At 46.2% G+C, this 1,113,627-nt stretch overlaps 3 protein-coding genes across 7 annotated transcripts; 1 reads left to right on the top strand and 2 right to left on the bottom strand.

The window, feature by feature from the left end:
- Positions 1–140,143: 140,143 nt before the first annotated feature.
- Positions 140,144–472,598, bottom strand: KIF24 (kinesin family member 24). 2 transcript variants are annotated; one of them, XM_069626841.1, is made up of 13 exons: positions 471,358–472,598; positions 408,674–409,303; positions 399,611–399,800; positions 389,078–389,175; positions 375,537–375,752; positions 375,067–375,154; positions 356,578–356,699; positions 344,647–344,752; positions 325,611–325,682; positions 290,065–290,174; positions 229,790–232,285; positions 183,663–183,756; positions 140,144–146,288 (listed from the first exon to the last, which is right to left on the bottom strand). In XM_069626841.1, exons 2-13 carry the CDS (start codon positions 409,282–409,284, stop codon positions 146,148–146,150), a joined length of 4,344 nt encoding a protein of 1,447 aa, XP_069482942.1. In that variant the 5' UTR covers positions 409,285–409,303; positions 471,358–472,598; the 3' UTR covers positions 140,144–146,147. The 2 variants fall into 2 exon arrangements, with proteins under 2 accessions (XP_069482942.1, XP_069482941.1); XM_069626840.1 differs by lacking the exon at positions 471,358–472,598 and adding an exon at positions 412,435–412,561.
- NUDT2 (nudix hydrolase 2) lies at positions 413,033–634,043 on the top strand. 3 transcript variants are annotated; one of them, XM_069626842.1, is made up of 4 exons: positions 413,033–413,242; positions 507,233–507,351; positions 515,272–515,408; positions 633,365–634,043. In XM_069626842.1, the coding sequence occupies exons 3-4, from the start codon at positions 515,279–515,281 to the stop codon at positions 633,697–633,699; spliced, it is 465 nt and encodes a 154-aa protein (XP_069482943.1). In that variant the 5' UTR covers positions 413,033–413,242; positions 507,233–507,351; positions 515,272–515,278; the 3' UTR covers positions 633,700–634,043. The 3 variants fall into 3 exon arrangements, with proteins under 3 accessions (XP_069482943.1, XP_069482944.1, XP_069482945.1); XM_069626843.1 differs by having other exon boundaries at positions 413,036–413,242; positions 507,233–507,320; XM_069626844.1 differs by lacking the exon at positions 507,233–507,351 and having other exon boundaries at positions 413,046–413,242.
- A 92,433-nt stretch (positions 634,044–726,476) lies between these two features.
- LOC138511292 (uncharacterized) lies at positions 726,477–976,719 on the bottom strand. 2 transcript variants are annotated; one of them, XM_069626839.1, is made up of 5 exons: positions 976,518–976,719; positions 772,875–773,339; positions 744,900–745,037; positions 739,197–739,287; positions 726,477–736,639 (listed from the first exon to the last, which is right to left on the bottom strand). In XM_069626839.1, the coding sequence occupies exons 2-5, from the start codon at positions 773,317–773,319 to the stop codon at positions 736,420–736,422; spliced, it is 894 nt and encodes a 297-aa protein (XP_069482940.1). In that variant the 5' UTR covers positions 773,320–773,339; positions 976,518–976,719; the 3' UTR covers positions 726,477–736,419. The 2 variants fall into 2 exon arrangements, with proteins under 2 accessions (XP_069482940.1, XP_069482939.1); XM_069626838.1 differs by lacking the exon at positions 976,518–976,719 and adding an exon at positions 975,884–976,480.
- Between the last annotated feature and the right edge of the window lie 136,908 nt (positions 976,720–1,113,627).

The raw sequence follows: 1,113,627 nt of genomic DNA, 5'->3' as shown, positions 1-1,113,627 counted from the left end.
TTCTTTTGAGATGACATAAATACAATGACTACATATTGGTGGCAGGGGATTTCAATAGTGATTGCATGGGTGATAATGGGAGAAAGGACACCAAGCACTACAACCGACGCTTACCACAGGAAACAATTAGCCAGAGGTTCTAAGTTGTTACACATTTTTAAAGGATGGAATTTGTTTCGAATAAATGGCAATGCCTTGCATGATAAAGATGAAGGGTTATACCTGGTACTGAGGGAATTATCAATCATGTATTGATTATGCTTTTACTTTAGAATAATTTCTTTTAAGTTTCATGTATTTTTTTTTATATAAAACCTTAAAGCAGTGATCATAAGATGATTTACTCAATTTTTAGTGATTTGCTCACTTTGAAAAAATAAAAAAGCTTGCATCGAGAATTATATTTTCAAATGGAGACAATTGCCGCATCTGGTATCACAGAAACGTTGCGCTTTTTAACAAATGTATTTTAAGTTCATTTGAATTTTCCCTGTTGGAATGGGAACCAACAATCTTTTCGCTGCAACCTTGTCCTACCTTTTTATTTGATGTATTGGACACAAACGGCCTGAAATCATGTCTTCTTCAAGAGATCATAAATTTGACCACCTAATTCAAGAGCTTAAAAGAGAGATGAATGCCACTTTAATGTAAAGCACCAAACTAACCATTCCTAGTGAAGAAAAATCAATACAATTGAGGAAAATTATGCAAACCTACAAAAATAAGTTAAACACTCAGCTATTACAAAAGGATTGCGAAAGAATGTTGACATGTAACCTTCAGAAATCGGACAAGCTATTGAAAAATGGTAAATACTGTGGGACCACTTCAATGTGATACCCAACAAAATCCAATATGGGAAGGCGCCTGTGTGGATTACTATACTACTTTGTATGATGCTCCGCCCACACATGTGAGCATGCGTTTGGATTCTGGTCAGTGATCACTGACTTTTGATTTAGGTGATCTACTCAACTGTATAAAGAACAGCTGAAATTCCTGTGCCCCTATCACAAAAGGTCAGTGTAATATAATTTTTAAACAAAGCCCAATGGTCTGGGTCAATATTGTAAATATTCTTTACAACAATATTTGAATGAATCTTCATGTGGTTCAGATGTTTAAGAAAGACAAATTGTACTCAATGAACTATACACCTATAACAATTTTAGATGCTGATGCAAAGATTTTCTTGACTCTCATTTTAAAGGAATTAGATTAATGGGCCCACCGCACAAGGTCTTATAAAACTTTACAAACGGGTTTCAGAAAAGGTATAAGGACAAACCTAAATGGACATATATATATAGACAGTATACAGAAATTAGCCTGGGCAAAAATCTCATCTGTGTATATGGTGAGTAACAATTGATCAATGGCTTGTAAGTAACTAGAAACCTATTATGGACAAAATTAAAATGATGGGGTCTTCCCTCCGACTGAACATCTTGGATTATCTCAAAGATTCTACTTTAGAAATGTGTTTAAATTTACAGGGACACTTTGCAAAGGAAATTAAAATATATAGAGGCTTAAGCCTCTATATGTATAGCCTCTGGCCTTTTTTAATGTATACCTTGCTGACTTGGGTGAAATTTTAGATTTATTTCCCCATGGGTGGATAATCAGAAAATAGCCTGGATTACATGCGCAGACAATATCATTTTCTTTGACTATATGAAAATAGGCCTCCAACGTCTGCTTAACGGATTCCAGGAGTACACCCTTATGAATGATTCAGTCATTAATAATAAATGCAAAGTTATGCACCTGATGAGAGGAAGGCTGAATCTGAAGGATAAATGGTGGCTGGGGTTGTATAAGTTAGAAATGGGCATCAATCTAAAATATTTAAATCCAATTGTTGCAGTGTGGCCCAATAAAGGTTTCCTATTAATGACATTTACAGTCTTTATTGAAACACTTTAAATGAAAATATAAGAAATTCTCACTCTTCCCGGCAATGAAAATGTTCGAAAGTAAAGTTATCCCTGCCATCTTATATGGACTTGAATGCCCCATGTGCTTGTTGATTTGGATTTTTCTTTTCTTGAGGACCTGATTTGGCAGAAAGTACTTGACTTGCCAAAGGGACCCCCATGTCTATTAATCGCTTCGAGCTATAGATCACTTTGATGAATATGAGATTAATGCTAAAACTCCTCCTTTTATGTAATTGAGCTAATGGTGCCACCTACAAAATCGCCATTTCAGATGTTTACAGAGAATTTGAATGGAGCGAAAGAACTGTTATGTAGATAAATATGCAAAATTACTTTTAGGAAAGGGTCTATCATTTCAGGAAATCATTACCAATCTGGAAGCCCATAAAAAACCAGTATGACAGGCTGATTGGTTGCACGCATATAAAGAGACGTCATTTTAGAGTTATGAAAGAAATACGCATCCCTACATGGCTGCGCGGTAAACGTAGGCCCGATGGAGAAACATGAACAAGCCCAAAAACGCTGATGAGAGATGAGCCTGTGCTACTAATTCCTACAGAGACTTCCTCTTGCTCCCTGACTGTTGCCATTATTTCTTATGACAATGAGTAATGTGCCCGGCAAGACCGTGACACAGCACCAGCCTCCTCGCAGTGCCCATTCATCACAGCCAAACTATCAGCAGACCTCTAACCCCCACCCAGCCTACCCAGAGGCCATGGCCCACACCACTGACCTGGTCCAAAAAACCATGCATTTCATGATAGCGAGTGACCCCAACCCTGGCCATAAAACCAAATGGCCATAAAAGATCTGAGCATGTGCAGCCATTTCACCTCTCCTCATATATACAGGCTTTGTAACGCGAGGTACAGGGAGGGATTGTGTTATGTTGTGACCTTCTGGGTCTGGTAAGGGAAGGAGATGTGTTATGTAGTGACTGTATATGTTGTGCTGTCATGCTGAGAGTCTGTGATGTCACATGGAGTGTTGCTGTGTGAATGATGGAATGTTCATCTGAGGATTCCATACTGAGGCAGGCAGTTAGAGCGCCCCTGCTCGGGTGATGGGGCCAGTGCTGATAAAGTCCATACTCTCATGTATTTATCCTTATGTAACTGTCTTATGTTCCTGTAATAAACCTAAATAGTAATTCAAGTAAGCCTGGGAGTCACTTCGTAACAGATACATTATAGATCAGAACAAGGGTGGAGGCCTTGGGTGCGATATCAACAAAGTACAGAATGTGTGGGTCAATGTGTCTGTATTTCTTCCTCCCTTCCCCCTGGCACCAGTCCCTGAGCCTCCCAGGTGCATGCCGCAATGCTGTAGTAGTTGTTTTAGTGCATCATAGCAGTCGTGAAACTAACTTATGAGGAACCTGACCTTCACTCCCCTGAGAGATGAGCCCTGCTGACCCACATGGGGACAGACAGACAGCGTAAAAGAGTACCAATCGTAGCCTGGCATCCCTTATGGAGCAGGCCCATGTATAGGGCCTCACCAACCAGCGACGCTAGTTTTTACTGTATCGCGATGACGATGTACTGTCTTTTAAGCTTCTGCTTTTACTAAGTTTGACCAGAACATTATTGATCAGTAGAGTTCTTTGCTGCTACCTTTGTATTCTGTACAATTAAAACCTTGTTATCCTTGCAAGCAATCTCTTGGCCTTTTTCCCTAGAGGGTTGTATTCTTTCTGGCGTGAGCGTAAACAGGGACTTGCCTTCATTTGGTGACCCTGCAGACATGATCCCAGCACCCCCGTACTTCCAGAGGTATCTAGGCGGCCTCGCTGGAAGGATTGCGCCAACATACAGCGACCAGCCCCAATAACGCATACCCCCAAGTGGCCCTGCAGGAGCCATCTTTGCAGAATCCTGCCTGCTCTTTGGAGCGGGGTGCGGCCTGGGGTTGGGACCCCGTAAACATGTGCAGAGTATAGCCTGCAAGGGATAACAAAGTAGGGTTAGATGTGTAGAACTGTCAGTAATTGGGGCTTGAGAGCAGCCAGGAAGCGTGTAGGGGCAAAAGGGACTTCAGTTTCCATCATGCTTTGGGAAAAACTGTAGTCAACCACGCTTCGCGTGAAGTAACCGCTAAAGGCTGATTGCAGTTCCTATTTCAACTGCCGGCCGCAGTGTGGCTTATTGAGAGTATGCAGCACGGGCGGTCACAGCGGCGTTCAGGAGGAAATTTGGAGATCTGAGGAATGCCGAAGGAATGCTTCACTACATTCACTCGGGGCTGCGGCGGTGAGTTTACCTGGAGGATTCACCACGCTGCTACGTTTTTTCTGGGTCTTTTCCCATGGGAAGCCTGGCCCTCAGTTAAGTGCTGGGAAATCTGATATGGGCATGTTTTCCTTGTACAGTGCTTTCGCTTATCGCAGGCTAATAAGCATTGGGGAATCAGTGGGCATTAAGTAACTTGTTGGATTTAAATGCCATTACACACAAAGTGGTTCAGGATGAAACTTGCCTTCCCAGTTTCCTAAAACTCCAATTTCAGTGTGACCCCATTTGTTTTGGGAGCCTAACGACCAGCATTAAGATGCTCTATTCCACGTTTGTGATTCATGATTTCTTACGCTCGCCCATCGGGCCATTTGTGTGTCTCATTCACGAAGGGAGTCATTCCTGTGTATGTTCCATTCCTGCTTGCCTAGTGATTAAGTGTGGCAATGTCCCAATGTGTTACATGTTACTTGTATTATCTCAGTGTGGCAATATGTTTCATGTTACTATGTGAATCTACGTACACGCTTCAATTTACATGTTTGCTTCATGTGTCAAGGTTTGCTAAAGCATCAGGTTGTGTAAGGAGGTACAGGGCAGGAATTGGTTGTGGAAATGTACTCAAGAATGGTGCATGCAGGAACTACTGCAGTCCCAGGTATTGCAGTGCACAGTTGTTGCACTAAGATGGTGTTATAGTGCATATCTATGTATTTGTATCTTCCCTTGCAACCCCCTTACCCTGTTTCCCGGTTTCCCGGTTTCCCTAATATCCTATCCCACAACCTCTCCCTAATCCCTCCTTCCCCCATTGGCTGCCACGTGGTCCCCTGTAATTCTAATATCAGGAGACCGTGCCAACCACGGGTGGAGGGGTCGATCTATTCGGCTTCTGTGGTTCGGGGGAGGTTGTCGTACCCTTACTTCCACCTTGTATAATTCTTGACAGGAACACTGTGAACATGTGGTGACTGAAATTGACTGAAATTGAGACTGTGGCATATCTGTGGAGTGTGGTGATATTTGGGTTTTTTATAAATGTTTTAAGGATATTAAGGGAAAGGAAAATCTCCCAGAGTGATGGGGGAAGGTGGCTCCACATACACTGTTTAAACAATGAGGAAAAACACACATGAATATAGGAGCTTCGTACAATTAGAGCACTTGGGAATAGTAGTGGTTGTTGTTTTAGCTTGTTATTTTATTTTGTTTTGTTAGTGTATTTTATGGTGTAAGGAGACCCAGCAGGCGCATTTGCGTGTTGAGTGTGGGCGTGTGGGAAGATTGTGAGGTGTGGTTATATTTACAGAGCTCTAAATGGGAATAGAGGTGTGCGGGAATTGAACCAACTATTTTGTTTTGGTTTTTATTTATGATGTGAAGTTGCATTGTTTACAAAACTGAACTGTATATTCCTTGAACGAGTTATTGTATAACAACTGAGGCGCAGCAGCATAGGCGTGGCCCCACTGCCAGACACACGGGAGACGCGACTATGGGAGTAGAAACTTCCCTAGAACACATATGCAGGGCCTTGCCCCTTTATTGTGAAATGATTAAGCAGTATCACAGCCAGTGGGTGACTGAGACTAGGGGAGGAGGAAGGCCCCACTCCTGGCCAGATCAGGGCTCTTTTGACAGAAGCATGTTGGAACATACGTCTACCTTTTTGACAGCAAAATATAAGGGGAGATCGTTGCAGAATAGAAGGGAAGTATAGAAAATGTTTGAGGATACAGAGTGCGATACACGATAGTAGTAAAGAGACAGGCGCAGGAGAAAATGGGAATAACGTGAAGGGGCAAAAAGGAATGTATCCGCTAGCAACTCGCCCAGCGGAAAGGTATGCTAATCAAAAATATGTATCAGCAGGCGCGATGGCAGCAGCACCAGCCACAGCCCTACCTCCCCTGTTTATTTTAAAATGTTTTTATTGGCATTTATGATATACATATAATTGCAATTTAAGTTGCCACTCTTTGCTGCGGAGGATCATATCGTAAGTACAACAATAAGCAAATATACAAAACCATAACAACAACAAACTGTCTTCACTTCAAAACATGTGCAGCATCCCTGCCTCGCTTGAACCACACCAGGGGCACAGTGGGTGAGTCCGAGCACTGAAGCTAGCTATCCTGCTTGGTGTCATGTACATTCGGTACAAGATGTTCAACTGTACTAATCTGAACCTGGCATTCCTAGATACTTCCCTAGTATTCTTTCCCATTCTCGCTCAGTTATGTCTACTCCCAGGTCTGCCTCCCACCTTTGTTTCAGTGTTTCGCTTTTAGGGTTTGGCCTTTCCAGCAGTTGTCCGTATATTCTAGACACCGGCCTCCAGCCCGCCCCTAGATTGTGCATCAGAGTCAGCAGGGTGTCTGCGGTCGGTTCCTCTGCCCAGTTTCCCCATTTCAACCTTGCCACTCTCCTGATCCTCTTATACCATAAGAACTGCCCACTAGGGACACCCTCCTCTCTCCTTAGCGATTCAAAATCTTTGAAAGCACCTTCCTCATATATGTCTCCGCAGGTGTAAATGCCGTATCTTTCCCAGCTCTGCACGCTTCCCAGATCTTGTCTGGCCTTGCGGGTATCAGCCGCAATCGGGGTATCTGGCGAGTAACAGTGTTTGTGGCCTATTATCTGTGCTGTTCCCCCTCGAGGCCTTGCGGGTGGTGCAGCAATAACCACACGAACTGGAGCGTTATCAGTGTGTCCTCCAACTTTATTAACATCACACGTGAAACTAACTCTTTGGCCGCCCTCCCGCGTCACTTCCCGTTCCTCCTCCTCTCGGTCCCTCCCGCCCCTGTTGTCCTGGGAACGTCAACATGACAGTATCCCTCGAGCTCTGCGCCATACCCGCCTGCCCAGCTCTACCACCATTGATACTTTACAGAGGCACCCGAGCAGGACCCATAGTATCTCTTTTAAGTGTACTGCTGTCACTAGTTGTTTTTATCAACCTAATTTCCGTGGTGGACTCATCTGCAAGCCACTTAGCCAAGATGCTGAGTTGTGCCGCGAGATAGTATCTCTCCATGTCGGGAAGTTGTACCCCTCCCTCCTTATACGGGAGGGTCAATATGACCAGGGACACTTTGTGTCTATTAGGCCCCCACAGAAACTCCCTCAGTATTACCTCCACGAGGCGGAAGAACGACGCATTGATGTAATAATGTATGTTTTGGAAGTAATATAGAAACCTAGGCAGTACGATCATTTTGACAATAGCAACCCTGCCCAACACTGATAGTGGCAACTTAGACCAGAACTTCATGGATTTCTTCAATCCCTTCACCGCCACCCCAGTGTTTTTCTCATGCGTCCGCTCAGGTGTATGCCAAACATTCACTTCCAAGTATTTAAACGATTCCCGCTGCCAGTGGATCCCTACCTTCAGGAGTTCCCCTTCCTCCCTATTCGCTAGCCCAGCCACTGGGTATATGCACAATTTCTCCTTACTAAAGCTGATCCCTGACTCTTTCGCAAAGATTTCTAGTACGTCCAGAATTACTGGGACATTAAGGCGTGGGTCCCGCACATACAGCAATACATCATCTGCATACAAGGATACCACATGGTACGTGCCTCCGACCTTGATTCCTGCATCAACAAATTGCTTTCTGAGGTATATGGTGATCGGCTCGAGCCCCAGCACGTAGAGCATCGGGGGCAGCCCTGCCTAGTACCCCTATGTACTTCCCATACTGCTGATACTGTCCTTCCATTCTTCACCCTAGCTACTGGCGCTTCATAAAGTAGTTTATCCCACTCTATGAAGCGATCCCCAAACCCGAATTCCCTCAGGACAGCAACTAGCCACTCCCGGTAGATCGAGTCGAATGCTTTTATGGCGCCCAGAGAAACTATCGCACATTGGTCTCATGAGTCTGCTGTGTGCGCCACAATATGCTGCAGTTGCCTCAGGTTTACAGTCGTACTTCTGCCTGGGATATACCGGTTTTGGTCTTCATGCACTATGGATCCAATGACCTTCGAAAGCCGTTTAGCCAGTACAGTAGTCAGTATCTTGACGGCATAAATTAGCATCGCCAACGGTCTGCATGAGCCACATTCATCTGCAGGTTTTCCCAATTTAGTTATAGGGATAATTAGGGTCTCCCTCATGCTTCCAGATAGCACTCCCTTTTCGCATGCTTCCTTAAACACCTCACGCAGGATCGGGGTCAGCTCAGAGCTGTATGCCTTATAGAACTCTGGGGGAAGCCCATCGCCACCCGGGGTCTTGCCAGTTATCAGGGATTTGGTTGCTTCGCCTAGGTCTTCAATCGACAGGTCCTCCTCAAGTGCATCACGGTGCACGTCAGCTAGTTTAGGGAGGCCTATTTCTTCAAGTTTATGTAGGATTTCACCTTGGGATATTAGAGTGTCGTGTTTATACAGTTGAGAATAGCATGTTTTGAAGGCATCATTAATTGAGTTCTGCAACCTGTGAGCTGGCCCATGTCGTCCCTGATTACAGTGATCATGTGCCTCGGGTTCTCCTTCTTACACAGCCAAGCCAATAGTCTGCTTGCGCTCTAGTAGTTTTCGCTATGTGATAAAATTTTGCTAACCTGCTCCACGCATACCGGATGCTCCCCCTGGCTGACTCTAGCTCCTGCTCCTACTCCACAGTGTTCCCGGCCACAGCCTCCTTGCGTCTTATCTTCTCCTCCCACAGTTCTAGGTCGCTTCAAAGCGTCCTTCTGATTTCCACGCCGCTAGCAATGGCCTCCCCCCTTACCACCACCTTTAGTGCCTCCCACACTGTGCCCCAGTCTTTGACACTCCCCACATTATGCCCTACACATTCCACTAGCCTGCTCCGGAGTCACTCTCTGAAGGCAGCGTCTGTCAGAGCGTCTGCCTGCATGCATGCGCCATTGTGGTATGGATGGTCTGGGGCCAAGCATCTTCCATTCCATGACCAGCGGCGAGTGGTACGATCGATCTGCCCAGCTAGTACGCCGATTCTACCTGTGAGAGGTGGGCTTTGTCTATTAGCAGGTAATCTAGTCTAGTGTATAGCCCATGGGGTGATGAAAAGTAGGAAAACTCTTGGTCCTCTGGGCGCAGTTCCCGCCATGCATCTGCTAAATCCAGGCTCTCTATCGCACCATTTAGTGCCATTGCGGCCGCCCTCTGCGCCGGTGGTAGAGAGCTATCCAGATCTAGATCCCTGGCACAGTTAAAGTCACCCCCCCAAATGAAAAAGCTATCTCGGTAGGGGGCTAATTTGGCACACATTTTGTTCAAGTGCGCTGGGGTCCCATGATTAGGTTGATAGGAGTTGACAATGCATATTTCTAATTGCTCAATACTTCCCATGAGTATTGGGAACCTACCGTCCGCTTTCACCTTGGACAGGCGGAAGGGCACAGCATTGTTTATCCAGGTGTACACACCCCTTGCATATTTGGAGTATGTCGCCCTATATCCTTGCCCCCCCCCAATGTTCCTGCACCTTATGCACATCCTCCGCCGTGAGGTGGGTCTTCTGCAGCAATGCTATTGAGATCGGTTTCCTCTTCAAGAAGGATTTAATTCTATTCCTGCGCATATAGATGCCCATCCCTCTGACATTCCAAGTTCATACCTTTATTTCAGCTGCCATTTTGTGCGTGTAAATCCCCCTTATCAGCCCACTCTGGTTTACAACCACCAAGTTTCTTATCACAGCACCCACCTGCCCTCTCCCTCTGCCCCATCTCTCGCTAGTAGTGCACCTCACCGTTTTACCTGTTTCTGTGAAGAACACTTAACTTTTCAAACAACAGTAAAACAAAGTTAACCAACTGCGCCCAGCAGTTGCTCCTTCAAAGCAACGTTCAGGCACCCCGTGCCTTCCTGGCCCATCCGGGTCGTCGTGCACAGGTTATGTGGTGCCAGCAACAGGCCGACAGCAGTCCTTTCGCAGGGTGTGTCCGTTAGCTAAGGCTCAGCATAACCTCCATCCTATTCAAGTTCTGTGTCTTGGCAGTGGAGTGTTCTGTGGGTTCAAGGTTAAACACCTCCCTTCTCTCCGTCGATTCATTGCAGCTGCCAGTTCCTTTGTTACTGTATGCAAGGGTGTCAATCATGCTACAGTTTCTCCTCCCTTGTCCAGGCTGTTATGTCCCAACCACATGGTGGCCGCCACCGGGGTCTCTAGGAATATCGCTCGGCCTTTCAACAGTACCTTGAACCTCGATGGGTACATCAACATATATTTAAGGTTTAACCTTGATCGGGACAAAATAATTCCTCCCCCTTTGCACAGCCGGTGTGTAGTCCGGGTAAATGGCAAGCTTAGTGTTGCCCCTCTTTATCTCCCCCTCCTTCTCTCGAGTATCTTACTATAGTTTCTCTGCCTTGGAAATTCAGGATCTTAGCTATCATCGGGCAGGGATGGGATCCCAGCGGAGGTCTTTTCTGTAGTGTTATGTGGGCCTTTCCACCACAAACCCCTGTGAGTCAGCCAGCCCCAATCTCCTGCTGCTGCAGTGTTTCCACAAAATTTGTGGGGTTAGTTCCTTCCATGCCCTCTGGAATCCCCAGCAAATGAACATTATTGCTTCTAGCATGCCCCTCGGCATCTTCTGCCCTTGTCTCCAGGACAGTGTTTCTCCGTTCTAGCTCCTGAACCCTGGTCTGTAGGTCTTTCAGTGCATCAGCCATTTTCCTCTGCCCCGTCTCATTGGCCGCCACTCGCTCCGTCAGATTGCGCATGTCCTGCCTCATTAGCTGCATGTCCTCTTTGACCTCTCCTATTTTGGTATCTATGAATGAGCGCAATGCTGCTATTGCGTCCAACACCTGTTTATCTTTGCGGCCCTCCTTTGGGACTTCCTGCACCACTTTAGACTCATTGCTGGCTTGGGGCTGATCCCTTGCCTTAGCTGTAGCAAGAGTCCATGATGGAGGTCTTATTTTTCTCCTTTGCTGGGTACATTTCTCCTGGTCTCCCTGTGGGAACAACCAGTCGCAGCCTATATGTTGTCAGCCAGGCGCAGCCCTGCAGCGCGTGTTTCTGCTGTGTCCAGTGTCTTCCACCATCGATCAACGTGCCCCAGTACCACCCAGCGGCGCGCGATCGTGGCCTTGGGCAAGTGCTTTGCGCTCCTGGCTGTATTCCTCGGGTTCTCAGGTTTATGGGTTACTGTGTTGTTAATGCTCAGCCTGATACTGAGTGCCGCCCCAGTAGTTCACCATTGACTTTGGGGCTCTACAATGGCCGTAACACACTCTGCACCACCTCTCAGTTGGTTCCTGAAGTCTGTTTGAGCAACGCAGGTCCGCTTCTGCCCGTGAGTAGTATTGTCATGAAGCCTGGAAGGCAGACCCTCTTTGTTTCGACCTCCACTGTCACCAGCTGGTCAGGCTATATTGCAGTCTGGTGTCGACGGGCCCCTCAAGTCACAGAGCAGGTGTAGCATGTGGCGCATGCCTGTCTCCTTGCGTACATTAGGCGCCCCAGTGTTCACAATCCAATCCTACTATGTTGAACGCCAGCATATGGAACTGCAATCTTTTTAATTGGAGAGCTTCGCTGGGAGCAGGTGCCCTGTTATTGGTTATATGTATGCCTCTCGCTCTAGCCACTTGCTTCTGCAGGCAGTAGGGGCATGAACTGTAATGTCCACAACTTAGTACAGGGCAAGTTCTCACATGTCCTCACGCCCCATTCAGGCAATTGCGACGCTCCTTTCCTCTGACAGGCACAATTATTTGGCTCCAAGCCTGTGTCGCTGCCCCGCTCGCTCTGGTTGCTCGTCCTTCAACACACCATACAAGCAGCGTGTATTTTCTGTCTGTGTGTGAGGACTTCTATGGAGGGCGCGCTGCCTTTCGCCGCGTTCCAAGGCCCCCAGTGAACTGGGCCCCGCAGCCGAGTGCAAACGTGCCCACTGCAGCCACCACACTCGCCTTCTTCCACCGACAACCCGCGTGCAGTCACCAGTCCAGCAGCGGGTGAGCCCAGCGGCCCCTCGCTCTTATTATTCCGTGCTGCGAGTATCAGGCGCATCCTCAGCACCATTCCCACCAGTACCCAAAGGTTTGTATCTTCCCTCTGCCTCCGCCCTCTTCCCGCACCTCGTCGTCAGATGTTTCCACGTTGCAGCACTGTCAATCCGCTACCTTCTGCATGCCCGCATCAAACAACTTCAGCGTTTCGCGCTCTTGACAGTCTGGCCTCTCAGGGCTTGCCTGATGGTATCTGGGGCCACTGCTCACTGTCGGGGGGCCAGCCTGCAATGCGCCAAGACGATCACCCTCGCCGCACTCTCTGATACCGCTGCAGGCAGCCAGGCCGGTCCCAGTGAGGCTTGCGGGTAGGGTTGGCGTGTGCTTCTCCTGTTCTGCGGCGTCTGCTGCAATGTTTTGCTTCGAGGCCAGCCCCTCCCCCGCAGTGCCACCAAGCCACGGCTTAGCCCCCATCTTGCCTTTCCAGGGGGAGACTTTCAGCAGGCTCTAGTTCTGGGATACGAGCTCCGATTTTCTCTGTTGTTTCGTCCGCTGGGTGCAGGATCGCTTCCCATGCTAGTTTGTGACCCTTTTTAAGCCACAAAGTTTCCGCTGACAGTAAAATTCAGGATCTTGCAAGGATCAGGACAGGAACTCTGCCTAGGCACTCCTACATCCCATGAGCTCAGGCCCCGCCCCCAGCCCTCCCTCCCCTCTGTATGTCTCACCTCTCGAGGTTATTGGCCAGACCGGGCTGAGCGCAAGAGACCTAGAAATAGCACTGGCATCAACACAGACAGAGTTAGCCAGGCTAAGAGCAGCATGTGATGTAGCAAAGGCAGATACACCGGTGCCACCTATGGAGGCACCGGTGCAACCAGTGGGAGATGAGCGGAGGTCGGAAGACTTCTTATTTAGAATAGACAATGCACCCATTGAACCGTTCACGTAGCGCGTGACAGAGAGATAGGCAGCTTGGACTATGAGAATGTAGGGTCAATGAGAGGTGATGAGGAAGCCTAGAGTGAATTCGATGAGACCGAGGACGATGGGGAAGGGGACGCAGAGCAAGCGCCCCAGCGCACACCGAGGTTAGAAAGTTTGTGGGACAGAAGATTGAGGGAGAGATTTGGCAGGATAGCATTAGCAAGGAAAAAGGGAAGTGTGACTAAAGGCGGAAAAAGCAAGATGAAAATGCAAATGCCACTGATACACATGGGAGCAGGGAGGCCTCACTATGTGCCCTGGGAGCAGATGGACAATAATAACTTCCTTAAGGCACTCCCACCACTCACGGTGCGGGTGGGGAAATGGATATATGCTTTTGAAAAGAACACAGCAGGGAAACCCTTAGCAATAGGGAATATTAAAAGCTTGTTAGTGGGCGCAGTTGGAGACCAAGCTGAAAATGTTTGGGTGCATGGGTGAAAGCGGGGTACCCAGGAGTAACACTGAGCAATGATGCCCATGATTGAGCCTCATTCAACAAGGTTAGGGCCAGGCTGTGGGGTGCGTTGCAGCGAGCATTCACAGACACTCCAGATTTACAATCTTTCATGCAGTGTACTATGGGGGATGATGAAGACGCAGCTCAGTTTATTCTCAGAGTCCAAGAGATGTGGAAAGCAGAAACGGGCAACGCCTGGGACCAATCAACCCCCTTTTTCTATTTTATAGTGAAACAGGGGCTACCCAAAGAAGTGCATAAGACACTCGACAAGTTAGCAGGAATAGAGGCGAAAGTATGGCCTGAAATTCAAAGCATTATAGTGCACCACTGTAGAAGAATAAAAGGGCACGAGAAAGAAACGATTCAGAGACGACCGTTTGAAGAAGCGAAACTGGTCCAAAATAAGTAAGTCAAAGTAGCTGTGGTGCCGACAAGGCCAGCACCTGCACAGGCAGAAGAGGAAGGGTACGCCCCTAACGCAGCAAATGCAAGGATAGCGGCAATGTGGGCTGAAGGAGGACAAGGACAGTGGGAGGCAACCCGCCATTATCAGCGTCCCAGTAGCAAGGAGGACAGCAACGAGGGCGAGGTGGATTTTGAAGGTCGAAGGGGGAGGTTTGTGGTTCTGCGGCCAAGAGGAGGGAGAACAGGGCAGTGCTGGACATGCGGGAGGTGGGGGCACTTCTCCAGAGAATGTCAGAGTAGACTGGGTGTAGGATATCCTTTACTTCTCAGTACAAAACTCGGACCAAGTGCCTCCAGTGGTGGGTTCGCCCCTTGCCCTTATGCAATGTCGACTGGTTAACATTGGTGTAGATTGGACCACCGAACAGGACACAGGGCATCCATTTTTGTACCCCCTTTCGACTCCATCTTGGTGACTAGGCCTCACTGCGATAGTACAAAACACTTCTCTTTCCTTTCTCGCAACGGCCAGATGCGCAGGGCACATGGCCCCCACCATCTTTCCCACTCTGACTGGAAAACTCTGCTGCTCCATTCTCACGCTGAAGCCGGAGGTACTTGCAACAAATAATAAATGTAACACATCACTCTTCCTCTGAGATCACTGTCCTGCATGTGAACCAGCATGAACTAAGCACATATCTTGTTCATCTCCACAAACGTGTCCTTGCCCCTGCACCCTCACCAGTGGAAACTTACTGCCATTGTGACCCTGTGCCCCTGCAAGGTATTCCTTTTATGTGCCAGACCGCTGACCACGCCATGATGCCCACCCAGCAGATCCCCAACTAACATTAGACCCCTGCTGCAGTATATCGTTGTCTACCACTAACAAATGTCAACATACCAGAGATTCTTATGAACACAGACCCTGACTTCAACCAGTGTTATTATGGGGCTCAATACCCTTAACCTAAGGTCTTTATAATCCGATGTTATTGATAGTATAGACACATGTGTGAAGTTTATAGAGACATGATGAGTTGTTCAAAGACTTCGAACGAGTATTATTTAGTGCATGCATTTTGAGAATATATTATGTTAGCTTAGCTAGTGGCCACCCTGCTTCACAGCGACCTGACCTTCACCAATTCGGAGCACAGACGCCTGACGTCCATCCTCCCGCCAACCAAGCAGCCAACCCGGAGGAAGAGATGCCGCCCACACCATGGGCACCATACGGACTGTCCAATCTGGGACCAACGTAGTACCCTATGTTAGTTGCGTCATTTGTCCTATAAAATGTATTGTAACCTTAATTCTGGTCAGAGCGCTCTCCGAGGCAACAAAGATCTTTGAATGCCATGTACTTATATAAACCTTGCCTTGAACTCTCGCAGCCTGCTTTCTTTGCCTCATTCCCCGTCTGGGGTGTGTCAGTTTTAATCTTTTGCATGAGAAAGACGGGGAGGGCACAAACAGATACAACTACAATCAGCAGAATTATGGCCCTCCACCCGAAGGGGGAATCCCCAGGGGCCACCTCCCAAAATGACTTCAATACCCTATGTGATCCACCAGGCTTACACACAGCTACCCCTGCAAATTCCCGGTCCCTTCCCACCACTACACCTGGAGCAGGCAGTTCAGCGTTATCAACCCCGCCCTAACATGCAACAAGCGGAGAACAGCAACACCTTCAGCAGCGTACTTGGCACAGTGGCCCCGTTTCAAGGCGCTACAGTAGTAGGCGGAAACCATTTTGCCTTCCCGGGAACAGATACAGATCCCAACTAGGACAGCCCACAGAGGGCACTTGCGTGTCCAGTCCTGTCAATGATGCTGAATCCAGAAGAGGAAGCCGGGGCAGTGTTACCCCAGGTAAAGCAATAACCTTTGTTCAGGGAGGCAGAAGAGGGGATCAGGGAAACGATACAGGCCTCACTACACCAAGGGATCATAGTACCCTCCACCTTACCATGTAACACGGCCATATACCCCATTAAAAAGGCATCAGGGGCAGTTGGAAGATGATCCAGGCACCCCGCCCCCTTAATTGCATAGTGCAGAAAGAATTTCGATTTGAAGAACGCCTTCTTTTCGATACCCCTGCACCCAGACTCATAGTACCTCACAGCATTTACCCTTGGTCGTAAAGCGTTAGGAACACACTCGTTTGCACCAAGGGTACTGCGAAAGCCCCAGCATATTGCACAAAGACCTAGGTAACATCCAGGTGCCCAGACAATAATTCAACGCGTAGATGATTTATTGGTATGCAGTGACAGTGAACAGAACTGCCGCAGAGACTCCATTGCACTGTTGCAACTGTTAGCACATAAAGAGTACAAGGTAGAGGAGGCTAAGCTCCAGTATTGCCAGCAGGAGGCACTCTACCTGGGACAACTCATTTCTGCTGACGGGAAAAGAATAATCCCTGACAGGGCTGCAACAGTGCACGCCACCCACAATCCAATTACAGTGAAAGACATGCAAAAATTATTGGGGTTGTGTAGCTACTGCAGGGCGTGGATTCTTGATTATGCAGCATACACAAGGCCACTCTTGCAGGGCATCAAGGAAGTACAAAAAGAGAACAGTGAAATAGAATGGCTGCAACCATGATTCAGAGTTTCAATGATCTAAAGGAAGTAATATCAACAGCTCCCGTCCTTGCCACACCAGATTACACGCAGGAGTTTTACATATTCTCACACTCAAATGACACACGTATGACAGCAGTACTGACACAAGAAAGCACAAAGGGCCACAAGCCACTGGCCTATACTACAGTGGCACACTAGACTGCAGGAAAAGTTCGCCTTCGAACAAACTCTCGCTGCTGCGGCCCTTGCAATCGAAAAAAGTTCCACAATTGTGATGGGGTGCTCAGTGACTTTTTATGTGGAACACTCAGTGTTTGCTATCATAGACCATTCAAAGTCCACCCTCACCACCCAGCGGGCATCAGCATACAAGATTATTTTCTCAAGCCTGCATACCCATGTAGTAACATGTAAAAAAGTGAATCTGGCCACGTTCCTCACGGAACCGTGCACTGACGAAGACATGCAACAGCATGACTGTGCAACTTATAAGGGCAAGGAAGACAATTTCCCCAAAGCCGGAGACAGCCCTGGTACTTTTTATTGACTGGTCAGCACCATTGACCAGAACACGGGGCAGAGACATGTTGGGGCAACAGTGGTACGCCTACAGGCGGATGACTGAGACAATAGTGATGAAAAGGTTGCACATGCATTACTCAGCCCAAGCAGTGGAACTCGTAGCACTTACTGAGGCCCTTCGCGTGTCCAAGGGATGTTGTGCCACCATTTATTCGGACTCTGCATACATCTCCACGATGGTGCATGCAGGTCTTTCATGCTTTTCTTCAGGGCCTTCGTTACTGCTCTGTGGAGCAAGAACTGGCCTGTGGGCAGGCCCGTAGACTCGCTGAGGTCAGTAAACGTCATGAGCTCTTGTTCATGGATGAGGTCTCCAAGTACTGCCACACCATAGGGTTCCCACTGAGTGCGTCTTTCCGTGTGTCCTCATGAAGGTTTCACCATGACAGCCGCAATGGGGATCTGCGGGGAATATGGGTCTGTCAACCCCATTGCTCTGCAGGCCCGCTTCCAGAGCTGAGTTCCAAGCTTGATCAGGTAAGGATGATGTTGTAGAGCCCCCTTCTCGACCCAAAGTAGGTCTCAGAGTAGCAGTCGCGGCAGGGCCATTTGGAGAAGTCGGGTGTCGGTGGTGGTTTCATCCGCCATCCAGTGCGTTACGTGCCTCAGTTGACTGGCCAGGTAATACAGTTCGAAATTGGGGACTTTCAATCCCCCCTTCTCATAGGGTCTTTGGAGAATGTCCAGCACCACCCTGTGCCTACCTCCCTGACACAGGAATCCCCTACAGAGCTTGTTCAGGTCTCTGAAAAAAGCGGGGGGGATGTTAAAGGGGACGTTGGAAAAGCAGTGGGAGTGCTACCATTTTGAGGAGTCCCGCCCGCCCAGCCACAGAGAGAGGGAGCTTCCCCCAAAAGTCCATGGATTTTGCAAGTGCGTCCCTCGCCCTAACCGTGTTAAGAATGTGTTCGGTACTCGGGTTACAGTGTATGGTAACACCCAAGTATCTAAAGGATGTTACTTGCCACTGGAGGTCTAGTGGGGGCAGGGATCCGTACTCTTCGTTATACAATGCAGCGAGGGGGTAGAGACAAGACTTATCCTTATTTATCTGTATGCCTGTGTGTGTATGGAAGCAATCTAATGTCTCCAGAATGTAGGGCAGACGGAGCTCGGGATTATGCAGGTAGAGTAGCATGTCATCTGCATACATGGAGATGAGATGTGACACTCCGTCTAGCTCAATGCCTCCATCACCGTATTTCTGACGAAGGTATGCAGCCACCGGCTCTGCAGCAATAATGTAAAGCATAGGGGATAAGGGGCATCCCTGCCGTGTACCTCTATAGAGGGGCCATTTGTCAGAATAAGTCTTGTTGGTGCGCACCCTGGCGGTGGGGTTAGTGTAGATCAATTGGGTCCATTTAAGGAAGGCGGGTCCAATCCCCATCCTGACCATAGTGGCGTATAACCATTCCCATCTAACCGAGTCGAAGGCCTTGGTGGCGTCAAGTGACGCCACTGCGTATTTATGGGATTTCCGCTCGGTACTGTATATGATGTGGTGTAACCTGCGTAAATTTTCGGTAATAGAACGCCCAGGTACGTAGCCAGTTTGGTCCTGATGAATTAGAAGGGGAATCACTCTGCGTAATCTATTGGCGAGCAGTGCCGACAGTATTTTGCTGTCAACATTTAACATAGAAAGTGGTCTATATGACCCGCAATCTGTCCCATCTTTACCAGGCTTCAGTACGGGAATTATTATTGCTTCACTCATGGAGTTCGGGAGAGAGCCTCGCTCGAAAGCCTCGTTATATACTTGTGCAAGCAGAGGGGCAAGGGTCTCCTCGTATGTCTTATAAAATTCCCCGGGAAGGCCGTCCATGCCCGGCGCCTTCCCGGAGGGTAATGATCTAATTATTGCCTTCACTTCATGTGGGGTAATCGGGTCGTCTAGGGCTTCAGCCAGTTGTGAATCTAGCCTGGGTAACTTAATGCAATCTAGGGCATCTTCGATCCCGGTGTCAGATGAGGGCGGGGTCTGGGAGTAAAGGTCACGGTAGAACTCAGCAAAGACCCTATTAATCTCTGCCTGAGTGTGCACGGTGGTGCCATCGGGTTTGCGTATGTGGCAAATGGGGGTGCTAGGGGTTTCCCTCTTGTACAGCCAAGCTAAGAGTTTGCCAGGTTTGTCTCCCAGGGTGTGTGTCCTTTCTATATGTTTGGCATAACTTAATTTCCCCAGTGACCCCCAGTGGGACAGACAGGCTTGTCGCAGTGGGATTATTTCCTGTAGACACTCAGGAGTCACGTCTGCCCTGTTCTCCAGCTTCCCCAGCTTCTTTCTGCATCTACCAGGGAGTTCACAATGGACCTCTGGGCCCCTCCCACTACCTTATATGCCTCCCATGCGGTGCTAATACAATCTACACTGCCTAGGTTGTTTTGCCAGTATTCGTCTGTGCTGTCTTGTATGTGATCCCGGAAGGCTGCATCCAGCAGGGCCTCGGGCCCGCAGTCTCCACGTGGGAACCGGGGGTCTGGGCGGGTACACCTCCCATGTGACTAGCAAGGGGGAGTGGTCTGACAATACCCTAGGTAAATACTGTGCTTCACAAAAAGTGGCTTGCTGCTCCTGACTGACCAGCATGTAGTCCAACCTGGTGTGGACTTTATGCGGTGGGGAGAAGAAGGAGTATTCTCGTCGCACCGGGCCTAGTTCCCTCCATAGATCACAGAGTGATAGCTGGGTCATCAGTTTAGACAATATCTTGGCTGGGGGGGATGGGCGGGAGCGTTTGGTATCAGACCTGTCTTTGAGTGGGTCTAAGGTGCAGTTGTGGTCACCGCCCCAAATCACGACGCAGTTTACATAAGGGCCTAGTCTGGAATATAGGGAGTGGAAGAAAGACGTGGCGTCGTGATTGGGTGCATAAGTGCTAACCAGGCACAGGTCTCTCCCCTCCACAGTACCCTGCACAAGTGCCATCCTGCCCTCGTCATCCGTCTTGGTGCTCACTACCCTGAAGGGGACGGTCGGGTCGATCCATATCAGAACCCCTCTTGTGTATGAGGAATAGGAGGATCCGATCAGGGTCCCTCGCCATGTTTTGGCCAGCGCCTTCAGTTTCTCCTCCGTTAGGTGTGTCTCTTGGAGCATAGCAATTCCGACCTTGCAGCGTCGCAGATATGTGTGAATCCGGCGTTGTTTCACATAGCTGTTCATGCCTCTGACGTTCCACGTCATTATTTTTATTGTTTCAGCTATAAGCGTGATGGTGCCCATTGTTCCCCCTCTGTCTCGATCGGGGTCTTGTTAGTGGTGCGTCTGTAATGAGGTCATCCTGAGGTCTCGGTATTTCTTGTTCAAAATTCCCAACATGGGTGCAACTTCCCTGTATTTCCCTCCCCCCTAATAAACATCCCCAACGTAGAACTGGTCTAACGGGGTGACCCCCGTCATGACTGTCCCGTTTCCGCTCCTTAGGACCAAGCATGGTCTTCAGGTGCCCTACGGGCGGGTAAACGTACCCCGAAGAAAGAAAAAAACTCCTGGGGGTTGAGGGAGCTGTTGCTTCGGTGTTCCGCGTAGTAGGATCATATCAGTTGCTCATAGGGCTCGATTTATTGTTACTATGCACATGGGGTAAGAACCGTTCTCTTGCAGTCTTGGAAGGTGGTTCAATGCGGCTTACGTCTTTTGTCTTCAATGTCCGGTAATTGCTGCTCGTCCATCCAGTCCCGAGCCTGTGCCGGGGTGTCGAACAGGTGGACTCTATTTTTATGTATCACCTTTAACCTAGAGGGGTATAAAAGCATGTATTTCAATCCAGCAGCTTTCAATCTGGCCTTTGTGTGTATGAACTGAGCTCTGTTCATCTGTACCTGAAAGGTATAATCAGGGTAGATCGCAATCTTGGCTGAGTTCCTCAGGATCTGGCCCCCTGAACGTGAGAATGCTAGAATGATCTTGCGGTCTCTGTAGTTTAATACTTTCGCTATCATAGGCCTAGGTGGGCCGCCTGGTGGAGGTTTCTTGGCGAGTGACCTATGGGCCCTTTCGATGGAGAAACCCTGCGATAGTTTCTCTGCTCCAATCTCCTGCAGCAGGAGGTTTTCTATGTAGTTGGTGGGGTCTGGGCCTTCGATGCCCTCCGGTAAGCCAAGCAGCCGGATATTGTTCCGGCGAGCCCTCCCTTCGGCCTCCTCCGCCCTGTCCTCCAGGTTCTTGATCCTCTGCTGAAGGCCATCCACGTCGTGCAGGAGCTGGGTTTTCCCTTCGGTGTTTTCACGTACTTGGGTCTCAAGTGCATCGGTTCTACCAGCCAGGGAGCGGACGTCCTGGCGTAGGAGGCCCAGATCTATGGCCACAGCATCGATTTTGTTCACCATTGTTGCTTGGAATAACGTGATGGCTTCCAGGAGTTGGGTGTTGCTGGGTTCAGTCGCCGCTACGGTGGGGCCTGTTTCCTTACCAGCCGTTGTCATGTCTGGACACTCGGGGTTGGGGAGTTCATTGGCTGTATAGGCGTCCAGGGTGGTCTGTCGCTGCTTGGACCTAGCTCCCCTCCCCGTTGATTTATCCAGGCCAGACATTCCTGCGGTTCTGTGAACTTCAGGCACCGGGGCGGATTCCGCGACGAGAGCTCCTAGTCGTGGCCCCGGATGTGGTTTGCGGCTTCAATATGTGGAGGCTTATGGTGTAGAAGGCGCTGAGCGCCTCTGCGCTCCCTGGGCCGTGGTCCACTCCAGCACCAGGCTCCCGGATGGGGCGGTGTGTGGTCTTGCACCGCGGGGAGACGGTCGCCAGCTCCTCAAGTCTCCCCAGGGCGCTTTCAGTCTGCCTCAATGCCAGCGCAGGCTGTGATACAAGGGGAAGTGTATCACGCGGGGAGAGGTGCAGGGTTTGGCCTGGTTTTGGGCAGCACTCCGCTGCGTGTGGGGGGGCCCCTTCTCTAAAGTCCGGTGTTGAGAATATCTTAGAAGGGGCAGGGGGGGGTCGCACAGTCCCGGATCCCTGCACTGTCTGCTTCGGGCGTCCACACAGCGCAGCGGGGGCTCGATTGCAAGGCCCCGCTTGGTGCTGCTTTATGGCGCGAGGGGAGGCCCAGTGGGCGGCCCGCACGGGGGGGCCTCCGTTCCGCTCACCTCAGATAGATGGAGTCTCTGCCCCTGCCGATCTCCTCTCCGCAAGCAGCGATTGCAGTCTCGCTTGAGTCTCCAGGCAGGGAGGGGGGCCAGGGCCCCAGACAGGGGGGGGAGCCCTCCTCTCGGCCAGACCCCCACTCGGGACGCAGCGGCTCCCGGTCTCCGGCCGGCTTTTGTGCGCCTCCGCCTCCCCCCCGGGTCGCCGGGTGCCGGGGCCGCGCAGGCCGTGCCCGCGGCGTGGACCGGGCAGGGCAGGCGGCGTGGACCAGGCAGGGCAGGCGGCGTAGATGGATCCTCCGGCGGGATGAGTCCAGGAGCGGGGCGGGGCAGCTGGGGTCCGCACCTAGACCGGTCCCCCTCGCTCTTCTCTCACCTTGGCAGGCGGTTCCGGTCTGGTCTCTGGTCTCCGCCGATCTCTGCTGCGGGGCTGGTGGGCGCTTCCAATTGTTCCGGTCGCCTGCGCACCCCAGCTGTCCAGGCAGCGCCTCCGATGCACCGGCTTCTCTCAGAGCTGGTCTCGAAGCCCGGCGGGATCCCTCCAGACCGCTTTCCGCTATTCCTCCCTTCCGAAACGAAGGTCCGCCGCCTCCGTGGATCGCTGGACTAGCGCAGGGCTCCCCGGGCTCAGCAAGAGGAGGCCGCCATCTTGGCCTCCAGTTACGTGATTTTCGCGGGAAGCATTTTAAGTCTTTAGGGCTTCTACCCTCATGTAGCGGGAGCTCTTGCAAAGTTCCAACTGGTGGTAACCTTTGTTTAGGTCCAACTTGGAGAATTCTGTCGCTCCATTTAATAGATGCACCATGTCTGTTATTCGAGGAGCATGATGTCGTTCTCTCAGGATGGCTTTGTTTGGTCTCCTCATGTCTACATATATCCGGATGTCAGGGGAGTCTCTTTTGGGCACCGGTACTATGGGGAGACCCATGGTGTGGGGCCTTCTGCTGGCTCAATGATGTCTGCCTCGAGCAATTTGGTCAGTTCATTCTCTACTTGCTTTTGAATGTTGATGGGGATACCCCTGTAGTGTTGTGCTACTGGTGGGACGCTGGCATTGATGTGGAGTTCGATCTGTCTGTCCTTCAGTTTTCCAAGGCCTTTGAATAATGATGGGAAAACTTGGTCAATGTTTGCTGTTGGGTCTAAATATTTATGCACCATGAGGCGGTACAGTATGTGAATGAGTCCCATCTCTATGGCTGCCTGATAGCTTAGTATGCACCCGCTCTCGGTGGCAGCCTCTAGTACGTGCATGGGGATGTTTTTTTTGTGTTCATTGTATCGGCATTATGCCATGAAGAATCCCTTGCATGCCAGGGGTGTTTTTGAGCCATATGGATAGATGAGGGCTCTTGCTGGCTGTAGGCGAGGAGCGTTTGGTATGCTTTCGTAAACTTCCTCACTGATTACGTTCACGGTTGCCCCCGTGTCTATCAAAAACTCGGCAGCAGTTTGATTGATTTGTATTCTTAATATTGGGCTGTGTTCCTTTGCCGTGTTGTTTCCAAGGGCGTATAGATATCCATTTTTCCGCGGTGTTTCTTGGTATTTCTCCGGTCTGCGGGCTCTCTCTTCTGATGACGCACTTGACACGCTGTCCGATTGTGACTGTTCTATGAGGCACCGTACATATCTCCGTGGTCTTCTCCTTGTCTTGGATGGGGTGGTTTTGCTCTCCCTCCAGCCCTTTTTCTCTTGTCTTCTTTCCGGTTGTTCGTCGTAGTGTATGTGACGCCCTTGTTCGTGGGGTTGGTGCGCCACTCGGTGGTGCTGCGTGGGCGGGTTTTGCTCCAGTTCTGTTGTGGGTTTCCCGCTTCTTCCTGCCCCTCTCATCTTGCTGCGAAATATCAAACACACAGCCTTGTAGTGGTTGTCACCACCACATGCGTAGCATGTCCGGCCCATGGCGGGGCACGTTGCTTCATAGGGGTACTCGTGTCTACACCGGTAGCAGAAAGGATCACTGTTGGTTCTCGCTGTTCCTTCTAACTTGTTGAGACTTTCGTGCTTACCGTGCGTGATTTTTATTTCATCCAGGCCCTCTACTTGCGCCGCGAGGGCAGCATCTGATCGTGCCAGCCGCAAGATTTCCTCTAAGTTTCTCGGCTGTTGTAGTAGTCGTTTGCGAAAGTCAGCGCTTTCACACTCCACTATGATTTGCGACCTGACGGCCTCCTCGTTGGAGTAATTGTTGAAATCACAGTGCTTCATTTTTTATCTTAATCTCATGACAAATGCGTCTGTGTTTTCTCCTCTGTTCTGCTTGGTGGTGTGGAATACATGCCGTTCATAGTCCACATTTGTGTGGGGCGTGAAGTATTCCGTGAGCGTTGTCTTTAATTTGGCGTAGGTGTCTATGGTGCTTTCTGGTATTTCATCGGGGATGTCTCGCACGTTAGATCCTACGGCATGGTTTAGGAGGTTTAGTTTTTGTTCATACTCTAGTAGTCCGGCCGCTTTTAGGCATACTTCGAAATCCCTCAGCCACCTTTTCCATCTTGATCCGAGGGTGCCGGTGTCAGTGAGGTCAAAGTTTGCTGGCAGTTGGGCTAGGAGGCTGTCTCTCATCTTTCTGTGCTCTGGTCTGGCTGGAGTCACTGGGATTGTCAGTGACTCGCCTTCCGATCCACTCATGGACTGATCTTATCTGCTCCTCCTGTCGCTTTGTCCTTGGAGTTGTACTAGCTGTGTGGCTCGAGCAGCCTACTGTCCTGTGTGCAGCTGTTCTTGGACGCCAGGGGGAGGGGGGGGCGCTGTGCCATGTGTTGACGGGCTTGTGGGGCCTTGCTTTGGTGGCGCGGCCTGAGGCCTTGTGGCGTGGGAGTCCGAATTTCCTTTGCGCGCGTTGGGGTTTGTGATCTTACCCTTATTATCCTTGTTGGAGTAACGCGGGAGGTCCGTGTCTCTGCCGCTCCTCTTGGAGTTGTTTTTCAGCCATTGCCGTTGGCGGGAGGTCAGTGCTCCTCAACCGCCCGGAGATGTGAGCAGGGAGCCGCTGCTCCACCTGCAGGTGATTGGATGCGCCTACCGACGTCGTTGCCGTTGGCGGGGAAAGGTTTTCCCTTCCCCCTTGCCCAGATGGATGATACGCGGGGGCTGCTGCAGCTGCTCCACCCGCGTAAAATGTGCGCGTTGGAGCCTTAACGGAGCTTGCGCAGGGGCTCGTTTCGACGTGGGGGAGCCTTCTCGCTTCGACCCGCTGTCTCCGGGAGTCCTCGACCGGAAGATGTCCTGCGGCTCTAGTGGTGTCTCACTGCTCACCACGAGCGCTTTGGACCTGAGGTGGCGGGCACAGTGGAAGACAGTGGAAGACACGTGTCCGCTTCGTCGCCAATGTGGTATCTCGTAAGTGGACTGCCTCACGCTGCCAGTCAGTCTCCCTCATGCACACAAGGATACACCGACACAGGAGCTGGGGTGCAACACCTCTTTACTTAGTGCCCATCAGCTTCGAACTGCCTTTCTGGCGGTAGCCCCGCCCCTTAGCACACGTGGGACGCAGCCCACTGATTAATGGCAACAAACCGAGGACTCATCCTCTGAACAAATAAACAATGGCGACACCACACCGACGTTCTGAGATCTGCCAACGGCACCCATTTTTTCAATGAACTCTTTAAAGAGATCAAAGCACTATTGGGCATCAAAAACAGCATGTGTTCTATTTATCACCCCCAAGCGAATGGTGGTGTGGAACAGATCAATTGCTTCCTCAAAAACAGGCTCTCTAAATTGTGTAACACCCTGAAAAAGAACTGGGTATACTGCCTACCCCTGGCCCTGTTCAAATTACGCACTCGGCCCAGCAAGGACCACTCCCTCTACCCCCATGAAATAGTTACTGGGAGATGCATGCAGACGCCCATCTCCCCTGTGAGGAGGGCATCAGATGCCTATAGAGCTGCAACAATTATAGGGGAAGAGTTCAAGCAATATTTGACGCACCTAACACGTGCGATCAAGTGAGTGTCACGACAGATGGCACCACCACACCCAGAGGATGCACAGAACATCATAGTTCCAATGACAAACCCAGCACCCACCCAACTATTGTTGCCGGGGGAGCTGGTATATGTCAGACGTTGTGCAAGAAAATTGAACAACCATAGGCTCCATGGGCCCTACGAGGTTGTGTTTTCCACCCGTCTCGCAGTAAAAGTGACAGGGCTCCGATATTGGATACACCTCTCAGACATTCGCAGGGTCCCACCCAATTACATACCAACCACTCAAAGTTAATGCAACAAGTCTACCTCATCTGACGTAGCTCAATTCTGACAATATTACTGCATGTACAAGAGGTATACAAACATGCATTGCTGCTAAAGGCATGAGTTATGTAAATTAAAACTTTATCTCCCTCTCTCCCTCTTTCTCTCTCCCCCCCCTTCCCCAGTCATCCTTATTTTCTTTCACCTCCTCCCCGTATCCACCGGTCCCTTTGCTTTTACCCATTCTTGTTCCCACTACAGGTGTTGCAAAGATGAAGACTTCAACATCAATTTGTTAATTGCCTAGTGATAGAAATGTGATTTTCAGTACTAGAATATATTCTTATCAGTGCGGCCTGCACTTTACAGCCATTTTGTTTACTTTTGTCATGTTTTTATTAGGAATATGTTGGAGGACATCTTTTATCTGGGCAAACGATCGAAAAGAGGTGGGAGAGGGAACTAGAACTTAAACAAAAGCGTACCTGTTAATTTAACTGAATTGACCCTAAGCCAGAACCTGAATGAAAGTCTGAATGGAAGCACATTCTTTGGTTTAACTGAACGAGAAAACACTATTACACACATATATACATAATACAACCCTAACAAATGACAGCAAAACCTGCATGAATGTGTGTACGAGCAAAATGTTTGAAGTAGTACTTCCAAATGTTAAAAACCTTTTGTGTAGTACGAATAACAGTGTAAATATCATGAACATTAGAAGTAGATTGATAAGAAGACACATATCACGTCATAACAGAATAAAAAGATAAGCATGTTAACTCAAATATGACGTATACCATGGCCGAGGCCTGAATGCGGTTGAAGATATCTGTCATCATGAGCATTCTAACAGTTGGTACTCCGACATGAGTGCAGTAGGAAGGCGAACAACTAATAGTTATGTGTGCTTCTTAATACCGCACACGCATCTGAGGCACACAAGGTTCTAGTCCCAAAAAAGTACCAATTATAGAGGCACAATGCCTAATTTATTTTGCGCTATGTAGGCTCAGAGGCACTTTCCAGGCACGCAACGTCCAGCTACAACTTATCGACTCCGATGCCCAGAAATGTAAACCAGTCTGACCAACACAAACTGTCTAAAACAACCCTACCTGGTGATCAAAGGAACAAAATATGCTAACAAGTGGCAAGAAAAGACCCTCACTTGTAAAGCTGAAGGACTTCCAGAAATAAATGTGACCCTCGTGGAACAAACATGTGCACATATATGGACAGAGCATGTCATGAAATTGACATGGATTGCAGCCATGGAGAAGCCAGTGAAACTGCACCAGGAAAAGACTTATAAACTGTGCTTTTTCAATGAAGAAACTGTCTTTGTCAGCCCACTCGAATGGTGCAACAGAACAGTGTTGATTCCAGACCTAAAGAAGGACGCCGCAGTGCTGATGGACTACTACTGGCTGTGTGGCCAACAGGCGTACTTGCACCTCCCACTCTCCAGGATGGAGGGCTATTGTTCGCTAGCTATGCTACACTAAGCCCTGTTAGTCCTAGAGGAACACCTGAAAAAGGGGACACTGCCCGATGAAGCACCCACAGTGCCCCAGCGATTTCAGCACAGCACAAGTTGCTACCACCAGACTTTGGCATCCTCCCCGAGAAAGAACCGTATGGCCAGCTGCGAAGGAGAGCATCAAATTACCTATCAAAAGACTCATCCGAACTGCTTGCACAAATACCTGACTAATACAAATTGTTTACCTCAGTAAAGAAATTATTTTGCATCCTTATTTCTACCCAAGCATGAGCCAATGCCAAATGGCTCCAGATCGTGCGTTGGGAACTGATCCAGTTGGCTAATGCTACCGAGCAAGGGTTCAACGCTATAAGGGTCGAGCTGCACGCCCTTAGGCTGATGACGAAGCAAAACCGTTATGTCCTCGGCATGCTGACAGCAATGGAAGGCAGTGTTTGAAAAAGATAGAGAGTTCATGTTACACATTCGTACCTTCTGAAGATCAGGGGTGTTGCTAGGTCTGGAAAAGACCCGGGGCTACGCTAATGGCGGGACTGTTGGGACTTGGGGCTAGCTTCTATCTGTGGCTACACCAAAAGACACGGGGCTAGAGTCCCCTTACGCCCCCTGCTAGCAACCCCTCTGCTGAAGATGCTGAAAATGGGACATTGTCACACGTTATCGCTGCAGTGCCAAGATGAAAAAGGAAGCTGGTCTCCAGGAGGAAGATTGGTTTTCCCTTGCATTCAGTTGGACCCCATCCTGGCTCGGAACTTTGGTGAAAATGCTTGTGCTGTTGGGTATATTTTCTGAAGGAGATGCACCTAATCTTGTTGCATTTTGTTACTGTGGTATATTTGATTGTGGTAATGCATTGGTGGCTTCCCTATTTATAGTGGTAACGCTCCCCTCAGAATATACCCTAACACCTGTCCTCCTTCCCTGGGTCTTTCAAAATAATAGCTACTGGACTTATTACACTTATATGTGACAGTATCCCTATTTTCTCAGCAACTTATCTACGATGCTGAGCTATGCTCTAGCAGCCAAATCACAAAACATCTTTCATTATGAACAATTCATTGAATACACATACATCACAACCAAAAGTTCACTTCAGATTTTACCACCTGTGGTAAAAAGAATTACCACCTGCAGTAAAAATGGGGCTAGTCCCTGTAGACACTCAATCTCTGTGCCAGTGAGCGCATTCATGCACAGAAAACTCGACTCAATCTGTTTTAGGTTTATTATCGTTTTATATGCAATGATATTTAGAGCTATTCAAATGAAACCTTTCATGCAATATAAGACTTGTATACAAAAAAACATGGAAAATTATGTTACATTTCACAGCTCGCCCTCATCAAGAGGTTCTCTCGGTTTTACCTTACCAATGTCCTTGTAGAAGAACAAAATTGGCAGCAGATGCAGCTTGAGAGAAAGAAAGAAAAAGAAATACAACAGCAAAGCAAACCCTTTTTTATGACCTTTTCAAGCTGTGTTCATTTCACATTAATGAGCATTATGCACGAAAGCAACCTGCTGGCCCTGACTAGCTATTAAAAATGCATACATGCATCCAAACCTCACTTATGACTCATATTCACCTTAGAAGTTGGTGAGGTTCCTGTGGTTCCTAGTGCAAATTCAGTCAAATGGAACATTTCCCTGAAATGTATTAATTTTAACACACTCTCACTGCAATGATGTGTGCATTTCCATCTGATGCACCCGCTGTCCATTTATGATGGTTGTATTTTCCACATAAGCCCTTTAACACCACCCATACAAGAACCCCTGCACTTCATTGCCCAGAGTGTCCCTACAGTGCCCATCATTGTGTTCTTTTTGGTCTTCTTCTGCACATGCCAGTTGGGTCTCCGGTGTTGTGCCAAAGCAATGCCTAATAGCGCAATGATGATGGTTTCAAATTGTGCCCCAAAGGTACCTCATAGCACAGGAGATAGAAGTGCAGACTGACCACCCCATTTACCACATGGTCCCTATCCACTCTGGAGACAAAGTAGACCGACTGTACCACATGACCATTGTCCCTCCCACGACCCTGAACATTATAAGGAAGTATGGGTAGATCTGGCAGGGGATGGGGGCTTCATTTACATGACATGTACACGTGAAGAGTAGGCGCGAGCAGGAGAAAGCTTACGACATGTGTAGAGCATGGATGCCAATAAAGGGAACGCCCCCTATGAAGCTGCCTTAAGAAAGGAAAACGAGAGAAAAAATGGGGGAGAGTGTGTTACTGTAGAAGTAACGAAGGGGGGAATGTTGGGATGGAAATGGGATGGAAATGAGTATCCCACCCTCGTAGGCGCTTTAGAGAGAGGTGAATCCCATGAATAGCGCAATGTGATAGGGAGGAAAGGCCTGTGTAAAAGAAACTCAGCCTGGATACAATATCACTGGCATTCTAGATGCATAGATGTAGTGCATCAATATAAAGAGACACCATTTTTATAGTTATAGTTATGGAAGACAAAGGCAGCCCTACATGGCTGCACGGTAAACGTAGGCCCAACGGAGAAACATGAACAAGCCCAAAAACACTGTGAAGAGATGAGCTTGCACTGCTAATTCACACAGAAACGTCCTCTTGCTCCCTGACTGTTGCCATTATTTAGTATCACAATGAGGAATGCACCCTGCAAGGCTGTGAGACAGCACCAGGCTCCTCGCAGTGCCCATTCATCACAGCCAAACTATCAGAAGACCTCTAACCCCTACCCAGAGGCCATGGCCCACACCACTGACCTGGTCCAAACATCCCTGGATTCCACAAAAGTGAGTGACCCCAACCCCAGCCATAAAACCAAATGGCCATAAAAGATCTGAGCATGTATGGCCGTTTCACCTCTCCTCATAAATACATCCATTGTAACGCAAGGAACAGGGAGGGATACATTATAGATCAGAATGAGGGTGGATGCCTTGGGTGCGAGGGGTGCGATATCAACAAAGCACAGAATGTGTGGGTCAGCGTAACTGTATTTATTCCTTCCTTCCCACTGGCACCAGTCCCTGAGCCTCCCAGGTGCATGCCACAATGATGTAGTAATAGTCTTAGTGTATCATAGCAGTCGTAAAACTGTAACTTACGAGGAACCTGACCTTCACTCCTCTGAGAGATGAGCCCAGCTGACCCACGTGGGAACAGACAGTGGAAAAGAGAACCAATTGTATCCTGGCATCCCTTATGGAGCAGGCCCATGTTATAGGGCCTCACCAACCAGCAATGCTAGTTTTTTTTTCCAAAACTCTTTTTATTGGCATTTATAGAAAACAGATGCTTCAGTATTCTCAATGACATATTACCATTGTATCTCATTTATAATCAAACAAATGAACTTAGCCTCCTCTGAGGCAAACCGGGGTGGGGGGAATTCGAGGGGGGAACATCAGGAGGGGGGTTTCTGCAGTCTCAGATTGTTATTACAGGGGTTGTGTTCAAGGGTGACGGAGGGTTGGGGAGCAAATGTTATCGGCTGGGAGCAGGGGGGGACTAGTCCCTCTTCAGCAGCCAAGGGACGTGGTTATTTTGCCACACCAGGGAATTTCTCCACGTAATCTAGGAATGGGGACCAGATGTTGTAGAACTTATTTCTGTTTCCGAAGCGGAGAGCCGTGATTTTCTCCGCGGCTGCAATGTCCCAACATTTTACCCACCACAGGGATTGCCGGACCCTCCGGGAGTTTCCACAGCCTGGCGATGGAGATTTTGGCTGCAGTGAGTATGTGCGTGCAGATGCCTGTCAGGTTGCCTGACATCGGAAATTGACCCTCCCCGGTGTCACCTATTAGGATGATTCCCGGATCCCACGGTATCGTCAGGCCTGTCATGAGACAGATCTGTTCCAGGACTTCCCTCCAGAACCTCTCGGCCTTCGGGCAGGTCCAGAGCAGGTGGAACAGCGTGCTGGTGTCTCTGCAGCCACTCCAGCATTGTGGCGGAATGGTGGTGTCACATTTGTGCAGGGTGTCTGGTGTGATGTACCACCTGTAGCAAACCTTGATGGCCCCCTCTTTATTCGTGACACATTTCAAGGTTTTATGGGTTCTCGTCCAGATGCGACTCCAACTAGCCATGTCTAGTTCTTTGACAATGTCTCGCTCGCACCTTTCCATGTAGGGTTCCTTCGAGTCCGGGATTACCCTGTCTAGTAGCTTGTATAGGGATGAGATCTTTCCTTTGGGCGGGTTGGTTGTTAATGTTTGTTCCAGTGCCGTGAGTTCTCTGTGTCCCTGTGTTCTAATTGGGTCATGGCGAAAGCCAGTATATCGGAATCTCTCGACTTCCGGGACCTGGAATTTCCTTTTGCAGTCCTCGAAGGTTAGCATGGCATCCCTGTCGAAAAAGTCTGCGACCCGCCTCAAGCCTCCTGCCTTCCATCTGGCAAAGGCACCCTCTCCCACACCAGGAGTGAAGTCCGGGTTATCCCAGATCGGGGAGAGAGGGCCTGCTGGGCCCCTACATTTACACTTCCTAGCTGCCTCCCTCCAGCTGCTAACTGTATTCTTGGTTGACGTGAGCAGGCCGGTGTTCGGCGGGTATCTAGGCCCTGTGATGTGTGGCAGGGAATCCAGTGGATAGCGGCTCCAATCCTCCTCCAACTTGAGCCAACGGGGTTTGTTGGTCGGCGCTTGCCACGTGAATGCTGCTGAGAGCTGGGCGGCCAGGCAGTATCTCTCAACCTCCGGTGCCCCCAAGCTGCCAGATCCGGGGCTCCTTAGCATAATTTTCCTGGCTATTCGTGGCTTTTTGCCCTCCCATATAAATCTCAACATACTGGCTTGGAGTTTCTGCTTGGCCTTTTTGGGGATCGATACTGGGAGAGCTTGGCAGTGATAGAGCAGTCTGGGGATCAAGTTCATTTTTAGAGCTGTGATCCTCCCCATCCATGATATCTCTTGTTTTTGCCAGTGGGAGATGTCCGCTTGCAGGCCCTTGAATAGGGATGGGAAGTTCAGCTTTTACGTGTGTTCAACCAACTTGGGAAGTCGAACGCCCAGGTAGCTCAGATGTGCTTTGGCCCACGGGATTGGGAGGCCGGCTGGTAATGAATCTGACTTTGTTTTGGACATGTTACTACCCAAAGCCACCGACTTCTTGTGGTTAATTGTGAACCCGGAAGCAGCTTTGAAGCTCTCCAACTCCTCCTCTAGTGCCGCGAGCGATGAGCTTGGGTGGGTCAGTGTCAGCAACACATCGTCCACGTACAGGGCTGCTTTATACATCTCCTGCTTTTGTTTTAGACCCTGGATGGTGGGGCTTTGGTAGATCCTGCCAGCGAACAGCTCCATGGACAACGCGGATATGATGGGCGACAAGGGGCATCCCTGGCGGGTTCCTCTGGTGATCGCTATTTTGGGGGACCGCGCCCCATTGATTCTGAGGGTTGTGATGGGCTGTTGATAATTTGCCATTAGCCATTTCTAGAACTTTGGTCCCGCCCCATAGTGTTGGAGTGTTTCTCTCATAAAGCCCCAGTCCAGCCTATCAAAGGCCTTATGTGCGTCAAGCGACGCCACCGCCAGTTCCTCTCCAGTTCTATTGGCTGTTTCGATGATGTTAATGGTCCGTCTAATATTGTCCTGGGTGTTGCGGCCCGGGATGAAACCCGTCTGGTCCGGGTGTATGAGGTCTGGGAGGAGAGTAGCGAGTCTACGTGCCAGGAGCTTCGAGAAAATCTTAGAGTCTACATTTAGTCGGGCGATGGGGCGGTACGATAAGCAGAGTTCCAGATTTGTCCTGGGTTTTGGGATCAGGACAGGGACAGATTCTTCCATGGAGGGGGTGACCGAGCCCATTTCCAAGAAGGTTTTAAACAGAGAGGCCAGTTGCGGGGCTAGGATCTTGCTGTATTTCTTATAGAATGGTGCAGGGAATCCATCTGGGCCTGGAGCTGTATTTTTCATAGATTTGATCACCTCAGCCACCTCCTCTGAGGAGATGGGATCCTCCAGGGCGTCCATCTGTGGGTGGCGGGGCAACTTCGGGACTGTTTGCAGGAACTCAGCAATTAGATCCACCCCTGTGGGTTTCCCGGACATCACCTCCCTATGGTGTTCGGTCATAATGGCTAACTTTTCAGAGTCCAGACAGCGGGGTATCCCCTCTCGGTCCCGAAGGACTGTGATGGTATTCCTGGTGTGCAATTTCTTCAGCTTATGCACAAGCAGATGGTTGGTTTTATTGCTATTCAGGTAGTAATATTGCTTTGTGAATGTTAGGGCTCAGGCCGTCCGATCTGCCAGGTGCATTTCGAGGACTACTTTTGCTTTGCGGAGCTCACTCCATGATTTGGTTGTCTGTCTCTTCTTGTGGGTTGCTTCTTTCTCTGCCACTGTCCTTTCTAGTTCCTCTAGTCTCAGCTAATGTCTGCGATTGTGTACTGCCGCGCAGTTCATGGCCACCCTGTTGATGACCGGCTTCATGGCATCCCATACCATTGCCTCTGTGGAACCTTTACCTGCATTTTCTGTGAAATAGTTTGCCAGGGCCTCCGAAAGCTCCTGGCTGTCTGCTATGTCCGTCAGGAGGTAGTCTTGCAGCTTCCAGGCCCTTTGTGGCAGATCCAGTAAACCTCTGTTTGTAGTTGTGCCATCACTGGGGCATCATCTGAGATGATCCTGAGTCCTATATGGATGTCTGTGATGCAGGGGAACAGGACGCTCGAGGACAGGAGGTGGTCTATCCTCGAAAGACCCCTGTGGGCGTGTGAGAAAAATGTGTAGTCCCTTGCTTTGTCGTTTGCCAGTCTCCATGCATCGACCATCCACGTCTCCCTCAGGAATTCCGGCAGTCCAAGTGCTTTTGAAAAGTCTGATCTGTTGGGCGGCAGGGATTTATCAATATTGGGGTCCGGGGTAAGGTTAAAGTCCCCCCAATTAATAATTTCCCCTCGACAAAGGTGGTTATCACTGGGAGCACCCTGTGTAAGAAACGCTCCTGGGCCTCGTTCGAGCAGTAGATTGCCGCGATGGTGATCGGAAGTTCGACCAAGAGACCCTTGATCAGCAGGAATCTGCCTTCGGGGTCCCGTTTGACCGTGACCTTGGAGAGCGCCACCGCTTGGCTAAGCAGGATTGCTACCCCTCTCTTTTTCTTGCCACAGGATGCAAAGTATCGCTTGAGGAATCTGTGGTACCTGATTCGCTGCTCGTCTGCAGCCAGGAGATGAGTTTCTTGAAGACATAATATGTCCGCCTGAAGTTGGGCTAGGCGATGTTCCACAGACTTCCTTTATCTAGGGGAGTTCAGGCCCTGGAACTTCCATGTGATCATGGTTAGGTTTGTAGTAGGTGGCCCCATTTCTGAGGATGCGGTTGCTGATCCTTATTGCTGCCTCCCTTCCTTCTCGGCCACTTCGTGTGGGTAGTTTTCATTGTGTCTGCCCTCCGTGTTACTGGTATTAGTCCGCTATCACCCCTCCCCCCCAAAAAGCAACACAACTTGGTTCTCTGGACCAGCCTTCAACCAAGGGGGGCTCCAGCTGGCCCAATGCTACCTTCTAAGATGTGGGCCAACTGGCCTTGGCTGCTAGCAGGTGAGAACTGAATGTGTGTGACGTTTGTTGGTTTACTTGCATAAGTTTCGCTCTGTGATGCGGTCTGCCGGTGACGTCCGGACCAGTAGGTGACGCTTTTCGGCCTCAGGGCTCTGTGGGGCGCCTTAGCCATCTTTGCTGTGCTGTTTGCTTTTTTTGTGGCGGGCCTCTGATCCTTGGAGAGCGCCACCGCTTGGCTAAGCAGGATTGCTACCCCTCTCTTTTTCTTGCCACAGGATGCAAAGTATCGCTTGAGGAATCTGTGGTACCTGATTCGCTGCTCGTCTGCAGCCAGGAGATGAGTTTCTTGAAGACATAATATGTCCGCCTGAAGTTGGGCTAGGCGATGTTCCACAGACTTCCTTTATCTAGGGGAGTTCAGGCCCTGGAACTTCCATGTGATCATGGTTAGGTTTGTAGTAGGTGGCCCCATTTCTGAGGATGCGGTTGCTGATCCTTATTGCTGCCTCCCTTCCTTCTCGGCCACTTCGTGTGGGTAGTTTTCATTGTGTCTGCCCTCCATGTTACTGGTATTAGTCCGCTATCACCCCTCCCCCCCAAAAAGCAACACAACTTGGTTCTCTGGACCAGCCTTCAACCAAGGGGGTCTCCAGCTGGCCCAATGCTACCTTCTAAGATGTGGGCCAACTGGCCTTTGCTGCTAGCAGGTGAGAACTGAATGTGTGTGACGTTTGTTGGTTTACTTGCATAAGTTTCGCTCTGTGATGCGGTCTGCCGGTGACGTCCGGACCAGTAGGTGACGCTTTTCGGCCTCAGGGCTCTGTGGGGCGCCTTAGCCATCTTTGCTGTGCTGTTTGCTTTTTTTGTGGCGGGCCTCTGATCCTTCGGCACCGCCTCTCGACAGGTGACCAGGCCTGGTGGGGGTTCTTTCGTTCCTCCTGTTCGGAGGGGGCATCTTTGTTGTTGTTTCCCTCCCCACCATCTGGGAACAATAACTTTTCTGCCTCATGAGTATTGCGTATGTGGCGGGTGCTCCCGTTCCAGGCGATGATTAGTGCAGCGGGGAACCCCTAGTGGTATGAGACTCTCCCTTAGCCATTCTGTGACTGGATTCAGCGCCTTCCTCTTTGCTAACGTCACCACCGCAAGGTCCTAATACAGGGAAATAGAGGCATCTCTGAACAGGATTCAGGGGGAGTTTCTAGCATCCAGCATGATTTCCTCCTTTACCTTGTAGTAATGCAGTCTTGCGAGGACGTCCGGTGGGACAGAGGGGTTGGGTCTGGCTCTGGTTCTGTGAACCCTATCGATCACCAGGGGATTGTCGTCCGGCAGAGTTAGGATGAAATGAAAGAGGTCTCGCACGTAGCTCTCCAGGTCGGCGTCCGGGACTGATGTGGGTATGCCCCTCAAATGTATGTTATTGCGGCGGGAGCGGTTCTCTGCGTCCTCTTGCTTCAGATCGAGGGCCTCACATCTGGCCTACAGCACCGCCAGTCTGTCTGACCCCTTCTCGATTTCGCATTTGTGTTCAGATAGGGTGTTCTCTGCTTCTGCCGTCCTAGTTTCCAGTTCCCCCACTCTTGTGTCCAGCGCAGTGATTATGCCTTTCACTTCCTCTGTGCCTCTCTGAAACTCCTTAGTTAATGCCGAGAGCAGATCCTGGAGGTCCGACTTTGTGACTGCTGCAGACTGGTCCCCCTGGGGTTGTGGCCCATGAGTGTTTTCAGCGCCTGTCTCCCCCGTCTCCAGGCGTTTGCCTTTCCTGGATCTGTCTGTGGACGGAGTGGATAAGAGGGTTGCAATGTCGGTTTGCTTGCTGAACTTTTTAGCCATGGTGGTTTGGGTTGGGTGCCTGCCGGGGGCTAGACGCACTGTTGGCCTTGGAATGCAGTTCAAAGAAGAGGGGGGAGTACGTCTCTGCCGGCTCCCACTGGAAGGCAGCTTGCTCAGCTGTTGCAGGTGGGGTGCAATGGACCCAGAAGCCCAGGGGACGCTCTCTGACCAGTGTTAACTGGGTGTGCTTTCACCCCTGATGTGGGGGGGGAGGTTGTGCGACCCCCGTCTGGTGCTTAATGTGGTGGGGCTGCCTATGGTTGATCCGCCTGCTAGGCGCCCGTGCTCGCCTCCGGACTGTGCACCTTGGCTCCCTCGGGACTCCGCCACACCAGTGCTGGGTCGAGCCCCTGAACCACTCCGCCTCCGACTTCCGTATCCAGGTGCTAGCTGTGTGTGCCCCCAGAGGGTAGGCCTTGGGGGCTTACAACCCTGGATGGCCTTTGCAGCTATCTATGTCTGAGCTGCTGCTTGTTCTGCTGGCTCAGGTGGAGGGAGGCGTGAGCTACGCACGGCGGTCTCAATTCGGGCTCAGGAATCTGCCTCTGCTCCCACCGGGCTCCAACCCCTCGGATGGAGGCGGGCCGCACAATTGACTTGTGCCCACACTCCGCTTCGTCTCCTGCCTGGACTTTGTTTGGCTACTACCCCCGGCTGACTTTTGCGGGACCCGGAATGCCGCCTCTGTTCTCCTCAGCTGGAGGGGGGGCGCCGGGCCGACGGGGACGCAGCACCCACCTCCGGACTGGGCTCCTCTGTGGCTGTGTCGCGGCTTGATCCTCCGCTGGGGGTGAGGGATCAGGCTCCATGGCCAGGTGGGCCACGGCAATGAGTTATGCCCCCGCTCCGCCCCCACACCGTTCCGCTTTCAGGCCTGGGCTATGTGGGGTTACTGCCCCGGGCCAACTCCTGCAGGATCCGGCAGCCTCTCCTCTCCACTCCGGGGTCCTGTGGTGCGGCCTCTGTGCCGTGATGCTCCCGCTTAGCCTCCGGGCTCAGGCATGGGCCCCATGGGGTTCTGTCCACAGCGGGCCTCTAGACGGCCTCTGCTGACGTCTCTGCCGCTTGCGTTGTTGGGTCAGGCGGGGAAGGTGGGACCAGAGCGCTGCTGTCCCACCACGACTCCCAGGCTCCACGGGTACCGACCTCCCCAGCAGCGGGGGGCCGCGGGATCCCACTCCGATGGGCTGCTCCGCTGCCACTGTCACCTCCGGCTGCTGATTCCGCACTTGCCTGGTGACCCTCTGCCTCGCCCGGATTCCGTCAGCCCGGGTGCCCCACTCATGTCCCAGGCGGCTGCGCTTGGCTCCGCGACCTTTCCGGGGAGCTGCTGGGGGGCCCAGGCGGGGTCGGCGATGATATGCTCAGGCGAGCGCTTATGGTCCGTTGGTGCTACGCGGGCCGCGGACCCCTGAGTTAATGTTGCATCAGGGGTCCGCCATCTTGTTCTCCGCGGCCTCCCCCGCTGCTTCCCCTCTCTAGTCCCACAAAGTGCTTGAGACGGCCGTCTCCCAGCTCCAGAGACGACCAGGGGCCGCCGTAGGGGTTCAGCTTCACGATTCTTAGCAAACCAGTCTCTAATACTCAGTCTCCCCGGTGCATTATTGAAAGGCGCGTGGCATCAGCCGGGAGCTCTTACAGAGCCGTACCGACTGCCAGGACTCCAAGCTACGCCCCCCAGCAATGCTAGTTGTTACTGTATATCGATGACGATGTACTGCCTTTAAGCTTCTGCTTGTAATAAGTTTGACCAGAACGTTCTCGAGCAGCAGAGTTCTTTGCTGATACCTTTGTATCTTGCCCTTTTTCCCTAGAGAGTTGTATTCTTTCTGGCGTGAGCTTAAACAGGGACTTGCCTTCAGTGATGCCACCTTACTGAAAGAAATGTCCGTATATCTATTTGAGGAAAGTATTAATGAAATGTAGGTTTACTTTATTAAAAACCAGAGCAGAATATTTGTAGATGGGAATGTTTAGATCCAACGCAAGCTACTTTTCACTTTTGTTTGATCTCTTGTGCAAATCTAAAACATCTTGTATTAAAGTGTGTAATCTTTTGTGCGGCGACATTAACATATGGAACCTATGGGGGACAGCGCTGCAAGCCCCACATTTTTTTAAAGGTAGCGGGGGACAATCCCGCAACCCCGCTCCTATTTACCCCATATATTGACCCTACAAATAATGTTGCCTATGCCGTTTCCCGGTGACTATATGTATGGCGACATTATTTGTGGGGAAAATATTACCTGATACCGCAGCATCTACGTGTATGTTTATTTTGAGAATTTGTAGGAAGTACAGAGTATGTTTTTAGTGATTCATTATGGAAGAGTATTAATCAGGGTACCTGCCTACCACTGACTTATGCATTGCTAAAATGTCTATATTGAATAAGTGCTATCTAATATAGGATAGTTGGAATCAAGAATTCTAAACTTAGGTAAAAGGGTAAGAATATTAAGAATCTAAGGAGTTTTGAAGCCCAGCGTAATGCACTTTAAATACATGGGGATGCTTAATTAACTGGATTGGCATTTTAACATTTTGTCTGTATATAAGATGTAAGTATTTGTATTTTGTTTTCTCTATTTTTTATATGTTTCTATGTATGCTTTTTGCTTGTTTTGATCAACTGTGTGAATTATGTAAGATTTTTATTTGAAACTAGGAGCACAATAAAACAATTTAATTTATTTTTAAAAGAATCCCATAGGCCTAACACTAGACAATGCTACTTTAACAAATGGAAAAGATTTGTAGTGTAGTGCAAAAGTCAAATGTCAACCCAATGGGCTGCTCACCATCTCATGTAGTTCACTATTTACTACACCTGTTACATTCAGGTATAGTTTTTAATCCATTAAAAGTTAATTTAGCTGTACTATCTGCATATACAACATTGCAAAACAAAGTTCAATGGTGGAGAGTCCCAGTCTTAACGCCTTAATGGATGGAGTAAAACGTCTTTACCACCCAGTTCCTAACCCAATGCCAGGTTGGGATATAAATATTGTCTTAAGCAAACTCATTGGCCAACCTTTTGACCAAATGCATAAGCAAGCCTCAAAGATCTCTCTCACAATGTAATTTTCCTTATAACCATTATGTGTATCCGGAGGGTAAGTGAACATCAAGCATTGTCTGTGTCAGAACCTTTTGTCACAATCGAAAAAACACGTTGATCTTAAGAACGCATCCACGCTTCTCACCAAATTACATTTCTAAGTTCCATGTCAATCAATCCATTGAATTGCCAGCTTTCTATCAAAATCCACAAAACTCTGGGGATACATACACTAGATGTTTGAAGGCCAGTCATGTACTACCTCAACAAAACTAAACCACTCCGAAAAAACAGACCAGTTATTTGTGTCTCTAGCAGCTGGAAGAGAGGAGGGGGATCCTGTCTCAAAGGCTACCATAGCTATATGGATTGTAAAATGTATAGAGCAGTGTTATACTTTGTCAAATCAAACTCTGCCATTTACGCCTAAGGCACACTCCACACATGGTGTTACACTAGCATTCATTGCAAGCATGTCACGGGAGGCATACACCCATCCAAGACTGAATTAGTCCTCATTTGTCCGCCCGCTGAACAACAACTTGGCCAACAATGGCTCAATGAAATGTGCCTAGAAGGATTTGATGCACAACTCTCAGACTCAGCAAAATCCTTAGGCTTGACAGCAATCTGTCCTTCCAGGAACATATAGCCAAGAAGTCCCAAATAGCCTGGCTTAGAATATCTACTCTTCATCCCACCGCAGGACTTCCGGATTGTAGTGCAGGCCCTTGTGGCCTCGCACAACGATGGGAGAAATGGTCTCCTGACAGGGCTCGCAGCTGATCACTTGGCTCCCTTAAAGGCAGTCCACCACACTGCAGCACATCTTATTATGGTAGCTTGGAAATTTGATCAAATTACCCCCATCCTATGTGAACTACATTGGCTTAAACTCCAAGCCAGGATACTGTTCAAGACTGCATGTATCATCTACAAATCAGTCACAAGTAGCACACCAGCGTACCTGGTGGCACACGCTCCTCGTGCAGCAAATCAACCAACTGGCTTGAATCACAACTAGTCCGCAAAGAGAGGACCCACAAACAATCCTTCTCTTGTCATGAACCCACCCTATGGAACTCAATCCCGGTGCGGTTCGGAATTCCTCCACAATTCTCCAATTTCACAAATGTCTCAAAACATGTCTCTTTCAACAACACCTGACCAAAGACTAATTCCAATGGATGCACATACCGACGCAAAGACCTCACAGTACTGCGCTACTGTTAAAAGATGCCAGCTCAAATGCCGGCTACCCACACTCTGTACAGCTCTCTGCTGCTCCCGAGCTAGGTCTGTGCTTTAAACAATAAAATAGGCTGTCTGTAGAGCAGCTACATGCAGTTCAGTGCACACTTTCACACAGCATTACTGTGTTGACACACAAGCCACAAATGACTCAAAGGTGCGACCAGCAGTATTAAAACATGATGTTGGCAATGTTCCTTCTATTAGCCCACCGCCTTTATCAGGTACTGCTCACTAGTCAATATAAAGAATGTGATTCCAAGCAGATCCACATGCCTCAGAAGACAAACATTATATACCTATTACATACCTGTAATTGTCTTTCTGGTGCTTGTCTCTGCTTAGATTCACATGTGCCCACCCATCCTCCACTCATTGGGAGTAGAAGGTATCATAGAAAACAGTTTTTAGGTGAGAGTTTCAAAACAATTCTTCACATTCATATTCCACCATACACTTCCTGCAACCTCAGGTCAGAAAAATAACAATCTGAGGACCTTGACACATGAAGGATCATGGGTACTGTGAGGGGTCAGAATTGAGAGGTGGACACAAAGTTGTGATGCTTTAAACATCAGACATTTTATTAACTGAAAGGGTTGGATAAAGGCCTTTTGGTCCCTATTCTAAAGAGGGTTTCCCTGCATTGGAAACTAAAGAGAAAGATCTGTCTTGTCGTTAAAATTATGAAAACACAGTCCTTGGGCCTCATCACGAGTTGGTCGGTGTCCCGACTGGGATACTACCCAACTGCATTTGCGTTACCGCCCAACCGTCTGGAGGTAACTGTAAATCCCCATTCAATTGTTCGGCGCAATTACTGCCGGCATTTTCCCAGCACATTTACCCCCAGTTTAGAGCTGGGGGTAAATGCTGCCAGACTCATGTTTGGGCGGACCCCTAAATGCAGTGGTAATAGCATTACCACCGCATTTAAGGGCTAATGCCCAACTCGTGATGAGGCCGATTGTGTCCACTTATATCTGACCCTCACACTTAGACAATCATAGGTGCAAGGTAAATGTTCTGAATTTTACTTAATAAAAAGTGCATAGAAAACCAAGTATGAAAATTCAATAAGTAATCCTTGAATCTAGGAGGGGTTCCCTTCCCTTGGATTGTTGCAGGTAGGATAGCCACAATGACTTTCATAAAGTCTAGGTTTTTAAGAGTAGCTGAAATATGTCTTTCACAAAGTACTCCTTTTAAGAATGGCAACAAGTGTCGCTTTCCAAACAATAATTCCTCAGAAATAATAGAAATGTCTTTTCCCACAACACCGTTTAAAAGGTAGCAAAATAAGTCTCTTCAGCTTTCAATGATGGAAACATAGCTATCTTTCACAACTACTTCACAAATGACAGGATGGCAATATGTTCTTCACACTACTGTACAAGGATGGTTTTCTGGTATACTCCACTGCCGGGAATTTTTCAGTTGACTCTATAGATATCCTGGTATACTCTCCTGCCAGCTATCTTTCACTGTGTCCTTCTTTCATAGGCTTTATGGGTTACCTGGTATACTTCCCTGCCAGGAATCCCCCAGCCCCCTCTGGATCTTGAAAATACCCTGATGTACTCTCCTGCCAGGTATCTTTCTCCAAAAAGGGTTTGCTGCCTGATGTGTTTTGTTCACCAGGTCTTTCTACAATGTTCACTATCTTTCTAAGCATACCACAGTTGCACTCCTACACTGTTTATACCTTTTTACTTCAAGTACTACTTGTTGCAACTGCCCCCATATTGACATCTCATATATGGAGATGTGTTCAAGTTTCTTCTGTCAACCTCTTCACTAGTATCTCTTGACTTGTGGAAATGCTTGTCCCAATTTCCCTCAAATTGACATTTCATAAAAGGAGAGTTGTACAACCTTTGCCTTTCAGCTTCTTCATTAATATGTTTTGCTTGTGGCAATGCTTGTTCCAATTTCCCCCAAATTGACGTTTCATATAAGGGGACTTGAACAATCTTTGTCATTCGAGTCTATCTGGTTGGTATTCAAAAGGACAATGCAATTGTTTGCATGCTTGCTGACATGTACCGGGACCCCCGATTTATCTCGGCCAACTCACCAGTGCAACGTGCAACGTGCAGCTACAGCAAAGCTCCGTCTCGGGGAAGGCTTCCCTGGTCATGTAGACCCTCGTCCGCTTCCTGCATCGGCTTTACTATGCCTCGCCGATGGAACTGAGGAAGTCTCACAAAACGGCGTCCTCTGCAGCCTTGCTGTGGCTGTCTGCCTTCCAGCAGTCCTCCTGCTGTACTTTCACCGGTCTCCCATTTCACTGGTGAAAAGCGCCCTGGTCTCTCAGCGCGGCTCGCTTCCGTGTCTCTCCTTCTGCTGCGGGTCACCAGTCCCGCTCCACTCTGCAGCTCTCCTCTCTCCTATTGAAGATGTGATTCATGTATAAATGTCACACGCAGCTGATTGCTAGCATAACAACTAGTCTGCACATTAGGCTTAATGTTCCTTTTATTCCACATCAACTCCTTCCTCGTCTCAGTACATGAGGCTTTATGGAAGTTGGAGTCCATAAATGTTCCAAACCTTTTAATGTTATATTGTTTTACATTTGTGTTTAAATCAGAAACATTAGAGAAAAAAGATGTTATGTTGAATTTAGGCACATATGAAGTGTGAATGGCATTCTGTTTAGGATGTCTGACAAGGAGTTGAATGACAACATGTCATCAGACACTCTGGAATTGTACGGTCTTCCTCACAGTACAGGGGAAAATACTGCATCTCTCCTAATGGAGTCACCACATCTCCCATTTATTTATATTATTGGTAATTTGTAAAGCGCATATACACAACAATCAGTGTTTCAAAGCGCTTCAAGACAGGGGAGGGAACATGGGTCGGTACAATAGAACATTCTTACAAGGCCTTGAATCATTCAGAATCACTAAGTGCTGTACGCATAAGGGGTGGGAAAGTCCGAAGAAGGTAGAGAGACAGAACAATAAGAAAACAGAAAAAACTGTCGTACTAGGCCTGACGGAGTTTCCGTGAGTGCAAGTGCTGTGATATAAAATAAAGGAGAGGGGGGAGAAGGTAGGGGAAGGATGGCCAGGACAGTGAGATAGCGAAGGGCAGCGAAAGGCGATGAAGCACACAAATGTAGTACAGTGTGAGGGTGCCGAGATAGAAAACACACCACAAATCGAATTTCACAGAGAGCACACAAATGTGGTACAAATTGGAGGGTGCCTAGATTGTAGATTAAAACACATTTGGATTGTAATTTCACACAGTACTCACAAATGCAGTACACAGTGGAGGGTGCCAAGGTATAAAGCACACCAGGATACTAATTTCACAGAGAGCACAAACACGTACCTAGGTTCGCAATGTGGGGGCAACGCAATCTAGGTAGATAAAGAGCCACCAAAGCTTCAGTGCAGAAAGTAAAGACATCCTTTGTAAGGATAGTGGAAAACGTGATTCCAGCTCATGTGATGCTCTGTCCTAATACTGCTGTCAGGATCAGGTAGCAGCTGCCTTCCCCTAGCCACATGAGTGATGACTCCATAGGGTTCATCACAGTACACATCACAGTAGGGATAGTATTGCAGAAATGCCCCGTCAGCCTCCTTTCTCAAAATCGAAAATAAATCATGTAATACTCTGCACCAAACACTAGATTTCAGCCTATGAAAAGCATGCACATCTAAGCAGATACAAGCATCAGAAAGACGATTACAGGTATGTAATGTTGGTCATATACACCCTCCCGAAGTCTGAGTTGTAATGTACCAACGTATTGAAGTTAAATTGTTATACCACTTAGTAAGTTTAACTGATTGAAATGTGAATAACACCATATTATTATTTTTTTAAACACGGGCACTTACCATGTAAATGGTTGATATATTGAAATAAGCACCTGTCCACATATATGGCAGTATTCATAAAGACATGATTTAAAGAAGTTTTGCCATGTTTGTTTGAATTATTCAAATAGATTTTTTTAACCAAAGTGCATAGCATGTAATGAACGCTATTTAGACAGGACAAATGCGTAAGCTGCACTATGTTAGAAATCAAATGAAGAATGAAATCGCTTGAAGAGTGTGAGTGAGTGGCAGGATCTAAGGTCAGGTGGAACGGTATTCCAGACTTGTGGAGCTGCATGCGAAAAGGATTTTTGGGCCACATAGGCAAGTCTGGGTCTGGGTACCTCCAACATACTGCTGTTATTAGATCTCAATGTTCTACGAACAGGCAGTGGATAGATGTAGGTGGACAGGGAGCCAATGCAGAGCTCTCCTAGCTGTAGACATATGGTCTGTTCTGTGGAGGCCCTCAACAATGCATACAGTGTTATTTTGCATGACCTGTAGACAGCTTGAGAACCTCTGTAGGTTCTAGATTACCCAGGTAACCCAATAACCTGTTGTTCGTACTTTGGGACCTGAGTAGCAACTAGGTTAACAAAATATGGCAACTTGCCATAACATGTTTATCAATGCTGTTAACTGCCCCATAACTAATTTGTTTATTACAGTTGTCTTTTATATTCTCTAGGTGCATTTCGTATGACAGATCTTCATACTGTTATAAGGCAAACACTATGATAACTTATGATATTTGGATAATGATCAATAATACAGGAATTGGTACAATATATATATAATACTTCTAACTTAAGAATTAGGAGGACTACAAAAACCTGTTTACACCATATTAGCCGTTAGGTCTATTGTCCCTTTGCTCCATGTGCAGCCATGGCTCAGAATTACTGCATCATCTAATACTTTGTCCATTCTTAATGGACCTAGAAATTTGCTCTCACCTGTAAGTACTCCAACAGAGCATCGAACCCAGACCTGGTCTCCACTCTTGTAAACCTGGAATTACATATCTTATTATGTAAACCGTTTGTAGCATCATTTTGTATCCTTACTCTTTCATTTTCATCCCATTCTATAAACCTCATCCTCCCTATCCATTGGGGAGGGGTTAGGGGGGAAACATGAGTGGCAGCCTTCCTTCTCCTTAGTACTTCGAATGGGATCAAACCTGTTGTTGCATGGGATGTCAGTATACAACATCAATGTCTGTGCCCTAATAGCGTCATTATCTTAAAGTTGAATCTAGAAAGTGTACCTAATAGCATCACTGTGTTAAAGTTGAACTTAGAAGTGTGCCCTATTAGCGTCACTGTGTTAAATCTGAACTTAGAAAGCGCACCCTTGCAGCATCTCTGTGTTAGCGTTGAACCTAGACGGTATTCCCAACATCATTGAGTGTACCCCATTAGCGTCACTGTGTTAAAGTTCAACCTAGAAGCATCCCCTATTAGAGTCACTGTATTAGAGTTGAATTAAGATAGTATCTCCAACAACATTGAATGTACCCTAATAGCGTCACCGTGTTAAAAGTTAAATTTAGTAGGTAGATTGTGCCTAATTGCATACACTTCACTGATTACCACAATATCACACTAGTACGCTTACTCTCTCCTATACACCACCATTCAACTAGAACACAGCAGTACTATGACACATTCGGTAAAGCTGTTCTCATACTAACATGACCCATGAAACGACCCATCATCCTAATAAAACACAGCTAGCTAGCACACACCGGCTACCTTAGGCGTCTCCTCAGGCCTAACGCAGCAATAACTCAGTCTGGTTGTCAACCCTCCAGACTGAACACATTCAACTGATCTCCTCAGCACCACACCTACCGTTAAGAAGCAGCTATCATGCAACAACCACACCGGCTGCACACATACCTGGTGCGCCCACGCACTTTACGACTCTCTCTCTCTCAACTGACTTTAACTGCAGTTCCCGAGGGCGTTCAACCTACCAGCGCCTTGAGATCATACCAATGGTACATAAGGCACTATACAAATGCAAAATAACATAACATAACATAAATGCCAAAGCCAGCTTTTTGAGGGGATTGGGTCCTCCGACGTATTCCATATCTATGACAGTAATCACCACAGCTGTGCTGCTTCGGAAAATCTTTCTGCGTCCTGCGTCAATGACGTTGAGACGCCGTCCTCGAGGACCTCCTCCGACGGCCGACGTCACCAGATGTTGTAAGTAGCACACACGACGCCCATAGCCTCAGTTCTGTTTTTTCCGCAAACGTGTTCGCTTCGGGATCTCGGTACGCCTCGACTCTTTGGAGTTTCTGTTCTTTCGGTTCTTCGAACCTGTTTGTTTTATGAATTATTCTACGGATGTCTTCCTCTTCTTCTACCCCGCGTCTGGGCTTCAAGAAGTGTGGGGAATGCGGGTCCAAGATGTCGGTGACGGATTTGCACAACGCCTGCCTCTGGTGCTTCGGGGAGGCCGACGACACGGATGATTGTGTCGACTGCCAGTCGCTTACGTCCAAGGCCTTGCGGGAATGTAAGAAGAAGCTGTCGGTCGGTAAGGTGTCCAAGCCCCGGAAGGTGAGGTCCACTGGGCTTTCGACGGACGATTCGAGGGGCGACTCTCCGCATCGTAATCGTAAGTCTAGGGGGTCCCGGTCCCGGGGTGGGTCCCGCCACTCCTCTGCCTCTTCGAGGCACTCCCGGAAGTGCCGTCATCGGTCGCCTTCCCCATCCTCGTCCGAGGACTCTGCCCGTTGGCGGGTTTCTTACCCTACCAAGCGTTCCTCTCCGGAGGAATGGGCGTCCTTCGGGAAGAAAATGTTGGCGATTCTTGAGTCGCAGGGCTCCAGTCTGTCCGCGCCTCCGAGAGGGGTCGGCCGTGACCGCACTAGAGACACCGCTCGTACGCCTTTGGGCTCGGGTGGTCGGCACGATTCACGGGAGAGGTCCGCTCGGACAAGGGGAATCGTTCTAGTCACGCCCGTTCCAGGTCCCGGAGAAGACATTGACGCCTGTGGTGCCGAGGTCGTCGACGGACTCTCTCGAGGCCCCGCCTCCAAGGAAGTCGTCGACTTTGTCGACGCTTAGGCTGTCGAGAGACATGCTCGGGGCTCCGACCTTTACTCAATGCCCACTTTACAGCCTATGGATTAGATTTCAGAGGTGGAAGAGGGTTCTGAAGAGGGGTTGGTTCCTCGTACGGTACCAGATGAGATTATTTCTGGTCATAGCCAGTTTGAGGACCTGCGTCAATCATTGCATGACGCCAGTGGTTTGGACACCTCTCCGGAGGTGGAGTTCTGTAGGCCTGAGCCTGGCACCCATGCCGAGTCATCGTATCGGCGCCTTATGTCGAGGGTCACAGACTACTTGGGGTGGTCGGTGCCCCCGGTTGAGTTTGTTCAGGATGACCATACGGATATCAAATATGTTCAGCCGCTAAGGAGATACAGTTCCACAGAGTGTGTGTGAAACGAGACAAGGCACATACAGAATTAGCAGCCTGAAGCGCCATACCCCCTGCAGAAAACGTGACGGCGGACGCTGTGAGCAGGCAGAGCACGATCTCTCACGAGTGGGAGCTGGCTCAGGAGATTCTCCTGGAGGTCTTCGCCCTTTGGGGGACCCCTCAAGTGGATCTCTTCGCCTCCAGTGTCAACCGGAAGTGCGAAAGGTTCTGCTCGCAGGAATTTCCTCCAAGAGGAGCCTTAGGAGACACGTTCGTGGTGGAGTGGTCCTTTCCACTGCTGTACGAGTTTCCTCCAGTCCCCGTCTTCCCACAAGTGCTGCGGAGGTTACGGAGGTTCGGTTCCCGGATGATCCACATTGCTCCGGCAGGGGCCCGGAGGACGTGGTACCCGGACCTTCTAGACTTGTCCATCTGCCCTCCACGTCATCTTCCCTACCGAGACGATCTGCTCTCATGGGAGTGGGGTCAGGTTCTCCATCCAGAGGTCAGATCCCTCAACCTTCACGCTTGCCTTCTGAAAGGTTGAGGTATAAGGATTGGGACCTCCCGGAAGACGTGATGGAGGTGTTGCTTTCGGCCAGAAGGCCAGCAACTAAATCCCTGTACTGTTGCCGGTGGAGAAAGTTCTGCGACTGGTGCAGGGTTAAGAATGTGGATCCTTTTTCATGTGACATCCCTATGGTTCTGTCTTTTTTGATTTCTTTGGCCCACAGGGGCCTGCAAGTGGGTACCATCAAAGGTTACCTGGCGGCGCTGTCTATATTTAAGTGCTCGTCTGAAGAGTGTTCTTATTTTAAAATCCCTTTAATTTCTCAGTTTTTGAAAGGGCTCACTCATGTTTTCCCTCTGTCACCTTTCCAGGTGCCAGGTTGGGATCTGAACCTTGTTCTCAAGTTTCTAATGGGTGCTCCATTTGAGCCTTTGCATTCATGTCCTTTGAGACTGTTAACCCTTAAAACTGTATTTTTAGTTGCGGTCACTTCCGCTTGCAGAGTGAGTGAGTTGCAGGCACTTTCAGTTAAGCCACCCTTCACTGTGTTTCATAAGGACAGGGTTGTCTTTAGAGTTTGTCCTTCTTTTCTTCCGAAGGTAGTCTCAGAATTCCATTTAAGCCAGAAAGTTATTCTTCCGGCATTTTATCCTCCTCCGCATCCTTGTAAGGAAGAGGAGAGGCTCCATAGGCTGGATCCTAGGAGAGCTTAAGCTTCTACATTTCACGCATGTCCCGGGTCAGAATGGACGATCAACTCTTTATTGGTTACGCCGGAAGGCGTTTGGGTCAAGCTGTCACAAAGCAGACTTTGTCTCGATGGATAATCTTGGCAATTGCTGAGTGTTACCGCTTGGCGGGTAAGGACCCTCCGGTTGGCTTACGGGCCCATTCCACTAGGGGTATGGCTGCCTCTACTACCCTGCAGAGGGGTGTTCCTATTCACCTGGGCTTCAGTACATACTTTTGTATGTCACTACTCCCTCGATTCTATCCGTGGGCAGGATCTGGCCTTTGGCAAGGCGGTCCTTTACTCTGCAATTTGATTGGGCATTCTAAATTTGTATATTCAAAATTCTTTTCCCACCTCCTTATGTTGGTACTGCTTTGGGAGTCTGTCATAGATATGGAATACGTCGGAGGACCCAATCCCCTCGAAGAACAAGTTACTCTCTTACCTGGTAACGTTCTTTCGATGGGATGGTCCGACGACGTATTCCATATCGCTCCCTCCCTGCCTTCCCCGCTACAGAATTTCTTATGCGATTGCAGCTTACGTTTCCACAAGGCTTTCTGTGGTCATACTGGCAGACGATTGGTACCACACGTTCTGAGGCTACGGGCTTCGTGCGTCCTACTTATAACATCTGGTGACGTCGGCCGTCGGAGGAGGTCCTCGAGGACCGTGTATCGATGCCATCGACGCAGGACGCAGAAAGATTTTCCGAAGCAGCACAGCTGTGGTGATTACTGTCATAGATATGGAATACTACCCAACTGTATCAACCGTCCGGAGGTAACTGTAAATCCCCATTCAATTGTTCGGCGCAATTACTGCTGGCATTTTCCTGGCACATTTACCCCCAGTTTAGAGCTGGGTGTGCGCCCATTTTGGACATTCATTTCCAAAACCCCAATGGAAGTCTACGTTTCTGTGAGCTCAGTCAGCAGACATGGGTTCTACCACGCCTGCAATATGTTTATTTGGAAGCAGAGGTGCTGGGAACGAGCGCACGGGCGGCAAACTGGGTTTTTCGACTATTAACTGGATTTTTCCGCTCTGTGCTCCCCATGCTTGCTGTTTGTCCTTCAGCCGGGGACGGTGTAAAGGATTTCAATGGGGTTAACACACTTTGGTCTTAGCCTAGTATGCAGCGCACAACTGGAATGCTTTTTCTTATTTCTATGAATTCAATTTGAGATGGTACACAACATGTCTCACACCCCCTTTTTCAAATGCCCCAGGTCACAATGGACCATGAACCAGGCCGGTTGGTGAAAATGCAATATTTATTTATTTTAAAATTCAAAGGCAATCATACACATTTTAATATTGGGCAGCAATCACCAATAGGGTGATACTTACAATGAAAACTGAAGCAACACACTTGGTTAACCTTCTATTAGAACATATACAAAGCACAAATGAATAGGAGCACCTTTTCTCTTTGGGTAGATAGCACCTGAGTTAAGATTTCCCCTTGCAATGCCCTCCCAAACCCCTATTAATCGAATTTGGAATGGACAGAAAGAAGCTGCAGGGAGTCAGGGATATTGTCCAGCAAACAGAATCAAAATCCGACCTTCCCTCATAAAATAAGAGTCAGATTTTAAATCCCTTTGAAATGACATGAAATGACACTCGGAAATTGACAAATAAATAATTAATGGGCAGTTAAATCTATGAGGCAAATATGATTTCTCACAATAGCAGGAGTATCTAAACACTGGCAATCACAAGGCAAGGTGTCGACCAAAGGCATACAATTCAAAAACAAGTTAAAAGTAAGAACACAATGCAGCCGAATCACATGTGGGAAAGTTGCATTTTTTTTCTCAATTTCCGTTTTAAATTACACAAACGGTTGTTATGAAAAACAGGTGAAATACTCAGATTTGGAGTGCGGTTTTTGGGCTGGGGGATAGATGCACTTCACAGGGACAGTATAAAAGTGAAAGGATGGTTGTAGCTGGAGATTTGCAAAATAAAAGGAGGTTCGTTTTTGGTAAAATTAAGCCGTGAAAGAAAGAAAACCGGCTGAGAAAAAGAACAGATTTGACTTAAACTAGATTATTAGGACTATATTGTTAAAGAAAGACATGGAAGGATCCCGGGTTAATTTGCAACTTCACCCTTTCACCCCGCGTTCAGATCTATATGGGAATTAATTTAAATTATTCCAAATATCGCTAAGGAGTTACAAGATGGGGTGAATGAAAGAATGGCGTTAATACTAGGAAATCACAGACAAGATGCACAAAGAATTCTCACAGTTGGACAAATTACCAAGGCATAGATAGGGTTGCTTATTAAAGAGTGGGAAAAAGACAAAGGGTCAATGTGGGATAGGCTATGTGTTTCTATGGGATGGGGAGAATACTCACAGTCCACGCTTGAATTTGGGATTTTGGAACAGTCAACCGGGTTATGGTCACTGTGCAGCTCGGGTCCCCAGGTAGCGAACAGCTGGGTAATTCGGGTCACTGGATAGCAGTACAGCTGGATGACAGAGGTATATTGGGGATGCAGCTAGCGGAAAAGAAGCTGGTCTGGTTACAGGATGCTCCCAACAAAAGGTACCACAGTTTCTCCCCTTGGTTAGTGTTTTTTTTTTTTAGATCAAGGGTTTGCTGAAGTAGGGTCAGCTATGCTTTGGCCTGACTGGAGTAGGGTCAGCTATGCTTTGGCCTTGTAGTGGAATCTGGAATCTGGCAAGATGAATGTAGATCAGGAACGCAGGCGCTGGAAATTCAGGAGAGAGTCAGTCAGCTACCCTTTATATAAAGCATGGTGACATCATAGAATGATATGGTAGGGCAGGCTTAGCTGAGCACGCCTCTTAACAATTGGACTGGCCAGGGATGATTGTTACCGCCTTCCTGACAGCTGATTGGGCTTCTAAAGACACGATACCAGCTTTATGATGAGGATTTACAAGGCATAGGATCATCCCACAGTTACTTTAGCCAAAATCATTCTTCACATAAATCGCACATTTACACAATTTTGGCATCTTTACAAATTACCTAAGAAGATTACATATTTCACGATTGGCAGCCCAACTCTACAGTTTATCAGACTTTGTTTCGCCCTTCTACCACTTTTTTACACTTTTTAGTGAGAAATATATCACTTAAAATTCTATAACTTTAGACATGGGTACGGATTCTTATTAGGCATGTCAGTATTGAACTTCACAAGGGCACCATGTACACTATCCTCAGAATATCCCATTATCTGCCATTTCTGTTCCCAATATGACTGTGAAAGCCACAACGTCTTAAATTAAAATCCACAAAATTACATTCAAACTGTTAACTTTTTACATTCTGTGAAGTCCTGTTGCAGAGATAAGTCTTAAAAGTTTATTAATCAAATAGTCTTTTGAGGCAAATGTTCTGCATTGTTCACCATATACGGGCATAGCTTACAAAGCTGCTCTTGAGTTGGCTTGAAACTCCCAGCCGAAGTTGCAGGGTAGTGTGATTTCTTTTTTCACATCTTCGTGTCACAGAATCTCTATTGTAAGAGGCCTCAGCCCAGACAAAAGTCTGCCGAGCCCAGGCTGTTTAGTGTTTTTGGGTCCATTCAACGTTTTCCAAGGTGGCGATTAGCAGGCATGCGTTCTAGAAGGTTATGGTGGCTCCTTTTGGGGGAAGGCCTTTGTTTAGCCAGCAGAAACCTGTTCTGGAGCTACCAAAGCAGCCAGCTAATGTATTTAATTCTTGATTTAATTTTATTTTGTTCTGAATCAGAAGAAAGCCTGTTGAATAAAACTTCTCATATAGGTTTCCCAGCACAAACCCGCTTTCACATTGCTAGGCAGGGATATGTTTTTATTCAACATTGTACTTTTAAAACGGCATTTTCTTTTGATATGCAAAAGCCCATTTTGACACGTGGGGAATGCTGATAGGATTTCCCTTTTAAAATCAGTTTTTCCATCTGACTTCCCAATATTATTTTACAGCCATAGGCAGTTCCTTTTATACAGCAATCTGCTTGAAATACAGAGGCACTGAAATTGACGTAGGCCCATAGAGCTGGGGTTTCTTTGAGGCATTGATCTTTTTGACATTTTGTGACACAAATGTCAAGTGTTTTCTGCAGCTGAAAGAGAAGTTTCCTTTGCCTTTTTTTTAGATTTTGGATGGTACAGCCTGTCATGCAGGGATCATGCTTTCTTCTGCTGAAGAACAATGTGGATATGGATGGGCAGGGCAGGGCCTTATGGATAAAAGCAATGTGATGTAGAATAGATAAAAATAGCGTCAGAGCAGCATCCTTTTCAGTGTAAAATATTCCCTTTTCAATGGGAACTTTTTGCAAGCAGCAGAGCAGCACTGCTTTGATTCACTTCTTTTGGTTTCACCCAAGAACACACTGGCACCTTTCTCAGTGTGCCCCCTGTTCCAACTCGCCCAATAGATGTTTGGCAAGATGGTGCAGCCATCCTTTTGTCGCTGCAAAACGCAGTTTTGATGCAATGGTGTCCAAGGAGCCAGCACATCCATTTTGCTGTTGACTGCAGAAGCGCAGCTAGGTTATGGATGGAGATTCTGCTGATTTAGTCAAAGTATCCCACAAATTCCCCCAGACTCTTCTGAAACTTTTTTCGAGGGAGAGTAGGGCAAAGTGGGGTTCATGAGGTAGGAGTCCTTCTTCCATCAGGGAGCAGTACACCACTATCCTCCCGCTGTCTCTCGGAGCGTGGAATGACACCCACAGCTTTCCCTGCGGTCTTCCTTTGTGGTGTTGAGCGACACCCCCAGCTTTTTCTTCCATCTCTCCTTTCCAGGTCCCTGGGGAGGTCTTCCTTGGTCTATGAAGGGCGCAACCAGTATGAATCTATTGAAATAGATAAGAACCGGTTAATACATTTTCCCACTGACTGCCCTCCAGGAAGGTTGACAGTAGTGGGATACACAAGCATTGTAATAATGACATTATTCAGACAACAAGACAAATGCTCACTCACAAAACACAGATAACAATGGATTTGGCTAGAATTTTGGGGAATCCCTTTCATCCTGACAATGAAGAAAAATACTCTGTTAAATAATTATACCTATAAACCTATCAGTTCCCTTCTGGTTCTTCTTTTTCTTGTTCTTATTCTCCAGATGTCTCCTCTATTTGGTTTTCTCCGGGCTCCTCAATTTGCTGCAAAGTGTGCCTAGGGTGACAACTCTTTACCTGATTAATATGGACCCATTTCTGTTCTGTCAGTTCTCCTTTCGGGATGCAGATTCCATAGGCGACAGGTGAAATTTTTATCTACAATTTCAAAAGGACTGCGCCAGCTTGGTAAAAATGTCTGCTCTTTGGTCTGGTTCCTTTGGAAATTGTACAAGTAGACCCTGTCTCCTACTTGGTATTCCTTTTTGGTTGTTTTTAAGTCATATTGAGTCTTCATCCCCTGTGTAGATCTTTCCAGATTCCGCTGAGTGTACGCAAAAGCATGTTGAAGGTGTCTTCTTAGATTCTCAACACACTCATGAGTTGTGGATGCGTTTATCAGTGTCTGCTTTTATGTTCTATAGAGCAGATGCTGAGGTAGCACCATCCTTCGTCCAGTCATTAGCTCAAATGGAGACATCTTGGTTGCAGAAGAAGGTGTAGTTCTGATGGCCATCAGGACAAGCGGTAATCGGATGTCCCAACTTGGCCCAGAATCTGCCACAAACATTTTTAGAATGCTCACAATTGTTTTATTGTATCTCTTAACTCTCTCACTAGAGGACAGTTGGTATGCAATGTGAAGTTTCCTTTTTACCCCAAGTATCTCTCACATCTTTGTAATCACTTCGCTGGTGAAGTGACTTCCTCGGTCTGACTCAATCCTTTGGGGTAGGCCAAAACGCGAGAAGATGTGGTTGATCATCAGGGCAGCTGCTATTTCGGCCTTGCAATTTAGGGCCGAGAGACATTCCACCCATTTGGTAAACAAGCATGTTACGGTTAACATGTACTTATTCCCGGGTGAGGAGCGAATCATGGGCACAATGAAATCTACTTGTAAATCTGACCAAGGCGGTGTCATCCCCCTCTTCTGGAGGGGAGCTCGGTGTGTGAGTGAAGTTTGCTGTAATTGTGCACACACAAGACACCCCTTCAAGTACTGGTCGAGGTCCTGCCCCATGTGTGGCCAGTATGCAACCTCCCGCAAGATTTCTAAAGTAGTGTGAATCCCCCGATGACCGGTTGTGGCCGCATCATGGCCGTGACTAAGCATCAGGCTTCGGAATGAGGTAGGTACCACCCACTGGTCACAGCCAGCAATGGATCTCCTTACCAACAAACCGTCTTGGATTCGGAACATTTTTGGACACTTCATCAACACTCTGAGGTCCTCTTTCCCGATGTAATCGGTATCCGTCAGGGGAAAGTTCTCAGGGTCCTCAATATGTTGATAACATTTTCCAATAATCGGATCCCCTTTTTGTGCCGTGATTAAATCAGCATCTGGGGTCTCCTTACCACCACTGGGCAGTTGAGAGTTCATTGTGAGCAGTTGTTTTGGACCTATTGATAGCAGCGACCTGGATTTCCCCCACTAGGGACTCGATCTCAAGGAGATCCCCCTATATGGCTCTGGTTTTGGCCAACTGATCAGCTCGGTAGTTTCCAGTTTTGTCTGGCCCCTCTATTCTGGAATGATTCTTGATCTTTTTCCAATAGATAGTCATCCCAGATAGAGGTGACCAGATCATCAATATTTTGGATTAGCTTGCCATGTTTAAGCGGTTTGTTATTCGCACATAGCATGCCTCTGGTTTTCCAATTATCCAGGTGCTCCACAAACCTGTTCCGGACATAATCTGAATCAGAGATTATGACTAGTTCGTGGAGTTGGTGTTGGACAGCAGTGAGGATGGCTTGATGAACTGCCATCAACTCCGCCACCTGACTACTGCGGCAACCGATTTTGTACCCAGCTGAGGGTTGCAGGGTATCATTCACCCAGGCATTCCAAACACCGGCCACCAGTTCCTTTGCCCCGTTGTTATCAACATGGTCTTCTTCATAGACTTTGTGCAGGGAATTCAGGTACGCCTTCATTTTGTCCTGGGTTTTAAGACTTTCGTCCTCGAGACAGTTTTCTCTGGCACAATCATGCAAGTCAGCCAGACCTTGCGCAAGGGGACTCTTCTTGTTTTGGGCATATCTGACTTCCACAGGAAAGCTTTGCATTGACAGAATCAGAGGAAGTAATTCTGGAATTACTCACATTTCCGGCCCGGATTGTCACTTTGGAGGTATTGCAAAGGCTGGTGTGGAGTCTCCACTATGATGTGTTCCCCCTGGATGAACGGGTGGTAATTCTTCAATGCCCCACACCGTAGCCATGAGTGCCTTCTCACATGACTGCCTTCTCACAATCGTTGAATTTTTCCTTCACAGTGGATAAAGTCTTGCTTGCATAGGAGATTACTTTATTGACCTTGTCATGCTTTTGATATAATACTGCTGTCAAGCATGTATTCGAGAACCCTGTCTCCAAGAAGAACTCCTTGTTTTTGACAGAGTAAGCTAGACAAGGCACTTGTGAGAGACTTCTTTTGAGTTGTTTTACTGCCTCGGCTTGTTCTAGACCCCACTCCCACTTGACCCCCCCTTTCAACAGATGCATTAGGGTCTTGTGACATCTGCGTAACCCTCAATGAACTTCCTACTGTAATTAGTCAGTCCAAGGAGGCTTCTTCGCTCACGCACAGTTATGGGGTCTTTCAGTTTTAGGAGTGCTTCCACTTTCTTTTCCTGGGGACAGAGACTCTCAGGAATTATCTCATGCCCCAGGAAGTTGACACGGGTCCTGCACCACTGTGCCTTTTGGAAGGACAGTTTTGCTCCGGCAAACCTCAACTGGGTCAGAACATAACGGATTTCCGCTATATGTTCCTCCACAGTTAAGCTTTTTATCAGGACATCATCCACATAGGCCAGGTTACCCCTTTCACCCAAGTCGGGAATGGCCTTATGTAGGAAGATGTTGAATTTGTTGCCGGAGTTTATGTTTCCAAAGGGAGTCCGGACCCACGTGTGCTGCTGCCCCCCGAAGGTAAAGGCCAGCTTGTATTGGTCCTCCCTACTGACGGGCACGGTCCAGTACCCATTGGTCAGGTCAATGGCAGTGTATACCATTGACCCTTGGATCTGGGTCAGTCCTTGGTCAATGTATGGGAGAGGCCATCGGGACATGTGGACCCATTTATTTAGCTCCCTAAGGTCAGCACAGAGTCTCCACTGGCCGTTTGGTTTTAAAATCCCCAGCACCGGATTATTAAAGGTGCTGTGGACTGGACGAATTATCCCATTGGACTCAAGGTTTTCGATTAATTCCGTCAGGGACTTCATGGATGCGAGAGGCAAGCGATATTGCTTCACAAACACTGGAGTAATTCCAGGGTCTGTGGGAATTGTTATAGTATGGATCTCGGTGCGTCCACAGTCATACAAGTCCGCAGCAACGAGATCTTGAAATTCTAAGAAGTCCTGTTTCAACTTTTGCTTTTGCTCCGGAGTCTCACAGGCATCAGCTAGGTTGACTCGCTCTTCAACCATTTGCCTGAAGCCTGGAAAGACTTCCGGTTTTGTTATCTCAGCGGCCTCCTCCAGTTGGGAGTAGAGGTCCCTGGTTAGAGTATTGACCTGGACGGAGGGTTTCAGGTAGGAGAGGCAGTTATTGTGGACCTGGAATATCACCTCATCCTGCCTGATGTCACAGGTCACCTCTTCCTCACCGTAAGGGCAGGAAGAGTGCACCAGGAAATTACCCCCTTGCCGGGTGAAGATCCTGTCTGGTGGTAAGTCATTGTCACTGTCATTGTCAAAACAGTCATTGGGGACTGGTCCTATCAGTTCATTTACTAGATCCATGGAAAAATGTCGGGCATCAACCGCCATTCCAAAGATGGTGCCTGCACCCAGAGTGATACTCCTGAGGTCGCTGTTATCCACCACTATTGGAATGGTGTTGCGTTCTACATTGACTAATGGTGTTGGGTTTAACCCCAACCCCTGCTGTTGAAGATGGTCATTGCGGTGTACATATGCGTCAGGATTTTGCAGTTTCTGTCCTTTGTTTTTAATTCACGTGGGAATTGTCGGGTCCATCCTGGGATGGTGACCTCCTCTCCAATTTGAACTTCAACTGCATACGGCAGCAATTTGGCTGACCGAAATGCTTTTTCAGAATCTTCAAAAACCATCAACGACCACATCGACTCCCTTGCTCCTGCCCTGGCCGATTTCTGCAACCACTCCTTCGCCACTGGAGTCTTCCCTTCCCCTGTGAAGCACTCCCGTGTGCACCCTCTTCTTAAGAAATCCTCTGCTGACCCCTCCTGCCCGGCCAACTATCGTCCAATCTCTATCACTCCCTTCCTGGGCAAACTCCTAGAAAGGCTGGCCATCTACCAGCTTAATCTACACACTGAAACTGCTGGTTGTCTTCATGACCATCAGTCTGGCTTCAGAGCTGCCAGAAGCACGGAAACTGCTCTCCTGAACATCGTTGAAGACCTGCTCTCCAACCTTGATTCTAACACCCTATGTGTCCTCATCTTGCTTGATCTCTCCTCTGACTTTGACACGGTCAACCTCGCCATCCTGCTCAAATGTCTCAGTGATAACTTGGGTATCACAGGTCAGGACCTGGCTTGGCAGACCTCTTTCCTCTCTGACCGACCCTCCCAGGTCCAACTGGGGTCCGTCCTCTCTGCTACCTTTTTCTCTACCTGTGGTGTTCCCAGGGGTCTAACCTCTCTCCCTGGCTCTTCAACCTCTACCTGGCACTTCTTGCCCACTGCATTGCCACTCTCTGCCCCAATTTTCAGTGCTATGCGGATGACACTCAGCTCATTTTCAGGCTACCTTCAGCCTCCTCTTCTCCTTCCCTCATCACTGACTGTCGGCTATCCAGGAGTGGTGTGTTGCCAATGACTTCTGCCTTAATGCCAGTAATACTGAGATTCTCCTCATCGGCACACCCACTCCCTTCTTTCCTGTCACACTCTGGCCAGCCTCCCTTGGCCCTTCTCCTGCTCCCACCTGTGAGGCTAAAAACCTCGGGGTCATCTTCGACTCCACACTCTCCTTCTCTACTCACATTTCTGACGTCTCTAAGAAGTCACACTACCAACTCCACCTCCTCAGAGGTATTCTTTCTTTCCTCTCCTCTCCCCAGAAGCTCACTGTCTCCAGAGCTCTGGTTCTCTCTAGGCTGGACTATTGCAACATCCTCTTTCTAAATCTGCCTGCCTCTACTCTCCACCCTCTGCAACCCATCCAAAACAGGACTGCAAGACTTGTCCTTAGCCCCAAGCCCAGGGATCGTATCTCCCCAGGACTGAAATCTCTGCACTGGCTCCCAGTGGATGCGAGGATTAAGTTCAAAACCCTTTGCATTGCCCACAAGGCCTTCTGGGGCCTCAATATCTTCAACTCTCTCTTCCTAAATAGCTTCTTTCTCGAGCTCTTCGCTCATCCTCCTCCAACTCCCTCAGGGTCAGTCGCTGCTCCAAGCAACGAGTTGGTGGTAGATCTATTTCTTTGGCTGGGGCCTCCCTCTGGACCAGCCTCCCTGAAACTTGAGGAGAACCATTTCCGGAAGCACCTCAAAACCTTTCTCTTTGCTTCTGCTTTTTCTCCTCCTCTACCCTGCTGATCTCCTGGTTGAAACAGCAACTGCACTGGTTACCTGGCCACCCTCTGATCTCGGGCCCAGGTCCCTCCCACACCTGTCGCACATGCCCGCACTGCCTGCCCGGCAACCCACGCACTCAGAGACTGTTCTGTATCCCTACAGTTCCACTACCAGGACTTGACACCCGGCGTCTGCACTTCCTTGCACTTGCCACCTGCTGGCCATTATTTTTTTTACTTTTGTTATTATTCTATTCCCATGTATTGCACTGTTCCCACCCATCTGCCCCGCACTTTTCCCCTTTCCCCATCCCATGCACTTGCGCAATCTGAATGACACCTGGCCTAGTAGGATCGTTGTCTGTCCTCCCTTTGTCCTCCCCCCTTGCCTCATCGGGCCTTGATACACTTGTGTATAGGCGCGTTATAAAAGCCATATCATATCAAAGTCCATGGGATTGCCCCCTAGTCGGGACCAGGCTTTGTAATTTATCAGGTCCAAATTAATGGCAAAACGATTGAGAATGTCACAGCCTAAACAGAATGCAGCAGGGACATCTCGCACGACCCAATAATTATGTTCTATGCTTTTGTGACCTATAGAAATTTTGAGCACACACCTGCTAGGCAGGAGATGTTTGGAATTGGGAGTTTCCAGGCCCATTTCCCACTTATCGATCAATTTAAAGGTGGGAATGGCTGGATCTTTTGGGAGCTTTCGGAAAATGGCTTCGCTGATGAAGCTCTTTCAGTTCTTCACGCACATTCGGGCGAGAAAAGACTCCTTCCCCTCGTTTAACTGAATGGGGATGAACAACTTTTCTCTAATTTTCTGAATATCAGCTAAACTTTCAGCTGGTTTCTCATCACTTCTGGCTATAGAATGGGATTTTGTTTGTTTGTTTGTTTGTTTTATTATTTGTATTGCACGCCAGACCCAAAGGTATCAGGCCGCAATTAGCATCAAGAAGAATGTTCAGCTGTGGTTACATTGCTGTTTAGGTACAGACAATTTATGCAATAGGTTACAAGTAAAGGCAGTTTATACAAAGTGGGTCTCAAGGGCAAGCAGTTTACACAATTACGCTAGCATTACAATTTACAGATTGTGAATCAGTATAAAATTTCAAAGTATGTCCTTCCAGTGTGGAATGCCACTTACAACTGGAAGGAAGGTTGATTTTCAGTAATGGAGAGGAGTTCCCATCACCAGTTTGTTGTCCTACAGCAATTACTGTTACTTCAGGTATTTGATTGTTCTGGAAATTAAACACAATATGATCAGGTTTTTGTTCAACCATGTGGCATGTGCTATTTAAACTAACATGGTTGACACTCTGTTTTAATTTTATTGGCCTGTTAGTCTGAGTCCGGAGGAACTTGTACACACAGTCTATTAGGAGAGACACCCTGCGCAGGATGTCATTCCCTAGTAGACAGGGTGTTCTCTCTGAAGTCACAACTATGACCAGGTGTTTCACTTTATGCCGCCCTATTTTTATTTCCAAGTCTGCAGTACCCTCGACAGGAATTTCATTACCATCGAAGTTCTAGAGTTGTCCTGGAAGAGGGGTGAGAGGGATCTGGTATCTCGCCCCGCTTCCTGAATTAAGCTGCTCAAAGGCCCTTTTTGACAGAACAGTGGCTTGGGATCCAATGCCCACCAGTGCTGAAAATGTACATTGCCCTTGCACTTGGACCGGGGCATTAAATCTATCCTCCTTCTCCTCAAGCGGACAAAGGTAATATGCATTTTGGGCAAGCTGGGTGGTCAATTTCGTTATTTTAGGCTCTGACACCGTGGAGTTTTGGACAATTTTCTGTGCCAGAGTCTGGGGATCGGTAATGACAATTTGGCATCCTGAAATAGTGGAGATTTTGGAATCCCCTGTTTCCTTTAGCTCTGTGCCGACCCCGCTCACTACAACTTTTTACTGGCTCCCAGTAAAACATTGCATCACCTTCAAAACAATGTGCATAACGCACAGGGCAATCAGCAGAATTCCTACAAAAGAAAATAACAATCTACAAACCAACAAGACCCCTCCGATCAAGCAACGAAATCCGCCTGGAACTCAAACCATACCTCAAGAAAAAACTTGGAGGCACCTCCTTCTACCACTTAGCCGCAAAAACCTGGAACAATATCCCAAAAGAAATAAGAAAAACCGAAGATCACCTAAAATTCAGGAAATCACTAAAAACCTGGCTCTTCAACACCACAGAATAAAAACTGAAAACCAAAACGGAAAAAGAATGACTAAACTGGAAAGGACACGGACAACCCTGAACCGACAAGGAAGCTCCCGTGGCACCTGGACGGTGACACCAGATAGACTGGAACAAAGGCGACACGCACGCACACTGAGTCTACTACCCCAGCCAACCCCACCAACACTTTCGTCCGCTCCTTAGTTACCGCCAGGTACCACAGTGTTGTGGAATTGTCGAGATATAGGCAATCACCACACTAACTGAGATGTTGACATTGGCAGGTGCACTGACCACAGGAATATGAAGGGAGGACAGGGTGGGTGCTATGAAAGAGCGGGATAGAGGTGGGGGCCAGTGGAGCAAGGAACCTGTAAGTCAGACGGACCCAGAACAGGACAGAGGTGCATCAGGGGAGGCTACACAAACCAAGCACCTCAATTCAGGACATAGATGCAAACTAACCAACCCCACTAACAATTTCCCCTTCTGCATACACCTTTCAAACTCCAAACCAAACGCAACCAAAACCTACAGCACACCAAACCACACAAACTTCACTACATTGCAGCAACCAAACAAAAACACACATATACTTGCACAACAATACACGATGATTACCGGCCACAAACACGCCAGGCCCAGCCAAAGGACCCACCGGGCTGAGGCCGCCAACAGCACATCACTACTCTCTTGCACTTTTCCTGCTTCCTCCCACTAATTCAACCTCCCCTCCTTTTTCAGAGCCACCAGAGCACCAGGGTACCACTCCAATGGTGATAGTGCGCGGTACAAATGTCCTTTAACATTAACCAATTTGTGGGGGGGGGGTCCCTCCACTACTAATTTCTACTCAGGATGACAATTCTGGGGTTCAGGGATGGGTGACCCTGAATCATTCCCCACACCCACCCAGTCTTCATTTAGATCTTTTGGGACCCATTTTTCTTTGGGAGGAGTTCCTCCGATTTGCATGGGTTCTACCGTGTTTTCCAATGTACGTGAAACATTATCCTTTGACTGGACATACAAGGCTCGAGTGTCTAACCTTATCCGGTCCGCTTTTGGTCTTGTAATCTGTGATCTAATTGCACCACAAGGTTGATGAATTCTCCACAGTCTTTAGGTGGGTTAACGACTTGAGCAAGGACATCCTTTAGTTCCCCTCGTAGATCCCGATGAAATAGTGTGGTCCCTTTTTCATCAGGCCACCCAGCTTCAACGACTAGTCTGTTAAATGTTGCTATATATGTAAGCAAGTCTTGACTTCCTTGACGGAGTGACACAAGTTTATTGTCTAATGCTTGGCCTTGGGTATGACGAGCAAAGACTTTTTCCATTTCCATCTGGAAACCCCCAAAGTCATGTAACAACGGGTTATCCTGACTTACCAATGGTACCGACCAATCCGCAGCACTGCCACTCAGATATGACAAGACAAAAGCAACCCGCGCTTGGTCGTTAGGAAAAGCCCCAGGTCTGCAAAGGAAATGAAGACGACACTGGTTCATGAACATTGCGTACTTCTTGGGGTCCCCTGTAAATCGTTCAGGTGGAGCTAAAGGAACTGCCCCAGGAAGGCTTATTTGTACTGGATTGGTGGAAGAAGTTTGTACAGGTGCTGGTGGAATGTTACCAGGCAATGGGGTCTGTCCTGCCCATGATTGGAGCAATTGTCCACTTATTTCGTCGGTACGATCCTTAGTAACAATCAAATCCCTCCTAAGAGCATAGGTTTCTTGCATGGCTGAATGTACTTCAGCGCGTAATTGTCCCAACAACTGAACTAACTGGTCAGTCTCTGAAGTCTCCATGATGCCCTGGTGGATAATATTATTGAGGCTTTGCGTTCTGTTACGCTCACCTGGTATCCACGGGGACACCACCCAGCCCTGGTTGGATGATTTGCACTCTCAAACCCTCTCCCGGTCCCTTGGTAAGGCCTCTGGTTAAAGATGGGTCTGCAATATAGGAGAGCTGGATTCAATACCAGATTGTCTTTATTTTTTCCCACCTCCCTTGGCCTCAACTCCTTCCTCCCCCTTGGGCCCTCTCCTCACCTTAATATTGTAAAAGGTGGACTCTGCGTCCTGTTCCTCGTGGCAGGGGCGCGTAGATGTGGAGGGCGAGTAGCGACCAAGTTACTTCACTGGTGCAAGCCCCCCCTGTGGGAATCCAGGCCTGCTGCGACTCCGTAGGTTTGCTACTTTGCAGTCTTTATATTCAGTTCTTATGTTCCTCTTAGTTCGAATAATAATGTCTTGCTTCTTTCCTTTTAGGTATGGAAAGGTATTTTGGTGTTGACATGCAGTTTGAAGATGAGCATGAGCCGGTAGGCGAAAGCGCGGTGTGCGCAATGCTGTCTGGTGAGTAATGCACAATGCGCGGCGCTGTTTCGCCTTTTATATTGCTAACGTGTGTCTTTTCTCACCTTGCAGGTTGCGATGTTCCTCGCCGAGCGCCGTAATGTTCCAGCAATGATACTGACCAGTAGATGACTACCCAGGTAAGAATTGTGTTGCTTTTTTCATTCGGGAGGAAACGTGAGTAAGCACTTACTAATGCTGTCTTTCTTTCTCCTCTTTCCAGGTTATGGTATTCCAGGTGAGTGGAACTGAAGTCGGCGATGGATTGAATACAGGATACTGTTCCAGGTAAGTTTCGTAGTGTTCTTTCCCTCTCTACAGGTCCTTGGTTTCAGGTAAGCTGGCATCAAAGAACTGGACACGGTGAGCGTTACGCTGCCCACAGCAGAATAACGCAAAGCATGTTCTGCTGTTTGGGTGTAGTTTAAATAGTCTCAGGTAAAGTAGTCCAGGTAAAATAGTCCCAGGCCTGCCACACCCAAAGTAGTCCAGGTAAAGTAGTCCCAGGCCTGCCACACCCAAAAGACTAGACCGCATAGCTCAGTTCCTTGTAACTGAGCTATGTGTGTGCCTCCATGTTGGCTGAACCCCCTCAAATTAAATAGTCCCAAGTAAATAGTCCCATTCTAATGTTGGTTTTCATGATGGTTATGAGCCTGGCGCCAAAGGCCAGGACTGACTCCAAGAGAGTCTTGGATCAGGTATTAAGGCCTTTGACCTGGCCCTAACTGGAAGGCTGACTTTCCAGTGAGGGCCAGGAGCAAGGGTCATGACACCTCTATGGCCTGCTCTAACTCAAGTTCCATTTGTCTCCTATGTCTCCTATGTCTCCTATGTCCCATTAATTTGTCATATTCTTCTTTTAGGCCAGTCAGTCCCTGAACGTCTGACTCCCTTCAATGCAGATTGGTTTTTAAATTACACATTGCCTGGTGGAGGGCTTCTTTTTGGGGCAAGATGGGTGGAGGCTTGGCAGGCCTGGCATAGGCACACAAAGAACCCATAACAAATCCCTCCTTTCATTCCTTCCTAGTGTTTGTAGTAACTTCCTGGTTACCACTTCCTGTTGCCAAACAGTAAGTACATGATACCTCATGAGCTCTCTAGTGTTTGGGTGTGGCTGGCTATATAAGTCACACCCAAGATTCTTCCAGTGCTTCGTGTTGCTTACTGTGGGCTGTATCAGAAACACACTTGCCGTGCTCTGGATCAGCCAGCATCTGCTTACCTGCTCCGGATCATCCTGTTTCTGCTTACCTGCTCCGGATCATCCTGCTTCTGCTTACCTGCTCCGGATCATCCTGCTTCTGCTTACCTGCTCCGGATCATCCTGCTTCTGCTTACCTACTCCGGATCATCCTACTTCTGCTTACCCGCTCCGGATCATTCAGCTTCAGCTTACCTGGTTTTCACTCCACGCCGCAGCTATCTCCAGTCAAGAGGGGACTTCTACATCGGCACCTGTAAGAACAAAGAAGAACAGCGTTAACATGCACACATCAGTAACGCTGCGCATACTCACCGAATCATCCCGCAACACTGGAATCCAGGTTAGTTGCACGAGCGCACAGACCCCTGAAAGAAAGAAGAGACATTATTCATTGTGCTCGCTCCAATAACGCGGACACTTATTTCACTGCGCTCTCTCTCTACGCGGTGCATACTTACCAAAAGCCTCCGTGCAAATTTACCTAACCACCAAGTCTCCAGTAGCGCTGAACCCGGACTCGAGGCGCTAATACCACATAATTTCTCCTGCAAGGGAAAGGGAGAGTCATTACCAGGTGTGCTCGAATTGAAGGCACTGCGCAAACCTACCAGCAGCTAGCTTCTACACGCAGCACTACTCACCCACAAAAATACCGGCAAACAAAGACAATACGGACAATTTCAGACACTCAACATTCTCCGCGCAACGTTCACTTGTGGGAAGGACTTTCTAGCCAGTGAAGAAACTGGCGCCTTGAACTCTCGGCCTCGCTGTGAAGGCATAAAACAGCGTTTGGCACCTGAACTCAGCCTACAGACATTGGCACCAATCACATGAGTGAATCACGCCCCTGCGAATGCAGGATGGAGTGCACACCCTACTAAAGATCAAGGTAAGCCCATAGGGGGACATCACAGCACACAGTAAAGAGAAGGGAAGGGCCCAGGGGAATCGGGTGAATTCAGGTCTGAGTCAGGTCTGAGTGTACATCTTGTATTTGACAGGTATTCCTCCGGGTGAAACAGGCGAAGTGAAGACTCAGGGTCAAGGGAGGCTCGTCCATCGCTCCTGCAGAGACACAGGTGAGTGTGACAGTTATGGCGCCTAATTTCTGGCGCTCTTCATCAAATTCTGATTGAGAGTGGAGGTCTCTCATAATTAATTTATTATTTTCCTCTTCCATTTTTTTTTATCTAATTCTGTAAAGTGCCCATTTGCTCTGTGCTGGCATTATTGTATCTCACTTATGGTTCTAATTTCAGATGACCCTCTTCCAAGGAGTCGACCTTTTCTTGGCACTCCATTCTTAAAGCATTTAATTGGGCCTCTTGGTCTACATTATTCTGCTGTTGGAGAGCCATGTCCTCTTTTAACTGTTTGATATAGTTCTCAAATCGGGTCTCAGAATCTTGGCTCTTATGCAATTTTTGTTCCGCTAATTTTTGTTCAGTCTGGATTTTAGTTAAGAGTTCAGATTGATTTTGCGCAGGAGCTGTATTTTCCTCATGCTTTTCCCGCATCACTCCCATATGCAGATACAGGTAGGCCATGATTCTGGCAATTTTAATCTGCTCCTCTTTAATTTTCTGAGTCATGTATAATTCGCTCAAAGCTTGATATAATAGGCCACCATCTTGCCATGTATCCATGTTCAAGGCGGTGACTGGTTGCACCATTTCTTCTAGCCAGACTTTTTCATTTTGTTCTGGCCATTCCCCTCTGACAAATAACTTGTGCAGAGGGTGCTCCCTAGCCATATTCATCTCTACTGTCGTCATTTTGGAAGTGTTCTTTCTTTATTAATTTATTTATGTATGGGTAATCTGTATTCTATAACTTTTTGTCTATTTTGGGGTTAATTTAGCTTTAATTTTATACACAGGCCTGCTACTTAGAATATTTGTTTTGTGGAGACGCTTGTACAGTGTAAACCAGTGTTCCAACCACACAAAGTATCACTACCTCGCAGGTTAGTCTGCTGTGTTAAACGGCCATGGATGGCAACCAACACCCAAATCCCGACTACGAGCTCCCAAGTTTGTTAAGCATTTCAATCGGGCGAAACACCTTGGTCTTAGCCTAGTATGTAGCGCACAACTGGAATGCTTTTTCTTATTTCTACAAATTCAATTTGAAATGGTACACAACCTGTCTCACACCCCCTTTTTCAAATACCCCGGGTCACAATGGACCATGAACCAGGCCGGTTGGAGAAAATGCAATATTTATTTATTTTAAAATTCAAAGGAAATCATAATAATTTTAATATTGGGCAGCAATCACCAATGGGGTGATAATTACAATAGAAACTGAAGCAATACACTTGGTTAACCTTCTATTAGAACATATACAAAGCACAAATGAATAGGAGCACTTTTTCTCTTTAGGTAGATAGCACCTGAGTTAAGATTTCCCCTTGTAATGCCCTCCCAAACCCCTATGAATCGAATTTGGAATGGACAGAAAGAAGCAGCAGGGAGTCAGTAATTTTAAAGCCCTTTGCAAAGGCATGAAATGACACTCGGAAATTGACAAATAAATAATTAATGTGCGCTTAAATCTATGAGGCAAATATGATTTCTCACAATAGCAGGAGTATCTAAACACTGGCAATCACAAGGCAAGGTGTCGACCAAAGGCATACAATTCAAAAACAAGTTAAAAGTAAGAACACAATGCAGCCGAATCACATGTGGGAAAGTTGCATTTATTTCTCAATTGCAGTTTTGAATGACACAAACGGTTGTAATGAAAAACGGGTGAAATACTCAGATTTGGAGTGCGGTTCTTGGGTTGGGGGATAGATGCTCATCACAGGGACAATATAAAAGTGAAAGGATGGTTGTAACTGGAGATTTGGATGAGATTTACAAAATAAAAGGAGGTTTGTTTTTGGTAAAATGAAGCCATAAAAGAGAGACAATCGGCTGAGAAAAAGAACAGATTTTACTTAAACAAGATTATTAGGACTATATTGTTAAAGAAAGACACGGTAGGATCCTGGGTTCATTTGCAACTTAACCCTTTCATCCTGCATTCAGGTCTGTATGGGAATTAATTTCAATTATTCCAAATATCGCTAAGGAGTTACAAGATGGGGTGAATGAAAGAATGGCGCTAACACTAGGAAATCACAGACAAGATGCACAAATAATTCTGACAGTTGGACAAATTACCAAGGCATAGATAGGGTTGCTTAAAAAGTGGAACAACGAAAAAGGGTCAATATGGGATAGGCTTTGTGTTTCTATGGGATGGAGAGAACACTCGCAGTCCACGCTTGAATTTGGGATTTTGGAACAGTCAACCGGGTTCTGGTCACTGTGAAGCTCGTGTCACCAGGTAGCGAACAGCTCGGCAATTCGGGTCACTGGATAGCAGTACATCTGGATGGCAGAGGTACAGCGGGCATGCAGCTAGCAGGCAAGATGCTGGTCTGGTTACAATATGCTCCCCACAAAGGGTACCACAGTTTTTCCCCTTGGTTAGTGCGGTGTTAAGATCAAGGCCTTGCTGAAGTAGGGTCAGCTATGCTTTGGCCTGGCTGGAGTAGGGTCAGCTATGCTTTGGCCTTGTTGTGGAATCTGGAATCTGGCAAGATGAATGTAGAAGATCAGGAACGCAGGCGCTGGAAATTCAGGAGAGAGTCTCTCTAGAGTTCTGTCAGCCGCTCTTTATATAAAGCATGGTGATATAATAGAATGATATGGTAGGGCAGGCTTAGCTGCGCACGCCTCTTAACAACTGGATTGGCCAAGGGTGATTGTTACTGCCTTCCTGACAGCTGATTGGGCTTCTAAAGATATGACATCAGCTTTATGATGCAGGTTTACAAGGCATAGGATCATCCCACAGTTACTTTAGCCAAAATAATTCTTCACATGAATCACACATTTACACAATTTTGGCATCTTTACAAATTACCTAAGCAGATTACATATTTCACGCTGAGCAGGGCAGTCCAACGCTACAGTTAATCAGACTTTCTTTTGCCCTTCTACCGCCTTTTTCACACTTTTTAGTGAGACATATATTACTTAAAATTCTATAACTTTAGACATGGGTACATATTATCATTAGGCATGTCAGCATTGAATTTCACAAGGGCTGCATGTACACTGTCCTCAGACTATCCCATTCTCTGCCATTTCTTTTCCCAATATGACAGTGAAAACTACAACGTCTTAAATTAAAATCCACAAAATGACATTCAAACTGTTAACTTTTTACATTTCTGCAAAGTCCTGTTGCAGAGATAAAAGTCTTAAAAGTTTATTAATCAAATAGTCTTTTGAGGCAAATGTTCAGCATTGTTCACCATATACAGGCATAGTTTACAAGGCTGCTCTTGAGTTGGCTTTGTAACTCCCAGCCGAAGTTGCGGGTTGGTGTGATTTCCTTTTTCATCTGTTCATGTCCCAGAATCTCTATTGTAAGAGGCCTCAGCCCAGACAAATGTCTGCCAAGCCCAGGCTGTTTAGTGCTTTTGGGTCCATTCAAAGTTTTCCAAGATGGCGATTAGCAGACATGTGTCCTAGAAGTTTATGGTGGCTCCTTTTGGGGTAAGGCCTCAGTTTAGCCAGCAGAAACCTGTTCTGGATCTCCGAATGCAGCCAGCTAATGTATTTAATTCTTGATTTTATTTTATTTTGGTCTGAATCAGATGAAAGCCTGTTGAATAAAACCTCTCATATATTTTTCCCAGCACAAATCCAATTCACATTGCTAAGCAAGGATAAGTTTTTATTCAACATTGTACTTTTAAAACAGGCATTTTTCTTTTGGTTTGCAAAAGCCAATTTTCACACGTGGGGAACGCTGCTAGGATTTCCCTTTTAAATTCAGTTCTTCTATCTGACTTCCCAATATTATTTTACAGCCATAGTCAGTTCCTTTTATACAGCAATTTGCTTGAAACACAGGGGCACTGAAATTGATGTAGGCCCAGAGAGCTGTGGTTCTTTGAAGCATTGATCTTTTTGACATTTTATGACTCAAATGTCAAGTGTTTTCTGCAGCTGAAAGTGAAGGTTCCGTTGCCTTTTTTTTATTTTGCCTGGCACAGACTGTCATGCAGGGATCTTGCGTTCTTCTGCCGAAGCACAATGTGGATATGGATGGGCATGGCAGGGCCTTATGGATAAAAGCAATGTGATGTGGAATAGATGAAAATGGTGCCAGAGCAGCATCCTTTTCAGTGTAAAATATTCAATTTTCAATGGGAACTTTTTACAAGCAGCATAGCAGCGCTGCTTTGATTAGCTACTTTTGGGTGCACCCAAGAACGCACTGCCACCTTTCCCGGTGTGCCCCCTGTTCCAACTCCCCCAATAGGTGTTTGGCAAGAGGGTGCAGCCATCCTTTTGTCGCTGCAAAACACAGTTTTGATGCAATGGTGCTCCAAGGAGCCAGCACAGCCATTTTGCTGTTGACTGCAGAAGCGCAGCTAGGTTATGGATGGGGATTCTGCTGAGTGGGTTAAAGTATCCCACAACGGTTTACAACCTGAGGTGGGCAGGGATTTGTTCCCCATAAGAGAGGAGGTATCTAGTTGGTAGACAAAATTTGGAAACCCGGGTGATGAAGTCTCGCTGAGAGGAAGGACGCTCCACTCCATACCCTGTTAGCCCATGTGATCTCTCTGCCCTCCTGCCTTGGGACTGGGTAGTGTCGTATTGGCCGAGATAAAGTTTTCTCCTTCGACTAACGGTTATGTAACTTGTCTATTTTCACTCATGTATATGTCTATTTTGTAACCAGATCTATTCATTTTCAGGGTCATTTTTATGTTTTTGATCTTATCTGAATAAAGGGCATGTAAAGAGCCGATTATATTCTAATTATTGTTTTAAGTGTGTGTGATTGCCTCACTGAGTCCAAGAACCTTTGGTCAGTGTAAGAAGGTAAGTGGTCCTGAGTCCATTACACGTGATGGAAAAGCAAAACACCATGCTTCTCCAGAAATTCTTCATTAATCTAAAGGTTATTTGGACCCCATTGTCTGTTAGGATTTTTAGTGGGATGACTTCTCTGTGGAAAATGTGCATGAATTGCACCACTTCCCTGGAGTCTGCCTCAAGGACAGACTTTACTTGTACAAAGCTACTAAGACTACTTTTTCTGACCACCTTTGGATGCTAATGGGCCCAAACCATCTAGTACTATGTATTCCCATGTAAAATGCGGCATTTCTATAGGTTTAATGGGATGAATGTGTGTTCTAAGCACTTTGTCAGATGAAGAACACATGGTACACCCTTTAATCATTACTTCCACCTCAGTCAAATCCTGGCCATCAGTATGAAGTATGCCTTTAGTTTTGAAGATACCCAGGTGACTAGTGTGAGCTAACTCTAGTAATTATTTTCTTACTCCAAAGGGGGGAATAATTCGAACAGCTCTCACCATATGGGAACCTTCTATTGGGAACCTTCTATCCCCAATTCATCTCTTACTTTGTGGAATGATCCTAAACTCATGCCAGGAACCTATTCTGGCCAATTTTTTAATATTATTTCTCTGACTTTGCTCAGTTCATGATCTTCTCTCAGAGCGGTAACCCACTCCTCTTGTGAGATGGATTCTCTGCATACGCAGAATACATTCTTGAAGTGGTTCTACCATGTCTTCATCACATGTGTCCACTGAATTCCTGGGGAGATTCAGCTATGGCATTATCCCTTCCTACAACATGCCTGATATCAAAATCATGACCTTGCCTAGATGTCAACCAATTAATTATGCGCCAGGAAATACCATCGACATTTTTTGATGTAAAAACAGCTACTAAAGGTTTGTGATCAGAAATAATGGAAAATGTCCTGCCATATTACTGATAATGTTTCTTTTTCAATGACTGAATAGCTACATTCAGCATCCATCAAGGACCTTGAAGCAAAAGCAATAACCTTGCCACCATATTTGTCAGATTGCATCTAATCCTGTCCCACTAGTATCTGTCATCATGAACGTATCTTTAAACGTATCAAAAGGTGAAACTCTTGGGGCGTTGGAAATTGCAAGCTTGGTGTTACATAATTCTGTGTCACACTCAGTGGTCCAGTCAAAGGTTTGTGCCTTTTTTTGCATACATTCCTAATGTGTATGTATTTATTTGAAAAGTTCCTCACACGTTTTGAGTAGCATTCAACCACCCCTAAAAATGGAACTACCTCATGTCTATCCTTGGTGTTGAAATCTATAATATGGCTGTAACTAAACCTTCCCTGACAGATATCTCTTCACTCGATAGGCGATGTCGCAGACAATCAATTTGGGAAGTTCAAAAATTGTGCTTTAACATTTGTAGAGTTAATCCTGCCTTGCTAAGTCTGTCCAACACTCTGTTCGATTTTACATCATGATCCCATCCTTGTCACCATTAAAAAGTGAAGGAGGTCCAGAGACTCTATGAGACTCTTGTATATATTCTCATAAAAGACGGCCCTCCTGTCCAAGATGAATCTGCTTGTCTGATCAGATTGTGGCCTTATGTACATACTGCTTGAGAACCCTTGGCGGTTCTAGGCTACACAGGTAGACCAATAACATGTTGTTCTTACTTTGGCATCTGCGTGGCAGGTAAACGAATACAAGTTTAAATCTGGTAATTTACCATAACATGTTTATCAATGCTGTTAACTGTACCATAACATGTTTGTTTATTACAGTTGTCTTTTATATATTCTCTAAAGATGCATTTCTTATAACAGATTTTCATACCCTTATAAGGCGAACACTATGATAACTTACGATATATGAATAATGATCAATAATACAGGAATGAGTACAATATATCTAATACTTCTAACTTAAGGATATAATAGACAGCCTTGCATCCAATTCAAGAATGAAGCTCAATAATGCGATCATGCACCGCCCTCATAGTTTGCCCAATGTACATAAGGGCCTACAATACAATATACTAACTTGGAAGTTTACAGTTTGTCATAGTTCTTATCATCCAATCTTTTTTGCCCATTTTAAAAGTCAAGACCTATTTTTGTGAATGCACATACAGAGCATCCCCCACAGGGGTAATGGCCTACAAATGAGCCAAGATCCCAAAGGGTCTCCATTTTTGTGGTTTTCATAGTTACTGAATGAACTAATTGATCCTTGATATGTCTAGATCTTTTAAGCTCAAATCTAGGGGTGGTCTCATCAGGAAATTTAAGTTGCACCAACAGCCAATATTTTTTCACTATTTGTTTAATGTCTGGTGTATTGGGACAAAAGGTGGCTCCTCAGCAGGCTCCCTCCTATGGAACAGCCTCCCGTTTCCTCTTAGTCTTCAGCCGATCTCCTCAAATTCCAGAACTCCTCAAGACTTTCCTTTTCACCTCCTCCTTCCCTCCCTCCTCGGTTAAATCACACAGTTTGCTGAGATGGGTGACCTGGGCCCTTATGTGTCCTCCCGGGTCCTGACCTCCCACACCCATTCACCTGCAGCCTGCACCCCTCCCAGCACTTTGCCTTGGCACCCACTGGCCTATGTGACCACAGGCCTGCACTTATTTATTGGCTGCTGACCACTCCACCTAGGCACTTACAGCTGCTCACTCCCTAGCACTTCCCTTTTCATACACCTAGCATCTACACCCCCCACTCCCTCATCCCTTCTCTCGCTCTCTGCACTTGCTTAATGCTCACACGGGTTAGTAGGACTACCTCTATCTTTCATTGTTGTATTTGTTCTTCATTCCCAAGTCCCTGCCCTGTTGCCATGTGGCTGCTTTGAAAAACAATTTTCTTGTTGTATAAGCACCTTACAAATGCACAATAAATAAATATCTTGTTGAATGGGATTATTTTGTCAATTTGTTAGAAGGACATCTCTAGGTATAAATCTAGCTTTTTTTCTGGAATGATTGATCAATTTCTTTGGCTATACTTGGTGTCTCATTCACTCAAAACGTCTGCCTAGTAGTAAAAACATCAAAGGAAATACAGTGTCTACATAATCTGAGGTATTGGCCGTAGGAAGGATTGTCCCTTAGATGTCGTGGATAACAACTCCAGTAATGTAGGAGAGTAATTCTGTCTGTGTGTTTGGCATCTTTCACCTTTATAAGTAGATCAAAAATGCAATGTGTGAGGTGCTATCTTCATAACTGAATTTGATGTTAACCGAATCACTAAAACTCAATAGATCCACCTTATTACCATACCAAATCATTATCACATCATCAATCTGCTTTTCCATATTTTGTTATTCTCTCTGTCGAGATTGTTCTGGGATCTGGGAAAAGATGTATTATTATTCAAAGTCTGCCATGAATAGCACTGCTAAGGCAGGGGCACAAGCTGCTGCCGTTGCGGTGCCACTCACTTGTAGATAGTACTTATTGTTGAATTGAAAATAGTTTTGCTCGAGAGCGAGTGTCATGAGTTCAACAATCGATTAATTAGGTTTGATATGTACCTTTTAGTAATAGTATTAAAAATAACTTCCCTAATGCATTAGAGTGCCTCACTTTAAGGAATGCTGGTGTAAAGGTATTGGATGCTCATGGTCACTAAGTACTCCGTTATTATCAAATGGCATATCCTCCAATATATTTATTAAAGAAGTGGTATCCTTAAGATATGCCCTTGTATTTTGGCTGCATGGTTTGATGGAGTATTCCACTAGTTTGCTAAGCGGCTTTAATACTGAGCTGCACCCCGACATAAACGGTCTCCCAAGTGAATCTATGGGGTTCTTGTGGAACTTAAGGTAGTGCATAGAAATTAGGGATTTTGCACATTGACAAATTCAAATTAATTTCCTGATATTTACTGTCTACTAAGAGAAAAGGAAGTGATATAAAAAGTCTGCACCTGCACTTCTTTAGTAGGGTCTTATTTTCCGGACCTTATAATTCTGTTCCACATTAAGTAAGTCAGAGATCATTCGTTCACGTTTGATAGTTGACATGACAAAGTGGCCCCTCCCTTATCGACAGGTGTGACGACTCGGATTCCCAAACCGATCACGGCCAAGGGATCTGGAGAAGGGATCTCAGCCGAGGGTCGCAGAGAACAGCGGAAAGATCCCACAGTTGGTGGCCGTGCCTTGAGGAAAGCAGCCACAGCTGAGGACTGGGGACATGGGAGGCAGGAAGCCACCATGGCTGAGGGCCAGGGGAAGGATGGCCAAGAATCGCCCAGTCTGTCTGTGCCTGGGACGCCAGAGGAGACGCGGCTGCAGCATGGCGGGGAAACCGGAGCAGTGTCCCCAAACCCTACTGCATGTCGGGGAGTCGGAGCCACAAACACATCCCCATAAAGATGAGGGTTTTACCATATGAGGGTACGAAGGATGCACAGCTATGGCTGGTGCATCCTGACCTGGCTTGGTTGGAGACGACTCGGAAACCAGCCGACCACAGTGCTTACAGGGAAAACTGACACTTAAAGCTGAAACAGGGAAACACGATCCAAAAGGGGGGACAGACGCAGTACCTTACCTGTATTGAGTTGCAGCAAATCCATACAGGGGGTCTGGAAAAGGGGACGACACATAGAGACAACCCTTTTCAACTCTCTCGGGTGTGGGTCCTGCCCAGACAGTCAACCAATCAGAAGGGAAGTCAAGATAAGGGTAACCCTGTTCAATGGGAAGGCCAAGAAGGGCATCAGAAGCTAGTAAACAAAAGGGGGTCTGGGTTTCCCATACATATTCAAACGCACACTTCTAAGTCTGGTGCCAATTAATACAAACAGTGGAGAGGCATTCCTCAGCTTAGCCTCAACAAACAAGTAACGTGGAACCCTATAGGTGCCCTGGGCATATAAATTGAAAAACCATGGCCAATTGTGTTGGTATAACAAGCATTAACAAAAGGATACATTAAAACCTTTGTACCCGGCTACTGTTTGACTTGATAGCCGTTATTTATTCAAAAGATTGAGTGTTTTTGTTAAATTCTATACAGAAATCAAACACAACAAAATGAATAAAATCATGAAAAGCATGTCAAATTAAATGCATGAGTCACAAGTGTAGAATATATTCATGAACAAAAAATTAAAGATGACACAACAGTACAGAAACAAATAATCTTAAGCAGCAGTTGTGTCCTAAAAGCATGATCATCACAAGAAAACGTCTTTGTTACCCAATATCATTCAAAATTCAAGATGAAAGAAATTAACAGGTAAATTAACAACCCACGGATGTACAGCGACACTGTAAGAACAACCTGGGATGTAAGGACAGACCAAGCAACAAACCCGACAAGAGCTGAACATCGAGGAAAGCAACTTAAAAATTCCAGAAATCAAGACAAAATCCAAGTTCACACCAAATCTACAAGGCGATAATGCTACGGACATCTTTACCCAAGCAGTAACCGTGACCTACAAACACTAGACGACCGGATGAAAGCAAGACACGGCACAATCTCTGACAATATTAGGAACCAAGATAGGTGTGCCCTGATAGCCCTACAGGACAACAATGCAATCATTATAAAAGAGGCTGACAAAGGCGGCAACGTTGTCATTATGGACAGAGCCGTCCATCTATGTGACCATGGAGATGACGCATCTTACAACAACAGGTTGCTATGAGACTCTTCAGAACAACACAACCCAGGAAATAGCACGAGAGGCCAATACATTACTGATCAAATGGCAGCATTGTGGGTTACTGACCGATGATGAATACAAATACCTACAACCTAAACACCCCAGGATGCCGACGATATATTCAATGCCAAAAGTCCACAAAGAATTCAACAAGATCCTTGAAGACCGTCCGATCCTAAGCGGGATAGGGTGGATATCAGAAACTTTTAGCAAATACATCAACAATATTCTGGCTCCAGAAGTTCCAAAAATACCAACATTCCTACGTGACACCATGCACACGCTACTACTTCTACAAGACGTAACATGGCAAACCAACTTCATTCTGGTGACATTGGATGTCAAGGCACTTTATATGGCCATTGACCACAGACTCGCACTTAAGGCGATTGACTTTGCTTTCTGTAAGGCATCAGCATCTTTCTGCTCGCACCTTGAACTAACCAAGGAACTTCTCAAGTTCTTCCTGACAAACACAGTCTTCTTGTTCAATCAACAATACTACAGACAAACTAAAGGGATTGCCATGGGGGCAATCTATGCACCATCCATGGCCAACCTGTTCATGCATCAATTCAAACAGGTACATGCATTTTCAAACCAGGATTTCAACAAACATCTATGTAGCGGAACAATTTAAGCACATGACATTCTGATGATTTGGTCTGGACCAATGTAACAATTGGGACTCTTTCAGAACTACCTGAATAACAACAACTTTGGACAACAATTAACTGGAACATCAAGTGAAACCTCAGTAGATTTCTTGGACATCACAATCAGCCCTGTGGGAACCAAACTGATCACCACGACCTACAGGAAGCCGACGGAAGTCAACTCTGTTCTCCATGCTACTAGTTGTCATAGAAAATCAGTCATCAATAACATTCCCAGGGGGGAATTCATTCGAGCAAAACAAAATTGCAGCACGAAGCACATTTAAAAAAGGAATGTTCCACACTCGTCAGAAGATTCTCAGCAAGAGGTTACCCTCAGCAGGCTGTTGACACAGCCATCGACTTGGTACGAAGTAGAAAACGCTCAACACTATTGACACCTAAAGAAACCACCAGAGAGACCCGCAAGGAAAATAAGAAGAAATGTGATACATCACCAAGTACTGCAGCGACAGCCAACATGTACAAAAAATCCTTAACAAGCTTTGGCACATCCTGGAGATAGACAATGATATCAGGAGTTGGTTGCCTGACAAACGCGCCATGACCTACACCAAGGCCAGAACTCTAAGAACCATCCTAAGCCCATCCTACATGGCACCAGCTCCTAGAGTAAATGAGAACTGGCTCACAAGCACCAAACCTTTAGGCTTTTACAAATGTGGTACATGCTTGATGTGCAAATATGCCAAAAACACTAAAACAGTCACCTTCAATGACACTGACAAGTATGAAATAGAGCAATACATCAACTGCAAATCCAAGTTTGCTATATATGTCATTATCTGTGTATGTGAACGCAAGTACATTGGAAGCACTGCGCACCGCGAAGGACCGCAAAGGGCTGTTTGCTGTGCAGCGCCGTGTTGTGCTGTGTTGAACTCTGAGCATCGGATTTTGCTCTCCCACTCCCAGCGCCTGGTGTATCCGCGCTGCTCGTCGCCGGGAGGAAGTCTATCTGTGGAACACTCATTCTGCCTGACTCGCATGAATCAGGTGATCTGTGGGCCGTTTTCTCCGCCCCTTTGTCCCTGGCCTGCTGTACTTAATCACCGCCCTCCAGCGCAACCGCGCTGCGCACCGCGAAGGACCGCAAAGAGCTGTTTGCTGTTCGCGGCGCGTGGCGTTGGGCGAGCTGAGAGTTTCACTGAGCAATTTTGGGTTTTGTGAGGTATTGTGATCTACCTGTATCTGAGCCTCAGTGAGAGTGCATAGCATTGTTTTTTTTCTTGCCCTTCAACCTGGTTAGCGTGCTCGTCTTGTTAAGGTGACAGAGTGCAGCTATTCAGAAAAATGGAGGGTTCATTTACTACTTTAAGGAACGGTAAATGTTTGATGGATACGGGTAAGATTCCAGCCAAGATGAAGCTGTCTTTGGCTCCCCTAAATACAGAAAGCTCACATATTACTTCCCCTGAAAGCCCTTTGCAGGTTGTCGCTCCAAATGCCTCACTGGAAGGTGGTGAGCATTGTGTAAAAGGCACTCATATGATTGAGCCGTTACTTGAGCAAAATATTTATACGCCCTTTTCGTTGAAAACAGCCAATGATGAAGATCACATTGCAGAAGTATTTTTAGGAGAAATGTGTAAATCTCCTCTTGTGATTTCTGATACCTCCATGTTGGCTCCCGGCGTAATGGAGGCACTAGAAAGACGTATTAGTCTTTCGCTGGGCCCTTCTACTCCAGCTGCAGCCTCACGTGGCCTACATGAACAGGTTCATTTTCATTCTAGCCTGCTGCCTACTATAGATGTCTCTCAGTCAAACAATCCAGCATACTTGGTTGAAAAGGATACAAGCATTTCATTACCCAATGCACCTTTATTCCACAACCAGGCACACTGCGAAAAACAATCGAATCATGAATCCCCATCTAAACCGCCTCCTTCTGGGTTTCCCTCTGAGTCTGTTTTTCCTCAAACTTCAAGTTCTCCTTTTGCGAATGACAGGAACTCCCCCAACTTATTAGCACAGGAAATTCATTCATTTCCAGTGTTTACTCGCATCCTTAATCTCTTAGACAAAGGACATGAATTTACTCATGCAGTTCTGAAAGATATGAAGGACTCAATTAGTGCCAATTCTTTACAGTTGGCTAGGATTGAGGGATACATTATGGCACAAGAGGCCTGCCACAAATTTCACGCATCTTGCCCTGAACGAATGGTCGATATTGCAAGGAGGAGTATGCTGATGACCTCTTTCACGCATGCCTCAATTTCCCAAAGCACGCAAACGATTGAGGCACCACTACTTCTTCATGGTTTGCCCACTTCATTTGCAAAAGCAGTGGGTAAAGAATCTGCAGAGGCTTCATCAATCTCTTCATCCCATTCTACAGAGTGGGCTGAAGTAGCCAAACTGCAGCACGATAGAATCCTACAAATTGAGAAAACCATGTACAACTCAAAACTTTTCAATGTGGAAATGTGCGAATTTGGAACGATTCCTCCGACCACTACTGTGGCTGAATCTACTCCTGATAGTCCGTCCGCTCTTACAGCGTTAATGGACCAGTCTGTCTCTCACGAGAAAATTTGTGATTCGGAGGGGCCTAATCATATGTATCATGCCTCACGCAAAATGAAAAAAGCTTATCAGAGAGCGGTAAAACGCAAAAATAAGACGAAAAAAAACGCGAATTGCTCAGGCAATAATAGCATTGCAGTATCCTCCTTGCAAAACTTGGCAACCAATGGTGTTACAACTGATGCGGTTGTGAAGTTGGCGGACATAGAAGATGCAGAAGTGCTTTTTGACTCTAGTCAATTAAATGAGGAGAGTCGGATTGCACTTCAATGGCAGGCCCCCAAAAACACACGGAAAGGTAAAAAGAAGGGCTTTCTCACTTCTGATCTTCACCCAAGATCGGAAGGATCTGTTGAAACTCGGAGTGATTCCCCTAGCCTTTCTGGTGTTGTGGGCAACTTACCACAGGCAGCTAATAATCAAGCAAATTTGAATAGGTTTTTTCTTCCGATTGAGAATAAAAAAACAGTCTGCCATGTGGCTTCAAGCACCTCTGAGAATGACATAATTGCTTCAGAGGCGTCAAATGTGGCCTCAGTTCCGATAATGATTTATCAACCTTCTGATGACACATCAGTGCTTAAATTCCATGAGCGTCAAACGCAGAGCTTGATACCGAGCCATGAAAAACATGCTGTCTCGGTTGGTTCGGCTAAACCCTTACTCACTATGTCTAAAGTGGAACATGAAATATCTGTTGACCAGGCCGTGCGCAGCCCAGTATCTACATGTGCTGGAGCAGCGTTGGGGACTTCGTCTCTGGTAGAAAAGCAGGATGGGTTGAAGCAAGTTCTTCAACCCGTTAACATGAGGTTGCCTTTACCGTCAATAACATCCACCAATATAGATCCTATGTCTCTGAATGAGATTTCTGAGGAAAACCAGACCTTAATTGGATGGTCTAGCAATCCTCAGATTAATGGTAAGGTACCCATTAACCGTACTTTTCTGTTGAACACTCTGTATAAAATTCCCTCATTACGCAACTTAGTCTCTCAAGATGTAGAATGGATTAGGTTGCCTTTGATTAACAACAATCGAATGTTGTGCAAAGTAGTATCGCCCATCATCGCTAAACTCATTTGGGAACACAAAACTGATTTGATATCTTTGGGACTGGAATTGCAAGCCTTTCCATATTTGGAAAAGGCCATGCAATTCTTAGAATTCAGGCCTTTGGTGGTTAAACAAGACAACAGTAAAAAGGAAATGCCATCAGAGCAATCGGAAAATTCAAAGATCTTGGCACAATTGGCTTCTTTGACCTTGGCCCTCAATGGTTTAGTGGGGATTCTGCCCACTCCCAATGCCTCATCACTTTTAGGGTCTTCTCTGCCTACTGCTGAAACAAATTCGTAATGCATAAACCCCATTATTCATCCGTGGAATTGTTGTGGTTTTAATAACCTTTTAACACGGTTCCATGATAAGGCCATTAAGATCTTGCCTGCTATTTTATTGCTTCAAGAAACTATGTGTGTTCACGACCTTCAACTAGACGGATTTACGGCCGTCAATCAGTCAGCTATTCAACCGCCAGTCGGTCGCCCGGTAGGTGGTTTGTCCATTCTATTAAATAATGATCTCAACTTTGTAATAAATCACAGAGTCTCTACCCAACTGTTTCTATTGGTAGATGTGACCATTAATATGGACATACCACGTAGAGTAATGTTGATTTCCCTTTATTGGAACCCGATTTCCATAATGCTTGATGATGCTATAACCATGTTAAACGATGCTCTAATGGACATTTGTCATATCGCCCCAACAGCTGAGATATTAATTGGTGGCGATTTTAATTCTTATTTATACACATATCCTAACGATTCCTGTCTGCTTGAATTGGCACACCATGTTCAAACTTCTTGTGCGAATGGCTTAAGATGGGCCAAATTTTTCTCTTGCTGGGACCTATGTATAATTAAAGCTGCTTGCCTAAAAGCTTCATTTACATGGCACAGGGGGAATGCTTTCTCCACCATCGATTACATAGTCAGCTCAACTCACCTTTCGGGCCTACTATCTTCGATTAAGTCCCATTTTCCGCCTTATGGAGATCATGCCATTTTAGAATGCTCATTAGCGGTAAACATTGAACCATTTGATAGGGTACATTCGCTAGGCTTAGTTCAGTATGATAGACGCTACATCTCCATCAGTTGGAACATGTCCACATGTCGTCGACTGACTTTTTTAGTTAATCGCGACTGGTGGCCTGATAACTCATCAGACGATATCGCCTCTCAGGCTATCTCGCAGTGGAATAGTCAGATGATACAACATCACCTGAGAGCGTTGGCTGACTCTGCCGAGAATAATCTGAATACTGCACGACCTTGCAGAATCTTAGAAAGAACCATTGCGAAATTAAAAAAGGAGAAAAACTCTGCATTGCGTGCAATAAGGAATGAGTATCGTAGGACAAATTGTTACAACTTGTCTAAAGCTAAAAAAATGGTTTTGAGACACTTCAAAAACAAGTTAAAATCGGCCCGAATTGCATTTCATTTGACGGGGAATCAGAATATGGTGCGTCTAATTTGCAAGCACAATATTCGGGACATCTGGAAACTTCTTAGAGCATCCAAGTACTCTGTTCCCTCCTCCATGGAGTCGGCTATAGATGGCAACTCATGGTATACATTTTTTGAACAAAATTATCATCTACCGGACAGATTCAATCAAGTAAATATTCTTGATTTAGTAAAATTTATTCCAATGACTTGTCCATGGGACGTCCAAGATGTCGTGTTAGCAATCTCAAAGCTTAAATCCTCAAAGTGTGCAGGCCCGGATGGGCTTCCGCCATGCGTTATAAAAGACGATCCCATTTTCTGGGCTAACGTGTTTTTGAAGATGTTCCAATCCATTTATAAAAGTAAAACTCTGCCAATATCTTGGGTTAAATCCATTATTATTCCTCTCCACAAAAAAGGTCCCATGGATAATCCACTCAATTTTAGACCAACAGCACTGATTGATGTCGCTGCTAAGATCTTTGCGCTTTTGCTACTCAATGAAGTGGAGCAACACATTAAAACAAACAACAGTATTAATAAAGTCCAAACAGGATTTAGGAAAAAAATGGGAACTCAATTGAATGCAAGTATTCTAGCACATTTAATTGCTGAAGCTCACACCTCTACTAATGGACCAATTTTTATTGCTTCATTGGATCTATCATCTGCCTTTGATTGTGTTATTCGAAGCAGGCTATGGACCAAAATGTTGGATCTTAAGTTTCCTCCGGGTTTGGTGGCGCTAATAGCGCTTCTACATCATAACACCACAATCAGAGTTGGTATTACTAGTAAAGGCCACCTAACACATTCTATTCCGACTGCTATTGGTGTTAAACAGGGCTGCAATCTTGCAGCAGTTCTGTTCAACTTATATCTTTCGGATATTGAAGGGATCTGGGATCCCCGTCATTCCTTTACAGTCAAGTTAGGTAAGCTTCGTCTGTCTTGGCTGGCATATGCAGACGATGTGTTACTTTTTGACAGTACTCATTCTGGACTTCAGAACAAATTAGAAACATTTGAGTTATATTGTAAACGAAACAACCTTACCATAAACTCATTGAAATCGAGCATTCTCATACTATCTTCTAAAAAAAAGCTACGAAAGTTTCGATGGAATTTGAATTCAAACTATATTAACATTGTTGCTCAGACAACCTACTTAGGGTACAACCTGGCAAACAATTCTTCTGCAGTGTTCTGGCAACAGACAATTGCGGAAAAAGTTCTCCCTCTACAAAATCAAATGAGATTAATTTTACGCAAATATTGCAAATTTTCCCTAGTACCCTTATTTGAATTTTACTTAAAAAAGGTAGAGGCCATCATTTTATATGGTTTGGACCTGAATTTAATAGATCTTTCCTCTTTTTTGAATAAAGTACAAGCTGGGTTGTGGAAAGCAACCTTACGCCTTCCTGCGTCCCTTCCCAACGCAATTGTACGACATGAGCTAGGTTTGAATTCTTTGGCTTCTCGATATAATTGGCGTTTGTTGAAAACTTTTCATAACATGAGTTTTCCAGAAGAAAACTCTTTATATGAAGATTTTTTCATTATGCTGAGGGAATCCAAGCCTAGGTCCATTGCATGTTTCAAGCAGCGAATACAGCTTATTCTAAACAACATCAACATAGCAGCAGACGACTTACAAAGGAGGTTTTGCACAGCTCATAAGCGTTTTTTTTTTGAATGATTGGGCCGAAACGTGCACCAATTAACACAGTATTCTTCTTTTACTGAATATGCAAATTATAGACACGCTCAAACACCTCGCCTGCAATATCTATTACTATCACCGAGTGAAGAAACTCGTATAATATATATGCGCTTTCGTTTAGATCTGCTGCACACCAAGATGAGAATGAAACATTGGGCAAACAAAGAGACCACTGTTGTGGATACTAGATGCAGATTTTGTAAAATGCCTGAAATCAATGAGACCTTAAAACATCTTTTTTTGTTTTGTCCAACTTTTGAAATGGAACGTTTAAAAATCATTTCCTCTTTTAGTCCCACCAATACTCCAAGCAGTAGAGAGTTAATTTGGACCAGATGTATGTGGGGGTCATGTAACTCGATAATTCTTGCGACTGTCCGTTTAGTGAAAATTATAGATGCAGCTCTTGAATCGCATGTAGTTGAGACTTAACTTTGCCAAGTAATGAGATTTATTTTATAGTATGTATATTGTATATTGTGTATACGAACGATTTTGCTAAAGCAATTAGAGTTTTATAAACGTAACTATTTTTCCTTCGTACATATTTCAATTACGCCTTTTCTGTATTTATACCTATGTGCTCATATGTTTGTTTACGAGGTGTATTGATCTTTGATGTAAATTTTGTAAAGGTGCGTATGCATCAAAAACAAAATTTTTAAATAAAAAAAAACAAAAAAAACAAAAAAATTGGAAGCACCAAGAGGGAGCTCAGAACCAGGATCTGGGAGCACTACATTCGCAAGAGTCCAAGTATCCACTTGCAACACACTGGCAAGAGTGACACCAGTTGGATCAAAAGGAGAACATCTCGTTTGTGGGACTTGAAACTGTACCAGCAGATGCAAGAGGTGGAGACAGAGAACTTCACCTACGACAGAAGGAAGCAAAACTCATCTGCAAATACAGATGTGTTACACTAGGATTTAACACTGATAATCAATTGAATGTTTTCCTGTGAACTCTGATTAATCTGTGTCTCTTATTTCTGCATTCCCAATTCTTGGTCTGTCCGAGCTCACTGGCCTTCCACTGACAGACCTACTATCTCACCTGGACAACCCCTGAGCTACTATCCGCAAACCCCCCACCCCCCTTTCGCTACCACCAACCTTAGGAATACCACTTGCAATTCACCACTCAGGCTTGCCCATAAGGGACATCAGCAACTCATTGTGGTCTACAATGCAGTTCCACTTGCCCCCCCTCTTTCTTGCCTATATAATGACCAGCTCCCTTCTACCATGTGAGGTCTACCCCCACAAGCACACCATTTGCCCTTTCCAGCATTGTGTGGCATCGGACAGTACCATGTGCTTGTCTTGCCACTGTAACCACTAGCTCTCTTGAACATGTGGGGCTTAATCCCCAATGACACACTAATTTCCCTTTCTACCGATGTGCACGCACAGGCAGTACCATGTGCTTGCCTTGCCATTGCAATCACCAGCTTTCTCCAACCAGATGGGACCTTCCCCCACAGGCACACTATTGCCCTCTCCACCTTTGTGTTGGTACCCCTACATGTTCTGCCACTATCCTGGCTCCTCACACACTTCCTCAGATTGGCTAACCAGCATGCAGCCCGCACCCCATCGGGAGGTCTACACAGTTGTTTCAACCTTACCCAGGATCACCACTCTTCTTCTGGTAAGCACAGCAGCATCCTCAACTTTCCTAACTACCCTAAGAGGGTTCTCTTGCTAAATCCTTTCCCCCTTTCTTTCCCCTTCCCTCCCGTTCTCTCTCCTTGGTACACTGTTATAAACGCAAACTGATTACAATGCCTAAATATGTGCATGCCAATGTTTATGTAACTTTGTTCTGGCACACAACCACGCTGACACACGACAACCACCAGCACTATTCACACAACACCGCCTGAATATGACATGTGACTTTGCCAAAATGACAAAAATGTGATCTCTCCTTGCCATGTCCTGTTTTAATGTATAATTTATTGTGATTGCTAACCACTGCACCGTCACATCGTCAACACATGTATCACCCAACACTTCCCCCAGCACAGCCTTGAGAAAGACTACGGCTGAAAATGCGCATCAGCTTTTGTTTTTACTTCACTTGGCATATGTTGCCCGACATTGACACATGTGCATTACTCTATTATAATTGTTACTGAAGCAAAAAGCAGGAATCCCGTGTCTCTAATTCTGATAGCTCAGAATCATTCTAGAAATCGAACAACTATGACCAGCCAGCGCCTGAATTAAACTAGGTTTGTCATCTCACTCAACAATCAACCCTTCGGGAACTTGGGAGTTTTGGTTCCACAACAAACCTTTTGCCAGGCTGCAGGCCAAACCACAAGCAACCATTGGCAATCCCTAATTGCGCATGGGGTCCGTCTTTCTCCCTTCAACTCCACTTCTCTAAACCTTTGTTTTAAACTGCTTTGTACGATAACATCAAAGAAGAAGTAAAGGTTCACATGCTTGTGCTTCAATCAATAGAAACCCAACTAGTTAATGTAACAAATTGGGTTAATTCTCAAAACATGGGTGGCTATTTGACTGATTGTCTTGGAACTAATTGAATGGTCTCGCAAAACAAAATACTTAAAGTGGATAAAGGCACCTCATGTGTTGCGCCTTTAATTGATAAACCGCATCCTGACCTGAGGCAGCATATATCACCTGCCCTATCGAGACAGACCCAAGAGTGAAACAAGTCAAATCCAGTTAGCGAGTAAATGGCGCCAAATTAGTACGGAAACCTAAAAAAACGTGTCCCCTGCGTCATTGAGATCCTTACATCTTCCTCCACTACTTTCATTATCAAAAACAAACAATGAGCAGCAAAGAAAAATGTTGCAAGTACTGAACTATCAGAAAAGTGGATACAAAAAAAGAGTGAGAGTAAAAAAAGAAAAAAAAAGAAATTCCTGAGTCAAGAGGAACACACACGGAAAGTGATCGCCCCTCAATTATCCTCTTCTTGAGTATCGATGGAATGGAATGATACGAATTCAATGGATGAGCTGTATTACAGCAAGAACAAGAAATAATATCAGACCACGATATGACCCTCAATGGCTGACTCACTCCAAATGACAGATTTGTTATCAGATGCAAACAATAGACTAAAAAACAATGTGTCTTTGTAGACCGAGGAGATATATTCAACTCTAACCCTACTACTTTAAAGCAGAAAGTGTCACAGGAACATTCAAAAGGTAATAGAAAAAATCCCTCTCTGTGTGGAAGACCTTGTACTTAACTGTAAAATTGGATTGGAAGCGATATTCAAGCCTGTGGAGTCAACATGAACAGAAAACAGATTCAAAATTCAACAGAATTATTTTATTAGCTCAAATGTCAGGCCTAACTTGCCCTATACTAAGGTGGGATTTCCCTACCTAAATAAACTAAGGAAAGTCTGTGTGAGAAATTTCAACTTAAAAGCCTATCTGTGTCCAAAACCTATACTTGCACTCACAACTAAAGCCAAACAATATTTAGGGATTCCAGCAATAAAATAAATAGTGTTCGAAATAAAGTTCTGAGCAGCTTCTTCCAGCTCTTGGCTTAATGTTCAGCACCCTTGCCCAAGTTCAAGAAATGTCCACAAATTCTCGGGGTTCTCGTCCCCAAATTCAGGGTAGCTCCACAAAACATCGGGGTTTACTTCTCCAAGTTCAAGACAGTCAACTTGAACTTCTTCTCAATCATTCAATGTTCAAAACAGCTTCAGTTCAACTTTACACTCCTCCTGGATTCTGAATGATTCAATCAGATTGCTTTCTGTTACTTTGCTTCAGCAACTTCCTTGTCCTTCACAATTTGGGTTCCCAGGTCTTGGCGCAGTTGTTAGACCACATAGTCCACCCATTACAGGTCGCGCACCCAGGAACCCTAGGCCTTCTAGCCCACACAGGTTCTTATGTATCTGTACCTTTGTGAAGGTTCACACTCACTTGGCTTCTCCTTGTCAGCCTATTGGCTTCGCCACTATGTGTTACATATCCTTTGCCAGTCTTTGGCCTTTCCACATTGTATTTATGCATATATTAACTTCACAGTGGTTTTATTCCTTGACCATGCTGCTTTCAGGCTCTCTTGCCATCTTTCATACTTGCTTTCCTCTGTATTTGAAACAGCTCGTTGCATTCAAAAAGACAATTTAACATACACTTGTCATCAGATTATAGCTTTGCCAAAAGCTTTCATTGAGTTTGGTATTTAATATTTGTAATCTGTTTGCTTGCATATTATATTGTCTTTAATTTACCCGCAAACCCGTGGCTTCAGGTTTGTTTCATTGTGTGCATGCTTTTCCATTCACGCAAACATTTCGGATTCCCCACAGCTCCAAGAGGACCCTGGTTCGAGTGATATTCCCCACTTCACTCACCGGTCCCTGGCATCTCCTCTGGGCAGCTGTGCTTTTGCTCCACCTGGACATGTTCCTTCAACCGCGAGCCCCGCTTGCACTTCAGGCTCATTAGGTATCCCGTCGGCAGCCCAGCTTTCTCTCTGTGCACTCTGTCGGCCGCTTAACAGCTTCTTTCATCTGTGCCTGCTGCTCCTGCTGCGCACCTTTGACCATTGAGGCCCCCACACTTGTGGGCCACCTGGCCCTGGGCTCCACAGATGTGTGGGGTCGTTTGCTGGCGTCCTGGCTTCCCTGCAGAACCCACCTCGGCTGTATCCTCGCATACAGGATTCCCTTCTGGTATGATTGCTGCTGGTCTCCTCCCTTCTAATACACCTGTAAACACTTGTCAGGTTGCAGGTGTGAGTTCTAAATTGCAATTGCATGGTTGCAATTAGTGTAGCCTTTGGGACATGCCTGACCTTTATAACACTATACAGGCCTCTTCCTCATCCCAGTATGATAGACCACAAAATTAGGCTTACTACAGAGAAATGGAAATAGCCAGTCACAAGGTCAAATAACAGTGTTTTTTACAGTCAGACTGGGGTCTCAGCACCCCACGATGCATACAGACGCTGCGGCGGGAGAGCCCTGAATAGCCAGAGCATCAAAAATATTTATTTATATATATATGTCCAGCCCCCTCATGTGATAGATTCCATAGGGTTCATGACCTTTCCATGTAGATGATATTACTGAGACAATGTTTGTGCATTCTTCCCTGTCCTCCTATTGACAATGTACTGCCTGGGAGCGGGGCAAAGCAGTGATTGGGGGCATATTGCGTTCCCTGATACAAGGTAACATTTGCTGTATAGTTTATCTATGTTGCTCTTGAAGCCTAAGGTCAGTCTGCTCTAAGGCTTGGTAAACAGGATTTTCTCCAGAGGAGCATGTTGCAGCTGCACATTATTATATTTAATGGTACAATGGAGAAACATGGTCGAGACAGGCGGGCACTTAACTTATAGATTAGCTACGTTTCTGCAAGGACTTCAAGGTTCTACAGTGAAAGACAAACAACATGCTCAGCAGAATGTGCATTCCTGTCTCGTAAATAACAGAAAGTTCATGCTGCAGTCTTCTACCGCAGTGAGAAAGGTAAAATGAGCATGGAACTGAACATTGCATCCAAGATGGTGAATAAAACAAAATGGCAACGTGGCCACCATTATTGTGGCAGTAGGTTTGTAGCATGATGCGAGTGTGCTTAGGCCAATATGCATACCTATAGGACACTAAACTAAATATATTTTCCCAAACCCTCCTTTTGGCCTAAGCCAAGAGCATCATCCAAATATGGCATCCTCAGACGACCAGGATGCAGAATCGTCATCAGAACACCCTGAATCATCACTATCATAAACACTGATGGCCATAAACTCTTTTATAGCAATGTTCTGCATGATCAGTGCGTTGGTGACATGTACAGGCAAGTGTGGCTTTGGTTTTAATTTGACCATTGTTTGTGCACAACAATCTCCTATCATGGAACCCAGGACAGGTAAACATTGAATACAGCAGCAACCAAATAGAACTATACTAAGCACTATAGCTAAGACAGAAAATATCTTCCAACCCCAAGTTCATAGTAGGTTCCCAAACCATGTGCTAAGATCCCAATCCCCTTGGGGAATGTACACTTCTGAACCCAATATGGGTAGTCTCTTTATTGCTTGGAAAATGGTGGGAGCAGAGCTGGGTACATAAACGCAACACGTGGACCCAACCATTTTGCATACACCACCACGCTCAGCCAGAATGACGTCTAACACCATCCTGTTCTGAAGGGCCACTAATCTAATGGCCTTTTGTTCCAGTGTCATATTGAACAGGATATCAGTAGTTTCATTGATAGTTTTATGCAAAATACTAGCTAGCTTTCTAATGTCTTGAGAGTTGATTATCTGTCCCCAAAACGGAATCCTGGATTTAGCAATAGGGGGTGTCACCTATTTCCCTCCTGGGGTGAGTTTTCAATATATCAGTGGTAGAAGTGATATATACCCCAGGTAAAAGTATTTCCAAATAACATGTACCCTGTCAATATTTAGGTAACCAAGGATAAGCTTCACTTCCACAGACGAAAAAGATTGAACCGACGAAAAAGATTGAACCTCCTATATACAGAGGCCTATCCTCTTTTACTAAATCAGCTGTGTACATGCACTTATCAAACGAGCGCATAGGTTGGGAACCTTCTTTTCGCAAACAGAATGGGACAGGGTCATGCTTGATGGTGGAGCAACATCGTTATTCCCTACTGGTCTGGAATATTTGTCAGAATGTTTGGCAGTGGCAGTATTGAGGGTGCTTTTGTTTGCAAACACTGAACAACCTAACATTTGTACCATCAAAATTACCAGTGTCACTGTCGTTCCATCATCCAAATAACAGTGCCCTGAATGCGACATAACATGCAGTAGACAGAGGGAAAGGGTGAATATACCAACCTATCCCCCTTCTCACCATGTTGTGGCAGATGTGAGCAAACCCAGCAATTTGTTTCATTGAGAATAGCTTGTGTTGCATTCATTATCATCAGGAGGGTGTTGTTACGATAACCCCCTCTATGACTAAGGTCACGTGGACGAAGAGTGTGTGTGTACACATGTAAGGGAGACATTGTAGATGCACTGACAAATGGCAACAGAGTATCGAGTGGATGTGCACTTTCCAAATACCATAGCACAGGTATCAACCATAATGCAGGTTATTGCTGTATTATCCATTTTGTCCTCGGGGACCATGGCCCTTGATATACAAGCCCATCAATCTGAAAATGTACCATGTCCTCATTTAAGCGAGCAGCCCCAAATGCGGGCATAGTCCTTCAGCGTCTGTTAAGAAGCCTCACTGATAGGCTTTATAAGTTTGTCCATTGTTGACACCTGACCATGTGGGCAATTTTGCTTGTTACCTTCTTTGCCACTCCCTGCCCCTGTCTCCGCCACAGGCCCCAGAACACAAAAACTATACCATCTAGTGATGGGGGCAATAGGTCACTTGACTCACTTATGTCCCTTTGGGACCTATAAACACAGAGGCCCTGGCTGGACTCAGTCCTGGTGCCTTTGGATCATATAGAGAGATGTGAGCAGGAACACTTTATTTCAGTGCAGGAGTGCTTTTATTTTACAAGAACTTTCCAGGAGCTGAAAGCCTTTATTCCAGAGAACATCCTCATTTGCCGACTCATCGGGTGTGGCTCACTAGGCCTGGTCTCTGGTCTTCATGTGCTGACTCATCGGGTGTGGCAGGCAGGCTGAACCTGGTGGTTGTGGCTTCAGAAGCTCAGCTATATAAGCTGCGCCATCCTTAAGGCCGGTGCTTCGCATTACTGTGCACTCACGTGCTACATGACGCTCACCGCCGCTTGGACCAGCTTACTTACCTTTGAAACCAGGCGTTCTCCTGCATACTCACCTCGAGGAAACCGGTGCGTCATCGCTTAATCTGCAGACTCATCTCCTGACATCCAGTGATCTTGATCCCGACGCCGCAGCACCTCACTCCGCAATCACGAACTCGGACCCTGTGAAGAAGAAGACAAGGATAGAAGATTTGTCCTAGGGCTGCACCACATTTGAACCCCGCGTGCGTCCTAGTTAACAATTTACCGGCTACTGTACCGCTGCAGCTTCGTTCCTCATTCCCTCCAGCTTACGCCTCAAGCTCTGCAGCTTCTGCTGGGTCGGCAACATCACCTGCAAGGGAAGAAAGCAAAAGAGCAAACATCAAAAGTGGAACGGACAGCAATACAAGACAACAAACTTTACAATACAACAAAAACAGGCGAGGAAAGACAAAGGCAAACAGGAACACTTACCTGAAGTATAGTGGCTTAGTCGCAGCAGGACTGGACTACCACGTGCAAGGGACCAGAGAAGGATCTCGGTCCAGATCATACAAGTGCCCTTGCCAGAAGCAGCAGGACGGAGTGCTCGCCAAAACAAATCAACAGGTGAGCTTTCCAGGGACAGCGCATCCCACGGGTATCACAGTTTGGGAGAAGGGGGTCTGGAAGGGGATCAGGCGCACAAGCTGGCATACCCGCGTCCCCTATTCTCCATGCAGGAGTAGTCCTGAGCAGCACCACCTATTACCACCAGTCACCACATAAGCACAGAGGGTAAAGTCGGACCTGAGCGACCTCACCCCCGGGAGGGTTGCAACCATGCCCCAACGCCTCTGCAGAAACCAGGTGAGCGTAACAGCCCCTTAGCTTGTCCAGAGGGGACTAACGAGGGGATGGCACAACGTTGGTTCCCTCGTTGGTGCAGTAGTCTTACCACACTTTCCTATTCTATTACAAAACATAATGTCAATCCCTGAACTAAATCCGTTTTCGTGGACGAAGGCGAAGGTTGTACCTTAAAGCTTCAGGTACAGAATGCTTGGTGAAGAAAGGATTGTTGATCTCCGAAGGAACAATGTCAGGCAATGCAGAGGGAGAAGAAAGGACAGTTTCCGCAGGCCCCACGGACCCAGGAAGTGGTTTCGTATCACTCTTGGTGTCCATCAGAACAGGCACATTATGAGCGATCTCCTTTTTGTCATTCTCATCGAGAGGCAAAGGCAGTGGCACTCGATTCATGTGCGTTGTGTGTATCCAATGTTTCTTGCCGGTCACACGTACTGCTGTCTGCGAGGACAATATCACTTCGTAAGGCCCCTTCCAGCGTGGTGCAAGGCACCTTTTTCTCTCAAAATTCTTCAACAGCATAAATTCCCCAGGCCGAATTCAACGGGCAGGGCCCGCATAACGGGCTGCTCAAACCTGTTGGTGAATCAAGTGCAAGTTTTGAGTCAACTGGTCACAATAGTCAGACAGTAATGGGTACTCTATCTCAGCCAACATTTTTGGTCTCTGTGCATTCCATACATTCGCAGGCCTTCCCATAACAATTTTGTATGGGGAAAGTCCTGTTTTTGACTGTGCGGATGTCCGCATTGAAAGTAAGGCTATCAGGCCATTTCAAATTTCTGTGTGCACACACCTTCGCTAATTTATTCTTCAAAATACCGTTGTGGCATTCCACCAAACTGACACTCTGAGGATGTCTCGCTGAGTGAAAACGTTTATCGATCTGTAATCCCGCACAGATTTGCAGAATGACATCAGCGATAAAGTGCGGTCCATTGTCGGACCAAATGACTCTCGGCAGGCCAAACCTAGGAAAATATTCCTTTAACATGGCTTTGGCCATTGACAGAGCAGTGTTATCTTTCAGGGTTAAAGCCTCAACCCATTTGCTAAAGGCACAAATCACAACTAACATGTATCTGTAGTTTTGGCAGCGTTCCATCTCGATAAAATCAAAATGAATCACTTCAAATGGATTGGAGGGAGGTCCAAAACTAGCTTCGGTTTTGGCGTGCCCTTCCCAATGTTGTGTTGTGAACATATCATACAGTTCTGAACCAAATGTTCAGCAATTTTCGGGATATTGTCATTGTACCACACGTGGTCTAAATGCTGGCATATCTTTTTCGTGCATATGTGTGCTGGTCCATGAGCCATAGTAACTACAGCAGTGACATGTGACATAAGCATTAGGCAGCATCCATCTTTGCTTCTCATTGTCTACTCAACAACCCTCAACGTCCAATCCCGCCAGATTATGACTCCATTGTTTAATCTCCTCTGCTGTTGCTTCAGCCTGAATTTCTTTCAGACTATTGCCCCCCTCTTCCATCGAATTAGTGTCAGTAACCCATTGTGCAGAGTCCAACACATACTGTCATGATCCCTAACCCTCATAGGCAAGTTACTGGAGCCAGGCTATGACTCCCCAATATGGCCTTAAAGGCATTGCCATCTCTTCAAGCCAGGCTCATGCTCAATGAGAGGATAACATGGGACCTGGACTGTAACGCTCACCTGGTATCCACGGGGACGTCACTCAGCCTGTTCTGACCTCTTACGACCTTGAACCCTTCCCTGGAGTCTACTCGACTGGAGACTGGGCCTGAAACACAGGATTGGTAGAGTTTAACTCCGTATTGTCTCTGTGTGCTTGAACCCCTTCTTCCCCGAGGTCCAACCCTTCCCTTTGATCCACAGCTCACCTTGTTTTCTTGGAAAGTGTGCTCTCCGTCCTGCTTTCAGCGCAGAGGTGCATTGATTGATGCAGGCTCGTTGCTGCCTAGTTACTTCACTGGCAAGAGTCCGACAGGTAAGTATAATGAGTCTTTTGAACAGTTCTCTAACTTCGTTCCTTTCCTTCCTTAGATGATGGCCGGCGTCCGGGGATGGCGACGTGCTGCTGAGATGAGTAGCACTGAAGGTGAGTGAGAGTGCAATGCGACCCTTTCGTATTTGTATTGTACGGAGTTCTTTTTCTATGTCTTTTAGGTGCCGCAACGTTTTCAGCGTGGATGCCGGTTATGAAGAAGAAATGCGGTGAGTAAGCGCGGTATGCGGCGCCTCTAGATGTTTCCACGCTAACCTGGAGTCTTTTCCCTCTTGCAGATGGATGAGGCGTTCCAGAGACAGAGTTCCCCCAGAGCGGCTGGGATTCAGGTAAGCGTTTGAAGCTCGTGCAGTCTTTAAAAATAAGCGAAGATTTGCTGAATATTTACTAATGCCTTTTTTCTGTTCTTTTCCCTTTTCCTCAGGAAGCGGCGTGCCGGGATGGGAATGACACCGCCGAAGATGCCCGCAGAACAGGAGTGATGAATGATGGGCAGAAGCGCGGCAAGGTAAGGCTGTTCCTAACAGTGTTCTTGTTCTTGCAGGAGCTGAGCGCAGAAGAAAGATGCAGGCCTACTGGAGACCGATCTGAGCACGGTGAATGTCACGCTGCAGGTGCAGAAAACACAAAGCATGTTTCCCAACCTGGGCATGGCTTAAATAGTCACTGGGTATCCCAGGTGTCTCTGGGCTGAACCACACCCAAAAGACTAGACTGCACATGCAGTTCTGGGAACCAAAATATGTCGGGGCATCCATCTTGTCCCCATCAATGCACTACAAGTCCAATCTCCAATGTTATCCTATGGGAGTGAGTGAGTCTGGTGCCACAAGCGCTAAGTCTGACTCCAAGTGGGTCTTTGGAGGGATGTAGAGGCCTTTGAGGGCCATGTAGGTGATTGTGGCCTGGCTCCAGCATGACATCTTGGAGGGCTGGGGACATGAGGGGCAGGAATCATGACAGGACTTATTAAATTAACTTTTGTGCAACATGGAGGCGCCCACATAGCTCGGTTCCAAGAACTGTGCTATGCGGTCTAGTATTTTGGGTGTGGTCAGGCCTTGGAATACCTGTGGCTATATAAGCCACACCCAGGCAGAGGAACACGCTTCGCGTTACTCTGCGGTTAGCAGTGTGACGCTCACCGTGTCCAGCTCGGTCTCCTGAGTTCCTTGCCTGCCTTCCTGGAGCCGCGTACCTGAAAGAACAAGAACATCTTTAATACTACACTTACCTGTGAGTAGTGTCCTGTTCTCAATCCATCGCTCACCCGGTCCAGTGAACACCTGCATCTCGGCGCCACATCCATCTCCGGAACACCGCAACCTGGACGGAAGAGAACGAAAACAGCATTAGTATGCGTTTACATATTTCAATACAAAAACAGCAAGAACCATCAGACGCTTACCTGAATTCGAGTCGCTCTTGGTCAGCATCCATTCCGGAACCTCACAACGACCTACAAAAGAGAGGGAACACAGGTGAGTGCATGAAAGGACAAGAAAGCGCTGCGTACTGGGCATCCACTCACCGCCTAGTGCTCCTTCAGTCAGCATCCATTCTGGGACGCTACATCGGCCTATAAGAAAGAAGGGAGACACAGGTCAGTGCAGGAAAAGATGAATAGCGCTGCGTATTGTGCATTCAATCGCCGCCTCGTGCTCAACTCCAATCAGCACGACAACACCAACAACCTCTTCCCACACCTAGAGGAAGAAGCATAGACATTATTAAGGGACAAGAGAAAGAAAGGCTGACAGATTATCAAGACTGTAAAAAACACAGTAAACTTACCTTAACAAACTGGAGTCACAGCAGGTCTAGACTTGAACAGGGCCCACACCAGTGAAGCAACTAGGTTGTGACGCACCCACACCAGTTACGCGCCCCTGCACTGAGAAGCAGGACTGAGAGCGCATCATACAAAAGAGCAAGGTGAGGAGAAGGTGTAAAGGGAAGGTTTGGTTCTCAAGGGAGGCGGGGGCCAAGCAACAAGAGACAGTTAGGTTTCAAATCCGATATTCCTGTATTGCAGGCCCAATCCTCGGCTGAACAAACCCAAGGGAGGGATTTGAGAGTGCGAGTGATCCAACCAGGGCTGAGTGGCATCCCCGTGGATATGAGGTGAGCGTTACAGAACGCAAAGCCTTCATATCACTATCCTCCTGGATGTCATGGAAACATCAGAAATCGACCAGTTAGCTCAGATGCTAGGGCAGTTATGTGCCAAAGTACATTCAGCCAGGCAAGAGACCAACGCCCTGAGGTGGGAAATTGATAGCTGCTAAAGAACGCACCGACAAATTGAGCAACTCCTCCAATCACAGGCGGTACAGGTACCACTGCCTGGTAGCATTTCATCATTGCTAACACCATCAGCCAATCCTGTACAGATAACCCTTCCTGGGGCAGTCCCTTTGGCCCCACCTGAACGATTCACGTGAGATCCCAAGAAGTATGCAACATTTATGAACCAGTGTCGTCTTCATTTCCTTTGTAGACCTGGGACCTTCCCTAACGACCAGTCACGGGTTGCTTTCGTTCTATCTTATTTGAGTGGCAGTGCTGCGGACTGGTCTGTACCATTTGTCAGTCAGGATGATCCTCTGCTACATGACTTCAGGGGTTTCCAGCAAGAGATGGAGAAACTCTTTGCTCGTCGTACCCATGGACAGGCATTAGACAATGAACTTTTGTCCCTCCGTCAAGGAAACCAAGACTTATTGACATATATAGCAACCTTCAACAGGCTCGTGGTTGAAGCAGGGTGGCCTGAAGAGAAACGAACCACGTTATTCCATCGGGGCCTACGGCGAGAGCTAAAAGACATTCTTGCTCAAGTGGTTGATCCACCAAAAGACTGTGCAGAGTTTATTAATCTTGTTGGTCAGCTAGATCATAGGTTGCAAGACCGAAGAGCAGATCGGATCAGACTGGACACCCGCGCTATGTATGTTCGATCAAAGGACAATGTACCACTTTCAACAGAAAGCATGGTGGAACCAATGCAGATCGGAGGGGCAAGGGCCCCTTTAACTAAGGCTGAAAGAGACGAGAGAAGGCAACAGCAGCTATGTCTATACTGCGGAAAATTAGGCCATTTCTTTAAAGAATGTCCAATGAAACCACCGCGGAGAACCGTTGGGGCCACAGAGAAAGAAGATAATAACAAGGAGTCAGAAAATGACCAAGCCCGGCAAGGGTAGGGGTCCATTTGTCGAGCGAAGAAAGTGAACTACAGACCTCCCACCTTGTATTGCCAGTGATCTTGATCAACCACCAACAAGCGTCTTGGATGCATGCCGTAGAAGCATACATAGACAGTGGAGCAGTTGGAAACTATATGGACCAAGATCTCGCAGCAAAGATGGAGCTTCCCTTATGCCCAAAGTCGACCACTGAAAAGGTCACCCCCGTTGATGGTACGGAAATAGCTTCAGGTCCAGTATTCCAATGTACAGCAGTCTTAACCCTTCTGTGCCAAGATGGACACCGGGAATCTATTGCTTTCGACCTCATCAAGGCGCCTCAGTTTGGGTAATTCTAGGGATGCCATGGTTGGCACAATCCTCGAATAGATTGCCGTGCAAAGAAGTTGACCTTTTCCGAAGATTGTGCTCCTACTTGCTACCACAGAGAAAAGCAGCAAACAGATACAAGTACATCGGCTCATGGAACAGCGGCAATAATTCTGGGTGTAACCGGTACCCTACCAAGTGAATACCTGGACTTTCAAGATGTATTTCATAAAGAACAAGCTGGCACCTTACCCCCGCACAGGCCATATGACTGTCAGATTGACCTTGTACCCGTGGCACAAATCCCTTGTGGTCGAATTTATGCACTCACTGAACTACAAAACCAGCATTTGAAGTCTTACTTAGATCAATACCTGGCGAACGGCTTTATCTGCCTGTCTAAGTCACCAGCAGCCTCTCCTCTATTCTTCGTACCAAAGAAGGAAGGAGATTTGAGGACTTTCATCGACTACCAAGCATTAAACCAGATCACCGTAAAGAATCACTACCCACTGCCTCTTCCGGAACTGTTAGATCAAGCCAAAGACGCCCAAATTTATACTAAACTGGACCTTAGAGGAGCGTACCATCTTGTTCGAGTAAAAAAAGGGGACGAATGGAAAACCGCCTTTCGTACCAAATATGGCCTATACAAATACCAGGTAATGCCCTTTGGGCTTTGCAATGCTCCCGCTGCATTCCAGTACTTCATGAACGATATCTTAAGGGAATTCATCGACATTTGTGCCCTAGAATACATTGACGATAACCTAGTGTATTCAGCTCCAAAACAGGACCACGTCAAGCATGTTCGCTCTGTTCTTGCAAAACTTCGCCAGAATCACCTATTTGCCAAACTCGAAAAATGCTCATTTCATGTCACCGAAGTTGAGTTCCTGGGTTTCGCTCTCACCCCAAAAGGAATCTGAATGGATTTGCACAAGGTAGATGCCATTATTAATTGGCCGTCGCCAACTTCGTTCAAAGGAATCCAGAGCATGCTGGGTTTTGCAAACTGTTACCGCCGATTCATCCCAGGTTTTTCTCAGATAGTGCATCTGATCACATCATTATTAAGAAAAAAACAATAAGAAATTCCAATGGACAGAAGAAGCAGAGAAGGCTTTCCAAGAACTCAAGGAGAGGTTCACTTCCGCCCCGATTATACGACATCCTCGTCCAGATCTCCCTTACGTGGTGGAAATGGATGCCTCAAGCATGGCAATGAGAGCTGTTCTCTCGCAGAGGGACCCCGAAACTGGTCAATTGCACCCTCTAGCCTTCTGGTCACGTACGCTCTCACCACCTGAACTCAATTACGCTATCACGGACAAAGAACTCCTAGCCATCAAATCAGCCTTTAAGGCCTGGCGACATTATCTCCTAGGTTCCAGACATACAATCACCGTAATAACTGACCATCGAAACCTACAAAACTTGAAAACAGCAAAGGCTCAATCTTCACGTCAACTACGCTGGGCCCTCTTCTTCGCAGAATACGATTACGTTGTCACATTTTGACCAGGAGTCAGAAACGGAAAGGCTGATGCCCTTTCCCGTATGGCTATTGATGAGAAGGTATACTTGACCCCAGATCCAGTGGCCATTATTCCAAGTGACAAACTCCTGGGTCTCACAGAAACAATTACTCAGAGTGAACTTCAGGAGAAGATTCAACACTTGATGAGTCCTGAGCTATTACAAGAATGGAGTATACAAGGAGAATACCACACAATTAAAAACCAACTACCATATTTCAGGAACCGTCTATACCTGCCAAGTAAAGAATTACAAGAACAAGTCATCTCTGGCTATCACGACTCTTTAATTGAGGGTCATCCTGGAATTGCTAAAACGCTAGCCAAAGTAAAACGAAACTACTGGTGGCCCACTTGGCGCAAGGACATTATTCAATGTATCCTAACCTGCGTGGTGTGCATGAAATAAATCACCAAAACAAAAACCAGCTGGACTCCTTCAACCATTGGCAATTCCACCGGCACCCTGGAATACATTGTCTCTCGACTTCATCACGGATTTACCTCCCACTCAAGGATTCAACACCATTCTAGTGGTTGTGGACTTATTTTCAAAAATTGCACATTTCGTTCCTTTCAAAGGCCTCCCGAATGCATCTAGCCTGGCAAAGGTATTTCTAGAACATATTGTACAGCTACATGGGTTTCCTTCGGTGCTAATCTCAGACCGAGGTACTCAATTTGTGTCTAACTTGTGGAGGAAGTGCTGTTCTATGGCCCAAATCGATAAACGATTATCCACTAGTCACCATCCCCAAACGGATGGCCAAACTGAAAGAACGAACCAGACACTCGAGCAACACCTACGCTGTATGCTACATCAAGTGGAAGGAAATTGAAAGGACTTGTTATGGATAGCAGAATATGCCTATAATAATTTTTTACACACCAGTACTGGGCAGACTCCTTTCTATACCATATATGGTAGACATCCACGCACTTCCGAATTAGATGTTCCGAATACCCTGGAAATGCCAGCAATTAAAACCTTGCACACAATAATTTCTCAAACCTTCAAAAGGGCAGTCAAACATTTACTCCAAGCTAAGAACCGACAAAAGAATTTCTCTGACCAGCATCGTAGAAAGGCTCCCGATTACCAAGTTGGGGACAAAGTCTGGTTAGCATCTAAACATGTGCCCATAAAAGGAACCCGGACCTTTCGCCCATGATACGTAGGACCTTTTACCATCAAATCTGTTATAAATCCAGTAGCTGTTAAGCTAGCCTTACCATCCAATATGCAGATTCATCCTGTGTTTCACGTATCTCTTCTGAAACCTGACCAACCTGGAGCTCGTGTTACAACACCACCAAAACCAGTAGTGATCAACGGAGAACCGGAATTTGAGATTAAAGACTTCTTGGATTCAAAGTACACTAGATCTAAGCTGTACTACTTAGTAGATTGGAAAGGGTATGGCCCGCACGACAGAACGTGGGAACCTTGTGAATATATCCATGCGTCACGCTTGATAAAACAGTTCCATCAGAATCATCTAACCAAACCAGGGCCGGGCAGAAGAACTACTGTGAGAGGGGCCTTGGGGGGTTGGGAGGGAGTGCTGTCACAATCCCTAACCCTCATAGGCAAGTTACTGGAGCCAGGCTACGACTCCCCAATATGGCCTTCAAGGCCTTGCCATATCTTCAAAGACTCTCCTGGAGTCAGTCCTGGCGCCTTTGGCGCCAGGCTCATGCTCAATGAGAGGATAACATGGGACCTGGACTTATTAAATGAACTTTTGTGCAACATGGAGGTGCCCACATAGCTCAGTTCCAAGAACTGTGCTATGCGGTCTAGAGTTTTGGGTGTGGTCAGGCCTTGGAATACCTGGGGCTATATAAGCCACACACAGGCAGAGGAATACGCTTCGCGTTACTCTGCGGTTAGCAGTGTGACGCTCACCGTGTCCAGCTCGGTCTCCTGAGTTCCTTGCCTGCCTTCCTGGAGCCGCGTACCTGAAAGTACAAGAACATCTTTAATACTACACTTACCTGTGAGTAGTATCCTTTTCGCAATCCATCGCTCACCCGGTCCAGTGAACACCTGCATCTCGGCGCCGCATCCATCTCCGGAACACCGCAACCTGGACAGAAGAGAACGGAAACAGCATTAGTAAGCGTTTACATATTTCAAACCAAAAACAGCAAGAACCATCATACGATTACCTGAATTCGAGTCGCTCTTGGTCAGCATCCATTCCGGAACCTCACAACGACCTACGAAAGAGAGGGAATACAGGTTAGCGCATGAAAAGACAAGAAAGCGCTGCGTACTGCGCATCCACTCACTGCCTCGCGCTCCTTCAGTCAGCATTCATTCTGGGACGTTACAGCGGCCTATAAGAAAGAAGGGAGACACAGGTCAGCGCACGAAAAGACGAATAGCGCTACGTATTGTGCATTCACTCGCCGCCTCGTGCTCAACTCCAATCAGCACGACAACACCAACAACCTCTTCCCACGCCTAGAGGAAGAAGCATAGACATTATTAAGGGACAAGAGAAAGAAAGGAAGACAGATTATCAAGACTGTAAAAAACACAGCAAACTTACCTTAATGAACTGGAGTCACAGCAGGTCTGGACTCGAACAGGGCCCGCACCAGTGAAGCAACTAGGTTGTGACGCGCCTACACTAGTTACGTGCCCCTGCACCGAGAAGCAGGACGGAGAGCGCATCATACAAAAGAGCAAGGTGAGGAGAAGGTGTAAGGGGAAGGTTTGGTTCTCAAGGGAGGCGGGGGGCCAAGCAACAAGAGACAGTTTCAAATCCGATATTCCTGTACTGCAGGCCCAATCCTCGGCCGAACAAATCCAAGGGAGGGGTTCGAGAGTGCGAGTGATCCAACCAGGGCTGGGTGGCGTCCCCATGGATATCAGGTGAGCATTACACATACATTCCTGAGTGTGGATCGGTAGAAGTCTGTTTGGCAATTTTATTGGCAAAAGCGTTTACTTTTCCTACATCGTCCGTCACTTTCTGGTGTGCGGCGCATTTCATTATAGCTAACCGTGTAGGAAGCGCTATTGCTGATAACAATTGTACTATCAGAGTACCATGCTGAATTTTGGTACCACGTGATGTCAAAAACCCTCTTTCAGCCAATAATCGCCCAAAATTGTGAACCACTCCAAACGCATACTGACTGTCAGTATAGATGTTTACGCTAAGCCCTTCAGAAAGTTTGCATGCTCTGGTCAATGCAACAATCTCTGCAGCCTGGGTGGAATTATGTTAGGGTTGCTTCCTCCAGGTGTGTTTGAGGTGTGTTTGTTTGTTGTAGGAAAGGTGGTGTTTGGTTTGGCTCTTGTACTTGCATGTGTGCTGAGCCAGGATTGATGTCATCATCAGAATGTAGGCTGTGAGTGTGGAGTGTGAGGTCAGAATGTTTAGAGTTGAATGGGTTCTAACCCAGGCAGAGATTATGTGAGCCTGGGTGGTGGGAGCCAGTGGGCTCCTGTCCCTTTCCTCTTTATCTCCTAATAACTATAATGACATCTGATCCTAGTAACAGAAGAACCTTAATAAAGTAACCTGGCCTGTGTATCCTGAGTGGCCTGTGTATCCTGAGTGTCCCTTGGAGTGAACCCTATGACCAAGAGCCGGTCATAACAAATTATGTGGTATCTTTCTGCTCTCAACGATAGTGTCTAATGTGGTTATTGCAGAGACCGCAGTGGAAGTACCATCATCTAGCTTAAAACAGGAACCATCACAAAATAGTTCCCCATCAAGAGACTTCAAAGGTGTATCACTGCCTTTTGTTTCTTGTTCTGTAACATAGGCAATCATGGGACATTTCATTAGCGCGGTCTTCCTCTGTTGGAGATGGCAGAAGTTCAGCCGGATTTAAAGTACAGCATCTCTTAATTTGGATGTGCGGTGCAAATAGAATTAACTTGTATCTCCATTTCCCCACCGGAGCAGGTGAGTGTGGAAGCTCCCCAGCGACCCCATTTTGGTGCTAAATTGTGTATTTATTATTATTCTTTTTAAAACGTTTCCCTGGCCCTGTGTGCCGTAGCACTGCTGCAAGCACTTCCTGGCATCCAAACTCCCTCCCTCCTCCCAGCCCGCCCTTCCTCTCCCATTGGCTAAAATAGTTTGTGTTGTTTCAGGTCTAGTGACCCTTAGGCTGCCCCTGACTCCATTTCCCCACCAGAGCAGGTGAGTGTGGAAGCTCACCAGCGACCCCATTTTGGTGCTAAATTGCGTTTTAAAAAAAAAAAAATGTTTCCCTGGCCCTGTGGGCTGTAGCACTGCTGCGAGCACTTCCTGGCATCCGAGCTCCCTCCCTCCTCCCAGCCCACCCACCCCTGCTCTGATTGGCCCAGACGAGAGGATCCCCTTTCATTGCTAGTCCTCACAGGGCAGCCCTCTGCCTGGAAGCCCATCGGCTAAGGACCTGAGGCAAAGGACGGCTACTACAGAGATGGCTCCGTATCAGCAGGAGAAGCAAGAAGCCAACTACAAGTAAGTGTGGCAAGGGAGGGGACAGAAGCAATTACTTCACGCCTTACCGCCCTACCAACAAACCCTAGAAGCTAAACTGCTGTAATAATTGGCACACTGTGATAGCATTGCATTTAGAAAACCCGCCTATCAGTATTGCTGTGATATTGTTTCTTTGAAAAAGTATGCAGAATACCATACCTATGTTATAGTTGTGCATAGAAAAAGGAACTCACCGTGGAACTTAGACTTGTGCCTAATATCCTCTCTGTGTAAAGTTGAATCTAGCAGCGTGCTCAACAGCATAACTTGCCTGCATTTATAAATGTGCCCAATAGTGTGCCCTGGTTGATTTTAGAATTTTGCCTAACATCCCCTCTGTTTAAAGTTCAATTTAGAAGTGTCCCTAAGTGTGTGTCCTAGTTGAATTATTTAGAAGTGTGCCTAATAACGCGCCCTGGTGAACTCTCTGTGTAAAGTTGAATTTAGAATTGTGCCTAATAGCGTGCCTTGCTTGCATTTAGAAGTGTGCTCAACAACGTACCTAGCTTGCATTTCGAAGTGTGCTCAACAGCATACCTAGCTTGCATTTAGAAGTGTGCCCAACAGCGTACCTAGCTTGCATTTAGAAGTGTGCCCAATAGCATGCCCTGGAGGAATTTAGAATTGTGCCTTATATCCCCCCTGTGTAAAGCCTAATTTAGAAGTGTGCCTAATAGCGTGCCCTGGTTAAATCTAGAAGTGTGCCTAAATATTCCCTCTGTGCAAAATCGAAGCAAAAAGGGCACCTAATACCATTGCTGTGTAAAGTTGAATTTAGAAGTGTGCCTAATAGCGTGCCCTGGTTGAATTTAGAAGTGTGCCTAAATATTCTCTCCGTGTAAAATCGAAGTTAAAAGGGTACCTAATACCATCGCTGTGTAAAGTCGAATTTAGAAGTGTGCCTAATAGCATGCCCTGGTGAATTTAGAATTGTGCCTAATATCCTCTCTGTGGAAAGTTGAAGTTAGAAGTATGCCTAATAGCGTGCCCTAGTTGAACTGACAAAGTGTCCCTAATATCCTACTGTGCAAAGTTTAATTTAGAAGCGTACCTAATAACATGCCCTGGTTCAACTGACTAGTATTCCCTAATAGCCTCTCTGTACAAAGTTGAATTTATAAGTGTGCCTAAGAGCATGCCCTGGTTGAATTTAGAAGGGCGCCCAATAGTCCACCTTGGTTGAATTTAGAACAGTGCCTAATTTCCGCTCTGTGTAAACCTGAATTTAAAAGTGTACCTAATAGCCTCTCTGTGCATAACCTGAAGTTTGAAGTGTGCCTAAATATCCCCTCTGTGACAAATTAAATTTAGAAGTGTGCCTAAATATCCCCTCTGTCCAAAGTTGAATTTAGAAGTGTCCCTAATATCCTCTCTGTGCAAAGCTAAATTTAGAAGTAGACCTAATAGCGCACCTTGCCCGAATTTAGAAGTGTGCCTAATAACGTGCCCTAGTTGAAATCAGAAGTGTCACTAAAACCCTCTCAGTGCAAATTGAACTTGGAAATGTACCTACTATCCTCTCTGTGTACATAATATCCCTCTCTGTGCAAAGTGTGCCCATTAGCGTTAAGCTATTAGTTGAATATAGAAGCATCCCTAACAGCCTATCTGTACAAAACTCAAATTTAGAAGTGGACCCAATAGCGCCCCTTGCTTGAATCTAGAAGTGTGCCTAATAGCATGACCGATTGAATTTAGAACTACATTAGAAAGTCCTCCTAAATTGCACTTAAAAGTCCACCTAAAAGCTTACCTGCGGCGTTGCTACATTCACTTTCTCCCTAATAGCCTACTTATATTCCAGCTTGCTAGAAAATAGTCTACCCAACAGCGTAACTGTGCTGTAGTTGCAACTAAATAGGCCGCCTAAGAGCATATCCTAAGGTGTAGCTACACTTCAAAACGGCCTAATATCTGCAGCCTAGTTACAATTAGTACACTAAAACCTAAAATAAGTGAATAATATCTCCCTACTTAGTCGAACCTAGAAACCAGTCTAATCTCTCCCAGTGATATAGCCGAACTTATAAAGTCCAACATAAAGTGTAAGTTGTGTCTGAAACTACACCTAATAGCACGTACCAACCATGAGTGCACCCAATCCACCAGGGTCGGCTGGAAACGACCACCGTGGACCGCCTCCACTCTCCGGTCAGCCTTGCCTCCCGCCCCCCCCTTCCTTGTAATATGCAAAAGGTACCAGGAAGTAAGTGGATGGTATGGCCGAAATACGTGGATGGAGTGCATAAAACAACTTAGAAATACACTGAACGGATCGGAGTACATGGAACAGATTCGAATGCATGGAATGGATTGGAGTGCGTTTAGCGGATTGCAGTGCGTGGAACGGATTGCAGTGCGTGGAACGGATTGGAGTGCGTGGAACGGATTGGAGTGCGTGGAACGGATTGGAGTGCGTGTAGCGGACTAGGGCGCGTGGAGCGGACAGGAGTGCATGGAGCGGACTGGAGTGCATAGAATTGCGCGACTTACATGGAATGGTTTGGAATGCATGGAGCCTTTGAAAGCGCATGTAACCCATCATATCACATCACCATTCTTACTCTCTTCTTTACACCATCATTCAACTAGAACACAGAGATACTATGACACCATTCGGTATAGCTGTTCTCATACTAACATCTGCCTCATACTCCCCATCACTCTAACTAAACACTGCTGGTTACACACCCCCCAGCCAGGCGTTCTCCTCAGACCTAACGCAGCCACAATCGGTCTGGATAAAACCTGCCAGAACGAACACATACTCTTGATCTCTCAACCACCACACCTACCGCTAAGAAGCAGCTATTACACGAATGCCACACCAGCTGCACACATATCCGGTGTTCACACGCACCTTTGACTCTCTCTACTCTCTCTACCGACTTGAACTTCGGTTCCCAATGGCGTTCAACCTACCAGCGCCTTCAGACCATACCAATGGTACATAAGGCGCTATATAAATGCAAAGTAACATAACATAACATTGTATCTCGTTAATCGAGCAGAAGTGAGATGCTGAGTCTGTGTTCTGTTCAGTAGAACATCAACAGAGTGAGGTACCATCACGGTTAAAGAGTGACCTAAAACCATACCCTCACTTTGTTTGACTGACTCAGCAGCTGCAGCTCTCAAACATTTCGGCAAAGTGAATGCAACAGGGTCTTACGTGGAGGAAAAATAGCCACATGGTCTGCTCTTTCCCCCATGTTCCTGTGTTACTACAGCCAAGCGCAACCCTCTCGCTCATGCACGTACAAAACAAAATTCTTTTCATAATCTGGTGTGCCCAATACTGGCACTGAGCACAACGCAGCTTTGAGCAGCTCAGAAGCATTCTGGCAATCTATATCCCAAGGCAGAGGCAAAGTAACATCCTTCTTGTCAATGCCAACATAGGTTTGATCAAAAGTGAAAAATGTGGGATCCACTGCCTGCAATAAGAAGCCATGCCACTAAAAGCTCTGACTTCCTTCTGTGACTTTGGAACAGACATATCACAGATGCTTTGTATACGATCAGGTGTCAGACACCATCCCTCCTTTGGCAGGAGCTAGCTTAAATAGGCGACCTCCTGTCGACAATACTGAAATTTCTTCAATGAGGCTTTGTGTCCATGTGCAGCTAAATGAATAAGCAGTAAAAAAGTACCCTCCTTGCAAGCGTCCTCAGAATCTGCAGCAATAAGCAGGTCATCAATGTACTGCAGCAATGTATCAAGCTGTTCTTTCAATGCCCTACTATATATGCTCGGACTTTCAATATGACCCAGAGGAACACATGTGAATATGAAGGAGCGCCCTCCTAAAGTGAACGCAAACAAGTACCTACTATGTGTGTGTACAGGAAAACTAAAGAAAGCATTCTTTAAATCAATAACACTAAAATGTGTGGCTGTAGTCGGAATCATTGTCAAAATGGTCGTAACATCAGGAACAATTGGAAACTTGTTAATTGCGTGCAAATCAATTATAAAATGGTAGGGTAAGAAGTTATCCCCTTTCTAATATACAGGTACAATCGGGCTATTACACACACTCCCAGAAATCTCTTCAATCACACCTCAGTGTATAAAGTCTGAAACAATACTCTTCAAAGCACGCTCACCCTCTACTGATATTTTGTACTGTGAAATACGTGGCAACGTAATATCTGTTTTCAAGATTGTTCATACTGGCTCAAGGTTAAGGATCCCAAAATCATTATCATTCACTACCCATAAATGTGTGGGAACCTTACTGAACTCACTCGGCAAAGGCATAGACAAAAATTGCGAAGAGGAATTTTGTTGGGGAGGAATCATCAAATACACTCCATCTGGAGAACAATACATTACAGCATTCAATTTCTTCAACAAATGTAATCCCCACAAGTTTTCGGACACTGTGCCCTCCAATAGCTTTCCTGTCTACAATACGCACACTGGTTCATATGCGGAGGACACATTGTGCTCCCATTTGTGGTGCAAACTGACCTCTTGGTTGAGTATCCACCCCTCGATCCCTGTGCTATTTGCTGCAAAAGTACTATAGTTTTCAAATAACCTTTTTTCTTTTCCTTCTCCGTGTTTACCCTGTTCTCATAATACTGGGCCATGTGCAGCACTTCAGATTGTGATTTTGCTTGCCATGCACTTTCAGACGTCATGATCTGAGTTTGAATGTCGGGCAACAATCCTAGTACAAATTTGTCAACAAATAATCTCTTTCCCGGTTCCGTACTCAAATCTTACCCACTAAAATCCAAAAGCACTTGTTCAAACCTGTGCAACAATTCAGTCGCACCCTCGGTCTTTCCTTGCATGCATGCTGGCGATTTGTCCCATATAATTCTCTTCTTGGGCACTAAAGATTTTAGTTTGGTCACTATAGTATTCGGCAATATCAATATAGCCTGATGCGGTTTCTCGCCTGCTTTCCTAGCCCCATCAGCTAATGTCAAGGCATCCCAAGTATCGGCCATTCCTGTCACGACCCTCACCCAACACCCCCTCCTCGCACACCCATTGGCCAGGTGGAGTCAGGAATCGGGCCTCTAGAGCCTGGCATCCTCTTCAAAAGCCCTCATGGGGCCAGTCCTGGCACCTATGGCACCAGGCTCATACACCATGAAAAACAATGTGCTTAGGAACTACTTTATTGTATTGTCAGTCAACATGGAGGCATCCACATAGCTTGGTTCCTAAGAACCAAGCTATACAGTCTAGTGTTTTGGGTGTGGTAGCCTAGGGACTACTTTACCTGGACTATTTTGCTGGGGCTATTTAAACCACACCCAAGCAAGACAACAAGCTTCGCGTTACTTTGCAGCTTGCAACATGACGCTCACCGTGTCCAGCTATTCCCTCGAACCTTGGAGAAGCAGAACCTGCAAGGAGACCAAAGGAACATCATTAGCAGCAGCATCTTACCTGCAGTCTTCATCTTTAAACACTCGCAGCTACTGAGAACAGCTTCCTCGAATCTGCACGCCTCCCGGACAGAACGACCTGAAAGGGGAAGATAGAGGCAACATTAAAGAAAGCAGTAGAGACATTTACAAATTACGAACTGCTCAAAAGGCTTACCTGGCTGGTCGCCTCTCGGCTGGCACCACTACGGAGATTCCACTCGCGCTGAAGAACATTGCGACCTACAAGGAAGGAAAACACAGGTTAGCAAAGGCAAGACTTTCCAGCGCTGCGCATAGCGCTTACTTACCGCATCATAGCGCTCTTAATGCGCCATCATTTACCAGCGGGGCTCAACCAAGCCAGTTCACCGCGCTGAATCTCCACATACCTAAGGGAGAAAAAAGAGACATTTTAAACAAAGATAGGCATGCAGGATAGCAACAAAACTAAAAAACAGCAATAAGACCTACCTGAACAATATCAAACGGGCCTGCGTGAGTGAAGAAACTGGACCGCACTCGCCCATCAAAGACAACGCGCCCCTGCAAAGAAGGCAGGATGGAGAGCACGCCTAATTCTACCACAAAGTGAGGAGAGGGCGCCAGAGGGACTGAAATCATACCGGGGTGGAGGGAGGATACTTACCCCAGTCGGTCAGTCGTGAACACAGTCCTCCTGTATTTTCAGGCAGAACCTTCCCCGCAGACCACAACAGGGCAAAGCTGAGAAGCATACTAGCGAGTAACCCGGCTGGGTGGCGTTCCTGTGGATACCAGGTGAGCATAACAATCCCTGCTTGATCATCTACAGTCCTATTCTGTTTCCATAAATCTGCAGGTAGGATCATGGGAAACAGTAAGTCAATATCCCCTAAGGTGAAAACTGACGAATTCAAAACTGATTCTTTCTCTTTGTATAACCCTGTAGGATTCTTCCTAATGTGTGGATTAGACTGCTTAATCGTATTAACTTCCTGTCTCGAAAATGGAACGTGAACAAACTGTGAAATATAATGCGCAGGAATAGTGGAAGCAGGTGTCTGTCCTACAGCTGGAATCTCTACTTTCGGGACTAGTGTCGGAGGAACCTCTCTCATAGGCAATTGTACAGTAGGGAGTTCTGAACGCTTGTTAAGCAATAGGGCCAAATCAAGTCACAAAGAGGTTAACATGGTGTCAGGTGAAAATGCTCTTTTGTAAATCACCATCATATCTGCAGGACAACACAAGTTTCTTTTCATGCATTCATCTTGTAAATACTCAACCATCACTTGTAACACCTTCCGTTGCATAGCCGGTGTATAATGACTAAATGTATCATGCACTTCAATAGGGGAAATGGAAGCATCTGAAATCCACCCAAGCAAGCCCCTTGTGCAAATGCGCATTTCTTCACTAACAGGTTTCAATGGGGGCAAACATTGTTTTGGTGCATACAATGTGTGTTGCTTATCCCTATTCAATTCATCTTTGTGTAAGCAATCAAGTTCTCTCTTATATGCAAACAATTGCGCGAAATGTTTCACGTATCTTTGTTTCAGTATCTCGTGAACGAAAATTCAAATCCCGCAATTCCTGTGGAAAGCTCAACCGGTCAAATCACTCCATACTTCAGCAAGATACACTCCCATTTATTGTAGTAACACCTTTTGTTCAGGAATACCCCCATGTTCAGACATTGCACTCACTGCAGCAGTTTTATCCCCCCACCCCCCTCCATATAAGTCTCAGCCCATTCACGCAGTTCCTGCTTCCTCTCTGCAGATATTGTACTACGTGTCACTATTCTTGAGTCAGTGTCAAGCACATCATGTACTGGAAGGGGAGTGGAAGTGGAGGCAGCCGGCAAAGAAAGTAAAAATAAATCATGCGGGCTCGGCAGTGGAGGAAATGTCGGTGCAGTTGGAACAACCGGTGTTGCAGCAGCTGATACAATTGGACTAGGTGCTGATGCGGGGGGAGGTACATAAGGAGGTGGTGCAGTTGAATTGCCTCCTGAATCAGATCTCTGCTCATTCAGTAACTTATTTAACAACTCATCTGATACATGCAAATCTTGTGACGGATACAGTTATTTTGCACATCTAACTGAAAGGCCCTATCCCTGCTCCTAATGGCCTCGCTCCGTTTCTGGTGATCATGTACTAAAGCCTTCTCGGCATTTGTCATATGTATACGTGCATGCTTCTCTCTACTTTTGAGTCGTTTATTTGCTTCCTTCTTCCAATCTCTAATAGCATCAAATGCAGCTGGTCTAGCTTTCCTATGCAACAGTACAGATTCCAATTATTCTATTCTCGCTAACGCAAAACTTCCCAGTACTGGCCACTGAAGGTCTGGTGCATGTCTGGCTTGTCGATGCCAAATATCATTAAATGCAATTGCGCCTAGGCCATGAGATACATACATGTCATACACCGCCGACCCCTCGGGTGGTGTGGGTTGACTATGTTTCATATTCTTAGATTGTCTTCCTCGGCAACAAAACATTGCAAAAGAGGATGACAACTTACCAGGCATACTAAAATCTCAGTCTTGCCTGGCCAAAATATTTACGCGTAAATACTAATACAAATCGAATTACCAGGCCGTTTCCTTCCTGAAACAAACTCATCTGATTTCCAACCAAGTCCAATGGACAATTGTTGTGGCTGGAAATTACTCCAAAAAGGCAGAACAAGCCTCGATTCCGGAACCCTCACTGTGATGTATTGTAGACGCTGCGATCGGCCGGAGATCAGGCGCAGCAGTCTGCGAGGAAACACATCTCTTGTGCAGGGCCCCTTTTTACTAACTGATCTCGATCTGACAGCCTCGTCTTCGTCCAACACGAACGGAACATCACTGTGAGGGTCCCTATTTGGCCGCCATTTGAAAGACCACAAAATGAGGCTTACTACAAAGAAATCAAAATAGCGAGTCACAAGGTCAAAAAACAGTGTTTATTACAGTCAGACTGGGTCTCAGCGCCGCACGATGCATGTGTACAGACACCGTGGTGGGAGAGAGCCCCGAATAGCCAGAGCATCAAACATATATACATTCAGGAATCACATACGATACACTTGTCTAGCCCCCTCATGTGATAGAGTCCATAGGGTTCATGACCTTTCCACGTAGATTATATTACTGAGACAATGTTTGTGCATTCTTCCCTGTCCTCCCATTGACAATTTACTATCTGGGAGCGGGGCAAAGCAGTGCGTGGGGGCATATTGTGTTCCCTGGTATAAGGTAACACTTGCTGTATAGTTTATCTATGTTGCTCTTGAAGCCTAAGGTCAGGCTGTTCTAAGGCTTGCAAAACAGGATTTTCTCCAGAGGAGCACATTGCAGCTGCACATTATTACAATTAATGGTTCATTGGAGAAACATGGTTGAGACAGGCAGGCACCTAATGTATAGATTAGCTACGTTTCTGCAAGGACTTCAAGGTTCTACATTGTAAGACAAAGAACATGCACAGCTGAATGTGCATTCCTGTCTCGTAAACAACAGAAAGTTCATGCTGCAGTCTTCTACCGCGTTCAGAGTGAGAAAGGGAAAATGAGCAAGGAACTGAACATTGCATCCAAGATGGCAAATAAAAGGAAATGGCAACGTGGCCACCATTATAGTGGCAGTAGGTTTGTAGCATGATGCGAGTGTGCTTAGGCCAATATGCATACCTATAGGACACTAAACTAAATATATTTTCACAAAATGAGGGGAGATGATTTACAATAGCCCATAAAGGCTGGGGGAGGGGAAGTTTGTTTCTCAGAGGGAAAGGGGGATACCATGTCTCGCCCTCTGATCTCCTCATCTTCACCTCCTTCCTAGGATGTCTAAACTGAGGATGTTTTCCGGTATTATCCCGGGAAGAGGGAAAAGGGTAACAACATCCCATAAATGTGGCTGGAACTGAGGATACATCGTGGAATGGGAATGGGGGATACCGCTTCTAACCCAAGGACATCCTCTCCCCCCTCCGCGAGGACCCTCCACCCAAGTGATCCTCACTTGCATCTCCACCCCTAGGGTCAGGATCCAAAAGCAATGGCCTTTCCCTGGCCACCTGAGAAGAGGACCCAAGGGGAGTAGAAGTGAGGACACCCTCGGGTTTCTCACAAGCCATATTCTGATCTGGTACAGATATATCTGTATCCCCTATATACCCATATCCCCCCTGCCCCTAAACCCACGCACCCTATGACTCTATCTCTCTCTCTACTGACCAGAACTACGGTTCCCGAGGGTGTTCAACCTAACGCTTTGAGGTCATACCAATGACATATATGGCACTATATAAATGCCAAATAACATAACAAAATAAATCGCTCTAATGGTCTTTCACTTTTTCAGGAGGTTTTTCAACTACATTTAATCACCTCAAAAGATATTGAATTTATAGATGGCTCTACATTGGATGTGATCTGTTTGCATGTACAATCCAAATTAATAGCTGAATTGGGTTATGAGCATCTCAACCCAGGACTTTGTAAGTGCGAAATGTCCAGTCTTGACCATTTACTGCAATAATCCTAAAGGTAAAACTTTGTGGAATAAGAGAGGATTTGCAGATTACTTGTTAGAATGGTTTTAAAAGTCATACAATCAAATTTGTTAACAACCCTACTCGATCATTTAACATAAATGGCCTACAAATGTTGTTATGGAACTCTAGAGGATTCACCAATCTTTTTAGCAATGACCCCCCAACTGCCTGAATTATCCGACTTTATTATAATCTTATTACAAGAATGATGGCTTGATAATTCACCCATCCTGGGCAGATACAAAGCTATCTTAGAACCTACTAAGGCCTTGTAGTTGCGATAAATCACAGCCTGGGAGACAATGTAATAAGTTATAACACTGCTTTATCAGCATTTTAACAGTAGAAATAACAGCTTCAAGATTTTGGAATATGGAAAATATTTTATTACTGAATATATATTTGAATCCAGCACAATTTAAAGTGAAAAAGTGCATCAAAGAGATTGGTGACTTCTTAGTCTGTCACCTGGGTAATCATGAAACAGTTCAGTAGATAGTGGCTGGGAATTTTAATTCAGTCATTCCTGAATTAGACAATGGATTACCTACTTATCCCTACAATTGTAAATGGAATCCCCAGAAATTGGGTCTTTGTGCTATGTATGGGATATGAATAAATTAAATAGGAACAGTCGAGGGAACATCCCAGAAAAATATACCTAGGCAAGGGCAAAAACAATATCAACAATAAAGATTAGATCTATCTCCTCCATTCTTTGTTTAGTTTATGTAAGGAATTTAAAGTGTTAGATACGCCACCAAGCAATCGTAATATGTTACGAGCAACCTTTTTGTTGCAGTATACAAGGAAAATTCCAAGCGGGAGGGCCCTACTAACGTGGGAGTTAACTCAGCTAAAAATAAAATCAGCTGGAAACGCAAATTCAGAACTTTAACATCGAACTTGCTCGCTTTTGTAACTATTTAACCGTGGAGGAGCATGAGGTCCATTTCTCACCTGATAATTTTTCAATTTCTTCTATTGACCGTACTACTTTACCAAGGAACAAATATACACAAAGTAAATATTCAAACAGACTAGCACATGTGACTACGATCATATACAAGAAAAGAAACGACTTCTAAGACAAGAAATTAGGATGATTAAGTATACATGTAGAAATTGAGTAGAAAGGACATGATCCTTACAGGAAACAAAGCAGTCATTTAAAAATTGGCTGAGGTAATATAAATACATGCACCTACAGAGAACCCATGAAGAAATGCTCTACATATTAATCAGACATAATACATTTAACTTCTGATACCAGAGTTACTGTGATGTGCTCATAAGAATGTATGCAGAAATTCTGCTTGTAACCATGTTCACATGAACGCTCTTGTAACAAAAATTCCTTGGCTTCTTTATTTCATGGTTGAGAACATAAAGATCATTGTAAAATCGCTGAAATCCTCGACAGCCAGTGGCCCAGATGGTCTGGCCAAAGACACTCTCACATCTGCAAGTGATCTCTGGGCAAGGATATTGCACAATTTGATCAAGCAAGTTCTGGAAAAACCTTGCTTGCTGGAATCTTGGCACCTAGCTCATATAGTACAAATCCACAAGAAGGGCGATTGGTAAAATCCTAAGAACTACAGACCTCTCACCCTCTAAAATGTTTGCAATAAGAACTTTGCTAAATACGGTGCTTCAGGAAGTAGAGAATTGGGCTGCCAAACATAATAAGGTGCATCTTAATTGGACACGTTTTCGCAAAAGGATGGGAGCAACTTTAAATGGCTTTATGCTAACAATCCTGCGTAGACAAGCTGTCTTTTGGCACCCCGGAATACCTATCCTGTCTAGACCTTGCTGCCGCATTTGACAGCATTAATAGAGCATTCCCATGGTCCAAATTGGTGCAATGGCAGATGCCACAGGGACTATTAAATATATGAATTGCTTTACATACAAACACAAGAATCCAGGTTAGGTTAGAGCAAAAAGGTTAACTAACATCAGCAATCAAAACCGAGTCAGGCCTTAAACAGCATTGTGCTCTTGCACCCTGTCTATTTAATTTATTTATATCAGGCTCTGATGAATTCTTGGGTAAAAGCACAGTTTTTTCTTGGCGATTAGGTGAACTAAAGCCCCCCTTGTTGGCCATCGCGGACAATTTAATGATACTTGACACTACTCCAGTAGGCCTCCAAAGAACAATGAAGACCTTTCAGAATTATGTTCTGTTTAATCTGCAGATTAATAATGACGAATCAAAAATAATTGTATTTAACAGATCACACATACATTTACTTGGTTTAGTAATTATTATTGATTGTAAAATGGATCAGGTGAACCAGCTGATATTGCGATTTGTATTGCACAACAACGTAACTGACAAAGCTGATTTTTTAAGACTGAAAACGAAGGTGATAATGTACGCAGCTAAAACGTAAAAGGTCAAATTCCAAGTTTTGTCAGCGACTCAGCAGCAGACCCTATACCAGTTCCCCTGGGTGTCCCCCAAGGCTCCTGCTTATCGCCCACACTCTACAACACCTGCACCAAGCCTTTATTTGACATCCTTGATTCCCTGGACATCATTTACACCAATTTTGCTGATGACACCCAAATCCTTGTCCCCACTGCCTCAAGAATCTAGATGTAGCGTACTCCTCCTTTCCCATTGACAGCACAGCAATTCAGTCCTTAAACATGTCAAAACACTGGGCGTGCACCTGGATGTGGAGCTGTCTAGAGCTGTCTATGACTAAGCACATCAACGCTCTGGCCTCATCCATAGCCTACACCGCTAAACTAATTTACTTGAGTAGGCAATTTCTTTCTCTGAGCAACTGCCTGACGCTGGCAAGAGCCATCATCATCAGCAAACTCGATTATTGTAATGCTCTCCTCTCAGGAACTTCAGCATCTAACTTGGCTAATCTCCAACCAAAGCCTTGGGTGCTGCACTGGGCCTGCAATGATCCAACCACATCTCTGCTGCCCGGCGTGAAGTCCACTGGCTGCCCATCATAGCCTACAAAGACTTCAAAATCCAAACTATTGCCCACTGTTGCATCTATAAAGAAGCCCCTATCTATCTGAACACCAGCCTTACCCTGAGACAGCAAGTGCATTCTTTACACTCCTCAAATAACATCTCCCTTGTTAACCCACGCTTCAGAAATTCCAGGGCAGGTGGTGCGAGTTTCTGTGTTACAGCCCCCTCCCTCTGGAATTCCTTACCTCAACTACCCGAAATTAATGCTCCTTCGCCACCTTCAAGAGACTTGTGAAAACCAGGCTTTTCAACAAATATGAATAATGTTACCTATTACCTGGCCTTCACTTGAGGTATCTTTTGCTTCCTCTGTACAAACGTTGTGATACCCTCGGGTTTGGGCGTTACATAAATGTTATAAATAAAATTGTACGTTTTCTATGTAGCATGCCCTCAAGTATAAAATGAATATCATCCCACCTATCATGTATGGCTTAGAAATGGCTGTTGGGAGCTTAAAAAAAAATTATAAAAATGAGAAGGTTTGCTCTGGCGAAGAGTGTTGGCATTGCCTTCCCATTTCTATGATTGGGTACAAGAAACGGATTTTGCCATGATAGGTTATTGAAAAATTTAAGAAATGTCAATTTATTTATAATATCCTTGATCTGGTCAAATCCTCCCTCTATGTACACCTTGCGTATGAAGCCACCAAAGGCTCATCCTTGGGCAAGAGGCTCCAGTTTCCCGATCTTGGCCACGACACACTGCAACGCCCTACCTCCCCACCTCAGAAGCATTGATTCACTCCTAGCTTTCCGGAAAGCAATGAAAACCCGGCTGTTTGTATAATGCCTGCCTCTCTGAGGGGAGAACTCACTGTATGATTACGATACCTTATCTGTAACCACCTATGTCTAACTGTACTGTGCTGCTCACTGTAACCCAGAGCAATGAGTAACAAAGACACTCTTCTGTAACAGTGCCTCGATGCCCAGGGGCTGCTAGCGCACTTTACAAATACAAAAAATAAAATAGAGTCCTTCATGAATTTGTGGTGGAACGTAGAAGGATTCTTCAAGATATTGGCGCTCATGACAACCTGCTGCTGGAGAATCAGTTGAAGGTAAAGAGTAGATTGTGGGATCTTGAATTATGAACATGTGATGATCCCTTTGGTCAAGGGTAACAGGATGAATTGTATATGATTATACTTGTATAGTGTATAAAGTTTACTGGACATGTTATTACACTTGTGATAATGTACTGCATAAATTATAATATTTTGTACACATTTTTCTATGATTAATGTGTAAGGTTTAATTTGAACTTTTGCACAATACAAACATTTTTTTTTAAAACAATCTCCTACATCACCAAATCCTCAGCACTCTGCTTCACTTCCATACTCTTCTTTGGATTTTCAGTCCTCCTCACCTTCTGGCCTTACCCAAATAACTTTAATCATTGCTGGTGTTTGTGGGTCTTTTTATGCCCATAACTGCCTCACTCTTTTGGTCTCTCCCCATCCCTTTGATCTGTGTGCTCATCTGCTTCATCAGGCCAATCTGGGCCTTATCTTGTCTAAGTGGTTGTTAAAACCCCATGTTCGCCCTGTCCTCCTTACGCACTATTTTGAATCAGTGTCTTTTCTCATCACAGTGCTCAGCTGGCATGCTGCCTCTGTTAAGCTGAGGTACATTTGGCTTGATTAGTGGTGTCTCCCTCCAAATTGTAGCTGGCGGCTTTCATCTGTGCTGTGCTGTGCCATGCCAGCACGGAGGTCTTTCAGTATGGAGTGACAGTAGTACCAAATTCATTAAGCAAGACACAAAATCCTATTCCCTGCCTCTGCGACAGGTCTGACCATGGCTTCCTTCCTAATAGGGCACTGGTTCTATGCGCTTATAACGACAACTTCTTCAGTGACACCTAAATAATGAAAACATTTCGATTCATTTTTCTCTTTTTTAATTTGGGGAGGGCATTACCCCTCAAACTACTGTTTCTACCACTTTACTACCCCCCAAAACTACCCCCACCCTTTTTATTCCCTTAACCCAACCCCATATATACTTTTACTAAATAATTAGATTTTCCTTCTCATTATTTAGGTGTCACTGAAAAGGTCTGTCGTTATTTTGTTTTCGTTATTAACACTGTATACCAGGGCACTTCCCGCATGATGTGAGGGAGGGAGGTCCTTGTACTCCCTTGATTGGGTCCATTCCTGGACCCTGTGGCAGTACAGTGCTTTTTTAATTAAAAGGTGTAGAGAACAAAATGATCCTTGCAATAACATAGTGTCAGGGTGATACATTAGTATGGTACTAAATTCTCAATCGTAGCCAATCTGGAAGTTATTACATATTTGGTGATATTTAAAGTAATCAGGATGATTGTATCTGGTTCCTTTTAAACAAAGGAGACCATTTCATTGTCTGTGTTAAGGCCGAGAACTGTGGAATTAAGTTTACATATTATTCTTGCTTCCGCTTGTCTAAACTTTTTCTCCTTATTGCCACCTCTATTTCCCAAGGAGACTTTCTGGAGACCAATAAACTTGATGTTCGCCTTGTTGTCCATTTGGTGTCGCTCTTGCCAATGGGTGGCTAATGGTAACCTTGGGTCTTGGCTGCCAATTTTGGCCAAGTGTTCTCTAATCCGAAACCTTAGTTCCCTGAACAGACTATCACAGACTGTATTTGAACAAGGGATTAAATTTGACTTACTACAATATACAGATCGTTTTTATAAACAAGTAAATGATCGGTGGATTTTGAGATGATTTGAATCTAAACAATTAGCACTCTCTAACAAGCACCTAAATGACCTAGTTCTTTAAATGGACTAGGTCGAGTAATACATGAAGCATATAACTTCTTCCATTTAGTAATGGCCGCCACTTTCGCTACTATAACAATGGCCTCAAAAATAGAGAACGGACTACTCTTGGAGTACGTCGTCATGGCGACTCACTCTTAGTTTAACAACGAAGGGGACGCCTTCAGATGCCCCCTTCGGACACTTGGCGCGCGATTATACGCGATTCATGCAGTTTCAGGTGAGAGACCGTCTCAGAAGTGTGGCGGTTTTTCTCTTTCTCCCTTTACGATTTCAATATAATGAAAGACCGCGAGCACCGTGTGTGCTGCATCTTTAAATAACACGCTGGCTCAAGTCTGGCGGAATACTATAGATTTAATCTATATAACTGAAATAATATTGTGATCACACGACTAATAAACACAGGATTTTTAAAAAAGCCACTTGCAACATCTACTAATCCTTACGGAAACCTAATAATGTATACTAACTGGGAACTAGGAAACTGGATTAAGATGCGCATTACCTTGGGTGAAATTTTGCCTATTACATTAGACTAACAATGAGCGGCATCTGCAGAATGCTTCAGTTAATTGTAATTTATGTCATTTCTTCAAAGGGATCTAACCCGTTAATGGAAGCGGATATTCTCTGCAAAAGCTAAAATAATAGAGGAAGTTCAAAGAATAAGAGGTAATACAACTATTACTCACCATACACTGTAAGAAGGTATTATGAGACAATGGACAAAGCATTAACTAACTGAGCCTTTTATGCCTTTCTCTTGACCCTTCCTGTCCCTCCCAATCCCCCACCTATTTTTATCTGTCATCTTATTTTTGCATTATTGTTTTGCTTTTTGATTTATCATCCATATGAATTGGATATGTGACTTGTTTCTTTGTTCTATATTCATTCTTTTGCTAATGTACAATATGTGATCTAACAATGTCTTTTTGTTATTTTCGGCACTTAATTACTGTATATTCACTATAATCAGCCCTGATTTGAGAAAGGTCTATTAAGGGACCGAAACACGTGTCATCACAAAGAGCACCTCAACACATTAAATATTATTTTCTTAAACCTGGGCACAGTCTCATTCTCGGTCTTTTTTCCTTTTCTTGAAGACTTTTTGAGTGTTTTTTTTCTTGGCTTTACCACTAACCGTCTGCAACGCGACCTTACAGAAAAACCTTGGAAAGCAAACATTTGTCTATTTTATATAATTTGAAGTGAAACTAAAATGTCGCCATGTTAGACCTGACCGACCTAGCCAAGAATTCTTAAACTTCCTTGTAATAACATAGTTAACTCTGATCCCAGAATTGATATATTTGATGGGTAAATTCCTGTTTGATGTTAACAGCTGTTGAAAAATGTTCCTGGTTTACGGTTCCTAGAGTCTCCTTGCTGTTGGGCTGAATTCCAAGATGCCAAAATCATAGTCTGGCTGTTATTTTACAGCTGTTATCTCTATATACTGGAGACTCAGTCTCAATTGAATGTGAGCGTGCAACGTGCGCATATGTACAAGTGTGACTATAACAATGCAATCTCCGAGGGCTGAATAGCCTGAGCTTTATTTCAATATAAAATGATGCTGGAAAACTGGACTCTGAAAGTTAGATCTACTAATCAAAACACATTTTCTTACTGTTTTGTGCTGAAAAGTATATTGCAAACACGGGACTTTGCTGAGCCTGCCTGGCACCTATGAGCAGCTGCCTTAAAGTTTGAAACATGGCTGTTACAAATTGACATGTGCCTTCCCGCCAAACTTCCTGGTGGAGCCTTAAATTCCAGCAGCAAGGGTCTGACTTTAACCATAGGCAACCCTGATCCAAAATGCTATATTTGTGTGCTCCCGGAGCTTGGTGGCAGTTTAACTCTAAATATACGCCATACCTAGTTTTGGCATGGTGACCTCTGGGAATATACAATTAAACTGGCCTAAACCTATTGGTAAAAAAAGGAAGGGGCTTCTTCATAACCAAGGGGGATTCCAGGCTAGTTTCAAGAGAAAGGCGTGCAAGCCTGGTACATATACATAACGGTACATTAACACATTCCTGAATTATGACATGGGTCTCTAGGGTATGCAAGACTAGTAACCACTACTCTATACTAGATACCATGTGGTTAAGGTAACAATGTTCACAGAGTATTCAACCTGACAATGTTAGACTTTAACAATATATTGAAAATATCAAGCGTTTATTTATCCAGAAACTCCCACTTTCGAGATTAGTCAATTGGCTCTTGGATATCAAGGTTTTACTGCTTTTCCCTAGCTAGATATGCAAAAGTAGCTTGGGAACCACTTTCATTCTCATGCGAGTACTTTCTCTGCTGTTTTATTATTGTTCGGTATTCAAACCCAGCGTGTGGATTACTTTCATTCACATGCGGGTGCTGCTTTTCACCCCTTCTTCTACTACACAAACATCTCTCACTCGCACGCCTGCTTCCAGCCTGCGAGTGTAGACGGAGTGCTCTGGGATCACTCACCGTTCATATGTGTGCCTCTGTTCCACTCGTGTTCCACAGGACTTCTGCTGCTCCAGCTCTTCACGATGCAGCAAACCACTTCGGTAAGCCTGCCTTCGTCCATGCTGCTTCCACTTGGAGCGTCTCTTGCTCCGGAGGCTCCCTGGTGCATGCCAGCCACCAGAGATGGCCTTGAGGCTCACAGGTGCACGCCAGCCACCCAAAACAGCCTCCTGCATGCTTCCCGCTGCGCGACCTCTGCACTTCAGTTTCTGGGGAAATGGACCCTCCCAGGACCGGCAGCTGGAATCTGCCCTGCAATGGTCCCGGCGTCCTCTTTCCTCCAGCTTCTGGCTAATCTGCCAACTCGAACAATGTGCTCTTCTGCTTATGACTTTATGCTCTCCACCAGCCGAGTCAACTCCCTCTCTATGGCCTCCACCTGAGGGGGACTTTTAAGCCTCCCAGTCTCCCTACCCTAAGGTGTGTGGTATCTACACTAATGAACTGACCACTCCTGCAACATTGTGCTTCTTCAGACCTTTTCCTTGTCCTAGTATCTAGGGAATTCTGGGACTTGAAGTCCTTACAGGAATAATTAAAGTTTCTTACATCTGTAATACTGCAATAAGCCATTGGAAGAGTGGGGCTTTGGGGAAGCTAAACATGGGTTTCTCCCATTACTCCTGACCTGCTTCCACCCCCATGTGATTCTCTTGCAGAACACCACCCCCAGGTTCGGGATCATGAAGCGTCTGCCTTTCCCTGACCACATGAGAAGGGTCCCAGGACATGTTTTCTGGGGAAATCATTGCTGATTCATCACACTACTCTAGTGGAATGGGAGACCTTCTGGCAGAAGATGCCTAACATTTTCGCCAAGGTGCCCGCGGCTTCGGCCCTGATGTTGGTGGTCTCAAGGCCAACGGCTTTGACCAAGCCGATGGATCCCACTGTGCTTGAACAAGCCAACAAGGACTCTATAAGTAAACGCGGCAAGATCACATGTTCAGTCTTTGAACATTGGTCCACTGACCACAGCTCCCTCTCAATCAGTGGCAACGACGATGAATCCTAGGGGAATTAGATGTGTTGCCCAGAATAGTATACATGTCCTATTTGGAGGACATTAATGATGAGATTGGAGACCCTGTCCCGTTCTGACTGAATCCCCTCCATCCAACAGAGGCCAGGGAATTACCAGAGGAGTTTTACGGGGAACAAGAGGACCTTGTGGGTCTTGTGACCGACTTACAAGAGGAAAGTGGCCTAGACACCTCTCTGGAGTTTGATATGCTCTTAGATGCCAGCATGGGCAATCCACAGGCCACTTTTCAGTACCTGTTATCAAACACCTTAGGGCTGTCTGCCCCTTCGTGCCCGAAGATTCAGTATGAGCTTACTGACATTCTGGATTAGGGTCTTAAGAAGGAGACACTATTTCCTTTCAATCAAGCAGTGAAGGGGACAGTGGTAAAACTCTGGCCATACCGGCCTAAGTCCTTACAGGAGCCCCAACCCCCACCCCATGTTCCCTTTCACCTGTGGTTCACCAGAAGTTTAGTGTTCCAGGCCGCTGCGGCGAACCGTAAGGCCACTTCTTTTCCATACTTTCTCACTGACATGGAGCGCAAGAGACTAGACGCATGGGGGTCTCCAGTGTGTAAGCATCTCTGTTTAAGTTCTCCTTTAGACTCTAGTCAGCCATTGCAAAGGTATCAGAACACATCCCTGAAGGAGATGTGTGGCGAATTCATTACTCTTATCAGGGAGGCTTCCTGACAACAGCAGACGGCAAGCCCTGCAGGGAGTGATTTTACCCCCTTGCTGCTTATCCCAACAGAGGAAGTTCCCTTGAGCAAGCAAGTGCAGCAGCATCCCTACAGGGGTACAGGCTGATGTACACCCAGAGGAGGTGCCTACACCACCACTGTGCCCTATGCAGCCTCTGGCATGAATTCCCCCTTCCGCCATCATCGCCCAGTGGAAGGCGGAATATTCCTGTTTGGCAAGGAATCCAATCCTTAAATCCGGAACCTCTCCTGCTGGAGAGGGATCAGTCAGCTTCTGGTAAAGGGGCCATAGACCTGGTTCCCTGCTCGGAATGAGGCAGGGGTTGGTATTCATCATATTTTCTGATGCGGAAAAAGAATGGAGGTCTGAGACCCATCCTGGATCTGCATCCGCAGCTCCTGAACTTGTACTTACACAAGGACAGGTTGATGGTCAATCTAGCCCAGATCTTTCAGGTCCTGGACCTAAACAGCTGGCTGGTGCATCTCCAGGATGCATACCTCCATGTAGGCATCCACAGGAAGTACCTAAGATTCAAAGTGGGGAACGGTTGCTACAATTTCTAGGTCCTACCGTTCTGACTTTTGTCGGCACCCAGAGTTTTTATCAAATTGCAAGCAGTGGTGGCAGCTCACCTCAAAAATGAAGGCATTCATGTTTTCCCTGTCCCGCTCCTCAGTCCTAGCATCGCCACACCTGTACCGGACGTGCAGGCTGTAGCACAGCTTTGGCTTTTTCCTGAATGTCAGGAACTCTTGTGTTTCGTCCAACGAACCCCCTGAAACGGTGTTGTTTAATCAAACTTGGCCACAAGTGACTCTGGTCACAGATGCGTGCCTGAAAGGCCGGGGTGCTCCCCTCCAAAAACTTAGGGTAAACAGTGTCAGGGTCAGAAATGTGAGGCGGACCACGTTCGGAAGTTTACTCAACAAATGCCATTTTAATTTATATTATAAGGTCGGATGAACGCTTCACTATCCCTACCCTGACGAGGAATTCCCTGCCTAAAATAAACTAAAGGAAACTCTCTAACAAAGGATATCTGTCCCTCACACTTATACATATAACAAAAAAATAAGGAAATGTATGGCAGTTCAAAACAATAATGATGGAGTTCACAATGTAACCACAGTCTCTCTTCATAGCCTAGGCGGACACCCCTTCTCCAGGTTTAAACGTGCTTCTATTTCACAGTTCAAGAAAAGAACACAAGGAAATCCTGATTTGTAACAAAGTTCCAATACAGTTCGATGCAACTTCTACTTGTCAACAGAAAGTTACAACACACAGGTTATAAGACTCTTCTTCTTTGAACAGGTTTTCAGTTCCTCAATAGCAACAATGTTTGTCTTGGTCAGGATGATTTGCCACTCTGATAGCTCAAAGAAATACAGCTTCTCTACAACAGCCCAGCACGACCCTTCACCGACTACCAATAACAACAACATAAATATCTCTGTCAGGAAAACCTTGTTGCACTCCTTCAACTTCCAGGTGGCCTGCTTCCATGCCAGGCCTGCTTCCATGCCAGGCCTGCTTCCATGCCAGGCCTGCTTCCATGCCAGACCCACAATCTCCAAGGATTTGCCATCCAGGTATACTCCACTGTCCGAACAGCAATTCAATATAACAAGTGCTTGTGTGGTCAATGTCAACTGACAAAGAGGTTACACAAACTCAAATGTATACTTGTCACTAGTGCGCAATGGTTTATTGCACCAATGTATGCCTATAAATGCCAATAAACAAATTTAAAAATAAAATACAATTAATACTCATCCTTCTGGATATCTTTTCCCTGGAGGACAGCATTTTTGCCACTCTTGTTTCCCCACTACACAAGCAACCAAAGACTGACATGGCTAGGGTCTCTTCCTGCCTCTTCCCGTGTTCTGGGAATGTGTCTTTATCCCAGCTTGCACTATAGGTTTTATACAATACGGACAGCAAGCTTCAGAGCTCATAGACATTGCATTAGCTCCCTTCTGCTGTTGGCAATATTGGCTATATTGTGTTTGCCTTGGTTTCAGTGTCTCTTGGCTTGAATAATGCTTATTGACATTAACTCTTAACAAAGTTGCTCCCTCGGGTTGCTGGGTTTTCCTCAGACTCACACTTTTAAGGTTACTGTCATTTGGCTTTGATATGATAGGTTTTTGCTGCTTTTCCTTAGTTCAATATTCAAAATTAACTTGGGAATCACTTTGACTCACTCGAGTTATGTTATGTTATGTTATTTTGCACTTATATAGCGCCTTATATACCATTGGTATGGTCTGAAGGCGCTGGTAGGTTGAACGCCCTTGGGAACCGAAGTCCTGGTCAGTAGAGAGAGTCCAAAGGTGCGTGTGTGCACCAGGTATGTGTGCAGCTGGTGCGGAATTCCTGTGGCAGCTGCTTCCTAGCGGTAGGTGTGGTGGCTGATAGATCAGGAGTATGTGTTCGATCTGGCCGGAATTATCCAGACCGAGAGTGGCAGCGTTAGGCCTGAGGAGAACGCTTGGCTGGGGGTGTGAGACCAGCAATGTTTACTTAGAGTGATGGGGAGTGAGCGGCAGATGTTGATATGAGAACAGTTATACCGAATGGTGTCATAGTATCTCTGTGTTCTAGTTGAATGGTGGTGTAAGGAGAGTGTAAGCGTGGGGTGTGATAAGAGGTATGCATCCACACTCAGCCTCTCTCCACACTCAGCGCCTCTCCACACTCAGCCTCTCTCCACACTCAGTCTCTCTCCACACTCAGCCGCTCTGCTCGTTCTTCCCCTCTGTACTCTCTTCCGCTCTGCAGGCTCCTCCGTTCTCCACTCTCATACTCTCTTCCGTTCTCTTCACTCATCATTTCCCCACACCCCTCTGCTCTCCATACTCAGCTGCTCTCCACATTCAACCATTCTCTATACTCGTCCGCCCTCCCCACTCATTCGCTCTCCGTACTCGTCGGTTCTCTACACTCATCCGCCCTTCATACTCATCGGCTCTCCATATTCATCCGCCAACCGCATTAATCCTCTACACTCGTCCACACTTATCAGCTCTCAACACTCATCCGTTGTCCAGACTCATCTGTTCTTCGCACTCATCCGTTCTTCGTACTCATCCGTTCTCTACACTCATCTGCCCTCTACACTCATCCGTTCTCCACACTCATCTGTCCCCTACACTCATCCGCCCTCTATACTCATCGGTCCTCCACACTCATCCGCCAACTGCCTTAATCCTCTACATTCATCCACATTCGTCCGCTATACAGCCACTTCCGCTATACAGCCTCTTCCTCTCTCCACACTCTTCCCCTCTCCACGCTCTTCCGCACTCCACGCTCTTCCGCACTCCATGCTCTTCCGCTCTCCACACTCATCGGCCAACCGCATCAGTCCTCTACATTCGTCCACACTCATCCGCTCTCCACACTCATCCGCTCTCTGCACTCACCCCCCCTCCACACTCATCCGCCCTCCACACTCATCCGCCCTCCACACTCATTGGCCAACTGCAATAATCCTCTATACTTGTCCACATTCATCCGCTCTACACAGTCTTCCACTCTATACACTCATCTGCTCCATACACTCATCCGTTTTCCAGACTCATCCGCTCTCCATACTCATTTGCTCTCCATACTCATAGGCCATACACACTCATCGGCCCTACACACTCATGGGTCCTACACACTCATCCGCCAACTGCATTAATCCTCTACATTCGTTCCTACTCATCTGCTCTACACACTTATCCGCTCTACGCACTCATCCGCTCTACGCACTCATCCGCTCTCAGCGCTCATCATTACATTGCTCGTTTAGTACTCTTTGTCTTTATAGTTTACATTCGAGATTGTTTAGCTGTAAATTTCTTGCATCAGGTCGATTGCTGGGTCGGTGTTATTGTGATGAAGCTAGTTTGGAACCGTTTAGTCTTAGGGGAAGAGCCAGGTTTTCAGGGAAAGAGCCAGGTATTCAGTAGTTTGCAGAAGGCCGTTAAGTCTTCATTTAGGCGGATGTGGGATGGGAGCGAGTTCCACAGGGTTGGGGCCAGGGCTGAGAATGATGATCCGCCTAACCTGTTTGAGTTTGTCTTAGGAATTACTAGGAGGCCGGCTGAGCTTGATCTTAGGGTGCGAGTGGGGTGGTAAGGTATTAGCTTGTCTTGAAGATATTGAGGTCCAGTTTTATGCAGTGCTCGATGGGAGAGGCATAAGGTTTTGAAAGCCACCCTACGGGGTACTGGAAGCCAGTGCAGTGTCTTAAGGGCTGGGGATACGTGGTCTCTTGGACCAAGCGCAAGTAGCATTTTGGCTGCCGCGTTTTGTGCTCTTTGGAGTTTATTTAGTTGATAGGTATGAATTCCGAGGTATGGGGGGTTTCCATAGTCGAGTCTTGATATGACGATTGATTGGACTGCAGAGACTCTGTTGGGAAATGAGAGGTATGGAAGGATGCGCCTAAGGTTTTTGAGGTGGTAGTGGCAGGATTTTGAGACATTGTTGACTTGGCGCAAGAGTGTTAGGTCGGAGTCCAGGGTGCATCCAAGATTTTTCACTGTGTTGGCGGGTGGCCAGGGTAGTGGGTGCGGAAGAAGGTCGGAGTTGCCGCAGACCATGATTTCTGTTTTGGAGGGGTTTAAAAGGAGGTGGCTTTGGGTCATCCAGAGTTCTATTTTAAGGAGGCAGGATGCCAGGTCAGGTCGGGAGTTGGGTTTCGAGTTCAGGAGTTTTAGAATTAGTTGAGTGTCGTCGGCGTAGTTGTAACACAGGATATTGTGAGAACGAATTATTGGTGGGAGGGTGATCAGGTAGAGGTTGAACAGGAGGGCGGATAGACATGCCCCTTGGGGGACTCCCGTGTCGACTGGTCGGGCTTGTGAGGTAAAGCTGGAGAGTGTCGTTATTTGGTGCCTATCTTTGAGGAATGAAGCAATCCATTTAAGGGTGGTTCCATGAATTCCTAGGGAGTGGAGGCGGTCTAGGAGGATTGAGTGATTGATCGTGTCAAAGGCGGCCGATAGGTCGAGGAGGATTAGTGCGGCGCATCCCGCTGAGTCTGCTGTCATTTTAAGGTCATCCCAGATAGAGGTTAGGGTGGTTTCAGTTCCGTGACGTGATCTGAAGCCTGATTGGGCGGGGTCTAGAAGGTTGTTGGTTTCGACAAAGGCATTTAGTTGGGAGTAGGCGGTTCGGTCAATGAGTTTCGCAAGGAACCTGGTGTTTGAGATTGGGCGGTAGTTTTTGGGCTCGAGAGGGTCGAGCGAAGGTTTTTTAATTAGAGGTTTGACGTGCACTATTTTGAATGTGTTGGGAAAGATACCGGAGGAGAGGGAGGAATTTATGATAGATCTTGCGTGTTCGCCTGCGCAGGTGGAAGCAAAGATGTCTTTAAGGGTTGAATCACTTTGACTCACTCGAGTGCTGCTTCTGCTGGTTTGCAATAGTTCAGTATTCAAAAGTAAATTGTGAATCACTTTCATTCACACGTTAGTGCCGCTTCTGCTGCTTTGAAATAGTTCGCTATTCAAAACTTACTTTTGCTTCTACGAGAGTGTTGCACACTCGCTGAATGCCTGCTTTCAACACGCTAGCGAGGACAGAGCTCTCTGGGGGTCAATGACAGATTTTGAACTCACCGGGTAAGCAGTGCACCTCTGTTCCCCTTGCTGCTTACAGGACTTCTGATGCTGTGGCTCCTCGCGACCTGGCAAACTGCTTTGTTTAGTCCATCTTCACCCACGCCACATTCAATTGGAGCTCCTCTTGCTCCTGAGGATCTCTGGTGCACGCCAGCCACCGGAGACGGACGGACTCAAGTCCCTCAGGTGCACACCAGCCACCTGAGGCAGCCTCCTGCATGATTTCTGCTGCACAGCCTCTGCAGAACAGGTCCCAACGGGGAAACCTTCCTTCTGCATCCTTCCCGCTGCGTGACCTCTGCACTTCAGATTTCTGGGGATACAGACTCTCTCAGGACCAGCAGCTGAAATCTGTCATGCAGTGGTCCCGGCGTCCTCTCTCTCCTCCAGCTTATGCATGGGCTCGCCGGCATGGGCCACGCTGCTTCTTCTGCATCACGCTTCCTCTACTCTTCACCAGCAACACCAACTCTTCTGTTGCCTGCACCTGAGGGGGCCTTTTAAGCCTCTCTGGCTCCCTCAGGTGTGGGTCATCTGCATTAATGAACTCAACACTCCACTACAACATTGTACCTCTTCAATCCTCTTATTCGTCCCAGTACTAAAGGGATTTATGGGACTTGCAATCCGTAATGGAAAAATTAGGTTTTAAAAAACAAAATGTTAAGTTTGTTTTATTAATTAGTTTTCATGTATAAACAAAGAAAAGTTATCCCAATCCATAATTCCGGTTATATTTTCCCCATGGCCAATCCGTACTGTCCCTCTCCACACTGTCGTTTCGGCCAAAGCCCATTTCTTCATATCCCGCCACCATTCATCCACATCTGGGCCTCTGGAGGACTTCCAAGCAATAGCGATTCTGCGTTTGGCCAGTATATATGACAGATCCTTCAATTTAGTGATACGTCTTTTCTCTTTAGGCCTTGGGAAACGGCCCAATAGCCCTGCTGCTGGGGGCTCCACATTCAACTCTAACCCCCTCTTCTTCCTACTCGCTACCTCTCACCAGTATTGCTCCACTATTGGACACACCTCCGTCCCCTTACATCTGGGACATACCTGCGCTGCAACGCCTGGAACCTTGAAATTCGCTAGGGCATCATATATGCTCTATGTGTAATCAGCAGCTGTATCAGTTGCAATCTAGCGTTCTGCAACACCTTTTATGATATACCAGTACTCCATTCCATTGTGCGTCAGTGAAATAGTGGGAGTCCTATTTATTAACAGGAATTCATATATCCTAGATATAGCGTGCCAACCCTCCGATATATCATGCAGGATATCTACCATGGCATGCTGTTGCATCAGTTCACTATATGCCGGCCACCTCTGCATTATTTCTCCCCCAATAGTGTTATACAGCAAATATTGGCCTTTGTGCAAGCCTGTGTGGTCGGCCAGTTTTTCAAAGGGTATAAATGAGGCATCCTGCAGTAAGTACCCTTTCGTGGCCAGAACACTCGTATCATCTGCCTCACCTGCAGCAAGGCAGCCACTACAGTGACCAAGAGAATCTATACTGAGAACGGGTCTCTGAGCCCTAGCCCTGCTAATGTTCTATTCCACACCCTTACCCCCAAGGTCACTAAGTGTGTTCAGTGTTCTCTCTGGGGCTTCTTATTCCACACCAATTCCTTCAAGTAATATCGGGACGACACCGGTTGCAGCATCAATGTATCTGAAGACAGATCATTTGCGAGCCAGTCCTCCACGAATTGCAGCTGTCCAGCCTTTTAGTTATAGTTAACATTTTGAACAAGGACTGTGGTATATAATATGGGACATTCACAAATAAGTGCAATAGTCGAGGTAGCACTACCATTTTCAGTAATGCTGCCCTCCCCATCAAGGAGAGAGAAATCTTGGTCCAGAATTTCATGGAGCCTTGAATGCCCTCCAGGGCCTTTTGTATGTTGAGTACATGCTCTTTAACCGAATTGTGATTATATATTGACCACCAAATATTTCAACATAGACTCTTTCCACTGTAGTGCTAAAACGGGAGGCGCCCCATGAGCCACTCCCCGCAGTCCCGCTAACGGAAACTGCGCAGATTTATCTGTGCTGATCGTAATACCCGATACTCATGCAAACCAATCTAGCGCCTCCAGCAACAGCTCTAGATTGTCTTTCGGGTTCTGTATATGCAACAACATGTCATCTGCATACAGCAATATTAGGTGCTTAGCTCCGTCTATTTCTATACCTGCCCCTATGTATTCTCTTCTAAGGTATTGCGCAATTGGTTCCATAGCTAAGATATAAGGTAGGGGGACAGTGGGCAGCTCTGTCCAGTACCTTTACCCAATTCCCATGCATTAGAGATACATCCGCCAGTTTTAACTCTTGCCATCGGTCTAGTGTACACTAGCTGGACCAACTTAATGTATTCTTGCCCAAATCCAAATGTGGGCAGTGTTGCATACAACCAGTCCCACCTCACTGAGTCAAACGCTTTCACTGCATCCAGCGTGGCTATGGCACAGAGTCTCCCAGTCAGCTGTACTATCTATCACATGGTGCAGCTGCTTCAAATTCCAAGACATACAGAGTCCTGGCACATAACCCGTCTGGTCCGTCTGCACCAGCGTGTGTATTACCTTCTTCATCCTACCCGCTAGTATAGCTGTCAGAATCTTGCTATCTTGATTAAGCATTGATAGGGGCCTGTAAGAGCCACAATCCGTCACAGGCCTGTGGGGTGTGAGGAGGGGTATAATGACAGGTCCCTTAGGGTCGGGGGGAGGAACCCCGCCTCATAAGAGTCAATACCAGTGTGAAGTAGATGCAGGACCAACTCTTGGGCATATTTCTTATAGAATTCGCCCAGTGTTTTCCCTGTCGGCAAGGACCTGATCATCCCTAGTATTTCCTCTGTGATAGATCCCTGCAAACTGTTCCTGGCCTCCTGATCTAGTTTAGGAAGGACTATCCCATCCAGCACCTCTTCTAAGTGCTCTGGCGATAACAAGGGATCCTTTTTGTACAGACCTCGGTAGAACTCTTGAAAAGCCTCATTGACTCCCATTTGGATATTACAGAGGTCTCAGTCTGTTAAGTGGATCGAGTGAATTGGGCCACGCTGCTCTTTCTTTTTATATAGCAAGGTCAATAATCGGCCAGTTTTATCTCCTTCTTTATACTGCCTTTCGATATATTTAGAGTAATTATGTTTGCCCAGTCTCTCCCAACATTCCATGCATTTCTGCCTTAATATCTGTACCTCCGCTACATCCCCCATTTGTCCTGTGGGGGATTATTCCAGTTCTCTTAGTTGGTCTCCCACCGAGATCAGCTCTCTGTTAATGCTAGCTTGAATGTTCCCAGAGCCTGCAATGATGGCTCACCAAACTACGACCTTCAGTGCTACCCAAAATATCCCTGCACTGGCCACACTTCCTTCATTGTGTATGACATAGTCTGTGATGCTTCTCCTAACGCAATCTCGAAAAGTGGGTTCGTGCAGAGATTCTCCTACCAAAAGAACCCAAGATCCGGCCCCAGAGAACCCAATTGACCGCTTTTTCCAGATCTAGAACAACCCTTTCTTTTCCCTTAACATTAGCTGTTATATTCTGCTATCTTTGTACCTTATTGACAGAGTGTATGTAATAAATAAATAGTTTGATCTTGTATCGCCATTCAGTTTACTAATATCTTTGCGTCTGCGTTTATCAAAGATATCTAGAAAACACACACTAAGGTCACAATCTTAGTTATGGAATAAGACAATCCTAGCCTAATGAATTGTCGGTGGTACTACTACACCTGTCTCCAGGATTTCTTTGAAAAGAAGCTTCATTTTTTAATCTAACTCTTATGTAAAGAGGCGCTTTCTTTGTATGGTGAGTTGCATGTTTCCGCAGAAGGGATACACCTCATAGAGTAAGTACTGTGATGAGGAAGACTTGGATTGATAAGGATTACCAATAAGTATATCGCAATTGTTACTCATGTAACCTGACTGAAGTGGCATCTGGTGCTACGGTTGGACATTTATGGTGCGCTGCTCTGTAGCAAGTCTCTGAGCTGAGTAACTACATTGCTGCACTAAGTGGCAGGCCAAACCTGAAATATCGGTGGAAGTGCTGGTTGCTCTGGGTGATGAGATGAAAAGGAAGACTGTATTGACGGATAAGCCTGGACAAAGATTTTCTTCTTGTGGCTGCATATAAAAAAGACACCCCAAAACCTGCCCTCTACTTACATTATAATGCATGTCTCTACAAAGCCAGTTCAAGCCTCTCATGAAGCAGACAGAGACCCTTTATGGATCTCACAGTCCCCGAAGGAAGTCCAGCTCCTGGTATTCCCGGAGAACAAAACCCGATACTTGGAAAGACAGGATGGGTCCTTGACCCTCAAGACAGAAACCATAGATGGGGCTTTGATCAGAAACAAAAGACAAGCTGACCTTTGAGAGCCCAACAACTCCTTATAAACAGATCTTAGACCTAGAATCATGACCCTTTACATGCAAAGCCACAAGATGGATATCTGACCTTGGGACGCTTGGAATACATCCAGAGGGATGGTGCCTCAGATGAAGAAAGTCACTGACTACTCGGAAAGGGGCAAAAAACGATGATTTAGAAAATCAAGGAACATCTCCATGGGGAACTGGTGTGAGAAATTCACTAGAGCTGCCACTGTTCTATGCGCTACAATCAATTTCCCAACATAGATCTAGTTGCGTTACTACTAAAATAGCTCTAAAAAAGTCTCATATCAAAGTCAATGAGCATGTGCTTCTTCCTACATATTTAACTTTATTTTTACTTTAAGAGATTTATTACGTGCTTCCATGGACCCTGGGGCTTGAGGGTGCGACAAGACATGTACAACATAAAAACAAGTAGGCCCTGGGGAATGCTATATTCAGCTGGCGAAAAATGCTGCCTATGTGAACAGATGAGTTTTCAGTTTATTTTTAATGCATTCCAGGCATCTCCGCTCTGGAGGCTGATAAGTCCATACTTTTGGGGCAATCGTTGAGAAGGCTGTGTTGGACACTCTTAACAGTACGGCATTTGGGAGTGGTGAGAAGATTCTGATTATTAGATCTTAATAATATGTCATAGGAGCTTGTGACCAGTAGTAGTTGTAGATATCCTGGCATCTTACCCGATCTACACCTCTGAACAATGTTTAGGATTCGAAAACGGATCCTCGCTTCAATCGGTAACCAGTGTAGAGAGGGTGTGGCTGATCTGAAATGGTCCCTGCGTTTGAGGCCTGTCACTAATCTGACAGCTACATTCTGACGAACCTGGAGTTTATTCTGGCTAGTTCTATTAATACCTATGAGTAAACTGGAGCAGTAACCAATTTTGACCCTGATGATTGCTCTAGCAATCGCTTCTGCATTCTCTTGGGTGATCAAGGGTCTTAAATGAGTGAGCACGTTTATATAATATGCGCAAGGGGTGTGTAGTGACTAGGCCTCAGTAAAATAAAGTGCTTATCCTTTCCTAATGTGCAGAATGTATTCAAGTTAGGCTGCAGCCCATAAAGTTCCAGGCAAAGAGGAATAATCCTGTTTTTCCAACCCTTTCCAAAAACAAAAAAAATCAGTTAAACTGTGAATAATCAGTGCCATAACTCAATGACCGGCTATCAATAACATGGATTATGAGATGTAGTGCATTAGAGGCACTTCCCCATCCTTTATTATGAGGGGGCTGAGACACAGGGGACTGCAATAGTTTGACTGCTATATGATTTTCCACCCAGAGGGTTGATGGAGTGGGATTCCCTAGGTTTGTCACACTGTCGAAGACACAGAGCCATTATGTTCCCTTTAGGAAACTATGGAATCTCTAACATTACAATGGCATTACAACTCCCGGCAACATGTGTCTCCGAGAAGAGGAGGGCCATTAGGTTATTGCAGTGCACACTGTCCGGTGGAAACCACACTCATTTGCCAAGAGAGCACAGGTGAACTGTGAGCATACATGTAGGGAATTCCAAGATGGCGCTGATGGCACAGTGCATATTTAAAGATGCAGAGCCAGTAATTTGAGAGCAATGACGCCAACTTTCCTCCTACCCAATATGACATGGTTAATATTAATCTTATTAGGTTCCCATTAAGTGGCCAGTGGAGAATGGGCCAATCAAGGAACCGGATACGGACCGCCCAAGGGAAAGACCAATCCCAGGTTGGCTTACAGAATCACCAACCCACGTGGATGTATAAGAATGGCTGGAGGCAGCCAGAGAAGTGTGCAAGCCTGGAGGAAGCAGACATGCTACTTACCACCCCCTGAAGGTGCAAGACTGCTACATGGTACAATGTCTGCTGAGGACTATGCAGCAGAATCTCTGTATGATACAAAGCAGAGAACAAGATCCAAGTATCAGCGATGAGATGGAGGTTGAACCCCTAGCAAGGTTCTACCCTGGAAATCTAGAAAAAACATGAAAAGCCTGCATGGAAGAACAGGAAGACATGAATGCTGGGCCCTTCCCCCAATAAGGGCGCCTTTGGAGACCTCTGGCAGGTTGGTAAGAATATCAACTGACAGGTCGTCTGACAAAGGGGGAATTCTTGTTGCCTAGAGAGGATGGAAATGTATTGGTGTACTGGAGACAAAAGTACCACCATTTCAAACGCAAAGGCAGAGCAAGTAGCGAGTACTCTGGCCTTGGATAAAACAGTGTGTAGAGAAGCCAAGAGACTGTGGAGAGGTTTAGGGAAGCCAAGAGACCCTGGAGAGCTCAAGAGAAGCCAATAGATCCTGGCGAGGTCTAGAGACAAAAACGGACCATGGGGAGGCCTAAGAAGCTATGAGATGGTGAAAGAGGCCTGTGAAAGAAAGAGAACATAGAGAGATCCAATGAAGCCCAAAGATGGTGAAGTGGCCGGAACCATGCTCAGATAAACTATTTCAACATGTGTGTGCAGACAGGGGCTGTACATGTTTGGAATAGGTTTGTGGAACTTTTATCTTGGTCATTCTCCTTGTAACTAGGGAGTCCCAGATGGGCCGCCTGGTTAAGACACAAGGCGCTGGGTAGAAGCCACAGAACCGCACTTTGTGTTGGCTCATCCTTAACAAGGTTTTGCCAAATGTATCCCTTATTATTGTAAGAATCTCCCTGTAGGTGGTTTTTCAATCCTGATACCAATCGTGATTTACTAAGTACCCTGATCTCACTAAAAGACGTCCTTGGTTCCCAAGACATGGCATCCACCACAGACAGCGTTTAAAGTCGGAGGAATCATGCAGGAAGAAGAGAGACATACAGCATATTATTGTTTTCTTCCACTCAGAGTTTTCTAAAATATTTGATTTACTTTTAATGTGTGGAATAGTTTATTCAAAAACACAGTTTTATTGCTGGGTCTTTAGAGTACACGTTTCAATAATTTAAATTGACATATAAATAGGTTAATTTAACATTTACAAAAAAAACAGTTCACAATAGAAATTAAGGCTCTTTAGCTTTATAAACAAAGAGGCACGATTCATCATAGATTTGTTTGCACAGCCTGGCACACAAATCAATCAACAGTAAAAATGATTCACTCATTTCCTTTTTTAATAATGTGTATGATGCCAAAAGTCAGCAAACATAATTGCTGTCATTCATTTATGTTGAGACACACACACACACCTGCACCAAATGAAATATTAAATATAAACACTGGGTGTATACAAATCAAATAATATAAAAATAACAAAGACAAAAGACTCAAAGAAAGCTAAAATGTTCATTTGGTATTCATAAATAATGGAGGGCAAATTAATAGGGGCAAACTAAAAACCTATTGAATTGTCAAGGGTAACAGACTGTTTTTCGGTAACAGGGCACGTCCGGAGAATGAATTGTTAGGGGAATGCATATCTCCCCGACATACGTCAGCCACAGGCACTCTGCGCAGATGAGACTACTTCAACAATATAGCGGAAACTATTCATTAGAGAAAAGGGATCAGGCGGCTAAAATTGACCTGTGCTAGCCTGTGTTACAATGGTAAAAATAATATGTGCATTTAGCCTTTTTCAGCCCAAAAAGTGCAGTTGAATTCATCCCAAGTTAGAATGCACGTATTGGGCTTCCTGCGCTCACCGGCCCCTTACACCAACAGATATCATCGCCCTTTCAAGGACTCTCTCAACCACCTTCTGATTTACTAGAAGACCACTTACACCAAGCTACACAGAGATTGCTCTCGCCTTCTACAACCAGGGTGGGAGGAGGGTGCCATGACACACATTTCGGATCCTTCCTCAATGTTCCGGTTCCCCAAGGGAAGTTGAACAGCAACTGCCATAGCAGTATTAAAAAAATGAGATGCTTGGGTTATAGCATACTGTATGGAGTCACAATAAAACCTTTTGGCGATGCGGCTGCCAACCTTGCCACACACTTTAATGTCAGAGTCCACACATTCACGAATCATGTGTGCTCACAGAAGCCTAGTGTGCGCATCAACATTACATATTTAACAGGGGGTATTCTGGCGAAAAGCTGTGGTGGCAGATTTTCCGCTTGAGAAATGCATCTGAAGACCAATAGCTGTAGGTTAATTTGTCACATCATAACGTTTTGAGCAGTTAAATTTACCTTCACAAACATTAGTTGTTTGTGGTGGTGCTTTTTACTTTTTCCAAAGAGGCAGGAGACTCATCTGGCATCCAGCCCGTTGATCTCCCTTCTCATAATGGTTAGTGGGAAGGCAGAGGAAAAACAAAGAGTGACACAGACTGATTCAAATGAACATCTGAAGCTACTTTTAATAAGAAATGTGATACTGTGGAAATAAACAAAATGTTATGGAGCAGAATGGCCTCACTTTGTTGACTTAACAGATAACAAAATATTTTATTTTCAGTATGAGTTATTTCACGCACAAACTTAAAAAATTGGTAAATGCTACCATCACTGTTTTATAATTTTTTGATAGCACAAAATGAAGCGAACGATAGTTCCACAATGTTTTTTATACATCAATATATCACATAGCTGGCCTCGGACTTTATTGCCTCTTTGCCAAGCCTCTCACACAATTTCCTTTATTATTCAAAGAATATCTGAGCCACTGGGAGTTCTAATTCCAGGGCATAGGAAAAGACACTATTCATCAATATGATAATCCAGTACATTCTATCTCTGGACAACCTAATTATATGGTCCCTTTACGGAGCGTTAATCCTGGATGCCAACCCGTTCTATAAATGTTGAACCCAAACAAAATAGAATTCCAGCTCCGACATTCATATAATCACAAACGAAAAATCACTGCAACTGCCTAATCTTAACCAAGTCTCTGGGGTTCTTGCCGAAGCTGGTTTATTCCTCCAAATTCCAAAGATTCACCATTGATGAGAAAATGAACCTGCAAGGGCACACAGTCAATATCGTCAAAATGCCATCTTCAAAATACATTACTCAGAAAGATAAAGCCGTCCGACCCAACAGAATTCTTTGGTAACATTGTGATTGCCCTCGAATTCTCTCCCCAAGGCCGTTGGAAAAGCCCTCCATTCAGGCTTACTCTAATCGATACAGGTTCATCTAAAAGGCATTTTACATACAGTGGTCGGTCTGATAAAATGGCTTTAAAACATAAATCAGCAAAAATCTATTTAATTTACATTGGTGTGTGAGGACCACCTTTAAGATTATCTTTATAATTTACAATGCCCTTCACCTTGAACTGCTCTCTTATATACTACAAAGGGGCAACGCCCGGTTGTTACTAGATATTCTGTGTTCTCTAAATCCAAGACCGGAAAGGATTCAAAGCGATTTTTTAACTCTTGAGCTTGTTGATTTTTAAGAACCTCTCTACAATTACTCTAACCTCTGCCAACACTGCTGTTTTTTTAATGTAGCTCTGATTTTTACTCTGACATGTCACTGTACTGCTTTGTTGTTCATTGTGCCAATATTGTACAAATATTATAAGAAAAGTAAAAAGGTATAAATAAAAGAATTCATAATAAAAGTCAATTCAAATTAAAAGACTTCTTTGCACAAAAGCTGAATTTCGGCAAATTGTTGCAGTAGGCTTTTCTAGTTAAAACAAGGTGCTTGCTTTACTGACTGAATTTATTAATTCAAAGAAATGCAGCACTTGGGATGCTTTTAGTTACTGCTTCGGAGATGCTGATCTAAAGTGAAAAGCCCCATTATTGGGACACGAGGTAGAGTTGATTGAAGATTTTAGAGATATTTGTAGTAGAGAAGAGAGCCAGAAACAGCAAGACTAGATTGAGTTCATGAGGGTTTCTGCCATGGTGGAATCCATGTTTTTCATCACTTTCTTAGTTAACTGGATTAAATAGATACTGGAGACGGTCTGAAACAAAGTCTTGAAGAAGCCATCTCCACTCTGAAGAATAATTGGTGACAACTGGATCAAAACAAAAGTATTGCTGGATAATCTCACATATTTAGCATATTGTCTAAAAGTGTGATAAGTCCCCATTCTTTGAATTACCATATGCATCTATCCTCTCTATCAATGTATACATTTCCTTCTTATGCATTGGAACCTCATATTCTCTATAAACATCTGGGTCAGATGAGTACTAGAATAAGACGCCAATAAAATGTAGTACATTATGTTTTTCTTGAACATTGCTAGTGGTAGTCTGTTTGCATATTCTGTACCTGTGTCCAAGAGGTAAACCCTTAAAGTCTGGACAAATCTTCCAAAATGTATGGCACTACGATCAAGAATTGCCAACTTGACAGCAGTAAAACGATAGGCCGTTCAACGAGGCACGAAGCCTGCTCCTGGCAAGAGGAGATGCATTGGCCAAAGAACAGAAAGACAAATAAAATGTCTGACAACGGACATGTTCACCGTAGTGCAATTTATGTTGGGAAATATTATTCAAGTGTTGACTCTCTATGGTCAGAGGATGGACAGCGACTGAGGGACCATCCAGATAACGCTTACTGATTATGACCCGTCCCGGTGGAAAAAAAACAATGCAACCGTAGCCATCAAATGTCACAGGCTAGGAATCTTTAATGACAGACCGCAAAGTACCTTAGTCAAACTGCATTTGCTTCGGCCAGAGTCTGATGGCGAAATACATACCGAGAGTGTGGCAGATCGAAATGCAGACTTCCAACAAAAAGTAATACCCAGAGACAACATTTGCTGCACTAAACTAGTTGTGAGGGTTACAATATATATTTCTTACCGGTTTCTAGTTCAGGAGATTAATTTAGGAAAATCTTTAAAGTAAAAAGAAAAGAAATGCAAATGCTGAAACTGAGACCAACTTGCATCTCTTCCGTTTTCATTTTCAAGTCTGATAAATTGAGGGGCCTCTGTGAAAGAAGAAAGAGAAAACTGCTGTTCGAGCTTGGGCCTTTCTTAGCCTCTCCTTAGAGTTAAAGGTCAATTGATGTGACATACTAATACTCAAATAGGCATAGCGCAGTGAAAAGTTAACTTGGGCTACAGCTTTATCAACCTACAAAAACTTCCACTCCATTATTTTACCCATGCTCATTCTCTGAACCATTTGCCTCAGACAGACCACTAAATACTTAAGTATCTAAACTATGTTTTCACTGGCCCTGGACTCCTGTCCAGTGACTGTTTTCACGGTCTGTCTTAACATTCTGTAGAATTAAGACCCAACCTCAGACAGATCTCAGTATTTAGAAGGAGTATGTTGCTTACCTGTAACTCCTGTTCTCCAGCATTGGTATCTTTCATGGATTCACATGCTTTGAATATTCCCTGTCGTCACGATGGGGAGTATTCAAAGCATGTGAATCCATGAAAGATACCAATGCTGGAGAAAACTAGAGACATTAACCATATAATTTAGCCAGCCTCCACAATGCAGATCCTCCAGACTATTCCAGCTCTCCTCAAACTAACCTATTCATCGAAGATTAATGAAACTAGTTAACTGCTACATGTAGGAGCCTTTGTCAAGTGTAGAGCTTTCCCAAGACTATTAGTCAGGGTTTCTTCAAAACAGAGGATTGCATACCTCCATTACTGCACATCAAAGCAGAGATTTGATCCTTCGAAACGTAGGTGACACTTTCACAATGAACCCCACATGGGCTTTGGGTCTCAAGATCCATCAGCACAGTTGGTTTACAAAATATAGTTCCAGTGCTAGCAGAATAATGACAGAGTGCTTACCTAAATCATCTACATCAGAAATAATGTGCAATATTTGGATCAGCTTCTGATTTGCTACCGCTGACTCAGGGATCTGCGCTCTGCCTATAGTCTACATCCAATCCATCAATATCATCATCGACTGTGGAACAAAATTCCAGACACAGGCACACTCATCTAGAAACCACTCTGTCAAGGATTGGCCTGGATGTATGAAAGGCAATTCGCTGTCTGAAAAGGTCTGAATCAAAAATACTCCACACAGGCCTTTAGCAAACACCCCAGCACTCCCTTTCCCTGTCAACTGTACTGCAAAACTGGCAAAAGCCATCCCCAAATGCTAGGCAATTAAGGGAGGTGTTCATTCTGCAGATGAACAGTGTGACAAAACATGTCTGGTTTTGTTCAGGAGTTTCTTCCATTTCTGCTCAAGGACACACAAACCTTCTGTCGACAGTAAACTCCAGTCTATTGCAATTAGCTTTATGTCCACCTCTCCAACAAAGACATATAACCGGCTCAGCCTCATAACGAAGCATGTACTGTCGTACGACTAAGTGAAGAATCCCATTTACAAACTAAAGTACATTCTTTTGGTGAGCATTGAAATCGCACATACAGTTAATGGCCTGCTAAACAGGGCCAATTTCCTTCAAGCATCAAACGTACTGTTTCACATGAGGCTTTCCCTGCCCAACTCACCTGCTACAACCCACGAGAGCACCCTCATTTATTAGTTACTAACCCCAAACACATGGATGGGCAGCTGGGCCTTCTCGCCTACCAACTGTGTTATATTAGGGGATTATATGCATCATGTCATGTTCCATCTAGTTGAACTACATGTCCACACACAAACAGTCCCACCATTTGCCAGAAGTGAATTAGAGGACATTGTAAACACAATCCGTCTTTCAATTTCCCAGAGATGAGTGCATAATCTGGTTAGTGTCCCAAAGAGTCTGTACACCATTGTGATTACATCTATACCAATTCTGGTTTTCTGCGCCACTCTGCTTCCCACTTGTAATACACACACTGCTTCATTGATATAACTGTTCTTATATACAGCTCATCATACCCCCTCAATTTTCTTGGAGTGGTGTAGCTGGAACGGAATGAATGGTGAACCTTTGCATACTTATGTTGCGGCAGTCTAACTCTCAGAACTTCATGCTATTGGTGGTTTAACAGGAGGAAGCAGAAGAACGAGCAACACGTGAGAGAGAAAGAGAGAGAAAGAGAGAGAGAAAGAGAAAGAGAAAGAGAAAGAGAAAGAGAAAGAGAAAGAGAGAGAGCTTGGCAACATAGGATAGCTTTGCGTATGGGTGCAATCCCCTTGCATTGTGCTGAGAAAAATCCCCACTTTCAGGACTAAGCTTACTTGCTTTATCTGTTCATGCCCACAGGCGCAGGGCTTGAGGTAGGGAACACACACGCTCCAGGATTTTCAACTGCTCCTCCTGATGGGTTGGGCTCGTTTTACTGTCAACTGGCCTTCTGAAAACTCCCTTATCCTTTACATATTAGAGGTTACTCATTTCCATGTTCTGGACTACAACACCAATGATCCTTCAGCGGCAACTATGCTGGATAGGGCTTTTGGGAGTTGAAGTCCATAACATCTGATGGGCTACAAAATGAGTGACCTTGCATCTTCTGCACACCTTCTTCAAAGCCCATCCAGAGCATGCACAGATTTCCTGCTACAACATTTTTCTTTCGTTACTTCTAGTAACAGTTCAGTTACTCTGGAATATCACCACAATACTACTGGATTTAATAAGCATGGGTAATCCATACTCCCCCATGCCAGTTTGAGACTTGTGACTACCGTTCCGTTTAATGCAAACAAGGCCACTGTACTGCCACCGGGTATCGGCCCGGCACACAACATCCTATAGTGGACTACTTGATGTCGGCTGATCGATGTCAACTGCTTATAAAGTATCTGGAAAGTATCTGGAAACATAGCCAACATGCGTGCCCTATAAAGTTGGCCCCATTTATAAATGTTCCTGTATCTTGAATTCTAAGCCGTGGAGAACTAAAAAACAGTATTCGTGGGCATCTCAAACCGTTTTGAAATACATTTTTGTTGACAAGATGAGCTTTTAATTGTAATTTGCTAATCAAAACAGGCATCTGAACATTTGCGCATTCCTCAGATTAGAACCTGTGGCACCAGAAACTGGGGAGATGCATTCCCAGTTGCATTTTTGCAATGGTAAACAAAGAGGCATAAGGCACTTTTGGTGACTGCACTCGCCTACAATGCCACATTTGGATACAAAGTGCTGAAAGGGCCCCCACATGAGAAATGCCGCTTGTATTGCTGGTACAGTATCCTTTGGAAGATTAGTGCAACATCTCAGCAAAAAGAAGCAGCTGGTTCAAAGGACAACCAGTAGTTGTATACTGCAGACAATGAGGTAGGGCGGTGGGGGCAGCGGGAACCATTTCTTTTAACCGTTGCCTACAAAGACGTTAACTTAATTTGGTGATGCATTCTGAACCGTCATGGGTGGCATTGTAGATAATGTCCAGTAGGTCTATCTTGCTGATGAAAACATTAATGTAAGTGCTTTTCTTAAAAAACAAGATGGAGAGCTAAGATGCTGGAGTCCTTTCCTCTACAACGCTGGGATCAGGATAGGCCATATACAGTTGAAGTTGGGCGCGCATGCTTTGCACACATCTTGATTTCAAAAGCAGGATCTCATCCAGCTTGGCTGCATACTCCTTAAAATCCTAGAATAGAAATAAAGCGAGATTAGATAGAAATAAAAGGAGGATAATGGAACGGAGAAGATGATTCAGAGTTAGAAACTGTACATGTGGCGTAAATCAATGGACAATAATTAGATCAACATTAGATTCAGTGCACCCATGATTCTGCATAACTTTATCATCAGAGACATGCGTATTTCAAGTAACACATTGGGTGTGATTCATAGGCTCTCTAACTACACACTTCTTTTTTTGTATTCACATTTTTATTAAAGCATTTACAACAAAACAAGACAAACAGGCCAGGTGAACAGAGCACAGATCAAAGTCAGTTCTAGAAACCTCCCCAGATTCCCTCATACAGATTAAATTTTTACTGCTTACATAAAATGACTCTTTCAAGCAATGACATGTTGCGATGGTCTTCAACCCAAATCGACCATGAAGGGAAAGTGACACTCTTCCAATCCCTCAGTATGATTTTCTTAGCAGAGAGGACAGCTCTAAAAACCCAACTTTTTTGCAGATGTCATATTTTCTGCTGCACCCTTTTTGTTTCCACTGACGGTCTTGTAGAGGAGGGAACTTCTCTCAAGTCTGCTTCATTTAACTTTTGGAATTGAACATTCTCTGAACTTTTTCCATGAATTCCAAGGCTTTTCTTGTCATCCCTATGCTTTCCTTTGGGCATCGTTACGTTTTGACGAGGAGCACAGCCATATCCCCTGACCCGCCCAGGATATAACAGAACGAGGACCAAGAGATCCCTGAGCAGATGACACTATCTGCAGTAGACCGCCAGAAAACAAAGACTTCTCTGGAAAAAATATCTAATCAGACATCAAAAACCGGGTTCTCTTACTTTGCCAGCTGACTTTTATTCAAAGTACTTTCCGATGTTGTAATTACTTTGAAAAAAAAAAAACAACGTTCCACCCAAATCCCCTTTTCTCTATTGTTTGAATCCCCACCCAAACCCTCTCCTAACCAATTTGTATCCCCCCTCCCCACATATTTTTTTATTACTTTTTTTCAAAGTAATTCCGACATCAGAATGTACTTTGAAAAAAAGTCAGCTGAAAAATAAAGGCGATACCCAAAAACTGTATAGGGTGTGCAAGTATTACAATCTGCACAAGAGATTAAGGGCCTCTAATTCTGCTGAATTACTGCCAAAATCGGTTGCAGTCATTTCGTCCTATGGGTTTACCACAGGATTACAACTGGGGGTAAGGTGCTGTTAGTCCCTATTTATGGGGTTCATAGGACTCCATGGGAATTTTTGCTGAATTCCCACAAGTGGTTATTCGCCGTGGGAATTCCACCGATTCTTGGCGTTAACGTGGAGGATTTATCTCCAGCATGATGCTGGAGGCAAATCCTTCACTACAACTCCAAACTCTATTTGGCGGAGTGGTACAAATAGCGGTAATTCTGTTACTGCCAAAAAAGGGGCAGTAAAGGAATTACCACCACTTTTTTTTACAGCTTTACCAAACTCAGACCTAGGCAGCACCATCAAAAATCAAATAACATGCCATCCCAGGTTACAGAAACTGGTTGCACTAATGTGCGTGGTGTTTGGAATTGACATTTTTCATTGTTGGAGTGCATTTTACATTATAATTTTTTTTTTCTTGTTTTTAGGATAACTTATGTAATACATAATAATTCTTAGTTACACTTGTGTTCTGTATATTAAGTTGCCAGTTAGTACACAGAGAAATGAGAAGTGCTTAATTTAAATGTAATTAGGTTCTTACATCTTGCTTTATGTTACAGTACAGCCTCTAAGCTCAGACCGGGTTTTGAACCTGTACCACTCAGCATTGTCTTGCTTCAAATTGATATTGATATTTTATTTCTATCGCGCTCGTACACAAAGAGAAGCGTGTTGCCCCCGGGCTATTATCTCAGCCCTTACACATGTTTCACCACTCTGGGCTTTTTTCAAGGAAGACAATTCATCTAACAATTGTAAAATATGGAGCACTCACCATTTCCAAATAGTAACCTGTGTTCACGGCCATTGTGCCATCTTTGTAAGGTTCCATGCCATTTAATCGCGGGATTTTTTTTGTGGTTTTTTTTTACCGCACATTTTTATATGAAAAAACCCATCTTATTTTTTTTAAATAATTGGGGGGGCGGTGTTCCCCCAAGCCCTTACATTTTTTATCTATTCCCAAACACCCACATCCCAAATATATAATTTTCTAACCCCCCAAAAAAATTCAATGGGTTTTTTTCGTTACAAAACTCGCGGTAAAAACCCCAGCGAAGAAACGTCCGGCGATGAAATGACGTTGTACCCTTTGTAATAGAATCTGCTTGAAAGTATGCGCTATACTTGGTGAGTAGCGTAATTAATGGTTTTTATAGCTGACATGCTTAGTCTCCATATATCTCCTAGCGATTCATTAAGGTTGCAGCATGTAGGTTCGTCCATCACTTTGCGTTCCTTTGAAATACCACGGTAAAACCTGTAGGCACATATAATCTTTTTCTCTGTATACTAAGGATTCGTTGCTTACCTCCAGCATTGGCATTTCCATAGATTCACATACTGGCATTATTCCCAATCGTCAGACTGGGATCCCCCTGCATCTACCTTGCTATAAAAAAAAAAACTGCAATGAAATTGCTTTATAAACCATAGAGAGGCTCCAGTTTATAGCCTATCCATCTCATTATGGTTGCTTTTTTACCTCAACCAATGAGGTTGGCAGGGCTTAAGCTCTGTCCAGGACAGCCATCTTCAGATTTAAACCTCTAGTCGAGTGACTGACAGCATTTTAGGAGCAGCCTCATAGGGAAGGCGGGTGGGCACATGTGAATCTATGAAAGATACCAATGCTGGAGAACTACAGTTACAGAGAAGGAACTAATACTTCTCCAGCATTCGATCTTTCATAGATTCACGTTGCACCTACCTTATGAGAAGAGATGTTAAAGTACTGCCTGGTCAACCACCGATTCTGCCTTTGTGTCCTCAACCAGACTGTAGTGCTTGGTGAAAATATGGAGCAAAGTCCATCTGGCTGCTTTGTTCTTCGGGAATACGTCTGCATGGAAAGAAGCCATGGTGACTTTGCCTCTGGTGGAATGAGCCGTCACTGGGCCTGTGAGTGTGAGGTCCCTTATCTTGTGGCAATGTGCGATGCAGCTGGAGACCCAGGGAGTTAGTCCTTGATTGGAAATGGCCTAGCCTTTGTGTTGGACCGCGAAGTCGAGGAATAAGCGAGAAGAGACAAGGAAAAAACATGCGCGCTGAACATAGAACTTTAGCATGCAGTTTACGTGTAGAACGTGTAGGGAGCGCTCAGCTAGCGTGGAGTGGCTACCGAAAAACATCGGCACCACAATGCACTCCGTAAGCGTAATTTCTGCAACCACTGTGGGGAGGAATTTTGGATGAGGTTTGAGTATAACCTTGTCCTTGTGAAAGACTAAATAGAGGATTGATGCAGAGCCTGATGCTCGCCCATACGCCTGGCAGAGGTTATGGCAACTAGGAAGGCTACTTTCCAGGTGAGGAACTTTATGTTCCACCTCCTTAGTATAACTGGTTCGTTAGCTGAGTCTGTTAGGGCTGCAAGTACTCTGTTGAGCTAGAAACGTGGTGTGTGTTGAGATACTGGCGGGAAAGTTATCATAACAACTTTAAGGAAGCCGTGACTGAATGGTCAGAGAAAGAGTCTGAGGAGCCCTTGTGCAGGAAGTAATGGCCGAGAGGTGAGCTTTCAGGGACGCCCGAGAGCTCTTTGCTTTTGCGGGATCTAGCAAGGAGAGTAAGAGTTGGTCCACTGACACCTTGACAGGATTGAAGGTGTGTTTACCGCACCCCATGGTAATACAGCTAAATTTTTGTGGCGCAGGTTCGGCTTGTGGATAGGGCCCTAGCCGCATGAAGGATCGTCCAGCATTTATCTGGCAAAATTAGGTGAGCGTGTCTGTGCTATCCAGGAGCCAAGTCTTAAGCAATAGAGAGGCTGGATCGCTATGGCTTATCTGTATGTTTTGTTGTGTCAATGTATGATGTACCCTGAGGCGGATGGGTATCTCAACCGACATGCTTACTAGGTTCAGGTATCAGATTTGCCTGGCCCATGAGGGGGCGATGAGAATAATTCTGCAATGTTGTTCCTGGATTCCCTGGACCATTCTGGACACCAATGGAATTGGTGGGAAAGTGTAAAGGAACTTGTTGCCCCGCGGAACAGAGACTATTTTACCCAGTGATCCTGGCTCTGAATATCCTGTTGCGAAGAGGCAGCATTTGTGGTTCACCTTGGTAGTAAGGTATGTGTTGGAGAGTGGGAGGTGAGCAGGAAGTGGCAAAGATAAGTGGGCACCACAGACACTAAGAAAAATTGAGTCGAAAAATGAAGATAAATTGACGCTCAAATAGATGCTTACAGGAGCTGGCTGCAATAAGTCTGGAGACACCCTGACTCTTGAACCAAAAAACCAAAAAGGACTAGATAAAAAAAATCTAGTCCAACAGCCGCTCTCTGTACAAACCCCAAATGGGTGATATAGTTTAAACATGGATTCCAACAATGGAGATGTAAATTCTTTTCTTCTTATGTATGAGTTCAATAGAAAAACACTGAATTCAAAGTAGAAGTGACGGTAATATGTTTATCAAAAACATGGATTCAAATAAAGGAGGAAAATCACTAATAATGTCTTAGTGAGGATTCAGCTGTCACATCTCATATTTTAAATAGACTTCTTTTACCAATGCATTTCGGAGCTTATAGCTCCTTCATCAGGGTGAGTCTAATCTAATTACATAGAATACAAATATATAACGCAACACGTGAGAAACACACTTTTGTTTCCGATAGCTTTATTGATCTGTCTGTACTCTGTACGCTGCCGTTACTGACAGCAGACCACACATCTGCTTTTTGACTGTGGATTCTCGTCTCTACGAGGCCAAACACGTCTCGTGAGTCCTTTTACATTATTATCCCTTCGTTTACCTGGTCATATTATCCATGCTACTTTCAGTTATTTATTCTTTATTTTTTTCATTTTTTCATTACATATTCCATCCTGAACCCACATCGTGTCTTTGGTATGTGATTTTCAATTTTTACCTTGTCTTTTCATATATTGTGTTATTTCTCACGTGTTGCGTTATATATTTGTATTCTATGTAATTAGATTAGACTCACCCTGATGAAGGAGCTATAAGCTCCGAAATGCATTGGTAAAAGAAGTCTATTTAAAATATGAGATGTGACAGCTGAATCCTCACTAAGACATTATTAGTGATTTTCCTCCTTTATTTGAATCCATGTTTTTGATAAACATATTACCGTCACTTCTACTTTGAATTCAGTGTTTTTCTATTGAACTCATACATAAGAAGAAAAGAATTTACATCTCCATTGTTGGAATCCATGTTTAAACTATATCACCCATTTGGGGTTTGTACAGAGAGCGGCTGTTGGACTAGATTTTTTTATCTAGTCCTTTTTGGTTTTTTAGGTGAGCAGGAAGTACCATGGCAAATGTTGGAATCCTAAGAGGCATCAGTCTCCATGGCCACACTGGTACATATTTCCCAGAATATCCGGATCCTGACTGGCTGTAAGAATTTTGACATGGGTGCTACTACGTGTTATGTTTAAACCAAAGTACTTATTTGACCCTATGGTTACTTTCTGTGTACTTTTATAACAGTGTGTATTTGTCGGTATTCCAGTGTAATTTATTGTATTCTCTGTTGGTGATTATTGGGAATAACTACACTGCCAACCTACCTCCTCCCTTGAGTGAAGCCAGCTACTCTATCAAAGCTACCACCGTATAGAGGTGCGAGTCAAGGGCGGTGCTTCGTTTGGATCTTACGCTGTTTTGCTGCTGTGGCTCTGGTCTGGACTATAGACCATTGGAGTGGAGTGGAGTGGAGTGCGAGCTACAGCGTTTCCTTGCATTTGCATTTGAGCAATTTTGAAAACACATGAGCTTGCGCTTGCAGGACAGAAAAGGAGCCTTTCTCCTTTAAGGCTTCCCGAGCAACAAGCCACGCCCCCTGGAACCAGGAAGTAAAACGCAGAGCCCTGAGCCCTCGCGGCGTGAAGCCCGGTGCGAGTCAAGGGCGGTGCTTCGTTTGGATCTTACGCTGGATCTTACGCTGTTTTGCTGCTGTTTGGCTCTGGAGGGCCTGGAAGGCAGCTGTAAGTGATGTTGCGAAGCCCGGCAGAAAGGTCCGATTCTGCCCAGTCCGCCTCAGAAACAGAAACAGTTGAGCGTCTGTGAATTCTGAGGCTGACCAATGAGCGCTAGGGGTGCGGATCAGATGGAGCCATCCCCAGGTGAAGAGACCTCAGGCATGGGAGTACACACGCGAAATCGGCTGCGGAAACAATTTTCTAAAAAGGAGCAAGGTAAGACAAATACACCCCACCTTATGCCAAATATGCTGCACCAAAAAGCAGAGCTGCGCGCTTTTGATCACCCAGTGGAAACATCTTCAAAGACTCTGAATGATGGTTTACTTAGCATGGTACAAACTGTATTTCCAGTCAGTCCAATATTGCCATGTTCTATTACATTACCACCTTCAACAGCAGCCGCGACAGCTGAGGCTGTAGTTGCAGCAGAGGCAGGAGTGGGTGGAATGGGAGTGGAAGTGGGGGCAGGAGTTGACATCCCGCCTGTAGCGGCATACCCTGAGGTAAAAAACAAAACTCACTATACCTATACAGGCACTAACTCCGAAACGACTCACCAGCAAAGTGCAAACCTTAATGTGCCGCCTGTAATGCTCCCGGCAGACGAGATTGAAGGTCCAATATCTGTAGAACGTCAAAGAGAGCACTTTGAACATAACAAGATCGAATTCTCAACGCGACCGCCAGCTCTCCCTATAATTGCACAAATCGATTTAGCAGAACATCCTCCAACAGTATACCTAGACGCCTCCGAGACCTTCTCATTCGATATCACTGATGCAGATCTATTGGCAATGCGATCTCCATCAGTTGGAAGCCTAAAATCTCCCGAAAAACAAATCAGCTCTATGCAATCTGATGACACATCAAACAACACAGAGGCGCTGCATGGTCACCCTAGCATACGAGTGTTTCAAAAAACAGAAAAACTACTTGACCTGAGGCCTCCTCTCCAAAAAGACGCTTCTCAAATGCATATAACCACGCATGTAATAACATGCACTGCGGACAAAGTAGCTAGACGCACATCTAATGACGCAGATAACAATACCGCTCCCGCTGCCTGGGCAAGGATTGAAAACAAATTGCCCAAGTTAAAATCACAGATGACTCCAAATGTGAATACATCTATGTCCTTCGACATTGCTGCGCGGGAAGCGCGGCTAACTGCCCGTCTCAAATCAGATTATAATCTAATGTGTGAACGCCTAAACGAAAGCTCTTCATCCAATAATACAAATGAACAAACACCTGGTTATATGGCAAGCACTCTGCGTAAAGAAGCTAAACACACTTCTAAAAAAAAAACACTTTCTTCACCATATCTTGGTTCCGTAGTAAGCCAGTTGAATCTGGATGTACCGGATGCCTATCAACAAAACAATCGACAGAAAAAAAAACACGATGAACACAATGTAAATCAGTCAGGAAATAACTTGACTGAAAACGGGACATTGGATCAAAATGAAACTAAAGGTCCCGAAAATAATATGAATAACAAAGGAAACATTTCCATCGCAGCCGGAATTCAGATCCATAACAATGTCCTAGCGGCCACTTCAATAGCACTAATGCCATTCATGAAATTATACGAGTCAATAAAAGAATCCATACAGGACCAAAACGCCATTTTAACTATGTTAAATAACAAACTGTTGACCTTAGAAAAAGGAAATGAACATCTAAGCATTCGTCTGGATCTTGAGGCTGCGTCGACCCATCAATGGCACTCTCGTCTAAATGAAATCACACGACGGGAGGCACACGAAAAATCAGATCTTGCTGAAGCCTTAGTAGAGTGCACCAAGTGGCTTAGACATAATGTCACAGTACAACCACTCATCAACCTAATGAGAGAGCCTACAGTAGGCAATCTGTGTCATGCTGATCATGAGAAGAAGTCTAAACAACAAGGGAGTCATGATCACCCACGCAAGCAACAAATCGATCTGGAGGAAAAACTCACAGATACTGTGACTAGCGCTGATAAAATGACAAATAAGAACGAGGAAAGCAACCAAATCGAGAAAGCAATGCCCCCTAATGCTGAATCTGGCATCAAAGCAAACAATATAACGGGCTCCGCTACTACGATTGATATCCAAAGAAGATCCACCACACGAAAAGAAATTGTAGAAGTGACAGTTGGAGCAAAGCAGAAAGAAATGCCCCCTATATCACTGATCACACCGGTGAACCAAGCAGCACCAATAGAGAAGAAAATCTCGTTTGACATATTCTCAGGCACGGCAAAAACCATACAAACGGCAAAACTAGTAGAGAAATTGAAAACATCTCAATCCACTACCCAGAAAACTCAAAAGAGAGGTCCAGCCACAAAACGCCCACGAACGAACGAGGCAAAAAAATTTATAAGAAACTTAAACACACCGCCGCGACCATTGATACAAAAAACCAATGTCGTGCCAAAAAAAAATGATGACGCGCATGAAACTGCCAAGCAGGGTACTGCCTACCGCACAAATCACAAAGAACCTCCCATCAAACGCAGAAGAGACGACATCAGTCCGTCGGTTGATCGATCCACAGATGAAGAAATTGAACTTTGTGATCTATCAACTTACTCTGTCGACGATGAACAAGAAACCGGTGATGTTTCTAAGGTACATGACCCGTCAGAAAGAGAACAGATCACTTTAATACCATCCAGCAGAGGAGAAAGAGATGCACATTCAGATCGCTATCCTTAGGGCCCAGTTGGGCGAAGGCAAAAAGAAGTTGAAAAACGGCGAGAAACTTGCGGAATAAATAAAACAGAAACAAACAGACGATACCAAATCTCACCCGCAAAATCATTACTGAAACTAAATCCGAAACATACAAAGGCCCAATCCAAAAATCTAAATCAATCTGGCACACAACGCAGAAGTGACAAACTGATCCATCATACAGGTTGTCTGGACAAACTGGAGCTCGAAAATATTCTAGAGGAAAAAAACGAAATAAACCTCAACAGAACAAATGTGATGAAGCTGTTGCATAGTATACCTGCCTTGAGGAATATCCGATCTGACGATATCAATATCGTTGAATATAAAAAAGAATCCAGATCAGATTGGGTAATCCTGCATATGCAATCCAAAACAGTGGCGCGTCCAATTCTTGACGCAAAAGAAGATCTACTGTTCTACGGATTTAATCTAACTACAGTAATCGATTCTCCAGTTTCAAACAAATCGATACAGGGACACGGCCAATACAAAAAGCCACTTACTACAAAAAGAGAGGACCCAAGAAACCAACTTAAACAACATTTATCTCAGGCCTCCGAAACAAATAGACGAAAAAATAACGCATAGGATCACGGAGGGTCCAGACAAGTGACCCAACTACTAACAACTTGGAACACCAGAGGATTCACTCATCTATTTCGTGAAGGAAGAGAGCAAGACATCAGAAGCCTGTTTATTTGTTTTCAGGAAACATGGCTCAGAAAGATACCCTCCTGTGACGGATACACAACATACTTAAATGAAGCAGGTAAAAACAAACTGGGAAGGCCTTTTTCCGGCCTTCTTGCCATGATAAAAAATTCATCAGGATGGAAAGTAATCGACATCCAGAATCCAAATTTATTTGTTCAAGCAATTACGCTTGAAGCATCGCCACATATCATACACGGACTAAAAGGAAAACAACATCTGCTGTTGGTAAACACATACTGGAATCCCGCAATGATTTCAGATGATGACTACTTGAGGTCAATAACTACTCAAATAGATAACTGCTATGTAGCATTTGTCGCACCATTTATATTAATCTGCGGAGATCTAAACTTCTCATGGTTTAAAACACCTAATCAATCTAATATAGACACTACACAAGTGATCCCATCTGAAAGGTCGGATCGAAGCACGAAATGGACACATGAAATATCAGCTCGTAATTGTGTGTTGCTAAATGGGAGTACTAAAGGAGATATTCCTGCTGCAGCAACATGGCAACGTGGTGGTCTATCTAAAACCTTAGACTACATATGGGTATCTGATAACCTGCATGCCTTGATTTCTGACTTACAAGTAAAGCAAATGCCCAATAGTGATCATAATCCACTTATTCTAACATGGTTTACGAGCTCAATAACAACGCCAAAATGTTATCCAACGCAATTGGACATCAACTCCTCCCTAAACCGTCTAAGAATAACTAACAAACAAATCGACAAAATAACTTTAGCTTTTATGGAGGCATGCTCCACAAACTTACATACAGAATATACTCCTTTCCTGGACCCGCACCGAAAAACAAACAAGAAAACGGTGAGAGACCACACTCATCCATTTAGTCCAGCTTTAAGTGAAGCAGAGAAGCTCCTTACCAGTGACTTAAAAAAACTAAAATCTATCGGAGGGACAAACCTACTACAACATTTAGCCACCAGGCGTCAAAAATACCGGAATTGGCTGAAATCCTTAAAAGCCACTCGAAGACAGGAACAAGCAGAACTAATGCTGCGTCTCTTAATTCAAAATGACAGCTCCAATATATGGAAAATAATAAATAATGGTTGCCTGACCCAACCCAATTATCTAGCAAACGGCGTGAATGCATCCTCCTGGACAACTCATTACGATACAGTTTTTAACAACACTGGTGATGATAAAACCTCAAATTTAAAAACAGATCAATATATCTGGGATATAAGAGAATCACTCGAGAACATCTCACACGCAATTCAGAAGCTAAAATCATCACGTGCCGCTGGCCCCGATGGAGTATCCAATATCATGCTCAAAACAAACAAAACAAGCTGGACAAAGTTCATCAAGGTGCTATTCGACCAGATTGCCCGAACATCTAAAATTCCTTGCTCATGGACGAAAGCAATAATCGTTCCAGTGTTTAAAAGAGGAAACAAAGACGATCCTGCAAACTATCGCCCCATAGCTCTGCTTGATACTATGGGGAAGATATTTGCCACTTTCCTCCAAGAAAAAATTGAAAGGTGGGCAAAACTGAATAAGATCTATGATGAGAGACAAACTGGATTCACCAAAGGAGTCGGAGTAGAACTTAATTTAGTACTATTAAATCTGGCCAAACTAAATGCAATAAAACAAAAAAAAAGGTTGTACTTAGCGTTTATAGATCTAAAACAGGCCTTTGATTGCATAAACCGGAACCTGTTGTGGCACAAACTAAAAAAATGGGGATGTCCCAACGAACTACTAGCCCCACTAGTGGCACTACATACAAAAACCAGTATCCGCGTGCGTCTAAATGCAGAAGGCGAACTAACCGATGAAATAACAACTACACAGGGTGTGAAGCAAGGATGCCCACTAGCAGCCACACTGTTCAAACTTTTCATCTCAGATCTACCTGAAGCGTTTGCTCAAACGAGGTGCTTTCCTCCAAAAATCAACGGCACACATGTAACACACATAATCTATGCAGACGACATAGTGTTGCTTGATTGCACCGAAATAGGTCTACAACGATCACTAACAGCTTTGCAAACTTACCTAACAGAAAACCATCTAAGGATAAACGCAAACAAAACGCAAGTGATGGTTGTTGGATCAGAAAATAACCTAAAAAAAACGAGGTTTAACTGGCACATCGAAAAAGAAATATTAGCAAGAACAGAAGCCATCCGATACCTGGGTGTCTCATTCAATAGATCAATCAGAGAGTGGAGCTGGACAAACGACATCACCCAGCGTATGAAAATGTTCGCTCTACAAGGTCGCAAACTACATTTAAACTACGGGAAATTTTCACTCCAACCCGTAATGACCTTTTACTTACAGAAAGTGATCCCAGCAATATGTTTTGGAAGTGAAACAGGGTGGAATATCAGAGCAAGCCTATGGGCACAAGTTGAAGGTTGTTTTTGGCGCAAAGTTCTTCAATTACCACAATGTGTCTCAATGGTGGCTGTGAGACACGAACTTGGCCTCGACTCCTTGCACTCTACCCTACAATGGAAATCCATACTACTGCTGAGAAAAATCAGAATGGTGCCGGTAGAAACTGCTTACACAATCTTGGCTAACAAAAAAATTGACGCATCTGCATCTATGCTAAAAAGCTGGGAAGAAAATCTATTAAGCATCCTGGAAGAAGCAAACATAAAAATGCCTTTGGTACTACGGATGCCAAAACAGGCAAAAACAAAATTCATGCAATACAAGTGGATAAGAAATGCGGAAAGGCGTGCAGCACTATCCTCTGGACTAGATTTTGGACCGAGTGAACAGGAAAGAGGTAACCTATCGCAATATCTGTCCAAGTTTCCCTCGCAATACCATCGGAATCAATTTCTAAGGCTTCGTCTCAACTTGTCCAACACCAAGCTATATAAAAGAAGAATAAAAGACCCCATGACGTTCGACACAAACTGTCGCTTCTGTAAGCAGGAACCTGAATCTATCAAACATCTCATAATTGAGTGCACACAAATTTCTGAACAGCGTACCCTCCATCTCGAACGCTTTGCCCCTAAAAACGGCAATATGGAAGAATGGTGGTCGTATCTGATAACGGGAAGAAATGCACAACTAACCTGTAACGTGATTAACTTTATGGACATGATACTGATATAAACTATTGCAAATCATTAGCTCACCAAAAAAACAGGGTTTAACCTTAGATGATCCATCATGCCCACGCTTGCCTAATTCAAGGGAAAACAGAATAATGGCATGACGTGGGCTGGGGATTGCAAATGAATTGAATGTGACAAAAAAGTTTTTTTTTTTTTTTACAAAACTAAAGTCAATAAAAAAAAAATAATAAATAATAGAGTTTGGTCTTCCTTTTGGTAGGAAACTGCCTTGCTTTTAGGTTTGATGCTTTTAAAAATCTCAGCATAGGTCTATGAAAAAACAAATCCCTCTAACAATCAATCTTTTAGTGTATCTGTGGAGGATGACGTAGGTCCATGAAGGAATCCTTTAGAAATGTCTTTTCATGCTTTTTCGAAGGGGCTCCAGAAGAGTTATCCCATCAGTCTTGGCTTTGGGCATATGCCGGGAAGCCTCTGAAGTCATCCATTAGGTTAGATATTTTTACATTCCCCAACAGAGGGCAGTAGACTACTAGCAGTAATGATTATCCCTCCCATAAATTCCACATTTACAAATCAATTCTCTTTAGGTGTAGTATGTCCTGGACAAAATTTTCAGGATCTACTATGTGGCACTGCACAGCTCAAAAGCCAATTCAGTCATGGCTCCTTGGCAGCGTCAGTTCCACCTTTTGACTCCTAGTCACACAGAAGAGGGGTTGTTGGTAGACTGGTAACAAAGTAAAACCAATTGTCTTGTGAGCATACATTCTTGAGAAAAGCTGGTGGGTAAACAGGAATCGGTTGAGGAACTATCCTATCCATCAGGAAGAACATTAATGAGGGCGAGTAACTTGTCTATCTAATGTACACTTTCCTCCCACATCTCTGAAAGACTCCCAAAGCCATTCTGAATAAAAAAAACTGGAAGTGGGAAAAAGGCGAGGAACCACATCTACACCCAAAACTCCTGACGCAATTACCTGGCCTCGCCTGAATTATCTCCAGCAAGAGGTGGTCGTTCTTGATGAATGTGTGAGGGACGTCCGAGTTTCTGCCTGACATATGTCCTCCAGGAGCACTCACTTGTAAAGGGCAGAAGTCACTGCCTGACCTCTTGTCAAATGGGTCCAAGGCATTGAGGATCCTTCTTTTGAGCCATTTGGTAGCAGGTCTTAATGCAGAGGGCAATCCACAGAGAGATCTATTTAGAGATTACCTTCCCATTTTTGGGCCTTGAAAGTCCTGAATTCATGTTTTACTGAACGGTGTCTCCAAAGCTTGTCTAGGATCCAATCTGTAAAATCCCTCCTCTGCTTTGGAAAGGTGATAAGGAAGAAAAGGTCTGGGACAAGAATCTCCCATGTTTGGTAAAGGAGGTCTTTACAAGCAACATTATTTTCTCTTTAGAAAATAGAAGAAAGGGAGGGGTGGAAGACAGGACCTGCAAGTCCGAGAGCCTACAAGCAGGTGTAAGAGTGACCATAAAAAAATATTTTAATTAAAATAGATGCAAAGGGCACACATTCAAGGGTTCAAATTGAGCATGCATCAAGAGCTTCAGGACTAAATTAAGGCCCCACTATGGAACAATAACTTGCTTTGGCAGGAAATAAATTGTGAGCGCCTTTTCAGAATTGTAGAACCATAGGAACTGAAAAGTATGGCCCCTATTTGTGTGTATTTTTGAAGATTGACTGCGCTCACCTCTTGCCTTACACTTTACCTTTAAAATCTGCAAATTGAAAGCATGTTTGGATCACAGAGAACAGAATGGTTTGTACCTTTTGATCTTATTATCAGGGTGCTTGGGTGCTAGAGCATGAAGACATTTAAAAGCCAAGCACACGATCATAAAGGATATCTTCTCTGGCTCACTGGCAGCCAGCGTGGAGTGTGTTGCAAAAAGAAGCAGAATTAATTTTGAGCAAACTGAATCGAATGGATTTCCGAGTTTTGAATTCCTTGTAGACCCTACTGTCAATAAAATGGAATGCTGGTATACAGAGAATTGTCATAGTTGAGTTTGCACTGGATTAGTGAAACAACCACAGGAGCATGAGGACTTGGCTACTTCAGCTACCACGGAGACACGTCCAAATCAGCGCTCCACTAAATCCCCAGATTTTCTTTTATACAAAATGTCACAGCCAGTTCATAAAGATAAGGAGGAGTGGACTGCCATGATAAATTATTAAGACCGTATTTAGTGCCCAAAAGCAAGAGTTCAGTTTTATTAGGTTTAAGCTAGAGTCCTTTAAAGAACATCCAGCAATTACTATTATCCATACAACAAACAATGATGTTGAAATCAGCCTTCGGTCTCGTTACACAAATCTGGGTCATTTAAATATGAATGATTGGCTAACCATATTTAAGAAAGATGGCTAACAGAGGGTGAATCTAAATGTTAAACAATAACGGGGAAAGGAAACATTGAGACCTCACTTCCCTAATGAAATAAGGAATTTGTTCCAGAACAATACTAATGGGCCATATAAACAGAGTAATACCCCTATAACAGCATAATCTTGTGAATCTGTGATAGCGACAACCATTTATGGACTTGGTAGATCGGTGCTTAACAGAAATCCTACCAAGAACCCCCTCCAACAGATCCTAGTCCGGATACCAAAACTTCTCAATATCCAGACATGTAGGTCCAGCATTCAATCATGGGGTGAGAACGTCTCCCCAGGGGGTCTTTCAAAAAAGGCATAGCAGCATATAGAGCTAGACTGGGTACGAGGACGTCCGCCTCAGTCCAGAGCAATCAAGAGCATGGTTGTTCCGCTCTGGTTCAACTATAATAGTGCCAGAGGAATCAGTGGGAATGGAGGAACATCAACATCAGGTCTAGTTGGGCCTGGATGGGAGTATCCACACCTCCTCCCTAACCACAGAAGCCGAATGGAGTACGACCCTCACACCTTGGTTGGCACAGTTTCCTGAACCTTAATTAACAGGTCAGCACAAGGCAAGGAAGCCAATATGTGGGGCGTCAAGGCAGGTGCCCTATCTGTACCCGGGGCTAATGAATAGACAGTGTTCTTAAATTATGGATCACATGTGCGAGCACAATGTTTTTAATTATTTCACCCTGCATTTACTGGGATTTTAGTTAACATAAGGGTTATTTTTATATTACTCTCGGCCACTAGGGACATGGTTGATCGTTTCTTATTAAAGTTTTAGCTTATAATTATTCTGCACCTTGCTTTCAAAGGCTGGTTGTTCTATAATTAATCTTAGAAAAATATGTCTTGTGCCATGTCAATTATTATCTTGTGTTCTCTCCGAGCCCTTCAGACCCTTCCTAATTCCTCAGTAACCTTGGCTGGGTCTGTGCAGCTACTGTCTGTGCCCTGCACAGGTCTTTATTTCATTAAAAGCAGCAGTTTGGGTTTTCATGAAGCCTAAAGGTCTTTCGTTCTTTTGAATGCGGGCTGCTGCTTCCGTTTTGAAAAAGATGGCTGCTCATTGCTATCGCGTTTCTGGGTTAGTTAGCTTATTGTGTGCGGTTTATGTTGTATTTCAGCATATACATTGCTTATGTTATGTTCTTCATGTCTTTATGGTTGCAAGCGATATTCTTTATGTACAAATGCATATTTTACCCATTGTCTGTGTTTCGTCATGGTGACTGTACATTTGCTTTGTGTCTATTGAATGCATGCATGCATGCATGTTATCTCATTGTGAGCTTGTTCGTTCTTGCCATCTTTAGTTACATTGGGTCAATTTCCTCTTGTACCTGCCTCGGATAAGGCCGGTATGGTCGCCTTAGTGAGCAACGTTTCCTACCTATGCAATATTGTGCTGGGAGAGGAGCAGTAGCTATGAATGACATATTAATTTGCCTGTCAACAACATTGTACCTATTCTAACGGAAGAACCAGATGAATGGGCGTGTGAAGAAGCTAGCAACAACGGTCCACTGATGCTGAAGGCCATCTTGTCAACAAAATCCACCCGGAATTCCTCACCATTGACAGAATACTTGAGATTGGCCTGGAAGAAGCTATTGATTTCGTTAGGTGGTGACCCGTACCACCTGTTAGACTGCTCCATCTGGTTTAACCCGGCCATTAAGGATGGGAACAAGATGCAGTTCTGGGCAGAGTGTTTTTTATGGGGTGCGGGGGTCAGGTGGATTGGGGATCTCATGGTCAATGAGAGGTGGCTTACATTTAAGCAACTGGAGCAAGGAAAGGATATACCTAACTGTACATATAGAGACTACCATGCCCTTAAAAGAACAATCTCCATAATGGGAGAGGCAGAGAGAAATAACTTGGATGAAATGGTTCCAAAAACCAACAACGAAGGTCACCAGGTCTCTAAATTATACAAACGTATTTTGTCCAATAAACAAAATAACTCAATATTGTTGGATGCATATCACAGAGGTTAGTCGAGAAAATGTCTGAGACACATTGGGCGAATATTTGCAAGAACACTGCTCTGTCCTTATTGAGTTTGTGCGAAAGATTGAGGCAGATAAAAATTCTGCATAGGGTTTATTGGACCCCTGAATGCTTATATAAACGTGGCCTTGCAGATTCAGATTCAAGCTGGGGATGTACACAGAGGACTGGGACTCTGGAACACATGCTCTGGGAGTGTAACAGGGTGAGGCACTTTTGGGGTGAGTTGATTAGAATCTTCAACAAAGTCCTGAGGTTGTCATTGGATTATGATTTTGAAACACTGATATTGGGTAAAGATACCCTTTTAGATGACCCGTCTTGTTCACAAAAGAAGTCGTTATTCAGAGCGGCCTTGATGGCTAAGAATCGGAATTTATGGAACTGTAAATCTGCCATCCGCCCAGATGTGTGGTTGGATGAGATGCACAGGTTTTCGCTCATGGAAAGGGTCATTTACAGAAGTCAGAGGAAAGTTAATCTGTTCAGGGAATATGGGGGAGATTTTTGGAAATGTTTTAATTTGATACAGATTGTCGGAATTGAAACAATGTTATGCCTCCTATCGCAACAATTGTATGTGTATTGGCCTACGCCAAGTTGTCTAAACATCATATGCGAACAAACTCCACGGCAAGGTATTGACCTTAGAGAAAGTAATGTAAGTCGCCATCTTGGATTAAGCCGCCATTTTAGGTTCTCTTGTTATATGGAAGTCACCCTGAACATCAAAATGGAGGCCGAATGACATTCTGAGTAAGATTCTGGACGTTGTGACCTCTGTACACACAAATAATTAATATGCCTGCAGGCCACTTGTTGGGGTCGTGAACTAAGACCTTGTCCTGCTGTTGATCTATGTGTAAATGTACACCTATATCAGCGAAAATAATCAAAATGCATATATTGTAGGATTGACCTGGCAAGGAACCCATAGGCCCGACTCCTAGAATGGTTAACTCGCGAGACGGTTGGCCAAGGGCTGGATAAAGAGTATAAAAGATCCAAGTATTCCAATGTACGGTCTCTCACTAACGCATTGAATTCTCGTTGAAGTTCGTTGTGTTACTCTGAGAGCCGAATAGCTATCCGTTTGTCAATTGACTTTGGTAACTGTTGTAGCTTTTAATTAAAGCACTTGTATGTACTTTGTAACCTGTGTCGGTGTGTTTCTTTCTGGGCTTCCCAGCCTCATATTATTTTAATGTTTTCACAGTTGGCGCCCGAATAGGGACCCTCAAGATTGATGCCGGATCATTGAAGGTTGAAGCAGACTATCGAACCGGGATCGGACGGTGTGATACTGCGGGCCCGACCGAACGAGACGCGATACCTCGGCAGCGCTGCACGATCTGATCCTTGGATGATAGTCGTGTGGTCTGACACGGCATCTTGACGAGGGTCCATTTTTGAGGCGGGCAGATTTGTCGAAACCACCAAACACAAGGTAAAATTTGTTAGGTAAGTTCTTTGGTAAACAGTACGGTCCTCCTTAGGTTTGGTCAGGTGCAGTCGTGACCCGGCTCTTAATTTAACCCTGACAATTTGAATTTGGCGTATTGTATCTGCAGACACAATTACTGACCAGGTAACACCAATTGTTTGTGAAATGCCTGGGAAATTGTCTAGCTGCTTTAGGGCTCTGTTCCGCAGCGATCGACAATCTTTGGAATTTAGCCGGCCGACACCACAGGAGGGGTCGCCGGCATGTACTATGTACTGTAAGTATGGCATTGGAAGTATAGTATTTAATGATATTTGGCACAGACAAACCAGACATGCCTCCGAATTTCAGTGGCCAATCAATGGTAGTTTCGAGATCCCCCGTATTGAATACCTAGAATCGGTCTTGCTAAAAAAGAAGGCCAGACCTGCAGCATTTGATGTTTTGCAGAATTGGAAAAAAGAAGCGTTGCAGCAGCTTAAAAGTAGGGATAAACATGCACGCCGTCATAAAACAAATGCCGAAAAGGCGTCGCTATATGATAAGGAAAAACATTCGGAGTCAGTTAAAAATATGGAAAGGGCTTTCTCACTCGGTATCCAGAAAATGTATCCCTCTAAAGATTTCCATGTTTCTGAAGAATTTATTGAAAAAATTGTTAAACGAACGCAGGCCTGGTGCCTCTGCGCCACCTCCGTATGATCCTCTCCCGGGTGCTCTGCCCATTCCTCTGTTGTTCCTGCTGTTATTCCTGTTCCCCCTGTACAACCTGTTGTTCCTATTCCTCTAGTTGTTGTTCCTCCACCTATCCCGCCACCCCTTCCTCTTGCGCCGATAGTTGCACCCTCATTGAATTTGCCCATATCTCCGCTCCCGAGTGTTTCTGTATTGACTGAAGTTGATCGGGGTGCGGGGTCAAAGATTGTCACTCGAAATACTGTTTCTGCAGACAAGAAACAGGAATTATTTGCATGGGCTAAGCACTGTATGGAGAAAGGTGATCAAGTCAACGTTTTTTCCACATTATCAAATATGGACAATTTTCCCCGAGAAAAATGTTTTTATCGAAGGTTTGGGGACTCATTTATGTGTAATGTGGGGTAGATTACATAATTCGGATCCCCCACAAAGGGTGAGGGATCTAAATACTTTAGCACTTTCGAGGGATACAGAGGAGAAAGTACATGGTCATGTTGAGAGATTGTTTGAGTATAGGAGGGACTTTGAGAAATTGCGGGATGAGGATGATGAAGACGACAGTATGTATGTGCAGAAACGGTTCCTTCCGTGTCGTAGATCGGCACCTGTGGAAGTACGAATTTGTACCAAAGATGCGATTCGATGGATCTCGGATTCATCGATACCGCCAGATGAAGTATATGACACGTATAGTCAGTATACAGTAGAAATGCAGAGGAAGGTGATTCAGGTAATGGTACAGTACCTGCCGGAAGAATGTTTAAGGAAGACGTTTAGTTGTCCTATAGAGTTATTGGGAATTTGTAAAAGGGCTTTTTCCCCCCGACACTTCTTTGACTGCCTTAGCGCTCGACCTGGCTCTGTTGCTTGGTAAGCGGTCGGAGTTACCTATATCTCAGTTGCCTATATCTCAGTTGCCTATGAGAGAGGTTCCTCCGACATTTGTCCCAAAGGTTGAGATTCCCGCTAACACTGGGACTGGTGCACCCGCTGTGGATATCCCTGCACATTATGTATCACAATTTGTTCACGTCCCGTTTTCACGACAGGAAGTGAACACTATTAAACAATCAATTCCCGATATCAGGAAAAACCCGACAGGGTTTTACAAAGAGATAGAGTCCGTTTTGCAGTCCTCTGTGTTCGCCTTAAGTGATATTGACTTGCTATTCCCTGTACTCCTGCCCGTAGATTTATGGAAGCAGGTTCGGACAATAGACTATGTGCCAGGGTTGGGAGATACGTGGGCTAACATGACTAGGTTTGATGGGGAAAGACCAGCTGGTGAGAAACCACCTCAGGTAATACTTACTTTGCCTGATAGAATTGTCGCAAAATTGAAAACCATAATTCCTGAGAAAATAATTATTTGGGACAAGCTTACGGCCTGTGTTCAAGGAAAAACTGAAGGTGCCACCGAATTCTTTAATAGATTCGAACAGGTATTCTCTGACTTCAGTGGACAGGACTTGGGCACAGAGTCTGGGAAAAGGTTGTTTGTGGACAAATTTGTACGTGGATTGTTGCCCGACATCCAGTCACAGATTATGTCCTCTGAGAGCGCTTGGCAGGCGAAATCCCAATCTGAAGTTTTGCACATGGCTCGGTATTATGAGAACCGTGTTAATAATGAAAAAGAGAAAATAGAGAAGAGGAAAGGAGATTTGAAGACTAAAGTATTGTTACAACAAATTGTTAGAAATCCCAGAGGAGGTACTTCACAGATCAGAGGTCAGTATGTCCCAAAAGGAAACGCTCCTTTGGGTCCTGTGAATGCAAATCAATGTGCCTATTGCCGCCAGGAAGGTCATTGGCGAGCACAGTGCCCCGTCCTTCGACAAAGGTCAAACAATGCGTTTGGGAGTATGGGTAGACGACCTAGAGGTCGCCCCGGAGTGGGGGGCCCTGATAGAGGTCAGTTCTTGCAAGATCCTCAGCAACCTTTTTCACGGGAAAATCAGACTTCGAGTGTGGACACGACAAACATATTTGATCACCCTTCTGCTGTCTACCTTTCTGAAGAGCTTCCTTCCGATGACATTTTATTTCGTTAGGACTGCCCGAAGCAGGGTTTGGAACCTTCACCTATTCCCGTTAATCAGAAAGGTCCCTACGTTGAATTGTTAGTGGGGAATAGGAATCATCAGTTTTTGATAGACACTGGAGCACAGAAGTGCTCCATTGATCATTCCCGGGTTCCAAACATTCCACTGTCAGGGCAAACAAATGTTTCTGTGGGTTTTCTGGTATACCAATTGCTTGCCCGGTTTCTTCGCCGGTGTCCGTTTCTTTGGGTCCCTTCACGGACCATTGTCCCTTCTTCCTGACTTCGAACTGTGGAGAGAATTTGCTGGGGTTAAATTTGTTGAAGAAACTGAATGCAGTAATTCATTGTTCCTCTGATGGAGTACGACTGACGGTTTCACCACAGCAACTTCCCAATTCTCAGTTTTTGACTCGATCATTGCCTTCTGAGTTTAGTGTTGTTCCAGAATGTTTATGGGCGGTTGACGACAATGATGTCGGGGTGCTACAGATTGAGCCCGTTAAAATAGTTTTGAAGCATGGAGTTAAACTACCACGCATTCCGCAATATAAAATATCAGTTGAGGGCGAGCGTGCTTTGAAGTGCATTGTCTCCGATTTTGTGCATCGAGGGGTGATTGAAGAGATTGCAGGTAGTTTATGTAACAGCCCGATTTTGCCTGTATACAAGAAAGGCGACAATGCAATCCCATACCGTTTCATAATTGATCTTCGTGCTATTAACAAAGTTGTCGCCCCACAATTTCCAATTGTGCCTGATGTAACAACGATACTAACAATGATCCCTGCTACAGCAACGCACTTTAGTGTTGTGGATCTAAAGAATGCTTTCTTTAGTATTCCTATACACAAGGAGAGTAGATATTTGTTCGCGTTCACCTTGGGGGGACGTTCATTCACATTTCCTCGTGCACCTCAAGGGTATACTGAAAGTCCAAGCATTTATAGTAGAGCTTTGAAAGAGCAGCTCGATTCCCTTGAATTGCCACCTACTTTTACACTGCTCCAGTATGTCGATGACTTGCTTTTGGCCGCAGATTCTGAAAGTACTTGTAGAGAAGGCACTGTACTGTTGCTTGTTCATCTAACTAAAAATGGTCATAAAGCTTCGCTCAAAAAATTTCAATATTGTTGTCAGGAGGTCGCCTATTTAGGCTACCTCCTGTCAAAGGAGGGGAGAAGATTGACACCTGAAAGAATAAAACACATTTCTGGCATGTCTGTTCCAAATACACAGAAAGAAGTCAGAGCCTTAATAGGTATGGCTTCTTACTGTAGGTTGTGGATCCCGAACTTTTCACTAGTGATAAAACCGATGATGGCTTTGACGAAGAAGGGCATTTATTTGCCGCTGCCATGGAAATCGGAACATCAACGATCATTTGAGCTTCTCAAAACCGCGTTACGCTCTGTACCGGTTCTGGGTACTCCAAATTATGACAAGGCCTTTGTGTTGTTTGTGCATGAATGTGATGGATGTGCTTTGGCTGTGTTAACACAGGAACACAGAGGGACGAATAGGCCGTGCGGCTACTACTCCTCCGCCCTTGATCCTGTGGCATGCGCTTTGCCAAGATGTTTGCGAGCTGTCGCTGCTGCTGCCGCGTCTGTAAAACAGAGTGAGGGAATGGTCCTAGGCCATGATTTAATTTTGATGGTACCTCACTCTGTAGATGTCCTATTGAATAAGACTCAAACGCAACACCTCAACTCTGCCCGGCTGACAAGGTATGAATTAATTCTGTTTGCCCCTCACATTCAAATTAAGAGGTGTTGTGTTCTTAATCCGGCTGAACTTCTACCTTTCCCGCAAAATACTGTTTGCGGCGACGAAGAATTACATGACTGCCTGTATACCACTGAACAGGAAACGAAGGGCAGGATAGATCTTATAGATACTCCTTTGGGCAATGTAGAAGGGGAGCTGTTTTGTGATGGCTCCTGCTTCAAACTCCCAGATGGTACATCTACAGCTGCCTATGCAGTTACTATGTTGAGTACGGTTGTTGAAACTAAGAGAATTCCGCATAACTCCACGCAGGCCGCAGAGATTATAGCGTTGACCCGAGCTTGTGAACTCTCCGAAGGGCATACAGTAAACATATATACTGATAGCCATTACGCCTTAGGGGTGGCTCACAACTTTGGGAGGCTCTGGTCGGAAAGAGGGTTCCTAACCTCACATGGGACCAAGATTCAGCATGGTCCCCTGATAGTGCAATTGCTCTCGGCACTCTCACTCCCTAGGCAGTTAGCGATCATGAAATGTGCAGCACATCGTAAGGTCATAGATGATGTGGGAAAAGGGAACGCTTTTGCTGAACAGATAGCCAGGCAAACGGCCACAGACCTTAGCGCAGACATGTATGCTCTAAGGGAAACAAAAGATGCCTATGTAATAGATGAGGGTATCGGGTCTGTGCGAGATATCCAAACTGATGCCACAATAGAAGAATCTAAAAAGTGGGCCGAAGGGATGGGGAAACTGGATGACGATGGGTGTTGGGTAGATACATCTGAAGGAAAATGGTTGCTCCCTGATTCATATGTGCTGGCAATGGTTACGATGGCACACGGTCCTACGCATGTGTGTGCTCAACAGATCACGAAAATGCTAGAACAAGTCTGGGTGAATGATAACATTTTGAAGGTTGCACAGCGACATGTTCAGAATTGTATGATTTGTTTACAGCACAATGTGGGGAAGGGGACAGTAACTCCAAGGGGTAGCTTTGGGCCCCCTTCTGTTCCCTTCGAGGTCATCCACTTTGATTTTATTGAGATGGAACGGTGTAACAATCTAAAATATGTTCTTCTGATTATTTGTGCTTTTAGTAAATGGGTCGAGGCTTTCCCCGTTAAGGATGCTACTGCCATGACCACTGCAAAGACTATGGTAAAAGAATTCTTTCCACGGTTTGGGCTTCCAAGGGTAATTTGGTCGGACAATGGTCCCCATTTTGTTGCAGCAGTAATTTTGCAGATATGCACAGCGTTACACATTGAAAAGCGATTTCACTCGGCTAGACATCCTCAAAGTGCTGGGTTGGTAGAGAGACATAACGGTATCCTAAAGAATAAGCTTGCAAAAACATGTGCCGGCACCAAATTGAAATGGCCAGATGCCTTACCTATTGTTTTGTTAGCCATGCGTATCACACCTCAAACTAAGACTGGGCTCTCTCCATTTGAGGTAGTGATGGGGAGACCTGCTAACATTTGGGGTCTTCCGAAGCCTAAAGCATTGAGGGAGGTAGAAAATGTATTGCTTGTAGACTACTGTAAACAGTTGACTAAAAATCTGTATCTCATTTATCATCAGGTCCAATCAGCTTTACCTGTACGGTTTACGGGCCCAGGACACAATATTCAGCCTGGAAGTTGGGTCCTAGTGAAGGCCTACGAAAGGTCTTCCTGTCTCGCGCCTCGCTGGCAGGGACCCTATCAGGTACTGTTGGTCACCCAAACAGCAGTGCGGGTGGCTGGAAAGAAGCATTGGATCCATGCGACGCATGTCAAGAAACTTCCTCACCCGACGCCACACGTTACAGAAGAAGCAGAACCCCTCGCTGATGCTACAATCTCTGATCCTGGAGTAGCAAACAGCGCTGTGAGTGCGTCAGAGAATTTCTCTGAGCCCGTGGAGCTTGGGCAACAGTCCATTTCGTCTCCGCACTCTTTGAAAAAGTCACTTCCGGAAAACACTGTTTCAAGTTCTGCGACTTACGTCGCCTCCGATACGTTGCTTCCCTCAGGAAGTGACGTTACCTTATTTCCGGATCAAACAGCATTGGGTACCACCAGGTACGACCTTCGACGAAGAAAATAGAACTACGGCACGGGTTTTACCTGTGCATCTGGAAAGAAAAAGTTTTTGAGAGTCTTTTCTCTTGCAAAAGGAAGTTTTTGTTGAAAAAAGGGATTCTGCTGGCTAGGGTTGGGGAAGGACTAAGTAGTCGCGCAACCGTAGTGTCGCCAGCAACGAACATTGGGGTCGTCGATTGAGAAGCTATGATGCCTACCACCTCCACTACTGCAGTTCGCATTGGACTTATAAATAAGGGGGTGACCAACTCGGACAACGAACAATGTGCCTGGGCCCCGAAAACGTATTGCTGTGTTGTTATAATAATAATTGGAATTTGTATAGTTACTGCTGTGGGACTTTGGTACTCCGAAGAAATGTACCCTCTAAAAACTCTACTGCCAATTGAGATTGTACCTACTGCTTTGACTCCCTCTGTACACCTTCACACTCTGTCACCTAGAGACTCCCAGCATAGACGAAAGTACCATAATAACACTTTAATGATAATAATGAATTCAACGCATGCCATTTTTAATAAGAGTAATTGCTGGATTTGTACCCATTTACCGCAACATGGGAACAAGGGGCTAGGATGGTATATTCACCCTTTACCTTTAACGACTGCTTGCTATGCCTCTCTTAGAGCACTATTCTTTGGCCGTTGGAATGATAGCATCTCAGGGAACTTTGATGGAACTAATTTAAATGATTTTGAGAAACGTGAATTGACTCCCCTGGGATGCTCGCTTTTTGCAAATAGAAGTAAACCTAATGTTGCTTCTATTAGGCCATCTGATAAACTATCTCTTCCTTGTCAAACTCTAATTTCCTTTAAAATGGCTCCGATAGGTAATAAGGACGCCGTGCCTCCTTCCTACTCTATTAATCATAGCCCCGATTCAGTCCCCTTCTGTGTACAAAGAAATGGCACTCGGTCAATGGGAGATTTTGAAGGTTGTGTGAACATTGTAAATTTGACCGGAGAGAACAGGCCTCTGTATGTAGGGGGGCCTGTCTATTTTGTTTGTGGTAGTTCAGCATTTCCCTGGTTGCCCAAGGATTGGCAGGGAACCTGTTATTTAGGAATCCAGTTACCTGGGGTATTCATAGCTAGTACTTTGGAGGTTTCCAAGGCTCGCCCACGGCGGGACGAGAACGGAGATACCCCTGGGCAAGTATTGGGAGATATAGCAAAATCAGTTGTGCCATTTTGGGGACAGATAGCAAATTCTGAAAATATTAGGGGACTAGCAAGGGTACTGGAGAGAACCATCAACCGGACCACGGATATACTCTACAATATGACACTAGAACAAAAAGCAATAAGATTGGTAGCACTGCAAAATCGGATGGCATTAGATGTCATTCTGGCAGAACATGGTAGAGTATGCAAGTTAGTGGGGTCCGCTTGTTGTGTTTTCGTACCAGATTCCTCACCGACAATTTTCAAAGCAATACAGAACTTGCACATCCTTAGTTCTGAAGTGCATGTTCCTGTGGGAGATTGGAATATTAGCGCCTGGTTCTGGGATTCTTTACGATCCTGGGGTTGGAAGGTGCTTACTGTTATCCTGGTTATTTTGGGAATCCTGCTATTCCTTTGTTGCTGTTTCCAATGTCTACCTAGTGTATGTGCAATGCTAGGGGGATGTTGTGCTCAAGCAGTGAGCACGGTAGGGTACAAAATGTATGCCCCAGATACAGCATCTAAAGAGTTTGTGTTACAAGAAGTTCTGATGAACGACCTAATGGCTATAGACATTACAGATAATGATTCAGGATGTATGGACGACAATGCATGGAGTTATTTACAAAGATATTAGAAATGATATTAGCACTTGGCATAGGCCAAAAGGAGGGTTTGTCGGAATTGAAACAATGCTATACCTCCTATCGCAACAATTGTATGTGTATTGGCCTACGCCAAGTTGTCTAAACATCATATGCGAACAAACTCCACGGCAAGGTCTTGACCTTAGAGAAAGTAATGTAAGTCGCCATCTTGGATTAAGCCGCCATTTTAGGTTCTCTTGTTATATGGAAGTCACCCTGAACATCAAAATGGAGGCCGAATGACATTCTGAGTAAGATTTTGGCCGTTGTGACCTCTGTACACACGAATAATTAATATGCCTGCAGGCCACTTGTTGGGGTCGCGAACTGAGACCTTGTCCTACTGTTGATCTATGTGCAAATGTACAACTATATCAGCGAAACTAATCAAAATGCATATATTATAGGATTGACCTGGCAAGGAACACATAGGCCCGACTCCTAGAATGGGTAACCCGCGAGAGGGTTGGCCAAGGGCTGGATAAAGAGTATAAAAGACCCAAGTATTCCAATGTACGGTCTCTCTCACTAACGCATTGAACTCTCGTTGAAGTTCGTTGTGTTACTCTGAGAGCCGAATAGCTATCCGTTTGTCAATTGACTTTGGTAACTGTTGTAGCTTTTAATTAAAGCACTTGTTTGTACTTTGTAACCTGTGTCGGTGTGTTTCTTTCTGGGCTTCCCGGCCTCATATTATTTTTATGTTTTCACAAGATCTTGTATTGCATGTTGTGGGAGTGGTTGAGATGAAGGGCTGGGGGTGGTAAGAGGGGGCGTTTGAGGAATTTGTTCTTGCTTTGTACAGTATTGTGATTTCTTGTTTGTGTAGAAAAATTGTTATAATGTGAAAAACAATTACAAAAACAAAATCCAGGCTGACCCTCATATAGCTTTAAGCCAGCTCCATGAGGAAATCAGCAAACCCATAGCACATGGCCCAGTGAGAGGGCAGTAAAACTCAATGTAAGCGGAGCAGGCCATCACCTGGAAACACATGCAAGAGTAGTAGCAATCATTGGTTAAAAAGCAGCACGTACAGCAGCCTTTGTCAGTGCTGGGAAAAACCTAGTGGGAAGCACATCCTGGGAGACCCTAAGTGATGAGACTTGGCAGTGGAAGTGAAGACTTGGCCAGTGGGGAGCAGGAGAACCTGGAAATCCTTGAAATTAGAAGGTCCAGCAGACAGTGCAATGGCAAACTGCTGCAGGAAGCACTGGTGTGAGAGGTAAGACTATAGCAGCATGGGAGAGTACAGAGTGATTGAGTTTAGTAGAGAGACAATTATTAGAGAACATGTATACCAGCTTGCAGAGGGAGTCAAAGGGTAACATCTGAGAAGCAGGGGAAGTAAGGTCCTGCCAGATATAGATGGTAGTGACAAGAGATAAGAGGAAGGCAGAATGAAGTTGACAAAGTGATGGGGAGGAAAGAGATTTGAGAGCTGTCTAGGGAAACAGACTAGCCTTGGGAGAGTAGTAGTGGAAAGGTTTGGTATAGTTATACGATGCCGGGGTGTCAGGAAGGAGAGACTAGGAATAAGAAAGGTAAGAAAGGTAGGCCTAGGCTGCAGCATAGGAGTAAGAAGTGGGCTGCTAGGAGCAGAGCCCCGCTTCTCCATCAAACGCACCAGTACCAGCAAGATCCCTCAGTGAGCAGAGCCCTGAGCAAAGACAAGGGAGAAGACATAGGATGAAAAGGTCTGGCAGACCACCAAAACATCTGTCTGTCCGAGAGCCATGGACATACAGCAGATGACTAATTGAGTGACAAGGAGCTAGCTGCAGTACCACTACACCCTCCTTACAGGTACAAGAGGTAGATAGGAGATATAGAGTCTTGTCCAATATACCTTTGTTTGGACCCCGTAGGAGGATAGTTGGAGTTTTTGGATTTTGATGAACTTTAGGATCACTGAACATTGCAGAGAAGAAACGTTTTGGCACAAGAGGGGATGCCCTATTCTTTTAGATACCTTGGTTAGAAAACCACATGGCCCAAATCCTCACTTTAAGGACAGACTTTCGAAGCATTATTCAACACTATTTTGAATCAACCGTACCACCCTGACACTTAGTATTTAATTTGCCAAGTATCCTGGCAATATGTTTCTTGCCCAATGTAAATGAACATGTATGCTTCTATTTCTGGTAGCACAAGTGGCGAGGTGGCAAAGTGGACTCACCACACCAAGATACACATTTCCTTGTTCGTCACAATAGGCTTACCTCTATGAGGGGGTGTTTGTGGGGCTCTTTGCAGGCAGAACGATGGGAGTACTCAAAGGGATCTCCCATATATCTAGAGGGGTCGCATTATATAGGGCAGCAGTCCACTCTCCAATGTTTGGACTACAACTGCCATCAGCTGTAGACAGCATAGGTGAAGGAAAAGTATAACGAGAGTCATAGACCAAAACATCTAGAGAGCCACAAGTTGCAGAGCGATGATATGGGGGTGGCTTGCCCCCACAGTCCCCAAGTCTTGTTTTAAGACCCCTCAGAGGTGGCTCCATCAGAAGCTATTTCTCGTGTGAAACTCCTGTGAGATGACTCAGCACGTCAGCCTGAATGTTCAGGCTGCCATCAGGCAAGCGACTTATAACACCCTGTTGTCGATCGTGCAGTACCACCAGAGCATGGCTTCCGTGCACAGTTTGAGCAATCTCATACAACCCATCTTGTTGGTGTAGTGACTAGCAGAGGTGTTGTCCATGAGGAACTAAACCGTTGGACCACTGATTGGTATTCACAATGACAGACTAAAGGCCTGAGTTCCAGTAAGTTGTTTGAAAGGATCTACGTGATCCAACCGTGGCTGATTTTCTTTTTTTTTTTTTTAAACTTTATTTTTAGGTATTTAAATCACGATACAACTTCAAACCCACATTAGGGTGGACTTAAACTTTGCGCCTTGACCCGGGACCCTCCCACTGCCCCTCCCCCCGCCCCCTCACAGCTCCGTCCCCCTGAAACAGCGTCCTCTTTAATTGAGATAGTGCCCCCTCCAGCAATCGCTTCGAGGATGTGGAAATAACCTGGACCAGACCTCACCGGGGTTTGTCCTCCGAGTCTGAAGATGCAGATGTGTGCTCTGCCGCTTCGCCCATCAAGAACAGTGTCAATGGCCCCCAGATGTCTGGAGGTCGGGCGTGCAGAGGGAGTAATTTAATGAAGTCCGTTTCCACATCTTGGTAATATAGCAAGTCTTTGCGCCAGGCGAGGACTGACGGGGGGGGCCACGGCCCCATGCCATGGCAACCCTCCTACGGGCCAGAGTCAACATTACCCCTGCCAGTTTCCTTATTGGACCAGCGAGCAGCCTAGTCATGCCCAACAGAGCCGCTGTATGGCTTGGTTATATTGGTTCTCCCACAACAGCCGCTGTCGTCTTCAGAACTTGATTCCAGAAAGGCGTAAGCTCGGGGCACTCCCAAGCTAGATGAGTAAAGTTTGCTGAGATTGACCCACATCTGATGCATTTCGCTTCCGTGTCTAGGTGATGCTTGTTGGTTTTCGTTGGTGTGTGATATGTTTGAAGTTGAAGTGTATAAGTTTTAGGCGTGAGTTAAGCGCCACTTTTTGAGTTTGTTTCAGGCTATAGAACCAGTCTTCATCAGAAATCTTAACCTGTAGTGACTTCTCCCATCTAGCCTTTGCACCTGAGATGTCGAGGGATGTGCAGGGAATGGGGGCCTTATAGATCTGTGACCCCAGCCTGCCCTCGCCCTGCGCTTGGATGACGTAATGTAGTAATTGCCACGTTGGTGGCTGACGTGGGAAGTCGGGCAGTAGAGCCTGCATGGTGTAGCGAGTTCTGAAGTAGAGGAATACATCCGTGTTTCCCCCTTTACTTTTTGCTTGCTCTGGTGTTAGAAAACCCTCTTCTGTGAAGAGATCCCCCAGTGTTTGTATGTTCAGTGTGTCGACCCACTTGTGAAACACCGTCTCCGAGGTCAGTGGGACTCCGGGAATAAACTTGACAGGTAGGAGTGGGGAGTACCGTGTCTGCACCCCAAGTTTCTGGGCCAGCGTCTTCCAAACTTTGTACGTTATGAGCATCACATTCATCGTGGTGCTGGGAACTGGCATTTGACTAAGGACGACTGCAGTTAGGAAGTTAGGTGTTGCAAGGGCTCGCTCAACTTGTACATGAGGTCGGATCGCCGGAGAGGCGTACCAATGGCTGAGGAACTGTGCTTGAGCCGCCCAATAGTATCTTTCCAGGTCCGGCAGAGCCAGTCCCCCCTTGGTGACCGGGAGTGTTAGAGTGGTGTATGCCACTCTCGCTGGCTTACCTGCCCAGAGTAGTTCGAGGACCAAGCTTTTCAATTTTTTCCAGAAGGATTGTTGCAGCAACATTGGGATATTGTTGAATAGGTATAATAGTTTGGGTAAAATCACCATCTTCACCAGGGAGATCCTACCCCAGAGGGTTAGTGGAAGAGACTTCCAGCGAGAGATCTTGTCCTGAAATGATTTGACCACCACTTCATAGTTATCCCGGAACACTTCCTGACGTTTTAGAGATAGCTGTATCCCGAGGTACCTAACTCCGGAGCACTTCCATGTGAGATTGAAGTCGTCTGGGAACTGTTTTGTGGCTGATGTTAGAGGGAATACAATGGATTTTGAGTGGTTGATTTTCAATCCTGACGCTGCTCCGAACTTGATGATTTCCCTCATGACTGGATTGAGATTGTCTTCCGGGTTTCGGATGAATAGTGCTACGTCATCGGCGTAGAGAGAGATGATGAGCTTGTGAGGGCCTATAATGAGTCCCCTCAGCTGTCTCTGTTCCCGCAGATTGGAGGCTAGAGGTTCCATCACCAGGGCAAATATCAAGGCCGATAGTGGGCAGCCTTGTCTCGTGCCTCGTTGCAGAACTATTGGGGCCGACTTGGCTGTACCTACAATAATGTTGGCACGAGGCTTGGTATACAGGAGAGAGACCAGGTTAATAAATCGGGCTCCTAGGCCCATTCTAGTGAGCACCGTGAACAGAAATGGCCACTCGACCGAGTCAAATGCCTTTTCGGCGTCGAGAAGCACCGCCACAGCCTGCAGTGAGGGGTCCAGTGCGGCCATGACACCGAACATTCTCCTAAGTCCAAACGTCGTGTTGCGGCCTGGAATGAAACCGGCTTGGTCTGCCAGAACAAGGGCAGGCATCAATGGCATTAACCTCCTAGCCAGCACCTTGGCAAGTATTTTATTGTCTAGATTGAGGAGAGATATTGGTCGGTATGATGAGCAATCTTCTGGAGGTTTGCCAGGTTTGTGTAGTAGAATAACATTTGCTTCACAGGTGGTAGGGGGCAGGTGCCCTCTTTCCAGCGCTTCCGCATATACTGCCTCTAGGAGGGGGGCCAGGGTGCCCGCGAAGGACTTGTAGAATTCTCCCGTCAGACCGTCGGGGCCCGGCGCTTTGGAGCTGGGGAGGGACTTTATGGCTTCTAAAATCTCTTCTTGCGTGATCATTTCGTTTAGAGGTTCTCGGAGAGAATGTTCGACCCAGTAGAGTTCCGTGTCTTCTAGGTACTACAGTGGAACAGTCGACGACTTGTTAAGTTTAGCACTGTATAGTTCTTGGTAGACGATCCTGAACTCCTCCGCTATCCTTTCATCGGTATAGACTGTCTCTCCCAGAGTGGTCCGAATCGATTCAATGTGTGCAAGTCTGTTGTCGGCTCTGATTAAATTTGCTAGAAGGGCCCCGGGTTTTTGGCCTTCTCCGTACTGACGAGCTTGGCTATTGCGATTCAGGAATTTGACCTCACGGTCTGCTGCGAGATTGAATTTCCTCAATTCTCCCTTCAGGGCTGCTGATATTTTGGGATCCGCCCCGTTAGTGACTTGACGCTTAAGGCTCTTTAGTTTCCCTTCGCTGCTTGTGAGCTCGCGCTTGATGAGCTTGTGGATGCCATTTTCCTTGGCGTGGCAGACTCCTCTAATAAAGCATTTTAGTGACTCCCAAATTGTGCTTGCGGATGGGAATGAACCAGCGTTGGCATCAAGAAACACATTGATCTCGTCCCTTAGTTCGGAGGCAAACACTTCATCCCTTAACGAGCCGTTCTTGAAGCGCCATCGCTGTAGCGGTGGCGTCGGAGTGGATGGCTTTAAGTTGAGGAAAATAGGGGAATGATCGGAGAGAGTTCTCGGATGTATGCAGCATCGATCACCTGTCAGAGGACCGCTTGCAGAGACGAAGAGATAGTCGATACGTGAGCTCGAGTTGTGTACAGGTGAATGAAATGTGAATTCTCGTGAATCACCATTGGAGACCCTCCAAATGTCTATCAGGCTGAAGGCATTACAGATTTCTTTTATTTGGAGTCCAGCTTTGGTAGGAGGTAGTGGAGAAGCTTTTGATCTGTCCTTTAGTGGATCAAGTACAGTGTTCATGTCTCCCCCCCAGATTATGGTTGCAGGATCCTGTTTGGAAAGCTGGGTGAGTACCCATCCAAAATTGTCAGGGCCGTCTGTGTTCGGAGCGTAGGAGTTGACAAAGGTCACCTTCTGTCCGGTTACGATACCGCTCACTATGATAGCTCTCCCCTCCGCGTCTTTCGCCATGCGTATCAGGCGGAAGCTCATCCTTCTGTGTATAAATATAGTGACTCCTCTAGAGTAGGTTGAGTAAGAGGAGTAGTATCTGTGACAGCCCCAGCTCTTGGCCCACTGGTGCTCCTTCCCTGGTAGAAGGTGGGTCTCTTGAATCATAGCCACGTCAATTTCGTGCCGCCTGAGGTATTGGAGTATTTTCCTGGTTTTGGCTGGGATATTGCCGCCTCTAATGTTCCATGTTAATACGTTGAATGGTTCGGATAAGGCATTCTAATTGACCGCTTTTCGTTTACTGCAGCTGGTCGTGGAGAGGCACCGAGAAGAGACTTGTTGGCTTTGTTGCTGATAGCTTTGTAACTTGCTTGATTAGACGACATTGGCATCTGCCTAGGAGATGGAGAGTGAGGGGTGGGTGGGAACTGGTGGCGCTGAACTTTCCTGATGAACTTTGAGGACACCGTCCGTGGTCAAACCCCCACAAGCCCGTGGTGTTTCTCTCTTTCAGGTGGGCAACCCCCAACTGGCCCAAAGAGAGATCCCACATAAACCCTTTAAAACAAACAGCGTAACAATTGGAAACCATGTCGCTGTATAAACTGTACCCCCGAGGGACTCAGTTTAGAGACCTACTGGTAGCCGAGTGCACCCTGGGGAGTAAACTGGTGCTGTGCTAGGGGCACCTGGGGCCCTCCATGCTTCCCTGCCCCGCGTTGAAATCACTATGTATTGAACCTGTTTCTGTCGTATCTTCTTGCGAGTTGTCACTTCGCCCCTGGTCACTCCGGATTATGGCGGATTCCTGTTGTTTCTGTCTCTTTGGGGGCTGGGACGGTTGGGATTCAGGTCTGGGCAGCCCATCTGGTCCAGAAACATGCGTGCATCCTCGGGTGATTGGAAAAAGTGGACCCTCTCCCCGTGCTGTACTCTGAGCCGTGCTGGGAAGAGCATCGAGTATGGTAATTGATTGGCACGGAGCCTTTGTTTGATGGCGGTAAATGATTTCCTCTGGGTTTGTACCGTGGGAGAGAAGTCTGGATAGACGTGAATTTTGTCCCCATCATGAAGCAGCTCTCCTTTCTCTCTTGCCAGGCGGAGGATAGTGTCTCGGTCTTTGTAGTTGAGCAGCCTGGCAATGATTGGTCTAGGCGGTGCGCCGGGGGCAGGACGGGTCGACGGAATCCTGTGAGCCCTCTCTACTATGAACATTGGGGACAATGATTCTCTACTGAAGAGTGATGTGCAGAGCGACTCCACAAACTCCTCCATTCTACCTTGCGGCTGCTGTTCCCTCACCCCGACGATTCTTATGTTATTCCTTCTTGAACGACCTTCGAGGTCCTCGCATTTAGCTATTGTTGCCTTCATTTGGGCTTTGAGTTGCGAAACTTTGGTTGAGAGGGATGATGTGCCATCATCTAGATTTGACACTCTTTGCTCGACCTCGTTTAGACGTTCCACGTGTGTGTCGATGCGGTGTTGAAGGAGGTCTACCTTGGAGGCAAGGCCGTCCATTTTGTTGTTTAGATTTCCGATGCCCGCCTTCATGTCTAAAAGGAGTTCTTTTATTTCAAATGCATTACCCTCTGGCTCCGTCGGGGGCGAACCACTGGGGGCGGGAGTTTGGTCTTCCCGCTGAACGTTGCCTTTAGGAGTCTCACCGCCTTCAAAAGTTAATTTCCTCTGAGACTTGTCGTTTTTCCCCATTTCAAATGTGGAGCCGGTGCACTTTGTGCGAGACCCGCTGTATTTTGTAATGCCTGGGGTGGGTAGGAATTATCCGGCTGCTCGGTTCTGGATGGATTATAGTTCAAAAGCAAAATGGAACTCCGCTTTTTGGGCTGCGTTCTGTGCGCCCTAGGGGGCTGATATGGTTTGATTTGGACGAGGGGTTGGCGATTTGCTGTGGTAGCCGGGCTAGCCACCAACGGACTCCCCCTGGGATGGTGCTGACACTGCGGTGGGGAGGCAGTGGGCGATGTACTTTGTCAGGCTTGTTGCTGTAGCCTCAGTAGGTGAATGAAATGGGATGCAGGGGGGAGCGAGGAGGGCCCTCTTGGTTCGGGTCATCCAGTGGTGTACACCCGTGACTTTCTCCTCCACCGTCCCGAACCGGGCCTCCGGTTCCTCTCAGGGCCGAAGCTTCAGCGTGCTGGCGGAAACCCCACATGCCCCCCAGCCCCCAATCGCGGCCTCCCGCAGCCGGGACCCGCGGCCGAAGTGGCAAGTGGGCAGGGGGGAAGGCGGGGGGTGAGTCGGGCCGGCTCGGGGCCAACTTCAGCGCAGCGCGCGATCCCCCCCCCGTACCTGGAGTCTCCGCTGATCTTCCGGCCTCTCTCCTCCGGACTCCGGTGGAACGTCGGGGGGCCCCGCAGGGTGGCGGGCGGGCGTCAATGCAGGCCGCGCACCAGGAAGGCGGATGTTGGACCCGCACCGCCGAGCCCCTGTAGCTCGCCCTCGTCCAGGGGGCGCAGCGCTCCGGATCCGGCCCTCCCGCAGGGCACGGTCCAAGCTGAGTGGGGTAGGTCCCTCGTCGGCGCGGCGCAGGCAAATGCGGTCCGCCGGCTGGATGTGGGCTGCGGCGCCGCGTCCTTTGCTCCGGCGGGCTAGCTGTGTAGGGCTCAGACCCAAGGCCTCAGGGGTCCCAATCAGGCATGGAGTGGCCGATTTTCGACAGGAAAACACTGGCAGGCAGCTGGGCAGATCAGGAAGTCAGGAGACGAGGGATTGGGGCTGTGCAGTGCAGGAAACAGCAGGATTATTAAGGATTGATGCGGGGCACTTGTCGGAGCTCAGGCCAAGGCGGCCATCTTGGATGGCCCTCTAGCACCCTCTAACCGTGGCTGATTTTTCCAGCTGCCGTAATGGTCGCATGTGAAATGTACGAACCACAAAAGGTTCGTACATTTCCCATGTGAACACACGTCCATAACCCCTACATACCCACACCCCCACCCACGACACACCCCCCACATACCCACACCCCACTTACCTGTCATTGCGTTGCGCTGTGTCCCTGCAGCGCCAGTTCCCTTTCACTTCCGTGATCGAGAACTGGCGCTGCAGGGTCCTTCTTTTTGGGGAGCTGCAGGGGTTTCCCCCGCAACCCCTACTCAGTATACCGAGCGGGGTGTTGTGGGGCCACCCCCGCAGCCCCTGTTTTTTTTTGCGGGGGTGTCCTCACACGGGGGCTATACCACACAGTATAGTGAGCAGGGTGGTGTGGGGGACACCCCCGTAGCCCCTGCAGTCTTTTTTTAAATATACCTTTTGTTTCCAGATGTGCTGCGTGGGTGTCCCCACACGGGGCTATACCACACAGTATAGTGAGCAGGGTGTTGCGGGGGACACCCCCGCAGCCCCTGCAGTCTTTTTTTAAATATACTTACCTACAATGTTACCCCCAAAGGTTCAGATTCAAACTTTTGGTGTTTGACCCTTTGGTGGTAGCATTTTTCGGTATTTTTGTACAGACAGACCTTTTGTTTTCGGTCCGATCGTACAATACCGCTTGAAAGGGCTTTTCCTGGCCTTCCCACAACCTGCTCACTGAAAGATCCCACAGATGACTTCGCTATCCCGATCAGAATCCTTAGTTAGCAATCGCTGGTGAAATGGGCCTCTTCGAAGGAGGTTGGTGTTGGTTGTGAATGCCCACCAAAGCAGGTCTTTGTAAATCCTTGCAGACTCAAGGAATGTTCTTCTTGTTTCCCATTGTTAGGGAGAAAATTCCTACTATTGGATCCCATATTCTGAGAGTATGGTGACGGGGAAAGGATGTATAAAAACATAAACTTTGCATTGGGATCAAAAGCGCAAGGCAATTCATTACATTAAAGGAAAAACACTTACTAATTCTGAAATCTGTTTTAGCAGGCATTCTTCCTTAATGCTCAAGGTTGTCATTTCTTCCAGCTGTTCGCGATGAGCTTGTACAACAAGCTGCCTAAATAACAATCAAGCGAGATTTTGAATTAATTTCTCTACACATGGTGGTGGTACACAAACGTCACTACACAAAAATATCTTTGCAAAAAATGAAGTTTATAACAAAAAGGTAATTTGGCTGCCTGAAAGAAGTGAAAAGAAATTAAAACCTTTCTCAGTTTCTGAATATGTCTGCCAATTTTTCTCTTACGCTTTTGAGAAAATAAAAGTTAGCATTTGAGGAAAATGTGTAATATTTCCAGAATTGCAAGTGCCCAGTTGGGCGGGTGAGGACAACCAAGAAGTAATAAGTTGGTTCCTGCTGATGTTTCCAAGAATTCCCACATCACACCACCTGAAGCAAGGGTGCATGTTGGCTCTTGGTTTATTTCAGTTCTTTCTTTTTCTTTTTTAACTTCTTTTTAATTGGCAGAGTTATCAGAGTACAGTGGTTAAGTGGTCAAACATTTTCAACAAAGAGTCATAAATACAGTGCATTATAAAAATGACTTATCTTGAGGTATTTGAGGCACATGCATGGCATTGGTCCTTGGGGTGAGATAGTTAGTAGGGTCACTTTTGCAATTTTTATAAGGTCAGCTAGGTAGTTTCGGAACTCAGCCCAGGCATTGATGGCACGGGCAGTAGGAGGTAAAGTTCTTCACAGCTCTGGGCCCAGGTTAGTGATATCAACCAGTTGTTGGGACAGGGTGGGGCAACTTGCTTCCACTTCAACAGAATACATCTATTGGCAGTTATACAACCTGTATTTACAAATGAGCGAAGACTTTTATTCAGGAGGTTATCCCACATGCCAAATAGGGCTCCCACTGGGGAGCATTCAAGGGAGACATCCACTACTTCAGAGAGTCTCCTTAATACAGTGTCCCAGAATGTTCCCAGTTGGGCACAGGACCAGAACATATGCATATGGTTGGCAGGGCGGGGGGCGTGGCCAAGCAGCCATGGAGTAGGCTGCGATTCCTTGGAGCTCCGTGATCCGACTTATTGATTCAAAGCAAAACGCATGTGTTGACGGCTGATTCCAGCGACAAAAGATACTGTATCTGGGTGAATACCTCAGGCAGCAGATGAGCGTATCGGCGAGAGAAAGTGGACACAGCAGATGGAATTAGGCCACTTTGAGTCCTGATCCGAGAGCGGCGCAATGGATACTAAGATGGCGGCTTGCCAACACAAAGGGACCCCCCCGGCGGCACTTGAAATCGGGTGCCAGGCGGGCAGTGAACGAACTGCAGGCGTGCAGCGCGGATGGAACAGTGAGTGGCCGACTACCGGAGAGAAGCCCACGAATAGCCCGAGAGGATGTACACAGCAGTGGGCCACTGGGCCATGGGATGGGCGGCACGTCCTTGGTGCTCCCACTAGACCAGGACGATGTATACACGAAACGTACAAGAAGGACAGCGTTCAATAAGGTGGAAGCGTCAAGCACGTAGGGATTACATCCCGAAGCCGCACCGAGGAGTGGATGAGCAAATACGGACTCAATAAGTGGCGCCGAGAGCTGTACGCCCGAAACAAGATGGCGACCGATCCTGAACAAAGGATTACACTGGTGGACCGTGAAGCGGCCTCGTAAGGGGTGGGACGCAGCGAATGGGTATATGCATCTTGTAGGTACCATCGGCCTTTGCAAGGTTGCATCATGTCGGTGAAAAGTCTGAGAACCAAGACCAAACAACCCACAATGGAGGTCTTCGCGAAAGCGCAGAGGGCCCCCACAACATCGGAGCGGAGCGCGTCCACGACTACTGCCGAAGAAGCCCCAGAAGGAGAGAAGCACCAAATCCTGGAGGCTATATCAGAGCTGAGCACCAAGTGGGGCGCAGCAATGGCGGTCTTACGGAGAGCCCTGGAGGGCAAAATCGATGCGGTTGGAACTGAACTTGCCCCGTTACGGCAAGATGTCAGGGGACTGGCAGAGAGAACAAGTGGGCTGGAGAGTGCAGTAAAGACCAATACTGATGTCAGCACAACTAATGCAAAGGAAGTTCATGTGCTCAAACAGCAGGTTGCTAACCTCGAAAATCGGGTGGAAGAAGCGGAGGGAAGAGCGAGGAGAAATAACATACGGGTGGTCGGCCTGCCGGAGGGGGAGGAGGGTCAAGACCCTACAAACTACGTTGAAAACATGATCCTACAAGAAATAAGAGCAGATAAGCTTTCGCAGGGATTCACGGTGGAGCCAGCACACCGGGCCTTGATGAGGAAACCGTGACCTGGGGCTCCGCCGCAACCTATCGTAGCGAGGATCTTGAACTATAGAGATAGGGAGAAGATCCTGGAATATTTTCGTAAAGGTGGGACAATACAGAGAGCATCCGCCAACATAACAGCATACCCAGATTATCCGTTGCTGGTGCAGAGATTGAGATACAGCTACGTGGCAGTCAAGAGAAGGCTGCGAGCAGCAGACATCAAGTACATGCTCCTGTACCCGGCAAAGCTGAAGGTACTACATAAGAGCAGAGCGCTCTTTTTTAACACTCCCGAGGAGGTGGTAACGTGGTTGAATCTGCAGGGCTGCCCGGAACAAGAAGTGTTCCGTGACCGGCAGGAACAGGACGGCTGAAAAACTGGTGCCACGGACATTGGGGGTACCGGAATATACCGGGAAGAGAGACTGGTCGAACACTGGATAGCATTCAGGCCTGGTGCCCGTCATGGACTGGAATATAGTAGGTAAATTGCAATTGGAAGCTGCATAGGGTTAACACAATGCGTAATACATTTGTTAATAGGAGCAATAGGATGGAGGCAACCCACACCCGAAATACTAATAGTTAAGTGGCCATTAGGGTGACTTTACTCTACTGAGCCCTGAGCATAAGTTTGTGCTGGGCGGGGCTAGATGTGGGGGTACCTGAGATACAGGGATGGAGCTAGGCAACAGTTGGAGGGGGCGTTGTTGGGAAGGGGTTGGGTGGGGGAGGGAAGGGAGGTTGGAAGTTTGGGGTGTACATAGTTTTGGGGGGTTTAAGTTTGAACATGAGCCTACATGGAAGAGTTGGAGGGTTGTATCTGCATAGCGTGACCGGGAGGGTTCGGTTGGAAATGAGGGAGGAAGATATCAAAGCGCTATGGGAGATCTCAGGATAGTGACGTGGAATGTCAGGGGACTTAACAGTTATATGAAGAGGAATAAGGTCATGCTGTATTTGAGAAGGCAAAAGATAGATGTTGCATTGTTACAGGAGACGCATTTGACGCGGGAGAAGCTGGAGCTAGTTGGGAAAAAATGGAAAGGGATTGTGGTGGGTTTGTCGTACTCTGCTTACGCTAGGGGAGTGCTTGTCTGGGTGGCACCTCATGTCCCGTTTCAGCTACTGCAGGAAATGGCGGAAACTGACGGGAGGATGGTTATATTGAGAGGGCTGTTGGAGAATAAAGAGGTATGCATCGTGAATATGTATGCCCCTAACCATAACACGGCGGCATACTTCAGGACTCTGTGCACCAGTCTTAGTATGTGTGTCGGAAGCGTGGTTATTTGGGGCGTGGATTTCAATTGTGTAATGAACCCCAAGGTGGATAGATCTGACAGCAGGATTGATAGGCCCACCCCAGCGGCCAAAGCATTGCAGGTGGTACTAGATGATTTCGGCTTGGTAGATGTATGGAGAGCAAAACATCCCAATGATAGGCAATATTCGCATTATTCTGCCCCGCAGCAGCTACACACGAGATTGGACTATGTCTTTGCCACGCCGGATGTGGTTGCAGAGAGCACTCAAATAGAACACAAGGCGAGGGTCCTCTCGGATCACTCGCCCCTGATTCTTGGGTGGCAATACTGCCCCCCGATGGCGCGGATCCCGACGTGGCGCCTCCGGGCGGAGGCACACAAAGATCCGGTCTTTCGTGGGGACATAAGAGATGAGATCATTAACTATTTTGAAACAAATACTGGTAGTGTTGACTCGGCGGGTACACTATGGGAAGCTTTTAAGGTGGTGATGCGGGGGGGCAGCCATAGCTAAATCAAAGGGCCTGCAAGGTGGGGTTCTGGCTGACCTACAAAGAGTTGAATATGAACTAGAAAGAACATTAGGAAGTGACAGTGTGGACACTGAGCTAGTACTTAAACTACAACAGCAATGCGCGGAACATTGGGAAAGGCTCTGTAACCTCAATTACAAAAAGTATGTAGAAAGACAGCACGCAGGAGGAGATACAACGGGTGGGCTTTTAGCATGGCTGTACAAGAGTGAGACCCCTAGACCCCCGATTAGGACAATAACTAGAGAAGATGGCGATGTAGTAGACACTCAAGAAGGAGTCAACAAGGAATTTGCGGATTATTATAGGGTGTTATACAGGGAAAAGGAGGGAAGTAGTCAAGAGGAGATAACCAAAACACTAGAAGATATAGGATTACCTAAGATAAGTGATGAAGAGGGAGAAGAGCTTGATGCACCAATTACCCTGGAGGAGTTGAAGGAGGTTGTGAAGCAGTTGCCCACCAGTAAGACCCCAGGAGCAGAAGGGTTCCCTAGCGAATTTTACAAAGTATATAGAGAAGAAGTACTACCCCCAATGCTAGACATGCTTAATGAAGCGTTTGAGATGGGAAAGTTGCCGGAGTCACTCAGAGAAGCGATCACAATACCGCTTCCTAAACCCAACAAACCGGGGTATAGTTGTAGCTCCTAAAGGCCTTTATCGATGCTGAACCAGGACAGCAAGATATTGACGGCTGTCCTGGCAAATAGATTGCGGAAAGTAATTAGTAAATTAATCCACCCAGATCAAACAGGCTATGTTCTGAACAGGAATATAACCCATAATCATAGGAGACTCCACCGTGTGATCGATTGGGCGGATAGAAATGAAGGCGAAATGGCGATTGTATCCCTAGACGCAGTAAAAGCTTTTGACTCCGTTAAGTGGCCATGGCTGCTGGCGGCCCTGGGAGGTTACGGGGGGCCAGGGTATATCAGATGGGTGAAAATGCTATACAGTGAGCCGTTAGCCAGAGTTCGAACGGGATCAGTGATATCCGAGAGATGGCAGCTTAGTAGAGGTACCAGGCAGGGGTGCCCCTGGTCCCCGATGCTTTACATTCTAGCCCTAGAGCCCCTAGCGATATACCTCAGGCAACAGTACGATATGATAGGTATTGAGGTTGGGGGGGAGCGGCATCTAATATCCTTATATGCGGATGATTTATTACTGTACCTGAAATACCCGGAAGAGAATCTTCAATATATCCTTGAAGTGATGGAGAAATACGCGGGGTTGTCCTGCATTGCGGTAAACCCTCAAAAATCCAGTATATTCCCCCTAGGTAGCTATAAGGGTTCTTTCCGTTACCTTGGCATAGATGTGTATCACACCGCAGAAGAGGAACATAAGCACAACACAGTGGTAGCTGTTGAGAAAATCCAGAAATGCATGAAGTTTTGGGAGAAGTTGCCCCTAGCCATGATGGGACGGGGGGCAATGCTTAAGATGGTGGTCCTACCTAGGCTTTTACATTATTTTAATAATATCCCACATATGATACCCAAGAAGTTCTTCACTGAATTGAATAGTATATGCAGGGACTTCCTATGGCATGGTACCAGGAATAGAGTAGCGCTATGGAAGTTGCAGAACTTCTACGAAAAGGGAGGTTTCAGGATGCCCAACTTTGAGGTCTACTGTATAGCAAGTCAATTACAATATGTGGCCAATTGGCTCTCCGACAAAGTGACCCCTGAACATAGGTTGTTTGGGCGGGTTTGCACCCCATTTTACTTAAGGGAAATGATATGGTTGCCTGAGACAGATATGAAGGAGCGCCCTAAAATGATGATGGTGGGGTGGAAAATGTGGCGTTGAACGTGTCGGATGATGGAGGACCCATTCCCGTGCTCCCCGCAAGTACCGCTGGTCGCATTAGTGGGAGGGGACGAGCAGCTGAGGGCGATTATCACAACCTACTGGGAATCGGTGGGGCTGGTAACGTTAGGGGACATCTGGCAAGAGGGGACCATTAGAGATTTCGAAGAACTTGGGGAGGAGGTGGGATTACACACTGGCCAATATGTTACATACCGTAGGATGGTTCAGAAAATCGGAAAACGTGGCCTGAAACAGTGTTGGTGGAGGAACCAGATGCTACTGCGGGGGTAATATATGACATTTTGGAAGGCGGGCATGAGATTTCTAGATTGTATGAGATGGTGATGACCAAGGTGGGGAAGGAATTGACACATCTGAGACTTGATTGGGAGGAGGAGGTGGGGGCCCCAATGGGAGATGGGATGTGGGAACGCGCCCTGGGATATCACAAAAAAGTGTCAAGAAACGCTAAACTTAAACAAATACAGCTGTACATAACGTATAGAGCATACATGACCCCTCTGAGGATATCTAAGTTTCGGAACGCTGGGCGACAGGCGTGCCCTAAGTGCGACATGGAAAACGCTAACATGACACACATGTTTTGGTCATGCCCAGTAATCGAAAGTTTCTGGGGCGAAGTGGCACAAAAATTTGCGACAAAAGGGGTCACGCTTGTCATAGATACGGCCTGGGCCTGCTTGCTGGGAGGGTTCCCCAGACCACGGAAACTTAAGCATGTTGAGAAACTGAGAAACTTGGCATATGTGCTAGCAAAACGGAGGATCGCCATGGGATGGAAGAAATACCACAAGCCACGGGTGGAGGTATGGTGGAAGGAGTTACAGAAATGGGCGGAGGCTGAAACGGTAGTATGGCAGGAGGCGAGCAGCACGAGTGGGGAGGAAGAAGTGGGCACCTTGATGGCATGGAAATTATTGGTAGCGGAACTGTTCGGATCTATATCGGACCCGACAGAATCCCAAGATAGTGAGACCCGGCCACATGTAGCAGATGCTGAACGCGAAGTACAAATAGGCTCATGATGGAGGGTGGGACTTGGGGAGTAGTGGCAAAATGGAAACACAAATGGTGTCTAATGGAATTGTTGTAAATTACACTGCGTGTTGGATTTGTTTGTATTTTTGTTTGGATTGAATAAAATTAATAAAATATATTTTTTTAAAAATGGTTGGCAGGGCTAAGTCGGCACCTAGGACAGGAATGCCCCACATCATGGGAAATCTTGCTGAGTTTTTCGGGGGTGTAATATAGTTTAAAAATGTATATTGTATGCATCTGAAATTCAAGGAGACCCGTTTAGTGTGTGCACACATGCGTTTCCACTGGGTGTCAGACAGCTCAATCCCCAAGTCATCAGACTAGCAATGGCGTATTGGCAGGGACGAAGTGGAAAGGTTATTCACAAGCATTTTATAGAGCGTTGATGCGGTGGCTACCAAGAGAATTGGCAATAAATGTCAGCTCGCCGGTCTCGGGGGGGTTCTGAGGGATAAGATGACCACTGCAATCGTATGGCTACCCATAGCCTGTAATATTGCATAATTTCAATTCCAAAGCCAGTATATTCTCGATGACATGTCAGTGGGGGTGATGAATTTGCCATCCACAAATAGGTAATCCGCAGCTCTATAGCCGAGACGTTCCCATTGAGCCGCCAATGTGGCGTCCCTGGTTAGTCCCAGACCAGAGAACCTCTACAGTGGCAGCCATTTATAGTATTTATTTATTTTAATTACATTTTTTAGCATTTTTAAAGCGCTCACACAGCCCGCGGGCATCGAGGCCCTGTTACAGGAACAGTTTTTTAGTTTTTTTTAGTTGCGCAATTGTTTTTTTTTGTCGTAGTTGCGTATTTATAACGCGCTTAGGTACCAAGAGGTTTCTAAGCGTGGACCTGGAGATCGAACCTGTGTTGCTTCATGTTGTTTTGCTTCCAAAGCGAGCATGTTGCCGCTGAGCTATCCTCCCGGGAAAGTAGGGGCGTGTTGCGATATTGTCTGAGAAGATAAGTCGCCAGGCTAGCACCGGGGAGGACAGCGGGTCGAATGGTCATTTGTGCTTATACTTGCCATCTAACTAGCCTCCGGAGGTCCGATCCTCCCGGAGCCAGATGCTCAAACTTGACATGAGATGGTTGTAATTTTTCCCCATACCACTAGGAAGCATATTGGGCCTGTGCAGCCAGCCAGTATAGCTCGAGGTCAGGAGCCATAAAGCCACCCCTATCGTACGGGGGTCACGCCAAACCACTTTTTCCAGGCCGCTCCAGCATGCCACAAGTATTGAGCACAGAGTCTGTGAAGCTTTGAGAAGAAAGACCTGCCAGGCCAGATCGGGACATTAGCAAAAATGTACAATAGTTTGGGTACCAGCATCATCTTGACGAGGGATAATTTTCCCCAACATCGTGAGAGGTAGAGCCTCTCCCCATCTGGCCAGCCTGTTCGTCATATAGACCTCCATGGCCCCATAGTTGTCCTTCAATAGGGAGGATCTCTCACCGGAGACCCACACTCCTAGGTATTCAATCCCATTGGGGGACCAGTGGAGGGGGTACCCTCCAGACGGTTGTTTAGTACTCCCAGTTAGTGAGAACATCTCTGATTTGGAGCGGTTTATTGGGAACCCGGAGAAATGACTTAGCTGGATAATGTCCTGAAGGATGGTTTCCAGATTCGTTTGAGGATCCCTTACATATAATAGGACGTCATCCGCATAAAGTGAGACTATTTCGGGAGGTCCACTGAGGCGGATTCCCCAGTGTCCAATGGCGGCGCGGATCATATCTGCCATTGGTTCAATGACCATGGCGAAAAGGATCAGGGAGAGTGGGCATCCCTGGCGAGTGCCCCTGCCAAGCTCAAAGGGTTCAGATTTAGAGGAATTAACCAAGACTCTAGCAGTGGGACCCAGTGTATAGCAATTAAATATAGCATAGCATTTCTGGGCTAACCACCCATAGGTACTCCCACAAGACCATGTCAAACAATTTCTGGTCGTCGAGTGCCACGGCCACCGCTTCAGCTGCCTGGTCTATTATGCCATTGCGTCAAATGGGTGTCTAATGTTCAAAGAAGTTGACCAGCCTGGGACAAAGCCCCCCCCCTGGTCAATATGGACCAAGTGAGGCATCAGTGGGAGAAGCCTATTTGCGAGAGCTTTTGCATAGATTTTGGTGTCAACCTTCATGAGGGAGAGAGGTCTGTAGGAACCACATTCGGTATTCGGTTTGCCAGGCTTGAGCAGGATAGTTATGGTGGCCTCGCAAAGGGAAGGGGACAGGGTGGAGTTATGAAGCGCATCCACCCATACCTCGAGGAGCCGAGGGACAAGAGGGGCGCATGGTCTTGATAAAATTCGGACGCGAGTCCATCAAGACCTGGGGCCTTACTCTTGGGCAGTGTGGAAACCACTGTGAGAATCTCTTCCATAGACAGAGGGGTCTCCAGGCCCTCCCTGGCTTGAGCGTTCTATCGCGACAGGGGCAATCCCTCGAGCCGGGAGTTTATAATTTGTGCACTGTGTTGTTGGTCAGATGTGTAAAAAGATTAATAGAAATCAGAGAATACTTTGAGGATCTGCTGGTCCGACCAGTGGGGTTTGCCTAGTCTAGCTAGTGTCCTACCCGGCCTTTCCCCTTCCCCGTAATTCAGGGCAGCTTGCAGGCAGGAGAAGTATCGCCCCTCTCGGAGAAGGAGCACTTCGAATCGCTCTAGTTCAGATCGTATTTGTTCCAGCACCTACGGACTAGGGTGGGCAGAGTATTCCAGCTCCAGGGATTTGAGTTTGGTTACTGAGCGCTATAGGTCGTTTCTGATGTCCTTTAAGACCCCGGCTCCTCTAAAGATTGACATTTCACGGATATAAACCTTAAAGGGCTCTCATATTACCACTGCAGAGGTTGCACCAGCCGCATTGCACGCAAAGTATGTCTCAATGTCTGCTTGAATCCCTCCCTTGAATACGATGTCTCGGAGTGCCTCCGATTTGAACTGCCAACCAATGCCCAAACCCAGGTGGTCTGTGTTCAGAGTAAGTACTACTGGGGAGTGTTCAGAGAGAGTGTGAGGAAGTATCATGCTGTCCCCAACCTTACCCATCAACGAGTTGGATATCCGAAATGTGTCAATACACGAGTAACGGTCATGCACAGATGAGTAAAATGTGTATTGTCGCTCTTTTGGGTATAAAAGGCACCAAGCATCACTCAATTCCAGGCATTTCATATGGGCCAGAAGCTGCCGAGCTGCGCAGGACCTATCCCTGGGGGCCCCACCGGACCTGTCCATAGTTTGATCGAGGATTACATTCATGTCCCTCCCACCCCCAAATGATCGGGACACCAAGAAAACAAGCGAGGATTGATGCTACATCAAAGAATTTAGGTGAATCTATGTTGGGGCCGTAGGTGTTAACCAGCAGGAGTTTGATACCATCAATAGAGCAATGGAGGATGACATAGCACCCTCCGGGATCTACATAATTCTTTTTTAGGATACATTTCACCGATTTGTGAACTAGCGTCATGACCGCCCCCTAAATTGGGTTGAGTATGACATAAAATTTGTTTGCCCCCCACGCTGGTGCAATGGCCCTGGACGCCCTCTCTTTTACATGTGTCTCCTGCAGCAATAGTATATTGACTCTGTGCCTATTAACATTAGCCATGATCTTACGTGATTTCGTAAAAGTCCCCAGCCCTCTTACATTCCAGCTCATCACCTTAAGACCTATTACGGATAGCAGACATATACTGGGTGCACCTCTGACCTAGTATACATTCCATCGCTGTAGGGGTAGACCTTCCCAACCTTGTACTCTGTTACCAATTAGTTTTGAAAATTATCCCCCATAATCACTCCAAGAGCGCAACAGGCGCTGAAGCATTCTGAGAGACCCGTTATCAATGCAGATCACAACCCCCCACCCACCCACCCTCACTGCCCACCCTCAACCTGCAGTGCAAACCCCACCTCCATCTCTGCCCTCTACCCAAAGCCTGCCTCAACAGGGACGTAAATTCCAAACATAACTCAACATAGTTCAAGCAGCTGCTGTGGGGGTAACTGCTGGCACGACATGCACCACAACACAGTTCCAGGATCACACGATTGATTTTACCAGTGGTGGTGAAAGGTTAACTTAAAGGTGCTATATACTCATCATGAAAACGGAGGCAACTGCGAGAGGATCTTGGTGAGGTCACTCAGCCTGGCAATTGGTCATTCTCAATCGCTCCCTCATGGTCCGGGATTGATATTTGGGTCTCTATGAACTTCACAGCCTCCTGTGGTACCGTGAAAAAACATTTTGCCACAAAACTGAAACTTCAGGCATGCTGGAAAAAGCATTGCTTATTGTATGTCTCAGGCCTGTACCAATTTCTTCACACCCACAAATTGGTGTCTCTGCTTTGGGACTCAAAGTGAAAAATCTGGAAAGATGCAAATTGTGTGAGAGTCCAACCAGAGTTCCTTTTTTTTCCCTGGCGAGTCTCAGTAGCTGGTCTCGAAAGCTGAGGATTTTCGCAATTATGTGGCGAGGGAAGTCTCCTTGTTTAGGCTTGGGGGCGAGAGCTCAGTGGGCATGTTCCACTGCAAAGAAGGGGGAGAGGACAAGTGTGTCTAGCAGATCCCTGAGGAGGTTTTCCACGGCTTGTTCCATACCACCTGACACAGCGTCCTATGGGACCCCCACAATGCAAATGTTCTTCCTCCTGGAACGTGATTCGAGATTATCGCACTTGTTTCTTACTATTTTCATCTCCTTTGCCAGGGTTCGTTACTGTGTTTTGAAGCCCCTGCACAGCATCCTCTGCCACCCCGATCCTCGTCTCCGCTTCGGTAATACGCCTGGATTCCTTGGCTAGCTGTGATCGCACACATGCCACATTAGCTGTAATGTCCTCCAGCTTTTCATGGACAGCTGCACATCCTTTAGCCATGGCTTCCATCAAGTGCGTGAGGTCCGGGGATGGTGCCATGGCAGGCTGGATTTGGTCTGGGGGTGGGCTAGTAGAGGGTCCAGGAACTAAACGTGGGGTGACTTTCACAAATTTGTCCATGGCTCCTGTTTTTTTCCCCCACTGCTGGTTCCCCTAGTCATGGCGGACGTGTAGGGGATGGTCCACCCAAAAGAGAGCACTAAAGTTACAAAGCAGGGGATCAAATTGTCAACACGTGCCGACCCAGTTCCATACAGCACCCCGTAACCTATCGGTAGCTGCAGCAGGCCACTCAGAGGCGGCAGATAGCTAGGGCAAATTGTATTGTGGCATGGGTGAGCAGTGGGCCAGGGGTGGCATGCGAGGGCAGAGGTCACAGTCACCAGGGCGATGTTACAGGATTTGTTGCAGATTTTCCAGAATTGGATTGGAGCCAGTCTTGGCAAGTTTCACTGCATCCCCGCCCCCAGTAATCCAGCATCCGGAGGGCCAAATGCTGCCAGGCTAGGAAGAGGCCGGCGTAGAGGTCATGGCCGGGGGGTTGGAGAGCACTATGTTGCACAATTCATACAGCAGCCACCTGTTGGGATGGAGCTTATGCCGGGGTGGAAGGGAGTTTGGGGTCAGCCTGGTCAGTCCAGTGGGCACTCCGGGCGGATGTTGGAGTGGGCTCTGATATGCAGGGTGGTCGTGCCCTCCTAATATTCTGGGATAAGGGGCAGGAGGGGTGCCGCCGTGGGGGCACTCACTGCCAGTATGGCCCAGGATCATTATTGTGGGCGTCCGCTGCAGCCTGGATCCAGTTCTTAGCGGCATGGTTGCAGCATGGGGGTATACCCGCTGCTGGTGACACTGTTGCGCAGCCTGGGTATGTCCCTCCACCTGCCGCAGAAGGGACACTGATTCAGAGCAAGCACGTGGTGTGGGGCAGCCAGGGATATGTGGAGTACGTGCTTTCCAGCTTGAGGGCATGCTGTTGTAACCACCAGGGGTGGGCAGGGTGTAGTGTTCAAACCTACAGGCGTAGAACGCACACCAGGGTGCGCGTGGTGCCACCGGTACAGGCAGGGGAGTCCAGGAGCCTCCCCCTCTCCCGCCGCCTCTATAGCATGAACTCTCTGGCAGCACCACAAGACGCTGCAATGTGGAGAAGAAGTATTTTTCAGCTGCGTCAGGTGAACGTGTCGTCCCGCAGCACTCCCGGTCGCAGAGCTGCGATGGGTCCTCTAAGGCCGCCGCTGCAGGGTTCCATGACGGCGTAGTGCATCTCATCCAGTCCTTTTTCGGACGATATTGGGGATGTTTGTTCCCTGCCCCTGTGGGTCCTAGCAGACTAGTTTGTTAGATGTAATGTGCTGTGTTATCGCCACTTCGCAAGGGTTCTGTTGTGGTGTTGGCGGAGCTCTTTCTTTAGGCAGCCGTCACCTTGTCTACAATTCTCTTCTTACAGGTATGTTTTGTTGACCTCTCTGCAAATAAGGAGAACACTTGAAATCATTTTCATCCCAAGTACAACCTTGAGCCAGAAGATCATGATTAATGCAAATGATGTTTCAGTGATTCCAGCAATATCTCTGGGCCTCCGACGACTATTACATGCCTTGACAATACATGCTACAGGAAGTAAATGTAATACTAACATCAAAATTACATAGTTCCACATTTTTGGAAGACCAACAATATCACAACTGACAAAAGAATAAAGGTGTGGGCTAGCTATTGAGAATCAACAGGTATGCATAACCTTTGATGGGTAACGCTGGTTCACCTGTAACCCTCCAAACCACCTACACCGATCTGTTTGTTTCTCTCTCCTCTGCAACCAGCAATTTATGTACATGTACTTGTCGGTACCAGGACCAGGTTCTCCTGTAACCTCATAAACCTCGGACTGGCTCTACAATTAAGTAAGCATCCTTGTAACAGAGCCGCGATGCCCAAGGGCTGCTTTGTGAGCTTTATAAATAAATAATAATGGCCTTTCCCAACTAATATCAAAAACCCTGTTGGCTGCTGACAGGCTTTGGAGGGTCAATCGTCCTTATGTAGGATTTGTTACTGCTAACATTTTTGAAAGCAAACCTAGATATTGGTCATATTCATACCAATGCAGAAGGGCTATGGAAGGGGTTGGATAGTTTTGGAGGGACAAAGGGGGAGGAGGCAAGAGAGGCTCCCTGTTGCCTGCCCAGGTTAAAAAAATTGTTTTTAAAATGGCGCCACCCAGGAATTGTGTATCCTCTATCATTTTATTAGTACAGCAACGTGTGTGTTGGCAGGCTCACTGTAGAGACCAAAGTTTCAAGGAGCCTGAAAATCATACACATATTTACACTCCTGGGCAGGTGTGATCTTGTATTCAGGAAATAAGTTCAATATGATTCTGGTTCTCTTCGTCCTTGCTCTCCCTCCGTTACAGCTAGTTGGGAATGGTGACACTGCAGGTAACATCCGAAAAAAGAATGATTTTCTGTGAATTTTAAAATTGGTACCCAGTGTGAGAATCCCTCCATGTGCCATCAACTGTCACTGCCTACATTCTACATATATTTTAGAACTGTAACCTTTGATAATAAATCATCATGAAAATGATTGTAATAAAATTGCTAATATCCGTAAAATAAAGCCAGCAGTGGCAAGCTCTCTGTCTAACGACCTTGTGGCACTCTCGTCTCGGGAAAACAAATTGCTGTGACGAACCTGGAGACGTTGGCTCAAGGGCAATCTTTAGAGACTGCCAGAGCTGGGCCCTGGCTAGCTCTGGTCCACTTAAAGCCCTGCTTCAATTGCTGTGTCCCGACCGTCTCTGTGAAGAAAGAGAAGCCTGAAAGAGGGTGGCAGCCTGCATGGGCTGAGCTCAGGGCTGTAAAAGAGGTGGTGGAGTCGTGAGGGTGGCTGAGGGTGAGGAACGCTGCAGGAGCATCTGCCACTAACACCAGTGTCCTGCTGAGACAAGCTAAAGACACCAGTGTGGCCAGGGGAAGACATACCACGTGGGCCCCTCACAGATATATGATGGCTATCGAAGGGCTGGAGGTGTGACGATGCTACCAATACACATACAGAACCAACTATTGCTGGTCTGATTAGATATGGGGATAACACAGTTTCCCATTTTACCAGATTAGAATACATTGGTTTAACAATTAGAAACATCCTAATAGTAAGTTATGAGACAGCTACGTCAATGAGCTTTTCAATATATGCTCATTTTCCCAGACAAATTTAAGATCTAATGGGACAGGAAGTCCTAGTTTTTTACAACCACGATGGAATGGGACGGACGTTAGGAGTTATCTTGGAGATGGTGGGAAAGTGAGCATGAAGAGAGAACAAATAGAACACCAGGGCCTATGCTCCTACAGAAGCTCCACCCCTTGCAGTATTAACACTAAGAAAATAGTCTGAGATTGTGTTAGCAATATTTATTTTCATTGTAGGCTTTGCAAGTGTTTAACATAAATTCTCTTTTGAAACAGTTAACTACGAACATGTTTTAAATGGCCTTAGCCTGAAAAAAACACTGAATGTCCTTTCTAGGTAACAGCTGTTGGGCCTGTGTTGAGAGCACTAACAAAGTGTAAAATTAGCCAGGATCAGCTACAGAAGGAAATGAGAGACTCGGGCTGCAGTTCCATTTTAGCACCAAAGCAATGGCTGTTGCAATGCAATCCATGTTGTAAATTGTACATATGCACCCTTTACGAATGGAAGGGGGCAGAGACAGAGGGCTCAGACGTTGTATTTACACCACCCGAGTAAAGCTGCAGCTGTCAAAATAAACCAGTCTCTTTCTGAGCTTTTAAAAATCAACACTCTGTGCTAGTGCTTCATGGTGTGTCGAGATTATTCAAAGGAATATTTTTTATTTAACAATTTGGCACTACCTGATGATCCCTCACTGCAGAAAGATCCAGTCGGACTAAGCTGCCACGGTCAGATATCAGGCAAAGGCGGGAGTGGAGTGCACAGCTGTTATCAGGACAAGCCATTTTCCTAGCAACCACACTTTCTCTCACCAGCCGACCTGTGTGATACAATGATCTCTGCAACTGAGTCTGTGCGAAAAGAGGATTTACATTCCTGGTGAAGCACTGGAACAGAAGACTGCAGAAAAAGGGGTGTGACAGTTCCACAATAATATTTTATATGATAAGAATTAAATGTATTTCCTATAGCGAACATACTGTTAAATGAACTATAGAGAAATACACTTGGATATGTAGTGATGTGTTCCCTGAGAAAGCATACTGTTAATGAACCATAGGGAAGCACACTTGGATATGTAATATGCTCCCTGTGAAAGCATACTGTTAATGAACCATAGGGAAGTACACTTGGATATGTAGTGATGTGTTCCCTGTGAAAGCATATGGTCAATGAGCCATAGGGAAACAAACTTGGATATGTAATGTAGTATTTTTTAGGAAGCATACTGGTAATGAATTATAAGAGAAATACACTTGGTGTATAAAAAGTTAGAAACCATGAAATGAGCTTGTAGATTGCATTGATTGTGGACACACTACATTTAAGTGAGACAATATCAACGCAACTTTGTGATCACAAAGTAAGTACACAAAGTAAGCAGACAAAGCAAGTAGGACAAAATGGGATTAAAATGTTGTAAGAGGCAACAGGAGTTAGAAAAATATTTGTCTACCCCACTGGAAGGAACGCCAGGCTGGAAATTAATGATGAAAAAAGGCTTGGGCGCAGTGATGTTTCTGAAACAATCGCATGAATACACTGCCGACAACCCTGATCTACAATTCCCACTACATGGATCATTTGACCTGGAAAAAATAGGATATTTAAGGGAAGTCCTAGCCGCTAAGGATGATCAGGTCATTAGAACCCTGCATTGGGAATTATACAAGCAACGTGAAGGTTTTTCAAAACCACGAGAGAAACACAGACTAAGAAACGTAAGCCACAAACTGAAAAAGAGAAAGCCTGCGTATATGATCAGAAAGAGATGAAAAAAGATTGGGATGAGGGAGACTGTGAAGATACAATGAGGATAAAAGGGTGTGTATGTAGCCAAGGCTTACTTCTCAGCCCCGGTACCGGTACCCAAACCAAAAGTGACTTTAGAGGATGAGACAGATCCATTGTTAGAATGTTTATTGGTTAAGAGACCTCCGCAAGTACCTAGTGACAAGGTGGTTTCTTCGCCACCTCGCGCTCGCAGGATTACAGCCCATGACATGGAAACTGCGGAAACGGTAGAAGTGGCATGGATTAAAAATGGGGTAGAAGGAGTGGAGCAAGCTAAAGTATATGTGCTCCAGGGACGAGATACGCTTACATTTGAAATAGTACAGAGGCTGTGCAAACAAATGTGGGAATTTCATAAAAAGATAAACGCTATGGATGAACTATATCCCCTGCCAGAGGATTATGAGGATATAGACCGAGCAGTCAAGGAGTATAAACTTGATGCAAAGTTCTGTCCTGCAATAGTGTCAACATTTTTATTGTGGATCATAAATACCCAATCAAAGCCTATGGTTCTCTTGCCATACTGCTGACAAGTGTATGGGAGGATTGGTCCAAGAGATCCCCCTCCCCTGCATCCTCCCCCCCCTGTGAAGTCCATGGCTCGTCAGGAGTTCCCCCTGCCACCATGGCCCAGGTGGTGGGTGGGCCACTGGCTGAAGACATTGACAAACATGCTTTATTTAGCTAGGCCCTGGAAACCATTTTGTGAAATAAAGATGGTTTGAGCCCTGTGCACCACAGCGCGGCGCCCACCCTTGCAGAGTTTCACTTATCCCTGTGGCCGCAGCTCTCTGGCAGATCCGCTGAGAGCACGTTCGCACGAATGGACGGACATGAGCTAGTGTTAGATACCAACACTGTAACATTTCACCTTCCGCAGTGTATCGCTGTTCCCAGTATGACCCAGCCAGCAGGGCCGGGGTGGAAAAGAACTGTAAAATGGTCCCCTGACAAAAGCAGAGTCCCCAAATACTAATGAGCAAACCACTTGTGATGAAACTTTTCTCTCCATGACCTTTCTGACTAAAAACCTGTAACCTCCATGAAGATGGCAGAATGTGTGCTTATACGACATTCGGGATGAAGTACCCACATCCCCGTAGCTATGCGCAAATAGTAAAAGTGTCCTGGGGGTTTTCATGTTGTGTGTTTCGCCGAGAAGACTGCACCCCAAGGTCCCATGCCATAACTGAACTAATGCTGCTAGAGTGCAAAGGAAGACAAATACAACCCTATTGGGAGCTCATGTAAGTGGTGCACGAAAATGCACCATATGTACGTCCAAGCTCACTATGTGTCACTGTCGTCAGTCCTATTAGCGGGTTGTTCCTGCGTGCTCCACCAACCTTACTACTACCTCGCTTACCGCACATGTATAGAAATGTAACAAAATGTTGTGCTTGTTAAATACTTAGCATATAGGTAACGCGTTTGAAATGGCCATGAGAAAGGCACTAACAATGTCAAAACATAAGCTTTGAAAAGACTCAATGAGTATTGTATATTATGTGAATGTTTATGTCTCTTCCACTTAAATCTGCAACACACAAGGAAAATACCTTTGTGAGCATATGCAAGGCCATTCCCCCTTCCTCCCATTGAAGCCTGCCAGACGAAAAAGCAGAGGCCTGTGCTGCTCTGCTCCACCTTCCCCAATTCGGCTGGAGCCGCTTCAAACATTCACATTCCCCCGCAGCACCCAAGGCCACGGCCTGCCACCTGAATCATTTACAACCCAGCAGTAAACCCCGGCCTTAAAACACAGATCCAAAGGCGCCCTTTCGTAGGCTCCACGACCCACCGCTTAACCTTAGGTTAATGGCCCCTGTAAAATTAGGACACCCAATATTATAGCAACACTACAGGAACACATTCATAATGACTTCTAACGAGACATGATAACTCGGACAGCCCGTCCCATGCCCTGAGACCCAACCTCGCGACCTATGATACCCGGTCAACAGGACGATGGTAACCATGTATTGATGTATCACCAAAAGACCCTACTTTAGGTGCATTCCTCCTGTGTTGCATTAACTTGTAGAATAACCTATTGGAAGATTTATCGGAGAAGATAATATTGCAATGTTGAATGACTGCGGTGTGCGTGGCCTTAGGGCAAAAAATCAGGAAAGACGTTCATCACTGACACTGGTCACGGCTGGCACAACGACACCGTCCGGATGAGCCCAGCTGACCTGCCCGGCCCAGCCCAGCCCAGCCCACGAGGGTAACCAGTGACGTCCACCGACCGCGGCAAACCACATCGCAGCAGCACCTATAGTTAGTCGTCGCCACCCAATCCCCACAAACTTGTGCCCCCTATAGCATGTAGGTTCTTATGACGCTTTTTGTAAATATATACGCCTGTCTTTGCTATTGTCAGACAGAGGGCTCTCGGAGTTTGCAGAGTCCTTTGCATGCCCTATTCTGATTGATAAACTCCCATTTAAACTCACCCGCACTTTGTCTTAGCCTTATTCCCATCTTGGGAGAGTCCATTATTGTCTCTCATTGTGGGGAGGATCGTGCTATATGGGGGTTGCTCACCTTCACAAGCAAGAGAGTTTTGATGTTCTAAAATCTGCATTGTGTAACTCGCCTGCGTTGGGCACCCCCGATTATACTAAAACCTTTGCGTTGTTTGTGCATGAAAAGCAAGTGTGTGTGTTATCTGTACTAACTCAACAACAAGGTGGTAAAAACAGACTGTGCATATTTTTCTTCCATATTGGACCGAGTGGCAAAAGCACTGCCAAACTATTTAAAGGGGTGTGGCAGCTGCAGCCATTTCTATGAAACAAGGCAATACCATAATAGTGGGACACCAAGTTACATTGTCTGTGCCACATGCAATTGATATTTTATTGAATAGAACTAAAACAGAGCACATGACAAATGCCAGGTTGACTAGATATGAGCTGACCTTATTGGCTCCAAATATTTGTCATACAACGATGTAACACTCTAAATCCTGCCACATTGCTATCACCCCATCGAATCAATCAAAAGTAATGCATGATTGTATATTAATAAAGATGAGGAAACAAAGGGACGGGTAGACTTGATTGATAATCCAATTGATAAACCTGATGGCACATTGTTTGTAGATGGGTCGTGTTTTAAATGACCAAATGGTACTACCACGGCAGCATATGCTATTACAACATTGAAAACCATTGTTGAGGGTTGTAGAATATCTCAGAATTCTGCCCAGGCAGCTGAAATGATTGCCCTTACCAGAGCTTGCGAGTTAAGCTCCGGTCTTGTAGTTATTATGTTTACTGACTGTCAGTATGCATTTGGAGTGGCTCACAACTTTGGACGCTTATGGGCTGAGAGAGGATTTTTTACTTCAAATGGGACAAAGATACAGCATAGTTCCTTAATTTCAAATTTATTGTATCCATTGACCCTGCCAAAGAAATTGGCCGCCATTAAATGGAACGCCCATAAGGCCATTGTAAATGATATATGGAGAGGTAATGCTCTTGCTGACCAAATTGCAAAGGCAACTGCACAGTCCCCTGCATCGCCTGCGTATATTACACACATGATGCAGACAGAGAATATTGGATTTGATAATAGCCTTGAGACAGTGTGAAACTGTTAGGCAAGACTGTGTGCAGTACCCTATGGGAGACTGCACCAGCCTTGTCCTCTTGGCAATAGTTAACCCAAACTTTGGTAGAGGGACTGAGCAGCCAAGATTATCTCAAGAGGGGTCAATGTGAGCTGGAGAGTTATCACACAGAGAATCACAGTGACAAGTATCCAAATAAACACTTATTTGCAAGGTTTCTTGATTAAACAATTATTTATTAATTTAACAGTCAGTTGAAAAAGCCTTCTTTAGAAGGGAGCAAATATATGTAACAAAAATATATTTCAAAATTCACACTCAGTTTCTTTAAATCAGTAGATACCCATTTGGGATGGCACGCAGACCCTTCCTAGACTGAGGTGGCTTAAATAACTAGGACACTGTGGACATTGATAGATCACTGGCACATTTAGAGCAATACTGAGATTAGTGTCAAAAGGAAAAGATGAGGGAATAAAACAATGGTTAACAAATATTCTTCAGCAGGTAAGCACTTTTTGAACCCTCCAATGCAAAGCAAATGAACCGTTTCCCAGCTTCACAAGTTATCTAATGTGTGACTTTTGTTGTGGGATAGTTAAAGCACAAAGTCAGAGGTAGGAAGAGTCTTTCAGGGAGCCAGGACAGCCAATGTTAGTTGAGCGAAAGTCTAGATGAGCTGAAGTACTTCTTGCATGTAGGTAAAAAGTCTTGCACAATGTTTTAGAAATCTTTGTAGAAAATGAAATCACTGTAAGGTCACAAGCTGGGAGGCTTGTGAGGGGCAAAGCTGCAAGCAACTCTGCAAAATCAATCAAGACAAGTCTGAACTGAGAGCTAGCAAGGCTACACAACAAGGTAAGAAACCCCTTAGTTTTAGTTTTGAAGCCCTGCAAATGGACTTCATTGAATTATCTCCATGTCAAGGAAAGAAATATGCATTAGTCGTAGTATATATGTTCAGCAAATGGGTAGAAGCATTCCCATTAAAAGAAAATAATGCTGTGAGCACTGCAAAGGTGTTAGTTAAGGAATATTTACCCCAATATGGGGTGCCACACAAAGTTTGGAGCGATAACAGTGTTCATTTTGTTAATACAACTATGGATTTGGTATGTAAAGCATTAGGCATCAGGCAGACATTTCATACCATATGCCATCCACAAGCAGCTGGATTGATGGAGACAATAAATTCTACTTTAAAAAATAAAATGGCAAAATTCTGCGGCAGTAGCACCCTAGGATTGATAGATTCACTTCTGTTAGCATTGTTCTCAATGAGAAACATTGCACATGGATTAACTCCTTACGAAGTAGTCATGGGCCGGCCAGCTAATGTGTCGGGTGTGCCAAATCCAAAGCATCAAGTACTGTACCTTACCCTTTGTTGATAGATTACTGTAAGGAGCTGACTAAAACATTACCTGTTCTTTGCAAACAGGTCACTGACAAATTGTCAACACCACTGGAGGGGCCATGACACAGTATTCAACCAGGTGACTGGATTTTCGTGAAGAACTTCCAGCAGACATCTGGGTTGCTGCTGCGGACCACTCAGACTGCTGTGAAGCGCAGTGGCCATAAACACTGGACCCACACCCAGTCACATGAAGCGTGCATCTTGCTCACTATTATCTGCCATTGTGGATAGTACATTGCCTGGTACGGAGACCCAAAATCCCCTCTCAGTGGTGAGACTATTGACCTTTGCAAAAACAGTGTGCCTGGGGGACATTAGTGGACCAACAGAAGAATGAAGATACAACTTGAGACCCAGGAAGCTGTCAGAGGAACTACAAACTGTGAAAAAGAATTTTGTTCCTGACTAACAGCAGCCAGGTGGCGAGTCCACCATCTTTTGGCCTATCTAAAGGGTGAGATAGAGAAGAAAAAAAAAGACACGCCATAAAATTGCAGTGTTATTGCAGCCTGTTCCTTTTCCTTACCTATTATGCGGTGGAAGGAATACAATATGCCACGTCAAGAGAATACCGTTATATCACTCCATAACAGTTCATTCAATGAGGAAAGAAAGAATAGCAGTATACGACCAAGACTTTTATTTATGTTATGTTGATTTTTATTATACTATGTGTTATTGGGGGTGGTTATTGGTAGAATATATTGTGTATCCAGCTGTCTCCATTATCACTATTGTTGTGCCTACTTTATCCACTGTGCAAAAATATCACAGGGAGAAATGTATGAAGAAAAATACTTGTGTTTCAATGTTACATAACACACATGAAATCATCAACAGAAGCAATGGTTATATATCCGTCTAAATTACCTACCCTATGCTGGTGAAGGCCTACCATTGCAGCAGCTACAACTACCATACTCCACCTCATGATATGTGCTGCATATAGCTGTGGCTAGGAGAGGATCCCCTTCTGCTAGCATATATGCAAAAATAGGTGGCGGCAAGCATAACTTGCCAGAAATCCCGTATCAGTATCTTAATGAGAATCTTCTTAAAAAGGAGGGTTGTGAGGATGTCACTGTGCTTAATAGAGTTTTCACATTAATTGACCTATTTCCAAGGGAATGGCAGAAATGGTTTTTCTTATGAATGCAGTGTGTGCATCTCCAGGGATGGTACAAGGAATATGGGGGTTTAACTTTAATTGCCAGCTAAAGTGTTCCAAGACCCTCTCTATATAGGGGAATCAGTGTATTTTATTTGCGCTACTAATGCGTATTCTTGAGTACCTTCTAACTGGGCAGGGCAATGTCATATGGGGTTTGTGCTGCCTGCTATGACAGTCAAAAGATAGCCATTGATTTTCTCTCCCACAGCAAAAGCGTTATGTAGTACAGGATGATACTGGACCACAGGTAATGGGAGATATCCTTAAAACAATTGTTCCATGGTATGGCCCTTCTGTTAATTCCAGAGAGGTACGCAGATTGTCACGACTTCTAGAAGCCACTATAAATGAAACATCAAAAGCCCTTATTAATATCACTATTGCTGTTAACATTCGTGAGGATCTGGCCTCCAACTTTGACTAACATTCCCTCTGTCCTCATCCTACTCGACCTCTCCTCTGCCTTCGACACGGTTAACCATATCACCCTGCTCAACCGTCTCTGTGATAACCTGGGTATCACCGATCAGGCTCTGGCTGACCTCTTTCCTCTCTGATCGACCCTCCAAGGTCCAACTTTGGTCCTTCCCATCATCCATCTCCCTCTCTACCTGTGGTGTTCCCCAGGGGTCGTACCTCTCTCCCTGGCTTTTCAACCAATACTTGGCAACTCTTGCCCACTGCATTGCCAGTTTCTGCTCAAATTTCCAGTGCTGCCCTGATGACAACTAATTTTCAGGCTGCCCTTGGCCACCTCCTCTCCTTCTCTTATCTTCGATTGCCTAACTGCCATTCAGGATTGGTGTGCAGCCATTGATTTTTGTCTAAATGCCAACAATACTGAGATCCTCCACATCGGTATACCTTCACCATCCTTTCCCCTCCTCCTACCCCTACCTGCGAGGCTAAGAACCTCAGAGCCATCTTTGATTCCACACTTTCCTTCTCTGCCCACATCTCCGACATCTCTAAAAAGACAAACTTCTTACTGCACCTCCTCAGAGGTACTCTGCCTTTCCTCTCCTTCCCCCAGAAGCTCATCGTCTCCCAAGCTCTGGTGCTCTCTAGGTTGGACTATTGTAACAGCCTGTTTCTAAGTCTACCTACCTCTACTCTTCTCCCTTTAAAACTAACCCAGAACAGGACTGCGAGACTTGTCCTTGGCCTCAAGCCCTGGGATCATATCTCTCCAGCTCTGAAATGCCTTCATTGGCTCCCAGTAGATGCTAGGATTAAATTAAAAACCCTCTGCATTGTCCTCCAAAAGGCTTTCTGGGACCTGGGTCCAAAATAACTTCAACTATCCCTCTGTAAATACCTCCTCACTTGAGCTCTTCACTCCTCTACCACTAACTCTCCCAGGGTCAGTTGTTTTTCAAAGAAACAAGCTGGTGGTAGATCTCTGTATTCGGCTGGGGCCTCCCTCTGGAACAGCCTCCCTGCCACTTTGAAACTTGAGGAGAACCACCTCTGGTTTCGGAAGCACCTCAAGACCTCCTAACCCCTGCTGATCTGTTTCTCTCCCCGCACTGTGCACCTGGCCACCGTCTGTCCTCTGGGCTCAGGTACCTGCTCACCCTGCGACCCTCCTGCACTGCCTCTGGGCCACCCCTTGCAGTGGGGTCCGTATCTGTACCCATACAGTCCCCAAACCCCTTTCTTTTTCTTTCTGCACTTAGACATATCCCGTCTGTCGCCTTAAACCCAAGACACTTGCCGCCTTAAACCCAGCACTTACCACTTGTTTGGCTGTACTACCACCGTTTATTGCCTTTATTATTTATTTATTTAATTTATTTATGTATTCATTATTATTTATCTGTTTTTCTCCTCTGCTGTTCACTTTCCACTTCTCCCCCCTTGCATGCACTTCTCGCCTTTCCCTTGCACTTGCACGTTCTCAATGTCACTGGGCCTAGTAAGATCGTTGTTTTGTTTTCCCCTCCCTTGCCTCGTCATGCTCTGAAACACTTGTGTACAAGCACGATATAAATAAAATATCTTATCTTATCATATTGAGAGAAAAGCTGTACGCCTTGTAGCATTACAGAACAGGGTAGCACTCGGTATGATTTTGGGAGAGAAAGGAGGCATTTGTCAGCTTTCTGAAGAAAAATGCAGTTAATTTTTACCTGACACCTCCCCCCTCAGTGTGGCATGCCATTAATAATCTCCAAAGCATTGCAGGTCAGGCACATTTCCCCACTGGTACACTAGACATCGGTGGATCAGTATGGTCCTTAATAACTACATTTGGGTTGAAACTATTTTCTGTTATTAGCTATGTTTCTTTTTATATGTTTCTCTATTGTGTGCCTGCCTGTACCATGCATTAGCCTCATGTCCCAGATCACAATTAACTTCAAGACCCACCTCAAATACTTATATGCAGGAGAATGTGTTTAGAGAGATGCTAGCTATAGATATGGAAGATTAGGTTAATTGATGAAATGGCTACAGTTGGAGAATTATGTAAAAAGAATTTAAAAAAAGGATTGTTAGCAATATGTATTTTCATTGTAGGCTTTGCAAGTGTTTAACATAATTCTCGTCTGAAACAGTTAACTGAGAACATGTTTTAAAAAGCCTTAGGCTGAAAAAAACACAGAAGGCCCTTGCTAGGTCACAGCTGTTGGGCCTGCGTTGAGAGCAAGTACAAAGTATTAAATTAATAAATTGGCCTGGATCAGCTGTAGAAGGAATTGTGAGACTCATGCTGCAGTTCAATTTTAGCACCAAGCAATGGCTGTTGTAACGTAATCTATGTTGTACTTATATATATATATATATATATCCCCTTTATGAATGGAAGGGGCAGAGACGGAGAGAGAGGGCTCAGACAGAGTCTTTACACCACTTGAGTAAAGCTGCAGCTGTCAAAATAAACCATTCTCTCTCTGAGCATTTTAAAAATCAACACTCTGTCCTAGTGCATCATGGTGTCTTGAGATTATTCAAAGGAAGAATAGAAGAACAAGTTACTTACCAACTGTAACGTTCTTTCGACTGGATGTTCCTCCCACGTATTCCTCATCTTATGATATTCGTATCTGCCAGCTTCGCTGCTTTGGAAAAAGAAATTCTTGGCAGAGGGCACTGTGCACGAGGTCGTGGCGTCGATATCCCTCGACGGGCTCCGTACTGTGTCGACGTCACCATCTGTAAAAGTGCCCGTGCCACACCTGTTGGCTTCAGTTCTGTTTTTTCAAGGAAATATGCAAGGAACACCCAGCCGTGCCTTATGACTGAAAGACCCTTTGTGTGAGAGAAGTGTAACTAACGTAAACTGCACTGCAGGGTAGGATGGGAGGGGCAAAGAGGAATACATGGGAGGAACATCCAGCCGAAATAACGTTACAATCGGTAAGTAACTTGTTCTTCGAATGGTTTGTGTCCTCCCATGTATTCCTCATCTTATGATAGACTCCCATAGCAGTGGTAATTTTGGAGGTGGGAGTACTAATTATTTGTGTCATGGACGGAATGGAGTACAGCTTTGGCAAATAAACCTTCACTGGAAGAAGAAGCATCTAAGCAATAATGCTTGATCAAGGTATGCATTGATGCCCATGTCGCAGCTGAACAAATATCTGCTGCAGGGTCTCCCCTCTTCAGAGCCGCAGAAGTAGCCATCCCCCTAGTGGAATGGGCTCGAAGCCCATCCGTTGAGTCCTTTCCCGCTAATCTGTAGCACTCAATTATAGCCAAAAAGATCCAGCGGGATATGGTCTGTTTTGTCACCGCTAATCCCAATTTATGGCCAGTATAACCCACAAAAAGTTGGTCATCCTGACGCAAATTTGACACTCTTGAAATGTAAAAACTGAGAGCCCTTTTAGGGTCCAGTCTATGCAATCTCTCCTCTTCTTTGCCCAAATGTGGAGGAGGGTAAAACGTTGGTAATATGATCTTTTGTGACAAGTGAAAGTCAGAAACTACTTTTGGTAAGAAAGAGGGTTTAACCTTAAGAACTACCTTGTCCTTCTAAAAAGTAGTATACAGAGGTTTGCATGAGAGAGCCTGTAACTCACTAACCCCGCGGGCTGATGTTAAGTCCACAAGAAGGACAGTGTTAATATTAGAAGTCTCAAAGGACAGGAGTGCAGAGGCTCAAAAGGTATACAAGTTAGAAACTTAAGTATCAGATTTAAATCCCAAGTTGGGACATAAAAAGGGACTGAAGAGTACACGTTAGTAAGCCCTTTCAAGAATGTAATACTTAATGGAATTTTGAAGTAGGAAACCTTCCGAGGAGCGCTTGAAAATGGACAGCGCAGACAGAATTCTTTAATTGTCCCGATCTGGAGCCCCACATTGGCTAGATGCAATAGGACAGAAAGCACCATTGGGGTGCCACATTCTTATCCCTGCACCAGATACTGAATTTATTCCAACAACATTGGTACAGGGATTTAGTTGCTGGCCTTCTGGCCGAAAGCAAAATCTCCATTACATCATCCTGAAGATCCAAATCCTTGTATCTCAACCTCTCAGAAACCATGCGTGAAAGTTGAGTGTTTTGACCTCTGGATGGAGAACTCGACCTTCCTCTTTCGAGAGAAGATCCTCTATTTGCGGAAGACATATTGGAGGGCAGATGGACATGTCTAGAAGGTCTGGGTACCACGTCCTCCTGGCCCAATCCAGGGCAATTAGAATCACGGTTTTCCCAAACTTTCTCAACCTCCTGATTACATGAGGAATCACAGGGACTGGAGGAAACGCGTACAGAAGTGGAAACTTCCAGTCCACCACAAATGTGTCTCCTAGAGCTCCTCTAGGAGGAAATTCCCTTGAGCAGTACTGTTCGCACTTCCGGTTGACCATGGTCGCAAACAGATCCACTTGAGAGGTTCCCCAAATGGTGAAGATCTCCAGAAGGACTTCCTGAGCTAGCTCCCACTCGTGGGAGAGTGCTCTGCCTGCTCAGAGCGTCTGCCGCAGTGTTCTGCTCTCCAGCTAGGTGAACTGCCGATACACAGATTATTTCTTTTATTGCCCAGAACCAGAGCTGCATTGCCTCTCTGCACAGTGGTAGTGATCCTATGCCTCCTCTCTTGTTGAGGTAGTACATGGCCACCATGTTGTCCGTCATTATCAGGACATTCTTTCCCTGTACAAAGGGCAGGAAGGCCTTCCGCGCTAATCTGATTGCCCTCAGCTCCAATAGCTGGATGTGTAGTTTGGACTCCAATGGAGACCAACGACCGCTGATTGTCAGATCGTTGGTGTGGGCTCCCCACCCTGTGAGTGAGGCATCCGTCACTACTGTTATCTCCGGCCATCGTTGCCAAAAAGGTTCTCCCTGGAGGATGTTGTTGCAAGCCTACTATAGTAGATCCTGAGTAACTGCGCTTGGAACTTGCAGAAGATCCGACATATTCCCCGTGAATTGGGACCACTGAGTTCTGAGGGCCCATTGAAGAGATCTCATCCTCAGTCAAGCCTGTGGCACCAGAAAAATGCAGGATGACATGAGGCCGAGCAACCTCAGAAAATCGAAGGCTGGCTGACGCTGGGCATTCTGGAACTTTGTTACCATCTGCAGAATGTGGAGATCTTTCACCTCGGGAAGCAAGGCTTTGCCCGAGGAAGTATGCAAGACTGCTCCGATAAACTGGAGCTTTTGGGATGGTATCATGTAGGACTTCTTGAAATTGAGGGAGAAGCCCAGTTTGTGAAGGAAGCGACAGGTGATCGACAGATGTTCCTGAGCTTGTTCGGGAGAACACGCTCTGATCAACCAATCGTCAGGTAAGGGTAGACGTGAATCCCCCATCTTCTGAAACTCGCTGCCACAACCGGCATCAGTTTGGTGAAAACCACCAGGGCGCAGGTCAGCCCGAATGGCAGAACTCAAAATTGATAGTGAGAACCGCCAACCACGACCCTCAGGTACTTTCTGTGCTTGGGATGGATTGGCACATGAAAGTAAGCATCCTGAAGGTCCAATGATACCAACCAGTCTTGGAGTTGAAGAGCCTGAAGGATCCGAGAAAGGGTTACCATCTTGAACTTGTCCTTCCTGAGGCACTTGTTCAAGTTTCTTAAGTCCAAAATGGGTCTCAATCCTCCGTCCTTCTTTGGGATGAGAAAGTAGGGGGGAATACCAACCCTTGTTCCTCTCCGCTACAGGTACATGTTCTATTGCACCTTTCTCTAGCAGGGTTAACATTTCCTGCACAAGGAGCGGATCTGGAATTTTGACAGAGTTGGTTCTCGGTGGATGGTCCTGAGGCCTTTTTAGGAAGGGAAGGCAGTAACCTTGAGCTACTGTCTCCAGTTCCCAAGCATCTGAAGTAATGCCCAGCTATTCTTCCATATGCTGCGAGATTCTGCCTCCCACCAGAGTTTTGTGTGATGATAAGTCAGAGTGACTTGGAGGCGGCCGCAGGAGCAGCTGAGGGCAAAGATGCCGTTCCTGAGGCTGGTTTTGCACTTTTTCCTCATCCACCACGAGCGACATTTCTTTTACCTCTTTGTATGGCCTGTCCTCTCCCTATACCAAAAGAGTAGTACCGAAAAGAAGGACCTCTCCAGGAAGATGAGCCCGAATAAGGTTTCTGAGGCTGTCACATAGAGGTGCCAAGAGATTTAGCCGCCGCTTTTGAGGTCTGCAGTTTTTCTAAGCTTTCATCAGCTTTACTGCCAAACAGCCTCAAGCCATCAAAAGGCATGTTAAGTAGTCTGGCCTGCACGTTTGGTGCAAACCCCGACTTCCCCAACCACGCAAATCTGTGCTTGCAGCCATGGATCTGCTGATACCATCAGCAGTATCCAGTCCAGACTGGAGACATTCCCCCATTGCCTCCTTTCCATCTTTGACAATATTCAGGAAGCCTTCTCTTTCCTCGCCTTCCGAAATATGATCAGCCGCCGTCGAAATACAGTCTCATAGGGTATGGGTGAACCTGGCCAGGGTACAGGTGACATTTGTAGACTTGAGAGCCATGCTACCCGAGGTAAAGACCTTACGGGCCCAAGCATCCACCTTCTTATCTTCTCTATCCAGGGGGATGGATGGATAGGTTGTTTGTCTGGACGAAGCTGCTGCCTGAATAACCAGACTTTCTGGAGTGGGATGCCTCCTTAAGTAATCGGGGTCAGAACTCGCAGTTCTGTACTCCTTCGGAAAATTACTGTTGACTGCAGAAGCAGTATCAGGAACCTCCCAGTTTTTTCCACTGTCCTCTGAAGTGCCCTATGGAAGGGGAGAACTGGGTCCATCTGGGGGCCCTGGTCAAGTAGATCAGTCATATCATCCTGATCAAATGTTAAAGGTATTTGTACCGCGCACCATCACCAACAGAGTTGATCCCCAGGCGCTCTGGTGGATCTGCAAATGAGAATGTAGGATGGGTTAGTAGGTGAAGCGGGAGTAGGATAGTGAGAGGAGTGGTGTTCTGTTGGCGGCTTCAATTTGGTGTACACCGGGTACTGAGCTTCGGTGCGAGTGTTGGATCAATGTCAGAATTGGTAGGCTGTGGGTGTTGTTTATGTGTTGTGAAGTGAGTGCGGGTTGTTGTGCAAGAGATGGTTGTGTGAGATTTTTGAGTGAGATCAGTCTGCAGAAATGCAGAGTTTTTTTGTTAGTCGGTTGTATGAAGTTTAACAGAAGTTCGGAAATCTTTCCGAGTGTGGCACTCGCCAATCCTCCCAATCTTATCAGGGTGGGCAAAAGGGTTATGCCTGGCAGGGTTGGGTTTGTGTCGGGCGCTCTCTGTGCTGTTCTAACGCGCTCTGTAAGATTTCTGATTGCTCCCTGCCATTCCATTCTAACCAGCTCTGTTGGTGTTCTATTGCTGATGGATTGATTAATGTGGGTTGGGTGTCTATTCTCCTCCTTGGGTGCTAGGGCTGGTGTAGCGGACTCCTCTCAAACTTTCTATCTAATACGTCTACCGGTTTGGATATGGTACATCTGGGGGGAGTGGATGAGTCATTTAGGGCTTTCGTCTGCGTCTGAGTATGTTATCAGTCTCTGGAGACCTCCTTTTGTGGCTATTTCCCATGATATCTTGTGGTCTTTCGTGTGGTTGGTTCTTTGGGTTCAGTGTTTGTCCATTTTGAGAGTGGCTGAGGTTGGTGTTATTTTCGTCGTTTTAATCGGTGGGCATTCTAGTGCGTCGCTGTTGTGGTTACGCTATGAAGAGCCATGATTTGAGGAGTTTCCTGAATGCTAGGTGGTTTGTTGTGTTCCGAATATTCTTAGGTAGGTCATTCCAGGTTTTCGGTGCCTGGTGAGAGAAAGAGGATCCTCCGAGTTTTCATCTGTTATAGGGTTTTGGTTCCAGGCGGATGTCGGTGCTTGATCTCAGTGTTCTTGTCGGTTGATGTAGGCGTAGTTTATCGCTTAGGAATTCTGCGCCTTGTTTGTGTATTGCTCTGTGCGTGATGCACATGAACTTTATTCGCTGATTTAATGCTAGCCAGTGTAATATTTTTAAAGCGGGTGTGATGTGTTCCATCTGGGTAGCTTGAGGAGGAGTCTGGCTGCTGCATTTTGTATGCTTTGTAGTTTTTTTAGTAGTCGTTCGGGCATGCCCAGGTATAGGCTATTGGCATAGTCTACTTTTGGACATGATCAGAGCGATGATGGTAAATGTTTTGTTGCCAAATGACGGGAACGGTAGGATCCTTTTTGAAGCTTGCATGAGGAAGAAACATTTCTTGAGTAGAGAGTTTACTTGTGGCTCTAGAGTGAGGTTGTTATCCATCAGGACCCCTAGGTTTTTTTACAGTTGATGATGGTTCTGGTGTGGTGCCGAGCTCTCTTGGCCAGGGGCTGGAGCTGATGTCTCCTCCCTTTTTTGAAACAATCATTATCTCTGTTTTGCCTGGGTTGATTTTGAGGTGGTTGAGGTTCATCCAGTTGAATATCTCAAGAAGGCAATTCTCTAGTGTGTTTTCTACTCGGGTGTCTTGTATGTTGAAGATTATTTGAGTATCGTCGGCGTAGTTGTAGCATGTGAGGCCGTGTTTTTTGATGAGTTTGATTAATAGGTACATGTAGATGTTGAACAGAAGTGGGGAGAAGGATGATCCTTGTGGTACTCCGCACGTGGAGTCTCTAGGTTTGGATTTAAAAGGTTTCAACCATACGGTTTCGGTTCTGTTTGCTAGGAAGGATTTGATCCATAGTAGGGCGGTGTCTGTAATCCCAAGTCCTTCTAATCTCTTTATGAGGATGTTGTGGTCGACAGTTTCGAAAGCTGCGGACAGATCAAGGAGAATCAGGGCGGTACTATAGTCCGAGTCTGCGTTCATTTTTAGGTCGTCCCATATTGAGAGGAGAGCCGATTCTGTTCCTCCCATTGGTCTGAAACCAACTTGTGCCTGGTCTAGTAGGCAGTGCTCTTCTATGAATTCTTGGGTTATTTTGTAGACGTACGTTTCTAGGAGTTTGGCTATGTAGGGTATGTTGGAGATGGGTCTGTAATTGGATAAATCCTGTACATTTCCTGTTGTGTCTTTGAATAGCGGCTTGATGTACGCCGATTTGAAGGCCTGTGGTACTTTACCTGTTGAGATTGAGGGATTGAGGAGATTCCTGTGGTATTCCATGGGGGTTCCTTGTTTGAGAATTGTTTTGTATATGTCCGGGGGGCAAGAGTCTTCAGGAGAGCCCAATTTCTTGCTTTGGTTTACCAGTTTGACGAAAGCCTCAACTGATATTTCTGGGAAGCTTCATAGTTTGTTTGGGTGTTCCTCGTCGGTGCCGCTGGGGTTTGAGCTGTGATCGCTTGGTCTGTTTTGCATGGTGTTTCGGATGGAGGTTATTTTGTTTTTGAAGTTTTCTCATAGGTCGTCGCAATGTTTCATCGATAGTGTGTTGTTGCAGCCCGGTGTTTATTTTATTTCGTTTATGATTTTGAAGAGTTCTTTTTTGGGCGTTTGGTGCTCTGAAGATTCGGTTGTCGTAATGTTTCCTCTTTGCTTTTTGCATTTCCTTTTTATATGAGCGGATCTGTTGCAGGAATTTCAATTTGTTTGCAATGGTGCTGTTGGTCCTCCATTCAGATTCTAGTTTTCATTTTTTTCTTTTCATGGCATTGAGTAGTGGGGTGAACCATTTTGCTGTTCTTTTGCGTGATGGGGTGAAGGGCTTTTCTTTGGCGATGTCATCTAGGGTTGTTGCGATCCAGGTGTGGAGTAGGGCAACTTTTTTGTCTAGGTCTGCTTCTTCCATGGTTGATGCTTGTGGTTTGCTGAGTTCTAGGAGCTCGGTTAGGTTGGAGTTTTTTATGGTCCTCCAATTTCTTTTCATCATGATCGGTGGTTTTTCTTGTTGCTTTTTTGTTGGAGCAGCCATTGTGATTATGAATGGAAGGATGAGGTGGTCGCTTCAGAGTATTTGAATTGGGGGTGCCGTGGTGATGAGATCCTTGTTGGCGAAGATTGCGTCAAGTGTGTACCCTGCTGAGTGTGTTGCTCCTTTGACTAGTTGTTGTAGATTCATGGATGCTAGTTGGGCGGTTAAGGATTTTTGCGTGGTTGTAGTTTTTTCGTCGAACCAGATGTTGAAGTCTCCGAGGATGATCAGATGATTGTACTTGATGGCTAGGATGGTGATTGCTTCCGGGAATGCGTCTATGAAAGTTGGATCGTAGGTTGGTGGTCTGTATATCAGTATGAATTTCAGGTTAGTTTTGGGGTTTACTGATAGCCATAGTATTAAGGATTCGCATTTATCGATGTTTAGTGGATCTTCCAATTTGATGGCCAGGTCCTTGTGGATGATCCCTAGCCCCCCCCCCCTCTTTTGGATTTCCTGTTTGCTTGGATGCATTTGAAGTCTTCAGGCAGGCAGTTGTTGGGGTGATCTTGTAGTTGTCGTCTAGCCATGTTTCGGTTACAAATAGGATGTCTATGCCTCCTTCTGATAGGAGGTCGTATATTTCTGTTGAATGTTTGGACATTGACCTTGCGTTTATTAAGTTACAGTGGATTCTCTGTGTGTGATTTTGTTTGGTGGTCATTTGTTTTTCAAGTTTGTGGTTGTCTGGTCGTGGTGTTTCCGCATTGGTGTTGGTAGGATGAAGAACGGCGACGGCTGCTTCTTCATTGAAGCGGTCCAATAGGTTGATAACAGGGCTGATCAGTCGTGGTGTTTCTGCTGTGATGCTCCTCGGATGACGATCAGCGGTGGCTTCTTCAAATGAGTCTGATTGTTGGGTCGGAGGTAGCATTGTTGGTTGTCGGGGCTTCGCCGTATTGTGTGGGATGTTGTGGAAATCGATGGTGCTCCTCTGTTCTTGTGATGTAAGGGGTTATAGGGTTGGAGCCCTCCCAGTCTCTTGTTGAGTCCTCCCATCTTTTTTCCGGGTGTTTCAGGAAATTCTTTGCATGTCTCGAGGTTTCCGTGTTGAGGTGTCGATGTTCCACGGTTGTCGCGAGGTAAGGTGTGAGGTATAAGGATTTTTCTCTTACAGATATTGTTCCGGTTATGGTTGCGTTAGGCGTGTTTCCTTCCAATGTGGCTGCTTCTTCTGGGTTCTGTCGGTGTTGTGTGTTCGCGTCTCTTGTTGCACGATCTTGTTTTCTTTCTCTGCGTCCTTTTCTGTGTCGGGCCATTTTCCAGTTTAAGGTGTAGGCGTAGAAGGGTAGTTGGTCCTCTATGCTGTGTTGGGCAGGCACAGCGATCTTGGTTTTTCCTTCTCTGGATATGCTGGGGTGCTCTCTGACTCCGTCGCTTCTGTCGGTGGGTGTGTTTCCTAAGGGTGCACTGTCGGGGAGGGTTAGGGTGTTAAACGGTCTGGTGGAATGGGACTTGATTAAGCTAGGTAGTGATGGGTTTCCAGGATTCATTGAGTCCAGAACTAAGCACAGTTAGATTAGGGGCCCTGTATAATGGGAGAAAGGCTTACGCTTAGGAAGGCGACAGAGTTCTGGACCTAACACAGCTAGATTTGAGGGTCAGCCGAAACAGCGGAGCACGATACTGAGCACAGATAGACTCGAGGGTCCTGCACCGTAGGGAGGAGGCCCACGCCTAGGAGAGCAACAGGGTATCAGACTGAACGACTGTATTTGGGGTCAGCCATGTAGGTTCAGGGGGGGCATGTACTGGTTGAGGAGTGAGTTTGAAGGCGCAGCTAGGACTTAATAAATATCTTACCATGCAATCTGGACACAAAAGCCCAACTAGATTTGAGAGACCTGTATAGTGGGAGAGAGGCCTATCAATGCAATCTAAACATCATACAATGCAATTTGGAGACAGAACCCCTGCTAAATTTGAGAGACCTGTATAGTGGGAGAGAGGCCTAACCATGCAATCTAAACATCATACAATGCAATTTGGAGTGAGGATCTACCCAACCCTGAATCTGCATATTCTGCAGGGTCAGGTTTTGCAAACTCTAGCTCTGGTGACGTATCAATGCCACTAGCAGAGGGAAGGGCGTCACACAGGTCTCTCATTTTCGATTCTGGATCGATTAATTCTTCTGGAACCTCTCTGGTACCATATTGCACTCCAAAAGGAGAAATGTCCTTTTCTGAGGCACTTTCTTCAAATATAGAAGACCTAGGGCCTCATTACGAGGTGGGTGGTAAGGGATTACCAGTGCCGGTAATCCCTTACCGCCCTATTACAAGTTCCCTTTGCGGGTCCTTCCTTAACGCCTGGTTTTTTTCAGGCGTTAAGGATGGGACCCGCAAAGGGACTCTAGAGCTAATAACGGTACCGCAATTTGCGGTACCGTTATTACCGTCTTCCCCATTCCCATTGAGCCCTATGGGGGCTCAATGGAAATGGCCCTGGTGAATGGGGAATTACCGGTCCCGCCAACTCTGGAATTGACCGGTAATTGCTCCATTCACCAGGACAGAGTCGGAACGAGTTTGGAGGCAGCCATGGAGCTAATAGCACCATGGCTACCTCCAACCTCGTAATGAGGCCCATAGACTTAAAAAAATCTGACTTCGGTAAAGGAGTAAATCTCCTTTCCTGTGCTTGAGTTTCGGTCAAAGGAATCTTCGCTGGTATCAAAGGAATCTTCAAAGGCACCGATGAAGTCTTCGACAAAAGGTGTCGAAAACACCTGTGGCTTCGATGTCAAAGTCGTTGGCACCGATGGCGTCGACGAAGTAGTCGAGGGCTTCGACGATTTATGTTTTTTGGTTAGTGTTGGGGGAATCACTCGATTCTCGATGAGTCTTCAATAATTTGACATCGACTCGAGATTTTTGATGTTCACCTTTACTACTGGATCTTTCCACAGGAGTTCCTAACTTCCCTGTGTCGTCCAACTGAGCGACCGGGGTCTGGCGAGGCCGCATTCTCAAAGACCTTCATCATCTTCCTTCTAAATTCATCCCAATTTCTTGGGGAATCCGACTTAGTCGGACATCTTACCAATTCGGTAGACGTATCAGAGGAAGAGGAGGGAGATCTATGGCTCCTTTTAACCTTCTTTGATGAAGAAGATGAAGAACGTCTCGATCTACTGCGTGATCGAGACCTCTTAGAATGTTTACGGCGATCCGATTCCTTTGAATCGCTCAACTTTTTATATTTTTTTGACAAGGCCTTTGAAGGGGCCTTGGAAGCTTCCCACCCCACCGCCAGTTTACTTTTGCTCTCACGAAGGGCCTTCTCCGTCATCGACTGACAGGAGCCACAGTCCCTGGTTCGATGGTCTGAACCTAGACACCAAAGACAAACGCAGTGAGCGTCTGTAATCGACATTTTCGATCCGCAGTCGATACATTTTTTGAACCTCGTCTTGGGAGTAGAAGGGGTGGAAGAAGACAGACATTTTCTTGAAGAACATTTCAAAGCATGCGTTTACAAGAGCGAAGCAATCGGAAAAACTGAACTGAAGCCAACGGGCGCGGCACAAGCTACTTATACTAATGGTGACGTCGACACGGTACAGAGCCCATCGAGGGACATTGATGACAACCTCGTGCACAGCGCCCTCTGACGAGAATTTTTTTTCCGAAGCAGCAAAGCTGGTGGATACGAATATCATAAGATGAGAAATACGTGGAAGGACACAATCCATTCGAAGTATTATTTTTCATTTAACAATTGATAGTGGCAGGTTGCAGAAACTCTGAAATCAGCTGAGCTGCACACTATGATTTGCCAGAATATAGTGCAGTACTGGCAGAATGGAGAGGTGGAAGATGTTGTGGACTGATGTGAGAGAAAGTGAGCGGAAAGGTTCTCCTAGAATACTCTGACAAGAACACTCAGATTAGACCCATTTTAAAGTTGGGGAGTGAAGGGACTGGCCTTGGTTTAATATTGGGAGACGTATGGGGGATTTTAATTACTGTGGAATGAAAACAAAAAGCTAGGGACGCATTTATTGTGCCAATAACTTAAATTCCATGGGCAAAATGCAGCGAGACAATTGGGAATGACTGGGTAAGGGTACCATCTTCCTGCCAAGAAGTAGGAACATCTGGGGCTGAGGCAGGGAAAAGGGAACATTTACAAGTTGAAATAGAGCTACACATAGGTGGTGCCTAGTTGGAAAATAAGGTACCAATGGCAGAAGTTTAAATTCCAAAAAGAGTTAAATCCGTTCCTAAATTATGCAGGGGGTGAGATTCGTATTATGGAGGGTTGTTGGACCGAGAAATCTTTTTGGCTGAGGATATTTTTCTCTGGGCTTCTAAGTTCTTAGAAATGTAGGGTGGGGTGTCTTGGTGCAACAGCTGTGCTGATAACACGGAAGGGTCAGGTATGCTTAAATTACAGTATGCACAGCGAATCCAGTGGTTATCCTGGTTATGGGCAATAAGAAAGAGGGGAGAACACTCTGGTGAACAAATAAGATTGGATGATGGCAGATGATGGGATTACTTGAGAAGGCGCAAACCATAAATTGCACTCCTTCATATAATAGGGATGATTGTGCATTCTTGGAGCGATACCGATATGATTAGGTCTATCATGTAGGATTTATTAGAGGTTCAATGGGTGTGGACAGAATGCTGTAGAGGTCAGAAATACAGAGTCCCAGTTAGACTCAGGAGGGAGGCTCAAAGGTTTCAGGGACCCTCAAGAAGCGAAATCCTGACTACTGTAAATGTATATGCTCCACTGACACTCACAGATGCCTTTTTTAGAGATTGTATAATACAAAGGGAGGTAGTAAATGCTCCGCCCAGGCTAATTGTGATAGCAAGAAACTTTAATGAGTTCATGGACCGCGCAATAGACACATACGGTGCTGACACCACGGCAGGAAAGGGATTGACACGGCTGGCAACATTAGCAGACACCTTGGGTGACGTCAGGCATGGGAAAAATCCAGACACGCAAAGGTTTCCTTTCTTCTTCCTGGCACATTCCTCGTTCTTGAGGCTAGACTGTGTTCTTGTCTAGGTCTGACATGGGAGGGTTCACAAACGTACAATTCCTGTCAAGGAGACTGCCCAATCATTCACCACCTTCATTCTCCATCTTTAGTGGCATCCCTAGGCCACAATGCTTTCTACCTCACAGCTCCCGAGACTGATACAAGGGAATACTTTGCTATTACGACTCCTACAGTAATCAGTAAACGAATGCTGTGGGAGGAATACAAAATGTTGCTGAGATGCAATGCAATGACATTTGTGTACAAATGTGAAAACCTAGAAAGGCGGATATGGAAGAAATGGAACGGGAAGGTTAAGGTTGTAAAAGGTTGATTTAGAAATTGCTGAGAGCGAAGAGAATCAAGGATGAGCTCTGCATAAAAATCATGTAGAGCATGACATTTTGGCAACAGAATATAGAATCTACTAGCTGGGGGACAAAGCAGGCAAATGACTAGCTTTGCTTGCAAGGCAGGTAGAAGAAAATAGAAATGTTATGATTTGGGATAGTGGGAGGTAGGGGGCGGGCACAGGGACGTCATTTTACCAAAATTCCAGGGGTAGCGGAAATGACATCACACAACCCTTGACCTCTGATGACATCACAGGAAGTGATTTCATTTGACCCCACCCCAAAGTGACATCACCGGCACTCGGTTCCAGCAGCAGTAAAGAAGTACAGCCAGTTGGAGAAGGTCTTCGAGCAAAGTTCGTCTTGGGGTTAGTTGGTCCCACCAACCCAAAGGAAGAAGTCGTTCTTTCTGGAGCTTCTCTAGTTGATTTGGAAAAGCAGTTTCAGAAGAGCAGCAGGGCTTCGCCGAATAGTTCAACGGTTCAGGAGGATGCAGCAAGCTTCTCTTCACGATTCCTTCGTCGGATGTTTCGTCCAGTGGTCGACTCTGTCTTCAGTCCAAGAAACCTCACCTTTTATACAGGTTTCTCCCATTCATGCACAGGTTAGCTGTCACTCACACAGCAATGTGGCTGTCCTCCAAGGACAGCCAGCCAATCAGCCTGCGTGCATTCAGGTAACTAAGGAGACTAAGGACAGGGAGTTTCGGGCACCTCCCTCGCTTCCTGCCCTGCCAGACCCTCTAGAGCCAGAGGCGGGTTTCAGTACTGAAGCCTGCCAAAGGCAAAATGAACAAAAGGGTTAAACCTGGTTTGGCGCGCAGAGTAAAACCCATGAAAGACCTCACTAACAAGAGATGGCGAAAGAAGATGACTGGAGCCCTTTTGACACAATGGCCACTCATGGGTGCTATACTGAAGCTGAGGATTCAGCCTGCGGTAAAAACGCACAATGGTAGGAACATTCTAACCACTGCCACCAGCCATTAAAAGTTGTGAGGGTAACATGATTAAGTAGGAAAAGGGGTTACTAAGTAACCCCCAGCACTCCACATAAGATGCTGTGTGCTGGACCTACATAGGAAAAAGGTAAGTAAAGTCAATTTCACTTCACTACTCTTTGGAACAGTAGTTCACCCAAGAGAAGGTATTTAAACCTTAAGAGAAATCTAAAGGATTTCTCTGCGACACTGCACTGAAGGTGTTGTGTGCCACCATACAAAAATAGATGCCTATGGAGTTTGTCAGACTCCAAAAACAAAGGAAATTCAGAATCCAAATCAGATCAAAATACATGAGGGAGTGAGAGAAAGAGCTGGGGGTCTCTAAGGTTGAAGGGAATTAGCACTGAAATGAGAATTCTCCCCAACATTTGTCTACTGACATTTCCAACTATTTTCCCAACCAAGTTCTACAGTTGTGCTCCTTGCTTCCTCCTCCTCCTGTTTCCCCCTCTCATTCTATCCTTCCTTTATTTTCCCACTTTCAGATATTATACTTTTTCTCTCCTCTTTCTGATTCTGACACCACTGTTCTTCTTAATCAATCATGCACACCCTGCCAAGTCTCCTGATGGCCCTCTATTCTAAAACCTAACGTATTTCCTTTTCTCATCCCTTACTTCAACACATTTCTTTTACGCATCCCCATCTTCTGCAGGGTTTCCTTCTTTTTCCTTGCATTGCCGATTCCTATCTAAACTTCTTAATGAGACGTTAATTCCAAAGTCTCTGATTGACTTACCCCACATTCTCTTCTACCCCTTAATCAGTCTAGGTTTTGCCCCTTGCACTCTACTGAGACTGCACTACTGTAGGTCACTAATTCCTTAATTTCCCGCTGCCACATTAAACGTCCTCCATTCTAATTCTTCTCAACCTTTCTGCCGCTTTCGATACTGTTGATCAGGTAACCCTTCTTTCTACACTTTCTTCCACAGATCTCTCTAGAAACTTCCGACTCTGGTTTTCTTATTAATTTTCTGATTGTACCTCTTCTGCCTCCTGGGATGGTATCTCGCTCAAGCCTCTATGCTCTCCCTTTTTCTCTCTATATATGCCTTCTATCTGCTATTATTTGTAAATTCTCTCTCTCTCCTTTTGTCTTCTTGAAATCCAACAGTGGATGCACTCTCTCTATCCGAACCATTCTAAAACTGAGGTTTTTTTTCTTTCACCTACTTCCATCCCCCTCTCTCCTCCCTTTCCCTCTATCTCCTTTCCTAATATTTGTTTCCTTTCTCTGGTACTGCTCAGAATCTTGGCATCCTCTGACTCTTCTTTATCTTTTATTTCTCATATTTCTTCCATTTCTCATGTACCTCTCAGAATCTTGGCATCCTCTGACTCTTCTTTATCTTTTATTTCTCATATTTCTTCCATTTCTCATGTACCTCTCAGAATCTTGGCATCCTCTGACTCTTCTTTATCTTTTATTTCTCATATTTCTTCCATTTCTCATGTACCTCTCAGAATCTTGGCATCCTCTGACTCTTCTTTATCTTTTATTTCTCATATTTCTTCCATTTCTCATACCTATCGGTTTCAACTTTTTAACATCCACATCATTTTGATCCCTTACTTTCACTCTCTGCTACTTAAATTCTAATCTCAGCCTTTGCTTTCTCTCGATTTGTCTATTACTCATCAATTCATTGGTCTCCTGTCAACTTGCCCTCTTTTGTTTTATCATTTTGCAATGCGTGTTGCTCCGTGTCTTTCCTCCCACTTGTCCCTTTCTTCCTCCCTTCTTTCCTTATCTTGGATTTCTTTTGTATTCTGTCTCACCTTCCAATTTCTTTGCTTGCGTTTGTGTCTTCATGGCCTTGCTGCCCCTAGTCTAGCAGTCTAGCTGTTCTTATTTCCTTTTACTCTCCCCATCGCCGATCTTAATCCCTCTTCTTGCTTTCTGTGCCCAAACTGCCCTCTACTCACTCGTGTTTCAATTTCTTTTCTCTCCAAAACACTAGAAGACGCTCCTTCTCTCTATCTGTTCTTATACTTCTTTATCTTTGTTGCATTCACGTTTTAAGTCCGATCTTCATTAGTGTCTATCCATGTACCATGAACTGCAATCTCATTTTTATTGTAACGTTATTTTGGGATCTATGTGATTATTGCGACAGCCGAAAATGCTGACTTTTTTTAACCCCTTACACCACATATATATATGCGGGGGGAGACCCCCCGCAGCCACCCCCATATTAATATTAGTAATTTTTGTGGAAAGCGTGGCCCTTTTGTTTGTGGGTGCGCACCACTAAAGCAACAGGAACTACTTTTGATTTTAGAGTGATCGAGATGGCTGCAGCCGTGTAGTTAAACTGGTGACTTTCCACTATCACCTGTATGAAAGTAAAGCTTAAAAACGATGCTAACCTCACAGACTGCGCTCAAACATACATATACCTCATCTATGTGGCATTAGTTTAATAGAGTTTGAAGTTTAGAAATAAGTAAATATGAGAGACACCTGGTAAGTGTTTAGAGAGTAAGATTCCTGTATTCCAATTCAACATAAAGGCACAAGTATTGTTTGCATACAAAGACAAGGCTGAAGAACCACGTTTTAGTAATCAATAAATCATACATAAGATAAACTTGGTCTCACTTAACATATGTGCTAGATATGCATTCAAAAAGAAAGACATTTTTTTTCGCCTCGCCAACACGTGTTTCAACCTATCTAGGTCGTCACCATACATACAAGTTGCCGTGATTAAAGGTATGAGCTAATCTCGGGGAAAAGCGATAATATTATGTTACCTTCGGTGTAGTTAGGCATAACCAAAGGTAACATAATATTATCGCTTTTCCCTGAGATTAGCTCATGATAAACATGGCCCCCTACACCTTTACCTTTAATCACGGCAACTTGTATGTATGGTGTTTTGACCGATACAAACCAAAATGTTCTCTATTAATATGAGCATAGTCAATATTCAAACTTTGGAAAATTGCCAAATGTCGGTGCCTTGTCATATATAAGCCTCACAGGTGAATATCAAAAGTTATTCCTATTGTAAAATATATAGTTAATTTTGAAAATGCTAATTTATATGATTGAATTTACCTATCCAGTCACTAATACTGACTTTTTCCTTTCTCTCTTTGTGTTTCCCCATTACATGGTCTCTTCGTGTGCTTTCCCCGCTCCTCCCCACCTGTTTTTGTCCCCTCCCCAGACTCTCTCTGACAACAAAGATTGTCGATTGAATAGGTCAATTGTATCAACCAGTATCAACCATCATTAACTTTACGCCCTGATGACGACCTAGATCGGTTGAAATACGTGTTGGCGAGACGAAAACAAATTTCTTTCTTTTTGAATGCATATCTAGCACATATGTTAAGTGAGACCAAGTGTATCTTATGTATGATTTATGACGAGGCGAAAAACCAATTTTTTCTTTTTGAATACATATCCAGCACATATGTCAAGTGAGACCAAGTTCACCCTATGTATGTTTTATTGATTACTAAAACGTGGTTCTTGAGCCTTGTCTTTGTATGCAAACAATACTTGTGCCTTTATGTTGAATTGGAATACAGGAATCTTACTCTCTAAACACTTACCAGGTGTCTCTCATATTTACTCATTTCTAAACTTCAAACTCTATTAAACTAATGCCACATAGATGAGGTATATGTATGTTTGAGCGCAGTCTGTGAGGTTAGCATCGTTTTTAAGATTTACCCATATTAATATTATATTCTATACCCCCCCACATATATATGTGGTGTAAAGGGGGGGGGGTTATGGGTAAAAAAAAAAGTCAGCATTTTCAGCCCACGCAAATGTCATGTCGACATTTTGGTACGATTCCTTATTTTGTACAGCCCATAGGCATAAGTGCTTAATAAATAAAATACAAATGTTCCCAGCAGTCTTCAAGTAAGGCTCAAGATTTGACCTATGTAAGGCACAGGGTATGCCCATTTTAGCTCATTCACTCGGGTACCAGTCAATATCGCTGGTGCTAACAATTGCCAGACAAAGGTATTCCCATACTGGATGTAGAATGAGAAGTCTGGAAGAAGTCAACGCAACGTAGACCAATTTAAACCACATCCAAAGGTGCACTGAGGGCTCAGAAGGCGCATTGAGGGCTTAGAATGACATTTTGGCTGTGTCACTTTGTTCACAGAGAGAAAGGAATGCCCAAAAATCAAAATGGCCAGAACCAGGCCTTAAAAAATCCATTAGTGCCCCCAATGCCTACCATAGCGTGCATTGGATTACTAATGCAGTAAAATCTACTACAACTCTGGTGTAGCCAAACTAAATTTCTGCGGCCACCAGCCTACTCCACAACACACGTTCACATTGAAATAATCACACTGGGACCAAATTGGGGGCTTATATTGGTCAGACATGTTTGGGCCCAATATATAAGGAGAGGTTAACTGCAGCACTGGAGAAATGCTGATCGGTAACTCAGGCATTTGAGGGATATTCAGAAGGGAATCCACCACCCACATTTGTAATTACAATCGTGGAGTTTTCAATGTACTGCTGACTCAGAATAGCCAAAAAAGATAACCTGCCCAGTTACAGGGTCTGGTACGAAGGTTAAAGCAGACACCACTGAAGGAATATCGATTGGACTCCAATGCCTCTATGTGGTGTCTTCTCTAGGAAGAAGGATTCTGGTAGCAGAGAGTCAGGTCTGGTTGGTGTTGGGCTTTCTAGTCTTGCCTATGTCTGGGCCCTAAGCAGATCTGTCAGACGGAAAGAAAGATTAGTTTTTTTTTTCTAGGACATCCGAGCCACAAGGTTTATGGAAAGAATGGGTGGTGCCCTAGTCCCAATGCTTGACGTTCAGTATCACTGGGCTTGTTTGGGGTATTTGAACAGCGCATGATCAATACCAAGGCAGACTAGACCTGTATGGAGCTAAGCCAAGGTCCTAAAGGCCCCTCTTTTGTACCATAACAACCGTGTATGGGAGGAACACTAAGTCCGGCACAAAAAGGCTTGGGTGTAGTCCAACCATGCACACTGTTATGCCTGGAAGGTATCTATCAACAGATACCTCAAGCCAACCACACAGAGCAAGTACACAAACCTCCTTACCGGAATCCAACGCCTGACAGTTGAAGATGGAAACCACTATTGTCCCCGATACGGATGCCCTTCCTTTACACAGCATAAGCTAGAGTAAACTGCTCAGGGACCGTGGTGCAACTCCTGTACAGAAAGCACAAAGTGGCACCAGATGTAGGTTGTCCAAGTATGTGATACAGTGTCTAGGAGGTCAGTAGCCAAGAAGGGACACATGCAATGGCTGCACACCTTGAGGCCATTAACATGCTGTATGCAAACCCTAGCAGTGAAAGAGTGATTAAAAAACAATAGGCCTCATTACGAGTCCGGCAGTAGCCGTGCCGGAAAAACCGGCAGGCTGCCGCCGGACCCGGTAATTCTGGAGGCGGAATTCTGTAAAGCCCCATTCCCATGGAGTCCCATATGACTCCATGAGGATGGGGACCATGGAAACACTGGTTCCGTCTATGACAGAGCCAGTGTTTCCATGTCCGCTGCATGCGGGTGGTGTTACTTCTGCCAGGTCAGACCTGGTGGAAGTGACACCTCCCGTCTGCAGGACTCGGAATCAGCCGGTCCTGAAACAACGGTGGCGGTGGATTTACCGCCACCATTGTTTCCGGACCGGCTGACTTGTAATGAGGCTCAATGTATTGAAATCATTATTTTTACAATCAGAGTTTTCCCTAAATGAACAAAAGAGTGTGAGGGCAAATCCCCAAATCCCCAAATACATATAAAAACCAAGGTCTTCCACGTTAAACATAAAAAAGAGACCATAAGAATAGAAATAAACACACCCAAAATATGCAGCTCCAGAGAAGAAGCTTACCGTGAGGTGGAAAAAACATGGCAGTTGGGGACTGTGGTACCAGGGCATATAATGGAGGGCTTGCGTACCAGAGTTTCCAATTTACAAATTCATTTGCCGCATTGGGTGGCATCCTCAGAGAGGGTTTACACCCTAGCCTGCTGGAGGAGAAGGCTTCCCAACAAGGTGGGAAGGATGCTGCAGGAGCAGGCTTGTCAACAAGTTGGAAAGGAGGGAGCGCTAAATGGACAAAAGCATAACTGCCTTACACCAAATGGACAAAAAAGGCATAGAATCAAAAAACACATTTCAGTGCCTCTTCATAAAAATTAGATAACCGAATAACCTTTTTTCGGATTTGACAGATTTCCAACAAGACCTCAAAGGGAGTTACCATTGAGAAGATATGACATATAGCCATTTGATGCATAGAAACCCAATCTATTCTGTGCCTCGAATGAATGAGTGGGACAACTTACACATGCAAAAAACATATACTGAAAAATAATGTGTATGAAAGATGCTTACTGTGCTTTTCCAAGTGGTTTATCATCACGGTTTGATAGTTCAGATAAACTTGTCTGGCTGCTTGTGGATGTCAATATTTTCTCAGGAAGCTGCATAGTGGAATAATTAATGTTATTATATAGACATCCAGAATCTTGTTCTGTTTCTACCAGATTGTCCCGCACAAATTTTGCCGAAATTATTTTATTTTTGAGTGTTCCAGTTTCCTCAGTTAGCATAGACAGTTTGACAGTGTCCTCTAAATTTCCTAACTCCTTCTCACAGGAATGTAATTCACCCTTCAAAATCACATTTTCTGTAGAGTTATTCCTATTTTCACAATTCAAGTTCCCTGTAACGTGAGGAATGGAAGGTAACGGGGAGCAAAGTGCACTGGAATTATGAACTCTGTCGTCTTGGCTACCAATCAGAGATAATATCTCCTCTGTATCTTTGGTTGTTTTTTTATCATTTGTGTCAAAGATAGGCAATTTCACTGGGGATCCTCGTGTTAGAATGCTTTCTTCGGTGTCTGCATCATATTGCCTACTGTTAGGATATTCCCTAGATTCAGGATTTGTAATGAGAAAACCATCATCGATATCTTCACAAGATAGAAAAGATCTCGATTTTGGTGCTTCTAAGTATTCATCATGAAAAGAGCCTTGTTGAGTCGAGGATGACAAAGAACCTTCAAGACTGCCTACAGATTTAGAATTGTCTAAGGTTTGCCTCATCTTCTCATTCTCATTTTCAAGATCAGCCTGAAGTTTTGCAATCTTGTCAAATTTGAGCATTTGCTTAATGAATTCGGGCATTCTGTCGGATGATAACAATGTTTTATTTCTTTTGGGATGCAGTTCAGGCCCCAAAGCATTCCCTGGGTCGTAGGACCCCAAATCTTCATCCATTAGGATGTTTGTTTCTTGCTTTTGATTCAAAGTCAGATCCTCCCAAGAGGTATTCTGTTCGCTTTCCAGAAGAGAAACGCTTAAAGGGTCCATCAAGCCAGAAATAGATCCAGTTGACCTATTTACCATTCCGCGAGGGCTATCTTCGTCACTTTCTGTCTCCTTTTGCCTATATCCTTCTGTTAAAGACTGTTGCATTTCTGCAGTTTCTTCCACAAGTGCATGAGGACCATCTGTTCTGGCTTTAGTTTCAGTAACTCTGTAGTCCAACACACTGGAGATTGAGGAGTTGTGTGTTTCTTCCAATGACAGGTTCCCATTCAATTGATCCTGGAATGTATTATTGATATTGTATTTGTAATCAGTTGGTATATTTTTCTGATTTTTCCATTTGCAAACTGAATCTTTTTGGTAGGAATAGGGTTTTTCGGCAGTGGCATTGTTCTGTGAGAAAGAAAGCGATTCTTCCTCAGCACAGTTATCGCAATGATTCCTTGTGCTATCATGATTAATGTTGTCTTTAATATTTAAAAATGGTGGTTCTCTACGGAAACACCATCTGTCAGTTTGCCTTTGTGCCTGCATTGGTCCTTTATACTGGGATGCCAACACCTCTCCATCCACAAATTTCTGATCTGTCGCAGTTTGAAGCTCTAAATGGTGTAGAAAGAATGAGAGGTGATTTCGATCAATTTTACCTCTTTTTTTCTTCTTATGTTGACTAGAGGCATATGAAAAAGAATCTTCACTAAAGTCACTATCATCTAGGTCATCGTGCTGGGACCCTGTCTCAGACAGCACACACCTTGGCTTTTGGGGGTCACTATCATGGTGAATTCGAATCTCTTCTGGTCTGTAGGTAGCTAGGAACTTTTCCAGGGGCTGATATTTTAATTTCTGTTGTAAAATGGGCGGCTGTTGAAATTTCTCATGGTAAAAACGCAGATGTTGGTCCCTTTCCTTTTGCAATTGTAGGCCATTTGTTTCCAATTCTGAATTATTCTTAATCAGACGGTTTGCATTATTTGAGGTGCTGTCATCAGACAAACAGTTATGCGTGTTCTCAAAAGGCAACCTATTTCTGGGAACAATTTGCTTTAGGACAGGCCTCACTGCTTGCACTTTCTGGGATCTTGTAGAGTTGTCATGCTGGATAACGCTGTCCTGTTGTACATGTTCCTTATCTTCAAATGCTTTGACACCAACAGGAATTCCTTTCACTTTGTCAGAATGCCATGCCAAATCTTCAGTCCTCTTCTTTGAGAGTTTTCCAGCTTTTAAAAACCCTTTAATTGGTGTGGTGCGATGGAGCCAGGGCTGGCTGGGGTTCCCCTTGAGAGGGTTACCTTTGTTGGCAGGCTTCGGGGTAGAAGATAGCGGGACATTCGCAGGATGGAACAATGACGGGTATGCTCTCAGCTTCGGAGGAACAGAGGAAGGATTTGGAGAGTTCTGAAGCCCCAGTTTTACTTTCTTTGAAGAGTTCTTTTCTCCTTGATGTACAGAAGATGGGCGTTGACCTCTTTTTGGAGAGGAGTTTCCGACAGTCCGACCTCGGCTTGGAACTGTAGTGCAACACTTAATTCCTTTTTTCAATTCTTTTACCCTGCAAAACAGGTGTTACTTGTTACAAACATGTATAATTAACCACAAAACAAACCTGTTCAATATTTTACCTTATCATTTACTCCTGTGGGAGAATAAGTATTTTTTTTATAGATATTTCTATACCTCAGACCCCCTAAAACAATCATTCATTAGTAGATATCCATGAACGTCTATAATCTGTCCATCGGTGCATCATCATTAACCTGCCAATCATTCTTACTAGTTCATAAGAAACTGGACAGAAAATGATTTTAGATTTATATAGTTAAAATTCAGTTCAAAGCACTTGTGAAAGGCACTGGTATGACATTAACCAAAAAGAAAACCTCTTGCTGCTTTAAACGTCATTGGAAACCTCTGGCTTTGCAGTGCAGTGAATAGTCTGGTGTTCGGTATTGTGAGGGGTCAGAAATGTGAGGCGGACAACTTTTGGATGATTTCTCAAAATATGCCATTTTATTAAATCACATGTTTCATCAAATGCCTCACTATTCCTACACTGAAAAGGATTTCCCTGCCTAACAAATCTAAAGGAACACAATCTAACATATGACATTTGCCCTCACACTTAGACACAAAACATATAAAGAAATATATAGCAATTCAAAATAGCATCAACAATGAGATTCTCTGTCTTTCTTGATAACCTGGGTGAACTCCCCTTCCTCAGGTTTCAAGTTCAATGTTAAATAAGAAAAGAAAGAACCAAGGAAATCTGGGTTTGTAACACAGGCTTAAATCAGTTCTTGGCGCCTTCAATATCAAAAGTAAAGTTATGTTAATGTTACACTCACCTGGTATCCACAGGGACGCCACCCAGCCGGGTTACTCGCTGGTATGCTTCTCGGCTTTGCCCTGATGTTGTCTGCGGGGAAGGTTCTGCCTGAAAATACAGGAGGACTGTGTTCAAGACTGACCGACTGGGGTAAGTTTCCTCCCTCGACACCCGTATGATTTCAGTCCCTCTGACGCCCTCTTCTCACCTTGTGGTAGAATTAGGCGTGCTCTCCGTCCTGCCTTCTTTGCAGGGGCACGTTGTCTTTCATGGGCGAGTGCGGTCTAGTTACTTCACTGACGCCAGCCCGTTTGATATTGTTCAGGTAGGTCTTATTGCTGTTCTTTAGTTTTGTTGCTATCCTGCATGCCTTTCTTTATTTAAAATGTCTCTTTTTTCTCCCTTAGGTATGTGTAGCTTCAGCGCGGCGAACTGGCTTGGCTGAGCCCCGCTGGTAACTGATGAAGCATTAAGAGCGCTATGATGCGGTAAGTAAGGGCTATGCACAGCGCTGCAAAGTCTTGCCTTTGCTAACCTGTGTTTTCCTTCCTTGTAGGTCGCGGTGTTCTTCAGCGCGAGTGGAATGTCCGGAGTGGTGCCAGCAGAGGCGCGACCAGCCAGGTAAGCCTTTTGAGCCGATCGTAATTTGTAAATGTCTCTACTGCTTTCTTTAATGTTGCCTCTATCTTCCTCTTTCAGGTCGTTCTGTCCGGGAGGCTTGCAGATTCGAGGAAGCTGTCCTCAGTAGCTGCGAGTGTTTAAAGATGAAGACTGCAGGTAAGATGCTGCTGCTAATGATGTTCCTTTTGTCTCCTTGCAGGTTCTGCTTCTCCGAGGTTCGAGGGAATAGCTGGAAACAGTGAGCGTCACGTTGCAAGCTGCAAAGTAACGCGAAGCGTGTTGTCTTGCTCGGGTGTGGTTTAAATAGCCCCAACAAAATAGTCCAGGTAAAGTAGTCCCTAGGCTACCACACCCAAAACACTAGACCGCAAAGCTTGGTTCTTCAGAACCAAGCTATGTGGATGCCTCCATGTTGGCTGATAATACAATAAAGTAGTTCCCAAGCACATTGTTTTTCATGGTGTATGAGCCTGGCGCCATAGGCGCCAGGACTGGCCCCATGAGGGCTTTTGAAGAGGATGCCAGGCTCTAGAGGCCCGGGTCCTGACTCCACCTGGCCAATGGGTTTGCCAGAGGGGGTTTTGGGCGAGGGTCGTGACAGTTAACCAAAGTTCAAACAGAAAAGATTCTCTTGTGGCTGGAATAAAGACTTTCCACTTCATCCAATAGCATCAATGTTATTTCCGCCAAGATATTTTGCCACAACTTCGAGTTGTCCACGAAGAAATACCACAGTTCTTTGTTAGGTTAACATAAGCACAACTTCTGATATTGTTAATAAACCACAGTTCTTGATCAACACTTTGAAAGTCTTCCTGTATAATATTAGAAGTCACAATTGGTATCTATGTCAGGATGACTTCACAGCACTGCTGCTTTCATCTTCGCAACTCTCAGCTTCAAGCAACTTCCGCAGGATTTTACCATGATGGTCTACTCCTGTTCCTCATAGTATTCCACCTTCAATTGTGCTAATGAAGTATCAAATCTAGGGGGCGTGGCTAAGCTGCCATGTGAAGGGACGTGGCTCCGCAGTCACTCCTGATGATCCTGTTAACATGCGTGAATAGAAGCAAGAAAGACCTACATTTTGGAGCATAGGCGTGGGAAACCCTGAAGCACACCGTGTGTCAAAGTCACGCTGATTCCTGTAGAAACCAGGAAGATCGCAGCCCGAGAATATCCCGAGGCGAACATAACTAGGAAAAGAAGATGGCCCCCGTCCGTCGGCCACAGAGGACAAAGGACTTCGGATTAGCCGCGATGGATGCCTGGCAATAAAAGGAAGAAACAGAGGTCGGCGGCGACCGGGACACTGAGTCAAACATACGCGCTGACTGGAGCCCAACGTTGAAATGACTTGCGCCGGGCTCCGGCTCTTAATACAGGCGTGCAGTGTCCACCCAGGTGCGACCGACGCGGGGAGCAGAAACGTTTATTAGCTGCCGGGGGCCTGGTAGAACACCAGCGCTCGGTCGCCAAGCACCGGAAAGGATTACACGCGACCCGACTGCAGTGCAGCAGATCCGCGCTCCAGGAACATTATTATTAAAAAAAAAAAATTAAAAAAAGGGGGGATACAAGTATCCGGGCCTCTCCTCTCGTGAGGCAGTACGGGTGGCTGCCAGATGGGAATTCCAGTGCTACAAATTAGCAGAGCGCACAGGACGCAAGCGGGGTGCCTAGACTGGGAGGCAGCAGATGTGGCAATGCGAGCAGAGCTTTCGGGGAGATACATTGTTACCCTGAAAGATCGGCGGCGAACGAACAGCGCTACACGAGTGCCAGCAAGGTCAGCAAGACACATTCTCCGTTTACAGTGGAGTGCGGAGGACACCATTTAAAAAAGCTGCCCTGTTGCTGTATCAGGCAGATTAGGTGTTCCATACAACAAAGGGCTGCACTAGGGCTTGGAGGGCAGTGGAAGCCTGCTCTTCTTTTTTTTTTTTTTCTTTTGCTGAGAGACATGTGCCTAGTAAATCAACCTGATATTGTTGCCCATAGGAGTACATAAGACCTATACAACGCAGCAGGACCCATACTGGCACGCTGCTTTGCAAACACAAGAATTGGTGATTAATGGTACTGTAGTACCTGGAGTTAACAACAAGTCACCCTATCCCGGACAGTTGCTGGAGGAAGGCCCAACAGGAAGAAAGGCGGCAGTCACTGTGGTGAATACGTAACACCAAGCATCACATTAGACCACAACAGTCGGAGAGGGTACGTGGGAGGACACGACCCACTCGGCATATGACACAGCGCACTCCATCGCAGAACGCAGCCCTCTAAGAATGATGCTCCCGGACCCAAATTGATTTGGTGGCGTCACAGGAATACTGGGGTACAGCACCAGTACGACACGTAGGGACTGAAATTGGAAACGCAGGTAGGGTTGCATGATGTCAGCGAAAGGACCCAGAGCCAAGAGCAAGCAACCCACAATAGAAGCCTTTGCCAAGACACAACGGACCCCTACTGCTGCAATACAGAGCGCAGCGGCTGCTTCTGCGGACAGTACCCCTGAAGGAGAAAACCACCTGGTCCTAGCAGCTATAACAGAGCTGAGGACCTCATGGGGAACGGCAATGGCGGACCTACGGACGGCCTTGGAGCACAAAATAGATGCAGTGGGCATTGAACTCACCTTACTGCGACAGGATGTCAGAGCCCGGGCTGAGAGAACAAGTGGTCTAGAGAGTGCGGTCAAAACCAACACAGACACCAGCACAAATAATACAAAGGAGATCCACATACTCAAACAACAGCTGGCCAATCTCGAGAACCGAGCAGAGGAAACAGAAGGAAGGGCGAGACGAAACAACATCCGTGTGGTCGGCCTGCCGGATGGAGAAGAAGGTCAGGACCCCACAGACTATGTGGAGAATATGATCCTGCAAGAGATAGGGGCAGACAAGCTCTCACAAGGATTTACCGTCGAACGAGCACATCGGGCCAAGATGAGGAAACCACGGCCTGGTGCCCCCCCTCGAGTGATAATTGCAAAGATCCTGAACTATAAAGACAGAGAGAAGATCCTGGAGTACTTTCGTAAAGGTGGAACGATAGAAAGGGCATCTACCAACATCACAGCGTATTCTGATTATACCATGTTGGTGCAGAGACAGCAATATAGCTATGTGGAGGTCAAGAGGAGACTGTGCACGGCTGGGATCAAGTATATGCTTCTGTACCCTGTGAAGCTGAAGGTCTTGCATAAGAGTAGAGCGTTCTTCTTCAACACCCTGGAGGAAGCGGCGACATAGTTGGATTTGCAGGGCTGCCCGGAACGAGATGATGATCAAGAACAGGAGGGACGTGACAAGTGAGACAGAGGTATCACCTATGCTGAGGGGATAAATCGGGGAAGGGAGTCCTAGTGATAGATTGTGGAACATTGAAGTGTATTATTGCATTACTGGACTCACCTACCCTGTTGGACTGGAATATAGAGAACACAATGTACAAGTAAAATGTGTGGCGGTAGGCGGAGTGGATTTAAAGTATTCAGGAGCAGCAGGTCAGAGGCAACCTACCCCAGGAATCACAGCCACTAGGGCGACTTTACCCTGCTGAGCCGCGAGTACGGGCTAGTGCCAGAAAGGGCTAGATGCAGGGGGTGCCGGAGATCCAGGGATGGAGCTGGGCAACAGTTGGGGAGGGTGTTTTTGGGACAGGGGAGGTGGGTTGTTGGGTGCGTTTTTGGTTAGTGGGAAGTTTAAATTGGGAAACAAGCCTATATAGATGAGGAATACAATTGGAGTTGGACGGCATGGATGGGAGGGATGGAGGGGTAGGACTCTGCCAAATCATGGGGGATCTCAAAATAATTACCTGGAATGTCAGGGGGCTCAATAGCTATTTAAAGAGGAATAAGGTCATACCATACCTCCGTAGAAAGAAGATGGACATAGCCTTGTTGCAAGAGACGCACCTGACGCGGGACAAGATGGAGGTGATCGGGAAGAAATGGAAGTGGACTATGGTGGGCTCAGCATAGTCGGCTTACGCCAGGGGAGTGATTATCGGAGTCGCGCCGCATATTCCGTTTCAGCTTTTACAGACGATAGTTGAGACGGATGGGAGGCTGGTCATAATGAGGCGATTGGTGGAAAATAGGGAGATAAGTATTGTGAACACGTATGCCCCGAACCAAAACGCAGCAGCATATTTTAGAACCCTGTGTAACAACCTCAGCACATTTGTGGGGAGCGCGGTGATTTGGAGAGGAGATTTTAACTGTATACTAAATCCTAAGGTAGATAGATCAGACGCGAAATTGGACAGACCTGCCCCAGCCGCTAAAGCGTTGCAGACATTGCTGAATGACTTTGGGCTCTAAGATGTGTGGAGGTCGCGGCACCCTCAGGAGAGGCAATACTCGCATTACTCTGCCCCGCAGCAATTGTACACAAGATTGGACTATGTTTTTGTCACACAATATATAGTGACGGAGGTCACGCAGGCAGAATACAAAGAGAGGGTCCTCTCGGACCACTCGCCTTTGATCCTCGGATGGCAGTATCGACCCCCGAGGGCGAGGAGTTTGACATGGCGCCTCAGAGCAGAGGCGCTGAAAGACCCAGTTTTCAGAGAAGATATGAGGGAAGAGATTATTAACTACTTTGAGTTTAATACTGGCAGTGTAGACTCGGCGGGCAAGTTGTGGGAAGCCTTTAAAGTTGTGATGAGAGGGGTAGCCATAGCAAAGTCTAAAGGACTGCAAGGAGGGATCCTAGCTGACCTACAGGAAGCAGAGAGAGAATGGGAAAGGGTATCGAAAGGTGAAAACGTTACTAAGGAAAATACTGAATTGATACACGGGCTACAGCAGAAATGTGTTGGATACTGGGAAAGGCTGTGTAACCTAAACTATAAAAAATATATAGAAAGACAGCATGCGGGAGGGGATAAACCAGGAAGGATTTTGGCATGGCTATACAAGAATGAAACCCCCAGACCCATGATTAGAACAATAACAAGGGAAGATGGAAATGTAGTCGACACCCAGGAGGGAGTTAACCAAGAATTTGCGGACTATTATAGGTTATTATATGAGGATGATGGGGGGGAGCAATCACACGGAGATAGTAGAAACACTGGAGGACATAGGATTGCCGCAGATTAGTGCAGAGGAAAGAGAGGAGCTAGATGCACCGTTACTTTGGAAGAATTGGAAGAAGTGGTGAGGCAGATGATCTGGGCTGACTGCCAGAGTCACTTAGAGAAGCGGTTATAATACCGCTGCCCAAACCTATCAAGCCCGGGCATAGATTTAGTTCATACAGACCCCTATCAATGTTGAATCAAGATGGCAAAATACTGACGGCTTTTCTGGCAAATAGGCTGAGGAGGGTTATTGGCAAATTAATACATCCAGATCAGATGGGCTATGTCCCGAATAGGAACATATCCAATAATCTTAGGCGACTCCATCGAGTTATTGAGCATGGGAACGGGGATGAAAGTGAAATGGCAATTGGATCATTGGACGCAATAAAGGCCTTTGATTCGGTCAAGTGGCCATGGCTGCTGGCGGCCTTGGCTGGCTATGGCATGGGGCCTAGGTATCTGCAGTGGGCGAAAATGCTATATAGTGAACCGCTGGCGAGAGTCAAAACAGGAGCAGTAATATCTGAGAGATGCCAACTCCGTCGGGGCACCAGACAAGGATGTCCATGGTCCCCCATGCTTTATATATTGGCCTTGGAACCCTTAGCGATATACTTGAGGCAACAATATGACACGATAGGCATTGCTGTGGGAGAGGAACGACATTTAGTTTCACTATATGCGGATGACATGTTGTATTTACGATACCCGGAGGAAAACCTCCAATATATTTTGGAAGTGATGGGAAGATACGCAGGGCTGTCTGGCATAGCGGCGAACCCTTAGAAATCTAGTATGTTCCCATTGGGTGGCTATAAGGGGATCCCACTGATACAGTTACCGGTGTTACAGATACCATGGGAGGTTAGCACATTTCGCTACTTAGGGATATATATATACCACACGGTAGAAGAGGAGCATAAGGGCAACACAGAGGTAGCCATTAAGAAAATCGAAAACTGCATGAGGTTTTGGGTGAAACTGCCTTTAGCAATGATGGGACGTGGGGCGATGTTGAAGATGGTGGTCCTGCCTAGGCTCCTGCACTACTTTGGGAATATACCGTACTTGATACCTAAAAAGTTCTTCATTAGATTGGATAGTATGTGTAGAGACTTCCTTTGGCATGTCGCACGAAATAGAGTGGCCCTCTGGAAGCTGCAGAATTTCTATGAGAAGGGGGGTATAAAACTGCCTAATTACGAAGTCTACTATGTGGCAAGCCAGCTGCAATATTTGGCCAAATGGCTCTCAGAGGAGACAACCCCCGAGTCCAGGCAGTTTCGACAAGATTGTGCCCCATTTTACTTAAAAGAGGTTATGTGGCTGCCCAAGGCAGAAATGGAAGGGCGTCCTAGGATGATGGTACACGGATGTAAGATGTGGCATAGGCCATGTCAAATGATGCAGAATCCAACCCTGTGTTCCCCGCAGGTGCCATTAGTGGCACTGGCGGCGGAAGAAAAGCAACTCAGGATGATAATCAGAAACCACTGGGAACCTGTTGGGATAGCAACGGTGGGGGATATTTGGCAAAAGGGGGCTATAATAGATTTTGAGGTGTTGGGGGAGGAAACTGGGTTACACACAGGCCAGTATATTACGTACCACAGAATAGTACAGAGAATTAAGAAGACATGGCCTGAAGTGGTACTGGAGGGAGAACCGGATGTTACCATAGACACGATATATGATATAGCTGAGGGGGGACATGAGATATCCAGAATATACGAGATGATGATGTCTAAGGTGGGGAAGTAAGTAGTACAATTGAGACAAGACTGGGAGGCAGAAGTGGGGGTCCCGATGGATGATGGGATGTGGGAACGAGCTCAAGGGTATCATAAGAAGGTGTCGAGAAATGCAAGATTGAAACAGATTCAACTGTATATCACGCATAGGGTGTATATGACACCCCAGCAAATAGCCAGGTTTAAAAACATAGGACGGCAAGCATGCCCCAAATGCGATGAAGAGAATGCTGGCATGGTGCACATGTTTTGCTCATGTCCGGTTATCGAGTGCTTTTGGAGCGAGGTGGCACACAAGCTGGCAGAAAGAGGCATTAAGATTGTGGTTGATACAGTGTGGGCCTGCTTGTTGGGGGGTTTCCCTGGATCACCAAAACTTAAACATGTGAGTAAACTAAAAGACCTGGCATACGCGCTTGCTAAGAGAATTGCTGTGGGATGGAAGACATGCCACAGACCACGGCTAGAGGTAGGGTGGAAAGATTTGCAGAAATGGGCTGAGGCAGAAACCATGGTATGGCAAGAATTGAGCAGTACAGAGGGGGGAGGAAGAGACAGACTCTGATGGCCTGGAAATTGTTAATAGCAGAGTTATTTGGATCAATGCAAGACCCAAAGGGAACCCATAGAAGGAGATACCCTAACACAAGATGCAGGAGCAGAAAGAATAGAAGTAGGCTCGTACGGGGGGTGGGACAAGGGTAGCAGTGGACATGATAAAGCGATGTATAATTGAAATGTCAAGTATGTACTGCAAGTTTGGTTTGTATTGTTTGTGTGAATAAAATAATAAAAAACGTTTTAAAAAAAATGTATCAAATCTACTGACAACCAAATACACCACCACAGCTTCAGTACTTTGTAACTGTGCTATGGTTTTAAATATGACAAGATTCACTTTATGGTATTTCCAAACCTTCAAGTAAGCAAGGCACTCTTCCTCTGCATACTCCCTTTCCAGAGGGGAAGCCTCTTTGCCACTCTTGTCGATCTGCAACCATGAAAACCCAAGATTGCCTTTAGGACACACTTCTCTCTTCTTCCTATTGGCTTTGACAATATAGGTTGTATCTACTTCAAAGAAAAATTACAAACAGCAAGTTTCCCTTCTCCACCCTGCTTTTATTCCTCTGTATTCTGTTAGCCAGAATAATTACCCAGAAGCTTTGTTGTCACTCTGTTGGCTTCGAGTAATGCTTGCACACACTTGTCTTAGGTAATGCCGATATTCTATTTGGCTCACTGAAACTTCTAGACCATTTGTTGGCTCTGGGAAAGGCTGGTTTAAATCTTAATTGGGGAAACACATTGTTTGTTCTTGGCTCGGGCAATGCTTGATCTTTACCACTTGTAACGTTAATGTTCACACTTTCAACTTCAATTGTCAATTTTGTTTCTCTGCGTAATATTGATTCATTGGTCACTCTTCCTCCTGGAATTGTAATTGGGTACACACAACCATTCCTTTTATGTGTTTTCATAAAAATAAGTTCAGCAAATAAAGTTTCAGTGCGTTTCGTCCTTACGCGAGTGAAAGAAGAAAGAGCTGCTTAGACGAGAGTGCTACATTTCAAATATTCCACTGTTAAACAATCAACTCTCTGTTTAACATCACTTTGGTCATACGCAAGTGATTGTATTTCTGGATACTGTTGCCGGAAGTGCTCGCGCAAGGAATCAGAACGCTCAGTTATACTCACTGGCTTCTGTAATCCTTCCTGTGCATACTGCAAGAAGTCTCTGACTTCTGGCTTCACTTTGGACGCACAACCTTCCTCGCTGAAGGCGTCTCCGGTCCGGCCATGTAATTAAGGAGCCCCTCTCGCTCATGAGAACTACGGCTTCATAGCAAATTCTCGCCACAGTCTTTGACACGCTTCCTGCTCTGCAATCTCTGCAATTAGGTTCACATTAGGAAAGGCAGTTTACCGTCACGCTTTCCGCTGTGCAATCTCAGCATATCAAAGTTTGGTGGAACAGGACCCTCACAGGAGAAGCAGGTGAAAATCGGTTCTCCTACTTCTGCCTGGATTGCCAATACTGTGCCTTCTTCCTTCTGCTGCATGCACTCCAGCCACAGTTCCAGCTCCTAATGGCCTGCACATGAGGGGGCCTTTTAAGCCTCTCAGCTTCCCTCAGGTGTAGGTTATTAGGCTTAATTGCCCAACTACTGATGCTGCATTGCTCTTTAGCCTTCTTCCTTGTCCCAGTACTTATGGAATTATGGGACTTGTAGGTCCCAAACCCAAAATTAGGGCTTTTTGGTAACTTCTTATTTTTAAGGATGTATTGATGTATTTATTTCCCTTAAAGACATTTAAGGATGAATCATCGGAACTCACTGGAAAAGAGGGAGTCTATTTAAGATAACATTCATAGATTCCTTTTCACTGCACATTTGAGAGTACAGGGGATTTTTATGGATTTTCCTTTCTTGGGGTTTTTACAGATCTTAGGTCAACTGTGTTCCATTCCACATGTTTGCTAAGTGGTTCCGATATATCATAGCGACAACAGGCATTTACATGCTTTGGTAACTTGGAAAAGTTCTCCCTTCTTAAGGATAAATACTGTGTCTCATCCCACAGGTTCACCTCACCACCCTGGGCCTCGTTTCCTCCCAGGTGATCCTCCCGCAGTACACCAACCCCAAGGTCTGGATCAGGAAGCGCCTGCCTTTCCCTGGCCACTTGGGAGAAGACTTTAGGCATTGTTTTAGTATGGCTTTCATGCCCTGCATGGAGGGCGGACATGGTCCTTAACAGCCCACCAGCCCTTGCTAAGGCAGGACGAGTGAAGTGACGGCCTCAGCTCGGGCTGTGTCCATGTCCGCCCTCAAGGCAGGGCATGAAAACCATTCGCACCCCGGGATTCGTCCGGGGTGTGAATGGTTTTGACAATTTGTTATTGGGAGGTCCGCTTGCGCAGCCGATCTCACCATGAAAAATGAAAAAAAAAGAAGAAAAAAAGATGGCCGCCCCCATATGGAAACGGGACTACATTTAATTCCGATGTATATGGGGGCAGCCAGATGGGAGAAGCTCCGGAATGCAATTTTCCAGTCCCTCAGGTAAGTGGAGGGGTTGGGGAGGGGAATCAGGACATTTTGGGGCAGGAAAGCAACAGGGAGAGGCTCCCTATTGCCTCCCCACTTGAAAAAATAGAAGAAAAAAAAGCACCACCCGGGGAAGGGCCTCAGGTGGCTGGGACAGGGGGCTGGGATTGTGTATTCTCGCCCGCAGTTCAAGTCACCTGAATAGTGGACATTGAACTCTAGGAATCTATTCAGGTGTAACACAATGCAATGTTACACCACCTAATAAGATTCATAGGCACTCTGAAACATCTACTGTCAGGAGATTGTATGTTCTCTGTAGGACCAGAGCTCGACACTGTACTTGCATGTGTGTGGTTAAAAAGATGAAGAAATTGCACTACCGCTATACTCGTTAGTCTTACCTTTAACATGCATATGCAGAGTTATAGAATGATCCAACCTCTCGCCAGTGATAATTAATGCTTTCCACTGCGTCGTACACTGCCTCTTGGCTTACAGCTATGAATCTTGCATCTTCACTGTTTGATCTTTCTCCTTTTCTGAGGAACACCCTAATATCCATTCCTTACTCTATTCAGGGATGTGTTATAATTACCTATCCATTTCTAACGGCCAATACACAAATATTTTTTTGTGTGACTTCTACTAGTTGCTGGGCTATCTGGCACCCAGTTTCCTAAAACATGAAATATTGCCTTCATGTTGAATCAGGCACTCTTGGTGCTGCCACCTTCACAACATGTTGCGAACCCTGGTCCTGCAACAGGACAGGCTCGGAAATGTCTCTGTTGGCATGATTAAAAGATTGAAGCTATACAATTCAGTAACACTCCCCTTGTCTGGGTGAATCTTTACACCCCAAAGGTTTCTCCTACAACCCCTCCATACTCCCCACAGCCAAACCCAAGGTTACATTTTTATATGCCAAGCACTAATATTACAATATGTTCATATGCACAAGGGGATAACAGGGTGGGAGTTTTGAAGTAGATAGAGTGCTATGGACTAAGAGTACCAGAATCACTGTGAACTAACCACTGTCTATACTTCGCAACTTTGTGAGTGTATGTAATGTGAGTAATGATAAATCTTCCTGACCTGTGCCAACCCCAGAACTTTTTGATTTTACTGGAGGATTATTTTTCCTTATACCTCTGTGAGTGGGAACCTTTTCCCACACTCACAGAATCCTTTACTCTTTTTATGGGTGTCATTTTTAAGCCTCTCCATAGTGTTTTTTAAAGGTTATCCTCTTTGACAACTTTTTGGCAATACGTGCCTATTGTTGGGCTCCCTTATTAACTTTCTCTGGCTAACCTTGTGTGAACTACAGTTCCCATGGGTAGAAAGGATTTTTGGATCCCCTTTTAGATTTAATTTGGTGAAACCAGCACACCCACACCTTATGTGGAGTGCTGAGGAGATACAATGTACCCCCTTTCACACTAAAACTTACAAGGATTTCTGTGGCAGTGATACCTTTTATTAATTTAGTTCACCTTCACTGCGGGCTGTGTACACAGCCCCTGTAAAAGGCACCCATGAGTGCTCATTTTACCAAAATGGCCCGTCTTGCTTATTCACCATTTTAGTGTTCCTTGTCCTTTCTTGTTGATTCCCCTGACACCCAGGGTGGGAAATTCCTTTGTGTGATTTTTATCTTTGGCAGGAGTCCTGTGGACTCCCCACCCAGGCTCCAGAGTGTCAGTGAAGGCAGGAAACGAGGGAGGAGTCCAAAACTCTGGAGCCCTTTGTCTTTCAACCTGAGTGCTAGATTGCGAGATTCCAGCTAAAACGGGAAGGCTGGTTGTCCTGAAAGGATTGCCAATACCACCCTCCCTCCCCCCTCCCCAAGTTTGAATGTTGCAAGGATGTTTGATTGGCTGTATTTCTGCATAAGAGTCCGAACCTGGAGTCGACCACTGGAACCAAAACCGAAGAGGAAGATGATGACTTTGCAGCTGAAACGATTTCCAGCGACGGGAGAGCTTGCGGCTTCCAATCGGTCCGGGGACTCTGTAAAACGACGATCCCCAACCCAGAGCCTGGTGGGACCAAATAGACTCAAGAAGACCTGCATTTTGAGCCATCCCACGCCATGCTGCGACCTTGCAGGGCTGCATTACCCCAATACGCTGGGACCTTGAGCCATTGTGCGGTGCACAGTCTTCCGACTTCCGAATCTTGCTGAAACTTCGTGGGCATTCTGCTGGATCTCCAGAGGCATGATTCGGTCTTCTTCTGTGCCCCTGAAAAGGTGCCAAATCCACAGAGCCGCTTCCAGCCACGAGGGACACCTTGTCTAGAGCATTCCTTGTTGATCCCTGCTGCAAAATCCCTTCCAAGTTTAAGGCTTCGTTGCACTGTAGAAAGTACAGGTCAGGGTCCAAAATAAAAGCAAAAAGTTTGGGGCTCCATAAAAATTGAAGGAAAAGTGCAGTAAAGAGAAATTGTTCCTAACAGTGACATACAGCAAAAGGCTTTAAGCAAATAGGTTATGAAGAATCTTCCTTCTAAAAGCCATCCAGCTAGTAATACTTGTAAAAGGATTGGGGAACAACTCATGATGCTGACCCACAGATCTCTGCGACAGATGCCTGCCTCTGAAAAACTCCAAATGCTTCCTTGTATCCAGTGGAATGCACACTAAGGCCCTCGAAAACCAGAACACCATGAAAGTGTAGACTTTAGAAATGTAAGACGCAATCCACCTGTCAATAGCTTCCTTGGCTGCCTTTTGTTCAGATGAAAGACTACTATTGAGCAACAGATTGGTAAACCCGCTGAAAGGTCTTGCCTTTTCTAAATAAACCTTTAAAGGCCACGCCAGACCCCAAGTAATGAGGATATTTGTCTACTGGAGAGTTATGTGGCGTAGGCTGGAAAATAGGCAAAGAGATCTGATTCAAATGTAAATCAGATCAAATCTAATGCATGAAAAAAGGAATGGTCCTCGCACCCCCATATCTGCAGTGACGATTGTACAGATTTCCTGCAGGATAGTGACAGCAACACGCTCACTCTTCCGATAGATATGTACACAACTAAAATGTAAATGTTCCAGGAGAGGAGGTCAAGGTGGAAGGAAGTCATAGGCTTAAACGGCTGTCACTAGTGACCCCAAAAGTCAACTCAACTTTGACTTGATCCACTCTGGCCACGACAAACGCTTCAATGTTCTGTTGTGGAGGCACATTAGTGGCTTCCTGCAACTGTGCCCTCCTGCTGAGGAGAGAGTAAACTGAAAAGGAGCTACAGGTGTTACAATAGTGCAACTTAAGTGATGGTTTCAGTCAAAATAGCCAAAGACTACTAGGGCCTGTGGAAGAAAAGCTCTGGTGGAAACCTGTACAGCACCTGAAACCTGTTGCACATGTGAAGTGTTAAGATTATGTTTTTTGGTGCAAGACGGTGCATCTACAGCGCTCTCTCTGGCTGGTCAGGTGCTGAGAATGGGACGGATGGTTGGTGGGGGGAGTGCAGGGAGGTGCCCCAAAGAGAGTGACTAGGACGTGCACTTGCTGGTACTTGTAGGAAAGCTATAATTAAATGCTGCTTTTCATCATGTTCTGAAGAATTTTAAACTGGATTAAACGTAATCCAGCATTCAGGGAAACTCTCTTGGTGAGAGAGCAGTACCTGTCCCAGGTCTTTTCGTCTATAGCGATCTGGCAATCCTTTTCCCATTTGTCTTTGTTCAAATTAGCCGTGGGTGAGTGCCGCTTGTATTATAGCATACAGACTGGATACCCTCAAACGGTCTCCGGTCGTTATCATCTGCACGCAAGGGTGTGTATCGGGGAAAGACGCCCAGTGCTTCTGGAAGGCCGATCTCATACGATAATATTGCAGCACCCTAAGTGGGCCCCTGCCAAACGCCCCAGTTATCGGCTGATGGGTCGCAAACTTCCCTTCGATAAACATATCTCCCAGTCTCATCTCATCATTGGGATCCCAGGCTTCACGCAAGCTGACGTCGTGTGTCGGTGGGACACCAGGGTAATTCCAGAGGGAAACCTCTGGATTGTACGGGTTCAACACTCCCAGTTTTTTAAATATTGCTCTCCAGGCACCAATCGTACAGCTTACCGGGTTGAAGTCGCATGTATCCCTATAGTGTGCGTCAAAAATTACAGACTGTATGTTCGTGGGGGAAGTGGTGAGCTCTTCTACCTCCACATGCGGGGGGCCCTTGTCTTTGGAATACCAATATTTAGAAAATTGGGCTTGGGAAACATTGTAATACAGTTCAAAGTCAGGTGCCGCTAGGCCACCAGAGGAGTATGGTTCAGTTATCTTTCCCCATCCTATTCTTGGAGCCTGCCCATGCCATAGAAAGGTTGTCGCCATTGACCTAAGTTTATTAAAGAAGAGTCTTCCCGGCCAAATTGGGATGTTCACAAATAGGTACAATAATTTGGGTAGAACTATCATTTTAAGGACTGCTATCCTACCATGTAGTGATATCGGAAGGCGGTCCCATAACAGCAATTTAGTCTTCAAGGCCTGTAGCGTGGCATCATGATTGTCAGTGTATAACCTGTTTTTCCCGTGTGAAACAAGTATCCCCAAATATCTGATGGACTCCTTAGACCACTTCAGACCGCCCAGGGAGCTGGGGCAGCCAGTTGCCAGTGTAAGAGGGAAAACCTCCGACTTATCTCTGTTTATGGAGTAACCAGAGTGTGCGGTAAATTCTTGAATCTCCGCCATTATAGGTGCTGTTTTCCGGTTCACGGATATATAAGAGCGTGTCGTCCGTGTATAGGGATATTAGCTGGGTAGCCCCTTTCAGGTTGATGCCCCTGTTGGAATGTCGAAGCCTGACTGCTATTGCCATTGATTCTATTGTCAAGGCAAACAGTATGGGCGAGAATGGGCAGCCCTGCCTATTGCCCCTCCCAATAGAAACATATCCGAGATTGACTGAATGGTCAGTACCCGGTCCCCGGGTTCCGTATAAAGCAATTTCACGTAACTAATGAAGTTCGGGCCTACCCCAAATGCCGCCAGTACTGCTAGCAAGTAGGCCCAAGACACAGTCGAATTTGGGTTATTATGCCAAAGAGCCTACGAAGGTTAAGTGCCGTAGATCTAGCGGGGATAAACCCATTCTGGTTAGGGTGAACAAGTGTAGGGACTGCCGGTAAAAGCCTATTGGCCAGTACTTTGGCAAATATCTTGGCATCTGTATTAATAAGAGATAGCGGCCTGTAGGACGACATATCCTGGGGCGGGCGGCACGTTTTAGGGATGGGGCAATATGTTACACTGGAGGGATTCCTCCCAGACCCGCAATAACAATGGAACGAGCTCTGCACTGAACTCCTTGTAGAACTCTGCTCCCAGGCCATCTAACCCTGGTGCTTTATTGGATGTCAAGTCCTTAATCGCCTCAGCAATCTCATCTGTAGTGAGAGGTTGGTCCAGTGCAAGGCGGGTCTCCTCATGCAGTTTCGGCATCGTCAGCCCATCCCAGTATGTCCTGATCTCCGTAGCTGATTTAGTGTCTCTATTACTATACAATCGTCCATAAAACCCAGCAAACTCAACATTTATCTCATTCTCATTCAGTAAAACCTTGCCGCTAGGCGTTTGTATGCTAGTAATTCGATTAGGGTGTCTGTTCTGTTTCAGTAGATTGGATAGTGTCTTTCCTCCCTTGTTGCCCTCGCCATACCTACGGGCTCGGATCGGGGCCGCCATGCACTGTATTTCCCTAGAAGCTAGGTTGCCAAATTCTTGGAGATGTTGCTGTATGTCAGCTAATATGGCCTTATTATGGGTTGCGTGCATAAGCGTCCTCCAGCATTTTCAGTTCGCCTTCAGTTTGGGTCAGTTCAGCCCTGACTCCCTTCAGAAGACCAACAGATTTAGACAATAACGTGCCTCTGACCCAGACCTTGAAGGATTCCCATACCGTGGAACATCTATCAATTGAGTATGTTAATTTCAAGGAACTCTGCGATTTCAGTGTGTAACCCCTCCACCACCCCGTGATCCTCAGCAACCCCTCGGGCATCCTCCACCTTCTAGGGGGTCTAGGGCAGTTGTGAAATGTGACCTCAAGTGTTATCGGGGAGTGGTCAGACAGTGTGCGGGACAGTATTTCACATGATTTCGTTATAGCAGTCATAGCGGGGAAGACAAACCAATAATCAATTCTGGACTCGGAATCATGAACCGAAGAATAGTGCGTGTAGCCCCTCACATTCGGGTGCAGCACTCGCCAGGCATCTTCGAGGGAGAGCTGAGAAAGGACACTTCGCACAGCGAGAACAGCCCTACTCGGTGCACTAATAACCGTGCTGGATCTATCAAGTCTAGGGTCCATAGCAATATTGAAGTCCCCGCCCCAAACAATAGTAGGGATATCGATAGCAGCAATCAATTGGTATACATCTGTATAAAAGGCAGGGTCATCAATGTTCGGCCCATATGTATTGACCAGTAGTATCCGCTGTCCTGCAATCGAGCCCCAAACAAGAACATACCTACCATGGGGGTCTAGTTTATGGCCATCAAGCCGGAGTCCCAGATTCGGGTGTATGAGCGTAGCGACACCCCTGGACTGGGATGAGTAGTTAGTACAGAACCTGGATTTGCCCCAACAAGGCATTATGCACTCATTACCGGTATCAACAGTATGTGTTTCCTGTAGCATAACAATTTGTGCACCGTGTCTGACAATGTAATTTCCCACCTTCTTGGCCTTCAAACGATTATTCAGTCCCCTTACATTCCATGACAAAAGTTTAACCCTCAGTGCGTGGTCCGAGCTTTACACAAAAATGTTCGGATAGTATCGCCAACCTCTTGGATGTATTCATCAAACATTATGGATTGTGTCAGTACCTCCCAGACCACTTGTTTAAACAGTAACTTACAACCACTTCCCCCGAGAACTTCCTCAGAACAGAGAACCATGCAGTGGGGGATCCTTCCCACTTCAAACCATGGGGTATTAAATAGGCAATCCCCCATTTCCAACCCCCTATCCCGCCCACCACCCTCACTGTCTCCCCCAACTCGACAGTGTCTGTCCCTAAACTTGTGGAATACTCCCGGGGTAGCCATGTTGCCTCACATGACCGCCATCCCCTGTTTCAAGCATCACTAATCACAGAAAATGGTCGACTGTAGTATCAGTTTATCAGGGCGCCTGAAGTAAGGCCGACAACCGCTGAATACCAAATTAGTAAAGTATGTTCACCTTAGTCCGCCGGCCGGGGTCTCGTGTTCGGGGCAGGTCGTTCCCCTCTTGGAGGGAGGGGTATAGAGGACTCTATATATGATAGGGCTTCAGATGGATTCTCAAAAAAGTGCGCCCTTCCTGCATGCTGAATTCTCATTTTGGCCGGGAACATCAAGGCATATGTGATCTGCTGTTCTCTGAGGAGCTTCTTGACCGGTTCATAAGAGCGTCTGCTTGCCTGGACAGAGGCGGAGAAGTCCGGATATATGTGTATACGGTTGCCTTCATATTGCAGTGTGCCGGCCTCCCTGGCTAGACGAAGGATTGTATCTCTGTCTCTGTAATTCAGGAGACGAGCAATTATTGTTCGTGGCGGTGCTCCTGGTTTGGGCGCCAGTGCTAGAGTGCGGTGCGCTCTCTCCACAAGGAAGTGCTCGGATAGTGCCTCGGGTCCAAATAAGGATTTGAAAAGTTCTTCCACATGCTTCTCCATTTGGCCCTTTCCGAAGGATTCCGCCACACCAACCACACGGACATTGTTTCTTCTGGACCTGGATTCGAGGTCCTCACACTTATTTTGCAGTTTGCTCATCGTGTCTTTGATGTAGGATATATCTCAGCTGTGGTGCCCAATAGTATCTTCGTTCACGCTTATCCTGCTTTCAGCCTCAGTGACACGTGCACTTTCCTTATCTATTCTGGCCCTCAAGGAGCCGATGGTGGCAACTATTTCATCCAGCTTGGTATTTACCGCCAGGAATCCGTTCTGAACTTGCGCAGCCAGTCTATCATCCCTGCTCAACACATCTTGTTCGCCCTGTTCCCCTTCGTCCGGATGCGTGTTCACCGTCACAGCGTGGCTAGCCATATTGGTAAACATGTCCATAGGGCCTTTCTTCTTGCCACCAGGGGTTTTGGAGGCTCCGTTTGGCTTGTTAGGCTCCCCCATGGTTATATCGAATCTTGTGCGTATAGTGGATTTGTCACAGGATCTCCGTAAGGTCGAGGCCCCAACTCCCAGGCGCGGGCACAAGGAGATCTCAACTAAGCGCGGCAAGCCGCCGCCGCAGGACTGGGAGACCAGGATGGACTGTATCCTCACACGTATATAATGTACAGTGCACCCAGCACCACGACCAGTATAATGGCACCCCGAGGTCCACCACAGCTGTCGGGGTGAAAACAGAGAGGCCGAGTAGCAATAGCAGGCTGGTGGTGAGTAGTCGCCCCAGCCAACACGGATCTTCACTTAGCAAATCACAGGGTACATCTCAGTCAATCTGACAAAGCGACTGTAGGTCCAGGGAGGCAGGTAGAGATCAGGAGGCCTCAAGTGATACCCTGGAGCCCAGTACCGGATTTCGCCTCACCACACAAACGATTTCAGAAACACTCCCAGGTGCCCAGCCCAGTTGACAGTGGATGTCTGTAGGGTGTCCAGAAAACAACAACACAGCAGCCGTGTACCGACCGCAGCACACTAAATCAGCAGTCAGGAGCGTGATCACATCGGTCCATGTGCGTGGTACAGCCGACCAGAGCCGTCCAGCTAGGCGGAAGGATTATCAGGGGAGTCAAGGCCCCCGCCTCAATGGCGTAGCAGGGGTATAATGTCTGCCAGGGCCATCCAACACTACGAAGGAGCGGCCTTCGCGATACAGCCGGAGCACCGTGTCTCCTCCTCCCCCTCCCGGCAGCAGCTTACTTGGTCTGCCGGGTCCGGCGCTGTCAAGATCCTGCACCGGCGGGAGCTGCGAACCTCTAGGGCGAGGGGAAGAGGACAGCCAAGCAGCGATGGGTCGAGGCCGGGAATCGGGGCCGGCTGGACCATCCAGTGCAGCGATGGGCCCCCTCCGACGTCCCCTATGAAGGATAGCAGGGTCGGGCGTGAGCCAAAAGTGATAGCTCCGCCGCGGCCTACAGCGCTCGGCAAGCACGTCTGTCAGGTAAATTCCCCTGGTGCTGCGCGTCGGCCCGGCAGCGCCGCCCGTGTCGGTGAGATTTCGCGCGGGCAGATCTCAGCAATCCAGCACTACGGAGGGCTCAAACTTTCACCATCCGTAGATGAGCCCAACTGCAACCGGCACAACGGATTACAGCCCTCCAGCCGGCCTATGAGCGGATCTACAAGCACAGGATGTAAAGGTGATGCAGGAGCTTCGGGCTTAAGCGGCCATTTTCTCTGTGCGCAACAGCGCCCCCGTAAAAGAACATGCTTGACTAATTTAGAAGAAAGGTCGTCAATGCAGAACTCTGACTCTTTCCCTTCCAAGAAGTTCAAGAATAACATTTCACATTCTACTTCAAAGAATTCAAGTCTATTTGTGGGCAAACCCTCTGTAGCAAAGTGTCCTGAACTACTTTCAGGTTCAGTTCCCAATTATTAGGGGAGTGATAAAGCCAACTCAGCCTGTCTGCCTCTGTATTGACCCCACCCTGGAAATGCAGAGTGAGAGAACAATCTTATTTGCTATGGCTCACTGCCACAGTTAGATGGCAGCCACATATGTAAAGATGCAATGGATATTCACTCACACGTCGTATAACACAGTTTCAAGGATAGAAACTTCCTTTAATTCAAGCACATTAATGTGCTTATTTTCCTGTGCAAACCTCAAGTCATGCAAATGAAGCACGCTGCAAGAGGCCTCCACTCAGGTTCCGAGGCATCCCTCGTCAGTAACAGTTGAGAATGGAGACTTCAGGAAGGCCCCCCAGGAAGACAATGATCCCTCCCAAATTCGCAGATGCAGAATAACGGCTACAATCTTGATGCTGGTCCCACTGACTGGACAGCTGAAACTACACTTCTAGCATCCAGAGCCTAGCGAAGGGCGACATGTGGATGCACGCAGCTATGGGCACGGAGCACATAGAAATCAGTTGGCCTGAATTATGCTTTTGTCTTGAAAATAACTGCTAACTTGTTGAATGGCTAGAATCCACTGGGAGGAGGAGGACGAGATAGCTTTCCAACAGGACAAGATTTGATGATTTCTGTTTTATTGAACTGCCAAGAGTGCTTCATACCTGGTGAACATTCTCCAGTAAGAGAGTACTGGAGAGAGGCTCTATTTAACCAGTCATCTTGTTGGGAATACGAAGGAATGCTGATGAAGTGGCCCTTGGTGATAGAGTCACAACTCGTAACCTAGAGTCAAGGTAAGTTTCAATAGGAATGCCTTGCAGGTTTCCACCAAGACCCCCATTTCTGCAAGAAAAGCACTAAAGGACTACATTATCCACTTAGGACTCTAGGGGGTTGGTTTTCAGGTCTATGTACCAGTGGCAGAAGCGCGACCATTTACTCAAACTGTGACCGAGTAGAATTATTCCATGGCCTTGTAATGACGTAGGTTATCTTCAGAGAGACCCAAATGACTGAAGACTAAAACCTCAGGGACTAGGCCAAGAAGGTAAGGGATTGAGGGGCAGGGTGCTGCTGCCCCCTCCCCCTTGCTAAGACAGAAGATAGGCACAGTAGCTTGAAAGCAGGAACCCTCTTGAAAGTTGAAAAAGTATTAATCTGTATTGTGCCCAAACCCGCTCCGATGAACTGCAACCAGAATGTTTGGAACACATATAACTTTTTCATATTTATGGAGAAACCCAGACTGTGAAACTGCCTCATGGCCTATTGAATTGCAGATAGCACCACCTCTTGACTGGATGACTTTGCCAACCAATAGTCAAGATAGGGGAACACTTTGACATTTGCCAGATCGAAGTGGGCTGCTTGACGGTCACAGTCTAAGAGACTATGTTAGGCTGAATGGTCGAACAGTGAACTGTCAGTGTTGCCCGCAGCGACAAATGGCAATTATTTTCTGTGAGCTGGGAAGTTTGGGCATGGGAAATGATTCCCATGTTGGTCTAAAGATAGCATTAAGTCAGCCAGAAACAGTGTGGCTTTAATCTTAGTAAATGTCACCATCTTGAACATTTCTTTTTATTTTTTATTTTTGTGTGGTACCTGGCTGTGTGTCCATAGAGGTGTGGAAGCATGGGGGCAGGGGGGTGTTTGTGGATTAATGTGGCGTGGTGTGGGGGTGAAATGGAATGATTGTGCAGTGTCGAGGTGTAGGGCTGTCAAGGTGTAGGGCAGTTGAGGAGTAAATTCATGGCAGTGTGGAGTGGTATTTTGTATGGTTTATAGTCATAATGTCGACAACAAAAATGTCGACAGTCAAAATTTCGAAAAAAAAATGTCGAAAAAAAAAATGTCCACTTTTTTTTTTCAATGCATTTTTTTTTTAAATGGGGGGGTTCCCCCCCCAACCCCCCTTTCTTTAATTTTTTTTTATTTTTTCCCTTTTTTTTTAACTCCCGAACCCCTAAAATAAATATATAATTAAAAAAAACGAAAGTCGACATTTTTTTTTTCGACATTTTTTTGTCGACATTTTTGTCTGTCGACATTTTATTTTCGAAATTATGACCACCCACCATTTTGTATTTTATAGAATTTGTATAGAACTTTTGCCAATGTGCTGAAGAAGATTTTAACAACAGTACACAATCTGGAAATGTACAAGATTGAAAAAGCATGGATTAAAATGATTAAGAATGCAACTGAGATTTGAGAGGAGAGCGAAACACAAAGATGGAGAGGACCTAAGAGGCAGAGAATGTCAATGTTTAGGTGCGAGAAACAAGAATGAGATTGAGATTGGGCATATGTGGCCTTAGGGAGGACAAGAAGAAACTGGAGTTGGGCGCAAAGATAGCAGGAGGGTATAATAAAGTGATACAAGAGAAGAGAAGAGAGATGAGCTAGAGCAAGACCATGAATACATTTGAAGCCAATACAAAGGAAGTAAAAAAGAAGGCAAGAGTAAAGAAGAAGACAATAAAGAGAATAAAAAAAGAAGAAGTTATGGAAGTATGAGGTGGAAAGGCCAATGAGGAATGGTACGAGGAGAGCAAGTTGATAAGCCAGAAATACAACTAGAGATGGGAGCAGTAGTTAAAACAGGAAAAACAAAAGAAGCGAGAAGTAGCTTGGTAGCAGAAAAAGTAATGAGCTTGCCACATTTTATAGAGGTGAAAATGACAGGAACAAGCAGTGTTAGAGATATTGGAGAGAGAAAGAGTATGATTAAAGTATGTGCCAAGTTACGAGCAAAGAGAAGAGAAGACACAGTAAAAGAGACAGCAAGAAGGGGGAAAGGACAGAGTTTGGATGAGACTGCAATGCACAGTGTCTTGGTTTTGGAAGCGTCAAGATGGAGAAAGACAGGTTTAGTGAGAAGCATGAAGAGAGTCAGAAGGAAGAAAAATAAGAGATAAAAAAAATATCAGGGTGCCATCAGTATAGAAATTATTTAAAAAGTGTGAGAAACCAGAAGGTGTCTCACATGCTAGTCCCCTGGGGTCTCTCTCTCAGGCGGCCAGGGCACAGCCATCACCTATGGATCCAGACCCTGGGGATTGGCCAGTGGGGAGGATCACCTGGGTGAGGGGTCCTCGGGAAGTGGCAGCAGGACACCCGATGGCGAAACGCAGTATCCCCTCCCTGTAACACCTTTATCCCATCCTACCTGATAGGATATTTAGGAACTCAACCCTCCTGGCCCCCTTTCACTTCACCAACACTCTGCCCGCTCTGGGAGAAAACAGACTCTCACCCGAGTATTGTACCCGACATGTCCAATTACTATGGTCAGGCAATTACTGGTAATCACTCACACCTGACTTCCATTAAACTTCCCCACACGGATAAAAGGCGGAGCATGGGAGCACACTCTGAGCGAGGCAAAGCACACGAAGGAACAGTACTTTTCTGCCGACAGCTGAACGAGGGAAGAAAGACGGCAAACTAAGAATAGTACGCAAGGAGGGAGAAACCCTTGACCTTTTCTGCGAGAAACCGCGACCTTCCAGAATCCTTCAAATTAGAAAGCATAAGGGCCGGAAACCAAACTGAAGAATCCTGTATTGTGTGTCGGAGATAACCGACAATGTGTCGGACCCTCCTGTACGGCTGACTGAGCTGGGGAGGATCACTAGCTGCCGTGGTACCATCCTTGACTCCAAGATCGAAGCAGCACCTGAGAGATCAACTCAGCCGGTGAGTTGGGGAGACTGATATAAGACCGGTCTGTGTTGAAGTCATGGTTGCAAGCAGCAACATTGTATAAAGAGCGCAAGAACGATATTGAAACGCGTGCGATTATAAAGATGCGAGGAAAGCTTAATTGCTGATGGATGTTTGAACATTTACGAGGGAATGATACAATACCAGTAACAGAGTGGTCTGGCGCCGCGTGGGTGCTCAATTGAAGGTATCCAGCCAAGAAGTGGCAGAAACGAAAGTAAGAACATTGTATGAAGTGAATCGAAGTGGTCCTGCGACGGTTCATGCAAACCCATCGCACATTCGAAAGTTTTTGATTTTTGATATCAAGAGGATCCGAGCCCGAACGAGGGAGATCCATGTCTGAGACCAAACAAGGGAGACCAAGTGTGAATATTGTGCTAAAGGGATCCGAGCCCGAATGAGGAAGACAAGTTGGGACATTGTGCTAAATAAAGGGTCTAAGTCTGAAGAAGGGAGACCCATAATAAATACTTGAAGCGAGAACTTGTGCATGTGATAAAACCTGATAAAAAAGAACCTTTGGTGCTTGTTTCTTACGACAGACCTTCTACAGTAGGACACTGTTATTGGAAAAGGAGGCTTTGGAAAAAGGTCCCGATACCTATGCTTTGAACTGTATCCTCGTGGTAAAGAAGCTAGAATGTGTGCGAAGCTTGAATGTGCCGCCTTGCCATGTGCTGAAAACGTGGGGAAGGGAAGCCTACTGCTCAACTATCCTGACATATTTCTTGAGCACTTTTCTTTTTGCATACACTATTGTCCCACATTGTCCGTATTGTAGTTAGAAGTAAGGATTGGCAATAGGTTTATTACTATGTGCCCTTTTATTTTGACAGATTCGACTAGGACTGCATTATTATTTGAAAGTTGTAGCTTGCTCCCATACTTAGATTTAGGTTTAGATAGGCGCCCCATGAACACCTTGAAGTTCAATAAACACCCTTGAACTGTAATCGCGTGTGCCTGTCTACACTGTTTGATACCATGCCTTCCTTACAAAAGGCAAAAGGACAAAATGATGTAGGATAGGGGTATGATGTAACAGGAGAAGAAAAGAGGGCCAGGATCAGTATCTTGGAGGTACACCAAATTTCAGAGGAAAGGTTGATGATAGTTTAACAGCCTACGAAATAGCTCAAGCCAGTTCAGTTAGATAAGCTCAAAACCACTGTAAGATTGTACAAGAAATCCACAAAGAAGAAATAGTGAGGGGAAAAACCAGCAGAAACATCAAGGAGGATACAAATTGAAGATTGACAAGCAGACAGCAAGGAATCAGTGACACATAAGAGCAGTTTCTGTAGAATCAAAATGAGAAAACACCATGGTGTGGGGTTGTGTGGGTGTAAAGGTGTGGTGGGAGTAGTGTAGAGTAGTACTAGTGTGGAATGGAGTGGTGGTGGTGTGGAGAGAGGTTGTTTGTGGAGTTCCCACGGACTAATACCCCTAGCTGGCGCTTTTATTACTACCACTCTGACCCCATAGAATAATATCCCTATCTGCTGTCAGGAGAATAGAGAAACATAAAACTAAAACTTTTCCGACAGCATATTTCTGCATCACAACACTCACCAATGTTGTATTTTTACATGTGTTTTGGTTCCCTTTCTAATGGAATTTGAGCTTGCTTGATCAAAAAAAGCCAGAATTCCTTTGAAAAGTGACCCATAATACATGTGAATACATAACTACGTTGTGAGAGTCATGATCACAACCAGGTATGATTTATTTACGTTTCTTGGGACAGACGCGTGAGCCCTACTCTCGAGGAGGAGGAGTGGCACAGTTATGGCCAGAGAATTAAGGTGAGGGGGTGCAGTCAAGACACAGGGACTTTGAAGAGACAAAGGGCCTCATCACGAGTTGGGCAGTATCCCGGCGGTATTACCGCCTGTGCTAATATTGTTACCGCCACCCGGTCCAGTGCTATTAGCGCCATATCAAGGGTTGGGCGGTAATGGGTATTCCCCCATTTCCCCTTGGGTGCATTGGACCCAATGGGGCATTTTCGGCCCAATTAGCTCACGCCAATAGCATGCGCTAATTGCGCCCATAAATGGGAATTTTTCAGGCGCATTTACCCCCAGATGTGAGCTGGGGGTAAATGCTGCCAGACTCATGTTTGGGCCGAGCCTTAAATGTGGCGGTAATAGCGTTACCGCCGCATTTAAGGGCTACCGCCCAACTCGTGATGAGGCCCAAAGTCACAAAGAGTGAGGCTTAGCTGGGAACAGAGCAGCTGGAGGCACGTGCAGGTCTGAGCAGGAACAAAGGACAATCACAACTCTAAAACAGAATGAAAGCACTCGATTTTCAAAGGCAATTTAGGATTGGCCCAATTGAAGCAAAACCCCTGCACATTGGTTGAAATGGAGCAAAACACCTTAAATTAACAAAGAATGCTTTTTCCATGTCATGCCACCGGTTTGCTGTGCCAATCAGATTGCTGGTTTACAGCAGTCACTCTCCTCCTCTGCCCCACCCAACCTCTTTCCTGTGGCCCCAAAATGGCCCCCACCCCCCTTAAAATGTGCCTCAACTTACTTGGTAGGATTAGAAAATATTGCAACTAACACCTGGAAAAGATGTCTGGTAAACCCTGTGCTGCCACTGCTGCAGTGGCCCATCTATTTTCAGTAATGGAAACATTTTGTCTACAATCTAGAGGACCTACTGGTCCTTGATTATAGCACCAAAAACTGGTGGGGGCAGGCTGGTGAACTTTGTTGAGGTTTAGACGACTGAGGACATTAAGTGCTTTACCTGGGGAAGATGCTGCTGGCTGGCAACAGTCTCTTCTGACCTCGTACAGGTCTCCTGAAGGACTGTCCCTTCACAGGTGCACCAGGGCCAAAGCGGTGTATTTAAGTTGTGGCAGGCATGGGCCTGTACTACTACGTCATAACTGACGGCTTTGGAGTAGCCAACAAACCTGACAATGTGGCCGCTGTCTTGGTTCTTTGATGCTCTTCAGGGTGTGGTGAATTTATCCCCACTAAATTTGTTAGTAATACACAAGAGTGATAGCTGGAAGGTTTTGAATGACTCCTAATCTCTGGCATTGATTTTCAACCAGCCTCCCATTACAGAATGGGAAAGACCATATACAAAATCAGGCATAGTCCCACCCGAAAAGGGGCACTCCAACCTGTACTGCTAGGTCACAACCCTTCTGCATGAGACCACAAGCAACCCCAGACATGTTATAGCCTCATTGGTCATGGTCAGTGAGGTATAGCTTTGGTTTCTAGGCATTGCAAGCTGAGGACATTACTGGTCATACCTGATATGATATTTGAAATGATGTGGCATGTATAACGCGCCTGTAGGCATGTGTTTCTAGGCGGCACAAGACAAGGAGGGGGAAACAAATGGAGGACAAAATATTGATCTTACTAGGCCTTGTGTTATTAGATTACGCAAGTGCGGGCAAGAGGGAAGCGGAGAAGTGGCAGGGGGAGGAGAAAGGGGAAGTGCAGTTAACTCACCAGTGAAGCCAGCGGGTGGTTCATAAGTGCAGATAAATTAGACTGTAGGGTTGCAGATACAGACCCTTAAGTGCAGGGGAGCCCGGAGGCAGTGTGAGGGCAACTGGACATGGCTGAAGCCTGGGCCTGAGTTCAGAGGGTGACCAGGTGACCAGTGCGCGGAGCAGTCAGGTGAATCAGCAGGGGAGAGGAAGAGAGAAAGCAGAAGCCAAAAGGAAGGTCTTGAGTTGCTTCTGGAACCGGAGGTGGTTCTGCTGGGATTTGAGAGAGGCTGGGAGGCTGTTCCAGAGGGAGGGCCCAGCCGAGGAGATAGATCTGCCCCCAACTCTCTGCTTGGAGACGTGTCTGACCCTCAGAGAGTTGGATGTGGATGAGCAGAGAGCTCGAGAAGGAAGATGTTTTGGAAGAGAAAGTTGGAGGTAGAGCGTTCCCAGGCCCCAGAAAGCCTTGTGGGTGATGCAGAGGTTCTTGAAGTTGATCATTGCAGCCACAGGAGCCATTGAAGAGATTTCAGAGCTGAAGATATACGGTCCCTGGAAGCCAAGGACAAGTCTTGCAATCCTGTTCTGGATATCTGGATAAGTTGTAACGGTCAAAGAGTAGAGGCAGGAAGATTTAGAAAGAGGCTGTTGCAATAGTCCAGCCTAGAGAGGATCAGAACTCTGGAGACAGTGAGCTTCTGGTGGAAAGTGAGAAAAGGAAGAATACCTCTGAAGAGGTGCAGCTGATAGTTTGACTTCTTAGATTGTCAGAGATGTGAGGAGAGAAGGAGAGGGTGGAGTCAAAGATGACACCAAGGTTCTTAGACTCACATGAAGGAGCAGGAAGAGGGCCCAGAGTGGCCAGCCAGAGAGAGAGAGAGAGAGAGAGAGACATTCCCTTTTTAAATTCAGTTTGCCCCGCAGGCCTCTCTCAGGCATACATAGTTGCCACCATAAAGGGGCACGATGTGGTCATCTTGCACACTCTATATAACAGTTTAGATGCCTTTATTTTAAGTAGGCCATACACAAGAAGTCTATATTAGCATGGCATCACAGTACACGAAAAGGGAGCCAGTTGTGAGAGCTGTTGTAGTAATGAGTTGTTGGTGAGCATCAGACCTCCCAACTCAGAGGAAGCATCGTTTTTGTATTTTACGCCTTGGTCGAAGACTTCCCAGTAGAAACTGTAACCCTCCTTCATAATTCTTTTCATTAAGATGGTGAGACACTCAAGGGTAAAATACTAAAAATATAGTTCACACCCATCTCGACAATCTGAGAGCCCATGCATAGAGGGTAGGAAATTGGCAGATACAGCTCTAACATCCCTAGAGGAGGTGGGAGGCAATTTGCCAGTCTTTGCCGTTTTTCTAGCAGCGTTCAAATGTGTGTCTTCTTTTGATGACATTATCCTTGCAAACAACATCACAGTCCTGTCCTCTGCTATTGTGAGCCCTTCATTGTGCATTACTAATGTGGCCCAATACGTTCTGGCTGAAGCTGGGTGCGACCTAATTTTTGCTCATCAGTTAAACAATTGGTAATGGTCATTCCACTGCCGGCCCATATTGACTGGAGTTCAGCCACGACCCAGCAACTCTCCAAGTGGTTGAGGATGTCCTAGAAACTGATTTTGCACTATGGCCCTCCAGGTGACTAACAAAAGACTAATGAGATGGGACTCTATACGTTGGGCAAACCAAATAAGGATAATATTGCGTCTAGAACCCACTGATTGGAACTGTTCAACTTTTTCACTTTTCATTGTGGCAAGACAAGGAGTGGTGTGCGAACACTGAAGTCCGTACAGGTTATAGTAACACGCGTAGTCCCTCCCCTATGGCAACAGAAGCACTTATTTCTGCCTCTGCCCCACAAACAAACTACAAAACAAAATGATTGGTTTCCCTTGTTATACCATTTTGTGGCTTTTGGAGGGGAGATGCTTCTCTAGTTGGTTTTATGGGCTGGCTTGCCCAGAGATGAGTGGAACCGGAACTGGCAAACTACTTTCTTGCTTCTTTCAAAATTAAAGTTGATTATAGTTTACCATATATAAGATACATATCATGCAGTTATCGGCATAAAACGGTATCACTACATATTATCCCCACCCAAAAAAAAAAAATCGCCGTATATATGGTTGTCTGGAACGGCCATAGGTGATATTTTTGGGGGGGGGGGATAATTTTGGGGGTTTTTGGGAGCAGGAGTTGCGGGGGTGTAACCCGGTTCTTTAAAAACAATGCAGGGGTGTCCTCCGCAGGTTCCATGCCTTAATATCGCCGCAGAAATATGGCGATATTTTTGTATGGCAGTATTTTTGCAGGGATATTAACACATGGCACCCATAAAACACTTACAAATAAACATCAAACATTTAATTTACCTCAAAACCTGCTCCACTATTTAACCACCCCCACTCATAGCGCCCTCTCCTGTCCCTCCCTTTTCCACACAGTACTATTAGAACAGGCACATTCACAACAGCTGCCACTTTGATTATCTTGCTAATAGCTTCTTCATGCATAGGGCTACTTCCGAATTATTGTGAAAGAAGGGGAGCCATTCTCCCTCTATGTGTGTCTTTGTCTCATCGAGGTGGTGTTTAAGATATTGCATATTGTAAATATCCTGCACTCTCTGAAGACATTCCTCCTTCATAGGGGCCCCGTTTCTCTTCCATAATTGTGCAACCCAGCACCTAGACGCTATATAGAGAAACTGACATAGGATTGAAACCTTGCTCCTCATTTACCAAAACAGACCCCCGTCCGCCAGTTGTATCATTAATGGTGAGAATTACCACCCTAGCCCATCCAGATCCCTTATCCACGAGAGGACATATTGCCAAAACCTTTGCATGTGTGCACAACTCCACCAAATGTGGAAATTACCCTACCCCCCACACTTGTCCACATTTCCAGCATTGTGAATTCACAGCTGTGTACATTTGAGCTAATCTGGCAGGCGGTTAAGTTATCGATGTAACAACCTAAAAGCCTGCATTCTGTACTGTAGGGGCACGGTTGAATGGGACATTTGCTGGCAGATTTATGCCCATAACACATCAGATATATGTAGGTTAAGCTCTTTAGCCCATTGAGCTCTAGCCGGTATTCCACCCATTAGCTCCATTAGTAATAGTTCCCTATGAAGCTTCACTTTGAGGCCTCTGGTATGTGTATTTAGGATCAATTTTCTTTCAAATGACGTCAACCCTCTATGGAAATTGTCACCCCAGCGTGGATCCAAGAGAGCCCCTTTCAGCTGCAGATATCGAAATATTGGAATTGGGCCAATCTGTAGGCATTCCCCCAGCTGCTTGGAGGCAATAAACCTGCCGCCTATCCATAGCTATCCCGCCCTGCTCAGACCTGCCTCGTGCCAAGACCGGAATTGGAGTGGGTTAGCAATAAGAGTCCTCAAGGAGGGGCCGAGATGCAGCTTAGAGGGGGAAGGCCATGACGTGAGCAAACAAGTGGCATTTCCCTCCCTCCAAATCAACCAGAGTACTGAAAGGATCAGGTGTTAAACAACTATCCTGGGGATTTCTCTTTGTGGCGCACAGAGCTATTCACCCAATGTTGCTGGTGCTAGTATCTAATTCTCCATGTTCACCCACTGTTTTGTTGTATTAGGGTTAATATGATCCACCATTACTCTTAGCTGCATAGCCTTATAGTATAAAGTTAGGTGTGGGAATCCCACCCTACCCACACGCCCCCGCCCATTGAACCACATCTAGAAAGCACCACAATAGAATAGTACTGTTATCAATAGACCCTGCTTTCTAGGATAGGACTGCGATAATCAGCTTGTGCCCTCTAGGATAGTACTGTGATCATTAGCTTGAGCCTTCTAGGATAGTACTGTGATTATTAGCTTGTGCCTTCTGGGATAGTAATGTGATTACAAGACTGCACCCCACCCTTAGAGTTTAGCACTTATTGACCCAAATCACATCTAGAAAGCACCACAATAGAATAGTACTGTAATTATTGGCTTGCCTTCTGGGATTACTGTGGCTTTTAGCTTGTGCCTTCATGGACAGTACTTTGACTATTAGACTGTGCCGCATCCTTAGAGTCTACCACATACTGACTTGAATTACATCTAGAAAGCACCGCAAAAGAATAGTAATGTGATTATAAATACTGTAATTATTAGCTTTGCATCAAGGATAGTACTGTTATTATCAGCTTCGGCCTTCTAGAATAGTACTGTGATTATTAGACTATGACGCACCCTTAGAGATTACCACATACTGACTAGTATCCCATCTAGAAAGCACCACAATAGAACAGTATTGCGATTACAAACTTGTGCCTTTCTAGGATAGTACCAGGATTATTAGCTGGTGCCTCTCTGGGATAGTACTGTCATTAACAGCATCCGCAAGACCCATACGGATTTGTGGATATTAGCTTAAATCACATCAAGGAAACACTACAATAAGAACAGTACTGAGTTTACTAACCTGCGCCTCTAGAGGATAACACAGTGATTATCACCCTGTCCCACACTGGGATAGTACCGTGACTATTAGCCTGAACCACACTGGTATAGCTCTGCATATTGGCCTACACCACACCATTAGAGAATTGTCAGGAAGGCCTTTAAACCACTTCCAGAGGGTGCCACATTGGGACAGCGCTGTAAGCATTAGCCCTACCGCGCTGTGTTGATACTGTGATCTTTGTCACCGACATTCTGAGATGGTGCTGTGAACAGTACCCTGCTTCACACCACAGAGATTTGGTTGTTGCTGTAGGTCTCTTCCAGGGAGAGCCACATTAGGGACAGCCACAGGATTACCCTAGCAGATCTCCCCAAACAGACAGCCCAACCTTGAGACAGCGACTGAACTACCCTAGCAATATCACCTGACTAGACCACCCCAACAGACAGAGTCCAAGCTTGTATCCGACAATCTCCCACACCCAGTCCAACGCCACAATACAGCCGGTCGAAAGCACAAAGACCAATTGTGCAACAACGAACCGAAGAAAAAACAACCAAACAAACGCTCAAAATTCAAAATGCCACAGAAACTAATTGGATCAAAGGAAAGACAAAGAGCAGAAAGAACAAACCCAACTGAACACCACCGAAGACTCAACGGCAGAAAACACTCCCACAGACAAGAACGAGAACAGAATCAGTGCCGAGAGAAGAGAGAAATCCCTATACCTAACTCCATACCTCGCTAACTCCATACCTCGCAAATAACCACTCACCGGAACGAACCAACCCAGCGTACAAATCAAGAACGACCAACAACCAAACACAACCATGCAGAAGAAGAACGGACAAAGCTAGAGATAACAAGAATATAATCAACGCCCTAACCCCTTACATCACCAAAACAAGAGGACCCTCTGCTCGACAGCCACAACATTTAGAAGAGCCTGATGAAAACAAAAACCCAAGACTGAACCTAGAAGAGCTCCTCCACGACAGACACAACTGTACCAACACCTCAACTAGAGATCGACTTGGAAGGAAACCTTAACACCACTCAGAAGACAACACTGATAATAAAGCACAAACCAAACTATACCTTTAAAATCCACTGCAACCTAATAAATGCAAGATCCATGTCAAAACACAACAGAGATCTTCGACCTTCTCTGCGACAACGGCATCAACATCCTATTCATCACAGAAACATGGCTGGATGACAACTACAAAATTACACTCCAAAGCTGCCTCCCCACCAACTTCAAATGCCTTCAGTTAAACAGGAAAAATTTAAAAAAGGAGGAGGCCTCGCAATAGCATTCAAAGAACACCTGAAATTAAAAAACAGACAAACTTCTTAACATCATGAACTGCAAATCCATGGTCATACACCTATCAGCGAATCCAAAAACAAACATTAAATTCATACTGGTTTACAGACCACCGACATACGATGCAACCTTCGTAGAAAACTTCATAGAAGCCATCCCCAACATAGCCATCGAACACGAACATATAATAATCCTGGGGGACTTCAACATTTGGTTTGAAGAAAAACACGCCAACTCTCAAAACTCACTAATTGGGCAGCTAACAACCATAAAACTACAACAGTTGGTCAAAGGATCAACGCACTTGGCAGAGCACACCCTTGACGCAATCTTCACCAAGAAAAAACTGATCACCACGTCACCATCAATACAAATACTTTGGAGCGACGACCTCATCATTCCATTCGTGATCACACTACCAACTCAAGTCAGCATCCAGCCCCTCAAGAACCCAAACACCACAAAAAGAAACTGGAAAACCGTCAAAGCAAGCAATTTAATAGAACAACTGGAGACAACCAAACATTCAACAGCAGAACTGGAGAAGGCAGACCTAGACGGGAAAGTGGAGGTACTCCACAATGGATTGCTGATACAATCGAAAACATCGCCCGGAAAACCATTTACCCCTCAAGAAAAAGAGCAATGGCAAAATGGTTCACCCGACTACTAAGCAACATGAAAAAGGGCAAGAAGCTGGAATTGGAATGGTGGAAAGAATACGACATAGATGAGAAAACCCAGTTCCAAAAACAAATCCAATCATATAAGAAGGAAATTCAAAAGGAAAAGAGAAGGCATGATGACAGAATCACCAATCCCACCAAAACACAAAAAGAAATGTTCAACATCATAAAACATAAAAGAAATGAGAAACCCACCAAGTTGCGACAACACTCTAATATCCTCACAGAAACTATGCAACGACTTGCCAGACCATTTCAAAAACAAAATCAACGACATCCGACAAAATCATAGAAAACAGACCAACCAACCCTAACACTCAATCAACCGGACAGGGCGAGGAGCCACAGCACAAACCCCAAAACTTCCTGATAATATCAGTAAAGACATTCATCAAGCTGGTAAAATACAGCAAGAAATCAGGTTCACCCATGGATCCCTGCCCCCTTGACATCTACAAATCAATCCTCGCACAAGGAATGCCATCAGAATATTACAGAAACCTCTTAAATCTGTCGCTCACAACAGGGACTGTACCCGATCCTTCAAATCAGCATATATTAAGCCACTTTTAAAAAACACAAGTGGTGGCGTGGAAGACCTCTCCAACTACAGACCGATTTCAAACATTCCCTACCCAGCAAAACTCCTAGAAACATACATATACAACATGTAGAAAAACACCACCTGCTAGACCAAGCACAAGTCAGCTTCAGACCCGCAAGAGAAACAGAATCGGCACAACTATCCATCTGGCACGACCTAAAAACAAACACAGACTCCAACACAACTTCAGCTCCGATTCTGCTTGACCTCTTCGCAGCCTTCGACACAGTAAGCCATGACACCCTAATGAAAAGATTGGAAGATATAGGTATAATGGACATGGCACTACTCTGGATGAAATCATTCTTAGCAGACAGAATAGAAACCATATGGATAAAACCCTTCAAATCTACTCCACGATTTAACGACGGTGGAGTACCACAAGGATCCTCACTATCACCACTATACTTCAACATCTGCCAGACTCCAGTAATCAGGATCTTCAAAAAATACAACATTACCTGCTAGTACTACGCAGATGACACTGAAATCATCTACAAAAATCGAAGATACTCCAGCCAATCACTCAACCCTGATAGAATGTCTAAAAGAAATCTTCGACTGGATGAACGCCAACAACTTGAAAATTAACCCAGGAAAGACAAAAATCATGTTTATATCGAAAAACCAAGAGAACACCTACATTCCCTGGCCGGCGGAAATGTGACCGCGCCCCTACCATCTAAGGTAGTAAAACACCTGGGAGTCCTAATGGACAACGCCCTAACCTTAGAACCACAAGTAAATGCAATAATTAAGAAATGCTTCTTCCTCCATCGCACAACAAAAATAACCATGCCTTTCCTCTCCTTCACACACAAAACACTGACAATCGTCGCCCTCATGTCAGGAATCGGCTACGCAAACAGCCTCTACCTCAGGATGCCGGAATACCTCCTGAATACATTACAACACATCCAAAATGCAGCAGCCAGGCTCCACCTCAAACTACGCAGAAGAGACCACATCACTCCAGCAATAAAAATACTACATTGGCTCCCAATTAAACTTTGTATCACACAGGGCAATCAGCGGACAGGGAGCAGAATTCCTACAAAAGAAAATAACAATCTACAAGCCAACCAGACTCCTCAGATCAAGCAATGAAATCCGCCTGGAACCAAAACCATACGTCAAGAAAAAACTAGGGGGCTCTCTCTCCCATCTAGCCGCAAAAACCTGGAACAACCTCCTGAAAGAAATAAGAAACACCAACGACCACCTAAAATCTTTAAAAGTCCTAAAAACCTGACTCTTCAACACCTCAGAACCAAATTGAAACAACTAAAATAATCAAACAGAAAACACAAAGAACAGATTGACAGAATATATGATGGCGCAGACAACACCCAGGACCGACTAAGGGAAACTCCTACAAGAACAAGAGAGATGACGCTAGGTGGAATAGAACACTAGTGACAACCCATGAGGACAGACATTAGCATACATGCCCAACAGTACCAACAACCTTACCCACTCAGGAAAGACGTAGGGTACAGGTGTAGCTCGCTAGTAAATCAATCCCAACAACTAGGTTACAGCAAAGACAAACAGGGATAAAAGGACTGACCAATTACAAAGATGGAAACACGAAAGTGGCTAACTTAGCATAATGACTTAGAGATGAGACAGCCATCACGCTCAAACTTAAAATCACTGAAAGGAAACAACCCTCTCTAAATCATGAAGGAGACACAATAGAAATATGCATCTCTCCTAACAAGGATACTCAGCAACCCCAAAATAAAAATTAAAGCTACTAAAAAACCTCACCACTCGTAACACACCTCTCACACTCTAACCAAACACAACCACACCTCTTAAAACCGCAGCAACCCACACGCACTTCACCACACCACACAAACCCCCAAACAACAGCACACGACGACTGTCATGATCTCTGCTTCCAAAAGGTCAGAGTTTTCCCAACTCCCTTGGAAGCAGATCCATAACCCAGGTTCCGAGTGCCAACCAGTCCCAATTGGGACCTTTTGGACCCAGTCCTGGCGCCAGTGGCACCAGGCTCATAAATATGCCCAGTCCCAGCGCTGGAAGCGCCGGGCTCATAATGCTTGGGTGGACTTACCTGCAGCAGACCATGCTGCTTACTTGCCTGCCAGTTGAGCCTCTGATCCTCTTCTGTTTGGAACTACTTTTCCTGTTGGGTGGGGTAGGAGCCACTCCCTAGATTCAGAACACTGGAACTCTTCTGGAAAGCAGGAACTCTTTTCTTACCTAGGCGTGGCTGTGGAAGGAGACACCTAAGCACTACAGGAGGCTATTTAAACCACACCCGATGGATGAATCTTGCTTTGCGTTATTCTGCATCCTCTGCAGCAGAACGCTGATCGTGTCTTCTGCATCTGATCCTGGGCCTAAGGAAAAAGGCTTACCATCCTGAATCCAGTCTTCAGCAACACCTATAAAGACAAGAAAGAACAGGTTAGCATTACGGTCTTCAGTGACAGCTCTTCACTTACCTGGTCCATCGGCTGTCACCAACGCCTCGCGCTGCATTCCGGCATCTGAAAGACAAAAGCTTACCAACTCTTCGCACGCTCCGGAGGCCTTCACACTGCATCCCGCATCTGAAAGACAAAACAAGGTGCGTTTAAAGACATTGGGGAACTTTAATACTCACGTGCCATTACTCCTTTCCACATCTAACCCAGTGGGTATTCCGGCACCCTGCAGCCGCTCCGAACTTGTACCTGCAAAATAAAAAGACAGTTAGAGCGCATCGTGAAGCAGGCAACAAGCGCTTACTTACGTGCTTCCAGGCGCTTCTATTCATCACACGGGCTCCATCTTCAACTCACTTCAGCCCGTCATCCGCCATCGCCGGAACCCTGCAAAACAAGAAACATCATTACTAAAGACTTTAAAGACATTAGAATTACTCGAAACTTACCGTTCGTGCAGTAAACGACGGACAGAAGTCCTCTGAAGTCAAGAGGCCTGCTCCCCTTATCCAGTGAAGAAACTGGTTACAGCACCCTGCCCCGAGGCAGATGGAGAGCACGGCGTTCACTTACCTAAGGTGAGAGCGTTAACCTTTGGGGATCTACAGGAGAAGAGAAAGGGAAGAAGAGAGAGACATTCAATAACCCATTTCCTTAATCCCATATTTTCTATCTGCAGACATCTTACCCTTCAAGTCAGACATACAGTGCACAGAGGTCCAGCCCAAAGAACCAGCCGTGTGTTACACATCACCTTTGCAGATACGGTATACGCCCAGTCAAGACCGGCGCCTCTACGGGAATCAGGTGAGCGTTACAACGGACTCAGAACCTAATAACACACCAATATGCTTGGCGAACGGTGTTAACCGAAATGAAGCTGCCAACAGTACTTCACAGCTCCCTTGCTCTTCTCCAAACTTTGTCCTACTAACACACATAACCTACCACCCCTTTTTTTGTTTCAGATCCACCCGAGCGCCAGGGGACCACTCCAGTGGTGATAGTGTGCGGTACAAATATCCTTTAACATTAACATGTGGCAGAAACAAGATCTTATAGGATACTCTGGAACCACAATAGAGCTCCTTTGACCTCCGCCAAAAACGAGGCGGTGGCCACCATGGGCAGCATCTGGAGTAGGAACAGAAACGTGGGAAGTGTCGTCATTTTTATACAAGGAGAGATGGAGCACTCCCGCCTGCATAAATCGCGTTGTATCGTCATCCATAGAGGGAGATAGTTATTGCACAGAGATCCCAATTCTTGGGGGACCCATATTCCAGATATCTAAATCCCTCTTCCCGGACCTGAATCACAAGCTCTGATATATCCCCGGTCTTCATCTGTCAGCCGCCCCAATGGAAAGGCTACTTATTTGTCCAAATGTATTTTGAACCCAGACAGTTTACTATAAGTGGTGAGACCATGAAGCAACTGTAGGATAGATACCCTAGCGTCATCCAGAAAAGAGGGTCAACTTGTAATCTACGGTCCTGACCTTAACCCTCTGAATCTGTCGATTCTCCCTTATGCCTACCGCCCATGGTTCCATAACTAATGCATACAAGCGAGAGGATAGAGGACAGCCCTGTCCCCTATCCTCCTCTGCTTTCTCGCTCTTCCTCCCCTGCTGGCCTACCTGTATGCTGTACCAACTGTATGCATGGCTACCCTCAGAGTCTCACTGGGTACCAGGCTCTTTGTTGATCAGTCACCCTTGCACTGGCTCCGGGCCTACCACGCACTTGGGAGCTGTAACTGTAATCCTACAGTTCCTTGTTCTCCTTGCACTACCCAAAGCCGCGCTGCCATGGCTGCACTTACACAGAGCATTGCTGCCTGGATTCCCCTCCCCTTTCCCTTGTGCTTCCGCCTCCCTTTCCCCTTGCACTTCTCGTTCTTGCACTTGCACGATCTTAATGACACAAGGCCTAGTAAGATTATTTGTCTTGTCCCCCCCTCGGTCTTCCCTCCCTTGTATTGTCGTGCCTAGAAATACTTGTGTACAGGTACGTTATAAATTACTTATATCTGTCTAGTCCCCCCTCAAGGGGAACGCCCTGGATACCTCTACATTCACTACCACTTTAGCGATGGGGGCTGGTTATAGGACACCGACTCAACCCATCCATATCGTTCTCGTACCCATTTTTGTAAGAACCACCTTCAGAAGAGTCCAGTCAACACGGTCAAATGCATTTTCGGCATCTAAAGATAATATTAAGGCTCCCTTCCGTGCTACTATAGGGGATGCAAGTACATTAAGGGTCTTCCGCCTTCCTGCCTATTTTGCACAAAGCCAGCCTGGTCCGCGTGAACCAGCCTTGGGAGGGAGAGCTCAAACCTAGATGCCAAGGTCCTTGCAAATACCTTGGTATTTACATTGAGCAATGATATCAGTATGTAAGCCGAACAGAGCGTAGGATCTTTTCCCAGCTTGGGTATCACAGTAATCAGCGCAGAGAGGAAGGACTGAGGAAGCTCATCAGCACTTTTAATCGCATTGAACACTTTAGCTTGAGGGCGTGCCAGTATACCTTTGAATTGCTTATAGAAGCCAGAGGTGAAACCGTCTTCCCCTGGTACTCTCCCCGGTTTTATGTATCCTATGGCCTTCACCACTTCCTCAGGAGTGATTTCAGCCTCCAGCCCAGCCCTTTCCATGATGTTCAGGACAGGCAACTTAAGCTTTCCCAGATAGTCCCCAATTGCAGCTTCATTCATCTCACTATATACGTTTTTATAGAAGTCGGAAAAGCATTCAAGAATCCCCTCCTCTTGGCTTTTACCCTCCCGCTACCATCTCTAATCTGCTCCACTTTCCTTTCCATCCTCTTTTCTCATACCCCGTTTGCCTGAAGTGTACCAACCCGGCACCCCATTTACCCCCTTTCATAACACTGTATATCTTTCGTATATGTAATTTTCTTCAGCGGCTCCCCCAACAGGAGCGAATGTAGTTCCTGCCTTTTATAGAGATCATTACTGTCTTGGTATCTATCCTCCCCTTTGTTTGATAGCTTTGATCTTAGCACCCTCAGTTCCTCTCTCAATCTCCCCTCTATCAGACCCCTCTCGCTTTTCTTCCTTGATCCTTCTGCAATAAGAAGTCCCCTCATCGTAGCTTTAGCAGCTTTCCACACATGCCTCATTGAGACCTGACCCATATAGTTCACTTCAAAATAGTTCTGAAGTTCCTTTTCCAGGAAAGCCTTAAAGACAGGATCTCGAAGAAGGACATCATTACATCACCATCGACATTGTCCGGTCCGTCTCCAGCTGCCAGATGGCCGTAACACTGTTGTGATTAGACCATGCAACCGTTTCTACCGTAGGAGACCTAATATATTGGTGTTGTTCCCGAGGAACCAGCAAGAGAGCTATCCTTGTGTAAGTATAATGTGAAGGGGAGACAAAACGTGAACCCTCCCTCTTGGCTATACCTGGAAGTCCATATATCGGACCAGAAATTATCTTGTAAGAGATATGTAAACTCAGTTATCTTTACTTGGCTCCTTTTGTGCCTCCCCACTAGAAGTTGTCCAATACACTTTGGGGTCAGCAATCATGTTGAAATCTCCCCCTAAAACGGTAAGGCCCTCGCTCCATTGTTCCAGCATCGTGAATGCTGATTTCAGAATCCATATCTGGCCTGTATTAGGGTCATAGATGGTGGCCAAAGTTACCAATGTGCCCTGAACACGTCAAGTGCCCTCCAAATCTGAACGTCCTTAAACTGGACCGTCCTAGCTAAAACCATACCCCCTCCCTCCTTTTTCTGTTCCTTATGTGATCCCCGAAATAGTTGTCCTATGCCTTTGCTCTTCATCCTTGCCTCTTCCCCCTGCTTAAAATGCATTTCCTGTGTAAAGAGAATAGCAAGGCGAAGTTTGCAATACATATTACTCCGCACGGATATTTTAATTGGCCAGAATTTAGCCCTTTACATTAAGATTAGCCACTGTGATATCATCCATATCTTCCTGTTAGGGAGAGTTATCGTTTGTATGCTTCATCCCCTCTCCTAGTAAAACCCACAGCATTTATTGCTGGACTTCTGGAACTTTTTCTTTAATCTTGAATGAGTGGAGCCTTTTTCCACTCATTCATTCTTATGGGCTCTGTGTTTTGGAACTCTGTTGTTTGTGTTTTTCTGTCCAACGACGTCTACTTTCCTCCATATCTCTTAAGGCATCTGCATTTTACTATTGAAGCCCACAGCTCTTTATGGGCAGTGTTGCTGAGGACCCTTTGGGCCCTCCATTGAGATTCTTTTCTATATTTTGTATTTGTATTCATTTTTATTTATATAGCGCTTTAATACAAAGCGCTTAACAAGAGGAATAAGCATAATACAATAAGCAATACATGACAAATGAATCTGAACCGGAGAACAGAACAATTTACATTATTGATAGGAAAGGTGCTGAAGGAGAGGGGCTAAGTGGGGAGGGGGTAGGAGGAGTAGGAAGAGGTAGAGTCAGTAGCGAGAGAGGAAATAAGGATGCTAGGGGGGTGAGTGGAAGAGATGAGATTTTAGAGAAGTGCAGAATGAGGGGTAGGAGGTAATAGAGCGGACAGGAAGGGGTAGGCGGTTCCAATGGAAAGGAGCGAGAAGTTGGAAGGAGCGGAAGCGGAAGGGGCACAGGGTGGAGGAGGAAGAGAGAGAAGAAAGAGATCCGCAGAACAGAGTGAACGAGAAGGAGTATAAAAAGTGAGAAGAGAGGATAGGTAGGGAAGGGTAAGGGCATAGAGGGATTTGAAGACTAGACAGAGGAAATTACATTTAAGCTGTGAGTGAAAAGAGAATCATGAGGTAAGAGAAGGCAGAGGGAGCAGATGGCATGTGGTAGATGGATTTGAGGGGATTGAGGGGGAAGAGAGTAGAAGAGGGGAGTCCAAAAGAAAAGAGTGGAGCAGTAGAAGAGTCTGGAGAAGATAAGTGAGGTGACTACGAGTTTAGTAGCGTGAAAGGTTAGGAAGGGGCGAACTTTACGAATGTTATGGAAGTGGAAATGGCAAGATCTGGTAGTGAGAGAAATGTGGCGGGAGAGGGAGAGGTCAATGTGGAGACCTAGATTGCGGGCGTGGGGAGAGAAGGGGAGTTGGGATGGGGAAGAGAATAAAAGGAGGAGGGGAGGGAACAGGAAGAGTATTGGCTGGGAAGAACAGGATTTCGGTTTTGTCAGCATTAAGAGTAAGGAAGTGAGAGGGTAATCCAAGATTTAGTAGCAGAGAGGCAAGAAGAAAGCTTGTGGTGGATGTCAGGAGAGAAGGAGGAGAAAGATAGGAAGAGCTGGGTATCGTCAGCACAGAAATGGTGTGAGACACCAAAGGAGGAGATAATGGGAGCCAAAAAGGAAGTGTAGAGAGAGAAGAGAAAGGGGCCAAGGACAGAACCTTCGGGAACACCATGGCTGAGAGGAAAGGTATGGGAGGTGCGGCCACCCCAGGAGACTGAGAAGGAGCGGTTAGAAAGATAGGAGGAGAACCAATTAAGTACCGAGTCTTTAAGGCCAAATGAAGAGAGAGAGCTAAGGAGTAGATGGTGGTCGACAGTATCAAAGGCAGCAGAGAGATCAAGGAGGATAAGGATAGAGGAATGCTTAGAGTAGTGGTCAGAAAGGAGAGAGTTGAGGACAGAGATGAGAGCAGTTTCCGTGGAGTGCAGAGGGCGGAAGCCAGATTGGGTGGAGGGGAGGAGAGAATGGTTGGAGATGAAGGTGGAAAGTGGAGAATAGACAATGCCCTCAAGAAGTTTAGATAGGAACGGTAGAAGAGAGATGGGGCGAAAGTTGGAGGCAAAATGGGGATTAGCTGAAGGTTTTTTGAGAATGGGTATGATGGTAGCATACTTGAAAGGAGTGGGGAAGGAGGATGTGGATAAACATGTTGAAAAAGGAGGCAAGATATCCTCCTAGATATATATATATCCTAGATCTATCCTAGAGGAACTACAGTTAGTATCTCTCCTAAAACTTTGTAGTCTGAGGCATTGGGCCACACCACCTTCTGTGGAGTGCCAGGGTGATACTTAGTATCCCCCTTCCCTCTGCTCCTGTGACTTTTATGTAACAGACACTCTCCAAGATATGGCTGGTGTCAGTGGACGTGCTCTATCAACTATTGTGTACATTTTCTACTGCATGCTATGTCCATAACCGCTGTAGTGCACAATAGGGTCACCCAAGTACTAACTTGTTTGTTTGTTTGTTTATTACATTTATAAAGCGCACCAGACCCAGGAGTAGCAGGGCGCAGAAGGTTATGTGAGGCTTACATATGTTACAGATATACAGGCAAAACAAAATATGAACTGTTGTCATTACATCTCAAATAATACAATATACAAGACTTAAATTACACTTAGAGGCAGAGTACTTTACAGCTAGGTAGTTGGAGGTATACACAATTTACAAACTTGCATTAAATCTTACTAACGTGCCCTAAAATCAGGGCGAATTAGTTCTCAGTCAGGTTGAGGTGGATAATGAGGTTCTTTCTGAAGAACGCGTAAGGGAGGTCGGCTCTCAGCTGGTGTGGCGGGGAGTTCCAGAGTTTGGCGGCCTTCACGGGGAAACTAGTGCCGCCAATCTTAGAAAGTTTGAATCTAGGTACTAGCAGACAATTTGTATTGAGGATTCTGGTTGGTCTACTGGACGTTCTTCTGGAGATTCTGTCAATGAGGTAGCTCGGTGCCACGTTATGAAGCGCTTTATGTGTCAGAGGCGATTTTTAGTTGTATTTTCTTATGTGTAGGTAACCATTTGTGATGACGGCTGAAGGCAGAGATATGCACTCTTTTGTGGATGCCTAGTGCAGCTCTAATGGCGTTGTTTTCTAATATTTGGAGTTTTTGTATGATGGTTTTATTAGCACTACTGTAGAGGGCGTTGCAGTAATCTAGTCTTGATAGAATTAATACTCTATCCAGTATGAGGCAACTGTCGTTGGAAAGGAAGGGCCTGCCTTCTCTGATCAGTTTGCAGGTATATGCTGTGGTAGAGGCCAGAGAGTTTAGTTGTTTGATGAAGGTCATCGTAGCATCCAGAAGGAGTTTTTACCTCCTTGGAGACAATGGTATTGTTACCGTCAATGATGAAAGAGGCATATTCATGTCCTAGTTTGGAGATGTTGGAAGGGGAGCCAAGGATTATCAGCTCTGTCTTGTCATCATTCAGGCACAGGCCGCGAGTGGCCATCCATGCCTGAATGATGAGATAAATTCTATTCACCAGTGCCAAGTCCTTACCATGATCCCCAGAAAGCGGGAGGAGGATCTGGGTGTCATCTGCGTAGTTAGTGTAGGTGACACCCAGACGGTCCAGATCATCGAACAATGGCTTGGTGAATATGTTGTAGAGAGTGGGGGATATACAGGAGCCCTGAGGGACTCCGCACCTGATTGGTGTAGGGTCTGCAGCTGCAGAGGGAGAGAACACTCTGCTAGTTCTGTCGCTCAAGAAGGATTCTATCCATTTAACAGCACCGCTAGAAAAGTGAGCTGCTGTATCAAGATGCCTACAAAGGACCCTATGATCAACCAGGTCGAATGCAGCTGAGAGATCGAGTAGCAATAATAATGCTGTTTTCCCTTGGTCTCTCAGCTCATCGATTTGTGTCTTCAAGTCTATCAGTGCAGTTTCTGTTCCATGTAGTGGTCGGAATCCTGATTGACGGACTCCTAGGAGGTTGTACTGTTCGAAGTGTTTTTGAATCTGTAGATAAGCAATTTTTTCCAAGATTTTAAGAAGAAAGGGTACTGTTGTGATGGGGCGGTAGTTGGTGGCGATAAGTGGGTCTAAGGTTTGCTTCTTGAGCAGCGGCAGTACCCAAGATTGTTTCAAGTTGGCTGGGACAGTGGCGGAAGCAAAGGAGACATTGATCAGTTTGGAGATGAAAGGGGAGAGGTCTCTCGCCGCCTCTTTTATGATGTGCGCTGGGCAGATGTCACCTTTGCAGTTAGAAGGTTTGAGAGAGAGGATAGTTTTTTCCACCTCACGGATGGTAGTTTTAGAGAAGCAGAAGGTGGTATTGGGATAGGAGGTATTTACATTAGGTAGGGGGTGGTGGTTAGTTGGTTGAGATAAGTTCAGGGAGTCTTTTTTATTTTAGTTTGGAGGGTGTTAATTTTATTGGTTAGAGCTAATTGTATCTCTGAACACCAGTTCTTATCTTTAAGGCAGATGTCAGGGGGAGAGATAGGGGACTCTAGCTTTTTTAGGATAGAGAATAATTCTTTCATACTGGAATTGGAATTAGCTATCTGTTCATTGTATGAATTTCTTTTAGCCTGGCAGATTTCTTTTTTATAATGTGATGCAGTGGATGCTAGTTTTCGTGGGAAGGGCATAGGCGCCATTCCGTTTCACAATTTCTTTTTAATACTCGCAGGTCTTTTAGCTGAGGAGTAAACCACTTGTTGAGATGTAGTTTGGGTTTAATCGCTCTCAGTTTGAGAGGGGCGACTTTGTCCAAGGTGGAGAGCATAATCTTGTATTCATGCACCAACGTACTCGGGTCCAGATTATCTGCCAGGGTGTTAAGGGTGGGTAGAATATTAGGGATCACACTATCCACGGTTATATTCTTTTTTAAGCCTAGTTAGACAGGGTGGCGCTTCTTGGGGAACCATAAGTCTTTGTCTGGCGGTGGAGAGGGTCATGGACACGAGGAAATGGTCTGTCCAAGATGAGGGAGAGATAGAGGTGACGGTAGCTGTGCAATTGTGGTCGGCTACCCAGTCCAAGGTTCTACCCTTAATGTGGGTGGGAGCGTTCTCCTTTTGGGTTAATCCTAATGCATTGAGGGAGTTTACTATTAGCATGGCATGGTTGTCAGAGGGGTCATTCAAACCTAGGTTAAAGTCTCCAAGCAATACTACTTGGGAGGTAGGTTTGAGATTGCTAGCAATTAGATTATGCAAATCCTCTTCAAAGGTACCGATGGGACCCGGGGGTCTGTAAACTAAATGCAGGGTGAGGGATTGAGAGTTCTTTAGTGGTAGCTTGACAGAGAGATTCACATGATTGCTGATCATGTGGGGCTACTAGTCTCATCGATAAACTCTCTCTAGCTATGATGGCTATTCCACCGCCTCGGGAGCCATCTCTATCTTGTCTGAGAATGGTGTAACCTTCTGGGATGGCTAGCGTGAGTGCGGGTCCTGCGGCTTTGTGCAACCATGTTTCGGTTATGGCTAGGAAGAATAGGCTGTCTTTGGTAATTAGGTCAGCTACGTCAATGGCATGGGCCACCACAGACCTGGCGTTGAAGAGAGCTCCTTTTAAGGCTTGGTTATCTACTTTGGTTGTAATTGTGTGTAGAGTAGGGCTATTAGGCGCTGATGCTTTGGAGATGAGAGGAAGAGCGAGTGTCAGCTGTGCTACATGTGGGGGGAATAGTAGGCCAAATGGCGCTGGTAGTTGTTGGAGTGTGATGACGATAGGTTTTCTTGTTGTAAGGTGGTAGCGATCTGGTAAGCGGCTCATAGATTTTAGGGCGTCTGCTGCGCAGTTTAAGATTTCTGATGTGTGTAGTACAAGGGATCATGGTATATTCTCTTGAGAGCTGGTAGATATGATGGGCAGTATTACCTGGCTTGGATGTCATGTTGGTAGAGGGCATAATTTTGTCTCAGCTGGAAGGTAGCGATGGTGTAAGCTACTAGATTGATGAACAGTTGAAGGATGGATGGATAGGGTGGTCTGGCATATTAGAGGTGCACCGTAGGCCAGTTCACCTTTAACTAAAATGGGCCTGGGCACAGTATACATATGTGGCAACGTGGGTATCACTATTCTGGAAGGATGCATAAGGAGTTATACAGTGAAGGTTAAGCAGATACCCCACGTGGTGATGTAGTAATTAGCATTGGGAGCCAGTTGAAGGGCGCTAGTACTAGATGGAACACAGGTCATCTAGATTCGAATTTCACAATGGGAGCCAGAACGACACTGCTATAAAATGCAAAACACAGTGGAAGCCAGAAAGGCACTAGTATAAAATGCAAAACACAGTGGGAGCCAGAAAGGCACTAGTATAAAATGCAAAACACAGTGGGAGCCAGAAAGGCACTAGTGCGAAGAAGCAGGCACAGGTTACCTAGGTTTATATTAGCAGTGAAGAGGGAACATGGTGTGAATATGCAACAGAGTGCATAGTGCACAGTCAGGATGCACTTAGAGTCAGGCTATACAGTTGGGCAAATGATAGTCTCATGGAACACAAACAGGGGGTCTGTCCCTGGGCTCTGGTCAGCTCAGGACAGTCTCTGGACAGTTATTAGCCTTACCCTCAGGGCCTTTCCATGAAGGGCCGACTCACGCCTGCCGGCTTCTGATAGGCTCCTGAAGTTGGTGCAGGGCCAATCACCAACAGGCATCACTGTGGTGGAGGGGCAGAAGATGATGAGCAGTGAGATGAACACAGGCGGCCATCTTGGAAGAAGGAAACACCTCGTGTGTTGTAATGGTGGTCGGGTGCAGCTAATTACTGCAAGGCAGCACAGCTCGTATGCATCACGAGTGCCTTGAAGTTAAAAAGCTTGCATTCTTTTGAATAATTCCTCAGCTACTGCGCTAAGAATAGCCATGTTCACAAATGCTGTATTTAAATACAACCAGCAGCCAGCAGGTGTCGTGGCCAACTGCTCCTGCAGTGCTGCTCCTACTGCTGCTGCTCCGAGTAATTCCTCGGCTACTGCGCTAAGAATAGCCAGGTTCACAAATGCTGTATTTAAATACAACCAGCAGCCAGCAGGTGTCGTGGCCAACTGCTCCTGCAGTGCTGCTCCTACTGCTGCTGCTCCGAGATGGTTATGAGTGGCTTGGTGGCTCCATTCTTTTTTCGCCATTACTAGCGTGGTTGTTCTTGGTCAGCCCTTCTTCTACCGTCCTGGGTTGGGGAGGCATGTGTGAGGGTGTCCCCTCCTAGGCTCCAGTGTGTCTAGGTAGGCAGGAAGTGTGGGGGAGGAGTTTTTCACTCCCCTGCCCTTTGTCTGCCGGAGTGCCTGAATGGAACCAGCTCCCATTGGGGGTCTGGCTGTCCTGAGTGGACAGCCACCTGCCCCTTCCTGTAAATTGCTGAGATAGATTGCAGAGGAGTGTGTGAGGAGTGTGTGCTGAAACTGTATAAAAAGGTGAGGATCCCGAGGTGAAAGGCAAGTCGACCACTGGAAACTGAAGTAACCGAAGAAGAAGACGACCAGAGACGCTTGCAGACCCTTTGCAACACCATGAAGCGACCACTGCTGTCCTGACCCCGTTTTCTGTGCGACAGAGGAACTCCGAAAAGGACGACTCTTTCCCTTCGACTGTTGGGAACAACCAGTCCCAAGACTAACTTTAATCTGAGCCATCGCCCGAGGTGCTGTGCCTCTCCAGAGCTGCCGAACCCCAATACAGGAGACATCCGACCCAATTGAAGTGCATCATCGTGGATAGGCTGAATACGTCCAAGTCTTTGCTGAGCTCCAGGTGAACCTCCAGAGACACAATCCGACCTGTCCAAGTCCCCTCAACAGAGTGCAGAACTTCTGGAACCGAAGAAGATTGTCTGGGTGAATCGCGTCCTTTGTTGGTGCTGCAGAAAAGGCGCCAAAACTGCAAAGTAAGCAGAGGAGTTGTTGAAAGCCGTGCCAGAGGTCCTCCCCCAAGACTGCTGCTGAGAGATCCCGTCCATTGTCCTGCCTTTTCGTCATCAGACCAATGAATCCGGTGGTCGGGTCCAGCACTTCCACATCGAGGAGAATTCAGCCACAATCTTTTCTTCTAATCTAAGATACTGTGGGTAAAAAGGTATTGCTTACCTTGATCTGAAAAGTCGCTCCAGTGCGTTGGAGTGCACGCAGAGGTGTCCAGGCAACCCCCTCTTACCTCTGACTCAAGCCGCTGCTTGTGTCCCTTTAGCGACTCCTTTAACAGGTTCTCCAATTTTGTTTGTGTCCTCTTGCATCTTAGAGAGTAGAAAATATTCACAGGAGTTTTCCTTGTTCTGCTGCTGGTCAAGACTTTGAGCCCTCTCTAAACTGCCTTTAGCTAGGGTTGCGTTTTGGACTTAAAAAGACTTGCTGTGCAAAGAAACTGCCTCTATAATCTCAAGCCCTGCCAGTATAACACTAACCAACTATTTTCCTTCCAAAAAGTCACCATCTAATATGTGTATGCAGCATAAATGTCTTTACTGTATTTCTGCAACGATTCTGGAGTGTGCATTATTACCGATAATACGATAGAACTGCCATTACTGTCAAAAGCTGTAACACATGTAACCTCTAGCAACTACAAACTAAGCAGCAGCCTTTGAAAAGTATACTAAAGTAATCTATGTGTTTTGGTTCTATGTGCTAAGTATTTAAAAGGGATTCTTGTGTAAACATAATAAATATATTTTAATATACATTTATGGATTGTTTCTTTGATGTGCATTATTGACTAGGTTAATTGAACTTAACTACAGCTTGCATCTTCCTCTTTTGATAAGCCTGAATGCTCTGCCACTCTACCAAGGTTCCATGAGTAGTACATACTGATACTAACAGTTGGGGATCTACAAACCATTGGGATAGTTTTGTAAAGTCCTACCTCCCAGAGGACTTTGGGAAAACTCCCCCAACACTACACTTTTAGGATATCAATGAAAGCTTGTGTGTGAATGACCAACATACCCAACAATTAAACCCAACCAACTTGTTTGTGAAATAACCCCCCATCCGATTCCCCTTCCACCTCCCGCCACCCCAACCGCCCCTTGCAAATCACATTGTAACCACAACACAGGGCATAAAACCAAATATAACTAAAATGCCCAGGTAACCCCAGGCCACTAGGATCACAATCTCCCCGCTCCCCCAGCACAATCGCCATCTATTTAGTTTAGTTTGTTTATTTGTATAGCGCAGCCGTACCCTGGGGTAACTGGGCGCTTTAAACCTTAAAGAGCAACATAGGTTACAGAAAGATGCACAGACGAAAGACACAGTACAATAAATAGCATGAGGGACCACGTTACAGAATGGTCCGTGATGAAAAGGGCAAGGAAAGTTATAAACGGACCAGGTTACAGGTTGGTCCGCAGCCGTAATGGCCCACATTTAACAGGATAAAAGATTTAGCTAAGTGCAGTTGACAGTCTATTGCTGAGATATGAACAGTTCCTTCACCTTGGCTCTGACCGACCAGAACGAGGCTCCAATTGCCATAGGCAGCGCGTTTCAGCATTTCGCTGCTAGCACAGGGAAACTTGTTCCCCCTGCTGTTTTCAGATTGAACTTCGGGATGTTAAATTGGTGCAAGTATGGGGACATAGTGGGTCTGGTAGAGTTTTGTGTAGTAAATTAGTCTGATAGGTAACGTGGGGTTGTCAGATAGAGGCATTTGTGTGTGATGACGAGTGCTCATAATTTAATTCTCTCACGGATAGGGAGCCAGTGTGACTCCTTTCTGATGGTGGAGATGTGAGCCTTGCGGGGGAGATTAAGGGCACATCTGAGGGAGTTGTTTTGAAGTATCTGTAGTCTGTTCAAGTTGCTGTTAGTGGATCCAAGGAAGAGTGTGTTGCAGTAGTCCAGTTTGGACAATATCAGGGCTCTGGCCAGTGTGAGGCAACTGTTGGTGGATAAGAACGGTTTACCGGCGTTAATGAGTTTTTGTTTGTGTAGGCCGTGGATGAGATGGTTGTGTTCATTTGTTTTTTGAGTGAGAGTGTGGAGTCAAGATACACACCCAACGTTTTGACTTCATTTGAGACTTTTATGATGTTACCATCAATGGTGAAGGATTGGTATTTAGGGTCGAGTTTGTTGAGACAGGCCTGGGAGCCGACAATATGCAGTCTTGTCATCGTTTAAGCAGAGGCCATGGGTGGCCATCCATGCTTGGATTTCAAGGTAGATCTCATTTAGTTTTGCAACATCGTCCTCATAGCTCCCAGTGAGCGCGAAGAGGACCTGGGTGTCATGAGCATAGTTTGTATATGTGACACCCAGGTCATCAAGGCGGTCGAAGAGGAGCTTGGTCAAGATGTTGTAAAGCGTTGGGGAGATACAAGAACCTCGGGGGACTCCACATTGGATTGGGACACGGTCCGCAGCGGCGCCGTCTGATGGGGCGAAGACCCTGGTTGTTCTGTCAGAAAGGAAAGACTGAATCCAACTGCTGCCATTCTGGGAGAATGCAGCAGCCAAGGAGAGGTGTTTGGTATGTATTTGGTGGTCAACTAGGTTCAGACAGATCCAACAAGAGCAAGATGTCCACATTACCCTTGTCTTTGGCTTCATCCATTTGGATTTTTAGGTCCAGGAGGACCGGTTCAGTCCCATGCCTGGGTCTAAAGCCAGATTGTTGCAGGCCTAGAAGGTTGTTGTCCTCCAAATGTCGTATTTGGAGGTACGCTACTCTGTCTAGTATTTTCTGCAGTAAGGGGACAGTCGTGATGGGTCTATAGTTGGTCGGTGTATTAGGGTCTAGGATGGGTTTTTTAAGAAGAGGTAGGACCCATGCCTCTGAGGTTGTTAGGGACAGAGGAGTTCTTCAATGAGGAGTTGATCAAAGTGGTGATGAAGGGAGCTAGGTCTTTAGCCCCATCGTTGATAACTGAGGCAGAACATTGGTCGCCTAGACAATTAGACCGTTTTATGCTAGCAATTATGTTGATTACTTCATCCTATGTGACTGGAGAGAAGTGGAAGAGGGAGCAGTCGGGATGGGGGGAGCTATGTATATCATTAGAGTAGTCTTTGGTTGCGAGGTTAGCTTTTTGAGATCCTATCTTGGCTTGCAAGAGAGCTATTTTATTAGAGAGAGAAAGTTGGATATTGTTGCACCAAACTTTGTTCTTGACGCAGTCATCAGTGGGGGGGCACAGGCGATTCCAATTCTCTTATGATAGAGAATAGCTCTTTCGTGCCAGATTTGGCGTTGTGTATTCTTGTATTGAAAATGTCTTTTTTGGCATTCGTGATAGCAGCTTTGTAAGTGGCTGCAGATTTTTTCTTTAGTAGAAATAGAGGGGGCTTTTCTCCAGCTGGTTTCAGCTGATCTTTTAAGATTAGGAAGTGCTTTTAATTCTGCCGAGAACCATTTGTTCACATGGGCAGTTGGTTTGACCTTTCTTTATTTAAGTGGTGCTATTTGGTTCAGAGCTTGTTCCAATGTGTTGTTGAAGAGTTCAACTAGGGACGTGGGATTGGAATTACTGGTAGGGAGATCCGCAATGGTGATTTGGATGTAGTAGGGGTCTGAGATTCTCAATGGCAATGTTGCGTTTGTTCCTGGCTACGGTTTGCAGTGCAGCAGAAGTGGGTTCACTTTTTTGAGTAACTGTGCGTAAGTGCTAAGATGGTTGTCTGACCAGGCGCATGGTGTGATCTCAGTCAAGGAGATGTCACAGTTGACGTCGGCCAGCCAATCCAGGGTTCTACCTTTGGCATCTGTAGGTTTGTTAATTCGTTGCGTCAGACCAAGTTGGGTGATAGTGTCATTAATCAGGGAAGCGTTTGCATCATTAGGGTTCTGAAGGCCCAGGTTGAAGTCGCCCATTAGTATAATTTGGGAGCCTGGTTTTGTATTGGATGTCAGTAAATGGGTGATGTCCGCCTCAAAGGAGGTAACTGCGCCTGGGGGTCTGTATATGAGGTGAAAAAGTATAGTTTGGGAGTTAGATAGTGGGAGTTTAAAGGATAAGAGTTCTGTGGATGATATGTCTAAATTGGTGACTTCTCTAATGTTTAGGTTGGATTTTGCAATGACGGCTACCCCACCCTCTATCCCGGATGTTCTGTCTGCTCGGATGATAGAGTAGTTCTCTGGGATGGCAATTGCGAGTGAGGGCCTATACTGCTACAGTTAATACTGCCAACTCCTCCATCCGTTTTCCTCGTTATGGGCTAGATAGTTCTTTCCCCTCCGGTTCTTCGGTTGTGAGGAGGATGTCTTGCTTAACTTTCTAGAGCCGCAGACTTTCTTGCGTCCTCCGGACTGGGCAACTGCACTCTTGAATCTTTCTCTGAGCTGGTGTTGACCATCACTGTCTCCCCCCTCTTTCTGTATCTCTTGAAGTAATTGCTCAGACTCATCCCCTCGTTTCAAATCAAATTGTTCACTGTTATACTCAAAGGAGAGGGCAAAGGGGAACCTCCAATGATATCTTACTCCTTCCGACTAAAGCCATGCTGTCAGGGCCCAGCATCTTTGCCTTTGGTCTAGTGTATAGGAGGATAATGATAATAAATATTGAAATATCTTGACCGAGGCTCCATCCCACATCCACTTCCCTGGCATTTCTGAATCCTTACTCCTTGTTGCAATGGTAGTGGCACTTCGCCACTACTGACCTTGGTCCAGATCCAGAGCCAGCCCCTCAGGGAACCCCGTAAGAGAGGATCTCACTTCAATTTTCCGGACCAAGCAGCTTCTTCAACAAATTATCAGAGTCAGTTCCAGGTCTTTCTGCGACTCACCATCCTTCTGCGATAGCCCCCTGTCAGGATCCCATGGCACACTTACACATGTTCAAAGAGACACTATACTAGAAAATCCTCATTTAAGAGATTACACCATCTCACACTTATGTAGAAGTATGGTAGCATGAGGTATGGATGTTGATTCTGAATTTTACATCAGATTAGTTAAATAAATTTCCTTAATATTAATCTAATCAGGAAGTGTCTAATTTCCCAAGCCAAGATGGTGGGTCTGTTCCACAGCAGTGATTGGATGAGAAGTGCTGTGAGGTGATTTGGAACTTTCACCAGGATTCTAAACTGCCTTTCATTCCAGTTTCCTTAGAGGAAGGTTGCAGTTATTTTAGTTCTTAAGAAATTTAAACTTAGTGAATTATAGAAAATAATATTTTAAAGAAAAAACCTACTGAGAAGATAAAGAAACTTCAAGAAGAGTTCATTCAGTGTTCAAAGAACAATTTCGTTACAGATGAAGCAAGCTAAGTCATTCTGAGAAATCGTTATCAAGTTATTATTATCTACTATTTGTGCCAAGAAGTATTTTTGAAAAGAACTTTGAAAAAACTGATTTTATAAGGCTATGAACTTTCATGCACTCATTTCTCTCACGTTGTTTACCGGCTGGTAAAATTAACGTTCGTTTTTGCTGAAATATATCGGTTACTTAGTATTTTATCTTTATTAGACTTTGAGTTTAGAATATATATATAAATATTCAGCGTTTTCTAAAAGTTTAACACAACTAACCTTTTTAGATCCAGATTAAGTTAGCGGGCGCGCAAATTCGTTATAATACTTTAGAGTAAAGGACCTGTTGGCGTGTATCGTGCGTCCTTCAGTGTATTCCTTCTTCCTGGTTGTGTCGTATTCGCGTCTCAATTGGTATGAATTTACTAGGGAAGTATATTAGAGTTGGAGTGTTGAGTTTTCCGTGGTGTAGGGTAAACTTAGTAGTGCGCGGTCTTTGTTTTGAGAGCGCGGTTCCTCCGAATTCAAGCGCGGTCCATCTATTGCACGGCTCGTCTCGTGTGCGTGGTTCTTCGGAGAATGCGGTTCATCTGAAAGTAAGAACGCTGTTCATCTTAAAGTAAGCGCGCGGTTCTTCTATTGCGCGGTTCATCTCCTGTGTGCGTGGATTTCTGAGAGCGTCGTTCGTCAGCGCGCGGTTCTTCTTAAAGAGAGTGCTGATCATCTGTTGAGCGCAGTTCTTTCGTGTGCACAGTTTTTTTATTTAGTGCACACATTTTCTACGATTAATCATAAAGAGTCATTCAAGAATTCAAGAACTCATTTTTGAAGTATTTTTTGGGACACTTTTGGGTGTGTGTTAGTAATAGAATTCCAAAAGGCAACTTCAAGTTTCAGTAAGAAAGAGACTGAATAATAATATTTTTAGCCTATCAGCTATCACGCATAGGCTGCAGGTATTTACTTTTCTTTAATTGAAAACATATAAAGATTTAGAAGGTAAATATTGTATAAAGATATAATTATATATATTATTTGTGTTTAGATTTTCACAGACAAGACACTGATGAAAACAATTCCAATAATCCAGTTCCAGATGGAAAACCAGTAGTCGAGAGGTCAACATAGAAACCAGTGAAAATCTGCTTTTGTTTTGTTATCCATTCCCCTCTCCCCTTGGGTTTGCCAATTTGGTAATTATATCTTTTGAGAGATTGTTGAGTTGGCACACTTGGGGGGGTCTGGTGGGCCAGCATCACTCCTGCAGGAAGTTTTCAAGATTGGACCTTGACACCCCCACATGTTTCTTCACTCGCTATTTTCTATATCATCCAATTTCCTTCTTGTATCTCTTTCGATATTTTCCAACTCCTTGACTCGTGTTGCCTCCAGCGTGGATTCCAGGATATCTGCCGACAATTGGTTATTTTCCAGGGCTTCAACCCTGTCCTCACCTTCAATACGCAGCCTCTTATGGCTCACAGCAAGGTCTGCACCTCTACTCTAAAGGCCTTCAGTTCCACAAAGATCGTTTGAACATCATGTTGCAAATTTCCCAGCCCTCCTTCTACTGGTAATGATTGGCCCTCCATCCCCTTCTCAAACTGGACACTGCAGGTGAGCGGGTTATACACAACATTTGAGAGATCTTTAATATTGCCCACAACAGCTTCAACTTCTGTCCACCACTCGGGCTCTCAACTGGAGTGGCCTCCTGCTCCTGACCTCGACTTCCTTCTAGGCGATAGAGTTGACTCGCCCCACTGACGCCCACATCAAGCATGTCCGTGGGCCTATCGTCTTCCTGTTGAACTCCCCATATCAGGCGTCGAGCGGACACGCACACCATCCAAATGCCAGCCACTGTGTCTTTCACCTACACAGTTAGATCTCAGCACAGGGCTCCCACCAGGCTACAGCACCTCCTCTGCTCACACCATAGGCCTGCATTTTCCTTTGTGCGGCTGTGCCCTGGTGTCAGGTTCCTTCAAAAGTGGTGTACCTCCAAATCAGAGCACCATCCCAAAATCTACCTCTGGTGTCACCCTTTCCAGCGGTGGAAGACTTCACATCCACGTCCACTGTGGCCACAGCGCCACCTGAGACCCAGCGGCTGCACAGTCCACAGACGGAACCCCGCGTCGGGAAGCTGCTCACTCGTGGGCCCTCGCCCTTTTCCCGCTGCATCAGCATCAGAATTTACAGAAGAGGGATCGCAGTGCACCTGCTGTGGTCTGGGAACTTCACAGGAGCAAGTGGCAATGTCACCTCTCCACAACTGTCTTAGTCTGGGAGAACTCCCAGAGTAACCCCCTCCAGTCTTCTCCACCGGAGCCTCCGTTTCCGCACCAGTGGGAGCCTCGCTCCTCGTTCACTCACTACCGACACAGGGGCTGGCTCTCAGTTCGACTGGACGCTCAACTCCTTTTGCTCTTCATGGACCTCAGCTCTCATATAAGAGCACCAGCGGCGCACTTACATATATGACCACTGGTTGTCCCCATCAAGGCCTACATGAGAAGACCAGGTCGTAAGGAGGCCTTGCCAATTGAAAGGATCCTGTCTTCTAAGAATATTCTTTGAGGACCAGCGTCATATATAACGGTACCGGAGGTATTACTCCCACATTCCAAGCATTATAACCATTTTGGCGAACCTGTGAGTTGCAGTCTGGCTTATTTTTGCGGGCTGGAACGGGGAGCTTGTCCTCTACGCCGCTATCAGCGTCCACACCCCCTAGTTGTCTCCCTTTTTTGCTTCTTATGCTCCTCAAAACCTCCATCCTTTCTGCTTACTCAAATCTGAGCCATGCAATGAAAGCTGTGTGAAGATACGGAGGTGGGGATACCAATTTTAGTTCAACATGGTCCACATACGCTCACCAACTAGGTCAAGATGATGTCTGATCACTTGCATATGGGTGTATATGTCCGGTCTAATAAACAATTCAAAAATATATGCTATAGTGTGACCCTACCAACTTGCTATATAAATAGTTGATAGTATTTAATATGTGAACATAAAATTTCAATGCAACCAAAAATATAAAGTTAGCAAACCGGAAAAAACAAAAATGTAAACAAAAGAATATGAATGAATGATCAATTACAGTAACCCTCTAGAATATGGCTTCGTGAAAAACAGAATCTCGTCATCCTGTATGTTTCTTAAGAGCACGGACAGTGTAATAATGACGCACTATTATGCACTCACCTGTCTGCATATCGTAAGGTGTTGAGTGTATGCTCAGTAGCTAGATGACTGGGGGATATATTAGCAATCATACATGTCTTGGAGTTGCCAATGAATGAATCCTTTAACACCTTTGGGAAATAAAAAAGGAAAATAACATTTACTCAGCAAGAGGAGACAATCTAGAAGTCAAAGAATGACAAGAACAAATGATCAGTAAACACGATTTTGCACCTTTTCCAAGTTCAAATGAATAATGATATACAATTAGTAGTATTCATGGATTTTAAAAAATTGCCTTTTAATAAGACAAATTAAATTAATTTGCATATATAAATATATGTATTATTAGCTCCAGAGATGGGGTTACATGGGGTTTCCCAGCCAATCAGGAAGCTTGGAAGGCGGGCTACAACTCATGGTATTGGCCGTGTTTTGAGCCTCCATATTAGCGGGAGGCCACCATCTTCCCTCCTGGGCAGGTAATCCCTCGCTGCCCCATGCAGTGGCACGTCCAGACTCTCGACTGGTGTTGCCCAAGTGGGGCACTGACTTATGAAGGGGTGGCATGAAGTACACACACATACATCTCTGAATAGCATTCATTTACTATTTGTGTCCACTATTCATATCTACTTTAATTACTAACATTAGGGTCTTACATTCCTGTGTTTAAAGTTTAATGATCCTAGTTCAGGATAATGGGGTTTTATTTATTTATTTTTTATTTATTTCATTTGGTTACACGCTCAAACCCTCGGGTATCACGGAGTAGGTTACAAGAATACTTGATACTTGATTGTTCCATGATGACTTGGTACTTGGTTAGTGCATGATGGCATATTTGTAGACATACAGTTACGGCAGTACGGCAGTATGGCTGTTAGTACGTTATACAGGTCATGTACATAGTGTAACAATGTCAAGGAATGTTGCTTCTAATGCGTTGCGCAAGTCATTTACATGGGTTACAGTGTCAAGCAGTCTAAGTAGTGATTACAGAGGATATAATTAGACTCGATTTTGACCTAAATGAAACCTCAGATCAGGGAGAGATTGCTTGTAGTACTGTACTTCCAAAGACGAGCAGAAGGTAGAGTGTTCTCTGTGAGAGCTATAAGACTATTCAACAATATTCAACTTGATCTTTCTTTTTTTTTCCAATTTCAATTTAATTGATGTTCTTTTACATCACATTAGCAATGAATACGCATTTAAACCACATTTGAGCGGTTAATGAACAATATAATTGGTGTGCTTATAAGTTTGGAAGAGGTATTCCAGGAGATGGTTCAACAGGAGAAGATTCAACTTAAGCAGAGGGTAGCTAAATAGTTGAGTGTCCCCCCATTCACAGTACTAATCGATGGTGGGACATGCTCAGATTACAAAATACAAGGTTTGATGGGAGTTGTTAGGACAGTGTTTCTAAAGTCCAACTAAGGGCTTCATATAACTATATGCGAGGCAGTACAAAACTTCACTTTTAGTTTAAGGCTGTACCACCTGAAGAATTTCGGTAGCGTAGACAGAGCAGCCAGGCTTATTTTAGGAGGTAGAGAGGGCTGTAGATAAGTACAAAGAAACTGAAGCATAGTTTGGCCCAAAGAAACATTGAAACACTATGTATTGTAAAAATAATGATTTATTATAAACACATTTAGGCAAAGATAAATCTTGGAAAGGTAACTACCGTTACATATTATTATATAAAAACAATCATAAAAACCAATTCAATACTTCTGGTATACAAACCATTCACACCCGGGAAAGTCAGATTGGTTAATCACAATTTGTCTTTCCCGGGCACGATTGTACATTCATTGCTCGTAGTGGGAAAAGAAATATCAATAGAAATAGCCGCCATTAAAATAGAAAGAGGACAAGGTCCCGTTTCAGATGACAACAGCATTTTGCAAACTGTTTTTTCAAGGCCGAGGGGAGATGTGCTTGTGCTGAGCACATCTCCCATCAGAATGGGAAAGAAATAAAGAAATTAAAACTATCCGCACTCTGGTAAATCCCACGGTGCAAATAGCTAACACGCCCCGGCTGGGGGGAGTGGGGGCAGACATGGCGTTTAACAGCCCGAGCTTTGGTAGGCCTGAGCGAAGAGAGGGCCTCAGCTAAGGCTGCGGCCCATTAAACGCCATGTCTGCACCTCAGCCGGGGCGTGAAAGTGACAAAGTATAACCTTATTTAGAATAGCATTCAGCAAGTCAAGGTGAGGCAAACCTAATGTATCACATTCAGAATGGTAATATGCTATTCTTGGGGAGTAAAACCATGTTAGGTATACTTTCAGAGTACAATAAGTAATTAAAGTGCAACAGACTATTGGTCATAATCTATAGTGTTATTCACTTTAAGGGTCACTTAATTAGACCAACACTTTTACAAGTATATCTTGCAACATATGTAACTTTCTTCTGTTAAGAATGAACACAGTTAAACTACCACTATTATTTTTAAGAACACAGTTCAGCGCTACTAAAGTAACTTGTATACTTTCTAGTGGGGCAGTCAGCTTCTCATGGATAAGTATGAATACAGCAAACTATTTTAGAAGTGCACTAAAGCAATTCAGGGAAAGCATAACCCAATTACAATTATACGAATGGCAGCAACTATTCAAGGCAAATTCAACCTATTGGTTTATACCTCCAACACTATGCAACAGTTAGATATACCAAAAACACTTTTCAGAAGTGTACGATACCATTCTAAGATAAAAAAAGAACTCTAGCAGACTTTTAAGAAAGGTAATCAGCAGTTTAAGTTAAGTAAGGACCTATATACTTTTTAGAGGGGCAGTATGCAACTCTTGGATAAGAATGCTCAGACTGTTTTAGAAAAGGCACTAAGCAGATCAGGGAAAGAGGAACACAATAATACACTTTTAGAAGAGCACATCGATGTTCAAGGTGAGTAAACCCTATTGGTAAGCTTTTACACTCAGTTTACAAATGATAATTACTTTTAAGAAGAGTGAAACACTATTTCAAAGTATCTTATATACTGTTTAAAGGAGCAACAAGCAACCTTGGTAAGTAATAACTTAGGGACACCTTTGTGACCTAGTCTGTTCAGGAATCAAAGTTACACAGTAACACATTTACAAGTAAGTACTTTTCACACTTGTTATATTTCCAAGATAGAAGCCTTATCTTTTAAAGTCCTTCGCTAGTCTATAGCATGAGTTATCTCAGAGGCAGAAGAAAGCAGGACAGGATAGGGTTCAGGTACTGGAAAGTCAGATTCCAGATGATATCTCGTCAAACAAATAAGTACTAGCTTCAGAGTTAGTTGGAAGTGTTCAGGGACTTCACAGAAGTCTAAGGAACTCATGGTGGCAACAGTAAAGACAGACACAAGTGATCACAGTTCAAGGGTGTTTATTAAACTGTATAATGGGTGAGAAAAACACAAACTAAATCTAAGATGGGAGCAAGCTACGACCATCAAACAATAATAAAGCAGTTCTTGTGGTGTCTTGTCAAAATAAAAAGGGCATATACAAAAAAAAAAAACCTATTGCCAATCCTTACAACTAAGTTACAAAGTAGTGTGGGATAATGTTCAAGAAAAGAAAGAAGTATTCACCAAATGATAAGTCAGGATGGTATGGCTGGGTCTCCCTTCCCCATGTTTTTAGCACGGGACAAGGCAGGACCTTTGAGCATAGCACACTCCTAGTTCTCGTCAACACAAGCTTACAGTTAAGTGTCCAAAATATCATGGCCTTCTGTGGCCAAGTCTATTTTAACAAAGTCTCTTGCCTCAGTGCCATAAACAACAAAAAGTTATTTCAATAACTCTTCACGGGGCAATTACTCTTCGCCTTAGGATCCCCCTCTGCCAGGCTCCGATCCTTCTTGCCACGTGGGTCTCCTTCAGGTCGGTTTCACTGCGGCCTTCTTTTCACAATATCACCATTTGTAAGATTCGAGAGCCTTAATGTCTTTTTAAACAATCATTCACTGTGGACATTCCTCGATCGGGTTCATTCTTGTCGGTACAATGTTCACGGGTGTATTCCTATTCACCTTGATTCGCAGGTATCCCTCTGCCGTGTTCACGTTTGCCAAATACACAGATCCCTTTGTTTTATCAATATGCGGGATTCACTCTCCTTAGCTCTCCCCTTGGCATGCCTCCATCGGGTACACACTTGCCTTAGTTCACAGTCTGCTGAAGAAAAGGGTCCAGCAGGCTTCTGTTCCTGTTGTAGTCCTGCAGTTCATGTTGTTCCTGAGCCTCAGTCGTGTGTACAAGAGGAAGGACGTCAGGGGACTCCTGCACTATGGTTTGAAAGTCGGCAGCAGCAATGGACTTACTCTAGATCAGCGGCACTTCGCGGTTTCAGCTACCGGCAAATAGCACCACTGCGGTTCTTGGACAACTTGTTCCTTCTGGGTCCAGTACTCTGTTGAGGGGCCTGAGGTTTGGGTCGTCCTGCTTTGAGGAAGTCCGGAGGATCTTCCTGGAGTTCCGGTCCGGCTTAAAAACGATGCACTGGATTCTGGTGTTCCTGTCAACTGGCACTCGGTTCCAGTAGCAGCAAAGAAGTACAGTCAGCAGGGAGAGGGGTTCCAGTCAAGTTAGTCTTAGGGTCAGTTGGTCCCACCAACCCAAGGGAAGAAGTCATCAGTTCCGGGCTTCTTTAGTCGATTGCAAAATTGGAGTTTCACCACTGCAGCAGGGTTTCACCGGGCAAACCAACGGTTAAGGAGTTGCAGCAAGCTTCTCTTCCAGTTTCTTCTTCAGTTCCTTCGTCCAGTGCCTTTTATGCAAGTTTCTCCAATTCATTTGCAGCCTAGCTGTCACTCACACAGCAGGGTGGTTGTCCTCCAAGGACAGCCAGCCAGCCAATCACCTTTGGGTGCATTCCTGTAACCAAGGAGACTAAGCAAAGGGAGTTTCGGGAACCTCCCTTGCTTCCTGCCCTGCCAGACACGCTGGAGCCAGAGGCGAGCTTCATTTGTGAATCCCGCCAAAGACAAAACGTACAAAGGGGCCAGACCTGGTTTGGCATGCAGAGTAAAACTCAAGAAGGACCTCCCAAGCAAGAAATGGCAAACAAAGAAGACCGGGCCGTTTTGATAAAATGGGCACCCATGGGTGCAATACTGCAGCTGAGGATTCAGCCTGTGGTAAAAATGCACAAAAAATAAACCACTGCCACCAGCCATTAATTGTAGTGAGGGTAACAACATTTCTTTACATGAGAAAGTAGACACAAGGTCCATGGAGGATGGGGTGTGCTGGGTCTACAAAGTGAAAAAGGTAAGTAAAGTCAATTTCACTTTACTACTCTTGGAAACAGTAGTTCATCCAAGAGAGGGTATTTAAACCTTAAGAGAAATCCAAGGGACTTCTCTGCGATACTGCACTGAAGGTGCTGGGTATCACAATACAAAAAGATGATGCCTGTGGAGTTTGTCAGACTCCAAAACCAAAAGAAAGTGTTCAAATCAAAAGAAAAATACATGAGAGAGTGAGAAAAAGGTCTCACTGACTCAGGGATAAAAATGAAAAGTCCTCAAGTCCAGCAAAAGAGCTGCGGGTCTCTAAGGTAGAAGGAAATTAACACAGAAATATTCACAATCTTATCAGAAAGCAGGGTTCCTTTCCCCTAGCTTTCTTTTGGCATTCCTCTGTCAGGTTCACACTTGCCATAATTCACAAAACAGTCCCTTCAGACAACTTAGGTTCCCTTCTTATCCAAGTTCAGGTCTAAACCCAGAGTCAGGCTTTCCTTAAAGAGTCAGCCAGGCTACACACAGTTCTGTTAACACACTTTACTTTGCTTTCCTTCTTGTCAATGTGTCAGAGACTTTTGATTGTACAAGGGCTTTGACTCGACCCTTGTATGAGCACTCTGACTCCTCACGCCGGCCTCTCCTAGGGCCTTGTGGTACTTGTAGTGTCAACAATGGGGGCTAGCCAGGGTCCTTCCAATAGGCGCCCATGTGGCGCCTGACCACTCTACAGTTGGTCCTTCAGCAGACTTTCTTTCAAGCTTAAACACACACAAGTTCTTTGTTCACAGGTTCATACAAAGTTGCTGTTCGCAACCTTGGGCTCAACACAGTCCGGTTTGCTATCAGCTCTCTCAGACACACCGGCTGCGCTGGCCCCGTTGGCTTGTCTTGCCTCTGGAGTCAAGGATGGTATCACGGTGGCAAGCGTACCTCCCGGCCTGGGTTATCAATGCGGGAGGCCCCAAGTGCACTATTGACATCTGCTACATCACAAGCCAGCTAAAAAAAAAAGATCTTATCTTTTCACAGATGCTTCGCGGGTCTGGTTTGAAAAGGGCAAGGGCACTTCCCTCATAGTCGTCCACTCAGGTCTCGCCGCCTTTCTACTCCATTTGAACTACTGGTCCGGAATAGCCGCTTCCTCGTGCGTTTGGCCTTGCTCTCAGTGTGCTTTCGTGCTCTGCCAGGGAAAGGGCTGTCAGGTGTGCGTAGTTTTTGTCAATTGCCTGACTCTGCCTGACCCTTGTGTTGGGACATGTCAGGTAAATCTTGAATATACTACGGGGTAGGATGGGGGAAGAGATGTTATAGGGAATGGGGTACCGTGTCTCACCAGTCAGCGTCCCACTTCCACTACCTGGGACCCCCCCATCCAGGTGATCCTCCCGCACTGGTCCACCCCCAGGAACTGCATCCAATAGCGCCGGCCGTGTCCTGGCCACCTGGATGACAGATCCCCGGGGAGTAGTAAGTGAGACACCTTCAGGTTTCTCACAGAAGGCTCCCTAAAGGCGTTCCATCGTTGGGCCTCGGCGAACTCTCAAACACAGGAATCACCCACACAGGATCGACACAAGACTTAAGGTAAGTATTACCCAAAGCCAGTACCTCAGCTAAGAACAAGAGCATCTGGATGGTTGTCTTCACAATGCAGCGGCACAGGACGCGGTCCCTGGAATCTCGGTCTGTTGACAAAAGACATGGGATGGGAACTTGCAGCAGCAGTCGACAGAAGCGGCTCCCAACAAAGGATTCTTCAAGGCTTCTTGCAGCTCTCTGGATCTGGCACCCTCTTACAGGAACCAGATGAATAAGAAATATTGCTGGTTGAATTCTCCTCACTCTCTCTGTGCTGCACTCTGGTGAAGGGACTTCAGAGATTCGAATCGTGTCCCTGGAGGTCCAGCAATAGTCCAAGGTTTGGCATGAATCGGAATTCGGAAGAACGTGCACCGTACACTGGCTCAAGGTCACCTGGTATTGGTGGTTTGCAGCCCAGCAAAGTCGCAGCACATCAAAGGATGGTTCTAAATGCAGATCTTCTTGAGACTAGTGGGTGTCACCAACCTCTTGGTAGGAGACGTTTTTGGAACCCCCGAATCAGTTGGACGGAAGGGTTAAAATAGGCTCCAGTTACACAGCAGGCTCTCTGGTCACTGGAATTTGTTACAGCCTTCTTTTCACCATCCTCCAAGCTGGAAGACAAAGGGCTGCAGAGTTGTGGACTCCACTCTCACTTCCTGCGTTCACAGACACTCTGGAGCCTTGGCGGGAAACACAAAGGGTTTCTGCCTAAAATAAAACATCAACCAGAATCTCCCCTGCCTATGACAGCAGAAGAACACCTAAGAAACAACAATCAAACTTAAAAAGGGTGATATAAAGAAGGATTAGCCAAAGTCCCTCAAGAGAAGATTACGAGCAAACGATTAGAGTGGTTAAGCAGATCTTAGTTTAATTGGAACCAACTACTCAAGGAAGCATATTTTGTATATTTCTTCTCCTATGTGTGCAGAAAGGCGAGTTGGCTGGAGTGGAAATTATTTCTGTGCCTGTTGATATTTGTGTACATAGAAGAAATCTCAAGAGGACTGAGAAAGTGATCAGGAAAGCTCACAAATAAATGACTTTTTTGCCCAATTAAGGTACAACCACACACAAACATCTGCCAAGCTGCGCTTCCTTTTTATCATTCCTGGGGATCCATGCCAAGGCCTTTGTAGCACTATGCACGTAGGAAATGCAGTGTAAAAAATCCTGCCTCAGCACAGCTGGTAATGATGAAAACTAAGCCTGAACTGCTGCTTGCTCCCTGGCCGCTTAGCAACACTCTCCGGCCCACCCTCTGTTCCGTGGGACATCCCAACTGTATGGAGGAAAGGGGACGGGACGTAAGAGTACCATTAGGCTGTAGCGGCATTGATTCTCAGGAGGGCAGTGTGAGAAACTTGAGGATATTCTAACTCCTACTCCCCTGGGATCCTCTACGCAGATGGCAAGGGAAAGGCCATGGCTTTTGGACCCTGACCCTGGGGATCGACAAACGACAGAGGATCACCTGGGTGGAAGGTCCTTGGAGATTGAGAGTGGGATGCCTTCAGGCGAGACACGGTATCCCCCTTATCCTAATTTCAACCAATCTAATCCTCCACCAACCTTAATGGGTTATTGTAGATCAATTCCACTTCTTTCCCCTCTTGGGACACCTGACAGTACTGAGATGAGGAGTAGATCAGAGTGGCAGTCCAAGCAGTCACGCTGTGTGCAGAGGTCTGTTTCCTCACTCTATCATTTGGAGGTGGAGCCTGTTAGGCAGAATCCTGTGCAGTTCCCTTGGGGAACACTGCAAAAAGATTAAGACTACAGAAGTAAGTAGTAAACCCTATTGGTAGCAGTCTGTACCAGCCAGATTTACCTGTTAGCTGTGGCTGAGCAGTCAGACTTCTCTCAAGAAGACTAGGGCAGTATATAGAGTATACACAATAGGGCTAAAAACACAGTAGAGCAAACAAACACTGACCAGAGCTTTGTATAAAAAGTATATAATTATTTATTTAAACCACACTTTAGACAATATACTAGCACTCTAAATAAAAAGCAAGTTAAAACACAGTCAGGTAAAGTATACACACCTCCCTTGATAACTGTTAGACAAGTCGGAGTTAAAACACCACGATTTGTCAAAACAGATGTGAGCGCGTAACCTCGATGGCACTCCAATAGTTAAGTTAAAGGGAGAGAAAAAGGCAGAGCATAGAAATAAAACAGGTCCCAACACTTTTAGGAGTACTCAGCAAGGGAATAAAGGGAGTATACACTGTAGAGCCAAAGTTCATTGGCCAGGCCCACTTTAAAAGGAGCAAAGCGAAATGGGCCCAGGATCACACGGTTTAAAATGCACTAAAAGTCTTTGCAGAATGTTCAAAAGAGGTTGGGGCAAGTCAAGAAGGTAAAGTTAGAAGGTCTGGGGCCAACCCAGTTGGAAAGCCAAGGATTTAAGGGTCACCTTGGGCAAACCGAAGAAAGGGAGGCCAGGCAGGACACAGTACCTTAAAGAGAGAGGAAGCTCCAGCGGTGGCAGTTGTTCCTGGCAGTGGTTGCAGTTCGTTGTTTCAACCAGGGGAAGAGAGGATCTCGTCGAGGAGGAAACGTGGAGTCGATGCACTGCATAGGGATGAAACCAGCCGCGGAGTTCGTCGGTAAAAGGTGCGTTCCTTTTATTCGCGGTTCATGAGGTGAAGCTTGGCTATCTGGCCGCCGGGGTGCTTGGCATGGGCGATTCGACTAAGAGACGTCTTTGGAAGGTGAAAGGGGCGAACTGGTTGGTCCCACCAGCTCAGAGGAAGAAGACTCATCCAGCAGAAGATCTTCTCTTGTCGTTGGGAAAGTGGTGAGTTTGTTGCAGCAGGGCTCCACCGGTGGTGTCGTCGTTGCAGATGGCTCAGCTTCTTCCCTCTTCGGATTCTTAGGTCCTGTGGCGATTTCTGAAGTTCCATTCCCAAAGGCCCTGCTTTTATGTAGAAAAACCCCCATTCAACAGCCTAGCTGTCACTCAAACATGCTAAGTGGTGAGCCGGGCGGCTCACCACTGGGCCAATCAGAATAGAGTGCGACTTGAGTTGCTAAGGCAACGCAGTCCAGGGTGCCAATTGCCCTACCCACACATCCTGTGGAACCCAGACAGAGTGGCACTAGTCGGAGGGCTTCTGTGGAGAAGCCCGCCAAAAAGTGAAACAAAGGGCCCGACCTTTGTTGGAGTTACAGAGACGGACACGAACGCAATTTTTGAAAAGAGTTCTCGCAACAAGACCCAACCGTTGATTTAATATTAAATAAATAAACCGGCGCTATCTTTAACATTGCACCAAAAAGTGGTGCGTTTAAAATCAATGGGAAAATCCCATAGGAAATATTCCGGTGGAATATTTTGCGTGGTAACCACTGCCACCAGCCAGAAACTCGACAAGGAGTGACTGGACAGTGCCCCCTTGGAAACAGACCCAGGGGCAATCGAATTAACCCCTTCCAGTACTTCCACAGTATGATTTTTTGTACTGGTTCTGTTCACAATTTTTGTCTAGTAAAGTCAATGGTGACTTTACATGCCCTGGGAGACAGTAGTCAGTCCCAGGTTATGGAGTCTATGTTTGGGGGTCACTATGACACCCCTGTGTTACTGCACTGAGGTGAAAAATCAGATGGTACCCTATGGAGTAAAAGACCCCATAGCCCATAAGCACACAAAAAGTCAGACATACCTCAAATCATGCCTAAGAGTGGGAGGAAAAGAGTCTCACTCTTAGCAGGAGAAAAAAAACAAACCCCAAAAATCCAGCAAAGCTGCTGGGGGACTCACTAGGTTTGGGAAATTAGCCTTATAAGAGAATTCTCCCTAACAGAGCCTAAACCATAACAACCCTGAAACACTGCGGAGTGGCAGTCTGGGCGAGCTGAGCGGTAAACCGGAAGAGCTACCACTGCGGGACATTAAACATCGCTCTGTATGGCAGCTGGCTCTGGTAAGACTACAGCGTTAAACTGTCGTATTCCATTTTGAAACATTTGCCCACCACAAACTTGCAAAAAGTATACGGAATAGCAGGTGTGCAATTGTCATGAAACAGGGTCGTAGGAGAATGCACAGCAAACCCCTGTTGCCTCAAATTCCGACAGGGGGAGGGAAGGAGAAGGAGTCGGTTGACAACATTGCGGTCAGGGAAAACCCTGACCCGACTGGCCCTGGGAGTCCTCACCAAAGCAAAAATCTATGACAGGAGGTAAGATTAGAGCTACTACATCACACAAATCAAAAGCGATATGGAATATCAGCGACCCAAGGCCCCTAAGCTGAACATGACTAACAAAGAGGACAACAATATGATGAAGACGCCGCGCTCCGCTGAAATTACAGGCTATTTTCAGCCTATAAGCAACAAACAAACATCAATTCAACCCATAAACACGGCGGAACAGGAAGACAATCTCACTGACACCTCCACATCGATAGATAATAACAACTTGCTCCAGAAATTACGCATGAACCTAAAAGCAAGGGTACCTGATATGCACCAACAGGAAGAGTTAATGCAAGGGAGTACTGCGAGGACAAATCTCTACTCAACTGCTGCCTTGGATTGATTAGTCTCATCCTCATCTGAAGATTCCTTCTCAAGTGAATTTTCAAACCCCACTAGAAATACAAACCTGATCAACACAGAGGAATAACAGGTGAGCATTACAAATTGGTCAGCATTGACAGCTACCATTGAGGTCATGTATGCTACATGCAATCTCTTCTTGCAAGAACAAAGAGATATGAAGTTCATTCTGACACAAGTTGTGGATATCATCCTGGCTAACATCCAGGGAATGGAACCCCCTCAAACCACTCAAAGAACTGCAAAGCCAAGATATAGCTTTGAGCGACTATGGTACACCTCCTTCCTTTTCGTCTGACTCCCTGCAAGAAAACTCTTTTATGGAACCGGAAGTAAGTGTGATAAAAGATTAGAATCCTTCATACAGGCAGAGAACTACACCCCCCGAAGAAGGAGATTCTGGAAAAAAAACATACATAAGAGGACTACAAAGGGTGCGAAGAATAGCAAAAAGACCATGATGAGCTCAAACACCCTAGCGCTGGCTGCCTCAAGAAATCAAGATCTACAGTGTGTTGAAGCAGGGGATTGCTATATTCTAACACAAGCGAAGATGAAAAAAGGAGCACTGCTCACTAGTAAAATAAAAATAAAAACACACATTAGATAACTGGTGTAAACCTGTCGCGCCAGAATAATGACATGTACATACGAGTAATGATGGGGCTAAGCAACTAGCCGGGGACATGACAATGACCCCCAACGCCTACAAAAGGGACACACCAAACTAGGCGACAATCTGACAATATGGCCAACAAAAACCTGATCGGGAGCCCACAGCCATAAGTAAAAACCCTACTGGATTAACTTACATCCGAGACCCAACGGGAACAGGAGGAGAGCGAAACCTGGTACTCAAGAATAGAGGTTAAGGGTCAAAAGACGATCTTACAGCCTCAAGAAAATGCTTGGCTCCCGCGAGAGGCATGGCTCCTTACAGTAGTTGCCACTTCAAACAGTAGCCCATTTCTATGCCGCTCAAAGCTACTGCAAATGATGCACCCGATTCCGGACTTGAGAATTGTTACATCGAGTGACATCAAAAAAGTGGAACTTCCAAGAATGGAAAGCAGCTCTAATTGGGCAATTCTAACTTTTGTATCACCAATTATTGTTCCGACTATGTCCTATTACTCGGAATCCTTTGCACAAATGGGATTCCACATGCAAGTGAACACAGAGATCCACAATCTCACTGGAACCTTGCAGAACCCACAATACCAAAGACAAGGATGTTGGGACAAAAATATAAATGAGAGCCAGGGAAGGCTGGCACAGAGCATCTATAATTGACCGAAGGAAACCAACGGGGATGGGCTGAGATTCCTATCTTGGGATACCAGGGGCTTTAATCCCTTCATGGCGAAGACTGAGGGCCAAAAAAACGGTATGCGCTGCTGACATCTTTGTGTTACAAGAAACATGGGCGCGTCATGGCCTCTTGATAAGTGGCTTCTCTCTCGCCTCACTCAACTGGCAAGAAAATGGAGCAAAGGTTGCCCGTATGGCAGCTTAAGCATAGGAGCAAGAGTGCAGCATGAGATTACACCTTATATGAGCTCCAGCCACTCAGGATACCTCATGGCAGAGGTGATCAGCAGATTTCCCACACCCAACAGCAAGACATTGATCATCACATTATACGATCCACCAGAGAATTGTGCCACCTCAGAATTGTTTAAGAAAGTCGAAAAGATACTGAAATGGTGTGGGCAGAATGGAGGTGGGGAGCTACCATAATAGCAGGTGACTTCAACGCCCATTGTGTTCCACTGGAAGAAATGGAACTCTGTGTGGGAGGCGATGGCATGGCGCAATGAGTTCTTGCTCTGAGAGACAGACTGTCCTAATGTAAAAAGAAAAGAAAAGAAAATGGTGATGGCACTTAGCACCTTTGAAGTGTATTTGATACAGCCTTGTAACTTATCTGACATCTGGAATTGCACCACATGGAGAGCTTGAGGCCAATCCTCATGCCTAGATACAATCTTCATGTCCACTAACCTTGTGAAGCGTAGCTCGAGCTGCAAGATTAAAATCAACGTTCCAAGCGATCACGCTACACTCTCAGCCATGATAGAATATACGAGGGTGGTGAGTAAGAAGCCCTTGACGGCCCTGGCCACGGTTAATCTTCAGGGAAACAGAATCCAGTGGACAGCCATAAACATGGCGTTGGCAAACAAAATTCTGATTGAGGTAATAGAGTGGGACCTTCCACAAAATAGAGATTTACAGCTGCCGCCTACTGTGGTGCAGAAAATTGTTGATACTGTCAAAACAGATAAAAGAACACACTATATGGCCGATACTAATGGCAAGGACTATGATGCGATCGTGCAAATGGAATTCCGCAGAGAGTGCAGACTGATACATCGAGAGAAAACTTGCAGGAGGAAATAAAATCTAAGTTTTGAAAAAAGTGGGAGTGAAATATAAAGTGATAATCAGGCAAAATATTAAAGAGAATTATCAAATAGACCAGGATACGGCGGAACAAAAGAACAGTACAAAGATAGAAAGAGGTTCAGGGTGCCTGGACTTTGATGTAGACAATATGCTACAGATAATATCGAGATCGGAAGCCTATAGAGTATGAGGCCCGACAATCTCACCCAACATTGTAATAAAAAAAGAGCCCCGGATGTGGGCCCAATTTCTCTTCAATGTTTTCAACAACATAGAGAAAATTGGGGTGATTCCTGAAACCTGGAAATCTTCCATTCTCTTCCCAGTATTCCAGAAGGGTGCCCTAGAAGACACGAAGAGCTATAGGTTGCTGGCAATGCTAGATGCCAGCAGTAACATATTCTCCAACCTCTTGTTAAGATAACTCAACAGATGGATCACAAGCAAGGCAATCCTGAATATGAGAACCAAACAGGTTTTTGACGAGGCTGCAGTACAATACATTGCATATGGGTGGTCAAATTAATTGTAGCAGAGATCATGAAAACCCCTGGGGCCCGAATGTATGTAGCATTCATGGATTACTCCGGGGCCTTTAACTGTCATTAGAAACGGACTTTGGGCAAAACTGGAGGCATGGGGGATAGACCCTTTCTGATTACACTTTATTAAAGAATTATATATGGACCAAATGTATTGATGAGGGTTATGTGACACAACCGACTGACACAAATCTAGGCCTAAAACAAGGCTGTGTACTAGCCCTACTCTTTACAACTCGTATGCAAGCGATTTATGTGAACACTTTAAGAAATGTTTGCACTTTCCACCTAAACTAGCGAGCATACCTGTACCCTACTTGTGTTATGCAGATGATACAATCCTCATGGGCCAAACCCCAATAGGTCTCAAGAGAGCTCTGAATGGTCTGGAAAAATATGCAATTACCAATGGGTTAAAGATCAACCAAAGTAATTCTAAAATTATGATTCTGGGAGGGAAACAAAAATCTAATAAAAATAACTGGTCCCTGGGTTGAATCAAGCTAGAAGTGGTCGAATCTTACATTTACTTAGGTAGCCCAATACTCATGACACCAAACATGCACACATATAGGGAGTCAGTACAGACGATCGTGGGCAGATGGCAACTCATGAAAAGTGATGTCTTAAAAAAGTGTGGAAGCATTGCGTGAAGCTTATGTGAAAAGTGTAATTCCGGCAACAATGTATGCTTAAGAAACCCTCCACTTACAGCACATGCATTGGCTGGATCAATTGGAGGTAAAAATCCTAACTTCAATATTGGGAGTTCCACAGGCAGTGCCGGACGAGGTTGTGCGCTTAGAATTCAGTCCAACGTCTCTATTAATGTGTTGAAAAATCGCCAGAACCATATTATATATTACTTCAACATATACAATGGGAGAGGCCTTATGGTAAGAAATATCTTGGTTTAACACTCTACTTGGCTGGCAAATAGAACTGACAAACACACATAACTAAGTAATACTGCATTTGACCATCAACACAGCCTGAATATTGAGTTACCTACTGAGGGTGAAATAGAGCAATTTAAATTTGAAGTTCAGAGCAAAATCTATGTTTCACGACAAGGTGGAAAACGTAGACCAACTAAACACAAAAATACTCAGAATATATAAAAACAGGGATTCCCTCTAAATGAACCCCACTCCTACTTGGTCAAATGGACAGTATGAAATTATGTAGATTCATTACAAACATGTGCTTAAATATACTGCCCGACTACGAATACACAGGAGCATGGGGGGGGGGGTGGGACATCCCGCAGGAAAAGCGTAGGTGCAGGCTATGCAGTAAGCAGATATAGATGGCACGTCATGTCCTTTCGGGATGTGAAACGCTGGACATGGAATACGGCATCGTTCCCCGGGACAATTGTATCCAATTCCAAAGAAGGTCAGAAAGTGTTAGGGAGAATTCTGAGAAATGTGCTAATTCCCTCTACTTTAGAGACCCCCAGCAATTTTGCTGGATTTTGAGGACTTGATTTTTTTTATTTACCTGGGGATAGTGAGGTGATTTTGATCTTTGTGTTTCTTTTGGTTGTGGAGTCTAAAACTCCATAGGCATCATCTTTTACATTGTGTCACACAGCACCTTCAGTGCTGTGGCACAGGGAAGTCTTTCAGATTTCCCAAAGGTTTAAATACATTCTCTTGGATAAACTACTGTTTCCAAGAGCAGTAAAGTGAAATTGACTACTTACATTTGTAACTTTCTAGAGCCAGCACTATCTTACAATAGGGTGCTGGAGGGGTTACCTAGTATTCCCTTTGTCTAGCTTCTCATGTAACATTTTTATGTTACCCTTTTCTTACTGAATGGCTGGCGGCAGTGGTTTTAGTTTAACTACCGTGGTGAGCATTTACCGCGGGCTGCGTTCGCAGCTGCAGTAAAACACCCAATGGTGCCATTTTTATCAAAATGGCCCGGTTTCTTTTTTCACCATTTCTTTGTGGAAAGGTCCTTCTTGAGATTTACTCCGCGCGCCAAACCAGGTTTGGTCATATTGTTCGCTTTGCCTTTGGCGGGATTCACAAGTAAAGCCCGCCTCTGGCTCGAGGGTGTCTGGGGTAGGCAGGAAGTGAGGGAGGTGCACTCTGTAGTGACTGGGCGGCTGACTTTCCGGCAAGGACAGCCACCCTGCTGGGTGACTGCCAGCTAGGCTGGAATGAATGGGAGAGAACTGAATAAAAGGCGAGGCTTTTGGCTTGGAAGGAAGAGTCGACCAATGGACGAAGGAACCGAAGAAGAACTTGAAGAGGACGCCTGCTGCAACTCCTGAACCGTTGGTTTGCCCGGTGAAGCCCTGCTGCTGTGCTGAAACTCCAAATTCGTATCGACAGAGAAGCCCCGGCAAGGGCAACTTCTCCCCTCGAGTTGGTGGGAACAATCAACTCCAAAGTAAGCCACCTGGACATCCTTCTCGGAGCTGGATGAATTTCCACAGAGATGCTGCTGGAAAGCGAATAGCCAGGGAAAGGAACACCAGATTGTGTGTGTTGCTTTTAAGTTGGCCAAGATCCTCCGGACTCCCAGGAAGCAGGACTGACCAAGCAGGATCCCCCTAAACAGAATGCAGGACCCCAGATACAAGTAAAGTCCATCTTCACAGCCAGAAACCCTTGTGTTGCTATTTGCGGTAGTCACGAGGAGCTGAAACACTGAAGTACCACTTGTTGGAAAGATTGCCAGTTGCGAGTGGTGACTGTCCCATTGCAGAGCAGGAATCCCCAGATGTCCTCCCTCTTGTCGCACGACTGAGGCCCAGGAACAGTGAGATCTGCAGAGCTGCACAGGAACAGAAGTCACCTGCTGCACTTTTTCTTCAATACAAAAAGGTACTGTAAAGTCCAAGAGAACTTACTGCTCATTGCAGAGTTGCTTGCATCGTCTACTACTCGCAGGTCTAATCAACTTGTGGCCCTACATTTGATTCTTCTTTTCTTCAAAGACTTCTAAAACATTGTGCAAAGACTTTTCTACTTACCTACCAGAAGTGATTCATCCGATATAAGACTTTTGCCCATTGACTCTGGCTTAGCCTGTTGTACTGAATGACTCTTCTTAGGGGATCCAAAATTATTTGTATGCTTAAGAATATTTGTGGCCTCTTGTTCTAATAACCGTTCCCTTTTACCAACTTCTAACAGTATTCTAAATGCAAACAGTAAGAAATTAATGTCCCCAGCACCCTAGCTATTGAAGTCACCTGAGGGTGTAGGTTGTGTCTGTGGGCCATCCCAAAAGGGTCTTTACGGATTTAGAAACTAAGAGTGTACAGTATTGAAGTGTATTTGTGTGTTACTTTTTTATATTGCTCCCTTCTAAAGAAGGCTTACTCTAACTGACTGATAAATTAATAAATTGTGCATTCAAGACACCTTGTGTGTAAGAGTGTATTTGAATTTTTGTCACTGTGAATCTCTGTAACTCCCCTAAAGCTTACATTGACCCCTCTTGAGATAAGCCTGGCCGCTCAACACACTACTAAAACTGTAAAACTATGTAGTACAAGCTTATACCAAAGGTTGGGTTTCCTATACCTGTAGTCAGAGTTCTTTGTCGTGTTCCTAGAGGGTACTGCATAAAAACATTGCCTAACAAGAACCTAAGGTTCCAGTGACAGACATGCTCTGGACTTTAAAACTTAATTACTTTGAGACCCTATCAAATTGAAGAAAACAAAATTATTTATGAAGCATTCCCAATGTAAATTGTCTAAGATACTCTCTTGATGAGCCCCCTCAATCAAAGAAGGTGAAACACTTGTAGAGAGTACACAATGAAGGTTTTGAAAGCAAATAAAGAATTAACATGTGAAATTTACAAACAGAATATTTGGACCTTTTTTGGCTCTCACCACGAAAAGATATATTTGATGATGAGTTTGGCGCAAGCAGGACTATACTAGCTCTCAGAAACTACGGGAAAAGTTATGATCACTTTGTGGCAGAAGTACTTGGCTATAATACAGACCAATTTTGCTCAGGGATATGGCCAACTTGCTGGCAATAACCGTGGCTGCATATCACGTTTTGAAGCAATATCGGGAGAAACTACCAATAGGAAGTGGAAACCACATATATTCCTAATAAGATGGGGCCTTTTAAAACAAATAGCCCAATAAGTCTAAGAGGAGGCTAAAAACTATCCCACACCCCTCTTTTCCACCCCTCCTCGTTTGTTATGAGTTGACCTGATGCATTTATACTCTGTACTAGGTTTTATCATTGAAGTTTATCATTGAAGTTTACAATGTTTATATTGCTTTTATGAATTTATTTTTCTATCCTTTGATTTTATACATGGAATTATCGAATGCTTTTTCTTTTTTTGTTAAATTTGTTTTATCAGTGTGCAAAAGACACAATGAGTCTGTCATAAGCACTTAATAAAAAATAAAAAAAAGAGACGAGGAAGAAGCAACAGAGTAATGAACACCAGTCACTTTGACCACTTAGGTACTTACACGAAGAAGATGCAGGAAAGGAATGAAGATCAGGCATGGCTTCTTAATCAGAGTCAGTCAAAATTAAATGATGGAATACACCTGCAGCCCATTGAAGGACCACAGGTGTACAAAAGGCTAAGCCATGAGACAGAGAGAGACACCTGGGGAACTTGGGCAGAGATTGTTGGAGAACCCAGGAAATCCAGAGGCAGCTGTGGTGGGATTCCAGATATATCCAAACCAAGGGAAGCCTCCTATATGTGGAGTCAAGTCTCCTGTGTGAAGTGGGCGCAAAAGGAGCTGCAAGCTGCAAGGTGCGAACATCAAGGACGCTGTGCCCGGCCTCGCAGAGGCATTGAAGCCCGCTACACCAACAGAACACCTGTCTCCACATGAGCGGGGCTCACAGAAAGCAAAAAGGACCGCCAGGGGTAGACGCTTAAAACCGGTGAGTGTGGGGGAAACTACCCAGAGACGTGGGTTCTCTGGGCAGGCTATGAAGGTTGAAAACAGCCGAGCTGCTAATACTGAATACCGAATTGAATGAAAACAGCAAAGCTATTAATATTGAATACCAAACTGAATGAGAACAGCAAAACTGCTAAATTGAATGCCAAACTGAATGACAATAGAAAATCTGCTAATCTTGAATAACGAACTGAATGAAATAGCAAACCTGCTAATGTTTCATCATGTACTGAAAGGAAGTAGGAAACTAAACCAAATGAACTCTGACTGCAGAGTTGAAGTCAAGTCTGAGAAATTGAACTGCTTGAATCAGCCTTTGAGAAATCACTGGTTTATTGAATATTGAACTGCTCAGAGAGAACTCAAGATTCCTTGTTGCGTGACCTGTAGTGGGTGGATCGTGTGATCCCACAACTGTGCCAAGACTAGAGAACCCCTACCTGCCAACAGTGAAACCTGCTATTGTGCCAAAAGGAAAACTACTATTGGGGCATATACGGCTTTGGCAAGGGAACCCTGAGCTGTGAAGAATTGTTAGAACTTAGCTCAAAGACAAAGCTTCAAGATACTTTCTCTTGTGAAATATTTTGATATTGAACTTGGGGAACGGCATTCTGACATTTAAAAAGGTGTAGAACTATATTACCTTGAAACTAACTAAGAGAAATTGACATTGACATTGTGGTGAACTTGTTGATGTTTAAGAAAGATGAAGATGAGCATGAGCTGGAAATAGCTCAGCACATTACTTTTGGAACACTTTTTAAGTTATGGTTGACATCCCTACACATTGTTTTGGTGTTAGCTGTGAGGGCAAACATAGGTTTTGGACACAGACAGATCTTTAAGTTGAACCTACTGGCAAACTATTCTTAGTTTCTTTAGGTAGGGACATCCCACCTTAGTATAAGGCAAGGTACGCCTTACACCATCTTGACATTTGAGTTAATAAAAGGTATTTTTATTACATTGAAGGTACACATATCAGAGCATATGACCTAATTTGGAACACCTAACAGGAGTTCGAGGGAAGTCAAAACCAATAGTTACTTTCAGTAATACCAGGGTAGTAGACCCTATCAGTTGTACCGTGCCGCTCAGCAGTAAATCACATAGTAATATCAACTGGACAATATACTTTTTTGATCTAGTGAAACACAGATTCTAGGAACAGTATAAACCTATAACTCTAATTCAGCATAACACAGTTATTCTAAGGGAGTTAGACCTTGGGTGTAATATTCAATTACAGTTGCTTTTCAGTTGACAGACTAAGGGAAGCAATAACTAACGTATTTTAGGATAACACAGTTATACTCAGGTAAGTAAAACCAGGTATAAACCTAAGACTGTTTTTGTGTCAGTCTACAACAGACCAGGGAAAACCCAGTGTTACACTTTATGAATGACTCAAGTTATTCTAGGTAGGTAAAACTTAATGCAGACTTATTCTGGACAGGTCAGCAGCAGGTCAGGGGAAGCAAGACCCAGTTGGGGACACTCATACATTTATCCTAACAGGAATAGTGAAGTGAAACCAACAGCATTACATTTGGGAAGAGGCACGACCAAATCTCAGGTGAGTAATATAACCTTACATTTACTTTCTGTTACAATGGCGAGACAGTTTCTAAGGAAAGTAAGATGTTACATATACTTTTCACATTGGCAAAACATTTCTAAGGTAGGTAAAACAACTTTTTATCTACATTTCAGAATGGCAGAACATTAAAGTAATAACTTTTGTAACTGTTCACCCTCAGAGTTACAGTTACCAACCAACTTCTTTTGCAAGTAAGTCACTGTTAACCCCTTATTCTCTTTACTAGGCAAAAGGCCCAATCCTTATAAGTATTTCCCCTATTCTTGGAGCATGGGTGTTCTCGGTGGCAGAGTGAGGGGGGGGGGGCGGAACAAAAGGTTCTAGAGTCCAACAGGCAGGTCAGGATAAGTTCTTAAGTAGCAAATTACAGAGTTCCTAAGGAAGACTGTTAGAACAAGTAAGTACTGGGGGTCCAGGGGCTTCACAGAAGACACCCTAGCAGGATTCCAGCATGGGCCTGGGTGCACTGGACAAGCGGACACCCAATCACAGAAAACACCCCAAAACTACACAGGAATCATAAGAGACTTAAGGTAAGAAAATACCCAAGCCAGCACAGAACAAGATTTTGCAGCAGGAGGACTTCAGGATCTGCAGCCAAAAACCTGGTAGTTGAATTCCTTCATTCAGAAGACAGGACACTGGAAGGACTTTTGCAGCAAGGATCACGGGGAAGGCTCTAGGCAAGGTTTTCCTTGTGGCTGGATGCGGCTCTGTGGATTTGGCACCTTTTTCAGGAGCACAGAAAAAGACAGAATATCGCTGGTCGGATTCTCGTCGCTTGCAAGGCCCAGCACTCTGGTGAGAGGACTTCTCGGACTGGAATAGTGCCTCTAGAGATCCAGCAGGATGCCCACAAAGTTTCAGCGAGATTCGAGATTCAAAATTCGGAAGGCCGTGCACCGCACAATGGCCCTATGTCCCAGGGTATTGGGATATTGAAGCCCTGCAAGGTCGCAGCACAGCGTGGGATGGCTCAAAATGCAGGTCGTCTTCAGTGTAGGCTCGGGGTCGTCATGGCTACAGCAGGCTGCGGTTACACAGCAGGCTCTCCAGTTGCTGGAAATCATTTCAGCCGCAAATTCTTCATCTTCCTCTTCGGGTTTGGTTCCAGTGGTCGACTACCTCTTCAGCTTCCAGGTTCGGTCTTTTATGCAAAAATCCAGCCAATCAAACAGCCTTGCAACATTCAAACTTGGGGAGGTGGCAATCTTTTCAGGACAGCCAGCCTTCCAGTTTGAACTGGAATCTCGCACTCAGGCTGGAAGACAAAGGGCTGCAGAGTTTTGGACTCCTCCCTCGCTTCCTGCCTTCACAGACAATCTGGAGCCTGGCCGTGGAGTACAAAGGACTGTTTCCCACCCTGGAGGTCAGTGGAAGGAAGAAGAGGACAAGGAAGACTAAAATGGCGAAAAAACAAGACAGGGGCCCTTTAGGTAAAATCAGCACCCATGGGTGCCTTTACCAGGGCTGTGCAAACAGCCTGCGGTAAAAGTGCACCGAATTGATACAAGGTATCACTGCCACCAGCCATTAAAGATAAGTTTGTCCTTGTAACATAAATGTTACATTTAAAATGAGAAAGGGGATACTCAGCATCTCCCCAGCACTCCACATAAGGTGGGCGGTACTGGTCTCACATAATACAATATAAAAAGGGATGCAAAGATCCTTTCTACCCTTGGGAACTGTAGTTCTCACAAGGTTAGACAGAGAAAGTTAAAAGGGGAGCCCCTACGGCAACCCAGCAACAATAGGCACTTATTGCCAAAAAGTTGTCCAAAAATGACACCCATAAAAAGAGTAAAAGATTCGGCGAGTGTGGAAAAAGGTTCCCACTCATAGTGGTATAAGGAAAAATAATACAGCAGTAAAATTAAAATGTTCTGGGCTTGACACAGGTCAGGAAGATTCATCATTACTACGAAAATCTTACCCAACACTCCCATAGGGCATCAATGAGCTCAAATTCAGGAACGTTGAATAGCCTAACAGTAAGGGATCACGATGTCAGTGTATATGTATTTTGTTTATTGAATAGAGTTGTTATGGTTGACACAAGGCACTTAATGATCAGGAAGAGCTCTTCTGAAGTAATGTAATCAGGGATTCCAATGATGGCATGTGCACCTCAAGTAATGTAGGGAGCTCTAATTTCTTTGGGGAATATTATTTTGTTTGTCTTTGCCACGTTGTTGGGATTTATTTTAAAATAATTTTTATTGGTTTTCAACAATCAACATAAAACAACAACTTGCAGTGCATGTCATAACTTCCAACATTTTACGTTTATCATTCAATGCCTACTGCCTGTCCCTTGCCCTCCCCCCAACACGAGCCTACTCCCCTTCACGATCCACATCTGCTTCTTCTAGAGGGATTTCTTTTTCTGTATCCTCGGCAGAGTACCAATCTGTTGAGCTGTCTTGGGTGGGCCCATACAGTGTAGCCACTAAGTGTTTCCAGGCCATCAAAGTTACTGCTTCGTCCTCCCCTCCCTTATCTCCCGCTTCCTGCCATACTTCTGTTTCCGCTTCTGTCCATTTCTGAAGGTCTCTCCACCAGACTTCTACTCTTGGGCTGTTACATGCCTTCCATCCCATGGCAATTCTACGCTTGGTAGTAGTATATATGCCAAATTCTTTAACTTGCTTACGTGTTTCAGTTGGCGTGGTCTAGGGAACCCTCCTATCATACATGCCCATACCGATTCAACATTTAGCTTAATCCCCCTACTCGTCTAGCCAGTTAGCTATTTCCGCCCAGAACTTCCCTATTCTTTGGGGAGTCATATATGCCCTGTGGGTTACATGTAATTGTATTTGCTGTAACCTCACATTCCTTGACACTTTCTTGTGGTACCCCTCAGCCCGTTCCCACATTCCATCGTTCATGGGTGCCCCGACTTCCTCTTCCCAGTCATGTCTCAATTGTGCCACTTCCTTCCCCAACCTGGACAACAATAGCTCATATAGTCTGGAAATCTCATGCCCCCCTTCTGCCATGTCATATATCGTTTCTATTGCCTTGTCTGGTTGTTCTTCTAGCATTATTTCAGACCATGTCTCTCTGATCCGCCGCACCATTCTGTTATATGTGATATATTGCCCTACATGTTGTCCTGTGTCCTCCACCAGCCTCCCGAATTCTATTATCTCCCCCTCCTGCCATATGTCTCCCATTGTTGTGACCACCACCGGTTCCCAGTGCTTTTGAATCGTCTTCAATAATTGCCCATCTTCTGCTGTCAGAGCCACCAACAGCACCTGCGGAGAACACGGGGTTGGGTTCTCCATAGCCTGACAAGCTTTACGCCATAATTTCCATCCCAGTATCATCATCTCTGGGCACCCTTTCAGCTGCGATTTGGGTAGCCATATTACTTCTTTCAGGAAGAATGGAGCACACTCCAGTTTCAACAATCTCGATTCTGAGGTTGTGTCTTCTGATAACCATTTGGCCACGTATTGTAGTTGGCTCGGTAATAGATCTCATAGTTGGGCAGTTTTATGCCCCCTTTGTCATGCGAGTTCTGCAACTTCCAAAGGTTTTCCTCAGGATATCTCATGTCATCTGCATATAGCAAAACCAAGTGCGATTCCTCCTCAATGTTGATCCCCCATCACTCCATACTGCTGCCTCATGTATATCGCTAGAGGTTCTAGTGCCTAGATATACAACATCGGAGACCACGGACATCCTTGTCTAGTGCCCCTACTTAGTTGCCATCTCTCCGAAATGATGGCTCCCGTCTTAACTCTAGCTAGAGTTGCACTATACAGTAACTTAACCCATTTGACGTATCCAGGTCGCATTCCATAGGCATAGACCGAGTCGAAGGCTTTTATTGCATCAAGCGATACGATTGCAATCTCGCTCAAGTCTCCTTTCGTGTGCTCTATGACACGATGAAGGCGTCTAAGGTTATCGGATATGCTCCTGCGCTGGACATATCCGGTTTGATCAGGGTGCATCTCTCTGGTTATACCTCCCTGCAGTCCTTTGTATTTGGCTATAGCTATTCCTCTCACCACCACTTTGAATGCCTCCCATAGTGTACCTGCCGACTCAACACTCCCAGTATTGTTTTCAAAGTAACTTATAATTTTTTCTCTGAGGTCCTCCATGAATAATCACATCTTTTACTGCTTCCGCTCTAAGCCGCCACATTGGAACCCTGGCCCTTGGGGGTCGGTATTGCCATATTACAACCAAAGGCGAGTGGTCCGATAGGACCCTCGCCTTATATTCTGTCTGTATTATTTCCGCCGTGACCTTCTGTGTAGTGAACATGCAATCTAACCTCGTGTATAAATTCTGTGGGGCAGAGTAATGTGAGTACTGTCTATCTTGCGGGTGGTGCACTCTCCATGTGTCCTCTAACCGGAAATGTGTCAGCAAAGTCTGCAGGGCTCTAGCCGCAGGGGCGGGTCTGTCTAATCTTTTATCTGACCGGTCTACCCTAGGGTCTAATGTACAGTTGAAGTCGCCATCCCATATCACCGCCTCCCCCAGGTACAGGCTCACTTTATCGTATAGGGTCTTAAAATATGTCACAGTGTCCTGATTCGGGGCATACGTATTTATTATGGATCTCTCTTTATTTTCCACCAGCCCCCGTATTGCCACCATCCTACCTTCCGCTTCAATTGTGGACTGTAGCAATTGGAATGGGACATGCGGTGCCAACCACGTGATCACCCCTCTGGCATAGGCTGAATAGGTTGCGCCCATGACAGACCCCTTCCACTTCTTCGGGATCACCTCTAGCTTTTCTTTTTTGAGGCGAGTCTCTTGTATTAAGGCAATATCTATTTTCTGTCTTTTTAAGTACAGCATGACCTTGTTCCTTTTAAAATAGCTATTGAGCCCTCTGACATTCCAAGAAATTACGTTAAGGTCCCCCATCTACCAGCCTCATCCAATTTTCCCATTGTGTCTCTCCCCCGGCTGCTTGAAGCACCAGCGCTCGTGTATGTAAGCTTGTTCCCCAACTTAAACTATCCACAACCTTCAACCCTCAACTCCCACAACTTTTGTACCTCCCCGCCCACCCTTCCCAGCCCCAACTCAACCCCCAGCTTCTCACATTCCCACCCCCTCCCAACTGTTGCCCAGCTCCATCCCTGGATATCAGGCACCCCTGCCTCTTGCCCTTTCCTGGCTGTTGCCAGTACTGAGGACCCAGCAGGGAGATATCGCCCTATTGGCGCACCTACTACTACAACTATTGGGGATAGGTCACATATATCCTGTGTCTCCTATGCTGAACTATTGATCGCCGCGCTCTTGCATCTCAGGTCTAATTTACCCGCTACTATCGTGCTCTTGCATCTCAGGTCTAATTTACCCGCTACTATATTCCAGTCCAACAAGTCCACCTGGCGAGTGTGTATGTTAATCAGTTCCATATTTCCCCCCCTCATGTCCCTGTCACCCTCTTCACATTTCGCTGCTGTAATATTGCTTGCCCCCACCAACAACATGCATGACGTCTGGTCACTTATCCTGTCCAACTCGCTCCTGGTCATCTACCGACTCTGGACAGCCCTGTGTATCCAACCATCATGCCGCCTCCTCTGGGGTTTCAAAAAAGTGTGCTTTGCCTTTGTGCAGGACCTTTAATTTCACTGGGTACAAAAGCGTATATTTGAGTCTGCCTTTTCGTAGTCTTCTTTTCACTGCCACGTAGCTGTAGCGCTGTCTCTGTACTAGCATAGTGTAATCCGGTTAAGCGGCGATTGTTGCCGATGCCCGAGTTATTGTTCTGCCTTTCCGAAAGAATTCTAGGGTGTTCTCCCCGTCTCTGTAGTTCAATATCTTTGCTATAATTGCGCATGGAGGGGCCCCAGGTTGAAGCCTCCTTGTCAGGGCTCTATGCGCTCGTTCAATCGCAAACCCTTGGGAGAGTTTGCTGGCCCCCACTTCCTGAATTATCATATTCTCCACATAGTCCGTGGGATCCGATCCTTCTCCTTCCGGCAGGCCCACCACATGTATGTTATTGAGTCTTGCGCGCCCTTCCACTTCCTCAGCTCGGTTTTCCAGGTTAGCAACTTGTTGCTTTAGTATATGGACCTCTTTGGCATTGGTAGCGCTGACGTCCGTGTTCGTTTTAACAACGCTCTCCAGGCCACTTGTTCTCTCTACCAGCGCCCTCACATCTTGTCTTAGTAAGTTGACATCTATCTCCACTGCATCTATTTTGAGTTCAAGTGCCGCCTTCAGCTCTGCCATCGATGTCCCCCATGAGGATTTTAGTTCCGTAATGGCTGCGAGGATCCGATGGTCGTCTCTTGGCAAGGTCGTCGCTTCCTGTGCAGTGGACGCGGCATGTGCTGTCGAGGTTGGGGATTGCTGCGGTTTGGTAAATATGTCCATAGTTGGCCGTTTGCCTTTGCTTCCTTTGAGAGCCATTGCACTAGGCATCACTGGCGCACTTTTCTTCTGCTCTCTGTTGCGTCCAGACTACAGTTTGTTGGTTCCTGTGTCAATCCGCAGTTTTGTCTTCCGAGATGTGGGGCTCTTGATGAAGATACCTTCCTTTTAACTATTACTGCTTGGTGTGTGGGTCCGTTCCGCATATGGACCGTGTTTCATTTCCACTGTCCATTCAGAAGTATGTGGCCTCCCTTCCCCAGTGGGGGCCCCGGCACTTCAGTAGTCCAGTGCTCAGCCTCCGGTTCCATGCCCTTGAGGAGACCTACTTGTGTGGTTTGTATGTGCGATCTTCCCCCGGGAAGCTGCCCATGCTGGCAGTTCACCGTGTGCCCATTCGGTCCATCCAGGCTGTGGTCCTAGCCTTGCTATGTTGGGCAGGCCAGTCACAAGTCCAGTTACCCTTATTGCACTTCGTGGGGCCACCATCGCCAAGCCAACATCCAGCACACTTTGGGCTTCCCAGTGCTACTGGTTCATTTCGCCCTTGACATCTTCCATACTTCTCTTAAGCCCTACTATTTGTCTTCACTATCCGGTATTTGTCTTTTGATAAGTCTGGGCTTACCCCTTGGCCATCTCTGTTAGGGGCTGAGTTTAGCTGTTTGCTCCCCCCTTGCTGTTAGACACGCTCACCTTAGCTTCTGTTCCAGGGGGGCACTGCAGCATGCGCCTCACCACTGGTATACTAGCAGGCACACAAGCCCTTTTATCCAGTAAGGATACCTGACCTCTGCAGTCCTCATGAGCCAACATTGGTCACTGGGGGGCTTGCTACACGCAAACCTCAGCTGGGTGTAATTCAGACTTCTCCAGCAGCACTGGTCTTCAACGTGTGCACCCCTATGTGGGCAGCTGGCGCTGTCAATGCCTTTACATACAATTGCAGGGTGTGATCAGGAGTCTATCTGTCTTTTCCACTGTACACCGTCAGATTGCCGCAGTTATCTTTTATCTGTCTACCCATGTTCTACAGAGCGTACCTGCATGTTGTGAGCTCTGCTTCGTTGGCAATCATGGGCGCTCGCAGCTTACAGCTGACTGTCTCTTCAGCATAGCTGGAGGGTGTACACAATGCGTTTGTTGCGCTGCAGTGTTAATCACTGTATCAAGTCGCACGAGAAGGACGGCATTGGATTCTTGTATTTTGTCTGTGTAGTGTTCATATCCATTGCCGCATAGTGCAACAGTAGCCGGCTCATATGCAATCGTCACCGGAGCTCATGCGACCCTGCAACAATGTTCGGTCTAAATCGCAACGGCTGCTGACGCGTTCTTCATACTCCGCGTAGGTTGCATCAGGGGCCAGCACCACACATATGTTTTGGTACACAGTGTCCCAATGTGAGCCGTGCTGATGTCGAGCTCTGATCGGGGGATTCAGCATGTATCACTGGTTCTGCGCACCCGGCCTCTGCTAGACACCGTCTCTGATGCTCCGGCTGCAGTGCTCCATGAAGTCACGTCACAGTTCTTCCGAGTCTGTTGTTTCCTTTGATTGACGGGCGGCGGCCATCTTCCTCCCCGTATTGGATGTGCCTCGGGATCTTCTCTGACTTTTATCTTTGTGATTCCTGCAGTGGGCAACGTGATAATGCGTCCTGGCTTGCCTCAAAGTGTCCCACACACGACCCTTGAATTGTAAGTCTTTTATATCATTATTCTCGCGGTAGTATCAGGATGTAGGAAGGATCATCAGGAGCCACAGTGAATACGCGTCCTCTCACATGGCTACTTAGCCACGCCCCCCTGGGATTTTTGTTGTTGATTTCTGTTATATTCAGAAAAGAGGGATAATCTAGCTTCCTCCCGGCCCAAATAAGGTACAGGGGACTTTTTGTCTAGAACCCTTTTTCTCGATTCCAGAGTAGTTATGATTCCTTGGGTTCCTTTTCAAACGTGAAATGGGACTTAAGCCATTTGTACCCAGGACTGTGGAAATAATACCTGAAATAAAAAGAACCAAAATGTTGGCCACAATCACCTGGAAGACAGGCTGTACCAGTTTGTGGATGCGCTGCTGTACTTGGTAATGAAAATTGCCTCACTCAGGCTTTTACCTCGGGTTGGTGGGCTGTTCCTTGCCAGTATGACCGACGTAAAAGATGACTATCACCCAAATGTTTTTTTATGTACAGTGATTATTGCAACAGTGCAAGTCTACATGTGTTTGTGTGCCAACACGGGCACTCCTCTGGAGTCAACAGCATAAATAAACTTTTTCGATATACAAGGCCATGCATGTCTCTGTTCTCAAGATAGTGCCATGCCAACAGTATCCCCAATGGTGTCATCCTTAAGCGAAGCATTACAACTGCAGGAATAATTGTATGAACTTCAGAACTGTGCTGCAGCGACAATCCCCCTACTTAGAAGTGTAGTCTTGTGCGAGACAGGTATGGTATCAAGAGCGATACAGATTCACAGGTAACAGTTTCAAAACCTTTATTTAATAAAGTTCCCGGGTTGGTATAATAACTAACTGGCCCTATCTCTAAAGAGATTGTTGCTTCTAGTGAGGTTTCTAAAGGCTGTCGATGTCTGAAAGTCCAAAACCAAAATCCGTCTAAACCTATGCTTGCCCTCACTATTTGACAAAATGTGATAGGAAGTCTTCTTAAAGGAAAATAGTGGTTCAAAAGAAGGCAATGTAAACCACAGCTGGTTTCAGGTAGTCTTACCAATAGGTGCAGTTCTGCCAGTTCAAAATATTCAACGCCAAAAAAAAGAAAAAAATAAAAAAAATAAAAGAAAAAGAAAAAAAAAAAAAAGATAGCCATTGGAACCGTCCACATTGGGCTCTGGCACCAAGTCAATAAGGTTCAAAATGTCTCTCGGTCTCTTGGAGTTCCCTTCGTCAAGCTTCAATCCTTTCAGTTCCAAACAAAATGACAGTTCTTCTCAGAGCTCTCAGGGTTTCCTTTGCCAAGATTAGGCCTTTCTTCACGAAGTTCAACAATGTCCCTTGTGGGCCTCTCAGCGTTCTCTTCCCAAAGCTTAGGCCCCTCTGCTGGTCTCGCACAAAAGTTCACCTTGTCAAGATGCACCATTTTAACACACTTCTTTCCACGCGCTAGTGTCAGACATTCGATAATGCCGGGCTCTGGCTCCTCCCCTGCATGAGCACTGACTTCTGACCCCTTTCTTTGCACTCCGTCTCTTCCTTTTGGCACATTTCCTCCTTGTGCCCTTTCCAGTCTGACAATTTCACTTTCTCCTTTCTTTCCTTCTATGGTGCACACCTGGACCTTCCTCTCTTCTTCACCATGCCTCTTGCACACTCTTATCGTGCCCCGGGACCTCTCTGTCCTTTGCTCATGCACTCTTGCACCTTCCTTTCCTTGTATCGTGCCTCTTGAACGTTCTCTTTTTAACTTGCGGGTCGTCTGTACCCTCCTTTCTAGCTTTCGGGCCGCTCTCACCCTTTCTATACTTTCCTTCACTTTATCTTTAACTTTTTCGATCTGTCGGGTCGCTTGCACCTTTCTCTCCTGTTTTGGGTCGGTGGCATCCAATTTACTGTCTTTCGCTTCACGCCCCTCATGCACACTGCTTTTCCTTGCTTTCTCTTTCTTTCCGCTTACCACTTTACTTTCTGCTTTCTCCTTCGGGCCACTGCTCCAGCCATCCTCACGCTGCTATGTTCCTCTCATTCCCATAGAGACTAGGCAGCGCAGCGCTGGCGAGCAGCTCCCCGGGATACGGGTTGGGAGGTCAGGGTCTCACCATCTGCCCTTCAGACGCCCCCGGAAACTGACACCCGACTCAGCTGACCGAGCAATGGCCTGGACACGGCCAATAAGCAGCATCTTGCCTTCCTCTGGCTTCACACGGACACGGCTCCTCCATCACACTGCAACACCTTTGGTACACCAGGCCAGCGTCTCGGTATCCCATTCTCCTCGTGTTGCTGCCTTCCCGTTCCAACCAGGAATCCCAGCTCACTCACACTTCTTGGCAGAATCACATCTTTTATACCTGAAGTAATTGTCAAGTGGAGTCCGGTGTAGATGGTTTGGGTTGATTGCCTGATCATGCCTGACTATCAGTGGGACAGTCTACTGGTGTACTATAGTAGTAGGCTTCTCCTTGCCTTCCTATGTTAACCTTAGGGGAAATCTTTATTGTTCTCGGTTGGTTCTTCCTCGTCCCAGTACATGTTGGAAATGAGGAGTGGGAGATGGGGCATGATTGAAAATACCTCATGAAGGCTGAGGGATAGTGGGTTGGTGTATAATTGGGAAAGGGGGGGGGAATACCATATCTCACCCTTGGGTGTTCTCCTCCCAAACCCCTGAGACCCTCCACTCAGGTGATCCTCCCTCGCTTGTCCACCCCAAGGGTCTGAATTCAAAAGCATAGGCCCTTCCCAGGCCACCTGAATGGAAGATCCCGGGGGAGTAGGTGGGAGAACACCCTCAGGTTTCTCATAGACCCATCCCCTATGCGGTTTGGACTAAATTGCGTCACAGGGGAACATCGAAAGGAAATCTACGTTTCCTTGTCTGACCCTTTCGATGTTCCACTGACAAGCAATAGGGTTGCAAGTCCAAGAACCACTGCATAACCCTTGGGTTAGACACTTTCCTTTGACTGATTAGGGGGAGTGGTTGGTGAACAATCTAAACGTTCGGCCCAGTAAGTAATATTTGAGATGTAGAACGGCCCACTTGATCGCTAAAGCTTCTAATTTTTCAACTAATTATTTTCCAACTAAAATACAGAATAGGATGTTCTAGGCAGTTATGGTTCTGAGATAATACTGCAGTACTGCAGATAATACTAAACCAGTCAAAGAAGCGTCAGTCTGTAATATGAAGTCTTTAGAAAAGTCTGCTACCTTAAGAACATTAAGAACAGGGCTTTGACATAGTGTTCGTTTGAGGGCCTGATAACATACTTCCTCCTCTTCATCCCATTTAAGTTTCTGGGGTTGTGCGTTTCGTAGTTTGTCAGTCAGTCTGCCAGTTTTACTTGAAAAGTTAGGTATGAATCTCTGATAAGACTCAATCAACCCTAGGAAAGACCTTAAATCCTTTTTAGTTTTGGCCGTAGGGGATTCTCAGGCAGCTCTAACCTTTTCCTCTTGAGGTTGAACGCTGCCATTTCCAACAAAAAATCCTAGGAATTTAATGGCAGGTCGGCCCAACTTGCATTTTCTTGGGTAGGCTGTTAATCCTGCTTTTCTTAAGACTCTTACTACAGTGTATAGATGGTATAAATGGTCTTCACAGGTTGGACTGTGGAATCTCCAGCCTTATTCCCAATAAGGCTGGAGAATCTTATCCCTCAATCTTTGGAAAGTTGCTTGGGCACCATGTAATCCGAAGGGTAAGACTTTCAACTGATATAGACCTATCGGGGTAGCAAAGGCAGTCTTTTCTTTATCTGGTCCGTGTAGTGGGACTTGCCAATAACCCTTGGTTAAGTCCATCTAAGGTCCCAGCTAATTCCTCCTGCATGAGTGGACGATGGCCCCACAGACTCCCCGCAGGCTTGCCCACTCTACAATCCCTTTTAAACAAATTGCAGTATAGGCAACCCCGGGGTGGGGGGGGGGGAGGGGAAGTGGATAAAACAAACCAGGTATCTACTGCCCACCAACTGAACCAGCTGCTAGAAAGTAGAATACCTGTTGAGCCTTTGCTGGTAGCTGAAAGTCTCTCAGTAACTGTAGTAATTCAGAACTCTGGATCCAGTTTTTTTCTGACTGGTATCTAATTCCTCACTTAACTTTTAAATGGTCTACTATACAATTGTCTCCAATAGTGCCAAATACGTCCTGGTTACTGTCAAAACAGATTCTTCCTTTTCAAGCTCTCTCTTCCTTACTCGAGTCTTGAAAATAGCTAAACCCAGATAACACTGCAAACTGTTTTCAGGCCGCGCCGTTGCAGGCTGTAATCGCTGTAGCTTGTGGTCCAGACAATCTGTCAGCAGACTTCCATCCGACGCGCTGCCAGTGAAACGCTTCTCCTTTTTACGAAACAAATAATAATACGCACTTCATGTATATTCACACCCGAGGGTCCCTTCCTCCAAGGCCTTCTCCGGTGCTCACGCAGACTACGGACTAATTAAACGCACACTGGTCTGCGCGCACAGGAAAGAAGTTAGTACTTGCGTGAACTAGTTAGTAAGTTAAAAGAAATAACTCAACATTGAAAAAGTACAAAGACTGTAAAACTCGTGTTGTGCTCAGAAAACTTGCTGCTGATTTCTACACAGTTACGAGCTGAGAAAAATAAATTACAACTGCACAGTTCTTGGGCTTTTTTTCCTTTTTCTTTTGTTCAAGAATTAAAATCCTCCAACTCAAATGACTAATTCCTAACTTAATGAAGTTCTAGACTTTAATACTCAGACTTAAGAACTCTTGTCTTCCTAGTTACCCAGATTTTACTTAAGTATACACTCTCTTGAATTATCGGTTTGGTTTGAAAAAATAAATCACTTAGCTCTTTCAGGTTCTCTTGTAAAAGTTGAAAACTCTGGCTCACACTAAGTAGTTCAAAATCTGTAAATACGGTGGAGCTCAAAAAGCTGGGACCTTCTCTGGCTGGTGTCTGAATGAAAGGCAGTTTAGAACCTTGCCAAAGATGCCAAACTACCTCACCGCCCCGGTCAACCAATAGATTCAATGGATCACTACCACTATCTTGAGCTGGGATGACTCCTGACTGTGACAAAGGAAGGTTAAGGAAAGAAAAAATGAAACCCAACCTAGTCCCAAACATATTAAACAGCACTCTTCCTGTGTTTCATATATTGTGGCAATAGAGAAACTCACAGCACTGATCTGACGGATAATCACACATTCAGGGTTGTATGGGAGACGTTTCTACAATATATGGCAAATCGGAGGTGGATGGGGTAAGGGAGTGCAATGCTCTCTACCACCCCTCATGTCACCTGGGATTGCAACTGTTCCAGAGAGAAATTGGACAGCTCGTCCATTGTTTGTTTCTATTACATTTTCTCTAACTGTTTTTATTTAATGATTGTAAAGCAAAATTATGTTGAGAAACATTTAAATACATGCAGTGCCATAAGAGTACCAATCTTTCCTGTGCCCTTCACACTGTTACCCAAGTTACACAAATCCATAAATATTACAAGACAAAACCGATGAAATCACATTGCATTTCCTGCATTAGCCCCCCTTCAATGCCAGCTTCACAATCAAGCATGTTCAGGGCTTGTAGTTTAACTGGACAGGTGAGGGAAGTTTGGGTAGGCCTGCCTGTGTGACATCTAGCAGGCTTGAAGGCAGACCCTTTGCCAAAGAAACCTATTAGCTGAAAGCATGTTTGTGCTCGAGTTGCCTTCTCCTCCCAAGACCTTCAAGGAATGTAAAAATGGGACACAATATTGTGGGTTTAAGGCAATTACTGTTTCTTTACTTCTGTCATACCACAAAGGTAGAGCAGATGAAGGAAGTGGTAACTGACAACAGAAGCAAAAGAGGCACTATTGTCTTACTATGCCATCCCCTCCACCTGCTAAGAGAACAGAGGCCAAGCTTAGATCAAGAAAGCACAGCCAGACACAAGTAAAATGGCAATGCAATAAAGAAACTATTTGCCTCAGTGTGTCTTCAAGGGATTACTACGATGGCCTCAAGGTGTTAGAACCAAACTGTCTAGCCAGTAAATACCGGAGGATGCCATGGTTTAATGCTCTTTAGAATTAGTAGTGATGAGAAGTTTGATGCAGACAAGAAGGTTCAACCTCCTTTAGTCCACTTTTGCAAGCAAACAGGTTGCTTACTAAATTCCTACCTATTGTACCTTTTTTCAGCCGATTGTTGGGTTTCCTGTTCAAAGGAGAATATGCGGGACACAAGTAATGTCGGGCTATGGTGTGAAGAACACAAAGGAGGAAACAGACTCTTGCTAAAATATGTAGTTAAGGAACGTGAACAGTTTAACAAGATTACTAGGGTGGAGGTGGGGACTAGCAGTTAGGATTCCACAGAGGAACCAGAAAATTCACGTTCTAATGCTCGATTACTCTCTAGGCCAAATTGTGTGATCTAGTGAAAACCATTTTATCTCCCTGTGCCAGTCTCCCATCATCTGCCAAATCTTGGAGTGCTTAGAAACAAACAAACAATCAGCACCAAACTATGCACAAACAAAGTGGACATTCATATTTCCATTCAGTTATTTTTGGCGGATAATGCAATTGTGTAGAAGGATTATTTCATTTAATATATTCAATATTTACCTGAGTTAATTTGCTTTGTCTGAAAGGCGTATGTGTATGTTCTTGATCAAGGGCACGAATGCATTCTTTCAGCTGAAAATGTACAGAAAGATCTTGTTTGTCAAACATGCAATGGAAACTTACAGTGAAATTCCAAGAATATGCAATAACCAAGCATTGACAAAGCAAATAGTTGTGTCTTTTGTGTAGGCATTGCATAAGGGTGTGTTCAGTACCAGCCAAGAAGGAGGTGTATGCAGAGAGCAAATTAAGCTTACAATAAGTGATTCTGAACAAATGACTTGAAAAATTTGTTAACAGTGTCCTTTTTCAGTAGCCTAGAAAGAAATAATTTGCGGTCTACCATGTGCCATAACTGGCATTTCTGTATGTTGAGTGTGTTAATGGATGAACAGCAGTTTTAAAACAGCTCATCTTAGACAGCATTATTCACCAACTACCTGTTCCTACTCGTAAGTGTACAAGTCTGCGAGTACATTATTTCCTCAGGATCTAATCAAGCAACTGTCACTTCCTCATCAAGTATGAATGCAGATGCTGAGGCTTCTGAAAATGAAGAGACAGGTGTAAAGACTGGAGGGTGGTATCTGTTCTTCTGCCTGCTATATGGTAGACTAAAGGCACAGAACACCCGAGTAAGACTCTCAAATTGGTATCAGTGGACGAGCAGCCAAGCTTAAGCTTTCAGGAGGTGATGCAGGCACGTTCGTAAGTACAGCGTTTACCCAAAGCCCCCACAAAGGAATGTCCACACACTTTTGTTAGTTGATAACACAGCTTATTTATATAAAATAGGGGTTGCTCTACCACTATCATCTGCATACATATAAATAATAACACTTTGTACTTGGAATACTTATTCAAAGAATGGTTAATATATACACTCAATGTGGTACCACATAACAATTAAATTCAGTAAAAGATGGATTAACTGCAGACAGTTTTAAAGGGGCATGTGCATTCTTAAGTGAGGTGCATCAGCATAGAATAGGGAAGAAGGCAGGTTAGTTGTGAACAGTGGCAGAATGTTTTCTTTAGACTAGACAATTAAATCTGAGTGAGGATACCCACCCCCACCTGGGCAACCTGTAATGGAAAAGTTAGAGGGAAACTTATGTTGTCTTTTACAGCCCAGTCCAATAACGTTCAATAATCTTCTCCTTTCTTTTGAAACGGTTCTACCACCCCTAAGTACCTGGGAGGCCACAGGACAACAGGATCCAAGATGAATCTGGGACCCCTGAACGACTGCTGAGGATAGAAAATGCTCTTTCGCATCAGAGTACCTTTGGTGCCTTGGCAGGCGAAGTGACAGAGTTTCTCGGTTTCCCTCGACGATTCCCTCCGGGGATGGACCTCCTTTGGAAGAAGGAGCCAATGGGATGCTGAGTCCATGAGAAAAATTGTAAACCAAAGTCTTTCTAAAGTGCAGCAGTTTTTACTCTTCGCAGTGCTCTCCTTTGGTCGACGATTTCTCCGACTGTAGAAGTCCTGTGAAGATGAAATTTGCGGTGGGCTCCTTAAAGGCTTGGCAGATGAGAGTATGACCTCTGGCAGCAACTGGAGTGAGCTGTTAAGCAAGATTGTATGTAGTAACCCTGTGGGAGACTACACCAGCCTTGTCCTCTTGGTATAGGTCTGTACCACACAAGTTGGTAGAGTGACTGAGAAGCCAGACTTATCTCAAGAGGGGTAATTGTGAGCTGTATAGATGCAACATAGAGATCCACAATTACAAGTATTCAAATAACACTTCTTACGCAAGTAAGTTTTTCTAGTAAAATAATTATTTATTTAAAGGTCAACAATAAAATATACTTCATAAATACTTTCTCAGATATAAGATAAGCAAGTAGATAGACCTTTCCCAGCAATACAAGTTAAACCTATGCACCACGTATGAGGAAGGGTCAGTTAAAACAAATGTTAATGGGTCAGATAAGTCTGCAGGGAGCCAGGACAGCCAAATTCAATTGAACAATGTCTAGGGAGCCAAGGCATTTATTCAGATGGCACAAAACTCTTGCACAATGTTAAATAGAGAGTTTGTAGAAAAGAATCACTGTTGGGCCACAAGATGTAAGGCTTGTGAAGGAGAAGTTGCAAGCAACTCTGCAGAAAAAGCAACTACTGCAAGTCTCCAGTGAGACAGACAAGCTACAGACCAAAAAGGTAAGTACCCCTTTAGTCAAGACAGTACCTTAGGTTGGAAGAAGAGGATCCAGCTGGCTTCTGTTTAAGTTGCAGTCCTGCAGGTCCTTGGTTCCTGGGCCTCAGTCGGGAGGACATGAGGAAGGATGTCTGGAGGACTCCTGCACTTCAGTTTGAAGGTCGGTGGCGCAAAGGGCTCCTTCCAAATCAGCTGCTGGTCAATAGCACCACCGCGGTTTTTGGACACCTTGTGAGCTTCACTTGCATCTGGGGTCCAGCACTCTGTTGTGGGGGAATCAGGCTTGGGTCATCCTGCTTCGAGAGGGTCCTTAGGATCTTCCTGGAGCTCGGGTCCAGCTTAAAGACGATACATTCGATTCTGGTGTTTCTTTCCCCTGGCACTCGGTTCCAGCAGTAGCAAGGAGGTATAGCCAGCAGGGAGAGGGTTCCAGTCAAGTTCGTCTTGGGGTCAGTTAGTCCCAACAACCCAAGGGAAGAAGTCGTCAGTTCTGGGCTTCTCTAGTCGATACAAAATTTGGAGCTTCAGCACTGCAGCAGGGCTTCAACGGGCAAACCAACGGTCCAGGAGGGCGCAGCAAGCTTCTCTTCCAGTTTCTTTCTTCGGTTCCTTCATCCAGTGGTCAACTCTGCCTTCTGTTCAAGAGACCTCGCCTTTTATGCAGGTTTCTCCCATTCAGGCACAGCCTAGATGTCACTCACACAGCAGGACACTCCTCCACGGCCAGCCAGCCAGCCATCACCTTTGGGTGCATTCCTGTAACCAAGAAGACTAAGGACAGGGAGTTTCGGGCACGTCCCTTGCTTCCTTCCCTGCCAGACACACTGGAGCCAGAGGCGTATTTCAGCACTTAAGCCCGCCAAAGGCAAAACGAACAAAGGGCCTAAACCTGGTTTGGTGCGCAGAGTAAAACACAAGAAAGACCTCAACAACAAGAAATGGCAAAAATGAAGACCCGGGCCATTTTGACAAAATGTTCACCCATGGGTGCTATACTGCAGCTGAGGATTCAGCCTGCGGTAAAAACGCACAATGGTAGGAACACTTAACCACTGCCACCAGCCACTAAATGTAGTGAGGGCAACATAAAAAAATGTTACATGAGTTAGTAGGAAAAGGGGCTACTAAGTAACCCTGCAGTACTTCCACATAAGATGGTTTGTACTGGACCTACATAGGAAAAACAGGTAAGTAAAGTCAATTTCATTTTACTGCTCTTGGGAACAGTAGTTTACCCAAGAGAAGGTATTTAAACCTTAAGAGAAATCAAAAGGACTTCTCTGTGACACTGCACTGAAGGTGCTGTGTGTCACAATACAAAAAGCAGATGCCTATGGATTTTGGCAAACGTTACCCGATGTGGCTTGTTCATTGCTAAGAAATGGAAGAGGTGGTAGGAGTTGTAAAGAAACGTATTATATATTTTAATGTTGTTATAAAGCTTGAAATGTAATGAAATTGACACATTTTTGGATGACTTATTTTAGCAAATATTTGTACACCTGTTTTATTAAACTGTTATTTTATGGAGTTCTGTATGATATAGATTTGTATTGCTGACAATTTCCTTTTGCTGAAATAAAGTATTTATTCAATTTGGATAAGGATACGCCTGCCTCCATTCTCTGGTCTCCAGCCCCTACTGCAAAACCCCAGTTTCAGACTAAGCCCTGACTTTTTATATGGATGCATTTACTCCTACTTGCTGGGCTCTGTGGAGAATCCAGGTCTGTCATCCAGGTGGCCAGGACATGGCAATCGCTTTTGGATCCAGTTCCTGGGGGTGGACCAGTGCGGGAGGATCACCTGGGTGAGGGGTTTTAGGGGAGTGGGACACCTTATGGCGAGACGTGGTATCCCCCTCCCTGTAACACTTTCACAAAGACAGCCAGCTCTGGGAGAAAACAGACTTACACCCAAGCATTGTACCCGACATGTCCCACTACTATGGTCAGGCAAGGTCAGGCAATTAACGGTAATCACTCTCACCGACTTCCATTAAACTTCCCCACACAATAAAAGGCGGAGCACGAGAACACACTGTGAGTGAGGCAAAGCACACTAAGGAGCAGTACTTTCCCGACTGCAGCTGAACAAAGGAAGGAAGGCGGCAAATCAAGAAGGGTACACAAGGAGGGAGATATCCTTGACCTTTTCGGCAAGAAACCAGTGCTTTCCAGTACCCTTCAGATTAGAAAGCGTAAGGCCAGGAAACTAGGCTGAAGAATCCTGTATTGGATGTCGTAGAGACCCAGGGTCCTCCTGCATGGCTGATCGAGTTGGGGAGGAACAGCAGCCGCTGTGGTACCGTCCTTGGCTCCTAGATCAAAGAAGCGCCAGAGAGATCAACACATTCGGTGAGTTGGGGAGACTTATACAAGGCCGATACACGACCGGTCTGTGTTGAAGTCAAGGTTGCAAGCAGCAACATTGTATAAAGAGCACAAGAATGAAGATTGAAATGCGTGTAATGAAAGACGCGAGGAAAGCTTAATTGCTGATAAATGTTTGAACGTCTATGGAGAAAAGATACAATACCAGTGACAGAGTGGTCCGACACCACAAAGGTGCTCAATCGAAGGTATCTGTAAGGTATGCAGCCAAGAAGTGGCAGAAACGAAACTAAAAGATTGGTGAGAACATTCTGTGAAGTGAATCGAAGTGGTGCTGTGACAGGTTAAGCAAAACCCATTGCACATTTGAAAGTCTTCGATCTTTGATATCAAGAGGAAAACATAGAAAGTGAGATTACATGGTCCGAGCCCGATCGAGGGTGATCCATGGTTCGAGCCCGAATGAGGGAGACCAAATGTGAATATTGTGATAAAAAGGGGTCTGAACCTGAAGGAGGGAGACCCATGATGAACACTGGAAGCGAGAACTGTGAAATCCTGATGAGAGAGGAACTTTGGTGCTTGTTTGTTACAACAGGCCCTCTGCAGTAAGAGACTGCTATTAGGAAAGAGGTTTTGGTAGAAGGCACCGATACCTATGCTTTGAACTGTATCCTTGTGGCAGAGAAGCCAGAGTGTGTGCAAAGCTCGAACATGCTGAAAACATGTGCAGGTGAAGCCAACTGCTCAACTATCCTGACATTATTTCTTGAACACTTTTATTTTTGTATACCCTATTGTCCCACACCATTTTTTATTTTAAAGTAAGGATTGGCAATAGGTTTATTCGTATAGGACCTTTTATTTTGACAGAGACTCGACTAGGACTGCGCTATTATTATTATTTTATGGTCGTAGTTTGCTCCCATCCTTAGATTTAGGTTTAGATAGGCGTTCAACCAACCAATTGAAGTTCAATAAACACCCTTCAACTGTAATCACCTGTGTCCGTCTTCACTGTTGGATACCATGCCTTCCTTACAGCTCCCTGTGAGGGTCTGCACCTATGCAATAGAATCGATGAGGAGCTGGACAGGTTGTCCTTAATTGGCTCACCCAAGTGAATTTTACAGTTTAATGGTGAGACCAAGACTTTATCTGGGTTGTCTGCATTCTGGAATGGCCCCTCTGCACGGGATAAACACAACCACTTGTGAGATGTACCGCTTACCCGACTGATCAGCATGTGGGTGGATATATTGGTAAATCATTTAAAAGTATATCTGATCATTTTGTGGGTGGAAGGAATTTTTCTGAGCCCTCAGACTGAAACGGCGTTTAACTCACAAGAGGAAATGCTGCTGGTATACATTAGATTGGAAACATTGTATCTCTTGTGTGAATGGTGAATGCAAGTCTAGGGAAAGGTTTCTCTGGAGCCTTGAAGTGGGGTCCCAACAACAGTGACTATTTGAGGGGTCCATTTGTGGTAAAGTTGAATGCTGGCTGGGCTATGTAAATGCGCTTGCTCTTGAAAGGCTGTTTAGGCTTTTAAAAAGGGATAGTAGTTATAGAGTCCATAGCTTCAGTGGAAGCTAAAGCACAGTGCTTGGGCAGAGCCCAATTTCCATTATCCCATATGGTCTCTGCTTCTCAGGTGTAGGGGACGGGCCCCTTAAAACCCGACTTAAACAGGGACAACATCTGCTAGCTTATCAAAACACACAGTTCGCTTGATCTCCCGAAGGCAGGGCCCCAAGTGATCCAACGGACTTCGTCACAAGGGGTACAGCAGATGTTCAATTTGAATGACAGTAGATGAATCTCACAACCTCATTTATCTTTCACTGCAGTTTAGGAAAAAGTGACAGAATGTGATTAATTTGTCATCGAGACTGCGTGACGGTGGCTCTTCAGCATTTGAAAATTGAAGTGAGAGAGGAGGGCACCACTTATGAATTAAGTCTTTTTAGTAGTTGCATTAGATGATGAAAAAATATGTTGAAGTATATTGATGGAAGCTCAGGCGTTGTAATAGGTTGTTCCGATCCGTTGGTTTCCGAAATATGGTGGTTTGATAGCCCAGTTCATAATGGCTCTCCTCGAGTTCATTAGTGATAACTCTTACTTCCGATATAAAGATGATTACTACCTCCAAGTAGCTTGGACAGCCATGGGAGCCACCATGGCTCCCTCCTATGCCAATTCTTTCATGCACAAATTTGAATCTGAAAATATACTACAGATTGAACACTGGCATTCCAGGGGAGACAATCAGACTCAAGAATTTCGCTACATGCGATTCCTACAATGTAATTTATGCCATTAAATGTCCTTGTGGACTGTACCATGTGGGTCAGACACTAAGAGTAGACAAAACTAGATGGAATGAACACAGATCATGCATAAGGAACCACAATCCGAACTCAGCGGTATCAAGACATTGGGATGAGAGGAAACATAACTTAGCCCAGATCCGTTTTGTAATTTTAGAAGTGGTTTCTAAAAGCGATACGCATGAGAATTTCCAAAGGAAGATGGACCAGAGAGAAACCTTCTGGATTGACCGCCTTGGCTCCCTCACTCCAAAGGGACTCAATGAAGAAATAAACTACATGTGCTTTCTGTAGAACCATTCGGAGTAATTGAACTAACAGTCTTAGCAATATTGTTGATATTCTTTCATGCAAATGTGGACTCTCTGTTCCTTGCTTCTAGGGATCCCTGGCATATGCCTGTTGTGTATTCACCTTAAACGCGTTGCAATTTTTGAACTTTCTGATTCAGCCTAGTTGCATTCGATACTATGGAGGCGCACATTGTATATATTACTTCACTTCCACAGATTTTGATCCACTTGTTGGCCCATTTTAGATCTATGTGAAACGAATTAGCTTTATGTAATATTAGTAATGTCTATCTGCTTTTCCAGCTAATATTCGCATTTACTTAACATGCTTGTAATGTGGCAGACTTAGTTCTAGTCGTTGTACCTAGTGTACACAACGTGACAGTAACATGTCTCCCTTTCAGAATATAGCGCACAAACCCCAGGTACCCTCAGTTGTTCTAACAGGGCCCATTATATTTATAACGCTATCATTGTCACTGCAATGATACTAGATAGCACCATTTGAATTACCCCGATGCGTGTATCCCTTGGAAAATGCATTCAGAATAATTCGCGTACGCGTTTCTTTCTGAACACGCATTAGTTCCTAACAGTCCATGCAGGCATGAGACACGAAGGCTTCGTCCAAACGCCAGTTACCATGGAGACATCCCCGCCCCAGGGCTTACACCCGGGGTTGGGGCGCGAGGCGTACGTGCTCCTGCCGGACCGCGACGCCTCGCACCGTCTCCATGGAAACGTTTAAAACGAAAGTAATCGCGAGCGCGTTTGATGCAGCTCTCTCGGCACACATGTCTTGGAAGCTGCTCGGTAAGCACTGCTATCTACAGCGTTAAATAAGCTTTATCCTCAGATGTCCGCGAGGGCGACTTAGAGTTACATCTATTCTTTTCTTGTAGATTTACCCGTTGTGCGACTGTACAACTTCACGATCCTAACGTTTCTTGGCATGACTAAGGTATGACTTGTCTTTAAGGCTGAAATATAAACAGAACAGGCACAATCATAACAGTAAACTAATTAGTATGCGTTTTTGTTTTATTCTCCCCATTATCTATATACGCGGATGTGGTACACAAACCGGTATGTGCTTTTGTAAACATTTTTCCTATTTGATTGCTATGTGTGTATTGTGATACATTCTGATAATGATGTTACTAAAAAAGTCATGTGATATCAGTTTTGCTATAATACCGCCCTGATGAAGGTTTTAACCGAAATGCATTGGCACCAGAGTATTATGGGAAATCTCAGATGAACACTCATTGTGTGATTTACAAAGATATACTGTAACAGCAGATACTTCAGGAATGTGCATTAAACATTTCCTGCTATGAAACTTACTACTTTCTGAAAAAAAAATTTGATTAACATTTTTTGATATACTCTACAGTGAATCCAAGATAAGCAACCTAATTGGGGCTAACTGTGATGCGCCTTTGAGATTTTGTCTTCACCATTTGAAGACAATTCTCCAAATGTACTACTGCAGCACTGGTACAGTCCAGAGCAGGAACCTTACCTTCATGTATTCTGGAATGGCAAAAGTGTGTTCAATCCTCATAAGAACCATAATTTCTGGAGATTGGCCATTAGTCAAGCATACAAAGTAGAGGTTTTATGGCATTTGTGGCAGGATGCTGATATTATACCGATGACATGTTACTGAATTACATTTCCAGGTCACAGGTTCCTGAAAATGCAACTGATTAACATTAATGAATTGATAATAAAAAATATGTGCAACAGAAGGCAAGAGGTGTGAGGGAGCATTGGAGGGGAATAAAAGTCGGTACATGAAACCCTGCAAAACTAATACTTCAATGATATCTGTCCAACCCCATCCATGTATACAATACAAGAAAAAGGCAAACCCCTTGTTGTTGAGTGATGCTAGTGCAGCAGTTCAGATAATCCTAAATTGTAGTAGGCTGTTCTCATTGGATTTGCGCATCATGTGGGTGCTTGAGCCATGCCACTTGTCAACTCAAATCATGCTTCTTTGTAAAGAAACACATGTGTTAATCTGTGCCATGAAAGAAAACAAAGCTATCCAACAAACTATGGTAATGCAAAAGGAATTCTAAGCCACACCAAATACTTTTTCAATATGATAATGAAAAGCTGTAGTTTACCCGGGGACTAACATAGTCAAAGCATTCAATTTATTCAAGTCAGAAATTGTCAAACAAGACAAAAAGGAGCACATTTCCTCAGTCCTCAGTGTGCACAATAGTATTCCTTTCTCATCCCCAGCCACCCTTCCCCTCTCCTCCCCTCATCCCCATAGACTCTGCCCTTGCACTTGCTAAATATAGCCTACATGAGTACACTCATGGACAAAGTTAAAACAACAATTGAACAAAATGCTGTCCATGCATAGTAACAGCGTGGGAATCCCAGTGCAATGAAAGGACTACGTTCAGGAGAGGGGCACACGATGTTAATGGAAAATACACTTGAATAGCTTAATGGTGTGCAGACTTCTGCCCATATTCTCCAGAGTACCCACAACAAAATGGAGAGGGGAGTGTGTGGTTGTTTCACCAAGCGAAAAAACCCACCTATGTATATTGACTGATTCAAAGCCATTTTCAGAATATGTTTAATAGTCCCCTAAAGTCAAAATGTAATCCAGTCTCTCCAGAAATTCCAGGGAGTCTCATGGCCCTGGTCTTGCAGTAGGACTTTTGACTTTGTTTATGGGTTGCAGGTATTAGAGTTCCTGAACCCTCACAGCTAGAGTATGTTGTTCCCATCCTCCTTGGCAGACATGTCATGGTTTAGGAGAGGACCTGATTAATTCTCTTAGATGGAATTGCTGATGCTCGTCAGCTCGTGCTCTTGTGGTCGAGGTCTCAAAGAAGAACTCGGGAGGTCCCTGCAATAACACCCTATTCTTCATGACACCCATGTTTGGGCCCCATCCACAATACATTGCACCGTCTCATACCTCCTCTCATAGATTTCTGCTGACCACCGGAACCACCATAGGCTTTTCTTCTAAGTCACTAATCCCATCCCCAGAGATCTCACGCTCTAGCTTTGTTCCCCAAAGAGCCAGCTGGTATCGGCCTTGAGCTTTCCTCCAACCTCCTCTCTGAAGCTGGGTCGGCTATCCCCATACCTCCCAAAGCCTCTCCTTCACCTCGGGTGACACCCCTTTTCCTCTGGGTTATGTTCCGATTTCCACAAGCCCAATTATATCTGTCCGTTTCTCTCAAACTCTCCTTCTGATGCTTTGCCTCTTATTTCCAGCAACTTTTCTCCCCCTGCTTGTAATTCTTTTTCCCTCCAATCTCCTCTACTTGGTTACAACTCTCCTTCTCTGTGATGAGACCCGTTAGTGCCTCCCCTACTCTTCAATGCCCTCTGCTCGATTTCCTCCTCTTCCCACTATGGCAGGGCCAATAGACTGGACCTTTCAAGAGGGATAGAACCCCTCTCGGCATGGGGTGCAACCAGAGCCACTTGCACGCACATTCACCACCGCAAACCACTCACTTTTTGGAGGCATCTCTTCGGAGACTCTGGTGGGCTGACTCGTCGTGGATGATCCACCAGGAATGCTGGTACATGTGGTTTTCTGCAAATACAAGAGAGCCTGTGCAGCATTTTCATACATAGGTATGGGGTGATCAAGAGTGGCATTATTTGCAATCCAAGATAAGGGACAGGGACTGGGGTCCACTTAACTGCCACCTTCCCCCAAGGGACCGATTGGTCCGGGGAACCAGTGGAGAAAGATCAACAGAAGGAGGGGAAGGATAAAGTCAGGGAGAGGAAACGGGAAGGTGTGGGTCGCACATGGGAGATTAGAGGAGGAAGAGGCAGCGGACTAATAGACCAGGAGGACGGACAGCGTGGAGATACATTTTAGAAAAGGTGAGGTAGTGATTAGTGGGAGAAAGTGGTTGTGAATGTGCATGCAAGTAGTGCGAGTGACAGTGGTAGTGGGAAGGTAGGGAGTGAAAGGAGAATGATTAGTTGGGGAGGGCAGGGTGGTTGTAGCTGAGGGCAGGGTGGTTGTGGAGTCGAGAGGAGGAGAGTGAGTAGTAGTAGAGTGGAGATGGGATAGTAGAGTGGAGGGGGAGAGAAGAAGTTGAGCAGAGAGTGGAGAGTATTATTAGTAAGAGGAGGGAGAGAGGAAAAAGGAGACGGTAAGATCGAAGGGAGGTAGTAAAATGTCAAGAGAGAACAATGGAGGAACATAAGAGGAAGACTCTGGAGGCTTTAATGGGGGCACTTGGGCACTGAGGGTTATGCTTGCGTGTGATCTGTTCACAAGTCGGGGGTCATGTGGCTTGCAAGGGGGCTGGCCTGAGACAAAAAAAACGCTGGTGCCATATTTGTTCTTACCAGGGCTCTGGACATGCCTGGAGTTTCTCTCCCTTCGTCTGTGTCACAATATCAATGCATGTCCGAGTCCCTTCTCTAGGTTTTTTTAGGATTCTGTCGCTGACAAACCTCTCAGTATGATCTTACTGAAGCGCCAAAGCACAGCTCTGATAAGTGGTAATCTACTGGCAGGGCTTGCAAGTGGCTTTCTATTGCAAATAATGGCCATGGACCCAGGGATAAAGTGTAGTACACATACCTTTCTCCATTAGAGTTTTTCAAAATCTTTGGACATGCAATAGCAACATTAGTCTAGGAAATGGGCAAAGATTGATACACTATAATACATAACACAGCTACATGGGTTTCCCACAAGTCAGGAAAACCCCAAGATATAGCCTCTACGATTATAATTTGTGATTTAATTTCACAAGGCTAAACCTGAAAAGACCACAAAGAGAATAAATAATGCATACATGTAGTTTTGCTGATACCATATCATGAATGTGAGCCACCATGCCCTGCAGCATAGCTGAATGCAAACTGCAAAGGAAGGACAGGAAACCACCTTGACTAGGCCCTGCTATCCCTAAGCACACAGTCACCTTGACAGGCAGAATCATCACCGTAGAATGTGTGAGCCACCACAGATTAGCTGTCCTCTAGGACCTCATAACCATGGTGCAAAATTAACCATCTCAAGTTGGAGTATAGTGGCTCCCACCAAGTACACAATAAAATGTGGCAGTTGCAACTCATCCCAGAAATGGCTAGATTGATAATTGCAGAAGGGACGGCTGGTTGAAAGTCTCGAACAATTGCTTTCAGTTCAAAATCACTCTCTAGGGCAAACACCCAGTCCAGCTAAACAGAGCCCAATCCCAATTGGCTGTGCTCACAAATACAAAGATAGTATTGTCAAAACTGCATTCAGAGGTTACTTTTAATCACGTCACGTTTATTGGAGTCACAGCAAGGATCTTTGTTGCAGTCAAAACACTACCAGTAACTGTACCACTCCAAAGATACACTAGAGTAGGCAAATACTGCAATCTAAAACAGATGTGTTCTCTCTACAGGAACCCAGATGGCTCTTGCTGATACCAGAACATACAGATAGGCTGGGAAGGGATGGCAGTCTTACATAGGACATTGGTGGATTTACTGTGCTGCAGCCCTCAGGTAACAGGCTAGAGCTCAAACTATTCCCGCACATGGAGCTAGGTATCGTTAGCGAGTCAGGTATCATTTGTGAATCCCTCCATAGATCGTTTTATGTACGTGGAAAACTGATCTGGATGGCCTCTGGCAGGTTTCATCCCTGCTGCCCCTTCTCACCACTGCAGGCTGGGGCTGCTGTAGGTCCAGTCATCATGGGTGTAGCAATCTGCCATTGCTGCCTCCCCTCAGACCAAGTAGGTCCAAAGTGAGGAATCCTCAATATAGCACCAAAGGTGTTGCATGGTTGAGAAGAGGAGGATAGCATCCTGTGGCATCTGTCAATTTCAAAGCCTCCCGCAAGAGTGCGTCTTGGTGCGCATGCAGTTCGTACACCTCTCCTGCATGTGAAGAGAAGCCTTTACAGTGGAACAAGTGCTCCCTCTGCATACCGCATAGCAGATGGGTGTGAACAACCTGCTCACCACCTTCTTTGGTTTATCATGCAAGTGAACAACATACTAGCAGGAGAAAGCATGGTTTGCGGCACAAATGCTGTTCAGTGTATAAAGGTCCTTCCTGATTGGGGCAAATTTAGCAAAGGAACTCCCTATTGATTTATGTGGTATTCCAACAAATGCATGCCACAAATGGTTCTAGTTGAAATGTGAATGAAACTATCCTGCTTCTTGACACCATTTCCTTTCACTCCCTCACCATTATATTTTTTCAGCCATGTCACCACATGCGCCAAACCTAAAATATTGTGTTTTCAAATTCCAAGTTTATTATTTGGAAATATTTAACGCACAGATTACTTACGACTAGTCTACATCCCATGTGTCCTTTAACAAGGCCTTCCGTTTCTCAAGATAGCTCTCCATCAACAGCTCCATCCAGTCGACATTGACCGAGTACGACACTGGTTCTCATGCGGGGGTACCAACAATACTATGTACAGGCACAATGTTGAAGATAGGGCAGCAGTTCAGTATTACACAAATGTATCTGTGGAGGGGAAACGAAGGGGAAACTTGGGGTCAGAAACCTGCTATTTCTGTCTAATAGCCATCAATGTTACATGTCCTTGCAAGTTTGGAGGCAAATGGTTCGGATTACGATCTCGGTGATGCAGCAAGGGTTCCAGTGAGCATTAAGATTTGCAAAACCCTGGTCTGCTGAAGAGCCACTTGAGTATATGTGGATTCCGAGCTAAGGTGAACTGCTTATGCTGAGTAGCAGTGTAGTTTTTCCAAAAGCAGATGTCTCAGTTCAATTGCAGGAAAAGTACAATCAATGTCCCATGTTTGAATTTTAGGGAAGACTAAGGCTTTTTGGAGCATAACAGTTAATTCACAGTTCTTGGTTACGTCAGTACAAACAGTTCTGAACCAGTTTCCAGTATCCGTGTCTGGGGCCATACAGGGAGTAGCAGCAACGCTTTCTCTGGGAGCATCGGGTCGCTGCGGCTGGCGACGAGAATTTACTTGCTGTGACAAGGGGAAGGACAGCCAGTACTTCTGGTCAGTTTTCAAGCCCAGTGTCCACAGAGATTCCATGTCAAGTCACCCTCGGAAATATGTATCCAAAGTTGGGATACAACATCTCCAGTTTAATAGGGAATTTGGAAACAGAGGGAAAACTCGGCTTCCATTTTGAAGGGTGCATCCAACTCCATTGTTTGCATTTAGATGTACAATTCCAGCAGGAAATCCAGACACTGACAACATTCAAGATTTGAGTGCAATTTACTGGGCATCAGCAGGAATGTAGGTCGGGAAGGGCAACTGATAAGACACCCCTCTGAACTGATAGACTCTGGATGGTGCGCTCTAACTGGATGATCTTTACCCTGACCAATGAACACGGGTAGATATGCATGGGGCTTATAGTCCTGAAACTGAAGAGTATGGAGTGAAAAACGGGTAGGTGGCAAGTGGTTATTTAAAAAATAAAATGGTTCCTTCAGAAACATGGGATACTGCCATTGTTGCGCAACAGGATGAAAACCAATAAAGTTAGTTTGAAACAAATGCCTTGAAAATTGCTGTTACTTTCCTCAGATTGGTGGGATAAAAGAATCTTAGTAACTATTAAAACTGGAGAGTTTGGACCCTTTTGATGAGGGATAAATTAAAAAGTGCATCTTCAAGCCCTTAACTGGTGTGCTGTTATGCATTTCTATGCTGGAAGGGTGATCACTGCTCAACAAACCACTGCAAAGTGACAGACCGAAGGAACTCCCACTATCTTGCTTCTTCCTTAATGTCATCCTAACTGTACTCTTAAATCCTGTCCCCTTTTTTCAATACTCTTGGAACATCCCACTGAGTGGGGATGGGACCCGAGCCGTTTGCAAAGCAGCAGAGCTTAGAACTTTCTGGCAAGCATCAGAACCGGCATGCTCCTGCGCATCTCCTACACTGTGCATCCCGCCTAACCAACAAACCCTTTCTGTCTTACTGCACCCACATTTTTATCCAATCCACGGCGCCTCATGCCAATGGGTTCAAGCTCTGTGAGGGATGTCCAAGGAGATTTTCCTCTGCCGACCCACAAAGTTCCTGCCTGACTTGTTTGGGACTGTCATACGAGTGGCCCATTTCCAACAGATGTGGGTCTTTAGCGGGACACTCTTCTTCAAAGATTCACGCTGGGTGTAGACATTCAGTATGCCTCAGCCATAGGACGTTGAGGAGTTTGGCACGTCAAAGGCAAAAGAGAAGTTACAGCAGAGAAAAACCTTCTGACCTCCTGGACTTTATCGGTAGTGAGCCAATACAGACTTCCCCCTCCCTTCCTCTCCTTCTTTCCTACCCCAACAATTTTCATTGAACCTCTCAGAGGGCTTTCAGAAACTGCTGTAGTTGGAAGCCACAGAGCAGATTCTATCGGAGAGTGCATCCCCCGGCTACATCTTGAATTTCTTCGCCCTTAACAAGAAGGACAAAGTGGGCAGGGGACTATACTTGATCTGCCCAGCTTCAACAAATACCTTCCAACTGAGAGATTGAAGATGGTTACTGCGGAGCAGATTCTGCCTGCTCTGATGGATGAAATTGGTTGCATGTGCTAGATCTGCAGGATATTCGCATTCATATACCAAATCTGGAAGCCCCACAGAAAGTCTCTCCAGAACACTCACTATCAGTACAAAGTCCTTGGCTTAGTACCAACCCCTTTTTCCCCAGGTGCCGGGGATACCGATACTCAACCTCTTTGCCACACAACAGAACAGAACAAGAAATAAATCCTTCATGCCACCTGGGCGTGTTTTTGCTGGCAGAAGCATTCTTCATTCCTTTGGATTGACAGACTCTTTATGCATTTCCTCCTGTCCCATTAGTGAGCAATTGACTCCTTATCTAATAGCGCTGAACTAGCTAAAGAGTTTTTGGTACCCAGACCTGGAGGCACTCACTCAGGAGCAGACCCATCTGGATTCTTGCCATTGAGACTGGAGCTTCTGCATCATCAGGTGTGGGTGGGGATCAGGGGGTGGAGGGGAATGAGTGGAGGGTTTTTTATTTACACCCCAACTCACAATCTCTTTTTTTTTTGGTAGCATGGCTCACGAAAACCTAGTTTTTGGTCACCTGAGGCTCTCTGAAAAGAACATGGAGATGATTAGAGCTGTAAGAAAAGCTTTCACCGGGTCGCAATATCTTAGTAAATGATTAGTAAAAAACCTATCAAAAGCAGCGTTAGATGATGTGCCCCCTGTTTTCTCATGTGGCAGAGAATAGAGTGTCAGCAGATCTGTAGGTCCTACCGGGCACCAATCAGGGCCTACTTGACTACCAGGTGGGGAACGGTCTGAACGGTCTCCCTGGCAAATCCCATTGTGAAAAGACATTTCATGGTTTACTAAGATTCGATCCACCCACGTGAAAGCCTCATAATCCTTGGGACCTAAATATGATTTGAACATTCCTCGTGCAGAAGCACTTTGAAACCATGGTTTCAACGGACATTCTCTAGGTAACCTTGAAGGCAGCCCTTTTGGTCGCCATCACTGCTGTAAACAGTATCAGTGAGCTACCGGGGCTGAGCGCCAAGGCATTATACATTATTTTCCATAGAGACAAGGTGGTTCTTAGAAACCATCCAACTTCCTAAGGTGGTTTCCAGTTTCCATGTCTATGCGGAAATCCCACTGCCAATTGTCTTCACAGCACCCAGCACAGAAATGGAAACAGAAAGGACATTGCACACCCTGGATTATATCTGGAAAGGATGAGAGAATGCAGAAAGGGAGCTCAAATGCTTGTGACATTGGGGGGAGCAACACCAGGCTCGGAAAGATCAAAAGTCATACTAGCAAGAAGGCTGGTCTCTACAATTGTGGAGGTCTACAAAGTAAAAAAGAAAACCTTGGCACATAAGCTTCATGCTCCCCTGTTGCAGACAAAGTCGGCCTGAGGTACCTTCCAGAGTCGTGTTCCTTATTTGGAAATTATCAAGGCAGCCACTTGGCCGGCTCCTGACTTGTTCTACAGGCACTATCCATTCGATCAAAGTTGAAGAAATGATGCAGTTTTTAGGGAAGCAATTCTTAAAAACAACCTCTTGGTAAAGTAAAAATCCAACCACCCTCTATTCAGGGATGCTTTGGAATCTCCCAAGAGTATACAGCAAAGGGGACGGGGCATAAGAGTATGAAAAGGTAACTCTAGTGGCAACTGTACTCTTAGTCGCCATTTTTTCTTCAATACACCCACCTGCCTTCCTGGCTAATAAGTGTCCAAAGACATGGTAAAGGGAATGATGTTCAGGCCTATCATGCAGAGGATGTATCACGCGGTGCTTGTAAGAAAATTCTAATAGGCTGCTTTGTAACAGGCTCCAGTCCATCCTCGTTCTAAGGGAAGTAACATGTAAAACAGAACTATGTTCTGTTAGAAATGCAAAGTCCTTTTTAGAAGGTACATTATTTTATTCACACTATATTTGCCATATCATATCATATCATACTTTCTCATAGGCTCATGAGCCTTGGCAGTTATTCTTATGTCAGCTAGGCCAGTGTCTAGTTTCCTCATAATTTCAAACTTACGTCTTGGCCACCATGCTAGCATCTCTAAGAACCTGGCAACGATTAGCGAGAACAGTGTGTCTGCCTCCCGCAGGTAACATCATGACTGCTACCTTCATGGAAGTTGGCTTATGGGTAATATTTCCAAACTATTCTTTGGAGCATGCACTGCATGCATGCAGATTGTAAGAACTTCACAAACATTATGTCGAGCTCTGAAAGCTTACACGTATTGATTGTGAAACAGATGTGGAGCATGCAATACCTCCCCCAGTTCTCTTCATTCTCCAAGGGTAATGTTTGCACCAGCTTTCCTGAAAAGCTCTGGGTCATGGGGAGTCGGCATGGTCCTTTCACTCTTACTCTTCGGTATAAATTAGAACACACCAGCCCTACTAGTCCTCAGGATGACTTGTGCAGCTTCTACCCCATCAGCAGTATCTCTTTCTGTTTCCAGGTATGCATATTTTTCCCTAACAAGCAGCATCTCTCTGGCATCAGTCTCAGTACATTGCTGTGCTAACTTTGGTAATTGAACAGCCCAGAAATATAGTACCAGGTAGGCCAGAGTCAGTTACTTCCCACCTCAAGTGTAAGCATCTTAATGGCTAACCGATTTCTACCCCTACCCCAGACTAATCTGCACATCATTTTATGTAGTAATTTAAAACAGCCTTGATTCGATCAGTAAGGGCACATGTGGATAAAATAGGTACCTCAGTAAAGACTAGAGTGTGCTCAGACAGTTCTCCCAGAATGCAATACAGCAACAGTAGTTAACTCAATCTTCATTTGATGCTTAAAAAACAAAGCTTTTCCCAAAAGGTAGGGTAGAAGTGATCATTGGATTATAGATGAGCATTTTTTCCTTCTCCATCATGGCATCTTCTAAATAATAAACAACCTTTAGACTATATTACAAAGGAGTTTATTAAGGAAAGCATTCTACAGTCACATATTTGCATTTTACATCGCCATAGTTTGCCTCACCACACTAGGGCATCAGCTTGGCGAGATAGTGCGGGCAGTGGCAAATATTCATGCTTTGCTACACATATATGTATGAGGATTCTTGAGTAGTGTCAAGTAAAGGTGCAGCGGTAGTGTTCACTCTCAATCACTGAGATGCAGATTTCCTCTGCAGAAACAGATTCTCCTTCTCTCAGCATAAGCAGGTCCAGAATACAATGCATCTTTAAAAAGCAGCCACTCCCACCTTGTAAACTTGTAATACCATAAGGTCATGACAAACTGCAGTCAAAGCATGCACTTCATTTACCCAAAACTCCATGTAAAGACTGTTTGACCGCTGAAGACGAATAGGTAAAAGAGCAAGTAAAATAAAACTAGAATAAACTACATTCACTTACAGCAAGAAGACTCTGGTTAATTTCTGCTCCTTCAAACTTGGTCTGTTTGTTGGACTCTCGGGCATCGGCTGCTCTCTCGCTACCAGCCAAGTCAATGAAAGACATCCTAGCAAAACAAAAGTTGGATATGAACAACATTTCTACATTTTAAAGTTCAAAAGAAGTCTGAAAAGCTCTCAGCTATTATATTAGGCAAGACATTTGAATGCCTCAGTGTCATTGGATTTTTGATTAATCGTGTTTTGTATTGTTTGTACTGTAGACAAATGAATTCTGTTCAGAAGATAGATGATAGGACTGTGTTAAGATTTGGCAACATAAGGATGTGGTCTAATCAAGTTGCATGTGCTACAAATAACAAGAAAGAGATCAGCTATCATCAGTATTGAATGAAAGAATTCTAAAAACAAAATGGATGGTAAGGAACCTAGGATTCACTTCAGTACATTTATAAAACCATAAAAGAGGATGAAACGAGCAAACGTGTGGACTTTGATGCAGTACCACCACAGGATGGGCTTAAGCTTACCTTGCTCTGAATGCAACAGAAAATACCCTTTAAAATCAATCTATATAAAAATCAATCTGCATACCTACAAAATGTTACTGGTGTCTTTATGGCATATCAGTTTCTTTCTATGCAAAATATTGCATACTTATCTGCAAATTCCAGCCTCGGCAGGGATTCATTTTACACTGAACTGTTGGCTTTGTCCAAGATAAACACAGTGGCTCAATAACAGTGTGGTTGCGAATACACTGCATCTCCTATGGCTATGCCCACTCTTCAGTGGGTGGGAGGTGGGGGGGGAGGGGGAAAGCGAGGTTCACTACCAAACTAGGATGTATAGACTTCTTGGGGCAAAAGGAGAGGCAGAATAGGGCGTTTATCGCCATCCTATTGTTAAGATAAAATCAATCTGCAGGGCCTTTCCAAAAATGTTTATTCCCTGGACGAATCTGGCTGAAATCTTCCAGGAAAAATGTCTGCCACACTCCCATCCACCCTTACACTGGATAATTTGGGGCAAATTCATCAAATGGTTCAAAAGTTATTATGTAAAGAAAAAGCAGTTTTCCACCTAGTGCCATATTTTTCCATAGAGAAATTACAGCAAAAACTGCTCGGCAGATTGGCACCAAATAAGAAACATGTTAGAGCCATTCGGTCCAGCAGTTTTTGCTGTGCTTGCTCTATGGGAAAATATGGCATTTGATGAATTTACCCCACATTTTCTGGACGTCTATACATCGGCCATGGTGCACTGCAGCACTGAGGCTTTTCAGAAATGTAAAGAGCCTCCTTTTATTTTTTTTGTCATATGTGAGCGATTCCTGTGGTGATTCTGCAGGAAGCCGAAAAAGAAATGAGCTCAAAATGATATTTGGAGGAGGGAAAGGGTTGGTTTCACAAAAGGATAGGTGTGGAGAAGGGGAAAGAGTTTGGTGCCCACTTCAGGGAGGGCTGAGTGCCCATTTTAAAACAGATTATTCTTGGGTTATGTTAGGCAAGAATTGATGTAGTAATCCTGTGGGACACTACATAAAACACTTGTGCTCTTGGTATTAGGTAACCCACCCTTTGGTATAGGCCTGTACTGCACAATTTGGTAGTGTGACTGAGCAGCCAGGCCTATCTCAAGTGGGGTAAATGTGAGCTGTACAGCTGTAGAAATGAAATTTGCAAATACAAGTAACCAAGTAACACTTACGCTCTAGGTTTTAGTTATAGTTATAGATTTAACATCAGTTTCTAAATAAGCATTTGTTAAAAAGGGCAATATATGTAACAATCAAATATACTTTTCCAGAATCAACAGAAAGCTAGTAGATACTCTTTAGAGAGGTTTTTTACACACTTCCTACACCCTGGGGTGACTTCTAACAAGGACAGTAATGGCATTTAGATGTCACTAGTACACTTTGTAGATTCTGAGGTTTGTAGAAAGGAAAGGTTAAGGGAAGGAAAAAGGTTAGCAGTTTCTCAGGGCATGCAAGAAGAGCGGTCCAGCGGGCTTCTGTCTGGTTGCAGCGATGTAGATTCTGGGTTCCGGAGCCTCAGTCGTGGGGACAAGATGGAGGACGTCTGGAGGACTCCTGCGGCCGCAATTTGGAGGTCAGCGCCAGCTACAGGCCATTTTCGGATCAGCGGCACTTCACGGTTTCAGCGCGCTGTAAACAGCACCACTGAGGATCTTGGGTACTGGTTTGGCTTCTTTCACTCCTTGAGTCCTGCACTCTGGTGAGGGGACTCGAGCTCTGGTCGTCCTGCTTCTGGAGGGTCCTTAGGAGAGTCCTGGAGCTTCTGGCCGGATTGCAGACATTGCACTTGACTCTGGATTTCTCGACCTCTGGCACTCGGTTCCTGCAGCAGCAAAGAAGAACAGCCAGTCGGGGAAGATGGTCCAGTGGAGTTTGTCTCGGGGATAGTTGGTCCCACTAACCCAAGGGAAGAAGTCGTCCATTCTGTAGCTTCTCTTGTCGATCAGAAAAAGGAGTTTCAGCACAGCAGCAGGGCTTTGCCAGGCAATTCATAGGTCCAGGAGAATGCAGCAAGCTTTGTTAGCGGTTTCTTCATTGGGTGTTCTTCCCAGTAGCTGGCTCTGCCTCTAATCCCAACACCCTCTCCTTTTAAGCAGGTTTCTCCCATTCACGCACAGCCTGGGCTGTCACTCAAAGAGCAGGGTGGCTGTCCTGAAAGGACATGTGGGTGCATTCAGGCATTCCTAGAGACAAAGAACATGGGAGTTTCAGGCACCTCCCTCACTTCCTACCCTTCCAGACACACTGGAGCCAGAGGCGGGTTTCAGTACTGAAGCCCGCCAAAGGCAAAACAAGCAAAGGGCTGAAACCTGGCTTGGCGCGCAGAGTAAAACCCAAGAAAGACCTCACAAACAGAAAATGGCAAAAAAAAGAAGACCGGGGCCATTTTGATAAAATGGTCACACATGTGTGTTATACTGCAGCTGAGGATTTAGCCCGCGGTAGAAAAGCACAATGGTAGGAAAATTAAACCACTGCCACCAGCCATTTAAAGTAGTGAGGTTAACATAAAAAATGTTAAATGAGTAGGTAGGATACGGGCTACTAAGTAGCCCCCCAGCACTCCACATAAAATGGTGTGTGCTGGACCCACAAAGAGAAAAGGTAAGTAAAGTCAATTTCACTTTACTATTCTTGGGAACAGTAGTTCACACAAGAAAAGGTATTTAAACCTTATGAGAAATCTGCCTCCGTTACACTGCACTGAAGGTACAAAAAGTAGATGCCTATGGCGTTTGTCAGACTCCTAAAACAAAAGGAAACACATAATCCAAATCAGGTCAAAAACACATGAGAGTGGGGAAAAAGGGCTCACTCACTCCAGGGTTAAAATTAAAAAGTCCTAAAGTCCAGCAAAAGAACTGGGGGTCTCTAAGGTTGAAGGGAATTAGCACGGAAATGAGAATTCCTCCTAACCGGTTACTGTGGAAATCCTGCGGTACCCCAGTGGGAACATCGAAAGATGCCGTCAGAAAAAATAAATTGGGAGAGGGTCAGGAGGGATATACACATTGACGGGGGGGGCGTCTGGCTGTTGGGGAACCTAAAAAGAGGAGGGGTGCACATGGAGAGTGGAATGAGGAAGACCTGTATTTTCAAGTATGTGCGTCTTACCATGGTAACTGGAAAATGCTGCATTACTGAGGGAACGATTATCGTGGTAATACAAGGTGCTGTCATAGCGATCATGGGTATGCTACTATTGGAAATAGCCAGGGAAAAATTCTTGAGAAAATGAAAGAAGGGGGGGAGGAAATTGAGCATGGTAATTCAACCTAATTATGACCATGTCCACTGTGATCTAAATATTTACTAGTCAGGGGCATATGCCCCACAGCCATAGTCTAGTCTTTTAGCCTAATTATGGCAATGTAGACAGCGGCCATGGCCTGCGGGATCTGGTTGGAATGTGACGACTGGCATCAGGTTATTTACTTGTGACGGGAGCCGGGGCCATGGCCAGTGGGCCTTGGACTTTTAGACAAACTGTTGCAGAAGGGACAGTGGCCATGGCCAAAGGGGCAATGAAGAAGATGTAGGATAACAAACCCCTTGAAATTCAGCGGTTGAGGGAAGTGGCAACAATCTTAACTCGTCGTCACACCCACTGCTCAGCCCATGACCTACATGAGATCACAACAGGGATCAACAATGAGTTAGAAAAAAATGACATCATTGGTTAAATTTGTTTAGGGTACTCATTTGGGCCTGGCACCTAAGAGCTACAAAGCATTGAACAACGGGAAACAACTTTGTGTAAACCATGACTGCTTCTCTAGAGGACATGTGTAGAAGCAGCTTTATACCACAAGTCTTCATCCAACTTGCTACAAAAAGCATTCACAAAGAAGGATTATTTTGAGATGTGCAAACTTGTTAGGAAAGATTGGCTTTTTGCTGCTTTCTCCAATAGGCTTCAATGGGACACAGCATCTTTATGCTATTGTCTGCATCTTGACCTGACTTCTGGAGTAAAGTAAAGCCCTCAGCCTTACTTACATTTGCTCACTTTTCATGGGGAGACTGTCAGTACTGGGAGACCCGTCTCCCTTAGTGGATTCTTGTTATTTCTAAACTGTAGGCATTACCTTACTGTCAAGTGCGGTAGGGATACTTTGTGTCCTGTTATTTTTCTTTTGCATCTTTAATGTTGCAGGCACAAAGTGTCTCATTACAAGTTTGGCAGTGCAGTAAAAAGGTGGCAGCAATTTCTATACTGTGATGCTGGAAATGCATCAGAGGGACAGAGCCTCTGAATCCTTGTCCCTTATTGCTTTTTATCGTGTGTTCTGTCATGTTTTCTGCCCAGGAGTCCATGTGGGACTCCTGGCAGTGCAGCTCTCTCTTTTGGTTTGGTGAACAGACCCATGGGATACCCTTATAGCACCCCTGGGTAGGGGTACAACCCTGTGCCCCTAGTGTATGTTTTTGGGCACCTGTGGGTGGCCCACAGAGCAGGGTATGGGCTGGTGGCAGCTCCATGCTGAATTTGACAGGTGCTCTGGGTGTCCTCCATTTTGGGATACCCAGGCCCTGCCATTGGAATCAGTTGATTCCTGATAGGAAACAAGATGGCCCCTGTGGCCTCTTGCTTTCTATTGCCTGTTATCTTGTTTTTCCCAAAGTCCTGGGAAGCCCTGACTCTGTCCCTTCCCCCTGACTGGCTGTTGGGTGGAAGTTCCATATATGGTGTTGTTGTGAAGGCCCAGCTAGACTGACTGGAGCCTTCCCAGTGACTGTATGTTGTGGGTACCTCCTGTGGGTGGGACCTGGGTGAATGGAGTGTGTGACCAATATACATTCCTTGTTGTGGTTGTCTGGTTTCTGGCATGAGAGACAAAGACTGAGACAACCCTGCCCGAAACTGGCCTGAATGCAGTGTGTAGTGTTGAATGGCTGGGTACTTGTCCCAATCCACATTCCTTGTTGTGAGTGTCTGAAAGGGAGGAGTGTGGCCTGAATGCACTGTGTGCCTGATTGGCTGACTGACTGCATGAATGCCCCTCTGTATGATTGGCTGCTGAGTGTAGGCCAGCAGTGTGGATGAGAGACAGAATAGTATATCTGGGGACCTCTCACCACTGTTCAGGAGGTTCAGGAACGTTCAGGAACGTTCAGAAGCATCCTGGAGCTGAGTCTCCACTCTAAGAGTAACTGGAACTGCTGATCCTCGACGTCCAGCTGGAAGAAGAAGACTTGCTGTGGCATTTGCTTCGACCGATCCGAAGGCTGTCGAAATCGTCGAAGACTGACCCGAGAGAGGACCTGGTAAGGCGCCCTCTTCCCGTGCTCCGAGGGACCATCGAGCACCGCTCCATCTTCGCCGAAGTGCCCTGGAAGACAGACCCTCGAAAGGCTGCCGACCCGAGACGGGACCGCCGAGGAGATCGAAGTGAAGCACCCGGACATCGACGAAGTCCATTGCCGTCGACCAGGGTTCGCAGGTTTGTGAAACCGCTGGAGGCCCGTCGAAGTTGTGTTGCCCAGCCGTGGGAACCACTTGACGCTGTGCCGCCGACGACCGGAGCCGTCCGCTCCTTTGCCTAAGAACATTCAATCGAAGGACTCTCTCGACCGCATAGTCGACCGCTTATCCTGCCGGAGAAAGTCGAGGACGACCAACGCGCCGAGGAGAAACCTGCCGGTGGGTTTCCCGCCACCCAACGACCTCAAAGACTCGGACGACCCGACGCCCTCGCTGGGCTTCCGTCTCTACAATCTTTGGGGTCCAGAACTATTGTCATCGAGGTGCCCCGCACACCTCCGCCTTGCAGGACGCCGACGAGCACCGCTCGGACGAAGCTGCCGCCTCTTCGACATCGTTCTACCTCGTTTGTCGACGGACGTTCGACGCCCCGTGCCTCCCGCTTGAAAGGGAAGGCATTCAAGAAGGGCCGTCGATTCCCCGTCGCCGAACCCCGAGTTCTTCGACGTTTCTCGACGCCTCTCGACGATCCGTGACTCCCGCTTGAAAGGGGGTCGCTCAAGAAGGATCCGTCGACGCCTCCTCGAAGAACTCGACTCCACCAGGTACATTGGGGGGGTAAAAACATTGTAGGAGAGAATAAGACTATTGAACAACATATGGACTGGGCTTGTGTTAGATCTCTTTCTTTTACAGGTTGCCCAGGTGGGGGGATCTCCACACAGAACTGTGTCTAGTGTTAGGGGCCAGTATTTTGCCTATTGTTCAACCACCTTATTTTCTCTCTCCTCTCTATTGCTGGTTTCACTTATTGATCTGTGTGACATTTTTGTGGATGCACTTTAATGAGGTCTAATATTAGTGGTACCACTCTAGAATTGTAGATATTTACCACTATTGATTTTCCTGAGCACAAGGTGCGTTATTGTGATAAGTGTACATAACCTTTGAATTAATTATATAAAGACTGTGTTTTCAGTAATACAGTGTGTGGACATTCCTTTGTGGGGGCTTGAGGAATACACTGTACTTAAGAACCAGCCTGCATCACCTCCTGAGAAGCTAGGCCTTGATTGCTCGTCCATTGCTACCATAATAGAGAATCTTGGCTGGGGTCTTCTGTGCCTCTCCTCTACCATATAGAGAGCAGAAGTACAGACACCCCCTACCGGTCTTTACATATACCAACACTTTATTTCCAGGTGTGGAATAACTGCTGCAATTACAGCACCACCAAACCACAAATGTTGCCTTGAAGTGGAGGATTTAAATCTATCTTGATGCCGGAGGAAAATCCTACACTTTAACGCCAATAAATGTTGTAATTTTCACAGCAGAATTACTGCTCACAATAATTCCATCAAAACACTGCCCTTTCACCACTTGTAATCCTGTGGTAAACCCAGGGGGCCAAGTGTTGGTATGACTAAACAATTTTGGCGGGGGGGGGGGGGGGGGGAAGAGAGAGAAAGAGAGATCAGTGTCCACATCCAGTCCAAAGTGTGCCTGTTGCTAGAAAGATGTGTTGGCCAGAGACAGTCCATGATTGCACAACACCTGCCAGTTTAAATGGTATAGATCCTTACCAGTGGTTGGCAAGGGGGCGACTCCAGTCCAAATCCTGGATAAAAAGAGGACTCCTGATGGCATTTGACAGATCATCGTAGGAGCTAGGACCCTTATAGAGAAGTGCAGCCCACTGACATCCATGGACGGCCAGTGCAGCCAACCAGCATCACCTCAAGACAAGCTCCAGGGAAGCCATGTTCCTCTATACAGATCTCCAAAAGGCCTCAGTCGATACTTCGAACCCTGGATTGGTGGGAACAACCTGTCCCAACCCCTTGAGGATCTGGGCCTGATGAGACTTCAGAAGTGCGCGTGACCACATAGTGGATACACCATCTCTCTACTGGCCTACCTCGCTGCACCAGTTGCCGTTCTAAGTTCAGCCTTGGAACTCTGCAGATCTTGAACTTGTGCGACAAAGTACATTCCCGTGCAGTTGTTCCCTGCCTGACAGAAGAGGAACCGGGTAGGGCATGTTCTTTGTTCTTGCCTCAAGGATCGCCAGACGCCGCATGATCGTAATGACCATGGCTGCAACCCACCTTCTTTGTATCCTGGAGGTCCCCTCTGTGGAGGTCTTCAACCTATCATTCCGAGGGCATCTAGCTGTCTAGTCTTCATTACTATCTTGTCAGACCCCAAAAAGGCTGACGAGCTGGACCAAAACCAGATGCCCAAAGTGACGTCGGCACCCACAGCCGCTGGACCGCCCTTGATTGGACCAAGCCTTGAAGATAGTGGGCCCAGCAGATTCAGAAACCCATAAAGTGGTTGCAGGAGAAATCGGCGTAAGGGGTGTGAATTCGCATACCAATTCCTGCCCCCACAGACATAGGGTTATATGGGTGCAAAGTTCTAACCCTAACTAAGAGTGTTGATGGTCTGGTTAAGGAGCCTGCTCTGGGCTTCCCCTAGAGTGGTTGGATGGAGAGAGAAACCAGCAAGATCTTTACTTAGCTTGTTTTTCTGTTTCTCGAATTTACGTGCCACAGTTAGCTTTGCTAACTCTTGTTCCCGAATCCTATAGTAAACCCTCCTACTCTCTCCAAAGTGAAAAAGGTGGAACTGATGACTTTTGGGCACTAGGCCCCATCTCCGAGGAGTGCATGAATGATTATGAAGTAGGGACCTGGAACTAGGTTCTAATGTGGGTGTTCTAACAGTTTTTTTATAATGTATTTATCCATCACAGATAACGTAACGTATTTGCCTTTAACACTGATTACAATGGTCTAACTGTTTGTGATGTGTTGGCGGTCTGTTAGCAGAGCCCCCAAACAGTGAATGTATATCTGCGTGACAATACTTACCTGAGGTTTTAATTGCACAGAGTGTATTCAAAGACCTAATAAAGAATTGTATATTTTTGTACAGCTTTTGTCAAATTTGAATTATTGGAGTGGTCTGTGTATGCCTCATTGTATCTCTAGACCACCCTCAAACCCTCCCGAGTCTAAGACTTACTGAGCCACTTTCCTACCTTGATTCAGTTTGGCTAAACATCACTGTCTTCTCGCACTTCACTATACTAGGGTGGCCTCTCAGAATTCTGGATAAATAGATTATGAGAAGCCACCTTGAAAAATCGGTTTTAACACTCATCCTCCTCCTTTCCCAACTGCTTGTATTTTGGCCACGCCCATGTGCTTTTGATGCTACTATCAAATGCTGCTCCATGTACTCGTTTATCGACCCATCACATTAAGATCAACCACCAGAAAGATTCAGCTGCCCCTAGCTGATCCATGCCCCTTATTTTTTGCTTCACCTTCCACTATCTGCTTCCAAGCTGTAAATGGTCCCGACTATGCCTATGGCTGCTATTGGCTCCCTTAATTCATACAACGGCGACTGCCTTTTGATTATTGATTCTTGGAAGGCTTTTGCTAAGGTTCACCATGGCTTTCTCCCCTATGTGGTTTTAATGTATTGTTCTGAGCAACTGGGCATTAATACAGTGATAAGGCCCGAGGAGGTCCATTATGTATTGGTGAATTGTGTTTTAGCCCTTAGGGTTTGTAAATACATTTTTCCTCAGGATAAAATTGCATTTCCATTTTTAAGCCCATGCCCTGCCATAAGTGTTAGGTGCTTGCCACCAGTTCTAGAGACTTTCATATGTACGAGGGTTGAGATGTGTCTTTACGACACTGCATATAGTAGTGCAGGCTACTATGTACTTACTGTAAGGGGTTAGAAATGAAAGGTGGACACAAGTTGTCATGTTTTTTGTTAAAGACATGTATTAAATAAAAAATGGGTTGGGAAAACGCCATCTTCCCTACCTAGAAACCAAAAACTAAGTATCTGTCTGTGTCAGGATCCATTAACTGAAAAGCTGTCCTCGTCTCCATAACGTCCTATCCTGACCCTCACACTACAAAACAAAAGGGTGCAAGGAAATGGCTTTAACTGGATACTGGTGAAAGTGTTCAAATCAAAATTGTACGAATTACTTAAACAAACATGTTCTCCAAGGCAAAGCCCCTTGGCTCCAGAGGGTACTCCACCAGCCCCTTCGCCTGGATTTTTAGATAGGTTGGCAAAATAATGTCTCAGTTCCTCTGTGTCTTCACTAGACTCACAAAGTCTATACAATTTAGTATGTTTTGTATCTTTCTTTCTGTAGTATTTCTTGCTGATTGCCTGGTATACTCCACTGCCAGGTATCTTTATTTAACTTCAGCTGCCTGGTGCACTTAAGTGCCAGGACTTCTTATGTGTTTCAGAGTTCTTTGGTTATACCGGTCTATGGTAACCTTTGCTCAGCTCAGATGTCTTCCCCACATTGGCATCTCATTCATCTGCACTTGATTGGGGTTTGCCTTTATACTTTTCCTTGTCTGCATTCAAATATTCATCTTATCAGATAACGTTTCCTCCCCACACTAGCACTTGATGCATCTGTATTTAATTGGGGTTTTCCTTTGTACCTTGTCTTGTCTGCATTCAAACATTCTTCTCTTCTTATTGGGTGTTAAATTTGTACTTTGCCTAGCCTGCATTCAAACACATTTTGGATATTTTCTGCATCAGCAATCTTGTGCCATTCAAACACTTGTTGGCACACTTGTCGGAATGCTCCAGGGTCCACAGCTGCTTTCGGCAACCCTTTCATCTCTGTGGTGTGGGTCCTTCACCCGCTTTCCAGTTTGAACTGTGCGGACGTTCTTCCAGCATCCTGTGCGGATCTGCACTCACACGCCAGCTTTCCTCTTTCCCCCGGACAGGAGAAAGTGGTTTCCTTGAGCACCCGTACATCCAGGAGCTCCTGCGAGGCTGCCAGCGTTCAGACTTTCCACTGTCTTGCGTTCTTGAGCCTCAGCATGGGATTTAACATTCTCTCCTGCACTGCTTGCTCCCATAGTGCCATCTTTAAATGTCCTGCGTACTGAAGGATTGAAAAAACAACTAGTTTGAATTTAGTACTTCGAGCAACTTTTTCCCTCATCCTCCTCCTCCTCGTCGTCGTCTCAATACCTGAGTGGTTATATGATATGATATATGGCATTTATACCGTGCCTGTGTTTCTAGGCTCGACAAGACAAGGAGGGGGGAAACAAAGGGAGGACAAAATAACGATCTTACTAGGCCTTGTGTCATTCAGATTGTGCAAAGGAAGGGGAGAAGTGCCAGGCGGAAGAGCAAGGGGGGGGGGTGGGGAGTACAGTTAACCCACAGGTTCAGCCAGCGGGTGGCTCATAAGTGTAGAGAGAAGGCACTGTAGAGTAGCAGATACAGAGCCTTAAGCGCCGGGGAGCCCGGAGGCAGCAAGAGGGGCAAATGGACATGCAGAAGGCTGGCCCCGAGTTCAGAGGGTGACCAGGTGAGCAGTGCCCAGAGCAGTCAGATGCATCAGCAGGGATAAGGAAGAGAAAAGGCGGAAGCGAAAAGGAACGGGAGGTGTTTCTGTACAAGTTTGATAGAGGCTGGGAGGTTGTTACAGCCGAGGAGATAGACCTTCCCCCAACTCTCTGCTTGGAGAAGCGGCTGACCCTCAGAGTTGGGAGTACCAAATTGATTTTCCTATATATATATATATATATATATATATATCTATCTTCTCAATCCCCCACTGTTGTACATTAACGACCGAAGACATAAGAGCATTATGAGAAGCCGATCCTAGCCCCATGTCATGAGAACCTTGAAACTGTGGTTATGAGAAACCAAAAACTGCATTACTTTGTCTTTCAGATAGATCATATTAAGGGGCCAGATGTGGAAAAAATAACATTTCTAAAAACTTGCCCTCAAGCATATCTCAATGTGACTGGCATTATCAAGTCCAGAAATTAATTGATCTAGACATTTCTGCAATCAGTTCCTGGAGTCAAATGTCAAATTTTATGTTCAGGTTGAAGGCTGCTACAAGTTGGATCTTTGCTACTTACCGTCCAAACATTCTGCATGCAGAGTCTTTCACCTGAATCTGAATAATGGCATGAGAACGAGACGAATCAGAATTAACTCCTGTAGCCCCAGTGCTCCGCTCCCGGCTGCCCTTCAGGATTACCTATGAGGAAGCACACAAAAAGCAACAATGTACTGTAAAATGTGGTTAATGACTGTTAGGACAGTTTTTCTAAAGTCCAACTAAGGGCTTCATGGAACCATATCTGAGGCATTACAAAACCTCATTCTTAGTATAAGGCTGTACCACCTGAGAACCTTTGGTAGCGTAGACAGCACAGCCAGGCTTACCTTAGGAGGGAGAGGGGGCTCTAGCTTGGTACTGTGAGGAATCTGAGGGCATCCTCACTTCTTTCCCCAATATATCCTCCTCCCAGGTGGCCAGGGAAAGGCCGTCGCTCCCGCCCTAGGGGAGGATATGCGAGGGAGGATCACCAGGGTGGAGGAGACTTGGGGAGTTGAGATGAGGCACCCTTGGGTGAGACATAGTATCCCCCACCCCCCCCCCCATTTACCTTTTCCAGTTAACCAAAAATCCCCCAGGCCTTTGTAGGTTACCGTCAGTCCCTAGCCTATCTTTCCCATCCATCATTTCTCAGTAGATATCCATCAGGTACTGGGACGAGGAAGAGACACCACAGAACCATGCATCCTCTTTATAAATGACTCTCGCATACATGGACATCACTTTGGTATTGAGACGAGGAAGAGCCATCAAACACGGAAAAAATACTGTTGGTTTGACACTGAGCGTCTAGTCTTTCTGACATCGTAATTGATGCTGTGAACTTTAAATCTAGGATGCAATGGCAAGCGAGAGACTTCCGTTTCCCTGTGCAAACACGATGGGACACGTGAAGAGACCTGGAGAGGCTGAAGAAATGGATGAGCGGAACTGGAGTGAAGCCAGGTCGAGAGTCGTGAGCAAGCCGGGAGAAGTGGAACCAGCGTTGTGGGAAGCTACGCAGACACCGGGAGCGGAGAGAAACTTGCTGGGCATTCGCAGCTGCAGGATCTCGAAGACAGTGCTTACTGGTGCCCAAGGCAAGGCAGCAGGGTGAAGCGAGGTCCTATGAGGAGGTGCCCGAGGCTGTGGAAAGGTGGCGCAAGGCAGAGAGAGCCAAAGGAGGTTCTCCAGTGCCATACAAAAGCCAACTGACACCAAATTGGAAACCGGCGAGTCTGTCCAGAAGGCAGGGGGACCCTGGGGTGAGTCAAATGAAGAGCACAAGCTGGGAAAGTGCATAATAAGTAAAGGTCCGAAACCAGAGGACCAATAACTGCTATTAAAAGCAGAGTTATCAATGAACGGAATGAATTGTTATAATGAACATTTTCAAGAAGGGAAAAGGCAAAGGGGCACTGCCAATACTCATGAACATTTTTCAAAGAAGCAAGTTAGTATTGAAAGGAATGAATGGTTGTAAGGAACATTTTCAAAAAGGCAAACAAGCACTGCCAAGAATCAAGAAATATTGAACACATTCTCCTAGCAGGAGAGTATACTGGAAAGCTTAACTGCTTGGGTGAAGGAGCAATAACAGACAGATTCCCAGCAGGAAAGGGTACTGGGATGCTTATAGTGATCTTTGTAAGCAAAAGGCTACAAGTGAATGGTGATAAAGCTAGATATAACAAAGTATCAAAAATATATAAATGAACATTAAAGTCAAGCCTTATTGAAAAGCTGAAACTGTGGCAAAAAGCATATAAAGCCAATCTAACTAACGTGTATCGGTTGTGTGACCTGTAATGGGTGGACCGTGTGGTCTGACAACTGCGCCTAGACCGAGTGCATCCACCTAAGGAGAAGCCACTTTTGTGATTGAATCAAATCAAAGAAGATATATTTGAACTGAAATTAAGGAATTTAAATCTATAACTTTGTGAAAGATGACTAAACCAGAAGAGCTGGTGAACATCCCCATGAGTTGTGTTGTTTGGAACATTGAGAGATCTGGAAGAGCGTTTTATTTGAGAACCTGAGAGATTTGAAAGCATGGGGAAGGGAACTCCTATCTGATAACGCAAACTACTTGAACTTTGGGGGAAGGGAAAACCCTTTTCCATCCAAGAGCTGGAAGAAGCTCTGAACTTCTTTTATTTATTTCAAATTTATTTATAAATTTATTTATAAATGAAATTTATTTCATTTGATGTTGACATCTCTACACAGTGTATATAGTTAGATGTGTGGGCAAGTATAGGTTTTGAAACAGACGGACATTTGTTTTGGACTTCCTGACACATCCTATCATTAGTTTCATTTAGGTAGGGAAATCCCACCTTAGCATAGGGAATGTTAGGCACGTTTCCAATCCCAGGGTTTGGTTAATAAAAGGTTTGTACCACCCCCCCCCAACTCTACTCAGTTGCCTGTGTCTACTTCATGATGCCTTCAGAGTACACAGAAATTGTAGCATAAGTATGGTCCAAAGAAACACTGAAACACTTTGTATTGTAAAAATAAATGGTTTGTTTAAACACGTAGGCCAAGATAAATCTACGCTAAGTGCTATAACAAATTATATAAACACAATTAGAAAAACATAAGCAACACTTTTTCGGGTAACTGCTTAAAAAGTAGTGCCTCACGCCCACAATTGTTAAAGAGAAAGGACAGTCCCACTGTTTAACTAGTAGTTGCTTGCACCAACAATTAGCATAGCAACATTTAGTTATAAAGTCACTATATTTTAGAAGAGCCCTAGAGCAGTTTAGGAAAAACAACCCAGTATTACAGCTTTAGAAGAGAAGCAGCTATTAAAGGTCAGTATAACCTGTTGGTACATAGCTTTTTTTTGTTTTTTTAAACTTTGTTTTTATTGACATCATAACATCATACATATAAGGCAGGGTGCAAAGGCACTCTCTGCCTACATTACATCAAACAAACTCCAATGTCAGTATATTTTTGGTTTTTACTCCCACCCCCCACCCCAACATTTAAACATACCAGGTTTTGAGACATTGCAGGTTATAGAAGCTGCGGAGATATCATTCAGTTACCATTTTGCTATACATCGTACAGTTTGACATAGTGGGGTCTAACTGACTTCCAATGGGTTAGAAGATGAGCTGAGACTCTGGAGTGGTGATGGGGGGCATAAAATGGAAACGTCATTGACAGTACTTTACAGACGCATAGATATGCAGTCATCGTGGAGAAGGACTGCAGTCCACTCCTGCACAAAGTCAGACATGGTGTCGTTCGTTATTACAGTGAGCTTTTCATAGGTGAAAATCGATCTAAGTTTGCCGAGACATTCCTCTTTAGATGGGGTTAGAGCACTTTTCCACTTTTGGGCGAGTGCCAACCTCCCCGCTCTCAACATGGTCCCAATGACCCTTGGAAATGCGCTCCGTTCTGTTTCCGGCATAGGAGTACCCAGTAGGATTTCCAATGGAAGTTGGGACGGACAATACCCCTATATATCCTTGATCCAACCGAGTAGTTCTGACCAGAACATCTGAACAACCGGACATCCCCACCACATGTGATACCAAGTGCCTCGTTGCTGACATGCCCTAGGGCAAAAAGGGGATACCTCTTTAAACATTCTGGACAGGGTGGCCGGGGGGCAATGCCATGAGTGGAGCATTTTAAAGCTGTGTTCCATAGCATGGATTTAAAGATTGCCCTCCATGTGTGGTCGTCCAACGTCATGCCCAACCTTTCTTCCCAGATTCGCTTGAAGGGTTGCCTACCCTCTAGGTTTGCCGTTAACGTGTTATAAATCATAGCTAGAGAGCCTTTCCGGGATGTACTTTTGGCCAGGACACTTTCAAAGGGAGTGAGGGGGCGTTTAAAGTTATCGGCCCACCGGGGATGGGTGAGGATTCCCTTCAAGCGTAAGTATGCAAAGATCGGGGGGGGGCTGTCTCCCAGTGCCTCGGTCAGCTGGTCGTATTCTATGAAGCCCTCCTCGCGAGAGAGTTGAGCAACCCTCTCCAGGCCCATATCTGACCATAATTGGGTATCCCGAAAGCCCCTATCACCTAAGTTGATGGGAGGGCCCCAAAGTGATGTTAAAGGGGACGGCCAGGAGGACAACTGTATGTTGTCTTTGTTCGGTTTCCAGACAGCCCAAAGGGCAGCTAATGTGGGATGCGTTTTGGAGGTGGGCAGGAAGAGCTTTGGGGGAAGCCCACAATAAATCCCTGACTTTTTTCGGGTGTGTATGGACGTCTTCGATATATGTCCAATATGTCCTCAAGTCATCTCTCATGTGCTCCATCATAACCCGGAGCTCGGCCGCTTTGTAGTATAGCCTGAAGTCCGGAAGACCGAACCCGCCATCAGACTTTGGAAGAGTCAGGGTAGAATATTTGACTCTTGCCCTTTTACCGTTCCAGATGAACTGGAGGACTCGGGACTGCAATGCCTCAAAAAAGGCTTCAGGGATCACCACGGGAAGGGCTGCAAAGAGGTAAAGAAGGCAGGGCAAGATGTTCATTTTTACTGTAACCATACGCCCCAACCAAGAAAGGGTAAGGGGAGCCCAACGTTTAAGGTCACTACTAATCTTAGCCAATATCCCCGGAAAGTTACACTGATAAAGTTGAGACAGAACTCTGGGAACGGTGGTGCCCAGATATCTAGTGGATACCCGCTCTATTCTTACTCCCAGTATTTCGGAGTTACTCTCAATATCAATGTCCCCGGGACCCATGGGCATAATGCTAGATTTGGACGCGTTTATCTTAAGCCCTGAGAAGGTGCCAAAATAACTTATGAGCCCGAATAATCGGGGCAAGGAGTCTTGGAGGTTGTTCAGGTAACCCAGGATATCATCCGCGAACAGGGAGAGTTTAAATTCACAGTCGCCACACCTTATCCCTGTGATTTCTTGGTCAACTAATCGCTATAGCCTGAGGTTCCATTGCCAAGGCATATAGAAGAGGCGATAGGGGGCATCCTTGCCGGGTGCCCCTAGAAAGGGCCAGAGGTTCCGAGGTACCGCCATTGACCAGAACTTTCGCTGAGGGGCTATTATACAGCGCTGAAACCCACCTACAGAAATAATCCCCCAGACCCATTTTTCGAAGGACTTTACCCATATAAGGCCATTCGACACGGTCGAAGGCCTTTTCTGAATCTAACGAGAGAAGGTAGCCCTCCACCCCCTGCGGTGAAGCCTCGTGCATGAGATCCAGAGTCTTTCGTATGTTATCTGACCCCTGACGTCCCAGGACAAAGCCCACCTGATCTCCATGCACCAGGGTAGGGAGGAGTTTCGCCAGTCTGTTTGCTAAAAGTTTGGCCAGGATCTTAACGTCAGTGCTTAGGAGGGATATAGGGCGATATGATTGGCACTGCGAAGGGTCTTTCCCCTCTTTGGAGAGCACTATGATCAGAGCGGACATCATCGTGGGAGGGAGGGAGCCTTGTTCCAATGCTGCGTTAAACATCTTGGCCATAAACGGGGCCAGCGTGGACCGATAGGCGGCGCTGTACCGCTCTTCAAGGAGGATATGGTGTCTATTATTTCTTGTGGGGTAATGGGAAGTTCTAATAACTCTGCCTTATCGAGAAGGAGACCCGGGACTGGGAGGGAATCCAGGAAGTTATCAATCTCGGCACCGCCCCCCCCCCATATTCCGAGCAATACAGGTGCTCATAGTAACGTCTGAACTGTTCAGTTATCTTGCCATCTCTCACTGTAGATTCCCCTTCCGGGGTGCAAATGGAATTCACCCTTCTACTGTTTCTGAGCTCGCAAAGTTTCCAAGCCAATATTTTATCCGCTTTCTCCCCCTTTTCCATATATTTCTGTTTCAGGAAGGAAAGCTTTCTTTCAGCTTGTCCCACCAGAAGGTCAGCTAACTTAGAGCGCAGCCTTTGTAATTCCTCCCACTGGCCCGGGAACATCTGTGTTTTCAATTTCCCACCTGGTTGAATGGTGTCGATCTTCTCCCGCAATAACTTCTCCTCGTGTCCCCTCTCCCTCTTTTCTCTCGCTCCTATTCCAATAAGGGTGCCCCTTATGGTTCCCTTGAATGCCTCCCAAACCCCCATAACGCCGACCTCCCCATTGTCATTGAAAGAAAAGTAATCTTCTATGGCCACTAAGAGGGATTGACGTACTTCTTTGTCATGCAAAAGGAGGTCATTGCACCTCCACTGGGATCCGGGCGAAGGAGCAGTGGGAATACCCATTCTTATCTTGACCATGTCATGGTCCGTCCAGGGGACGATCTCCACCCCCGAATCTGTGACCTCTCCTCGAAGGGTCAACCAAAATATAATCAATACGGGAGAATGCGGCATGTGGCTTAGAATAAAAGGTGAAGTCGGGTTCCCGGCCCTGTTTAATTGCATGCGTGTCACTGAAGCCTAAATTCCCGTTAACTTCCTGGAAAGCGTCTGCCAGTTTTTTATGGAGTCGCAAGTCGGGACAGGGATTGGCAGACCTCCTATCTCTCTCGGGGCATAGAACCATGTTAAAATCCCCACCCACCAGTAAAAGTGCCCTCGGAAAATGCCATAATTTTCTCTCTCATCCCCTCCCAGAAGGTCTCCTGGGCTTCGTTCGGAGCATATATGCAAACCAGGGTAAACAGGCGGCCATGCACTTCCCCCCCTTAACCATAATGTATCGTCCTTCCGGATCAGGTTTCTGCGCTATGGGCGTGAAATGGGTCCTGGGAGAAACCAAAAGAGCAAATCCACGTTTTTTCCCCCTAGAAGGACGATACAAACACCTGATCGATGGTTTTCGCCCTGAGCTTCGGTTCCTTACCCCGAACCCAGTGGGTTTCTTGTACAAATAGGAAATGAAGCCGGAGCCTCGTACATTCTTTCACCACCAATGACCTTTTTGTAGGAGAGTTTAGCCCTCGTACATTTAACGACCCCACTGTCAAAAATTGGAGTGGATCATCCATTAGAGCATAGGCAAAAGCACATGGTCCCCTCGATGAGGTACTTAATGTCATCGCTCCCGCAGTGCTTCCGCACCTTACTGCTGTCCTGAGAAGATTCCAGGGTTGCAAAGTAGACCAGAGAACTTGGCGTGTCCCAACTGAAACCCCCATAAACTAACCCCAACATTTCACCCCCCCCTCTCCCTGAACGCCTGGTTGATTAGCAGCTTCATCCTGTCGCTAAGCCAGGACACCAGTGTCCCTCCCCTCCGGGCTCATTATCTCGTCAAAAACAACAACACGAGCCCCCCCACACCCTTGACCCCAAAAAAAAAAAACGTGAATTCAATTACATTGCACCCCCACTCCCAAGATCAAATACAAGCTTAAATCGGAGAGCACCCGGGGGCTCTTCAAGCGTTAAGTGGTTCCGGGGATGTTGGAGCCACTCTTCTAAACATCCTGTGGCCCCGGACCTTACACCTTTCCTTTGGAGCCCTGGTCTCCTTGGGGCTTGTCGGGGTTCGCTCACGGCCTTGCTCGATGAACTCCATATTCGGATCTTCCAGGAGTTCCCCCGACACCCATTGAATATCATCCTCCGTGACCAAAGCATATTTGTAGCCCTCAAGTTCCAAGGAAAGTGAGAATGGGTACCCCCACCTATACCGGACCCCCTTGGTCTGAAGCATTTTCGTCAGCGGGGAGCAGAGACGACATCTTGCCAGGGTAAAGGCCGAAAGGTCCTGGTATACCGAGATCTGGGCCCCCTCCCAATCCACCGGGCCCTTCTTGCAAGCAAGTTCAAGAATCTTGCTTTTCTCTGCAAAATAATGGAATCGTACGAGGATAGACCTGGGGCCTCTGTTGATTGCACCTGCTCTATGGGCTCTATCGGTGGTTGGTTCATTAGTATTGGTCCCTTCAAAGAGTGATCCCACCACCGCGTTGACAGCTTTTATAATGTCCAGCTGTGTTTCCCCGTTCCGGGAAGCCCAAAAAACGCAGGTTACAGCGGCGTTCCCCGTTTTCTAAGTCGTCAAGTTTCAGGGAGCATTTTTCTTCTCTCCTCTCGAGCTCCGCCAAGCGCATGTCAAATTGAGTCTCCAAGATGTCATTCGAGGCCGTGTTGTTTTCTAACGCTTGTACCCTGTCGTCTCTTTTGTTGACTTTTTAAATCAAGGGTGCCTGGTCGTACCGCAATATCCGCTCTGAATCCTCTGATCTCCTCAAGGAGGGCAGCCATGCCTTTAGTGACCGTGCTGGTTTCCGTTGATTCCTGATGCACCGGGGCCGCCATTTCAGGGAGTGTCGAGAAGCCAGGGGCCGGGCGCCGAAACCTCTGCAAAGAGGTCATGGGCACCTCCGGGCCATCACTACTTTACGAGGCCCCCCACTGAGAATCCAAGCGCAGTAGGCACCATTGCCGGACCGCAAATCAGCTCTGAGAAGTGGGCTATGGGGAGGTCGAGTGGGGTGGAAAGTCTCTTTGGACAGCCAGCGTTGGAGCCCTTCCCCTATCACATCCCGCCTGCTTGGAGTTTATCGTGTACAGGCTTCACGTTTCCCAAGCCCTGTTCACCTCAGCCCTGTGGGAGTCAGATGTTTCCCAATTCCGAGCCAGGACTTACCCCCGGGCCTGCAATCCGGACCACTTCTTCACTCCCCGACTACCCCCGTGCAGGAAGAGTCTCCCGGTCTCCCAAGTAGCGGGGGCCGGGTACTAGCTCTGTCGTGGCTCACAGGGGGACTGCGCCCGGCTTACAGCTTCGTGGTAGTACTCACTGTTCAGGGGGGGGGGGGGGGGGGGGCTCTTCTCCGGTCGACGGTCCCCAGCTGCTGTGGTGCCGAGCAGTGTTGTGGAGCAGCAGTCCAGGGGCGAGCCTTCTAGACTCTCGATGGGGGTTAGAGCACTGGGGCACTCCTTCCGCAGACCGTCTCCTGTGCAGGCTTTCGGTCCAGGGAGGACCTGTGATGGGAGGGGTGGGAGGGTTAATGCAGGGGGGGTGCCTGCGTGTTCGGATCACCACCGGCGGGTGGGGGGGGGGCTCGGGTGTGGTGGCCGTTGCTCTCAGATGCCCCATAGGTGGAGTGGGGGCCAAAAGTCTCCTCCTGGGGCAGTCCGGTTCTGCCACACGTTGTCCCTCGCAGGCTCCTCACGGCAACATCAACTCCCCCGCCCGCTTATTTTCGTGGGGATGGTCACGAGCCGGCAGGCTCCAAGTGCGGCTTCGTTGCAGCCCGGGGTGCAATGCGTCCCCGCCCGGGCTCAATAGTGTGCGGAGGCAGCTGCGGTCAAAATCGCAGGGGGAGGTTCTCCCCCGCCGTCCGGCGAAAATCCAGGCCTCGCACGAGCCGCGGCTCCCAGTGAGTCTGTATGGAGCCGCGGCACTGGGGAGGCGGGGCTCTCCCTCCCTCCTAACTTCAACGGCTCCTAGCTCGGCGACGGCTCCACATCGGAGGGCCGGGTTTGGGGTGTGCAGGTGCCCCGCGTTGTCAGGACACCCCAGTGGGGGTCTGGGAATCACTCCTGGGTCGTCTGGGGGGGGGGGGGGGGGGGGGGGGGCTCAGGTCCCATATACGGCGCCCTTTGGAGGAGACGTGTGGAGATGCGTGAGCTCATCTCCGCGCCCTTTGGTGGTCGGTACATAACGTTTACACTATTACTAATCCAGGAATAGATAGTTGGATCAATAATACTTTTCAGAAGGGTATTATACAATTCTAAGTTAAATAAGAACTCTAGCAGATTTTTAAGAAAGGCAATCAGCAAGCAGCTCAAGGTAAGTAAGGACCTATATACTTTTCAGCAACTCCAAGACAAGTATTAACTCCAAGACTGTTTTAGAAATGCACAAAGCAGATCAGGGAAAGCAAAACCCAATAGCACAAAACGTTTGGAGTCCTGCGAAGACTCATCTGCACAATGTATAATTTGGACGCCTAGTAACCCATTTCATGAAGGACCTAAAACTCTGAAACTTGCAATGTGCATGAGGAGCTGTGCTTAGTGATTGCCTGTATGCCCGAGCGATGACTTGTTATTAACTTGTATGTATATGTTTACGTTTATAAAATAAATAAAATATGTTATTAAAAAAAAAAGAATGACAATCAGTTATTCAAGGTAGGTAAATCCTATTGGTAAGCTTTTTACACACATTCAGTTAAGAATAATAAAACATTACCAACACAATTACTTTTAAGAAAAGTGGATCACCATTCAAACTAATGAAAGTAACTTATATTTTTTAAAGGAGCAATCAGCAACTTAAAAGTAATAGCTTTTGTAACACTGTGTAACTTATTCTCTTCAAGAGATACAGTTACAACACCAACTCGTTTAGAAGTAAGTACTTTTACACTTATTATGCTTTTCAAGACAGAAGCCTTATCTTTTGTAGTCCTTCCATATTCTAAGCATGAGTGATCTGAGGGGTAGAAAAGGGACCCTAGCAGTCTAGGAGCCAGCTGTAGGCAGTTCAGGATAGGGTTCAGTTGCAGGATAGTCAAAGGATATATTCTTTAACAAGTATTAGCTTCAGAGTTAGCGTAAGTGTTCAAGGACTTCCAGAATGCTCCCTATACGTGTCCCAGCTTTAGGCCTGGGCGAATGGTATGGGCAAGATCCCAAACACCTTAATCACCAACTACACCTCACAGGATTCACACAAGGCTTTAGGTAAGTATTACACAAGCCAACACAGTATATTAGGAGAAAAGAATAGCTTCTGGGTGGATGCCTTCCGGATGCAGCTGCACATGACCCGGTCCCTGGATTCTTGGTCTGGAGACGAAAGAAACGGACACTGTATGGGAACTTGCAGCAGCAGTCGCCAGAGGAGGCTTCCAGCAATGGATTCTTCTCGGATTCTCACAGCTCTGTGGATTTGGCACCTTTTTACAGGAGCCAGATAAACGAATATCACCAGTCGGATTCTCTTCAGGGGACTTCAGGGATTCGAAACGTGTCTCTGGAGGTCCAGCAGGAGTCCACCAAAGTTTCAGACAGATTCAGACTTCAGAAGACCATGCACTGCATGGTCAGGCTTGAGGCCCACGTTATTGGCGGTGTACAGCCCTGGAAGGTCAAAGCAAGTCAAGGGATGGCTCGTTTTGCAGGTCTTCTTGAAAATAGTGGATCTCACCAGCTTCTGGGTAGTAGTCGCCGCATTTGGGACCTCCAGGTCGATTGGAAGGAAGAGTTGCATCAGGCTCCAGTTACACAGCAGGCTCTCCAGTCGCTGGAATTCACTACAGACATTTTTTCTTCATCTTCCTTTTCGGATTCAGCTCCATTGGTAAACTGGTCAGCAGCTTCCAGAATCAGAGTCTTTCTCAGAAACTACAGAACAACTCCTGCAAACTCTGCCTGCAGTTTACAGAAAGGATCGGTCTGGCTGTCTAATTAGGACAGTCAGCCCCCCAGTGGGAACTGGTACCTTTTAGGCAAGGTGAAAGACAAAAGGGCTGTGGAGGGGTAGACTCCTCTCTTACTTCCAGCCTTCTCAGACACTCTGGAGCCTCTGCAGGGAATACAAAGGATTCCCCCGAAGATAAAACTTCAACCAGGGTCTTTCCCACCTAGGATGGCAGAAGAAGACCCAACTAACAACAAGCAAACAAGAAATGGTGAAAAAAGAAAGAGCCCACCAGTCTAGCAGAATGTTGGCCCTCTTGTGCATTACCATGGCTGATTTGACAGCCTGCGAGTAATAGTGACTAAAGGTCATAAAAGTAGTTTCACGGTCACCAGCTATTCAAGTAAACTTGAAAAAACGTTAGCAACTATGTAAGAAAGGAGATACATTGTATCCCCTCCAGCACTCCACATAACGTGAGGTGTGCAGGCTCACTAAAATAAATGTAAAGGAGATGAAAATCCCACTTTACTTCTTGGGAACAGTAGTTCACCCAAGAAATAATAAGAGAATTAAAAAGGAAGCCACTGCATTTAAAATGCTGTGTGCTGACATAGTTCTTTACAGTCAGTCCAATGTTATAGGAAACTATAACTCCAATCACACACTATGGAGAGACATAAAAAGGTCACCCATAAAACGAGTAAAAGACTAGGTGAAAGGGGAAAAATAATCATGAAGTCCAGCAAGAAGTCCTGGGGTTGACACAGGTCAGGAAGATGTATAAGTGAGATGAGAATCTTACCCAACAATGGCAACAGGAATCTGGATATTCATCCATGTTCTGAAGTCATAAAAAGTAACATGATAATAACCTATATTAGCTTTTAATGTTCAACTCAATCACACCATTCCTTTACTTATTCTGCTAGGAACACAGCAGTTGCTTAAAGAGGGTATGTATGCCATTGTGGTGTTCTTGCATAACACTGCTAAAATAACTATTCAGAGATCATTTCATGCCTTTTGCAAACATCCTTTCTTGGAAAATGGTTCCAGAGCGTACCCCTTATATTTTCCAAGGTTACAGTAGGGTAGGCATTATTCACTAGAATGCAGACGACACATTTATATCCAAGCTTGATGTCAATTCAGAATCTACAGCACCAGTTGATCTGCTTGGAGGCCATCAAGTCTTGAATGTCTCAGCACAAATGTAAACAGAATCACACTAAGACAGAATTCATGCTAATCTCTGGATGAACGTTCCTGTAGATGTCTGGTTCAAACATGTCTCCACACGGCTTTCCATGGTTAGGCCCAGTCAAGACCCTGAAGGCATGGTTACTGGGGTTCCGTCGGGGATCTAGTTTGACCTTGCAAAAGCCTAATCAAGACTGTTCCCAAGTCAGTACAACTATTTTTTGCTTTGAGAAGTTCATCATTTTATTCTTGAATCAGACTTCTGCATGATTGACCAGTCTTTGGCGACATTCTTGTTGTGATTTTGGAAATGCTGTGCTGACTGGCTGTCTCAGGGTCTCATTGCTTCCTTTGACAGCAGTTCTCCATTCTGTAGCTTGACTTATGAGTTCAGACAGAAAATACAACCAGTTAACCAACTCCTGTTCTTAAGGTTGTGCATTGGTTAACTCTTGATTTTGTCATTTAAACTTGTGCTGCTTGTTCACAATGCCATTCAAACCCATATGCCAGGTTATCTCTCCCAAAGGTTAGTTGTAAACGTCCACTATCATGAGATCTATTTTTTTTAAATATTATTTATATTTTAAGGTATTACATAACCAGGGAAACAATATGAATCAAACTACAGACACAATGTAAGCAGCATGCTATGCAAGTAGTTAACATCAATAAGTTACCAAAAGTTAAACAGGATATTACAAGCATGGTTAAGTACCAACAGTAGTGACTCAGAACATTAAACTGCACCACAAACTCACCCGTTAAGTCAGAATTCCAATTTTCGGCATTTAAAGGGCACTTTTTGGGGCCTCTAAACTTTTCACCCCCTCCCTTACCCTGTCTTTTCTGCTTCCTTGGTCTCGTTTTGGCGGCCAGGTTGCCTTCTCCTGAAGTTCCACTGCCATTACAACCCTTTTAACATTATATAAATAACATAAATTAGAAGACATTGGGTCACCCTTATGGCATTCGGAGCCAATGGTGCCTCCCGGGTTCCCTAGGTTTTAGTGTGTAGGTTGGTGGCAGTTATACTTTAGTCGTGGCTTCACCAGGGGGCCAAGCCATTTTACAGCATTGGAAGCCCAATGTCTTTTGTTTAAATCCTACCTCGGGCATTTAGAATTTATTCTACCCCTGTTGCACTCTTGCTTTCCTGTTCCTGCAACTTGGAAGTGGCAGGTCTGCTGACTTGCTGAAAGAGTTTTCCCACAATATTTGCCATTTTTAAAGCCCTTTCTTGGCAATACTTGCTAAGTGCAGTGGTTCTGGCATATCCAGGTTAGGGTTTTTTGCCACTCATGTCCAGTCCAGACTTATTGCAAAGTCCTGGTGACTCGTTGCATCTACTGGGACGAGGCATTCACTCTGGAACCATTTTCTGGGAACTTTACTGCCATAATGTGCCTTAACTACTAAAGAGAGAAATGAGGCAGAGGTTGTCGAAAAAAGAACTGTGGATGGGAAGAAGAGGACAAGAGAGTTCGGGATATAGAAAGGAAATCTACGAAGCAGGAGGTTGGAGGGGACCTTAATGGAAGTAGAGGGAATGCGAAGAATGACTTCTGTGGTGGAACCGCTAGGAGGCCAAAGAAAAAAGATTAAATAAGAGGCAGACAAGAATGAGGAAACAGGTGGCAAGAGCAGGAAAAGACTGAGTCGAAAGGCAATACCAGAAGCCACTAGTGTATGCAGCCTGAGCCTAGACATACAATGGAGGTGAAGTCTGGAGGCAGTGTAAAGCTTGTATGAGAAAGCTGCCAAACTAGGCCTGCACCACCGAAAGGGGAGGGAAAGCTAGTACAAGGGCCTACCACCTGTTAAAGTCTGTCGGAACCCATCAAGACTGCCAAGCCTCCAGGGGTGATGGTCCCATTTGCTTCAAAAGTCCAAAGCGATATCCAGATGAGAACACCAAAGCCAAGAAATATTCTATAAGGCACCAAGGAAGTGCATGGCACTCACAACTGCAGAGAATGAGTGCATTTTTTGTGTGAAAAGGCCAGACTTGTTTAGAGTAGTGCAGCAAGGATAGAGAGCCAGGGATCTGATGAAAAGTAGTCACGTTCCATTTACTTCAAAAAGGTCAGCCAATGGGCCCAGTCAAGTGCAATGCTCGGATTCTGCATTTCTATCCAATAAAGAACCTAAATTCGAGTATTCTGTTGATCTGGTAGCTGTGACAACACAATATTGAAACATACAAGGGACAGGATTGTCATTATGAATGGTTTACATATAGTACAGGATAATCCTGGTATACATGGATGTGCAAGAAAAGAAGTGCTTCTGGGTGGGAAGGAAATTCCAGCTGACAACTCGGGTATAACTTTGAATGTGAGGTGGTGTCCTTTATGAGCTGTTTTGAAGCCCAATTATGTGGTGAGGGATTTCAAGTTGTGGTTAGGGAGTTCCAGTGACAGTGTTTGTGTAGGGTAAATCATTGGAAACAGGTAGCACAAGGTGGGTTAGGTGAGGTACCTCCAAGTGAAATTAAAACGCCATCCCAGCAGCTCTTAACATTCCTAAAAGAGAGCACATAACAGAGGCCAGAAAGAACATCCATTTGTTGCCAGTCATGGACAGAATTCTCTTTAAAACTAGGTCTATCATCCACAAATACATATCCAACTATGTCCCACCTTACCTTGCACAAATATTCCGCCAATCACAGTCCACCAGACCCATCAGAAGGGCTTACACAGGGCCGGGAGGATAGCTCAGTGGCAACGCGCTCGCCGTGGAAGCAAGACGATGCTAAGCCACACAGGTTCGAACCCCGGATCCGCGAATAGAAACCTCTGGGTATGAAGTGTGTTACGAATAACCAATTACAATTACACCCACAGACCGATCCCACACAAATATAAAAGGGTAAAAAGTGGGGTTGCAAGCTTCCCATCAGTGGCAGCCAACCAATGGAACTCTCTCCCGCCACACCTAAGGGAAGAACCCCCTTACTGGACCTTCAATAAGGCTCTTAAAACATGATATGATAGTTTATTTATATAGCGCCTATACACAATGTGTTTCAAAGCGCTTCAAGGCAAGGGAGAACAAGGGAAAATACAACCACTTTCTTACAGGCCATGAACAGTAAGGACGTGAAATTAACTATCGTACTCGGCCTGATGACATTTCAGATAGTGCAAGAGCTAAGACATAGATAAGGAAGGGAGTGGGAGAGTGGGAAGGAAATGGAAATGGACATGCGACTACCACACTAGGCCTGATGACATTTCTGGTACAGCTGGAGAAAAACAAAAGGTGAGGGTGAGGGGTGCAGAAAGGGAGGGGAGGAACAACACAAGCGACTATCATACTAGGCCTGACGACATTTCAGATAGTGCTGGAGGGTGGTGGGGAGGAAAAAAACAGTAATGGGAGGGTGGAGGAAACAGATGAGGTTGCTATCATATTAGGTCCAGGGACAATTCTGATAGAGTAAGTGCATAGAAGAAAGTAAGGGGAGGAGATAGGAAAAGGGAGAAGGGAAAGGAGGAGAGAAAAGAGAGTAAGCAGTCAAAAAGAGTGGAGAGCGAATACAATTGCAGAAGTCAGTAGTAACACAATGTTGCAAGCCAGGATACAAGATGAAGATGGGAACAGCATGATTCAGGGCCACCACGAGTACAAGATGCAAAGGAAGTCCAGCATGAGAGTTGAGAAAGAGTGACGCACCGTGAATGAAGTCCATAAAAGTCATATCCAGCATTGGCCACAAGACAGTGATGGTGAAGGAAGGCACCAGGTGGGCGGGGCTTGCTAAGTGGTGAAAAAGAGCAGCAGGCAGGAAGGTACCAAGTGGACGGGGCTTAGGCCAGGTGACCTAGATCCACTTGCACCTGCTCCCCATCTATGTGCCAAAACACCTGGACTTTTACATGGCTCCCTCCCTAGCCATATGCACCTGACTTAATCTATATTTGAGTGTAACTGGTTGTAACAGTGCTGTGATGCCCTCGGGTGTTGTGCGCTTAATAAATGCAAAATCAATAAAAATAAAAAGAGAGGTTGAGGAAGGATTTAGATTGCAGCGATACTGGGGGAAGTGTGACAAGAATGAGAGTTATCTAGGTGGGGCGAAATGGATAGGAGATGGATGTGGACGTCCGCCCCACAAAGCGGCAGAACGCACTTGATGAAGATCACGGGAGGTTAACAGGATGCATGAAATGCAAGGTAGAGGAGGATGACGATAAAGGAAAGCTGGGAGTGGTGTGCAGTAGTAAGAGTTTGGATGTAGGAGACCACATTTTCCATGGAGTGTTGCCTGCAAAATCCAGGCTGGAAGGAGATTGCCGACACAGTGCTTCGCCAGTAAGTGGTGATAGGTCTGGAACCCCTCGCTCAAGTTTTGTAGGGTAGTGGGGATTGTTTTTGTCAGCAATATGCTCAATCTCTATAGGGTTATGATGGTGGCCACTTTATAGCTGTTTGGGATGGTCACGGAGAACAGAGAGGTTGAAGAGATGGGAATTGTAGGTGCAGTTAAGGGGGACCAGTTACTAGATGGTCTGGAGTGTGATCACCTGGGACAGTGTTTACAGGAAGGAGTATATATGGAGGTTCAGTTGGTTGGAGGCTGACAAGTAGCCCAGGGAGGAGAAGGTGAAAGGGAGTCAGTCAGAACTAGTCTATTCGGAGGATTAATCCATCCATAAAATGTACACATACATTAACATGCAGCACCATAAATAATATAATTATAAAACATATAGTGGCATACAATTCATTAAAACTACTAAAATATTACATAAATTGACATTAATATAAAAGCAACATATAACATCCTTATATCTAATCTCAGTTATTAACAAGCATTAAAACTTTATTGTACCCTCTTCTAATCAGAGTTGCTTTTGCAAACAAATTCTGTAAAACCAAGGTTATTACCTTTCCATTCGTCAACACAGGGTACAATAATGCTGGCCTACACTGCCTAAACTTCATCATTCTTAATATCTGTACTAAGCTCTCCCGCCTATTCATGCTGTGCTTTGAGCAATTAATTTTTTTTAAAAGTAGCAATAATTTGATTACCCAGTGGGAAAATGGGCAATAGCATGTGGACATGACCTTGCCCTTCCAGACCCGCATAACCGTTTCCAGCTGCAAATGATTGAATCTAGCTCTTGTAATAATAAAATGTTGGTCATGTGTTACAAACCAGGACATATACAGCTGACTACAAGGGAACATATTCACAGTGGTATGCGTCTGGTTCATTTTTTTTAGCCATTTCAGCATCTTCTCTTGTTGATCTGGGTCCACTCAAAAGGTATCTCTTAACTGTCTGTTTGTGCCTGCTGGAATAGTTTCTGGGCGAGAGAACCAGGTCTCACAAATAGCATTACATAGAGGGTATTTTAAATAAAAAAATGTATAAACTTTCCTCAGCCAGGCGTAGTAGGTAAAGTCATCCACTGAAAGAGCAGAAGAATATAGCCTGGAGGGTCCTGGATAGAGTGTGGCGTTGGATCAGAAAGAGAATAGAAGGTTAATGTAGTGGCTTGTCTTTTCAGAATGAAGAGCACAAGAAAGCATAAGGAGAGATGCCCCATAAGTTAGAAGGAATATTGGGGAGCAGGTTTTTAGCTGTGACGTAGATGAAGCCGCATTTTTGTTCTCAAATGCTGGATGGCAGGGGATGCTTGCAAATTTCTTTTGCTGTGTATTGTGCTTTCTGGAGGAAGCAGGTTATCAGATGGTCAACTTACTCAATTAAAAGAATACATTTAGGAGAAGATTTTGCGCTGCCTATAGTTGGTAGTGGAAGGAGGTGTTGTTCGATCTTGGTATGAAGGTTGCTGGTGATACCTGCGTATGGTGCAAGGGATGGCTGATGTATCAGATATCGATTGTTAAGGAATGCACTCTATTGTGGCAGTCAGTTTAGATTTTGGCAATGCAAGGTGGTCCATAATAAAACAAAAGCAAAATGAAATAAGAAATTAGAACAAACATCCCAATCCTATACAAATGCAGGTTATGCTCCAACTAAGACATGAGGGCAGTTGTACTGAATTATCCATTTACCTCTAGTAGTAGGTCCACAGTGTGCACTTGAATCTCACGTAATCCCACAATTTGCACAACATGATTTCCATCTTCTCTTGCAAAGAGCCTGAAGTGAACATACATACAAGCATGACCAATCAAGTAGCAAAATAAAGTCCATTGTATGAATATTGGGCAAAAATATTCAGCAATAATCAATGCCTTGAGAAATCCTACATCTAAAAATAAATTATAATCCAAATGCATTAAGAAACCTGAATACATCTAATCACTTTTGATGTAATTGCTCTAGAGCCAATGTCGGTGTCCCTAATGTTATGCATGTATTAACATACATGATTTTGAACCTAACATACTGGACAACCAATCCTCAAGGCCCCAAGTCACATCTATTTTGTCCAACCAGATGCATTCAACATTCACTTCTAAAACAATGGAATCATACTTGGATGAAACCCAATACATTTAATAATTTGAGGCCCGATTACCTTTTCCTTCCATTTAAAAGATCATAGAGTTGACCACAGTAGATCTCATAGAAGCTGATCCAGACAAGTAGGTGTCTCTTTGGCTGGAAGGACTCCAGTTGTCGGAAGATATCTTTTGCAGCCAGTGCATACAGCCCAGGGTTTTGGGGTGTGCCAATCATGGTGTAGGTCTTGCCAGCCCCAGTCTGTCCATAGGCAAAGCAGGAAGCATGACCACTGTATGGAAAAGCATTGTTTACTTGTTATACATGTTTTACAAGACATTAACTATTGTTTAAATACAAAGTCACATTTCAGATATTTAAGGAAGCTTAACAGTCTCTGGTTTTAATCCATTTAGTTATGTTGCATTCCAATGATTTATTTAAAGGATTTCTCGAGCACACAATAAGCCCAAAGGGCATTCTGCACTTTGGAACATTCATAATGGAGTAAAGCAGAGGCCTTCTGTATGTATCAGAGATACTGAGGGGTGTAGGAGGTAAAGAACAGGGTTGCCAGTTCAAAAGACAGGCATAATGCAAAATATGTTTGAGATTTGCTTGTGGACTGGTAGGAACGATCCCTGCAGCAACTCGGACTAGAAACAGAGGGAAAAAACAATTAAACATCATATTAACATGTCTTCTGAGAACAATTCCAAACCTAAAATTGCTAAATAAATGACATTAACACAATAGGCCTCATCACGAGTTGGGCGCTAATCCCGGCGGTATTACCTCTGGGGCTATTAGCCCTATCGCCAAACCCCCTGGCGCTATTGGCGCCAAATCACAGGTTTGGCGGAACAGTAAGTCCCCATTCCTCATTGGGCCCATTCAGGAATTTTCCATTCCTCATTGGGCCCATTCAGGAATTTCCCATTCCTCATTGGGCCCATTCAGGAATTTCCCATTCCCCATTGGTTTCAATGGGGAATGTTCAGCGCTATTACCGCTGGCAGTAATAGCACCGTAAATCCGCAAAGTCGTGGCATATTTGCCCCCAGCTCAGAGCTGGGGGTAAATCCGCCGAGCCTGTTATTTGGCAGACCCTTAAATGTGGTGGTAATAGCATTACTGCTGCATTTAAGAGTTACCGCCAAACTCGTGATGAGGCCCAATGTATGAATCACATGTGAATGGTTACTGGTATCAAACAATTTGGCCCTTAGAAATCAGGCAGGTGCCCAACAAGCATTAATCTGTTGGATAAATAAGGTCATTGAACCAAACACTTACATATAATAAAGGAACGAATGCTTAAAATCAGCAAGATAGGATGCATATTTCCATGCTTCCATCTTTTTTTCACACTAAAGAAAGGTGAAACCTGGGATGCTAATGAAATCTACCAAGAGGAAATTATACCATCACATCCTAGGAAACGGATTACTGGACTATGAATAAGGGCCTTGGCAGTGAGAGGTTGATCTCATAAATGGTCAAAGATGGGGCCCCAGACAAAATGTGTAAGTGGGTGTACATTATCCCCTATTTTTTAAGTTATGAGCAAAATGATATTTATCGAGTACACTGGCAATTCCCATTTGTAATGGAGTATTTTTTAAAGGCAAATAGATACATTTTTGTAATCCATACTTCCTTGCACCTAGTCATTAAGGGATATTAAAACATTACTTTTTATCATCAGGCAGTTATAATATTAGTGTTCCTTCCTGTGGCACTGCTATTCTGGTACCAACGATCCGAAACACTCTGTGGAACTGTCTGGTGGACAAAGGGGTCAGGCTCCTTGGTCTATGGGTTCCTAATTTGGTTGGCAGTATTTCTGCTCCAGATTGTCTTTTGTTTTGAGTATTTGCCTTTTTAGAAAGAAAAAAAAAAAAGAAAAAAAAAAAAGCAGCTGGTATGTCGCTTATATATTGGTTTGGTCCCAGAAAGTTAACAGGAATAAATCTGACATCTGAAGAAAAAAAAATATCATTGTTGTAAGTCTACTAGATATACATTTTACAGGTTATAACTCCCATTGCTGCTGGCCAAGGATTTATATATTAAGCCATATTCTATGGTGGTATTTCATCCATTGTTATTTGAACCAAAATAAATACTGTAAAAAGTGTTTGGATTTTGTAAACCCAATAGTAATAATAATATTTCAGTGATTGCTTCTGCAGCTAGTGTAAAATGATTCTAGCTTTAAAATTACATGTCCACTAGAGATTAGTCACGCCTTGAATAATAGAATCTCTGACAACAGATCATTTTTTACTGCGCACTCATGAGAAGAAGATTTTAATGTGGATTGGTTGCCTTGGAGCCTTGATAAGGGAGACACACAAAGCTGTCTCTTGGGAGATATGGTAGGAAAATATAGCATGCTTATTCTGCTGAGGGGAGAGCCTCCGTGGAGCACTGCAGACACTCTTAGCTACTCAGAGGTACACAAGTTTCTACACAGCGTGGGAAGGAACTGAAAACCAGAACATGAAGCAGATTTTCAAAGTCCCAGGTGCTAAGTTAAGTTTCTATTCCTCACGATTAACGCTAATGAAAAATTTAGCAAATATCGTCGAACAATGTTGACCCATCCCATACTTCTTACATGAAGAAAAATGTGACAACAGTGTCATATGTTTTACTGCTTGGCAAAGCCCTCTTCAAGTTAAACAATCAGAGTGCATTTTTAATAATTAGACTCTCAAGGGATAGACTCACAATAATGTACACCAAAGGTACTGTGAGGGATCACAAATGTGAGGCAGACAACTCTGAAGGTTTTTCAAAAGATGCCATTTTATTAACTCAAAGGTTAGATAAACGTATCACTATCCCTGCCCTGATGAGGATTTCACTGCTTAAATTAAACTAAAGGAAACACTAGCACAAGGTTTCTGTCCCCCACACGTGTATATACACCAACTCAATAAGGTATTATATGGCAGTTCATAAGCAACTAATACAAGTTACATTGACATCACAATTGTAGCTTCACCTTTTAATGTGGATAATTTCCCTTCCCCAGATTTAAGTAGGATTTTGTTTAGCAGTTCCAAAAGGATAAGGAAATTCTGTCTCACAACAAAACGTTCCACGTTGATAATCCAAAGTTCCAATTTAAATTCAACCAACAGTTCATATACATTCAAAACCAGTGTTCCTCCTTTCACTTCTAAACAAGATCTTGAAACACTGATCTTCCTCGGCAAAGCAAAATGTGTACTTCATTAGTTTCAACACCAATGTCTTTGTCGGGATATTTCTGCACCACTTTATAAAAACCACTTGTTTGCCAATCAATACATCTGCCACAGTTCATACAACACTTGCTTCAGTGATTAACTTGTCAGTTTGCTTCTGTATTATTCCACAAAAACACTTAAGTGTTTATTTATCTGCTTCTTTAGGAATCTTAACCACACCACAATATTTCAGTGGACTTTCACCTGGTCTACTCACCTGACAGACTAACTACTACTACAAAGTTCTCTGTTCTGGTGTACTCTCCTACCAGAACATAATATATTGTTACAAAGTCTTCTGACCTGGTGTACTCTCCTGCCAGGCTAGATCAACTAGAAACTACAAGTACTTCTGTGGTAACGGTCAACATCACTTCCAATGATGTACCAATGTCTCTTACTTCACAACATCAAGTATAAGAATGTCTTCAAGAGAAACAAGAACCACACTGGTGCTGTTTATTACACATATATGATTGCCAAATGCAATGCAATACAGATTATGCTCCACACCTCCTGAATATCTTCCATCAGAAGAGCAGCCTTCGTGCCACATGTTTCCACACTCTGTCATTAAGCAAATGCTGATTCTTTCTCACTTTCACACTTCCTTGGCTTAGGCAATATAGGTTTAAGTCACCTCCTTTTAGGACTTCTTTTACATATGGGCAATAGTCTTTACAAACATTGAAATGCTCAATTGCCTTCTTCTGGCTTGGTCAATACTGATTATTCACAGACTGCTCAAATATTATTCTCTCTTGGCTTTGGCAATTGTAGTTTTTATTTTCTTATTGCCCTTTGTTTTGTTTTTTTTATATAACCTACTCTGCTAGAATCACACCCTTGTGGTTTGATTATGAAGACCTTGCTCTGCTCCCTTTTAAACCAGCCTGGACAGAATAATTAACCAGCTTCACATTGGTTCAGTATTTTAAAAGCCTCTTCTTTCGAGTTACTTTGTTTATCGCACTTCGGGAATACAAATCACTGGAATTGGCCAGCAGGCAGTTCCAGAGCACTCTGAGGTCACATTGTAACAGTGAACTCACTGTGTCTGGCGTGCGCCTACATCTGCTTCGCTGCCTCCGGGACTTCTGCTTCAGTTTCCCAGCGTGTTTTGGTAACTTCTTCGCTGCTTCCTACAGCCCGTGCATGTCCATTTCAGATCCCTCCCGGCTGTCATGCGAAACAGGTTCCGCTGGTCTTTGTGGCATAGGTGGAGGCAGGCTGGCTGTATATGGAAGGAACCTCCCAAGATGGCGCCTGCTAACTACTGCAGCGTTGCAATCTCTCAGGATACACATTGTTTGTTGTCTACTCCCACTCCCAAAGGAACTGCTCAAGAGGTGCACTGGACCGAAGCATTACGCGTTGCTACTTTTCATAACGAACGCTCATAAGTGCGATCCTTTCTGTCCTTTCCACAGCCACTACGTGTTTATTCTGTGTCCTCCATTCATGCTTTCCCCTTCTCACGGGTCACACACACACCCCCATGGCAGCATTCTCCATCTTTTCGATTCACTGCAGCGTTCCGCGTTATTCCGGTAGGAACGCTTCCTTTCATTACCATAGTAACCGCTTCGCTCCTCGATCGGGAGCTTGCATAATTCATTGTTTTCATTCCGCCGACACACGGCGGGCTGCTGGAAAGAACTTGAGTTCAAAGCCCACTTTCACTTCACTTCTCTGGACAACGTGGAACAGATTCAGACAACAAGAGAGTTCACCGGTCTCACAGAAGCCCTTTTGTATATCGATTATCACAGATAGCAACACCTATAGATTCTGGCATGGACCAGATGCAGCAGTTGATGGCAACCTCTGCAGAGGTACAGTCCCTTAAACAGGAAAACGCTGTCCTTCGTCTCAAAGTTCCGAGATTCCCCCGGGTCCTCTTCCAGGCAGTAGATATGATGGCAACCCCCATAAACTAAAGGATTTTATAGACGAACTATCCAGTTCATGTTTACAACCGTCTTCTTTACCACTGGCCTTGATAGGATTGGTTAGATGACTACACATTTAACTGGTCCGGCATTGGCATGGGCTACACCGTTAGGGAACACAAATAACACCCTTCTTGACTCATACCAGGCCTTCGTTAACAGCTTGAGAGCCACGTTTGGCAGACAAGAAATTACTGTTGCATCGCAAGAACGACTCCTCCACTTTAAACAATGGTCCCAGGATTTACTCATGTACATAACTTGCTTTAAATGAATGGCCACCGACATTTCATGGCCGGATGACGCCTTGGTGATGTTATTCTGCAGGGGACTTACCGGAGAATTGAAGGATGAGGTCTCGCGGGTACCCAGGCCAACCAATCGTGCTGAGATGATACCATTAGTAATGCAGTTGGATTACCGCATACACGAACGACAAAACGAAAGACGACGACACAGGTATCCCCGTGTCCCTCCGGAGCCGTATCCTTCACCCAACAGACCCCCATCCACCGGTAGGCCGGTTCAGTCAGAAGAACCTAGGTAGTTGGGCACCGCCCAGGGGCCATTATCTCCAGAAGAAAAGGGCCCGTGGGAGGTCCCTGGGTTTGTGCATGTACTGTGGGGATAGCAGTAATCTATTTCGTGATTGTCCTGTGGTGCCACCCAGACTGTCGGGAAATGCCAGTATCCGACCGTGAGGGGGAACCACGGTCCGGAGTAGTATAGTCGGTTCCCTGATCACTAAGCTAGCCATTCATCCTTTTGTTGTTCACACCGAACCCATCTTTGTGGTTATTCTGGTATAATTTGCAAGGACCAATTCCAAAATCACACGAGTACCCGCCTTAATTGATAGCAGGGCTGGTTGCTGTTTTATGGACGACAGATGGGTTCGCTCCACATGGCATCCCTCGTTCCTCCAAAAGCATTGCAGTTCTAGTAGAGAGTGTAGATGGAAGTCCATTAACTTCAGGTCCCATCAAGGAACAAACTCACGTTCCAAGGATGACGATGGCGTCTCCTCAGGAGGAAATCATTCTAGACCTAACAAAGACAGCACATTACCCTGTGATACTAGGTCTTCCCTGGTTGAGGATTCATAATCCTTACATCAATTGATCAGCAGGATCTTTTTTTTGGGTTCCAAATATTGTTTGGGGCGTTGTTCGCCGGGTGAGGCCGCTGGCTTCCATTTCCCCTCCTCCGCACCAGATGGTTCTTCCTCCACTATCATTTTTAATCATATTCATGATATACCTGAATGGTAAATGGTTACACTCCAACGACCCTCAGGACTAACCACAAATTACTTCAGTCACTGAACACCACCTGACCCTAACCTATGTTTGTATGTATATTCTCCCTCTAGATCTGTTCAATTATTTACATGTAAATGCTTTTCACGTACCTTTGCGTCTTACTTTATAACTAAGCTTAAAGTATCCATGTATTCTGTTCTCTGTTGCGCTCAGCTACCTTCGGGTTCGGTGCGCCATACAAATTAGTAAACAAACAAACCTGAACCGTATCGTCCTGTTACCGGCGCAATAAAAATTAATAGAAACATTTTATTTAAAAAACACCCGATTGCCTCATTCTGCACCTGTGTAGTTTATTTATGTTCGTACCTTGTGTCCATGTATCTGCACCCCGAGACTTGCAAGTTACTGGCGCAATAGAAATGATTAGAAATAGAAATATAGAAATATCAATGGTCTTCTCCACCTCAGAATACTTGGAGTTAACCCCTTTCCGCAGAGATGACTGCGCTACAGATCTTGTCCCGGATCAAGCCCTACCTTTCGGTAGAATGTACATCTTGTTTGCCAGGGAGAAGGATGTGCTCCGAGAATAGTTGCAAACCAACCTTCGCAATGTCTTAATCGCTGAATCTACATCACCAACTGGGTCATCATTGTTTTTTATCCCCAAGAAAAACACCACAGAATTGCGGCATTGCATAGATTTCCACAGACTCAACAAGATTACCATCCCTGACAGGTAATCCATGCCCCCGATTCCTGTTCTGCTTGAAGTAGTCAAGGACTCCACAATCTACACAAAATTGGACCTGCGCTGGGCATACCATCTCATCAGGAAAAGGCCAGGGGATGAGTGGAAGACTACTTTTCGCACCCCGTTTGGAAACAACGAGTACCATGTGATACCCTTTCACCTATCCAATGCCCCGGCAGTGTTCCAACGATTTATGGATCACATATTTGCAGACATTCTCCTCCAGTACGTCATTGTGTATCTAGATGACATACTGTTTTTTTTCCTCCTCTCAGAAAGGTCATACCCGGCATGTGCTGGAGGTTCTGAATCGTCTGCAGGATAGTCATCTTTTCTGCAAGCTAGATAAGTGGGAGTTTAAACAGCAGAAGTAACATATTTGGTTTATATCCTTTCTGCAGAGGGTATTTCTATGGACCCTGCTAAGGTGACCGCAGTATTAAACTGGCCTCCTCCCAAGTCAGTCAAGGACATCCAACCTTTTCTTGGATTTGCAAACTTCTACAGGCGATTCATCCCGCAATTCACAAGCATCATTCGACCACTGCTAAACAAAGGGATCCCATTTCTTTGGAATGAGGAACACCAAACCTCATTCGAAACCCTTAAGACTGCCTTCTCTTCCGCGCCTATCCTTCTCACTCCAGATCAGGAGAAGCGATTAATTTTTGAGTCTGACTGACGCCTCACAACACACTCTGGGAGCCGTTCTCCTACAGAAAAACGATCATGGAATCAAATGCCCGATTGCATTCTTGTCCAAGACACTGTCTCCAGCTGAATTGAATTACATGGTGTTAGAAAAAGAACTGTTCGTGATCAAAAGGGCATTCGAAGAATGGAGGCACTTACTATTGGGCACAAGATTTCCAAATGTGGTTCGTTCCGACCACCATAACCTGAAGGCTCTTCAGTAAATGCAGACACGCAACAGCCGTCAAGCTAGATGGGCCCATTTTTTCTCCCCATTCAATTTTGAATTCACCTTTATTCCCAGCAAGACGACCTTACAGGCAGATGCCCTATCCAGAAAGGAACCAGTTCCTTTCTGTCGGTTTAATTCTGAACCTATATTCCCCAAGGCAGTGTTAATAAACATCATTAGAGACTTCTTACAGAAAAATGTGTTAGAAACCACTGTGTTTGAGACTCGGTATCGGCAGAAATGATCGAATACAAAAATAACTAATGAGAAATGACTGAATTTATTTGGTCGAATGTGTTAGGCATTTTTTTACATTTTAAATAATATATAGATGTGGGGTGGGGTAAGGGTCATAGCTCCGGTCATTTCTCAGTAGGGATTTTTTTTCCCGGTCATTTCACAGTAATCCGAATGAGCTCTTAGTTCCCCAGAGTTACTTCCTGCTAACTGGTTGGTGCCCAACATCCAAGAGATACTTTTAGCTGAAGATCCTCAAATCTATACCTCTATTCCAGATATCGGAGAGTTGGAGTACAGTTTCAGTTTGAGAAATGTAAGTACAGCGTCATCACAATATGCAGAGGATTTAAGTAGTTCAACCACGAAATAATTTCATGAAATAGGCTTGAAGGTAACCTAGATAAAGGGAGTTGAACTTGAGATGTATAGGTAGTAGTGCTTAATGCCTCATGAATCAGCTATGGCGTGGTGATAATGAGAGGTTTAGGTCAGTGCAGTTTTCAATAGAATGTAAAATAAGAGCCCAACTTAAGGAACACATGTATTGTTTCACTATCTGAAACAATGCTTTTGATCGAATTGGGAGTAACCATTGCTCAATCTGGCTCCTGGTCCCAGTCCTGGAGGAGTGTCTGCTAGTACCAGGTTTTTTTGCTTTTTATCATAGTTATGGTGCATGTATGTTGTAGGAGTAAATGGTTTTAATGCTTAAACAACGGCTACTTTATTTTGTGACATGATGTTTGAGGAAACTCCTGGTCCAGCCATATGGCAGTCTCCATAATCTTCATTTCTTAAGGACTACAAGAAAAACTGGACAGACGATTCGGAACAATTGCTCATGGTCTGGTTATGTACATCTCTTTTAAGTAAGGAAAAAGTCAGGGTTTGTTGCGATGGCCGATGTTCTGTGTGGGAAAGATGGACTTGTTTCCCGATGGGAAAGTCACATCTGTGAAAGGGAATGATTGTCAGTGCTTTATGGTAGGTCACATCGAGCAGTAGGCACGAAGGCTTTGTTGGTCTATAGGTTACGTTATAAAATACTAATAGAAAGAGACTACTAGAAATTGTGCTGAATCAAGCAGGGGTCAGGTTTCCAAACATGTTGATGAAAGTAAATGTCATTTCAAAGTGCCTTTTAGAATTATTTGTAGGGATGAAATAAGAATTTCAAATTCTTTATGTGATTTTATGGAGAAATTACAAGAAACTGTTCGACATGAAGAATAGTAGCATTTGAGATTGGATTAGTGTAGTTAGTAGATTTTACCCCAGAAATTAAATATTTTCTCAATGCCCTTTGGTTTTTCTGTGGCTTTGTTTGTTCTTGTGATGGTACAAATCTTGAGTCTACATAGCCAAGCTTTGTTGCTATTACGACATGCCATATGTAACAGATCCCCTACCCAGAGTACCTTTCACCCTCGCAAATGTCCGAATAGGTGCAGTTGGGGAGGTCTGTAGGAGAAAAGATATGAAAGACTCAATTTGTTTCCATTTCAGTCACCTTCCTTCTTATTGTTAGTTATGTCCAGTGGTCAAAGTGTACGAAAAGAAGTAGTGGAACTATGTTCCGTGCTGGCCTGCACCCATTCTCCCACAAACCCCATCACCACGACCCCTCCAACACACAATACAACCCCAAACACATGCAACTGCTGTTTAAGGGAACCCTCAGTGTAGTGCACTAAAAGTGCAAGTTTCAACTTCTTCCAACACTCTTCTTTTAAAACGGTTTCCTTTTAAAAGAAAAGTATAGGAACAGTAAAACTTCATTTTAAAAAAGTAGGCGGAGCACCACTCCCAACCGCCCCCGCTCACTTCGACCACTGGTTATTCCATAAGACCAGCCCAGACCCTGAAAGGACTCCTCAGATTTAGTCATGCCACAGGAGAACCATTCCCCTCAACTCTAACATCCAACAGGGACACACTCCATTGATTTAAATGGATCCACAACCAGTATCCTGGGGTCAAGAGGTGAGATAAGCCAAGCAACAGTCCTGTTGGAAAAGAAACACATCCTAGCCCTTCTTTCTTATACTATTAGTATCTCCCCTCACACAGACAGGAAAACACAGTGGAGAAACACCCTAATCAAACCCTAAAATAGTCCTTCAAACGTACTGAAAGTCCCAATCTGACATTCTGAGCAGGCAAAGCAGCAAACTAGGGAAGAGGCAAAAAAGGTAGAAAGAAAAAGGCTCCTCACCAAACAAATGCTGAAAACACATGGAAAACATTCATGATGCCAGCCAGCCAGCCATTTTAAATCCCTGCTCTGTGTGATGGGGCGGCCCACCACAAAGAACCATGCTGACTCTGCTAGTTATCCCAAGGGCATTTATTAAAATTACAGGTAATCATATTGGCTTCGGGTTTGAAAGTTCTTCGAGGGCCTACCATAGTTTTATGGGGGAATCGGTGCTAGAGCCGTCCCTCTTTATCTCCACTTCCCCAGACATGTCCCTGCCTCCCTAACCCACGTATCCTTAACGGAGGATGTTAGTATGCTACCGCCCCCACCTGTCTGATCTACCTTGGTCTATGGGTGGTATCCCTAAGGCGCTGCCTGACTCTCTTCCAAGGGACTTTCTAACCTTTCTTAGTAGTGTAGGAAGTAAGGGATGGTGCCTTATTTCACCTGGTGTCCCTCCTCCATCTCTCACGGCCCTCCTCTACTCTAGGACCCAAGATGTGCTTCTACCAGCATGCTACAAGTCCCTCCAATCTCACTCTGCCTTTCCACCTCCACCCTTTGATCTGACTTCACCTCCTACATCTCAACTCCTTCACTTCTTACTATCGCTACTTCCTGTTACCTCTGTTGTTCCATTCCCCTTTTCTACCACTCTACCTCCTTATCTCTCGCTATCCTCCCGTTGTAATCTTAGTTCCGCGCTATGCTAATAGGTACTCCCATCCTCTCACCCACTATCACCCTTACTATTCTGCCTCTCCTACTATTTCCACTCCAGACTTAACCCTAAGACCACTATACTGCTTCTTCTATTCACTAATGCTCTCTACTACCTAATCCACTTCCAATATTATCCTTTACCCACACTATAACGACTACTTCTTACTCTCACTCGCAATTCCACTAAACACACAACCACACGCTCCAGTCCCCAGTACTACTACCTCTGTCCATCTACAACTACCACTCTGCTGCTCCTACTCTACACCTCTACTCCTCACTCTCCACTCTCACACAAACACTCCACAGACCTCCTTTCTTATAGTAGTCTCTGCACTCCTTTCGCTCTCTCGTATGTCCTCAACCACCTCCTGTCCTCACCCAACTATCCCACACTTGCAAACACGCAAACAAAAACATGCAACAAAATAAATACAAAAAAAAAAAAAACAAAAAAAAACCACACACACACACTTTACAGAAGACTTACATGTTGCCAAGGGTGTGACAGGGGAACGTCATTGGTGGGCTCAAGAGAGCTTGTATGCTCTGCCCCTTTCCACCATCAACCCTGATGGGGTCCTGGTACGTTGCATGGAAGGCCACCATGAGGCCTTTTAATATAATAATTACATCCATGGTGGTGTATTGGGTAAAGGCCTTTTTTTAATAACAAAGCAATCCCTGGTGGCATAGTGGGGGACGGGAGAGACCTTCCTGGCTTTTATTTAAATTACCTGGTGGAATAGTGGAGGCTCCCTGTTTGCGCATGCTCCGGCAAAGCTGAGCTGGTGTGTAGTTGACAAAGCACTCCTTAGTGCTGCGTCCATCATTGATGCATCTTGTGGCCAGTGTTGCTGCATTCGTGGCACCCTTTGGAAGGCTATATACCACTGCTGCGCGATCTCCAGCCAGAGATGCTCACAGCAACGCCATGGGGTTATCCTGCTTATGGAGGGTTCTTCTGCGGGCCGCCGCCCACGCTTACAGGTAAGTAGGGTTTGGGAGGGGGCCTGCCCTCATCTAGGCACCATGCAGAGGGTGATGGAGTTGGGCCCCGTCCATTCCTCCCTGCCAGGGCCTGAAAGCAGGCCCTGGCACATCTGCTAGTTCTGAACTATACACAAATTACAGCCAGTAAGAATGTGGCTATTGGATATCTGAATGGGTTTATAGCGATATTTTCGAATTCAATAATTTTGAATGCATTAATTTTGAATCAATGTCGAAAACAAAATGACAAATTTATTTATTTATTTTTTTAGTGGGGGGGTTCCCCCCAACCCCCCGTTTTTTTTTTATTAACCCTTTTTTTACTAGCCAAACCCCCCAAAAAACATAAAATAAAAAAAAATATTCAACATTTTGTTTCAACATTTTTTTCGAAATTAATGCATTTGAAATTATTCATTCGACATTTTAACTGAACACCATCTGAATGGCCTAGCCCAGCTGAAAGCAGACACCTGGTTTGGTCAAAATAAAAGACATTCTTTTTCCCCCTGACCCAGAATGGTCAAACAAGAGCATAGACAGTCATTAGGCGAGTTTGAGCCAGAGAAACCCAGCTGGGGAGTCAGTACCAGCTGAGTGGGTCATTTGAGGAGCGAGTTTAGCTCAAGAGCCAGATCCTGATGAGGAGCCAGCGGTATCCAAGGGACGCAAGGTAGCCAAAAGGGACAAATGCTGCTGTGGAGACAGATGATATGAATACCCCTACCAGTTTACTATTTATGCCATCCTGACACTGCTGAGAGACCAATCCCATAAATGGGTTCCCTTTTATGTTGTATACAAACTAGTATGCCCCATATGCATTTACACCACCTTTTCATTTCTGGACTGGGGCCACAAAGGGTGCCATGCACTATATCCAGAAGACTGTTCAACAGAGGAGTGCACCATGGGGAGGTCAGTATCCCCATTAGACTAGGAACCCTGACAACTTACAGTTTTACCGTTAGTGACACCATTTGCTTAGGTTGTGCTGAAGGAAGTACATCCATTTTGCTTTTAAACCAACATGTAGACTTGACAGGCATTTGTCCCAACTTCATCCTGATAAAGTGAAAAGTGTTTTTGAAACAAACTTCTGCGTCACGTTTTTCTTTGGCCGCATGCGCTAAGGGGGTGGGGGAGGATTTGTATTTTTCTAGGTAGTTTATTTTGAATGAAAATATTAGTAAAGACAGTACAGAAACAGCATCAAAATCCAAACATGTACAATAATATAATCAAACACTATAGAGATCGCATGATCACAGCAAAACGTTGAAAAGGTAGAGAATAAAATATTACCCATTGAAAAGATGCTGAATAAGCGGGTAAGCGGTTCTCATGTACACATCATGATTACTCAACGCCTCGCTGAAGACTTCATCAAAACAAAACACATGCTGAAAAAGAAAATGATTTCCAACTGAAAACAAATCTGTTTTACTTTGTAAATATTTTAGATGCATGTAGACTTCAGGGTGTAAGGAAATAATGGATGTAAAGGAACAGTTAATTTTAGCTGTGCATCTTTCATCATCCATCAGTCAAAATAATGAGTTCAAACGAAAGAGCATTCAATTTAAGGGTCAAAAATATTGAGATTTATCAGCTGTTGAAGAAGGCAAATGGGAGGGTTTAACCGTTTACATGCATTTCTTCTTCATTTTAGCTGGCGCTTTCTGCCTCAATACTATTTATTCTGTCCAAAACAATTTGATCCTCTCCCACCCCCTGGACCGCCTTAATCCATGTTAATCAACTCCCAGTACATTAGCCGCTTCATGCTGGATGAAAAGATAGCATAGAGGGGATCCAACCCTTCTTCCTCTCCGCATGGATTTCTTTTCACCACTGATGTGTTGTGGCTGGCTGGTTAAGGAGTATGACAGGAAGGCAGTGAATGGGGGAGTGAGGGGGGTGACTCCTCCCTTAAATAGAACAATACAGTTCTGAGCAGGCGGGAAGAAGTATGATGAGTCAGTGTAAGGGGCAAACAGAAATAATTAACATTTTGGTTCTTCTAAATTTCTTTTTGACATCTTCCCTATCCAACCTGCCAAGCCTCTCTTTAGTGACTTCACTTTTTGGTGATTATAAATTGAGCTATAGGACGTCGATATTTGGGATTAAGGTAATTGATTGTGGAAAGCGATATAAGGACCACACAATCTTCAACTGTATCTTACTAAATACGCCCCCTCTAGACCACTACGCTCTTCTGGAGCTCTAACTCTATGTCGAAAGCGTTTTGCTAAACAAAGGGCAGGCGTTTGTTCGCTTTCCTCAGCTGGCTCCCTCCTATGGAACAGCCTCCCCCTCCCTCTGTGCCTTGAGCAGGATCTTCTTAAATTCTGAAAGCTCCTTTAGACTCTCCTCCTTCCCTTCTTCTCTCCCCTGCTAATACCACAGTTGCTGTGATTGGTGTCCTGGGCCCTTGCGCATCCTCGGGGCCCTGACCTCCAGCACCCAATCGGCCAAGCTCCTGTCTATCTGCACTTGCACTTACACCCACCGCCCTGGTGGCTCACACTTGCACCTCTCCTGGCTCCAGGCCTGTGTAGCACTCACGATTCCTAGTACTTTATCTGTGGCTCACCCATGAGCTCAGACTCCACAGCACTGGCTCCCAGCCTTCTTCCTTGCTGCACTCGGACGTTCTGAAAACTCAAAAGGCATAGTAGGTTCATCCTGTTTTTCCCCTTCCCCCCACAGCGCATATATGTGTTTTGAATATATTTTAAGGTATTTCTCACTCCTGCGCCCTCCCTTGCCATGTGGGCACTTTGAAACAGTATGTTCCTATTGTACAAGTGCCCAACTAGCAGACAATAAAACAATTCTAATAAAAAATAGAGGTGACGATTTCATGGACTATAGATGGTGCACGATCTAAACTGTCTGATTTGTCTTAGTATCATCTGGTATATCTAGTAATAGTTAGCGGGGCAGACTACCAAGGTGACATGTTGAGTCATTGAGAGGGAAGAGTCAAAATAGACCCTACACTGTGTACTGAGGTCTGAGTTTTAATGCTGACTTTTGTAAGTGCAATTGATTCAAAAATATTGGATGCGAGTGCTGCAGAAGACTGCAAAGTGTTGATTATGTATTCTGTTTTAGAAGCATTCAGACTTTCAATACTTTGGTAAGCATTTCCTATTAATTCTAAGATATTATTAAGTCTGTCTGCATGAAGATCAGCTGCGAGTAAACTGTGTAATTTTGAAAGTTGCTATTTTTGAGAGATCAGTCATGGAGAGGTTTTAGATAGAAATTGAACAACGGGCAGAAAAATGCCCCCCCCCCCCCCCACAGTCGATAACAACCCCTTCCGATTCAAACTCCAATTTCACCCTAGCAATTCTACCTTTTAGGAATGAATGGTTCCATTTGGAGGCCTTTTCAGAGGTTTTTAGAAATTTGCTTCAACGTGGACATAAGCATGGCATGGTATTGTCCAAGGTATCAAAAACAGCCGATAGGTACAGTGCTGAAAGAAGGACCGCTGAGCCCTGGTCCATGATCTTAAGTAATTAATCCCTCACTTCGATCAATGCTGTCTCTGTACTTCTGCCAGGAAAAAAAAATATAAATAATTGCCTAGCCATTGTTCTTGCTCCAGGTGCTCCTGAAGTTAAATAGTAGCTACCTTATCAAGGATTTTCAAGGGGAATTGGCTATTACAAATGGGGTGATAGTTTCCGGTATCTTAAGGGTTAAATTAGGCTTTATTTAGAAGGGGAGTACTCTAGGTCTTCCTAAGACAAGCATGGATATTTCCTTCAGCAAACGAGCCATTAACAAATTCCATAATTGTGGGCACTGGGTCAGCTATGCAATGTTTGAAGTTTATGGATGGACATGGGTCCCAAAGACAAGAGGTGGGGTTCATGGAGTTTACTATTTTAGTTATTTGCTTGACAGTTGTTGGGGAGAAGTTAAAATCAGGATTTTCTGTACAGAAATCTATGGTAGTATTATTAGAGTCTACATTTCTATTGGCTACTTTTCTTGCGATCTTGCTTCTGATCAGTGTTATGGTGGAAAGTTTTGGAGAGTGAGATACACCATTCAGATGATGCAGGAACAATGGTCTTGATGGATTTGCAGAACTAGGTTATAGTAACATTTGAAAAAGCTTTTTTGGGTCTGACTCTGCTGCTTCAATCTGGTTTGCAAAGAAAATATGCTTTGTTTCAAACATGGCATGCTTGTTTTGAGTGTGCAGCTTTTTCAGTGCACGTTGTGTACACACAGAGAGCTTTATCTCTTAACTTTCGAGCTATCTAATGATGGTTTTGGTTTCCCTTAATTGATTAGAATACCATCTGCTGTGCTTAGAGCTTCATTTAAGATTTCTGCTAAGTCAATTGGTCAAGGACATTGTCTTTGGAAGGTATGGAAGGAGAGCTTAACAGTCACTATGGTCTCAAAAGAGGACCATGGGTCAAGTCCTCCTCACAATTCCTTTAAATCTTGTCTGTGGTGCTCGGCTGCATTGAGCCAGAATTCTAGGTTTTTTTGCTTCGGTGAAGCAAAAGTCAAGACATTCAAGTCGATGCAGTTGGCTTCAAGTTGGTTAGAAGGCGGGTCTCCTGTTGTGTTGACTGTAGTGTTCAAAACGGTTGGGATGACGGCTGCCATCGTCTCAGGGGTTAGGGGGTCAAGTTGGCAGCCAGATGATGGCTCCGATAGGTCGAGTCTACATTCGGGACGGGTAAGTCAATGGCTTCCAGCAGTCGAATTAGCTTTCAAGTCAGTTGCTCCCATGAGGTTGAGCCTGTGATTGTGTTGCGACTAAGGTACTTAGCCTGTGTAGCCTGAGCGAATGAGCTGAAAGGCATAAAAAATGCCCTGTGAAATTGGTATGTGCTCGGGATTCCTGATGAGACGGTTAGGGACTTGGAGATGGGAGCTAACACTGAATCGATGTATGTAGCCTGCTCTTTTATCTATCTATCCAACCTGTAACAAAGTACATATTCCTTTTGTACTTACCGTGTCCAGCCTGGTTCTTGCCTCTTACCTCCTCTCCAATGGTCAAAAATACAACAGATTGGGTAGAGACAAGTCAGTCTGGTTCAATGGGTTGAGCTGGCGTCTGGATGGCTAGAAGTGCAGCAAGTGGTTTGATATTGAGTAGAGTGCCAAAGGCAGCAATGAGGGTTCTGTGGAGACTCAAAGAGCGTCAAGCACGGTCGATCCGGCTCAAAGATGCATGGTCAAACAAGCTCAAAGATGTATTGACCCAATGAAACAAGATTCAGCTGCTTCTGCACTTCTGGGTTTCTGGGAGACCCAATAGAGTTTCTGGGAACAGGTGAGTCCTTCAGTTCTGCGCTTCACTACAGGAGGTTGACTGGTGCCTCCAGGGGGTCCTTGACCTCCAGTGCAGGATCCTGGTTCCAGTGCCACAGCCAGCAGAGGCCTGTGTCCAAAGTAGATCACCCTCAAGGTTCCCTGGGGAGGATTAGGGAGCAGTGCTTGCTGCTACCTTGGGTGCCTTATGCCTTCATCTCTCTGGCAGATGACTTTGTGATCTACTGTATCTTCAACATACGTCCAGTGAATCAATGGGAGTGACAAATGTGACAAATGTAATAAAAGGCCTTCTAAAGTCAAAATGTCACAGGGGATTGGTAACAAGCAAGCCTGTTGTAAGGGGTCCAATTCAGGCTGTTGTAACAAGTGCCCTTTGTCTTCTGACATTATACCCATAGTGTCTTGCCCTGCCCTGCAGGAATTGGGGGTCAGGGAGGGTGGACAAGAGGTTGAGGGCCTTAGCAGACACCACAATGGTGGTGCCCATCTCTCGGCCTCTCCCTCTAATGTGGCGAATCTAAAGTCAACTGGCATAGAAAAGGGGCAGTGTCTGAACCTTGGTGGGCGTATGGCTGATTGAAGCACAAATTCCCAGGAGATCTCTGGGGAGAGTTCCTGTACCCAGTAGGAAGGGGTTGCCTTCCCTGCAGGAGGATCGAAGACAGTTTCCGGACCATTGTCCCACAAGGCAGCTGTGGAGCCCCGTCATAGCTGAAGCCTTGCGTGATCGTAGCAGCCACCATGGCTCAATCAGGCATGGCTTATTTTTTTGCAGGTTAACGTGCCACGTTGCTATGAATTAGGTGTTCAAACACCATGTAACTATACTTTGCAGTTATACTGGGGACAGATTCTTGCATCAGTATCTTATCGTGTTCAGTACACCAAGCTATGAGACAAACTAAATGGGACACAAACACCTTTCTAGCTAAATTTAATAGGGTTATCATATAGTAGTTGGCAAGATTACCTTGTTGACCTTTCAACCTACCGAGTATCTGTTTTACCAGAACTACGGTTCTATGTACATGTTGTAAAGCAGATGACCAAAGAACGATATTGTGTTTGTTGTAAGGTAAACGTTGGAATTAATCAGGCCTCTGGGCCGGAGATAGGCTTGTGGGCATATGGTTTCACTGTAGTATTTCCTATAAATATGTGATCACAGCTCTTTTGTTCCTGCGCTTAGCCAATTTACAGATATTTGTTTATAATACACATTTCCAGAAAGATCTGCTGCCTTTTCTAGTGTGTACACTACATACACTAGTTTCAACCAGTTTTTAAAAATTCCTTAAATCTTTTTCCATTTAATTGAAGATCTACTGCGATGCTTACATCTTTCTAATTCTTTGCACTGTGTGTACAATGATTATTTGTATGACATTCATGTAATTCTGCTTAATATGTTCCTTTCACTCTATACCATGCAAATTTAAACTGATTAGGCATCATGCTTCTTTCCCATGTGTTCTTTGGGCTGCCTGGATCACATTCCTGGTCACAGAAGAACATGATTTGAATTTGTTTAATTACACCATCCACTTGAGAACCGCGAAGGAGCGAAATATAGTTTCCAATGCATTGTTGCGACATGTGAGATGTCGCATCTGACCAGATGATGTTACATCCACTTGAAATTTGTGAAGAGGTGGAATTGGTAGAAGTATGTGTACTGCAAGGGTGCATACGTATGAGTCTGACAAAGTGGTGGCATATTTGTTGGCAAAGACTCATTTCCATAAATGTAAAAGAAAAGGAAAAAACAATCTTGCCCCATTTATAAGAGAGTTTGCCCTGCCTCAACAGAAAATACTACGGAATCTGTCAGGATGTCCAGTAAAGTAAAATGTCCACCGTCCTGTGTCCAAACCCATTTCCTTCCATCACACTCTAAATCAGCGGTATTCAAACTGTGGGGCGCACCCCATGCAGGGGCCCACGGGTGGATCCCTGGGGGGGACACGAGAGCCCAGCATGAAATGAAAACATTTTTTAACAAAAAAAAAAAAAAAAAAATATATATATATATATATATATATATATATATATATATATTTATTTATTTTTTAAGATTGGAGGAAATGGGCAGGGGCGGCTCACATGGTTGGGCTGAAGCATGAAACTGAGGCACCAATGAAAAAGTAGCCCGCAGTTGTGAATGGATATTCATTCCTTTAGTCACAGACTATTTCGATATTACCCAAGGGGGTGCTTTGTCTTAAAATGTAAGTAAATTGTGATATTTAAAGAATATTTATTCAGTAACAATGGTCAAAATTACTAACTGCATAGTGAAGAAACTCATGAAACTGGCCCACATTGGTCAAAAAGGTGGCTCATTTTGACTGGCCCACACTAGTATTTTGCATTTTTGGTCCATGCATTGCCCTTTGATCTATAGGCCGGTCCGAGCTTGGCGGCTCATCCATAACGGAAAGGGGGCGCCCACCCAGTGTCCCCCTCACCCATTATGGAGGCGCTAAGGAGCCAGCCCAGTGAAACAGTGAGCACTCCCATAGCTGCTTTTTCCAGCCGAGAGAGAGCTCCTGGGCTGGCTGAACTGTCAAAGGGAAACACAATTTCCCTTTGACAGTTCAGTATTGCATAGCTCATTAGAAATGCTGGCTGGGGCACTGCATGTCTGTATGTACGAGGGGGAGCTCCTCCGCCTCCTCGCACATGCGGACAGAGCAGCCTGGAGCAGGGCGTTTCAGCACCCACACGCAGGCCAATGCAGAAGGTACGTTTATGTTAATTTTCTTTTATTTTAACATATGTATGGATGTGCGTTAGTTTGCTTTGGTCTGTTGAACTGATTTTGGCAAGTGGTGGATAGAGGGGGGGGGGGGGGGGAAAGGAGGGTTGTACAACAAAGGCATTTTAAAAATGCCTAAATGCCTTTGTTGCACAATCCCCCCTACCCACCTGCCAAAATCAGTTCTCTTTCTGAGGCGCTGTGGAGCCTAGGGGACTGGGATTGTATTTTTTTTTACTGCTGGATTTCTATCATAGAAGTCCAATCATAAATATTGTGGTGGTGGTGGATGGTGGGAACCATGGGATAGTGGTGGGAGCAGGGTGGGGAGAGCTCAGGCTGTGTGATGGGGTGGGCAGAGCCCTGGGACTGGGTAGGAGTGGTATGAGGGAGCCCAGCGACTGTGATGGGAGCAGGTGACGGCGCACAATACATACTGTCTATTTGGCATTTTTGGTGGGGCCCGGCCTGCCCAAATATCGCTCGGGGGGAGGGAGGGCAGGCCAAAAGGTTTGAAGACCACTGCTCTAAACCAAGGAAAGTGTGGGTGTCTGCTTGATCCAGAAAGAGGCTTGTCTCGCTCTGGATCTGGCGTTCAAATGTTCAATTGTTGATGATAAAACCTAGTTCTTTAACTTAAAAGTTATTAGTCTTAAATGTTCTTCCAAACACATTTTCACCATAACACAGTTCTCAAATATCAGGGAGGGGGCACAGGGTTCCTTCCTCTACTCTTTCACCAGTCCACCAACGTAGTGTCAAGTCTGGTTCACTATCCTGCCAGACTGGACTATAGATTTTAGAATTCCAGAATAGGTTTCTCCTTTTGTCCATAGGTCCTCGAGCCCTTGTTTTAGCTTCTTGTTCTTTTCTCTGTCTTAAGTGGGTCCCAGACCCCTCCGAGTTGTCTCTGGATCTCCCTGACTTCTTCTGCAACTGGTTTCTCTTTTATGGGTTTTCCAGACCCCCTTTTCTCACCTTGGGATCTCCATGACTTATTCTGGGCTTATACTTATGTGGGTTCTTGATCCCTGTATGTTGCTCCCGCTGGCTTTGCCGACTTCATATGGGTCCCAGACCCTGGTGTCCTGCTTTCGCGGGTCCACTGCCCCTGCTTCACTCAATGCCCAATTAACAGACCTGGTGTTCTCTCCTGCCAGGTATGGTTCCACATAGGAGATTTAAGTTCTCTTCTGTTTTTATAGTTCGTTCGCTATCCTCTTCAGTCTCTCAGGCTACTGGTTAGTCTCTCTTTAATCTATTTGGCCTCCTCTGTGTCCCACCAGCCTGCCCAACCCTTTCCCTACCTTTGGGAAATGCTGTTGTGGTCTCCGGTCTGTCGTGGGAGTGGAGCAGGGCTTCAGTACAGTTTCTGGGTTCGGTGTGCTGCTCTTGGCGACTCTGCAGCAACATGCTCTCGCTCTCGTGCCCTCAGCTGTGCATGTTCTTCTTGCTTTAGCTTCGCCAGTCAGGTTTCTTCACTGGGTAGGTCTCTGCTTCATTGTCCCACTGGAGATGCTCGTCCCCTCTTGGAAGAGTAATGTTTGCTGGGTCTTTTGACACCGAACCAGCATCTGGTTCCTCGCTCCTCCAGGGCTGGCTTAATGAGATACGTAGTCCTTCCTTAGTTTTTATCCCCAGGGCTGCCTCTAGTAAACTGTACCATGTACAAAGGTTCAGTGGTGGGCTTTGGTCTCCTTGCTTGATCTTCTTCATGTCAGTTACTGTATGCAGTTGACGCAAGTAAGCCTCACTCTTCCTCGTCCCAGTATGATCTGAATGAAGTCCTCTACTCTACAGAGGTGTGGGGAACTACAGGGGACTGAGGGGAATGAGAGGTAAGAGGGTACATAAATGGAGGGGGTGAATAACATGCTCTCCCAAGGCTATGGTCACTGGTCCCATGGAGGGTTTCCCTCCCCATGAGAACCACCCGCTGAGTACCACTCACAGGTGGACTATCGGGTAGCGGCCTAACCTCTCTGGCCTCATGGGAAGGGGCTCCACCCATGGGAGCAGTGACAACACCCTGGGATTCGTCACATTACACAATTCATTTTCACTAGGAATTGTGGAAAACTTAGCACGATTATCACTTCCACAGAAATGAGTGGCGGTAACGGTAAATTAATTGAGCGGTACATCGGAGGATTTACTACGGGTTTGAGGAGGTCCAATGCTAGACAATTAAAAAGGTATTGGTACTTCTAGAGTGTCCCTAAAATAAAAGTCAGTTTGATAGCATCGTGGGTTAATAAACCTGCTATAAGAATCTATGTATAAACTACACTTGGCTGATTCGAATTGCTTTGGGACTGGCTCAAACTGTCAACTGCCCGAGGTTGATAAAGTGATAAAATGAACATCTGTTAGTTAAAACCTTTACAAAGCTGCAGGACAGGCGAAGCATTGGGAGGACAAAATAGTTACACCAAAAATGTTGGTTAGTTGATAGATCATTCGTGGACGGTAAAGAGTCACCCTAAATGACAATGGGTACTCATTTCTAACGAGTAACCACATGGGTCTGATAATCCATGGAAAGTCTATAGCAAAATTTACCAAAAATCTGTATTAGGAGCTATTCTTATCAAAATGTTGCTACCTTAAAAGGGTAAATTAAAATACTCACTCGATACTATTGTAACCACAGTACCCTGTCACTTTGCCAACAGGTCACCATATCTTTTAAACATCAATACTGTGCCTTTGCATCTTTCAATGTCCCCAATGCATCTTGATTCGAGGAGTATATTCATGGGCGCTGCATTTGGAACAGTAGGACACTACAACAAATGTGTCCCCTGTGTGATAATGTTTCAATTTAGTGTACAGTTCTACTTGAGTCTAATCTCTTTGAGCTGCGGCATAAATTGTACAGTGAATTCATAACTGCACTAAATTATCAGGAAACTATGCGGGGAGCATCAAACTATGGCATTTAATGATATATTATAGTAAACAAATCTCTGCATTATAGAGCAGTCTTTTCTGTTACAAATGAGTGTTTTTTTGCAAGAGTGCAATTATTTCCATGAATCTTTGCACCCTTACTGGAATCAACTCTCTCAGGTCAGCCCTCTGGAATCCATCTTGTGTGTAAATACAACATGATTGGCAGGAAAACAGCAGTATATAACCAAAACAGGGCTTCATGGGTATGCATGTGTGACATGGCTGATCTCTGGAGCATTCATAGTAGGTGATGACTTGAGAAATTAAAAACACAAATAAGGTTGCAGACCAAACAGATAGTTTGCCATTCTGGCAGACATTATGCAGTGGAAGTGTTGGGAATTGTTTTCAAGGGCAAATCAACAACATCACGTTTTGATGAGCCAATAAGTCTGCTTTGCACTTGTAGAGGGTAAGACTTTTTTTGTACAGTGGGGTGCTTGCAAGAAAATAATACCCCTTCTATTTACAAAATCAGTTCTATTGGCTTTACATGTGTTCATTTTGAATTAAATACACATACATTAGAAAGTCCACAAAATAGCCATATATATTTTGGGTCACGAGATTGACGAATCCCTCAATGGCACTGGACACATCACTTTTTAGAAAAATTAAGAAGCAGGATCATACATAAAAACAAGCCCATTTTTTACACTCATCGGATGGCCAATAACTAACTTAAGATGAATGAATGGCAATGTAATTAGTCTACCTGTTTCTTTACATTAGCACCTTACATCAGCAATGCCTCACAGAAGATGCCATGACAGAAAACAATCACAAAGAATGCGAGGTACCTGCAGTATATACTGTTTGAGATCCACAGCCTCCTTCTTCTCATGAATCAATACAGTTTCCTTATCTTCCACCGTGACCACATTCATTTCTCCGCGTCGCTCTTCTCTTAATCCAAGAGGACGCTTCCGAACACAAACTCTTATTTTATCGCTTCCTGCCCAAGGACCCTCATTCTCTGTGTTATTAGCCCTAGGAAGCATTAAATGAACAAAACAAACAAATGTTAGATTGACCTAGACATATGATGGTCTTCTCTTGTAAACCATGTCGTGGATTGTGGTCCACCTCAACCAACGGACACAACGGCACAAAGACATTCAATTTTGAGGTAATGAAACAACACTCTCTAATTATAATCATTACCAGCTCTTTTTATTTAGTTTGGCGTATTTCTATAATGTGCATCAGGCCCTAGAGTCAGGGGAGAGCATGAACTAGGAAAAGGAGGGCACTGGTTATGTATGCACAATAGGATGTTACATATAATAAATATAGGAGGACATGTAGTCATGGGAAATAACGATGTGTTGTGTGTGAAATAGCATAATATGGTGGTGGGGGAAATTCTGGCTGAACAGGACACTGTATGACTGCTTTCTACCTGGACTCTCAGGAAGGCTCCACATTGTTGCTTACCGAGATGGCCTGGCCACCCAAGAGGCTCATGTAGGGATGCTTGGGTAGAGCAAGATTCCCAGCAACATGGGGGTCGCTCAGAGATTGAGTAGGAGCCAACCATTTCAGAAGATATTTTAGTCCACCCGCACTCCTCCCAAATTCACTAGTGAAAGCAAGGCCACACACCGAACAGAGGCAGTAGCAGAGCCAGGGGAAGAAGAATGACAGCAGAGACAGACGAAATCTCAGAGGAACCGGTTCTGCAGTCAGAAGATCCGGGTAACCCAGGGAGTTAAAGGCTGACACAGCACAGCACAGAGCAAAGGCGGAAACACATTTGTCGGCCATCTTGGATAGGCATTCTCCACATTACATTGGCTGGAAAACAGTGAAAGGAGAGCAAAAATAATTATTTTAAGCCCTGTTCTAAATTATAAACTGGAGGATCAGGATGGCACAACAGTTCCAGATTTGTCTGATGAAGAGGGCCTAACAGAAGGAAGATGTTCCTTGGATTAATTGATGTTATTTAATGCCGACCTACTCTTGAAAACAGAGAAAGTAGAAGTAGGAATCTGGCCACTGGAATCCAGGTAGGAGGAACAGATCTAGAATAGTGGTGAAACACAGAACGCAATCCTTACAAGAGACATAATAATATCCATCATCTACCATTAGGTGGACAGCCTGAAGGGTATGGAATAATCTAAAAGGGCGTTTTGTGCAAAGCATTTTGACCATTGATGCCAAGCCTGGGAATCTGGAAAATGGGAAGAGGGATCCCTACTGGGACTTCTTGGTGTGACACAGGATATTCCAGCAGAGCGTGTGAGGATGGACGAAGCTCTGCCAGAGTTAAAGAGGTGTGCTAGGGGAAATGACAGACCAATGACATACTATTCATACATACAAGGGGACAGTATTGAGAGACTGAGTGCATGGACTGTTCTTATGTCCTTTGGAGCAGTGATAATCACTGCTTCTCACAGATTTAAATTAAATAGGTTTTGATAGCAGGCTGCTGTCTTCAGTTCCCTGACATATGTTGAGACACTGACCAGAAAGAGCGCTGCTAAGAGGGACCTTAACGAGTGATGTATCCTAGCCATGAATAGCTTTAGACTCCGCTTTAAGATGGACAACTCTGTGGAAGAAGTTCTCCTAACTCCCAAAAATATGTCCAGAACCACCACAACAGCACAGTTTTTCGCTTGTCTTCTTTGCTGTGCTCTTAAGCACCCTGTTCCAAGTGCACACTGCTCTGCAGTCATCAGCCCCTACAGGACACAACATCACCCAGTGCAAGCAAGCTATGTGCACAATGATGACAGCATACTGCTCACCTGTGTACCCTGGCAAATAAGGGGTCCAGTATTATGGACTGGGCAGCACAGTGGCTGTTCTTATCCCCTTTGGAGCAGTGAGAATCAATGATCACATTCCTATTCAATTAAATAGGTTTTGATGGCAAGCTGTCATCTGTTGACATAAGCTGAGACTCAGCAACCTTGGCAAAAACAATGCTCGGTCACAAGCACTGCACCAGAAAACATTGTATTTTGTGCATTTCCCTCAGATTTCTACTGCCACTCAACAACTCCCAGAAATATGCAGGGGCAAAAGGGGAATCAGGCCAGCAGTGGGACCAGAATAACAGTCCAACACATGGATCCACAACCAATGTTCCTGTAAAATCCATTACCACCACCAATTCCCTAGAAAGGAAGGAAAGCAAAATTAATGACATACCAGGAAGCCACTACCATGGCAGATAAACCCACCACCAAAAGCAAACATACATTCTCCTACTTGGCTTCAGTTAGGAAGGCAAAAAACACTGATGCCACCTCCCAACATAGCCTGTACTGCAAGCAGACCAGCAGACACTTTCCAGAGCACCAAGGCTCAACTAGACAAGTATTATCTAGCTGGAGTCAATGGAGTCAATGCAGCAATGGAGAGAATCCCGACAATACTAGGTAGCAAAAACAGGATGAACGACTGAGGGGAATGCAGCCAAGCTGCGAACAATAGACACTACATGTAACTGACAACTTCCTGGCAGAAGTAGCAAGAGAGCAAATCCTGGTCCATACAAACAATAATCCGATAAATGACAGAGTATGGGAGACTGTGTGAAACGGTCCATAGCTTAAACCACTGCCATTGTGAGGGAGAAGAGAAGGACGGAAGAAGGCATAGAATTTGTGTGTGCCTTAGCAAAACTCCAGGCAATATCGAACGACAATAGCACCACTTCAATTAGGACACAAATGGACAAGAAGACTCCTCTGCAAGGAATTGCTTCACATGATGAAAAAAAGTGCTCGGCCTCTAAAAAGAACCACGATTTTGCTCAAGTTTGACAGCAAAACAGAAGAGGTTTTGTTGAGGAAACATTAGATCTATTGGACATGAAAAAAGAACATTTTAAATTTTCTGTCAGCATGTTGACCATCTGGGCCATCCAATGACTGCAGAGGGAACCAAAACAAAATGTATTCTTAATGCTGCTGTCAGGGATGCCAGACCACCACCAAAAATGAAATCTTATGCGAAATTGGCTCCAAAATTGTAAAACAAGAAGCAACAGAAATGGTGGCCCTATGGGGTAACCCATTCAAAAACTACTAGTGTAAGACACAATCATTGACTGTCAGTTTGCACAAAAACCATTTGAAGAGGTCAAAGAAGACATAATTCAAGCACCAGAAATGAAAACACTTGCTACCCACATGAGAACTATTATAACTGTTAAGACCGCTTTTCTAAAGTCCACCCAGGGTGCTTTATAGAACTATACCTTAGGCAATACAGTAAATGCCAACTCTTAGGACAGACCTGCACTGCATAATATAATAGCATGGACCAAGTAGTCAGGCTTAACTTAGGAGGCAGAGAAGGCTGTAATTAGGTACATAGAACCTGTAACATATATATGGTCTAAAGAAATACTGATACACTAATGTATTGTAAAAATAATGTGAATAAAGTGATCATCCTGTCCAGCAGACAGCTCAGTATGGAGTAACGTGCCCTATGACAAGAAGCTTCGAGTTACGCTACAGGTCATCTTTTGAATATAATTATTTGTTATTAAATTAACATTATAGGCAAAATCGAATGTCTGGAATTATTTTGAAGAACTCACTAAAAGAAATGGTCAAACCTTGAATACCACAAGGATTTTCATTCCAGCTCAATCTCTTCCAAACATTAAGGTTAGTGCCTACCATTGTCATTGCATCCATTTGACTCCCCTCCAAACTTTGTTTTTAACTCGCTATTTTTGAGGCTCTCCCTTGAATAGTTTTTTATGTCTCGCTTTACAGTGGGCTTGAACAAAAATAACATACGAAAGATTGTTAATTTTAACACTATGAAATCAGCTCTTTTGTCCTGAAGACGGCCACAACAGCAAAGAAAGACACTAGAGATAGTATCCCATCAAATGCAGGATGCTTAAACATATGTCAACCATCTAACAGGCTATAGATATTTTAGCCTTCATGACAGAGTTTTGTGAATATTCTATCTCTGCTACCACCCTTTATGCGATAATTATATGCACTGAAATTGTCAACTGCTGACCTTTCTCAAATTTTGTACGAAACCTTGAACAACACATTTACGTACTAACCCCACTTGTTTCTTCTAATTGAGTCTTTCTGTGATTGAGTAACTCCAAGATGTGTTTTTAGATTGTGTTTCTAATAATTTTTTTATAAATTGTGAATTTTTTAATGATACTTTTTGATTGGGTGGAGTCATTCGAAATGATTATTTTTCTCCTAAACTTTTACTTAGGGAGTATGTAAGCCTTGGATGGTGTACTAATCGAAAAGACATAGAAAAAGAATCCACAAGTCCAGCAAAAAGTGTGAGGGGCTCGCATGTCAAGGTGACTTGCCATATAAATTCAAATCTAACCTAACAAGAACTATTGACACAAGCAACAAAGGCAGAAATACGTATACTTAATGACAAAGCAGAGGATGTACTAGTATTATCTTCCCAAGCACTAAAGGAAAGGAAGAGAAATTACTCTTATCAAAAAGGAAGCACTGGCATTCCTCTGGACCATACGTCACTTCAAACAGTTCCTGTGTGCAGTGCTTACCAACCATGGCCCTATGTTTGAGTTTTAGCAGCTGTGGGAGAAAATAAAGTCTCTGCCATGTCTCACATCAATGCGAATCTACCCAATCATGTTTACGAACACAACATCAAGCTGGGAAGCACAACACCAGCTGTCTCTAGCATCTCCTTCAAATTAATGAAGAAACAGAACCGGGGGGGAAGAAGATGGCATAATACCATAATAGTACACGGCCAATGATACCATCACTGAGAAAGAATAGGTGGATTTTAATCAAACGTAATACTAAGAAAATTCAATACCACGTTAGAGAAGGCTGGTCTCTCGTAAAGCAAATTGGTGAAGACCCCAAGCCATACAACAAAGTAGCTGACAATCTCAGCATGGACTGTGATATATCACTCAGGAACCAATGGATTGTGCCTCATTTGAGTCTTGGCAAGAAGAATCACCCAGGAAGATTTTGGAGGTTGATCATGGATTTGGAAATGGACTGGTTTTTTAGGCTCTGATCCATTTGTAACGAGAATGATAAAATATGTTGCACCTCTGCAGTACCAAGGTCACCAATTAAGATTCCCATAGGGTCCATGGCCAAGAGGATTGTTGGATTTGACAGGGACCTTCAACAGACAACCGCAAGATAAGAAATATGCCATTGTCTTGATAGATTATTTCTCTAGCTGTCCAGCAGTTGACTTTTAAGAGAACATTAGGACATCCACTGTCCTCAGGTTTCTTAAAACACAAGTTTCAAAGAAAATGGAGATTGAAAGTCATTGTGGCAGAAAACAAGAGTTCCACTATTCTTCCATGAAATGAAGATTTTTTTTTTTTTTTTTAATGACACTGGCATCAAGCAGCTCATGGTGGCACTAAATTATCCAAAGGCCAATAGCCTTGCTGAAAGATTTAATATGACATTGAAAGATGAAGTACAAACAGATCTGCTAAATTGATTTCAGGTCGAGAAAGTAGTGGATAAGAGCCTTGAACTGTAGAAAATCACTGCCTATCCAATCATGAAAGTTGCCCCTTTTAAGATTATGCGTGGGAGGCTGCCTACTAGATAAGGCCATGGTGGATACTCAGGGAGGCCGGTATGAATCGGAGACCACATATAGATGTAACCGACATCCGCAGGAGAGTATTTAGGAAACAGGAGACTAGAAAAAGTTCACTACCAAGAGAGCGGCCAGGATCCCCAATTTCCAAGTTGGACAATTTTTCATTTTAAAGTACAAAGTCACATAGAGACAGGGCTACCCAAATTCAGCTGACTGGTTAAAATAAAACAAATCCTGGGTAGTGAGTTCCGCACTGCAGATGTCAAAATCTGGAATGGAAGAGTTGAAAAGTGCCCATCAGGCACAACATCTTCCGTCTATATGGAGGGCAGGGTGGCCCAGAGGAGCATAAAGGCTATTGGCCGCAGAGTAGAATCATCAGCAAATGGACCGGAACCAAATCCACTGTTCAGAGCAATGGGTAGTGCCTTTTACAAGAGACACAGGACATTCATTATACATTCTTTAGTTGGGCTTGGAGGACAATATAGGGCGAGTGATAGTGCAGATGTTAATCCAGAAGCATTTCTAAGAAGGGGTATATTGGGTTGAAGCGCCTCAGTTGCTAGTAAAGTTAAGGAAAGGGGGCGTCAATCGTCAATCCCGTAATCCCATCAGACAAAGAGAATAGTTTTCATAAGAGTCAATCGTTAATGTCATATCATTTTTGTGAAAGGGGGCGAGAAGATGTGGCAGTTGCTTCATGACTCCGTTGTTCTTGCCACTTCTCCTCTCTTCCTTTCTCCACCCTAGGGCCCTCCATCCTGGTTTCTCCCATTCCATGTCTGGCCCAACTAGAGGCTTCTGCTGGAATAAAGACTGTATCCTGCCTGATTCCTCTCCACTGGTCCCTGTAAACAGAATATATTTACCCTGGTGGAGAGAACCGAAGAGATATTGAGGAGGTGGCTACTATAGGTGATTTTAAAATAGGATGAACACTTTGGGGGTTATTGGCTATTCTCCCATATGACGTGTTATTTTAAAGTGAGGTTATGGGCAGCTTTGTAATAAAGGCTTACAATATGTGGTCTTTAAGAGGTGTACTGTAATGACACATTACAAATGCGTCAACTGGCTGTTTTTGAGACAGCAATGTGTTCCTTTCCAACAGACATGTTACGTCTTTTATTGCCACATAAAAAGATTTAATAACATAATTTAAAAAAACAATAGCTTGAGATGACTGGTTCAACAAGATGGTTCTACGTTATTTTGCCGCAGGATTTTTCGTTGCGGGACTTTTTGGGGGGGGGGGTTACCCCCCAAAGTCCTCTTTTTTTTATTATTCCCTTTCACCCACAAATATTTAATTTTTAACCCCCCCCCCGAAAATTAAAAAATAGATTTTTTTTTGATAAAAAAACAGCGATGAAAGGTCTTGCGACGAAAAATCCTGCTGCAAAAGAACGGTATACCCAACAAGATCACTTGGTAACAAGCGTATAATGCTTTGAAAACGTCTTGCATATGGAACAAAATCCAGCTATCAAAATCAACTATCAGACTTTAAACTGGAAGCCATGGTAGACGGCCAGAATATGGGAGATAAAAGATATTCTTAGTAGAGAAGCCCTACAAGTCTTTCGATTCCTAAAACTCAAATACAAGCTACACACCTTAGAACGACTCAACTCTATATGCTGACTTCAATCATCCCCGCTGCTCTCCTCACCAACATCTCCATCACGTAACCATTAATCGACTGCTCGCAGCGACATCTACTACACATCCCACCAGTCATGTGGAGGACTACTGGGATGCAGTCCAGTGGTGCTCCTATTGAGGAGTGAGACCTGCTCCGAGACAGTTAGGAGGAGGGTAGACCGGAACTAGGGTACTTGCATTAAACTAGGATTCATTATCTATATCAGTCACTTGGAGAATGTGGGAAAGCAAACTTTTTCTGATGGGCGACTGCCCAAAAGCAAGGGGAACAACGGGTTCAATACCTTTTGAAAGTGCTAAAAGATAAAACCCTTCTGGGCTTCAAAAACGTTATGAATGCCATATCATATCATATAACGGATATTACTTTAGGAGTAAATGATGCAAGTTTTCCCCATTTACTGTTTCTTGGGATTACTCTCTACCAACATGAATCGAGCCACTGCACAGCCAAAATTCATCTTCAGGGCAGCAATTATACAAGGAAGCACATCCCACTAGACCAAGTAGCAGAGAAAGGTTAACTACAAAAGAAAAAGTCGCTTGTTCCAGGAGACGCCTGTTAAATGAATAGGACTTAATGCGGAGTCCATTCACGGAGTTATTATTAGGATACTAGAGGGCGGAACTACCTTCTGGAAGCAGTTGTGTGTTTTACAAATCATAGGGGAGACAGACAGGGTGAGGGAAACAGCTACAAAGGAGTGGAGAGATCACAACAGGGAAGGGCAGGGAATTTGCCAGCAAGGGGTCTACAAATAACCAGGAGATGAAGCAGGGGGTGGGGGGAGCAGGTCACCCAGTCTCAGGTATAGTGGGGAGTGGAGGGTGTGTGGACCTACGTGTTAGGGAGGCGTTATAAACCCAAAATACAATGTGTCAGTGGACATCTTAGTGTCCCCCCAATACACAACCTTTGCATAAACGTTGTCCTTTTCTGTGCTGACCACTAGACAGGGCACTGTGGTGTAGGCTATAACTGCTTTCCTTTCCCCTCATTATTTAAGGATATCAAATCTACCCACCTGTCAGGTTGATCCTGTTCTGCGCATTAGGCACACATGACATATGTGGTAATCCTTCACATGCCTTTTTTCTGGAAAAACGTTTAATACCATTTTGAAAAAGAATACTGAGCTACAGCCACCGTAATTAAAAAGACAGAATAAACTGCTACTCGTTCCTTTTTTCAGCCTATACCACAAATCTATGGGACCGTACCCATTGAGATTTGTCTGACCCGGCCCATCCCTCACTGAATAGCTAGATCTTAATATTATCGTATTTCCAATGCAGTTATGGCCTACAGATGATTATTATTTAACTCATTGCTTTCACTGATGCATGATATGATGTACTGTGTGTAATTGTACAACAATCTTATGCTTCACCCCGTATAATGCTTTATGACTATTACACAAAGACTTGGTGCCATGGTATATAATAAGTGTATACTACGATGTAGCTAGGATCCTGTGCCTTTTCAGTTTAGCTTAAAGTCAAACACTATATTGGCATTGAGAAAACTAGATTCCTCCCATTTGCACAAATGGCATGCCGAGACATTGCATTTGATAATATGTCTCAATTGTAGTGCACATTGCATTTACCTGATGCAAGAATGAGGAACTCCATAGTTGTACCCAGAACTATGAGGAACTCTTTGAATGATGGGGGCATCATGCTCTCCAACGTGGGTAGTAACATCGGCCAATGTTTCTTTGGAACCTACTACCTTTTGTGGGCACGCACTGGCTCCATTTTCCCTTTGTGCTTTGGCGCCATTTTTGGAATCCTCTGGCAAAATGTACCCTGCCATTTCCAACAGCCCAGCATTGCGTTTATTAGCATATGTGTCATGGCCTCTTCTTGCTGTCTGACCACAGTCCCCAAGTCCCCCGTTTGTCATGAAAGAGTCAAACTTCAGCTGCCTACAAGGGCCGGACCGGGCCGATTGCGGCTGCAGGTAGACACAGCCAGGTTCATAAAGTGGGCTGGTCACATCATTCTCCTCTTCGTCTTCGTCCTGCACGCTTTGAACAATTTTGATGAGCTGGAAGAGCCGCTTCCGGTCGTCCATGTTATGGACCCCCAGCTTGGGGTAGTCTTTCATAGTTATATCAGCCAGCTGCTCGGTCGTCTGGAGGCCAACAGCAACAAAGCAAGGGTAGTACTTCTCCAGCTCTGCCTCATAAAGGCACTCATACAGGCAGGACGCCATCTTTGCATAACTCGTCAAACTGTGAAGTACACAAACAACAACATTACAAACTTCCATCAGTATGAGAAGACATAATACAAAAGAAAAAATAAACAAGCACTACTGCACACCTAAGTTGATAGATATTGTACGTGGTTAAAGCAAGTAGTTAGGTGCAGAGGAGAAGGGTATAACTCCGACACTGGGTTATGGTGATCACAAGAACAAGAAAAAACGGTTATGTTATTACAATTTATAAAGCGCACGGTCGCCCAAAGGCATCATGGCGCTTGAAAGGAAGCTGCTCGGTCGGGGAAAAACCAATGGAGAGATCAGAAATTAAAACAGGTACGTTTTCAAAGCTCTTCTAAAACCAAGGTGGTCCGCAGTGGCTTTAAGTAGCGGGGGGAGGCTGTTCCACAGTTTGGGAGCAGCAATGGAGAACGCTCTGCCGCCAAGCCTTTACCGATTAGCTCTAGGAACAGGCAAAGGGTTAGAGGTCACGGAGCGGAGGTCCCGATCCGGTATGTATCTAATAAATTTAGACTGTATAAATTCGGCACCCTGGGCGTGAATGGCCCGGTGGATGATGCACAAAGACTTGAAATGAATTTGCTGCTTCACCGGCAACCAGTGAAGTTGGCGTAACACTGGCGTGATATGAGCCCCATAGGGAGAGCCAGTGGCTAACCTGGCTGCAAGGTTCTGCATACGCTGAAGGCGATGGATAAGACCAATCGGTTGTGCCAGGTACAGCGAATTACAATAGTCCAGCCGTGAGAGCACTAACGCAGCCACCGCGGGAGGGCGAAAGGCTTCGGGGATCATAGGCATGACCCTCTTAAGGACCCAGATCTGATGATGAGTGGACTGACAAACTGCCGTGACCTGGTTAGCCATAGACAGAGAAGCGGAGAGGATAACCCCTAAGTTCTTTACTTTACTAACTGGGCCAGGTAAGGGGCCAAGGGAGAGAGGCCAAAAAGCAGGGGTCCACAGTAGGGGGTTGGGAGGGAATCCTACCAGCAGTACCTCCATCTTGTCCCCATTTAACTTTAACCAATTCTGATCCATCCATATCCCGACTGCCTTAAGACAGTCATGGAGGCAGGCTGAAACCTCAGATCGATCCTGATCCAAACGGATCAGGATTTGTGTGTCATCCGCGTATGCGTAACAATTAAGCCCATACGAACGGGTGAGACAGATCAGGGCCCAGATATATATGTTGAACAAAACCGTGATAGAGAGGATCCCTGAGGGACCCCACAGGTGAGGGGACAGGGAGTAGATAGAAAAGGTGGCATAGAGGGTCTGTGTGCGATCAGAAAGAAAAAAGAGGTAAACCAGGCAAGAACAGAGCCAGAGATCCCGATCTGTGCGAGGCGGGAGAGGAGGATGGAAAAAGGGTGTCTGCAATCTGTGGAACACTCCCGTCCCTTGCACACTCGTGGTATTTTCAACAGACAAATAATTATTTAATTTGTCAATAATAGTTTTTGTAAATGATCTGATTTCCCTATAACTATTTCAGCGAGCCCCGTGCTAGTCTTACACCTTCGTGATAATGCCAATTATTACTGTCTCTTAGAGGATCATTTTGGTAATATCATTTCCACAATGTTCAAATTTTCAAAAATGTATACAGTTTATTAGTTCATGTTTCTGCATGCTCACATCAACATATTTTTCAATAGTGTAATTGTACATTATTCCACATCTAATACAACAATATTCCACGCACATTGTGTTATACAGAAATCAATGTCTGCATGTTATGGCGTTTAGTACAAATATAAAAGCTCAACGCTTTTCGGATTCTTTATTGTTTTTTTTTTACACAGATCCCTTTGAAGATTATGAGAATATTACAATCTTCTGAACATTGTCTAAATATTCACTTCCACTCCTGAAGAAGGGAACTTGAGGCCCGAAACGCGTTGAGCTTTAATATTTGTTTTAAAAGCCATAACATGCAGACACTGATTTCTGTATAACACCATGTGCGTGGAATATTGTTGTATTAGATGTGGAATAATGTACAATGACACTAATGAAAAATATGTTGATGTGAGCATGCAGAAACATGAACTAATAATTGGCATTATCACGAACGTGTAAGACTAGCACGGGGCTCGCTCAAATAGTTATAGGGAAATCAGATCATTTACAAAAACTATTATTGACAAATTAAATAATTATTCTTTGTCTGATGACAATCTCACGAGTGTGTAGGGGACGGGAGTGTTCCACAGACCGTGGACACCCTTTTTTCTTGTTTTTTTTCAAGACATAATACATAAACATAAAAGTCCTAGATACATAGAATTGTTTCCACTGGGACAGAGAAGGATTCTGAAAAATCAACCCAATATAACCTGCAAACTAACCTCAGATTAAAGACCCATATTCGTCCATAAATCACCAAATCACTACCCCATTGAGCACACGAAACTACCTGATGAGGCCAGAGCATGCCCATCAGCGTGAGGTCTAAGGCTGCCTCTCTCGTCGCCAGTTGTCATGCAGTTATCTCCACGTGTCATAAAAGGTTTTTAAACTGACAGTTGACATTACAACAAATGAACCAGTGAACTTGTTATGCGATCTTTGAGACATAAAATGACCCATGCGCCCAATCTAACCCCATCATTGAATTCAAAACATAAAACTACTATCAGCGCCTGACTGTATAGCGCCTAGCCCGTTATACAGGTCGTTCTCCTACCCACAGTTCTGTCCATTCACTAGGTAAACACAATCAGACCAAGGCATCCGCTTGGCCCCTAGGCTGGCACCAAGCCCACAGCGCCGTTGCACTGAACCCGTAGTTAGCCAGCCCGTCCACCCACAGTCCTACTCATTCAAGCTCACAGGACAGACACGGTAGATACTGTAAAGCCTGCAAACATCACCAGTCCTACATGCATCACAGAGCTCCACACCAAGTACACAGCCCTGCACGAGGTCTTTCCTGTACACAATCCAAAGTCGAGCACCAGCCTTGCACTTAGCTAGCTATGTGCAAGGCTGGTGCTGAGCTAGTATACAACATACCAGGCACTCCTAAACTAGAGTAACAGTTTTGCACCCAGCTCTCGGGCCAGTGCAATGCCACACACGTTGCTCCCCCTGCTCGTCACTCCCGTGGGGCGCCCTCGCTGCGCTCACCTGAGTCGCCCCCGACACTGTCCCTCTTCCTTAGATCTGCGTCTTCCTTCCTGTTACTCGTAGCTCCCAGAGGGAAGCTATATTTCAGTTAGTGCTCTTGAGATTCCCGCTCGGTCACCTGAATCAGTTTACAGGCAGTAACTAGGCGACAGGGCCACAGGCGGCGCGCAGGGGGAGCCGGGAGTTGTAGTTGAAAGCCAGCTTGATATTGTGCCTGCCATCTTTGAATAGGGTTCGAGTCAAAATGGATTTCGGTGAAAACCACTTTTTATATCAATAATTGCTGAAATATTCGTAGAATTGTAATTAAAAATGTTATTTTAGAATCCAAATCCAACTCCAGAAATAAATTATATTTGAGACAGACATAAAACAATATATGTATTATATTTTATTTTAAGTGCATGGATGGTACTACTCTCAGGAGTTTGGAGTAACGTTGCTTCTGTGTCCGTGTAAAGCGTGTATACGATGTGGTGCTGACGTTACGCTAGCGCGATGGCTCACAACTTTGGCGCCTTTCATGACAAGCTCCCTTTGGTCTCTGGTCCTATTTCGATGTTACTTTTAAGTACCCGCTCACGCTACGCGGAGCTATAAACCGTCACAACGAATCCGCAGAGAAGTGAGGTTGCGCATGCGCTCGTGAGCTAGCGAGAAGCTGAAGCGCCCATAGGGTTGGGGTTCAGCGTGACAAGTTTCCCGGAAGTCTGAATCCTAGCAACCCGGTGTCCTCCTTACTGTGAGACAGTTGCCGATTTATCTGAACAGCGCAGTCGGCGTGTGGTGTAAGGAGACAACTGTCGAGGTGTGTTTTCTTGCCCAACAAGCAAGTGTGTGTGTGTGTGTGTATATATATATATAACAACTTTGAAATTCACTGAAAACACTTTTGTTAAGGGCCAGTTTTCATAGCTCTCAACCATGTGTCTCGCAAAGGCGGGTGAAATCCCCCGATTTTGTTTCTGGCGGGTGAGACGCCCATTGGAATGAATGGGCGTGCATGAGGCTTGGCGGGTGAGTCAGCCCTTTCCAAGGCGGGTGACACCCGCCAAAAGCGGGTGAGTTGAGAGCTATGCCAGTTTTATAATTGGGTTTAAGGCAACAACAGCATTGAAATTCGGTGGATGTTGGAAATGTCGATCATCTTAACTCTGCCCCCCCTCGCACCTCACCCCACCCTGCCCCTGTTGCAAAGCTAATGTGCTCATACATAACAAATGAGGTTCACAATGATGCACAAAAGCATACTAGCCCACATTCTGTGACCAAAAAGATGTAGGATTTTTCATGTTTCAAAAATAATACTTAGCATAACAATGACATCACAGGAAATTACACAACATACATTGTTGGTGCCACTGGAGCACTCTAAGCTGCACAACCCATCAAACAGCACAACATGAAAAGATGCTCAAATGTTTAAAATGTATAATTGTGAATGGTAAGTTACTACCAAATTCAATGACCTAACTTAACAGAAGGTAATCTCACAGAGCTGGTAGGCAACGTTTGCCACTGCTCTCTAGCAGCAGCCCGGGCAATACATATTTATTCCTGCAGTGCAGGTTGAACACTGAACAACATGGAGACTGATACCCTCCTCAGCCTGATGGGCAGATGCTGTGTGATGGTGGTACGCTCTGCCACTTGCCTTCACTGGTGGTTCACCTAATGTCTGTCCCGGCAAGATTGCAGGACAGAGTCATGTAGCTGTCAGGTCACTGGATTGATCTGCACCCATCACTCAAATGTATCACCCCCCCCCCCCGCACAGACAGATTAATTGAGTCACATAAATTACCTGCCACTGTAAAAAGCAGTAGGATCTGTCACCCAAATCTGTAGGCGGTAGGACTGCTTAAAAAGCAGTAGCCCACTGCCTAAATCAGTAGGGTTGGCAAGTATGCAAAAGTAGAGGCTAGCCAGAATAGTTCAGTGGGTTGAGTGCTTGCTGTTGGATACTGTGTGATTTGCAGGTTCGAATCCTGGCAAAGTATATTTTGCCTTTCATCCTTCCAAGGTCGATAAAACATGTGTTGGTATGTAAAAGTGCTTGCCTGTAAGTGCTATATAAAATAACACATCATTAGATCCTGGGGGTCATTAACTAGGAGGGGGAGAATGCTGAGTTACGATGATCATCACTTCCCACATCCACTGAATTTCAAGAGTTTTGTTGCATTGCATCTGATCACCTTAACGCTGTCCTTTCTAACTATAGTTTTTATATATGCTCCAGTAACAGGTTTGCTTCAATGTTTGGACAGTTTCCATGAACATAGTTGAATTTACGAGACTTCCCTGGGGCCGGTATCTATTTGGTTGTCATGAAGCGCTCAAAATCTCTGACCTTATCTTTTCTCCTCGCCTATTTCATACAACCTGCTCATCTCTCAAACACTCCATCTATCACGCTTTCACTTGGACCCTGGAATGCACAATCCATCTGTCAATCTGCAACAAGCCTTCCCACTTCACTGACAGTTTCTGCACTTGGGACCCTCAAGTTTAATTTCTCAGAATCGCAGAAACCTTGATCTCCCCTCATAGTTCTGTAGCACTGCCGGCTGAGTTGACCTTCTCCCACATTCCCTGAACTGTTGGCAAGAGTGGCAGATTGTGGTTTCTTATCAATAAGGCTTTGCCACTTCCTTTCAACCCAAGAGGATCTCCCCTGTGACACATTCCTCACCTTGTGAATATGCCACTATTCAACTCTTCCCTCCTACTCCTCTCACTGTTCTTGCTCTATCAACCTATGGATCTCCTTAACTCATTCTTCCCTGACTTGAACCTTTTCCTTGAGTCACTTCCCAGTGGCATCTCCATTGTCATGTTGGGGGGGGCTTTAACCTTCCCAAGCCACACTCCTTGATCTTAACTCTGACCACTCCCTCCTAACTACCCACTATGATTGGAACTCACTTGAACTTGTCTTACTACTTTGCTCTATTACTGTGAATTCCTATTCCACTCTTTTTCCTCTGATCATTCCTGGATTCACTTTAATGTCTTGGCCTCTCTACTGTTTTTCATTTATTGTTTGCTTGTTCCCCTCTTTGAACAGCAAAATAAAATTCATGCAATACTCTCTTGTCCCTTACCTGATGATATGAGGAGCTCGCTAGTCATGCCTCTTCTATTGACCATACTTTAACTAAGCACATATGACTCCCTTTGGTCAACACTATCCTGCACGCACATTTACATCTGTCTGCCCCTGTCCTCGGACATGAATCATCTCGAAGGACCAACCCCTTAAAACAATGTGTGCCATAACATGGGACATTGGTGCACAACCCGGAACTCTACCCTGCTCCAAGCATGCACAAAGTGTCTTGTTGCTCTCTTCTCTGCATTGGACTCTGACCAATCCTCCTACTTCACAAACCTAATCGTCTCCCTTCCGTCACCCCGCAAACTTTGATCAACACTCCAAGCCCTTTTGACCGTAGGCCCTGTTTTTGCCTTTATTGTCTGTCTGCAACAAACCAACAACCTAGAATTGCCTTTAAGACACATTTCTCTCTTCTCCCTATTGGCTTTGGAAATGTAGGTTGCATCCCCTTCAAGAACAATTAATAGTAGCAACCTTGCCTTTATCCCTCTGCCTGCTGTTAGCCAGAGTAATTACCCAGAAGCTTTATTGCCACTTTCTTCTTCAGGTAATGCTTGCATACCCTGGTCTTAGGCAATGCTGATATTCTGCTTGGTTCACAGTAAGGTTTAGACCATTATTTGGCACTGAGAAAGGCTGGTTTCAGTCTCAATTGGGGGGGGAATACTTTCCAATGCAATGCCTGCTTTCACCCGCTTGGAATAACCATGTTTAAACACTTGACTTCTCTTGTTAGAAATAGTTCAGAGGTCACTCTTCTGCTTGGAACCTTTAATTAGTAACACATGACCACTTCTTTGTGTTCTGCAAGGTTTTAAGTTCAACAACGCAAGAGAAAGGAAGAATGCTTGGTCCCACGCGACTGCTACAATTCAAGTGTTCATTGTCAAATACTAACCATAAACTTTGTATCACTTCTACTCATACAGAAGTGATTATTTGGCTGGATGCTGTTGCCGGCAGTGTTTGCGGTAGGAAACGGAACGCCTTGTTTAACACACCGGTTTCTGTGTTCCTTTCTCCACGTGCTGTACCATTTCTACGACTTATGGTTTCACTTGGGACCCACATCCTTCATCGCTGAAGGCGTCTCTGGTCCGCCCGCTCAATTACAGAGCCCCTCTCGCTCCTGCGACTCGCAGCTTCAGAACCTCTCGCCACGGTCTCCAACACGCTTCCTGCTGCACAATCGCTGCATTTAGGCTCACATGGGGTGGGGAAAGCAGCCTTCCAGCATGCCTTTCGCTGCACAGCCTCTGGATATCAGAGTATGGGGAAACAGGACTCTCTCAGGCCAACCTGGTGAAATCTGCTGCATCATAGTCCTGGCATCCCTTTTGGTTCTCTCACTTCTGCCTGGACTGCCAACACTGTGCCTTTGTCCTACTGCTACTGGTGCATACAGTCCAGCCACAGTACCAGCTCCTTCTAATTGCCTGAACCTGAGGGGGCCTTTTAGGCCTCTCAGCTCTCATCAGGGGTGGGCTATCAGGCTTAATTGCGTGACTACTATTTCAACATGTATCTTCAGCCCTCTTCTTGTCCCAGTAGGATTATGTGACTTGTAGTCTCCAACAACAAATCCAGTTCTCTTTGGTAACTTTCTGCTTTGAAGGGTAGATGTATTTCCCTTAAAGTTATTTAGGGATAAACCATCGGAATTCGTTGTTAGAGAGGATGACAGTTTATTTAAGGCAACATTTCAAAATTCCCCACTTTGGTATTCAGAAGGATTATTATCCTTAAGTGCCTCGAATGGTCTTTCTATTCTTAAGGGCTGTTCATGTTTTTATGTCTTTTGTGCCCATAACCACAGATCTTATGTGGTTCAGATACATCATAATGACAATAGGCCATTGCCTGTTTTGGCAACTTTAAAGGTTTCTCCCATTTTTAAAAAAAAATTTTGTACAATTTTTATTTTTTTATTTTTACTTGTTTATTTTTGAAACGGTAGCACATGCAGAGATATTGTATAGACGAAGCATACATTGTATATGACAGCACAAAATATTTCTTCAGGACTACACAAATAGCCCCTTGATTTTCCCTGGGTCCCCCAGACCCGCTTTCCCTCCACCGTCCGCTCCGCAAGCCTCCTCTTTGGTCCCCTCAGTCCGGCGCCTGCAGAATTAGTTCAAGGATATCCCGTAAGGTCTGTAGGGCTGCTTGAGGTTTGCAGGTTTGGGCCAGGACTTTCTGGTTGTCTACAAGTCGAGCCCAAATATCTGCGAACCGCTGCATGAGACCGGCCCTGGCTTTGGTAACTTTTTCCACCACCAAGATGTCTCAGAGCTTGTTCCACTGCAGGTTCAGCGTCGGGCCCTCAGGCGTTTTCCATGTGCGGGCTGTGGTAATCCTTGCTGCTAATAGCAATTGGGTGAGGAGTTTGGTGGTTTTCCCGGACCTAGGATAGGATCCCGGGACTTGTAAGAGTACTTCCGGGCTATTGGGAATCATCACCTGGGTGATGTCCTTTATGGTGGTTATGCATCTGGTCCAGAAGGCTTGGACAGTGGGGCAGGTCCATCACACATGTATGTATGACCCAGACTGTCTGCAATTTCTCCACCATAGGGGGCTAATCGAGTGATTAAACCGATCGAGACGGGATGGGGAGTAGTACCAACAGAGAAGGAGTGTATATATGCAGATTCTCGATTAGTGGTGCAGAAAGAAGATGCGTGGGCCCTGGTCCATATATCCACCCAGGTTTGGTCTTCTAAAGAGTGCCAAGTTCTGCTTCCCACTGTGTCATATGTGCGGGCCTAGGGGAAAGGAGATCATCCTGCAGTAATTTGTAAAGACTAGAGGTCCTACCCCTCTCTGGCATTCCCTGCAGGGTCAATTCAAGGGGGGTGGGGGAGCTTGGGCTTCCCGACGGATTAGTGGCTGCGTATACCAGTGCAGAAGTTATGCAAAAGAAAATCTGTCTGCTTCGGTTAAGAGAAAGGTTTGTTTTCTATCAAAAGTATGCGGTTGGCCATTTTCAAAGAGCTGCCCCAGGGATTCCAACCCGCCTGCCATCCAATTTCTAAAATTGAGGGGGTTAAGCCCTGGAGAAAATGCCGGGTTATAGAAGACTGGGGAGTTTGGGCGTAGGCCACGTGTAATTCCCTTAGATTTTAGGACCCAGTCCCAGATATTGAGGGTGGACTTGGTGGAGGGCAAGGTCTTAGTCCATGCCCTCCGCAACAGGGGGGAGACGTGTGGAAGAAAGTGGAGGTGTAAAGTTTCTCCCCTTTAAAAGGAAAAATACTGCATCTCACCCTATGGGATCTCTCCACCACCCTGGGCCATGTCTCCTCCCAGGTGATCCTCCTGCATTACACCATCCCCAAGGTCAGGATCAGGAAGCACATGCCTTTCTATGGCCATCTGGGAGGCGACTTTAGGCAGGGGTTTAGTGAGAGAGCCGTAGGATTCATCACATGACCCAAATGTCCTGGTGAACTTTGGTACATTTTCTAATTTCATCAATCTATGGACTATATCTCAATTTCGAACTGATCTAAATATTATGGAATATGCACCAATGGCAAAGTCTTAACAATTTAAAATGATTTAGAAAGAGAAGTTGATATATTATCAAACTCCCATTTTTTAATTGGTTTAGTTAATTACAAAGTACCCAGAAAGTAAAAAAAGCATTTCACACACAAGCTTTTTTCAGTTCCAAAGGTGATACCTAGTATCTTTTTATATAACATCTCGCTAGTTCTAAAACAACCATAGAACATCCCTTTTGTAGATATTTAAAAAAATATGGGTTGAATAACTTTGATCTTTATCTTGGCGAGGTGGCAGGGACGGCCAGCGGGCCTCAGCCGGACGTGTTGAAGGGTACCACTTAGCGGCAACCGGATGAGCACTAGGACATAGTTGGAGGTACAGTCGAGATTAAGCAAAGTACTAACCATTCCACCCTACTCCTGCTCCTCCAACATAATTCACAACTATGTGCTAACCAATATACACATCCACACACCAAGCATTAAGTAACATTTGCATTAAAAAAATGTCAGACATTGGACCTACCCTCAGACAGAAACATACCAGTGCACACAATCCATATAGCACCAGCCAAACCACACACAAATGCACTGAAACAGACCAAAGCACAACTTTCTCATGCATAATTATGATTGTTCTTTTATACAACAAACAACCACGACACTGGACTGAAGTAGCTTTCTAAGTCGCTGTTTGGCTGAGGAGGACTCCTGGGAACGCTACGTATTCTTCAAAGGACTTCAACCAATTAGCCTGGTACAGCTGATATCCGTGGGACTAATATATATATTTTTTTTACTAGTGGATTGCCTTAGTTTTGCTATCAATGGCATAATCCCCTTTCTTTTCACATTTAGGAGCTAGCATCTGTGGCCTCACCCCTTTTTACCCAGAAGCCTTACTTAAGGAATAGACGTGTGCTTTTGCGCAGGTGCTTTTGTCGCTTTATAAGTCGCTGTTCTCTGCTCGGAGCGCAGGGGTGTTGGCAGCGTTTTAATAGATATGTCGTCATTTATTCTTGATACTGCAGTAAGTTGTAGCACGCTGTAATTTTACACCTTGGGGTTTGGCCTGTATTAGTGACGTTAACTAATGCTCTGCTCTATAATGCTGGCAAGTAAGCAGACGAATAGGTGAGTGACTGCACACTGTATTCCGTGTTTGATTCTAGTGTTTCCACTTCAAATGAAAGTTTGTGAACAATGAACAGTGTCTCTTAAGCTCGCACATGAGTATTCAATGGCCACAAACACATCAGTTCTGACTTCTTGTCTGCCTATCAGAGAAGGTGACTATGACTGTGTTGCCTCTTGTAATTAATGAAATGATGAACGGTAACACATGCCGAAACACAACATTATCAGTAGAAAGTAGTAACTTTGCTCATCTGAGACCCAGATACTGATAATTTGCATAGAACAATAGGAGACCTTCAAGTCCGCATAAGCTCTTGCGTGGTAGACGTATATGCCTACCTAAGGTCATCACATTTTCCAAGACTCAGGGCTTATCATGTAAACAATTGACGGAGTAGTTTCCTAAAATGTTACCTTCGACTGACCATAATAAGGGTATGGCTGCAAGGGAATTAGTGACTGACCTAGAACTAGGATGTGTCCGTTTGAAATTCCTGGATGATGTGAACCAGGGCATTCTTCTAGAGCTCTGATAAGTAACTTGGATGGAATGTCGGGTGAAATTGCTGGTGATAATACCGCTGGATGTCCTGTTGCAGTTATGGGTTCACGCCCATCGATAGGAAAAGGGTCCCAATCACGACAGTAGGTGTTGTAGATAGTGTTAAAATACCTACCCTAGTAGAATGTAAATCTCGTAGTGTTCACGCAATGGTACATAACTGTGCGGTGAGTCTCACTCGGCTACCAATGGTTAACATTGATCTTCCCAGTAATGAACTAGATGAACCTGATGTAGAGTACCTTGGTAACATTATGTAGATTTCATCCTCTGAAGTCTCTTCCACCCCGAAAAACACAGTGAAAATGTCCCGAGGTTCATGGGGGGGGCTATCCGCCAATGATCTGTTTTCTGCGGCTGTTGAATTTAAATACAAACGAGATAATGATTTGTGGGCAGATAAGGTTGTATCAGGACAAGTTAATAACTGTGACAACAATGATGAAATGAAGACCAAGGCGGTCCTTGATCCCAGTGAGCCTATAAACGTAAGTGTAAATGACAATAGCATGGCCTCTAGTGACATGTCAAATGCCTTTGAGAACTTACTGACCGCATTAATAGCTAAGTGAGAACCCCTTGAAAAGAAGTTAGGTATTCAATCATTGCTCATACATAAAAGTTCAACTGTGTTCGTAAATTTGTTTGCAAATGAGGTCCGTCACCCATTAAACTTGTCCCTCCAGCTACTATTGATACTTATGCAGTTGCAAAGAAATCTCTTAACTGCAATGAAGTTGAAGCGAATAAAGTAAGGAAAGGTAGGAGCTCTCCTGGAGTGAAGCACACGCCTGTACCCGTCAGGCATGCATTTATGTATAGCAATAAGATCATGTTGTGAAAATGTACAAAGAACGCAAAGGAAAGTGGAGAATATGCTAGCAATAGTCGAGGAGGACAATCATTTAAAATTCGCACAGCCTGTAGCGGAAGTCAAGCTCGCCTTTAAACAGCACACTAGATTTAGCACTGAGGACATTGTGGAGTAGCAGGTAGCTGTTCCAATGTCTTCTGATATATGCAATCTTGCTTCATGTAATGTGCCCAGTGTACGCTCTGGGTGTTCGGCGCAGTCTGACGGCCATCCCAAGACACAAAGTACACTGATTTATGGAATATTAACAATAATAACCCTACACATGTAGCTGAAGTAAATTGGTGTCCTGGTTAAAGCGTTGCAATTGCCTCAGGTTTGCCATGAAGCTAATCGGCCATCGTTAAATAGAGCTCCAGTCTTGTGTATTCTACATGCAATAATTCCTCTTAGGGCAATTACATTGAGAGACATCAAGATAGTAGATCAGGCTGAATTGGTGGTTGAGTATATTACGAATGTTTGGTTTCACTCTGATTCAACATAGAACTATATAATGAGATATGAAGTAGACCTACTTGGATTAGGATACACCTGTAAGGTAGTGTCTATACCAATCTCAAAATTGCGCCCAAAGAAGGTGATGCATAGTCTCCCACAGAACATGAATACAACGGTTGGACAAATGGAAGCAGTATAACGGGCGTTCACGACCACTGGTTTACAGAGTGGAAGTGTAAGGGCAAAAAGTGTCTGGGAATGTGATTCCCTCTGCAAATGTGTGTAGAGATTCGATGGCTGACATCCAAGAAGTGACCAATAACAGGTACTGGCAGTGGCTACCAGTGGCTTTCAAACACCATATTATGTCTGGGCATCAATGATGATGATTTGATGTACACTTGGAACACCAGGGGGCATGCTCATTTTTTCGATGAGGAAGGACTTGTATCTATGTTGAACACTTTTCTAATCATTGCACTTTTAATGGATGGTGTGGACTCTATGCATAAAAACTAACTTGAGTGCAGAAAGCACCTTGACGATTCTTCTGTTATATAAACCACCGCTTATAACGCATGATTTTGTTAAAAACCTCTCGAGGTTCTTACTTACCACTGTAAAAGCTAACACTAAGTACTTGATTTTAGGAGACTTCAATCTATGGTATAACCATATGGGAGATAAAATTGCTTTTGAAATGGAAAAAACTCTGCATGAACTAGGCTTCATACAACATATCCAAGAGCCTACACATCATCTGGGCCACATCTTAGATTTGGTAGTTAGTCACAAAACCAGCATTGATAACATACTGGTTTCACCATGTCCCTGGTCTGATCACTTCTTTGTGAAGTTCAATGTGCCTATTGATTTCCCTATTAAACCTAAAATCCAGATTCCTGCTAAAACACCATATTGAAACTTAAAAGACATCAAAAAGATTAAAGTGGAATCAATTCTTAATACCATAGTCGATCCTATAATGGACACTTCGGAAAACCTAGAAAAAAGGAATGTGTTGCTAATACCTTGGCACCCATAAAAATGAAAAGGCCTAAAGTTGATAATAAACATAATTTATGGTTTACACCAGAGCTTCAGTCTTTGAAATCAATATCCACGAAATCGTATTACCTGTGGAAAAAGCATAATACCCCATTTCTTCTCAATCAATATAAAGCCAATATTAGTATCTATAAAAAGGCTATTCTTAAGGCCAAATCTAGCTTTTTTAATGACCGCATTCAAAATGCTCAGCATGACTCGAAGGAGCTCTTCCGTATCCTGAAAGAACAGGAAAGAACCAACCACTCTACGCCAGTTAGAACTATTGCGGACGATGCTACCTGGTGCAATGCTATGCAACAAGCCATGCATAAAAAAACTACGCATAATTAAGGAAGACATATTGGAGAAAAGTATTAATTTAAATTGCTCCGTGGCCACATCTACTGATTGGCCTTACCAAAGATCACCAGATATTCCAGTTTTTAATTTAGCACCCATAACGGACAGAGACTTAGAAGCTATTATCACCCAATTAAAAGCCACAAAAAATAACGACATTCATACTACCATGATAATTAAGTCCTATGCCCCTTCCTTAATTTCATCAATTCGTAAATACCTCTATTTCTACCGGTATTGTTCCCCAGAAACTTAAGCAATCGTGGGTCATGCCAATCGTGAAGAAACCAGGGCTTTCAGTTGATATGCCAAATAATTATCGACCAATAACAACCACAGCATTCCTACTCAAGATTCTTGATCGGGTGGCCTACATTCAAATTGCAGAACATCTAAAGGCACATCCCATCTTAAATGACCATCAGTCTGGATTTCGTGTTGGGTATGGCACTGAGACTGCTTTACTTGAACTCAAATCTAAACTGATGGTTCGTATGGACAATAAGGAGGCATCCCTGGTGGACCATGATATCATGGCCACCAGGTTGTGCGAAGTAGCTAATGTTTCACCTTTGGCCTGCAAATGGGTATCATCTTTTCTTAATAACCGAGACAGTAGAGTCTTCTGTGGTAATGCAGAATCAGAACCTATCGTAACAACTTGTGGCGTACCACAGGGTGCTTTTACATCTCCCTGCTTCTACAATATATTCACAGCCCCTTTGTTTGCAATACTCGACTTTGAGAATATAATTTTTACTAATTACGCGGATGACATGCAATGTGTCATCCCGCTTACTGGCTGTCACAAGGAAGATGAATTAGCCATTAACAGAGTTTTTACTCTCATTGAGGCCTGGATGGTCCATAATAAACTAGCACTGAACAAGTCAAAAACGGAGCTACTCGTTATAGGCTCACCACACACCATTAATAGAATGGGATCAGTGTATGAGAACTTCCAACTGGGTGGAGAATCTATTAAACCCTAAAAAAAAAAAATGAAAACCCTTGGAGTAGCTTTTGACCAATATATGACTATGAAACCACATGTCAGCAGTCTGGTATCCTCATGTGCATATTACATCAAATTGTTAGCACATCTAAGGCACTGATCTCACAGGAGAATGCTGAAACTATTGCAAGAGCAATAGTAGGCTCTCAAATAGACTATTGCTCTAGCCTACTCATGGGTATCAATAAATCTGATTGTAATAGGATGCAGGTATGCCAAAATGGGGCCATCAGAGTTGTTATGAATCTTAAATTCAGAGATCATGTCACACTGGCAAGACGCGAGTTACACTGGTTGCCAGTGACTTCCAGATTTCTATTCCGAACTCTGACTGTTATATATAAGTGCAGATCAGGAAATATGCCTGGGTACCTACAACAGCTGCTATCCACAAAAAACAATGTGCGAATACTAAGGTAAAATCAGCACTTTTTGTTCTGATCCAACATGCCACACTGTTAGAGCAGCTAACTCAGCCTTTATTTTTAACGGACCTAGGGTCTGGAATGCACTTCCTCTAAACATAGGATCTGTTGATTCTCTCATTGTTTAAGAAGAGCTTAAAGACATACTTGTTCAACTAATTGATCCTTAGACAGCTATAATCTTTCTTCTCCATAGTGGCTCTGCATCTTCGGACTCTTCTATTTGTTACTCGTTGTTGTTGTCTTGTAGTGCCCTCGGGTTCATGGCCGCGCTATATGAATGTTTTAAAGTAAAGGAAACCTGGCTCCCCAATTCTGTCCTATTTGATGGTCGTAGTAAAGTACAGCAAGTGGCAACACAATGGGGGGGGGGGGAAAGGGAGACCAAAAGGTGGCTTATTAATTACTGCTAGATCCCCATGGATTGTATCTATTTAAAAAAAAAAAATCTACCCCTAATGTTTTAGCTGTAAAGTTGATGTATCAAAAGACAGCTATAATACTGTTAAATATTTATGACCTTCCCAATATGTCTCTTACAAAAGGAAATGTTAAAGTAGTCCGCGATATTTCTCTGCCTTTATAATTATATATATCCAGTATGGATTGTAGGGGACTTCAATGTGAAAATTGGGGTTTCTACTGGCGGTTTGCAGCCCAATATGCACATATCCTTGCCTAGAAAAGCCCTGAGACTCACAAACAAGGACATTTTGTGGTTTAACGTTTTGGACTCTCATAGTTTCTCCAGATTAAATGGTAGCCCTCCGAGTGACGTAGAAATGGGGTACACAAGAGTCAATGGGAGATCTGCCTCCACACTCTATTTGTGTTTGAGAACGTCAAAGGCCTTGGTTATATACAAGATATGGGTATTGTGTGTAGAGACAAGAGCAATCACTTTCCCCTTTGTACCTTTTTGACTCCTCCTATGGTTAGTAGTAATTCCAACATCTATGACCATAATGGGCACATTTATATTAATGAGGGTCAAAATCACACCCTTTGGCATATGAAAAATCTTGAATCTGAGAATGGGTTGGTTAAGAGATTAGTACCCATGTTTATAGCAGAAGGGATGTCTGCTGATCATACTACTAGTAATTCGCTAGTGCCACGATTTACAGACATGATAGCCGCCATCAGCAAACAAGTACAAGATACCCGGGTCTATAAATCTACTCTTGAACGAACGAACAAACAATGGCATGGATAGCAGATCATGTTAAGCGATTGAATGCCGACATACCGAAACCACAAAAAAGGGCTTGGCACAGGTGAGGGGGCGGGGGGTTGTTATTGTCCTGGAACCATTGGCAGTTAAGGGGTTAAAAACGAATAACATATTAGCTTAAAGAAATGGATAATTGGGTAATGTAAGTGCTTACACTGTAAAGCAACACATAGTACATATACATGGGTAGACTGGATACATGCTATACATTACACAGTATATTTGGCAATGGCTTTTTTAAAACCAAAGATCGAATTGGTGGAGACATATCAAGTGAACCTGCTTTACCGGGGGGGATTGGAAGAAAAAGAAGCTGAATAGTGAAACATTTGTGGAAAAACAGTTCTCATAACTGCACATGAAAAGCTGCAAGAATTTGATAACAGAAAAAGTAAACTTTATTATTGCAAAATGTTCACAATCATTTGTCACACTATTTCCTGTAGGGGCTCAACAGATCTCGTGACTTCACACCTTCAGCAGGGGTACGCTGATACAGAGTGCCAGTGGTTTGTGGCGCAATTGTTGATCTATAAATGATTTGCGTTGCATAATGGTGCTGTAGCGTGAACAAGTACGGGTAAACTATAGACAACTAAAGATCTCCAAGAACACTGCCAAGTTAAAAATGTCACTCGAACTATGGATTTATAGGACAGTGAGTTAAAATAACACGAAAAGCAACTCACACTGCCTAAAATTTAAAATTGATTAGAGTGGAAGGAACTTGGAAACACTTGACACTTTTCTGAAGCGCTCCTGGCCCTTTTTGAATCAGTTATTCTCTGCACTTTAATCAGGCCTTTCCAATATTTACGATTTGCCTTGGTGAAGTAATATGGTTCTGCGTTGATTTTATGACATATTTTGCACTCTGCACTTTTATATGGATGCATACAGGATTTGTATTTACAAGGCAGTTTTGTCAGTATTTAACATCAAGCATTCGCCAAGCGGAGTGTCCGAGCAGGAATGTACAGACAGAATTTGGCCTGTAGATATTCTGCCCCAGTTCCATAAAAGGCATGATGAACTAGACATTAGGCCTTGACATGAATGTGCTTGCCCGTTGGTAGCCAATGAAGATGGTGCACAACTGGAGTAATGTGAGCACAACCAGGTGTGGAAGTGGCTACTCTGGCTGCAGAGTTCTGCAGGACCTGAAGGTGCCATAAGAGGTAAACAGAAATAGGGTGTTGCAGTGGTCAATGAAGGACATAACGAGTGAGGACACCACAGGGGCACGTAACTGACAAAGAAGTAAACGAAGAACCTTTCTAAGGGTTTTAAGTTGAAGATGGCCCCTATGACGTATTGGACTTATCTGAGATTCCGCAGACAGAAAAGCTAATATATTTACCCATAAAGATGGCCAAAAAGAGGGGGTCCGAAAGGCAGTAGAGGAAGGAGGGCCCACCACCAACACCTCATTTTGGTGTTGGTGGTGGGCCCTCCCTCACCCAATTCAACTTGAGGCAGCTATTACACATCCATGCACCCACAGCTTCGAGGCAGGCCCTAAATCTGGTCGCTGTCTTGACGAGAGAGATCTAAACGGACCAGAATCTGTGTCATCTGTTAAGAATAACATAGGAAGCTGTGAGAGCAGATAAGCTTGGCAAGAGGTTGCTTGTACATGTTAAACAAAACCTGGAAGATGGAGGAAACCAGAGGGACACCACATGTCAAAGCAGCGGGCACAGAGTGAAAGGTGGTGGGCGGGGGGGAGGATATTGACTGTTCGCTCAGAGAGAAACAAAGACAACCAAGAAAGAACAGCAACATAAAGGCAGGCCCGGGCGAGCAAGATGGTATGGTCAATGGTATCAAAGGTGGCAGATAAGTCAAGTAACAATAAAAAGCACAGACGCCGCCTGAGTCCTGCAGCCGAACCACATGGTCAATATTGGAGACCAGCACCCCTTCTGTGCCACGTCCAAGAAGAAAACCGGATTTGGAAGTGTGGAAGAAGAAAGATTACTCAAAGGGAAGTCTAAGGCTTCAAAAAGCAAGAATGGAAGAAGCAAAATGGGACAAAAATTAGACAGAGGGTCTAAAGTCGTGGCCTGAACCTGCCGGTGCCGGTACGGCTGAGGGGGAGGAGGGGGAAGCAGCACCGCCTGTCCCACCTGCCGCGGCAAGACAGCACAGCGCCCTGTCTAGCTTCCCCACTTGGGAGTCCACTGAGACCATCAGGGTTTTAAAACAAAACCAAACAAAAATCCAGGCGCTCAGCCCGGGAAGCCTGCCAGCGACCCGATCCCACTCATCCTTCCCTGACCCCCTCCGCCGCTCAACTTTTGGGAGACAGACAGAGGCGGGCCATAGACAGCACAGGTAGGGGGGTTGGGGTGGGACCGCTAGAGTCTTCAAACCCCAAGCCGGAACCACGACGCCCGCCCGTTGAGTAAGCCTGGCGTGCGAACGGCCGGGCTTCCCTCGGCTCCCGGCGGCACCCACTCGGGACTTCCCTGCTGACCAGGGTGGTCCTGCCCGCTGGCAGGTCAGGGTGGAGGAGTGTGCCCCCGCCTGGGGTGGCGGCTCAGGGGCCGGTGAGGAGAGGATGGGGGCTGCTTGGGGCTCCCTCTCTCCGGTGGGGGGGCGTCCCCGTCCATCTGGTGGGTCGCGGACCCCTAATCCCTTGCCCCCCCCACCCCCTCCGGTGGAAGGGAATCCCGGTGCCTGGTCCCCCACGTACACTGGTCGCAGACCACTCTGCTGGCTGGACCGTTGCACGAGGTGCGCCCCGGGCTGTGGATGTGTGCGTCTGGCATGCAACCGAGGTCGGGCGCGCGGCTCTCCCTCTGGCTGCTCTGGCATTAATGATCCTTCCACAGGTTCACCTACGGCAACCTTGTTACGACTTTTACTCCCTCTAGTCAAGTTTGATTGTCTTCTCGGCGCTCCGCCAGAGCGATTGCCGACCCCCAGCGGGGCCGATCTGAGGACCTCACTAAACCATCCAGTCGGTAGTAGTGACGGGCAGTGTGTACAAAGGGCAGGGACTTAATCAACATGAGCTTATGACCTGCACTTACTTGGAATTCCTCATTCACAGGAATAATTGCAATCCCCAACACAAACTGGGTTCAGCGGGTAACCCGCACCTGTCGGCAAAGGGTAGACGCACGCTGATCCATTCAGTGTAGCGCACGTGCAGCCCTGGACATCTAATGGCATCACAGACCTGTTATTGCACGATCTCCCTCTAAGAAGATGACCGCTGGGGGGTCGCGTAACTAGTTAGCATGGAGGAGTCTTGTTCGTTATCAGAATTAACCAGACAAATCTCTCCACCAACTAAGAACGGCCATGCACCACCACCCACAGACACCACAGAATCGAGAAAGAGCTAATCGTGTCAATCCTTTCCATGGCTGGGTGAGGTTTCCGTGTTGAGTAAAATTAAGCCGCATGCTCCACTCCTGGGGGGTGCTCTTCTGTCTGCTTTACAACCATAACCCGAACTACCCCATTAGCAGGGCAGACCTCCGAAATGCATTGTGGCCGTCACAGGGACGTGCGATCGGCCCAAGGTTATCTAGAGTCACCAAAGCGGCCAGACAAGCCCGGATTGGTCTTGGTCTGATAAATGCACGCATCCGGGGAGGTCCGTGTACGTTGGCATGTATTTGCTCTAGAATGATTACCAAAATTATCCAAGTAACAGATGGAGCAATCAAATTAACCTTAACTGATTTAATGAGCCATTCGCAGTTTCACTGTACCGCCGTGTATACTTACACGTGCATGGCTTAATCTTTGAGACGAGAATATGCTACTGGCAGGATCAACCAGGTCGCCGCACCTGCTGGAGGGTGACCAACTGGGGGGGAGCCACGTGCCCTCCTCCAGAGCCGACCTTCACACCATCTGGGGCCATCTGCGGGACCAGAGCGTGCGTGTCAGGTGGACAGGTTGGTCAAGCGGGTGCCTATGGCCCGGCCTGCTCCACTATTTATTTTCCATTTTTAAAGCGCTCACAGCCTGTGGGAATCGAGGCACTGTTACAGGAATTGTTTGTTTTCTTAGTTGTGTAATATTTTTTGTTTTATTTTTTATTTTTTGGTCTTCGTTGCGTATTTATAACGCGCTTAAACACCCAGAGGTTTCTAAGTGCGGACCCGGGGATCGAACCTGTGTTGCTTCGTGTCCTCTTGCTTCCAAGACGCGCACGTTGCTGCTGAGCTATCCTCCCGGGACTATGCCACGGGGTGGATGGGTGAGGCCAGGCCCAGGCACAACTTAAAGCGGTAGCTGGTTCGCCCGCACGCCGCCACCAGTGTGGCGACAGAGAGGGTCAGCACCCCACAGAATGTGTTCTGAACTACTGAAGAAACTTGCTCAGTGGAGGAGGGGCCACATTGTGGCTTGCAGGGGGCCCGCACAGGCGCTAGCGCCACCCGACCTCTGCCCACTCTGATCTGACCACTGGGCGGCTGCTCGGCCTTCACTCTGCTCAGAGGGGAGAGCTGCCCGCACGAGGGGGGGGGGGCCCTCCCTGAGAGGGGTGGGGTGGGAGGGTATTCATTGACACTGTCCCAAGGCGGGTGGAAACGAATTGCTTGAAACAGCCGAGGCAGTCCAACCCTAGGCTGACCAAGTGCACCAAATCGATTCCATTGAGTACTCGGAAGAGCACCCCCAGCAGGCCAGACTCTGCTGGGGCAGGGCCCCACTGGGAAGTGCAGTGGTTTCACCACGGAGCTCGGGTCGGGCAGCGAGAACCAAGAGGAGCACAGACGGGTCCCTCTCACCTTGTCTATAGTAATCCGGAGGAAGGTGACTGCGCTTTCTTGTAATGTGTGTACCCAGAGTGACAGAGGGGGACCTCTCGGCAAAAGCATCTGGGCTCCTTATAGACCCAACTGAAGAAAAAATGTCAAATTGATGCCCATCGGGACTTCCAGAGCAGCCCAGCCATCTGGTCCTTGCAGTCATTCCTATGGCCAACGACCAGATGGCCAGGCTCGGAGAGCAGCCATCTGGTAGGGCAATACATTCCAATGCCCACCCCCCCCCCTGACAAAGGAGCGGCAGGTGCCAAAGGCATGGGCCAGCACTAATGGTCATCCTCAAGCTCTGGCCAGGCAACCTTAGAGCGTCCCCCCGCCCCCCCACCCGCCACATAAGAGTTTTATCGTCCGTCTTGGAGCTTATCCCTCCGGGGAGGGACAGTCGACCCACACGTGAGACAGGCGCCCAAGGCCAGGGTGTAGGGGGGAGGCAACAATTCCCTCCCCCCGGCCTCCCAGCTGGCCTGGAGCTTTAGCAGGCCCCCTTTAGAGCTTATCCCTCCAGGGAGGGTCCAGGGCTCCCCGCGAGCGCCGCCGGGCTTGGGGACTCTCGACCCACATTCACGAGGCTGGTGCCCAATGTCACACTCGCCTGTGTCTCTACGGGAGCAAATAAGTCTTCTGGACCCTTTCCTAGGAGTAGAGGAGTGGTATTACTGGTATCTGAGCGAGTAGTGAGCTGCTCAGTTTGCCTGGATATGGCCCAAATCACCCTTTTTTCCCCCCCCCCTCCCGTGTGTGTACTGTGATAGATGTGTAGGGGTATGGTTCACCTTTAGAGTAGATTGGGAGAGCTCTACATCCTGAACTAGGCAGGGGCACTGTATCTCTGAGACTCTTGGAACTTCGTTAGGTTCGGGTGCTTGCTGATGCTCTAGTTCCTGATTGCAGGTAAGTTCTAGTTCCAGTTACTTCACTGGTTCGGGTTATATTGCAGGTAATGGTTCTAGGTAAGTTCTGGATCCAGTTGCGTCACTAGTTCGAGTTATTTTTGCAGGTAAGTTCTGGTTCCAGTTACTGCACTGATTCGGGTATTCTGCGTCTTAGAGCGACCTTGCTATGTGGCGAGTTCTGCGAGCGGTAGAAAAGATGGTTGCTAGTTCTAATCATGTTCTTTCTTTCTTCACAGGTGATTTGCGGTGGTTCTCGGAGTGGTCCGACAGGAAGCGCGTGTAAAAAATCTGAGCGTTACCTTTTAAGGTTTTCCAAGATTCGGGTAAGTGATGATGCTGACTGCGCACACAAGACGGTGGACTGATGCGAAGGCGCTGACAGGTACTGCTTTTCTTATGCTGTCTTTCTCTTCCAGATGCTGAGATCCAGGGCGTGAGCGCGGGCGAAGCTGAGGTAGGAACAAGTCGAGGATCATGGTAAGCGTGTTGCTCGAAGCCACAGTTGCAACACGAAGCACAGGTCTGCCTTTGGGCATGGCTTATATAGCCGACCAGGCCCAGAGGCTGGAACTTGCCCTGGTATTCACAGGATTCACAGGAAGTCTCTCTGGGGCCATCTTCAGTGTGCTGGAAGTGTGCCTGGGCCAATCGGAGTCCCTAAAGGGGGCCCGGCTAACTGTGCAATGCATCTAAGTGCAAGAGTGTGGTAAATGGATGTTGGATGCTTGCAAGGTGTGTTTGGTATGCCAGGCTCTAACCCATCTTGCTCCTGCCTGTTCCCCAGCATATATGACAGTCTTCCCCCTCAAGGCCCCTCCTAACGGAGTGACCGCCACCCCCGGGTTCGGTGGGATTGTCACTGTGGAATTTTCTGAGTAAACGAGGGGCGTGAATGTTCTCCCTGGGTTCCCATGACCTATCCTGGGGTCCGTACCCCTTCCAATCTATCGAATAGTACAGGGTCTTTTTGACAATCTTAGAGTCCAGGATACATTTTACCTCGTATTTAGGTTCTTCTCCTTCTACCACCATTGGTGTCTGATGGGGGAACTTGCATTTCGGTGCCAGGATGTACAGGTTTTAATAGTGAGACGTGAAATACTGGGTGTATTCGCATATTAGATGGCCGGGTTAGTTTCATGGCTCCGGGATTGATTACTTTTGCAATGGTAAATGGGCCAATGTATTTTGGCTGAAATTTTCCGAGCCCTTTCAAGGCTATATATTTAGTTGCCAACCACAGAGAATCCCCTGCTTGGTAATCTGGAGCCTTCCTCCGTTGTTGGTCTGCATATCTCTTCTGGATAGCCCTGGCTGCCAGTCGATGTCTGGTTGCTTCTTGTGCTCCTTGTGTTATTCGCTTATGTAGCCTTTTTACCGTGGGCATTTCAATGGTTTCAGGTGGGTCGTACACTGAGGTTCGTGGATTTCGGCCATACAAGGGAGTTTGTTGTGTTGAAGGATGGATTGAGTTGTTATAGGCGTATTCAGCCATCCATACAAGTTCCGTCCAAGCTTGATCGGTCTGATGTAAGAGGCAGCGAAGGTACTGTTCGAGGGTTTGGTTAGTGCGTTCAGTCTGACCATCGGTTTGGGGATGGTGACTGGTTGACAATCGGAATTCGGTCCCTTCCAGAGCACAGCATTTGTTCCAGAAGGAAGACACAAACTGACTTTCCCTGTCCGAAATGATCACGAGGTGAATCCGTGTGCTCTTACGATTTGCTCAAGAAAAACCTGTGCTAGGGTTGATGCAAAAGGGATTCCTTTCAATGCTAGGGAATGGGCTATCTTGGAGAAAAGATCGATGACTACTAATATGGTGTTATATCCAGAGCTCGAAGGTAGATCTGTAATAAAGTCCATGGACATGGTATGTCAAGGTGCCGGTGGTATTGCCATGGGTTGTAACAAATCAGCTGGCTTCTGTCTGGAGGTTTTGTATTGTGCGCAGACCTCGCAAGAGTTTATGAACTTAGTCACGTCTTTCCGCCACGTCGGCAACCAGTAATGTTTCCCGACCTTCTCAAGGGTCTTGGTAATACCTGGATGGGCTTCCAGAGGCGAGTTCTGGTAGTTGGTTATAATTTTCTCTTGAAGAGTACAAGTGGGGAGAAAAAGACGACCTTGGTAGTAAGGTAGGCCATTGCATATAGTGAACTGTTCTCCTCGTTTGTCCCAGGTCTTCTTTTCGTCTTCTGGGAAGGTATTTCTAAAGGTTTGGTGAAGGATTTCTAGCAAAGTGGGAGATCCCCCGCTCCCTCTCTCCTCCACACAGACCCAGAATTGTATGACCGGGAATATCATCCACCGGATCGGGGGTGATGTAGGCGTCTTCGCTAAAACTAACCTCTCACGACGGTCTAAACCCACCTCATGTTCCCTATTAGTGGGTGAACAATCCAACGCTTGGTGAATTCTGCTCCACGATGACGGGAAGAGCCGACATCGAAACGATCAAAAAGGACGTCGCTATGAACACTTGGCCACCACAAGCCAGTTATCCCTGTGGTAACTTTTTTTATATTTCTTGCTTGAAATCCAAAGTCTGCAGGATTGTGAGGCCCTGCTTTCACTGTCTGTATTTATACTGAACATTGAGATCAAGTGAGCTTTTGCCCTTCTGCTCCGTGGGAGGTTTTTGTTCTCCCTGAGCTTGCCTTAGGACACCTGCGTTATCGTTTGACAGGTGTATTATCCCCGTCAAACTCCCCACCTGCCACTGTCCTCAGAGTGGGTCATGCCCAGTGGGAGCCGGGCACTTGGAGCCAGAAGCGAGAGCCCCATGGGGCTGCCCCCCGACTGGGAAAGTGAAAAAATGTATACCGCGCTTAATACCCAGAGGTTTCTAAGCGTGGACCAGGGGATCGAACCTGTGTTGCTCCGTGTCATCTTGCTTCCAAGGCAAGCACGTTGCCGCTGAACTGTGGTATTTCACCAGCGACCAGAGGGCCTCCCACTTACCCTACACCTTTCATGTCTCTTCACAGTGCCAATCTCAACTGGGTACTCTGTACCCATTTCAGGGTGCCCTGCCCTTCACAAAGAAAAACTCTCCCCGGCATCTCTGGGATCATTTGCGTTATTGCGAGGGGCCCCGTCTCTGCCACTCCGCCTTCGGGGATCTGATCCCGACTCCCTATCGATCGGCTGAGGGCAACTGAGGCCACCGTGTGTCCCATTCCGAATGGCGCTCGCCCATCTCTTAGGACCGACTGACCCATGTTCAACTGCTGTTCACATGGAACCCCTCTCCACTTCGGCCTTCAAAGTTCTCGTTTGAATATTTTCTACTACCACCAAGTTCTGCACCTTCAGCGGCTCCACCGGGGCCCTCGCCCCGGGCTTCTGTGCGAACTACAGCGGCCCTCATACTCGTCACGGCTTAGCCCCTGCAGCTCTCAGTGCCGTCCGGGTATGGACACAACGCGCCAGTGCCATCCATTTTCAGGGCTAGTTGATTTGGCAGGTGAGTTGTAACACACTCCTTAGCGGATTCCGACTTCGATGGCCACCGCCCTGCTGTCTATATCAACCAACACCTTTTCTGTGGTCTGATGAGTGTCGGCATCAGGTGCCTTAACCCGGCGTTCGGTTCATCCCACAGCGCCAGTTCTGTTTACCAGTTGCCCACTGGGCACTTGCATTCAATGCATGGCTCCACGCCAGTGAGCCGGGTTTCTTACCCATATAAAGTTTGAGAATAGGTTGAGATCATTTTGGCCGCACAACCTCTAATCATTTGCTTTACTAAATAAAACTGGGGTTTTCATTGGTGTCCCTCAGGTTGTGCTGTCTATGGCCAGGGAAGTCCCGAGTGGGTGCCGCCGGGAGCCAAGGGAAGCCCGGCCGTTCGCACGCCAGGCTTACTCAACGGGCGGGCGTCGAGGTTCCGGCTTGGGGTTTGACGACTCTAGCGGTCCCACCCCCCCCCTCCCCCTGCCTGTGCTGTCTATGGCCCGCCCCTGTCTGTCCCCCAAAAGGTGAGTGGCGGAGGGGGTCAGGGAAGGATGAGTGGGATCGGGCCGCAGGCAGGCTTCCCGGGCTCAGCGCCTGGATTTTTTTTTTTGTTTTAAAACACTGATGGTCTCAGTGGACTCCCAAGTGGGGAAGCTAGACGGGGCGCTGTGCTGTCTCGCCGCGGCAGGTGGGGACAGGCAGCGCTGCCTCCCCCACCCCCCCCTCGGCCTTACCAGCACCGGCAGGTTCGGGCTGACGTCTTTAGACCCTCTGTCTAATTTTAGTCCCATTTTGCTTCTTCCATTTCTTGCTTTTTGAAGCCTTAGTCTTCCCTTTGAGTAATCTTTCTTCTTCCACACTTCCAAATCCGGCTTTCGTCGTTGGATGTGGCACAGAAGGGGTGCTGGTCTCCAACATTGACCATGTGGTTCGGCTGCACGACTCAGGCGGCGTCTGTGCTTTTTTTATTGTTACTTGACTTATCTGCCGCCTTTGATACCATTGACCATACCATCTTGCTCGCCCGGGCCTGCCTTTATGTTGCTGTTCTTTCTTGGTGGTCTTTGTTTCTCTCAAACAGTCAATCTTCCCCCTCCGCCCGCCCCCTTTCACTCTGTGCCCGCTGCTTTGACACGTGGTGTCCCTCTGGTTTCCTCCATCTTCCAGGTTTTGTTTAACATGTACAAGCAACCTCTTGCCAAGCTTATCTGCTCTCACAGCTTCCTATGTTAATTCTTAACAGATGACACAGATTCTGGTCCTTTTAGATCTCTCTCGTCAAGACAGCGACCAGATTTAGGGCCTGCCTCGAAGCTGTGGGTGCATGGATGTGTAATAGCTTGCTCAAGTTGAATTGGGTGAGGGAGGGCCCACCATTTTGGTGTTGGTGGTGGGCCCTCCTTCCTCTACTGCTCTTTTTGGCCATCTTTATGGGTAAATATATTAGCTTTTCTGTCTGCGGAATCTCAGATAAGTCCAATATGTCATAGGGGCCATCTTCAACTTAAAACCCTTAGTAAGGTTCTTTGTTTACTTCTTTCTCAGTTACGTGCCCCTGTGGTGTCCTCACTTGTTATGTCCTTCATTGACCACTGCAGCACCCTATTTCTGTCTACCTCTTATGAAACCTTCAGGTCCTGCAGAACTCTGCAGCCAGAGTAGCCACTTCCACACTTAGTTGTGCTCACATTACTCCAGTTGTGCACCATCTTCATTGGCTACCCACGGGCAAGCGCATTCATGTCAAGGCCTAATGTCTAGTTCATCATGCCTTTTATGGAACTGGGGCAGAATATCTACAGGCCAAATTCTGTCTGTACATTCCTGCTCGGACACTCCGCTTGGCGAATGCCTGATGTTAAATACTGACAAAACTGCCTTGTAAATACAAATCCATTATGCATCCATATAAAAGTGCGCCAACTATCTTGAGGGAGCCAGCTACCAGATGGTTTGATTAGTCTTTCGCCCTTATACCCAGGTTGGATGACCGATTTACACATCAGGACTGCTACAGACCTCTACCAGGCTGAGTTCACCATATTTTGGGTCCTATCACACACAGTCACGCTCTCACACAGTCACGCTCTATCTCCCCGTCGGCGGGCGAGACGAGTCGGTGGTACGCCCTCCGCGACAGGATCCCGGCGCGCGCCAGCCCTCGCCTTCATTGCACCACAGGGTTTCATTCGGCCCTCCGACTCACGCAAGTGTTAGACTCCTTGGTCCGTGTTTCAAGACAGGTCGGGTGGTTAACCGACATCACCTCAGACCCCTGGCACCCTTTGTGGACCTCCCCGCCCAGCGGCACAACGTGGTTGGGGTGCACTGAGGGCAGTCCACCACAGTTGCATCGGGAGCACTGTCTCCTGTCGCCGCCCCAGCAACCCCCAAGAGGGGTCAGGACGGTTGCCAGAGAAGGGCACGCAGCAGCCAATCTCCCGTGGACACAGTGTTACAGCCCCCTGACATCTGTTTTAGTATCTGCCGGAGCAGAGTGCCACCTGCCCCCTGAGGCCTTCCCAGACAGTCACGGTGCACCGCCACAAAGCAAATGCGCACCGCGGGGGCCGCAATTTCACAAGGGCATCCACCGTTCCAGGCGACCGACCTGCCTGCCTGCCGTGTTGAATCCTGTGGGCGGACTGCACGGACCCCACCAGTTTACCTCTCAATGCCCTCTTGAACTCTCTTCAAAATTCTTTTCAACTTTCCCTTACAGTACTTGTTGGCCATCGGCCTTGTGCCCGTATTTAGCCTTGGATTGAGTTTACCACATGTTTTGAGCTCCATTGCCAAGCAACCTGACTCCAAGAAGACCTGATTCTGGTGTGCAACAGGCTGCTACCAGCCTCACCGTCTGCGGGGTGAGACTCTATCAGAAGGGCTTGAGCCCCCTGAGTGATGCCAGGGAGTTGGGCTTCTGTACGCCACATTTCCCACACCTGCTGCTGAATGCCGCCGCTGGAGTAGTCCCCTCTTCACTGGCTGTTACTGAGGGAATCCTGGTTAGTTTCTTTTCCTCCACTTAAATAATTAAGTAATATGCTTAAATTCAGCACGTCTCCATGTCTGGTCGGGGGAGCACAAAGCTCCGTATGGGGGGTGTCGCCCCAGCCCTGTGCCTCTCGTGCAGCCAAGTGTGCACTGTCTTGATCTCCAGCCGTAGCCCAAATGGTCGCGAGGCCTGCGCTCCATGATCCTGAGCCGGCAGGTGTGGGACACCACAGACGGCTACACACAGCACGGCCAGGTGCCCTGGGGTAGGGTGAAAGTGTGGCAGGCTTTTTTTTTTTTTAAGGCACACTGCTGCCGCCACCACTACCACATGCGGGCGTCGTTCCACCTGCCTCCCCTGAAACCAGCATGAGGCGGGGAAACTAGGGAGGCTGGCACACGCCGGCAAGGAGCATGCGCGCCAGGTCCAAGGATCCAGCGACTGTGCTGATCGGGGTCTAACCTTAGGGGACGGAGGAAACAGGGTCCCCTGCGACAGCCCCAGCCACACCCCTGGGAGGGAACCCCGGGGTGTTTTCATGTACAAACGACCCTCAGACAGGCGTATCCCCGGGGCCGCATGGTGTATGCCAACTGTTGATCAATGTGTCCTGCAATTAACACTAATTCCCGCAGTTAGCTGCGTTCTTCATCGACGCAAGAGCCGAGTGAACCACCGGCAAGATAATATATATATTTTTTTTTGTTCCAGACGTCGGCCTGGCCCTGCCGGTGGAGGCAGCGCCGCCTGTGGCGAACAGCCCAGCGTCCTGTCTAGCTCAATGGAGACAATTGTGGTTTAAAAAAAAATTAAATCCAGGCACTCAGCCTGGGAAGCCTGACTGCCGCCTGCAGTAGCATGGAGGCAGGCAGCTCTGCCATGGCCCACCCATCCCCTTCTGCTTCCCTTTTGGCGGCGAGGGGTGCTGGGGGATAAACGGCGAGGTGGGCCAGGGGACTGCTAGGTTCTTCAAACCCTGTCCCGTTCGCACAGGGCTGAGCTTCAGGTACCTGGGCAAGAGGGAAGGTCCCCCTCTGCACCAGCGGGCCTGGCCATCGTTCGCCCACAGATGTGGGCAGCTGGAACCTCGACGCCTGCCCGTCCAGTAAGCCTGCTGCGCCATGGATCAGGGCTCACGCCTGTTGTGCTGGGACCCTGTCTGCATGGGGAGGTGCCCCTCGAGAGCAGTTAGGTTTCCCTTGGATCCCGGCTGGCCGCACTTGTGGCTTCCCTGCTGACTGGGGTGCGCCCACCCGCTGGCAGGTCAGAGAGGAGTGGGCGCCCCCGGCCAGTGCAGCGGATGGCTCTGTTGGGAGAGAGGGGGGGGGCACGCAGGGCTCCCTTTCCAGTGTTGGTGGGGACATCCCCGGCAGGTTAAACCAACCCTGCCAGGCGTCCCGTCCATCTGCTGGGTCGCGGACTAGGACCAACATCCCCCCCACCCACCCACAGTGGAAGGGAATCCCTGTTGACTGGTTGGCCATGCGCTCCGGACTGCTCTGCGAGAGGTACCCCGGGCTGTGGGTGTGTGCATCTGGTATGCAACAGAGTTCGGGCCTGCAGCTCTCCCTCCGTTATTAATGCTCCTTCATGCCCCCACTCACAAGCAGATACCCCAGCCCTACATGTCCCAATTCACACTGAAATGCCCCATTTCTCCTTCCAAGCACACGTTCCAGATGCCACCTCCCTCCTGACCCACATACCACAATCTTTCCATACGAGCCCACACAGACACCAACATCCGTCCCTACATACCTATACCAAGATGCTCCACCACTCAGTCACACCCATATGCTTCACCGCTACCGCCAGACTCACCAAGATGGTGCCATCCGCCCTCTATACCCACACCCTATTACCCCATCCCTTCGACACACACATGCTCCCACCCCTCCCATAAACCAACATCCTTCTCTCCAGACATACATACCCCATCCCTCCATTCACACCTAGATGCCCCCCTTCCTTCCCAGAGTGCTCCAGCCCTGACCCACATGCTCCATCTTATCCCCGTCCCTCCATTCCAGATCAACGATGCCCCCTCCGATCCTCCAAACCAACACCTTGATGACCCATGCCAACCTCCAGAACAGATGACCCATACCTGTTCCAAACCGACACTAATGTACCCTTGTCCATTGCAGTCCCCCCCATCCAGATGCCACCATCGGTCCCTCCACACAGCAAGATGACCCATTCTGCCCTCCAGACCCACATCTAGACGATTCATCCCTCCAGACCGGCACCAATGTGCCCCATTAGCACCCTCCAGATGCACACAGGTGTTCCCACCCCCCCCCCCCCGACCAACAGATGCCCCATACCTGTTCAGACTGAGACCAATGTGCCCCAACCATTGCAGACCACACCAAGATGCCACCATCCCTCCATGCACAGCAAGATGGCCCTCCACAACCCACACTGATGTCCCCATCCAACCCAAAGCAGGATGCCCCATCCCTCCCTGCATACCCACACCAATGTGCTCCGCCCCTCCCCAGACCCACACCAATGTGACTCCATCCACTCCCTCCAGAGCCACACCATGTCCCCATCCCACCCACACCAGGATGCCCCAATCCACCCTCCAGACCAACAGATGCCCCATACCTGTTCCAGACCGACACCAATGTGCCCCATACATTTCAGACCCCACCATCCACACAGCAAGATACCCCATCCCGCTATCCAGACCCACACCTAGATGAACCATACCTCCCACACACAGACCAATGTGCCCCATCCCTCCCAACCCACACCAATGTGCCTGCATCCACTCCCTCCAGAGCCACACCAAGATGTCCCCATCCCACCCTCCCAGATCCACACATCCCACCCTCCAGAACAGATGCCCCATACCAGTTTCAGAGTGACACCAATATGCCCCCATCCATTGCAGACCCCACCAAGATTCCCCATCCTTCCCTCCATCCACACAGCAAGATGCCTCATCCGTCCCTCCAGACCCACACAAATGTGCCCCATCTCTCCCCAGTCCCACACCAATGTGCCCAACCCTCCCCAGACCCATGTGCCAGTCCCTCCCTGCAGACCCACACCAATGTGCCCCATCAAACTGAGACCTATGTCCACTCCCTCCAGAGCCACACCAAGAAGTTCTGATCCCACCCTCCATATGCACACAGATGTTCCCACCCACACCAGGATGCCCTATCCCACCCTACAGAACAGATGCCCCTACCTGTTCCAGACGACACCATTGTTCCCCGTCCATTGCAGACCACACCAAGATGTCACCATCCCTCCAGACCCACACCAATGTGCCCCCATCCCCACACCAATGTGTCCCATTCCCTCCTTCCAGACTCACACCAATATGCCACCATCCCTCTCCAAACCAATGTCCGCGTCCCTCCCATCAAACCCACACCAAAGTGCCCCGACCCCACTTCAAACCCACACCAATGTGCCCCTATCCATTGCAGACCCACCAAGATGCCACCATCCCTCCATCCACACAGCAAGATGCCCCATCCTTCCCCCCACACCAAGATGTCTCATCCCACCCTTCCAACCCACACCTAGATGACCCATGCCACCCTCCAGACCCCCTGTGTCCCTATCCCAGACCCACACCACTGTCAGTATCCCTCCGACCCACAATGTGCCCCATCCTGTCAGACCCACACCAGCGTGCCCCTATCCAACCAATCAGACCCCACCAAGATGCCCTATCCCTCTAGACCAATACCATAATGCCCCATCCTCCCGTCACATAGCAAGATGCCCCTTTCAACAGATGCCCATGTGCCGCTCCCGAATCACACGCAGATAGCCCCAGCCGACCCCTCCCATGTAAGACCCCCCCTATAAAACCACCCATCCTAAACACACATTCATGAAACATTAAATTACTCTATTAGTCCCCTTTGATCAGTTAAACACCACCATCCACTGTCTGTTTCTTTTCTTAGCCCTCCATACCTTTCATGTTGAATAGCTGAACATGATTTTTAAAGTAAATGTAACTGCGGGGGACGCTGTTGGGCAGCCCAAAGATGGCTGCTTAGTTCCCGAGCTCCGTGCGGTCCTGACTAAAATCAGTCACCATCTGCGGTATATCGCGCTGCCATTGCTTGAAGCTGTGTGGGCTTACAGCTGGTGCCTTTCCTGCACACATACTGATGTGGTTTTTATATTTTTTTTTGTTTTACAAAACTGAGCCCTGGAGACCCCTTTATCTCGTATGAAGCTGCGGCCCGGTGGTGCTCATGGTGCTCTGGCCTGCGCCCTGCGGCTGTGGGGGCTGTTATAACCACCAGTGGAGCGTCTGAGGTCTGGAACCCCTGGGCCCCCTGATCATGGCCTTCTGGGGCAGCTGCGCCCGTTCTGGTGAAGGTGGCGGCAGGCGACTGTTGTGCTGTGCTTCTGCCCTGGGGCGGGGCCCCAGGCTGGCCTTGGCAGCCTGGGCGGGTGGGGCGCTCTGGTGGTGCGCCTGTCCCTGCTCCGAGGCGGGGGCCGCTCCCGGGGCGAGGATTGCCTCAACATGGCGCTGCCGGGCTGGTCTGGCCCAGGATCATGCTTGGGCTGCGAGGCGGGAGCATGGAAGACGTCTCTGGAGCTGCACGTCGCAGGACCATATTGAAGTGCTCGTGGGACATGTGAGGAGCTGGGGGGCCTGGCTTTAGCACCACCGGTTTACGCATCCAGCCCCCTGCTGGCCTCATACTTGCTTCTATAGTGATCCACACCATATGGCCCAAGATGCTCCTAAAAGGGGCCGGACATAGCGCTGTGTTACAACTGGGCTACATGTGCCCCCTCCTGCCCATCTGGTGTTTCAGCCCCCTGCCCATCTAAGTAAATCTGGGATTGGATGTGCCCCCTTCGCCTATACGGAGACAGTGGTCCTTCTGCCCTGGTGCAGTTTTGTGGCCCTCTGGTCTTAGTGTTCTCAGGACTGGGTACCCCTGCCCAGCACGGTCTACATCAGTTCACATGGTGCTTTCTTCTACGGGGCTGGGGTGACCCATTGCATTACACTTCCATTCAGTTCACTCTGGGTACTGGTGGCTGCTGCTTTCGCCCTCATGGCCCCTGTGGACTTTGTTGGTGCCTCCTGGTACCCCTGTTCTCCCTCCTGCTGCCGCTGCTTGTATGAACTGACACTACCATTCTGAACTGCACCTGTAGCATCTATATCGTCATGGGCGCCGTGCTGTGTGGCCATCACGGCACTCAGGGTTGCGCCAGACATGCCTAGCCGTTCTCGAGGTTCTGGCAAGGGGGGTTCGATGGATAAGTTTGCTAGGGCTGTGCTAAGGACTGGGCCGGGATGCTCTCCATCCATCCATCCAGCCAGGCAGAACCTGAAGCAGTACCCCGCTCTGGCACAATTGCCCCAGACCTCACCGTGATAATGGAATCTATGGCCAAAAATGTCGCCTCCTTCCATGAGAAATTGGACGATATCAACGCCAATGTCGCCTCACTTAAATCACGGGTTGACGGGTTGACCAAGCTGGTACTAGAATTACTGAGGCCGAAAATGGAATCGGCGCAAATGAAGATGAGATATACACACTAGGGGTGTCACGGTATTAGTTTTATGACGGTACAATAACCTTCTTGCCAAACGACGGTATATCATGGTTATCGCGGTATAGCAGGTGGAGTTAACTAATCTTAACAAATATTTTCTAAAAGGTCAAACATTGTCAGATTAATCATCACAAACAAAACCAGGCATCCAGGGCCAGAATTGGGCTTTTCAACATACTTTCCACTGAAATGCCACCCCTTGCTTCCACCAAACACAAACACACGTGTGGAGAGGAGGAGAGGGGAGGGGAGGTGAGCCCTGCTGCGACTGGCAAAGGAAACTGAATAGCTTTTCTTAAGTGGTCATTTAGGCTTTTAGCTCCCCCACTGGCCACTGGTTAAGATGAACATGTTGCCATCTTCATAACCTGCATGCCACAGATCAATGGAGTCTGATGGTAGTATACGCTTGTGCGCATACACACATGCACACACACTCTCTCTTTACGTTACAGCCTTTAGTTTACTTGCGGGCCAAAAGGTGTTCAGTAATCACGGACATGTTACCCTTTGGTATGGCAGCAGGGAATACCAGGGAGTACATTTCGCAGTGTGATTTATTATATATAAAATCAATGATAGAACCAGGGAAATCCCCCATTGTCATATGTTTAGAAAACATCCATTATAAATATATAAACCCCAAAGCCGCCAACCCAAAGTAAACCCTTTTCCTTCTTGGCACTGTATTTATTCTTCCTTTTGCTAACATAGTGATTTTGTGTCAGGCACGTGTGGTTTATGGAATGGCATTAAAAACTGCTCCAACTGAAACTACGTGGCAGACGGCACATCCAACAGTGCAAGACCAAGACTGTGCAGCACTTGCTTACTGCAGCCTTTCCAAATCAGATTGAAAAGCACACTTAACGGTATGAACGGTATATCGGTATAAACAATGTGACGGTTATTATTGTTCAATTAAGTGGTTCACGGTATCTTTAACGGTATACCGTAATACCGTTACATCCCTAATACACACTTCACGTTGCAATTGCTGCCCTGTCACGGGACATGAGGAGCGTCAAGGCAAACTGCGACGACTTGGAGTCCCGCTCCCGTAGGAATAACCTGCGCATCATTGGGGTTCCGGAAAATGCTCTCAAGGGGTGCATGGAGGGCGCGGTTGAGGCCCTGCTGAGGGAGCTGCTGGGCAACCCCACCTTGTCACCATAGTTCACGGTTGAGCGAGCCCACTGGGGGGGGGGGGAGAGAGAAATTGCGCCTAGACGCTCACACCATTAGAATCTTCCTGGACTTCTCTGTTGGGGTTTCAGCAGGAGAGACGGCAGTTCCTCAGCGTCAAAAAAACTGCTCAGAGAGCGCAATGTCCCTTACGGAATGCTCTTCCCGGCACGGCTCAAGATCACCTATAGAGGCAAGCTGTACTTCTTTACTGTCCCGGACGAGGCTGTGAAGTTTGTGGAGTCGCAGATTCCACTCCATAATCCAGGAGGGGGCAACTCAGACGATAACTGAACTCAAACTGGTCCCACTCCTTGGTGCTCACGTCTGTTTGAACATGTTTAATTTTGCTTGGTTAATTTGATGATGGCAATAGTGCTTTATTAATTTAATCCTGCATGGCTCTCTGGTGCACGCAGCTTGGTGCTTAGTCAGCACCCATCCCAATGGCACTTCTACCCTTCAGCCCACCCTGATGTTGACTATGTGTGCCACCCATTTCTCCGGCCATACCCTTGGTTGTCAAGCTGACTGGTATCGGGTGCCATGCAGTTGAGATATGTACAGCTGACGCCTGTATTGTCCACGGTGCTTGTCGTCCTTTGCCCGCTTTGGGTGGGTGGTGAGGGAGGGGGGAGGTCTGGGTTGGGCGTGGGGGGTTTGGAAATGGAGGAGGCAGACCGGCTTACAGCACTACATCGGAAAACCATCCCAGAGATGGCCCTAACCGCACACATGGGACACGACGACAAAGCTGGGATGTGCCCTAGACTTTTGAAATGCCTACTACCATAATGTCATGGAATGTTCGGGGCCTGAGCAATCATACCAAGGCCTGTAAAATCATGGCCTATGTTCAAAGACATGGTTGTAAGATACTAATTTTACAAGAAACACACTCGGAGGGCCCTCTGGCTATGAAAATGGCGACTTCCTGGGGACCTACCAGGTATTACACATCATACTCTACTCGGGCCAGGGGGGGGGGGGAGAGGTACTCACAATGATCCATAAATCCATCAAATTTGTACTCCATAAGAGTTATATCGACCCTGACGGTAGATGTTAGATTACATTGCACAATCGCAAACAGAGAGCACCTCCTGGTCAACACATATGGTCCTGACGTAGATACCCCTGATTTCGTGGCAGGGTGGTGGAAATACTTCTGGGCTACGTGAGAATCCAAATCATCTTGGGGGGGGGGGGGTAGGGGAGAGGGATGTGAATTTCATCTTAGACACAAATCTGGACAGAACCGTAACCACCTCCAGGCCCCTATCCAGTGCGGCACGTAGGTTACAGACACATTGTTTAACACTTAACATCTGCGATCCCTGGAGACTGTTACATCCACAGTCGTGTGAATACACCCATTATTCCTCTGTACACGATAGCTCTTCCAGAATCGACATGTTTTTTGGTATCAAGGGAGGTGATGGGGAGGATTAGGGAAGCGTGCATACCCATTCTGACCATGCCCCAATCACCCTAAAAGTGGAATTGGGAATACCAGCTCCAACATTCTGCACATGGAGATTCAAATCTACCGCGCTTCGGGACATCGTATTCAAGGCCGATATCCTGGCAGACATCGAGTCCTTTAACACAACACCCTTCGGCCCACCACTGTTGGGGTCCGCTGGGATGCCTTCAAGGCCTACATCAGAGGCCTGCCCATATCTAGGGAGGCCGGGGTGCTGAAAACCATAAGAGCAGATCTCAACCGCTCTGAATCCAGGCTACGTGAGCTGGAGCAGGAATGTGCAACATCATTCAGCCCTGCCATACTCGCCCAGATTAGCGAGGAACTCCTATTCAACACACACGCCACTAGAGAGGCCCAGTACTTTAGTCACCCATTGTGGCGCGGAGGTACGGGGAGAGAGGGGGGGGGTGGGTAGACCTGACAGAACACTGGCCACCCTGGCGAGGGGGGGGGTGTGGGGGCAGACCCAGATCACCTGTATCGGAGATGAACAAGGCACTATACAGTAGTCGGATCAGCAGATACTCGACCTCTTTACCGAGTTCTACAGGAATATCTACTCCCAACCCCCCTAACCGCCACCCCCTCCCCCCCCCCGACCCCGAACACAGTGAACACCACATGAGGGATCTCCTTGATCAAATTCCCACAACATGTATTTCTTCGGCGACCAGGGACCAGATGGATGCCCCGTTCCGCCTAGACGAGATAGTTACTGCCATATCGGATCTCCCCAAGTGCAAGGCTCCTGGTCCCGATGGGCTCACTGCTGAATTTTATCGGGAACCCATCGCCGTATTGGCTCCTAAGCTACTGGAAGTATGGGAGGATTCGCTTTGCGTATCTGACCTCCCTCACTCCCTGCGTGAAGCCGTAATAACAGTGTTGCTTTAAACCCGGCAAGCCTAGCGAAGAGTGTGGTTCCTACAGACCCCTCTCTCTTATGAATGTGGACACCAAGATCTTCGCAAAAGTAATAGCTAACCGCTTCCTCCCTGTTATGACATACATGGTTCACGAGGATCAAGCGGGCTTGTGCCAGTGAGATCCAACTCTCACAACATCAGGCGGCTTCTTAACGTCATGTCACAGATAGACCAGGGCTCGGACACGGTCAGACTGGACGCTCAAAAAGTGTTTGACATGGTATCTTGGTCATATATGTGGGTGGTGCTGGAGACGATGGGCGTCGGGCCTAATATGATTAAATACATTAAATTGTTGTACACCTCCCCGGCGGCCAGGGTCCATTCCATGACTGTCTGCTTGATCCCGCTCTCCAGGGGGACCCGTCGGGGCTGCCCATTTTCCCCTATCCTTTTCGCCCTAGTAATTGATCCCATGGCAGACTACATCAGAATGCGTCACTCGCACAGGGGGATTCTACTAAAAGAAGCTCTGGAGATTATATTCCTCTATGCAGACGATGTATTATTATATGTCAGGGATCCCTCTGTCCACCTGGACCCAATATTGTGTGTTATCACTTGCATCGGCACCTACTTGGGATTTACAATTAATTATACCAAATCTGAGATCTTTTCACTCACTAGCTCTACCCAACAACCAACCACTGAATATCCACTCCGTTGGTTGCCCGCTGGGATCAGATACCTGGGCGTACACGTATCTCTCACTAAAGAAGCTCTCCTGGCCGACAATTACACGGTGGTGGCAAAGCTTGATGAGACCAAATTGGCGCGCTGGCGCTCTCTCCCACTGTCACTCGCGGGAAACTTTCTCTCATCAAGATGGTACTTTTGTACACATTCTGTAACATACCCATCTGGCCTGGGGGGGTGTCATACTTTGTGAAATTACACAAAATTTATGCGCAGTTCTTGTGGCAGTCTGGCGCTGTATGCAAGAAATTGACAGCTATGGCCCTATGAGAGAGGTGGATTTACTGCCCCCAACTTGACACTATATTGGTTGGCAGCACAGACCCAGTATGCCTCCCATTGGTATCCTGGCACCCACTCCCGCTCACATGTCAAGCTGGAAACTCTTGTGGCAGGTGGGGTTAATGTAATGTCACTTATATTGCACTGATAGTATACACCAGATTCACCCACAGACCCAGTCGGCACTACCGTGCGGGCATGGGGCCACCTGTTTGAGCTGACAGCAGATCCGTTCTCCTATTACAAGTGGATCCCCGTATGGGGATTTCCTGGGCTGGAGCCTACACATGATGCTGCCCTCGCAACACTGGAGTGCTCTAGGGTACCGGGCACTGACGGGCTTCTATCCCGGTGGGCAGTTTATCACACCACAGACATGGAGGCCGGGCCACTCCGGGTCGGCACTGGAGTTGCTGCAATACTACAGGTTCCGCGTGGCCTTCCATGCCGCATGGCTTGACTTCCCGGATGAGCCCCCCCCCAATTCACCAGGGGTTTCATACATGTTATAATTCGGGAGGTGCCTGCAGCGTCGTTGCCTCATTATACAAGTTACTACTGGCAAGCGCCCCAGCTCAGCCCTCCAGGGTCCGGGATGAATGGGAGGGGGAATTGGGCTTGGAGATCCCTAACCACTTATGGGCGAAAATGTGCTCACATACCAGCAGAGTATCTCTCAATTTCTGCTATTGTGCTATGTAATTTCAACTATTGAATAGACTGTACTGTATTGCACTTCCCCCTGCTCTCCCTCCCCCCCGCCTCAGGATTAACCAGTTCACTAATACTGGCTCACATTCCTGTCCTCGTTGTAATATGCAGAGAGCGGGTCACCTACATATGTTTTGGACATGCCATAAACTGGGGGAATTCTGGGAGAGAATACTAGCGACATTGTCGGACGGAGATCTTGAGTCCCAAAAGCCCCCTCCCCCCCCCCCCACCCCGCCCTCCGTGTGCTGTTTGGGGTGTGGAAAGTCAAGTATACTAGATGCATGGTCCAATTTCTAAATGTAAGATGTATTGTGGCGAGGAATTGCATACTCAAAATTGGAAGAACTCCTCTCCCCCCCTCCCCCCCCCCCCCCCCCCCCCCCCCATTCCAGAAATGGATGAACCTGCTTACCTGGTCACGGAATTGTGAGGAGTATCTCGGTATGCTTCCTACCCACTCACGACCAGAGAGAATTTGGACTGCATTTAACAGTTACCTCAACACCCAGGTGGAGGACACGTCGGAGAGTGGCGAATCTGTGGTGCCGTAAATGTGAAATGGCACATTATGCTTTTCTTTTCCTTTCTCTTCCTAAGGGTCCCTTATCTGTTTAATGATAATTCTGAAGTCATGCTACTATTCTATGTGCATTCCGAATGTATATGTCTGCTCTGATGTTTGTGCTTGCCATATGCCTCTGCCAACAAAAATAAAGTTCTAAAAAAATGTCATTTACCACTCGCCTGTCTAAATCTGGTGCCTTGCAGGAATGTTCACGGCATCCCGAAGGAAATTCTCACCCCAACCCTGCAAGCCAAAGGCACGCAGAGTCCGGTTGCACTTGCACCGGCAGCCAGAGCCTTCCCTCTCCCCGCTCAATCACTGCATGCTCGGGAACTGCTCTGGAAAATCGCACAGAAAATCACACGGATGACGTCAGAAGTCACGTGAAGAAGAGTAGGCGGGCTGGTGCTATGGTCCGTTTCTCGGATGGGCACTAGTCTCTACTGTCTGGTGAGTTCCTCCTTCTGTGTGCGCTTGATCTCGGGGTATCGAGTCCTCACAGTGGCTTTTTGGAGCTCGCCCCGAGATGCAAGCTAATGATCACTTGGAATCGAAACTACACCCATCTGCTCACCACAAGATTATAGATGTTTTTTTTCCTGTGAAATCTAAAGGCCCGATTAGTCCTGGGGTGGTTTCATGTTGACGTATCGGGGGCAGGAGGGCAGGAGGGCAGGGTGACTTCAGTTGATATTAAAGGAGAATAAAGTAACCACGTGTATTCCAGCTCTCTGTGTCTGGCCTTTTATTACGGAGTGTGCCTGCGTGCTTGAGGGGACCCACCGGAGGCCACAACACTGGCGAAGAGGCAGGTGGTGTGGAAGCCGACTTCACGGAGAGGAGCGGAGCCGTGCGTGGCTGCCTGGAGACACTGCGCATGGCATTGCTTGTCAGGAGGTGCAACACAGGGGCTGTGTGTCTCAGTGGACGAGGCCTATACGCCCAGCCGGAAAAGGAGGAGGAACGACCCGGGCCGTGGCAATGAGTCAAACTGCGTGCACAGCACAAAACGCAGTGTTCTGAGCCCCGGGCTGCGGTGGTAATAAGAGGAATGCTCATTTGTTAAAGCGGAGCAGGGCCCAAGGCTTGACGGACACGCCCCACGTGGTGGGAGGGCCCTACAGCTGTTTAAGTTCATCGATGGTGCTTGTGCCTGGGGAGGCGGCCATCATACACTCTTCCACAGAGGGCCCCACAGTAAATTACCTTATTGATGGTGCTCGTGGCTGAGGAGGCGGCCATCGCATCCAAGACACAGTACTAGTGGCTATCTAGGTGATCTAAGAGGGTCACAGAGGAGCTGTATCCAGGGAGCAGGGTCTCCTAAGAGCCAAAATGTCCGCCCAAGATGGCAATCGAGTGGCGCAAGCCCAAATCCAAGGACCTCCGGCACAAGGGCCACAAGCACAAGAACAGGCTCCTTACAGACTACTGGACACCCTGGCAGCCCAGATGCCAGGTGCCTTTGATGTAACCGTCACCAGCAACATGGGTCCCAGGTGGGCCCGGTGGATAAGGGACTTTGACCTATACATGGGTGCCACTGGGCCCATAGCGGATGAGACAGAAATGTCTCCTCAAACTAGCGGTGGGACCGTCCACTTGCGACATCGACGAGATGCCCCCTGACACCCTCAAATCCATTCAGGACCTGAAGGACGCTTCGGCAGCATATTTCACCCCGCACATCAACGTGGACTATGAGCGGCACCTTTTTCACAGAACCAAGCAAACCAAAGGTGAGACGATGAATGCATATGTGATGAGGCCGCACACTGAAATGAAACACTGTGCTAATTATTCCAACACTGAGGAGTTGAGATCGCAAATCATTTGCGGGGTGTAAGTCCCAAACATTCCGCAGGAAGTTGCTGCAAAACTCCTGCAAATACTGACACTGGCTCAGGCTGAAAGAGCCGTCGACTCGCAGGTGGAGAGCTTCAACACCCCCATGTCAACAAACAGTACAGAGACTCCAGGTGGAGAGGAGAGGGGAGGAACCATTCTGTTACAAGTGCAGTTTTGAATACCCCCATGAGGGCACATGCCCAGCTGTGGGCCAATGGTGCGCCTTATGTGGGGAAGAGGGTCCCTTTTAATCGGTCTGCAGGCTATCCTGGGAGAAGGGAAAGGAAAGGTTCAGAGAACAAACACCAAGAGTCAAGGTGAGGGCACCGTCGCCAGTGCCCGGCCCTGCATCCCAAAAGGCCCAAAGTCCTACCAATCCAGAACAGAGAGAAAGGGACTCGGGAGAGGACAGAGACAGGAGAGAAGAGAACGCAGAAGGTATGTCACGCGCTTGAGGCCAGAAGGCAGATCCAGACTCCACATAAGATACCTGATGGAGCAATCTCCATCGGATTCAGATCCCAGCTCATCGGGAAGTGATCAAAGAACGAAAGCGGACATCTACGCACTGGGCAACTCCACTGCCACGGAGCACAGCCCCACCCTAATCATCAAGCTGAACGAACAACCAACTGAATTCCTCATCGACACGGAGGCCACAGTGAATGTGGTTAGCGAAAGAGTCTTCAAAGAACTGCCTCAAAGACCAAAACTAAGCCCAGCAACTGTAAACATTTATGCCTATGGAGCCAAGGCACCCCTCAAATGCCTCGGACAGTATGACGGTCTCTGCCGCTACAAAGGTCAAGAAAAGCAGATACCCATACAGGTCCTCGCCACTGAAACCGAAAGCGGCTGTGTCCTCAGCTTCAAGACAGCGGCCGACATGGGGCTGCTACATGGGCTATATAACATCATGGTCCACAAGTACATCGACCCCGTCGAGATGATCAACAATTTGTATCCCCATCAACATCCAAACAAAGGTGGTATAAAATCCACAAATTGCTGTGACGGGACATAATTGAGCCAGCCACAGGCCCCACCACCTGGGTATCGCCAATACTGTCTGCCCCAAAGAAAGTATCCAAATCCATCTGGCTCTGCATTGACATCAGGCGACATAATCGGGCAATACACCGAGAGAGACACATGGCGCCGCCCATAACTGACATGATCCATTTACTGAACGGAGCCAAGGTGTTCTCGAAATTGGACCTACAAAAGGGATACCATCAACTCGTGCTGATCCCCGAGAGTAGAAACATCACCACTTTCGTCACCCACCTGGGGCTTTTTCGCTAGAAGAGGCTAAGCGACTCATCAGCGGCGGAGATTTTCCAGGCAGAGGTACATAATGTCATTAAGCACATCCCGAACTGCCTTAATTATAGCAATGACATCCTGGTCTTTGGCACCGATGTCAACAAGCATGATGAAGCTATGTTAAAGGTTTGCAAAGCATTGGAAGCTGCCAACCTCGCGCTGTATCAGGATAAATGCGAGTTCCGTAAAAGCACATTGCGGTTCTTCTGACACATTTTCTCAGAGACTGGCATGACGCCGGTCCCTGAAAAGGTGGCAGCACTGAATGAAACGGCCCCTCCCTCAAACGTGTCAGAGGTGCGCTCATTTCTAGGCCTCACCAGCTACTGCACACGCTACATCAAGGACTTCGCCACAGTGAGTGAGCCTTTGCTGACCAAGCAAGATACCAAGTTCGACTGGACTGACAAATGTCAGAAGGCCTTTGGAATCCTCTGTGAGAAGGTAGCCAAAGCGGAAAACATGTCCTACTACGATCCCAGTCGCAAGACAGAGCTGACGGTTGATGCAAGCCCAGCGGGCCTCCGAGCCATTCTCGCTCAGGTGGACTCGACAGATCTGTCCCAGACCCACATCGTTGCGTATGCCAGCAGGAGCCTCTCCACCACAGAGCAATCATACTTGCAGGCAGGAAAGGAAGGATTGGCCATGGTGTGGGCGTGTGAACATTTTCACCTCTTTCTATATGGCAAACGGTTTCGGGTGATTGATGGTCAGTAATCGCTTCTGTTCCTATATGGCAACCTGCAAGCAAAGATGCCGCCCCGCATCACGAGATGGTGGCTCCGACTGCAAGATTATTCCTTAGAGATCCCCCCCCTGTGGGGGGTGCATGCCTGAACCTTCGGTGGCGGATAGATACCTCCGATATCTAATTCATCAAGCAGCACTACAGGGTATAGACACGGTGCAGATAGCCTGGGAGGTTGAAAATGACACAGCTTGCCAAATTATCTGTGAAAGACTCATCTTGGGCCTATGGAGGAGAGTATATATAAGGGCACCTAGCTATGCCCTGAAATACCCAGGTGGGCGTAGTTGAATAAACCAAACAAAATTTCAGGGTGAGAGGTCACACCAATCCAGTAGTCTAACAAATATGAAAGTCAATAACCGCACGTGTTTCGACTTAATATATTTAATTTGCATATAAATGACAAAATATGGGGATAGAGTACCCAGGAGTATTGGGAAGACAATACAGGTAAGTATAACCCAGTGAAATGAACTGGGTTTAAATGGATAACGAACAAATTCTGCTGATATTGGATAACATTTTAGGTTATGCAGGTACAATGTGAACAAAAAACGAATTCAATGAACATATAACAAACAACAAAGCAGTGCATGGATTGTGCACTGAACATGTGGTGTAATCGTCGACACTTAAGGTGTTTCGGCCCAGAAGTGAGCTGTAGAATGCAGCTTTGTGTGCAGGCCGTCATCGGGACGTATGATGGAGTGAATCGGAGTCTTGCTCACTAAGCTCAAAAAAGATGCTTGACAAGAAGAACAAAACGCTATAACCTTACCGAAGACGCTGTCCAGACAAGTGGTCGACTGTAAATTGGTCGAAAACCAAATGGTCGAATTTTTTTTTTTTTAAATGTATATATGTATTTTTTTGGTTTTCGTTTAGGGGGAAAAAAAGGGGGTTGGAAGGGGGACCCCCCCAACAAAAAAAGGGATGAAAATAAAAAATTCGACCATTTGGCTTTCGACCAAATTGGTTCGAACATTTGTCCAGTCGACCAAATTTTTTTCGACTAAATGTCTGGCAACCACCGAAGACTTATCCAATACTGAGGTAAGTAATAACATCCATCTTGGTGTGGATGACAATCTGGCATATGACTAGCCAGTGTGGAAACGGGTAAAATACCTGAAACGACATGAAGGGTTCTATGAGGAACCTAGTTTCAATGAATAGTTTGAAAATGGTGTACAAATTTCTTCCTCAAACCTTTTGTAGGCGAAATGACATCCTACATCAAGGATTCCACCGACGTCATACAGATTCTACAAGAACTTGAATTACCTCGACACTGTGTTTTGGCTGGATGGATGTCGAAGCCTTATATACATCTATACCACAAGCGGAAGGCCTAGAAGCTCTTTAAAATCAGCCTTAATAAAAGGACAAATGTAACCACCACACCCACGGATTTCATTTTAGAATGTGTTTGGCTCGCCATGTCGGAGAATTTACCAACTATACCAACAAATAAAGGGCGTGAGCATGGGGGCCACATTTGCCCCAGACGTCGCTAATTTGTACATGGCCCAATATGAAACGGATCACATGCATGATAACCCCCATGAGTCACACATCCTTCTTTGGCGACGGTACATCGACGACGTCCTACTTGTATGGACTGGCACTGAAGTAGACCTCAGACATTTTCAACAATGGTTCAATGTATGTAATGACCATATTTGGTTTACGATTGGTTGGAGCCACCAGGCTGTGGATTTTCTAGATCTGCATTTATACAGATCAGGAAACAGCCTGAAAACCGAACTCCTCAGGACACCTACTGATCTGAACAGCTTACTACAGTTACCATCCCCAGGGTTTGAAATGCAACTTACCATACGGCATGTTTCTTAGGATTAGACTACATTGTTCAGACAGACAAATACGAACTTCATGCCAACGACCTGCAATGCCCGCTAAAGGACAGGTGTTATCCCAAGAAATCGTTCAAACAGGCACGCAAAAGAGCGCTGAACACAAACCCGGTCACATGCCTTACACCTAAAGAAAATAATGAGATGAATAGACTGGTATGTGTGACTATGTACAGCCCTTTGATCAACCTCACCAAACAAACGAATACTGGCATCTGACTAAAAACAAAGGCACTTTGGAAAGAACACCTATTTTTGCCTTTAAGAAGAATAAGAACTTAAGAGATACCGTGGTCCACACATATATTAAAGAGATCAAGAAAGCCAATACACTATGGGCCCTTCCGAACGTTGTGGGACATTACCGATGTGGCAGCTGTGCGGCGTGTCGTTTTACCACTCCAACGTAAACTTTTGACCACAATGATATCGCCGCATCCTCCAGACCCATACCAACTGCAATAGCAAGTTTGTAATTTACGGCATAAAATGTTCTTGCCATCTGCTATATGTAGGCAAGACCATCAGACCAGTCAAGCAGTGGATCTCAGAACACAGGTCCTGCATTAAGAATAAAATACCGGACAAGCCTATGGTTGAACACTTCAGCCGATTAGGACACACCAACGATGACATCTACTGGACCATCATACAACAACTGATTCCACAGAAAAGAGGAGGAGACATGGACAAGGCACTCGCAAGAGTAGAACAACAACTGCTCCACAAACTCGACACCGTGTGTTGAATGTAAACATTTCTACAGTCAATGAGCAGAACAGATGCACCAACATGCAATGCCTTTTTAAGGACTGTCTCGTCTTAATATGAGGGGATTTTGTACCACACTCCCATTTCTCCACCCATTTTTAACTCCTAGCCCTTCATGCTTCAACCACTTGAATCGGCATTTAGGGGGCACCCCTGGTTTGTTTCACACACACCGGGCTCTGTCCTCAATATGTGCGAGTCAAGATGTATGTTGCATGACACATTGTATTAATTTTTATCGCATCCATTCCAAATGTATGTTTTAGCGGGTCTATCTTTGGCCATTTTAGCAACTGCAATCATCTATTCAATTATAGAATACATGCTGTTAGGAAGAGTTACCCTTGTCACATGATACACGTGTGTTTTCACCTGGTGCTATTTCCATACCATTTGTATGCCTTGGTCTGCCATCATGATCCTGCCATATTCGAATTTTTGAAATACGGGCTATCAAATACAGTTTGGTACGAAGTTTTTGAGAGTCGATATACATTGTATCCCACACACAATGTGTTACTCACCCTTTATCAAATCCATGCCAAATGTATGTTTCAGCAAGTCTATTGTTGCTATTACAGCATCTGCATTCATATATTTCAATCTCGTAACACATGCTGTCAAAAATGTTGTCTTTGTTTCATGACACACATGAGGTTCCGCTTGGGCTACACCTATGCCAAATGTATGTCTTGGTTTGTCATCTTGACCCTGCCGTATCCTAAAGCTTTGAAATACGTGCTGTCTTTTGGTCACTACAAATGTTTTTAAAATCAATCAGATTTCACATTGAAACTATAGCTCTTGTCACCTGAGTTTACAATCCTTCAGTTACAAGCTTGTCTTTAAATAGTTTTGACTGGTGTTAATATTCTGCAAGAAGTATCTTTGATCCATAAATAATTTGGGCACACGACGCCCATAAAATATTTGTAATCACTATGACTCATTACATTCATGAGACACCCCATGAGATCAGGTTCTACCTCCTGGTTTAGGCGGGTTTTACCGCCAGCCCAGCTAGCATTCCACAAGATTAGCTCTCTGTATGAACTCGTGAGCACGTACACAGGACACACTTTTTTTTTTTACTGTGGTGCTCGGGTAACTCCTCACGTTTTTTTTCCAACTTTTTTCAATGTGGCAGCTTTCCATTCATTCTTTGAATGATGACGCGCCACCAGGGGAGAGCCTGACACCGTCCAATCAGGGCAACAGGCGGCTATTTTTACACGCGGTTGCCATGGAAATGGCTTTAGTCCTCGCATACGGAGACGTCGAAGCCATGCAGCTCCAGACAAGAACTCAATTATGTTCACAATAGCATTTCCTTTCGTTCTGCGGCCCTCTGCCTTTCAGCACGCGATCCAGTCCTGCTGCTACCAGCATGTTCTGGACATTTTTTTTTAACAAAGTACTGTTATAAATGGCGCGGATTCTTTAGCTTTCGCTTTTTAAATGACAGCAGCCTAACTAGGACATTCCATTTCACACACAGATTTCGCCATTCATGGACTGTCTGTACAAGCTGCAGCCACAAAGTGGGTGACTCTACCCTCATCATACTTTGATGACGGTCTTTACCGCTTGAGGTAAGACTCTACCTGTTTACCACCATTTTCAAACTAGTCATTGAAACTACCCTTCATGTCGGTTCAGGTATTTACCTGTTTGCACACTGGCTAGTCATGTGCCAGCTTGTCATCCACACCAAGATGGATGTCTTTACTTACCCCAGTACTGGATAAGTCTTCGGTAAGGTTTATGCTCCACATTCAAACATAGTGTTTTTTTTTTCTTATAGTCCAGCATCTTTTTTTGAGCTTAGTGAATTATTGAATCTTTTTTCTTCGCGGTCACTCCTTTACTTACCACACTCAATTTGTCACTTATAGATAGAGACCCCGGGACTCAGTTTCACTCCATCATACGTTCTGATGAAGGCCGGCACACAAAGCTGCATTCTACAGCTCACTTCTGGGCCGAAAAACCTTAGTGTCGACGATTACACCACATGTTCAGTGCACAATCTATGCACTGCTTTGTTTGTTATATGTTCATTGAATTTGGTTTTTTGTTCACATTGTACCTGCATGACCTAATATGTTGTCCAATATCAGCAGAATTTATTTCTTATCCATTTAAACCCAGTTCACTTCACTGGGTTATACTTACCTGTATTGTCTTCCCAATACTCCTGGGTACTCTATCCCCATATTTTGTCATTTGTATGCGAATTAAATATATTAAGTCTAAACACGTGCGGTTATTGACTCTTATTTGTTACACTACTGGAATGGTGTTACCTCTCACCCTGAAATTTTGTTTTGTTTATTCGCCTATGGAGGAGGGCCAGAGCTGCGGGTGGAACCATGCAACTGGAGGTAGAACATCTAGTACAGGTGACGGAGTAGTTTGAGCTGTTGGTTGATCACATACTATTGAAGGACCGCAAGTTGGTAATTCCCACTTCACTGCGGAAACAGGTCATTGAACTTGCCCATGAAAACCATCGGGGCATGGTATCTACGAAGCGCATGCTCCACCAGAAGGTCTGGTTTCCGCATCTCGACAGCATGGTGGAGGAAGCACTCCAATCATGCCACACCTGCAGTCTCATCACTTCCAACCGGCACCCCGAACCGTTGAACATGTCAGAACTTCCCGAAGTGATATGGGAATCCGTATCGGCCGACTTCAATGGTCTTTTTTGTTGGGGGGCGGGTTGGGGCTGGGGGCGGGGGAGTATGTAATAGCAGTCATGGACGAGTACTCCAGATAACCCCGTAGCCCAGCTAATATCATCATCATCAGCCCAGCATGTAATAAATACCTGTACTGGATCGCATCTTCACCACATACGGGATTCCGTAGGTAGTAAAGACGGATAATGGACCCCCATCCAGTGGACACCACTTCGCACAATTTGCAGACTATATGGGGTTCCATCATTGGAAGGACACCCCTCTATGGCCTCAAGCAAATGGCATGATTGAAAGATTCATGGCCAACTTGAAGAGAGCGTTACAAATTGCCAAACTCACCAGACAGCCCTATGAGCAAGTGTTGCACCAGTTACTGCGGGACTACCGGAGTTCTCCGCACAGCACCACCGGCAAGACCCCAGCAGAAATTGTTTTTGGCAGAGATATCCAGAGAAAGATACCGCAAGTTCAAGGCACTAGCCCTCGACCCGAGGTTGATGGGAAAGGGAGAGCACGTGATGAAGCAGCGAAAGATCACATGAAAATGTACACCGATAGGCGTAGAGGAGCCCAGATCGTGGTTGCCAACGTCGTGGCAGTGAAACAGCCCCAGACCCATAAGCACACATCTCGTCACTGCTCAAGGAACGGGAGATCCCATCACTCGCAACTCATCCCACTTCAAGGGAATCCCTTCACCAGGGTCATGGCGACTAAGTGGAAGGGTAACTCTTGCAATTCACTACGTTTCAGATGATCCCTATCAAGGGGACGAACGGTTGGCTCATACCAGGAAGACCCGGTGGATTATGAAGCCAGCGGCCGTCCACCTCAATCGAGATGTTTGCGGCCACAGCGTGCTCGCAACAAGCCTCGCCCCCTGATTGAAGAAATGGCCTGTCTGGACATTCGCCAGTTGTGAGGGTCTAGCAACTGTTTAAAATGGGGCACGATGTCATGTTGACGTATTCCAGGAAGGAGGGGGGTGGGCGGCTCGGAGGGAGGGAGGAAGTGACGTGGGAGGGCGGAGGGAGTTAATTTGATGTTAAAGGAGAATAAATTAACGACGTGTATTCCAGCTCTCCGTGTCCGTCCTATTATTAGAGTGTGCCTGCGTGCTTGAGGGGACCCACTGGAGGCCACAACAGGTGGGCATCCTTTTCGGATGAGCGCTCTACACTTAACCCTGACGGGACTAAGACACACTTGGTTTGAAATGCAGTGCTATCGTCTTGTATGAAAGGGGGCTTGGCAGGGCCTCTCTACTACCTATTAGCATCTCGTTGTGGCTTCTCCATTTGTCATGCCCGAGCCTGAGCAGTGGGTTTAACCACAACAAAGGTCTCTGTTTTGCTCGAGGTAGAGGGTCAGGAGTGCAGATGCCTGGAGAGATCATCTCAGCCCTGCAGCAAACGGCAATCTGTTTCCCAGGTGACCGAGATGGCTAACCTGGTACCAGTAGTTGGTGAGGCCAGGCTGGGGCGGGGTGACACTAGAGACTAACCTATCTGCACTTCTGCTTTTTTACAGGGTGTGGCCAAATGAGATCGATTTATTTACTTTTTTTTTTTTTTTTTTTAGCAGCCTCATTCAATCCTGCTCTCCCTCTCTTCGTTTTGCTTATTTAACTTTCAAATATTCGAACATGGACTGGGTTGCTAGCAAACGTGAGAATAAAGGGGAACATGTCACTGCAAGGTAAAATGCTGATCCCAATAAAATGGCTTACCTTCTCTATTATTGGAGCGTGTTAAATGCAAAATGTATATTTAACCACAACTGTTAGTTGGCTGAAGATGCATTGCATCGAAGCCCATTTCATAATTAGTCTGGGTGGAGTAGGGGGTTGAGGGGTATCCGGTGGGAAACCTCACAGGCAGTGCTAGAAAAGGGGATTTAAAAAACTGATTCCAACTGAGGGGGGAGGGGGGATCGTGGTGCGGGGATTTATGGGAGAGGGGTTGTTTCTCCCCTATGGCATACAAGTGACAGGCTTAGAAAGCGTATAAAAACGCAGAACTAAAATAACATCGCATTTTGAAGCGTTGACTTGAAACGTGTAAAAATCACACAATAAACCAACCTGACAACAACTTGCCTTGATTTATTTTTCCATCCGGAATGAAGGCCAGCAATTACATCATCTTGCCCATCCTCCTCTCGTGCAGCATTGAAACACTAGCATTTTCTCGCTTCTCCAACATTCCAGCACCACCCATGCCTCTTTTTACCCCACCACCACACCCCATGCTAATACACAAAGACTTGGAGCTCCATCTGTTTTTTGACCCCCCCCGTTCCCTCCTGCAGTGTGTGAGTAATTAAGTGGAATGCAAGAAGTTGCCACGAGTTAACCAAAAGGCAAATACGTTTGTGGCGGGTAGTATAAGAATGGTCCCTCTATGTGGTTGGAGCAACACTATACTCTAGTAAACGAAAAGTGAGTTATTTTTTAATATTTCGCTTCATGTTCACTTCCTGTGATATCACTTGCCATAGTGTACGTCAGAGTCCGCACGCTATTTTCTTGTTTTGGCACTTCAGCCCTGTATGAGATTAAATGATTTGACAAGGATCACAGACGTTGGTAAACTGGCCAGCCTGGCATATTTGCCCAGTCTGCACTCATTCTAGTTTGTAAAAACGTGTGTGTTTGGCAAAATATAGCAATGTCCCACTCCCATTTAGCCCAAGACTTCCAATTAATCATATTTTATTCTCCCTGCAGACTCGTCCATGTAAGTTCCTCTGGGCTTTAGCAAATACTCGACTCTTCTCTTTTATAATGTAATAATTTGTCCCTCTTATAGCGTTTTGTGTCATATTATTCTTGCTTCTAACCGCTGTAATAAACTTCGGTAATGTGGTACTTGATTTATTAACAAAGTGCAGGTTGCTCTTATGTCGAAGAACAGCGCTTGACGCGTGAGTATATGCACCTGGATCAATAGTATATTGGAATATTTTTCGAAACGACTCAAATAAGTGTTACGTTTCGATAAAACGATATGTAAAAGGTGAATATTTCATATTAGAGCGCACCAAAGTCCAGCTGGTTATCCATTAAATGCGTCACACAAAACATCGTTTAAAGAGACTCCTTTACTCTCATCGTTGATTGGTTGACACACCAAGTGTTTGCTTTTGTGGAGCTTCACATCAGATGTCCAGCAATCCTGCCTCAAGCAATGGAATAACTAGATGGTCTTGTTACATACTGTATTTTGTGGCGGATCTTTCAGCTTTGAAAGTACATTTACGAATTCCAGAGGCCACTTTTTAGCTCCAAGCTAAATCTCAAATCGATTTTGCAGTCTTATATGTAAAATGGGAATTTAGTGCTGCAATCAAACTCTTTTGCTTAAGATATTTCCAGACATGCCAGGTCTCCCGACCAGGTGGGAGGGAGATGTTGCTCCAGAAAGCGGGAGGAAGGAATTTCCCCCACAAGATTACATTGGGGTTTTAATTATTTTGGGCGGGAGCGAGTGCTGAACTTTGTCTCCCCCTGCTGGAGACTCCCGTGAGTTGCGGGAGACTTGCCATGTATGTCCTGGCCGCATTGCCATGGTGACGTCGCCCGGCAGGTTGGTGCAGAGCGACTTACGACTCCGACAAGGATGAGGTGTGGTTGGTTGAGTGCTGTTGTGTTGCAAAATCGGTGAATGCACAGGTTGTGTAGAGAGGAAAAGGTAGCGGAGGGACCCCACTGGACAGCGAGGATGAATTGGAAAGAAGGGAGAAAAGGCAAGGAGGGCGGGGGGGGGGGGACAAGGTAGTGGAGGAAAAAAAGCAGCGCGGCGAATAAAAACATAGGCACTCTCCCAGCTGGGGACAATATTCCGGACAACTACTGGCTAATAGTGCCTGTATTCCTTGTTCCTGATTGGCTGAGCTGCCATCAAAGTTGTACTTGTACAAAGTGATAAATAGTCCTCCCTCTTTTGCTTCTTCGGTACATTGTGTGTGTGCAAATCTGTCTATTTGCATGCTTGTATGTGCGTGTGCTTGGCAGTTAATATCTGGGCCCTGCATACAAGTTCCAAATATGCCTGTAAATAATTGCAGACCCAGAGACCTAGTAATAGACAGATAAGGTAAAATAACGTTGTTCACCTCGCACTGCAGAAGACGTTTTACTGTATCGAATTACTCATTCGCTAATTGCTTTGTATGTAGGGCCGTTTTTTCTGCATTCATGCCTACACACATTAGAAGCAGTAAACCGTACAGACGACCTAACGGCTTTTCTGATGCTCGTTTTATAGAACTGCAAGAAGTCAAATGCAGCCAACAGCTGTAGGGAAAAGAGCTGGTATCGACTTACACTGACCTAGGGTTACAGCTGATGCGCCCTCTTTGCAGCCTGGGGATTCCTCCACGGGGGTGGAACTGTGCATTTAAGAAACCGTGTCTAGTTTAACTTTAAAACCACCCCTGGAGTGCATGCATTACTTGTTCTTTCTATATGTGCAATGTTTTAGTTCTATTCCACTGTGGAGGGGTAGCGGGACTGTGCTGCAACAGGTACCGAAAGGGCTTGCGTTTCACTTTGATGTTGCATAGAGATCGTACACTCGATGCCCCAGATAGGATATTGAGGCATAGAGTATTTTACTCCCTACTTTTTTACTTTGGTGGTGTAAGGATTTTACTAGGGACCAAAAAAGTTCCCATGCCGTGCATTGTAATTAGAAAAAATAAGTTTATTATGCTTCTAACGCACTTCAGGCCACATGACTGGAAGGGGACACTCTTTGGGCATTTCCAGTCTGAACGCATCAATAGAGCTGTGCAGGTAGCATCCAGAGGCAAACTCTTACTTATTGTCAGGAATTCAGGCGGTATCTCTCGTTCTAGTTCGAATTCTCCCCGAGTTTGGGATTCCTGTGCTTCAAGATCAATCACACGTGCACGTTTACGGTTTCTTGCTAAACACCACACGGCAGGACGTTCGCTATACTACGGTATTAGCAAGAAAGAAGCCGATGCCTTTCCATATGCGTGGAAGTTACCTTGGAAACTTGTATCTCACGTCACACGCACGTTCTAGTCATGTGACTTGCAGCCTTTTTAGCTCATCCTTGCTCATTGCTTCTGATTTTGCTGAAGTGCGTTACGTCTCGATATTTTGCCTTAGTGAACTTCCTGGTTTTCTTGATTTTAGCCTGTACTCTGGACTTCCTTCTGCTTAATCCTTGTCTGTTACGCGTTGCTTGGATTAATTTCTGCCTTCGCCTATATGAACTTTGTAGCAAAGAAGGCTCCACAGCTCTCAAGATAAGTTGTACTCTTTAATGTCCAGGTCCGTTTCCTTCTTCACATAACAGGATTGTAGGGGAAACACTAAGACCAGCAGAAGGGAGAAACACTGGGACAGCACTTCCAGCGCCGGCACATAAACTCCCATCACACTGTTCGCCTCTGCTGGGCTTCCATTACCAGGACAGCACGAAGAACTCCTCGGAACGGGGTGCAAAATCCTCTGCTGGCAGACCCCACCAGGACCATCCACCACCCCTGACCGCATTGCTGAAAAGGAAACATCCATGGCATCAGCCACATCACCGTACTTCCGCATCACGTGACCGCCATTCGTAGCCTCCGGAAACGAACTACGAAAGTTAGCATTGACCTCAATGCTGACGTGGGCAGAACACTTCCCACAGGAACATCAACGGCCTTGGCAGTAATTGGCCATCTTAGTGAGAGCCAGAGACGACGTCCTCATTCTTCCTGCAGCCTTCGACCTGGCAACAACGCTACCGAACGTTGCTGAGACCTCCTCCGTGGACTTCCCATAATGGTTCACGCCCGGATTCTTGGACACTGAACTCTGTCCATGGAAGGGACCAGGCACCCACAACTGCCGCCCGCCGGACAGACGCCCGGACCCGCTCCTCCTCTCCATGCCCAGAACGAGCCCAATGCTGACTGCTGACCACTCGCCTCTACTCAGCCGCTGGGAAAACTTCGGGAACCCGCTCCAAACTCCTAAGCGTTGCCACACGGCAACGAACGGGACCTCTACCGCAAGCAAGTCTCCCCATGAAGTGATGCAGGTATATGGAAGGGACTCACTCGCCACATGGCATAACCGCTGCTCACGGACCATGCGCCGAAAGCGGGCCGGATGTCCACACGGGAACTACAAGCATGGCAAACCTGCAGCAGGGCTCCAAGGTCCCAACGAAGAGAAAAAAAAAACAGCTCAGGGTTAAGCCACGGACCCCCGGACGACACTGAACATCTGTGAAGCTGGTAGTCGCTCCTCTGCCAATCCTAAGCGGCGCTCCCTGCACAGGGCCTGCAGAGGACTGGACCAACCTCCGAAGCTGAATCTGCTCGGGGTGCAGGGCTTCCTTCGGGGGCAGTGTACTCCGGTGGCACAGGGCTGCACCCCCCCCCCCCCAGCAGCAACGGTCTCCTCCTACAATCCCATCCTCGTCGCCAGTGTAGCAAAGAAGGCTCCACAGCTCTCAAGGTAAGTTGTACTCTTTAATGTCCAGGTCCGGTTCCTTCTTCACATAACAGGATTGTAGGGGAAACACTAAGACAAGCAGAAGGGAGAAACACTGGGACAGCCCCACACCCCATAAGCACCTTAACTCCACTGACTAGTCCCAACCGTCAATAGTAGAACACCTGAACCCACACATTCCACACGATGACACCATCATCATTCCACTAGCTCATAAGCCTACATTATAACAAACTTTATTCCTGTGCTTCGATATTGTTTCTTCCCGTGTCTGCCTTACCTACCCGTTGCTGAAGTTTCCTTTCCCCTTTGGAACGTCTTCGTTCACCCTGGTCAGCTTCAAGTCCTCCGGTTGCTGACGTGGAACGCCTTACGGATTGCTTTTGTGTACTCCTTGGATTGTTTTCTACCCGACCTGTTGCCGACCCGGACTGGCTCATGGACTGGTTTCTTCCAACTTGGATCCTTACCTTCCAGCGCATCGGAGTCTTGCAGTCGTCCCATGATTACCCGCTACGTAGTAAGTCCGGAAGCCTTTCTCCTCGCAATAGCCCGGTATGGACTAGAGACTTCCTATGTACCTGGAGGGGGCTTTGTGAGGAGCGTCCTCGTTTGGACGGGTGTGTCCCTGGACTTCAAGGCCAATTAGGCGTACGCGTTCCGTCGGGTATAGTCCTGTCGTCTCCCTTGTGCTTCCTGAACTTACACGTAGCCTTCCACTGCACATATGCACTTGGGAAACCCTCATACCAACCCACAGTAAGGTTACTCTGACTGCAATTCCTTATCTTTAGTCTGCCTTACGCTTTCAGTAATCTTGAATCTATACCTTCTTGTTTGTCACTAGATGCTTCAGAATTCTCCTGGCACCTGTTGAAACACATTCCATTACTCACAGCAGCATAAAGTTCTTCATTAACCCAATTCAAGTGGGATTGGATTTTGTATTTACCTGCATATTGTTTACTGAGAAAGGATTGTTATTAATTATGAATTCCTTTCCGGTTCTATGAGGTCTGCTGCACGTGTTTGGGTCCATTCTTCCAAGTAATGGATCCCTTGGTATTGGTTATTCGTACCATACACAGGGTTATATTCTTGGGTAGAAATCATCAGCTACACTACGTGGGCAATATTCCAGGCTACCTCTGACACTTATCTTCTACTTTATTTTTTGAGTTTGAATTATTTGGGGAGTTAAACGGACAGATACATGATTTATCTGCAGGGCTGAGTAAAGAAATGTACCATGGTGCTGATTGCTGAATAGAAATTGGGAGAGCGGGAAGGTGTAGTGTTTAAGAAGTCTGCTTGAAAACTACAAGCCTGTGCTCTAATCTTTGCTTCTCCACTTGCACAGCAAACTGTGAATCCCTTCTAGTTAAACTCTCCCTGCCACTCACTCGCACAGCTTCTTACTTATCTACAGGCCTCTGGGATATGAGCGACATTTCGCCAACAGCCTATGTGACTCACTAGCAGGGGAGTTGCTAGGTCTGGAAAAGACCCGGGGCTAAACTGATGTCGGAACTGTTGGGACTGGGGGCTAGCTAATCTTTTGGCTGTAGCTCCTGAGATTCTATCCGGGGCTACAACCAAAAGATCAGGGGCTATAGCCCCCCTTAGCAACGCCCCTGCTCACTAGCGACTACATTAGTTAACCATCCACCACTCGCCCTATTGGGGGAATTCAATATCTGGTTTGACATGAGCACCAACTCCATCCGTGGTTGACAGTTTAGAGGCACTCAACCTTTCACGGAATACCACTGAACTCGCCCACACTGCAGGCCACACCCTTGATGCCATTTTCAGCACCTCCAATCTTGTTTCGGCGCCCACACCACAACCCCTCATCTGGTCAGACCACTCTGCCCTACCTTTCTATCTGTGTCCTCAGCAAACTCGCCCAAGGCCCCTCACCCACCCCCTCCTGTTCCCCTTTCTCAGTTCATGTGCTGGAACACGGTCAAGATATTACCTGACCTGGCTGAAGCCATGCTGCACACCCTGCCCTCATTTCCAGCCACAGATATACCCATACCCATTGAGCGTTTTGACTCCTGGCTAAATGACTCCCTCCTTCCTCTCACCCCTTCCAACTCCACTTTGTCCCAAACAGGACCATCCCCAAGTGGTTTGCTCTCACCTGAAGGCGCTCAAAACCCATCAACACACCCTCGAGTGCAAATGGCAAACCTCCATAACCCGTCAAACCATATTGGTGTATGCCCACCATCACTGTAACTACAAATCGGAGATCCGAAAGGCCACTATTGCAATGGCTCCTGAATTGCTGCAGCAACAGAAAAGAGCACCACAGGATCCTCATGGAATTGCTGAACCCTTCTTGTACCTCTGCCCCAACCACCTCCTTGCAAACACTCTGGAACTCCCTTTCTGAACACTTCCATAAAAGTCAAACTGTCCAACTTCCTTGCCCTCCCAATACCCGCTATGCAAGATTCTATCATCCGGGCCTCCGTGACCCCTTATTTCTGCTCTTTCAACCTTTTCTTGAGTGAGGAGTTCGTCACACTCCTATCCGACAGCAGACCCTGGGGCTCACTGCATGACACCTGTCCCGCCTCTCTCCTCAACTCCACCTGTGCAGGAAAGCTGGAGAGGTCCATACTTATTACTCCCTTATGCCAGGCAACTTCACGGATCCCTTCAAGATCGTGCATGTCAAACACATTCTAAAAAAGGCAAGCCTCAACCCTCTCCAACCAAGCATCTAAAGGCCAATCTCCAACACCCGATTCTTGGCAAAACTCATCGACCGCACTGCATTTTCTCAGCTCAACTGTTTGGTAGAATCCAACAACTTCTTTGACCGTGCAATCGGGCTTCCGCCCGCGCAACGGATCTGAAACCACACTGATCTCTGTCTGGGATCACTTCAAAGTCTCGGCAGACTCAGACGGATGCACAGCACTTGTTCTTCTTGACCTCTCTGCGGTGTTTGACACCATTAACCACACGATCGTCCTTGACAGACTACACTCGCTAGGAATCCAACACTCTGCACTCAGTTGGATCACCTCTTTCCTCACTAACAGATAGCAAACCACTTTTCTTCCCCCTTTCCGCTCTACCCCAGGCCCAGTGAGCACCGGAGTTCCACAAGTCGCCTGCCTCTCATTTCTTCTCTTCAATCTGTACATGAGCCCTCTGCTAGGGATCATCTGCTCTAACAACCTTTACGTGCTATAACTACGCCAACACTCAAATAACTCTAAAAATTCCCAAATCGACCTTGGTTACTCTCCCTGACCCAGCAGTATGTCTTGCAGACATTGCCCTCTGGATGTTGAATCATCTCCTCCTGAACCCAGAGAAAACGGAGATCATGGTGTGCGGCAATAAATATTCCTGCAACCGTCTACCTGGCCACCCTCCATTGCCACCCCCCCACCCCCCCATTACGGGATCACATCTCACCTGCTCTCCGTACTCTTCAGTGGCTCCCATTACTCACTGATCGGTGCACAAAGCCGGACCCTATCCTACAAGAAAAGAATATGCCTTTCCTCCCACCCCGAACCCTAAGGTCAAGCATGCCCCTCCTGTTAGTGGGTCCTGCCTCCAACTCGGCCAGGATTGGAGGGGCTGCCTACTCAACCCTGGCACCAACCCCGTGGAACTCCTTGCCTCTGAACATTCAGCACAGCCAAGACTACATGGCTTTCTGGAAAGCAGTCAAAATCTGGCTGTTTCCCAAAAATCAGGTAAAACGTTCTGGCCACTGGAATGACAGCCAAAGGCCACAGGCTCAACAAGACTCTGAGATGACCATAGATGCTGCCCAAAGGCCTTCGGGTTCACTGAGCACCAGTCATCAAATCTAGAATGTACTCCTCTGATAGAATAGAACTGGATGCAACTGCACATTGATAGATACGGTACTTGTGGCCTGCTCAGGATGGCGTTCAGGAATAGGGCTCCCACTACAATCCACTCGGGACACTCACTCGTACCAATATGCTTACTCTCTCCTCTACATCAACAGTCAATAGAATGCAGCTATACCCCTCGATCAATTCAGCCTAGCTTTTCACATACCTATACAGCTCCATGAACACCTCAACAGTCTTTAGAACATAGATATACCCCACGAAAATTGGTCTAGCTGCACACACAACCGCCTACACAAGCACTGCCAGGTTTCTAGGCCAATTCAGGCATGCTGCACACATTGTACTGCTCTCCCAAATCACTGCACCACGATCCTGGCTGCACAAATACTGTGTGCACAAAGCACTTTCGACTATCCTACAGTGCGTTGAGATCATACCAATGGTAAAAACGGCGCTATATAAATACCCAATAACAAAACATAACTTAACGGCATGATATGATCCTGGGCAATTGCCTTCTCCCTTCTGGCTTCTTTATCTTGCAAAATTAAGAGCGCATAGAAACTGGTTAACCTCCTTTTATTATGTACTGCTTGAAACCAGCCTACGTTTACAAAATAAGTAGCAACAGTCCTGTCACGCTGAAGACTCGCTGGTGACTTTGATGCTTTGTTGACAAACATGTAATTCAAAATGACCGACAATGGAGGACGACACGGGTAACTTCATCCCGAACACGTTATAAATGACTGCTGTCGGCAAGGACATGTCGGCACCACTAATCTGTGCTTTAAGTGGGATACGAAATCGAGCGGGGTGCTCTGGATAGGGGGCGTGGTCAAATTATGGTGGGCCGGGCCAAAAGGAGGTGAAGGTGGAATCCGCAAGGGCTACTTGCCCCAAAGAAATAAAACGTCATACAGTCCTACAAATATGTATTTTGGGTAACTTAGCATTGCCCCAGATGCTATTGCCTGCATTCTACAAGTACAACTCTACCTGCTTCCATTGATAATAAAATGTCAGTTTGGCATAGTATATAAGCAGTTCAATCAGTGAGCAAATTACCTTTATTCTGTAAATAAATGACACAGGCGCTCGTGCTAAATAGCTTTTCTTAAATCTCCATGTAGGTTTTCAACAATCCCACCCGCCCCCTGCTTGCTGTCTGCTCTGTGATGATGTGCGGCTAAGAACCCCCTTTCTTGATTTCTTTATGTAGAATTTTGCCAGGGTAGGAAGCTGTGCCATATAGTCTATACACCGGTGAAAAACTCAATGCCCCACCGGACCGGTGGCAGTGCCATCTCCAAATGTTTGCACTTCTCTCACAGTTCCGTTTTGTCCTTTGTTGTGGGTGGCATCGGCAAGAACCACTCCAGTCCCACCATGACTGCAGTCGCTGTTAAAACATTTTTTTAAAAAAAAATGGTAGACAATGCCCCCACGTCACACAACAGGCCCTTTTGTCACTGCTGCTGCCATGTGGGGCTGCAAGCCTTTCAAGACAGCCAGAGTAAGCAAATTCCATGCACCGCCCATCCAGAACCCCAGCAAAGCCACAGTTATTGGAGGAGACCGGGTCTCAACCCAGATTAGCCCTGTCCCACTTAAAGCCCTGCCACCAATAGACCATTGTGTGAGTTTTCCATGCATGTATCTATGGAAATGTGTCTTCTTAAGTCTTACTCAATAAGTCTTACTCAATAGACCAAGAGCCAGTTTGTGTCAGCGCTATTCTAATCTTCTACAAAACACTACACTTCTCTATAGCCCTAACATTTTAAACCTAGGCCTGAATGAGCTTTTGATGCCTGACCTAGGGCAACAGAAAACTTTGCCATATAATGAAACGAGTGGTTACTGTATTGTGTGACCAATTGTACATGTCGAGTGCTTAAGATGGCCCATTCGTGGGCCTTTGCAGAATATGTAAACGTGCAAGATGCGACAAGCAAGGAGTAAGATGCAAGCTAACCCCCCCCAATGAAATGCTACTTACCCTACCCGCTTAAAGGCAAAGGTGTGGCCGTAAAAACTGATCCGGATGCCTGATCAAAAGTCTCCGGTGTAGTGTTGCTCCAACAACAAGAATTCTGGTGACACAGGATCATCCAACCAGCATCTCAAATGGGAATGATTGAGTGCACCTCTTCAAAGATGCACGCCTATAGTCTGCCAACGAGCGCTGGTGCTGCCCTTTCAAGCGGGGTACCTAAAACGCTGCATCGTGCTACTCGGAACTCTTTTGTAGTACAGTATCCCTGGGCAACCCACGAGTGTGTACGAATACTCCGAGCAGGTGGACCGTGGACAGTGTATTAACTTGATCCCTGGAAAGCGACACCACGCTGTTTGTCCTATCTTGACGAATCGCTGCACGTGGCAAAGACGTCTGTCCAAGAAGTGACTTTTTAAACATAGCTTCTGCTTGTCGCTCTATGCCTTGGCATTCAGTTGTAGACGGTAAAGCTTATGTTAGCAGTGTTGTTCTCTTGACCATATTTTTGTGGTTGTATTGCCAGCAGTCGACACCACATATAAGGCCCTGTAGCTGCGGGTCAGCCTGTGTAGCTAGCGCAAATGATGTGTATGTTTGAGAAATAATTCTTCATTTGAGCTGTTTCCGCAACTTGTTTCTGCTCCTATCTCTTCTCTGGTAGAATTCGATCCCATTGAATGCTTTGGGCAACGCGCTGAACAAATGCCCTCCTTCTGAATAAGTCATGCGTTTGGCAGGCTGGGAACCCTCCATATTTCATGGTGACCGTAGAAACCGCCTTTCACTGCTTTCAACCGATGTCCTCAAGAATTGATTCGTGTACACACGGTGATAGTCGGGGCACGCACGTGTTATGCCCTTTGGATCGACTGCTGTGTCATCGAGTGGAGGTGGGGAAGAAAGTGCGCAAAATGGCGCGATGAAACGGGTTCCTTTTTACTCTGGAAGTTCCATCTTCTCGAACGTGGTTGATGCGACACACCGCTTCATCTCGCCAGCCAAAATGACGTGCGTTTTGTCCCTCCACCAGTGAAAAGCAAGTTGTGCAAAATCTGATGTCTGCGTTGTCACACAGTTTCCAAATGTGTGTCCCCGTTTGCCTTGAAGTTGGCCCATCGAGTGGAGCTTTGTCTTTCGGCATTAGTAAAGGGGAAGAAAAAACTCCCTTTCGTATTTATACTTTGAAACGTTCTCCTTTAGGACAGCTGCACTGCTTAGCCCTGGCACATTCCATCATGGCCGAGCTGCCTCGCTTGCTGCACCCACATTCTTGCACCGGGTGGGGCGATGACCCCTGCAGTGCCCTCCTCCACACCCCCCCCATCGTAACGTAAGATACGAGCTCTCTATTCTAAGTGTAAATACATTGTAATATTGGCACTGTGCATGTAGGCCCAGATCAACTCCTCAACTACGAGAGTTGGTAATTGGTATTGCGGTGTGGCTGTTAAGAGGCATGTGTGCAATCTGTCGCCTGTTATAATCCCTTGAGTCCCCTCCACTCATGCATCCTTCCATGGTAGATTTTTAAAATTAGCTTTCACGAGTTGATGTTGCCTGCACACCCTTATAGCTGAATGCCTGTAATAATGAAATATATTCGTTACCCACACCTATGAAGTCATACTCCAATATTCGTACCCATAACACGCAATTACATACAGCCATATGAAAGTGATCCAATGCTGTGGAGTAATGAAACCGTGGAACTTTGTTACAAACTGTTGCCGAGATTGTTTTCAAATGTATTGTTCTGGTGGGGCCCAGATATTTACATGTTTAATTTGATCAACCTGGTGTTATTGCGGAATACTTGGAGTAATATACCATGCAAAATCCTACCCACAGTCGCGCTTTCTTTTTTGCCAACACATAAAGTTAAGAATTCATGGACGAAGGGCCTTAAAAAATATTCGTAACTTTTTGACTCATTTTAAATGAGCATTGGCAAAGCCAAAAGCTGTGGGTTTGCAGGTGCAGACGATACGCCTGTTTTTGGCCCTGTTGGGCCTTACACACATTTTTAAAAAGTACCCCCTAAAATTGTGAAGCTGGATCTATTGGCTCTGCCAATGCTTAGTTTAATGGTGGCCATGATGGACTGGGAGCATTCTGAAGCTTTGAGACACCCAAGCCCTCATGGCTGCATTCTTAAAGCACAGGTGCAGGGGCAGTCCTAGACCTTAGTAATATTATCTATCACAATAACAAACACAACACACACTTAAAGAGCTCTGGAGAGCTCAAGCTGTTTCAAATCAGACTTAAAAAATATGCTTTAATTAGGTATTCCAATAAATTGCAAAACTCCACACGCTGTTTGATTGTTGTCCTTATTTAAAGCTGGTTTGAGCCTGACATCTCTTGATCTATAATATTGGGGACAATTAGGCGATCCGGAGGCACGGTTCTATAACTGAATACGTATTTTCGAAGGACAGTGGGAGGGAAAACCCAGTTCTTAAATTGTATTAATTGAAAAACACTTTTCCATTTGCAGATACCATAACATTAAATGCACAGCGACCATGTCATTGCCATGCATTTTCTGCTTGTGGCGGTAAATAATGCATGGTGGCAAAAGTAAGATTTTCTCCAGAAATAGAAGTCTGAACTCGCACAGAGCAGACTGCTTCTGATACACAACAGCTGCTGGAAACAGCTGCGGCATTGATACGGCCCAAAGGTTTGAAATATTGCCAACTCATCGTGATTGCGGATTATGTTGAAATGTCAGCTGTTTGAAAATCGTTCTAAGATTTCTGTTTTTAGAACCCACACGAGACCCTGTATTTGTGACCATCAATAGCAGGTCCGCATTTAGTGATCTGGCCAGTATGTGTCTTGCAAGAAGAGCCCATCTGATAATGTAGTGGAAATTGCAAAACATCACGGGTTACAATGCTCCATGCGTATGGGGGCGCTGAGACGGTTGCTATATACCGAGGAGGGTTTGCAATTAAGAATCAGCGAGGAGGCGCTAAAAGCAGCTCCTGGATGTCTGTCATCACCTAGTAGACAGAAGCTACTACTGGGGAACCAGGAGCGGCTAAACAGCGTACCGCAAATATAACTTTCACAGGCAAGGTAAACTTTAACATTTTGCCCATTTATGTATGGTCCATTATGATATGGCATTTATATCGTGCCTGTACACAAGTGTTTCTAGGTGCCACAAGACGAGGGGAAGGAAGACCACAATTCTACTAGGCCTCGTGTCATTCGGTTTTTTGTAAGTGCGACAATGAGAAGTGCAAGGTGAAGAGAGGGGGGGGTGCAAGGTAGAGGGGAAGGGGAAAGTGCGAGTAGGGCAGCTGGCTCCGAGTAAGTGCAGTCAGGACAGCGCCACTATAGGTAAGTGCTAGGTGCGGTAGGGGATTACAGCTCACAAACCCTAAGTGCGCGGTAGGCCAAGAGGCAGTGCAAGGAATACTGGTCAAAGGAGGAGCCTGGTACCCAGTGAAGCTCTGAGGGTACCAGGCAACCAGTCGGCACAGCAGACATGTAAGTTAGCGAGGGAAAGAGTAAAAAAGAAAGGTCTTAGAGCTGCTTCTGGAACTTCAGATGATACGGCTCAAGTCTGAAGGGGGTCGGGGGGGGGTCAGGGAGGCCGTTCCAGAGGGAGGCACCTGCAGAGGAGAGAGATCTACCCCCACTCTCTGTCCAGAGAAGCGTCTGACCCTCAGAGTTGGGGGTAGCAGAGGTGAAGGGCTCTAGAAGGAAGGTATTTCAACAGAGGGAGTTGCATGTAGTGCGGGCCCCAGAAAGCCTTGTGGACAATGCATAGTGTCTTAAACTTGATCCTTGCAGCCGCCGGGAGCTAGTGTAGAAATGTCAGTGCTGGAGAGATATGGTCCCTAGGCTTGGGGCCAATGATAAGTCTTGCAGTTCTGTTCTGGATTAGTTGCAGAGAGTAGAGGCAGGTTCATTGAGAAAGAAGCTGTTGCAGTAGTACAGCCTGGAGAGAACCAGGGCTCTGGAGACAGTCAGCTTTTGGGGGAAAGTGAGAACAGGTAGAATACCTCCTGAGGAGGTGCAGCTGGAAGTAGGCCATCTTGGCAAAGTCCATGATGTGAAGAGAGAAGGAGGGGGTGGAGTCGAAGATGACGCCAAGGTTTTTTGCCCTTACAGGAAGGCGATGGAGGTGGGCCGAAGGAGGGCGGTCAGAGGGAAAGCGGGAGTAGGGTTCCCAATGAGCAGGATCTCCGTCTTACTGGCATTAAGGCAGAGATTGTTGGAGGCACACCATTCCTGGATCGAAGGTGGAGATCAAGTGGGGCAGATAGACATTGAAGAGCGAGGGTGAGAGGATAGAGCCCTGGGGGACACCACACGTGAAGAGAGAGGTGATGGAGAGAAAGGACCCAAGTTGGACCTGGCAGGGCCGGTCCAGGAGGAAGGAGGTCAGCCACGCCAGGGCCTGATCCGTGATGACCAGGTTCTCACAGAGCCAATTGACCATGTCAAAAACAGAGTGAAGGTCAAGGAGGATGAGGACCGAGATGGAGGAGGAATCGAGATTAGAGAGCAGATCTTCACGGGTGTTGGTTTTCCAGAAGCTGCTCTGAAGCCAGACTGATGCTAATGGAGACAGCCAACAGATTCGATGTGGAGTGCTAGTTGGGAGATGGCCAGAAAAGGAGTGATAGAAATCAGGTGATAGTTTGCCGGACGGGTAGGATCGGCAGAAGGCTTTTTAAGGAGGGGTGCATAAGGCAGTGCTTGAGGGGGAGCAGGTGGGGGTAAACATCCAGTAGCAAAAGAGTGATTTGAAGACATTGGCCAAGGCTGGAGCAATGGTGGAAATGTGGTCCTTGATAGTCCTGTTTGGATGACACTTTCATAGATTGGACTTGTCTTGAAACATCGTTCGGTGTTGTCAGAGAGAAGGAGGAAAAAGGAAGAGGAAAGGGAGAGGCGGTCAGAAGGGGCATGAGAGAGGAAGAGGAAAGTGAGGACAAGATGTCCTGAATTTTTGTGGTGAAATGAGTGGCCAGCGCTGTGCAGAGGGCCTGGGAAGGAACAGGGGAGGTGGAGACTGCAGTAGGAAAGGCCAGCTTCTTGCAGATTTTAGAGTTCAGATGTGTTGGATGCCATAGAGACGGGGGCTTGGAAATGGACCCTCTTCTTGGAGAGGACATAGTCTGTATTGCCTTGGGCGTAGTCGGCAGGCCAGTTTGTCACATGATGCACCCATACCCCTCCCCTTTCTCAAAGCCACCCTGCACTTGGGTTTCAGGGTGGCGAGGTCGAAGTCATACCAAAAGTTGCACTTGGAAATAGGCTTTAGGTGGATTTTCAAGGATGTTCAGAGTGTTGGAGATAGAAAGGTGCAGGTTAGAGTGGGCTGTGTCAGAGTGTGAGTCAGCCACACGAGTAGGAGGGGCAGAGAAAATGGAGGCAAAGGCTTCCACTGACACTCGCTTCATGGGCCGAACGACCGAGAAGGAAGGTAAGGTTGCTTTGCTGGGGTAGGCTTTATCTGCGGGACAAGAAGTTACAGGTCGGAGGAAAGCAGAAAGTGGTCGGATCAAAAGAGAGGGATGTCTGAGGAGATGAGAACATCGAAGGTGTCCAGCAGAATGTGTCTGACCAGAGGGTAGGATGGAAAGGGAGATGGAGTCGCAAAGGTTGCGGAAGAGCCCAGAGGAGGGGTTGGAGACATCCAGGTGGATGTTGAGGTCTCAGAATAGGCTGACCTCTCAACTTCTCCTCTGAGAGGAAGAGGGTGACATGTCCAGGTAGCCTGTAGATGGTGGCCACAGTCAAAGAGAGGCCAGGAGAGGAAGATGGAGAGCCTGCAGACCAGGCATTGCAAGGAGGAGTAGGCCTGCGTAGGAATGACAGAAGCAGGGATCCACTCTGGAACGTTCAGGGCCACTCCACCTCCGGGCAGGTTGATTCTGGGCTCGGAGTGGATCGTGTAGCCCCTTAAGAGTGTCAAAGCTTGTGACCAAGCTCGCCGTAAACCATTTCTCGGTGAGAGCAAGGACATCCCGGTCAAGGTCTTCGAGGAGATGGCAGATGTCAGAGGAGTGTTTGACAGCAGAGCGAGAGTTTAGTGTAGCCCGTTTCCACAAATGAAAGACTTCCGGGGTGGGGTACAGGAGTTTGTTACACCCAGCAGAGGCGGTTGAGGGGCCCGAGAGTAGAGGTGGCATAGGGGCCAGTGAGGAGGAAGTACGTGCCAGAGAGGCGGCAGCTGAAGGAGGGCGGGGGGGAGCCAGAGAAGTATTAGAGGGAGTAGCAGGAGAAGGTTGATGAGTTGTGGGAAACGCCCATCGAAAAGGAGATTGGGCTGAGATCCCTGAACCAAGATGGTACCATTTAGATAGAAGATTGTTTTGGAGGAATGGAAGGAGGCCAAAAGGATCTTCCACCAGGTGCCGCCATTAATGGGAGAAGAGAGGGAGAGAACCAACCATATGGAGGGGTCCATAGTTCTGGAGAGGGAACGACAAAGAGGATGTCGGCGAGAGTCTGTCTGGAGAAAACGCTGATGTAGGTATCGGGGATTGGGAGGCCTGTGTTGGAGACCAGGATATCCCTCTTGTACTTTTTCTGTCCAGACTTAGTGAGAGGGATAGGGTAGGGGATAGAGTAGCAGTTTTAGAAGATGGAAGCGATTGTGAGCACCATAAAGAGTGCAAGGAGGAAAGGAGGAAAGAAGGGAGATTGGGGGGCAGAAGCACAGCCCACAGCCGAGCACCACAGGAAGCACCAGAGGGGGGGGGGTTCACACAGAAGGAACACCGGAAGCGGCAAACAGGCAACGCACCACAGGGGAACGAAGGAGCAGTGTGGCTGGAACATGGGGGATGCGGGGGGGCGGAACAGTGCACTTTAAAGACGCTTAGATTCGAGTTTCCTAAAAAAGAGGGGGAAAAAGCCTAGTTTCAGCAGACAGCAATGCAAAACGCCTAGATTCGACTTCCCAAAAAAGAGGGGAAAAATGCTAATTTCAACTCGGACAGCAATGCAAAAAAGTGGTGCTATGAGAGCGTTATTAGAGGGGTGGGTCGGTTTAGTGGGGTGCAGCAATTGCCCCTACACTTACCTTAGCAGGAGCAGCAGGTTGACGGATGCAGGCTTCTTTCTTCCCCGGCTGAATCCGGCCGACACCACCTGGAGCTGCTTCTGTCGGAGCTGTCCTTAGCCCCAGGGTCCTTCGCTGTAGGCGGGGATGTAACGGGAAGCGGGTCTGCTCTATAGACTTCAGGGTGCAAAAGGCCCAATCAGGCAGCCGAGGCGGGCTGGGAGGTAAGTAAAGGCAAGGGAAGCAGGAGCAATGAGTTATGTTTAAATGCGTACTCAAGTGTGTCCTAATTCTTTTTTTATCAACATTCTTAAATACTCAAGTTAATGTCACATATGTAAGTTTTTAAGGCACCAGTTAACCTGTGGAGCCAACATTAGCTCCTGGTAGCTGTTGGTTTTAAGCTAACCAGGCTCTCTTAGTCGAGAAGCAGGAGCTAAATAACTCCCCACAACTTTGAACCCTGCCAGACAGAGCCCAGATGTAGTGGGTGAGTAACTGGCAGGCCTCCAATTCAAAAGCGCGCGTCTCCTCCCTCAACATCAAAACAAAAATGTGAAGAAAGGTCACAGGTAGGTACTGATTGAAAAAGACAATTAGGAATGCCTCAGAATGACAAAACTGATTCAAGTGTGGAGGCACCCAAATCTACCTTTACAAATTCTAGAGTATTTCATCTTAAATGCCACTCCGACTCCTTTTCATTATGGGGCTTTTTTGAGGACCTTTTTCACTGCGGCTCAATTAAGCCACCTGCCACCTCCAAATTAATTAAAAAAAAACAAGACAGCCCCACTCTTGAATGTTTCACCCATTTAATGGGCTCTTATGATGTACAGCCCAGCCATCCAATTGTACATGGAAACCAGAGCTGGCTTTCGGTGGGTGGGAGGGGGGGTGAGCCGGGGCGACTGCCCGGGGCGCCACGCCCCCCAGGGCACCATTAGCGCCCCCCCCCCCCCCGACACGCCAGCTCGAGAGAGTCTTTCAAGGGCTCCCCCAAGCCAAGCTGCAGTTGTGGGAGAAGCTGTGGCAGGTGTCCTGTTACTGTAAAATGTGTCCGCAGCGGCGGGTGCATTTAAATGCTCCCCTCTGCCGTGGGCACTTTTCATAAGAAAAGGCGCCATTAGCCCCCCACCACGCCAATTCAGGGGAGTCTTTCAAGGCGTCCCCCGAGCTGGCGTAGTGGCAGGCGCCTCATTGCCATTGAATGCACCCGCAGCTGCGGGCTCATTCAATGACAATGGGGTGCGAACGCGCCCTATTTAACCTCCTTGTCGAGGAGGTTAAAAAAAAAATAAAAAATTAAAAAAAGTTGCCCATCCTGGCCCCACCCCCTGTTAACCAGGGGCGCGCGGTAGACGAGGGGGCGCTATTTCGCCCAGGGCGCTGCTGCCCTTAAGGCCGGCCCTGATGGAAACATTGTATTTCTTCCATCGTACGCTCCATCATCTCAAACTCATGTGCATTCTCGGCGAGTGTGGGAGCCAACCTGAATCTACTGACGCAATCCTGGGTTTGGAACAACCGGAGTGTGTGCGCACCTGCCCCCGTGTGTGTGTATGCACGCATGCGGGCACATAATACACCACACTCGTCCCCCTTTTTTTTTTTTTTTTTTTTTTTTTTTTTTGATCACTATCATTTTAGAATGAAACATACAAAGAACAGAAACCTCAACATATCCACAATATCATGGGTTTGCAACCAAATTGCAAAATACTTAAATCTGCTAAGTAATCAATCTAAACATTCATAAAAGTCAAACCTTAGAAAACTACTGCAAACCTCTATTTCACAACCAAATTTAGGATATCTAACTATAACAGACAATACAACCCCAACAACCGACACCATATGATTACACTGATTTCCCCCCCACCACCCCCCCAACTGCTGCATACTGAAAATTCATTTGGTAAATGAGCTTCAGCTGTAAAATTCATTAAAAGAACCCCACACTCTCCCATCTGTCCGATTCCCCCTGCTGAGCTCTTGGTGCATGGAGATGTGGATTGTCATCCTCGAGGGCCCCCTGCTATATGCAGTGATGCTCCACATCTGGTCTCAAGGTAGGGGGGCGGTTGTTCTGGTGCTGAGTCTATGTTGTATTTTGTGCATCATTTGTCCCCGGCCTCTTACTTGCTATCATGATAAAAAGGTTGCACATGTGAGATACGAACTATTACGCACGGATCCGAGAGACATTTTTCAACAAGAGACTGTATGTCAAACTATTACCATTTTTAGGCCCTTTAAGTACATGAGGTCAGATTCACAGAGCGTTTTCCTATCGGTTTGCACCATTCTAAAACCCTTCTGTGAATCAGGCCGATAGTGTCTAGAGACTGGGTTGTCGGTACTGAGGAACAAGGACGTGCAGAACTATTTCTGTTGAAATCGGAACATGGCCACATGTAAAAGGATATGGCCCAACCATTTGTAATGCCATTACCAGCAAAAAGAACTCTGCTCAGACTCCAGAACGTTTATTTTGAAGCTCAAACTTAAATGAACAATCCCAGGATTTGTCATTAACGTTCACTGTAGCAACAGAAGAATTAGGATCCCACTTGCCGCAGTAATGCAAAAGGCCTGATTTTGCGCTTTAACTTGCTAAGTGCTGTGGCCGAGCATAGAAATAAATAGCGCAGCAGTTAAAGGGTTAAGGACCGACATGTACGTTTATTCAACTACTGTCTGATCAACAGGGATTGGTTCATAGTGATGTATTACATACTGCACACAAATTGAAAAAACACTTTTTGTGTAAGTTGGAAAGCTGTATTTGTTTCTCTCCGCCATGGTGCTGCTTTGAATTGACTTGGGTTCACCTCCGTGCAGCCCCAACCATAGGAATTTGTGTCGTAAGGCTCATCGTGGGTTGTTGGCTTGAACACAGTTCGAATCGCCTGCCTCATTTTGTTTAAATTAGTTTGAAAGGCCAGGTTGTTATCACAAGATGTGTCTGTAAAATGAGAATTAAATGTTTGACCTTTCTTATATATTTCTCGTGTCACAGAAAAGAGCTTGTTTGCAATGCAATACTGAGGACCTCTAGTGGCCAAAAACATTTCTTCAGATATATTTAAATCGGATAAATGTTTCATAATTTGCCAAGTGACCAGAGTATGTAATAATTTAAACATCTATAACTTTATGTTCGGTGGTATTTGCATGGTGGAAAAAGTTAAGGGATCTGAAACAAAGCTCGTTTGATAGAAAGAAAACCTCTCTGCACTCCTGGTACTTACTCTCGGGCTTTACAGGCCATTAATGCCCCACCAACCATTCTTGGATGTTGGAAAACTCTATGGCCCTTAAAACAGACAAGGCCGAGCTACTCATTGCGGCCTCAAGTCAGATGCAAAATGAATCTCTCTAGAATGTTTCCTTAGCAATTTCTAACTTCTCCATCCCTGTGGCTAAGGCCATTAAGACTCTGGGTGTTAAATTGGACTCTTGAGTTGATGAGGCCACATGTTGCCAAGACGCAGGCTTCATGTGGTTGGATTAATAAACCGCTGGCTCACTTACGCCCGTATCTTACTGTTAAAAATATGTCCATTCTTGCGTCCGCCCTAGTCAATTCGAGGCTAGACTATTGCAACAGCCTGCTGGCTGGATCTTCCCAATCTAACCTCTCAGCACTACAGGTTACACAAAATGGGGCGGTCAGAGCAGTACTGGGTTTCTCCAATAGGCAGTCTATTACTGCTGCCAGGGAGAATCTGTACTGGCTGCAAGTCAAGCAGCCTGTCTCATTTTAAAATCCTCACACTTGCCTTCAAGTGCTTTACCCATTTGGCACCCAGCTATCTCTGCAAACGCTTCCACAGGTACGTTCCTACACGATCCCTGAGGTCCTTAGATCAGGCTCAATTGTGCCAACCCAGGTTTTGATCAGTCGGGTTTGGAAAAACAATCTTTAACGTCTTGGCTCCTGTCGCTTGGAATCCCATTCCATTGGGTCTTAAATCCGCCACATCACTGGCCGGCTTCAAAACGAAATAAAAAACCTTGTTTAAGGCTAGCTAGCCAGCTCTTTGACTTCTAACCAGTTCCTTTGCCTTCTGATCCTCGGCTGCTTGTTTGTTCATTGTGGGTTATTTTATGTTTCTTGTGCGCCTTGAGGCCTTTGGGCTATGTGGCGTGTCGTAGGAATTGAAATAAATTAAAATATTTGCTTGGTTCTACATTTATAGAAAGTAGGAAAAATGCTTACGCCACAAACTTGCATGTGCAGGGCAACAACAGAATCTAATGGTTTTTGTCTTATCACATTTACACCCAAAATTATGGGGACAAAGCCATAGGCCTATCCGTATATCTGGGTCAGAATTCCTGCCTTTTCAAGTCAAGTCTGGGCGTGGAAGGCCACCTCTGCCACCACTTAGTACAATTTTCAGGAAGGAGCATGGATCATAAAATACCTTGCACACAGATGGAGAAGGACATTATCATAATTATTCTGGATGTTACTGGAAGGAGATGGATGGACGGACAGACTGCAACACAAGGGCTTGATATTTTTTTTTTATGGAGGCTGCACGAAGGATGATATCTGTTCAGAAGGAATGATGCTGCCGCTAATAGAGACCTTGTGATTTTGTAATTCCAAACCAAGAGGGTGTAGGCTGATAACCAAAGGTAGAAAGCACCTTTTCAAAGTAAGTAACTCCAGATCGCCCTATAGTATTGTCAGGGTAACTTCCCGGGATTAAGGGTGGCTAGGGATCAACGTTGCGCATGCCAGTTTTAAGGACACAGTCGCTTTGTATTTTTTTCCATTGTAGTTAAGTGCAAAGTGAAATTTCCTTTCCTTAAAGTGTAACGCATTTTTGTATTGAGAAGCACAGTTTAAACCTGACAGCATTTTTGTGCAACTTAAATACAGATTGATTCTGTAGACTTATACCAAATTGAAACTGTTTGTCCTACTGGCACAGCCATGAAGCTCCATCGCCTGACCAGATATTATTTATAATGTGTTGCTGGTGGGTGACTTAGTCATAACAAGTGTTGTGGGTGAGAGATAGCTTAGAGGACTTTTTTCTATTCACTGAAAATCGTGCACAGGTAAAACCTTATTCTGGAGCTCATGGGTTGACTCATGTAGGGTAGGGTTACCTGCATTGATTCAATCAATTCAGGAAGCATTCTCTTACATTGGGTATGTATACCGGGATGGTGTACACTCCCTGAGAGTCTTGCTTTCCTAATCCAAACCTGTAAGAGTCTGATACAATTTCTTCTTACATGCACTTCAATCACCTGCACGTAGCTTGTACATTCTCAACCCCACACTCCTATGAGGAGCCACATAGAGTGAATATGTGCATAAAAGTGTAATTTGTCCAAGTAACTTTTTTATTATACCCTACTTGTTTAGAAACTGAGGAAAATCGAGCATTTCTGAAGAATTTTGCAGTGTTTGATAATGCTATATAAATACATGTGCACACACTGGCCGATAAGCAGCATGGTTATCACAAGGTTGCTTAGATGGGGTCAATCCTAGGAGTGACAGTGTCTGTGTGTATTGACAATAGTGATATTTATGCAGGCATGGCTATTTCGTTTTTGTTTATAAGCTGTCTGGGATTGAGTAACATTGTGGTGCATTCCCTGGTGTAAAGCTGGATTTTACTGTAATTCTTTGAAATAAATTCCAGTTTTTGTACAACTAGCTGTTTACTTCCCAGAATTGTGAGTTTGGACTGTATGAGCAGGGGACATGATATCAGTTATGTCACACTGAGAGCTTATAATTAAAATAAAATGAATACCTTTACAGAAGGCGACAGCATAAGAAATCCAGAATGGCCATTCAGCCGTCATCCTTGCCTTCTTCATTGGGGGCGCTTGGTCTTCATCCTAGGTGTGCAGTGTTGAGAAAGGAGGGGACCATATCTGGATAAAGGAGTTCCTTGCTGTATTGCTAGTTCAGGTGTCTGGCTATATAGGCTTCCATCAGTGGTCTCCGCAGCCCAGCCACTCCCCAGGAAATGTAAGCACACTCTAAAGATGGGGCCCATTTGCTTCAGTTTCTGAAAGACTGGAGGGAGCTGGGGAGATCAATGTGCCTCTCTTAATGTTTAAACATCCCTTTCAAGGGGACAAACTTGCAGTTGGGGCATGTGGACCCGATCCTGTTTAGCATGGTGGGCCGCTTGTGCACGGCATTAGAGGAGGCTCCTATGCAAGACTATGTGGACAGAAAGTCAAACTCTACATTGAAAAGGGCCTGCACTGGGACCCTTGGCCTTCCATGCTGCAACATAAGCCTCATATTTGTCAAACTGCATTAGGTGGTTTTAGGCAGTAAGTGAAAAATACGGATGACGGAGCAGATGGACCGCTGATATTGCAGGATATACAATCGCAAGTGGAACTGCTATCGAACTTGGCCTGTGATGTTAGTGCGGATGCACGGACTATGGAGTCCGCTTTGCCAAGGCACTGTCACTTGCGCCTTAGAGAGTAAGTGGCATTCAAAAGGCAGATGCTATGAGATTGCCTTTCTAGGGGAATTTGCGATTATTTGGAGGAGAGGGTGCATCAGGTGTTTAAAGTGAATAAGCATGCTGATCAGCTCTGTAGGCGCTCGGATACTAAGCCTTGACTGGGTTCCTGGGGCACAGAGAATGGCCACAGTCATTCTCCAGTCCGGGGTGGTAGAATTTGCCCCAGAAGTCGGAGGATCCTTTTTTTTCTGGCAAAGTCGCAAATGTGCTGATGTCGGGAAGCCAGACAGTGTTTTTTGATTGTGTGAAAGGCTGTTTCCTTCGACGCCTGGACATACAGGATTGTCACTTTGGGGTAAAAAATCGAACTTGGCTCTCATGTGGTATCTGGAGCAATAATAACTCTGTGACGAAATTCCTACTGTACTGCTCTGCAGGTGTACAGGAATGATTAGTGGCTAAACCGCATACACCATCAATCCAGCAGTGCTCCCGGTCCTATAGGGGACCACCCATCAGTGACATTTTAATTTGATTCCCAACTACGGTACCTGCTTGAATAGGAAATCTTGCCACTGGGCTCCTCCCCGCTAACTAACACCTCCCATAATATTGGCAGGCTGTCCTTTCCAGACATGGTGGACCTCCTAATACTTTGGAAAACCTTTTTTGCAATAAACAATCCTCTTTCCCCCTCCCCTCTGGGGGGTGCGGGGGGCGCTTCATATATAATATACTTCCCTTGGATGCATCTTGCTACGCTGGGACGTTAGCCAGAATCCTATGCTGCAGACTTGCTTCATCCATTCTCCCTTTGGTACACTTCTCTCACCTATCCATTTTCTCCATTAGCAATATTTTGACGGTATTTGGTTCTGGCCTGTTGTGAGCACCCTGGACATAAGGTGAGGTGTTCCCTCCCTCTTCTCACAGTTCTCAGATTAGGTTAAGGCTTATCCAACAGCCAACCTTGTGTGGATGTCACACTTTTTGACCCTGCCTAGACTTGCTTCCTTCATTTAGCGGGTCCCAAAAGCCTACTGTGAACCACAGAGTAGTATCTGTGACCAGAACTCCAAGTTTAATTTTCGCCATGCTGTTGGAGCTGCCACACTGCAGCTCTTTGCCTGGCCTCAAGTCTGTGAACATGGTTCCCCATCGCTATCGGGGCTTTGGCTTGATGATGATTCTGCACCGCTTCTCTGACGACTCAGTCCTGCAGCCAAGTGCTAGGATCATCAGAGCTTTAGAAAACCCGGTATTCTACAGTTTCACTTCTGGCTGCATGGGACACCGCTGTTCTGTTCCCTCAGTTTGCTTTGGGGAAGCAGCAGATCTTCTCTGACAATTCTCTGTGTAACAGTTGCTCCAATGCTGGTGACTCACTCGGAGCTAGCTCTGCGCCATTCCGTTAATCTGAACCTGCCTGTCTCCTCAGCACAGACCATCTGGTAGAGCCCTGCATGTCAACTAATAATGGAGAAATCCAGCTAGCAGCTTGTCCAACCCTGCTAACAAATATATTGCAAAAACAAGCTTGTGCAATTCAATCTGCAACTTTTTAATAAAAAGTTAGGCCAGCTTTGGGTTTAATTGGCTTTCCTGGGTTTCTTTTCTACTAATGTTGATCCCACTTGTGGAATTCTCCTATAGTCTGGCTCCATTTATCTTGCCCAAAACTGACGTGAGCTTGTGCTGTAAACAGATGTAGATTTTTATTTTAGGAAAGGTACCATGTCTTCTCCAACATCTTCACAAGAGAGCATGGCAAAACTCTTTGAGGTGAGGTCTCCAACAGCCTTTGTTGTACAGCAGAATGAATCCAGGTTGCTGCAGTACTTGGTAGAATACCTTGCATGTCACTGTTTCCTAGTCGGGACCTGAGATCCGGTGATGTGCCCAGCAGTTTTTGAATGCTTTGCCTTGATTTATAGCTGCAAAAAAGGAAGATGGTGGTCCATATTGCTAATCCCATTAAAGAATTGAGAGATTCGAAAACCTAATCAAGTTACACAATCTTTTTAATGCCAATTATGAAGAATTGTGTGAAGATGACAAGAGGCGCCAGATTTTTAAACTGCATATGCAGCCAGCCCCTTAATTAACGCAGCAATCTCCTCTGGTCTGCCTTGGAGTAGGAGCTGCAATAGAAGTATTCGACTAAGTCACTGTCCTACTAGCTGGGCTCAAATAAATACAAATCAAGTGAGGTCTTTGACCTTTAAAAGGTCACCTTTTAGAGTCTTTGGTGCGTTGCTACATATAAGCCAAAACGAATGCATTGGAGTACAGCTAGGGGGAGATGGAGGAACACAATGCTTGCAGGTGATTGGTTATTTACCCACCCATTGACTGCCCATGGCCATGCTAATCTCTCCTCCTACCCCCCCATAATAAATCCGTGCCATTTTCTTATGAGTACCACACCTCAACTGGGGCACTCTTCACCTTTCTGCTAAATGTATCTCCCTGAGGGTACTTAAATGCCCCCCCCTTACCCACTCCCCAACTTTCCAAACTATGAAAAATTAAGTAATTACATCTCCTTTTTAGTCCCCCTTGTATTTAATCTCAGGATTATCACACAACGTCTTCCTGACCATGGAAGTCGACCCTCCCACTTCGGTTGGCACAGGTTCCTGATTGTGAAATAACAGGTAAACCTCGAGACAGCCAATGTGGGAGGAAGAGGGTTAGGGAGAAGTTGTGGATGGGAGGGCAAGTTAGAAAAACCGGATAGAGGGTTAGGAAATCTTATTGGATAGGGAAGTGTAGTAAAGGGAAAATACATACATGCACTGTACTTGTAGCCACACTGCACCCTTTGCCTGAAGCACAGCGACAATGCAATGTGTAGCTCTGTTCAGATCTAGCACACACCTCCTATTATTACACACTTGCCTCTCCTTAATAAGGGCACCTGAAACCTGGAGAGCACACACTTTCTTAATTAAGGGACGTCAGTGAGCATAATAGCGCCTAAAAAGCTAACAAAAACAATAGCAACATAACCATCAGTAGGCACATTTAGCAAGCACATTTAGTAGCACAATGGACTTCAAAACACATGATCGCAGCACAAACATGAAGTCACAAACGCATGAAAATAGTAATGGCTGCAAGTTCCTTGCACATGGAAGCGTTCATGGTTCGAAGCATGAACACACAAAGGCATTAATCCTGCAATGCAGAGCACTACAGATGGAAGCGTTATGATGGCGAGTTCATATGACAAACGGAGAATCTTTCCAGAATGGTCTCCCCTGTCCTGTTAACTGCACAAGACGAGAACACTTTATGCACTGAACATCCTATGGTTCAATCGCTTATCTGATGCCTGGGGAGTCTTTCCAGAATCTCCACAGGCACTGCGGTGTACGCGTTGTACTCCATGCCGCTCCTGTAACCGGCCGGGGAAGGAGATTTCAGCACTTCCCCTGGTGGCGGAATGAACTGGCATCTGGCGCACCCTTTCGTCCTTGCTCCCGGTATCCTGTCGTGATTCGGCTTTTGTGCTTCCCGGCCCGTGCCTGCTTCCATCAAAATCTCCAGCAAGCTGCACGCGACGGTGAGGATCTTAAAAGGACACCCATGACTTTGCACCGATTCACGTACGCGCACGTCCCCAGAGGCGGCATGGGCATTACAGTCTCAATGCGGTCCGGGGTCCCAACGCACTACACCTCCGGCCGCATAATCCCTCATGACCAACCCCAGCTCCCCACATTTACTTGCTTTATTGCCACTTCTCAGCAGCATTTTAAGGGAATATTTAAACAATGCAATACTGATCAAATTACAATTCTCAGTATCGTTATGAATTTGAGAAGTCTATGAGAAATCCGTGCTTCCTTTGATGCCTTGCCCATAGTCCAATCCTGTCTATTCTGTCCGTATATCTTTTACTGTCGACTTCCCTTTCTCTTTCTTTGGTATGCCTTAAAAGATAAGTGTTGCTTTTTGCTCAGTGCTTTCATAGGCCTCCTAGGTGTGGGTAAGGTCCTTCATATTGATACGCAGTACTAATACGGCATCACTCTGGGTATTTGGAATGGAGTTTCTCTTGTCTGTTCGTGGATCTTTCGCCACGATTGGCTGGGACCTAGCAGAAAACTCTTCTGTGAAGTGCGAGTTTGATCATCGGCGACAGCAACACGAGATGAACCGTGTCCCCATGGCTGGTGAAGGGGCACAGTGATCCTTTGAAACGTGTGGGCCACCATGACGTGGAGTGATGCACCAAGTTCGTGTGTCACTTCTGGCGAACATGACAAGCCAGAGCTGTCCTGTGAACATTATAGCAGTGTCTGTGAATTGGTGCTTTCATGGATTGATTTTGATTTGAGTTCATAGCTAGCACTCCTTTGAGCTTCCCTACGCCCATACAGTTCAAGACTTTAGGCCACCAGCTCGAGAATTGCAGAATGGTCTGGTGAAGGGAGGGAAGAGACCAACAAGGTCAAAGATGAGGGAGAGGGCTCCACTGTAGCTTCTCGCACTATGGAGACCATGATCTTACCATGAGTTTTAAAATGGCGATGTGCCACTCGCTGCAGAGAGCCGTTTATAAATGGGTAAAGCCGATCCATGAACTGGTAGTAGCACTAGAACTAACACTGGGCTCCAAACGAGACCATTGTGCTAAGGCATCTGATAATAGGCCTCTGCCAATTGGACCATCATTTACTCCCTCAACACTCGAGCGGGTCTGATGGAGGCAGTAAACCGGCCTCGGAGAGTCCCTACGCTACGAACTTCCTGGGTCAACATCAGGACAAGCTAATCACTCAACATCTGCAGCTACATTTTATAATCTAGAGGAGGCTTTCTTAGAGTGGCAGGGTGCCCAGCCTGCATACCCCCAACCCAGGGAAGCAAAATACTAGTGCTACCACCATGACAAATGACAACTGACCCCGAACACTCTTGGGTGGGCCAAGAGTCATCTGAAGTGGTGGCGAGGCCTGTTATGTATTTTAGCTGAAAAGGTGGAAATACATTCAGGAAATATTAGCATTACAACCAGTGTAGTATTTTTAATGGTTAGTGTACAAATGTAAAAACACAGCATGTGAGTTAAACATTGCATTTGAATTGTATTCATAAACTAACGCTTGCACAGAAGATGGCAAAGGAGTAATTTGTAAGTCCTGGCTTCGGGCTAAATTATCAGTTGTTTTCGTACATGGGGCGAACACTGTAAAAATAAGTTCGGGGGCTGCTATCCAGTGGCTGTTTGTCTGTGTAAATAGTACCCATCATTACAGTAAATTGTAAACTCATGTTCTGCATTTAGATTTACATGGCTTGCGGGCAAGGCCAGATATGTTTGCAGAATATTGTTTATGCATAAAGCCTGGAGAGTATTGATAAACCTTCTGAGTGTATGCATAAACCAGAAGAATGCGTTTTGATAATCTTGTAGCGTATTGCTAAACATTCATGCATATGCATAAGCCAGCTAGGAGCTTATATAAGGGCAGTTCGGAGATTGGTAGGGCAGAGCTGATCGAGATAATCGATAGATGCAGTCGGATTGGAGGCAAGGCTGAGGGCCTGAGCAAGCTCTGAAACCTTCTCCATGCTGGCTTATGAAGGAAGGAGGGGCACATTCTGCTTCTTTTTCTGATCTGGGATTTTGCAGCAGTAAAACTGGGTTTTTGATGGCAGAGGCTCCAAAGGCTTCAACTTTTCGGCTTTTGAGAGAACTATCCCTATTACAGAGCAATTGAAAAGGAAATCACCAAGCCCTAACTACAGCAGCTAAAAACCCATTCAAATATCTTATTCAGATGTGGCTTATGTTTGTCTCATGGTCCATTCATTTGACACTAGATCTCTTTTAAGGCTTTGTTACAGCCATTAGAGACAAAGGGCCTGATCCAAGGTTGTGCCGCCCAACTTTATTAGTGGTAGCGGCCAACGGTGCCGGATCACGGGTTGGGCACTAACTGTTAATCCCCATTGGGTCCATCAATGGGTAATATTTGGCGCAATTACGTGCTGTAATACTGCTGAAAATGGGCATTTTTCAGCAAATCTACCCCCAGCTCCGAGATTGGGGGGGTGGGTAAATAAGTCAGACTCATGATAGCCATCCCTTAAATGCAGCAGTAAAACAGTTACCGTTGCATTTAAGGGCTACCACCCAACTCGTGATGATGCCCCATGATGGATTTTCCTACGTGGGTTTTGGCATTGGACTTAATATTTTGTGCATTTTCTCATGATTCTTGGATTGTAAAACTCCTCCTCCAGCTTCAGGCTTTCAGCTCTTGGCTCCACTTATCACAGAAGACGGTTGTGTGTGGTGCTTACCCGTTTTAAATAATACATTGAGATGGAGTAGAGTTATTGAAAAAGCATTTCAATTCACAAAGGCTTTTTAGTGAGAATTGACTAGCATAAAATTGGCCTTGAGGGGTGCTATATAATATATATATATATATATATATATATATATATATATATATCTGATGTTTGTTAATCTGCTTAGAATCACATGCTGTGCATAGGTCCGACATCCAGTGGTCACTGCGGAGTATTGCATTTTGTTTTTCGTAGTCGAAAAGGGGACGTCGACAAGGCGTGTCTCCATCAATATCCCTATAGTGATGTGCGTTGTACCCACAATCCCTCACGCGTCGAGGTCCCTCAGATTGTTTTTTTCCGCCCAGCTACTGGTCGCCTTTTATGCGGAGCTCCTCGAGAGACATTGCCAAATAGTATCTTCGACCTTTGGTCGTTTGTTATTAATATACAGTAGGGAGAGTGGGGTTTTGTGGTCTTTCGTTCTTTTCTTTAAGAATGCCTTTCTCTTTCCCCTCCCTCTCTTTCGAGGTCGTAGTCACACTTATTACCCTCAGCTATGGAGAGGACGCCATTTAGGTTTTGCCCGCTTTGCAAGGGTAAATATACCTGGAAGGATAAGCACAAACGGTGCAACCGTTGCTTACCCCTCGATCACCAGGAGGACAGCTGTGCGGCCTGTAAATTACTAAAGTCCAAAACTCTAAAAGACCGCAGGGTCAAAAGGTGGGCGGCCTACGCCATGTCTAGGCCTGACTCCTCGCCCGCTGCCGCCGCCGAGTGTGACGAGGACAGTGACTACACGGCCCCCGTAACGGAGGCTGTAGACCTCTCAAAGGAGCGTTCACGCTCCTCGTCGTCCGTCCCCGACAAGCCCGGCTCACGCCCAGCTTATGGGGATGAACACCCCGGCGACAAGGACGCACACAAAAAACACCAAAGCACATACCCCCAGGCACACATTCGTCAAAGACGAAGGCAGCCATAGCGCCAACGGGGACGCCGGGCCCACCGACGTCTTCCGCTGACCGTAAGGGTCGTCAACCCTCCCCACCACCGCTCCCGCGACAGGGCACTCTAAAAATAAGGGCGCTAACACCAAAATTTCTGGCGACGCGCATCGCAAGAGCGTTCACGTTGCCACCAAGGACTCGACGACCAATGACTCGACGGGCAAGGACTCGACGAGCAAAGGCTCGACGTTTCATAGCGCAACGGCGACCGATCCCTCGGAAGAGAGTATGATCGCCGAAAGCCTCGCGCGCATAGCATCTAAGGACGGCCAAAGACGTACGGCGAGTGCAACGCCGAAAACCGCGCACAAGGCCAAAGATACGCCGAAGGCGCCGGAAAACAGATCAGGCCTGTTCCTGACGCCGACAGAAGGCCCTAGCCAGCAAGAAGGATACTCAGAAGGCGAAGGCTCTCTTTCTTCGACGTTATGGGACAGAACCAGACTATTACAGGAGGAAGAAACCCCCTTTTCTTTCCCAGACCGTCCTGGTCGACCTCAGTGGACCTTTGAAAGGTTCCAGACCTGTATGGACAAACTAGATAGGTTCATGTCCATCCCAGAAGACAGGGCACCCAAGAGACCAAGGGAGGCACCCCTGGAGAGTCCAAGGGCTAAATACCAGAAGTTTTATAACCCCATACAGGAGGACTTAGACTCTTACAATCCCACTGAGGAAGACACCTTCTTCCAAGAGGAAGATGAGTTCACCTATGTTGAGGACCAACAAGAAGAGGAAGGTTTTCACGAGGAAACTAACCTATGTGAGGAAGGATTCCAGGAAGACACAGGCAAGGGCGACCCAAATCCCTGGCAGTCACCGGCTAGGTCGACTGACACAGGCAGTAGCAGTATAGTCATCAGGTCTACTGAAACTACACCAGTCAGGAACCCTTCGCCTGTCGATGATCAACCCATCTTCAATGCACTGCTGAAGAAGGCAGCAGCACATTTCGAGATCGAAACTGGGGAGGTCACCCCAGACACCGATTTTTTTGTGGAGAGGATTATCAAAGAAAAACCCCCCACTAGCCAGGTTATACCCATCCTCGCCTCAGTTAAGAAACGTATTACACCTTCTCTTTCCACTCCGGCATTGGTGAGAGAGGTCAATCCAAGGATTGAGAAACTGTTCTCTCCCTCTCAATCAGACCCATTATATATTAAGGGTCACTCAATCCCGGACTCCCTGGTTGTGACCAACACCAGGAAAAGGGCAGGAGTCCCACTATCTACTAGCGAGGCACCCCCAGACAAAAAGGGGAAGAAGCTGTATGCCCTAGCCAAGAGAATCACCACCTCTGCAGCATTCTCTACCAGAATCGCCAATAATAACACCCTATTGGCAAGCTACGCCGATGCTCAATGGGCTAAGCTCAGACAGGACATCGAAGAAGCTCCCGAACCCCTAAGGACTTGTTTACTGACTACAGTTAACGAGGGCTCTCTGGTCAATCAAAGCATCATCAAGAATACCCTCGATGCAGCAGAGACGGCTGGCCGCACTTTGGTACAAGGAATTTTACTGAAGCGTCACGCCTGGCTTCGCAATTCCGGATTTAAGGCGGAAACGCAAGCGTCCCTTATTAATAAACCCATAGAGGAGTCCAACCTCTTTGGGAGAGCAGTGGATGACGCGCTGGAGAGCGCGAAGAAAGAATTTGATACAATAAAGACCTTAGACCAAATTTCAAAACCCCCTAACAGGCGGGATTTGGTAATAAGCGCTTTTTTTGCGTGGACAACGTCAGCAACAAAACCAACAGTACTCTGCCAGCAACTACCAAAGTAATAGCGGCCAGTACAATCAGAGGGGTCAACGTCGTGGCAAGGGAAGAGGCCGGGGTTCCACCCCCAGAGGCTCCCAAGCCAACAACACCACCAAGTGACGCGAAGATTCGCGTCCCCTCCCATGCAACGCCGGTCGGGGGCCGGTTAACATCCTTTCTTCCAGCATGGGAGGGAATAACATCGGACCACTGGGTACTTTCCACCGTAGCCCGCGGCTACTGTATAGAGTTCAACAGTTCCCCAACATACAGACCCCCGAGGGGACGCCGCATGACACCAGAACACCTCGCCATCCTTCTCCAAGAAGTGGACCAACTACTGGAAAAAGGAGCCATAGAGGTCGTGCCTCTATCTCAGGTAATGGAAGGTATTTATTCAGTGTACTTCCTTGTACCCAAAAAGGATCTAACCATGCGCCCTGTATTAGATCTGCGCCCAGCGAACAAGTTTGTCAAACCCCAAAAGTTTCGTATGGTGACCTTACAGGAAGTGATCCCACTGCTATCACAGGGAGATTACATGACAACACTGGACATGAAAGATGCATACTTTCATATTTTAATGTTGCCAGCGCACAGAAAATATCTCAGGTTCATGATAGAGGGCAAACACTACCAGTTCAGAGTACTACCCTTCGGCATAGCATCTGCACCAAGGGTATTCACGAAAGTACTGGCAGTGGCAGCGGCCCACCTGCGCAGGTTATCCATCCCAGTATACCCTTACCTCGACGACTGGCTCATAACAGGGGATTCTTACGAGACATGCTTCTCAAACACCCAAAAGACTGTAGACCTTTTGTTCCAACTGGGCTTCTCCATCAACGAGAAGAAGTCCAGCTTAGACCCCAGCCAAGTCAAACAATTCCTAGGGTCTCTAATTCGAACAAAGGACGGCCTCGTCTTCCCCTCCAACGAGAGGGTCCAAAACATGCTGTTTCAGATCCCCCAATATGTGGCAGGTGGAGAGGTGACGGTGCGCAAAGCGATGCGATTGCTAGGAATGATGGCGCCGTGTATTTATTTGGTACCTCACGCGCGCCTGCGCTTGCGCCCAATGCAAGAGTGGCTCAACAGCCAGTGGTGTCAGGCCAGCGGACAATGCGACGATCTAGTGGTGGTCTCGCAAGCCTTGGTTCTCTCGCTACGGTGGTGGACAAAGGAAAACCTGATAATAGGGAAACCCTTTGCCACACCCGCGGTGGAGGCCACTCTAACCACGGACGCATCCCTCACAGGATGGGGGGGGCTCACCTATCCCATCAGACTGCTCACGGAGTGTGGACTCCGAACGTAGCATCCAAGCACATAAACCTACTGGAGCTACTGGCGGTGTTCAAAGCACTAAAAACCTTTCAGGAACACCTACAAGGGAAGACAGTGATGGTCCTTACAGACAGCGCCACAGCCATGTACTACATCAACAAGCAGGGGGGCACCCACTCTCCAGGACTGTCCAAGCTGTCCCAGAATATATGGAAGTGGGCTCTCAAACATAAGATGTTCCTACTGTCGCAACACGTACCAGGGGAACTCAATCTGCTAGCAGACAAACTCAGCAGAGACTTCCCCCTGCCCGAAGAGTACGAATGGCAATTACACAAAGACATCGTCTTAGACGTCTTCACGCAATGGGGATTCCCGGAAATAGACCTGTTCGCAACTCTGGAGAACACACAATGCCAAAGTTACGCCTCCAGGTACCCCCAGAACCAGTCCAAGGGGAACGGTCTGTCGATTCAATGGTCAGGGAAATTTGTTTACGCCTTTCCCCCGACTCCCCTTCTCAACAAGGTGGTGCACAAGATGCACCAGGAGCAGGTTACCATGATACTAGTGGCCCCAATGTGGGCCCGGCAGCCATGGTTCGCTCACTTGATGGAGATGTCCCTATCTCCCCCAGTGAAACTTCCCTGCCCGTACAACATGCTGTCACAGGACAAGGGCAGGACACTGCATCCATGCCCTCAGACCATGAACTTAGCAGCCTGGCTCCTGAGATCATAGAATTTGGACATCTACAACTCCCGCAGAGATGTATGGACATCCTCAGGGAAGCCAGAAAACCTAATACTCGCCACTGCTATTCTAGCAAGTAGAAAAGATTTGTCATCTGGTGTAGAGGTAAGAGCATCAACCCAGTTGACTGCTCTCCCACTAACATTTTTCTGTACTTGACCCATTTACTGGATTCAGGTCTAGTGTTCAATTCCATTAAAGTCCACCTAGCGGCACTTTCTGCATACACCACTTCCCAACTTGGTGTCGTGGTGGAAGATACCAGTTATCAAGGCCTTCATGGAGGGGGTAAAGAGAATACACCCTCCGATAGCTAACCCAGCTCCCGGATGGGACTTAAATGTGGTACTTTCTAGACTCATGGGCCCTCCTTTTGAACCCATGCACAAGGCAACTCTTAAAGACCTCACTCTTAAGACTGCTTTCCTAATAGCTATCACCTCCATTAGGAGAGTAAGTGAACTACAGGCTCTTTCTGTCCTAGACCCCTTCGTAACAGTTCACAAAGATCAGGTGGTTCTACGCACACACCCAAGGTTTGCACCAAAATTCATCTCGAAATTCCATGTAAACCAGTCAATAGAACTACCAACGTTCTTTCAAAACCCTTCCAGCTTGGGAGAAAAAAGTCTGCATACACTAGATGTACGCAGAGCTGTCATGTTCTACATGGAAAGAACCAGACCACTGAGAAAGACTAATCAGTTCTTTGTCTCGGTGGCAGCAGGAAGAGAAGGAGATGCAGTTTCAAAGTCCACTATATCTAGATGGATTGTTCAATGCATCACTCTGTTACACTCTTGCTAAGAGAGAACTACCCTTCAAGCCAAGAGCACATTCCACTCGAGGCACTGGGGCTTCCATAGCGTTCATTGCAAATGTTCCCCTTGAGTCCATCTGCAAAGCGGCTACCTGGAGTTCTGTGCACACCTTTACAAAACACTACTGTCTAGATGCACACTCTAGATCTGTCTCCCAGGTGGGACAGGCAGTATTAAGACATCTTTTCTCTACTGTTCCTTCTCATAACCCACCGCCAACTTCGGGTACTGCTCGCTAGTCTATGCACAGCATGTGATTCTAAGCAGATTAACAAACATCAGAAGACAATGCATTACTTACCGTAAAAGCATTTCTGATGGTTGTATCTGCTTAGATTCACATGCGCCCACCCTTCCACCTTTCTACATCTCTCTCTCTCTCTCTCTCTCTCTCTCTCTTTTCTGTATTCACTCACGTATAGAAGGCTCCCTCAGGGCAGAAAAAATACAAACGGAGGGACCTCGACGCGTGAGGGATTGTGGGTACAACGCACGTCACTATAGGGATAGTGTTACAGACACGCCTTGTCGACGTCCCCTTTTCTACTACGAAAAACAAAATGCAATACTCCGCAGTTACCACTGGATGTCGGACCTATGCACAGCAGATCGTGATAACGACCCCAAGGGAAAGGAAGGGGAAAAGGAAAGGCATTCTTAGAAAAGAACCAGAGATGTCCCACGACCCCACTCTCCCTACTGTATTTGGCCTGCGAGGCCAGGCCACGTGTTTGGCAACGCCGAAGGATCTCCTCCGCTCGTCCCCTCCGTTGAAGATCTTGCTCGGCGGAGACAGCTTCACAACTGCGTCGAGGGAGGGATCGATATGTTATATATTAAATAGGAAAACGACCAAAGGTCGAGGAGATGGAATCTGCAATGTCTCTCGAGGAGCTCCGCGTAAAGGCGACCAGTAGCTGGGCGGAAAAAACAATCTGAGGGACCTCGACGCGTGAGGGATTGTGGGTACAACACACGTCACTATAGGGATAGTATTTCAGACACGCCTTGTCGACGTCCCTTTTCGACTACGAAAAACAAAATGCAATACTCCGCAGTGACCACTGGATGTCGGACCTATGCACAGCATGTGAATCTAAGCAGATACAACCATCAGAAATGCTTTTACGGTAAGTAATGCATTGTCATATATATTATTTTGTTGTAGGTAATCTCATTTTTTAAATTTGTATTAACATTTTTACATATAATCAAAAATGAGAACAGAGCCCTTAACATGTGAGGCCCCTTTAGAATATGAATCCATACCAATGCAATGCCACTGTGAGGAAAAAGATGGAGGGGAAAGACCATCAAGGGCAAAGAAGAGCACAGCTTTAGATATTAAATCCAGTGGAACTTCCAAATAAACTCCTAAGTTATTACTCCAAACCTTATACCCGAGCAAGTTCTATAGCATGGTATTTGTAAAATAAGAAGTGATGGTATATAATACATCATTGTATATATTCTTAATCTCTCTCTATATAAAAGGGAAATTTGGGGATGTGTGTGTGTGTGTATGTTCGAAATGTTCAGCATGCTCCCCAACATGCTACAAACCTGGAATTTGGCATCCAGGTGGGTTCCATGGTGTAGCCAACGTAAAAAGTATAAAATATAAATGTTTCAATTTATTTTTCTTTAAGTGGTGTGCAATGCTTACCCCTGCCATAGTTCTACGTAAACTTCAGTAGTTTGTTCTCCTTAAACTTTCCACACTATCCACATTCTCGCTGACATTAGCAGCTCTCGGTTTTGAAGTCATGCAGGTGACGGAAAACAGTGCTTTTGTAGTAATGCGGGTGACTGGAAACGGTGCATGTCTCTTCAATCATGTCTGCAATGACGATGTCCATCACATCGTTGAAATTGCTCATGATAATTACAGGAACTTCATTTCTCACGGAAGTTGATGAAAGTATGCCATCACAACAGTATGAAGCTTAAATGCTTCAGCCATACACGTACGGGTACAGCACTTCAAGCTTACACCTTCAGCCTAACACATACAGTGCTTATATTGAGGTTGCTGCTGTCTCGGCTGTACACCGGGTCACCAATGATGTTGCGCACAGTCGAAATGCTCCAACTCAAAGCAGCTGGAATCGATTGTGTTGTAATTCGGGTAACAGAAACAACCTTGCAACACCGTCCTCTATATTCATTCATTGAATGAACTTCAAACTAGGACTGAAGTTGGAATTACCATGCAAAGCACCTGCTAGTTTTGTTATACAACTTTAACCTTTGCAGTAATAACACCTGCTTTTTATAGACATCAAGCCAAATTCTGCTATCCACTATCCAGCAGATCAGCTTTTTCGGCAGGCCAAATATCTTCTTTTAATATGCATTATCCACTGTGTATAAATCCTGAAGTTTGCCAGGCCCCATATTTCTGCTTCATATAGCATAATGGCTGATGGCATGATTGTTGCCAATATCTAGACGTGGTTTTACTGTGTATCCAATGCTAATGTTCTATTAGCTGCCGTACGCTGCTGCACCGAAGGGTGGACTGTAATAAGTTGTTGGTTCCAATTCAGTTTATCAATAGTTACCCCCAAGTTAGATATAAGAGGGTACCTCTTCAACTTGTGTTCCATTCAGAGTTCAGTGGTACTTTGGAGCCTATTACCTGGAATTTAATATAATTTTCTTTTCCTGTTATGAAAAATTAATCAAAATTTCTCCACATATGTTTGCAGCAAACCTATTTGGTTCTGTAAGCCCTTTTGTGTATAATCTAGTGTGATGAGCCATAAATAAGACTCGTACACAAGGGAGTCATGGTTTTGGTCAAAGACTTTTATTAAAATAAAAGGGGGTGGGGAAATCCCTCTGTCCTGGATTTCCCTACATAAAACCAAAACTGTCAATGTCAGAATGTCCAAAGCAAAACCGTCCCGTGTCCAAAGTACTATTCTGGCCCTCACTGTCCAACAAAAGTTGAAAAGGGTAATGTCTTTGGCCTTGAGTGCTGTATAAATGTTCAAAAAGGAAAAATGCGTAACTGTAAAACAAACGGCCCAGAAGGATAGAGTTCCTTGTTCCAGAGGGTGATTCCCTTCCCTTGGATCTTTCTTTACTCTGTTGTATATTCAAACATATCAGTTACTATATTCAAACATATCAGTTCCTTGAGTTTATCTTGATCAACAACACAGCTGATAAACAAAAAAACTTGGCTCTTTGTCTTCATCTTTTTAGGATACCTGGTATATTCTTCTGCCAGGTTTTCAGTCTTCTTCTCTTGATCATCACAGCATTTTGCTAGTCATGATGCATCCTTCTCAGCACCTCTTTGTGATGTATTTCCTATACACTGTTCTGCTGGTCTTTGCCTGGCGTGCTTCCCTACCAGGATTTTCTGATCTGAACACACTTGCAACTGGCTGGTACACTATTGCCAGGGCTTTCTTATATATGTATTTTCCGGTTACCAGACATTTGGTCGAAAAAAATTGGTCGACCAGACAAATGGTCGAACCAATTTGGTCGAAAACCAAATGGTCGAATTTTTTATTTTTTTTTATTTTAACCCTTTTTTTTATTTTTTTGGGGGGTCCCCCCAACCCCCTTTTTTTCTCTAAAAACCCCTTTTTTTACAAAACGAAAACCCGAAAAATAAATATATAAATAAAAAAAAAAAATCGACCATTTGGTTTTCGACCAAATTGCAGTCGACCAGTTTTTTTTCGACCAATTGACTGGACACCGTATTTTCCTTGCATCTTTAAGTTGCCTTGTATACTCTTCTGCCAGGGCTTTTCTCATGTGGCCTCTGCACACACTTCCAAACTTGATATTCTTTTAGGTTTGCTTTATCTGGTATTGTATCTGTCTGGTATACTATCCTGCCAGGGCTTTTCTTACGTGTATTGCATATACTCACAAACTTGAAAGTCTCTTACTTTTGTTCCATTCTCCCTTTCAAAGAAACGCTTACTTGATCTTTCTCTATAATGTGCTTCATTTCCTTCATTAACAATTATTCGAGTTGGCATGGTATGATGTCATTTATAATGCGCCTCAACACAACCGTTTCTAGGTAACCAGTTAGCACAGCAGAGAAGTAAAGAAAGCTGAAGTGAATAGGAAGGTCTTGAGTTGCTTCTGGAACCTTAGGTGGTCCTGCTCAAGTTTTAGAGAGGCAGAGATGCTGTTTCAGAGGGAGACCCAGCCGAGGAGAGATCTACCCCCCCAACTCTGCCTTTAGAAGCGTCTGACCTTCAGAGAGTTGGAGGTGGATGAGTGGAGGGCTCGAGAAGGAAAGTGCTTAGGAAGAGAGAGTTGGATGTAGTGTGGTCCCCGGCCTCAGAAAGCCTTGTGGACAATGCAGAGGGTCTTGAACTTGATCCTTGCATGGCGACCGATACGCCTCCGTGTCCCTGCTGCCCTTGGGTGGAAGCCTGGCTCTTGCTGGCATACTGTTTCACCCATGGCAAACCAGTGGCGGTAGTTCAACGTTTCCTTCTTTCTCTGTTTCTCTGCTTCGCTGCCTCTTGCTGCTCCTGCTGGGCTCTTCTGTTTAGTTTCGGACTTCGGCAAGGAAAACCCTGCGTCTCAACACCTGCAAACGCCAAGGAACCCTCTGTAGGCTTCTGGCGTTCCTGCTTTGTGTTTTCTCTTGCGTGGTCAGCTTTCCTTTTCCTGGTCCTCAAACGGGTTGGCTCCACAGATCTCTGCAGCCCCACAGTTTCTCGGTCCGTACCAAGAGAAGCGGTTTTCTCCCACCAGCAGTGACCTTCATTCAGCTGCTTTGCTTGTTTCAATTTCCCAGGTATGTACTTGCAACAAATAGAGCACAGCTTGTGCTCTTGGCCTCATAGGATCTGCATTACTTGGCTCATCTTCCTCGTCACAGTATTTTTGTAGTTCTGGGAATGGAAGTCCATTCTTGGTGATTTGCATGTAAAGTCTGGGTAAGTGTTCTCAGTGATCTTTAAGGGCAAGTCAGCTCTGGATGATTTGTAGAGTCTGAGTAGGTGTTCATGAGTTTTAAAAGGTAAGTCATATTTTGACGGCTTACGTAGAGGTCTTCAGTACCCTTCCTAGCTGGATGAGGGAGGAATATATGCCATTAAGGCATTGGGTATGTATTGGATATCCGCAAAACAAGGGGAATACCTTGTCTCATCAGATAGTGCCATGATATTCTCCCGGAGGCTGTCTCCACCCATGAGACTCTCCCTCATATAGCCGCCCCTATGGTCAGGATCAGGTAGTGACTGACTGACGTCCCCTGGCCACATGGAGAGAGGATACCGCCAAAAAAGGAGTGATGACACAATCTGATTCATCACACTAGTAAAACTAAATCCTCAGCACATCCTAACCACTGTATTGATAGTACTGAGATTTTTAATATCTGCAGTTTCAGAACATATTGCAGTTGTTAAATATGCTAAATGGAGGTGAAATAGTACACACACACGCACGCATTAAATTCCCTTTTTGCCATACACGTACCACCCCAACACTGTCGTTATGAAGCTGCATGATCATTGTAGGAGTCCCCACTCATGTCATTTTCGCCCCTACTAATGTGGGATACTGTTAGTGGCCGGGGGAGGGCCGGCCCCCACAAGGTGAGGATGCCCTGTCGGGCAAGGAGCTCCAGTAGGCCCATTGGACAGCACACAGCTCGTGGTTGTACAGAACATGCAGGCACTGGTCTCTGGCTCTAACTGCCGAGCGGAGGTGCTACTTTCATGACATTGTGCCCTGCAGCAGAGGCTGCACAGCATCACCCTCTCGCCTCTGCACAGACGGGAGCTTTATCCTTAATCACTTTTCCCGTTTGTGCGCTACGGCGCAGGCCGCACCTCTCTCCCACTCCCCCCAGGCGGGAGATTATGGGTATTGCTGCGGTAATGGCCACGCCACGCCACTCCATCTATCCCCCAGGCGGGAGACTTATTTACTTATTCTGACACTGCGCTGCACCAGGCTGCTTTTTCAGTCCCCCTGTTCCATCTTCTTTAGCATGGAACCTTCCTTTCCTCGATGCGGCGAACATGTCGCTTTCTCCCCCACACAGGAGATTTTTTTTTTCTTGTGATGGCAGCAAACGCGCCGCTTTCTACCCCCCTTTCCCGCAGACAGGGTACTATTCTTGTTCTGCTGTGGCCGCGAAGGCCGCACCTCCCCTAATCCGCCGTCCCCTCCTCCCCCCTAAATCCCCGTCCCCCGGCGGGAGCTGTACTTGGGTGCGCCGGCGGTCGTTTCCCCTCCGCTCTTCACCCCCAGACGGGAGCATTTATTCATATTTTCTTTTCCTCTCCTCTGTCTGGTGTCGTAGGACGTTCGCGACAGAGCTTCCCGTGCGCGAGCTGACCTGCACAAACCAGGGAATGCACAGGTCTGTGGACCCCATCTCATCGCCAGCTGTTGGCATACCTGCCTACATTTGAAAATCAAAAACCCATTTATGCTCCGCCCACATGTCAAAAAGGTAAACTCTGTTGCAATGTGATGTGACGTCAGAAATTTGCAGTTCAAATTGAAATATGCATATTTCATTAAATTGGCTTTTCACAACCACCCAAATTGCATAGGACAAAAGGCATTGGCCTTCCATAAAATCAGCACGTTAAAATGTGCACATGTAAACTCCAAGAACCAATTCAAAGGTTTTCCCAGAATTTTGCAGTAACGAAATTGGACACATCACCTTAGTTTGTTTTTTATCAGGTTATTTAGTGCAGTGGTAAGTTGTCCAGCCTACAGACCTGATGGCTGTGGTTCAATGGGACTGAGTCCACCCTCTTAAAAATGTGGGTCTACTTTGTCCACCCACGTCCCCTCCACTTGAGCGCTGGTAACCTGGGCAAAAAGAATGAAAGCAAAATAAACGCGTTTGCATTAAAACTCGGCGGCAAAAAAGTTATTTTGCTTCACCTGCATTCTTTTTGCCATTTGCTGGAAGCATTACAGTAATTGCTGCAGAGTCAAAGACACACTCAGGCAGGGAGCCCGAGCGGGGCAGTCCTGCAAGCATAAAAAAAGCAATCGGTAAAAGCTGCCCTCGCACCCTAGCAACGGGCTCATGCGAGGCACATTCGTGCTGTTTCTGGGTCCGCGCAAACCTCCACCCGATTGGCTACCGGCAGCGGTGTTTGGCAGCCAATCGGATGGAGGATTGAACGGGACCCTGAGACTCAAGGGTCTTCCCGGCAGAGCCAGAGAAAAGCCTAAAAACCCTGAGTCTCCGGGGAAAACCCAGAAGTTAGGCAGGTATGTTCGGGAGGGCCGGCCCCGACATGGTGAGGATGCCCTGTCGGGCAGGGTGGTCCCGTAGGCCTATTGGGCAGCACACAACTCATGGCTGCACAGAACACGTAAACACAGGTCTCTGGCTCCAACTGTCTAGCAGAAACCTGCTCGGCACCTTTAACAGGGGTCACATGCTTGTGCATTTGGCACAGCACAAGCTCTGTGGCTCAATTCTCACGTTACAACGCATACTGTGTTGAATGTTATGCTAAATAAAGTAAACAAAGGCTGCATTCACAGGCTGGCCATAAGTATTCCGGGCCTGCTCTATAGTAGTGAGCAAAGACAATGTATTTGTCGGAGTGGATGAGCCTTTCCGAAATCCCGACTGGTTAAATGGAAGACTGTTGTACCTTTCTATCCACTTACTGAATTCATTTCGTAGACTCCTACTAAAGGATTTGACGGACCATCCAACAATAGCCAATATTTTATAGTCCTTGTTTATATACAGGTACGATTATACTATGTATCCAACTTGCAGGTATTATTCCACAATCATTAATAATCAGAATCCTTATTCTTGTCCCGATTTATTAGGCTGGGCTCCTAATGCATTGCAAAGCCCATCAGGGCCTGATGCAGTTGAGTTCTCAAGGTGATCAATATGTTTTATAATTCATACTATATCAAACGTTACTAATTTCCCTCGATGTGAATACTATAGATTGTGCTGTCCCACTAGTACATTAAATTGTTGTGCACAACAATCCTTCAAGGCGCCTACAGTGATCTTCTCACATATAATTGGACCTGGAACAGTGTGATCACTTTGGATATAAAATACTGAATGCGAAAAAGACTTCGATAATTTAATGTACATCACAATTGGTCCAAGCCAGGCTGAGGGAGACTAACTGGATGAAAGAAAGGGGATCTGAGCCTGGCAGAGGGTGATCCGGGGTGAACCGCGAGTCACCCGAAAAATAATTCTCTGAACCTTTTTTTGAAAGGGATCTGAGCCCGACTCTGGGGGCTCCAGTGTGAACACCCAAGTTGGATACTGGTGAAAAGGAAAATAACAGACTTGGACACAGAAGGTCCTGAACAGGGAAAATTGAACTGTATCCTCGTGCCGCCAGAGTGTGTGCTTTATTCGAGGACCCGCCTTGCCCTGTGCTGAAAACATGGGGAAGGGAGGCCAACAGCCAGAGCATCCTGACATATTATTGAGTGAACACTTCTTTCTTTTTCATGAACATTTCCCCACATTATTTGTAAATTAGTGGTAAGGATTGGCAATATATATATCTATTTTTTTTTTTTTTTTTTTTTTTTCTTTTAGTATAGGCCCTTTTATTTTGACAAAACTCCACTAGGACTGAGTTATCATTTGATGGTCGTACGTTGCTCCCATCTGTAGATGTAGGTTTAGATAGGCGTTATCATGCCCTTGAACTGTGGTCACTTGTCTGTCTTACTGTTGATGCCATGCCTTCCTTACTGAGCACAACCTAAAGTAAAAGGGGGCACACGTGGCATAGAGCTGCGAGGGGGCACAAGTAAGCAGGGGTGTAGGGAGGTCATGCGAGGATGGGACGCAGGGGAAAACGTCTGCAAGAGTGAGAAGGGGCACCAGGTCAGGGGGGGTTGCGTGTATTGTAGCAAGTTAACTCTCCCCGCACCTTCTTACCACGTGGCCGGAGACAGGGGGGAGGAGGTTGTCCGCTCTAGGATACAATGTTTATATCGGATCCATTATAGTGAATGCTCATGAGTTTTTTTTTATTTATTTTTTTATATATATAAAACCTTTATATCAAATGCATTTTAGGATGGGGTAAAGGGTTTCATTTTTCAGGAAACGTTTGGGGTGGGATTTTAGGGGTGTTAAACAAGGCTTTGGAGGGCGATCGCACAAAATGCATTCACTATAAAGGTTTTTGTTATAAAATACTCTGTGCATGTGCCAAAACTGATTTCGATTTAAAGACATGAAACCGTCTGCACTCACGGTCTACGCCGCTAATCCATCGCAGCTAAACACCTGCGTCGCTCAACACCGCAGCCTTGTACTTCAAGGGCCTTGCTGCAGAGGGTCTCTACCTCGGTTCTTATAGGCACGGAAGTGTGGACATAGCAAAGCGTACTACGTCTAGTCAGACAGCGTCTCCTGTGCACCTGCAACACTCAGCACTGCGGTCTTGCCCACGAGGGCTTTAGATTGGAAACTATCTTGAAGATAACCCACTGATCATTCACTTCTACGTTCCAGAATGACTACTTTAAATCTTTAGAACAGATTTATTCATTTGTGGTAGTGATGTTTGGGGTGAGGGGGGGAGCGTTAAGCTTTGACTGAGCATAATGCTTGCCTCTGGTCTTGACAGAATGAGGATTACCCAGACTGAATTGCTGCGTAGAGTCTTGATTCTATTAGACTTTGAGGCAAGCATTATCGCAACCACTGTCAAGTGTGTGTATAACTTACTTTGAATGCAGACTTATTTGTTATGTTTTCTTCTACTAATCGGTCATGTGATCTCATTGTATCATTTGTGATTTCCGCTGATATGAAAAGACACACTAATGTGTTATAATAGCGGACTGTAATATAATGATTGATTCGTTATTAGTGTGTTGTGTTTCTCTTTCAAATGTACTTCTGGGACTAAGTGCATCCTTTGAGTATAGCTGTGAGAACAGATGGTCCTATTTTGGTTCCAAGTCCACCCCTTCACATGGAAGAACGGAAAATCACAATCTTGATTGTGGTTCGGGCGGAAGCTTTCCAGAATCATCTATGCCAGGTGATCTGTGCCCTAGAGACACCTGCATTGACCAAAGGCATTGTCAATGTTTCCATAAAGTACTGGACAGTGAAGGGAGGCCTCCTATTCGTGTCTGGACAATGAATTGTTGTTCACAAAGGGTCTTTCAGTTTCGCTTTCAATTATCGGGTTGTAACCTATGAAGTTGTAGGTGTGGTGGGTCTGTTAGGAGGCCGCAGGATTGATCTGATAGAATGAATATGTATATCTTTTGATAGTTTTGCATAAGAATGGAGCTGTCGTTGTCTTTGCTCCTATGGGAGAACGAGTGTGTGATCTCTTTCTCTGGCATTAGCGATACTGAATTGTACAGTGTATGTTATGTTTTACTTTAGACCCTCCCCTCATTGTTGAATATTACTTTTTCAGGCACAGAGCAGAATAATCTTGAGATCCAAGTGAAAGTTCAAGCAGAAGGACAATTGGGAAGAGAAGAGGGAAGCAACAGGAAATTACAGTAAGACAGAGGAGCGGTATGATTGGACTAGGTACATAACGTTAGGAGAAGCATGAGTTTTATTTGGACTTCTCAATCTTACAAAGATGCTGGCAGTTGTAGTTTGATTAGTATTGTGGTGTTTTAAATGTTTCTTTAATATGCTGGAGTGTCAATAAATAAGAAAATCATAATGGCCGGATCTGTGTCTTTTAACGCAATCGATGCTCCTTGTACTACTTTAGTAAGAATAATCTTCATTCTCTTTTATCCCCTTCCGCTTTCCCCTCCATGTTCACCCCCACTTGTTTGATTCTCCATTCTGTTCCACTTTTAATACCTTTGCGTGAGCCGAATTTCTTCCAACTCCATTGGTGTCTTATTTCACCCCTTTTTAGTCCCAAGATTTGCTTTAGATTCCAAGCAAGCCTTGCTTTCCTACTGTTCTGAAGCGAAATCGGCACAGATTGGCCTATATAAGGAGATGCACTGGTATGTGCTCACTGTTCAGCGGGCCACCACAAAGTTGTCTACTAGCATGAAAAGATTCTACCTGTCTGCTGCGTCGCTGTCCAGTAAGGTTTAGCTTTTTCCTGTACATTAAGTTTGATTAGGAATATCATGTGTGCATAGTCACCAAGATGGTGACCACTTGGGAATGTACCTTTTTTAGGAGCAGCTCCAACCTACATAACCTCCTTAAAGCAACAGTGTATGCAAAATACTTCTGCTCCTGCAAACCCCTTAACTCCCTACCTTTTTGGTACCTCCTCCCATCTTAAAGGAACATACAGTTTTAACGAAAAAATGTTGTTCCACATTTATTTAATCTTCTGTCTGTTTTCCAGTGGAGAAAAATGCCCCATCCATTTTCAATATTTCAGTACGCTTTGGTCTTGCATCGGGTGCAGTCTGTTTTGTAAGCTACTTTCAAGCCCTTTAGGAGGAATTTAATTTGTAGGAGATGAAGTGCCATCTGCAGATGTATTATAGCAGCAGAGGAGCAAATTAAAATTACAATTCCTTTTACTTTAATCCTTCCCCCACCCATGATACTAATACCAAACGTAGAAGTGCCAAAAGAAGTAATACTTCGAATGGATTGTGTCCTCCCACGTATTCCTCATCTTGGATATATCCTTACCTTTAGGTTTCGCCTCGGAAAATTTGTCCTCTCTCCAGCAGAGGGCGCTCCACTCGAGGCGGTGACGTCTATGTCCCTCGGCGGCCTCCGTTGAGTGACGACGTCATCCGTAGTATAATTGCCTCGAGCGCGCCGTTTGGCTTCAGTTCTGTTTTTCCATTAGCTTCGCTTCAGATCGAAATAAAACGGCGCTTCAGTCACGGCAAATTGTCGTCTTCTTCGAACCCGTCTACTCCGAAAACTGGGTTTAAGAAATGTCTACGGTGCGGAAGAAAAATGTCGCTGACCGACCCTCACCGTAACTGTCTTTGGTGCCTTGGGTCCGAACATCGGATCGACGACTGCGGTTCATGGCAATCTATGACCCATAAGGCCTTGAAAGAAACACGAGGTAAACTGGCGACGGGGGAGGAATCCTCGAAGTTTTCTTCGAGAGGGAAGAAAGACTCGGCTGAGTCTTCGGTAAAATGCCATTAAAAAAAACAGATCGAGGAGTAGATCAAGGAAAACCTCTTCTTCGTCCAAAAAGGCGAAGAAGAGACAACACCGATCTCCCTCTTCTTCTTCCTCAACTTCGGAAGAAGTTATTTCTTGTCCAACTAAACATGACTCCCCTAGAAAGTGGGAAGCATTTAGAGAGTCGATTATAAAGTTTGAGAACGCGGCCCAGACCCCCTCAAAAAATGTCTGAAGGTCATGCCTCTACTCACAAAAGAAGTGACAGAGGAAGGTCTAAAACTAGAAAATCCGACAAATTGTCGAGGGTGTCTTCTAGGGACTCTTCCCAGACACCTAAAAAGGCTCTAGATGTTGATACGTCTTTAAAGACTTCGACGAAAACCTCTTCGAAGCCTCTGTCGAAGGCTGTCGAGTATAAAGGGTCGACCACCCAGCAGAAAAAAGTCACATCGAGTGCTTTATCAACGACCTCGAAGACTTCGATGACGTTGAGTGTTTCGAAGGCTCCTTCGACAACGTCGACTGCCTCGAAGATTCCTTCGAAAGCATTCGTAGTGCCTTCCAAAACATCGAAGAATACCTCGATAACATTCGAGGTAACTGCCACGACTTCGACGCTTCTGTCGATGTCGACACCAATTACAGGGTTGAAACCTATTCCTGAGAAAGTACTTCACCCAGAAAGCAGACATGATTTTTTCCAAACTATGTCAGCTGTATATGGAGAAATGTCCTCAGAAAATGAGGAGGATGAAGAAGAAGATGAACCTGAAGTTTCATCAGCAGGAGTAAAATATGGTACAAGAGAAGTTCCTGAGGAATTAATCCTCAATCAAAAATGCAGGATTTGTATGAATGTTTACAGTCTGCAAGTGGACTAGATACGTCCCCTGAATACGAATTTGAAAGACCAGATCTAGCAGAACATGCTGATTTGGGTTAAAGAAAACATATGAACAAAGTAACAGTTTATGGGATGGGGTAGGAATGCACCTGTATATCAGGATGATGATATGATAGATATTTTGTCAGGAGGTCCTCCACCAGATCCCATACTTCCCTTTCATATTGCCCTGCAAAGGAGAGTAAATGGTGCTTGGGAAAGACCGGAATCTATTCCAGCAATGAATAAAAAATATGTGGCAAAGTACAGACCTTGTAACTCTGGTCCAGAGTATTTGAGTAAGCATCCTTCTCCTGAGAGTCTGGTAGTGCAGGCAGCCACATCAACAAAAAATGCTGCATACCCTACAATTCCCCCTGATAGGGATGACAAGAAGATGGCTATATGGTCGAAAAAGGTCTTTACATCAGGGAGCACGGCTCTAATGTCCACCAATTTATCTTGTACGCTGGCTAGATTCAATTATACTCTGGGACTGCCTGTCAGCGGCAGCTCAACACATCCCGGAAGGAGAGGAACGTGATGGTTTCCTATCCATAATTCAGGATGGTAAGGGGGCTTCGGGAGAATGCCTTCAAGCAGGTTTGGACACTGCTGACAGTATCAGCAGGTCCATGGCGTCTAGCACAGTGCTACACAGATTTGCGTGGCTAAGGAAGTCAGGTTTCGCACAATGTGTTCAATCTAGACTTCTTAATATGCCATTTGATGGCTCGAGGTTGGGATGAAAGTTTGGAGAAGCTGCAGACCTCCAAGGCAGCGGCAAAGTCACTCAGTGCCGCTATAAGACAACCTCCGCAAAGCCCCTACACAGGCTCATCTTCCTGGAGGGGTCGTCCTTTTCGTTATTATTCCTCAATTGGAAAAGGAAGGGGACAGGCCAGTCAAAGAGGGCAAAGAAATTACCTCAGGGGCGAGGAAGAGGTGCTAGATCAGCCCCAGCAGCGGCATCTGTCCCTTCAGCCGCTGCTGGAGCTGCCGCAAAACCACTCTGAGGTTTTGACTCACAAGACCCCAGTGGGAGGCAGGATCACACAGCATCTGAAAGAATGGCGAGGCATTACTTCAGATGCTTGGGCACTGGAAACAGTATCCCAAGGCTACTGCCTTCCCTTTCTAAAGAAACCTCAGAATCACCCACCGGAATACAACCCTACCAAAAACCCAGATCTGTTCCTGTTGCAGGAAGTTTTGACCCTGCTACAGAAAGGTGCAGTTGAACATGTACCTGTAGCGGAAAGGAACAAGGATTGGTATTCTCCATACTTCGTCATTCCAAAGAAGGACGGAGGACTGAGACCCATCTTGGACTTGAGAATCTTGAACAAGTTCCTCAGGAAGGACAAGTTCAAGATGGTCACTCTTTCTCAGATCCTTCAGGCTCTCCAACTTCAAGACTGGTTGGTTTCATTGGGCCTTCAGGATGCTTACTTTCATGTGCTAATCCATCTCAAGCACCAAAAGTACCTGAGGTTCGTGATTGGCAACTCTCACTATCAGTTTCGAGTTCTGCCATTCGGGTTGACCTCCACCCCAAGAGTTTTCACCAAGTTAATGGCGCTAGTGGCAGCGAGTCTCAGAAGAGGGGGGGATTCACGTTTATCCCTATTTGGACAATTGGATGATCAAGGCACGTTCTCCAGAACAAGCCCAGGATCATCTATCCAAGACTTGCCACTTCCTTCACAAACTAGGGTTTTCTCTGAATTTAAGAGTCAAACATGATACCATCACAGAAGCTCCAGTTTATAGGAGCAGTCTTGGATACTGCATTTTTCTGGTGCCAGAAGCCAGATTGAGGATGAGATCCCTTCAATGGGCCCTCAGGACTCAATGGTCCCAATTTTCTGGGAAAAAGACAGATCTTTTACAAGTTCCAACCAGGGTAGCACAGGATCTACAATGGTGGGCTTGCAAGAAACGTATCCTCAAGGTAGAATCTTTTTGGCAATCATGGCCGGAGATAACGGTAGTAACAGACGCCTCACGGGGTGAGGAGCTCACACCAACGAGTTGACAATCAGCAGTCAGCTGTCGTTGGTCTCCATCGGAGTCCAGACTACACATCAACCTATTAGAGCTGAGGGCGATCAGACTAGCTCTGAAGGCCTTCCTGCCCTCTGTACGGGGAAAGAATGTCCTGATAATGACGGACAACACAGTGGCCATGTACTACCTCAACAAGAGAGGAGGAGTAGGGTCACTGCCACTGTGCAGAGGGGCAATGCAGCTCTGGTTCTGGGCAATACAAGAAGGGATCTCTCCATCTGCCATTCACCTAGCAGGAGAGCAAAACACCGCGGCAGACGCTCTGAGCAGGCAGAGCTCAGTCTCCCACGAGTGGGAACTAGTTCAGGAAGTCCTTCAAGAGATCTTCACCCTTTGGGGAACCCCTCAAGTGGATCTGTTCGTGACCATTGTCAACAGGAAGTGCTAACTGTACTGCTCAAGGGAATTTCCCCCGAAAGGAACTCTAGGAGACGTATTCGTAGTGGAATGGGAGTTTCCTCTTCTATATGCGTTCCCTCCAGTCCCTGTGATCCCTCAGGTAATCAGGAGGTTGAGAAAGTTCAGGAAAACCATGAACCTAATTGCCCTGGATTGGGCTAGGAGAACGTGGTACCCGGACCTTCTCGACATGTCCATCTGCCCTCCAATAAGTCTTCCAAAAAGAGAGGATCTTCTCTCGCAAGAGCGAGGTCACGTTCTCCATCCAGATGTCAACACACTCAACCTTCACGCATGGCTTCTGAGAGGTTGAGATGCAAGGATTGGGACCTTCCGGATGATGATATGGAATTTTGCTTTCGGCCAGAGGCCAGCAACAAAATCCTTGTACCGGTGTCGTTGGAACAAGTTCAGTAACTGGTGCAGGGATACGAATGTGGATCCCTTTGAATGTGACATTCCAATGGTATTATCTTTCCTGTTACATTTAGCTAATCTGGGGCTCCAGGTTAAGACAAAAAAGGATACGTAGCAGCGCTATCTATCTTCAAGCGCTCTTCAGAAGAAAAATCTTATTTTAAGATACCTTTTTAATAATTTTCTTAAAGGTTTAAAAAATGTTTTTCCACCAATACCCTTTCAAGTTCCTGTGTGGGATTGAAATTTGGTACTTAAATTTCTGACATGTGCACCATTTGAGCCTTTACATTCTTGTCCGTTAAGGCTTCTTACGTTAAAAACAATACTTCTAATTGCATTGACATATGCCTGCAGAGTAGGTGAGTTGCAGGCACTTTCCAGTGGTCCTCCTCACACCATCATTCATAAAGACAACGTTGTCCTTCGAGTCAAACCCTCTTTTCTACCAAAAATAGTTTGACTTTCATCTGTCACAGAAAATAATTCTACCTGTGTTCTACCCTCCTCTCACACAAGTAAGGAAGAGGAAAGACTGCATAGGCTAGATCCCAGAAGGGCTCTTAGCTTCTACATCTCAAGATTGTCAAAAATACGTCACTGTGAACAACTATTTGTGGCATACACTGGTCGTAAATTAGGACTAGCTGTAACCAAACAAACATTATCAGGATGGATAATCTTAGCCATAACGGAGTGTTATAGGCTAGCTGGAAAAGATCTCCCTGAGGGATTAAGAGCTCATTCAACTAGGGGCATAGCAACTTCAACAGCACTTAAGAGGGGTGTCCCTGTACAAGACATTTATGCAGCAGCCACATGGTCATCCATGCATACTTTCATCAAACATTATGCTTTGGACTCAACTACCTCTCAGGGAGGTCTATTTGCCAAATCTGTACTACATTCGGTACATGAATAAAAAGACACCTGTACTCCCGCCTCCAATAGGAAACTGCTTTGGGAGTCTATCTAAGATGAGGAATACGTGGGAGGACACCATCCATTCGAAGAACAAGTTACTTACCAACTGTAACGTTCTTTCGATTGGATGTTCCTCCCACATATTCCTCATCTTATATACATCCTTACCTTTAGGTTTCGCCAAGGATGCATCGAAGATGAGGAATATGTGGGAGGAACATCCAATCGAAAGAACGTTACTTGGTAAGTAACTTGTTCTTCTACTAGCAGCAACACTATTTCCAGCGGCAGTATTACTGCTGCTACAATAGTAGTGCCTCCAGTAACCATTGTAGTAGCAGTAGCTATTCAGCTAGAAGTACTAAAAGTACTGTAGTGCCATCGCTACTATTGCCAGTTCTATTTATGGTACTAATACTACCAGTATTATTAGTAATGCTACTTCTGAGGTCATTTGTAAGAGGCTTAGTAGGGGCCATATATAACCACATGTCAGACAAGCCTCAGCCCAGTTAGAGTACTATGGTGGCGACCGTTGCATAATAAAACCTACATAACCTAACTAATACTACTGGTTGGAGTAATGATAGTTGTAGTATTAGGTTTCATACTACTTCTAATGGCAGTATTATCAGCAGTACAGGTAGCAGTGATGCAAGTAAATTACGTATTTTTGAACTTTCACCAGTGACGTACCACTAACCTTGCTACTACCAGTACTAGAGTTACTACCCTTACTATTACTATTCGTTATACCACTACAGGAGAAGTAGTCTTACTACGAACTGAAGGTATCGTTACTGCTACAAATGTTGGCACTATTACTAGGCTTACTAGCAGTAATATTAGTGCTTCTGCAAGCCATACTGGTAGTAGTAATATTAGATGTACTTGTAGCAGTACTGCTCCTGATACTGGTAGTCGTGCTACTACTGGTACTAGTACTACTGATGGCAGAAGTGCTAATATTATGTTGGTATTATTCATCGTAAGTGCTGCTACTCCTACTATGACTGCTAATGCTACTGATATTGGTAATTACGTCTGGTAGCAGTAGTACTACTGTTGGTAGTGTTACTACTACTAATAGTTACACCACTACTTCTGACATCTCCAATATTGGTGTGAACGGTTTAATAGGTGAAGTGAATTTGTTGGTGTAAAGTAAAAGAAAATTCATCTCTTTGCTGCTGTAATGGATCTGCAGACTGCACGGCCTCTCTTCCTCTGTCACTGTATTGAAAGCAGCTCCCAAAATAGAGGCAAGCGTAGCAAGTAAAATGCTTCCAAAAATATTAAAAATAAGACTGACTGAAATTTTTGTTTGTCCAGACAAAGTTATGAATTGCATATTTGATTTTATTTTTGTAAGAGCTGTAGATCGCCTTGAACTGCTTTGGTAAATCCTCATATTCATCATATGTAATGCTGTTTCCATCCCAGATACTGACACATACCCTTTGCTCCCAATCACTCCATGTTTGTGAACTTTACAGAATGCTACTTCAACTGATTAATTGATTTCTAGATTAAAAAAAGTAAGGGTACTTATTTCTTCTCCATTAATGCTCGACGCAGGATTACTAAACATTAGTGTAATCCATGTGAATTGTGATGCTCACTTATTTTCATTCAGAACATTAGGCCATTTACTCTCTTCATTTTTAAATTTTCAGATTCACCATGGCATTCAGAGCTTGCGGCTTGATCATCGTCAGACGGCTTCAACAAGCAGCACCTGCCATTTGTGACAACATTGAATTCCTTCTGCTGCAAACATCTTACGGGTCACATCATTGGACGCCACCAAAAGGTAATTCAGTGGCATCTGAAACAAAATGTTATTTCAGAAATTTCCACGGAGAAAGCGAAACATAATGAACATTCCCTACCCTTGCACATTCCATTAATTCCACCTTCTCCATATCGTAGAAATGATTAGATAATCAAGAACTACAATGAAGTTGTACAGTCCGTAACATTTTCAAGGGCCTCTTCCCGTGCAAGACACAGCTATCAAATGCCCTCAGCTGCATGTCTACTGATCTGCGTGCCTAGATGAGCCTCGGATTCATACATTAGTTTCAATTCCATATTGCATCGCAGTATGAGTCCTAAATCATCCATACAACAGAGAGGCCATGCATGGCCAGCAGCAATACCAGATGAACATACTACCAAATGCCATTCAAAACAATGAGTCTTCAAATTGACTGAGCTATCCTAAAAGCAGGGCTAATCCACGCTTTCCTCAAAAACCCCATTGTGGACCCAGACAATCTTGCAAACTGCCACCTGACCACTAGCCCCTACCCCGTTCATTTGGAAAATAATGAAGTCAGTTGCCAACCAACACGGCCTGCTCTGCGTTTACTAGTTTGGTTCAGACCAAAATGTACCACTGAAGTAGCAAGCATCCACGTCTTGGATGACCCTCTTGAAATCATGGAGAAAGTTGACTCGCGCCTCTGTGGTCTTTTTCGATCTCTGTCACTTTCCACCTCCCATTGACCAGCCTATTCATCAACAGAATGGGCTTCTCAGGCTCTCTGGTTCGCATCTTATCTCTCAAGCAGGCACCACACCATCCAGATAGACCACAGGCAAGGCTCAATATACTTCCTGGTGATCTTTAATCTAGGCAGCTACTCCTCCAAGATCAAATTCCTACTCCTCGCCAACAACACCGAAAACCCAAACATACAGACCTGGCTATCAACCATGAACTTTGAGGGCTTCTCACCCGAGCTTGCCTCCAGCGCCAGGTCCCTCGGGTACCACGTCGACAAACACCTCTCCTTCAAGACTTGCATAGCTAAGAAAAAACACGTGCAGCTTGGTATCCGCACTCCCTTCTGCAAAGAGTCACGTCCTTCCTCCTTCCGGACAGCTTTAGATCCACCTGTTCAAGCACTGGTCCTATCCCACCTGGATGGGGGCAATGCACTCCTCGAAGGCCTTCTGTTGTCCTCCCTTGTTCCTCTGCGAAGTGTCCTATATGCGGCTGCGTGCCTCCTCAAGGGTCCAGGCAGATAAAACCACATCACATCAGCCCTCATAGACGTTCACTGGCTCCTACTGCACGCACAAATCACCTTCAAGTCTTGCTGCATCATCTATAAGGCATTTGCCCTCAAGTCACCCAGCTACCTCACAGAGAAACTCTGCATCTCAGGATTACGTCCGAAGTTTGGAACAGAAACAACACTCTTATTTGTATACGACAAGCTGTTGGAGGTCGCAGGTGAAGGATGGCTATCCCTGTTAGTGATGCTAGACCCGTCTGCGGCCTTCGACACAGTTGATCATAACCTCACTTGCATGATCGTTTGTGAGTGGTGGGGCATGTTTCTGAACATGCTATCAAATGGTTCGGAAAATATTTGACTAACAGACAGCAACAAGTCAAATTTGAAGGTTTCATCTCGGACCCATTGTAATGGGATGCAGTGTTCCCCAGGGATCCTCGTTATCCCCCTTGCTCTTTTTTTTCCCAAGTAAGTTTTTATTGACATTTCTTAAACAATCTGTGTTGATATAAACTATTTCTCTCACCTACCCCGATCCCAATAGGTCAGAGTTCTTCCCATCTTTGATCTTGTCCATGGAGTATTTGTCATACCTCCTCATGACTCGCTGTTTCCATTGGGTTGATCTGCGCCAAGACAACCTAGAGACCACCCTTCATTGGCCTCCCTCACTTCCTCCTTCCTTCTGTCGCCGTCACCTCCTCTTGCCTTTATCCAGGGTCACTACTCCCCCAGACCCAGGAGCTTCATTTTCTCTGGGCACCAGGCTCCCTTGGAATCCTTCTTGAGACATTTTAGGACCAAGTCCCAGTCTATAAGAAATGTCTGATGTTCTACCCTTAGTGAGTGTGTCACCTTTTCCAGGGCTGCTAGGTTCCACATTTTCCCTACCCATTCATGCTCCGTGAGTGGGTCCTTAGCTTTCCATTTGCGGCCCACCAGCAACGCCCCTGGAATGCCATTACTAGAATCACGTATATCTTCCATTGGGCCTTCGTGGGCAACTTGTCCAGGTTTCTATCCATGCCCATAATAAACAGCCCTGTGTTGGCCCCAATGTTCAGGCCCAACATGTCTTTGATTGCTTCTTGGATCATCTCCCAGAAAGGTACTATTTTTGGGCAATGCCACCATATGTGACCCCGGGAGCCCTCTCCACCACATCCCCTCCAGCAGGAGGCAGCCTTCTGATAGACTTTGAATAGTTTGCATGGAGTGAGGTGCCATTGGTACATCGGCTTTGTCCAGATTTCCTGAATTTGCAGGGAGTTTGTTAGCTTGGGAATGTTTGCCCACAGGGTCTGCCTCTGATCTATGTCAATTGATTGTATGACCTCCAGTTCCCAGTTGCCCATGAATTTCCTTTTCCCCCAGTTCCTCCCCTTCCATAAGTAACCTGTACATCTCCCCTACGAAGTGTCTGTCCTCTGAATTAGATGATACATCTTTTTCGAATGGAGTCAACTCCCTGGTTGCTGCCTCCTTTATTTTGGGATGTTGGGCCCAATGCCTCAGTTGTGCGTATCGAAAACTCTCCCTTCTCCCACTCCGAAATTGCTCTTGCATTGGGGGAAGGATTTCATCTGCCCCCCTTTATATAGGTCCCCCAAGGGCCTACAGCCCCCTTCCTGCCAGGTGTCAAAACCTCAATTGACCTCCCCCCCACCCCCCTACCCCAGCGTGAATTGTAGGTTTGTGAAGATCTGCATGAGTGGCGATGGGCAGGTGGTCATTTTATCTCTTTACCGCTTCATCCCACATATGTCCTACCAATGCTTCAATTCCGCTGCAATACATGTTTTGAGGCCCATCCTCCCGGGGAAGCCACAACACTTTTTCCAGATCAGTAACCGCTACCGCTATGTCCATCTCCCTCCATTTCTTCCCCGGTCATCCTTCGCCCAGTCCCATAAAACCCTAATCTGTGCTGCTCGGTAATGTATCGGGTCGGGCTCCCCCATTCCTCCCCTATACCTGGGCTGCTGCATCAGTATGTGAGCTATTCTAGGTTTCTTATTTTCCCAGATATAGGCCTGTGTGAGTTTGCGTAACTTTCTGAAGAAAGTGCCGGCACCTTGGCAGGGATTCCCATAAACGCATACAATAGTTTCCGCAGAATAACCATTTGGATGGCGTTAAACCTGCCCATTCAGGAGATAGCTTGTGGCCCCCAAACCTGAAGCAACCCATCATCAGTTCCAATGGCGGGGGATAATTGGCCTTGAATAGCTGGTCAATGGATTTTGTTATGTAAATTCCCAAGTACCTTATCTTGCCCGGGGCCCACGCGAACACTGAAATTACCTTCAACTCCCTTTCCTCTTGCAGGCAAAACACTTCCGACTTGCTCTTGTTGATTTTTTAACCCTGCTACCTGTCTAAATTCCGCCATGGTTCTGTTTACTGCCTCTAGTGACTCACAGGGGTTTGTTAGGGTTAGCAGCATGTCGTCCGCAAACGCAGCCACCTTATGGGCCCTTCCACCGAAAGGCACCCCCCTGATCGCCTGGGAGGAGATCGTTTTACTAAGGAGTAAATGGCGTACAGTAACGGCGACAGGGGGCAGCCATGTTTCGTGTCTCTAGACACTGCCACTCGGTCCGACATGAACGCCTCCCCGAATCCCATTTTATGCATTGTAGAGAAAAGGAACCCCCATGCCACCATGTCAAAAGCTTTTTTCAGCGTCGAGGAGGACCACTAAAGCCTTGGTCTGGGATTTGTTAACTTTCATTAATACGTGGGCAATTCTCCTAGTGTTGTCATGTTTGCCTACCCAGTACGAACCCTTACTGGTCGGCTTCCACTAGGTATGGGAGAAGGGGATCTAGTCTGCCTTAGTATAGATCTCTGTATGCGCCGCATGTTGTGGGGTCCTTCCCTTGCTTGGGGATTAGTACCACTTTAGCCTCCTCCATTGATTGTGTTATCCCTCCCCCCAACCCCAAAGCCATTAAATAGGGCTACCATGCGTGGAGTGAACACGTCCATAAATTACTTCTAAAACTCTGTAGTAAAGCGTCGGGGCCTGGGGCTTTATTAGATGGAAGTGCTGCGATAGTTGCGAGTACTTATTCTCTGGATAACTCCTTTTCTAACTATGCCCGCTCTGCCACAGTTCTCCCAGGTAATTTACACCTCTCCAGGTGTTCCGCCTGGCCCCCTTCATCCGGGCTATCCGAACGATAGACCGCCCCAGAATTCCTCGCAAATTCCCTTTTAATCGCCAAGTGTTCCGTGGTCTCTTCCCACCACCCTACCCCCCCCCCTTATCTGAGCCATAAAATCTGTTGCCACCAACCGTCAAGGACACTCCGATCTAAGGACCAGCTCCTACTGAGCGTTCCCCAATTGATATGTGTTCTAGAGGAGAGAGACAATTTTCAGTTGCAGGTCCGAAACTTTGGAACAGTATCCCTTTGGAGATCAGGGCTTGCGATGTACTTCTTCAGTTCCGCAAGGCCCTTAAAACCTTTCCGTTTTATAACAGGCATTTTACTGGTGGGATTATCCTACGCTGCCTGTTATGGAACGTCTGGATGCTCTTCTTTTTGGCTATTTGAGTTGTTAGCGCTTGTTAATACCAACTGCGCCTTTATATGGTTGAGTCCGTCCTGAATGCGCTATAAATAATCAAATCTCTGGCAGACAGCGCATCACCAGAAGCCAGGACACATGCAGACTTGAACTCCACCTCTGCAAAAAGTAAAGGACCAGAAAACAAGCCGTCTTTGCCTACACCCCAAGACTATGGAAACCTCCTCTGTCGGCATCAGACTGGCTCCCAGGCTCACACGCTGCTACAATTCAGAAAAGAACTCTAGACCCACCTTCAAGGAGTCTCTCCACCTCAACACGTAGGCCATCACATTGCCGTCCCACTCCTTCCCGCCACAGCTGTACCACCTCATTTGTGCCCCCTCTGTATCCTACCACCAGCTGTATATCTATTCTGTTGGTGCCTCTGAAAAGCACTATGTTATGTTATGTATCTGTATTGGGCTATACCTCTGTAAAGCACTTGATTGCTCTCGAAGCTATGTCCACGCTCAACAAATCAAAGAAAAGGGGGTTGGACTCTGGCTGCCTCTTCCTCTGAGACACTAACAGGTGTCGCGCTAGCATACATGAGACCAAGTCTACGCTAGTAAGACTTGTGATTTTTTTTTGTAATAGAACCCAACAACAATTTTTTCACGGGTGCTTAAGAATTTTTATTTGGGACACACCCCAAAAGATTTTTTAAAAAGACATAGACAAATTAAAAGTCCATTGTCACAAATTGTATTTTCATTATATTGTATCGGCATATAATGTCAACAACACTTAGTCATTAATACAACAAAGTTATCAAATGCAATATTATTGTTCATGCACTGAGAAGGAGTCGACACTTAGATGTGTTTCCAGCTATATAACAACGCAGATGTAGATGGTGGGTTGTTCTATAGCTTTCCTCAGGACTGTGAAATCGGGTAGTCTTGTGTGTGTTTCTCTGACCAAGCTATGGATGAGGAACAAGAAAAAAGGGGGGGACATGTGCTGTTTAAAAGGGTTCTATAGAATAAGAAACTAAAAAAGCATGATGCTAAGCTCAGACATACCTGTCTTCAACAGTATATTGTCTCAGGGCAGGATGGTGCGTGTCCTACTTGTGTCATGAAAGGACACTTGCATCTAACACACGCTGTGTCCTATATATTGCAGCGGAGACTTCTCCTGCAACTCCACAGAACAATCACCACCTGGTCTGGCATACTCGGATTCGCCATTCCCCACGCACCATCCTGCCCTGAGACAATATACTGTTGAAGACAGGTATGTCTGAGCTTAGCATCATGCTTTTTTAGTTTCTTATTCTATAGAACCCTTTTAAACAGCACATGTCCCCCCCTTTTTCTTGTTCCTCATCCATAGCTTGGTCAGAGAAACACACACAAGACTACCCGATTTCACAGTCCTGAGGAAAGCTATAGAACAACCCACCATCTACATCTGCGTTGTTATATAGCTGGAAACACATCTAAGTGTCGACTCCTTCTCAGTGCATGAACAATAATATTGCATTTGATAACTTTGTTGTATTAATGACTAAGTGTTGTTGACATTATATGCCGATACAATATAATGAAAATACAATTTGTGACAATGGACTTTTAATTTGTCTATGTCTTTTTAAAAAATCTTTTGGGGTGTGTCCCAAATAAAAATTCTTAAGCACCCGTGAAAAAATTGTTGTTGGGTTCTATTACAAAAAAATCACAAGTCTTACTAGCGTAGACTTGGTCTCATGTATTCTAGCGCGACACCTGTTAGTGTCTCAGAGGAAGAGGCAGCCAGAGTCCAACCCCCTTTTCTTTGCAGTGTAAATTCGTCCTCCAGACTCAGGCCCCTCTATAAAATACAAAGAGGATCCCCCCTTTCCCTTCCTTATAAACCACGCTCAACAAATACCATAATAATTGTTTAGTATCTGGCTCTACTGCAAGCGTGAACTGAAATCATGTGTATGTCAAATGCATCTATAGGAGAGCACAGACCAGGATTCTGGGGGCGGTGGGAGTGGGGGTGTGGGGGGGCGGTGGGGGTTGGTTGCTCAGTCTGCTATATAACATGCACGGTCTTTGAGGTGGAGGATGTGGGTGTTGGGAGTAGGATAGCGCAGGAGTGGGCTGAGACCTTCAACCATTAGATTTTATATTTAAATCTGTGGAGGGGGCAGTCTTCAGATGACAGGGTTTTTTCACTCCACGTTCTATCCTCATTATTGTGCACATTCAAAAATCTGGCATTTCTTTTACCTAGTTCACACATCAATCAAGCTGCAGCCAAGCTTACACTGCCTAGCCCAAAGGTAGCGCATCCACCATGCGGTATTCCCTCTGTGTAAACCAGTTTAACTGTTTTTCTATTGCTGTACCCTCTCGCACCCCCTCATACAATTTAACAGCCTGTTACTGAAAGTGTATGGCCTTAAGTTAGGTACTACTTCTTAGACCAACAATTCTCCCTTTGCATTTTCAAAATGTGTGCGAACGAAAACATTTTAGGAGTTAATACTTTGCAGTAGGATTGCGTGGTATATATGTTTAAAGCAGTGTTAGCGGAGGTTCCGACAATTACGTTTGACAGGTACGTTTATGTACTGTTTATATGCTGAGCCAGCAAATTAAATTTACAAACCAGTGACTATGAGATGTTATTTATAACGCGCTTAATACCCAGAGGTTTCTAAGCGCGGACCCGGGGATCAAATCTGTGTTGCTCAGTGTCGTCTTGCTTCCTATCACGATCCTAGTACCTATGCAATGTATACTTAGATGTTCCCCTTGAACCTATCAGAATCCCAAGTATGTTTTTAAGTATTTTTTATTTTTTAGTTCGTGTCACGAATGACAAATTCTTAGTATATATAAGTGTGTTTTTTGAGGAAATGCTTCGAGATTATGCTGTGCGACATCCGTTGTTGTCCGTTGTACTCCCATTTTAGACAATTGAGATTAAAACAGTATTACTTTGCCAACTTCCTGAGTCGCTCTTGTTATTTGGTATAAGAGTTATTCTGACTCCCCATCCATCGAACGATGCGCTTCCTCATTTAAAAGAACCATAAGGGTTCAATGCGCCCTTTGGTTTGCAGTATGGCACACCAAATGTCCCAGTTAGCTTAATTTCAGAGGAGTCCAGATTGAAAGATCTATATGAAAATGTGCAGACCGCCAGTGGAGTGGACACTTCCCCGGAATTAGAATTTGGAAAGCCTGAGTCCGTGGAACATGCAGATGACTCTTACAGGTAGATGACCAGGGTAGTGGATTATCTGGGATGGAGCAGACATGTCCTCCCTTTCGAACAAGATGACCTTACAGACCTCCTTGATAAAGGTACTCAAAAGTAGCCCATTTTACCTTTTCACATTGCTCTTCAGAAGAGAGTGAGTGTCAATTGGGAAGCAACGGAGTCAAGTCCGGCAGTAAATAAGAACTTGAAAAGAAAATACTGTCCAAGTAGTGACCCCAGCTACTTATCGAAAAACACCCTACCGCCGGAAGTCTGGTGGTGCAGGTGGCAACCGCTACCTCAAAACAGGCAGCTTATATGACCATCTCACCAGATAGAGATGATAAAAGGGTAGATGCCTGGTCAAGAAAGGTATTTTCTGCCGGGAGCATGGCTCTTAAATCATCCAACTCCACAGGTGCCTTGGCAAAGTTTTCATACACTCTATGGGACTGAATTTCTATAGCGGCTGAGCATATTCTGGAAGAGGAGGAAAGAGATGGTTTCTTGTCAATTGTTAAGGATGGCAAAGAAGCCATATGCAGGTCTCTTCAATCAGGACTGGATTCTGCTGACTGCACCAGCAGAGCCATGGTGGCAAGCAGTCATTCACAGATGGTCGTGGTTAAGCAAGTCTGGATTTGCACCATATGTGCAATCTAGACCCCTTAACATGCCTTTTGACGGGTCTCACCTTTTTGAGAAGCTGCAGACCTCAAAGGTGGCAGCCAAATCTTTGGGTGCCGCTATTAGACAGCCTCTGCCTTTTCAAACCAGTGCACTGTCTTGGAGGGGTAGATCCTTTAGCTACTACTCCTCAGTTCGAAGAGCGAGAGGAATGGCGGTCATAGTGGATAAAGAAGATTCCCTCGTGGTGGACGAGGGAGAGGTGCAACGCCTGTACAAGCTGCGGAATCTTTACCAACGGTCACTGCTTCAGCCATCTCAAAACCAGTGGGATGACAGACTGTCTCAGCATCTGAAAGAATGGTAAGACATAACTTCGGATGCTTGGGCATTTGAAACCATAGCCCAAGTTTACTGCCTTCTTTTCATTCAGAGACCTCAGAACCATCCACCGGAGTGCCATTCTTGGAAAGTTCCAGATCCGTTCCTTGCGCAGGAAATTTTGACCCTGCTAAAGAAGGGTGCCATAGAGCTGGTACCTGTAGCGGAGAGGAACAAAGGATGGTACTCTCCATATTTCCTAATCCCCCAAGAAGGTTGGAGGGCTGAGACCCATCTTGGACTTTAGATACTTGAACAAGTTCCTCAGGAGGGACAAGTTGAAGATGGTCACACTCGGATCCTTCAGACTTCCCAACTCCAGGTTTAGATGGTGTCATTGGACCTTCAGAATGCTTATTTCCATGTGCTAATTCATCTCCAGCACAGAAAGTACCTGCGGTTCACCGTTGGCGGTTCTCATGATCATTTTGGAGTTCTCCATCCTGAGGGTTTCACCAAACTGATGGCGGTGGTGGCAGCGAGTCTCAGGAGAGGGGGGGGGAATTCATGTCAACCCCTACCTGGACGATTGGCTTTTCAGGGCACGTTCTCCCGAACAAGTCCTGGATCATCTCAACGTCACCTGCCACACTCTTCACAGACTGGGCTTCTCCCTCAATTACAAAAAGTCCCATATGAAACCATATCAAAAGCTCCAGTTCACCGGGGCTGTACTAGATACATCCTTGTGAAAGAGCTTGCCATCCGAGGTTAGGGCTCAAGACATTCTGCAGATGGTCCCCAGGTTTCAGATTGCCCAGCGTCTCCCAGCCTTCGACTTTTTGAGTTTGTTCGGCCTCATGGCATCCTGCATTCTTCTGGTGCCACTCGTTTGAGAATGAGATACCTTCAATGGGTTCTCGGGACACAATGGTCTCCATTCCCAGGCAACTTGTCAGACCTGCTTCAAGTTCCAGACAGGGTCGCACAGGATCTTCTGTGGTGGGCCTGCGAGGGCAACATTCTGAAGGGAGAAGCTTTTTGGCAACCATGGCCGGAGATAACAGTAGTGACGGACACCTCACTCACTGAGTGGGAAGCCCACGCCAATGATCTCACGATCAGCAGCCGTTGGCCTCCATCGGAGTCCAAACTACATATCAATCATTTGGAGCCGACAGCAATCAAGACTTGCACTGAAGGCTTTTCTGTTATCTGTACGGGGAAAGAATGACTGACAACACAGTGGCCATGTACTACCTCAACAAGAGAGGAGGTGTAGGGTCTGTGCAGAGAGGCAATGCAGCTTTGGTACTGGGCAATTCAAGAAGGAATCTCCCTATCAGCAGTTCAGCTAGCCATGGAGGAGAACACAGCAGCGGACACTCTGACCAGGCAGAGCAGTCTCTCACGATTGGGAACTAGCTCAGGAAGTCCATCAAGAGATATTCACCCTTTGGGGAAACTCTCAAGTGGATCTGTTCATGACAAGTCTTAACCGGAAGTGCGAACTGTACTGCTCCAGGGAATTTCATACAAGAGGAGCTCTAGCAGACTTGTTATTGGTGGACTGGGAGTATCCATTCCTGTACGCGTTTCTGCCAGTCCCCATCATTCTTCACATGATCAGGAGGTTGAGAAAGTTCGGAAAATCCATGATGCTCATTTCCCCGGATTGGACCAGGAGGATGTGGTACCCAGACTTTCTGGACATGTCCATCTGCCCTCTAATATGTGTTCCACAAAGAGAGGACCTTCCCTTGTGAGAGAAGGGTCGGATTCTCCATCCAGAGGTTAAGACACTTGGCCTTCACACATAGTTTCTGAGAAGCTGAGATACAAGGATTGGGGCCTCCCGGATGATGTAAAAGATTTTTTATTCAGCCAGAAGGCCAGCAACGAAGCCTTTGTACTTGTGATGGCTGCTCCCGGGGAGCCAGGCCAGGCCCAGCGTCCCCGGAAGCAGACCTATCACCCACATCACCGGATCCAGCAGACCGCTACTGGGGCCCTTTGGACCACGTCCTGACGCCTTTGGCGCCAGGCTCATAAAAGGCTTCAGTCCTGGCGCCGTAGGCGCCAGGCTCATTTGGGCAAAACATGTCATAATGCTTGGGTGGACTTACCTGAGGCAGACCATGCTGCTTACTCACCCAGAGCAATCCAGTCTGGCTGAGGTCTCCAGCCATTTAGGCTGGAAGGAACTATTTTTCCTCTTCAGGAACTCTTTTTCTTACCTGGGTGGGGCCGGAGGAAGGATACTCACCTGAAGCACTCCTCTATTTAAACCACGCCTGAAGGAATTCACGTGCTTCGCGTTATTCTGCATCAGCAGCAGGACGCTTACCGAGTCGGCTCCTGCATCCTGGCTCCTGACACGCCCGCAGCTCCTGGAACACCTAAAAGACAAAAGGAGAGAAAAGACAAGCATCCAAAGCTTTACTCACCGGAATCCTGCACTCGGGGAAACCTTCTTCAGACAATCCTGCAAAAGAAAAGCACAAGGTTAGCAGCGCACCACAACGCTCGTCGCAGCGCCGCTTTCTCTTACCTTATCGTGCAGAAACGGCTACAAAGCTTGCCGCACCTCGGCACCTGCAAAAAGGGGAAAGACACGATCAGAAGCGCTCCGCTTCACCCGGTGCTACACCTATTCCACTTACCTTTACGAGGCCTTACCACGAACAGCAGTTTCGACGCCGGCAGCGAATCGGCTCCTGCAAAAGGGGAGAAGGTGAGCATCGGACTTGATACAGGAGGGAATACTCACCTAAGGACTTACCAGATTTTGTTTGAACTCAATCCTCCATTCGGGTCAGAAGGGCCTTTCTGCCTTTTCTAGACCCCGGCCCCTAAGTGGAAAAGACATTTAATATAATCTAAAGACTACATACTTACGGCAATCCCGAAGTGGGATCGAACAGCCAGAGGAATCGTGCCCACTAAATACCCCAGTGAAGTAACTGGAGTCAACGCGCCCCTGCACCAGAAGCAGGAAGGAGGGCTCATCCTTACAGAAAATAAGGTGAGAGCCCACAAAAACCGAACTAGCGACAAGGGGATTTAGAAGTGGGAGATAGGGGGGAGCAGATACTCTTTCCAGCAGATATTAACTCCCTCTTTCCCACCTACAGAAAAATTATCCTGCGAGCCAGACAGACGAGATTCGGGGGAGGGCCAGTCCAGTCCATCTTCCGGGCCCTGCGCTTTACTGTAGAAGAATTGGTAGCAGTCCAGAATGGGTCAGCGCCTCTGTGGGAATCAGGTGAGCGTTACAGTACTGCTGCCGTTAGAACAAATTCTGCAGCTGGTGCAGGGACAAGAATGTGGACTCTTTGCTATGCAAACCACTGGTGGTGTTATCCTTTCTACTGTACCCAGACAATCTGGGGCTCTAGGTTGGGACCATTAAGGGTTATTTGGTGGCGTTATCCATCTTCAAGCGCTTGTCTGAAGAAACTTCATATTTTAAGATAACATTTCTGAAGGGACTCACTAATGTGTTCCCTCCATCGCCCTTTCAGGTTCCCGTTTGGGACCTCAGTCTGGTGTTAAAATGTCTTGTGTTCACCATTTGAACCTCTACATTCATGTCCCTTAAGTTTACTAATTTTCAAGACCAACTTGTTGGTAGCACTAGCTTCAGCACGTGAGTGGGTTGTAGGCACTATCCGCTAAACCTCCATTTCCCAAGGAGAATGTCGTCCTGTGGGTTAAGCCTTCATTTCTACCTAAGGTCATTTCAGACTTTAATTTTGGAAGAAAAAGATTGCGCTAGCCACTTTCTATACTCCACCTCATCCTGGCAAGGAGGAGAGGTTGCACAGGCTCGATCCACGTAGGACTCTGAGCTTCTACATTTGAAGGTTGTCAAAACCATGCCTGGATGACCAGCAATTCATAGGTTGTATGGGTCATAGACTGGGTCAGGCTGTAACAAAGCAGACCTTATCCAGATGGATTATTCTAGCTATTTCAGAATGTTATGTTATTTGGTATTTATATAGCGCTCTATATATAATTGGTATGACCTTAAAGCGCCGGTAGGTTGAACGCCCTCGGGGGCCATAGTCCAGGTCAGTTGAGAGAGTAAGGTGTCATCGGTGCTTGCATGCACCAGTTATGTGTGCAGCTGATGTAATTGTCTGATGTCAGCTGCATCCTAGCATTGGGTGTGGTGGTATTGATATCAGTTGAATGTGTGCAGTCTGGAGGGTGGACACCAAGACTGGGTTCTGGCTGCGTTAGGCCTGTGTGGGACGCTTATGTGTGCAGCTAGGCCGGGGTGTAGCTGCGTTTTATTAGAACGATGAGGTGTTCATGGGTTAATGTTCGTAAATGAGCAGCTGGGCCGAAATTGATTGAGGGGTGTAGCTGCACTCTAATTGTGTGATGGTGTAGAGTAAGCATAATGACATGGAAGGTGAGTGTTTGGTGGAGTTATGATCTAAGGAACTTGCTATTTGGATTTGAAGCGTGCGCTTGCTTAATAGGGACTTATTTGTCTTATTCAGTGGTGGATCTCATTGAGCATTAGTCATAGGGATACAAGGTTCCATTGCTTCAGGTGGTCGTGGACGATATTACGGAAAGAGCCATGTTTTTAGAGCTTTGCAGAAGGTCACATGGTCTTGGGTGTGTTAAATATGGGGGGAAAGCGAGTTCCACAGAGTTGGGGCCAAGGTTGAAAAGGCGGATCCTCCGATTCTGACAGAATTAGAGGTTGGAATTAGTAGAAGGAGGGACAGTGCTTGATCTTAGGGTGTGGGATGGAAGGTAGGGTTTGATCTTTTCTTGTAGGTACAACGGGCCGGTCTTGTGCACTGCTCGATGAGTGATGCATAGGGTCTTGAAGGTGGCCTTTTGCCCAACAGGGAGCCAGTGGAGAGTTCGAGAGCTGGCGAGATGTGGTCTTGGATCCAGTGCAAGGAGCAGTTTTGCAGCAGCGTTTTAGGCTCTTTGGAGTTTGAGTTGGCATGTCGGAGCTCCTAGGTATAGGGAGTTGGCATAGTCCAGTCTCGACATCACAATAGACATAATTGCGGAAAGTCTGTTCGAGTAGGAGAGGCAGGGAAAAATGTGTCTGAAGTTTGAGATGGTAGTGAGAGCATTTTGACATGTTGATCTAACGGGAGAGGGTTGGGCCCGATTCCATAGTGCAGCTTACGTGTTTCACTATATCTGAGGAGGTGGAGGGGGCAGAGGGACTGGGGCCATGGACTAGATCTGGTAGAAGGGCAGTGTTGCCGCACACCATGACTTTAGTTTTATCAGGGTTCAAAAGGAGGTGGTTTGTCTTCCATTGGTCAATATCGCGGAGACATGCTTCAAGGTTGGGAAAGAGGTTGGTGCCTGACTTGGGGATTCTTAGGATAATTTGGGTATCGTCAGTGTAGTTGTAGCAGGAGATGTGTATGCGGATGATTCCTGGTAGTGGTCATATAGAGGTTGAACAGGAAAGCAGACAGGCATGCGCCTTGGGGTACTCCAGTGTTCACTGAGCGAGCAGTTAAGACATAAGGGGAGAGGAGGGTTATTTTGTTTCCTGTTGCTGAGGAAGGAGGCGATCTGTTTGAGAGCAGTGCCACCGATTCCTAGGGAGTGAAGGCGTTCAAGGAGGATTGAGTGGTTAACCGTGTCAAAGGCTGCAGAGCGACCGAGAAGAATCAATGCTGCACAGCCTTCAGAGTCTGCAGTGAGCTTGATCATCCCAGATCGATAATGGGGTGTTTTCAGTTCCATGTCGTTGTATGAAGCCTGATTGTGCGGGTTTGAGGAGGCAGTTGGATTCTACAAAGGTGTTGAGCTGGTCGTATGCAGTCCGGTCAAAGAGTTTTGTAAGAAATCTGGTGTTGGAGGTCGCTCTGTAATTCTTGGGGGTAAAGGGTTTTTTTTTTTTTTTTTTTTTTTTTTAAAGAAGTGGCATGACATGCACTATTTTGAAGGCATCAGGGAAGATGCCAGAGATGAGGGATTCATTTAAAGAGGCTCTTGTATGTTCTCCTGCGCATGCAGACTATAATATTTCTGTCAGACCAGAGGCGGGGCAGGTGTCCAGGGGTGACCCAGAGGTTTTGCTGGTTGATAGTAGGTGAAGGAACTCTTCTCTGGAGATGTTTGAAAGAGTCGAAGGTATTGGGTGTTGGGGCGATGGGTTCAGGAGGTGTCGGTGATGGGTGGGTTTGGAGGGTGGGGGAGGAGTAAAGTTTGATGTTAAGGGATGTTGTGCTGTCAAGAGCGGTGTTGCAGAAGTGTAGGGAGAGGGAGTAAGAGTGATTGTGTGGGGGTGGATTGAGTAGAGGAGGAAGTGGGTTTGATGAATTCTGATATTATCATGTGAAGTTCTTTGCTGCGGTTGCCACAGTTCAGAATTCGTTTATTGTAATAGGCTTTTTTGGCTTTCCGGATTTCAGCTTTGTAGTTACGGTGGTGCAAGGCGAACATGGATCAGCTGAGATCGGTCTTAGATGCTTGCCATTTGTGTTATGTTTTTTGGCATTCCTCAGGAGGGGCGTGAACCATTTGGAGGATGGTCCATTGCGTGAGGAAGTGGGGTCCGAGGGGGTGAGAGGAATTAGTGAGTCATTAAGCCTGGAGTCGAAAGAGTCAATGGTTAAGGCTCTATCGGGGGGGAGGGTGTTGCAGGGGGCGAAGAAGCAAGACTTCGGCTAGGTCAGGAAGGATCTTGACTTTGTTCCAGCATTGAGATCTGGACGGGATCCGTAGGAGCAATAGGACAAGGGGCAGGGGTGTGGATAGAGAAAGGGATGGCATAGTGGTCGGTCCAGATGAGTGGTTTGGGACGGGATATATAAACCAGGTCATAGGAGCTGAAAATTGAATCAAGGGTGTGCCCACCTGAGTGGGTTGGATCAGTCGTGTGATGGGAGAGGTTGAGCCCATCAAGACTGTCAACCAGCAGATGAGTCATGGGGTTGTTGGGAATATCGAACTATATATTGAAGTCTCCTAGGACTGTAAGAGATGGGTGATTTGCTTGAATGGTAGCTATTGAATTACAGAGGTTGTTGGCAAAATGTCTGTCGTATCCAGGGAGTCTGTAGATGAGGAGGTAGCTGTGGGAGAAGGTCGGTGGTAGAGCTAGTTTTACTAGAAGGGATTCACAGGAGGGAATGCACGTCTGGGATTCGACGAGTGACACAGATAAATTATGATTGAAGAGGACTGCGACTCTGTCACCTCTGGAGGGTCTATTGTGGGCTATGAGCGAGTAGCCAGGGGGGGTAAGGCTTTGTGTGCTACAGGGGCAAAGTCATTGGAGAACCAGGTTTCAGTGATAAAAATGAGGTCCGGCTTGTGGAGGCTGTGTCTGTTTCTTGCTACGGAGCGGGCATTAAAGAGGATGCAAGTGACTTTGTGGGGGATGTGGATTTGATGGTGTTCATCAGAGTGAGTTTGAGGGACATGGCTGCCCGGTGGGTGTGGTAGGAACACTCAGGGGTGTTATGTTAAGCTAATTTGTATAGCGCACGGTCACCCTAGAGTATAATTGCACTGGAGAAAGGAGATCCCAGCCAAGAAGCCAAGCCAAAAAGTGGCTTAGAATAGGAAAGTTTTAACAGCTTTCCTAAAGGCTAAGTAGTTAGGAGATTTCTTTTTATGGCCTATCCGAGCCCACTTGTAGGTGGGGGACTATGAACAAGTCGGTGGAGGCAGAGCGCAGTGTCCGGTGAGGGACGTAGCGAGTAAATGTAGCCTGGATTTATTTTGCGCCTTGAACATGGAGAGCACGATGCACAATGCCTTAAACTTGATTCGTTGAGTCACCAGGAGCCAGTGCAAGGCTCGGAGAACTGGTGATATATTAGCTCTATATGGTGAGCCTGTAACCATGCAAGCTGCCAAGTTTTGGAGACGATGCAGCCGCCGAATGAGGGCCTTGGGTTGTGCCAAGTGGAAACAATTAAAATAATCTATCCGTGAGATCACCATAGCTGCCACCACTGGAGGACGCAGAGGTGCGGGAATCATGGGAAGCACTTTAAGTGTTTTTTAATTGAAAATGGCCAGATTGACACACAGCCGTTACTTGCTTATCCATGGACAAGGTAGCAGATATTATTACACCTAGGTTCTTCACTTTGTCCACTGGGATAAGAAGAGGACCCAGAGACAGCGGCCAGAAAGAAGACACCCAAAATGTAGGGTTAGGGGGACATGCCACCACTAGCACCTCAGTCTTGTCGGAGTGCAATTTGAGCCAATTGTGGTCCATGCACTCACCCACAGCCGCCAGGCACCGCCGCAAGCACGACAACACTCAGCCTGATCAAGATCTAATTGCATCAGGAGCTGAGTGTCGTCGGCATATGAGTAGCACCTGACACCGAAGGAGCAGATGAGACACACAAGGGCCCAAATATAAATGTTAGAGGATCGGAGACAGAGAAGAGCCTTGCGGTACTCTACAGCTGTGATGACAGGGAGTGGAAAGATAAGGGGGCATAGCGAGTGTCTGGGAACAATCCGCCAGAAATGAAGTGAACCAGGCTAGAACCTGCCCAGATATTCCCATCAGGGAAAGACTGGATAGCAGGATGGGGTGGTCGACCGTGTCGAATGCCGCTGACAGATCTAACAAAATTGGGGCACCCACTCCCCCTGCTTCCACTAGCCTGGCCATGCCATCCTGGACGGCGGCCAAGACACTCTGTGCCTCTACCAGGACGGAACATAGATTGAGCAGAGTCAAGCAGACCTGAAGACTCAAGAAATGTTGATGGTAAACGTGCTACAAGTGATTCTAGCAGTTTAGAGAAAAAAAGGAGGAGAGGGCAGAAATTAGACAGAATAGCAGGGTCCAAAGAGGGCTTCTTAAGGAGAGGAATCACTTTGGCAGCCTTTAATTCTAGAGGCACCATCCCAAACTGATAGCCGCCATGATCTCTCGAAGGAGGTCAGGGGAGACCTGTCATAAATCAGCGGGACGGCATCTGAAGGGAACAGGATTTAATTTTAAGAATAGCAGTCAGAACAGATTCATCAGAGAACCTGAGGAAAAATGACCAATTCGTCGAGATAGTTGAGGTCTCAAGAGCAAGGGAGTGCTTTTCCATAGGAAGGGGAGTGGTGGCTGAATTAGAGATGTTCTGGCGGATAGTATTAATCTTCACGGTAAAATACTGGGAAAGAGCATTGTGCAATTCCTGGGTCAGATTAACTTTAGGGGTCTCTTTTTTTTGGTTGAAGAAAGTGGTGGTTGAAGAAAGTGACCGCAGAAAAAAGAGCTCTAGATTGACGGAGAGGATTCAATATTTTGGTTATATACTCTGCTTTTGCTGCTTTAATGGCTTGTGAGTATTATATTTAACAGGCCTTATAAAGTTTTTTCTGAGTGGGATCATGGGCCTTAATTTAAGCCGAACATTCTTTAGGAGGTCCGAGAACCAGGGCTCTGATGGCAGCCTGCGGGGTTGGAGCAATCGAAAGGGAGCCACTACATCTGCAGCCTCCAGTAGAGCCTGAGCCTGAGATGGGAGCGAGAACGAGGCTTTAGGTGCTGACCTGCACTTGGCACTAACTGATGAAACCATACTTCTGGTGTCTGCCAAGCGCCAAGAGCGCTGCCAAACTTTATCTGCCGAGATCTTGGGCATCCGCCCAGGTGCTTCAAGCATACAGGATACCAAGAAATGCCCGGACCATAGTGTAGGTTCTACAGATTGAACGGTCAGAGAGTAGTTAGTAAAAATCAGGTCTAACGTATTGCCTAACTTGTGCGTAGGTTTATTCACAAGTAATTCCAATTCGTGTAGGCTGTCAAAAAAAATGAGTTAACCAGAGGAGGTCTGGGTTGATTACATTTCACATTAAAATCTCCTAAAACAGTCATGTGGGTGTATTGAACCTGAAGGCCTGACAGTAGGTCAGGAAAGCCTTAATGGAAGTTTCCATAGGAGCCGGGCGGGTGTTATATCGGTAGTAAATGGCAAGTCCACACAGAAGAAAGTCTCTCTGAACAGAAGAGCTTCCATGGGTAGCTTGTGAGGGCAGTTCAATTGGGTGATGGCAAGATTGTACCTGTGGATGATCGCAATCCCACCCCCATGATGGGGGCGGGGGCTGTCGGTCCGCATTAATAATAGAATAGCCAGCAGGGATGGCCTGCACAAGAGAGGGCGGCAGTTGCCTGCAACCATGTCTCAGTGAGGCAGGGCAGGGCGGTGATCAGACAGGAGAGACCATACATCATCACCATGGACGGGGAGGGAACGAGTATTAAGCAACTTCAAGGGAAAAAGATTAGACCTAACCACCTCTGTCAGCGGGGATTGAGGGGGGTGGGGGGGTGGTATCCGTTCCTCCAAAAGAGGATGGCACCAGCATGTCGGAAACGTAATGGTGGCAGTGGCAAGTACAAGTAAAATAAGTAGCACTTACCGAGATGCAGCTTTTCTGCCTGTAGTCGCCGGTCTGCGTCCTCCGAGTCCCGGCACCAATGAAGGAAAAGCCACCCAGTGGTAGCTTTTGTTTACTACAGCTGGCTGGCTTTTCCTTCATTAGTGCCGCAAAAGCAAGCACAGGCGGGCATTGATTTCACAAAATGGATGCCCCCATGTGCTTCCTTTTTGTAAATTTTGAGCTTCATTTGCTCAAAATGTTACTTAGGGATATAAAAATATAAGTGGCAATCTATTTTTTTTATTATTGCCCAACTTTCTTTGCAATAAAATTTTTGGGGCGAACCATTCCTTTAAGGTAACAGGAGCAGTTCTAAGTGAGGAGTGTAGTCAAATAAAGTACAGTATTATCTAAGGGGTCACCCTCTAGATGTGGATCAAGCTACCAGGAACAATTTCTAAGTCACGGAGGGTACTATCTAGATGAGAATCAATGCAGCAAGAGCACATTTCTAAGTGAGTGGCACAAATTAGTAAATCAGAGTATTTCTCAGTGGGCCCGATTTAGATGTGAATCAGCGTAACTTAGCAAGAACTGTTTCTAAGTGAGCGGCACAGGCAAATAATTTACAGTACTACCATAGTAAGCACTTTCTAGATATGAATTAATGCAGCGAGAGCAGATTTGATAAGCGGATCAGTCTGAATAGTTCCCTAAGGTGTGACATAGGCTAATAATTACAGAGCTTGGATAGTGTGCAAAGTGGTAGGGGCTCTGGGTAGAGTGTTTTCTCTACTCTCAACCCAGCCACACTTACCTTTTCTGTAGCTTCTGGTTGACTGCTGTCCGCTGGCTTCCCCTGCTGACACCTGCAGACACAACCTGGAGCCCCGCTTCTGTAAGAAACGCCCTTTGCCTCAGGGCCCTTAGCTGCAAGGGCTGCCGAGCAGAAGTCTGCCCTGGGATGCCCTTTATGGAGGCGTAACCGACCAATCAGGTTGGGAGGGAGGTCTGAGAGGCGGGCTGAGGGAGAACCAGGAAACAGGCTGGCAACGGGGGGGGGGGTGGGTCCACGCCCTGAGATCGCTCAGCGTGCTTTTAAGCACAAATCAAATATTTCCACAAATCAGGAAATGGTGGTGTGGGTCAGGAGACACTTGCCTCACCCAGGAAGCAAGGAGAAAATGCCACAGGCTGGCAGGCAAGTATCCGCCAGAAAGCTTGAGGGCCCATTCCACCAGGGCATGGCTACGTCCTCTGCTCTACAAAGAAGTGTTCCTATTAAAAACATTTGTGAGGCAGCTATGTGGTCTACAATACATACTTTCACTCTCGATTACTGCCTCGATTCTACACTAAGTCAGGATGGAACCTTTGGAAAAGCTGTCCTCCATTCTTTTCATGGAAAGCATTGATAACTTAATTCTTACTCCCTCTACCAAAACAAACCCTGCTTTGGGAGTCTCTCAAAGATGAGGAATACGTGGGAGGACACAATCCATTCGAAGAACAAGTTACTTACCCCTGGTAATTTTCTTTGAACTGGATGTTCCTCCCACGTAAATCTCATCACCCTCCGAGCCTACCCCTCGGGTGAATTTCCCATGCTATTACAGCTTTTGCTCCTTCAGAGCCTAGTACAGTCAAACCTGTGTTGATGCGGGTAGTTCTTCTTGAGAATGACACCAAACAAAAAAAAAATAGAACTGAAGCCAACGGGCACTGCGGGTGCTATACCTTCGATTTTTAAACCAGAATGAACCTAACTATATCCAGTTTGACAAACACCAGTATTTGATAACTTAATTTTATTTAAAGACAGTAAGTTGTTATATAATTGCAGTATTGGTACTGTAAATAAAACGGCATTGTATTCATGTTTTTCAGTAAAGTTTAGGTTAGTGCAGGGGTGCACAACTAGTTTTGCCAGAGGGCCGAATGTACCTTACAAGTTGTCCACAGGTGGCGGATTGTTTGTGTGGGGTAGCCGGGAGAGGCATGTGGTGAATTTACGACTCACCCTGCCCAGACATTTTTATTAAGCATGTGGGGAAACAAACGGGCATTTTGAGGTGTACTTCTTGTCTTTATTGCTATTTTTGCTTTTAATTATGCAGCACATTTCTTAACCAATAGTTTTTCTAGTGCTTATTACCATACTTCACAGCACTGGTGTTAGTACACATTATTACCAAGCCAGAAGAAAAACTGATTTGCCCATGGGCTTCAACATGTTATCCAAAATCATCCGTGCACCCCCAGCAACAACCACCTAACAGAACTAGCTGTCCTTCAGGTGAAAAAGAACTGTGCAGATTTGGGTGGCTGTCATGTGATCTGCCCACATTAATGACTACTTGAGGAAGCACTGGTGTTGGTAAAAGTGTGTACTAAATGCAGAAGACAAACAGTTGTTACTGACCTTGAATATTTCATCCACATTGTGAGCACAAACACTCCCTGGCACCCCAGAAGCATGCACACAATACAGCAAGCCAGTTGTCCCACATGTGAACAAAAGCTGTGCAGACCGCAAGCCTGAGAGGGAAGGGGTAATGATGAGGCTCTATGCTTGGGCCTTCCAAATCTTGCAATTGAAATGGACCCTACCATTTGGGGGGCCTTCTATGACTTGGCCAAGTACATTTTTAAGTGCTCAATTGGGTTTTGGCCACCCTAACTGCTTGCGTTTCTTTGCTCTGTCGGGCAAGGGAGAATAAACCTGTTTGGTGATACTATGCAGCTATTAACCCCCTCCTTTATCTTGGTCAGATTTCTTTGCCACAGAATGAAATTCTAAGGTGGGGCTGGCAGTATACACATATTCTCTAAGCAGGCTCCAGTGTTCAGAAACAAATGGCTGTTCCACTTTAAACATGCATTTGCTGGCCGAAGAAGGACCGCTTCAGAAGATATTCAAAAATCAAAGACACCTTTCATTTTGGTTTCAGCTCTTTGGTGTGAAACAGGGAGTATGGTTGGGGATCCCCCATGTTCCTTGAGACTTGTGTAGAGTGCTATGCAATTTGAACATAAAACCAACTTTCCTACCCCTAGTTATTGTGCTTGCGGCCAATGATGATCACAGTATTTATTTATGATTTGCAAATTTGTAAAATGTACCAGCATAGTGAACTTCAATCTCAAATATGCAGTTCCTTTGGCACAGTTTCAAAAATAATATTAAAGTTTAAAAATTGGTAAAATACATTAAGAATTCTATAAATCCACCTCCCGTGATGCTCCAAAAGATGCAAGCATGGCTGCACTGTGCAGCAAAGCCTGAGCTCCTCTCCCTAACCCTCCTGCTTCAGCCGCAAGCTTACCTTGGGAGCTTAAATCTTGTGACGATGGGCAGGTGGGGCCAGGCATGGACAGTCATGGCGATAGGCATGTGTGGGCAGATAGGGAAAGCAGGCCACAGGGAAAAGCATGCCATGGGGGCAAGGCAGGCAACAGGGGTGAGGTGAGACATGTGAGGGTCTTCCGTTCCGTCAACAGTAAGGAAGAGCCAATTTACCCAATCCCAGTGGTGGTTCTCGTATTTCTGGTCTCCTATTGACTGAGCACACACACTATGTGAAGAATTAGACATCCAGCCATGTACTGCATGCGCTGTGCCAAGAAGGCCAGTAATCGGTGACATCACTAGAAATCAGTATTGGGGGGGGGGGCAAACCAGGGGGCACAAATACAACAAGGTGGGGTGGGGGTGTCGCATCAAATTCTTTAATTGAAGGGGCATAACCTTTCCTCCAAATATGCCAGTGTGATGGAGCGTAGCAAGGGAGCCTGAAACAATCAATAGGCGTTGGGGAGCTTTCTCCCCACCTCCCTCTGAACACTTTAAAAACACAAGCATATACACTGAGATATATTTAAATTAAAGTGCCTTCTTCCCTGGTCCTGATGCTTCGTCCCAGCGCTACAGCTCCTGCTTAGCAGGAACAGGAAGCAAAGAGTGCTTTCTAGTTGGTGCACATGCTTCCAAGAGCCGGAGCGCTGATGACTAAGAGCATCTCTGCGTTTGTATGTGGAAGGAGGTGCAGGAACACCTTCCTCACACATACAAACATGCAGTTCCTCAGCCAGCATCCCCAATGGGCCATGCAAAGTTGAGGAAGGAACCCCCCCCCCCACCCAGCTTTGCATGGCTAATTGGATATGCAATGCTGAGGAACAGAATAGTCAAACGGAAACCGTGTTTCCTTTTGACAGTTCCAGCCAGCCAAGGAGTGATCCCTTAGCTGCATATAGCAGCTGAGAGAGTTTTCAGTGTTTACAATGGGCTGGCTCCACCATTATGGACCATGGTGCTCGTGGGTCGGCGCAACTTTGCCCATTATGGAAAAGCCACCACTGGTACACAGTCAAAGAATGTATATTAGGTTGCAGGTAGAACCAGTCGGTAGGCGGCGGGTTGCCAGCAACCCTGTAACACTGTTAGCGCTGCCTGACATCCTGGTGCTTCTGGGATATCGCAACCGTCGGCGGTACGGTATATCCGCATTCCCATGGAGTCTCATAGAACTCCATGGGAATGGGAACACTGAATCACTGGCACTGTTAACGTACTGCTGCTTCAGTGAAAAACATGCCTGTAGGGGCTTGAACCTCCGGCAGGACAGGCCTGCCAGAAGTTCAGTGCACCTACTGGCATACTATAGGTGGCGGTCCGCAAAGGGTGCAGGTGTGTTACTACCGGCACCTTTATTTCCGGACCGCTAAACTTGTAAGGAGGGCCAGGGTGGCGGGAGATTAAATGCTGTCGACTTCGAAGTCATGTACACAGACTGCATTGTTGATAATGCAGTGATTTTTTAACACGTAAATGGACTCATAGACTTGTCCTACAGTAGAAGGCTACCAGATAGCTCAGCAGATTGAGTGACTGTTGCTAAGATGTTATATATTTAAAACTTGATGCAAATCTGATGACTCTTTGCAGTTCCTTATAAACACAGGTGCTATAAAAGGTGTTCGGCCAGGGGCTGACAGCTTGCTTATATTCCGGGCAAGGGGGAATTTCTGCCCCCATAGTGAAAATCAAATGTTGGCACCCATAAACCCACAGTTTAAATTCCTGATAACTGGTGTCAGCACAATAGAAGCATTCATTTATGATTAAACAGTTTTACAAGCATATAACAGCTTTAGAAATATATCCTGTGAAAAAACACAAAGGAAGGGACACAAAAATCGCAGGGTATTTCTGTGGCAGTTCGATTAAAAAAAAGAAACACGTTTCAAAGAAAACTAATGAATGGAAGTTCAAAATATCAGTTTGGAAATGTCTTTAGTGTTTTTTTTTTTCCTAGACTGTTTTTCAGTGATGGCCCTTACCCCAGTGATATTCATGGCCCACTGCTTCCTGTGGTGTCCCTGTCAGGCCAGAAGAAAGAACAGAGGCTGTGCAAATAATGCCTGCTAACATGCAAATGACTGCTGGGCAAAGGAGCACCTTTAAGGCTTCTGCAAAGAGTTATTTGTGCGCACGGCAGGGGGAGGGGCAGGGCCAGGCCATCAATTAGGAGGGCAAAGCAGTCAATGAGGGGGGCAATCGCCCCCTTTTAGGGGTGCCAATGCCAGCAATGTTTCGGGCTTTAAAGACTCGAGCAATGAAGTGCGGCCCGCTTTGTTTTCCTTTGCTTGCAGTGGGACACACTACATTATTAAAGTCCTACCCGCAGAGGGTCGCAAAGTACAATAGAGCGGGCCGCATATGGCCCGGAGGCCGCATGTTGGGCACCCCAGGGTTAGTGTATCTAAATGTCACGCCGAATTCGGATATGACTACACTCTAAGCAGGGTGTTCTTTGAAAGAAATAAGGTTACGTGAATTGAATGGTTTTACTGCCATTGAGCAGCACGGACAGTGTTTATACATATTGCTCAATTAAATGGACCAATAGAATTGGATACTAAATCGCAAGAAATGTATGTTTGCACTTTTGTATTCTGGAATTGAATTTGAATACATATGCTTCAATGGTGGCCTGTATTATGGAGGTTCACCAGAGGACGAGAAGATGCTTTCCTTGGCTAAGGCCTTTCACGAATGCTACCTTATTGCTTTCCAAAAAATCCCCAAGCCTGAAGCACCTCAGGTGGATGCGGGTGTGCTAGCTGGTGCAGTTTTATCAGAGAGATCTTGGATATGCCTGCAAAAATAGATGCTTAATATCACCCTCTGGGTTATGAGTAGGTTCCCCTGAGTGTATGCCACCAGCCCTCTTCAGGCCATCATCCTCTAAATCTACTACCGAAGTATTGAGCAGAAAATGCAAAGTACTCGAGGCAGCGGGCAACACATTATTAATAAACTCTGGTTTGCAGCTGAGGCAGGCTAATGCTGAAACTTTACTTGCCGTGAAAAATCAGAAATTCTTTCGTGAGCCGTTGGAATTTGAAAAGATAATTTGCCAGCAGGCTCACCCTGGTAGAAGTGATGCATTCCCTCAATTAGTCATACTGTGCTAATAAAACCTCACTTCACAAAGCTTTCTGTTCAGAGCTCCAGGATTAGTTTCACTCCTTCTCAGGTTTCTGGAGCTTTTATTAGAGAATAATTACATTTTCGGTGGTTCTGCTGTCCCTATTGGGGGGACCCCTGAAGTCATCCTGCCACTGCAACCCTTTTTGCGTTTTCGGTCACATTGTAACCTGTATAGCTCCTGTCCAGGTTCTTTATAAGCACCCCAATTTGGCCCTATGGCGATTATGCCACCCTACATTGGATTTACGGACTGCTTTGCTGGCAGCTGTAATTCAGGTTTGGCTCATCGGGGTTTCAAGCAGATTTAGCGCATTAGTAGCCCAATGTACCAGATTGGTAGCCTTTGCAGTACTAATTCTTTTTTTTTTATAAATTTTTCTTTATTGGTGCACTTGGCATCACACATTACACCATCACAAATTAAGTTTGTTGATACAGTTTCAATGACACTTGGAATTAACAACCCGACACACAGAGCTTAAATATTTACTCCTATCCCATGAGGGGGGACTTGGTGATGCAGTGAATCACATACTTGTCGCACATAAAGTTCAAGGCGACTGGCATGAGGAAAGGTCATTCTAGTGGTGGGGGCTGGGGCGAGTTCTGCTCTTCAGCTTGGCTCCAGAGATGGGCTTTGAATGGATCCCAAATATCCTTTGGCCTGGATTCAGGTGGCTGGGGTTGCATTTGTGCCCATTGAACCTCCATATCATTAGCCCATACCACATCACCCAAACAGGGGTCCTTGTTTGGAGCATTCACACTTGTCCAACGTAAAAGGATGCAACGTTTAGCCAACAAAAGACCAAGTCACACAAGCATACCCACAGTTACTGATGGAAGGTCTGAAGTATGGCACATGCAAAGTAATGGAAGAGGGGTCACGGTTTTATCGGTCATTTCTGACGGAGTCTCACCCACATCTTTCCAAAAGACAGCAAGATGCGGGCAGTCCCATAACATGTGGAAGTATTTGGCATTGACAGATTTGGATCGCGGACATGCCCCGGTCCCCTGTCCAGAAAACGTGGGCAGCCTATCGGGGGTGTAGTGATATCAGTGTAATATATTGAGTTGTATTAGCTGAAATCTGCAATTGGAGGACACCCTGTGTCTGCATGCGCATGTCCGCCCATAGCTCGTCCGTGACAACAATCTGGTGGTCCATGGCCCATCTAGCTCGTACATTGTGACGTGGTGTGTGTGAGTGGGTTTGTAGTAGCTGAGACAGGGTAGATACTCTTTTTTTATTCTCACCCGCTGTCCAGAAAATTCTAACATGGGATCATTCAGAGGCTTAATTGGGAAGCAGCACCAACGTTTTCTACATGCTATGCGCAGCCCAGCGTAAAGCAGCTACTGCGAGGGCTCGTTGTCGTTGGAACCAGGGACATCCATGGTTTGTATAAAGTTGTCTTCCCTGTACAGAGACCCCAATTATTGAAACCCCTGGCGCTTCCAAACTACGCACGAGCCTGCATCGACTCGCGGAAGGGAAGGGACAGTTTCAAAGTTGGAGATTTACGTGAAATGGGTCATGTGTGCCTGTCTCTACCCATATTTTACGCCAGGCTAAAGCTGTGGAGCTTGCAGGGTCGAATCCACAGTTGCCGGTGAACCTATCCGGCAGCACCAGTGACCGCAGGTCTGTTGCCCGCTGAGTATTGTTCTAGTTGAGTATGTGTTGGGGTGGGCCTTCACCAAACCAGCCGGCAGCAAATTGAGCTTGCGCGGCCATCCAGTATATCCGAAAGTTAGGGGCTGCAAACCCACCCATTTCATGTGGTTGCGTCAATGTATCCCTTTTCAGTCATACCGCCCGAGTGCCATATGAATTTGCTGATCTTGGTTTCTAGTTCTTGAAAGAATGGGCACCCTGGCTATATCTGGATGTTGAGGAAGAAGTATATGAGGTTAGGGAGGACAATCATTTTGAGGAGCGCTAGCTTACCTGCTATCATTATGGGAAGATGGGACCAGCTGGACAGCCTTGAATGCAATTGAGTCATGTACCTGTTGTAGTTACATTTACATAATTCAGAACTGTGCCTTGTAACTGTTACCCCTAAACAGCTCATGGACTCTGAAGCCCACTTGAATCCCTCTAGATCCGCTGGTCGGTTGGTAGTGTCTGTGAGGCAGAAAAGTTGAGATTTACTGCAATTTACCCTAAGGCCCGACAACTTCCCAAAATGGTGGATGTCCTCCATAAAAGGTTGTAGGTGTGTCTGAGGGTGTCTAATATACACTAGTGCATCATAGGCATAAAGCGAGACTATCGGTGGTCCGCCAGCTATCCTAATCCCTCTGTGCCCATGTCTGCCATTGGTTGAATGATGATAGCAAATATCAGAGGGGACAATGGGCAACTTTGCTGTGTGCCTCTGCAGGTCTCAAATCGCGGGGAGAGCAACCGGTTGGTGTTAACCATGGCCGTCAGTACTGTGTATAGAATGCGCAATGTCACAAGGTACCCTTGACCAAAACAGTATTTGGTCAATACAGTGTGCATAAAGCACCACAAGATGGAATCAAATGTTTTCTGGATGTCTAACCAGACTGCCACAGCTTGAGCCCTGGGATCTATCTGAGCTATTGAAAAGTCGGTGTAGGTTCAGTGCTGTAGACCTGCCCGGGATAAATCCTGCCTGATCCGGATGGACTATGTGTAGCATGAATGCCATTAGTCTGGTGGCAAGTATTTTCGCAAACACCTTCACATCATTGTTGATTAAGGACAGGGGCCGATGGGATCCACATTGGTCAGCCAGTTTATCAGGTTTCAATAAGACCATAACTGCCTGACAAATGGTGTCTGGGAGTGTTAATGTGAGGTATCCCTGGCAGACTTGGAGAAGGTATGGAGCAAGGGTTTCCTTGTAAAATTTATAAAAATCGGCAGAAAGACCATCAGTGCTGGGGCGCTCCGCACCGGCAGCTGGTCTATTGCCTGAGTGATGTCCGAGACGGTGATCGGGAGGTCCAGCAGAGCTCTAGTATCTTGGGATAGCTTACTAAGTGGAAGGGAATCTAAGAATGTGTCGATGTCTACCTGTGCGCAAACGTCCTTATTAGCATACAAATCCTTATAGATCTCAGCAAAGACCTTGTTAATCACAGCAGGAGTGTGAACTGAGGTCCCAGTGGAGTTGATTATGCTGGGGATACACCGGGCACCATTCTCATGTCTCGTCATATGGGCGAGTAGTCTACCCGGTCTGTCCACCCCCCACCGTATTTACTAGCTGCCATTGGGGAGTAAAACAATGTGACACCTCGGGATGCATATGTCTTAAGTGTCCAAGGCTTCCTTGATCAGCACTAGTGTAGCAGCAGAGGGGCTATTAGCTAGTTCAACCTCCAAACCCCACAGCTCAGCTTCAGGATCAACTTTGTTGCAACGGATTGTCTTTACGACACTGAACTCTGTCGCCCTCGCTATTCCACAGATATATGCCTTAAAAGCTTCCCAGAGCACACCAGAAGAGGATACAGAGCATACATTTTGATGAAAGAATAATTGCACATGCTTATCAATGGTGGAAGCCAACGCAGCATCCTGAAGCCCCAGCGGTTTAAAGCACCAGGCGCAGCTGGGCCTTGTAAGCGAAGGCAATGTAAATGAGATGGTGATTGGGGAATGGTCGGAGTAGGTGTGAGGTAGTATGTTGGCCTCCGTGACTCCCCCTAGAAGAGTGTCTGTGTATAGCCACAAGTCAATATGGGAGTGGGAGTCATGGACTGACGAATAGGAGGAGGAGTGGTCATTAGTATGTAGTGCCCTCCAAGCAGCCACCAACCCCAGAGTATGCATGCCATCGGTAATCGCAGAAGACGCACGGGTAGGTGCTCTGTGGGCGTGAGAGGACATGTCCAGTTTGCAATCTAGGATTGTGTTGATAATGTGTGCCACCCACCCCTCGACCCCCCCCAGAATATAGGACTTTGAGTAACAAATTGGGGGGTCATCAATGTTAGGGCCATAGATATTCAGCAGCAGTATTTACCAGCAAGAACACCATAGACTAAAACATATCTGCCAAGGGAGTCTACCTTGGCATGCTTGCGTTGGAACTGGAGAGACCTGTGTATCATGGTCAGGACCCCTCTAGTCTGCGAGGAGTATGTGGTGTAGAAACGATTAGCAGCCACCACCCCGCCAGTTTTTAGCAAATCCCTCACACGTCACCGATAGAGCATGGGTTTCCTGTAGGTATACTATTTGGGATTTGTGTCTTTCAATGTATAGGAGGATCCACTTGCAGTGAGTGGTGAGGGAGACTGGGCCCTGGTTATGACGTGCCACCTCTAATGCTTTATACACTGTCCCCCCTTCCCCCTGCCCCCCTCAAACCCCCCAGGTGGGGGGCTAGAAGGAGGACCGCCTGCCACAAGGACACATGTAGCAGGCCTCCACATTGTAATGAAAAGGCTCAGCAACGGTGCCAGTGTCTGGATTAATGTAGGGGAAAGTGCGTATCCAGCAACAGAAGGGTGGGTGAATGAGCCGTAGCAAGTGCACACGGCTCAAAAGCAGGGGTCCCCGAGTATGGAGCCCCAACTCCCTGTAGCCACCTCAATGAGGAGCTTGATTAAACTCCAGCATGGGTCCCAGCAGCGCAGTGGGCTGCACAGTGTACTCTGACCCTCGCGGCTCCTTTACAGCACAGAGCGTGCAGAGATGCTGTCCCTCACAGCGGCACCAGCCGACAGCGTGACTGGATTCCAGCCCTCTGGGGACCAATCCAGATCAAAACAAGGATTGTTGCTGCTCCGGGTGTAGAGGATCTGGTCCAGGTTATGTGGAAGCAGGGAGAAGACCGGCTTCGTCCGGGCTGGTCTCAGGAGACGGAGCCCTACATGGATGCGGCTAACTTGTCCGTTGTGCACCAGCACCCCACCCCCTCCCCTAATGTATTCTTAAGTCCTGTTTTAAGCCATTCTTTTGGGACATCCCTTTGAGGAAGGCCTAAAGTGTATTTTTTGCCAACATGGGCTCACTCTGAGCCCAGCCCTGCACCCTCTATTGTGGTTTGGACAGGTGTGGACCAGACCTTAGCCCTAGACAGGCCATACCACATCCTGTGTGGGTGTATCTGAAAATCTGGTTGGTTTTTGGGTCTTCCTGATTGGTCGGCTGCCCACGCATTTGTTAGGAGCTCTTGTGTGCGATTTGAGGGCTGGATTTAGCCAGCCCATGAGTGTATAGCTATTTCTAGAGAAATTCCCTGACCATACGATTTTGGCACTGAAAAGCTGCTTCTGATGCTGCAGTTTTTAACTTTGGGTCTTTGGATGCAGCATGTCCTTCCTAGGCTGTCCTTCTCCATCCCTTCATCCTCCTCTTTGGTTGGGCTGGGACTTCCATGCTGGGAGCATTAGCTGGGACGTTTTACTGACTCTTTCCCATCAAACCACTTCGGCAGTCTTTCTTGGTATAGGAAACTGCAGTTAACCAGAAGGGAACTAGGATACCAATATCGCACCTCTCCTGTTCATTTGGGCAGTGCTGGGTAGCCTCCACTGTCATCTGCATCGTGGCATCCTTTTCTGTGAGTTGGCTGCCCCTCTTTGTCCATTGAAATCTTCTTGGCTGTTCATTTATATTGTGGTGGTAGGTCCCACTCCTGTGAAAACCGATTTGTTTTCTTTTGAGCTGTTTAGCCATTGTTGGTTCTTGCTCAAGTCTCAGGATGACTAGATCCTGTAAACTGCAGTTGTAAAGGACTTGTTCTCGCCAGGTTATTTCAGCATCTTTAAACTGACTTATCAGGAGCTCCAACCATGAGTACTTCACTCTGGTCGTTAATAGGGTGGGTTATTTGAGACACTTGGCCCCATGGATCCCAAGGGTTGGAGGTCCTTTTTTATAGTGTTTTGCCGTTCATTTTTATTGGGCTGTCTCCTGCATGGCTGCATCGTTTCATTCAGTTGCTGGGTCTTGAACCTGGTTCTGGCACTCTTGAAGAGGGGCTATTTTGGTGTTCAATGGAGTCCGTTGTGGTCTTGTCTGCATGTGTGGAATAGAGCTGGCACACTTACCTTTCTTTTCCCCACAGCTATTCCTACCAACTTAGTCCCATTTACTCCTACGGGAGCCTTTGAACTCATCTGGAACTATCCTGAAGTGACTGTAGAGGTACTCGCCTGTGTTTTTCCAGTGCCCCTTTGGTACAGGTATAATTAGGCCAAAGAAAAGGGATTTTAGCAAATGCCACTGTTATGCATTTTTAAATTCTTGCATGACACTCCTGACTATAAAGAATCCCTAGTTACAATCTATTACGGTATCTATTTTTCTAGGAGTATAATAAGTTGGTGCTATCCATCCGTGTGTTCTAAAGTCTTCTGCCCATAGCACACTTAACACTAGCCCCTAGCATTTATATTCTTTATAATACTATATGTTCTAGAGGTTTAGGGATATTGTAACTATTTTTGATGTTAGCATTTTTGGTCTAGAATATGATTATGTGAATGTATTTGTCTACTCTGTCTATGGATCACTTTGATTGGATCATTTCTATTACTAGACGGTGGACTTACATTTTAGTGTTAGGAGTGGATTAAGTATTAACTGATAGTTATTATTTTTATACATGCAACATGGTTTTACTGTGTATTATGGTTAACCTACAGTACTTACATTATATGATGGAGCTTCTGTGTGTACATTTATATTTGTATAAATATATAATCTTTGGCTAATTGTGGACTATCTGTTATTCACTACGATCTCTCCTGCCTTCCTTTGCTATACTTTTTATATTTATAATGTGCATCTGGGGACCTGGAGGTGTAAGGGCGCAACAAGACATACATAAATGAGTATATGTTTAATACACACATACAGGTAAGCAGCAGAGCTTGGGGGATGTATTGATCGTTTAAACAATGGTGTTTTTCATTTTATTTTGACATCACTATAGAGATCAGGTATCTGGAGAGGGTCGTGTTCCAGGCCGTGGGGGACAGCACAGAAAAAAAGCACATTTCGAAGTCTGCAAGAGTGTATTTGGGGATTATAAATTGGGAGATCATACTGGAACAGATATTCTTTGTTTTATTATTTTTTCTTTTTATCAAAGCATCTTTCAGATACAAAGGACCATGATCGTTCATACATTTCTCCAGCATGGGGTCTGGCATGGATTCACATGCTCATGAATATTCCCCGTCAGGCTGGGAATCCTCGGTAAAGAAAAAACCAGTATCAGTTTAGTTTCTGATCTGTCTTTCGTAGTAGTAACCAATCGCTGGTCTCTGCGTCATACTGACCACAGCCAATGACTGCCCTCTTTTTTTTATTTTTTTTTTTTATTTGTTTTAGCTGGTAAACCAACTTTTCAAATATTTACACTCATTATCATTTTTGTAGTTACATATCCATACTTACAACGTTAAAAGAGAGTAAATAATTCTTTGTATCTCATTACAAATCATTACAAGACAGCATAAAACAGCAAAATGTATAATGTTATGACTACCAGATTGCCATTCACTTCACATAGATACAAGCAGTCTTCGTATCAGGAAAAATTTGATTAAGAAATTGCACAATTGCAAGCTGTATTGTTAATCTTGGGTTAGAGAATAAAAGATTCCATAGCTGTCTGTGACTAGTACCACTCTGGACCAACAATTTGTTTCCAAAGCATTTTGCTCTCTACCTAAGAACCGCCTCTGGCAGCCATCTTCAGATTTTTACCGCACGTTCATGTGTTGGGATCCTCGTGCTATTGCTCTCGAGCGTTAGTGCTATTTTTTCACGTTTTTTCTCAAAAACTTCGTTTTTTCGGTCAAAAGAGCCTCAAGCTCCACCGATTCTCCATCCGATCAACGGGGACCCGTGTCGGGATCGTCTGCGCCCCTCAAGGGTGAAGATTTCGTCGAGCTACGCTTTTGGAGGACTCCAGAAGTTTCTCAGGCCTGGTCATGGCCCAGGAGAAGGGAAGCTCGACGCCCGGAAAGCTGTTCAGGGTCTGCCCTGGATGCCAGCTGCAGAACGTCTTCAAGGAGGACGAACACTCTTTTTGTCTTTACTGCCTACATGAGGACAAAACGCACGTGGAGAAGGACTGTGCGTTTTGCGGCAACATGTCGGAGCGGACCATGAAGGACCGCCATCAACGTCTCGCCAACTGGCTGGGAGGGAAGAGCCCGTCCGGCGAGAAGAAGAGGAAGAAATCTGAGCGGTCTTCTAAGACCTTTGAGGACGCCCCGGCGACGGGGGTCCAACATAAGGCCAAGCACCGCGAGTCCGCTGGCACCGGGAGCGCCGAACGGTCGGGCTCTACGGGCGCCAGGCAGGGCGCACCCTCCCCGGCACCATCAACCACGAGCCAACGCTCTGGGTCGGGTAAGAGGAAGGCCGAGCACCCTGCGAAGCTCCTGGAGAGGCCCCGGTCGAGCTCTAAGGCGGAGGGGGAGCGAGGCAGTGTCCCCCCCTCAAGGATAAGGCGGTGAGCGCACCTAAGGTGGTGAAGGCCTTAATCCATCCGGCCAAGCCCTCTATCGAAACTGTCGCGGCGGCCCTGGCTCAGCCTGTGGAGGCTACACCAGTGGTGGCGACCTCGGGGCTCAGTCTCCCTGCCACCTCGGAGGGAGTCCTCTTTTGTGCCCATCGATAGGACCCCCGCGAAATCCCCCGTGGGGAAGAAAAAGGGGGGGCAGGGCGTCGTCGTAGATTCGGCCTCAACCTCGGAGGAGGAGCTGGTCGAGGTCTTAAGCCACGGCCTCGGCGTGGAAGAAGACCGGCCCGTCGGGATGGATCCCGACGCAGGTGACGACGACATCGTCGAGGGTACCGACGGGGCCCCTGATCGCCCTTCGGATTCCCCTCTGCCAGCGCCGCGAGACAACTCGGCGGCCATTTTGTTGGCTATACAGTCCTTATGCTCAGAGATAAGGACGAGACTACCGTTGCCGACGGAACCTCTCCCGTCGGGGGACCCAGAACCGGGACCTTCTGGTGTTCCCCCTACCAAGAAAAGAAGGATCCACCCTCCGCCTCCTTTTCAGCCGTCGCGCCCCTTCCAGCCCTCCTCCCCGTCCACCCGAGGAGATGATACGGGGACTGACACGGCAGCGACGGGTACGGACGACGAGGTATACGACGAGGATGTACCGTCGTCGCCTCCCACCAGGGCTTCTCCGCCCGACGAGATTGGATCGTTCCACTCCATGATCACCAGGGCATCCGAGCTTTTCCAACTCTGCCCTGAGGAGAAGAAGAAGGAAGGTTTCCTTTATCAGCGGCGCGAGGCCAAGAGGAAGACGGTCCTCGCAGTGCCTCTATTGGACGACATTTGGGATGAGGGCCTCTCCCTCCTCAAGAACCTTTCCACGACGCCAGCTAGAAGAGACCGGTACGAGAAGAAGTACCGGGTCCCGGACACGGCCCCCCTGTGCCTCCGGGCGCAGCCTACCCCGGACTCCGTCGTCTCCGCGGCGGCCAGGAAAAAAGCGGGGGGGGGGGGTGCTATGGGACGCAGAGTCATCTCGTCTGCGGCGACGACGATTAAAGCGGCCAACGCCTTGGCTATCGTGGCCCGCTACGACAGGGAGCTCTGGTACAAACTGGCTCCCCTGCTGGACTTCTTGCCGGACGACAAGTGGGCAGAGGCCCTGGAGATCCTGCAGGAAGGTGAGGTGGCTTCGGACCACGCCATTACCGTTGCGACGGACATCGCCGACACTGGGTTCCGCCAGTTGGGCAACGGTGTTTGCCTTAGGCGGCGTGGATGGCTCAAGGCTACGGACTTCCGTCAAGACGTTCAGACCAGAGTCCTGGACATGCCCTTCGATGGGAACAACCTGTTTGGGAAAACAGTGGACGATTCCCTTCAGGCCATTAAAGCGGACACTGAGACGGCCCGGGCCCTTGGAGTTCTGCAACAACGACGGACGCCCTTTCGGAGCAGTGGAGGCAAGGGCGCCTCCAAAAGCTCCGGCGGCGGTTTCTCCACCTACCGTCAAGCGGCCCGCTCGTCGGCTCAGGAGGCCTACAGAGGACGAGGCAAGTCTAGCGGACCCCGCCGTCGTCGCCAAGGAGGTCAAGGCGGCAAAGCCTCGTCGAAGCAGGATTGAACCGGCCGTGGGGTCGGGCCCCCACCGAAGCACCCCGGTGGGAGGCCAAGATACACAAGTGGGTTCGCTCTGACAACTAGATTTAAGGGGGGGGTACTCTTTTTTAAATTTTTTTTTACAATAGTACACATTAAGTTATTTAGTCATGTCACACTTATTCATTCATGTATAGTAGAAGTGAAACCTAAACACAAATAGACTTAAAGATTCACATCTTCACATAGAATGGAGTTGCATTTATTAATTATGCATTTCAACATTAAGGGATTAGTATACAAAAATGTTTAGTTTTTTATCTTATTTAAATTCAAAGAAATTTTTACAAATATAATTCCATTTTGGTGCTTTGGAATTAAATAGTGACCACCACCTATTAGTGACAAGTGATAGTGAAGTTTAACTTATATAAACATATTACAACCAATATTGAAAACAGTACAAAAAGCTATTGGTTTTCTGTAGCCAGGCTTGGGGTGACCTAATACGTGGTCGACGTCCTGAGTTGAATCGTGAGTCGTTTGAAGACAGTTAATAAGGACTTAGCAAGAGATGGACGGGAGGCTGGTCCTTGGACGTTTCGGCAAAAAGCCTTCTTCTTGGGCCTGATATAGGTCTCCCTAAACTTTATAGGATCTTGGTACGTTCCCCTGGAAAGGTATGGAGGGGGCAGAACTGCAGGTGCAGTATCCGAATCTTGCGGGCTGTCTGCGGATGGTAGTTCTGAATTGGGTTCAGCGTTGCAGCGCAAAGGCTGTCATGCGCTGGGCTCCTCACGTCTAGTCAAGGAGTAGACTGTAGTACTTGCAGAGTTGCCGGCGTGTGCATTATAGGCTGTATCCGCCGGAGCTGCTCGCAAAAACCCCGGTGATAGGCCGGCTGGCGAGCTTCGTCAGCGTGTGGGAGTCCATCTCCACCGACCGTTGGGTGCTGGACGCCTTGGCCGGGGCCACGCGCTCGAGTTTCAAAGAAGGTGTCCGCGCGTCCCCCCCCGTGGCCAGGAAAGAACTTCACGTCCCTCAACTTCTCCTGGAGGTGAAGGCGATGCTCAGGAAGGGCGCCATCGAACTCGTCCCAAAGAGGCTTCGGGGCTCCGGAGTGTACTCGAGATACTTCCTCGTGAAGAAGACGGGGGGGATGGCGCCCCATCCTGGACCTGCGACGTCTGAACAAGTTCATCAAGGCGCAAAAGTTCCGGATGGTCACCCTCCAGCACGTCCTGGGTCAGCTGGAGGAAGGAGACTTCCTGTCGTCGTTGGATTTGGAGGATGCTTACTTCCATATTCCCATCCTAAAGGAGCACCGAAAATTCCTCAGGTTTGTGGTCCAAGGGCGTCATTACCAGTTCAAAGCCCTCCCCTTCGGTCTACTGTCGGCACCCAGGGTGTTCACCAAGTGCCTCGCACCGGTGGTGGCGCAGCTGCGCCGCGAGGGGATCCACGTCTACCCCTACCTGGACGACTGGCTCATCCGAGCCAAGACGAGGGAGCTCGCCGTGGTTCACACGGCAAGGACCGTCCAACTTCTCACGGACCTGGGATTCTCCGTGAACTACGCCAAATCCCACCTGGTACCCGCGCAAGACGCTCTGTTTCTGGGAGCGAGGCTCAACACAGTGTCCCTTCTGGCCTCCCCGTCGGAGGAGAGGACCAGGACCATCCTGGGCGATGTGCAGCGGATGTTGGTGGCCGACGCGGCCAAGGTGAGGTCCATCAAGTCCCTCCTCGGAATGATGTCTTCCTGCATCTACCTAATTCCCATGTGCAGGCTCCGGATGCGCCCGTTGCAGGAGTTCCTGGATGCGCGCTGGATCCAAACGACGGGCAGTTTCGAGGAAAGGATCACACTCGACGAGAGTTTCCGACGAGCGATCCGGTGGTGGGGCACCCGCGCGCCTCTGACGGCGGGCATGGACTTCCAGACCCCAGCCCACCAGGAGACAGTGACCACGGATGCCTCCCTGGAAGGGTGGGGAGCGCACACCGAAAATCTGCACGCAAGAGGCCTTTGGCTCCCGACGGAGAAATCCCTACATATCAACGTCCTGGAGCTCCGTGCAGTGTTTTGGGCCCTCAGGTCCTTCCTTCCGTCCCTCAAGGGCAAGGTGGTGAGGATCTTCACCGACAACACCACCACCATGTTTTACATCAGGAAACAGGGCGGCACCAGGTCCCCAGCACTGTCCAAGGAGGCGCAGGACCTGTGGCATTGGGCCGTCGCCCAAAGGATGTTTCTGGTGCCGTTTCATCTGGCAGGGATAAAGAACACATCGCCGACTCACTCAGCAGGGAGCTGCGCTCGTGCCACGAGTGGGAGCTACGGCAGGATCTAGTGGATCGCCTCTTCCGACGGTGGGGCACACCCCAGATCGACCTGTTCGCGACGGCGACGAACTCCAAGTGCCTGAGGTTCGCCAGCAGGTTTCCCCAGGCGAGGAGCATGGGCGATGCCTTCTCGTTCCCCTGGGAGGGCCTGTTCCTCTACGCGTTCCCTCCTTTGCCACTGCTAATCCGGCTCGTCAACCAGCTCAAGAGGTCACGGTGCAGGATGATCCTCGTCGCACCTGCGTGGCCGAGGCAGATATGGTTCCCGGACCTTCTGGACTTGTCAGCGTCCCCGCCAATCAAGCTGCCGGTGGACGCAGATCTACTCTCCAGGGAAGGAGGCGCCATCCTCCACCACGACCCGAAATCGCTGAACTTGCAGGCCTAGCTCCTGCAGCGCTAGAGTGTTTGGAGGATACGACATACCGGCCGACTGCAGAGAGGTTCTTGCGAAGGCCAGGGCGTCCTCGACTCTTAAATGCTACGGACACAAATGGAAGAGGTTCTCTGTCTGGTGCCTCGCACAGAAGATGAACCCTCTACGGATTACGGCTCCCCAAGTACTGCCGTACCTGCTGACGCTGGCCAAAGCTGGACTGGCACACGCGTCCATCAAGATTCATCTTGCTGCGATCTCCCGATACACCAGAACCACGGGCCGGACGTCCTTGTGGTCTCATCGTCTGGTGAAAGAGTTCATGAAGGGACTGTTCAGATCGTTCCCGCCGGTGAAGGCGCCGGCCCCGGCGTGTGAGCTCAACGTGGTGCTGACCAAGCTCATGGGACCTCCGTTCGAGCCTCTGCACTCGGCCCCGTTGAAGTTTCTGTCGTGGAAAACAGCGTTTCTTGTGGCCATCACCTCCGCACGACGGGTGGGAGAGATCCAGGCCCTTTCCTGCAAGGCCCCGTACTTGACTTTTCACGACACGAGGGTAGTGCTCAGGACGCACCCCTCCTTCATGCCCAAGGTACCGTCGGACTTCCATCTCAACGAACCCTTGGTGTTGCCTGTGTTCTTCCCGTCGCCTTCGTCGCCGGCTGAGAGGACTTTGCACTCGCTGGATGTGGCTAGAGCGCTGAAGTTCTACGTGGACCGCACGAAGTGTTTTCGGAAGACGTCACAACTCTTTGTGAATTTTGGACCTGTCAATCAGGGGAAGGCTCTCTCGAAGGCTTCCATTTCCAGATGGCTCTCTGGCTGTATCATGTACTGTCATCGGTTGGCAAACCGACCGCTGCCTGGCCGTCCGAGAGCCCATTCCACCAGAGCGATCGCAGCTACCACAGCGTTCCTTTCTGGTGTGCCCCTGCTGGACATATGCAGGGCTGCTATGTGGAGGTCGACGCACACCTTCACGAAATTCTACTGCGTCGATCGGGATTCCAGGGAGGAGTCCAGGGTCGGCCAAGCAGTGCTGCGCAACCTGTTCGCCTGAGGTGAGCCTGGTGAGGAGGTAAGATGCTTAATGTTGAGTTTGATGTAATGCTTAATGTTGAGCCTTTGCCACCTCCCGTGGTTGTGCATGTGGGTACTGCTATGTATTCTTTATTCATGAGCATGTGAATCCATGCCAGACCCCATGCTGGAGAAGGAGCAAGTTACTTACCTGTAGCTGTTGTTCTACAGCATGGGTCTGGCATGGATTCACATGCGAACCCGCCCGCCTACCCCTCTGCGGCTCTTCACTTGGTCATACTGCCACTTCACGTGCTTCCAAATCTGAAGATGGCTGCCAGAGGCGGTGCTTAGGTAGAGGGCAGTCATTGGCTGTGGTCAGTATGACGCCAGAGACCAGTGATTGGTTACTACTACGAAAGACAGATCAGAAACGAAACTGATACTGGTTTTTTCTTTACCGAGGATTCCCAGCCTGACGACGGGGAATAATCATGAGCATGTGAATCCATGCCAGACCCATGCTGGAGAACAACAGCTACAGGTAAGTAACTTGTTCCTTGTGGGTGATAACTAGGAGACGGAATTCTATCCAAGCCTCAATAGGAAGCCAATGTAAGCCTCGTCTGGCATTTGAGACATGATCTCTTCTGTCGAGACCAGTGATTACCCTAATGGCACTGTCCTGGATGGTTTGTAGTCCGGAACATTCCGATTTGTTAAGTCCTAACAGTAAGATACTACAATAATCAATTTTGGAGCAGATGATGGCTCTGCCGATGGTCTCGCAGTTAGTGCGAGAGATGAAAAGGCGAAGTTGTGCCAGCAGCGTAATGTAGTAGGCTGTTGAGGAAACCAGACTACTCACTTAAGCATGCATGTTCAAGTTTTGGTCAAGCAAGATCCCCAATGTTTTTACTTTCTTCTTGGTTTCAATTTCAAAGCCTGCTAATTGGGTCATATATTCTGTTAATGTTCCTGGTATCTGTCTCATAATTGCCAGACAGTGGGATGATACACTGGGTATCAGCCTCATAGTTGGTAAATCAGACATCTTGCTTCTTAAGGAGCTCAAATGGGGAACTGAGTAAATATTATAAAGGGCGGGAGACAGACAAGCCCCCTGAGGGACCCCATAAGGCAAGGATGCTGGAAGCGCCTCTGCTGTATCGCTGCATACTCTACAACATCTGTTGTTCAAGAAGGATTCAATCCAATCTGTAGCCTGATATGAAAAAGCGTCTACCTCCCTAAGTCTAGTGACCAAGAGAGAGAGATCGACCAAATCAAAGGCTGTGGATAGATCCAGCACCATAAGCATAGTGGTTTTACTCTTATCCATAATTTGCAGTAACCTTGATTTCAAATCAAGTAATGCGGTCTCTGTGCCATGCTCTTGTCTAAATCCTGAATGCCATTTATTTAGGATTGTGTGATTGAGATATTCTGAAAGTTGTATATAAGCAACATGATCTAAGAGCTTTAAAAGGAAGGGTGTGTTAGTAATCGGCTGTAATTGGCCGGTCTTAGCGTGCATAGTCCTGTGTGGTTTTTTTAAAATCTTTTTAATTTTTCTTTTTTAAGAGGGGTAATCCATACGTCGTTAAGGATATCGGGTACATGACTTTATTTAAAGGTGGCTTTAATAAATGTACACAATGCCTGAATTAAAGTAGGAGCACAGGCTTTAATAGTGATTGCATGGTAAGCGTCCCCTTTGCAGCTTGCAGGTTTCATTGGTTAGGATCACAGCCAGTTCTTCTTCAGAAAGTGGTTTAAAATTGAATGTGTACTTGTGCTCAACGTGAGGGGGGTAGCTTACATTGTTTGTCAGACTAGTATCTTTGTTCATGTGGATGGACATTTTAATCCTCCAACTTCCCTAGCATGGCTTCTTGCATGGAGGTGCACCCTTCAGTGTCTTTGGTAAGAGAAGTTGAGTTCTCAGTACAGAGGTTTTCAATTCTTTGAGAATCTTGAATAATTATTTAGATTAATTTTGTGCTTTAGTGATTCTACTGTCGTACATAACTGTTTTTGCTGCAATGACTGCGAGTATATTTTTTGGAAGCTGCGTTGTAGTAATTTTTATCACCCAGGTATTTTACTATTTTCCAGGCATAGAAGCATTTATTTTTATGACTTTTCAGTATTTGAAGGTCGGAGGGGGGGGGGGACCAATTAGAACGCCTCTTATTTTCAGAGATAGATGGACCTGGTTCTCTGGGGTGCTAAAGTGTTCCTTGAGGTAAGCATGACTGCTCACCTACAGCTGCCACTATAGAGTCTGCTATTTCCTTTTGGTGAGCAACAGTGTTTCACCTGCAGATAAGATGGTTGCACAGCCACTGCTAACAGATTTGAAGACTGTGTCCTCCAGCCTTCATAGCAGTAAGCAACATTCGGGAACTAGGTGATTGTTCTGCAACTGCTCCTCAGTAGCCAGCTCTAGCGCTGAAGCAGCAGACTAACTCACAAAGTGACGTTTGTTGCCGCTCTCATAGCCTTCCGGCGGGGAAGCGTCTGTCCCTACTGTTCAGTACACAGCATTTTGCATTGATATATATATTTCAAATGGATTGTGACCTCCCATGTATTCCTCATTTTATGATAATTATCCTTCCTGCTTCAGCTGCTTCGGAATTTCCTTTCAACAGGGGGCGCTGTGTGCCATCTCGTCAAGTGATGTCCCTCAAGAGCATCCGTTCGACTGTCTACGTCATCAGTATAAATGGTGCATGCAGCCCCCGTTGGCTTCAGTTCAGTTTTTCTGAGCTAACGCTTAGAAGAATTAATGGCGCACTTCGGTTCTTCACTGAACCTAGTCAGCTATTTTCGATCAACAAATGTCTTTCGCCGTCGGCACCATTGACGCCTTAGACAGGATTCAAGAAGTGCCAAGACTGTGGATCAAAGATGTCGATCACCGATCCCCACCGCATATGTATGTGGTGTCTTGGTACCGGTCACCGAACCTCTGACTGTAACTCCTGTCAGGCGATGACCGAAAAATGCTCTGAGGGAGCCTAAAGGTAAGTTGGCAGTGGGGAGGTTGCCTTCGAAGTCTCCTTCGAAGAGTTCAAAAAGAAAATTCAATGATTCGTGAGATTTTCCTCGACAGAAAAGATCTAAAAGATCTCGATCGAGAAGTCGTTTCTCGGCCTTCTTCGAAGAAAACGTACAATGGCATGATCAACGTCACCTTCGACCTCTAGTGACCTCTAGTGATTCCTCAGCTGAGGTAATCAAATGTCCAGTTAAGTTGCACTCCCCAGCTAAAAGGGATGTGTTCCGTAAAGAAATACTTAAAATGTTCCAGAATGCGGCCTCAACCTCCTCGAAGGACAAGCAGAAAGCCCATTCCCCTGTCGATCTATATCAAGACAGCAAAGGGAAGTCGAAGACGAAATCATTAAAATCTTTGAATCTGAGTCATAAGCCGGAACTGCATCAAGATAAATATCGGTCTACGAGAAAACGTCGAAGGATTCGACAAGTCATGAATCCAGTCCATCGAGGGTTCCTTCGAAAAAGCAAGGGCGTCAGAGTTGTTGACTTTTTATGCTAACGCCATCGGCTTCGGAGCCGTCTACGCAAGTTGTCAAAGTAGACTCCGACAAAATCAACTTCTAAGTCGTTGACTATTTCTTTGAAGTTCCCGAAGCCAATAGTAACTCAGGAAAAAGTTTTCAAACACATGCCAAAGAAACTTTTACAAGTCTTTAACCTCAATCTATGACGACAGTGGGCCTTTAGATGATAACACACCACCATGTGGTTTACAATATGGCACCCCTAATGTACCAGAGTAGTTGTTTCAGAAGAGTCTCGATTAAAAGACTTGTATGATAACCTGCATCAGCCCGTGCTATAGAGACCTCTCCAGAACTGGAATTTGGTAAGCCAGATCCTACTGACCACGCTGCCTAGTCCTATAGGTAGCTAATGGCAAGGTGGTAGAGATTTTAGGTTGGCGCAGGCCTACACCTTCTTTCGAACAGGATGACCTGACAGATGTTTTGGATCAGGGTCCCCAAAGAGATCCAATTTTCCCATTGCTTTACAAAAAAGGGTCTCAATAAATTGGGAGATGCCAGAGACTGCAGAAAATTAAAAGCTATGCAAAAAAATAAAGGTCATGAAGCAGTGACCCACAGTACTTAACAAATCACCCATCACTGAAAGTTTGGTTGTTCAAGCTACTACATCTACCAAGCAATCAGCATTCCCCTCCATGCCTCCTGATGGGGATAAGGGAGTGGATGCCTGGGCAAGAAACATATTTACTGCTTTTAGTATGGCCTTGAAATCAGCAAATGCAACTTGTCCCTTGTCAAAATTTATGTTTACCCTGTGGGATTGTATAGCTATGGCGGCTGACTGGAAGGTGAAGAAAGACTGCTTCATGGCTATCATCAAAGATGGTAAGGAGGCAATGTGTGAATGCCTCCAGTCAGGTCTGGATATTGCAGACAGTATCCAAAGATCCATGGCAACTAGCACTGTGTTGCACAAATGTGTGTGCTTCTGGAAGCCCGGCCTTTGACAGCGCAAGGTTGTTTGTGTTCCGCTCACCTGATATCCCCGGGGGCGTCTAGAAGGCTCTGCGATCTGGAACCCTGGATGCGTAGTTGCCCTTTGCTGAATAATGAATCTGAAATTACAGAAGGGAGGATTTGTGATAACTGTCTCTAATGGGTGAATCTCCCTCCTCCCTCTGAACGATTCCCTTCCCACTGGGTTATTTTCTCACCTTATTTGTAGGGTGAGCTATCCATCCTGCGTTTCTTGTGCAGGGGCGCTTGACATTTGTTGGCGAGCTGCCAGAGTTGCTTCACTGGTGCAGTACGCCTTCCTTGGGCCCAGGCCTGCTGTGACCCCGAATCTGCTGGTAGGCAGATAGGTTTAACTGTAAGTCTTTGTTCTGTTTATGGTGGGAATTCGTTAATGTCTTATCTCCTTCAGGTGCGAAGGTATTGATGCTGGTGTACCGGATGGAGAGGCACGTTTCTAGGTAAGCGAAAGCGCGAAGGAATTCAGGTAAGACTTTTGGAATTCGATGTTTTGGAAGCGCGTGCATTCTAATATTTTTTTCTTTTCTCGTTATTGCAGGTCGCGATGTTCGAGCAGCCGCTGTGGTAGCGGTTCGCCAGAAGTCTTTAAGCTAGTACTCACAGGTGAGTGATGTTTGTTCTTCTCTCGGTTTCCACAGATTGCAGCCCGGTTGAGATGCTGAGTGCTGGATGGTGTTTTCTCAGGTAAGACAGAATAATCTTGTTCTTGCAGGACTACAGGAAGATGCTGAAGACCAGGAACTAGACCTGGTGAGCGACACGCTGCTGGTTGCATAATAACACAAAGCATGTTCTGCAGTCAGGGTGTGGTTTATCTAGCCCAGGTAAAGTAGGACCAGGGAAAGTAGGACCAGGCCTGCCACACCCAAAACACTAGACCGCATGGCTTGGTTCTTAGAACTAGGCTGTGTGGGTGCTTCCATGTTGGATTTAAAGGCCCATGTACATAAATGGACCTAGTTTGAACAGCCCTTCCCTTCTACATATGAGCCTGGTGTAGAAGGCGCCAGGACTGGCTCCAGGAGCCCTTTTACAGTGGTTTTAAGGCCATCATGGTTCTGGTGGAAGCCTGCTTGTGGCACAACTTTTGCCCCCTCACAGTGGTCATGAGAGTTTGGCAGCAAGGCTGATGAAAGTTTGGAAAAGCTGCAGACCTCTAAAGCGTCAGCTATATTTCTTAGTGCCACCATTAGACAGCCTCAACACTCCTACTCAGGTTCATCATCTTGGAGGGGTACGCCCTTTCGATTCTACTCCTCCGTTGGAAGAAGACAAGCCAATCAAAGAGGTCAGAGAAGATTCCCTTATGGTGGATGAGGGAGAGAGTTGCCAAGTCAGCCCAAGCAACAGCAGTTTTACCCTCAGCAGTCGCTTCATCCGTCTCAAAACCACTCCGAGGCCTTAAATCACAAGACCCCGGTGGGAGGCAGACTTACTCAGCATCTGAAAGAATGGCGGGGCCTTTCTTCAGATGCTTGGGCACTGGAAACCATAGCCCAGTGTTACTGCCTTCCCTTTTGAAAAAGGCCTCCGGATCATCAACCGGGGTACAACTCTTTCAAAGTTCTAGATCCTCTCCTTGTGTATGAAATTTTTGACCCTGCTAGGGAAAGGTGCTATAGAACCCGTACCTGTGGCGGAGAGGAACAAGGGTTGGTATGCCCCGTATTTTCTAATTCCCAAAAAGGAAGGAGACCCATCTCGGACTAAAGAAACCTGACCACGTTCCTCAGGAAGGACAAATTCAAGATGGTTACCCTTGCTCAGATCTTTCAGACTCTCCAACTCCAAGACTGGATGGTGCCATTGGACCTTGAATATGCTTACTTTCATGTGCCTATCCATCGCAAGCACAGAAAGTAACTGAGGTTCGCGGTTGGAGGTTATCATTTTCAGTATCGAGTTCTGCCATTCCGGCTGACCAACGCCTGAGGGATTTCACCAAATGAATGGCTCTGTCTCTGGCAAGTCTCAGAAGAGAGGGGACTTACGTCTACCCCTACTTGGAAAATTGACTGATCAGGGCCTTTTCACTCGAACAAGCCTGTGAACATCTCAGTGTAACCTGCCACTCTATCCACAAACTGGGCTTCTCCCTCAATTACAGGAGGTTCCACATGATACCATCTCAAAGACTCCAATGTATTGGAGCAGTCTGGATGCTTCCTCTGGGAAATCCTTGCCACCCGAGGTGAGAGCTCAACACATTCTGCAGATGGTCACCAAATTCCAGAGTGGCCAGCGTCTTCCGGCCTTTTATTTGTTTGAGGTTGCTCTGTCTCACGGCATCCTGCATTTGTGTGGTGCCAGAGGCTCGCCTGAGAATGAGATCCCTCCAATGGGCATTCGGGACACAGTGGTCCTAATTCTCTGGCAGAATGTCGGACGATCTGCAAGTTCGAGCAGAATTGCTCAGGACCTTATGTGGTGAGCTTGCAAGGACAACATTCTCAAGCAAGAATGTTTTTGGTAGCCATGGCCAAAGATAACTGTAGTGACGGACGCCTCACTCATGGGTGGGGAGCCCATGCTAATGAGCAGACAATCAGCCGTCATTTGTCTCTATCGGAGTCCAAACTACACATCAACCTATTGGAGCTGAGGGCAATCAGACTAGCGCCATCTGTACGGAGAAAGAATGTCCTGCTAATGACGGACGACGCAATGGCCATGTACTACCTCCACAAGAGAGGCAGCGTAGGGTCGCTACCACTATGCAGAGATTAAATACAGCTCTGGCTCTAGGCAATTCAAGAAGGAATCTTTATTGGCAGTTCACCTAGCCGAACAAGTGAACACGGCGGTGGACGCTATGAGCAGGCAAAGCACGATCTACCACGAGTTGGAACTAGCTCAGGAAGTCCTTCAAGAGATCTTCACCCTTTGGGGAACCCCACAAGTGGATCTGTTTGTGACCAATGTCAATCGGAAGTGTGAACTGTTTGCTCCAGGGAATTTCTTCCAAGAGGCGCTCTAGCGGACTCCTTCGTAGTGGACTGGGAGTTTCCACTAGTTTCCTCCAGTTCCCGTCATTCCTCATGTAATCAGGATGTTGAGAAAGTTCAGGAAATCCATGATCCTAATTACCCCGTATTGGGCCAGGAGGACATGGTAAAGAGACCTTCTGGACATGTCCATCTCCCTCCAGTGCGTCTTCCACAAAGAGAGGACCTTCTCTTGCGAGAGGAGGGTCTGGTTCTTCATCCAGAGGTCAAGACTCTCAACCTTGACGCTTAGTTTCTGAGAGGTTGAGATGCAAGGATTGGGGCCTCCCGAATGACATAATGGAGATCTTGCTTTCGACCAGAAGGCCAGCAAGGAAATCTTTGTACCGCTGCTGTTGGAACACGTTCAACAGTTGGTGCAGTGATAAGAATGTGGATCCCTTTCTATGTGATGCACCTACTGTGCTTTCTTTTTTGTTACATTTGGCTAATCTGGGACTCAAGATTGGAACAATTAAGTTATCTGGCGGCGCAATCTATTTTCAGATGCTCTTCAGAGGAAGATTCATATTTTACAATCCCTCCAATTGTTCAATTCCTAAAGGGTCTTAATAACATATTTCGACCAGTTCCATTCAAAGCCCCTGTATGGGATCTTAACCTGGGGATAAAATGTCTAACATGCATGCCTTTTGAGCCAATCCAATCCTGCCCATTAAGGATATTAACCTTGAAAACTGTTCTGCTAATAGCAATAACGTCAGCCCGCAGGATAAGTGAATTGCAGGCACTTTCCTGTAAAGCCCCACATACTGTTTTTCATAAAGACAAGGTTGTTCTCAGGGTGAAATCTTTTTTTACCTAAGTTAGTCTTCCACTTGTCACAAAAGATGATTTTGCCAACCTCCTATCCACTGCCTCACACTGAAAAGGAGGAGGAAAGATTACAAAGGCTTGACCCAAAAAGGGCTCTCCGCTTTTATATAACAAGAATGGCTAAATTTTGTCAAGAAAACCAATTATTCATTGGCTATACAAGCCCTAAATTGGATTTAGCTGTGATGAAACGGACCCTGTTTAGATGGATCATCCTGGCTATTGGGGAACGTTACAGGTTAGCGGGCAAAGACCCGCTGGAAGGATTTAGAGCACATTCCACAAGGAGCATGGCCACCTCTGCTGCTCTTCAGAGAGGTGTTCCACTCAAAAGACATTTGTGCAGCGGCCACTTGGTCGTCTGCTCATACGTTTGTGAAACATTGCTGCCTGGATTCATCTTCCAGTCAAGAATGACAATTTGAAAAAGCATTCCTTCATTCCGTCCATGATAACAATTGAGACAAAATATAATTCGTACTCCCACCACCAAATTATTACTGCTTTGGGAGTCTATCATAAGATGAGGAATACGTGACTGGACGCAATCCGTTCGAATAACAAGTTACTTACTTCTGATAATGCTCTTTCAATTGGATGTTCCTCCCATGTTTTCCTCATCGCCACTCCCAGCCTATCCTGCCGTAGAATTCCAGGGTCTTTACACTTTACGCTTTCTTGGAGCCTATGGTCTTTGGTATGCCTGGTAACTCCTCTACAGGAGGGGAGAAAATGGAACTGAAGCAAACGGGCACTGTGTGCCATTTGTGCGCCATTTATGCTGATAATGAAGTCGATAATCAAACGGAGGCCCTCGAAGGAGATGGACTCGACGAGAAGGCACAGAGCACACCCTGTCAAAAGAATTCTGAAGCATGAAGGAGAAAACGTGGGAGGAACATCCAATCGAAGGAACGTTACCATGGGAAAGTAACTTGTTCTTGTATATTTGTAATACAGAGTTTGTTGCCCATATCACAAGATTGGTGATATCCCAAAAATAACAAAGCGCACTATTGTGCACCCGAAAATTCGTAGTGGGTTGATGTAATTACATCCATTTAGCATAATTAAGTAATAAATGAACAAATGTCGTTATTATTTTTTTTAGTGTTCCTAGGGCGCTTCGATGATGGCAGGGAATATATTCCCAGGCGTAAACACCGGGAGGCCACGTTAGAATGCATTCTAATGTGGGTACTGTGTTTGAGCTGCCAAAGGCTATGTCTCTGAAGGATTGCGGGGGAGCACTTGTTACTAGCACAAAACATTACACAATAAAGGCACATATGTTGGTCACTGTTTATTTTAAAAAGTAACTAAGTATTTTATTAAAACTAATACTTCCAAGGAAAATAAGTAGTCTAGGAGTAACCCCTGTCCAAATTGGTTAAACGGATAATACACAGTAAAGAATTTTGAAAAGTCCGACTGGGCTCCTTAATTCCACGTTTCTGGTAAACGACAATTGCTCTTGGCCACTACTGTAAAATATTTACATTAAAATGCAAAACAGAGATACATTTCTGATCTGCTGTGCAGTGGCTCCTCTGATGGGGAAATACAATGCCAAATGTTAACCTATCGAAGTACCTGTTGATCAATAAGTTAGTCTGAATATATAGAGATTTGACAGTGGTATTCCTGTGGACTCGATTGGCCAAAGGCTTGACGTCTCTTGATACAGGAGAGTGAGTTTTTAAACCTCAATTAATTTGACTGGAGTTAAGCCCACAGGAAAGCTGGGGTGTTGTTGGAGGTCCTTGGCTACAAGTGTGATTGGACTAGTTGGGGCGCTCCGTATTGGGGATAGTATGTACTGTCGAACCCTGGAGACCGGAGTCTGGTGAAATGGAGGCTTCCTGCCCTTTAAGATGAGTAGCGGTAACCTTGAGATAGATGGGGGGGATGCAGATTTTACTCGTACATCAATAATAAAGACGACACAAATAGTTTGGCAAAAGGTTGTGTGTTTTTAATGCAAGTATCTAAACGGGGAGTACAACAAACATCAGCAATCGCTCAACACTCTAACTCTTCATAAAAAGTTTGGGTTCTTATACCCATAATTGGTCATAGCTGACGTGATGACCTGCGTCATTACCAATGTCATCCTACATGGCAAACTACTAAAACCTATCGGGAAGTGGGATCGGTTCTAAGTGAAATAGCTAATATAGTTTCTATATATGTATGGAGTAATGGAGAGGTAATATGATAGTTAACATCAGGTGGGGCAACAAAGCCCTCACTTAAAAATGACCACTATGAACGTTACTAAATGTAGGACGTCCCATTGGTTACACAAACTATAGGACCGCCAACTATGTGGTCCCCTACAATTGTTTGGCTACTAGCCCCCGTCAGTAATTTTCCACCTACGTGAGCAGCATCCAGACCGAACAACCAGGTGCGGGTGAACTTGTCTTGATACCAGCTTCCCACCAGTTAAAATGTGATCCATCACCTCCATGGTCCAGTGTCAATTAGTACTTTAAAGCTGGCCTTGTTGGTACTGTTCTCTGAGAATTTATTATAGGCACTATCCGGTTTCTGTGAGTAGGTGTGAACTTCTTATCCGTCCAACTTTCTTCCATCACGTGACTGGACATGAATTAAACCTTTTTGTGTATATGATTTTATTCTTCAATAGTCCTCTGACGTTAATTGTATCTAATGTCGGCAAACTCCAGTTTGATAAGACCTTGGCTTTCTTGGCTCAGTCAACTCTTTAGCTGAACTGTATTCTGTTTATTAAATTTCTTTTCTCAACTGCGACACTAAAATCTTCGTTGTTCAGTACTGCTTTATACGTAGTGGAAACATCCATCCTTTACTTGTCTATATGTATATATCTATATGTTGGCGCTTGCCGCGATCTAACTATTTTAAAAGCAGGTGCTAGCTTCATGATTACTTTGCTGCTTGCATTACATTGCATCTGTGCACGTTTAAACAACCTAAGTTTCTTCATCAGGTTTGTGGCAGAAGTCTCTTCATCTTGATCCCAAGATGTCACTTATCCTTGGTATTTCTTTGTTCTTTATAAATCGTCTGCCTCTCTGGTCATCTTTCTATATGGGTGTCGATTCACCTTTGTATGATGTCACCATTCATCCTGGTCATTACGTTTGTGTTTCATCAGGAATCTTGTTCAAATGGCCATCATATTGTCTTGTATGCAGGTATGGTTTTCTCAATGGGTACTTTACCTCCCATAGTCTCTTGGGTATAGGTATTCTTATGGGTACTGCACAGAGGCCGCACTCTTCTCTTTGCTGGTTCACCTGTTCAATATAAGTCACATACTTTGGTTCATACATTTCAGGTAATGTAGGGGGGGGGGACAGGTGGAGTGGGAGTACTTGGCTCCTCCTCTACACGCCCCCCTCTTGGCGATCTATCGACTACTCTCGCATAATCTTCTGTATCTAGACATCCAGGTCTGAAGAAATGCCTCTTGGGAATCCATATGTTTATGACTCCCTTCAGACATCCAGCTGATTTCACATGCTCATACTTGTTCCATGTCATGAACATGCACTGTCCACTTGGACTGCAGTAGATCCATCTTCCCACATATCTCTTATGGATACAGGAACTTTGTTCCCTCAGGTACATGATACTGGCCTTTACAAAGTCTTATTTCTTCATCAGTTAGATCTTTAGGCTTCCATCCTTCAACATCAATCATGACTTTCATCCCTATGGCTTTCTTTGCTGTCTTCTTGCATATATATATTTTTATTTTATTTTATTGTGATAAATGGTTATACAATTGACAACCTTTAGTCACATCGATCAAATTGAAGAACAGTTTCCCAAAGATTTCTTTTCCTTTTAAAAATTAAAATTCATGGATCTTCAAATGCTGATAGCTGTTTCTGAATGGCAATAGAGAATTTAACTACAGCTAATGTTATTGACATTTTTCTCCAGATTTCAGCATTTTCAACCATAAATCTTTTGATTTGTGTCCATACTTTGCAATGATGGATTCATTAAAATGTCCCTTTGTGACGATAAAGCTGGACAGTCCAAGTGGTACAGATTTTCTATTGTCTCGTGTTTTTCGCATAGTCTACAATTTGAAGGACCAGCTACATAATTCCGGGGCCAGGCGGTTTCTCTTGTCTTGATTAAGCTAAGCTGAAATCTAAGAAATTGATCTCTGAAATACCAATGGAGGAAACAATCTTAGAAAGCTGGGTAAGGAATTTGGTTTTTTTTGTCCTCCCATGGTTTGCCATATATTTTACATGTTGACCATTCTTTTTTGGTTCTAACCCAATCACAGGAGTAGAGCTTTTTTTACTTTGTCCGGATTGTTGATTAAAGTATCAGTCTGCTCTCCTGTGATTTCTAGTAGGCTTCGGCAATCCGTTTGCCATCAGGTCAATATCGGATCTTGTTCTTCCATAAGACCTCTTTTGAGGCATATGAAGCCGCCTTTGGGGGTTTCCTCTATGCATTTTCTGTAGAATGAGAGTATCTTCCATTCTACAATGGCTAGCAGAGAGGTGAAGCCCAGCTATCTTCGTATTGCCTGTATTGGCGTGCCTTTAGGAAGGTGAAGTGTGTTTTTCCAAAAGTAACCTTCTAGTGCTGACCAATTTCTGGTTTTGAAGTTGAAAGAGGTTTCAGCACCATAAGTAAGAATTGGAACCACATTGGCTTTATATAATTTGATTAATGGGATTAAGCTGAAACCACAGTAACGTCTCAGGATTATTTTCCCTAATCCTGTCAAATTCATTGCTTTCTTTTTTAATGTTTGAATTCGGGCAGTATCGATCCTACTTGAGTTGACACATACCCCTAGGTACAGAAAGGATTGCACTACAGGGATTTCCGTTCTCAATAGCGACCATCGCATTGTTTTTGTTCGCAATTGGCCTTTTTGAACACCAAAGGGTAAAATGGCAGATTTTTCTGGATTAATTGTAAATCCGTTTTTTTCCACATTGTAAGCGGATTCAATTCAACACTACAGCTAAGTTAATGCCTAGTCTGGGATGCTGAGGGAAACCCTTATTGATATATTTTTATGTCCAGTTCGTTTACTCTGGATGACAACCCTTATATAACACTCTTAGAATCCCCCTGACCCCACTGAGCCAAGAAGTAGGTTTGTTTTGCAAATTAAAAGGCTTTATTTGAAAAATTAAACTGTGTGTATATATATATATGTATCACACTTTTATCAGAAATTAATATTTGATATCACACTTAAGAATATGAGCAGTAATCAACAATGGATAATGTTATACTGGCAAACTGATTTGATTACTTGGACTAGTATAGAGGATGAGGTAGCTGAAAATGCTTTATGGTTTCATGGAAATGCAAGGTGGAATAAATGCAGTACAGGAAATAAACTTGATATGATTTCAACCAAAACGATGTAATCACTTTTCCCCCTGGTAGCAATTCACCCCCCCTCTTTATGCAATGTAAAGAGATGGAAGGAAAGCACACAGTTCTCAGGAATGCAATCAAATATAATTCAATTCCCCCCCCTAGCAAGCTTAGAGGAAAACAGATAGAAGTTTTAAACGCAGGCCCAAAATGCTTTGAATGTGATGACAATGAAGTGGGAAATGTGCTAAAATTGCTTTTAATTCCCTATTGGAGGTTCAGGGTAGGTGATAGATACTTTGTATCAGTTCAGGCCAGCCCTATCAATGATTCAGGGATGGTTATTAGGTTGAAAACAGATTTCAGGGATGCAAGAAAAGACAAATATTTTTACACGTGGCTAAAATGAAGCAAAATGTCAAATTGCTGCAAAATATCCGAGTGCGTCGGGCGCGATTACGGAGACACTATAAGGAGTAGTCGGTTTTAGGCTTGTTTGAAAGCTTAGAATCTTAGCTTTAAGATGACAGTTAAAACTCGCTCCTAGCACAAATGGTTCCGGAGATACGGACGATTTAGTAAAGGTAGTTTTTCGGATTTGAAATTTTAAAGTAAAACTCAAAATGACAGATGACAGCTTGCAGCTCTGAATTGACAGAAAGACGCACACGATTCTAGGAGGCAGTTCTAATAGGTAAAATAGTTTGAATTAGATTATTTTAAACTAAGAGATTGGTTTTGCACAGTCCTGGCTCGGTACTCGCACTATATTTTGGAAGGAATGCGACTTCGCCACGGATCGGGTCAGGATTGGACTGCGGTTCCCTCGCCACGGACGGTCTCTGCCTGGTTCTGCTCACAGCGATCTGGGTCAGCTCTGCTAGCGGCACTGCACAGCAGTCTGGATCTCTGGTTCTGACAAAAGTTCGTGGCACTGCACGGCGGTCTGGTCTCTGGTTCCGGGTACAGCTCTGCTTTCTGGGTGTTTCTGGCACAGGGTTTTATGCAAGAATCAAACAGCTCAGCCCGGCTGCCTGAATAGTTTGGTTTGGTTGCTAGGTTTTGAAGGCCTGCTGATAGGAATTCAGCTGTTGGGTTCTAGAGTTCTTAGAGTTTTGTTCTGGAGCCAGGAGTTTCTGGATGTGACGTCTGAAGTCTGGATGTGGAGTTGTCTGTCAAAATGCTCCACAGAAAGTGAAAAAGAAAGTCCTATCTGGCTTCCAGTGGCTCTTTTTATGTGTTTAGAAAGTGGGTGGGTCAGCTAATTCTGCATGCCCAACCCTCTCAAGATTTGATAGGCCAAAGGATTCTTTGGTCCCTGATTTAAGAAAGGATAGTGTGTCAGAGTGATGTCAGCCATTTACGATCTATTGAAGAAACGCCCCTTTACTTTTGCTTAGAAAATCATTTTTCATAACTACACATACTTCCCAGATACACAGTTGTTTGACATTACATGTACATATTACAGCTGACTTAAGGTACATTCTGGCCCAACTCTGATCTTCCTGAGGGTTTGCATTCACAAATGGCAACGAATTTTCATTTTTAGTTTTACCAATAGCAGACGTTTACCAAAAATGGCACACATGTACACCGCCTTTCTACCCATATTCCATTAATTTACTAGGTCTCTAGCATAAACCCAGTGTCTGTAAGATCAATAAATAGTAGGGTTTTGCCTCAGAACATGGTACAAAGTTGAATCAAGTCTTGAATTGTGGGTACATTTCTTAGATTAAGGTTCTCCAAATTGCACATTTTTGTGAGCTTAATACAATGTTTTAGACGCATTTAACTTAAACATATTTCTGATGTTTGTTAATCTGCTTAGAATCACATGCTGTGCATAGGTCCGGCATCCAGTGGTCACTGCGGAGTATTGCATTTTGTTTTTCGTAGTCGAAAAGGGGACATCGACAAGGCGTGTCTGTAACACTATCCCTATAGTGACGTGCGTTGTACCCACAAACCCTCACGCATCGAGGTCCCTCGGATTGTTTTTTTCCACCCAGTTACTGGTCACCTTTATGCGGAGCTCCTTGAGAGACATTGCCAAATCATTCCTTCGACCTTTAGTCGTTTATTATTAATATTAATAACATAGATCCCTCCCTCGATGCAGAGCTGTTTCTCCGCCGAGCAAGATCTTCGACGGAAGGACGAGCGGAGGAGATCCTTCGGCGCTGCCGAACACGTGGCCTGGCCTCGCCGGCCTTACACAGTAGGGAGAGTGGGGTTGTGTGGTCTTTCTTTTCTCTTTGAGAATGCCTTTCTCTTTTCCCCCTCCCTCTCTTTCGAGGTCGTAATCGCGCTTCTGGCCCTCAGCTATGGAGAGGACGCCCTTTAGGTTTTGCCCGCTTTGCAAGGGTAAATATACCTGGAAAGACCAGCACAAACGGTGCAACCGTTGCTTGCCCCTCGATCACAAGGAAGACGGCTGTGCGGCCTGTAAGTTACTAAAGCCCAAAACGTTAAAGGACCGCAAGGTTAAAAGGTGGGCGGCCTAAGCCATGTCTAGGCCGGACTCCTCGCCTGCTGCCGACGCCGCCTAATGTGATGAGGGCAGTGATTACACGGCTCCTGTAACAGAGGTTGTAGACCTCTCAAAGGAGCGTTCACGCTCCTCGTCCGTCCCCGGCCCCAACAAGCCCAGGTCACGCCCAGTTTATGGGGATGAACACCCCGGCGACAAGGACGCACACAAAAAAGCACAAAAACACATACCCCCGGCATGCATTCGTCGAAGACGAAGGCAGCCATAGCGCCAACAGGGGCCTCGGGTCCACCGGCGTCTTCCGCCGACCGTAAGGATCGTCGGCGCTTCCGCGACAGGCGTCTGGGCATTCTAAAGATAAGGGCGCTAACACCAAATCCTCCGGCGACGCGCCTCGTAAGAGTGCTCACGTTACCAGTAAAGATTCGACGTTACCTAGCGCGATGGCGACCGAATGATCGGCGAAAGCCTCGCGCGTATATCCACGAAAAACGCCCAGAGGCGGACGGCGAGCGATACGCTGAAAACCGCGCACAAAGCCAAAGAAACGCCAAAGGCGCAGGAAAACAGGTCAGGACAGCTCCCGCGGTCAACGGAAAGCCCAAGCCTGCGAGAAGGCTACTCGGAAGGGAAAGGTTCGCTTTCTTTGACGTTATGGGACAGAACCAGGCAACTACAGGGAGAAGAAAATCCTTTTTCATTCCCAGACCGCTCTGGCCTACCTCAGTGGACCTTAGAGAAGTTCCAGTCCTGTATGGATAAAATAGACAGGTTCATGGCCATCCCAGAAAATAGAGCACCCAAGAGACCAAGGGAGGCACCCCAGTAGAGTCCAATGGTTAAATACCCAAGGTTCTATAACCCCATACACGAGGACATGGACTCTTACGACCTCACTGAGGAGGACACTCACTTCCAGCAGGAAGATGAGTTCATTCATGATGAAGACCAACAAGAAGAAGGGTTTCATGAGGACTCTAACATAGGTGAGGAAGGGTACGAGGAGGACACAGGCGAGGGTGACCCAATTCCCCGGCAGTCACCAGCTAGGTCCACAGACACACAGTATAGTCATCAGGTCTACTGAGACTACACCGGTCAGGAACCCTTCGCCTGTTGATGATCAGCCCACCTTCAATGTGCTTCTGAAGAAGGCAGCAGCACATTTTGAATTCGAGACTGGGGAGGTCACCCCAGATGCTGACTTCGTGGAAAGGATTATCAAGGAAAAACCTCCCACTAGCCAAACAATTCCCATCCTCGCCTCAGTTAAGACGTATTACCCCCTCACTGTCCACTCCGGCACTGGTGAGAGGGGTCAATCCGAGAATTGAGAAATTGTTCTCACCCTCTCAGTCAGACCCACTATATATTGGGGGTCATTCAATCCTGGACTCCTTGGTGGTGACCAACACTAGGAAGAGGGCTGGGGTCCCACTGTCTACCAGTGGGGCACTCCCAGATAAAGAGGGGAAGAAGCTTTATGCCCTGGCCAAGAGAATTACCACCTCTGCAGCATTCTCAACTAGAATTGCCAATAATAATACATTATGGCAAGCTACGCAGATGCTCAATGGGGTAAGCTTAAGCAGGACATCGAAGAGGCCCCTGAACCCCTTAAAACTTGATTATTGGCTACAATTAATGAAGGCTCTCTGGTCAACCAAAGCATCATTAAGAATACCCTCGATGCAGCAGAGACGGCTGGCCGTACTTTGGTACAGGGAATTTTGCTGAAGCGTCAAGTCTGGCTTTGCAATTCCGGGTTTAAGGCAGAAACGCAAGCGTCCCTCATTAATGAGCCCATTGAAGAGTCTAACCTCTTTGGAAAGGCAGTTGACGACGCTCTGGAGAATGCGAAAAAAGAATTTGACACCATAAAGACCTTGGACCAAATTTCAAAGCCCCCTAACAGGCAGGGATTTGGTAACTAGCGCTTTTTTCGTGTCCAACGCCAGCAACAGTATTCTGCCAACAACTACCAAGGTAATGGTGGCCAGTACAATCAGAGAGGTCAACGCCGTGGCAAGGGGAGAGGCCGGGGTTCCACCCCTAGAGGCTCCCAAGCCACCAACAACACCAAGTGACACGAAGATTCAGGTCCCCTCCCATGCATCGCCGGTCGGGGGCCGGTTAACATCCTTTCTTCCAGCATGGGAGGGAATAACATCAGACCGCTGGGTACTATCCACCGTAGCCCGCGGCTACTGTATAGAGTTCAACAGTTCCCCAACATACAGACCCCCGAGGGGACGACGCATGACACCAGAACACCTCGCCATCCTTCTCCAAAAAGTGGACCAGCTACTGGAAAAAGGAGCTATAGAGGTCGTGCCTCTATCTCCGGTAACGGAAGGTATTTATTCATTGTTCTTCCTTGTACCCAAAAAGGATCTAACCATGCGCCCTGTATTAGATCTGCGCCCAGCGAACAAGTTTTTCAAACCCCAAATGTTTTGTATGGTGACCTCACAGGAAGTGATCCCACTACTATCACAGGGAGATTACATGACAACACTGGACATGAAAGATGCATACTTTCATATTTTAATGTTGCCAGCGCACAGAAAATACCTCGGGTTCATGATAGAGGGCAAACACTACCAGTTCAGAGTGCTACCCTCCGGCATAGCATCTGCACCAAGGGTATTCACGAAAGTACTGGCAGTGGCAGCGGCCCACCTGTGCAGGTTATCCATCCCAGTATACCCTTACCTCGACGACTGGCTCATAACAGGGGATTCTTACGAGACATGCTTTTCAAACACCCAAAAGACTATAGACCTTTTGTTCCAACTGGGCTTCTCCATCAACAAGAAGTCCAGCTTAGACCCCAGCCAAGTCAAACAATTCCTAGGGGCTCTAATTCGAACAAAGGACGGCCTCGTCTTCCCCTCCAACGGGAGGGTCCAAAACATGCTGTTTCAGATCCCCCAATATGTGGCAGGTCGAGAGGTGATGGTGCGCAAAGCGATGTGCTAGCTAGCAATGATGGCGTCGTGTATTTATTTGGTACCTCACGCGCGCCTGCGCATGCGCCCAATGCAGGAGTGGCTCAACAGCCAGTGGTGTCAGGCCAGCGGACAATGGGACGATCTAGTGGTGGTCTCGCAGGCCTTGGTCCTCTCGCTACGGTGGTGGACAAAGGAGAACCTGGTAATAGGGAAACCTTTTGCCACACCCGCAGTGGAAGCCACTCTAACCACAGACTCATCCCTCACAGGTTGGGGGGGGCTCACCTATCCCATCAGACTGCTCACGGAGTGTGGACTCCGAGCGTAGCAGCCAAGCACATAAACCTACTGGAGCTACTGGCGGTGTTCAAAGCACTAAAGCCTTCCAAGAACACCTACAAGGGAAGATGGTGATGGTACTTACGGACAGCACCACAGCCATGTACTACATCAACAAGCAGGGGGCCACCCACTCTCCAGGACTGTCCAAGCTGTCCCAGAATATATGGAAGTGGGCTCTCAGACACATGTTCCTACTGTCACGACATGTACCAGGGGAACGCAATCTGCTAGCAGACGAGCTCAGCAGAGACTTCCCTCTGCCCTCAGAGTACGAATGGCAGTTGCAAGAAGACATCGTTTTCGACGTCTTCACACAATGGGTATTCCCAGAAATAGACCTGTTCGCAACTCTGGAGAACTCACAATGCCAAAGTTACGCCTCCAGATACCCCCAGAACCAGTCCAAGGGGAATGGTCTGTCGATTCCATGGTCAGGGAGATTTGTTTACGCTCCCCCCCCCCCCCCCCCCCGACTCCCCTTCTCAACAAGATCGTGCACAAAATGCATCAGGAACAAGTCACCATGATACTTGTGGCCCCTATGTGGGCCCGGCAGCCATGGTTCGCTCCATTGATGGAGATGTCACTATCTCCCCCAGTGAAACTTCCCTGCCCGTACAACATGCTGTCACAGAACAAGGGCAGGACATTGTATCCATGCCCTCAGTACATGAACTTAGCAGCCTGGCTCCTGAGATCATAGAGTTTGGACATCTAGAACTCCCGCAGAGATGCATGGACATCCTCAGGGAAGCTAGAAAGCCTAACACCCGTCACTGCTATTCTAGTGGAAAAGATTTGTCATCTGGTGTAGAGGGAAAAGCATCAACCCGGTTGACTGCTCACCCACTCAAATTATTCTGTACCTGACCCACCTATTGGACTCAGGTCTGGTGTTCAATTCTATTAAAGTCCACCTAACGGCACCTTCTGCATACACCACTTCCCAACTTAGTGTCGTGGTGGAAAATCCCAGTTATCAAAGCCTTCATGGAGGGGGTAAAGGGAATACACCCTCCGATAGCTAACCCAGCTCCCGGATGGGACCTAAATGTGGTACTTAACAGACTCATGGGCTCGCCCTTTGAACCCATGCAGAAGGCAACTCTTAAGCACCTCACTCTTAAGACTGCTTTCCTAATAGCTATCACCTCCATTAGGAGAGTAAGTGAACTACAGGCTCTTTCAGTTCTAGACCCCTTTGTAACAGTTCACAAAGACAAGGTGGTTCTACACACACACACACACACAAGGTTTGCACCGAAATTCCATGTGAACCAGTCAATAGAACTACTAACGTTCTTTCAAAACCCTTCAAATCTGGGAGAAAAAAGCCTGCATACACTCGATGTGCACAGAGCTGTCATGAAAGAACCAGACCACTGAGTAAGACTAATCAGTTCTTCGTCTCGGTGGCAGCAGGAAGAGAAGGAGATGCAGTTTCAAAGTCCACTATATCTAGATGGATTGTTCAATGCATCACTCTCTGTTTCTCTCTTGCTAAGAGAACTACCCTTCAAGCCAAGAGCACATTCTACTCGAGGCACGGGGGCACCCATAGCTTTCATTGCAAATGTTCCCCTTGAGTCCATCTGCAAGGCAGCAACCTGGAGTTCGGTGCACACCTTTACAAAACAATACTGTTTAGACGCACACTCTAGATCTGACTCCCAGGTGGGACAGGCAGTATTAAGACATCTTTTCTCTACTGTTCCTTCTCATAACCCACCGTCAACTCCGGGTACTGCTCGCTAGTCTATGCACAGCATGTGATTCTAAGCAGATTAACAAACATCAGAAGACAATGCATTACTTACCGTAAAAGCATTTCTGATGGTTGTATCTGCTTAGATTCACATGCGCCCACCCTTCCTCCCCGCTCGGATGGAAGGAACATAGACATCTTTCTACATCTCTCTCTCTTTTCTGTACTCTCTCACGTATAGAAGGTTCTCTCAGGGCAGAAAAAATACAAACAGAGGGACCTCGACGCGTGAGGGATTGTGGGTACAACGTACGTCACTATAGGGATAGTGTTACAGACGCGCCTTGTCGACGTCCCTTTTTCGACTACGAAAAACAAAATGCAATACTCTGCAGTGACCACTGGAGGTCGGACCTATGCACAGCATGTGAATTTAAGCAGATACAACCATCAGAAATGCTTTTACGGTAAGTAATGCATTGTCATTTGCTGCAATATGATTCCACAAAAGTGTCCACAAAAGTGTCCGAGTCCACCCCCAGAAACTGGGTAAGTCAGGAAACACATGTCTCTCCTTCCAGGCAGGGCTCTGTTTACAGTCCATACTGAAAATCAACATACCCCATTCAATTGCAAGGGTCTATTGTGTTGGGTCCAGCAGGCTGAGGTCAACAGACCAGTGGGCCACTCTGCATTTGATTAACAGAAACCTGAGATTTCCTGGGCTGTTGTGTGGGTCTCTGAGGTGAGAAGGTTTCCCAGCCTCTTGGCCTGTTAATGCAATCAGATTCTCTGGGAACAGCAGGTGGTTAAGCGTTTTAATTAACCAGCGGGCCTTTGAAGTTTCCAGCTGTCTCAGGGGGCGGATTAACTTCTGAAGTAGCAGTTCTCCTGTCAGAGTTTAGACCGCTAGCGCCGGTTTGTGGACAAAGCTGGTACTGCACCCCCATGGTTTTAGCAACTTTTTGACATCAAGAAAATGAATTCCCAACAGCTCTGGGTTGCTTTTGGCAATCAGCCTTGCCATTCCCAATGGTTTCAGGCTACTGTGTGTGTAGCCCAATTGTGGTTTTAGGCAGTGCCCTCCTGTGCTCACAACATAGGCAAAAATGGGTGGCAGCCTATTCTTCATGTTTTCCCTGTGCATTTTCTGGGGAGTTCTGGCCATCATATTTTCAATGCCAGTAATGCACAGGTTTTGTGGTAGGACTTGGTTGCATGGGTAAAACATCCCACAACATAGAGTTGTAAAGTAATTAACTGTCTCTGAAGACCTATTGGAGTCTGGTCTATATGGACCATGCCATTGGCATATCCAAGACGACTCACTTGGGTATTTGCTGTCGATGGAGGAAAGCATCTTATGTTGTTGGCTGCAGACTCTATATCGGCGATGAAAAGGTTAAATATTTCAGAGGCCATCGGGCAACCTTGCTTGACGCCTTTATTAGTTGGAATAGGCTCAGTTAATAGACCCGTTTTGTTCAACCGAACTCTGAGTGGTGTCTTGATGGAATTCTTTGATGGGGTCCATGATAGAAGCAGGGCAACCCCATTTTCTCATTTTGGTCCATAGCTGTAGGCGCGAGATGCTATCAAATGCTTGCGTTGGATCAATGAAAGCAATGTACGTTTTTAAATCTTTCCTTCTCTCTGTGCGACTTCAACAGGTTTAGAATGAAGATGTTAAGTGCAGTCCCGCTGCCTCGCGCAAAGCCTGATTGCCATGGATTAGAATGACCAGATGATATTGCCCATGCCCGCAATGCTTGAGGTACAAGGGTTCCAAAGACTTTGCCCAGGGAATCCAGCAGTGCTGTAGAGCGATAGTTGGCTGGAATTTGTCGATTGCCCTTTTTGTGAATGGGTATAATTGTCGATTCTTTCCATGAGATTGGTATCTTTTGGGTTGTTATGATGTAATTGAATAGAATTGATAAAAACTTGGCCCATTGATGTGAGTTTTCTTTAAGGGTTGCATTGCTTATCCCGTCGGGTCCGCATGCATTTGATTTTGATAACTTCTTGTTGACATTCTCAATAGTATCCACTGAGGTGTCTATTAAATGCCATTTCTCATTCTTTTGTGAGAATAACGTATTATCAGATTCTTGGTTGAAAATTGTTTTGAAATGGGAGATCCAAGCCGCAGGAAGGATTGGTGACGTTATTAACAAATTCTGATCCATCTGTAGCTGGTTTATTTGTCTCCATATGTCTGCAGTAGTGGATGATCTGATGATGTCGAGCATTTTCTCCGCATCATTGCGTTCTAATACCTTTTTGTAACAACGCAGCCAGTTCCGATAATGCTGCAGTATTTGTTTCCTTTTGGTTATAGCTATTACGGAATGATCTCGTTTTAAGCTGTTTAGACTCTGCCTTAAAGATTTTTTTTGGAGGATGACTTGATGGTCAAAGGCATGACGATGTACAACTTGCTTTAAAGAAGACAATTTTGGTTTTGTCTTGTATGTTGTGAACAAACTAAGATAGTTTAAGGGTTCAGTCCCTCCTGTTGAATGTAGATGATTCACTAAACTGGCTACATTTCTGGTCAATAAGGGTAGTTTGGTAGGCAGAATTTTGATTCGATTTTTGCCCATGCTGACTTCTGCCATCGTCATATTTGTGAAAGTTACATTATTGAAAATTGGTAGTAATTTGACTGAAGGCAAGTTGTAATCACTGTTATCCATGTGTTGAACCTTCATCTTGTTTCCTGCAGAGATCATGTCCGATGAAATGTATATGTAGTCTGTAATGTGACCGCCATTTGGATTTTTCTGGTGATGTTAGGCGGTATATCTCACATGGTGTTTCCGTTGAGTAAATTTAGTTTGTTCGCATTCATGATGGTGTTCCACTGATAGCCACTTTTCTGACGGTGTTGCTGAGAAGATGTTTAGTGTTATGACGCCTCTGGTTTCGTCCCAACATTTAGAGTTCAGATGATGAGCCATGGATCCACCTATTTTTGTTTGCAATGCACTAGCCATTTTTTGATTTGGTCTGGAAAATTCAAACTTGCAACAGAGGCTGGATTCCAATAAAGGTTTATGACAATAAGCGTTTTCCTTGTTTTTTTTGTTATCAATTTTGATGGATCCCACTATAATTTGAATTGGGGAAGTTGGCGTGAATTCTTTGGTGATTAAAAAATCAAGCTGATTATTAATGAGAATAAGTAGGCCTGACGTCGGTCTGCCAGTGTCTCCTTGAATTGCTGGATTAAGATGACTCGAATAGCCAACTATGGGTGGAATACGCATCCATGTCTCTTGAAAACAAAGTATAGTTTCAATTTGATTAGCTCCTGTTTGAAACAGATGAGTGAAGTCCCTTGTGTTCCATGATGCTATTGTAAGGGGCTTCAATGCTGGTGGGGGCCCATCCTATGACATCTTAATTTTGTCAGCCACTAACCCTATAAGCCATTTCCAATTCTCTTCCATGCCAACCATTGGGGTCTTCGAATCATGTTTGTTGGATGATCTTTCCTGGCTGTAGCCTTTCCTAGGTTGTGGTGACACTGCGTTTCTGCGCCTGTCAGTTTCTACGATGGTTTTTGTTGGCTCTGTCTGACCTATAGCGGTCCGAATGGCGGGATGAATTATCATGCCATTCGTTTTTTGTAGTTGCGTCGATCAGGAGTGTCAGTACGTCTATCCACCAGTCCATGATTTCTAGAAGACCATCTATTGTTGTGCCCATAGGCTGATTTTAATTCAGGTTTTGAATTCAAGTCAGAAGAAATATGGATGTTTTTTGATGATCCATGCACTGCTTTTGGCTCGGAAAGATCAAAGCCTAATGATCTTAATTGAGATTTCTTGTTTCAGTGATTGGGTGATTAGAGGAGTCATCGGATAAATGAGCACTCGATCCAGTGTATTCTCTGCTGGAAATTCGACTCTCGCTAGATCATTAGATGTTAATGAGCGAAGTGATGGAACGTGATGTAAGAGTCTTATGACATTTGCTCGATTCATGATCAGCCCTTCTTCTTCTGTGCTCATTCTTTCAAGTAGGAACTCGTCTTCATAAGCATTAGGATTAATTGCGAGACTTGGTTATTTGTGTTCCTCTTAATTTTTACGGATGTGATGGTAATTTGAGTGGTGAAATATGATAGATAGCTTCACTTGGTTCCACCCCGGAATCATTGTGCGTATTATTTTGTCTGGTGATGGCAGAAATTGGATCACCCTCTGCACCCGCAAATGGACTTGATTCTTTGTTCAATACTTTATCTTTTTCCATGTGTGTGGCGATTTTGTTCAATTTTGAAGTCTTTTGAGATAGGAGGCTTAATTTGTCGCATTTTGCACATGCCTGAATGCAAACAGGGTTCGGCATGGGCTTCTCTATATGCAGTCGGAGAGGCCCTTTTGGGGATCTTTTCTGATCTGGCTTGATGTTGAATTCTGAAGATCCATCCTCCATGTCCTTATGGACTGAGGAGACGCTCACACTAGCCTCCTCATTGTCTTCGAGATCTTCACTTGATAGAGTGCAACTATGAACGGAATAGGTTGATAGATTCATCAGGTTTGATGATGATGCCTCATTTTCATCAGTAATTTCTTCCACCACACGGTTTTCTTCAATGCCTATTGTTTGAGGGTGTTTATCTTGTGAACTTAGTTGTTTGCAATTGTTCTTATTTTGTTGTGAGTCGTCAGCAATTTCCTCCAACAAACAACTCTTTTCCATAGTTATTAGTTGTGCATGTTTATCTTGTAGACTTTGTTTTTTTGCAACTGTCGTGCTTGTTATGTCTGGGGTCAACATGAGTTGTTTCTAGTGATGTTTTTGTTTTTTGATTTAACTGTGTCAGTTTGGATTACGACTCAACATTTATTGATGCGTGAGCCTTTTGTTTGCTCTGCTTTGCCAAGTGTACTGAGTTGATCTCAGGCAACGTTTTGATCGTGAGTTGTGCCTTTGATTGCTTTTTAGTTAACACTTGCTTTGACTCCGGTATTTTGATTTTAGGGTTTGGTTTTTGGATGCCCTGGTTGTGGATTTTAGTTTAGATGTTGTTGCACCTTTTACAAAAATGGGACATATTTGTTGAGGTAAGTTCTCACAAAACGTGTGAACTGAGCCCGTATCAGCTGTTGAGGCTGGCTCCACTGTCCCTTCCCTATAGTGCATCCAATCATTGTCAAGTGTTGCATCAGTTTCCAAAGTGGATGCAGAACCACTGGACGATGGGACATTGGCCTTTTGGTGTGGTGCGATTCTTAGTGAGTTATCTTCTGAAATCTCAAAAGGATCTGTCAAATGGTGGCTTGTTTTATTGGTGCTAGATTCAACTTCAATTGATTGGAATCGTCTAGATAGACGTCGATTTTACTTATCTTTGATTACTGGATCAAGAATCCAGTGGAGAAGAGCTGCAACTTTCACTTGGCTCATATCTAGATCCTTTTGGATGGCTGTAATGAATGCTTCAACAAATATAATTTTTGAAGTCCTCATGGTTATAACTGTCGTCTGGTCTTTTAGTTCTGCCATTTGCTTGTGTAGCTTCATGAATGGAGCCATGACAGCGGTCATGGTTGATATTACGGTAAAGTTATTTTCCGAGGTAGCCTTTGAAGTTAAGTCATTCTCTGTATCTTTATCCAGTACACCAGCAGTTTGAGTGGCAATATCCTTGAGGCTCACTTTAGTCGCTGGAAGATCAGTCGAGTCACAATTTGAGGCATCTCTTAGTTGGATGTTTAATTTTTCTAAGGAACTACATTGTGAAGTTGAAGTTACACAGTGAGTTGACTTCCGCAGTTTTGAGTTGAAGTTCAAGATGCTTGAGTTCTGTAAATTCGTTTGGTCAATAGCACCTACAGGCAAGTCTTTCAATCGACGTTCTAAGGCTTCCAATTTTGAGGCAGAGTCTAAAAGTTGTTGATCAGAGACTTCTGAATCAGCGAGTGACGGAGCATGAGAGCAGGTGGAGTGGAAGCGTTTGTTGCCTGGCTGCAACCTTACAGGTTGTTGTGGGCGCCAGTGATCGCGGCTTCCAGTACTCCTTATAAATTTCTTGGGGAGATGGTAGGGCATAGATAATTGCTTCCTTGGAAAAAAGTAACGTTGCTTTGTCTTGCCCCCTCCTAACGAGTCATTAATGGACCTGTGTCCATATGCTTCAGCTGGATGTGAGTTCAGGTCAAAACCAAATGACCGGTCATTATTGCCGGAAGCATCAATTTGTGCTGGTGTTGGTGTTGATATGCTGAGAATAGCCACTTTGTCAGGCATTAGAATTGGGCACACTCGAGGATACTGGGTTAAATAGGTAGTAAGTGAGGTCGTCCCAGTTTTCGGTGATGATTGTTCAAGGTTAGTGTGCACAGGAAGTGCAGGCTGCATATGATTATTTGTCTCATCTATACTTGGTTCAGACTCTGGCTTGATTGCAGATATGTTACATGAGTCATTGACCTGACAATCAATAGCCAGAGTGCCAGGAGAGGATGCTGAAAAAGTTTTTATTTCTGACATGTTTTGACGAGTATCACTCGCTGTTTTCTTGCAGCTTATTTAAGTGCAAATGCGATGAATCACAGGGTTGCCGTGGTGTGACAGATGGCATGCTTATTACGCATGATGCTGTTGTTCTCCGTATCTTCAATATTGGCAGGACAATGGACCGGTGCAGTTGGTGGATGCAAAGGTGGGTCCATTGTACAGTTAGGAGGCGAGGACATGAGAGTTTGCAAGTGAAATGTCGGTTTGAACGGTTGTGCGGTCATGAGGGGTGATGTAGTTTTGGGCGCAATGATTATGTGTATATTGTTTAGCGGACATGGGGGCAATTTTCAATTTGTGTTCAGCGCATCACTCACCTTAATTGCCTCTCCCGTGTCGCTGGCGGCAGAATTAGCTTCCAAAGTCGCTTCCAACTGGGTAATGCCCAAAGTGGTTTCCATAACACACGAAAAATGCACAGATGAATTTTGCTCTGCAGCAATGTCGTGGGCAAAGTGGTAGGGTGCCAAGAAGCGAGGCCGAGTTATATGGAAAACCCGGAACGAGCTTCACTCAAGCCGAACACTCGGCCAAACACTCTGCCACACTCCGCTTGTGGCGAGTGTTTTGGTAGCTTGGGCTCCTCTGCCAGGTAAACGGAGTAGACCGACCCTGTGCACGGCTCCAGCAAAAACGAAAAACACCAGTCTCCAGTCGTGGCCAAACACTTATTATATTGATCACACAGAATCCAAGCTTTAACAAAGCTCCTAAAAACTTGAACATATCTGCCAACCATTGTGGAACCCATGAGTAGAGTGATCCAAACCAGCTGTCATCAGAAATGTCTTTGACCTCTTGTATCATCTGGCCATGGAGCCTCGTCAGCATGTCTATGGCCTCTGTCCATGTTCCATCCTCGTCATCATGAAAAGGTATAAATGTGCAGCATGATTCTTCAATTTTGGCATAAACACCTCCATCTTTCGCTGTGATCATGTCAAGACGCATCTATTCTGGAGTCATTAGTCTTATGGCTCTCATCTCTTCTCTGATTGCATTGAATCCCTTTATTGTAGAGTTAATTGTCTGCAGCAATTCCCACCTGGTTATCTGTAACCACTTGTTTCTCCAACCTGGATTCTCGGCATGAAGATCAATGTGAACACTGAATAAGTCTGGCTGAGCAGTCTATGTTCATATAGTATAGCATCAAAGGCTTCTATTGATTTGGCTGAAAAGTAGTGCTCTCTTCATTCGATTTATCAGTTCCACAGACCTCTTCCTCCTTACATGAGCATCTGCTTTCAGGAAACTATCAATGTTCAGGTCACCTTTAGGAATCACTAATGCAGGAACATGGACAATCACCAATGTGCAGATTCCTCCCCAATCCTTTGGCAATCTGATGTAGGCTTTGGATCCACAAGCCCAATAAAGAGCCATAATTACTGCTATCCCATGCACCATTCCTGATGTATCAAAGATTCGATTGCACATTTGATTTTCTCCAACTTTTCATGTACCATTCATGGAACACAACTTCGAGCTGTCCAAATCCACTCTTTGCAGGGGTCCTCCTCTGTTTTCGACCCATGTCGTTAGTTTAGAAAGTTTTGGTCACAATGGTTTGCATATCTCCTGTACATTCAAATGGTGGATTCAGGACAATCAGTTACCATCCAGGCTCTGCAGATCACCACTCCTTTCTCCCATCCGTCTGGTGACAGTACTGTTCCCCAGATTTGCATTAGACCTTTGTTATTCCATCTGTGAGCTTCTTCTGCAGATTTTCCTGTAACCTCCAGTTTCTTCATCTCCCATCTGATTCCAGCTCCTTTTACTCCAGGCTTCTCATATCTGATCACTTGATTCTTCGTATGGGCTCCGTTTCTTGTCTTTATATCTTGTATATAGTCATCTGGATCTGTCTTTTCAGTTTCCCATTTCAGAGAAGCATCACTTCCATAAACTGACCTTGCTTTGCAAAGTGCTATGTACGAAAGACAATGTGCTGTTTGGACATCAATTTCAATAGCTATGAAGATTTTTGACTTCCCCATACTGTATGGCAGGAGTGCACATACAAAGCATTCTTCATCTGGCGTCCTTCCAACTTCTTTCATGTGTTGGTACCATATTTTATTTTCCAAGTGTGCTGGGCTATCCAGATAATCATTTAGTTCATAATTATCTTGTTGGGTGCTTCTTTTGGTTCTCAAAGTCTTCATATAGTTTTCTATAACTATTTCCTTAAATGCATCACCATAGCTTCTTCTGGCTTTTCGACTTTCAGGAACATCCATCTGGGTTCCCTGCATAGAAGAAAGTTCAGCAAGTATTTCTTTATCCATCGGTCTTTTTCTGGCAATAGCTAAAAAAGGCCATAGAGATTCTTCTATAATCTCTGCACGTGGTCATTCTGTGGGTTTGTGCTTGGGCCTTTCGTTGCTGGACCAGGTGTGTCTGCATGCATTATCTGTGTAGCCTCAACCTTTGTCAACTACTTACTTTGTCTGATTCGCCAACCCTGTTACTGGCGTTTAAAAGTAGTTTCTGAACCAAGTGCTGTTTGTGATTGGTTATTAACAACATCCATTTCAAGCTCGGGTATGTTCCCATTTTTTTCCTGGGACAGGAATAACTATGTAGGGTTTACGCTGCCTTGTAGTTGCCACGCTCACCTTTTCTTTCTGCTTAGGAACCTATACAGGAGTGTTAGCATCATGTGCTCCTATATAAAACGCAGTTCTCACTGTCAGTGAAAGCAATATGAGTATGAATATAATGCATGTGTAGATGATGCATTGGTAAGTAAGCCTACAGCATCTGCTTCTGGGACAATTTGTACGTCTGTCCTCATTGGGCAACACAATTACTACTTTCATTCCCCATCTCAAACATTTGATGCTAAGGAAGGCAAAACAAACTTTAATAGCTCTGCATTTTTAGATTGCTTTCTGGCAGCTGTTATCTTTATTCACCATTCGTCAACTATCTGCTTTCTGGATCGCTTAAGAAGTGACTTTGTCTTTCTCTCTGTAACCAGTTTGGATGCAAATGTTCCTTATCGTGAAGAAAAATGTCCTTGGTGAGCCTCTATGAAATCTGCTTCATTTATTAGTTCCCAATCGATGCCTTGAATCTGCTTGGTTCCCTGTCGGCATGAACAAAGAGTTTTGTCCTTTATTCAATTCCTCGATCTGTCCCTTGAAGGAAAGTTTCTACACAGCTCTGTGATTTCTTGCCAAATAGATTGCCACCTGGATGATTATTCCTTTCAGGAACACATTCAAATTCAGTGTTTCTTGGATCTCTCGGGAAAGTTACCACATCCGTGTGTCTTCCAACGCAATGTAGGTATTCTTCAATCAGACGAAAGAACACCACACTGACCAGTCTGTGCTGCGTCGGTTGATAAAGGCATTTGTGTTTTCCTCATGGAACTCGGGCAACTTCAAAAACTCTTCAGTGATGATTATGAGCATGATTATGAGCAATCTTCTTATGAGCTTGTCATTGTCAGGATTTTGAATATAAGCAGGAATGCGACTGGTTCTCCCCATCAATGTAGGATAAGAACGTAACACCCACTCGAGATAAGTACGAATCTAGAAAGGTCATCACTGGGTAACACCATGAGTAGAACCAAACAAGAACTCTGTGTAAAAAGAATCTGGGTACTGTACCCTCTTCCTGTGTTCATGATCAAAATTTGGCATATTCTTATGAATGCTTAAGTATACCTCAGTCCAAAGTCAATAAGCTGCTGTGTCTTTCACCTTGCAACTAAGATGCACAGAGTGTTTGAATGTGTCCTTTTACCCTTTTATTTGTAGCTCAAAAGGGAGTGTCCAAAATTAAGCCACAGTCAACTAATGGGTTCTTTTCTTTCCACTTGTCAGGTTATGCGTCCTTCTTCCTCGTCACAGATCTCGTCTGCACATGCTGTGGTTCTTCCTCGATGATTGTAGCTTTTTCGCAGTGGGGTGCAGGCTGAGGGGTCGCTCCAGAGTACATTTAAATGTCTGCCAGGAAGACCCAAGCTCGCCTACCCTGCAATTTAACAGCAGATGGCGTCACGTCTTCAACGACGAAAGGACCATTGAATCTGAGCTTGTCCCACTTTTTCCTCGTGTGGTTACGAATTAGGATCGCCTTGGTAAATTCTTCGATGTAGAAATCCGGGAGTTCGGGTTGTTGAAGCATCTCCTTCTGTGTTCTTTACTGCCCTACACCCTCGTCTCTGCAACTGTCCTGACATCACAGAAAAACTAGATGTTAAACAGTTGAAATAGTTTTGCAATTCAAGTCCTAAAATTTCTGACGTTGGCTGAGCATCACTTCTATCTCGGAATGGAGGCATTAAAGGTGTTCTTATTCGCCTTCCTGTATCAATTCTGTGCCGCGTAAGATGGAAGGTTCCTCAATGCATACAATACCAGTGGTAGGCAGTGCAACCACCCTTTTGAAGTAAGCTTCAACTTAGCTATTCTTTCAACAGGCTGTTGAGCTTTTCAGTTTCAGTTTCCTTGTGGATGATAAGCCGAAGAAAACTTGTGTTTTATACCAAGCAACAAGGTGATCTGCTCAAACTGTATTAACAAAGTGAGGTCCATTATCTGATCTCATTACTCTGCGCACTCCCCATCTAGCAAACACTTCGCACACTAAGAACTTAGTCTGGGTGTGTGCATGGATCCGCCTCTATCCATCTAGAGAGAGGACATACTACAACAAGTAGGTGTCTATATTCATTGCAAACGTTTATCATGTTGACATAGTCGATATGCAATTGCTGAAAAGGGCCATTAGGTCTTGGGATGACTCCCCTCGCTATGCGCAGTATATGCCCAACCGTGAATTGTTGGCAAACAATACAATTTACCATACAAAATGCAACATGCTCCATTAGGTTCGGTACAAACCAATCCTCAGCAATGTTGACAGCAAGATTCTCCCTAGTTGTATGCTCTAGGTAGTGTAATTGTTCTAGCGCTACCCTTAATAAGGCTATAGGCATCACTGGTTTACCAGTGCTGTCTTGTCACCACAATGCTTCAGAGGGTTTTAAAGAACACCCTCTTCACTTCCACAAGTTCTTTTCCTCTTGCGGTGCCTCTCATTGAAGCTCCACTATCTGTGTTTTAGACATATGATTATATGCCTCATCCACAATCGTCATCAGTCATTCTTTCATTCACATTAATGGTTTCAATATTCATCATCCCTGTAGCTGTATTTGCTATGCGCTTGGCTTCAGCATCTGCTGCTCGATTTCCACGAGAGAAAAAATCTGTCCCTTTCGTCTGATCTGCGCATTTAACGATGCTATGCCAACTGGGAGTTGTAGTGCCTTAATGAGCATGTCCAATAAGGCTGCGTGCTGTACTGGCGTATCGTCTGCTCAGAGGTAGCACCTCCTTTTCCAGCGCACTAACCCTGCATGCACCATCGACATCACATAGGTGGAGTTGCTTTGCACTGTTACTTCCTGGTCTGCGTGATTCTCAATTGCGAGTATCCACGCCAATAATTCTGCCGCTTGTGCTGAAAAATGAGATGGCAATAGAGTACTCACAAGGACTCAATTCTCCATTTGCCAAATGTTTCACTACTGCGGTGCCTGTATATCTTTGCCCACCATTTTGATCGATCCTTGAAGACCTGTCAATGAAGACAATCTCTTCCCCCTGCAAGTGCATTCTCATTTACTCTAGCGCGCTCATCACAGAACTCTTCATAGTTTTCACAATCGTGTATAGGCTCTCCTTCAGTGATTGGCTCAGCTATAAACCTAGTGGGATTCACTATTTTACATCGAACTATTTAAATCGCTGGAGTTGATATAATTACCTCATAAGCAGAAGCCCTTTGAGTAGTTGGCATGCCTTTTTGGTTTTTCTAAAATATCAAATAATGTGTGTTCAACAAATAATGTCATGGAGCATCCCATTACTATGCTTGTGGCCTTTTGGCCAACGCGGCGGCTGCCAAACTTTGTTTGCATCATGGAAAGTTAGCTCTCATTACTGGGTCCAAAATTCCACTGTAATACCCAACGTAGTTCTCTGTGTGAGTACTGCTGTTATGAAAGTACCAACTGTATGCGAGAATAAAAATAATTCCTCTACATAATTGGGGATCCCTAGAACTGGGGCTCTGGAGATTGCTTTTTTCAGTTCGACAAAACCTTCTTCCATTGCCTCAGTCCACATGATTTTTTTTCTTTCGTTGCCTGTGCTTTTTTCAAGGCCTGTAAAAGGGGCCTTGTATACAAGCTGTAGTCAAAGACGCGTGCCCTGACATAATTACGTAGTCCTAGAATACTCTGCTTCAATTGGATTGTGTCCTCCAACGTATTCCTCATCTTAGATGTATTCCATCCAGCTTTAGCTGCTTTGGATATTTTTTTGGCAGAAGGTGCCGTGCGTCAATGTCGTCGAGTTGATGGTCCTTCGAAGGCCACCATTGAGGGTGATGTCATCGGATGTATATGTAGCACGTACGGCGCCCGTTGGCCTCAGTTCTGTTTTTCCGCAGTATACGTTGCTTCAGAGATTTGGCGCGCCTCGAGTTCTGTGAAGAATAGCTAAATATAACAAATGTCCTCATCATCGACCATGACCCCGAGATCCGGGTTTCAAAAAGTGCAAGTCGTGCGGTTCAAAAATGTCAATCACAGACCCGCACCGAGAGTGTTTATGGTGCCTCGGAGAAAGCCACGACATGGAGGCCTGTATGAAGTGTCAGGCGATGACGGGGAAAACCTTGCGAGAGAGGAGGGGAAACTACAGGTAGATCGTAACTCGACCGTAAAGCCTCTAGTGTCGAGGTCCCGTGAGGAGAAGTCTCATCGATGCGAAAGGCATCGATCCAGGTCCCGAAGCGATTCCCATCGCTCGTCGTCTTCGACGAAAAAAATAGAAGAAACTACACCGCATGGCCCCCTCCACCTCGTCCGCGGACAAATCCCCAAAAAGGATGAAATGTCCCACTAAACATTCGTCATCCGAAGAATGGGAAGCATTCAGGGTCAAAATGATGGAGGTGTTCGAGAAAGCAAAGCCTTGGTCCGCGCCTTCCTCGGAAGCTGGCCGGGAGCGTCATCGCTCTGACACTCGCACGTCCTCGAGCCCGGGTTATCGAAAGAGGAAGGATGGAGAACCTTCTAGGAGGCCGAGCGAGAAAAACTGCTCAAGTCTGGTCGACCATTCGAGGTCACCGACGCCGTCTGAGACAGAACACACCTCGAAGGGCAAGTCTTCGAAGAGCACCTCTATGCCCTCAAAGCCATCGCCATCAACAATGGGTATTACGTCGACGGCATCAACGCCTTAGTGGACGTCGACCCCGAAGCCCTCGGCGCCGAAATCTCAATTTCGGCCAAACCAGCCAGAAAAGGGGAAACGGAAGGCTACAAGACCTCTAATGCCATCAGGACCCATTAATACTACTCCTCCTCCACCTCTCCCAGAAAAGGTTTTCAAACCTCTTCCTAGGAAATTCTTCAAGTCCCCGACCTCAATTTTTGAGGAACAGGAGAAATCTGATGAGGAGAATGTGGCCTGGATATGGCACCCCAAATGTCCCAGAATGTCTGATTTTGGAAGAAAGCGGGATGAGGGATTTGGTTGAATCACTACACAATGCAAGTGCTATTGATATATCTCCTGAAAATGACTTTGGTAGGCCAGAACCAGGAGAACATGCCAGTCCATCACACAGTCAGCTAATGACAAGGGTGATAGATTATTTAGGATGGGCCAGACCTCTAGCCCAATTCATCCAAGATGATCTAACGGACATATTGGATCATGGTCCTACTGAAGACCCAATACTACCTTTTCACGTAGCCTTGCAAAATCGGGTGGCCAAAAATTGGGAGACTCCGGATTCTATTCCGCCAGTGAATAAATCCCTCACTTCAAAATACCGCCCTGCCAGGAGCGACCCCGGCTATCTGTCTAAACATCCCACTCCTGAGAGTTTTGGTCATACAGGCAGCCACAGCTTCTAACAAACTAGCGTACCCTTCTATCCCTTCGGACAGGAACGATAAGCGCGTGGATGGCTGAGCACGGAAGGTATTTTCAGCTGGGAGTATGGTGTTAAAATCAGCCAACTCCACATGTGCCTTGGCAAAGTTTTCGTACACTCTGTGGGAGTGCATTGCAATGGCGGCAGTTACGGAAGTCTGGTTTCGCACCAGACGTGCAGAACCGTCTCCTGAACATGTCCTTTGACGGGTTTCACCTTTTTGGCAGCAAGGCTGACAAGAACCTTGAGGTTGCAGACCTCAAAAGCAGCTGGCAAGTCTTTGGGAGCTGCTATTAAGCAACCTCAGCCTTTTCATGCACCAGGTCAATCTTGGAGGGGACGATCCTATCGTTACTACTCATATGTAAGGCGAGAGGAATGGCCAGTCAAAGGGGCCAGAGAGGGCCACTCGCGGTGCACGAGGAAAACGTGCAAGCCAGCTCCAGCCTCTCTGCGGCTGCAGCAACCGCCACAAAACCACTTTGAGGACTTGCATCACAAGACAACTGTAGGAGGCAGGCTGTCGCAGCATCTGCAAGAATGGCGAGATGATGGGCTCTAGAAATAATAGCCCAAGGTTACTGTCTTCGTTTTCTAACGCAACCTCAAAGCAATCCACCAAGGAGACACCCTTTCAGACCCGCTCCTACAGCAGGAAGTTCTAACCCTGCTGGAGAAAGGTGCTATAGAACCAGTACCTGCTGCGGAGAGGAACAAGAGATGGTACTCCCCGTATTTTTTGATCCTCAAAAAGGACGGAAGACTGAGTCCCATCCTGGACTTAAGAAACTTGAACAAGTTCCTCAGGAAGGACAAGTTCAAGATGGTTACCCTTTCTCAGATCCTTCAGGCCCTTCAACTCCACGATTAGTTTGTGTCATTGGACCTACAGGATGCTTATTTTCATGTGCCGATTCATCTCAAGCACAGAAAATACCTGAGGTTCGTAGTTGCTGACTCACACTATCAGTTTCGAGTCCTGCCATTCGGATTGACCTCCGCCCCGAGGGTCTTCACCAAACTGATGGTAGTGGTGGCAGTGCACCTCAGGAGAGGGTGAATTCACGTCTACCCTTACGTGGATGATTGGTTGATCAGAGCACGTTCTGCCGAAGGTCACCTGCCACTTCCTCCACAGACTGGGCTTCTCCCTGAATTTCAAGAAGTCACAAATGACACCTTCTCAATGGCTCCAATATATAGGAGCAGTATTAGACACATCCCTGGGAAAGCGCTTGCCTCCCAGGTCGAAGGCTCAAGACATTCTTCAGATGGTTTCCAAATTCAAAAATGCCCAAAGTCTTCAAGCCTACGACTTCTTGAGGTTACTCGGCCTCATGGCATCCTGCATCTTCCTGGTGCCGCAGGCACGTCTGATAATGAGATCCCTTCAATGGTCTCTAAAGACTCAATGGTCCCAGTTCTCAGGTCAAATGACGGATCTTCTCCAGATTCCGAACAAGGTTCGACAAGATCTTCCATGGTGGACTGAGAATACCCTGAAAGGAGAACTTTTTTGGCAAGCGTGGCCGGAGATCACAGTAGTGACGGACGCCTCACTCATAGGGTGGGAGCTCATGCCAACAGTCTGACAATCAGCGGTCATTGGTCTCCATCGGAGTCCAAACTACACATCAACCTTTTAGAGCTGAGAGCAATCTGACTAGCGCTGAAAGCTTTCCTGCCATCTGTCGGGGGAGAAAATGTCCTGATAATGACGGACAACACAGTGGCCATGCATTATCTAAACAAGAGGAGGTGTAGGGTCACTACCTCTGTGCAGAGAGGCAATGCAGCACTGGCATTGGGCAATTCAAGAATGAATCTCTTTAACGACAGTTGATCTAGCCGGGGAGAAGAATATGACGGCAGATGCTCTGAGCAGGCAGAGCAGTGTCCCACAAATGGGAACTGGCTCAGGAAGTCATTCAAGAGATTTTTGCCCTTTGGGGAACCCCCTCAAGTGGACTTATTTGCGACCGGAATCAACCGGAAGTGTGAAACTTATTGCTCAAGGGAATTTCCCCCGAGAGGAGCCCAGGGGCGTGTTCGTGGTGGAGTTGAATTTCCCACTTTTGTACACGTTTCCTCCGATTGCCGTCATTCCTCAGGTCATCAGGAGACTGAGACACTTCGGGAGCCGCATGATCCTAATTGCCCCGGATTGGGCCAGGAGAACGTGGTCCATCCGTCCCCCAGTACGTCTTCCTCCGAGAGAACCTTCTCTCTCAAATGGAGGGTCAGGCTCTCCATCCAGAGGTCAAAACGCTCAACCGTCACCCTTGGTATTTGAAAGGCTGAGATGCAAGGATTGGAACCTTCCAGATGATGTCATGGAGGTGTTGCATTCAGCAAGAAGGCCAGCAACAACGTCTCTATACCGTTGCCGTTGGAAAATGTTTTGCAACTGGTGCAGAGAAAAAAATGTCGATCCTTTTCTATGTTCTATTCCGGAAGTACTGTCCTTCCTCCTGACCCTAGCACATAGAGGTCTAAATATTGGCACCATTAAAGGTTAGCTTGCAGCGCTTTCCATTTTCAAGCACTCGTCGGAAGAATGCTCCTATTTCAAAATTCCTTTGGTAGAGCAATTTTTAAAAGGACTCACTAATGTGTTTCCTCCTTATCCTATTTCAAGTGCCAATTTGGGATCTCAATCTGGTCCTAGAATTCTTAATGTGTGCTCCTTTTGAACCTTTGCACACTTGTCCATTAAGATTACTGACATGGAAAACTGCTTTCCTAGTTGCTTTAACATCTGCAAGAAGAGTGAGCGAATTGCAGGCACTGTCTTCTGGGCCACCCTATACTGTGTTCCATAAGGACAGAGTTGTGCTGAGGGTTAAACCCTCATTTTTACCTAAAGTGTTATCTGACTTTCATTTAAGTCATAACATTGTTTTACCCGCATTCTATCATCCACCTCATCCTAGTAAGGAGGAGGAAAGATTACAAGAGCTTTAAGCTTTTACATCTCTAGGCTTTCCAATCTCCGAGTGGACAATGAATTGTTAATTGGCTACACAGGAAAGAAATTGGGCCAGTCAGTGACTAAACAAACAATATCACGCTGGATTGTGCTTTGTATTTCAGAATGCTACAGATTAGCACAAAAAGACCCACCAGAAGGTCTAAGGGCTCATTCCACCAGAGGCATCACTTCTTCGACAGCCCTACAAAGAGGTGTTCCTATAAGGTCCATTTGTGAAGCAGCAACTTGGTCTTCGCTGCATACTTTTTCGAAATTCTATAGCCTGGATGCTGCCCAGTCTAAGGAGCTGAATTTTGGTAAAGCAGTACAATATGCAGCCATCTAAGGGTATCAAAATCTAATCCCTCCTCCAAAGAAATTGTCCATACTGCTTTGGGAGTCCATCTAAGATGAGGAATACGTTGGAGGACACAATCCACTTGAAGAACAAGTTACTTACCAACTGGTAACGTTCTTTCAATTGGATGTTCCTCCAACGTATTCCTCATCGCCCTCCCAACCTACCCCTCTGTAGATTTTTCTGGGTTATTGCCACTCCAACTCTTTCAAGGCAAATACCTGTCTGCCGGCACAATCTACACAGTAAAAAATCAATAATGAAGGGGGGGGAAAAACAGATCTAAGGCCTCTTTGTTTAGAGTGTTTGGATCCGGATCACCGTTGGGACTCCTGTTTCTATTGTGATTCCCTTTTGGTCCTGGCACTTCAACGTCGGTTAGAGCAGTGGGAGGAGGTGTTCCAGCGTACTCCTCCTTCGCATTTTCAATCCTTCATCGACTAAAAGAAGAAACACGGGTACGTTTTTTTACTTTTCTGAGCCCCCCCCCCCCGGTCGGGAAACATCTTCCCAGGTTCTTCCTGGTCTGGGAGGAGCGGCGTCCGCTCTGTCACCGGGGCTGTCACCGGGGCTTGCCCCGAGGTGCCTTCTGGGCTTAAAGTGTACCAGAGTTTTCTCAGAGGTTCTCCGTAAGGGGCCTGTGGATACCGGAGTACACTCTGAGGCCCCTCCTGTGGTGGCTTCTTGTAGACCTAGTTCTACTGAGTCGTGGGGTACCGGAGCTCGCTCTGAGGCTTTTTTTTTTTTTTTTATTTAATTTTTTTAATCGGCTTCCATCAAAAGTACCAGGGTGCGCCCAAGGCCTCGGCTGGGCTTGGTGATACCAAACGTATGTTTGAGGCCTGCTGTGGAAAGGCTGTTACCAGACTTGGGTCTGAGATCCCTCGTACATACAGAGGCTAAGGAAACCAACATTTCTGAGAGGCCTGAGAAAGCCGTATCGGTGAAACTGTTGAGGGGGCAAGGAGTGAGTGTTCGAACCGAAGTTCCTCCTTTACCGGCAGTGCCGAGATCCTTTCTGTGAAGGCTAGTTTGGCTATTGGTATGTCACAGAAACATTCCAGGCTGCATAGTACCGGCTCTGCCGAGGATCCTTGCGTAAAGGCTAAAATGAAGACCCCTGATCCACTGGCGGGGACCCCTGCCTCACTTCCACATGTGCCACAGTTCCCCTCAGGTGACGGCAAAATGGCGGCTGTTCCCGCCACGACCACAGTGGCCATTTTGGGCACTTCTCCTACAACTACGCCATTGGCCTCCGGTGTGTGAAGCGGTTCTGTAGGTGAACATAAGGTTCCTTTTGCGCACCCGTTCCGTCTAGTTTACGACTGGAACGCTCGGATGCCCCTTCCGCACAACAGCTCATTGCCTGTGGGTTCGGCACCCTTGATTTATGTGGACACCTCAGGGGATGGGCTGGATTGGCAACTCTCCCCTCTGCGTCCGTGGAATTATTCCCCTCATGAGAGGCCTTCTCGGGCAGCTCCAAAGCTTTCTCCAGAGGATGCTTTTTTCAGCAAGTTTCAGGTACTCGTGCGTACTGACCCCATGAGGGAGTATTTCAAGAGTCTTTTTAGGGAGATATGCCCGCCTCCGGCTCTAACCGCGCCTCCGGTTGTTCAGCCGGTGCCGCCGTTGCCTACGGTGCCTCCCCCGACCCTTCTGCCCTTGCCTCCGTTGTCCCCCATGGACAAGGCGGTGCCTGGCGTGGTTCAGCAGGACCCTGACCTGTCGGATGATGTGCAGGGCGATCAGGACAGCGAAGACCAGCCCCGCTCTATTAGAGCTTTTCACGACCGGGTACTGGACATGATGTGCCTATTGAATGTTCCAGTGCCTAAGGCACCCACTCCGCAGGAGGGTGTGCTTTCGGGGGCATTCACCTTGTCTCCTTTGGAGCGTATCTGCCTGTTCTTGCAGAAGGACGTTTTGGCCAAAGTCCGTAGAGTCTGGGAAAAACCACACTCTGGGCTTTTCGTCAATAAGAACATTGACGCGCGCTACAGGCTGCATTCTTCAGAAGAGGTGGCTCTAGCATCTTGTCCGCCCCCCCCTCCTCCACAGTGGTGGCCGCGGCCACTTTACAGTCCAGGCCTGCGCCATCCTCTTCTACAATGGCTACTCTGGTCCTGGGGAAACAGGACAAGCTTCTCGACTCCTTTGGGAGGAAGATCTTTGCTAACTCAGCTCTGCAGCTACGGCAGGCCAATGCAGAACTGGTGTTAGCGGGGGCGAACATGAAGATGTGGAAAGGTCTGGCGGAGTTCATTCCGGTCGAGAAGTCGGTAGACTTAAAGGCTGGATTATCGGATGCCAGGGTCTTGGCCCAGGTGTCACGACCCCCCACCCAAAACCCCCTCTGGCAAACCCATTGGCCAGGTGGAGTCAGGACTCTGGCCTCTAGAGCCTGGCATCCTCTTAAAGTCCTCATCGGGCCAGTCCTGGCGCCTATGGCGCCAGGCTCATACACCATGAACAACAATGTGCTTGGGGAACTACTTTATTGTATTGTCAGCCAACATGGAGGCATCCACATAGCTTGGTTCCCTAAGAACCAAGCTATGCGGTCTAGTGTTTTTGGTGTGGCAGGCCTGGAACTACTTTCCCTGGTACTACTTTACCTGGGCTATATAACCCACACCCTGACTGCAGAACATGCTTCGTGTTACTTTGCAGCTTGCAACATGACGCTCACCGTGTCCAGCTATTCCCTCGAACCTCGGAGAAGCAGAACCTGCAAGGAGACAAAATGAACATCATTAGCCGCGGCATCTTACCCGCAGTCTTCATTTTTAAACACTCGCAGATACTGAGAACAGCTTCCTCGAATCTGCACGCCTCCCGGACAGAACGACCTGAAAGAGGAAGATAGAGGCAACATTAAAGAAAGCTGTAGAGACATTTACAAATTACGAACTGCTCAAAAGGCTTTAACTGGCTGGCCGCCTCTCAGCTGGCAACACTCCGGACATTCCACTCGCGCTGAAGAACACTGCGACCTACAAGGAAGGAAAACACAGGTTAGCAAAGGCAAGACTTCGCATAGCTGCGCATAGCACGTACTTACCGCATCATAGCGCTCTTAATGCGCCATCATTTACCAGCGGGGCTTAACCAAGCCAGTTCGCCGCGCTGAAGCTCCACATACCTAAGGGAGAAAAAGGAGACATTTTAAATAAAGAAAGACATGCAGGATAGCAACAAAACTAAAGAACAGCAATAAGACCTACCTGAACAATATCAAACGGGCCGGCGTCAGTGAAGTAACTGGACCGCACTCACCCATGAAAGACAACGCGCCCTTGCAAAGAAGGCAGGATGGAGAGCACGCCTAATTCTACCACAAGGCAGAACCTTCCCCGCAGACCACATCAGGGCAAAGCTGAGAAGCATACCAGCGAGTAACCCAGCTGGGTGGCGTCCCTGTGGATACCAGGTGCTCGTAACAGAACACGAAGACTACCATAACAAATCCACCTGGGCGCCATGGAGACATCAGAAATGGACCAATTGGCCCAATTACTAGGAGAGCTTTGTGCTGAGGTTCATTCTGCCCGACAAGAGACAAATGCCCTCCGGAGAGACCTAATAATGACCAAAGAACGCACTGAAGAGATTAGCAGGCAATACTTGCAATCTCAGGCAGAACATCCCAGATTCTTAGGACCCTATACCATTAAGGCAATTTTCAACCCAGCAGCCGTGAAACTGGATTTACCACCTAATCTACACATCCACCCGGTATTCCATGTGTCCCTCCTGAAACCAATGCAATCCGGCACACGGATTGGGACACCACCTAAGCCCATACTTGTTGACGGAGAACCAGAATTCGAAGTCAGAGATATCCTGGACTCTAAATACTCTAGGACCAAGCTATATTATCTCATTGATTGGAAAGGATTTGGACCACAAGATAGATCCTGGGAGCCCAGTGAGAATATCCATGCACCACGTCTAATCAGGAAATTCCATCGTAACTTCCCAACCAAACCTGGGCCAGACAGAAGGAACACCATGGGAGGGGCCTTAGGGGGGAGTGCTGTCATGGCCCTTGCAAAACCCCAAGAGAAATAAAGATGATCACACCTGGCCATATACGGTCCTTTTTGCAGATGGGCGATTGGCTCAGCGTGGTGGACCTTCAGGATGCGTACATGCATATTCTGATCTGGAATCCACACTGGAGATATCTTGTTTCTCCGTGGGAGAGGATCACTTCCAGTTTCGAGTGCTTCCTTTTGGCCTCAGCTCAGCGCTGCGTGTCTTTACGAAGATGATGTTGGTGATTGCGGCCTACCTTCGTCTGCAGGGTATCCATGTGCATCCGTATTTGGATGACTGGCTTTTACGCAGTCCTTGCTCGTTGAAAGCCGTGTGTAATCTTCAGTCTCTCCTCCAGCTCCTCTCTCATCTCGGTGAACTGAAATCTTCCATGACGGTCTCTCAGGACTTGATCTTCCTGGGTTTTCGCTGGAACACGATCGACTGCAGAGTTTACCTGGCCAGGGACAGAATGACGGATCTGTTGACCATGTGTCAGAAGTTTGCCAAGTCAGAGAGCATATCGGCCTGGCGGTTCCAGAGGCTTCTGGGCCTCATGGCCTTGTGTGTTTTGGTTCTACCTCTCGCTCGTCTCAAGATGAGGCAGACTCAAATGGCTCTTCAGAGTTCTTGGCATCAGGCTGTGGATCCGGACTCCAAGTTGATATTGATTCCAGCTTCCATGAGAACGGACCTGGAGTGGTGGTTGTCTCTCAGCAACCTGTCGTTTGGTGCAGGTTTTCAGGTGGTAACAATCACAACGGACTCCTCCCTTCTGGGGTGGGGTGCAACGTTGGATCTTCTTCAGGTCTCGGACCATTGGTCGCCTCAGGACAAGCTCCTTCACATAAATCTGGAGCTGCTGGCGATTTTCCTAGCGCACAAGGCGTTCAGACCGATTATTGCCAATCGGGTGGTCCGTATCCGCACGGACAATGTGGTGTCAATATATTACATCAACAAGCAAGGGGGCACCAAGTCTCCCCCTCTTGTGGACCTGTCCATCCAGATTTGGGAGTGGGCGGTTCGTCATGGTGTCTGGCTGGTAGCAGTACACATTCCGGGCCAGCTGAACGTCACGGCAGATGCCCTCAGTCGGCAGACTATGGTCAGCTACGAGTGGGCGCTGAAGGCGGAGATTCTGCGTTGGGGCACTCCAGAGGTGGACCTCTTCGCAACAGCGGCAAACAAACTTCATCTGTATGCCTCCAGAAATGGTCTGGGAGCCTCCTCGCTGGGGGATGCGTTTGAAATTCCTTGGCACGACATGAGGGCCTATGCTTTCCCGTCTCTGCCTCTGATTCATCGGACGATCTGCAAGTTGAAGAACACTGCGAACTGCTCTCTTCTGCTCATAGCCCCGTGGTGGCCGGCCAGGCTCTGGCTCTCAGAACTTCAACACCTGTCAGTGTGTCTGCCGATCAGACTGCCGGTGAGTCCCGATCTTCTTCACCAGGGGGCTCAACAGCTGTGGCACCCCTCCCCACAATCGTTCAGCTTGGCGGCATGGTGCCTGAGTTCAGGTCTTTAGAACATCTCAACCTGTCTGCGGATAACATGTGCATTATTGAAGCAGCCAGGAAACCCTCGAGTAGGTCTCAGTATAGAAGCAAATGGCTCAGGTTCTGTCATGGGTGCTTAGACAAACAACTGAACCCAAGGGTGGCTACGATTGACACTGTACTGTCCTTCATGTCCCACCTAGCAGAGTCGGGCAGTCACGTTCTGTCATGCAGAACTTATCTTTCGGCGGTATCCGCCTACCTATCTATGGATCAATTCTCTTACTCTCTGTCTAAACCAGTGGTTAAGAGACATTTTGCAGGTTTGATGCACCTTTATCCTCCAGTTCGCAAACCGCACCCGGCGTGGGATCTGAATGTGGTCCTTACGGCGCTGTGCCATAAACCTTTCGAACCAATGGCCATGGTGGACCTCAAACACCTGTCGTGGAAGGTATCCTTTTTGGTTGCTGTTACCTCAGCAAGGCGTCTGAGTGAGCTCCAGGCTTTGTCGGTGGAGCCTCCCTTCTTGGTTTTCCACAAGGATAAGGTGGTCCTACGAATAAACCCTTCTTTCCTGCCGAAGGTGGTCTCTGATTTCCATCTAAATGAGTCAATCTCCCTGCCGGTCTTCTTTCCGAACCCCGCTTCAGAAGCGGAAAGGGTTCTGCATTTTCTGGAGGTTAGAAGGGCTCTTAAATTCTGGACAGAACATCCAAATTTAGGAGTTCCTCTCAACTGTTGGTAACCTTTGGTAATCCACAAGGTTAGCAGGCCTCTAAGGCGACTATCTCCAGATGGATCGCTGTCTGTATTACGGAGTCTTGCACTGTCCAAGGACTGCAGCCTCCTAAAGGCATTCATGCACACCTGGTGCGGGGCAAGGCAGCTGCAGTTGCCTTTCAGAAATGTCCCCTGGGAGACCATCGCTAAGGCAGCTACTGGGGCCTCCCCGTCGGCTTTTTGTAAACCCTTTTGTCTAGACCTGAGCTCCAGATCTGATGCTCAGTTTGGCCAGGCTGCGTTGAAGAACTTTTTTCAGTAAGGGGTTTTCCATCCACCCGTAGTTCGTGTGAGGAGTGCTTGGGAATCTCCCATAATTATTGAGGAAAGGGGACGGGACATAAGAGTATTACCAGGTTACTCACTGTAGTGACCACCTTACTCCTTGTCCATAGTCCCCTTTCCTCCATATGCCCACTCGCCATCCCTTCTAATAAGGTTCCTTTGTTATTGCTTAAAGGTCTCTGACCTGGCGATAGAAAAGGACTGATGGGCGATGCATGGGGCGGAGCCAAGATGGGCGGGTTTACGGCTGCGTGCTGTACCCCGCGTAGAGAAAGAGGAAGGACTACAATTTTTGCAACATTTTTGATGCTTTTACAAAGTGCTCTTGTCCCTTCCCACAGGACGGAGGAATGTCCCATAAGTATGGAGGAAAGGGGACTATGGACTAGGTGTAAGGTGGTCACTACGGTGAGTAACCTGCTAATTTTTCAAGTCAATCACGTGAAATATCGTGCATCAACAGATATATTGCATAGAATTGTAGACAGGTTCGGGACTAGAGGGAACTCTGCCTCTACAATGTGGTTATTGGGTGAAGGTCTTGCACTAGTCTCCAAGACCCCTTTCCCTTTTTTCACTGGGTAAATTAACGTATTACGTGGTGACTCTAAGATACCTTGGTCCATCATGGTGGAAACTGTCTTAAAAATGTCTTCATCTGCCTCTCTAGACATGAGATATTGTCGTGCTCGAGGTAAAATTGCTCCTGGTTTCAATTTAATTTTCACTTCTCCAACTCCTTTCAGTAAGCCTACATCATAGGGGCCAGTGGTCCATAATGAAACTAGAACTTTTGCCATATCTTCATCAAAATATTCAGGATGCTTCTTTGCTAGCATAATTCTTTGCGGAACTTCTCTCTTGATCGCCTTGACCCAATAAGTAATGCAAATTTCAAATATCACAATCGTCAAATATGTTAAGTCCTCATCAGTGACATCCGTAACTCTGCAGCCTTCCTCAATGGCAATTATTGTGCTCCAGCGTCTACCTTTTTATCGGTTGCATCAAGCAAAGCTATATTTCCTCGGACTATAGCTGCTTCTAAGTCGAAGGGGAAAATGTTCCCCTCTTTTTCGTCCATGGGTATCTGAGGTCTAAATAGAAACTCATCTGGTATTCTCATAGTTCTGCCTACTAGGCCTGGCAGCCATGTTAACAAAACGCGTATCCCATAATGGAACACTTCGGGTTCCAACGGTATCGCCCTAGCCGCTATTTGCCCTGCGTATGCCCTGATCATTTCGCACACGTTTAAATAATGCATTCCCGGTGTTGACCATACTATACCATCATCTGTAAACGAAATGGTCATATTCATTTACGTCATAAAACCTCGTCCTAATATGTTGACAGGCATTTGCCTTGAATAAATCAGTGGCACTTTCATATAGCATTGTCCTATGGAGACTGGTCATTTTTCTGTAAAAGCAACTCCACTCGTTGCTCCTGGTAAACCCTGAGTATTCATCCTATCCGTGTCCACTAAGAAGGAAAAAGCTTGCCGCCTATAATTACGTCAACCCCTGGCTCCTCATGAGGATTCGGAGTACTATGTAGGACTGAGCACATCAAGTCTCCCAGTGAGCTGTCCTATTTCGGGTACAGTCTCACTCCATCACCTGTGAATGGATTTCCTCCATCAACAGTAACGCCTCCTATTCTACATGTCATCGATGGTTCTATGTTTGTGTACTGCTGAAGTTGCATAGGAGATTGCTGCGATTGTCCTTGCGGTTGATTACCTGTTTCTTGCTATGATTGCAAGCATTGCTGCTTTCTCGGCGCTTGCTGCTGCACTGTTTGATCATTTCCAAATACATTTCCGCCCTGCTGCAAATATGCAGGTGGATTTGGTGTTCCCGGTCTTGAAAACTGATAATTGTGTACCATCCCTTAGCTTCTACACATACAAGCTATGTGCCCTGTCATTCCACATGTCCAACATATAAGCGGTTGTCCCCCCATCTGCCCATATTGCATGTTTTGCTTACCATTTTGCATATTCTGGAACCCTCCCTGATTATTCTGCCAATACCCTTGATTACTTTGCCAACCTATGCCTCAATATCCCCTTCCTTGTGGAGCATATCCATTATTTGTCTGCTCAAACTGTCTTTGGTTATTTACTTGTGGCATGTTCACTGCCTGCTGCGATTTTGATCCGCCTACGTTAGTTAACATTGCCCAATCAACTAATTTTGCTTCTTCACCTTTTTGTCCATCGTCCTTTTGCGATTCTGTTCCTGCAGGATTTTGCAATAATGTGCAATGGTTAACCGGATTTCTGACCACGGTTTCGTTTCCAAACCCACTAATTTCTTGAGCTTGTTCTGTACTTGCTCTGGCAACCCATGGCATAATATATGATAAAATACAGGTATAGACTTCCCCCAAGCCTCACATGTTTCAAGTGCCCAAGCGTCTTAAACTTTGAATGTAAAGCAACAGGTCCTCTCCTTCCTTCATTTTTCTCATCATTATAGCTCCCATATATCACTTCTCTCTTCCCTCTGGAAGGTTTCCCTTTCTTCGTCTGATACTTCTTGTGCCCAACTCGTGCAACTCTCCTCATCTTTATTTAATGTTGGTCTGTGTAAAGATAGTTCTTTGTCTCGCACTACAGGAGGCTTCCTCCGTGTCATACAACTGAGTGCTCACAAGACGATAATTTCTTTCCCTCCCTTTGTGATGCTTTCTGGGCTTGCATTTTGTGGTATGCCTTATCAATTGTGTCCCCAATGCTTCGTGAGTCAAACTAGTCTTCTAGATTTGCTCTAGACGCACCTGGTAATGACTCGGACTCGGGGAAAGAATTCCTATTTTCCCATGCTACCTGTGGATTGGGATTTTTTACTTCACTTTCCAAATACTCGAGATTGCGTACTCTCTTCTTTTATGTTCCATGTCATCGACTTCTCTGCGTATTCTCACTTCTACTCGTACTCCATCTTCCTCTTTCTTTTTCATCTCTTCATTCGTATACCCTTCGTATTTCCTCATCCCTTCGTCTTTGTATTCTTTTCTCTTATCCTTTCCTGTTTGAAACACAGGATTGGTAAAGTTTAACTCCCTATTGTCTCTGTGTGCTTGAACCCCTTCTTCCCCGGGGCCCAACCCTTCCCTTTGATTCACAGCTCACCTTGTTTTCTTGGAAAGTGTGCTCTCCGTCCTGCTTTCAGTGCAGGGGCGCGTTGATTGATGCTGGCTCATTGCTGCCTAGTTATTTCACTGGCAAGAGTCCGACAGGTAAGTATAATGAGTCTTTTGAACAGTTCTCTTACTTCGTTCCTTTCCTTCCTTAGATGATGACCGGCGTCCGTGGATGGTGACATGCTGCTGAGATGAGTAGCGCTGAAGGTGAGTGAGAGCGCGATGCGACCCTTTTGTATTTGTATTGAACAGAGTTCTTTTTCTGTGTCTTTTAGGTGCTGCAACGTTTTCAGTGTGGATGCCGGTTATGAAGAAGAAATGCGGTGAGTAAGCGTGGTATGCGGCGCCTCTAGATGTTTGCACGCTAACCTGGAGTGTCTTTTCCCTCTTGCAGATGGATGAGAAGTTCCGGAGACAGAGTTCCCCCGAGCTGCTGGGATTCAGGTAAGCGTTTGGAGCTCGTACAGTTTTTAAAAATAAGTGAAGATTTGATGAATGCTTACTAATGCCTTTTTTCTGTTCTTTTCCCTTTTCCCTAGAAAGCGGCGTGCCGGGATGGGAATGACACCGCCGAAGATGCCCGCAGAACAGAAGAAGCGATGAATGATGGGCAGAAGCGCCGCAAGGTAAGGCTGTTCCTAACGGTGTTCTTGTTCTTGCAGGAGCTGAGCGCAGTAGAAAGATGCAGGTCTACTGGAGACCGATCCGAACACTGTGTCACGCTGCAGGTGCAGAAAATACAAAACATGTTTCTCAGCCTGGGCGTGGCTTAAATAGTCTCTGGGTATCCCAGGTGTCTCTGGGCTGAACCACACCCAAAAGACTAGACTGCACATGCAGTTCTGGGAACCGAAATATGTGGGGGCATCCATCTTGTCCCCATCAATGCACTACAAGTCCAATCCCCAATGTTATCCAATGGGAGTGAGTGAGTCTGGTGCCACAAGCGCCAAGTCTGACTCCCAAGTGGGTCTTTGGAGGGATGGTGAGGCCCTTGAGGACCATGTAGGTGATCGTGGCCTGGCTCCAGCCTGACATCTTGGAAGGCTGGGGACATGAGGGGCAGGAATCATGACAGTTGGTCATCTTCTATTCTTTTTCTTTCTAGCCTTTCCTGTTCGTTTTATTGTCACGTTTTCTTTGCTCTTCTGCTCTCGTTTCTTAGCCTGCTCATCTTGATATAACTGTTCTCATCTTTGTCTATCTTTTCTTTTGCTCCTTCTCTTTATCTTTTCTGTCTTGTTCGTCTTGATCTCCTCTGTCTTGCATCTTCAGCACTTTTTCTGTCGAATTTAAGTAAAATCTGACCTCCCAACCATTTGTTCTGTAAGAGCGCTAGCTCATCAGTTTTATCCTTGTCTCCTTTCCATCTCTTTATTTCTCTCCTTATATCTAGAGATGTGCTTGCTTGATCACTTCTCTCCTTATTCCATCTCTCCTTGTCGCTCGGGACTTTGGAGGTTATAGCTTTCTCGTTATCTTTCTCTGGGCCCTCGTCGCTACTTAGCGAAGGTGACTCGTATGACGGATTGCTATATGCCGCTGCTGCTTTAAGTTCTCTTAATGGGTATAATACTTCGCTATTCTTAGTTTTGTCTTTCATTTCAGGCGGGGTGAGAGGAGCAAAAGGCTCTTCACCCCCCTCTTTGCATATATTGAGTATCCAATTTAAAGGAGGCTCCTCTTCCTTTTCATGTTCATACATTTTCCAAAGCTCCAGACTCACTAGGCGTTTTTCTGTGTACGCAGCATGCTAATATGTCGCCATGTGCTGCAGAACTGCTCTCGATAATGACCCTCCTTGTGGCCATGACATGAACATTTTATCTGCGGTTCCTTAAACCCATTCTGCACTGTAATGTTTGTTTAAGCGCATGCTTTGGTAGCTGTTTGCAAAGATGCACTAATGGCGTAACTTCCATTTCTAACCTTCACTTTTCTCTTTGCTACCACTCGCTTATGCTTTAATTACAGTTTCCAGTTTACTTCTCAATCAAAATACACTTATAGTGAGCACCAACCATTGCAAGCTCCAATCCCGTCAGAATACAATTTTTTACTTTCATCTTGCTAAAAAACAACCATCAAAATATTCTTAAAACAATCAATTTTCGCGTCTCAACTTCACATTTTTCTATTACTTAAAATATTTTTTCTGTTCAACTCTGACGTACTTATCTTACAACCACATAAAACAAAACAGACTTGACCGGCCACATACACACACTACTCACAATCTTCTTCTAAGACTCGTCTTACCCTCTACATCTGCTCTGATTGGAACTTAAGCTAATTCCTTCAAGAATGTCTTTAACCACTCTCGTCTCCTTTTTGTCCTACGTAAAGGGGCTCTGAATTAAAACTTCTGCTAGCGCTCTTTAAAGCCTAGGAACAGGCCGTATCCTCATAGCATGGCTACACTCACGACTATTTTTTTCCTCATATATTTTTTGGCCCCACTCTAGTCAATAGCTATCTTGTTTCCCATATACATATATATTACACTCTTACTCTTGCATTATATTTTATCCCACTTCCCTCCGTTAATCTCAGTTATTTACTATGCATCCCTTTTGCCACACTCTTTGGTCTATTCACTCACCGTTCACGTGTCTTTCGTCTTCGGACCCTTGGGATCATCGCCTTTTGTTACCGCCTCTTCGAGCCGCTTTCTGATCCGCTTCTCGTAGATGTGGGGGGGGGGTTCTATCTCAAAATAGGGGTCCCGTCAAACCTTTTCTTGCAAGGATTTACCGATTATAACCACTATCTATGGGGAGCTTTACGCCCTGACAGCCGAATGGCAAAGGTCGTGCGATATTGCTGAGATTCTAATTCTCCAGCATTGGATCTTTCATAGATTCAGATGCTTGAATATTCCCTGTCGTCAGACTGGGAATCCTCGGTGATAAAAAAAATTATTACATTTATACATATGCATGTAAATACCCCATTGTGGCCTATGAGCCACTCTATTGTGTAGTCACTCCACCTCACTTTGGTCCTTTATGGCCTCAACCAATGAGGTGGCAGGGCTTAAGCTCCGCCCCAGTCAGCCATCTTCAGGTTTTTCATCAGTCGAACAGAGGGAATCCATCCTCCAGCTCTCTGAACTTTTTAATATTTTTCTTTTTTGTTGTAGTATATATTCTTAAAATATATTCTACTTTTTCCCCTTCTTAGGGGCTATCTATTCTGAACTTTTGGGCACTGAGAATCTTTTTTTTATTGCGCCAATTCATCGAGTGAATTTCTACTCAGCATGGCTGAACTTCAGGCTGCCAGGGACAGCACGAGGTGCAGGAAAAAACTGGTCTACATGAAGGATCCACATGACCACTGCATCTACTGCCTATACCCTCACGACATCAACAAATGCAACATTTGCAGGTCTTTCTCCACCAAAACCCTGCAAGACAGACACCGGAGACTTCTGTTACATCTAGAAGCCAAAGGTCTGTCCTCTGACGTGGAGTCTGCCAAAACAGCTCCTGTAGTCTACTAAACCATCTGAGAGACAATTTCTAAGAGATGGGCCTCTTCAGTGGAAAGGAGTTCCTCTCCCACTCAAAAGAGGGGGCAGTCGTCCAAGGAGAAGCCGTCTATGAGCGGCAGTAAAGACACCCACTGACGACCAAGCCATTGACGGAACCTTCATCAACGATGACAACACTCCAAGCCTCATCGTGCACAACCAAATCCTTGTCTGTCAACTTGTACAAAACAGTCGTTGACAAAGGAAGCTCATCACTCGTCCACTAAGCTCTTGTCGACGGATAAGGGTCATCAAACATCTTCAAAGTCTTCGTCCACGAAGCCACCGTCGACAAACCCTGTTATACCTCAAACTTCTTTGTCTACGGAAGAAATACAGCCCAAAAGGCCCCGCGCGGACGTTGCGGGTACACTGTCCAATGTGAGCAGTCTCCCCAAGCCTATGGGAGCAACGCCTCCTGTTTCCGAAGCTCCTGAGCCAGTTGGACCACAATTATCTCCTTTATAAGGGATGCCAGAACTCTCTGACCTCATTCTTCAAGAGGAGTTCTAAGACACAAAATTTCTTGGTGAGCAACCTTTTCTCACCCCCCAGGAAAACAGTTCTCCCTGGCAACCGTCTACTGAGGCCGTTTTCGATCCCAATTACCCTGCGCTCATGAAATCGATGCGAAGGATCATCAAGGAATTCAACAGATGTCAAGAAGAAAAGGTCATCTGTGCCGAAGGAGTAGATAACCCCCCCAGAGGGAAATCTCACCTCAACATAGTACACCAAGACACTCCTCTTCCAGGAGTAGACCACAGAAGAGCATGATCCCCTGAGCCGCCACGTAGATCCAGGAGCAGAACACTCAGTGCTTCACTGACAAGGGTCCCGTCTCCAGCATCGTCACCAAGACCTCGATCTCTGGTTCGAGATCCAACTATGGTGCCATAGTCTGTGTCGGTCTCAGATTGGCAAGAGGACCCATTCAGCGTTGAGAAGCCCAGAAAGAAAGACTTGCCAGGTGATTATTCACCACCGGATGATTTAGTATCGTTTCATACTAGTATTGTAAAAGCTGCGGACTTGTTCAAATTACAATTTACATCGGAAGAGAAGAAGTTAGTGCTTTATGAGCACAGGGACAATCGCAGAAGAATGGTTACCACCATTCCTCTTCTCGACACCATATGGGAGTCTGGGTCGAAGATACTAGCCACGCCATTATCCACACCTGCTCTGGTTTCAAGACCTGAAAAGAAATACAAGGCACCAGACTCAGCACCGCTTTGCCTAAGGGGTCATACTAAACCAGACTCTTATCACTGTAGCGGCCAGAAAGAAGTTAGCCAACCCTTCATCACCACTGTCAGCACCACCTGAAAAGGAAGGTCGTAAGTTGGAAGCCATGGGTAGAAAAGTGTCTTCCTATGCATCTCTCACTATTGGAGCAGGCAACGCGCTAGCCATGACAGCCAGGTTTGACCGCATTGTTTGGCTTTGCATGTCCAAGCTGACCAAACATCTACCTGCGAATCTCCAGGAAGAAGCCAGGTCTATCATTGCAGACAGAGAAGCTACTTCAGATCACATGAATGACGCTGCTGTCGATGTGGCTGAGTCAGGATTCAGGCAGATGGCCCACGACACTGTACTAAGGAGACAGGCCTGGATGAAAGCCACGAATTTCAGACCTGAGGTGCAAGCACAAGTCTTGGACATGCCCTTCAATGGGTAAGAGTTATTTAGTAAGAAGGTCGATGACCACCTAAAAGGAATAAAGACGGACACAGCTCGAGCCATCAGTTCCTTAAAGGATAAATGGAGACCGTAGGTCTTTTCGCCCTTTTCGAGGCTCATTGTCGAAAGACAGAGGATATAATCGTTCTTCCTATGGTCAAAAGAAGCAAGGAAACACATTCCAGGGCGACAGATACCAATCCTCCAAGTACTCCCAGAAAGGGAAGGCGCGGCTCTGCCCAAGGTAAAGCCCAGAACAAACAAAATTGACATGTCAGATCCCCCCCCCCCCCCCTCCTCAACATCACACACCTGTGGGGGGAAGAATAAGCCAATTTATTTCTACTCTGGCATTCAATAACATCGGACAAGTGGGTGTTACAGGTGGTCCGCGAGGGTCACACCATAGAATTCCTAGACCAACCTCCATCCCTTGCTCCCACCCTTTGCAAAGTGCACATGCTACAGCACGTCATTTCCGAAGTTCCAAAATTACTGCACAAAGCAGAAATAGAACCGGTTCCTTACCCTCAGAAGGGAAAAGGTTTCTACTCCCACTTTTTTCTGATCCAAGAGACTCATATTAGACTTGAGAGCGCTCAACAAATATATAAAACGCATCAAATTCAAAATGATATCCCTGCAAGGCGTCCTACCGTGGCTAAACAGAAATGACTTCCTAGCCACTCTGGACTTGGAGGGCGCATATTTCCACATTCCAATTAATCCTGCCCACAGACAGTTCCTCAGGTGTGCTCTAGGAGACCTGCATTTCCAATTCCAGGTGCTCCCTTTCGGGCTAAAATCGGCACCAAATGTCTGGCGCCCGTAGCAGGAAAACCGAGAAGGATAGGAACAGAAGTCTTTCCATGTTTGGACGACTGGTTGAGGACAAGCTCCTCCAGTCACGCTCGCTTGGCAGTTTTGAAAACTATAAAACTCCTAAAAGGGTTAGGTTTTTTCGATAAACATGAAATCTTGCCCAGTACCCAGCAAGACAGCCCTCTTCCTGGGGGCTGAGTTCGGCACCAACATTCCTAGGGTAAGACCATCGGCGGACAGAGTAACAGCTATCCTCCGCTCGACCTCATGATTCCTAGAAAAAGGGACAACCACGGTACACTCTTTGAAATCCCTCCTGGGCATGATGTCCTCATGTATATTTCTCAAATTGCAGACTTCGCATGAGGCCAGTCCAGGAGGCCCTGGACCACCAATGGAAACAAGCTATAGGTTAATGGGAAGATGTAGTCCAGATACCAACGACAGTACACAAGGCACTTCGGTGGTGAAATACTCACGGAACCTGCTACAAGGAATGCCATTCCAGACACCAACATCTACTCTTCCCTTAAGGACAGATGCTTTCCTTTTGGGCTGGGGAGCTCACCTGGCGGACCTCCAAACAAAATGGACTTGGTCAGACCAAGAATCACAGCTCAACATCAATGTCTTAGAGCTCAGGGCGATACGGTGGGCTCTGAAAGGGTTACCAGTCAATTGGTCGAAAACATTTGGTCGACAGGACAATTGGTCGACACCATTTGGTCGAATGCCAAATGGTCGTTTTTTTTTTTTTTTTCTCTCCCCCCACACGAAAACCCACAAAACACACATATATATATATATATATATATATATTTCTGAGGCTTGTGGAATCTGCTTAGATCACATGCTGTGCATAGGCCGACATCTAGTGGAAGCTGCGGAGTATTACAGTTTGTTTTTCGAAAATCGAAAAAGGGCGTCGACACAGGGCGTGCCAGTAATACTATCCCTAGTGTGACGTCCACTGTACCCATGATCCCTCACGCGTCTAGGATCCCCAGATTGTTTTTTTCCGCCATTCTGGTCGGAAGCACTTCATCGGAGTTCCCTGGCTTTGCCATATTTACACTTAAAACTAATTCTAATTTGCCCCGTTTTGTCACCCTTACGTCGACCACATCTCGACGCCGAACCGGGGAGGAGATCAACGTCGAAACCCGACGGATTGGGCCTTGAGGCTTCCGCCTCGGCTCGGGCTTGGGCCGCTGGCCTCGGCCTTACAAGTAGGGAGAGTGGGGGGTGGTACACTTCCACACTCGGTTATAGACACCTTCTTACCTACACACACTTGCCCGCTGCCCACAGGCGCGTATGGAGGGTACGCCCTTTCAGTTTTGCCCCAAGTGTAATAAGAAATACCCTTGGGTAGATAAGCAAGCTACGTGCAACCTTTGCCTGCCCAGAGACCACCCCGAGGCGGGTTGCAGGGCCTGTAGCAGGTTTAAGACCAAAACTCTTAAGGACCGCTCCACCAAGTGTTGGGCCCACCACGCCAAGCTAGCAGCTATGGAGGCGGAGGGTACCTTCAGCGACGGCAGCGACGCCGGACTTTCGGACGGCGAGGGCACCAAGGCGTCGAAAGACAGCCTAACGCACGTCCCCGGCCTCGGAAGGTCGTCCGTCCCGGCGACTATGGGGAAGTCCCCCGGCGACAAGAGCGTTACACATACACACGCTAAACACAAAAAAGCCACCCGAGATTCGACGTCGTCGAAACCTCGGAAAGAGGCACAGAAGGAGCGGTCCGAAAGGACGTCCTCTGGGCGGTCCCGGTCGAGGTCGCCGCACGACGTCAGGCAAGCCTCCACACTTGCACATAGTGCCTCGCCCATTAACATCACGGAAGATCACTCGTCCGGAGACTAACACGGCTTCCATCCCCAGCCTGCACCCCAGGGAAAGGGTACATCACTTGGGAGTGAGGAGAAGCCTAGTTCGAAACACAGAAATCCCACCTCCGATCCTCTACGCCAGGCGTCGAAAGATAAGGGAAAGGGTAAACACACTTCCACCCACGGGGAAGGGGGTAAGCAACAAAGGAAACAACCCTTGCAATCCCCCACTACAATAGAACTGACTTCCCCGTCCAAGTCTTCTCAGGGACAGTCCATAGAGAGTTCCAGCAGGGTCACCCCAAGCTCAAAACTCTGGTCATGCGAGGACATTGACAGAGTAATGTCAAGGATGTCCTCCTTAGCAAATTTCTTCGAAAGACACCCTGACCAACTACTAGCTTTAAACCCTCAGGAATCTTCTCCCTCAGGTTCAAGGGACCCTATCCCTTCAAATAAAAGGCCCCGGGTCGAGACACCATTAAAGGCTTCAGACCCCTTCGAGGTCCAACCCTATTCTTGCCTTTTCCCTACAGGCCAAGGAGACTCTTCCCTTATAGAGGGCCAGGATTTTGAGACACCAGAAGATCTCGCAGTGTCAGATTATTACGGGGAGGACGAAGACGAGGATGAGCCAGAAAATAGCCCAGATATTTTCAGAATGGACTCACCAGTCGAAAGGGAAGCCCCAGTGTCTGATTCCCCAATAGATAATCAGCCCCTCCTGAATGAACTGCTCTCTCGGGCAGCTAACCACTTCCACATAGACACACAAGGTGTCCAAGAAGAGAGGGACTTCGCGGAGGAACTAATAGGGGAAAGGAAGACAGTAGCCCAGACCATTCCCATCCTGAAATCTATTCAACGCAGAATAGCACCATCCCTTGTCAACCCAAACCTGACAAGACCTGTAAACCCGAGAGTAGAGAAGCTGTTTAAAGCAGCCCAGTCGGACCCTCTATATATTAGAGGCCAACTTAAGCCAGACTCTCTAGTCGTAACTAACACCCGCAAGAGAGCTGGAACCCCATTATCTTCCTCGGAGGCTCCCCCCGACAAGGAAAGTAAAAAACTCTATGGTTTTGGTAGAAAAGTAGCTTCCACGGCAGCCTACCAAACCAGAATCGCGAATTCCACCACACTGTTGGCCAGCTACAACTGCCATCAGTGGGAAGAAGTGGCAGCACTAATAGATTCCGCTCCCGAACCCCTTAAGAGCCAGCTATCTCGCATTTGTGCAGAGGGAAGAAACGTCTCAGGCTGCATTTTAAAAGCAACTTTAGACGCCGCAGACAATGCGGGTAGAATTATAGCAGAGGGGACTGTCATCAAAAGACATGCTTGGTTGAGGCAGTCGGGATTCAGAGCAGAAACACAAGCTGCACTCTTAGACAAACCAGTGGAAAGTGATCTCCTGTTTGGAAAGGCAGTCGAGGACGCACTAAAAAACGCTAAGGAGGAATTCGACACCCTCAAATCCCTTGGCCAGTTAACTACAAAACCACCTAACCAAAGAGGGAACGGCAATTTTCGTCGCCCCCGCAGCCAAAATTCCAATAGAGGAAATAGCTAATCCCACACCCAGGGTACACAGTGGAACACCAACTCACAACAGTCTACCCAGGGGTATGGTAGGGCTAGTAGAAGAGGACGTGGTAGAGGCAGAGGCAGCCCCAGTAAAGGAGGCGGCACGCCTCCACCAAAGCAGTGACGCGCATTTCAGGGTCCCTTCCCATGCAACCCCAGTAGGGGGACGAATATCCACCTTCACCCAGGCATGGGAAGGGATAACATCCGACAGATGGGTGCTGTCGACGGTATCCAAGGGGTACTGTATAGAACTACTGCAACGTCCCCGAAACCACCCTCCAAGACAAAAAGTCCACTCTTTAGAACATCAAAAGATCCTCCTCGAGGAAATCTACAATCTGCTCCTAAAGGACGCGATAGAACTCGTCCCAGGACACCAGGTAAACAAGGGTATCTATTCAACTTACTTCCTTGTGCCAAAGAAAGATTTAACAATGCGCCCAGTATTGGATTTACGGCCTGCCAACAAGTATGTCAAGCCCCAAAAATTCCGTATGACCACGCTACAAGAGGTAATCCCACTCCTAAAAAAGGGGGATTACATGGCAACCTTGGATATGAAAGATGCCTATTTTCATATTTCCATGCTCCCGGCGCACAGAAAATACTTGCGCTTCAAGGTGGACAGTCGCCACTACCAATTCAAGGTACTGCCCTTTGGGATAGCTTCAGCACCAAGGGTATTCACCAAGGTACTGGCGGTGGCAGCTGCACACCTACGCAGGGAGGCAATCCCAGTGTACCCTTATCTAGACGACTGGCTCATAACGGGGAAAACCCCAGGAATCTGCAGATCAAACATTCAGAGGACTATCGACCTCCTCCACGAATTAGGCTTCTCTATCAACGAGAAGAAGTCAAGTCTGGTGCCAAGCACCTCAAAACAGTTTCTAGGAGCTTCCTAGATACTCAGAGAGAATTGACCTTCCCTTCGGAAGAAAGAATCCGGAATATACTTCTGCAAATTCCGCATTATCAGTCAGGTCAACAGATAACAGTACGCAAAGCTATGCGGTTACTGGGCATGATGGCGTCATGCATTTACCTGGTCCCCCACGCGCGTCTGCGCATGCGTCCCATGCAGGAATGGTTGGCGAAACAGTGGTCTCAGGCAAGTGGTCAGTGGGACGATCTAGTGGTCGTTTCGCCAACACTCGTACAGAGCCTACACTGGTGGACAAGAGAGAATCTCGCAAAGGGGAAACCCTTTTACGATCCCGAAGTACAGGCAGTGGTTACTACAGATGCATGCCTGACTGGGTGGGGAGCTCACCATCTCCACCACACAGCTCAGGGTCTCTGGTCTCACTCAGTAGCCAAGAACCACATCAATCTGCTAGAGCTTCTGGCAGTATTCCGAGCGCTGCAGGCGTTCGAGCCCCATCTACTGAACTTGTCGGTGCAGATCAGGACGGACAGCACGACAGCCATGTTCTATCTGAACAAGCAAGGAGGGACTCGTTCGCCAAATCTGTCCAAGCTTGCCCAGAAAATATGGATATGGGCACTCAGACGGAACATCTTCCTGTCATCGCAACATGTTCCAGGGGAGCTCAATTCCCTAGCGGATGCTCTAAGCAGAGACCCCCTCCCAGAAGAACACGAATGGGTCCTTCACAGAGACGTAGTAGAAGATCTCTTCTCTCAGTGGGGTTTCCCCACTATAGACCTATTCGCCACAAGCGAAAACAAACAATGCCCAGGATTTGCATCCAGGTTCCCCCAAACGGACTCCCAGGGGAATGCCCTGTGGATGAACTGGTCAGGGATGTTTGCGTACGCTTTTCCACCAACTCCTCTCATCAGGAAGGTGGTGTACAAGATGAACAAGGAATCAATGACGCTCATCCTAGTTGCTCCCATGTGGGCGAGACAACCATGGTTTCCACACCTACGCAGGATGGCGGTGTGCGAGCCCATCAGACTCCCAGCCTGGTACAACCTTCTGTCCCAGCAACAAAGTCAAACACTGCATCAGGAACCCAACTCTATGAACCTAGCAGCATGGCTCCTGAAGTCATAGAGTTTGGACATCTCAAATTACCACAGAGGTGTATGGACATTCTAAAAGAGTCCAGGAAACCAAATACAAGACACTGTTACTTTGACAAGTGGAAAAGATTCGTTATCTGGTGCCAGAATAAACAAATCAACCCGGTTGATTGCACTCCTTCCAACGTTGTAACATACATGCTCCACCTGCTGGATGCAGGGTTGGTTTTTAACTCTCTGAAAGTACACCTGGCAGCCCTCTCGGCTTACACCACATCCCATAACAGGGTCTCGTGGTGGAAAGTACCAGTGGTTAAAGCCTTCATGGAAGGAGTAAAGAGACTTCACCCTCCTATTTCGAACCCACCGCCAGGATGGGACCTCAACGTGGTGCTAGCTAAGCTCATGGGGCCCCCCTTCGAACCCATGCATAAAAGTAGTCTCAAACACCTGACTTAACGGCCTTCTTAGTAGCCATTACCTCCATAAGAAGGGTCAGTGAAATTCAGGCTCTGTCAGTGCAAGATCCTTTCTTTACTATCCACAAGGACAAACTGGTTTTACGCACACACCCTAGGTTCTCACCAAAATTCGTATCCAAGTTCCATGTAAACCAGTCCATCGAGCTTCCGGCTTTCTTCCAAAACCCACAAAGCTCGGCTGAGGTGAAACTACACACCCTAGATGTGCGTAGGGCGGTCTTATACTATGTAAATAAAACCAGACCGCTAAGGAAAACAGATCAACTGTTTGTCTCCGTAGCTACAGGCAGAGAGGGGGATCGCGTCTCTAAGGGCGCTATCTCTAAGTGGATTATCAACTGTATACAGCTGTGTTACTCTCTTTCTAAAAAGACTCTGCCGTTTACACCAAGGGCCCACTCTACTAGAGGCATTGGCGCCACTCTGGCTTTCATTGCAAATGTTCCCCTCGACACCATTTGCAAAGCAGCTACTTGGAGCTCTATTCACACTTTTACTCAGCATTACTGCATTGACACTCATTCCAAGACAGATACACAAGTGGGACAAGCGGTTCTAAGACACCTGTTTGCTCATGACCCTTCTCACATCCCACCTCCTTCTTCTGGTACTGCTCGCTAATCTATGCACAGCATGTGATCTAAGCAGATTCCACAAGCCTCAGAAGGGATACATTACTCACCGTAATCGTATTTCTGATGCTTGTATCTGCTTAGATTCACATGCGACCCACCCTTCCTCCCCTCCGAGAGAAGGCGCATGGTTGCTTGTAGTCTTACCTTTCTGTCTATCTGCTTGGACTATCTGTACTCACGCTACTCCTCATGCTACCTCATGTCAGGAAAAACACAATCTGGGGATCCTAGACGCGTGAGGGATCATGGGTACAGTGGACGTCACACTAGGGATAGTATTACTGGCACGCCCTGTGTCGACGCCCTTTTTCGATTTTCGAAAAACAAACTGTAATACTCCGCAGCTTCCACTAGATGTCGGCCTATGCACAGCATGTGAATCTAAGCAGATACAAGCATCAGAAATACGATTACGGTGAGTAATGTATCCCATATATAAAAAAAAAAATTCGACCATTTGGCATTCGACCAAATTGCAGTCGACCAGTTTGTTGTCGACCAATTGACCGGACACCTCTGAAAGCCTTCCTTTTAGTAGTAGCTGGGCAGGTACTGACCGTCCAGGCAGACAATACAACCTCCATGCACTATACAAACAAGCAAGGGGGCCCGAAATCGGAGGTCTCTTCATAGAAAGTGCAACTGCTATGCACATGGGCCTTACACCACAGAGTCCAAATCAGGGCGGTCCAGCGGATTTTGTCCATATGGGGCCATCCACAGATCAACCTCTTTGCCACCAGAGCCAACCGAAAATGCCAAGAATCCGCCTCAAGGTACCCGGAACATCAGTCAGCAGGAGATGATTTCTCGGTGGACTGGACAGGGAAATTCCTGTATGCTTTTTTCCCCCCCCCCATTCCACTCGTAGCGAGAATTCTACGCAGAATGAAGGAACAGAATTGCTCCATGATCCTAATAGCACCTGACTGGGAGTGACAGATCTGGTATCCAACTCTACAGCATTTATCCCGATGGCCTCCAATTTGCCTCAAAGCACATCAATCCCCATTGACACAACAGAACCACAAAGTCCTTCACCGCGATCCAGCGAGCCTCTCCTTCAAGGCTTGGTTCCTGAGCAGCGTAAACCTATGAATCTGAATCTCCCTGCAGACTGCTGGGTCATAATCCGAGCCTCTAGAGCCCCTTCGACGAGAATCACCTACGTCCGTAAATGGACTCGCTTCTCTAAGTGGTGTGGGACGTCTTCAATTAACCCGCTTCCAGCTTCGGTAGAACAGTTACTACCGTACTTATTGCATTTGGCTAAGGCAGGGCTCTCGCTGTCCTCTTATCAAAGTTCACTTATCGGCCATATCGGCATTTATGACGACTCCAGAAACAGTCATTGCTCTCTCTTCCGGATGTCAAGGCCTTCCTGAAGGGGCTGATGCGTACTTACCCTCCTATGCCCTCACCAGTCCCTACCTGGAGTTTAAACACCGTACTAATGGCTCTTATGGAACCCCCCTTACGAGCCCATTCACAGATGTCACATGAAATTCTTATCTTGGAAAACGGCCTTTTTGATAGCCATTACATCAGCCAGGAGGATCAGTGAATTGCAAGCTTTGTCTTCAGAACCTCCTTTTACTTTGTTTCAGAAGGACTATGTCATTTTGAGAACATATCCGTAATTCCTTACCAAGGTCTTATCAGAAATGACACTCACAGAGCGTATTGTCCTGCCGTCTTTCTTTCAGAACCATACCTCGGAGACAGAAAGAGCATTGCATTCTCTAGACGTGGATAGAGTGTTGAAATTCTACTTGGAGGAGTATAGCTGTTCATAGCCTTTTCTGGTCGCACAAATGGTCAGCATATCTCCTAGCAAGGCCTTGGGTGTCTCTATGTATCGCCCACTTCATCAAGTGAAGGGCAACCCCCCCCCCCCCCCTCGCCAGGCCTCCTTCGGCGCACTCCACCAGAGGAAGAGCGACTTCAGTAGCGTTTCACGCAGGGGTAGCCTTGAAGGACATATGCAGAGCTGCTAGCTGGAGCACCCTGCACACGTTCGCTAAGCACTACTGCCTTGCAGAGGATACCAACAAATAATCTGCAGTTTGACAGGCAGTGCTCCACCACCTTTTTGCATAAGGTAGGAACAGCCTTTCTTCCCCATCTTTCCGTATGGTAAAGGTTTGGCAGAAATTGTCTTATATATATATATATGGGTGGAATATTTTAACGGCTTAGTATTCTATTCAAGCATCAATCTATGCAAGATGCAATGCTGGAGAAGTATTAGTACTGTAACTGTATTTCTCCAGCATTGGTATCTTTCATAGATTCACATGCGCCCACCCGCCTCCCCTGAGAGGCTGCTCTTGCGCTCAGCACACATCATACTGTAGCTTCTACGGTTCAAAATCTGAAGATGGCTGACTGCACAATAGAGTGGCTCATAGGCCCCAATGGGGTACATGCATTCTCTACGGAATAATGTATGTATATTAAAACATTTTAATAATTATTTTTATCACCGAGGATTCCCAGTCTGACGACTGGGTATATTCAAGCATCTGAATCTATGAAAGATATCAATGCTGGAGAAATAGTTACAGGTAAGTAACTAAGACTTACCTATGACAACGGCCGATGGTATCTTATCTAACCATCCAATCTCTGCTACCAAGTGAACTGGAGGCTTCCAGCCCTTTAAGATGGGTAGCGGAACCCTTGAGATGGATGGGGATGCAGATTTTACTCCTACAACAATCCAGATCAGAACTCTTAATGGAACATGGTGATTAAGGCTCACTTTGAGGCAAAAGCTACTAAACCGTGGTGGGTGTTAAGAATGCGTCCCAGGGAGTTGCTTTTGTAGAAATGAGGAACTGAAGAATCTAAAGGCGACAGGAGGGGCTGAAGCCAAATAGTCCATGCAGTGAGTTGAGAAAAAGGGAGTGGCTGTGCCGAGAAGAGCACACTGTGAAAGGGAAGCCGTGACCTAACACACTGTCAAGAGCTCGAGGAAATTTGAGTGTGTAGAAACGGTATAGCCTGCTGTTGGCACTAGCTCAGATTCTGGTTATAGCTGTAAAGCCATCAGAGCTGAAAGAAAAGTTTGCCACTTTTGGTATTTAAGAAGAGCCTGTGTCTCAAGCCTTGGAGGGCAACCCTTGGCTGGGGTCTATAATTGTTGTTGCCTCTAAATAATACCCTGGTGGGTGTAAGTGCCAAGTAAACCCTACCCAAGGAGATGCCCCCAGTTCAAGAGCGGGGGACACTGCAGTCTTGTCCTGGTAAGAGGTCAATGAGACACATAAGCAAGAGCTGTAATCTGAATTCCCTTGCTTCAGTAGACTTGTATCGCAAGGCTACTGAGTCCCGAACAACGCCTCATTGTTGGGGTCACCTGCAAAGGCCAAGGAAAGATGTTTAATAGGGCCTTAAAAATTCTGAGACTGTGAGTGCATTGAAGGACACTTTGATGGGTGTGGATACGCTGTACCTGTGTGTGGATTAGAAAGAGGATTGGACATTGGACTAGGGACATTAATCCACATTCACATTTAATTCCTAAAGCCTGTTGGCTAATAAAAATCCAATCACTGTTGGCTAAGAAAATCCCTTTTTTGTTGGTTAGCTCTTTTCCTAGGGCTCTGGTCTAAAGGAACTAAAGAATGAGTTGGCGAAATTGAACCAAGGAGATCAGACCAGTCATTGAAGCAAATTGGGGACACAGGAGGGAATACCTATACAGCACTGGGGGTTGTCTATGTGAGCATAGCATACCAAGTCTTGTCAGATTGGCCATGCTTTGTTTGAGACACCTGTTTTGGTTCTGCAATTCCTTGGTTGTATGCCTCTTTTTCTACTGGCCTGCTTAACATTGATGCAAGCAAGAATAAACCACATCAAACATCAGTTATCACATGTTCTTCCTTCTCTTTGACAGTGGGGATACAGAGCTCATGCTTAATACAGGAACAAGAGATCTATATTTGAGTTGCATATATATATATTTATATATTTTTTTTCACTTCAATATAGAAAAGATTTATTTGAGAAATGTTTTTAAGAGACTCATACTGTGTTGGACGATATTGAAGAAGAGATAGCACATGCATGTTATTCTATAAATATATATGATAACTAATTTGATGAAAACTGTGGATTGTGCGCTTTCCTGAAACTAAGATTGTTGCAAGGAATAAAGGATACTACAAATGCACATCTCTGTATAATTTCACACACTTTGCACGTAATCGCTTATAAGGCATTTCTCTAACAACATTCACTTCACTGCATACACTGGGCCTGTTTTTCCAGGTATTTGATTTTATGATGTGCAGGAGGGAGGAAGTAGAGCTGGCTTGCCCAATCTTTTTGGCCAGTAAATGAACATTGTCCCCAATTGCACCAGAAAGCCCAATTGAGTAACTATCCGATAAGGAAGCAATGACACTTGACCTTTGGCACCAATGGCATCACAGGAAGCAACAATAAAAAGGTTTGACATGTGCGATAGTTTACTTATATAGTGCCTATACACAATGTGTCTCAAAGCGCTTCAAGGCGAGGGATGGAACAAGGGAAAATGCAATGACATTCTTGTTTATTTATTGTGCGCACCAGACCCTGGGGTAGCAGGGCGCATGTGACAAGAGGGTTTACAACTTGGTTACAGAAGTTACAAATTTACAGAGCATGGTAAAAACAATTTTCTTGGCTCCACAGGGCGGAGGTAAGGCAGTAAAGTACATATACAAAAGGTATGCAGACAGCAAATCATTATATAGCTGACGTTTACATTATAGCAAGTCTATATCAAGTGCAATACAAGGCCATGAACAACAAAAAAGTGGAATTAACGATCGTACGATGCCTGGCGACATTTCAGATAGTGCAAGAGCTAAGACACAGATAGGAAGGAAATGGGAACAGACAGGCGACTACCGTACTAGGCCAGACGACCTGTCTGGTAGAGCCGGAGATTTACAAGAGGTGAGGGAGAGGGGAGAAGAACAAAACCAGCAACTATTGTACTAGGCCTGATGACATTTCAGATAGTGCTGGAGGGGAGGGGGAAGAAACCAATAAGGGAGGGGGGGGGGGGGAGACAAACATTTGTTGCTATCATACTAGGTCCAGGGACAATTCTGATAGAGTAAGTGCATAGAAAAAAGTAAGGGAGGGAGGAGAGAGGGAGAAGGGAGATGAGGAGAGAACAGGGAATAAAACTGAAAAAGGGCAGAGAAGCAGAGGGGAGAGCGAATACAGTTGCAGAGAACAGTAAAACACATAATGTTGCAGGGAACAGTAAATGTAGGCAAGGATTCAAGATGACGATGGACACATCATGATTCAGGGCATCCCTGAGTACGAGATCCAGTGGAGGTCCGTAATGAGAGTTGAGAAGGTGAAGCACCAAGAGTCAGTAAAGTCGAATCCAGCGTTGGCAACAGGTTGTGATGGTGAAACTGTAGTGAATCAAGACCACTCCAACAGTGATTAGATGTAGCGGGGGTGGGGGGAAGAGGGAGAAGAGATCAGGGAAAACATGGAGGGGCAGAAATCATGAGGGGCCGGAAAGAAGGGGGGGGGGGCTCAATGGGCATCAAGGGGGAAACCAGGGAGGGGGTGAGGGGCACAATGGACAACATAGGGGACTAGGGAGGGGGCAGAGACATCTGGAGGGAACCAGAGGGAGCTAAGGGGGGCACAGAGAGACATCAGGGGGAGGTGAGGTGGGACCAGAGAGACGTCTGGGGGGGACCAGAGGAGGATGGGGGGGGGGGCACAGAGACATCGGGGGGGTCCAGAGGGGTTGGGGGTACAGAGAGACCTCACGGGGTACCAGAGAGGGGAGGGGGCACAGACATCAGGGGGACCAGAGAGGGGGAGAGAGGCACAGAGACCTCACGGGGGACCAGAGGTGGGAAGCACAGTGAGACATCATGGCGGATCGGGGGCGGGGGGAGGTGCACAGAGAGACATCACAGGGGGACCAGAGGAGGGGTGGGGAGTAAGGGAAGCGGGTAGTGTTTTGGTAGCAGACAGGGGCCTTCGCTGAGGGCCTGGGCAAATTGGGCCAGCTCCCCCCTCCCGGTGTCACTAATTGGCTAATGAAGAAACAAAGGTAGCCAATGGTGGGGGCTCAGGCTCAAGCTACAGTGGAGTCCAGTAAATGTGCAGCCGTCTTGGAAGGGGGATAAGGAGGCATCATGGCCAGGCCGCACTTTACAATAAAATAACTGGCCGATTCATGGAATCAACGTGCGCTGAAAAAACGGCAAAAACGTGCGATTCGCAGTGCAAGTGCGATTATCGCACAGAAAACGTCGCACATCTATTCATGGAAGTCCGTGCACGCGCGAAATGTGGGTTGTGCGTTGAAAAAGTGCGCGGCGCACGCTGGCGCACAGGTCATCGAACGCCGTGCGATAAGGCCCAGCGAATTCGCACATAGTGCGGCGCACATAACAAAAGTAGGCGTAACACGGGGCGTCAACGCGCAGAATGGGGAACAACTTGTGAAAATGTGGGCGTCACGGGGGAAGTACAGGAGGCAAGTGCGCAGAACGCCCACACGCTCGCCTACAACACGTATTCATGGAATCGAATAGGGAAAAACAGCGCACGGCCAAAGACGCGCACAGGCCCATACATGTCCGCCACACGAAAGCAGGTGGTAGCGTCCCTGCACAGGAAAAATGTGCGCCAAAGTCCTACACGCGCGAGGATGCCCACATGCGATCAGGCCTGGGGGAGCGAGTATCTCAGGGGTGCGTGTGAAGTTCCACACGCAATTGGCCTGGGGGCGTGTATTTCATGGGCTCGCGGGTGTTCTTACACGCGATCGGGCCTGGGGGTGCGGGGTATGTGTATTTCAGGGGCTCGCGGGTGTTTCCACACGCGATCGGGCCTGGGGGAGCGTGTGCGTGTATTACAGGGGTGCGTGAGAAGTTCCACACGTGATTGGCCTGTGTGCGTGTATTTCAGGGGCTCGCGGGTGGTTTCACACGCGATCGGGCCTGGGGGAGCGTGTGCGTGAATTTCAGATGCTCGTGGGTGGTTTCACACGCGATTGGCCTGTGCGCGTGTATTTCAGGGGCTCGCGGGTGGTTTCACACGCGATCGGGCCTGGGGAAGCGTGTGCGTGTATTACAGGGGTGCGCGAGAAGTTCCACACGCGATTGGCCTGTGCGCGTGTATTTCAGGGGCTCGAGGGTGGTTTCACATGCGATCGGGCCTGGGGGAGCGTGTGCGTGTATTACAGGGGTGCGCGAGAAGTTCCACACGCGATTTGGCCTGTGCGCGTGTATTTCAGGGGCTCGCGGGTGGTTCCACACATGATTGGCCTGTGCGCGTGTATTTCAGGGGCTTGCGGGTGTTTCCACACGCGATCGGGCCTGGGGGAGCGGGGTACGTGTATTTCAGGGGCTCGCGGGTGTTCTTACACGCGATCGGGCCTGGGGGAGCGGGGTACGTGTATTTCAGGGGCTCGCGGGTGTTTCCACACGCGATCGGGCCTGGGGGAGCGTGTGCGTGTATTTCAGGGGTGCGCGAGAAGTTCCACACGCGATTGGCCTGTGTACACAATTCCATTGGACCAAAGGCCCTGACAGCGCAGGTGCCACTGTGACGTGACACGCGCGGGCATGTCCCTGTAGCCACGTCCGAGTGTCAGCCTGCGTGATTGGAGGATAGTGCCTCAGTGCGTATATGCGGAAGTGACGTTGGACGTGTGTTGCGGTTTAAAAGGTGCGTGTAGTACGTCATTTCCTTGTACGTGCTTCCCGTGGAGAGCGAGTCGGTGAATCTGTACTTCTTGTACGATTTACTTCACAGCGTTTCCAGTTCGTACTCCCTGTAACCTCTGTCAGTATTTTTCTGATAATCTTTTCGACCTGTTTCCTCAAACAGCGTTGACTTCTCCTTTTGTCCTGTCTCCTCAGACATTGTACAATTCTTCTTTTGGCGGGGGTGTTGCCAACGCGCGCACGCGCGTATTTTTCACGCTCTTTTCCCAGGCAGACGGTGAGTCGCGCACGCATTTACCAACTGTGCTAGCCCCGTGTGTAGCGTACCCCTTCAGAGGTCATTGTAGGCTGTGTGTGACACGCATATGTTCATTTTTGTGTTCCTGGGTGCCACAGCGTAGTGCAGGTTCCTTTTCCCACGCATGTGGTCTACGAGGGGTCGCGTGCACGTCATTTTCTGTTTTAGGGGTGCCTGTGCGTTGCGTGACCTGTCATCTTACCCCAGGGGTTACATACAGCCTTGCTAGAGCACTTGGGTACGAATTCCATCTAGTACCCTACCCCTTTGACTCCCAATTGCCCAGGACAATTGTCCACTGCAACTCCCATACGCACAACTCCAAAAGTGCCATGGCTGGGAGGCGAGCAAGTGGTAAGGGTGGCAAAGGTGGCCGAGCCTCAAGAGTGGGCGCGGTAGGGGCCGTGGCCAGGATTTGCAGACTCCCCCAAGACCCCCACGTGTGGAGGACCAGTCAGACACCCCCCCCCCCCCCCATGGTTGAGGGAAACGTGGCTGACACCATCCCTGCTCAGCCCTTGTTGGACCGGCCCGTTGTGGCACCTGACCTAGCACAGGGTGACTCCCAGGTAGCCAAGTCTAGGCCACGGGTGGCGGCGCAAGCCAGTGTCACGAGGCCACGTGGTACAGGGGCAGCCATGTCATCTGCTGCCCCGAGTAGGCGGGGTGGGGAGGCTGCAGGGGCAGCTGCAGCTCCGTCCACCCCATCTCTGACTCCCCCAGCAAGGACAGTGTTGGTCCCGGTACATCAGACTGAGGTTACCCCTGCCATCATCACACTTCAGCTAATGCCTGCAGAAATACATGTGGTCAGTGTGCCATCGCACACTACTACTACACAGTCTACCGGTGCTCCTGCCTCTAGTGTCCAGAGTGGCGTAGGGCACTCCGGATCCCCACCACCCACAAAAAGAAAGAGAAAGAGGAAGAGTGCTCGTCCAGTACAGGCTGATGACCCCGACACGGCTACACGGTCCGGCACGCCAAGGAAGCCTAGCTTCAATGATGCCGAACTGGATGCACTTGTGCAGTATGTGTCCGAACATGACGCCGAAATGTTGGTCACTTCAGGGTGTAGGATTACACCTGCTCGACGTCAGGCACACTGGCAGTCCATCGCGGACAGCATAAGTGCCCTTGGGTTCATGAGGCGCACAGCTGTTGAGTGCTACAAGCGCTGGAACGACCTTAAGCGTAGGGCAAAGACAAAGCTGGCCTCAAGTCATGCCGCAACTCTGGTGACTGGAGGTGGGTCTCCACAAGAGGACATAGAACTCACTCTACATGAGCATGTTGCTGGGACCTACGTCACAGAGGAGCAGATCCAAGGTGTGGGAGAACTGCCAGATTACGAGGCATTGTCCGGTGAGTGCACATGCATGCATGTGTGTGATCCATGTGTATGTAGTTTGTGGGAGGGGATTCGGTTGAGTGCCAGGTCAGGGTGTGTGTGCCTGAGTGTTTTGTCCCACCCATGTGCTTCATCCAATGCATTCTGCGCCCCGGGATTTGGGTATTAGTGTTCCTTCTGGCCACAGTAGGCGTTTTGCACTACATTGCGCCAGTTGCCCTTGAAGTGGCATCTTGCTACCACATTATTCCGTATTAAGCTGATTAAGCAGGCCGATTGTAGGAATTCACCTGGTTCTACTGTGCATCACTCTGCCCCATTGTCACATATATGTCATGGGCATGGTACATGCCATCTGTGTGATGGCATGTATCATGTATGTGTATTGGACATGCCACTCATAGGCCAATGTGTGATGGCACTGCTAGCCAGCATGCAGCTGATGTGTTGCTCTCCCATCTTGGTGTCATCAGTGTCTGACATTTTCCTCCCCTTCCAACTCATGGCCAGTGCATGCATGGGAGGGTTATAGTCATGTGGGACATGTGTAAATCAAGTACTGGTACTGTAGCTTGTCTGGCCTAATAGCGTGCCATGGTGCTAATGCCTGTTTCCATTTTTTTTCTTACTTGTTTTTGCAGAAGATGACGCACATGATGCTGTTGAGGGAGAGGAGATGGTGCAGGCCCAGGAGGGATCTGAAGCACGACCAGGCACCAGTGGGGGACGTGGTTTGGTTGTGGGGGAGAACCCTCTCTTGCTGCAGGCCATACTGTCCCGGGGTGTCTCCCCAGAACTCTTTTCAGGTGTTGATTCGGATGAGGCCTATGTGGATTCGCAGGTATGTGTTCATGGAAGGGATACTGTTCTGTCCGACCCACCTGCACCAGGGGTAGAGCCCACTATGGGGATGTCAGTGTTGGTAGGTGCGCCTGTGGTGGTTACGGAAGCAGGGCCACACTCCGCAACATCTGATCCTGTTCCTGGGTCAGCAGTTCAGAGGGGAAATGCAGTCCTGCAGCCTCAGGCAGTGCCGACACAGCAAGGCGCAGTTCGCCTTGCCCCAGACAGGTGTGGTGCCCGCCAACGCGGTGGCCGTCCGCCACCAGGCAATACCGCATGGGAGCAATCCATTTACGGTATGGCCAACCAACAGGCGGCATCATCCGAAATGATTGCTCTGGCCATGGAGAGGGTGGCCACTTCCATTGTCCCCCCCCAGAAAGGCAGATGGAGCTACTACAGCAGGCAACAGACTCCATTTGCCAATCAGTCAGGGAGGACATGTTGGCGTCCAACAGGGACAGACAGACAGGCGGCCCTGGACAATCTGAGGGAATCTATTTCTATAGATGCCCAGGGACAGAGGGTAGCCCTGAGGGGAGAGGTCCGGTACCTCAGGCAGACTCTTGTGGACCTTGAGGCTTCCACTGTCACCAGGACGGAACAGCTGCTGGAGCGCGTCACCCGTACGCTCTCAGCAGAGATGCAGGCAACTCGGGCGGAGGTCCGGGCAACACGTCGGGTGTTGCATGAGGATCTCCGCACCTTATCCCTCCAGAACGAGGCCTTCCAGGCCCGCATGCTTGCTGCCATGGAGGACCAAACTAGGGCATTGCGTGGGCTGCCTCCCATGGCACCACCACCTCCTGTGGCAGCAGCAGCAGAGGTTGAGGAGAGCGAATCCAGCAGTGAATCTCCCACTATTTAGTAGCCGTGCAGGCCATGAGCCCATGTAGGTGTTTTTTTTTCGCAACATTCACGCAGGTGACTGTTGGTGGGCACCCTGTCCTCGGACCTCCTGGGTGGCCTCCCCCACCCCCACCCCCCTGGCCCACACATGGCCATTTTTGATTTTTGAATTTTTGAATTTTGATTTTTGAATTTTGAATTTTGAATTTTGATTTTTTGTTGCAGTGTGTTGCCTTGTGTGGCTCCCGTGGGCATCCACTATATTCCGGCTGGGCACATGCAGGCTTGTCCTGAGTTTGGGTTAGATGCTTGGGTCAGTGAGACACACACCCCCCTCCTGCTTCCCGTTTCCATGGGCTTGCAAAGGGTGTGCCCAAGTGACAGTGAATTACACAGTGACGTTGGACTCCCATGAGCTGTGTGGGCAGTCTGTAGTCAATACTGTGTATACATTCCTAGTGCATATTGTTGTTGTATTGTGCACTGCATGGTGTATTGATGTGTGCTTGTGCATCCATGTCTCCACAAGGCCGTCCACTATGGAGATGGGGCTCATGTTGTGAGCAGTGGACTTCCAGATGTGCGTGGCAACAACACTGTACAGTTGGAGGTGGTGGATGTGCTGGCATTCTCATGTTGTAAAACTACGTATCCTTTGCCTTAGTACTGTCATGTTTATGCTATGTCGATTGTATTGTGGTAAGTATTTGGTCATGTGTGTTGTTTCTACATTCATGTAGGCATATTGTGTGTGGCCATTTTCCATTAGGGACACTGTACTTTGTGACATGTGTCATGTTTGGGGGATTACTTTGTTTGCTCTCACATGGCATGTCATGCCATGGTGTGTTGGGTGGCGATGCTGGGGAGGGGTTGGGTGACATGGCACTGTTGTCATGTTGTGTCTTGCAAGGGGGTAATGATTTCAGCAGCATAGAAGTGTCTTTTGAACGCAGCATTGGTGCTGTTTGTGTAGTTTGGGAAGCACACAATGGAACACTTCCAGATGTACAATCTCAGGCTGGTATGGTTGTGACAGTTGACTGTCCATTGAGACATCATAATTGTCAGTAACAATCATCATTGATTGTCAGCTGGTATGTGCCAGGGCTGTGTGCACTCCACAGGGGTGTGATTTTATGTGAAGTAATTAGCCAAGAGCTGCGTACGGGCTGCCTCACCCCGTGCCCTTTCCCCTCCCATGCGCAGTGGGCATGCATGTGGTTGGGGATGTGGGGGCACCACCATGTCCACGGCCAGGCCCCGGCGTGTTGCAACGTTGTGTAGGACACATGCTGCCACTATGATCCTGCACACTACTGGGGGAGCGTATAACCGCTGTCCGCCAGAACGGTCAAGGGAGCGGAAGCGTGACTTGAGCACTCCGAATGTGCGCTCCACGAAGCCCCGGGTTGCAATGTGGGCTGTGTTGTATCTTACCTGGGGCGTCGTGGTGGGGTTCCGAATTGGCGTCATCATGTGGGTGCTGAGAGGGTAGGCACTGTCCCCTGGGGAGGTGGTGATGGGTATCATCAGTGGGGTTGTGACATGCATGCATGCGCAGTGGCATTTATACTCACCGAGCAGCCATGTATCGCCATGCCGCCCAGCTTCTATGTCCCGGTTTAGGGTAGACATTCTGTAGATGAAACTGTCATGAGTGGAGCCTGGATAGTTGGCGTATACTGAGGTGATGATTCCCTTGGCATCACATACTACCTGGGCGTTGATGGAATGCCAGTGCTTGCGGTTTCTATAGATGTGCTCAGTTGCCCTGGGGGGACGTAGAGCCACATGGGTGCAATCAATTGACCTAGCACTTTGGGGAATTGTGCCACCCTGTAGAGGTCCTGGGCAACAGCCTGCCTTTCTGCAGGTGTTCTGGGCAGGTATATGTGCCTGCGGACTGATGGGCGTGCAGTGATGATGGCCAAGACCTGGTGTAGGCAGCGTGACTGCGTGGCCTGTGACACCCCCCCCACTATGGCACTTGTCCGCTGAAATGATCCAGTGGCCAGGAAGTGCAGTACATTGAGGACCTTCTCCAGGGGGCTGAGTGCTTGGGAGCACAGGGTGGTTGATGTGAGGTTATCCTCCCACTCACTGACCAGGTCGAGTATTATGTGAGGTGGAAACCTGTACCTCCCATACAGATGGTCATCAGGCATCCCAAAAAGGCTGGTTCTGGGTGTAAAAATTCGGGCCCTGACTATCCTCCTCCTCCTCAGGTATCCCACGGCCACTGCTGCTAGGAACGGTATGTTCATCCTGGCGTCTGAGCTTGTTTGTTGTTTGCGTGCACTTTTATGCTGTGCGAGTGGACGTACGCCTACTTCCTGCTGGCGTACGTGTTTCCGGATTGGCCACGTTAGTTTCCATGATTACGTGTTGTAGGCGAGCGTGTAAGACTTCCCGCGCAGCCCTGGAATACCCGCACCCAGCCCAATCGCGTGTGAAACCACCCGCGAGCCCCTGGAATACACGCACACGCTCCCCCAGGCCCGATCGCGTGTGAAACCACCCGCGAGCCCCTGTAATGCACGCACACGCTCCCCCAGGCCCGATCGCGTGTGAAACCACCCGCGAACCCCTGAAATTCACGCGCACAGGCCAATCGCGTGTGAAACCACCCGCGAGCCCCTGAAATTCACGCACACGCTCCCCCAGGCCCGATCGCGTGTGAAACCACCCGCGAGCCCCTGTAATACACGCACACGCTCCCCCAGGCCCGATCGCGTGTGAAACCACCCGCGAGCCCCTGTAATACACGCACACGCTCCCCCAGGCCCAATCGCGTGTGAAACCACCCGCGAACCCCTGAAATTCACGCACACGCTCCCCCAGGCCCGATCGCGTGTGAAACCACCTGCGAGCCCCTGAAATACACGCGCACAGGCCAATCGCGTGTGGAACTTCTCGCGCACCCCTGTAATACACGCACACGCTCCCCCAGGCCCGATCGCGTGTGAAACCACCCGCGAGCCCCTGAAATACACGCGCACAGGCCAATCGCGTGTGAAACCACCCGCGAGCCCCTGAAATTCACGCACACGCTCCCCCAGGCCCGATCGCGTGTGAAACCACCCGCGAGCCCCTGAAATACACGCGCACAGGCCAATCGCGTGTGAAACCACCCGCGAGCCCCTGAAATTCACGCACACGCTCCCCCAGGCCCGATCGCATGTGAAACCACCCGCAAGCCCCTGAAATACACGCGCACAGGCCAATCGCGTGTGAAACCACCCGCGAGCCCCTGAAATACACGCGCACAGGCCAATCGCGTGTGGAACTTCTCGCGCACCCCTGTAATACACGCACACGCTCCCCCAGGCCCGATCGCGTGTGAAACCACCCGCGAACCCCTGAAATACACGCGCACAGGCCAATCGCGTGTGGAACTTCTCGCGCACCCCTGGAATACACGCACACGCTCCCCCAGGCCCGATCGCGTGTGGAACCACCGGCGAGCCCATGAAATACATGCGCACAGGCCAGTCGCGTGTGGAACTTCTCGCGCACCCCTGTGATACACGCACCCAGGCATTTCGCGTGTAATACTTCTCGCAGGCGCAGCCCTTTGCGATGGTTTTGCGTTCTTGATGGCTTTTCCTTGCGCGAGGGCGTTCTTGGAGGCGTAACTGGCGCTGCTGCAGGGTCGCTGCGCCACTCTGCGCCACGTCTGCTTTTGGAGGTGGGAATCCATGAATACGCTGTGCGCGGAAATTGATTTTATCGCATGCGGCTGGCGCAGACATTCGCACGGGCACGCTGTGCGCCAGCCGCGTGCGCCACTTTTGTGCGAAAATCTATGAATTACCCTGTAAGTCTCGATCGGCAACAAGCCGCAATTGTGGAAGGTCGCATCATGTAGAAGCACAACGTGATGAAATGACACGTGCTTCAAAACAGAAGCAGCAGGTGAAAACACACAATGCAAGTGCTGGATCGGGAGGATATTAAATTGCTTTTTCTTTTTTTATGGTGCAGGGTGCCTAGGGCACTGCCACATAAGCCACAAGACTTACATTTTCTTATTTCCAGCATGCCATCTGATTCCGCATCGCCGGAGCACAGCTCGGCTGATTGAAGAAGGTGGAGAGAGTGAGAACGGGGCCTCTCTGAGGGCCTTAGCGAATTGGGCTGGCTCCCGCCTCCTGGTGCCACTAATTGGTCAATGAAGAAACAAAGGTAGCCAATGGTGGGGATTCAGGCCCAAGCTACAGTAGAGTCCAGTAAAGGTGCAGCCATGTTGGAAGGGGGACAGGGGCCATCATGGCCAGCATGGCCAAGTCGCACTCTACAATAAAATAATAAATTTGGTTTAAAATCCAAACTAAAAACCAATGTAATAGCAACAATAACATTGTACAGCATAACATGTGCATGCAGTGCCATTGCATGCCATGTCCAGCTTCAAATGTATCACTAATGCAATTTAATGTCCGGCCATATCTCGTATGCATGGTAAAGCCACCTCATGGGCAGAGATGCTGCCAAGTGCAGTTTCGAAGACCTTAGTAAAGGCATATAATGCTGGTAAATGCCTCATGCCTGGTAGAGCCATCATATGTAGGGCACAGACCCACACTTTCTCCGTCAGCATACTCTTTAGCAAGTGCAGATTCTAATGCCTCAGTAATGTTCTCTAGTGTCAACCAATGTCTCATATCTCTGATATATTCAACCTATGTTAAGGTCGTCATCACACATGAAGCTCCTGCCAAATGCCTTAGTGAATACCATCAAATGCCAGGCATGGACTCGTGTCTGTTAGTCATAGTATGCAAGGTACATCCCCATAAATACAGCTGCAGTGCCAGGTGTAGCCTGCAATGCCTCTGAAAATGCCCTTTGACAGGATGTCCCATTATCATTGTATAGTCCCCATAGGTAAGGTACATCCCAACATCTTCACATGTGCAGCTGTAGCCATCGCATGCCAAGTACAACCTCGTGCCTCAGGAAATGCCTTTTAATGCCAGTTATATCGCCCCCATATGCCTGTCGGAATCATCGTACGGCACATTTCCCCATGTAGAGTGCCAATTGTAGGCTCAAATGCCTCAGCAGACGCTCTGTAACAGGGTTTCATAATCGTATTATAGTCCCCGTAGGTAGGGTAAATCCTGACCTGTCCAAATGCTTTCAAGTGCATGCCCCAGCCTCTGCCACAGTTAAATCGAATGCATAGTACCCAAAGTACCATCCGCCCTCACCAAAGTTAAATCATATGATACTGCCACATATTTGCCAGCCTGTCTACCGTGCTTCACTGATTGCCTGCGTTAGTTACCATGTCAGAGTTCTGTGGTGCATGGTGTTGCATAGATCAAGAGAATACCCAGTCTTCGACGGCTTCTCCCTGCTGCTCAAAGTAGCCCCATGTTGTCAATACCCTAACATGGTGTGTTAGTGATAAAGGGTTCTCACCCCTTCTCCCTTCACCAGACATTGGGAATCTTCTATCCCCCAACACAGCCCGTACCCTCAGAATTGCAGAAAGTAAACTTGGCCCTCTGACTTCAGATATGGTTATTTATCTGGCTCCTGTGCGTCTCCTGCACTGCCAAATGATGGGAGCTCCCTGGGTTTGGGTTGCGGTGGGACATATACAACATAAAAATATGCATTACTCGACCATCCACTTTCATGTGTTCCTCAGGTCAGGACTGCGTGTGTGGCAGAGAAAACCTGCACTTTATTTTCATTAATGTTTGGAACACATCCCTGTTGGAGTTTGACAGCAATTCCGTATTCTACTTTCTTTTCCTAAACAAAATTTCAAACAATTATTCAGTTCATGAGTGACCGTACGCTCTTGTAACTTCTCTTTTTTTTCTCTATGCAGGTTTCGTAGATCCTGGTGAAGATGACATGACAACTGCCCTACGCGAGACCCAGGAAGAGGCATCTCTTAATTCTAGCCAATTCCGCATAATTGAAGGGTTCAAAATGGAGCTTCATTACAATGTTAAGTCCAAATCGAAAACTGTGATCTATTGGTTAGCAGAGCTGAAGGACTACAACACAGAAGTCAAGCTCTCTTGTGAACACCAGGACTTTCGCTGGCTGAAGTTGCAGGAGGCCTGCAAGCTAGCGCAGTACCCAGAGATGCAGGATGCTTTGAATAAAGCCCACCAATTTCTCTGTACCAAAGTAGGTCACTTACCAGAGAATAATTGAAGATAGCCACTAGATGAAATCTCTGTAGCTTAGCTGAACAGCCTAGAACTTGGATCGTCCACCACATTGTCTTATCCAGCTTGGATGTCGGAGTGAGAAACAAGTATTACAATAATCATCTGTATTGAAATTTAATACATGACCACTTTCTCATATATAGTAATTGTGAATATCCAAAAAGCCTGACTGGAATGTATTGGGATATACTTTGTAACAAAAGATGTCGAGCACTTCATTCTGCTCTTGGGGATGCTTTGTTAATCGAGCAAAACTGTTTTTTTTCTTTTGTTATTTAAAGAAACGGTTTCAGAAGTTATTAAAATAAATCTCAACTTTTAATATAATTTGTTCTTGGATGTGAAATGGAATTTGAGCGCTTGTTCTGCAATGCGTATACTCGCCAAAATACAGAAGGGAGACTTCTTGGCTGGTTTTGTTTCCTTTTACAGTAAACCTATTACTGCAGTTCTATACTGGGGAATAGTTCAATGTAAGTGAAGGTCAATATTTTAAAATGTAGTCAGGCGGGTAAGCCACAATGAAAGCTTTGGGTTTCCTGGCTCAATAGCCAGTTTAAAACGAGACCTACCTTAGTTCCTCTGGCAATAAACTTGCATCTCTTGAATGGATCTCAATGCATTTCCTGAAGTTGTACATGGTCACTTACCCTGAAGCAGGAACTTCACAATCCCTGCTAAAATTTGGCGATTGGTTCATTAGGTCCCCTGTTCAAATTGCTTTGCTGATGTCAAATTATCTTTGTTGGTGAACTGCTCTCACGTACAGTCCTTTTGAGCTTCTTTTTTCTAACACAAAGGGTTGCAATTTGTTGTTTTTTGCACTGTCTGCATTTTTGTTTTTACAAAACCATCCTCTCATTCAGTTGGCTTCTTTTGAAAACTTAAAAAACCTTTTGAAATGTACCCTCTTTACCATAGAGGGGGGATAGCATGTTGTATGTCCGTGTTCAAAGCATGAGCTGCTTCACGGAAGCCAAACCCCAGAGTCTGCATCCGGTGCTGTACTGTACGCTCTGTGTCCAGATTGAACCAAAGTATCTCTTCACATACAGACCAAAGGAAGGTGCCCAGTGCCGCAGTTAAGAACTTGGTTCTTCCTGTGGGCCATTCAGGAACTGTCAATTTGGGACCTGCTGCCGAACAAGTAAAACCCTATGTCTCCCAATATTGTCTGTGTAGATACTACTAGCCTATGGTGCCAGAACCCCTTTTCCAGTTGGAAGGTTTGCTACCATACTAAAGAGTGGCCCAAAGACCTCTACTCTGCACATGTCAAACAAACCCTGGTATTGTTCAGGCACCAGCCAAATACGCCAAACAAGCTGTTCTGTACTATTGGTCCATCAATTGAAGGTCGACCTCGCCTCTCTCCATAAACTCAGTGCTATGAAACCCGAGGTTCTGGTGTCCTACAAGATCCCTCTGGTTCCACTGGTGAAAGCTGCCTTGTCTAGAGCTGTTGGAAGCACCATTGTGGCCACAAGAGGAAGCACAAATCCAAGCGAACCAGGCTTTACTCTCTGGTACTGGAGTCCTTGTCGCTGAGGAATAGTGTCCACAATGACAAGCTGGTGTCTGAGAAGCCTTGTTTCAACCCCTATGTTTCTGCTTCTGCCCCAGTTGGGCCGATTAATGGATGATGTTTCTTTGTATAATCTGGAATGTCTGTAGGATTCAGGGATTATTCTTGATTATGGGATAGATTTTCTACTGGAGACTTTCCAGACTTCTCAGGTCTCTGCTTGCTTTTCGCTTATCCTGCAGCTAGGCTTTTTAGGATTCAGCAGCAGCTGTTGTGGCTTGGACTTTAGTATCCAGAGCCCTACTAAGGGACTCCACCTGCTCTGCCGTGCCCTTCAATTATTCGTGTGACGAAGCGATGGGTCAAATGATAACTTCCTTGTTGGGGGTCAGATTGGCTCCTGCACTGTATTTTGCCAAATAAGCTCAGGAAATGGGTCCTTCTTAACCCAGGAACCAGTGCCGATGGATTCGCCATTAATTGTTTCTCCTGCAGCTCTAGAGACAATTGTGGCTGAGGCCCTACTCAAGGGAGATGTATTAGAGCACACTACCTCATCTGAGGAGGAGGAACTACCCTGCTGCCTAGTCGGCCGCCTTATCTTGGAGGAGGACCTTTTCTGCTAAGGTCCTTGATGTGAAATACAAGAAATATGAAGAGGACTCTGCTGTGGTGGCGGGAAATTTGATGGCTAATTCGTCTGTGGGGTTTGCTGCATTAGGGAAAGCCTCAGCATCCCAAGATCCCCAATCCTTGTATAAGGAGAGCTGAGCATGTGATGTTATTGGGAAGAAGGTCTTCCAGAACTTCCAGATTAGTCCATAGGGCAGGTGAATAGTGCATCAATGCTATCCTGTTATTAGGCACAAATTCAATAGGAAATTACCACATTTCCAGTCTTCCTACCCCAGGTTTGCTGAGTTTTTTTCGGTCCTCCTGATCCTAGCAAAGCCCTCCCTACAGCTGTTGTTCACTGGACGGAATATGATGGACACAGTAAGCGTGGTACATTTTCTAGGGGGTGGCAATGGAACGCTATTCTTAATCGGCAACCTACTTGAAGATTTGAACCTGCCATTCAGTGGGAAAAATGTGCTCGTCCCAGGCATAGATGAGCCGGCTCTACAGACGGTTAACTCCTTTTCCACCATTTCTGCCTTAGCTATGATGTATGGATCTTCATGCTACTCACGATGTCAAAGCTCTCAAGTAAAGGCAACCAAATGAAAGCCATGTGCCTCTTCAAAAGAGAAGTTTCTTCATTCCTAAGAGCAAGCCTGCAGCCATAGCTTCTGATGACCAGGCTAAATATTTTGCCAGATGCCTTTTCAATCTGTGGCTTCCGTTAAACTTATCATTTCCCCTTCGGTAGGGGGCAGGCTTAGCTAATTTGACCATAACTGGTCAAATTCCACTGAAGGCTGGTGGGTCATGAACATAATCACAAGAGGCTACTCCTTTGTATTGCTGCTTACCGCACAGAACTCCTACAGATTTTTAAACTTCTCTCCAGATTCTATTGATGCAGTCCTGAAAAAAGGGGGGAGGATTTTATTCCTGCTTCTAAATCTTTTCCTTCTGTTCAAAATGTTACATCTATTACAGATTCTGGAATCCTGGGGGCAGAAGTACTAGTTGACATCACTTGATCTTCAGGTCACACCTTTTCACATCCTCTTCAGGAAAACAACAATGTCCTAAGGTTCACAATGAGCGGTCATCATTTTTAGTACAGATGTTTTCCCATATGTCTGAATGATACTTCAACGGTGGTTAGATGCGTCTACAAACCTTGGCTCCCCAGATGTTTTGAACTACAACTCCCGTCAATCCTAGCCAGTGAAATTAATGATGGGATTGGGGAGGGGGGCATAATGGGAGTACTAGTACAAACAATCTGGAAAGCCACAGATTGTTTCTGCAAACATTCTGGATCTTTTTGCATCTGTGAATTGTCTTTTGCAAGGCTCAGTATGCAGGGGGTGCAGTTAAGATGCCCGATCAGTGGGGCTAGCATCTGGACACTTGGTCATAGATGTTACAGCCTCCTTTTATGGTGGACTTGGGAGGGGTTTCTTCTCCTCTGGGGTCTTATAGAGCCCTTCTCCTCAGATTTCTGACAACTAGTGCGTATGTGTCCCGTTATTGTGGCTTACTGCAATGCTGTTCAGGTGCCCAGCCTTTGGCCTGCACAGGAAAAGAAATTGCACATAAATGTGCTCGAAGTAAACTTTAATCGTGTTGGCCATGATAGCCTTTCTTGGCATTCCTTTGGGGAAGGTTGTTCAAATTCACACAAAATACCACAAAAATATTGTATGTAAACAGGCAGGGCAATACCTGTTAATGCACACTGGGCGTGATGGCAGTTCATCCCTTCTCTCCAAGGTGGAGCCTCTCCCCTTGAGGCTAGGGAGGTGAGTCTGCTTTGCAATACCCTCCTTAGAGGTCTGGGGCAAGTGGGACCTCACTGGGAGAGGGGAAAGTACCACACATGTTAAGAACTGAGGAGGGGGGTCAAATCAGAGAGCGGATACTCTGGGAGAAAGAATTTTATGAAGTGAAGCCCATAAGGGAAGAGATATACAAGACAACCCAACCCAGTAGAGGGGTAACATTAACAAACTAAAAAGCCTATTCCGTCAAGAAAGTATGTCACAGGAGTACCAAAGGCACATCCGTGTGGAGCAAAGGATAAGACTGAGAGATAAAAGGGACTCATGGAAGAAAATCCCTAAAGAGGAGGGAAAGCCCATAGAACTTGTGAAAGTTTTACAAAAACTTGAACGGACTGTGACAAGAGACTATCTAAAGTTAGCCTACTAATAAGAAGTCTGATGCTTAGGATAAACATTGCAAGACCAGATAATCAGGAGAAGGGAGACATTCTCCTAACCTTATTTTTGTTAGCATAGTGGTAGGGTCAGTTAGAATTATTTTTTGGACCGCAAATATTTCCATTTGAATTCCTGATGACGAACGTGCACCTTAGTTATTTGTATGTAGACAGGGAACACCCACCTATCAATGGGGAAAGTGTAGGAAAGCCCCCAGGGATCCTAGAACTAAGGCATTTAGGTGCTATAACTTAGGATTGGGACTTGTAGGGTTTAGAGGCCTGTGCCCTCCTTTTCATGCGATCGTAGTGTTCACAGACACTCCGCGCTCCTCCCATAGCCTTGCAGTGCACATTCTTGCCAGGGCGTGAAGGTTAAAATTTTAGGACAAAATTAAGGGTTTATGGATCTATGTAGCTCTGGCCTTTCTCATCAGTGCTTGGTATACAACTTATACATCCTAGCCCTGGGGTGCTGACTGCCATGCTATGTTTAAGCTTTGTGCCACAATATTGCTGCTAGTATCTAAGATAGCTGCTATTATCACGAGTGCTGTGCCTATAAAGCATGCAATAATGTAATTGTGAAAAGCCCTAAGGGCCCCACCCCCCACTCCTTGGTCTCTTACGATACCATTGGTGGCCTTTGCCTTATCCGGAAGTGCTTGTGGGTGCTGGAAGATGTCTCCTTCCCAACAAAAGTTAGACCTTTCTTCTTATTTAATAAATAACGAGTGAAAATGTCAACCCAGTGCCCGTGTCCTTCTGACTCACCACACAGCACATGTTCAGGTCGTGGTAGCGCTGAGGCGGACCGAGACCGTTGCCTCTGCCTCTTACCTACAATTGGACCTTCAACAGGACATATTTTAGATCCTTGTTCTGCGGTGCAGTGTTCCTCAGTTGGATTTATTTGCTGCAGGACAAAACCAGAAATATCTTTGAATATGGAAAGGTCAGATTTCCTTTGAGACACCTTTTTACAGGATTAATCGGGCAAGTCCCGCATTGCTTCCAACATTGTCTATCTACAAGGGGCTGCAGAAGTTCTGGCACAGTGTAAACCTGACCGATTTGGATTGCTCCAAACTGGTCGTGACCGTTTTGGTACTTTGATCTAGTACTGTTATTGGAGAAGTCTTCCTAGATCTTCCCTTTAAAAAAATACCTTCTGTCCTTAGAGAAAAATTGATATTCCAACCCACTCTACTATTGCTCAGCAATAGAAGTTGGTACCGAAGGAACTAGTTTACACTTGCTAGGTGATTTCCGGGCCTAACATTCTAGTGCTCAGCCTGAATGGAGTCAATTAGAAAATAATATAGACGCAAGTAGATGTGCTTTTGTCATTGAGCTGTAGAGAGTAACATTAATCCTCTGACAACATCCATAGACAATGTTTGTTTGCAATAGTCATTGGTAAGGTAATGAGACATAAGACATTCACTTTCAGCTGTTGCAACCTAGTTGAATGGGGGCAAGAATATAGTTTTCACGCCCGCGCCCATCTTTCATGCCGGGCTGGGTGGGCGGACATGGGGTTTAACAGGCCACCAGCCTGAGCGTTTGGTAGGCCCGAGCTGCAGGCTGTTAAACCCCATGTCCACCCCTCCCAGCTGGGCGTGAACGCTATTCAAACCCCAGGATTTACCGGGGCGAGCCCATCTCCAATCTGAGAAAAAGAAAATGCCCACCACCATTAAAATGAAAAAAGGACTAGGTCCTTTTTCGCATGACGGCGAGCATGGAAAACATGTTCCAAAATGGCCGCTGCAATCTGAAAAGGGACATGGTCCCTTTTCTGTGTTAATGGCGGCGGCCAGATGGGAGGAGCATCGGAGGCGGGAGCGCAAGGCTTCGGTCCTGCAAGTTTGTTTTGGTGGGCTATGGGAATTCATTTTTTCTAACGTGGGGAAGTAAAAAGGGAGAGTTTGCCTGTTGCCTCCCTACGTTATGGGAAGAAAGCGGCAACCAGGGAAGGTCCTCGGGTGGCTGGAAGAGCGGGCGGGCAATGTGTATTCTCGCCTGCTGTTCCAGCCACCTGATTGGCTGAGCACCCTTCCCGGGTGCGAATCTCTTTTCTCTTCAGAATGAAGCCTTTATATTCTACTTTCATGGTCTCCTTCACCCCTGCTCTTTCAGAAGCTTTCAGCTCCATGGGGCTTTAACTTCAGTTTCTTAATAATGATACATTTTGAGCCCTTCTGTGACCTTGACTACCTCTCCTGGAAAACTGCCTTCTTAGATGCAGTCCCTTCTAGCAGGAAGGGGAGTTGCAGGCCGTATCCTTTAAGGAGAATTAGTCTTTCATGCCGACAGGTTTGTTCTGAACACGTTTAAGTCCTTTGTCCCCAGTGTCCTCTGATTATCATTTGAACTAAGAGATGTGCCTATTTTGCAGCCTTCTCCTGGTTCGCCAGCTGAGGAAGCCTCTACATTGTTGCCAGAGCATTCTAAGTTCTATTTAGACTGTACGTCTAATCTTTCTCATCCCTTTGGTTTTGCACCTGGACTCAAGTCAGCCAAGGCCACTGTTGGCAAATGGGATTTTGTCGTGCATCTCTAAAGCACACATCCTGCATGGCCTTTTCATTCCTGATAGACTTTATGCCCATGTCGTTAGATCAAAGGCGGAATTGTGAGCTTTCCAACGGCATGTTGCTTTTTATAAAAAAATTAATATTTAGATATTCATATTTTTGTCGAACATTTAAGAAAGTAATTAACAGAACATGGCACAGACTGCATAGACAAATGGGATACAAATTGTTCATTAATTAGGATTGCCACTAAAATGCTGGCACTTTAGACAATATAATGTGCCCGTTTCTGAGATCAATGGCATGGCCACATTGGCTATTTCACATGTTTTCAGACAGTATTCCCTGGGCATTTCTTCCAGACAGGATGCTTCTTTCAACCAGGAAGTATTGTGCAATCTCCCGACTAATGCTGCACCTCCTTCCCCTAAATGTTTGACTGTGTAATTTGTTCCACCAAAAGCTAGGAATAAGAGCGCTCCTAATGGATTAGAGTAACACAAAAAATGACTTTCGTTCGTCAGATACCCCTCGTTCAGGCCTTGCACAATTCTCAACCAACTAATTGTGTGCATGCCAGAGCTATTTTTTTTTAACCATGGTTGATGAAAGAACTCTAACTGGGGGTTTGGAGTTTGTTGCTTGTCTATATAGTGCAACATAGGTACTTTTTGAGATGCTAAATCAATCAATTTGGAAGTGATTTGCAGATAGACACAGGTAAAATGAATGGCCCAGAGGTGCAACTGGGAACGTGGATTTGGAGCCCAGGGCTTTTGTCCCACATGTAGTCATTTCTCGATGAACCTATAAAAAGTTATTTTGGACGTTTTGGATTGATAGTGCTATATACATCCAGATAAGGAACACAATTTGAAAAAATAGTTACATATTTGACACTTCTACTAAATTCAGCTTCCTTTTTCAAGCCATGTTAAAGTTGAAATTAGAAAAACAATGTTTACCCTCACTGCAGTCTTAATTGCCTTTTGATTACATGGAGAATGTGCAAATTGTATGAATAACTTTAGGCTCCTATTTTGGGGCTCGTGAGAGACAGGCAGATGATTGAAACATTGGACTTCTGCATTCTTTCTATGCTTTGAACTTTTCTAGACTTTCATGCAAGAGCAGTACAGAAAGTGTAACTACCATAATCAAATAAAAGAAGCTACACTGGCCGTCCTGCTAAGGGGAATCCCCCATATTTTCCAAATTTTATGAGCTCTAGTATAGCAAATAACCCTGCATCAGGGAGCGGACATGGCTGTTAACGGCCCGCCAGACCGGGCCTCACTCGGGCCTTGGTGAGGGCAGTTGGCTATGTCCATCACCTGACAAGGAGGTGATGGCCATTCGCACCCTGGGGTTCGCTTGTGGTGCAATTGTTTCTTTTTTGTTTTTGGGAGATTGGCTACGCGTATTGCGAGATGCCAATCTCCCGAGAAATAAAGATGGCCGCCGCCATAGGAAAAGGGACTAAGTCCCTTTTCTGTTTCTATGGCGGCCGTAAGCAGGAGTAGTGCTGGGACCAGAGCGCACATTTTTCGGTCCTGCAGGTAAGTAGGAGGGAGGGCCTCTGGTGGTTGCAAACAGTGGGCAAACACGTGTGTATTGTGTATTCTCGCCCGCTGTTCCAGCCTCCTGATTGGTTGAATTCTCTGGGTGAGAATACTGGATTCTGCCATGAAAGTCGAGTCTGCTGAATAATCTCTCTTTCAGACAGCGCTCTGTGTATATCTGCTGGAATGGTCTACTGACAGATCGTGTAGCTGCCATGTAGTTTGGCAACATGAAGGTCCCAGAGAACATGTGCATTGCACTACGCAGCTTGCTGGAACCTAAGTTCCAACAGAAGGAGGTCTGACTTTACCCAGAGGGACCCCAGACTAAATTATAAATGACTGTGTGGGCCCAGGGTCTGGTAGCTTTTTACTATTTAAGCATTACCTGTGCTTGTTTGACTTTTGAGCTTACACAATGTTAAAGACCAAAAGCAGAAGGATACATTTTATTGTCTGACGTATGTGTACCAGTTGTCTTTAGGGCTATGCTGGGAAGGGGGTTGCTGTTGGTCCCTGAGACATAGCTGCATTATGTAAATATGTAAAAAGATAAATTAAAAGACACCACAGTCAGTGCCTCCGAAGGAAACCTGTGCTGCAAGGCCTTCTTGGCTTCTGTGCAGATGGGGTGAGGCACTGGCCTTCATTAGAGCAGTGTTGCAGACCTCCACAGTGAGAGAGGGAGAAGGCCTAGGCTGCAGGTGCACGTTCATACTACCCAGCGACAATGTATGCATTTAACTGACGGGTTCTGTTATATTGGATGGTAATGCCATCACTGCACCCCTACACCATTGGTCTGTTACAATCCTCAGCAGCTTATCGCGACTCCTACTTATCAAGGAAATGAGGGTCAATATCTTACAGGAGTGTCATTTCATTCTGTAAGACTGCTCCCAATTTGTTCTGGTGAATTTCTTGATTGCCATTGAGTGCATTAAAAAAGAGTTTAATATCACCCATGGATGTTACTATATGGTGGTTATTGATATGGTTGTTCAATTTTTTGTGGTACTCACTTTTGGGCACAACTGAAAAACACACAGAAAGATATATTAATTATTAGTATACTACAAACTATGAGGCCATTCGGAGTTGGGTAGATCTTTTATGAAGTACTGCGGGGAAACGTTACCACCTTTGCCAGTGTTATTTCTGGAAATGTAGATGAAAATTGAAAATGTACAGCAGCGGCTTATACCACTACAGTAAATTTTTTTATGCACAAAATGGTAAATTCAGGCCCCTTCATGCATTACATCGGAAATGGACACATTTTCACCCTCTCAGCATGACACTTTGTAAGATCATTTTTCACTGTGTTGAAGGAAAGCACCCGCGCTTCTCTCCTGTAGAGTAAAAGAAAATGTAAAAAAAGAAAATGAGGGGCAATTTGGATTTTTTTAGCTCCACCTGTTGGGAGTAAAAATAGGCATATTTTCTGCAGAACGTGTTCCTAATATAATGCCACTGATCCTGGTATTTGATCAAACCCAGAATTGGGTGGATGATCAAATTGGGTGAATTTGCCAAATACTGCTGATTTTTACCATCACCAATCTGAAACACCCATTAAGTCTCCTTTCTTCATTGCCTTTTCCAGAACTCTCTTATGCGACCAACAAAAGACATGCATGCATATCAGGAAGAGATTCAGATATATAGACACACATGAACAGAGAAATATCCTTCCACCCATATTTTACACAATCACTAATGCACTCAAGCACATCACCACTGAAACATAAAACAAAAATGCACACATACTCCACATTCCTTGAAAGCACAAATACAATAGGTTGCTGTTGCTCTATCTCCATCACCAGATTCCGTATGGGCCCCCTCTCGTTTCCCTCTGCTTCTATGAATTGAAATATGCAACGAACATTCCAAAAAAGTGTAACTTGGGAGCACAATGAAAGCCAAGTCCCCTTCGCTCTGAGTTGTCCAGGTGCAGACCACATAGCCACAATTACCAGCATGACCTCGACCACAAACCCATGTTGTGTCTGGCATTGGTGATCTGGCAAAACCAAGGTCTTCTAATGTCTAGATGCGAGTCAAGGAAGTGGAAGGGGGTGAGTGACAAGGAATTAGTGACTGGGCAATGTGGGTAATTGAAGGGGGTGCATGCAAGGGAAGGGATTGAATATAAATGGTACAAAGATGGAGTAAATTGTAAGGCAGGGAGTAAAGTGGCATGGAAGATGTTCTGCAAAGGAAGGACAGCAGATGATAATGGTAAGTAAAATAGGCTAAATAAGACGATGTGCAAATCTGCAAAGTTAGGTCAGCAGGTTGATAGACTGCATCACCTGCATGCCACTGCCCCATATGGTGGGACTGGGTCAGCCCCATTCTTTGTTCTGACAAAGTGATGCCTACTTGCTTTGTTAACATGTGTTTCAATTAAGACCTCATATTTGTTCAAGTTGCTTTATAGTGTGATTTGATGCTGTAAAAGTAAACGCACTTTTACACACTAAGATTATAATTAAAGTAAGTTTTAATTATAAGCTTTCTGTGTATAGTATGTACTTTCATATGGTTTTGCCTCAGGATAGAGATGATTAAAAGTTGTCCTTCTAATAGATACATTGGTGATCAGAAAGCCAGAGTTATTGAACAGTGTACTAGATTAGCCTTTAAATCACTTTGCAGAAAGCATTTTGTCGGGTCTAATGTTGCAGACTGAATAGGAGAAGATGAAGTCTACTCTGCTCACTAAATTGGAACCTGTGGAACTAGGAAGAATGGGCTCAAATCCCCACCTTCCACTCTTCATACATTATGTGAACCTTCTCATGTTCTGGGGTAGACTGGTGGCGGGTATGGGTTTTGTGTTGTGGGCTGGGCAGGCAGGAAACTGCGTATGGGCCTTTTGTAGTGCTAACTCATTTTGTCTCTGAGAGCAAAGCTAGACGCAACTGTTCAGGTATGGATTGGCTCTACTAATAATCTCTAGCTTTGCCACCTCTTTACATTGGTCTAAAACTAAAGATGGGATTGGATGGGATGAGAGATTGCCTTCTAGGACACGGGGAAACCTGGTCTTAAATCCCAGCTTTCCCATTTCGCCAGTTATTTGAAAATGGGGAAATTATTTTTTTAACATGTTAGGTATGTGGGAAACTTTCCTGAGGTCCAGGACTCTAAGAAACCACACACATGACCGAAAGATATGTTGCATAAAAGAAAAGGAATGTCGATGTCAGGAATGTCTACTGTATATACTTGAACATATGTGGGAGGGAGAAAGGGTAGTATTGAGGTATACATATTCTGGAAGCTGGGGCCACTGCATTGTGGGCTTGGGCCACCTAACCACGGGCCAAATAATTCTACTTGCCCCCCAGACCAAATGTTGCCAGTCCTCCCCTAGTTGTCTGGGATGAGTTACATCCAAAATATCATTTCATCCTAGGAAATGCTTCTTCTGATCCCTCTGAGAAGGCTTGTTTGTGTTTGGGGTGTAACTGGGAACCAGTGCTTCAAAGGCAGCCCTGTCATTACATTTGGTAGCTCCCACCAGCTCGCTGATTACTGGTGACTCATGTAGGCAGCTGATGGAAGGGAGCAGAATTAGAGTAGCCCAGCAGAGGTCGTTCCAGTGGTAGAAGTGTTCCAACGCACTGGGATTGTCTAGGGCTCTCAAACATCGTGTGACTCACTCTTTCTCCTGTTGACAGAGCACTCTGGGTATGATATCAGAAGGCAAAGTACTCTTGTTCCGGCAGCATGGATTGGCCTTTTCCAGAAGGCTTGGAATGCTACGAGTCACTGTGGCATTTTGCCTATGCATAGGGGGCCGAGGGAGACACCCTCCTACATTTGATTAATCTTTGAACACTTGGAGAATTCATCTGGCACCTTGTTTGGAGTACACTCCGCTCCAAAAACCTCTTTTGCCCATGGGCAAAAGGGTATAAGTCGTACCTGTGTGTTTGGGCCTTTTTATTATTATTTCTCAGTATTTATTTCGACCTCAGTTTAGGCCTTCACTCTTGTGCTCGGAGTAGGGAAGCTTACCCAAGCCAAGATGGAGGAAGATATCCAACATGCTGATCCGCTACAGTGATACCAAAGACCCTTTGACCAACATTTTAAACTGCCTTCATTAGTTTTACCCAAGTGGCAGGTCATGCTTTCTGAGCTCCCTTTAATTTAGGCCCTAGAAACCCTAGCAGCAAGTTTTGACTTTTTGTTCTTGCTGTAAGAATGATGGGAGTGAATAGGGAGTGAGGAGAGCAGCGAAGCAGTGAAGGAGAAAGCAGCTTCAGTTACATAAGGCAGCAGCTAAGTTCTTATTTGCTCTAGCTATCTTATTTGAGGCACTTACATGATTGTAATCAACAGGAGTTCAATTTGACCAAGGCTGTGTACTCGTTTGTACCCAAGATAAGTTGATAGCTCGTCCTTGGGGGGGGGGGGGGGGGGATGGCTCCCCCCCTGTTGCAGTGCTGATCTACCTCACCCCCAGGCAGTGAAGGAGAGAACTTTCCCTTCTGTGCCTGGGGGTTGAGAGGGTTGCTGTGATGACGTTGGCGCACACTACGTACGCCGATGTCATCAGAAAGTGATATTTACATGCTGAAGCCATGCATTTGCGTGCTGCTTGGGCATTTCTAGCCCAAGTTCCTCGAGTGAGGGCTCGTTGGAAAGGGGAGACTTGACCAACAATCACCAGTGGACCACCAGGGAAATGATTTTGGGGGTGCTCCCCACCAGGCTCAACAGCACCCCACAAAAATTCAAAATGCCACAATGTTTTGCCTGCTTTGGGGGCAGATGGGTGCTGTTTTGCAAACATTTGCCTCGAAGGAAGGCAAACAAGAATTTGCCCAAATTTGGGGGGGTTGACCCTGTGCCTGTGGGCCAGCACCCCCCTAGAAATCCCCCCAGGGAGGGGAAGATTCTTGCTGCTTGCCTTGGGGGGGGGGGGTGACAAGTGAGGGTCTGACCCAATTTTGTCACCCAAGGGAAGTAGCAAGGACTATTAGGCCACGGGAGGGGTGGGAGCCAATAAGCCCCCATCCCCAGAACAGGTCAACCAGATGGCATAATGTTGTTTTGCCTTTATTGGGGGCAGATTGGTGCAATTGTGCACCAATTTGCCCCCCAAGGAAGGAAAAACAACATTACACTCCACATATGTGGAATGCTTGGGGGTATCAGGGTGCTGGCCCCATGCCTGTGGGTCAGGCCCATTAGTATTCGTGCCCTACCCCAGCCCCTCCCCAAGGATAGACTGACCCTTGCTGCTTGCATGGGAGGGGCAGAATTGGGGTTCTGGCCCAATTATGCCACCCTCGGCAAGCAGCAAGGACCACTAGGCCACCAAACCCTCACCCCCCAAAAATGCCAACAAGATGGCATAGTGCTGTTTTGCACCCATTTGCCCACAAGAAAGGCAAAGCAATATAGGGCAATGTTGCTAGAGGAACACTTGTGGGCATCAGTGGCTGGCCCTATCCTATAGGGCCAGTCCCCTCAGGAATCCCCCCATGGCAGGGCAGATCCTTTCTGCTTCCTTCAGGGGTGGCAAAATTGAGGGTCTTGTCCCATTTTGCCAACCCTGGGAAGCGGTAAGGAGCATTAAGCTACCAGGGAAATGATTTGGGGGTTGTTTCGCCTGATGCCCGTCACAGTACCCCAGACCGTCCTGGAACTTTGTCAGGCCCCCGTTCAAACTTTTCCCTCTGGGGATGGATGGGGACCCTGCAGGGGCTCACTGTCACCACCGCTAGGCTGAGGGGCGGTCGACTCGTATGCGAGGCAGATGCCCAAGTCTGAGGGCAGCACTCCCGGCTGTTCTAGAGCTCTGACTGGGCTGCGTTACAGCTTTTGTCTCAGGGGAGGGACGTGGACCCTGCTGGGGCTCCCTGTGACCGCCGCTGAGCTGGAGGGTGGTCGACTCATGTGCGAGGTAGATGCCCAAGGCCGGGGACATCAACCCCAGCAATCCTACAGTTCTGGCTGGGCTGCGTTTCAGCTTTTTCCTTCAGGGAGGGATGGGATCCCTGCCGGGGTTCCCTGGGACCGCCGCTGGGCTTGAGGACAGTCGACCCACAAGGGAGACAGGCACCCAAGGCCGGAGGCAGCACCCACGGCCGTCCTGGAGCTCTGGCCATGCTGCCTTTTCCCTCTGGGGAAGGATGGGGACCCTGCAAGGGCTCCTTGTGACCACCGCTGGACTTTGTACGGTCGACCCACATTGTAGACTGGCACCCAAGGCCGGGCACATCACCCCCAGCCATCAAAGAGCTCTGGCCGTGCCACGTTTACAGCTTTCCCCTCCAGGGAGGGATGGGGACCAATGTTCCCTGTAAGGTGCGCACCTGTACGGCCGTGCACCTTTTCATTGTGAGCTGCGCATAGTGCTTATTTTGCAGCGCACTTGCTCCAATCATCATTTGCCAGAAATTATTATAATTTTTTTGACTTTTTAAAAAAAAAATGTAAAACAATCATTTAAGGCTACCCACCAAATGTAAATACTGGCGGGTTGACGGCCAGCCTAGATGCAGGTCAGGAGGCAGCAGCAACGTTCGTGATTACTAGAAAACACACCGTCTTGCAGTGAGACAAACTTTGCTGCGGCCTCCTGGGCTACTACTCGTGCTGCTGACTGGCCTTGGCTCAGGACTGCACTCTGCGCAGGGAGCCTAGCCAACACCCTGTCACAAATGCACACGCCCTGCTGCTGGGTCTCTCCTTGCTTTGCGCAGTAGGCACTGCCAGTAGCAAGTGCGAGCGACCCCGTGCCTGCATGCAGACACTGGCTGAGCCTGAGAAACTCGAGCAGCCACGACGGTTGATGCCACTCCACACCACCTGCTGCAGCCTGTGTGACCCCCCCAGCCGTCACACCACCCCCGTGAAGGGAGCTGCGAGCCCCATCTGTGCACTGCCACGTGCCACCTAGCATAAGGTAGTTAAAAATAGGGATATAGGTGGCGCGGCGGGAAGCCTAAGTTTGGATTTGGAAGTTCTGGGAGTGGGTGTATGGGGGGCCTGGGGCTGGGGGTGCTGCTAAGCAACAAGAATGGAGATCTGAGTGTGAGCTTTGGGTACCGGTGACTGCCAATGCTCGTTTTCTCTGACGTTTGGTCTGTCTTTTTCATTTCCCTTTCTGTTATCCTTTCTTCCTGGCTAGTTTTATCTGTCCCTCTCCCTTTCTTTCTCTTGTATTTCTCTCCCGTGTTTGCTTTCCCTCTCTCGTCGTGTCCCTCCTAACTTGTCCAATTCGGTGTATTTGAGACTTTTCAAATTTAGGTCTCCCGAATTATAAAAAAACAAAAAAACATCTTATATTGTACCTTGGCTGGAGTTGGGCTGTGCATATTTCCCACATCTGTTCTCTTCTCTGTCACTTTAGTATTACTCCCTCGTGCCCTCTGGGGAAGGTCTCTTGTTCTTTGCTTTTTTCCTTTTTTGGTGTATTCATCACCTGGCCCCTCTGTCAAACGTCTCCGTGGCTGGTGATGTGACACAAAAGGTTGGGAGCTGTGGTATTATACTCTCAAAAACTGTCTAAAAGCAGGTGTTTTTATTAAAATCTTCATGGTTGTACGACTTACCAAAAGTGCTACAGCTGCCGTGTGATTGCAAAGCTGCATAGGCTGCTGTTACTCATGGGAGTACGAAGAGCAAATAGCTGAGGCGGGATAATGGCGTGCACTTGCGTTTCGATTTCAGTTTTAGAAAATGGGCCACATCAATTCTCCACATGTCTACGTTCCCTTTTACCACAACTTATCACCTTAGCATTACATCTTTTGCGGGTGATCAAAGGGCGCTCCTTGAATGTAGGTTCCAGTCTAAATGCTCAGCCATTTCCATCGCATGTTTGCTTGGACTCGAGGCCTTATGAACATATAATGGCTCTCGTGCCCCTGCCCTGTGGCGGCGGCATCACTGGTAAAACCCTTCCATAGGCTGAGGATTTCACAGCCCCTCGTAAACTCCCACATCGAGGCCTCCTGCCAGGCATTGCACCTGAGGAAGAAGGCAAAACACCAGCTCTCCTTTTGGTTGGGCGAGCTTGGGGGTGCATATGTGTTTAATATTTTGGGGATATGTGTTGATCCTCAGAGAGCCATCCCGTGCTTTCCACACGATTGTTCTCCACCCAACCTGGTGTGTGGAAGTCAGTACTCGGGGGTCTTATTCCCTTAAAAGCCCCTCTCTACTAACAATATTGTTCAAGAATACCTGGACCCGCTGGTGGCTGCGATTACACATTTCCGATTCTATGCTAGTCTTCCAATATAATTGAATAAAACAGAATTTATCCCATTAACACCCAGGCCAGGGCGTTGAACATCCCAATACAAAAGGTCTCTAAATGATACCTGGGAACACATATTCAGGAATCAGACAGAGTATGGGCGCTCAAACACAGTTTGACCTTAAATGTTACAACAGACCTTACTATGCTTAAACACTGGCAGTCACGACATTCATAAATGGTGTGGTGACATCCTGCTATTAAAATATAAAATATCCTTCACTGTTCCACTGGGATCGTCTGTGCCTGGTAGAGGTCGAGGAGCGGGCATTTCTACAAGTCGAGAAGCATTAACACCTCCACAGCGCTGGAATAATAATATCGGAGCGCCGCCGACTCAATAATGCCTCTACGAGAAATGTGCAGTCGGGAACGCTTTTGAGGGGAAATTGCACGGCATCAGCACAGTAGCCTTTCCTGAGAGCGTTCCCCTTGGTTTGATGCTTGTCTGTAGTACTGGGTGAAAGGAATAATTGCTGCCTGCAACATTTACACAGGATGTCCAGCGAAATCATTGACATTTTACTCTGGTTATAAATCTCATCCACATTCATAGGCAGGACACTGTTGCCTGTTTTGTATGACGGTTTCCAAGACGAGACATTTATGAGTCTGGGCTCTACCTAATACTGTGCTGGTGGGAATATCCGACTCCTTGACAGAGCAACCATATCTCTTGTAGTGACTATAAAGTCAAGGAACGTCATACATTGTGCAGCCCGCAGTGTTCTACATAGAGTGGTGCAGCCTTCCATGTTTTTGATATCATTCCCTTTGCCGGCCCAGGTGTGTGGACCCACGTCTGATCCCCCTTCGTGGCCCAAATTAACCCCCTGAGGTGGCGGGCTGACTTGCAACTAGTGTAACCTAGCGTCCATTACAGGGTTTATTTATTATTGTGACATTTGTAAAGCGCACTAAGCCCAGATTAACTTAACTGGTCTGCTGTTAAATCTCAGTTACCAGTTTAATGGTATCCAGTCAACTAATTGCTCATTTTACTATAACCGATATGATAACTCAGTGGGTTGAGCGCTCGCTGCTGTGATGTGTGTGTGATCTGCAGGTTCGAATCCCAGTAAGGCCATCTCAGCCTTTCATCCTTCTGAGGTTGATAAAGGAGTACCAACACAGGTTGGGTGATATTGTATGCATATTTGTTCTATAAAAAAGAGCTTAAGCATAAGTGCTATACACTAACATATTATCATTTGGCCTTGGACGTCTCCTTGCATTCACAGTTATTTGACAATATGGATCTGGACCTGCTATTGCATATAGCGATCTACAAGGAGGCAGGGGTGCGCCCAAGTCAAAATGTTGGGGGGAGGAGGTCTAACCCTTTAAATGTGGGAGAGGTCAGGTGCCAGCTTCATAGATTGTGGGGTCAGAGCAAACTTACATGTGTGGGGTCCTCTAACTTCTTCACACATTCTAATGAGACTATTCTAGTGCAGCTTCAATGTTACTAGCAGTTAACACTCTCCTTCACATCTGAAACATGGCTGCTAGTGCACTGTACCACTCCCAGAGTCCCCCATGAATCAGATTCCCCAGTTCCTTCATCTTTATATGTATTGTTCATGTTGAATAAAATAGTAAACATAATATACTAAAGCCTTCCTTGTTAGAGTGTTGCCTCTTGCTGGACCTCTGATTTGGTTGCAGTCCTCTTATGATGCTGTACTAGAAGTCTTATAGTCACCCTTTTCTTAGCAGACTTTCTGAGACTGTCGGGTTAACTTCCAGGACAATCATCTGAGATTACATGATTCAGTGCTTTTTATTTAACTGTCAGTCCAATGTTCATTCATACCCCCCCTTCTATTAAGTCGTCTTTGTCATTAATCATGTTCATGTACTGTTTATTTCATTAAACCAATAGAAATCCTTTATAGTCCTTACATTTAGTGAACTGAGAATGGAGGAGCTAATGCTGTGCTAATATTAATTTGTGAGGCAGAATCTGTGTTCCAGTACAAGAACCCCTCTGTTCTTGTACCAACCCACCATAAAACGAAAGATCTTGCTAATGTTTAGAGATGTAAAAGAACACAATTTCAGATGAGCTAAAGTCTTGAGAGGAGAATAGAGCCCCCAAATGTCCCTTGAAGTAGAGCTTGTTGTGTCGCAAATTCATATTCCTCGCTTGCACACTGTGGAATCTGATCATTAAGCCTTGCTCACTGGTGCGGTGCTGCGCCGCCGCACCAGTGGCGGTGCATCACTCAGTTGTGCACATGACTGAAAAACAGCCTGCACACAACTATTCTTTGGCGCACAAAGCCCAAAAAAATTAGAGGGAACATTGATGGGGACCCTGTGGGGCTCCATGGGACTGCCACTGTACTTGTGTACGGTCGACCCACATTGGAGACTGGTGCCCAAGGCAGCACCCCTGGCTGTCCTAGAGCTCTGGCTGTGCTGTTACAGCTTCTCCCTCCTGGGAGGGACCGGGACCCGGCCGGGTCGCCCCACGACTGCTACTGGACTTTGGGATGGTTGACCCACATGGGGGACAGGCGCCCAAGGCCAGCACCCCCGGCCAATCTAGAGCTCTGGCTGCGCTGCGTTACAGCTTTTCCATCTGGGGAGGGATGGTGAACCCGCCGTGGCTCCCTGGGACCGCCGCTGTGCTTGGACGGTCAACTCAAATGGGAGACATGCGTGTAAAACTGAAGGCAGCACTCCTGGCTGTCCAGGAGCTCTGGCCGTACAGCGTTACTGCTTTTCCCTCTGGGGAGGGATGGGGAGCCCGCCGTGGCTCCCTGGGACCGCTGCTGTGCTTGGGGATGGTTGTCCCACATGGGAGACCGTGCCTAAAACCGGAGGCAGCACCCCTGACTGTCCTGGAGCTCTGGCCGTAACGTGTTAGAACTTTTTCCCTCCTGTGAGGGACAAGGACCCCACTGGGTCGCTCGATGATCGCAGCTGGGCTTGGAGGCAGTTGACAGACATGCAAGGCAGACGCCCAAGGCCGGGGGCAGCCCCCAACCTTCCTAGTGCTCTGGCCAGGATGCGTTACAGCTCTTCCCTCCGGGGAGGTTTGGTGACCCTGCCAGGGCTCCCTGGGACTGCCGCTGAACTTGGGGAAGGTCGACCCACATGGGAGACAGGTGCTCAAGGCCGGGGACATCACCCCCAGCCATCCTAGAGCTGTGGCTGGGCTGTGTTACAGCCTTTCCCTCCTGGGAGGGACAAGGACCCCACTGGGTCGCTGAAGATCGCAGCTGGGCTGGGGGCCGTTGACAAACATGCAAGGCAGACGTCCAAGGACGGTGGCAGCCCCCAACTTTCTTAGAGCTCTGGCCGGGCTGCGTTACAGGTCTTCCCTATGGGGAGGGATGGTGACCCTGCTGGGGCTCCCTGGGACTGCCGCTGGACTTGGGGAAGTTCGACCCACATGGGAGACAGACGCCAAAGGCTGGGGACATCACCCCCAATCACCCTGGGGCTCTGGCCTGGCTGCGTTATAGGTTTTCCCTCCATGGAGGGTTGGGGGCAGGGGAGTTGCTAGGTCTGGAAAAGACCCGGGGCTATGCTGATGTCAGAACTGTTGGGACTGGGGGCTAGCCAGTCTTTTGGCTGTAGGTCCTGAGATTCTAGCTGGGGCTACAACCAAAAGATCAGGGGCTATAGCCCCTTTTGCCCCCCCCTAGCAAAGAACCCTGGTTGGGGGACACTGCCGGGGCTCTCTGGGACCATCGCTGGACTTGGGGACGGTCGACCCTTTTTCTTTTCCTCCCAGGTAAGTGCGCCCATGCATGTGGGAGCGCTTGTGGGAACATGGGAAGGTAGGACATGTGTTGTTGCTGGCGTGTTTCAGTTGTGTCCTGCAGGCAAATTTCTGAACATTTAGTCCCCCCCCCCCCACCACCTACATTTTGGACTTTGTTGGGCCTTGTGGGTAATAATTGTAGGACAATTTGTGCAAGTGAGACCTCTTTGGATTCCCACAGGTGTCTTCTTTTCAGAAATGCATGGGGTTCCCTGTCTTCCTTGGTGGCTGGGACACCTCAGGCTCTAATCTGTGGGTTGTCGACAAGGCCAAATACAATAAAGATTTGGTCTTCCCAGCGCGCATTTGATATACCACTGGTTTAGCCTTTTCCCTTTGCCCCTATGTAAGTGCGCCCACACATGTGAGGTACCGTTTGCATCGGCACACCTGTGGGAAGGTAGGACCATGTGGTGTTGCCGGCATGTTTAGGTGGTTTCCTGGTGGCAAATGTCTGAAAATTGTGTTTTGTCCCTACATTTTGGACTTTGCCTGGCCTTGTGGGTAATACATTGTAGGGCGATTTGGGCAAGTCAGGGGGTTGTCCACAAGACCGAATACAGTAAAAATGTGGTCTTCCCAGGTCCTTTGTTGTACCAGTGGTTTAGTCTTTTTCCTTTTGCGCCCAGGTAAGTGCGCCCACACATGAGGTACCGTTTTCGTCAGGACACATGTGGGAAGCTAGGACATGTGGTTTTGCCAGCATGTTTAGGTGGTTTCCTGGTGGCAAATGTCTGAAAATTGTGTTTTGTCCCTACATTTTGGACTTTGCCTGGCCTTGTGGGTAATACATTGTAGGGCGATTTGGGCAAGTCGGGGGGTTGTCCACAAGACCGAATACAGTAAAAATGTGGTCTTCCCAGGCCCTTTGTTGTACCAGTGGTTTAGTCTTTTTCCTTTTGCGCCCAGGTAAGTGCGCCCACACATGAGGTACCGTTTTCGTCAGGACACATGTGGGAAGCTAGGACATGTGGTTTTGCCAGCATGTTTCGGTGGTTTCCTGGTGGCAAATGTCTGAAAATAGTGGGTTTTTTTTCCTTAATTTTCGATGTGCACAAGCCAAACCTTTTTGGATTCCCACGGCTGGCTTCTTTTTAAGAAATGCATGGGGTTCCCTGTTTTCCCTGGTGGCTGCGACACCAAATGCCCAAATCTGTGGGTTGTCCAGACTGCCAAATCCAGTATTTCCCAGGGCGTTTGATGTACCAATGGTTTGGCCTTTTACCTTTGCACCCATGTTCGTGCACTGACACGTTTATCAGGACATCTGTGGGAAGGTAAGACATTTGTTTTTTCTTGGTTGTGATAACTTTTTCATAAATTTCCTACTGCACTTTGTTACACAACCCTTTCATTTCCCAAATGTGACCTACATTTAGTCGCTGCTTTAGGCACTGTACGCTCTTGTAACCTGCGCAAGTCACCTAGCCTTCAAAAAGCCTACCTGTGGTCTTTCAAAATATGTATGCTTGCCATTCTTCACCACATTTGTTTATCTTATTTTCAAATGTTAAGTACATCTGTTCGGGTCGTCGGCATAAAATTCCTGTGTACCATGGATCAGTTTTTGACTTGTAGTGTTGCTTATTTTGTGAAGCATTACGAAAAATGTGTGATTTCCTAACTAGACTTTTCTCAATATTCAGAGAAGCTAACCTTACAAGTCCAAACATGTCCCGCACATTGCTTTTTTTCTGTCGTTTTTCAATTTTGTTTCCCAAACTATGGGAATTTTAACTGCATTATTGTTGCCTGGCATGTGCAAATGCCCCCTTCCAGAACTTGGAATTTTGTATTCCTTTCAGAAATGTATGTCTTTCTGTCTTCCCATTTAGCTTTCCTACCCTCCTCTTCCATTCAGTCCAAATATGTCCTATTGAAAAAAAAGAAAAAGATTGCCTACGTCTCACAAAAATGATGGTAACCTTATAAAAAAATATATTTGTTTCCACTCAACCTGTTCGTGAAAGCTTGGAAAATGGCAAATTGAGAACAGCAAACAGTTGAGAACAGTTTGTCCCTAGCTCTTACAAGGGAAACAAACGCAGGCTTCTTTGTACCTCATGTTATTGGCATTTTCTGAAATTGGCATTTTCTGAAATTGGGTGTATAAGCTAACCAGTTATTCTCTCTTGTCCCATGAAGATATCGTCCTGGGTCAAGGCCTGGAATCCTAACTGTTTGTTATTTTATCCACTTACCCTTTTCCTTGGTGGTGTTCCGGCTCAGCCATTTATAACTTGGTTGAGAGTGTAACATCTTGGAGGGACTGTGGGGTTCAGCAGCTCCTGAGGACATATTGTGAAAACAAACCTGACAACCTCAACGGTTAAGGCAAGATTTCCAAGGAAGAGGCAAGCTCCCCCCCCGCCCCCCCCCCCAACAGCCGCAAGGGAATATTTGGCTACTACAGCAGAGACAACTGGTACTTGGAAACCTGCTCAGTGGAAGTGACAACATTCTGCACTCTCTACAAACTTTCAGGCTGGGAAGTGCATAAGAAAGGTCGTGCTCCCCCCCCCATCCCCAACTCCTGTGTCCCAGGGTCCCTCCGCAATCAGAGAACCAAGCAAGGGACCCCTGGTTACTTTCCAAGCTGCTTCGTCTGTTTGGTCACTTTTGACGCCATTCAAGCTGGTGCAAGGGTACTGCTGCAGTCCTTTTTGACCTTGACGGTCTCATTCATTTATGAGTTTTGGTTGATGCTGGAGCTCCACTGTCTACACATCAGATACAGTCTTCTAGCGTTACCAACTCTCCACAATCTGCCTGGTTTCCAGCTTCTTTGGGCGCAAAGCCATTGTTGCTGCAAAACTGTTCCCACTGGCATAGCCATGGCCCCGCTGAGCAGGTGGCACCACTGCACCATGTACTTCGGGGGGGACCTGCCGCCCCCGGTGAAGGGCTTAAGGAAGAAATCCTTTCTTTCTGAAGTCAGAGGGTATGCGCTCTGGGAGGATTTCTTTCTGAAATATGAGTGCATGTGCTCCAACTTCAGAAATAAATAAATTCATCACCGCAAGTACTGAGATAAAAAAAAAAAAATATTCCAGTTTCAGCATAACGCTTCATCAAACTGCTCATGACAGGAACCAGGAAGGCTCACTCTGCTTCCTGGATCCTGTCTGCATGGTGGAGGCTGAAGGGCGCAAACCAGCGCCTGGAGCAGAGTGGAGGCCTTCTTTGGAGAAGGTCAGAAAAACAAATGTTGCACAAGTGAATGGTGTGTGATAGGTGTGCTGCAACGCTCACCTGACTCCCACGGAGGCGCTGGTCTAGTCTGGGTTGCTGTGTGTTTATATCACAATTGGGCAGGCAGACTGGACATTCTCTTTGTCACAGAGGGGTTAAGGCCAAGGCCAATATGATGTGTCTTCTTATATGGGGCGGATGGGGGCACTTTCGCAGTCAGCAAGTCAATATTTTCTTACTGTGGCATTGCATCATTTACCTGTGTGAAGGGCAAAGCCACATGGATGTTCTTACATAGTGGGTGGAGGCCTTTGTGCAGCCAAACAAGAAAATTGTTTCTTGCTGCAGCATTGAATGTTTTACTGGCGTTGAGGGCAAAGCAAACACGGAGAGTATTCTTACATTGTGGTGTTGGCAAGCATTTCCGCAGCAGCAATAACCTATTGTCTTCCTGCGGCAGGAGATTTTTACTGGCATTAAGGCCAAAGCCAGCACGAGATTGTTTATGATATCATATGGCATTTATAACACGCCTATACACAAGTGTTTTCAAGGCGTGGTGATACTGACAAAGCCAGCCTAAACATTATGGAGAGATGGATGAATAAGTCATTCATGGCGTCGGCCACTCCCCCGCCTCTATACCATAAGGGGGAGAGACGCTATGTACTAAGGCAACCATACTGAAAGAGTAGAGTAGATGGGAAGGAAAGATCGGTAGACTCATGTTTCCACTCTCTTATATATTTATAGTATATATTAAATAAAATGTAAATACCTTTTATTCGTCGGGCATGCTGTATTGGGATTCGCCCGTCAGGTTCTTGTTCACAAGTCTGCGGTGCACAGATTTAATATTACATGCTCTGGCAAGGGCAATGTCCTTATTGGGAAGTGGTGAGTGAATGAAAGGTGGAAGAAGTGTGGGGAACTGATTGAAGGTGAAGTGAGTAGTAAATGCAAGGTGAGAGGAGGGTTGTCCTTTTAGAAGATGAAGAGAGGATCAGCAACGTCTCCCTTGCTACCCCTTTTAAAAAAAATAAAATGTAAGCGCCTGGGCTGTGGGCAGCGCCGTGTGGCTCTTTGTTTATGGAGTGGCAGATTTCTTGCTCAGCCCTCTTAAAACATTATTTTTTTTAAATGTGTTTCCACAAGTGTAACACTTTGAGCAGTGACCCTAAATAAGAAAGAATAGGAATAACAACTCATTTCTCTTTCTGGAATTCTATACAATAATTGCTAGACTCATTAAAAGTTTATTTCAGGCACACTTCAGGGGGTGATCACTGATCTAGTCTGTTCTTAAACACCTCGACTCAGCCTTTCATCCTTCTGAGGTCGATAAATGAGTACCATAACAGGGTGGGTGATATTGTATGTGTATTTGTTCTATATAAAGCACTTAAGCGTAAGTGCTTTAAAATAACACATCATTATCATTTGGCCTTGGACATCTGCTTGAATTCACAGTAATTTGGTAATATGGGCCTATACACACTGGTATTGACGATACATATGGTGATCCATTCTTTTATGAAATGTATATCACATTATAGTGTTATCGTAACCATATGTTTCGTACTGTACTTGGGAACAATGCTATGTGATGCCACTTCCTGTTTTGTCAGCGGGTAAAAGGCTGTGTTCCATCGGTTCACCCAGGATGAGGGTGCGGTCCAAATGACATGGTGATGTCATCGGAGGTCAATGGTCGTGTGATGTCACTTCCGCTACACCAGGTATTTTGGTAATCTGCCTCTGAGACACGTTAAAACGATTTGATCTCACTGGGTGGGCTGTTCAGCCCTGGTGTTTGTATTTGAGGGGAGTGAGTAGAGCACGGGGAGGGGGGCATTGGCATTTGTCCCTTGGCCAAATGTTAAATCCACCTCTGCACTCTTTAGAACATATTTAAATTCAGCTTTTTAGTTATACAAGATGTACACCTTTTATACTTTGCCTGCAACATTATAGAAAACGTTCTTCTTTTTTGTTATTTTACGGGTATTCACGTTTAACGCCTAAACACCCAGCACCCAGGATTTACATCATACTTTCCAAACAAATCCCACAACACACATGACATATTCTGTTTGCATGAAAACTCTGTAAAGTTACTCAAACAGAATGAGGTTATCAAGTCAGTACTTATCAGTTTGAATCATGAAAAGTTCTGGTGGAGTAGACTAGGCTTCCAAACAAAGATACATTCTATTTAGCTCGGAGCCCCACTGGGAAGTATGCATGAGAAGATCTGAAACTGGTCAATACCTGCCAACCTAGCCTTATCATTTTCAGGCAGGGCCTTGTTGGACCAGCTCAGTGAGGTGCAGCTTGATTCCCTAGGTGTAGCAAGTAAGACACCCACATCTGGGCTTATACACATTCACTTAGGGAGACAAACAGAAGCCAACATGCATTGGCAAAGCCAACAGCTTGGCATTTTGATTATGCATGGATAAGTATTTGCCAGGCACTGCCATAGGGGTACCACCTGGCTATAAGATGTGAACAGCTGGAAAATGGTGCCAGTAACTGGGCATATGATGGCATTGCCTGGCAATTGTCTGCTAATACCTACATGCAAGCCAGAACTACTGGCTTTGTGATTGCTTATTTAAGACAGGACTCCAGTGCAAGTCACAGAGGCATTGACAAATATATTGCTTATAAAATCAACTGGTTGAAGATGCACAGGGAGCTCATTTACAGAGGAAATTAAGTAATTAAACACTCAAAAGAATGGTTAGATGTAACACTGGAACGCCCTATACAGCAACATGTTTGGTGTTACTTTGTAATAGAGCTTGCTCAAAGAGTTCTAGAAAGGTTAGGTTTTGGTGGTGAGGCATTAATCTAGCCATGGCTAGTCATTGGGTGGCTAAATGGATGTGTGTTTCTCCTCACATTTTATTGCCATCCTATCTGTGCCCCACAGCATGCGTTCTGGTTGCACCTAATAGGCAAAAGTCTCCGAATCAATTATAACCTCCGTCATTGCTCTGGCCAGCCTTCCATGCCATTGTTTGCATATCAGCCTTGGCCCTGACACTAATTTCAGAAGCCTTTCCCAAACTGCTAGAACGCAGGGCCTAACAATACATGTGTTTGATTGTGTTCCAGTGTGGATGAAACACGGCCCAGCAATTGAGCCTGAACTGCACCTTTTGGTGGCAGCACCAAATGTCATTTGCTAATGGCTTGTCCCCTTCTCTAATCACAACACACTCTGAGCAGAACCCTCCTTACTTGCATTTCGAAAATTCCTCAAAACCACACTTTTCATATAAGCCCCTGTACCCCTACTATCCACCCTTTCTCATCCAGCCTCCTTCAGTTTATATCATTACAGGTGCCTGTAACCCCATGATGTTACACTGAAAGTATGTACAAATGTTAACCCTAAGCTTAAATCTAGATGATACGGTGATGTAAATCACCTTGTAACCAAGCTTTCCTTTATAACCAGTAACTAAATCAACCAAATGTAATGCAGATCTCATTGTAACCAAGCTTTCCTATGTAACCAGTAATGTATACCTGTAACAGCGCCACGATGCCCCACGGCTGATGTGAGCATTAAAAATACAAAACAAGGAAAATGGTCAAAAAGGCCACACAAAGATCCAGCGCTAATGCCAAAAAATCAAGGTTGTAACACAGGCAGCGTTCAACTGTTAGTTGCAGGTACCTTGACCTAGTTACCCACAGAAACAATTAGAAAGTGAGATCAAACCGTGAATTGCGCCAAGTTACAAAAAGAGCATCAAAGTAAATTGTATAGTATTTTAATTTGATACAGGACAGCCTGATACGTGTTTCGAGCAAAAGCTCTTCCTCTGAGGCTGTGCATACATAATTAAACAAAATTACATTAAAAATTACAGTGTAATTGTATGTTATATTCACGTGATGCCAGTCCAAACCATGAGAACCAAGAAGGGGCGGTTTTGACACCAAATATATAAGCATAATGCATATCAACATTGAAGCAATAAAGCATGTTGGCATGACACACAATTATAGACAACATTTTAAGAACGATCAAATAGGCCATTACCATATCCGTAGTAGGGTCGGAATAATCCCAAAATCAGGAAAAAGAAATAACAGAAAACAGCAACCATAATTAAAATTATTGCGGAAGGTTAACAACCATGGGTAAGTCTAAAATAGTGGCTAATAAGCCTGTGATAAATAGTAATAATAGTTAAAATCAGCATATTTACCCAGAGTTCCTTGTCCAATTAGGTGAGCTGTACGTTAAATAATCATAAAATGTTTTGCATGAAAGGTAAGTACCACTCCATTTAGAAAACAACTGATAATTATGCCAATAAAATTGAACGTTTCGCGCTTACCAATTCCTTGAAGTAAGGACGATTCTAAATATAATCCTGAATTCTAAACCAAAGACAATTGAGGTATAGCTGTTAAGTTGTGCATAAAGTGTACGTATATAGCATATTGTAAAAAGAGAGCAAATGATTTGGAAAAAAGGGGAGGAAAAATGTTACCTGATAACCAATTGCAATTGCAACTGCAAATTTGAAAAACTGCACCAATTCCGGGGTTTCCAACGTTAATTGGGATTAATTAGATTCAGACCAAGTGGATGAAGTCCATCAGATATGACCAAACCATTGTGGCAATTATTGACACGGAATAATGAAAGAGAGAAACACAGAAGAGCCTAATTAAGCAAAATGCCAATTACTCAATGTAGCGAACATGGCATTTACATAGGGACCCTGTCGAAGTGTCTGGCACCTTACTCACCGGCCTTCCGGCAGCCAAATGATTTAAGGGAGAGCGCGAGAGTGTTATCCCATGTTAATTAAGCAACACTGAAAAGCGGACCGTGCGAGACGTCGCAGTCTCCTAACGGCCGCCATCTTGTGTGAGGAAATCATACTGAACCCGCAATGGGGCGAATAACCAAAAATTAAATATATATATGTGTAAAAAGGAAATCCTCAAAGTAAGAAATTTTGTGGCCCATAACTAGAAAGGATGTGCAAATCAAACATGGCACAATAATTAGCGCAGTGAAAGAAAGCCCGATTGACCAAGGAAAAAGGACAGACAAGGAAAAGAGAAAAAAGCTGCAGCTATCACAAATATGAATTTGGAAGGGTTACAGAATAATTAATTAGGTAAACCCAATAGATAATAATTAACCATGGTTGTGTATCCACGCACAGCATAATACAAATGATATCACGAATAACTACAAAGTAAGCGGAATGTGCTCCCCGTAGGTCACAGGAGAGTAATGTGCCTAGCATCCCCATAGCATCTACTACATCTTGATCATGATTTGGCTAAATGGCTTGAACCTAATCCCTCTATAACTTTCAGCAGAGCACCCACTCTGAAAAACATTCTCTGTCCATCCTTCATGTCCCAAGCACCCTGTGGCGAGGCAGGGTTAGCTCAGGAGCGGGGCAATGGCTTTCAAAAATGTGGAAGTTGCAACATGTGTTTACAGACATTTGAGTCAGAATCTGTAGATTTTGGTATAATGGTAAAACGTAATTAATGCATTTATCAATTGCAATACGAGATTTGTAGTATACTGTATTATCTGTGGTCTATTTTATATAGGCAGTACTATTAGGCCCCTTAAGATCTGTATTCGAGAACATTTTTCTACACTTCACAAACAAGAATCCAAATATCCATTAGCGCTGCACTGGCAGAAGTGTCATCAACTTGACAACATTAAGGATATGCATTTTACTGGCTTAGCTCAAATTTGTCCATCTAAGCGAAGAGGTAACATGAAATTTAGGCTTAGGCAATTAGAGTCAAGACTTATTTGTAAACATGGATTGGTTACTCGAGGTCTAAATTCGGATCATGAATTTCATGTATTTTTATGAGTCAGTACTTGGGATTTAGCTCTGTGTATATATATATATATATTTATATATATTTCTGAGGCTTGTGGAATCTGCTTAGATCACATGCTGTGCATAGGCCGACATCTAGTGGAAGCTGCGGAGTATTACAGTTTGTTTTTTGAAACTCGATAATGGGCGTCGACACAGGGCGTGCCAGTAATACTATCCCTAGTGTGACGTCCACTGTACCCAAGATCCCTCACGCGTCTAGGATCCTCAGATTGTTTTTTTCCGCCATACTGGTCGGAAGCATCTTGCGGAGTCCCCTGGCCTTAGCCATACTTTTTGCTAAAATTATAAAATAATAATCTATTGACATCCTTCCCCACCCCAGCGTCGAACTTCGACACTCGACGCCGGCTGGAGAAGAAATCGACCGTCGGCTGCTGCACGACGGATTTGGGCCTCGGAGGGCCGCTGGCCTCGGCCCGGGCCTGGTAGGCCGCTGGCCTCGGCCCTGCAAGTAGGGAGAGTGGGGGGTGGTACATACTCTACACTCTTGGTATATAGGTACACCTTATATATTTCCTACACTTAACAGCCCGCTACCTCAAGGTGCGTATGGAGGGTACCCCTTTGCAATTCTGCCCCAAGTGCAACCGCAAATACCATTGGGTCGACAGGCACGCCACGTGCAATCTCTGCTTGCCGAGGGACCACCCCGAAGCGAACTGCAGAGCGTGTAGTAGGTTTAAACCTAAGACACTTAAGGACCGTTCGACGAAGCGTTGGGCCCACCACGCCAGGCAGGCGGCCATGGCAGCGGAGGGCGCCTTCAGCGATGGCAGCGACGCCGTACTTTCGGACGGTGAGGGCATTACGGCGTTGAAAGACAGCCGAGCGCAGGTCCCCGACCTCGGAAGGTCGTCCGGCAGGGCGGCTATGGGGAAGACCCCCGGCGACGCAAGCGCTTCACATACTACACACACTAAACACACTAAGTCCAACCGAGACTCGACGACGTCGAGTTCTCGGAAAGAGGCACAGACAGAACGGTCCGACTCGGTGTCCTCTGGGCGCTCTCGATCAAGATCGCCGCATGACGCCAGGCAATCATTCACTCTTGCCAAGAGTGCCTCGCTCCCTAGGCTAACAGAAGTTCGATCGTCGGAAGACGAAGACGACTTCCACCCCCAGGCCGCGCTCCAGGAGGCGGAGCCCGCAATTAAAACCACGAGGCCCCACGCTTGAAGGACAGGGACACCTCTCCCGATCCTCGACGCCAGGCGTCGAAGAACTCCGGAGCCACTAAGGGACAGGGAAAACATTTTTCTACGCACAGGGAGGTGGGGAAAACAGCAGAAGAAACTACCTGTACATTCTTCCACACCTGTGAGACACTCCAACCCTCCTAAACAGACAGACAAGTCCAGGTCTGCTGATAGGTCCACAACCAGCAAAGCTACTCAGGATAAATCCCATAGACTTGCTGAGAAAGTCATTCCCAGTTCAAAGAAATGGTCCAGTGAAGACATAGATATGGTCATGTCAAGAATGTCTTTCTTGGCTGATTTTTATGATAAAAATCCTGAACATTTCCTCTCGTATGATCCACAAGGGGCCACACCCTCAGGCTCTACTGATCCTATCCCCCCGAGTAAGAAGGCCCAGTTTGAAACCGCGATGAGGTCTGAACCCTTCGAGGTACAACCTTACGCAACACCATACTCTCGGTCTCAAGGAGAGGCTTCCTTTGGTGGAGACCAAGAGTTTGAGATGATAGAGGAGCAAACCGGGACGGGATACTATGGGGATGATGAGGACCAGGAAGAAGAAGAGGATGACCCGGAGACATACAGAGTAGATTCCCCGGTAGAGAACGAAGCCCCGGTTACCGACTCCCCGGTCGATAACATCCCCTCCTAAATGAGGTTCTCGCTCGCGCAGCAGAACATTTTCACATTGACACCCACGGTGTACAGGAGGAAAGGGATTTCGCAGAAGAGTTAGTGGGAGAAAGGAGGCCGGTTGCCCAGACCATCCCTATCCTTAAATCCATTCAGCGAAGAATAGATCCGTCCCTGGTGAACCCAAACCTCACCAGAGCAGTCAATCCCAGGGTTGTAAAACTTTTCAGGGCAGCTCAATATGACCCTCTCTATATAAGAGGACATATGAAGCCAGACTCCCTAGTTGTTACCAACACTCGTAAGAGGGCTGGAACACCCTTGTCTTCGTCAGAAGCTCCTCCCGACAAGGAGAGCAAGAAACTATACGGTTTCGGCAGGAAGGTAGCCTCAACGTCCGCCTATCAAGCAAGGATTGCTAACTCCACCACCCTGTTGGCCAGCTACAACTGCCATCAGTGGGAAGAAGTCACGGCTCTCATAGCCTCTGCTCCTGAACCGTTAAAGGGCCAATTAGCTCGGATTTCCGCAGAGGGTAGAGCCGTGTCTGGTTGCATTTTGAAAGCAACGTTCGACGCCGCGGACAACGCAGGCAGATTGATAGCAGAAGGTACTGTTATCAAGAGACATGCGTGGTTACGGCAGTCTGGTTTTAAGACAGAAACTCAGGCATCATTGTTAGACAAACCGGTGGAAGCCGATCTGTTGTCTGGGAAGGCGGTCGAAGACGCACTGAAAAATGCCAAGGACGAATACGAGACACTCAAATCCCTTAGCCAGTTAACCAATAAACCCCCCAACCAGAGAGGGAATAGTAATTTTCGTCGCCCATGCGGCCAAAATTCCCAGAGAGGATCTAACTATTCCCAGGGGCAGGGTACACAGTGGAACAACAACCAACAGTCTACCCAGGGTTATGGCAGAGGTAATAGGAGAGGTTGTGGTAAAGGCAGAGGCAGCCCCAGCAAGGGAGGCGGCACCCCTCCACCAAAGCAGTGACGCTCAGTTCAGGGTCCCTTCTCACGCAACCCCAGTAGGGGGGCGCATTTCAAACTTCACCCAGGCTTGGGAAGGGATCACATCAGACAGATGGGTGCTGTCAACAGTATCCACAGGGTACTGTATAGAACTACTGCAGCGTCCCCGGAACCACCCTCCACGACAAAAAGTACACTCCCTAGAACATCAGAAGATTCTCCTCGAGGAGATTGCCATTCTTCTACAAAAGGACGCGATAGAACTCGTCCCGGGACACCAGGTAAACAAGGGTATTTATTCAACTTACTTCCTTGTGCCAAAGAAAGACTTGACAATGCGCCCGGTATTGGACTTACGGCCTGCCAACAAGTATGTCAAGCCCCAAAAATTTCGTATGACCACGCTACAAGAGGTAATCCCCCTCCTAAAAAAGTGGGATTACATGGCAACCTTGGATATGAAAGATGCTTATTTTCATATTTCCATGTCCCCAGCGCACAGAAAGTACTTGCGCTTCAAGGTGGACAGTCGCCACTACCAATTCAAGGTACTGCCCTTCGGGATAGCTTCAGCACCAAGGGTATTCACCAAGGTACTGGCAGTGGCAGCTGCACACCTACGCAGGGAGGCAATCCCAGTGTACCCTTATCTGGACGACTGGCTCATAATGGGGGAAACCCCAGGAATTTGCAGGACAAACATTCAAAGGACTATCGACCTCCTCCACGAATTAGGCTTCTCAATCAACGAGAAGAAGTTAAGCCTAGTGCCAAGCACCTCAAAACAATTCCTAGGAGCAATCCTGGATACCCAGGAGGGGTTGACCTTTCCTTCAGAAGAAAGAATTCGGAATATACTACTGCAAATTCCGCATTATCAGTCCGGTCAACAAATAACGGTACGCAAAGCAATGCGGTTACTGGGCATGATGGCGTCATGCATTTACCTGGTCCCCCACGCGCGCCTGCGCATGCGTCCCATGCAGGAATGGTTGGCGAAACAGTGGTCTCAGGCAACTGGTCAGTGGAACGATCTAGTGGTCATTTCGCCAACACTGGTACAAAGCCTCCACTGGTGGACAAGAGAGAATCTCGCAAAGGGGAAACCCTTTTACGATCCCGAAGTACAGGCAGTAGTCACTACAGATGCATGTCTGACTGGGTGGGGAGCTCACCATCTCCACCACACAGCACAGGGTCTCTGGTCTCACTCAGTGGCCAAGAACCACATCAACCTGCTAGAGCTTCTGGCAGTTTTCAGAGCGCTTCAGGCATTCGAGCCCCATCTACTAAACCTGTCAGTGCAAATCCGGACGGACAGCACTACAGCCATGTTCTACCTGAACAAGCAAGGAGGGACTCGCTCGCCAAATCTGTCCAAGCTTGCCCAGAAAATCTGGATATGGGCACTCAGACGGAACATCTTCCTGTCATTGCAACATGTTCCAGGGGAGCTCAATTCCCTAGCGGATGCTCTGAGCAGAGTCTCCCTCCCAGAGGAACACGAATGGGTTCTTCACAGAGAGGTCGTAGAAGATCTCTTCTCTCAGTGGGGTTTCCCCACTATAGACTTATTCGCCACAAGCGAAAACAAACAATGCCCAGGATTTGCATCCAGGTTCCCCCAACCAGACTCCAAGGGGAACGCCCTGTGGATGAACTGGTCAGGGATGTTTGCGTACGCTTTTCCACCAACTCCTCTCATCAGGAAAGTGGTGAACAAGATGAACAAGGAATCGATGACGCTCGTCCTAGTTGCTCCCATGTGGGCAAGACAACCGTGGTTCCCACACCTACGCAGGATGGCGGTGTGCGAGCCCATCAAACTTCCAGCCTGGTACAACCTACTGTCCCAGCACCAAGGTCAAACAGTGCACCAGCAACCCAACTCAATGAACCTGGCAGCATGGCTCCTGAGGTCATAGAGTTTGGACATCTCAATTTGCCACAGAGGTGTATGGACATCCTAAAGGAATCTAGGAAACCAAACACAAGGCACTGTTACTTTGACAAGTGGAAGAGGTTCGTTATCTGGTGCCAGAGTAGACAAATCAACCCCGTTGATTGCACTCCTTCCAACATTGTTACATACATGCTCCACCTGCTAGATGCAGGATTGGTTTTTAACTCACTGAAAGTACTCCTGGCAGCCCTCTCGGCTTACACCACTTCCCATAGCAAGGTGTCATGGTGGAAAGTACCAGTAGTTAAAGCCTTCATGGAAGGAGTAAAGAGACTTCACCCTCCTATTTCAAACCCACCACCAGGTTGGGACCTTAATGTGGTGCTGGCCAAGCTCATGGGCCCCCCTTTCGAACACATGCATAAAAGCAGTCTCAAACACCTGACTTATAAAACGGCCTTCTTAGTAGCTATTACTTCTATAAGAAGGGTCAGTGAAATTCAGGCTCTGTCAGTGCAGGATCCCTTCTTTACTATCCATAAAGACAAACTGGTTTTACGTACACACCCTAGGTTCTCACCTAAATTTATATCAAAATTCCATGTAAACCAGTCCATAGAGCTTCCGGCTTTCTTCCAGAACCCGCAAATCTCTGCTGAGGTGAAACTACACACCCTAGATGTGCGTAGGGCGGTCCTCTACTATGTAAATAAAACAAGACCGCTAAGGAAAACGGATCAACTGTTTGTCTCCGTAGCTACAGGCAGAGAGGGGGATCGCGTCTCTAAAGGTGCCATCTCGAAGTGGATTATTAACTGTATCCAGCTGTGTTACTCACGCTCTGAAAGACTCTGCCTTTTACGCCAAGAGCCCACTCTACTAGAGGCATTGGGGCCACTCTGGCTTTCATTGCAAATGTTCCCCTTGACACAATTTGCAAAGCAGCTACTTGGAGCTCTATTCACACTTTTACTCAGCATTACTGCATTGACACCCATTCCAAGGCAGATACACAAGTGGGACAAGCGGTTCTAAGACACTTATTTGCTCATGACCCTTCTCACATCCCACCTCCTTCTTCTGGTACTGCTCGCTAATCTATGCACAGCATGTGATCTAAGCAGATTCCACAAGCCTCAGAAGGGATACATTACTCACCGTAATCATATTTCTGATGCTTATATCTGCTTAGATTCACATACGACCCACCCTTCCTCCCCTCCGAGAGAAGGCGCATGATTGCTTGTAGTCTTACCTTTCTGTCTGTCTGCTTGGATTATCTGTACTCACGCTACTCCTCATGCTACCTCATGTCAGAAAAAATACAATCTGAGGATCCTAGACGCGTGAGGGATCTTGGGTACAGTGGACGTCACACTAGGGATAGTATTACTGGCACGCCCTGTGCCGACGCCCATTTTCGAGTTTCGAAAAACAAACTGTAATACTCCGCAGCTTCCACTAGATGTCGGCCTATGCACAGCATGTGAATCTAAGCAGATACACGCATCAGAAATACGATTACGGTGATTAATGTATCCCATATATATGCTTCCTACCAATATTTTCATTTCTTTGTATTGTCAGCACCCACAATATGTGAGTTTAAATGAGGCTTTCAATGTTAATTTATTGTTTTGACAGCTTGTTGTATATATATATTATTTACATATATATATAAGGTTGCATATGTATTACTACTTTCTGGTAATTACTGCATGAACTGTCAGCACACGCAACATGAACATTTTAAAGGAAGCATTGCTTGTTAATTTATCGAATTGTCATAATGTTACATATACGTAATATATATATGTACCATCACCTGTGCATTTTTAATTGCCATGTGTTATGGGGATGCTAGGCACATTACTCTCCTGTGACCTACGGGCAGCACATTCCATTTACTTTGTAGTTATTTGTGATATCATTTGTATCATGCTGTGCGTGGATACACAACCATGGTTAATTATTTGGTGCGCATTACTCTATTGGGTTTACCTAATTAATTATTCTGTAACCCTTCCAAATTCATATTCGTGATAGCTGCAGCTTTTTTCTCTTTTCCTTGTCTGTCCTTTTTCCTTTCGGTCAATCGGGCTTTCTTTCACTGCGCTAATTATTGTGGAATTTGTTTGATTTGCACATCCTTTCTAGTTATGGGCCATACAATTTCTTACTTTGAGGATTTCCTTTTTACACACATATATATATATATATATATTGAATTTTTGGTCATTCGCACCATTGCGGGTTCAGTACGATTTTCTCACGCAAGATGGCGGCCGTTAGGAGACTGCAACGTCTCGTACGGTCCGCTTTTCAGTGTTGCTTAAATTGACATTGTCAGGTGTCTTGACCCACGTTCAAGTTATTATGCTGCAACATTTGGTGATGTGGGTTTAGAAATTCCAAGATGGCCGAAAAGCCCACATTTGCGCCAGAATCCAGGAAAACCGCACAGTTTTGCGCACACCAAAATGGTCGCCTGACCTGCCACCCACCAGTGCGAGCGTGATGGGCCAGAAGTGCCATGAGTGAAACGTGGTGCCAAAGGAAAAACAGCAGTGCCGGTTAGCTAAAGCGCTTTGAAATCACATTTGTTTCTCTGAAATGCAAGCTAAAAAGGCCTATTTTAAACATTGCAAGATATTCAAAAATCTCACTGAACACCAGCAGACATTTGGCAGAATGTAGTCTTGTGTGCATACAAAATCTGGAAAGATGAAGAGCCTAAAGCAATGTTTATAACAAAACTGGCTGAGCTGTGGATGTCAGCAGTTTAAGTGAAATTGGATTTAAAACCACTAAAACCGAAATGTTTAAAATAAATGAGTGACCTACTTTTGAGTGTCACAGAGGTTGCAACTGTTTAAATGTCATAGTTTTGAACTTAGAATTAGCGTTCTAGCTGCATGTGTAAAAATTGTAAGTTGGATTTGAATGAAGAAAACTGGAACAAAAGTGACATTTAGCTGAAGCCTGGCTTGAAGAGATTGAATTCTGCCCGGCAACTACCCCCGACAGGAGTTGAAACTTGCCCAGCAACTGCATTCACAGGCCTGGCTGCCTTCTGCTGTTCCCACCAAAAGGAGATTACACCTCTCTGATTGAATTAGGGGTGGGGTACCTGGGGCTGCAGGAAACAGAACAATGAGCTTTCCTTGGCTCAGGCAAATGCTAATCAAGGGGTCGTAAATGGCTTCCTCTTGGAAGAAACTGGGAGGAGCAGTGCCTCTGTGAGCAAGCTGAGCTGGGAGGAAGTGGACTAACCAGAAATCCCACCATGTGCTTCGGTAAACCACACCCCTCTGGGCCAGAGCATAATTTTAAAAAGATGGATAATTCATAGTACGAAATTGTCAAAATTATATAATACTATAATTTATTCTTGTGATTTTTCTGTGCACATTTTAAGAGGTGTTAGGACTCTGTGGTATGTTCTGGGGGTAGTAGCGGAAAATAAGGTATTACTCCAAGTGTCTGTATGTTAAAAATCTGACACTTTATCATCTGAGGCCCATATTCCTTGCGCATGTTTGTGTAAATTCTGGAAAAGTTTAGAGGTTGTGTTCTGGATGAAAAGGGCAGAATTCTGCCAGAAGTGGACACGACATCTTACAAAGACAGGGATCGGATGGTTTGGTGCTACAGGAAATATGTTAACTGGACATATGATATTAGAAAAATTGTACATAGATAAATATGTATTTAGATCAAAAATAGATTTGTGTGCAAATTGATAAGAGGAGGATCCTCTAACCCATAAACCTACCTCATCACGATGACACTCCATTCCTTCCCCGAATCAAGGGAGAGAGGAGAACTTGGCCAATTATAAGTTGTGAGGGGCAGGCTTAGTTATGCCCACGCACACACCCATTTTCAAAAGACATAAAAAGACCCACTAAGACCCACTAAGACCCAGGAAGGGACATTCACTTTTCCATTTCAAACTGATTTCTTGCGAAGCATTTTGCCGGACCAGACAATATCCAGAAGACTCCAGAACCAGAACTTAGAATCCAGACTCCAGAACTTAAAGCAGAGGGGCCAAACCACAAGCTGAATCCTTTTCGGCAGGCCTCAAAATCTTTTGCAATCTGATTCAACAGCCGGGCGAGCTGTTTGATTCTGGCTAGAACCCTGTGCCGAACCCAGAAAGCAGAGCTGTATCCAGACCGCTGTGCAGTGCCGAGACCAGAACCAGAGATCCAGAACCGCAGATCAGACCCAGACCAGATCGCTGTGACCAGAACCAGTGCCAGAGACCGTCCTGTGGCGAGAGAACCGCAGCCAACCTGACCAGATCTTGACGGCCTATTTCAAATTTATAGTGTGAGTACCCAGCCAGAACTGTGCATAGTCATCTATTAGTTTAAAATAAGCTTATCCCATCCAATTCAACCTGCCTAGAACTGCATAGAAATCGTGTGTCCATTCTGTGTTTACAAACCTGTGAAAGTGTCACTGGCCATTCTGAATCATTATTCCGTTTCTGAAAATCTACCTCCACAAAATGATCGGTATCTTTGGAACAGCGTGTGCTAGGAAAGAGATTTAACTTTCCTTTTAAAGCTAAGATCCTGAGCTTTCCAAAGAACCCAGAACCGACTTATAGTTTTTCCGTAAGCGCTCTCGACGCATTCGGAAAAAGTGCCGCCAATTGCAACTAGCTGAATTTGACCACTTGTAAAAAAAAGCTGCTTTTGTTTGCATTACTGAGATTCGTTTCAACCTAATAATCCCTCAGGAATAATTGGTAGTGTTGACCTGAACCAATCGTAAGTAGCTATCACCTACCCGGAATCTCCTATAGGGAATTAAAATCATTTTTAGCATATTTTCACTTCAGTACAAATCACATTCAAAATATTTTTGCATGTTTTAAATGCATACCGGTTGCTCCAAGATTACTAGAATTTGAACTGAATCTGTATCGCATGTTGATTGTATTCCTGAAAACTGTGTGCTTTCCTTCCATCTCCTTATGTTGCATAGGGGGGGAGTGAATTGTCAAAAGAAAGTGATCATATTATCTCCTGTTGAAACCATATCAGTTTATTCCTGCGCTGCATTCTTTTCCATCATTGTTTTTCCTTGAAACCATAAAAGCATTCTCAGCTACCTTATCCTTCCTATACCAACTCCTAAGTGATTACAAAAGTGTGCTAGTATAATATTATCCATTGTTGATCACTGTCATATTCATAAGTGTGCGATCAAATATTAATTTATTATAAAAGTGTGATATATATATATATATTGTTTAATTTTCAAATAAATCTTTTAATTTGCAAAACAAACCTACTTCTTGGCTCAGTGAGGTCAGGGCGATTCAAAGAGAGGGGTGTTATACAAGGGTTTATCATCCAGATCCATGAACTTGTCATAAAAATATATAATTAAGGGCTTCCCTTGGGCATCCCAGACTCGGCATTGACTTAGTTGGAGTGCTGAATTGAAGTCGCTTAACAGAGTGGTGGCTCGAGCCGGGACATCTGGATTAGTTCTACCACTTGTGCAGCTTGATACAGTGTGCTAACTGATAGGATACATAAATCCTGTTGGATCACCACGCTGTATTACACTGTAAAAACACTCCTCAAAGGAACGCTCTAAGGAAACGGTCTGTTTTGCAAAATAAAATACTAACTTCTGTACGTCAGGAAGGAAATCAATTTCCAGAATGACGACCTTGGTAGATATCTGTTACGTTTCACTGACAATCATGGACGCCGGCTTGTATATATATATATATTCTTTATTCATTAAGTCAGATAGACAACGACCCCCGGGAGGGCTTCAACCACCGTCCACAGTCTTCCCTTCACCTTTCTCCTCTATTTTATAATGTTTGTCTAGCTTGGCTAGTGCCTTCTCATATGGGCCTGTGTCTGGTGTGTCTGTAGGCTCTACCTAGAGTACGATGGACAGATTGGAAGGAAGGCTTCCATAAATACGCGTTAGCAGTATTTGGCCCCAATTATTCTAATGAAAGGAAAGAAGCCTTATTGTTTCATTGTCTAGGGACAGCAGGCCAGGAAGTGTTAAGGAAATTACCAGAGCCTACAGACACACCAGACACAGTTAAGACTTGTTCAGGATGACCTGCTTCAAGTCTGATTTTTAGTTCAGCTTGATCACTCCACGATAATAACTCTCCCCCTTTGTTGGCAACATAAATAGTGGTGGTGGCTTCTCTATCTTTAAACTGCAGTTTGGCATCAAAGTATCCTATAATCTCTATTGGTTTGTCACCATATGCATTCACCTTAATTTTGTTTTCTCTCAATGTACAACAATTAAATCTCTCTTTCCATACCTGTACTCCTATTAATGTATAGTCCGCCCCGCTATCCATTAGCATCAATATTTGTATCCCATTAACTAACACCATGGCATATGGCTTTTTCTTCTTCACTTGCCCATCAATGGCATTCACCATGAACACCACCTCTCTACCATTCTCGACATAATCATCCTCCTCATTATTTTCCCTGACATCGAAAACTTGACCTGAATTGGAATTAACGTTTCTACAACATCTAGCTATGTGTCCACGTATACCACAGTTGTTGCATATGACATGTATTGCAAAACACTCCTTGTCCGATGCTACATGTGAGAAACTCCCACACCGGAAACACCTTCTTGTTGGTGCATCTCTATTTGTCGCTGCCTCTTTAGGATACCTGGAAAAATTAGACTCTCTGGAGAAATTCCTATTGTCTTTGACCAACCCTTGACGATTCCAACTTTTCCCCCCTGGTGATCTACTCTCCTGTCGCAGTTCAGAAAGTATCAAAAGTTGAGCCCATCCTCGCCTTAACTTTTGATACTTTCTGAACTGCACCCTCTGTTTCTTCCAACTTGGATTTTTCTATGTTCAACTGATTGTCTGCTTGGAGTAACTTTATGCATTTATCAGTGTGTTCCACCATCTTGGCAATCTCTCTTTCCATACCTGTACTCCTATTAATGTATCCCACCTTCGTCGCCAGAGACGACCCCCGGCACAACATTAACTAAGGATGATACGACTACGAATCGGGAAAAGAGGAAGCAATCGATCACGCCGTGATATGTTATCCAGACGAACTAGATAAGAAAATAACCAACTGAACACAGGTACCGACGATATTCCTTTCAAGTACACAAAGCGACAGTGTGCAAAGTAGTTTTCTTTTAAAAATACCTGCATGCGCAAGCCAACGCCACTCTGCCACACGCATTGATAACGTTCGTATTACAAGATCAAGTGACGCAACGAAAGCAACAGAGAAAAGGACCTTACGGCGTAACGGACGCCGTAACTGACGTCCCCACGCAAAGAAAGGAAACACATAAGCGGACCAGCGATTAGGTAAACAAACAAAGACAGAGCGATCCAGCCGAAGCTCGGCGACTTGGCGAGATGATTAAGGCAGAGTAGCGTCCTGAAGGACACTAGACGAGTGTACGATTCAACGGATTGGAAGGAACAAACGGATAGCACCACACCATACAAGTGGCGGTGAGTTACATAACGCAAGTGTGTACATGCTTGAATTGAGGGAAATTTGAAACCGTGCCACAGCATAGCATCTACAAATACAGGTACAACAGTACACAATGGCAAATGTTCCAGCTCCTGTATTTTTTTTGTCTTCACCTGGAGAACCTAGAGTACGATGGACAGATTGGAAGGAAGGCTTCCATAAATACGCGTTAGCAGTATTTGGCCCCAATTATTCTAATGAAAGGAAAGAAGCCTTATTGTTTCATTGTCTAGGGACAGCAGGCCAGGAAGTGTTAAGGAAATTACCAGAGCCTACAGACACACCAGACACAGGCCCATATGAGAAGGCACTAGCCAAGCTAGACAAACATTATAAAATAGAGGAGAAAGGTGAAGGGAAGACTGTGGACGGTGGTTGAAGCCCTCCCGGGAGTCGTTGTCTATCTGACTTAATGAATAAAGAATATATATATATATATACAAGCCGGCGTCCATGATTGTCAGTGAAACGTAACAATATCAAAATAGCCAGAGAGCACCTCTTCCATAAGCTATTCGTGAGAGGCGAATGGACGGAACAGGACCAGAATGTGTGCTTGCAGGCAATCGCGCAAGAGGTCACTGTAACTGGGTCAGATACATGGAGAGATCAGGGTCCCTTACATGTGGCCCTCAGTGAACTATATATGGCCCCTAATGCCAAGGATGAGCACAACAAGATTGCCAGGGTAGCGGCATATTTATATTTATATATGGGAGCCATACAGGACAAATGTGTTGAAGGCCATGATCTGGCAAATAGGCAACTGATGGCATTAGAGAAGGCCCATCTGACCTGGTCTCTTCCGAGCAGAGGCTGGAGAGGAGCCAGGAGTCAGAAAATCATAGTAGGCAGTACATCATTAAAAATAAAATATGGGTATCCTGCAACAGGAAAAGTCTGACCAGGATACCAGATTTCTGGCCTTGCAGAAGGAGTACCAAGAAGGTTTGGACGCCCTACTGCAGAGCCAGAAAAAGCTGGAGCAACAACTGGACTTCAATAGGGCATGTGCAGAGCAGGTAGTCACCCTGCAAAGCCACCTAGATGGGGAGAAGGCAGAGAGCAACAAACTGATTCTGAAAGACCTGGATACCCAGACAGAATTTGAAGAAGAGCACCAGAAAGCTGGGGCCCTTAAAAGGCAGAGGGACAACATGGCGGCACAGATGCAGACTCTTAGTCAGGAAAGGGACACCTTAGGCCAGGAAGTCTGCCAATTAAAAGAAAACGTTTAAGAAAATCACCTGGCCCTCCAGGGACTGGGTGACCTCCAAAAAGAGCATCAGAACTTGCTAGAGAACACCAGGAGGGGGAAGATGCTCTGGCAAGAAAGGAACAGGCCAGTAGGGATGGGACTCAGGAGGTAACCCTCCTGCAGCAAAGACTGGCCTAGTACTCCAGGACCAACCAGGAAGCACAGAGGGAGAATGAGGCTCTCTGTCAGCACAATGATAGGCTCCAGCAACAGGTAGCCATGCAGGAGAGACTGATAGTCTAGTAAGGCCTTAACTGAGGAACTGAAAGCACAGGCTCTTGCATGGCAACAGGGAGCAGGGGCTGATAGAGATGAGGTTTGCTAGGAAAGGGAACCATCTGAGCATAACCTCAGGAGCCCTAGTACCAGAGCCTTCACCTCTCCCTTTCCCTGGACTCTGCCACCCTGTGTCCCCTGGCGCACATGAGCACAGGGCCACGGGGATGGCAGATTACTATCCAGCCAAAAGTATGGGGCTCATAGGCCAGTACCACCCAGGAATGGATGGGCGGGCATCCGGGAATGGGCACCTAAGTACAGTGCAATTTAGTGGGGAACCCCACGAGAGTAGGCCCACTAAGGGCATCCTGAAAACCTCTGCCCAGTTAGGTCAGTGGGGGGGTACCCATCAAATCCTGGCAGCAAGGAGGGATCTGAAGACTCCTCTGAGCGTCACAGGACACAGGAGACCAGGTCCCCACATTCTGCCAGCCATTCCCAGGCTCGCAGAATCCGGGAAAACCTGGAAGATCAGACGTGCACCTCGGGGAGCAGTGCTTTTGAGTCAGAGGATGAATGTACCAGGGTTACCCGAACCAAAAAGGCCAATAAGGCAAAAAGGGCCCTGCTAAAGGACCCCTTAAAACAGATTAAGGCAATCAGGAGTGTCATCACGCCTTATCACAAGAACGCCAAGTATTCTCTTAGGGAACACTTGGAGCTTTATGAGCAAATGATGGAGACTTTCCATTTGAAAGACAGCAGTAGCTGCATTCAATATGTAAAGTGGACATTCTTCCCAGAATAATCCAGTTTCTTTGCGGGGCTGGAGGACCAAAACCATTCAAGATGGTCCACATATAGGGCGGCCATCTTGAAACATTTTTCTGTTCACTGGAATCCCCAAGAGGCTCGCAAGGCAGCCTACAATTTGCAATGTGGGGAGGATCAGGCCCCACAAGAATGTGTGCAGGAATTGAAGCGTGCCTTTGCGAAGACTACCAAAAGGGTGCGCACGGACAGCAAAGAGTTTGTAAATATGTTTTTCCATGCCTTGCCCAAATACATCATGACCCAGCTAGTGAGAGATTTTCATGAGAAAAGGTCACTAGACTGGGTCATTGAACAGGCTACCCGGATCTATGAGGTGCAGAAGTCCATAGAAAATAAAAAATAACGCTCAGAAAAGCCCCAAATCGCCCAGCACCCCTGCTGCTGCCAAGGTGGCAGAGGTAAAGGTTGCCCCCATTTTAGATTTAGAGATGGGGGGCCTAAAAACCTGCCTGCACCGAATAATTCTCAGCCCAGAAGGCCCTCGGGCCAGTCACAGACAGGGAGACAAGGAGGTAGTCCCACAAATGGGGTCCCTCGCTCCCCTGACTATGTAAGTCCCCGCTACAAGGGAAACCGACCCATCCTGGGGTATGTGTGGACACCTCCAGCCCAAGTGGGGGGATCCAAACAGGCACCCAACCGGGGAACCTCCCTCCTAACTTCCCACAGGAGGACAGACATTCACCAAACCCTGGGCAGAACTTTTTCCCCAGGTATCCACCCAACTTCCAGCCCCAAAATCATCCATCCTTCTTTCCCCAATTCCCTGAGCCCAGACCACCTAATCCGGGAGAGGGGAGGTCAAGGGTGGAGGGGTACCCAAATCTTCCCAACCCGGGGTACTACTAGAGAAGAGATAGCTACCCTTCCCGGGATCAGCCCAGGGGAGAAAATAGAACCCCGTATCAGCCTGAGCGGGTTTCACAGTTAGAGCGCCAGGTCCAAAATATGTCACGGGATCTGGGTCACATGCTGAGGGCTCAACAGAACCCTCAGACGAGCATGCCGGCGCAGAATTCCCTAAACTCTGGGCCTGGTGCTCCAGAACAATGACGGGGGCAGCACCCCGATAACCCACCAGTTCCCAGGGAGGAGGCACAAGGGGAAGGGGGGTGTAAAGCCTTGGAGGAAGCTTCCTTCCCCACTTGTAAACAGCCCCTGGAAACCCAGGAACCGGAAACAAAATCTCCTACCCCTGAAAGTCTGCCACCCAAGGAGGAGAGAGGGGGTAGGAGAAACAAAGGACCCAAACAGACCCATTTTTTGGAGGGGGTACAGGTCTTTAAATTTGAGGGAGAGGGATCCTCAGAGGATCCTGGGAAAAGGATCTTCTCCTTCAGAGATGGGGGAACTCCTCCCAAGGAAAAATGGGCCCCAAGGGATTCCAATCCAGACTGGGTAGATGTGGGGATTGAGCTTTCGCCGCCCATCATTCTATCCCAGAACCAACAATACCGAAAACCCCTGGTTCAAATCCATCCTGGTGACTGCTTCCAAAAAGGGGGGGGGGGCGGCCCAGAACCGGAACCGGGGAACCCAAAACCGCATCCATAGACTGGGTAGATGTGGGGATTGAGCTGTCGCCGCCCATCATTCTATCCCAGAACCAACAATACCGAAAACCCCTGGTTCAAATCCATCCTGGTGACTACCTCCAAAAAGGGGGGGGGGCAGCCCAGAACCGGAACCAGGGGAACCCAAAACCGAATCAATATCCAATTGCCAACTTTTTCTTTCAGATTCCCAAAACTCCCTGCCAAACTCTGCCCAAATCTCTTTTCTCTCAATGTCCAAAACCAGAAAATTAGCCCACCAGTTGTCCAAAAATGTGCATTATCTGTGCCCACTTGAGGAGAACAAGGGAAGATACTATGCCCCGGTACAAGTACAGGGGCAGGGTACAATTTTGGCACTGGTGGACACTGGATCCCAAGCTACCCTTCTGTCCAAAAGGACCTTTGATGAATTAAATGCAGGAAGGGGGGAGAATTACCGAATTCCTCTCACCTCTCTTCCTGGACAACTTCAGAACTTTGACGGGAAGGAAATTCCTGTAGAGGGGACTGCAGATTTGGACATCAAAATTGGGCGACACAAGGTGAAGCACCCGGTCATAGTAGTGACTCCAGAGGGCACCCCTTGTTTACTAAGGAATGACCACCTGAGAAGGTTGTCACCCCTAATAGATTGCGTAAACAAGGTCCGCTGGACCCAGGCTAATCGACCAATAACATCAAAACAGAGCATCAACCATGTTAGTTTAAACGACACCTGCCACATGGTTGAACAAAAATCTGACCAAGTAAAATTTCACTTCCAGAACAACCAAATTCCAGAAGTGACGGTAATAGCAGTAGGGCAACAGACTGGTGATGGGGGGTCCTCTCTATTTCTGAAAATTAACCTTCCTTCCAGTTTAAGGTGGTATTCCACACTGGAAGGAAACACTCTGAAATTCTTTACTAATCCACAATCAGACATTCCTACTCCGATAGTCCAGAAAGATGTGAAATCAGCACAGAGCCTGGCTGATATTCAGCAAATTGGAGAGCAGTTGTTCACCCCCGTTCAGTTAAATGAAGGGAAGGACTCTATTCGTGCCCGAGTGTGTGTGAACATCGGTAAGAGCTTCATCAGCGAAGCCTTGTTCCGCCAACTCCCAAAAGATCCAGCGATTCCCACATTCAAACTGATAGACAAATGGGAAATGGATCTGGAAACACCCAATTCCAAACATCTCCTGCCATGCAGGTGTATGCTCAAAATCTCCATTGTCAACAAGAGCATAGTCCATAATTGTTGGGTCGTGCGAGACGACACTGCCGCCTTTTACTTAGGCAGTGACATTCTCACTCGCTTTGCCGTTAGTTTGGACCTAATAAACTTCAAAGCTTGGTCCCGATTAGCGGATAATCCCATGGGCTTTGATGATCCAGAAAAAGCATTTAGGTCAGCTCAATTGCTACCTTATGCAGTTGAAATTCAGATTAAAGAGGAAGTCACCATCCCAGAAAGGACCCAACAATTCTCCCTGGAAGTGAAAGTTAAAAGAAGACAAAAATTGAAAAACCCTGATGCTTATATTCATCTAAATGCTTCTCTCCAACAGCAAGGGTTGGGGGTAAACCCAACACCATTAGTCAACATAGAACATGACACCATTCCAATAGAGGTGGATAACAGCGACATAAAGAGTATTACTCTAGCCGCAGACACCATTATTGGAATGGCGGTTGATGACTGACATTTTTCCATTGATTTAGGAAATGAACTGTTAGGACCAATCTCCAAGGACTGTTTTGACAGTGACAGTGATGGCAACACAACACCAGACAGGATCTTTACCCGGCATGGGGGGGAACTTCCTGGTGTACACTTCCTGCCCTTATGGTAAGGAAGATGTGACTTGTGACTTCAGAAGGGATGAGGTGATTTTCCAGGTCCATGAGGGCTGCCTTTCCCACCTGAAGCCTCCAGTCCAAATCAGCACTCTGACCAGGGATTTCTCCACCCAGCTGGAGGAGGCCGCTGAGATAGCAAAACCAGAAATCTTTCCAGGCTTCAGGCAAATGGTGGAAGAGAAAGTCAACCTAGCTGACGCCTGTGTGACTCTGGAACAGAAGCAAAAGTTGAAACAAGTTTTCTTGGATTTCCAAGATCTCTTTGCGGTAGACTCATATGACTGTGGTCGCACCGACATCCACACAACAACAATTCCCACGGACCCTGGCATGACTCCAGTGTTTGTGAAGCAATATCGCTTGCCTCTCGCATCCATGGAGTCCCTTACTGAAATAATTAAGAACCTTGAGTCCCGCGGAATAAACCGTCCAGTACACAGCACCTTCAATAATCCGGTGCTGGGAATATTGAAGCCAAATGGCCAGTGGAGACTCTGCTCCGACCTTAAGGAGCTCAAAAACGGGTCCATACTTCCCGATGGCCTCTTCCCTACATTGACCAAGGGCTGGCCCAGATGCAGGGGTCTCAGGTATTCACTGCAATAGACCTGACCAATGGATACTGGACTGTGCCTGTCAGTAGGGAGGACCAATACAAGCTGGCTTTTACCTTTTTGGGGGCCAGCAGTACACATGGACCCGGACTCCCTTTGGATATCTCAACTCCGGCAATGAATTCAACATTTTCCTACATAAGGCCATGCCCGACCTGGGTGCAAGGGGTAACCTGGCTTATGTAGATGATGTCCTCATCAAAAGTTCATCTGTGGAGGAACACATAGCGGAGATCTGTTATGTTCTGACACAGTTGAGGGCCGCTGTAGCAAAACTTTCCTTTCAGAAAGCACAGTGGTGTAGAACCTGTGTTAATTTCTTGGGGCATGAGATTACTCCTCAGGGTCTCTGTCCCCAGGAAAAGAAAGTGGAAGCACTCCAGAAACTGAAAGACCCCACAACTCTGCGGGAACTAAGGGGCCTCCTTGCATAGAGCATACATGACCCCTCTGAGGATATCCAAGTTCCGAAACGCTGGGCGACAGGTGTGCCCTAAGTGCAACATGGAAAATGCGGACATGACACACATGTTTCTGGGGTTAAGTGGCACAAAAATTAGCGACAAAAGGGGTCACGCTCGTCATAGATACGGCCTGGGCTTGCTTGCTGGGAAGGTTCCCCAGACCACGGAAACTTAAACATGTTGAGAAACTGAGAAACTTGGCATACGTGCTAGCAAAACGGAGGATCGCCATGGGATGGAAGAAGTGCCACAAGCCACGGGTGGAGGTATGCTGGAAGGAGTTACAGAAGTGGGCGGAGGCCGAAACGGTAGTATGTATGTATGTTTGTTTGTTTGTTTTATTATTTATAATGCGCACATAACCACAAGGATAACAAGGCGCGAACATAGTAAGAGGGTTGTATAGCTTAGTTACATACAGCAAATTAAATAACGTCCCGTGGAGTTACAATAGGGATAAAGTGGTAACATGGGTAAACAGATATCAAAGACATTTTATCTAGTGCAGTCTATATAGTAGCAGGAGGTAGCGGGGGTACAATTGGTGATGCCACTGATAATGGCATGAGGAGCCACCAGGGAGTATTATTTGTCATGGTCCTTCATCCATTGTATAATGTGTGTCCTGAACTGAAGGTAAGGGATGTCTTTCCTTAGAGGTGGCGGTAGTGAGTTCCAGTGAGTAGCTGCTTTAACAGGGAAGCTGTTCCCTCCAGTCAGGGACCGTTTGAATCTTGGGACTAGTAGTAGATTGGCATTGGCACTTCTGGAGGGGCGGTATGAAACCTGTCTAGAGAATCTTGTTATCAGATATTTCGGGGCCATGTCATGAAGGCATTTGTGTGTCAGTGAGACAGACTTAAGGAAAATTTTGTCTTTCGTGGAAAGCCAGTTAACAGATCTTCTGGTATCTGAGATGTGGGCTTTCTTGGGGATACTTAGAGCTGCTCTTAGAGCATTATTTTGAAGGATTTGGATCTTCTTTATGATATGTTTGTTACTGCCTACGTAAAGGGCATTACAGTAATCCAGCTTAGATAGGATCAATGCTCTGGCCAAGGTAGTGCAGTTATTAGGTGTTAGGAGTGGTTTGGCAGCTCGGATGAGTTTACAAGTATAAGCAGTGGCGGAGCCCATTGCGTTTACCTGTATGTTAAATGATAGTGAGGAGTCTAGGTAAAAACCCAAAGTTTTTACCTCCTTGGCCACAGTAATGGTGTTGTTATCAATTACGAATGATGAGTAAATTTGGCCGAGTTTGTTGATATTGGCTGAGGTACCAAGAATGAGGAGTTCTGTTTTGTCATCATTCAGGCATAGTCCGTGTGAGGTCATCCATGCCTGAATGATGAGGTACACTCTGTTTACAAAGGCCAAATCCTTGTCATAATCCCCCGACAACGGGATGAGGATCTGAGTATCATCTGCATAGTTTGTGTAGGTGATACCCAGACCGTCGAGATCATCGAAAAGGGGCTTTGTAAAGATGTTGTACAATGTAGGTGAGACGCAGGAGCCCTGAGGCACGCCACAGGCGATGGGCGTGGGGTCAGCAGCCGCTAATGGTGAGAAGACGCTCATTGTTCTATCACTGAGGAAGGACTGAATCCAGCCTATAGCCTCATGCTAGAAGTGTGCGGCCGACTCGAGATGTTTGCACAGAATCTCGTGGTTGACTAAATCGAAAGCTGCTGAGAGGTCAAGGAGCAGCAGCAGTGCGGTTTTGCCCTGGTCTCTCAACTCGTCAATTTGTATCTTAAGGTCAACCAAAGCGGTTTCGGTTCTGTGTTGGGGTCTGAAACCAGATTGTCGGATTCCTAGAAAGTGGTTATAGTCTAGGTGTTGTTGGATTTGTAAATATGCCAATTTGTCGATGATTTTAAGCAAGAATGGTACTGTGGTGATAGGACGATAGTTCGTGGGTATGGCGGGGTCTAAGTTTTGTTTTTTGAGGAGTGGGAGGACCCATGATTGTTTCAGGTTATTAGGTATTATGCCTGAGTTGAATGATGCATTTATTAGTTTAGTGATGAAAGGTGATAATTCACGAGCTGCATCTTTTATAAGTTGTGCTGGGCATAAGTCCCTGTGGCAGTTCGATGGTTTAAGAGTGAGGATGACATTCTCAACCTCTTTGATGGATACTTTGCGGAAGTTGAAGTGGGGGGTGGTATCAAGTGAGGGGGTCAGTATGGAAGGTGTCACTGTCACATCGTTAATATTGGATTTCGTAATGGCGAGAAGGGTAGCCTTTTTATGGTGGATCTTCGTTTGCAAGGTGGTGATTTTATTAGACAGGGCATTTTGAATGTTTGTACACCAGTTTTTATCCTTAGTGCAGGAGTCTGGGGTTTGGATAGGAGATTCTAACTCCTTCAGAATTGTAAAGAGCTCTTTAGTATTGGACTTAGCTTGGGTGATTCGGAGGTTGTAGGAAGTTTGTTTGGCGGAAATTATTTCTTTTTTATAGAGGGCTGATTGCTTACTTAGGTTGCGCTTATTGGTCTCTGAAGGATCAAGTCTCCATATTTTCTCACAACGACGTTTCTCACGTCTGAGTTTTTTTAGTTGTGGGAAGAACCAGGAGTTCACATGTTTACGTTGTTTGCTTTTTCTAATCTTTGAGGGAGCTATGGCATCAAGGGATGATAGCATCACTTTATTGTACACGTCTACCATGGTAAATGGGTCAGTGTTGTCTGGTATAGAATTGAGGGTGGGTATGATCAGCGGGATGAGGTTGTCTGGCGTGATGTTTCTTTTATTTCTAGTGGGGACTGCTGGGGCTACATTATCAATGAGTAGCGCAGGTGGGGCCTCTAAGGCAAATGTGATCAGATAGTGGTCTGACCAAAGCTGAGGTAGTGTGGATAGTACCGAGATGGGGCAATTGTGCACAGCAATCCAATCAAGTATGAGTAGGGCATGTAATCTTTTGGGTGAAACCTAGTTCCTCTAGGGAGTTATTGATTAGTGTGGCATTCGAGTCTCGGGGGTCATGGAGTCCTAGGTTGAAATCTCCTAGTAAGAGTTTCTGGTAGGCACTTTTCAGATTATTAGATAGGATATTATTGAGATCTTCTTCGAAGAGTACTATAGGGCTTGGTGGGCGGTAGATAAGGTGGATAGTTACAAAATGTGAGTTAGTTATGGATAGCTTGGCTGTGAGGATTTCACAAGAGTTTGTACTAAGAGGTGGATCGAGTTTCAGTGTGAGATTCGTTTTATGTATGATGGCAAGACCTCCACCTCGCAATGTGGTACGGTCTAGTCTGAGGAGGGTGTAGTCATCTGGGATGGCTAACATAATTGCTGGGCCGGCTGCGGGGTGGAGCCAGGATTCTGTGATGGCTAGAAAATCCAGGTTTCCATTATGTAGTATGTCTGCAATCTCCGTTGCGTGGGCGACCATAGAGCGTGCATTTATGTACGCCCCTTTTATCGTTGGTTGAGCTGGTGGGGGCAGTGCCTTGGGAATGGCCTTGGGGGGTGTAACAGTCTCTCTGAAGAGTCTGCTGTTGAGTTGCAGGTGATGTCGATTAGATTTACTAGGGCCAGTAGTGGTGTTAGATACTGTTTTAGGTAAGTAGTCATGCAATCTTGGGAGTCTTGCACGTAGTTTAAGATTCCTTTGTATTAGAGTGCATGGTCTGGTGAGCTGCTTGGCCGAGTAATGTACAGGAGCCAATGGTAGGGTATGTTGAGGCATGGTGAGGTCTTGTAGCGTGATTATGTAAAGGAGGGCTCTTAGGAGTGTTGTGTAGAGTGGTGGTAGGTACATGTTGTACGATTACGAGTATGTGCAATGGACCTGGAAGCACAGTTTCAGTATTCAGGACTGGGGTGGCGAGCACAAAGTAAGCTAGGTGAGAGGAGCAAGGCTTCAGTCTATCGGGTGGCTTAGTGAGGTGCAGTAGGGCTGGAAGCTAGGCGATTACAAGGCAGAGGTGATAAGGGCAGTAATCAATGGCAACAAGCTGTAGAGCACATACGTAATAGCTTCAGTCTAGTAAGACACAGTAATTAGATAGAGTTGATTGCCGAGCTATAGAGTCTGGTGACTGAGTGTTCATATACGTTACGTTTAACAAGGTCATAAACTGTGGCAGCATTATCTATCAGATGCATACATTATTAGTTCACATGCTTCGTACACTTTGCCTACTGTCCACATACTGTGGTTGGTGGCCACCATAAGGCACAACACAATAGTCAGTGTGGTCAATAGGCGACCATAAGGCACAACACAATAGTCTGTGTGGTTGGTAGGCGACCATACGGCACAGTATAATCATTAGTGTGCCTCTACATAAAGAGACCATGCAAAAGTTGAAGTACAAAGGCACAACGTGCAAAGTTTGCAATGGCACGAAAGCTATAGAGAATAAGTTATGCCCTAGTACCACAGGCAATGTTCAAGAGGCAGAGTATGCAGCCCTGACAATGGTTTAGGAAGCATAGGTGCAGAGGATAGTATTAGCAGTGTTGCGCGATGATACGGATTTAGTTGATAAGTCTTGGCAGTGCAGCCAACTAGATGGCCAGATAAGTGTGCATGCAGAAGCCCCGGTCTTACCGTGTTAGTAGGAGGTCAATGGTGCCGCGCTAACGATACTGCCACCTTGAAGCAGATGGATAATTGAAAGGGCCATATAGCGCCTCACGTGCGCCAAACAGGCGCTCAACAGGCCTTTGTATGGCCTTCGTAGGAGCCGCCGGCACATCCGCCTGCGGCGGATGTAAGATGATGGATATGCGAGGCTTAGCCTCGTTGTGGCGCCGCGATGCGCCCGGCATGCGGGGGACAGGCAGGAAGTAGGACAAGGCCAGGCAGGCCTTCGTTGCAGCTTACCAGCTGTTTCAGGGTTCCAGCGATGGGGAAGGGCTCCTGCCCTCTTCCCTTGGATGGGACGACGAAGTGGGGGAGGCGAGCAGCATGAGTGGGGAGGAAGAAGTAGGTACCTTGATGGCATGGAAATTATTAATAGCGGAACTGTTCGGATCTATAACGGACCCAACGGAATCCGAGGATAGTGAGACACGGCCACATGTAGCAGATACTGAATGCGAAGTACAAATAGGCTCATAATGGATGGTGGAACTTGGGGAGCAGTGGCAAAATGGAAATACAAACGGTGTTTAATGGAATTGTTGTAAACTGCACTGCGTGTTGGGTTTGTTTGTATTGTTGTTTGGTTTGAATAAAATTAAGAACTTTTTTTTTTTTAAACTAAGGAGCCTCCTTGGACTGACTAATTACAGCAGAAGGTTCATTGAGGGCTACGCAGAGATCACCAGACCCCTGATTCATCTCTTGAAGGGGAGGTCAAGTGGGAATGGGGTCCAGAACAATCCGAGGCAGTAAGACAGCTCAAAAGAAGCCTTTCACAAGCACCTGGCCTAGCTTACCCTGTCAGAAACGAGGAGTTTTTCTTGGAAACAGGGTTCTCTAATACATGTTTGACTGCAGTATTATATCAAAAGCATGACAAGGTCAATAAAGTAATCTCCTATGCGAGAAAAAGTTTATCCTCTGTGGAGCAAAAATTCAACGACTGTGAGAAGGCACTCCTGGCAACGGTGTGGGCATTGAAGAATTACTGCCCGTTTATCCAGGGGGAACACATCATAGTGGAGACTCCACACCAGCCTCTGCAATACCGCCAAAGTGACAGAATCTGAGCCGGAAATGTGAGTAATTCCCGAATTACTTCCTGGATTCTGTCAATGCAAGGCTTTCCTGTGGAGGTCAGATATGGCCAAAACAAGAAGAGTCCCCTCGCGCAAGGTCTGGCTGACTTGCATGATTGTGCCAGAGAAAACTGTCTTGAGGACGAAAGTCTAAAAATCAAGGACAACATGGAGGCATACCTTAATTCCCCCCATAAAGTTTTTGAAGAAGACAAGTGTGAGGGACTGCCCACTGTCTATGCTTTTACCATGTTGACAACAACGGGGAAAAAGAACTGGTGGCCCGCATAGGGAATGCATGGGTGAATGAGTCCCCAGAACCCTCCGCTGGGTACAAAATTGGTCCCCGAAGTAGTCACATGGCAGAGTTGATGGCTGTGCATCAGACCATCCTCACTGCTGTCCAATATCAACTCCATGAACTGGTCATAATCACAGATTCAGATTATGTACGGAACGGGTTCGTAGAGCACCTGGTTAATTGGAAAACCAGAGGCATGTTATGTGTTAATAACAAACCCTTGAAACATGGGAAGTTAATTCAAAACATTGATGATCTGGTCACCGTGAATGGGATGACCATCTACTGGAAGAAGATCAAGGGTCATTCCAAAGTAGAGGGACCAGACAAAACTGGAAATGACTTAGCCGATCAGCTGGCCAAAACCAGGGCCATCCAAGGGGATCTAATAGAGATTGAGTCCCTGTTGGGGGGGAGATCCAGGTCACTGCTATCACTAGGTCCCAGACGAATGCTCACAATGATATTTCAACTGCACAATGGAGTAAGGAGACCCCAGATGCTGATTTGATTACGGCTCAGAAGGGGGATCCAATAATTGGTAAGTTTTACCAACACATTGAGGACCCTGCGAACTTTCCCCTGACGGATACCGATTACATTGGGAAAGAGGACCTTGATGAAATGTCCAAAAATGTTCAGAGTCCAAGACGGTTTGTTGGTAAGGAAATCCCAAGCTGGCTATGATCAGTGGGTAGTTCCTACCTCATTCCGAAGCCTGATGTTAAGTCACACCCATGATGCGGCCAGGCCGGTCATAGGGGGTTTCACACAACACTTGAGATCTTAAGAGAGGTTGCATACTGGCCACACATGGGGCAGGACCTCGACCAATACTTGGTGTCGTGTGTGTGCACAATTTCAGCCAACATTCTTCACACACCGTGCGCCTCTCCAAAAGAGGGGGATCACACAGCCATGGTCAGATTTGCAAGTCGACTTCATAGGCCCCGTGATTCGCTCCTTTAGGGGGAAATAAGTACATGTTGACAGTGACATGCTTATTTACTAAATGGGTGGAATGTCTCCCGCCCCAAACTGCAAGGCAGAAACAGCAGCTGCCCTAATGATTAACCACATCTTTTCGCGTTTTGGTCTACCCCAAAGGATTGAGTCAGACAGAGGTAGCCATTTTACCAGCGAAGTAATGACTAAGATGTGGGAGATACTGGGGGTTAAAAGGAAGCTACATATTGCTTACTGGCCAGCCTCTTCTGGTGCAGTGGAGAGATATAACAGAACCATTGTGAGCATCTTAAAAAAGTTTGTGGCAAATTCTGGGCCAAATTGGGATATCCGATTACCTCTGGTCCTAATGGCCATCAGATCTACCCTTTCATCTGCAACTAAAATGTCACCATTTGAGCTGATGACTGGACGCAAGATGGTGCTTTCCCAGCATTTGCTCTACAGGACCCAAGAGCAGACATTAATAAATGCCTCCACTTCTCATGAATATATTGAGAATTTAAGGAAACACCTTCAACATGCTTTTGCCTATGCTCAGCGGAATCTAGAAAGATCAGCCGAGAGTATGAAAACTCACTATAATTTGAAGACTACTAGGAAAGAATACAATGTGGGAACCGGGTCTATCTATACAATTTCCAAAGGAAGCATGCCAAACAGCGAAAATTTCTGCCTACATGGAAGGGACCTTTTGAAATTGTAGACAAGATCTCCCCTGTCGCCTACAAGATCCGCATCCCCAAAGGTAGTTTGGCGGAAGGGGAAGACCAGTGTGTCCATATAAATCAGTTAAAGTGTTGCCATCCCAGGCACACTCTGCAGCAACTGGAGGAGTCCTCTGCAATCTCAGAGGGGGCCGCTCCAGAGTAATACAAGTCCAACCCTAAAATATTCCACATGTAGCCTATAAAATTTAATGCAAATGTCTCCTGAGTATAAAATGCATATGTTCGCCCCACCGTTAATAGTGGTGGGGAAATGTCTACGAATATGTTACTGCCGCTTTTCTTTGTCATCCTAGGAGAGATGAAACCGTGGAGACTGACCAAGGAGGACGACCCGGGGAGCAAAGATCTGAGGGGCTCGTGGTACCGCCGAAAACTCCATCAGTACCGGCGAGGAGAACCGATCGATCCACCCTGATGGAGGAAAAGATGCTGAACTGTGCCATCTGCGGAATCGGAAGGAGATGATGCGGACATCCCAGCGCGTGGATCAAAACATCCTTTGCACCCGACTCCCCCTCGACTCGAAATCAAAGTGCAGTCGGGCGGGGGGGCTTGTCAGGTGTCTTGACCCACGTTCAAGTTATTATGCTGCAACATTTGGTGATGTGGGCTTAGAAAATCCAAGATGGCCAAAAAGACCACGTTTGTGCCAGAATCCAGGAAAACCGTGCAGTTTTGCGCACACCAAAATGGTCGCCAGACCTGCCACCCACCAGTGCGAGCGTGATGAGCCAGAAGCGCCACGAGTGAAACGTGGTGCCAAAGGAAAAACAGCAGTGCCGGTTAGCTAAAAAAGTGCTTTGAAATCACATTTGTTTCTCTGAAATGCAAGCTAAAAATGCCTATTTTAAACATTGCAAGATATTCAAAAATCTCACTGAACACCAGCAGACATTTGGCAGAATGTAGTCTTGTGTGCATACAAAATCTGGAAAGATGAAGAGCCTAAAGCAATGTTTATAACAAAACTGGCTGAGCTGTGGATGTCAGCAGTTTAAGTGAAATTGGATTTAAAAACACTAAAACCGAAATGTTTAAAATAAATGAGTGACCTACTTTTGAGTGTCACATAGGTTGCAACTGTTTAAATGTCATAGTTTTGAACTTAGAATCAGCGTTCTAGCTGCATGTGTAAAAATTGTAAGTTTGATTTGAATGAAGAAAACTGGAACAAAAGTGACATTTAGCTGAAGCCTGGCTTGAAGAGATTGAATTCGGCCCGGCAACTACCCCCGACAGGAGTTGAAACTTGCCCAGCAACTGCATTCACAGGCCTGGCTGCCTTCTGCTGTTCCCACCAAAAGGAGATTAAACCTCTCTGATTGAATTAGGGGTGGGGTACCTGGGGCTGCAGGAAACAGAACAATGAGCTTTCCTTCGCTCAGGCAAATGCTAATCAAGGGGTCGTAAATGGCTGCCTCTTGGAAGAAACTGGGAGGAGCAGTGCCTCAGTGAGCAAGCTGAGCTGGGGGAAGTGGACATACCAGAGATTCCACCATGTGCTTTGGGAAACCACACCCCTCTGGGCCAGAGCATAATTTTAAAAAGATGGATAATACATAGTATGAAATTGTCAAAATTATATAATAATATCATTTATACTTGTGATTTTTCTGTGCACATTTTAAGAGGTGTTAGGACTCTGTGGTATGTTCTGGGGGGTAGTAGTGGAAAATAACGTATTACTCCAAATGTCTGTATGTTAAAAATCTGACACTTTATCATCCGAGGCCCATATTCCTTGCGCATGTTTGGGTAAATTCTGGAAAAGTTTAGAGGTTGTGTTCTGGATGAAAAGGGCAGAATTCTGTCAGAAGTGGACACAACATCTTACAAAGACAGGGATCGGATGGTTTGGTGCTACAGAAAATATGTTAACTGGACATATGATATTAGAAAAATTGTACATAGATAAATATGTATTTGGATCAAAAATAGATTTGTGTCCAAATTGACAAGGGGAGGATCCTCTGACCCATAAACCTACCTCATCACGATGACACTCCATTCCTTCCCCCAATCAAGGGAGAGAGGAGAACTCGGCCAATGATAAGTTGTGAGGGGCAGGCTTAGTTATGCCCACGCACACACCCATTTTCAAAAGACATAAAAAGAGCCACTAAGACCCAGGAAGGGACATTCACTTTTCCATTTCAAACTGATTTCTTGCGAAGAATTTTTCCGGACCAGACAATATCCAGAAGACTCCAGAACCAGAACTTAGAATCCAGACTCCAGAACTTAAAGCAGAGGGGCCAAACCACAAGCTGAATCCTTTTCAGCAGGCCTCAAAATCTTTTGCAACCTGATTCAACAGCCGGGCGAGCTGTTTGATTCTGGCTAGAACCCTGTGCCAGAACCCAGAAAGCAGAGCTGTATCCAGACCGCTGTGCAGTGCAGAGACCAGAACCAGAGACCTGAACCACAGACCAGACCCAGACCAGATCGCTGTGACCAGAACCAGTGCCAGAGACGCCCCGTGGCGAGAGAACCGCAGCCAACCTGACCAGATCTTGACGGCCTATTTCAAATTTATAGTGTGAGTACCCAGCCAGAACTGTGCATAGTCATCTATTAGTTTAAAATAAGCTTATCCCATCCAATTCAACCTGCCTAGAACTGCATAGAAATCGTGTGTCCATTCTGTGATTTCAAACCAGTGAAAGTGTCACTTGCCATTCTGAATCATTATTCCGTTTCTGAAAATCTACCTCCACAAAATTGTCCGTATCTTTGGAACCGTGTGTGTTAGGAACGAGTTTTAACTTTCCTTTTAAAGCTAAGATCCTGAGCTTTCCAAAGAACACAGAACCGACTTATAGTTTTTCCGTAATCGAGCTCGACGCATTCGGAAAAAGTGCCGTGAATTGCAACTAGCTGAATTTCACCACTTGTAAAAAAATAGATGCTTTTGTTTGCATTGCTGAGATTCGTTTCAACATAAGAATCCCTCAGGAATAATTGGTAGTGTTGACCTGAACCAATCTTAAGTAGCTAGCACCTACCCAGAATCTCCTATATGGAATTAAAATCATTTTTAGCATATTTTCACTTCAGTACAAATCACATTCAAAATATTTCTGCATGTTTTAAAAGCATACCGGTTGCTCCAAGATTACTAGAATTTGAACTGAATCTGTATCGCATGTTGATTGTATTCCTGAAAACTGTGTGCTTTCCTTCCATCTCCTTATGTTGCATAGGGGGGAGTGAATTGTCAAAAGAAAAAGTGATCATATTATCTCCTGTTGAAACCACATCAGTTTATTCCTGCGCTGCATTCTTTTCATCATTATTTTTCCTTGAAACCATAAAAGCATTCTCAGCTACCTTATCCTTCCTATACGAACTCCTAAGTGATTACAAAAGTGTGCTAGTATAATATTATCCATTGTTGATCACTGTCATATTCATAAGTGTGCGATCAAATATTGATTTATTATAAATGTGTGGTATATATATATATATATATTGTTTAATTTTCAAATAAATCTTTTAATTTGCAAAACAAACCTACTTCTTGGCTCAGTGAGGTCAGGGGGATTCAAAGAGAGGGGCGTTATACAAGGGTTTATCATCCAGATCCATGAACTTGTCATAAAAATATATAATTAAGGGCTTCCCTTGGGCATCCCAGACTCGGCATTGACTTAGTTGGAGTGCTGAATTGAAGTCGCTTATCAACATGGGATAACGCTCTTGCGCTCTCCCTTGAATCATTTGTCTGCCGGAAGGCTGGTGAGTAAGGTGCCAGACACTTCGACACGGTCCCTATGTACATGCCATGTTCGCTACATTGAGTAATTGGCATTTTGCTTAATTAGGCTCTTCTGTGTTTCTCTCTTTCATTATTCTGTGTCAATAATTGCCGCAATGGTTTGGCCATATCTGATGGACTTCATCCACTTGGTCTGAATCTAATTAATCCCAATTAACGTTGGAAGCCCCGGAATTGGCGCAGTTTTTCAAATTTGCAGTTGCAATTGCAATTGGTTATCAGGTAGCATTTTTCCTCCCCTTCCCTTTTTTCCGAATCATTTGCTCTCTTTTTACAATATGCTATATACGTACACTTTATGCACAACTTAACAGCTATACCTCAATTGTCTTTGGTTTAGAATTCGGGATTATATTTAGAATCGTCCTTACTTCAAGGAATTGGTAAGCACGCAACTTTCAATTTTATTGGCATAATTATCAGTTGTTTTCTAAATGGAGTGGTACTTATCTTTCATGCAAAACTTTTTTTTTTTAAATTCTTTATTGGGTTTTTACATAACATTACAAACAAACTAACACATCGTAAACAAACATAAACAAAAAAAACCCCCCAAAAAAACAAGGCTGGCTGTCAGGTATTCCTCCGCCTGTTCCGTCTTCGAGTAAGCAAGGAATCTCTTCGCTTTAAGCTGTCTCTTTCCCCACAGTGGTTTTGAAAGTGTCTTAGTTCATGGCCACCCATGCTTGGAGGTCTGACCTGTGTTTTTCCCTTTACCGCTCCTCCTCCCCTCCTGGCTCTTCCTCTCCACTCTCCTCCCTGTTTTCAAATAATCTCTGCATCAGTGAGTTCCATGCCATTATTTTTTGTCCTATTTCCCCTTCACCTTTCTGTACCGCCCTCATCCACACTGCCGTTTCAGTCATCGCCCATTTCTGAAAATCTGCCCATCATGAGTCTATCCTCGGGCTCTCTCTCGATTTCCAAGCCATTGCTATCCGCTGTTTGGCTAGTATGCATATCAAGTCTTTCATTTTTGCGAGGTGTGACCTATTCTTGCCTCCTCTTGGTTAGAGGCCCAGCAGGTACATTTCGGGATTTCTCGTTTGTATTTGGAGTCCAGTTCCCGCCACTTTGCTTCTGATTCCATCCCAAAAGACCTGTATCACTGGGCAGGTCCAGAACATGTGTATCATGTCCGTGTCCTCTTCCGGGCAGCGGGGGCATGTGTGGGGATCTCCCAGCTTCATCCTACTCATTCTCTTGGGTGTGAGGTACGCCCTACGTGTAGTATATAATTGTGCTTGCTTGAACCTTGCGTTCCTTGATACTTTTTTGGGGTATTTTAGCGCCCTACCCATTCTTGATCACTGAGGGGTCTTCTTAGTTCGTCCTCCCATCTCCCTCTTGTTTGTAGGACCTGTGAATTCTTGGATTTTAGCAACTGTTCGTATAGCCTGGAGGTTGTGTGTCCCCCTTCCGATATATCGTACCATGCATCTAGTTCTCCTCCTGTGTCCTCTTTTTCTGGCCACTCCGGCTACCTCTTCTTGATTGTCAGCATCATTCTATTATACAGGAGGAATTGGCCTTTGTGTATGTCATATTCTTCCACCATCTCTCGGAACTCCGCCTATTGTTCTTCCCTCCTCAAATCTCCTATTTGCGCTATTCCTTTGGCTTCCCAGTGGGATCTATACATTGCAAGTGTATTTGTGTCCTTGCCTATTATTCCTGCTAGTGGAATCTGCGGCGAGCAAGGGTCTTTGGCCCCTGGAGTCTCCACTCCCTCAACCAGAGCTCTGTTATTAACCTAAGCATGTTGGGTAGGGTCTTGAGCAGAGGTTTGTCTATCCATGGGATTTCCCATAGGTAAAAGGATCTCAGTGATGGTTGGAAGAGTATTTTGTCTATTGATTCATCTTCTCCCAGCCATTTAACTACGTATTGCAGTTGCCCTGCCAGGTAATCTCTTTCGAAGTCCGGTACTTTGATTCCCCCCTCCTCGTGGTCCCTCTGCAATGTTGTCATGGCAATTTTATACCTCCCCTCCTCCCCATAGGAACCTCTGTGTCATCGTGTTCAACTTCATGAAGAAAGCTCCGGTATGGCATGGGGAATGTTCGTGAAATAGTATAATAGCCGTGGGAGTACTACCATTTTCAGGATGGCCGCTCTCCCTATCATCCCCAATGGGAGTGTCTCCCAGAAACCCATGGCCTTTCGTAGTCTATCTAGGGCTGCCTGTGTATTATATTCGTGTGACTCTGCAGTGTTGTGGTGTATCTCTATTCCCAGATATCGGAAGGAGCCCTGGGCCCAAGCTAGCCCCATATCTGGGAGTCTGTCTCGTGGGACCTGTTTTAAGTCAGCCAAGGGGAATAAGACTGATTTCTCTCTATTGATGGCTATCCCTGAAAGTCTGGCGTATGCGTCCACCACCTCCAGTAGGCAGGCTAGGCTGGCGCGCGGATTTTCGACAAAAAGAAGGATGTCATCTGCATACAGCGAGATCTGATGGACCACCCCGTCTATGTCTATCCCTGTGTCCCCATACTCTGCCTGGAGGAAGACCGCCCACGGCTCCAAAGCCAGTATGTACAACATCGGTGACAGTGAGCAGCCTTGTTTGGTTCCCCTGTATATCCTCCAAGCTTTTGAAATGTGCCTTCCCCTTTTTACTCCCGCTCTAGGGTCCCTGTACAGCAGTCTAATCCATCTGATAAATCCCTCCCCCAAACCAAAGTGGGTGAGGACGCTCAGCAACCACTTCCAACTCACAGAATCAAAGGCCTTAACGGCATCTAAACACGCTACTGCACATTCCCCTCGTCTCTGGTTCGTCTGTTCTATCACATAGTGTAATCTGCAGAGGTTCCATGACGTTTCGCCCTGGGACGTAGCCCGTTTGGTCTGAGTGGATCAACGTGGATATAACCGATTTCAGACGGTTTGCTAGAACCGTGGTGTCCTGGTTGATGAGGGAGAATGGCCTATATGACGTGCATTCTACTGGGGATTTCCCTGGCTTTAGGATCGGGACTATTATTGTTTCCGACATGCTATTTGGCAATTGTGCTTCCTCGTATGCCTCCTGATATGTTTCTAGCAGTTTTGGGGCAATGGTACTTTTGTATGTCTTATAGAACTCCCCTAGGAGCCCATCCGGGCCCAGGGTTTTACCCGAGGGGAGCTCAGAGATCACCATTTCAATTTCAATTCGGTAATCGGGGCGTCCAATAGTTGGGCCTGGTCTGCTGTTAGCTTCGGTAACCTAATCTCTGCTAGGGCGTCTGGGATGTCTTCCGGCTTCACTTCCGGATTAGGAGCATAAAGCCGCTCATAGAAGCCGGCGAATAGGTTATTTATTTCTTCCTGATTCCTAACCTCTGTTCCTGTATCATCATTTAATACTCCCTCTTGTTTTCCGGTTTGGTAAGCCACGCTAGTAGTCTACTGGGTTTATCCCCTTCTGCGTGCAATCTCTGTAAGTATTTCCCATAATTCAGCTTCCCCAGTTTCTCCCAGAATACTATGCATCTCGTTCTTAGCTCCAGTAGTACCCTGGGTTCCCGACCCGCCCTTTCCGCCCTTCGTTCCTCTGTTTTAACCTCCCTTTCTATTTCGTCCAGCTCAGCCACAATTGCACCCTTCAACCCTGCCATTTTCCTAATTGCCGCCACTCTTATCACTACTTTGAAAGCGTCCCAGAGCGTGGCATTGCTCTCCACGCTCCCCTCATTTTGTTCAAAGTAATCTACTATCACCTCCTGCAGATATGCCTCAAATTCGCCCTCTCCTAGTGCTTCTGCGCGGAGGCGCCATGTTGGTATTGGGGTTTTTCTGTATGTGTGCGCCCATGTTGCCAGTGTCGGGGTCGTGATCTGAAAGTGTACGTGCTTTAATGTCGATTCCCGTGAATTCTATCAGAGAGTCACTGCCAGTGAATAGGTAATCTATTTGTGTAAATACCCCGTGGGGTGTGCTATAATGTGTGTGCCCTCTCCCGTCTCAATGTACCTGCCTCCAGACGTCCACCAACTGCAATCGTGTGAGGTCTTGTGAAACTCCCTGGCAGGGGGTGCTGGCTTCCTGTGCTTGTCATCCGACCAGTCGAGAAGCGGGTTCAAGGTGCAGTTAAAGTCTCCGGCCCAGATGAACGTGGCTCCTCTGTACTGAGCCAGTTTGGGCGCTAGATTCCTGAAAAAAACAGTGGCGTCGTGCTTTGGGGCGTAGGTGTTGATCAAGCATATTTCCCTGCTTTCAAGCATCCCGTGCACCAGCACCATTCTCCCCTCCTGGTCACTTTCCTGCTTTATTAGCTGGAACGGTACTCCCGGTGCAATCCATATTAATGCTCCCCTTGCATAGTTAGAGTATGTTGTGCTGTATACTTGTCCTCCCCATTTCTTGTTCACCCCGGCCTGTTTATCCACTGTCAGATGGGTCTCTTGTAGCATTGCTATCTTGACTTTTATTCTGTTCAGCCAGGCGTACACCCTGAGTCTTTTGACATAAGCATTGAGTCCTCGCACATTCCAGGTTGCTATAGTTATCTCGTCAGGGCCCATATTTGTATTGTTTACATCCGGCTCCGTTGTCCCATAGCCTTCCATTTGTGTTTTCCCCTGTTTCTTCTCTTTCCGTCCAGTCTTCGGGGCGTGCCTCTTTCCCCCATTTCCTTTTTGCCTCTGCGCTTGGGGTGATTTCCTTCGTTACATTGCGGCCTGTCGACCTGGTACCTGCTCACTCGAGCTGTTCCATGTACATATACATTGTTCCTTCCACCCTTGATGCCGTGGGCCAGCCGGCCCTGCCTACAGCCAACCAACACATAAACCATAACTTTCAAACTAACGCCCAGCCACCCTCCCCCTGCTCGGGCCTCGCCGCTTCTCCTGCTCTGTCCCTGGAAGAGGGACTGGCTCGCCGCAGCGTGATGCCTCCGAACTGGCATCCAAATTTGTAGAACTTTCTGTATTGGGGGGGAGGTTTTCCTGTGCCATCCCAGCTGGGTTAGAGCGAGTCGCTCCTTCGTGCTATACATCTGGCCTGGTCGAATCACCTTGACATCTTGTTCCTGGGGGTCGGTGCTCCTTTTCACCGGGGCTGATTCTCATTATTGTTCAGGTTTCTCCGTCTCTGCTGGGGGAGGCCCTGCTGGTGGCCCTGCTGGTCCATCCATATGTGGGCTTCTTCTGTTGAATCAAAGAACCATGATTTCCCTTGGTGTAGTACCTTAAGTTTGGCAGGATATAAGAGAATGTATCACACTCCTGCCGACCTGAGACGCTCTTTGGTTGGACCGAATCTTGCTCTTTGTTTCTGGACCATGACCGTATAGTCAGGGTAAATGGTGATCTTAGAGGAGTTCCTTATAATCTCTCCCCCCGTCTCTTGAGAATGTAAGTATCTTTTCCCTGTCCCTAAAGTTCATGATCTTGGCAATCATCGCTCTTGGGGGGGTCCCCCGGCCGTGGTCCTTTGGTCAATGCCCTGTGTGCCCTCTCAACCGCAAAGCCCTGGGACAGTGATCCGGCACCAATCTCTTGGAGCAGTATAGATTCGACATATTCTGTGGGATCTCTGCCTTCTTCGCCCACCGGAAGCCCGATTATGCGAATATTATTCCTTCGTGCCCTTCCTTCCGCGTCCTCGGCCCTCTGTTCCAGGATCTTGATCTTCCTTACTGCCTCCAACATTTGTGTTTGTGTGGCCGCAACGTCCGTGGTGTTTTGCTGCACTTGCTGTTCTGCCATTGTTACTCTTTCTGTCATGTTTCTGGCGTCCTGCCGAAGAAGGCCCACGTCAACCATGACAGTGTCCAGTTTGTCCTCTAAGGATGCCTTGAGGGCCCCTATCGCCGTATCCATTTTGGCTTCAAGGAATGTTTGCAGAGCGGCTATAGCTTCCAGGATCGGTCCTTCCGTAGTGTCTCCTGCTTGTTGTCCAGTACCTGTGGAGGCCATTGCCGTAGTAGGCTGGGCAGGTTGTTTATTTCCAGGTGGTGTAGTGAACGTTTCTATGCTGGTTTGCTTTGCCTACCCCTCCGTCTTTCGACTTGGCATTATATCGTCGGGGCTCACTTTGGTGCAGCCCGGCCCTCAGTTGATCCGGATCCGACCGTGCCCGGGGTCGTCGATTCCTGGATGTCCCCTTCTGTGCGCACGGATTCCCTTCCTGGGTCTCCAGCCGCTGCTCCGGGTGTTGCCTGTTTTTTGAGCCGGCCGCTCCCCTCCTTCCCGGGCTCTGAGCGCCGATTTGTTCCGGGGAACTCCTTGCTTGTTGTGTGGATGTTCCGGCTTCCTGTCTGCCGAGTTAGAGTCCGCTCTCCCGGCCGTATGTGCGCCTGCTGTCTGCCGCAAATTACTGGTCTATGCGGGTCCCCCTCCTGCTGCCGCCTCTTCCCGCCTTCCGGCTGTGATGCTTGCGGGAGGGCGATACAGTCCGTGCGCCGCCTCGCTGTATCAGGGTGGGGCCCCCGGGTGCTCTCTCCGCTTTCACTGCTTCTGTGTCTTTATGAGTGGCCGGGCCGGGCCGGGCTCGTTGCTGGGTCGCCTGTGCCGATCGTCGATCCCCTCTCCGGCAGACCCTGGGCCAGCTGGATGTTGTTTTATCTCTGGCCCGCAGCTTCGCGCCTGTGATTTCCTCGCTCACAAGGCTCTGGCGTTCTCCCCGGCTGTTCAGCTCCTTGTGCCCGCCATTTTGTTTTGCGCGGGCAGCTTCTTCTTTTACCTTTTCTCTGCAATCCGACCTCCGATTTCCTTCGGGAGACTCAGCGAATGTTCTGCAGATATTCCGACATCTAGTCTGTCATTTTCAGATAAATCACCAACGTTTTGGTACCAGTTTGATCGGATCTTCTTCCGGATCTCGAAGGAGCTTCTCAGTCGTGCCTCCTACCGCATGGCCACCAAGCCACACCCCCTTTCATGCAAAACATTTTATGATTATTTAATGTACAGCTCACCTAATTGGACAAGGAACTCTGGGTAAATATGCCGATTTTAACTATTATTACTATTTATCACAGGCTTATTAGCCACTATTTTAGACTTACCCATGGTTGTTAACCTTCCGCAATAATTATAATTATGGTTGCTGTTTTCTGTTATTTCTTTTTCCTGATTTTGGGATTATTCCGACCCTACTACGGATATGGTAATGGCCTATTTGATCTTTCTTAAAATGTTGTCTATAATTGTGTGTCATGCCAACATGCTTTATTGCTTCAATGTTGATATGCATTATGCTTATATATTTGGTGTCAAAACCGCCCCTTCTTGGTTCTCATGGTTTGGACTGGCATCACGTGAATGTAACATACAATGTAATTTTTAATTTAATTTTGTTTAATTATGTATGCACAGCCTCAGAGGAAGAGCTTTCGCTCGAAACACGTGTCAGGCTGTCCTGTATCAAATTAAAATACTATACAATTTACTTTGCATTTTTTGTAACTTGGCGCAATTCACTGTTTGATCTCACATTAAAAATACAAATAAATAATCACACAGACATACTACAGAACTATGTCATGGAATGTTGCGCAGAGCAGCGGTAGTGGTAATGTTTAATTCAAAGCCTTGCATCTATCACTTTTTGATTTTACTACACTCTCACCTCCACAATAACATTTTTATTACTAACAACCTTATCTTTTCCCTTATACTTAAGTAGTTAATACAGCAGAATATATACATTGAATGTAATTTGAAAGGGCCCCCAGTCAGTTAACGCACCTTCTGCAGAAATGTGTGTTCAAGCAAATTTACCTGTCATTTATTGTTTGATATAGTTAACCATTTTGTTAAGCATGATGTGAAAAACCACTATTTTCTGTTAGCCAGAGCCAAATTTAGTTTTTATTTTTTAAACTCTTTTTATTAATGGTCACAGAAAGGCAAACGGTACTACTGCACAGTTATTTCACAGTTACAACAGAAGTAAATTGTTAAATACATTTTCACAAAACAATATTATGGTGACAAGCCATCATCAGTAATCCTATTGCACAGGTAGACTCTAAACGGGCCCCCAATATCTTTGGGTTCTGCATGCCGAAGGTAGGGTCAAAACAAACTGCTCCTCTGATTCATTGACATGCGTCAATTCTTGTAGTTATTGGTTCATGCTGGTGGAAGAGCGCTTTTCCATTTCTGTAAAATCCATTTTTTGGCAACAGCGCATGAAATGTTAAACAGTCTTCTAATTTTTAAAAAAATTGCTTGCCTATGTCCCCAAACAGGTATTTCTGGGGGGTCAAATCGGGGGGTACCTGAATAACTTTTTCCAACAGTTCTACCACAGCCCTCCAGAACCCCCTCACAACCGGACAGTCCCAGTACATATGAAAGGAACTGGCCTGAGGGGCATTGCATTTAGGACAGGCATCAGAGGTATCTGGTGCACATTTTGCGATTCTGGCCGGTGTGTAATGCAACCTGTTTAGAATTTTAAATTGTATCGACCTCAGGCCAGAGTTAAGCGAGACCTTCTTAGTTAATGAGCAATATCTGACCCATTTCTTCTCTTTGATGGGAACTTGTAAGTCTGCTTCCCACTGCTCCTTTATCTGATTCAATGTGGGGGTATGGGCCTGAATTACTGTATATAACCTAGAAATCCCCAGGCCATTTTTAGCTGTCACTAGTTGTACACATGGAGTGACAACATGGTTCATCCGGGAAGAGAGGCCACCTTTTCTGAAATGCAGATCTCATACGGTAATATTGCAATGTTTTCAGTGGTCCGTCTCCCAGCGCCCTCAGCAACAGGTCTAAAAAAATACCATTAACAAACATATCGCCTGCTTCATTTCACAGTTAGGGCCCCAGTATTCCTGTATGTTCGTGTCATGTGTGGGAGGTATACCCAGAAAGTTCCAAAGAGGTATCTCGGGATTGTAGGGGGCCTCTAATCCCAGCCTTTTGTATATAGCTTCCCATGCCCTGACTGTGCAGCTAACCGGATTGTATTCACATGTGTCTTTGTAGTGTGGATCAAAGATGACTGATTGTATGTTTGTGGGATGTGTAGTGTATTCCTCTATCCATGCGTGGGGTTTACTGTTCTCATCATTGTACCAATATTTTGCAAATTGAGCTTGGGCCACATAGTAGTAAAGCTCAAACTCAGGGGCTGATATACCTCCAGAAGAATAGGGTTCTGTCATTTTTCCCCAATTTATCCTTGCTGTCCTATCGTTCCAGAGAAATGTTACCGATCTGAGTTTGGCAAAGAAGGCTCTGCCAGGCCATATAGGGATGTTGACAAACAGGTAAAGAAGTTTAGGCAGGACCACCATTTTAAGAATAGCAACTCGGCCGGCTAAGGTAATTGGGAGCCGCCCCCACATCTGAAGCTTGGCGGTTAAAGTTTGAAGGGAACTTTCATGGTCATCTGAGTACAGTGTGAGTTTATTTCTGGAGGCCAGTATTCCCAGGTATCTAATGTGGTCTTCAGACCACTTAAGTCCATCTGTCACTGTAGGGCATCGGGTGGCAGGTGTAAGAGGCAGTATTTCCGATTTAGCCTTATTTATCGTGTACCCAGAGTAATTTGCAAACTCCTGTACCTCTGCCATGATGGGTGTTATATTTACTTCAGGTTCCCTGACATATAGCAACGTGTCATCCGCGTAGAGCGAGATTAGTTGGGTGGATCCCTTCATTTTGATCCCTCTATCCACTCGTCTAAAATGGAACGCAGCCGCCTATGCGAACAGCAAGGGCGAAAACGGGCACCCCTGTCTGGTTCCCCACCCAGAAGGAACATTTCGGAAATGGCTTTATTGGTCAGGACACAAGCCTCAGGCTCTGTATAGAGCAGTCTTACATATCTTATGAAGTTGGGCCCCACCCCAAACGCCTCAAGCACCGAAAGGAGATAGACCCACGAGACCGAATCAAATGCTTTTTCAGCGTCAAGGGATATGGCCACTGCGCTCCTCGCGGGATCTATTTGTGCCATAATAACAAAGAGTGGTTGGAGGTTTAGGGCTGTAGATCGAGAAGGAATAAACCCGTTCTGATCAGGATGAACTAGGGATGGGACTGCCGGCAGAAGGCGATTCGCCAGGACCTTTGCAAATATTTTAGCATCAGTGTTGATGAGTGACCAGGGCCTGTAGGGTCAAACGTCCTGTGGTGGGCACCTAGGCTTATGGAGTACAGTTATTATGGCCTCTCTCATAGTTGGGGGTAGCCTACCGCCCTCGAGTGCCTCTTCCCACACATGCAAAAGTATCGGAACGAGTTTCTCATGAAATTCTTTGTAGAATTCAGCTCCCAACCCGTCTGAACCCGGCGCCCTGTCTGTAGACAGTGCTTTGACTGCCTCTACAATCTCTTCCGCAGTCACCGGTTGATCCATCTCTAGGTGTTCTTCGTCGGGGAGCTTAGGGAGGGAGAGAGCTTCAAGAAAATTCTTGTGAATGTTTTCTTGTCTTTGTTTGAATATAATTGCTTATAAAATTCCATAAATTCCCCATTAATGTCTTCATCTCTAAGGAGTACCCTCCCCTGTGCTGTGCATATACTTGTAATCTGTGTAGGTTGTTTATCGTGCTTAAGTATGTTGGAAAGCGTTCTGCCAGTCTTGTTGCCCTCACCATATTTGCGCGCCCGAATAGGGGCCGCCACATATTGGACCTCCCTCAATGCAAGTTTGTCAAACTCTTGAAAGTGCGAGTATATATCGGCTAATACTGCCTTGTCTTGCGTGTTTGTGTATGTTTTCTCCAAAGCATCTAATTTGCTTTCAATAGATGACAACTTGGTTCTCACAGCCTTCAGCATACCCGTAGTTTTGGACATCAACAAACCCCTTATCCAGACCTTAAAGGATTCCCACTCTGTTGAGTATTTGTCAACCGATCGCACATTATTGGATAGAAACTCTGCAATCTCAACATGGAGTGACTCTTCTATCCAGGGGTCACCCAGCATTCCACCTGGCATTCTCCACCTCCTGAAGGGACGCGGGACATTCCGGAACATTAGTTCCAATAACACTGGGGAATGATCTGACAGAGTTCGAGGAAGGATTTCACATCCCTCAACTACAGCCATCATGGGCGTGGAAACAAACCAACAATCAATCCTGGCTCGAAGTCATGCACCGAGGAATAAAACGTGTATCTCCTGCTACCCAGGTGGGTTTCCCGCCATGCATCAACCAGCAAGAGTTGTGCCAGCACATGTCTCAGATTTAGTACTGACCTGCTTGGGGATCTAACAACCTTTGAGGAAATTTCAAGAACCGGGTCCAGGGCTAAATTGAAATCTCCCCCCCCCCATAGAACATTTGGAACATCGAGTGACATAATTATCTGATATATATCCATGTAAAAGGCAGGGTCATCGATGTTGGCCCCGTATGTGTTGACCAGGAGCAGTTGTTGGGTGGCAACCTCCACCCCCAGACCATGACATATCTGCCCAGGAGATCAACCTTGTGACCTTCCACCCTGAACCCAAGGCCTCGGTGAATAAGGGTGAGGACCCCTCTGAATTGGGATGAATAGTCTGTATAAAACCTTAGGGGATCCCATCTGGGTAGTATATGAGCATTACTTGTTCCAACTGCATGGGTTTCTTGTAGCATCAGGATTTGGGGATTATATCTGGAAACATAATTGGAAATTTTCCTTACCTTAACTAGATTGTTTAATCCCCGTACATTCCACGTTAGGAGTTTGATCTTAAGCCCATCACATGGGATCTGAGATGGAAAATTAGCCATTTCCACATCTGACGAGTTTACAGTAGTCGTGCAATATAATCAGTGCCAGCCTAAATGTGACCAAAATTTTACTTTTCAACCAACAAGTTACCTCAACCCACTGTCGACCTGGACATAGCTCCATAGAGTGGCCCCAATCTCCAACAAAATGCCACCATAGGTCAATACAAGAGCTGAAATAACCAGTCTCCTCACCCTGTCCCACCCCCCCCTCATCATCACCCCCAACTTGACGATGTGTCCAACCAAACTTATGGAATATTCTGCGGGTAGCAATGTTGCTTCACATGGCTGCCGATCAGGTCCAACAACTCCACCAACCAAATTGCCTGGTATAACTTAATCAATTGCTTATCTTGACTCTCGAGTGTTTCTTAGTCTGCAGGTCTGGGTCTGTTGTTTTGTGCCGGTCTGCCCCCTCTGGGAGGAAGGGATATGGAAGATTCAATATAATGTGTGGCTTCGGCTGGAGACTCGAAGAAATGGGCCCTTCCCTCATGCTGTATCCTCATTTTCGCTGGGAACATTAAAGCATATGGGATCTGGCGTTCCCTTAAGAGCCTCTTGACTGGCTCGTAGGATCTTCTGCTTGCCTGGACCCCCGAGGAGAAACCCGTATAAATATGTGTGCGACTTTCCTCATATTGGAGGGTGCCCGCCTCTCTTGCCTTAAGTAGGATTGTGTCTCTGTCCCTGTAATTGAGGAGTCGAGCAATTATAGTGCGTGGTGGTGCGCCTGGCTTAGGTGCAGGAGCCAATGTGCGGTGTGCTCATTCTACCAAAAAATGTTCAGAGAATGTCTCCGGTCCAAACAGGGTTTTAAGTAGTATCTCAAGTTGTTTCTCCATTTGGCCTTTTCCAAATGATTCCACTACGCCCACCACACGGATATTGTTTCTCCTTGAGCGCGATTCTAGGTCCTCACACTTATTCTGGAGTTTCGCCATGCTTTCCTTAATTTGGATTATATCGCGGCTGTGGTGTGAGATACGTCTTCATTAGTGCTTATTCTTCTTTCAGTTTCTGTTATACGCAAACTTTCTTTCTCCATTCTAGCCTTTAAGGAGCCGATGGTGGACACTATGTCATCCAACTTTGTATTGACTGCGCGAAAACCATTCTGCACTATTGCGGTTAGGTTGTCTAAATTCTCACTGGGTTCCGTAGTAGGGGGCTCGGTATCGTCAGTGTGGGCGTCAGCCGATGTGGCCTGACTTTGACTACCCGTGTAGGCATCTATAGGGCCTTTCTTTTGCTTCCCCGGAGTCTTGGTGCCTTTTGCTGGTCTCTGTGGTTCCCCCATGATACTGCCTGAATGGTGTTCCGAGGCGGTGCAGTATATTGTCAGCCAAACTTATTCGTCGTCGAAGCTTGATGCTTACCCAGTGCCCCAGCCCTGGGAAGGATCAGAGTAAGGGGTTAGAGGCGTAATAAGCGATTAATCATAATGAGCCCCCTGCCGGAGCCCGATATTCCGAGTGGACTGTATCCCCCCACGTACTGAACTTTACGGTTACCACGTTCACGGTTTTTTATAGTTCTGATTTGTTTCAAGAGGGGGTGGGTCCTGATCCGTTCCGGTCTGGAACCGTTGCACACGTTCAGGACCTGAACCCAGCCTGGTCCCCTGCGCGGGGCGCGTTCCGTATTACAAGAGACAGCGATGCTGGCTTGTGCCCCCCTGGAGGCCTTATGTAGCGTACTGTAGTGAGCATTGGGGCCGGAGAATATCACTGAAATGTGAGCCCACAGCGGCCCAACCAGTGCCTCAACAGGAGGGGCCCTTAGCTGGTATTGGGAGGCTTGTGGGGGGTGATTCCCGAACCAGGGAACCGGTCCAGAAACTCTGACGTGCCACGTACACTGTCGGGATTCGCCAGCCCAACGACGTGGGCAGATAGAATAAATCATCCCAATGATTGTCGCCGGGTCTGCACCAGCCGTTAACCCCGGATAACTATGTGTCCCTTTGCGGCAACTCCTCCTCCGCCCAGCTGTGTCTCCTTACCAGCCGTTAGTGCCAATGTCTCTCCCTCAGGGTTTCTTCGTGGTCCCGTACCACAAACCCGCCGGATGCCTCGCCCTGTGTTATACTGCAGGATCCGCGAGGAGCTCTCTGGGGCTCAGCGGCCACAGCCACCACAACTGGGACCGGGTCGGGGCGCGGGCAGGCCCGTACAGCAGAACCATCCGTGTCGCGGCCAACCCAGAGACCGCAGCGTATCACCAGCAGGGCATTGGGCTCGAGCCGGAATTAAGCTCCTCCCACCTGGGGCCCAGTTACTTCAGCCGCGCCAGCGGCTCTCGAGTGGATTTCCCTGGAGCTCGCGTCCGGATATTTTTTCCCCCGTGCGTCGGGAAATCTGCATATAGCTGTATCTCCGGCGTTCTTGACTTCTGACCCACAGGAGTTCACCCGATCCACAACGGGTGGCTGGGCTATCTTCCCAGAGCGTTTGGAGTGAATAGGCAGTGCTGTGACGGATAAAATGGCTCAGGATTTCTCGGTGGAGTGGGAGCTCTGGAATCAGGCGGCCATTTCTATCGTGCGCAACAGCGCCCCCCGAGCCACATTTAGTTTTAACTGTGAATGTCTCCTTGCGTCACATCTAGACATAATTGTGCATGTTAGCCAGTGCCACGTTTAGTTTTAAATGTGAATATCAGCTTGCGTCACATCTAGATGGGATTATGCATGTTGGCCAGTGCCACATTGGTTTTAACTGTGAATGTTGTGTTTGCTTCACATATAGGCAGGATTGTGAATGGCAGGATTGTGAATGTCAGCCAGTGCAACATTTAGATATATTTTGTGATTATTAGCTCACGTCACATCTGGACAGGATTGTGAATGTTAGCCAGTGCCACACTTAGATATATTTGTTACTATCTCAACACAATCTCAAAACATGTAAATGAAATCTGGAACAGTGGGCTTGTAAGAATAAAAACCTCCACTCCAGACACTCACTTCTCATATCACTATGATATGATATGGCATTTGTAACGCGCCTATACACAAGTGTTTCAAGGCGTGACGAGGCAGGGAGGGGGGAACAAGGGGAAGACAGACAACGATCCTACTAGGCCAGGTGTCATTCAGACCGCGCAAGTGCAGGGGAAGGGGGAAGGGAAAAGTGGAAGGGGAGGGGGGGAAGTGCAGTACAAGTAAGTAGAATAAAGTAAATAAATAGGGCCAGCTGGTGGCAAGTGCACGGTAAGTGCAGACAAGTGCTGGAAAAGGGGGGGGGGCTGTAGGGATACAGAAACAGTCCCTCAGTGCAGGGGTTGCCAGGGAGGCAGTGCAAGAGGAGAGTGGCTGGGCCCAGGACCGAGGTCGGTGAGAGTGGCCCAGTTGCAGATTAGGTGCAGATTCAGTCGAGAATTTAGCAGGGGAGAGGGAGAGAGAAAGCAGAAGCAAAGAGGAAGGTTTTGAGGTGCTTCCTGAACCGGAGATGGTTCTCCTCAAGTTTCAGGGAGGCAGGAAGGCTGTTCCAGAGGGAGGCCCCTGCCACGGCGAGAGATCTACCCCCAGCTCATTGCTTCGAGAAGCGGCTGACCCTGAGGGAGTTGGAGATGGATGAGCGAAGGGCCCGGGAGGGAAGATATTTAGGAAGAGAGAGTTCAAGGTATTTAGGCCCCAGGCCCCAGAAGGCCTTGTGGAAAATGCAGAGGGTTTTGAACTTAATCCTCATAGGCACTGGGAGCCAGTGTAGATATTTCAGTCCTGGAGAGATACGGTCCCTGGGCTTGAGGCCACGGACAAGTCTCGCAGTTCTGCTCTGGATGAGTTGCCGGGGGCGGAGAGTGGAGGCAGGCAGATTAAGATAGAGGCTGTTACAGTAGTCCAGCTTCGAGAGAACCAGGGCTCGGGAGACAGTGAGCTTCTGGGGGAAGGAGAGGAAGGGAAGAATACCTCTGAGGAGGTGCAGCTGGTAGTGTGACTTCTTAGAGACGTCAGATATATGAGGAGAGAAGGAGAGTGTGGAGTCGAAGATGACCCCGAGGTTTTTTGCCTTGCAGGTAGGAGCAGGAGGAGAGCCAAGCGAGGCTGGCCAGAGAGCTACAGGGAAGGAGGGAGTGGGTGTGCCGATGAGTAGAATCTCGGTCTTACTAGCATTAAGGCAGAGGTCATTGACGGCACACCATTCCTGGATGGCAGACAGACAGTCAGAGATAAGGGAAGGAGAGGAGGAGGCCGAGGGTAGCCTGAAAATGAGTTGGGTGTCGTCTGCATAGCACTGAAAGTAGGGGCAGAGAGCGGCGATGCGGTGGCCAGATACTGGTTGAAAAGCCAGGGAGAGAGATTAGATCCCTGGGGAACACCACAGGTGGAGAAAAAGATGTCAGAGAGGAAGGACCGAAGTTGGACCTGGGAGGGTCGATTGGAAAGGAAAGAGGTCAGCCACGCCAGAGCCTGACCAGTGATACCCAGGTTATCACGGAGACGGTTGAGCAGGATGGCATGGTTGACAGTGTTAAAGGCAGAAGAGAGATCGAGCAGAATGAGAACACACGGAGTGTTGGAGTCGAGGTTCAAGAGCAGGTCCTTTCGGATGTTCAGAAGAGCAGTTTCCGTGCTTCTGGCCACTCTGAAGCCAGATTGATGGTCATGGAGACTACCAACAGTTTCAGCATGGAGGTTAAGCTGGGAGATGGCCAGTTTCTCCAGGAGCTTGCTCAGGAAGGGAGTGATGGAGATTGGGCGATAGTTAGCCGGGCAGGAGGGGTCGGAAGAGGGTTTCTTGAGAAGAGGGTGCACAAGGGAGTGCTTGAGGGGGGATGGGAAGACTCCAGAGGCGAAGGAGTGGTTGCACAAGTCAGCCAGGGCAGGAGCCAGGGAGTCGATGTGGTCCTTGATAGTTTTGGAGGAACAGGGGTGAACCTGTTTAGACAAGACTTTCATAGATCGGACTTGTCTGGAAACCTCGTCAGCAGAAAAAAGTGGAAAGGCAGAGAATGAGGGAGGAGGGGTGGCTGCAGAAGGGCCAGAGGAAGAGCCGGGAAGATAGGGAGGGAGGTGATAGGAGGAGAGTGAGGACAGGATGTCATGAGTTTTTGAGATGAAGTGAGAGGCCAGTGCAGAGGGCCTGGGAGGGGACAGGAGAGGTAGAGACTGCAGCAGGGTTGGCAAGCTCCTTGCAGATTTTAAAGAGTTCAGCCGAGTTGTTGGATGCCGCAGAGATGCGGGCTTGGATAAGGGCTCTCTTTTTGGTGAGAACGGAGAGACGGTATTGCCTTTGCTCACTCTCTACTCTACACCAACACACAATAGAGCGCAGCTACACCCCTCGGTCAATTCGGCCTAGCTGCTCACATACGAACAATACTCCATGAACACCTCAACATCCTGCTAGAACGCAGCTATAACCCACAAAAAACTGGCATAGCTGCACACATGAGCGTCCCACACAGGCCTAACGCAGCCAGAATCCAGTCTTGGAGCCCAACCTCCAGACTGCACACATTCAACTGATCTCAATACCAGCACACCTAATGTTAGGATGCAGCTGCCATCAGCCAAATCGCATCAGCTGCACACATATTGAGTGCACCCTATGATACCTTACTCTCTCTTGACTGACCTGGACTGCGGTCCCCGAGGGCGTTCAACCCACAAGCGCTTTGAGGGCATACCAATGATATATAGAGCACTATATAAATGCCAAATAACATAACATATTCCAAACAAAAATAAACATACTTTAAATTACGGAAACCAAAATTGTGATTTTAGGTTTCCGAAAATAGTTGTAGGCAGCCTGCTTGAATAAGTGTAGAGGTGTGAATGGCCCTCTATCTCCCTGGTCATTTGTACTTTTATGGCTGTGGGGCATAAATCATTGTCTAGGGCAAGAAAACAAATCCTCGCCAGGCCTCCTGCAGTGCAGCATCTCACAATAATGTCTCTGAGGTTGCTGCTGAATGCGAAGAGTGACCTACACCCCCCCCCCCCACCACTCCTTCAGTTACCAGTGGTGTACAACACCACTGACATGGCCTCCTTTCTAGGGTGGGGGGGTAGGAGGCTGTCTCCCTCACCCCCCTCCCCCTGCTGGAGCTAGGCCTGCAAAAGCTTTTTAAGATCAAGTGTATCCGGAGGTCTCGAAGAATAGCAGCAGTTATTATGCCTGCTTGTGAAGGAAGTAAGGGTTGGTGGGCATTACTGTTGAGCACCTTGGTTACAAACCGCAAAAGTGCTGCATAGTATTATGTTTGCAGTCCGTTCGCAGGTGGTTCTACTCGTGATGGTGATAGCAGCAGTGACCTGTGTGATGGCTGAAATAGCGCTTGCTTAGTTTCTTGGTTTTCAAGGGACAACCTCTGAATCTGAACCTGGATGAACACTGTTGAGATCCTGTAAGAAGATGAAAAGGTATAAATCAGTGGAGTGGTTATGTCGCCGCCCCTGACCATGTTCTATGTGTGCTATTGAGTTTGGACCCCATTCTATGTTTTAAAGGCATATTCTGGCACCCGTTTGACCTTTCTACAACTCGATTTACCTGCATACTCCTGTTCTTCAGTACCCAGAATCCCTCTTTCTCCCAAATTCTGCATTCTCTGTGTTTCTCGTTCCAGTAGTTTGTTGTTCGTGTTTTTAATACTTTGTCCTTTGTTTAATTACAGTCTTATTTCTATAGCACTTTGATTGGACATTTCTTTATTTTGGTACTTATCTAGTATTGTAGTTTCGTATTCTTCCTTGCTGGCTCACACCGTCAGGAGAAGAATCTAGTCTGCCCTCAGTACATGCTACCTTAAGTGGCGAAAGAGGCATACAATTCATGTTGTGCCTGTTTCGCCTTTGTGACTGCAGTCACTGCTTTCTAATAGTAGTGTGGGGCTGAGTAGGAGTTTAGAAACCATTCCTCATCCCTGTGATACTGCAGGGGAGGAATCATTTTGTCGCACATAGACTCAACAGAGCTCAAAATCTTTCTGCATCCGCAAAGAAAACACATGAAGGTCCAGTAGCAATATGTTGTCCAGCTCAGAATGATCACAGCAGGTGATGGAGGTTCTGGCCATGTGGTGACATGACTGTGAGCGTCCCTATCATGAGATGACGACTCTGCATCCCTTTTTACTTTTACCGTATTGGGTCACCTATAAGGAGCCCAGTCCCAGCGATGCCTCTTAGAACTCAATGTTGGCTCTAGGTTTATTTTGTCTCCAACATTGGTTTAGGGTTAGGCTGGTGAGCTAATATTTAGTTTTGGCCTTTATGATCTCCATTGGGGCACTAATGAGGGGCATTTTGTTTCAGGGGGCTTTCTTCGTTTAGGGAAATCACGAGGCAGGCCTAAAATGGCCATTCTGCTTATGTGGCCTCTTTCAAGATGGCAGCCTGCATAGTGGTTGTGACTAGATTAGACCAGTACCTAGCCCTTGGCAGGCATTTGCACTCCCTGTCAGTGTGAGCCTGGGCGCTGTATGGTTTTTGGGGCCAACTTGATTGGTGGGCTGCCAAAACCTTTGTTTTAAATCCTCACATGGGATTGGTGGGCTGACAGAGGTAAGGCACTGTGGGCGAATGGACATGTAGGGAAAATCCTGTCCGAGAGCTCAGTACAGCTGGATTTTTGGATGGAGAGAAGGTAAGCTTACTTGCTAAAGGTTTGCACACAGTTTCCTTTCCATATTTGCTGGATCCTGTGAATTGGGCATATCTCCAGTTTGGAGTTTGGCTGCGGGGTGTCCTTTCAGAGTCTTCTTTATCATGTTACTGGCCCTCCTCATCTGCTGGGTCCAAATCTTCCATTCTGGGATCATTTTAATGACTAATGTACGGCATGTTAAAGCCATGGTCTGCCGTCTTGCTTACGGAAGCTGCCGCTGCTTGGAAGTGTGCTGGAACCCCAACAGCCCACCAAATCCGCTCTTCTAGGCCATCTCCGATGCCATCAATATTGTCGTGCAACAGGGTTCGTTTTTGCTGTAGATCAACCAGTTTGGCTTAGTGAGCCACCCAGGCCAGCTGTGGCTGGTGCCCCCGTCTTCTTTGAGCCATCTGTCACTGATTATACTTCTGGATGGCAGATCCCACTCCTATGAACCATGATTGCTGTTCGTTTGGGGCATTAGGTTTGTTGTTGGCTTATGATGCAAATCTCTCTGTGCCCGGATCCTTCATTTCACCATTTAAAAAGAAGCCTTTACTTAGCCGGCTGTTTTGCTTTCCTGGAACAGTGTTTTCAGTACCCAACAAAACGTACTTACCTCTTGTCCCTGGGTTATTAAAGATACTCTCCCTCACAGGCACACATGATCTGCGGTCATTGGGTTCTGGATGTCCCCTTCTACCACATTTCCCCAGTGGTTAACATTGTGGGCTCAATCATGCTCCGCTTGTCTGCTCCTGAGGCTGTTGGACTCGAACCCTCCACTGGTGTCCACTGGTGCTTCTGGGTACCTGTGGCAACGAACTGGGACTTGCCCGGCATTTCATCATCACCACAAGGCAGCCTGCAGGCGTCCTGTCGTTTCTTGTAGGCTACTTTCTTCATCTTGGAACTCAAGGTATGTACCTGGATTGGGCATTTTTTGTATTTCTTAGGTATTTTTAAATCTGCATAGGATATACATCGTTTCACTATGGTGCTACTGTTTCCATCCTTGATGTGTATGTAACATGCCCTTCTATGCCTTGGGACTGCAACTAAAATATATTGCATTGTTGATCTTCGATTTGGCAGGATGGATGCAGGGCATACCTTCAAGATGCTGCGAGCAGGTGTTAGCTGCTAAATACACCAATGCTACTATGCCCTTCACAGCCTCTTTCAGTCTACTGGTGAATACAGACTATGAGAGATCTGAGCTGCTTCAAACCTGGCTTGGAGCCAAAAGCCTTCTCGCATGCATATTAAGCACGTCTCCATCACCTGGCACGCACATGTAAGGTCCTCTACTAGGAAGACAAATTACATGCCCAATTTATTCAACAATGTCCGCCCAAGTGATCATTGATGATTGTGGAAGACTCCTAGCTATAATCCCTCATATATTGCGAAGCTGAGAGAGGGCAGCAAAGCCCACGAGAGCAAAAGGAAAAACTCAAAGTGGGGTTGACAGAGGTTTGATGTGTTTACGTGGTGCTTACATCATCCCAATTTTTAAACCAATAATGGAAATGAAAAGCAGTACCAGAAATTCCAAATTGATTGGGGAGGTGGGGCTTGGAACCTTTGGAAAACATACCGATCTACGGCGACACCTAAAAATAGCCCAAACTATTGCATTCAAATACTGAATCGTGTACACATGGAAGAGTGCTTCTGAAAAGGGGTACCCAAGAATGCCATTTGAGGAAGGGCTACATAGTGTACTAGATGTTGTTTGGTTATTGATCCCTCCCATTCCCTGCCTCTATCCATGCTAAACCCTATGGCTTATCTCACCCCTTCCTGCCCATCTCAAAACTCTTTGAGCTCTTAGCACTTCAATTCTGGCGACAAGGCTGAATAAAGTTCACAAATGCACACTGCATGGTAAGTACTGTGCGGCTGGTTACGTAGTTATTTATTTCCAGTATTTGATACAGTAATGAACATTCTCACAACGGAAGACTTATGATGTGTAAAAAAAAAAAAGTCCCGAACATCAGCAGAAAATGTTATTATTGTATTAATTCAATAGGCTTTATGAATTTACTTATTAATAAAATTCTTTGCATCAAAGGGAACAATCATTTTCCAAAAGCCACATGTGAACTTAATCTTTCTGAAGCCCTGTCTTGTGGCAGCTCATAGCATTACTAATGGACACCATCTTGTAAGTACGCTAAGGCCCTATTTGGCGGCAGCAGTATGAGCTGAGCTGAGCTCAGTGTCAGCCACAAGCGCCTGCCCACCTGTGCTGTGTAAACTGGGAGAGAACTAGGTGTCATGTCTCCCCCATGGCTCCTGTTCCCTTGCGTTTGGGAACGGCACCTTCCCGCCCGCCAGCCCTGTGAGGAGTCCCTGCATCACATCTGCCGTGCTCCACTGTCCTCTGGTGTTTGGGAACGGCACCCCTGCCCACCAGTCCTGCAAGGAGTCTCTGCATCACATCTGCCGTGCTCCCCTGTCCTCTGGTGTTTGGGAACGGCACCCCTGCCCACCAGCCCTGCAAGGAGTCTCGGCATCACATCTGCCGTGCTCCACTGTCCTCTGGTGTTTGGGAACGGCACCCCTGCCCACCAGCCCTGCAAGGAGTCTCGGCATCACATCTGCCGTGCTCCACTGTCCTCTGGTGTTTGGGAACGGCACCCCTGCCCACCAGCCCTGCAAGGAGTCTCTGCATCACCTCTCTCGTGCTCCCCTGTCCTCTGGTGTTTGGGATCGGCACCCCTGCCCACCAGCCCTGCAAGGAGTCTCTGCATCACATCTGCCGTGCTCCCCTGTCCTCCGGCGTTTGAGAACGGCACCTCCCTGCCCACCAGCACTGCAAGGAGTCTCGGCATCACATCTGCCGTGCTCCCCTGTCCTCCGGCGTTTGAGAACGGCACCTCCCTGCCCATCAGCCCTGCAAGGAGTCTCGGCATCACATCTGCCGTGCTCCCCTGTCCTCCGGCGTTTGGGAACAGCACCCCTGCCCACCAGCCCTGCAAGGAGTCACGGCATCACATCTGCCGTGCTCCCCTGTCCTCCGGCGTTTGGGAACAGCACCCCTGCCCACCAGCCCTGCAAGGAGTCACGGCATCACATCTGCCGTGCTCCCCTGTCCTCCGGCGTTTGGGAACAGCACCCCTGCCCACCAGCCCGGCATCACATCTGCTGTGCTCCTCTGGCCTGTGGCATTTGGGTATGGCACCACCCCACCCACAAACCCTGCGAGGAGTTTTTGGCATCACATCTGCGGCTGTGCAACTTGTGGCTCCCGCCCTCCCAAACACAATAACTGCTCTAAAAGGTTGTAGGTCAGCCACATACAGTAAACTGTCTGCATGGAGCCCTGCTGTGGGGCTGGAAACTTAATTTTAATGTGATGCCTCCTTTGCAAGTCTGATGAGAACCACGTGCCTGCCACCAACTTCTACTACTTAAAACCGGGACACAGTTTATAGGTGTTGTTTGGTTATGTGCCCACCCATTACCTGCCCATGGCAATGCTAATCCCTACGAGCATTCCCACCATTCCTGCCTCTGCCCTGCCCAAACCTCCTCCACATGGGAACTCTTTGAGTTCGCTTGAACCAAGCCTTACCATTTGGCTTTGCATTCAAAGTACCTGCCCTTGTTTGATCAAAGCAGTCTTCTGAGAATTAGTGGCCACTGCTTTTTGTCTTTATTTTTAGTTTTTTTTTTAGGTACGTTTTTGGGGGAGCAAAAATGTGGTTCTTCGTCCTAGCTGTCGTATTTTCAACAAGTAAAAAATATATTTGAATGTGAAAGAACAAACTGTTGGCATTGCCAATGCGTGTTCCTATTATTTTCAATCCAGAGAATTGGGATACATTGTTATATCGATCTCTGTTGGGAGAAAAATAAATATGTTAAAATACAAAATGTACCTAATCTAACTCGTTTCTGCAGTTAAAAGCATGGAAATAAGCATCTCTGTCAGGACATGGGGAGGCGTGAACATGAGTTTAAGAGGCCACTATGCAGGTCTTTCGGGAAGGAAATCTGGATGTGTGATAGTTTAGCATATACCAAACTAAGATCACAGGGCTGGAATGCTACACTTGTGCTTACCTGACTCGGCCTTGAGGACCGTTAGCGGCCCTACCCTTCCCCTGAAAGTGATAATGAACTCTATATTGTAAACAGTATTTATCAATGCCAGGCAAGAGCCATCTTATCCACCTTAAATTGACAATTTCCCTGTCTACCACAAAACCATACTGTGTATTCAGTCTCAGGCTATGACTTTCCTTTAAGATTGAGAATTTTTTGGTTTTATGAAATCTCTGAACTTCTTCTTACATGGCAAATGATGGGTGAAACATACAGGACCCTGACCTGTGCGACACTGTCCGTTCATGCACCTAACCTTTTACATTTTAAAAACACTCTCACTAATGTCTTACTTCAGCAGTACACAAAAATGCTGGATTGTTGCAAATTTTATGACTTTGGTACAAAAACCTGCTGGTGACATTGAAAATATTACTACCGAATTGCTAATCAAATCAGTTTGTTTGCTAATCAAGAACATTGTAATTAGCAAATTCTGCTAATCAATTTTTGAAAAATAATAAATTCCTTGATTTGAAAGTCAGACAGAGAACCTTGCAAAGTATTGAACAATATAATATGACCTTATCGATTATTCATTCCCATCCAATGTTTTGAGCCTGTGCATACAAGTCTAAGTACTTTGTACACATTTCGTCTTGAATGCTCTTCTTTCTCAAGGCATTGTGTGTACAGGTTCTAAGATGACCTCCTCCTGTTCATGCCCCTGCAGTTTAAAAAAAAAACGTTTTCAAGTAAGAATCATTGCCTTATGATTTTCATCACTAACAATGAATGAAGTTAACATGCTCACACGGAACACAATAAAATAAATTGTAGAAACCTATGACTACATGCATCTTTAACGCACTTAACCTCCTGGTTTCCATAAACTACACTCGCCATCTCCCTATAAACCACAGAGGATTCTCAAAGGGATTTGGAATCGACACAATGAAATCTACAGATTCTTTTTGTATGATAATCAATCCATTTCACAATTAATTGTATGAATCAATTTAATCCCCCAGGTGAATACAATTCTTCAAAGTATTAATGAAACAGAACAATGTTTGCCCTTTTAAAAATCTCTCAGTGGACAAATGGCATAGAAGCCATAGCTGATAAAACTTGAAAGTAAACATTTACAATTATTTATGGTTTTCGAATTAGGCTGTTTTGTAAAATGGCCTACGGTGGAGTACTATCCATTAGGATGTATCGCCCATTATTCATGCAATATTCTTTTTGTGTGTGTTTAGAAATTAAGAAATGCACGACTGAGGAGAAAGCACTGAGAATGTATTTCACAGACTTTGCTGCAATGGCCAGTCCTACTATCAAGCCACGGGGCCTTTTTTTAAAAGGCCCTTTAGTATCTTGGACAGGGCAGAAGAAGTTGAGCATAGATTTCGAACTATGTTGACAATGGTCAACAATTAAGTTTGGAAACATTGGTGAAAGGGCGGAGAGACAAAGAGAGAGACAGCGAGTTGGACGAAGTAGGAGATCGTAATAGGGAAAAGTAAATGTTGGGCAGTTCGGTGTGGGACCGACAACTGACTATTGAAAAAAAGTCAAACATTCAGATCAGAAATAACTACAGCCAAGAATATTGAAGACTTATTAAATCAGAGAAAGTAAAAACTATTTTGGGACATTTAAACACACATATCCGATTATACCCATAATGCAACATTGTTTTAGTAATTCCAGTTTCCCATTAAACAAATAAGATTATTTGTACTATTTTTAAAGAACTCTTCCACTGCTTTCATAAAGCAAAGAAGAATACAATTTCACCAGAGAATTGCTAATAAATGTATGAAGTGAAGCAGTGAAGCCATCCGGACCAGGTGCTTTGTTACGGAGAAGGCATTTCATAGCTATCACAACTTCCTCGTTGGTAATTGCCACTTCCAAGCCTACCGAACCCTCATCGGACACCCGCGGTATTTTTAAGTATTTGCAGTTATATGGGATGGCTGTCTCTTATAGAAGGAACAGAAATAGGAGTGGAATATGGCTAACTTGTCCCCATCCCAAAATCTCTCTCACCTTCTAGCTTCAGTTTTCTAATAAATATTTGCCATGGTTAGGCTCTTAGCTTATTAACGAAAGGTTTATCAGACTTGTAACCCTTGTCAAAATAAATCAACGGAGCTGCTCTTATGTCCCTCTGAAAAGTTGGATAAAAAGACACACAGTTTGCAATCAGTGTTGTACATGAAAATATCCAAGTCAATATAGGAGCATTTTACAAAGGATTTTCATGGTGTCTTTGCCCATACATGTCCATGCAGGCTACACCAATATATACTAGTATTACCATCAACGAAAAAAAAATCCCATGCCACAGCAAGAAAACATGTCAAGACTTGCTGGACTAATGTAGGCCTTTCTACCTATGTAATAAAACGTATGTTTGCTTTATCACTGATACCCAGTAACAAATGCCATGCCACAGCAAGAAAGTATATTTTGACTGACTGCACCAATGAAGGCCAGTCTATCAATGTTATACCACTCCTCATTCTGGCTTAACTTTTCATACCAGCTAGAAAATTGTCACGGCAAAAAAATAAATAAAAATAAAACATTACTAGAATGGTTGCACCAATGTAGTCCAGTCTAACCACATCATAAAACTTACCTTTACTTTACCATTGATTCCCAGTAAAAAAAAGATGTCATGCCAGACTGGCTACCAATGAAGGCCTGTCTAACGCTATCATAACACTTATGTTGGCTTTACCCTTTATTTCCAGTAAATAATACCATGCTGCAAGAAAAAGCAGTAACCAGTGATAATGCTATTAAAAAAGTCATTTTTTGATGGTGTGAAAATAGCGTTTTCCTTTAATAAAGCAAAATATCTTCATTGTTTCATCGCTAACAATAACAGTATCCTATTCAGTAGGATTTGCCTATGGTGTCGGATTTGACATTCAGAGGCTGAAAAGACATATTGCAGTACTGCCCAGGTAGAAGACCACTTGATATACGCTGAATGAAAGCATACTCGATTTAAATGCAATGAACATATATATATATATATATATATATACCATAGCTCTAAAAAATCCAAACACTCATGTTTGTAGTTGCAGCTGTCCTCCAATAGAGGGAGATGTTGCTTAACATAACAAAGCAGAGTTAAACTCCACAATGCAACGCCCAGCCCAAGAGACTACAGATTAACAAGAGTTATTCCTTCTAGCAGTGATACTTCTTTTCGAAACCGAGTGCATGTTTTTTTCTGTACATGCAAAATCTGTTTGAGTTTCTAGGATGCTTTTGTCCGTTGTTACTTCCCTTCTTCTGCATCCAAGAGACGATTTCTAAACATACTGCAGTTTCCGTCCGTGGGGAAGTCAGTGGGATATATTTATGGAACGATGAAACCCCTAACCCCATTGTCTGGATAGGTGCGTGTTGCTTCATCCCCGCTCGTAGTGAGACCCCCAGCACCTTTTGCTGGACTTCTGTACCCTTTTCTTTCAATCCTGAGTGAGTGTAGCCTTTTCCCACTCATTCCTTCTTGTGGACTCTGTCTTTTGGAACCTATTTTTTTTTTTACGCTACCTGTACTATGGAGGTGGTCTGCTCCATAGCTCTTAAAGGCATCTGTATTTCTACTACTGCAGCACACAGCTCCTTATGGGCAGTGTTGTTGGGGACTCTTAGAGCCCTCCTTTAAGACTCTTTTTCTGTATCCTCAAGTAACTACAGTTCTTAAGGATAGAGGGATACTTACTATCTCTCCCAAAACTCTATACTTTGAGAGATTGGCACAAACCACCTTTGGTGGAGTGCCAGAGGAATACCAAGTATCCCCCTTTTAGTCACAGACAACCTTCTAGTTATGGCTGGTGGCAGTGGACGTGTTCTACCAACTATTGTGTATTTTTTATACCGCAGGCTATGTCCATAGCTTCGGTAGTGCACAATAGGTGCACCTAAGTACCGACTTGGAGTCTCCCTTTTTTTTCTCCATTACTAACATGGCTGTTCTTTGTTAGCCTTCTACCATTCTTGGAGGGGGAGGTCTGTGTGTGTGTTTTTCTTTTGGCGGAGACCCTTGGGTGTCCCCACCTAGGCTCCAGAGTGTCTGGGCAGCAGGAAGTGGGGAAGCAGCTTTGCTCCCCCTGTCCTTTGTCTGCCAGCATGCTCGAATAGGTCCAGCTCCTACAGGGGGGTCTGATTGTCATGATTGAACAGCCAAACGCCCCTTTCTGTAAAATGCTGAGAGAGATTGCAAAGGAGTGTGTGTGCTGGAACTATATAAAAGGTGCGGCTTCTGGAAGGAAATGCAAGTCGACCACCGGAAGCTGAAGTAAGATGACCAGAGATGCCTGCAGATGCTTTGCAATACCGTGAAGCGACTATTGCTGTCCTAGACCCATTTTCTGTGGGACAGAGGAGCTTTGACAAGGATGACTCCTTCCCTTTGGCTGGTGGAAACAACCAGTCCCAAGATGAACCTTGAAACGATCCATCTCCCGAGGTCCTAGGAGTTTCCAGAGGTGCAGAACCCCAACACCTGGACAACTGCTGCCCATTTTGAGTGCATCATCATGAAAAGGGTTAATCAATCCAAATCTTTGCTGAACCCAAAAGGACACTCCAGAGATCCGATCCCACTCACCCAGACCCCCTCATCAGAGTGTGGGTCTGCAGGAAGTGAAGAAGATTGACCGGGCGATCCGTGTCCTTTGTTGGTGCTGCACAAAAGGCACCAAAAATGCCTCTTCCCTCGAGACTGCTGCTGAGAGATCCCGTCCATTCTCCTGCCTTCACGTCATCAGTCCAAGGAATCCGGAGGTCGGATCCAGCATGAATACCTTCTTCAAACCGAAGGTAAAAGGGGGGAAAAAGGTATTGCTTACCTGATTCCAAGAAGTCGCTCCAGAGTGTTGGAGTGCAAGTAGAGGTGTCCAGGGCAACTCCCTCTTATCTCCTACCCAACCGACTGCTTGTGTCCCCTTCTTGAGTCCGTTATAAGGTCTCCCTGGTTAGTTAACTTGCTGCTTCAATAACACTAGAAACTAGAAGAAATCAACAGGAACTTTTCATAATTCGCTGCGTGTCAAGAATTCAGCCCCTTTCTGAACCTGCCTTTAGCTAGGGTTTAGATTTTTTTGGACTTAAAGAACTTACTCGATGATGAAACAGTCTCTAGAACCTTGAACTAAGCTTATGTTACACTAACTAACCATTTTCTTCCCTTAAAGTGACTTTACACAGTAAATGCATTACCATATAAACCGTTGAAAACCGCATGAGTGCGCAATAACCGATAATACGGTAACATTATCTTTTCCCTTTCTAACGCTGCTACAAATGTAACTGCGAAGAAGGTTAAAGTGCCCTTTGAAGTGTATTATCAAGTGTTCCAGTATAAACGTCTGATTCTGGTTTAAATATAATAAATATACACTTGTTATATGATTATAAGTGTAAGTGCTTCTTTGTTGTACCTGTCTAGCTAAGATTCAGAGTACTTACCCGCAGCTCACATCTTCCTGTTAAGATAATCCTGACTGCTCTGCCACTCTACCAAGGTCCTGAGCTAGTACAGACTGATACTAAGAGTTGGGGATCTACAAACGACTGGGATAGCTTACTAAAATCTTACTGCCAGTAGGACTTAAGGAAAACTCCCCTAACAGCAATATTTTACAGTTTCATTATTTTTAGAGAGATTAAATCACATATAACCTAAAAAACATTTCCTAAACCCACTCTCATGTGCCAATCAAAAGAACTCTCTCACACACACTTCATTCTCTCATTCACACATGAACTCGTACTGCATTCATACACATTCACACATGCGTATAGCTTTCATACACTCTGATTCACATTTGTACTAAAACATACACCCATTCACAGGTGCACCCAAACATACATGTTCTCATTCCCGCACACATATTTTCTAGGCCTGCAGTCTTGGTCCCTGACACAAAGGCCCTCTGGCTTCTGAGCCGCATGCTCCAGGAAGCAGAATGAAATTCCTGGTTTCCAAGGGCTTAGTGGTGGAGCCGGCTGCCTCCTTCATGCTGTCCCAATGTCCTTGAATGTGCACGGAGGCGCAGGAGCACCCCTTAGGCACGTTAGTGCCTGCAGTCCCTCAGCTTTTACCCCAATGGGGCATGCAGGGCTGGGGAAGCCAAACGCAATGGACATGTGCGCTCCGGTACTGTAAACTGTCAAAGGGGAAATTATCCTGAAGGGAAAGCCTCTATTTTCAGGAACTGAGGGCAAGGTAATCTGTAACATGAAATGTATTTCTGGCATGACTATTTTTACAATTACTTTAAAACGAGAATTGGCAGTTCAATGCGGTTATGATTTCTCAGGCAGTACAGATTAAATATATATTATTTTTGCTTCCTTACATTTTTCAATAATTTAATTTCTTTAGGATACTTATTTTTCACATCTCAATTATTGTATCTTCATGATATAACACACAAAGCATCACATATAACATTAGTACAGCAATAGGCTAAAAATAAAGTTCCTGTGGGCCTACAAAGACATTTTGATCAAAGTGACCATCAGTCTAAAGTCCTTTCAGAATGTAGCAGCTTCTAAAATATTAGTTTCCTTTTACTTCCATTTTTTTGTACCACAAGGAGAAATACAGCAAACAGAAAACACATTGCTATCTATTCAACCATGCTCCACCTGAAATGATTGGAAAATATAAATGTAAGACACATAATCTGAATGTAATCTGCACTGCCAGAGAACTCCTAACAACTCATCTGGCCTCTGTTTTTGAGGCTAGTGATTTTGTTCTCAGGCACTCATTGGCCAGCCCTGCATGGTTCCTTTCAGATTCTTCCAATGCTCGGACAGTGTTACTGGTATCTCCTAATTTCGTAGTAATTGATATCTGTATGTAAGGATGAGATTTTGCTCTACAGTTCTACGAGGAAGGCCTGCATATGTATTTTGATTGCTGGGGCTTTTTCAAAGCAAGTGTTTTGCAGGCTCTGCAGGGAGGCTGCTGTGAGTCTGTAGGTTTTTTGGGATTGTGGGTTCCCACGTTGCCTTGATGTTGAGCTTCTGCCCCGCCCTTAGGGTCGACACTGTTTTCACTCGATCCCTTGCCTCCGCGCGGACGTCTATTGCTTCACTTTCGTGCCCATCCTCACCTGCCTAAGGCTGATGACTGACCAAAGGGCTAATGTTGGTCTGAAGTCTGGGCTAAAACCATATTTCCAGGGGTTTTTAACAAAATCTGGCTCCAGATCCAGACCACGACCCACAAGCGTACACAGGAGAGCATTCATCCACAGTGTTTTCCTTAAGGTGCTAGAGGGTCAAAATATTTGGGTGCATTCAGCAAGACGTCAAAGTACATTGGTGTGATCTGGCCTTTGATTTAAGTGCCATGAAGGTGCTGCAAGGGGGATCAGTGGTGGAGGCCCCACCCCAGACAGGTAAGCCCAAGCTCCATTAGAACCCAGCTGCTGTTGAAGCACGCGTGGCAGACAAAATCCATGATGGCACACAGGACGGCCACTTGTCCCGGTCTGCTGGGGTATGACCGGGCACTTTTCATGTGTGACCGGCACTACTCGGCCACACATCCATGAGCCGGTAGGGACAATGACATAGTAGCAGTGGAGTGGGCAGGCAGTGAGCACCGGCTTGAGATGATTACATTGGGCACCTTGTTGGGAAGGAGCTAGCTGCCTTTCTTCATTCCCAACTGCTTTACAATTAGGCAAGACTTCTGTTGACTGTTTCTAAAGCACTATAGCACTGGGAAAGATTTTCCATGCAAAAATAATCACACACAGGCGTGGCCAGGGACTAAATGAAAATTGTTAGCATTTAAATATAAGGTGCAAATAACTATTTAGTTGAATACACTTGTAAAGGTTATTCTGTTATTTTATGTGGTTTTAAAAATCTCAAACCACAGTGAATGCAGCCTGTACTAAAAATAGACTACAGGCATTGCGTCACCGAAGCTAGCTCTGGCAGAGCACACAAAGGGACTGAGTAGCTGTTTCCTGTCCATCAAAAGCCCATGTATACTAAGAATAGGAGTGTACAGGTTCAATGCACGACATACAGAATTATGAAATCAGGTTTAAAAGAGATTGTAGGACCACATAAAATATGAGTAAGATGAGTGGAGTTTGAATGAAAATTAGTGAAAAACATTTTTAGTTTTTCTTGGGGGCTAGGCCTCAAGGTTTTTAAAAATCGGCAGGGTGTGTCTATGTAAGGTATTAATATGTGAAGTAGCATGGCTGCCAGAAATTGCTGATAATGAAGAAAGGAAGACTTTGCAGAATCCCTTGAAAGGCAAGGACAGTTTTGGATGAGCCATGCGGGTATCCAGTGACCAAGTCAAACAGTATATAAGGTGCCTGCTTGCTATCAGTCTGCAGGAGCCAGCCACGTAAGAAAAACAATGTTGGTTGGGGGAGGAGGGGTGTTAGGCAGAGTCCTCTGCCCCTCCCCCATCCTCATCTTTGTACAGATTAAAGTTTGTTATCCTTGCAGGATGAAGATTTGTGGCCTTAATTCCCTAGTGGGGTGCATTTACTCTGGTGTGAGTGTGATTAGGGGTACCTGTATTTTAGGGGTACCCCTGTAAATTGGCTACTGGGCTACCTTTCAACCTCTTCTCAGCACCTCAGTGCCACACTAGGATCAGCCCCCCTCCAATAGAAAACAAGACTGCTCAGTGGGGTCAGTTCCATTCCTGCCGCAAGCTTGACTTGTTCCCGCGAGACAAGACGTGTCCGAAATGCCTTTCTATATGGATGTTTTCTGTGGACTGATGCATGCAAACACTACACATGCAAAAGACAAACGTATACTATGGGGAAATGACAGAGGTTATTGAATCTGGAATTACAGTCTTGAAAAGCTGAGGTCTGTTTGTGGATTGCCAAAATGGAAATACTCCTAACAATGGGATATAGAGTGGAACAGATGCACTTTTTTTTTTTTTTTTTTTACATGTTAGCATCTACGCTAGAGAAGGGCAAGCACACGTTGAAAGCTTTCCACCAAAGTTACGGACTGAAAATTCTGCATCTGGAGAATGTTTGAGCTATAATAGAAAGAATAATTGTACTGAGAATTTGGAATTTTGGGAACACCGGCTGTTTAGCAATAATTGACTAAAAGAGTGTGAATATCATATCTCACATTTGTAGAAAGGAATAGAAAAAACAACCACACAAACACAACTACCGACCACCTTATCAACAAGGGGAATCATGCATATATTGAGCAGATATGGTTTATTAATCAGGTTAATATACCAAATAGCAAACTTTGCTAGAACATTGACTGTGACCTTCCAAGTGCCACATTGGCAATCATGTGTATCTTGCGCCATCTATATGAACAGTACGTTGCCACCCATTAATGCACAATTGAAGACATGGCTTCCAACTAAATAACACACCTTTCAGATGGGGCGCCTAGCCATCCCCGGCTTAACCCTCCCCACACCCCAACATAATGCCAAGCATAACACTCAGGAATTCAAGTTGAACACATTAATAACACACAGAATATGAGCACCATATAACTATAGAATTATGATCTATATAATCAAGAAATCTAGGTAGGCAGCACTGGGAGGCCTAAAGGCTGATATTTCTGAATATGTTTGAGCAATCAGATCACCACTAGCAATATACTGGCACATATATATATGGGAGGGGGGTGGTTTCAGTTAATAATAAATGAGATGAGTTGGGGGCGCTGTGGGGTCTCCTCCAGCATATATATGTTTTTAAAAACACTCCGAGCCATAGAGTGATATGGTTGGTCGTTTCATCATGTAGGATGAAACTGAACCATGCAATGAATTTTGCGCATATAAACACATTATTAATTCAAACACAGTGTCAGGTTGCAGGATCTGGCATTTGGTAGGCAGCTTCTCCCCTGCGCCTCTTTAATTCTCCAACACTGAATTGAGCAGCGAAGGGGATAGTATTAACTTCGATCTTGGGTATCTTGAATTCATTCATAGACGGCCACGGCTTTGCGCGCTAGCGTGAACAGCCCTTTGCGATCACGTGATCGGAAAAACGAAAGGTAAGGGGAGGAACCTAATACCAATGCCGGTCCGCTTCCTGTTTTTATAAATGAAGGTGTTTTCACGTATATGGGAAGAAAAAAAGCCTGAGGAAGCTTGGAATACAAGCGGAACGCGTGCCGGTTTTCACCCTGGTGGGGTGAGTGTTTTTACAACCTGTATGTCAGCAAGGGAGGCGTGGGAGAGATGCCTACCCTTTTTAAGCCATTAGGCAGTGTTGGTTGCACGAGATTTTTTGTAATGAAATAAAATGCTTTTTTGAGAAAGCGGTTTGTTCGTGTGTGCAGGGATTATTGTGTTACATGTTGTTGTTTTTTTTTTGAAGTGCTACAACCTTCCTCAACACGTGTGTTTTTTTATATATATATATATATTTGGTCAATTAGTGAAATGGGGTAAAAGAAAAAAAATCTGTATTTTCCGCTTCGCAGCAATGGATTCAATATTTTCACAGAGATCCATCGCCATTGAGATGGGACAGTCTCATGAGGCAGAACAAGGATCAAGCATTGGGTAGTGATGCTATTACATGGTTTTTAAGAGAGCGTGAAAGAGGTGGCAGAGCAGATATGGGGAGGGCTCAGGAGTTTGGGTGCAATAAGGAGACCCAGCAGAAGCGAGATGGGGCACGTGGGGGCTTGGGAACAGAAAGGGGATGAAGATGCTCTGAACGGAGAGCAGGAGTGGGGATTAGAGAGAGATAAGAGAAGCAAGATAACGAGCCAGACCGTGCAGGCATTTATAGACCGTGCAGAGGAAGTGAAATAGAAGCGGGTTGTGAAATGAGAAGACAGAAGCAGAGCATGGATGAGGGGTAATGGAGGCATGAGTGGATAGAGGGAAAACAGGACGAATAATCATAGTTGAAGCGAGAGCGGAGAGGGGTAATATGGGTGGCAGAATGGCCAACCAGTACAGAGGTACAGTAGCTGAGATGGGGACATGGTGTAAAGATGATAGCAGCATTTGCGAGTAGTAGTGAGAATGCGGGTATAAAAAAGGGAGAGATGAATGAAAGGTGACCTCAAGATTTCTTGCCGTGGAAGAGAAAGGGGGGGGAAAGAAGGTGGACATGTAACACCAGAAGGGTAGGTAGAGGATGAGAGGGCTGAGGCAGGAAAGAAAAGAAGTACAGTTTAGAAGGACTTAATGGAAGAAAGTGGGTGTGCATCCATTGTTGGATGGCAGAGAAGTTGGCATAAAGAAAGAAAGAGAAGAATAGTTGGGAATCATGAGTATAGAGGTGAGTGCAAAGATTAAAGGAAGATATGAGTTGGGAGAGTGGAATAGTATACAGGGAGAAGAGAAGAGGACCTATTACAGAGCCCTGGGGGACACCACATTGAAGAGGACGGTGCAGCCGCCCAAGAGACTCTGAAAGATGAGAGGTGAACCATTCAAGCACAATACCGGAGAGACTAAGTTCAATTCGTATGCATATAAAAGCATATCACTAAAGACCCATGTTTGGAACAATAGTATATGATTGTCGGGTTTGCAGATTCATAACTTATAATACAATGAAATCTAGAAACATGATTACATTTACTTTTATGAACAACTTCTCTATACAGAAAAGTGTATTGTAGGACTTGAAGACTGACCTTCTGCAACGGTTTCTTGGTAGTGCCCAGTACAGCACTGCAAGAAAAGGGACAGAGTTACGCTGCACCAGTGCGCGGACGATCTGTGAAAGATTTCTTCCTTATACAAAAAATAAAAATGGTACTAGGTCACAACGCCTAAATGTTTTGACCGCTGTCCGCCGACCCACTTTGGGAGAGGGGAGTGTTGGAATCTACTGACTGCACAACTTTAAACAATTGCCTACTCTACAACTAATCTTAATTATTTCTAAACTGCATAATGGGTTGAGGGAACACGAAAATGCACTCTGAACGTCCTGAGTTTTCGTAATTCCAGTTAACCATTATATACATATGATGACCTCTTCCAGGACTTGTCATGTCCAAGAGCCAATAAATGACTCCTGCAAACCCCAAGGTGTAGAGCAAAGGTCGGAATCATAGGAGCGATTCATACTGATGAATCAGTGTCGTCACCATTGCCAAGCAATTGGCGAAGGTCAGAATCATGGCGGGGATGCACACTGATGAATCAGTGCCGTCACCATTGACAAGCAATGCGCGAAGCTAAGAATCATGATGGGATGCACACTGATGAATCAGTGCCGTCACCATTGACAAGCAATGTGCAAAGCTAAGAATCATGATGGGATGCACACTGATGAATCAGTGCCGTCACCATTGACAAGCAATGTGCGAAGCTAAGAATCCTGTTGGTATGTACACTGATGAAACAGTGCCGTCGCCATTGACAAGCAATGTGTGAAGCTAAGAATCATGGAGGGGGTGCACACTGATTAATCAGTGCCATCACCATTGCCAAGCAATCTGCAAAGATACGAATCATAGAGGGGAGTACACTGATGAATCAGTGCTGTCACTATTGCAAAGCAATCTGCAAAGACAAGAATCATCGAGGGGTTCACACTGATGCATCAGTGCCATTGCGAAGCAATCAGTGTCGTCACCATTGACAAGCAATGTGCAAAGCTAAGAATCATGGAGGGGCTGTACACCGAGGAATCAGTGTCGTCACCATTGCCAAGCAATCAGCGAAGCCAAGAATCATGGAGGGGATGCACACTGATGAATCAGGGCCGTCACCATTGCCAAGAAATCTGCAAAGGTAAGAATCATGGAGGGGAGCACACTGATGAATCAGGGCTGTCACCATTGCCAAGAAATCTGCAAAATAAGGATCATGGAGGGGTTCGCACTGATTAATCTGGGCCGTCACCATTGCCAAGAAATCTGCAAAGGTAAGAATCAGGGAGGGGAGCACACTGATGAATCCATGCCGTCACCATTGCCAAGAAATCTGCAAAGGTAAGAATCATGGAGGGGATGCACACTGATGAATCAGTGTCGTCTCCATTGGCAAGCAATCAGCGAAGGTCAGAATTATGGAGGGATGCACACTGATGAGGACACCATTGACAAGCAATGTGCGAAGCTAAGAATCATGATGGGATGCACACTGCTGAATCCGTGCCATCACCATTGCCAAGAAATCTGCAAAGGTAAGAATCATGGAGGGGAGCACACTGATGAATCAGGGCCGTCACCATTGCCAAGAAATCTGCAAAGGTAAGGATCATGGAGGGGTTCACACTGATTAATCTGGGCCGTCACCATTGCCAAGAAATCTGCAAAGGTAAGAATAATGGAGGGGAGCACACTGATGAATCCATGCCGTCACCATTGCCAAGAAATCTGCAAAGGTAAGAATCATGGAGGGGATGCACACTGATGAATCAGTGTCGTCTCCATTGGCAAGCAATCAGCGAAGGTCAGAATTATGGAGGGATGCACACTGATGAGGTCACCATTGACAAGCAATGTGCGAAGCTAAGAATCATGATGGGATGCACACTGCTGAATCCGTGCCATCACCATTTCCAAGAAATCTGCAAAGGTAAGAATCATGGAGGGGAGCACACTGATGAATCAGGGCTGTCACCATTGCCAAGAAATCTGCAAAGGTAAGGATCATGGAGGGGTTCACACTGATTAATCTGGGCCGTCACCATTGCCAAGAAATCTGCAAAGGTAAGAATCATGGAGGGGAGCACACTGATGAATCAGGGCCGTCACCATTGCCAAGAAATCTGCAAAGGTAAGAATCATGGAGGGGATGCACACTGATGAATCAGTGTCGTCTCCATTGGCAAGCAATCAGCGAAGGTCAGAATTATGGAGGGATGCACACTGATGAGGACACCATTGACAAGCAATGTGCGAAGCTAAGAATCATGATGGGATGCACACTGCTGAATCCGTGCCATCACCATTGCCAAGAAATCTGCAAAGGTAAGAATCATGGAGGGGAGCACACTGATGATTCAGGGCCGTCACCATTGCCAAGAAATCTGCAAAGGTAAGGATCATGGAGGGGTTCACACTGATTAATCTGGGCCGTCACCATTGCCAAGAAATCTGCAAAGGTAAGAATAATGGAGGGGAGCACACTGATGAATCCATGCCGTCACCATTGCCAAGAAATCTGCAAAGGTAAGAATCATGGAGGGGATGCACACTGATGAATCAGTGTCGTCTCCATTGGCAAGCAATCAGCGAAGGTCAGAATTATGGAGGGATGCACACTGATGAGGTCACCATTGACAAGCAATGTGCGAAGCTAAGAATCATGATGGGATGCACACTGCTGAATCCGTGCCATCACCATTTCCAAGAAATCTGCAAAGGTAAGAATCATGGAGGGGAGCACACTGATGAATCAGGGCTGTCACCATTGCCAAGAAATCTGCAAAGGTAAGGATCATGGAGGGGTTCACACTGATTAATCTGGGCCGTCACCATTGCCAAGAAATCTGCAAAGGTAAGAATCATGGAGGGGAGCACACTGATGAATCAGGGCCGTCACCATTGCCAAGAAATCTGCAAAGGTAAGGATCATGGAGGGGTTCACACTGATTAATCTGGGCCGTCACCATTGCCAAGAAATCTGCAAAGGTAAGAATCATGGAGGGGAGCACACTGATGAATCAGGGCCGTCACCATTGCCAAGAAATCAGCAAAGGTAAGAATCATGGAGGGGAGCACACTGATGAATCGGGGCCGTCACCATTGCCAAGAAATCTGCAAAGGTAAGGATCATGGAGGGGTTCACACTGATTAATCTGGGCCGTCACCATTGCCAAGAAATCTGCAAAGGTAAGAATCATGGAGGGGAGCACACTGATGAATCAGGGCCGTCACCATTGCCAAGAAATCAGCAAAGGTAAGAATCATGGAGGGGAGCACACTGATGAATCGGGGCCGTCACCATTGCCAAGAAATCTGCAAAGGTAAGGATCATGGAGGGGTTCACACTGATGAATCCATGCCGTCACCATTGCCAAGAAATCTGCAAAGGTAAGAATCATGGAGGGGATGCACACTGATGAATCAGTGTCATCTCCATTGGCAAGCAATCAGCGAAGGTAAGAATCATGGAGGGGAGCACACTGATGAGTCAGGGCCGTCACCATTGCCAAGAAATCAAGAAAAGGTAAGAATCATGGAGGTGAGCACACTGATGAATCAGGGCCGTCACCATTGCCAAGAAATCTGCAAAGGTAAGAATCATGGAGGGGAGCACACTGATGAATCAGGGCCGTCACCATTGCCAAGAAATCTGCAAAATAAGGATCATGGAGGGGTTCGCACTGATTAATCTGGGCCGTCACCATTGCCAAGAAATCTGCAAAGGTAAGAATCATGGAGGGGAGCACACTGATGAATCCATGCCGTCACCATTGCCAAGAAATCTGCAAAGGTAAAAATCATGGAGGGGATGCACACTGATGAATCAGTGTCGTCTCCATTGGCAAGCAATCAGCGAAGGTCAGAATTAGGGAGGGATGCACACTGATGAGGTCACCATTGACAAGCAATGTGCGAAGCTAAGAATCATGATGGGATGCACACTGCTGAATCCGTGCCGTCACCATTGCCAAGAAATCTGCAAAGGTAAGAATCATGGAGGGGAGCACACTGATGAATCAGGGCCGTCACCATTGCCAAGAAATCTGCAAAGGTAAGAATCATGGAGGGGAGCACACTGATGAATCAGGGCTGTCACCATTGCCAAGAAATCTGCAAAGGTAAGGATCATGGAGGGGTTCACACTGAATAATCTGGGCCGTCACCATTGCCAAGAAATCTGCAAAGGTAAGAATCATGGAGGGGAGCACACTGATGAATCCATGCCGTCACCATTGCCAAGAAATCTGCAAAGGTAAGAATCATGGAGGGGATGCACACTGATGAATCAGTGTTGTCTCCATTGGCAAGCAATCAGCGAAGGTCAGAATTATGGAGGGATGTACACTGATGAGGTCACCATTGACAAGCAATGTGCGAAGCTAAGAATCATGATGGGATGCACACTGCTGAATCCGTGCCGTCACCATTGCCAAGAAATCTGCAAAGGTAAGAATCATGGAGGGGAGCACACTGATGAATCAGGGCCGTCACCATTGCCAAGAAATCTGCAAAGGTAAGAATCATGGAGGGGAGCACACTGATGAATCAGGGCCGTCACCATTGCCAAGAAATCTGCAAAGGTAAGGATCATGGAGGGGTTCACACTGATTAATCTGGGCCGTCACCATTGCCAAGAAATCTGCAAAGGTAAGAATCATGGAGGGGAGCACACTGATGAATCCATGCCGTCACCATTGCCAAGAAATCTGCAAAGGTAAAAATCATGGAGGGGATGCACACTGATGAATCAGTGTCGTCTCCATTGGCAAGCAATCAGCGAAGGTCAGAATTATGGAGGGATGCATACTGATGAGGTCACCATTGACAAGCAATGTCCGAAGCTAAGAATCATGATGGGATGCACACTGCTGAATCCGTGCCGTCACCATTGCCAAGAAATCTGCAAAGGTAAGAATCATGGAGGGGAGCACACTGATGAATCAGGGCCGTCACCATTGCCAAGAAATCTGCAAAGGTAAGAATCATGAAGGGGAGCACACTGATGAATCAGGGCCGTCACCATTGCCAAGAAATCTGCAAAGGTAAGGATCATGGAGGGGTTCACACTGATTAATCTGGGCCGTCACCATTGCCAAGAAATCTGCAAAGGTAAGAATCATGGAGGGGAGCACACTGATGAATCCATGCCGTCACCATTGCCAAGAAATCTGCAAAGGTAAGAATCATGGAGGGGATGCACACTGATGAATCAGTGTTGTCTCCATTGGCAAGCAATCAGGGAAGGTCAGAATTATGGAGGGATGCACACTGATGAGGTCACCATTGACAAGCAATGTGCGAAGCTAAGAATCATGATGGGATGCACACTGCTGAATCCGTGCCGTCACCATTGCCAAGAAATCTGCAAAGGTAAGAATCATGGAGGGCAGCACACTGATGAATCAGGGCCGTCACCATTGCCCAGAAATCTGCAAAGGTAAGGATCATGGAGGGGTTCACACTGATTAATCTGGGCCGTCACCATTGCCAAGAAATCTGCAAAGGTAAGAATCATGGAGGGGAGCACACTGATGAATCAGGGCCGTCACCATTGCCAAGAAATCTGCAAAGGTAAGGATCATGGAGGGTTTCACACTGATTAATCTGGGCCGTCACCATTGCCAAGAAATCTGCAAAGGTAAGAATCATGGAGGGGAGCACACTGATGAATCAAGGCGTCACCATTGCCAAGAAATCAGCAAAGGTAAGAATCAGGGAGGGGAGCACACTGATGAATCGGGGCCGTCACCATTGCCAAGAAATCTGCAAAGGTAAGGATCATGGAGGGGTTCACACTGATTAATCTGGGCCGTCACCATTGCCAAGAAATCTGCAAAGGTAAGAATCATGGAGGGGAGCACACTGATGAATTTGGGCCGTCACCATTGCCAAGAAATCAGCAAAGGTAAGAATCATGGAGGGGATGCACACTGATGAATCAGTGTCGTCTCCATTGGCAAGCAATCAGCGAAGGTAAGAATCATGGAGGGGAGCACACTGATGAATCAGGGCCGTCACCATTGCCAAGAAATCAAGAAAAGATAAGAATCATGGAGGTGAGCACACTGATGAATCAGGGCCGTCACCATTGCCAAGAAATCTGCAAAGCTAAGAATCATGGAGGGGATGCACACTGATGAATCAGTGTCGTCTCCATTGGCAAGCAATCAGCGAAGGTCAGAATTATGGAGGGATGCACACTGATGAGGTCACCATCGACAAGCAATGTGCGAAGCTAAGAATCATGATGGGATGCACACTGCTGAATCCGTGCCGTCACCATTGCCAAGAAATCTGCAAAGGTAAGAATCATGGAGGGGAGCACACTGATGATCCATGCGTCACCATTGCCACTTCATTTCTCTGCAAATTCGGAAATGAGTGCAGTTTGTGTTTAATACACGCTGAACGCAGAAATATTTTCTGTCTGAGGTTTCGCCAAAGGCTAAAAAAATGTTACCATGAAATAACTGCTGCTAAATGTACACAGACGTGATTGAGCTTCTATTATAGGAAGATATTCCGGGTCACGAGTCTGAGACCCCAGTGAAAAAAGCAGCATCTTTAAAAATGTATTTATAAATGCAACCTGGGACAGCTTCAAGAGATTGTGGCAGGACTGAGGCAACTTAGAGGCGGCCTGCATGCGCGTGACTTTGTCATAACAGGTGCTCACCCATGTGTCATGGAGTTGGGGGATTAAAGGCGTGTTTACTTTTATCCTTCTGTACTTAACCCCTTAAGTGCCAAGGACGAGTATGCGCGTCCTTTTAGCATAGACTTGCTTAATAGCAATATTCCATATGCTAAAATATATCGGCAAAGGCTTTTGTTATCTTAGTGAATCCTGGGTGCAGGACACCAAAATATATCAGGTAACAGAATGCTCCGTTTAGCAGACGTCTACCTCCTGCAAAGCTTTGTTCTGCAGAATGTTCGTTTCCATTGCATCACCTGGAATGCTACTATTAAGGCACTGACTGGTGCAGACCAGTAGAGCCCCTTGCATAATAGGGCGTTGGATTACACATCTATTGCTGTACACATACATCGCTTGAAAGATGGTATTGTAGCTTTGAGACAAGTCATTTAAACATATTGGAAATTGATTTGTACTGTAATCGACATCATATTTTCATTTCAGAGCCAAAGTTTCAAGAAATTGAAGACAAAAAAAAAATAATCCCATCAATCGGCGAATTCAAAATATTCCGGGGAAGCAGCTCTCCATGAAGCACGGGTGAACACAGCAGTCTACTCTAGAGCCAGAGCACCATTGCCTGAAGTTGGGAGTAAACTAGGCCTTAGAAACCATAAGGAGACAGTGCTGTCCTTGTGCGACCGCAAAGTGAACCAGAACATTGGTCGTCTTTTCCTCCTCTAGCGTCAACTATCCAAGCAGGAAAGATCTGATTAGCAAACTAGACCAAATGTCACAGTATTAGGAAACTCACAAAACATGTATCTAGAAATCTGTAAACTTTAACTAAATATGGAATGTTCTTCATTGAGGCCTGAATTGGGCTTTCAGGGGTTAGTCTGTTTGGTAACTGAAGTTATCAAAAAGAGGAGTGACTGTCCCATCCTTCCACTCGATGAGGATCTCTCCGTGCTTCAGCGATGGGGAGCGAGAGGCCAGACAGCTGTTTTGGGCAGTGCCCACCTTCACCGAAAGTGGTGCTTGCTCCTCTGTCGAATTTACCCCGTGCCAGTTCTGGGGATAACTCTTCAAAGCACAGAGTGTCTTCCTCTTCCTAAAGAAGCAAAGGGAGATTTATTGCACATATATTATCCTGGTCAAGCCTCAGTTAGTCTTGTCCTCTCTTATTCAAGGCCACGCTAATCCCTGTACACACACACTTCAGAACCACAAACAGCCATGTATATATTTTATGGACTTTCACAAAATGAAATACATTCAATAACACACAACATCATATGTATACTTAGTTTAATTTCATTATCAGACCCTTACACAGTGCCCCTATAAAGTTCACTAAGTCTTATTAAGGTAAACGCTGTATTTACTTGTATATGGTACTGATCTTGCCTTATTACAATGACCCTCTTGCTCAAAGGAAAACCCATGGCCGACAGGAATTTGTCATTTAAGGAGCCATCTGCGTTATTCCTTAATTAATCAAAGGACCATCTTGATTTTGGATGGATTCTTTTGCTGATCAGCCCAGCATCAAATCCAAAATGTACACTTACCAACTATCATAGATGCCCAGTAAAAAATGAAGGCTAAAAGAAAGGATGGTGTGCTATTACATGACTAGACTGCCATTTTGGGCCAGCCAGCCTAGCCCATTCTTACTGTGGCATGGCGTTTTCATCTGGGGATCTATAATCAAGCTTCTTAAGTGTTATTATTTAGCTAGATTGGCATTTTGAGGGCAGCCAGTCTATCCCTTTGTTACCGTGTTGATAATAAACCAAGTACGATACGTGTTATTACTTTGCTAGTCTGACATTTTTGGGCAGCCAGTCGAGCCTTTTCCACCTGTGGCATGGTATTTCATTCTGGGCATCTATGATCAAGCATGTTAACTGTTATTATTTGGCTAGAATGACATTTGGTAGCAGCCGCTGGAGCAATTTGTTACGGTGGCATGGCCTTTTTTTACTGGGCATTAAGGATGAAGCAAGGAGGATGAGTGTGTAGATTGGACTACAATGAGCAGCACGTTTAGACAGGTTTTCGTATTGTGGCATGGCATGTTTGAAGGTTAAGCCAACAGGAGCATGTCCTTATGTGGGGATATTGCCATATGCTGGCAGAGACGGTGTGGACATGTTTTATTATAATATGATTACTAGCATTATGTGCTAAGCAAATATAAGTATGTTCCTAGATAGGAATTCTGGCATATATTGGTGCAGCCAGTATTAAAATGTATGGGCACAGTCAGTGTTATACTGTTATATAATGTTATCATAAAAACACATTGGGAAATGCCCCAGTGCACTGTTGGTGACTTCCATCTATTGCATGTTTGGATTGCGTTTACCCCACAAAACCAACTGCGACCTGTCTGGCTTTTTACCCAGTGTTTCACAGAAAGTGTTCTGTATAATGCACCATTTTCACCAAATATTATAACCATTTATTGTGGGGAAACACCCCCCCCCCTCAACCCCCAAACGTGCCTTGGTTGGAGCTCCCTCGGTATGCTCTGTTGCTCTAGCATATTTGTGGCAACTATTTACGCCCCTGCAATTAAACAATTCACCAGCCACCACTGCCGGGTCCACTTGGTGCTAATGGCCGACAGCTATTCCCTGCTCTCTGCAGTGAGGTTTCTCTGCCCCTCGCCACTATGTGGGCTCCAGGCTTTCTTTCAACTCGGAATCCACAGACCCAGGTATGCAACCGAATCCCTACCTTCCTTCCCCTAGCACCTCTCACCATCTTTGCATTATTCCTCAAAGGTGGCCTCTCAGCTCTTCTCATCATGGTACAGACTTCAGCTGAGAACCTGCCGAATGTTTCCATCAGTTAATTTCACAAAGGGTTCAACTGGTGTGCTAAATAGAGCCTAAGGCATTGCTTTTGCCATGCATGGTAATAACCGCCTGGCAGCAGGGATCTTGCAGAATGTGCATTGATCAGTGCCCCTGCATAGCCACTCGTCATTGTCTTCATTCTATATAGTGCAAGTACAGGGACAATCATATTGTATCAAACGTTTTGTTTGGCCCTCGCCACGTCGTTACCCAGCTGACAAAGACTCACCATCTGTGGGTACGAGCTCCGCGTCCTGCACAGTTCCTTCCCGTTCTTCGCCAGGCCACCAGAGAAAGGGAGAAGGGACTATGTGTAGTCCCTTTTCCCTGTTCCATGGTGGACTTTTTCTTTGTTTACTTCTAGTCCCTTCTCCCCGATTGCGGTGGCCATTCATTTTGCTTCTTTTGTCCTCGAGTTGAGAAACGGTCACAACATGCCTCAATTCGAGAAAAATTGCTATTAGTACCCCGGTACAACGGCCGGGGTACTAATAGCAATAGAACCCGAGGCGGGGGCATTACCAGTCAGGTAATGCCCACTGGACTGCGTTAAAGCTCTTGCTTTGCTTGGGCTTGTAACTCATGACCCGGCAGCATTACCAGACCAGTAATGCTCCCCCTTCCCGGGTTCTATTGCTTTATTTAGATATGCAATGGCAGGCACATTTCAGAATCAGAATGCCATATAGTTACTGCAACTTTAGAATCAAAGGGGCAAGCTCTGTAATGATCCCATAGGTCCCCCTTTTTAAATGCCCGGTTCAAAGATAACGAACGCCCTAAAACATCCATCGCACTTACTTGTTACAATGAATGTTCAGAACCAATATGAGCAGTCCAATGGTGAAGGCCAGGGGACTCAGGATAAGCATTCCAAGCTTCCAGTTGGTCCCTAAAACAGGAAAGATCATGTTAGACAGTGGAGGTGATGGGGTTCAAACTCATAATCTGTGCAACCCGCAGTCTACAAACCCCAAAGACATGGCCCATTGGAACAGGCGCGTGAATGCAAAGGGGGCAAGGCATTAATGGCAGCAAGAATTGCCCTGAGCATGGGTATAAATAGAAAGGGTGGTACAAGCAGTGGCACGGGTGTGGGTCGTAGTTATGGGGGATATGATATATTATTTATATCGCGCTCATACACAAGTGTTACAGAGTGCAACCAAGCAAAGGCAGGGAACAGGGGAGAAAAAAATAACGGTCTTACTAGGACCAGTGACATTAAGAACGTGCAAGTGCATGGAAAAGGGAAAAAGGGGAAAGTGCGTGGAAGGGGAGAAGTGGAAAGTGTGGAACAGTGGAGAGAACAGAATAAATAATACGTGAAATAAATAAATAAATGCAGTGAAAAGAGGTAGTGCAGCCAGACAAGTGGTAAGTGTATGATAAGTCGGATAGGGTATATCTGATAAGTGCAGAAGAAGAGTGGGACACTGTATGGGTACAGATACAGATCCCAGTGCCAGGGGTGGCCCGGAGGCACTGCAGGAGGGAGTCAGAGTGAGCAGGTACCTGGGCCTGAAGGACAGAGGGTGGCCTGGTGCACGGTGCAGAGATAGAGAAGCAGATCAGTAAGGGGGAAAAGGGGCAAAGGCAGAAGCGACGAGGAAGGTCTTGAGGTGCTTCTGGAACTGGAGATGGTTCTCCTCAAGTTTCAGGGTGGTCGGGAGGCTGTTCCAAAGGGAGGCACCAGCCAAAGACAGAGATCTGCCCCAACTCGTTTCTTTGAGAAATGACCGACCCTGAGGGAGTTTGAAATAGAGGAGTGAAGGGCTCGAGAAGGGAGGTATTTACTGAGGGATAGTTGATGGTATTTTGGACCCAGGCCCAAATGTGTGGGGCAGTACGAGATCCATTCAATGGATAACTGCTTGAACCACAGGACAATGATCACAACACAGGAGATGGGTCAATTTGTTCAATATAAAAAGTTTAATAATTCTGTCCATAAACAACATGATCAAAACAAAAGCAACCAATGGTTACTTTTACAATATAACAAAGAACAATGAGAGGGCTTTGGTTTATGTAATTTCATGGCACAGCAGGTTCATGTTGTCGCCACCTGAAATGGCATTAGAGGCGAGACGGTCATGGTAGCTAGAGATTTACTGTGACGCTCATGAAAGATGGGAGCATGAAGATCTTGCACAAGAAGGATGTGTGGGTGATGGCCCTGTGGGGATTGTTATAGCCTAATGTGCCCTGCTAATGAGGTAGGGGGCCGCAGGGGACATCAGGACAATCCAAATGGGGAAAAAGATGGAGATTGAATGGATGGCAGAGGAGAAGCTACGGGCTTGACAGATGACAAGCATTTTAACTGAGTTTGAGCTCCTGTTGAAACCGGTTATTTGGTGGCAATTTACACTGCACACATTTGCTATCTGCAGAGCCTCCAGGATCTCTAGCGGGTCTGAAAGAGGAGGGTAGGTTACGTTAGTGGGGAATAAGGAAAAATATAAGACCGCTTTGCTTCTATGTCAATGCATTCAGTACAGTACCTGGGAACTGTGGGGGTGGTCTGTGTCAAGAGCATAGACCAGTGGTGGGCACGGCGAGATGCTCAAGCCCACAACTCCCATGATCCCCACCAGTAACTGTGCTGAGCTAGAGGCAAAAGGACAGGTGGTTGCAGATCACCAATGCATGCAAAAAGCCACTTGTGTCCAGATTGGTGCCACGTGTGCCTGTAGCAGTGCTAGGGGGCATTGGCCTTGGTGGTGGTATGTGCGTTAGTTGTAAAGTTGTAGAGTTCTGTTGGATGCCAGTTTTAGCTGTGTCCGGACATTGTGACTTTCCACCAATCTGTTATCAGTCAGATACACACCTTTCCGGCATGTGGGCAACATTTTTAAAATCCCCCGGCTGCTTCACCAGTGATGACTGGGTGGAGGAGCTGCTGACTCTGTCCATGTACGAGAAGGCTATTTTTAAATACAGAGGGGAAACTGATAAATTCAATGATCTCTGGGGCCTGTTCTTGGATACATATGGTTGAATGATGTGTTACTTCAATGCTTCATGAAATCTTCATTAGTTAAATGTCTCCTGATGCGTATCGTCAATATGACTTGGTTGCATTGCTGTTTTTACATTAGTATCCTGTTGGGTGGGCAGTACGCGTGACACTGATACAACAGGTTATGTGATCGATGTTTAGTTTGGTTGGTTTTTTTCTTCTCCCTTTTCACATACCTTCCCACTTTATGCTCGCAAAGGTTTTATAATACGTATGGATTATCTATTAGGTTTGTAGGGTTCTATCATTGATCTGCTTTGATAGTATTGACTAAGTATATATTTTTGCTTTTTCCTATTGGTGTTAAATAAAATAAAAATTGTAACCCTTTTTTTTTAAAAAAACATGCATTTCTCTTCTAACAATAATAGGGATTCTGCATATTAGTGGTTTCTACCAATGGATCTACTTTGATGCTGCGTACAGTAAAACTCCTAAAAGCTGCAAAAGAAAGATTTATTTAAAATCATAGTTTATTTATTGTGATTCACTTCACATAGAGCTTTACACAAATCGTTCTTAAATAACAATGTTACACTTTTAGCTAAAACAGAATATATCAATTCTAAGAAAAAACACATACATAGTCAAACTATGCATTAAAATAATTAAATACCTTCAACAAAATACCAAATAGTAAAAGTAAATTTTCACAGATTCGAAGTAATCGCTCCCAATTGCAGACTAACTTTCATCCATACTCTGTAAAGCACAAGAGGGAGGGCTCCACTATATGAGATTAAACCAGAACACCAGAAATCCTCCCCTTTTATTGATTCATAGGAGTGAAGAAAATGACCATAAATAGCCATATGGGTCGCTCCCATCCTAGGACATTCTGTAATGACATGCTTTGGAGTTTCTAGAATGCGCCTCATTTGACATATTCGACAATATCTCCCATTAGTCGGAACACCGAAGCTGAGGCAAAAATAAAGAGAACGGGTAACCGTCTGATATGGAGGAGCAATACTACAGTCAAAAGATGCCTTTTATCAAAATAAATCACTACAGGATCCCACATATAATGTTTATCCAATACAACATTAAAATTCAACAACATAACCCTATTTTCACAGGAATCAATTTCATATTAAAAGCTAAAATATCGATAAGAACCAACAATTTAACCCTATTTTCTCTGGAAACCCAAATTCATGTTAAGATCCCATTCAACATCAGGAATTCACTGCATGGTAATACCTGTAGATTCCTTCCTACAACACACCAACCTCATACTATTTTCCTCACAATTCCCTGAGATAGCGACATGGTCTAAATCACCACTTAATATAAACCGCTAAATGGTTTTCTTATGGTAATCCAATACCGATTGAAGTGGTAAATAAGTTGGATATTATTACCCCTAACGTAGTCCACCCACATGTCCTCTCCATCTATGCTAGACAAGGTACCAATTCCCTTTGCCCTCAGGGAATTAATCCTGAGTTGAGCGAAAGGAGCTGAATAACAGAACACGTTTTAGAGTCTCAAGTAGGCCCATCCTGCAAACTCTACAGGAGTGCTCACACTTAGGTAACCTGCATCTCGCTCCTACCTCAGGTGAGTTGACTAGATGCAACTTAACTCAAATGTATTCTGTTTGAATAGAAGTGTTAGGAAACTCTTTGAGGTACAGAGCTCTTCCATCATGGGGTAAATATTGCGTCAGTCAATTTCTGCTACTGCATTTTGTTGACAAATGTACCCAGTTATGCATTCTATCCATGGTAACGATCCCTTCCTTCCATTTAATCTAGCAGATGCAAAGCACCGTATATCAAAGCTTAACCTACGACTCCAAGAGTCACCTACAAGCCCTACACCCGTTGCTTGAATTTAGTGGCTTCAATATCTATAAGAGCCAGAAGAAGATGCTCTTCTATATTAACCACCTTCCTATTGTACCCAACTCTCCTATAGAACAGGAGCGATTCCACTGAATTCATATTTAACTCACGCCTTAGGTATTTTATGGGTAAACTCCTGGATCAGTTTAGTAAAGACCTAATACCACCCACCCCTGTTTTCTCAAGCTCTTTCACTTTCTTAGCCGCCCACATTTCTGTGCCATAGAAGAGCTTGGTGACGATTTTTTGCTTTATAGGTCGTGATTACTGAGTAGATGGTATATCCCGCATGCAACTGTTCCAGTAGTGACTCCCACGACAATTTATTATAAATGTGCTTCCAGTAGGCAGAACAATTCTCATTCATGTTCAGTACACGTGTCATGTGAGTAGTAATACGTGGCAAACGGCACGTTTGCTCACAGGCCTATTTGCAGGTCCAATCACTTAAAAAAAACATTTTATTTACACATTTTTCCGCAAAAGTTGATGTGGGGTTAGGTATACGAGATATATATATATATATATATATATATATATAACCAGACGAAGCCCTCTCTGGTGAAACGCGTAGTTGTTTTTGTTCTCTCCTGTGCAACTTGTCCACCATGCTTTACAAATAAAGGACGTTTGATGGAGATCCTTTTTTGAAGTGTCTGGAAGATTTTTTAATGATTGAGGAAGAGTGCCGTCCAGGAAGCGATATTCCGCTTTCTTTTTTCCTTCTTTTTTATATATATATATATATATATATATATATATATATATATTGGGGTTGCAGGGATCCACTGCCACTTTTTTTTTGGCAGATCTTGATCAAGTATTCTCGTGCAAACATCGTAGAACCAATGCGGGTTGTTAGGCTGTTGGCCCATATTCCATTGAAAGGAATAGCCTAGCTACCAATGGAAAAAGTGGTTGGTGTTTTCCCACGATTTCACAATTTGTTGATTAGGAATGCAGTCTACCGGTTTTTGCAGCAAACTAGGCCATAGCTCCTTCACACCCTTGAAGGTATTTTACAGGGATGAGAACCGGGTGCTGAGATATAGTGCTAATGCATGGTGTGTCCTTGTGTGTGAGCGAGAGCGCAAATTTAATCATATGTATATCATCCTAATTAAGTACCTATGAAAAAGACTGGACCAAGAATCCTGAGAAATTGCGCGCCCTCGCACAGCTTGATCCCGATGTCCACCAGTGCGCATGAACCCTTCTCTCCATGGTGAGAGGCATGTACAGATCTTAGGGCCTTCAGCCGCTAGGAGGGCTGCATACTGGAGGGAGCTCAAAAGGTAGCACTTTGATCAAGTGGAAAGTGGGAATTGGCTCAAACCCGTTAAAACATTTCATTTTCGGCCCTGCGGTAGGTCAAGACTTTGCGGTCTAATCACCCGAAGGATCTCACTTCCTGTGACCAGCTGTTACACCATTCTTGCGGTACCATCAACATGGCAAGTGTTGACAAATGTACCACAACTTTCTAGATCATGATCAGTCAGTACAGACTTTTTTTTTTTAAAGGAATTCATAATTGATCCATTTCGATTCTGAGCCAACTTCTTTCAAATCCCCTGCCTGCCTAACACGAGTGAAGCAGATCTAATGGATCCAGAAAATAAGTCTTACCATCTTCTCCAAAGAGGTTCTGGATGCTCCCCACCATCGCGGTGCTGTTGCGGTCAGGTGGTGCAGTGGCGGTGGCAGTCTCCGCGCCTGAGCTCCTGGACATTGCGCTCATCTGTTCAGAAGAGTTAACAACCTCGGCTTGGAAAACAAAATGAAACAAAATTTATTGGTTTCAGTAGCAAAGCAAGAGCTCAACCACAAGGGGCGCCGTTGTGAGGAGGTTTTAAAAAGTGCCACCTCTTATGCAACATTACAGCATTTATAACACTCACTCCAAGTCCTTCATAACCACACAAATTCATTTTGAATAAAGAGAAATTTGTTAAAATGCATATTGAAATGCTCATGCCCCACATCATACATTTCATTTATCCTTCCCTACTTTTGCTTTGGAACTACGGAAAGTAGTGTTAAGTGATTGAGCACATTCATTCTTATAAAGGATGCAGATAACTACTCTGGAGGAGACCCTTTGCCTACCCCTTATTAGTTAAAGGTTGCGTTATACCCTTACCTACCTACAAACTCTGAGCACAGTTGTTACTTTTTACTGTAGAGTAGGATTCTAGAACACCCAATCAGATCCAGCTTTACACAGCGATTTATGAACTAAGCAACATTAGGCAGTCGCGCTCACTGCTAGACAACGCCTCCTGGCTCACCACGTTAAATATCTAGAATGTTCTTTTGGGAAAGCAGCCACACTTTCACGCTCTTGTCTTGGCCCACTTGATCTGAGCGGGTATCTAGTTAATTCATCTAAACCCATTCCATCGAATTATAAGCATCAAAAAGCATTTCCATTGAAATGCCTTTCCATTGACTATAATTCGATGGTATCATCGAAACTGGGGTTAGGGCTAGGGTTAGATTAAGGGTTACATTAGGGTTTGCGTTGGGGCTAGGGTTAGATTAAGGGTTATATTAGGGTTAGGGTTAAGGTTAGAGTTGGGGTTAGGGCTGTGGATAGATTAAGGGTTACATTAGTGTTTTGGTTGGGGCTAGGGTTAGATTAATGGTTATATTAGGGTTAGGGAGGCTGGGGCTGGGGCTGGGGGACTCCCCCACCCAATAGACAAAAAAAAAGAAAAAAAGTTACACTGAGCGGCCAGTGCCGCAATTTCAGCACTGGACAGCTCCATGCGACGTTTTAACATTACAAAAAAATGCATTGAAATGTAAAAGTGCATTTCCTTTGAAACCAGTCCATTTATATTTTCGATGGACTGGTTTTGATGGAAAAGCACTTTTACATGTTGATGCTTTGGTTTTGATGCAGTGGCATTTCGATGCTACAGTTTCGATGAAATGACTAGGAATCTTCTGAGCGTAGTAATGTAATGTAAAAGTTTCTGTTCTAGCACAGTTTTCTCTTTTGACGACTGCTCACTTGGTTCATGGTTCTCGAAGAAGGGCAGAGGAAGATGAGTGGAAGGAGAGGGAAAGGCAAGGTGAGAACACTACATTGCTGATAGATGCAGGTTGGTGAAGCAGTTTTCTGTGAGCTGGCTTGTTTCTAGGTGGTTACTAGTGAGGACACTTGGGCTGTGTGTTTTGTGACAGCATCTCATTGAATAGGCCAGAAAGTGAGATGAGAGGGCAACTAACACCCTGATGCTAACCCTGGTGGTGGTGTACGAAGGATCCCCAGACCTCTTTCCCATTCCCGACCTCATGCTCAAGGCTAATTAAGGACACTATTTTGCACAAGCATATCCAGGCTATCTGGGAGCCACAACCCCAAGGGTGATGGAACTAGCCTGCCCACCAAGGATACTAGATAGGACTTGCTACCACTGAGAGGTCAGGCTCAAGAGTGCTCATTGACACTCGGAGGGCTCATCGCCACCTAGAGACCCAAGCCAGGAGACCTCATGGACACCGGCACCCGCCCAAGTAGGCCTGAATGACACTGTAATTAGATCCAGGAGGGCTCACAGACACTGAGTGACTAGAGTTTGGAGGGCTTGTGGGGACTGGAAAGTCTCTTGTGGAAACTGAGCCTGAGGCAGTCTCCAACAAGACAGGGGCATGTAGTGGTCTTGTGGTTGGTCAGAAGTCAGCCAGCTCAGACTTTGTGATATTGCCTCCGATTTCCAGCTCCAAATTGTCCCAGGACAGATCGGGAATAAATACACTGTCGCAGGCAAGCTGAGCAACTACTTCCCACGTGGGCTGCCATAATAGCAGCCTTAGGAGCAATTTCTAGAACTTCCCCACTTGTAGTACTACGAGTGTCTATTTTAATGCTTTTTCTCAGAAGGCCTGATCCTAACTAAGACTTCACTTGGGCTGACGGTCCTATCCAAATTATCGCTCTGCAGGCCACGACGACTGTACCCAGTGATTTGGTTTCCATTGGACTCCACTCTTTTTACACTGAACTCTTCCTGTATGTATTCAGATCTACCCATAATTGCTGTGTGCGAGTTCTCTGTTGAGCCCTTGCCCGTGAGTGAATGCAAAGGAGAGCACAAGGTTTAGTGTCCAGCCTGACTCCTGCCCAATACGATCACCAGAAGAAGTTCTGGGAGTTGTGGGATGGTTGCGCAGTCGGGCTTCGCTCCGATCGTGGTAATGACAGGATTTTAGCAATGTCGGATGAGTCATCGAAGATATTCTGTTGGCAGATCTGAACACTTGGCAACAATATCATCCCCATTAACCAAACAGGGTTCAGGAAGTGCTCTTCCCCTTTAGGGAACACTCTTGCTTTGATCAGCATTGTTCATCAGGCCTGGAGCAGCCGGAAACAATCAGTCTCTGTGTCATTCAGTGACTTCGGTTCTGCGTCTGACACAGGTATAAACTCATAATGTGTAATATCCCCCTGGGCCTGCTCAGCATGACCAGAATGCTGCATAGTTCCAGAGTCTGCGTTAGGCTGAACAGGAAGGCCGAGGCCACGGAGTGGATTCCAACTAATGTAGGACTAACGCAGAGCTGCATTCTTGCCCCCACCTTCTTTAACCTGTTCCCCTCTAATCTGCCATCAGCTTTTTCCTCTCCAGCCATCGGTCCTCCTAGACGTGGTCACTCCGCTATCAACTGGCTGGGATATACCGATGACCTTGCCTTATTAGCACATCAAATGGTCTACAGGAAAAAGCTAGGCTTGCTCTGTAACTATGCCCATCCCAATGGTCTTCCAATCAATAGCAGCAAAGCCAAGACTATGTGTTTCCATCCCCCTCGTCAAAAGAAAAAGAAGGGTTATACGTGGAGATTAAATGATCAAATTGTGGAAGAGGTGACGCAGTTGAAATATCTAGGAATCACTATTGATCGCCAACTGAAATGGGTTCCGCAACTCACCATTACTAAGCGCGCAGACCAGAAATATCTTGGGACACTCAGAGCATTTGCATATATATATATATATGAATTCTGGCCCCACAAATTAAGGCAAGAACTGATTTACTTGAAAGCAAATCCTTAAAATCATTATTAAAGCTTCCAGTTAGCACTCTGTTGGAATTTACTCTCTTTGAACTTTATTTGTGTAGGGCGAGTCCCACGTTAACTATAAGATAACTTAATTATCACTTATAAATTCCTGGCTGCTGCAGAGTCTTCCTTGCCATCTTGGATAGTTAATGGGTATTTGGCTCAACTTCCGCATATGAGAGGCAGGGTCAGCAAACAGTACTGCATTTATTCAATATTGAAGGGCACATTTACCCTCTCATATTTGCTTTAATTTCCCAATGATAAATGCCTATGGTTGCATGAAAGTCACATTTAAGCAAGTCAACTCTTGGGAAGCTACTGGTGCTAGACTTGACATACCTAGAGTTCGCTTTTGTAGATTCTGCGGTAAATATATATTGGAAAGTGCTAAGCTCTTACTCAGAATGTGAAAGTCTTGACCATCCACGTATGAGGGCCTTTTTGGCCTATGGCAATTATAAACAGGATTCTGTTCATTGTGCTGATATTTGGGACAGTTATAAGTCGGGTAATGATCCAAACAAAGCTTTGGGCTCTATGTGCACAATTAATTGATGACATCTAATTGTCTTTTGACTAGTGATTGTTATATAACTTTTATAAGGCACAACTCGCCCAAGGGCCTCAGTGCGCAGAAAGGCATAGGTGAGTCACAGCCAGGAAGACATCTGTGGGGAAAGAAAGTAACTAATCATTGGAATTAAAAAGTAACGTTTTAAGAGATCTCTTAAAGGAGAGTATTTCGGAACCAAGTCGAAAAGAGTAGTAGGTTCCACATGCGAGGAGCAATGGCGTCAAAGCTGGTACCACCAAAGCGAATCAGATTGTATCTAGGTAGCTCGAGTCTGTTCGAGTTGCTAGAGTAAAGTGAGCGGGAAATACACAGACGCTTCATCCTATTCTTGAGATAGACTGGCGCTTTATCAGTGAGGCGCTGGTGAGTGAGGAGCAGGACCTTATAAGTGATACAATGTTTAATGGGAAGCTAATGAAGGAATATACGTGCCTCAGTGACGTGATACCTTCTAGAGAGGCCACACACAGCTCAAACCACATTATTTTGGGCAACTCTGATTATGTCCAGATTGGACTTTGACGTGCCAGCAAACAGGCTGTTACGATACTGAGGTTTGGAATTGACCAGGGCAACAGCAAGGGCAGCAGTATTAGACTGACAGAAAAGGTGTCATGTGCCTAATAAGTCTCGTAGTATAGGCACACGATGCCTTTATCCGACTAGCAGGTTTTCTCATATTTAATGAGGAATCAAGATAAATGCCAATGGTCTTGACCTAGGGACTAGTTTCACTAGAGGATCCAGCTATGTCAAAAGCAGCATATCTGGGATTCAGCTTTAAAAGACACTGAGTGGTACCTACGACCATGAGCTTGGGTTTATTCCCATTGAGTGCCAGGGAATTGTTAATCATCCATTCTCCTAGTTGAGCATAGTAAAGTGTGATTATTTTTTCATGGTCCATCTCACAGTTGCCAGTTTATTTAATCAGTACCTGAGTGTCATTGGCATAATTTGTTTAATCTACGCAAAGAAAAAGGACAAGAGTATAGATTAAAAAGAGTGGGTGAGAGACAAGCTCACTGCGGGACCTTGTATATTAGAAGTTCTGTGGGAGATTTGAATCCACCAGAAGCAGCGTGGGCGGATCTAGGGCCCAAAAAGGAGGCCAGGCAGTGGAAGGCGCTACTGGAGCAGTTCACGATGACCCCCAGCCTCTCCAACAACGAGTGATCGACAAGCTCGAATGCTGAGGCGAGGCCCAGGAGCATCAGCAAGGCAACCTGACCTGCGTCTACGGTATGACATAGGCTAGCCTTCAAGTTTAACAAGTCCATCTCAGTGCGATGAAGGGCCCAAAAGCCAGATTAAAGGGAACCCAATAGTGTATTGGCTTCAATGTGTTGCCAAATCTGGGTATAACCAACCCTGTCAAGAATCTTCAACAGAAAAGTCACATTAGTAATCGGGCGATAGTTGCCTACAGAAGCTGGATCAAGTGTAGCCTTTTTTTGATCACAGGGGAGATCCAAACATTTTTCAAAGAGGTTGGAGCAATAGAAGTGGCGAAGGAAGAGTTAACCAATTGCGTGACAAAGGGAACCAGGCAGTCAAATGATTCTTTCATTTGGGAGGGAGAACAAATATCATTGGGACAGGAGGAAGGCTTAAGATGTGAGACAATATTAGAAAGATCAGCCTCCGTTATCTCCTTAAAGTTAAAAATAGCAATCGCAGAAACAGAATGCTGGGTGTAGAAGCCAGCACTGGATTTGTCATTAATAGAGGTGAAGGGGGTACACAACGTTGCAATCTTTTTACGATGGGAATTACGTTTATCAGCAAGTCCCTGTTGAATATCCAGGCACCATTGGTCACGCTTAACAATTGCAGGGTAAAGATTGTCCTTGCCTTCGAACTCCCGAAGGATGGTAAAGAGATCTCTTTGGGAGGATTTAGCAGTTTTAATACGATCTTCATAATAATCCTATTTAGCAGTCACAATGGCAGTCTTATAGTCATGGCTGTGGTATTTTTCCGCCATGTCTCTTCTTTTTGTCTCTTCAGAGTTCTAAGACCTAAGACCTCCTCAGAGAACCAAGATTTGCCCAGGGTTTCAGTTTTTACAAGCTTAGCAGAAGGGGGGGGGGCATGTATGTTCACAATAGAGGAGATTATCTCATTATATTGATCAGTAAAGGTAGCCCGTTCTGTCAGAGTCTGATAGATTAGCTAGCATAGGTAAAGCTAGTTCTCGGAAAACAGCAGGTGTGATCTTACGAAAATTCCTAACGGTCATTTCAACTTGCGCATTGGTATTAAGCGTAGCGAGTTTACCAGGAAGTTCCAGGTAGAAGGAGATACAACTATGGTCAGACCAGGGGTCAGTCAGATTGTGAAAATGTTTCAAGGCTAAGCGATAGGAAAGTACTCAATCCAAATATGTCCATCTTTATGCACAGGAATCTTTATAAGTTGTTGGAGGCCAAGAGCCTCAAGAGATTGAACAAGATTGGAGGCGTCATGATCATCAAAAATTCAAATCACCCAGAACAATGCCATAATAAGTAGTCTTAATTTTTTTTTTTTTGATGTTTGGTTTGCGCTTTAAACCTTTCATCTGACTTTCATTGTGTTTATTGCTCAGATTGCAAAGTGTGGGCCAATGAAATTTTGTCCTTATTCTTGTTCTTTCTTCTTGTTTTGATCCCGCGTGCTTATATTTTACGCTGTTCCTTTATTACACATGATGTTGTTCCAGAACGATGTTAGTGCGAATACTAGGTTTTTTTCGTTTCCAGAGAGTATTCTTGCCCAACGATCTTCTGGTGTTAGAACAGTTTGTGTGTTCATGAACCATTCTCTCGATTGTTGTCGTTTTTCATTCAGTGCCGGGCATATCTTAATTATATGATGAAGGCTCTCGGTCATCTGAGGGTTCTTGCAAAATCGGCAGTATTGTTTGCATTCGGGTATTTGTTTTCTGGCTGCCATTATTTCTCGGGTCGGGAGGATATTTAGCCACAATCTCATAAATGTGTCTCTTGTTTTAGACGATTGAAATATTTGTAAGTATGAAGGGAGTTGATCGAGTCTTCTGTTGTCAGATGGATTTTGTATGTTGTGCCGGTATTTGTTTTTCTCTAAGTAGTCTTAATAAGATCACCAAGCAGCATAAGGTGCTGTTCTTCAAACAGCAGCATAGCCGTAGGATGATCGATGGTAAGGACACAAATATTAGTGTTAATGTCAATAGTGATTTTAATAACAGTGTGTTGACAGTCATCAATAGGCAAAGAGGTGTATTTATATGAAGTCAAGGTGTTTCTAACAAGAACTGCTGTGCCCCCACCCCAGCCAGAGTCCCGATCTGTATGGAAGAGCTGATAATCAGTTGGGGTAGAGGCAGCAGCAGAGTGATTAGTAGCATCAGAGAGCCAGGTCTCTGTAAGACACAGTATATCAAGTCCTTGCGTAAGTATGAGATTAGAGACCTCATCAGCATGTTTTTGCAAGGAATGAGTATTAAGGAGGCCAACAGGCAGGCAGGAGGAAAAAGCATCATTCTCCCCAGCATTGGGAGCAGAAGGAGCATTCATAGCGGTAATATTTATAGTTTCAAGTCCCGGAGAAGGCACAAAAATATCAGAAAAGAAATCTTTGATATTGATGTTACCAGCAATAAGATAATATCAGTCAATTTAGAACACGTAAGCAGGAGTAGGTCGGAGAATAAGTTCCATGCTCCAATGATACTCTTGGGACAAAGAGCTCTTACCTATATTATTCTAGCATGATCTGTAACAGTGGGCAAGGGCGAGATAACAGTAGCCTGTCTGTAAGTATACGGCGGATGCGGAAGTGCGATTAGACACAGACCAGCTAGTTACACAAGCGCTGGCGCTCACGCGCCTGGTCTGTGAATAAGAGGAAAGTGAATAACTACAATAAGGATGGGAATTGTAGTTCTAGGAACAAAAAGCTAATGTAACCGCGATCACAGTTCATGAAGAAAATGCACTTTAAAAGACCCCAAGTTCAATGGATTCCTACAGAAATGTAAAGTTTGAATAGTCAATGGGCTAATTAATATTTAAAAGCAAAAAAATCTAAAAAAAAATGGTCATTAGGTTAAAAGTAAAATCTAACTGCAGATTCATATCATTAGAAGCACATTAATCAATCGAGCTGCAAATACGTAATAAAAAGTACATGAGGGATAAGACTATAACCAAAAATGTGATGGGTGTTCGGTTTTAAATAAATAAGAACCACCGGCATTGCTCCCGGCAACCTCCCACACCACCATCTTTTAGCCAGTGTGCGCCATTGCAAAAGGCGTCCATCCATATGCAAACCAGCCAGATACTGCCACCACCCAAGCCGTTAGGCTAGGTCCCCTCTGCACGGAAACACAAACAACCCCAGACATGTTTCAGCCTTGTTGGGGCTCATCAGTGACGTGACACTTGTTTGCAGATGGCGCAGCAAGCAAGGTAACTAGGTCTGGGCATACCCTCTCTCACAGAGGGAGACAAAGTATAAACAAAAAAAAAGTGATGGGTGAAAAGAGTTAAATAAATCTGAACCACTGGCACTGCTCACGGCAACCTTCCACACTACCATTTTTTAGCCCATCTGCACCATTGCAAAAGGGGAGGTGACGAATAGTCGGATTTTGTCATTTCTCCCAGAAGGGAGCCCTTTTTTGTGAGGCTTAGGAGGTGTGTCCGCTACACAATATCCCCCCCCCTAGTGGTGGCAGAAAACAGGACCTCACACAGAGAGACTCCCCTCTTGGGGACAAGGACTACCATTCCATCAAGGAACTCCCCAACCCTCTATCATATGAGCCCCTCACACCATCAGGGCCTCAGGCAATCCATCTTGAACAAACAACTGTTTCCTAATGTGACATTACTTCTAAAGCGCACATGAAAATCAACCATACTATGAAGAAGAATAGGAGTAATGCTGATCACTCCACCACTGAAAATGGACACTACTGTGAATAGTAGAGTGATGAAGGATACTTCATGGACAGTGAAAGAGGACTATAATCCTCTGCTGAGGGGGACCCAACTAAGCAGCTTAAAAGAGAAGGACTCCTTTCAAGGAGTCAAGGCCGGGAAGGAGAAGCACAGGATTTTTAAACCTGCGTTGCATGGACAGCAGTACAAAACGAGTAAGACTTGTTCCCCTTGAAGGCAACCAGCTGGTTTACGGGGGATGTACTGAGGGAGCTGGAACCAGGAGAAGTGTGTGGTGGCTTGACCTAAGAAGGAAAGACAGTGCCATGCGTGAACAGCGCGAACACATCCATGCGGAATGAATGTCGAGAGAGCAAGAGTGTCGGAAAAGGCTGTGAAGCCAACCTGACCAGGAGGAGAAGAATTTCCTTCCTGATAGCAGGCTCGGTGGCACCAAGCCCCTTGAGAGAAGGTAACAGGGACGGCGGGAGACCTAGGAGGGATGTCAGAACTAACAAACGTGAAAATCATACTCGTCTCAATGAATATGCTTATTGGAATTCAAGAGTAAACCGTTTCTGGCTCGAAAGGCTGAAATTCCAATGATAAAGAATTAGGAAATATCAAGAGGCCTGTAGAAGAATACGTGAAGGATACTTGGGGACACAGCCTACTCGTCCCAGTACAATAATAAGTAAAAATATGTGGGGACACAGCATTATTGTCCCAGTACAAGAATAAGTGAAGAAAACGTGGTGATTTAGTGTACTGGCCCCAGTAGAAAAATCAGTGAAGATTGCTTGGGAACTCAGTCTATTTGTCCCAGTATATCGATTGGTTGTGCCCCAGAGCTTATGGGAGCAAAGATCCTAGGAGGGACATTAGTATCGTAGGACACGTTGGAAAAGATTCTGCACTGCTGGTAACAACAGCTGGGACGGCTCTAGCAACCAGTTACCTGGCAGCGTGACTCGGGGAGAGAGAGAGAAAGAACTAAAGAGAAAGAGAGAGAGCTAAAGAGAGAGAGAAAGATACAGAGAGAGAGCGAGAGCGAGAGCGAGAGCGAGAGAGAGAGAGAGAGAGAGAGAGAGAGAGAGAAATTGCAAGATCTAGATTGGCATTTGATACACCCAGTATAACTAGTATCTAATAGAAATGTTAAAAACTATCTTGGCGGATCAATAAGTGGTAAAAACAAAGTGGTCAAAATGTCTAATTCATACAGTTACCAAAAGTCATTTCACATGAATGAAGCAAAAATATATAGGGCCTCATTACACGGATGGCGGTGAACCAAGGTGCTATTAGCGCCATGGTTCATGCCGGTAAAATACTGGCACCACCTTGGTGGAAAGGGGAATTACTGCCCCATTCCAAGGTTGGCGGGGCGGTAATTCCCCCTTCCACCATTGCCCTTCCCCATTTTTGCCCCATAGGGCTCTATGGGAATGGCGAAGGCGCTAATTACGGTACCGCAAATTGCGGTACCGTAATGAGCTCCACTGGTCCCTTTGCGGGTTGGTTTTTAACGCCTGGCAAAAGCAGGCGTTAAATTCCCAAACCCGCAAAGGGACCTTGTAGTAAGGCGGTAAGGATTTACCGGTACCGGTAAAATACCGGTACCGGTAAAACCTTACCGCCTACCGTGTAATGAGGCCCATAGTCTACTTATTTGCAAAAACAAAAAAACAAACAAAAAAATAGAAATTCTGTGCAAATAGTTGTACTTGTTTGAAATCTCTTATTGGTTTGTGTTTGAACTGGTAGAAAACATCCCCAGCTAATCCCCGCAACACTTTTCTGCAGTTGCATATTTCCATGCTTGGAAGGAACCTTTCAAAACTGGGAGAGGACATGGAAGGCGCGAGGAGTCCCCCATAGCCTCAAGATTCTACCCCTCCCAGGCCCTCACCTACTCATAGACCTAATGGCTTCAGAATTTGATTTATTTTTTATTAATATCTGCTTCGTTTTGTTTGCTTTATTTGTAGCTCGATTGCTATTTTGAGTAAACTATGCATTTAACTCCTTTCAGTGTATTTCATTAACTGCTGAACCCATATGCATGCATCATAGTACTTAGCCGAAACCTACCCTTACCCAGAATAATTTGGCTCACACATTGTTTTTCGAGTGTTGGCAATAAAAGGCCGTAGGTTTTTATTGTACAGATATGGTTATGCCAATAACAATCACATATCATAAGATAATACACAATACTTTTGGGCACCGGGTCTTGTGGTTACCCCCTCTGGCCTGTGCCCGCCTTCTTATGTCCCACGACTTGTTGTGGACACCATAAAGTGTCCTGTACTTCTTTTCCTTTGTTCTTCTCCCGTTTTTTTAGGGTGGGAGGGTTTTGTGGTAAAGAAGCAAATGTTTTGAAAGGCACTGAGTAAACAGTGCACCTCCTGTGTGTTTGGGTCCCCGTTCAGGGTCCACAAACTAGTTGTGTTTTCTCAGAACGTGCCGCTCTGTATTTATAAGATCCAGGGGAGCCCTGGGTCTTTGATATGTATAGTAGTGGGGGCTGTTACGTGTCAGCCCCTGGCTGGATAGCCGACTGTCTGGCCCCCCGGGGGGGCAGGTCTTTGAGTCTGATCCCTGCCTGCCTGTTGGCTTCCTTGGGTGCTTAGCACCTAGCTGCATGAAGGAAGGGTGAGGTGATAGCTCACACCTCACTCTTCCTCAGCATTGTGCTTGGCAGACTGCGCGTCTCTACAACAGGTGGGAGGAGGAGAGGAGCAGAGAGGGGGGGGGGAAGGATGTGTTGCCCCTCTCCAGGCCTGCGGATGGTAACAGCAGTTACCCTGCCTCGCTTTGTGAGGCACTACAGCATTGCCCAGAATGTGGGGTTATTTGACTTCAGTCATTTTCCAGCTCTCGCTGTGAAGGACTTCACCTGCGTAGAAGCGCAATATAAATACACAATAAATAAATAAATAAATCGCCCTCTGTAGCTTTGGCAACTTCTAAACCTTGCACAATATTGTCCAGGGGGAAGGACAGAGTATCAGAAACACGTGATGTGTCCCTCAACCAAAGGGGTGAACCTGCAGAGGCATGAAACGACCGTCCTAAGTAAAAATATCATGGAACCTAAGCATTCACCTAAACAGGGGCGTTGCTAGGGGGGGCTAAGGGGGCTATAGCCCCTGATCTTTTGGTTGTAGCCCCTGATAGAATCTCAGGACCTACAGCCAAAAGACTAGCTAGCCCCGAGTCCCAACAGTTCAGACATCAGCTTAGCCCCGGGTCTTTTCCAGACCTAGCAACTCCCCTGCACCTAAATCAGCTTTTTCACACAGAATCACGTATTTGTCAGTGCTACCTGCTCAGGATAACTACAAACATATAATGTACTGCAGTGATCTGTGCAGACCTTTTAGGTGAAGTTTAATAATCCATGTGAGCCATTAATCAGCATACACATATGTACTGTCACACCAGTGACCGGGATCAAAATACTAGTCCAACTTGCCAACTCAAATATTAAGTCAATTATCAATGGATTCTTATACCCGTGTGTAAAATAATAAACACGTTGAGAGTAAAGTGTCATTAAGGTGTCAAGCTTGGCTCAGTGGTTATAAAAACGAAAAGTTCAAGAATAACTAAAGTACCAAATGACTTCTCTCCATCCTTCGGTTTCTCCCAGGGCCCCCTTCCCTAAAGCGATCGAGTAGCAAAGCCTTGAAATAAAGTTGCTTAACTTCAAGAGGATATCTTCCCTTTCTTTCTCCTCCTTTTTCCGCAACGTGCTCTGTCTTTTTAGCCATTCGTCGTTGTGGTTCTCGTAGATGGTAACAGTCTTCTCCTTGTGGCGTTGATTCCAGCAGTGACGAGTTATCCGCAAGCCAGAGATTGGGGGCCCGGGGAGGAATGCAGGATGCTTGGTAGAGGAAGGGGATGGCCAACGCACTCCCACTTTCCTTCCTCATGCCCCCATGTCACAGAAGCTGCTCGCAATCTCTTTCTGAGAAATCTTTCCCTGACTTGCCACTTCTCCCATTCGCTCAGTTTTCTTTTCTCCTGATGCACCCATATATCTCTTGACTTAACTCCTGCACCATGTCATCATCCTGTTCTTCACAGCCGTCATGCCCTCAACAACTCCTCTTCCGTTATCAGCCCCTGTTACCAACTCCTCATCCCTTTCCTTGGTTATCATTGTTTTATATTCCTCTCCACTCTTTGATCTCTTCCTTGCCTTCATGGCCCTTTTGGGCACCATCCATTGCCCAGTCCCAAACCCCATAATATCCACTGTTACAACCTCTGCTGGAACCTTCGATTCTACAACGAATATTCTCCAGGTTTGCCCATATCTCTCCCACATTCTCCCTTCTGGGTGCCACCCAACTTCTCAACACCACTTTTCAACTCACAACTGTCTTTTGCACCTCCGCCACTGCTCGGGACAGGCATCAACCCTCTACTCAATAACCTTGTCCTCATAATTATTCTCCAGATCACACCTTATTCCCCCTCTGCGCACCACTCCTCACTTCCATGATCTTCTGCAATTCACAATTATCTCTTGCACCTTCTTCACCCCTTTGAGCATGACCCTCTCCCAATTCATTCTTAATATCTTTGCCACCCTGCACTCTCCTTCCTTACCAGCAGCTCCAGGTCTCTTGACTCTTTGGTTTCACCTCCTAGATCTCTCTTCCAGCTCCAAACTCTGGGAACCTCCTCCAGTCTCAGACTCTGCTCCCTCTCCAGTGCCTCCTGTTATTTCATCAGCTGTCTCCTAAACGGTTCCTGTAGCCACTCACTTGTCGCCAACTCCTACTCCAAAATGCTTCCACTGCCAGATTGAGCTTGTGGGCCTTTGTAGGGGTTTGGCCCTGCCTCCCAACTTCTCTCTGGTGAAAGAGGATGCAGGAGTGCCTGGCATGGGGGTTAGCAGTCTGCCTCCTAGCCCTGGGATAGCAGACAGTCCTGTGGGATGTCCTCTCTGCCTGCCACTCCCTGGCTCTGTCTTTCAGCCTCCCTCTCTTCTGAGAGCTGGTGTGGGGATTGACTGTGGATACCAGCCCCGGGAATGGCTTTCCTTTCTAATGTGGGAACTGGGGCTAGTTAGACACTCATCTTTGGTGGCCTCTCTTTGAAATGCATACCCTAAGCCGGTCCCCAGTGCAGACTTCCTGAGCCTATGCACTCCTAACCGTGTGAGAGATTAAGACCTTGTATGATGGATATTTAATTGACTGTTGAATTGCTTTTCTAATTCAGGACAATCCACCATTTCCTTAAAGGGCATTAGCTACGGAGTCCCTTGGCTTCAGTGGAAGCAAAATCAATGAGCTTTGGGGTTTGGAAGAACACTCTTTCTCTTCTCACATGGTCTCCACTTCCCTGATATATGTGCTTCCCTTTTAAAAGAACCTACTTGCCAAGCTTCACTGTCCTGAGACAGGCACTAAATAGGGGGTGACCAGGGCTTTCTCCACACACCATCACCGGGCTCATTATCCTCTATCTGGACCGTTGCACTAGATATCCTCGGCTCAAGGTAGGGGACTTTTCCCACAGTACTCAAGTACATATGTACTGAAATGTTCACTTCAATGTTTTACTGTTCCAAGAGTTTCACTATGATCCCAATGCTGGTAAATAGGTTATATAACTGTCCATGGCATCTCCACTTGGTGCTATTCCCTACACACATTGGGCACTTATCATTGAAACTGCATAGGTCCTCCATTCTGATGGCACAGACTTTGCGAGAAATGACTTGCCGTCAACCATTGCTCTTGAATGTATTGTTTGTTATGAATACAGGTCTGAGTCTTTCTATGGCACATCGATGATTAAGCACCTTCTAATCAAATCCCAAACTGGGAGCAGTGGACTATAGTGGATGTCGCTGTCTGAAGGACCAATATAATACCTTGATGATGGAAAAGCGTAAAGGGGGATAGGAGTGTTCTCCATAGGGTGGGCTCCCCGAACAGTAAAGGAAAGATTATCAAAGGCAGCACTCAGGAACCTACGAGAAGCTGGTGCCACAGGAGATACGGACTCAACGCTAGGCATTCTCTTAGTTCACAAGGATAGAAGCCAAGGAGACTTGTAGACTAGTGCATGGGTATTCAAGATGGAACTCTCTCTGGAAGGCACGAGGGGTCTGTCCACGCACTGCCCACTTCTGGCAGATAATTGCTAGAGGGTGACAATCAATAATACCAGACTTAAATACATAGAAGCGCCCGCGGAATGTAAGTTTTGCCAGAGAGAATCTTTGAAGAGTTGGTCGCCAAAGGAACGAGTAATAAATAGGGCTTGCTGCAGCCTTGCTGCAGCCTGAGGGGAGGCTGACGGGGGCTAATACATGTGACAGAGAACATTGAAAATTATACAGGCAAAGAACTAAGAATAGAAAGAAGGAACATGGGATAATCGAAATAGTAAGGATGAGCGATGGGAAAGAAAACAGGAAGTTAAGTGTGAGGAACAGGGGAGGGGAAGAAGGATGAAAACTTCTGCTCCACCTGAAAATTAAAGGAAGATTAAACCCCCCACAGGAATGTAGAGAATCTGGTTACCGCTCATATCCTCATGAGGGAGGACAATGAGGCAGGTCTCCTCGAGTGGGAGATGTTGAACATATTCAAGGTTTATTTTGAAGGAGTTGAAGGAGGACCCCCGATGCCCGCCAATGGCTTTAATGAAAGGGTTTCTCGCAGACTCTCATTAAGCAGGACCTAGCAGCAGGTCTCCCTGAGGGGGAGAGGTAGGACAAAGAACTGTAAAAGGGCCTCCATACCGGGTTCCAGGTCCGGGTTCCTTCAATGAGGAATTACCGGACCATTCCAACCTTGGAGGACCCGGTAATTCCTCATTGAAAAAACCCATCCCCATTCCCATTTGAGCCCCCATAGGGCTCAATGGGTATGGGGAGGGAGCTAATAACGGGCTAGTTATTAGCTCCCTGGTCCCCTTGCGGGACTCGCTAAGGACCTCTGGTCTGACCAGACGTTCTGAGCGGGTCCCGCAAGGGGACCTCGTAATAGGGCATCCCATAATGAATGGTGCTGGTCTCGGGAGTGCCAGGGTCGTAATGAGGCCCTAAGTCTCTTTACTTGGTTGGATACCCCTTGCAGTGGTCAGCAATGAGCATCTTGGGGTTTCCCTGGAGGGAAATGAAGAACTCATACTGGGTTGTTTTATTTTGGAGGAAGCAACCATGGGCCACAGATGATTTTGGGCCTCCATTTTATTGTTTTTTACCTTTTTGCTTTCTGTGTATGCCTTCATTTGACATGTCCCAGAAACCGCGTGCAGCATTGGGTTTGTCTTTCCTTTCCTGTTATTTTACTTTTATTCCTTTTTCCTTTTTTTCCTTTATTTCTTTTAGTTTCTTGTTGATCAGGTGACACTGGGTTTGTCTTTTATTTTATTTTACTTCCATTGTCATTTTCCTTTTTGCTTTTCTTGCTGGCCCTGCAACCCGCTGGTGGCATTGGGGTCACATTAGGATTCATCTGCTTGTTTATGGTCTTATCTTTTTCACTTTTTCTGCTGCCTGGGAGGGGATCCATAAGCCCAGAGGAGGCCCCTCCACTTCCTTCTAAGAACAAATTGTCCCAACAGACACATCAGAGATAATTAACTCAGTCTTGCAAAATTCCTTCCACATTTCATTGTATATCTTTGCTTTATTCATAGCACCTGGGAGACATTCAATAAGCCCCATTTCATATTCAATTTTTTACCATGGCACCTAGTACTTTTAAATTAGGTTTTTATTTTTTTCTTCATACTGTTTCTCCTTTGCATTCATTCTCTTCCTCCTGCAGGCCGCAGGTGGCACACTATGGGCCCTGTTTTCTCTTTGCAATGTTGTCCATTATGCGTGAGGGTACGTTGGCAAGTTTTAACATATTAAACATTAAGTCTTTGCTTGGTTTTCCTCTTAGCGCCAACATGCTATAGTCCTATTTTCCATACACTTGTCAGCAGCAGGACATTTGCTCTTTGCACATGGGAAATTGGCCCCACTCCCTCCAAGATGCTCTGATGGCACAGCCAGACCCTCCTGTCAATCTGGAAAAATGAATACCCTTCATTTGAATGATAGACGTAACTTGATGGCCGTGGGCCAACCGTCTTATGCACCGAATTATAGAAATATAAAATGCTATGCTTGACCAACAAGCTGCCATTTTAAATGTAGCAAGAATCGCCATTTTGCTTGTTAACCATTGCTCATTGCTTTCTGTCTAAAACTGCTTTGCAGCTTGCAATTCATGTGAATTCTGCTTAGTCTGCTCAACTGTTAACATTGTTGTCTGAATATAGAAGGACAAGGTCGCGGGACTGAAGAGTTCGTTGAAACTCATGAGTAGCCCAGAGAGGAATGCCCACACTCCCTCTCTGTAGCCTTGGGAAAGAGCTGCAGGGCATTTAATCACTTCACAGCTGCCAGCCAGTCTTGTACGATGGTAAAATATGTTAGAATGAAAACAGCTAAAGGCTTGAATTATGCTCTTCCTACGGCCCCACCTCGCAAAGCCCTTTAGAACGTGTCGGCTCCCAGGACACGTATAGTACCTCATAGATAGCAAAGCTTGGAATGTGGCTCTTCCCCCGTGTGCAGCTTGCTTCCAAGAACAGAACCACCGTGTTCTGTTCAACAACTAAAAGATGCCTCCGCACTTTCTAATTGCACATTGTTACTAGAATAGACATCGAAAGTGTCATAATCGTCATACTCGTCGGATATGTCCATCGTCATCCTGAGTTCAAAGGAACTTAATAAAGAGGGGTGTTAAACATGACATTTCTGATTGTATGATATGCATTTTGTATATATGTAACTGATGTACGTAATTCGCTCTCTTGCGTCCCTCGATGTCTAGGAAACTCACGTCGCGGGCCGTGAGATCAGAATTGGCCAATTGATACTATTTTTTGGTTGCAATAAACCCTAGCATTGGGAATTTGAACCTCGTGCCTGGCGCATCTTTTCGTGTATGGTTATTGCCTTGTTTCCATAGCACGAGGGACCCCTAGGGGCTCTTTTCAAGATAGCGCCCGAATAGGGACCCTCCCCCACTTGCCCCATCGTATACATTGTAACGGAGTAAAGGCGGAAGAACGGCGAGGACGGGACGGTCGAGCCGGGATCAAGAAGTGTACGGGGCGCCCTGTAGAAGTGAGGAGAGATTCCTTCCGCAGATCTGCACACATCTGATCCCTGATCGACGTACCGGGCCAGAGGGCAAAGGAGGCGAGGGTCCCGAGACGAGTCAGAAGCCAGAGAAGCGCAGACACGACGTTGGGAGAGGTTGCATGAGGACAGGCGACTTGTTTTATCAGGTGAGTCATTCCCCGATTCAAAGAGAAACCTGATTTTTGGTAGAGTGTTGATTTTGCAAATTCAAACGTCCAGGTAAAAGTTAGCAAACCAAAGGGGAAGGTTAAAGAAACATGCCTGGAGTACTGTCCACTTTAGCGGTGTTTTTCAGCTGCGGTAGACAGTCCTTGGAATATGGCCAAAGTGCACCTGGGGGAGTGCCGGCTTATGATATGTATGCAAAATATGGTGTGGGTGCGATAATATTTTGTGAAATTTGGCATAGGCAAACTAGAAAGCAACCCGACCATCAGTGGCCGATTAATGGTAGTTTTGAGATTGGGAGGACAGATAACCTAGAAAGGGTGCTAATTAGAAAGAAAGTGCGACCTGCAGCTTTTGAGACTGTCAAAGATTGGAGGAGGGAAGCAATGCTCCGACTTAGAAGTAGAGAGAAGCATGCGCGTAGGCACAAAACTAAGCTTGAGGTAGCAGAAGAAAAGGAAGAGGAGGAATGGACGGCAAGTCTAAGATGGGAAGGGAGACGTGACCAGATGAACATAGAAAGAATATACCCGCAGCGGGAACTACACATAGCAGCCGAATTAATGGAACATTTTTTAACTAACACGGGTCGAGGCCCAAAACCAGAATCGAAACCAAACACGCCAGCAGTGACTGTGCAGACCCAACCAGTAGCTCTCATACCCCCTCCCGTAGCCCAAGCACTTCCCCTCACGCAAGCGTTAACCCAAACCCCACCCACAGTGCGAGCACTCCCACAAGTGCAGACCGCGGACACACAATTTCCCAGCATCCAGGAAGGCCCTTCACAGATGCCACCTGTGTCACTTGTCCCATCCGCACCTCCCACTCCAGAGACAGATTCAGCACCATCCGCCCCTCCCGAAGTCGAAATTGAGACCGGGGAGGCGAGAGGCGGGGCTGAAGGAACAGGATTTGGATGGGTAACTCGAAGCGCGATCAGCAAAGAAAGAAAGATTGAATTACGGCAAGAGGCAGAAAGGTACATAGAAGGAAAGGATGAGACGGCAGCATTGGCCTCATTGTATGGGTACCGAAGAAGCGACGAGAGACAGGTAGTGTTGGAATGCATGGGGGAAATTTTGGTGGGAGAATGGAAAAAGAAACTCTGGAATTTACCGCCACAGCGATTGTTAGATTTGAATAAGTTAGCACGCAGGGAGCAAAGAGATGAGGATGAAAGAAAACATGTGCGCAAACTCATTGAAGTAAAAAATGAAATGGAAGACAGATATGCTGAGATGTTTGCTACACCCGAGTATAGTAGAGAGTTTATTAAGAAAGGTAGGAAGGAGGCATCAAGGATGAATAGGAAAAAATCATGGCCGAGAGTTTTTCCAGGTAGTACAAAGCATTTGCCGGTACCGGGACAAATAGGTGATAAACCAAGATTGCAGGAATGGGTAGGGGAAACAATGCGATGGATGTCGAACAAAAGAACGTCAGTAAAGGAAGTAAGTGAGATATGTAATGGGTACCCATTGGAGATGAGAAAAGAAGCGGTGCAAACGATAGTAGGGGTGTTACTGCAGCAGGTCATTGGATACAATAGAGGTAGAGGAAATGCACAAGGCAGAGGAAATTTTAATAATATGCATGGGGTGTCATTGGGATTAAATCAATGTGCGTATTGTAAGGAGGAAGGACACTGGCGAGCGCAATGCCCGCACCTACAGAATAGAGGTGGGTTTGGTCAGAGAAGGCCTCATAGAGGACATCAGGAGTCAAACGGCCCAAGCAGAAATAACATGCAGCAGCAGCAGCAGGGATATACCAATGGAGGTACTCAAACCCAATCCTATGGTCAAAACCAAGCGCAACAGAACCAGGCATTGAACCAAAGTGTTTCGAACCAAAATCAGGGCGGACAGGGCCAACAGAGAAATGATCAGAGTGGAGGACATCGAGGGGGAAATGGGAATATTTTTGATACACAACCAAACACGTATTATAGCAGTAGCGGTGACTACACATCGGACGATGTGTTATTTTCGCGATAGGACAGCCCATGGCAGGGGTCGGAACCAGTGTCTATTCCCGTGAATCAGAGAGGACCCTACGTAGAAATGAGCGTCGGGAATAAGGAGCACCGTTTCCTTGTAGATACAGGGGCACAGAAGTGCTCGATAGACCACCACTTGGTTCCGGAGATACCACTGTCGGGGCAGAAGAATGTTTCTGTAGGGTTCGCAGGTACACCAGTAATTAACCCCATGTCCGAAGCCGTCCCAATTACAACAGGACCATTTACGTAACAGTGTCCATTTCTTTTGACAGAAAATTGTGGAGAGAACTTGCTAAGATTAAATTTGTTGAGAAAAATGGGGGCAGTCATACATTGTACGGCAGACGGGGTGTTCCTCACGATGTGGCCTCACGATGCACTGGTGATGGAATTTATGTCAAAAGAGTTGCCAGAAGAGCTAAGTAGAGTACCAACCTGTCTGTGGGCAATGCATGATAACAATGCAGGGTGCTTGAAAATAGAGCCAGCAAAAATAACTTTGAAAGAAGGTGTCACACTACCACGAATTCCCCAGTATAAAATTTCTGTTGAAGGTGAGAAGGGATTGAAGAGCATTGTTACTGACCTGGTGATATTGGGGGTGGTTGAGGAAATTGCAGGTAGCACGTGCAACAGCCCGATTCTTCCAGTTTACAAGAAAGGAGGCAATGAGGTACCCTATTGTTTCATAATTGATCTGCGCGCATTAGACAAAGTGGTAGACCCGCAATTCCCTTTGGTCCCAGATGTCACAACAATACTGGCAATGATACCGGCCACTGCAGAATACTTTAGTGTAGTCGATTTGAAGAACGCATTCTTTAGCATTCCAGTGGATAAAAGCAGTAGATATCTGTTTGCGTTCACTCTAGGTGGTCGATCATTCACATTTACACGCATTCCACAGGGATACACAGAAAGCCCGAGCATTTACAGCAGAGTGCTAAAAGAGCAGCTAGACATGCTAGAATTACCCGAAGGTTGCGTACTCTTGCAGTACATAGATGACTTATTATTAGCTGCTGACACGAAAGAGATCTGTAAAGAAAGTACTATATTACTATTGACACACTTAGCGACCCATGGTCATAAGGCAAGTTTGAAGAAATTCCAGTATAATCAGAAGGAGGTGTCTTATTTGGGTTACCTACTTTCGAAAGAAGGGAGAAGATTAACACCAGAACGCATAGAAAGTATTTCTAGTATGCCTATTCCAAAAACTCAAAAAGGAGTGAGAGCTGTAATAGGCATGGCCTCTTATTGTCGGCAGTGGATCAGTAATTTTGCGTTGATTGTGAAGCCGATGATCAAGTTGACTAAAAAGGATGCAGAGATGCCTTTACAGTGGGATGAGAAATGTCAGAAAGCGTTTGAACAATTGAAAGCTGCATTGTGTGCTGCGCCAGTTTTAGGCACTCCTAACTATAAAAAGATCTTTAGACTATTTGTGAGTGAGAGTGAAGGATGTGCATTGGCGGTTTTGACACAGGAACAAGGTGGAAGAAATAGGCCGTGCGGCTATTTTTCTTGCGCATTGGACCCTGTAGCGCGCGCACTACCACGATGTTTGCGATCTGTCGCAGCGGCTGCTGCGTCACTGAAACAAACGGAAGGAATGGTATTGGGGCACACTTTAATTCTGATGGTGCCACATGCTATAGACGTTCTATTAAATAGGACACAGACGCAATACCTCACCTCAGCTAGACTGACAAGATATGAGCTCATCTTGTTTGCACCCCACATCCAAATTATGAGGTGTAGCGCATTGAATCCTGCAGAATTAATGCCACTGCCCATAGCAGAAATTGGTGACAACGAATCACCACCCCATGATTGTTTAATGATCACTGAAGAAGAAACAAAGGGAAGGATTGATTTGAGCGATATCCCACAGAAAGAGCCAGATGGGGAGTTATTTTGTGATGGCTCTTGTTTTAAATTACCTGATGGCACATCAACGGCCGCATATGCAATTATTACCCTAAAGAGTGTTGTAGAAAGCAGAAGAATCCCCTACAATTCGGCGCAAGTCGCAGAAATAATAGCACTGACCCGAGCCTGTGAACTCTCTGAGAATTTGAACGTGAATATTTATACTGACAGCCAGTACGCCTTTGGCGTGGTTCATAACTTTGGCCGACTTTGGGCTGAGAGGGGTTTCTTGACATCACATGGGGCCAGGATTCAGCATGGCCCTTTGATTGTGCAATTGTTGTCTGCACTTGCGTTTCCAAAGCGCCTAGCTATAGTCAAGTGCGAGGCGCATAAGAAAGTAACATGTAGAGTGGGAGAGGGAAACGCATTTGCAGACAGGATTGCGAAGCAAACAGCCACAGATTTGGGGAATAAAATGATGACAGTACAGACTGAGGAAGTACCTTGTATGATAGAGAATGGAGTTGCCACAGTCAAAGAAATGCAGGCTGAGGCTACGACCGAAGAGATTCAGGCTGAGGGCTCTGCTGAGTTAGATTTGGAAGGATGTTGGGTGGACAAGGAAACAAAGAACTGGATGTTGCCAAATTGTTACGTGACTGCAATGGTTATAATGGCGCATAGCCCTACCCACATTTGCGCGAAGAAGATGGTACAGCATTTATCCACAGTATGGAAGAATGAGCACATAAAAAAGAATGCAAAAAGACTAGTGCAGAATTGTATTACGTGCCTGCAACACAACGTAGGGAAGGGAACCATGACTCCAGCAGGTAGTTTCGGCCCACCCTCTATGCCATTTGAGGTGGTCCATTTTGATTTCATAGAAATGGAAAGGTGCCAGAACTACAAATATGTGTTAGTGGTGATTTGTGCATTCAGCAAGTGGGTGGAGGCATATCCTTTAAAAGATTGTACTGCCATGTCAACAGCAAAAGTAATGTTAAAGGAGTATTTCTCCCGGTTTGGGTTGCCCCGTGTCCTCTGGTCAGACAACGGCCCCCACTTTGTGGGCGCAGTAGTGCTACAGATCTGTGCAGGTCTGCAGATAGAGAAGAGATTCCACAGTTCCAGGCATCCCAGTTCTGCCGGGCTTGTGGAGAGACATAACGGAATCTTGAAGTCAAAGAGAGCAAAAATCTGCGCTAGGAGCAAGTTGAGTTGGGTGGATGCATTACCCCTAGCGCTGTTGTGTATGCGCACGTCTGTGCAGGCTAAGACTGGGCTCTCCCCCTATGAGATTATAATGGGGAGACCAGCAAATGTATGGTGCGCACCGCAGCCCAAAAGATTATGTGAGGTCGAGCATCCTATGTTAAGCACGTACTGTGGGCTTTTAATACAGAAGTTGCGTTTGATTCATCAGCAGGTGCAGGAGGCGTTACCAGTGCGATATACCAGACCGGGGCACTCGCTGGAGCCTGGAAGCTGGGTCCTGATTAAAAACTTTGAACGGAAGACAGCATTAGCATCTAGGTGGCGCGGCCCCTACCAAGTACTTTTGGCGACGCAAACGGCCACCCGAGTAGACGGACGGAGGCATGGATCCATGCAACACATGCAAAAAGATTCCCAGGACTGCTGACAACTTCCGACGACCAGAGAAAGGAAACGGTCTCGGAAACGAAAGAAACTGTTGCCAGTCCAATGCCACAGCATCAGCCTGAGCGAGAAGTGAAAGTTGAAACAAAGCGCAAGTGAGAAGTGAAACTCGAAACAGAGCCTGAGGAGGCTGCCAGTAAGGGGAAAGGGCGAAAAGTGCCCCAACGGTGCTCAACAGAAACAACATCACTGCCGAGCGACACAAACTCTGCATGGCAAACACAAGCAGAAACAACGTGTGTACCCCTTTGGCGCCCACCAGTTTCTGCAAATGCACCAAAGCCAAAGAAAGAAACTACATTATTGCCACGGCGCTCATCGCTACCCATCATTGTGCCACAGGCTGACTCTGAGCCTAATACTGGAAATGCAACGGCACTATTCACGGATCATACAATACCAGGAGTGAATCGGTATAATTTGCGGCCTCGACAGGCAAAGTGACCGACAGATCTTTGGTGCTTTTCTTTTGCCTTTCGTTCCACTCACGGACAGAGTAGGAGCCAGGGGCGTAGAGGAGAGAAGTGTGAGAATTGTGCAAGTCGGACAATTCAAGACTCACGGCTCCTCGGTGCACTTATAAAAGTACATGTGTCAGGAGCCAGAGCGGGACAAGCTGGATGCACATAGTACTCTATCAATAACGAACTGTTCAAAAACCGTCTGAGTAGTGGGAGAAAGAACAACTAATCTTGCTCGGAGTGGATAAATGATTTAGGCTGTGAAAAGGCTGGCAGAATTGAATTGTGACATTTTTCGTTGAACTTTTCTGGCATCAAGAACGAGAGACATTTGCGAAGAACTTTGCCAGCAAGAAGAAGGACGATGAAGAACAAGTCAAGACCGGTTTCAGCCTCCTCCTGCACCCCTGCTGAAAAGATAATAGATTTAGAGACTGTAAATTTAGGGAAAAAGCATGGTAAAAGGAATAAGGTACTGATTTGGACATTGGTCCTGTGTTTCTTAAGTATGGTAGTACCAACAATAACAGCTATTACACTATGGTTCCTGGAGTACGTACACCCATTAGAAACACTCTTGCCAAAAGCAGCTACTGAAAGCCCGGTTCATGTAATCACTGGTACTTTGCCCTCAATGGAAGAGAGACATAGAGAAGGATACGGCAACAATACATTGTTGCTCATCATGAACATGACCCATGCGGTTTTAAAGAAAAAATATTGCTGGGCTTGCGCCCATTTACCACAGCACGGTGGGAAAGGGATAGGCTGGTATGTACAACCGTTGCCATTGATTTATTCATGTGAGGTAACATTAAGTGCAATGTTCTTTGGGAAATGGAACAAGAGTAATACGGGTCAGCTAGATGAGACCAATATGAATGAATTTGAGGAAGCGATCATGAGACCTGTGGGTTGTTCCATATTCCAAAAAGCTCGCGTGTTTGCACTAGAACCCATGAGAAAGAATACACGAAAGATAACAAGACTAGATAGATTACATAGGCAAAATTGACCAACCCCGCCAGCAGAAAAAACATCAGTAATGACATTTCGAATGAGGGATGAATGGAAGAAAGATGCTGTGCCCCCTGCCTATACAGTGGATCACAGCCCCAAAACTGCTCCCGTATGTCTACAGAAAAAGGGTTCCTATAAAGTAGGAAAGTTTAGCAACTGCCTGAACACAGTGGTTTTAAAACACGAAATAGAACCCGTGTACGTCGGAGACCCTGTTTACTTTATATGTGGAGAAAAAGCATATCCATGGTTACCTAGGAACTGGGGAGGTACATGCTACCTAGGTCTACTGTTTCCAGGAGTGTTCCTCTTGGAGACAGCAGAAGTAGCCAAACGAACAAAAGGTAGAACTCAAAGGAGTAGCGAGGATGGAATGATAGCAATGGATATAGCCAAATCATTTATACCGTTCTTGTCCCAAATAGAAAATTCTTACAATATAAGAAAACGGAATAAGACTAATGGCACTTCAAAACAGGATGGCTCTCGATATAATATTAGTTGATCGTGGGGGAGTTTGCAAACTCGTAAAAACTGCATGCTGTGTGTATATAGATGACTACTCCCCTACGATATTTAAAGCGATCCGGAAATTACATGTCATAAGTTCCACACTCTCTACTAAAGAAGGGGGTTGGGGGATAGGATCCTGGTTTTGGGGAGTATTGCGGTCTTGGGGATGGAAGTTAATTTCAATATTAATGATGGTACTTGGGATATTCATAACATGCTGCTGTTGCATACAATGCTTACCAATAGTCTGCACTCTCTCCCTCTCTCTCTCTATCTCTATCTCTCTGTTTTTTTTCCTTTCGAATGTAGTGGTCAGTTCCACATTTCTCCATGTTACCAGGGGTGAATAACTCAAATGCTTAGGGCACAATGTCCTGAAAGAGTCCTATTCCATTGAATACCATCTTCCAACTGAAGGCGAGTGTCATGTATATACAAAATGGCAGCTGTTTGTTTACATAATATATTTCGATTTACAGATTATTATGTTTTACTCAAAATAGAACAGGTACATGTTAGAACACCGTGGTAGGGAACACTTTAAACTGTAAGATGTCTTGCTCACTTAAATAGACAACGCGAATCACAAGATGTCACACAAAAAAAAGAATAAAAAAAAAAAGGTCTGAGTTATATTTATGTATGAAATGAGAAAGTTGGTGGACGGAAGGGTTTGTGAATTTTGTTCTGGAGGGAATTAGTAACCTGGGCAACAGAGCTTAGAATTTGAACCCGGAGTAACAAATACATGCATGAATCGAGTGCTGATAAGGCTTTGCATGTATAAATAAAGGAAGGAGTTGATAGGGCTTTACATACATTAATTAAAGTATTGGCTGACAGGGGTATCAGGTAATATTATCCCCACCAATAATATCACCATATATATGGTTGCGGGGTAAGGCCATAGGCAATATTATTAGTAGGGATAATTTATGGGGTTATTAGGACCGGGGTAGGTGGGGGTGTCCCCTGCTCCATTAAAAAAAATTATGGGGGCTGCAGAGGTGTCCCACGCAGGTTCCATGGCTTAATATCGCCACACAAATATGGCAATATCTTTGTATGGTGATATTTTTGCGGGGATATTAACACACAGGGCTGTATGCGTATGATTTATGAGGCCAATAGGGCTAGGAAAACATGAATCAGTGTCCAGGTGACGACTGATGGGGCTAATACACCTGTGAATCTAGTTTTGATATACCCATACATACATCTTTTAGTTTACAACTGCCTTTATCAAGCGCCAATATCCCATGCATGTGCAAATTAAGGGCTGGTAGATCTATGCATGTATGTGCAATCACTGCCTCGTCTGTACATGATATGATATGATATGGCATTTGTAACGCGCCTATACACAAGTATAGGAGCAAGGGCTGATAGGGCTGTGCAAGAAAGAAGACCTATAGGGGCCCGGGGGTATAGCTCAGGTGCAACACGCTCGCCTTGGAAGCAAGACGTCGCAGAGCAACACAGGTTCGATCACCGGGTCCGCGCAAAGAAACCTCTGGTTATTACAATTACAATAGCTTAAACTATCATACAACATGCGTTCACAGCCCCATCAGCCTCAGTTCATGCATGAATCAAGGGCTGGCAGAGCTACACATACATGAATAAAACTCTGTAGAATCATCTAGGGTCTTTGTGAACTGCATCGGCCCTGTTTAAATAATCTAACCTCCACACACCCTTTGCCCCAAATCCCACCAAACAAGTTTTAACACGAGGATCACTGCATGACACATTGCCCTCATCCAGAGGCAACAGTGGCCACTGTCAATAGCAGTATATTTAGCCTGGCAGAGAAGAATATTACACAAAGCACAACATTGGAAATTGACATTAGTGAGATTGTCTAATGAAAGCATATTGCAGGCATATGACCATCACATGGGCCGCAGGTAACCGTCTCCGCAAAATACGGATATTCCACTAACACATAATCCAGATGCTGACCAATGGGATGGCGATGATGAGAAATGAGTAAGTTGTGCAGTATTAGTTTTGGCGAGGAGTGGTATGGAATGGGATCTATTACTCCAGCGTATACCGCCTCGTGTCCTGTTAGTCCATGAAATGGTTTTTAGGTGGAAGTCTCTGATGGCAGGTGAACTTCTATAGTGAACGCTTGCTCTTACGTTTATAGAACAGGACCGGTATCTCGGCTATCTCCACCACTTCGATCCGGCCATGCCGCTCCCGGCCGGCCATGCCGTTGCCGCAGATTGGCTCGTTGCTCATGGTCTTCCACTTGCTGAACTTGTCCTTTTCTTGGGACACAAAGATCTTGTTGGTTCCGTGCTTTGCATTCAGGTGCAGGCTCTTGCCGTGCAGGGTCACGTGACTCTTCTTGGTGCAGTCCCAACGTTGCCACGTGTTGTCCCCGCAGGGCGTCAGTTTCACCGCTGAAAACTCATGCATCCTATTGACGCCCAGGCACCTACTGCTTTTCAGGCTAACGATAGACCTGCCGTTGGAGTCCCAGCTCCAGCGCTGCTCCGGAGAGTGAGGGTTGCACTCGGACAGGGAAACCCGGTCATTGCTCACATGAATGCATTTTTCCAGGTGGACATTCCTTATCATGAAGCTCTGTCCCTGCGCCACTGCATGACACAATTAGAGCAATAGTTTAGTACAAAGAACACAAGAGAATTCAAATAGCATTTTCCAGATACTATATTCATGGGCAATTTGTAAAAAAATATGACCATCAACAAAAAGCCAGAATCTTGACACCTTACTGAAGCAATGCATGACTTTTACTAACACACAAACCCATGCACCTTGTTCCATACAGAGCACCTCACTTATTACTACTGGTTCTCCTCGGGACTATCAGAACACAGAACATGTCCACACTAAAGCTTCATACACAGCTCCAACACTTGCCCCTGGGCGTCTGCTGTGTAACGGAGGACTCGAGTCTCCAGGAAGCCCTTGCCAACTACTGTGATACGTCACTGGTCACGTGCCAACACTAAAACGTGAATGAGAGGCCGTTGATTAGTCCTCGACATGAATTTCTTTTCCCAAATGTCTCTGGATAATGGCCAATCGCCAGGGGCATGCCAATACTGCGCTTTGGAGATTGATGGTGATCTGTAACCGCAGTCATTAAACAATGTGGTTACCAATGAGATAGAAGGGATGAGGTCTATTCAACCTGCCATAAACCAGTGGCTTCCGGAGTTGCTCTCCCAGTGGTTTACTAAATGGTTACAGAACAAAGAGACACAACCGTCCTTGGAAAGTACAACGCAAGATGATGTCATCTTTCATATTGATACAACGGAGTGTCAATACACCTACATTGCCACCATTGGGTAGAAATCAAGGTGGTTAACCTTAAATCTTGTCCTTTCACTATTTGATGAATCGAGGTATTAGATCAGGTAAGATTTGGTAGATCTTGTGAACCTTCCCATCCAGAGGTTCTTTAGGCTCTAACTCTCTTTTAGTTATGCTATGTTATTTGCCATTTATATAGCACTCTCTATATCATTGGTATGACCTCAAAGCGCTGGTAGGTTGAACGCCCTCGGGGACTGTTGTCCAGGTCAGTTGCGAGATTAAGGTGTCGTAGGGTGCTTGGTGCACCATTTATGTGTGCAGCTGGTGTAATTGTCTTAGGTGTGGTGGTATTGATATCAGTTGAATGTGTGCAGTCTGGCGGTTGGACTTCAAGACTGGGTTTTGGCTGCATTAGGCCTGTAGGATGCTTATGTGTGCAGCTCGGCCAGTTTGTAATGGGATAGAGCTGCGTTTTTTATTAGACCGATGAGGTGTTTATGGGGTAATGTTCGTGTGTGAGGAGCTAGGCTGAATTTGATCAAGGGGTATAGCTGTACTCTAAGTGGGTGATGGTGTAGAGTAGAGAGTAAGCATAGTTATATGGGGGTGAGAGTTTAGGTTGAGTTATAATCTAAAACATAGGTAAGTAGGGCGGCCCTTTCTAGTTGTGAGTCGAGCGAGTGAGAGCAATTCTAATTGTGTGACGCATGCAAGTTAGTCACAGTGCTATGTCAGGGGCACTTCGAGATGTGAGTTAAAGTTGCTTTCTAGAAGTGAATCAGTCTAACAAGAACAATTCCTAAACGTGTTAATAAATGACAGTACCTATGCCATGCAGTCTGCTTCTGTAATCGTAGGGCTTCTTGCAAATTAAAGGCCTTCGCTAGACACCAGCCATGAAATGTGACTGAATGTCTTGCAACGGATTGATGGAACAACTACACAAGTTCATGAATCCCTTTGGCTCTTGGTTTCTGAGGGGAGAGGGATCTGTGTGCGTTGAATTACCCAACGATCTGCAGATGATACTGAGCGCCTATTTTATTAGACCTATCGGGGACCTTTAATACAATCACCCCCCTCCCTTGCTGTTCAGTCTCGGGTGTGATGGTCAGAAAATGCCATGATTCCAACTTGGTGCTGTCGGCTACGCTCAGCTGCAAGCAGAACCATTGCCCTTCAATATTATTCTTTCATTACGTTTGCATATGGTCTTTGGCAGGCTGAAGAATCATGGTCTGGAGGGTTGCCCAGAGCAATGCCAGAGGGCAAGATTCATTATAAACCTTCCAGCCATCATCTCTTTCGTTGTTTTGATATAGTCACCCCGAGTGGGACAGGTATGCTCAGACGTGGGTCCCGTGCCTGCTGGGCCTAGAGACCCAAGCTACTCCTCACTGATGAAGCCCAACAAGTCAGAAACAAGTCTGGGGATGCTTGTGGTCTCGTGCAGAAGGGATGTGACGTAGCAGTTTGGGCTGGACTTCACCTTCTGGGGTGACCCAAGCCTGATTTGCATATGGTCTTTCCCCTTCTGTAATGGCTTGGCAGGTGAAGAACGATGGTCCAGAAGGTTGCCCAGAGCAATACCAGACATTAAGATTCATTCTAAACCTTCCAGCCATCACACCTTTTGTATTACTTTGAGATGTCTGGAGGCCCATCTGACTCCCCTTTATTTCTTAATGTTATCATCTTCACTCTCTTGCTGCATCCCACTTGGCTTTCTACTCTTTACATATGTAGACCGCACCCTTCCACAGCTGGATTCAGGCACTAATATGGGGGGCTTCCGCGAGTGGATAAGGCATCGGTTGCTCCAAGTAAACCCCTATTCAAGGCTAAGGCTCTTGATATGGAGCATGTGGGAGATGATTGGGTCCTGGAGTTATAAGCAGGAGGCGCTCACTGTGATGCCAGGAGTCTTGGTTTAGTGATTGATTTGCACACGTCCCAGGCGCTTCTCCCGCTCCTGTTGCTGCCAAAAGAAAAAGAGTTTCTGCCCCCCTTACACCCACTGAGTCTATCTTGAATGGGCTGGTGGGTGCACTTTTGGGCAATGGTGGGCGTCTTTATCTGGAGTTTTCTGTCTCTTTGTCCACAGATTATGTCTTATGCAGGTTTTATGATGAAGTACGTGGCTTTAAGTAGGGGCAGCATCAGGACATTTCAACCTTTTCAAATGAAAGGGGCCTCGGGGTACCCCCAGCAACTGCCCACATGTTGCCAGTCAGCTGTCTTGTCACACAGCAATATTTAATTTCTCTATTTTCAGTCTGGGGCTTAAAATGTGCATTTTGCTGTGCTCTCATTACAAGCTGCATTATCTCTTCCCATGGGATACACAGAAGTGCTATCTCCTCATTGCCTTCTAACACTAGTTCCTCCTCATCAGCCACTTGCTGACAAAAAAGAATTTAGAGCTCTTCAGTGGGCATTTAGTGTTTAAGGCTGGCAGGCGGATATTAACCTTATATTTGTTGCCATTGTAATGTATGTACCCCATTGGTGCCTCAGACTGTTTTTGCTCTGAGCAGGCCCCCCCCCCCCCACCAACCATCAGGTTGAAATTTGCCCACACACATCTTCAGCCAGGCCTGGTTTCAGGTTCCTTTGAAGATCTAGCAGATTCCCATCTAAGACCCCTGGTTAGTAGGATTGCCACCTTAGGATCAGTGCTATCAGTTTGCAGACATTCACCTGCAGAGGTCCTCCCTTTTCATATTCTGCTGTTTGATTCCCATCACAGCTAACACCTCCTTGCTATGCCTAGCCTTCCATTTAAGTGGGGTACGGCACTGCAAGCATGGACTGGAGAACGGTGCCTTTGGCATTGCTGTTAATTCCTGTAATGTTCCCATGGGTTCTCCTCTTACTCCTCTCCTTTTCAATCTGTATGACTGCCCTCCAGCCGAGATCATGCTGTCCTTTGACTTTCTTATTTACACACAAGCAGATGACACACAACTCATTCCTTTGAATGGTGAATTGTAACCAGTGGTTGAAGTGGGGGGCGGGAGCGTTGCTCCTCTACTTTTTAAAATGACGTTTTACTGTTCCTATACTTTTATTTTTTAAAGAATGGTTTTGTTTCAAAATAAGTATAGGAAGCAGCTGAAACTTTTCTTCTCGGGGTGCACCTAGGCTAACATTTTGGGGCGGGGAGGCTAACCCATCAAATGTTGGGAGAGGCGCTATCTTCAGAGACTGTGGGGAGGGGCAAACTTACTTGTGGGGGGGCATCTAACTTGTTTACACATTGTAATGAGACTATTCTGGTGCCGCTTTAATGTTACAACACCCCCCCCCCAAATTGATTAAACACTCTGCACCAGAGTTCGGTAAATCTCCTTAACGCTATGCCTCTGAAATCTGCACTGCCATGACATGCAACATTTACAAGCTGCATCCTGAAAGTCACCCTTTGTTCACCAGGACAACCTAAACCACTTCTTCTTCTTAATTATCGGAGGCGTGGGCGGACCCACGCAGGCGCTTCCCCATCCTAAAGGATGATGTGCACCAGACCCACCAATCGATACTTAGCTCACATAAACTCACAACTCCTCCCACCGCCCCGTCTGCCTCACAAAATCCAACATCACACTTTTCCTCCTCCTGCCTCTCTCCCCGACACCTCCCAGCAAAGCCTTCCCACTCAGCTCAGCCACACCCAGCGCAGACAATCGAACCCTCATCAATTCTCTCTCCTCAACATGTCTCTCACACCTAAGCAGGAAATGTCCCACAGTCTCAGGCACCCCACAAACCGCACAATCCCTCAACTCACGCCTCCCCACTCGAAACAAACAATCATTCAGTCCCGCATGCCCTATCCTCAACCGATTCAGCATCACCTCCTCCCCCCTCCTCCATTCCAGACTCCCCGCATACACCTTCACTGACACTGTCCCAAGAACACCAAACATCCACCTGCCCTTCACCCCACTCTCCTGCCACTCATCCATGACCCGTCTCACCACTCAAACAATGAAACGGTCCAAAGCTTTGCACACATCCTACTGTTATGGTGATTATTCAGACCGATGAAATGAGCACCATATTAAGCGATGAAGCATTGCATGGTCAAAATGAATGCACGTTTGAATTACTATTACAGACATGTTTGATAAATTGGTGGCCATTCTTATGTTCCCAAAATGCACTTTGTTTTGTATGCAAAGCAGCCAGTATCCTATATTCAGGGAACCCACATTATTCAACACCTAGCTCTGCCCCTTAAATCCCCCCCCCCCCGCAGTATACACCACCCCCTTGCAGGCAAAGGGTGGGGGAGAGAGGGGAGTTCCCCCAGTAAATGTTGTCAATTTCTCACACTGGGTGCAGGTAACCGACAAAGCACTGACAGCAGGTTTCTGGTGCTGTTCAAACACATGTTAGACCTTAATGATTCAATGTAGGTTATTTTCCAGAAAAGGGTGAGTGGATGGCAGGGGGACAATGTCACTGCTCCCAGGAGCTCCAATCCTGGAAATGTCACAGGGCATTTTTAAAATCTCCTCAGACTTTAAAATGGCCCCTGTAAAACACATTGCTTCCAAGTGCATGGAAGCCAGCCACACCTGCCTGCAAGCTGGGTGGCTCAGCCTTTATAGGGACACAAATCGAATAACTGATACCCAAACACAACTTCATCCCTGCAATATCAAGGGTTGAAATGCAAGAAAGATTATAATGTAGAAAAAGCATTGGTACAGCCAACAGTTTTGACTTTTGTTAATGCACGGAAGAGGCATTTGCCAGGCACTGCCATACTGGTACGACCTGGCTATAAGGTGGAAACAGCTGGAAATGGTGTGAATACCTGGTCATATGAAGTTGTGCCTGGCAAATGCCCATCTAGTTCCTATACAAAGCCAAAACGTTTGGCTTTTTTCAATGCCTGTTTTAACAGGACTTCGTGCAAGGAACAGAAACGAGGACACACATTACTTATAAATTAAGTGGCTGAACTCACACTTGGTTAAGACATTTTTATTACTAGAGGAGCTCAGTTACAACCACAATTAAGCCATTAACTTCCAAAAGATTGCTTAGAAATATCACTGGCAGGCCCAATGCAGCACAACATTTGATATTACTGCATGAAAGCTGGCTGAAAGATCCGAGGAGAGGGGTAGGTAGTGCCTGGCAATGGGCATAAGGAATAGTCATGGGTTTACAGCCAAATAAAACCCGCAAGCTGTGTGTCCCCTCCTCACATCCCATATCCCTCCAATCTGTAGTCCTGTTCGAGTTTATGTAGCACCACCTAATAACTAAAAATTGAAGAAAGTCATTCTTAAGACATGGTGTTCATGTGTCTTTCACATCATTGGTGATGCTGCTCTGCTGACATACCAGAAGGGGGCAGCATTCTCCTAGAACATTACCTGTGAAAATGTTTGTTTTAAAAGCACCCGGTTCAAATTCAATTTCAGATGGTCAATATTGGCATTACAAGTGATACCGGTGGTGCCAAAGTTTACAAAAGACATCAAACAAGTGCATGAAGCACAACTGGTACATGGTGCTTTTCAGCTTTCAAAGGCAAAAGGGCACACCTAAACAAAGATAGCCTGACATGCTTGAGAATAGAGTTAGGACCCGATTCCCACAGCTTAAAATGGGACCACATCTGGACCTAGCTTGAGAATCTCCGAGATGCAATTGCGAACATCTTTGTGAATCACATTTGCACATAAGCATCTCAAAGTTGCTCCCTGCATCTCCTCCGGCTTTAGGCTTTGTATATCGGGTAGAAGGGACAAACCAGCTGCTTGCGATTTGTGCCAGTGCAAGCCTTGGTAAATCAGGACCTGGGCCGCTGCCAGGAGGCCCCAGGCGAAAGGTCATTTTGCCAACCCATGCACCACGGCCACTGCATGGCGAGCCCCAAATGAGCCTTGACTGTGCACATGTATGCAGCATCCCCAGGGCTGGGCTGGGAACCAAAAGTGTCCCTGGACATTTTTTGAATACCCCATTTCAGTCAAAGAAGGCCCAGGCTGCAGATGACCACCAAGAAATCTCCTGAGTCCCCTGTAGGACAGCCTACCATTGAGCACTCGCTCACGTGTGCTGAGAGGATGTCCAAGCCACCTAGGGGGCGCTCGAGCGACATTCCACATAGCAGGAGACCACTCTGGCCGCCCCATCCCGTCGTTAGGTTCTGTCAACCTTCCTGGAGGAAGGGGCGTCTCCAGGGCAGGAGGATACGGCGTGCCTTGGGGACAGTATATAAAGCGGGGGACTGGAGCTCATCCTCTTTCCAGTCCCCCCACCTGAACACCCATCCACCCTCCACCTTCTTGGCCAGTTCAGAACGGCTAGGACCCCGCAGGCGATTGCTGATCAGGATAGCTTACAGAATGAAATCTGATGGTTGGTAAGTTGGTAAATACCGTTGGATGTTTTTCTCACTGTAAATAAATATGTTGAATATATGTACAATTGTTTAATTTTGCTTTCACCGGATTTCAAGGTGTAAGTGGTAAAATTCTTGTTTGCTTCTTGTTCCTTTATTATGTATTAATTGTTCCATTTCTGTCACAGGCGGAGTTAGGGGCAGTCCTAGCCGGGGAGGATGCCGCGGCTTAAACCGTGGGCAGGATTCCCGATGGCCGTACTCGAGCCAAACTAGGACGATGGGAACGGAGTCCCTTAGGGACACTTGAGATTCCTCACCTGCAAGTTTCAGTGGCCCGAGGAGGAAGTACTGCGTGCAGTACAATCTGGAGTGTATATCCGGTGCCTTGCGAAAGCCGTGGGCAGCAAGGGGACACCATGAACATCCAGAACGTTGACATTGCCCTGCTGTCGGGCCACTTTTGAAAAAGTATGGTCGTGAACCATGATGTGTTTAGGGCTGGGACTGCCCTCTTGTTGTTATGCTCTAGTAAATTGTGACCTGTTGTGTTTCCAAAATGTAGAACTATTGTCTGTATATTATTTGGTTAGTAACAGTATGGTCCAGTATCTGGTATCCACCCATGGAAGAGTTGGCTGGAGGGCCAATGGGGGCTTAAAACGCTATGATTCTACTCCTAAAAGCTGCTTTAACAAGCAACAAACATTATCAGCCACAGTAGTCTAATTGTTCCACTCACACATGGTAATTTGCAGCCTGTGCCGCAGGCAGCCTTGGAAGCTTCCCTGCTGGAGGACAGGAAGAGCAACGGACTTGGCCACTAGGGGGCAAAAAGGGCAATTTCTCTAATGGGAACTAGCCTACTCGCAATGAAGCAGCTATTTCTCATCTGAGAAATGGCCCTCGCATCCAAAGTTCCACTTCTCAGACGGGAACTAGTATCAACCTTAGTAGTACATGAGGTGCAAGTAAACACAGAAGAGGGACAGTGTGAGCAGCAGCACCCCAATATTCTAACTCGCCAACAGAAGGTGCTGCAAGTTTCCACCACTCATGGAACAGCTACCGCTTGTGAATGGTGGGGCATGAATATTTTTCCTGAAAGACACATTTTTATCACAACAATATATGCCAGTGCTGGTTGCCCTTTCCTGCTCCTAGTGTGTAAATAATATCAGGAGGCACTACAGGATAGACTCAGGCACCTATCATGCTGTAAAGCCCACCAAATAGCATGCCTTTGCTGCCCTCTTCCTTGTCGAACAAGGCACGACTTTGGTTAAATGCATTCTAACTAGGGGGATTTCATGCAACCATCTTATGATCTTGAAAATACATTGTCAGGCTGCTTTTTCCAAAGGTAGTACACAGCATCAAGCTAAGCTCAGCGGCATGCAGGCATTGTCCAGCCAGAATGTCTACAATTAGCATTTTTTGGCAATATGTACCTTAAAATGGAAAGCGTCATGTAAGGAAGGCATGGTATCAAACAGTAAGATAGATACAAGTGATCACAGTTCAAGGGTGTTTATTGAATTTTCAAATGGGTTGGTAAAACGCCTATCTTATCCTAAATCTAAAGATGGGAGCAAGCTACGACCATCAAATAATAATAACGCAGTCCTAGTGGTGTCTTGTCAAAATAAAAGGGCCTATACTAATAAACCTATTGTCAATCCTTACTTCTAAATACAAATAGTGTGGCAAACAATCTTATGCAGAAGAAAAGTGTTCAAGAAATGATAAGTCAGGATATTCAAGCCATTAACTTCCCTTCCCCATGTTTTCAGCACAGGACAAGGCAGCACACTCGAGCTTAGCACACTCGAGCTTAGCACACTCCCTGGCTTCTCTAGCATGAGGATGCAGTTCAAGACTTCAACATCAGGACCTTCTGTGCCAAAGTCACTTCTTTCTTATTTCAGAGGGACTGATGCAACCTGACAGAACAGTATAGTTCCTTTCTTCTTAGGATTTTCACCTATACAGCTTCTCGGGTGATTTACTGTTCATTCCATGTCCCCCTCCACCGGGCTCAGGCCCACTTTAACACAAAACCTTAAATTGGTCTCCCTCTGCTGGTCTCAGAACAAATTCATGTACTTTTCCAATCTTTCTGTATTTCATCAAAATCGAAGACTTTCGACTGTGCACAGGATTTTGCTTGACCCGTCGCAGGACCGCTTCAATTCATATTTGTTCGTTCTCTTTCAATTGGTCTCCCTCTGCCGGGCTCGGGCCAAATTTATCTACTGTTATTACTTCTTAGCTGGATATCTTACAGAGACCTTCGATTGAGCACCCACGCGGAGCATGACCCCTCCGTCAAAGATATTGTAGCTTGCTTTATAGTTCAATCACTGATCAAAAGTTTAACTTCACTCACGTCTCTTATCACATGCCTTTTAACAATTTTCGTTCCAGCGCTCTCCATAAAACGTCTCCCCAACTCAACGGCTTTGCTGCTTTCACTGTAGCAGCTTTGTTCTTGGAGCCAAGGGCGGAGTCACAGTGGCTAGTGATTCTCCCCACCTTTATTATTGACGCAGGAGAGCCCCGGGTATCTGTAACACACAATGCAGGATTCTTCAGCCTGCTTTCCTGGTCTTACGCTTTGTATCATTTCAGGAAAGAACCTGTTCCTTGTCAAAATGGTCAAGGGAATTTCCCTCCTTGGGATCCCTTTTGGTTTTGCTGCATTTCCTCTCTTGCTCAGCTGCCGTCTCAAAACCTTGTGTGCTTCGCCTCGCTCAGAGTGTGCTCTCGTGCTCAGTGTTTTATCCGAGTGGGGAAGTGTCATGGAAGTCAGGTGTGTGTGATTGTCAATAATTGCCTGACCTCGCCTGACCATAGTATTAGGACATGTCAGGTACACGGCTCGGGTGTTGGTCGATTTTCCCTTAGAGCGGGCTGTCAGTGAGAAAGTGCTTGTGTCGGGGGGTAGAGTTCCTAAATATCCTACTGGGTAGGATGGGCTGAAGGTGTTACAGGGAAGGGGATACCATGTCTCACCATCCAGTGTCCCCCTTCCACTCCCCAAAGACCCCTAACCCAGTTCATCCTCTCACCATGGTCCACCCCCAGGAACTGAATCCAAAGGTGATGGCTGTGTCCTGGCCACCTGAATGAAAGATCCCGGGAACTTGTGGGTTAGACACCTTCTGCTTTCTCACAGGAATTTGTTTTGAAAAAAGTCAACATGTCTGTGTGGCGGAAAGGTGTAGGGGGTGTGGGGTATAGGGAGGTAGAGGCGGTGGAAAAAGGGAGTATGTGCTGGACACTCCTATGTGGTAAATATTGAGAATGGGCTAGGGGGCAAATATCAGTGCTCAGTCCTCATTACAAACATGGGTGGGGGGAAGCTGTGCGTCAGGACTGCTGTTCACATAAGAGCACAGTGAAGTAATGGAGGGACACATGTAAGGGTTAAGTGAAGGAGCTTAATTGAAGCTGTGAACCCGGTGGCTGCACCACCACTTAGCGCCACCAACTAACAAAGTAACCTAGAACTCTGGCCACAGAACGCAGGCCAGAGTTCCATTACAACACTTCTCCCCCCCTAATGATCGCACAATGCCAACAACTGTCAACAGAATAAGGAAGAAGGAAGGAAAGAAAGAAATAAAAAAAGCAAAATAGCACACACTTACTTGTCCCAAAACTTTAGAATCCAATGAACAACTGAGAAATGTATTGTGGAGTGACACCCCAAACTGTAACCTAATACATTAAGCACACACACTCTTCCAGACATAGGGCCTCATTACGAGTCTGGCGGTAACCTGTCGGTTTTTCCGGCTCGGTTACCGCCGGACTCGTATTACCATTCCTCCTCTGTGATTCCCGGAATTACCGGGGCATTACAACCCCGGTGACCCGGGAATTCCGGAGGCAGAATTCGGTAAATGATGGTGCCGGTGTTTCCACGTCCGCCTGCAGGCGGGCGGTGTTAAACCCGCCAGGTCAGACCTGGCGGGAATGACACCTCCACCTGCAGGACTCGAGATCACCCGGTATGGAAACAATAGTGGCGGCGGATTTACCGCCACTGTTATTTCCATACCAGGTGACTCATAATGAGGCCCATAGTCTCTCATTCTAACCGGAGGTACCCAAATCCTCAACAGATGACCACCATCACCACTGCCACCACACTCCCCACTCGGACCCTGTACCACACGCTCCACACTTGGAACTGGCCACTCGCTGCTCCCATTCTCGGGTCCACTTCTAGAGGTGCCCACCCTCTGCTCCACAGAAAAGCTGCTCAAATGAGGTTCCAAGAAAAATTCTTGTCAAACCGATGGCACCACGGTCGTACCCTTCAACAGAGCAACACTTTTCCTGCTCTACCTCATTCTATCATCCAAAACCACATAACCTGCCCCCACCATGCAGGGAGACATGAACACACGCTTGCCCTTGAATGTACTCAGAAGAAACTTGGAATCGGAGTACCTAGGACCGGAATTTACCACATATTTCCCTACTACATCGGCCTTGTGGCAAGGTTGCATAAGCAACTGGGAAGTTTGTTCTGACGATTGCTGCACTAAAATGAATTGTATGTCCTTAAAATGGCTCCCGAACTAACTGTGTACACACGAGTACAGTGTAACATAGACTGAGAGCCGAAACACTTGTCGACAACTTGAATAAGCCAATCTGACTTATTCTGTGCTCTTCAGAATAGAAGAGACACCATGTAGACGAATGTGTCCTGACAAAACAGTAGAAATATCACTACGATGCTAACCCCCAGTCACAACCTTTTTTTGTATGGGAAAATGTTTTTCGCTGCACCAACGCTGTGTTGTATTCAGCATTTCTGTTGTCAAATCATTTGAAATGTCTATGTTGTTTTGTATTTTGTTTTCTAAGTGATAAAGCTGTTTCTTAGGCTTTTTTATGTTTTCTACAAATAAAACTGTTTCTGTAACACAAAATAAATACACATGTAAACGTGCAAGTGGCAAGTATGTAAAGCCATAACGTACGCATCAATGCTTTCCTCTAATTGCTGTGTCTGGAGAAAGAATTATACCGTTCAAGTACCACATTGGGTCTCTTCCCGAATCACGCCTCCAATATCTTGAGAGCTGTTTCATATGCACTCACTACTTTTTCCCCTTCGCCACCACCTGAGATGTATACCTCTTTACCGGGAAAATGTCTAAACGCTCAAGTCCTTCAATGCCAAGACAATTTAGTAGTGCTGCCTCCTTCTCATCGTCTCTGTATCTAGCACCACCAGCTGCCCTCAAGTAAAATCCACCCAAAGGTCCCACAAGACAGGAGAGCTTGCTGTTGCTTTGCTGCATGGCTGCTAAATGCGATGCTGGTGAGCAGTGCAATTTGTGTTTACAGTCCCTCTGTTGCCATGCACCACTACAGTACTTTACCTCTAATGCAGAGCACCACTTGCTGCACCACAGTACCTTATGTCCGGTCACAGCAGAACACCAATGCTGCATCGCCGGCAAAAAGCACTGACATGCGGTTCAGTTGAGCCACTGCACCATGAGGGAGGAAGGGGCAGGCAAGAAATTCAAGTTGTAGAGGGACTGCTAGGCAATCAAAATGGCAACCACATCCGTTGACATTGCTAGGTCTTTTCCTCTAGCGTATTGGATGGCTGAATGGTGCAGCAACCCTCACCCGCCCGTCAGAGTGGGACGTGCACACGGGTAGTGGGGTTTCACTCCCGCGTATCTACCGCTCGGTCCTCCGGGCTCTGGTATGGCACCCACAGCAGACGGCCGCCGAGACTGGGTTAACTGCGGGCCATCCGTAACACTCTCCACAGGATGGTGGCCCACACCGTCTTCTGTGGGAGCTCTGCAACCGCTCCTCACGCGTGGGGTGGGGTCCGCTACCTGCCAATGATCCTCGTCGCCAGTAAAGTAATGGCTGGACACAGGTAAGGGTTAAGCGAAGGAGCATTATTGAAGCTGCAAAACCCATGGCCGTACCACCAATGGGCCGCACAAACTGACAAAGGAATCTGCAACTCTGGCCACAGAACGCAGGCCAGACTTCCATTACAATACACAGTAATATGATTTGTATCCTGAGACCAGAGGTCAAAGTGGGCGGGAACTAAAGGGAACAGTGTTCCTCTACTTTCCAGTAAAGTTAGGGGCTACCCCAACAGTGTTCAGGGTTTGTCTTTTTCATTTAAGCAACCCAACGTGAAACTGTTGAAACCTGCAGGCACAGCTGTGTGTGCAGCTAATGTGTGGGTGGTGTATGACGTCATTTCATCTCCGGATGTTTTTTCGCAGGGTTTTTTACTGCTGATTTTTTTTTTTAAATCATCGAATTTTTTGGGGGGGTTAAAAAAATTCTTTAAATTGGGTGTGGGTGTACGGGGATATATAAAAAAAATGAAAGGGGATGGGGGGTTTGGGGGTGATAAAACACCCAAAAATAAAAAAATAAAAAATTTGCTGAGTTTTTTTGAAAAAAATCTGCGGTAAAAAACCCAGCAAAAAAACATCCCGCTCTGAAATGACATGGAACCGTGAATGGGTGGGTGGGTGTGAGGGGTGGATTTAGACTTTAGCGTGTCCCTTAAGAGGTGTGTATGGTGGGCGATTAGAAATTGGAGGGTGAATAAAGCTGCATGCTGTGGGGGACAAAAACTGAAAGTAATGGGGGTCGATTAAGATGCATTTTACATTTTCTTTCACTGTTTCTTCCAGTCTTTACACACTACTGGGGGTGAAATGGAGGAAAGGCAGGACCCAGCTATGGGGTTAGGATTGCAGGGGAGGGGGGCATGATGTGAGTATGGGGATTGCCTGTGGGGCCTGGTGGGGTGTTCCACCAGGAAACATAGTTCTACTACTTTTGTGTACACTTCAACCCCTTTGTGAGATATTTAAACGTGCAATTAAACGTCTTTCCTGTTATGATCCCATTGTGAATAGCTACATTTCTGGAAGTTCTTGGGGTGAATGTGGGCCAAGTCACGTTGGCATTTCTTAGAAAATGTTTAATTTTGAGGGATATTCCTTAACTCATGTCGTGCCAATACCTGGCAAGAGAATAAGGGGGGGGTGGAGAAAGGGACAGTGGAACGACTATTCTGATTAGTTCGGACCTATATCCCTCTCTCTGCCGACATGCACCAGCATACACATACTCAAATATGTACACACAAACATTTTGTTACACTTATTGTCATTCTGCAGGGTTGCACAGCGTTGCTCCTCCTCCAACTCGCAACGATGGAGAACACATTGCAAAGCAACAGGTTAACTCCTACAAGGCAACCTTTTCTGAGTTTCTCTTGAATGTACCTGGGCCAGACTAGTGCTGGGCCAGGGCTGAACCCCAGGACTTATTTCTGGGCACCAGCACTTATTGACTCAAACTCAACATTATTTTCTCAATGATCAGTCAGATTTAGCCACACAATGAGAAACAACAGTGTGAACCATATACTCCGGTTTCATGAATAACAATGCGATGGAAGGTGACTCACGGGTTGCCTGTGCTCGTCATGACAACACTGGTCTAGTCAGCCCACATGACATTGACACTACTGTAATAACTGGAAGCACTGCTGCAGTAGGGTGAGTGGCTTGGGGTACGGGCAGCAAATAGACAGGCCCGTAGCCAGATGCAGCTCACTCGTTCAGTGGGTAGGCAGGCCGAATTACCCAATTTGACCAAAGGAAAACGATTGAAAAAAAGAAAAAGGGACCCTGCGGCGTCGAATCCGACCTGCGTTAGAGGGACGGATCTGACGCCGCAGGGGTGCAGGTGAAGCAGCGACGAGCAAAAAGTTAAGTAGGGGAAGTGGGGGTTGGTGTAGGGCAAAGTTTGGTTTGTTTGGCTGAAGTAAAAAGCGATTTGCAGCGAAATGGACTGAGGTCAATACCGCCGCAAATTGTTCTACTTTGGACAAACAACCCAAATCCTAGGCAGGCACGTACATGTTTGTGTCAGTATGACGCTGACATTTAGTTTAGTTTAGTTTAGTTTAATCATTTATATTGCGCACCAGACCCGAGGGTATGAGGGCGCAGGAGCAACAAGGTTATTCGCAGCTTGGTTACATGTTACAACGCAGTACAGTAATTACAATGGTTTTATGGATACAGTGCAGTAGATTCAATAGATAATAGATGATTGAAGCAGTCATGAAAAGGCAAAAGTTTACGGATTTACAAATATACATATTTACAGGTAGGTAGCGGTGAGGTGGGATGGATGGAGTTAGCGGTCATTGTTCTTTATCCAGTGTATGTAGTTGCGTCTAAAGTGTGTGTAGGTTTGGGGTGTCCTTAGAGAAGGTGGTAGGGAGTTCCAGTGTTGGGCTGCTTTCACCTGGAAGCTGTTGCCACCCATTTTGGTGCGTTTGAATCTGGGAACTGTGAGAAGATTAGCGTTGGAAGTTCTAGTAGGTCTGTTGGAGGTGTGTGTACTTATTCTGTCGACTAAGTAGCGGGGGGCAGAGTTGTTGAGGAATTTGTGTGTTAGTGAGGCTACTTTGAGCAGGATTTTATCTGTTATGTTGAGCCAGTTATGGGCTCTCCTAATGTTGGAGATGTGTTCTCTCTTAGGGATGCTGAGCGCTGCTCTGAGAGCATTGTTTTGTAGCGTCTGTATTTTGTCAGTAACCTGTTTGCTGGCTCCTACGTAGAGGGCATTGCAATAGTCCAGTTTTGATAATACAAGGGCTCTGGCTAGGGTAATGCAGCTCTGGGTGGATAGGAAGGGTTTGGCTGCTCTTATAAGCTTACATGTGTAGGCTGTGTAGGCGTTGATGTGACTCTGCAGACGGTGGTACTCAGTGGGTACATGCAGGGCCTTGTTAACCTCGGCCCAACCCCTTTTTCTTCTGGTACACCGCCAGCATTGAATGTGCCATTTCACAAGTGCATGCCGCTGAGCCTTAAAGACACACTGACAGACGCCACCTATAGAATCTGAGGGAATCGATAATGAGGATTCTCAATCGGCATGGGAAAACCAAGCCAAGAGCAGATTTACAGCGATTTTCTGTTGTCTTGAAGGACCCACCAGAAAAATGCCAAGACCCAGTCACCCTGTGGTTTCCTATTTCAAGATGTAACTACTATGTTATGGTATCTTACTTATATTGATATTTGTAAATAACACATTTCCCATGAGTAGTGCGCCCAACACCTGCAATGAGCCAGTGGGAATTGCTGATGCAATCCAATATTGCAATATTTAGATTGTGGGGAGCAGCAGCAGTTAGCAGCAGGCTGCCATGCCCAAGTGGCACAGGCATGTCAGAAAATATTTGGGCCCTGGCACTTATTTATGAACACATTAAGCACGGGGTCAGATCATCAGCTGTGCCGGATCTGAGACTCCTGGAAGGGCAGTTTGCTGAGTTGTTTGGATGGATACTTTTCCTCCAGGTTCAAGAATGCCCTTTTGAAGGGACGGAGAACTTTGAAGTCTAGTCTCGGCTGGATGGGAAATCAATGGATGCTTTCCCAGGCTCCTGAGACCAAACACTTGCTGACCTGGAGTCGGGCATTTTCCTTTTTTGGGTAGGCATGGAGGAAGGCTATTGCAGTAGTCTAGCTTGGACGTGAGCAATGCCTGACTCAATGGAACTTTACAGTTCATCTGGCAGGGGATGAACTCCTGGAGAAGGCTCAAGTTGAAGTTGCTGCTGCTTCCGTTTGAGGCGATGGATGCATGCAGTGCAGATGCTGGTCAACTGTTACTCTAAGGTTTTTGGATTTCGGGAAAGTGCAAAGGGCTGCGCTCAGGACTTTGGACCAGCTCCTGGAGGATCATCGCTGCTGAGAGGTCATGACATGAGAGAATTTCAATTATTCCCAGTGGGAGATGGGGAATTTCTTAATTAGAGGAACCTAATTATTTGCCACAAATATGCATGAGCGATCGAGTGTAGCGCGGAAGCCCAATCCAATTTAGGCGGTTTCAGCGGAGACCCCCCTCACTAACCCGAGAACATTTTATCAATAATAGGTCAAAAAGATTACATAGCACACTTCCTGGAAAAAATGGGTAAAAAAAGTCAGACAATTTGTTTGCAATCATTTTCTTCTATATCTATAATAGATACAAATGACTAACATATTTCTCAACACTATATATTTTCATGCTCACTGCACCTATAGCAGTATTCTCATATAGGAAAATACTCATGTTTGCTTTGGGCAGAATGCCAGTAATTATATTATAAGAAAAGAAGTCCGGGGTTGCGGAGGAGTGGGGGATTGGGAACATATCTGGTGGTCTTGCCCCAAACTGAAACGATTCTGAGGGGAGGTGGATGGCAATCTGGAAGAAATGATCGATAGGCAGGAGGGTGGAGGCATGGACCAAGCGATACTGGGCCCGAGAGGTCAGGCTCGGAAAGACATGTCTAAAAGCCAAAGCAAAGATGCTAGCAATCAGACCCGCCACTGGGACAAGACTGGATTATGAAGATATGGAAATTTGGGTCAATGGAGCGGCTGAGATACTCCACCCAAGGAGATCAAGCTCGCTTTAGCAGGGACTGGGGAATGGTCACGTCCTTTTTGCATAATGATTTCAGGCAATCCTCGTGCCAACCGAGACTGCGAATCCTGGGCATAATGTAAATCTTGACATGAAGAGTACAATGTGTCAGTGTGTGGGACCTGTGGACGGGGGTGGGGGGACTGCGGAGCAAGGGCTTGGTTGTAAAACAAACTCAAAGTGTTTAGAAAAAAAGAAAGCAAGTACAAGCTAGCTCTGCCAATATATGCCAGTACCTGCACATAGGAACCCACTCCTGTGGGCTCTGCCATAAAAAATGCCATGCCACACAGTAAGAAAACATGTCCGACACGTCATAACACTTAAGTTTGCTTTATCATGAATGGCCCATTAATGCCATGCCACAGTAAGAAATGGCTAGATTGGTGGCACCAAAATGCCTGTCTAGCCACATAACACTTATCATGCTTGCTTGATCACAAATGGGCAGTAAAAAAGCCATGCCAGAGGCAAAAAGCGTAACCAGGTTGGCTGCAGCAATTCAGTACAGTCTAGCCAAGTAACAACACTTCTCATACAAACATAATAAGTGTCATTACATGGCTAGAGTGGACAGCATTGCTGCAGCCAGCCTGGTTATGTGTTACGTCTCTGGCATGCCATATTTTTACTGGGCATCATGGTTAAAGCACACATGATATCATGTTTGCTTTAAGATTGATGCCCTGTAAAAAAAAATGCACCCCCCTCATCCCCAATCAGTGGCCCACTCCCCACAGCCAGTGGCCCTTGATTTGGGGTATGCAAAATCAGAAGCACATTTACCAGAGTGCTGGAAATGAAAAACGTTTACTGGGGGAACACCTCTCCTTTGTCCTCCTTTTGGGGCCCCCCCAGTCTCGATTCCCAGCCTTCCCAGAGATTCCCAGAGAGGGGGTTAGATATAAGGATGACCACCAATGTATCGAACAAGTCTTGTGGCAGTTTTGGGACTGCTATTTCAATACGCTTTGCTTCAAACGGCAGTGTGAATATAGGGCAATAGTTGGCTGGACTGGAAGAGTTGGGACTTTGCCTTTTAAGGAGCGGGGTAATCACGGTTTACTTTAGGGTACAATGAAGGAAACCTACGGCCAGAGACTGGTTGCACTCTACAGTCAGGGGCCTATAGTGGCCAGCAAAGTTGGAACAAATGCACAGAGAACTGACAGGCTTGACCTTTTGGTGGCTTGACATTTTTGATGATGGCCAAAGTGTCCTCCAGGGATAGGGGCTGTAATTCTACAAAACCAGAAGGGTGGTAGAACCCTGTGTGTATTGGTGCTGGATCCGTGAGAGGTAATCACGTACAAGTTCTTTCGACAAATGAGAGAACAAGCCCACCAAACAACTGGCCATTACGCTCGGATTAAATCAAGACTGAATATACATGAAGTGTCTTGATCTCTCATTTGTCGAAAGAAATGATACACGATTACCTCTCATGGATCCAGCACCAATACAAACAGGGTTTCTACTACCCTTTCTACTACCCTTCTTGCCTCAACATATGGGATTCTGTGAGCTTTTCCCAATGAAACCCCTTACACGGCTTCAGGAATAAAACAGACATCTTCAGTATCGAACGCAGGGATCGGTCTTTCCTACAAGCTTGCAACCAACAATTCTACAAAAACAGAGTTCGGTTTTGGGATCTGGGTGGTTTGGATGTCTCTCTATTTTCTTCGATGTTGTGCTTCTGGTCTTGACTTTTTCTTGGACAGCCTTTTTAATTTGTTACCACATTCAGAAAGTAGGTTTAGCAGATACTTCTGTACCTTGGCCGGTTCATGAGGCAATGCGGTGTGAACCAAAAGGGCACGCGTTCTTAGAGCTAGTAAATACACTCCAATTAACATGCAATCCTAAAGAAACCTGTAGCCCTTCAAAGCACTAGAACATCCTCCTTACTCCAAAACTGCAAGTCGCAACCAGGTAACACCGCCAATGTTTGAGTCCATGGAGATTCCGAGCCGGGCAACAGGTGGCAAACTTAAGGAGTATTTGAGTAGCTACTCTTTATGGTGGATCCAAAGTCTCCATCTTCAGAGCTCACCTTTTGGTGAAAGGCTTCAGAGGCATCAGGTACTACAAAAAAGTCGGTGCTGACCCTTTGATGTTTCTTTGAGTTTCTTGGGATACCAAACGGTAACCACTCCTTTCATTCCCACCCGTGATTTTTGTATTCGCAGCTTTCGCCGCCTCCTCTCCACCGAAGACTAATGTCTGGAAACATTGCTGCTCATTCGGAGGTTGGTGGTAGAGGTAAATCCAGCGTTATTTGCCGAATACCGCCAGATTTACCTTCTGCAAAATGCAGGGTTGTGGGTAATACCGTCGGTGGCATTCCAGTTGGAATGTCCCCTGCATTCTTCTTTGGACCGGTGGAGAAGAACTGGGATTTACCTAGCTTTTTACAAGAACCGCAAGTCAGTCAGGTTATTTTCTATGCAACAATTGTTTCAAAAACAAACTCCTACACTGAAGTACTTACCTAAACAGGGACATTTTTCTAGGATTTCCCTAGAGTCCATGGAGTGCTCCGCCAAGCGCCATATTTTTAAAGACTCCCTCTGATTTCTTAGGGAGTTTTAAATCTATGTATTCCATTTATGCCACAGGATTTATAGGGTATCAAGGTGTTGCTACGTTTTCTCTCCATGGAGTGGAATGTGCCCTGAAGAACCTAGGGGCTGTCTAGCTCAAATATATCCTGGACTTTAGTAGCCCCCCACCTGGATGTCTTGGACATTGCGTTCCTCTGGTTCCTACATCGAAGTGTTACCATCCTATGCTGTGTATATATTTTGGGAACAATACTTTTATTTAGAGTGTAGCAGAACACCAGTAACCAACTTGTGTGCAGGTTCCTGGACCCTGATCATGATGGTAAGTCTGTGCTTGTAATGCCCAGTGGCCTACTCTGTACTCACATCTGAAAATCTATATGTATATTGGCCTCAACCAACTATCGGGCTTGCATATCGGGGTCAAGGGTGATTAAGGGCTCAAATGGACATTTACTATTTTTATTTCTACACTATGCCTTGCTGTGTTATGTTTTCCATGAGCACTTATTTCCCTAACATATATTTTTTGTGTGACCCCATAATTAAAAAAAATAATAATAATTAAAAAAAGAGTAGAATTTTGAGTATACCAGTGTGGTGTATTATTCTGTGGCGACTATTGGGAATAATTGTACTTCCTTGCACACGTCACCCCTCTCGAAGTTAAGCCTGATTACTCTGCTACACTTAAAAGGGTCTGGTCTCTCTATTTAGGCTACACACTGTTGTAATTGGTTATTTATAACACAGTTAATACCCAGAGGTTTCTAAGTGCGGACCCGGGTTCGAACCTGTGTTGCTCCACGTCGTCTTGCTTCCAAGGCGAGCGCCTTGCCCATGAGCTATACTTCCTCCTCTACTATTAGGTCACATGGCTACACAGCTCAAGCGGGCGGGGGCGGGGGGGGCGTTGTGCAAAAACTATATAACCCTAACAGGAACAAGTCATCATTTTAAGATGGTCTTGAAATGATATGGAAATGCACACATTTAGTTCTAAACATGGAATGTTCTGAACATTCTTTCAAAAACAAGTCTTCATTTTAGTAAACAAGTGCACTATGCCCCAAAGACATGCTTATTATTTTCTGAAAGTGAATTTGTTTGGACCCTAAACATGACCTTGTCAGTTGTGTTGGATGTCCTGATGGACCACATGATCCTTTACATTCCACTTTATAGGGTCCTTCCCATGTGCTAACATCACATGCCAGCGATGCACTCTTCCATGACTCTCATGCTAAGGTTTGGCTGCGCGGCCTCACGTGACTAGTTGCAGTCCTCCTCTTCCCAGGTCCAGCCTCCTGTGCCCATGTACTGTCTCACATGGCTGGGTCCATCCTCATTTGTACAAGGATTACCTTAATACCCAGACTCAGCCTTCTACGGCCAGGGCTGGCTACCATGCCCACATCTTGCCTCAATGACTATGCCTCCTATACCCAAGGACTACTTCATACGGTCATGGACCACTTCAGTATCCATGGAATGCCAAGGTTTAGTCTCATGGTCCCATGTTCAGCCGTGCAATCCCAAGGAATACCTCATTTGCCATGCTTCACCCTCCAATTTCCACACCCGGCCTCTATCCTTCGATTCAGCCTCGTGTTCCAAGGGTCTTTCTCAATGCCTAAAATACCCCATGGACCTCCTTAGTACCCAGATTCAATCTAATATACCAAAACAAAAAGGAACCTCAAATGCCCAGAACTCTGTCTCATGTGCAGGGTCTGCCTCAATGTCCACATGCATCCTCATAGACCCAGGTGCCACCTTATATGCCACCTTATGCCATTGGAATGACTTTTGTAAACCTGGTAACTTTCAATTCTCAGATTCATGCGTAAAGGCACGACTAATCTACCTAGGCAGCAACTGTGCACAAATGTAGCCTAACAAAACATAGGCACCTGGTTTTGACCTGGTTGCCCTGGGGCAATCCCATATGCCCATACCCAGTACGATGGGCTGAGAAGCCACCTCAATTCCCATAGCCTAGCACAATGTCTGAGATTAGCCTCTTAAACTTAGGGTGAGCCTCACAGGTGCAGATTCAGCCTCGTATGCTCAAGGCCTGCCTCACATGACCACCTTCTGCTTCACATGCCAAAGGTCGGTCTCATATGCCCAGAATCTGACTCATGTGCCAAGCAGCAGCAGAGACATTGCCAGATTCGGTTCTATGTTCTTTCATTGCCAGTAATTACAACGCCTGGCTTTTAAACGTCTACAGATTATTTTGAGGGGGGGTTACCCACAACTCCCCCCCACCTTTTGTTACCTATTCCCTACCTGTCAAACTCCTTACCTGCCCTTTCCCTACCCCCTAAAAATGTTGTTTACTATTTTCGTAATTATGTACAGGTTTAAAAGCCAGGCGTTGTAATTACTGGTGATTAAAGGACGTTATACTGCCAGATTCAGGGAGTGTGTCAATGTCGGAATCCACCTGTGTGCGCCTAGAGTCAGCCTGACGTGTGCAGACACTGCCTCTCAGGCTATACTGCTGGGGGAGGGGGTGGCGGATGGGGAGTGGTTAGGCTGCCGAAACTAGGAATCGACCCAAAACATATATTGCACTTGGTCATGCCCGGTTTGACTCAGGAAGCCTCACTCTGCAGCGCCAATGGCATCAAGATAATAGCCTCAGTCTGCCACATGTTTCACTGGACAACACATTCCATTTGTTTCTGCGGCTGGGGCCGGCGAGGGAAGCCATAGTGAGCCACGCAGGCATGGCACATTAGCAAAAATTGACTATTATGCCTTCTCTAATCGGGACACGAAGTGATGAATTTGAATTGTTTATTTATTTAGTTGTTTTTGGCGATTGTTCATTGATCTGTTAGCCTGTAAGGCCAGGGAGCCAAGTTAGTGTGTTTTTGTAAGCCACGGCCTGTCACATTAAAGCAACCTTTTCCACTAACGAGTCTGGGTATTTTGTGCAGTCAGCCCAAAAGCACAGTGTCATCTTTTCTCATCAGTCTCGTGATTGTGGACATCAGTACACCACACTTAATTTGTAAAAGAATAAATGCACAGGCTCTAATATGTTCCAGTGTGCCCATGACACATTAGGGAGGGTAGCTTTCCGTTCACTGTTGCCACCTCCCGCGGCTGCTCCCCTCCGTGTCAACATGTATGGTCCATTGGCTCACTGGGGTTTGATGGATGTGCTGACTATGGCAGATGTGTGATTTTGTCACGCCTCAGGGAACCTGGCGGCTTTGGAAGAAGTGGAAGCTGCGCCCGCCATAGCGGGTTCCATCACGTTTTTTGGGAAGCGCGCTGTGCAGGTCTAGTTGTCGTAGCGACGTTCCTGACACCGGTATTTAATCCTTTCACTTCCGGGGTCAGGTGCGTTGTAACGTACAGTGTTTTCGTCCTGGTTCCAGCGCTGCTGTTCTTTCGTGGAGTTTCCCTTTTTCCCACCGTAGTCATTCCTTTCCTTTTTTTTTCCGTTCCTTGCGCTCTGTACCTTTAGCCAGTATTTCTCCTCGCCTTCTTGACTCCTCCTCCCTTGTCTGTTCCGTTCCCGTCTCTTATCCTTCCTCCCTCCCGTCTCGTGCTTTTCTCTCTATACTTATTCTGTTTATTCTTGCTTCCTTCCTGTATTGTACTTACCTCTTTTGGTCCTCTTCTTTTGCCCTCTCCTGTTCCTATCTGCTTACATCTCCGTGTACCGACCATTGCCTGTCTTGTGGATTGCCTCGCCCAGCCCTCATCTGTTTATCCAGTATCGGAACTACTTCCTGTTGATATCCCGGTGTACCGACCTCAGCCTGTCTTGTGGATTGCCTCGCCAAGCCCTCTACTGTCTATCTGTACTGGAACTTTTCCCATTATCTGGTCTCATACCCGATTCTCATTGGAATTTCTTCTATTTTTGGACCGTGTTCATCAGATTCCTCTCCCTCTGCTGCTGCCTCCGGAGTGTGTTTACTACTACCTCTCTGCGTTTGAAGATCCAAATCTTCCGGGTTTTTTTGTGCCACTGGCTTTTTCCCCATTGACCAGCGACCGAGGAGGGTTGCCACAGATCACCCAAAGGGTGTCACTGTGGCGTCCTACCTTGGTCGTCCCTATCTTCAAAAAAAAGGAGTGAAGACTCGAACAAAGGACAATCCAAAGCTGACTCAACGCCGGAGACTTCAAGGTGAGGAGGAAGGGGAGGAAAGGGAGTCTGGAGCATCTCAGGAAGAAGAGGAGATTACAGACCTTCCTGACAGATTTACACATTCCAAATCAGCATAGCATAAAATAACATACTTGTGTGTCTTGATATGAGACAAATGTTTAAGTGTGTCTTTAAACACAATCATTGTTAACATTTTGTTCTGATTGTATAGATGCTTCTTAGGTGACTGACAGTTAAAATGATAAAGTTGACAAAACACCAAATATGAATTGAACTGAGTCTGAGATGATAAGTTTGTTCTGGCCAATTAAATGATGGCTCTGTGCCAAAGGTGTAGAGAAAACTAGGCGCGTAGAAATCGAAAAAAACAACTGACATTCTCCGTCAGCCGAGGCAGAGATGTCAGATGGACCAGTGCGCATCTGTGTTTACAGGTGCAACCTATCTGGCTGATTTTGCATTGCGTAAGATGCCTATGCAAATACACCACCATGAAAAAGGTGCATGCATGCAAGAGCTTAACCAAGGGTTTACAATGAAGGGGTTACCAGTGGTAGGCCCACCTTCAAAGCCCTCTGATTGGCTAAGTGCTGTGTGGGACTGGGAAAAAACATTCTTAAGAAATGTGTCGCGTCCCCCTCACTCCCTGTTTTTTTTAGCTAAGGACTTTAATGTTGATTTTCTGGTATTTATTTCGCTCGCCGGGAAGCGGTTTAGCGTAAAATAAATTGGAGATGTATTTGGTCCGACTTTACGGAATTTGAAATCTTCATTCTGTGTGGCCTCACTAATACTGTTTGTTTGCACGCAATACTATTGCAAGACCATGCTGGGCTTGGTTTGCATTGGCAAAAGTAACCCAGGTATTTGAAAAAAATGAAAATGCATTATTTTGACCTTTGTCACGGAATGTAACAGCAGCATTCTTTTTGTCAACTGCACACTTCATCCTGCTTTTCCAGAATAAATTATAAAGTGCATCCCAATTCCCCAATGCGTACAGTCTCTCCCATAAGCGCTGTGATAACTCCGGGTCTAGGTGCCATCAATACATTCAATAAATAAATAAATAAACAAATAAATAAATAAATAAGAGTTGTTGTGTCCTTATCTATTGTGTTCAGTGTTTAAAGCTGGTTCACAAATGGGGATGTGCTTTTATAAACATTTTTTGATAATATTTGCTATGCATGTTTTGCAATGCATCTTGTGAACATTGTTAGAACAACAGTTATGAGATATCATTTATTGCAATAATACCGCCCTGATGAAGGTTTTATCCGAAATGCATTGGCACCAGAGTATTATGGGCAATTTCAGATGAATACTCAATGTGTAATTCACACAGATGAACTTTACCAGAAAACATTTCAGAAATGTGCATTAAACATTTTCTCTTATGAAAACTCATGACTTTCAGAACTTCTTTGGAATAACATTTGGATACTTTTTACAGTAGACTATATATGAGCAACCTAATTGGGGCTAACTGTGAAGCGCCTTTCCTAGCAAAGTGGAGTCACTTTGTTTTTTGGAGATTATATGGCAGTGCAAATCCCCATTTCTGGAGGCCATAGAACTGCATAGGGTTGTTTGGTGGGTTTAACCTCCAGAAATGAGTGGATTTACCACATGGTATTACTGCTTGCAGTAAAGTGGAGGATTTACCTGCAGTATTTTGCCAGAGTTGAATCCTTCACCATAGGTTAAAACTTGAAAATAATGTCATTTCTTTACCGCCCAACTCTTAATTAGGGCGATAGTGCCTGTAGACAGCCAAGAAACAGGGCTGCAGCTATTAAGCTGCCCACCAGGAGGAAATAGCACTCGGCTCCTTTGAATTTCAAACCCTGCAAACTATTTTCTATTCGAATGATGAATAAAATGATTTTTTAAATTTAATTTTTATTTGCATTTTTAAAGTGCTCACACAGCCCGGGGCATCAAGGCGCTGTTACAGGAATATGTCTTAGTTGCGTATTTATAATGCGCTGAAAATACCCAAAGGTTTCTAAGCGCGGACCCGGGGATCGAACCTGTGTTGCTTTGTGTAGTCTTGCTTTCAAAGCGAACACGTTTCCCCTGAGCTATCCTCTCGAAACACTGTTGTTATCTTCTACTCCCCATAGAGGTTTTCTAATAACTATTCTACGCAAAGACGTTCCATGTAAGACTGCTCAGTGCATTCCTGTTCGTCGTTTCTGCCCCCAGATAGCACTGCCATTTTCAGAAGAGTAGGAAGGTGGATTGCTTGTAGGCCTCCTTTCTGTACTGTTGACTTCTGATATATAAAAGAAATGGCCGAATGAGTATCCCAGTGTTTTATTTGGATATTTATTCACCAGCAAAATACACAGAAACCAAGAGTTTTCCCTTAGTTTGCTGATAAATTCTACAGAAAGAGCATTAATTTACTGCATATTTGTGTAATCTATCCATAAAATGACACTTCATTACTTACATAAAACATTGTACTTTTATGAACAAACCAAACTATCCAAAACACATTGTATGATCTTAAAGCAGAAAAGCGAATTTGCCTCTGTAATGGGTGCTTAGAAAAAGTATTCTATACATTTAAAAAATGTTGTTTTGCCGGGAAAAATAAACTTTTTCCATGGGTTCAAAACTTCCAGGAATGTCATATCCATGTCAATGACATATATTAACTGCCATCAGTAATGGAGGATTGTAAAGGAACTGTCATTCATGCAGGGACGCCTCTCTTTCACATTCCATGTATGATAAGCTATAGAAGCCATGCAATGAGAGGGGGCTCAAGGGACAAGACATAAGTGGGGAGGAATAGGATGAGAAAAAACACGGGTGGGAAATCTGGCCCAGGTGGAAGGTGGGCAGTAAAACAGTTAGGATAGTAAAGGAAAGGGATATCCTTTTAGTCTCTAAAATACATTTTAATGCTAAATGCCATTCCAAGATGGCGCCCGGATTGGGTGGAAAAACAAACAAAGAACTAACCTGGTACGGGATTGGATGAGACTTTAAACTGGGCAAGCATGAAGAAATTGCTTGGCAATATGCTTAGTGGTCAGTCTCTGGTTCTGTTCCAGCAACGTTCAGATTGTTTGATGTTCTCCTTGTTTTAGTTTTCTTCCAATATTCTTTCACCTCATCTGGTCCCTTTCCAGTGCAGACTTGGTTTGCTCTTAAGCTCCCCTTCCTTGTCTACTCGTCCCTCTTCGGCGGACTCCCCACTCCTAGCCTTTCCTTTCCATGCTGCCTCGCTGAACTGCTGTACTCTGACTCTGAGGCTCCCATACTCACTGACTCTCGATCACAAAAGCTCCAGTGGCTTCAGTGTCTGAAAAGTGAGCTTGAGCCTGTGCCAACCTCCATCAGGTGCCCTATCTCACTTCATCTGCTACTCCCACGCACTACAAAGAAAGACAGGCAGGTGACATGGGTGATATTCAACATGTGACCTCCTTCAATATCCAATGTCAGGGCTATTTAGCACATTCCCACTGGTTATCCTGCGGTAAAGTGGGTTAGTGGCTAAGGGCAACTTCTGTTTGGCCCTGTTATAGCAGGAAAGGGCTTACAGACACAGCCTGGGGCCAGGTCACGACACCTGTTCCTGCTGATCTTCGGTCCTACCTGATACAGTATGTACCATGCCCTTGTGCACCCTCTAGTCCTCTCCCCAGGCCAAAATCCTGTTTTCCCAACCCATCTCCATCTCCATCTCTCAGCCGGATCTACGCAAAAGGTTCGTACATTTCCCATACAAACACACGTGCAAAACCCCTACATACCCACACCCCCACCCACCCGCATAACACACCCACGACACCCCCCACAAACCCCCAACCACACCCCCAACATACCCACACCACACTTATCTGTCACTGCGTCGTGCTGTGTCCCTGCAGCACCATCTCCCTTTCACTTCGGTGATTGGGAACCGGCGCCGCAGGGTCCTTTTCTTTTTCATTTTTTTTCAGGAGCTGCAGGGTTTCCCCCGCAACCCACGCTCAGTATACTGCAAAATATAGTGAGCAGGGTGTTGCATTTTTTTTTCTGGGTGTGCTGCAGGGTTGTCCCTGCAAAACATCCCACTCACTATACCACACAGTATAGTGAGCTGGTTGTTGCGGCAGCCCCCCTTTTTTTTATACTTACCCACAATGCTTGTGGTGTTCGAACCTTTGGTGGTAGCATTTTTCGGACTTTTGTACGGTCGGACCTTTTGTTTTCGGTCCGATCGTACAATTCCTCTCAGCCAATGATCTTGTCGAGCCGTCCTTCCCTTCCGTGCATTCTTTTATCTGCCTCCCTCCACCCATCCCTCATTACTATGTAGGTCCCCTCACTCTCTCCCACCCCACATAACCTAGTCACTTGTTTCTGTCTAGAGTGCCCCCCACCACTTTCTTGTTCGCTCATTGAGCTCAGCCTGGACCTCTCAAACACCCAATCTCTGCAAGAAATCCTTCTTTCCCCTCCACCTCCCTTGACTTCCGATACCGCAAACTCTCTGCAATGGCCATCACTAAAACGGGAATCCTCCTCTTGGTACTGCGACACCGTCTGGCTGCCACACTGTCTTTCCACCTTCTTGCCTCTCTCCTCAACTAACAAAACAGGCAATCCTGTTGGTCTGATGATTAGTAATGACGCACCATTGATTCCTCGTCCCCCCTCTGACTTTATTTTTCTTCATCCAGCACCTTTAATCTCTTCATGTCAGCCTCAGCCCATTACTTGAAACCCTCCTGGATCAGGTCCCTGCTGTCATTATAGGGACCTCAGCCCCACATATATGACTATGGCTCAATGACTACAACTGGACTCTATGCTCTCAAACCACTTGCTGCACAACCTTCCAACTCACACTCACAGCAACTCATTACATCTTATAATTAAAATTGTTCTTTTATAATGCGTTTAATACCAGAGACCAGTTTCGAAGCAGGAGAGCAGGATTTGAACCTGTGGTGCTATGCATTGTCTTGCTTCCAAGAAAAATGTGTTGCTCCTGAGCTATTTCCTGTTCTTACTTACCTATACTCCTCTCTTGATGTTTCTGCTCTCTTGATTCTTCACCCTCTGACCACTGAAGTAGTCCTCGGTCCTTGCTGCGTATATGTATGATGCGTTGGTTGTGCTGTTTGCGGATGTGTGTGTGTTTAGCAGCATCAACATGGTTTGTTCCTCCTTACCCACTGCACAAGTTTTTAAATGTATTGTTATTGTGAGTACATTTTATACGTTTTTGTTCCAAAAATTCGAAGCAGACCATTTGGACATGACTAAATAGTTCATTGTTCATATTCGATCTAAAGTCCTCTGCCCACCAAAAACAGGTTTTGTTCATCCGTTATTTTCAGCGTGAAAAACAATTATGCTTCACCAAATGTAACATGAGAATTTGGCTAGACCAGTTGCATACCAAATTTGGGAACTTTCCCCAATGAGCTAAATGTAAAAAGAGTAAAACATTTGTATTTATTTATTTAATTGTTTTTTTATAACGCGCATAATACCTTACCTGAGTTCGGTTTGTAAGTGCGGATCTGAGATTCGAACCTCTGTGTTGCATGTCACCCCCTCCTGGGAGCGTGGTAGCTCCCAGGATGTGTGTAATGGTCACATGGTGGTTACCATGTGACCAACCCAATAAAAAAGGACGAGCCGCTTTTGGCTCGTCAGTCGAACTAAGAACTGACTCCTGTTTCATGGTTGATAGGCACCATGCTACTGCTACAGAGAATGCCAGGGGCCTACCACGTGGCCGGGCATCAGGACGGTGCCCCTGTGAATGGACCTGCCGTGTGATCCCTTTGATGGGACAACCCCGGTTTGGGTGCCCCAAGAGCCTGGAGTGCGGTGTGCTGGGAGATCCTAGTAAAAGTACACGGCCCCGGTGCTCCGGATGCCGCAAGGTGCCCCCTGCGGTCCGCCATCCAGAGGTTGAGGCTCCAGTGATCTGGATGCCGTAGGGTGCCCGCTGCGGTCCGTACTATGCATGTTTGCAGAGTGGGTGTTGGCCTGGTGATCCAGGTGTACAGTGAGGCCTGCCCGAAGGCAATGGGCAGGCCTCTAACACTCAGTTGCTCTGCATGGTCTTGCTTCCAAGAGCAACGCGTTGCTCCTGTGCTATCCTCCTTTCAGTCGTGTACTGGCAGACAGTCTTTGCATGTTCCTATGTAAAGTTCGAAGAAACCTTAGCTGTAATGCTGCAGCAGTATAACATGATAATCCTGGTGATCGGCCTGTTTTGAAATGCTCCAAAAAAGGTGGAATAATTGGATTTGTCTAGGTCAACACAATTTTGAATACATTGGGATGGGATTAAAAATCCAGTCCGTGTGTCTAGAAACATAGCTTCTCTTGAACAGCATAGCCGCAGTTTCCCCATCAGCAGTTAGACATTGGCATACTTGCCAACCCTACTGATTTAGGCGGTAAGATACCGCTTTTTAAGCTGTCCTACCGCCTACCGATTTAGTGGCAAAAAAATACTGATTTTTAAAAAAATAGCCTGTTCAGCCATGGTTGCAGGGTGATATGATATGATATGATATGGTATTTGTAACGCGCCTATACACAAGTGTTTCAAGGCGCGACGAGGCAGGGAGGGAGGGAAACAAGGGGAAGACAGACAAACGATCCTACTAGGCCAGGTGTCATTCAGATCGCGCAAGTGCAGAGGTAAGGGGAAAAGGAGGAAGTGCAGGGGGAGGAGGTGGGGGGGAAAGTGCAGTACAAGGTAAGTAGCGTAAGAAATAATAATTAATAAATAATAAATAAAAAGGGCCAGCTGGTGGCAAGTGCGAGGTAAGTGCAGAGCAAGTGCTGGGAAGGGGGCTGTAGGGTACAGTGACAGTCCCACAGTGCACGGGGAGCCAGGGAGGCAGTGCAAGTGGAGAGTGGCTGGGCCCTGGACCGAGGTTGCTGAGAGTGGCCCAGATGCAGGTTTAGTGCTGAATTCAGTGGGGGGTTAAGCAGGTTTAGCAGGGGAGAGGGAGAGAGAAGGCAGAAGCGAAGAGGAAGGTTTTGAGGTGCTTCCGGAACCGGAGATGGTTCTCCTCAAGTTTCAGGGAGGCAGGAAGGCTGTTCCAGAGGGAGGCCCCTGCTGCGGAGAGAGATCTACCCCCAGCTCGTTGCTTCGAGAAGCGGCTGACCATGAGGGAGTTGGAGACGGATGAGCGAAGGGCTCGTGAAGGAAGATATTTAGGAAGAGAGAGTTGAAGGTATTTAGGTCCCTGGCCCCAGAAGGCCTTGTGGACAATGCAGAGGGTTTTGAACTTAATCCTCGCAGCCACTGGGAGCCAGTGAAGGGATTTCAGTCCTGGAGAGATACGGTCCCTGGGCTTGAGGCCAAGGACAAGTCTCGCAGTTCTGTTCTGGATAAGTTGCAGAGGGCGGAGAGTGGAGGCAGGCAGATTAAGATAGAGGCTGTTACAGTAGTCCAGCCTTGAGAGAACCAGGGCTCGGGAGACAGTGAGCTTCTGGGGGAAGGAGAGGAAGGGAAGAATACCTCTGAGGAGGTGCAGCTGGTAGTGTGACTTCTTAGAGACGTCAGATATATGAGGAGAGAAGGAGAGTGTGGAGTCGAAGATGACCCCGAGGTTTTTAGCCTTGCAGGTAGGGGCAGGAAGGGGGCCAAGGGAGGCCGGCCAGAGAGCTGCAGGGAAGGAGGGAGTGGGTGCGCAAGTACACAGACTCCAAGGAACGTTCTTCCGTGGGGATGTGTCCAAGCTGCTGCTTTTATAATGGTGTGTTCTTACTGGCACAGTTGCAGACCAGTGCGCCAGTGCAACCTCCCCAGACTGTCAAAGACGCCCGTGCGATCCGCTCCAGTACTTCTGGATATCAACAGCCACATGGTTCACGGTACCTCAGCTCCCCGGTGCCAGTCATCTACATGCTGGGGAGAGCCGCTGAAGCAATGGCGAGCCACTCCTCCGAATGAGTTCTGGCAGGTGTGACCTTGCACCAGGTTCCGGGGGGGAAACCGCACGTTCAGCCCCGCCCTGCGTGATTTTCGCCACTTCCACCCACCTGCAAGTGCAATATGCTATTTCTTCAGCGTGGCTGCACAACGCAGCGCCTCTCTCTCAGGCACCTGCTGCATATTTGCCAACCCTACCGATTTAGGCAGTAGGATACCGCTTTTTAAGCAGTCCTACCGCCTACGGATTTAGTGGAAACAAATAGCACATTTTTCTATATTTTTGAAACTTTTTTGATCCCAACAGCTTTTTGGTCACAGAATGTTTGACCAACTGCAACTGGCATGCACTGGGCGCTTTCAGACCAATGCAGCTTTTCATGTGATAGCCGCCAGCAAATCCACTTCTGCCCACACAGAGGAAGTCTTGCTTGACTGGGAGGTCGGAGTGGTTTGGCCAGTAGCGTTCTCATCTCCCACTGCGTCAATTAGAGGCACACACATTCTGTTCAGTAGTCTTAAAAACAATGGAGAAGTTTTTCTTTTAAGTCTGTGTTCGAAGGTCCCCCACCGGCTCCAGCTGGGAATTTCCTTCCGGTTCAACCAGTCGCAGCGACTGTAGGAAAGCCCTTGCTGTGCCTTAAAGATAAGACGGCTGCGTGGCCACGTGGGAGGGCGCCATTGTGCAAGGAGGCTTTCAACAGCAGTAGCCGAGCACGGCCAGGAAGAGCCGCCCATCAACACTGCTGGGATGAAATTCCCCCAAGAGCGAGCCTTTTGTTTTAATCGACGTTAAATTAAATATAACTTGTTTGTATCAAACGTTACCCGTCTTTTTGGGCTTCACATTGTCCATGTTATGTTATTACTATTTCTGGCTCTTGCAAAGCAGGCAGCAGAAAACTGATGGTTTCTCGCTTAATAATAAAACATATTTAAGCACCAAATCTATTGTGCTCATCATTTTGTTCAACATCACAATAATGAAGGCCTGAACTAGCACGAGGAGCCCGCAAGTCTTAAGATTCTGGCACTGGAGAATTTGTTTTACCAGTTATAAATGCAGAACTACAAATTCCTGAATGCAAATTCAAACAAGCATTGGCAATGCCAATAGTTTGGGCTTTTGTGTAATCATGGGAGAGGCCCTTGCCTTAACCCTAGTGGTATTAACTGGTCATTGATGGTAGCAGCTGCAAAATGGTGCGAGTACCTGGGAATACAATACCAGTGCCTGGCAAATGCCTACTACTTATGCACAAGTTAAAACTGCTGGCTTGGTCAATGTTTGTTTTTAACTGGACTTCAGTGAAGGACAAGCAGGTGCTTCTAAATCGAGTGGCTTAAGGTAGACCTGGTTAAGATATTTTTATTACAACCGTAGCAGGTTTACACTCCATTTAAGAAGAGACCTAGGCTATTAGCCTTCGGTGTGGGCCGCACACCCTTGTTACCCACTTAAGGGTAGTTTACTTAATTGAGATATTATTACTATACCAAGCTACAACTGAACATGACTTGACACTCTTCCTGATAGTGAAGTAAAATCTGTTTCTATCTCACTTTATGTGAGTAATTTTTGGTTTGTTTCAAGGTAAATGCGTTACAAGGCTAACAAATTATCCTGCCAATTTATTTTATTTTAATTATTTTGCATTTTTAAAGTGCTCACACAGCCCGCGGGCATCGAGGAGCTGTTACAGGAATTGTTCGTTTTTTTAGTTGCATAATTGTTTTTTTTTTGTCTTAGTTGCGTATTTATAACACGCTTAAACACCCAGAGGTTTCTAAGCGTGGACTGGGGATTGAACCTGTGTTGCTTTGTGTCGTCTTGCTTCCAAGGCACCCACGTTCCGTTAAGCTATCCTCCCTTCCAGATCCAGATCCTTCATAGGGGCCTTACTTCATCATCTTTACACAAAAAAAACAACCGTACACAGTACATGTGAATATTTATACAGGGTACCCACAACATGATACACACAAACATACATGAGAGATAATGGTCAAGAAAGATAAGAAAAAAGCATTAGGGCAAAAAACGTGGAGACAAGTAAGTACAATACAATAACCTTTCAGTGTATTAACTTTCCTTTCATGCAGTTGTGTGAATAAATTGCTCTTTATTCTGCATGTGGCCATGTCTATAATCTCTTTAAATTGTCATCCAATAATTCATTGGTGCCTAGTGCTACACCGTATTTCCATTTGGCTTGTTTGAACACTCTGTGTTCTGTAATATCTTATATCACCGTGCAGTGTTCACGTGGCGGTGTGGTCTATTTGAATATAAGTTTAGGCAGTGCTTCGTTGTATCGTAGCTAGTGTGGTTAATGCTCACTGTGATCCCTTGTATTCCTGTGACGAACTGCTCGAGAGCAGGGAATGTCATTAACCTACAGCGGCAATGGCCACGTAATGATCCGCCTCAACGGTAACGCGTGAAAAAATGATCTGCAATCAGAGCACGTCATATGTTAACTGATGGGTCAAAGGATGTCTCTGTGAATCATAGCAATATTCAATAGATCCTTACCTCTCGAATGAATAATGCGCTCACTCACTATCCAGCCGAACGCCAGCGTTTGTCTGCGGTCTTCAAACAAGTGATACGTTGCCTTGACAATGTATATAAACTGAGATGTGCAAGATGGCCCCTGTCCGCGCAACATTCAGGTGGTAATTATTAGTAGACTACAAACTAAGGAAGGCATTCAGAGTTGGGTGGAATTGTTTAATGACATACCGCTGGAAAAAGTTACTACCTCCCTCCATCATTGGTATTTCTGGAAATCTGTCCAATTCAGAGGTTACCATCAGCTGAGGTGGTACTGGTATTTCTGAAATACCTCCAGGGGTATTTTAAAAATACCACCTCCACCAGTGGTACGTAAAAATATTTTTTTCAGACATTTCTACCTTCAACGTGAAGGTGGACATTGGTTATGTACAGTAATGGTCATAACATTACTGAACGTGTGTTTATGCTCAAAAGGGTGCATTCTGACCCTTTTATGCATTACATGGGTTAAGTAGTTAAGGGGTGTTCAGATGAATTTCTAGAATCTGGCCTGGTGGACAGATTTTAGGAGGCCGCCCTAGTTATGGTCAACAGGGAACTCTGAGAGGCTAGCTAAAACCCAATCAAGGAAGACATGGCAAAAAGTCAAGGCTATTCTCTGGAGAGTGTGAGTGGGGTAATGGGTACACAATGAGTCACATAGTGAAGCACACAATAATTCAGTGTAGACAGCAGTGTATACAAATATAAATGTGTATTCTAGGCCTGAAATCGACACTAAAAATGAAACAAGCAGGTGATATTATCACACAGTTATCAATAATAAACATATATACATTCAACGCAGGTTCTTAAAATGCATCCAATGCCTTCAACACAGGAGGTAAGTAAAGTGATGCAGTAAAGATGGAACCAAGTCCCAAGTGAATTCCCTAATTTCAGCAGCCCAATCCCTAAGAAGAATTGGGCCTTGTGCCCAAAAGTCCCAGGAATGAGTCTTAGGAGGTAAGTTCTAATTTACTTGTGTTGGTGATTGTTACAAGAAGGTATTCAACAAGGTTACTAGGTAAGGAAATTGTGTTCTTACCTTTCATATAATACTACCCAAGTTCGACGACCAAAAGAGGCAGTGGAATTGAATGGCAGGCTGCAAAGAGACTGGTTCTTAATGTTACCCTATGGAGGACCCAAATGCTTTGAGTTTACATAACCCCCTGACTCAGATTTCCCAGATGACTGGATTGGTTGACTGGGGCGCTGGAGGTTGGATTTCACACTGTTAGATTCCGGTGAGGGGTGCCCAGAAGCTGCTGGTGCAAGGATTCTTACGGTCAGATGCAAGATACAAGCCCTTGCGATGAAGAAATGCATGATTCGCCAATGCATGCCTCTTCAGGACACTTCACAGGACGGGAGAAGGAGAAAGAGTTCCAGCAACGGCCATCGCACACAGTCGACGGCAGGCATACTTGCTGTCGCCGCTGAAGACGCTTTTCTAGGACAGGATCCTTTGATGGTGGGAGGCTGACATTTGCAGGCATGGCGATTCGTACCACAAGCTGGTGACCACCAAAGGTCAGGTACAACTGTCTAACCCATGGGTAGCCCACGAGAGAGCTGGCCAGTCCACTGTTTGGTCCAGGGACACTGCAAAGGCTCCGGATGGCTGGATCCGTGATTACACATTGAAACTGGTTGGCCCAACTAGTCCAAGGGTTGAAGCACCGCACAGGACCTTAGCAGATCAACCGGCCTTCACCTGGTCAGGTGCAGGGAGGGATTCCAGGACTCTTCAGGAGTCTTCTTTGGATCTTTAGTCAGCTCTTCATCTACGAGGGATTCTTGGCCCCAACGCCAATCTGAAGAAAGGGCTGCAGGAGTCCTCTTCTGAGCCAAAATCCAGTCTGGAAGCAAGTCCAAGCCCACCAATGGTAAGGATCTGCACCATTCAAACAGCCAGTAGTTGTCCGATCAGGGACAACTATTAGTTTCACTCATGCCCCACATCTAGACTCACTGGCACCATGGCTGTGGAGTGGGACCGGAAAGTTGCGTACACTTCATGGGCCACACACAAAACACAAAAGTAGCAGTAGCCCGAGAAAGCAGCAGCTTTCCCGGGAAATGCATAACCTTATATGGGATTTCCTGACCTAGCAAAGTAGGAAGAAAGCCAAACTACAATATGGCTAAACAAACAAGCGAAAATCTTGTGGCACTAGCCACGTTTAGTAGCCATTTTCGGTAAAAGTAAATGTGAAAACTAGAAATAACTCAAAAATGGTAAAAATGTATCTGCTGCCACCAGCTTGTCTTTAGGCACATATAAAAGTAACCAAAATTCCCAAGTATAAAAGGCTAGGGTGCTACAAAAGTATCCCCATTGCACTGCATTGTAGGATGCTGTGTGCAATGGTAAAAGGTTACAAAAATGTAAAAGATAAAAGGGAAACATATTTTCCCAGTACCCATACCTTGAAGGACTTATCACTTACCCCATAACACATGAGCAAAAGGCTGGGGAAGGAAAGATTGAGGGGTGTATTTGCCCCCAGAAAGTCAGAACAGGCAAAAAAAACAAAGCAAAAAAATTGGCTTTTTACCTACCCCTCTTATTCCCCAGGAATATTGCTGGATGTATTTGATCAAAACCTAAATTATGCCTCAAATGTTATATGCTCTCAACTTTTTTAAACATCTAAATACATCAAAAATGTTTTAACAAGTGATCATCTTGTGTGTGAACCAGAACACCATGCTTTATGAAAAAATATAGTCTTTTTGTAATAAATTACAAATTCATATTACACAACAAACTCCAATTCCTATCAAAGAAACCATTTTTCCCTTTGACAGTTATTTATAATGCAAATAATGGGCGATGATGGTGGGTCGGTGCCCTATCTCCCATTATTGGAGAACGGCTCCTTTTCACCACGGTCATTCATTATCTCTACGTACAATTCCGTCTGATTAATGTTCACTGCCAAATGATCAGTTCTTGGCTGCTACGCCCCTTTTCCTTGTCCCAGCACTTGTGTGTGAAGAACAAGCACTATACCCGACAAAAGCTTATGGATAGTGTGATGAATCGCAGGAATTCATCACTTCTCTCCAAGGGTAACCCCTCCACCCGTGGGGCTAGGGAGGTGAGCCTGCTCCACAATACCCTCACTTAGGGGCAGAGGCAAGCAGGACCTCATCGAGAAAGACTTTCCTTTTGGGGACAAGGACTCCCGTTCCTGTGAGGAACTCCCTTGAGAACACCCAACAGTGCCTCTTCAAACACATCCAGTAAAAAGGTATGTGAAGGAGAACAAGTTACTTTCTTACCTGGTAACTTTCTTTCGATGGGATATTCCTCTGACGTATTCCACATCTATGACAGTAATCACCACAGCTGTGCTGCTTTGGAAACATTTTCTGCGTCCTGCGTCGATGATGTTGATACACTCCCTCGAGGACCTCCTCCGACGGCCGACGTCACTGGATGTTATATGTAGGACGCACAACGCCCGTAACCTCAGTTGTAGTTTTTTCCCCCAGAACGTGTGGCACCAATCTTCTGCCAGTATGACTACAGAAAGCCTTGTGGGAACGTAAGCTGCAATCGCATAAGACATTCTGTAGAGGGGCAGGCTGGGAGGGTGCGATGTGGAATACGTCGGAGGATCATCCCATCAAAAGAACGTTACCAGGTAAGAAAGTAACTTGTTCTTCGAGTGGATTGTGTCCTTCGACGTATTCCACATCTATGACAGACTCCCAAAGCAGTACCAACGTATTGATCTGCCTGCTTCTAAGATGGCGGGCGCATCAACGTGCCAAAACAAGGCTGGCTTACTCCATTGCTAGGAGACTAGAAGCATTCTCCTTGCTCCACATCCGCCGGCAGGCGGAAATGCCGGCGCAGCAGAAGGCCAGCAAAAGGCCCTGTTTTCCCCCTCGTGCATCATTCCATCTGCATCCCTGAGGTGGACAGGTCAGGAGCCCCCACCACCCCGCACTCCAAGCTACAATCAGCAGAATCAGACCCCGGCTCAACTCGGCCTCCTGCAGCTACCCTCGTTCTGCTTCTGATCTATTCTCAAGTCTGGAAGAGGCCCTCAGAAAGCTCATCTATTTTGCCCCAGGTGAATGTGAAATCACCGTGTGCAGCGCGGTGCCCGTGTGCATTTGATTCCTAAGGACCTCCCTGCTTCTAAGATGGCGGGCGCATCACAGCGCCAAAACGAGGCGGGCTTACTCCATTGCTAGGAGACCAGAAGCCTTTTCCTCGCTCCACATCCGCCGGCAGGCGGAAATGCCGGCGCAGCAGAAGGCCAGCAAAAGGCTCCGTTTGCCCCTGTTAGCCACAGGGCGCCAGGAACGATCGCACCATACTCACTCAATACTGCATCCTGTACTGTCGATTGCTGCACCTGTTCAGCATCTATGAATAAGTCACCATTAAGAGTACTCCACCCACATCGCTGTTTCCTCTGATCGTTGTTATAATAGGTCAGTGATTCAGATCTCCTGCAGGCGGCACACCTTAGTACTGTATAACACTCCTCTACAGTCAATGAATATTTGAATGTCTTTTCAGTGACTGCCATATCCTGTTGCATTGCAAACCGTATTAGTAACCCAGTATAGCAGCATGAACGACAACTATTCACTTATTGGGCCCTAGACAATATGTTTTATACACCAATTGCCTTCCCTACTAGCCAAAGCACCTAGATTGTCACACGGCACATTGCCAGTTGTCTATGTTCTTTTCGCCATGCGCCCTGATATCAACCACTTGGTATAGATATGAATATTCGTACCCTGGCATCTACTGCTAGTTAATAATCTGTCTACATCTGCTAGTTAACCTGATCCTAAAGTATCTTTCTCCAGGAATACATACCCTATTGACTTACAGTGCCAAACACCATCACTAGGTCACAATTATGTGTGATTGGCTATCCCTCATCATGTTCCCTTTTGCCATCATTGCAAACTATATACCTTGCACAGGGAACCATTATGTGAACTATGAAGATGGCCTCACTAAACTAGCTTGTCATCGCCACCACCCCATCCCTTGCCCCACCCCCTTCCTGCCCACCCAAACACCCTTCCCTCACCACACTACGGCAGAAATACCAGAAGCTCCATCTCTCGGGGACTCTGCCAAATAAGTCCTCTAGCACACCTCAAACAAGAATGCCCACAGACTCACGTCTCTGCAGTGGAAACTCCTTCCACTAATCCCATTCTGGGGATTACTAGAAATAATCGCCTAAGATTGCGTACTCGGTACCATGATCAGAGTCATTCACCTAACGTCAACACACTCAGCAAATTATCGCCTATGGTAATCACTTGCCCTAGAAAAATTATTACCAATGACCCACCATGCCCAGCTACAGCAGTTACTGTTACACCACCTACTCCCGGACAGAAACCTATCTCGAACTATAATGGCGCTCTCATTAATGCACGGTCCCTAGGAGCACATGCCATTGAAATACACAACCTCATTATTGATCTTAATTTAGACTTCCTGGTAATCACAGAATCTTGGCTCCACCAAGCCTCTGGACCATTACTATCTCTAGCAATGCCTCCAGACTACACCATACTTATGACAGACAGATCCCACTCACATGGCGGCGGTGTAGCCATCATATCCAAAAAAGACTTCAATTTCAGACACTGTCCCATCAAAGACATCACGAGCTACGAATTACTACTAATCAAATTCGCCCCCAATGAGAAAACTACTATTAACATCATAGTACCCTACAGAGCCCCTAACTCGAATAGCAGCACAGAAATAGGTCTACCATTATTACTAACCCCAAAGATTAAACCAAAAACCAAATGTATCCTCTTAGGAGACTTCAATTTAGCATTTATGGACTCTCTAGACACCAAAGCAGAAGCGCTACACTCGGCATTAAAGGATATGAACTTTTTGCAATTAGTGGTTGCCCCGACTCACGCCAAAGGAAGAACTCTGGATTGGATCTTAACCTTGAACACTAACATAACCATAGATTCCATTACTCCCCTTATCTGGACAGACCATCATAATATTACATTTACAATTAATGCCAATGACCCCCCACCCCCCACCCACAATCATAACTACTCATTCCTATGAAACTAGGAACCGTCGCAAGCTTACACCGGACAACCTTATGCCACTGCTTAATGAGGTCTTTAAGACTACATCAATTTCCAGTGAAAATCGTTGCCACTTGGCTAATACCTACTACAACTGCCTCACCTCCACTGTGAATGCAGTAGCCCCCCCCTCACCACCAAAACCAAAAGGACAGAAAAACAATTGTGCTCTTGGTTTAATGATGACATAGTGACTCTCAGAAGAACCAAATGTGCGTTAGAACATGCACAAAGAAAACACCCTACCATAGAATCGGGAAATGCCTTCCAACTGGCTAACACTACCTACAAAAAAGCCATTGGGCCTCATTCCGAGTCGGGCGGTAAGGGTTAACGACCACCGGTAACAAGACTGGTGCCGTTAAACCCTTACCGCCCTATTCCGAGTTCCCTTTGCGGGTTGGAACTTAACACCTGCTTTTTGCAGGCGTTAAAAAACCAACCCGCTAAGGGACCTTGGAGCTAATTACGGCACCGTAATTTACGGTGCCGTAATTAGCACCTTCCCCATTCCCATTGAGCCCTATGGGGCAAAAATGGGAATGGGGAAGGGCCCATGGTGAATGGGGAATTACCGACCCCGCCAACCTTGGAATGGGGCGGTAATTCCGCCATTCACCATGGCGGAGTCGGAATGATAACAGCGTTAACCAAGGCGCTAATAGCGCCTTGGTTAAGGCCAGGGTCGGAATGAGGCCCATTGTCACACAAAGATAATGCTTAAAATACCCGAATCAGCAACACTGCCTCTGATTCCAAAGAACTCTTTTCCATCTTGAGAGAATTGGAAAATCCTACAACCATTATAAATGCCACTAATTCCAGAAAAGAATGGTGCACCACCATTCAAGATGCACTGACTGCTAAGATTCATCTCCTGCAAAATAAAATCACTTCCAAAAGACAACTATTATCGGATAAACCTCTACCCAACCATAATCCAACCACTAAAACCAATTCCAATCCCATATTCCTATTCTCTCCTGAGTCCCAAGAGTCTGTGTTTAAAACTATAACCAAACTCAAAGCACCTAATTGCAAAAGAGACTCTGTCCCAGCACATGTAGTTAAGTTGTGTGCCCTATCCCTCACACCTATCATAACCAATTCTGTTTATGCCTCATTTAAAATGAATATGGTACTGGCCAGTATCAAAGAAGCATGGATTACACCATCGTTTAAAAAAAAAAAAACCTTGATCCTATGGTACCCACTAACTACTGACCAATAACAACGGTGCCATTCTTGCTCAAAGTTATAGATAAAATAGCCTATAAGCAAGTCCAAGCTCATCTAGAAGACAACCAACTTCTTGGCACTAGACAATCAGGCTTTAGACCAAACCACAGCACGGAAACAGCGCTCTTAGATTTAAAAATCCAGATGGATACCTTTAGAGACACAGGCAAACTTTGCATTCTCCTGCTCTTGGACCTGTCTGCAGCGTTTGATCTTGTAGACCACGACAAACTCTGTTCACCCTTATCAAAAGACTTCCATTTTTCCTCTGATGCCACTATGTGGATTACATCTTTCCTGGCAGAACAAACTACTAGAGTCGCCATAGGTAAAGAAGCAGCAGACCCTATCCCAGTCCCCATCGGAGTACCTCAATGGTCATGCCTCTCTCTTACACTCTATAATGCTTATACTAAACTCCTCTTTGCAGCTCTAGACGCTATGGGTGTCATCTATATCAACTTTGCTGATGACACTCAGATCCTCATACCACTTTCAGGGAACTACTCTCAAGACACCTTAACCATCAACAATATCTATGCCATAATTCAGAACTGGCTAGCATTAAACAGCCTGTGCCTCAACAATGAGAAGACAGAGATTCTCATCGTGGGCTCCCAATCTAAATTAGGCACACTCCACCCAGACTACTCCACCATCAACATCGATTGCGTAATGATCCCTGTCTCTAAGTAAGTAAAAACTTTAGGAGTGTACCTGGATGCCAACCTTACAATGACTAAACACATCAACACACTATCCTCATCATCCTCCTACGCAACCAAACTAATAGCCCTAAACTGCCAATTCCTGACCCCAATTAACTGCATTACTTTGGCCAGAGCGCTAATATTATCCAAACTAGACTATTGTAATGTATTGCTACTCGGGACCACGACCACTAATCTCAAAAAACTTCAACTAATCCAAAACAAAGCTTTAAGGGCTGCTCTAGGATTTGAAAAAATCTGATCATATCAGAAGAGATGCTCACTGGCTTCCCATCAAGGCTAGAATCCTTTTGAAGACTCTGTGTATCACATTCAAATGCCATCATAACAAAGCGCCCATTTATCTGAACAAAAAGAATCGGTCAGAACACTAAGATCAAATAACCAACTCCTACTAGGGTTGCCCCGCTTCAAGAATGCTAGAGCAGGAGGGAGTAGCTTTCAATACCTAGCGCCGAAACACTGGAACACCATCCCGCTTAGTATCAAAAAAGAAGAAACACTATCTGGTTTTTTAAAAAAACTGTTAAAAACCTGGTTATTTAACCAGTATTGATAGATTAGATATAGCCCGTTTCTCTGTACAGTGTGATTAATCTGAGATTAGTAATCTCTCCTCATGAATGCAATTGTATATGTCTTGTTTTAAAAGGTTGTCTGTAACCTCGCTGTGATACCTCAGGGTCCTGGCCATGTAATAGATGTAATAAATAAAAAATAAATGGAGGTGGGAAAATAATTTAAAATATTAGAATGCCCAATCAAATTGCAGAATAGAGGACCGCCTTACCAAAGGCCAAATCTTGCCCATGGATAGAATTCAGGGAGTAGTGTTTTACAAAAGTATGGACAGAGGCCCATGTGGCTGCTTCATAGATATTACGAATAGGAACACCCCTCTGCAGAGCATTGGAGGCAGCCACACCACTAGTAGAATGGGCCCGTAAGCCTACCGGAGGGTCCTTACCCGCCAAGCGGTAACATTCAGGGATCGTCAAGATGATCCATCGGGACAAGGTCTGCTTGGTAACAGCTTGACCTAAACACCTTCCAGCATATCCTACAAATAGCTGATCATCCACTCTGACCTGGACATCCGTGAGAGATAGAAGTTCAAAGCTCTCTTCGGATCCAATCTATGGAGCCTCTCCTCTTCCTTACCAGGATGTGGAGGAGGATAGAACGCCGGAAGAATAACCTTCTGGCTCAAATGAAATTCCGACACAACCTTTGGAAGAAAAGGAGGACGAACCCTAAGGTCAACCCTGTCCTTATGGAACACTGTGAAAGGTGGCTTGGCGGAGAGTGCCTGCAACTCACTCACTTCGCGAGCGGAAGTAATTGCAACTAAAAATACAGTCTTAAAGGACAACAGTCTCAATGGACAAGAATGTAAGGGCTCAAACGGAGCTCCCATTAGGAACTTTAGAACTAAGTTCAAATCCCATGCCGGCACCTGGAAAAGCGACGGTGGAAATGCATTAGTTAGCCCTTTTAGAAACTGAGAAATCAAAGGAATCTTAAAATAAGAACACTCCTCAGACGAGTGCTTAAATATAGACAGCACTGCCAGGTAACGCTTAATGGTAACCACTTGCAGGCCCTTGTGGGCTAATGAAAGCAAAAAAGACAGAACCACAGGAATTGAACACCGAAAAGGATCCACATTCTGTACCCTGCACCAGTCGCAGAACTTTCTCCAACGGCAACGGTACAGGGATTTTGTTGCGGGCCTTCTGGCCGAAAGCAACACCTCCATCACGTCTTCAGGGAGGTCCCAATCCCCATACCTCAGCCTTTCAGATGCCAAGCATGAAGGCTGAGAGACTTGACCTCTGGATGGAGAACCCGACCCCCCTCCCATGAGAGCAGATCATCTCGGTAGGGAAGACGGCGTGGAGGGCAGACGGACATGTCGAGAATGTCCGGGTACCACGCTCTCCTTGCCCATGCCGGAGCAATGAGGATCATTCGGGAACCGAACCTCTGAAACCTCTGCAACACTTGCGGAACGACGGGGACTGGAGGAAAAGCGTACAGCAGTGGAAGGGACCACTCCACTACGAACGCACCCCCTAAGGCTCATCTTGGAGGAAATTCCCGCGAGCAGAATCTTTCGCACTTCCGGTTGACACTGGTGGCGAAGAGATCCACTTGTGGGGACCCCAAACGGCGAAGAACTCCAAAAGAAATTCCTGAGCCAGCTCCCACTCGTGAGAGACCATGCTCTGCCTGCTCAGAGCGTGCACCGACGCTTTTTCTTCTCCAGCCAGATGAACTGCCGAGATCGAAATTTCCTGCTGGATGGCCCAGAACCAGAGCTGCATCGCCTCTATGCACAGTGGGAGACCCTGCCCCCCCTTTTTGTTGAGGTAGTGCATGGCCACTGTATTGTCCGACATAATCAGGGCACTCTTCCCCCGCACAGATGGCAGAAAAGTCTTCAGTGCTAACCTGACGGCCCTCAGCTCCAACAGATTGATATGGAGTCTGGACTCCTACGGAGACCAACGACCGCTGACTGTCAGCTCGTTGGCATGAGCTCCCCTTCCCGTGAGGGATGCGTCTGTCACGATCGTTACTTCCGGCCAGGGTAGCCAAAATGGAGCCCCCTTCATCAGATTGCCTTCGACGGCCCACCAAAGAAGGTCCTGGGCGACCGAGGGTGGAATCTGAACGGGGTCCAACATTCTGCCTGAGAACTGCGACCACTGCATCTTGAGTGCCCACTGCAGAGATCTCATCTGCAGTCTGCAGCCTGGCCTCTGGCACCAGTAAAATGCAGGATGCCATGAGGCTGAGCAATCTCAAGAACTCGAATGCCGGGAGACTCTGGGCACGTTGAAACTTGTCCACCATCTGCAGAATGTAGTGAGCCCTCACCTGGGGAGGCGGACACTGCCCCAGGGATGTATCGAGCACTGCTCCAATGTACTGGAGCCGCTGGGTAGGTGTCAAATGAGACTTCTTTAAGTTGAGGGAGAAGCCCAGCTTGCGAAGGGAGTGGCAGGTGATCGACAGATGATCCAGAGCTTGCTCAGGAGAGCGCGCCCTGATCAACCAATCATCCAGGTAGGGGTAGACGTAAATCCCCCCTTTCCTGAGATATGCTGCCACCACCACCATTAGCTTGGTGAAGACCGTCGGGCGGATATGATCTCCTGCGCAGGGACCGGATACGGACTCTTCAAAGATAGCTTCCACGGTGGATTGTCGTGAGGCCTCTGCCGGAAAGGAATTCAGTAGCCGTAGACTATGGTCTTCAGAACCCACACATCTGAAGTAATGGCACGCCATTCTACAAGATGCTGCGCCAGCCTTCCCCCAACCGGTGAACCATGGGACATGGCCTCATGACTGAGCGGAAGCGGCTGCGGCAGTGCCTGAGGGCAAAGAGGCAACTGCCCAAGCAGCTTTGGCACCTCGAGTACCTTGCATTCCACCTCTGGTACTCCTACGTTGGCCCCTTTGACTGGCATCTCCCCTCGATCTACCAAAGGAAGAGTAGTATCGAAAGGAACCTCCCCTCCATCGCTGTCCCCTAGGACGAAAAGGCAGAGGTTGACGCACTGCAGCGCTCAACGACTTCGCTGAAGCTTTGGAGGTCTGCAACCTCTCAAGGCTCTCGTCAGCCTTGCTGCCAAAAAGATGGTCACCATCAAAGGAAATGTTGAGAAGCCGGGACTGTACATCAGGCGCAAACCCAGACTTCCGCAACAGCGCAAACCTGCGCATCACGGTGACACAGTCTGCCACGTCCAGGCCCGACTGAACGGATTCACACATGGCATCCTTACCATCCTGCACGAGGGCAAGAAAACCATCCCGTTCCTCCCCTTCGGGAATATGTTGAGCCACCAAAGATACACAATTCCACAGAGTGTGAGTGAATCTTGCCAAGGCACAAATGGAGTTGGCTGCCTTTAAAGCCATACCCCCAGATGAAAATACTTTCTTAGCCCAACCGTCAAAGGGCTTGTCGTCCCTATCCGTAGGGATGGTACGGTACGCAGCCTGCTTAGCTGGGGCCGTAGCCACCTGCACCACCAAACTCTTCCGGAGTGGGGTGTGTAGACAAGTATCTGGGGTCGCCACTGGCTGGACAGTATTTTTTCGGTAGCGACTTATTCACTGCCGGGAGACTCTCCGGAGCAGTCCAAGCCGCTACCACCCTTCTCTGTAAGGCCATATAAAATGGCAGCACCGGGTCAGTGGGTGGACCCTGGTCCAATATATCTGTCGGGTCATCCTGTAGAAAATCCATAGGCAGCTGTCCCCAAGTACTCTGTCACCCTCGACATGAGACACTTGTACGAAGACTCAGCGTGTGTACCAGGCTCTGGCCTGCCAAACTCAACCTCCGGGGAGGTGTCCAGACCACTGCCGTCATGCAAGGATTGACACAGGTCTTCCACCTGGCTATGACCAGATAACAGGTCATCAGGAATCTCAGGAGGTACAATCCCCTCCTCATCTGACCCTTCTTCCACCTCTGAGATGTAATCCAAAGGCTGGGATAAATCCCTGGGTGAAGGTACAGAAAGGCTCAAACACAGGCCTCACTGATTTACTCAGGGCCTTCCTCGGAATGTCCACGGCCCTCCAGGGCACCTCCGGTAAAGCCTCCTCAAAAGCAATCGAGGGCGTTGATGGAATTGGCGTCGACATCGAGCGAGGCGCCGATGACTTCGACAACGGCTTCGAGGCCCAAGCCCCGAGCGTGTCCTTAGACGGCCTCGGCGCCGACGGCTTCCTCAGAGCCGGAGCCTCGAGAGAGTCCCTCGACGGACATGGCGGCGATGGCGTTGATACCTTCTTAGAAGGCCTCACAGACTCCAACGGTCTCGAGGGCGTCGAGGACCGGGACCTGGACGTGGACCTGGCACGGCTATGGCGATCAACCTTGTCCGATCGGGACCTCGACGGCTCCCGATGATCACGCCGATCGCCCGAGCCCGAAGGCATGCGAGCGGTGGCCCTAGCGCATTCCTTTCTGGCTTCTCTCGAAGGCGTAAACGGAATGGTGCCCTGTGATTCAAAAATCGCCATCATCTCCTTGCGAAATGTGTCCCATTCTGCCGGTGATGAATGCTTGTTGGCACACGCCACCCGCCGTCTGGCGGTGTCCTCGGATGAGGACGGGGAAGGCGACCGGTGACGGCGCTTCTGAGAATGCCTAGAAGGGCAGAGGAATGGCGGGACCCACTCCGAGAACGAGACCCCTTGGACTTACGCTGACGCGGAGACTCACCCCTCGAATCGTCGGTCAAAACTCCAGCGGATTTCGACTTATGGGGCTTGGAAACCCTACCTACAGACAACTTCTTCTTCCGCTCCCGCAAGGCCTTCGACGTCAAGGACTGCCATTCATCGCAATCATCGGTGGCGTGGCTCTCGCTGAGGCATCAAAGGCAGACATCATGCGGGTCCGTCAGAGACATCTTGGAACCGCAGTCCCGACATATCTTGAAGCCCGACTGCATGGTAGAAGAAGACAAAGACATTATTCACAAAACCAAGGTAGAAGAACCAATTCAACAGGAGAAGAACCGAGGTGCACCGAGATTCCGAAGTGAACAGGTTCGCGGAAAAAACTGAACTGAGGCTATGGGCGTTGTGCGTCCTACATAGAACATCCGGTGACATCAGCCGTCGGAGGAGGTTCTCAAGCGAGCGTATCGACATCATTGACGCAGGACGCAGATGCCGAAAATTTTCCAAAGCAGCACAGCTTTGGTGATAACTGTCATAGATGTGGAATACGTAAGAGGACACAATTCCCTCGAAAATACCAGTATGTGTTATTGTAAAAAGGAAACCGACAGGTCCTTTAAAGAGACATTTCCTTTAACTGTGATGAGGAGGAAAAAGAATGACAGAGAAAGCAATATGGGACTAAGCCGGGGAAGTCCCACGGCTACATGATATATGAGAGGGGAGGAGGCTGGAGAAAGAGAGGGGAAGCCTGCGAGATATGAATCGGCTTGTCCGCTCATGCAGGGGTGTTAAGAAGCAAAAGTAGACGTGTGGCTTCTGGAAAGCACGAGAGAGAGAGAGAAACGAAGGCGCATGCAAGAGAATGAAAGTGTGGTGGCGTTACCACAGCCAATACGTGGTGGACCTGGGGTCCCGAGAACAACTTGATACCATGCTGCAAAGGAAAACGCGGAACCCATCAGTAAATACAATACTGGGAAACCAGCCGATTTATTTATTTGTTTTATATAGCGCAGCACAAGCCCTCAGGCATCAGGGCGCTGGAGAGAGTCAGTTACATGAGGCCCAGAGGCACAGAATATAGGCATACACGTGGTTACGTAAAATTGTACATAGTACATCAGCCCAGAACATAATTATAGGAAACAGTTATTCAAGTTATGAGACTGAATTTAGAAGAACAACCACATTTTGAGGGATTTGTGGAGGAATTCCATTGCCACAATAACTGAAAGATGTGACCCCGCCAGCTTTTACACGTTTGAATTTAGGTTGGCAAGTCTGTGTGTGTGCAAGGGGTTCTAGTGGGCCTTGCCAAGTGAGTCTTGGCGTTTCTTTGGGCCAAATAGGGCTGGGCAGATTTGAAGAGATGGCACGAAGAAAAAGCAATTGAAAGAATAGGAGTGGTCAACCTGAGAACACAGAAAGAAGAATCAGAATGGATAACAAAACTGGTGACATTATCCCTCATACCCACAGGTAACAGGGAAAACGGGAGACCCAGAAGGGAAGAGGAGAAACATTCTTGTGATGGTTATACTCGTCCCAATCAAGATAAAGTACTGACATATAGAAGATCAAATGAGAATCAGTATTATAATGCTCATACTCGTCTCAGTCAAGAAGAATGGATTTGCATAGTACAATATAGAAGAGTGAATGAAAATCACTGTTGGAATGTTCATACTGGTACCAGTCTGGATGAAGACGCTCTAATTTACAAGAGTAGACATAACAAAAAAAGGACAGCCTGAAGATAAGATTAAAGCAGAGGATAGGTTTAAAGACCAAAGAATATGAACAGTACCACAATGAAAAGAAAATAGAGGGGAGCCGTTATAAGTATTGGATAACTTTACCTTGGGAAAAGAAAAGAAAAACCACTTGTAAAATTGCTCAAAAAGAACAAGAAAGAAACAGAAATTTGTTACCAAATTGAGAAGATACAAAGAACCAATGATACATTGAATTAACTATATGGCTTGATTAAAAACAGTCACCAGAGACAACTTGAAGATAGTTCATTTAACTGAATTTTATCTGAAGCTAAGCCCTCAGGGGAAGGGAGATGGACTCCTATCTTTAGTTATCACGATAGTGGTAGGGTCACCGTCAGAAAGGGTTAGTTTGGACAGTGGACAGATTCTGTTAAGACATTCACTGATGACAAACGAGCACCGTAGCTAGTTTTGTTAGGTAGGGAAGCCCCATAGTATAGGGAAAGATAGTCCTTTATGCTTTTATTTGAATAAAGATCTCAGTGAAAATGAGTTTCAGAGTCTGTGTGCTCCTTCTAACCCACCACAATAGTCTTATTTCAATAGTGCATACATTACATGCTTGAATACAGATAATTTACCAGTCTCTTACTCCAGTTATGTTTATTTTGCATTTTGTGACTTGTACTACTTGCATTATTGAGTAAAAGTCTTAGACTGGAGATGAAAAACAGCCTTTTATAACAGAGAAACATGATGGAAAGAGTGAGAAATTTAGCATAAGGACAGGGGGCGAAAGAGACAAAATGAGGGAGAATGAGTGTGACAGAGAAAGAGAGTGAGAGAGAGAAAGAGAGCAATAGAGAGAGAAGTGATAGGCAGGTACAGAGAGCAAAACAGGTTTGTTTCTGGTCTACCCGCAGTGAAGCCCACCACTGTATGTAAAACATTTATTTATTGTTTTAGTCAAACATTTGTTCTTTCCTAAATCAAGAAATAAAAGAATTTATGGCCATCTTTATACCACTATAAAAACAAATAAACAATGAGATTACAAAATACTTAAAGAAATTACAATTGATTAAGCGAAAACATGTCAATTACAAACATCTTTCAAATACAATTAATTTACTGATATTTACCGGATTTTAATAATCCTAATTCATCCAACATTTTTACAATAGTAAACGTTAAAAACAATTCACTTTCTGGGCACATTTGATTCAAAAGAGCATCCGATTGTGCATCCTTGTTTTGATAACAAAAACTACCCAAATGCTTTGTTCTAATTACAGCCAATTTGGGGCATTCTGCCAGTAGGTGTCTCAGAGTTTCTGGTTTTCCTTGACTGTGACAATGGGTACATACATTATTAAGTCTATCAATCTCTTTTGCACATACATGCTGGACTTCCCCTATGGGGCTGAGATTAAGGTGAAATCGTAGGAATTGATACCTAATAAATGAACACAGATATTTGATCAAATATTTCGGTTTGGAATAACTCCCAGGGCTTTATCCGAAATTGAAAATGTAGCATGGATTTTATAGCTTCTAGTGTTACTTATTTGGTAATCCAATTCATTTCCTTTAATGTTTTTTATATGTGAATTTTTATATATGCCAGACCGCTCTTTACCCATTCGAGAAAGGAATGCATCAGTGAAGGTCTCCATTACTGTCAAGAAAGGAGAGGTTTTTTAAAATTATACTATCATGAAGATTCACAATTAGTGAGTTGGGTTTAGAAAAATTGATTTTACTGACAATAGATATGACACGCCAATCGAACCAAAAGCGTAAAGAGAGGAGAACAAGTTTGAATCGTGATGACGCCATGTGGAGCGATGGTGGCAGACCCAATAGCCTCTTCTAGAGTCTGCACTTCAAATATATCCCACAGAATGTCATATGCCTTTGGATCTATCTACATTCCATACATTATTTTCGGAATTACTTCTCCAACATAGAATTTTAGCGAGAATTTGAATTTGACTCATTTGAAATGCCAGTTGATCTATTTTATTCTCAATAGTTCGAATTGTCAGCACTTTATTAAACTGTTTACATAAATTACAATCAAAGTAGATAACCGCCTTCCTGTGTTCAATACAGATGTCATGAATTGCCCATTTAACTTTGCTTGTTTCCTTCCTGAGATTACTAAAGGTGATTACATGACATTTCTTTTGATATTTCTTTTGATGTATAATGAAATCATTCATCTTAGAGTAATCGCTCAACGATGTGCGAAGCCTCTGTAAGCCTATCGGTGAGCAATCCAGGACGGCCCTATTATGAGCATAGGATAACCAGCTGATCACTTGTCCCCCAATTTTAGGACTGATCTGCGCAGCACTTCCGACAATCTCTTCCAGATCGGCTAAATACATCTTAAATAAACAAGGTGCAAGTATGCAACGCTAATGCAGTGCTTTGGATGTGGGGAAGTTGTCCTTGAGTGAACCCTTTGCATCTAACCTGACCTTCAGTGATCGGCCATCATGCATGTATTCCCCCCTTCTCCATTTTTTCCAGAGCAATTGGTGGCTGACCATATAAAAAGCCTTGGAGAAATCTGTCGGGACCAGGTTCACTGCCGCAGATGTAGACATCTCTAAAGGCTTAGTTCCATATTTTAAGATTGCCAAAACTAATCCATTCAGTGTTGTCGATAGCCCCTTTCTAAAGTCACATTGGAATTTGGGCAAGATATTGTTTTTGGTTAGCCAGATTTCTAACTTTTCCAAAATTAATGCAGCAACGACTTTGCTCTCAGAGTCTAAAAGGGCAATAGGCCTTTTTAAACACTGGGATAATAAAGGATTCCTTCCAGGAATCTGGCATTTTGTAGTTCTTAAAAATATCCATGAAGAGCAACGTAAGTATTAATGACCACATTCCATTATTCATTTCAAACAGCAGGTTAGTTAAGCCATTAAGCCTGGTGCATTGGATGCTGATGATTTCGTATGAGACGTTCAATGCTGCCTTGCTCAAAGACCACATCCCAAGGAGTATATTTACTATTGGGCTTCTCATTATGATAAGTTTTCTGATACATATCCGCCCAATGTGTCCGTCAATCAGTTTAATTCACCCCATTACTTTGAGATTCAATTTGATCACAACTTAATTCATTTATGATTGACCAAACATTTAGCTTGTTACTTTGTGCAAATGCCTGCAGCATCTTTTCACTATCCTGCTCTCCCAACGCAATTGTATGATCCTGCAGCACATGTTTATAAGCTCATATCTGTTTATGCTTTATTGCTGGTATATAATAGAATCATAATGCTTCAGATGTAATTGTCTAATATGTATCCCATGTTTTTCCTTTTGATCCCAAACCAACCAATCAAAGTGATGTTTGTGTGTTGTTTTATTACTCTGTGGAGCTCTGGGCATTTCCCTATTCCAAATGAAATCTTGTGAGCATGAGCTTGTGCAACCAGCTAGAATTACGACCTTTAGAGCCTATCAAAATAATTTTCCAATTTCCTCATTAGATTGATTCTTCCCCTACTTAACCTTTTGATTCGATTGCCATTAGTACTCATGACCAATTTCTGATATTGGTCAGAGTGTACAATTTAAACATTGCCATGAGTAAGATGTGATCGCTCAAATTTGCTGGCTTGACCTCAAATCGGTTACATATCTTAAAGATTGATCGAGATAAAATAACATAGACAATGTTGAACATCTGATCTCTTTCCAGCATTAGATCACCATGCACATTTCCATTTGCTACCAGCAAATCCCATTATTTAATAAAATGTGCCCTTTTTTATTTACAATGACACTGGAATTTCTACTGGTATTATAGTCTATCATACAACAGGATCTCAGATCTTCCACAATAATCACATGAGTTTCCCCACTTAGCAACCAACTACCTAAGCATCCTGCAATTTGATGTAAAAAGTGATCTATATCTATATTTTTCAAGTTCCAGTATAGATTTGGGATAAGACATTTTTATCACTGGTTTTAAATTCCACAGAGAAGGCTAAAATACTGGGAATAGAATCAGATACAATATTTATTGACTGAAATTTAGAAAATCAAAGTGCAATCAATGTCCCTCCTGCTGGGCGGCCTACCCTGGGTTTATAGACTAATTGCTGTATCATACTGAAACCATCTAACCAAATTGACTTAGTCAGCCATGTGTCTTGTAAAAGAACAATATTGCCTATTTTAAAAAAATGTGTTTTGCTTTTCATTTTTTATAAACCTGTTGGACCCTCTCGGGTTCCATACTATGTAATTATTTATTTCCTGATGCACAGATCAAGCAGCAGACACTAGACAGCATCGTTCAGTGCTTGCGCTCACAACCACAACAGAAAGCAGGCGCCAGCCACAGTTACCTAGATAGATGGCATATGCCTGCTGCCGCCCAGTCAGCCAGCCACAGCCAGGTCACAGCAACAGGACGACGAACAATACAGCACGCCATGTGACTTTACCATGTTTAGGTGCTGGAGTCTTGAGTTAGGGGCCAACCTATGCAAATCAGAAATCTTTTACAAACAGGCAGCACGCCATCATGGGCTGTGCAAGGGGCCCCCTTTTCGCTTTAAATGAGGCACTTTCCAGAGTCTGGGATGTGGGCCAAGGAAGCTTGGCAGTGTAGGGAGGTCGGGGGTGGGGGCGGACTAGTCTCCCTAGGATTGCAGCCCGGAATCTAATTATGTTAGTCTGTCCCAACCAAGGATCCCTGCTTTGCTATCCTTCCCATAGTGTCTCGGTCTTCACCAGCCAATATTCCACAGTTCAGACAGTCGATCACTGCAATCAGACTTTCTGTTGCAATCAGAATTTCTACCAACTCCCGTTCCTTCCTATCCAGGATTCTCTCCTTTTCTAATCACCTCTCCAATGTATTAATTCATATTGTAATCACTCTTCACCCCTTTCTTCACCCTTGTGGACAGCACCCATTTCCCACTCAGAGCGAGTCCTTCACCCCTGTTGGCACACATATCTCCACTCTAATATTTATATTACTGTCTTCACTCTTCACTTTTTGGTTACAACTTTCTGTACTCCTTATATCTCTCCCACTTTCATCTTTAGCCAGGCCTTTCTTACGACTTTTCCATCCTCACCCCCTCCCAGATCCTTAACCCTTTTACATACAACCTTCTCCCAGGCCATATTTATTATCTTTTACCACCACTCCCTCACTCCTTACCAGGAGCTCCAATGCCATTGGCTCCTCAGTTTGGTCTTCCTGGTCACCTACAGCTCACACGCTCCAGTGTGACTCAGACCTCTGGACAAGTCTTCATGCCTCCTGGGCTCTGCTCCCACTCCAGGACCTCCTGTGCTCTCCACTAGCCTTCTTCAAAACAGCTCCAGTTTTCCATCTCTTGCTACCACCCCAACTGCTTCAAATTTCAGACTGGGCCTTTGGGATTTTATAGGAGTTTAACCCCTCCCCCCAGCCTCTCTTCTGTGAAAGGAGACCTAGATATGTAAGTGGGAAGGGGCATTGCCAGTCAAGCTACATCTGATTTGAGGCCTGCATCGATGATGGGACTTGGGGCTGGCTATTGGGTGGTCCTCTCCGGTTGTTGCACCCTATCCCTGCACCCGAGTGGACTTCTGAGCCTATCTGTGTTTAACTGTACAATGGTGCAGGCCTTTTAAGATGGATAGGTGATGGACTCGAGCCTCCCTTCCTAATTCATGTCCCACGGTTTGCCATTGTGGCTTTTAGAGGGAATTCCTGCAACCGTGTCAGGGGAGGACAGAGTGCAGACACAGCCCGTTCTGTTGGACCACCGTTCCTGCATTCCCTGCAACGCCCGGTAGCTAGAGAGTCGGCAGCTTCAAGCGAACTGTGCCTTGAATTTAGGGAAAGACAAAAATCCCTGATCCCATACGGTCTCCCCTTCCCAGGTGCAGGAGCTATACTCCCTAAAGGAACCCTTTTTCTAGTTGTTGCCATGTGACTGTCCCCTGCCCTGATAGGAGGACTAAGTAAGGATGACCAGGGGATCCTCTCTATACAGACCCTGGGAATATTGTCCACTAGCTGGGGCAGGGGGCACCCAGACCTTTTGGTTCCCCTACATGAGCGAGGAAGGGACTTTATCATGCCTCCCATTGACAAAAATTGAAAATATTATTTATAGATGGCAACACACTTTTGCATTGTTTATAGAGAGAAAAGGAGAAAGGTATTTTTGGATGAACAATTTAACTTGAATTACACCAAACAAGGGCGGTATTACCACTTTTCCAATCCACAGTCAAATTTGCAATTCCCCATTTTTCACCTGGCAAGTGGCGGTCTACTGCCCCCCCTACTACTACTACTTTCTCTGACAGCTAAAATGTTGAAAGCACTCCACTGCCAGACAAATGCCACAGTTTCAAATTCTGTCAGTACAAGCACTGGTGTTGCTCAATATCAAGACGTTCAAATGTTTTTCCGGGCCTACCAAATTCTCCTTCTACACAATCACCTGCAGGATGCTTTACCTCACAGACAAGTCTTAAGAAGCACCTAAAAGGAGGCGTGCCCAAGTATATTGCTAGAAATCTTGCAAAGCCAACCCTCATTCATACTTTGACTTCACCAAGTTCCTCCACGTTTTCCATGGTCCTCTTGTACCTTATAGCAGCCGATGTACCACTGAATTGTTTACTGAAAATCCTACCCTCAAGTTAGATGTGGAAACTTTAACTTCAATGCAAAACACCTCTGATAATGATAAAGACTTAGAGACAGCCTTTTCTTTTTTACCAACTCTCTTTTTGCCATAGGTAAATTAAGTAGATGGAATCATAAGCCCGGTCTCTTTCCCAAGGACTGTTGGCGTGTGCTTAATGTTTTTATACAGCCCTTTGGTGATGAGTGTGAAGCAATCTCTCCTAAGAGGGGGGACAGGGTTTCCACCAAGTTGGTCCAAAGCTCTCTCACTGGGTTACACAACAGGGCAATATGGTTTTACTCTTAAGAGGGAAAGGGCTGGTAGGTAGGTAAAGTTGGACAGAATAGATTACACAAGGGAAGACCCTACACAGGTATACTTAAACATATATAGTCTTCATTATAGAATTACACATACACACCATGAAGTTAAAAAGGTATACTGCAGCTAGGCAGTATATTTTAAAAACAATAAAGGGCCTTAAAACCATTCCCACCTCTAGTCCCGTTACCATTGCAACCCTTAGTAGCCCATATGGCTACTAGTGCAGGAGTGCTTTTTAAGTGCCGCATTTGCGTAGATGGGCGATTGTATCACCCTTCAAAAAGTGTTGTGGGGTAGCCTGGTGGCTCCTGTGCCTTAGATCCGGTCACAACAGGTGTAAGGGTAGGTCTACTGAATTTGTATCCCAGTGCACCCATCTGGTAGCCACTGCAGTACTATTTGTCTATGTGGACTGTAAGACTCAGACAAAATGACCGTTTTGTGATGTAGGCACATCCACAGACCACAATTGTACCCTCAGTTTGAGTTTGATCTAGTGTAAAGCCCTCTAGACTTCTCAATCTAATGCCACTGTGCGTCAGTCCCTTTACCATGTTCGTAGGACCTCAGTCCTGGTATATTCTTTTGATTCTAAATCAAGTGTCTCCTAGGTCCCAGAGTGGAGGATTGTGAGGTCCCCCCTACTGCATTTCCCATGGCCTGGATTAGGTTTACCCTCCCTCTGCAACCAGATCTTCATGGTATTGACTTGGGATCTCCTCTTGTGCCCAGTCGGCTGGCAGTCCCTTCCGCTTTACCAGTGGAGCAGAGAGAGAACCTGCCTTGCTTTTCCCCCATAACCTCAGCAAGCTATTTGATTTGCTTAGTTGCTCCCTATAATAAAACTTGTGTGAACTCTGGAACTACAATTAATATCCCAAGATAGACTAGGAAGACAAAATATAAAACTTCCCATCCCAATTTAATAAGGAACATGGATGCAACAAACAGAACATTAATATAGGACATATTGAAAACCTTAGAATAACGAGAAGTGTTTCATTTCCAATGGTTTAATGTGCACATTAGCCGTCACAAAATAAATAAACAGAGGCCAGATCTTACGAAATTTCAGAGGTGCGTTTGTGACAAAAGCGGAAAGCAGAAATCGTATCTTTTGCCATTACTTGCCAAATTCATGCCCACTATCGAATAATAGCGGAGATTTCTGAGATTTCCAGTGTTTTGCAATGGTTAGCCTTGGAGCCACCAGAAAATGTATAATCAATATTGTGGAAATTCCTCCCTACCAATAGATATCACCTTGATCGATATCTTATAGAAGGAGAACTAAAGAATTCCCATAGGCCTCAGTTTTGTTGACTTTCTTAATATACGAGAAGACCTTTTAAAAAGGTTGGATCATACAACGGTTCAACCATATAGGATCTAAGGTTCACCTTGCCAAGAGTTATCACCAGAAAAATTGCAATTTAAACACGTGGGATAAATTGTTTGACTGCACTTAACTGCTCTAGGTTGAGATACCAAACAGAGCAAAGTTTGTATGCATTTTTCTTTTATTCACTGTGCATCAGTAGGAAGTAGGCGTCCAAACCCGAATGCTGTTACACGATGATTCAGATATTTGTGTATTGAGGTCCCATTGTGTCATATATGGGTGTCTGTAGGGTAAGTGGGTGCTATTTGACTCGAGTATCTTATAATGTGTGGAAATCCTATGAAGCAGGGTTTGTAATAAACAGGGGCCTTTAAGTGTAGTTGCATCACTACTTCATCCAGCCCTGACAATAACAAAATCTCCCCTTTTTGGTAAGTGAAAAGGTTCACAAGCCTCAAACTTCATGGAAGGCTCTCCGTTAAATCTGTGCCAATCTTTGAGAAACCCCTTCCCTCCAAGGTTGAGAACAATAATGGATGTAAAACCGGGGAAAACTCTGGGTTACTTGGGGGAGAAGAGAATGAATGGAAAATAAGTCAAAAATCCTCCTATCCTTAGCCAAATACCAAATAATGATTTTAGTAACGTCCAAGGCCCTCCATAAATCAGCTTGCTCCAAGTTGTCCTATAGTAGTTTTAGGTGCAAGGGTTTTAGCCAATAGAATGCTGGTCTTAAGTTGCATGAATGCATTGTAACAGATTAGGGAGCACAACGCCTCCCTTTGTCAGTGCTACATGCACCGTCTTCCTAGATGGGATACATATATATGCATTTTTGTTGTTGAAGCTCCTGAATATCCCCAGGATTGCATTTGATTGGAAGGGCCTGGAGGCATAGGTGCCATTTTGACTCTGATCATTTTACTTACCCAAGAGATCCTGTTTTTCCCCCATCTATCCAAGTCCATCATCAGAGCTGAGAATAAGCCAAGGACATCATATCAGAAAGGAGTGATTTGGTAATATTTTCCCCCACATGCCCAACTGAATTTCAAGACCATTTAGAGGAGAATATACATTCCAAGTGTCATATATGAGCCACAGTCTCCAGCATATTCATTGCTGTAGACTTGTATTTGATCCTGTACCCAGGATTGTTTAAAATTCCTCCAACACCTGCACCTGCACCACACGAGGGAGTCCTGTCGCATGGTATTTCATTACAAAATAACATCATCCACATAAAGTACAACTTTATGCTCATGTATATCATGAGCCATACCTCCAATGTGCTGGCTGGTCCTGATACAATGGCCAAAAGGCTTCTCTGATAATGCCAAAATAAAACGCAGAAACTGGACAGACACCCTTGTCTGTTACCACGATAATTATACATTTTGGAAGATATAATGCAGATAAACCTTAGTACAGGGATAGGAGAAATTATCTATAATCCAGGTTATAATAAGAAGGCCGAAAGTTAAACGGCCCAATACACTGAATCCAAAGCCTTGTAGGAGTCTATAACAAAAAGAGTGAAATGTGTGTTCAATACGTTGACGATATCTACTGCATCCATCATCCTGCGAATGTTATCATGGGTCTCTCATCCTTATATGCACAGTTTGGTCCGAAAGGATACATTTTGTAAAAATGTAGTCTAAGCGTTTAGCCAAGACTTTGCTAGAGATCCGGGCATTACAATTGAAGGCTGCTGCTGGGTGGCAATAGTCATAGTAAATGACTTCTTTATCAAGTTTAAGCTGCAAGGATATCATTGATTCAGTCTTAGAGGGAGTATCCCTGCATGACCTAAAGGAAAAGCATTTCACATTTCCACCAAGTGCCGGGCTAGGATACTTGCACATTTCTACAAGAGAAAAGAGAAGCTGTCAGGGCCAACAGCCTTGCTGGTGGGGAGAGACTTTATGACGGAGGGCACTTCCTCGGGCATGACAAGGCTATCGAGGGCTTGTTCCTCAGAATTAGAAAGGCACAGTAAAGCAACCCCCGACAAAAAATCGCTCTGTTATCCTCCATTAAGTGAGAATAACATCTCGAAAAAAACGCTAGTTTAATGTGTTCATTAGAGTGTGTTTTCCCAAATAGGTGTGGGATTTTTTTAATTATCTTAGACGACCGACATTTACAATCCAATAACTTGTTAGCTTTGTTAGAATGAGAGAAATAATATTGCTCGTCTTTCAGAAGGTCGTTTGTAGTATCCTCTGCTTGTAGTAAACCAAGTTCACTTCTGACCCTTCTATGTTGCCTATAAATCTTGGCGGATCCCGCCAACTGATGTTTCCTCTCTGGGTCTCCGATTTATTTTTCCAGGCACAGAGTAGGAGATTTGCAAGCTTTAGCTCTAGTGGATGACATACTACTTCTAACCTTACACATAGATAGAATAAACGCATTCCAAGGGGATTTGAAGGTTGCAAGGCTTACCTTGTTCTCAGAGAAGAAGGGTTTAATGCTATGCATCAAAAAGGCAGACAACAAAGTGTCTTGAAGTAACGTGTCGGTCAATATCCATTATCTGTTTGTAAAAGAGTTGGGAAAAGGTGAAGGAAATGAGAGCATAATTGTGGTATGGTCTGAAACGCAGTTAAGAGCAAGATCAGCCGAGTCAAAATATTAGCATTGAGAGGTGTCCACTCTTGTAGTAGTGTTTATCTATTTCTCTTCTATTGACTTGTTGAAATCTCTTTCAGTATCAGTTCCCCGGAATACAATTCAGCTACCTGGGGAAATAATGATTTACCAAAATGGCTGCGTTTATCGTTAGGACCATATATGAAGATTATAGTTAATATTTGGTTACTGTATCAGAGTTTGCTTGAGACCCAACACCCGGTCTTGTTCATCTCTCTGCCCCATTCCACTGTTATCACCAACCTATGATCAAGAAGAATGGTCACATTCTGTTTTGGCACAGTAGGAGAGAAGACATGTTTTCTAAACCACCTAGAGTCTAGGTGGTTTCCAAAACAAACAATAAGTGGTGTTGGCCTTACTGCTTCAAATCGGTCTCTTGTAAAAATAAATAAAAAAGAGCAATATTGGCATTCAAATCCTGAAGGTTATTCAAAGTGGTGTTTTGCGTACCTAGAAAATTAAGGCCCTAGATATTCATGTAAAAAATGTTAAGAAAAGGAATTATCAATGTTAGTAAATCAATTAAAAGAGCAACAAAAACAAAGAATTTAATGATCCATGTAACTGGAGCGGATCCCGTTTCTCATACAAAGCTCCATCCCATTCCTTAAGTGTGTTTGGTCCATGTGCACCGTCAAGATTGGCGTAGCAGAACGACAGCAATTGCCATGAATAGACGACTTGTCCCAATACAAGACAAGCAGAAGAGCTGCAACAAGGAAAAAGCACAGGTTGATCACAAGTCTCTCAAACCTAATATATGAAGCCTGAGCAGCTAAATAAATAAATATGACTGGAAAAGCCAAACGTCACACTAAGAGACAGGACACCTAGGAGTGCGGGCTGAACTACGATATAAAGGGACTCTGTGAAAACAACGCAGTAAGAGTGTTTTCTCAAAAATGTAGTGGCCCAATCAGCAGAATTAGAAGCCACCTGTGCCTCGGCTCGATTTCCCAAGTCCCCACACAGTCTATGTATTGCTGCTTCTTCTACCGCTTGATGTTATTTTCCTTAAAAGGGTAAAAGAAGCTTAAATGATAATCCCAATCTATAAACCACGTCAAAGGTTTGCAAACAAGAAGCACTTTTCTTTACGCCACAACGTTTTTGGGTCCTACACTGTGCCAAATCTTGAAAGAGGTGTATTTAATTGCTTATTCATAAAATACTAATTTCGTCTCGCCTTTGCCATGTGAGATTGTGTTTATGGAAGTAAATACCTTGTGTGACCTGTCCAACCAAATCTCTGCTGTATTTTTCCTCTCCCAAAATATGCTCTCAAACAGTGCCTGCAAATATGAAGGAAGCTTTGAAGTCGAAATCTCAGGAGAAATGCAGTGTACTTGGACATTATTATAGCGGGAACGGTTTCCCAGGTTACCGCCTTGTCGGCCAAGTATTTGTGTCGAGATTACAGGCATAAAACCTGCTGAGCTAATTCAGACTCGTCGTGATATTGTTCATGTAAAGCTTTTTTTTTTTTTTTTTAAAGGTTCAGTTATTTATTTGTGCACAGCAGGTTGATTTTTTAACAATAGCCATACCAATACCTAAGGTGTCAAAAAGGTACAGTATAGTCAAACAACAGCCTTCTGCCCTTTGAAGTTCATGTAAAGCTTGACAGAAGAGGATTTAGTTTCTTTTGCTTTCTGGGGTCATAGTAGGCGAGGAAGCTGTGATGAGATGATCCTTGGCACAGCTGGGAAGAATTGATCCCACACAGTTATCCCAAGGTCTCTGAGGAGAAAAGACTTGAGGCCAGGATATAGAAGTATAATCCCTTTGAGGGATATGCTTATTTGAAATGGAAGTGAACGGAGCTTGGATCAGAGAATACTTGTGGTGCCAGAAAAACAGCAGAGTGCAGGCAGAAAGAAGAGCTTCCTTTAGCGTATGGTCATCCTGAGAGGAGGGGATGATCAGTACCACGTCACCTAAAGTTTTGGACGGATGGAAGCAGCCATGCTGAATCGAAGTGCACTCATACAATTCACACAATGAAGGGTATGCCAGCTTCAGGGAGACCACTCTAATATGGCAGCTGTTCCTTTAGGTGGGGACGCTGCACTGAGCTGTGATCAATGATACTCTTTATAGAGGAAAAATGCAGGCATGGAGGCTCCAGAGTGGAGAAGCCACACACCGGATCCCGGCATGATTGAAAGCGCACGAGGGGTGTTGAATCTCCTCCAACCGCAGAAACATTGGAGCGCTGAAGGCTGGCTGATAACAAGGCCCACCAAAGATCAAATGTCACCGATGGTGAGCGTAAGCCCGGACAAAGATAGTGTGCCAGTCTCCGGGCAGTGGGAGGTTCAGGGCAACAGATTTCACAACACTGGGAACCTGGATGACTTCATCTGCTGCAGGTGTGAGGGGATAGTTTCCCAAGCTTGCACACCTATCAGAGGCCCCCATGAGTGCCACTGCCACGTCTCTCAAGACCCGGTGAGCCCCAGGTTTACATAATACTGAAACTTGGAACTCCAGAGGCCCTCAAGGAGATCAAAGTGGTCTCTTTTGCTTCAAGTCTATTTTCTCATCTCCGAATCTCACTGTGGCTCTACAGGTTATGGAAGATGGCAGCGCTGTACCCTGGGAGCTCAGGGAGATCTTGTCGGTCATAATGCCCAGCAGACACCGCCCCCAGTTCCAGTGATTTTGTATTCATTTTTTAATAAATGGAACATTTGTAACTCTTGGCTTCCTGAATGGGGTTTTGAGTAGAATGGGGCCCGTTTTGGCACAGGCTGTTATCTTGTTTTAAGCTATTATGGTCGACCGATGTACTTTAACCCCTTTCCCTTCATAATCTACCAGTTATGTGTAATAGCTAGCCCTCGTTAGGAGTGTTCTTTTATAGTAGGTGTGGGGTAGGAAATGTACACTGTCCATCCTGTTTTGGCTATTAGTCCTCATCTGTCTGCATGTAACTTAATGAGTCTAGACACCACTACTCTCCTCCTCCTTTAACATTATAGGCAGAGGGTATTTGGTCACCAGAGCGTTATCACAATACTGGCTATAGGGGTGGGAAGGGCCTTGCCTAAGGCGGTTCGTTGCTCTCATTGACCCAGGGTACTTCTTGGCCCCGATCGATACACAGGACGCATAGCTTCAAATCCTAACAAGCGAGATGACGCAGGGTATTTAAGATTTTCTTATGGGCAGGTACAGTATCAGTTTGTGGTCCTTCCTAAACGCCTTTTTCAAGCACCTCTAGTCTAGACTGGTAGGTACCCATCATCAGGATGCCATCCAGTTATTCTCTTACCTTGATGATTGGTCAACATCTGCTCCTACTTCTCTAAGCCCTTCAAGAATGCAAAGGTGTAGAATGCTCTCCAGAATAATACATTTTTGATCGATTGGGAGGTGTCCTATCAACACCTCTCCGGTCTCGCTGCTTCACTGTGGCACTCTTCTATACTGTCTGAGAGAAAGCGCTTCAGCCAGGGGACAGGAGGTCGAGATTTCAAGCCAGACCACCAAGCTTCATGTAGCTTAACTCTTCTTTAGCAAGTCAATGGCTGGAGGTCCAGGGGGAGATGACCGCAACAACACAGGTGGTGCTGTGGGTCAAGGCACACCACCCACCTTTGGTCCTCCTTCAATTGGACACTTATTCACCAGCTCTCCTCCAATAGGAGTTCCCCATTGGCTTGTCCCAGGCACTTAGTGAAAATCTACAGTGGTGGTCCACCCCATCTAAGCTACTGGCCAGGGATCCCTTCCACCTCCCAGGATTCTGCAGAGGATGAGAGTCTCCTGGGTGTAGGGAAAGCCTGGCAAACAAGGGAATCCACGCAAATTGTTTTTCGGGGGAGGTGTACAGGGGGTGACAACCCAGTGCTTCAACAGCCATTTAAAAGGCCTATTCTTCCAATTGTGAGTAGGGAGTGGATAAGGAGGTAAGCCAATTAAAAGCGCACGTGGGGTGAAACGAATCAAATGTTAAGAAAAAGACTGAAAAAATAACATTGGGAAAAAGAAAAAGAGGAATACGGACACACAAAGTGTGTAGGGGGAATCGTGCCCTCACAGGAGTCATAAAATTGGTGGGTAAAAAACAAATAAAATAGGCATGAGGAAAAAGATCATATGTTCAAGAAAGGAAGCAATGTTAGGTCCCCTAGTCTTTACTACTAGGAGAAGCGCAATATTAAAGGCCCTGGCAATGCCCCTACCACCCTCTCCATGTCTAAAATCAAACAATCAAGAGGAGGATGGTGGAGAGGGTGAACCCCCACATAGCACAGACTGTGAAATGGTCAAAATGGCAGAGAAAATGGAGGGCGGTAAAGGGGAATGGGCAGATGTGTAAGCGCGGCAATCACAGTTATTGTTTGAGGATGAAGGGGAGGAGGGGGCAGACTAATTCCCATCTCAGGTGATTATCTAGCTGACACCAAGGCCCTCAATGACGTCTACCTGGTCATCCAAGCTTGGATGGCCCAGCACCAGCTATGTCTGAACGACGATAAGACGGAGCTTCTTATCTCGGGTACCTCACAACGCCTAAGCAAACTTGAGCCATCTTATCAGTCATTCACCATAGACGGCAATACCATACAAGTCTCGAAAGACACTAAAACATTAGGCTTCTACCTGGACTCCACCCTATCCTTATCGAGACAAACAAATGCAGTCAGGTATGCCTCTGCCTACACGTGCAAACTTATTTCAGCCTGCAGACCGTTTCTCAACACCCCCAACAGTGTCACAATAGCTAGAACACTGATCATGGCAAACATTGATTACTGCAGTGCTCTTTACTTAGGCACCAGCCAAGAGAACCTGTCCAAACTCCAAACTACCCAGAATAATGCCATTCGAGCGGCCTTGAACATCCCTCACAACCACCACATCTCAGAAGCCAGAACTAGCCTAAAGTGGTTACCTGTGAAGCAGAGAATGTCCCTAAAAACTCTTGCCCTCACGCACAAATGCCTAGCCAACAAGGCCCCGATCTATCTCTGAAGTCGGCTTTCGCGCCACTCTACTGCCCGACCACTAAGAACTGCTCAGACACATTGCCTAACAATCCCCAGGTTTAAGCTTCAAAAAGCGGGAGGCACCAGCTTCCCTGTCCTAGCCTCTAAACTATGGAACACCCTCCCTGCTACCATCAGAGCCGAAGACTCCTTCAACACCTTCAAGACTAAAACCAAATCTTGGCTCTTTGACCAGCAATTAGACATGCACGACATCTCTGTCCTACTTACTCTGCCCGCTTATCCCCTGACACCATTTCCGGCCTGCTACCTATGCTAACCATTTTAGTTCACCCTAGGATACATCCTCTGTTAATCCTAGTTGCACTGTAACCTATGTAATTTATGTAATTAGTAAGATTGTTATTATGTTGGTATTGTTTAATTTTGTAATGTAATCTCCTTGCCTGTATGTTTTTTTTCTTGCAACCCTGTACAAATTGCACCCTGATGCCCCCGGGCCTGATGGTGTGCGCGTTATAAATAAACAAATACAAATAAAGGATGTTTGGACGAGGGAGTAGTAGGGACATTGAATGAAGAACTACAAATCAGTCCTATGTCAGATACCCCGCTAATATTTACTAAAGGAAGAATTACACAACTAGCAATGATGGGGGGAGAAATAGAGGATCCACAAAGAGCGGGGGGTGGGGGAGAATGGCAAAAAGATGAGAAGTCAAATAGTGCAAGTAGGGAAAGAACTTTTATCATACATACCTTATGTGAACTTAAAGAATGGTTACATAAGGAAATGACAGATCCATCGGCTTGCCTGCGACTTATGTCAGACAGGGTAAAGTCACTAGAAACAGGAGGAAAGAACGTGGGGGAAGTAGTACACGAGGAAAACTTGGCCAGTAGGTCGCGGAGAAGGACAAAAGGATAGTAAAGAACATAAGCATAGAGACCAAGACTCTAAGGACACAGGGGGGGATACACAGATAACAAAAGAGTAAGTAGAATAAATTGGAAAAAAAGGATTTTGAACGGGAAGAGCTAAGGGTGGTAATTTCAAAAAATGCAAGAAAAGGGGAAAAAAAACAGAGGGTGCTAAAAGCAACAGAATTAAAGACGGGGAAGGCATCATCATTAAAATTCTTATGAAATATTGGTTAAGGACTAACTGTAGAAGAAGCTATCAGAGAAAACGATGAGGAGGGGGAGAAAGGTGGGACCAAGGAAGGATAGTCCATAGAAAAAGGTTTACATCATGAGTACAGAAATTCTAACATACGACTGAAGGATGCACAAAAATCAGACAAAGCATTGTATGAGGACAATGAAGGAAAACCTATGTACGAGATATATAAACCACCAATACATGTATTGCCGAAACAACAGCAGATAATAATACCACAGAGTAATGGGGGGGGTATTTGGGAAATAAGCGAGGAAGAAGATAAAGAAGAGCAATATAGATATCCGAAAGGTAGAAAAAGAAAAACCAATGAAAGTGCGGGAAAAAACAGAATACACGAGGCAGAAAACTTAGGAAGTGTAAAAGAAGTAGAAAAAATGACAGCGGAGGAAAATATCAGGAACATAGTAAGGGAAACTTTGAAGGAAAATAACTGGAGTGAACACCAAAGTATGAAAAGGAGAGAGATAAGTGGAAAAACGGAAAAAAGAGTAAAGGAAGGTAGAAGATATTCTGAAGGAGAAGGTAAAAGAGGAGAAGAAAGAGCAGCGTGTTTGAAGGATGAAAACTCACAGAAAAATAAGGAGCTCTGGAATGGGGGAGGAGAAGGAAAGCAGGGATTAGAAGGTTGGAATCTCTGCAAATCAAAAAACCCAGACGCACCAGGCCTGATATTGCAGTACTTGTTTGAGGAAGGAGGACCAAATTCATTAAATAGGAGGAGAATATGGAGTTATTTGAAGAGATCCCTGAATTAAGATTAATTATGTCTGCGGATATCCAACTCGTAGATTGTATCCATGAGTGGTGGTTTGACTATGTTAGACTAGTTATACATTCCCCACCGGTGAGAAATATTATAATGAAGGAGGCAGAAAGCCTTCACAAATTTGGGTATGATGTAGGTATTTGGGAGTAACCAAAAGAAATGTTTAGAGATGAAAGTAGGTGGAATGGGAAAAAAACAGCAAACCGGAGGGAAACCAAACAGATATAAAAGAAAATGAAAAACTGAGATGATTAGCTGAGGTTCTAGAAGAATCAATTCTGCAACTAAGAGCCTTAAATTAACCACTTTAGTCCCGTAGGGACGTTAAAAATCTTAAACTGGAAGTCCAGGGGGAATAAGCATTTATTAGGCAACAGTGAGATTTGTGCAGAACTTAAAACATTAGATGTACTGCACATACAGGAAACATGGTTAACAGAGAAACTCATATGGGATGGGTTTGAAACAGCAAGTATAAATGCCATTCAAGGCAAACTGGGTAGACCCAAGGGAGGGGTAACTACGTTAGTAAAAAAAAGACAAGGGATTGCAGAAATGTGAAGAGTGGAACATAGAGGGGGAAATACTGGGAACTGGATGGTTGAGTACAGGAGGGGTTAAGAAAGAGGCACTGCTGCTGTTAAATGTTTATAGATCAATGAATGTCAACCTGCATGGAATTTTGGAAAAATTAGATCATAATGTACAGGATTGGTTTGGTAGATATGGAGATGCTGGAGTAATACTGGCAGGGGACTTAAATGCTAGTTGTAATTTGGAGGAAGTGGAAAAAATGGATTGCTTTTTGACAGATTATCAGTATGTGGAAAAGGGAAAAAGAAAGAAAGTAGAAGGTGGAATATGGCTGAACTGGGCTGCTGGTTGGGGATTTAAACGGCCTGAAAATGACAGATCAGCTTGGGCAGCAAGAGGGGCCAAATCTGAAATTGACTTCATCTTTATGTCTGTTAACATTATCAGAAATGTAAAAAGCTACCAAGTGAAAGAAACAAGGGTTAGCGACCGCGCCATGCAATTATTGGAAATAGATTGGTACAATAATAACTATAAGAGGAGTGATAAGAACTTGAGGAACCTACGTATAAATACCAAAGGAAATTGAGTAAGATGGTCGGGAAACAAAAGTGAGTAACTTTAATATGTGTATGTTAACAGAATTTAATGCCTGCAAGTTAGAGGATAAGATTGTGAGATACTCAGCTAAGGGTTTCCCGGAATATTTGGAAACAGTGATCGAGGGTAACCTGAAAACTCAGGCTAAGCCAAACAAGAGACATAAGCATGAATATTCTATAGAAATAAGAATTTTAAAAAATGAACTAAAAAGGGAGATAAGGAAAATTGTTAAGAGTACGGATATAGGGATGGATAGAACAGAAGTGAGTAGGAAAGTAAAGCAAAAAGTACACACATTGGGTAAAGCAGGAACGCTGCAGAATTTACCAGGACGATGGTGAAAAGATGTTAGAAAGCGTACAGGGAAAAAATGATAGGGCTTTTTGGGACCTTATGAATTAAAAAAAAGGTGAATAACTGGAGTAAAAGGCCTAATCCAATAGCTGAGGATGTGTGGGTAAAATATATTAAGCAAATGTTTACCACGGAAATTTCTGAGAACTACACACAAGAACTAGCAAAATGGAATTTAGAAGTAACAATGGATCAAATAGAGGTAAAGATGAAGAACTCAAATCCACCAAGGGCTCCGGGACCAAACAAATTAACGAATAATGTGTTGAAGCAAGCCCCGCACTTATTGGCAAAGATATTATATATTCAATATCAAGATATAATAGAAACTCAATCTATTCCAGAGTCGTGGAAATCTTCTTACTTGGTACCAATTTTCAAAAGTGGATCGAGGGTAGAACCAGCTAATTATAGAACAATATGCATAATGGATGCGGATTAAAAAAAAATTGCCTTAATTGTTTTGGAAAGAATTAATGAGTGGATGGAAGAGAAAAACATCTTAGACCCCAGATTAATAGGTTTCCAAAAAAATATAGGGACTGACTGCAGGGGCCTTTTAATAAACTGTCTACAGAATACAGCGTGGAAGTCTAAGGATGTCCCAATCTATGCAGCATCCATGGATTTAAGTAAAGCATTCGATTGTGTCAACAGAAATATTTTGTGGCAGAGGTTAGATGGTATGGAATTCCTAACGGTCTGTTGAGCATCATAATATTCTTGCATAATGAATCCAGAATTCAAGTAAGACTAGACTCAGAAGGACTCCTTTCAAGAGAATGTATTACAGAAAATGGAATTAGACAGGGATGTATATTGGGGCCCACACTTTACAATCTGTATGTTGCAGGAGTAGGTCAAGCACTGGAAACAACTGCATTTGTAACTCCCAAAATTGGGAATTTAAAAATCAGCTAGGTTGGTTACGCGGATGGTTTTCTTCTTATAGAAACTACACCTGTGGGTCTACAAAGACTTATAACACCTTTTGGCAATTACATGTTGGGAATTGAGTTAAAGATTAATCAGAGTAAAACTGTGATAATTGAGGTAACCAAAGGAAGAAAAAAGAATAGAAAGAAGAAGTTTGTTTGGAACTGGTAAAATAACGAATTAGCAGTTAAAGAAAATTTCCAATTCGTGGGGTACCCGGTAGTGGTGAATTAGAGTAAAACTTTCTAGGTAAACTACCTTAATTCAAAAGTGAATGGTATGCTAAACCAAATGAAGAGAGTTGACATCAAGTACGATAAATTCTCAATAGAACCATGTAGAGAATTTTACAAAAGCAAGGTACTCCCAACAATTATGTATGGGAGTGAATTCTGGCCAAAAGCAATGGAGGTAGAGTACAGAGTGATAGAAAGCAGAATTTGGAGCTCCATACTGTACTTTTTGCCTAAATGTATTCCAATCGAGGTGATAAGGTATGATATGGGTCTTCAATCATTAGTGAATATGATCCAGTGGAAGAAGCTATGCCTAAGGTTGGAATGTGATGCAATTTTGCAAAAAATAGACATGTCCATGGAAGAGATGGAAAGAAATCCAAATATGGTAAAGAAAAAAACTTAAGGTGATTGACTGGGAAAATACTCGAATGATAATCTGTAATTCAATGTTGTATGCGCATGTATTAACAGCATGAAAAAGGGTTGGAGAATTGGAACATTATTTAAAGAAATTTCCAAGCAAAAAAATGAAAGTTGGTTTTATGAGATTTCCAATAAACGCACTTTCGACTAATCAAATAAAAAGTCTCAGATCAAGACAAAATGGGGAAGACGGATCATGTAGATTCTGTAAAGACAAGGAAGAGTTACAAACTCTAAGGGGGTCATTCCGACCGTGGCGGTAGGGGGTTGACAGCACCGGTAAGGATGCTGGTGCCGTTAACCCCCTACCACCCTATTACGAGGTCCCTTAGCAGGTCCCTCTAAGGGCGGTTGGTTTTAACAGCTGCCCTTAGCGGCTCCCGCTAAGGGACCAGGGAGCAAATAACGGGCCCGCTATTAGCGGGCCCGTTATTAGCTCCCTCCCCATTCCCATTGATCCCTATGGGGGCTGAAATGGGAATGGGGATTGGTTTTCTGAATGGGGGCTTACCGGGTCCTCCTAGTTTGGAATGACCAGGTAAGTCCCCATTCAAGGAACGCGGACCGGGACCAATTTTGGAGGCAGCCGTGGTGCTAATAGCACCATGGCTACCTTCAAACTGGGAATGACCCCCTATGTCACTTAATGTCGGAATGTCCAGAGTTATCAATAGAAGGAGAAAAGTATTTTAAAGAATTTGTTAAGAGCATTCATAGAACTTGTATGTAAAATAGAGTAAAATGCGGATGTGAGATACTAATGTAAAAGAACATTTTATGAAATGTTGTTTTAAGTTAAATATTCTTTTTTTCAAATAGAATTGTACAAGTGTAATGTTTTAATCTTTATTTTTGTAAAAGTTTGTAAAAACTAAGAGCAAATAAAGAAATAAAAAAAGAAAACAGGCAGGGTAGTACTCTGTGCAAGGTCCTGGCTGACAATGCTTCCCCAATCTTCCATTGGGATGACAACAATCTGTTCTCTATAAAGACAGTAGATGTTCCAGGGCATGGAGAATACTGTAGCAGAATTTCTCAGCAGGTCTTTTCCCTCCTTGGCCCATTACACCTGAATCCTGTGATCTTCCTTCAGATCTCCCATATTTAGGGGCCCTCCATTGTAGAGCGCTTTCCCTCTGAAAAGTCCCACCTGATCCTTTGTTACAGCATCTGCAGCCCCCAGGGCATGGATGATAGATGTCCTCCTTCCCATGGACAGAGAGCCTGCTCTATTGCTTGCCCCCATTCTGCTCGTACTGAGGGTGCTTCATAGATCCAGGAGGAGAGGATAGATGTCACAGGCATCATCACATTATGCTCCAGGCATCCATGGCGTCCCTTCCTCCATGCCCTTTCCCAAGGAGACCCCTGGATATTTCCCTTCTTCCACCTTCCCTGAGTTTTATCCAGTTGCCTCTCACAACATTGAGGAACCTCCACCTAAGTCTTAATAACCTCAACCCTTCAGACCTATCAGGGGCACTGGCACAATGTGTCTAGACGCTTTTGAGAGAATTTCTGTTCTCCTGAGCGTCTGCAACCTTTGGCTCTCCAGATGCTTAGGACCGAAACAAACTCCCATCACTCCTAGCCTGTCAATGGTGAGGTCCAAAAGACCAATGTAGTCCAAAAGATTTGGAGAGCCAAATGTTGCAGACCCTAGTGGGCTTATTCAGATTGATTCCTTCAGAAGGTTGGGTTTCCTCAGGGATGGCTTTCGCCTGGGTCTCTCCTCTTCCATCTTGAGGTGTCAGTGGGCTACCATTGGGGGGATTCCAAGTGTGGTGGGGATCCCAAGATTAAGCCATCTGTGGATACACTTTCTACAGCTTTGGCCTGAAGCGCCTGGCAGTCCACAGTTTGGTTCCCCCATTGGACCTACCTCTTATGGTATCGTACCTTTAGGACCCCACGTTCAAGCCCTGCTCAGAAGCACAATTCAACATGCGCTCTGCCAAGGTGGCCGTTTTAGTGAAGGTTGGGCAAGAATGGGATGCTTCTATGCCATGGCTCCTATCTCCTATTTCTGGACGACAGGGTTACCTTAGAACCCAAGATAATGTCTACATTTGATAGGGTGAGAGCCACCCTAGTCTTCCCTGAAAACTGCTTCTCTACTATCTTGGTAGGTGTTACTGGGATATTGACAATTTACGCTACACACGCTCAATCCTTCCAGCAGAATAACTGCTCTGCCATGTTTGGTACAACCAAGAAAGGTCAAATCAGTGTCCTCAAGCGATGGACACTCCCGTCGCTGCACACCGTAATTACTGATCAATAATCAGTCAAAAGTAGTCTAAATTGAGGAGTTAAATCTTCATAACACTGAAATCATATGTTAACACTTTTCCAAATGTTATAATATCTTTATTTCAACAAAGTGAATAATACAAATATATAAATAAATCAAACACAATCTCAATGAGTTTAAGGATTTCCCTACATCAGGAGCAAAATTCAATACTTCTGTATGCTTCGACCATCTGGAGAATAATTACAAACTACTGATGATTCCTTTCTGATCAATAGTAATGTTTCTATTGCATATTATATTATAATTAAACCACTATTGGTTTCTGCTCCCATTTTCCAAGTGTCCTACAGCAACAGTGGTTCAAATTCGCCATTTTGAAAAACAGTCTTGATGGCTCCTCCACCCGCTTCATTCGGTACATGAGAGAGAATGGCTGCTTCTTAGGATAACTTTGGAGAAGCATCTCTTCAAAATAGTTCTGGCTTCAGTGTCTCATTAGACATCACCATTATCTCTATCGTGGTCTCCCTTACTCCTTGGCTGTGTACAGCTTGGTAGGTCCTGAAGTAGCGAGGGCGATTGGGCAAATTTCATTTCACTGGGGTCCCTCCCACCCGTATTAATTTCGGACTTGGTATCTAACAGTGTCGACAAGGTGGGTTTGCCCAGTAACTCCTAAATTACTTTGGGGTGATGAATCAAGGTGATGCTAGCAGGAATTAAATAAGAACTGCTGCAACCTTCATCAGTTTAGAGAAGCATCCGATGTATTGTGGGAGTCAATGTCACAAAAGAGAGAGAGTGGAAATGCATATGAATAACACTTCCCTTATAGTTACCTTCAAATGATGTAACAAACAACACACATTTAGAAAGTCAAAAAAGGGGGTTAATTTAAGCCAACTTGTGACACTCTGCGACCCGTTACACATTGATGGATAACAATGCCTGTGGCGCACTTGCTGGAGAGATAGAGGTAAAAATAAAAACACCTCTAAAAAGCAACGGACATAGAACACACCCCTGCATGTAAATGCGCCACACTTCAAGTTCGGTGATTCCAGAACAGCAGTTTAGCAGACGCGGCAGAGGAGACGCGCTGATACAGGATTTAACCCGGTTACTACTACCTCAACAGACCGCACAACATAAGCAAGTTTATCATAGAGTACAGCCCTGGTTTGGGAAAGGGCAATTTGTTAAAACTATACTAGAACTGTATGTGTTAATAAACTACAGTTCTGGAATCAACGAACTTGAAGTGTGGCACATTTACATACAAGAGGTAAGTCAATTACACATTTAATGTGTAAACATTAAAAGTGACAGTCACATACATGGTCAAAGCGCATATGTGAGTTACACTAAACATTTACAATAACATGGAAGTACATTTAAAAAGCATCACATATATTAAAGAAACCTTTGCGTGTTTATCACAAAATAAAAATATTTAAAAAGAAATGTGCCTATGGATAGTTAGTAGAAACCAGCCAATCTGCATAGATGTCCAAAGTCATAACATTCCTTGATGAAAAAACGTATTTTCTTGTGTGGTTTGCACATCTACCAAGTGGGCCTTGTTACATATGTCGCCATCTGGGGTGGTGGACGCTTCAATTTACAATGGACAGGGTAGTCCTCGTAGTTATTACAGCAGGTGCATGACAAATAGGACAGGACTTAGCCCAGTTTAGCTAGAATGTATTCTTAGGCATGAGTTTACTCCATTCAGTAACCTGACAACGATTCGTCTGGCGCTGCACAAGGACACACAGAAGCATATCTCTTGAGAGCGGGTGAGTTTCTTGACACAGCCGTCTGGCTTTTTTATATGTCTTTTCTCTACTTCATTTGTGTTGGTCCATGGACTTTGGGCAGGTTGCTGTGAAGGGAGTGGTTGGGAATACATGTAATGTAATGTAATTATCATTTGTGTAGCGCCTTTCACCATGGGCCCAATCCGCTGAACGTTGAACACCCTCGGGGGACAGAAATCCAGGTATGGGAAAGAAGTTCAAAATGCGTGTGTGCATTTTAGCCAATACAAAGTTAGGTAGGGGTGGACAAGTACCTGCTAGCCACCCATGACAAGCTTGAATGTGGATGGGTGCCGAGAGGTATTTTGGGGAGCATGCAAGAGCAGGAGAGACATTTTGGCCCTCATTACGGGTCTGGTGGTGCCCCGGACCTAAAAACAATTAACGGCGCCTGACTTCCCAGTAACGCCTGTGGATTACAACCCCGCCGGTCCGGTAAGTCAGGTGCCGGTAATTTGTAAGTCTGATGGGACTCTATGGGAATGGGGACCACGGAAGCAACAGCACAATTGTTAACAGTTTTGGTGCTTCCGTTACGGCTTTCCTACCGCAGCCGCTGTGCCCGGCATGGTCAGCTATGTCAGGCACAGTGGCTCCGGCAAGCAAACCTGTAGTGAGCTGGTCTGGAAAACAACAGTTCTGGTAGGCTTACCGGCACCGTTGTTTCCGACAGGTTCACTTGTAATGAGGCCTATTTCTGCAGCTAGGCCACATTCTTATCGTGGGGGATAGCTGCATTCTTATGGCAGGGGAGTTGTGCATGTAGTGGATGGGTGCTGAGAGATGGTCTTGAGAGTATGTGAGAACAGGAGAGTCATTATGTGTGTAGTTAGGCCAAACCTTTATCGCGGGGATAGCTGTATTCTTATGGCAGAGGTGTCGTGCTATGTGTCTTAGAGTAGTGTATGCAGTGAGTGGGTGCTGGGAGATAGTCTAGAGAGTATGCAAGAACAGCAGGTAGCATATGCAAGTACTTTATTTGGGGCTTATTTTGGTGGCAGTGTGCACTGTATTGTTGTAGGCAAATTTGATTCAACATTTGGTCAGAATCCAAATCAGTTGCCACTTGCTACAGAGTAAAATCATCTCTGGTATTGCTCAAGGACCTGGTTAAGACTTTCGGTCTGCCTGTTGGTCTGGGGGTGATAGCCAGAGGAAGTGCTCTCTTTATCTCTAGGGCCTTGCAGAGAAGTTTCCAAAAAATTGATATGAATTTAGGCCACATTATAACAAAAGGATTTTGCTATGTAGCACAGGTAGTTTAAAGATGTTGTGTAAAAAACAACTTGACATTACAGGAGCTCTTGGAACTGTAGTCGTTGGCCACAGCCAGGGATTACATGCTGTGCAGCTGGTCTCGCTGTATACGTTCTTGTAATTTCACAGAGTTAGAGGAAGGATCGAGGTGCTCATTTCCCAATGCTTTCTATGCTTTCTAGATGGCCATTGTGTTGATGCTTTTCTCCCAACTCTCCAATCAGTAATGGATGCAGAAGAATTGGGCTAGGAAGTGGGTGGTCCAAGGCATAAACATCTAATACTTGGCAGATAAAGATCTTCCTGGCAGGCTGTATCCACCGGTAACTAACCAGTATCAGGGCTCCCAGGACCATTACCAGCTGGTACAACCTGCCAGATAGGTGTGTATTACTATTAGCACCTACGTGTTGGAACAGCTACAGGCTGTCTGGTGTTAATTAACAAGGGGGGTCCTGGGAGTCTCTCTGCCAGACATTAGTCCTGGTTACGAGAGACTTACCCAGAGTCTTTAGCTCACTATCTTTCACAGAGAAGAAATATCCCAAACATATCAGTCTTTGTCCTGCCCTGGGGCAGTCCAGCACCGAAATGCTAGGCAATTCTCCTCTGAACAAGAGTACCAACAGAAACCCCAGACACGTGTTTCGGTCTGGTTGGACCTCATCAGTAGGGTGGATCTGTGCCTCTCTAAGAATAGTGAGCAAGGGGTCCACGTCTGGATTCCCCTAGTAACTTAGGGTGAGACCCAAAGTTACTGAAATATGCAAATTAACAAGGGGGGGTCCTGGGAGTCTCTCTGCCAGACATTAGTCCTGGTTACGAGAGACTTACCCAGAGTCTTTAGCTCACTATCTTTCACAGAGAAGAAATATCCCAAACATATCAGTCTTTGTCCTGCCCTGGGGCAGTCCAGCACCGAAATGCTAGGCAATTCTCCTCTGAACAAGAGTACCAACAGAAACCCCAGACACGTGTTTCGGTCTGGTTGGACCTCATCAGTAGGGTGGATCTGTGCCTCTCTAAGAATAGTGAGCAAGGGGTCCACGTCTGGATTCCCCTAGTAACTTAGGGTGAGACCCAAAGTTACTGAAATATGCAAATTAACAAGGGGGGTCCTGGGAGTCTCTCTGCCAGACATTAGTCCTGGTTACGAGAGACTTACCCAGAGTCTTTAGCTCACTATCTTTCACAGAGAAGAAATATCCCAAACATATCAGTCTTTGTCCTGCCCTGGGGCAGTCCAGCACCGAAATGCTAGGCAATTCTCCTCTGAACAAGAGTACCAACAGAAACCCCAGACACGTGTTTCGGTCTGGTTGGACCTCATCAGTAGGGTGGATCTGTGCCTCTCTAAGAATAGTGAGCAAGGGGTCCACGTCTGGATTCCCCTAGTAACTTAGGGTGAGACCCAAAGTTACTGAAATATGCAAATTAACAAGGGGGGTCCTGGGAGTCTCTCTGCCAGACATTAGTCCTGGTTACGAGAGACTTACCCAGAGTCTTTAGCTCACTATCTTTCACAGAGAAGAAATATCCCAAACATATCAGTCTTTGTCCTGCCCTGGGGCAGTCCAGCACCGAAATGCTAGGCAATTCTCCTCTGAACAAGAGTACCAACAGAAACCCCAGACACGTGTTTCGGTCTGGTTGGACCTCATCAGTAGGGTGGATCTGTGCCTCTCTAAGAATAGTGAGCAAGGGGTCCACGTCTGGATTCCCCTAGTAACTTAGGGTGAGACCCAAAGTTACTGAAATATGCAAATTAACAAGGGGGGTCCTGGCAGTCTCTCTGCCAGACATTAGTCCTGGTTACGAGAGACTTACCCAGAGTCTTTAGCTCACTATCTTTCACAGAGAAGAAATATCCCAAACATATCAGTCTTTGTCCTGCCCTGGGGCAGTCCAGCACCGAAATGCTAGGCAATTCTCCTCTGAACAAGAGTACCAACAGAAACCCCAGACACGTGTTTCGGTCTGGTTGGACCTCATCAGTAGGGTGGATCTGTGCCTCTCTAAGAATAGTGAGCAAGGGGTCCACGTCTGGATTCCCCTAGTAACTTAGGGTGAGACCCAAAGTTACTGAAATATGCAAATTAACAAGGGGGGTCCTGGGAGTCTCTCTGCCAGACATTAGTCCTGGTTACGAGAGACTTACCCAGAGTCTTTAGCTCACTATCTTTCACAGAGAAGAAATATCCCAAACATATCAGTCTTTGTCCTGCCCTGGGGCAGTCCAGCACCGAAATGCTAGGCAATTCTCCTCTGAACAAGAGTACCAACAGAAACCCCAGACACGTGTTTCGGTCTGGTTGGACCTCATCAGTAGGGTGGATCTGTGCCTCTCTAAGAATAGTGAGCAAGGGGTCCACGTCTGGATTCCCCTAGTAACTTAGGGTGAGACCCTCTGGGTAAGTCTCTCGTAACCAGGACTAATGTCTGGCAGAGGGACTCCCAGGACCCCCCTTGTTAATCTGCATATTTAAGTAACTTTGGGTCTCACCCTAAGTTACTAGGGGAATCCAGACGTGGACCCCTTGCTCACTATTCTTAGAGAGGCACAGATCCACCCTACTGATGAGGTCCAACCAGACCGAAACACGTGTCTGGGGTTTCTGTTGGTACTCTTGTTCAGAGGAGAATTGCCTAGCATTTCGGTGCTGGACTGCCCCAGGGCAGGACAAAGACTGATATGTCTGGGATATTTCTTCTTTGTGAAAGATAGTGAGCTAAAGACTCTGGGTAAGTCTCTCATAACCAGGACTAATGTCTGGCAGAGGGACTCCCAGGACCCCCCTTGTTAATCTGCATATTTAAGTAACTTTGGGTCTCACCCTAAGTTACTAGGGGAATCCAGACGTGGACCCCTTGCTCACTATTCTTAGAGAGGCACAGATCCACCCTACTGATGAGGTCCAACCAGACCGAAACACGTGTCTGGGGTTTCTGTTGGTACTCTTGTTCAGAGGAGAATTGCCTAGCATTTCGGTGCTGGACTGCCCCAGGGCAGGACAAAGACTGATATGTCTGGGATATTTCTTCTTTGTGAAAGATAGTGAGCTAAAGACTCTGGGTAAGTCTCTCGTAACCAGGACTAATGTCTGGCAGAGGGACTCCCAGGACCCCCCTTGTTAATCTGCATATTTAAGTAACTTTGGGTCTCACCCTAAGTTACTAGGGGAATCCAGACGTGGACCCCTTGCTCACTATTCTTAGAGAGGCACAGATCCACCCTACTGATGAGGTCCAACCAGACCGAAACACGTGTCTGGGGTTTCTGTTGGTACTCTTGTTCAGAGGAGAATTGCCTAGCATTTCGGTGCTGGACTGCCCCAGGGCAGGACAAAGACTGATATGTCTGGGATATTTCTTCTTTGTGAAAGATAGTGAGCTAAAGACTCTGGGTAAGTCTCTCGTAACCAGGACTAATGTCTGGCAGAGGGACTCCCAGGACCCCCCTTGTTAATCTGCATATTTAAGTAACTTTGGGTCTCACCCTAAGTTACTAGGGGAATCCAGACGTGGACCCCTTGCTCACTACTCTTAGAGAGGCACAGATCCACCCTACTGATGAGGTCCAACCAGACCGAAACACGTGTCTGGGGTTTCTGTTGGTACTCTTGTTCAGAGGAGAATTGCCTAGCATTTCGGTGCTGGACTGCCCCAGGGCAGGACAAAGACTGATATGTCTGGGATATTTCTTCTTTGTGAAAGATAGTGAGCTAAAGACTCTGGGTAAGTCTCTCGTAACCAGGACTAATGTCTGGCAGAGGGACTCCCAGGACCCCCCTTGTTAATCTGCATATTTAAGTAACTTTGGGTCTCACCCTAAGTTACTAGGGGAATCCAGACGTGGACCCCTTGCTCACTATTCTTAGAGAGGCACAGATCCACCCTACTGATGAGGTCCAACCAGACCGAAACACGTGTCTGGGGTTTCTGTTGGTACTCTTGTTCAGAGGAGAATTGCCTAGCATTTCGGTGCTGGACTGCCCCAGGGCAGGACAAAGACTGATATGTCTGGGATATTTCTTCTTTGTGAAAGATAGTGAGCTAAAGACTCTGGGTAAGTCTCTCGTAACCAGGACTAATGTCTGGCAGAGGGACTCCCAGGACCCCCCTTGTTAATCTGCATATTTAAGTAACTTTGGGTCTCACCCTAAGTTACTAGGGGAATCCAGACGTGGACCCCTTGCTCACTACTCTTAGAGAGGCACAGATCCACCCTACTGATGAGGTCCAACCAGACCGAAACACGTGTCTGGGGTTTCTGTTGGTACTCTTGTTCAGAGGAGAATTGCCTAGCATTTCGGTGCTGGACTGCCCCAGGGCAGGACAAAGACTGATATGTCTGGGATATTTCTTCTTTGTGAAAGATAGTGAGCTAAAGACTCTGGGTAAGTCTCTCGTAACCAGGACTAATGTCTGGCAGAGGGACTCCCAGGACCCCCCTTGTTAATCTGCATATTTAAGTAACTTTGGGTCTCACCCTAAGTTACTAGGGGAATCCAGACGTGGACCCCTTGCTCACTATTCTTAGAGAGGCACAGATCCACCCTACTGATGAGGTCCAACCAGACCGAAACACGTGTCTGGGGTTTCTGTTGGTACTCTTGTTCAGAGGAGAATTGCCTAGCATTTCGGTGCTGGACTGCCCCAGGGCAGGACAAAGACTGATATGTCTGGGATATTTCTTCTTTGTGAAAGATAGTGAGCTAAAGACTCTGGGTAAGTCTCTCGTAACCAGGACTAATGTCTGGCAGAGGGACTCCCAGGACCCCCCTTGTTAATCTGCATATTTAAGTAACTTTGGGTCTCACCCTAAGTTACTAGGGGAATCCAGACGTGGACCCCTTGCTCACTATTCTTAGAGAGGCACAGATCCACCCTACTGATGAGGTCCAACCAGACCGAAACACGTGTCTGGGGTTTCTGTTGGTACTCTTGTTCAGAGGAGAATTGCCTAGCATTTCGGTGCTGGACTGCCCCAGGGCAGGACAAAGACTGATATGTCTGGGATATTTCTTCTTTGTGAAAGATAGTGAGCTAAAGACTCTGGGTAAGTCTCTCGTAACCAGGACTAATGTCTGGCAGAGGGACTCCCAGGACCCCCCTTGTTAATCTGCATATTTAAGTAACTTTGGGTCTCACCCTAAGTTACTAGGGGAATCCAGACGTGGACCCCTTGCTCACTATTCTTAGAGAGGCACAGATCCACCCTACTGATGAGGTCCAACCAGACCGAAACACGTGTCAGGGTTTCTGTTGGTACTCTTGTTCAGAGGAGAATGTAGATTACCCCTGCTATCTGCGCAGGGAGTATTAATTCTATTAAAGACTAGGAGGCGAGCATTATGCTTCATCTTCTTTTATTACTACTCCTCAGCAGTTCAACAACATATATATAAAACCATGGAAAATACCCAACAAACTTTTCCATTTTTTTTTTTTTTTTTTTTTTAACTACAACCCCCATGAGTCTCTGTAGTCCGTGCTCATTCCACCAGTCCTGATCTCCTTCCTGTACTTAGGCTCCTCCTCTGCTTTTACTCGCTCTGATATTCACTCCTGTCCATTAACTGATCCTCGTCAACGGTGCGAAGAATCTTCAGAACTCTAACTCAACTGCCGGTGCGCTCCCGGCCTCCTGATGGTCTTCTCTTCTTCAGTTATTCTTCTGCTCTTCCCCTATGAAGACACAATCATAAATCTTAGGGTGGTGCGCATGTACTGTACTCTCACATATAAATTTCTCAACATTTTATACCGTACATCCAATCGGGCGGGAATTTAATGCTCGCCTCCTAGTCTTTAATAGAATTAATACTCCCTGCGCAGATAGCAGGGGTAATCTACATTCTATGACAAGACAGGAGGCGAGCATTATGCTTGTTTAAAGCTTCCCCAAGACTGTACTAGCCAAACCCTCTGCTGGCTTAAAGTAAAATTCCTTAAATGTACGATCGCTCGCCCAATCTGCTGCTCTCATTATTTCACTCAAAGGCACTCCTGCTCTCGCGGCTGATGAAGCCATCGCCCCTCTTACTGAATGAGCTCCATATGTGTCCACATTCACTCCTGCTGCGCACATAATCTCTTTGACCCATCTGGCTATGGTGGCGGATGCCACAGCGTGATAAGGCTTCCTACGCGCTATTAACAACTGAGTAGTGCTAGCTGCTCTGTTCTCTGCTGTCCTGCTCTCGTATTCTTTAATGCATCGAGCTACGCACCATTTCGAGTTGTCCGGAAAATAAGGGTAATGGACTGCGAAGGTGCCTGTCTTAGTCCTCCTCACTATGGAGAACGTAACCCCCTCCGGTCCGAAGATTCGTCTATTAATCTCTAGCGCCTTGACGTCTGACACTCGTTTACATGAGATCAGACACAATAGCATAGCTAATTTACCCGATAGTTGTTTGAGAGAAAGGTATCTATCTGCTGGCCAGTCTGATAGTAATCGTAGCACTGTCGCCACGTCCCATGTAGTACTATACTTAGGCCCTGGAGGCGCTCTAAATCTCGCTCCTCTGATGAGTCTCACTACCGCTGGATGTTCCCCTGCCGGTACTCCCTCAATTGACATATGTCCCGCTGATATAGCCGACCTGTACACTCCTATCGTACGGAAAGCTTTCCCATTCTGCAATAGATGCGCTAGGAAATTTAGGATCTCCACTACAGGTGCTGAAACGGGATGAACACTTCTGTTCTTGCACCAACTTGTCCATTTTGCCCAAGCTGCGTCGTAGCTCCTCCTAGTGGAAGGAGCCCAGGATTCAGCGATAAGCTGCGCAGCCTGCTCCGAAATTCCTGGCAGAGCCCAGCGTCTCCTGATATCCTGCACGCGACTAATGGGAGTGTCCCTCTCACTCTCAGAGGATGACACGACCCAGCTGGGTCCGTGAGCAGTCGCTCTCCTTCGGGAAGGACTCTGGGAACGTCTGCTGCTAGCTCCATTAACGTTGGGAACCACACTTGAGACTTCCACAAGGGTGCTACTAATACTAGTTCTGCCTTCTCCCTCCGACACTTCGCTAGAACTCTGCTCAGCATCGCGAAGGGGGGAAAAGCGTAATGCGGACCTCCTGTCCACTCTTGCAGAAACGCATCCGTCCCTAGAGCTCCCGGATCCAGCCTCCAGCTGTAATATAAGCTCGTCTGAGCGTTGAGCCGGGAGGCGAAAAGGTCCGTATGCAATGGACCCCACTTCCTGTCTAGTCTCTGAAACACTACTGGATCCAGTCTCCAATCGCTGGAATCTGTCAGGTAACGGGAGTTCCAATCCGCTACTACATTCAGTGAACCCGGCAGGTACTCTGCAGTCACTGACGTTTCTGACTGAAGGCAAAAGTGCCATAAGTCCTTCGCTAACTCCGCCAGCATCTTGGACCTCGTGCCACCTAAGTGGTTTATGTACCTCACTGCCGAGATGTTGTCCATCTTCAGCAGCACACAAGACTTCACTCTCTCTCTCGTGAAGGCCTTGATCGCGAACGATCCCGCTAGGAGTTCCAGACAGTTTATGTGAAGCAGGAGCTCCTCTTCGCTCCACTTGCCTCCGGTCTGTAAACTCCCGCATCTGGCTCCCCAGCCCTGCCGGCTGGCGTCTGACTCTATGATCAGATCTGGCTTGTCTCCGAATATGGCACGTCCATTCCAGGCGTCCATATTCTTTAACCACCACTCCAGCTCTGTAATGGAGTCTTGATCTAGAGGTACTTGTTGGTGATATTTCAGACCCTGTTGAAGATGTTTTATCTTCAGCCTCTGCAGTGCTCGGTAGTGTAGAGGCCCAGGGAATATGGCCTGAATGGATGCTGCTAATAGTCCGACTATCCTCGCCAATGTCCTGAGGGATATAAGCCTTCTCTCTAGGCATACTCTGATCTCTCTCTTTATATCTCTCATCTTCCGCGCTGGTAGTTCCAGGGTCGCTTTCTTTGTGTCTAGCACAAACCCTAGGAAGTCTAATCTCTGTTCTGGAATGATATCCGATTTCTCTATGTTCACTAGGAACCCTAGCGATATCAGAAGGTCTTGTACCCATCTCGTTTGGTATAGCAGCACCTCTCGATTTTCCGCTAGCAGCAAAAGGTCGTCTAGATAGATGATCAACCTGACGCCTTTCTCTCTGATTGCTGCTGCTACGGGTTTCATTAGCTTTGTAAATGCCCAAGGAGCCGACGCCAACCCGAACGGCATCGTCTTGAATTGCCAGAACTGTCTGTGCCAGCGGAAAGCTAGGTAAGGTCTGTACTCCTCGAGTACCGGAACCGTGAGATAGGCATCCTTCAGATCTAAACGCGTCAGCCAGTCTCCTTCCCTTAGGGAGTCTCTGAGCTGATGTATGCCCTCCATCTTGAAGTGGCGGTATACGATCCATCCGTTCAGCTCCTTGAGATTTATAACTGGACGCACCTTCTCTTTCCTGTGCACTAGGAACATATTGCTTACGAATTTGGGCTCCCTCGCGCATCTCTCTATCGCCTGTTTGTGCTCTAGCTGCGCGATCTCGCTGTCTAGCCATGCTTGCTCCGCTTGCGCTAGTCTCTGGCCCCGTGGCCTGTGCTGCTGAATTGGGGTTTCTATAAAATCTAGCTGCAGTCCTCTGACGGTCTGCAATATCCAGGAATCGCTTGAAATCATGCGCCAATTTTCTAAAAACATGCGCGTCCTCCCACCAACTGGAGGATACTGAATCGCTCTCACCTGGCGTAAATCCTTGGCCTCGGCCTGATCCCCTGGATCTGCGACCTCTCGGGAATCTTCCTCTGGACGGGAAGAATGTATCCTGGCCCTTGTTCTCCCAGTATTGTGCTCTGGGATTATGGGGTCTTCTTCCTCCGTGACTGCGACCGGCTGCGCGACCCCGACCGCGGCCGGTCCCTCCAAAAACTCTACTCGGAAAGATTTTGCGGATCGATGCTTGGGCTTTCTCCAGGGATGCGTATGTTCCGACGAATCGGCCCATCTCCTTCCCAAAAGTCTCTCCGAATAGAAGGCCTTGCGCCCCTTCTCCCGCTTCATACGATGATAGATCGCTGAGCTTCGAATCAATCTTGAGTAGAAGCCCCTTTCTCCTCTCTGAGGCTATGGCGCAATTCGCATTCCCGAGCAGACAGACCGCTCTCTGCGCCCATCCGGCGAGAGCCTCCGGGTCCACTGCTTCACCAGTGTCCTTGGACCTCTCTGCGAGGTCCATTATCTTTGCCAGTGGTCCTGACAGGTCTAGGATCTTCTCCTGACAACTTTTCCAGGACCTATCGATACCTTTGCGGGGGTCCTTATTTGTCTTTGACACGAAGGTCAGCATTTTCGGGTCGAGCTCGGGGGCCTCTGCTACTTTGCCCGGGAGATCCGGTCGCGGACACTCTGCGCGCAGCCGTTGTCTCACTTCCTTGTCTAATGGCTTGCGCAGCCTAGCCGCCATGTACTGAGCTACTCGGGGGGATGGCTGCCACTCGGTGGACCTTGGATTCCTGATGCTGTCCGGGTCGAACATATCATCTTGGCCCCCAGTCAAGTGTTTCTCTTTCCGAGCTCTCTTGCCCCCACTGGGCTGGACCCAGTCTACCTCGCTCTCCTCGTCTCCTTGTGAGGTCTGATCCTCCCCTTGCTCCTCCTCCGAGCCTGGGTCATCTCCAGTATTGTCCTCCCCTGGAGAGGGGGTCATGAGGTCTGGCACTGCCTGTCGTCGTAGATAAGCTTCCTTCAGCTTTGCGAACGCATCAGGCACCTCTGGGGCCTCATCTTCTGCCCCGTCCCAAGAGCCCCGGGGGTCGACAGAGGCTTTCCTCTTAAGGGCTAACTTACTCCCCTTGTGTCCCTGTATCACGGGATCTGTGGGCGTGCGCTTGCGGTCTGTGGTGCTGTCCTCAGGCTGCGAAAGCATAGCTTCCAGCGTCTCTAGCCTTTCTTGAAGGGGCCTAACGCCCTCCGCCACTGCATCAATGAGGGAGCTCCCTAGCACTTTCTTGAAGCTGGCAGCGAGGTCATGTGATTGTTCCTCCTCGCTCCACTCAAATTCTGACATTTTTTTTTTTTTTTTTTTATTTTTTAAACAGTGCTGTGTGCCAAATTACCTGGATCAGGTGTCTTAGCACGCCCACTGCTCCCTCCTGATGGTCTAGAGATAGTAGGGTCCCCTACTTGTATTCTCTTATGTTTTTATTCTATTTTATTCCAGTGGCTGCACCTTGCTTGTCCACAGCTCAGTGGCTCTTGAGAGGTATTCTCTCTCCTCAGTAGCGCCGGTTATCTGCTAGGAGCAGTAGCGTTATTTTTTTTTTTTTTTTTTTTTTTATACCCGTAAGCTGCCGTGTGATGTCTTTCTTAGGCACGGAGCTCCCGAGCGATCCGATCGCTACGGCCTGGCGCTTCCCTTGTATCAGGGGAAACTTGTCAGAACTAGCGGCGTTTAAAACTGAGCCGAAGTTCGAAGCCGACGCAGAATGTACTGCGCGGCACGTCTTTGATAGGCTCCTCCCACCCGCGGGTGGGGGCTGCTCTGAGAGTGTCGCTCTTCGCGCTCCTCACGCGGTAGCTCCGCCCACCCGCGGGTGGGGCTACCTCTGTGAGAGCCGTCTGGCGGCTTCGTATGATTCGCGAGCGCCGGCTTCCCCTACCCGAGGGCGGGGGCCGGCTCGCGAGTGTCCCGCGGCCTCAGCCGCGTAGTTCGCGAGGCCTGACTGAGCCCCTGCGGTGCCGGGTATGCGACACGGGACCGTCCGCCTCGCGAACCGGCTTGTCTAAGGTGAATCCCTGAATCGGCTGCCCGCGTACGCGAGCTCCCTTCGAAGCAAACTCGCCTAAGCGTGCTATCAACAAACTACTATTTTATACCAAAACATTTTTTTTTTTTTTTTTTTCATAAACTACTATCTCCTACACACTGTCTCAACTTATTTGTATAATCACCCACTCTCACACAGACATTTTACCCCAGTCGTACAGAGAGTGGAGAAAAGGTACTTATCTGCTTGAAGAGCAGTAAAAGAAGAGGAGGAGCCTAAGTACAGGAAGGAGATCAGGACTGGTGGAATGAGCACGGACTACAGAGACTCATGGGGGTTGTAGTTAAAAAAAAAAAAAAAAAAAAAATGGAAAAGTTTGTTGGGTATTTTCCATGGTTTTATATATATGTTGTTGAACTGCTGAGGAGTAGTAATAAAAGAAGATGAAGCATAATGCTCGCCTCCTGTCTTGTCATAGAATTGCCTAGCATTTCGGTGCTGGACTGCCCCAGGGCAGGACAAAGACTGATATGTCTGGGATATTTCTTCTTTGTGAAAGATAGTGAGCTAAAGACTCTGGGTAAGTCTCTCGTAACCAGGACTAATGTCTGGCAGAGGGACTCCCAGGACCCCCCTTGTTAATCTGTCTGGTGTTAATGCCATTTAATAAAGTACCTTTCTTTTTATGTCTTCCTACTTTTCCTCTTTGCTTCTGGGTTATGGTAGTTCTGCGGCACAGGAGCAAAGAAAGAAAACAGGTGAGGAAAAGTATATTTTTCTTTTTTATTTGAAGGAAAAATGGAGACAGCAGTGGAGCAGCAGCCACTAAGAGGCTGCTCAGATTCCGGGCTTGTACTGTTTGATACAGCCCGGGTTCTGAGCTTCCTTATTGGTTGATGCACTCACCATTGGTAGACATGACAGGGTGGATGCAGTACAGTGCAGATAGGAACCAGCAAGCCAAAGCTCTGTGTCCTTATATCCTTATAAGCAGAGGCATAGCCAGAATTGTCGAACAAGCGGAGCCTGAACATAATGTAGTTGGGCTACCACAGTGACATTACATCTGTCAATGCCCCCACAGCGCTGCTGAGTGGGCATTTACAGATTGTGGGTGTTCCTCACCCGGCCAGGCCCTACCGGGTCTACACCTCTGCTTTCCAAGCGAGTACAAAGCTCACCTGCAACATTACTGTACTGAGGACGTTATGGAGTCTCAGGAGGATAGCTCAGGGGCAACGCACTCGCCTTGGAAGCAAGACAATAAAGGAGCAACACAAGTTCGATCCCCGGGTCCGCGCCTACTAAGCGCTTTATAAAAAAACAATTACAATGAAGGCACAATCACCATGTTTCAGCCCATACTGCCAGGAGTGTTAGCCAGACATATGAGGGTCCACTTTTTGAATGGGAGACCTGGTCGAATATTTGTGTGCTCAAGTCTAGTCCTCAAGAGCTAAATGCACTCTGCATTCTTAGGACAGCCACACAACAGATATTTCAATATATGGGATCCATTTACATAGTGCGTTTCCTAAACATCTGGTGCAGTCTGGGGGTGCTGGGTACCGGATCTGGGTAGCCCGAGCATTTTTACTTACTATACTTTGTCACGTGACTATGTTGCTATGACAACACAATGATATCGACGTAGCAGATTTTGAAGGAGGCGAGATGATGAAGGAGACCTGGAAATAGCACACATGTTCTATAAAGTAATGACTACTTGATTTCCATTTCTTGCCAAGAAACACGCAGGAGGCGATTCACTTGAATAAACGCGAAATGGACGGATACGAGTTGTAAATGTGAAGTGCGGTGTGAAACACACTGCATACAAACAACGCCGACGCTGAAAAAAAAAACGGTTTCTTTCAGCATTAGGGGGGCGATTTCTACAGCCTGAGCAGTTCAGCTGCCAGATCACAATTTATTACTCACTTATATATTTATAGAGGTTAGCATGAAATCTCAGAGGACACTTAAATCCCTCTTTATTCCTGCTTTTTAGTGATGTCACTACATTTTATTATGCAATTTGTCACAGCCGTCCTATGATATTTTGTGCAGGCAAAATTACAAGGGAAAACAGAACTTTCTGTTTTGCACTGAAGGCATCCATTTCTGCTCATTTTCGGCCAGACGGATGCTTCAGAACCTATGTCTGCTCTGCGTCGAGCATTAGAAACCGCGCAACACTGATGGCCATACCATACCTTTGAGTAGTCAAGTCATTATTCCGTTACTATGGAACTAGGAGAAGGCAATTCTAGGCTGCCACCTTGGGCACCACCATTGTACCCTAAAAAAGATAATTCCTGGCCCGATTGAAAGGGGCGGAAGGCCAAAATGTCCCTTTGCTTGGGGCCATTAATTCTTGTACTGGCCCCACATGTGGCTCAATGTGCATGGGTGGGCGATCACGCCGTCATTAAGGTTTATGGCAGTTATGTTGCTCTGCCCCAGTGGTGACCATGGGCATGCCATTCTATAAGGGCACCGCTTCCCCACTCCATTAATCTCTAAAAGGAGGGAAGCAGGAACATCTGGAGGCTAGATAAACCACCATTTAATCCCATCACCTGGCCTTCATAAAGGAACTGAATGCAAGCACCTCTTGGCAAGGAAAAGCCTAGAAGTGCTCCAGCTCATGGTGCGGCGCTATACTCGTTGGTCATTCGTCTAACCCTTCTTGTCCCTCCAAGCACTCAGTTGCACTGTGGATCCTCAAATCCTTATTTGCTCCCATAACCCGCTTGCTCACCAATATATATGATCTTTGTGTGCTCTTTACACTCTACATTAACTCTTAATCCAGATTCTGAAATAACCGCGCAAGCTCCTATTGGAAAGACGCGTCACCTCCGGAACTGCCTGCCTCACCTTCATGGCAATCACCTCCAGCACCCCATCAAATCCAAAGAGACTCGCCTCATCTGATGCCACAATGCCTCAAGGCTCGAAACCAAAACAATGCAGGAAACAAAAACATGTTTAACCAGCACCTGGCCTTGCCCCTAGTACGCCCTCAGTATCCGGAAACAATCGAACCCGAACCAAGCACGCTGCATCCATACTACAGGTCAGGAAAGAACTACATTGCCTCTTTCCAGGCAAATACTCACTGCTCCTTAAACACCGTGCCATGCTGCGCCGTATTAGGATATTTATTAGCCCACTATTAATACCGGTCTCTGAGATTTCTTGCCCTCCCTGTCCAATAAGGGAGCTTGGAAATGGGCTTTTTTTTCATTAATAGGTTTTGGGTTATTACCAATAGCCCCAAGCATCATCTTAATAGACTGAAAAAACATCATACAAAATATTAACTAAAGCCATTCTCATTTAAAATCTTTACCCAACCTTCTACTAAAATACATGTTACGCCAAGAACAGTATTGATCAATCTCTCATTCATAACAATTTAAAACATGAATTCATTACCTGTGAGTTGTTATAGGATAGTTTTTAAAAAATTTCTGCCAAACAAGATATGTAGCAAACGTAAATTTCTGGCTACATCCTGAATAAATGTACGACCACAACTGATGACTTTGCATATTCTCGATTAATGTCACATAATTAAGATATTTCAAAACACTCTGGGAGATTCCGGGGACTTTTGTACTGCAGCTAAACAGGTTACCCATGCAGCAACAAACGCACCAACACTTGGCACCTGTATGGACTGCTTAGATTGGACAGAGTGACCACTGATTTTCCTCATACAAAATGTATTATCTCACACAAAACAATGCAACACAGAGGTTCTGCAGTAACAGGACATTACATAAAAACCATATACAACATAAAAACATCTTCAGAGAAGAGCCCTTGTTAAGTGCAATGTGCTCCACAGTTCACGTGTAAATGATCTAACCTTAAACAACTTCTCACCCCAACTTTGGGCAAATGGACAATTACTATACATCATCATATAGATCTGACCATCTATTGTTCACCCCATGAATATTGAGGGTGATCCTGAAAACCCGTTAGGTTTGCACCCTTCATGGCCTGGAGTTGGAGAACCCTGACCTACACCAATAAAAACACTATGAAAATAATATACTAGGATCAAATATTTCCATTGTTAAGTAGAGGTTTTCCAGGATTTGCCCATAGAATGAAAATCCTCTGCTACCATGGTTTATTTACCTTAATTGTGTATTTTCATGTATTTAGGTCATTTATGCATGCCTGAGCAGTGATGATGTGCTTGGCAGTAGGGTTCTCTAGAAGGTATGGTTGTCACACAATTGAAAACCTATTGGTTTGCCAAGGAATACATCACAACTGGCAGGACACTTTATAATGTGCATAGAGCGCATTTTGGGTCAACTTAACTTGTTTTATGATATGCTAAAAATAAATTGTAATACATTTTTGCTAATCTGACCCCGTCATCTTTTTATATTTGCTAAAAGAGATGTATGTTCACTTTGACTTGGTTCTTTGAACGAGCTCCAAAGCCTCCAGTGCCCACTTTGTTAGGTAGCTTGTGGGGTCCCTTTCCTTTTCTGTGTATTATTGTGACTCAGTCCTCTCCCTACGAGCCCCTACATCAAAAAAAAGAGGACACTCAATTGGCTCACTATTTTTCCCTGGGCAGGATACTAAATGCAATGTGGGTGGAAGGACCCAGAATAGTCACAGGGATGAATCCTGCCGCGGCCCCGCGTGTGGTGTGAAAATATAGAGGCCATAAGAAGAGCGGCAAAGAGATTCACAAATAGAGAGGCCATAGTGTGGCAAAGACTGCAATTTTACGCCATAAGACAATCCACATCAGAACCAGTGGAAGAGTACATGATAAGGTTAAGAGAGATACAGCACCATGTGATCGTGGCCAACCAGCAAATTGTCACAGACAGTTACCCATTGCCGAGCATTAATGGGTTGAACCTGCTGCTCAAAGAAGCCAAGCTATTCTCGAAGCTCATTATGCATGTCATCAGATCAAGGTGCATAAGGAATGGGGACCGTTTCCTGCGTTCATCACCCCATGCGGCATGTCTACTTGAAACTACAGAAATCAATGTCTTCGGTGAAGGATCAAGGAATCGTACGCCCGCTGCATGCAGATTACAACAGATTTCTTCTATACAGTCTCCGAAGATGTGGTGGTGCCCGAGTAGAAACTCAGGGACTTTGGGTAGTCGGCAAGCATCAGGGTTTAACCTCTGGTGGCTGTATTCCAAGAAAAGACCTGGGACTGAAATGAGGCCCCATTCAATAGGATGCACTCAATCTTTTTTGGACTTCGCTTTAGAGACACTGTATATACACACACACCGAGAGCGGATTGGACTTTAGTTGCAGACTGATAACAGAGGTAAAGTTAGGTGTATGATAGATGGGGATTTTGGGGATGATGAGCAATACCCTCATATAAATGTTGGAGATCACATGGGAGGGTTAGCTAGTGTTTAAATGCCAAAAGATTACAAACCCATTTTAGTAGTTAATATTACCCAATTTGGCAGTGAAAACATATGGGGTTAGGAGGGGTAAGGTTGTACGGGGTTGTGGGGGGGATGAGTTAAGGTGGAGAAAAACTGGGGGTATGGATAGGACCTACTCATGTATTCCAACCGACATTCATGAAAATGAAGGTATGATGATGGAATTGACTGCCGCCTACATCATATGGGAGTGTATGGAAACGTGAGTGACACTACATGTTACTGGGACAAAAGGAGATTTCTATTAATGAAGAACCTCCTGCTTTAAAAGGTTGCAAACAAGCCAGGAGACCCTGCTGGCATGGCTTGCCTTTGTTCATCATCATCGACATGAGGCCTTTGCAGTGGCGCAGGAGGGGATGGCTCTCAATCGGACAGTGCAGTTGGGTGTGTGAGAAACCTGAAGGGGTCTCACCCACTAGTTCCTGGGAATCTGTTATCCAGGTGGCCAGGACACGGCCATCGATTTTGAATCCATTTCCTGGGGGTGGACCAGTGCGGGAGGATCACCTGGGTGAGGGGACTTTGGAGAGTGGGAGTGGGACACCGGATGGCGAGACGCGGTATCCTCTTACCTGTAACATCTTTACCCCATCCTAGGATATCATAGGATACTTAGGAACTCAACCCTCCCCCTTCACAACATGAAAATGTTCTCACAGACAGCTCGCTGTGAGAGAAAATGGACTAATACCTGAGCCGTATGCCAGACATGTCCCAATACAATGGCCAGGCAGGGTCAGGCAATTATGGACCCTCACACACACACCTGCAGCTTTTTAACATGACCCAGGTGTATAAAGATAGAGGGCTGTGAAGGAGGAGGGAGAAGGCGTTGTACGAGCAAGGCAAAGCACACGAGGAAGCAGCAGTTCCAAGATGGCAGTTTAACATGAGGGGAAAGACGGGGAAACAGAAGGGAATCGCAAGGAGGGAAGTGCCCTTGACATCTTCGACGAGGAACCGTTTCTTTCACGAAATCTCGAGAATAGAAAGCGTAAGACCAGGCAACCAGACTGAGGAATCCTGCATTGTGTGTCAGAGGTACCCCGGTCCCTCTTGCGTCAATAATCAACGCGGGGAGAATCACCTGCTGCCGCGGTGCAGTCCTTTGCTCCTACAACAAAGCAGCGCCAGTGACATCAACACAGACAGTGAGTTGGGGAGACTGATACCAGACTGGTCTGTGTTGAAGCCAAGGTTGCAAGCGGCAACATTGTATGGTGAGCACTGAAGCGAACAGTGTATGAAACGCATGGTAACCAACGGGAGTAAAATTGAAAAACAGATACACGATTGAACTTTGAAACCAAAATACAAAACCTTTGACAGAGTGGTTCGCCACGGAGTTTGTTTGTTTGTTTGTTTATTATTTATAATGTGCATCATACCCTCGGGTAACAGGGCAGAGCAGTTACAAGTATATGAGAAGCTTAGTTACACTACAAAGTATAGAGTTTACAAACGGGTAATAGTTACAATAATTACAGGGTCTATATGTAGGGGTACTTATATACAAGCATAGAGTACAGGCGTAGGATGCAACAACAAAAAATTAAGTTAAGGGAGACCAGTACAAGGCGGCTAGCATAGAGGTTCAGGTATCATATTATATGGTGGATGCCGGATGATGTCCGATCAGTTCTAACTGTATCCTAAGCGAGGGTTATTAATGTTGGTTATTGGATTTCAGCCATATGATGATATTGGATCTAAACTTGTGGTAAGGCTGGTCTATTCTTAGACTAGGAGGCAGCGAGTTCCATAGTTTTGCCACTTTCACTGGGAAGCTATTGCCATGAATTGTGGCACGTTTGAAACTTGGAATGGAGAGACGGTCTCTGTTAGCTAGTCTTACAAGTCTCAAGGAAGTTTGTTTGTGGAATCTCTCTTTGGTAAATGGGTGCGGCATTGTTGAGTGATTTATGGGTAAGTGACAAGGTTTTTAGGAGTACTTTGTCGTGGGTTGGGAGCATAAGGGCATTATTTTGTAGGGTTTGAATTATTTTAATGATGGCTTTAGTCAATCCTAGGTAGAGGGCATTACAGTAGTCCAGGTGTGACAGGATGAGGGCTCTGGACAGGGCGACGCAGCTACTATCAGAGAGGAATGGCTTGCCTGTGCGTATCAATTTGCACGTGTAAGCCATGGAGGAAGCTAGTAAGTTGACCTGTTTGGTGAATGAGAGGTTTGAGTCAAGGTAGAAACCAAGTGTTTTTACCTCGCGTTCTACTTTAATAATATAGCCATCGATTATAAATGAGGCGTAGTAGGGACCTAGTTTTTTTTAGGTTGGACGGGGTGCCCAGGGTGATGAGCTCAGTTTTATCATCATTCAGGGACGGACCATGTGTGGCCATCCACGCCTGGATGATGATATACACTCTATTTATCAAGGCCAAATCCTTTTCATAATCCCCTGAAAGCGGGAGGAGGATCTGAGTATCATCTGCATAGTTGGTGTAGGTGATACCGAGATGATCGAGATCATCGAAAAGGGGCTCAATGAAAATATTGTAGAGTGTAGGCGAGACGCATGATCCCTGTGGCACACCACAAGTGATGGGTATGGGGTCTGCGGCTGCTAACGGCGAGAAAACCCTCATTGTTCTGCTGTTTAAGAAGGATCTGATCCAGGTAACCGCGTCATCAGAGAAATGTGCTGCTGTATTTAGGTGGCTGCATAGAATAGTGTGATCAACCAAATCGAAAGCAGCTGACAGATCTAAGAGGAGGAGTAGTGCTGATTTGCCAGAATCTTTCAGCTCATCGAGTTGGGTCTTAAGATCAATAAGGGCATTTTCCGTACCATGGTGGGGACGGAAACCTGATTGTCTGGCTCCCAGCAAATGGTGTAGTTCCAGTTGCTTTTGTATTTGCATGTACGCTACCTTGTCCAGGATTTTTAAGAGGAAAGGCACAGTAGTAATAGGTCTGTAGTTGGTGGGTGTGGATGGGTCAAGAGTGGGTTTTTTAAAAAGTGGGAGTACCCATGATTGTTTCAGGTTAGAGGGGATGATGCCAGTAGAGAATGACGCATTAATGAGTTTGGTGATGAAGGGGGATAGGTCTCGGGCAGCATCCTTGATAAGCTGTGCAGGGCATAGGTCGCCCTTGCAGTTCGAAGGTTTGAGGGACAGAATAATTCTTTCCACTTTGGGAATGGAGACTTTGGTAACGTTGAATCGGGTCGATTCGTTAGTGTTGGTATTACCAATTATTTTTGGTGCAGGGGGGTCATTTAAGGCGGTTCTTTTGCAGGAGATTTTGTTTTGTAAAGTGGCAATTTTATTGGTTAGGGCGTGTTGGATATCTTCACACCATTTTTTATCTTTCGTACATGTGTCAGGTATTGCTATCGGGGTCTCTATTACTTTGAGAATGGAGAAAAGTTCCTTTATGTCCGATTTAGCGTGCGATATGCGGGTGTCAAAAGATAATCGTTTTGCTAGGCAAATTTCTTTTTTATAAAGGGAGGACTATTTAGTGAGTTTGATCTTATTTGCCTCAGACGGATGTTTTTTCCATGTGGCCTCACAGTTTCTTTATTGTTGTCTTAGATTTTTTAAGTAGGGTGTAAACCATTTTTTCAGGTGCGTTTTCTGCTTGCTTGGTCTCAGTTTGGCAGGGGCAATCTGGTCCAAAGAAGTGGTTGTGATTCTGTTATATTCTTCAACCAATCTTTCGGGATCAGTGTTGTCTGGGAGAGAGTTGAGAGTGGGAAGTAGTGATGGGATACGCCTATCCACAGTGATATTTTTTTTGTTTCTGGTTAGTGTAGGCAGGGGGGGTGGAGGTCTATTAGTAGAGAGCATGAAGGACACAAGGTGGTGGCCCGTCCAGGCTAGAGGTAAGATGGACAGGATATTAGCCTGAAAGTTATGGTCTGCCACCCAGTCAAGTATTCTACCTTTGTTGTGGGTGGCGGTATTCTACCTTTGTTGTGGGTGGCGGTAGGACCTGCCATACCTACAATTTTGATCCATGACTATCCACTGGCTCAAGGAACATGATACCTAATATCCCTCTAGGTTGTGCTTTACCATAACTCATGCAAATTTTGTACACCAATGCTTATTTTGCCTATTAGAGGATACATATTAGATTAATTGTATATACTGTACATCCTGTGTGTTACTCGATTGATTGTCCATTGATGTCCAGGTGCCTCTAGCAATGTAACCTCTGCTGGATCTAACTTTGTTGTTATGTAACTAAGTTTTACAATCCTCTTGCTACTCTTGCGCCTTGCTACCCTTTGGGTTAGGTGCGCACTATAAACAATACAATACAATACAATACTTCTTTGGGTGAATTCTAGTTCCGATAGTGTATTAGCTGTGGTTGTAGCAAGCAAGTCTGATTGGTTATTGAAGCCCAAGTTCAAGTCTCCGAGTAGAAGTACCTGCAATGAACTTTTAAGGTTATTGGTTAAGATGGTATTAATATCATCCACAAAAGTGCGTAAGGTGCGGAGTGCGTGCTCCTTCGAAGTCTCTGTAAGGTATCCAACTGAAAGGTGTCAAAAGTGAACGAGTGGCAAAGGATTGTGAATCGAAGTGGTCCTGTAACGGGCCAAGCAAAATCCTGTGCACAAAAAAAGTCTTTGATGTTGAAGATGAAGTAGATCAAGCTGGTCCAAGCCCGAACAGGGGAGATCAATTGAAAGCTTTGGGTTATAGCAAGTTAGTGTTAAAGCAAATTAAAATTGGTCCGAGCCCAGCAGAGGGAGACCGATTGTACATTGTGTTGAAAAGGATTTGAGCATGGCTGAGGAGGATCCGTGGTGAACCGTGAATCACCCGAGAAATTGAACATATGGAAATCCTATGAGCATTGTGTTAAAGGAGCTCTGAGCCCAGCTGAGGGGGATCCGAGGTGAATAGTGAATCACATGAGAAATTGAGAATGTGTGAAATCCTAAGAGGAAAAGAATGCATTGCTTGTGGCATCAGGCCCTCTGAAAGAAGAGAGTTTGAAAAGCAAAGAGACTTGGGCACGGAAGGCCTTGATGCTAATGTTTGAACTGCACCCTCGTGCTAGAGAAGCCAGAGACTGTGCTAAGCTTGAGCGTGCCGCTTTGCCCATGCTGAAAACATGGGGAAGGGATGGCAACGGCCTGAATATCCTGACATGTAATTTCTTGAACACTTCTTTCTTTTACATAACATTTTTTCCCACACTATTTGGATTTAGAGGTAAGGATTGGCAATAGGTTTTTTACTATAGGCCCTTTTGTTTTGACAAGACACCACTAGGACAGCGTTATTATTATTTGATGGTCATAGCTTGCTCCCATCTTTACATTTAGGATAAGATAGGTGTTTTTCAAACCTTTTCTGAAGTTCAATAAACACCCTTGAACGGTGGTCACTTGTGTGTGTCTTAAATCTTTCCATGAAAGGGAAGTGGGTGATGTCTTGCCGTTAAACGCCTTATTTGGGTTTCCAGGTGGGTTTCTTTAGGTAGGGTTGGGAATGGTTTAGTAAAGGAGGAAGAGAACACAATGTTTTTCATTTCTAGTCTATACAAAGTTTCAGAGATAGATCACCCAGCTGCTTATATCAAATCTCATTTAAAGGTCCATACTGTCCACCTCAGTGATCATCAGCCTCAGGCTCTCGGTAGGACACTCTGAGTGTTTAGCACTTTTAGACTCTGCCTCTGGATAAAGCTCCAAATGTGTCTGTGCACCTCTTCCACTTCACTGCTCTCAGCCCTAGGAGGGTGGACAAAGCTCACAACTCAATTGCGCTAATCACCAATCATTATGCCATTCACTGTTCTGTATCCTTTCTCTCTCAAAGCGGATTCCCCTTCTCATTTTGAAGCCCTCACTTTTTATTGGCCTTGCCCACCTCCACCCTATTAAGTCACAATCTACTAAGGCCCCTTGACTCTGGGCGCGCATTGTCACAGGGCTTGAAAAGCCTTAATGGCCATCTTGGTTTGGGCAAGAATTCCAGCGCTGCTCAGGCAGATTGTGCTCCTTAGATAGCACTCTGGGCTTTGCCATCTTGTTGATTTCCATAGCTCTATTTCTCCACTTTCCCAGATGAGCATTCATGGGATCCCTTTGGCTACACACGCTGCATGCAGAATTCAATTGCTGGATCCTCTCTACTTCTTTCTCAGGTTGCTGGTCTCCTTATTTTACCACAATGGTTCTTCCTGAGCCGTAGGAGCCCCACAGTGGTGTAATGAATTGTACAGTCTCTCGCTCGCTTACCCTCTTCTTAGTCAACAGGTGGGGGTGGGGGGGCTTGTGCCTCTGGCAACAAGACATAAGCAGGCCAGCTTTGCTGGGTTGCCAAGCTCAATCTAGGTTTAGGGACAGAGTCGTATCAGTTCCTAGAAAGCAGCGTTGTCTTACTAAGATTCCCACTAATTGGCATTATGCAGCCTGTGCCTGGTCCGATCACCACATCATTATCTTCCATTTACCAGCCACCATTCCTAGTACCAAACATATGATAGCCCCCTCTATTCCCACTAGTCTTAGTGGACACTTTCAAACAAACATTGCTCAAAGCTATTGACACCATAGCCCCTCTTCAACTTAGGAAAGCCAAACAACGAGCTCACTTGAATTCATGGTTCACTCCACAATTTAGAGCCCTGCGTAAAGAAAAACGCAAGGCGGAAACCCTCTGGAAAAGTATAACCTGCGCATCTCGCAAGCTGAATCCAACACGAAGGAGCTATTCAAAATTCTCAAAGAATTAGAATCCCCTTCGCCTATACCAGATACGAGCAACAAAGATAGCTCTTGGTGCAACAACATCCAAAATGCTCTCCTCTCCAAAATAACTACCTTACAAGCCAAAATCAATGCCAAACAGAACTCTCTCCTTACTAAACTCCATGCACCTAAAACTACTACCACCATCACCCAGCCCCCATTTAGCTTCCTTCCTCTCACTATTCCAGAGGTTGAAAAAATCATCAGTAACCTTAAACCCTCCAATTGCCAAGTTGACTCCTGAACTGCACCTATCATTAAAGAATTTGCCCATGACCTTGCTCCCTTCATTACCACCTTCATCAATTCTTCATTTCACTCTGGAATTGTCCCCAACAATCTGAAGGACGCCTGGGTCATCCCGCTGCTGAAAAAAACCTACACTGGATCCATCCATACCTACCAAGTTCAGACCGATCACCACGGTCCCGTTCCTCCTAGAAATCTTAGATAGAGCTGCCTACCTTCAGATACAGAAGTATATGGAGACTAACATCCTACTCGGCACAAGACAATCTGGCTTCAGACCCAGGCATGGGGCAGAAACAGCCTTATTAGATCATAAAACACAAATAGAGGACTTAAAAGATAATGGCAAACTGGCCCTTCTACTACTCCTGGACCTCTCTGCAGCCTTTGATTTGGTCAATCACCAAATCCTATGCCAACATTTGAAATCAGCTGCCCACTTTTCGGAAAAAGCCACTAACTTGATTAGATCCTTCCTGAACAATAGACACATGAGAGTATTTTCACCCACCGCATCTGCTGATCCATCCCCGGTCCCCTACAGAGTTCCTCAAGGGTCGTGTGTATCTCCTACACTTTACAATGTATTTACCAAACCCTTGTTTGATGTGCTTGACTATCTGGGTGTCACCTGCACCAACTACGCGGATGACACCCAGATACTCATCCCCATCACTGATGACTACACTGCAGACTCTAAAGCTTTGAATGACGTATACCATGTCGTCCAAGCCTGGATGGCACAACATGAGCTCTGTCTCAATGACGACAAGACAGAGCTCCTCATCCTTGGCACCCAACAAAGACTTAACAAGCTTGACCCGTCAATTCTTAATGATTTGTTTAATTTTCATCTGGCAATTTCCATTGCTTTCTTAGATTCTGCCCCATGCGTCTGGGTATTATTTCGATCTCCTGACCTCTGTCTATACCACACAGACCGGTTGCGTTAACTGGGGCAGCCCCTCTCTAGAACCACCTAGATGGTATTTTCTGGCTTCAATACCTCTGATGTAATGCTTTTGCTTAAAGAACCCCTTCTACCATTATTGGCTTGAACTTTACATCCTAAGTGTATTACTAGGTTGTCCTGGGGGTGTCGAACACCTATCCACCAAATCCGCCAACCTATAATGCAAATCATCCAACCACATCTTAGGTGGACCCCCCCACATGATTGTGGTGTTGCGAAAAAGGTGGCCGGTGGAGAGGGAGGCATCTAGACACCTGCTAGCTTCTGCAATTAATGCATGGCCCACAATCCTAGCAGGCTTGGTGGCGGGGCGTTGTGGAAAGACATGGGTATGCGAGTTAAATCTTGTTGTGCCTAACGTGCCCTTGAAACTCAACTTTCAAACTCCCAGCTTTTGAACCCCTCTGGCCCCCCGAACCCCTAACCAGGCCACCTTGACTGCCCCACTCCTGAAGGGGTGGGTGATGAGTTCCGTCTGCTCCCAGCCTGTCCCCCTGTGTCCTATTTTCACATTCGCAGCTTACCTTCGTATTTTTTGTCCATCATGAACTTTCCTTTCAGTGCCTCTTTTCGAGGCGTTAGCTGTGTGTCCATCGCCAAATCTTTACGTATTATTAGTCAATCAAGTAAACCTTATTTTCTTTGCCTCTTTTCGAGTGCGTTTGTCGTAGTTTCCTCTTTTAAATGTTTTAAGTATCTCTTGTGTCCGTTTAGTTGATTAATTTTTCCCCCTAGGGTGGGTGTGAGGGTTATTCTTCAGCACTTGTGTGCCTTGCCTCGTTGGAGAAGTTTGCCGTGCTGCGAGGTAAACTTATGAAAAGGGATTGCAGGCAGTCACCTCTTGCTCTTTCAAAGGACCAGTGACCCCCAATCCGTCCCAATGGTGGCCAGATATTTTCATGCATGTCCTGGTGGTGCCTAATGGGCAGTCCACTTCATCATCCGTACCATATAAGTTAATTATTCTGCCTTTGTCTAGCTTGTCCGTTTCGGACTTTCTTGACCTGTGCCAGCCCTTCTTCAGATTGTGTGTTCCTGGGGCTGGGCTTACTAACCCTGAAAGCCCACCAAAGTATGCTAGGGCAAGAGTATGCACCTAGCATAATGGCTCACCGTTTTGGGTGCCAGCGCTTGTTGTGCCAGTGGCATTACCATTTGTGGCACTCGCTTTGTTACTTCTGGACCAGTGACTGTTATTGTAATCTCTTCCCATATTTTTCTTTTTACCCTTGTCTCCTTTCTTATTGTATTTGTTTGGTGTCCTTCTCTTGTTTTAAATTTGTAACCCTTCCCCTGGTTCTTCTGTTACAGTGGTCATGCCCTGTTCTACTTCCGGGTTTAGTTTCTTACTAATTCTGCTGAAATGGGATAATGCCTCCGTAATCCCATTCCTTTTCCCCTCAATGTGTCGGTCCTTCGTTTCGTTATTCTGTTTCCGGGTCACCCTCGTTCTGTACTTATTTATTTCCTAAAACCCCAGGCTACCCTGTTTAAAACCTGCAGCCGTGCCAGGTTGTGTGACATGTTGTTAACATACCGGGGCTGGCCCCCATACATGGGGCGCGAGCCAAGTGGGCATCTCCAACCACGTGATGTTCCTCTCACACGGTTCCCTATATAACTAATACTTATTTTAAATTTACTCCCTGGTGTATGTGATGATGTTATGGTGAGCCCTGTTTTTCGGTGTACCCCTTTGTGGTAATATTCTGGGTGCTAAAATGTGAATGTGCCCGCTGAGCCAGGGGGTGGCAGGGTGATTCAGGAACTTGCAGCATCCCGCAAGCTCGCCACTGCTTGCTTTCTTTCTTTAATGAATTAAGCATTTCTATGGCTAACTTGATGCTTGGAGCATACGCCATTCATAGCGCTTATTTTTCCTGCGTTGTCACATGACGTTCAGGGCGCATCTTAAACTTCCTCCTTCTCATGGCTGGAATTCAGGGCGCATATTAACTTCCCTTCTCAAATAGCATCACAAGCTAAATGTCGGGTGTGGGTTTATAACTTCAAGCATACATCAAACATAACATTTCCGGGCGCATTTCAGCTTTCTTCCTCCGATTGTCTCGGGTGCATGTGTTGGCGCTTCCAGCATGTATAATACATGAAAATCGGGGGGCATTCTACCTTTCCCCCTTTACTAATATCTCAGACTAAATGTGGTGTATGTGTTTACGCTACTGAAATCCCTCATACTTGAAATACAGGGCACCTTTAAATGTTCTCCTTTAATAATATCTCGGTCTATTAGTGGTGTAAGTGTCTCTGCTTCAAGCATATATAGCATACATGGCCTGCTCATTTCTTCTGAGGTGCCCTGAAATTCGGAGTGCCTGCTCCTACTCCTGGACATATGTACCAGCTAAAATGCTGAGTGACACTGCCCAAGTCCTGTAGACACCTGATAATTCGCTGTAGTTATAACCTGACCCTTATCCGCTAAATACGTGTGGCCACACAAACGCCCAAGCAACCTGTGGTGCAGTCCAACCTCTTAATATTTTCAGAATTTTCATGTGTCTGGATGGCCGTGAACTCCCAGCCTTGCAGATACCCTCCCGTGTATTAACCGGTGGTGCCACAGGGACACGTTAGGCATTCTGCCTGTGTCTTAACTCAAAATGACTCTTTGGAGTGACGACTACTAGCCCACGCCACTCCAGACTGCAGTGAGAAGGGAAGACCGTTTTCCCTCTAGGTCGCTATTAGCATTACTTTGCAAACTGGGGCTCACGTGTGTCAGTGTCGCGTGTGCCAGTGTCAGTGTTGCAGGCAACAGGGTGATACACTTATCCTTTATCATACTGCACGGTACTGCTGGATGCAAAACGCTTGTGAGGCGGGTGCTGGGAGCACCTTGAATGCACCAGGCGTGGGCCCCAACCCGGTACTATCAGACTGTTGATTGACACTATGGCGGCATTCGCTGGGAGGTGCCCAGCGACGCAATGCCCCTTTCTTCGGCAATTGCCGGCAAGCCGTGACGCGGCCCACTGGACCCGCTTGCGGCCCCTGCATTGCCCCATACACCATCACCCTTATCGCAGGCTGCGCTTCTTCCACGCTCTTATTCAATACATGTTGCCGCCTGAGCGACAGTTGACATTGTCCTGACTTTACTGAAAATAGAACGTTATTCTAACTCACGCTTAACAAAAATGTTGTAACTTAGCCAAATAACTTTCCAACTTTGTGTTAGCGATGCAACCTGCTAATGTTCCCCTTTGGAACGTAAAACTGCTCATTAACTATCCCCTTTATTGGCCCAACTTCTTACCACAAGAGAGTTCCCATGAAGTATCCACCAATACTTACCTAATTTCGGTTGTAACCAATCGGTCGATCTCGTTTTGAGCTGGTTTTCCTTTAATAGCCAAGAGGCCCCAACCTGTCCAGCTTGTGGCCTCCTTCTTTATGTTTGACTTGACCTGATGTGGTTTGCCAGCTCGGCCCACTGAAATTCGATTGCCTGCTGCCCGTGGACCTCGTGAGGATAGCTCGCCTGCATCATCTTAAGGCCTCCCTTCCTTGCGCCGACTCAGTCTTCTTCGCCCAATCCGGTAACAGCCTCTCTTTTACACATGGGCCCCTCTGGAACTGGAGGGACCAGGGGCATAAGCTGGGAGGTGAGCTTGGTTGTGGGAATGTGGGAACAGACGTGGGCTGCACCTTTTAGGTGCTGGCCCAATTTCCATGCGGGTGTCAGGGGTGGGCCACCGGGTCCCAACACAAAAGGCACCCAGACTTCTGGGTGCCCAAAACGGCAAGGAGGTGACAGGGGCAGGTGACAACAGGTAGTCTCTACCCTTGACACCCCACATCAAAGGCCCCTTCCCATCCAGACGTATGCAGAGACAAGGGGCCTTTGATGCATCAAAGGGGGCTACCTTGCAATCAACCCAGTTTTGGCCTATAACTAAGGTGGGCAATGTGGCCCCCAGTCATCTGTTCCCCTGTCCTGGCAGCTACTGGAGCTGCCGTACAGCAATTTAAAAACCCTCCCTCCCGCTAAATAGGGGCAAAATAGATGCATAATCGGGAATCAAATAGGACAGGTACTAATGGTAAAATTGAGAAACCCTCAAGATAGAACAGGGTCAAAGGATCCGGCAAACTAAAGAAGTTATCGTAAACCTCAATAAATCTAATTAAATATCTAAATCACAAAGGCAGGTTGCCAAAACTTGGGGAATTTGAAGGGAGGAATGCCGAAGCCTAGGAGTGACCCACCAAGAAAGCAAAGGCATCAGATGACCTAAAAGGCAAACGCCCCATAAAGCAAATCAAGTATCAAGTAAATAACCAAAAAACGAAGTACAGGCTGCCAAACTCGAAGTAAGATGATGAAAGACGGAGCCCAAGAATCCAACACTGGGGATACGAACCAATAACGCCTCACATGGGGCCAGATCCCAAGTGGATCGTGGAGCATAAAGAATGCGGACACAGGCTTCAGAACGAGGAATAAAGGCGCACAACAGTGGAGAACGGCAGAATGCCTCTCCAGGGCGCATGGAAAGGGCAATCCCCAAAAACTCAAACCTATTTTGATGCAAGCTGAAGCTCGAGAACCCACCTCTGGGGATAAAAAGTTAACAGCGCCTCTCAAAGGGCCATATCACAAGTGTGTCAGAAGAGCTATAGGAATGTCTACATATGCCTCAAAATACCTCAAAACGGAATGCCGGTTGGAGGCAAGCCAAAGCTCCAGAACCCACCTCTGATGATAAAATATGAATAGCGCCTCTCAAGGAGCCATATCACAAGTGGGTCATAAGAGCTAAAGGAATGCCGACATATGCCACAAAGCAAGGAAAAAGGACCACAACAGTGGGGCAAATGCCTTCCCGAAGGCCATGGCAAGAGCAATGCCCAAAACTGGATTATGTTGAATGCAGTGGAAGCTCAAGAACCCACCTCTGAGGATGAAAATGAATAACGCCCCTCATGGGGCAACATCACAAGTGGGTCACAGAGCGATAAGAAGGACTGCACATGCCTCAAAGCGTCGAAAAGACGCACAACAGTGGATGAAAGGCATAGACCTCTCCAGTTTGCATGGAAAAAACAAACCAGATTATGTTGGATGCAAATAGAAGCTCAAGAACCCACCGCTGATGATGGAAATTAATAACGCCCCTCAGGGGACAACATCATAAGTGGGTCACAGAGCGATAAGAAGGTCTGCACATGCCTCAAAGCGTTGAAAAAGCGCACAACAGTGGATGAAAGGCATAGACCTCTCCAGTTTGCATGGGAAAAAAACAAGAAGAATGCAAGTGGAAGCTCAAGAACCCACCTCTAAGGATGCAAATTAATAGCGCCTCACCAGGGGCCATATTGCAAGTGGATAAGTGAGCAAAAAGGATGCCTAAACACAGTGGAACAGGTTCACACGCCTCGCCACAAAGGGCTCAAGGGAAGATCAATGCCCAAAAAACTGAAGACAAGTGGAAGGCAAGCCAAAGCTCCAGAATCCACCTCTGAGGATAAAATATTAATAATGCCCCTAAAAGGGCTGCATCACAATTGGGTCACCAGAGCGATAAGAAGGTCTGCACATGCCTCAAAGCGTGGAGAAGCACACAACAGTGGATAAAAGGCACATACCTCTCCACCTTGCATGGGAAAAAACAAGAAGAATCCAGAGGAAGGTCAACTGCAAAGTCAAAGAAGGTACACCAGACACAGCTCACACGCTGGGTCCACCAGATACACCAGGCACAGCTCACACGCTGGGTCCACCGGATACACCAGGCACAGCTCACATGCTGGGTCCACCAGATACACCAGACACAGCTCACACGCTGGGACCACCAGATACACCAGGCACAGCTCACACGCTGGGTCCACCAGATACACCAGACACAGCTCACACGCTGGGTCCACCAGCTACACCAGGCACAGCTCACACGCTGGGTCCACCAGATACACCAGGCACAGCTCACATGCTGGGCCCACCAGATACACCAGGCACAGCTTACAAGCTGGGTCCACCAGATACACCAGACACAGCTCACACGCTGGGTCCACCAGATACACCAGACACAGCTCACACGCTGGGTCCACCAAACGTCACAAGCTTTTGTATGAAGACTAGCAGGGATCATCCTCGAGTTGGCCCTACGTGGGAGTAGGGTCCCCGCTCACCTGATCCCGTTCCCCAAAATATTTGTGTTATGTTTTCTCATTATGTTTTATTATGGTTGGTTGGTTTTCTTGCGCACCATAGCTTATGTACAATAAAGCTTGTGGCCAAAGTTTTCCCACCTTACCATTTGTTTGGCCTCTTCTTATGACACTGTCATTACTGTCACCTGTCACACCATGCATGGCTCCCCCCCACACTAAAACACTTCCAGGCTTATAGGCGGAGCCTAAACTCCCTTGCTCCCCCTCAAACCGGGAAAGCGTGCGGGCAGATCCCTTTCTTGGTTTAAAAAAGGGGTATTTATCTGTGTTATTCCGTGCTGTCGAATCGAAACCGAGCCTTGTTGATGGCAAGCCTGGGTCACCTCACACTGTTATCTCCCAGATGCCCTTTGCTTGCGCTGTCGTAGCCTCATTCGCAGCATAAGGGTTTATTTCGCAGTTCTTGGACCAATGACGAATATTGATAAAAGTTGAGTTTTGCTTGTCCCCATCGTCTTTTAGCGTGTTGTCGTGCTGCCGCCGTGGGAAAATTATTTGCTGGTGTTTCCCTGCTACTCTCCGTGTTCTGGTCTTGCACGTTGGTCTCGTCCCGATTGCCGGCGGGGAGCGTGGCTGCTGTACACCACTGCAGGTTGCTTGCAAATGTAGTGACAGATGTCACTTTCACGGTGTGCTTCTGCTGCCGCTTGTGGTCCCGCAGATGGCCTTGTGCGCCCCCACGACAATGCCTCATTGCGAGAGCTCTCTCTTGTTCACCCAAGGTGTCCGAGGGGCTGGGGCAGGATCAGTGCCGGGCACACTACGCAAGTAAATCCGGGGAAGGGAGCTTTTCTCCCTGGCCTTCCGCCCTTTTTCCTTTGTCACCACAACCCTCGTTTGGTGATACTCGCCGTAAAGCATTACTGCTCTTTAAATCTCACTATTTCAAAGAGCACCTAAATCAGCTGCCGGGGGTCGTTGCTCATTTGCTTCTCTCTGCTTCTTAGGTCTGTTGTGCACTTAAGAGTGCCCGGTCCCGCTCGGTAAATTGTCCCTCACTCTGTTAGAGCGAGACGTGCCATCCCTGGCTTTGTTCCACGGCTGAACCAAATGGCGGCGAAATAAAAACACTGCAGCTGCAATCCCTGTACTTTTCTTTTCTGTCCAGTGTTTGTGGCTTCTGCCACTGTGCTGGTAAGAAAAGCGTTTCCCCTTTTAGGCGCACAGGCCTTGCTGATCGGGCCAAGGCCTGTGCGCCTCTTGATGCGGCAAATATTTTAAAATGAAAACGAAGAGTTTGCTGTGCCCGCTGTATGTCGGGTACCTTTTCCCTTCAGTGCGCCCCCAGGAAATTGTGTAGCCTGTCGCTATGTCTCTCCTACACACTGTGCTGCGACCGTTGCCCAGGTGATGCTGTCACTGGCGTCTCGCACTCCTCCAGGGCATTCTTCGAGCTGCTGTAGACGAGACTCTCCCTCCAGCAAGCAATGCTGGTCCGACACCGCAGATTCCGCCCTCTCCACACGGTTGGGGAGAACGGCACCATCCGCATCGCCTTTGCGGGCCCAGTTGGAGTTGGGCCCGCACACTTTCCTTCCTTTTCCGCGGGCCCAGCTGGTGTTGGGCCCGCCACGCCATTACTCCGGTGCGGGCCCCGTTGGAAATGGGTCCGCACCAAACCTCTTGGGGGTACGCGGGGATCCCATCCTCGTCGCCATTGTTGGGGGCTGTCCCGGTCCACCGGGCAGCCCCATACTCGTGTCGGGTAGCACCCGACACAACACGCTGCAGTGCGGCGATCACGCCGCGGGATGAAGGGTGGGGGTTCATCCCACCCGCTCCGGGACACCGGAGCGCCTCACATGGCCGGCTGGCAACCGGCTTACCGCGGCCCCGGCTCTGGGGGCACCCAGGCCGGGGTCCCACCCTGGCCCGACTCACAGGGCCAGGGAGACACACAGGGACGGCGTTGCCCGGCAGGGGCACCGTCCGGACGGCGTTGCCCGGCAGGGGCACCGTCCTGGAGCTGGGCCCCTTCCTTGGGCCCAGCACACATGGTGGGGCGCCGCCATGACGCCAACCCAAATAACACACACACACCACGGAGTCTGGATGGTCTCGACTGACGAGCCGGAAGCAGCTCGTCCCTTTTATTAACGTGGTCACATGGGAAGCCATGTGACCACAACACACACTGGAGGATACCATGTCCTCCGGGCAGGGGTGACATGCAACAGCCTCCATTTTCCCGCCTTGCATTCGCCGACTTGCCATAGGGATAGCCCAGGCCTCGTGTGCGCCAGGCCCTTGCCTCAGCTGTGCCCAGTGCAAAGGAGAAGGAAGTACTGAGGGGGCTACACTGCCCTCCACAGATATAGGCCAAAAACGGCCTGAGGGCAGGTAGCCCCTTTGTTACATCAAAGGCCCTGTGTCCCCCCTTCTGTCCGGATGGGTGGGGGGCCTTTGATCTAGCTGTCAGGGGCAGGGACCTGTTATTTGTCCCAGCCACATTCCAACATCGCCAAGCGCCCAGTAGTCTGGGTCCCTGTTGTCTTGACTATCATGGAGCCCTCCCTGCACACCTGGGGGCCACGGAAAGGCACCCCCCCTGGGGGGAGGGGGGTTGCTGCCCATTTCCCTGTGGGTGTGGCGCTTCCTTCTACAAGCCCACCTCCCACCTTATGTCTCTGGGTCTTCCACCATGTGAATTTGGCTCACCGCCCTCAGCACTGCCTTCGCGGTATGTTGCACAGCTGTATTTCAATTCTTCACCCGGCCTCACATGGGGCGTCAGGCTGAGATTATCAACATAGAAGGCAGCTACAATGTTCGATTTAGAAGGCCTATCAACGTTGTTATATTTAGAGACAGGACGGCGCTGAAAGGAAGTGGCGAGGCGAGGAGCTAGCTGTACAGGGCTAGATATGGGTAGTCCAAACCCATTCGGTGCAGCGCTTTGATCTTCTCTTTCTGCCACTCGCCTTCAGGAAATCCCCCTGTTGTGGTGCTCACTCGCGCATTCCCCGAATGACATGGACCACTGCCGCACCGCCGTAAAGAGCCGCAAGGATGTTTCTCCGCCTCGCCCTCAGTGTGGACATCCCACCGAGCACTGCAACGTTGTCACTCATGGATCTTATGGGCCTGTCCGCCGTGTGAAGTCCCTCCACGGAGCGGGCTGCTCATTGTACAAATAGCTGGTCATCGGCTTCTGTTTGCCAAGCAAAGTCAGTTTTGGCAGTGGGGTGAGTGCAAGCACCACCTGTTCCCCAGATTGAACGGCTACATGGCCATCATCAAAAAAATTAAGGAAAACAAAAGAAGAAAAAAAACACATTTCACTAAACAAATGCCATAAATAAATAAATAAAAGAAACACAGTGTTAAGCACATTTTCCTTCTTCAAGTATTATTGGACAAGTGACTGGCAAGTGCCACGATGTAGGATCAAGAACCGTCCCCATCTGGACAGGCAGCGGTGGCTGATTCACGTCCTTACACTGTGGCTGATGTGTTTCCCATACAAGCACCACTCCAGTTTGACCTGTCGGAGAACTCTTACCTTGGGTCTCAATGGGCCAGATTAATGCGGGACTTTGAAGTATATGAGGATGCCATGGGGTCCCAAGATGATAGATGCATTAGAGGTCTCCCTACATTATCAGCAGCCACAGCAGTGAGGGATATCATATACAAAATGCCTGAAAAAGTGGACTATGAGCGACACGTATTTCACACCACGACTCAACTACAAGGTGATACAAAGGACAGTTGCCACACGTTGGAGCACACCTGCCAAACATTGTGACTTTTACTTATACTCAAGTGAAGAAGATATCAAATCCCAAGTGATATCCGGATGCAAGTCTCTTGCATTCCAAAAGAAGCTGCTGCAGAAACCTCACACTTGATCAGAAATTCTCACCATGGCCCGCACCAACATGACCATTGATGTGCAAGTCTCCACGATGGAGAAACTCAAAGAGGCCCCAAACCAAGTTGTGCCAATACACAAAATTACAATGCAACGGGTATCAGACAAACACACGAAAAGACTGCGCTTAAGATGTGATATGATTTTCCTCATAAAGGTGATGGTCATGCATTCTTCTGACACGCTACGGCGTGCCTTCTGATAATCAGCTCCAATAAGGGTTATCTCTCGCTTTCCCAGTCTCAGCCACCACTTCTCTCTCACGCGCGCATGCATTCAAGGACCACTCTACACTTCACAGACCTGCTTGAATCTGTGCCTTGGACAGTGCAGCTCAGGCACTGATTCCAGTCTGCTCCTCCCCTGCTGAAGAGGCAGCGTTCTCCTGTGTCTACCACCTTCCTTCACACAGCTGGTTCAAAACTCCCGGGTCTCTCTCCTTCCCGGTTTCTCTCCTCCCACTTTAATGATACTTCTCTGGGGCTTCCTCAGCGTCTCGTGGAAGTCAATTTTCAGTGTCTTCGTCATATTCATTATGACTCTTGCGGGTTTTTTCGTCACAGTACCAGACAGGTACTGATTTTCACATTCAACACCACCATAACAGATGTACAAAGATTTCTCTTGGTCTCTCCCAAAAGGATAGACATGGTTGGGCTGGAATGGGAAGTCCTCATCGGAATGAGAGCCCTTACACCCAAGATTCTGCTTGCCTCTACCCCTAGAGCAGTGGTCTTCAAACCTTTTGGCCTGGGCACCCCCTGAGCAAAATTTGGGCAGGCCGGGCCCACCAAAAAATGCCAAATGGACAATATGTGTTGCGCGCCGTCATCGCACCCTACTCCCAGTATGGTCACTGGGCTCACCCACCTGCTCCCCTCACAGTCGCTGGGCTCCCTCATCCCACTCCTACCCAGGCCCTGGGCTCTCCCCACCCTGCTCCCACCACTATCCCTGGGCTTCCCCCCATCCCATTCCCAACACAGTCTGAGGGCCAGTGGTGGCTAGTAAATGTTTTAAATGGAGGGGCATAACTATTTCCCCCAAAAATGCTAAAGCGACCGAGCGCAGCGAGGGAGCCCGAACCAATCAAGGGTGGTTTGGGGGGTTCCCCCCCTGAATTTTTATTACAATAATGGGTTAAAATGTTGCATTGTAGAGCATACTTTAAAAGAAAATGGGTAAATAGCCAAACGGTTTGCAATTGGTGCTGGGGGGCCCAGGCATGACATTTTTCAGTGGACATCTATGATAGAAATACAGTAAAAAAAACTACCATCCCTGTCCTCCGGGCTCCACAGTGCCTCAGCGCCTCAGAAAGAGAGCTGATTTTGGCAGGTGGGTAGGGGGATTGTGCAACCAAGCCATTTAGGCATTTTTAAAATGCCTTTGTTTTACAACCCTCCTTCCCCCCTCTATATGTGCGGCAGGGGAACTAAACGGAACTGTCATAGGGAAATAGTGGCTCCTTAGCTCCTCCATAATGGGTGAGGCGGCCACTGGATGGGCGCACCCTTGCCATTATGGATGAGCCGCCAGGCTCGGACTGGCCTTTAGGGAAATAGGGCAATGCCTGTACCAAAAATGCAAAATGCTAGTGTGGGCCAGTCAAAATGGGCCACCTTTTTGGTCAATGCGGGCCAGTTTGATGAGTTACTTCACTATGCAGTTAGTAATTTAGACCATTTTTGCTGAATAAATATTCTTTAAAGTTCACAATTTACTTGCATTTTAACACAAAACCCTCCCTTGGGTACTATTCAAACAGTCTGTGACTAAAGGAATGAATATCCATTTACAACTGTGGGACACTTTTTCATTGGTGCCAGAGACAGTTTCATGCTTCAGCCTGCGCCCCACAGTTTGAATACCACTGCCCTAGAGAGGGTTTCGCGGGCTCACCGTCCTAGCCTCACAAGGAAAGGCTCCCCACTGGGGAGAAGTGACTGAATCCCTCGATTCGTCACAGATTCCAATGCAAAATCTGAAAACCACTAAAGATCATAACTCACGCCCCCGCCATGCTTTGATCATATTGTCACACAACATCAAAGATAACGTTAGCTCGCTCCAATTTGCCTCAAGACATGTGAAAAAATCTGCGGAAAATACCACACAATGTTTTTCTGCGTTTTTGTTTTGCTACACAGCACAACTGGACCATAACCAAGATTTGCTGAAATGTGTGCCGTGGTGAGCACTGTGTTGTTTCGGGGCCTTTTTCAGAGACATCAGGCACCATGGATGTTCCCTCTAAGCTGTTTATCTGGGTCTGATCTCTCAACACATTCTTTATTTTTTAAGAAGCATTTGTTTCAACGAACGTCCAGTATCCATAGTAATTCTTCTCAGCATATTGAAAATCCTCTGTCCAAGCAAGGCTTCTGAAGAAGAGGGTAGACCCTCGAAACACGTAAAGCCAAAGTATTATGTGTCTTGGATTTATGAAGAATATGTTTACTTGATGTGATCATTAAAAAACATTTTTGGATATTTTATGAAATCCACTCTCTCTGAAATCCTTCATTTCACTGCGACTTTGGATCATTGAATACTTACATTGATTAATGGCTATTAATTATTGTTTAAACACCACTTTTTGTGGTTTGTCGATAGTGTGCGAGGGACGGGAGGATCCCTATCGTTGGATCTTTTTTGTTCCATAACCAAGATTTCCAAGAGCCTGTTTTCATTGTGAATGAGGTCATTGCTGTAAGGTTTACTGCATTAAATTATAATGAGAGACCTTCAAGTACAGATAATAGTAGTTTGCCCTTTCCCACGCTGTACTCTGGACCTCAACAGCACTCTCACATATTAGGCAAGGGACAGCTAATAATATAAGAGGGAATCCTAATAGCTGAAAACTGGGACATAGCAGAACAGGATTTCCAAACTGCATCTATAGATGTCAATAGTGACATCTGGGATATCGTGCAATGCCACCAGCAGTACATGGCAGCTGTAGTGGCAAACCATGACTGGCGAATTCTAGTATTGTTTTGGTTCTGCATGGCAACTTTTTATACAAGCCAATCTTAACCGCTTGTAGAAATCAATGGCCACATGCACATTTGCCAACATGGGCACAATCAAGAATTAAAACAAACTCTTCCATTGGATGGTGCCCACCCAAGAGGGCTTACAATCATGTTTTAGGTCTCTGTGCCATACCAGACGAGAAAAAAAAAACATTTGAATATTAGTTTGGTCCTCCCACATGCCAAGCAACCCAACGTACTGGCTTCTGCTCGGTTGGGCACAAGCTACCCACACGAGCTGAAAGAGTCCAGCTTTGAAACATGCCACAATATGCCAGGGTATTATTTAACCCAAGAAGTTGCGCATCATAACTCCATGCTGCATACACTCGAAGGCCCTACGCATCGCGCCCAGGATACCCCTTGGCAAGGGCCACCGGTTCACAAAGTGTTAACGGAAGTGACCGACTAACATGCAGCCTCTTGTCAACGTCACACGTTTGGATTGAAATCCCTAGAGTCTGAAAATCCAACCTGGGTCATGCTTTATTTGGGGTTCAGCCCCCGCAAGCAGAGGAACAATATTCTGTTTTGGATCTGTAACTTCATTAATGCCCTTATAGACGTAGCCATTTCCGTCATCCTCAGCTGCACTTAAGGGTATCATGTGCCAATCAATTAGCCAGACACTTACAGGTATTAATAGCCAAACATACCCGCACCACAGGCAACACACCGCCAACTGGAATGCCATCTTGGCTTTTTTTCTCCGTCCCCATTAACCCAACCCACCCCCCTCATATTCAGATCAGGCTTGAGGAGGACACCAGCCCAAATCTTGGATAAAAGGAGGGCTCCTACAACCATTCGACAGATCATCATTAGAGCCAAGTTTCCTATGAAGGAGTGCAGCCTGTTGATGACCAGAGGACACATGGTTTTTACTGACCAGCATTGCCTCATACAATTAGAACAAATGTGGAAAGACGAGTAGAAAAGGGCTAAACAAGTAGAGTGGGGGCTGGGGGCACAGTGGGCCTCCTGCCATGTCTTAAAGAACGTTAGCCTACATTTGTTTTGTAGTGTGTCCCAGCGTTACACTTCCGTTTCATTTACTTTGTTGCATCGCTTACACAATGCTCCTTCCCCGGGCCATGTATAAACTCGGCCCAGATGTTTGTGAATGGTACAAAAAGGCAAGTGTTCAGTAAATGAAGCGGCTGACTCTCAGACAGGCTCAGAATTGAGTTATTGCGGAGTGTGTGTCTGGGGCCTGTGAGAGCAGCATTCGCGTGGCCGGTCTTCCTCCCCGGATGTGGCCACCCCTTACCTTGCTCCTGCATGTCAATCTGAGCCAACAGACAAGGATGTAGAAGGTGAACCAGACCCTGGAACCCCAGGAGAGGCCAACTGGAAGACACCGGCAATCAAGTCCATATGAGGTCCACAGTTCCGCTCTGTGCCTCATGTCCTCTGGGTCTTGGAAACCACAAAGGAATTTTACTTGTTTCAGGCGTTTTCCAAGTGGTGTTTTTTTGCCAAGCATATGAGGAAAAGTAAATAATACTCATGGCCAAGAGATTTCTTACTCAATTAAGGATTAATACCTGCGCCAAATGAACTCAAGCCAAGGACTTAAATGAACCGGCCGGTGCATTGCAAGCTTGTTCGTGCTTGTGTCTGAGTAGGAAGAGCCGTCGGCACTGTGAGACTCTGGACTCTAGGCTGTTCTGGATTCCCGAGTAAAATATTTAAGCAGACATATGTTCCATTGTAGGTCAGATCTCGGTCTTTACTTAAAACTAACAGACAGGTTTGTTGTGGTAGCGAAAGGACCAAACGAAAAAAGGTACAATAACACTACAAGACCCAGAGTTTTGTTGTCTATTTCCTTTTTGTTTTTTTAAAAATAAAAAATAATACCTACACTGTTCCTTTAACTAGTACACCATTGCCACCTCTCCGTTACATATTTCCGCCCTTGCTTGCATCTGTGTAGCGTGCCACCTCATGCATGCAATCTCGCTTGCACCAACTGGCGGACTACCGCTCCCAAGCGCACATTGGTGCGCCCGGTTTTGGAGCGGTACGAATGGTTTGTCCCGAGCAAGGGCCCATGTTGGGCGGGGCAAGAGAGCAGTTGGAGAATCATTTCAGTCTTCATTTTGTCAGACTGCCAATTGGGCCAGAAGACCTAGTGGGTCACAAAAGCTGAAGCCTCCAGTAACCTTGATCTTCTGTCATTCCAGATGACTGGCAACATTTGGCCCCGGGAGGACGAGGACAACCTAGTGACCCATTGCACAGTGGCCCCAGCCCATGCCGCAGGGGCCCAAACCAACAAACAACATGTATATTTGATATTCAAAAGTACTTTCAAAGTACAACACATATGCACATATTCCTTAGTGTTGTTTAACATGTCAATTATCATCTAATGGCAGCATGGCCAGGGATGGCATGACTCCCCACCTTCTACAGGCTTGCAGGAGGAGTAAGCAGATCCCCATGGCCTGCATCACACGACATGTGTTGCTGCACTAATGCGCTGCCCCCATCCCCTTCCCGCACGTGTATCTCTGGCAGCCATTTTGCTCGGCACATGGCGCCCTGCGCAAAGGGCAACTCTGGCAACTATGCATGTGATTATACAGCAAAACCATCAGCTATGTTCTAGGCATATACACTGCATATGGACACTGGTCAGCAGGGCTGCATTTAAACCACACCGCACCCCATGAGGGAAGCTTTCTCTGGTGCCCCCCTTTCTTGCATGCTATTTGTTATGAATGCCTTTTCATGTTGCATGCTACGCTACTCAGACCCAAACCATCAATACATGTGTAAATAAATAATGCTGGGGCCTGTCTAAACCCCCCTTTTTTATTTTTGTTTTGCATATAGTTTTCCCAGGAGGGTACTGTTTTATGCACTCTCGGTGAAATGAAAGTCTGGACAAGCAAGCATTCATGCAGGACCAAGCCAGGGAACACAAAACACAACACACTCCCAATATTGCCAGTGAAATGGACTGAGGTACAGAAGGATAGAGTGGCTGGCCGAGAAGCACACAACTTTTGTCATGCGGGGAATCTGGTATTGTAACCCAGGTTCCTTTTTCCACCTACAACTGTTTTTCACAAAAATACATCTCCAGGGTCACCAAGCGGAATACCAAATCTGCCCCCACAACCCTCCCAAGCAAATTATATCATGAAAAGTGAATTGCAAAGAAATCATTGGCATTATTTTATTTTTTTTTTATTTGTTATTTTCATTTTATTTTTGAAAGCACAGACCTAGCTTGAGAGCAGCGGGCACTGTACAGAGCGTTGTTATCTGTCATTTGAGCTGGCATCTGTTAACAGTGGTGCAGTACTGTTGATGACTATGGGCCGGTATGTGCGTCTATTGGACTTAGCCCTCAGTCTGGTGTTGTTGAAAGAGCCATGTTTTGAGAGATTTGTAAAAATGGAGAATTATGGGGGCATTTTGAGCGGACACCGGGATCGAGTTACAGGGGGTGGTTAAGGAAGGCATGGTATGAAACAGTGAAGACAGATACAAGTGATCACAGTGCAAGGGTGTTTATTGAACTTTAAATGGGTTGGTTGAACACCTATCTAAGGCTAAATCTAAATATGGGAGCTAGCTACGACCATCAAAAAATAATAAAAGGGCCTATACTAATTAACCTGTCGCCAATCCTTACTTCTAAATACAGAATGGTGTGGGATCACAATGTATGTAAAAGAAAAGTGTTCAAGAAATATATCAGGATAGTTGAGAAGTTGGCTTTCCTTCCCCACATTTTCAGCATGGGGCAAGGCAGCACATGCAGGCTTTGCACACACTCTGGCTTCATGGCCACGAGGCAACAGTTCAACACATCGGCATCAGGGTCTTCCACCAAAGTCTCTCTCGCAATGAAAGTCTCTTATTGCAGAGGGCCTGAAGCAACAAACAAAACACAAAACGCTCCTTTCCTTTGTCAGGGTTCTCATATTCATAAATTCAAGATTGGTTTCCCTTCATTCTGGCTCGTACCACGGGTCCCCTTCGTTCGGGTTCAGACCCCTTTTCTACAACCTTCACAATTCACAAGATTGGTCTCCCTCCTTTGGGCTCGGACCATGGATTCCCCCCCTCCGGGTTCAGATCCTTTTTCTACAAGGTTTACAATTTGGTCTCCCTCATCCAGGCTCAGACCATGAATCCCCCTCTTCCAGACTCAGATCCCTTGTTATTCGAATCAAAGACTTTTGAATGTGCGATGGGTTTTGCTTAAACCATCGCAGGACCACATTGATTCACTTTACACAATTATACTTCACATCAAACTTTTACTTTTGTTTCTCTTGTCTGGATAACAACAGAGACCTTCGATTGAGCAGATTCACAGTGCCAGACCACTCTGTCAATGGTATCGTATCCTTCCTTCTTGAGTTCAAATATTCACCAGCAATTTAGCTTTACTCGCGTCTCTCATCACACATGTTTAACAATGTTAATTCGCTTTACAATGTTACCGCTTGCAACCTTGATTTCAACACAGACCGGTCTCCCCAACTCACCCGCTGCCTTGTTCTCTGTCATTTCTTTGTTCCTGGAGCCAAAGACGATACCAACAAGTCTGCAGCTCCTCTCCGCCTTGATCAGTTACGCGGGAGGGCCCTCAATATCTGCGACACACAATGCCGGATTCTTCAGCCTGGTTTCGTGGTCTTACTGTTTCTGGCTTGAAGGTATCTTGAAAGGAACAGCTGAGTGTCGAAAAGGTCAAGGGGTTTGCTCTTCTCACGAACCTCTCGTGCATTGCTGTGTTCCTCCTCTCGTTGAGCTGCCGACTCAAAACTGCTGTACCTTCATGGGCTTTGCCTCGCTCAGAGTGTGCTCTCGTGTTTCTGCCTTTGATCTGTGTGGGAATGTGTAATGGAAATTAGGTGTGAGTGATTGTCGATAACTGGCTGACTTCGCCTGACCATAGTATTGGGACATGTCAGATACACGGCTCGGGTGTGAGTCTGTTTTCTCTCGGAGCGGACTGATTGTGTAAAAGTGTTTGAGCAGGAAAAGGTTGGGGCTGAGTTTCTAAATATCCCATTGAGTAGGATAGTGAAAAAGTGTTACAGGGAGAGGGATAGCGCATCTTACTATCCGGTGTCCCACTCCCACTCCCCGAAGATCCTTCACCCAGGTGATCCTCCCGCACTGGTCCACCCCCAGAGTCTCGATCCAAAGCCGATGATGGGCCCTGGCCACCTGAGAGAGAGAGAGATCAGCGGGGCCAGCGGGTTAGACACCTTCTGGTTTCTCACAGTGGGTGCATGACAAGACATGGATTGTTTGCAGGTCCTGACGTGTTGTGATTCAAACTGGTTGGTTGATTTGCTGCAAGAGGAGCCTGTGCCACCATCTGGTGGAGCTTAGCAGCCAGGTACACTTGTGTGCTACTCAGGAAGGCTTTGTAGATGATACATGCATCGTCTTGAACAGTATCCTGGCTTGGAGTGGGAGTCAATGTAGTTCAAGTATGATGGGGGTAATTTGGTCAAATATCCGTGCTCCCATAATAAGATATGCTGCAGAATGGTTGACTGCTTTTAGGGGCTGCCAAGTGAGCAGCTGGGAGCCCTGTCAGGAGAGCATTTCCCCCTGTTGATGTGTGAGACTACAAGGGCCTACACCAATGTCTGGAAGTCCTGCGGAGGGATGAAGGGTAGATATTCTGAGCTAGACTATTTGGGCCTTCTTGGCTATGTGTTTCTGGTAGGACAGATAGCTGCTAATGGTGATGCCTTAGGATCTTGCTGAGTTGAGAGTTGTGGATCAAATCCTACACAATCAACAATGGGGCCCAGCCTTGGACTCCTCCTACTGCTGGGAAAACAGACAGTGTGAAAACACCACTCCTATGCGGGACTATTCGAAAAACTATATGACACTCTTGCCTTTTCCATGCATCCATAGCTTCCCATCCACAGCTCTACACAACAAAGTTTGGTTGGTATTTTATTACAACCTTCGTACACGAGTGCATTCACTTAATTCGATTCAGTACATAACAAATGACAATACATGAATACAATATATTCATAAAAACGTACTTGTTGAGTGGGCGTTAGTAGTTAAATCAATGCTCTACTCGAGCCCCATTGGCACCCTTTTCTAGGCTCTTATAAGTCACCCATTCTTTACATTGAGGTTTCTCGCACCCATTTATTGTACATGAAAAACTGTTGACATGCTGTCTCTTCAAAAACGAATACATATTTTTTCTCCTGAAAACACGCTTCAGCTCCAGAAACCCTATTGTGGTGCTCATGCGTACACCTTCAAGACAGTGGTTGCTTAATTGTCAGCGTAGAGGAGGAGCCCACCAAGCACTCCTCAAGATTCTCCTCAGCGGTCAAACACTTGCATCAGAATTCATAGAATGCCAGGAAGACAAGATGACATCCAACCAATCGCTAGAAATACCCCGAATAAACAGCCTTTCAAGGAAGCTGCTTCTAAGAGTTTTCACTGCGTGCAACCTGAACATGAATAGAACATTTTGGCGACAAGGTAAACTTGTGCTGCTGTGGGGCTGCAGTGAAAAATGCAGCCATCGCTGCTAGAAGACAGTCCATTCTCCCAGACACACTTATCCTACAGACAGGGGAAGAACTTCGGGGAGGTAGAGGACCCTCCACAGCCCATGAGCAACCTTTAGTACTGCAGGCCTCATTATGATTTCAGCAGTGTGGTAATAAAACAGCAGTAACGCGCTGGTAATTCCGTTACCGCCAGCTTACCGCACCACCGTACTACAGGTTTGTCGGTGGGGTGGAAGATTTTCCTCCAGCAAAAACTACCGCCTAATGAGGCTCTGGGTCCCTAAAGGAACTGTAGTGGCCACGTCTTCCTGCAGATTGACTCTCACTGCACCAGCGGGCAAAAGGAGTGGTAAGTCTACCACTGGGCAACCGATTACTAGATCTGAAAAATGTAAAACACCACCACTACTAAAACAGCGCTCGTTACAAGGAACACCATTTAAAGCGTTACTGCCTTTTGCCTGTGCACCCGGTATTATTTGCATAATTAGCACAGGTTTATAGCTGCACCTGTGATAGAACAGTGCTAATTAACTTTAATACACGGCAGTGTTTTTGTCCAGGAAAGTCCCTCTAAGAAGGCAACAGAAGACACCTACTGGTACATGCAGATCAAAAGGGAGCGAGCAAGCACTAGTATAGCCTTTTCTAAGTGTCATTAGAGACCCCTATATGATCGCACATGGGACATTATACAAACGGCTGACCGCGTGACCTACCTAAAAGATTAACAAGATTGCAAGTTCTTCATCACATTTGTTGCCGGTGTCTGTCTCTCTGTGCACCTGAGCCCCCAAATAAGGACACAGACTTTGCTGCTGTTGCTCGGGGGTATCACGCAAACCCCCTAACAACCTCCCACCCACACCAAAAAAATGGGAGCCCTTCCACCAATCACTGCGAGACACACCCGCAAAGTGACCAAGGAATTATTAGAACCCACCATTCGTACTTCCCTTGATTCGTGGCCTGAAAGAACTGACCCTGAACTCATCTCAAGGCATACAACTCTGCACTCCTCAGTGGACTCGACCAGCACGCTCCCCTCAAACCCACAATACACAAACAAGCTTCCATAACTGCTTCACAGAGGAATAAACGTCCCCCTGCAAATTTAAATGCGCCTAAGAACATCTCTGGAGGAAAAATCCTACCCCCTCCAACAAAGAGGTCTTCAGCAACATTACTATCTCTATATTAGCTATTACCACCACCAAAGCTAGCATCCACAATACCCGAATAAATGAAGCCAGTTCTAATAGAAGTGAACTCTTTAAAATCCTCAAGGAGCTTGAAGTCCCAGCACCTCCCACCGCCAGATTCCCGAAAGACAAAGCCTGGTGCTCACTTGTACAATCTAGCCTGGCAAACAAAACCCTCAACCTAAGAAACATAACTATTCTCAAGAAATTTCTTCTCTCAACCACAGATTCGGACACACCCATACCTATCACCGCCACCACCACCACCCCCTTCCATTTCTCCCCTGTCTCCCCGACGGACGTGCTCACTACCATCCAAGGCCTCAAAGCATCTAACTGCACAGGCGACTTTTGTCCAGACCACCTCATAAAAATGTGTGTAGACCCCCCTGTCCACCACAATTGCTAAATGCATCAATGGCTCCTTCAACGTCTGCTTAGTACCTAACTCCACAAAAGAAGTCTGGGTCACTCCGCTCCTTAAAAAAACCCTCTCGACCCCACCCTCCCCACCAACTACCACCCACGCACAACGGTACCCTACTTCCTGAAAAGTCTTGATCGCACTGCATACGTTCAACTCCAAAACAATCTTGAAACCTACAATCTACTGAGCACCCCACCAGTCTGGGTTCATACCCAGACACACCACAGAATCTGCCCTCCTCGACCTAAAGATTCAGCTTGACCACAAACGGGACACAGGGGATCTCGCCATCCTGCTCCTATTGGACCTCTCGGCGGCCATTGATCTCGTTGACCACAATATATTATGCTACCACCTCACGGTCACATTCAACCTCACCTTCGAAGTGTCCAACTGGATCAAATCCTTCCTGAGTGGATGAACCTCCACGTCTTCCTCAGGACTGAGGCAGCAAACCCCATCCCGTTACCTATGGTGTCCTACAAGGCTCCTGCCTCTCACCTACCTTATACAACATGTACACCAAACTACTCTTTGACCACCTGGATAGGTTAAACATTCCATACACCAACTGTTGATGATACGTAGGTCCTCCTCAAACTCCCAGGCAACCATGAACTTGACTCAACGAATATCAACCGCATCTACAGCATCATCCAGGCCTGGATGGCTAACCACCATCTGTCTGAACGATGACAAGATGGAGCTGCTCATTGTCGGCTCGCCGCACCGCCTTAAACACCTTGACCCTGCAGTCGCCTCTTTCTGCATCAACAGGAACTCTGCATCAACAGGAACTTCACCCCAGTATCAACCCATGTAAAAACGCTGGTTGTCTATCTTGACTCAGAACTAAACATGCATAAACATGCTAAGGCGGTAGCCTCATCCACCACCATACTCTTTAATCCATCTAAGAGAATCTGTACCCCAACAACTGCCTCACGCTGGCCAGTGCCATTATTGGCAGCAAATTAGATTACTGCAATGCCATCCTTGCAGAAACTTCCACTAAAAACCCCAACAAACTACAGCTGATCCGAAACAACACCCCGAGGCAATGTGGGGCATGAAACGATCGGATAACATCTCCCTGGTGAGAAGTGAAGCAAATTGGTGCACATTGAGTTCAAATCCTATCCATCACTCCCTGTTGTCTCCACAACACTGCTCCTCCTTATCTCACTCACTGTATCTCTAAAAAGTCTAACGTACGCAACCTGCTATCGTCCTCCTCCACCTCCCGTATTACCCCCAGATTAATCAGGAAAAGGAGCAGGTGGAACAAGCTTCACCATTATTGCTCCCATGCTCTGGAACAGTCTCCCATCCTCTGTCCTAGAAAAATCCTCCTACCCGATCTTTTGCCAAAAAATCAAAACTGCACTATTTCAACAAATATGCCTAACATTACTGCCTGAAAGGTACCACTAACGCCTGTTACCAAAACTGAACCTGCAACCAAACCTTACCTGTAACCTTGTACCTGTCACAATGCCCATAATGTAATATATTCTACTAGAGCCGTGATTCCTCCTGGTCATGGGCGCTAACAACAAAAAATAAAAAAAATAAATGACACCATTGGTCCACCATCACTAGGAAATAATGGTCTCTGCATGTTGGCCCAAATCCACATGAATGCTCCCCCATGGTTCTCTGATGCTTGCCATGGACTCGATGGGCGGTTCTGTGTCTCTGGGCCATTGCTTGGCAACCAATGCACGCTTTCACAAAAGCATCAACATATTCCTCAATGCCAGGAAACCACACTTGGAGCCTCAAATGCGCCTTCATCTTCCGCGTTCCCTGGTGTCTGTGGTGTGCTAGCTGCAACACACTGGAAATCAGCGCTGTGGGGATCACCATCCTCAGGCTTCGTAGCAGTAAGTTATCATCCGTAAAGGTAAGTTCCCCTTTTATATTCCATAGCTGTACCAGAACCAGTTTAGCACTGCTTGTTCTATTGTGCAGGTCTGCTAAAGCTCCTTTCTAGTCCCCTCGCAACATTGCTTCGCTCATAATCTGAAAGCATTCATCCCTTTCAGATGCTGTTCTCATCTCCTCCAGGGACATGGAGTTTGTAATGGTGTTTTCCGTGACTAGGCGGATGTTCAGCGTCAAACTCCTCATTGGACGGACCGGTAGGCGGGTGCCTGGACAGGTAGTCTGCCGCGTTATCGCTCTCGGGCGGTACACCAAGGCAATGTTGTACTCCTGTAAAGTAAACATCCACTTCTCGATGCGAACAGGTTTTTTTTAGGATGGCCATGCCAGGATGTGAAGGAGGTAGTTTGTGATCTGTTATGACAGACAGGTTTTCCATAAATGTACAAATGAAAATGTCGGCATCCCCATAGTGCTGCCAAGGCCTCTCGTTCATTTTGCGAGTACCATTGTTCTGTACTCGATAGCGCTCTGCTCGCATATGCCACTGGACGTACCTCACCCCTCACATTACACTTTGTGAGGACCGTTCCCAGGCCAACAGGGCCTGCATCCATGACTAGTTCCGTGCTCAGACTTGGGTCAAAAACACCATCTCACAATCAGCTGCGAGTGCTGCTTTAATTTTATCGAACGTGGCCTGTTCTATCAATGTCCACTGCCAAGGGTAGTCCTTCCTAGTGAGCCGTTTTAGGGGCTACACAGCGATGCCAGGTCCTTAATGAACAGCCACAGTTGGTGACCATACCAAGAAAACTGCGAACCTCAGAGACCGTTTCACATGCCTTTGTGTCTTAGAGATCAGCAACCTTTGCAGGATCTGCCGACATCCTGTATTTCTGGAAGATAAATCCCCAAAAATCCATCTTTCTTTGCAGTAACTCGCATTTCTCTTCATGCAAAGTTAGACCCAGAGTCCTTATCCTTTCTAGGACTATCGGCAACCGCTCCAGATGTTCAGCCTCTGAGTGGGCAAACACTAGGATATCATCTCCGATATTTAGCCTGAATGCATGCTAGTGTCCCTCTGATAGCGTTCTGGAACACCTCTGCAGCAGAGGAGATACCAAAGTTTAAGAGTGTATACTGTAAAGCCCCTCATGGGTGGTAAATGTGATTTGGCACGAGTAGTATAGCTCAGTGGCAAAACGCTCATCTTGGAAGCAAGACGACGCAGAGCAACACAGATTTGAATCCCGGGCCGATGCTTAGAAACCTCTTCGTTATTGAACGCGTTATAAAAAAAACAATGAAATTAAATATAGCGAGAGTCCTGATGCAGGACCAGCTGGTGGTAGTGCACCCGTAGATCTAGCTTCAAAAAGGACACTGCCCCCTGTACATAAGCCACAATATCATCAGTCGGCAGGCAAAGCTGGTTCTTTCTATCGGGGAAGGCCACCAGGTAAGGCTTACTGCCTGTGCCTGTCCCCCTACTCCATACCATCTAGGAGTGAGGGGGAGAGGCCTTTCCTCCACCAATATCCACCTGCATCCAGCCCAGGAGCACCGTGGTGGAAGCTCTTCTAAAGAAGGCTGCCACTGTTTCTCATCTCCAGGCACTGCCCGTGTGCCTGAAGTACTACCTTGATATGCTACCAGTGTGGAAGTACTACCACTCGACCTGGGAGGTGATTGGCTGCCTGCTTGCTTATTCCGGGTCTCCACCAGCCGACAGGCAAAGCCGTTGCTTTCCATCAGGGAAGGCTGCCGGGTAAGGCTTACTGCCGGTCTGCTTGTCTGGGCGCTGGAGGGTACGGAGCTCTCCCTGTCTCACCAGTCGCTGTGCCCAACAGATGGCCACCGCACCCGACTGTGACATGGCTGCCTCCTAACCTGATATAGGATCATCTCCACTTTTGCCCAGATGCTGCCTCATCCACTGCTTCCATGACAACCCAGGGGGGTTGTGGCAGCTTGCAATCCCTCTCTTGGAAGGTAAGCCTCCCCCATGGCTCCCACTACCTGCATCAGCCACTAGATACTCGTATTCCTGCACTCTTACCAATCTAATTTGCACAAAGTCAATAACACAGCACCATAATCTGCCACCTACTTACCTACCTGATTGACCCTTGCATATATGTTGTAGCCCCCACCCCGCACTATGAGGACTGGCTTGCCAGTTTATGTAGCTACCTGATTGACCCTGGAATACCACAAGTACCATTTGCATGTTGCAACCCATTTAAGAATGCTTCACTTCGCACTTATTGTAACTAGCGTCCTGATACCTAAGGGTTTGGCGTGCTGCAATAAATGAAAAAATAAAATAAATCGTGAGGGTGAAATGTCTCTCTTTTGATTGCCTTATTAGGAAGGTGAATGTGGACACAAATATGAACTGACTATTTTGGCTTTCGAGCCATGACAATCGGGGACACCCAGGGGGTGGGGCCATCGACTGGCTCGATTATGTCCAGATGGACCAGTTTGTCTAGCTCTTGTTCTGTGTTCTCCCTTAGATGGAAGGGAACACGTCAGTGCTTGAGGGCCAACGGTTGAACAGTGTCATCAATATGCATGTGGACCGGCTCAACTGTCATCTTGCCTAGTCCTGAAAACACATCTTTAAACCTCTGCAGCAGCGACTGCACGTCCTCGACATATATCCCGAAGGCAAAGTTCACAATATGTAGTGCTTCTGCAGGGGCGCAACCAAGTAGCGTGTCTGCACTGACTTTTGTAACAAAGAAACTTGCTTTGATCCGGATACCTTCAAGCTCAGCTGGTGCTAGAAAGAGGCCTCATTACAACACCGGCGCTAAACCATGGCGCTATTAGCACCATGGTTGCTGCCGGTATTGTAACGAGTCTGCCATGGTGAAATGGGGAAGTACCACCCCATTCCAAGGTTGGCGGGGCGGTACTTCCCCATTTCACCACGACCCTTCTCCATTCCCATTTTTGCCCCATAGGGCATAATGGGAATGGGGAAGGCGGTAATTACGGTACCGCAAATTGCGGTACTGTAATTAGCACGAAGGTCCCTTTGTGGGTCCATTCCTTAACGGCTGGTAAAACCAGCCGTTAAGGTGGGAACCTGCAAAGGGACCTCGTAATCAGGTGCTAAGGGATTACCGGTAACACGTGTGCTGTCCAGTTGGGGAGGATCCTGTATTGCTTCATAGTGGGAGGTGGCCATCACAATTACCAACGCCCCTGTGTCGATCAGTACTGGGGTATTCGTGCCATGGAACTGCAGCATGCACCTGAGCAGCTGTTTCTTCTTCGTGCCTACCTCTACGATGCTGGAGATGAAGAACACGTCTTCCTCCATCCTCGTCTCAAGGAAGTTGTTCCGCCACTCGTGCTTCAGGCTTCACTTGTTCAACCGTTTGCGCCTGCTTCTGAAATGGTTGCTACAGCCTTTCTTTTACTCCGGATTGTGTGGACAGACCTGTGGCATGACAGATCCAGGCAAAATGGTTTATGACTCCACAACTGCCACAGGTGTGGCCTTTGGCTGGAAACTCCCAAGTGTGGCAAGTCATACCCACACTGGTGGCATATCAAGGATTGTTCCCCTTTTGAGACTCTCCTGGACCACAGTGGCGTTTGCTGGACTTGCCGGGAGCCTGTTTACTGACAGTGCTTACTTCTAGCTTTACTGCTTTCATTGCAGAATCCATTTTCGATGCTCTGATGTTAGCCAGTTTGTGTGACCTGCCAAGTTCTCGCGCATCTTCGCCTGATTTCGCTTCTTCCATTTCTCATGAAGTTGTTGGAATCTCTAGTTGCCCCCCTCCTCCCTTCTTTCCTTGAGTCGTCTGGCATTTTCGACTCTTACCAGTTGGGTTTTCGGCCTGGGATGGGCACAGAATCATACCTCACCTCTGTGCTGGGTGACATGGACCGCCCGGTTGATCAGGGTGGGGTCGGCACAGTGATATTGTCAGATCACCGCAGTCGAGCATCCCTCCCTGGTCACCCGGCTATCGGCATCTGGTCTATCTGGCCAGGTTTTGGCCTGGTTCTCTGTCTTTCTAGCCGGCCAATCCCAGTCAGTTTCTCTTGCTCCTTTTTTCTCCAGTCCTGTTATGTTATCCTGTGTTGTACCACATGGTTCCGCAATGTCGTCAATTCTGTTAAACATCTATATTAGGCCATTTCTCTGCCTTATTCAGCCCCATAGCTTCAAGTGTTACTCCAGATGCCCACGAAACGCAGATTCTGGTCCGTCTCGACCTCGCTCGGCCAGATACTGCAGCTCGGATTAGGGGTTGCCTTGATGACCTGGGTTCCTGGATGGCGGAGAACTGGCTTAACCTGAATGACGACAAAATTGGGGTTTTGGCAGTTGGGACGCCTAACCCTCTTTCCTTCTGGATGACTGAATTCTGGCCTAGCTCCTTGTGCTCTTTTCCTATGCCAGCTGTAGCTGCTCTTGTGCTTAGTGCAGTTGATTACTGCCATTTGCTCTTTCTGGGTCAACTGCGCTATTTGATTAACCGACTTCGGCTTCTACAGAATGCTGCAGCCAGATCTATTCTCCACCCTCCTTTGGGGGCCCACATGGCCCCTTTGCTTCAGCAATTTCACAGACTCCCGATTGAGAAGCGTGTTCTTTTTAAGCCCCTTTGCATTGTCCATCGTGCCTTCTTTAAAGTAGGGGTGGAATATCTTCAGGAAAAATGTCCTCTTAATGTTCCATCTCATCTTCTCCGTTCTCAATCTGCCTTTTTGATTTCTGTCTCTCGGTTTCGATTGTCTCGTGTGGGTGGGCATGCCTTTTCAGTTTCTGCTGCAAAGGCATGGAATTGCTCTCCCCTTTTCCATGTGAGCTACTTCTGATCACATCGCCATTCTCTCAAAACCTGTCTGTTCTAGGCCGTGAGTCAGTTGCGTTTGCCGGATTAGTGCCATGATGGGGCCCCTCCATCTCCCTGGTCTTGATGCATGATGCCAGCACCCTCACTGAGGCCACTTGAGCCTTACACAGCCACAGGCAAATGGGAGCAACACTGACCAGGCACAGGTGCCACAAGGCACTGACCAGGCGCACAAGCACTCCAGCAGGAGCTGCAACCTGGGAACATCCCCTGCACATGGGCAGAGGCTTCCCTTATCTTGGGTATTCTCACTTCTCTTTTTGTTTTTGTTTTGCTAGACCGGATCATTGAAAGCTGTCATTCAGGGCAAATGGGGCCTCAGGAGACTCATTGCTGCACCCACAGCATGATCACTGGCTTGTCGACCTCAATCTGCCATCTCACAGCTCTGCAGGGGGGCTGAACGCTCTACCGTGCGTCATGCAGGAGCGCGCTGAGTCAGATCAGCAATTGCAACAATGATGCCTGAAGTGTTGTGTCGTTGCCATTGTTGGCAGTGTCTCTCTGTGCCCCCTGGCCTCCAAATAACGACACAGAGACTTGGCTACTGTTACTCGGGTCTCTGCCTGTGCACTAACTGGTGTGTGTCATGCAAGCCCTTTTATTGGATGCGGGCCCTGTCACACCCAGCCTTAAAAGGCCAGGCATATCCACAAGGAGTACTGCAAGAAAGGGATGGTATCAAACAGTGAAGACAGACACAAGTGATGACAGTTCAAGGGTGTTCATTGAACTTCAATGGGTTGATTGAACGCCCATCTAACCTAAATCTAAGAATGGGAGCAAGCAACGACCATGAAATAATAATAACGCAGTCCTAGTCGAGTCTCTGTCAAAATAAAAGGGCCTATATTAATAAACCTATTGCCAATCCTTTCTTCTAAATACAAAAGGGTGTGGGACAATTGTGTATGCAAAAAGAAAAGTGTTCAAGAAATAATATGTTAGGGCGGTTGAGCTGCTTCCCTTCCCCACATTTTCAGCACAGGGCCAGGTGGCACGTTTGAGCTTCATACTGAAGTGGGAGAATGGAACAAAAGACTCCCACCAATCCCCTCACGCCCCTGGCCTAGAGGATCGCGGCCCAGACACCCGCCACGAGAAGAGTTTGCCTATCTACCAGACGACCAAATACTCTGGTACAGGAACATACGGATGTGCCCACCAGCCTGCCCATCAGCCTGCCCTGCCCAAGCCGACTCCTGCGGCATGGATGAACTCGACTGAACCATTCAACAGTAAGTGAACACATCGTTAGAGATGCCATGACGACCTAGCCAACAGTCAGCACACCCGTGCAAACATGCACACTGGTCACTCCCACACCAATCCACACGAAGAACATATTCAGTGCTATGAATGACGGACACACCCACTGACGCGCATCGTTATTATTTTTCACATAGGTTTTCCAAAATGCAGAAATGCAAGACGCACAACAAACTCATCTAAAATGCTTGCTGACGCTTCTCCTAACCCATGCATTGCAATGAGAAATATAACGAAGACATGATACTAGGGATAAAGCAATATGATACCGTAACTCAAAGTGCCGTGCATCAAACATCCCCACCTATGCACCAGGCCCAAGTAGGCCGCAAGCAAGAGTCTCCATGAACATTGAACGAGCAAGAGTACAATTGCTGACCCTGCAGAATGAGCCCGGCGAGAACCGACAGCCAAGGGAGCAATGCTGCAAACTCGCATACCACAAGCCAAAGCCAAGGTCACACCTGCAAACTAAGCCAGACACACAGTGGAAAATACAACATTAAATGTGCAGAATTCTGCCTCAACCACGGTCTCTCCTCATGTGACCAAGCCGAACCTGACAGGGTGCCAGGCCCAGGAGGGAGGAGGCGCCTAGGTCCCACGTCTTGAGACACAGGCAGCAACAATGAAGCGACTCAATGGACATCTGCGGCGGTGGGAGTAGTCTGCTCTCAAGCTTATGAACAAATCCACGCATTATCTGCACAAACACATAGTTATACATTGTTGCAACTGGTAGGTGCATCGCGAGCTGGGAACAACGATGGTCCCAAGCTGGGGGGGCTCGCGAGTGGACCAATCAGAACATGGGGCACTTATCACTGACGCCATTAACATTAGCCAATCATCAGGGGTCTTCATGTAACAATTTTCATGTATCTAATAGAAGGGACAACCCAAGTATACCACCTGACTGACCCTTAACCACTAACAGCGGTCTCTATACGTATGCTATACTAACCCTACCACTCGAGGAACCAATCCAGAGTGACGATAGGTTTTTTTGCTAACTTTCCCAGGTGACGCAAGTAGCGCGTCATACTGAGGTAAAAAGGGCCTGCGAGCCCCACGAATGGCGAGAGAGAGTCAAGACGGACGCGTATGATCCTTGACCCATCCCTGCCGCTGTTTAATAAACAGCAGAACCACCTTGCTTCTTGCGTGTGCCTCATACTCATTTTTGGGATACGCGGGAGGAGTTGGGGCCTCCCTGCCCGGGGGTCTGCAGACGGCCCAGCCGACCCCGGCAGAAATTTCCCCCCGACAGTACACACTCTGGCTTCTCTGCCACGAGGATACAGTTCATAGCATAGGTATCAGGGCCTTCTGCCAAAGGCTCTTTTCCAATAACAGTCTCTTACCACAGAGGGCTTGTCATAACAAATATCAAAGTTCCACTCTTATCAAGATTTTCACATGCACAAGTTCTTGCATCCAGTGTTCATCATGGGTCTCCCTCCTTCAGGCTTGAACCTCCTTTTTAATCACAATGTTTACACTAGATCTCCCTCATTCGGGCTCAGACCATGGATCTCCCTCGTTGTGGCTTGGATCTCTTTTGCACAATATACACCTTTTGGTCTTCCTCATTCGGGCTCGCACCATGCAATCTCACTTTCTACCATTTCCTCTTGATATCAAAATCAAAGACTTTTGAATGTGCAATGGGTTTTGCTTAAACCATCACAGGACCACTACCATTCACTTTACACAATGTTCTAATCAATCTTCTACTTTCATTTCTAACACTTCTTGTTGGGATACCTTACAGAGACCTTCGATTGAGCACATTCACAGTGCTGGATCACTTGGTCAACGGTATTGTATCTTTCCTTCTCAAGTTCAAACATTCATCAGCCGTTTAGCTTTACTCGTTTCTTTCATCACACGCGTTTAACAAAGTTAGTTCCAGAGCTCGTTATATAATGTTGCCGCTTGCATCAGTCTCCCCAACTCACCGGCTTTATTGATCTCTCTGGTGCTTCTTTGTTCAAAGGATGATACCACGGCGGCTGCTGTTCCTCCCCGCCTTGTTTGGTTATACAGGAGGGTCTCCGGTATCTCCGACACACATGCAAAATTATTCAGTCTGATTTCCTGGCCTTACACTTTCTGACTTGAAGGTTTCTTGAAAGTAAGTGTTTCTTGTCGAAAAGGTCAAGGGTATTTCCCTCCTTGGTTTGCCGTCTTTCCTCGTTCAGCTGCCGACTCAAAACTGCTGTTTCTTTGTGTGCTTTGCCTCACTCAGAGTGTGCTCTCGTGCTCTGCCTTTTATCCATGTGGGGAAGTTTAATGTAAGTCAGGTGTGAGTGATTGTCAATAATTGCCTGACTTTGCCTGACCACAGTAGCAGGAAATGTCAGGTGCACTTCTCGGTGCGAGTCTGTTTTCTACCAGAGCGGCCTGTTCATGTGCAAATGTTTGAGAAGGGAAAGTGGGCAGGGGTAAAGTTCCCACGTATGCTACCTGGTAGGATGGGGTAAAGGTGTTACAGGGGGAGTGATACCGCGTCTCACCATCTGGTGTCCCACTCCTAGAATACCCCTCACCCAGGTGATCCTCCGACACTGGTACACCCCTAAGATCTGAATCCAAAGGCAATGGCCATGACCTGGCCACCTGAGAGAGAGATCCACAGGGACTAGGGGGTGAGACACCTTCTGGTTTCTCACACCTGCCAGAGGATTCAAAATTGTAGAGGAATCGTACATTTCAGGGCATCCCAGGATTTTTTTTCCAGCTGCCACTTTCCCAGCAGGGCCCGGCAGTGGGGGGAAAGTGGCCCGGCTGCTCCTTTGGCAGACGTCCTGTGCGGCAAAGATTTCACTATTGTCTGTTTCACAGTGCCCTGCTAATGGGCAGCAGTTTAATGTAATGCTTGCAGCCACCCCCTTCCCATTTTGAAGGGACATACTTGTTCGAACTCGATCCTTTAAGACTGGTTGCATGTGGAGCATCACAACGCACTGTGAATGGGAAGCGCATGCAGGAGCTGCACCACACTAATGACGGCGAGGCGTCCATACCATCAACTTTGTGTGGCCTCCTTCATTGCACCCAACTCTGAATGATGTGCAAATGCAATCTGCACACACTCACTGCAATGCTGTAACCTGCAACAAAGAGTGGGCTATCATGCCTATCCGATAGTGTCTCCTGCACATATCCTGTCGCAACTGTTATCACGATCTGGCCACGGACCAATTGGAGCGATACCCTCTCAAATTCGTGTATACCGCGTGTGGGCCATCTCTCCATGGCTGAATAGCTGCGACAGCTATCTATGTCGCATCTGAATCTGACACTCTCCCGTGGGAGGATAGCAAGCAAGACCAGTCTTACACCAGATTACACCCCAAGTGGGAAGAATCGTTGGCACCCCCCACCCAAAAATGACAACAAAAAGTGTATGTTGTCACGAAAAATGACATACCTAAACATGGTATTGACTACAAACAGAAGGTGAATAAATGTGAGGTGAACGAGCACTAACATCTGTGAAAGGTGGAGATCTGCAAAGATGGGTGTGTTTACATCTTTGTCATTTACTAGAAAATGTGCTGGAGCCCAATTCTCAAGTTGGACTGACCCGTTTTCACACAGCCAGCCGCGGTACAGATGATGTTGAAGCGATTCCCTCAATTAGCATACAAGAGACAACCATGCACCTACTCAGCTCCACATCATCAGGTGCAGGTCATCCTATTTATGAGTGCAAACATAAATGTGGACTGGCCTGGTCATTCCACCTTGTCCCATCTCCCCACTGAACCACGGCACAGGGGTTGGAAAGTGGTGTTTGGGCTGCAATGTTGACAAAGACAAGCACACAACGGCACAAGTATAAAACGGCACATTGATGTAACTATGCAAGATAGGAAGTGCGCCTTCTTGCACCACTGTGGCAGGTGCTCAACGGAAGGCAGTGCGCCTCTTTTGCGCTCTCTGCAGAGGTTCAATGAGCCAGCTTGTTTAAGGTGTCCTGTCATTGCTCCAGGCTCGCACAGTGTGCAGTATCCCCATGGAGACTGCACCGAGGTTGGGTTTGTGATGTACTCACCCCACCACGTCTGCTGCTTCCGAATATAACCACCTCAGCAATGAACGCTAAACCTTCACCAGTTGCGCGCGCACACACACACGTGGATGCACCCAGCGATGTATCTGCTTGTCTTCCAAAAAGGATGCAGTTGTCAGGCAAATGCAGCAGGGACGGATGGTGCACAATGTGGGAAGATCAGAGGGGATGTTAAATGCTTATAGCAGCAATAAAGAGAATTATTGCTGTTGATGAATGCGCTTGTCCAGCCAGCACCTCTTTGCAGTCTGCTGATGTTTTTTTTTTAATTTTTATCCGCGTTCAGATTATGTTCCAAACTATTCTTTCCCAGTTAAATGTTCCAGCTCTGTGCCAGCCGTGGACAAAGCACACTATCTTCCAGTTTGCCACTCCTCTCCCTTGGGGCTGATAAGCAATCCGCCAGATGGCACAGCTCTTCCACAGAACAAGGGAGGCCACAAGCAAACATAGAAATACAGCCATGCACCTTTAAGATCTTTGCTGGGTATTTTGCAAGTCCTCCAGTTTTGGTATTGTGCACTGGCAGACATGGGCAGTCATTTGCATGAGTTTACCGTCGCTACTAGGAACCTGCCCATTAATATGCAAGGGGCTTCAACATGGGTCAGTTTTCCTGTTGCAAGAATTCCTCAGTTCGCGAGTCCTCTTAGGGGTTGGATTTAACACTCCCATTCATTCCCAAGTCCTAGCTGCATCGTTCACACATCGGCACCTGTCACAGACTGTACAACAAGGTGTCCCCCGCAACACACCGCTCACTATACTTTAGAGCATAGTGAGCAGGGGCTGCAGGGGGAAACCCCGCCAGCTCCCGAAACAAAACACAGCCTGAAGAAAAGGAAAGTAGGGTTTGTTTATGTTGGCGGTGTGGGTGGGGGTGTGCTGTGGGTGTGTTGTGGGTGGGGGTGTGGGTATGTAGGGGTTTTGAACGTGTGTTCGTATGGGAAATGTACAAACCTTTTGTGGTTCACACATTTCACATGCAAACTTTTCAGCCGCGTGAAATCAGCCGCGGTCGGATCACGTAGATACTATATTACTGCACACACTTCTTTATTCTTCACATACTTTAATAAACACGGAATCAAACTCTTCTTCCATAGTTCTATGTCCGTTTGAAAGTGAACAACCAAAGATAATTTTGTCTAAGAAAGGTCATCAATTCTGTAAGATACTATGGTGTTGTTTTTTTCCGGCATAGTAAATGGTATGTTTTGGAATTGCCGAGAGACTCTTACAGGGCCGTTTGGCACAGGGCCGTTTGGCATTGAACATCTAAACGGCCGCATGCTCCTGCTTACAATGCACGCTGGTCTTTGCATATGGCCGTGCATTTTTGAAAAAAACATGCAGGATTAAAAAAACAAAAGCAAAAACGGCTGCACCCACCTACGGGAAATCTAGCCTTTCTACTTTATGGGGTACACAATAGTTATCAAAAAAAAGGAAAGCTACACACTTAACTTGTATCTAAAGGACTGCATACTATTATGAAAATATAAAATCTCATTCAAAAGACAAAATATTGATTTTATTTAATATCTATATACATAATTCATGAAACAACATATAAAAGTTATACATTTAAAAAAAATCACTAGAAAAATATTTCAACTTTAAACATCACACACAAATATATAAAACCAAAGCAAGTGTCACTCTGTTGTTCTCAGGTATTGGAGCACTGTGCAAAATCCTTGCTACTTTACAAGCCCTAAAGCACTTCTTTTTTTAATCATGTTCATTTTGACATTTCAAAAATTGCAGAATAAACCCCAGAACACCTCCCTACTGGCTATTTCTGCTGGCAGCGCATAATACACCCTATCATTTTTTATGCTCTTATGGAGTGGAGCGAGGGATCGTGGGAACGACCAAATCTTACCCAAATAAACACTGTATGTAAATCCTGGCACACAGGCAGCTTCTCTCTCACTGGAGCTGCTTGCTTGGCCTCCTCCTGAGTTCTGCCCTGCTGCCTCTGGGGACCTGCTGCTCCTATGCCTGGGCGGCTGCTGTGCTGGGCCTTGATCCACCGAGGCCAAGGATGGCGAATTGGTGATTCATCTCTAAAGCGTTGAGTGTCCGTCTGGTCCCTGCTGATGAGCTGTCTAAACACAGCCCAGCCAGCCCAATAATCAACCACACTCCGACTGCTGCAGCGCATACGCCGAGGAGGAGGAGGCACATTTGGTCAGGCCTGGCCGGGGTAGGACTGACGAGCAAAACCGTTGTTTACTCGGAGGAGCCAATCATAAAATCAAATACGTGGTGCTAGCCTGGCTTTGCTGGACAGCAGTAGCAGGCATCGCACAGTCAGAGCTCTGACTCCCAGACCGATCTCATTTTGAGTAGCACTTTTTTTTTGTACATAGATAGTAATGTTGTTACCCCTGGTAACATATGTGCTACGTTTCAGTATCAAGCATGATGGCAGTGTGCGTTGATTATCTTGGATAACTCAGACTGTGCCTACCAAACTTCTGGAGGCTGGCACGTCAGGCAGCCGCCTGCGCGGCCTTATGCAAAGACCGGCCCTGATAGAAAGCTCGTAGGGCCCCCTTTTCTCTGGAGACGGCCAATCTCTAGTCATGCAACAAACTGCCACTCACTTGCACCTGTCCATCACAAGTTAGTAAATACTATCCGGAATCATGGCCGATGATGCTGGCGTGATTCAATGGCCCTTGGCAGCCGCTCGCCAGCATGGTACTATTGCCCATGTCTGAATTCAGTGTCCTGGGCACACCATCCAGTCAGGGACCGCAGCGGGCACAGTGGGTCGAACGCCTCGGCATGTATTTCCTAGCTACCCAAGAGGACTATGTAGCAAAAAATGTCTACCCTCCTGTATATGGCTGGTCTAGCTGTCCAACGCATCTTCAAGATGCTTACACCCGCGGATGAATCCCATCAGGTGGCAAAGCTTGCAGTCAATCAAGACTAGGACTGAAACCTTGACGAATTCCACGCTTGCTTACGCACTCACTTTTTAATGAGGAAGAGGAGGTGATTCAAGGATGCTTCGAACTCAAATTACAAAAACAAATTTTGAGGGATCCAGGAATCTCGTTGACCCGCATCTTGGAGTTAGGAAGGTTACTCATGGTAGCAACAAGTAAGACAGACACAAGTGATCACAGTTCAAGGGTGTTTACTGAACAATGAATTCTGTATGCAGGTTGGAAAAAAGCTTATTCTAAACCTAAATCTACTATGGGAGCAAGCCTCTGCCATCAAATGAAAAATAAGACAGTCATAGTGGCATTGTGTCAAATAAAAGGGCCTATACTAAGAAACCTATTGCCAAACCTTCACAACTAATACAAACAGGGTGAGGGATAGTTCTCAACAAAAGAAAGAAGTGTTCTTGAATAATATGTCAGGATGCAGTGGCGTGGGTCTCCCATAACCACGTTTTGTACACAGGGTTAGATAGGAGTTTGGAACACAGTACAGCCTTGGGCTTCTCTAGCACAAGACAACAGTTCTAATGGCAGCTCTCAGGACTGTCAATGGACAAGTCTTGTTTCCTTGAAAACTCTCTTGCCTTTGAGGACCCAATGTCTTCAAATAATAAATACAAAAATTCCATTAACAAATGAAAGTTCGGTTCCAATGTTTATTGGGTGATGGGTTCACCCCTGTGTCCCCCCCTTCTCATTACTTTGACTCAAAGTTCTGTTCACACAGTAGTGGGGCGATAATGATTCACCCCATGCAATTATTAGCCTCACCTCCACTTAATTAACAGACACAAAGTTCGGTTCTATATGTCTCTTGGGTGATGGCTTCACCCCTGGGTCCCCCTCTTCTGGGCGCAGACCCCTCTTTGCTTTCAGCCACCCTCCGCCGGGTTCACTCTGGCTTTTTCATTTTTTTTTAACTTTCACTTCTGGCTTTTACCTTCACCAATCTTTAGGGTGACATCTTTTCACCCTCTGCCGGGCTCTGACCCCTCTCGACTGTGAGTCTTCCTCATCTAGGATCACTGCGGCCCTCGATTTGGGTGATAGTGGCTCACCCCTGGTTCTCCCTTTTCTGGGCGCTGACCCCTATATACTTTCACTTCTATGGCAGGATTCACTTCCCTTGTTTTCTCTCAATATGGGATTCACTTCCCTTGCTTTCTCACTGGTTGCAGATCAAAGTCTTTCAATTGTACAGGGATTTTCTAGACCTCCTGTATGACCACTTTGACCTCTTTCAGCGACTCTCCTATGGCCTACTGGTACACATATATTCAGTCTGATGGGAAGCGACCTAAGCCTCTTGATTTAGCACCCAGGTGGTGTCGGTTTCCCTCTACAGCCGGCCTCCCCTTAACAATTTCTACAGTTCTTCCACAGTTCATTAAACTTGGTCCAAACTTGCCACCCTGTGATTCTCTCACTCAACACAGCCCAGTTCTTATCGATCCTCCCCTCGACTCACCGGCTGGGATGAACCGCTTGGATTTTTTGCTTTCCTGGAGTCAAGGCTGGTACCACGGACCCGGGAGCTTCCCTCGCTCCTGTCCATCGGCATAAGCTTGCTGTGTGTACCTTTGACATCTGCTGCAAGACACTCATGCTATTGTTTGCGGTCTTAGTCTCTTCCACGAAGGTTCCACGGGCCTGGGACAAAAAGGGCAAGGTCACTTCTCTCCTAGCCACCCTCTCGATTCCTGCCACCGTTCTCCTTCTTTTGAACTGCTGCGCCTGATTAGCCATCTCGCTGTGCTGTCTGCAGTGCTTGCCTTTCTCGCCTTGCTCGTAATGTCCTCTCTTGCACCACCTTTTATTCCTGTGGGGAAAAGGAAGGGCTGTCAAGTGTGTGCGATTTAAGTCAACTGCCTGACTTTGCCTGACCCTGGGGTTGAAACATGTCAGGTAAATGCCTTTGGGACTAGTGCATTGTCTTTCAGCAATATAGTGTTCATGTCGAAAAGGGGAAGGGTTGGAGTGTCGGATAAAGTGGGTGGTAGAGTCTTGGAAGGTTTGTTAAATGGACAAGAATGACCGGAATGGAGACCAGAACAGAGGGGATTGTGGGAAAGGTAGTGTTCTGTCATAGCGGACTGGGTGCTCAGAAAAGGACAATCAGAGGAAAGGGGATTGGTAGGGTTTGTGGGGCAAAAGGGAATGGCTGTGACCGTGAAATAAACAAGAGGGATTGTGGGAACTGTAGTATTTTACCTGAATAGGTTGGGAGTGCAGAAAGTAATAATCAGAGGGACGGGAAGAAGAATGATTGGGAATATTCGACAGGGAACAGGAAAACAGGGTTTGTGTAGGAGAGATTTAATGGGAGGAAGGGGGGGCCGATGTGGCAACCCCCCATAAAGGTCTCAGATTTCCCTCTCCTCTTTTCTGCGCCTCCGTCTGGGCAGAACCCCGGGTTGCCCTACCCAGGTGATCTTTCCCTGCGTGTTTGCCTTCAAGGTTGGGATAAGAGAAGGCTAGTTGTTTTGTGGCCACCTGAATAAGGTACTTGGGGGAACACCCTGAGGTTTCTCACAGCTATGAGAATGAGCTCCACCCTACAGCCGATGAAGATGGAGGATTCATGCGCTAAATCTAAGTCTTGTGCCAAACCTCAATCAAACGGCAAACGTGCTACAGGGACTCCGGATAACGAGGAGTGCTGCACTTCCTGCGGGAAACCACTACCTCATGTAGGCCTGTGTCCAGCCAAAGGTCCTGTGGCTGTTGTGGTCACATTAAAACACTATGCCGAGGTAGGTAGTGCGCCATTCCCCCTCGACGAAAAAGCAAGTCAAAACCTGTCACTGCAAAACAAAGCCCCAAGATTGCTCAAGTTGAACCGTCACCAGAAGCCCAAATAGCTCCAGTATCAGTAGTAGATGGAGATGTATTCTTTATAACCTGTGTTCTGGGTGCTGGAAGAAGGTGACGGGGGCAACCCTGATGCATGGTGAAAACATCCACTGGATACCCCATTCTCATCTATTTATTTATATATTTATACAACACCGGAGCTCGCATGCATCCGGGCACTCAAGGCAAAGCACTAAAAGGCCAGAGGTGGTTATTCAAACAAGGCTGTTTTCAATAGTTTGTGAAAGAGCACTGGCTCTTTGGTGGTGCACAGTGTGACTGGAAGCTTATTCCACTCTTTGGCCGCAGGCACCGGAAATGAGCGACCATTCCCTTTCATCTGCTTGCTCTTGGGGCAGACCAGTCTCATGGTATCTGCAGACCTCGTATTTCTTGCCAGGTTCTTTACAATGATACATTCTTTAATGTAACGAGGTGCGTGTCCGTAAAGGCATTTATGAACTATTGTGAGGACTTTAAAGAGTACTCTGGGTTCCACAAAAATCCAATGGAGCTCCCTTCTATATGCCAAGATTTGCATATGCCTGTGAATATTTTTTATAATCTTGACGCCATCATTTTAAATGACTTGTGCTTGCCCCAATCAATAATGCACTACAGTATTCAATCCTGGGCATTATGATAGCACGGACCAGAGTAGAGCCGTTTGTTTCCAAAACATAAGGTTTCACCAATCTCAGCAATGTAAGGTGGTATTGGGCCTCATTATGACCCTGCCGGTCCGGAAAGAATGGTGGTGGTAAAACCGCCAGCACCGTTCTTTCCGGACCGGCTGATTAAGAGTCCTGCAGGCAGGAGGTGTCACTCCCGCCAGGTTTGATCTGGCGGGTTTAACACCACCCGCCTGCAGGCGGACATGGAAACACTGGCTCTGTCATAGACGGAACCGGTGCTTCCATGGTCCCCATCCCCATGGAGTCCTATGAGGCTCCATGGGAATGGGGACTTACACAATTCCGCCTCTGGAATTCCCGGGTCACCGGGGTTGTAATGCCCCAGTAATTCCCGGAATCACGGAGGGAGAATGGTAATACGAGTCTGGTGGTAACATGCCGGTTTTTCCAGCTCAGTTACCGCCGGACTCGTAATGAGGCCCATTGAGTTTATCTGAGCCGACATATGTAGTGAGGGTTCCAAGACTATCCCCAGTGGTTTCACTTTCTCGGCTACTATAATATAGTGCTTCTCAATGTCAAAACCTGCATACTGAGATTGAAGCTTTGCACTGGCTCGAGGGGAACCAAAGATTAAATTCTCGGTTTTATCACCATTCAGGCACATTCCATTGATTGCCATCCAGTTCTGAATAGCTCCATATATTGTTGAAATGTTTTCTGCATCTTTTTCATAGTCGCCACTCAGGTCCATAAGTAGCTAAATGTCGTCCGCATAGTTAGCAAAGCGGACTCCAAAAGTGTCCAAGAGATCGCATAGAGGGTGGCAAAAGATATTGTACAGTGCTGGAGAAATGCAAGCCCCATGCGGCACTCCACATTACAGCAATTCCAAGCTCGATAAGGCATTTTACCAAACAATCCTGGACTTCCTGTTGCCCAGAAAAGATCTCAACTTACAGATTGCCTTCTCCGAGCAATTGCCAACCTTACTTAGTCTTGCCAAGAGCTTCTCGTGATCCACGAGATCAAAATCTGCTGACACGTCGAGCAAGATCAGCAGCCCCGATTTGCCCAGATCTATGATTATAAGCATTTCAGTCTTAAGATCCACTAATGCACTTTTGGTTCCATGAAATAAATCCTAATGGGCGTATAATGTATGGTATTTGCGTTTTCCAGATGTTTCTGCAATTGCAAGGTGGCAATTGTATCTACAATCTAAAAGGAACAGTACATACGTTATGGGCCTGTAACTAGTATATGAATTGGGATTCAGACCAGGTTTTTTTGTCAATGTTATAACTGAGACATTATTTTTTAATGTGTCCGGTATCTCATTCTTAGCGAAAGAGGCATTAACAAAGCGCATCAGGAAGGGGACAAAGAGTTAATTACTATCGAAAATTATATTCGATGGCAATATTTCCCTGAAGCACGTAGTAGGCCTCATATTCTTAAGAGTGGCTATCAGCGGCCTGTGAAATATGCTCAAAGGAGAATATAGATTTCTCTTGCTGAGTTAATTCTTCCTTGCTTGCTATTGGTGGCACATAAACTAGATTACGTAATTTATTTTTAATATTAGCCGGAGTATCTTAATTTTCAATGAAAAAACCTGCTGGATTGCTTTGCAGTCCTTAACCGGGGGAGAGAATGTGTCAGATAGAGCCTTGGGTATCTCGAAGCCTCTCAAGATTTCAAAAAGGTTTTTGGAATCATTGTTAGCATTGGTTATTTCATTATCAAAGAACATATATTTTCCTGTATAATCTCTTTATGATATAGCTTTTCAAGAGATTTCCAGACATTTTTTCTTTCTTCTGACTGCTCTTTTCCCACAATTTCTTTCCGCTCTTCTTTTTTTCTTGCTTATGACTGGTCGGAGCTGGAGTAAACCATTTTTGCCCATTAGTCCTTTCCCTGATAGTCTTCCCTCTTGATGCTGCTCCCTTGTCCAAAGGTTTAATAAATTATTTCTCATATTCAGCTACCAAGGACTGTGGACTGTCCTCCGCTGAGGTTTTATTCATAATTTCATCTAAAAAAAAATTCTTAATCCTGGCTGCAAATGTTGTTAGACACAGAGAGAGCTTTCCTCCTCCCTATGAACGTCAGGATATACACTGCAGGTGACGTTTGTGGCCAAGGCAAAACATGAATCACACAACATCAAAGCGAGATTTTATATTACGGACATCAGCGAGGACACTCTTCGTGCCTTGAAACAGTTGTGTATAGGCACGTTTTGAATAAAATATCATATCATATCTTCTAAGCTGGGTTGCAGCCGAAGCTTTGCACATAATGAACACTTTTTTTATGGGGTCTTCTCTGAAGACGTGTCCACAAGCGTCAAGAGGCACGCATAACTATTCACAGGAATAGGCTGCATCAAAGGTGCTCTGGTTAGTAGAGACTGCAACTACCACCTCTAACTTTTCAGAAATTTTAGACCTTTTCTGAAGGAAAAGAATGCTGCCACCATTGGTCGCACCACCATCCTATCTAGGCTGGACTACTGCTTCTTGCTTGGGGCTAATAACACCAGTCTAAAAAGATGTAATTGAATCCAAAATGAGGCGGATCGAATTATTAAAAAAATCCCATGGAAGAAACACATCTCAAAACATCGGAAAGAATTACATTGGCTGGACATTCAGGATCACATTAATTTCAAAACCTGTACCATCGTACACCAGTGCCTCTTTGGCAACGCCCCTTCATATCTCAAATCAGCAATGACCCCTTACACTCCCGGAAGACGCCTCTGCTCCTCCGACCTGGCCCTGGTCTCATGCCCATCATTTAAAAAGGAAAAGGGCCTTGGTCTCTTTCCCTGTTCGGGCTGCCAATTTGTGGAATTCCCATCCCTGCGAACTGAGACGAGAGAACAACCTGCCGAGTTTCAGGAGAAAACCTAAGACTACATTCTTCAAGTAGTAAACCCAGGAACTCCTTGATCACCGGTCACCCTCACACAGTCCCGTGTATCTTTTATTGTCCTTGTGTGCTCCCCGGCGGCGCATTATAAATAAATAAATAATAAATAAGGATATGTATCGATGAACTATCCAGCCTGTAGCGTTTAAACATCGAAGAGCCCCATTCTACCTCAGAGAGACAAGGTAGACCAAGAGCTTGAAGTGCTAGTAGTAGAAGACATCATGGACAAGAGGAAAGTGGGTCGCCTCCATCGTCAGTGCAACAAAACCCAAGCAGCCAGGAGCCATGAGGATCTGTGCCAATAGGGGCATATCCAATAAGACCATAAAGGGCAAAAGTCACCCCACCCCGACAGATGTAATCTCTGACCTACAAGGAGCGTCACTATTTTCAAAACTCAACCTCAAGGCAGGTTACCACCAGGTTGTGATTTCCCCCACCCCCAGATCCAGTAACATCAAGTTTACCACCCACCGTGATCTATGCCGATACAAGAGACTAAACTTTGTCATTTGTTCTCGGCTGCAGACGTATTCCAGCAGATCATTAGAAGCGTACTGGTCAGCCTTCCCGATGTTTGGAACATCAGTGACGACATCTTGGTATTTGTTGCCTCGGAAGCTGATCACCTGGAACACCTAAACAGCGTGTTCACCCTCAATAGGGAGAAATGCAAGTTATTAATGTCCCAAGTTGTAGTTCTTTGAGTGTGTCTTTTAGGCTGAAGGGATATCTATCGATAAGAAGATAAACGACCTACACTCAGCATCCCTGCCAACAAACCCATTGGGTGTCAGATGCTTCCTTGGCATGGTGACATACTGCAGCAGATTCATTAGAAACCTAGCCATGTGGTCAGAGTCCCTGTGACACCTCACAAAGAAGGATTACTCCTGGCAATGGACAGAGCTCGAAGACACTGCACATTCATCAAAATTAAGTCCTACAGCACAATGGCTGCCTTGGACCCAGCCAAATTCACTGAGATCATGGTTGAGGCTAGCCTGATAGAACTCAGTGCTGACCCAAAATAATTCAAGGGGCGAGACCCATGGCATACTTAAGGCACTTTCCCTCACGCTACAACACTACTCCCAAACCGAGAGGGAGACACTAGCCGTCCTATAGGGATACAAGCACTACCGCATCTACTTATATGGAAATCCCATATCCATAGTGACAGGCCACAAACTTCTGTTACTGATCATGCTAGGCGCAGCACTACACCCACCTGCGCAGATTGAGAAGTGGCTGCTCCAACTTTAAGAGTATGACATCACACTATCAAATACAGGCCAGGCATGGACGACCCAGCAGATTTATTCTCGAGACACACATTGCATCACTGACAAAGTCCATGTCACTCAGTGAGAACGCCGACCTCCACCCAAGAAGAATGCCATTAGCTCATTGTCACTGCAGTAAGGTCAAGCGAGTGAAACCGACTTCTTATTTCAGTACAACATTGTACGCCTGAAATGAAATCCACTAATCAAGCCATGTGAAGAGTTAGGCATTTAATTTATTTATTTATTGGGTATTTATAATGCGCCTATACACAATGTGTTTCGAGGCTCAACACGACAGGGTGTGGGGGCACAGGGAGGACAAAACAAAAATGATCCTACTAGGCCTTGTGACATTTAGATCGTGCAAGTGCAGTAAAAGAAGTGCAGAGGAGAGGGAGGGGGGAGTGCTGTGATGAAAAGCAAGTGCCAGGGAAGGCCCGGTGGACAGAGCCAGGGGAAGGCAGAGAGTGCAGGGGAAGGAAGATCCACAAGCTAAGTGCGAGCTAAGAGGCTGGCAGGGCTACAAGGGTGCAGACCCAGCCAGGCTAGTGCAGGTTCGGGACGGGGGGGATCAGGGGAGACCAAGTGCAGGGGTAGACTGGACTAGGGGAGCCTGCTACAATGTAAGACTCTGAAGGAACCAGGAATCCAGGCAAGAGGTAGACAGGTACATTAGCAGGGGAGGGGGAGAGGGTTGGAAGACAAGTAAAGCAAGGGGCAGGGAGGCCATTCCAGAGGGAGGCACCTGTGGAGGAGAGATCTGCCCCCCACTCTCTGCTTGGTAAAGCGTCTGATCTGCAGAGAGTTAGAGCTAGACGACTGAAGGGCTCTAGCAGGGAGGTATATAGGGAGAGTGGGCTCGATGTAGCGCAGTGCCAGGCCCCAGAAAGCCTTGTGGATGACGCAGAGGGTCTTCAACTTTATCCTTGCAGCAACCGGGAGCCAGTGGAGAGATTTTACGGCTGGAGAGATGTGGTCCCTGGGGTTGAGGCCAAGGATAAGTCTTGCAGTCCTAATTCTGGATTAGTTGAAGGGGGCAAAGGGAGGATAAAGGAAGAGGCTATTTGAGCAATGAGAGGACCAAAACTCTGGAGACATTGAGTTTATGGGGAAGGGCGAGTTAAGGGAGAACGCCTCTGAGGAGGTGCAGCTGAATGATAGTGGGCCTTCTTGGCAAGGTCTGCCGAGAAGAAGAGAGCAGAGTGACACCAGGGTGTTTTGCCTCACAGGAGGGTGAGGGGAGTGGAACCATAGAGGACGGTGTAAGAAACCTCAGGGCACTCTCACTCGTATTCCTTGTGTGTCCTCTTGCACAGGTGGCCAGGGAAAGGCCATCGCTTTGGATTCTGACCATGGGGTTGGACAAGCGAGGGAGGAACACATGGGTGGAAGGTATGTGAGGACTGTGAGTGGGATGCCTTTAGGAGAGACGTAGTATCCCCCTTTTTCTTCTACTGATCAACCCAACCCTTCCACCACCCTTATTGGGTATTTTGACTCAACTCCCCTTACTTCCTTATGTTACTGTTAGAAGTACAGGGACAAAGAAGAGGCAACTAGGAGCAGTGAGGACTAGGTGCTTTTACTACTCTGGTACTTGGATGAGGTAGAGGCAGAGGTCAGGCATGTCCCCTTAATAATGGTCAGGCAGGGCTAATTGTACAAACGCACCTGCAGCCTGTTAAAAGGCTGCAGGTGTATATAAGGCTCAATCTAGTGGCAGGAGGGAACAGAGCAGGAGACAAAGCAGGAGAGGGTGAACCTGGAGAAGCTGTGGTATTGAGGGAGCAGAAGCAGAAAGGCCAGAGAAAGCAGCGGGAAGCTGTGTGCATGATGCACATTAACGTTTCACGGGAGTGCAGCCCGGGAGCTGGGGCTCCGCGGAACAGAGCGAACATTCAAAGGGGGGGCCTTGCCTGGAAGCTGCCCTTTATCATGGTGTTCGCAGTGCTCGTTCTCCTGGGGTCAGAAGCTGACTCAGGAGTGCCTGACGGGCAGAAGAAGGGGCCCTGAAGCGGAGGAGCAAACGCCGAGTGATCAGAGCTGCAGGAACGCTGAGAGAACCAACTGGTGAGTTTCTATGTGAAAGGAAACCTGGTGTGCGAGTGTTTGAAGTTCTGCTGAGGATTACTATTTGTAGGAATGGTCGCGTGCTGAGAATACACGTTTTTGAAATTCTCCGAGTGCTGGGCACGCTGCAAAGGCAACTTTCACAAGCTTCTAACAAGGAAACTTAATGAATGAAACCTTTTCTAATTGCAACAAAGGTCTTTGAGTGCTGGGTACATTGTAAAAGCAGCCTACATGACTTATAACACTGAGATGAAATAAATAAAACCTGTGTCAATTGCTACAAACATCTCTGAGCACTGGGCACGTTATTTAAGGCATTATACAGTGAAACATAACAACAAGGCAAATTGTATGAAGATCTGTAACACCTATAAAATTCCAAACTAAATGAATGTTGTACCAAACACCTTTTTATGAATGCAACTTACAGGTGAACTTTAAAACAGAGATTTAACAAATGCAAGGGAATTTATTACAAGTGAAACATTTATATCTTGGGCTCCAGAGTGAATGGAACTTTGGAGAGTAACTGTAATAAATGTTTGAACTTCATCTTTTGCAAACAATATTCTTGTACCAAGACCAACCACATCCAGAGGGCGCAAGTGTGGGGCAGACCTTTAAGAAAGCTGGTAAATATCCTTACATATTGGAAACAAATCTTGGGGAAGGGAGTCCCGAGGTTTAACTTATTTTGTGGTTGGAACTGGGTTTTGGAACTTGGAACCCAGAGTATTGGTTAACTTTATATCTGAATTTAAGGCAATTCTGAGACATTTGTTTGAACTGCTTTATAGTTGGGGAAGGGAGAAGGGAGCTGAAAGAAAGATGTGAGCGGGTCAGAGCTCCGAACTTTGTGTTAAACACTGTTTTGTTGGTTACCGACATCCCTACACATTGTATAGATTAGTTATTAGGGCAAGTTTAGGTTTTGGACACAGATTCCTAAATTGAACTCTAGGACTTTCACTTCCCTTAGTTTTGGTCTGGTAGGGTAATCCTTCCATGATAGGTCTGGAGGAGCAGGGGAGTACCTGTGTGGAGGTGACTTTCGTAGAGAGGACTTGTCTAGAGACTTCATCCGGTGCTATGGGTGAGAAAGAGGAGAGTGGGAGGGAAGAGGAGCGGGGGCCAAGGGAGGCCTGAGAGCTGGGGAGGAAGGAGGGATGGGGAGGCAAGTGAGGTACACAGGGTATGGGATGGTAGGGGAGAAGTGGAGACTGCAGTAGAATTGGCACGTTCCTTGCATATTTTAAACAGTTTGCCTGTGTTGTTAGTGGCCCCTGAGATGCAGGATTGGATATGGGCCCTCTTCTTCAAGCAGATGGAGTCTGTAATGCCTTAGGATCATGCAGCAGGCCAGTCTGTCAGAGGATGTACCTGATGCCTGCCACTTCTGCTCAGCAACTCTGCACTTGCGTTTCAGAGAGGCTAGGTCTGAGGCATACCAGGTGTTGCACTTGGAGGCAGGCTCTTCATGCGGATCATCATGATAGGGCTAAGGATGTCCAGAGTTTTGGTGTTAGAGAAGGGAAGATTAGCAAGGGCAGTGTCAGTGTGGGAGTCAGTGACAGGAGTGTGGGGCGGGGAATGGTGGCAAAAGCAGCAACTGACACCTGCTTCATCGGTCAAATGACCGAGAAGGAGGCTGGCAGTACAGGCACCGGCATCTCCGAGGGACCTAAGAGATCTGGGTGAGAGGATAGGAGAGAGGTGTAATGAGAGGGTTGGAGATGGGGAGGTCTGCTGCGATGAGAGCATACAAGGTATGTCCGGCTGAGAGGTGTCGGTTTGGAGGGATGTATCGTGAAGGAAAGAAAGTCACAGAGGCTGCAGAAGAGTCCAGTGCCTGAATCAGGAGAGTCAAGGTGAATATTGAAGTCTCTGAGAAGGAGAAACTTGGATGTGGAGGCAAGAAGAGGTGAGATCAGACCACTCCGAGAGGAAGAGAGAGACCGGATCACAGGTCCTGTAGATGGTGGCGAGAGTCAACGAGAGGGCTGGCATGACACAAAGCCTGCAGATGAGGCATTCGAAACAAGACTAGCACTGAATGGGAATTATAGTTGCAGGGACCCATTCAGGGAAGATCAAGGCCACTCTGCCTCCAGACGGATAGGTCTGTGCTTAGAGAGGATAGTGCAGCCCTCAGGGAGGAGTGTGTCAAAAGCAGTGACAGAGCTGGCGGTGAACCACGTCTCAGTGAGAGCGAGAACATCAAGGTCAAAGTCTTGAAGGAGACAGATATCAGAGGACTGTTTAACAGCAGAGAGAGTGTGAGGGTAGCTAGGTGAAGCAGGTTGCCACATTTGAAGGTCTTCTGAGGGGGGTACAGGGATGTGGTATGCCCAACAGCGGTGGAGAAGGGGAAGGAGGGGTGGCAGCCGGAGGAGTGTCAGGAGAAGAGAGGAAGGTGATGAGAGATGGAAGACGCCTATCAAGAAGAACGAGGAGGTGGGACTGAGAGCCCTGGACCATGACAGTGCCATTTATGATGCACCTAGAGGAAGAGTAGCATGCTGAGACTACTTCCCATCTGGTGCCACCATTAATGTGTGACAAAGAGAAAGGGGAGAGGACAGAGACCATGTGGGAAGTCCATAGGTCCGGAGGGAGTGCGACAAACAGGATGTCTGTGACAGTCTGTCTGGATGAAGCATTGACGTAGGTGTCAGCAATGGGCCGGCCTGCATTGGAGACCAGGAGATATTTTTTGAACATTTTCCTGTCAGGCCTCGAAAGAGAGGAAAGATAGAGTATCAATTCCAGATACATACAGGAATATCTACAGAACATCAGGTAAGTATTATAATTATAATTGTTCTTTTATAAACTCACTTAATACCAGAGAATGGTTTCTAAGACAAACGTGTTGCCCCTGAGCTATCCTTCCTCCAACATCATCCACTGGAACCCTCTCTCTCAGTAAACCCATCTTCAACTGCAACTCCCAGAGCCTTTAAGAGCGAACATTCAGTCACTCAACACTCCATGTCAGGCACTCTTAACATTCCATGCCTACAGAGCAGGTTGCAAGTGAAAGGCAAGATACAGCAAGGACCAACAAGATCGCCCTGAACTATAATCCCAACACTGGAAGTTTGTTGAAATGAAAGGGTTCATCATAACGGCAGCCAGTGGATGTCAATGGACGACCCAAAATATTACCTTTTTCAGAAAGTCCCATAAAAGGAAGACGCACCTATTTCGAGCAACAACATGATTACTGAGAGCAGCACTTAACCTACCCAGATCTAGCCACATCTCAACACTTAGACGTAATGCCAACTGGCTGTCAGTTTGTGTCAGAACCACTCTCTGTACATTGGTAATCACTCACAAGTGCCTCGCTAACACAGCCCCCAAATATCTGTGTGACATATTCTGTAAGCACCAACCCTCTCGCACCGCCAGATCTTCCCTATCCCATTGCCTCACAGTACCCAGGTTCAACCTAAAAACTGCGGGAGGACTAGCTTCCCAGTCCAAGCAGCCAAACGTTGGAGCTCCATTCCCCCTTCTTACAGACAAGCAGCCTCCTTTCTGAAATTCAAATCTGGATTTAAAATAATGGTTGAGCAATAGGCCACTCCCTTGAGAACCCTCTGGCGGTTTCTGACTGCCACCTAGCCGCACTCCTATATCTGCCTAATGCACTTGCTCTCATGCTATTGTACAAATGCCAATCTTTCTGTAACCTCTGGTCTTCCTAACTGTTATGTTATTCTATTGTACATACGCCAGACCTACCTGTAACCTCTGGTCTTCCTAACTATTATCATGTTATCGCTCTTCTCTATGCATGTAACTCATACGTTTTTCCAGCGCCCAGTTACCTCAGGGTTCGGTGCACGATACATATAATAAACAAATACAAATACCTGTGAGACCTTGAAGCTGCCAGCAGAAAGCTGCCGGAGCATTCCATTAAGTGCACAAGAGGTTCACAATCAGAACAAGGAAGATAGCCCCGGGCTCCAGCCGATTCCTACTCATTTACTGAGACTGGGGAAACCAGACCTTGAAATCCCAGAACATTGGCACGGGCCAGACGAAGACATCTTGACGAGTATGCTGTGTATGAGGGAGTTCCACAACAATGAAGGCACTCCTTTAACTGATTATCTCCCTAAATGTAGAGTTCATTTTGTTTTTTGTTCATATTTTGGGAAGGGTAATAGAACTTGAACCAGCCCCCTTTAAGTTTGGACTGTGAATAAAAGGACCACACCCGAGCTGTACGAAGCAGACCGGGCGCCCCAGTACCATCAATTTAGTGTGGCTAGCCTCATTGTGCGTAGCTCCGAATGCTGTGCGGAAGTTTTCTGCGAACACTCACAGCGACGCCTGGCACTGTTCACCTTCCCAGCTGCCTTGAGCAGGAACAAAATGCAGATGCGAAAAGGCAACTTGCTGTTAGCAGTGCCTTGCATGGAAGTGATCAACTAATCAATTGGCTCAGTGATGGGATATTTCAACATGAAAGACACCCCCCAGAACATCTATCCAGTTATCTACCAAATGTGTGTCTGTCACCAAGACAATTAAAATGAGTATCATAATAAAACATATTTTAAAGATGTATTTATATCCATGGTGTCTGCTAAATTGACATGCAAAAAATTGTTTGCTTGTATGGGGCTAGTCAAATGTTCATAACATCATGCAGAACAGCAAGTTGGAATTTGGTGTGAAAGAAGCTTAATACCCAGAAAACCTTAATATACAATTTATTTTAGTGTACATCTTATACCGAACACCCAGTTAATAGCGATTTTGCTATCACTAAAATAACTGAATTAGGATGTTTTTAAAAATATTGCAAAAACAGTTTTAGCAAATATGTCACTTTTAAGCAATAGGCCCTGAGCAGGGAGGGGGGGGGCATTACCACTTCGGGTAATGACCCAGGGCCCATTTGCGAGGGCCTTAACGAAGGACCCGGGGTAATGGGGTGGTGAAAGTATTTTTTTTTATGTACCAAAACTCTCGGGCAGTGTTCCATTTTCCCTTTCCATGGCGGCCATTGAAAAAAATAGAAAAAAAGTAAACAAAAAAATGGCAGCCATGGAATCGGGAGAAGGGACTGCATTGATATGGTATCACGTGGCGCAACGGCAATGTTCGCCATCACGCGTGTTGTTACAAATAAAGTGGGCATGCCCAGGCTCGGCAGTGGGAGCTGGGAGCCCGATGAGAGAAGTCCTGTGTCACAGTGTATTACAGTACTTGGGGCAAGGCCTTACCACAGGGGTCATGGGGGCTTACAACATCACACTGGCGACAAGGATGCTGCTCGGCAGGGGGATAACATTCCGATAATGTATTTTTCATCGGTAATGGTTTCCGACGCCTGTAAGAGGCATTAACCCTCTCGGGGACAGATCCACTGCTCCACTGCCATTTTAGAACTCTACGGTCGCAGCTCCATGTGTGGAATGCTCGTGCGCCGGAAGGTTAATTTTTGGAGCCCACAAGGGCTAAACTCTCACAAGTAGGCCATAGGGGCCATAAGGAGGGCCGTAGGGGGCCACCTTTAAAAAAGAAAAGAAAAAAAAATAATAAATAAATGATTGTTTTTTTTCTCTTCATGTTGATTCAACGAATAATTGAAGGAAGACAAGACCTTCTCCTCTGAAGCCACCATTTGCAATCCTGAGGTGGGAAACTGGGACAATACCACCATACCGAGGAGGCACACCTGAGAGTGTACACCGTGGCCGTTCTGAGGGTGCATGTGTGGTTGCGCCACCACGACAGTCTACCAGAAGACTCAGATTTGCGGCCTTTGCTAGTGTGAAAGGTGCCTGTGTGATCTGTCAACATGAGCAACGGCAACAATGCCCTCCAAGATGTGGCAACGGCCCCACAAGGTTAAAAGACTCCCCGCCAATAAGTCACTGGCCCAGATGCCTGAATTTGATACCTCAGGTATTCCCTCGAAGTTGGGGCCAAAATGGTTACTATGGGTCGAAAAACTCGACATGTACTTCAAAGCAACCCGCGAGACAGACGATGAGGCCAAAGTGGCGACCCTCATCTAAGCAGCTGGGTACGAAATGCATCGCATTTTCAAATCTGTTGTTCCAGCCAATGAGTCATATCAGGTTGCGAAGGACTGCCTGAAGGAACACTTTATGCTAATGGTGAATCAGGACTTCCAAAGATTTGTCATGTGCAGTGAAAAGCAAAGGGAAGAGGAGTCCCTCGATCAATTCTATAGCAGGCTTCACCACTTAGCGAGCATGTGCAACTGGGAGAATGAGGAAGGTATGGTTCGTAACCAGCTTCTGCAGGGGTGCAGTTCAGGAAAACTACGCAGACAGATCCTCCGTGAGCCAGGACTGACGCTGGCTCGCATTCTCGAGATGCGGACGTCCTATGAACTGGCAGACAGCCGCGCAACCAAAATGGATGCCGCAGTTAAGTCACTTTAAGTGGAGGATACTTATGCAATTGGGCGACCATCGAATGCCGGCCCATCAAGATCTAGATGGCCCCTAAGGAAAGCCGAGGCGCTGCAGCCATGCCCCAAATGTGGCTATGACCTCCCACATGCAGGTGACTGTCCGGCGAAGGGGAGAGTGTGTGGGCGCTGCGGGCTGCATGACATTTTGCGAGAATGTGCCAGTCACCATACCCAGAGGGCCGAGCAGGATGACCAATGACATGCCCCAGCGGCAAAGACAAGTAGCCGTTGGCTAGCAGGAGATGCAGAATCTGGAGATAGCGGAAGAGGAGGAAGAGGTCTTCTTTATTTCGAACCTTGACACTTCCAAAAAGAAAATAAGGCAACCCATGTGCATGCTGGTGGTCTGTGGAACAATTACTTATGTGCTTGTAGACACAGGCGCATCTGTGTGTGCTAGCAACCCACCCCTATGAGGCACTCCCAGGGCCTCCAGCATTAGTGAAGGCACACACCAAAATATTTTTGTTTGGGGGGACTCAACCGCTGCCCTCACGGGGTGCGTTTGTGACTCAGGTGGCACATTAGGACAAAGCTATCCGAGCAAAGTTCTTTGTGACAGACATCAGTACGCACTCCCTCCTAAGCTGCGTTGCATCGGAAGCCCTGAGCATTGTACATTTTGAACTCTCAGTATATGAAGAGGACATTAATTACATTTTGGAGAGGTTCGCTGCAGTGTTCCAAGGAGTCGGGAAACTCAAGGGCAAACCCATTAAACTACACATTGATGAGGCTATGCGTCCAACGGCACTGAAACATTGGCGAATACCATTACAAATGAGACAACAGGTGGAGAAAGAACTACAGAATCTTGTAGACTTAGACATAATTGAGAGAGTAGAGGCCCCACCCCTATTGTGGTAGCTGCCAAACCGAAACAACCAGGATCTGTCTGCATCTGCGTCGACATGAGGCTGCCAAACCTCGCCATCAAGCGCAAGAGACACAATACACGCACTCTAGATGATGTGGTGGGGGAAATTGCAAGGGGCAAAAATATTCTCCAAACTTGACCTACGGTCCAGGTACCATCAGTTAGAACTGCACCCGGACTTGCACTACATCACAACTTTTACGACTCATCATGGGTTGTATCAATATAAACGGCTAAGCTTCAGGGTCTCTCCGGTGGCTGAGGTTTTTCAAAATGTCATCCGGGGGCTCTGGCCGGCCTGGAAGGGGTGATAAACTTGAGCAATGATATTTTGGTCTATGCCACATCTGAAACAGAACATATGGCTTGCCTGGAGAAGACGCTGGAGAGGATTCAAAGTCTAGGGGCCTCATTAAGACCTGCGCAGACCCGTAATGAACGGTGCTGGTACGGGACTGGCACTGTTCATTACCGGCTGCCCTATTACGAGGACTGCTGCGGGACCCGCTAAGGAATGCCTGGTCAGACCAGGCGTCCTTAGCGGGTCCCGCTAGCAGACCAGGATGCTAACAACGGGCCTGTCATTAAAAGGCCCATTGTTAGCATCCTCCCCATTCTCAGTGAGCCCTATGGGGCTCAAATGGGAATGGGGATACATTTTTACTGGGTCCCAGAAAAGGACAATTACTGAGTCCACCAAGGTCGGCATAACCCGGTTATTTCCCTTTTCAGGGACCCGGTAAAAAATCATTACCGGCAGCAGCGGTGCCCTCACCAAGGGTACGGCTACAGCCAGGGTCGTAATGAGGCCCTAGGACTAACACCACAGCGTGAAAAGTGCGAATTCCTCAAGGACAGTATTGACATTTTTGGTTTCATCTTTCATGCCAAAGTTATCGCCCCGGACTCAGAAAAAGTCAGAGACATCCAGGAGGCAAAACCTCCAGACAACATCTCGGGGGTAAGCAGTATCCTAGGAATGGTGACTTACTGCGGGAGATTCATAACTAATTTGGCAACCGTCTCGAAACCTCTCCGGACCCTGACCAGAAAGGACACTGCCTGGGTGTGGGCGGAGGCTGAACAAAGATTTCGACACCATCAAGAAGGCGCTCACAGGGGAAAAAGCAATGGCTTTCTCTGATCCAGACAAGGAATCAAAAATGACTGTGAATGCCAGTCTGGACGGACTTGGTGCAGTACTCCTTCAGCCAGATGCCCAGAGCTAAATGAAACGTATCACCTATACAAGCAAGGCGCTTACTGGCACAGAACAAAGATATACCCAGATTGGGAGGGAGCCGCTGGTGGTTTTAAGGGGTTGCCGGCACTTACGCATTTACATTTTAGGAAAACCAGTCACAGTGATTGCTGATCACAAGCCATTAATCCCACTCATGGTGGGGTACTCTTCCAAATCACCCTTCAGGATGGAGCGGTGGATGCTAGCTCTAATGGAGCATGGAGTCGTACTCAACTACAGACCAGGTACCCACAATCCGGCAGACTTTTTGTTACGGCACCCCAGGTGCGGCAGAGAACATGAAGAAACGACCTTGGTGGACAGTGAAGAGCAGGTTCGTCTGGTGGTGGGTGCAGCAAACCCTGTGGCTCTTACTCTAGTAGAGGTGGCAGAGGCCTCGAAAGACGCCATGATCAGTGGTGAGTGGAGATCGGTACTTTGCAATGACACTCACAGGGGCCGAGAGATTCTAAGGGAAATTGAACAACTGTGGCGAGTCCGACATGAACTATCCATGACTGGAGAGGGATTACTACTACAAGGCCACGTAATTCCGATGGCACTGGTGGATAGAGTATTGGAGTTGGCGCAATGCGGCCACCAAGGCAAGGTGAAAACAAAGGCAAGTCGGGAAGTGCGTCTGGTGACAGGCAACAGCCCCAGTCAACAGGGAACTAAGTATTGAATCCATGGCCAGAAGTGACACTCCCTAGGACACAGTACATGTGGACTTTGGGTCAACAGGTAGGGGAATGTACTCTCTCATACTAATTGACCAGTGGTCCAGGTTCCTGGAGGTAGAGCTGGTGGAGTCGACGTCCTGTGAACAGATCATGCTACACATGGATTCCCGCAAATAGTCTGCTCAGACAATGGACTCCCATTTCATGGAGGGAACTTTGCAGAGTTCATGGCAGACTGTGGCATCATGCATAGGAAGGTGATGCCAGGATGCCCAAGGACCAGTGGGGAGGCTGAACGCTTCATGGGAACACTTAACAAATTGTTCTGCATAGCCCAAGGCCAGGGAGGGATGAGCTGAAAAGATCCATGTACCAGTTCCTCTAGGAATACAGGACCACCCCTCACCATTTCACCAGATGCCCAAGAGGACTCCTTCCGGAGGCAGAAGGCCGACCGCCAGGCATTATTGATGATCACAGGACATCAGAGGACCACCAGCACATAATGAAAGGGAAAATATCAGGCGGCGCCTCAAACCACCGGACATTGAGGTGGGTGACACTGTTCTGGTAAGAAACCACCATCATGAAGGAAAACTGTCCCTCAATTATGAGCCCTCTCCCATGAGAGTGACCCAAGTGAAGGGCTCCATGGTGACTGCCGCTGATCAGAAAGGAACTGTAACAAGGAACTCCAGTTGCTTTGGGAAGGTTGGAGGGGGATATAAGTGGATAGATCAACGAGGGGAATCCTCAATAGCCTGGTCGGCGGGCTGAGAACAACCTCCTGACGAAGATGTCTGTGATCCAGAACCCACACCATGTGACCTGGAAGTAGAGAGAAGGGAGGTAGGGACAGGGGAGCGCTACCCCTGCAGAGAAGGCCGTCAGTGTCCCGTGAGATTCAAGGATTAAATTATGGGCCAAACCTGAAAAGACTGAGTTTCCCAGTATTGCCCACGTTGGGCATGTCATGTTTTCATGTGTTATTACATGTATGTATGTCTGTCATGTTGACAGCAGTTCATGTCTAGCGGCTGTGTTAAAACTTTGTTATGAAAAACGAGGAATGTGATGTATCACGTAGTGCGACGGCAACATTCGCCGTCACGTGCGTTGTTACAAATGAAGGGGCATGCCTAGGCTCAGCAGTGCGTGCCGGGAGCCTGATGAGAGAAGTCCTGTGTCACGTGTCTCATTACAGGTTCTGGGGAAAGGCTTTCCAACTGGGTCCTGGGTGCTTACAACATCATCACATACATGTAGTCCCTTCTCCCTTTCCATGGCACCCATTAAAAAAGTAAACCAAAAAAATGGCTGCCATGGAAAGGGAGAAGGGACCACGTGTAGTCCCTTCTTCCTTTCCATGGCGGCCTGTCGCAGACGCAGATAGGGAGCGGACGCGCTGGGGACAGAAGTGCTCCCAGCGTGTCTGCTCCCAAAATGGACTTCTACGAAGGTAAGTGATGTGGGAATTCTGTGGATGGGGGAGAAGGTAGAGGAGAGGGGAAGATGGCGGCCTCCAGCCGCGAGGCTGCTCGGAGCGGTAATGCCCCCATTCCGAGCTTCCTCATTGGCTTATAGGCTGCGTCCACTCCCCCCCTCCCCCCGCAGGGTACTAATTAACAGAAAAACACAAAACTTGCATTTTAAAAGAAAAATAGTCATGCTACTATGGGGAAGAAAGGGTCAATGTTGTAGGTGAGCGAGGGAGCAGTGGGCCAGAGGCAGCTTTGAACAAGAGTTCAGCGAGGCAATGAGGCAATGATAGGCCAGAGTGGGCCAGAGAGGGAGCGGTGGGCATTGGGCGAGAGAGAGAGAGAGCGAGAGAGAGAGAGAGAGAGAGAGAGAGACTGGGGGAAAGAGGGAGCGAGCAGCAGATTGGAAGAGAGTGTAAAAGACTGGGCAAAAGGACGTGAGATTCAGTAGGAGGAAGCTATTGGGGGACCAAGGGGGAGACTGGGAAAACATGATACTGAGAAAGAATGGAGGACTGCAGAGGGCAAGAGAGCAGAGTGCAAGAGGAACTGGAGAGGCTAAGGTGAGAGTTGGACATGAGGTTGGGAGTGCAGCAGGGACTAGGGCATTCGCGTTGTGACGCGACAGTGCGACAGTGCTAGCAAGTATGTGTATGCCTGGCAGAGTGACATGTTGGAAATGTAAGTTGGGATGGAAAGTTTACGAATGTTGAGGGGTGATGAGTGTGTGAAGGGTACTGGTGATTGGGGGATTGGAGAACATATATAAGCGATAATAAATGTAATAATTAAAAATAGATGTTAAACAACAAAAGAGTTAGAGCAAAATAAACACTGCTCTGTCAATCCAGGAACATCTGGGACTTGTTCCATTAAATTACAAGCCGATACAACATACAACTGGTGCAAACAATGACCACCTGGCTCTATTGTAGCCCTAGTCCACACACAGCCTCCTTCTTGCACACAGGTTCTCACACCCTCCAGTCAATACAATTGTGTTGCAAAAATGCTGCAACAAAATATAATGTATTGCAGTAAAATTAGGGTTTTTATGCCAAAAAAGTTATTTCAGGCTGCCATATCCTAAAGGCCTGCTTAAAGTGCTTTGAGTACAGTGGCATAGAAAAGGCCATTTTAGGCATTATTTTGGACTATGGGACTTGTTTTTTTATCATTTGGGTTGTGCAAATAATACCACAATATTTTTATGTTGGCGTAACATGTTTCTAAAACGATTTGCATATTGCTAGGTTGCTTTGCTGTGTGATCTGCATATTTTCCAAGTAATAGCCATAGGACAGTATTATTCATTGAAAGCGAAAACTTAAATATTTGTACCAATTTAAACTTGGAAAATATGTTGTTAAGTGCTTAGATTGCAGAGTGGGTTAACATCCTGGATTCACTGATTAAACAAAGTGTGTGATCCGGGGCAAAAAAATGGAACATCACTGTGACTTAACAGCAAATATTGTAGTCCTTAGAAGGGGTTAAATTCACACTATTCTGGAAACCCATCCTTACAATGGGGCAGATTTAACGATATTAGGGACATACTGCTTGTGCTCCTCTGTTGTTGTCCATTGAGACAGTCACCTAGAATGGTTATTGTTGAATTGGCTTTCCCTCCATTCCATAAACCTTGATTGGACAGGCAGTTACATAGTCGCACCTGATACCGTAGATTTCACTGAATCCAATTTCACCTACTCAGAAATATTCTAATTTGTGTTTCTTGAATTGGTTAGGTAAGTAAGTACGCTTTAAAACATAGATGGGGTGGGGAAAGGGAATAGGAAAAGAAAGGGGCGTTCAGGGGTCTCCAGCCAGATGATAAATAAATTCGAAGAAAAACAAATTCCAAAATTTCTCCTTTAGGTGAAGTGTATTTGGTGAAATCACACACATTCAGCCTCACCAGCCAATCGGGTCACCCGAGATTCTAGTATAACAGACTTGCTGTAGGACCAAACGTTAATGTCCTCCCATGTTGCTGCCAATCACTGAGGTTGTGTGGGCTGTCCAGACTACTGCCTCACAGGCAACCAAGAGAGCCCCTGATATGCACTGTAATGTTAGATTATAATTTGTTTTTTAAGTCTTGCATCACACACGTTCTGCTGTTTTCACAGGCTTGTGAAGCTTCATGGTCTGCAAAAGATAGGGTAGAAGCAGAGGGAGCAGGGCAAGTCTTTGTTGGAATGTTGATCTGTGCACACCTGAACGGTTAGGGATGTCTGGGGTGTGTAAGACGTAGATATGTTCCGAGTGGTCTGCAATAGTGCTAAACGTACGCTCCACGTTGCTAGTGTAAATTGTTCATGTGCTTGGCTGTGGTGCCTGTCAAAGTGGCATTTAAGGAGTGCCAACAGTTGCATTGGCCATTGTTGATTAGTGTGGTGTACAGGCATGGCTAGTATAGGCATGTGTCTTCAAGTGGTCTACGTTCCATTATTTTTATTTTTTATTTTTTATTTATTTCTATTAATCAAATAAAAAATGATTTTTACAATGTGAACTTAAATTTGTTCTACTCGGTATGTTATCAGTTGGATTGGCCTGACAGGCTCCTCAGGGAGATCAGCGGACGGGGAGACTGTTGCGTTAGGCCTGAGACAAAAGAGCACACCCCAGTTCAAGTTCAAGGTTCTAAGATTGTAGGTTCAGAAATGTTCGCACGAGTTGCCATTATGTGTTGTAAAATTCTAAACGTTGCCGTTTGCCAAGTGGGCTTGTCACCATTCATCATCCTGGCTCACCAGTAGTCGTCCTCTGAGGATTTGACGAGAAATGTTTCATGTATTTGGATCTGACTTTCGTCGTTCCAGGGCATAATAGAAGAAGATGGTGGATGGTCTACTTTTCGTTTCCTGTCTAACAGAGTCTACAATAGTTTGATGTAGAGAGCCCTCTGATTTCCTTTATTTTGTTGGTGGATAAGAGATTAAGCCTTGCTCTTAGAAGACAATTCCGAGTTGTTCTACTAGGGAATGTCCTAATAAAACCCTGTAGTTAATTCAGTTTTCTGATGTTTGGAAGCAGGTGGATTGTCAGTTTGTTTTCTGCTGCCTTAGCGAGAGTCTCGATCCAATCCAGCTCTAAGTTTTTTTAGTACCCTTACTGGATTTTTGACCAAATCTTCCTCGCCACACATGATGGAGTGAAGGAGGGCTGTGTTGTAGTTTGGGCCCTCCATCTCTGTGTTAACCAGTCGATAGAGCAAAGCACTGCTCGTCATTAAGCATTTCCTAAAAAGCATCAGAGAGTTGCAGCTTATGGACCCTCGTAGAGACGGAAGGCTCAGTTTACGACGAATCAATGCCACCGGTCTGGATTTTGTCAATCTAACACTGTCCTCCATTAGTAAGCCTCGAGTTTCGGCCACAAGTCTCTGGGTATTAGAGGCATAGCCTCTGCTCTGTAGATGATGGAAGGAACCACTTTCATTTTGTAGAAGTTTATGCCAGATATGGTTGAAAAACGGCTGCATTTTCTATCAATGGCCTTTCTCTTGGGTTGCCAGTTCCCTGATTTTATTAAAAGGGAGTCTTGCATAGCGGATTCCTCCTTTGAACTCTCCAAGGTCATGCCAAGATACTTAAAGTTTTTGACTTTGTCGATTTCCGAAGTTTGAAGGCACCATCTTAGTGTTTCTCACTTCTTAGTTGGTTTTTCCAGAACCATGATTTTTGTTTTTTCTTTGTTAATTTCTAGATTGTTTGCTGTTATGTAGTGCATTTAGTTGTCCAATTGGCGTTGCAATCCGATGGGTGTCTGGGCAAATTAAATGAGATCATCAGCATATAGTAGTCTGCTGAATTTCCACTGAGCTATTTTAGGTGGAAAGGATCTGACTGAGTCTTCTGTAGATGTGTAGTCCCCTATGTAGGCCAAAAAAAGAGCTGGAGCCAGAGGGCAGCCTGACTCCTCTTAACGTTGAAATACTTTCTGAGAAAGATCCTTGTTGATTTAGCTGAACTCTCATGCTTGTATTCGTGTAGAGAGCTTTTATGGGCTCAAGTAGTTCGCTAGGACAGTCCCAGCCAGGGAACTTGTCCCAGAGTTGAGATCTATCAACCCGATCAAACGCCGCGTTAGGTCGATTAATGCCACAAATAGTCTTGGGCCGCTTTCCATCACCTTGCTTTTTAGAGTACTTAGTAATAGTTTATTGGCTGTAGTTCCCATGTTTTTTTTTAAACCGGACTGAAAATGGTCGTAGCATGGAGCGTCCTTAGCCCAGGTTTGAAACTTCCTCAGGAGAATCGAGCCGAAGACTTTCCCAATTGGGTCCAACAGCATGATCGGACGATGGTTTGAAGGGTCGCAGCTGTTCCCTTTCTTATAAATTGGCACAACGATGGCTGAAGTCCAAGATGCCTGGATAGATTTTGTCTCGGCACATCTTGAGAAGACACTACTTATATATTTTGCCCAGTCTTCCGGGTGCGTCTTTAAGTCCAAGTTTGTGATACCACCTGGACCCGGAGCCCTGGAGTTTTTCAGTTTTATTATTAATTCAGTGATTTCCTCTGTGTCATCAAGTTTCACCCAGTTGGTGTCGGGCTTGGCTGGACTGGCTATTCTCTCGCATTGTTTGGCACATAGATTTTAGCATAGATTCTGCATCTTGTTGATAAAGCTTCCATTGGTGGGATCTTGCCCATGTTTGATAGGTTCTGTTGGCTGCACTAATTTCTATTCTGGCTAGCTCTGAGGTGAGTGCTCCCGCTCTCCATTTGATTTTAGGGTATTCTCGTCTTTTTAGTACGAGGAGTATGTCATAGGTATGTTTCTTCTGAGTAGTTGGGAAGAGATTCTTGCTGCATGGTTTCTTATAGACCGTTAGTAAAGAGCAATAGTCAACCGGTTTATTGTGGCCGACGTTTTCATTTCTATTGCAGTTACTGGTCAGTTCTTTTATACAGTTCTCCATTAGTCTGAGTCGGTTTCCTTGTGCGTTGACTTCTATCTGGAAGTTTGTTCTTTCTACTGTTTGGCTGGTGTTCTTCTAGGTTGTCGATAGGAGGTTATGATCACTGGCCTTGGTTTCTACAACGTCAAAAGACATGATCAATTGAAGCAGAGATCTTGAAACAAAGATGTGGTTGATTGTCGATTGAGATTTGTCGTTCGTTCAAGTGGGGGGACAACCTCGTTTCTCGAAGACAGTGTCCAAGCTTTGCAGGTTTCTCAAATTCATCAGCTTTAGCCAGGGAGAGCCTCTGAGTTCCGCTGTTGAGTCCTTTTTTTAATGTTGCTTACAAGTAGCGTTCAGATCGCCACACACTAAGATGTGGAAATCCTGGTGGGTCGCTAGAATCTCGGTCGATCACGCTCTCTATTAATTTCAAAAAGTGTGCTGAGTCGATTTTTACCAGGTTCCAATAGGTATCAGAATTGCAACAGGAGTTGCTGCTTGGACGTTTTCTGCTATTCCCTTAAAGTTCCAAGACATTAACACTGCCAGTAGAAATTGGTTCGATGCCAGAATTTTATCAACTGTCAGACCCAGTTGACTGCAACAAGCCGTGAGGAGACCTGAGGAGGGGCGGCCCATGTTGCCCTTTTTTGCGGGCGAGAGAATGATTTTGTATCCTTCTAGAGTAGGTTTTTTTGTGAGCCACGTTTCTTGGAAACACAAAATGTCATACGATCCTGGGTTCAAATCTCCTGGTGCTGTCAAGTGAAGGAATCCTCTTGTGTTTCAGGAACACAGGCTCAAGACCGGGTCACAAGTCTCTTTCTTACGGGTCTCCTGTTGGTTGTGTACAAAGAACTTGGGTTGCTATTTGTTGCGCTTCGATGTTAAGGCTTTTAGTAACCAAGACCATAAATATGACATCGCTGACTTGTTTGCTTGTGTTTCCGCCAAAGCTTTTGCTGCATGGACAGCTTATGTGAAGGTTTGTTTAATTTCTGGGTAGATTTGTGGGGCGTGTTGAAGTTGTAGTTGGTCGTTTTTACTTGGGATTGCAGTATTCAGTTTACGTGCGCTTGTTTCTAGAGCCTTCTGTCTCAAAACAGGCTGAGATGGATCCCGCCTGCCAGCTACACTCTTGGGCTGGTTTGGCACAGGACTGTTTTCTGGAATCTCTTCTTCGTAAAGATGCTTTTGACTTTCAACAGTGCGGTTCTTGTCATGGTCTGTGAGGACTTTGTGGTTTGTATAAGGCGCCTCACGTCTGTAGCCCATTGGGCCTTGTGCTGAACTCTGTGAGTACAAGTCCTTTTCCCTAGGTTCCGTCAGGTCGCAGCCTAGTCTTAGCAGATCTTTTTCTTCATGCCTCAAGAGATCTTTCACCGTTGATGAAGATATATGCAAATAGCTAATCGCTTTTCCGTGTCTGGGGCTTGGGTCCACTATTTTTAGGTCATCAGTTTTTATCTGACGTAGTCTCGGAATGTAATGGAGCAGGATCAGAACTGATCTTCTGTTGAGGGTTACTTCATCATGGTTTCCTTGGATCTGCTCAAGTTTAAAGAGCCATTTTGACTTTGATTTAACAGTCACCGACCTTTGATACCTTTCTGTCCTGGATCGGAATGCTCTGTATTGTGTTTTTGGCTACCTGCGTGTATTGACCGTGGGCTCTTGTCTAGATACGTTAGTTTTTCCGAGGCATCAGAGGTCCTCTGCGTTTTAGTATCTTTGGTAAGTCGCGCTTTGTCCATAGGCCTCATGTTGACTGCCCGAAAAGAGCTGGACTCTTCTTTGACGACGTTTTTCCAACGTATAGAAGGGCGTAATATGTGCCTCAATTTCCTCATTTGTTCTAGGGGGAGAGCCTGGAGGAGATAAGAGGAAGTTCACTTTCCTCTGAAGTGGTAGCATTAATCCACTATATTCTAACGAGGGAGGCTCATCGTTAAGATGTTGACTGATGTTCATTAAGGTTTTGTTTGCCAGTAAGTCGTCTGTAGATTTTGGCGATTGTAGTGGCCGAAGTTGCGCAAACTCATTATTGTAGTTCCTTCTTTGGGACTCTTTGTGTTTAGGTGGCCGATGTTGCAGGGAAGTACTTGTTTCAGCTGCACCCTTAGAAGTGAGTAGTCACTAGTCATGAAATTTGTATCCTGTCAGTGTTTATATCTCTATTTTGACGACTATTTCCAAAAATTGAGTAGGCTTGATCGGGACACCGCAGGGTACTGGAGGTTGCGGCTCGTTCCTGGGGCCATTCGTCTACGATAAGCAAACCCTCTTTTGCATGCGTGCCCTATCCACATGTCATGTAGAAGCCCCTTGTTTCCTACAGTTGGTTTCGGTTTTCCTTCTAGCTGGAGAGTGCTGGTCGGATGTTGTCAGATCAATAGTTGAAGGAGTTACTGCAGTAGATTTCAGGTTGGATTTGGCAGTGTTTTGTCCAGTTTCTATTCGCTCATGCTCATTTTCAGGCATCTGTAACTTTGGTTTGGACTGAATTGGATGCAGAGTTGTATGCTTGGATCTCTCCTCTAGTGTTGTTACATAGCCTTCCAGATAAATTAATTTAGTGTGGATCATGGCCTGGATTGTTGTATGGGCCTTTAGTGTATCATTTAAAGATTCGTAAATTTTGGTGAATGGCGCCAACGCTATGGTGATTGCAGACATGATCGAGAAAATATCCGGCCTTTTAAACAGAGTGTCTTTATTTGCAGGTATGGACTGAGTGCTAAGTTTGCTAGGAGATGGGGAAAGGAGCGGGGGCATCAAAGACGATCTCCATTGTCTCTTACTCGAAGGGAAATCCAGAGTGTGTCTATGATGGGAGCCCGGGCGTGGTATGATGGAATTTGATTCTCTGTTATTTCCTATCTGTTGTTTCTCGCCAACTGTGGTCCTAGTTAATGGCGAAGTCCTAGCGTCTTTTATAATCTGGCGGCTTTCACTTAAGGGAAATGGCTGTGAACCTGTTTCGCCCGGTTCTTCACATTCCTCAGGCTTGTTAACATCTGATCTGGTGGCTGAGATCGTAGCTGGGTTTACCAATAAGGGCGAGGAGGAACCTGGACTTAAAGTTGGATTACGCAATGGTGAGCACTCTGGCATTTGGTGTAAATGTGTAGGGCTAATGGCATTTAGGACCCTGTTTGCCAGAGGGTCTTTGGGGTTAGACACGTTGGTTTGGCGATCTCTTGTTGTAAGTTTGTCTCAATAGAGAGGGTCAATGAAGGAGGCTCCATTAAGGCAGGTTCCTTGGTTGGCGCGTGTCTCAAGGATTCAGGTGTCCTTGTGTTCTCCAAGGGCCACACTGTTTGGCAATTTAAGAGCACCTCATTTGTCACCATTTTACTGAGTTTGTCCTTTGGTGCCACAGTATCGCCAAGTCTTCTCAATTAAGGAAATGGCTGAGAATCTAATACAACCTGCAATATTGCGGCATCAGATAGTTCTGCTTGGTTATTAGGGCACAGCTTGGCGTATCTGTTGAAAATTTTTGTCAGGAGATTCGATCGAGCACTTTTACCCACATCACTTATTTTGGTTGTGAGTGAGCTTCTTTCTCCGTTGAGGCTTCTTTTATTAGAAGAATATTTTTTTAATAAGCCGCTTTGACGGACATGTGATTTTCTGGCAGTTTTCAACTCATTAGGTTTGTTAGATCTCAAGGGCAATAGGATTGGCGAGTGCCTTTGTCGCTTCTTTGAGTTTGCTGCAGGAGTTGTTTCTCTGGCTCCCAGCGACTTTGGCGATATGCAGCGTAACAAGGCGTCCCCGTTGCGTATAGTGTTGAGGGAATCTCTTTTCTGGCTCCACAAGGGGGCAGCAGGTGAAAGTGTCAGCGCTGGATCTTTTTGCTTCTGGATTAGCAAGTCTTCTCTTGGGACGATGTGAACCAACGTCATTACTGTTTGGCGGGTCGAGATCCTCCAGTCGAGGGAGTTGAATAGTCAACTGCTGGGGCACCGATCTCCCTTCCACCAGCATTATACGACTCGCCAGGGCTTACGTCGCGGCCGCCCTCTCTTCCATCACCAGTCGCCGCACCTGACCAGACAACAATGGAAAGCTCTGCTGCGGAACTCCTCTCTGGCGCCGCTGACTCTGTCCCCCCTCTGGGGGTAGCAGGTGAGCGGGCCGTGTGAAGGGAGCCCACGGGCTCACGATTTTGCTGATTTTCTGAGCTTTCCAATGTTGATGTAAATTCCGGCTGTATTTCCGATATATCAGCCGGCATGGCCTTCCCATTGCTGTCTGCTGTGTCCCGCTGGCTGGGAAGAAAGTATGTGTGTTCGATCAAGCCCCAAGACTCTTTTCACTGGTTTTGGTTTTTCGCGATTTTGAGTTGAGAAAGAAGGGGCACAGTTTTCCCCCGGGGTCACGACTCAGCAGTCACAGGTTTCTCAGAGTCTAAGTGCAGACGAGTGTTACGAAGCCAACACCTGTCTTCCTCGATGGGCGAAGTTAAGGATGGGTAATCCTCACAGCCCTCGCAGCCTCGACTGCAGGACTGCTACTCGCTGCCACACTGCATCCTCTCCGCGGACTAGGTCAGTCATTTATTGAGGTGGTGAAAACTCCTCCTCTAGGTAGGGAAAGACAGGGTAGACAGACTCCAACAGAAAGGTTTCCCTGCAGGATTGCCACTCGCCACCACTCTGCTTCCATTATGTAACATGTGTTGTTTCAGGTCTGGAGTTGTGAGAAAAGATGTGACGTCTGCTAAGGTGAGAGGTACAATGACTTTGAGGTGGTTATTGTTACCATGTCTTGCCCAAAAACAACCCAATAAAAACGAACAAACCTTTTCACTTTGTAAAAATCAGAGTTGATCATGTTTATTATTTCCACGCAAAACATGATGTAGGAGTATATTCATATATGGGGATACTAGCATATGTTGGTGGAGCCATCATGGAAATGTATGGGCACAGCCAGCATGAATTTCATTTTTTTATACTGGCATACATTGTAGGGACCGTCATGACAATGCATTGGGAAATGCGCCTGTGCACTTTTGGTGACTTGCATCTATTGCACTTTTTTCATGAGTACCCTACGCCCTACAAAACCGATTGCAAACTTTCTGGCCTTCTACCCAAATATTCACAGAAAGTGTGCTGTGCATTTTAAACCATTATTAAAAACATTTGATCATGGGAGGGAAAAGAATCCACCTGCCCCCTCCCAATCCGTTTTCATTAGTTTGGGCCAATCGCATGCGTGTGGGAAATCTTTACACCCTCCAATTAAACATCTCACCAGTCACCACTGGTGGCTGGTATATTTTGGGACCAGGCACTGCCCCCTTTTTCTACGCTAGGTGAAACATTGATTAAAAAAATATTTACTTTTTTCACTTGGAGTAGTGCATGTCCCTACAGCGGCACAATCATCATGGACATTGAGCACACGTGGTGGTCCTGGCAAAGCATTGGGGTGTGGCGTGACCTGTGCTTTGTTAAGAAGCTTGTGGGTGGATGGGCCCTCAGCATGGCTCACAAGGGAGCCCCCATATTTTGTGCTACACCACTGATTGGGCCCTGCTCACCTTGAACGCATTCAAGTGTGATGTGAATGGTTGTGAGGGGCCGCAAACTCGACCAGGACCCTGCTTTGGTGCAACACAGTTTAAGAAAATAAGCGTTGGACGCAGCGTTTCAGAAGTGCTCCTTCTTGGAAAGGGCTTTGTGGAAGCTTCATTCATGGGCCGGTCCTGGGGGGTAAATGAATAACGCACCTCGCACATAGTGCCCTGAAACTCATAGATTCCACTCTTGAGGGAAGTGAAGCACCCCCACCCCTCTTCCCACACCTCACCCCATTAGAAAAGATTGAAGAAGAGTCATGTATCAAAGCCTAGGGCATTAAGGTGTTATGTTCAGCTCTGGCTTGTGGGGGACAATATGTGGTTGCTTGTCACATAACTTAAAGATAAATACACACAGAGACAGATGGCCTCAGCTTACCTCCGCACAATAGGTTTCTTCTATTGTAGTGGTGGCTGACTCATAGATACATTTATGAACAGGCAATTTAGTTGATTCTAAATCCTGGTCAATGATTTAATTTTCTTGCCTTGCTGGGTAAACAGACAGCGCACACCTCCCCAGGTCAGTGCTTTTTTGACTTGTTTAACATATCAATGCCACAGATAACGAGTACCTCCGTGTCCATTGATCTATAGATGTTTCATACACTAGCTGTAGCCTACGTTAGAGATTTTGGTTACCCTGTTACAAGTACTGCATTATGTTGGTTTTATATATAGGCTCCACGTCCAGTCTGGAAAATTACAATCCCCAAATGCGTGATCATGGTCAAATCTCGCCTCCCGCTGTGCTGTGGTTCTTATATCCGGCTAAATGAGAGCACCTGGAAACACAGGTGTTAGATGCATCTAAAGGACGTGTGCCATCACTTCCTGTGAAGTCACTTGAAGCCATACACTCCCCGAGCCTGGGCCACAGCATCACGTTTCCTACTTCAATCGGCCTACCTGTCCTTCACAGCAGCAATAGGTCTGCTCGGCCCTGCTATAACAACCTGCTACAACCTAGCTCAGGCTGTCAGCATTAAGAGTAAGGGTAATAGGGAACTCAAGTCAACGCAAGAGAGGCTCACTCAAGAGCTGGCCACTGGGCGAAGTTGTTTTTCAATCATGGACAGCAAATGATGCCCTCGGATGGCTAGCCTTAGGGCGGCTCTGAAGAGGATTTTTGCCAAAGCAAAGCCGAGTGCTGTACTGCAATTATGAAGGAGATCTGGCAGTGGGGTTGCCTTTCCCAGAAGAGAGAGTGGTAACTGTCCCCTTGTTATTGTAGAGGTTCGGCAAAATGTTCTTCCCCATATAGTGAAGATCTGCCGAGGGGAGCCATAAGGTAACCAGATGTCTCCAGGTCACCGGGGCCACATGGCCTCAAGTGCTGGTCTTTTATTTACCATCTCTCTTCTCTGCAGGTGCCTCCCTCTGGAATGGCCTCCCTGCCTCTCTAGAACTTGAGCCGGACCACCTGAAGCTCCGGAAACAGCTCAAAGCGTTCCTCTCCTCTGCTTTCTCTCTCTCCCTCCCCAGCTGACCTACCAGTCGGCTGTACCGACTGGTTGCTTGGCTACCCTCAGAATCTCACTGGGTACCAGGCTCTTTCTTGATCAGTCACCCTTGCACTGCCTCTGAGCCTACCACACGGTTAGGGACTGCAACTGCAATCCTACAGTCCCTTGTTCTCCTTGCACTACCCAGAGACGCGCTGCCCTGGCTGCCCTTACTCAAAGCATTGTTGCCCTATTTTCCCCCTCCCCTCTCCCTTGCACGCCCCTCTTTTTCCCCTTGCACTTTTCGTTCTCACACTTGCAAGCTCTGAATGACACAGTGCCTAGTAAGATTGTTGTTTTGTCCTTCCTGTGTTCCCCCCTCCCTTGCCTCATCGCGCTTTTAAACACTTGTGTACAGGCGCGTTATAAACAACTTATCCTATCACCTATTGCTTTCTGGATTTTTAGTCCTGGGTCACATCAATGGAATACAATGGAGCTTTAATAAAAGAAAAGGCCAGGACCACAATAGGAGTTCCCAGTGACATGGAGCCATCTGGTAACCAGGCCTAGCTGCGGTCGGCTTCCAATTTAGGATTACGGGGGTTTAGAGCGGTGAGCCGGCTGGAGTCCATGTTCTCACTACAACTGGTGTTAGGGAACAATGGGAGGATAACAAAAGTTTAATAACAAGATCCATTCACCGTTCTGAGGGAGGGAGCAGGAGCATTAAAGTTAGGCTCCATGCAAGTCAAGGTGCAGAAGGATTAAGACCAAGAGTTACTGCAACCAAGAGTTTAGATCAGAGCCATCGTGAGGAGGCGGCGGAGAATTTGGTTTAGTAGAGCGGGGGTTGGAAGCGATTGTCAAAGGTGCCTCCTGTAAAGACGCAGCGAGAACAGATCGCGGTTCGCCAGGAGCAGTATGTGAATGGAGATCCCGCAAGGGCGATATCGCTAATGGAGAGGATTAGTATGCGGCTATAGGAAGTCTAGTGGCAAGATGCATTGTGGGAACGATTCTCTCCTGAGCCCAGCCAGACAATGCTTATATATTCATAGAAGCATGCTTGCATTTGTGAAGATCCTGCATCTGCAGTGGTTTTAATAAAAGGTTGGTGTGCTTTAGTTTTACAAGTTAGTGACACAAAGCCATGCACAGCCAAGCCGAGGCCTCCAAGTCTGAAGCCAAGTGCGAGCGAGTAGCGACACACATTGACCGCTATATTTATTGATTTTAATTTGTTATTTATAATGCGCTTATAAACCAGAGGTATCTAAGCCCAGACTCGGGGATCAAACCTGTGAGCGCGATGGCCCTGCGGTATCCTCCCGATACTACAGCCGCATTTGCACTGGGCCCAGATAATTGCAAAGCCATGAATAATCCAGCCAATTTGCCTTGCACAGATATGGGATCAAGCATGCATAGGAAAAGGATTGAGATACCTGAAAGCGAACATAATGTAGTAACCTTGCCACAGACCTGTATTGTGTTGGACTATCAATGTTGGTAAGACAGATCAGGCCGTTATACGTTGGCCTGAATCTCCAGTCACCGGTTTTACTCCTGACAGGGATGACTAAGTAATACATCCTTTTGACTTTGATCAATAGATTAATATTGAATTGGGTGGCACATAAAATGACAGCTCCTAGAAGAAGCTAATCTGGCATTAAGCGCTTTACAAAAATGCGTTCATTTCACATCTGTGACTCCTCATGGGAGAAAAGGCACAGAATTCTCTGGAACGACCAACATACTTTCTTCAGCGTGGAGGATTGTCAATGTTGGTGCACAGTCTGTTGCGGTTTAGCCTGGAATTTGAGACTTCTTTTACTAGTTACTTCCCCTCCCATGTGCTTTTCAATCAGAGAGAGAGATTATAATGAGTCCAGTCAGTAGACGAGCAGCGAGACATCTGCTTAGCATTTGGCGAAAATGGATGCAATTGTCCTACGAACCATTGGTTGCTCCTTAAAACAAATCTCTGGTTTCAATTTAACATCTTGGCAAGGGCAGGAGCCCCCCACCAGAGAACACTCTGCCGGAAGGCCCCCCGAACGGAAACATTACACATCTCCACACTCTGCAGCTGGGAGGGAGGGAGGAGTGGGGTGTAAGAATTCAAATGTTCTCCAGAGAATTAAGAACGATTAAAAGGTACACATTAGTAATTCACAAGGGTAAGGGAATGGCTGGTACTAATATCTTTGCAAGCTACTACTGTAACCAACCCGCTTAAGCAAAAGTGCCTAGATGCCTCCGGGCTTGGCGCGCTATACAAATGTCAAAATAAATAAATAAATACAAAACCCCCCTATAATAAGTAAACGAGACATCTGTCAAAAATGTAGTTTTCAGAAGAGTACTCATTCAAGCTTGGTCTAACACATGGTGAAGAAGGCCATTTAAATTGCACTGATGTAAATTGTGCACCAACATTTACACCGATTGACTGGGGAAAAATGACATTTGCACCAACTACTTGTGACAAATTGCCGGACACTACAATGTAGGTGATCCGGCTCATGGTGATAATGGTGAAGCAACACTACTGAACCTCAGCTCTGCCAAGGCGCCAGAAGTCATGTGAGACACCTTCAGCCATTCCTAGATTTTTAGCCAACACCACTCTGCGTGCAGGGGGTTTGATGGGAAGCCAGCCCCAGGATAGAGATCGTAAAATGAAAATGAAGCTTGGTTGGCCATTATTGAATTGAATTGTTTGTTCATTTGCCTGGATATGGGAATTAGGGAATATGAGACATTGAGACTTTTTTTTTTTTTATATGTAGATGTTCTTTTTTTTTTGGAATTATAATGTTAAAGGTTTATTATAAATTGATGATTGTTTTATACATATTTGACTTTTAACCAATAAAACATTTATAAAAAATAAAAATAATACAGATCTTCGTATGATTTAGTGATCCCAAATCTTGCGCGTTTCTAAACAGCAATACCCCCAAGTGTATGACCAACTGTGTGCTCCGATGCAAACCTGCCACTCCGATTAAATCCTCCCGTGTAATCAATGACTGGGATTATTTTGTTTTGTTATATTCATTTTTAACCTAGAACAGATTTAACATGCTTCAACTTCATCAATTACTAGTGGGGATGTTATTTTTAGGGTGCCCTATGCACAATAGGATTTTGGCTGCATATAATATAACACATGCCTTGCTTGATTCATATACCTTTATTACAATGTACAAGCTATTCGTTCAACTGCTATGACGTAGAAATGGTGGCCAGCCAGCTTGGTGCACCAGGATAATGATAAAGGCAGTGAAAACACACAGTTCGTTCACATCGGACTTCCCTATTCGCCCATTATACAGCCACAACATCATAGAAATGAAACGGACGCACAGGCCTATTTTACAAAGTAAGCTCATCAGGACTGGCCATTTCAGGGCATCAAATGCCTTCTCAGAGTGGAGGTGAAACACTGACGCCAGCAGGACCTCTCTAATCTGGTTCAAACATCTGAATGGCTTCCTTAGTTTTAAGGGGGAGGGGGGCAGCCAGGTTTGTAGCCAGCTTGATCAGGCAATACCAGTGTCTGATTAAGCAATCAAGTCCTTATGCCAGTACTTTGGCTAGAACTTTGTAATGTAGGTTGAGCAGGGCTAGGGGTCTGTGTCTTTCCCTGTTTTGGGCAGTACCCCCATGGTCGCTTACATCAAGGATTTTGACAGCTTACCAGATACATATGGCAGTAGGTATGTATACCATTAAAATGTTTTGTGCAATTATTTCAGAGTATTGCTTATAAAGTTCGACCAACAGGCAGTCACGCTCCAGCGCTTTCGGGAATGCCAAATCAGGTATCAATTCCTCGATTTCCGTTTCCTTCAGAGAATTGCCCGACTATCCCATTCGTCCACTGGTGGTCCTCTTCGTAGAAATGTCATTGAAGCATTGCAGCCTGTGCTCATGAGCCACTACAATATGAAAGACTATAGGGGATTGTGTTCATTCCAGAATTGCAAATGTAGAGCTAATTATCCATATGCGTCTCATCACTACTGCAGTCTATGGGAAATGTATTTTGCTCTTGATTTAGCAACCGAGGGAGAGAATTCCCTGGATGTTCTGTGTCCCTTTATCACTAGGGGTTTAGAAATGCAGTGGTCTTCATGTTCGGCTAAACGGCCAAAGTCCTGAAAATTGCTACATATCATACCTAGAATAGCATCCTCACGCAATGGAGCGTACTCCGTTATAATTGACGGATTGCGTGTTTGCCCACTGCTAATTCACTTCTAATTGATTTCAATATACCACATTTAGAGAGGCATATCTCCATCAAAAGTACTTTAAACGCTACCCGTACTATACTTGAGTCTTTCACTGAGTTCTCATCAAAGGCTTTGATTTTCCCCACAAGGTAATCGCTGAACACAGTATTGCTGAAAGATTCGAACTTACAGAAGTCAGGGAGAGCCTACACATTTCAGAGTAATTGGTTTACCCAGTGGGATGCCATGCACCAACAAGTAGTGCCCATTTGGGTAATCAAACAATTTGTCAAATTGACTTGTGTATCAGTACGGCTACTCCTCGTTCTCTGCTGGAGAAAGAGGGAAACTAACTATTATCTCACCATTCGCTGGACATCCCAGTTTGCTGTCTAGGCAATAGGTGTGTTGTATAGCATCCAAATCGGTGGATCAGATTGGCCTGAGATACGCTAGGACTTTCCTTGTCGTAGACCAATTGTTAAGCTTACTTTCCAAGAGTCGCGTGTTATGGATTACATTAGCAATGTAACCTTTTTCCACTAACTGTATGCAATCAATGTATATTCAGGATTTGTGCTGTAAGACGCTGGATTTTAGAAACAGCAATATAAAGGAATTTGCCCTATACACTAGCAAAAATTCTAAATTTTTAGCTTCCCCCAAAATACTGACCCCTATCACCTGCACTAGCCACCCCATTTGTAATCGCACCCATCCAGTTCAGATTATCGCCCTACATATTAGGAAATGCAGAGATGCAACATCTTCACCAGGTGAGGTTGTCCTTCAAGGGGCTGCCATTATAAAGCCGCTCAGGGCACTTTTGTTTTAACTATTGCCTAATTCTATTGTTTTTATCCATACTCTAATTGTAACTGTGTGCTACTGCACGGACCGAATAGTCTTTTACTTGGTTGTGTGACAGGCTGATTGCTCTGTGCCTGCCTCCCACTATGAGGCAAGTCAGAGGTTAGTCCTCATTCTTGCGAGAGTGTCAGAGGCCGGCCCAGCCTCGCTTTCATCCCAATTGTGGCACATATGTGCCAGATCGGTCACCCGCTTACTAAGAGGTGAGGTTGTCCTTCACGGGGCCACCTTTGGGTGACCTAGGGAAAGGACTTTTACACACAAAGGAAAGTAACAGCTATCCTTGTCCACTTAAGTGTTGGTCACACTCTTGGCGAAAAGTGAACGAAGAAGCAGAAAATTCCAAGCCGTATTAGGTGCTAGGCGTTTCACTCGAAGGAGCACCCCCGAATGCTATGTTAGCAATGATGTAGGAAGAAGTCTCCTCTGTATCCATGAAGAAGGGAGACTGGTCATTGTGTATAATGTTTAATTTCGCTGGGACCATCTGGTACTTTACGTTGTCTTCTCGAATCTTCTTGACATCTATGAAAGATGTGTGTACCTCATGCACTGATGAAATTAAGTCTGGAAATATCTGGAGGGTGGCAATTTTATTATCGAATCCCGATCGCTGTAGTGAAGAATTGGTGCCATCACTGACCAGAGGTGGGATGAGGGCCAAGAGAGAGAGGTTTCCATTTCACCATAAAGTCCTGGGAGAAAATAGGATTCTCCAAAACAGATAGAAAGCTTTTATTTTTTACAAAAATAGCTCCATCAAGCCTGACAGCGCTGTTTCAGGAGGCCCAGAATTCTGATATTGTTCTGCAGCGAGCTAAACTCCAAGTCCTCATTTTTCTCTAACTTGTTGCAGTTCCTTCATTAATAGTCATTCTGTTAAGCACATCCTCGGTCTTGCCGATTCTGGTCTTGGCTTCCTCCATCCTGGCGCCCAATTTCTCCATCTTCTGTTGTGAGGCTTCAATTTTCCTCAATAAGGTGCCCATTTTCTGATCCGTGGTGTGCACAGAGTTCACCAGCTCCACGCATGACTGTTTGAAGATGGGATGTTAGGTCGATCACCTTTGTGTTTTCTTTGGGTTTCTTTTGTTGACATTTTGCACCGAATTATTTGAAAATGTGTCTAGATTGATTTGCATTTTTAACTACTTTGCATCCTCCACAAAAAACACAGAATCATAAGACGAGATCCACAAAAACCAGTGTCTGCAAAATCACAATGATGGATGCAAAGGATCAGTGCCTCGTGTAAACACATCGCCTTCACTTCACTGTGTATGGACGGTCTCTGACCACTATTGAATTCTGTGTGTTCTGGTCATGCACGTGTGACTATTACTACTGAGGCTGCCTGTTAAACATAGGCCCTCATTACAAATTTGCTGATCCGGGAAAGATTCTGGTAAAAGTGGTGGTAATACTGTGACCAGCACTTTTTCCGGACCGGCTATCTACAGGTTTGCCAGTGGGGGGTTCCCCGAGCTGGAGGTAAATCAGGCCCCACCGACAAAAAACAGCCGTTATTTCCAGCACCAGTATTATCGGTGCTGGAAGTACTGGTATCCCCCTCCATTGAATGGGGATTTACCGCCGCCTGTAACATCCATGTATTTCCAGGATATCAGGTTGCGGAAATGGTAGGTCAGTTTGCCGGTAACCCGCCGGAATTACTGGCGGGATGCCGGCAAACTTGTAATGAGGGCCATCGTCTTTATTCCTCTGCAGGTTCTCCTCATTCACTAGGGAGAAACAGTCCTATGTACACAAGACAATATCAAGCATTCGGTAACTGGATATACAGCAGAAACCCGAACAAGAGAAAGCCAGACTGTACCGTGGTGTTGCTCACCTGCTGGCTTGAGCACTGGTCAATGGAACAATATAGGTGTAGCCGTCTCAGTGACCTGCTGTTTCTGTAGGCATGCAATGGGAAGCCAGGATCCAGATCCCCTGCGGACACTTCTAGATTGGAGGGGTGGGGGAGTGCAATGAAACTAAGTCAAAGTAGGAGGCCTTCTTCTGGTAGAATTCGGCCTGGGAACTATACCACCAGGAGTCCCACCCGCAGGCCGTCACCGTAGCCCCCAACACCCACACTCTCTTATCTCCTCAGGCTGAGGGCTCCTCCCATGATAGCACTCTGCCATATAAGTTTGGAGTGGTGAGGGTGGCGTGGGGGGGGGGGGTTGTCCTCAGAAGCCTCGACTCGCAACCTCAAACTGCAATGCAGGTATTCTTTTTAGTCCAAAAATCTGTGCAACACACTTTTCTTATTTTTAGGTGCGACTATGACATTTAGTTACAAGGTAAAATACGTGCTTTAAACAAGATTTTTGAGCACACACCTATGAAGCAGGTATGTAAAGGGTTGAGACTCTAGAATGAAAGGATGGGCAAGGTCATTGAACCCTGGATGAGGAGAACAGGAGAGAAATATCCGCTTGAAGAAAGTGGAATGTGATGTATGTGCATTTATAATACATCCATCCCGGTATGAGGGATTTGCAAATTCAGAGTAAAAAAAAAACAAACTAAAAAAGGCATAGACCCAGTTGCCAGTTGCGTACATTCCAAATTATGTTGCGCGTCCATCTACTCACAAACCAGATACATTGTTATGTGATGTAAATCACGCTGTGCACCCACACTAGAATGCTCTCTGCAACTGGTGCTGCAGTAAACTCATTCCATGAAAATGAAGGCCAGCCAATTCCTGCAGATACAATTGCAATATAATCACAAACGGGTGGAATGTGACCTAAAACGGCGGGGCAAAAGGGCAACGGTGTTGCTGTGTATCTCAAAACATTGCTGAAAGCCTTTCCAGTGTGGCGTTGCTGTGTATCTCAAAACATTGCTGAAAGCCTTTCCAGTGTGGCTGTGAATCTCAAAACATTGCTGAAAGCCTTTCCAGTGTATCTGCATATCTCAAAACATTGCTGAAAGCCTTTCCAGTGTGGCTGCATATCTCAAAACATTGCTGAAAGCCTAAAACATTGCTGAAAGCCTTTCCAGTGTAGTTGCATATCACAAAACATTGTTGAAAGCCTTTGCCGTGTGGCTGCGTAGCTCAGAACATTGCTGAAAGCCTTTGCAGTGTGGCTGCATAGCTCAAAACATCGCTGAAAGCCTTTGCCGTGTGGCTGGGTAGCTCAAAACATTGCTGAAAGCCTTTGCCGTTTGGCTGCGTATATCAAAACATTGCAGAAAGTCTTTCCAGTGTGGCTGCCTATCTCAAAACATTGCTGAAAGACTTTCCAGTGTGGCTGCATATCTCAAAACATTGCTGAAAGCCTTTCCAGTGTGGCTGCGTATCTCAAAACATTGCCGAAAGCCTAAAACATTGCTGAAAGCCTTTCCAGTGTAGCTGCATATCACAAAATATTGCTGAAAGCCTTTGCCGTGTGGCTGCGTAGCTCAAAACATTGCTGAAAGCCTTTGCAGTGTGGCTGCATAGCTCAAAACATTGCTGAAAGAAAGCCTTTGCCGTGTGGCTGCGTAGCTCAAAACATTGCTGAAAGAAAGCCTTTGCCGTGTGGCTGCATAGCTCAAAACATTGCTGAAAGCCTTTGCCGTGTAGCTGCGTATCTCAAAACATTGCAGAAAGTCTTTCCAGTGTGGCTGCCTATTTCAAAACATTGCAGAAAGACTTTCCAGTGTGGCTGCCTATCTCAATACATTGCCGAAAGCCTAAAACATTGCTGAAAGCCTTTCCAGTATAGCTGCATATCACACAACATTGCTGAAAGCCTTTGCAGTGTGGCTGCATAGCTCAAAACATTTCTGAAAGCCTTTGCCGTGTGGCTGCATAGCTCAAAACATTGCTGACACCCTTTGCCGTGTGGCTGCGTAGCTCAAAACATTGCTGAAAGCCTTTGCCGTGTGGCTGCGTAGCTCAAAACATTGCTGAAAGTCTTTCCAGTATGGCTGCGTTTCTCCAGCTTTTATGAAACCTCGTGGGTAAAAGGAGAAACAGCTGAATGTTGGAACGTGACATGTAATTGATTTCCATTTGCTTTCAGAAGATTGTAAGAACGTATTTTCTTTTCCAAGGGGATGTACAATTGCTTGGTATTAGGGTATTTACAGTTTATTGTAATACTAATTAGAATAATAATATCCAGTTGTTATGTAGAGTTTCGTTCAGATTCCTCCCTCTTCGAACTGCTGTAATTATGACCACATGTAGTGATACTCAATGGCTTGAAAGCACATCGGCATAGGTAACCTACCTATCGCAAAATCACAATATTTATCAACCTTTTAAAACCTTTTGTTTGCAACCGTAACCATTTGTTAAGCATGATGACCTGGAAAAATTGGGGGCCGGTCACTCAAAAAGCAGAGGAGAAAATGAAGAAAAAATAACAACTTCCTTTTCTTACATCGAATGAAGAATGGAATCAATTGTCAATTAAACACAATTAATTAAAATATTAATTATATCAGGGTCTGGCTTTGGGAAAGGGGGCGAGAGTAGAAGAAAAATGCACAAATGCAAACCTCAAACAAAAGAAAATATTTTAAAACGACTTCTACAAAAAAACATCAAAAACAAAAATACAAATGAATTGAAAAACCTAAAAAATCTAAGGTCTTCTCCTTCAAGGAATGGCTCCTCCCTAACACCTTGGCAACACCCTCTCGACACTGGGCGATCTGCTTCCCCAGGTTTACTCCCCTGGTTGCTTGTAGTTACTTTTCTGCCCAATTGCCCCCACCTCCGCCAGAACCCCCAATCCGGTGTAACTTGGTAGCTCCCTTCTCCTTTGTTTTGATTCCTGGCAACTCGCCCTCCTCAGCACGTACTTCTTCCTATGACGTGTAGAGCTCTCCGTTGGCCCACGTTCAGTGTATACTCTGATAATGATACAATAATAATCTTGAAAATAATTACTTCATTTCAGTCCAGGCAACTATAATGTCTCCAGCATTTATAAAAATCCATTATTTTCGAATGTAGCACCTTGGGCTAGTGGCTACATTTTCCAGAGGATGGTGTAGAACAGTGACTAAAGTTCTAATTACCATGCATACACAATCCTTTAGAACAAGCCTGTATTATCCGCAGAAAAAAATGTGTGCGACTTAACCTCTAGTCCATGGTGGTTGGTGAATAATTTTAATTGGAGGGTCGTAAACGTTTCCCACAAATGTGTGCAAGTGACCGAGCATAGCAAAGGGGCCTCAACTAAACAAAGGGGGTGCTAGAGTAAGCACCTCCCCTGAATTGTTGTTTCAACAATGGGTTTAAAATGGTGCATTTAACAGCACACTTTCTGTGAAAAATTGGATAACAAGCCACTCAAATTTACATTAAACAATAAGGATGGGGTAAATGGTGTTAGAGGGAAGGAGATACCGCGTCTCGACATCCGGTGTCTCACTTCCACTCCCTGAAGATGCCTCATCCAGGTGATCCTCCTGCACTGGTCCACCCCCAGGAACTGGATCTAAAAGCGATGGCCGTGTCCTGGCCACCTGGATGACAGATTCCCAGGGACTAGCGGGTGAGACAACTTCTGGTCTCTCACAGAGCATAAAGAATGTCCAATGCAATCTTTTGCCCCCACATCGCCCCCTTGAAAATGGGTAATGTTCCCTTAGCCTCTTCATTCTTCTTCATCTGGACCTCCTCGAGCTGGAGTTCCGGGTCACCAGAATACCCACCCGCCTGCTCTTGTTTGGGACCAAGGACCAGTACATAGGAGTCATTTTCTTTCCCAACAGTCTTCACTCTATACCATTCTAATAATGGCTTTCCAGAACAAACAGTTCATCCTCTTGGTGTGTGGATATATCTCTCTGTACAAAAGTGATCTCTTGGTTGGGGAGTTCAGCCCTTTCACATTCAGCAGGCCTAGCTTAATCACCCGTCCCCTTTGCGCTAGCCATTAGAAGGTCGACGATATTCACTTCTAGGCCTGATGTATCCACTTGGGGACTCCCTTGAGCGATATGTGCCCTTCGAGTCTGCCCCGCTTCCAACCCTCCTCCACGTCCCCATTTCCCCTGTCAACAGCCATAACTAAAAACACAACTGTAAAACAATCAACCACGTTTGGTCAACTCTTGACATACCCAGGCTAAACCAGGCCACCATTTGCAGGCTAACTCCCTGCTGCCCTACCCAAATTCTTCCATGAACAATGCTTTGCATAGCCAACCTCTCCTGTATATCAACCCCTTACTCCCCCCAGCCCCACCCGCCTGCATCTGTACCAGTAGCCACAACAGCAGCGCCAACTCGGTTCACCTCAACAGGTGAGCATCCTCCCCATTCTTAACCTACACCTCCATCGAAGGGGAAGCACTGGTCAATCCCCCAAAGTCTCCACCCATTTATGTAATTTGGACCTTGGGAATACAGGGCATGTACTCCTGAATTTGAGTTCCCAGTACCTTTTGGAACACACTCCCTCCAGCAAATGTCTTGAGGAACCTGTCCTGCTTCTCCTTCTCAGACAGCATGTCCTTTGTAGGCCCCCTGTCTCGCAACTCCTCCAGCAGCTGTGGTATTTCCTCAGAGTCTGCCAGCCTGTAATTGGTCCCTCCATATTCAAAGAACAGTGAGAAGGGGAATCCCGATCGGTATCGGCAACCTTTCTGCATTTGCCAAGCAGCGAGAAGCTTGCACTGGCACCAGTGATTTAGCAGGACGATGGATGGCTCCTGTTATATTCTCACATTGATCCTTTCCAGGGTATGGACCCCTCTCGTTGCCTTGTTCAGTATGTCAACTTTGTCACCAAAGTAGTGGCATTTTGCTACAACCGTTCTGGGCTTTTCTGCCGGTCCCACGCCTGTGTGTAGCCTGTCGAATAAGATAGGCTTTCCCCTGCCGTCTTTATACAGAAGCTGTAGGATCCACTTCACTTTGTCCTCCAACACGGCTACAGTCTCCCCATCCTTGAGAGGAACCCCAAATAAACTAATGTTACGCCGTTCTCTATTTTCTAGGTCCTCCCTCTCCATGCAGACCTCTTTACCTGCATGTTGCAGCACTTTCGGTCTAACATTCATGGAGAGCTTGAGCACCTTCACAGACATATGATTTCTCTCCAGGACTTCTACTCTCTCCTCCACCTTCTCAACTTTGCCCCTCACCTCTGATAGAGACGCTTGAATGTCCATCCTCAGGGTCTTCACCTCCTGCAGGATGCTAATAATGGCACACTGTGTGGCCATTTCCTCCTCTGGCGTTAGAGTTTGGGAGCCAGAGTCCCATCAGAGTGTATAAGTGAAGCGCAAAAGGTAATTTCTCCTTGTTTTAACCTTTACGATTTTGTTTGATAGGACTCCGATAGGGCTACAGAGAGTTATTAGTGCTTTCGATATGTATATAGAAGAAAATGGTTTGAAGATAAATCACAGGAAAATGGTAGTGATGAAGCTCTGTAGGAAGAATAAGAGAAATAAATCTGTGTGGACGGTCAAGGAGGAGGTATTAAGTTATAAGGACAATATGACTTATCTAGGAAATCCAATTATAGCCCATCCATCCGAGATATTTATTAGGAACTACTTAAATCATAAGGATAGGATGCTGGCAATACAAATGCCAAAGATTGATGGAAAATACAGAAAATTATCTTTGTATTCAGCACTGAAATTATATTTGGGAAAGGTAGTTCCTAAATTTATCTGTGGATTAGAGCACTTTCCAGTATCGATTTTACTTGCCCTGCATCGCTATGAGACTATATTATGGAAAGGACTCTTGTTCTTTGTCCCACAGAGTTCGTCTATTGAAACGATACATCATGAATTGGGTCGTCAATATTTATGCAGTACAGTGTGGTGGAGACAACTACAACTATATTTTACACTTTTAACTCCTTCGTTACACTCATTATATTCAGATTTTGGGAAAATAGGTTTTAATCAGAATGTATATTTAAGGAGAAGCTCTTGCGGAAGCTGGAGGTGCCCGAGGATCTCTTTATAACCAATCCTCTGAAAGTGAAAGATATTATAGGAGGGATTGGATTGCTACCAGAGAAAAGATGGTTAACTCTACTCTCTATGCACATTTAAATTAAGTTTAAGCTATAAAAAGTTTAAAAGTTGGGTACTATGAAAAGATATTTGGAGAAATATCCTGAGCACGGTTTTGGGAAATAAACGTATGCGTTTTAGATGCAACGCATTGCTAAGAAGGGACATTTTATGCATAAGAAAGCAACTTCCGGTGGAACAGTTTTTTTGTATATTTTGAAAAGGTCTTAATGAAAAGGAAAATTTGCATCATTTGCTTATCCCTTGCCCTATGCTGCTCCCTTGGAGGGTGATGTGTTTTAAGAACTTTGTTCCCAATTTGTCTTATGTGGAATCAAATATTTTGTGGCAGAATGTTAGCCGGGAATTCAATATCTCTGAGATTGGCTGTAATAAGATTCTTGCAATTGTGTGATTATTTTGATGATTAGGTAAGGTGATGATTATACATAGATTTGTGTTTTATGTCTTACCTGTTTTTTATTCGCCGTTTTATAGCACATATAACTTGAGAACTGTGAATTATGAATTTTGTTTAAGGAGTAATGATACATTTTATTGTTTATTGTAGAAGATTGATTTTAAATGTTCTAGGTGTTTAATTCTCTTTTTGTAAAGGTTTATTGTAGACCATATGCAAATAAATAAATAAAAACTCTTCACTAATTACATTATGCCTTGAAATGTTTAAATGTGTATGCAGGGCACTAACAGCACGTTAAGTGCTAAACGTGGCAGTCTCCTGCATGCAATTTGCTCATAGTAGTGAATAACCCTCACAGCGGTCAGTGATTGAAGGCATAATCCTGTTTTCGTAAAGAGAAAAAGGGAGCTATAAAAATGATATTAGTTATGCAACATGTTTAGCTACATTGTCTTTGAAAGCAGCAGTCTCTTTGTTGTTGAAGCATTTAAGCAACAAAGCAAATACACCTTCAGCGTCTCGTTTACCCTCTCCATCTGGACATAATTATGAGGATGAAAGGATTGTAGTGGGGGCCACTCCTTTCACTAACACCTTACACAGAGCCTCTCCCAGAAATCGTCCTAGGAAGTCCATGAAGGTGGAAAACCACTACCAAAAACACACACATTAATTCAACTTTGGTGGGCAATTTTAAACAATGGTTTAAAATTTGCCAACTCAAATTAAGCAAATTATCAGTGAACATCCCTCAAAAGAGGCACTGCCAGAATACAACCTGCATTTATTGAGTGCCATGGATCTGGTACTAACATTGGCGGACTTTGCAATGAAACCAATAGGAACATCTTCCCACAGAGCAGAACAACATTTAATTCGACTCTATAGTAGACTGGACTCCTTTATATCCTGCAGGTATAATGTTACACTTCTCAGCTAGGTACAAACAAAGCGTGAAAAATACAACCTATCCTTTACTACCTATGCTCATGTAGAAACCGGGGATAAACACTCCAAGATTAACCCATTACACAACTCTGACCTTGGCAAGAAAGGAAACTGCTCAGGGTCAAGTGTTTTCAGATGGGAACTCCGGTTACCTTCGACACAAAACATCCCCAGACATTACGCATACCTGGAAAACAAGTAAAGAAAAACTCTGGCTGCCCAAGAAATGTACGCAGAGTTCGATTTCAAAAGCAAACAAATATCACAGTATTCCATGCAGTGGCCTAACAAAATGTGCCCCACCGCCCGTGAGCAATGCTGAGGGCCCCCCCCCAACACGGGTCGCGCCTAACTCTGGGCCGTCCTGGATTACCACGCTTGCGCAATAAGCAGGAACGTGCTGCTGCAGGGGTACGCCACACACTGTACTAGGTGAAAGATATACATATGTGTTTTAATGCTTTATGCAGCACACTGAGACAAATTGGCTACATTGTCAGAGCATTTGCAATTGTTCTGTAGGGCAACACCAATCTAAAAATCCAATACATGCAAGTCACCAACAGTGCACAGGAATATTAATGCTTTAATTAATATAATGCTTTGCTATTAAAAATGCCATGCCACAATGAAAACATGTCCAACTGTCTGCACAATGTAGATCAGTCTAGACACGTAATAACATATTACAGTAAAGCATGCCAGGCCACATTTGGACATACCTACTGGTTGCACCAAAATGTCAGTCGAAGCAATAACACTTATAGTTGTTTTATCACAGCGGCCCAGAAAAATATACAATGCTGCAGTAAGACGCGGCTAGACTGGCAGCACGTAAATGCCAGTCTAGCCAGGTAATTACACTTAGCAGGACTGCTTTATCAGAGATGCCCAATTAAAAATAAAGTCAAGCCAAACTAAGAAATTACTAGACTGGCTGCACCAAAATGCCTCTCTAGCCATTAATACCATATAGCAAGCCTGCTTAACCTGGGCATGGATGCCCATTATGCATTATCGCAAAATCCCCATCCCACCCCACCCCACCCACCAACATCCCCACACATCAGACCTCTCCCTCCCTCCACTTCCCCAAAATCAGCTTCTCTGCCCAGAATTACCTCCACGTCCCTTTTCCTTGTCCTAGTGCTTATGTATTTATCTTATTCATGGTCACTTATTAGACGCTTATACAAATAGCAAAAACTGTTTCAAAGCGCCCACAGGGCAAACAGGGTGGCGACAGGGGAAGGTAGACAATGAATTATAGCAAGGTTAAATAGTTGCATTAATAGTACAAACAAATAATGAGAATAAGGGAAGGGGAGATTAACCCACTATGCCTTGTGAGTGTTTGCAGAGGGGGGAGGAGGGAGGGATAAGGTGCTTTGATGCTCATGGAGAAGTGCGCAGGGTAAGTGCTAAGAGGAGAAGAACCGTGAGTGCAACCTCCCATGGGTAGGGTGAGCCTAAGTAAGTGCAGCAGAAGACAGCGGCTGGGACGAGAGATATGGTGGCGGGGTCAAGGCCCCCCGAGGATACTTAAGGGCCTTGCACATCAGTCACGCTGTTGTAAGATTAGCAGCGTGCCTGAAGGAAGAGGTAAAAAGGAAAGGTCTTGAGGCTTTTTCAGAACTTCAGGAGGTCTTGCTCAAGACGCAGAGGGAGATGGAGGATGCTCCACAGGAGGGCGCCAGCCGAGGAAAGTGATTGCCCACCAGCTCTCTGTTTAGCAAAGAGCTTAACATGCAAGGAGTTGGTGCCAGAGGAACAGAGGAGTCTACAAGAAGAGTATTTGCTCAGAAAGCGTTTAAGATAGAGGGGTCACTGGGCCCCAGATAGCCTTCTGTAGGATACAAAGGGATTTGAATTTAATCCGTACTGTGACCGGGAGTCAGTGAAGGCTTTGTAGGGCAGGAGAGATGCTGTCCCTGGGCATGAGGCCAAGGATAAGTCTTGCTGCCCTATTCTGGTTAGCTGGAGGGGTCGCAGGGTGGAGGAAGGAATATTAAGGAGGAGCCTATTGCAGTAGTCAAGCCTGTAGCGAACCAGAGCACGGGTAACATTGAGTCTCTGGGGTAGATGAGGAAGTGAAGAGTCCCTTTGAGAAGCAACAGCTAAAAGTGGAACTTCTTGACAATGTCCTGAATATGCGGGATGAAAAGGGAGGAGTCTAAGATGACTCAGAGATTCCTAGCTACAGTGGAAGGGGCAGGGAGGGGGCCCATGGAGGTAAGCCAGAGTGTGGGGAATAAGTATGGTGCAGAGGACCCAATAGGGAGAATCTCTGTTATGCTGGCATTGAGGCAGGGGTCATTGGCAGTGCACCAGGCCCTGGAGGGCAGCGCGGCAGTCAGGTATGAAGGAGGGTGCAAGGGGGAAGTGGGAAGTTTGTAGAAAAGTTGTGTATCATCATTGTAGAACTGGAAGTTGTGGCAGAAGGAGGAAATGAGTTGTGCCAGCAGGAAAGGTATACGTTAAAGAGCACGGCCAAAAGAATGGAGCCCTGGGGGACGCCACAGGTAGCGGAGGAAGAAGGGGAGGAGAAAGGACCCAGAATGGTTTTTGAGGAATGGTCAGTTAGGAAGGAGCTACGTCAGTCCAGTGCCCGCTCCGAGACGTCAAGGGTGTCATGGAGCCTTTTTATCAGGATGGAATGATTCACTGTGTCATGCTATACTTACGTATGGGGCTCCTTGCCTTATAGCTAAGTACTGGGATGACGAAGAGTGGGATTGTGAGTAATGCAGATTACAGGTAACTAAGCCAGGCATTACCTCCATGTCCCTCTACCTCATCCCAGTACGTGTGTATGAGTCAAAGTGCCTAATACACAGTTACTGGGATGAGGACGAATAGGGCTATGAGTAATGAAGATTACCAATAAGTCACCAAGGGATTAAACACAAGTAGTCGTGCAACACCACTGCGTTGGCTGGGCTTCAACCCTCCCCCACAGCACTCTCCTTGGCATTATGGCTATGTTGACTTGACCTGGCTGATCTACAGAGATGTTGCCGGACAGAACAGGACACCGATGTTAGACAGCACCTGGGTTTCGCTGTTAACAAAGGCACAGCAATTACTAACGTAAAGCATTTCACTGTTAATACCTGCATTCAAATGCATAATTTTTTAGGAAATTGAAATCTCGATGTGGGTTTAGTACTTGCATACCAGGGAAGTGATTGGAAGGGTATAGAGGGGACAGGAGACCACTTATTCTCACAGCAGTCCATAAGTGAGTGCTTTCAGGCTTAAAGGAGAGAGTTAACTGCATGTAACATTGAAACTGCACCAGAACAGTCTCATTATAATGCATAAAGAAGTTGGATGTCCCACACCATTAAGTCTGCCCCTCCCCCACCGCCCGTGAAGTTAGCACATCTCCCAACATTCGAAAGGTTAGCACTCCCTGCCCCCCCACCAAAAGATAGGTTTCGTTGCGCCCCTGACCACAAGTACACACACCATTTAACATACACACACATGCGCACACCCAGCCACCCACACACTTAAGTGTGTACCTTTTCACCAGTGTGCACCCTTTCACCATACAGGCACACACAGGCAGCCACCCATACATTTAAGTGTGCACCCTTTCACCCGACACTCACACAGGCAGCCACCTATACATTTAAGAGTGCACCCTTTCACCATACAGGCACAACCAGGCAGTTACGCATACATTAAGTGTGCTCCCTTTCACCCTACACTCACACAGGCAGCCCACTAATACATTTAAGTGGGCACCCTTTATCCATACACTCCCACACACACACACATCATGGTGTTGAGGGGAGCCCTATTACTTCAGAAAGCAATTTTTCTTTTTGTAAAGCAATTATTTCTGTTAAGGACCACACCATAATGGATATGATTTTTTTATGAAGGCAAAGTGACTTCAAAAAGAAACTATTTCTTTTTTTAAGTCCTAGAGCTCCCCCACCTCATGACGTGGACGCCTCCAGTCTAGAGGCTTCCATGTCATGGGGTGGGGGAGCTCTCAGACTTCAAAGAGAAATTGTCTATTTTTGTAGTCACCCTGCCTTCATAAAGAAATTATTTCTTCATGAAGGCAGAGGGACTAAAAAAAAAATCTTTTTTTTTTTTTGTCCAAGGTGGTCCCCCTCCCAGGACATGTGTTGGCACGGCCCCCGCACCGCAGGGAGTGCGGGGCCCCGTTATGCCAGTGACTCAATGCAACTCTGTACCTGCAACAAAACCGCTTCAATAGCGCTTTCATACGCGCCCATCTCTAGGCTACATGTTTCTCAAGATGGGTGAAGCTGCAAAAAGTCTTCTGTAAAGTGATGAAGCGCAGGTGGTTCATCTGCACTAAACTCACATATTAGAATCTCCCCTATTTGAAATACAGAGTGTCTCATCTTAAAAACAACAACAACAAAAAAATGAGAAAATATTCCCAAAAAATTGGCCGATCATCGGTCTGTTTAAGAAAGCTGCAGTGAACAACTGGGAAGTGATTAACACAGAGTAATAGTGGGCATTGTGCACCATGCGGCAGGCGTTTAACGCCCATGAATAGATTCATTGCCTCCATTACAGTGCGCTGTGACCATCTGCTGAATTTGGGGTCTGACAGCAACGTGTGTCTCAGAGAGAGACTGGGAAAGGAAGAGGTGGGGCAGGGCACAGGGGCCCGCCCGCCAAGGACTGATGGTAGTAATTCCAAAACACCTGGCATGTCTTTGACTCGCTAGGCAGTGAAGCGGAAGGACATATACACAGACACAAACTGAACACCTTGATTTTCAAATTCACACTTTGGTGACTTAGCAAATAAACAATTCTGGACAAACGCGCCCCAACTTCAAGACATACGTCAAAATATCCTCTAAATAATCCATGATAAATTGATGTCTAGTACCAGTAAGAAATAGATCAGGAATCTCTGATAAACTGCTGGAGCGTTGCACAGCTCAATGGGAACCCAGGGTTGCCGAAAGGGCAGAGGTGCCTTGTGCACAATAAGACCACTTAACCAAGGGAAAAGGTAGTCTTCCATCAACACCTTACTTTACCACAGACGGTAACAAACTAGTCGTAAATCTAAGCGAGGAAAATTACCACACCGCGAACACTCATTGATCAAGCAGAGTACGCAATGATCTGTTATTGCATTATACTGGGAGCATCTACAATCTATAGTGGGGCTCAATTCTAACATGTTCTTTGGTACTAAAAAAAAGGGAATCTAGTGAGGGATAGACACAAGGAGACTTGCACAGGAAAGTGGAAGAATGCGAGGGAGGGTTAGCGAAGCAGCTGCCGTTGGGGGTGAAAGGTCAAGAGCAAAGGAATTCATGAATCCCCTTGCTGCCAGTTACCCTTCAGTTAAGTCTAGGTATGCCCCCCTCTTCGCCCCTCTCCCCCCCCCATCAGAGCTCGTGGTATTCTTAGACACCATCCTGTACTTACTTTTATTATTTTTATAAATATGTTTTATTGTTTTTTTATAACACAGTAGGTAGACAGTTTCAGTGCTTATATGTCATGCTTGCCTTTGGGTTAAGAAACGCGCACCTCACCAACACCCGAGACTTGGATTACATCATTGTCTCCACATTCCAGTGCATTACCATCCACTCTCGAGCATGGCTATGACAGCCAGATTTTGGGGAGCACCTGGAAGGGCTCTGGCCATGACTGCTCAGTCCACCACCAGACCCACTTAGACAATGCTGCTTTACACAGGGCTATGCACCAGCAATAATTCCCGACAGGCCCAGGCACCGACACATCACCCCCAAGGATCAAACATGGACAGGCAGGAGGTGGAAAAGCCCATTACCTCCACATCCCTCTTCCTCGTCCCAGTAATCACATATGCGGGTCTGCCTCCCATACAGGAGTATATATATATATATTTCTCTCAGTTACCCATAATCACCAGTTCTTTTTTCCTGTCTCTGGCAGGAACTGATAGCTTCTTGAGCGGGGCTCTGGATGACGAAGCTGCAGATCCAATGTGCTACTGTCTCCTGCGGGGCAGTGACTGTGCTGCAGTGAGGTAAGGGTCTCCTGGGTCTCCTGCAAGGCTTGAGGCCAGTGGAGCGAATTGGCGCAATGCCCAGGATCCTCTATGGGGCTTGGGTCCTGGTTGCTTTCTGGAGCAGTTGGGGCCGGCATCGGGATCCCGCATTGCAGGCCGGGGGGGAGCATTTCCTGGCGGTTGCAGCATTGCTCCTTGCTGGTATCCCGCTTCAGTGCGTTTTCACTTTCCTGGCAATGAGGGGGTTGGTATGCTCCCCCTGCTGCCCATTTGATGTTGGTCAGGAATGGCAGGGTCCCACTTTCCGGCCTGTTGGCTGATGCTGCTTTTCGTCATGTTCTTGGCGTGTCCTCCTCGCTGCCCGTTCATTGTCGGGCGGTCTGGGGTTGGGAGGCGGGACCCCAGTCCGGCCTGTTGGCACCTCCTTCGGTGCATATGCACTTTCAGCTTCCTCTTTTGTCTCAGGCAATGGGGGTGGGCCCCCATTTGGCATGTTGGCAGCCGTTTCTGCGTGGCGTAGTTTCTGGCGGGTTGGGTGTGCCCTACCCTCTGCCTTTCTGGTGTTGGGCCTCTGTTTCCCTGGTTGGGGGTGGGCCTTCTTCACCGGCTTCTCCGTTGTTGGGTGCCCCATGGCATGTCGTGGAGTCTTGGTCGGCCTTTTGCGAGGGGCTGCAGTCGTGTCTCTTCTCTGGCACAGGTAGGTGTTGTGGCTGTGTGTGGTGGAGGTCATGCTTTCCAGCTTAGAGCCTGCTGCCTATGGTCGACTTCCCTCATTTCCCACGTGGGCATCCTGGAGGACTATTGGCTTTCTGGTTGGGCTTGGGTTTGCCTTTGGCTGCGTTGCGAGCTTCCGGTCTGTGCCCCTCCAAATGTGTCCCAGGGTACCGTAATAGGGCCAAAGCTCCATCCACTCCCCTGCATGGGAGCAGGGACTAGGAGATCTGGATGGATGTTGTGGTTGATCTGGTGTCTCCCAGCGTCCTGGACCATGGTTCCTTTTGCTGCTCAGGCTGGTGTACTGCTGTGGTGATGCCTGATGACAGTTACTGTTCATATTTGGTGGATCCCAGTGGCCCCATGGGTGGGGATGGTTTTACTCACAGCAAGTTGCAGGGGGATGCGGAACATTTGTGTCCCGCTGTTTAGTGGCTGCTGGGTTGCATCCCCCTGGACTGTACTGCTTTGCATTTCTGCCTCTTTGCTTTACGGACCTGGCTGATTCTGAGTGGGCACGGGCTGTGCATCCCCCTCGGGCTTCTGGTGGGGCTTGCTGGTATTTTGGGCAGGCTGTTTCTCTTGTGGCTGTTTTTCAGCCCTGCCGCTGGTAGGTCGGTGGATCTTTCCCACTCGTCTTTCTGCCGGTTGGGAACTCTAGCCAGTGTCCTTGCATGGCTCCCGGCGAGGTCGCATTCGGGTTCCGTCCTCACTCGCTTGTCTTTCCTTGTAGGTCCCTGCGGCTCTGGTGAGCTCCCATCTCCTGGGCCCTTCCGACTTCTCTCCTCCCTTTTTTCCTGCTGTATGGGTCATACCTGCCTGCATCCTGGGCGTGCGTCTGGTTGTCTACCCCTCTTGCCTTGCTGATGGGTGTTCAGGGCCTTCCCTCATGCTGCTGTGATGGATTGGTTGTGCCTCCTATTGTTCTGGGGTTCAGGTGGGTGCCTGTCTCCCGCAGTCTGAGGTTCTGGACGCTCTCTCAACTTCCTGACTGTGGGGCGGTTGGAGGGGGTGGTGGCCCTCCCCCTCTCCTCTGCTATCTGCCCATCGGCCTTGGTGGCCCTGCCTGGGAAGGGGACTTCTGAAGCGTTTCTTTGTCTCAGTCCCTGGCTTGCTGGTTGCCGGTTCCCCCTGCAGATTTGGATTGGGGGCGAGGACGCTCAGGGGGCCACTTCGGTCACTGCCTGTCGGTTTTGGTTTCTTCTTTTGGGGTTTTGGCTGTGGCCTACCTGTGTCTCGCTCCACTGTGTCCCTTCTCTTGCTGTCCGGCTGGGGACTTGGCCAGCTTGCGGCATCGGGTAGGCTTCGTGGCAGTCTGTTCTGGGTTTTCATCCTCCTCCAGGTGCGCTTCTGCCTCTGGGGTTCCCGCTTGCTCTGTTGTTCAGGGATATGGGTGCCTGGCCAGTTCTATCTCCTGTGTGGGGCTCCAGTGCTCGGGTCCTGTTGTGGGGGTTGTTTCCGCTTCTTGTGGGTTCTGTTTGTGCTCCTCCACCCTCTTCTTGGCTCTTCCACTGGGCTCGGTCTTCCATGCCGTGGGTTGTAGTTTGCAGCATGTCTCCTCTCCTTCCCGCTCCTCTGGTTGCTGTGTGCCCCTTTGGCGGGTGGTCCTCCATGGCTGCTGGGGCAAGTGTTACTGGCCTGGTGATCTGAGGGGGCCCTTGTCTGGTGCCCCATGCCCTTGTATATGGCTTTTGTGGGGGCCTTTTCCTGGCTGGTGCCTGCGGCTTTCCATTCCATGGACTCTGGAGGAGGGGTTGTCTTGTGCGCTTGTTCTCGGGGCATTCAAACACTCTGCTCGAGACACCTTGTCACTTGGCTTCCTCTCAGCTAGGGCAGTGGGTTTTCTGGTGTTGTGCTTCCATCGGTCCTGTGGATCTGCCCTTCTTCTGGCATGCCTGGTCCCCTTGGGCTTATTCGTCTTTCCCCATGGGGACGGGTGGGAGGCATTTGGCTGGTTTTCTTGTGCCTACCCTGTGGGCTTTGGCTCTGGTTCAGGGCCTCCCTTCAGGGGTATGGGTCTTCGAGGGGGTTTGCCCACAGTGTCTGTTGGTGCGGGGTGGCTTGGCCATTCCTGTCTGTTCCGCGTATGTCGGGTTCTCGGTTGGGTGACCCGCCTGTTCGTGCACCTGGGGTCTTCTCATTGCTCCAGGCTGGTGTCGGTTCCCTGGTGTGGGGTTTTCATTTTTCATTTGGGGGGCCCCCAAACTCCTGTAGAGGAGCAGCTGAATATCTCTGCAGGAAGTCCTGCCCCCCTATTTCCGGTATGTTGGGAGCCTGAGATTGTGCTATGCCTGACACCAACGGTTGCGACCATACCAAAGAGAATATTTGATAGAAGATACCCCCTGAGAAAGCCCTATACGATTTATTCCCAAAGAGATGTTAATTTGAGGGAGGAAGTCCCCGAAGGGATATGAGAAAGCGAAATAGGAGCTAGTGATGTCACAAGAACCGAGTGTGATGCACTAAAAAGAATAGCTGAAGAGAATGAACGGGCCATATAGAAACTGATGACAAAGTTAAGAATTGCATGAACTTTCATATGCAAAAAAAAGATTGCATGTGTGTGACACACTGTAGAAAAAGCAAGCCGTTCAATAATTGTACAGATGCAGCAACGCAAGTAGATTAAGTGACTTTAGAAGCTGGCGGAGCAGCCATTGTATATAACCTGGACATCTGTTTCATTATTTCAGACCCATGGAAAAGAAGGACCTGGAACTGTGTCGCAGCAAGAATTAGTTGAGATTGTGGATTTGAATGAGGAAGCTGTCTGGCCTTTTATTAATGTGTAGCAAGCCAAGGCCAGTTATCTATTCTCAAGGCAGTGAACGTAAAAAGCTGAATCATCCCTTGTTAAGGTGCAAAGAAAGAACACCAACCGTGCCAAGTTTTATACATTTAAGACATTTAATTACTGCAAAATGGTCCAAATCGTGGTCTCCTGTCATGTGAGCCAAGGATGGGAACAGAGTTGGACTTGGAGTTCTAGAACAATCGATAGTGCGTGCCCGCACTCCCTTCTATTCTCACAGACAGGAATGCACTGAAAGGTCAAGTTCAAAGACAATCTTCATGCAGAAGGCATGGGTGATGAGAGACGTTGGGCTAATTGGGTGGGGAGGTAAAGTCATGTCCACCTCCTGGCACCTGGGTATAAATGTACGGGCTGCTAAGTGAGCTGAATGTTCCAGACATGGCACAAGTGTGCCAACCAATTGTAGAGGGTCGTATAATGAAGGGCCTTCTAGTTTGAGAGCCAATGATATACTGTGTACTTAATAATGTTGATGATCACTTGTAACAGAGGTGGGCACAAGTTGTCCACTTGGCAGTAGGCACCCAATCACAATCCTACCCAGTATAAAAAGTATACTTAGATATTCCCCTTGAGTGTATCACAATCCCGTGTAGGTTTTTCTTATTTGCCACATAGTATGACGTCACGTAGGACGAATTTTTACTATATAACTGTGATTTTTTATGAAATGTACGAAAGACTTGAGCGAACGTCTGTTGATGTCCGTTGTAAATGCCCGTTTTAGACTATTTAGTTTTTTTAATTTGTATAGCGCTGCCAAGCCCATGGGCATCAGGGTGCTTTTCATCCAAGTTACAGAAATACAACCAGTAATACAGAGAGGAATACAATAGGAATATTTACAGATCTGCATAAGTCAGTAGTAGGTACAACAGACATAGATGTTTAAAAAATAATTACATTACATATATACAGTGTTCAAAGAGTACTTCAGGTAGCGATAACCACAGTTGGCCTATCAGATTATGTAATCAGATTGAGGTCTTGCTCATGTAGCCAAAGTTTCGCTTTTTTTCGGAAAAGGAGGAATGATGGTTCCTCTCTTAGAGATACTGGTAAAGCATTCAATTTTTTGGCAGCGAGGACTGGGAAACTAACCCCACCTGCACGCTGTTGTTTAAATCATGGAATGGTAACGCAGTGAGACTTGGCTGTTCTGGTAGGCCGTGTAGATGTTTATTTGGATATGGTGTTGGATAGGTAGGTGGAAGCTTGGTTGGAGAGGCACTTATGGGTGAGGGAGATAGTTTTGAGGTCAATTCTTTGCTTAATGTTGAGCCAGTTTATGGTGTGCCTACTTACAGAGATGTGTTTTGTCCTAGGGATGTTTAGAGCTGCTCTGATAGCATTATTTTGCATAACTTGCATTTTGTTGAGGTCAATTCTTTGCTTAATGTTGAGCCAGTTTATGGTGTGCCTGGTTACATAGATGTGTTGTGTCCTAGGGATGATTAGAGCTGCTCTGATAGCATTATTTTGCATAACTTGCATTTTGATGAGGTTTTGTTGTGAAGTGCCCAGATAAAGTGCACTGCAATAGTCGAGCTTAGATAAAACAAGTGCTCTGGCTATTGTGATGCAGTGTTGTAGACAAGTATGGGCGGCAGGCAGTGATGAGCTTACATGTATGTGTAAGCTGTGGAGGATGCCAAGGCGTTTGTTTGTCTTTTTAGGGTTTGTGCAGCATCTATGTAGACTCAGTGTTTTCACGGCATTGGCAACTTTGAATATATTGATATTGAAGGAGGTGAATATAGCACCCAGCTTGTTCAGGTTGACGCTGGATCCTAGGAAAAGCAACTCTGTCTTCTCGTCATTGAAACAGAGTTTGTGCTTCGCCATCCACGCTTGTGCAATGAGGTAGATGTCATTGAGGGTCTTACTGTCTGCAATGTGATCACCAGTAATAGGGATGAGTAGCTGAGTGTCATATGCGTAATTGGTGTATGCGACACCCAGATATTCAAGTTTATCGAATAAGGGCTTGGTGAACACATTATAGAGAGTAGGGGACACACAAGATCGTTGTGGAACCCCAGAGGCCGATGAGGTTGGTGAGGCAGAGGATGAAGTTGCAAAGACCCTCATGGATCTGTTGTTGAGGAAGGACTCAATCCCAGCATTAGCTTGGTCTGAGAAGTGTGCAGCAGATGAGAGGCGTTTACATAAGATTTTATGGTTCACCAGATCAAATGCCACTGATAGGTTGAGTAAAAGTAGCAGGGCAAGTTTTCCCTTATCTTTCAATGTCTGGATTTCAGTTTTGAGATCAATAAGTGCTGTTTCTGTCCCCTGTTTGGATCTGAATCCAGATTGTCTCAGTCCTAGTAGGTTATTAGATTCCAGATAATGCTGTATCTGCAGATACGCTGCTCGGTGCAGTATTTTTAACAAGAACGGAACCGTTGTGATGGGTCTGTAGTTTGAAGGGTTATTAGGGTCTAGTGATGGTTTCTTTAGCAATGGAAGTACCCAGGCGTCTTTGAGATTATTAGGTACTATGCTAGATTTTGATGATGCATTGACGACAGAGGTGATAAATGGAGCCAATTCTTTGGCGGCCTCTTGATGAGAGGAGCTGGACAGGTGTCTCCCATACAGTTGGAAGGTTTGAGTTTCAGGATGATGGTCTCCACTTCTTTAATGGAGAGGGGAGTGAAGTTGAATTGGGGCAGTCCCTTCCTATTGTGAGGAGGTGGGACCTGAATGGGATCAGTGTCTGGGAAAAGATTTTTTTTAGTTCCAATTTTATTTTGCAACAAGGTTATTTTGCCTTGTAATGCCTTCTGTATATTGGTGCACCATACGGCATCTTTGATACAGGCATCAGGAGGTGGAACAGGCGATTCCAATTCTTTCAGAATGTTAAATAGTTCCTCTGTGCTGGATTTAGCTTTGGAAATGTGGTCATTGAAGCTATCCTTTTTGGCTTGGATAATTGCTACCTTGTAGTTAAATGAGGCTGCAATGAAAATGTCCTTATTTGCTAATGAAGGTGTGCACTTCCATAGTTTTTCAGCTGATCTTTTTAATTTCCTAAGAGACTTTATGTGCGGGGTATAACAGTTATTAAGATGTGCACGCGGTTTAGCTTTATGTAGCTTAAGGGGCGCTATGGTATTGATAGCATTAAGCATGGTTTCATTGTATAGGTCTACTAGTGCTGATGGGTCAGACTGGGCTGTAGTTGGGTGAGTAATAGGTTGTAGCAGTGGTAACAGTTTTTCTAGGGTTAGATTGCGTTTATTTCTGGTTGACATGGCACGTGCTTTGGTTTGAGGATTGGGTGGTAGTGCTTTAATAGTGAATGAGATTAGATAGTGGTCGGTCCAGTTACATGGTGTATTAGAGAGTATGTCAATATTGCAGTTTAGATCCGCTAGCCAATCTAGTGTTCTTCCTTTATTATGTGTGGGTGTGGTTATCCGTTGTGTGTACCCTAGTTCAGAGATTGTGTCCATAAGAGCATGCGCTTTAGGATCTTTAGGTTCTTGGAAACCTAAATTAAAGTCGCCCAAGATAATGACTTAGGAGTTACGGTTAGTGTTGGATGATAACAAGTCAGAGATATCATTTTCAAATGTAGTGGTTGGGCCTGGTGGGCGGTAGATCAAATGGAATGTGATAGTAGCTGTAGGTTAGTTCCATGGAGAGTATTTCTGCTGAGTGCATGGGTTGGTTATTGACTTGTCTGAGGCCTAATGCAGTTTTGTAAATAAAGGCAGTACCTCCTCCTTTCGAGGCGTTGACGTCTTCGTCTAATCGGATGATGGAATAGTTATCCGGGATGGCAAGCGCAAGTGATGGGCCTGAGGCAGAGTGAAGCCAAGTCTCCGTAGTAATTGCAATAAAGTTGAGGTCATGGAGTGTGATGAAGTCAGCTATATCCAGTGCGTGTGCTGACAGTGACCTAGCATTAATAAGGCCTGCTTCAATGATAGGTGTGGTGATATTTTGATTGGCCTTCGGTGTCTTCAGGTTATTTTTGGCAACATGAGGTAGCGTGGCTGTTTTAGCTGGGGTGAGGGCTGCTGTGATACCAACTTTGCTAGAGGTAGGGTCGTTTGGTAGTCTAAATCTCGATCTAAGTCTGAGATTCCTGTCTGTTAAAGAGCATGGTCTGGTAGGCAATGGAATGGCTAAGGGTAGATGGTGCGTTTGGTGATAACTGTTACTTGGAGACGAGATAACATTCAGAGCTCGGCTAACATGCTGGGGTGCTGTGTTTTGGGCTTTGGGTACAGTATGTAGGCGTACTGGTGTTAGTCTCCGATGGTGATAGAATTCCGAATATGAACATGGTTGTAAAAATATTGATGGTGGTATGCGTGCCGATGGCGGGAGGTTAGATGCCATGGTTAAGCATGTGGCTAGTACCCTTGGGTTGGTTGAGGTGCCCATAGGTAGTGGAATAGGATTGCCTACAATAGATGCTAATGTAGACAGGTCGCAATAAATTAACTTAATTTATGATTAAGACCAACATTTGAAGAGATTGCATCATGGCTAATCTAAAGAGTTACATAGGTACCAATGTGTACCATTTATAGTATTGCGTGTGTCTCACTTAAAGATAATGGTCTATGGTGTCGATTTTCATCCAAAAAGTATTGTAAGACAGGATGGGCAATAGCAAGAGAACAGTAAAAAAAAAAAAAAACACACAGGTATGAGCGTACATCAGTGTCTAAATGGCAGAGGCTGGCTGGGCCCGGCAAATGATCACTTTACTAGCAGTCCTATTACAATATATGTAATAGTTCGAGCAGTATAACCGTATGACAAGCTAGTTCGGCGTTGATCAAGTAGGAGTAGAATACAGGGCAAGTAGAGAATCCGAGCTACGATGAAGCGAGCTGGCAAAGAGTAGTAGTTAAGGCACAGAATGACACAGGTTATAACTACTAATGCGCCATTGTCTAATGTGCAGTCTACTAATAGGTACAAGCTGCGAAGGCATAGATACGCACACAGATGAAGCGGGGGCCAGGATTGGCCACGACAAGCAAGCACGGAACACACATTAGTGAATACATAGTCTCAATAAGTATAACTTTAAGTCATAATGCCGTGCGCCTGAGTTGACCGACCAAACAGTGATTAGCAAGGTATTAATATAGCATTTTCAGAGATGGTATATGTACTGCATGAAGACCAGCAGCAATAATAATAATTTAGCATTTATATAGTGCTACGAACCCTCGGGTATCTGAGCGCTGCTTATTATTACCCACGGTGTGTGGTGCTCATTTATCAACCTCGACCTGCGTGAACAGGCTCTGCACAGATGTCAAAGCGAGCGCTCTACTTGCTGTGCTATCAGACCGGCTGTACTTTTCAAATAGCTGCAACAATTTATGAGCATTCGATGGATCTCGATGCTAATGCAGACAATTTGTATAGTGATTTTGATGAAGGATCAGGATTTCAATTAACTCAGTTCATGGTGCCGAGTATGGTACGGCGTATTCTACGCAGATCGTAAGTTAGTAATCAGTATGCACTATATACAATGGCAAATCCTCAAGTTGGGTCTTATTAGGCACCATGGTATATCGAGGCCATAATGATAGTACATAGTTGGCTTACAATTGATAATAAAACAGAAACCTTTTGCTATCTTCCTGCGTTGGTTCGATTATTTGGTGTCGGAGTTAACCTGCTTCCCATCCATTGCATGCGTGCTGTCTAAAGGGCTCTAAGGCCACCCCTCTCAACTATTATTTAATGCCTGTTACTCCCCTACCCATTATAGGCCCATACCTCACCCCCATATTTTTCGGTCAAAAATGTTCTGCAAAAAACTACTCGAAAAAAATAACTGCGATGAATGAATGTCGTACCTCGATTTACTCTAGGCCAGGATGCCAACTCAAGATCAGCAATTTGTAATCAGTTGGTAGTAACCCCTTCCCACTGGCTTATCACAGACATTCCAACCATAGTGCCAGCCATACTTACAATGCGTCATGATACAACGTGACCAGACCTGCACCATGCACTAGCATCTGATACAACGTGGCCAGACCGGCACCATGCACTAGCATCTGATACAACGTGGCCAGACCGGCACCATGCACTAGCATCTGATACAATGCGGCCACACCTGCACTAGCACCTGAGTCTATGCGGCCAGACCTGCATCATGCGCTAGAATATGATACAATGCGGCCAGTCCTGCACTATGCACTCAGGGGTGGATGGGAAACAAAACAGGCCCGGGAAATAATGTTCAAAGTGGCACCAGATTACACATTTTCAGCAAGCCCAACCCTGTTCCTATGAGAACATTTGGAAAGGACACGTTAAAATACAAAAGAGGCCCAGGATGCAGAGGCCTACCGGGAAATCTCCAGAGTTCCCCACAGGCCAGTCCACCCATGCATGCACTAGCATCTGATACAATGGGGCCAGACCGGCACTATGCACTAGCATCTGATACATTGGGACCAGACCGGCACTATGTACTAGCATCTGATACTATCCTGCCAGACCTGCACCATGCACTAGAATATGATACTTTGCTGCCAGACCTGCACCATGCACTAGAATATGATACTATGCTGCCAGACCTGCACCATGCACTTGCATCTGATACAAGGCAGCCACACCTGTACTATGCACTAGCACCTGCTACTATGCGGCCAGACCTGTACCATGCACTAGAATATGATACTATGCTGCCAGACCTGCACCATGCACTTGCATCTAATACAATGAGGCCACACCTGCACTATGTTATGTTATTTGGCATTTATATAGAGCTCTATATATCATTGGTATGATCTGAAAGCGCTGATAGGTTGAACGCCCTCTGGGACCGCAGTCTAGGTCAGATGAGAGAGGAAGGTGTAGTAGGGTGGATGGGTGCACTAGCACCTGCTACTATGCGGCCAGACCTGCACTATGAACTATCATCTGATACTATGCGGCCAGACCTGCAACATGCACTAGCATCAATGCGGCCAGACCTGCACTAGCACCTGCTACTATGTGGCCAGACCTACATCACACACTAGAATCTGAGACAATGCAGCCAGACCTGCACCATGCACTAGCATCTGATACTATGCGGCCAGACCTGCACTAGCACCTGCTACTATGTGGCCAGACCTACACCATGTACTAGAATCTGAGACAATTCCGGCCAGGTCTGCGTCATACACTAGTGTCTGATGAAATGTGGCCAGACCGGCACCATACACTACCGTCTGATACAATTTGGCCAGACCTACACCATGCACTAGAATCTGAGACAATGCGGGCAGTTCTGCGTCATACATTAGTGTCTGATACAATGTGGCCAGACCTGCACCATGCACTAGCGATTGATATAATGTGGCCAGACCAGCACCATGCAATACCGTCTGATACAATGTGGCCAGACCTACACCATGCGCTAGAATATGAGACAATGCAGCCAGACCTGCAACATGCACTAGCATCTGATACTATGCGGCCAGACCTGCACTAGAACCTGCTACTATGCGGCCAGACCTACACCATGCACTAGAATCTGAGACAATGCAGCCAGACCTGCACCATGCACTAGCATCTGATACAATGTGGCCAGACCTACACCATGCACTAGCATCTGATGCAATGTTACCAGACCTGCACCATGCACTAGCATCTGATACAATGTTGCCAGACCTGCACCATGCACGAGCATCTGATACAATGTTGCCAGACCTGCACCATGCACTAAAGTCTGAGACAATGTGGGAAGACCTACACCATGCACTAGCATCTGACACAATGTTGCAAGACCTGCACCATGCACTAGCATCTGATACAATGTTGCCAGACCTGCACCATGCACTAGCATCTGATACAATGTTGCCAGACCTGCACCATGCATGAGCATCTGATACAATGTTGCCAGACCTGCACCATGTACGAGCATCTGATACAATGTTGCCAGACCTGCACTATGCACTAGTCACTGACAGTCAAACACAAACCATATTGAATGCATAGTATTAAACCATGCCGATACGTACCAGGGGCATACAGACGATTAGATTCCGCAAGCATAAGTGTGCCAGATGTTTACACTTCTTTAAATCCTACTCAGTGCTATGTATTACATATCGCAGGACTAATACCGCAAGCGCTATGGGCTGGGGGGACACCAATGGCATTGGAGCACATCATAAATGACACGTATCATAACGGTTTTGCTATATTGTAGATAAAAATCAGTATTATAAATTGACATGTGCAATGCATTAATATAACGAGCATTAATACGTGTAGACATTCACATTGAACCCGCATTCCGCATTAGTAAAAGACTTCTGTTACTATAATTAAGCCATCATATAACACGATGGACATTAATGGCCTAGCTATTTTAACTCTAGCGCCTCAAGACACCCACATTGTGTGCTATATAAACACGATCTGAAGTTGCCCGCATTTTGATACTACAGTTCTGCTTTCTCCCCATTATAAATGTCTAAAGGGCTTCAGGTCACAGAGTGCATATACGAAGGAAAAAAAATAGCACTGTGTGATATGGAACAGCTTGAGATCTCTGGATTATGCAGGAAAGGGGCTGTAAGAAGAAACGGGGGAGGCAAATCTATTACTAACGTGTTGCTATATTTCGGGAAAAAACATAACACCACATAGCTGCAAAAGAGGTCAACGATCTGTATACATGGGCTGGTTTCACTTATTTTTCTCAGCACCCCTATTTACATAGCTGCCAAGTTACCAATTTCATGCTGGAACCTGTAGTTTCGTTTTTCACATTATAAGGATGGGCCTACAAGTCCCAGCATGCAGCTGAGAAAAAACTTCATGTCTCGCCCGGGGTGTCACGCATGGCAGTGGGCAACTCGACAGCTATGAATTGTACACGTAGCCACACATTCCAACATGCCCCATTCTATAAGGAGGTGCTCAGCCCATTTTGCTTGCATCCTGGGAATTGTAATCCTGCATTTCCCATCATGAACTCAGTATTACAAGCCCCAGAGTGCAAAGACTATACATGCAGGTGTGGGCAAGCACCTCCCAAATGTAATGGGGCGTGCATTAGTTAATATAAATAAACAACAAATCGTAATCGGGTGCCAAAGGCAGCCTCTAACTGGGCCAAGAGGACAGTTCAGGTTCGATACCCGGTGCCACCCTTAGAGGCATGAAGCCGAATTTAATTTTCTTTTTAACTAGGCTTGGATTTTGAGGTGGCTCGGGCTGTTCCAGGTTCGCTGGTGGTCTGGGGGAACCAGGGAATGGTGTTCCAGATAGCAGACGGGGGCTACGCCCCCTCACTTTTGCAGGGCCTCAGCGGGGCCTGCAGAATGACTTACCTTGAAGGCTGAGGAGGAGGAGGCACAAGCAGCGTAGGCTCCACGTCCAGGGTTCCATTGTAATTCCTTAGCAACGCGCGGGGGGGCAACTACATCGCCGGGCAGTGCAAGTAATCCCCCCCCCCCCCCAGCGCCAAACACACAACGAACACGCGTTTGGGCTAAAAAAAAAAAAGTTTCTGTGAAAAATGAAAAGTGCTGTGGGCAGGAATGCAGCAAGCAATTGCTTAAATGGTCGGAGGTGGAGAAAGCCTCTGTGGTGGCGCGCGGAATAGTGAGTGCACCGCGACGTTGGTCTTCGCGTAGGGATGAGAAAACGAGGAGGTGGGAAAAGACAGGATGCACGGAACCCCCCCCCCAAAGAGGGGGAGTGGGGAAGGAGTTTTGCAGAGAAAGCCTGCGTTGATCCGCAGCCGCGTCCTGGCTGGTGCAGCTGCAGTCACTTAGGCGCTGTGGAGGGGAATGCTAAGCAGAAGAAGCCGCCGCCGAGGGAAGGGGAGGGTGAGGGGAGCTGGGGAGGCAGAGCTGGTGGGGCCCAGCGCCTGCTTCCCCTTTCCCCCATGGACCCAGTCATACTTGCCACCAAGCACGCGTTTGTTTTTGATTTCCATGAGAGTTGTGTAACAACAGGCACCTTATCACAGGTCCTTTTTTTGAGGGTGCTTTCAGAATTTCATTCGCTGTGCAGTGGCAAGTGACGTCCGCAGAGCTGTCTGGGTGTCCCTTGTTCGGTGTTCCTAGCGTACACAGGTCTGTTTTCCCCGTTCTTTTGCCCTTTCCATTAAACGCACAGGAGTTCAAGCACTTCTCGACGAAAAGGGAACGTCTTTGTTGCTTGTGTGGGTGAAGGGGTGCATGCGTTAGTGTAAGCGTGTAGTTCTTGGGGGGCGGAGTCACAGTGCTCTCACGTTTTTCGTGGCCATGTGCGAGAAGGCCATCCAACCCTATGTTTGCTAGGAATTTTGCGACTTGCAGTTACCCTACATTGTTTCAAATTGGGGGGGGGGGGGAAACTCCCGTTATCCAAACGGAAAAAAAATACAGGACGCATAGCCATGGGAAGCCTGAGCGCTCTGCAGTCAGTGAGAGCGAGTTACTGTGCTGGTAGGACGGACGGGTGAGTGGGTTCGTCGTTTGACAGAATAGATGCTCAAATGCACGGTTGTATGAATTGGGCTTTCGAGAAATAATGGTTTCGTTTGTATGGTTGTGTAAATAGTTAGTCGGTGAGGGGTGTGTGTGTTTGGTTCGAGTGTGGCTGGAACAGAGGATTAAATTGCTCCAGTGGTTGAATAAATGCAAACCTTAAAGCAAAACCAAGAGGTGATGGCTGGAAGGTTTGGAATAAATCATAACCACGTGCACGGTTCTGGGCAACACTCCAGACCATCGTTCTTCACCTGCCAAGCCAATACAGAACAGTAAAGACCTTATGCAAATCAGGCTTGGTCCCACCCCATAAGGGGCAGTCCAGCCCAAATTGCTAGGCCACATCCCTTCTGCACAAGACCGCATCCCCAGACATGTTCAGCCTTGTTGGACATCATCAGGGAGGAGTAGCTTGGGTCTCTAGGCGCAGTGGACTTGGGACCCAAGTCTGGGCATACCCATCCTATTCCGGATGACTACAGCAAAACCAAAAGGTGATGGCTGGAAGGTTTTGAATAAATCATAACCACAGGCACTGCTCAGGGCGACCTTACAGACCCTCGTTTTTCACCCTGCCCAGCCATTATAGAGGGGGAAAGACCACATGCAAATCAGGCTTGGTCCCACCCCAGAAGGTGCAGTCCAGCCCAAACTGCTAGGTCACATCCCTTCTGCACGAGACCACAAGCATCCTCAGACATGTTTCAGCCTTGTTGGGCATCATCAGGGAGGAGTAGCTTGGGTCTCTAGCCTGGGCAGACTCGGGACCAACGTCTAGGCCTTACTGTCCCACTCGGGGTGACTTAGCAAAACAAAAAGGTGATGGCTGGAAGGTTTTGCATTAATCATAACCACAGGCATAGCTCAGGGCGACCTTACAGACCCTCGTTTTTCAGCCTGCCAAGACATTAAAGAGGGGGAAACACCATAAGCAAATGAGGCTTGGGCCACCCCAGAAGGTGAAGTCCAGCCCAAACTGCTAGGTCACATCCCTTCTGCACGAGACCACAAGCATCCCCAGACATGTTTCAGCCTTGTTGGGCATCATCAGGGAGGAGTAGCTTGGGTCTCTAGGCCCAGCGGACTTGAGACCCAAGTCTGGGCATACCCATCTCACTCCAGGTGACTGCAGCAAAACCAAAAGTTGATAGCTGGAAGGTATTGAATAAATCATAACCACAGGCACTGCTCAGGGCGACCTTAAAGAACATTGTTTTTCAGCCTGCCAAGCCATTACAGAAGGGGAAAGACCATATGCGAAGAAGCTTGGTCCCATCCCAAAAGGGGCCGTCAAGCCTGAACTGCTAGGTCACATTCCTTGTGCACGAGAGCACAAGCATCCCCAGACATGTTTCGGCCTTGTTGGGCATCAGAGTTAAGACAGAAAAGCACCTACCACCAAACCCGTCACCTCTGAAATATTGGGAGTCTCAGGAAAGGTTCTCTCTGCCGATCTTGGAGAACAAATCAGCATGTAGCAATGAAATGTACCGGTCAGATTAACCTACATCATGGAAGGCTTCGTGAAGAATACAGAAGCTCTTAAAGGTTATATGTGTGACCAGGGGCAGCCAGTCTAACCAAACCTGTTGAAACATGTTGACTCCAGGCAAGACTGAGTAGCAAGTCGAACAGCAGCATTCGGCAGAGGTTGCATGTGTCATGGGCGCTACTCCCGAGGGGCCAGGACTGGCCCAGCGCCCTCGGAAGCAGACCCGTCTTCCACTACTCTGGACCCAGCAGACCCCTACAATGGCCCTTTGGACCGTGTCCTGGCGCCTTTGGCGCCAGGCTCATGAAGGGTTTCAGTCGCGGCACCATAGGCGCCGGGCTCATATTGATAAACAGTGTAATAATGCTTGGGTAGACTTACCTGAGGCAGACCATGCTGCATATTTACCCAGAACAATCCAGTCTGGTTGAAGTCCCCAGCCATCAGGGCAGGGAGGAACTATTCCCTCCATTCAGGAACTCTTTTCTTACCTGGGTGGAACCGGTGGAAGAACACACACTGGAAGCACTTCTCTGCTATTTAAACCACGCCCGATGGAAAACACGTGCTTCGCGTTATTCTGCAGCAGCAGCAGGACGCTCACCGAGTCGGCTCCTGCATTCCAGGTCCAGAGTCATCTTCAGCTTCCGCGCAGCAACCTGTGGATGAAGAAAGACACAGAGCAATACTTACCAGATCCCGGAATCCAGTCACTGGCAAAACCTGCAAAGAATAAACATAAGGTTAGAAAAGTGCAACTCGCTCGCAGCCGCGCCCGCTTACCTGATCCATCCGTGATTGCAACGGAGCTAACCGCGGCCTTCTCTTCGGCAGCTTCTCTGCACCTGAAAGGCAAAGGACATAATTAAAAAGGGGTTCGGGTGAAGGCAGTCGCATTCATCTTAACTTACCAGTTTTTGCACGCGCAGAAGCGGCCGCATCAACCGCAGCATCCCGGCACCTGAAAACTAGAAAAAGGACATTATTAGAGGTGCCATTAAAAGCGGCCAACGATCATTATACTTACGTGCATCGGCACGTGCAGTGGCAACGGATATAAAGCCCGCAGCATCCCGGCACCTGAAAACTAGAAAAAGGACATTATTAGAGGTGCCATTAAAAGCGGCCAACGAACATTATACTTACGTGCATCGGCACGTGCAGCGGCAACGGAAAACTACGCCCACAGCATCCCGAGGCCTGAAACAAAGGAAAAGGGACATTATTGAGGTGCACATCTTTTAAAGCCTAAAGACTACAGTATACTTACAGGCATCCGCTCGTGCAGTAACGGCGGCATCGCTCTTTGGCATCCCAGCACTAGTGCCACAACTAAGGCCGCAAAAGACTTGAGCCTCAACACTGAACTCATCCAGTGACGTAACTGGAATCCACGCACCCCTGCACTAGACGCAGGATGGAGAACTCAGCATTTATACGCCTAAGGTGAGAGCTCGCCGAGACAAGTAGAAAGCTAGGCTGTGGGAGAAACTGGCGATTGGTGGGAGAAGGAATCCCATCAAACGGTGATTAACCCTTTTTCTTCCACCTGCAGAAAACTTACCCTGCAAGTCAGACATTCGATAAGAGGAAGCCCAGTCCTGAGAGTCGTCCGAGCTCTACGCTTCTCAATTGAAGAAACGATAGCAGCCCAGCCGGGATCAGCGCCTCCGTGGGAATCAGGTGAGCGTTACACTAGGTCCACCGAGTAATGGACGGTTTAAATAGTCTAAAACAATGATTTGGTGATTTTATATAGTTCTTCATACCAGATTCTTCAATTTTCTAAGTGCTGTAATGATCTGTGTCACCATTAGTAACCACTCACATTATTAACCCCAAAAGAATGGAGGGTTGAGTCAGCCCAACCAAGATTTCAAACCCTCGTCACTCAGCATCTCCCTGACCCTAACACGAGTTATCCATCTACCCGCAACGAAATCGGTGTAGAGTTAATAAGACTACGATGGGAGTTGGAGGTGAAGGGAGCACTTGTTTAAGAATGTAAAGTATGATTTGGACACATCCTCAATTTGAGTGATCATGGAAAGAGTCTCACCAAATTGCAATACTAGCTTCGGAACACTAAACTGCGGAGCCAGTCAATGGCCGAGAGGCCTAAGCTGATGGCTTGCAGACCAAAGCCGACCATCCCTGCAGAAGAGTAGTGACTCAGCCTATTGCTATTTCACTTAAGCACACCTGAGTACACCCATGAATCCACCAGCGGATTACCTGGAACTGTATGCACATGACATCTTATCAATGTGTAAAAAGAAATGTAGGTATCATGTACCTAATTATAAACAGGCAATGAAGAATAAAATGGGATTCTCCAATGGGTGTATATTGCCAGTCTGCATGCTGGTGTTGGGCAGTGAACGTTAGATAGCAGTCTGACCTAATGCTGCATTCCCATCTTTCATACAGCTGGTACCTCACAGGCTTAAAGTGTTTACTCCTTGCACGTCCGAGTTTTTTAAATTAATGTCCGTGTTGCTGCTGGTGCTGCGGGTCCACTAGTGGCTTTCTCCCTCTATGGTGTTCTATGGTTTCTCTCCGCACAGGCTGCACCTCCTGCTAATACAAATTGCGATGGAGATCCTTTTGCATTTCCTTGGCGGCCATGTTATTTTCTCATTCTAGTGAACATGTTTATGCTTAGACAGTATTTTATTTAAGAGCACAAAAGAGAATAATAAAGTTAAAAACCAGACCCTAGTGTGATGGATTGCCATTTGGCAAGGGTGTAGAAGCCCTGCCGTTTTTATTTTTGGCTCCATACCAAAACCATAGGGTGTACCAGTGCGCTGCTGCATCAGTATTCTGATCTGCAGCGCCTGATCTAGCAGTGGCACACAGCAGGTTCAGAGCTTACAGGTGCCCATTAGACAGCTGCAGTGACAGCCAAGTCCTTGCAGAAGAGGAGCTGCATTTAAGATATGCACCCCGGTGCCAAACCTTGTAATTATGAGTTTATTGTTCTGGTGGCAGATACATCTTTAAGTATAAACCATACCTGAGTTATAGTATGGTGAATGGTATTTCTTGTAAGTATTACAGCCACAGCTATTTGAAACACACTAGTGTCAGCCCTGTGAGCCCTGCTCTACGTGAAAGGATAATGTGCATTCTTCCTAGACAAGGCTGGCAGGACTGTAGCCTTGGGGATTTCTGCTCTTTCTTTCCTTTGTGAGAGCAGGTAACACCCTCCCCAGAGAGACAGCCACTTCACAGGAAGCTGTCCTAAGAAAGGGAATTAAAGGACATGCCCATTCACAAAAGGCTTGGCCTCACAGCAGTGTGCTGCATATCTAAAAGCCTTTGAAGACTGAGAGTCCAAGGCATGGCAAGCTCTGTCCCTAACCATCCCCTGGGACGGGGGGAGGGGTGCACTGATGTTGGGACAAGACCTGCCTCTCTGCCAGCCACAGCGGTCCCAAAGGCCTCACAATATTGAGGGACACCTTCAGTTGTGGGCCAGCCTGCCCTCTGTGTGGGAGCATGAGAACAAGGACTGAAACTTATCTTTGAGCCCTTGGATTGGGACTCTCAGCAACCAGAGGACCAAAATAGATAGGAAGCTTGTGTCACTCCATTCCACCTACTTTGAACCATAATTCAAGCCCATTCAATGCATTTGAACCTGCATGACCCTCCGGAGCTGCCTTTGGCACTCTACCATCTCGAAATGCTACACCACGTATTTAAACCTATTCACCTCCACACTGTGCTAGCCGAGCGCATCGTTACACCCGCTCGAACTTGAAGCTCTTCAGTGCACATGCCACCTTCGAAAAGCCTCTTCGAAAACGCCAGCAACTATGTTGCAGATCTTCATCAACAGTCAACCAGACCCTGGTGGATGCTTCGTACTCCGCACCGGAGCCACTCAACTCAAACTGTGCATCCCTCACAAGAATAACAGAACCAACAGAGGCATAGAAGTGCAAGCTTTCCTAACAGATATCTGGAACGCACCGGCTGTAGCAGTGCAACGCTGCCTCGGGCAAAACATGTACAGCACAAGCAGCAAATCATATGCCTGTGTAGCCTCACATGCGAGGCATGTCATAATATCTAAGTACAGCCTGACATGCCCAGGTGCTGCCTTTATGTGCAGCCTCCAATACTTCAGAAATGTCAGGTAATACGACATAATGTCTTGTATTCCTGTGCCAGCCGCCACCACATGTAAGCTACAGACTCACATGTGCAAGGACAGCCGTCATATACCAAACATATATGTGCATTATTTGTGTGCGCCTTGAGGCCTATGGGCATTTTGGTTTGTTAGAAGAATTAAATAAATCAAATAAACACATCCTCACAAGCTTCCAAAATGCCATATAATCCTTCCTGTGTATGGGAAATTGGCAAAGACAAGCCTGTCAACCAACAGCAATTCTGTACCGTTTACATAGCTTAGCCCTGTCGTTTCTGCTGTGTGCTGGAAACAGCCTTAATTAAAACCCAGACGCAGTCAGTTTCTCTGGAAGGATTAGAACACCCATCCTGGTTATGGGAATTGATTACACCGCCAATTATAGGTTGCACAATGCAGGCGTCTCGGGTAACCGTGGGAAATAAATACATTTTAGCAGGACGTCAAAACGGAAGAAATAACTAACAATTACCACTCATTCTCAAGCGGACAGCTTGTGATATTTAATCACTTAATTCATCCCCTTTGTTATCCAACTACATTCACCTTTTCAAACACATTTGAATCCCTGGCTAACAAGTATTAGCACCCCTAAATTAAAATCTCATGTCTTGTGGTAATAGCGGTGTTCCTAATGCTTCCCTATTATCCATCATTTAACGAAAAAACCTTGTATCAATGAATGCCCATATTTTAACGGGATCGTATTTAGTCGTAATTAAATTCACTTAAGCAGGTCAGTTCATGTGCTAGTTCACCTAAATTCATCTATGGGTGTTTCGAGCTCCAGCTCTTCATCAGGCTGTTTGACTATTCATGTTTCTGCCTTCTGTATAATTCCGGATGTTAGACACAAACCTTTTATGATATTGACCAAAGTCAATAATTGTGATTATATTTTCAACATTTACTGTGGCACAAAAGAAACTGTGTACCAGAACTGGAAACATAATCAAAACCGCCTTTCTAGCTGCTTCAACTTTCAAGCTCCTCAGTCAGAGATGATGGCAGGAGGCCATTGAAGAACAAGCACCTGCATCTGCACACCACGTGCTAGCGTCATTGATGCATGAGGTGCATTGCTCTTGACTTTTCATGACCTCTAGGAGAGAGGTCACTTCTTCCTCTTCTTGCAATGCTGCATGCAGGGACTGGAAATGGACAATAAGCAATTGAGTTGCATAACATTAGTAGTATCCTGCTTTCAAGTCACATATCAATTGTATCCAAATGTTGTGGCACTCTAATACAACATTCATACACTTACATCTGCATTTACAAATTCATAATGAAAATTACAACGTCACAAACGTTCATTTGAAAAGATAAAAGAATGTATATATAATATTTAAATAAAGTAAATGTACATAACCTTTTACTATTTGCATGTAGTACATTGATGTGAAGTAAACAATGCACACAAATATACATTTAGAAAGACACCACACCAGCTGATATTTCTTTAATTACCCAATCAATACAATAATTTTCATTGGGGTGATTCAAAATACATTGCATTTTAAATACCCTGTAGGATTTAATTCTCAACACTTTTCGTGTGCATATAACCCTTTTTCAAGCGGACAGGATATGTACTTTCAATATATCTTATGAAAAAGTAAATATATTAATTTAGTGTAAAATAGTATTATCTTTGTTTTTATGTAAAGATTATATAAACCTAAATATCAAGTGTCGAACCAACCTCCTCTATTCTGAGAACAACTTCCAGCCAGTATACGGAAGGTCTCAACAGGTCAGTCTGCACCAGTCAAAACATGATGTCATGTATGTTTTCTCTCCCAGGTTAATTAAACCTCCTCTATAAAAATGTTAATAAGAGTGTATCCATCATCTTCTGTACGAACAAAAATATAACCAATTCCAAATAGTATGTAAGGCTCGTTTCTTTCTTAGTCCTTAATGGTAAATCCAACTTTTCAAGATTTAGAGGTCAAAAGTCTCCCTTCAATTTTCCTGAAGACCTTTTTAAATGTCTTACTATCACACATTATATCCTTGAATCGTATAATTTGGAGCATCACTAACTATTCCATACAAAGGCATTCCCGCCTGGTTCATAACGGACGCCGTGAATCTGGAAGCTCTGCAGCAAATCCACATCTAAGCCTCACTGCCTTTAACTATTGTTTCAGGAAGTGCTTTGCAAGTCACATGACCTCTAGTGCAACATCTAGAATGGTCATTTATCAAGCGCACTGCCATATTGTTAAGAGCAGAAAGAGCTATGGGCAGCTGCAATTGTTTTTTCTCTGTTTCATTCTCTGTCCTAGTTAGGGTAGATAGAGTTAAGGGCAGATAGAGCTTAGGGCGCCTGCAATTATCTTTTCCCTGTTTTTCTTTGTCCTCTGTTTGCCTCTGGATGCCGCAACACGTGCCTCAAACAAAGCACATTGGCAACATTCAAATCAAACCTCAATACAGCCCTCCACTGAAACAACTAATCACATACACCTGGATTTATTTATTACATTTATATAGCGCGCAGGCAGCTCAGGGGCATTGTGGCGCTGTTACTTGTAAGGAGACTTAGTTACACTGGGCACAGGTTGTGCCTTGGGTTACAGTAAGGCAGGGACCTGTGATCGGCTATACGTGGTAGCATACAACATAATACATCATACATGTTATTCATGAGAACTTGGACATATGGTGTTGGTTAGTTTTCATGGCTTTACGAAAAGCAGTCAGTGAAGGTTCAGATCGCAGGGAGGTGGGAAGGGTGTTCCAGTGCAAGGCAGCAAGGTAAGGAAAGCTGGAGCCCCCTGCACTGGCTCTTTTTACCCTAGGTACTGAAAGCATGTTTGCATAGGGTGACCTAGTGGGTCTTGTGGAGGAGACCGGGTGGATTCTCTGGGATAGGTACACTGGGCTGCGAGGTGGACGCATTTGTGGGTGATGCTTAGCGCTTTGAATATGATCCTTTCCTTTATGGGGAGCCAATGGGACGCTTTTCTGGCAGCGGTGATGTGCTCTCTCTTGGCAATGCCTTGTGCAGCACGCAGGGCACTGTTCTGGATTACTTGCAGCTTCTCAAGGTTTTTGTTGGAGGTCCCTAGGAAGAGAACATTACAGTAGCCTAGCCGGGAGCCAGTTATGGCCCTGGCTATGTTAGTGCATGTGTTTTTTGACAGAAAAGGCCTGATTGCGTTGAGGAGTTTTGCATGGTAAGCAGCTGAGGAGGCGATGGCGTTTACTTGTCTGGTCATGGATAAGTTGGAGTCTAGATAGACACCTAGTGTTTTTACCGTGTCTAGTACTGGGATTCTAATTGAGTCAATGGTAAAGTGACTAAACTGGGCGTTAAGTTTCTTGAGGGTGTCAGGGGAGCCTACGAGTACGAGCTCAGTTTTGTCAGAGTTAAGGCAGAGGCCGTTGATAGCCATCCACATTTGGATTGTGTTATATATGTTGTTGAGAGTTGCGCAGTCAGTGTCATAGTCGCCTGTCAGTGTGAAAAGGATCTGAGTGTCGTCAGCGTAGTTGGTGTAAGAGATGCCCATGGCATCAAGGATGAGGAAGAGGGGGCGGGTGAAGATGTTATAAAGGATTTGGCCAAACTGTCACTCCACACATGCACACACACCTGACCGCAATGAGCTAGATAGCACACACTCACCATAGTCTTCCTTGCAGAACATTGGCTCAAACCCCAACACACACCTATTGTCCCTAACAGGCCTCCACCACACTTTCTCATCCAATACAGAAACCACCCACATAAACAAGATGGTAGCAGTGCCATCATTTATAAATATTCACTCACACTTAGCAACCCCACTGCCATAAACGTCAGGTGAAACACTCTCTCTTGTTTGCTCTCCTGCCTCACACCACAACCTAGCTTCAACCAGCTCATTTATTTTCCCCCCAAAACATAACCCCAACTTCTACACAGACTGAACTGACTTCCCAACTAACAACCACAGCTCCCCATGCACCAATATCTACCATAGTGACTTCCAACCTGGTAAGGCCCATCCAGACAGCAATCTCACACTAAACAGTATCCTCACTCAACTCAACCCTGATGAACTTGCACAACTAATCTATCCCACAGAAATAGCTGGAAACACCCTGGACCTTTGATTTCAAGCAAAAATCATGTCTCTGTGGAAAATCGAATCTGGGTATTATGGTCTGACCACACCGCAAACCCCTTCTTGCCGCACAAGATCCCCTCACCTACCACACAAATCCCTGGCTCCCCAGCCAGACAAACCAAACACACTATAGAAACAACCCCACACATATTCATCTACTCGCCTTAACAATTACAACACCATCATCACAAAGAGAACAGACAGAAGGGCCCCTGAAAAAAAAAACGAAAACTGCAACTATCACCATAAACCATGGTTCAACAGTTCCCTCCTCTCTAAGAAGCAGGAAGCCAGACGCCTAGAGCTGGACTATGGTAACACTCTCCGCACTGGACTCACCAACGGTACCCTTGCCCCCCTACAAGCCATTCAAATAGTAGGTGCAAGATTCATCCACCACCTACCCAGACATTCAAACACTGCCCTAGCTTTTTTCACACCACCACTGGGTTCCTGTACTCCAAATAATTGCCTTCAAAGGACTCTGAATTGTATTCAAAGCCTGCTACCTCAATACCCTATCTTACCTTCATGACAAACTGAAACCCATCACCCACACAAACACCAGGCAAGCAAGCTAGCATCTTCTACATGTTCCACTCTGCAAATGCACATGCACACAAACACACGCATTTACCCATTGGAACACCCTACTGCTTCACCACTGCACCGCACCCTCCATCATCACTTTCTGAACGATTCTCAAAACATACCTATTTCTCCATAAGTAATCCAGCTCCTCAACCTTACCACTTCTGTATCCTGACCTTCCTAGCCTATCCTGGAAACATCTTGTAACATCTATTTCAGCCCCATCCTTTCAACTAAAGACTCTGGGTAAGTCTCTTGTAACCAGGACTTATGTCTGGCAGAGGGACTCCCAGGACCCCCCTTGTTAATTTGCATATTTAAGTAACTTTGGGTCTCACCCTAAGTTACTAGGGGAATCCAGACGTGGACCCCTTGCTCACTACTCTTAGAGAGGCACAGCTCCTCCCTATTGGTGAGGTCCAACCAGACCGAAACAAGTGTCTTGGGTCTTGGGTTGCTGTTGGTACTCTTGTTCAGAGGATAATTGCCTAGCATTTCGTTGCTGGACTGCCCCAGGGCAGAACAAAGACTGATATGTTTGGGATATTTCTTCTCTTTGAAAGATAGTGAGCTAAAGACTATGGGTAAGTCTCTTGTAACCCGGACTAATGTCTGGCAGAGGGACCCCCAGGACCCCCCATTGTTAATTTGCACTTCTATTTCACCCCCATCCTTTCAACTTTCAAATATTCAAATAAATAAAAAAATAATGAAACCCATTTGTGATGCCCATTCGTGGGCAGAAATAAGCTGGTAATGACCCCGACCCCTTGCATAAACCCGAGTGCTGGCGAGCCGATAAAGGCCCTCTGTACACCAAATCACTATATTCACTAGTGCCACTTCCGAGAGCAGAAACAAACACAAAATATCTTTTGGAGGCAGAAAAAGGCAGACAAGTGAAATGAAGGAGAGAGCCTTTGGTTTTGTTTTCGGATGTAAACCTGACAGATGGTAAATGCCCTCAAGGGAAACATTGAATCAGATAATATTACTTGCATAGATTAGTGGGAATTGACACTCCACACGCCTCGGAATGCAAACATGCTGGGACCGCATACGCTGTCATGAGGAGCAAACCATCCGTACATGTAAAGAATAAACTATGACAACTTTTTATTCAAGGCTAAACCAAATTGAGGGGTAGGCAGTGGCAGGGAAAATGATCAGACAACAAAGAGAATGGGCCTGTGTAAGCACCCTGACTGACTGCATTCATGTACAATTGAAGGTTCATTGGAATGTGGGAAGCCCCAGATTCCAGTGTAGTCTGTTGGACTGGACTTTAAGATAGAGGCTTGGACATGATAGATGTGCAACCTGTACTCTCCTGCCTAACCTCTAACTCAATGCAGTAACATGGAATAAAGAAGCTTTCTTTTATACTCACTGTGTATCCTGGTGCTCCTGCTCTGTCTGATTCTTACCTGAAGTCCCAGGATGCATCCTTGAAAATGTCAGCCTACGTTGAGGAGGTTTTGTACCAGACAAAGGTTTCAGAATGGCCTATCTGGCAGCACTCTATGTCCAGATGTTGCAGGGACAACCTTCACTATGGTAGGGGTAGTTCTTCCATTCTTCCCCAATTTCTGTTTTTCAAATATTATGGCATTCCTGGCGTGTGTATCCTCTTATGCATGGATCCTAGTGTCGAATTGAGAAAAAGCTCCTACAATCTCTATGGGAAGATCTAACCAACACACAAAAGTGGGCCTCTAAAGCAACAGTGCCAAGATGAAGGTATTCATTGAATCCAGTGAAGGGCCTAAGCTAATGTCCTTAGCCCCTTCCCAATTCTCTACTCTAATCCACACAGTTCCTCAGAATTCCCACCCAGGATAGTCTCACTAACAGTCTCAACAACAACTGTTGAGTGCCCCAGCACATTTCTTTACTTGGCCTTGGAATATGTTTCCAATGATTGGTAGCCCCCTGGGCTCCTAGCAGGACAGGTTCTTTCAGTTCCCTCCATGCGATCCGGGCCTCCTTATGCTTCCTGTTTGCCCCAGGGGTTTCCTGGGTAAGGGTTTCTCCCCAACCCGAGTCCTGGGCATGCTGCAGCTATTAGAAACCCCAAGCCAAGGGCTGCACTTTAGGTTATGAGACCACCGCAGGCTCAACTTAGGCTCTCAAGGTAGCAAACATATTTTGTTAGCTCTTGTGGCTTTGCAGGTGCCACCAATATCTGAGTTAGGACCCGGGACAGCTGCCTTACTGCTCCCTCTCTCTAGAATCTGGTCACTGTCTGATTTTGGGTAAGGGCCCCAAGCAGGCTTCTTGCACTGACCTCTCCAAGCCTTAACCTACTTACAGTGTGGCTTATTTAGCTCAGCCAACAGCTGGTCTTCAACTCACCTACAATGTGGCCTACTTGGTTTGGCCACCTCTGGTTCTTCCATTTTGGATCTGCAAATATAGGCCAGGGTGCTTGTGCTGTAGTGATGGCAATCCCTTCCTGAGGCTTTGTTCTCAGTGTTTCTCCCCCCAATACTGTTCTTCAACCCTGATGGTAGTCCTGGGTGTTTTTGTCTTTTTTAGATAGATTTCTTGAGGGACCATAGCATAGACCTTTCTTTGAAGTGATGACTGCAAGTCACATGATGGGGCGCCTGAGGGGACACTTGGACAGCCCTTTGGTATCTGCTATATTAGCACAGCATGAACTGGGATGAAACACTCCAAGGAAGATCATAGCGGATGCGAGCAGGAGCCTGGTGTAAACGGAGGAGGCATATTCACAGGCAGCCTGGTGGTGGTGTCAGTCTGCGAGCACCATCCAATTTTTCCATGTGAGAAATTCACAATTGTAGCTGATCATCAGGCTTTTTGGAAACCTGAATGATGGAAGGCCTTCAAGATTTTAGCTCTTGGTGCTTCGTTTACAAGACTACCATTTTACAATCATTCACATATCTGTCAAAAATCACAATCCAGCAGATGTCTTTTGAAGCCATCCGCTTCCATAACAGTCACACCAGACACCAATAGCTTAAGAATAGATCAACTACATTATACAACTTGCCCAACCAGTTGCCATGCCATTGAGTCGCCTTGTACTTATCCTACACTGTTTGTAGAATAGATATGATCAATTCTCAGCAATGGTGGCCTATGGATTGTTATGCTTGATCTCCGGTGGGAGTAAGGATACATCTCCTCAGAACATTTAACATGATACAAAGTCAACTTTCAGTATCCAAGGAAGATCTTCTAATGTGACAACAGGACAATATTACCTTTTGCTCTAGGCCAACAACTCTTGTTCACAGCATCTGGCTAGCCACAGAGATGTTGCTTCTACTAAGTAGCTAATTGTACAAAGATTCTGGCTCCCAGGCCCTGACAGCATGTTCGAAGATAAATTGAAGTACTGTCAAATCTGTCAACATATTACAAACACAAAGATGGCTGAACCCCTTCCATTATCTTCCGGTTTATAATTTCCTGTCAATTTAACACATTTAAGAGACAATGATTTAGATGAAGAGTTAATTGGGATTGTTTTATGCTAGATCTTATCATGAGCTACCCTCAATGTGCGGTTACACTGTGCTCTCAGGTCAGGGCTATCTTACCTTTGTAGCTGATGCTGTTCTTGCATTCAATCCACACGCTTACTCTCCCGCGGTCGCGAGAAAACGCTACAGCTTTCTGCTTCTTCTTCCTTCTCTGCAACGCAGCACCAAGAACGTCCGTTCGTCCCGCCTCTCATTGTATACTCGATAAATCTCACATTTTTTTATAGTTGTCATGATGTAATGACGTAAGTACGCCGCATTTTAGGGTTCTTTTTTCTAATGATATTGGTATTATTCTTTTTTACATATATATGTAGCCTAGTGAAGTCCACTTTAATTTGGGGCTAACGTTGCCTGCTGGAGTCTGTTCTTGGTTCCAAGGTACATTTTGTTGTTAATTAGGTTCAAGTTGCTGTTTAAGTAGATACTCTGTATATTTGGCATGCATTTAGAGTCTTTATTACCGCAGTGTTTAAATAAGAGGGATAGAGCAGTGGCACATATGCATTTCTTTCTCTCATATGGCATCCAAGTCAGGATGTTTCATAAATTAACCATTGTGAAATGATGTTTCTTCTTGTCATGCCTTATAGTATATTAGTGGCATCTTTTCTTTCAATCTAATCTTTAATTCAGGCCTATTTCCGCGCTTTTAGTTAGAAAGATCAGCTCTTTTTCTTTCCTGAGTAGCTTTTTGCGGTCCACATTGATATCATTGCTTCGTTTAAGCTTGTAGATAACTGACCATCTCAATTCTTCCGTCCTGTGAATTCTTTCCACAAAATGACCCACTAGAGGCGCTGAATGTACACGGTTCTTAAGGCAGCTCTTTTATGTTCTGTTATTCTTAGTTTTATTTTCCTCTCTGTTTTTCCAACATACAATTTGTTGCATAGGCACCAAATTCCATATACAACAAAAGTTGAATTGCAGTTTGTCATACTGCATTGTTTCCAAATGGTATCCAGACCTATGTCTATTTCCGATGTTTTCTTAGTCTGTGAGCAACAGGTACAGTTTCCACATGGGAAATGTCCTGTGGGAGCATTAAATCCCCAGGTTTCAGTCAATGTAGGCTGCTTTTTCTTCTGTGTAGTGATGTTGTTTCTCATTATTTGATCTCTAATGGTTTTACTTCTACGGAACGCTATCAATGGTTTCTCAATAGGAGTGTTACCCTTTTCTAGGATTTTCCAGTTCCGATAGATAATTTTTCGAATTCTGTTCGACAGGTTGCTATATGTGTTAGCACTTTATTTGTCTTTTGTGGTTTTGTTTTGATATTCCAATAGAGCCTCCCGGTTGTTAATATCTGCTCTCTTGACAACAGGACAATATTACCTTTTGCTCTAGGCCAACAACTCTTGTTCACAGCATCTGGCTAGCCAGAGAGATGTTGCTTCTACTAAGTAGCTAATTGTACAAAGATTCTGGCTCCCAGTCCCTGACAGCATGTTCGAAGATAAATTGAAGTACTGTCAAATCTGTCAACATATTACAAACACAAAGATGGCTGAACCTCTTCCAATGTTATCACTTACGGAAAAGATCATGGATGAAGAAGAAGTTGATTTATATGGTCCTCTGCACAGTGGTCATTACATCCTAGCCATCCTGGGTGAATTCTCTAGATGCTCGGAGATACAAATTATTCCATCCCTTGTTGTTGTTCACTAGATAAAGTATTTGCGGTTTATGGTATTCCGTCAGTTCTCAAATCGGACAACTGACCTCTGTTTCAAGGGAACTGAATTGCAGATGTACTGAAATTACTTGGGCATCATATAGCCGCATATGTGTGGGCCGCCTCTAATAGTCTAATTGAGCATTTAATGAGTAGCCTTGAGATAGTCGTTCAGGGCAACATACTCACAGGTGGTTCCCTAGCTCAAGCTCTTTGTCAATTCTTGCTTGGTCGAACCATTCGCCACACTATGACGTCCATCTACCTCTGAGATCAGAAATTAGACATTGCGATGCACTCCAAAAACAGAAGATTAAATTATATGCAGACCATTGTCAAAGAGCTATAACTTCAAACATAGAAATGGGTGACAGCGTATAATCTGACAACCAGTGACATAGAAAGCTCTAGATCCTTTTGAGCCTCATGCACTGATTTTGACATAATTGAACGTTTCCATGGTTACCACTGAGAGGCAGGACAATCACATCACAAGAAACTCATCCCATTTCAGGAAATTAGAAAATATTGGCGCAATCAAATGGAAGAAGATTGTGATATTGTTCTTTAACCTCTGTCCCGTCCGAGCCACATCCACAAGCAGCGACTCCTGCACAACACTGCTCAGGCAGCATCAACGTAATGTCAAGAAACTTGAATTTTAGAATGTGTCACATCTAGACAGAATTGTGAAGATTAGCATGCGTCACATCTAGACAGAATTGTGAAGATTAGCATAAACTTCATCTAGACCAAATTGGAAAGATTAGCTTGCGTCACATCTAGACAGAATTGTGAAGATTAGCTTGCGTTACATCGAGACAGAATTGTGAAGATTAGCATGCACACAAACAATTTCTGGAGACTAGAGGTGTTTGACTATTATTTTTGTCTTGGACCTATATGCAACAACCCTCTTCAACAGACTGTCTACAATATAGTATTAAATGTACATACGGTCCCTTGTTTTCCACTGTTCATCCAGTTACTGACCCTTGATGTATGTCATTACTCAATTATATTCAGACATACTACAGGGAGCCTTATGTCATCAAAAAATATAACCAGTTTATTTTCATATAAAAAATATACAGATTCTTCATTTCCTTTATACAAACAGTATATTTCAATATCTGTAAAAACAATCAATTTTTTCTCTTTTTCAATTTCTTTTTGTAAAAATAATTGCATTTACCAACATTTTTAGCCTCCCATGCTGACCGATATATTCTTACAATCTATATCCCAAAATCATTTTTTGAATCTAGTGTGTTCTAGCTCTTTAATAACACCAGGGGACACTTAATCGCGGTTCCAATTATTATGAGATCCCATCTTTTAGTATCTCCTTTACTTTGTACAGATGGCTCCTCATTCGTCCATTCTTTCATTCCTCAACACAAACATACCCGACATGTTTCATTCCTCATAACCAACTTTCACACTTTTTTACAGGAAATTTTTCAGGGGAAGAAATAAACACTAAATACATAAACAACAATTATTGTTTTCAAAGCTGTTCCTTATTTTTGATTTTCACCAGCCTTCAAGCGCTCCTTTCTCATCCCTTTTTTTGGGGGTTGGAGCTAAAGGTCAGTTTCTGGATGATCTTCTGTGGAAAAATACAAGGAATAAAGAGGGGGCTAAATATTCACCACTCTTTAAATATAGTGTAATTCATACATTTTCAATGGTTTAAATCCCATTTACCGATGGGTACATTCGCCCCTATCTTTATTAACCTTTTCTCCATTGTATCCCCTCAACACTTGTGAGTAATTCGCATTCACAATAGCAAGTCTATGGCAGTATTGACAATACCCCCTTGGGGGTCCCTTTAGATGGTTTATTTCTATCTCTACGTCTTTAAGCGTTAGTGTTTAGGCAAGGAGCAATTTATTTCTCTCCGGTACCTGGTAGAGGATTATTCTGCCTAGTGACTGAGAGAGTGGCACACTTATTTCTGCTGTTGCTGTTACTCTTCTTAATTTAGTCGCTCTAAGGTTGGTTTTTACAGCGAAACAGATTCACCCCCTATACAGCAGAAAGAAAAAGGGGGGGGATTAAAAGTAGTGTTGTTTTAATTATACAGAAAGATATACGGAGCATGGAATATTCTCTGTCTAGTCTCTACATGATGCATTTCCTGTATTTGACTTTAGAAAAGACAGTAGTCTATTTTACCTTTTTTGTCAATTGTATGCTTTTTCAATTTTCACCATTTCGGGTCGGGACAAGGGTCGTGTACACCTCTTCTCACAATATCGGTCAAGAACTTCTTTTCGTGGCCTTAGTAAATGGTTCATAAATAATTTATCCGGGTGCCATTATCTTCCGGTTTATAATTTCCTGTCAATTTAACACATTTAAGAGACAATGGTTTAGATGAAGGGTTAATTGGGATTGTTTTATGCTAGATCTTATCATGAGCTACCCTCAATGTGCGGTTAGACTGTGCTCTCAGGTCAGGGCTATCTTACCTTTGTAGCTGATGCTGTTCTTGCATTCAATCCACACGCTTACTCTCCCGCGGTCGCGAGAAAACGCTACAGCGTTCTGTTTCTTCTTCCTTCTCTGTGACGCAGCACCAAAAACGTCCGTTCGTCCCGCCTCTCATTGTATACTCGATAAATCTCGCATTTGTTTATAGTTGTCATGACGTAATAACGTAAGTTCGCCGCATTTTAGGGTTCTTTTTTCTAATGATATTGGTATTATTCTTTTTTACATCTATATGTAGCCTAGCGAAGTCCGCTTTAATTTGGGGATAACGTTGCCTGCTGGAGTCTGTTCTTGGTTCCAAGGTACATTTTGTTCTTAATTAGGTTCAAGTTGCTGTTTAAGTAGATACTCCGTATATTTGGCATGCATTTAGAGTCTTTATTACCGCGGTGTTTGAATAAGAGGAATAGAGCAGTGGCACATATGCATTTCTTTCTCTCATATGGCCTCCAAGTCATTTACATAGAGTGTATCATTCCTTTTATCGATCTTGATTGTGATGTCCAGGTAGTCGATTTCCTCTTTACTACGGTTAGATGTAAACTCTAAATTAGCATGCACCACATCTAGACCAAATTGGAAAGATTAGCATGCGTCACATCTAGACAGAATTGTGAAGATTAGCTTGTGTCACATCTAGACAGGATTGTGAATATTAGCTTGCGTCACATCAAGACAGGATTGTGAATTTTAGCCAGTGCCACATTTACATAGAATTGTGAATATCTGCTAGTGTCACATCTAGACGGGATTGTGAAGATTAGCATTTGTCACATCGAGACAGAATTGTGAAGATTAGCATGTACCGCATCTAGACAGGATTGTGAATATTAGCCAGTGCCACATTTGGATAGAATTGTGAATATTAGCTTGCGTCACATCAAGACAGGATTGTGAATATTAGCTTGCATCACATCGAGACATGATTGTGAATATTAGCCAGTGCCACATTTAGATATAATTGTGAATGTTAGCTTACATCACATCTATACAGGATTGTGAATATTAGCTTGGGTGACATCTAGACAAGATTGTGAATATTAGCTTGCATCACATTTAGAGATATTCACGCGTTACTTCAAGAAAGAATTTGGAAATTAGCACGCATCTCATCTAGATAGCAATGCCACTAACGATCCCACTAAAAATGTCACCCTTCTGCATACACCTCTCAAACTCTAACCAAACACAACCACACCTCTAAAGAACAGCAAACCGCATGTACCTCACTACGCCGCAACAACAAAACAAATCACACGTAGTCTTGCACAACAGAACACGATGGCTACCAATCTAAAAACCACACCCAAGCTCAGCGAACAGTGCTAACCAAAGTGAAGCTGCCAACAGCACATCATTGCCCTCTTGCACTTTTCCTGCTCGGTTCCACTAACTCACCCGACTCCCCCCTTTCCTTTTCAGATCCACCGAAGCGCCAGGGCACCATTTTGGTGGTGATAGTGTGTTGTACAAATATCCTTTAACATTTAACATAACATAACATAACAAATTAGTAATTGAGCCAATGGACAAGGTGTTAACATTAAAGTTCTGGGGAATCTTGACATTGTTTTGTGGGCGTGTGTCTGTTTATGTTTGAAGTAGGAGGAATGTGGGAAGGGGATTATGTCAAAAAAAGAAACGGCTACCACGCACCTTCAGATTTCACATATGTGCAGGAACAGCATTTGTGTGTGCATTAACGGCAGGGTCGGACTGGGGCATACAATTGTCTCGAGAACCAATGAAAAAGTGGCCCACAGTTGCAAATGGCAATGAATTCCTCTTGTGACAGAATGTTAGAATGTTTGAATAGTAGCCAAGGGGAGTTTTTTTTGATAAAATCCGATTCAAATTGTGCATATTTAAGAATGTGCATTCAGTAACACTGGTCAAAACTACTAGCCGCATTGAGAAGTAACTCAACAAACTGGTCCACGTTGGCCCAAAAAGTGGCCCACTTTCACCCAAAAAATTGTCCAGATAGACCAGTCCGGCCCTGGTTAATGGTCTTTTCCCATTACTACATTTCAATGAAGATTACCCTTGCTAACTGCGCAGGGAGTATTAATTCTATTAAAGACTAGGAGGCGAGCATTATGCTTCAACTTTTTTATTTACTACTCCTCAGCAGTTTCAACAAACTAACAACAAAACACTGTAAAAGTGGCTTTTTCTACTTTCTGAAAATACAATCCCCATAGTCTCTGTAGTCCATGTCCACCACTGCTCAGCTATGGCCACACCCTGTCCTGAGCTCCTCCTCTCTTTTACATGCTCAGAACTGTCTCTCGAACACTCCCAACTATGTCCTGCCAACAGAGCGAAGACCTCAATCACTGCACACTGACACGCCGATAACTCTCGGCCTCTCGTCCAACTTCGACGTCTAGCTTCTCTCCTCAATTATTCTTCTGCTCCTCCCTTAGGGAAATATAAAACAGCCATATCAGGGTGGCGTTCATGTATTTCTATTATCATACAACATCATTATTTACAATACATGCTTGGGTGGGAAATAAATGCTCGCCTCCTAGTCTTTAATAGAATGAATACTGCCCGCGCAGTTAGCAGCAGTAATCTTCATTCTATGACAAGATTGGAGGCGAGCATTATGCTTGTTCAAAGCTTCCCCAACACTGTCACTGCTAAACTCTCAGTTGGTTTAAAGTAAAATTCTTTAAAGGTACGATAACTAGCCCAATCTGCTACTAACATGATCTCTCTCAGTGACACTCGTGTCGTAAAGGCCTTGGATGCCATTGCCCCACACTGAGTGTGCTCTGTACCTCCCCAAATCGATACCTGCTGCTTGCACTATCTCCCTAACCCAGCTAGCAATCACAGCACTGGATACAGCATGGAAAGGTTTTCTGCGAGCTATGAGCAATTGTGTGGTACTGGCTGCTCTATACTCTGCTGTCCTGCACTCATACTCCTTGATGCAACTCGCTATACCCACTTTGTTCTATTCGGGAAGTATGGGTAGTGGACCGACGCGGTCCCCGTCTTAGTCCTTTTGGCTATAGCAAAAGTAACCGCTTCCGGGCCAAAGGATCTCCTATTGATCTCTGGTGCTTTAACATCTGATACGCGCTTGCAAGTTATGAAACATAACAGCATCGCCAGTTTACCTGACCGCTGTTTGAGAGATAGATACTTGTCTGAAGGCCAGTCCTCCAATAGTCGGAGCACTGCGGTCACGTCCCAGACTGTTTTATAACGAGGTTCTGGGGGTATTCTAAACTTTGCTCCTCAAAATAGCCTCACCACTGCCGGGTGTTCACCTGCCGGTACTCCTTCAATCGGCAAATGTCCCGCTGAGATTGCTGATCTATATACTGCTATAATACGGAAAGCTCTGCCGTCTTGCAGCAGTTGTGCCAGGAAATTTAGAATCACCACTACAGGGGCAGAAATGGGATGAACACTTTTCCCCTTGCACCAGCTGGTCTATTTGGCCCAAGCCACGTCGTAGCTCCTTCTAGTGGAAGGGGCCCAGGATTCTGCGATAAGCTCTGCAGCTTGTGTCAAAATGCCAGGCAACACCCAGTTTCCTGATATCCTGCACGCAATGAGCGGGATTATCCCTCTCACTCTCAGAGGATGATATGACCCAACTGGGTCCGTGAGCAGTTGGTCTCCTCCCGGCAGTATTCTTGTAAGGTCCACTGATAATTCCATCAGAGTCGGGAACCATACTTGTGACTTCCACAGTGGTGCGACGCGTTGTCTGTTCTCCCAGTATTGCACCCTGGGTTGGGGGGGGGGTCTTCTACCTCCTTGGCTTCGACCAGCCTCGCGACCCTTGGGGTGACCAGTCCCAGCAAAAACTCTGTTCGGGAAGATCTTCGTGATGGAAGCTTGCTGTCATGATGCCTACTGCCGGAGCACCAGGCCAGGCCCAGCACCCCCGGAAGCAGGCATCATGCCCTCGGGTAAAAGCCCAGCGGCCCCTTATAGGGGCTCTTTGGACTCAGTCCTGGCGCCTTTGGCGCCAGGCTCATGTTGGACATCAGTCCTGGCGCCATAGGCGCCAGGCTCATAAAGGGAGGTGTTTTGTGCACTTACCTGATGCAGACCATGCTGCACGCTTCAGGCCTCCCTGAGACCTGAAAGGGACTATTTTTTCATAGGGACTATTTTTTCACTCGGGCGTGGCCAGGGAAGGATACATACCTAGTTGGGGAAGGATACATACCTGGGACTTCTTTGGAGGCTATTTAAGCCACGCCCAGACAGCAGCTCATGCTTCGCGTTGTTCTGCTTCCTGCAGCTTAACGCTCACCGTGTCTGCTCCTGCTCCTGGACTCCAGCCACGCCCACCTCGAACCTGGAAGACCTGCAAGGAAGGAAGAGAAGAGAAAGGTGAAAACCAAGGACTATTTCAAACTTCTTAGCTGCATCCGGAATCTTCTCGCCAGCATCCCTGAAGAAAGACTTCCATTTAAAAGCATCCCGTTGCTCGCTGCAGCGCCACGCTTCACTCACCTGCCCTTGAGACATCTCCCGGCTCCATCGCGGCTGTCGGCATCGGACGCCACATCTCTGCACCTAGGGGAGAGAGGAAGAAACAAAAGGTGAGCAGAAGGAACACAGAAGGAAAGCCTGATTAACAGCCATAATACTTACCGGCTTTTCTTCCACATTTCGGGTCGGCGCCGCCCCGTTGGCAGGTACCGTACCCCGGCCCCTATGGGGAAAGGACAAGAGACATTTCTGGGGAATGATAAGGACATTTAGAGGGATCGCCCTCATCACTACTCACCTCGGCAGTTTAACCCCTCGACGCATCGCCTTCATTCTGCACCTGAAATAAAGGACAGATCACAGGTTAGAGAGACAACATAAAGGGGGCCTCACTTTAACTTTGAACTTTCATACTTACGGTGCATCGCTCAGGAAAGTCAAGTGGATTTTGCCAGCGCCATTCTGAAAACCAGTGAAGTAACTGGACGAACGCGCGCCCCTGCACCAGAAGCAGGATGGAGAGTTCATCCTTCCAAACCATAAGGTGAGCTTAAACCGGGGTTTGGAGGAAGTTGGAGAGGAACGAAGGGGGAAAGGTGGGAGCTAGCACACTATTCTGCAGACTGTTAATCCCCTTTCTCATCTGCAGAAGGATATTCCTACGGGCCAGGCAAGCACGATTTGGAGGTCCTGTCCAATCGGTGTTCTGGGTCCTGCGCATCACGCTAGAAGAGGCCACAGCAATCCAGACTAGACCAGCGCCCCCTTGGGAACCAGGTGAGCGTTACACTTGCGCTTTCTCCAATGAAGTATAGTACCGACAAAACGGCCCATTTCTTTCCCGAAGGTCTCGCCAAAGAGGAGGCCTTGTGTCGCTTCCCCTGCTTCGTAAGAAGCGAGGTCGCTGAATTTGGGATCAAACTTCAACAGCAGACCTCTCCTCCTTTCTGAGGCAATGGCACAGTTGGCGTTTCCCAGTAAGCAGACGGCTCTCTGGGTCCAGCCTGCCAGGGCGTCGGGGTCTACTTCCTCCCCGTATCCTTAGCCCTCTCTGCCAGATCCATGATCTTTGCTAGCAGCCCAGCTAAGTCTAGCACTTTTTCCTAGCAACTCTTCCATGATCTGTCGATGCCCTTGCGGGGATCTTTACTGGTCTTGGATACGAAAGTTTGCATCTTGGGGTCTAGCTCGGGTGTTTCTGCAACTTTTCCCGGTCCGGTCTTAGGCACTCTGCTCGAAGGCACTGCCTAACTTACTTATCGAGGGCCTTCCTCAACCTTATGGTCATGTATTGCACGACTCTGGGGGAGGGCTGCCAGTCTGAAGAGCTCGGGTTCTGAATGCTGTCCGGGTCGAACATGTCATCTTGATCCTCCTCAAGGTGTTTCTCTTTGTGAGTTATCTTACCCCCGCTGGGCTTAGCCCAATCCTCCTCCGCTGTCCCTTCCTTGTCTTGCAAAGTCAGGTCACCTTCTGCTGGCTCCTCTTCCGAGCCTGGATCATCTACTCCCATAATGTCTTCCCCTGGAGTGGGGGTCGTGAGGTACGGCACTGCCTGACACTGCAAGTATGCTTCTCAGAGCTTTGCAAAAGTGTTGACAACCTCTGGGGCCTTTTCTTTTGCCCCATCCGAAGGGCTCTGGGGGTCAGAAGGGGCTTTCCTCTTCCGGGCCTGATTACTCCCATTAGACCCTGTATCTGAGGGTTTGGTGGGTGTGTGCTCTGTCCCAATGGTGCTATCTCTGAGCAGGTTCCACATTGCCTCCATGGTTTCCAGCCTTTCGTGCAGGTGTTTTACCCCTTGAGCCACAGCATCGACTAGAGAATTCCCCAGCACCTCCTTGAAGCTGGCAGCTAGGTCCAATGACTGCTCCTCTTCACTCCATTCAAATTCTGACATTTTCGGGGAGGGTGCTGTGTGCCTGAGTACCTGCAGCAGGTGTCTGGGCATGCCCACTTCGCAAGTCAGATGCTTAAATCAGTCTTAATATTAGCTCACATTAAATGTTATAATTATATATATATATATTTTTTTTTTATTGTGGCTGCACCAGACTTATCTTGCCGTTAATGCCTGTGATGGGCTGTGTCAATCAAACTGCCCTTGTTGAGGCTTCATGTCTCTTGAGAGACTTAATCCTCTCTGATCGTTTAGGTAAAGGAGCCTCGCTGCTCCAGTGCTCACTTGATAGCTGCTCCCCACGTACAGCGGTCTAGGAGCGGAGAGCGATTCTGTAATATATTAATCCTTTGTGGATTAGAATGTCTAACTACCTTCAGCAACGTTACTCGGTAACGTGGGAGTGAACACTGCCAGGCCCGGCTCATCACTTGCTCCGTGTCGCGTTGGAAATGCAGTGCAGAGGCTCAGGGCTTCGTGTTCTGGTTCTGCCCTCATGAAGGTGGGGGTAGGAGGGCTCTGGCGTTTCCTCTCCCTGCTCTGAGGGTTGAAAGGCTCTGCGGGCATCCGAAGAACCCCTAGGGTGCCGGTCATGCGGCACGGGGCAGGCGTGCCATGGGAGTCTGCATCACAGAAGAGATACGGTAATGCGAAATACTAATGCATACTCAATTAACATTCTAATGAAACCACGCACCTGTGCGCGTATACTACGTTATCTATGGCAAACATTACTCCCAAACTTACGTCCTAAGAATCTTTCTTCTGATAGTCTCATGCATACTACTTATCTAGCTATCAATATCCTCTCTGAAACTATAAATCAATTCTGCATATGATAAATAGGGGAAGGTGAGAGAAATAGTACTTATCTGCTTGAAGAGCAGTAAAAGAAGAGGAGGAGCTCGGGGACAGGATGTGGTCATAGCTGAGCAGAGGTGGACATGGACTACAGAGAGTATGGGGATTGTAGTTTCAGAAAGAAGAAAAAGCCACTTTGGGCATTTTACAGTGTTTTGTTGTTAGTTTGTAGAAACTGCTGAGGAGTAGTAAATAAAGACATTGAAGCATAATGCTCTCCTCCAGTCTTGTCATAGAATATATTCTGATATGCCGCAAGTGCGGAATTACTGTTAGTGCTAGTTACTAAAGTCTTAATCCCGCAGAGGCCTTTATATTATCACACGCAGTAACAGAAACGACCGCATGTGGTACATCTGAGTAAAAACCGCCAAATTCATATATCGGGCCCTAAATTGTGTATGCTTTATCTGTCAAGAGCTAATTCACTTTATGGTGTGTACTATATAAATAGTTAATTAATGATCATTATTACTATTATTGCTATAATTATTAATGTAATTAACTACTACAAATATTAATGTAAGTAATAATAATAATTGATAATAGTGATAGGGTAGCTTTCCATTTCTAGTTTCGGAAGGGAGCTAGATATGTGATCGTCTCATTCGCCTTCGCTGCACTGCCTGTTCCGTTTAATCAGCCTAGTTTCAAGACAAGCTGTTACCACATCACCCCGGAGCTTTCAAAAATGCCGCTTGCAGCCAGGAAGCTAATTGTATGACCTCCTTCCGTTACAGAAAAGAAAAAAACACTCTCGGGATTAGAGAACAGCACCATCAATTAGCACTGTCCTCGCCCTGCTGTACAGTTAGTGTGGGAGATTTGGGTAGCTGTGTAAAGCATGAGTAATTTGTCTGCTTATACGTTTTACCTATTTGGAAACCACCATTTAAGGACAAACTGTGAAGTCAAGCCATTGTATACCACTTAATGTATGTTTGTTTTAACTTATTCAAAAGCAGCCTCAATTTCTGCTGAACAAATGGGTTGGAAACACAGCTCGATGAAGCGATTTTGCTCAGGATCACACAATTTAGGCAAATGTGGAAGTCGTCTTTAGGACCCACGTGGTTTGGTTCTGTATTGTGTCACAGACCAAGGTTTTAATATTTCACTGAAACTGGGAGATAGTTCAAGGATTTTTATTATTCTAAAATTAGTTGAGACAAGCTGATTGTTTAGTCTGAATATGAGAAGATTTTCAAAGTATGCAATGTAAAATATATCACTCCAGGCTGGAAAAGGGGCTGGGGGAGTAAGTACACTATTGAGCATCCCTCTCTTGTATCCCAGAGCTTTCCCTTCACAGCCCAGGCATCCCTAAATCCCAGATTTCCCCACCAGTGATTAGGAATGCCTACGATCTCTGGGGATATTCAGGGTATACCTATCCCCTGTAAGTTCACCAGAGGTGATGGTCTCTCTCGATCTTGCTAATCCTCTTGCTTCCCTCTCCTATGCTACTCCAACATCCCCTCACCACCCTCTCTCTCCTTCTCTCCTTCCAACCCTCCTGTCCCTCTGATGTTCCACTCTCACTCTATCTCTTCCGGGCTCCACGTTCGGACTGGTCTATAGGGCAATAGGCCAATGCCCGAAGCAAAAATGAAAAATGTTGGTGTGGGCCATTTTGATAAACTACTTCACCATGCGGTTAGTAGTTTTGAAGAGAGGGTCCCAGGAATGCCGCTCCTCACCTCCAGGAACCTAACAGGACGTAGAGCCAGGAACGCTCGAAGTCACCCGTCTTTTTTCAGGCGAATCCCACGTGCACCATTTGCTGACATGTACACGGAAAAGTACCCCCTCACTCAGCCACACAGACCCAATCCAGTGCACGTTCTTACAGGTATAGGGGAAACTTCAGAGATCGTGGTTGGAATACTGTTATGGACAGCACCAAAAAGCCATGATGCTGACGTCATTAGTGACACCACGACATAGCAGCATTAGTCATGAAGCACACTCGCAGCCCTGCACCACATCACACAGACATAAACTCTCATACACGATGAACATGCTTACACAGTTCCATCACTAGAGGACCAATACATTTACATACTGTCAAAGCTTTTATTATTTTCCTCCTTAGCCAAATGCAGTAACGCAGAAACGCAAGGCAACAAGAGATCCTGAGCAAGATTACAGATGCTTATGCAAAATAATCCTATGGAACTACAGGAATATATATGTGGAGCCTGGTAGGACCATGTGTGACTAACTTGTAGGTTACTTAGAATAACTCGAGCATGTAGAAATTACATTATACATCTAAAGAAAATTACAGAGGCCTCAAGCCACAGAGCAAGAAACGAGAAGAGCTGAATCAGCCTGCATGGAGCGCAAAGCAGGCTCACATCCAAGGTCAGAGATACACGGTCGCATTCCAGACTCCAAAAGACAAGAGACCAGCTGCAGAGAAATTGAATAAATCCTCATAAATGCAAGCTCAAGAGCTCGATTCCGTGGTCTCTAAGCATGTGATGCAGCTGAGTCTGACAATGAGTATTCACCTGTGGTGGGAAAGACAAGCCAATCCTGGCACACCAGACGAGGAATGCAACAAGTGTTGCAAGCGTGGAGCTCACTCTCATAGACAAATGTGGTACACTACCAGATACAATACAAACACATAAACGTTCACATCGCCTTGAAGAACCTAATTGAGTCCCAGGCCTGGGGAGATCAGCTCTATCCAATCACCAAATAGAAAATCAGGGGTGGATGTGAAGAGGAAAAATGGGACGGTCCCGTCCCCCGGCCAACGTACAAACTATGGCCAACAACGTCACGACCCAAGTATCCTCAGCGGGATGAGTTTGCACCTCTGTCCACTACCGCGGATGTCAACATTCAACGTGACCATGCCTCACCTGCGAAACCTAGCTGCATCCCACCCAGAGCACGAGGTGGGAACCAAGATGGAGCCGATTCCGATCGCATGGACCAGCTTGACTAAACCATCTCTCAACCTAAGCTGCCATCTTAAGAGATGACACGACAACATAGCTGCAACAGACAGTAACACATGTGCTGCCACGCACCTGGATCAGACACACACCAAACCACAGGCTAAGTGCTATGACGTAGCGGACCGCGTACACTCACAGACACACATCATTATTATTTTTCATATAGGCCAGCAATCGCTTCGCAGAAACGCAAGACGCCAGAAGAGTTTGTGTATATGCTTGCTGAGACTTCATGCTACTAACCCTGGAGACAAGACCCTAACTGGACCAATGCTCAAAAAACCACACTGCACCCCCGCACCCTCATCCTTATGCCATAACATGGAACCAAGCCGAAGTAGGCTATGCAGAGCTACAAGGTGCTGACCATGCAGAACCACCCTGATCAGAGCCTCGCAGCCAAGGTTGCGATGTTGCAATCCATTCCGTGCTCACCGAGCCATGGTGACACCTGACACTGCTGCGACTGCCCGGAGCAAAATACAAATCAAATCCTCATAATTCTGCCTCAGCTACGGTCTCTCAACACGTGACCAAGCCGACCTGATACAACGCCAACTCCCGAGGACTGAAGAAACACTAGTGTCCCACGGCTGGGACACAGCTTGCAACAAAGTTGTCACAACTCAGACACCGGCGGCGATGGCAAACGAGCGCTCAAGTAGCAGGACCTGGCCATTGTCGTCCACTGACACATAGTCACACATTGTTGCTAACATCAGGTACATCGCGAGCTGGGAACAACGATGGTCCCAGGCTTGGGGACTCGCGGATGGACCAATCAGGGCACGGGGGGGGGGGCTAACCACTGATGGCATCACAACCGAACCAATCACTAACTCTCTCCATGTAACAATTTCCATGTAGCAATTTTTAGGGACAACCCAAGCGTACCACCTGACCTCTACTCTACCAATAAAACTTTTCACCATACAGTCCTATACTGAACCTACCACTCAGGGAACCAATCCGGAGTGGCGGTAGGTTTGTGGGCAACCTCTCGCAGATGACGCACGTTGTTATGTCACTAATACACAAAAGGGGCCTGCGAGCATGTTTACGATCAGAAGTTTTTGGAACCTACGCTCCATGAATCTGTCCCTGTCTGTTTCTTGTAATAAAACAGCAGTAACTATTGCTATTGCAGTCTCCTACTTCTGTGGGACACGGAAGGAGTTAGGGCCTTCCAGAGGGCTGGTGGTCCGCTGACCTCGGGTATGGCCCTGTCGACCACCAGAAATTACCTTAATACGTGGCAAGGAGCAAGATTCTATGGTAAGTCCACTATTCTGCAACATTGTAATAGGTCGTATCTTGGAGACGGGATAGGCCAGCCACCTGACATGTGAGGACCAGTAGAATAACCTCTATAGGCACATTTTATATGTGCTACCAACCTCAGCACCCAATCATGTGTGATAGGTTTTCAGGGACGGGCCCAGGGATAACATCATTTGGCAACAAAAATGCAATGCGTACCATGGAGAGCTGGAGAATCTTGATTGTTTTTTATCATCCCTGTTGGTTTTTTGTAATAAACCGCAGTTCTAACTTGCCGTTGGCTGAGTCCTCTGTTTATTCTGGGGGAGGATTTTGGGGCCCATCAATGGTCAGCCGGACCCCCAGACAACCTCTGGCATACCTGGGAGACTACCCCAACAAGTTGGTAGCAGAGGTGATGGTCTGGTTACGTTAGTCTGGCACAAAGCCGCCCCTCCAACTGCAGAGCCTGAAAGGCTACACGGCCCCTTGCATGTTTTGAGAAGACAGGGAACGCGTGCCCCGCGGAAAGTCCATCAGGAGCCAGCCTAGGGAATATTCTTCCCGAAGTCTGTGAGGCGTCCAGCAGACCAGAACGGCGAAGTGGCAGCTTTGGGGGACGCAGCAGCTGAACAGCAGCAGCAAAACACAGAGTGTGAGTATTGACCCAGCCAGACGGCACTCTGGGGGAAGGGAGAGTAACAGGGTGTGAGGGAGGTATGGAGTATTGTTGAGTATTGTAGAGTATTTTCTAGTAGTGTCTAGCATTGTTAAGTTTAGTAGGGAAAGGAGCGGAGGTAGATGCCATTTTTCTGTGGTTAGGGCACATTCGGTTTCGAGGTAAAAGATTCTTTTGAACAACCTAGACTATTGACTCAAGGCCACGGATGGCAAAAGTTAGTGAATTTCCTGTGGGTTGGGCATTTTAGCTCGGGTCATAGATGACGGTATCCCTGTAAGGTTTAGCAAAGGGAGCTGACCTAGATTTGGGAAGGTGAGTCGACTGGTTAAGTCTCAAGGGGACGTTTTGCTTGTGAGGCGACGCAACAAGTACAGATTGAACACAAAAGAATATTGGTATAACCTGCTAGGGGGCAGGAAGACAGCGGTGAGGTTTGTGTTGGGGTGTATGTATTTTTGGGTAACAGAACTGTAGTATTGTGCACGCTGTAAGTCATTATTAGCAGTAGCTTGTTTAGTAAATTGGTGACGTCACCCGTAGGTTTGCACATAGGATTTGGAGAGCACGGGGTGGAGCGGAATCGGTGTTGTTAGACTTGAGATTGATGGAGGAGGATGTAGAGTGGCAGTGGATGGAAGCCACATGTGCAAGAATTGTGGGTGTGCCTGAGGAGAAAGAGTGTGAAGAGGCGGTGCGCAGAGCATGCCGAACTTGTGATTGTGGAGCCAGAGAGGCTCGGAGAGAAGTAAAGGAATTGCTACCTTGATTTGAGGCCAAGTAAGAGCAACCGTAATGTATCAAGGGAAGTGTGGGTTTGACACGCCCCTACAGCACCTATGTAAGACCCTCCCACTTTATAAAGACAAGATCTGTAAATATAGCATAGAATGGACTAAAGGCACTGAGGGTAAATGAGTAAAACCATGGCCACCATGCGGATGTTTCTCCAAGGATGTGCAGCAATCACGTCTGACACTTACAGCTATTCAAGTTGTGGAGGAGGTTTCAGGTGGGTGAGGGGGATGCAGCAAGGAGTCAGTGGATGCTGAGCCAGCAGGAGGTGCAGGGGCCTGCAGCCTCACCCTCCGCTCCCCCCACCCGCTCCTTCAATCGAGGTCTCAGAAGACACAGATGATGAGCAGGGGATGTACCCACTACAGGAGTTAAAGGTAGCAGAGGGATATTCAAACCCCATATACAAACCACCACCATATACTAAGGAAGAGGGACAGAAGGGAACAGGGCAGCAGATCAGTGAAAGGGGAGCGAGTAGCGAGGCACAGAAGGGCACGAAGGAGGGGCTAGAGAGCATAGCCACGAATGAGTGGGTAGGAGGGCAGTTTCTCCTAAAGCTCAATAAAAACTCAATAGTTAAGTGTGTAGTGCTCGGTTGCCCCCGTTTCGAGAAAGCAGATGTGGTGTTGAGTTTGCTTTTTTGACTTCTCTATCCTTCCTGGACAATAGACTGTGCCTCCTTGACACCTAATAATACCACTCTACTGGGTCATGTTTCTCCAGGTCTTCAGACTGCCCTGCAGTAAGCCATGAATTGGAGATAAGGATGACCGAACACCACGGTCGGTGGATGAGTTATTTTGACTTAGTCCCATATGTTGACAGACTTAGGGATCTTCCAGGGCAAAGGAATGGGACAAGAGGAGAGACAACAGACGTATATGCTGACATAGATGCCGATCAGCAGATCAGGTCGATTTGAGGAGCGAATGGGGATGTGGGATTTAAACAACTTTCCCTACTGGAGAAGGGAGGGAGGGCGACCTCAATATATACCATGGAAACACATTGACAAGAAAAATGTGAGATATTGATTACCTTCGTTAACTGCGGGTGTGGGGAAATGCATATACAAAATGGAAAGAATGACGTTGAGATAGAGATTAGCAGTGAGGGGCGTGAAGCGACTACTAGTGGTGATCCTCGAAGAGGCCGCTGATGACATATGGAAAAGGCTGCGGTTCCCAGGAGTGACTATTCATGACAGCGCACAATGGTTCGCCATTTGCACATTGTAGAGCAGCCGTATGGCAAGCATTAAAGACACATTACCCAGACACGTTGGCCATTAGTGCAATTATGGCCCGCAAGATGGGGCCACGTGAAGACCCTTTATACTATATTCAGGCGATCCAATAGCTTTGACGTGTTGAAACGTGAGACCCGTGGGACAAAACTGTAGCTTTATTTTACCACATATTGTGTCAGGGACTGCCAAACCAGTACTGAAACAACTCAGGCATGGAGGCGAAACCTTGACCAGAAATACAGCTAACAATAGTACACCATTGTTGGCTATTGCAAGAGAAATGAAGGAAGAAGAATGAGGAAAGGAAGCAAGAGGAAGTGAAGCTACTGCAGAATAAATTATCCAAGTACGTAGGGGCACAAGGGGTGCCACAGCAACAGTATGCACTGCTGCCCATGGGGGAGGATTAATGGGGAAACTGCTCTAGTGGGTAGGCCCGGTCTCCTGCCAAACATGCAAGGGAAGGAAAGAGAGATTACCTTGGAGTATATGTGCGAGCTCAGTGGTTGTGATTTGTCATGACAATTCTGGCATGCATTCTAGGGCAGGAGGACGCAACCCATGCTGTGGACACACCCAAGTTATAGGGTGGTGCAAATGGAGCAGGTGGGCAAGGCTACTGGGATCTTCTAGTGGCCACCCAACGTAGCATACTGACACTACCTCTGGAGCCTTTGCTTATGTGCCCAGGCACATTTGATGATGAAATGTGACATGTTATGTGACTCCATGAAGCGACGCAGGGTATGCATGTACAGTGGTGCATCTGTGATTGCATAACTACCTTGGACCAAGATCTATGTGTCATTGTAATGAAGCAGGCATCATGTCAAGATGCTCACAGCCACACACTGAACACTCTAATGACTTCCTGACTGATTAACCTTTACACTGACACCAACAATATGCAACACCAGCACTTGCCAATTAGCTAAGCTAGCTCTTACTGCAAGCATATGACCCGTGAAATGCTCCTACTCCTCAGTATGTAGGCGCTATGTGCTGAACCAGGGAAATGTACGTAGCAGTGACCCACAATAATATCTGCAGTGCAAACCATCTGTACATGAGGGAGTCAGTCATTTCATGGTTAGGGAACATCTGCTGCCGTGCTCGTGGCTGTATAATGCGCCCACACGGTTCATAAACTCACTCCACTACATTTCAAAATGAGTCAAGGTTGCAGAGGCCAGCCCTAAGTGTCTTCAGTTGAACTGCAGTGGTGGAAAAGCAGACTGCGTGAACTTAGAAAGATCAGATTGTTTGAAACCCACCCGCCTATTTGCATAAGCTGGAGCCCGGCTGTGGATCCACCAACACATTAATCAAGAATGGGCCCGCCTTTCCCTGCCTTGAACCCTCTGTGTCCTCACTATCCATCACCTTCCAAGTGTAGCCTTCTAACTGAAGCCATTTTATGGTACCCTCTCACTCTATCCCCTAGTGATACATCTATTCATTGCTACACAGGTTTGCGCCAGAATTCAACACAAGGAAATCTGACCCTATTGGTCTCCATTTCCCGGTCTAACATTCAGAAGAATGTGGCCTGAGAAACCCCTGCAGCCATGGCTCCTGTATCCTGGAAGGGTCTGGTGGCGAGAGGAAGAACTGTGCAAATGTACTTCTAGGTTCCAGTTTGGCATGAATGAGAGCCAGCACTTCCTGGATCACTTCTCCATTTAGTGCTATACCGTCAGAACCAGTATTCGTGGTGCAAAGTCATATTCTCATATGATAGATGCACTCCACTTTTGCCCTATAATATCTGCAATTGGCCAACCATGTACTGTCTGGGGGCACTTTACATGAACACTGGCACTATTCCTTTTTCTTTTGTGCAACAACACAACAATCAGCCTCAATTGTTGCCACATGGATACCTGTCCGGAATTGCACAGAGCAGCACTTGTGTGGAGGGAACGTGGAGTGCACCGCACCTAAACTTACCTGTTTTCCCTGAGATGCACAGGTAAATGTGGGTCATGAGTCTTATGTATTCATGATGGTTTATAGTCATAATGTAGAAAAAAAAATGTAGAAAACAATAATGTCGAAAACCTATACATATAATGAAAAGAGTCAATTTTTAGAAAAACAATGTCTAAAAAAAAATGTCTATTAGCATATCAATAAATAAATAAACAAGAAGAGTATCATTTACTAGGGGGGTCCCCCCCAAACCCCCCTCACCCAACACCCCCAGGCCACCCCCCCCCACCACCCTCTCACCCCTCATATTCAACACATTTTAATTATATATATATATTTATTTATTTTTTTCGAAAAAATTCTAAAAAATGTAGAAAAAATTCGACATTGTTTTTCGACATTGTTTTCTAAGAAAAAAATTCGACATTTTGACTTTCTACATTATTGCATTCTACATTATGACTGACCACCAATCACGACCCTGCAGACGTCTATGATGAAGGATTGTAACAAAGGGGATGGTACTTATTTGACCTTTAGAAAAGTTTCTTAAAGCTCTTTTCCTTGTGCCTCCTCTCCCCCAAATACAGACACTGTTTTTAACCTCAGTGTCATTTGCAGTGAGGCGTCTTCTCCCCCTGGCATTCCGCAATGACGCATTGCAGTGGATGCGCCCTCACTCATATTGATCATCTCATGCCACTGCAACACCCCTACTCTCTCACCCTACACTGAACTCCTGTGTCTCCAACAACTTCTTCATCCATTTCATGACCCTAAAACCTACAATGGAACAACTCAACTGTATTTGGAGATTTGTCCAGGGCATTGTTGAAATCTCACTCTTTCTCGATCAGAGTCCTGAGCCACATACTCAAAGGAATCCGTCTGATTTGTCTGGCATGACCTCTACTTGGGGATCCATGCAGGCATAGGCCCTGCTATACTTGTAATACAATGGGCATTTGATTCATTATCAGATGCTTAGAGCATAGTTGCCAACTTTCTCTCTGCTTCTGTTTTTCTCGGTGACACTGAAAGTTGGCAAAGTCAATTATGCAAATATATTCCTGTGCATAAGGGTTTTTCGATTCTCTTTTTCCTTGCTGGTGGGCATGCAGCCAAGCTTTATGTATGCATCCCATCTTGCTGTTTTTGGTTGTAGCACATTCAAGTGCCCCCTGGATGCCAAAATAAAGATACCGAGAAGTGAGAGAAGCGACACGGTGTTAAGAAGCAGTCCTTCTACTTAATAACATCCTTTTGTCACTGTCCTTTTCATTCACCAGTCGTCAGTGTGCACTTCGTTCATTGCAATCCTTCATCAATATAGTCTCTCTCCTTCATTGCAGTCCTCCTTCATCCATCCTTCAAGACAGTCCTACTCCTTCCGCACAATCCCCCACCACAATCCTTCTTCTTCATCACAGTCATCCTACTCAGTGTAAGGGAGGGATGGTATCACAAGTATGACACAAGAGGTACAAGTTTCAAAACCGTTATTAGATTCTTGGGGTTTGGAAAAACTCCTGCTTTGCCCTCTAGCTATGATGGGAGTAGTCTCTACCATCAAATAATAAAGAAAACACAGTCCCAGTCAGTCTCTGTCAAATTAAAAATGGCCTATACTAACAAAACCTAATGCCTGCCCTATCTCTTACATAGAAAAGTGAGTAAAGGGGAATGTGTATGCAAAGAATTGAACAGTGTTATAACATAAAGGATCAAGAGGGCTGATTTAGCTCTCCCCCCCCACGCATAGATTAAGGCAGCTCCCGTAAACAGTATGACACACTCTGGCTCAGGTTCTCAAAACAAGGCAGTTCAAAGCGTGGGTCGAGGCCCGCTTGGCCTTCCATGTTAAAGTCATTTATTCCAGTACACCAAAAGTTATTTAACACTTCAACAAAAAGGTCACGTAGGTCTCCCTCCGTCAGGCTCGGACCTCTCAAAGTTAACAGTTCACACAGGTCTCCCTCAGCCAGGCTTGGAGCTCTCAATCAACAAGTACCTGATTCAACGCAGATCTCCCCAAACCGGGTTCAGACCTCGCATTCACAGCACTTGCGGGGATTCCCTTCCCCAATCTTCATTCACATAAAACATGTATTTGTTAGTCCTTCTTTATCAGAGTCTTTCTCCCTCTTCACAGACCTCATCCTTTTTCAAAGTCCTCCTACCACAGTGTTTCTTTCATTATAACCCTTCTCTGTAATCACAGACTTACTCTTTCGTCACATTAGTTCCCCAGCCTGCATGCAAAATGGATCACAGAGAAGCAAATTACCCCGGCCTTTCATGGCCCATTGGTCATGCACGCTGGGAACTAAACTGTCAGTGAAACAGGAGCGCTCCCCCAGCTGAAACAAGCAACTGAGAGAGCTGGCCCAGCGCCTCCAGGATGGGGGAGGTCTCAGGCTGGTCGGTGCCCCCTCGCCCATTATGGACGGACCACGGACGACCTTAAGGTTAATCCATGCTTTCATGTGCACGACCTGCTGGACGAAAAGCAGAATGGATTACTAAATGTACCTGTTTTGGAGTTAAAATATATTTTTAAAATTGTAGGTAAGCAGGGAGTACCAATTCAAAAGCAGAGCTTTGGGTAGAATTATTTACCCTTCAAATTTCTACAGCATTTGGTTCTGTACAATGTCAGCCAAGGCACCCTGAATTACAGCAAAAGCAACACCTGCCACTAGCTCACTGCTGTTGGAGCTCATCAGGGAAAGGTGCCTTGTCCAGACAGGAGCTTCTCACCCATTACAAGTAAGTCTGAAAGAGTCAGAGCAGGATGTGAAAATTAGGTGAAACCGAGACATTCTCGGAAAAGTTCCTCTTCTAGTTGGGGAGCATCCCAAGTGAGCATTGATCGCAGTAGTCACCTCTGTTTTGCTCATTTACATGTCCATTTGTAAACTACTCTTATGAAACGATGCAGTAACGGCTGTATTGTTTCTCACGTTGCAAGTGAACTCTTTCAAGGGTTTAAAATGTATGTATCATGTTTCTAAATAGTCTCGTACTTTTAAACCAGCTCCCAGACCCTTCGGTGAGTGAGGAGCTACATTTAGTAGTGCTGAATACTTTTGGGCAATATCTAGGGCGTACTATCCCCGAGTACTTATGCTCTTTTTTGTTTACCCTATTAGTGAAATCAGGAAAAAGCTAAATGCAGTGTTTCGTGCGGGTTCGTCTAGTTTTTGCACAAAGGTGACGAAAGATTGCACACAAGGCAGACTGCTACAAAAGACCCACCACATCAAGCAGCTCAGCTCTACTTTCACAGTTGCTTAAAGTTAGGTCTATATGTGGAAAATTGTGCAAGACTGCCACCTTGTGAGTTAATAGAAGACTGCACCTGCTCAGCATGTTTAAAACTAAAAGAACCTAAAGGTTAGAAAGTCAACCATTTCACAAATTCTTCTAACCCATAAATGTATTTATTGATTCTAAGTGATCCGACCGCGGCTGATTTTGCCGCGGCCGAAAAGTTCGCATGAGAAAGTTGCGAACTACCAAAAGTTCGCACCTTTCTCCTGCGAACACACTTACATACTACGGGGGCTGCAGGGGTGTTCCCCACAACCCCCGCTCACTATACTGCAAAGTATAGTGAGCGGGGTGTTGCAGGGGACACCCCTGCAGCCCCTGTTTTTGTTTTCTTTTTTTTTTTGCACGGGTGTGCTATGGGGGTGTCCCCGCAACACCCCGCTCAGTACATCACACAGTATAGTGAGCGGGGTGTTGCGGAGGACAACGCCGCAGCCCCCGCAGTCTTTTTTTTTTTTTTTTACTTACCTGCAATGCTACCACCAAAGGTTCGAACTTTTGGTGTTCGAACCTTTGGTGGGAGCATTTTTCGGTCGTATTATACGGCATGACTTTTTTTTCGGTCTGATCGTACAATACCTATTTATCAATTATTTAAAGAGCGCTCAAACAAGACCCGTAGGTATAGGAGCGCTGATAACACAGACGACACTCAACAAAAGCCATCAGGCTGATCAGACTGAGGGGAAGCAGGCGGGTAGCAGGAGGGGAGCAAGGGGGTTACTGGAATAGCAGTGTTTTTAAGCCATGCTTGAACCTTGTTAGAGAGGGCAGGACCTCGGGTCAGGTGGCAGGGGCATTCCAACATTCTGGTGCGGCATAGGGGAAAGCCCCTAGTCCTACTGTAGAGATGTTGCGAGAGCCCCGCTCTCGTGAGATCTCGCTCGCGCCCTCGGCTCCGCCCCCGCGCGCTACGCGCGCATTACGGGACGAGCTGAGGACACGGACAGCTGCGTCCTCCCGGCTCCTCCGAGCACGGGACAAATTCAACGATATAGCTGCACCGTTTCTTCTACTGCAGCACAGCCCCAGTTGGCCATTTTGGCCTTTCTAATTCCAGACGTTATTTATGCAAGATCAGGAATCCGTTGTCAAGAGCGATTACCCAACACTTTTCTCGGAGGAGCCGGGGCACATTAAAAGTTTTATTCACAAAATTGTGCTCAAAAGAAATGCCGTCCCTGTCAAACACCGGGTGAGACCAGTACCGGCCACAGCAAGGGACACCCTTAGACAACAGCTAGACAAAATGAAGAAGGAAGGAGTGATCGAGGAAATTGAAGCGTCCGAATGGTTGAGCCCAGTCGTCCTGATAAAGAAACCCCAATCACAGGAATTAAGGGTGTGCATAGACCTGCGCAGCCTCAACTTAGAAGTCATCACGGACAATTACCCGCTCCCAAGCATAAACGAACTCATATTACTAATGAAAGAGGCCAAAATATTCTCAAAACTTGACATGAGAAATGCATATCATCAGATACAGCTCCACGAAGAATCGAAACCCCTTACGGCATTTAGCACGCCATTTGGCACGTTTCAATTCACCAAAATGCCTTTCGGTTTGTCATCAGCTGCATCGGCCTTTCAGCGCATGATGGACGTCCTACTAAGGAAAGTCAAAAATGTGGTATATTTTCAGGATGACATATTGGTTTATGCAAGGGACAAGCAGACGCACGATACCACCCTCAAAGTGGTTCTCAACAAACTACAAGAAGCAGGAGTGCGATTACGTCACGAGAAATGTTCATTTGGAGTAAAAGAAGTGGAATATCTGGGGTACAAGATTTCGGAAAAGGGCATCTTTTTTTTTTTTTTTTTTATTTTTATTTTTATTTGAAAAGCTACAGCATCTCTTTACAACATACGGCAAAGAAAAACTTTTGTTTCAAATGTTTCCAAACAAACAAACAAAGTTCCAGTAAACAGAGGAAAAATTACCAACCCAGATTTAAAAGAGTGGTCTCTGTATAGTGGGGATTTATGGAGTCCAAACCTCAAAGACCTCGTAAACAAAGTCTACTTTAAATTACTCACGGACTGTTTAATAGTTATGTCAACAAAGCCACTCAAAAAGGACATTTTAAGACTACGGTTAGATAGTTTACAGTGGCACATACATATTTGTTGACATTGCCAGAAACTAATGTAAGCCACCAGTTATCAATGTCATCATCTAGGGGTTTAAGTTGACCAAAATGAATAGTTCGTAAGGTGGACAATTCCGTACATTCTGCCACTAGGTGCCTTAGTGATTCGACCGACTTCTTACAAAATCGGCATACATTGTTGCTTACGGCAGGATTTTTCCACTTCCAAAGCACCTCCTTGCAAGGTAAAATGTTTAACCGAAATCTAAGGAATCGGTCACGGTAAAAAGCCGAGTAGCAGCATGTTAGGTAAGACGGTTGTACATTCAATTTCCTGTGTGGAGGACACAGCCAGAGATTATGATTGTCAGATTCATATCTTTCAAGATTGATAATCCATGCCCAGTTATCATATTTACATTTGGCATGTTTAGGCCTCACATACAAATCAAAGTTGTTGATGTCCGCAGCCTCTACCCATTTTGTCGAGCTCTGCTGCCATTGATGTAAAATAGCAGTTGAGTCTACTGAGCTACTAGGTACAAGTATGTGATAAGGAGAAGAAGCTTTTGTTGAAGTTGACATTTTTCTCATAAGGGAGATCGATTTCCACACGACGTGACTGTATAAAGAATTTAATGACAATTCATGTTGAATGTTGACAATCGGAACGCACTGTGGGAGATCTAGTGTACGCCTCCAAAAGCGCCCTTCCACCTTATTCCAACAGTGTTCTTCTAATTGCCAGCTTGCTTCTGCGCCAAAGACAAGTGTCGGAACAACTTTCTGTAGATAGAATGTCAAGACTGGTTTCAGTGAGAACTTTCCAAAGTTTTTATGGAATTTTTTCGCTTGTAGAGCAAGCTTAGTTGCTTTCAACAAAAGGTCTTTGTACCAGTAAGATTCGCATAGCGAGTTATTAAATTGCACTCCTAGATATCTTATAAAGTTGACCTGACCCAACTGTTGCCCTCCCACGAACCATCTAAAGCTTTTATCCTTCCTGTTGCTACCCTTGCCAATTGACATTACCTTGGTTTTCGCAGCGTTAATGAATAGATCGTTCTTCGACAAATATTCGCCTAGGCACTGCAAGAGGCGTTGAAGGCCAATTTGAGTTCTGTCTATCAAGACAAGGTCGTCAGCATAGACTATATGTCTAATAGATGTTTCGTTTATTTTTGGCGAAAAACAGTTGACCTGAGCTAGATGAAGTGGTAAATCAGCTATAAACAATTTAAATAGGTCAGCAGCCAAGGGGCACCCTTGTTTTACTCCGCGAGTAGTTTCAATTATATCCGAAAGGACGCCTTTTTTATTTAGGCGCACACGAAGAGATGTGTCTGTATGCAGTGCTTTGATTGGGTTAAGAATATTAGCCGGGCAATTCCAGTTGGTTAATTTTAACCATAACATGTCTCGATTGATGGAATCAAAGGCCTGTTTTAGGTCGACGAACGCTAGGAACAATTTAGATTTCGACCTTAAGGTTTCTAATTTTAGAGTTGTGAGAATCGTAAGATTAACATCGACTCCCACCTCTTTACAAAAGCCAGTTTGTCGTACATCCTGGATGCCGGCATTATAAGCCCAGTTCGACAGTTTACATCTCAAGTTGGAACCAAATAGTTTCCCAATTGAATCAAGAAGGGCGATCGGACGATAGTTTGCAGGCTCTTCTCGATCGCCCTTCTTGAAAATTGGAACAATCAACGCTGTTTGCCAAGACTTTGGAACTTTGTTTATACGAGCGATGTTTTTAAACAGGACCTGGATAAAAGAGGACCACATGACAGAGTTCTGCTTCAGTGCCACATTACTGATCATATCAGGACCTGAAGCTCGAGAATTTTTCAGCAGACCAATAGCATGAATGATATCATCTCGTGGCATTTCAACGTCCCAAGGCAAGGAGTCATTCTTAGGAAGTGAACTAGATACTTGTCTTGATCCATTGAATACTTTACCAAAGTGCTCGCACCACCTTGCACCAGTGATAACATTTGGAATAGAGTCATGAAAGGTCGTCTGACCGGTGTTCAGGATCATCCAGATATCACGGGTGTTTTTTGTCACCATCAATTTCATCATAATTTCCGCTCTGTCCTGCTCCACAATACTTTTGTGTGATTTTAACCAATTCGTGTAGATCCTCCTTCTGGAACTAATTTCTCTCCGAGTAACCAGACCTTGTGCATGTTTTTTCCTTAGATGTTTTAGATCTCGTCTTAGCTCTTTTTTTTTCTCCTGAATGATCATACTGAAGGAGTTTTTATAAGCTTTTAGATGTCGATTACTGGCATTTAAGTTACTTAGGAGAGAAAAGAGCATGGGAGCATAGTTTACTTCATGTGACGAATTCTCAATCAAATTTGTTAGGCCATTTATTTGATTTTTCGTCACTCTTAGGCGGTTTCCACTATGATTTGATTCAATTGCTGGTGTGTAGATCAAGTCTTCCGTAACAACAGGAAATTGACAGCCAAGAATAAGTAGATTGTGGTCGCTATTTGGTCTGATGATAACTCGCATTGATTTAGTAGAAGATAGAAAATTCTTCGAAACCCAAAAGTAATCAATGATACTATGGGAGGCATCTCGGGACCAAGTTGATTGAGCGGGAATGTCTCCACTTAGGGATCCATTAAGCAAAACACAGTCTCGTATTTTCATGGCGTCTGACCAATAGGACTCCCTGGGACCCAATGCATCTTTATCTTTTAGTTTATAGGCTTGTGCAATGTGATCGAAGGTGAACCAGGATCCATTTAGATCGCCACAACAGATTATTGCTAAGTTTTTGTGTTTTAGCATTGCGTCATCTATAAGATTACATAAATCGTACATAAAGATTTTAGTACTGATTCCTCGAGGGTTCCAATAGCAATTAATGATTAGAAGTGATTTAATTGCATCAGGTAAGGTATTACGTAAGTGCAGAAGGGTACCTTGGATAAATGGATTTGGATTGATACTGATCGGCATTGACAAACATTTAGATAAAGATATTAGGGTCAATAGCCCCGCGCTTGGGCGACCTTTATCGTTCTTAATTGCAGGGTTGATAAAAGAAATGAACCCATCTCGGAATGGTACATCAGACATCCAAGTCTCCTGCAGGCAAATTACTAAGGCATTCTCCAACGAAAGGTCGAAGTCCATGAATAAATGAGAAAAGCCCCGTGTGTTCCATGATAGGATCGAATGGAGCACCTCACTCGGAGCTAATCATGGTTAATTTTGATCATTTCGCATCAGCCCAAAACAAAATCTTATGCAAGCCATCACCAAAGCTCCTGAACCCACCACCAAAGAAGAGGTGAGGTCTTTTCTGGGATTGGCTGAGTACTATGCGAAATTCATACCAAAGTTTTCAGAAACCACTTCACCCCTACGCGATCTACTCAAAAAAGGGACAGAATTTTTGTGGAGAGAACCCCAGAAGAGGGCGATGGACACCATAAAGCAACACATCATGAAAGCTCCATGTCTTCAACCCTTTAACCCAGAGTGGGATACGGTCATTACCACTGACGCCAGTGCGTACGGACTAGGAGCAGTGCTAACGCAGAGGAGAGGTGACACCGAACATGTGGTGGCCTTTGCGTCGAAGGCACTATCAGAGGCGGAACAGAACTATTCCACCATTGAAAAAGAAATGCTAGCATGCGCATGGGCAGTCGAACATTTCAGAACATATGTGTGGGGCACAAAGTTCAAGCTGGTGACAGATCACAAGCCGCTCATCCACATGCTTAGTCCGGGAGGCACCAAAACATCCACTCCCAGACTAGCTCGCATTGCAGCGAAACTACAGGAATACACATTTGAAATCCATCACATCTCCGGATGGAAAAACTCGCAAGCCGACTGCATGTCGAGACTGCCAGAAAACAAGGAAAGGGCTACCACATTCCTACACGGAGAATGCATTGTCGCATCCATCTCAGACATAAGGGCCCCAGACTACCTGGAACTCAGTGAGAGACACTGGGAAGAAGAAGACGTGAATGACCCAACCATGGCCAAGATTCGCAAATGGATCAAAGAAGGTTGGCCAAATGAGAAAATGCTGCCGGAAGGCATGAGACCATATTGGAAGGTGCAGGATGAGTTGTCGGAAACGGAGGGGATAATCATGAAAATGGATCAAATCATCCCCCCCACAGGAATGAGGCGCACCATTCTCTGAGGGCCCATGCGGGACATCTCGGGAACACGATGACCCGCCGCAGGGTGAGAGAAGCTTACTGGTGGCCGTCTATGGACCAAGAAATACGCGCCATGATAGAGCGCTGCCATGAATGCCTAAACAGTGACAAAAGACTGAAGGTTCGACAAGCACCTCTCATACCCACGGAGATACCAGAAGCAGTATGGTCCAAAGTGGGCATAGACTTCATAGGGCCCCTGGAGGCGATGGAAATGGAACACAAATACGGCATAGTGCTGGTCGACTATCTATCCAAGTGGGTGGAAGCCGAGTTCGTCCCGAACATAACCACAGAGACGGTCATACAGGTGCTCACTGAAATATTCCAAAGGGAAGGCCTCCCCAAAGAAGTCGTCACAGACAATGGAGTGCAACTAGTTTCCAAAGACATGGAAGCATTTTTAAGAAAGAATCACATCAAACAAAAGAAGGCGGCCTTGTATCACCCCCAAGCAAATGGACTTGTGGAGAGGGCGAACAGGTTCATAAAAGGGGCCATCCAACTGGCAACAGCGTCGGGAATGGACCCCCTCAAAACCACCAAAGAAGCCATAGCGGCCCACAGGCTCACGCCAAATGGAATTACTCAAATATCCCCGTTCAAAATGTTGAGAGGGAGGAGTGCGGCATCCACCCTCATTCCACCTTGGTTGGCGAAAGTAAGGGAAGATGAAGCTGCTAACATGACAGAAGTGGTATGGCGCATGGAGAGAAACAAGACACGCATGAAGTCGTGGAGTGATGAAAAAAGAAGGACGAAGCAAGCGCCCAACATAGAAGAAGGGGACTGGGTCAAAATCAAATTGCCAAGAAAGGACCTAGCCACGGGATCCCGATACAGTCGGCCCATAAAGGTAACTCACAAAGGAACAAATCATGTCCGCACAGAAGACGGGCGCACGTGGAACTTTGAAAGGGTAGCATTATACCAGCGAAGGCAAGAAGAAGCGAGAACCCCAGAGACACCCCACTTAGAGAATGAAAGAGAGGACCGGAGAAGCGAGGAACGAGAACCCGAAGGAGACGATGGAGAAAGAGATGAAACTGAAACAGAACGGGAAGAACCCAATGTGAGTCCAGAACCGGATCAGCAGAAACCCTGCCCTGCAACCAGTGAGAGGCCCCGAAGGGAGCACAGAAGACCGGTGAGAAACAATGACTATGTGTTACAGTGAACCCGTTCCGCATTGGAAAAAGGGAGGTGTGTAGAGATGTCGCGAGAGCCCCGCTCTCGCGAGATCTCGCTCGCGCCCTCGGCTCCGCCCCCGCACGCTACGCGCGCATTACGGGACGAGCTGAGGACACGGACAGCTGCGTCCTCCCGGCTCCTCCGAGCACGGGACAAATTCAACGATATAGCTGCACCGTTTCTTCTACTGCAGCACAGCCCCAGTTGGCCACGTTGGCCTTTCTAATTCCAGACGTTATTTATGCAAGATCAGTTCCAGAGTTATCAGGAAAATAAAGCCCTGGTGAAATTCCTGCCTGGCTCCTGTCTTCCTTCCAGTAATAATTTACTACACCTACCTTTGTCAGTTTGGCCCTGGGGGCATGCAGAAGAAAGGAGTTACTGGGTGTGAGCACACTAGGCGCTGGTTGCCAGAGGAGCCTATCAGATGAGTATACTGGGCTAGTACCATAGAGGCACTTGAGCGTCATGGTCAGCATGCAGAAGGTGTTTCTAGATGCCACAGGGAGCCAGTGTAGGGCTATCCTGGCCTCTGAAGCGTGATCTTTTTTTTTGTAAACCCACTAGGACTCGAACAGCGTTATTTTGAACCGTCTGCATATGAACCAGCTCTCCTTTGCCAATTCCTTGTAGCAAGCTGGAACAGTAATCCAGCTTTGCGTCTATGAAAGTTCTTGCAAGGATGGCTCAATTACTGTGGGTAAGGAATGGCTTGAGTTGGGATAAGCGTATGAGATAATGAGGTGGACGAGATCAGGTAATTTATTTATTTATCTGTTTATACCACGCCAAAAGCCTGCAGGCATCAGGGTGCACAATCAACACAGACAGGACAACATAAGGCCTAGGTATACTGCATTCAACACAATCTACTCAAATAAAAAAAGTTATCAGGTGTTTTCTAAAAACCAGTGGCCTTTTTTCATGTCATAGGTCCACCGGTAGGATATTCCAAGCCTGAGCTGCCAAGACCAGAAAGGACCGGCCATTACCTCTTGCTCGTTTAACGCAGGGATAATTAGGTAGTGTGTCGAACTGCAACGTAAAGATCTATTGGGTTCATACAACTTCAAATTCTGTTTCAGAAACGGTGGTACTTTTCCATAGAGGCATTCATAGGTCACTGAGATGGCTTTGAAGCGTATCCTGGTCGCTAAAGATAACCAATGTAGGTATTTCCTAGCACTAGTTTTGTGATCTCTTCTTGCAACATTCCTAATGACCCCATTATTTTCTGTATTCTGCATTACGTTTCTGTATACAGCTCTTGCTATTAAGGCATAGCAAGTTTGTTGTCATCCATTCTATAGATGTCAATTTTCCTGAGTTTTTCTCATAATCCTCGCCTAGTTCCATCCGTAGCAGGATATCATCTGCATAATTTGTACATTTAATCCCCATGTGTTCCAATTGGTCACACAGAGGCCTAATGTAAATATTGAAAATGAAGGTGTGCTTTCATTTTTTATTCTGGATCCAGGAAAAACCCAAGAGTCTTAACTTTGGGGAGGGTGGCGATGGAACATCCAGCAATTTGGAATTTGCAAAAGTCTGGCTTAAGCTTGTTCAACTGTGGTCTTGTACCCATAATCATTAGTTCAGTTTTTGTGTCGTTCAGGGCAAGGCCCTTCTCCATCATCCAGATCTGGATGAGGGAAAAGGCAGAGTTAATGGTTTTGGAATCTTCGGAGTAGTGCCGTGACAGAGGTACAAGTTACAATAAGATACCTGGTTATAACTGGTTCTGATCGAGCAGTTTAAATAAAGACTAGATGAAGAGATTGAATAGGTTAGGGGATAAACAAGCTACCCAGGGACACTCCATATGACACCAGGAAGTCCTCGGCCGCAGCATCACTACTGAAGACACTGGCTGACCATTCAGCAAGAAAGGATTTGAACCAGCTCGCCGCAGCTGGTGAAAAAGCAGCAGAGTGTAGTAGCTCAGTCAGTATACAGCGGCACATCGTCAACCAAGTTAAAAGTTGCTGATAGGTGCAAGAGAGCTGTTCCGCCTTTGTCAAAGACCTGGAGAATGCTAGCCTTCAGATGTAATATTGCTGACACTGCTTCATGGGCATCACGGAAGCCAGATTCCCTTTGACCCTGAATGGTATATATTTGGCTAAGAAGTTTTGCACCTGTCAGGGTAAATTCTGAGGCCGGCAGAGCCGTGCCAAGGGTCCGCGGACTCCCAGCTCATGGAGGGCCCCAACTACCTCCCTGGTCCCAAGAAGTCGAGGTCCACCTAAAGAGCAAGGTTTCACAGTGGTTTATTAGACTAACGCACATGGATAATATGCTTAACAAAATCCAGGCACATCTCGCCACAGTCTGACTTGCAGGTCAGTTTTGTACCCTTGTGACATGACAACCTTCGTCACTCGGGGGGACACCCTCCTAAACCTACCAAGGCTTGGGATTGACACGCTGACTGGTAGGTCCAGTATGGGACCCTATACAAAGGATTACAGTTGGACAGGTCTGTGTCAGGTGGTATACTTGGATCATCCCCAAAAGTTGTTACACTAAAAAGGTTACAGTGATGAAGACTGGTAATTGGTTGGCAACCCTCGCCCTCTGCCCCCAAAACCCAAAACGAGAGACCTGTTCTCAGTGCATGTCTACTTTGTTTCAGTAATTGCAACTATGTGTCTGCGCATAACAATGGCGTGAAGAAGAGTAATGCCATGAGAGCGCTCTTTTCCATCGTAGATGGTGTCTGAGAGGTAACCATTATGTTGCAAGTCGCTGTCCAGCTGTGGGGCTACTGCTCATTCTCAGCCTCTGAGTCTTGGAGTGTTCTCAACTTTGGCCGAGTCACGTGGTGGAGCCACTCTTGCAGTCTCGATTGCCCCGACTTAGTGTGTATTTTACAGGGAATATTTTGCTGCTGCCGCCGATGTCACCTTAGCTCAGGATATGGAATGTTGCTTTGCAACATGATGTGCTCGGCAGTCTGTGCTTACGCCGTAGGTGATTCTGCTAATGCAGTACCTCACAGTTTGGAATTCCTCTGTGATCGCTGCGGCCTACTTGTTTCCTCCTGTTGCCCGCCCTGGCTTCCAGGATGGAGTCGTCATAACATCCATGTTAGTAAGAGCTTTACAGTTGGTCAGGTCCCTTGGGAGCTCCTGTTCTTCCATAGGGTTAGCTGCGTAAAAATATCAGCAAGCATATACAAGCTCTTCTTGCTTCTTGCGTTCCTGCGGTGCTATAGCGAACCTAATGGTAAAATAACAAACATGCTGCTAGTGTAGGTGTCGGAGTCCTCTATCTCACAAACTGTACATGTTACCCGTATAGATTGGGGTGTGTGTGAGTCGCTTGGATTGCGTGTGTGCTTCGTGTCTATCAGAGCTATGTCGTTGGGATGTCTCTACTGACCTGCATTATACCAGCTTTTATTACAGTGCCTTTCGTCAAGTCGGTCCATGCAGTTCTCCCCAACTCTGTCTTGTGTCTCTTTGTCCATTCTCAGCAGGGTTCGTGTTATGGTAGGAACATATGGCCAACAGGCTGGGTACCGCTTGTGGTAGTTGTCCGTGGTTGAAGCAGTGGGGATGGGCATAAGTTCATATGATCGGCGGCCATGTTGCTGTTGGTGCTTCTTCCGGTTAGGGGGTCATCCAGGACTGAGAGTCTGCTTGGATTTTTCCTCTTCAATCCCCCCTCTGGTCAACCACAACATCATGGTACCATCTATCTTCCATCAAATGCCACACTTTTGTTATTCCACCCAAGTGTTTGTAGTGGTTAACGTGATCTTCAAAGGACCAGTACATGTAGACATAGCCACCCCCAGGCTTGCAATAGAACCTCTTTCCTACATACTTCTTAGGGCTGCGCAGATTTTACAATCTCATTGTAGGAGGGTACTGTCATGGCCACTTGCCCAGGATCACAGGAGTGGCAACATCAGGTGGAGGGAGCAAGAGACACCATGGTTCACACACATCCTTTGGAACGTTTAGACATTGGGGGCCCGGTTGGACTCAGTCCTGGCGCCTTTGGCACCAGGCTCATGGAAAAACATAAGCAATACTCTCTTTATTATGGGCAGGAGTGCTTGGAACAGACGCAAGACTCTTTTATTATGGGCAGGAGTGCTTTCAAGAACTTTCCACTTGTGTGTAACCAGTCTGGGTGTGGCCTATCCATCTTCAGCTGCACGTGCAACTTCAAGGAATGGCAGGGTATGGCAAGCAGGACTGAGCTAGTCGGCGTGGCCTTAAGAGCTCAGCTATAAAAGCCAGCCCAACCCCAAGGCACACGCTTCACGTTAATCTGCATTCGCATGCAGCGTAACACTCACCGCTGCCTGGGTTAACTAGCACTAACCTTGGGAATCCAGTCAGTTTACACCTAAATCCATCACCGCTGAGCCTGGCATGACATCTTCTTCATCACCAGCACGCAGAACTCTGGACTCCGCAGCACAACATCTCCTTCTTCCACGAAGGCTGACCCTGAAAAAGGACAAAAGACAAGGGTACACATACGAACCTGCAGTTTAAGATCACGCTTGCAAAATTCTTCGCGCTTGTCCTTAAAAGCACACTTACCTGCTGCCAGACCACCGCAGAATCCTCCGCTCCTCATCAGGAGCAACTTCGGGCTCTGTTGCTCTGCTTCACCGCAATCACACCTATGTGGGGAGAAAAATAGACATTGCTACAGAGCTGACAACAGGCTGAGAACAAGACAATACCAATACTTCACGACAAACAGAAAACAGAAAGACACTTACCAGAAAGGCGTGGAATCGTCGCAGCTGGACTGGACACCACGTACAAAGGACCAGTGAAGGAACTCTGTCCTCATTCTACATGCGCCTCTGCCAGAAGTAGCAGGACAGAGTGTTCACCCTTAATAATCAACAGTTGAGCTTTAATGGGACGATGCATGCTCACCACACTATGGTAGGAAGGTTTTGAGAGGGAATTCACTCGCAGGACAGTAAACTTACATCCTCTCATATTTACGCAGGAGTAGGGTTCCAATTCATCGTAGCAGCAGCGGGAGGAAGCAGATCGGGGATCTTACTTCCTGGGATGGCTGCAACCATGCTCCAACGACCCTGTAGAGACCAGGTAAGCGTAACAGTTACACATCTACCTGTGTTATCTGTTGTCTCAGCCATTCTCTTTCTTACAGCATTTCGTCCACGTGTTGGTCATTATCCATGGCTATCAGTAGTTTCATTCCTACTGCCTCCTCTGCTTCCTTTTTACAGCTCGTCATGAAAAACTTCATGCCAAATAAGGATGCTACTCCCACCACTAATCCTCTGGTTAGCACCTTTAGGTCATTAGATAACCAGGAAGGCATCCAGGATCAGAGGACGGAAAACCAGCTCTTGTCCGTCTTGGTACCTTTCGGTTCTTCTTCCATCTTGGCGTGCATTAGCGACAGCTTTGCTACGACTTCAGACAGGGTCTCGTTGGCCTCATTGTTTGCTGGTGTAGACATACAGCAGGAACTCCCTATTTTGGCACCAACTCCTCCCTCTATAGCCATGAGGAGGTCCAGGACGTATCTGTTTTTCAGTGCCAACAGTCGTATTGCTCTGAGCGCCTCCTTTATTGCATTAAAGTCGTTCACTGTTGAGTTGATTGTCATCATCAGCTCCCACCCTGTTATCTGGAGCCACTTCGGATTGGCGTACGTCTGAAATCCTTGGCAAATTAGTGCTGAGAAGAACATTACAGTTCTGCTAAATAGAGTGTGTGCTGGCGGTATCTCGTCGAGTGCCACCTCGGACCGCCCCAGAAATAGTTTCTTCTCTTTACTCTTCTCAACTGTTCCTTCTTGGTTGTTGCACTGGCCTTAGCGTCTCGTGCGGATGGCAGTGACCTCTTCTTTCTACTGTTACCTTTGTCCATTTTGGGGCACTTGCTTAGGTTAGCATGCATTTTAGGTACTACTAGTATGGGTATGTTGACGTGTGCCATTTGTGGTATCTTCTCTATTCTTCTGCACCCTTCGTTCTGTCCTACCTCATCAGTGCCATTGTGCTGATAGACTAAGGCAGGTGTGGTCAGCGGTATTATTGTGAGTGGCCCATCTTCCTTGTCCACCCAGGTCATCAAACCTGGGTGGACAAGGAAGATTCTTTGCTCCGTACTATGCCATCCTCCCATCCATCTTTCATATATACCTTGCCATACACCAGCACCTGCGGTCGTTCCCAGCAACCGGGTTCTCCGCCAATCTCTTTTACTCCCCATTTGCATCGTAGGTACTGCAGTGTCACCTTTCTCAGGTCCGTCAGTGATATAACGTAGGGCCTCTGCCTGCTGCCAATAATTGTCCATCATCGGTAGTGTCTTGATGAAGTTGTCTTCGTAGGGAAATGTTTTGTTTGACCTCCATCTTAATGTTGCTGTCTTCCCTTGAAATCTCCCCTGCATCTGAAACATTTTATTTTACATTTATAAAGCGCTCACACAGCCCGCAGGCATCGAGGCGCTGTTACAGGAATTGTTTGTTTTTCTTAGTTGCGGGTTTTTTTTTGTCTTAGTTACGTATTTATAACGCGCTTAAACACCCAGAGGTTTCTAAGCGCGGACCCGGGGATCGAACCTGTTGTTGCTTCATGTCGTCTTGCTTCCAAGACGCGCACGCTGCCGCTGAGCTATCCTCCCGGGACAATGGCGAGGTACAGGATACATTGTGCTGTTGCTGCTGGCACTTCTGTTGCTATGTAGGTCCTGGAGGCACCCATGGCATATGGGATCAGGGAGCAGACATAGCAGCTCTCCCTTTTTGCATCGTTACCGATTTTAGAGATGTGTTTATACCACATGTTGTTAGCCACGTGTGCGGTGTCAGTGAAAAATGTGTCCACGCCGCTTACATCCGTTCCCACGCTACCCTTACCTCTTCTTACCTTATTTACTGCTTCACTGGGACCACCAGACACAGCTGTCCTTGCCACTTGGGTTGGGGAAAAGTTAGTATTTGATGCAACGGAGACCTGCAAAGTCATGTAGGTGTTCCAGAGCACCGCAGCTAAAATGCTTACGGACAGCAATAACCATACATTTTTTAAAACTCTTTTTATTAAAGCAACCATTTTTACCTGCTTTCTTGTCAACATAGTAGCTGATGAGGTGATAAAGTCGCCCACCTGAAAATCGCAATAAAAAGTGTTATTGTGTTAGTAATTGTAAGTGTTTTAAGCTCCACGGACTAGATAATTACTTAATGCCCATGCAAACAGTTCTTCCCATATCTTCCGCATTGATCGGTGTCTAAGGGTTGGTATAATATGGTGAAGTTGTGGGTAGGTTCGTGCTAGGTACTCAATGAATGCATGATAGTATACTCAGGCTGGCTGTGGTCTATTGTAAGCGGCCCTCCGTATAGCATGAATGTACTGGTGAGATAATGCTTCAGGGTGGTCAATAGGAGGCAGCATCTACTATCCTATAACCTTATCCTAGATTACCTATTACATCAACAATCACAGTCACAGCAAACTGCATATGCGAAGGAAGAGAACCTTGAACAATGTGTTAACACAGTGTATTCCTTATGAGATTGTGCATTCTGTATGGTTATTTCTACTTAATAATACTTAAATGTGATACAGATTGAAAGTAATTCAAACTTTACACATATTACAAATTACATAGAAAAATAAACTCTTTAAAATAAGGCATAAATATATACATCAATACATAGTTCCTTTACATACGTACGTCAAAAATACTCCAAAGAGAAAGCAAAGTAAAATACAAAATGCTATATAGTCAATTATCCTTAGCTACAGATTAGCACAAGCATAGTGGTGGTTATGCAGGAGTTATACACCCCTACCAGAGATGCCGTGCCTCTATACCCATTGACTGTGTAGGAGAAGTATAACCTCTTCCTAATCAGAGTAACTCAGTTAATAGTAAACCCTCCCTATTGGGACATTTCAAATCAAGGCGCCCATAACTTTTTCAGTCTGTAGCCATACATTATACAGCGCAATAAACAGATGCATGTTGGAAGTATTAGTACAATAAAGCCAGAATGATCTTTCACATATAGTTTGCGGGTCGTGCACAAATTCCCCAAGATATTTAGAAATTGAGGAACCCAATATAGAGCACTCGGTCAATAGATGCTTAGCGGTTTCCAGGCATTCAGGAAGTTTGCATAAACAACATACTCGCTCAGTAGCAGGGATCTTTTTCCTGGCTCCTAAATTATACAGAGTGGGTAATTGCTCCAGACGGAACAGAGTAATGAAACGTCTGAGCCTTATGGTGGGGCAGAGGTACAGATAGGCTTGGGGTTTCATAAAATTATAGAGTCTTTATTTAACAAAAGCACAAGACTTTAAACTACTCAAGTGTGAGAAGTTCTCTAACCAGTCCCAGAGGTCTACATTTTTACCAAGCGCTGTTAAAACGTCCTGGGAGACAGTTGCCCCTCTATGAGTCCAACCTATGTCTCTAAGAAATTTGGTCATATCTTTCTGGAGGGGGGAAGTGGTATCATTTTTACTCACTTCTTGATGTATAACAGCCAATAACGGGTTAGGAGAACTGCTCTTCATTTTGAGATAGAAACCCGCCCTCTTTTTAAGTACCAGTGCTTTAAGTGATGGAAGGCCCAACTCAAGCCTAATCAGGGCCATTGGGACACTCGGAGGTAATCCCAGTATCCGTCGCCAGAATTTACCCTCCATCACTTGCAGCCAGGCCAGATCGAATGAAGTAAGGGCCTCAAGCCCATACGTAATCATGGGCGCAAACACTTGAATGTATAAGTGTCTCGTCCCCCATAGGGTAAAACTGGCCTGCTTGCAGGTAAATGACGCAATTAATGCTGTTACTTGCTGTGCCCTAGTTATTCGCCCTTGTCTGCACAGGGAATAATCGCCCAGCGGTTCAATTTCAACACCTAGATACCGATAGGATGGAGAATATAGTATATTGTTATTATACACCCAGAGCTCGACTCGGGATACTCTTTTCTTCGTAAATCTGAGCACCTTTGTCTTGTCTAGGTTAATCGTCAAACCATTGATCTTGCCGTATTCCCATAAAGTCATCGCAGAGCGCCTAATACCAGCTATGGTGTTATCAAAAACGACCAGGTCGTCTGCGTATGCTAAAACAGTGCACGGTGCTTCCCCAATTTTAGGTGGGCAGTTGTTCGCCTCGGCAAGTGCTGTTGGGATATCATAAACGTATAGATTATAAACCAGCGGTGCCTTTACGCATCCCTGTTTTACCCCCCTGTTCTGTCTCACCTGTCTAGTCATACTGCCCTCTTGGTTTAATCTGAGGCACACTGTGGTATTGTAATGCAACTGTCTTAGATAGTATAGGAGACCTGGCGGGCAGCCCATGGTTTCTAGCTTAGTCCACAGCCTAACTCTTGGGATGGAGTCAAAGGCAGCCTTAAAGTCAATGTATAGCGCATAAAGCAGGGGCTGTCCCTTGCTAAGCGCCCGCATTCGGAGCGTATCCATCACCCAAAGGTTATGGGTGGTAGAGAAGCCACGGCGAAAACCACATTGGAATTTGCTAAGAGTGTTGGTGTCATGATGCCCGCTCCCGGGGAGCCGGTTCAAGCCCGGCGTCCCCGAAAGCGGACATCCAGTCCCCAAGGAAGGACCCAGCAACCCCATATAGGGGCCCTTTGGACAGTGTCCTTGCGCCTATGGCGCCAGGCTCATAAAAGACATCAGTCCTGGCGCCATAGGCCCCAGGCTCATTATGGGAATGCTTGGGTGCACTTATCTGATGCAGACCATGCTGCAGGATCCCGGCCTCCTTGAGGCCTGAAAGGAACTACTTTACCTGTGGGACTAATTTACCATCCGGGCGTGGTCGGGGAAGGATACATACCTGATTGGAGGAAGGATACATACCTGGAACTTCTTCCAAGGCTATTTAAACCCCACCCGAACAGCCACACGTGCTTCGCGTTGTTCTGCATCTAGCAGCTGGACGCTAACCGTGTCTGCTCCTGCATCCTGACTTCTTCCACGCCTGTCAGCATCCTGGATCACCTGCAAAGGAAGAGAAGAAGAGAACAGAAGAAGGAAAAGTCCTTACCTGCTAAAACCGCATCCCAGAGACATCTCGCCGACAATCCTGAAAAGGAAGACTTTAATTTAAAAGCTCATCGCGTTGATCGCTGCAGCGCCGCATTCTACTCATCTTTACAGGGCGCCTCCATGTTCAGCAGCGATCATCCGGATTCGCAGTCACGCCCCAGCGCCTAGGGAGAAAAAGACCAGAACAAAAGGTGAGAGAGAGAGAAGGGAATAAGGAAAGCTAAATCTCCATGTTAAGACTTACCTGTTGATTCATTCCCTCTTCATTTTGGGTCCGCGCCGCATCCTGGCATTTCCGGACCCCGGCCCCTAAGGGGAAAAAGAGACATCAGCGTTAATGAGCGAATGAAAAGACATTACCAAAAAAACGCTCATTAAAGACTTACCTGATTTCTACAAGGATTTCACCTCTCATCTCGGGTCGGTGCCTGTTCCCCGGCATTCCGTACCCCAGCCCCTATGGGGAAAAAGACACTAGCATTAGTACATTAATGCATGGACACAAGGGGAACCTCTTATCAAAAAACTTACCTGGAAGCCAAGCAAGTTTGGTTCTCACCAATCCGAAAATCCAGTGAAGTAACTGGATACCAACGCGCCCCTGCATCAGAAGCAGGATGGAGAGCTCGTCCTTCCAGACCCTAAGGTGAGACGCTACGAGAAATCACAGAAGGGTTTCAAGGAGGGTGAGAGGGGAAAGTGGGAGGCCGATTGCATTACCCCACAGACAGTTAATCCCCTATTTTCGCCTACAGAAGGATACTTCTGCGAGCCAGACAAGCCAGATTTGGGGGCCCGGTCCAGTCCATCTTCCGAACCCTGCGCATCACCTTAGAAGAGGTCACAGCAGAGCGAACCAGGCCAGCGCCTCCGTGGGAGTCAGGTGAGCGTAACAGAACGCGAAGCCTTCCTACAAATTCCCACCCAGGCGCTACGGAAAGTTCTGAGACTGATCAGTTGGCCCAATTACTGGGGGAATTACGGGCCGAAGTACATGCCGCTCGTCAAGAGACTAATGCCCTCAGGAGGGAATTAATAATATCAAAGGAAAGAACTGATGACCTGGCCAGACAGCTTTTGCAAGGTCAAGCTGGGCAAACTCCTCTACCCGGTTCCGGAGGGAACCCCGCTCCTGTGGTTTCCAGTAACCCTGTGCAGATTAATCTACCTGGAAACATGCCGCTGGCCCCACCCGAACGCTTTGCTGGGGACCCCAAACGATTCGCCGTATTCATGAATCAGTGTCGTTTGCACTTCCTATGCAGACCTGGGGCCTTCCCTAATGATCAGACCAAGGTAGCCTTTGTATTGTCATATCTCAGCGGCTGCGCTGCGGATTGGTCAGTTCCACTGGTTACTCAAGATGACCCGATTCTCCGTGATTTTCAAAGGTTTCAAGCAAGCATGGAAAGGTTATTTGCTCGACACTCTCAGGGGCAGGCTCTGGATGACGAACTTCTATCCCTGCGACAGGGCAATCAGGACCTCCTATCCTATATTGCAACCTTTAATAGACTAATTGTGGAAACGGGATGGCCAGAGGATAAAAGAGTCACGTTGTTTTATCGAGGCCTTGGCGGAGAACTTAAAGATGTCTTGGCCCAAGTTGTAAATCCGCCCCAAGAATGCACAGAGTATATAGACTTAGTGGTCCAATTGGATCACAGACTTCAAAACAGAAAAGCAGATCGGTCCAGGTTTGAGACCCGGGTGTTGGTCAAGACCCATGCTATTCCCAAGGGAGTTGATGTCTCTGAGCCTATGCAAATTGGAGGGGTTAAAGGACACTTAACTCAAAAGGAACGTGAAAGGAGGCGGCAGTTAAAATTATGTCTTTATTGTGGGAATTCTGGACACTTTCTACGAGATTGCCCGGCAAAACCACCCCGAAAGGCGGTAGGAGCCGCTGATAAAAACCATGAAGACTCTGTTTCGGGAAACGACTCCGCCCGACAAGTGTAGGGGTCCGCTTGCCGAGCTTGAAAACTAACTCTCAGACCTCGCATTTCATTGTGCCAATGGTTCTCGTAGATCTAGAACAGCCTAAGCGGTTGCATGCAATAAAGACATACATCGATAGTGGGGCTATTGGAAACTATGTGGATCGTGAATTGGTCTCTAGGATTAACCTCCCTCTCCGTCCTAAAACCAGCAAAGATGTCATCACCACAGTCGATGGAACTGAAATTGCCTCTGGACCGGTAACACATTCCACTACTGAGGTGACTCTTATTGGTCCCGACGGCCATCGGGAGGATGTTGCGTTTGATGTAATCAAGGCTCCACAGTTTCAGGTTATTCTTGGAATCCCTTGGTTAGAGACACATAATCCTCGAATTGATTGGCGAGCTAAGAGAATAACCTTCCCGGATTGTACACAAACCTGCTACCCAGAAAACCTGAAGATTAATCTAGCATCTGTAACCTCTGCCTCCATGCAACTACCTCCGGAATACCAAGACTTTCAGGACGTCTTCCAAAAGTAACAGGCCAACACGCTACCTCCTCACAGATCGTACGATTGCCAAATCGATCTGGTGCCCGGTGCACAACCCCCTTGTAGCAGGATTTATGCCCTTACCGAACCTGAGAATCTGCATTTGAGACAATATTTGGATCAATACCTAGCTAATGGTTTTATTTGCCCGTCAAAGTCCATGTCCATCCTCGGCTTTGTTCTTCGTGCCCAAAAAAGAAGGCGACCTTAGAACTTGTATCGATTACCGCGCATTGAACCAGATAACGGTTAAAAACCGTTATCCTCTGCCTCTGATCCCTGAACTCCTTGACCAGGTGAAGGACGCTTGCATATACACCAAGTTAGATCTCCGGGGGGCTTATCATCTGGTACGAGTTAAAGAAGGCGACGAATGGAAAACTGCCTTCCGTACTAAATACGGATTATTCGAGTACCAGGTGATGCATTTCGGATTGTGTAACGCGCCGGCTGCCTTCCAATACTTCATGAATGATGTCCTTCGGGAACTCATCGATGTTTGTGTTGTCGTATATATCGATGACATTCTGGTGTACTCCTCTTCGGAATCTGATCACAGAAAACACGTCAGGGCAGTACTTGAAAAACTGCGCCAGCACAAACTATTTGCAAAATTGGAGAAATGTGTTTTCCATACCACAGAAGTCGAGTTTCTAGGTTTCATCCTGACACCCAAAGGAGTCCGAATGGACTCAAGAAAAGTGGATGCCATCCTCAAATGGCCATCACCTAGCTCTGTAAAAGGGGTTCAAAGCATGCTTGGCTTTGCCAATTTCTATCGCAGGTTTATCCCGGAATTTTCACGCGTGGTACAACCCATTACTGCACTCTTGAGGAAAAATAAACGTTTTGAATGGTCCGAAGAAGCCGAGCAGGCCTTTCAGGATTTAAAAGCTAAGTTTACCTCCGCACCTATATTGAAACACCCGCGTCCAGATCTCCCTTATGTTGTCGAGACTGACGCATCCAGCCTAGCCATGGGAGCTGTCTTGTCCCAAAGAGATCCCGAAACCAACAAACTGCATCCCGTAGCATTTTGGTCCAGAAAATTCTCGGCACCCGAGGTTAATTATGCAATCACGGACAAAGAACTGTTAGCCATTAAGTCCGCTTTTAAAGCCTGGCGGCATTATCTGCTTGGCGCTCGACATACCATCACAGTGATCACTGATCACCGGAATTTACAGTATTTGAAAACTGCCAAGGCTCAGTCATCACGGCAGCTCCGATGGGCTTTGTTTTTCGCTGAATTTGATTTCGTGATTACCTATCGACCTGGCTGCAAGAATGGCAAAGCAGACGCCTTATCCCGAATTGGAATGGGAGAATCTGATACAAATTCAGAACCAGTACCAATAATTCCCGAACAGAGGATTCTAGGCATGACTTCGTTACAGACGCTTGAAGACATTCAAGCCAGAGTGAAACAACTCCTGGACCCTACAACCTTACAGGAATGGATACAAAAGGGATCAGACTTTACCATAGATAATGGTTTACCTTATTTCCAAGGACGCTTATTCCTGCCACATAAGGAATTACACGAACTAGTTATTTCCGGTTATCATGATACATTAATAGAGGGACACCCCGGTATTGCCAAGACAGAGGAAAAGGTGAAACGACAATTTGGTGGCCCTCTTGGCGAAAAGATGTTAGATCTTTTGTGATGTCCTGTGGTGTTTGCGCCCAAAATAAAAGTCAAAAGAAAAGACCAGCCGGTCTCCTTCAACCTCTAGACATACCATCCGCAGCCTGGCACACCCTATCAATGGATTTTATTACGGACCTGCCTCCTTGTTCGGGGTACAATACTATTCTGGTAATTGTGGATTTGTTTTCCAAAATGGCCCACTTTATTCCTTTGAAAGGTTTACCTTCAGCTTCTGTCCTAGCCAAAGAATTCCTCGAAAATATTGTTCGGCTACATGGATTCCCATCTATACTAATCTCTGACCTGGGAAGCCAATTCATTTCCCACGTCTGCCGCAAATGTTGTCAAATGGCGCAGATTGACGTAAGATTATCGACCAGTCACCACCCTCAGAACCTCGGAATGCCTGCAGTAGAACATCTGCATTCTACAATTACCCAAGCCTTCAAAGAGGCAACTACGCATTTACAACAAGCCAAGAGAAAATACAAGGAGAATGCTGATCTACATCGGAGTGAAGCACCTCCGTATCAGATTGGGGATCGAGTGTGGTTAGCTACCAGACATTTACCACTCAAAGGGCCTCGAACTTTTAACCCAAAATATCTGGGACCTTATTCTATTACGGCAATAATTAACCCAGTGGCTGTTAAACTTGATTTACCAGCTAGTATGCGAATTCACCCTGTTTTTCATGTGTCACTTCTGAAACCAGTGGTACCCGGAACCCGACTACTCAAACCTCCAGAACCTATTCTAATAGATGGGGAGCCCGAATTCGAAGTGAAGAACATTTTAGACTAAAAAATGTTTAGGTCAAAACTCTTCTACGTAATTGATTGGAAGGGGTACGGACCTCAGGAGAGGTCGTGGGAACCCAGCGACCATGTGCATGCACCTCGATTAGTCAGGAAATTCCACCGACTCTTCCCAGACAAACCAAAACCCCTGGAGGGAACAACCTTGGGAGGGGCCTGGGGGGGGGGGAGTGCTGTCATGATACCCCGCTCCCGGGGAGCCGGTTCAAGCCCGGCGTCCCCGAAAGCGGACATCCAGTCCCCAAGGAAGGACCCAGCAACCCCATATAGGGGCCCTTTGGACAGTGTCCTGGCGCCATAGGCGCCAGGCTCATTATGGGAATGCTTGGGTGCACTTACCTGATGCAGACCATGCTGCAGGATCCCGGCCTCCTTGAGGCCTGAAAGGAACTACTTTACCTGTGGGACTAATTTACCATCCGTGCGTGGTCGGGGAAGGATACATACCTGATTGGAGGAAGGATACATACCTGGAACTTCTTCCAAGGCTATTTAAACACCATCCGAACAGCCACACGTGCTTCGCGGTGTTCTGCATCTAGCAGCTGGACGCTCACCGTGTCTGCTCCTGCATCCTGACTTCTGCCACGCCTGCCAACATCCTGGATCACCTGCAAAGGAAGAGAAGCAGAGAACAGAAGAAGGAAAAGTCCTTACCTGATAAACCGCAACCCGGAGACATCTCGCCGACAATCCTGAAAAGGAAGACTTTAATTTAAAAGCTCATCGCGTTGATAGCTGCAGTGCCGCATTCCACTCACCTTTACAGGGCGCCTCCATGTTCAGCAGCGATCATCCGGATTCGCAGTCACGCCCCAGCGCCTAGGGAGAAAAAGACCAGAACAAAAGGTGAGAGAGAGAAGGGAATAAGGAAAGCTAAATCTCCATGTTAAGACTTACCTGTTGATTCATTCCCTCTTCATTTCGGGTCCGCGCCGCATCCTGACATTTCCGGACCCCGGCCCCTAAGGGGAAAAAGAGACATCAGCGTTAATGAGCGAATGAAAAGACATTACCAAAAAAACGCTCATTAAAGACTTACCTGATTTCTACAAGGATTTCACCTCTCATCTCGGGTCGGTGCCTGTTCCCCGGCATTCCGTACCCCGGCCCCTATGGGGAAAAAGACACTAGCATTAGTACATTAATGCATGGACACAAGGGGAACCTCTTTTCAAAAAACTTACCTGGAAGCCAAGCAAGTTTGGTTCTAACCAATCCGAAAATCCAGTGAAGTAACTGGATACCAACGCGCCCCTGCATCAGAAGCAGGATGGAGAGCTCGTCCTTCCAGACCCTAAGGTGAGACGCTACGAGAAATCACAGAGGGTTTCAAGGAGGGTGAGAGGGGAAAGTGGGAGGCTGATTGCATTACCCCGCAGACAGTTAATCCCCTATTTTCGCCTACAGAAGGATACTTCTGCGAGCCAGACAAGCCAGATTTGGGGGCCCGGTCCAGTCCGTCTTCCGAACCCTGCGCATCACCTTAGAAGAGGTCACAGCACTGCGAACCAGGCCAGCGCCTCCGTGGGAGACAGGTGAGCGTAACAGTTGGTGTGTTCTACCCATTTCTGCAGCTCAATAAGCAGAAGTGCTGCAAAAAGTTTTCCCGTGGTATCAAGCATGGAGAGGAGCCTATAGTTATTTGGATCAATGCGGCTACCCTTTTTGAACACCGGCACCAAAATAGCCGATTGCCATGAGCGGGGAATCGTCCCCTGGGCTAAAACCTTTTTGAAAAGAATAGAGAGGAGGTGTGCCCAAAAAGCAGGGTGGTTCTTAATAACTGCATTGGCCAGCCCATTAGGGCCAGGAGCTCTGGAAGCTTTCAGGGTGGCTATTTTATTATATATGGCCTCCTCAGAGACATCAAGACGCGGGGGAAAGGGAGCCTTCACTACAGGTGTATTAGGATCATCCGCCTCTCCAGAATTACGACCTAATAAAAATTTAACCCATGATTCCTCATCAATTGGGTTGACTAAATGGCCCTTAACCTTCTCTATGTTCTCATTTAAAAGTAGCCATATATTACGTGAGTTTCTAGAGCAGATGGTTTTGACAAGCCTTTGATTTCTATTATTCCTCTCTATTGTTCTGATGTTCCTAATACAAGCTCTGTATCTATTTTTAGCTTTTCTGACTTTCTCATAATAGGTGGCTCCCATTATATGCAAGTGCTTAAGACCCCGAATCTCTGCTCTTAGCCCTCTCTTGGCGTCACGTATACCCTTATTATAAGGGAGTGTTGTACCTCCCAATTTTGTCATGTGCCTCTTTTTTATAGTGGCATGTAAACCCGAGAATCCCAGGATCCATTCTTCTATTTCATTAACAGTCATCTGTTCGAAGTGAGGAAGAGTCCACTGAGCGGCAGATTTAAGTGCTTCTGTGGCCGCTCTAATGCTCCTCTCCGACCAGACTATTCTGGATCCTGAGCAATTGGTTTGAATATTGCCAATGTACAAATGAGAGGCAGAGGGGAGAGGGAGGCGGAATGAGCAAAGAAGTAACGCATGGTCGCTCCAATTATTGGGCATAACCCTCATGTCAGTAACTATGGACTGCATTTCAGGGCACATAAATATGTAGTCCAAAGTGCTAAACGATGTGCCATTAGTCCATGTGTGTTTCCCCGGCCGGTCACCTAATGTTCTACCATTGATCATGGTTAATTCCCAAGTATCGAACAGTTGTAACCACCCTAACCCTTCGCTCTCCCTTCTCCCATGAGTCATCAAGCATATTTCACTCAGGACGGGGTTAGGAGAAACCAGATGATCACCCCTCATATGACAATTAAAGTCCCCCATAACCACTACCGCTATATTACCAGACCTTTGTGTCCAAGATGACAATAACTCCTGAATAGCCTCTTGTAGTGGTTCTCTTGACAATGCTCCAGGGGGATTATAGAGGTTAATCAATAAGAATCTGCTTTGTCCATATTCATTTGGATAGTCTACCTCAACCGCCAGAAGATAATCAGCGGCTTTGGACTGTATCTTCCGAGAGTTGACCGTGTTAACCACCCCTGTGAGTAAACCCCCAAATGGGCGACCCTTGTCCCCCCTTTTGGCAAGTGACTGGTATACTACAAAACCATCAAGCAGTAGTGGATTCAATGTCTATGTTTCCTGGAGACATATGCAACTGTGCTTAGACAGCAGGTCCACTGATCCCTCTGGCCTTAAGAGATGAACAAAGTCTTGACAGTTCCACGAAATAAGAGAAAAGCTTCAATGGTTCTGTGTGATTCGCGGGAGAGCTTCCAATAGTGTTTTAAGAGCTTGCTGTATTTCAGTCACCGCAGAATTATTTTCCAGTGCCACCAATTTGGGTTCTTTGGCAGTGGGGGCTTGTATATCAATAGCCTCAGTTTCCTCATTTGAGTCCCTCTCCTGTGGATCAACGTCAATGGCAATATCTACCGCTATCAGTTCTTCTTTAAATTTTCTAATCATTTGCGCAGAAGCCAAAAAGGTGCAATGTATTGCAGAGACATGGGAATTAGGCACCTGTAGGGGTTCGATAAATAAGAAGTCATCAGATTTCATAACTCGAAGTTGAGGAATATAATGGAGTCTAGTTAAGAACTCTGATTTTTTCCACTAGGATAGAGGTTCTTAATATAACAGATGCGATTCAAATTACATTCCTCGTCTGAACTTCTTTGTATGGGCCGTGTAGGCTCAGGTGGTTCTCCTGTTCCCCCCGACCCTAAGAGATCCTCAGAGTATAGTGTAGCACTGTAGTCTAGGTCTTGCTCAGAGTCCACCCGTGAGACTTCATCTAGATCCACCGCACTAGACTTCTCTCCCGGTACTAGCCAGTCTGACAGAGGCCCCTTTGCTTTTGTAGCTCGAGCTGCCGCTCGTGCCAGTCTTTTACTGGCTTTTTTAGAGCGAGTTTCCGGGGCAGATTGGGGTCTCGCGATAGGAAGTGGGGCGCTCGTTGACGCTTTCTTGTTTTTGAGTGCCCTTTTGGCTAGTCTACGTTGTTTCCGTGTAGGAAAGGTCCCAGGACTTTGAGCAATCTCTAGATCTTCTACATTTGCTACTGAAGGTTCCTCATCTAGGGCATTACCACTAGGAACAGGATACTCAGCAGCTTCCTCAATAATATTTTCCGGCTCTTCCATCTCTTCCACAATATGAACTGCGTCCGAAAGGTTCACTTCCACCTCGTCTCGAGGGAAGTCCTTAAGCTCCAGAGTCCTCGTGATGGTATTAGTGTTTGTCAATATGCGCCCTGACATTTGCAGGAGTATTTTAAGTGCAAATTGTAAAGAGGCTACTGACGATTGGAGCTCGGCTATTGCCGTAATATTGATGTGCGGACTATTTTCCTCTTCGGCCTCGTTTTCAGGGCCGTCCTCCATGGAATCGCTAGATTTGGAGAAGGAGATAGGCGACCACTACTGCCCTCGGGATTAAATACCTCCAATGTTGTACTAATGCTTTCTTTTTGATGAGTTAAATTGTTAGCTGCCCTCTGTGGATTCTGTGATGCCATTCCTCTCTGAATACTCAGACAGAGGTCAAGTAATGAGTTGTTATCAATATCCTCAAAGTTCGTGGAATTTAATGAGATGCTGCCATTAATGCCTGGCACAGCTGTTTCCTCATAAATTGTGGAATTTATTTCCGGTGGTAAATTCACACCAAAAAAGTCTGTGATAGCTCCTTGTGCCACAGGCACCGGGTTTATTGAATTCTTCTTGCATTTTTTGCCTTTCTTATTGTTCTCCTTGCCTTCCTTCAAAGGTTGTGTCTTGCCTTTCCGCAAGTTGTAATTCGACTGGGGAACTCTTTTCCCCCGCTACATGTCCACAAAGTGACAACACAATCCGTAGGAAGTTCCTTTATCAGAGTCCTACTTCAATGAAAGAAGTACTACTCGGAGCAAACTGTGTGGGCACAAAGAAGTTATTCCCTGCAATCACTCGCTTGTGGGTTGACTGAGTGATATGTCCTGTTGTTATTTAGACAGCGTTATTTTACTTCACTACCTGGATCCAAGACCTAAGGTCCACAGTCTCCGGGCAGCCAGAACACTGTACTGATTCTCCGCAGGTAACCCCTGCGTGCAATGAGCTAATGGGGCCCCGGTGTGGGGGAGAGGGACCCTCGATGTAATCCTCAGTGTCAGTTGCCGCCTAAGAGGTTACCAACACCCCAAAGCGGTCGCTTCCAGGACCAATGCCGGGTGTGCAGACAGACACTACAGTTCACGTACCAGCCGCACTGAACCCCTCCAATTCCCCACACTCCCCTACTATAAGTATTCCTGCTCCCTAGGGGAGCGGATATCAAGGGATACTAGCCCCACCTGATCCCACCTCCAAGCTCCCGGTCCCCACTCCTCACGGTCACTCCCGCGCTGAGCCACCCGTCCTCCCGGCAGGTACCACGGCAGCTCAGTGTTGAGCGGGCTAGTCAGAGGGGGAGGGTATGGGATACCGGAGGGATACCGGAGGCCAATACAGGGGGCCACCGAGGGCCACCTAGTCGGTGTATTGCTGGGCAGCTGCGCAGGGAACCTCCTTGCCTCCCTGCTAGCTTGCTTACCCACGGGTGCATTCCTCGCGGTCAGCGTTCCTCGCGGCGTTCCTCGCGTTCCTCTACGCGCTCGCAGTCTCGCCAGCCGCGCCGAGCCGAGATTAGAGGAAAGCAACTACGAGCGCGATCCAACGTGCTCCAGGTCCCTGTGTCAAGCCGCACCTCGCTTTCAACTACGCACACAGTGAGGCCGCTTCCGACACTTTCCGTCGATCTTTCTACTTAGCATCGGAAAGCTCCCATTACAGGTCCTTGACACAAATTAAAGGGTATTGTACAGTTCTTTGTTCATAAATTCTTGGTGCTGGGAGCGATATTTGTTTATTCCTCTATTTGCACTAAAATGGCAGTGGGGATATCAGGGCCTTGGGAACGTCTGATCATTGGATAGCCGGTGCATTCTGGGTTATCTGTGACCAAGGCATCACCAGCGTCTACGGGGCTCAATGTCTGGGCATCACATCTATCTAAGCCATTGTCTGTTTCGTAGCATTGGCACTATCAGTTTCTCTGGATGCCGGTTGGGGCAGAATTGGTACCTTGTAGGTTTTTATATCCTGCAAATGATACCAAGCTGGCCAGCCCTCGAGTTTGATTGTCCTCTCCTCTACTGCTTCTACTGTGTAAGGTCTTGTGAAGGGTTGCACATTCCAGCGCCAAACTAAATTTTGTAGGAGGACACGGTGGTACACCTTAATAGTTTGCTTCTCTGTTGAATCTTGAGTTTTGTTGTCTTTGTGTTGACGTTTTCCGCTCTCCCTTGGTTCCGATGAATCTGTTGAGAGATAAAAGAAGCACTAGAAACAAGTGAATTCACATACTGAATCATCTACTTACCGAACACCTCTGCCATCACTTCACAGTCCTTTACTGCCCTTGTGGGTGGTGCCAAGGGGAGGCGCATGTGGCGTCATGTCACCACCTCGTGGGGTGTGAGGTGGTGACCATAGCCTGGCTGAATCCTTAACTCAAAAAGGGCCAGAGGTAAGCAGTGCAGCCAGTTTCTCTTGGTGCGCTGCTGGTTTTTAGCTATGCTTTCTTTCAATAATCCATTGAGGTGTTCACACATGCCATTGGCTTGAGGATAGTATGGACACGCAAGCTTATGTTTGATTCCTAACAGGGCGGTTATATACTGAAATAGTTCAAAGTGGGGACCATTATCAGACCGTAGGACCTCACAAACCCCCCATTTAGGGAACACTTCTCGGACTAGGAACTTAGCCACTCTGAAAGCATTGGCATGGGAGCATGGACCTGCCTCGATCCATCTTGAGAATGGGCAGACCACCACTATCATGTATCGATAACCTTGGCATACAATGATCATATCCACGTAATCAACGTGGAGGTGCAAAAAGGGGCCCTCAGGAAGGGGGATGACTCCTGTTATTACCCTTAAGGTATGCACAGCAGTAAACTGTTGGCATGTCAGCAATTACTGATAAAATTGGAAACATGTATGTTTAAATATGGGCAGAACCATGATTACCCAATACGTGCTGCAAAGACCTCTTTCCATGTGTGCCTGGATGGTGCATTTGCTTGAAAGCTATTTCCAGTAGCGCACGTGGCATTACCACTTTTCCAGTGTTATTTTGACAACATAAGGCATCAGCTGGGGACATTGAACACCCTCTTTTTACCCAGAGTTCCTTTTCATCCATTGGTGCTGCTGTCTGTAATTCCATAATTTTACTTTCAGGTAAATGATTGTACCCTTCCTTCAGTAACATTTGTCTCACCCTTCCCTTCTCTTTTTGTTTTGCTGGTATATCCCACATCTCTCCAAAATATGATGCATGCTTTGCATGATAATCTTCTGCTTCATTCCCCTTTGATATTGGGTCCTCCCTGTTAGTGTGGTGTCATGATCTCTGCTTCCAAAAGGTCAGGGTTTTCCCAACTCCCTTGGAAGCAGATCCATAACCCAGGTTCCGAGTGCCAACTAGTCCCAATTGGGACCTTTTGGACCCAGTCCTGGCGCCAGTGGCACTAGGCTCATAAATATGCCCAGTCCCAGCGCTGGAAGCGCCGGGCTCATAATGCTTGGGTGGACTTACCTGCAGCAGACCATGCTGCTTACTTGCCTGCCAGTTGAGCCTCTGATCCTCTTATGTTTGGAACTACTTTTCCTGTTGTGTGGGGCAGGAGCCACTCCCTAGGTTCAGAACACTGGAACTCTTCTGGAAAGCAGGAACTCTTTTCTTACCTAGGCGTGGCTGTGGAAGGAGACACCTAAGCACTACAGGAGGCTATTTAAACCACACCCGATGCATGAATCTTGCTTTGCGTTATTCTGCATCCTCTGCAGCAGAACGCTCATCGTGTCTTCTGCATCTGATCCTGGGCCTAAGGAAAAAGGCTTACCATCCTGAATCCAGTCTTCAGCAACACCTATAAAGACAAGAAAGAGCAGGTTAGCATTACAGTCTTCAGTGACAGCGCTTCACTTACCTGGTCCATCGGCTGTCACCAACGCCTCGCGCTGCATTCCGGCATCTGAAAGACAAAGGCTTACCTACTCTTCGTGCGCTCCGGAGGTCTTCGCACTGCATTCCGGCATCTGAAAGACAAAAGCTTACCAACTCTTCGCACGCTCCGGAGGCCTTCGGCGCTGCATCCCGCACCTGAAAGACAAAACAAGGTGCGTTTAAAGACATTGGGGAACTTTAATACTCACGTGCCATTACTCCTTTCCACATCTAACCCAGTGGGTATTCCGGCACCCTGCAGCCGCTCCGAACTTATACCTGCAAAATATAAAGACAGTTAGAGCGCATCGTGAAGCAGGCAACAAGCGCTTACTTACGTGCTTCCAGGCGCTTCTATTCATCACACGGGCTCCATCTTCAACTCACTTCAGCCCGTCATCCGCCATCGCCGGAACCCTGCAGAACAAGAGACATCATTACTAAAGACTTTTAAAGACATTAGAATTACTCGAAACTTACCGTTCGTGCAGTAAACGACGGACAGCAGTCCTCTGAAGTCAAGAGGCCTGCTCCCCTTATCCAGTGAAGAAACTGGTTACAGCACCCTGCCCCGAGGCAGATGGAGAGCACGGCGTTCACTTACCTAAGGTGAGAGCGTTAACCTTTGGGGTTCTACAGGAGAAGAGAAAGGGAAGAAGAGAGAGACATTCAATAACCCAGTTCATTAATCCCATATTTTCTATCTGCAGACATCTGACCCTTCGAGTCAGACATACAGTGCACAGAGGTCCAGCCCAAAGAGCCAGCCGTGTGTTACACATCACCTTTGAAGATACGGTATACGCCCAGTCAAGACCGGCGCCTCTACGGGAATCAGGTGAGCGTTACAGAACGCAAAGCCTACCGCAAAACTCCCGACCAGGCGCTATGGAAACCTCGGATACCGACCAGCTAGCCCAGTTGCTTGGGGAACTAAGGGCAGAAGTGCATGCAGCCCGTCAGGAAACGAACGCTCTAAGAAGGGAACTGATTATTTCCAAGGAGCGAACAGATGATCTCGCTAGACAATTGCTACAGTCACAAGCCGGACAGACCCCGTTACCCGCATCTGGGGGAAATCTTCCTTCTACATCCTCTATGAATCCAGTGCAGATCAACCTACCTGGGAATGTACCTCTGGCTCCGCCCGAACGATTTTCTGGTGACCCAAAGAGGTTTGCAGTATTTATCAATCAGTGCCCGTTGCATTTCTTATGCCGGCCAGCAGCCTTTCCAACTGATCAAGCTAAAGTAGCTTTCGTGCTTTCGTACCTTAGTGGCAATGCGGCAGACTGGTCGATCCCTCTAGTAAATCAAGATGATCCGGTCCTCCATGATTTTCAAGCTTTTCAGCTCAGTATGGAAAAACTGTTCGCAAGACATTCACAGGGGCAGGCCTTGGACAATGAGCTTCTTTCGTTGCGACAAGGTAATCAAGACCTTTTGGCTTATATTGCGTCTTTCAACAGACTGATAGTGGAAACTCAATGGCCTGAGGACAAAAGGATTACGTGTAATGCTCACCTGATTCTCGCAGAGGCGCCGGTCTTGACTGGGCGACTACCGTATCTTCAAAGGTGATGTGTAGCACCCGGTTGGCTCTTTGGGCTGGACCTCTGTGCACTGTATGCCTGACGTGTAGAGTAAGATGTCTGCAGATAGAAAATATGGGATTAATGAACTGGGGTTATTGGGGTGTCCCTATCTCTTTCCTCTTCTCCTCTCCTGTAGACCCCAAAAGGTTAACGCTCTCACCTTAGGTAAGTGAATGCCGAGCTCTCCATCTGCCTCGGGGCAGGGTGCTGTAACCAGTTTCTTCACTGGATAGGTAGCGCAGGCCTCTTGACTTCAGAGGACTGCTGTCCGTCGTTTACTGCACGAACGGTAAGTTTCGAGTCATTCAAATGTCTTTAAAGTCTTTAGTAATGATGTCTCTTGTTTTGCAGGGTTCCGGCGATGGCGGATGACGGGCTGAAGTGAGTTGAAGATGGAGCCCGTGTGATGAATAGAAGCACCTGGAAGCACGTAAGTAAGCGCTTGTTGCCTGCTTCTCTATGCGCTCTAACTGTCTTTTTATTTTGCAGGTACGAGTTCGGAGCGGCTGCAGGATGCCGGAATACCCACTGGATTAGATGTGGAAAGGAGTAATGGCACGTGAGTATTAAAGTTCCCCAATGTCTTTAAACGCACCTTGTTTTGTCTTTCAGATGCGGGATGCAGCGCCGAAGGCCTCCGGAGCGTGCGAAGAGTTGGTAAACTTTTGTCTTTCAGATGCCGGAATGCAGTGTGAAGACCTCCGGAGCGCACGAAGAGTAGGTAAGCCTTTGCCTTTCAGATGCCGGAATGCTAACCTGTTCTTTCTTGTCTTTATAGGTGTTGCTGAAGACTGGATTCAGGATGGTAAGCCTTTGCCTTTCAGATGCCGGAATGCTAACCTGTTCTTTCTTGTCTTTATAGGTGTTGCTGAAGACTGGATTCAGGATGGTAAGCCTTTTTCCTTAGGCCCAGGACCGGATGCAGAAGACACGATGAGCGTTCTGCTGCAGAGGTTGCAGAATAACGCAAAGCAAGATTCATCCACCGGGTGTGGTTTAAATAGCCTCCTGTAGTGCTTAGGTGTCTCCTTCCACAGCCACGCCTAAGTAAGAAAAGAGTTCCTGGTAAGAAAAGAGTTCCTGCCTTCCAGAAGAGTTCCAGTGTTCTGAATCTAGGGAGTGGCTCCAGCCCCACTCAACAGGAAAAGTAGTTCCAAACAGAAGAGGATCAGAGGCTCAACTGGCAGGCAAGTAAGCAGCATGGTCTGCTGAAGGTAAGTCCACCCAAGCATTATGAGCCCGGCGCTTCCAGCGCTGGGACTGGGCATATTTATGAGCCTGGTGCCACTGGCGCCAGGACTGGGTCCAAAAGGTCCCAATTGGGACTGGTTGGCACTCGGAACCTGGGTTATGGATCTGCTTCCAAGGGAGTTGGGAAAACCCTGACCTTTTGGAAGCAGAGATCATGACAGTACCCCCCCTCAAGGCCCCTCCCAAACCGGGCTTCTCTGGGGGTTTTGGCTTGTCAGGAAATGTTCGGTGAAATCTTTTGATTAGGCGAGGAGCGTGGACATATTCAGCAGGTTCCCAGGATCTCTCTTGGGGGCCGTAGCCTTTCCAGTCAATTAGGTAGAATAGTTTAGATTTGGAGATCTTGGAGTCCAGAATGCTTTTGACTTCAATCTCGAGTTCTCCATCCACTAGGATAGGTTTTGGAGATTTGGTTAGTCGGGTTTGAGGTTGCACGGGTTTTAATAGAGAGACGTGGAAGACCGGATGTATCTTAATGTGCGGGGGCAAGTCCAACTTGACCGCTACTGGGTTTACTATGGTAGTGATGGAATAGGGACCAAGGTATCTTGGGTTGAATGTGCGTGGCCCTTTTAGAGATAGATATTTGGTGGATAACCAGACTTGATCCCCTACTTGATAGTGAGGGGCTTCCTTCCGATGTTGATCTGCTCCTTTCTTGTATTGTTCTTTAGCCCTTTGAAGGTGAGAAACAGCTTCCTTAAAGGCTTGGGTGATTGTAGAATGCAGGTAGTCTACTGCTGGTGTTTCAAGATCTTGGAGGGGATCCAACTCCGAGGTTCGAGGGTGACTGCCGTACAAAAGAAAAAACGGGGTTTTCCCAGTTCCCGAATGGACAGAGTTATTGTAGGCATACTCGGCTATCCAAAGGATATCTTTCCAAGTTTTTTCAGTTTGTTGCAGCATGCAGCGTAAATACTGTTCCAGAGTTTGATTGGTCCTCTCGGTTTGTCCGTCGGTCTGAGGGTGGTGACTGGTCGATAGTCTCACATCAATTTGAGCCGACCGACAGCAACTTCGCCAAAAATGAGAAATAAATTGACTACCTCGATCCGAAATTAGAACCGAAGGAAAACCGTGCAGTCGGACGATGTTTTCGAGAAATTCTCGGGCCAGAGTTGCTGCTGTTGGCAAGCCTTTGAGCGGAATGAAATGCGCCATCTTGGAGAATAAGTCCACGATTACTAGAATCGTATTGTATCCGGAGCATGGAGGTAGATCGGTGATGAAGTCCATAGAAAGCGTATGCCAAGGGCGAGGTGGGATGTCAATAGGGCGTAAGAGGCCTGCTGGTCTTTCCTTTTGACTCTTGTTTTGGGCGCATACTCCACAGGACATTATAAAGTCTCTGATATCTTTTTTCCAAGACGGCCACCAGAAGTAGCGCTTGATCTTTTCTGAGGTCTTGGCTATACCGGGATGACCTTCCATTAAAGAGTCGTGATAACAAGAGATTACTTTTTTCTGTAAATCTGTGCTGGGTAGGTATAATCGTTCTTGGAAATACAATAAGTTGTCCTTTACTGCAAAGTCCTTTCCCTGCAGATGCCAATTCTGTATGTCTGCTGGAGTTACAAGTTGCCTGGCTTTATCCTTAACTTCCTCTATGGATTCTGTGGCGATTACACCCAGAATTCTTTGTTCGGGAATGATTGGTACAGGTTTAGGGTTGACCAAGTGTTCTTCCACTCCCATCCGAGAAAGGGCATCGGCTTTACCGTTCTTTGTACCAGGTCGATAGGTAATTATGAAGTCAAACTCGGCAAAGAATAATGCCCAACGGAGTTGTCTAGAGGATTGGGCTTTTGCGGTCTTCAAATATTGCAGGTTTCGGTGAGCCGTAATCACAGTAACGGTGTGTCGGGCCCCCAGCAGATAATGCCGCCAAGCCTTAAAGGCAGACTTGATAGCCAGAAGTTCCTTGTCAGTAATCGTGTAATTGATTTCAGGAGGCGAGAATTTGCGGGACCAAAATGCCACGGGATGCAACTGATTGGTTACCGGGTCCTTTTGTGATAGAACTGCCCCCATGGCAAGGCTTGAAGCATCAGTTTCCACGATGTAGGGGAGTTCGGGGCGAGGGTGTTTTAAGATTGGTGCAGAGATAAATTTAGTCTTCAAATCCTGGAAAGCTTGTTCCGCCTCGGTAGACCATTCAAAACGTTTGTTTTTCTTTAACAAGGCAGTGATGGGCTGGACTATTCGAGAGAATTCAGGGATAAACCTGCGGTAAAAGTTAGCGAAGCCTAACATGCTTTGCACACCTTTTACGGAGGATGGTGATGGCCATTTGAGAACTGCATCGACCTTCTTTGAATCCATACGCACTCCGCCAGGTGATAATATGAATCCCAAGAATTCAACTTCAGTCACGTTGAAAACTTTGTATTTATCAATCCTCTATAAATCCAGTGCAGATCAACCTACCTGGGAATGTACCTCTGGCTCCGCCCGAACGATTTTCTGGTGACCCAAAGAGGTTTGCAGTATTTATCAATCAGTGCCGGTTGCACTTCTTATGCCGGCCAGCAGCCTTTCCAACTGATCAAGCAAAAGTAGCTTTTGTACTTTCGTACCTTAGTGGCAATGCGGCAGACTGGTCGATCCCTCTAGTTAATCAAGATGATCCGGTTCTCCATGATTTTCAAGCCTTTCAGCTTAGTATGGAAAAACTGTTCGCAAGACATTCACAGGGGCAGGCCTTGGACAATGAGCTTCTTTCGTTGCGACAGGGTAATCAAGACCTTTTGGCTTATATTGCATCTTTCAATAGACTAATAGTGGAAACTCAATGGCCTGAGGACAAAAGGATTACGCTGTTTTATAGAGGTCTACGTGGAGAGCTCAAAGATGTGTTAGCCCAAGTAGTGAATGCCCCACAAGATTGTTCGGACTATATAGACTTAGTCGTTCAAATAGATCACAGACTGCAGAACAGGAAGGCCGATCGTTCCAAGTTTGATGCTCGAGTATTTTCCAAACCGCCAACTCCTTCCAAAGGAGTAGACTCCGGGGGAACCCATGCAAATAGGGGGCCTGAAAGGTCCTCTAACACAAAAGGAGCGGGAAAGGAGAAAACAGTTGCAATTATGCCTCTATTGCGGAAACTCAGGGCACTTTCTTCGAGACTGTCCGGTGAAACCTGCCAAGAAGGCAGTAGGAGCTGCAGTTACCAAAGTTACAAACTCTGAGCAGGGAAACAACCTCGCCCGACAAGAATAGAGGTCCTCTTGCCGAGCGTGAAAACCAGTTCCGTGACCTCGCATTTTGTGATACCTATGGTCCTCATTAGCCCTGATAATCCGGATCGATTACATGCAATTGAAGCTTACGTCGACAGCGGTGCCATCGGCAATTATGTGGATCATGAAATGGTTTTGAGGATGAATCTAACTCTTTGTCCCAAGGCTGTAAAGGACGTCATTACTACGGTGGATGGTACGGAGATAGCCTCCGGGCCAGTAACGCATACCACTCAAGAGGTGACGCTAGTAAGTCAAGATGGACACCATGAGAAGATCGTGTTCGATGTGATCAAGGCCCCTCAGTTTCAGATTATTCTAGGAATACCTTGGTTAGAGAAACACAATCCTCTGATCGATTGGCGAGCAAGAACGGTCCAGTTTCCAGAATGTGTCTCTACTTGTCACCCTCCACCTGGTGTTGCACTGGCCGCAATTTCTTCAGAGACTCCCCAGTTACCTCCCGAATACCTAGAATACCAAGATGTTTTCCAGAAGGATCAGGCTAACTCTCTACCTCCTCATAGGTCTTATGACTGCCAGATAGACCTGATACCTGGATCTACTCCTCCTTGTAGTAGAATTTATGCCCTCACCGAGCCTGAGAACCTTCACCTTCGACAATACCTGGATCAATACCTGGCAAATGGGTTTATTCGTCCTTCCAAGTCCCCTGCTTCTTCAGCTTTGTTCTTCGTTCCAAAAAAGGAAGGAGACCTTAGAACTTGTATCGATTATCGCTCCCTGAACCAGATCACCGTTAAGAATAGATATCCGTTACCTTTGATCCCTGAACTCCTGGACCAAGTCAGAAAAGCATGCATATATACAAAGCTGGATCTTAGAGGAGCATACCACCTGGTACGAGTAAAAGAGGGCGATGAATGGAAGACGGCCGTCCGCACCAAGTATGGGCTATTTGAATATCAGGTCATGCCCTTCGGACTTTGCAATGCCCCGGCCGCCTTTCAATATTTCATGAACGATGTCCTCAGAGAGCTCATAGATGTGTGTGTTGTTGTTTACATTGACGACATCCTCGTTTATTCTTCATCGGAATCTGAACATCGGAAACACGTGAAAATGGTCCTCGAAAGATTGCGTCAACACAAACTTTTCGCTAAGTTGGAAAAATGTGTTTTCAACGTGACTGAAGTTGAATTCTTGGGATTCATATTATCACCTAGCGGAGTGCGTATGGATTCAAAGAAGGTCGATGCAGTTCTCAAATGGCCATCACCATCCTCCGTAAAAGGTGTGCAAAGCATGTTAGGCTTCGCTAACTTTTACCGCAGGTTTATTCCCGAATTTTCTCGTTATGGTCTACCGAGGCGGAACAAGCTTTCCAGGATTTGAAGACTAAATTTATCTCTGCACCAATCTTAAAACACCCTCGCCCCGAACTCCCCTACATCGTGGAAACTGATGCTTCAAGCCTTGCCATGGGGGCAGTTCTATCACAAAAGGACCCGGTAACCAATCAGTTGCATCCCGTGGCATTTTGGTCCCGCAAATTCTCGCCTCCTGAAATCAATTACACGATTACTGACAAGGAACTTCTGGCTATCAAGTCTGCCTTTAAGGCTTGGCGGCATTATCTGCTGGGGGCCCGACACACCGTTACTGTGATTACGGATCACCGAAACCTGCAATATTTGAAAACCGCAAAAGCCCAATCCTCTAGACAACTCCGTTGGGCATTATTCTTTGCCGAGTTTGACTTCATAATTACCTATCGACCTGGTACAAAAAACGGTAAAGCTGATGCCCTTTCTCGGATGGGAGTGGAAGAACACTTGATCAACCCTAAACCTGTACCAATCATTCCCGAACAAAGAATTCTGGGTGTAATCGCCACACAATCCATAGAGGAAGTTAAGGATAAAGCCAGGCAACTTGTAACTCCAGCAGACATACAGAATTGGCATCTGCAGGGAAAGGACTTGGCAGTAAAGGACAACTTATTGTATTTCCAAGAACGATTATACCTGCCCAGCACAGATTTACAGAAAAAAGTAATCTCTTGTTATCACGATTCTTTAATGGAAGGACATCCCGGTATGGCCAAGACCTCAGAAAAGATCAAGCGCTACTTCTGGTGGCCGTCTTGGAAAAAAGATAGAGACTTTATAATGTCCTGTGGAGTATGCGCCCAAAACAAGAGTCAAAAGGAAAGACCAGCAGGCCTCTTACGCCCTATTGACATCCCACCTCGCCCTTGGCATACGCTTTCTATGGACTTCATCACCGATCTACCTCCATGCTCCGGATACAATACGATTCTAGTAATCGTGGACTTATTCTCCAAGATGGCGCATTTCATTCCGCTCAAAGGCTTGCCAACAGCAGCAACTCTGGCCCGAGAATTTCTCGAAAACATCGTCCGACTGCACGGTTTTCCTTCGGTTCTAATTTCGGATCGAGGTAGTCAATTTATTTCTCATTTTTGGCGAAGTTGCTGTCGGTCGGCTCAAATTGATGTGAGACTATCGACCAGTCACCACCCTCAGACCGACGGACAAACCGAGAGGACCAATCAAACTCTAGAACAGTATTTACGCTGCATGCTGCAACAAACTGAAAAAACTTGGAAAGACATCCTTTGGATAGCCGAATATGCCTACAATAACTCTGTCCATTCGGGAACTGGGAAAACCCCGTTTTTTCTTTTATACGGCAGTCACCCTCGAACCTCGGAGTTGGATCCCCTCCAAGATCTTGAAACACCAGCAGTAGACTACCTGCATTCTACAATCACCCAAGCCTTTAAGGAAGCTGTTTCTCACCTTCAAAGGGCTAAAGAACAATACAAGAAAGGAGCAGATCAACATCGGAAGGAAGCCCCTCAATATCAAGTAGGGGATCAAGTCTGGTTATCCACCAAATATCTACCTCTAAAAGGGCCACGCACATTCAACCCAAGATACCTTGGTCCCTATTCCATCACTACCATAGTAAACCCAGTAGCGGTCAAGTTGGACTTGCCCCCGCACATGAAGATACATCCGGTCTTCCACGTCTCTCTATTAAAACCCGTGCAACCTCAAACCCGACTAACTAAATCTCCAAAACCCATCCTAGTTGATGGAGAACTCGAGTTTGAAGTCAAAAGCATTCTGGACTCCAAGATCTCCAAATCTAAACTATTTTACCTCATTGACTGGAAAGGCTACGGCCCCCAAGAGAGATCCTGGGAACCTGCTGAATATGTCCACGCTCCTCGCCTAATCAAAGATTTCACTGAACATTTCCTGACAAGCCAAAACCCCCGGAGAAGACCGGTTTGGGAGGGGCCTTGAGGGGTGTACTGTCATGATCTCTGCTTCCAAAAGGTCAGGGTTTTCCCAACTCCCTTGGAAGCAGATCCATAACCCAGGTTCCGAGTGCCAACCAGTCCCAATTGGGACCTTTTGGACCCAGTCCTGGCGCCAGTGGCACCAGGCTCATAAATATGCCCAGTCCCAGCGCTGGAAGCGCCGGGCTCATAATGCTTGGGTGGACTTACCTGCAGCAGACCATGCTGCTTACTTGCCTGCCAGTTGAGCCTCTGATCCTCTTCTGTTTGGAACTACTTTTCCTGTTGGGTGGGGCAGGAGCCACTCCCTAGGTTCAGAACACTGGAACTCTTCTGGAAAGCAGGAACTCTTTTCTTACCTAGGCGTGGCTGTGGAAGGAGACACCTAAGCACTACAGGAGGCTATTTAAACCACACCCGATGGATGAATCTTGCTTTGCGTTATTCTGCATCCTCTGCAGCAGAACGCTCATCGTGTCTTCTGCATCTGATCCTGGGCCTAAGGAAAAAGGCTTACCATCCTGAATCCAGTCTTCAGCAACACCTATAAAGACAAGAAAGAACAGGTTAGCATTACGGTCTTCAGTGACAGCGCTTCACTTACCTGGTCCATCGGCTGTCACCAACGCCTCGCGCTGCATTCCGGCATCTGAAAGACAAAGGCTTACCTACTCTTCGTGCGCTCCGGAGGTCTTCGCACTGCATTCCGGCATCTGAAAGACAAAAGCTTACCAACTCTTCGCACGCTCCGGAGGCCTTCGGCGCTGCATCCCGCACCTGAAAGACAAAACAAGGTGCGTTTAAAGACATTGGGGAACTTTAATACTCACGTGCCATTACTCCTTTCCACATCTAACCCAGTGGGTATTCCGGCACCCTGCAGCCGCTCCGAACTTATACCTGCAAAATATAAAGACAGTTAGAGCGCATCGTGAAGCAGGCAACAAGCGCTTACTTACGTGCTTCCAGGCGCTTCTATTCATCACACGGGCTCCATCTTCAACTCACTTCAGCCCGTCATCCGCCATCGCCGGAACCCTGCAGAACAAGAGACATCATTACTAAAGACTTTTAAAGACATTAGAATTACTCGAAACTTACCGTTCGTGCAGTAAACGACGGACAGCAGTCCTCTGAAGTCAAGAGGCCTGCTCCCCTTATCCAGTGAAGAAACTGGTTACAGCACCCTGCCCCGAGGCAGATGGAGAGCACGGCGTTCACTTACCTAAGGTGAGAGCGTTAACCTTTGGGGTTCTACAGGAGAAGAGAAAGGGAAGAAGAGAGAGACATTCAATAACCCAGTTCATTAATCCCATATTTTCTATCTGCAGACATCTTACCCTTCGAGTCAGACATACAGTGCACAGAGGTCCAGCCCAAAGAGCCAGCCGTGTGTTACACATCACCTTTGAAGATACGGTATACGCCCAGTCAAGACCGGCGCCTCTACGGGAATCAGGTGAGCGTTACATGTGGGCCTGGCACTTTATCAAATGCCAATTCTCCTGGGTATACTATTGCCTCTCTCATTTCTCCCAGTAGGAGCACATGCTGCACAGGGGTCTCATCCGCCCCCCTAAACCCCCGTCTTAACCATCCTGCCAGCCCAGAGTGTACTGTTGATGTGGGATAAGCACTATCCGAGTAGATAGTGACCCTTTTCCCGTCGCATTCCCAGAGTGCCAGTATGAGAGCCACTAATTCTGCTTCTTGCACTGAGTAATGGGAGAGGAGCCAAATGCTTCTCACCACCTCGCTTGTCCAGTCTTCCCTCAGCCTTACCACAGATGCGCCTGTCCTACGTATACCATCCCCTTGGTCAATCATTGATGATCCGTCAATGTACAGTACCTCTCCCCCCTCAAGTGCATCTTCCTCCACCTTCCTTGTATCTGTTTATATTTCAATAACCTGTGTGCAATCATGAACATATTCTCCCTCTTCGTACTCTTCTGCCAGAAACTGCGCTGGGGTCACATTCTTGCACCGTACTATTTTTAATTCAGGTCGTGACAGTATAATCTCATACCCCATTGCTCTCTCTGTTGTCAGTGCTTTTTTATTGGCTTATGCAGTATTGCTAATAGGGCGTGCTCCACATAAAGGGTTGTTGAGCACCTCATAGTTATTGGGGATGCCTTTTCTACTGCAAATGCTGCAGCAGCCAAATGCTGTTCACATGGGAAATGCCCTAGAATTACTGCATCTAATTGGATGCTGTGGTATGCTATTGGTTTGTGACCTATGCTTGTTTTTTGTCAGTACTGCCTTCATGACCCAACCATCTGAGTGGGAGAATAGGAAGAGCTCCTTTTTATAATCTGGTAATACAGGGGCTGTGGAAATCGCTTCTTTGAGCTCGCTGAATGCTTCCATCATGTCCCTTGTCCAACACAACTGTTTGTTGTTCCTCTGCGCCTCCTTAAGTGCTGCGAGGAAGGGACAAATGTAGGTGCTGTAATCAAATACCAATGCCCTGCAATAGTTGCATAATCCTAGAAATCACTGCAATTCAGTTACTGTCTTCGGCAGGGGTGTGGCAAGTATTGTTTGCGTCCTGCTAGGTGCTATGTGTTTGCCGTTTTGCGAAATCACCTGGCCGAGGGGCAGCACCCCCCTCTGACAATATTGTAGTTTGGCTTTGTCCACTTTGTATCCTTTCCCCGCCAGTACACTGAGCATGTGTATTGAGTCTACCTTACACTCTTCTTCAGTGACACTGCAGATGAGGATGTCATCCACATACTGCAGTACTGTGCCCTTCGTTTGAACGTTAGCCAAGTCCATCTGTATTATCCTGTTGAAAATGGAAGGTGATTCGCGGTAGCCTTGTGTGTGTTTACATTTCTGGTTGTGGTACATGAAGCTTGTTAAGTCTTGTGAGTCTGGGTGTAAAGGCATTGAGATAAATGCATTTTTAAGGTTGATAACCGTAAGAAATGTGTCTTCGACCGGGATGTCACATAAGATCATGGCAGGGTTGGCAGCTACTGGGTACTCTGCCTCTACAATGCTGTTAAGAGGACTTAAATCTTGTATGAAATGACATGACCCCCCCATTTGCCTTGTGAACGGGGTACATGACAGTATTGTATTGAGACTGAGATGGTACCAGAATACCTCTGTCTATAAGGGCACTGATTGTCTCATAAATGCCTTCCTCTGCTTCCTTAGTCAGTGGGTATTGCCAGGCCCTGGGCAGGATTGCTCCTTGTTTCAGATTTATCTGAACTCCTCCTATGCTTTTTATGCACACAATGTAGTACGGACTGGTGGTCCATAGTGTCTCGGGTACCTTTGCTAGATCCTCCTCGCAGAAGGAAGGTGGAGCCTCTACGGCCATTGCCATTTTCTGCGCCACCTCCTGTATGTTATGCGTACCCAGACGTACACGCTCATAGCATCATCTCACTGTTTCCCTTTGCCTTCGAAAACAACTCCTCGTCTGACACTTGTGTTAGCCGACACCCTTCTCCCAGTGCTATAATTGCCCTCCATGCCTTCCCTTCGTCATCCAGTGCGTGATCTGCAAACCAATTGTCTTGTGCCCCAATCCGTTCTAGATCAAGTGACACAAACGGGGTCTCCTCCATACCTTCTCTGCAATCACGGGCAGCCACGCAAGGGCCATATCTGTTCCGTACTGGAAGACCTCTGGGTCCACAGGTTCCCCCCTCTGTACCCATTGCCCATAGTATGCCTGGAGCATTTGCCTGGCTGTGAGCATGTGAGTGCCTGGTGTGGAGCAAATTATGCCCTTGTCTGTGAAGGAGATTGTCATGTTCAGTCTGCTCATTATGTCTCGTCCCAGTAGGTTTACATGTGCTTACTTGGAGTAGAGTAGGGTAGAGATAAGTCGTGATCTCCTATTGATAAGGAGATGTTATCAGTAAAAGGAACCACCTCTCGTGCCCCAGAGAATCCTTGAATTTTCATGGTATTGCCTGACAATTTATACTTTCCCTCCCGTATGCATGACCTAGTCACCCCAGTGTCAATGAGAAAGAAAAAGATCTTGTCACCTATAGCCACACATATGCGAGGTTCCTCTGCAGGATTAGGTATGACTGATAGGATGGGACACAACAAGTTCGTCTGTGGTCTGCCCTATTGTGGGTATAATGACTGTCCATTCCCTGTGTATGGTTTATGCACCACCAGTGTCACCCTACCCATTCTGGTCATGGGTACCATTGCTGTTGTGTCCACGGGTCATGTAGAATCATCATTCATTTGTGTCAACTGTTGTACCAGCATCGTGTTTTGGGGCTGTGGTGCTGCCATGCACTGTTGTTGTAGCTGCTGTGTTTGCGATACGTGTGCGTGTGTGTTTGCTGGCATTGTTTATTGTCGTACCTGGGGTGAGGAGTTGTGTTGTGGTACGTTTTGGAGTGGCCCCGTCTGTTGTGCGTCTGGCACGTAATACCCATTCTGCCCATTCTTGTAGATTCTTCTGCCCTTGCTCACCCCATCCTAGCTGCATTCCCCGGCTGCGGCATGTGAGAGTGATATGCCCTAGTTGGCCACAGGTCCAGCATTGCTGAGGTTCCCATGCTTGCCATGGGAACCCCACTCCTCCTTCCCCCTGTCCCTGTAGGTAACCCAGGAACCCACCCCATGGGCGGCCCTGCTGGAATCCTCCCCGCACCCTATAGTTACCTTGATAACCACCCATTCCCCATGTATCCTCCTCCCGTTTGGGGCATGAATTGCTGCGCTGTATGGTACTGTTGCTGCTGTTGAGGCTGTGATACGTCTACCTGTTGTTGTGGGGCTAGGCTGGTTATGAGCGCACCTTCTAGGGCGTATTTGGACAGTTTCTTTTTTAATAGCTTGGATTCATCTGCTTTTCTATCCTCGGCCTTTTGTTTCATCTTTTCTTGCCATAGCCTGCAGTGGTGTACTATTGTGAGCTGTATTTCTGACCATGCTTTAGCCTCCATCTCTACCAATTTCTTTAGTTGTTTCTGTACTGGCTCTGGTAACCCTTGTATCAGAATGTGATAAAAGATGGCTATTGTTTTATCCCACAGCTCTTGAGTTTCGAGGCGCCATTGCTCCTGAAACTTCTGAATGTAGCTAACGAGATCCTCATCGTCACGGCCTCGGGAATCCTGCCCTCCAGACGTCATCCGCAGCCTCACCCAATATGGATACCAATAAGCCCTTGACATCGCCCACCGCCAGCCTGTGACCCGCCGTCAGCTTCTCCATTTCATATATCCATTTCCCCGCCCCTCCACTTAAGGAGGGTAACCTCAGCTTGATGTTTTCTTTGTCTGTGTGTTTCCAGGGTACGTACTGTGGCCTGCTCCCACTCCTCTCCAGTAAGGGCATCTGTGAGTATGCGGCCCTCTCTTCTGGTGTGCGGCTGTACTGTCGTATCTGAATGGGCCCCCTCTCATCCTGCGCTTCTGCATCTATGTCCATTACCTGTACTGCGTGTGGTAGGCGTGGGGTGTCTCACGTCCCAGTGAACCCGCCTAGTGAGCATGTGTTCCCCCATGCTTGTGTAACTGTCGCCCCATCTCTTCTACAGCCTGGGAGATCCCAGAGCCTGCTTGTGTAAGGTGTCTGTGGGCCTAACCCCCCTTCAGCAGTGTCTTGAGTGGTGCTGTCTGCACCCCTTCCTTTGTCCCTTTCATCTTGTGTTTTACACTCCAACGACATCCTCGTACCTGTTTGCGTTATATAAAGTTTTTTAGGCCTTCCGTTTCCCTAGGCAGTTGGGTTATCGCCTCCGCTCTTGTCCTACACTTTGCTACAAAATACGTCAGAGAATGTCAGTTTGCACGCATATGGGTAACGCACAGTTACTGTTTTGAGATCAATGTTTGTTAACCCGCATGCATCTTCCTCCTCTCGTATCCCCATGTATGCTATCTCACCACTTACAGATGTTGCCTTGGACGCACCCATGCTGCCCACCGTGCCTCCACGAGGGACCTCCTCACTGTTCTTCGTCACGCCTCTTCCTATCCACTTCTTCCTGTATAGCCTCTCTAACCCTTTTGAGTGCCCATTCCTCCTCGTCACCCTCATTGTGCTCCCTGGTTATTCTGGCCAACCTCAGCTCCTTCAGCTTCCCTTCTTCATACTTACGTGTTTGTTGTAATAATATCTTTTTCCACTACAATGCCATCTCCCTCTCTGCATCCTCTCTTACCGTTTTCTATAGCTCCTTCTCCACTTCCTCTATTTCTGCAATTTACTTTATCCTTTCCATCTCCTTGTCCATTTGAGCTGATCATTCCTACCATTCCTGCTCCTTGAACTCTAGCCCTTTCATTATCATTTCCTTTTGCTCCCTCCTTTCCCCTCCCAACTTATTCTCTGCATCTTTCCTTACCTCGTGTGCCATCTTCCCTCTACACCCCTGTCCCAGCTTCAGCCCCTCTATTGCCCTTGCAGTACCTTCTGCCTCCCTGTCGTGATGCCTTGTAACTTTAGCAGCACCTGTGCCGCCACCCATTCATCTGGACCTATTCCTGCAAATTCTGTTTTCGCGCACCACAGACCTTCCTCATCAAGGCCTGGGCTGGCGGCCTCCTTCCCCTTCCTGTGCTGCGGGATGTCTGGGGCATGTACCTTCAGAGCATAGGGGGGTGGCTTGTACATGGGGTTGGAATACCCTTCTGCTGCCTTTAATTCTCTGGGCTCCCTTACTTCGTCTAGGTCCCGCGGTGAGGCTGGGTGGTGCTGGAGGTGGCGCGCATGAATTTGTGTCCTCCTCCTTCACCCCCTGCAAGCTCATTATCCACGGCCTGTCCGCCTGGACCATACGCCATACCTCGTATATCTCCATATGGTTGGCTAACTTCTTCCCCTTGTATGTGTTTTGTATGTGCATCAGTAGTGATTGCAGCGTGTCTCGGGAGAAACTGCCGTTGTGCGGCCATGGTCGAATTACTTTCCCTTTGGTACTCTTGGACCATTGTACGCTATATTTTATTATTTTGTACTTGTAAAGGGGCAGAGTGAGACACGTGCTGAATAGGGGTCAACACCATTCCTGAACCACCATGCATTTTCCTCCCCTTCCCCGCTATCTTCCCGTGAGGGACGATTCCAGTCTGTATTTTACCTGACCTCCAGTTGAGGATTTGGATACTCCACTGTTAAGTCAGGAGGAAAAATTCACAGGTTATACAATGCAATATATACAGTTTTCTTCTTCTGTCCCTTTACGAGCCTCTGCGTCTCTGAACCTTACGCAGCGTACTCTTGTACCGCCCCGCCTTACTCGAACTGCTGTAGTCCAGTACACGACTTCAATCATGCGCAGGTGCCGTCCACACACTGCCGCTCAATCATGTTTGACAATCTGAGAAATATCAGCTTGATAATCCTTTACCAATCCACAATGCAGGGTCCTATGCAATGGCCTATGGGTGACGTCACCAAACTAAGGTTAATATGAGAGAAAAAACACCTTGCTCTCGGACAAAGCAATAATGCATTATTTCAATCCGTCCCGCAAAAATCCCCACAGCTGTCTTACCACCTCGCAGGAGTGGAGCATCCATTTTCAACCTCTTATCTCTACGTGATTGAACTGCACCCGCTGCGTCGCCTAACGGATGAAACGTCTCTCGTCGGGGAGACTTAACCAGTCAATGCACCTTCCATACTAGATAGCCTCAGCTAACCTTCATGGGAATACTTCTACTATTCCCCCGAACTAAAACGTCCAACTCATAGGGATCCGCTAATTGTACTTCTCATTCACTGTTTGAGCACATCACGTGACCAACCAATCCTGCAAAACACCAGAACCGAACCCGCTGCTACACAACTCAAATAGACGCTGACTCTAGACACCAATTAATAAAGGCAATCCGCATTCCCCCTGATTTACACACCCCTCTCCCACCCACACAAATGACGTTGCTCATTGCGTGGACCACACTTACATTGTTAAACGCCTGCTGGGGACACTTGTCCGCTGACTCCCCTCCTTTGGCTTGTCTCACCCCCTCTGGACTGCATGGACAACTCCCCAATCGCGGGCGGGATAATTTTGAAGTCGGCTCCCGATGACCAATTCTTCCTGTTGCGCAGGCCAGTTATCTCGCAATTTCAGCGATGGTCCTACAGTTCTCAGAGGTCCGACGGCAGAGGAGGCAGCACCTGGCAAACGATCTCGCTGGGGCCTCCAACTTGTCAGGGTAATTTCTGGGGCCGGCAGAGCCGTGCCAAGGCTCCCAGCTCACCGAGGGACCTAACTCCCTCCCTGGTGCCAAGAAGTTGAGGGTCCACACAAGGAACAAGGGTTCACTGTGGTTTATTAGACAAATGCACAGGGATAATATGCTGAACAAAATCCAGGCACATCTCGCCACAGTCTGGCTCGCAGGTTAGTTTTCTACCCTCGTGACGTAACAACCTTTGTCACTTGGCAGACTCCTTCCTAAACCTATCGAGGCCTGGGATTGGCCGCTGATTGGTAGGTCCAGTATGGGACCCTATACAAAAGATTACAGTAGGACAGGTCTGGGTCAGATGGTAAACTTGGATCATCCCGAAAGTTGTTACACTAAAAAGGTTACAGTGAGGAAGCCTGGTAATTGGTAGGCAACCCTCGCCATCTGCCCCAAAACCCAGGATCCTGATTGGTCAGGCTGCAGGCCCCCAAGTCTGGGACAAATGCTGTTCCCCGCCCGCGAGACACCTGTTCTCAGTGCATGTCTATGTTTCAGTAATTTCAACTATGTGTCTGCGCATAACGATGATGTGAAGACGAGTAATGCCATGAGAGCGCTCTTTTCCATCGTAGATGGTGTCTGAGAGGTAACCATTATGTTGCAAGTCACTGTCCAACCGTGGGGCTGCTGCTCATTCTCAGCCTCTGAGTCTTGGCGTGTTCACAACTTTGGCCGAGTCACGTGGTCAGAGACCACTCTTTTGTGTGTGTGTGTGTGTGTGTGTGTGTGTGTGTGTATTGCTTCATATCTAACGGAGCTATGTCGTTGGGATGTCTCGAATGACCTGCATTATGCCAGCTTTTAATACAGTGACTTTAGTCAAGTTGGTCCATGGAGTTCTCCCAACTCTGTCTTGTGTCTCTTTGTCCATTCTTGGCAGGGTTCGTGTTACATTAGCAACATATGGCCGACTGGCTGCGTATCACTTGGGGTAGTTGTCCCTGGTTGGAGCAGTTGGGATGGGCATAAGTTCGTATGATCGCCGGCCATGTCGCTGTTGGTGCTTCTTCCGGTTATGGGATCATCCAGGACTGAGAGTCGGCTCGGTCTTCACACCTGAATGTAGGCTGCCGTGTCCAGGATTTTAGCAAAAACGTTAAGTTGGTAATGGACCTGTAGTTATACGGGACACTATGATCTAATGCAGGTTTCCTAATCAGAGGCAAGATCCACGCTTGCTTAATGCATGATGGCACAGTGCTTTCCCTGAACGATGCATTAAATGAATGAATTTTGAGGTCAGAGGAATAAGCTGTTTCGCGCATGCCTTAACCGTTGTGGCGGGGCAAGCGTCGCCCTTACAATGAGTGGGTTTGAATTGTTGGAGTGTGTTCCTTCCATGGCAGTGATGAAGCGCTGGCAAGGGCCTCCAGGGGGAGCACCTGCATTCCAAACGATTCTAGGTCAGGGTTGGATGGTGAAAATGTGTATTGGATGGCATTCATAATTCTTCTGAATCAGAGTAAATGGCCTACGTAATGCAAAAGGATTCAGGGGATATTTACTGCAATATATTTTGTAGCATAATGGGTTGACATGGTGTATTTATCTGCACCATTTTGATAAAAATAGGTAAAAATCCCAAAGATGCTAGTTCACCAGCAATCCACAGGATCATTGTATAACATTTCAAAAATACATGCCAGCCATGCCACTGTAAAACACTTTCATAATGCTGCACAATACATACTGGCATTGTGTCACAGAGGGCCTTAGGAAAGTCAAAGGAAATTCCAGTAGATGGTTCTGGGGTTTTTATTTAACCTAGGCTTCAATATTGCCCCAGGTCAACGTGATTACTAGCGATCAGTAACCCCCATTACCTTCAGTAACCTCTCTAGCATGGGAGAGCCTAAAAGCCAATGCCTTATCCGTCTTACTCCCCGTTGGACTTACTAAGGTGAACCTATTCTAGTGCTCTCCAAAATGATGGTCTTGAGGATGGTTTGGGGATGGTGCCTGAATTCCCTCAGGCACTCTCTCCCTCTCACTGATTTCCCTGATCGTATGCCTCCTTACTCTCTATCTCCTTTCCACTCTTATTCCCCAACCTTCTCCTCTCGCTATCTGCACCCTCAAATCTCTCCTCTTCTTTCCTTTCCCTCTCTTCTCCTGAAAGGGGCCCCTAGGGGACCCTGACATCTATGGAAACAAGGCGAGTCACCACACACGATAGAGACGCCAGACACAAGGTTGTATATTCCCAAAGCTAGGGTTTTATTGCAAAGCAAAAGTCTCAGTTGGCCAACTCGGTCTCACGCCCCGCGACGTGTATCTCCAGACCTCGAGGGACGCAAGAGAGTGAATTACGTAAATCAGTTACATATATACAAAATGCATATCAAACGATCAGCTATGACATGTTTAACACCCCCTTTTATTGGGTTTCTTTGAACTTGGTGTGATGATGCACATCTCCGACCATTATGACACCTTCAAACATCAATTCTAGTAACAATTTGTGAGTGCGAAGGCATCTTTCAGTTGTTGAATAGAACACAGCGATTCTGTTCTTGGAAGCGAACTACATACGGGGGGAGTCGCATTTCGGACCTTGCTAGCTATCAGGTACTATTCGCGTCTTGGGAGCCGACATGCTCTAGCGGGCTCAGCAAAGGGGGGCCATAAGTAAAGCATAATTCAAGCCTTTAGTGGTATTATTCTAACATATTCTACCATATAACGAGACTGGCTGGCAGCTCTGCTTCAAGGCTACATTCGGGAGGGAGCCAGGCATTCTTCCTGCCGCTGCCTACGTTTGTGTTTCAGCGAACTCTTGTTATCCTCACGGCCCTGCGGCCTTGTCCTTTTCACATACAGACAACAATGTTTCACAGTCGAGCAGTGTAAGAGGAAAATATACTGCGAAGCAAAAGGAACAGAAAGCAATGAGCAATGGTTAGAAAACAAAATGGCGATTCTTGTTACATCAAAATGGCCGTTCATTAGCAAACTCGAAAACCTATATTTTGTCATATCGTGCATGAGACGGTTGGCCCACGGCCACCAAAATGTGTTTGCGGTTTCAAAGTAGAGGTATCCGTATTTCTAGACTGACACTCCCTCTCTCCTCCCCCTTGTCCTTTTGATCTTTTCACTCTTATCACTGTTATTTCCAGCACCCCCTACAGCTACCATTCTATCCACCCTTCCTACGCTCCCTCTACAACTCCTGCCTCTCTGCATGCCGCTCCAACTCCTCCACAGACTCGTCAGCACTGTGCTCCACCTTCCCTCCTCTTCCTGGCCTCGTACTCCACCTATGTACATCCTGACCACACCCGCACAGCTTTACTCTCATGGCTCCCGCCTGCCTTCTTACCTATGACTTCCTGCCTTTAATCTCCCTACTCCCCCCGCCCCCAAATTGGGCCCACGTTCTACCTGATCCTGGGGGGCGATCTAATGTAGTCTTTTCCCCTAGGGTCAGACTATTGTGCTGTGAGACTACATAACCTCTCTTAGCCCCGCCCCCTTTTAGTCACACAGTAATTTGAACACTCTGCGCTTTCCCCCTCTGTATGTTGTGCCAGGGTTCAGCTTAATCCACACTGCAGTGAGTGATGCTTCTGTCCGATGACAGGTGCCAAAATGGCAGATCGGTATGGGTGTCGGCTCTTTTCCAGCAGTTTGCTGGAATACTTGTGTGGCAGTGCATGCTGTTCTTGGATGTTCTGAAAGAAACTAAAGAAAACTAGGGCCAACACGAAAGCTGCATGGCATTGGGTGATTGAAAGTGGCACCACCCTTGGTAGGAAGGGTGGCTGTTCAGTCTAGAATTCCACCTTTGGCGTGGGTAGGGCTCAAGATACATTAGGAGAAGGCTAAGTCTTTCATAGCGCAAGCTAATACCAAGGCGTTGGAGTCAGAGCTATCCTTTTATCCTAAATTGAAGTTGCCTAAGAGGATGGTTCTAGAAGAAGGCTTGGTTTCAGTTCAGAGGAGGGGTGCGATGTCCTCCTCGAAGGACAACACTGGACCAGGTGGTCAATAAATGAGGTGGAGAGTTATTGTGACAGTATTGAGTTATTCACCTGATTGGAGAGTAGTTGTATTGTTCGCTTCTCTGATGCTTAGTGATTTTTTTGTGATAACACCCCCCCTGCCCTCTAGGGGGATAATATAATTTTCTGGGATAGCCAGTGAGAGGGAAAGGCCAGAGGCAGAGAGTAGCCAACTTCTTGAAAGGGCTAGTAAGTCCAAGACGTTGGCAGAAAGTAGGTCACTGATGTTATTTCCCCTTTCTGTGCTCATCCATAAAGGAGCAGGACTGAAGATCTAGGAAACATCGCATCAGTCGAGGATTAGAGTCTTTTCTGAGGCTCATCGAGGTTAGTGAGGAATGATCTGTCATGAGTGAGAATTTACGTCCCATGAGGTAATATTGTAGGTGTATTACCGTCGACTTGATTGCCAGGGCCTTGAGCTCTAGGATAGCATATGACTGTTCTTGGGGAAAGAGTTTCCTACTAGTATATAGTATTGGATGTTCTATAACATGGTGATCTTGAGACAGCACTGCTCCCAAATCAATTTTAGAAGGGTCGATTTGTAGGACAAACTCCTTATTAAAGTCTGGCATTTGTAACACAGGTTCTTGGCAGAGGATATGTTTCAATCCTTTCAAAGGTGTGCTAGTCTTCTTGCCTCCAGAATAACATTTGGGGTTGACAATTGTTTAATTTATCGGTGAGACTAGTCGTCAGGGTGGAATAGTTAGGAATTAACCTTCGGTAGTCTAGGGTCTAACCCAAGAAGGCTCAAAGATCTTGTTTTGATTTCAGTGTTGGTGCTTGGTGCACTGCCTTCACTTTATCAGCCTGGGGTTGAATAAGGCCATTCTCTCAAAGTATCCCAGATACCGAACGTCATTTTGGGGGACGGGGGGTTAGCCTTTAAGCCAGCTTTCCCGAGGGCACAGGCATTAGTATACAGATAATGTAAATGTTCCGGCCAAGTGTCACTATGTATTACAATGTCATCCAGGTAGGCTCCACAGAAAGCAGCGTAAGGTTTCAAGATTCTGTGCATAACCCATTGAAAGGTAGCAGGAGCTCCATGAAGGCCAAAGGGGAGACCTATACATTGAAACAAGCCTTGTGGTGTAGAAAATGCAGTTTTTTATATCTTCTGGGTTTAGAGGTACCTGCCATTACCCCTTTGTCAAGTCAAGAGTAGTACCCAACCTCTCAATTAATTTGTCTATTCGGGGCATGGGATAGTTGTCAAGGGCGGATATTGAATTGAGCTTTCTATAGTATTCCTGGAAGTGAGCAGGCCAGCACAGGCCTTTCTCCGCTCCCACAAGGCTGGGTCTTACCATGTCACCACTTTCCCCCACTTCTAACATCTAAGGTAAGCCTTGTGGGGCCATAACCCCCCCCCCCCCGCCCCCTGCATATATATGGCGCACAGTGATCATTGATTTGCCTAATTTGCAGTGTCAAAATGAAAATGGAAAGAAACGAAAGAAGAAAAAAAAACAACTTTATTATTTTTTATTTTTAAAGTACAGAAAGGCATTCTTATGCTGCAGTATACCTTGCATCCAGTGTGAGGCTGCAGTTGGTGCCCCTTCATCATGGCCACCCCGTTCTGCTTGTTGTGGAGTGCCTGGCCTCCTTTGTTGTTTCACCTCTGATTGTGCATCTTCTCCTTGTAAGGCCCAATCATCAAAGCCGGCAGGCAAATGCCAGCCCACCTCCCAAGGATCCTGTCCGGTCCTGGCTGGGTACCTCACAACCGTTGGAAAAAATACTCCTTCCATGCACCTTTGGTCTGTTGCCATCTCCTGCCTTTTTGCCATCACGTGAGTGTTTACTGTTGCATGGTGGCCACCTTCGTCTCCATTTGACTCATGCACTCCGCATCCCAAGCCATTCTCATTGTCCAGCTCTGTAGGCAGTTGACCCCTCTACTACAGTGAACCTTTACTCTGCTCTTCACTACCTGAGCCTCTCTGCCACTGATCCCATTTCTGCACTCATGTGCTGCAATACCTGTCTCACCCTGCATTGTTGTGGCTGTTCGTGTTAGAAATCGAATTTAGGTGTGCCTTCATCCCATACCGTTTTGTTTTTTTGGTTACTGTACTTCTAACTGGAAGCGACCAGGATGTCCCAACAAAGATGGGACAAAGCCCTGGGGTGGAAACGCATTTGCCGTGAGATGGGCCCACAAACGCACAACCCAGATATTACACCGGGATTCCAGCAGAAATTTTGGGAGGGGTGGTCAGACGCCGAATCACTGACTCTAAAGGACATGTACAGGGAAGGATCCCCCCTGCTCTTCAGGCTGCCAACAGAAATTTGGAATTGGGGAAAAAAGAGCTATATAACTACACATAAATCAAGCATTGGATTACACACCCAATGGTGAAAAATGCGGGCATGAGGCCACTGGCAGGGTTGGAGTGGACTATGCAAGAGGGCCTGACGGCAAAAGGGGTGGCTAGGCTCTACAGATTACTGTGCAAGGCGCAACTAGAGGACAATCTCGCGTACGAAAAGCAAATTGGGAAAGGGAGATGGGGGAACCAATATCAGAAGAATGGAGTCTGATATGGGCAAGGCCACACGGCACATCCAAGTGCACCACGATCAAAGAATCTGTGTACAAGTTATGCTATAGGTGGTACATGTCCCCCCATCGCCTGCACAAAATCAATATGGGATACCCACTACATGCTGGAGAAACTGTGGGGGAGAGGGGAGATTTGTACCACATGTGGTGGGCCTGTCCTAAGGCAGTGACATACTGGAAGGGAGTATTAGGACACATAAAAGACATGGTGGGCGTGGCGCTACCAATGTCTCCCAAGACAATTCGGCTGTGAGCGGTAGTGGAAGGCTCTTATGCAATGTCAGGGCCTAGAGCCGCCTTAATTACTCACCTGAGATTAGGTATAGAATTTAGCATGGAGTCCTTGCCTCGCTGCACTGTTGTATCGTAACATTTATCATTAGGCAGTAATCGCTCCAGGAAATGAGGACATTAAACATCAAAAGACAATTCTGCTATCGATCCTCCAAACACACAATACAATTAATGTTTGCTTTACTAGGTAATTGGCTAGGTTTTTGTGTTTTCAACATTCAAATATATACAGGAGAGATCAAATGGCCAGACCTTGGAGAAATAACGAAGGTTGTATTGTCACAATGAAGAAAGCTGCTGCATGGTAATGATTTCCAAACAGTTTTTGCACACGGGGGGTACTTTATCCCTCCATGTCTCCTCTTTCACCCTTTTCATGCTGCGCTGCGCTACAAACTACCTGTTCTACAATGAGCACACTATGTTTACCTGTTTTGCTATCTACGTAACTAAGCTGTGTTTTGCTATCTATGTAACTAAGTTGTGACCTCTCTGCTATCTATGTAACCAAGTTGTCACCCCTCATTCTAACAAGCGCCATGATGCTCCTGAGCTGTTGTGCGCTATACAAATCCAAATAAATAAATGATAAATAAATAAGGGTGTTTATTGAACTTCAAAAAGGGTTTGAAAAACGCCTATCTAAGCCTAATCTACAGATGGGAGTAAACTAAGACCATCAAATAATAACGCAGTCTTAGTGGTGTCTAGTCAAAATAAAAGGCCCTATACTAAAAAAAAAAATAACTATTGGCAATCCTTCCCTCTAAATACAAATAGCCTGGGGAACAATGTTAGAAAAAAGAAAGAAGTGTTCAAAATAATATGTCAGGATGTTCAGGCCTTTGGCCTCCCTTCCCTTTTTAGCACTGGTCAAGGCGGTTCAATAGAGCGTATCACAATCTCTAGCTTCTTTAGCACGAGGATACATGTATGAAAGTCTCTTCATTCAGAGGGCCTTATTCACCCCCAAAAAAAAGACTGTTCTTTTCATCTTGGGATTTTCACACGTATTCATTTTAGGTGTTTTAATATTCACCCGTATCCCCCTCAGTCAGGCTCAGATCTCTTTAGTACAATGTTCGTCCCCTTCATATCCTCCTCATTCGAGCTCAGATTGCTTTTACACAATGTTTGCAGGATATTCTTCCTTGGGTGACTCGCGGTTCACCCCGTTATCCCCCTCAGCCGGGCTCAGATCCCTTATTAACACAATTAGTCTCCTTCAGCTGGGCTTGCACCAATTTCAATTTTACATCAAGTATCGAAGACTTTCGAAATGTGCACAGGGTTTGGCTTGACCCGTCGCAGGACCACTTTGATTTTACATTTCTTTCTCTTTAACCTTTATCACCTTTTCGGTCCAATACCTAACAGACTTTTGAACGAACACCCGCGTGGTGTCGGACCACTCAGTTTGTGGCATTGAATCTGAACTTCAAAGTTCAGTCTCTAGTTGGCTGCTTTATTATATTTGCATCGCCTTCCACATACATTTCATGCATTGTTTCTTCAATTTCCTATATCCAATGTTGCTGCTTGCAACCTTGGTTTCCACACAGCCCGGTCTGGTATCAGTCTGCCCAGCTTACTGGCTTTGTAGACTTCACTAGTGCTGCTTTGTTGTAGGAGCCAAGGACAGTAGCAAGGTGGCAAACGATTCTCTCTGCCTTGACTAATGACGCAGGAGAGCCACGGGTACCTCCGACACACAATGCAGGATTCTTCAGCTTTAATTCCAGGTCTTATATTTCCTATTCTCCAAGGCTCATGAAAGTTAGTATTTTGGTGAAAGATCAAAGGCACTTCCCTCTTTGCAATCCTCTTCGGTCTGATGGTCTTTTGCCTTGTATTAAACTGCCATCTTGGAAATGCTGCGTCCTTGTGTGCTTTGCCTCGCTCAGTGTGTGTTTTTTCGTGCTCTGTCCTTTATCTGTGTGGGGAAGTTTGATGGAAGTCGGGTGTGTGTAATGATCAGTAATTGCCCGACTCTGCCTGACCATTATGTTGAGACAAGTGCGACAAGTGACATGAGTTGAACCGATAATGCATGATGAATGGATGAAGTGAGTAGACCAGATGGAAGTCGGTGGAGCGGTTGAAGTGGTAAAGCGGATGAAGTCGGTGGAGCAGTTGAAATGGTAAAGCGGATGAAGTCGGTGGAGCGGATGAATGTCGGTGGAGCGGATGAGGGCGTGGAGCGGATGCAGGCTGTGGAGCGGATGCAGGCTGTGGAGCAGATGTGGGGGTGTTTTGAGTAGGGTCTGGAGCGGGTGTGGAGCGAACGGGTGATGTATGTGACCTAAGGGGTGATGCAGGTGGAAGAAACAGGTCAAGTATGTTGAATGGAACGGATGTAGAGTGTGGAGTGAACGTGTGATGTATGTGGAAGGAACGGGTGATATATGTTGAATGGAACGGATCAAGTATGTGGCTGAAACGGACGAAGTATAGGGGTGGAACGGGTGAACTGGGTGGAACGGGTGAAGAATGTGGGTGGAACGGGTGAAGAATGTGGGTGGAACGGGTGAAGAATGTGGGTGGAACGGGTGAAGTATGTGGGTGGATGGAACGGGCGAAGTGGATGAAATGAAAGAAGTGTGTGGAGGAAACGGGTGGAGTAGAACGGATGAAGTAGGTGGATGAACAGATTAAGTATGTGGGTGGAACCGGTGAAGTGGGTGAGGCCGGTGTAGTGTGTGAAGTGGGCGGAACCGCTGAAGTGGGCAGCACGTGTGAAGTGAGTGGAACGGAAGAAGTATGTGGATGTAACGGGTGAAGTGGGTGGAATGGATGAAGTAGGTGGATGCACGGATGACTTATCTGGATTAACGGATGACGTATGTCGATGAACGGATGATTTCTCTGGATGAACGGATGACGTATGTTGATGGAACAGGTGAAACTGGGTGTAGGAAACGGGTCAAGGCGGTAGATGGATGATGCATAGAGAAAGGATAACGTGGAAATGAGCAGACTGGATGATGAAGGGATAACATGTATAGATCGGATGAAGCGCATTGATTAGAATGAATAGATGGAACTGATCGATCAGCTAGTGTGCTTAGAACTGAGCGAGTACATACAACGGATGGAATGCACGGAACAGATAGAGGGCACGAAGTGGACACTCACACAAATGACTTGACAGCATGGAACGATCTGAAGTGCATAAAACAACCGAGAGCATGGAACAATATGAAGTGCATAAACCAACATAGAATGGCTAGAGTGCATGGAGCGGTTTGGAGTGTGCTCGATCTCAAGCACCTAAGGTAAACTACCATATCACATATCCATGCTTACTCTCTTCTTTACACCACCACTCATCTAGAACAAAGCGATACCATGACACCATTCGGTATAGCTGTTCTCATACCATCACTTGCCTCATACTCCCCATCCTCCTAACTAAACACAGCTGGTTACATACCCTCCAGCCTAGGCCTTCTCCTCAGGCCTAACGCAGCCAGAATCAGTCTGGATAACAACCTGCCAGAACGAACACATAGGGCCTCATCACGACTTGGGCGGTAACGCCAGCGCCATTAGCCCTACCGCCGAACTCCCCGGTGCTAATAGCGCCGGATCACGATTTCGGCGGTAATGTTAATCCCCATTCCCCATTGAGCCCATTCGGGAATGCCCCATTCCCCATTGTGCTCAATGGGGAAATTTCGCACCAATACCGCCGGCGGATTTCCCGCCAGCGGTATGAGTGCGAATTTTCAGTGGATTTTCCCCCAGCTCAGAGCTGGGGCAAAATCCGCCGAAGTCCTGATTTGGCGGACCCTTAAATCCGGTGGTAATAGAGCTACCGCTGGATTTAAGGGTTACCGCCAAAGTCGTGATGAGGCCCATACTCTTGAACTCCCAACCACCACACCTACCGCTAAGAAGCAGCTATCACAGGAACACCTGTTGCACACATATCCGGTGCGCACACGCACCTTATGACTCTCTCCCTCTACTGACCTGAACTTTGGTTCTCGAGGGCGTTCAACCTACCAGCGCCTTGAGATCATACCAATGGTACATAAGGCGCTATATAAATGCAAAATAACATAACATAACACCCACTTCCCTACTGTGTGTCAGGTTCACAACTTTGCATTGCAGCACACACCCTCCCCTCACTTTTCTCTCTCTGCCTCTCACTTCCTCCTCTCGCACTGAGATGGCACTCTCCATCTCCCCAATCTATTCCAACTGCTACACCTCACCTATGCTCCCTCTCTAACAAAATCTGGATGGAAAAAGCATTAACAAAAAAATACACCCGTCACTCTGCCTCAAAAAACCTTCAAAGGTAGGGTTCGTCTCCACCTGGCGACCCTGATCACACGCTCAGCCATCAAACACTGCTGACAGTTGCCTTCTCCTTGAAGGCACTGAGCTGGCATTGAACCAAGTTTCAGTGAGTGCAAGCAGTCTAGGTCAGGTACTTCATTTGACTCACTCTTACCCGACGGCTTTAAGATCACCTCTAAGCCTCAACCTCACTGTTTCACTCAATCTTCCCCGAGTGGATCCCTTCCTCCATCCTACCCCCTGAGCCCTATTCGTCATTTGAGAGCCTACAATGCAAATTGGTCATCTCTCCTTCTTCCACCCTGACCATTGCTACCATCTACCGGCCCTCAGGCCCTTCCACTCTGTTCCTCTCTGAGTGGGCAGACTTATGTTCCACCCTACTCTCTGCCACCTCCAACCTGTTACTCCTATGTGTCTTCAACATCCACTTAGACTACCCATGCACATCATCCACCCTCTTCTTTGACCTCTGCTCTTTTCTATCTCTCTCCATTCTTCCCTCTGGACCCACCCATTCTGCAGGACACACACTAGACGCCATCATCCATTCCAACCTCCCTCTCTCTATCACCCGGGTCACCCCTCTCTCCTGGACTGACCACTCTCTCCTCACCTCCCACCTGGGTCCCTATGGCCCTGTGACAACTCCTCACAAAGCCCTGCCAACCTCGTTCACGAACATCCATCCAATGAAACGAGTGTCAGCTGTTGCCTTCACCTCCACCTTCATTCCCCCTTGCCCACCCATTACAGACTCTACCGCTGATTCTGCCCTCAGCAACCTCTATCTGTCCATTAACAACACCCTTGACATACTTGCCCCAGTCACGAGGATCTGCCTGAAACCTGCCTCTAAGCGTAACACCTGGTCCGACTACGAAGACCAAAAACCTAAGCTCAGGGCTGCAGAACGGGAAAGTGGCAAACTTCAGGCTCACCCTCTGACAAACTGGCCTGCCGCCTGATCCAAAGGAACTACAGACTCTGTATCCATGCAAAAAAAAGCCCCCATTCAGGCACGAGTATCTGCACTTCCAACAACATGGCAGAACTCTTCAAAATCTGCAGGGAACTTGTCAATCCGTCTGCAGTATCCTCTGCTCCTATTCCATCCCAGGCCCTTTGCAATGCACTTGCCACTCACTTACCTTCCAAAACTCAGTACTTACTGAATAGCCTTGTCACGCACTGTCCCAACCCTCCCCTGCCTCCCCCAACCACTCGCCCTTCTCATTCTCCTCCTTTGTCCGTCCTTCTCAAAGACGTTACCCGAGTAGTCAACTCTATGAACTTCTCGCCCAAACAGGTTTCCCTTTGCTCATCCAGAATCATCAAGGATAACATTTCCTCTCTTGCCTCTTCTCTTGCTGATCTCTGTAACCACTCCTTTGCCACTGGCTCTTTCACTCCCTTGTGTGCCCTCTCCTTAAAAAACCTTCAGCAGATCCTTTCTTCCCAGCCAACTATCGCCCCATCCCCATCACCCCTCTCTCTCCTGGGGAAACGTCTTGAGAAGTTGGCCCTCGCCCAATTTAACTCCCACACTGGACTTGTTGACGATCTTCACGACCACCAGTTTGGATTCCGAGCATCAAGAAGCACGGCACCTGCTCTTCTGAACACTAGTAAAGAACTGCTCACATCCCTCGATTCTAACTCCCCCACTGTCCTCATTCTCCTTGATCTCTCTTCTGCATTCGACATAGTGAACCACTCAATCCTCAAAAAAAGGCTCCATGACACCCCTCGTATCTCGGAGCAGGCACTGGACTGGCTTACCAGTCATTCTGGGCTCCTTCTCCCCCCCACTTCTACCTCCACCTGTGGCATGCCCCAGGGCTCCATTCTTTCACAATGGCTCTTCAATATCTACCTTACTCTGCTTGCATGCCTCATTTCCTCCTTCTCCCCTAACTTCCAGTGTTATGGTGACACTGGAAGCACTGAGACACAACTCTTCTTCAAACTCCCTACGGATGCCCTGGCACCCACCTTCATCCACAACTGCCTCTCTGCCATACAGGCCTGGTGCACTTCTAATGATCTCTGACTCAATCCCAGCAAAACTGATATCCTCCCTATTGGGACCCCAGCACCCTACGTCTTCCCTTCTTCCCAGCCTTCCTCCATGGGTTCTCCCCCTGCTCCCTTCTTGTAAACCAGGAATCTCAGAGTCATCTTTGACTCCTCTCTCTCCTTTCTCCATCATACTCAGGACATTGTCAAGAAGTCCCACTTTCAGCTCTTCCTTCAGAAAGAATTCTACCTTTCCTCACCTTCCCCCAGAGACTCAATGTTACCCGGCTCTGGTTCTCTCTAAACTAGATTATTGCAACAACCTCCTCCTTAATCTACCTTCATCCAGTCTGCAACCCCTCCAGCTAATCCAGAAGAGGGCAGCAAGACTTATCCTTGGCCTCAAGCCCACGGACCGCATTGCTCCTGCCCTACAAAGTCTTCACTGATCGCAGCATGGATTAAATTCAGATCCCTCCGCATCATCCACAAGGCTGTCTGGGGCCGGGGACCACTCTTATCTGCAACACGTTCTGACCAAATACTCCCCCTCTAGACTCCTGCACTCCTCTGGCACCAACTCCTTGCATGTGAAGTGCTTTGCTGAACAGAGAGCAGGTGGTTGCTCCCTCTCCTCAGCAGTTTCCTTCTTTGGAACAGCCTCTCCCCCATCTACGTCTTGAGCAGGACCGTTTAAGTTCCGAAAAAGCCTCAAGACCTTCCTCTTCACCTCTTCCTTCACTCCCTCACCGCCTGCTAATCGCACAGTAGCTTGACTGAAGTGCATGGCCCTTATGCATCCTCGGGGCCCTGACCTCACACTTCTTATCATCTCAGCTGCTGTCCATCCTCTGCACTTGCTTCGGCTCACCCTCCCATTGGAGGTTGCACTTAACTACTCCATGGTACTTCATCTGCTGCTCAGCATGAGCACCGCAGCACCTATCCCATACCCCTCACCCCTCTGCACTTGCACGTTCTGAATACTCACAAGGCATAGTAGGGTTGTTTTCCCCTCCCCACTTATCTTCTCTGGTTTATTTAATTTATTTAATTACTTATTATTGTTGAAATTCATTTTTCTCCATCATACTCTGTCCCCTCCCAGTTGCCCTGTGGGTGCTTTGAAACAGTATTTTGATTCCTGTATAAGCACCTAACAAGTGAATAATAAATAAATAAAATTAATAAATTCAATACAGAAACACCAAGATAGTTCTGGTTTAGCAACTAGGCCAATGAGACACATACTGGGACTCTCACAGGGCTCTCCGATATCAGCATTGAGCATCTCTCTAGTTCATCCTCAATCTTTCTCCTAGGTTCTGAGATTCTGTATTGTCTTAGATACTTTGTCTGCCCTACAGGGGTCCAAATATAATGGAAAATGTTCAGGAACCAACCCAGTTGTTCAGAAAACACTTCCGGGTACTGCCCCAGTACATTCTTAAGGTCTCCCTGTTGACAGAGAGAGAAGGGTTTGGGGACAAACTGATTTTCAACCTCAGACACTGTAAGGAGGGCAGCCATGGTTACTGTGGTTATTTCGCTAGGATCTATCTTCCACCTTTGAATAGATTGACATGGTAGATGTGGGTTTTCTGATGCCTGTCAGGCTGTTTTATTAGGTATTTTAATGGTCCCTTTTTTGTCTCTAAGATTTTATATGGCCCATACCACTTGGAAATCATCTTGTTTTCAGAGGTAGGGAGAAGAACCAAGACTGAAAGACTGATTGACCTATTGAAAAGGATCTCACCACTGCTTTTTTGTCATAACTCGATTTTTGATGTCCCTGCACTTGGCCTAGACATTGTTTCCCTATCTCTCTCACAGCAATCATGTGATTTCTCAAATTCTATGGGTCTGGGAGATTGGCAGAATGGCCTCTTTCCTTTGCTCCCATGTTTCTATTAAAGTTGCTAATGCGTATCGAGGTTCCCTGCCATAGAGTATCTCAAAGGGGAAATATCCCTGGGAGACTTGCAGTTCTTATGGACAACAAAAAGAGCACAGGGAATCATAATATCCCAATTTCTGTAGTCGGTTTCGACTAGCTTACGTAAGGTTCTCTTTAGATGCTGGCTGAATCTTTTTGCCAATCCATCGGTCTGTGGATGGTATACAGACACAAGTAATGTTTTAATATTGAGTAGTTCTTTCACTTCTTGCATTATCCGGGACATGAAGGCGGTACCCTTGTCTAAGAATTTCCTTGGGGAATCCTCCTCAGGAAAGGAAGCGTGACGGATGCTTTAAGATCAATTGGCTGGTGTTATTCCATAGGGGAAATGACTCTGGGTATCATGTGGAATAGTCTCCGATCACCAGGATAAATTTGTTCCCCAGCTTGGATGTTGAGCAGGCCAACTATATTCATAGCTATCCTGGAGAAGGGGACTTCTATGATTGGTAGGGGTTGTAGAGGTGCAGGTGGGACCAGAGTGGATGCCATTTTTGGACCAAAGTCACAGGCCTAGACCTAGGTTTTTACATCTGCAAACACTCTGGGCAAATAAAACCTGGAGACTACTTGGCTCTGTGTTTTTACTATCCCTTGGTGTGCTGTCATGAGATGAGAGTGGGCTAACTCAAGGACTAACTTCTGGTGGCTCCTGGTAACCACTAGTTGGGTTTGGGGAAGTCCATCTCTCCTCACATCTCCTCTGTATAATAAGCCCTTAGGAAGAAAAAAAAAGGTCCAGCTTGGCCGTGTACACTCTCTTCCGTTGTCACCATATCAAAAGCCTCCTGTGAGGATTCTTCGAATGGCGTCACTTCTCCCCATGGAGGAGCACATTCCTGTAAGGGTGGGGTGGTGCGGCCGCTAACCAGGTGTGGTAAAACACAGGAGGACCTTTCAGGGGAGAGGGATGTACATTCTGGGCCACAACACCCTGACTCCATCTCACACCCCAGCTCCACTCATGACACTACTCACACACATTCTCAAATGCTATTCCGATTCTGTGACAATAGACAGTACTGGGATGAGTAGGAGCCGGGGAGGCATGAAGATCACCTCATCAAAACCGAAAAAAGATTTTGCTATTCATTCACAATATTTTGGCCCTATAAAGAGGGAAGAGGGACTCACCTTGGTGTCAAGCTGGTCCATCCAGCCACGGAGTCCCAGTGAGGGAGGAAGCTTTCAAACATGGGAGGCTGGAAAAAGAGGAAGCCAGAGGTCTGACAATACAGGTGAGAGGTGGGAAGCACATCTGTTGGGTCCGGTAGCCAGAGCCAAACCCATCTGGAGGAAGCCGAGGTAGTGGCACGACCTTCAGGAGGAGGTGGACCGCACGGTCCACTAAAGGTGCCAACACTGCAGTGAGCCCGAGCTTGCGGCGCTGCCGCAAAACCCTGCAAAGTAACCAGGGCCTGGGAAAGCAGGAGCGAAAGCAGGAGCGAGACCAGTGCCGATCCCTGACAAGAAGACACCGGAAGGTAACAGGGAGCCTGGGCAGACCAGCAGGGACGGGAAGACAAGGCGACGGTCTCTGCTTTGGGTCGTGGGCAGTAATAGTCCTAAGACCAATGACCCAAGAGAAAGTGAAGACTGTATCAGAGGAGGTTTTCCTTGTCGCAGTGGCAGTCAGAAGACCACTGACCCATGACAGAGTGAAGAGTGCATCCTGGCAAGTTTTCCTAGTCTCAGTGGCAGTCATAAGGCTACTGAACTAGGCAAGAGTGAAGAGTAAACATAGGAATACTTCCTCATCACGATGGCAGTCATAAAACCACTGAACCAAGGGAGACTGAAGAGTGCTTCAGAGGAAGAGTTCCTCACTACAGTGTAAGTCATAAGACCACTGAACTAGACTTCAGTAAAACCTACATTGGAGGAGAGATTCCCCAACTCGGTGACAGTTATAGATCCGCTTATCTGGACCAAGTTGTGTGTTGTATTACAAGGACACTTGCTGAGAGGAAGTGGGGTCTGAAGGAGAAACTATTGATACAAAGGGTTTAATGGCACCATAGAGATTTTGGAAGGCGTATAGCTTTAAAAGAACGGTGTCGGGAACTTTGTTGGCTGAAAGACACCATCAGAGCAGACCAGGAGAAGGGAGGCATTCTCCTAGCCCGACCTCGAGAAAGAACTGATAAACAGAGACTAAACCAGGAGAAGTGAATCATTCTCTTGGTTTATGAAGTAGTAGAACTTTTAGAGCCTTTTCATTTTTTGTACTGGGAAGGAGTCGTCGTCCTTCTAGTTATTCTTTTAGTAGTGACAGGGCCAGAGTAGGAGCTCGGACGGAGGACATTGAGGTTACTTTGGACATTCTGATTATGTGCACCCGAGCATGTGTCTCTATAGAGATAGCATAGGTAGGTCTTTTCTATATTTTTTCAATAAAACATACATATAAATGGCATCTCTGTCTCCGACTTCTGATGCTGGGTCACACTCCATAAGAGCAGGAACCTTTTTTTTTTTTGGGCAAAAGGCAAGATCGGCGAGATCGGTTAGTGGTATAACAATCACTTCCTTAGGAACCTTCTCTACTAAGCAATTCACCTCCCCAAAACCACTTTTTGCCCCTTTCAGTTTCTTGCAGTTTCCCCATCTCTTGTAGGATGGGAAATAGGGCCTGTTCTAAAACCCTTTGGGCTATCTTCTCGCCTTCCTTAAGTGTATTGGGGTTGTTCCCATGGTTATGTATCAGTATTTTTACTTTACCCCGAAAAACAGGGTGGATTACGCCTGCCATGACGTCATGGCCATATCTCCAGGTTAGTCCTGATTTTGAAGCCAATCTGATATAGGTGTCTCGTGGTGGGGAATGCCCGAGTCCCGTAGGGATTAATTATTGTTCTTGAGGGGGTATTCTAACCTCTTCTATACTCTGTAGGTCAATACCTACCGACTGCTTGGTAGCTATGGCAGGGTTCCTAGCCTTAGGATTCGTTTGTGTGAACTGAGCATGTCCCGAACATGTCAGTTGGAGTACGTCCCACCATAGGTGGCAAACCAGAGGGCGGATTTGGACACATGGTAGACAAGAGGAAGCTTTTTATGTAAATAATAAATAAGGGAACATGCCTAGCTTGCTCTACTGCTATCGGGAGTAGACCCTGGGTGCTCCTCTGTCAGTTAGAGACCAAGATGAAATGGCAACAGCCCAAAACCTTACTTCTAACTTTCCCTATCGCTAAAAGTAATACCTAAAGACTGCCAGGTTGTATTCTCCCTGGCACATTCCCCTTTGGCCTGCTGGGTGTGAGGCCTTTCCTCCAGGGTGATCTCCACAAGAACAGTTTCGGTTATCTTTGTGTTTTCAAAATAAGTCAATGAGTAATATTGGTCCAAACTTTCACTAAGTTTCTTATGAGCTCCTATAGCTCGTAGTACACATTTCTTGTTAATCTTTCCAGTATTTGCAATTCTTCCTGAAGACCTTACTGTCCGTCTTAGTCTCCTTCTGTATATAGTCTCTTATGAGCCTTCCTCTTCCTTTTAGTTCTATGCTGCCCTTGATCTGAGGTCTGTCTCGGTTAGGACTTTGTTTCTCTTGCTCCTCCTTTTCCCTATAGTGGTGCAACCACTCCTAGGGCCTTTCCACTGGTTTACCCCTCTTGCTCTTTTCTAATGTTGGGCTTTGTAGTTAAACTAAATATCAAGTTAGTACAGCGAGTAGAGCAGTCCGATAGCACAAAAAGTAGAGCGCTCGCTTTGACATCTGTGCAGAGCCTGCTGATGCCGGTTCGAATCCCACCAGGGCCAAACTCAGCCTTTCATCCTTCCGAGGTCGATAAATTAGCACCACACACCGTGGGTAATAATAAGCAGCGATCAGATACCTGAGGGTTCATTGTGCTATATAAATGCTAAATTATTATTAAATGGCTTTTACTGCCTTTTCCTAGAATGTTCCTCTGTTTGACATATGTAAAACTTGGCAACTTCCCGGTTTCCTCCCAGGACACACTTTCATGGTTTCTTAGGGTTTCACATTCATGCTTATATTTATCTTGTAGCCTTGGTTGCTGTCCCCTCCCTCTCTACTCCAGTACCTTCATTTCCGGGTTTAGACTCCTGGGGCAGAGCGGCTTCAATCTGTTTTGTTCCGGACTCCGCTGCAGAGTTGCTCAGAGCATGTTCAGCATCACTCTTCTGGCAGAAGATTTTGTTTCTCCTGTTCCTGTTGGTTTTGGCGTTGTTCGTCGGGCCCCAGTATCACCACGGATCTCCTGTGGTCACGCCACCACAATGAACGGTCTCCGGGACTCTGTCCTGCCAGCAGATTTTCCCCTGCTTACAACACTAGTCTTCCCGCATTCTCGGCTGCCTTCTGTCCTTCGCAGGCTCCGTAGTTTCTCACTACTCCCCTGCGTATGGCTCTCTCTTCTCTCTCTCAATCGATTTGTCTCCGTTACATATACGTCAGAATGCAAATGGTCGTTCCGTTAGGCTTCAGCTTTTGGTGTTGATCCAGCATTACTGGAAGTCAGTAGAAAAGAAGATATTTCACTTGGCAGAGAAGATAATCCCATATAAGCAGATATTGTTGCTGGTATAGGGAGTTCGGCATGGGAACGAGAGTCCTTGTCTTCTAGAGGGGTGTCACTCCCAGTTAAGTTCCACTTGCCCAGATCCCTAAGAAGAGTTTTGCGGAGTGGGTTCACCTCCCTAACCTCACAGGGGTTGGCTTCTCCCTGGGGAGAAGGGACTAACACACTTGATCCATCACAAGTCCCCTAGCATATCACATTGATCTATTTGTTCATTCAGTTGTAAGGCCATGGCAATTATCTTACCTAGGAAAGGAATGGTGAGAATTCGGCAGTAGTTTGTGAGGTCATCTGAATCGAAATGTCTTTTATGAAGCTAGCAGGTTAATCCTGTTTTGAGAGAACACGTGAAGGTCCCTTGAAAGAGGGACACCAAGCCTATGCTTGCAGGAGAATCAGGAGTGCATGGCCCGGGACTGATTTGCTGACAGTGGCAGCAAGGATATTGCCCTTGTAACTGCCAGGTTTAAGGGATGATGGGATGTTGAAGAGTTCAACGGTCAACATGGACCTACATTGTTAGACCATTCATGTACTGTCATTGATTGAATCGGTTGTGGTGACTGGGTTAGAGGTGGTGTTGTACATATAGGCATTGATTTTAGAGATTTTGTTGCTAGGAAAGTTTAGTGTTTGCATTTTTCTACTGAAAATGGAATGGTCATATGTAGATGTTTTTATTGTATTTGTATACGTTTCATGGAAATGTTCAGAAATACATGTATTTGTTGTTTTTGTAGTGGGGGTATGGGAATGGGGTTGCATTAGTGTTTTATGTCTTGAAATACAACTCTGCCTTTGTATGCAGCCTCAGCAACTATTGTTGTATGATATGTGGTGTTTGTAGTTTTTATGAGGGTGCAGCAGATGCTATGCAACTATTTTGTGGTCTGTTAGCACCTGCAAGTAGCTGTGGGGGAGTGGTTCTTTTTTAACGCCACATGGTGGTCACCAAGGTAGGCTATGCTGTGATGTTGTGCGAACAGCAGGGAGTTGATATTCGTAGTTGTAAATGCAGTTGCAGTCATGGAGTGGAGGCTGACATTCAGGGCTTCTGTGGGAGGTTTGTGAAGACGTTATGGGTCAGCGATGTTATTGGTGGTTACCCCTGGTTGTTAGAAACCCCGTAGGTGAGGGGACTGGTGAGACTAATCCACCCTGATACGGGTGAAGCATTTCATGCACATTGAGACACGTCCAGGTCACGCATGTTGGTGTCTGATGTCCACCGTGAGGGCTCTATATTGGATTTGGTGTCTGCAGTACTAGGAAGGCCGAAATCCTAGAACAAGATTTTGTTCCAGTCACTTATCAATGCAGATGATCTGGTCAGTAATATCATCCAAAAAAAAACGATGAGACCAAATGATGTGGTTTGAGTATAGATGAGTGAGAAGTGGCAGGCGAGGCCCTCCATGGTTGAGGGAGAAGTGGTTTATAGCAGGGTACAGGGCCATGTGGTCTTGAGGATGATGTGAGGCCACCACTGACTCTCCCCCTCTCTGCTTACAGTCTGGAAGATATATCCTAGTGGGATGAGGATATCTAGTAGGTGGCAGGATGTGGGGCTGGACCAGGACTTAATAAATAATGGCATTCAGGCAAATGGTGATTATAACATTAGTCAGGTAGGTGTAATACTACCCAATGAGTATTTACACGTACCACAAGGTGAGTCTAGCGGTGCAGAGTGTGGAAGGTTATCCGAGATAACTGTATGCAGTTGCGAGAGCAGTGGCCATGGTGAGACCGACAGGGGCTTAGTTCCATGCCTCTATGGGGAATGGTGGAGACTACCATGGAAATGTGACACAATAGACGCATATATGTAGTGTAAAGCACAGAGAAGTCCCTTTCTAGCCCAGGCAGATACAGATTCAAGAAGCTTTCCCTCTTGCAAACTGTGAAGGTTCAGGGCAAGGGACGGGATAATGTAGCATTATATCTCATGAGAGTCTCGATGGACCAGTGTTCCATGTTATGCAAGGCACAATTTGTGGCAGAGGCTTCCCTAAAGAGTGGACTAATATTTTTTGAGGAAGGTTTCAGTCACAAAGACTTTGGCAGAATTATACTGTTAACAGGGTGCAAACATAATCTAGGAAATTGAATGCATTTCTGGGGGAACAAGCTCAAGAAGCTGAGTGAATAAATCAAATAGTGAAGGACGGTATAGAGCCGATGGTTAGGCAGGCATAAGGTGGTCTGAAGTTGTGGAAAACATTGAGGGCACATAGGTCTTCATCACAAACTATGACTGGGACTCACCATTGGTCAGGATGCATTGACAGATATTCGGATCGAAATTTGGTTTGCCTGGGTAGGAGGAAAAGACATGGAATGTGCCAATTGATTATGGCAAGATATTGGAATGGGTTTTTGGAACTCTGATGAGTGGATGGCCTTGACTGATGTGCATTTCAGAGTGGATAGAGCTGGAGAGTCCAACAATGGGGAAACCACAGATACCAGTTCATTTCCCTCCCAGTGCAACTGTGACAATAGGTTGAGGAATGTGTAGAGCAAAGGGAGGGCATTGAAATGTGGTTGTGACGGACATGAATCCAAATAGTTAGAAACAAGGGCTGTGTGGTTTTGTGGACTGCCCAGCAACAGACCGGGGTGGCAAGTGCACACTGTAAAGTGCAAATTAAATAGGGCTACATGTACCTTCGTTGGGAGGAGCGAGACAAACACCTGGATATTTGAAGGACGACGTGCAGTGAGAAATTAAATCATGAGGCAGGATTGTATAGCTTTCTTACCCTGCGCTGTTGTACGCTTTTCAGCAAGCCAGATCACCCTGATGCTATAGGTGCAATGGACTAGGTAAGCAGAGGCAAATGTATTGGGACAGTGCACTCGTTTTCAGTGAGTTAACCCACAAGGTATCCCCTCTTCTCCAGATGTATGCTCTGACCTATGTGAGGGGTCAGAAATGTGATACTGACACATAGCTATAGTTTTCTCACACATTGCCATTCTATAAAATAAAAAGTGGTGAGACAAGCACCTATCTTTCCCTAGCCTTATAAGGATACCCCTGCCTGACAAACTAAAACTAAAGAAATATGGCCTACTCTCCCAAACGTATCTAACACTCACACATGTATATGTACAAAACAAAATGATAGAGGGATTGTTGTTGGCGGTTTCAAACTTATAACAAATTCAAACTCAAAAGTTATACACACAAATCCTTGTGACAGACCTTCCCCTGGGTCAAGTCAGGATTTCAGGTAACAGTTCAGTTTCAAAACAGTTATGTTCAATAACAAAGTTCCACTCAATGTGGGATATAGCACCTTTTCCTTTCAATATGTCCTCAAATGTTTGTTCACACTTCAAAACAATTGTTAATTTTCCCACAACCCCCTGTTTGGTAAACCAAAAGTCTTTCTTCAAGCATAAATTCAGAAATCAATGCAAGGGTTCTTTTCTCCAAAGGTCAATCACTGGTTAGCACCTCAAACGACCTTTAGAAGTAACACTTTAGTCAGGATGCTAATTCAAACAAAACACTTTATTCAGGATGGTTCAACAAACACATGTTATGCAACAGTTCATCAAAACAAGATGATGAATTTGACACTTCTTTCCCACCACAACCTTTAACCACAATCACAGTACCTTAAATCATCTTCTTGCTGGTATACTCGCCTGCCAAGACTAACTACAATTAGTCCCTCTCCCGGTTTACTCACCTGGCAGGATAAAACTCCTATGGCTACAATTTGTACTCTGTGGTAAGGCTTGTTCCAAACTCTCCACACTAGAATCATCAATGGGGAGGTTAGACCCAACAACTGGTTCTATGGTCATTCATTTGACATCTAACAGAATTGGCTTAAGTCTTCTTCCAAATGGATATTTCACAAAAGGATAATGATTCTCTTGTCGATATGTTTGCCTTAGGCACTACAGGTTACAGTTCGCTCCCCCTTGATTCCTTTTACAAGGAAGACTTTGCTCCTACGGTCTTTGTTTACCATCTGTACAACCTTTTGGCCGCTGGCAATGTGGTCTACAACTTTCTCCCTCTGGACATCTCTTTCTGTGTGTATTATATCCAAATTGCCTTGGTATCACTCTGTCTTCTCTGGCTTTGGCAAAGTGGGTTACAAGGTCCCCCTATTTGAAATCCCTCCTTTGGAGAGTTGTGTCCACTTTGCTTTGTTATACCTTTCCTTTGGCTTTGGCAATGCGGGTTACAATATTCCCTTCATATAAGAGTTGTGCCCAGTTTGTCTTTTTATCACTCTTCTTTGGCTTTGACAATGCGGATTACAATATTGCCCTATTCGGAATCCCTTGTTAGGAGGAGAGTTGCGCCCAGTTTGCCTTAATTCAATTGTTCTGTATTAAAAAATAATTATGATTACCTAGCAATCTCGTACAGAGCACCCCATGGTCCCCTGCTTCAGGCCAACTCACCGGTATGCCCGTAATAATAATAATAATTTTGCATTTATATAGCACTACGAACCCTCAGGTATCAGAGTGCTGCTTATTAGCCACGGTGTGTGGTGCTAATTTATCGACCTCGGAAGGATAAAAGGTGGAGTTTGGCCCTGCCAGGATTTGAACCTGCGTCAGCAGGCTCTGCACAGATGTCAAAGCGAGTGCTCTACTCGCTGTACATCTCATTCTGACTCGCCAGTATTGCTGCTTCACTTTACGGGATCTTCTTTGCATCTGACATCTCCTGTCAGTCTGCCGCCACTAGTGTTGACCTTCAATAGAGTTTTCACAGCTATGCGCGCTCTCCAGTGAAAGTCCAATAACGGAGAAGTTCACAGGGTGTAGAGAGTTCATCTCTCTCACGGGGTAGCTGGCTTCAATACCGCTTCCCACTGCGTGTCCTCTGCATGGGCCAGGAGTACCGACCTCTGCCACGTCTTCAACACGGCATCCCCATTGATGCCACAGCTGCATCTTCAGCTTCTGCTTCTTCTTCTCCTTCTCCTTGCTGCTTCCCTCTCGACTACACCTGAAAGGACTTTATATGTTTAAAAGGTATCACTCAGGTGTTGGTCATTGCAACAACTAGACCGCTCAAAACAGTTTACTACATCTGGACCCCTCTTCATTGTCTCAGTCCTAAGAGCATTATGGGAATTGAAGTCCATAATGTTCTTGTTTGTTCTTTCATTATTAATCCAAACAGTTTGCGTGATTTTGAGGATTTATACTTAAGGGAGCGTTTGAAAGGAGGTGATGTGTTTCCCTTGGATCTGAGATCTAAACATAAGGTAGCATCATAGCAACTGTAAGTTGTAATATTAACTTCCTGATCCTCCTGTGTACCGTTCCATGTTTGTTAAAAGGGTCTTCACACTTGGTATTTATTTGGGAGAGGAAGCCTTACAGTAACAACATGCCATTAGAGATTTAGGCAATAGGGAAATATCCTCAGAAGAGGATGAACACTGCCTTTCCTCCTAACAGTCACCACTTTCCCCCGCCAGCCATCTCCTCCCATGTGATCCTCCTTCCTGATACCACCCCCAGAGTTAGGATCAGGTAGCGACTGCCTTTTCTTGGCCACATGGGAGGAGACTTTAGGCTGGGATTTTGTGATGACTCATCACACCTACCACCTTGTGTTTCATAGTTTTAGACCTAAAGCGATATCCTTATTAACATTTATGAATGGTTAGTACTAGCATGACCAATGCGTGGGTACAGCGAATCCTTGAAAGATAAGGAGAGACCTGCCGTTGAGAATGCTGCAGCTGGCCAGCCTACTGTGGGCCTCCTCTGAGAGGGTGGCCTTTCCTGTGAAACACAGTCCTGTCCATTTGATTTAAGGGACAGGACTGAGGTTCAGATGAAAGAGCAAAAATACCACCAAGTATTCGCCAGGCTGCAAGAAAACAAGGAACTAGTTTTAGTACTTGAGTACAATGAAGATCAAATGAATCAATTTGACATGGCACTAACCTGAGTCGCACCGAGAATGTACTTAAATGTAAAGGAAACTGGCTGGTGGCAAAAAGCTCCTAACTTGGTTGAAGATTCTTGAAGGGGATTTCCAAACAGCAAAAAAGGAAAAGAAGGAAAAAGTTTAAGCACATAGGGAAAATAAATTAATAGGGTTAGTAGGGCCCCCGTTTCCCGGGCGTCTCGAGGATGCACCAATGATACACAGGATGCACTCTAATGTCACAGCGTAGTGTCCAAAATTCAGTGCACAATGTTGAGTAAAAGTCTAGTAAGTTCCACAGTACCCGTGCAGCCCATAAGGCAGGAGCCAGCAATGTTAGAGAAGGGAGTTTGAAGTTTCCAGGAAAAGGAGACAAGGAGGACTTACTGCCGGCACCATGGAGGTTCACTTCTTTATAGTACCGTGTTGTTTCTGTATCACGTACTGACGCACAGATGTGCAAGCTTCTCAGCAAGAGCTGAGCTGAGTTGAATTCAGGCTGGACAAGAGCAAACGTGTGAGACAGGACCCGCCAAGGCCTCCAGATACTGATGACATTCCATTCCATGAACAGTAACACCAGCTGCAGTAAATGTGAATCATTCTTCATAATTTGGAGCTGCACAGTTCCAAATCATGGTCTCCGAACACATGACCCGGCCGACTCAGACAATGGACAGCAACCAGCGCTGGGAAAAGGAGGCGATCTCACACCACCAGACAGAAGCTTGCAACAAAGATGTTACAATGTGAGACAAGTGTTGCACGGAGAACTCTCATACATTAAGGTGGTACACAAAAGTTACAATGCAGGCACGTAATCATACTTATTACCTTGAGAAGGTACACTAAGAGCTGAGAACCTTTACGTATCCCAGGCCTGGGGACGTCGGCTCTAGCCAGCCACACAGCAGTATCCTAGAGGTGGGTAGCGACGGGCAAGAACCAATGGTAAGACCCTCACACTGCAACTTTGATAAAGATAGAGGCTTGGGATGGACCATCCAGCCACCTGACATGGGAGAGCCAGTAGAATAACATGTTTAGGGGAACATATAGGTTATTAGGCTCCTGACAGCCAATCCCAGATGGCGAAAGGTTTTCTGGAGTATGGACCAGGTTGTGATGTCACTATGATGCAATGAGGATACAAAACAGGCCTGCGAGCCAGGAGATGTTGGGACGTCCACCGATTTCTTCTGTCCCTGTACTGATCCCTGTTGGTTTTGTAGTAATAAACCACAGTTTGAACTTGCCGCTTGAGTCTTCCGTTCCTCCTGGGGAAGGTGTTGGGCCTTCCAAAAGTCTGCAAACTCCTAGCGGCCCTCTGGCATACCTGGGAGTTTATCCCAACAAGTTGGTAGCAGAGGGATGGTTGGCTGCGCCAGCCCGGCACCAGGTCGACACCTTCACCGATGAACCTGAGAGGCTGCGGGACCCTCTCATATTTCGAGAAGAAGGGAAAAAGCATGCCCGTTTACAGGTCATCATGAGCCCCTTGTGAATAATACTGCCTGAGGTCAGCAAGTTGTCCACGCAGACCAGGACGGGGAGCCAGCAGCCAAGCAGCACTACAACACCACGGGACGTAAGTATTGGCCTAGTCCAACAGCAACTGTGGGTGTGAGGGAGGGTACTGAGTAGTGTGGAGTATTGAAGAGTACTGTTGAAGTATTGATTAGTATTGTTCTAGTGAGTAGGGACAGGAGCGGAGGTAGAAGGCCTTTTTCTATGTGTAGGGCACATTCAGTCTTTGAGGTAACAGGTTCTGGTGAAAAACCTAGACTATTGACTTGATGGCTTGGATGACAAACGTTATGTAAATAAGGTATTCCTGTGGGTTTGGCGTTTTAGGTCGGGTCATAGATGCTGGTATCCCCGTGAGGGAGCAAGGGAGCTGGCCTTGATTGCGGAGGGTGAGTCAGCTGGTTAAGTGTCCTGGAGTGATGCGTTTTACACATTATGCGACGCAACAGGTGCAGTTCAATCACAAGACAATATTGGTATACTCTGCTTGGAGTGCAGGAAGACAGCTGTGGGGTTTGTGTGTGGGTTCGGGAGTAACGGGCTATTACAGTGTGCGTGCAATATTTAATTTACCCATGTCATTTTGGTAGCTTGGTGACGTCACCGTAAGGTTTACATATAGGACACAAAGAGGAGCTAGTATTGAGAACTTGGAATTGGCAGACGAGGTGAACCAGTGGCAGTCCGTGGAAGGCGCATGCACAGGATTGTGGGTGTGCCTGAGGAGGCAGCGATTGTGAAAGAGGGGTGCAGTGCGCGGAGCACGCCTGATAAATTGTAGAGCTAGAGAGGCTCGTAGAAACGGGAAAGTATTATTATTACCTTGTGACCTTTATCCAAAAACAGCGGATTATCAAAAACCTCGACTTGAGGCCAGGTAAAAGGTATTGATATGTATCAAGGTAACAGTGGGTGGACTACTCCCCTTCAGCACTTGTGTAAGACACTTCCACCTTATAAGGAAAAAAGATTTGCAAATATAACATAGAATGGTCCAAAAGTACAGAAGGTAAATTAACCAAACCATGGCCACCTTGTGGAAGGTTCTCCAAAGACGTGCAGCAATTGCTATCGACACACATACAGGGTGCTTACAAGGGGAAGAAATTGACCAAACACATGGCCATATTAGAGTTGCGCCGCATGCGTCAGGAGGGAGAGGGGGATGCCGCGAGGCATCAGTGGATGCTAAGCCAGCAGGAGTGAAGGACCAAGGGACCCATCCCTGCGCACCTTCCCCTGCCCCTCCGAGTGTAGTATCTGATGATACAGATAATGAACAGGGAATGTATCCAATAAGGGAACTAAGGGCAGCAGAGGGGTATTCAAATCTGACCTATAAGTCTCCACCATACACTAAGGAGGATAAGCCGAAAAGCACAGGGCAGCCAGCTGGTGATGCAGGGGCGAGCAGTGAGGTGCAGCAATGCAGGAAAGAGGAGTTGGAGGGCATAGGTGCAAACAAAAGGATAGCAGCGCAAGTACTTTTGAAACTTCAAAGGAAGACAAATGGAAAGGCAGAAGGGCTGACTGAGGCGATAGAAAGCCTGAAAAGGTACAGCGACATGACAGAGTGGGCAGAACTAATGGACAAGAAGGATAGGAGGGAGAAGGACAGGGAGGTGAGATTAGAGCGTGAGGACAGAGAGAGGAGTGAGGAGAAATTGGAGCAGGAAGACAGGGAACAAAGAACAGAGGAAGAGAGGGAACACTTAGAAAGGGAGCCGGAAGAAAGAATTGAGAGTGATCAAGGAAAAGAAGAGCGGAAAGGGAGATGAGGGCGAAAAGGGATAGAGAACTGGAGAAGGCAGAGACAAATGGAGATAGCAGAGCAAGAAAAACGTAAGTTGGCAGAGGGGGAACAGAGGAAGTCGCAGTTGGCCAGATTGGCAAGGGAACGAGTATGCAGGAGGACGAGCGAGCAATAAGGGCAGTGAGGACCCAGGCAGTGCAGGATAGGGAAAATAATAGACGCGAGGAGGACAAACGAGCGGAGCCAGATAGCACAAACCCATGAGGCAGGAGCGCAACAGAGGGAGGAGGAGCAGGCCTAGAGGCCTGGGCAGGAGGTAGCAAGTATGATTTAGTGGACATCGATCTCCGCATGAAACACAGACCTGACATCGAGCAGACTAAGTTTTGACGACGACTTCTGTAGCAACATGGACACAGGATCCGACAAGGACCACAAATATAGCGGGGGTGGTGGAGGAACAGGGCTGGTCCCAGTCCACAGGACAGACAAGTGGCCGTCGTGGGAATTTAGGACCCATAGACAAGGAGAAGGAGTGGCCAATTCAGAAGAGCAGGCACAGCAGATGAACAATCTATGCACCACGCACAACACATATGTTAATAGACTAAGGGATCTCCCAGGAAAAAGGAGGGGGGAGATAGCCATAGCTTGCTCGAGAGGACAATTGTCTAGAACGTATTACGATAACAGGAGGGTGCCTATATTAGATCCAGTAGATGCATGCGCAGACATTGGGGATGAGAGAGGGCCTCGACAAATCAGACTGACCAGAAGGACACCTGAGGAGGTGACGAAATACTCACAGATGCCTTTATTGGAGAGAGGAGGAGTGAGACCTCAGTATGTGCCATGGAAGCACACAGATACGGAGAATGTGAAGTGTAGGTTACCATCATTGAGCACGGGAGCGGGGAAATAGATGAGATGGAGAAGATGCCAGCTGGCCATAGGCTAGCAGTGGGTGACGTAAAGGGACTGTTAGTATCGATATAGGGAGGAGCAGCTGATGACGTATGGAAAAGGGCAGGGTTCACAGGGGTAAAAACAAAGAACACAACGTACCATGGGGCGCCATTTGCAAACTGCAGGGCAGCAGTATGGCAAGCTTTACAAACAAAATACCCAGACACGTCAGACACTGGGGCGATTATGTCACGTAAAATGAGGGAAGATGAAGATCCTGTACAGGAGATTCAAGAGCTTTGGCACCTCGAAACTCGAGAGCCTTGGGACAAAACAGTAGAAATCTTTTATCACATATTAGTGCATGGACTATCAGAGCCAGTTCAGAAGAGTTTGAAGAAATTGGTTGGAATGGAAGCGAAAGGATGGCCAGAGATACAGTTCACAATAGTGCATCGCTGAAGACTATGGTAGGAGAAGGTTAAGCAAAAAGAGGAACACAGGAAGGCAGATGAAGCAAAACTAGTACATATAAATGTGTCAAAGTATGCAATGGAAGGGGCGGTTATAACCAGCCCCACCCCATAGACATAGCAGCAGCAACAACAGTTTGCACTGACCATGGGGGGAGGATACATGGGAAGGGGCAGCACCCAGCCAGGGTGCCCAAGGAAGCGGAAGCCTACAACGGAGGTGTAGCTTCGGGCCACAGATGCATCACAACCAAGGGAGCTTTCAGGAGGATTTCAGGGGTATGGACAACATGCAGAAGAACCCAGGAGATTTTTAGCAACAAGGGAAGGAGCCACCACAGTGCTAGAGCTGAGGTCAGCTAGCGCACATCTCAAGGGTGTGTCGATTTAGAGGGGCGCAACAGAATTGGGGAGAGCAGGGCCAGCAGCCATATCAAGGGGTACAAGAAGATTATAATGCACAAGATCAACAGCCACAAGGGCAGATGCAGGGTACATATCTACAGATGCCACAAGTATCTACAAGCCCCACAGATTAGGAGGAAGCACACAACAACTAGCAGAGATACAGAATGATGAAGCACCAGCACCCATGTACACAGTGGAAATAACCCGTCCCACGACTGGGAGGAGTTACCATGGTGGGAACAACCCCTTTACAGGGAACAGGTTATCCATGTACCCACAATAGGAAAGCCCAGAGACAAACTTTGTGTCCCATCCTGTCATCACACCCAACCCTGTGGAGGAACATCGCATAAAGGTGGCAAAATGTTTTCCTTTCTTGTTGACACTGGGTTAACTAGGTCATGCATTAGGGAAGGAACATTTACGTTGTCTGGCAATGCCTTGAACACTCAAGGATTCTCTGGGGCTCAAGAAGTGCTTCCTTTTACTGATAATATCTCACTATCTATAGCAGATCACGACTTAGAACTACCTTTCCTTTACTCTCAACAGATACCGGTAAACATATTGGGGTGAGACATCATGAGCAGACTAAACATGACCAACTCATTCACAGCCAAATGCATAGTGTGCTCAACACTAGGCATACGCATGTTAAATGTAAAGCAGAGTGTTCAAGCATATTGTGGACGTACGGCACAGAGGGGGGGGGTGCCAGTGGACCCAGACATGTTTCAATATGGGACTGACCTTGCCATTGCATGGATGACAGGCATTGCAAGAAAGGTATGGAGAGTTCCAAACGAATACCTGATAAGGCCAGAAACACCATTGGACGAACCAGATGGAACGATAGTGTCCATAAACAGAGGCGGTGTTGGCGAGGGAGACTTGGATTGCAATACATGTAGTGAATGACACTGGGAGGGCATGGAGAACAATAATTGCAGTTGCAGAGGGGTGCAGGCTGACCAGTGATAGATGAACTATTTCAGGAAGATAGACCGGAATTGGAGATGGGGAGTATAACTTACTGGTTACAGATGCACTAAAGCGATGTGCCACAGTGAATGGCTATAGCGCTGGACGCCGCCCTCATTTTGGGAGGAGGACATGGCTAAAGTGCCCAGCAGTTTATGGATCACAAGTCCTTATGACGTGGGCTGCATAAGGAGCATATTGGGAGTGAACATTAAACTGAAACCAGGAGCGATTTTGCCAAGAGTAAAGCAGTATCCCCTAACCAAGGAGTCAGATGAGGGCATCTATGAGACCATTACAGCCCCGATTGACATTCTGGTACCATCAGAATCTCCATGCAACACCGCAGTGTACCCGTGCGCAAGGCCAATAGGGGGTCATGCCGTTTTATTCAGGATTTAAGACCTCTTAACCATATTGTAGAAGAAGAATATTCTCTAGCAGCAAACCCGGTGACAATGTTGTGCGACATTCCAGCGGAAGCTGCATGTTTTACGGTCATTCATATTATATGATATGGCATTTACAATGCGCCTATACACAAGTGTTTCGTGACGAGGCAAGGGAGGGGGAAGAGAGGGAATACAGACAACGATCTTACTAGGCCAGGTGTCATTTAGATCGCACAAGTGCATGGGAAGGGGGAAGGGGAAAAGTGCGAGGGGGAGGTGAGAGGGGGAACGTGCAGTACAAGGGAATAGTAGAATAAATAGGAAAAGTAACAGCCGGAAGGTGGCAAGTGTAAGGTAAGAGCAGACATAAATGCTGGTGGGGGACTGTAGGGCTAAAGAGTACAGTCCCCAGGTGTGGGGGTTGCCAGGGAGGCAGAGCAGGTGTGCAAATGGCTGGGCCAAAGGTCACAAGGGTGGCCAGGTAGCCCATGCAGTTTCAGCCAGGAGTTCAGCAGGGGAGAGGGGGAGAGAAAGCAGAAGCGAAGAGGAAGGTTTTGAGGTGCTTCCGGAACCAGAGATGGTTCTCCTCAAGTTTCAGGTAGGCTGGAAGGCTGTTCCAGAGGAGGAGGCCGAGGGTATCCTGAAAACGAGCGGAGTATCATCTGCATAGCACTGAAAGTTGGGGCAGAGAATGGGGATGCAGTGGGCAAGGAGTGCCAGGTATTAGTTAGCAGGGGAGAGTGGGAGAGAAAGCAGAAGCGAAGAGGAAGGTTTTTAGGTGCTTCCGGAACCAGATGGTTCTCCTCAAGTTTCAGGTAGGCAGGAAGGCTGTTCCAGAGGGAGGCCCCTGCCGAAGGGAGAGATCTACCACCAACTTATTGCTTGGAGAAGCAACGGACCCCGAGGGAGTCGCAGGTGGATGAGTGAAGAGCTTGAGAAGTAAGATATTTGGAGGTATTGCGGCCCCAGAAGGCCTTGGGGACAATGCAGAGGGTTTTGAACTTAATCCTTGCAGCCACCGGGAGCCAGTGCAGAGATTTCAGTCCTGGAGAGATACGATCCCTGGGCTTGAGGACAAGTCTTGCAGTCCTGTTCTGGATAAGTTGCAGAGGGCAGAGAGTAGACGCAGGCAGATTTAGATAGAGGCTGTTGCAATAGTCCAGCCTAGAGAGAACCAGGGCTCTGGAGATGGAGAGCTTCTGGGGGAAGGAGAGGAAAGGAAGAATACCTTTGAGGAGGTACAGCTGGTAGTGTGACCTCTTAGAGACATCAGAGATGTGAGGAGAGAAGGAGAGTGTGGAGTCGAAGATGACTGAGGTTTTTAGCCTTGCAGGGGGGAGCAGGAAGAGGGCCAAGAGAGGCTGGCCAGAGAGCTGCAGGGAAGGAGGGAGTGGGTGTGCCAATGGGTAAAATCTCAGTCTTACTGGCAATAAGGCAGAGATCATTGGCGGCACACCACTCCTGGATAGCAGACAGTCAGATGAGTTAAGGAGAGGAGGAGGCCGAGGGTAGCCTGAAAATGAGCTGACTATCATCCGTATAGCACTGAAAGTTGGGGCAGAGAGTGGGGATGCAGTGGGCAAGGACTGCCAGGTACTGGTTAAAACACCAGGGAGAGAGGTTAGATCCCTGGGGAACACCACAGGTGGAGAAAAAGATGTCAGAGAGGAAGGACCCGAGTTGGACCTGGGAGGTTCATTGATTTGAAGAATACATTCTTTTCAGTACCACTACACCCAGAATCACAAGACTTAACCAGTTTTTTATTTACCGAAACCAGAAGAGGAAAGATACTCATTTGCCACAAGGGTTGTCCACATATCCAAATGTCATGTAGCCAGTAATGTCGGAAGGGTCCCAACAGATAACTATGCAACATTTGGTGCAGATTGGTAAAACGGTGTGGAATTGCAAGAATGGCCAGATGTCAGTTTTTCTATTATGTTACTATGTTTTGACTGTTAGCTTAATGCTATGAAACAGGGCTGGACCACGCTCTTGAAGGTTCTTGAGGCCAACTACTATCTTTATGGAGGGAGATGGCTATAATGGCGTTTGAGGTAGGACTCTCTTCGGTTGAGTCACGCATTTTATGGGCGTTCATCCGCTTAATCGAGCCTTTGCATTATCTCCTCGACCTGGGCTGCAGTTATCTTGTCCGGTTACTAGAGGGCAGCATTTGCATCTTAGGTCAAAGGAGGAGGGAGTCTTCTTACAGATACATTTTCAGGTCTAGTGCGGGCATTATGGGATTCTGTCCATAAAGGTTACACTGCACCTCTTATTTCAAGTTTGCGGAGTGCTACCTGCCACCTTCTAAGGCTGCCTCAATGCACCTGAACATTAAATCATCTATGGAGTACTTCCTACAAAGTGACATGACATTGCAAATATGACATGACATATCAAGGAATAATATGACATAGCATAACACAACCTATCATAACTTTCTCCTATAACATATTGCATTTAAGATCACAGAGGCATAACATTTGCAAGTACGGCTTCCCTTCCATGGGTTTCCAGAGGCATTCAGAGCAAACCTGCAGACTGTAGTGTGTTTGTGGGGGAGGAGGGGGCACAATTGAAGAAAAAAAAAAAAAAGGAGAGGCTTTGTGGTGTGGAAATGCACATTACGATTATAAACATCCGTTTTAATTTGCTTTAACTCATTAAGAAAATTCAAAGGGAAATTGTGGTAATTCTAAACATGCAAGTATTTCTTTCTTTTTAAACGTATTGTTTTCCGTTAAAACACCGCACAACCACAAAACATGGCTTGTAAATGGTACAGTTCGTGCAATCATTACAATTGATGTAATATCCAAAGTGTAGAATAGGAACAACAGGATGCAATAATCCGTATAAATCAGGATCACAGAGGAACCTAAGATCCTAGCCAAGCCAAACAAATAACCCAAAAAAAACACAGCAACTCCTGCTCGCTCTCCCTCATTCCAGGATCCCCATGATTCATGGTAGGGCCTAACCCCATATTCCAGAGTCCCGTAGGTGGGATAGGGTCCCACAACTATATGCCGCCACAGTTCAGCCTCCTACAGGGGCATGTCATCTGATGGCACAACCATCGCCTGTGTGAGGGCCTACCAGGCAGCCACTTCATTACTGACTTCTTTCATACCTCTACGTACCACTCTGTACAAGACAGAGGTCTCCACCATCGCTCATCTATACAAATCACTCCACCATGCATACACATTGGGACCCCCCTTTGCCTTCCAGGCCAGAGCAATCCTGCGTTTCGCCAACACAGATCAGGTCTTTTATTCTGGGGATGAGTGCAGTGTTTTCTCCCCCGTAGGAACATCCCAAGGAAGTAAGCCTCAAGCGCTAAGAATGCAGGCTGTTGGGCAACCCCCATCTCGTAAGCCTCTTCAAGAGTCTCCAAGAGCTTGGGATCCAACCTCTCTGCATACTCCTTATGAAATTCCCCAGGCAAGCCATCCGTCGTTGGGGTCTTGCCTGGCAGCAAATCCTGTATCGCAGCCAGTAGTTCTTCGCCTGAAAGAGGGGTATCCAGAATCTACCTCTGATCTAGCGAGGCAATTCTATATATGAGAGAGGGCTTCGGCAACGTCAGTACCGCAATCTTTCACCTCAAATAAATACAGCACCTGATAATATTTTGCAAAGACTATATTGATCTCCTCTTGGCCATGCCTTACTGCCCCCCGGTCATCCCATTTTCTGCTTTTCTTCCCTTCTACACAACCAAGAGAACAGCCTCTCCAGTTTATCTCACCACACATGTAGTTCCCGCATATTTTCCGCAAAGTCTAACCTGCCCAGCCTGTCCCATGCCACTATACACCGCTGCCACAGTTCAAGCGGGTAGCCGGTCTCCTGCCCTGTCTCGACAGCCCTCCCCTCCTCTAGTACTATTCTGCCCTCCATATCTGTGAGAGGACTCTAGCATTGCCTTCCGGAGCCCCGCCCGTTCCCCCATTTTCCCCATCGCCTCAACCTGCACTCCCACAGCATGCCCAACCCCTCCACACTGCTTCTGTTAATGTAAAAGAAAGATTCCTTCGCCTCGCCCAAACATTCTCGAAAGGCATCAGCCCGCAACATCCAGGTGGGAATTGGGGGACGGTGTGATAGGCTCAACCACATGCCCAATAACAGTGCATGAACCGAAAGGACCCTGGCCTTATAAACCATTTCTGGGAAGTCACCCAATGACTCCTGTTCCGTAGAAATATGATCTATATGGGTGTGCACCCTGCATGGGACAAAGAAATATGAATAGGACCGCTCTGCTACCTCAAACCCCCAAAAAGCTTGAGAACACTGCAACCTCCCACCCCCCATCCGCCCAAACCATGTAATACTGGCCCAATAGCCGCAAGTATATTCAGGCCTAAATGCATTCCACGCACCACCACTCTGATGTGACCTGGTGACGTACTGCAGCCGTTACCTTCAAACGTGTAGCCAAAACGAAAGCGCTCTTTGTGCATACGAGCGGGCCAACCGCAAATACAGCAGGCTGGTCATGTGGAAGGTGCGGCCATTTTGCAAGGGAATGTCGCAGTAGACTTATGGGGAACAATCAAAGCAACCAAAGGTATGCCAATGATCAACAGTAGGAACACCTACACCCGGGTAGTCCTTATGGTCTGCCCATAGGAAATTATGAAAGTGACAGACAGCCAGATAGCAGACCCATACCGGGATATAACACGCTTAGGCACTGCCCACACAGCATGCAAAGCCGTCTGAACCAGAAACCCCAAATGGCACACAAACAGATTTGCCACTTGTGCTAATGGCGCACCATCTCCGTGTATGTGCTGAGTGATAATCTTTACTTGCCCCGGAACAGACACCCACCCCAACTAGGACAGCCCTCAAAGAGTACTTGCCTGTCCCGTACTATTGAGTACCTTATGACCAGATGAGGAACCACTGGTGGGGGGCGGGCATAGGAAATAAGCAGTTCATCTTTATGGTGGACTCGGGGGCGGAGAAATCATGTTTACGTGAAGGCAATTTTCCGCTATCTTTCAAAAATCTTAAGACGTAAGGATTCTCTGGGGCGGTGGTCACGATTCCATAGACAAAAGATTTGGATGTCAGAATAGGGGGTAAAACAATACGAGCACCCCTATTATACCATGAGGAATCCCCCATAAACGTATTGGGTCAGGACCTATTGAGTAAGTTGAACATGACAATTGCATTCACAGAGCGAGGGATAGTGTGTTCCACGCCGGGGATGTCTACACTCCGAGCAATGTTATTGATACAGACACTAGAGAATGAGACTGCAGTGCGAGGAGTGCCCACAAATGCTGACATGTTTGTTTATGTAGTATTGAGTCAGCTGTGCCCGAATTAACACACAAGGAGTGGCAAGTACCTTCTGATTTCATTTTTTGCCCTTTTGCCACACCTGAAATAATGCCAGGGACAGTGATTTCACTCGCTTTGCAGGCAGGGCAAGTATCGGCAAAACGCATCGTAGCAATCAGCCTAGATACACACGGAGGATAGTATTGTGTATAGATCCAAACATCCCATTAAGAGAATTAACGGATGAGGCATTGTTCACTGACAATGATGGGGCAATTATACTAGAGATTTGCATGCCATGTGATATTATGATTCAGAAAAGACGAGTGGCAAATCCCCTCATGGCTGCTGTCAGTGCACCGCCATCTTTTTGTGACACAGACTTACAACATGTACCACCATATTTGTGGACCACAAACCCTTATGATGTAGGGTTCCTGAGAGAAGTGATCCCAGTAAAAATAAAATTGAAGCCAGGTGCCATCCTCCCAAGAGTGAAACAATACCCCTTGTCCAGGGAAGCAGAGGAAGGGATAAAAAAAAAAACACACACACACACACACATTATTACAGCAAGGTATCATTGTCCCCTCCAACTCTCCATGTAATATGGAAATTTACCCTATCAAAAAAGTGATGAGAGGGGCGTGGCGTATGATCCAGGACCTCTGCCCCATTAATGATATCGTCCAAAAAAGTGTTTCCTCTTGTCCCAAATCCAGCGTCCATTTTGTGTAGCATCCCAAAAGAGGCAACCCACTTCACAATGGTGGATTAAAAAAAATCCTTTTTCTCTGTGCCCCTGGTCCCAATACCTCACTGCCTTCACGATAGGGGGGGGGGGGGGAGATATGAACACTGCAGGTTGCGTTGCACCAAGGATATTGTGAGAGCCCGAGTATTTTTAACAGAATACTCCATGAAGACCGTGGCAACATTGCAGTACAGAGCACAATAATTCAATAATTTGATGATCTCCTAGTATGTAGTACAGGAGAAGAAAGATGCAGAAAAGACCATCACTCTACTGACCCTATTGGCCCACAAGGGGTACAAGGTAGATAAAAGCAATTTGCATTACTGTCTAGCAGAAGTGCTATACCTAGGCCAACTGATCGCAAATGATGGCAAAAGTATAATACCAGAAAGAGCAGCAGACGTGCGCGCCACGGGCACGCCGCATATTGTAAAAGACATGCAAAAGTTTCTTGGTATTTGTAACTATAGGTGTGCATGGATTCTGGATTATGCGGCGTACACGAGGCCACTACTGAATGGCTTGAAGGAAGCACAAAAAGGAAAGGCCCCAATAAAATGGACACCTGAAATGCACATAGCCTTCATAACACTGAAAGAACTGATCAGTACGGCCCCCGTCCTAGCGACACCCGAATATGACCGAGAATTCTATTTATTTTCGCATTGCAATGGGACACTCATGACTGCTGTGTTAACTCAGAAAACATTGCTAGGATACAAACCACTAGCATATTACAGTAGCACACTTGACTCAGTAATGCAGGGGTATTTTGCATGTGAACAACCTCTCACTGTAGTCGCATTTGCATTAGAAAAAAGCGCAACAATTGTAATGGGTTTCTCCGTCACCTTGTACGTTGAGCACTCTCTGTTCGCAATTCTTGAACGATCAAAATCCACACTCACCACCCAAAGAGCATCAGCATACGAGATCATCATCTATAGCCCAAATGTCCACATTGTCCGTTGTAAAACAGTAAACCCATCAACGTTCATTACTGAGCCATGTACAGTACAAGATATGCAAGAACATGATTGTGCTACATATGAAGTGGATTGAGATGACACCTCTAAAGCCAGAGAGAATGCGCTGGAAGAGGGAGAAGTATTCTTTGTAAATGGGTCGGCATCCATATGCCCAGAAACAGGAAAAAAGCATATTGGGGCTGCCGTCGTACGACTGGAGGAAGGGGAGTATGAAATACTGGTACAAAAACCTCTGCCCATGCATTATTCAGGACAAGCAGCAGAGCTTATAGCACTAATAGAGGCCCTACACACAGCAAAAGGATGTGCAGTAACAATCTATTCAGATTCAGCATATCTAACCACCACGGTACATGCTGGTCTGTCGCGCTGGAGAAGAATGGGGTTCAGAAGAGGAGATGGGTCCCTGGTACAACCTGCAGAACTACTACTTGATTACAGCATTAGGAGAGCCCTCAGTGGTAGCTTTGGTAAAGTGCCAAGCCCATACAAACATAAATGACGCAATATCACTTGGAAACGCAGCAGCAGATGCCGCGGCCAAACAAGCATCATATTTCCAAAAACCTCCACCAACAGAAGAAAAAAACACAAGAACCAAGAGCACTGCCACAAGAGCAAGAATTCTGGACGAAATGAGGGTGCACCCATCCCCCACTGATCTCCTCTGGAGACAGGATAGCACAGGAAAGGTGGTAATGCCAATAGAATTGTTGTTAATAGCATTTCAGCAACTGCATTTCCCTGCCCACACATCCAAACACCACATTGATGCCGACATCCAGGAAGATTGGTTTTTACCAAACCTCCAGAAATATCTTACTAAAATGTCAATAGAATGTGTCATATGCCAAACGTTCAATTCAGGAATAACACTCAGAACGATATGCAGCAAATTGCTGCGTCCAGTAGGACCATTCCATGCACATAGATTATGAAGACATGGGAGAAAGATGCAATGGAGCTAGATATTTGATCGTGGTGGTCTGTCCCTTCTCATGCTGGGTAGAAGCAGGACCATGAACCGACCCAGACGCGAACTTTCACAGCAACATTTTTGGTAAGAGAAGTGTACCCGCATTGAGGAATATGTGATGTCATACGATCCAAAAACGGAACACATCTAGTAAACAACCTTTTCAAAGAAGTAACTTCGTTGCTAGGAATAAAACACAAAATGTGCTCGATTTACAACCTGCAAGCAAACGGGATGGTAGAAAAAAACAAAACAAAAGTAGACTGTCCAAATTATGCCACTCACCGAAGCAAAATGAGGTCTATTGTTTACCTTTGGCCCTCTTCCAGCTACGCACACAGCCCAGTAAGGACCAGCACTTGTCCCCACCCATGGAAGTGAGACTGGTAGGAGAATGCAAACTCCACTGTCACCTGTAAGAAGAATGTCAGATGCCCATCGAACAGCAACTGTTTTAGGAGAGGAATTCAAAGAATACCTCACTCAACTAACCAGGGCAGTGTGGTGCATTGCCAAACAAATAGCCCCGCCATTCACAAGAGAAAATGAAACAGACACATTAACAGCGGCTCCTAACAGCCCCACCAAACCACTCCTGCCTATGTTCGTAGTTTTCTAAGAAGATGGAACCCACCCAGGTTTCATGGATCCCAATTTATTGTATCCCACTTGCAGTACAAGTGAAAGGGCTTAAATACTGGGTTCACCTGTCAGACGTCAGAAAAGCCCATGACAGTGTAGCAATAGAAGTGCCTCAAGACAATGAGAGAGAGGTGGCAGTGCAATAAACAGTAATGGTAAAAAGAGTAAAGATAGCAGCACGAAAAATAATGTCTACAATCCTTTCAGTAGCATTGTCTCAGGACTGTCGTCGGGGGGTGTAGACATTGTTGGGTGGTGGTGAGCGAGAGAGGTCAGTGCAGGGAGTATTGGAATGCATGGGGGCGCACCAGTCCCCTATACAAGATCGTAAATGCCAGACAAGCACAGCAACAGTAAGGCCAAGCAGACGAGCATGGTGGCCTTTACTTATAAGGATTGTCGCAGTGCGGCCCAGGAACCCTTGCCTCAAGGGGGGAGAATCCTCCTCTGTGTCCATTAGACAGTAGGGAAAAGACTGAATACTGGCTGCGATTACAGCATTGCAAACCTCCCTGGAACATAAGATGAAAACGGACCTGGTGGATGTTGGTCTGTTACGACAAGATGTGCATTCTCTGGCAGATCGGCTAAGCACAACTTAAGGGTTGGCGCAACTGAGCAGCACCAATATTGCCAGTAACCAATCTGCGGTGGCCATGCTGGCGGAGAGGGTGGGAGTGATGGAGCGACGGGCAGAAGACGCTGAAAGTAGAGCGAGGATGAATAATGTCCGGATCCTAGGTTTGCCAGAAGGAGAGGGTGGAGGGGGGGGGGCTACATCCTATGTGGAGAACTTGCTGCTGCAGGAGGTGGGCCCTGGAATATTGACACAGGGCCAAAAGGCCACCTCTGGTGCTTCTCCGAGGCAGTTGATTGCAAAGATCCCTCATTTTAAAGACCGGGATCGGATACTGTTTTTTTTCCCCAGAGAGGGAGGAGTGATTGAGAGGGTGTCATCGAAGTTGATCATCTACCTGGATTATACACTACTGGTGCAGAGAAAGAGGACAGCATTTGGCCCCAATAAAGAACAGCTGCGTTGGCCATCCTCTGCTATATGCTACTCTATCCAGCAAAGTTGAAAGTGCTCCATAATGGTTGATTGTTTTTTTTCGAGGCCACCACATTCGACTCATGCCTGAATGTACTTGGTAGGCATTGAAGAGCTACCAGAACAGAGGAACAATGAACGCACAGTGCTGCCAAGGCCCTGCATGGACGTATAGCTGACTACCACTAAGGTGCATTCTAGAGCGGCAAATGGCAGGAGCCTGGTGGTAACTGACACCCCTCTTTTACCCTCTGGGCAGGGGGACGGCTGCCTGCTGCATTTGCGGCTGGCCTGCTCCTATGCACAAAGAGTGCTTTCGTTTTGAATACCCGTTTGAAGGTATCGGCTGCAGTGCGTCACCGGGTGGTGCTGCATGGAATGTATTTAGGTTTGTAAAAAGGGGGCGTTTTGGGGGTTCTCTTTTTTGTTATAGAGGGGCCTGTATCAGGAGGACAAATACACTGTAAAAAGACTAGGGGGAGGATTCAGGCTACCCTTCCTCTGAACACTTACAGGTGTAATACACAACACATCTAACAGATTGTAGTACTCTAAATCTGTGTTTTCATTCAGTAGATCACAAATCAAAATGCTTTTAAGTCCATGTTTTGCATTATATTGTACAATCATGTAATGTTACTCCATTATAACAATAGACAGTGTGAGGGTTAGTACAAGGTGACAGAGTGCAGTTCTGGTGGTGTTGCACCTATCGAGTGGGCACTATTTTGTTTTTCCAGCTTAGAACATAAATGCTGTGTTGATATAGTTGTGTTCAAAGCTTTCCTCAGGACTGGATTGCAGGAGGAGGCATTGTGTGTTGGCTAAATCCTCCACATTGAACGGTTGGTCAAATGTCTCTATGGATAAACAAGGATATTCATGAATTAAAAATTAAAAAAAGTGTCTACATATAAGAAAAGATTTATGATGTGTGTGTAGCACAACATACCTGTTTGAATTACTTTTGTGTCTCGGGACTGGTGACTGAATATTCAAAATCTGGCGTTCCTTATCTACCAAGAGTGGCGAGCGCTTCTAGGCTCTAGTTGCTGCTCATATTTGTACCAAAAACTATTGGTGGATGTGGGTTCCCGTATTGGCCACTATTTGGCTGGGTCTAAAGGTATTAACGGCTTTTTGATAGTCTTCTCTTACCTCTGCTCGTAGTACCTGAGAGAGCTGTGGTCACTGGAGACCTCTGTCAAACCTCTGCACATGCGCGCTGATGGTTGAAGGCTACGTGAGGGATCTAAGTAGCAAAATGGTGTGTACGTGTTGCTAGGTAACGGCAAAGTATTGCACAGTGTATTGTGCATGTGTGTTTAGACTGGCCTGGACTGCCAATAGAGTTTCTGTGATCGAACAGCTGTTTCTGCTTCACAGTTCGTGTTGCTAAAGGCTGCGTTATGGGAAGTATGCAGAATGAGTACCCGTGTTCCTGTGCATTACATGTTCTTACGTGCCCAAATAAATATTTTTGACTAATTTGTCTCACATAATTTACTTCAAATTCCAATATATATACTTTACAAGTCTTATTTCATCAGCATAGCCAATGGACACATTGTATTTTTAGACACATTATCCATATCGGATTGCGTATGGACACAACATTTTGAACACATACGTCATATTGGATTGCGAATAGATTTCATTTGATCACATAGTGCACTGTACATGCTAATGACTGGTGGCTAGGTTCAAAATACATATCGGGGACCAAATTGTGCTGTTATAGCTGCTATGAGGAGATTTTATGTCTAAGAGGAAAACTTTTCTCCGTCACTCAAGGTGGTCTAAATTGAAGTGCGAATCAAAGGGGCCTATAGATGAATGAGTGTTTCTATGAAAAAAAGGTTCTATGAGTAATTGTCTCTAGAAAACCAGATTCCGCTCTATGGAAATGTTGAGTCCGTTTCTCACCATCAAGTCTGTGGATCCATTTCTGTTCCAACTTTTTGAGTGCTAAATCTCATTCTCCTCCTCTCACTTTTTCGCTGATGGTCTGGATGATGAACCACTGAAATTCGGTGTATTTATGTTTTAGTTTGGTAAAATGAGCTACCATAGGTTTGTCCTCTATTGCATTTTTTAGACACGATCTGTGCTTGCAGATGCGCTGCCTGATTTCTCGTTTGCTCTTTCCTATGTACAAAAGGTTGCATGGGCATTTTATTGCATAAATGCTCCATTTTGTGAGACAGTTGGTGAATGTTCTGTATTTCCACATATTTCCATTAAGGGAAATAAACAGACATTCTCCTTTTCACTTCCATAAGAAAAGAAACAGTGAACTTTATGTGTTTTCACCCAATTAAGCTTCCACAATAAAGGAGTGGTTCTGTGTGTCCAATTACAATTCCAGGGGGGAAGAGTGGCCCCTGAATCAATAATGAACAGTGAAACAAAGCTAGAAATAGAAGTGGATCATTTGAACAATGTCATTACAAGTTATGAAGAGCAAGCATTGCCCAAGCCATTAGCGAACAAGGCATTTCCCCAATTAAGATTGAAATCAGTCTTTCTCCAAGCCAAATAATTACTGTGGACCAAATAGAACCCTAGCATTGCACAAACCAAGCATATGCAAGCATTACGTGAAGCCAAGAGAGTGGCAACATAGCTTCTGGGTAATTGTCCTGGCTACCAAATTCCAGAGGGATGAAGGCAAGGTTGGGGAAGGGAAACTTGATACTTGTAATTGTTCTTTAAAGTGGATACAACCTATATTTCCAAAGCCAATATGAAGAAGAGAATCGTGAATCCTAAATGCAACTTTATGTTGTCATTGTTGCAGAGAGACAAGAGTGGCAAAGATGCTGCCCCTCTGGAAAGGACATTTTCAGAGGAAGAGTGCCTTGCCTACTTGAAGGTGTTGTATTACCATGAGGTGAACCTTGTCATATCTAAAAACGGTTTGAAGTCACAAAGTACTAAATCTGAGGTGGTGTATTTGGTTGTCAGTAGATTTGATACTTCATCAGCAAAAGTGGAATACTATGAGGCAGAAGGAATAGATCATCATGGTAAAGTTGCAGAAGCTACTCTAAATTGAGTTACTAAACACGTAAGTAGAAAAGCTACAAAGTCATCCTGACAAAGATACAAACTGTGTTTCATTAACATAACTAGATGTTGTATTTACTTAAACCCAACAAAGAATTGTGGTGTTTCTTCTTGGAGAATTAGAAGTTGTGCAAAAGCATCTTGGCTGAAAATAACATTGATGCTATTTGATGAAGGAGAATGTTTTTATTCCAGCAAGACGAGAAGCTTTTCTGTTTGAACTTTGGTTAACAAAACTTCCTTTTGGACCATTGAAGGAGCCAAAAACTGAATTGAGACTGTCATGAATCCCGATTTCCTGTTTTCTTTTTTGTTAATTCTTGGAACTAAATTTACCTTGAAACCTGGAGAAAGGGAGTTCACCCAGGTTACCAAGAAAGACTGAATACCATTGTTGATGTTACTATGAATTGCCATATATTTCTTTATGTATTTGATGTTTAAGTTTGAGTGCCAAAAATACTGTGTTCGAGTGTGTTCCTTTAGTTTTGATAGGCAGGGAAATCCTCGTCAGTGTAGGGATAGGGAGGTGTTTGATGAAACGTATGATTTTTTTAAATGGCATATTCTAAGAAATCATCCAAAAGTGGTCTGTCTCACATTTCTGACCCCTCAAAGGCTGACTCATGCATGCACACTAGACATACTGGCAATAGTATGTGGATTGGGAGAACACAGTCCCAGCCCACTTCCTGAGCCCATACAAACATGGCATGCACAGGGCCACGAAAACAGCAGATTTCCCGGGCAAATTCATGACCATAAAAATGGAATTCCTGAGAATGCAGGAAGAAGGCCAAAGAACAAAATGGCCAAAGCTAAAAACCTCATGGCATGGTGATCTTAATACACTAGCCACATTTAGTAGCCAAGAGCATTTAACGCGAATGAGCCAACTAAATATATAGAAAAAATGGTCAAAATGTAACAGCGGACACTGCATGTCTTTAGGCACATTTGAAAATAACGAAACATTCCTTGGTGTAAGTCTAGGGAGATACAAATGTATTCCCATTGCAGATGTTTTGTGCAATATGAAAAAGTTACACAAACAGATAAGTCAAAAGACAAAAGGGGAAACAGTTTCCCAGTACTGACGGGCTGAAGGATTAGTCAGTTTCCCCATACCAAATGAGGAAAAAGGCCACTGTAAAAAGTCAGGACATGTTTGGGGGTCTATAGACTATGGAGGGAAAGTTGCCAAAATGAGAACACTTGCCCCCCAGACAGGGGGGAACTTATCTACCGCTGGATGGGTCTCCTGTTCGTCGGTTATACATTCTGGACAGTGCATCAGCATTGCAATGTTGAGCACCTGGCCTACACTCAATGGTTAAGTCAAAGGCCTGAAGAGTTATGGACCACCTGAGCAATTTGGGATTTTCTCCCTTCATGTTCATCAACCACGTTAAGGCCAATGTAAGTCTGAACAATGAAGTCAGTCCTATAGAGGTAGGGTCTCGACTTCCTAGGGCTCCACACAATGGAAAAACATTACTTCTCCATAGTAGGCCACCTGAGCTCTCAGTCCTTAAACTGGCAACTGATGAAACATATAGGATTTTCACTGCTTTTGTCATCTAGCTGTGAGTGATAATACTGGTCATATGTGCGTCAGAGGCATCAGTCTGAACTATTTTCTTTTTATTATGTGTTATACTTTACATCAGAAATAAACTTTTCCTACAAAAACACATTACAAAAATAAATCACTCCAAAAAAAGTTAAAATGATTCTGAACAAGGATGGGGAAGTTCGCCCCTTCGTCCCCGTCCTAGAATACATGACGCGGAAGAAGGCCAGGAGATAGCAAGATCGGCCATACTATTTAGGACCACTTCCTAGTGCTCCATTGATTGATAGGTATGTTGAGAGGTACCCTTTCAACCAGCCCTACAGGCCAGGTGCGGTACAAGTCTACCCCACAGTGGACGAGAAGCCCCAGGCTGCGACTAAACAGACCGCAATTGACAGTATCGCTAAAGCGCCAAAGCCAGATTGCCGATGTTGATAGAGACACCACGTCTTGACATGAAGCACACATGCCATCCGCACATTGGGACACAAACACACACTTGAATACATGAAGAACACAAGCGTACGGTTCCATAGTTAGAGGACAGATAGATATACATACTGTCATTGCTTTTAGAATGTTGCCATTAGCTAAACAAAGCAACACAGAAACTGCAAGAAGCAAGAGATCCTGGGTAAAGCTTGCAGATGCTTATATGCGAATAACCTTATTGATCTCTAGGAGCACCTATGGGAACTGACAGAGCAAAGTGTGACTAATCGATGGAGAATATAGCATAAACACGAACACTTTGGGAAACATGTTATGGTTTAGGAAAAACACAGCCGGCCACAAGCCTGAGCTGGATTGAGGCTGGACAAGAGCAAACGGGTGAGACAGGACCCGCTGCCAAGGCCTCCAGATACAGATGACATTCCATTCCCTGAACAACAGCTGCAGTAAATGTGAATAATTCTTCATAATTCGGAGCTGCACAGTTCCAAATCATGGTCTCTGAACATGTGACCCGGCCGACTCAGACAATGGACAGCAACCAGCGCTGGGAAAAGGGCGGCGATCTCACACCACTAGACAGAAGCTTGCAACAAAGATGTTACAATGTGAGACACGTGTTGCATGGAGCACTGTCATAGATTAAGGTGGTACACACAGACACATAATCATACTTATTACCTTGAGAAGGTAATAAGTAATAAGAGCTGAGAGGTAATAAGAGCTGAGAACCTTTGCGAATCCCAGGCCGGGGGACGTCGGCTCTAGCCAACCACAGATCAGTATCCTAGCGGTGGGTAGCAATGGGCAAGAACCAATGGTAAGACCCTTACACTGCAACTTGGACCATCCAGCCACCTGACATGGGAGAGCCAGTAGAATAACATGTTTAGGGCAAAATATAGGTTATTAGGCTCCTAACAGCCAGTCCCAGATGGTGACAGGTTTACTGGAGTAGGGCCAGGTTGTGATGTCACTATGACGCAATGAGGATACAAAACAGGCCTGCGAGCCAGGAGATGTTGGGACATCCACCAATTTCTTATGTCCCTGTTCTGATCCCTGTTGGTTTTGTAGTAATAAACCACAGTTTTAACTTGCCGCTTGAGTCTTCCGTTACTCCTGGGGAAGGTGTTGGGCCTTCCAAGAGTCTGCAAACTCCTAGTGGCCCTCTGGCATACCTTGGAGTTTATCCCAACAGGTTGGTAGCAGAGGGAAGGTTGGCTGCGCAAGCCCGGCACCAGGTCAACTCCTTCACTGCTGAACCTGAGAGGCTGCAGGACCCTCCCATATTTCGAGAAGGGAAAATGCGCGCCCGTTTACAGGTCATTATGAGCCCCTTGTGAATAATCCTGCCCGAGTTCAGCAAGTTGTCCACACAGACCAGGACGGGGAGCCGGCAGCAGAGCAGCGCTAGCACACCGCGGAACGTAAGTATTGACCCAGTCCAACAGCAACTGCGAGTGTGAGGGAGGGTAGTGTGGAGCATTGTCAAGTATTGTTGAAGTATTGTTATAGTGAGTAGGGACAGGAGCAGAGGTAGAAGTCCAGTTCGTATGTGTAATACACATTCGGTCTTCGAGGTAAAAGGTTCTGGTGAAAAACCTAGACTATTGACTTGATGGCTTGGATGACAAATGTTATGCAAATAAGGTATTCCTATGGGTTGGGTGTTTTAGCTCGGGTCATAGATGATGGTATCCCCGTGAGGGTTAGCAAGGGAGCTAGCCTAGATTGTGGAGGGTGAGTCAGCTGGTTAAGTCACCTAGAGTGAAGCGTTTCACACATTAGGCGACGCAACAGGTGCAGTTCAATCACAAGAGAATATTGGTATACTATGCTTAGAGTGCAGGAAGACAGCTGTGGGGTTTGTGTGTGGGTTTGGGAGTAACAGGTTTTTACAGTATGCGTGCAAAACTTGATTTACCTATGTCATTTTGGTAGCTTGGTGACCTCACCCTAAGGTTTGCATATAGGACACGGAGAGGCGCTAGTATTGAGAACTTAGAATTGGCAGACGAGGTGAACCAGTGGCAGTGCGTGGAAGGCGCATGTGCAAGATTGTGGGTGTGCCCGAGGAGGCAGCCATTGTGAAAGAGGGGTGCTGTGTGCAGAGCACGCCTGATAAGTTGTAGAGTCAGAGAGGCTTGTAGAAACTGGAAAGTATTATTGCATTGTGACTTTTATCCCAAAACAGCGGATTATCAAAACCCTCAACTGGAGGTCAGGTAAAAGGTATTGATATGTATCAAGGTAACAGTGGGTGGACTACTCCCCTTCAGCAATTGTGTAAGACACTTCCACCTTATAAGGAAAAAAGATTTGCAAATATAGCATAGAATGGCCCAAAAGTACAAAAGGTAAATTAACCAAACCATGGCCACCTTGTGGAAGTTTCTCCAAAAACGTGCAGCAATCGATATGGACACATATACAGAGTGCTTACAAGGGGAAGAAATTGACCAAACACATGGCCATATTAGAGTTGCGGTGCATGTTTCAGGAGGGAGAGGGGGATGCCGCGAGGCGTCAGTGGATGCTAAGCCAGCAGGGGGTGTTGGACCAAGGGACCCATCCCTGCCCATCTTCCCCTGCCCCTCCAAGTGTAGTATCTGATGATACAGATAATGAACAGGGAATGTATCCAATAAGGAAACTAAGGGCAGCAGAGGGGTATTCAAATCTGACCTATAAGCCTCCACCATACACTAAGGAGGATAAGCCGAAAAGCGCAGGGCAGCCAGCTGGTGACGCAGGGGCGAGCAGTGAGGTGCAGCAACGAAGGAAGGAGGAGTTGGAGGGTATACACGCAAACAAATGGATAGAAGTGCGAGTACTTTAGAAACGTCAAAGGAAGACAAATGGAAAGGCAGAAAGGCTGACTGAGGCGATAGAAAGCCTGAAAAGGGACAGCAACATGACAGACTGGGCAGAACTCATGGACGAGAAGGATAGAAGGGAGGACAGGAAGGTGAAATTAGAGCGTGAGGGCAGAGAGAGAGAGAGAAGGAGAGAGGAGAAATTGGAGCGGGAATCCAGGGAACGAAGAAGGGAGGAAGAGAGGGAACATTTGGAAAGGGAGCGGGAAGAAAGAATTGAGAGATCTCAAGGAAAGGAAGAGCAGAAAGAGCGATGAGGGAGAGAAGGGATAGAGAACTGGAGAAACAGATGGAGATAGCAGAGCAAGAAAAACGTAAGTTGGCAGAGAGGGAACAGAGGAAGTCACAGTTGCCCAGATTGGTGAGGGAATGAGCGTGCAGGAAGGATGAGCGAGCAATAAGGGCAGTGAGGACCCAGGCAGCGCTGGATAGGGAAAAGAAGAGACGCGAGGAGGACAATCGAGCTGAGCCAGATATCACAAACACGCGAGGCAGGAGCCCGACAGAGGCAGGAGGAGCAGGCCTAGAGGCCTGGGCAGGAGGTGCAAGTATGATTTAGTGGACATCGATCTCAGCATGAAAACTAATACAGACCTGACATCGAGCAGACTAGGTTTTGCCGATGACTTCTGTAGCAACATGGACACAGGATCCAACAATGACCACAGATATAGCGGGGATCGGGTGGTGGGGGAACAGGGCCGGTCCCAGTCCACGGGACAGACAAGTGGCCATTGTGGGAATTCAGGACCCAGAGAGGAAGAGAAGGAGGGGCCGATAAAGAAGAGCAGGCACAGCAGACGAACAACATTTGCACTACACACAACACATACGTTAACAGACTAAGGGATCTCCCAGGACGAAGGAGGGGGGAGACAGCCATAGCTTGTTCGAGAGGACAATTGTCTAGAATTTATTACGATAACAGGAGGGTGCCTATATTAGAACCAGTAGATGCATGCGCAGACATTGGGAATGAGAGAGTGCCTTGACAAATCAGACTGACCAGAAGGACACCTGAGGAGGTGACGGCATACTCACAGATGCCTCTATTGGAGAGAGGAGGGGAGAGACCTCAGTATGTGCCATGGAAGCACACAGATAAGGAGAA

This window comes from Ambystoma mexicanum, chromosome 6p (genome assembly GCF_040938575.1).
Source record: "Ambystoma mexicanum isolate Mex_15411 chromosome 6p, UKY_AmexF1_1, whole genome shotgun sequence".
NCBI lineage: Eukaryota > Metazoa > Chordata > Amphibia > Caudata > Ambystomatidae > Ambystoma > Ambystoma mexicanum.
Note: the sequence above shows the minus strand (reverse complement) of the source record. Positions and strands in the feature narration are given on the sequence as shown.

What these genes read in the sequence shown, in the direction of transcription:
- NUDT2 (XM_069626842.1), top strand. Translation starts at nt 515,279, where the DNA reads ATGGCATTCAGAGCTTGCGGCTTGATCATCGTCAGACGGCTTCAACAA. An exon ending in TCATTGGACGCCACCAAAAG is followed by an intron (nt 515,409 to 633,364) that starts GTAATTCAGTGG and finishes TTCTCTATGCAG; the next exon opens with GTTTCGTAGATCCTGGTGAA.
- KIF24 (XM_069626841.1), bottom strand. Translation starts at nt 409,284, where the DNA reads ATGGCGTCCTGCCTGTATGAGTGCCTTTATGAGGCAGAGCTGGAGAAG. An exon ending in CTGTGGACCTACTACTAGAG is followed by an intron (nt 356,700 to 375,066) that starts GTAAATGGATAA and finishes GCTTCCTCATAG; the next exon opens with GTAATCCTGAAGGGCAGCCG. An exon ending in GCATGCAGAATGTTTGGACG is followed by an intron (nt 344,753 to 356,577) that starts GTAAGTAGCAAA and finishes TTGTTTTGCTAG; the next exon opens with GATGTCTTTCATTGACTTGG.
- LOC138511292 (XM_069626838.1), bottom strand. Translation starts at nt 975,941, where the DNA reads ATGGAACCCTGGACGTGGAGCCTACGCTGCTTGTGCCTCCTCCTCCTC. An exon ending in CCTCCTCCTCAGCCTTCAAG is followed by an intron (nt 773,340 to 975,883) that starts GTAAGTCATTCT and finishes TGTGTCATGCAG; the next exon opens with TGGCGCAGGGACAGAGCTTC. An exon ending in GAACCTCTTTGGAGAAGATG is followed by an intron (nt 739,288 to 744,899) that starts GTAAGACTTATT and finishes TTCCTGTTTTAG; the next exon opens with GGACCAACTGGAAGCTTGGA.